Raw genomic sequence first — 1153433 nt, 5'->3', positions numbered from 1 at the left:
GGCAAGGGTACAGGCAGGGCACCTTCCAGGACCTTGGGACAATACCAGATTTTACCAAATCCAAGACACCCATCATAAGCCATACAAGTGTATTTTTTAAAAAAAACATGTCAATAATTTGTCTATATTGTTATTTTAGATAGAATTTGGTCTAGTATGATCTAATCAAATTAAATTATGCAATGAATAATCAAGTGGCACTTATTTTGAGTTGAAATCAGGCATTGGAAGGCACAAAGTACAGATATATATATATATATATATATATATATATATGTATATATTTCAAAATACTAAAATTTTTACAATGTAGAAACAATTATCAAACACTTTAAAGCACCATTAAATATTAACATTTTTGAAAAAAGGGGTGCTACATTAATTTTGTACTTCCTAATATTAATGACTATTATATTATTAATGATATTAGTAAAATAAAATAATATGACTAGCAATAAAAGTCAATAGTGTAGCTAATGAAATATTAGCTATAAAAATTATAGATAATAATTTTTGCCAGGTATTCTATTATTTGTCCTACATATATTGCCCAGTTCTTAGTAATTACAATGACAACAATATTAACAATAACTAACATGGCATGGGTACTTATTACAAGACCCACATTCTGCTAAACTCTGCATAATTTTCTTCATGGAACCCTGGTCTGTAGAAACATGATTTACCCTGCAGTGTAATACTAAGGGGAACAAGAGGAGTTTGAACTCCACTACCTTTACTATGCCAATAAAAGGGACAGGTGTAGCTCTCCAGATAATATAGATAAACTTCTACAGTAAAGATATTTTTGAGTGAGAGTGTGCTGTTTGTATTGAGCCTATTTTGGGTGGAGAAGGGCAATGGACCATCTTCTGAGACGAACCTTATTTCTAACAGTGTCTCTGCCAGTTATACGTTGCATTGCTTGGGCCAGTTATAGAGCCTTACTGAGCCTTGATTTTCTTATTTGTAACATATGAATAATATCATTTATATTTTGAAATATTATAAGTGATGTATGTGTAGAAGCTATAGCCATATATTCCGCTCTTTTCAAGTTTCTGGACCTGAGATAGTTTTTCAGCTCAGAACCCATTGCCTGGAGAATAGACCAGTATCTGTCAGAAAGGATTCTACAACACGATGGCAAGTGTACATGGTCATGTTTCCCCTGGGTCTTTCCCAAGGACAACTCTGACCACTTACATTGGTACTCTGGAAAAAAGGGAACACCCAGTTATTCCTGGACTGCTGGATATGGGTCCCAGGTGACATCAATGATCAGAAACTCAAAGCATCATCATGCCACCCCTGTTAGAGTGGTAATGGATATGACTCGAGTGAAGAATGATGTTCTGCTCTGGGACTGTTTCAGAACAGGTGCACTGAGATGGTGGGGATCTCCCTCATGAATGTTGAGAGGAAGAGTAGAAGGAAACATTAGCAAAAGACTTGAGGAGGAGGAATATAGTTGGCTTCAGAAGTAGCATGTATTTCTGAATGAGAAGAGAGTCTACAGAAAGGAAGGGAGTGGCCAGAAATGTGGATGGAGAGCTCAACATGGAACTTGCATCATGCAGGCCTTATGTTCTGATTTGATTGTTTAGGCAATTGGAGCCGTGAAAGGATTTTTTAAAACAAAGGAGTGTAAACATATTACAGACCTGAAAGAACATTCTGGCAGTGCTACAAGAGATGGCTCATGAGAGCCAAGGCTGATGATAGGGAAAGCATTTAGATGGCAACCACACAAGCAAGTGTGAAAAATGAAGAGCATCTGAACTAAGAAATATAGACAGCTATTGAGGAGAATAAGACTTTGTCTCTTTTGTTGAATCTTGTATTTCCATTGCCAGGCAAAGTACCTTCAATATAACAAGTATTCAATACATATGATTGAATCTTTATTTTATTCACTCTTAAAACTTAGATGCTACTCCCTATGGACCAAGCATCATTTAAAAAACTTTATAGATAGCTCATTAAACTACTGAGGAGGTACTACCAGAAACAAAGAGTTGATTGGCAAATTTTGGACCAATTGCCAATAACATCTGATGTTAATCTGAAAGATAACTCAGTGGAGAGTGACAGAATGCTTGGAATCAAATGTCACCTTTGCCCCATTGTATCTGGGTGAAATGGATTATTACTTAAATGTTTGTGACCACTTAATCAACTCTTTCTCTTCATCTATATCATGGAGATAGTAATATTTACCTTATGGGTCATTATGGGTGTTTCACAGCATAAAGCACTTCATGGAGTCTATTTCCTATCATATTTTTTTTGAGTCTACCAATTCCCTCCCCATGCCACCCTCAAACCCTAAATTTCCTTCTTTCCTTTATCTGTCAGACTTAAAAGAAACCATTGACTTTTGGCCATCAGAAGTAGACTAAAAACTAACTTTACTTATGAATATATCCCATCACATGTCTTTTGTATCTTCTGGTGATCTGAGTGGACTTCAGACCCCTAAGTTTGTATCTGTCTATTTGATGCTATTCTAATTGAAATTATCCTACTACAGCTTATAAGCAGAGTGTAGTACTTCAGCTGGTATTTGAATGTGAAAATAGACTTCTTCATAACTACCTTAATCTCTTTAGAGGGAAGTGGTTCCATTTGCCTAAGGACCTCCCACTAGGCCCCACCTCTTAAAGGCCCACAGCATCTTCCAATATGATCACACTAGGGATCAAGTTTCCAATATATGATTCCTGGTGGAGCAAACCACATCTTAATGGTAACATTAGTTGAATGAAGAGGAGAAGAAAGGAGAGGAGAGGAAAGGAAAGGAGAGGGGAGGGGAGGAGGAGGGGGGAGATTAGAGGGAGGGGAGAAGAGGAGGGGTGGAGGAGGGAGAGAGAGGGAGAGAAAAGGAGATCAGAAGGATGGGTATAAATGTAAGACACAATTTTAAAAACAATTCAACATTAATGATATATTAGTACAGATTTTTTTTTCTTCACCCATGGGAGTAAAAGTGTCTACAGTTTGATCCCAGAAGTCAAAGAGAACATCTGAGTAAGAACATTTTAATGGCATTGTAGTATAATACATCCCTATCGTAGACATTTTTGTACAACTCATGATCAGTAAAATTGACATTTTAATATATATCTCCATATAAACAGTTTTTTTAAAAAAAATACTCATAAAATATTCACTTCACCCAAAATATGCTTTATGATATTAGTATGAATTTAATAAACAGATTTGCACATGATTCTGATTGCAAAAACTAAAATGAATGGATTTATTTATTTATGCTTCATACATGGGCTACCTGGTGAGGAAAGTTAGTAATGAAAGTAGAAAAAAAAATGAACAATCATGAAATCAAAAGAAAAGATACCTTTGACAATCATCTCTCCAAGGCCTATACTATTTAAGGTAATGTTCTAAAGCATTACGTTGAGAATCTTAGTTTGCTATATTTAATTTATTGTATCTTAGCAATGGCATTGTATTTTAGCAATGTCATTGCAGAAGAATATTCAAAGCACAATTTTGTTTATGCTTCATTTTTGGGAGAGTTAAGAATGCTGGGAAGTAAGTTGTGTTAAGAAATTATAAGGTATATTTCTTTATTTAATGGAATCATTAAAAGCCATTTTGTTTTTGGTGCTTATCTCAGAAAAAATCATTCCCAGAATCAAGAAATTTGAGCGATATTTATAAACCATTATATCTTATCCATTAAAGTTATCATTTCATAAGAAGTTGAAGAGGAAGAGGAAAAGAGAAGAAACATGAAATGTGTGGATGAGCTCAATGGAAAGTTTAAAAATCTATTAAATATGATGAGTAGCCTCACTTTTAATCTGCTTCAATGTTTCAACTCACCCTCATGGTGAGTCTGGAAGGTGGGTGGTGAAGGGAGCCAGTGGTGAGGGTGGATGTAGTCCCCTGGGACCTGTGTCTTCATCCTGGGCTTCCAGCTACAAGAACATCCTGGGTGCCATCCTGGAAGGGTTGGGGATCGGCTGGAGATGGTCTGATGAATACAGGTACTGACAGTATGACAACATCGTGAACGAAGACAAAACATTCTTAAAAGCCTACTTTTGGGGAACATTTTTTTTAAAGAAAAAATTGATTTTTGAAATGTTTTGAAGACACACTCTACCAGGGACATTTTTACTTGATCCAGGGTGGCTATGTAATAAATTGCCTCCAACTATTTTTCAGATCAACATTCAGTTAACAATCTGAGACTTGTACAAATCAAAGCAACATACAGATTTTTCTTTCTTTTTTTTTAAACAATTAAAAATAAACAAGTGATCTCAACTGTGGGAAATTTCAGCTTTTCTTCATTAAACAACACTTGTGAGAATGATCTCTGGGTAATCAGATGTTAAAATTTTTAATATAAAAATATAAAATCCAGCTGGCCTAGTGTTGCTGATAATGAAGACACTTGACTTGGAGAGGGCCTTGGCCATATCAAAAACAGTGACTTGAATGTATTAATCATCCAGAGACCTACAGAGTGGTCAAAATCATAAAATTGTTCATACAATTTCTATTAAGCACAATAAATAAGCATTGCATATTTCATACATAAATGGTTTGAAATTTCCTGGAAGTTCTACAAATGTTTGAAACATGCTGTGCATCCTGTTCCATTTTTCCCCACCAAATGTCAATAAATATTTAATCAGTGATATCTTAGCTTCAGAGATGAAAAGGAACATTTTAGTGTTGTAATTATTTAATTTGTTAGATCTTGTTTTTTACAATCCCTTCATATAGACTGTTTCAAGTGGTGGTTTGCTAAAGATCAGTAAGAAAAGTTATATCTACCTATTTCAGGAAAACAGGTCAGAAGGTTGAGAAAACAAAACAAACAAACACCACAACAAAAAAAACTTAATTTTGGCATGTCTTCATTTTTTCCCATTAAGAGGTAGCGTTTCACTTATTACTGGAAAAATTCTTGAATTTTCATTGTATGCTTTTAACACTTCCTAACTTTAAGTTAAAATTTGTTCATGATTTCACCAGAAACAAGAAAAGAGGGCCTAGAAAAATGAAGCTTTGTCTGGTTATGCTGTAGTAATAAACACTTCCCAATTCTTAGAGTCTTATTAGAACAAATATTTAATTGTCTTGCTGTCTGATAGCCAGTGGATGCTGTAGCCCCTGAAGACCTCTCTCCAGACCTGGCACTTGGGCCCTGAAATTTCAAAGCAAGAAATGCAATAGTGCATCGAATCCTTCTCCTGCTTGGTATCTCTTTAACTTTTACTTCTTCCACAACATGCTCCTGGCCTTTACTTCCACCACATATCTTTAATTGAATCTTTAATTTTCTTCTGTTCTTAAAAAACTCCTGGAGTTATATTGGTTCCACTCAGATAATACAGATAATCCTCCTATTTTTAAGGTCAGTTGCTAATGACCTTAATTACAGTCTCTTAACCATAGTGCTTAGAGGAGTGGTTGGTTAAATACCTGGGAAACAGGAATCTTTGGTAGACATCTTTATTTTTATTTTTTTTCTTCCTAATTAGAATAATTTATTTTTTTTCCTTTTTTTAATATTCTTTTTTTTATTGGTTGTTCAAAACATTACAAAGCTCATGACATATCATCTTCCATACATTTGATTCAAGTGGGTTATGAACTCCCATTTTTTACCCCAAATACAAGTTGCAGAATCACATCGGTTACACATCCACATTTTTGCATAATACCATATTAATGACTGTTGTATTTTGCTACCTTTCCTATGCCCTACTATCCCCCCTCCCTTTCCCTCTCATTTTCCCTCTCTACCCCATCTGCTGTTGTTTAATTCTCTCCCTTGTTTTTTTTTCCCCTTTCCCCTCACAAACTCTTATATGTAATTTTGTGTAACAATGAGGGTCTTCTTCCATTTCCATACAGTTTCCCTTCTCTCTCCCTTTCTCCCACCCCACTCGTCTCTGTTTAATGTTAGTCTTTTCCTCATGCTCTTCTTCCGTGTCTGATCTTAGTTGCTCTCTTTATATCAAAGAAGACATTTGGCATTTGTTTTTTAAGGATTGGTTAGCTTCACTTAGCATTATCTGCTCTAATGCCATCCATTTCCCTGCAAAATCCACGATTTTGTCATTTTTTAGTGCTGCGTAATACTCCATTGTGTATAAATGCCACAGTTTTTTAATCCATTCATCTATTGAAGGGCATATAGGTTGGTTCCACAGTCTAGCTATTGTGAATTGTGCTGCTATGATCATTGATGTGGCAGTATCCCTATAGTATGCACTTTTAAGGCCCTCAGGGAATAGGCTGAGAAGGGTGATAGCTGGGTCAAATGGTGGTTCCATTCCCAGCTTTCCTAGGAATCTCCATACTGCTTTCCATATTGGCCGCACCAATTTGCAGTCCCACCAGCAATGTACAAGTGTACCTTTTTCCCCACATCCTTGCCAGCACTTATTGTTACTTGACTTCATAATGGCTGCCAATCTTACTGGAGTGAGATGGTATCTTATGGTGGTTTTGATTTGCATTTCTCTGATTGCTAGAGATGGTGAGCATTTTTTCATATACTTATTGATTGATTGTATGTCCTCCTCTGAGAAGAGTCTGTTCAGGTCCTTGGCCCATTTGTTGATAGGGTTGTTTGTTATCTTATTGTTTAATTTTTTGAGTTCTTTGTATATTCTGGATATTAGGGCTCTATCTGAAGTGTGAGGAGTAAAAATTTTTTCCCAGGATGTAGGTTCCCTGTTTGCCTCTCTTATTGTTTCTCTTGCTGAGAAAAAACTTTTTAGTTTAAGTAAGTCCCATTTGTTTATTCTTGTATATAACTCTTGGACTATAGGCGTCCTATTAAGGAATTTGGAGCCCGACTCCACAATATGTAGATTGGAGCCAACTTTTTCTTCTATCAGGCGCAGAGTCTCTAATCATGATCAGATAGGGTGCATGGTATTATCTCCACACCTTTATATTTACTAAGAATTGCCCTATGGCATAATATATGATCTATCTTTGAGTAAGATCCATGTGCTGCTGAGAAGAACGTGTATCCACTTGATGATGGTTGATATATTCTATATATGTCGGTTAAGTCTAGGTTATTGATTGTGATATTGAGTTCTATAGTTTCTTTATTCAGCTTTTGTCTGGAAGATCTGTCTAATGGTGAGAGTGGTGTGTTGAAGTCACCCATAATTATTGTGTTGTGGTCTATTTGACTCTTGAACTTGAGGAGAGTTTGTTTTACGAACGTTGCTGCGCCATTATTTGGTGCATATAAATTGATAATTGTTATGTCTTGTTGGTGGATAGTTCCTTTAAACAGGATATAGTGTCCTTCTTTATCTCTTTTGATTAACTTAGGTTTGAAGTTGATTTTATTCGATATGAGTATGGCCACTCCTGCTTGCTTCCGAGGGCCATGTGAGTGGTATGATTTTTCCCAACCTTTCACCTTCAGCCTGTGTATGTCTTTTCCTACCATATGAGTTTCCTGAAGGCAGCATATTGTTGGGTTTGTTTTTTTGATCCAGGTTACTAGCCTGTGTCTCTTGATTGGTGAATTTAGTCCATTAACATTTAAGGTTACAATTGAAATATGATTTGTACTTCCAGTCATGTTTATTTATTTATTTATTTTAGTTTGGATAGTTTTTACTTTTTGGTTTTTTTCCTCCCCCTTTACTGAGAAACCTCCCACTGTTGGTTTTGGGCACTATTTTTCAATTCCTCTTCTTGTAGAATTTTGCCCAAAATGCTTTGCAGTGCTGGTTTTCTGGCTGCGAATTCTTTTAGCTTTTGTTTATCGTGAAAGATTTTAATTTCATTGTCAAATCTGAAGCTTCATTTTGCTGGATACAGTATTCTTGGTTGGAGACCATTATTTTTCAGCGTTTGGAATACATTGTTCCAGGATCTTCTCGCTTTCAAAGTCTGTGATGAAAAATCAGCCGTTAACCTAATTGGTTTACCCCTGAATGTAACTGCCTCCTTTCCCTTGTAGCCTTTAATATTCTCTCCTTGTTCTGTACGTTGGCTATCTTCATAATTATATGTCTTGGAGTTGGTCTATTACAGTTTTGGATGTTTGGGGTCCTGTAGGCTTCCAGGATTTGGCAATCCATTCCATCTTTCATCTCTGGGAAGTTTTCTAGGATTATTTCATTTAATAGGTTGTGCATTCCTTTGGTTTGAACCTCTGTGCCTTCTTCTATCCCAATGACTCTCAAATTTGGTTTTTTGACGAGATCCCATAACTCTTGGATAGATTGCTAGTGAGATTTAAGCATCTTTTCAGTGTTGACTATACTCTTTTCAAGTTGATAAACTTTGTCTTCATTATCTGATGTTCTGACTTCTACTTGATCTAGCCTATTTGTAATACTCTCGTTAGCGTGTTTAATCGGTTTATGATTTCTTGCATTTCTAAAATTACTGTTTGATTTTTTTTTAAGATCTCTATCTCCTGGTAAAGCTCGTTCTTTGCAGTTTGAATTTGTTTGTTTAGTTCGTTTTCAAAATATACTTTCAATTCTTGGACTTGCTGTCTCATGTCTTCTCTAAAATTCTGTTCCATCTGAGTTAGATACGCCTTGATTTCTTTCCCTGTCCATGTTTCTGATGCTTCTAGGTCCTCCTGTAGATTTAAGTTGTCCTGCATTATCTGTAATCCTTTTTTCCCTTGTTTTTCATGTTGTTCACGTTACTTTCCAGCTCTGTTTGACTGCTTTGTAACTGCTTTCTCCTATACATTTGTTTTGGCTTTGTTTATCTCTGTTGTCTTTCCTTTGTGGTGGGAGATTATGCCTATAGATGTTGGGCTTTATTGTACTTTAGAGCTGATTCATTCAATTTATAAAGGGCTTCCGGATTTTGTATGCATATAGTCATTTGTTTTTTATTCTTAGGACTTTAGGTTAGGTGCTATGCAGGTATAAGGGTTAGTATGTCTTGGCTACTTTAGAAGATTGCTCTACTGAAGGGGGATACTAACCATCGATTGGATCAGGGTGTTGGTAGGAGCTAGGTATTTAGGAGCACTATAGACGGCCTCGAAACATTCACCTATTTGCATTTAGACAGTTACACGAAATGGAGGATGTAATGCTTGGGATGAAAGTTGGGGGGAAGGGGAAGGTAGGTGCTCTTGAAAAGAAAGAAGGAGAGGGAGATAGATAGCATAGAGGAGAATGGAAAGAGCAATAAAACTTGGAAGGTGAGAGAGAGAGAGGGAAAAGGGAGAGAAAAAAATAAAATGAAATAGGAAATAAAATTAGGTCTTAGAGATCCATTTTCTTCTCTTCCCGTAAGCAAAGCTGTGCCCTCTGGGCTGAGTTTTGCCCTCAATGTGTCAACAGCAATCCCTGTAAGGCGGTTCCTGGGAGTCTCTCAATCCTGTTGGTCCAGAGCCGTTTCACTTCTACGGCCCCTCCTCCCCTTCCTCCTGCCAGCCAGCCAGGTCCTGCTCACCGGAGGCAGTTCCCCAAGGATTTGGTTACACTTTCAGCCCCACCGAGTGCTCTATTTCCCTAACGACTGAACACTCTCTCTGTCATTCATCTAAGCCCCAGTGCTGTGGAGCTGTAGTCTGGGAGTCAATTGTTTAATTTTTCCGGACCCCTTTGGTGGGCACACCTTCGGAATCTGGCGGCTAAGACCATTGGTGTCGCTGCTGGTGGTAATAGGAGTTGGGGGTCGAGGATCCCCTCTGCTTCCCTCAGCCCCTACAGTCACAACCATTCTGCTGGCGGTAGGAGGAGTTGGGGGTCTGGAGTGTCCTCTGTTTCCCTCCGCCCCTACCGTCACACCCTCTCAGTTCGCGGTTGGGGGAGTTGGGGGTGGGGAGTCTTCTCTGCTTCCCTCTGCCCCTGCAGTCACGCCCACGTCACTGGCAGTAGGAGGAGTTGGGGTTCAAGAGTCCTTTGGCCCTTACGGTCACGCCCACGGAGAGATTTTGAAGTTTCCCGGTTGTTTGTATCTGATGTGGGTGGGAGTCACACACCTGCTAAAGTAGATTCCGCTGGGAAGGAATCTCTTTGGCCGAACTTTGGTGGCTTCCCCTCTCTGCTATGGCAGGCCCCGGGCTCCTTGCCGGAGTGTCCGAAGGGAGGGGTGGAACTGGCTTGTCTCTGGTCTGACACAATCTCTGGTTTTAGTTCCCAGTTCGCTATTTCGTAAAGGCTTGGTTAGATTCCCTTCACGTGGTCTCAGGGGTGGGAGCCGTTCGCCTGGTGGGCGGGGCTGTTAGCAGAGCTGGGCCAGGCAGGACACTTCTCCCTGTGCCGGGCCACCGGGGGCCGCCTGTAGAGCCGGGCAGCTGCAGCCTGTGGCCAAGAGCCAGGTGGGCAGGGTGGCCGTTGGCAGAGTGGGCGGGGCCGCCAGGAGAGCTGGAATGGCAGAGGCCGTCCGCCCGCCCGCCAGCCGGGGACCCCTTTCGCTGAGCCGGGCCACCGGGGACCGTCTGTAGAGCCGGGAAGCTGAGGCCGAGTGGCCAAGAGCTGGGCGGGCGGGGTGGCCGCTTGCAGAGCGAGAGCGGGGCCGCTAGGGGAGCCGGGATGGCGGGGGTCGTTTGCCGGTTCAGGCGGGCTGCACCGCTCTGGGCCACCGGTCGCCCGCAGAAGTGGCTGGTTGCCCTGGAATTGGACCTCTGCGCCCGCCGGGGCCGCCTGTAGAGCCGGGCAGCTGCAGCCGCGTGGCTAAGAGCTGGGCGGGCTGGGCGTTCGCTCGGCAGGGCGAGAACGGAGCCTCCCGGGAGAGCTGGGATGGCGGGGGGCCATCTGCCGGATCGGGCGGGCCGCGCTGCTCCGGGCTGCTGGCCGCCCGCAGAAGCGGCTGGTGGCTGCGGGACTGGACCTCTGTGCCCGCGTGGCCGGCCAAGATCCACTTGTCTGGGACAAACTGTCACTTCTAATAAACCTACCAATTCCCGGCAGGTCTCCTCTTAACGGAATTTTGCTAGAAGTTCCTCAGTAGGTACACTGCAGCTGTTCCAATGGGTCTTTCTGATCTCGTTAATGTGGAGACATTGAAATCGCTGCTTCCTCGCCGGCCGCCATGTTGGATCCCCCTGGTAGACATCTTTAAAATTTAAAATTCTGCCTCTCACAGGGAGTGTGATAAAATTCCTGATATAAGCACATTAAAAGGACTGGTGACCAGCAATGCAAACCACCACTTGAGTTGGTAAGAGACACACTAGAAGGTAATGGTGACTTGAAGTTAGACAAAGAGTCAGTAGTCTTAAAATTCTTCAGAAAAGAAACCAAGGCATTTGAAAGTGAGGGTGTCAGCCACAACGTTTAAAGGAGCAATTTCCATTGAGTGATGTGGATCAAGTCTGATTTTCGTAAGTAAAACGATGACTTGTGTATTATGAAGTTGAACATGAGAATTCCAAGTACTACTTCCAGAAGATTGAGGGGAAATGGAAAGAAAGACACTAAGGTGACAGTCATCTTCATTGCAAAAATACTCTCTCTCTCTTTTTCTTTTCTTTTTTTTTTTTTTATTGAACCATAAACTTGTATCACTGAGAAAACAGCTTCTAAAATAAAATTGAGTCCACAGGACTTGCAAGATCAATTCCTTCAATGAATCATGAATATCTAGAGCCATGTTAAAAATTACATTAATTATAGTTATTCAACCTTTGGTGGACAGCTTTCATTGAAAAAAAATCTGATTTCTACGTGCAAAAAGAACAGAGCAAGAATTGTTACATTGTACACTAAAATCCACACAAGAAGAGAAAAAAACTACCACCTTGAGACTTAAAACAAATAATTAGATTTAAAGGTTTATAAGAGTGAGATATCAAGTTTATCTGAAGTTCTCATGACTCTATTTTCAAGCAAGCATTTTCTTTTGAAGTTAAGCCCCATATTATATCTCTACATTTTTATACATTTTTCAAATTGGCAACTGATGATCAGAGTGCAGTGGCTTCACAAAACTTAAAGAGGCCAACCAGATAAAAGCAAAATCACACAAATTTTCTGGTGTGCACCTGCAAGAAGTAAATGGGTGCCATATGTGACAAGATTTCATTTGCTGCCTAATTAATTCTCCATGTTCCCTCATACACCAATGCAAAGCTCTTAGATACAATTGGAAAAGGGAACAGATGGTATCTTTCAGTTACCTATTGATTACTGTGATCTTCTTGCTAATTAATCTAAATAAAACAACCATTATTTAATCTTAAACAAAATTTAACCAGATAAGTTTTTTGGGTATTTCATTAAGAAAAAAATCTTTTCTTTTGTTTGCATTTGTATTGAGTATCCTGGTTGAGTTGAAAGGACTCAAAGAGGTTGCAAATGCGTGTGTATTTTGCAAAATATTTTCTTCTTTAAATCCACTATAAATGGGTCCTCAAATTTTTAATATTAGAGATATAGTCCAACAACAGATATCATAGATTGTCTGAATTTTAAAATTAATAAAGAGACTCAAAGGTGCAACAGAACACATAGTTTTTATTAGAAATTCAAGCAATATTTTATAGCTAGATTTAAAATTATGTACGTAGGAGATGGTCATTTGAGATGTCAATTTATAATTTGCTTTAGTAATGTTAATAAATGTTTGCATCACCCTTCACATTACTGAAGGTGTTTAAAAAATTGTAACTGATATTTAACTTTCACATTTAAAAATTTTCTTTCTGTATTGATTTGGTAATACCAGCAGTCTGTCTTCTCATTTCTTCATATTCTCGTATCCTTATTTTTAGGAATTTGTAAATTATAGCACCTGCATTTTGGAGGAAAAATTACTACTTGGAAATAATTTTGTAGTATTTTTGTAAGTCATTTGTGCAAATATATTCAATAAAGGGTGCTTAAGAATTACATAAGAGTTACTTTAGTTTCATATAGATTGGAAAAAGCAATAATAATTATGAATTATTACAAAAATCAAACTCAAATCAACCTCAATATAAACTTAACATATATATGTAGTAGAATATATGTATAAATATATGTATATTTACATATAATATAATAAAGTGATTACCCAAGTGGGAAATGCTTCTATTTAAACACACACACACACACACACACACACACACACACACACGTGCGCGCACGTCCTGCACGGCTTCTTCAACAAGTCAGGCATTCTAAATATCTATATTGAGAGTATTTTTTCTTGGGAAATATTGGTTGGTGAAGAATTGATTCCTTAGAAGTTCCTTTTTCCTCTATAGTTCAATCACAGCACTTTTCCTGATATATTTTCATTTATCTTTTTATTCCTTATTATTATTTTTTTAACTTTCCTAGCTCTTTCATAAGTCTGAGAGGTTAGTTCTGGAAATCACAGACCATATCTAATTTGTCTTCTTGCCCTAGCATCTAGAGCTGTGGTTGGCACAATGTTGGGGATCGATGAATATTGCCAAATGAACAAAGTTGCAACTTCTACTGAAAGAACGGTGACAGCATGCCAGACCACCTCAATGTGCTAATGAAACTAATTATTTGGTTGATGTGAAGAAACCCACAATATCCCCCTTAAAAACAATTTTAAATTTCTTTTAATGTCAACATATTTCACTCCTTTTATTTTCTTCCTGTTCTGTGTTAGGGATGTAGGGCCTAAGGCAGCTCTTCCTAAAGCTCTTGGTTACCATCTCTGCGGTGCTTAGTGTGTCGAGTTCAGCAGAAAAGCACAGTGTTGCCTTCTCTACCTTGAGTTCTTCTGACCATGACCTGGGGGTGTCATTTCCCTTACCTGCCACAAACATCACAACTTGAATAAATAAATGTCAGACCCCTTGCACCCACACTAAAATCTTTTCTTCTTTTCTTTGGCCATGATCCTAGACATGATATCATGTATAAGATGCAGAAATAATTGCTACTGGATTCACTAACTGCTAGGTTTCTATTCATGGGAATAAATGAAATAAAACCAAAAATATCTGAGCAAGAAGGTATCATAGCTATAGCTGTTGTCTAGTTTAATCATTCTCCCCAATTCACCTGAAATACCTCTAGTGAATAATAATATTGCAGGCTGTACTTAAATCCGTTCATTAGGAGGAAATTTGTCATCCAAAATATCTGTTCCATTATAATTCATCACTTTATGATATTTTTCCCCAATATTGAGCCAAAATATATTACCTTTGTCAGATATTCTCAAAGAGATCACATTATGAATCCAAAGATAGTCATCCACATCTGAATAGGATTTCCTGAAAACTCAAGTTTCCTGGCATCTAGAATTCTTCATTATCTCCTATCAAAGGAGAAGTAAGAAGCACCTAAAGAATAAAAAATTTGGAGGGAGAACTCTGAAAAATCGTCATCTCCATTCTCACCAAAATTAAGGAATCTCAGGTAGGCTAGTATTGCACTTAGGATATATAAATGTATATGCAATTTTAATTTCCTTGTATTCAAAATAGCAATTGTAATTATTATATAAACAAAATCTGATAGTGATAGAAATTAAATATTAGAGTACAAACAGGTAACTAAAATGTTATATTTTTTAAAAAACAAAAAGAGAGAAAATATTGTTTTCTAGGAAAAAGGCACATGTATAACAATATTTGAAAGAATAATGGAATGAATGAGTGAATGAATTCATGTAGGAACGTGTGATGTGTTAAAGTAATGGTTGGAGAATTAGATGTAGAAAAAGGGGATATCAAGCAATGCCAAAAATCAGAGGTAGGTTAACTACTTATTAAATGCCTAATTTTAATCCAATAGATTAATAATTTTGAATATATTTTTGATGAATGGGATTAAATAACAAATTAAAATTATAATTTAGGCACTGTCATTATCTAAGTACCAAGATACTGTTGTAAAAGTTTAACCCCTGCAGCAAGCCAAAGGAAATCACCCTCTTATTGGTTGATTTCTCTTAGGTTAAGTTACTTTTGGATTGTAACTTATTGACATGGACATTACTAGAACGAGATTAATTAGATTAAAATAAACTTAACATTAAAAATAACTGCCAATATATTAAAAAGAGTGCACCATGATCAAGTAGGATTTATTCTATGGATGCAAAATGTTGATTCAACATGTGGAAGTCAAAAACATAATACATCACAGCAATAGACTTAAAGAATTATAAAATTATCACAATAGATGCAGAAAAGGCATTTGATAAAATTCAGCATCCCTTCATGCTCAAAACACTAGAAAAACTAGGGTTAGTAGAAACATACCTCAACATTGTAAAAGCTACATACACTAAACCCAAGGTCAACATCATCCTAAATGAAGAAAAATAGGAAGCATTCTCTCTGAAAATTGGAACAAGAAAGGGATGCCTTCTTTCACCACTCCTATTTAAAATAGTCCTTGAAACCCTAGCCAGAGCAATTAGACCAAAGAAAGAAATTAAAGGGATATGATTAGGAAAAGAAGAGCTCAAATATCCCTATTTGCTGATGACATGATTCTATATCTAGAAGACACACACACACACACACACACACACACACACAAAAACTCCACCAGAAAACTTCTAGCGCTGATAAACAAATTCAGCAAAGTAGGAAGGTATAAAATCTACACCCATAAATCAATTATATTCCTATATACCAATAATGTAGCAGCTGAAAGAGAAATCTGGAAAACTATTCTATTCACAATAACCTTAAGGAAAAAAAAAGAAAAACAATAAGAACAACAACAAAAACTTGGGAATCAATCTAACAAAAGAGGTGAACCACCTTTATAATGAAGACTGCAGAACACTAAAGAAAGAAACTGAAGAAGAAGACCTAAGAAGATGGAAGAATCTTCCATGTTTTTGAATATGCAGAGTTAATATTGTCAAAATGTCCATACTACCAAAAGTGCTATATAGGTTTAATGCAATTCCTATTAAAATCCCATGTTATTTTTCATAGAAATAGAAAAAGCAGTCATGAAGTTCATTTGAAGAAATAGAAGCCCAGAAGAGACAAAACAACCTTAGCCAGAAAAGTGAAGCAAGTGATATCACAATAACAGACCTTAAATTATACTATAGAGCTCTAGTCACAAAAACAGCATGGTATTGGCACAAAAACAGACATGAAGACCACTGGAACAGTATATAAGACACAGAGACACACACAAATACAGTTATCTCATATGAGACAAAGATGCCATAAGCATATGATACAGGGACTCAGCCATATCAATGTTTGTAGCAGCACAATTCACAATAGCTAAACTGTGGAGCCAATCTAGATGCCCTTCAGTGGATGAATGGATTAAAAAAATGTGGCATGCATACACAATGGAATTTTACTCAGCATTAAAAGGGAATAAAATCATGGAATTTGCAGGTAAATGGATGGTGTTGGAGAAGATAATGCTAAGTGAAGTTAGCCAATTCCCAAAAAACAAATGCAGAATGTTTTCTCTGATATAAGGAGGCTGACTCATAGTGGGGTAGGGAGTGGGAGCATGGGAGGATTAGATGAATTCTAGATAGGGAAGACAGGTGGGAGGTAAAAAGAGGGGCCAGGGGATTAGCACGGGCAGCGGAATGTGATGGACATCATTATCCAAAGTACATGTATGAAGAATCAATTTGGGTGTCAACATACTTTATACATAAACAGAGATATGAAAAATTGTGGTATATTTGTGTAATAAGAATCGTAATGCAAAAAAAAAAAAAACAAAAACAAAAGTAAAGTACATGTATAAAGGCATGAATTGGCGTGAACATACTCTATATACAAAGATATGAAAAATTGTACTCTATATGTGTAATAAGAATTGTAATGCATTCTGCTGTCATGTATTTAAAAAAATAAAATCAATAAAACAAAAAACCCCAAAAAAAACCCAAAATATATATTGGAGAAATGATAGCTTCTTCAGCAAATGGTGCTGGGAAATCTGGAAATCCATATATAGTAGAATGAATTTGAACCCCTTTCTCCAAGGACCTAGGCATTAGACCAGCCACCCTGTGCTTACTAGAGGAAAAAGTAGGCTCAACTCTCTATCATGCAGGCTTAGATATAGACTTCTTCAGTAAGACTTCTAAAGCACAAGAAGTGAAATCAAGAAATGGGATGGTTTCAAACTAAAAGTTTCTTCACAGCAAAGGAAACAATCAAGAATGTGAATAGAGAGTCTACAGAATGGTAGAAAATCTTTTCTACCTGCACCTCAAATAGAGCTTTAATCTACAAGATATAAAAAAGAACTCAAGAAACTTAATACCAAAGAACAAAATGTCCCAATCAATAAATAGGCAAAAGAACTGAACAAGCACTTCACAAACAAAGAAATACAAATGGTCAAAAAAATATATGAAAAAAATGTTCAGCATCTCTAGCAATTAGAGAAATGCAGATTACAACTACATTGAGATTTTCAAGAATACAAGGAGCAATAAATGTTGGTGGGATGTAGTGAAAAAGTAGGTGGGAATTAGGGCATGACTTTGGGGTATATATTTGTATCTGGAGAGTGGAGTCTCTCTCTGCTTCCTAATGATATTTGCTGCTTCCTTCTGCCACACTCTTCCACCATGAAAATCTGCCTCACCTCAAGCCCTGAGGAATGGAACTGGCTGTCTATGGACTAAGACCTCTGAAAACATGTCCTCAAATAAACTTTTCCTCCTCTACAATTGTGCTGGTCAGATTCATTTGGTCACAGCAGCAAAAAAGCTGATTAAAATACCTCCCTTGTTTTGGGTTTGCATTCACAAATCAGAGAAAACATTTGGCCTTTGATTTTTGGGGGATTGGCTTATTTCAATTAGCATGATATTCTTCAGTTCCATCCATTTATCAGCAAGAATAAGTTTTAATGCATATATGTATAGTATGCTAAAAGATATAGTACTGTCTTGTATATATAAATAGCACAAACAGAAAAAGGAATCACCACATTTATTGATTTTTTTGTGTGTGTGTCAGGCAGTGTGTTTAAACACTTTGTATGTGTCATCTAATCTTCACAATAACCCTGTCAAAAGAAGAATTATTTTGTATTTTGGTAAATATTACAACTAAGGTACAAAGAGGCAGAGATGGTGTTCAATCCTCAGTAGCCTGATTCTGATGCTGTTCAATTCTCAGTAGCAATGACTTAGAAATGCAATATCATGGTGGTTTCACATCTTTGCTAAGGAATAATGTCAATCACTTTGAGCTGTATAAATCTCTCTTTTCTATTACTGTTTTTTCTTACATCATATGAATATAAGTGTAATAAGGCAAAAGCAATACAGACATTCAAAAGGTGAAGAGAGAAGGGGTGAGTGGAAATAAATACTGATGTGTCTTTATGAAGATGTCTCAGACTTTTGAATGTAGCTATCCCGAGGCTACTGGTTGCCCTTGCCTGGTACAGAATCTCAGCAAGCCCGGGAGCTCAGAGAGGATGAGTAGTCCTCATGTCCTGGCAGGGCAGGAGAATGACTCCTCATTCCTACAGCTGTAGAAATGTCCCACTTTGCCTTGTGCTGTGGGTCCTGCCCATTTTCTTTCTGGCTCAGTGAATGCTTTCTGATTGGGCCTGGCACAAACTTTAAAAAGCCCTTGAGGCTAGGTCATCAAATAATCCAAACTGACTGCCACAAATCAAGAATCAAGGACACTAGCCTTCAATGTTGGTGTGGGCTAATTCTAGAGAATTTTTTTTTAGTGAAAAAAAAAAAAGTCCAATGAAAGTGATTTTTTTTCATCTTACTTAAACCAGAAAACAACCTCTAAGCATTCCAATTAAATAGGAAAAAAAAAAAGATAATTTCCAATCAAGAACAAATCTATTGTGGGTGAAGCTCAGTGGTACAGCACTTACTTAGCATGTGTGAAGCTAGTATTGCAAAACAAACAAACAAAAAGAACAAGTCTGGCGTGGTGCTTGTAAGTAGAATGGGATCAATGACTATTAATTGGATTGGATCACAAATGACAAATATCTCAAATTGGTCTTGAGATTGTAGTGTGAAGTCTGGAAGAATTTTTATCCTTTCTAATTACTCATGACACCAATTCTAAGACATTACCAATCAAAGAATGAATTGACTTATTAATATAGTTTTGGAGAGAAAAATCTTATGATAATTAAATGTAAATAATTTAATTTTTGAAAAAAGTTAAAAGCTAAAAATCTAAGAATGGAGCCAAGAGGGAACATCATTTCTGACTATTCAGTTACATTCCCCCAATTTTGGTTATGGTCCCATAGTTAGATCAGTAAAAAATTAGAAAAAATAGAACATGATTTGGACGCTTAATATTATAAATCTTAGATGAGATGAAAACGTATCCATGGAGGTATGATGATGGCTTTGTCTACTTTTTAAAAAAATCAATACATGTATGAAGACATGAATTGGAGTGAATATACTTTGTATACAACCAGAGATATGGAAAATTGTGTTCTATATGTGTAGTATGAATTGTAATGCATTCCGCTGTCATATATAAAAAAATTAATAAAAAAGAAAGAATTTGTGTCCATCTGAAGTCCAATGAAAATGACAGATCTCTAGTTTCAATTGCAAAGGAGGTACAAAGAGAATATATAAACATACCATTATACCAAAATTGTAAAATCCATCTCCCATTTAGGTACACAGCTTATTAAACTTTTGGATGATTAAGCCAAGAAAGAATTAGAAACAGCAGTTTTCTTTTGTTTCTGCAGCAAATTCCTAATAACATTTTTATAGCCTGTCTAAAGCAATGGCTTAAATCCTAGTTTATCTCAACATTTAAGTTTCTCTGTCTTTCCATTTATATACTGTAGTAAATATCCATCTTCATCACCGCTGAAGATAAACTACTTATATCCCCATCTTATTCTTCATAAGAAATTCCAGATATTGCTACAAATAAAAGGAAAAAAAAAGATAGGAGTTAAGTATGATAATGGTGAGTTAGATACAGTACAGTGTATTTCTAAACCATTAACAAGCAAATGGAATATAAACAAATCAATAACAGAACCTATAAAAGCATAAAAGGCAAGACATTAGAGTTTAAAGAATGTTCTTGTCATTGTATTACTGAAATCTGCTACAAATACGTGCCCGGAGGGGTAGTCAATTTACTTTTATGGCTGTTTTTATGAGTTGACTACTCTGGGCAAAGTAGTCAGAAGAGGGTGAGGGAGAGAGGCACTGGAGTCTCCAGGCTTTTGGGAAAGATTATTACAAGGTGAGATGCAAAATTACAGCAGTTTCCACGCAAGATGCCACAATATTCCAGGAAACCCAAGAGAATATTCAGAAAAGTTTGACGCTCTGCACATCAAGTTTTCACTCATCTGGAGACTCCTAGGCATTACTGCAAGATTTGTGCCATATTTCCCTCCCCCCCACCCGCCTTGGTGTAATGGAAGTGGAATCTGTCGTTAAAAAACACCATGCAATAGGAACACCCTGAGATAAGGTGAGCTTTTGAGAAGGCTTACCTGATCAGGTAATATAAGAAGGGGAATTAGTCTTGCAGGTTATTAACTGTATCCTTTAGCTTAAAAACAAAATCTTTTTTTTTTTTTCTTTTCTGGTTCCATGAACAATTTAGCAGTTATGGCGTCTTCTCTAGCAAGGAAAGCTGATTCCCCTTAAGTGGTTCCCAACGGCAATTTCCATTAGGCTTTAACCAAGGGCTCAGCATTAGGCTTCAACCAAGGGTTCATGCTGGATTTCATTCCTATCACTTCCTCTCTGTTTCATAGTAGTCGTGTTATCAATCTTTGATACTTAGGGTATATTAGTTTGCTCAGGCTGCTATAATAATGCCAGATAACGAATGGCTGAGGCAACAGATTTATTTTCTGGAAGGTAGAAGTCCAGGGTAAGTGGGTCTTCAGGGTTAGTTTCTGATGAGGTTTCTTTTCCTGATTTGAAGACACCCCTACCTTCTCCCTGTGTTCTCTGTGACTTTTTCCTGTGTGCCCTTAGGGAGGGAGACCGACAGTATGATCTGGTGTCTTTACTTCTTACCAGGAAACCAGTCCAATTAGATTATGGCTTGATCCTATGGATTTCAATTAACATTAATAATATTCCTATTTTATCTCCAAATAAAGTTACATTGTGAAATTGGGCTTTCAGCATATGAATTTTGGGGGAGGAGGGACAAATTTCAGTGCATAACACAAAATCTCTCACCTAGTCAATTCTATGAACTTTTTCTTACAGTTGGTTTTTAGGATTATGGACACCTGTGTCAATATGTCTTAACTTTTACCAGGAACTTCTAACCAAAGAAGATAAAGCTGTACATTAACAACTGACTCTATTGCTTTATGAAATTCTTGCAAACCATATAATCTGGCAAACAACTCAGTCTCATGTGGTCAAACAGCTCATTTCCAGACAATGGATGGCTCAGTTGTCTCAAAATATCTACCAATTCTGAACCATCAGATCATTAGTTTTTGCCCACTTCCCACCAATTGCGCTTTCTGGGAGACCTGCCTTAAATCTCTTCATCCCAACCCCAAACTATATATATATTCTTCCCTAAACTCCTCCTTCTGTGTCACCACAGAATTTAGATTCTCCCAGAGAATCTGCCATGGTGGTATTTTACTTTGCTGGTATGAGTTCAACACTTTGTTTTCCTTAATTCCAAGGTTTCTTTGGTGGTCTTTGTAGGGAGTCGAGAGTCAACATTTCCCAACCGTGAGAGGAACACCCAGAATAAGCAGTTTTTGATGTAGTGGAATATGCTTCTTATCACATAGGTGAAGGCATTTTTTCTATATGTACTAACATTTTTTCTTTTTTTTTAAAGAGAGAATGAGAGAGAGAAAGAGAGAGAGAGAGAGAATTTTTAAAAATATTTATTTTTTTAGTTCTCGGCGGACACAACATCTTTGTTGGTATGTGGTGCTGAGGATCGAACCCGGGCCGCAGGCATGCCAGGCCAGCGCGCTACCACTTGAGCCACATCCCCAGCCCTGTACATAACATTTCTAACTGAGCAAAAATAATTTCATTAAATGGAAAATGAAACTTTTGTTAACTATAACCAGGTTTCACAGTTTTGATACAAAATCAAAAGGTTTTGTTAGATATAACCGGGTTTTATGGGGGATATGAACCCACAAGGATTCATGTATGGAAGACTTATCCTGAATGTAGTCGAGTTCAGAGGTGAGGTTTCTGGAACATGATGGAATCACGACTCCACAAGATTAATGGATTAATCCATTGAGAGATCTATATTTAATGGCATTATTTCAAGATAGTAGAACTGGGGGAGGTGGAGTGTAGTTAGAGGAAGTAGGTCCCTGGTCGTGTGCCCTGAAGTATACATCTTGTCCTTGGCTCTTCCCTTGTTGGGTACCTCTTGTTCTATGCTTCCTGGATGTCAGGAGCTGAGCGGCTTTCCTCCCCCATGCCCTTCTGCCATGATGTTCTGCCTTGCGTCAGTCCTAAAACAATGGAGTCATCCATCTCTGGAGTGAAACCTCTGAAACCACGAGCTAACTTAAATCTTTTCTCCTCTAATTTGATTCACTGAGATAGTTGACACAGAGGCACACCTGACTGACACACCAGAAGTGTCTCTCTTACTTACATCCCTTTGGTGGCTCCAACTTCACCTGCCTATTACGACCATGAGAAAAACAGCTGACTCCGTTCATTAACCTTCACTCTGCATCTATTTTCATTAGTAAATTCACAAGAGCAATGACCTGATCACCCTGTTTTGAGTTGATGTCAATCATCTTTGACTAGAGATGCAGAGTCATCTAGCACAGAGCTCTGGAGTACTGCCCAGTGGATTGAAGCTATTTTCAGAGAATTAACTCATTAGGAGTTAGAGAGACGACCTAATTGATGTCCATTACTGGTTTAATGGAGTTAGACTTAAATAATTGCCATCTAAGCATAGATCCTTAGTGTACAGAGAAGACCACACAAGGCAGATTGTGATACCCAGTAGAGGGATGTGGCCATAACAAATATGTGAAAGTATGGAAGCAGTTTTAAAACTGGGTTAATGGGTAGAGCTGGGTAATTTTTGAAAGGCATGCTAGAAATACAAATGTTGAGAGTGATTCTGCTGAGAGCATGGATAGAGATAAGGGAAGTGAAAGAATAAACTTTATCATCTTAGAAAATACATCAATAATTATGAACATGAGGTTGATAGGAATACAGATGTTAAAGGCCATTGGATAAAACCTCAGAATAAAGTGAGGACATGTTTTTGAAAACCAGAGGAAGGCAATCCTTGTTATAAACTGGCAACCGACTTGACTGAATTGTGCTAGTGTTTTAATGATTTGTGGAAAGTAGAACCTATGAATAATGGAATTGAATATTTTGGCTTATAAGATTTATAAGCAAAGTGTTGAAGGATCAGCTTGCTTTCTCCTGTCTGTTTATGGCAAGATGAGAAAGAAGAAAGATGAATTGATGAAAGAATTATTAAGCAAAAAGACAGAAAAAGTTTAAAGATCTGGAAGATTCTCAGCCTATTCACACTGCAAAAATTTAACAATAAAAAAAACTTGTTCCGAGGACAATACTGAGGATATAGTCAAACAATCACCCCGTGAGGAAATTACTATAGGTATGAATCAAGAACCTAATAAGTCACTCCAGCAGAAATAATGCCAATTTGAACTGAAGGGGAGAGAGGATAAAATGGAGAAAGACTGTTGGAATGGACCATAGACTTATTTGGTTATGAAGATATACTATTCCCTAACACAGCAGGGGAATGAGCTTGAAGATAATTAAAAGACACCCAGGGTTTGCTTCCTTGGTTTAAAAGTGGGAGGGAGTGACCTCAGTTTCAATAGGCCCGATAGTGGCCACCCTATGCCTTGGGGTCATGGCCCTCTCTATTCCTGCAGGTTCAAAAAATGGAATTGCTGCCCCAGAGGGTCTTGCAGACAGAGCATCAGACCAAAGAAGGTTATTCTATAGAGACCTAGGTTTTGGACTTCCTCAGAATCTGTCACCCCTTCCTGTGTGATGCCTGATGGAACATTGTGTCTTGTAAGTGCAAAATTTACCTGGATTCCACAGGTTCACAAATGGAGGGGAATTTTGTTGTGGAATAAATTATACCACAAATCTCACTCAGAAATATTGTTTAACAAAATATGGGAAGCCAGTCATGGTGGCACATGCCTGTAATCACAGAAGCTTGTGAGGCTGATGCAGGGGGATCATGAGTTCAAAGACAGCGTTAGCAAATTAGCAAGGCCCTAAGCAATTTAGAGAGACCCTATCTCTAAATAAAATATTTAAAAAGAGCCAGGGATGTGGCTTGGAGTTAAGTGCCCCTGGGTTCAATTCTCTCTCTCTCTCTCTCTCTCTCTCTCTCTCTCTCTCTCTCTATATATATATATATATATATATATATATATATATATATATATAGTGGCTCAGTCAAGGTGGTGCATAAAAATAATCATCACAATGATACAGGTGGCCTATGCACCACATTCTGAGAAACAAATTTCTGCGTATTTCCCTGTTTTGAACTTTAAAACTATTTAAGAGCAGTTCCATAGTTTAGATATATCTTCTTCTTCTCCTCTGTATTTTCCCATCTATAGTGGAAAGTGTCTCAGCTTGTTGATTCTAACACACTCCATGAACAGTTTTCAGTGTATCATATTTTTAAGCCATGGTAATAAAATCACTTCTGTTTCTGAATATATGTTAACCCATTATCTAAAATTCACCCATTAAACCCTGCTGAGACAAGATGGCTGGCAGATCATTAGTTGGCTATCACTGTCTGCTCCGTATATTAGACATTCCCTGTAACATAGAATATGATCTTTCTTTCCCATTCCCATAAATTTAACAACTTGACAAAATTGGAAAGACATATGCAGAGAGTAATGAGAGGAGCCTGATGATCAAGCTGCCTGTTTATAAGAACTGTGAGTTGGTGGTGCTGGATTCTTCAGAGGTGTCTTTTTCTGTTTTGTTTTATTTGGGTTTTTTGACAGCCTTCTGGTTGTATGGCATAATATTTATCTTGCAAGATTGATGCTATTTATGTCAAAACAAATAAACAACAAGAGAAAATCCAACACAGAAGAAAATGACAGGGATATATTACATTGTACAGAGTAAACATAGGACACTGCATTTCTGATTACCTTTCTGCAGTTAATCCTTAGAAACTTTTAGAAATAGGTGGCATTTATGCAGGTGTGTACACCTCCTTCTTTGATTTTGCTCTTTGCTTTGCTCACTTCTTCTCTAGTTGCAATTATGTGCACTTCTTCCTTTAATTTTCTTTCCTGGGCAAATCCAATGTCTGAGATTTATCATTTATCTACTTATCATTTATGTATTTATCACTTTTCTATCTATTCAGTTATCTATTCTTACATTATTCTGAGTGCCATCTTTGTGCCACACAGTGGTCCTTGCTGAGAAAAAGCAGTGAGTCAAATCAACAAATATGTTGTCTAATGTGAAATTAATTGGGCACATATTATATAATAGGTCTTCTGTTTAGTGTTTTAAATATATTTCCTTATGTAAAGTTCTTAACAATCCAAAATGTTTGGTCAAAATATTACCTCTCTTTCTAATTGACCAAACAGAGGCTGAGCCTGATCACAGTATTTCACCATTATTAGATAGTTAAGTGGGAGAGACAGATTGGAATCAATAATTGAAGTCTATTAAATAGATTGTCAACAAGTTGATTCTAAGGAATACATTATGAATAAAAGTTATATTTTCATCTTTTCTTGAATTTAGTTTTTCTTTAAAAGATTAGCAACTTCTAAACCAAATAAATGGATTTCAAGTGGTTAATTTTAGACATCAGGATCCTGAAAGAATGAATCTGGGGCAGAACTTGATGGAGAGGGAAGGGATGAGAGGGGCTTGCTTTATATATTTCCAAAGACAAATCTTCAGCCCATTGTGCTCACTTATATTTCTGTTCTATAAAGTTCTCAAAAGACCTACCACCTTCAGTGTGTTCCTCCTGCAGGGATTGGTGTGATGACAGCTCATACCTAGCCACAAGGCCACAAGTAATTTCAGTTCTTGGAAGTGCATGTTGATGTGGGTCAAAGCCTTTAGAAGCTATTTGGGTAGTCTAAGAAAAAGACGGTCATATTTTGAGGCATACAATAGGAGTGGGGAAGAAGAGAAATAAATGGAATTAAAAGATATTTAGGAGGCCAAATCAACATAACTCTGAGATGGTTTTGATGTAGGGTCGAGGAAGATGCCAAAGATGACTTCTGTCCCTCCTCTTCTCTAAGGAAAACTGGAGTGACAATAGGTAGAGTGTTTGGAGGACAATGTTAAGTAAAAGTCTGAGACTAATAAGAGTTAAGAATTGCAGGAAAAGCCTGGATGAGAGACAAACACTTGTGAATCCTCTGCTTTCAGATGGTAAATACAGCCCTAGGGGGTGTTGGGTATCATGAGGGTCACAGACATAAAGTCTACTTCACTCTGTGATGAGTTGTCAAACTTTCACAAGTTTGAGGGAATTCTCTTAAAATGTTTGTAAAGTATGTAGTACTATACCATTAAGTTTTATTATTAGTGATAAATAAAGACAATAAGAAATTTTTCCACTACATGATTGCAACAGAGAGTTTAATGGAGATAATTTGGGAAGACAAGTGGGTGAAGGACTCTCTTCAGATGACCATTTAGCCCACAGGACTTGGGTTAGGCTTGGTCCTAGGATAGAGGAGAGTGAGATATGAATCTTGGGCTTCCATGCTCCTGTCTCTGATTATGTTTCATAAAGGAGAAGAAGAAATATTTTACCAACAAGTGATAATGGTGCTCAGAGTTTTCAGAGAGACAAAGCTCTTGTTCATTAGACTATCTTTTAATCTGTCCCATGAAACACTGGTATCTTGGATAAGGACAACCAAGTGTTTTGTGGTGAAAAGGTGGTACTTTTATCTTTTTAGAAATATACTAATATATGTCAGAATGAAGATACAATTTTATACAATAGTTCTTATCTATACAAAATGTACTAATTTACTCTTCTAAAAATAGTATGTCTCAAACAAAATCGCAGGAAATCACATAAAAATATATTTTTGAGAAAGTCCTTGTGATTGTTAATTTCTTGTGTCAACTTGATTGGGGTAGGATTAACTAGACAGCTGGCAAAACATGTCTTGGTGAGATTAGTATTTGGTACATTCTGTGAAGATCTGCTCTTACCAATGTGGGTGGGGATAATTTAATCCATTGAAAGATAGTTTTTTTTTTTTTAAAGGCAGAGAAAAGATGAATGTGCCTTTTCTGCTTGAACTAGGACTCTCATGTTTTCCTGACTGAGATACTAGTGCCCCCCTTACAGATCTTCAGATGCAGAACACAAAGATGCAGAATTATAGTGAAAAGCATGCCTTGCTACAGAGCATTGTTGTTTTAATTCCCTGTCTGAGTGCCTTTAGTCATACACTCACTTTCCAGAGCAATACAAGTCTCATGGTTTCCAACACCCTCCACTCAGACAACTTACTTGAATCCAGAGGTCCTCAAGGGCATTTGAAGCTCTGGAGGTTGGAAGAAAAAGAGCAGAAAGCATCTTTGCCACATACTTTGTTGTGCCTTAGTGTAACCAAGTTATGTCCTTGCGTATAAAGGGGGGCTAATAATATGAGACCTTTTTAGGAAATAATTCTGAGATTTGAAAGGAATGTACAAGTTTAATATTTAAAGATAATGCTCCATTGTCCTAACAATCATATGAGCAAATGCTATGGTTTGACTGTACTGGAAACTTAATCCCCAATACAACAAGGTTGGAAGGTGAGAGGTGGGGCTTAAAAGGGAGATTGAGGTCTTGAGAGCTTCCGCCCTCAAAAATGACTTAATATCAATTATAACAGAAATTGAGGCTATGGATTCAATCCCTTGAGCACACATTTTCTCCGTCCTTCTCCCTCCCTCCCTCCCTCCCTCTCTCTCTTCCCCCCTCTCATATTTCTCTCTCTCTCTTTCTCATAATCCCTTGTCCTCTGACCTCTGTAGTGGAATGATGCAGCAAGAATGTCCTCATCAGATGCCAGTACTTGTATTTTCTAGCTTTTAGAACTATAAGGAACAACTCTTGTTCTTTCCTTATTAATTGCTAGGTCTTGGGCATTTTGTGATAATAGCACAAAATGGACTAAGACAGAAAGTATTGTAACATTGGCTTGCTCCTTTGTGCAAACAAAAATATGTTCAGGGGGGAAAAAACCCAGAATTATTCTCGTGCTCTTGTTACCGCTGTTGACCGGTGACGAGTCCTTGCTTCCCCGATGTTGAAGAATAACACCAAAGAAGCACGCCGAGGCAAGGTCAGAGTAGAAATTAGAAGTTTATTAAAGGACAGCAGAAAAGACTTCTCCCGGAGGAAGAAGGGGACCCAAGAGGTGGAATCCGTGGAAGTGCGGTTGTTTCCCCTTTTTGTAGTTTTGGTGATGGAATGTAGGTGGGAAGGGTTAGGACACAGGTGGGCCAAACGGGCAGGAAGGACTTTTGGGATGGCCTTATCACTTCTCTGGGATGGGCTATCTCCAAATCTGTTGGGGGCTGTTTCTTTGAGGTGGACTTTGGCCTAGGGCCTTTTCGGGACTTCATTAACATTCCATGAGTTGTCCTGTGTTTTCCCTGAGTCATTCCCAGCATGGCCTCCATTTTAGATTTCACTCGGTATTAGACCCGATTTACCTAACTACACTGACTACCTAACTTTAAATCTGGCTTCACTCTTATCTTCCTCATAGGCTGGAGTACCAACTTCTTTTTCTCAAGAGACTAAAGATGTCATGAGTATAGTTTACCATTTTATTCACTTGTATGTTGAACAAATATTTATTGTTCACTGAGTATAGGACTGTTAGAGTCTGTAAACAAGTCTAGATGGCGTCTGGCAAAATGCCAGAGGGAGTGGTTTGTGAAGTAACACCAGCGAGCCATTAAGTGTGGAGATTCCTTACTGGTTGACTGATGTATCTAGTTTATGCTAATTAAGATTGTAAGGGACCAGCAAAAGGTCGGAGGAAGAGACCACCAAGAGACCACTCATGCAATTGGCAGAAGGGGATTTATTGATTCAGCATGCTGAGGCTCCGTGCCCACTCAGGAAAGGAGCCCAGCCCAGAGCCCAGAGCCCAGAGCAGGGGTTGAACAATGCTTAAGAACACTTTTTGGGGAGGGCGGGGGCTTTGCATACATCACAGTCTCCTTTAACAAATCACCTTACACCGCGGGAAAATCAAACAACAATTCTTAGACTTGATTAGTACATTCATTGGCGAGAACAGGGCTGGCTGGAGTGATAGGTCTTTCCTAAGGAGGGGGTTACATTTAAACTGATTGGTTCGGGCCCTGAATGTCTACGTGACAAGCAGCACAGGGTCTTGAATGCTTACGTGAGGAGTTACACAGGATCCCAGGCCATAAATCAACTAAATGGCCAGTAGGGCCTTGTCCTAACTGCCTCAGGAATTTAACCCATGCTTTGCAGTTTAGAAGCAGGTTTACAATGCCTGGTCCTTTACATTTTAACTCAGGCTTTGCAGCTTAGAAACTTTACCCTTTCAAAGATAAGCTGTGCAAAATGTATAAATACCTCTGTTGTCCTACAATAAACGGCTCCCTCTCCTGCTGTATCAACTTGCACAAGTTGTTCATCACCCCCCCCCCCCCCCCCCCGTTATTTTGCTGCAGCCGGACTGCGGCAGATGGTGGCCTGTTATGGGGAGCCCCGGGACACTCGGGGTAAGTGACGAAAAAAAGCTGCTCGTCCCTAGATAGGGCGAGAGGAAAAATGGCCATTTTGAGAAAATGGAGAAGATTGATACAGTATGTTTGTGTCTTGTTTTGTCTCAGTGTATTGTATTGTCTTTGTGATGAAAATATGGAAGGGGTGAGAAGTAAATTACTAAGGGAAAGAGGCACCCCAGTGGAGCCAAGAATAGTTAGGGCATGTGTTGATGGAAGCCCAGGAACTCTAGTCAGAAAGAAGAAAGTTCAGAGGAGGAAGGATTATCAGGAAAAAAGTTGCAGCAAAAGGCTATTAATGAATACTTTTTGTTACCGGAGGGTGCGTGAATCGGCACAATGGTGGCTGCCACGTGCACGAGTTGGTCACAGCAAAGCAAGGGCTTTCCAAGCGGAAGCAACTGGCAAGAGCCCAAATCCAAACCTATGCCCAGGAGCAATTTGAGTCTGGGACTCTCCCCTGCATCCCTGAAGTTTGGTCATTTTCAATGCCAATAACTAAGCTACAATGGTTCTCCCACACCTGGAAGCTAATGAGTAATGAGCACTATTAAGGCTTATTTCAAATGTAAAAACCTTGAGATAATGTACTAAATTGTTCAGAAGGTTGTTTTCTTAGTGGAATGCTACAGGATTTTCTTTAGCCAGCATTGTCGGAGTTCCTGCCTTTGTCCCAGTGCCGGTGAAAACGAAAGTGGAAGAATTTCCAGTGTTGCTGAAAACCGGATGAAACTTCGGCTGAGAACTGGAGGAGACTTCGGATCAAGCTAGCTGCCTGCAGAACTTACCTGGACTGTGATTTAAGCTAGCTGCCTGCAGAACTTACCTGGACTGTGATTTACCTGGACTGTGAGTTAATCTATTGAGACACTGCTTTACCTGGACTGAGACAACAAACTGTAATCTACAACAAATTGTAACTCGGTATCTTTGCTAACGGTGTCATTGATGGTATAATTTTTCCAAGGGCTTCTTGCATGGAGCCATCAATTGGTTTGGTATTGTGACATTTTGTATCCTCCCTTCTGCTTGTAGCAGATTATTTATGGTGTTTGTGTAAAAACCACTATGGTCGTTATTTAAATTAAACAAAAGGGGGAAATGTTAGAGTCTGTAACCAAGTCTGGATGGCGCCTGGCAAAATGCCAGAGGGAGTGGTTTGTGAAGTAACACCAGCGAGCCATTAAGTGTGGAGATTCCTTATTGGTTGACTGATGTATCTAGTTTATGCTAATTAAGATAAGCTGTGCAAAATATATAAATACCTCTGTTGTCCTACAATAAAGGGCTCTTACTCCTGCTATATCAACATACACAAGTTGTTCGTCACCCCGGGTTATTTTGCCCAGCCAGCCGGACTGTGGCATAGGACAATTTTCTGTTAGTCACTTATTAAAAAGTTGTAGCCACTTCTCTCTGAAGTTTATAATCTAGTAGAAAAGAAATGTCCCATAGTAGAGTGGGCAGAATGGGTGTTTTCCTGAGCAGGGAGGAAGAGGCATTTACTTTAAGAAAGAGTGAAACATTTGAAAGTGTGGGAGTGACATATTCCAGACTGCCAGAGGGGATATTAAATGTAAATATCCTTGAGGAAATTGGATTTCGGAAGTTCTAAGAACTGTCAGGAGACAATTCCCAGAATGAAGAATTAAGAGTGACATGAAATATAGAGGTGTAGCAGCAGGAGATGAAGTCAGAGAGGTAGGTGAGGACCTGGTAATGCACATATGTGCAGGTGATGTCTGAGTTAACCATTGTTGTTCCATGAATTAGCAACAATTTCTCATCATAACACACCATCACCCATTTGTGTCTCACATTGTCAGTAAGCCAGATATCTAGACACAGTTTGGATCAACCTGATCCTCTGCCTCTCTTTGGTCTTACAAAACCAAAATCAAAGGGTTGACCAGCTGGGTTTTTATGGGAATTTCTGGGGAATAATAACCTGAAGTCATTCAGGTTGCTGGCAGAATTCAATTCCTTTCAGAAACCTGCAGAATTGAGGTTTTCTGATTTCTTGTTGAATATCAATTGGTAAATCTCGTTGTGCTTAGAATCCTCTCTCTGGTCTTTACACTTGGTGCTGTATATCTTGGAATCTCTCTAATTTCTTATTCTGTTATCTCTCTTATTTTATTTTATTTCTCGTTGGAGAAAGTTCTCCACTTTTAAGGACTCTGATGATTAGATTAGATTAACCCAGAAAATCCAGAATAATTTCTCTATTTTAAAGTCCATAATCTTAATTAAATCTGCGAAATCCCTTGTAATGTAATCACAGTTCCCATGGATTAGGTTATGAACACATTGGGGAGCCATTATCCTGCCTATTTAAGATTTCATTTAAAACCAAAACAAAACAAAGATCATTGGGAGCACTTAAATAGGGTAGTGACATAATCTCAATTATGTTTTAAATTTACATAGAAGATTATTCTTTCTTTACTGTGAATTTAATGAACTTGATGCTATAGTTTGGGTTTGCATCCACTATTCTGTGACACTAGGAGTACAGGTTCAACAAAGGGACACCTACAGCCCTAATTGGGTCTTTCTTAGTTGCAGAGAGCTGCATGGCAGGGGAATTAGTGTTACTAGACCCAAGTCCAGCTGCTTGCTGCACCCTGGGTCAATTAGATTGAGAGACAAGTTTTCAAGGCAAGGGAGACAACTTCATTAGAAGAGCTGCTATACAAGAAGATTCTTGTCCACCATTCTGGGAGGCTGATTTAGGAGCAGTTTATGTAGTTGATTGAAAGCATTCTCAGATGAGGGGTGCCTTCTCACAGTAGGTGGGCTAGATGATGAACATCAGATGATGAATTTCTGATCCTAATGGTCTATCATGAGATACTTTTCAGCTCTTCAAATCTCAAGAACAAAGATCATTATCTCCTTGGGCTACATGCCTACGTGACATATTTTACCATAGACAGTCTAGAGTGGGTAGCTACCCAAAGGCCCTCTTGCTGATCACCAAACTCATGGTGATAAAAGGAAACATCCTTAATGCTTGGGTCTTTTAGTAATCCCGAACTTCAGTGGGTACTTCTTATTCCAGAACACTCCATACAGGTTAATGTAGGAAATTGTATTAGTGAAGGTTCTCCAGAGAGACAGAAACAGTAGGATAGACATAAATAAATGGGAGGGGATTTGTTAGAGGATTTGCTCACATGGCTGTGGAAGCTAAGAAGTCCCATGCTGTGCATTATCTATCAGCTGTAGACCCTGAATGCTGGTAAGCAGCTCAGTCTAAGTCTAGGAGTCTCAGAACCAGGGAATTTGATGGTGCAACTCTTTGTCTAAGGCCAAATACTCACAAAATTGGGAATCTGTTGGTGTAACTACTGAAGTCTACCAATCTGTTGGTGAGAGAGCCTGTGGTTCTGATGTTCAAGGGCAAGAGAAGAAGAGTGTGTCCCAATTTCAGAGAAAGAGAGAGAGAGAGAGAGAGAGAGAGAGAGAGAGAGAGAGAGAGAGAGAGAGAGAGAGAAAACCACTTCAGCTTTGTTCTACAGGTGCTGATTGGATTGAGGGCAGATCTCCCCCATGTCCACTTAGACTCACATGCCAGTTTCCTCTATGAGACCTCTCATGGACACATCCAAATAATTACCACAGTAATATTGGATCTTCATTCCAGTAGAGCTTCCTCTTCCACCCACATCTGTTGCCTCCATCTTAACCCACAGATATTGATTGCAAGTAAAACATCTTGTATCCTAGAGTTCATATACTTTGGGAAGAATCCCAGCTGTAACAGCTTTGAATATAGCTTCATTAAAGCCTGGGGCTTCAAGTTTAGCTCTATTTGTGAAAAATATCTATCATTTAACCAAATGATTAGCTACATTAATAAAAAAATAATTTTTGCATCAAAAATGTTTCTTCATTTTAAATTGTAAGTAAGCAACTTAAAATTTTTAAGGAGAAATTTGAAGAAATAAATTATGAAACAAATTCTATAGAGTATTAAAGAGTAACTAAGATAAAGTTCTGAAGCCTAATAATATTTATCCATTTTATAACTTATAAAACAAGATAATTAATGATATTTATTATTAACTAAATGACAATAATGCAAAAAATGTATAATTAAAGGAGATTATGTAGGAAGTGATAAGCATGAGAAAAGGCATCATATTTTTATTTTATCTGAATGTTTATAGATTGAATTCTTGTGTTGCTTCTGGGAATTAATAAATAAGGACAAAGGATAAGTTAAGAATAAATATATTTTAAGACAACATGATTAATATTTAATATTAATATATTATTAGTTTAAAGAAAGTTATGTGATGCTAGAAATTGATTGACTGGACAGTGCACATAATTTTAACTTTTGTTTATATATATTAGACCTTTAAGAGGATGAATTAAAATATTAAGTGTATTTGGAATAAATGTTTTATGATCAATTTAATTAAATAGATTGTATTTAAGTAATGTATGGCTAATATGAATAAAATAGTAATTATTTTATACATTCATTATACATAGACAATATATGTAATAATTTAACATTAATTTTCAGTTTTAGAAAACATTGTGGTTACATTCAAAGGATTCTGCCTTATTTACTTCTTCTGCTCTGGTTTTTTGAAGATGTTTCTCTTTTTACTTAATGACAAGTTTTAATGATGAATATTGAAGCAGTTGCAAAGAATTGCTATGTTTAGGATACTTCTGGAAAAGAATGGCTGTTTGTTGACTCTAAAGTTTCTATGTAGTTTGCTGCATAGCTTTTGAAAGACAAATGATACAACAATGACAAAAAATGTGTGAAAGTGAATATTTGGGATGAGGAAAAAAGTTATAACAAATTGCAAATTTAAAAAAAAATCTGGCAAAAAGCACTGACATCAAAATATCCAGATATGCTTTGAAATTTTCTAAATTAACTGCCTTTTACACCTTTATGATGATTTCTTCCTAAATTGCTGTCTATAAACTCTTTGATGCCTTCTTTATGTAATGACAGTCTTTTAATAACATTTTCTCTATTGAAAAAAAAATATTTCCTTCATAGGGGAAAATTGGATTCAGTAATTGTTTTAACAGATTCCAGTTCAAGTAGTTTAGACTCCCATAGTTTCATAAAAGCATATGACTATGTGAAAACATTTCTAGTAGCCCTCTCAAAATCATGAAAGAATCCCATGCCAATGGATTGTCCTTGAAATTTAGGAAAAAAATGAATTTTACAAATCATGCATGGCTAGGACTAGCAGAAGAGCATGACTGAAAGATTGGTCAAGCAAAGAATCTTTTCCACTCCCTCCCTTGCTCCCTCTCACTCCCCCTTCTGTGTCTTTCTTTCCTTCTTTCTTCTATCCTTCCTAGGTTGTCTGGTGTTTTAGTCAGCTTTATTGTTTCTGTAACCGAAAGACCTTATGAGAGCAAAGAGAGGAGGAAACAGTTATTTTGGCTCATGGTTTTAGAGGTCTCAGTCCATACACAGCAAACTCTGTAGCTCTGGACCCGAGGTGAGGCAGAGAGCATCATGGCAGAAGGACATGGTGAGGGAAAACAGCTCAGGACATAGACCCCAGGTACTAGGGGTGGAAGAGCGTGTGAAGAGAGTGCTGTGTGCACCAAAGACAAAATATAAAACCCAAATGCATACCTCCAATGTCCTATGTTCTTCAGCCACATTCTAACTGCCCAGTTATCAGTCAGTCCCTATTGGTGGATTAAGCCATTGATTCGGTTACAGCTCTAAAATCTAATTTCACCTCTGAAAGTGCATGCATTGCCTCACATATGCGTTTGTGGGGCATACCACATATCCAGATCATACTATCTAAGGACTACTATGAACTCTGAGGCTTTCTTGAGATGGCCTTTAGGAAAATCCATGAGAATTTGGAAATCAATTTTTTGAAACATTCAAAGCGTTTGGAGTGTCTTTGTCTATCCCATTTCAAAGTCTTTTGCCACAGACCTGGGACTGATGAAATTTTATGGAAAAGAATAGATAGTAAATATTTCAGGTTCTTTGTGCCACAGCTTTCTGTAGAAACAACTAAATTCTGCACTTATACGTGATACCAGTTATAGACAACATTTAATTGAAGGGGATGACTGTAATTCATGAAACTTTCCTTACCCCCCCCCCAAAAAAAAAGCACTAAGTTAGATTTGGCCCTTGAGCCCCATTTGCTGACTGATCACAGCCATAGATTATGAACAAGTCTAGTAACAAATAGCATCATAGTCTAACATTTCCAGATAAATCATTGGAAGTCCCTCAGAACCTGAGATTAGCACTAAAATTTGTTATATGCACAGCCTACCACCCAGTAGGCAGTGATTCTCAAAATGAATATCTCAGCAAGTCTGCGTTGTCCACTTGGAGATAACAAAAATATATGTTGATTAGATAAAACCGCAGTATATTTTGATCCTTTTTCAAAAGGCTTTTTATCAGAATCAGAGTTTAATAGGGTTGGATTAGAATAAATGCATTTAAACAGAACTTGGCAAAGTCTATACATTTTTCCTAAAGTTCCAAGTCAGACTGATAGTGCTGCACATCAGTGCTGTTCGACCAGCACTGTGTGGAAGTCAGACTTGCACACCATCAGCATCTGCTTCAGTGACTGTGGTTCGTCACTGCTACCCAGGGCACCTACTTGATATCAAGTGACAGGCAAAGGTCATTTTTAAAGCATTCCTTGAGGAGTCCTCATCTACCAAGTAGAGCTATGTCTATTCTAACAAAACTGCACCAGCCGGAAGAGGATCATAGCTCTACGAAAAGCCTGCTGTGTATTGGAAACTAAAGGGGACAGTTACAAGTGCAAGAGAGGAGAGATCCTGGCAAAAATTACTCATGGAACCATGATAAAGAAACCCAAGAGGCTCTTTCAGCACTGATTGAAATTGTGCCAAAGGTCCCAGCATGATTGTGCTTGGAAAATGCCATCTGTATTCCACGAATCAGCCTGGAAGGCCACTCGAATCAGGCTATAATCCAACTTCAAACCCAGGAAACTGAGAAGAAAAGAGCCTCAGACACTTGAGATGGTGGCCAGAAATGCTCCATGTGCTTGGCATGGGAAGGAGGATCAGTTCAATTTGACCCTTTTCTTTAGCCACAAGACATACATCCGAACAGGCAAATCATTATCTCATGTTAAAATATTCCCCATTCTGCTTGGGTCTTGAATGTTCTAAAGAAGCAACTTAACCTCTCTAAGGCATCAGAAATGTTCTGACAACATTTCATAATCTGAAAATCAGAAATCCATTTGTTGAGTTAATGAAAAGGGAAGGAAAGGAGATGATACTCTATTTTCTTTTCTGTTGTACAGCTTTCATTTGTATAAAAATAATTATTTTTTTAACAAAAACAAACATGTGGATTAACACATCCTATTAATCATTAAAGAATGTGTATAATTATACCTGGTTTTTAAAAATATGAGCCTCTTTATTCAAGTGGAAGCTTTGTTCTCTAAACTATTTAAGATCACTGTTAAACCAAATCCTGATGCTCTGTCTAGATCTGGGAAATTGCTCATTAAATTGTTTATTGAGGGTTTACCATGTGCCTGGCACTGTTATAGTAGTAACTGATTTAATTTTTATATCATCTTTATAGGTGGCTGTTTTTATTATTCTCTGATGATTGTTCCGAGAGTTGTGTGACACATTAAAATTCACACAGCGGGACGTTACATACACGATTCTCAAATCCAGGTAGATTAGTTCAGAATCTACTGTTTCAATGAGCATTTTCACAATCAGCTTTACTATTTTGTTTTAGAATCGATGCCTTCTTGGCTTGGCATCTCCAGAGGATATAAAACCCTGGCCCGGGCCACATGACCTATCCATTCAGAAATTCATTGAAGTGGCAGCCTTAAGTTGATTTCTTTGTGTTATCATCAGAAATAACTTCCTGAATGTTTATATTGAAAAAGTAGCCCCCCAAATAAATATGAATGATAGAGAAAGGAGAAGAGAGGGAAAGAGGAGGCAGAGAAAGAGAGGCACTCAAAATGAATGTGTGTATGTGCTAGTATGAATCACGAATCTTCCCAGTGGTTGTCTGTTCTAATTTGAAGTGGGTTTCCTGGCTGCAGCACTACCCTTGTTAACCCCAGCTCATTGGCCTTTTTAAATCATGTCTTTAGTTATTCTTAATCTACAGCAGGGTCTCTCAGCTCTCACCACATGTGCCGGACAAATGCAGGGTTGCTTCTTGATATACTTGCTTCTTGTTAAAAGGCTTGAGTCACATAATGGAAGGTTTCTTCACCATGGTTTACAAATACATCCAACTTAACAAGGTTCTCAAACACTCATAAATTATTCACAGAAGTTGTCCAGAAAGATTGCGTCTGGGGGCAAGGAACACTCTCCTCCCTCCCATACCCATGCATAGCCTGGGGCGGACCAATGCACACACTTTCATGCTCAGCCCTCCCCCAAGCATATCATAGCATGAGGTTTTTGGATTTTTCATCTTGACCTACATACAATTACTTTTAAAAGGTCCACAAATTCCTTCATTACTTGTAGTTTATAAGCTCTTTCGTTTTTGCTGAGGTGTGGAATTTGGAAGGTCATGGGGTTTGGAGTCAACAGGGCTGGATTAGAACAGTAACTCTTGGGCTGGGGATGTGGCTCAAGCGGTGGCGCGCTCGCCTGGCATGCGTGCGGCCCGGGTTCGATCCTCAGCACCACATACCAACAAAGATGTTGTGTCCGCCGAGAACTAAAAAATAAATATTAAAAAAATTCTCTCTCTCTCTCTCTCTCTCTCTCTCTCTCTCTCTCCTCTCTCACTCTCTCTTAAAAAAAAAAAAAAAAAAAAACAGTAACTCTTCATACCAGGTAAAATGGATGACTCTGAAAGGATTAGGGGGAAAAAAGAAAAGACAAACTTGCATGTGTATGTGTGTATGTGTGTATGTGTATATGTGTGTGTCACCTGTGTATTTTATACACTCAACTGAGTCCATTAAAAATATGTTTTTGTTTATAGATTGCATTTTTTTTCTCTGCCATTCTGTACTGTCTTGCCCCAGATCCAAAAGCACAGGTCCACCAACCATGGACTGAAACCTCTCAAGCTGTGAGCCAAATAAACTTTCCCATTATAAGTTGATTTATTTCTGGTAAATTGTGACAGTAACAGAAAGCTAACACAGTACCATAGTACTTTTTTATCAATGTGTTATAATAATTACACATAATGGTGGAATTCATTATGCCATATTTATGTATGCACAGAAATCGATCAATCATATTCCCTTTTCCTCTCCACTTCCTCCCTTGATCTGCCTTGCTCTACTGATCTTTCTTCTATTATTTTTATTATTATTACTTTAGCTGGTCCATTATAATAATATATAAAAATGGGATTCATTGTGGTACACTCATACATGGACACAGTATAATTTGGTAGAGTTTTCTTCCCAAGTACTTACAAATTTCCCCTTCTCTCCTCAATCCACTTTCTCTACTCTATTGATTTCCCTTCTATTTTCATGATACACCCACTCCTTTTTGAAAATCTATTTCTCTCTCTCTTTCTCTCTCTCTGTACCTTTCATATATGAGAAAAAAAAAAACATTTGACCCTTGACTTTGTGAGTCTGGCTTATTTCACTTTGCATTATCTCCAGTTACCCCTTTTACCTGCAAATGACATAATTTTATTATTTTTTATGGTTGAGTAAAACCCCATATTGCTTATATATACCACATTTTCTTTATCCATTCATCTGTTGATGGGCACCTAGGCTTATTCCATAACTTGGCTATTGTGAATTGTGCTGCTACAAATGTTGGAATGCATATATTACTATGGTATGCTGATTTTAGTTCTTTTGGATAAATATCAAGGAGTGGGATAGCTGGGTGGTTCATAGAATGTTTTTGATATAATTAAAAATGGGAAATCTAGCAGCACTTCCTGCATAATGTTTTTAAAGTATCCAAGGAAACCCAGTCTGGGAGCGATTAGAAAACTGACCCAGTTTTCGGAGTCTATTTACTTATGTGCACATGAAATGATCTCTGATCTTTATTACACTTTGATCTTTATTACACTTTTTTTCAACAGAAATCACACTTTCTTATACTAGAAAACCAACCAATATTTGAAGCTATTCAATAATGATGCTTCCTGATATCCACACATTTTAAAAATAATATGTTTATTTTATTTATTTATCTTTATCTGGTGCTGAGGATGGACCCCAGTGCCTCACACGCGGTAGGCAAAGGCTCTACCACTGAGCTACAGCCCCAGCTCCTTATATCCACATGTTTAACTGAAGTATTTCACCATCTTTTCTTTCAATGTGTGCTAGGGACTGAATGTCTGTGTCCTCCCTAAATTTCTATGTTGAAGCCCTAATCACCAAAGTGATGATACTTAAAGGTAGAGCATTTGGGAGTTCATTAGTCACAAGAGTGGGGTCTTCATGATGGAATTGGTGCCTTTAGAGGAAGAAAAACAAAAACTCTAATCTCTCTCCTGTCTGATATGTAATAACACAGTGAAAAGATGTAAAGTGGGAAGAAAGCCCTTCAGATATTGAATCTTCTGTCACCTTGATCTTCAAATTCCCAACCTCCAGATTGTGAGAAACAAATGTTGTTGCTAAGGCTGCCTTGTTCGTGGTAATTATTACAACAGTCCAAGCTAAGATAGTAGTAATGTGAAACTGTATGAATGTTTTGTTTCACTTTTAATATGTTTTTTGAAATAAGAAAATGATAACGTAGAAGTAGGAATTGCTCTCCAACACAAAGCAACTAAGACCCAGGGAGAAGTACTAGTGGGCTGAAATGGGGCTCTTTAGCCTCAATAGGACACATACTAGACTTAAGAAAGTAGATGTGAGGGGCTGGGATTGTGGCTCAGAGGTAGAGTGCTCACCTAGCATGTGCAAGGCACTGGGTTCGATCCTCAGTACCACATAAAAATAAATGAATAAAATAAAAATATTGTGTATAACTACAACTAAAAAATATTTTTAAAAAGTAGATGTGAGTTTTATTTGAAAGAAAATGACAAAATTAAAGCTACTATAAGTATTTGATGAATACCATCAATGATTATGTCTACAAAGAGAATTGTTGTTGCAAGTTCCTCCTGTATTTTGAGTAAATTTATTTCCATTTTCTGATCTATCCTCAGACTCTCCCATAGTATGAAGAGAGGGGACTTTCTGTAGTTGTAGTGATAACAATTATAAAAGGATCAGTAGCAGCAGTAACAGCTCTATTATTAGTAGTAATAGTAAAAATAAAGCAATCCAATAGCAGTAAACTTATCTATCATATGACATTGAAAATGATCATGCAAAAGGTACTCTGTATCTATTAACTCTGGACAGAGCTGGTTATTTTCTGCATTGTGATAGAGCCTTCATTTGCAATAAATGCTGAATTATGCTTTGATTAAATAGGGATGTCTTATTAATCTGCTTAGGAACTTGGTTCTTATTTGTAATTTTCAAGTACTGATCAAGAAATTAACCTCTTCAATCCAAGGTCAAGCCTTATGAAGAGGTGGATGAGAGCCAAATTTAACCTACCGACAACGATTATTTCATGTTTGAATTACACCTTCCAGCCTTGACATACAGTTACCTTCCCCGCCATTTCCTTTTGCCTGGCAGCTGTCACATGGATATGTTGCATTGCCCCTGGAGTCATTTGTGCTCCAGCTCTGGATGAGTGGTTAGGAAATGATGAGCTGCATGAAGAATGGGATGAGCCTCGTTTCTATATGGGACTGTCTAGAGATCATCCGTGACCTGTCCTTGTTCAGGGTTCTGCAGTGAAGAGATAGGCGATGGGTAACTCAGAGGTCATCAGCTAAGTCTCGAGAGCCTGGCACCTGCCTGCAGGTGTGCTTCACCCATCCCACACCTACTCTGCTCACCCCGGGGCACTTCTTCATCCAGTATTGCTTTGTTCTTTTCAAATACATAATTAAAGGAGATGGCCTGAGAGTTGTTTGAAGCTAGAAAGATAAATTTTATATATAAAAATGATAGCTTCATCACCGAGTCTGCAGCGAGTACAATACACAGTTCTAAATCAAGGTTTTCCTTTCAATTGTATTTATAAGTGAATATTTTAAAGACCACTCTAAAGCCAAATGTCAGTAGCTAATTCGTTCCACTTTCTGTGTGCCTCTGGCTGGTCCTGCTGAAGGGTAATGTTAGGGGATGCTTTATTTCAGACCCACACTGGATTAACATTGTCCTCTTGACATATATCAACCTGATTTTTTCATATAAATATGTGGACGGGTAAAAAGGAAAGAGAAATTTAGGTCAAACAAGTGAAACCTAAAAAAAACAATTATCTCACTTTGGCCATTTAAGTCATCGTTCTCTCTTCATGGTGGTGGGGACGTGCCATTTTATCTGTGGAAGAATTTTGGGCTGAGAAAGTTTATTGACAAAAATATGAATACTCGATAATTCCTGTGTAAAAGTGCTACCTAACAATTAAATCATCCAAGAGAGAGATTTGCCCCGCCCCATTTTAAAAAATATCATCTCCCCTTTCCATTTTTACACAGAACAACAAATATATGAATAATGAGTTAAGGGATATAAGTCATTATATCCTAATTTGTTCTAATTTTTTAGCTTAGTTATAACCAAAAGTCTTGTGTATATCTCCAAGAAGTGAGAAATTCAGGTGAATTCTTCTGAGAAATGTAGCTCACCTGAGCTCACTCAATTGTTTTTCAAATAAAGATTGGCTGCTATCAAAGTATAAATTTCAAAAAGTTAGAAAGCATGGTCCTTGGATGTGTAGAATAACTCTTGTATGGAATGATTCTCATGAATTTTTATATAGTATGAACATGTATCAAAATTTAACACATTCATGAGGGAACTGGAAGAAGGGTAAATCGGAAAAGCATATGAGGGGCAGGGGTATAAAGACCCACTCTGGGAAGGCATGATGAAATAGTTGACCAAGATAGGGACAATAGTTTAAGTTTCATAGTAAGCAGTGCTGGAGATTTTCTTCTATGAGTGACATTGCTTTGTTCTGCTCTTCTCCCCACCCTCTCTCTCTCTCTCTCTCTCTTTTTACTGGGTACTGGGGATTAAACCAGGGTTGCTTTACCACTGAGCTGCATCCCAGTGCCACCCCGCTCCCCTTTTAACTTTAAGACAGTTCCCAAGGCTGGTCTTCAACTTGTGCTCTTCCTGCTTCAGCCTCCCTAGTAACTGGGACTATAGATGTGCACCACACCCAGTTAAAATTTCTTCTATCTCATCAATAAGAAATTTGCAAGTTACCATGTAATGTTATGAGGTATAGGCCATCATCAATAGTGAATGTGAATTAAATAAAGGTGAAATTCCCTAGAGAATTAAATATTCCTCAAGTACCTATTAAACCATGATGCAATCTGACATTAAATGAATGCACAGTAATTCTTAGGTCAAATTTTAAGTTTGGGTCAAAATTTTTAATAGTGTCTCTGTGGTCTTAAGAAATATTGAAAGATTGATTTTGATTACAAAGTGCTGATTTCATTCTGGTCTTTTTATTATTTTTTATTTATATATGATAGCAGAATGCATTACAATTCATATTACACATATAGAGCACATTTTTTTCATATATCTGATTGTATGCAATGTATATTCACACTCATTCTGGTCTTGATTGATTAATTTACAGAACTGGAGCAAGACATGTTATTCAACCAGCCTCCCATCTAATGGTAAACAAACCCAATAGCTCATAGAGTTGACCAAATACTGAGGCCAGAGAACTAACTTCTGACTGGAAAATTCATAAGAAATCTCAGTTTGTATTTTCAATAATATCTCTTATTATTTTTTTAAAATTAAGTTTCACTTTCCTGATCTTCTATTCCAAGAATGGAAACCAAATCCCAACTTGAGACATTTATACCCAGAGGTTGCACCTGTGTTTCCTATAAATTTAGGAGAATTGCCTTCTCCTCAGACTCTGCCAAGTCTAATTAGGCTCAACCTGCACAGAAAGCCTAAGACCCTGTAAGAGCAGGTATTGTCCCAGTTTCCTGGGAGAGTTCTGTGAACATCAGTTCCACATATAAAATTCAATCCATATTCCTTAATGATGTGTTTGTCATATCTTATTACAATGAGATTTATTATTCTATATGTTACTGCAGGTGTAGCCTTGATTGCAGAATCAATTTGTTCAATTATATTCTGGTAAAAAGCAGATCAAATTTTGGCAAAAAAATACACTTTCAGGAAAAGTGAAGAGAATCACAGATATGTATGTTTTAGCACTCAGTCTTACTTAGTTATCCATGTATCCAAAGATTCTTCACCATTAACTTCATATAACATTAGGTAAAGAATTCAGGGTTCAAGTTAACTAAGAATGTTGGAAATAATGCTTAATCAGGTACAGTTTAGAACATAAATAATGTTAACATCAAAGTGATTTTCAGAACTATTATGTAAACATGTGACTTAATATTACATTAATTTAAAATATTTTATGGAAACATTACTAGCTTATATGAGCATTGAATAAGTACAAAAATTTAAAACATTCATATTTATAATCTCTTCATAGAAAAAAGTCATTCTTATACTGTCATAAACATCATTTTCAAAAACTTATAAAACATAATTTATATCCTATAGTATAGACCACATTGATAGCTGTTTTTAAATAGGCGTTCCAAACCAGCCCAAAGAGCCATCTTGATTGGGTGAACTTTAATTCTCATGAAAAATGCTGTGGGCTTTTATTTTCTGTAAAAGGATTTTTTTTCCTTAAATATCTGGCACATCAAGTAAGGTATTGTGGCTTCAGTTTTCTTATTTTGGGATTCTGGGAATATTCAATTCATGCAAATACTTAATCAGAACAAGCCTCTTTTATTTTGAGAGAGTTTAAAATTTAACTTATTAATGCTCTTCAGAGTAAGGAGATATTTCACATTTACCCAAGGAGAGATGTGGAATTTTCCCCCATTACAGAAAGCTCGCAGCTTCCATGACACAAGCTCCGCTGGGGTCAGAGTCAGACCTCAAAGAGCAGTTCCACTGTAGAAAAGGCAGTAAATACCTTAAGAACATTCTTTCAGTTCCTTCAGTTTTAGATAGACAAGGAGATAAGCAAAAATGCAAATAACTAGCACACTCAGCTATGAACAGATTAATAGACCTGACCAAAAACCAGAGGTAGGGAGGAATTAAAAGAATAAATGGAAGAAAGTGAGCAGAGTGCAGTACATGCCTGAAATCCCCCTTACTCTAGAGGCTTAGGCCAGGTTCCTGTCTCAAACTCAGAATGACTGGGGTTAATCTTCAGTGGTAGAACCAAGCATGTGGGAAGCCCTGCCTTTAATTGCTGGTACTGGGGTTGGGGTAGAGGGAGTGGGGACAGGATTGGGGGTCAATAGAAAAATATAGAGCAAACATAGAGTCCCAATGTCACCTGATATTGACTCCTGAAACCAAGAGAACATATCCCTAGTTTCAAATATGCGCTTCCTCCAAAATGTCCCTCAGAATTTAATCCAATGGGATGTCCTTCAAATCTGTCCATTTATAATTTTCAAAAAATTGAAAATATGAATCTTACATAAGTACTAAATAAATGTATTTAGTATTTATACATTTATTTAGTATTTATATAAGATTGATTTAAAATATGGGTAGGAATAGCAGAAAAAGTAAACAGCTAAAGCCTTTGAGAGAATCAAGACACATAGAGTCCATCAGGAAAAGCGTACTGAAAATGTTTGCTAAATTAAAGGCAGAAGTGTTTAATGTGCCTCCTTTTGGCTCTTTCCAAGTATGGGATAATTTTCCTTAATATCAGATAATTAGCAGGGATCTAGTGAGAGCGAATTTTTTTAAAGAAGATTAACTTCTTCTGATTGTTGAGAACAAGAATTTGGGGTCAGTCAAGGTTTGAATGTTTTATTTATTCTAGATAGTCTATATCATCAAGAAAGTGAAGGTTTTTGTACATGATATAAAAATTGTATTGAAACCTTGGAGTTATAATAGCTTTATTTTCTGTAATATTTTTATCTTTTCATAGCAAGAACTCAAGAGACTGAGTGTGCTGAGGGCCATTGCCAAGTAGGAATGATGCATCGATATTTCCTTGCCAGCGTACCCCATGTTAAATGGACTTGCCTTGGAAATTTGCTGTGACCTTGCATGTGTGTTTGAGAAAGGTGACCCTGCTCAATGACCAGGGTGGATCCAGGTTTTAGGAAGTATCCGGGTTTAAGATAATTTGGTTTTAAGGCGTTCCCGGTTTAAGACAATAGGGGTTTTAGGGAAATTGGAGGTTGAAGATTATCGCTGCTGGGATTAGGGTGTTCCTGCTGCTTGTTCCCGTTGAGTTCTCGTGAGATTAAAATGGGATTTTGGAAAAAAGCCTCGTGGAGTAGGTGAATTGGGCGGAGGAGAACTGGGATTTCCCCAGAACGTGTGTAGAGGCCGGTGTGAGTTCGGGAATAAAGAATTGCTGTTTGAATCTACAAAGCTGTGAGTGGCTCGTGATTCAGTGCCAAGCCAAGACATTGGCATGAGTGGAAGGTGTCCAGGGCAAATAAAGTTGACTTCAGTTTCCCTTTTGCCATTGTAGCTGTTTCTAATAAACACTCTCTGGAAATTAAGTGGCAACTTAAATTCTATGCAAAAAAAAAAAAAAATCCACATTCAGTCTGTTTACTAAATCTACTCCAAGTGCACTTAGTTGCAGAAAATGAAGCTATTGCCATAAACACAAATACACTTAATACCCATAGTGATGCAATGAATTATCTTCAAAACAATAACAACTTTAAGGGATTTTATTAGAAACCTTGTTAAATCCCACACCCACTCATGTACCTACTCACACACCAAAATACAAACACATCATGCAGTCAGATGGGCTCAGAATTTTCTCAGACTTCTGCTAGCTATTTTTAGTTTATTCTGTGTGTGTGTGTCCTCAACCCAAGAGTTTCCAATGAACATCTGTTATTTATCTAATTGGATGTAATATTAGCCAATTGCAAGGAGATTACTCTCCATTTCATTTTGATCTCCTTCAACTCCTGACCTGGTTTGACATGCCATACAGAAATGTCAAAATTCCCCTCTAAAGTCCCCTAAAACACCTGCTGTTTGAGCTTGATTGCAGGCAGCTGATGTTGATTGCACTGAGACATTAGCTGCTTTTTTTCCCCCTCAGACTTTGTAAGTAACTCCTAGAAATTAGAGTTGAGGAAGACCAATTGAGCCACTCTTCAACTACCTTATTATTCTTCAAATGAATACATTTGCCAGGTTTCTCAGTTCAAAGGATGGAACTTCAATATTTTGGGGACAGCTTCCTATTCACAGGCATTCTGAGGAAGTGTTCCTTAGACTGATAAAATCTTTCTGTTGCTGAATTTCTTCCAATATTTTCACATTAGGTTCCTCACGATCTTAAGAAACTCATCTTTATTGATGACATCTTAGACCTTTCTGCTATTTGTAAAGACAGGCTGAAGCATTCCTAATTCAAGAATCTGAAATCTACTATGCTTCAAATTCTGAAAATTTGGGGGTGTCAACACAATGCTGCAAATGGAAAATTCCATACTATGAAGTTTGCTTCACATAAAAAATTATTAGAAATATTATATAAAATTATCTTCAGGCAATGTATAAAAGATGCATAGAAAACACACACAAAAATCATGCTTAGACTTAAGTCCATCTCCAAGGTTATCTACATGCAAATGCTCTAAAATTTCCCAATATCTGAAATACGAAATACTTCTGGTCTCAAGCATTCTGAATAAGGATTGCTTAACCTCTACCTTGTGTCTACAGGTGTGTCCCCATTCAGAGAGAAAGAACCCAAGTTTAGAACTCAATCCATGCTGATATAGGGCAGATGGTTGTACATCTAATCCAAAAGAATTTCTGAACGAAGGAGATTCTCTTTAATTACATTATTTCATGCTGTAGAAAGGTATTCTAGCTGCTGGAATGAATTTTTTTTTTAACTTGCTGAAAGTTTGCAATAAGTATGAGTCAGGATAATTGGCAACGTTTTGAAGCATCTTAAGTAGAGAGTGAAGGCTTCTTGGTGGAGAGCTTCAAGGCCAGATGACTCATTTGTCATGTTCTTTCCTGGGAGGGAACTTCCTCCTGTGGCTAGGTGGCATGGCTAATGCAGGACTCTGCAGTTCTTCTGAAAAGCCCTGTCTCTCACTGTATCTGTCATTTTTCTGTTTGACTTTTCTCTTGATTTTACTATGATACTTCACTGATTAATGAGATTCCCCCTTATGAATTATGAAGCATTTTGAGAATGCCTTCACATGCCTGTGAATCATATCAGTGGCTTAATCTTCGTCTTGTCTGGAGTGATCAGTGACTTTTTGGCTTCTCCACATTCTCTCAGCATGGAAGCCTTTCTGAAATCTCTGTGTGGAGGTATTAAGCTGCCCTGAAATAGACTTCTTAGAGGAAGAAACCAGAACAGAATGTTCACATAAAAGTGCTAGGTTGGATAATAATCATATTTAGCACTTAGATAGCAGTTTTCATTTCCCAAACACTTTACAAACAGCAACTAAATAAACCTTTCAACATCCCCATTAAATAGATAAATAAGCATTATTATCTTAGCATTCTGTTTGGTGGAGGAAAAAAATTTACTAGTTTATAACTGCAGGAGGAGATTATTTCAGAATAATGATTCTAACTCGTGTGCCTGCAAGCCAGTCTCCGACTCTCTACCTGTTCCAATTTTCCTTTCCGGGGAACTGATTAATTGGTGCCAGTGTTGGCCATTGTGAAAGTGCGGTCAAAGCCATTTCTCTCAGGCGATGTAAAGTTCAAAGAGTTCCTAGGAGATGAGTGCCTGGGAAGTTTCCATCACAGCACTAACCTGATAAAGAAAAAAGTAAATAAATACTTGAAATATATGAAGGAAGTGAACTTACCCAGCCTGTCTCAGTTAGCAAGATCTAACTCAGTTAAAATTAATGATGCTTTGCAGACACATAATTAAACCCTCACCAAGGCCTGGTGGAAGATGGCATATAGCTTGCGTTTGGTGAACTTCAGAGACTGCAAATCTTAACAGTTAGGAGCACATGTATTTCCTTTTGTAGTATTTTCACAGGGATATAGTCACTTCCTACTGGTTCCAGCCCCAGGGAAGTTTTTAACATATGCTTTCGACTTGCTCCATTTTCTGCTATACATTTTTCTGAACAAAAATTGAGTAGCGTCTTTCCAGTCAAAGAAAGCTTGTGGACATACTTTTCTGTAACAGACTTGCAGTTTGTTTAGAAATGTTGGAAGGGCACAAATCAGCCATTTTATTCCTTTTTAAAAAAATTATTTGATGACCTTATACTTAAAACCTTCAGTAGCAGAAAATATGTTTTTCTTTTATATTCTTCCATTTAATCTTGAAACCTTAAGATGGATAGTCATGGTTGAGGGTGAAGATTCTGACATCAAACTTCTTCACCACATTGTGTAACCTTGTCAAATTCTAGTTTCCTGACAGTTCAGCAGAACTGTTGACAATTCTTACCAGAATAAATTTTTATGGATTATTAAAAGGATGTGTTTGAAGTGAAGGCAGAGGATTTGGGGGGACATGTGGAAAGGTTCAATATGTATTAGAAATCATCTTCACCATCATCAGTATCATCATCAATATCATTTTCATCATCATCATCTGGCAATGAATTTAAGAACAGAAAAGGATTATTCTAGAAGACGCTATAATTATAAACCTGGAATTAATTAAAATCTACAAAATCTACCATAGATTTGTTCGATGCCTTGAAAATTGGTTCAGCCATCATCAAGGTGGAATAATGGATTTCTAGACTTTAGAAAGATAATGATGGAAGGTTAAGTGAGTCTTTAACTAGAAACTTCAAAAGGAGATCAGGCTCATTTTACCTAAATAGCTAGGTTAATGAAAGGGATGAATTTCCTGAGTGTCAGAAACAGGTAGATAGGAATTTCAGAAAGTAGCAGTTGAGAAAACTGATGCCACACATCCTCTTGGACTTCAGAAGGTCAGAGTTCAGTATATCCCAGAAACCTAGAGCAGGGCAGTAGAGCCAGGGACAAAGGCAGCCTGTGAAGATTATCAGCCTGCATCTGGACAGTAGCCCCAAAGGGCACAGGCATCATGGGGGAGCCACAGGCCCTAGTTGCGCAGCAGGACCCGGACAAGCATAGCGTGTCTCTGGTCTCCAGAGAGCCGTTAACATGGCAAGTGGCTCAAAAAGACTCAGTAAGAATTTATGGAATTTTAAAATTTTGATGAAATTTCACCAAAGATACATAAAGTGAAGACACCTATGGTATGCAAGTTGCCAAAGTATATTTTGTCTTAGAGAATATAACAAATCTGGGTGAATAAGATTGTGAATAAACTTTGCAAGAGGGTGTACTTTTGAATAAAGTGGTGGGCACTTGAAGTTACTGATATTTGAAACCTACCTATTCATTCTTTTACTTATTTGGATGCTGACTTCAAATGTTTATCTACTGAAACAAACCTAACTATAGCTAAAGCATTTGGACTCTAGTTCTACATATAACCATAGTTATACCTTTTGAAGTATGTACTTAGAAACTAAAATAAATCAAAATACATAAAAAGGAAAAAAGAAATCAGATAAGAGATCTAAACTATTTTTCTTTCCTCATCATATCTCCAAATAATGAATGCTTATTTTTAAGATATTAGCTTTTCTATATCAAAAGTAATATAGGAAATTCTCTTATTGTACATAATTTAAGATATAGAAATGTGATCAGAATGAAACATGAAAATAATGCTTTATACATACCCATTTTCCTATCCTTGAAGTACCCACTGTTGATGATTCTGAGTACAGGCCATCTTTAAGTATGTATGTGTGTGTGTGTGTGTGTAAGTATATACAGCATAAGTAAGAACATATTATACATATTATTAAGAGACTTGCTTTGATAACTTAGAGGTGAATCTTTGAGATCTTGTTATGTCAATATATTTAGACCTTCCTGTGTAGGACATGAATTGTTTGTATCATAACTTGTTTCCTAGGGAGAATGTATTTTACCACATCTTTTGCTAACTTAGTAAATAATAGAAAGAATATACAATTGCTAGGTCAAAGGAAAACCCAGTTGCAACTTTGATATACTCCTCCTAATGAGCTTCCACAAGGCTTACCCAGTCTATAATTCCACTAGTAGAGCTTGAGATCAGACAGTGGGCAATATTATTGGGGTTTGATGACTTTTTCCTGCAGTATTTACAAGGCTGGTTTAGGATCCGCATCACTATTGATCAAAGGATTCTTTATGGAATCCATGCTCTAAAGGCTGTGCAGTATTTTCTTTTATCTCTTTTATAATAATTTTTGCTATTTTATAAATATAGCTAGAATATCTTTTCATTTTCCTTTTTTTTCCCCCAACTTTTGCAAAGGAAAAACCAAGACCCAGAGGGAGTAATTGAAAAAGTACCCAAGTTTTTATGGAAGTGATAGTAATTTCACCAAATTTCATCAAGTGTCTGGCAATTTAGAGGTGTTAGTAATTTAATGTCTTTCTTCCCCACCAGTTTGGGAGTTTTATATAATCTGATTCAGAAATGACAAATGAATCACAGAGTGAGACTCTGAGATATGGACAAGGCTGTTGAAATGTGGCAAACAGATAAACTGGGAAAAAAGTATAACAGTTGAATAATAAGCTTCAAGATACATGAAATAGACTTAAGGAAAGTGAAGTTATATAGAAATGCTTCAATAACTCAAGTGCGATTTACACGTACTCTATGGCCTGATTACCTGTATGGCTTCAAGGCAGTGGTGGGTAGGTGAGTTAATACCAGGCTCAGTACAGTCTCATGTCAGTTCTCCTCACACCAGGGACAATTCTCTAGCTATTTTCAAGAAACTGAGAGTACTTATGGATAATAATAAAAAGGGTCACAAGTCAAATCCATAGTAAATAGAGAAAAAAAGAATCCATAGCTAATAAATTTTATATTAATATGTATTAACTACATTTTTTTCTTATTTTGCATTGCAGCAACTCTGTGATGTGACTGGGGATAGGAGTGGAATATTCTTTTGACAGGTGATGATGTTGAGATTCAGAAGAAGTAATTGCTTAGATGTTGTATCATGCACTGTCAGAACATATGCCTACATAAATTTTATGCTTTCTGATTCTACATCGTATATTCTTTTCAATATCCTATCTGCAAGGCGTTGGAAACAATCAGTTTAAATATTCTAAAACCCATGGTATGACCCTATTTTTTCTTTCAGAATCGAATTTATCATAATATGGGTCATCTTTTCACATCATTTAAAATATTGAAGTTCAAAAAGGACCTTTCTATAATGTAGTTTGCCTTGAAGATATCTAACTGCAGAGGTGACAGGTGAGTTAACCTCTTAGGAAGAATTCCAGGAGAAAGGGCCTCTCAAGCACATAAAATACGGGTATTTCTGCTGTGCTGCTGGATCCGATCCATTGTTTGTGTACATTTTACTCTTGGTGCTTGCTTGAATATTTCTTTTCTAGGAGCAATAACATATTTGCTTTTCTTCCAGTGAAATGGGTGTATTATGGACTGAATTTTTATCATCCTGAGATTTTTGACATTTTTTTTAAACCAAGATTTTTAAAATTCATGCTGTGTAATCTCTGATTGCTAATTGTGTGCCTTCTGGGATATATGACTCCATACAATCTTAGTAGAAAGGGAAAATGGGCTTCTGCCTTTGTAAGGGACTAAAGAAAGAAACATTCTTGCATCATCCACTAGATTGTTACTGAATCAGAATTCTACAATTAAGGCCCAAGCTTGATACTCTTAATTAGTCCCGCCAGTCATTCTAATACACATTAAAATATGAGAGTTGCTAACCTATGCCATATGCCCGCAGCCAGAGGAATCTCGCATTTTTAATGTATCAAGTCCTTCCTGACCTGGAGCAGCTCCTGTGTTTGTTTTCTATTAAAATGATCAGATTGCTGCAGTTGCCTCATAAAATATCCACCCTTTGTATTTAGTTACTTTTTTTGTGTGGTGTTATCTGAATTTTTGTCCCAAATTTCTTGCACTCCAGTTGCCAGGTTTCCAGGTTTGCTTAGCTTCTGGTGGATCACCTGGGGCAGGAACACATCAGGGGTGGTGCTGAATACATGAGGCTCCCACCCACTGGTGGGCACCTCACATCTGGCTTTCTGCCTGCTCACAGTGCTGCTTCTGATGCCTGGGTTAAGGTGGTCATGGCCAGATTTGTCTGTTGTGAGGTTGAGTTTCCCCCTTCTTGATGGAGGAAGCAATGATGCGTTCACCTCACACACTTATCCAGTTCTCTGCCAGCCTTCCAGCGCTGGGGTTTTGAAATGGTGATTCCCTGAGGAATCAACTATTTGATGAGGGTTTATAAAAGGGTGTTGCTCTACTACATCCTTTTCTCTTTCTCTCAAAAAATAAAGATCCTTCTGGAAGGTGACTTAGATCAAATTCAACCACCACCACAATGACCTCTCTGCTGAACACCTCTCCTGGCAGAACCAGTCCTCCTGAAGTCATCCCCTACCCCCTCCACCTCAGCCTCAGAGTTCAGCCCCCTTGCAGAAGGTAGACAGCATCTTCCACTGCTTTGCCCTTTCTTCTACCTGGAATTTGTTCCCCTTCCTTCCTCCGTTTCTTATTTTAGGTTCCTTTTCTAACATAAATTTATCAAAAAGCCCGTTTCTTACTATCTTTTGAAAACAGCAATCATTTCCACACAGTCTTGCCCCATATCTCACTTTATTTTCCTATGTAACCCTTATCATCAATTGACACGTTATGTGTTTACTTAACTTTGATCCCTCTTTGCAACCTCAGGGAGGCAAATGAATCACTGAAGTGAATAGCGATGTCCAGAGGGTCTAAGAAGCATGACCAATATCACCCATCAAATTAGGAGTGAGAAAGAAAAGCAGGATTTTGACAGCTGTCAGCTGGGAACTGACATCAACAGCTAGGTCTTGGTTTTCTCCTGTTGATTATAAAGAATTTAATAGAATACAATATCAGATGAAAGGTCACTCTGAGACCTTGATGGAGTGAGACAAAAAGCAGACCCTTCCACAACCATCTCTGAGCACGGACAGATCATGAACATTATGCAAAGCACAAAAGTATCCAGGCATCCCTCCCCCCGGGTAACGTTGTAACTGCGGCTTCCTTACCAATGGCAGCTTTAGTTCGGCTCCAATTGTTCTCCTAAATATGAATAATTGAGACACCTGCATTAGTTTCCTATGGTTGCTATAACAAATTACCACGATCTGGTGGCCTAACATACCCAAAATATATCCACTCACAATTCTTGAGGTCAGAAGTCTGAATATCTGTAAGGCTATGTCCCTCCGAGGGGCTCTAGGAAGGGTTGTTTCTTGTCTTGTCCAGCTTCTGCTGGCTACTGCCATTCTTTTCTTAGATCTTCATCACTCCAATCACCCTGCATATTCAATGGAATTCTCTTCTTATATCTATAGTCAAGTCTCTCTTTAGGATGCCTTTGATTGCATGAAGCCTCTACCTCAATAATCCAGGGTAATTTCCCCATCTCAATATCCCTACATTAATCCCATCTTTAAAGAGCCCCCTTTTGAAGGTTTGGGACAGGTTCCAGGGGCTAGTACCTGGGTACCTTAGTAGAAAGATCATTGGTCTGTCCTGCCACATATCCACCACACTTCTGGACATGGCTCAATCCAGAACAAAGCACTTCTTTCTTGAACCACCTGGGACCGCATCCTCTGGGCAAAGCCATCTAACCTTACCAGGCAAAATTTTATGACCAGTTTCTCCCTGTGATTTTTTAATGACATGTTTCCTGCTTTACCAGGTGATGTGTTCTGTCTTGTTGCAACAACCAATAAAGCCAGCTTTGGGTGACACAGGTAGGTTTTCATGATGGTGGTAGCTGTGGGCACTAATATCTGTGTCTTGCTTTTATTCATCTAATACTAGACTTCAGGATTTCAGTGGCTCCATGTTTTCTTCTTTCCTTAAAAAAAAAGATGAGAAATCTAAGTTAGTGATTTCCACAGAGCATGGTGTGTTATCATTAAAAGAATCTTGGCAATTTATATATAATTATAACACCATTTTAAACATTTTGTTCTTTCAAAGAATTGTAAAGGATTGTCCTGTTTTTCCCTATTAGATATAAATTTAAGTGTTCCTATATGCTTGGATCAGAGGTATACAATATTAAACTATTTTAAAAACTTACTCTGGAAATTAAAGCTTACTTTTTTAATGTATTGCCTTGGATAATGGGCAGAGGCCATTATTCTAAATGACATTTTATATGAAGTAATACATTATTTCTGGTACCTGTGGTTTTCTCCTTAGAATTTTATCACCTGAAATGACCTCTCAGTAAAAGCTTTGGAAAACTATAAATCTCTGATGTGTGTGTGTGTGTCAAATTCAGTTATAGAAATATATTTTCAGAAAAGGCAGTGGTACAGATGTTTAAAAACACCGCATGAAAGTAGAGATAAAGGCACTTGAAAAATATAGCCTTGATAAAAAATTATGTTCAACTAACAGACGACGCTGTAGTTTACTAAAGTTACAGAAGCTACAGACTTTGGGATGGACTTGACGTGGAGGCACCCACTTTTGAATCATTACATGTGGAAGATAAATGATTGGAAGTGTGTCTTTGGTATCTTCTTTGCTTTTCTTCATAATGGGGGAGTGATGGTGTTTCTCATCCTCTTACTCTGGTTTTATCAGTTGTGTAATCATTTTTAGATGCTGGGGATGAACAGTGTGGTTAATATGCATGTGTATTCACCTTCACTCCTGACTTATGGCCATTAACATTTGGAGAACTGGGAAGGTTAATCTTTTGTTGTTGTTGTTGTTTTTAAAGAGAGAGGGAGAGAGAGAGGGAGAGAGAGAGAGAGAGAGAATTTTTAATGTTTATTTTTTAGTTTTCGATGGGCACAACATCTTTGTTGGTATGTGGTGCTGAGGATCGAACCCGGGCCGCACGCATGCCAGGCGAGCGCGCTACCGCTTGAGCCACATCCCCAGCCCTGGGAAGGTTAATCTTGACTGCCCACTTGGTTGGTTTGAATGACTAAAAATTAATAAAGTACATTTTTGGGTGTGTCCATAAGACATTTCCGGACAGAATTGGCGTTTGGGACAGTGAACTGAGGAAGAAGATCTGTGCTGAATGTCGGTGGCAGCATCCAATGGTTTTGGGACCCCAGACTGAACAAACTCCAAATGAGGAAGGTTGCTGGTGCATGCAACTTGATTCTTCTTGACTAGGTGAGCTTTGTGCTTCTGCCTTTCCCTCTGCACATCAGACGCCAGCGTCTTCATGGTTCTAGTGTGGACTCTGGCCAGCAGCTCTCCAGGGAAATTCCAGGCTGACTGGCACTGCTTCCCTGGCCCCTTGTGTTCTGAGGCTTCCTGCCATTTAGACTAGGCAGCTAGTCTAGTTGCTCCAGCTTTCCAACTTGCAAAGAGCCACTATGAGACTATCCAGCCTTGACCCTAATTCAGTGGAGAAAAAAAAAAATATATATATATATATATATATATATATTCCTATTGGTTCTCTTTTTCTAGAGAATCCCAGCTAATACAAGAACCCTAGAAAAATCCATACTTCAAAGGTTGATTAAACTCTTTAAATATTGTTATACCCTATGTCAAGGTTAGCTCATCAGTATAGAAGTTTTTATAAATAAGGGTGTGTGTTTTGGTGATTGGCTAGAAACACTGCAGTGTTCATAGCAGAGATACTGTATAGTTGACCAAAAAAAATGATGTGAAGTATCGAAATCCCACCAGTCAAATCTTAGTCTGTGGCGAGTACTGGGCACCATAGGAGTTTCAACATTTCTCTGCCTTAATGTATGTATTATATAAAGGAAAACTTGAAGTATTTGAAACCAAATTGCACACATCATTGTAGATAAGTTAAAAGAAAAGTGATAAGCAGTAAATCAGTCTGACGAGAAGAGAAGGGGATATGATCACCTTGACTGCTGAAGGTATGTCTTTGTTGAAAATCCAAAAGGATAAATATAAAATAATAGTATATTTCCAAATAAAGAAAGGGTAAAGAAGTCAAAAGAAAATAGTTCTCTGAAAATCCAGGTGATGAGCAATAAGAAGAATGCTGTACTTTTAATCCCCACCCAGTGGATCCATTGCCCAGGGATTTTAGCAGTGTCAACCTTCCAAAAAGACATTGCCTACAGGGAATTCAGATGTTAGTCAGGAGATGCCACATACAGGGAGGTGAAATTGCAGAGTGAGGAAGAATAAAAATGTGGTGCCAGATTAGACAATCAGGAAATAAATAATAAGAAAAGAGCTCCTTTCTTAGTATATACACCCCAGATGATGGCAACTTACAGTGTTAATTATTTCTCTGAGGATTAGAAAGATGTGTACTTAGCGAAGTAACTTAAGGCTTATTAAGAGGCAGAGACCCCTCTTAGCACTTGAGTGGTAAGGGAATCCCTAGGAAAATCACTTCTAGTGGAAGAAATTAAAGTCACTTTGCATCTGGAATCATCTCACATAGAGAGGAAGGTTAACCAATGAAGGGGTTAAAGATGACCTTAGATGACAAGGAAGCCATGGAATTAGAATTCTTGAGAAGGCTGGCTTAGCCTTAGCTATTCAACATAAGAAATGGGACATACACTGAGTCATAGAGAGTTGCAATGAATTAGAGAAAAGTGAAATCCTGAAAAATGAAGGGGTAAAGGTAACTACAGATTCAGGGAGAAAACTGTTTAGAAATTAATCCTCAAAAGATATCAAAGTTACTACACAAGCCCAGGACACCCCGCCATCCTCATGTCAATGTTGGCACCTGATACTCCAAAACAAGGGAACTGCCTAGAATCTAACTATTTGATTAGTTTTATTTAAGGCACTGAATCCCTCCAGACCAGTCAGGGTATCACTTAGAAAATTTCCTGAACAAAATTCTAAAGGGTCACTGAGATTCAAAATATCAATAGTCAGAAATATCATGAAGTGGAACTGGGAACTATGTAACGACTTTTCTGGTAAATGTAGACTCCTTTAAAATTGTATAAAGTGGTAGAAAAAGTAGAAATCAGATATTTCACTGAAACAGTTATTTCACACAGTGAGAATAAAAGTTAAATTTTAAAGAGAGAAGAAGCAAATTAGAGAATTGGAAGTGGTCTACCACAACCTTGAATGCCTGGTGAATGAATATTTTAGGGAAAATTCCCCTTTAAAACTGGGAGAGAAAGAAATTGATTACCCAGATGATTGTGCAGGGAGGTAACAGGAAAGCTGTTAAATTACTTTCTTCCAAGCATGCGACCAACACCACACAGCAGTTAAGCAGGAGTGGAAAAGAACAATATAAAGGTGAGGAGATAAATATTTAATGGTAAGTTTGACAAAATATGTGCCAAAATTGTACAGTGCAAACTACAAAACTTTGCTTTGAGATATTGAAGATGTGAATAAATGGGAATATCTACCTGTGTATGGAGGAGGGGACCAACTATGGTTATGATGTCATAAATCCATCAAAGTCGTAACACTTTTTCTTTTAGTAGAAATTAACAAATTATTCTAAATTTTACATGTAAATACACTAAGGTCAGCCAGCTGCCATGTCATGAAGACACCCAAGGAACACTAGGGTTAGGTTCCTGTAGACTAGAACTGACATTCACATTCCAGTCATCAAGTGAGCACATTCCAAGTCAAAGATGATTTATTTTAAAACCATTATTCTTTGGCACTTGGCATTTGGGATCATAAGTGGTGTCTACATGATCAAGTAGGAAACTGATGCCCGCCCCTGGGATTTGGATAAAAGTCACAGCAGGTGAAACAGGACAGTTAAACACCTCTATGCAAATGACAGGCTCCAGGTTAATGGGACCTCTCAGAAACCACAGATCAGTCGAATCTGTACCTCTGGCCTTATAAAGAGAACTTCCAATAGTAGCATGAGGTTTTTAAAATCCTGGGTTGTTTTGGAGAGGTTGCTCAGAGTGGGTCTCAATCAATTGAAATATAATTGGTGTCTCTAGAAAGGGAGCAAACCAGAAAAACAGATACTTGAAGAGACAGTTAGTAAACCACTAGGCCCTCTGTTATATAAGCAGTGTTCTTGACACCAGCAAAGTAAACTTCTTGTTAATGTGAACATCCTGGAGTTTTAGAAAATGCACACAAAACCTCTGGCTTCCAGAGTCGATGTTCTTACGTTAGCACTCAGAAAATAATGTCCCAAAGGGATGGCCTCAGGAGCAGCCTCAGATGCCCAGTTTCTCTGTGACCTCTCGCCCTGGTCCTCTTATCTCTTGCTTCCCTTCTTCTCCTGTACTGAAGCCAGGCATGGAAACTACCATTTCTCTTTCCCATGACAGGGTAAGAGAACACTTCACCTTTAAAGCAAGTTTTAGAGGTTAAAATTTAACGCAAACCTTCTCCCACCTTTTTCTTAGATCTGGTCATGGAGAAATTCTCTGACTCACCTTATCTAATCATAGATCATAAGACCCTCTTTCCAGAAGGGATCCTGCCTTGTGCTTGAGAAGAAGGAATGCTGCTCAGAGAAGCCAAGAAAAATCTAACAGGCAGGACTTGATGGGTGCCAGGACTTGAACGTGAGAAATATCCCCAAAGTCCATGTGTTAAAGGATTGGTCCCCAGACAGGTGATATTGGGAGGTGCCATGGCCGTTTGGGGGGGGGCCTTTAAGTCACTGATGTTGTGTCATTGAAAAGAATTGTGGGACCCTTATCTCTCAGCTTCTTTTTGCCTCCCGGCTCATTTTGAAAATAATTTATTCCACTAGGCACTCTTCACCATTGCTATCTGGTGCTCTTACCAGGGGTCCAAAGAAACAGGGCCACCCATTCTTGGATTGGAATTTCCAGTACCATGAACTAGATAAACTTTTTCTCTTTGTAAGTTGATTGTTGCAAGTATTTCATGTAGTAATGTGACGTTAACTGATACACTGGGTTACATAGCCCAATCCATAATTAGCATTAGATCTTATCATTTGGGGCCATTAATAATTCTATGCAGCTGTTATTGCTTCCTGTAATCCAACTATAAAATAAAAAAAAGATAGCTCATCCTGGGTCTTTGGGTTTGTATTCTGAAGGTTCCTGTGTCACATAAAATTATGATCAAATAAATTCGTTGTTTTTGTCTTGTTAGCCTGTCGCTTGTTACAGGAGTGCTAGCCGTGATCCTTTATGATAAGCAAGAAAAGGATCGCCACTTTTTCCAGGTTGTACCGACAATAGTAATGAAGTTAATTGTGAGACCCATGCTAAACCTAACACTGGAAAGTTTTAAGTAGGGAAAGAACTGGATAATCAGCAAAATATCCAGAATTCCAGCCAATCTGAATATCAATATCAAGCAGAGTGATCAGATTTCACAGAAGTTTATATTTTTTTCTGATTTTAGGTGGTCGTTAATAGACTGTCCATATGGTCAAGTAATTGAGAATAGTTTCCGAGTAACAGAAAAATAATTTGGAGACAGAACCAAAGAAGGCACTGAGTGATTCATCAACACAAAATTTGGCAGATGATCTATGAAAACAGTAAAAGAGGGACTTCCAAAAGAACAAATGAACAAGGTGCACCTGTGCAGATGTAATTCTCATTCCGAACTGACTGGGACCATTGGAAATTGTGCCATCACTGGACCCTTTCACAGACCTGTCAGGAAGAGGATAAGGATGTAGCTGGTCGCTCGGACACTGTTCTTTTAAGTGAGTAGAGTTCAAGAGAAGGAATTCTCTTTGTGGATGTGAAAATTATTAAAATTCAATAGTAAAGAGTCTAGTGTGACAATTTTCTGAGAATTTTTAATAAAGCCAAAGGCCAATATCTCAAAAATTGGATTCCTGAGAAACAAGGGTGGGTGGATGACACAGGATCATTGTCAAAAGCAGCCAAATCTGTTTTCCCATGGACACTGGCCCAAAATGAGATAGAGGAACTCTACATGTTCCTCAACTGTAATGGACCACAATAAAATCAGTAGTGTTGGAAAAAATGTCTTCAAAATAGGGAATATCTGAGTTTGAAATTCAGAATTTAGACACAGTAACTCATTGTAAGTCAAAATTATGATAGAATGGGAAAATGACATGATTAGTTAGTGGATTTTTTTTTAATATTCCTCATGCAGTAGCCTTAATAGTAGAAGGATTGAGTGACCTATTAAAAGAGTTAGGAAAACACCTGGGGCCTGAATTTAAGAGGAAATGGGCAATAGGTATCAAGTCCATCTCAGGGTTTTAAGTGGGAAACCATAAAAAGGGTATCACTATGGGGCCAAAAGTAATGGTGCTCATAGAGTGGCCAAAAGAGTTCTGATCAGACATGTTCAGAAAGAAAAATTCATGAATGACCACAAGGGCCCACAAGGTTGCCCAAAAATTTAAAGAGTGGTTTTGTCTCTGGCAAGTTTCATTGAATAGAATTTTTCTCAGGCAAAGACAAGGTAGGTTATGGAATTAATTTTCAAGCAATAAAATTTGCTGACCCAACAAAGGAGAAGGATTGTTGAGAGTATCTTCAACACTTCTCAGTAGAGCAACACCAACCAGAGGCTATTGACTTTCTACCCTTGCTGCCATGCTGGTGCACAAATGCAGTATATAGATAAATAAATAAATAAATAAATAATGTCTTTCCAAGGAATTTGAAGTATTGATAGAGACAGAACAGGAATAATATATTTAACTGAAACTATACAACTTTCATGAGGTGAGGTTAACAAGTCAAGGATAAAGAGAACTTAAGATGAAATGGACAATGTTGATTTTTTTTGGAACAATTTGGATATTGGCTTTGAGTATAGTGCTTACTGGAAAACTTTGTGACCTTTTGGGAAATTCTCTCTCATTTGTGACAAATGGAACCAAGCAAAAATGTTATGGTGTGGGATTACTCTGGTGTTTGTGGATACTCAGGCTGATTTTACCTTGGTGACTGATGTGACAATTGTTAAGTCATGCATAAACACTTCCCGTATGGCATGGTGACCCAGATACAAAGGTTAGGGACATTTCTAATTCCTTCCATAATTATCACAAAATTACCATGCACACCACTTAATAATGCAAGTTATCTTACAAGCACAACAGCTGGTTTTATTGTCTGTTCATTGTGGACAAAAATAGCAGGTTAGAGAAAGGAGAAAGACCAGGTGTTAAGAAGAGTTGTCAGAGGCACCCTACCAGTTAGTTCCTTATAAAGACAGGTCCCATCCCATGAATCAATGTAATAATTTGATGCTTTTCAGTCAGGGAAGACAATATCATTTTTCTATTGATAATCATTTGGAAATTAAATTTCATATATTATTTTATCATATCATTTGTGCTATTTGGAATAGTAGTCCTGCATCAAGACACCAAAGAATTGAAGAATGTTCCATAACAGAGCTACAAAAGCACAAGCATATTGTTTACAGATACCAAGGAGAGAGCTTGAAGGACTTGTTGGAGAGGGTTTGGACATTTTATTATGCATGTGCTACTTTGTGGAGACAGACCAGGAAAATGAGGGGGACCACATGTACAAGTAGGGTAAATACACATGCACATATGCATACATACAGATAAGCTTCATGCCAACTGCGCAGATGGATTCCTTTGCATGTTTCATAAGTACGTTCCTTTACTTCATAACAAGGTCTTTCTGCTTTGATTTCCACCTAAACACTAAAGATAGTGAAATGGCCAGTTCTCCCTCTTCTTTCTCCAGGATGGCATATTCTTTGAAGTCCGTTATAGCTCATCGCTGGAAACAAGCTTTCCTAGACACTGACCACTGGTGTTATGTCCCAAAAAGAAAGCATTTGCATTATGCATCAAATGATCAGGATCGTCTACAAATCAGAAGTGAAAATTACAATTTAAGAGTAATGCTACAGAAAATTCAACAATCCTCAGGACAGCTTTTGAAGCTACCTTTATTTTGTAAAATGAATGGGAAATAAAATAGAAACCACCCTGAGTTGTTGGCAAGGGGATTTTAGAGGCATATATTAAGATTCTACCCCATTTTGATTAAAATGTAAAATCACATGTTTATGTATTTTCATTCAGTTGTTGGTTTATTTCTCTAAAAAAATATTATTGCATGTTTATCTATGTGCCAGTCCTGTTTTTGAATTACCAGAAATAAAACAGGGAGCAGTAGGAGACAGAATTCCTGCTCTTATGGAGTTTGTATTCCCATAAGTAGGAGAGTCAGACAAAATACATGCAACCATGTAAAAATCATGCAATATGAGAGTTGTTATCAAATGCTAGGGAATACGAGGCAAAGGATGCAAATTTGAGATATTTTTGTCTAGAAATGCCTCTTTGAAGAGAAAATTGAGCAAGAACATTAAAATGGTAAAGATTTTTAATTTATTTGATACCAAATATGAAAGTCAGTTGCAGACATCAGTCACTGAATCATAAGAATTTGATCTGAACCCAAGTTATGAAAATAAGTGGAAAATTCTCCTAGGGTTGTGCTGCACATGGTGCCTATAATGGTAGTTTGGCTACCTAGCAATTAGGTTCAGTAAAAGACAGCAGTTCTGGGTCCTCTACTTCCCATTTTGATAATGCCACCTGCAGTGAGAGAGAATTAAATAAAAAGCATTACCAACCTGGTGGCATTCAACATGGAAACGAAAGCCATTCTGAAAGTTTCAAACCATAGGCACACCATTTATTCACCCAACAAAACTTTACTAGAGCATTTCAGGGACTATACAACCTTCAGGACTGACTGGACGTAAAGGCCACCCTTTGCATTAAAATGCCTATATGGATAGCAGTGCTACAGCTAAGATTCATAGAGTTATATAATTTTAGTACAGGTACAAGGGATTGGCACTTTTACTTCATTTACAAGTCTCTGGGTCTCCTAACAATCAAAAACTTAATCAGACATCAAACTTACATTTTATAGGGGACATTGAACAGTATCCAAGACATGTGACCCTGCCGGATGAGACTGTGTGGTGTTCAAACTGCTTAGAAATTCCTGTTGCTGGTCAAGTTCTGTCTTTAATATTCACAGAACCTACTTAAAAAGAGTCACCAAATTGGGGAGAATCTCTAATAAATTTCTTACACACAGATCCTGTCACCCTATAGACTGTTTAAAGTGTTATAATTATCTAGAGAGGGCACATCAGATTATTTAGGATTTTAGAAAACAAAATGGTAAGAGCTCATAAGAGCAAACAGAGAGATGGACAATTTTAGGGCAGTTTTATGATAGACCATCCTGAGGTTTTATGGGGATGATTTCTTGGCAGGGTTGTTATATTCCTGGTGTTCCTTTTTCATGTGTGTTGGGGGTCTAAATTATTTTTGAGGTCCTAGAAGAGAACATGAGTTGGACAGTCCAAATGTACAGGGAATGCACCAGAGTGTTGGAGCAAACTGAACTACATATTAGAATTAGAATATTATAAACTTGTGGGAATCATTCCAGCATCCAATAAATGATATAATTGAAATTTCTAAGATAGAACTTGGGAATATCCTGGCAGAAGGTTGGCATTAAGGGTACTGAGTACCTTTTTACATTGGGGTGTATGGGGCTAGGTAAGAAAAGTGACTGGAGAATACAGGTATTAAGGGGAATTTCAATTATAACATAAAAGAAATGAGGAATATGATAAACAGTGTTATTTTTCCCAGAGATACTATAAAACAGACTCAATGAGTACTTTAATTGGGACAGCATTGAGTGGATACATGGAGTTAGACTTCAATCAATTATGAGCACTGAAAACCAAGTTTTGAGGTAATTAAATGAAGACATTGAACAGGTCTTGCCTTTGCAGTGGTGTCAGGTTTCAGGGTATCTATCAAGAAAGGAAATTCTACTTTACAGGAGTCCAGATAGTATTATATAATGAATATAGAATTGAAAAACACAAATTGACTTTGCAATAACTGTCATATAATGGAAAATGCATTTTGTGAAAGAACAGTGATGTGATATAAAAATAATACGCACCGACTAGATTCCGGCTGAAAGGGAGAAGACCAATTTTGCCATGGAGGGATTAAGCTGCCATTACTTTTATTTGGCGATCAATTCTAGCTTTGGTAAGCATGGGATGATTATGTTATTCCTACTGTATAAAACATCACCTTTCCTGTGATCCCCTTGAAGATGTAAGTATGTTTCCATATTTAACTTTCATCTCACAGTCATTACAGGAGATATAGTAACAAGTTTCCAATATTCCCAACTCCTGATATTTATTCTCTTATTTTGTCTCTCTCTAGGAATGGGCTGCACATAGTTCTTACTTCTAAAGCATAGGATTCAAGGAAGCTGGTGGGTTGTCACTCCCAAGACTATGTTACAAAAATACTCTTGCTTCCATCTGGCTTGTCTTAAGTTGCTTTCTCTCTCCCTTTCATCCCTCTGATGTAAGTCACAGGCCATGTTGTGAGGTGCCCGATGAAGAAGGTTACACAACAATGAACTGAGGGAGTTCTGTAAACAGCCTCCAACAACTGAGACCTTTGGCTCAAGAACCCAAGAAAAATTGAATCTTACCAACAATCATGGGTGTGAATTTGAAAAAGAACCTGGCCTAGCTATGTCCAGATTCTCCTGGCAAAACATCTGAAAGAACAGATTTTTGATAAAAAACAGATAATAAGTTTTGGGATAATTTGTTACACAGCAGTAAAAACAAACAAACAAAAACTAATAAACAAGCCAAATGATACCATAGGGAAACATTCAAGCACATTTTGGAAGGTGGGACATCCTACAATAAAATTACCATGCATTCTTCATCAAGGCAGAGTATTATAGCCAAAGGGACTGTTGAATGTCAGAGAGTGCATGAGCTCCAGCACAGAGGGTGATTTGCACAAAATTAAGACAATAGCATCCTTGGGGCAGTTGTGAAAAATTGAATATGGATTGGGTATTGAAATGTATTACATAATTATTAATGTTAGGATCCTATTATTGTGGCTTTATATTTTCTTTAGTATATATATAAGTATTCAGATATAAAATATTATATATATTCTTTAAAGTACTTTATATTTTGATATAATAAAAATAAGTAGATGTGTTCCAGTTAATGTGAATTCACTTGGAGGCAGTCCACATTTGAAATATCATATGTATGAACTTCATTATAATGGTGGCCACAATTAATTTTATAGAAGTCTACGAAAGATCTGTTTTTGGCTGATAGAATTTTAAAAATAACTTTTAATGAGGAAGTATAAACGATATAAAAGACTTATTTTTAACTAGGATGTGTATTTGTGGCTCACTCTTCTTGTATGAAAATGAAGTGTTAAGTACTCAAGTTTCCCCAGGTGTTAAATGCCTTCAGAGTAGCACTTTTATTATAGATTCTTATGGTTCCAATGGTCTCCTTAATAGCCTGGCAAAATAATAGAGATGGCTGTTCCTCTAGTGGACACACCATAGCATCAGTCTTGTGGTTAAATTTTTCACTCTTGGCACTTGAGAACGAGAATTTCCTACGTTTATAAGGAAAAAAAATCTTTTGACAGTTTAAAGTTCTGCTAGTTAAGAAATTTTATTTTGTAGAATTTGGTTAAAAACTTGTTTTTGTTGTAACAAACCACCTGGTAGCCAGGTTCTTGAGGAGTTATCTGTATGACTCAAGCTTCTCCAGAGAAAGAAAATCAATAGGATACAAACAAACAAAAACTAGATACAGGAAAAAAGCTTTACTATGGAACTCAGCAATGGTGACTATAGACGCTACCTTCTGCTCTCTTTTTCTGGCTGGCAGTAAATAAGACCAGCCCAACTGCAGGATCACTTGAAAAGTATGTTCTCCATTGTATTCCAGACTCATGACTGATCTGTGGCAGAAAAAGTGAGCTCTTTAATAAAAAATGGTTTGCTTTCCTACAGAGGGTAGAGCTGCTGCCCAGACAGACATGGTATTTTCTAAGCTCCAGTCAATCATGACTGGCTCATGCCAATAGAATGAGAGAAAGTGCTGTGTACCACTTCTGGGATGAGAATAATAATAATAAAAAAGTGTTAGATGATGTATGACAGACACCAGGAAAGCCATATGTTTCAGATGTCAGCATCTCTCTCAGTCTGAGTCCTGAGCAGTGGAGTAAGCATTACCCAGCCTACCCCTTCCTCCACCAATCATGAGTGCTCATATCCACCTGCCACAGGACAGATAAACTACTGGGTGGATTGACTGGGATAACAACTTTGTTCTGGGAACTAGTCACTAACTGTAACACACAGCCAACCTATTATTTATGTATAAGCATAAAATAGTCTCAAGTTATCTGTTAAAATCGGGACTCTTCAATAACAATTCAATTGCTCACAGAGCCAACCTAGAGTTGCCTAGTGGACAAAAGATTTTGTAGGGGTCCTTTGGGTATGTAACACTAGCTGCAGTGATCAATAACTTCAAATCTCAGTGACTTTACTCAACGAAAGAGAGAAATTTTTTTTTTTCCAGAAAGGAAAATTAAGTTTAACTGAAAGCCATGAATTGTTATCTCCCCTGAAAAAAAAGTAAATTTATGTAGAATGGCATGTGATTACTCCTTAAAATCTTACCCTGACAGTTTCTGCTTATAATTTTTGATGAAGTCTGTTTGCACCTATCATTTTAGAAATCTAAAAATTAATTTTTTTCCTTTCATCTTAGAAATTGTATCTTGAAGGCTCTCTGCACTCCACCCCACCCCCCACAATGTGAATCAAGGCAGTGTAGAGGGAATTAGAATTTGAACCTCAAAGCTCTAATATATTGTGTAGTTACATTTGAGACAAACCAGGACATCACTAGATAGATTACTGAACTTGGTCAGAACTTTCACTGATTCTGCCAGAACAGGACAAGCATAATAGCAGATAGCTAAAAACTCAACACTGGTAGTTTTAGCGTGTTTTGCCATGCGTTCTCATGAGGAGGTTAATGTTAACAACAGTTATTGTAAATTAGTTTTGCTATCCAGTTTGCATATTTCTTTATTTAATCCCCCAAGGGCTGCCTTATGTGGCTTCAATCCTCTCAAAAATTAACTGAAAAGGAATCAGTTCAGATTTTTGGCAAGAGCATAATCACAGTTTATTCAGGAAAGAAACCTTCAGAGCAGTTAATTAGAAACTGTATCTTCCATTCCCTGTGCAATCCAGATCCTTCGATGGTATCAAGCTTGGGGGAAATTGAGATACAAAGTTCTTGGGCTTTAAACATTCGCCTCCACCTTAGTTCAAAAATTGCCAACATGGAATGTGTTGTAATTCCTATTTAATCTCCGAAACTCTGTCTTTCAAAGGTATAACATAAAAATGAATACACAGCTGTGCTCCTGTTTGGAAAGATTCAGAAAATGTTCCAGAGGTTGTCTGTTGCCCATGGGGTCATGTAATCCTCAAAGCAGAGTTCATCGGCTCTTGAAAACATGGTGACTTTTGAAAATGTTGATACTTCAGAGTTTTTTTATTACTGTTATAAAAATCAGAACAATTTTAAAGGCAGAGTGGACACAAAACACATCATAATCTCCCTAGTGCCACCTCCACAGAAGAAAAATAAAATCAAGGAAAACATAAAAATTTATTTTTTTTAATCTTGCATTTTGGAAGGGTGGAATACAAAACTATACTTAGATTCTAATTTAATACTCTTGCTAGATAATATGTAACTTCACAAGCTTCAGTGTGCTGCACATGTTACTTTTATATTCCAATAACTGGACCCTATTCTTTACTCATTTCAAAGTCATAAAAATCTGCTCACCCTGTCTCAAATTACATTTTACTCTTTTTTAGTCTACTTGAAAAAGTAAGCATTTTATTATGGAAATAATGCACTGTTCTTTAAAAAAGCAGATTTTCATCAACTTCCAATTCTTTTTAAAAGGCTATTATGGTAAAAAAAAATTATGTAGTTTAAGAAAGTGAACAAAACCTCCTTCCATGATTAAAAAACACATACAAACTTGTGAAATATTTTCAACTAAGAACATATAAAGATTTTCAAAGAAATAAGTAGAAATGGATGGTAAAACTTTTTTTTGAAAAAAAATGAAAGTGAGTCCTGCTATGTTCTGAGTATTTGTGTTCCTCCCAAATTCATACTTTGAAATCTCATCCCCAAGGCAATGGTATTAGTAATTGTGGCCTTTGTTGGTGATTAAGTTAGGAAGGTAGAACTCTCATGAATGGGATTTGTACTTCTTATCAGAGACCCCAGAGGGCCTTTTACCAAGTGAGGACATGAAGAGAAGGCAGCATCCTATGAATCAGGAAAGGTGCTCCCATCAGCACCAAATCCATCAGTGCCTTGATCTTGAACTTCCTGACTTCTAGAGTAATGGGAAATAAATTTCTGTCATTTACAATCCACCCAGTATGCAGTATTTTTTCATAGCAACTTATATGGACTAAGGCTTTAAAAAATTAAGATAAATAAATAAAAAAGTTAAGATGCTGCTCTAAGAATACCTAAAAATATGAAACAGCTTAGGAACTAGCTAATGGGTAAAGACAGCAGGAGCTTTGAAGTACATACTAAAAAAAAACCCTGCATTACTGTGAATAGGCTGTCAAACGGTAAGGTAAGAAAAGAGTTGTAGAAAAGAGCTGTAAAAGGTAAGAAAAGAGTTGTAGAGAGTCCCAATATTCTTAGAGAAGACCTAAATAGTCATGGAGAGAATGCTGATAGGAATATGGATGGTAAAGGCCATTCTGATGAAGATTCAGATGGAAATTAAGAACATATAATAGATGATGAGGAGAAAAACCCATAAAGTAGCAAAGAACTTGTTTGAATGGTGGTTATGTTCTAGTTTGATGTGAAGAGTAGAACTTGCAAGCTATAAAATAGGATATTTGGCTGAAGAACTTTCTGAGCAAACTCTTAGAGATTCACCTTGGCTTTTCTTGAGTGCTCATAGTAAATACAAGAAGAAAAGAAAAAAATTAAAGATGGAATTATTCATCAAAAGGGAAGCAGAACTTAAAATTTGGAAAATTCTTGTCAACGCACATTGAAAGAAATGAGAAAACTTGTTGTAGAGAGAGAGAAAGGTGTGATAGAGTGATCACCATCAGATTTTTTTTAAGGTAGTACAGAGGACTGAAGCCAGGGGCAATCTATACAGAGCTACTTCAACCCTTTTATGTTTTTGAGACTGGGTTTTAGTAAGTTGCCTAGACTGCAGGTATGTGTTACCACACCTGGCCCAGGTGACCCTTTGATAAAGAGATTAGGTAGAAATCAGGACTTATGCTCCTAAACAATAGAAGAATTTTTCCCACTGAATTTCAGAGACTTATGAGGCTTCCCTTTACTCCCATCATAGATTCAGATCAAGATATCATGAAGAGCAGATGGATTGCCAATCTCTGCTCCATTTGTTCTCCAGCAGGCCCTGGTGCTGTGTGAGCTGCAGTGATCACCCTTCCAGAGAACCCAGAATATAAACTTGATGGAATCCTTGCAGTGTCTTCTCCATCAGCACCACACATAGTGCCTGAACCTTGGAGATGAGGCCACTTCTACCTAGATTTGGAACACAGCAGTACCTCGACTCTTGAACACACAGCCCAGACAGATGACTGCTGTGAGGATAGGGCCATCACATAGAGAGAGTCCCAACTAGGGTAATGCCCAGAAAAGCCATGCAGATGGGGCACTCCCAAAACCATATCCCAAGGGACTAAACCAGCTCCTTAAATGTATCAGATGCATAGAGAACCTCCAGATTTTGAAGGCTTTAGAGAAAATTGGGCATGCTTAAAAAAAATGATACATTTTTTTAAAAGAAGAAAAGCACAGAAAGAACCCTCATCAAAAGGCTTAGTTATTGTTGTGCTTGAAAAGAAAATTAAGAATTAAATTGAGGAATAATTTAGTAGATTTTTGTCTATGGAGTACCCAAACCAATGGAAATAAAGACAGTGTTAGAGTATGACCATTATTCAATCTGAAGGTTCTTTCATCAGCTAGTTTTCTTCCTAGAATGTGATGTATTTCAACACATGAAGAATCCGTTGTTAGTTCAAGATTTCAAGTTCTTGGCAGATCCAAGTGACCATCGTCCCACCAGGCTCTACCATGTGGCTATCACATCCTAATGGTGATTAGAGTTTTGACAATATTTGCACTCTGAAATCCTTAACGACATGAATTTCTTGCCTTCAGGCTGAGAGTAAAAACTCTTAAGGACTGAGTAGGGGCTGCTAATGATAAAGATCCAATCCAGGGTGATTTAGCCCAACAGTAGACTCATGGTTTCAAGTATCCAGGAAGTTCAAGGTCTGACACTGATTTCGGTAAAGCTGATTTATTGGCTTCCTGAGAGCAGTCTCTGCTCTGCTTTGCATTGAGTGAGTGAGTTGGAGGGCTGTCTCTGTAATGTAGCAGAGAAGCCTCTGGAAACTTTAGATTTAATGGTCTTTGGCACCCAAGACCCAGACAGATTCCATTGAGTGCTCAAACAATAGCCATAGGAAGAAGACAGATTGGCTAGCCATGGTTTGAACATCCATTCCCAACCCAACAGGGTGAATTCCTAGTTGACCCACAGGATTAGAATGAGACAGAAAGCTTCAAAAGGAAGAGAGGTCTGTGTCATCAGAAAGGAGGCTAGATATAACACAATCAAAGAACATCTACTACTGCTCATAGGATTCAGGATCCGTGATAGATGCTTCACTGCATTCTGTCACATGGACCTTACAATTTCATGCATGGCCGAAATGATTAATTTTACTATCATTATACTGATTTTACAATTTATAAACCTGTTTCTAGTGTGGTTAGGAATCTTGCCCAATTTTCTCATAAGTAACAGAATTGGAATTTGTCTTCACATCTACTTGGCTCCTGAGCCCAGACTTTGAAACATTGTTGTATGCAGTATAGTTTAATATTTCAGGTACAAAAGTGTGTGTGATTTTTTTTCTCTCTCTTTTACTTCCGTCTGTTCTTCCAAGGGCCTTTCATCTTCTACCTTCTATTTGTTCCTTTCTATACTTCTAAAAATATTTTTTTTCAGAGAGAACTAGAGGCCCATAGTATAATTTGGATTTAATTATTATGAAATCAGTTACATTTCTGGGGACTTGTAATTTTGAAATTATTTTTACTTTTACTTTTAGGCAAGGAAAACCAAGTTGGCAACTCCTAGTTTGTGCTAATCTAAGGGCTTATACCTGACTGTTGATGAGTTTCCTCTGTCAAGCCTTCCTTCTTTTAGCTGAGAAGAGTGTATATAAAATCGAAACCTACACATTTGTCCTCTTCTTCAACCCCATGAGGCTCTGCAATTAAGAGGTTGTCTCAACACTTGTACAATAGTGCCTAATCTGTAACTGAAAACTAGTTATAGAGGATATGGAGAAAAAGTTTTAAAAGTTCATTGAATGTAAATCCTTAGGCCATGGAATTATAATTATAAATAAACGGAATCAGAACATTAAAATATATTTTCCCCTGAGAAAGGGAACCTGTTAAATGTGAGTTTTACATATCAGTAGGTTCTGTTAGAAAATTTGAATCGCTGGAATGGCATTCAGATCCCCCACTCCAAATATGAAATGAAAATGGATATATTGAAATTTCTCTATTACTCTAGCCATTGACCTGTTAAAAACATTATGGGATAGTTTACTTCAGAAATTGGCATTAATAGGAAAAAGGACAAAAAAAAAAACTTGCTGTCCAAATGCTACTATTTCCAGAATGGTAAAATTACACAGGCGTTTATTTCAATTTCTCATTTAGTGTGGCAGGGAAGAGTGAACTGAAATCAAATGCATCCTCTAATTCTTAAATGGAAATGCTCTCGTGCTAGCTGGTTCTGGGAGAGATGTGTGAATATACAGTGCCCATTCTGTGTCCAATTTATTTTCTTAATTCTTGCTTTTGTTTCAAGAACTGATTTGAGAGATACTTTTTAAAGGAATACAGGATCATCTTCAGACTGCCTTAAGTAACCACCCCTATGAAGCTCATCATTGCATGATTATTTCCTAGCCTCTTAGCAGCCACTTAATTAATAAAGCCAATGGAAACCTCAAAAGCAACAGTGTCTCCCCTGAGTGGAGTTTTGGCAAAAGAAATGAGAGAGAATATATATATATATATACATATATATATGTAGAGAGAGAGAGAGAGAGAGAGAGAGAGAGAGAGAGAGAGAGAGAGAATAGCAGCACACAAGGCAAGGATCAATTTCCAGTTTACAAAAAGACAAACAAACAAACATTTTTTTTCTCAGTGTATAAGGAATGTTTCTGTATTTTATCCCATTTTTCTTTTATTCATCTTCTGTAAATCTTTATGAGGTCAATGATAACATTAATATATGTAGAGGGTTTTTCTTCCAACTAAAAATGGATGTGAAATACATTGATTTTTCAATGAGTTTTAATTAGTACTGGTAGTATGCCAGTTTTACACAAGAGAAAATGGATCTTCAGAAGCAATAAATGACACATAATTATGCGCAGCAGTGAGTGAGCAAGGAAGGGGCAGCGAGAGGACTCTATCAAGCTCTCCTGAGTCCTCCTGTCCTTGGGGTAAGAAGCTGCCCTGTCCCATGTGGAAGTCATGTCTCTGCGCATCAAGTGCTTCTGTGGGTTTTGTTGTATTTAGCCTAACACCAGCTTGGTGACTTTCACATCTTGAGCTTTCCCTAAGATATTGTACTTCATGGGCTGGGGTTGTGGCTCCAGTGATACAGCGCTCACCTAGCATGCACTGAGTTCGATCCTCAGCACCACGTTAAAAAAAAATATATATTGTGTCCACCTAAAATTAAAAAAAAATATATTGTACCTGAGTTCTCAGTTCTAAAATCCATGGAAACTTCAGTCTATACCACACAGATGATGTATGATCATGGATAATTATTCATACTTGCCCTCACTTGGCCTCATTCATTTCATTGTGTCACCTCTCCTATTAATCTGTGTCTGTCTTACTATTTCTGTATTTTACCACAATGCCCAGGAAAAGGGTTCACCATATATTAGGTACAAAACTACATGTACATTAGGCCACATTGTGAGTATTCATTTTAATTTTGCTGAAATCTAGTTACTATGATTCCAGGATATAATTTTTAACACATTTTCAAAGGAAGGAATATGTAAAAGTTTGCTTATTGACATTTCAGATGTAGTAATAGTGTTCATACCACCAAGTTCTAATTATTTAAATACAACAGCTGAAAATATCTACAAAAAAAGGAGTAAGGACTAAAAAATGCCAAATGCATGTCTAATAGAAATAAAGATCATTCTAAAATGCAAGCAATTTATTTCAAGTACAATTTAATCAGAAGAATAGAAATTATATTAGTGTTTAAAATGAAAAAAAAAATTGTACCTTTGAGTGGCCACAGATTCTAGTTGAAGGATTTTATTTATTTATTCATTTATCTTTATTTTTCTGCTTACATTTTTAAATAACATCTTGTATAGATTCATTTACTCGACTCTTTTTAAATTCTAGAACAATAGTTCCCTTTGACAGGCACATAGGTCCCACTTATCAGACAGGTCCAGCTTAATTTCTACCTTGCTCCTGAGACTTCCTTTCTGTGCCTTCCCCCTCTTGAATCTGAAGCTCTTTGTTAACATTTTAAGGGTGTCTTAGTTCAGTGTAGTCCACTTGGGCTGCTATAACAAAATATTCAAATCAAGATAACTTATAAATAGAATCTTATTCATTACAGTTCAGGAGACTGGGATTCCAAGTCAAGGCACATGCAGATTGGAGTCTGCTGTGGGCTCTCTTCCTTGTTCATAGATGGTGTTTTTTGGTATGTCTCCTGTTACAGAAATGGGCAAGAAAGTTCTTTGGATCTCTTTTTATAAGGCTACTAACTGCACTCATAAGGGCTCTGTCTCCAAGACCCATCACCTCCCAAAGGCCATATGTCCTAATACCATCACATTGGTGATTAGGTTTTCATATGTGAATTAGGGGTGAGAAACAATCAGGCCACAACAATGGGTAAGGTCTTGAGGTCAAAGCTTCTTTATTTCTAATTTCCTCCTCTGTGCTGTCTCTGCTTTTTGAAATGCTACCTCTAAGTCATACGCCTGCCAATAACCACCTCTGGACAAGATTTCTTTAAAGTTTTCTGCAGTCCACAACTATTTCATGAACACAGAAAGAAACAAAGTGTTTATAGACCTTTATGAGGAATACGAATTCAAAAAGCAAATTAAAAGGTAATTTGTTCAAGATATGCTCAAATCCAATGCTGGGCTGCTGAGCTCTATGAAAAATTCTCCAAGTAAAAGCAGATTAAGGTACCTGTGCATGTGTGGTCTTATATGTAAGGTATTTGAGGGCATATATGCACTTAAATATGCATGATCAACATCAATGCTAAAACAGTAAGTTCCTGAACTTCCACAAAATAAGAAAAAGACTATTTTGGATCACTTTGTTAACTGAACAATGAAACACTCAATAACTTAGAGAAATAGGACATATAAATACTAAGTGATAAGGGAATCTGAATTCCAAAAACAACGGGGGAAGTCACACGTGAGTTATTTATTGATATTACCTTTAGCACTTGAAAAATATTTACCAATACTAATTGGAAAACTTGGACAATGACTTGGGCAAAAAGCTATTTTTTAATGAATTTATTTTCACAGGAAATACTCCAATGTAGGCAGAAATGGGAAGGGGACACGTAGAAAGTGGTCACCAAATATTAATGATGTAAAAAACACAATCATACTAAGAAGAAGGTAGTAGATTTTAGTTCCAGAATAAAAGAGGGTTGATGCATATGAGCCCCCATGTGTAAGGCAGTTTCTAATGTTCCCCAGATCATTCATTTTTTGGTGAGAGAAAATGAGGCTAGGATTTGCCCACTAGTTTCTCTGATTCCTGGACTCAGAAGCACTCATTCTCTCCTCTACTTAACTTTGTCTTTAATCCGTCACTGCCACAATTACAAACCAGATCATTTTATTTGTAATCAATATAATCATGCTCTATCACATCCTTATTGATTTGTAAAAGCTTTGTCTCAAAGAATTCCTTGAGTGATTTCTGCAGACAGAAACAGGGGTAGGGGCTGGGGATGTGGCTCAAGGGGTAGCGCGCTCGCCTGGTGTGCGTGCGGCCCGGGTTCGACCCCGAACACCACATACCAACAAAGATGTTGTGTCCGCCAATAACTAAAAAATAAATATTGAAAAATTCTCTCTCTCTCACTCTCTCTTTAAAAAAAAAAAAAAAACAGAAACAGGGGTAGGAGGAGCCCCAACTGATATTTTGTGCTAACATTCTGGGTCGCTGAGTGAACAAGTGAGTCAAACAAATGTTGACAGGACGGGTCCTTGCTAAGCCATGGTTTGGGTGTGGTTTGTCCCCCAGGGTTTATAAGTCAGGTCATTGTCCCCAGTGTGACCCTTTCCAATGGGAGTAGGAGGACCTTTAAGAGTAGGGCCTAGAGGGAATTGGTTAGGTCTTTGGGGCTGTGTCCTCCAAGGGACTGGGGTAGTTCCCAGGGACGTCATGTTAACTGTGAAAGAGAACTATTACCAGAGTGAACTGGACCTCAGAATCACTTTTTGGTTTCCTGTTTGGCAATGTGAACTCTTCCTCCAGCATTTATTCCAGTTACTTATGATTCCATCTACCACGAGGCCTTTACCAATGCCCAACTGATGCTGGGACCATGACCCTGGACCTGGAAAACAATGAGTTAACTAAACCTTTTTTCTTTATAAAGTTACTCAGCCCACTATATAAGTAACAGTAAGGAATTACTATTTCATTTAGTTATAGTAATAAAAAAAACAGGCTAATATAGTGGCACAGAAGCATTTTAAATTTATTTCTAAAAGTAATGGTTTGAAAGTAGTATAATAAGTTATCAAAATTTCTCCTCTGTCTTATTCTTTACTAATGTCTCATTTCTTCACACACACACACACACACACACACACACACTAGGTTAAAATCCAGTCCTTTTGCTCTTTCCAGAAAATGTATTAATAAGGCCACAAAAGCTGCAGAGCTTTAAGCCACTGCTAGCTGTGTGCTTAAACATCTGACACCTCAGGCTTCTCATCTATAATACAGGGCTGGTACCAGGAGTGCCTAAATCAGATTATTGCTGTAGAATTAGGCACATTAATTGTGTTAATCACTTACATCACTTGTTAATATATAATAAGCATTCTAGGAATATTTGTCCAACATAACAAGTACTGATATTTTCTTTTAAACCTCAGCCATCAAAATGTAATGGTTTTCTTTCCATTCATCACACTTTTAAAAATACTTCTCTGTCTGACATCAAAAATTTATAGTAGCTAAGAACTTTACTCAAAAGATGTAGGGATTTTTCCCTCCAACTTATCTAAATGGATCTTGGTCCATATGAGTCAGTAATCTGGATGTTCCCATTTCTGTTGAAAATACCCATTTCATCCTGAGCATTGTAGTTTGCATCAGTGAATCCCAGGGCCCTGCTAGCACCCAGATGTCCCCACTGACCAATCGAATTAGTTCTACCATCTTATTAATGTTATCTCCATGATATCCAGGTGAAATTAACCAAATGCAACCACCTCAGGAGTGTTATTAGGACCTTAGGTTTTGAACACAGGAGGCCCATAATTCCTGTGTCCCAATTTAATAAAACACTAGTGCTCAGAGGGGATTTGCCTGCATGTTTTAAAGAGCCCCACACGGTTTTCTCATTCTTCACCAGTGACACACAGAAATCCTCTTCAATGTGAGCAGGTAGGCTGAGCCCATCCCATGGGTGCTTCATGGATGGTTCAAATGCAATTCACTCACTTAGATTCAATGAGAAGAAATTAAAACTCAAAAATAAAAATCAATAAATTTCTTTGTGCCTACTCAGTGACTGTAGATGCTGGCTTTCATGGGTAATAGATTCAAGCATCACTGCAAATGAATGCTAAAATTTATGGACTTCTCCATAGTCATTAATTAATAGTGTGCATGCAATAGAAAAATAACCAGGCGGAACACTCAGAAATAAAATTATTGCTGAAGCACTTACTACACAGTTTTTAAGTGGTCAGTCAGGTGAATAAAATGAATAATTGAATATGCTTCACAGGCAGGCAGTATGGACAAGCATCCCAACTGGTTTTCAATTCTCTCTGAAGAACATACATGCTACATAGGGATCTGAATTGATTTTATTCTTTTCTATTTGCCAAGGCCCTTTTGTAGTTGTGTTTTCTCTGTGAGAGTTTACAAGAGCCCTGGTATCATAGTGTGCAAGCTCATAAAGGAGTCTTTAGGGAGTCTTTGCAGTAAGTAGCTGAGGACTTAATTTCAGGCTAGAATCCTGCTGAGAAGCAAAATAGAATATGAGTTTAGCCATGATGGAAATTAGCTTATCGTAGCCCTTTTTATACTTTTGCAACATAATTTCCATGGAGAACTTTTCTTAGAAAAGACGTGTCTCACTGGGAATGTCTACTATTAATTGAAGCTATGATGATTTGGGAGTATCATCCTTGAAAGGATTTTGGTCCATGTCTGAAAATATGGAAAACAAAAATTGATCCTGGTCAGGGGAATGGGAGTTGTAATTATATTGCATTTTGAAACCAGGTTTATCTTTGGTTTCCTTTGATGCTTTTTGTTTTCTCTATTCAGCACAGTTTTCCTATAAAAATCAGACAGTAAATATTTTAGTCTTTGCAGACTACACAGTCTCTATTTTAACCGTTCAATGCTGCCATTGCTGAATGACAGCAACCAGAGAAAATACATAAACAAATGAGTGTGGCTGTCTTCCAATGAAACTTCATGGTGAGTTGGGTTGGGCCCAGGAGCTCTGGTTTGCTAACTCCTGGGCTACCCACTTCACAGTCTCATGGACACACAAGCAAAAGCTTGGAGTGGTTCACATCCCTGTGGAGAGCAGAAGCAGATCCATGCTGAGGAATATGGAGGGTGAGCAGCCTTTTCCAACTTTCTTCTCTTCCTTGATGAGTCGTTTTCCTCCAACAACAAAGAAGTCTTGGAGAGTGCATTGGAGAGTTATTTTACTCTGTTTTGTGGATTGGGAACTGTTTTCCCCATTCAAGGTCTATAGAAGAACTCCCAGTGGAGAGAATCAGTCGAGCTCATTTTCCCTGATGTTTTTGATGGTGCTATTTCTTTCTTTCTTTTTTTTCTTCCCTAAAAGGTCAGAATCATTAGCCTGGAGGCTCTACACTTGGGGCAAAAAAATATTTATCACATTGACAGATTTTTGTCAGAATTCAAAGGAAAGTTAAGGAGGAGAGGGAAAAGGACTGTATTCTCTGGGCAGAACTTGACAAGAAGAGAATGTTCTCTTCAGATGATGATCCAGGATGTGGTGAGCCCAGACATGAGGGTCATGTGAGAGCATGCCACAGGCCTCTGCTGGACGCATTTGGATTGTACAGGTTTTCCAGACTCGGAGCTAATTAGGACCAGACAAGCTCAGCATTCGGCAGCCTGGCTCATTCCCTTAAGGTAATGCTGCTTTGAAGTCTGAGGATTTCCTATTGTTTATTGAAGCTTCAGTTCTTAGCTTTTTCCAAAAGGATTTGAAGGAGTTTAAACATTAATGAAAAGACAAACTCAGACTATAAGTAATGAGCTAAAGCCAAGCCTATCCAAATAAATAAAATAGAACAAATATGTTGCCAGTGGTGGAAGATAAGCTGATTGCTTCATTGAGTACTTGAACTTGGTACAAGTATGCAACTAGAAACTGGAATGGCCCCAGGGAAGGACAGAACCCAAGAACTCATCTGATGGAAAACACTTTGTCAAATTCTGGGATTAAGCAGCAACAAGCCCCTTTCACTTGTATATTGGGATTATTATTACTTTAGATGGAATGACTTACATAAGCATCACTTTTGCAGCTGTTGGTGGTGGGAAAACCAGATTTGACTTTCACTGTGTTAGTGGAAGGGCAGAGGCAATCTTAATTCAGTTATATTTGTGATATTTGAGAGAGATGAATATAAAATTTGAGTGAACATTTAGCTCCTGCTCTTTTGCCTGGAAGAAACAAGGGTGACACTTCTTTCTTCTCTCCTGGGGGCTAGAAGCTTAGGTAAGTGGTTGATTGCTCAAATGGCCACAATATTGATGGTACTATGTCCTCACCTTGTCTGCTACATTATTTAATTTTCTGTTGATATAACAAAATAATGGAGTGTATGAGTCCTGTATATAGAAAAGAGGTTTACAGTTCACAGTTTTGGAGGCTGCAAATCCATTATGGGAATGACCTCACTGGTCCAGCCTCTAGTGAGGCCTCATGGCAGATAAGATCTCAGAAGACAACAAAGTATTCACTGAGCAAGGCCAGTTTAAAAAGGCTTATTCCCTTCTCAGTTGTTAAAAATGATAACTTGGTCTTCTTTTTTCCAAACCAGAAAATCAAAGAGCAGTCATAAGATCAAAGATCCAAGTAAGGTCTCGGGTTCTGAGATGTCCCAGGGAGGCTGTGGAAGTCAGCTGTTGCCTCAATACTGCTTTACAGCTGCTTTTTACCAACATTCTACAACTCAGGTGTGAGATGCCAAAATTTGATTCTTGCTCATGCATCTCTGGGTCAACTGGAATTTGGATGATATGGTCTAGATTCCACCAAACTTGACATCAGGTGACAGGTTGAGGTCAGGTTCTCCTGTTCTTTTGCAACTGGGAGGTGATTCAGGAACTTTCTTCATGAAGATAGGAAAAGTGTGGAAGACAAGTTCAATCCCATGCACATTTCCAATTACCATCTAAATTCTACTAACATCCCATTATTGAAAACAAGTGACAAGGCTACATACAAGGTCAGCATCCAGGAAAGCACATTCTGTCTAGTATGAGCCTATGGAAAGAATGTGGGTGGAAAATATCACGATCCAGTGAAAAATTGGGACCAATAATTCTATCTGCTACAGAGGCATACCTGCACGGGTGGGTTCTGTAGTCAATGTTGAAGAGAAAACTGCCTGAATAGAAGCCTCAAACAAGAGACACAGGATAGGGCAGTGATATTTCAGGCCAGTAGGACAGGGAAATAGATGGACACTTCAGAGTTCACGCTCTGTCATACAGAGGTGTTCTTACTACAGTACACATTCTCGAAATGACTGAAAATTTAATTGATTTTAATGTTGTCAACTACTCCAGTTATGTCTGATTCTTTTCTAGGTAAAGACAAATAAATATAACAACTGAAAAAGTAATATATCAAAATATGTAATGATTATTAGAAGCAGTTATTAAGTTATATTTTATGGCTAGAGAGTCAGTTTGAAATATTTTGGTGTAGAAAGTTGAGAAAACTTAAGCAAAGTTTCTTCACCACTTTGAATCCAACAGCACAGTTACTATTTGTGTGATTGACTTTCTTCTCCTTTCCAAGAGAGTTATCTGTTGAACCACAATCTTGTCTAACACCTATTTACCCTTTTCTACCTCCATTCATTATATTTAGCCCAGGAGGCCTGTGGCAGAGTATATGATCTATTTCCTGGGATTCAGAGCTGCTAGGGCTAAAAACATGTTGATATGCTTGCCAGAGTGTTGGGTGAGATGTTGGATTTGGATAAGAAATGATCCAGGTAGCAAGTGTCTGAGTCATTTCTGAGTCTTTTATAGCAGAATTCCTGAGACTGGGCAATTAATAAAGAACAGTTGTTTACTTCTATAATTCTGGAGGCTGGGGAGTCTAAGATCAAGGGGCCATATCTGGTAATGGCCTTCATACTAGTCATCCCGTAGTGGAAGGTGGAAGGATAAAAGAATGTAAATGTGAGAAAGGAACCCACCCTCAGGATAGTGAGCCAAGCCCTCATAACCTAACCAACAACTAAAAGTCCCACTTATAAACACTGTTGCATTGGGATGAAGTTACCAATGTGTGAACTTTTGGAATCACCTTCAAGACATAGCAACAGGTAATCAGAACACTTGGGTCTCTAATTCTCCTTTTCCACTTTTCATTTCAGAAGCCTGGAGTGCTCCATTCTGTCTTTGGTTTCAGCTTCAAGATGGTGCCACATTGCTGTTTCCTAAATTGACTTTCCACATTTATCACTTCCATAAGGTTTGCTAGGAGAGGATGCTCTCTGCCTGTGTTCTATATGGCTGATGGGTTTTCTCTTGCAGGTTTCACCTTCCCATTTATAGAATATCCAACTGTCAAGGGTCTATCAGGGCTTCCAAATGTGGGATCCTATGGTGACTTTTATAGCATGATTTGGACTAGAAGCTGTCCCTATGGAAATCCTGGGTGTCCTGCTTTCAAAATAACAAAAATAATTAAATTCCAGCAACCAAAATATATAATAATTTTGCCATTAAAAGAAAAAAGAAAGAAAAGGTGAGAGAGTATACCGTATACCGACAGTAATTTTGGGGGTTGTCAGTTTCTTATAGTAAATGGTAAAGTAAGTGGGAAGAGAAAGTTTCAAGTAAAAAACAAACAAACAAACAAATAAACAAAGCCATAAGTACAGATCTTCCCCAAACTCACAATTGCCCAGTAAACAAACATTTATAAAGCTGTCTGTGTGCCTAGAAATGCAATAGTTATCAGAATGTCTGTAGCCTTGGACTTCCTACTTTTCTCCAACTTGAATTTCAAAGATTGGTTGAATAGTTTAATATTCCAGACATGGATTTCTCAATTACTCCCCAACCAGAGGTAAGTAGCTAAGGGATTAGCCCAGTGTTCTAATTTTTTTTTCTGTTTTTTTTTTTGTTGTTGTTATTAATAAACACCTACTAGATAGTCTCAATGAGGCAGGAATTCTGCTATATTCTTGGATGAGCGGTTACAGATAAACAAAATGTGTGAGTCGTGTTTCCTGCCCTTGAAGTGCACGCAGCTAACAGAGAAGAGTAAGTGTTTGTCTGTAAAATATGGACTAGTCAGATTTGAGGATTTCACTAATTTTTCTTTTGTACAGTTTAGTTCGAAGAATTAGACAATGGTTTAAAGGTGATGTCACCCAACTCCAATGGGGAAGGAGAAGAACAGTTTCTGAACCACTCAAGAAGTACTTCTTTTCTGTAGTTGACTTTATTGCGTGATTTAACACAGTGTCGATTAGTAGAACATCCTGGCATTTTATGTGTGATTGTATTTGTTTGGTTTGGTTACTGGGATCTTCACTTTTTTCTGTTAGTGCCCTTATCCACCAATACCTGGTACATAGATTATTTCGATCTCAGAAAATTCAGAGTATTAACAAATACTCTATGAAGATATATATATATATTATTTTTAAAGGAGAGCTGGGTGACCAGGCAGCATAATGCCTGTGGCAAGGGCCGGGCATCATCAGAGGCACATTCTCAGAGGAGTCTCCCTCCCACTGTCCACCTACCCCAGCGATCATTTCTACACGTAATCTCGTCAGGCCCATCTTCAGTGCATTCTGTTTAAAGGCCTGCACAAGCAATGCAACTTTAAATGTGCCATAACGTGCTGTTTGCATAAGACGATGTGTTTTGAGTGCTCTATTTTCTCAAGAATTTAAGCTGAGGCTTTATTAGCACCTTTATTGGACTCCTAAGTGGACCTTACATCTGCTATTTGTGTGCAGTAGTAAACAACAACAACAACAACAACAGCAACAACAACAAAACCCGACAACAATAACAAAACACAAACTTCTGAGAGCAGAGCTTACAAGAAGTCACTTAACATAACATAAGTAAAGCAGGAGGCTGATTTCCTCTGCTACCTCCTCCTTTAATTGACAGGTATTAGAGGAAAGACGTGCGCATGCGCAGGTAGGCACACAGACCCTGGACCTCAGCAAGTGGAGCCTGCTGGCTTGGAGGGCTCTACTAGGGTGAATGAGCTGTTTAAGAAACCTGGGAGATACTTCGTTTTCCAGGCTGCCATAAGTACAGCAAAGCGAGTGGCTCAAAACAATGGAAATTAATTTTCTCAGAGTCCTGGAAACTAGAAGCCTGAAATCAAGGTGACAGCAGATCCACGCTCTCTCTGACAGTGTCGCCGGACAATCCTCGCTTGTCTCTTCCAGCTTATGGCTTTCGCCTGCAGTCCTTGGTGCTCCTGGGCACGCAGCCCCTCCCTCACCCTGTCCCTGATGGCCAGTCTTTATGTCCAAATTCCCTCTTTCTGTAATAACACCGGTCATGTAAGATGTGAGCCCTCACTAACAATCTCATTTGAACTCAATTACATCTTTAATGAGCATTTTTTTTTCCCAAATAAAATCATATTCTGAGGCACTGGGGACTTAGAACTTAATCCTATCTTTTCGGGGAGATACATTTCCATCCATGAAACTTGCATAATTGCCCTTTTAAAAAGAAGTCAGGTCTAGATAGAGACGAACGCCCAATTTTATTGGATTCACTCCTCACTGTTATTTCTTCATTAACAACCATTCTCTCATCTCACATTCTTTCAGTCTGTTTTTCAGAGGCCCATCTCTATCAAGTAATATTTTGGGAAGGGCAATGTGTGGGAGGGATTAGAGCCAATTCTTCTCTTGCTTGAATTTTATAATTTTTTCCATAATAAAGACAGAATATTTTTGAAGAATAAATTAGGGCGTCAGCACGATTTCTGCCAGAATCACAGCAGCAGAACTTTTTCTTCATCTTAGAAAAGGGCCCTAGAGAAAGTGGTGGTGGTTTTCTCTTTTACTTCAGCTCTGTACTCAGTTCAATGCTAGGATTTACACCGTTTTTAGAATCTCCTTTGAACTTGACTCTCAGAAGTTCCGAGTTTAGAAGTCAGGCCCTTCTCCAGCCTCACTCTCTTATTGATCAAAGACCTTCTCTTCCACTGCACTTTGCAAATATCACATGCTTCCCACATAATAAAACAAAACAGAAGAGTGGCCTCACCAGAATCAAGTCACGAAAATATCAAAACATAGTGTGAGAGTTTTGCTACTTTAATGTAAAGAATATTTCTCGGCAGATTTTTGACTTAGGCTTCTACTTAAAATTGGTAGCACAGAGGGAATGAGTGTGAACCAATTTATGTTTGTATGGGAAATGGCAAGACATGAGAACCAGAGTAGATAACCTCTGCATTTTAATCTTGGGTTCATCTCATGGTACTTAGTGATTTGGGAAATGGTACTGAGGGTTAAGTTTCTTTAAAGGTAAAATTTGGGTACAAAATCATTATCTTTAACTCACAGCATTGGTGCTACAGCTAGACCTTGGCATCCAGTCAGTAGTCAATAAAATGTTTATGTCTTCATTCATGTTTTTGAAAATGCTCCAATAAATAGCTACTTCACCCAAATGCTTCTCAGTGCAGATGACATTCAGATAGACTTATGTTAAATTCCAGCACTCCCTGTAAAGAGCTACTTGACCTTGGGCATATTGCCATATTTTTTTTTCAGTCTTGCTGCTTGAAAAAACACAGGAAACACAGAACCACTACTTTTTAGGACCGTTGGGTTGGTTATCTGCAATAATCTATGAACAATGTTTGGTGAGGAATTCTTGCATTCAGCAAGTGTGGAGTTTGTGATAAATACTAATATCACTGTCACTTCTACCTACTAATAGAATTTATTTGAGCTTATCTAACTTAAAATTTCTGATTTTATTCAAGGAGATTTTTGTCAAAGCTGTAAATGGTTCTAATCACTTATTCTTATATTCCATTAATAAAAGACAAAGTGTTTTTTTCAAGAAATTTCATGCTTAAAACTTCAAATTGCTCATCATTAGGCAGATAAGGGAAAATCGAATACTACTTTGGCTCTGTTCTTCCTACTAATTTTTGTTATCAGAACTGAATATAGAATACCTTGTTCAATCTCTCCCCAGGGGACGAAGTTCTATGCCCTGTACATTAGTATTCTTGATCTGAGAGATATTCCTTTTTGGATTCCTATGCCTAAAACCTTCAGGGTCTACTAGGAAATGAATGTTTTTGACCCCTTCAATTCATATGTTCAGACCCTAATCCCCAATATGATGTAATTTAGAAATGGGGCATTTGGGGGTAATTAGGTCATGAGGGTAGAGCCCTCTTGAAGAGAGTGGAGCCCTCTTGTCTTTAGAAGAGACAGAAGAGAACTTGCTTCTATTCTGTAAACTCTCTGCCTTCTAAAGATACAGAGAGAGGATGGCCCACTGCCTCAGCAGACACTCATTCTATCAGCACCTTGATATTGGGATCGTTAGCCTTCTGACTATGAGAAGTGGATTTCTGTTAATTCATCTAATTATGATTTTTTATATCAGATGGACAAAGATGAGTTCTTTATCTTTAATATAAGCTTCTTCACGGCAAAGGAAACAATAAAGAACATAAAAGAGAGAGCCTACAGAGTGGGAGAAAATTTTTGCCACCAGCAAATAAGATAAGGTGTTAATTTTCAGAATATACAAAGAACTCAGAAAGCTAACACACACACACAAAAACCCCACAAAACAAACAAAAACCCAATAATCCAATCAATAAATGGGCAAAGGAACTAAACAGATGCTTCTCTAAAGAAGAAATACAAATAGTCACCAAATATATATTAAAAAAATGTTCAATAGCTCTAGTAACTAGAGAAATGTAAATTAAACTACACTGAGATTTCATCTCACTCTGGTCAGAATGGCAATTATAAAGAATACAAATAATAATAAATGTTGGCAAGGATGTGGTGAAAAAAGGTATACTCATACATTGCTGGTGAGACTGCAAATTGGTGCAACCACTCTGGAAAGTAGTATGAAGATTCCTCAGAAAACTTTGAATGGAATCATAATTTGACTGAGTTACCTCACTTCTTGGTATTCATCCAAAGGAGTTAAAATCAACATACTACATTGACACAGTCACATCAATGTTTATAGCAGTTCAATTCACAGTAGCTAAGCTATGGAACCAACCTAGATGCCCATTAGTAGATTAATGGGCAAAAAAAAAAAATGTGGCATATATACACAATGGAATATTACTCAGCCATAAAGAAGAATGACTTAATCTACTGGTAAATGGATAGATCTGAAGACTAAGATGCTAAGTGAAATGCACCCATCCCAAAAAACCAAAGGCCTAATGTTCTCTAGGATATGAATATGATAACCCACAACAAGGTGTGAGGGAGAATAGAAGTTCAATGGATTAGAAAAAGGGAAATGAAGGTAAGGAAGGGGTATAGGAATAGGAAAGAATGTGGAATGAATCTGATAGAATATCATCATCATGTACACACACAAGACCCGGATCCTAAATAGTGAAGATACATTCCATGCTTGTATAAATATACCAAAATAGATCTTACTGTTATGTATTACTAAAAATAAAAAATACAATAAAAATAAAAAGTAAAAGAAAATAACAACAATAATGCATTCTATTATTATTTTGCAGTGTAATTACACAATGGTATTCATGATAATGAAAATGCTTAAAAGCTATAAAATAGCAAATTCTGGGTGCCTATTAAGTAACCACCCAAGAGATAACTCCTTAAGTAGAATTATATGACGCTATACAAAAGAGAAGTGAGAGAATATATATATATATATATATATATGTGTGTGTGTGTGTGTGTGTGTGTGTGTGCATATATATATATATATATATATATATATATATATATATATATTGCCTTTTATGTCCCAGACACTGTGCTCAGCTGGTGTCTTGTGTTCAAGAACTAACATAGATATTATAGGTATTATGCTTTTCTGTACTAACTTTGAGTACCTGGACAAAGGGAAGCATAGTTTAAGGGACATCCCTTGGTTTAAAGTTACAGAATCAATTAAAAAAATAAAATAAAATAAAATAAAGTCACAGTACTGGTGAGTAGAGATTTGAGTTCTCTCTTTCTCTTTCCGATTGGTGGACAGAACACAAAATTACTCGTGTGTCAATTTTCCAGAGATCCCAAATGAGAATAAAATGTATAATAATTGATCTAATTATCTCTTCCCCCCCACACACATATTCTGCTTGTCAACATCAGACATTCTCTTAGATTGTGGATATATATTTTTGTAATAGCAACTTGATAAGTGATCAGAATCAAAATGTGTAAACTATTTAATCCAATGGTTTTACCTTTAAGAATATCCATTTAAAAATAGCATCTATGAATATATACTAATTTGATTATTTCTATTGTAAAAAAATTAAGTTTTCTGCCTAAATTCTCTATTTCTGCCTCTAAACCATGTTATCTCATTATCCCTTTGATTATGGTTTCCCCTGTGTTTCTGTTTCCTATAATTGAACTGATTGAGCTTAACAGTGAACCAATTATACTATAACTTTCTCCATTTTAATCAAAGAAGGGGAATCCTGAAAACTCAGAGATTTTGCAAGTTTAATTATTCCTTTAGGTCCTTTTATCTACTTCAAGAAATAACATAATTTTATCTTAAGTCACATTTTTTCTGAACTCTTGGATTCATAAACTCTCAATATTTAAGAATTACCAAATTTATGAAACAAAGTACAGAATTCCCAATTAAATTTGAATTTCAGATACACAATTTAATTTTTAAGTGTAGGTATGCTTCATGAAATATTTGGGGCACATTTATACTAAAAACAATTATTTATCTGACATTTAATTTAATCGAGTATTTAATTTAATTGGGTATTTTATCTGTCAGTTCTCCCAAATACATATCAGAGTTGGCAACCATTTTGTAAGGATTACATCCTCCAAAAATATCAGTAAAGAGCAAACTCTTGAATATTGTTCTTTGAAAATTCCTTTGTAACTTGCACAACAATTGAAGTATCACATTGTTTCCTCGTTCTATAAAGAGATCAGAAGCAATGGAATGCATCTGAAGACTGGTTATATCTTATTCTTGAAGCAACACACAAGGTTTTTGAGAAAAAAAAAATTTTTTTGTACTTGGAGATAGCAGTATTAGCAATGGGTGATGTGTTCATTGTTATGTTTTCTACAGGCTGATAGTCTAACTGTAGTCATGTGCTTTCTATACCAATATTAAATTTTTCTGGAGGAAACCCAAATCCTTGTAACAGAAAGTGACCTCAAAATTCATAAATATTAATTCTGCTTTTTTTCAGAAACATGGAGGTCTTTGCATCTTATAAGATGAAGATTTCTTTCTTCAGTGTTCTATAATTTTCATTGTAGTGGTACTTCACTTACTTGGTTATATTTATTCCTAGGCATTTATTTGCTATTCTTTTATTTATGTATTTGTTTATTGAGGCTATTGTGAATGGAATACTTTTCCTGGTTTCTTTTTAATCAGTTTCATTATTGGTGTATGGAAAATCTATTGATTTTGTAGATTGATTTTGCATCCTACTATTTTGTTGATTTCTTTTTTTATCAGGTACAGAAAAGCTATTGATCTTTATATATTGATTTTATATCCTGTTGTTTTTCTGATTTCTTTTTCATCAAGTTTGTTATTGGTATATAGAAACACTATTGATCTTTGTATATTGATTTTGTATCTTGCTATTTTGCTGAATTTGTTTATTAGTTCTAGAAATCATCTCCCAGAGTTTTCTGGGTCTTCTATATATTGTGTCATATTAACTGAAAACAGCAATAATTTGACTTTTTTCCTATTTGCATCCCTTTAATTTCCTTTCCTTGCCTATTTGTTCTAAAACTTTAAGAACTATGTTGAAAGTGATAAATGATGAAAGTGGATATCTTTGTCTTATTCCTGATTTTATAGGAAATGCTTTCACCTTTTCCCTGTTCAGTGTGATGTTGGCTTTGGGTTTGTCATGTATAACATATGAGATGTTGAGCTAAGTTTCTTATATGCCTATTTTGTTTTTAACATGAAAGGGTGCTGAATTTTATCAAAGATTTTATTTTTTGCATCAATATTTTTAAAATGGCTATATGACAAAAGCTACATACAGGTTCAATACAATACCTATCAAAACACCAATGAGATTCTTCACTAAACTAGGAAAAATAGTACTAACATTCATATAGAAGAGTAAAAGACTCAGAATAGCCAAAGCAATTCTGACCAATAAGAGCAATGATGTAGGTATTACAATACCTAATCTCAAGTTATACTTCAGAGCTATAGTAACAAAAACTGCACTATATTGGCATAAAGGGAGACACAAAGACCAATGGAATAGAAAGAAGACACAAAGACAAATCCACATAGATATACTCATCTGATCCTTGACAAACTTACCAAACACATACATTGGGGAAATAATGGCGTTTTTAACAAATGGTGCTGGGAAAATTGGGTAGTTATGTAGAAGAATAAAACTAGATTAGCTCTCAACTTGCCCCCAAATCACTTCAAAGTGAATTAAAGACCTTGGAATTAGACCAGAAATACTGAAATTGATGGACAAAAACATAGGGTTAACACTCCAACATACTGGTGCAGATATTCACTTAATAACACTTCTAAAGATCAAGGAATATATCCAAGAATTACTAAGTGGAATAGCAGAAAATTTAAAAGTTTCTTCACAGTAAAGAAAAAAACAAGATCACAAAGAGAGAGCCTACTGAATGGGAGAAAATATTTGCTAACTACTCCTCCAACAAGGGGTTAATATTCAGAGTATATAAAGAACTCAAAAACCTTAACATCTTGATTGGTGCACACCTGTAATCTCAGAGGCTCTGGAGGCTAAGGCAGGAGGATCACAAGTTCAAAGCCAGCATCAGCCAAAGCAAGGTGTTAAGGAACTCAGTGAGACCCTGTATCTAAATAAAATACAAAATAGGGCTGGGGATGTGGCTCAGTGGTTGAGTGCCCCCTGAGTTCAATTTCCAGTAACATATATATATATATATATATATATATATATATATATATATATATATATAAAATAAATGCTGGTAACAAATGTGAAGAGAGAAAGGAAAACTTATGCACTATTGGTGGGATTGCAGTTTAGTGCAACCACTATGAAAGCAGTATAGAGTTCCTCAATGTAGACATGGAAACATTTTGTGCTTAGCCTTTTTCCTCCTTGGTCTTTATCCAAAAGAACTGAAATCAGACTACTACAGAAATACCTGCATTGCAATGTAAATGGCAACACAATAGTCAAGTTATGGAACCATCCTAAGTGTCCATCAACAGATGAATGAATAAAGGAAATATATACTCAATGGAGTTTCACTCAGCCATAAAGAAGAATGAAATTATGTCATTTGTTGGCAAATGGATGAAACTGGAGAATATCAGGCTAAGTGAAATAAGCCAGTGTCAGACAGTCAAAGGTGGAATGTTTCTACTCATATGCAGAAGCTGGAAAGAAATAAGAAATAATAAAAAAAAGACCTTATGAAAATATAAGAACTGTAAAGAAGAGGAAGAGGACTGTGGTTAAGGGAGATGGGGTAGAAAGGGAATGAAATGGAGCCAATTATGTTATATACATGTATTTATTTATAGCAATGAATCCCACTATTGTGTATTATTTTAATGCATTAATAAATTTTTAAAAATCATGAATAAAGATGTTTTAATTAGGCTCCTTTGTTGCAAGCAACAACCCAACTCTCACAGGCACAAAATGGTTTATTAAGAGATTATGGGAGTTTAGGGAAAACAGATCTGAGTATGGAAGATACCCTGTGACTCTCCCAAACATAAAGAAGTTGGAGTCAGGAAACAGAGCAACATCTTGTAGCTGAAACCACCGAGCCTGGGACCAAAGCCATTTGGACCTTTGCCTGCCTTGTGTTTTGCCTGCCATCAGAATCTCCAGATTCAAATGCTGCAGAGTGGCCTGCTTGGCTATGGTTAGGTCACATGCCCACTCCTTACCTATACCTCTCAGCTTTTTAGGCTGGAATTGTCTCTCTCTTATGGCTACATATAATGGATAAGACAGGATTCCTCTGTAGAAATCAGGGTAGGCCAATGAAGATTACGTGGTCAAACAAATCAATAATTATCCACTACATATTTAAATTAAATAAGGCTATTTTGTATCTTTCCCTAATTGAGTTTCCAATTTTCTTATCAACAAGAGAATCTAAAAAAAAAATAGAGAAAATAATAGCAGCCTTGGGAACTGAAGCTATATACCCAGCACTGAGATGTCATCCTTAATATTGGAATTTATTTTTCATGAGAGTGCTTCTGTGTAATTGGCATATTCATTGCCTTCAGTAACTTAACCCTTTCTTAATTTCCCTCCTGAAAACTCTAGGAGTTGGGAGTGAAACCGGATTCATATATGACACGTCTTATCCCAATTTGTGGTCCCTGCCCTTTTTGATACAACTGTATTATCACTATTACCCAGATTGGGGGAAGAGAGGTGTCTGTAGCTTAGAATGCATGGATGTATATTGAGAGGTCAGAAAAATCCTTGTACCTTATCATGATTTTGAAGAATGTCTGTCTGCATTTTTCTACAGAAAATATTCACAGTTCTAACAATGTATTTTCTCAAGGGATCTAATCAAATAAGCAGGGTATAGTAACACAAATAAAATCAGGTACATTAAATGCATTTGCTAATTTCAAATAATTTGTTAGTTGCAGAATCAAGACATCTTAGTACCAATGTAGCTCAAGAAATCATTTGAGTTTTGTGCCACTATACATATTGTTTTAAAGAAGCCTTATCCTTCTACGAAATAGGCTTTTTATTCTGAGGATTCCACAGTGACCTTGTGAGTTTGACCTCACTCCCCACGTTCTGGTGATCCTGGCAGAGAACTAACTGGAAACACAGATTACTGGGACAAACCCTACCTATACCTATTAAGTCCAGTCTTAAAAACTGAGAATTGAGCTGTGTGTATGTGTGTGTGTGTGTGTGTGTGTGTGTATATATATATATATATATATATATATATATATATATATATATATATAATAATGGAGAACAGAGGATTTTGCTCTAGAAATCAGGGTAGGGAAATGGATATTTCCTGTCCTCCCCTAAAAATTTCTCCACTACCTATTTAGGCTAAATAAGGTCTTTTCACTTATGTCCGGAGAAATGACATAAGTGACTAGTAAAATATTTTGTCCGAAGATATATGTATGTGTATATAATATATATATATATATATATATATATATATATATATATATATATATATATATTCTTTCCAAGACTTCTTGGTATTTTCCATGTGTGGATTTTCATGAGACTTGGACAAGGTTTTTTTTTTCATAACTTGTTTATTGGGTTGTCTATTATTTGAATAGCCAGAGGGAGTCTTACTTGCATTCTAGATAGAAGGAATCTAATATATGTCATAAAAGATTAAAAGAAGATTTCTTGAAGTGTATTAAGGATAAATATGTGTTATCTTTTGAAAAAAGATGCCGTAGTTGGAAAGGTCTTCTCTAACAAAGGACAATAGACTGAATTGCATATAAGCAACATAACTGAATTTCTCAACAGTTTAGAGTCTGAAAAGTTTAAGACCAAGTCATTAACAGTCTGGTGTTTGGTGAGGGCCGACTTCCTCATGAAGGGCCAACTTCTTGCTGTTAACTTACACAGCAGAGGGACTAAGGAGCTCTCTGGGAACCAATACCACTTATGAGTTCTCTGCCCTCATGATCTACTCACCTTCCAGAGCTCCCATCTCCTAACACCATCATTTTGGGGGTCAGGATTTGAAGAATGAAATTGGAGGGAGACAAATATTCAGTCTACAGCATTACTCCTAACTTCAATAAGATTTCTTATAAAACTGAAACAGAGGCAAGGAATCATAGTAGAATAATACTTACCAGAAAATGCCAACCTAGACAGTGAAGATTGAGAGGACAAGAAGTGAGAAAGAAAAGCTATCGGGCTATGCAAAGGGATGGAGTCTCAGGCAAACTGTGGATTCATAACAAGCTACCAAGGGACATGGCAAATCATCAAGAGGTGTGCCTCCTGAGAGATGGAGCTTCTCCAAGCCTATTGCATGAAGAGGCCATGCATAGTCCAGGGCAGAGAGGAGAAAAGAGAGGATTCATCTTATGTCCTGCTTCCCAGAGGTCAACTTTTGCCTCATGAGAAAGTAATACTCCACATTGACACCTGGCCTCCTCAGCCGCTGCTCTCCCAGTACCAGACCCAAGCTCTGTGATGTAGTTTTCTAGATCTAGAATTGATGGGAAAGGACTAACTAAACCCATGGGTTGAACTTTGAGATCTGAAATTCTATACTTGCATACACTGATGGCAAAACACTTTAGAATTTGGGATTTATTCCCCTCCAAAATCAAGTTCCCAGGATGAATTTGGAAGCAGTAGCCATGCAAATTTCTTCAGGGTAAGATATTTGTCTTTGACCCCGAAATATCTGTTGGTTGATTATTAATGGGACTTCTTTCACATCCTCAATATGTTCATAGTAAGGCAGAAATATCACACTAAGACATTTAGCATAATTGTCAGTTGTCAAAAGGATGAATTCATATATTTTTTTCTCTATGGAAAGAAATCATTTAATAGGATACACGGTTCATCAGAATTTTCTGCCATAGCTAATTTGTTGGAATTGCTACACTGCAACCATGCATTCTTGGGTAGATTTTGATGTGTGAGCAGACAACTCAAGACTCCCAGTAACCTGGTATATTGCATCCATACTGAAGGGAATTGTGGGTATGAGATGGCTGATCTATACAAAGGCAATTGTTCTTACCCTTGGGTATTATTACATACATATTTCCTGAGAAAAGAAAAACCAGAAAAATAACGTATCATAAGGTCTTCTATTTTAAATTACCCATCTTCCTTCTCCTGGAGGGAGGAGTTTAGGGTGGAACATAGATCCAAAGGAGTGTCATTCTTCAGCGGAGTCTCTAACGCTGACTCTGAGGCCTATGAGTTGAGGCAATGTGCTCAGCCTGCGGAACTGTGATATTTTGATTGTAACTTTCCCATTGCAAGCCTTTTCTTTAGAACATGTTTCTCTTTTAATTGGGCTTTGTCTTTTGCTATATACCTGCCAGGTCTCAAATGTTGTCTCATTATTCTTGGACACTGATTAAATGGTAACCGATTCATCATTATTTTAGAGGCAATTTAAAATCTTACAAGTTGGAGAAAAGGTGCTATCTATGATAGGAGGGTGTGAATCTTCCTCAGAGAGGTGATGTGATGCTGTGGCAAAGGGCCACAGTGGGAATTCCTGGTGTGGAATTAGAACTCAGAGAAATTCCAATTCATTCATTCATTGAACAAATTGGGTTGCTACTATGTCTTAGGCACTCTTGTGAGTACTGGGATGTAAAAGGAAAAAAAAAATGTCAGCCCTCATCTATCTTCCATTTTAATGAAGAAGTTAACAATAAATGAGATAAATTATATATATGTATATCATATCATAATTAATTATTAAGGAGAAAATGAAAAAGTGAAGGGCTAGGAAGGTTGAAATTATAGTGTACCCCAGGGAATTCTCACAGAGAAGGTATCTGGGCAGGAGCAACTGCATATGTTGTGTTAATAAAGTTGAAATAATAATTTTGCAAATTGTATAACAGCACATCTCTTTGGGAACTCTTTCTGAGGTCTCTGCTGGTGTTTGAAGGGCTTTGTGAAAGTGGGGACACTGAAGGTTTATTTGCTTCATGGTGAATACATGCTTAAATAGGACACTCATTATCTGAATGACTGTAGCCAAGTAACTCCAACTCTTAAGACGTTTTCCAACTGTGAAATGGAGATAATAAAGTATGACTCAATTCTATGGGAGTGTTTTAGTCAGCTTTTTCTCTGCTGTAACTAAAGGACCTAACCAACACAATTGTAGAGGAGAATGTGTTTATTTGAGGGCTCACGGTTTTAGAGGTGTTAGTTTATAGAAGACAGGCTCCATTTCTTTTTTTTTTTTAATCTTCAATATCCATTTTTTAATTTTTGGCAGACAAAACATCTTTGTTGGTATGTGGTGCTGAGGATCGAACCCGGGCCACACGCATGGTGGGCGAGCGTGCTACCGCTTGAGCCACATCCCCAGCCCCAGGCTCCATTTCTTATAGCTTGAGATGAGGCTGAACATCATGGTGGAGTGTGTGGCAGAGGGAAGCGGCTCACATCATGTTGATCAAGAAGTAGAAAAATTGAGACTCCCCTTGCCCGATAAAAATATATACCCAAAGCCACTCCCCAATTCCCACCTCCTCCAGCCATACCCCACCACTCCAGTTACCACTCTGTTAATCCCTATCAGGGAATTAATTCATTGACTGTGTTAAGACTCTGACAACTCAATCATTTCTCCTCTGAAGCTTCTTACATTGTCTCACATGTGAGCTTTTGGGGACACCTCATATCCAAACCATAATAGGGAATGTTATAAGGCTCAGACAACATGATGCATACATACACACACACACCAAAAAAAAAAAAAAACAACTTTTTATCACTATATTAAATACATAATAAATACTAAATTCTTAACATCTTAGACATATTTTATATGTCCTATTGGTTTGCCAGTTTGTTTATTTGTCTGCCTGTTTATTAATTTAATTATCAAAGCTGTTTGTGGAATCACCATCATATATAAAATCAAAATGTTAGATATTGTGTATTTACTTTTTATTTATTTAAATGCCAAATTTCATATCATTTATCATCATGATTTTTAAGGCAAAATGCCGGTTAAAACAAAATACAGTGTGCTAGCCGAGTTCTTTATTGTGCTCAAGTCTGAGGAGGAGGAAAACACGACACACATTTAACATATACCCTTCATAGATACTTCACATGTATGTATGTATTTTAACTCACCTCTATGAACATATGAGGTAAATATTAAATTTATATTTTAGATGGAGACAAAGTTAATTAAGATTAAGCAAATTGCCCAGTCACTTTGTTCACAGGGATAGAACTGGGAATCAGTCACAGATATGTGTACTTAAAAGTTGATACTGTTTCTATGAAGTCTTAAGCGAATACAGATCTGCAGAAAATGAATTATTCATAAAGTAAAGGTAGCATTCTTATCACTCAGTCTTGACCTTAAGGAAATTAATTACCAAAACAAGGCATGATATTTACATATTTGTACCTGTCCTATTAAGAACTCAGAAGCAGAGGAAACTGGCAAAGATAAGAGCAGAATTTGATTTTCAGCCTGAATTACTGTCAGTAAGTTTAATAAGTGCAAATAGGCTAAGAGCATTTGCTGAAGAATACTTAGAAAAGAAAACCGTGTAACACCACCTAGGGCTCTTTACAAAATCACTCTTCTCCCAGGAGCCTGCACTTGAATTGGCTCTTCCAAGGGCTGGTGCCTGGGAACATGAAGAGAGAATCCTGCCCACAGGTTAGGCATGCCCCTTGCAAAAAAAAGCCTGTCCCTTGTCCAGTCTAGTTCTCCTGATTCCCACTGTGGACCCATCTGTCCTCTCATCTCTAATGCCAGTCTTGTCCTGTGAGAGCCACAGTAGCTGGCAATGACCTTGTCCCTGATCTTATTAATGTGGCAATTAGGCTTGATGTGGAGGCTTGCTCTTCAGAAGTTGAGCTAGAGAATACAAGAACAAAATAAGCATTTTTGATAGGGACACTTTGACCACACATTTGCCGGGCAAAGTTTAACAGCTTATTTTGCTTGAATTGGGGCTGAAGAGGAGGGATATTGTCTGATGTTTTTAGGGGTGATGGATGGGAATTGCTGATGATAAGTAACAGACAGATGTGAATGGTGGGAACATGAGGCTAAGAGGATAATTCTATGATTTGGGGCTATTGTGCTGACTCACATGCTTTCTTATGTTTATTTTAATTTTCTGGGAGGGTACCGGGGATTGAACTCAGGGACACTCAACCACTTAGCCATACCCCCAGCCCTATTGTCTATTTTATTTAGAGACAGGGTCTCACTGAGTTGCTTAGTGCTTCGCTTTTGCTGAGGCTGGCTTTGAACTCTCCATCCTCCTGCCTCAGCCTCCTGAGTCTCTGGGATTACAGGAGTGCTCCACAGTGCCCCGCCAATGTTTTCTTTTATAAAGAATTTTTTTCTTTTATAAAAGGAATTTTATAAAGCAATTTAAAAAACCCTGCCTGACATGAGTCAATAAGATATGCTACGGTCCTCATCAAAGGACATGTTGTCTGCAGAGATATGCAAGCCCTAAAGGAGACTCCTCTCTGCTGATAAGAAGAACACAAGTTACTTTAAAGTGGGGACTTATGCAACTTTATACTGACCAGATTCCAGGACTCATGGAAATAAAATAACTAAAAGCAAATCCCCTCTAACCATAAAATGTGTAGAAACACATTCCAATTAGAACCAATTAGCGCAGGCCAAAGTGGCCTAGAGTTGCCATGGATTTTTAGCAAAACATATCATAATAAAATCTTCCCTCAAGTCTGATGCAATCCTGCTGTCAGTCAAAAGTTGAGAAGTGGACCTGGGTGGGACTTTCTGGAAGCTTTCCTGAGACCCCCAATAAAAAAGGAGAAAATGAGCGTTGTGCTTCCCTGCTCCTCTCTGGAGAACCCACTCTCCATGAGAATGTCCCCCTGTTGCTTTTCTTTATCTTTCTAATAAACTCATTCCTGCTACTCTGAGACCCACACCCAACCCACTTAGAGTTATCGCACAGTCCAAAGGGTTAATTCACCAAGTAGGTTATAGCTATCATGATCTAATCATTTCACCTCTGAACATTCTTGCTTTGTTTCACCCAAGAGCTTTTGGGAGACACCATATATCCAAACCATAATAATTATGATAAAATGTGTGAGGCTTTTTAACCCAACACTCATCATAATTTCATAACTTGATTTTATTAATTCCTATCTCTCAAACCCTCAAGCCTAACCAGGACCCTGATATAAATAAATTAAAACAAAATCAACAGAGAGAGAAATAATTATTTGAAAGACCATGAACTCTGCATGCAAATGTCCATGGATTTTGCCAAATGGAAGAGATCATTCATAAAGACCTGCTTTTTATAAAAGAGGAAAATTAGAATTATCACATATGCTGCCATCAAACAATGAAAAATGGTTAAAAGAAGGAGAACAAAGAAAATTTTGAAAGCTAAACTAGCTACAGAATTTGAAAAACAGACTTGCATGTATCGAGATCATTATTTTTTATTATCATATTAAAACAAAATATTATGTTAATAGCAATCATTCTGAGACATTAGTAAGAACTGTGACTACAGGTTCAGGTATTTGGAGATGAGAAATGTTGGTACTGCAGTTTTAAAACATTCTCATAAAAACTAGGAACTACCACTGCTTCTTCAGCAAGGAGATTCTAGGCACCTGAATAATCCACTCTGTTCTCCTGCCCAGCACTGGTAATGACCATGAACAATGGAGTTAGAGTGATGTAGGCATAAATGCCAGAAGCTGTGGAATATTGCACAAGGTTAGACAAGGTTATTATTGTTGAAGTTATATTTACCAGTGACTTATGCATTTATATAAGTAGAAAATTCTCATTTATTAAGGTGGAGGCTAGAAGAACTTAGCAAACAGAATTGTCCTATTAAGGAAAAGAGGGCAAATCATATATACTTTGATTTTACCAACTATACGATGGGGACAAAAAGGCCCTTACAACAGTAATGTTGTAATAATTTAAAGATATTATTTAACATATAGCAAAGATGTGGTCTATTAACTTTTTTTCTTCTCATTCCTCTAGTTTCCTGACTGCTGGAATTATTTAGTCTTAATTCTGACTCTTGGGTGTATCAATGCAAGTGCCCTGGGTCTTTCAGTCCTGTGATTATACCTGGGCACACACAATGCCCTGGCATTGCCATGATTATGCCAGAGTAGAGGTTTTCTTTATTATTTTATTTTATTTTTAATGATTATTAGATTTTTGGTCCTTCTCATGTTTTCATCTCACTACCTGTGCTGTCTATAGCTGTCAGCTAATAACTCTTAAATTCCACTCGTTTGTCCTGATGGGTCTTCTGGGTTAATGGCAAGCTTACAATATTGATGGCAGATACACAAATATTTGCTTCAACAAAAAAACAGGACTGCCATCTGATACATAATGAGAAACTGACCTGGCAGTAGATTGTAGTGGTTGAGAGGTTGGGACACTGGCCAGTTAACCGAAATTTAATTCAGAAAATGATCAACTTACGAAGTGACCAATTAACAAAATTAGAGATGTTCTCTAATGTATAATTTCATTGCAATTTTGCTATTGCCAAGACATTTTTCAGACCAATATTGTTGACTTTTACAATGCCCTTCGTTTTATTTGGCAACGGATGGCTATCTTTTAAGAGCTGTGCATCTCTCACAGATTTACTCTGCCTGAGCCTTGCATCTGCACTAAGTCTAAATTTATAATTCCTTTGTTTGAGAATCTTTTTTTGGTAATTTGATCATACATTGATATTTGCTGAATTGTTTTCACTGAATTATGTTTTGATGAAATGATGAAGATTTCAAGATTTTGAGTTTGATAGTGACTTCTGGGTTCTCTGGCTTCATTACTTGCTGGCTGGATAGCCATGGCAAAAGAACCTTTCTGATCCTTAATCTCCACATGCACAAAATAGAAGTCACTAGAATATCATTATGCAGGGTCGTGAGGATAAATATACTATACTGTACAGGGTGAAATATTCAGTAAAGGCTCAGAACTCTGCTGCATCATTCATGTGCACATATCAGATTGCCATCATCTGCTCTTTGTTTCTATTATTGGGAACAGAGATGAGCAGAAGTTTAGACTCCTGTTTTTCATGCACCTATTGTGTGCAAAACACTGTTAGAGGTTAAGTAGGTCATCTCAGTTCTTACATGAACACTTAACAAGATGCACCAACCAAAGTGAGAACATTCAGTCTGAGAAACCTACAAAATTTTTCAAGCTTTCACAGATAATTTGTGGAGTAGAGATTCAAACCATATCTGTCTAATTCCACAACTCCATTAATACCTCATATTCAGCTGTGAAGCAGCTTTAATTTCTGTTTTTGCTCAATAAACCTATCCCTTCTCCATTAATAATTATCTTTGAGTATTTAAAAACTCTGATTCCCATTCAATAGCATCAAGTTTTTTTTTTTTTAAATTAGAGTATAACAAACAATGTAAACATTTAATGCCCTCTCTTCTTTCTCACATTTAAAGTTTTTTTTTTTATTAAAAGATAATCATTTAGGGTCAACCTATGTTTGGGAAAAATAGCTTCAGGTTTTTTGAAAGGAAGGTGGATGGATGTGTGGGCTATGGAAAACATCCTGTAGTAAACACAACCAGAAAAATGAGAATGATCATAATGGTCTTATCATTTTTTTTTTTTAATTTTAGGTATAGCTGTCGACAACTGGCAATTCATGAGGTCCTTTCACATACATTTATCTAATTTAACCCTTTGAGAATGGAAGAGGACAAATCATTAATCTCATTTTCAGATGAGAAAATTACATTTTAGAGAGGTTAAGTGATTTAACCCACTTCACATATTTAGAACCTAGTAGAGATGAGAAATGAGCTTAGGTCCTCTCACGACAATTTTTTTTTAATGCTAGGGAAGCCCATGATGAAGTGCTATGGAAGATAGCTACAGTAGCTTGGATGCATAGAGGTGTCCCAGTATCAATTCTCCCCATTTCTCTTAGAGAAAGACTCTCTATGGCTAAGACACATGATCCTACATAATTGTTATAGTTCCAGCCTTGCCTCAGTTGTTATCAATGACCTTCTGAGAGTCTTCTTTTTGAAATAGCCAATGCCCATTCCTGGTCCCTTTTCTTCCTGTTTCCTTCCATCCTTCTACCTGAAACAGGAGTCTGATGACTGCAGCTCCATCTCCGGAGCATGCCCTTGAGTACACGCATCAGGAAGGGCAGAGGAAAGAATTGAAAGCTGGAAGGTTCCATAAACTGGAGATGTTCCATATCAAGCCAGAACACCCTTCCTGGACTCCTCTCTCAGAGAGAAGTTAACTTTTATTGTAATCGATAGGTTGAGTTTCTTCTGCCTCCAAACCCAATCTGTTACAAGTTTTATTCCTGAGGTGACACACAATTTAGAGAAGCTGGCCAAATGGAGTAAAACCCAGAAGCCTGAGAGCTACTGAAAATTGTGCCTGAGTGAAAGAGCCGTGATTCAATGACAGGTGAACTGAGCAAATTTCCCATGTAGAGGAACCCTCATAAAGACTCACTCGTACCAACCATAGGGGGGGTCTTCCTCCTCAGGGTGTTTTGGCACTATTCTTGTTGGAAATACAGCTTCATGGAAAGCTGGATTTGAGGAAAGATTATGTTAGCTGTTAATTAGTTTCTATTTTCTTCTTCCCTTGAGTTGTTTATCTTACTTAACAAGCAACTTCTCATCAGGAGCCCATGATCTGCAGGCACCCCATGAGGGCCACTCTTAGCTTACACTGCATGAACCCTCCAAAGCATTTTTTTGAACCCGACAGACATGGAATACATCTTCTTTCTCAGGAAACATCATCTGTCACCTCCTTGTACCAGTCACATAGACACGGAAAATGTATTTTTTTCTTACATTTCATAGTGTCCAAAGCTGTATCGAGTACAGTCACTTATTCTGCATCTTTAATATTAATCTTTAATTTTTGTTCTTATAAACTTTTCTATTTTAGAAATTTTACATCTATAAAAACATTGTGAAAAGAGTTCCCCTATTATTCAAATTTCTCTTACTATCAAATTCAGTTTCCCCTATTGTTATCATCTTTAATAAAAAGAGTTCCTATGTCATAATTAATATTAACTAAAATGTGTATTTTATTCGTTTTCTCTAGTTTTTGCTATGCCTTTTTTTCTGTTCTAGAATCCAACCCCAGGTTCCATATTGTATTTAGTCATATGTCTCTTTAGGTTCTTCTTGAGTGACAGTTTCTCAGACTTTTCCTTGTCCCCAGTTTCTAAGGGCTTGAAAGTTTTGAAAGGTACTGGCCAAGTATTCTCTAGAATGTTCTTCCACTGGTATTTGATGTTTTCCTCATGATCACGCTGGTGTGGTGGGTTTTGGCAGGAAGACCATAATGGGTAAATGCCATTCTCATCACATCATATCAAGGGAACGCAGTGTCCATAAAGTTTGTCACTGGTGATGCCACCTTGATCATCTGGCTTAGGTCACCTTTTCCAGGCTTCTCCACCATAAATTACACCTGGTAGAATCTTAACACTTAGTAATCTTGTTTCAGCAAAGACACAGACACAAGCAATATTAAACTTTTTTTCCATTTACCAATTTATGAAAACACACATAATGTTTAAATATATTACCTTATGTAACTTAATAAGTAAAGAGTACTTGATTTTATATTTAGTGGTTGATATTTTAACACTTTAGCTTTGTAAATTAATCATATGTCTGTAGAAACCAAGATTTTAGACAAATGTAGTAAACAGAACTAGCCATCTCTTTCTTGTTGAAGAAAAATCCTTCTACAGGATACCATGATGGTCCCATTGATATATTTAATAACTCGTCTTTAAAAAGCCATGGGCTGCATTTTTGTATTGTATCAACATATGTCCTAGCTGTTCTTGGTCTTACTGGTGTGCCTCCTTCCTCTAACAATTTCTCTTCCCGGGGGCGAACAACTTCAAACCTTGAGTCAACCATTTTCCCCAGTTTGCATGAGAAAGTTCTAGGAACAGGCAATTTGAAATGAAAACAAAATAAATCAAAATAAGAACACATTGTTTTTTGAAATGGTCACCCATTCTCTCGCCTTCTTCAGGGCTGAGCAATTTCACTTACCTCCAAGCTTTAGACGTTCCCCGTACAGGCCACCAATTGCCACAGTCTGGCTGGGCACAAAATCATGAGCCACCACACACCTTGTAGATTCAAACAGCAACTCTTTATTCTCGAACTGTCACCGGCACTCTACACAAACGTTCTGGGCAAAATCCACACTTCCACTGGGCTCTGCATCCCAAAATCTCTCTCAATCCCAGGAGAACTCAACGGGAACTCAAGGAGCTGGTGCCTGGAGGCAGCAGGATATGCCCTATTCCCAGCTGGATACACCTTAAACCTGGAACCGCCCTAAACCCTGATCCGCCCTAAAGCTGGATCCGCCCTGGTCCTTGAGCAAGGTCACCTTACATGCAATGTCACTGCAAATGACCTGGGTCATGCCATGCGTCATTCCTACTTGGCAATGGCTCTCAGCAAAGTTACTTAGTTGTTATTTTTTCTAATGACTGATTTTTTACCCTAACTTCTGAAATAAACTAGGTGCTTCTACGTAACACTATGCAATATGAAGAAGACAAAAAACAGTTGAGGCATGGAGGTGGAATGGGAAAATGAAGATAGATAGGGTGAAAGAGAAACAGAGGCAAAGGAAATCCACAGAGAAATGTCCTAGAGAAGACTGCACCATCACCAGAGGAGGTAAATTGAAAATTTGGCTCTGGGCTTCTGGGGGGTGGGGGGGTAGGGGGCAAAGCATAGAAAGGAAAATAAGTTATGTTAGAATGTTTGTCTAAAAATTTCTCCTGTTGGTCTCAGAATGATTGTGTGATATGGTGGCCAACATTTTCACACATTCTTGTCTATCTATTCACATACCTTTTCATTTACCATCTATCCATCATCTTCTATCTCTTTAAGGTCTGTCTAGCAATGTAGCCTTTATAATCCTTTCCTGTAACTTACAGACATCATAAAGAAGCAGAGTTTTCGGCACCATATTCAATAGCCTCTATTGGGTCTATTCACATAGCTCTGTAAATCTGGTTGGACCAAAGTTACAATTTATGAATTTGAACTAGGCAGACATGAAATACATCTTCTTTCTCAGGAAACATCATCTGTCACCTCCTTGAATCAGTCACATAGACACATAGGAAATGTATTTTTTATAGTAATGCACAGACAATTTATGTTTCAGACAGTTCACATCAATTTCATTTCTGATTAGTGAGCTTTGATAATAATTGGGTCTACAGAGATTTAGGCTATGCTTTGTAGCAAAAACAAACAAACAAACAAACAAAAACCAAACTGAAATGAGGGTGTGTCTGTACTGTTGTGATATATTCTCAAAATAAAGGCAGAGGTTATACCATCTTATGAAAAACAGAGACAAGATCTAGAACACATGACCAAGGGGGATATTTTGATGGAAAGGCAAACTCAGAAAGATGCATTGGGATCCAATGTTTCAAGGTCAGGAGGCAAGAACTAAAGAAGAAAAAAGGCTTTATCTCTAAAAATTGGGGGGGGGGAGGCGGTTATATCAGACCAGATCAACAGGTTTTATGCTGATAATTATTTCAGCAGTGGATGCCTTAGCCAGAGAAGTTGTATGCTCTCATTTTAATTTGACTTCTCATGGTAGTATGACCTCAGGGCCCAATCCTTAAATCGTTCTGGGTCTAAAGAAATACCATTTATTTTTCATCATTCTCTTCGCTTATCTAGAGTGGCTAGTCCATAATGAATACTCAATAAATTTGTGTTTTAAACAGTTAACATATTTAATTCTATTACAAGTAAACAAACTGATGTTGACAATATCAGTGAATGAAAGAATTCAGGCTTCGACACTTCTCAGCTCTATGATATTCAGCAAAGTATGAAAATAATATCTGAACATCTATTTGTGGAGAAGGTTATATAAGATCAGACATACAAAGGCTTCTGGTACCTCATTTAATATATAATAAAGCATTTGTGTGGACAAAGGCAAACCTGCCAGCTCATAGCCTAAGCTCTTGTAGTTGAGCTATCTCTTCATTTCTAAGATTTAATAAATTTTTGCCACATATCAATCTTTTAACAATATCTTTTGCAAGGAGTGAGAAATGGAAATTGTAAGAAGCAGGCTAATTTCAGAAATATTAAAGCATGGTGGTGGGATGGAGAAAAACCATGCTGCTTAGACACAAGCAAGTCTGACACTTTTATTTATGAATTACTAAGTTGACAATTTAAGACTCATATGGGTTTAAATGTACAAAGCAATTTTCTCAGGGACAAGTTACCCTTGAACAAACAGACCTTGAAGTTTCAGCTTTAAGATGTGAAAAATTTAATCTCTACTCTCCAGAGAAGTAGCAGTACCCTTAAGACCTTGCCTGGTAATCAGCCCAGCCTTGGTTACAGTATCAGGCACAAGAGGCACAGATGCAAGAGCTCCTGAAGCTTTCTGAAAGAATTGCTCCCAAGGGCATACATGCAAAATGTAGTCTATTTGTGCTAAATGTATGCAAAAGCTGGAGTCAAATATGCAGTTTGCTTAATGATGGAATAAAGACCACTTAAATTAATGGATATTTGAAACCTATCCTTCCAGTACAATTATTGAAGCAAGAGATAATTATTCCCATTACTTTGTTCCCCGCCTCTCAATAGGCTACTCCTTTGACTCCTGAATGCAACTATCTGCTTTGTTCCTAGTGAACTTAATTCATCAGGTGGGTCTGTTTCAAAGCTCTTAGCGCCTCACATATAACACTTCAATTAAATCGAGAAGAGTAATTACTTAAAGTGACAAACAGAACAATGCTAATTAACTAAAAAGTTCATTTCAGGGCACTTAAACTAGAGTAGTGCAAAGTAAAGAGGTCATGATTTAATGTATTTGCTTGACTTGCTTTTGTAAAACACAGTTCTTCATTATAATAATGCCAAAAGAGCAAAAGGGTGTTGCATTAACAAAGATTTAATGACTCTTCCTTACTGAAGAGATTGGATTTCTGTGTTTTTATTCACAAAGAATATAAGATTCTTGATGAAGAATAAACTTAATGATCTCAGATTTTACTCGTTATAAATATTCCAAGTGGGGCTGGGGATGTGGCTCAAGCGGTAGCGCGCTCGCCTGGCATGCGTGCGGCCCGGGTTCGATCCTCAGCACCACATACACACAGAGATGTTGTGTCCACCGAGAACTTAAAAAAAAAAATATTAAAAATTCTCTCTCTCTCTCTCTCTCCTCTCTCACTCTCTCTTTAAAAAATAAATAAATAAATAAATATTCCAAGTGTATATTAATATTTCCAATGGCCAGGCTAACAAATCAAGCCTAACATGTTAAAACAATTCTCTGAATCCTGATTGAATAAAAATCAGCTTAAAATATGTGTGTGTGTGTGTGTACATACACCTGCATACATATACACATACATATGTAATTTTTATGATGATTATACAGTGGGTATAATATATACCTATTCTAAATAACATGACAGCCTGTTAAAAATCTTTCATATTTGTTTTTTGTAAGAGAAAATTTGAACTCAAAAATGATATAAATAATGACAGAAACACCCATAAACTGAAATGCAGTTGATGTCCGAAGGTAGTCAAAAGAAACCTGGTCTTACTACTTTTCTAATATTTTAAAATTATAACATATGTTTAACTTTTAATATAACACAACATTTTGACAAATCATTTGTAAGTGTAAACATCAAGATGCTTAGCATAGAAAAACAGAAACCAGAAGATGAATCAGCTAGCGGTAGGCCAATTTAGCTTAATGACATAATTTGATATTTATTTTCCCATTGTAATAAAAAAAAATGTTACAGGGAAATTAAACAGTTTGCTTTTGGTAAGCTGATGAATCTAGCAAGAAATCAAGAAGGGAATTTTTAAAATCTATTTAAAGAAATGAAAATGAAGACACAAGATACTAAACCCTATGGAACTCAGGAAACGTTGTACAAGGAGGAAGTTTACAGCAATCAATGTCCACGTTGCAACTGTAGAAACACCAAATATCAGTTAAACAACATGGCATAGCTACTTAGGGAACTAGAAAAAACAGAAAAAAACTAAGCCTCACGTCCAAAATTAATAGAAGGAAAGAAATAATATAGATCAGAAGAAGCAAAAACATCAGAGCAGAAATCGATGAAATGGAGACTGAAAAAAAATACACAAGACTAATGAAACAAACACCAGGTTCTTTGAAAAGATAAATGAAATGGACAAATGCTCAGCTGGACAACTAAGTAAAGGAGAGGGAAGATGAAAATAAATAACATCTCACATGCAAAATGAAACATTAAAACCAATACCACAGAAACACAAAAGATCGTGAGATTATGATGCACCACTAAGTGCCAACAAATTTGATAATCTAGAAGAAAAGAACAAATCCTTACACCTTAAGAAGACTGAATAATGAATAGAAAGAAAATCTGAACAGTAATGAGATTGAATAAGTAAATAAAAGACTCCCGTCAAAGAAAAACCCAGGACCAGACAGCTTCACTGATGAATTCTACAAAACATTTAAAAAAATAATCCTGAATTCCTTAAGTTATTCCTGCATCCCTCCACCCCCATCCCATCCCCCCCCCAAAAACACACACACACACACACACACACACAGAAGAGGAAGTAATTAGAACACATTCTAAGAGGCCAGAATTTCCCTGATCTCAAAACAAGATAAGGGGAAACATACATGTGCAGGCACCTACCCACCCACCTCCCCTCACACAAGAAACTATAAGCCAATATCCTTGATGAACATAGATGCAAAAATTCTCAATATAATACAGGAAAACCAAATCCAAGAACACATTTAAAAAGATTATTCACCATGATCAAATGGGATTCATCACAGGGATGCAAGGATGGTTGAACATAATCAAATTAATCAATGTGATGCACTATATGATCAGAATGTCAGAATGAAGGGTAAAAAAAACAATATGGTCATCTCAATAGAAGCAAAGAAAAAAGGCATTCAATAAAATTCAGCATCCCTTCATGATAAAAATAATTAAATTAGGCATAAAAAGAACATACCACCTAATTAAGATCATTCATAATAAGCCAACAGTCAACATTATATTAAATGTGGGAAAGTTAAAATCTTTCTAAAAACTACAGCAAGATAAGGATACTGGCTTTCAGCACTATTTTATTTTTAACAAGGTTCTGGAAGTCCTAGCCCAAAAAGATTAAACAAGAGAAAAAAATACAGGGAACCCAAACTGGAAAAGAAAATCAAATTGTCACTGTTTATACATGATACTATCTTACATATATAAAACATTAAAAGTTTCACCGAAAACCTATTAGAATAAGTAAATTCACCATTTGCAGAATACAAAATCAACATACAAAAATCGTCACATTTCTACCAACAATTTCACATTGGGTCTGTAGTAAAGGAAATAAAATAAGTATGTTGAAGAGAGATCTCCACTTCGATATTCATTATAGTACTATTTCTAATATATTAAAAATGGGACCAATCTAAGTGTCCATCAGCTAATGAATGGATAAAAAATAAAATAAGCAATGCTTGTATAAATATATCAAACAGATTGTACTGTCATGTATAAATAAATGGGCAATAAAAATTAAAAATTAAAAAAAGAAAATGTGTACCTATACATAATGGAAAACTATTCAGCCATATAAGATGGAAAAATACTGTCATTTGGGACAACATGAATGGAACCAGAGGTCATTATTTTAAGTGAAATAAGTCAGGCACAGAAAGGTAAGTGCCAAATAATTTCACTCCCATGTGTAATATAAAAAAGTAAATTTTAATTGAGGGTAGAATACTTATCAGCAAAGTTTGGGGACTGTTATGGGAAGAAGGGGGAAAGCTTAATCAATTGATACTAAAATTCAGTTAGATAGGAACAAGAAGCTCTGGGATACTATTGCACAGTAGGGTGACTTAGATATTGCACATATCAAAAAGCTAGAAGAAAAAAAAATTGAAGGTTTTCACTACAAAGAAACAATAAATGTGTGAGGAGGTAAATATGTTTAACCTGACTTAAACACTGTGCATGTCTGCATGGGTTGGACAGCAACAGTACCTACAAAAATGTACAGCTTTTAGTTTTTGGTGTATCAGTTAAAAATACATAAAAAGTAATTCTGGTGTGGGGGTGCACACCTATAATCCAAGCTACCTGTAAATCTGAGGCAGGAGGATCCCAAATTCAAGGCCATCCTAAGCAAATTAGCAAGAATCTGTTTCAAAATAAAGTAAAACACAAAGAGCTGGATATGTAGCTTAGCAGCAGAACCCTTGCCTGCTATGTGCAAGCTCTGAATTCAATCTCCCATAGCACAAAATAAGTAAATTAAATAATACAATTAAAAAAAATTAAAATAGATGAGTAATATTGTTTTAAAAATGTGCATGCATGTATATACATACATAAACCTAACGCTCTTCTTAATTTTTCACCTTTCTCTAGCTACCATATAACCTACTCCTCTCCCTTGATCAAATGTCTGAGCCATCGGGGTTTCCATTACTCACGTGACAATAACTTGCAACACTGCAATCAGGATCATAGCTGAAAATGACAGAGAGTCCAAGTGATAGTATCCACGGTCACAGTTCCAATCACCAATTAATGGTCCGCTTAAAGTAGCTAATGTAGCTTAATGCCACACAAAGTCTACTAGAGAAATTCCAAATGATAAATCCAATGGACAATTTTTAGATCTGGACTTATATGGCTTCTCTGTGAATTTTGACCCTGTTTATTGTTCCATATATCTTGAATTTCTCTCTCCTCCTTGGTTTTCCTAGTGATATCCTCTTCTGGTTCATTTATCTCTCACCATTTCTTTCTGACTTCCTTATTCTGAGGGTCTTCATACACCTGACCTAAATAGTAGATTATTCAAGTTTTATTTTGGGATCTCTTTTCTCTAGACCTTACTTTACAACTGTGATTGATCTTCTTCCTTCCTTTAATTTAAAAATTATCTATATTTTGACAAAAAAAATCTGTACTTCTATGCCAAGAATCTTCATACATCCAGAATTTTACCTCTCACGTGTATTTTCTCTGTAGCTGTTTAACAATCTCTAAGCAAAGCAAAAACTCTCCTCCTTTTTCTAAAACCTTCTCATAAGAAATTATTTTCTAAAAACATAAGAAATTATGGCCCAACCTGGGTATCTGGCCTATTTCTTCTCCTTTAGACAAAGGTAGATTATCTTTTTCCAATGATGAGTGACAAAAAAAGTAAGATTTCTAATTACTTTCCATTTTATAGAGAAACATAAAAGAATTCTCAGCAAAAAATTGCCACTGCCAGGTCCAGAGTCAGTTGGTAGCATCCCAGTGGGCTAAGTAACTCAGTGGGCCTAACAAATAATCCTTTGTGATGCCTACAGCTCTTTTATGTTGCCCAGAGTGAAGAAGGAATCAGAGGTGAAGGCTTGCTAATCAAACAGTATAAAAAGAATTCCTGACCCAATGATTCTGAAGGGAAAAAATAATTACCAGTCAAATTTTATAGTTGTAGAATTTTTAAGCTCTCTGTCAAATGTCTAAAACTGACCATTCAGATCTGAGTTAAGATGGGTATTCTCCAGAAGCCCGAAGCTGCTTACACAGTCAGTCAAGAAGTACACATTAGTCTGTCCCAGGGAGTATGTAAAAATCTGAGACTTCTTGCTGGAAATGAAGTAAGTGAGAAAGATTTAAAACACACTTTTGTACAAAAAGAGACAGGCATGTCAACCAGTCATGGCGCCCAGTATTCTGGGATCATACAGTACACAAGTGTGTTGGAAATCAGATCATGTGTTAGCCAGAAAAGAGTTAGTGGAGAGGAACCAGCCATCATCCATTCAGGGTTTTCCTTCAAATTGACTGTTTCTTATCACTAGAAGTGCTCTGCCTTTAAATCATTGAGTAGCTGAGCAAAAATCAAGACAAAACACAATGTATGTGTAAATACTAAAATCACTCTCTTGTACTTTGACCACACTCCTCAAAACCAACAGAGGTAGATTTAACTTAGTGCTTTCCACCTCAGTCCCATGAAAATTAACTTCTTCTTTGCTATCCACCAGCTGCCCACGATGGAAAACTAGGTTTCAGACTACACATCCTTTGCCCCTCATCCTGACATTCGGAGGAGTCTAACTTCTAAATCACTCTTCAGTTCATGCTATTTTTTTCATCCTCATCATCTCAGCCATGGTCCTCATCAGAGCTCTCTAATGAACTGTCTTCTTCCAGATCCACCCTTCTAATCAGCCCTTTAAGAATCACTGAAAAAAATGATTCACATATTATTACAGAGTTTTCACTTCATTGACTTTAATGCTGAAAAGCCAAACAAATTAAACAGGCAGGTAAAACAGGAGGCTGGACAACCTCAAGCTTTCCTCAAAGCTCCTCCATTCCAATCTCCACTGTATCAAGAACAAGGAACAAGCCACTGCGGTGTATGGTGTGGTCATGGTTCCCTACTGGGCCAAATGTCAGGAAGTATAGCCATAGCTGTCTCCTCTTCTCTTTGGTTTCTTATGCCTATTCATAAATGTAGTGGCCTGAGATTAGATTTTAATACCACCGTCATCATCACCTCATAGAAACAAGAGTCCTTTCTTAATATGTAGGAGGCAATGGTCTATGCACATCTATCCAAAATGGAAGGTTCTAAAGGAGCTATGTTCTGTAAGAACTTGAGTCACTCTGATCCCTGATGGCTAATAATAACAATGTTTTCTTTATGATGATTCAGAAGGCATCACAGAACCTCGAATTTTTAATAGCACCTCCCTGTTCTTAGAATATATCCATAATGCATTCCACCTACGGGAGAGTGGGAGGCTTTGAAGTGCTTATTACATAACTGAAAGGATTATTCAAGTTTTTGTTGTTAAGTGGATTATTTTTAAAACTCAGGTGAAATCCTTTTAAATCCCTTAATATCTAATTTTTCTTTGAATATCTACGTATTACATTACACAATAACTCCCATGCAGCATATAACATATCTATGATTCTATAATTTCTTAATAAGCATTGGTATTGGATCTTTGGGGTGATTATTTGTTATTGATCTCCAAATATATGTGTGATGAGAGTACATGCTTTGAAGCATGTAATTCTGCAGAACAATTGCTGTTGCAACAGATGCTATTTGTTTTTGTCAAGAAAAACCACAGCAAACACACATGAACACATAGAGATATATTTGTTTGTATATGTATCTACATATATATCTATATATTCATCTTTCCTCTGGGAGAAATTTTGTATCTTTCAGGAATATACATTCATTTGCTCTGGAATGGAACAAATCTGTTAGTTAGCATCTTCTGAGAGAAAGTCATTCAGCCTGACTGCATTTTCTGCTTTTTCTAGAAAGACCATTTCTATGAATTTCATATGAGCTAGTTGATGACAAGGTAGGTTTTATGTGTGTAATTTATTTTAAATACTTTAGTGTGGAAATTATGATAAAACCATATGTACTGGTTTCTTTCTATATCCTAGGGCCAGTCACTTGTCCTTATTAAGTATTCACATCCCACTACAGGTCCTGCTGTTAACCAGAATGACCATGCTCAGAAGCAGCTTCCTTAAAGGAACTATTTGAAATTCCTTTACCTGAGATTCTCCCAAGAGAATTTTATAATAATACAATGAATGCTAGAAAGGTGCGACATAACTGAAATTCATGGTATTCAAAACATGTGAATTAGTATAATTATCTTAGAGAAGTCCCCCTGCCTTTTCTAAGTGGGGAGGATTTGTAATTCACCAGACTCTTGACCCTCTCTGTGTCCCTGGGCACTTTCCCCTGACTTTGACGACTCCTGAATTTTTTTTTTTTTTTTTTTTTTTGTACAGGAATGTTTAAACATTGAGCCACATCCCCAGTCCCTATTTATTTATTTAGAGATAGGGGTCTTGCTAAATAGCTTAGGCTGGCTTTGAATTTACAATCCTCCTGCCTCAGCCTCCTGAGCTGTGGGGATTACTGGCATGCCCCACCATGCCCAGCTTGACACCTGGATGATTGTGTGTTCTGCCACGGTCACAAAGGGGTCTGAGATGCCAGACTCTCAGAGAGGTTTGGATTAATCCTGTGGTTGAATCAGTTGACTTTTTCTTGAAAATATTTGGGGATCGACAAAGACAACAGAGACATTCAATTTCATTGAACTAAAGCCTGAGATTGTCTTTCAATAAAAGCCCAGTAACAGTTCTTGTGGAAGAGTAGCTAACACTGAGCTAGGTACTAGTGGCCAAGATCCATGAAACATAACCTATCGATGGGCAGGATCAAGGTGGCTCATGCAGGTTCACAATAACTTCTATTCAGTGTCAGTTATATGACACTCTTTGAACAGCATTCTCTGCCCAATTAGGTATTTATTAAATACTTAATGAAATTTATTGAATAATAGCTCAAGATAAATTAAAATTAAACACATACAAACATACACAAAGACTCAGTAATTGAAATAGTATGGTTTTAGTTCATTTTTGATTCATAAAATATCGGAGGTATTTTCTCTGTCCTTTTGGTACAACCAAGTGGAAGTAAAACATTGGTAGACATGTGTGAAGCGGCCCATAAAAAAAACAGTTATGTGATATGGTAAAGGGAAAAAAGTTGAATTTGTGTTTCGAGTCATGACACTCAAATTCCTTTTTGTTTTCCTTTTGATTTTTATTAATGTATTTGATTATACAGAATAGTGAGTTTCAGTTTGTCATATTTGTGTATACATAATACATTTGGTCAAGTTGTATCTCTGAAAAAGTGGGTGACAACGAGAATGTCATTAAAAGTTGCTTGCTTCTAATATACTCCTTTGTAAATGAAAGCATCCCATTGATTGAGTAGTCCATTCACTTATTAATTTATTTCATCATTAATTCAACAAATAATAATAATTTGAAACACTATGGGGGCTGGAGATGTGGCTCAAGTGGTAGTGCGCTCGCCTGGCGTGCGCGCGGCCCTGGTTCGATCCTCAGCACCACATACCAACAAAGATGTTGTGTCCGCCGAGAACTAAAAATAAATATTAAAAAAATTCTCTCTCTCTCTCTCTCTCTCTCTCTCTCTCTCTCTCTGTATCTCTCTTTATATAAAAAAAAGAAACACTATGCACCAGGAATTGTTTTAAACACTCCATACTCCTTAACATATTTAATCAGTAAAACAACATTGTAAAGTCAATACTTTTATTCTTTCCACATAACAGATGAAGACGCTGAAATACCAATATAGTAAGTGGACTTCTCAAGGTCCTATATATACTAACAAAAGCCATTCTTGACAAGCACACCTCTTACGTTTTCCTTGGCAAATAATGGTAGGGGTTAAAAAAGTTCAAAATATCTAAGGGTATTTAACAACTTGGGCCTCCCTAGCATGTCCTAATGAAAACAAGTTGTTATGAGTTTTTTTTTCTTCCAAAATTCCTAGGTAGAAGTCTTAACAATGAGTGTATTTGGAGACAGGAACTTTGAAGAGCTGAAAAAGTTAAAATGGATTTGTTAAGATGGGCCCTAATCCAATATGACTATTATCCTTATAAGAAAAGGAAATTAGGTCACAGAAATGTAGAAAAGGAAGATATGAGAACGTGAAGGAAGAAAGTAACCGTTTACAGCAAAGGAGGTTGAGCCATGGAAGAAACCAATTTTGAGGACAACTTGATCTTGAAATTCTAGTTTTCAGAATTATGGGAAAATACATTTCTGTTGTTTAAACCACGCAGTCTGTGACTTTGTGAGGGCTAATATATAAGTTGTAGACCAACTTTTGATGTATGTATGTCATATATTAATTCAAAACTTATTAACACAAGCAAAAAATGACTCATATGATCTGTTCTTTTGGCTCAATGACATCTAAGGCTGTTCTGTTTCATGCTCTAATTATTAATTTGAAGGAAGCCTTTCATAATAGCAAATGTCAACACTGCAGTGGAAGGATTCTGTCATGTATACAGCATAGAATTCAATTTATGGCTGGACCCCAGATGTATAGGGATTTAACCCAATGTTCCATCTCTAAGTATATATGCTGTTCTGGATTATATCTGTATTAGCAAGAGTGGGGAACATTCCTGAATAATTTTAAGCAATCCAACTATCTCAAATTCACATTTCTCCAACAATGAGACATGATTTCTAACATTCATAATGTTAGCAGATTATTATTTTTAATAATTAAAAAGCCATAGGTTGATATCCATTATAACAGTTAGCAAAGTATCAGCTGATATTGACAGATGTGAATAGGAGGAATGGTTGTAGCTGCCAAAAGGAATGTGCCCTGTAAGAAAGCTGACTGACTTATACACTGTACATTCAGGATGAGTTTGCTGGCAATTTCTCAAGTGAACCTTCTTAAGTAGTCCAAGGGTGTCAGTTTAACCTAAGTCACACACATATGCACTGTCCAAGGCACAGACTAAAGTGGTCTTTGTATGTGTATGTGTGTGCATGCACACCTGTGATGCTGAGTATCAAACCCAGGGCTGTGCACATGCCAAGTACATGCTCTACCACTGAGCCACCTTCCCAGCGCTGAAGTGTTCTTTATCAGTTAAATTTAATTTCAAACTGATACATAAAAACATTAAATTCGCACCTATTAACAAGGTGGCTTGTGATGGTTTGATACATGCATACATTGTGTAATGTTTAAATCAGGTTAAACATATCTATCTCTTCTAGATGTTATCATTTCTTTATGATTAAACCATTCAAAACCCTTTCCTCCAGCTTTCTGAAGTATACTGACAGAATCGTTACCTATAGTTCCTCTAGTGTTCACTCGCACATTATCACTTCTTGCTCCTATGTAACTGTAACATAGCACACATTTACCAATCCCTTCCTCTTCCACTTTTTCTGATAACCATTGCTCTACTTTCTACTTCCATGTGATCAAGCTTTTTATATTTCATGTACAAGTGAGATTATGTGGTATTTGTCTTTCTGTGCTTGACTTATTGCACTTAAAATAATGATTTCTGAGTCTATACATGTTATTGCAAATGACAAGATCCAAACCCTTTAATGATGAAATTTCATTCCATTGTTGTGCATATGTGCCACATATTTTTATTGGTTCATCAGCTGATGGACACTTTGGTTGTTTCCATATCTTGGTTATTGTAAATAGTGCTGTGATTTAGCAGTGAGAGTGCCATTGTCTTTTCCACAAACTGATTAATTTCCTTTGGATAAATACAAAGAAATGGAATATGGTAGTTAATTTTTTTTTAAAATTTTTTGAGGAACCTGGAAAAATGTTTTCCACAATGGAAATGGCTGTAGATTCCCACCAACAGAGTGAAAGCGCTATTGCACAGGGCCCACCCTTGCCAACAATCCATGAGAAAATAAACACAAAGTAGAACAGTTTTATTTTGACTTGTGGTATCAGAAGTATCAGTCTGTGGTTGGATGGTTCAATTGCTATGGGCTTGTGGTGAGGCAGAATGTTATTGCAGAAGAGGGTATCAGAGAAAAAGGAAACAGAAAGCAAGAGAAAAAGGAGCAGGGACAAGATACAGTCTCCAAGGCAATGTCCCCAAAGACCCTCTCCTTTCAAAGAGGTCCCACCTCCTATAGTTTCCACTACCTTTCAATTGTCCATTCAGGTATGAATTCATTAATGTCTAATGTACTAATGAGGTTAGAACCTTCATGATCTAATCATTTTCCCCAAGTTCCACCTCTGAACACCACTTCAGTGAGGATCAAGTCTTCAACACATGGGACTTTGGAGAACATTCCAGATCCAAATACATTTTTCACGAAGAGGGTACAAACTTTGAAGTCTACAATTCTACAGACCAATTAAGCTGAGACAGTTGTCATTGGTAGATGTTATTTGTTTCTATCAAGAAAAAAACACACTGTATACATATCAAATGAACACATATTGCTTATTTTTTTTTAAACAGTTTACTTGATTTTTTGCTACTGCGTTTTGGTAGTTTTTATATGTTGTAGATATTTACCCTTTGTCAGATACATAGTTTGCAGATATTTTCTTCCATTCTATGGGTTGTTTCTTCACTTTGTGGATCATTTCCCTTTCTGTACAAAAGTTTTTAGGTTTAGTCTAATACCATTTGTTTATTTTTGCTTTTGTTTCCTGTTCTTTTGTAGTTTTGTTCAAAAAAATCCTTGATCATTCCAAGCCTTAATTTTTTTTCTATTTTCTTCTAGAAGTTTAAGACCTTACATTTGATTCTTTAATTCAATTTGAGTTGATATGTGTTAAAAGGTAAGAGATAGGTATCCATGAACATGGGGTATCTTTCCATCATCTTGAGCATTCTTGAATTTCTTTCATCAGTGTTTTATATTTTTAATTGCAAATTATATGATAATCTCAATAGGTGCAGAAAAGACATTTGATAAATTTCAGTATCCCTCCTTAATAAAAAAAAAACTCTGAACAAATTAGATATAGAAGGAGCATACCTCAATACGATGAGCCATATGTAATAAGTCAACAGCTAACATTATACTGAACAAATGCCATACCATAAGAGTGTGTCAATTACAGTGACCTGCTGATAAATGGGCTAGTTTGGCTCTGTCCTCTGTCTTATGTGCTCACTTTACTTGTCCTTTATTGCATGATGATAAAGCATGAAGGCCTCCGCCTTTTGCTGACAACATGCTCTGGGGCTTTCTAGCCTACAGAACAATGAAGTAAATAAACTTCTGCTCTTTATAAATTACTGAGTCTGCAGTATTCTGTAATAGCAACAGAAAATGGACTAAGACATCCATTTACCCTTTGTGCCATCCCTCTTGGAACCAGTGGTATTGCCAAAAAGTTAAATGAAATCTTTTCCTTTGTGACTTTCACTAGAGAGCAGTCTTAGGAATAACGAATTAAAATTCAACCACTGTGATGGAGATTCATTGCTCACTGGAGAAATGGAGGATGGAATAGCTAAAACCACTTGAGGGTGATTAGTGGGCAGGTGAGGGAAGCAATCTGAGCTTCAAGCAGCTCAGAGCTGCAAATGTCTGAGCAGCCATCATGAGCAGTCTGGAGAAGTAGCTGAGAACCTTACTAGTGTTGTTTGATGTCCTGTGATTGGTTTCTGATACTTAAGTGTATCGTTTATTCTGGGTTGATAAAACTTTCATGTTGTATCTTTTTGCAATTCTAAGCTAAGCATTTGGACTTGGCAATGGGAAATCTTCAGAAGTGTTTTAAGAAACAGATGGTATGATCAGAATTGCTCCAGGGTGAATACTAAAAGGGCTTGGAGTTGTTAGAAGACTGGAGAGAGAATCTAGGAGGGAGCACTGCAATTATCAATACACAGGATGATGAAGTCTAATGCTAAAAGTGACTCTCTGCTCAAAGAGATTTACCATCAATAGTGATTTTATTTCTTAATAAAATATCAGTACCTTTATCAATGACAACTTTATTCAATAAGTATATAGCACATTATCCTTTCGAAGTGTGTTCTATGTTGTTCTGGTTGATTCTTATTAATCCTTGTGGTAAGTGATAGAACAGAAATTATTATACCCATGGAATTCAAGGGATGAGTCTGAATCACACAGTTAGCCTATTGAACATAAGTAGGGGAACTTTTGATGGTGACACAGCTTTAAAATTGAACATCTTTTTGAACAAAGTGTCTGCACTCTTCCACATCCTACATGCTTTAAAAAATGCTAACTTCTCACACTCTGTCTCCAAATTCTCAAAAGACATGTCTCAGTAAGTCTTCGGCAATTCTAGTTTCTAGTTCGGGTAGTAAAATTTCAGAGATATGAAGATGCATTCAAAAGGCCATGAACTAGACATCCAAGCAAGACTGGATTTTACGTCGCAGTTTGAATTTGTTCCTATTGTAGCTGTGGTAAGCCCATAAGTGAAACCTCTGCTTTATTTTCCTTTTGGTCCAATGAACAGTTTTTCAAGATCCCAGCTTGAATCAGTGTTTAAGAACTCCCATTATGCATTAATTCAGAAACAGTACAAATCTGCAAAGGGAAAATAACATTACCCTGGATAGTTTTGTCTGTGAGCAAAAATCATAGCAGTGTGAAACGAGGATGGAGATGGAATGGCAAACACTCATTCAGAATCCTAATAGTCTTCCCTAAAACATCAGCTTAAACACATTTGGACAAGTGAAATGTTTCTCTGTTTTTTCTTCCTTAAGGAAGTTCATTTCTTGATGCTAGTTATCATATGGCAACATGCTGAATTGTGATACTGCTCACTCAGCCAATTGTTGGTGAGTCTAATGATGCACCTGTTAGTCAAGAAATCCCTGAGATACAAAACTGTTCAACAAAGCAGACATCCTCAGACAGACGAGGGCCTTCAGAACATTCCTGCTGAATTATGCAAGATTTTCTGGTTTATGGTCATTAAAAGCGGTGATAAAGCAGCTGTCGCTGACTAGAATGTTGTCAAATATCAATGCAAAGAATAGGGATGATTACTGGGGTGTCATTCATCGCATTACTGTGAGCTTTGTGTTAGTATTTCTTTTATAAATCCTTCTTTTGATAACATTATAATTCGCTTGATTGTTTGCTCCAGGCATCACCTTCATGCTAAAGGTCTAATGTGAGATAAATGTGCAATGTGTCTACATGCTCTGGTTTTTTCATGGAGTTTTGGAAGGAAAGATTCAAAGAAATGCTGAAATCACGGAGTTGCTTTTTCAATTAAAAAATGGAATCAAGTTGCTTCTTTTCAACAAATCCGTTCCATTTCTATTTAGTCCACTTGCCAGCCTGAACTAGTTGGAACTGGTTTTCCCAGGGAAGAAGAAAATGGAAAAAAAAAAGGATATTGATAGGCAAGAATGCACGTATTTTCTATTTCACCAATGGCAGCAGCCTGGGATTTCAAAGATTATTTGTGTTTGGCTGATTTGTGAGTTGGGAGAAGGAAACTGTGAGTGCATAGGGAGTCACTTGCCTGGCTGTGAGACATGTCTGGCACTGTGGGGACACATTGGGGACACGGTGACGTGCTCAGTAAATAACAACCTAGGGTGATGATGATGGAGCAAATATTTGAACAACTCTGAGGTGAGAACCACACACAAAGGTAAATGTTTATTGATATATATGAAAAAAGAAAGAAATCAAATCCAAGGAACATATTTTGACACTGCAAAATACTGAGTGGGGAACTAAAGGCTGAACACTGTCTCCTTACCAAGTAGTCATGCTCTTCCTCATGAATAGATGCCAAGTAAAAGTTTCGATTTGTTTTATTTTATTTTATTTATTTTTTAAACTGGAGTTTTTGCTTGTACCTTTTATTAAAGACATTAATGGAATACAATCTATCATAAAATAATGAAAAAAAATCCTTACTAAGAAATTTCACTACAGGTAAGTCCAAAGGACAAGAATAATCTTTCCTTTACCTGTTAGAAATACAGAAAGAGTTTTTTATTGTATTATCATGGCCATTGAAAGGTAAGTTTTATCAAGTAATTAGTTGGGAACATTTTTTTATTTCCTAAGACATAGAACCTAAGAGACATCTTAAAAGAAAATTTTGCTTGAAAATTCATAGCATTTAAAGAAAGAAAATTGCCTGCAGTTTTGGGATAATGATTCAGTGCCATTTTTCAGTAAGAGCACCTTGTTTCTCAGAAGGCCCAGTTAGAGGATGGTGGGTAGAGGGAGACATGAAAAACACCTACTCATTTCTAGCAGCACATTTAATAGGCTTTCGATATTTCTGTCCCCTGGATGGTACATCAAGTCTTATCACACTGTTCCTCTGCTGTCTTTAGTATTCTATCTTGCATATGTGGGTGACTGATGTGATGAGGAGAGTAGGAAAGGAAACGGGAATTTCCCAGAGGAACAGCAGTGCGTGCACACAGAGGCAGGACCCTGCCCCAGGGCATCATGGAAAACACTGGAAGGGAGGGAAGTACTGGGAAGGAAAGGTTGGGCGAGTCACAGTTGAAGGACTGTGTCTGGTGGCCATTGGAAATTCAGTGCCACAGTCTCTTTTCTCCCATTTAAGAGCACAAATAGTCGGGAAACAAAACTTTATTGCAAACATATGGTAAGCTTGTTTAGTGGTAAAACCTGATCTAATTGAGGTTTAGTCTCTTTGGATTTCTTAATAGATTCTACCTCATGTGTGTTTTCATTAGGTTTCCATGTATAAATGTTAATGTGTTTGATTTCTAGGGACTATTCCTGTCTTTAGTGTGGGGCATTATTGAATATATGCGGTATATGTACCTGATTACATTTCTAAGATGTGACCAATTTAGAATTACTAATTATATCCTAATGCCAAGAGTTTCAGTTAAGGAATGTGAACATGTTGGAAGTTCACCAAATCATCAATAGAGAGTCACATAAACAACTTGCTTAAATCAAACAACTCTCAAATTGTGGTCCTAAAGTTTGAATTCAATGCTTTCTAATCTTAAAGTGACTACTTCCTGCCTTCAAAGAATAATATACTAGCAGAAGTGAAAGAAGTCAGCAAATCTATCATTACATATTTAGTACTTGTTAGGAAATATTGTAATCACCGTCACTCACATTCTTTCACATACACTTTTAAAAAATTTTCTTTTTAGATGTAGATGGATTCAATGACTTTATTTTATTTATTTATTTTTATGTGGTGCTGAGGATTGAACCCAGTGCCTCACATGGTAAGTGATCACTCTACCACTGAGCCACAATCCCAGCCCACCTTTCACATAGTTTTAAGGTACTTTTTAAATATTAATTTTACTGATGAGTAGAAGTCTGGGGAGATTACATAGCTCATGCAATGTCAGTTTGTTAATGACAGGGTTAGAATTATGAGACAAGGTAGTTTCCCTAAAATTTCAGAGATATAAAGATGCGTTCAAAAGGCCATGAACTAGACATCCAAGCAAGACTGTATTTCATATCACGGTTTGAATTTGATCCTATTGTACCTGTGGTAAGCCCGTAAGTGAACCTTTTATTATGGCTTAGATATGTGTGAGACAAGGCAGGAATTTTCAGAGGTGAAATAATTGGGTGACAAAAGCCTTAACTGAATCAGTGGATTAATCCACTGGTATGAATGAACTGGGTGGTAACTATAAGCAGGTAGGCTGTGGCTGGAGGACCTGGTTTACTGGAGAGCACCTTCAGAGTTTGTATTTTGTCCTTGGTGAGTGGATCTGTCTCTGCTTCCTGTTGCCATGTCTTGAGCTGCTTTCCTCTGCCCCACTCTCCCACTATGGTGTTCTGCCTCACCTTGGGTCCACATCTATGGAGTCGGCCATCTGTGGACTAAGACCTCTGAAACCCTGGGCCCAAATAAACTTTTTCTCCTCTCCTTTGCTCTTGTCAGATCTTTTTGTCACAGAGACACAAAACTGACTAAACCACCCTTCCCGCCTGTGGTCACAACCAATATACAGTACTCTTAAGAATAGGTGTAGGACATGGAGTGTAAAATAAGAAAATATAAAAATTTCTTAAAAATACAAAAATGATGAGACAGAGAATAAAACATAAGACGCCAACAGGATGAGAAGTGAAAAGAAATTCTTATTTTAAATACCAGGTTGGTGAGATCTCAACAGAATCCCTAAAAAAGGAAAGGCTGAGTGACTAAAGCCCAGAAAGCTGTCTGGATTATACCCATACAACTTTGAAAAGCTTGAAGTTATCTGTTTTGCATAATTGGTTTATACTTTATCATGGGCATGAATTAGTTATTTCCATTTATTTCCTTTCCAAAACCTTATGTTAAAAGTTTCAACGAAATATTATTCTGAAAGAACTTTGATAAAGCATAAATGCACTATGTAGATATAAATAACTGAACTAAGGTATTCATGGGAATGTCTGTCTTACCCTGGATTTTCCAGAGAGCAGTGTCTGAGGCACTGTGATGTGCTACTGCTCAACTAGGGAGTGCATCTCCTGAGAGGAGGGAGTGGGCGACCTAGGGAGGGAGAAGGGGAGGAAGAGGAAGTGGAGGATGTGGATGATTGCTGAATATTGAGATCTGTCCTCAGTGCAATGAGTGGTGTAGACAAAGAAGCAACCTGTTTCCTTTTCCCTCTGGTCACATTTCACCCCACTGGGCACCCATCAGGTTCCCAGCACGAGATGGAACAGGACTTGGAAGGGTCTTGCCTTTGAAGTCCACACCAAGAGGGGTGCTGGTGTGTTTAGAACTGTGCAGTCTGAGTACAAGGTGAGGTGGGGCAGGTTGCATCTACCAACAGTTGGTTGCCGACAACATAGATCAGGGAGCTTAGCAGGAACCACAGACAGGAAGAGGGACAGGATCTGAAGTTGTTAGTGACATACAGTGCAATGTATTACCTGTGCATTAGAAGAGGTGCTTTCTAGACTATGACCCACAGAACTGCAGTGCAAAATGTTAGACTGTGGGACGGTAGAAGTGAGTAGGTGCACTGGTCAGGGTTCTCTAGAGGAACAGAACCAACAGCATAGCTAGATAAAGAGGCAAATGATAAATAGGTGGATGATTCACAGACGAAAGATTTCTTAGGGGAATTGGCTCATATTGTTATGGAGGCTCAGAAGTCCCATGATATGTTCTTTGCAAGCTGGAAACCCAAGGATGCCAGTAAAGTGGATCAGTCCCAAATCCTCAGAACCAGGGAAGGTGATAGTTAACTCTCAGTATGAGGTCAAAGGCCTGAGAGTTTTGGGGCTGCTCTCCAAGACCCAGAGACCAAAGCCCAGAGAGCCTGGAGGTCTTATGTCTAAAGAAGTGTCTCCATCTCCAGGAAAAAGAGCAAATCCACCTATTCCTCTGCCTTTTCTTCTATCCAGGCCTCACATGATTAGATGGTGTCTGTGCACAGGGTGGCAGGCAGATTTTTACCACTCAGTCCACAGACTCACCTGCCAGTCTTCTCCAGAAACACCCGCAGAGACACACCAGCAAAAATGCCTTCCTAGCTCTCCAGATGCCCCTTAATCCAGGCAAGCAGACACTTGGTCATCACAGGAGGGATTTTGAGTCAGTATGATCATTATCTTTCCTCTTTCAAATAATGAGCAGCTTGTTCTATACAACTTTTAACTTTAGGTAAAATTACCCTTTCTCCTGAAGTAACATGAGCCAGTGAAGCTTTATTTTATAAATTCAATACATGAATATTTCAGAAATGGATTCTCATTAGACCATCTATTTTGCTTGCTTCCTATCCACTTGTTTTCTTAAAATTTGTTGATTTCTTTAACATTTATGTAGTGATTGAAATAAAGAAAGAATAAAATGTATTACGAAAAAAAATGAAAACCATGAGTAGTACTAATTGGTACCTTTGTGTTTTAGCACTCTGATATACCAAATGCCATCTTCTAATAGGGTTTATTTATTTCCCCTGGAATTTAATTTCTTTTATGATAATTTGGCTATTTGTCACCCCACAAAGGGTATTAGAATTGAAGAATGAGGGTCATTTGTATGCCTGAAAATAAATCTTTAAAACACGCTTTTTCTTTTTTTTTAAGTCCTTAGTAGAAATCAAGAAATATGATGAGCCCTAGGGTGTCACTTAAAACCTTTACCAGGCTGGAAAGTCTTCATCGATTCACTTTGCTTGGCTTCCCCCTGTAGTCCTAGTAAACAGAGCCTGTTCATCTGGGTTGAATGGACAGAAGCTCGTACAGGCAACTGGGTCATGTTTACAAAATCCCAGATGAGATGCTTGCCTCTGGGAAGAGTCTATTAAGTTTATGAGTGATAAGACCAGTAGCTGTACTGGTATGAGTGATAAGACCAGTAGCTGTACTGTGACCTCACAGATGTCCACACTGTGTGCTGTGAATTGTACCAGAAGAGTCCCAGCTGCCTGCTTTCTTCCCAATATCAGAGTCTGTGATGCACAGGGGAGTGGGCTAGGTGCAGGGAGTGGGCTAGGTGCAGGGTCTGGGCTGGGGATGACTCTGTCACATGGTGGTTAACAGCCTAGACTTTGATGTCAGGGGGATCTGGGTTTGAATTCCAGTTACCCTATGGGACAGCTCTTCACTTTGGGAAAGTGACTTAATCCCCAGCAACTTGCTATTTCCATCCTCTGACTGCCTCAAGCTGCAGAGAAGATGACTAGGATAAGAGGTTTAAAAGTCCTCACAGCCTTCTTTCTACAAGTGGTTGTTAGTATAAAGTTATCAGGTTTGTTATCCAGTGTGTGAATTAGTTATCCAATTCACCTAGATACTCGGAAGGCAAACCCCTGAGCCCATGATGTGAGCCATTTTCAAAATTTGGATCCAATTCCCTTCTTACAAACAGTAAACACAGAGATAAGCACCATCACTGCAAAATAGGTAATGATCAGTTTCACAACCTTGAAAAATGCTTTTTAATTTTGCCAGTTCCCACTTGAACTGAGACCATGTCCACAGATGAATGAGCAAGTTCAGCAATTCATTTGTTGAGACAATAGAAGTGGCCACGACTGGAGCCCAGCTTCTGCTCTCTTAAAATCCATTCTAAGGAGAATTGCAGAGTCCAAGACATGCAGTCAAAAAACCTGAAGGCCCTGCAAGTCACCCTTTTTCCCCCCACCTGCTAGTAATCTTTTTCTTCTTCCTCAAGGGATTTCTGAGTTTACTCTGGAATAAGATTTCTACAATAATATCTAGTTCCAATTCCCAAACAATTTTCCCTCTTCCCCACCCCCTTCAGGTAGATCCCTAGAACCTCTCAATGGGTTCCTATTGCACTTAGGATAAAATTTGAGCTTCTTTACATGGATTCCAAGGCTGTCCATAATCAAATTCCATCCACTTTTTTTGTGTGGGGGGGTACCAGTGATTGAATGAACCTAGGGATTCATCCTTTAAATTGATACATTGTATTTAGAGACAAGGTCTCCCCAAGTTGCTTAGGGCCTTATTAAGTTTCTGAGGCTGGCTTTGAACTCACGATCCTCCTGCCTCAGCCTCCAGAGCTGTTGTGATTACCAGCATGGGCCACCACTCCCTACACATTTCCCCCTACTTCTTCAACTTCTGATTCACAGCAGAAGGCCTGATCCCTGGGAGATGTTCAGTGGATTCCTGGCATGTGATGAATGTTCTTCCTCTGGCTATTTCTCCCTGTCTGTGTTTTGCAGTCTTGTCAGAATCTTTGCTCACGCTTAGCTCTCCCAGCACAAGCTGTGAGCTCTGCCTCTCCTTTTGGCTGCTTGGCACTTGCCCTTAGCCTCCCATACCCCTCTGCACTCAGTTTAGATATTATTTGAAGGCAATATTCTCTGATTCCTGATCTAAGTTAGGTTCCTTTTCCATAAATTATTCATTGAACTCCTCTCCACCTCCTCCATCCTTTTCGTTGCTAGTCATTGGTTTATTATCAGACTCTGGACCAGGCAGCAATATCTGTGCACATATATGTGCTAATCATGTCTTTTCATTTTATGTTTTGTGACTCCTTGATATTTGGAGGGGTGGGGTCCCCTCTCAGGGTTAGCTGACTCCTAGAAAAAGTAAACTACAGATGGTTCCAAACTTATGTTGCTTTGACTTACTAACTTTCAACTCTATAGTGATGCAGAAGTGCTTAGCATGCACCAGGCACGATACGTCCAGCTTTGCATTTTGATCTTTTGCAGGGCTAGCGATATGTGGCAGCTATGTCTTGGTGCTGGGAAGCACAGGTGGCATCACAGAGAGCCCAGGCTCCCAATGGATGGAGGATAAACAACACCCACTCATGCTCTCTGGTGTAGTCTCAGCTGTGAAGGTGAGTTTAGGTGTATTCCAGGCATTGTTGACTTAGGATATTCTCCGTTCAGTTCACTGTGGGGTAACTGAGATGTGGCCCCACAGGAATCACAGTTGAGCATCTTTCACATCCAAACTTGGGCACTTCTCATATGCAAATCGACCAATCCAGACCACGCCCCCAACCACCTCCTCTGTGGGACTCTCACACTCAGGCCCACTCACTAGCACCCAGAACCCGCTGTCAGACAACCAGAACTGCCCCAGAACCTGCTGAACTCACCCAACCCTGCTCATTCTAACCCTGCCTGCTCTGCCTGGGCCTGGCTTGCTCTTGCCTCAGAAGACACCCTAAAGGCTCCAGCTCACTTTTCCCCAGCTCCCTCCCCATCTTGAGTTCTTCCTTGTTTGACCCTGGGGTGTGGAGTGCCTTCTCTTATGGTCTTTTCACTAGCAATCATCTTCTAATCTGTTGGTCTTTCTCTGCCTAAATGCTAATAAAATTGATATAAAATAATAGAGGAATAAACTTCTTTTATTCACATTGAATTTTTAACCCCATTTTGCTCCTTGAAATTGTATTAAGGATTCTATTTTTTCTATCTATCTATCTATCTATCTATCTATCTATCTATCTATCTATCATCCACAGTGAATGAAATGTGAATAATTTGGTGCCAGTTTAGGAATATACTGAATAATTATTGTATTCTGCTTCCCACACTTTTATTTCTATTAATTACTAAGGGACAATGCATAAGGTATCTTGTTTAACTATAAAGTTTTCACATTTTCTTCTAAATTATATACTTGCAGCAATGTATTTTACTTGTAGCAAAATTACCCTGTTCCCTAGTTAAAAACTTATTTTCTCTACTTCTTAGTTTGATTGCTTTTGAGAGCTTCATCCTTTGACAAAACATTTGGTCGAGAATAAAATGCATTTCATGCCAACATGTCTTTGTAAATACTGTTCATTATGATTAAACCTAAATATAGTTAAATAGAACGTCAACTGCCGTGTGATCTGACATAGTCGTGGGTGATTTACTTGTAAACTTATTCTAGGAGATGAAAGAGGCAGGGACAGTCTATTTTGGACGTTCGGGTTGGCACTGCTCACGTCTCCTCTGGTCACACCTGCCATATGTTGGCTTCTCTTTTCTCCAACTGTTTTCCTTGGTGAGTGACTTTGAGGCAGGGGACGTTGCTTCCCATTTCTGGATCTGAGAAGTGCTTGAATTTGCATAGCAAGTGCTTTGCTTCTTCCTGAAGTATCTTGACGCTGCATTTTGGACTTGGCATCTTTTCTCGAAGTAGTTGAAACATTCATCATCCCAGCCCTTCCTCCAAGTTTCAAAAAGCAGGTCTTTGGTCTTCCAAATCTCTCTATTATTGAGATTTCCAGTTGCTGAGAAAGGTTGGCATGGATGGACAGGGGGATTTGGGGTGTTTTGGAAAGCACAATGAAACTCTGAAGACAGGTTGTAGACAAAATGCAAGTCTGCAGCATGGACCCAGCAAAACCAAGTCTGTGTATCAGGCTCTGCCCAGAATGGGTCAGTGCTGGGTGACACAGACCTAAAGACAGGGAGGGATACTGGGGCTCTTTTTTTTCTCTGCTCATTTTTCTCACCCAAACATTATCAAAGATCTAAACTTTCCTCAAAGCTAAAGATTAACACTTTAGTTACAGACAAAAATATAGCTTTCTGGGTTTCTCAAAACAATTTTCCTTAATCTTTTCCATACTCAATATAACTCTCATTTTCCCGTCCTCCTTCCTTTTCTTTGGATAACTTCTGCTCGATACTTGTAAGTATAAGGCAATTCCTTTGAAGTTTTAGCAACAATAAGTAATTAAATGAAAGCTTTGGAGATAGGGGCAATAAAAGAGACAAGTCATGATATTCATTTATAATATTGAAATTATGACTAAGACTAATATGATCAAGAGCCCCTGAACCATTTGGGATGTTTTGAGTCTTATCACCAAAGGGGTCTACTAAAGGGCTTGTGTACCTAATGTGGCCCCTGCTTGGGGCTTAGAACAGTGCCTCTAGGTAAAATATGTCCATCAGTTTAAATAACTATATATAACAACATGAGGAGGGATTAATTAATTTTAAATTCAATAAAATGTCTGTGGGAGTCAAGGTAGGCATGACATATCACAGCTTCCAATTTGTCATCTGAAATACGAGCAGGAAAACCAGGCAAGGAAAGAAGTCCAAATTGGAACAGAGGTGACTGAAGACATTGAATACCCAGAGACTCTGCCACTTAACTGAAAAAAAGTGACTCCAGTCTCAGTCGTGGGCCAGTGGCTACCTATTTAGGACCTTTGTCTCTTACTGAGTTTTTGTTGTTGTTGCTGATAGTGGAGGAAATGGAGGAGGAATTAAACCTACAAATTCAAATGCAATTTCTATTCCAGAAACTTGAAAGCAACCAACTATAAAAGATAAATGGTTAAGAATTAACCCTACACCCAAGACAGGGTTGCTACTCTGGATCCTTCTACTTCCAAACTTCCTTCATTAGAACTTTTTTTTTCTGTGTATTATTCATTTATTTTTTAAAATTAATTTTTATATATGACAGTGGAATGCATTACAATTCTTGTTACACATATAGAGCACCATTTTTCATATCTCTGGTTGTATATAAAGTATATTCACACCAATTTGTGTCTTCATTCATGTACTTTGGATAATAATGTCCATCACATTCCACCATCATTGATCACCCCATGGCCCCTCCCTTTCCTTCATACCCCTCTGCCCTATCTAGAGTTCATCTATTCCTCCCATGCTCCCCATGCCCCCCCCCCCCACTATGAAGCAGCTTCCTCATATTAGAGAAAACATTTGGCTTTTGTTTTTTTGTGATTGGCTAACTTCACTTAGCATTATCTTCTCTAACTCCATCCATTTACCTGAGAATGCCATTTTTACTCTTTTATTGCTGAGTAATATTCCATTGTGTAGATATGCCACCTTTTTTTATTCATTCATCTACTGAAGGGCATCGAGGTTGGTTCCACAGTTTAGCTATTGTGAATTATGCTGCTATAAACATTGATGTGGCTGTGTCCCTGTAGTATGCTGTTTTTAAGTCCTTTAAATATAGACCCAGGAGAGGGATAGCTGGGTCAAATGATGATTCCATTCCCAATTTTCCAAGAAATCTCCATACTGCTTTCCACATTGGCTGCACCAATTTGCAGTCCCACTAGCAGTGTATGAGTGTACCTTTTCCCCCACATGCTTGCCAACACTTATTCTTGTTTGTATGCCTAATAGCTGCCACCTGACTGGAGATGAAATCTTAGAGAAGTTTTGATTTGCATTTCTCTAATTGCTAGCGATGATGAGCATTTTTAGAGCTTTTTTCCCTGTGAAATCCACACCTTCTGGACTTTACCCACCTGATAATACACTTTTAAGTCTTTGAAGAGATAGTGAGCCTGGATAAACAAATACATCTTCCAGACTCTCTTAACATAGGTTTTGCCATGTGACTAAGTCCTGGTCAATGATATTTAAACACAAGCCTCTTTGTCCTTCTTGGAAGTTCACAAAACCTGAGAAGAGTATCCTTTTGTACCCTCTACCTTCCTTTTTTATTGTGTCTAGAATGAAATTTAATGGCTGGAGTCTCTACATCCATTATGGACTATGAGGTAATCTGGATAATGGAAAACATGTTCAGAAACAGAAAGTTCTTAGAAGTCTAGACCCTTGAGGTTCTATGTGGAGTCACCAAAATAGTTTTGTTTCTGCTGTTGTCATAATGCTCTGCCTTAAGATAATAAAAAACTTTACCTATTTAAAACACTCTAATAAAGTCTCCATTACTGGAAGCTCAAAATGATATCTAATTAATGTAAGTCTCAGTTGCTAAATTCTTTTTTGTTGCAGACTAATATTAAGTATTCAATAAATTAAGTTACTGTTAAACTTTTTATAGGGATGAAACTTTCAGTGTAAGATTACCTGGTGAACCGTGAGTATATTCACAATGGTTTTACTGAATTGGATAGGGCCAAGCATCTCTTAAAGCCCTTCCCTCTAGTGAGGCCTATACTTAAAAACTCTGGTATGTGGAGACATGTGTCATTCCTTCCTGAATCTAAGTTTTCTTTCTGGGTGACCGAGAGGCCCTGATGTTTTCAAACTTCATTCACACACCTTGCTTTAATGATGTTTAATATTTTAATTGCATTGATAATGTTAAAGGTAAAAATACTTAATTATTTCCAAGACTAAAAATGACAAGTGATTAACATTGCTGTTCTCAAAAGCATAGTCTTTGGATTCAGGGGGGTATAGGTTTGATTCTGAGTTTTTTATTCACTAGCTGCAAGAGAATTATCCCAAGTATCAGTTTTTTAATCTATAAAGTGTAAATAATAGTAGCTAAATCTGGAGGGTTTTTATGAAGTTCAATTTAGTAGTGCACAGAGAACCCCTACTGTGTGCTTGACATATCACAAATGCTCAGTGATTCAAGACTTGAGTCTGAAGAACCAGTAATAGTGCCAATAAGAAGAATATAAATAATCACTTCATGGAGAACAATAATCTATTGATCCAGTTGAGATCATCCAGAATTAATACAATTATATAAAAATATTAATAGATGAGGCAAAAAACAAACGTGGATATTTTCAGACAGGTGAGAGAACTGGAAGTTCAGTGTTCAAGTTAGTATTTAAAAAACATAAGCTTTTTTTTTTTAATTTTGTTTTCCTCACATAGACCTTTTTAGATTGATTGATTATTAAGGTTTAGGGAGAAATGATTTTGAAGAACTTTTAAAGGGGCAGCAAATAGAAAGATCAATAAGCCTAGAGAGATAGTGGACAACCCAAATGTAGTTGAAATGACAGGAACCTAAATTATTGAGGATAAAAAATGGGGCTTGTTTGACTTATTGAAGTTGAGTTGATCTGGAAGAAGGGGCTTAGCTATAGCATCACAACCCCAGGGCCCAGAGCAAAATGCTCGATTATGTCCAAAAGGAGAAATAAATCAAGTGTGTATAGGGTTGGTTTATGATGGCCTTCAAGTCAAATAGTCAGCAAACGAAGGTAGAGGAAGGTCTGTCTCCAACTCTAAATGACTGAAAGAGACACCTTTTCATAGGAAAATTGTAAATGCCATATCCAAAGGGAAACTTTCAGATGCTCAGGCCTCTGCCTCGAGCAGAACCGACGGTGAGTTCTGGTTTCTGATGCCACAGGCTGCCAGGTCGGCCTCACAGGGAAGGAGCCAGAGACGCCTGGAAAAAAGAATCCCAGCTGGAACTCCAGGAATGACGGACCGGAGAGTCTTAGAGGGAGACTGGCTTGGGTTCAAGTGGTTCCAGCTCATCCCATGCCACAAAAATTGCACCAAAAATACTACTAAACATCCTGGCAGAGTTTGAAGAACGAGGAGATGCTAAATGGAAACGATGACAAAGGGAATCTCTGTGGTCATGGATTAATCTGCCTCTTCTTGTTTCTGTAAAGGAGCAGGCTGCTCTCCACTGACAGGCAGATGTAACAAGAATGAACAATGGAGAGAAGCAAGGAGAGGGTGAAATTGGCAGCATGGATTTTTTTTTTCTCTTTTTGACAATGCTATTTCAAACTCTTCATTATGGAAGACTTTGACTTTCACAGCAGTCGGGAGGATAATGAGTCTTCAAATATCCAGATCCTGGCATCAAATCTGCTCACAGGTTGCCCTTCTTGGTGTTTCTGTTGGTTGGACATCTTTTTGGGGTCATCTGAGTTAAAACCTTCCAAAGATGCATGAGTCAACCCTGCCCTTGCTTAGCTTTTGTTCTAGTAAGGAAAGTGCATTCAAAATATATTTTTAAATCAAAGAAGTGAGATGTGTCAGCAATCTGGACTGAGTCTTGTGAGAAAGTTGGAATGGGAAGAGTAAATCCAACTAATGGGAGAAGCTCCAGGAAGACAGGAGGATTGGGAGTCCACCAGATGGAGAAGAGGGTGAGGTACAAGTGAGCTCCTGAACACAGCCCAGGGAAATGAAGAACACAGGGAGAAAAGGAGGCGAGTGCTCCTTAGGGCTGGAGTATAAAGAATGGTGGGGTCCTGGGGAAGGCCAAGGAGAAGCACAGGAGTCTGTCCATTGCAGAAGGCATCAACTTGACGATGCAGTTGGCTTCGCATGAATGTCAGGAGCTATGGATGAAAATATTAGAAAGGAGGATAAAGACCATACCATGTGACTCTCTTTTTTTATATCAAAATTTCTGACCTTTGACCCAGAGAGTAATCGGCCATTGAAGGTCTTCAAGAACAGAGCATGGTGATGTTTGCTTTTTAGATGGATCACTCTGGCCCACATTGAACAGAGTAGACTGGTGAGAGGTAAAATAGAAAAAGGAATACTAATTAGAGGAGATTTTAAAAAATTCATGTGAAATATAATTTGATTAGGTCTAAATAATTAACATATGGTAGAGATTTCTAAAATATAAGTAATGCATACAAATCTTCCCCCTGTTTACTGTTTACTATTCAAAATGTACATTAATTTTAAATAATTCACATTATTTTGACCTATGCCTATAAAATATTCCATCAGCCTCGACAGCTCCCAGATGTCTTATTCCCTCAGCCTTCCTTCTGAAAAATTCTGTAATGAGACTTAAAGTTGAAACTCAATAAATTTTAAGATTATGACTTCTTTGCATTATATTAAATTTATTTGTATTAGGGACATTTTTGGACAGACTGTGACTTACAGTGACTCAGTTTAAATTTGTTATATTAACTATATTTCCAGTCTGTGACTCCCCTTTGCATATTTGTAGTTCAAACCATTATCTGGTGTTACAGAATTTGCAATATAATTCACTATTTAAAATTTAAAAATTCCACTTTCTTTTGTTTTTTAATTGAGGGTATTTCAGATGCTGTCAGAAATGAACAAGACTTTTTGGTATAACAGTTGAACCCAACTGTATTTAGATTTTTAAATTGTTAAGTTGATTTCTGTTTCTACAAATTCTGACATTTGGAATCACATACAGAAAAAAAGAAAGTGTTCATAATTTGAGTTTTGTCCTTCAGATAATTACTTCACTCTTTCATATTGCTTTTTGGACAAAATATAACTTTCCTGAAATACCATCATATTTTAGCATTACCTAGCCATGCTCTATAGTTTATGATCTTGGCATTTGAGGTTTGTGTGGACTCATTCCAGGAGTAACTTTCTGCTAGTCTCAAAACTGCATAGTGACATGGCACCATGCCTGTCAATCTCCAAAACTTAGGCATCAATGTTACTTGTTAAGGAAAAAATAATATCCCTTTGTGTGTCTGTCATTGTGAGTTTTTGGAGAATCACTTATAATTGATATTAAGTCAGGAAAAAAGAAAGGTTTCTGAAATAGTCTATTGATCTACTTTGAGTAAAGGTGTCTAAAAATATGACAGATTCTTTGTTACCCACACTAATGTTCATAGTTGAAACCATGGAGGTTTTTTAAACAGTCTAAACAGCTGACGGGCTTTTCTCAAGATATTTCCAATAAATTATGGAATTATGACTTAAAAAAATAAAGAACTTATGGTTTAAAAGTTGCTGCATTTTAACTCTGTGAATATTGTTTATCTCTTATAGGAACACCTCAAGTCTCCCAAAAGATGATATGTATTTTTGTCATTGTAAACATCCAAGTCATGGATAACAGATACTATCAAAGGAATTATAAAAAACGAATGAATATACATTTACTCTATTTACAAGTCCAGAAACCATTGTTTCAACATTTTTCTCAGCTAGAACATATATTGAAACATAAATTCCTAAATTGAAATATTCCTAAATTTTCCTAATTCTGAACCTAATTCATGAATTTTGTGAGATCCAGAATATTTCTGACATCTCCCATTGCTTTCCACCGCCACCTCCCTACCATCATTCTTTGTGCTCGTTCCTAAATTATCTTTATGAATAAAATATATAAAAAGATAAGCAAGCCTGCAGATGCTGAACCCCTGCCGAGGTCCCCCAGGGTCGGGACTGTGAGGAGGGAGAATACGAGTCTCATGATGAATAACTTGCTACTGATGATAGCTGTAACACCAGAATCACCTGAGCAGTGAGTGAAACCTTTAATCTAACTACTGTGTTTTACAATGATGAAGAGGATGGGAATTACATACACCAAGGAAGTGGGGTGGGGGAACAATCATGAAGCAGAAGTCATGAATCCATCTTTATTTAGTGACACCAGAACTCAAAACTTTTACAGGATAGAAAGTGAGCTCCTAGTTTTAGCATTTCCAGCACCACCTCTTCTCATAGCCACATGAGAGTTCATTTGATTAAGACTTGTGTTTAAATTCACCAATCATTTCAACTCCTGTAAAAATCCATGAATAGGTGTGAGACCCACATGGTAAAATCAACAGAAAGGAAGCCAAAATTCCAATTTCATGAGGATGAGAATTTCCTGAATGCATAGAAGAGCTGTATTCTGAAAAGAATCCCATGAAAACATTCTGGGTAAAATCATGTCCCATGAAATAATCAGCAGTGGTGAAAATTCCTTCAAGACAGTTTTGCAGAGTTATCTCAATGGACAAAGCTGTTGTAGTTGCCAAATTAGAAGTGAAGTATTAATGAGGAACTGCATGTATATACTGTAAAAATTCCCATTTTACCATTAATATGTTAGGGAAATCTGGTTCGAGAAAGTTCAACAAAAGGCCAATTAAGAAGGATTTCATATGTTACAGGAAATAGAATCTTAATGCCTCTTAATTTGTTCCACCAAATAAATGCCAAAATAAAAGTTCCAGGGCAATACGGATTATGTAGACCCCAAGAGCAAAAGGAATCATTGCAATGAGACTGGGTTTTGGAATGGTGCTTCCTGGCAGGTCATTTGGCATGCCAAATGGAAGCTTGATGACCCACAGGAGCAGTGGTGGCCCAGCCTCATTTTTAGTGAATCAGGGAAATTAACTCTCTGGCTTAAGCATCAGGAATTAGTCATTTGCCTGGGACATTTCTCTGTCTTATGGAACGACAGCTCAGGAGCAACTGTGACCCAACAGGAATGGGGAGGAACAATCTTGCTCTGGTCAAATAAGTTAAAGAATGAATCTGACTCCTCCTGGTTTTGTATCAATTAGAGAGACACCCTCACAACTGCCAGTTCTTTATTTTAATTTTCTTATCCATCCCTTCTTTGGATAAAAAATATTCAAAACCTTGAATGTGATGATTGACATAATCATAATAATTAGCTAACTCTCTCCTGTCTTTCTGTTCTCTCTCTCTCTCTCTCTCTCTCTCTCTCTCTCTCTCTCTCTCTCTTTCTCTCTCATATGGGTTCTGTTTCTCTGAGACAAGATTGACAGCAGTGTGTTTAAGGTGGTGGTGGGCATCACAGGAATGAATGTTATGGCCTGAGGTTTTGTTCTTGTCTCCATGGGTCTGGGCACAGCAGCTGAGATGGCAGTGATCATCATGACCACATGGAAACAGAGGTTTGCAGGTGATTTCCTGGGCCCAACGAATAAGGACTGCTTCAGCAGATGGAGGGTGGGATGCCTTTCCTGCCAGGCACCCTGAGATGATCCCGACAGGCTTGCTTTCCAAAGTGCAATTGGCCACAGTGGCCATGGGGGTGTCTTTCCCCAGAACAGTATGGGGATCATATGTTATGGGCGCAAGGATTTCTGAGCCAGGAAGGATGGCGTCAAGTTGAGAGTGGCGACGGTGAGATAGTATGGACTTCTTTCCTCCTAGATTCTGATTCATAGTTTTTTTTTTTTTTTTTTTTTTTTTTTTTTTTAGGAAAAGGAACAGTAACTTCAGGATAAGATTAAAAAGAACCTGAACTCCTTGACAGACCTTGGAACAAATTTAAAATCGTGGAGTTTGCGTGAACCATGGACATCATCTTCCTAAGGACAATTTCCCTTGTGATTTTGTAATTTTGAGACAGGAGGCCACCCAGCCACCTCAGCCTGAGCGCTGCTAAATGAGAGTGGTGTGCTGTGCTTCATGCTGTAGGATTTCTTCTGTAATCATTCACTGGCTGACTCGCCAAGCATCTGTCAAACATGGATATATCTCAAGGGTGGAGAAGACACGAGCACATAATAAAATAGTTCTTATTCTTATGGAGCTCGTCACCATCTAAAAATATGGCATTTATACAACACATAAATCACAGTAGAATGATTCAAATCAAAGTTTCAAGTGCCCCAATTCTTATTCGGTGGCAAACATAGTAAACAGTAGAACATCTAACAGGAGTTTGAAATAAGACAGAGCTGAGTTCCTAGTTGTTACCCTAGTTCCTAGTGTCTTCCCCACTCTAAATTGGAAAAATGGGCACAATCATAATCTCTACCTTGGCAGGGTGAGAGTTAACCAGAGCCATGCCGGCAAAACACTTGTAAAGTATCTGAAACATAATGGATGCTTCATCAATAAAAACTGTTAAGAACTCGTGAACAAATTATAATATTCAAGTTTTATTGGAAGAAAAGAAATTAGCAATTACCAGAAACTTACTACATTCCAGGCATTGTGTGCAAAGTGTTTTTACATAATTCAATAAAAACAGAGGCGCAATTTATGCTACCTCTAAAAGAATTTAGAAACAATCAGACTTTTTTTTTTCTTCTAGACTGAGAAGGGAGAACAATGCATTTGGCTTTCTGAGACATTTTAATGAAGATATTATAGATATTGAAGGTTTTGTTATTTCACCTACCACAATTGTATCATTCAAAATCAACTATGATGCCCACTTTTCCAGCAATGATTGCCTACATATCAGTATAACAACCAACAATCATCTGTCCCTGGGCTGGGATGAAGCATTACAAGTTAGCTTTCCCAGAAACAGGATTGCTTTGCCTTCACCATCTGCCTCTCCAGGTAGTGCTCAATGCCAAAATCTCACAATTTCATGTATTCACTGTAAGAAAAATTTGGAGCTATGGAACTGGCTGGTACTAACGGGGCTAAACAATTCCAAACCACACTCTCCACATTAGAGAAACCATCTGCTTGTTAATTTAAATTCCCAGCCAGAGACCCTACTCCTTACCTAATAAATATTAATTAGAGCCTGCTAGATTCAAAGCAAAAATCATCTTCACGTTTGCATTTTGTTTATTTGATTCATTGCCTAGAGAAAGTCCCCTGATTCTGTGCATTATTATATCACTCATAACTCTACATTGATTCATGTAATCATCTTATTATTCAAATATCTATAGAATAAATAATACTGATCACTTGTGTATCCAAAGCATTTTTGTGTGAGGCTGAAATATGGAGACCTTCCTTAGAATAGCACTCACACGTGACATAAACAGCAAGAAAACTTCTGATGCTCATTTCCATGTATAATGAGATTCTGTTCTTCAAAAAGAGAAGCAAAAAAGATTAAATAGCTCAGACAAAATTAGAGCTCTGAAATCCCTTTGAGTCTACCTTTTCTTCAGTTCAGGAGCTATATTAATACCTGTTTAATAGTGAGCAAATGATTCCGAAGACTACAAAAAATAGTTCAACTTCTCGTTCATTTGATCATTTGGCAAATTATTACTGAGCACTTTCTGCAAAAGACACGAGATATTCAACAACGAATAAAGGAAATGCCATCCCACCACTCTCAGAGTTATAAACCTAGAAGGACAGGCAGAAAATAAATGAAAAGTTGAGAAAATTGTCATGTGCCACATAATGACATTTTGGCCAATGACAGACTGCAATGTGATTGTGCCCCCATACGATGCGTGGAGCTGTACCATTCCTGCTGCTTGATGATGTCAGAGCCACTGCAATGTCGGAGTATAATTCATTACTTGTGCTGATGGGGATGCTTGGGTCAAGAAATTGGCTGCCAGTCGAAGTTGTACTGTACACACAATATGTACAGTACAGAGTACTTGACAATAATAAGCAATTATGTTTCTGGTTGTGCATTTACAATACTATGCTGTTCACCATTACTTCTTAGTATGCTTCATCTACTTATAAGAAATTTCACTGCTAGAGTGTGACGTGCTATGCCTGTGAGCAGCCTCCCAGGTCTCCTATTTCCTAGATCTCTTGATTACATCATTTTCTCCTGGGTTTCAGTTAATCTCTCACTTTTTCCTTCAATGTGCCCTAAGTGTACAAAAATCCACTGTAACTGTTTTCAGTAAGAGGACACAAATGAGATTGACCTGGAAATGAAATTAAAAGCAATTAAGAACTACTAAGGTGGAAAATCAGTAATAGTTATTGCTGGCCAGTCAGGCATGCCCTTCGCCACCACAGCTATGGTCTTGAGGTACTCTGTGATGTGCACACAATGGCAAAATTGCCTAATAATGCACCTTTCAGAATGTACCCCTGTCCTTGAGTAACACCTGGTTACAGATGTATTTGGAAAGTATCTGAAGGCAATTCAGAAGGATGCTGTGCTAGCTCTTGCCTACATTAGCCAGGCATGTCCCAGAAAGTTGTATGTCCACTTCCCATTTGAAAGTATAGAGCAGCTAGCAGGTGGAGAGGATGAGAGCATCAGTGTGTGTGTGTGAGCATGTGTGCATGAGCATGTGGCAGGGCAGGTAGAACACACAAGACACAGGAAGGGTTTGCATGTGAAGCTGAGTGGAAAATCAATGATCTCTGGGATTTAGTGGAATTGATTCTTCTCTCAATGTTCACATTTGCCTGTCCTTACTGAATTCATAAGCAAAGGGCTCCTCAACCAGTAAAGTTACTTCTGTTCAAAAGTTTCAGAGGAACGAAGTCTCCCCATGTGGATACCATCCGGGCTTTGATGCTCAGTATCATTGGTCCATCGGAAGGTCTTCCCCTCCAGGTGGCTATTTGAGGCAAACAGGGCTAAAGGATACTTTTCTAGAATGCAGCCCTGATGCAGAGTACTTTATAATTCCTTATTGAAGCTTTCCTCTTGGTTTCACTTGAGAAAGGAGCATTCCTCCTTTGCTCCAAAGCCAGTAAATAGAACTCTTTCCCGAAGCAACCAAACACAGAGATTGAGCTTGTTTGTATTTCGGACGTTGTGCAACTGACTTTTGCCCAAAGCCTTCCGTGCTCTTCATTAGCCAGCCTCCCGCTCTTGGGGTGGATAACCTCCCTGAAACCACATCTAGCTGGAGGTCTGCTCTCTCTTCCCAATTGCTCCATGTTTATGTGCTAATCACTGCATACCTGGTATTTGCTCCTTGTCTTTCTTTCAGAGAAAATTGACTATTTTTAAAAGCGGGCAATAACTTCCTGACTCTCTGCAATCTTCCCCATGATGACTGAGGTTTGGTTTATAGGTACAATTGGTGACTACAATAACCCACTGTCAGTGTTATCTCCCTACAGTGAGTGTTCATTGCTCTTATTCGCACTGAAACTAACTCAATAGTGATAAAACCCTGTATCAATAGAACTTCATTTTAATTTTACTTTTGTGATGGTACTGGGGATTAAATACAAAGCACTTTAACACCAAACAAACACCCCAAGTCCTTTTTTATTTTTCTTTTGAGACAGGGTGTTGATAAATTGCTTATGGCCTCCCTAAATTGCTGAGGCTTGCCTGGAACTTGCCATACTCCTGCCTCAGCCTCCTGAGTCTCTGGGATTGCAGGCATTCACCATTAGGCTGCCTATTCTTTTGTTTTTATATGACTCCTAACTAGACTATAACATCTGGGAGTATGAGAATATATATTCCTCCATTTTTTTATTTTCTTGTTTACTATTCTCTTGAAGGAGGTAAATGCTCAGGGGGAGATCTTTCCTTACTACATTCATGTGAAAATTATTTGTTTTCTATAATTTAACTTTTCTGTAGAGTTTATCACCACTGTGTAAACTCCATGTGGAGGCAACATCATGAAGTTTTAACTTAAAACAGACTCGAGGCTGAAGAACATAACTTTCTTCTTGTTACTTAAGTAACACTTTGAGACTGATACCTGGATGCATGCCCCTTGATACTTGAAATCCTTTGTAATCTAGGGAGAATATTCAATTATGGGAGTTTTTGTGGGAGGTAGAAATCTACTTCCTTTTGGAGGTTAAAGAGAAATGAAATCTCTCTCCTTCCTGAGTCCTGTCCATTGCTGGGCTTGGATTAATTGGTGCTCTCATCTAGGACTTTTCAGTAGGTATCACCAAGACAAAGGAAGAGCTAATAATGAATTTATTGTTTCACAGTGTCTAGTGGCAGCTGGGGTGTTGTCCAGAGCCCTGGGGCACAGTGCTGAGCAGAGGGCTCTGCAGAACATTCCTATGAGTTAGTCTTTGCTATGTTTCCTCGCTCTGGATTTTCTTGATTTCTGCCCATTTTCTGGGGCAGCTCCTGGGCTCTTGCCAGTTCTTTTGCTGGTTAAGTTAGCCAGAGTTGGTTTCCCAGGCTGGAAGCTGACCACCATAACTGATACACTTGTTTATAAAAATGAGATGCTCATATCTACCTCCTTTCTGTCCAAATCAAATATTATTTATGAAAATATCTAGCAGGATACTTGCAACAGATTCCTAATTCAGACATTTTCAATAGTAAATTTGTTATTTCATTTTTTGGCATTTTAGACAAATGTTAATTTGTATTGTTTAATTATTTCATTAAAGTGCCTGTCCACCTCTGTTCACATTGGGCTTGAGCCAGCTCCTAGGGGAGTTGAGTGGCTTCAACTGCTGCTGGTCCATCTCTAAACACCTTCCTGGCCCAAAGAGCCCAAGCAGCATCACCGTCATAGCCATCTTGTTCATGAAAGTTTATCATGGTCTAGAAGGGATGTTAATGAAACCACTAAACCTGAGCTATGTTATTGTGGTAGGAAATCTATATTAAAAAGTTCCTGATGTCTTTCCAACCTCTCTTGTCTGACAGTTACCTGATGTTCCTCTGAATGTCTATAGTGCTAGTCTACTCAGTTCTCAGAGAGGGCCTCTTATTTTTAATTGTCCTTACTTTAAATGCATTTCTTTTCTTTTTTGAACAGAAATGTAAGCTCCTTTGAGATTAGGTCTATGACTATATCATGTTGTAATACATACCATGTGTTGGATATGTGGTTTGGGTATGTGGTGTCCCCCAAAAGACCATGTGTGACAATGAAAAAAAGGTTTAGAGGTGAACTGATTGGGTAATGACAGTCTGGACCTAATCAGTGCATAAATCCCCTGACTAACTGGGTAGTAACTGGAGGCAGGTGGACTGTGACTAGAGAAAGTAGGTCATTGGTGGCATGCCCTTGGGGTTTGTATTTTGTGGTGGTGAGATGCTCTCTCTTTGCTTCTTGATGGCCACGTTCTGAGCTGCTTTCCTCCACCTCCCACTTCTGCCATGTCCTGACTCACCTCGAGCCCTGAGGAAAGGAGGGAGCTACCTGTCTTTGGATTGAGCCTCTGAAACTGTGAACTCCCAAATAAACTTTTCCTCCTGTAACTGTTCTTGTCAGGCCTTTTGGTCACAGAAGTTATAAAGCTGACTAAAACACTATGCTTAGTATATGTATAATGAATGAAGGAATTATCATGACTTACAAATTAATGTGATTGGAAATTACAAAAGATTATGTTGAAGTGTTACAGAAATGGTCAGCATATTTTCTAATGTTTCTCCCTAACTTAATATATTGTCCTAAACTCTAGATATGTCTTTTCATGAACTGAAAAACTAGGAAATTTAAATAAAATTATCAAATTCTGAAAAAAATATAAGTCATGTAATTTGAATAAAGTACAGAGTGTCTGAATATTTCTCTGTCAAAAACATCTAGAGTCAAAAAACTTTCAATGAAATAAACACCATGTCCAGAGAAGTTTTGTGGAGAAATTTTACTGTCACTAATGACAGATGACAATTTTTTCTGCATAGAAAAATATATTGTAAAAATGATAAATAATATAGATTAGAACAGTGGCTGGATATTAGGTGAAATGCAAAACTCACATACATAATCTGCAGAAAATATAACTCTTGAAGAATAGTCTTTACAGTAGAAAAAGAAATCACTGTGCCTGTGAAAAATCAGTAACAAATGTTTTCTGTTAAAGAATATGTAAATGAATGGAAAGATATACCATCATCATGAATAGGTATGTATTCATAAGAAGGTAATTTTCCTTTCTCTCCTGTTTCTTAAACTTCACACAAACCCAATAAAAATTCATTCTTAAGCTTTGAGAGCCAGATGGGTTCAATCCCTGGTACAAAAAAAAAGATGAACATCGATGTGGCAGTATCCCTGTAGCATGCTCTTTTAAGGTCTTCAGGGAATAGTCCAAGAAGGGCAATAGCAGGGTCAAATGGTGGTTCCATTCCCATCTTTCCCAGGAATCTCCAAACTGCTTTCCAAATTGGCCGCACCAATTTGCAGTCCCACCAGCAATGTACAAGTGTACCCTTTTCTCCACATCCTCGCCAGCACTTGTTGTTGTTTGACTTCATAGTGGCTGCCAATCTTACTGGAGTGAAATGGTATCTTAGGGTGGTTTTGATTTGCATTTCTCTGACTGCTAGAGATGGTGAGCATTTTTTCATGTACTTATTGATTGATTGTATATCCTCCTCTGAGAGGTGTCTGTTCAGGTCCTTTGCCCATTTGTTGATTGGGTTATTTGTTATCTTATTGTCTAATTTTTTGAGTTCTTTGTATACTCTGGATATTAGGGCTCTATCTGAAGTGTGAGGAGTAAAGATTTGTTCTCAGGATGTAGGCTCCCTGTTTACCTCTCTTATTGTTTCTCTTGCTGAGAAAAAACTTTTTAGTTTAAGTAAGTCAAATGGGTGTCCTATTAAGGAATTTGGAGCCTGACCCCACAATCTGTAGATCGGATCCAACTTTTTCTTCTATCAGACGCAGAGTCTCTGGTTTGATATCAAGTTCCCTGATCCATTTTGAGTTAACTTTTGTGCATAGCGAGAGAAAGGGATTCAGTTTCATTTTGTTGCATATGGATTTCCAGTTTTCCCAACACCATTTGTTGAAGATGCTATCCTTCCTCCATTGCATGCTTTTAGCCCCTTTATCAAATATAAGATAGTTGTAACTTTGTGGATTAGTCTCTGTGTCCTCTATTCTATACCATTGGTCCACCCGCCTGTTTTGGTACCAGTACCATGCTGTTTTTGTCACTATTGCTCTGTAATATAGTTTGATATCGCTATACCTCCTGATTCACACTTCCTGTTTAGAATTGCTTTTGCTATTCTGGGTCTTTTATTTTTCCATATGAATTTCATGATTGCTTTGTCAATTTCTACAAGATATGCCGTTGGGATTTTGATTGGCATTGCATCAAACCTATAGAGAACTTAATTCACAATTGCTAGACTGTGGAACCAACCCAGATGCCCCTCAGTAGATGAATGGATAAAAAAAATGTGGCATCTATACACAATGGAGTACTATGCAGCAATAAAAAATGACAAAATCATAGAATTTGCAGGGAAATGGATGGCACTAGAGCAGATTATGCTTAGTGAAGCTAGCCAATCCCTAAAAAACAAGTGCCAAATGTCTTCTTTGATATAATGAGAGCAAATATGAACAGAGCAGGGAGGAAGAGTAGGAAGAAAAGAGTAACATTAATCAGTGACATGAGATGGGAGGGAAAGGGAGAGATGAGGAAAATTGCATGGAAATGAAGGGAGACCCTCATTGCTATACAAAATTACATATAAGAGGCTGGGTGGGGAATGGGAAAATAAATAAGGAGGGAGATGGATTACAGTAGATGGGGTAGAGAGAGTAAAAGGGAGGGGAGGGGAGGGGGGATAGTGGGGGACAGGAAAGGGAGCAGAGTACAACAATTACCAATAGGGCATTATGTAAAATTGTGGATGTGTAACCGATGTGACTCTGCAATCTGCATTTGGGGTAAAATTGGGAGTTCATAACCCACTTCAGTCTAATGTATGAAGTATGATATGTCAAGAGCTTTGTAACGTTGTGAACAACCAATAAAAAAAAAAAAAAGAAATGATGGAATGTGGTGGACATTATTATCCAAAGTACATGTATGAAGACACAAATTCTTGTGAATATACTTTGTATACATCCAGAGATATGAAAAATTGTGCTCTATATGTGTAATAAGAATTGTAATGCATTCCACTGTCACATATAAATAAAAGAAATTAATTAAAAAAAAAGATGATGGTAAAAATTATATAAAAATGCAAATTCCACCATAATCAGGACAGTACAAAGAAAGAGACTATCTATTGCTTAACCAGAGTTCCATATAAAAAAATGTATTTACTAATGCTTCCTAACAGGGTTTCATCACAGAGAAAGATGTGCAAGGGAAGGATAGAAGTGTGGCAAGGAGGAAGTATATATTTATATAAGAAAATAAAATAATAAGTTACAAAATACAGCTATTACTTGTAATGGGAGTAAATTCACAGAGGCTGAATGAATGCATTGACAAGGTTGGTAAAATCACTGGGTTTGACAGGGAGTGAAGCTCAGTGGTAGAGTGATTACATGTGGGAAGCCCTGCATCCAGTCCCTTGCACAGCAAGCTAAACAAACCACAACAAGAACAGATAATTTTCCAGGATTATCCTTAGGCTGGGAAGAGAGAAAACTTTGCCTGGGTTCCTTCCCTTTTTCCATTTCTCAGTGGCCCTATTTTCCCATGTAACATGAACTACTACTTGGCTTTTTGGGGCAATTCTTGAGACTCCAGATCCCATGCCAACAGCAGCAGCAATTACAGCAAGAGCCGCAGTTTGTGGTGAATCAGCAAGTGCGTGTATGACAGCAGTCATCCCAGCCTGCCTAATTTAGCTACCACCACCAAAGCATAACTAGGCACATCAGTGCTTGCACAGAGAGGCAAAACAGCCTCAGAGTACCAAACCAGCAAGGGTGGAAACTCTTATGCAATGTTCAGGGGATTAAAAATTGCTATAATTATTTTGGAAACTAATTTGTCACCATTTTACAAAGGTGAACATTGTATATGCGTCAATCCCGTAGGTAAATGTAGAAATATTTGTTCCTGAGCATTCAGAGCAATGTCAAAGATAGCTCAAAGAGTCATTTTTATGAAAGCAAAATAATGAAACAACGCCTGGGGAATGAGTAAAGGATATTCAGCATATTAACACAATAGACCCATGCACCATGGAGAAAAATGAATGAATCATACCTGCCTACAATCTATACAACCTCCCAGACAAAAATAAGAATTATATAAAGGGAAATAGAATATTTTAGATTATATACTGTATTATAACAGTGTATCAATATCCATATGAGCTCATCATATGACATATTTGGAAACATTATAAATATAAAATAAATGAATGAGATTCTGGGTAGTATTTATTTCTTAGAAATGTGCAAATAGGTGAGAGTGGAAGTGGTACACAGGTGGGGGTATGCGGAGGTAATCAGTAACATTGTATGTCTACAGCTGAGTGTTGCCTTCATGGTGTCCATTTTGTCACTTTAATAATTCATACATGTATATAAACATGAATATGGATATGTATATATACCTCCCACATATGTGCATATATATGCATTACACACATAATTAATAATATTATTTAACTATATACATATTATTACGTACTTATTTAATGAAAAACTAAAAATAAGTGGTCCATACTGTGTGAATTCCTAACTCCTAGAGAACCCGCCCATAGTCCTGGAATACAGGAGTCCTGGAGAACCTGAAAGAGCCTCCCCTGAGGGGTCCAGAGGACAGTAGCTCTATTAACACCTTGAGTGAGCCCAGGGAAAGTGACTCAGACTTACCAGAGGGAGAGCACATGTGTGTGGTTTTAAGCCACCACATTTGTGGTGACTTGTTTCAGCAGCCTGAAGAAAGGAAAGCAGGTCTCTTCTCCAGGGTCTCTCTGTCCTCTAGCGTGGCATCTTCATGTAGTATTTATGTTAAATAAATAAATATCCATATGAGCTCATCATATGACATATTTGGAAAAAATATAAATATAAAATAAATGAATGTGGCAAACTTATATACCTTAAAATTGATCATTTTAAGTAAATAATTCAGTGAGTTTTAGTAAGTTTACTAGAAAATTATATACCTTAAAATTGATCATTTTAAGTAAATAATTCAGTGAGTTTTTGTAAGTTTACTAGATACTTAAAACCATGTTTAGGCTGTTCTCACGGCTCCAGTAAGACCCTTTGTGCTTATGTTTAGCTAATCCCCATTTCAACCCTAAACCCAGACAAATACTAATCTGTTTTCTGTCCCACTGGATTTTACTTTTCTGGGTATTTCATATAAATAGAATCATCCTCTATATGCTCTTCTCAGTTTTTTCCACCTTAGGGCTTCCTGCAATCATGTTTGAATATACCCATTGTATAGTACCCCATAGTGTGTGCACCACGTTTTATCTATGTTAAAGCTGACGGACATTCTAGTCGTCTCAACTCCTGTGTTAATACCCATTTCCTCCTGTACTATTTTACACCCTCTTCTTCATAGCATGTGGCATGTTATCTCATGACTGAATGGGGAGGGAAGTGGATCTGATTTACTCGTCTATACCCACGGCCTCACCAGCAGAGGCATCATTTCCAACATTTCTTTCTTCTAACCACTTTCCTCTTTTCTTTTTCTGCTGAGCTCACTACTATTCATCACAAGTTGCTCAAAACTACCTTTTATATATCCTTAGGGCACAGAGAAATGTTCTTTGCCAAGTTAAGGTCTAGATACAGATTTGGGGGAAAGGACATTTATTAAAAAAAAAAAAAAGCAGTCATGTGTCTTTGTCATTTCCTTTTGATAGACCACACAGTGGTAGAATAACAGTGATGCTGAGTGTGGTGGTTCACTCTTGTAATCCCAGCTACTCAGACAGAAGGATCTGAAATTTGAGTCCAGTCTGGGTAAATTAGAAAGACCCTGTCTCAACATAAAAAAAAAAAAAAGTAAATAAAATGGGCTGGGGATATAGCTTCAGAGTAGAGCACTTGCCTGGCATGTGAAAGTCCCTGGGTTCGATCCACAGTACCACAAAAAAGAAAAAAAGAAAAGGTGAAAATATAAATGAAAAATGAAAATCCCTCGTCTCAAGAGCTGTAAGCATTTAAGAAGAGAGAGGAAAAAAAAAAAAAAAACCTTTGTGAGGTAAAGTCAAATTCCTTTGGATGCTTCCAACGTTTGGCTTTGAATCCCAATAATCAGCAAAGAATATTGGCTGACGATTCCTAGGAGCCTTCAGTGAATCTCTCCTTCTAAGGATTTAGTTTCTCTTTCATAGCATTTTGGTAATCACTCACGCTGCTATGAAAATCGGATAATGGTCCACAATGCATCCTGAAATGAAAGGAACTCCAGGGAAATAGAGCAAGCAAACCCACAACAGCAAGGCATTATCAGTCCAGGCTCAATCAGCCTTCGCAGGTGGAATCAGCCTTAATTCAAAGGGGCCTCTCCTCAGAGATTGAGGCAAGTGATACTTTTCTTTGTGGCCTTTCAGAGCTTTTCATTCCCACACAATCCTAGCATACACCAAGTTTGAAAGCGGAGCTTTTGGAAATATGTAACAGGACGTCGAAATGAGAAAAGGGAAATAGGCAGAAAGATATTTTATTGAAAAGAATATTGTTGAGCTTCGTTTAAAATTGGACACTTGCCTTTGATGGGTCTGCTTTTAAGATAGGAAATTGATTTTCAGTTAACCAACTGAAAAAAATAATACACAGCTACACACTTGCTCTTAATTCTGCAGGCAGTCCTTCCTTCCCAACCTCTTTCCTTGTAAAGGCATTTGAATACTTAGCAAATAGAGAGTGCACAGGGCTTGGGCATGCTGTGTTCTAAGTGATTCGGTCTGAATTTATGTTGCTGTGCCTTCTGTTTTCTCCAGAAATGGAAAAAGAACACTTCCACAGAAGGTAGGAAGCAGTTCAGAGGAAATTGTGTGAACAGGCCCAGGCAGCTCTTTGCAATTACAAGGTATAATAAGTGAATTACATTCCACTATATAAAATGTGACATGTGTGAATTCATTACCGATACTAGCTTGATTGACATCACATTGCCAGTTATTTGTTATTTATCTATGAAAAAAAATATTTTGGTTTGTGATCCATTTCAAATGAGAAACACTAAGTAGGCAAGATTGTGCTGGGGATTGTAAACCCTTAGAGATTCTCATGGTTTTCTTCATCCTACTAGTGTCAGTTCTAAGAACACAAGGACAATCAATGTCTTTCCTCTAACTTAATTACACCAGTATGTTCCCAACACACATTAGGTTTTCAAAAATATTTTGAGTGAGTGATTGAGTGAATAGTATACTTTAATTGATTTCACAAGCCTCCCCCCACCGAATCTACAAAAAAAGCAATAACATGACATTGGCTTTATATAATAGAAGGTGCTGTGCTAGCCAGATTTTCATTAATATAACAAAATTCCTGAGATAATCAGATTATTAAAAGGAAAGGTTTAGTTTGGCCTATAGATTTGGAGGTTTCAGTCCATGTCAATTGGCCCTGATACTTTTGGGGTTGTGGTGAAGCAGAACATCATATTGGGAGTATGTGGCAAAGAAGCTGCCCACCTTGTGGCAATTGGGAAGCAAAAGATAGGAAGAGGAAAGGTTGGAGTTCCAATATATCTTATGAGAACAAGCCCCCCCAAAAGCTGACTTCCTCCAAGTAGGCCCGCCTCTTAAATTCTCCACTACCTCTCAACAGTACCATAGTCTGAGGACCAAATCTTTACCATGTGGGTCTTTGGGAAACACTTAATATCCAAACTACATTGTCATTTAACTCCAATAATTATGGAATGTGGAATGTGAAGTTAGCTAATTCAACCTTATAATTCTTAGTATGACACTCAAGTAAGATGTTATCTTGCCTCCAACTAAGCAGTACAAGTTTGTAGGGACACCCCACCTCATGAAGAAGCTAATGAAATATTTGATAATATTTTATTCTTGAAAATATCTCAATCTATGTGGAACTCAATGGAACTGCCTAACACCTACTGCTCTTCTTCCATATGGGGTAATTTTTGAAATAAGATGTTAGTGCAACTATTTCTCTTATACTGGAGTTTTAACGAGGGCTCCAGCAAAAGAGAACAAAATAGTTGGTACAAGGGACACTTACATCCCATAGTAACGTGCTTGGTCATTGTTATAGTTTGGATCCTAAATGTCCTCCAGAGGCTCATGTATTAAAGGCAGGATAAGCAGGGTGGCACTATTGAAAGGTGATGGAACCCTAGGGTGCAAGGCCTTTTTGGTGGAGGTTCGGTCACTAGGGGTGTCCTCTTGAATGAGATTTTGAGGTCCTAACCCCTTCCTCTTTTTTCTGAGCCATCATGTGCTCCCCACCATGATGTTTTGCCTCCTCATGGTCTAAGACCAATGGGGTCAAGTGACCATTTGCCAAAAGCTCTGAAACTATGAGCCAAAGTTAATATTTTCTCATTTTAAGTTGATTTTTAGATATTTTGTCACAGCAATGGAAAGGTAGCCAGCCTAATCACTTATCTAAAATGTGCAGTAGAATTGACAGCAAGTTAATTTTTCCATTTTGATTCATCATATGGAACCTGGCTATACAAGAAAATGCAGGTGATGGGAGTCATGATATTCAATGCCAAAATATGTCATCTTGGCATTTGAGAAAGTTAAAGAAGCAGAAAAGCCACTCTCACTTCCCATCATCCCTTCGCCCCTACAGCAGGCCATCATACCTAGAAAATAATTTTCTATAGGAAAGAAACAACCTTATTGCTGAAGACTCAGGGACATACAGAAGAATCTGAAAATAATAGGCCTTCCTTGCTGAGTTCCCCTATCTATTACTATTAGATCATACCTCCTTTAGTACTTTTCCAAACCTGCCCACTTTTTTTTTATAAACTTACCATCAGAACATAGAAGTTTCCTGTTTTACTGTGTTTTCATTTCTGAAATCCCATATCATACAAAACATGTTAAATAAGCATATGTGATTGTCTCTCTTGTTAATCTGTCTTTAGTTATAGGGTCTCAGGTGAGAACCTCAGATGGAAAGAATATGTCTCTTATTCCCCATGCAGAGAATTTATTTGTAGAGGTTGAGGGGAATGCACAGTGAGGACTCCTTTACCTCAAGAATTCAAAAAAATCTATGATTACCCCTTCCTTCTTGCTATTTTTGATCAAGTAAGGGAAAGACTCAAAGGGGCCAAATGCTTGAACTGTGTTCCTTGGAGTTTGAGGAGTTGAGAACCCGGTGCCTAGTTTTGTCTGCAAGTTTAAAAGTGCAAGTTACGGCTAAAGGATCTGTCTGGAAACCAAAACAGAGGGAAGGACTTTCTCTGACAGTGGCACAAAAAGTTTGAGTATAACATTAGTTTCCTTCAAACATGATGTGGCCATAACAGAGAAGGGTCTAATTGTGTCTCTTGGGAATGATTCTTCTAGAAGAATAACTAGGAATTGGGATACTCTGTAAGAAAGGTCAGCCTCTGAACCCCCAAAGCTGGAGAAGGTCCAGGGAGGCAGTTTGTATATAAAGTAGGTTGGCACCCAATTCATGTCTTCATACCTATACTTTGGATAATGACATCCATCACATTCCATCATTCTTGCTAATCCCGTGTCTCCTCCCTTTCCCTCCCTCCCCTCTTCACTATTTAGAGTTCATCTATTCCTACCATGTTCCCCCTCCCTACCCTAATATGAATCAGCATTTTTATATCAGAGAAAACATTTGTCATTTGTTTTTGGGGGGGGTTGACTAACTTCACTTAGCATTATCTTCTCCAACGCCATCCATTTACCTGCAAATGCCATGATTTTATTCTCTTTTATTGCTGAGTAAAATTCCATATTGTATATATACCACATTTTTTTATCCATTCATTCCACAGTTTAGCTCTTGTGAATTGTGCTGCTATAAACATTGATGTGGCTGTGTCCCTGTTGTATGCTGTTTTTAAATCCTTTGGGTATAGTCCGAGGAGAGGGATAGCTGGGTCAAATGGTGGTTCCATTCCCAGATTTCCAAGGCTCTCCATACTGCTTTCCATATTGGCTGCACCAATTTGCAGTCCCACCAGCAATATATGAGTGTACCTTTTCCCCCACATCCTCGCCAACACCTATTTGTGTTTGTCTTCATAAATAGCTGCCATTCTGACTAAAATGAAATGAAATCTTAGAGTAGTTTTGATTTGCATTTCTCTGATTGCTAGAGATGATGAACATTTTTTCACATATTTGTTGATTGATTGTATATCCTCTTTTGATAAGTGTCTGTTCAGGTTTTTGTCCCATTTGTTGATTTGTTTTTTCGATGCTTAGCTTTTTGAGTTCTTTATATATGCTATATATATATATATGCTAGAGATTAATGCTCTATCTGATATGTGAGGGGTAAAGATTTGCTCCAAGGATATAGACTCTCCGTTCACTTCACAGATTGTTTCTTTTGCTGAGAAAAATCTTTTTAGGTTGATTCCATCCCATTTATTGATTCTTGGTTTTAATTCTTGTGCTATAGGAGTCTTATTAAGGAAGTTGGAGCCTAATGCCACGTGATGAAGATTAGGGCCTACTTTTTCTTCTATTAGACACAGAGTTTCTGGTTTAATTCCTAAGTCCTTGATCCATTTTGAGTTAAGTTTTGTGCATGGTGAGAGATAGGGGTTTAATTTCATTTTGTTGCATATGTATTTCCAGTTTTCCCAGCACTATTTGTTGAAGATACTATCTTTTCTCCAGTGCATGTTTTTGGCACCTTTGTCTAATATACGATAATTGTAATTTTATGGGTTAGTCTCTGTGTCCTCTATTCTGTACCATTGGTCTACCAGTCTATTTTGGTGCCAATACCATACTGTTTTTGTTACTATTGCTCTGTAGTATAGTTTAAGGTCTGGTATAGTGATGCCACCTGCTTTACCCTTCCTGCTAAGGGTTGCTTTAGCTATTCTGGGTCTCTTATTTTTCCAAATGATTTTCATGATTGCTTTTTCTATTTCTATGAGAAATGCTATTGGGATTTTGATCAGAATTGCATTAAATATGTATAGTGTTTTTGGTAGTATGTTTATTTTGATAATATTAAGTCAGTCTATCCAAGAGCAAGGTAGATCTTTCCATCTTCTAAGGTCTTCTTTGATTTCTTTCTTTAGAGTTCTGTAGTTATCATTGTATACATCTTTCACCTCTTTCATTAATTCCCAAGTATTTTATTTTACTTTGAAGTTATTGTAAATGGGGTAGTTTTCCTCATTTCCTTCTCAGAGGCTTTGTCACTGATATACATAAATGCTTTGATTTATGGGTGTCGATTTTATATCCTGCTACTTTGCTGAATTCATAAACCCGAGGCTAAAGCTTGTTTTGTGTGTTTCTCTACCTGACTAGAAGGCTCTGCTCACATTTAAGTTCCAAGACTTTCTGCTATTACCCCAGGAAGGCAAGGCCACATGGTAAAGGTTTTTCCTTGACTAACCCAATGTTATCCATTCTTAACAACTTCCTTTAAGCCAGCACAGCAGCATATGCCCATAATGCCTGGGATTCAGGAGATTCAGGCAGGAAGATCACGAGTTCAGAGCCAGCCCCAGCAACTTAGCAAGGCTGTAAGCAACTTAGTGAGTCCCTGGGTCGAAAAACAAACAAACAAACAAACAACCTTGGCTTAACTCAAGCAGTTCTTTTGTTTTAAGGAACAAGTACAGGACAAACTCAAGCTAACAAAGACATTGGAACATCCCATTATGGGAATAAGAAATTAAAATTGCACATCTTCAATTAAATCAGAAAAAGAAAATAATTAAAAGGGACTTACCAATGAAAGATTAGTTCCTCATTAAAACAATATAAATACCCCTAGACAGAGAGCCACCAACAGTACCTCTTTGGGACCCCTCCCATGCTGCGGGAGCTTTTTTTTCCTGCTTCTAATAAATCTGCTTCTGAATTCTCAGCCTCTGTCTTCTGAATACTGTATGTGTGTGAGATAAGAATCCCTCTAGTGCTCACACAACCTTGTGTAACAAATGTGGTTGAGATTGGAAAGGAAGGAGCCAAGTTGCTATGCCGTGGAGGGTAGTGCCCTGCCACAGGCTTACCAAAATGATGTAATCAAGGACAGATGCAATGAGAAGCAGTGTACCCTCAGGGAATGGGGGCACTGGAAACAAAAGCAGGGCCAAAATAGAGCAGGCTTTTGTGGGATCTGGTGAAATGTATGAAAGAAACTTTTATTTTCTGTGGCTGGTATTTATGTTCTTGCCATGGTAGGTCACTCAGGAAAACTAACTGGATTCAAGGGCAAGGGATTAGACAGTAGCAATTGAAAGTCTATGGATGGTGGAAGACAAGGCTATAACATTCACAAAGCCTCAATTTTTGTCTCTTAGACCTTTACATGGCTAAAAACTTGACATCATATATGAAAATAAACTTCTTTTTCTCTATTAGCCTTTGGAACAAGAGACTAAAACGTTAACTCTTCGATCAGTCTTTTCCCATTTGATCTAATAGAACATGATAGCAATGAATAGACACAGGTAAAATTCTGTTTCCTAACTTTTTTCCTAGATATGCAAGTTCCTTACACCTTTGCTTCTTGATTTATTCAGAAAATACTATTATTGTGTTATATGAGTCTCCATTGTTCCAAACAATGAACAGAAATGAATTTCTTGCATCTCTGACCAATATGCCCATGCAACATACTTTGTTAGCACATTATTTATGTTGGTACTTATTTCTATATTCATCAGGGCAGAGTATGTCACATTGTGGTATAATTAACTCCAAAACCAAATATATTTATATCTCATTCATATTAACTTCCCTAGGTGCCTAAGTAAACCTCTGGAGCAACCAACCTTTTTGTGGAGATTGAGCAATTTATGCTGTTTTAATTCTGTGGCTCTGCCTTCTCATCAGGAGGCTCTCAAAACCACTGCAGCAAGGAATGAGAAGTCTGGATAATTTTGAATTGGCAAGCAAATTATATGTCCCCAAAGTGACTTTGGTAATTTCTTTTAACAACCCATCGTCTCATCTAGGGACATGTTCCATTTAATTGAGGATTGCTAGGACCTTTATGTTCAGGGAAGGGATTTTTTAAATGGTGCTCAAACTGCTGGGTAGCGCCACTATTTATCTCCAGATGGATATCAGAAATTCTAAAGAGGGTTCCCAAAAGCTTGTGATCAGGTTCCAGGGAGGGGCTCCATCTAGTTTTTCCTGGTATCACCAGGAGCTACAATAAGGTTGGTTATGGCAGCATCAAAAGCAGCTGGTAGTTGAAGCCAACAGCCACTGATGGAGCATAATTGTGAGTAACAGTAAACTAACTCAATAAATAAATATCTTCTTGATCTATCTTCCAGTTTTCTCCAATGATTTATACTGGCAGAACCTCAGAGTAAGCCAGTTAGCAAGGGTTGTCTGATACACATAGCTTGCAGAATTTCCATCTTGGTTTCACAAAGGAGAGTCTGAAAAGGTGAATTTGGGCTTAGGGGAAGGCAATCAGTGAGCCAATCAGCACAGTCCATCCCTTTGTCTGCTGAGGAAACTTTACATCACCCTATAGGTCTTTAACTCTGCATGCCACAATATAACATGACTAGTAAGATGCCTATCTTGGGACAGCTGGAAATGTCCACCCCTTCCAAAGTAGGATAATAGCAATGTAATACAGAGAGGTCAATTTTTTTAAGTTCAATAGCAAAATAGTTGAATATCCTTTAACATCAGCTGGGTGTGGTGGCACATGCCTGTAATCTCAGCAACTGCAGAGGCTGAGGCAGGAGAATCACTTTTGAGGCCAGTCTCAGCAATTTAGCAAGGCCCTAAGCAACTTAGAGAGATCCTGTCTCAAAATTTAAAAAATAAAAAACAAAACAAAAACTCAACTGGAGATGGGACTTAGTAATAAAGTGCCTTTGGATTCAATCCCTAGTACCAAAAAATAGAAAAAATAAAAATCCTTAACCTCAAAACTGAATTATAAAGATGAACATCACCCACTATATATTCTTAGAGATAATAATAGTAAAACTGAAAATTTCAAAAGATTAACAGATTATGTGTTCATCAACATGAGGCATTCTCCACAATTTCTGCAACAATTATAAAGAACATTATGTTTGCATTGCAATACTCTTCGTATTTGTATAATTTCCTTAGCTAAACATAGTACTGAAGTTTCCTTTGAAACAAACTTTATGTGTCTATTTTACTATCCGTTCCCCATTTCCTTTGTACCTCAAGTTGTCTTGGTTCTATACGTGGTAGATTGAGTCAAACAATTATTTCTGAAATATTTAAATCTTCCATGATTTTTTTTTCATATTGGTTGTTGAAGTTTTCCCTTAATTTTTACCATTAGGGGATGGAAATTCAAAGAGATACCCTAGAGAACTCCCTGGCCCTGGACACAGATTTCTTTGACCTTCAAGTGAACTACCAACTGCACTGCCTCTAAGCAGAATTCATTCCCTAACCAGTGCAGTAACCCCTGTTGGTACAGTGTTGTGAGAAACCTAAAACTGTCTCATCTTTCAACTCAAAGAAACTGTTTTTATATCACCCCACTGGCAGCTTTCCACCTTAAAAGATAAGACAATCTAACCTCTAATAAAAAGTCTAGGCCTGGGGTTGTGGCTCAGTGGCAGAATGCTTGCCTTGCACATGTGGTGCACTGGGTTTGATCCTCAGCACCACATAAAAATAAATAAACAAAATAAAGATATTGTGCCCATGTACAACTAAAAAATATTAAAAAAGAAAAAAACCTAAGTTTCCAGAAACGATAACTTAAAAATTACGAATGGATTTTTAGGTAGAAGAGTGAGAGAGGCCATTTCTACTTTCTTCCTCAGCTATCCTGCTTAGGTATGAATTAAGGCTATGAGGAAAATGTGCTGTGTTGATTTCCTATTCAAACATAAGGCTCATCTTCTACGATGTCACAGGGTCTATTGTCCCCACTAATATGGATATAAGTGTTCAGTAGGCCTTTTCATTGTGGTGTCAGGTCACCTGTTTCTGGTGATGAGACCATTGTAATGGTATCATCAGGTGTCCAGCTGGGGTCCAGATTCTTTGTGTTCTGAACAAAGAATTGAATGAGACACACACCAGTAATAAGCAAAGTACAGATTTAATGAAGGTGAAGGTGGAAATTGCACTCTGTAAGGTTGAACGAAGTGGGATGAGCAAGAGAGAGGCTTAAGCCATCATGTCTGGAAATCAGTGTCTTATATGCTGAGCTGTGAGGCAGTCTTCTCCCTGTATGGATCTGATTGAAGACCCTACCCCTTTTGCCCCCATTCATTACCTTATGATATCTTATGATTAGAATACTGTCCAATTTTCTCCCATTGGTTACTTTAGAAAACCTAATTAAAATACTGCCCACTTGACCCCCGTTGGTCATTTTAAAATACCGGAACCTATAGCAGGAGTTTTCATAGTGAGGAGTCCTCAGTGGTGTGAGTTGTCATGGTAATGGGACTATCTTAAACAGGGATGTCATCCATATCCCTGTCTTATCCTCCAGTGGCATGCTTTTTACACCGTGTCTATGCCATCTTGATGTCCCGGAACTCCTACCTAAAAGTGATAACAACAAATTCTGTGGGCACAAGCCCATTGTCATATTTCTCTGTTGCTTATGAGATCCTTGGTTCCGCAGTGATGGTGTAGTGGTGATTATGACGTTCTGCAGGTCTTCAAGGCCAGCAGAAGGATCATGCGCTAGGAAGGCAAATGGACATCCAGAATACGTGAGGATTCTAAGAAAGAAAGGACACTGTTGCTACTTTGCTGGAAGAATCAGCAACCCACTGGCCTGGCACCAGGTAGTTTGTAGGCCCCTGTTGGAGTTTTGCCTTTTGGGAAGCCTCAATGTTGGTCTGTTCTGGGGGCAGAATAGGCACTCACTAGTGTCACTATAGGCAATAGCCCAATTTGTCCTGATGAGGAGGTCACTATTTTTTCATTTTTAAATATTACTTTAATTTTGTGACATATTGTAAATATGTTTCCATGGGTTAATTCTATGAAAATAAAATTACTGAAAAATACTATTGTTAATGGATTTTGAGTTTTATTTTCTGCTCAATTTTAAAATACCGTGTTTTCTTTATAGGCAAAGGATAACATCAGTTTGAGTAAGTTGTAAGCTTGAATCCTAATCAAATGAGTTTTATCTTTGAGGTGAATATAAAGCAATTAATCTCTTTTACAGTTTAGGCTTCTGGAGAAAGAACAGTCATGGTGGTTTTCAATATGGCTGTTGTGTGCTTTTACCTATTCCAGTTTTGTTTGCTTTTACTGAATTGGGCTTGCAGTTTTTATTCTGTTTTGCCCCTTTCATTAGAAACACCACGACTAAGGTTTAACTAAAGTAGCTTCCGGCTGCACTAGGCAAAGTTGAATTGACTTTGCACAGCTTGGCTTCTTCAAGTCTTTGGATAATTAGCTATGAACAGCTAGTTCCTGGGGCTTGTGGGCCATCAGGCTATTTTTAAAGGTACTCATGTGTCAAAGGAAAACACCGCAGGGCAGAACTCATGCATTGCCTTCTACCATTTTGTGTTTCCCTAGGCTTTTAAAATACACTCCAAATCCATCTTCTATAGAAATACTTTGTAAAGAAACTTTTGCTACCCATGGTATTTTGTGTACCTTTCCTAATCTAGTATCTGCGTATATCTCCTGGGCGTATTTTCTTTACTTTCTTTTTGTTTTTTTCTTTTTATGACTGTTGTTATATTTGTTTTGCTTCTTCTTCCACTCCTCCCTATTCTGGATGTTTTATTTATTACTTTATTATTAGCTCTCAAGGGAAGGGTTTTAGCCAAAGAAAAGTGAGAGTGGTACCAAGGCCCTCAGTTGCAAAATCAGTCATAATTAAAACACGGATCTTCCTTTCCACTGTATCAGATGACTAAATATTCCTCCAAAGAAGTAAACCTCTAATGACATAGAGTCATGCATTTTGCATATGGGAGTGTATAATTTTTGAGGAAGAACCCTCTAGGAATTTCTCACAGCCAATTCATAGCTACCTGTTCACGTGATTGTAGGACTCAAGTGATGTCACTTGTTTTTGATATTTGCACTTTGTCTGGTTCTTTCTCCTGGATGCCTCGCAAGACCTTTGTGTCATAGTAGGCATTCCTCTGATGTTCATCAAAATTATACAGTGAAATTACATTTTACAGTTCTTAAAAGTTTTGCTGAATTAAAAAAGAAAGAAGAATAACTACACTGACAGACTCCACATTCTTCTCAACCAATTTCCTAAATTCTTAAAGCAAACAAAAATGCACAACCTCTTATTTCCCTTGTAAGAATTATGGAAAGGAACAAAACATCATCACAACAATTCCAAGAAGAGAATGTTTCTAGAAATGGAGGATATGGACTAGCTGTTGCTGATTTGATAATAATAAAAAAAAATTCTAGAGATGTATGCCCAGATATCTTTGAGATATTTGCCAGCAACATGCTGACATTTGTATGGTGGGATGATTCCACCTGGGCAAGGCTCCCAGGATAATCCTTGGCTTATATAATATAGATATAAATATCTGGACAGGCTGGGCTAATAAAGGTAACAAAGACAAGGCTTAGCACAACAAAGGTCACTGGTTCTCAGCAACTGACTACCATTGCACCAGCCATTGCAGTCTCATCCCCTGTCCCACTGCCTGCAGTTGTTTCAGGTGAACCTGGATATTAGATTAAAAGGTTTCTGGGTATCAGAAAATAGAAGTCTATGCTAGGCATTTTCAGATTGATTTTATTTGCTTATTTTATAATACACTGATTTATTTTGTTTTGGCATCTTACTTCATCAATAAGAGCATAAGCTGAATACAGAGACCTTGGTTTATTTATCTTTTGATTTCCTCCTCTCACCTCACTTCCAATTTCTGAGTCATTATGAGCTGGTCTGAATTGATAATGAGAGAAATACGGCATTTCAGGGCCCTTTCCCCTAGTCTAAGAGCTCCTTCAGGAGAGATTACAGGTTTTATTCATCTTCGCATCCCAGAGCTTACCAAGGGCCTAATGTGTATTAGGTGATGAGACCATGTAGTACCATATGCCCATGGAGAGTACTATAAAATGCCTATGACAACGACTTTAGTGTGCACTACCTATTTTCAGTTTTTCCTCATTTGTTTTCCTTCTATTTATATGGAGTTGTAATCTCCAACAAGAAGCACTGGCCTCCCACATTATTTATTGTTCCAATATAGAGGACAATTATATATAATTAGCTGGATGGTTAGTTAACACTCCCTCTTTAAAGGAAAGTAAAAATAAACAAATGGGTTGATGGATAAATGTACATATGAATAAACACATAGATCTAGATAGTACTACTGAGCATTATCAAGGAAGGTTGCAAAAAGAAATAAATAAACAAATGAGTGAAAAGTGACAATTATAGAGGGCCTCTACTCTTCTAGGACCCTGCAAAGGTCTGGGGACCTCTCTGCTGTCTGCTTTGAACAATGACAGCTGTGTAATTACAATCTTAGCCTTGTTCTAGTGGTATTAGAAAAAAAGAGTAATAAGGACTCATGCTTTTATACAAAGGAAAAATAGACTGGATTTAAGATGAGGAGAGAAAGACGTGTCCATGCATAAATTGAAATTGTGCGACAGGCAAGAAAGTGTCTCTCCTATGCGTAAAGGCATCCACTCGGGCAGTCTGGTGAGTTATAGGAAGGAGAGGCGGTGCTTTACAATCAGGAATGGATGCTGTAAGATTGAGCTACTGGCTTTGTTGCTATCATTTTGAATTTTTGTTCTAAATCATAGAGATTTCTTCAGCACATAAAAGTAACTTGTTAAAGGCTAACAATGAATGTCTGGTCACACTGATGGAGTGACAGGGCTCCCGGATACTCCGTACTATGATTTAAGACAATATGCTTTTCCTTTCAAAAGTCTAAGAAATTGTGATACTCTGTTAACCCTGACCACATGGCCATGTTAAAAAGACCCAACTATTAACAGTGAATCTACCTGTTTATTCATTCTAGGTGGTGGGCTCAGAGTTCCTCCAGGATTTGGAAAATCTACAACTTCTATTCTGACTTTCAGCATCCCTCCATGTAGTATTCATTTTTACATGGAGAAGATTTTATGCCCATGTAGAGTACTATAAAATGCCTATGACAACGATTTTAGTGTGCGCTACCTATTTTCAGTTTTTCCTCATTTGTTTTCCTTCTATTTATATGGAGTTGTAATCTCCAACAAGCAGCACTGGCCTCCCACATTATTTATTGTTCCAATATAGGGGACAATTACATATAATTAGCTGGATGATACCACTCATTTCCTGGTGGAATTTGCTATGAATGCATTTGCTCCTTCGGGGAGTTGCTTTCTATTTCCTGCACCAGTGCTCTGATGCTGTTTAGAGAGACTTACCTTTTTTTTTTTCTTTTTCTCTCCTTATTTATTGCTTCATTGGTCCGAGGCAGGAAGAAAGCATATGAAAATCGGTATGCAACAGCCTGTGAATACCTATCACAGGAGGCAAGAGTAATAGTTGCAGACCAAGTAGAAAAACACCCAAATAGGCACAAGGTGAGCTCTCAATAATGTTTATTTTTGGGTGAAGAAATTCAGGTGAATTTGTGACTTTTGTGGAAATCAGCATTTGATATCTTAGATTTGTGGTACCTCATTTCTCTGTCATGATGTATTACACATACTTTGATTTTCTAGATGGCTAATAATCACTACCTTATTATAAAATCTTAAAGTTATTAATATTTAAAAAAAGACTTTCTAAATCACATTGGTCTGTTTTCACTGCTTTCTAAAATCGAATTTATAGAACATAGTAGAAATTCTATTCAGTTTTCTAAAACTTGACCTTAATGCCCACATGAAGGTACCATTTGGATCTTGAGAAGTCAGGATAGTTCATCTGGTGTTCCTGGAGTCCTGTTTATGTCTGAGTGTGAGAGGAAAGCACTTTAAAAATCGGGATAAAGCATGCCTCCCAGATCTATGTAGGTCAGGAATCTGTTTCAAGCCACAGTTGCCCATCTTACCAGTCTGCGTATGCCAGCATGAAATCCCATTTATATTGAGGTCTCTCACATGTTCATATTGATCTCCTACTTGATTTCTTTTCACCCCAGATTTCTACCTCCTTGGCTTCCCCCATCCACAGCACCTTCAGACTAGGGTCATATTCATGTGTGGCCTCCTGATTTGATTTTCTGAATTAAGACAGTCATCTCACCCTGACCTCTCTAAGAACTAGATCTCCAGTATATTTTAGAGAAGAACATTCCAAAAGCTTATAATTAGCTATGATGGTTTGACATCCCTTTTATTTTAACCTAGGCAACTGGACAGTTTTTAAGAAGATCAGAAAAATTTTCTTCCTACTTTAGTTGAGTGTATTACAATCTCTTTTCCGTCTTTAGAACATTGAGTGCTATTGACTCCTTCTGTTTTGGGAAGCATTGAAACAAATCCTATGGAAGAGGTAGGTGTAAGGGGCCTTCAAAAAGATATAATCAAACACCACCTTCATAGAAAAATGGAGCCCAGAAAAGGAAAGGGATTGGTCCAAAGACATATCTTGCCACTGAGACTTGAGCCCCTACATCTTAATTCAGGCTATTTTATTTCCAGAATCTGTCACTATTTAAAGGTTTCCTAATTTCTGGGTTGGAGTGTATCCTGGTTCCTACTTTTCATCCTTTGGTCTCCTTTGTGACTTATCTTTAGGACCTGCTATTCTTAGCCATGGAACCATCAAAAGATTGAAATAGAAAGTCATGATATACCATACCCAGATAATTGTTGTATAATCACCTCTCTGAAACTGTCCAATAAGAAAAGTCTCTCCTATGCAGTTTTTGTGTTAAAATTCCCAAACTTGATATTCCATGTTTATTCACACTTTTGGTGTCTCTATTTTTAATTAACCTCTAGCGCTTTTTAAAAATCAAATGACCTCCCAATTTAACCACTAATTATTTACAAGAGAACTTGCCCTTCATTATAAATAAACTGAATTTTCCATTACTTATCCCTGGAATCTATGTATTTCAAATTCTTACATATAGATCAAGTCTCAGGCAATAACCATGGGAACACAGAAGTTTTTATCTGAACCTCTTTCATTGTAGCTATATAGGTGATTCTGTAGGAATAAAAACAATAACATATTCATTAGTAGTGCTAATTAGTTACAACAAAATAATTAGTTGTAATTTGAGTGCTTGGAGCTTATTCCTGTCATGACAGATCAATATTTGCTTGAGAAATTGATCCATTCAAGTGTAGAAAAAGGATAGAATAAATTTCACCCAGCCCTCCAATGATATCCTGTCATTTTTTTTTTACAATGCCAGTTGGCTAAACATATTTTCTAAAGGTATCCACAGACATCTTCCATCCTCTATATTTTTCCCAAATGAACAAGAAACTGAAACTATAAATTACGAACTATGTATTTGATGGCCTTCTGAAGAGGACTACAGGTTAAAAGAGAGTTCAAATCCCAGTTTGGTCCTTTATTAGTTCAAAATTTTATTTAATGTTCCTGTGACTTTCTTTTCTTATGTATTATATATAGGCAATAATAATACCTCATTTATTGTGGGAATAAATTGTTTTACCACAGTCCTTGTTTGAAGAATAAGAAATATTAGTTTCCTATTTGCTTTAATACTTTAATTAGAGAAGCACATAACAGATAATACTTAACAAATAAGTCATTAATTATATTTGATGTAATAAAAATGAGTGTGCAAAGCACTGTGGGAAGGAAGATACAAATAAAATGAATGCCATATCTATCTTGTCTTCAAGGAATTAAAATCAAAAGTATTTTTATATTTTCTTAACGCTTTCCTCTTTTGAGGACTTGAACCCAGGAGCACTATACCACTGACCTACATCCCCAGACTTTCTTCATTTTTATTTTAAGGCAGTCTCGCCAGATTGGTGAGGATCTCACTAGATTTCTGAGGCTGCTCTGAAATTTATGAACCTCCTCCTGCCTCATCCTCCCAAGTTGCTAGGATTAGAGGAGTCAGCCACTGCAACTGGTACTACTTTCCTTTTATAATGGACCCAAGAAATTCTTGGTATTTATTATTTTGATTCCAGATCATCACTAGAGCAACATTATATTTCAATATAATATGAAGCCTCCTCCTTCCCATTTCCATTCCAATCAAGGCCACTTGGTACCTACACAAAATCACTTCTCCTATGTGTCCTTTAATTTAATATAACTTTATGACCACAATTTGTACACTTTTTTCTTGGCCGGAAGTCTCAGCCTTACTTCTGCCACTGGGTAGCTGGAAGAGATGTGGCTGGCCCAGGTCAGGCCTTCACTTCCTGTGGAAACGCCAGGCCAATTTCCTGTACCCTCTGTGGTAAGCCAACATGGTCCTTTAGTACTAGTTATTCAGGACAGCCTTATTACCTGATACCAAGGCAGAATAAAATATTCAATAATGCATTTCTTATGCCCCTGAATATCAGTCTGAAAACAGAAAAAAGTTAAACACTTTGTTCAATCATTTATTAAAATGAAAGTAGCACCCTGGGGCTACAGGAACATGGGGAGCCATTGCCAGGATCAATTTATTTTTAGCTGTTGTGAATTGTACATGAAAAAGACCCTAGTGTGCAGTCCTGTCCTGCTGACATTTCCACTAGGTAATTTACCTTTTGCTCCATTCTTTCTGGGAAAACCCTCTGGTTATTTTGTGAGATAAATAATAGGTGCCTTTACTTCAGTGGATTTTTGCTTCAGTTTAATGATCTCCTCCAACTGGATGCAGTCTCCTACCCCCTCAGAAAAGAAAATGTTATTACTAACACTACTCTGCTCAGCAACTGCTTCTCAATGCTGTTTATTTTAGCTTTGGGGCAATTCTGTGCATTTACTTTTCAAACTTTCCCCTCTTGGTGGATCACAGACACCCACATCTGAAAGGTTTTGTGAAGCCAGGGTAGCTTTGTGGAAGAGCTCAGGGGCTACAGAGAAGTATAATCTGCAATTCAATTGTAGCTCTACCATCTGCTGGACTTAGGATCATGACCTAGTTAGACCTGCTGGACTTAAGACTCAGAATCACTTCTTGAAAATGAGGGAAATCGTTACATTCAAGTTTGGAGCACAGAGTATTCAATGATATGACCTAAGTAGGAATTCGCATAATACTGATACATAGTGCATACAAATATTTGGTAGTAGATATTAACAATTATCATTATTATGAATAGCAAAGTGCTTTGGTTTGGGGATTTTGCAAGAATAAAGACTGGCTCTGGCAATCTGAGTCATTTCCTTCTAAAAAAACCTTTTCTTCTTGAAATTGATGGAAGAAACAACTGAAATTTTGGCTGGTGTGCATGTGTGCATGTGGTGTGTATTTGATTTTGTTACTTAAGTACATACAACAGACATTTCTAAAATCAAACAAGTTATGAGTACAGCTCAGTGGGTATCACAAAGTAAATGTGCCTGTGTAACCACCACCCACAACATGGAATAGAGGCATCAGCACCTCAGAAGCCTTTTGTGCACCCTCCTAGTCACCACCCCTCCATCTACCCTGAAGGTCTTCATTAGTATTGCATCTACTTCTTTTATTTTATTTACCTGGATTTGAGTTGTACATAAACTGAAACAATATTCAGTAGACACTACATTGTTTCTTTGAGTGTTTTGACTCAAGTTCAAGTCTGAGATTTCTTCAATAAGACAAGTGAAGCAGGAGCTGGACTTAATCACTGTGCAGCTGTCCTTTATATTATTTATTCATTCCATTGGTGGTGGATTGCACTCTTACCAGGTTTTAGCTATTTTACTTATTGTCATAAACATTCTTGGACCTACATTTTGGTAAACATGTGCTCCATATTTCCGTCAAGTATATGATGACTAGGAATAAAATTGGGCATATATTCAACCTGAATGGATACTGCCAAGCTTTTCCAAAATGGTAAGACCAGGGTACAGTTCATTAGTAAGGGATTAAAGTTTCCTTGTTTTTAATGTATGTGATCACATTTAGTGTTATTAGTTATGTTTATTTTAATCATTCCAGTGGATGCATAAGGATATTTTATTAATGGTTTCAATGAGTACTTTTTTGAGAACTAAGTTAAACATCTTTTGATAAGTTAACTAAGTATCTTGATTTTGGACTTTCCTCTGTGGATTTCTGGCCCTGTTTTTGCATTATCCACTTTTCTCCTTTGTCTCTCCCATATTCTTGATTCCAGCATTGTTTCCATTTGTGTGTTATGCCATTTATGACTGTGAGGTGTACCTACTCACTATATTAGTGATACTTTTTGGTACATGAAAGTTCTTAATTTTAACATAATCCAGTTTATCAATCTATTCATTTATGTTAGTATTTTGATGACCTATTTAAGAATTTATTCCTTACCTTAGGACTCTAAATATTTTATCTTGTCATCTTTAGAGTTTTTAATTTTACTTTTGCACATTACATCTATATTTCACTGGAATTAATTTTTGTGTCTGTTTGAAAGGAGGAATAAATGTAATTTTTCCCCATGTGGATATCCATTTAACCAGTACCATGTATCATTCATTGTAAGAAGAAGGCTCATTCCACTGCTCTACAGTGCTGTTTTGCACATGTCAATTGTTTGTATATGGAGGGACTATTTCTTGAAATATATCTAATCTTATATCAATATCACACCATCTTAATGAATTGTCTCTATAAGTTTTGCTTTCCAGTAGAATGTGTCCTAAAGACATTATTTTCTTAAAGATTATCTTTTCGCCTTCTACATTTCCATATACAGGCAATTATAGAATATACAAACTTTTAAGCACATGCAAAAATTAATAGTAAAGTGATAATGCATGTACCAATAACCTACTTACACATTAGTGTGAACATTAATGTACTCATTCTTGCTCCATTTACATTGCTTTCTATTCTCCATAACCTCAAGATTATTTAGATGAAACTCCAAACATCCTGTAATTTCATTTGTAAATATTTCTGTATATACCTCAAGAATGAAAGTTTTAAACACAAACTTACAATAACATTATACCTAAAACTTATTTAAACTCAAACACCTAATTTTTACATTAAAAGCTAATATTTTAATGTTAAAATTTGCCTGATTATGTCATGTTGATACATTATAATTGGTTAATGGATCTCTTAAGTTTTAAACAATAAGTTCCTCTACCATTATCTTTTTTCTTTCTTTCTTTTTTATTGATTATTTAAAGCATTACATAGCTCATGATATATCATCTTTCATACATTTGACTCAAATTGTGTTTTGAACTCCCATTTTCACCCCAAATACAGATTGCAGAATCACATCTGTTACATATTCACATTTTTACATAATGCCATATTAGTGACTGTTGTATTCTGCTACCTTTCCTATCCCCTACTATCCCTCCTCCCCTCCCCTCCCCTCCCATCTTCCCTCTCTACCTCCCCTGCTGTTGTTCAATTCTCTCCCTTTTTTCCCTCCCCCTTGCCCCTCATGACCTCTTATAATTTTATGTATCATTGAAGGTCTCCTACCATTTCCGTATGCTTTCCCTTCTCTCTCCGTTTCTCTCCCCCCATTCGTCTTTGTTTACTATAGTCTTTTCCTCATGCTCTTCCTTCCTGTTCTGTTCTTAGTTGCTCTCTTTATATCAGAGCAGACATTTGGCATTTGTTTTTTAGGGCTTGGCTAGCTTCACTTAGCATAATCTGCTCTAATGCCATCCATTTCCCTGCAAATTCTATGATTTTGTCACTTCTTAGTGCTGCATAGTACTCCATTGTGTATAGATGCCACATTTTTTTTATCCATTCATCTATTGAGGGGCATCTAGGTTGGTTCCACAGTCTAGCTATTGTGAATTGTGCCGCTATAATCATTGATGCAGCCGTATCCCTATAGTGCGCTCTTTTAAGGTACTCAGGGAATAGTCCTAGAAGTGTGATAGCTGGGTCAAAAGGTGGATCCATTCCCAGCTTTCCCAGGAATCTCCATACTGCTTTCCAAATTGGCCTCACCATTTTGCAGCCCCACCAGCAGTGTACAAGTGTACCCTTTTCTCCACATCCCCGCCAACACTTATTGTTGTTTGACTTCATAATGGCTTCCAATCTTACTGGAGTGAGATGGTATCTTAGGGTGGTTTTGATTTCCATTTCTCTGATTGCTAGAGATGGTGAGCATTTTTTCATGTACTTGTTGATTGATTGTATGTCCTCCTCTGAGAAGTGTCTGTTCAGGTCCTTGGCCCATTTGTTGATTGGGCTATTTGTTATCTTATTGTTTAATTTTTTGAGTTCTTTGTACATTCTGGATATTAGGGCTCTATCTGAGGTGTGGGGGGTAAAAATTTGTTCCCAGGATGTAGGCTCTCTATTTACCTCTTTTATTGTTTCTCTTGCTGAGAAAAAACTTTTTAGTTTAAGTAAGTCCCATTTGTTTATTCTTGTTATTAACTCTTGGGCTATGGATGTCCTGGACCAGATGGGTATACAGCAGAGTTCTACAAAATCTTCAAAGAAGAATTAATACCAATACTTTTCAAGCTATTTCAAGAAATAGAAAAAGAAGGAGCTCTTCCAAATTCATTCTATGAGGCCAACATCACTTTGATCCCAAAACCAGACAAAGATACTTCAAAGAAAGAAAACTACAGACCAATATCTCTACTGAACTTGGATGCAAAAATTCTCAATAAAATTCTGGCAAATCAAATACAAAAACATATCAGAAAACTTGTGCACCATGATCAAGTAGGATTCATTCCTGGGATGCAAGGCTGGTTCAATATACGGAAATCAATAAATGCTATTCACCACATCAATAGACTTAAAGACAAGAACCACATGATCATCTCGATGGATGCAGAAAAAGCATTTGACAAAGTACAGCATCCCTTTATGTTCAAAACACTAGAAAAACTAGGGATAACAGGAACTTACCTCAACATTGTAGAAGCTATATATGCTAAACCTCAGGCTAGCATCATCCTAAACGGAGAAAAACTGAAGGCATTCCCTCTAAAATCTGGAACAAGACAGGGATGCCCTCTATCACCACTTCTATTCAATTTAGTTCTCGAAGTACTAGCCAGAGCAATTAGACAGACAAAAGAAATTAAAGGCATAAAAATAGGAAAAGAAGAAATTAAATTATCGCTATTTGTGGATGACATGATAATGTACTTAACAGACCCAAAAGAGTCTACAAAGAAGCTGCTAGAGTTAATAAATGAATTCAGCAAAGTGGCAGGTTATAAAATCAACACGCATAAATCAAAGGCATTCCTGTATATCAGCAACAAAACCTCTGAAATGGAAATAAGGAAAACCACTCCATTCACAATATCCTCAAAGAAAATAAGATACTTGGGAATCAACCTAACAAAAGAGGTGAAAGATTTATACAATGAAAACTACAGAACCCTAAAGAGAGAGATAGAAGAAGATCTCAGAAGATGGAAAAATGTACCCTGTTCATGGATAGGCAGAACTAACATCATCAAAATGGCGATATTACCCAAAGTTCTCTATAGGTTTAATGCGATGCCAATCAAAATCCCAACGGCATTTCTTGTAGAAATAGACAAAGCAATCATGAAATTCATATGGAAAAACAAAAGACCCAGAATAGCAAAAGCAATTCTAAGCAGGAAGTGTGAATCTGGAGGTATAGCGATACCAGAGGTCAAACTGTACTACAAAGCAATAGTAACAAAAACAGCATGGTACTGGTACCAAAACAGGCAGGTGGACCAATGGTACAGAATAGAGGACACAGAGACTAATCCACAAAGTTACAACTATCTTATATTTGATAAAGGGGCTAAAAGCATGCAATGGAGGAAGGATAGCATCTTCAACAAATGGTTCTGGGAAAATTGGAAATCCATATGCAACAAAATGAAACTGAATCCCTTTCTCTCGCCATCCACAAAAATTAACTCAAAATGGATCAGGGAGCTAAATATCAAATCAGAGACACTGCGTCTGATAGAAGAAAAAGTTGGCTACGACCTACATATTGTGGGGTCGGGCTCCAAATTCCTTATCTTTTTTCTTTGTAATTTATTTATAGAGGAAGTATTGTTGTTTTCTTTAAATTTTTCTTGAGACTTATCTTTTATATATTTATCTAAAAATATTTTAAACTTACAAGAATGTGTTAAAAGTAATAAAAGAAATTCTTGTATACTGTTCAACCAGATTCCCCTAATGAAATTCTTAACATATTGGGTTTATCATTCTTTAATTCCATCTTGTTTCTCATTGTATTTTTCTTTACATTTTTTTCCTGATACTTGTAGCATAAGTTACAGTAAGTTTAGGAAACAATTTCCCTTTGCCTGAAAATATGTCATTGTCTTTTTCCATAAGAGTATGGAACAATGGTGACGTTCAGGAAATTATTACTAATGCAATACTATTCTCTAACTGACACACCTTTAACAAGTGTCTCCAAGATCCAACCCAGGATGATGCATCATATTTTATTTTCAAAGCTTAGTCTCTTTTAATCTGAAAAAAATGCCTAGATTTTCTTTGTATGTCATGACCTTAGCATTTTTGAGGAGAATTGAACGATCTCAAAAAATAGAAGTTTTGATATTTTATCCTTACTGGCAAGTTAATAAGCTACCTTGCTACTATTTTATGGATCTCAATAGAAAAAATAAGATTTCTGGGTCAGAGACAAAGGATTTTATTACTCACAGCATAGAAAGCAGCATGAATTTCATGTGTACTTCAGTTCCTTGTGTCCTCAAGACTCATGGGACAACGCAAAAGGGCATTGGTAAAAACATTATCCTAAAAACATTATTATATTATATAGTAAACAAAACTTCCCTCTAAATTTTGAGTGAGATTCTATCTTTATCTTCATGACTCTTTGCTGCAGAAGCAAACATAAGATAGTCCAAAACAAAAATACATTTTTGCTTTGCTTGAAAAATATGCAGAATTAAAAGAGACACCTAAGGATTCATCTATGCAAATATTTATCTCTCCTTTCTTGACTGTTTTGGCTCCTAGCAAACCTTCCCATGAGTGTACCACTCTGCCAGTCACTCTCAGCCAAGAGAGGCTGAGAGAAATCTGCATATTTTGTCTCAGACAGTGTTCAATGAAGTTTCCCATCAGCAAGTTTCTAAGAGCAAAATGAGGCCAGGCTGCAGTATTGACCTCAACTGTGCCACACAGGGTAGTGGACAGACCATGCCACCTAACAAATCCCCAAAACCATCAAGTCTACCTTATAAAGTCAGGTGGAATTTTCCTTAAGTTTTTTCATTGACTCTTCCACGGGGTTTAAGGCATTAATCAAGATACATAGGATTTGTTAGTAATTATACAGAATGCACCTTGGTCAGCAAAGAAGAAGTCTCGTCCATTCTATCATCTATAACAGCCCTGGCCAGTGAGTTGATGCTGACCTGTGTGCCATTCAGGGCTCAGGTGGTTTCACTGTTGACTTCGTAGAAAGGCAAGAGCAGATTTTATACCATCTTTTAAAATTGCACGACTTTCATTGTAGGAAAAATTGCCTGGAGGGTGCTCATAAATTTCTTAAAAGTCTATTTAAATTTAGACATGAAACATTTTAAAAAATCAATTTGTTGACAGTTACTCCACTGGTTTTTGTACATGAACATGAGTTTGCATCAATCCAACAGGAAAAGCATGTGCCAGGTAAATGCATTCATTTGGATATCATTTAATTGTGTATTATTAACCTGAAATATCATACTTAATTTCTGTAACTCCTCTCCCATTGTTGGTATGACGAACTAGCAGCTCTCATGATAATGTTAAACAAATCACAAACAAAAAAAGGTCAAACATACCTACTTGTTTCTAGCCTTTTGCCTTTGTAAGGGGAGTGAAGTTATCTTTGAAATTGCCCAGAATCATTCTGGGAAACCCCCAATTAGGCAGAGTTTAAAAGAATATTTTGTACTGCAAATTTGAAACCTGAACTTGAGAAAGGCAATATCGAAAATATATGAGTATAAGTCATAGGTGTGTAAAGACAAAGTTCAAGGTAATTAAATACAGTATAAAGTTGCAAATATTTTTAGGGTCTCTCACATTGTTAGAAGTGAATTGTGTGTGTGTGTGTGTGTGTGTGTGTGTGTGTGTGTGTGTGCTTTAAGTATTGGGGAACATGCAAAAAAAGGCACAAAATCTTAAGAGCTTCCCATACATAACATGAAGAATTTTTATTATCCAGGCAAAAATACAGAGGACACAGATTTTTTTTTAAAAAATATTTTAACTCTCCCATTTTTTTTACAATAAATATAACAAGCCAGTTCTTCATTATAAATAAAGCCATAAGCATTCAACTGACTCTGTAAAAATTTTCACATTTTAATGCTTTTTTTCAAACTCATTATTTGCAAGTACTTTAAACTAAGGTGAATAAATATCACTGTATTTCAGATTTTCTACAACTGGACTCTGCTTTTTCCACTGAGAAGATTTTATTTTAAGACACAATTACTCTTTTTCTCCTTAATACGCAAACAAAAAAAAATAACATCCATTTTATATTCACTTATATACTTTTGGAACTATTTTAAGAAACATAGTTCTATGGGGATAAGACAGCTACAACCTTTAGCCCAAGTAATTAGCTTCTGTTCCCCCAGAGGCACAGGAAATGGTGGGAGGCCAGCAAAGGACCACTCTGTCATATTTAAGCAACAGCGCTCCAGTGAAGACTATCTGTGACTCCTGAGCACACATTATATAATGTGTGTGTTTGCAATTCCATTCAATTGCATGTGTTTGTTTTAGATTTCTTAAAGTGGCAAGGATGAACAGGAATATGATTCTGTGTTTCCATTCATCCTTTCCAACCTGTTACCTGATAGCCACTCAATAAGGTATAAAAACAGGCTTAAATATTAAAATTATGCTAGTAACCAAGTATTTCTGTCACACATGACAGAAACTTTACTGAGAGGGAGATTGAGTAAATCATTATTACACCTAACACTTTTAGAATTAAACCACTTTCATAAGCTATAACTTGTAACTTAATTATTTGAACATATATTTATTACATTTGTAATTTATAAGGATTTATTGGAAGCAATGCAAGCTTTTTGCTACAATAAAATAACTCTAGTACATTTAATTAGTACACATTAATGTTTAGTTGTTTGTAATTACAAATTAACCCAAAACTTGAAAATAATTTTATTCTTGTTGCAACTATTATAAAACATACATGTTTTAAAAATCATTATCTGCTTAAATATCTACCTCAACTAGAAATACTACACAAAATTTACCCTTGATTTTATGTCAAATAAAAAATACTTATAGTATTTTGCTTAAATACTAATGTTTTCTCCCTTCTCACCTCTGCTCCACTAACTTGATCTCAGCATATGTTCCAGGCTTCTTACTTCACTTTTCACATTCTCAAAAATAATTAAAACATAAATTAACATAGGAACAATTTACCAATTTTTCAAGAAACTAAATTATTCCCATGAAATTACACTATGAAAATTATTAACTATTGAATTCTACCATTTTTAGGAAAAAATAAAAACACTTTACTGTCCTTTGCCTTTTAACAAAACAGCCTTATTGTATATTTATATTCATATAACTTTTTAACAACTGTGCATATAATTGAAATATATTATATATGATCTAATGATAGATAAAAATAAAATGCTCATATTTTAAGCATATAATTGGTGTTTTTCTATGACCACACTCAAGAAAATCTTCATTCCCCAATGTGTCTTGTACCACTTTTTAAGGCAGTTTTTCTGCCCCTCTTTTCATATGATCCATCTTCTTTGTTTGGTTTCTTTCACTTGGCATATTTATCAGCTGTATCAAAGTTTTGTGTATCAGTAACTCATTCTTTTGTAATGCTGAGTAGACCTCAGTGAATGGATATACCACATTCATTTATTCATTCTCTTCATAGTTATCTGGGATGGTTTCAGATTTGGTTATTACAAATGAAGCCGTTGGCTAAATACAGTTTTTATGGATTTTTGCTTTTAATTTTCTTTGGTAAATTCCCAAGACTGAATGGATAAGAAATGTACAAGTTTGATTTTGTAAGAAATGGCAAAAACTGTTTTTAAAAATCCCCTTACAATTTTACATTCCCACAGCAGTGAATGGGAAATTCAGTTTCTCCTCCTTCTTTTTCACATTTTGCCTACAGATTTTATAACGTTTGCTGATCCAATAACTATAACTCAAGGTGGTTTTAATTTTAATTTCCCATAGTGTTGAGGATCTTTTCACATGCTTATTTACCATTTATATATCTTTCTTGAAACAGTAACTTTTCCATTCTTTTGCCCAATTTTAAGTTGGGTGACTTATTGAACTGTGAGAGTGTTTAAAATAGATTCTGTGTACAAAACTTCATTCAAATTTCTGATTCACAAATATTTTCTGTCTGTGCTTTTTTCCCCCATTCTCTTACCAGTTTTTCAAAGACAGAAATTCTTAATTTCAAGATAATAAATTTAACTCTTTTTTTCTTTCATGGATCATAATTTTGATTCTATGCTTCAGAAATCTTTCCAAAAATGAAATCAACAATATATTTTTTTTTCTTGGATTTCTTTTCCAACATTTTATAGTGTTAGGATTCAAATTTAGGTTCTTGATAACTTTTTTACTAATTTTTGTGTATATTGTCATTTATGAATCCAATCTCTTTTTTCCTTATTTCCATAACAATATCTAGTAGCTTGAACACCATTTTTGAAAAGGGTTTTCTTGTTCCATTGAATTATTTCATTCCTTTGTCAAGACCCATTGGCCACTTATGTGAGAGCTGACTTCTAGACTCTGATCACATGGTTCTTTGCCTCTATTCTGAAGGCAACACCACCTGTCCTCATCACTGAAACTTCATAAAAAAGACACATCGTTTGGATTTAAACAGATATGATTCTCAATGTTAGCTCTTTCCCTTAGCTAGCAGTGTGATTTTGGATAATATTTACTGCTTTAAAAACTCATGGAGGTTTAATTCCCTTATTATTTCATTTGAATAGTGTGTGTGTGTGTTTGTATATGTATATGTGTGGTGTGTGTGTGTGTGTGTAAACACTTTCCTGGACTGGTTTATTATCCCTGGCATAATTCAGAATTTCAATACACTGTGACAATTCATACAATATGGAAAAGGCAAATTTTTTATACTCAGTCTTCTTTTTTGCAATCCAGAGATCTTTGTGGTATACCGTATTGTTTTTTAGTATATGTGTTGATGAAAGACAAGGAAGAAAGAGAAAGAAAACCTCTCTTGATTTGATTGCTTCTAGTGATGCCCTATAGTTAAAAAAAGATAAACAATATAAAGTAAGGCAGACCAAACTAAAGTACCTACTAAAATAATTATTAAAACACATAGTCCAAAGTTTCTTATCTCAGGCTCCCAGTCTTCAACTGAAAATAAAGAGCAGGATGCATAGCGGTTTAACCCAGTAAAACCAAAATGAACCTATCCTCCAATAGGACCTTCAGGGACCAGGATCCATCTCAGAGAAATTGATTGCTCTTAAAATAGAATGATCCCAGAGGCCATGTCAACCATGCTTCCCTTATTTTAGCATCAAACCATAGGCCAAGTCTTTAGCTCAACTCTTTCTTCATTTTCTGTTTTTTTTTATTGGTTGTTCACAACATTACAAAGCTCTTGACATATCATATTTCATACATTAGATTGAAGTGGGTTATGAACCCCCAATTTTACCCCAAATGCAGATTGCAGAATCACGTCGGTTACACATCCACAATTTTACATAATGCCCTATTAGTAATTGTTGTATTCTGCTACCTTTCCTATCCCCTACTATTCCCCCTCCCCTCCCCTCCCATCTTCTCTCTCTACCCCATCTACTGTAATTCATTTCTCTCCTTGTTTATTTTCCCATTCCCCTCACAACCTCTTATATGTAATTTTGTATAGCAATGAGGGTCTCCCTCCATTTCCATGTGATTTCCCTTTTCTCTCCCTTTCCCTCCCACCTCATGTCTCTGTTTAATGTTACTCTTTTCTTCCTACTCTTCCTCCCTGCTCTGTTCATAGTTGCTCTCATTATATCAAAGAAGACATTTGGTATTTGTTTTTTAGGGATTGGCTAGCTTCACTAAGCATAATCTACTCTAGTGCCATCCATTTCCCTGCAAATTCTATGATTTTGTCATTTTTTATTCCTGCATAGTACTCCATTGTGTACAGATGCCACATTTTTTTTATCCATTCATCTATTGAAGGGCATCTGGGTTGGTTCCACAGTCTAGCTATTGTGAATTGTGCTGCTATGAACATCGATGTGGCAGTATCCCTGTAGCATGCTCTTTTAAGGTCTTCAGGGAATACTCCAAGAAGGGCAATAGCAGGGTCAAATGGTGGTTCCATTCCCAGCTTTCCCAGGAATCTCCAAACTGCTTTCACCTGGGCATCACTGAAGTAGTTCAACACACCTGTGGAGTGCAGTAGCTCAGTCCTTTTCGATTTTGAGTATGCAAAGGACTCACCAGGATATCTTTTGGAATTCACATTCTGGTTCAGCTGCTCTGGGTTCATGTCTCACATTAACATTTCTAAGAAGCTCGCAGGAGGTACTGGTGATGCTATTCATAGAATATATTTCAACTAGTGGGATTTCATTTGATTCCACACCTGGGTGATCTCCAAAGTCATATATTTTGGGAAATATATACATTTGTGGTAACATGCCCATATCTGTTAAAAAAGACCTTCCCCACTAGTAAGTCTGGGCATTTTAACCTTTAAAAACTTTCCCATGTGGAATCCACAGGGATCCAGAACCATGATGAAAATAACTCACAAGCCCTGGGACATGTTCTCTGTCTAATCAGAGAGGGTACCATCAGTAAATTGGAAAGGGGTCCTAAGTTCCAATTCTCCTAGTTCTTAGGTTTTAGTTGCTACATATAGGGAGAAAGAAATGTGTCAGGGTACGACTTAGGGAGACCAGGGTTATTTTTTGGGGAATTGGATGGACCTGATACTTCAAGTGGGGCACTATGAAAGGTGTTATTTACTATTAGATTGCTATGTTTCAATATTTTATTAACTGTTTTGAACAGCTTTGTTCTCTCTGGAAGGCTGTCAATTTACAGAACAAACTTTAAAAAATGTTAGTCCACAAACTTCTGGAACTCACATTCTCATGGGGAGCTTGTTTTCAAAGGAACGTATTTACAGCCTACCCCTACAACTCTGGACCAGTGGATATGATGTGGAGTGCTGTGATGCAGATGTTAAACATGCCCCTTAGATGATTTTGATGCCCAGTGCCTTCAATCTTTAAGGTCTTCATCATTGTCAGCGGGGCTGCTTCTTTGGAACAACTATCTAATAGGTAAGAATCTTACATCAATTTAATTAGAAGGGAGAAATTAGAAATTCAAATTTAGAAGGGAGAAAATTTTAGTATTTTAAGTAAAATTAGAGATATATTTTATTTGACATATAAAATTAAAGGTAAATTTTGTGTAATATTTCTAGTTGAGGTAGATACTTAAGCAGATGTTGATTTTTTAAATGTGTAAAATGACAGAAATCAATTTTTAAAATTCCATTCACCTTCTTTGTACAATTCCTTACCATTTTCAGCCATCTAGAATTGTAACAGGATTCTCCAACATATATGACCTGATGAAATGGCCCTCTTCTTATTTCAGCTTCTAATCTTCTGCCTTATGATGTAATGGTCTACTTAAGTAATCTTTTGCATTAGGGAAGAAGAACTGCAGACAATCTAAATGCTCAAAATGGTCTCTTGATACTGACTTTAATTCCCAGAGATGAATTTTTTTCAATGTGAATCTGTCTCGGGAGGCTTTCACTGAACCATTGCTCTTTTTCAGAGTGTCCCTATACTCTTCAACATTCTGGGAGTGTGTTATAACCCACCAGGTTGCGTTTAGGAATTGACTCTGAATGTTTTCTGATTTCCAAAGAATTCTGAGCATGTTCTTTGTAGTGCTTCACTACTTGCATAGTTTCAAGACTTTCTCAAAGTTTGGTTAGGGAAATATTTGCATCAGTATAAAAGATTGGGCATGGAAAAATACTCAGCAGATTCAAGTCAATCTCATCTCTCTCACTTGAATTAGACTTTCAAGAATTCGGCTTGTAAATTTGCATTTTATCAAATATTACAGGTGGACTTTATGTACACACATGGATGTTTCTAGACCCTTATCTTAGCATTATGTATTATTATTTTTTTAAAAGAGAGAGTGAGAGAGGAGGGAGAGAGAGAGAGAGAGAGAGAGAGAGAGAGAGAGAGAGAGAGAGAATTTTTAATATTTATTTTTTAGTTCTCGGCAGACACAACATCTTTGTTGGTATGTGGTGCTGAGGATCCAACCTGGGCCGCACGCATGCCAGGCGAGCGCGCTACCGCTTGAGCCACATCCCCAGCCCAGCATTATGTATTATTGCTTCTAGCCTTCCTAGTCTTCCATCTCTTTGTTCCTGAAATCCCTATGAACAATGCATTCCCAATCCAGTGGTACCTTTTGTTAGAGGAAAAAAATATCATTCATGATATTTGCTAAAGAACAGTTAGTCCTATTTTATTTAGGGTTTGGGGCTATTATATTGGAGTTGTGCGGAACAGAGAATGGAATTCAATGCCCCATACAAGAAGGAAAGGTGGGTATTTATAGTGGGGGATGGGGGATTGGTGAAGGGCAAAATTATTAGAAGAGCATCAGGGATAAGGGATAAGGGATAAGGGATGTCTGGCTAAACTTAACTAACAGGATTCTTGGTTAAGGCAGGTGTGTTAGACAGCTTTTTATCATTGTGACCAAAATATCTTACAAGAAAAATATTTAGGAGAAAAAGTTTATTTCGCTTCACAGTTTCAGAGGTCTTAGTCTATGGTCAGCTTGTTCCAAGGCAGAGACATCCTGATGGAAGGGCATGGAGAGCATGGAGAAAAGATGCTCAATTCATGACCCCCGGTGATCTACTTCCTTCCACCACCTCCTAGTAGCTGATTCAAGTATTGAAAGAAGAAGTGCCCGAGACAAATCACCAGAGAAATTTCCGCTTTATTGCAAAAGGCTGTGTGCTTATATAGATCTAAGGAGAGATGGCAGGGCTTAGATAAATGGTGGGCCACCCATTCATTGGCAAGTTCTTCCAGATATCAGTTCCAGAGCCCACGGAATTAGTTCTTATTAGTTCTTATTGGGGCTAAGGGTTCCCCGCCAGCGGCGCCTGCCCTGTGGGGGAGTTGGTGCCCCGGGGGACTTTTCACACTGCCAGGGAAAGGGAAAAACAGGAAGAGAAGCTATTGGAGCTATGTTGGTTTTTTTTTTTTTTTTCCTGAGGTGCGGCTGCCATTATACTTTTTCCCAACAAGTATCAATGTATTAATACACTAATGAGGAGACAACCCTCATGATCCAATCAATTCCTGAAATCCCTACCTTTGGACATTGCTGCTTTGAATATCAAACCTTCCATATGTGAGTTTGGTGGGTCATTCCAGATCCAAGCCATAACACCATGCTTAGCAAATCAGGTTGACCAGATGTCACCTGGAGAATACTGGAAGAAGAAAACCAGGAGTGTCCAGATATTGAGGGAGGAATTTGTTACTCTACTGACCTAGCAGGATTCTTGCTAAAATTGGACAATGCAGAGGTTAACCAAGGAACTCCCAAAGGAAGCCCATTGAAAGATTTCATTGAAAAGAGATTTCAGAGGAGCCTGACTGGAGTTTGGTCAGGGAGAAGATATTTTTCACCTTCTTGGTTTGCTATCACCTTCCTCATAAAACACTCTCTTGGCTCCCCTAAAGAGAATGGATGCTGTTATATTTCAGATTATATATTATAAAATATAATAGGAGAGGGAAGTTGGTGAAATAAGAGCTTGTCCCTCACTTTAATTTCCACTCCTGAGTAATTTTTTAAGAAGCATAAACGGCATGCATTCTTGATTGCTGGAAATGACTTCTTTATTGCTTTCTTTCCATCGAATCCATAACCAAAATCTTTCTCACAGTTTTCCTTCCTCTTGCTCAGCCTCCATGTCTGGATCTCCCTCTACATCCCAACACCTGACCACAAGCATTATGATTGTGCCCTTTGCCTTTTTCTGTGTGTAGTCTGTGTAGCAGGGATGCCGTCTCTTCTTCTGTATTTACCAATCAAAATATAAGACATCTCAAGTCTAAGTTTTAACTTCATGAGTCTTTATTTATTACTAGGATAGCTGTTCTCTGTTGATTGTTTTTGCATTTCCTGGGGTCATGTACACTAACATTTTTCTTCAAATTAAACACAGACTCTCCAAATTTAAGTCCAAAGAACTTAAAATGTACACACATTGTAGCGAAATGGACAAAAACTCTTTATTTTTTTCCCCAGAACTTTCTTCCTACAGTCATCTTCTTTGCAGGGCTCCTGAGTCAAGATTGACACTGGAAATAAACTCTCTGCTTTCTCTTAGGAAATGACCCTGACTGCTCTTCCTCAGCCTTCACTGCTCCCTGTGGTCTTGACCTTTACACTTTGGCTTCACCTGTGATTTGTCCCCAGGCTGTAGCCTCTTATTTTTCTCATTCATTGTCCTCAGTCTTACTGAAACATATTCTATGAGATCCCAATCCTTACAAATCTTATTTTAAACCCTTTAAATCTCAAGTTCTCTGAAAAAGTATTTTTGAAATCATTTTGGAGCCACATACCAATCTTGTGTTTTTCAGCTTCTCCTTTGTTCCTTTATATCACTTTCTAATTCCTCTGGCTTTCTGATATCTCATTTGCCCGGGGCACATTCTACCTAGAAATCAATGGCTTTATGATTAAAGCTGAAGTGGTTTCAGATCTCCCCAGAATATTCTAAATATCCACATTTCATCTCATGGCATGATTGGATATTTTCTCAAATGCTCTGTTACTTCTTTCCAAGTCTTTGTGATTTCTTGACGTGTGGTTATGTTACTTTCCATTCTTGCCTATGTTTTCCATTTGCATTGTCTGAAAAGTGTATTCATATTCCCAAACACAGAAATACACTTATTCCCTCCCTGGCAGAAGAGGTGGCAACACGCATCAGGCTGAGAATTAACAATTCCTGAGCATGACTGGGGCATAGCAATGGATTAGAAGCAAATGACTGCCATAAATTGTTAAAATTAAGTAATATTTCCACAAGTTTCTCTGAAGCTTGTGATTTTAACAATTGAATACTAGCTCTAAAAAAAATCTGCATAAGGTCTGTGCAGCAGTTCTTTTTTGAGGAAGTCTTTGCTTGCAGGTCTGTGGAGAAACTTAACCTCCATGTGGCAAGAAAAAAAATTTTTTTTAAAAACCCACTGTATCATAGTTCATGAAAATAAGGAAAGTCTCAGAACAAATACTTCACAGAGGACACAACAACAAGGTAACAGTGTTGTCTAATTAAGGAATAAAATGATCCATGGTGAAATTTCCTCCACTTATAACTAAAAATGATAACTCCCCATTTGTCCCAGGTAATCTGAAAAAGTTTTGCAGTAGATTTTTTTTTTCCCCCCGGCAGGATAGGGGTGAGGGTGAGACATAGAGAACAGCATCAGGTATGTTTTTAATCCTGTAGTTTAGGTTTTACTGCATAATATATTTTCCCTTTTTCTTATTGAAAACTTACCTAACTCTGCTCTTAAAGGGCAGCATAAGAAATCTTGGAAATATTTTAATTCCCAGCCTGCATTGCCTTTTACTTTAATTTTGAAGAATGAAGAGATCTCAGCTAGAAAATATCTGGAGGCTTCTGGAAGATCCCTCAAGCAGAACAATGTTTAATATATTGCTTCTCTTACACACTAGGTATGCTTTAGTGGCATAGGAAAATATTACCTTACAGAGGTCACCTGAGCTCACTGCTTGCCCACAGAGGTTTCCATCCTGGAAACAGCTTTTCACAGTGTTTGAAACTTACAACCACCTTCCTCCCTGTAAAGGGCGGGTTTTGAATATTCAGTTCTAACCTCAAAGAAAGGGCAAAGAGCAAAGAGAAGAAAAATGCACAGACAGGAACTCAGCACCTCCTAGCCCCAAGCTGCTGGCTCCCTTACTCACCATCAGTACCACCAATTCTAAGGCAGGCGAATCCATGCTGCTTCCCCATTGGTGCTGGAGAAGCCTGGCTCTGATCTTGGCTCCCCTGCCTTCAGAATCTTGGCCTGGCTTCCATTTAGTCCCAATTGGACCCCATACCCTTTATTGATTTCATTGCAAAGGAATCCTCTCCATCTTATTCTTCTTATATCCTCCATCATTCAAGAAGTTCAAATGACTCCATGCTACTGGTGGATTCCCTAAATCTGGCTGCCTATGGGCTTGACCCAAACTGCAATTTTTCATAATGCTCTTTCACTCTTCATTTGGAAAGCACTCTGTGGCTGCTGATGGATTATTCATATATGATATTGCATTCTCACTATTTTTACAAGGTCTCTCTCTCTTGTAAACATACATTGACAATTCATTTTTTTATAGTATACTAGTTCCTTTACATTTTCTTCTTTTATGTGTTTCTATTTTCTAATCATTATTTAATAGGGAGACTGGAAATACTGCAGTTGTTATGAACTGAATATTCTCTTCCAAATTTGTATTTTGAAGCCCTCACCACAACATGACTATAGTTGGATAGAGGACCAAGTAGGAAGTCACTAAGTTTAATGAGGTTATGAGTACAGAACCCTGACCTGATACAGTTAGTGTTTATATAAGAGGAGATACTGAGTGTTTGTTCTCTCTGCCATCCGAGGATATGGGGGAAGGCAGCTGTCTGCGAGCCAGGAAAGACCCCACAAGAACTTGATCATGCAGAACTGATCCCTGATCTCAGATTTGCAGTGTTCCCAAACTGCAAGAACGTGACTGTCTCTTGCTTAAACTACTTAGTCTATGGAATTCTGTTATGAAAACATTAGCTAATCCAATGATTTTTTTTTTTAGCAAACATTTTAGTATACTTAAAATACCCAGGACTGTAAATTGCACATATTAGGCCCTCTCCCCCATCCACACACACACACACTGATCAAATCACAAAAGCTTCAATTTAACATTTAGGACAACTGTTTTATTTTATAATTCATTGAACCAAAGTGTTTGACTACTTTATTTGCTGTTCTAATAAAGAGTGGTGCATTTTTTTAAAGCAGTAAAAGCTGAAATGTAGACCTTTATGTAGAAGTGCATAAAGTACAACCCAAGAGAGTGAACGGCAAGCACTGTCTTAAGATATTTCATATGCATAATAAATGTTTGTCAGAATCATCTACACATATAAGAGAAGCATTCATTTTTTGTTCTTTCTTCAGGCAATTACCATTTTTCTCTTAAGCAGGGAGCCTTTGAGAAGAATAATCACTAGAAAATGAAGCCCATCTCTTCTTCACTAAACCCCTAGTACCTTTGAAGGTATATTTCAGGCGGCTTAGCTTAGAAGGGTCAAGTTGGTTCACCAGTTTTTAATGTCCCTGAAATGGCTTATTCTTTGCCTGCTGCTGAACTGTTGACACATTCCATCTTTTCTTAACCTCACATCCATCAGAGAATATCAATGAATTTTTTGGCATGTCTTGGAGATGTTAACAACTTGTAGAAAATAAAAGAGAACAAGAGTCACAGACATCCAGGTGTCCCAGACACCAAATGTTTAATTCCCATACAGCCCACCAAATTCTGTCTTCCTAGTGTTTTCCTCTGCTCATGGTTTTTTTCTTCTGCAAGATATGGACCCAGGATATCAAACACTGACTTTACGTTTATGTGCATACTTCAGTTTTTGAACTTGTATTACAATATAATGACTGCCTTGTTAATGCAAAATAAAAGATATAAATCCAGTAATGTTTTAATGTAAACCATCCATGAATTACTAATTAGCATTAGATTACTGAAATGTGACTTTACTGCTGAAACCATGGATTGCATGTTCTGTGTTCTTTGATGATTTGTCAGGAGGTATTCTACATTGTTTTGAATATATTTCTTCATGTGCTGAGATATGCAGCTATATTTTCCCCATAAAGTGCAACTTTTCCTATGTAACTTTGTAGACATTAATCAGAATTATCCTAAAACGGTAGTTCTTTCAAGCACCTGTCTATCACGAATGCCTAACATGTTATCTAATTGATGAAAAAGAAAATATAGCTTCAGTAGAGTAGGAACACTCCCCCTGCAGTAATTTTACCTAAATCTGGCATAATATGCACTACATATCTTTAGGATTATTGCAAAAGACCATAGTAACCTTTTATTTAATATGTTCTTTACATTTTCATGTGGTTTCCCACTGCCAGCTTCTTGGACCTGATTCAAAATGTCCAAATTCTCTCTTTGTTTCTGTCCTGAGCTTAAAATAAATTTTTTTTTCTGAGAAACTTCTGCAGTTTCAAAAAGTTTTGATTTTAGCTTCCAAAAATCAGAGTGTGATTTTTAAGTGAAATTTAAAACCATCAGTTTATTGATACAATTCTTTCTTGAATAAGTCACAATGTCAAGAGTAGTTAGGAAAAACTTAAATGCTTTAAATTTATTTATATCATTTAATGCTTACTTCAGAAATTCAAGACCTAGGTATTGAAATCATATTGTTACAAAAGACAAAAAGAAAACACTTTAGTCATTTTCAGTAAAATATTCTAATTTGGGTAAAATTTTATAATTCTTCATAACATCTTCAAATAATAATCTTATCAAAAGAAAAAAAAAGTATAGTGATCCTTTAAAATATTATACTCAATGAAATGGACACAATGTCTCTGGAAGAATATATTAGCAGAGTTTTGACACAACAAATATGGTGTCATTAGAAATAGAGTCAAACAGGAGGCAAATTTCTTGGCTCTTCATGGTCTCTGAATTAATAAGACCAGTCACCTCCAATCCCTGGGTGATTCCTTTCCCCACACCTAGAGACTGGTGCATGGTATTGGAGAGCAAAGACCCACCCATCTTACAACAAAAATGAGGGGAAGGTACAAATATTTCCCATTGGCCCCATAACTCCCCCAGGGACACCCCCATCCTCAACACCTCCCATCAGAATGGCACCTTTGTTACAATTCATATCCCTACCTTGACACATCATTATCATCCAAAGTCCTTAGTTTACATTAGAGTTTTATTGGTAATCTGTATTCTATGTGTATGAACAAATGCATAATGACATGTACGCCCATTGTAGTATGATACAGAAGAATTTCACTGCCCATCAAATCCTCTCTGGGGTCCATGTATTCATCTTCTACTTTCCATTAAGCCCTGGCAACAATCATCTCCATTGTTTCTTTCCCATCATCTCCCAATGTAATAAAGTTGGAATGATACAGTATGTAGCCTGATTTAGTCAGCTTTTCACTTCTGTGGCTGAAAGACCTGCCAAGAACAATTTTGGAGGAGGAAAAGCTTATTTGGGGATTCAAGATTGCAGAGGTTTCAGTCCAGAAACAGCCAGCTCCATTCCTATGGGCTCGGAGTGAGGCAGAACATCATGGCAGAAAAGCGTGGCAGAGGGAAGCAGCTCACATGATGATTAGGAAGCAGAGAGATAGAACTCACTTGCCAGATACAAAATATATACCCCAAGGGAATGGCCCCAATACCCCACCTCCTCCAGCCACACCCTACCCACCTTCAGTTACCACTCAGTCAATCCCATCAGAGGATAAATTAACTGGTTGGGTTAAGGCTTTAATAACCAAATCATTTGTCCTCTAAACTTCCTTGCATTGTCTTACAAAATGTGAGCTCCACAGAGACATCCAAACCATAATATATCATTTCTAGATTGACTTCTATCACTTTGTAATTAAATTTCTTTACTTTATGTTTTTTCCTAGCTTGGTAGCTCAGTTCTCTTTAGTGCTTAATAATGTCCATTTGTCTGGATGTACTACTAATATCCTTTAGTAGTTATTCATTTGACTAAAAAAAGACATCTTAGATACTTCCAGGTTTTAGCAATTGTGAATAAAGTTGTCATAAATACCCATATGTAGGTTTTTGTGTGAACATAGTTTTCAACAATTTGGGTTAAATACTAGGAACTAGGATTGCTGGTTCCTATCATAAAATTGTGCTTGCTTTTGTAAGAAACTGCCCAACTATCTTCCAAAGTAACTGTACCATTTTGCTCTCTCCTTCAATGGATGAGAATTCCTGTTGCTCTCCATTTTTATCAGCATGTAGTGTTGCAAGGGCTGTGTATTAAGCATCTTTTAAATATATGAAGCAGTGTGTCTTTGTTGTTCTAATTTGCATTTGTCTGATGACATAGGATGTGGAACATCATTTTATATGTTTATTTGTCTTCTGTAAATGGTCTTTGTTGAGATTAATATGATTGATGATCCACTTTTTCTTCAGGGTGTTTGTGTTCTTATTGTTGAATTTAACTGTTCTTGTAAATTTCATATAAAGGTATATCAGACACATCTTTTGAAAATATTTTCTTCCAGTCTGTAATATCTGATAGTATTCCTGTGTCTCCATATGTTGGTGTGTCTTTCACAGAACAGAGATTGTAAATTTTAGTGAAGTCCAGTTTATCAGTTATTTCTTAATTGTACCTTTAATCTTGTATCCCATCTTAATTTTTCTAAGGAGAAAATTATAGATATTTCATCCAATATATATTTTTAAAGTGCTGGGCTTTTCTTGGATAAATGACAATGTGGTATCAAAATAAATTATTCATTTGTATATATACCACATTTTCTTTTTCCATTCATCTGTTGAAGGGCACCTAGGTTGGTTCCATAGGGGAATGAAGGGAAGGGAGAAGGGATGGGAAAAGGAAAGAGTAGAATGAATCAGGCATAACTTTCTTATTTTCATATATGAAAACACAACCACTGAAACTCCACATCATGTACAACCACAAGAATGGGAACCTAAGTTATATCCTACATACGTATAATGTGTCAAAATATACTCTATTGTCATGTATGTCTAAAGAACAAATTAAAAAACAGACCATTCATGAAAATGTCTAAAAGAAAATTTGCAAAATATTGATTACATTTTATTTTCAAATTATGGTGAATAATTTGTCTTCATGATAAAATTTACATCTGTGATTATTTTATCAAGATATTTTACCAGGAAATGGACTAAGCCATTTCTCAGCCTTGGTAGCAAAAGGGGAGCTACTCTAATGTGAGCAATTTAATTTAATCTGTTTTGTCAAATCATGCTTAACATTGAAATAATACCCTTTGAGATTCTTTTCTCTCAATTCTGTAGGGAGCTTTTTATTTTCCTAGGCAGTAGTGAGCTTGAAATAATGTTCTCCAGGCAGTATTTTTTAAAAATAAATGTCTTCTCTCATAGGCTAATTAAGGAAATGCAATTGTAGCAAAACAGACAACATAGATTACAAATTAATTGCTGAAAAACTTCCAGAAAAAAGGAAGTGAATTAAAATGTCAGAGACATTGACTTCATAGTTTCTTATTATTATGTCCATGGAATCATCTAAAAAATTTTAAAGAAGGCTTCACATCTAAAATTAATGAAAATAATTAAGTCTATGCTGGAAACTCTGAAAACTTTTTTTGTATGAATCTAGAGCAATGACTCAGGATTAAAAGTCAAGATTTACAGGAAATGTAAAATATATCTGAAATGAACACCATCAGGGCTAAATGAAAAGATAATGAGAGTACTTCAAATGATATTTCCTGAACTCGACATTGGGAGAAGGACTCCACAGAGACACCACTTAAAGCCAACTTCAGGTGCACTTTCAGCATCTCTGCCTTTTATAGGAGAAACGTTTGTTGATTGACATATTCCAGGATTGTGCTATTGATGTTTTTACTAATCCTGTATTTTTTTTTGTCAAAAATCCAGTAGCTCTTTCTCCTCCTGTCAAGAGTGAATAAAACATATTTGTCTATGTTCTGCATGTTCAATTTGAAATGGAAAGTTAAAATTGTTTTAGCCAGTGTTGTCCTGGATTCAAATCTGCTGAAGAGAACAGAAGCTACCTCTGAGGAATAGTGGTGCTAGCTAGGCCTTTGGATTCTTGAACTATAAAGGAAAGAGAGTTAGTCCTTCTGAACTGAACAGTTAATCTCTTCATTGTTAAGCCGAACTGTGCCTGATAACAAATCATGATTAACAGGAAAGGTCGCACTCTGATGTCCCAAAGAACTTCTACTTTGAAGTGAGTGGCTCTCATTCAAATCCGTCTCTTACCACAAACAGTTGTGAGAGACTTATTCAAATTATTTAATACCTTTAAGCCTCGGGTTTAATACTTGCAAAATGGCAAGATTATGTCTAAGAGCAAAGTAAATACATTCATGGAGCGCCAACTATAGTGCCTGGAATCTAGTAGGATTCAATCAATTTTCTGGTTATCTTCCATATATACATTTTTATATAACCAATTAGGTCATCATTTAAACTTTCTCATGAATCTGCTATCTGCAAGTTCAATATTAGCAGTATTAGGCTGATTTTATAATTATGAAAGGTAGACTTAAATGTTCAAGCCTTATACAACCTGGAACTTGGAGGAACCATCAGAAACAGAATTTTCTGTAATAAATAGATTTCCCATCCACCTAAGCTCTTGCTCCATTACCATAATACTTCAGCAACTTGAATGTTTCTTCCTGATTCAGGGAAAATCTCAAGCAACAAATGTGACTTCTCCACATTTATCACTGGAGAGGTATTAAATTGGAGATCCAGGGGGACACTTAACCTCCTGTTCTCAAAGACTGCATTTTTTCATTGGCTTGGATTAGTTCATGATAATACCTGCAGAAATATGAATTTTGTTGTTTGTCCTTTAGTTAGTGTTTTTCCTATCTACTAGTGAATGTCACACTGATTTTACTCACTCATGGTGTGCGATCTGCAACATTCTAAAAGAAGCTAGCCTTTCCACAAATGTGAGAACAGTTCTTAGATTCCCAAGCTTCCTTTCTGGGACCTGCATGCTGCCATCAACATCCCACATGCTAAAGCCTTCATGGGCTGGAGGACTCTGGAAACCATGTCAATCATGAAGGCCATCAGACAGGAGAGTAGTGTGCTCTCTTCTTGCTCCTCAAACTTCTATGGGGTTCTATCCCTAGGGACAGGAACAGACTTCTCCAGCATCTAATGATTCTCCTCCAAATTTTCTTTTTCTATCTTCAGTCTAAAAAAATCTTGATTTAGCTTGGTGATGAAATTATAATCAAGTCATTTATTTCAATAGTAATTTATACTCTAAATATGACCCAAACAAACACAAAGACTTGATCCTAGCAATGATTCTGCTTGGGCAGAATTCCTTTGGAGCAAAGCAAGATTCTACATTTCTTGGATGAAATAAAAAAGGGGTTGTGACAGGGTGCAAAAAAGTTGGGGGTGGGGAGGAAGAGAGTGAGATATGTGTTGACTAATTGTTAAAAATATGAGGCTTTGTGCTGGGGAAATAGCTCAGTTGGTAGAGTGCTTGCCTTGCATGCACAAGGTCCTGGGTTCAATTCCTAGAACCATCAAAAAAGAAAAGAAAAAAAAGTATAACCTTTACCATTACTTTCATTTGAAAATACGTGAACTATATCTTGAATTAGGGCAGCTTTATTTCAGTGATGGAAATAAGTATTTCACTTCGTTTCTATCCATCAGTGTCTGAAATAGTTTAGGAGGCTAACCCTTTCATGTAAAACAAGGTATCACTCTTTTATTTTTCTCTAATGTACAGAAAACCAAATAGCTGAATAGGTGCCTAAAGAGTAACGATCAATTTTCTGAAGGACTGACTTGGCAAACGACAGCTATAAACCAGGTAAACACCTTGTTGTCTTCCATGCAGGAAAGTAGGACCTGAACCGCATACATTTAGATTAAAAAAATTGCTTATAAGGAATGATGATAATTCTGGATGTGTGAATAGTCAAATAGTTGTACATGGCAAATGATGTCATACCTCAATTCATAAAAATTCCTTTCTATACACTAAAGTCTGATGACATTAGTAATTTTAATAAAGACTAGCATTCCTGATGCTGAACACAGTTCTAAAGATTTATATTAATTCATCTTGTCTTCCCAACTCGTTACTATCCACATTTGGGTTGCCAGAATTAGCAAATAAAAATAAAGGATGCCCCATTAAATTTGAATTCCAGGGAAGCATTGAATAAATTTTATTATAAATGTGTCCCGACTATTGAATAGGGCAGAGGAATAAAATCATTCACTCTCTATCCACATTTAAAATTTAACTGAGCATTCTTGATTTTATCTGGCATTCCTATCCTGATTCCACAGGTGAGAAATCTAAGGCACAAGCAAAATGTATGTGTCACTCTACACGTATCTAAAAACACAATTACTCCAGATGTGCTGATGTTTTGGTCCATTTTGAGGGTTATAACAAAATATCTGAAGCTGACTTACTTATAGAGGAAAGAGACGATTTAACTCATAGTTCTGGAGGTTCAGTTACACTACCTCATGCTCTGAAAATGCTCCCCAACCTCATTGAACACTGTGATGAAGTAGAAGAACCAGCCACATGCTGTATGGCAGGGGTTTGCTTTCCAACCACCCACTCTCGCCGGAATAAATCCACACTGCAAGTCCAGTATCAATACCTTCTGAGGACAGTGCTCCCATGACCTAGTCACCTCCCACCTGGCTCTACCTCTCCATCACCATCCTGGGGAGCACACTTCCTGCACACCATATCCTCATCAAATAAGAACAATTCTTACCAAAATATATGCTCTTTCTGTTGTCTTCATGAAAAGGGATTGATCTCCATTTATATTTCCTGGGCATCTCTTAGTATCTCTGCTCAAAGTTGGTTGTCTTCTGTATGTACTTGAACACAGGTTGATGAACTCTTCCCAATCTGGGTTCATCTTCACCTGTCACCCACTGAAAGCTTCTGCACGTCAAACTAATTTTCAGCCATTTAGTTTCTCAATTTATCTTGTCACTGCAACCACTTCATTGAAGTAGGACTGAACTGTGTTTTCTATGATCCTCTACTTGCAATATATCATGATAAGGGTCACATTTTTAAATATTGAATTTGAGTACAGATTTCGCATTCTTACTATGTTATTGTTTTTTTTTTGTACCTAGTTTAGAATATTACACTTCCAGTATTTTGCCCTTGACATACTTAATATGAGTTATGAGTTCTCATGGATAATAACCAGAAACATTCTGGAATAAAAGGCATTTGCAACAAATATTTAATTAACCTCCTCATGCAAACATTCTACCACAATTTTATGGTATATGGCAGTGAGGGCATTTCCTGCACATACATTATTAACAATCTAAGTATATGTAATAATTTTCCTAGTAATAGTTTATTACTATGTCAATACATAATGTGTGTTTATAATGTGCCTGTCACTACACTAAGTCATTTCTACACATAGAGTCATACAAGGCTCACAATAGATCTTGTAAATTGATTGCAATCATTTCTTCCTTCCTTCCTTTCTTTCTTTGCTTCTTTCTTTCTTTCTTTCTTTCTTTCTTTCTTTCTTTCTTTCTTTCTTTCTTTCTTTCTTTCTCTCTTTCTTTCTTTCTTTCTTCTTCTTCTTTTTTTTGTATATGAGGTATAGCTTGTAAGTTGTAGAGGTGAGTTCCCACCGAGTCAGGGATCTCAAATTCCATACAGTATTATTATTATTTTTTATAGATGCAAGATTCTCTCAATGTGCAGGTGATATGTATGTAGGCATATAGATTATCACACAAACCTTTCGCTGGAGACTGGACACTGTCCATCACACTCATTTCTGGGTTGGAAAATTTGTCTTGTAGAGTGTCTGGCCTTTAGGATCCATTTCTCTAGGGTAAATCATTGAAGGTGGTTTAGTTATGCTGATAAATCCTCAGGCTAACCTGACATCTGAAGGTTGTACCTTGAATGCAGGGGAAAAAAGCCAATCTCTCCATTACCATTTTAAAAATCTTCCTGAACTTTCTACAAATCTCCCCTTGAGAAAAACTCTGCTTCCTCTTGGCCTCCCCAGATCACGGACTTGTCATTCATCTTAGAGCTGCCCAACAAATTAATTCTTCTACTCCATAAAAATATTTTTGCTTATTAAAAAATAGCTCTTATATATTGAGTACCTATTTTACTTAGCAGTTTGCATTAATGCTAGTGGATAATATTACTATTATTTTATTGTTGGGAAAACTATACACAGAGGGGTTAAATAATTGACCCAGGGATGCACAGAAAGCAAGGGGTTTGGGGCTTCAAACATTTCAGTTCTATCCTATGCTGCTAGCCTAATGTGTCTAAGCTTTTATTCCCACATAACAATTTTCTGGTTCTTTTTAACCCAAGTTAGTTGATGAAAGATATCAAACACATTTTTTTCACAGCAAGGTGAAAATCAGTTGTTGTTGTTTTTTTTTTTTTTTTTGGTTCACTGTGGAAACTTCATAAGTGTATTCATTTCTAGAAAGCCCAGAATGACTGCTATTATGTAGTTTAGGAAATCACATCCTGTGTGTGTGTGTGTGTGTGTGTGTGTGTGTGTGTGTGTGTAATTGCAAAAAGTTAATGAATAAGAAAAAACATGATTGAGATAGCACAATATTTAATTAAAATAAAACTTTGATAGATGGTAATCATCTGTGTTTAAAATGGCCAGAAGGATTCTAAGAAGTATCATGAGAATCTAAACTTTAGTTAAATATAAAATCCTATAGACTTCTATTTCTTTGAAGTTGTCTTTAAAAAGTTTTTTTCATAATATTAGTATTATTAAAAATCATTTTGCAGAGCTGTTGCTGGGTATCACGGAGTACTTTATGAATACTGATGGATTTTAACATTAGTAACATTAGTCATTTTCCTGAAAGCTTTTCAGCCACTTTGGACATATGTTTACAAGATAAGCAGTAAAGTGTTTTATTTGTAAATAAAGAGCTACTTTGAAAACCATATTGAAAACACTTAAATCCACAAACTCTTTACCTCCTCTCTTCTTTCAACATTCACTGGAGTCTATTTAAATAATGAGTATTGTGTTCAGTATACATCATTTTTGAAGCACAGCTAGTGAAAATAAGCATTTTAAATTCAGTGAATGGTTATGTAGCATGGTCAGAAGCCTGGTGCTTTTTGCCTTATTTAGTAAAATTCTAGTTATTTAGATACTATGTATAAATTGGATAATCTATATTTAAGAATTTGTTTGAGTTTAAACTTCTGACTATATAATTGTGCATGATTTTTCCCTGTGACTATAAAGAAAGGGACACTTTAGTCTATGATAATTGCATCTGGAAAGGAATTAAAAACACTTATAATTTAAATAAAATTGATAAGTAGGACTGTCATAAATGTGCTTGAGCTCATCCTATGAAATCTTCTAAAGTCATTCTCAGAGTGTCTTTCCCATTTATTGAGTATAAATAGATTTATTAGCTTATTGCAATGACACAATTTAAACTGTCATATAAAATTTCTGTCATTTCAGTCAATGTGGATATAATATCCCAAACTGAAAACCTGTTACTCAGTTCTAGAATTCTTTTGAAAAAAGGAACAGACCCAGAAAACTGCAGTTACTCCTAAAATAAGGGAAAATCCTTAAAGAGAAGTGATGTAGTTCTGTGTCTATTGCCTGCCTCGAAAAATATTGAATGGATTCCCACATGTTCATTATTTGAAGATCCCTTCTGTTTACGGGATTGCAAAATGGTTCAATCACTATGAAAAAACAGTATGGAGATTTCTAAAATAATTAAAACGACAGGACTGCCATATGATCAAGCAAATTCACTTCTAAATATACATTCATAATAATTGAAAGCATGTTCTCATGGTATTTGCACACTTATGCTTATAATATAGAAGCATTATTCACAATAGCCAAGAGGTAGAAGTAGACAGAACATCCACTGGTGGATAATTATGTTAAGCACATGCACAAAATATTATTCAGCCTTATAAAGGGATTCTGAGTTGCTGCAGGATGATGTTTGAGAACATTATGCTCCTCACCATGTAAGATCCCAATTATATGAGGTCACTGAATGAGTCAAAATCATTGAGACAGGGCAGAATGGTGATTTCTAAGGGAGGGAGAAGGGAGGAATAGAAGATTACTGTTTTATAGGTATAGATTTTCAGATTTGCAAGATGAAATTTTGGGAGATCTGTTTCAAAACAATTTGGACATTTTAATACTACTGAAGTATGTACTGAAAAATAATTAAGATAGTAAATTTTATGCCATGAGGACTTTTAAGAATTAGATTTAAAAATAAATTTAAAAAAATTAAGGTTGAAGACAAAACTTCACCAATCACTTTCAGCATCTATGATAGGTTCCTTGGGCAGCCTATCCCCAAAGAGAAATTTATAAGTAATCCCTTCCTCATCCCCAAATGTACACCTAAGCATATTGAAAACAAATTGTCAAATGACAAAAATTTTAAAAAAATAATACTTGAAAGCAGCAAGAGTATCAATTCATCATGTACAAAATACTTTAGTAAAATTAACAACTTATTTCACATTGAAATCCTGGAGGGCAGACAGGGTAAGGTGGTAGTACACTCAAAAGGGCCAAAAGCAAAAGAGACCCTCAATCAATATTTCTCTATCAATGAAGGAGATACCTATTATGAGGCAGAAATAAATTTTCAGAAAAACAAAAAGTGAAAGGATTGGACATCACAGACCTTCTTTATAAGAAATATTAAAGACAGGCATTGGGATTGATGTGAAAACAAGAACAAAAATAAAAACAAAACAACAACAACAACAAAAAACAATAGATAGCAACTTGAATCCAATAGAGAAAGAAAGAGTACTAGTAAACCTGATTACAGGACAGTATAAATATAAGATTTTTGTATAATACTCTTTTAATTGATTTATAGGTTAACTATAAAGAGCAATAATTATATATTTTTGTTAATGAGTATACAATGTAATATGTATGTAATGTAATATGTAATATGCATGACAATCAAATTAAGTAAGAGTTAAGGAATAAAATGTTTTCCAAATTATTGAAATGAAAATGTTATTAATTCAAATTATATTGCTGTACTGCACAATGTTATTTGTGATTCCCAGGAAAACAACTAAGAAAATGCCTAAAAAAATATAAAAAGAAATAAAAGGGAATCAAAATGGTTTGTAAGAATATATCTATTTTATACAAAACAGGCAGTGATGGAGAAAGGGTTAAAAAACAAACAAAAAAAGAAATATGATGAATAGAAAAAGCATAGCAAAATGGCAGGTGTAAAGCCCATGCTATTAGTAATTACACTAAATATAAATGAATTAAACACTAGAGTCAAAAGACAAAACTTTGTAGGACGGAAAAAAAGTCCTACTACATACTGTCTGAAAGATACACTTCAGATCAAAAGAAACAACTAGTTTCAAGGTAAAAAGGATGGAAAAAGACTTACCATGCCACCAGCAATCAAAAGAGACCTTGTGTGACTTTACTAATACCAGTCAAAATAAACTTCAATAAGAATTGGTATTAGAAGGTTGTTGATTATGGATCAGTAGAGTGCTTGCCTAGCATGTGTCAGGCACTGGGTTTGATCCTTATCACCACATAAAAATAAATAAGTAAATAAAATAAAGGTATTGTGTCCATCTACAAAAAAAAAAAAACTCTGAAATTGAGAAGAGATGTATTCACTATTTAAAAAAAATGGTATCAGAGACAAAAAGTGAATATTCAAAAAAAGTTTCATCTACAAAGAAGGAATAAAAATTTTGTTTGTGCACCTAATAGCCAGACTGAAGTAATGAGTAAAAAATTAACAAAGTTGTAGGAAAAAAGAAAATTCAACACTGAGTTAAAGAGTCCAATATTCCTCCCTCTTTCCATAATTTTTGGAAAAGCTCAACAAAGATTACCAAGGAAATGGAAGACATTAGCAAAAGCATAAACCATATAGATGTAATCGACATTTATAGGATACTTTACCTAACCACAAAATATACCTCTCCTAAAATGCACTTAAAACATTTTGCATGATGTGCCATATTGTAGACCATACAAAAAGTCTCAATAAATTAAAAAGAGTATGATCTCAGTTCATAGTGGAATAAAACTAAAAATCAGTAACAGAAAAAAAAACATGAAATTGTCAAATATTTGTTAATGAAATGAAACACTTCTAAATAATCAATAAATCAAAAAAGTCACAAGGAAATTAAAAATGCTGAGAGGAATTAAAATAAAGAAATAAGGTATCAAAACTTATAGGATATAACTAAAGCATTTAAAGAGAAATTTGCAGTTATAAAATACTATGTTAAAAGAAGACAGACCTTAAGTCAACAACTTAGTGTAAGATTGGAGAAGCAATTAATGAATATAGAAGAAGAAAATATTCTGAAACCAAATCATGAAACCAAAAACAGATTATTTTAAAAAGATCAACAAAATTGAACCATTTTTAGCTAGATTTATTGAAAGGGAAATTATAAGACTGCAATTACTAAAATCAAAAATAAACTAATTTTTGGAAAAGCTTCCAGAAAAATTCAAAGAGAAAAGTTTAGGCTTTTAAGCAAATGATTTTAGTACAACCAGATAGTCACATGCAAAATATTGAATTTGAAACCCAATTACACACTATATTAAAAATGTATTCAAAATGTCTCAAAGACTTAAATGGGAGAGCTAAAAGTATAGAATTCTTAGAAGAAGATATTGATGTAAATCTTTATGACATTGAATTAGTCAAGGTTTTCCTTGGAATGACACCAAACCCATGCCAAAAAAGGGGGAAAGGGATTTTTGTGAAAATGAAAAATAAAGTTTGCTTGATTGTGCTTCAAAGAATACCATTAAGGAGAAAAAAACAGATTGGGAGAAAATATTTGCAAATTATATGTCTGATAAGGTAGTAACACTCACTATATAAAGAACACAGGTAATTTAATAATAAAAAGATAAATATATAATTAAACATATCAAAGGTATTTAATAAATGTTTCTCCAAAAAAGTTATAAAAATGGTCATATTTTTAAAAACTATACACACATTAAAACATGCACATACAGAGATGTACCATTAGTTATGCAAATCAAAACCACAATGAGATAACAGTTTAGTTGGATATCTATAATCAAAGAAAATCACATACAGAGAATGAAAAATGTTGGAAATGATGCAGAGAAACTGAGTCTCTTATATTCGGATAGTGATAAGGTAAAATGGTACAACTGCTTTGGAAAATGTTCTATCAGCCCCTTAAAAGTTAGAATTACTATGTGATTCAGCACCTCCACTTCCAGGTACATACCAAAGGACACTGAAATCACATGTTCATATTTGGGTGTTCACAGAGTGTTCATAATTGCTAAAAGGTAGGAATAACCCTAATGCTCATCAATGAATGGATAAACACAATATATTCTAGATGAAACATTTGAATATTATTGAATATTATTCAGCCGTGAAAAGGAATGAAACACTTATATGGAGTACCATACAGAAGAACTTTAGAACATTATGCTAAACAAGAGAAGAAAGACTCAAAAGTGCTCGTGTTGTACGATTTCATTTATGATTTGGGGAAGTTTTAAATGTCCAGGAAAAGCATAATTGTGCAAGAAATTTTATTAGTTCTTGCTAGGGGTTAGATTGAATGAGGAGCAAAGGGATTGACATTAATTTTTAATAAGTACAGGGCTCCTTTTGGGTGGTAAAAATGTTCTGGAATTAGGTCATGATGACGTTTGCATTACGTCAGGAATATATGAAAATCACAGAGAAATCACAAATAAAAGCAACATACTTCACATACACAAAAGAAAAACGTGCCATGGCTTCTTTTCATGATTAAGGAAAAATGACTATTAAGAGTGATTACCTCATAAACTAACACTTTCCTTGTAAAATCACAACGTAACATTGTTCTAAAAATATTAAGATCAGATCACAAGAAATAATGCCTTGCCCTGTAAACAGAATGTTGTCAAATTCTCCAAAATTCTGAGACTGCCGTCAAGATTGGCATTCATTGTTCAAAAACAACCTGAGAAAGGCACTTCTAGTCCATTAATATGAATAATTACAAAAATATTTTAACCTTTAATACATGCCCATGTTTGTTCAACTCAATGTAGAAGGAAATCATTCCTGGGATAGAGCACAGAGGGTAACACCCTTCCCTCACATGCTATAAGTATACAGGCAAAGGCTCAATAAGCCATATAAATGGAAAACAGCATCATAGTCTTAACAACTAGGTCAGAAGAAAGCAAGGCCTTCCTATCCTGGCATATTTTAAAGTGTTTTATTTGCCTCCTACCTGTAATATTTAGAAAGAAGAAAATAATCTCCCTTGTTCTCTACTTAGAAATCACTACCCACACATACAGTAGCATAAGCTGTCTTTTATGACCTATATTTTGTTAAACATATCTACGGTATTTGCTCAGATGATTTTACTTGACTTGATGGCTTTTCCTCTTCCTCCTGCCAATGAGTCCCTTTGCTACTTTTATCTTTCTGGACTGTTTCGTATAGGTGCCTAGTGGGTTGGGCTGGCCTTTTCAATATCCTTCTCTGTAGCTTTTGGAAGCAGCACCTTATATTCCTCTGGGGGAACTGAAGCTTTCTCAGTGTGTGTGTTTCTTGGAAACATTACCAATCAGAGATTCTTGTTCTCTCTCAACTGAGGGTGAGCAAATGAGTAAGCTTAGCCATCAAACCCTCTCCTGGAATTATTGGGCTGGATCTGAGTGGCATAATGGTAGACCAATGGTGCTCACTCATATCTTTCACAGACCCTTAAAGGGATTGGTTGCCCATTTATGCCTCTCATGGGGGGTCCTCAGAACAGGTGCTCATTTTGTTCAAGTTCTAACTCTGTACGTACTTTGATTCTTTGAGCATTCTCTCATCCTTTCAATAAAAATTTTCTTTGTGCTGGATTTGCCTGTATAGTGTTTTCATTGCTTGAATCATATTATTTTCTACCAATTTAGAATTTTAGGCACCACTCTCACTATCAGGGTGTATCTGTCAACACAGTAAGAGACCAGTAAATTATTCTACTGTCCAGGAAATAAATCTGCAATTGATACTGCTATTTTAGAATTGCTTCCCCTGTGCTCAGCCACCTCTGTATGCACAGTCAAAAGAGAGGACAGCAGAGAAATCAGACATGATTTGCAACTCTTTATTCTCTGAGTTGTTTTTTTATTTTTTCATTGGTTATGGAAATAAAAACCACTTAACCTATGTGGAACAGAGAAATATTTAAATATAAAGATATAAATATCTATGTGTAAGTGTTGTGTGTATTTGTATTAGATTTGATCAGTTGTTCAATATGTAATAATTGGAATGGATCAGTTGTTAATAATGTAATGATTAATCATTAATTTAAAAAAAATGTTTGCTTTATGGATTCATTAACTCAAACCCATGTTGATCTCACTCCCATAATTCTGAGTAATTGCCTGGATAATTGTAACAATCTGACTTATCTGTTAATCTAACTGTTATTTTGTTAATTCAAAATGCTCATTATTCCATGCAAAGTTTTGATGTCATTAAACACAGTCCTTCTAAAGGAAGATTTCTTAACTAATAATGGAGAAATTTACTTCCTCTTTTTTTAACAATTAAAAATTTGCCACTGAAGTAGTTTTTTTTTTTTTCCGTAAAAATTATTGACACAGCAGGAGCAAGATAAAAATAAAGACGAAATGCAGAGGAAGAGGAAATAAGATTATGTATAGATGACTGTACTCAAACCTAGGCAAAGACATTTATTGTAATGGAAAGCAGGATTAAGTTATGGCTTTAATTATTGCAACCAAGAGAAAAGTGAAATATGGTGTATTTTCTTGTTCTAGTTACCTCAATTAAGGGAAAAGAAGCTCAACATGAAAGAAAAATTTCTCCCTGCTGTGAATTCTTTAAAGACATTTCCATATTAATTCTATATAAGGGACAATGGATCAGAGTTAATAAGGTCTTCCTTGTTTGTATGGAGACTGGGTCAGGTGCAAGTGGCCAGATGAGCTGACAGAGGACAACAGAAACAGACTGCATCACAGATTCCAAAGCCACAGGGGCAGAGTGGCTTGACTAAGGGGTAAGCACGGTGCATTTCCTGACTCTTCTATGGTTTTTTTCTTCACGTTTGTAAGATTCTCAGTTGAAATTCAGAAGCAAAGAGTCTTTCCAGGCCGTGAAACCTGAGTAGCCCACATGCACATCATTCCTCTGGTCCCTGCTGTGAAGTCCTCCACCCCAGGGAAGGGATTAGTTCTGCTGAAAACACAGAGATGTTATGGAAGGAGAAAGATTCCCTGAGAAAAATCGGGGCACTCAGATAAGAGTAAACTATGTCTGTGTCTCTTCCTCCTTATGTCTTTGGGAAATTTTTTTTCTATATTCACCAATATTTTATATTACTGCACATATTTTTGTTTCAGGTTTTCAAATTAAATAACATACAGGTTTTGGTGTTGATTTTGGAATGAGTGCTGTTAAGTCTAGAGCAATGTGACATGGGCTAGAGCATGTTGTCTACATCGGGGGAAGAGAGGAAGGGATGTCATATGCACTCTTGGCACATAACCCCTTGAGAATCTGCACAATCTTTGGGGAGGGTTTTGGACTTCTACCCACCATGGATTTATAATTGTAGACAAACAGGAGTATCCCTAACAGAAATGTGAATTTTACTTGCATTTTTATCCAAAGCTAGCTCAGTGATAGTGCAAACAGTGGGATATTTTTAAGCTACAAAAACATTCAAAAAAATGAAATCAGTACGAGAAATTAAGAATGCCTTTTCATCTTTTCTTTAGTTGACATTTAAAAATCGTAAAAAATGTTAAATCTGGGTAAAATATAGTTAGATCTTATAAATTATATCCATCAACACTTGAATTGTGTTATAGAACAATAACTGTACAATTAAAATGGGCTTAGTCAAATTGAATCTCCATCAGGAATAATTACTTACCAAGGTAATACAAAATCATTATTAAAAGCTGGTTTCATCAATAGGATACAGGCATAGCAGAGGGGCTGACCTCAATATATATGTAAATGTGCAAGTTAAGTTCTAAAATGTGGCCATCAGTTCTGACAAAACTCAATGATACCTTTAAAAAGAATGTCTGAATAAAATGTTGTTCTTAGATTTCCTGTAATTATACAATGTGAAATTTATAAATTTCTTGTATAAATTTCATATTTTTCCTATTTCTATTTGCAGATGTTCCCTTTTATTTATTTTTTAGGTCAATGCAGAGTTTGTGTTGTCCTGAAGAGATGCACACAGATGCCAGCTCTTTAGGCTATTGATATTTTCACTTTATCTCCTGAGCAAACAGGAGGCAGAGTTCTCACTTGAACTTCTGACCTTTAACCAATACCTTGAACATTACTGCAGAACGATAAATGACTTTGAACTCAGCAGAAGTCGGAGGGAACAGCCAGCCATACATTACTGGGATTTTCTACTCAATAATTGAATGATCACATTTCTTGTGTATTTTGGGACTTGATACTTCTTATATGTCCATAAAAAAATCAATAAATGATTTGTAATGCCTTTAATGGATGCTAAACTAATAAAAAAGAGTTTCACCTTATCAGACAAATCAGGTTCTGGCACAAATACTCTCTTAATAAATGTTTATTGAAAGAATTCCTCTCAAAGTCACCTTGAATGTGGAACAACTGTTATTGGTTTGACTAATTCTGATATCAACAAATCACGCATAAAACAAAAATGAAAGATTTAGCATTTTATTTGTTGTCAAAGTTCATGGGGTGCCAAAGCAAATAAACCAAGTCACCCAAAGTGCAGGTAGAGAACGTTTTCTCTCATTCTGTAGGCTCTCTTTTCATGCTCTTGATTGTTTCCTTTGCTGTGAAGAAGATTTTAAATTTGATACTATCCCATTTATTGATTCTTGATTTTACTTCTTGTGCTTTAGAAGTCTTGCTAAGGAATTTGTTTCCTAAACCAACATGATGGAAAATTTGGTCTTCATTTTCTTCTAGTAAGCACAGGGTCTCAGGTCTAATTCCTAGGTTCTTGATCTACCTTGAGTTGAGTTTTATGTAGAGCGAGAGATAGGGGTTAAATTTCATTCTACTACCTATGGATTTCCAGTTTTTCCCCTGCACCATTTGTTGAAAAGGCAATTTTTTCTCCAAAGTATGTTTGTGGCCCCTTTTTCTAGTATAAGATCACTGTATTTACATGGGTTTGTCTCTGTGTCTTCTATTCTGTTTCATTGGTCTTCATCTTTGCCATCTGCATGTCAGAACACTTATCTATGGGATGTATTGAAAAAACATTTAACACACACACACACACACACATTCACAATCCACAATCAATAAATGAGCAAAGGAACTGAGCAGGCACTTCACATAAGAAACATGAATGGTCAACAAATATATGAAAAAATGATCAATATCTCTAGCAACTAGAGAAACACAAATTAAAATTATACAGATTTTTATGTCACTCCAGTCAGAATGGCAATTATCAAGAATATAAGTAACAATAAATGTTAGCAGGGATTTTTGGGGAAAGGTTCACACATATATTACTGGTGGTTCTGAAATTTGGTGCTACGATTCTGGAAAGCAGTATAAAGGTTCTGCAGAAAACTTTGAATGGGACCACCATTTGACCCAGTTATCACTCCTCAATTTATACCCAAAGCATACTGATCTTACTGTAGTGACACAGCCACATCAATGTTTGTAGCTATAGAACCAACCTAGGTGCCCTTCAGTAGATGAATGGATAAAGAGAATGTGGTATATATATGTAAGTGAGTATTACTTGGCCATAAAGAAAAATGATGGGGGCTATAGCTGGTATGGTGGTATCCCAAGAGGGAGGGTGTTCTGCCTTTTTAAATAAGTCTTAGACTTCCTTTGTTCTCCGGCTCTCTTTCCCTTATCTATCTCCTTCCTGCATATGTGACTAGGCCTGGGAGATGCTCAGGGGGATGGCCAAAAGGTGAGAAGCAGATGGGCTGGAGGGGCCAAGTTGGCATGATCTGGGCAGGAAGGGGGTATATTTAACAAGTCCCTGTAGGGAGAGACAATCCTTGGGACAAGTTACCTTAGCAACAGGTTGGAGAAGGGGTGGGTTATCTACATAAGGGCTATAGGGCTGAGGAAGGGCTCTGAAGGGATTAGCATTTCAATCCCTCTCCAGTTTCCAGGGACTCCCTCAGATTGGTCTCCTTGATCTGACCTGACTCCTTTTACCAATCTATACTGACTGCCTGTCTAATTCTGGCTTCTTATTGACCCAGTGAATTTTGGAGTAAATTATAAAAAATTTTCCTTTACACCCTGTGAATCAATTATACCAGTTGTCCCCCAGCCTAATGGATAATTAAAACCTTCATTAAAAAATTCAGATTGTGGCCAAGTACAGTGTCATACACCTGCAATCCCAGTGCCTCAGGAGGCTGAGGCAGGAGGATGGTGAGTTCAAAGCCAGCCTCAGCAACTCAGTGAGGGCCTAAGCAACTCAGTAAGATCCTGTCTCAAAAAAAAAAAAAAAAAAGTACAAAAAAAGGGCTAAAGATGTGGCTTAGTGGTTAAATACCACTGAGTTTAATCTTGTATTAAAAAAATAAAATTTAGAATTTTGATATTTCCCAGGTATACTTACCTGGTAGATCTGGGAAAGCCCCAGGGGTTTCTTATAATGAGCCAGTTTGAGGACCATTGATGTGGGATCAGTTATTAGTCAAGAGTACTTGCCCAAAATTGGAGTCAAAGACTGGATTTATGCCTGGGTTAGTTACAACCTGATAGTCATTGTTTTTCTTTGGAAAAAACTTTGCTTCTGCACTGTTTTTGTTTGAAGTATGCAAATTTTCCAATCAGGTAAATGTTCATGTTTTCTCATCTCAATCCTTAGTAATGTGTAGTAAAGTCTATTTAACACATTCAGGAAATTCAGTATATTACTAAGAAACAAAACAAAGTTTTGTTTAGAATTAATTATCAACTTATTCATTTCAGAGTTAAAAAAAAACAAAAACAAACTTACATGTTATTTATTTCTGCACAAAAGACAAGTTTTATTTTTAAGTGTATGAATTATTCGCAACTTGGGAACCAGATCATTGTTAAGATATCACAGATGACCTGAATAATCTTGTTTCAAATGCCAAAAACCATTATAAACAGATGTACTGGTGTTATTTTCTAGTGTTTGGCTCATTCATATAATGGCAAAGAGGGCCTCCCGTGATGATCATTGTAATCCAGTTTCAAGTCAGTGAATTTCCATTCAACCACATCAAACTCCCAACCCCGAAAAGTATCAACAATTACTCAAGTTAGGATACCAATGCCTAGAGCACTTATTTTAAAATCCTACCTTTTATATTTCAAATTAATGTCAGCTTGTGATTAAAACCAGAGAAATATTCTCAGACACCCAATACATCAAACTTTTCATCACTACTTTGCCCCAAGCATCAGTAAATTGTTCTTTCCCTTATTCCCTATCTTTTATGTGATTCTTAAATATCAGATCCCATTTTGTAGGAAAAAAAATATTCAACTTGAACACAGTTGAGTCACTTACGGCCTTGAAGGTGGTAAAGACAGATCCCAGATCCCAGGTTCATCTCTTCATCCAGGTGAGATAGAAGATATTTGAATGAGATCTCAAATGAGGCTTTTCTATGTTTATAGAGTTTCATTTTCATGATTTTTGCAGATTGATAGTAGTTTTCAGATTGATAGGTTTACTAGTAGAATTTTTAAATAAGAATCATACACTTGGGGGCCTAGGTACTTAGCTCAGTTGCAGAGTGAATGTTTAACATATGTGAAGCCCTGGGTTCAAATTCCAGCAATATAATAATAATAATAATAATAATAATAATAATATAATAATATCAATAATAACAACAGTAATAGTGATCTTAAAAATTGGACAAGATCAATTCTTACTTCATTTGTGGCATTATTATTTATCCCATCTTTCTTTGTTTTTATCTTATGTCTTATTCTCTACTTTTAGCTTTCTCCCTTGAATTTATTCATATATTTTAGCTTCTGTACAGAAGTATGACCTGTTCATAACATTTGCAGTGGATTATGACTAAAATAATATGTTTCAAATATGTGTGGTTACTGCTACTTAAAATTGTTCCTCATTGCATTTTAGTGTTATAATATTTCAAATATTAATAATGTTTGGGCAGAAATAAATAAATAAAATTGCTTCATGTTGCTTTCTTTTGTATACTGGGTTTGCCTGCAAGGACAGAGTTAGGGACTGCAGATGATTTGTCATTACCAACATGACCTTCACAAACCTTCTTATTTTCCCCTCACTAATAACCTTTTAAAGTTTCTTCTCGTGTAGTTGCTATAATCTCAGGCTAAAAAGAGGTGAAGGAGATACCATTATATGATTCTTTTTCTGATAGAATATCTTACGTCTAAGGAGCACTTAATAAAAAGTTTTTAATAAATTAATAAGGGCAATCAATGTGGTAACAAGTAGAATTTCAAGTCTTCAGATGTAGAGGCAAAATATAGTTTTGGTAGAAAATACAATTTTAGAGAATTATCGTTCATCTTAGAAATATCTATAGTTAAGGGAATGGTTCTCTTTGTTTTCTAGAAATGGTTTGAAAAAAATTCCATCATATAGTACTGTCTAACACTGTTATCATATTTTATAACAAAAAAAGAGACAAATGGAATGATGTTTCTGTTTTATCTGAGTTGTTAAGTGATGTTGAAATGATGTGTATACACTGTTTAAGAGTAAAACATTAAAAAAATGGTTCAGATGATTTGTTTTGCAACATGATCACTCATTAGTATTTTTCTAGCTGCTTTTCACTTTTATTAAGAATTTAAATTAAGATTATCAGAAGAGAATATGCTTATATGTTGGTTTTGTACCCAGTATCAACATAGACCATAAAAATTAGATAATGGGAAAAAAATCTTTCAATTCCTCTAAAAAATAAGCTGTAGTATTTTAAATAAAATACTAACTCACATTAGCTACTTAACTCATCTCAGAATTAAATATTTTCATCTTTTATTCAGTGGTGGTAGAAGCATAAAATCTGGGCTCCCAGAACCTTTGAAATAGAGCAAAAAATTTCTCCTAAGTAATAGCATATCGTACCCATTGACTTACTTCCCACTTTATCCATTAACTTCTGCAATGAATATCATTTTCCAGAAGGATGATATCCATAAGTATATACGATGCTCATGATATTAATTTGCTTCCTTTATTTCTTATATGGAAAAATCTCTTCTTGATAACCTGTTTGGGGATCCAGCAATACTTTATGTGGATTTTTTTTTCTGCACTAAGGACAGGTCATTCTCAGCTTGGAAGAAGCTAGTTGGTGTTTTTCCATTCATCTCAGGGTGGCAGCAATTTAAACTTGGATGTAGGTTTTACCTCATAATGCTGCAGACCACTGGGTACATCTACGTGATCCAATAATGTGGTAGGTTTCACATTGCACTGCTCAGCTTCGGTCTTATAAAAAGGTCTCTGGGTGATAGCAATCTGCCAAAGCTGTGACCGAATGGTACTGTTCTGGAACTCTGCACAGAGGTGTCAGCCAACATAAAATGGCACATTTACCTACTCTTTGAGCCAAGAGCTGAAATCATATTTTAGTTCTTAAAGTGACTGCCATTTTGTTATTACAGTCCATAAAATATGCTTTCCTCTATTGAGACAGAACCAATAGAGTTCAGAAACAAACTGGAAACTACCTCTCGTTTCTCCATATAATAATTATTATGGTGCAGAACTTAGTGGGTTTAAAGCCATAAAGTGAATATAAAAGTGTAGTTTTTGTCCTTTTCATTCTTTGTCCCAGCTTGTGGATCATCTTTCCCATACTTTAGGTGGAAGAGAGGTAACCTCGTGAAATTCTGCTGCATCTCCTGCATTGCCCAAATCCCAGGTGACCTTGCAAGATGAAGAAATACTGCATTTGCAGCCAATCCCAAAAACTTACCTGCTGACCCCTTAAATACTTTGGTCTCAATTGCATAGATAGAAATCACTAGGTGAGCAGCCTACTAGTGGAGGGACAAAGAAGAATTCTGTGGCAGCTGGAGTGAGAATTGGGTGTAGGAATTCACATTAAGACAGGCAGCATCAACAGGATTGCTGATGTTTCAAAAAGAATAAAAAATTGTCCTGGGAATGGGTGAGAAAATGAAATCAACAATTTTCATTAAGTTCAGTTTTTAAATTCTTCTTATTTATTTCTTTATTTGTCCTGGCCATTGAACCCAGAGTGGCTTAACCATTGAGACACATCGCTATCCCTTTTTATTTCTTATTTTGAGACAGGATCTTGCAAAATTTCTTGGATTCTCACTGAGTTGCTGAGACTGGCCTTAAACTTGCAGTCCTTCTGTTTTAGCCTCCCAAGTTGCTGGGGTTACAGGTTGCTTTACTGTACTCCACTAGTTTTTAAATTCTTTTGTCAACAGTTAGTTGGTCAGCATTATAGAAATTTCAGACTAGATCATCCTCTGTTGTGGGGCCTGTCCTGTGCTTTTTAGTTATCTGTCAGCATCCTGGAGTCCACCTCCTAGATTCTAGTAACAACCCTGACCACTGTGACAATCAAAAAACTGTCTCCAGACATTGCAAAGGGTCTTTGAGGGTGTGGAGAGGAATCACCCCTCTTGAGAAGAACTACTCTAAATAAACAGAATCATTTGCTTTAGTTGGTATTGTTTCTGTTTAGAAGTTATGTTCAACAAGTTTTAAGATATTAAAAGAACAGAGAAATGACTAGGACCTCAGAGACATGAGAGCCAATGCAACATAAAGAGCAATCCACTTAGATTCCTCTTTTAGCATTGTTACTATTTAAAGAAATAATAGAATATGTTTCCACTGTACCTGGAAACACATCTTGGAAGGCCCACATGTGACTGATTGAGTAAAGGCATAAGAGTCTTTAGGGTTCATCATCACTCAGAGAATAATCCTTTCTGAAATTCTGCAAGTGCTATCTTTCATGTGTTCACTTTGTGAATAACCCCAATATCACTCAAAAGCATTAGCACCCTCAGAACATTATTTTGCAAAAGTAATTATGAGTTTACCCAGGGCATTGTGTTATAAAGGCATGGGTCTATGACTCCATCTTTTTCTGTACAAAAATGTGTCAAATATGCAAGATCCTTTATGTTGAAAAGTGACTTTTAAACAATGTTTATCATCTCATAATCAGGCTGATATGAGCTCTCACATTTTAACAGTGATCTTTGTGATGAGACTATTTGTTTAATATGAAGCATCCTGAAATGTACAAGAATAAACATCACTTTTCATTCCACTGAAAACAACATGTTAAAAAGCACTCTTATTCTGTGTACTCGGTGGCAAAGGTACTCTCTAGAAACAGATAGCTGCTCTGCTGTGGGATCAGAATTTTGTCACTGCCCTGGTGCTGCTGGTCAATGAAGATTTGTGCCCCTTTCCTTTATATATATATGTATATATATATATATATATATATATATATATGTGTCACTGCTCCCAAGACAGCCTCAGCAGTATCAAAAATCACTTTCACCCAAGATACCCTCTTACAAAAGATAAACATCATATGGATTGTTGGCATCAGAAATTATTTGTAATATACTATTTCTTCTCTTTCTCCAAGTTCCAGATTCCTGTCTTCAGAATAATTTTACATTAATGCTGAAAATGAGATCACATAGTAGTACATCCTCTCTTTTTGAGTATAAGAAAAGAGAGTTTGCCAGGTTTTAGAATTTGATCACTATAACTTATATGAGATTATTATTATAGCCAAATTTATTCCACTAATGTTTACTGTTTATTGATAACCCACCTTACCAACAGGGGTGTGTGTATGTGTGTGTGTGTGTGTGTGTGTGTGTGTGTGTGTATGTGTTTAAGCAAAGAAAATAAATTTAACCCAAATGGTTTAGGGGAAAAAAAAAGTGTGTGCTTCACATAGAAGAAATGACTAGAAGTCAGGACATGGCTGGGAGGGACATGCAGTTTGGGCTGTTGTAGTTGTTTGTATAGAAGGAACAATTTATTTCTCCGGGAATCCATATCTCTGACAAGTTTACTCTCTTTTATTTCATGTTGGGCTCATTTTCAAGCTCCTTTTGTTGATAGAATAGATGCTGGAAACTGGACTCAAATCCTCCCAAACTGAAACCAGGTAGAAATGAAGCCATGAGAGTTGGTCAGCAGGCCCATAAGATCACACTTGCATCTGAGTCACTTTCCCGGGCAGAAGGCTGAGCTCTGATTGTCTGGAATGGTGTCAGGGTCACTCTCCTCAGAGGGCTTGATTATGTATGGAGCATAGGAGCAGAGTCAGGGAAGATTCAGTCCTTCAGTGTAATTATGAATGGACACTGAAGGGCATAAACAATACATGTCCACTACATCTGCAATCTACATTTATGCCAAAAGGTTTAATAAATATATAATAATAAACAAAACAAAAATATAATATAACAAACAAAACACCCAGATGCTATGAGGTAAACAGAGACATCCCTATTCTTGGTTTGTCAAACTGAAGAAATGTTCAGGTACATACAGAATTAAACACAAGCTAGAAGGAGCTATCAGGCATCATTTTATAGGCATGAAAAGAAATCCTTTGCAAGAACAGGAAAGATTTTTACAGAAGTTAGATTTAGAAGTGATTGTTATTAGAATCTGGGCAGCAGAAATGGAGGGAATAGTATGAATGCAACAGGAAGATGATCTATATGAAAAAATAAGTAAGTTAAACCACATCAAGAGTCAACAAACTATGATCTTGGACCATAAATCCTGTTTTGCAAATAAAGTTTTATTGGGACACAGCCCTCTGACCAATCATTCACATCTTGTCTGTGGCTGCTTTTGCAAATTTGAATGTTATGACTGACTGTCTGACCTGAAAATCCTAATTATCCGGCCCTTTACAGAAAAGTTTGCTGATATCTTCACTATAGGATAAACTATGGAAATGTTATGTAATTAACCTCAAAAAGTCACAGGTGCATAATAATGAAACTCTTGATCAGTAAATGCAGAAGACTATATTTAGTATTTTTTAAAAAAATGATGAAGTACCATTATCAGGACTTGAGAAGCAGGTGATGTGATTATTTCTGAGTCTTACTAATACCTATTTAACTTAAACATATAGGCTGCATGGGAAAGGCAAGTGCTACACTACACATTTCAACATGCAGAATAATCACCAGGGAGCTCGTGACACAGTGCAAATTCCCAGCTCCCCTCTAGAGATGCTACTTCAGAGACTAGGCCATTCTTAGGTTGCTGGTGCAGAAAGTCCAGATGTTAGAAAGGTTACACTGAATTTCTAGGGAATGGCTAACCAGATTCCTATTGTGTATGTGAAAGATGACAGCATCACACTAGAGAATCAGCAGGCTGGCTTCCAATGTTTGCAGAGCTGGGACTAAAGTTTAGATGGAACCTCTTATATACTCCTCTTCTATTTTTATTTGTTGTTTTTAGATACACATGACAGTAGAGTGTATTTTGACATATTATACACACTGGAATATAGCCCATTCCAATTAGGATCTCATTGTTGTTGTTGTACATGATGTGGAATTACACTCATATATGAGCATAGGAAAGTTATGTCAGATTCCTTTTACTGTCTTTCCTATTTCCATCCCCCTTCCCTTTCCTTCATTCCCTCTTTGTCTAATCCAATGAACTTCTATACATCTCCTTCTTATACTCCCTTTCTATGATTCCCCTTCTTTTTTAACCTAAGACCTCACTCCTATCACAAAGGACCTCTTCAGCATGTGGATACTGAAGGCCATGTCCCGAACACACTCCCTCCTCAATAGGCACTTCAGGCAGCACAGTCTATTCAGGAAGAACATGTGGGACCATTTGAGCAAGGTAATTCAGGGTGCTAAGTGTCATCACCATGGTCTGAAAAGGAGGGTACAAGTTTTGAATGGACAGATGCCCTTATGTTTTGAAACTTTCCACCTAATAGCAAAGCATATATGCAGCGGAACCCCAGACCAGAGCCCCATATGATGTCAGGCCCAAGATTGAATATTTGGTTGAAATGTGGGGCTGAGAAAGTGAATGGGGATGATGTGGTTGAATGATGTAGTTTAAAGATGTGGCTGTGGTAAAATAGGCAGGATTTGGAAACTAAATTGGAATGAGTTTACAGAAAGAAGTGAATCAAGTGTTGGAAAGTACACAGTGTACGTGAATGTGAGAAGTGGCATCACCTGAAATATAAAGCAGAAAGTCAGGAAGAGGAGCATGCAGAGAAAAGCCAAATTTGCTTTGGAAATCTTCTGAATGAGGAGTAGGAATAAAATCTAAATTTAAATGACCTGCAAGAGCTGATAAATGTGGGAGAGTGATTGAATTTGGAATGGGCAATTTAGTGCTGAGAATAATATTCTTAACTCCTATCTCTTCCAATGAGTGTCTTCTTATTTATTCTCATTGTTTTAGTTCTTTATTTATTATTTGGGATAGTTTAAACAGAGACATTGCTGTCCTCAACAACTTAACAACACTGATAATTTGTAAAGAAAGGCATCAAAAATATTTATTAAATATTTATTTCCATTTATTTGGCACTTTCCAATCCATGAGTTGGTGCTCCAGAATCCTTGAAAGATAAATTATAAAGATCTGTTTTAAAAGGAAAACAAAGCCTTTCTGGTAAAATTATGAGCACATATTTAAAGATAAATAAGACATATTTCAGTCTATTGGAATTACCTTTATTAATAATCAAATTGTTACACAGGTGGCTAGTGGGAAGCTGATTCAGCTGCCTCCTCAGTCATTCAACATGGCCCCAGTAGTCTTGGACAGCTTCTTTGTGATCAAAGTGTTTTGCACCTTTTAATTCAGGAACTGAATTTAGGCATTTCTCAGAAGTGTGTTGTGTCCTTTGAATGACATGTGATCTTTAAAAACTATAACTAAGAAAAAATGCTTATTGTTAGCAGGTTGTTGAAATGTCTATTTTTTATAGGACAAAATTTATAATAATTACATAGAAACACTTCCAACTCAATGTAGTTTTTACTTATTCTCACCAGTCTTTCCACATGTACTTTCTGTCATGCCCAAAATCACAGAGGTCAAAGGTACCCATATAATCATTCATATTCTTCATTCTTCAATACATATGTCATGGCATAGAATGGCATTTCCAACTCTATCATCAAGATGAGTATTACATGATTATTAAAAAGAATATGAGGTACTTGCTTGTTTCATTTTTTAACATTTCTCCATTTAGGATATATGCCATTATAGATGGTAAGCTAAATTATTGCCTTTAGAAAGACTTGGAATGGATTCGTTTTTAGTAGTTATAACTACTTTTACACATAGATCAGTGCTTTTATCTCACTTTTCTTCCAAATTTTATAAGTTGCCTTTTTCCAATTTATTGTCAGAAATGTAAAATATTTGCATATTTCTAAAGTAAAATTTATAAAAAAATATATTTTGATCAACCTAACTTCTAATTCCCAGTATCCTTCAAACTCTTTCATAGTCCCCACCTCCCTTCCACTGGTAGCCACTTAAGTTACTTCGGCTTATTCTTTTACTTTTTCATATTAATATAGGGAGTGTGTGTGTGTGTGTGTGTGTGTGTGTGTGTGTGTCTGTCTGTCTGTCTGTCTGCCTGTCTGTCTGCATTTTCTCTACATATTCTAAATTTTTATAGGACAATTTTTATAGGATAATATATATCTTTCCTTCATTTTGCTTTTTTAAAATTCGGTTATTAGTATATCCTCCAGACCACTTCATAGTATTATATAGTATCATTCTTTGTTCTTTTTACAACTACATAGTACTCTGTTACATGGATATACAATAACTTTTCTTCCATTCGTCATCTATTGGCAGCTACCTCGAGTATTTTCTCTATGTTGCCTTTGTAAAAATGGTGCATCAAATTTCTTTCATACCTGTATTCTCATATTTTACAAGAGAAACTTTGCTATATTTTCCAGAGGTGAACATACTAGGTCAAAGGGCAATTGTCTACATAATTTTACTGCCAATTCCCCTGTGTAAGGTTGTATGATTATGTATTCCGAGAAACAATTCTAAGAGTGCTATATTTACAGAGCTTTACCACAAGAGTCTTTTTTAAAAACTTTTGGACCATTGCCAATCAAAAAGATGAAAAATTATATCTTAGTGTAGTTAAAAATCTGCGTTTTTCTAATTTTGAGTGAAATTAGAGATCTTTTCCTAAGTATATGACCTGGTTTTGTTCTATGAACTGCCTGTTCCTATCTTAAGGCGTTTTGCAGATAACACCTTCATGACTTTATGCCTGTGATTTCATGTATTACCCAATGGCCTAGTGCACAATACCTGTGGCCGCATGAATCTGCTCAGAATTGTGAATAAGATGTTGGTTCTTCATTCCTCTCTGCTTTTATTGCTCAGGTTTTGCATATGCCCTCTGTTTTGCTCCATCTGCTCTACCTTCTGGTACTCCATAGGGAATGCCCTCTGTCCCTTGCAAATCACTCCCTTCCAATGGCCTGGAAGTATTCACACTGAACTCTTTCAAAGGACCTGTCTTTGAAGAGTTGGACACAAGTAGAACAACTTCCTGTTTTTTAAAATTTATTAGAAAGTTTATTATTATTATTGTTGTGCATTTATTATTTAAAATAAGAAAGTCAAAAGGAAAAAAAAATCCTAAAGCTCTTTTTGAAGTCTTCCTTGTTACCAGAGATTGAGGTAACTCATCTGTGTTTTCATAGTCTGTCTGTCCATCTGTTTTAGTGAGCTCACAATTCCACAATATACCACTACGCAACAAACAACAGACATTTTCCTCACAGTGAAGGCCACAATTCAGAAATCTAGACACAGGTCCTGGCAGGGCTGGTTTCTGGTAAGACCTCTCTTAATGACTTACAGATGATGGCTTTCTCTCTGTTGTCCTTTGTATTGCCTTTCCCTTTTGTGCCTGTACACACCGATATGGAGTGAGAGACGGGGGTGGGAGGTGTTCTTGATTGTTTCTTCGTCTTCTTATAAAGATTGTGGGATTGGGACTTCCACCCTTATGATCTAATTTTATCTTAATTATTTCCTTGAAGGCCCTATCTCCAAATAGTCACAGCAGAAGTTAGGGCATCAACATACACATTTTGGAGGGATATAATGCAGCCCATAACACCAACTATTATCCATCCATCCATCCAATCTTATGATTATCTTTTTGTGTTTATTGCTGTGGTTATACACATGAAACTGCCTGCTTAATTATGTACTTCTTGCTATGTTTTTCTACATTTATATTGTCATCACTTTGGAATCCACAGAGAGCAGCACATAATAGGTGCTTCAAAATTATTTCCTAAGTAATGGTTCAGATGCTGGTCTTGGGCCATGTGAGGTGTAAATAGCACATGTATTTTTCTATTCTTTCCTTGAAGATAAAAATAGCGAAGATTCCTTTACCTTTACTGATATCTTATAGGTATCACAGGACTTTTATGGCATAATGAGGTAATGCAATTAAAGAGATTTTTTTTAGTGTAGAAAGCAATATTAAGTGTTTACATAAATTTTTAAGAGTTTGTGAATATATGATTTTCATTAAGAGTTCCCCATCAGTTAACTTGGAAGTTTAAATAGTTTTCGGAAATTCTCTAACTATATTACCATATTACAGTTTATAAAATAATCAGTTTTACTGCTTTCATCAGGTTATTTATACACTGATATAAAAATATACAGACAGCTGAAGTATTAATAATTTATAAGCAATTGTGATTTTCTTAAATTTATTGAACTGTTTACCAGGGCTTTTAAAGTTGGCTTTGGGTAGGAATGATACACAAAGCAGGCTGTTATTTTTCTGATCCACCAAGATGTAATGTGAAGTTGCTCTCTGACATTCCCTAGTTCATCAGGAGCTGGAAGTGTAGCAATAACTCATCCAACATGATATTGCCACTTGTAGTTCCTACATGTCAGACATCTGGCCCAGGAACAGAAACACACCCAATCAAACTCCTGCCAATGGAACAAGTTGTGAAAAAGAAACAAGATGGTAAAGAATGGGATTAGATTCTTGGGGGTAGCCCTTAATTTCTGTCCTGGATTCTAGAGAGTGGAGTGGATGATGGATCTGTGTTCTAGAATAATTTCTGAAATATTTTATCTGTAAAACTAATGTCCTGGATATAGATGACTAGGATGTTATGACAGAAAAAGAAAATGTTAACAGCTGGAAGTCTTCCCTTATCTGATACTCAGGGGGTTACCAATGTGCCTAGGTTGTACTTCTCTCAGAGGGTGATCCTACAGAAATAAAAATATTGTGGGATTTGAAAACAGTCACTGAAGACTTGCATATCCACATCTGTGATCTCCATAATCAGTTTTGGGGCCATCTAATGAATCTTCTTAAAGTAAAAAGGTTGTGCAAACATCTACTTTTGATAGTATCTAATGGATTAAATTTGGTTTCATATCTGAAAAATATAACAAGTGTCTTGCTAATAAATGAAGAAGTGACATTCATCTTTATTTTTATTAATTCTACTTTATGTGTTTTTCTCCAGGCATGACATGAGATACCTTTCTTGTACAGCTATTTTTTTTCTCATATCTTTGCAAGACATTGAATACATGCACATTTATTTGCAGAACAACAGTACAATCCAGCATGTCTCCTGACTGCATTCTTTTGGTTTTTTTTCCTGGTCACTTATAATACCTCTTCATACGTCTCTCCTAGTCTTCATTCACCCAGTGACCCTTGGACCTGTCTGGTGTAAGCATAATTGCAAAATAGGAGTCAGAGTTCCACCATTTGTCAGCCCTTTGAATTTGAACTTGATTTCTTTGACATCTTCCTTAGCTATTTTGCTATGATCCTTGCCTTGAACTCCTATCATTTTGGGGCCAGGATTTGCATAATATTTATTTATTTTTTGCCAGTTGTTCAGTCTTTAGTCAACCTGCTTTCAGTTCTACTTTTCCTATAATCCAGGCTAATATCCCAAAGCATCCTTGCACTCAACTGCCCAATTAGGTGAACAGGCATTGCAAAGCCTATTCTTGTTTAGCACCTGTTCCTACAATGATTCTGTTTCTACTTGGCTACCAACTCTTGGCCTAACCATTTGGATTTGGCAGTTGTAATTGATCTTTCATTTCCTGACTCTCTACTTTGCTTTAAGGGACCTGGCTTGAATGTGACCCACAACTCTTTCCAAAAATTAAATCTATTCCCAGGTCTGAGAACTTAGCAATATACAGTAACAGTATGAATTCCATCTTTACTATAAATTTGCTTTATGAACTTCACTAGATGATTTGCTTTCTTTAGGCCAAATATGATAATTAATTTTGGGCACTTGCCTAGGTCCTGGTACCCAAATATTTTTGGTCCAGCAACTCTGTATGGTTCTAAAGGTGATTTTTAAATGAGATTAACATTAAAATTGGATTTTGAGTAAAGAAGGCTACCCTCCAAACATGGTTAAGCCCCATCCAATCAGTTGAGAACCTTAAAAGACTGACCTGCCCCAAGAGGAAATTCTGCCAACACATTGCCTTCACCAGTCGGCCAGCCTTCCTTGCACATTTTAGCTTTTCCAGCCCAATTCACAATAGCTGGAGCCAACTTCTTAAATCTCAGTGTCCATCTATTTCTCTCTCTCTCTCTCTCTCTCTCTCTCTCTCTCTCCCCTAAGAAGGCATGAGAAAATACATTAAAATATGGAGGGGGAACTGATTTTTTTCTGCCTGGATAAATCAGGAAAGTCTCTCAAAGGAAATAACATGTATTAGTTTTGCCTAGGAGAAAAGGCAAGACCTGGGTCAATATCACTGGAAAAGAAAGTGATTCTAGGTAAAAGGGAGAGAGGCCAGCATACACAGTTCATGTGCAAAGAATGATAAGTGACCCAGTATTTGCTACAACTTAAGGAAAGTGGCTGGAGGCAGCCGGAAATAATGGACAGACTAGGTGAAGACCACCGTAGCAAGAGCTGTGAACCCTAAAATCTAAGCTTAATTTGGAATTTCATTTGGTGGACAATGAAGACTCACTGAAAGTACTTCAGCACATTTTCAAAGTGAATGATAAGCAATTAATACTTGCTAAATAATGAATGCTCACATTTTTAACAGGAACTAAAGAGGAGAGAAAAGGAATTGTGATTTGGGAGAAAATGATAGCAGTTGGGTTAAAAGGAATAGTTCAAAGAAGGGATCTGTTTTGTCAGACCATGAATCAGATTTGAAAGTGGCAAGAAAACAAATTTGATCCAAGATTCCCAAAAGACCTGTTTGGAATCAGGAAGAAAAAGAGTAAGTGCTCTTTTTGCAAGAGCAATGAGATGGACCATGTTATAGGAGATTTCTGTGGACTCAGTCGTCAGAGAAAGGAGTATTTTGCTATTCCCTTCTTTACAGATGAGTAACCTGAGAAAACAGAGAAGTTAAGTCACTTAATGAAGGGACCACATGTGAACAACAGAGGTGCTTCGTGATCCTTCTTTGCTTACTTCAGGTAAGACTACGGAATGTGCAGTAAGGATTCTTTGCTTTGAATACTATGGCTCCAAAATTGGAATGATTAGACAAATTACATGTTATTTCCCCTTACTGACATTTTCCTAATACCTCTTGGTTGGAAACATTGTCCCCCCGCCCCCTCAATAGCATATTTCTGGAACTTCTTGGAAGCTGTAGAGACAAGTTAAACTCTGTATGAGCAATCGTTCCACCTAGGGAAGAATGTGTGCCTGCCTGCAATTAATCGTTCAGGATCCTCTAGCAATCCACCCCGAACAGGTAAATGAATCCACAGAGCAGAGCAGTGTGGCCACACCTTCTGTGTGCCTTCACTTTGGGAATACAGAAGACAATTCAAAAGGTTATTGCAAAAGAAACCAGCTGCTATCTAGCTCACTCTATGGCATCTGACACAGACTTTAAACAACATAAAATAAAATAATGTATATTTTTATTTTTAGTGACAAGAACACTTTTCCTTACTTTCCTCTTTAAGCCATAGGTATATCTACCATTTCTAGTCATCTGGTCTTGCTTGTCAGGGACCCCTCATCCCCCCAAAAAATCAAGTGCTAAATGTGAACAATTTGAAATAAAGAATATGTGTTTTGCAACTAAAGCAGTATTGACTTTTTATTTTGGTTTTCTTAAGAAAATCATGGCATCTGCCATTATTCACTATTAAATTAACTTCATATCTATTGTTCTTACTGAAGTGATGCAACTTTATGAATGCTACATGTTATATAAGCAGAACACTCTGATGTCCTTCTGGGTTATAGCCTTTTCTTCCTTCACCCATTCACTGTTTATTGATTTGGGACCTAATATAGGCCATTTGTTATCTCCTTGGGATCCTGAGTTAAGGGATACCTCTATGTTCATGAGATGGCTTCTCCCTTGAGGATGTTTCAGTCTCCCTATAGGAGAAAGTCACATAAGTGACATACAAATGAAGAAAATTATGGTGGTGTCTCAGAAGAAAATTAACAACTCTTTAAAAGGCAAGTAGAAGTGGGGCTAGGGTAAAAGGAGGGGAGGTTTTCTATGTCTCCAGGTAAGCTCAACCTTTAGACAGGGCAGGCCTGCATCAGTCCCTGGGAAAGTTTTGAAACTTTCTCAGAGCCTTTAATGGATATGCATGTCCATGTTTATACAGACTTTATTTCCCTCCCTCTTTTTATTTTGGGGAGGGGGTACTGGGTATTGAATTCAGGGGCACTCTACCACTGAGCCACATCCGCAGCACTATTTTGTATTTTATTTAGAGACGGGGTCTCACTGAGTTGTTTAGTGCCTCACCATTGCTGAGAGTGGCTTTGAACTCATGATCTTCAGCCTCCAGAGCCACTGGGGTTACAGGTGTGCCCTACCATGCCCAGCTCCCTCCCTCTCTTTCAACATTGTCTTTGCCAGGGGCTGCCTTTCTCACTTGGGCAACAAGTTGTGACAAGTACATTCTGCTGAATAAAGGACAAAGCTTAAATCAGATGCAAATTTCTTAATGCTTCCTCCCCACTTACTTGTTTGCCATTTATATGCAAATGTAAGCTTGCTCTTTGACCGTTCTTTGCTCCTCAAACACTTGAGGCTTCTGATAATGGAAAACTTGGGCACTGGTGAAATCCAGTTCCATACTTAACTGTTTGTCCACTCAGTAACTTAAAAACCAACTGTCTGTGATCATAATTCTTCAGGAAATAACTCTCCATGAAAATGTATATCAGAGTCTGGGTGATAATGTAATCATAAACTATGGGTGTTAGTCAAAGTGCTTAAAGGTACATTTTCTGGCTGCATTCCCATTGCCATGAAAGATGATCATTTTTTAAAATCTTCAGTTTAGTGTTCTGATGCCTTTGGCAGAAATGTGCACTGGTGTTGTTACTAACAGGCTTGTTGAGCATGTAGAAAACCCAATCAGGACATTTCACTAATATATGCATCTGCATTGATTTTTGTGTTTTTCTTAAATGCTTATTTCTGGTGAAATCTGTCCTGTTGGTTCAGCTCAGAGGATAGAAGCTGAGCTCTGCATTCTTCGTAGCCGCTCAGGGTGAAATAAACGCTTGTCTAATGCTGTATGGCTCAATGCCCCTGTGTCATATCTATGCATGCCATAAAAGCAGTGATAAACATGATATATTTTTATGACTCTGAATGCTCTGTGTGTCAATAAAATATTTTTTAAACTGGATGAAGACTGCAGTGAACCTGCCACCCTACTGAAGCACTGAGTCCCAGTGTCCCGAGCCTGATTCAGCCCGGATGGCAGAATCATCAATCGTCCATGATGGAATTAGGTGCCTAGTGCCTGTGGCATATGCAATGCTTTAGCCCTAATGGTCTAAGAGTTTTTTCCTGATGCACATTGAGAAACGCTTCCCTTGCTTCTCATTGGGGAAATGGATCACAGCTATAATCAACCAGATGAGCTAAATGACCTTTCCTTATTTGATATGCCCCTGGATTTTACAAGAGGCAAAGATCCATATATGCAAAAGAAACTGCAGTGTAAACTTTTCAATGACACTTTAATAGGCTGCTTTAAAAATATAATTTAAATGCAGAGGAACCCCTTTTACAGAAGACTTCTATTGACAGAAGACATAATGCCATTCAAAGTTTGGAGGTGCTGCATGTTTATTTGGTAGCAAATCACAAATAAATGATGGTGTTGAAAGTATTACTTAGGTCTACACAGTATTTTAATTGTTAGAGTAGTTTATGTTTAGATCTAGTGATAGTATTTAGAAGAATGAGCTATATCTTATTCTATTTTATAGTACATGGAGCTTAAGAAACTTTATATAGTAAACAAGGTAAATAGTGCTAGAATTAGAACATATTAGGATGGGATAGAAGAGATGGGTCTTTCTGTTAGCCCAGATTGTCTCCCTAGTACTTTATTTAGTAAGGATAATAACGGCCAGTCTAAGAAGAGAGAATTTTGGATATAGGACAATGAATAAGAAAGCAGACTGTTAGGTTTGGGTCTAGAAAGTCCAGGTTTTGAAAACATAGCCCCTAATGCAGCAAGGTTCAAAAGTGGGGCTTTTCTGCAGTAGTGAAAGCTATAACCTCCTCACTGGATTAATCCACTTGATTGGTTAAAAATTTGAGGGGACTACTGGGTGGTAAGTGTAGGCAAGTGGAGCATTACTGGAGGAAGCAGGTCATGATGGTCTGTGTTGTGAGCAGCGCTATTAATAATTATTTGGAGGGGACTGTCTTTAAATGCAGACATATATTTGATCACACCAATCATCAAATATAAACAATTAATGCAAAAAACGTTGAGCGTGTGGAAGTGCCTGAAATAGCATTCAATGCACACCAATTAAATTCTATAAGCAAATCACACAGTCCTAGGGCAACCACAAGCCCCAAACTACCTCTGTTGCCACACAACTTCTCTCAGCCAAAGAGCAGACATTGTTCTTGTCTGGTCCTTCTATCCAGCCAATGACCTGATATTAGGGATTGGTGGAATCAGTCCAGGGACAAACAGCAAGGCAGCTGGTATCACTGATGTCCTTGAAACAAAACTTTCAATGTGGCAGGACCAGCAATTTAAATATAGTTTCATGTTGGTGGTGTACGTTGGTAATTGGTTACACCCAGTGAAAGTTAATGTCCATTGGTTATGTTCAGTGAAGTGATGTAATTGAAACTGGGCATGTTCTTTGCACATGTCCATGGCACTATGCTCCCTATCAATTGTAACCAGTCAATTGTTAAGCATGCCTATGGCTCTTTATCAATTGCAAGCAGACATGACTAAGCAGTTCAATGGCTGCTGTTCCTTATGGCCAGAAACTTAGTGAGTCCCAGCATGTCCCAGCATGTCTATGGCAGATGCTCTTTACAGTCTGACTATATCTGTCCTTGGGCCCTTCCTAGGTCTCTACTTTCTGGTTGCCATAGCTGAGCATCTTCTTCCACCACAAACTTCCACCATGAGGATCTGTCTCAACTTAGGCCCAGGACAATGGAGTTGGCTGACTATGGACTGCAACCATAAGCCAAATAAACTTTTTCTCTTCTAAGTTGTGCCTGTCAAGTATTGGGGTCACAGTGATGAAATGCTGACTTACACATAAATTTCAAATGGTACTACAATCAATGACACCATACTCACTTTCCTATTCACAAATAAAGGTCAAGGACAAACATCAATTCATGCATTTTAAGTACATGGTAAGGAAGACATTTTCATGTCTAAACTTGGAAGGTTCCAAAATAGGCTGAACAAGAGCACAGTTTCTGTATTTGAATATAAAGCATTTGTTAGGTTTCTGCTAGTCAGTTTTAGGGGTTTTTGTTGTTGTTTTGGGGAACTGATATTTTTCTTTTAATTTCATTTTAAAAGGAATTAATATGCATTATTATTTACTGTCACTGATGTATGATTATAGGCCCTGTTCTAGGCATTATATATCTATAAAATACTCTCCTAACTACTTTGTGAATTGACCTGCTTTCTAATTTTCTGGTTCACATTTCAGAGGGAAAGGACAACTTCCACCTCCTTGGGATATTTCTCATTAGCATAAGGCTCTACATTGCAAATCTCCCCAGAATTGCTGGTATTTACATACTGATTTAACATGCATTAGAATTTTAAGGGTCGGTGCTCTGAAATGTTAGCCATTGAGCACATGAACTTGAATCAAATGCATAATGCTAACATTGCTTTCCCATTCAATTACATAGCAGTTTGGTCAAAAGTTAAGTTGACACATATCCAACAATTTCTCTCTTTCTCTTTCTTTTTTTTTTATGATAGTCAAATGTCAAGAACGTTACAAGCGAACATTGGCATATGACAGATCGATAAGAAATCAATGTTAATAAGGCCTACATGGAGGACCAAATTATATACTTAAATAAAAACAAATGAAATTTTGCAAGAAATGAGGACAGGGCAGATTTTTGGCTTTGGCTCTTTCTAGTTCTTTCCTGAAGGATAGGATCATTTAATTCTACTGTGGAATAGTAGTACTCACTCTCAAAATAGTGACGTTCATTATACAAATATGTCAAGTTTCTCAGCACTGCAATATATCTAATGGCATTTACAAATGTACTCTAGTGCAAATTTAATTTACTTCTTTATTCACAATGAATTCAAAGTATAGAGGCATCAAATAACTTGACTCAGGCCTCAAAGCTAGTGTAAGTATGTCAGATCAACAATAAAATAAAGGGTTATTAATTAAAGAACTAAAATAAAGAACATATTTAAAAGTTTGGTCACTGATCTTTCGTAGTGGTTGAAATCGTGATGCATCTTGCCTTAGTGAATGTTCCAGTGTTAAAACAGAACAAATTAAGACAGTGACAATGACAAAAAAAAAAAAAAAAAAAAAAAAAAAAAAAAAAAAAAAAAAAAAAACAGGTAATCAAGATTTTATTTTAAAAAATTACTGCAATGTGGAGCAAGAAACCTCAATATAGAACTGACTCAATCCCCAAAACAACAAGAAAAAGAAAGTGAAAATGTATAGACAAAATGCAGGATAGGAGGGATTGGTGGATAGAAATTTGCTAAGAGAAAACAACAGGAATTATAAGGGATTGTTGCTAAACTGACCTAAGAGGATACTCACTAAAGATACATCAGGATCACCAAACATTATCTGGGGGACTTTGGAGGATCAGGAACCAGACTGGATAACAAGGGTAATCAGCTATTCAAGGTTGGAGGTTATAACAGAGTTCTCAGAAGGAATAGAATGAACAGAATTAATTATTTCTGTTTTAGTCAGCTTTTTCACTGCTGGGACCAAATATCTGATAAGAACAAATAGAGGAGGAAAAGTTTATTTAGGGGCCCACGGTTTCAGAGATCTCAGTACATAGATGGCCACTCCATTACTCAGGACTTCAGTGAGGCAGAGAAAACTAGCTGGGAGCCAGGAAACAGGAGAGAGAGGTGGTGGGGTGGGGTAGGGACACTTACTGTGCTCAACAAGGACAAAATATAAACTCGAAAGTCATTCTCCCAGGACCCATCTTCTTTAGCCATACTTTACTTGCCTATAGTTACCACCAAGTTCATCCCATTCAGTGGATTAATGCACTGATTAGGTTAAAGCTCTCATTATACAGTCATTTATGACACCTCTGAACTTTCTTGCATTGTCTTGCAGATAAGCTTTTGGGGGACACCTAATATTTAAACTGTATGTGTGTGTGTGTGTGTGTGTGTGTGTGTGTGTGTGTGTGTGTGGTGGTTTTCATAATCCGAAGTTAGATTGTCCCAAATGGGCCATCTGGAGGCTGTACATTTGGGAAACCAGTAGCTGCTCAGTTCAAGAAGCTGGCAGCAACAGAAGGAGAGGAATGAATAAAGCAGCCCCAATCTGAGGTGGAAGGCCTGGAAGCTCCCTGGAAACTGGCTAGTAAAGTCCATATTCAATGTCTGTAGAGATGGAGTCTGAAGTCCAGGGGCCATGGCAACAGCAAGAGACAAACTCACTCAAGAATTGAGCTTGCACACACCGGTAGGTTTCCTCATTCTTCCACTTTTGTTTCATCTGGGACACCAGCCTATTGGATGGTGCTACCCACGTTCAGGTTGGATCTTCCCTCTCAATTTGCTGTCCCATATGCTGACCATCTCTGGAAACCCCTTCACAGAAGTGTGCTTTGCTAATTTCTTAGGTGTTTCTCAAGCTAGTCAAGTTTATGATTAAAATTAACCATCACAATGATTTTTGCTAAACTAGGAAAATTCTAGTTAATTAATAAGGAAGAACAACAGGTCCAAACCCTCTTCTAGTCAGAACAGAGCTCATATGAAATGAAAGCTTAAATGAAAATTTGGTCAATGAGAATATCTTGTCATCAGAAGCATTCAAATTATCTTCAAAGTAACAGATGCCATTAAAGTGAAGAGAAATCTAAAGGTACAGCATATTCTGGAAAGTTTCTAACTATAAACTTGATCAAGTCGTTTGATTGTTCTGAGACTATATTTTTTTAGATAATGGAAGTCAAATATTTACTACAATGTTTAATATATGTGATGTTTTCTGGTACATTTTAAGCATTCAAGAGGTAATAGCCATTATATTTATCTGCCTTTTCTTTATTATAACCAACATGGGAGATTGGCAAGATTATGGACCTTTATGTCAGAGATCAAGGGATTCACTTGTCAGCTCCGCTATTGCCATGTGCTACTCCAGAAAAATCACTTATCTTCTCAGAATCTCTGTACCTTAACATAGAAATTGAATATAGCAGGATTATCTATAAACAAAATTAAAAAGCTAGCTGAAGTTCAGTATGAATCACAAAAAAAATCACTTAAAGTAGACATTGTAATAACATTAGTAATCATTTTGCAACAATTGAAGCTCATAACTATATAATTTTTAAATCCACCTGGTATAGTACTATATATGTATTATATATACTATAATGTGTAAATTAAGTATATTGTACATATCATACATACCATAATAATAAGTAATATAATATTTCTACCCCTATTTTAAATTATAGAATAACTAGCAAAGTGATTCTTCAAAAACTCTTCACCAAAAATGGAGTAAAAGATATTGAAGTTTTTAAAAACCAGCAATGAATGAGCTGCAAATTGTAAAAATAAAATAAAAGAGAAAGAAAGAAAGAAAGAAAGAAAGAAAGAAAGAAAGAAAGAAAGAAAAAAAGAAAGAAAAAAGGAAAAGAAAAGAAAGAAAAGCTAGTCTTGGTGATTTACACTTGTAATTCCAGTGACTCAGGAGACTGAGACAGAAAATGATAAATTTGAGGCCAACATCAGCAACTTACGGAGACCTTATCTCAGAGAAAAAAAAATAATAAAAAAAGGGCTGGGATATAGCTCAGTGGTAGAACACAAGTGGTTTCAATCTCAGTGCTCCTCAATCCCAGTCCCAAAATAAATAAACAAACAAAAAAAAGAGTTTGGGGAGTTTTCCCCCATATAATTCCTCTACAACTTCATTGAATTTTTTTATTAGTTATAGATGCACACAATATCTTTATCTTTTGTTTATTTTTATGTAGTGCTAAGGATGGAACCCATTGCCTCACATGTATGAGGCAAGTGCTCTGCCACTAAGACACAACCACTCTTTTAGTCAGTTTTTTGTGCTCCCATAAATAAAGGGCTGACAAGAACAATTTTAAGGAGAAAAAGTTTATTTGGGGGAGTCACAGTTTGAGAAGTTTTAGTTTATAGACAGCCAGCTCCATTCCTTTGGGCTCTCGATGAGGCAGAACAATATGGAAGAATGGTATGATGGAAGGAAGCAGCTCACATGATGGTTAGGAATTAGAAAGACTCCACCCACCTGATACAAAATATATACCCCCCAGGTATGCCATGAATGACCTACCCCTCCAACCACAACCTACCTGCCTTCAGTTACCACCCAGTAGATCCCATCGGGGATTAATTTACTGATTGGATTAAGGCTGTTATGACCAAGTCATTTCACCTCTAAATCATCTTGCATGAACTTGCATCACACATGAACTTTTAGGGGACACCTCACACCCAAACCATAATAGTCCCATATTCAGATATTAGAAAAACAGAAACATCCTCTTTCATCTCAGTTAATATTCACAGTCATGGAAATTACTGGGGATATTAGTAAAGGGACAACATTATTAATCATTAAAATTGTATTTTTAAAGGCTTGGTTGAATGATTAACTTTGCAAAATTAACTTTCCTTTATTTAGCAACAGTGACACCTTTCCTCTTCTTGGTTTACACAAATTGGTGATAATGATGTTTTGATATATAATTCAGAAAATTTTGTTTCCCTTTCCTACTGATAATCTTGGATGATTTAAAACTAGTTGAAAGTACCCCAAAAATACTCCACCAGAAGGCTTTTATATCTGAAAAATAACAGCAAAGTACCAGGATATAAAATAAGTATACAAATATCAGTAGCTTTTCCGTGAAAAAAAATAATATAAACCCACAGAGAAAGAAATCAGAAAAATAATTTTGCTCAGGATAAACTAAAAAAAAAAAAAAACCAAAAAAAAAAAAAAAACAACAACACCTTGGAATAAATCCAAACAAGAGATGAAGTTTTCTACAAGGAAATTTTTAAAAAAAAAATTAAAAAAGGAAAATACTAGCAGATGAAAAGCCCTCCCATGTTTACAGTCAGATTAATATTATAAAATGGCCATATTACCAAAAGTGATGTAGAGGCTCAATGCAATCCCCATCAAAATACCAATAACATTCTTTCCAGAACTAGAAAAAAATAGTCCTAAAAATCACATAGAAGAAAAAAAATTCAGAATATCCAAAGAAATTCTGAGCTGTAAGAGCAATGCTGAAACCATCAAAAACCTGATTTCATATTATACTACAGATGTATAGTTACAAAAACAGCATGGAACTGGCCTAATAATAGACACGTAGACCAATGGAAAAGAAAACACAGAAACAAACCCACAAAGATACAGTCATCTAATAGTTGAAAAAAGTGCAAAAATCATATGTTGGAAGAAAGACAGATTATTTAACAAATGTTGATGGGAAAACTCAATATCTGTATGTAGAGGAATGAGTCTTATCTCTCACTCTATACAAATGTCAACTCAATGAATATTGAATAAAGACCTAAGAATTAGACTCAAAATTTTGCAACTGCTAAAAGAGAATATAAGTTCAACAATCCAACATATAAGCATAGGCAATGACTTCCTTAGCAGGACTCCAATAGTACAGGAAATAATGTTAAAAATAATAAATAGGATATCATAGCATAAAATTAAAAAGCTTGGGCATAGCAAAGGAAACAATGAAGGCCACAAAAAGAGAATAGATAGAACGGGAGAAAATCTTTGCCAGATACAATTCTAACAGAGGATTAGTATATAGGTTATATAAGAAACTAAAAAAATTAAAATTAGAAAACCAAAGTAGTACAATCAAAAAATGGGCAAATGAACTAAACAGACAGGTCTCAAAACAAGTACTCATAGAGAACAATTAAATGAAAAAAATGTTCAACATCTTAGTAATTAGGGAAATGTAAATCAAAACTACACTGATATTTCATTTCACTCTAGTGAATGGCAGTCATCAAGAATACAAATAACAATAAATGCTGGTAAGGATGTTGATAAAAGAAATACAGATATCAGTGTGCTGATATCATATAATCCAATATATACTATTGGTTGGAATGTAAATTAGTATAGCTTCTATGGCAATCAATATGAAGATTCCTCAAAATTTAGGAATAGAATTATCATATGACCCATCTATACCACTCCTTGGTATTTATCCAAAAGAATTAAAGTCAGCATACTATAGAGGTACATGCATACCCATGTTTGTAGGAGGACAATTAAAGTAGCCAAGGCCTACCTAGCATCCATCAATGGATGATTCCGTAAAAAAAAAAAAAAAAAATGTGACATATATACACAAGGGAGTTTTATTCAGCAATAAAGAAGAACAAAATTATGCAATATGCAGGAAGATGGACAGAACTGGAGAGCGTGATGTAATGTGAATTAAGCCAGACTGAGAAAGTCAAAGATCTATGTTTTCTCATGTGTAGAAGCTAGAGAAGAAAGGGGAAGAAATGGGTCTCATGCATATAGTGAGGAGACAAATCTGGTAGTTGACGGGAGTCAGTTGAAGGGAGGTAGAGTAGTTGAAGGTGGAGAGAGGAGGGAAGGGCAATGGGAGGTCCTGATGAATGAAATTGACCCAAATATGTTATATACATATATAAATATGCCACAGTGAAGCATACTATTCTGTATAATTATCATACATCAATAAAAATTATTTAAAAATCTATTTAATAGTAAACTATTTGAATTAGCTGTGCTTCACAGCAAAATTATTTTAACTAACTTTTTTTTTTACTTCATCCCAATTATATAGTAAAGAAAATAATCAATAACATAATTGAACTTTTATAAAGTGATGAAGACCTTACAAATTTGATATAGATGGGGAAAAATTAGTAGCAGAAGGACTGAACAACATATATAGGAACCTGTGGGTGGTGATGATTAGAACTTGGAACTGAACCCAGGCACCCTGATGTCAAAGTCTAAAGTCATCATTCTGATAAGGTACAGAATTATCCTGCTCATCAGAATAGGTCCTCAAAGCAGACAAACAAGGCTAAATAGGCTGTATAAAAATTCACAGCAAATACTTGGGATTTAAATTTAAATTTAAATTCAGGGGTCCTTAATCTTCACGTTAAAGACTTTTGTTTGGGGGATGGGGACATAATTAGTGGCAGGTATGATTTTATATCCTTCTATTTTTTTCTACTAGCTATCTAGCTACAAATTCTGCTGTTTCTCACCACTGATTTTCCTCACTGTTGTTTGTCTTGCAAACATATGGAACTGGCAATTAGCAGTTTACAGTCCTGATGTTTCACTTTCACTGTCATCTGAGCTTTTTCTCAGCTTAGTACTATAAAAACCTGCCAATCCTATAACAAGCTTCGGGAGATGGAGCACAGCTCTTGAGCTCACAGCTGACATGATGATCAGATATGGTCGCTGTGTGTGCCAGCCTATCGCGAGTCTGGTGCAGGTCTTTCCTGGGTCCACAAGTGTAAGTTTGTTTGTGTAACTTGGCAAGGCACCCTGCCTGTGATAATGGGCCACATTGTTCACAAGATGCTGAAGGCTGCATGTATGATTCAGGTCCTTTGTGTAAGGAACTTAGACTTTCCCAAAGGGAAGTCTTGCTTTTGGCCTCAGCTTTTGGGAGGTTGTTTCAATCCTTATAGGATAAAGGATTGCCCTACAGAATCTTAGGGTGAAGCTTTCCATAACTGATAAAATTAGGGTAAGACCTGACCTCAGCAGAGAGTAATCCTGGGATTTAGGGTAGGAGATGGGATTATATGAATGATATCAGCACATCTCAAGTCTGCAATCAATCAATCAATCATGCTTATATCATGAAGTCCGAATAAAAACTCTGGAAATAGAAACTTGGTGAGTTTCCCTGGCTAGCAATATTCAATGCATAATGTCACAGATCAATGATAGCAGGAGAATGAAGCCACAAAGAGGCAAAGGTACATTCACGTTTGGAACGCTTCCAGACTCTGTCCTATATGTCTTTTTTTTTTTTTTTTTTGCTAATTTTAATTTGTGTTTTCTCTTTAATAAACTGTATAATATCTTTCAGTGAGCTCTCTGGGTTCTAGAGAATTATTGAAACTGAAGTTTATGTTGGGAACTCCCTGAATTTGAAGTAGGTGTCAAAACCTAGGACAGCCTTTGTGACTGCATCTTCAAACTTCTCAGTTTGGCTGATTATATAAATACACAATTCCTTCACGCAATGAGAGAAAAAAGACAAAGAAAGTTGTGCACATAGAAAGACAGAGTCAGAAAGACAGGGAGAGACATAGACAGACAGACAGACATCTAGCTTTGAAGTTGGTTAATTATGCTGAATCTTGGATCTGCCCCAACTCATTACTTTACCTTCTAAAACTGATTTCAATTCTCTGGTTTTCTATCCAATAATATAGGAATTGTTAACAATATACCAGATAGGATTGTCATGAGAATCAAAATGGGGTATTTCCAAGATGTCCACAGAATGATATCTGATTCTGTCAAGTGCTTCATAAATAATAGTTGTTTGTTTGTTTGTGTTTTCAAAATTCACAAGGGTTTGGAAAAACAATTAAAGGATCATATTCATTCCAAGCTGTGTGGACATTTCAGATAGAGATTCTGAATAATGGTAAGAGTTAGGTAAAGTAGAGGAGATGTGAGTTGTAAGCAAGAAATAAATAAATGTGAAACAACTCTGCACTTCAGGAAAGGATTTAGGAAATTGTTTTTGGAATATTGGAGACATTGGTCACAGTTTTAGAGGTCTCAGTTTATAGACGATGGCTCCATTCCTTGGGGCTTAAGGTGAGGCTGAACATCATGGTGTACGGGAATGGTGGAGGGCAGCTGCTCAAGACATCATACCAGGAGGCAGAGACAGGCTCCCCTTGCCAGGTACCAAATATATACCCCAAAGTCATGCCCCCAATGCGCACTTCCTCCAGCTACACCCTACCTGTTCTGTTAATCCCATCAGGGGATTAGTTCACTGATTGGGTTAAGAATCTCACAACCCAAACATTTCACCTCTGAACATTCTTGCATTGTCTCACACATGAACTTTTGGGGGACACCTCACATCCAAGCCATAATATGAACATTAAAGTTCAATTATTTATTCTTTAAAAAAGATACTTATTGAGGACTTTTCACGATTTGGGCATTGTTCTAGAAGTTAGGAAATTGGTAGTAAACCAACAAAATTCCTCTCTTCATGGAGGATAAGATCTAGTGGGGAAACAATAAGAAAATAAATTGATAACAGAAATGTCATATAATAATAAATGCTGTGAAGAAAAAAATCAGGTGAAGAAGGTGGAGCATGATGTCAGATGGCCTGAGAAGGTCTTTATGAAAAGATAGTATTTGACCATAAACCCTAAAATAGTTAAGGGAAGTACCTTGTCAATGTCTGGGTGAGAGGGGGAACAGGCAAGAAGAAGCTTAAAGTGGGACATTTTTTGGTATATGTGAAGCAGCAGGAGGGCAGCCTGGTTATACCTTAATTTTACTCATATTCTTTAGCTAATATTTTAATTTAATTTAATCTGATTTTTTAAGTTGGCAAAAATATTCCTAATAGGTCTCCATTGTAAATACATAACTAAATAAGTAGTTTTAGAAGGGTAACATAGTGAGATTTGTTTTGTGAGCTATAAAAAGCATCATAAAGACAGAAAGTAGAATAGTGAAGACCTAAGAATCAACAGCTAGATTATTGTACTAACTGTAGCAGCCTGGAAATAGTCCCCAAAATATAGTAACTCCCATCGTATATCACAAAATCATTGAAAACCCTTAGTAATGGGATAGATTAATCATCAAAGTATTTGGGAAATTTAGTTAGAAAAAAATATGTTATGGTCTCCTCACATGCCATTCACCACTGTGTGTGTGTGTGTGTGTGTGTGTGTGTGTGTGTATACAAACATACACACATATATTTATTTATATATGTGTGTGTGTGTGTGTATGTGTGTGTGTGTATATGAGATTGATCCCAGGGGTGTTTAACCCCACATCCCTTTTCATATTTTATGCAGAGACATGATCTCGGTTAAGTTGCTTAGTGCCTCACTAAGTTGCTGAGGGTGGCTTTGAACTTGAAGTCCTCCTACTTCAGCCTCTAGAGCCCACTGGGATCACAGGCATGCACCACCACACCTGGCTAAACAGTATATTTTTAAGATGAGTCATTTAAATTTTAAAATGCAATGCATAAAAATGAGGAAAAAATTACGGGTTCATACTTAGACAATCTTTGAATATGAAGTGGCTTGTAATATCTTTGGCTTAAATCGAAATTTTTTTAAAAATTATAAGTTTTAAAATATAATAAAAACGTCCTCTTTAATTACCTGCAGTAAATGTGTTTTTTTAATCAAATAGAAAACAATAATTGAAAGGGAGAGGCAAATGATTTCAACAATCAATTTTCTGGTATCTCAGCATGTCCTTTTATTTTCCGATTTCACTTTTGTCCTAAGCCCAAACCTGCAGGCAGTAGCCAAAACATGCTTTTTCACATAGTGATGTCAAGTTTCTGTCATCAGACTTTTTCAATTTAACTTTGTGTATAATTTGTGTATAATCAAATTTCAAATAATATTTAAAAAGTATGCTTCCCCAGATAAGAAGCAAAGAGTTTAGGTAGCCTTCAGAAAAGTGATCGTATTCTTTGGACACCTCTTCAAATTCTTTACAAATTGTACTCTCTGTCCATCCTAATATTTCTCAAGACCCTAATAGGCTATTCTTCCACAGAAGGAGACATTTGAGAACATTTTGGATCCCACTTTGAAAGTAGGATGTTTTATTTTCCCCTCCATTTCACTCACAATCAGAAACATATGGAATGTTTTATTTGCAGGCTACAAAAACAAATCAAACAGGCAATTCCGTGTTGGAAAGAATTTATCTTTCCTGTGGATCAGGAGTCTAGCTCTGTGTCCAGACTTCCATGCCATTACTTCTCTCCATCGTCATCAAGGTTAATGGCTGCTTCTGTGCCCTCAGTTATTGCTTCCTCCCTGGGTGGTGTCATCAGGGTTGGCCTCCTCCCCCCTCCTGGGGTTCATTCTTCTGTCTTATTCTATTTCATGGAAGTGTGTTGTTTTTCCTTGATGGCTGCCAGTTGCTCAAAAAGCATGGCTGCTTGTGTGGTTGTTCTCCTAATAAGTCCCTATCACTTCCCAGAGTCCCTTCTCTCTCTCCCCACAGGTATCTGGCACCTCTCTCCCACAGGGTCTTAATGATGTTCATAGAAACAGCCAAATCAAGATGCATCCACAGCCAATCCCTAGGTGTCACCCCTCTCTCACATTACAGTAAGGAAGCACTGACAGGACCCGAACTATGTTGCTTCATCTTCAAATAATTCTGGCTTTCCTTATTGGAATGACATTTCTAAACAGGTTTTTTTAAAATTTATTATTACTTTTTTAAATGGACATGAAGTTTGAATAGAACCAAAAGATAGTACCTGCTTTTCAGGATCCGATGGAATTTGTTGTACACGTTTCTGCTAGCAGACTACATCTAATTACTGATTTTTAATGCGTTTTACATCAGAGACCTCTTTTATAGCTGTATTTTTCAGCTGTTAAACAATATTTGAAAAACCTAAACTAATAGGTTGCTAGCTTTGCCTTTGCTCCTTCTTTCCTGGAAATACCTCTTTAGGCTTCTTTTTTACATAAAAAAATTGTTAAGGACCTCAAATCAGAGATGCTTTAGACCTCTTTTCCATCTTAAGACTATTACAGGCCCCAAACTTGTTCTTTGAAGGTAGAAAATGCTGGTGGCAAATCACATAGTTAATTAAAAAATGTATTTGTGTTATAAATGAATTACAGTGTAAAATATTAGCAATTTGAGCCAGGAACTGAATCATGTTCAAGGCACTGGAACATTGGTTATATGGAACAACAATAATAATTAAAAAAAGATAACAAAGATAAAATAAATTTAAATGAAAAGATAACTTTACAATGGGAAAGGTGTACAAATAATCAGATGTAAGCAATTTTCTATAGTTTTTTTTTAATGGCCCATGAAAAGAAAACCCAAGTATTTACCAAATATTAATAAGAAGAAATATTAACATGTACCCATGGGTACAAAGTCTCAATATACAATTAAATACAAAGAAGGCTTTCTTTATTATTATTTCGGTGGTTTGGGGAACTTCCCATTCACATGACCAAGCCTATTCAAGCAGGTGTCATAGTGGAGAAAGTAGTTGGGAAGGGTGTGGTTTACAGTTCTTTGACCAGATTGATTGAGCCACTGGACTTTCTCCTGGTATATCCTTGTCTTGTATGGTACTTAAGGAGAATGCTGACTGATTTTTTTTCTGTACAAGAAGTTTTAATTTTTCCAAACAAAATTTTCAAATGGCAAATGAACAGAAATTCAAAAGTTGCAAATTCGCAGCTGCAGTCTGTGGGGAGAAGAAAACTGCACCCATCCAATCTGCAAAATGTACCAGAATGTAGAAAAATCAATTGATTGGCAGATGTGGATATTTACATCTCTCTTTAATTGCTTAAAATCAGCAGAGTTGGGAGACTTCACTAGATTTGGCAGCAATTCAAGTTGAGTACAATTGCTTTTTCACTAGGATGCTAAAAAAATTGAAATATGTGTGATACCTTAAAAAAGGAAACAAAAAATCAGGGGAGATAGTAAGGAAATTACAATCACAGATGAGGGTCAGTGTCACAGCCTCAGGGAAACTGAGGTAGGAGCAAGTTAAAGGAGGTATAGAATTGTCATCATCAAACACAGAAGTTTAGTATTGTAGACTGATAATAGGTTAGTACTTTTGAAAAACAACCATTTAAAAAAATGTTGAGTCCATAGTTTAGCTATTGTAAATTTTGCTGCTATAAACATTGATGTGGCTGTGTCCCTGTAGTAAGATGTTTTTAAGTGCTTTGGGTATAGACCAAGAAGAGGGATAGCTGGGTCAAATGATGATTCCATTCCCAATTTTTCAAGGAATCTCCACATTGCTTTCCATTTTGGCTGCACCAATTTGGAGTCCCACCAGCAGTGTATGAATGTACCTTTTACCTCATATGCTCGCCAACATTTATTGGTGTTTGTATTCATAATAACTGTCATTCTGATGTGGCATATATACACAATGGAATATTACTCAGCAATTAAAGAGAATAAAACCATGGCATTTGCAGGAAAATGGATGGAGTTAAAGAGGATAATGCTAAGTGAAGTTAGCCAATACCCCAAAAAAGCAAATGCCAAATGTTTCCTCTGATATAAGGAGGCTGATTCATAGTGGGGTAGAGAGGGGGAGCATGAGAGGAATAGACAAATTCTAGATAGGGCAGAGGGGTAGGTGGGGAAGGCGGGGCATGGGGTTAGAAATGATGGTGGAATATGATGGACATCATTATCCAAAGTATATGTATGAAAATACGAATTGGTGTGAATATACTTTGTATACAACCAGAGATATGAAAAAAATTGTGCTCTATGTGTGTAATATGAATTGTAATGCATTCTGCTGTCCATATATGAATAAAAAAATTAAAAAATTAAAATGTTGAGTAATTATAATTGAGAATAAGTTTTTAATATGGGTAAAGTGATACTACTCAAAACTTACCCAAACACTCTATATTTGGTTTGGTAAAGGGTCTGGAAAACTGCTTCTAGTTTTAAGGAAATAGATTCTCAGCTGCATGTATGGAATACCTTGTCTTAACTGGAATTCAAGGCAGACCTTAAGGGTGCCCCTGAACTTGTCTGGCTTTTGCTTCATCAGGGGAGTGATTTCTTCTTTTCCATCATCTAAATTTTATGGGACACCTTGCATTGAGGAATTTAAATGGAGCTCTCTGAGAAAAGAACATGCTGTATAGTTTTGAGAATTTTAGCATCCATGGTACAGAAAATAACTTAGTGGGCAGGAATAGCAGTGAGTATCCGCAAAGAATATCCAGCATAGACACTTAGAGTGAATGCGGCACTTAAAGTGGAGACATCAACATTGGATTAGAAATTGCAAGGCGCTAAAGGTAAATTGAAGCTTGCAGTTCCCTTTCTAGGCTTAGAGTGAATTTCATGTTTTATATATTAAAATATATGATTAGCATAATTATATTAATGAAGAAATTAAAGATATGAAATATTAATTTCCCCAAGATTACATACATACCGAGTGTTATATTCAAGATTCAATTTGATTTCACATGTGTCATGTTATTTTCTACTAGAAAGCAAGAACATTAAGATTCCCACATTAAAAAATTGTGTTCAACAGAGTAAAACTTATTATTTCACAGAAGAGTACATGGGAGTTTGTGGGAATTGTATTGCTTCAGAATAGGAAACATTTCAGTGATCAGAAAATTCTTCTGAGGCCTGATATATGCTTTAAAAGTAAATTGCTGTTTTTTTAAAATACTTTTTTTCTATCAATTTGAAGATTTTTCCCCACTACTTTTTGTAACGTCTACATTTCTAGTTAAAAAATTTTAATATTATTTATTCTTATTTATCTTATTTATAGTTAAATCAAAGTAGACTTTTGATTCTAGTCCTTTTATTTTTATTTTTCTGTTGTATTACCAGTAATGCTGTTTTGATTATTAGAGATCAATATGACATATAATACTTTAAATTCCTTTTAGTCTTGTTTTCCAATTTATCTAATACATATTCACTTTTTTTTTTTTTTTTTTGTAGATGGTGGGGATTGAGTCACATTCTCAGCCCTTTTATTTATTGTAAGACAGGGTCTTACTATGTTGGTCAGGCCAACATTCAACTTGCCATCCCCCTGCTTTGGAATGCTTAGTAGTTGTGATTATTGGTGTGTAATACCTTGCCTGGCCTATATTCACTTATTTTATCATTTGGGATAAGCTTAGGAATTTCATCCTACTCCAAAAACATCACTGAAGATTTTACTCGGATTTCTTTAAATACTAAATTAAATTCCCAGTATAAGTCCTTCCTCTGGGACATATTCATATTTTCTTTACTTATTAAGTTTTTTGATATGTTCTTTAACAAATGCTCTTAGATTTTCTTTTTTTTTTTTTTAAAGAGAGAGAGAGAGAGAATTTTTTAATATTTATTTTTTAGTTATCGGCGGACACAACATCATTGTTTGTATGTGGTGCTGAGGATCGAACCCGGGCTGCACGCATGCCAGGCGAGCGCGCTACCGCTTGAGCCACATCCCCAGCCCCTAGATTTTCAAATGATAATTTTTTCTAAACTTTCTTTTAAAGTTTATTCATAAATTTTGCTGTAACTTGGCTAGCACTGACAGTGGTATTTATTTTCCAGAATATGTATGTGTTTGTGTGTGTGTGTGTGTGTGTGTGTGTATGTACACACACACACACACACACACACACACATATATATATATATATATATATATATATATATATATATATATATATATTTTGCTGGAACATATAAAATATCAATCTTTGAAATAAAGGTTTATTTGTGACTCCCTGTCTACATAAACATTCAAATTTAAATAATATTTTTTTGTCTAATTTTAAATTTGCAATTAGCTACAATTTTGTTTTCTTGTGGATTTTTATTACTTCATTGCTTTCAGTGTTCTTTCTTCCACTCCTTACCCCTATTTCCTTTTATCCATCTTTCTCCACTACCCCCATCTTTCCCTCCAGTTATGTGAAATTCCAGAGATCCATAGACTATAGTGATAGAAAGTAGCATAAGTGATAGAAGCCCTGTCTCTGAGTCTATTGGAAATGCCTGGTATTCAATTCAGTTATGGGTTCTAACTCACGTCTCAACCATGCCTGGATGTTCTTCCCACAGACAAATACACAACTAGATTATCCACCACACTTGGGTCTTTATTCAAACTTCACCCTTCATTCATGTTAACTCCATGAAAAACAGACTTCCCTTCTTTACTCTTGTATACTGAGATTATATGTTGTGCTTAGTAAATATCTATTGAGTCAGTTACATTGCATCTTTGAGAATTATGTTAGTTGGTAGCTTGACACAGCCATTCTTTATTGCATCAGGGAAAGCTATGGATGGATTACTCATTTGTCAAAAGTTTGCTCGATCCTAGATTTTTAATTTTAATAAACATTATAGGGTCTCTTAAAGTAATAAAATTGCTTTATTTTGGGGCTGGGGATGTGGCTCAAGCAGTAGCGCGCTCGCCTAGAATGCGAATTCCTACTTCTTGCCTCCTGCAGATAGACCTCATCTAAAGTGATTGCAGAAGAAACTTGTCAATATTTATGATTAATGAAGCAAATACCTTATACAATCTTTAGAATTTTCATATTTTCCTAAATTGGTCACAGTGGCAAAAAGCTGACTAAGACACTTTCAGAGCTTTTTGCCACTGTGACCAAAAAGATCTGACAAAAACAATTAGAGGGGGAAAAGTTTATTTGGGGCTCATTGTTTTAGAGGTCTCAGTCCACAGATGGCCTACTCTATTGCTCTGGGCCTAAGGTGAGGCAGCACATAATGGCAGAAATGTGAGGCAGAGGAAAGCAGCTCTGGACATGGCACCAGGAAGCACAGAGAGACTCACCTCACCAGGGGCAAAATATGTACCCATAGACACACAGTCAATTACCCACCTCCCTCCACCACACTCTACCTGCCTAGTTTCTAGCCAGTTAATCCTTATCAGGATTCCTCTACTGTTTAGGTTAAAGCTCTCACAACCTAATCTTTTCATCTCTAAACTTTCTTGCATTGTCTCATACATGAACATTTGGGGGATACCGCATATCTAAATCATGACAGAAGGCATTCTGAAAAGAACAAGTATTAGAATATTGAGTTACAATTTTAGTTTTACTTACAACTCTTGCTTGGCTCAGTGTTTCCTTAAATAGCTACCATAATGCCTTATGAATAAGAAATGTTCAAAATCAAAGAGGGAATAAGAATGGATATATGAGATTATTCAAATGATACTTTTTAAATAACAGTCTTGCAAACCAAAAACCATCCCAAGTATTTTATTTGGGAAGCACAGAAAGATTCATGAAGATTTCATGAAGATATATCAATTTCTTTATGATGATGCAGATTCATTCTTTCTTTCATTCTTTCTTTTTGTACTGGGGGTTGAATTTAGGGGCATTCGATCACCAAGCCACATCCCCAGCCCTTTCTCTTTTTTTTTTTTTTTTTGTATTTTATTTAGAGACAGGGTCTCACTGAGTTGCTTAGTGCCTCATCTGTTGCTGAGACTGGGGTTGATCTTGTGATCCTCCTGCCTCAGCCTCCTGAACTGCTGGGATTATAGGTATGTGCCCCGCTGCTATCATAGATTCTAAGACAGAAAGGGGACGTAGAGACACATGGCTCCAAACTGCACAAAATTATGTCCACAGTCCTCCTCTTGTGCCATAAGCTGACCACATTGCCACTCTACTTGGAACTTCCAATGGCTTCCTGTTTCACTTGGATTTGAAGCTAATGGCTGTGTGCCCTTCAGCGCTCATGTTGGTTCACCTACGTGGGGCTGAATCCTCTTCTGCTGATTTCTCCATGTGCATTCTGCATGGTCTTCACTGGCTTTCTTAGACACTGGCACACTTGTCTCAGTACCTTGACACTTGTTTCCTCTGCTTGAAAAGTATTCCCACAAGCAAATGTAGGACTAGGTTCCTGATCTCCTTGTGGGTCTTGGTCTCTCACTTATCCTTGCAATAAAACCACACATTCTAAAAATTTCCTCTGTTTAACAATTCATGTTTTAATATATTGTTTTAATATATTTAATATATTTTAATGTATTGCTTACCACTACATAAAATGCTTTTCATTTTCTCCACTTATCTTGTTTACTGTTGGTCTCCTTCATTACAATATAAACTTCATAAGGGCAGGACTTGAAGTATGTTTTACTTGCTACAGTAACCCTACTTTCCAGTAGAGGGCCTGTCCAATGATAGGAATTCAATAAATATAGGATGAATAAAAAAATGAGTTTTAATAATAGAATTAGCAAGAACATAGTTGATTAGAGAATGAAATTCTTACTATCCAGACTGTTTTGGGAATTGCCATGTAGAACTATCATTGAGTTGGAGACTTCATACTGTCATAGGAAAATGGACAACCTTTGGATTGGGTTCTCTATTGGATGGCTTTTGCTTTAAAACAATGGGTGATAAAAGTGACAAAGAACTTTGAAAAAAAATCATAGTACTGATGATAGTAGCTAATGATAGATGCTGATAAGATACAAAATGCAATTATTCTTTTGCAGAACAATTTCCAGCCAGTGCTGGAAATTACTTATTGATGTTATGTTTACAGCTACATTCTTAGAGCTGACTTCTAATCAGCATTCCTGCCCGCATCCATCCATATTTAACAATATTTTGAATGCCATCCCCACTTAGAGATTAAGAAGCACCTTCATTATTGGAATTCTTTAAAAAGAAAAAAGAAAACAAAAAACAAAAAAAACTTTATTGCAGTTCCAAAATGTTCAACCCCTTAATTCTTTTCTCTCATTGAATAATTATTATTTATCTTGATTTGTGAAATAGCAAAGTTTCTTAGAAATTTGCTAGTAACATTTGAGTAGAACATTCTACACTCTCAGAATTTCCTGGATGATTTCACACGTGCTCTTTTCCTTGGTCTCAAATGGTCATCCTTTCCCGCATGGTGGAGATTCTCTTGATTTTTCTTCTCAGATCAAAAATAACCTTTTCCCAAAGGCCCTCCTTATCCACACAATCTAAAATAGCACAACAACATTCTCTGTCACTGATCCTGTTTTTCTTCGTTTTATATGTCGTTACCTGAAGTTTGTCTCTTAAATATATGCATTTATGTGTGTATTTAATTTTCTGTCCCTTCATAGGATAACAATGGCATCTTGGCAGGAACTTGTCCTTCTTTTTCAATATCATTTTTCCCAGCACAAGAAATTATGTCTGGTACCCAGAAGAAATTCAGCAAGTATTTTGTTAATCAAATAAATTAATGCTGACCTCCTATAATAGCTTGATATCTAAACTATTGGGTTTGTGATTAAGACTGAATCACGGGGCAGGTATTATGGAGAGTGAAAAGAAATCACATGAAGAATAGCAGGGCAAAAATCTAAAAATAAAGGCCACCCAATAGCCTTGTGTGTTATTTTATCACACGTGGCATCTGGAAGCTGTGCTCCTGCTAGTTCTATTTTCATATTGTCAACAAGCTGCTGCCACAGCCATTGGAAGTGAGGCATTTGTGCACTAAGGCAAAAGAACTACTTTTGGTTATTTTTTTTCTTTTTTCTCTTGCAAGGCACTCAAAAATACAATTCTAAAAGATACAATGTCTGTGGGAGTCTAGGTGGGAGAATTATGTGATTCAAACCAGGAAGTTACATAAGGATTGAATCTGGTCCTTTACATTAAAGTGGTGGTAGAATTTGGGAAGATTTAAATGATAATGCTTGGCTGAACTGTGGGTAGACTCTTAATGGCATTGTATGATGTGATTTTAATAGACAAGGCAATTTAACTAAATTCTTATTTAAAGGAGCCCCTAGCTTTCAATCTCACCTACAAGTTGTGATCATCCCACATCACTACCATTTATTGTTACTTATATTCTTGATAATTGCCATTCTGACTGGAGTGAGATAAAATCTCAGTGAACTTTTAATTTGCATTTTAGAGGTATAGAGTATATTCCATATTTCTGTGACAAAAAAGGATTCTATCATTTATTTGTTCATTTAAAAGATCTTTTACAAGCATAAAATATGTACCAGATATTGTCATAGGTTCTGGGGATTCAAGATAAACCCCAACTACATAAAAAGCTATTGTGAAAAAAATTAAAAGTGTCATAAACTATATGACTAGGCAGATGCATGAGAAAGATCATTAAAGATATGTGCGCGTGTGCATGTGTGTGTATGTGTGTGTTTAAGTGATATTTTTTGGGGGGCTATATGAACTAGATTGCAATGTAGTTGGGGAGAGGAAAGATACACAGAGAAATACTACAAAATCTAGGTGTTCAATGTTATCTATGTGTTTATAATAATATATCCAGAGGTTTAGAGGAAGGAGATCAGGGAAGTCTGTCCACTGGTGGAAGTCATTGTAGGCCATATGGTCGAGACTTAGTGGTGATGGGACTGACTGATCTTATGGTCACTTGTAATCTGGAAATTTATTAATTTTCTTTCTTTTGAAATTTTTATTTGTTCTTTTTTATCATGACAGTAGAATGTATTTTGGTACATCATATATACATGGAGTATAACTTCCCATTCTTGTGGTTGTACATGATACGGAGTTACACTCGTCATGTATTCATATGTAAACATAGGAAAGTTATGTCCAATTAATTCTACTGTCTTTTCTATTTCCATCCCCCCTCCCTTCCCTTGATCCTCCTTTGTCTAATCCAATGAACTTCTATACTTCTTCCTCGTTGTGGGTTAGCATCCACGTATAAGAGAGAACATCTGGCCTTTGTTTTTTGGGGATTGGCTTATTTCACATAGCATGATAGTTTCTAGATCCATCCATTTACTGGCAAAAGTCATACAGTCATTTCTTTTATGGCTGAGTAATAGTCCATCGTGTATATGTACCACATATTTTTTATCCATTAATCTGTTGAAGGGCACCAAGGTTGGTTCCATAACTAGTTATAACTATTGTGAGTTGAGCTGTTATACACATTGATATGGCTGTGTTATGCTGATTTTAAGTCCTTTCAGTATATGCCAAAGAGTGGGAGGGCTGGGTCAAATGGAGGTTCCATTTCAATTTTTCTGAGGAATTTCAAAACTGCTTTCAGAGTAGTTGCATCAATTTTTAGTCCCACCAGCAACAAATAAATATTCCTTTTTTTCCATATCCTCACCAACATTTATTTTTACTTGTATTCTTGCTAATTGCCATTCTGACTGGAGTGAGATGAAATCTCAGTTAAGTTTTAATTTGCATTTCTCTAATTGCTAGTGATGTTGAACATTTTTTCATATAGTTTTTGACCATTCACATTTCTTCTTCTGTGAAATGTCTGTTCAATTCCTTTGCCCATTTATTGATTGCATTATTTGTTTTTCTGTTGGGGAGTTTTTGAGTTCTTTATATATCCTGGAGAATAATGTTCTATCTGAGGTTCAGATGACAAAGATTTTCTCCCGTTCTATAGATTATCTCTTCATGTTATTGATTATTTCCTTTGCTGTGAATAAGCTCTTTATTTTGAAACCACCCCATTTATTGATTCTTGATTTTACTTCTTGTGCTTTAGGAGTCTTATTGAGGAATATAGTTCCTAAGCTGACATAATGGAGATTTGGGCCTAATTTTTCTTCTAGTTGGCACAGGGTCTCTGGTCTAATGCTTAGGTTTTTCATCCACTTTGAGTTGAGTTTTGTGCAGGGTGAGAGATAGTGGTCTAATTTCACTTTATTACATATGGATTTCCAGTTTTTGCAGCAGCACCATTTGTTGAAGAGGCTATCTTTTCTCCATTGTATTTTCATGATACCTTTGTCTAGTGTGTGATAACTGTATTTATGTGGGTTCATCTCTTTGTCTTCTATTCTGTACTATTGGTCTTCATGTCTGTTTTGGTACCAATACCATGACAATTTTGTTACTACAGCTCTGTAGTATTACCTAAGATCTGGTACTGTGATGCCTCATGCTTCATTTTTCTTGCTGAGTATTGCTTTTGCTACTTTGTGACTCTTATTTTTCCAAATAAATTTCACAACTGCATTTTCTAGTTCTCTAAATAATGTCATCAGAACCTTAACAGGAATTGCATTGAAACTGTACAGGCCTTTTGGTAACATGGCCATTTTGACAGTATTAATTCTGTCTATCCAAGAACATAGGCGGTCCTTCCATCTTCTAAATTCTTACTCAATTTCTTTCTTTGGTATTCTGTAGTTTTCATTGTAGAGATCTTTCACCTCTTTTGTTAGATTTATTCCCAAATATTTTATTTTCTTTGTGGCTATTGTGAATGGATTCATTGATTCATCACTGATGTATAGGAATGCAATTGATTTATGTGTGTTAATTTTATATCCTCCTAGTTTGCTGAATTTGTTTATGAGTTCAAAACATTTTCTGATGAAGTTTTTTGGGTCTTCTAAATATAGAATCATATCATTAACAGATAGGGATAATTTGTGTTCTACTTTTTCTATTTGTAACAGTATAATTGTTTCTTTTGTTTAATTGCTCTGACTAGAGTTTTCAGGGCTATGTTGAATAGAAGTAGTGAAAGAGGGCATCCCTGTCTTGTTCCAGTTTATAGCGAGATGGCTTTTAATTTTCCTCCATTTAGTATAATGTTAACCTTGGGGTTAGCATATAAAGCTTTGAAAATGATGAGGTATGTTTCTACTACCCCTAGTTTTTCTAGTGTTTTGAATATACATGGATTCTGTATTTTGTCAAATCTTTTTCTGAATCTATTGAGGTAATTGCCTAAAATAAAAATAGCAAGGTTGCAAAAGGGTTTACAATTTCAAATGGTGGACAGGGAGAGAAAAAAATGTGATATAGGATGTGTTGATTATGAGGGAGGAAGAGAAAAGATAGAAGTAAAACATTTAAGTAAGAGTGAAATAACAATGGAGATTGGCTGTTAATGGAAGAAAAGAGAGAATCAAGGGAAACAGATAAGTAAAAGAAAACATATAGATATAAAGTAAACATAAAAATAAAAGAATACAAAACAAGCTAAAATATATTAGTCAAACATCCTAGTCCTAAAGAAACTAATCCATGAAAAATAACTGACTTCAAAAATCCTAGAAATTCAATAAAAATAAAGAAATATGCATGTGTATAAATGTTCATGTACCATTAAGGTCACAATTAATTGAAGAAAAAATAAAATAATAAAAAAAGAAAAATATCTTGATGAAAAGTTAAAGAATTCTTTCAGTTGGAGTTCAACAGATTCTCAGTTTCTTTTCTTGGCAGTTTTAGATGAGATCTTCTGGAGGGTGGTGCTCCACCCTCCAGATTGTTAGAGAAGTGACCTGGGAGGTGAATTCCTGGAGGTATGGTTTAGGTTTAGGTGGGTTTGAAGCTCTTCACTTAGTGTGAATTGGTCTGGAGATTTTGAATCACTGCACCTCCAGGGCCTAGTAATTGCTGATCCACACTGGAAGACTGTACCCCAGGCATCTCTCTTGGGTTCCACTTTTGTGGTGGGGGAACCTATTCTTAGTTCCCTACATCACCTGCAGAGTTCATGTTTCCTGATCTTAAGTTCAGCCTCCAACAGCCCCCCCCAGCTGCAATACCCCTGCGCTTTTCTGAATTCCTGGCCAGACCCAACATCTCTCCCAACTAGTTTTGCAAGATGCCAGAATGGAGGGGGATGATAGAGCTAGCTGGGTTTCCAAGACCAGTTGTCCCTTGTGTGAATCTCTTTCCATGTTTGATTTTCTCCTGGCCACTTAAGCACACTCTACGTTGGGCAGTGTGTGTTTACGGGGCCTGTATTTGGAGCCAAACTCCAGTTTGCCAGGAATTGGCTCCCTCAGCTCCCTGTGCTATGGCTGCAAAATGGTTTCTTCCTTTGTCCTCTGCAAGCCACCTGGAGAAAGGAAGACTTCTTTCCCGCACAAGGATATTGTGCAGTTCCCCCTTTAAGTGTGTTGGCAATATCATTGATCTCCCTACTCAGACATGCCTTGGGCCTCCCCAAAGTGTAGGTTCCTTTAATTTCCTTATCCCTCCACTTTTCTGGTGAATGGACCACTCTGGCTGGTGCTGTGCTGCTGGAGATTTCTTCCTTAATTTATCATCTCTACCCTCCTGAGTCCCCAGTCTGCTTTGAATGTCCAGTTTTAAGTTTCAGTAAAGCCCCCCCCCCATCTTTTTTGTATTACTGTTGTCCACTCATTCACTCAGAAGCCATCTGTCTGCTTGCTTGGTTTTTTAGGCCATGAAGCAGCCAGGAAAGTGCCTCTTCTGATCCATTATCTTGAAAATTCTCCTTAATTGTCTTTTGGGTCATTAAATAAGGTGCAGCTAGAAAAATGAGAAAATCAAAGAATATTCTTCTAGGCGCTAGTTCTCTAAGTATGGTCTCTGCACCTACAGTACCAACACCTCCTGGAAGCTTAGTAATAATGCAGCTTCTCAGATACATCCTCTGTGTGATGTGCACAGCAATCCTTGTGTTGGCATGTCCTCCTAGTAATCCTGAGGTGTGTCTGCATTAGAGAACCACTGTTTGGAAGTAAGGGTACATAAGGGATTAAAACAACTGCAACAACAGAAGACATCAATGTGTCAAATTTGACTGAGACTTGGGTGCTTGGATGAGTGACTCCCAGGCAATGATCTTTTCAGGGCTCTGTGCTAGGCGGTCTCAAGATCACCATGTCATCTGAGCAGATATCCTGCCTCTTTCTTGATATATCCATTGGTTTTCTGCTTTTCCCTGATGATCATGCTAGTCTCTCTCGCTGACTACACCTCTCTCCATTTATGGAAAGTCAAACTATTCCTTTAGAGACTACTGAAAATATTAGAATGCTTCTCCTCCAATAACTTTTTTTAAAAAATATATTCTGGTAAGGTCTGCATTACTTATTTTCAGTTTTTATTTTATTTATTGTTTGAAAATTTTCACTGAAGAGTAATATACATATAAAAATAAAAATGTCTTACATCCATAGCTTGAATAATTTTTTTACAAGCCAAATATATCTATGGAAATAATATCCATACCAAAGAACAAAACATTACCAACACCTAGAAGCCCCCTCCTCTGTCCTAGTAACTGCCTACCCTCAAGGTAAAGGAAGCAGCTACCTTTACTACTAAGAGAATATATCAGTTTTGACAGTGCTTATCTATAATTGCATGATTAATTCTCATTTCATCCAGTCATATTGTTTGTGTGCAGAGACCTGTTTTACTGATCGTTTCATTAGATTGCTAAAATATCACTAATAGCCCCTTTGGATTGTTGAAATATCACTACTAATAATGCCATGATTGGGGAGCCTCTCAAAGACTTGCTTTTCATGATTGCAAATAGAAAAAAGAAAAGCACAATTGTATTAACTACTTCAAATCAGGACAGCAAAAGACAGAGGAGCCATGGAAACTTGTCTTGTCGAGAAGGCTTTGAGGAATCTTCCTTTTAACTTGATTGCTCTTTGGAACTTAACTTACCCATCTCCTTGTCCCTGAACCAACTGGTTCAAGAAAAGGCAATGATCTGAAAACACCACTCTTCTCTATATTAGGAAACAGGAAACATTGCCCAAAGAGTATGGCAGAGTAGGGCTGTTTGGAATGCTTAGTACTTTTAACCAAAGGACATTGAATGGCCTAAGAAGTCTCATCCTGCCTTTTCTCCTGCTTGCTTTTCCCCACAAGACAGATCACAGAAACTTAGAATTCCTCTTCCTCAAGGTGGATCATAACAACTAAAGCTCCTCTCCCCCAAATCCAGCAATGAAACCTAAAAATATTATCTGCATTTCATTGTAGGAGCTGGCCGTAAAGAAATCCCCTGGCCTACCTTGTCCACTGGTTGATCGTAAGATCCTCATTCCAGAAGTCATCTTGCCCTATGTCCAGGAGGAAAGAATGCAGCACAGAGGCCAAGGACAATCCAAACAGACGGACCCTGCTGCGATTCCCTCTCCTGTCTTACCAGGAGGTCTGACCCTTTTTTACCAATGTTCCTATGTGGCTGCCCATGCTTCATCAAACCTGAGCATAAAACAGTTTTCCCTGAATCTTTGGGTCTTAATTCTGAAGGCTATCATGTGACATAAAACTTCAATTAAATAATTTTGTGATGCTTTTCTCTTTTTAACGTGTTTGATTATAGCAGTGTCAGTGGTGACCCTTATGATGAATGAGAAAAGGGTCAGACTTTTCCACCCCTATTCTGTTTTCACCCTCTCTTACTTCCAACACCACCCTTGAAACATCCTGCCTCCTCTTCCACTCTACCAAGTGCTGTGAGCGATCCTCTTGTCTCTCTCTGAGATGTAGCTATTAATTCAGATACGAGACAAAGGGTGAAGGAGGATGAAGAAAGGACAGACAGACACACATAGAGAAAAAGGTGGGGCCAGATGGTTCATCATCCCCTGATGAAGGATTCATGACCCAGAGGTAGCTCAGCACTTTTATTATATGGGTTTCATGAAAAGGTTATTTGTGAGAAAGTTTCAGCAGAACAGGCAATCTGAAGGATGCAGGACTGGTCAGACATTTGGGTCACCTTGTTGTGCTCAGAATTCTCTATTCCTGGGAGTTGGCATCTGAATTCAAGGCCTTGACTGATAACTGCTGTGTGCATTTGCATGTAGCCTCCTGGGGTTGGCATAGCAACAGGCCATCTTGACTTGCACCCCTTCACAAGCAGTTTCTAGTGCAACAGAGCCAGGAGGGAGTCAGATCATGATTTAAATCACCACTCTCCACAACCAACATTCCTTGGATGAAATAGACATTTACTCCTCTCCTCTCTGCAACACTGGCTTCTCCTCTTCAGAAACAATACCGTGCATTATTTTCATTTTGATGTTGATCCTTGAAATCCAAGCTTAAAAAAACAACAAAAACCCAAGGACTATTGACTTTTTCATACTTGTCTGTCTCACACTTAGGACAAGTTCTAATGCATGAGATATACTCTGAAGATACTCATTTAAAAGAATGGGTTTTATGCATGAGTAGTAAAGGTATAAATAAATAAAAATAAGCACACTTTTGAATTTGAGATCTGTCTTGGTTTTACCCATGTCTAACTTTTGAACCAGACTAATTCTCTATGTATCAATTTTCTCCATTGTAAAAATGAGATTATGAAGATTATCAAAGATCTCAAACTCAATGAAAGGTATAAAGGAAATACATGGGAGGCAAGACACCAATTCAAAACTGATGCAGACTTTAATATTTCCAGATTGTTGAAATCTCTAGTTTTCTTCACTGAAACTCAAGGAAATGTTCACAAAGAATTCAGTAAAGAAAATACAAAAGCAACTACATAAAAGTGACCTGGGTTTAGCTCCTTTGGCTTTTGAGGACAAGTAAGCACTGGCAATCTTTTGACCTGTCAATCATTTTATCTTTTTTAACCAAAAATATATTTGAGACTATGATTCATTTGACTTCTCAATAGTCTTGAAACATGAGAAGAAACTTAAACTGTGAATCATCTAATATTTCTGAAAATGTGGAAGTAGTAATTTTTCTTTCAAAAATTGTCTTTCTTCTTTGTGTGCATATTTCTGTATTATAACACTTTGTTATCAGAACAATTCTATATGATTTGGTAGCAAAATGATTACTACTCAAATTTCAATGACCATTGTCAATTACCATTTCTGGAATTTCAAATAATATAAATACTGGCCTACATATAAATTTTTCCTCTCAGCTCTAAAATTTCTTATACGTTGAGATATTATTAGTGTTCATTAAGGTTAGAAGAGAAGCTAACTAGTAAACACATTTAGAAGAATTTATATATGAACAATAATATTCACACAGGAGGGCCTAAGAACACTTCAGTCTCTTGATGAAATACTGAGGTCCTTAAAAATGATAGCAATTAAAACTGCTTTGAAATTGAGAAGATAAAAACATCTTCTAAAAAATCTAAGAATGCATAGATGAGTAAAAATGGGCGGATTAGTAAAGGAAATTATAAGTGATCTTTTTCTCTTATTTTCTTAAGTTTCTATATTCTATCAGTTTAAATGATTGTGTGTTTTGCCAAATTTATTGCCTAATATAGATCCAATAAATTTACAGGAAAAACATGAAAAGCAGCCATAACATTAAACTGGCTCTCGTATTCATGATTTTATCTTGAGTTTGATTCTCACTGAGTGTTCACTCTGCTCATAAGCCATGTCTTCCTTGCAAATTCAGATGGAGGAAGATTTAAAATGGGACTGACATTAATATCCTTAGCATCTTCTCTTAAACAAATAGCCAGATGCTCCCTCAGTGGGGGAAACAAGCTGTCACAGTCATCACAGAGATTTGAAGAAACACCTAACAAAACACCTGCAGGAGCACGTCAGGATTAAACCAATCCTGGACCAAGCCTCAGGGGCTGGACCAAGCCCTCCTCGCTCTGCCTGTCTTAGGTCAGGGCATCTGTGCAGTGTGCCTTTGACACCCTGAGAAAACAGAGGTTTAGAAAGAAATGTCAGGGTAGGTGCAGGGAATTCATTTGTTGGCACAGCTTTGTTGCACTGCTCCAGGGAAAACAAAGTAAAACTTTGATGCTCAGGAGTCCCGCTTAGAGTTTAGAGCATATTTAAAAACATTCAAATGTCTTGTTTGATCAGTTTTTACACTCCCGGACTCATGAAAAAATTAAGAAAAGAGCATGCATTCCTAGAAGACTGTTATGTTTTTAAAAAGTATTTTTTGATCTTGAGTAACATAGGGTCGTGGATGGAAGAAAAGGTGGGCTAATGGAAGCAGGGGTTTGGGGGGAGAGAGAGAGAGAGAGAGAGAGAGAGAGAGAGGGAGGGAGGGAGGGAGGGAAGGAGAGGGAGAGAGGGAGAGAGAAAGAGTTTAACAGATAAGAAAATGTTTGGCAACCTTAAGTGCTAAGTAGATAATAAAAATAGCAGAAATCCTAATGATGAAACCAAGCTCCTGGAAGAGCATTCCAGGCTAAGGAAAAGCATTGCAAGGTCATAAAGCAGGAATGAGATTGACGGTCATGAAGACCAGAAAAAAAGATTGTGTGGATCTGGTTAGTGAAGATTGAGACCTGGAGAGGAAGGCTCTGAAGAGGCAGAAGGAGCCCAGTCTCCTGTCTAGGTTGAAGGGCATTTTCTTAAATGCCTAAGAAGTCATTGAAGGTTTTTATGTTGGGATTGACGTGATCTGCTTACCATTTTTTAAGGACTGCCGTGGCTGATGATGACATCCTTTTCAATATTTTTCCATTTACAGTCTTGCCTTTGAACATCCAGGCTGTAATCCAAACCAGCAGACACAAAATGGTGACATGATTAGGAAAAGTCTCCCTTTATAGTACCCATTCTGGACCAATCTGTAGCTTTTATGTGCACATTATCATTGCCCCTGAGCCATAATGGGCCTGGAATTGGAGGCAGCCTTCCACCTGAGCCATCATCCAAACCACTTTATGAAACCATCTCCTATATAAGTCTCCAGAGGCTCATTCAATTACTCAAAAGGCTCAACTTTTCTCAGCTTATGCAGAGTATCAAAATTATGGATATGGATGTTCATATTATCACCATTTTGAGTAATTCTGTTTTCATAAATAGTCACCCCCAATCCTATACACATTAAACACAACAAATTGAGCAACCACACAGTCATTTCTGCAACTCAGTTAATTTTTTTTTCTTTTTTATATTTAATTGCATTCTAACTTTACCATGTCTTGGCAAAAAGACAAATAACAGTATTTCTCCAGACTGATTTTCTGCTTGAAAAAGAAGGGTTGTAAAGTCACAAATAAGCCTCAGGGGAAATAAGAGATTTATATATTTTTTAACTAACCTACCATAGTATCAAACCTAATTCATGTATAAATATACTCAGTTCTCCTCCTCCAAATCTTGCAAGTTGGAGAATTTTCTTTCTCTTCCATTTTTTTTTTTCAGACATTAAGGGCCATCTGATCCTTGCCAGAGAAATTTCTGGACATTTAGGCCGGACAAGTGGAGATGGGCATGAGAAGTAATTGAGTCACTGGAGGGGCAGCTGAAGGGCTTCGCAAAAGTTGGGTTATGTAGGAGAGGACAGGCAGAGGCTTACAGCTGAGGTGCTGGGGTGTGAATCGGAGAGAATATGCTCAGGAATGAGAGCGCTTGGTGGAGGGCACGTGGTGAGAGCATTCGGAAGAAGAGGGGATGTTCCAGAGGAATGCTCAGGGTCCTGGAAGTGAGGTGTCTGATCAGGACTCTCCCCACCTTCCCTTCCCCTTCCTTTCTATCAGCTTAACTTCAGAGGCTGCTAATGCAAACACTCAGCTGCTTGGCTCAGGGACTTTAAAGTTTACACGTCTACAAGTAATTTGATTTTTCGTATTTGGAAAGAAGGAAGGTCAAAGGAAAGCAAGAAAAGGAAAGGAGATGTACGGAGGGACCAGATTCAGATAGAGCTGGAGAACAGTGTGCATGCATAGTGCAGGATTTCATCTCTTCACTTTCCAAATTCTCTTACTTTACAGACATTATTTCTGTCCCCAAACCTCAGAGGAGTCAATTTCTCTCTCAATGATATTTGATACTGGTGGTTCTGTCTTTGATGACAGAACAAGATGCTCAGCATGGAGATGGGGGGTTGCCTTGGGGTACAGACTTCACTTACCTGTTGTCACTGCCTTTCACTCCCCCCCTTCTTCATGTGCCAGTCACTTAAAACTGTTTATTAAACCCCAATATGCCAAGCCTTCCTCACCTTCTTGTTTTCAAATGTCTTTCTCTTTCCTTGTGTCGTTAATTTATGAAACAGTAACTTATTTCACACATTCTATGTGTCAGTTGTTCTAAGTGCAGTAACACTTAGTGGCAAATAATCTATCCACCGTATCCCCAAACAACTTTTGAAAGAATTTGCAAATAATTTTAATTATGAAAACTTTACCAAGAATCTTTACAAGCATTCAATCTCATGGTGATTTTCTTAAAACTCCTTTCTCTGTACATAAAGCACACATCTGCAACACACACACACACTCACACACAAATTCCACACCCCTTCATCCAACCTTCACACATTAATCTTTGCACATCTTTGTGGTTAAAAATTGTTATCTATATTCACAGGAAAAGGGTCCTAGTCCTCTCCAAGCCAGTGAGCAGCTCTGTCACCAGAAAATTCAAAATACTACAGATTTCCTCCTGAGCTAAAATGAATTTGTTTTCTTCCAGTTTTGGAATTCTAATAAATCTACAAAGCAATCCCACACATGTGTGTTCGTGCACACACACACACACGCACACACACACACACAAGAATATTCTTGTGTACATCTTTATTTATATTGAACTTTAAGTAATCATAGTATAAAGAAATTGTGTCATGGACCATCCAAGTTACTAATAAGGAGGATAGACTTTCAGTTGAGTAGCTAGTGTTGCAAGCATCTACAAGGTATTAAGTGACTTACAGTCATCACTAACTTTGGTCTAAACACACAGGCAACACAATAACATGGTGACTTAAGCAAATCTGACATGTACACTCACCAGGACAGAAGCCTGGTTACCAAGCTGGGGGAATGATTACCAAGGAGTGATTGTCATTCACGGTTCAGAGAAAGGAAACCCATCCGCATGCCAAATACGATTCTAAATCAATTCTTTAGTTTGCTGCTTAGATGTAAAGTAGTCAAAACATTGCTTGATGAAGCACTTAATTTTGTGAAGCAGATTCTTGAAGAAGAGAAACTTAATTATATCAGAGCTACAGTACTAAACAATGATTTTCATTTATAGCCTACTAATAAGAAAATAGCAAAAACTATTTAAAGAGTTGGCATGAATAAGACATTTTTTTGTATTATAAAAGAATTCCATAAACTGAAGGAATCACATTATCAACCACATCCTTGGTCAATGACAATATTTACATTTTCTCTTTAATACAGTAGAGACAAAGGAAAGGGAGGGACTCAGAAGATAATGACAAGAAATACAGTCTGGGCCCAATTCCCTGGTGGCTGGATTTCCACAAGAGTGAATTTCTAAAATGTGAGCAAGGGCCAGATTTCTATAGGTGACTCCAAACTAGTAATTGGAAATTCCATGGAATGACATTTTTATAAGTGTTTACTTTTCTATGTATTGGTTGAAAGATATTAAGAATTAAGAATAACAAATAATCTAGCACAGAGTCCAAACATGATAGACAAGATTAATTGATTGAAAATTAATTAATAGAAATTCAGTTTATAAGTCAGTTACTTAATTAAAGAGGAATAGAATAATAGGAAATATTGATACATGCCATTTTAGTTTCATAGCAACAGATTGGAGGCAAGTTTTCACACTTTCCCTAAAATTTTGGAAATGTGTTTCTAGACTTTGATGGTGATTTTTTCTGTAAATTATATTGGTAAACAAGATTGTTAATTTTTAAAAATGTCTTGATTTCAAAAATACAAGCAAAATTCTTATGTCTATATATGCTAAAAGTGATTAAAGGAAACAGAGAAGAGACTTCATTAAGAGAGACAGAAAAAGAACTCTCTAATAGAAAAAACAATGTTATGTTTTGAAAATTATGTTTATGCTATACTTTATGTTTATATTATATTATATTAAGGAGCCCATAAGCTTAAATCAGCCATTTTGAGTTAAGAGTACCCAGTACAATTCAAGTAAGGAAGAGGTAACAGTGAAGTAAAAGTGCATATTTTTAAACAAGGAAGATCAAACTTCTTTTAAGTGTAGTTAAAAGACCATTCAAATATAAACTTGACCCTGAGAGTGCCTGAGCAAGGATCCGACTCAAAGAAGAAATGATGGATTACAAAACCAGACTTTCAAAAAGTACAAATTGTATTTCACAATGTGAAAATCTGATATGAGCTAAAAACAGAAATATAGTACAAGCGATCCTTTCAACAACCACCTTCCTCTCCTCTCAACAGGTCCCAGGGAAGACCACCCATCTTCAAGGGTCCCTAAGTGTGCAGAGGCTTACACAACGAAGGTCACCAGATATCCCTCTGACAGGACCCTCCACAGGTGGAACTGGTGCAAGGCTTGGAGGATGCTTCTCACCAGTGCAGACCGACCTTGACCTCTGGCAAGGCAGGTCAGCACTCCAAGATTAAGGCAAGGCTACAGACTGCAAAACACCCTGGTGAAATGAATCATATTTGACATAGATACTCTCAAATATATGTATATTCTCTTATGAGAATACATTAATTGTATTCATTGTCTTAATTCCAGAATTTTCAATTCTGTGAAATTTCAAAGTTAAAATCTTAGGCAACCCTCTTATAAAGGAGCCGAGTTTGTTTATAAACTAGTGGACCAGGTCCTCTGCCCTGCCCCCTTCTTCTCTCTATCCTCATTGCTTTTCTTCTCTCCCTTGCTCATATCTTCTCTTATACTAATGTCCCTGGTTTTATGTTTTGCTGTTTCACATCTGGCTGTCTCATTTAACACATGATAGGCAGAAAGTACTCAGCTGCTAAAAGCAACACATGAAATGATTGTGTAGCAATTAAATTTATTAACATAACAATGCACTAATTAAAATGCAAAAATACAAAATTAGTGTAGATATATAAAAGCATATCTCATATAAGCATCTAACCTTGGCAGTATCAATTCAAATTATTATTTTACAATGTTTTCTTAAAAAATTTTATGTGAATGGCTCACCATAATTTTCAAAAACTTTTCTATACATTTTATGTAAGCCAAGCCATTTTTTTACTTCAATTGTTTTTGTATTGATTCTGTTTAGTTATGTATATAACATTAGAGTACATTTTGTCATACTTACAAAACCATGGGATATAATTTTCTTTAATTTAGTCCCTAGCACTTCCTCTCCCCTGCCCCCTCCCGCACCCTGCTCCCCTCACTCTATTCCACTGATCTTTCTGCAACTTACTTATACTTTTTCCTTTTGTTTGTTTTGAGTTTTTCTTTTGGGTATGGGGGATTGAACTCAGGGGCACTCAACCACTGAGCCACATCCCCAGCTTTATTTTGTATTTTATAGAAACAGGGTCTCACTGAGTTTCTTAGTGTCTTGCTTTTGCTGAGGCTGGCTTTGAACTTGCAATCCTCCAGAGTCAGCCTCTCAAATCTTGCTGGGATCACAGGCATGTGACAAGGGCTCAGTTTTTTTTGTTGTTGTTGTTTTTTTTTTTTTTTTTTTTTAGTGTTTTGTGGATATATTTGATGTTGGGTATCACTGTGGTATATTCATGTATTTACACACTAAAGATTGGTCAGACTCATTCTGACATTTTCTTTTCCTTCTACTTTCCCCTCAATCCCCTTCATCTACTGTGTTGATATTTCCTCTGTTTTGATGAAATTTGAAAAAAAAATTCCTTTTCTCCCCTTTCTCTCTCTTTTGTTTCTCTGCCCCGCCTCCCCTTATTTTGGATTAGCTTCTGCATATCAGAGAAAACATTTGATCCTTTACTTTTTGGGACTTGCTTATTTTACTTAGAGTTTTGATACTCAGTTCCATCCATTTACTTGCAAACATCATAATTTCATTCTTCTTTATGGATGAGTAAGACTTCTTGTGCTCCACTGTGTATATATATCACATTTTCTTTATCCATTCATCTGTTAAAGGGCACCTATGTTGGTTCTGTAGCTTGGCTATTGTAAGTTGTGCTGCTATAAACATTAATGTGGCTGTGTCACTGTAGTATGCTGATTTTAAATCTTTAGGACGTATACTAAAGAGTTGGGTAGCTGGGTAAAATTCCTAGATTTTTCAGAAATCTTCATAACGCTTTCCAGAGTGATTGCACTAATTTACAGTTCTACTAAAAGTGTATAAGTGAACCTTTCTCCCTCACAATTTTGCCAACATGTATTTTTATTTGTATTTTTGATAAATGCCATTCTGACTAGGAAGTGAGATAAAATCTTAATGGGGTTTTGATTTGCATTGCCCTAACTGCCAGAGATGTTGAATATATTTTTAATGTATTTGTTGATCATTTGCATTTCTTATTTTGTTTCTTCTTTTGAAAATTATTTGTTTAGTTCTTTTGCCCATTTATTGGTTGATTTGTATGTTTTTATTTATTTATTTCTCCATTTATTTATTGATTGATGTTAAGTGTTTTGAATGCTTTGCATATGCTGGTTATCAATGCCCAATCTGAGGATCAGGCAGCAAGGATCTTTTCCTACTCTGTAGGCTATGTCTTCATGCTTTTGTCTCCTTTGCTATAATAAAGCTTTTTAAATTTGATACCATCCAATTTACTGAATTTTGATTTTATTTCTTGCATTTTAGGAGTCAGTTCCTATGCCTACGTTTGGGAGAATTGGTCCTATATTTTCTTCTAGCAGTTGCAGTTTCTGGTTTAAATCCTAGGTCTTTGAGCCACTTTACATTGACCTTTGTGGAAGGTAAAATTTCATTTATACTCAAGGATTTCCAGTTTTCCCAGCACAATTTGTTTTCTGCAATGTATGTTTTTGGCACTGTTGTCTAGTATTTGATAACTGTCTTTATGTAGGTTTGTCTCTGTGTCTGCTATTCCACTGATCTTCATATCTGTCTGGTGCCAGTACCAAGCTGTTTTTGTTTGTTTGTTTGTTTGTTTGTTTTTGTTTTCAACTATAGCTTTGTAGAATAATCTGAAGTTTTGAAGTCCTGTATTTTGATATCTCCACCTCTTCTCTTCTAACTCAGAATTGCTTCCGCTATTCTGCATCTCTTTTTTTTTTCCAAATGAATTTCAAAACTGCTTTTTCTAGTTCTGCGAAGAATGTCATCGGTATTTTGATGGAGATCGCATTGAATCTATCATAGCACTTTTGATAGTAGGACCATTTTATAATTCTACCTATCCAAGGACATGAGAAGTCTTTCCATCTTCTAAGGTCTTCCTCAATTTCTTTCTTTAGTGTTCTGTAATTTTCATTGAGCAGGACCTTCACCTCTTTCGTTAGATTGACTTCCAAGTTTGTTTGTTTGTTTGTTTGGGGTTATTGTAAATGGGATAGTTCCTAAATCCTTTTTTAGCAGATTTTTAAAAATTTTTATTTTGGTTGTTATAGATGGAAAGAATGTCTTTATTTTATTTATTTTATTTTTATGTGGTGCTGAGGATAAAACCCATTGCATCACGCATGCTAAGCAAGCGCTCTGCTGCTGAGCTACAGCCCCAGCCCATTCAGCAGATTCATTATTCGAGTATAGGAATGTGATTTATTTGTGAGTTTTGATCATGTATCCTGCTACTTTGCCAAGTTCATTTATCAGCTTTAGAATTCTTATATAGAGTATAAAAGTAAATTATTTAAAATAGGAAATTAGTATTTTCTGGAGTCAAATTCTTTCAGGGTTTATGTAGTGCTATGAATTCCATTCATTTGTTTTTTTTTTCTAATGTAGATATTTAAAATATTTTCATAAAATAACACATACCTAGAAAAGTCAAAATTAAATAGAAGATTGAGTAATTATCTGATGGATTTATTATTTACAGATCATCTATGAGATAACAATTCACCTTCTTGCCTGAATATTATTTCCTGGCCTTTTATGGGTTTGGGGGATGGGAATATCAGATGTGGCATTTAAAGGCTGCACATTTATTTTGGCTCTAAAAGCATTGCATTCAAATGAGAATTCCTCATGGTGGGATATGATACTTGCCTGTTTGCATGGCAAATGACTAATGTGAAGTTATTGTCATCATTGCTAGTACTTCAATTTGCACCTGGTTAGTGCAACCTGTCAATCACTATTCTTTCTTCTACATATCTTACCTGTCTTGCCTCAAAAAAATTATTCATTGTTCTTTTTGTTTCTTATTTTTTTTCTCTGATGTTTAGTGAAAGCTTGTAATTTGTGTCTAACTTTGGACTTCAAAACTTCTGACACTTCATGAAGCTCTTGAGCAATTTCCATTTCCAGAAATAGCAAAGCATCCTTCTGAGATGTTGTTAAAGCCTGTTTTAATATAGCATGTGTTTATTTAAACTCAGTGCCAAATAGCTCCTTGGTGGTAGTTTCTGCTCCTAGTCAAAGGTTGAGTAGGCCATGGAGAATAATTGTAAACATGAAGGAGGTGGTTCCGTGACAAATCTAAAGCCCTCCAGGGAAGAAAGTTCTAGCAAACATAGCCTTCGCTTTTCAGGAGTGAGTGTTTGTCTTCATTTTTCATCTTTGGGGAATTAAGTTTGTCAAATTCTAATACATTGTTAAGGTTCCATAGGAAGCAGGATATTAATGTGCCACTTCTCTTTGCTAGGATGGAAGAAATGTGCATCATAATATCTGCTAGCGCTTGAGATGACAGCTGAGCTAGCCAGAAAAAGGAACGCAATTCACACATGACGGCGAGTTTCTGCTTCTGCCATCGTACTGCATGTAAATAGTTCACTATTCATTTTTGAAGAATAGAGAAAGTAACTCCTTAAAATTGCAGAAAGAAGGGGAAACACAAACACATAAGCTAAATAATATTTATGAATGCAAACAAAACAATTGCTTGAAAAACTATGAAGTTTAGGAATGTTAAGTATTCTGGCATTAGAATCCCAAATGAAAAGATCATCCCACAATGTATAATGGAAATGGAAAGTGATATGTGTTTCTCTTTTTCTTTTCACTCTGTCTTACTTAACAAAAATACCGAATAGTCTGTGTGCTTTTATTTAAATATCTTATCAGAGCCCGAACCTCCTGACAGTCATTCTGGAAAAGCCACCTGCCTTTGGCAGCAGCCCATGCTCTTCTGTGTCCCCTGACTGATTTGCATGCTCTCTCTGGTGTCCTCAGCAACAGGTGTCTCATTAGCACCTGAGCAGTGCCAGCTTCAGAGGAAAGCTGTGAACTGATTAAACACATGCTCCATTTTTATCTCTTTATGAGTCATTACTTAAAGGTTTTATCACCAGATTGCCACACTTAATTACGTGAAGCCATAATTAAATATGAGCATTCTTAGGCCTGCTTTTTAAAATTTAGTTTCAACTTCAGTGACATGTTTGGCTGTTTGCTAATTTAAAGCTATCTTTTAAAAAAGCTGTAGGAGGAGCTTTTTTTGAAAGGGGCAGAGTAACAGAGGATCTTTATTCCTTCTTACCCAAGTTTTTTCCCACCTAAATCTCAAAAAAATATGTTACGCTGCATTTAAAGGCTTAGAGAAACTCACCAGAAATAAGGGTAATTAAATTAGAGTGTGCTAAGTTTGTTTTTATAGGGTGCAGGAAACTAGGGTATTGCTTGCCTTGTAAATTATGATTTAACTAGGAAGCTAAGCAACCTCAGGCAGAATCACTGTATGAATTTTCTCTTTTCGTTGTGTTTGGAAGACATATTAGTTGCATGGAACAGTACAAAATTAGCCATTTTTTTCAAGAATATAATAAATAATGATGTTTTTATTTTTCTCCTGAATATACTTTTATTTTCTATTTGGGCCAAAATTGCATGGTTAAGATAATCTCATGTCTTATTTATTTGCTCTGATTTTATTCAAACTCTCCTACAGTATGATCCAAAAGCTACATAATTAAAGCCCCTCTCTACATAATCAATTGCCAAAGCTTATGGTTAGATAAGAGGTGTCTCCAAAACGCTCATGTGTGGGACACTGCAAGCAAGTTCAAAGAGGATTATCAGATCTGCAGCGTAATCAGTGTATTAATCCACAGATGTGGATTAAGTGGGCAGACTGTAGCAGGTAGGGTGCGGCTGGAAAAAGCTGGTCACTGGGAGTGTACCTTTGGGATTTATATTTTGTTTCTGGTGAAGAGAACTCATCTCTCTGCTTCCTGGTGGCCATGTTCTGAGCTGCTCTCCTCCACCAGCCTCTTTTGCCTTGACATTCTGCTTCACCTCTAGTTGGCTATCTATGGGCAGAGACCACTGAAACCAGGAGCTAAATAGACTTTTCCTCTTCTAATTATTCTGGTCAGGTCTTCTGGTCATAGCAATGAAAAAGCTGGCTAAAACATCAACTCATAGGAGAGATTCAGTGCAATCACATTAGGGGATCGTGTAAAAGGAGAGCAAGGGCTTGTCTCTTAGATGTCACATGAGATGATGTCTGAAATCTGAAGACACGATGAGAAGGACACTTTAGACAAACTCCTTCCTTCTAGTTAACTCACTTGCCTCTCAAGCATTCCCTTACTTTAGCAATTGTTCCCATTCTGAGTTCCTCCAAGGCAATCCACGTTCAAGAAAATGTCCTGGGCATTACCCCATGACGTTATATTTCTTCAGTTAGATCCTTATAAGAGGCAGGAGAAGACTGTGTGTGGTGATGGTAGAGGAGAAGCTGTAGACTCAAAAACAGGGTCCAAGTGAAATCTCCCAGTACAAATTTTTATTTCCCACTTTCCAATAGGTGAGAACTGTGGTTCAGCTGGTTCCTCTACTTTGTCAACTGACTACAACAATTTGAATGCCTTGTGTTGCTGATGTGAAATAAAAGACACAACAAAAAGAACCCAAGCAGGAATCCTCTTCACCATAACTGGATTCAGCAAAAGATGAACTCAAATATTTTGAAAAAGATATTTGCTTTTCTATTTCTTTGGTTAATTTTTTTTTTTTTTTTGGAGGGAAGGTACAAGAGATTGAACTCAGGAGCACCATTGAGCCATATCCCAGCCATATTTTGTATTTTAGTTAGAGATAGGGTCTCACGAAGTTGCTTAGTGCCTCCTTTTGGCTGAGGCTGGCTTTTAACTTGAGATCTTCCTGCCTCAGCCTCTGGAGCCTCTGGGATTACAAGCGTGTACCACTGTGCCTGACAATCTTTGGTTACTTTTATTTTTCCCTTCTGATCTATAATCAGAATTGTCCATGAAAATAATTTAGCTGTATTTTTTCCATGCTAACTTTGAATCCAAAGGTTTTCTGTCAAGACTTCCAAAGTGCAATATTAATATTTGAACTTTCTGGGACCTGCTTCTCAGATGTCACATCCATATCCACTGCTTGAGGGATCCTTCCCCTGTATGTGCTGTCTTTGGGAAGTTATCTTTCTCCATATTGAATTACTTGTCTCTTAAACAGAGCAGAAATCTCATTCATGACTCTAGAGGTATGTTTCAGCCTATTTCCTTGAAAAAGACATTGGTATGAAGAAACCCAATCTTTAAATACAAAAGTTGGATGCCCTTCTAGCTAGAGAAGAAAAAAGTGGTATTTTTTTCATTACATTTTCATTTCATTAAGGTTCCCATTACAATAGGAACAGAATAAAAATTAATACTCCTATAAATTAACCTGCTACATTACTTTTAGTGCCTTCTTTTTCTTTTGCCCAGGAAATGACTCTGGCTTCCATTAAATTATTTTGATATATATTTCTGAAAGAAGTGGGTAGGTTGGAATATGATGGAAAGGAATTCCTCCCAGCATTTTTTTTTTTTACAAATGTTTTACAGTTTATTTTGAATTAACACTGACCATTTTTTTTCCTGCTACATTTTCACTCTAGAGTCCCTTTTTATGAATTTAATTTTTGTCATGTAGATTGAGTGTCTTGGCAAAAGAAAAGAAAAAAAAAGAGGCTTGTTTGATGGAGTTCCAGCACAATCTAATTCCTTCTGGAAACATTTGTTTTTAGGCCTCAGAGAACAAGTGAAAAACAGGATTTAGAAAGATTAATACTTAGAAAATGGTGAATGTGAGAACAAGTAGGCATTAGTTGAAGAGTTAAGAGAAAAATCAAGAAATTAAAAATCTTATCAATAAGGTAATATTCAGCATAGTTTGAAAAAAATGCAAAGAAATGATTCAAAAGAGGGTTAGTGATGAGAAAGGGGTGAAAATAATGAAATAGAAAAGGCATTGCATGTTTGGGGAAAGACTGAGAATAGAATGGGCTAAAAAATGTACTTTTTGATTGTCTGTAACCCATCCATTGTACTTGCAAGTTCAGAAAAATTGAACGGTCCACCATTTTTCCAGAATAATGATTGGTATCCAATCAATGCCCATATAATAGAAGGTATTTATTTTATATTCTTCTCTGATTTTAATCTTTGTTAATAGATTTTAAAAATTCCAAGACTCATCTTCTAAGGGTATCATTATTATGTTTTAATTTAAAGCAGAAATAGTAATCTCAAAAAATATATACGGGAAAATGCACTTTTTATGGCATGTAATTTCTTAAAAGATCATTTACTATTCATCCTATTCTTGAAACAAATGCTTGGGATATTCAATTGCCTATTGTTGGCTGCAATCAGTCCTCCTATTTCTGCCCACATCTGGAGGTCTTTTCAAGGAAATTCTTTGAAGAAATAGTATGGGAATTCAAATCCCCACATTTATCCATTAAGAACTTATATAAAAAGAGACATTGTGAGCAATTCATGTTGCTTGTGCTTAATTCAAATATAAGCAGCATGAAGCCTCCCAGAGCATTTAAAATCTTAGAGGATTTTTTTAATTGTTAAATATTGAAGCAAAACATAGTTAAGAAGATAGCACATCTTTTTAAAAAGTCCTTTTATCTTCTTTAAATGCTTTTAAGTTTGTTAGAAAAATAAAGTAAATGTGTGAAGCTATAGGCATAGGTATATAGATATTACTTTCAGTGTTTTAAATACTTAGCCATTAAAAATAAAATGAAATAAATAAATAAATTATGACTTTATAGTCTCCTATTATTTCTGCATGTATCTTTTCAGGCCTACTGTTACAGAACTGGAGCTTTCCAGGATACTGAGGCAATGCAAAGCAACCCCCTCCAACTCCAATTCTTATGATGGAGTTGAAAAGGTTTCAGAGTTTTTGTAAAAAAGTCTACACATAGAGTAACATACAATGAGTTTATTAGAAGGCATAGGAAAGAGAAAAATGGGACACTCTCAGGGAGAGAGTGGGTCCTGTTAGATAGGAGAGGTATAGCATGTCTCTCTTGTACTCCAATTTGATTTGGAATCCTAGAGAAGTTTCCAGAGAGTCCCACCCAGATTCATCTCTTGACTGTTGATTTCAATAGGTTGACATCAGACTTTCAAGTCCCTACTGCCATGACAACTCTAGGTCATGTTGGCTCATGGACACTGGTTCAAATTGGAGTCAACCATAAATTCCTACAGATTTTATGGTTAGGAGGAAGTATCCTTATCTTCCCGAGTTTTGGGATCTAGTCTGTAAAAATGGTCACAAAGGTTTCTTACTTCAGGGTAATTTGAACTCTTCTTATCTACATTATTTTGGGCCTACATTTCTCCTGCAGATAACAGGTAGTTTGCTGAGGAATGTGGCATATCCTATTCATTTAACCCAGGCAGAGCTATAGGTATATTGCAAAGAAGAAATACAACCAATCAACAAACATGAAAAAAATGTTCATCATCTCTAGTGATTAGAGAAATGCAAATCAAAAGAACTTTAAAATTTCATCTCACTCCAGTCAGAATGACAATTGTTAAGAATACAAGCAAAAATAAGTGTTGGTGAGGATGAGGGGAGAAAGGTACACTGATTCATTGTTAGTGGGACTGCAAACTGGTGCAACCACTATGGAAAGAAGTATGGAGATTCTTCAGAAAACTTGGAATGGAACCACCATTTGAACCAGCTATCACTTTGTACCCAAAGGACCTCAAATCAGCATACTATAGTGATGCAGCTACATCAATGTTTATAGCAGCTCAATTCACAATAGCTAAACTATGGAACCAACCTAGATGCTCTTCAATAGATGAATTAATAAAGAAAATGTGGTACATATACACAGTGGAATATTAGCGTTAAAGAAGAATGAAATTATGGCAATTGCAGTAAAATGGATGGAGGTGGAGAATATCATGCTAAGAGAAATAAACCAAACCCAAAAATCCAAAGGCTGAATGTTTTTTCATAATTAAATGCTAATCCACAATGAGGAATCATGGGTGGGGAAGAATGAAGGAACTTTATATTGTGCAGAGGGAAGTGAGGGGAGGGGAGAGGGTGTGGGGATGGAAAAGACTGTGGAATGAGATGAACATTATTACCCTAGATATATGTATGATTACACAAATTGTGTGATTCTACACCATGTTCAGCCAGAGGAAGGAGAAGTTGTGCTCCATTTGTGTACAATGTGTCAAACTATATTCTACTGTCATCTATAACTAATTAGAACAAATTAAAAAACAAACAACATGTAAAGTTTTACAAATATGTTGGAAAATACTTGGTCAATATCATAAAAAAGATCTTTGTTTTAGATATTTCTAGGTTTGCAATGCTTAGCAGTTTTTAAAAAAATGTAGTCTTAGGAACCATCTACAGTTTTAGTAATTATTCAATCTTTTAAAAATAATGTATTTTTAAATACAGTTATTTTCAAACAATTTGATTTATGTAGCTTCTGTATACTGATAACTACTATATTAGAAATTAAAATTGAGAAATCCTGAAAAACTAATAATACACAAGCATATGTTCTATTAGGCTTAAGAATACTGATATCACTAGCTATTGGAAAATCCCCTTATGCATATCAAATAGCATGAAGAGAGGAGACCTTGGTATGATTATGAAAATATTTTAATCTTGCGTATCTAGGACCCCACATGTTACTAGAGCAATGGATTTCTGGTATTCAAAGACCCAGAAAATTCTTACACATGTCTGTCAAGTTACATATACAGGGATATTAATGGAGCATTATTTGAAGAAAGGTAAATTTGAAAAATATTGAAATGTTCATTAATATGGGAAATTTTGGTGTATTGCAAATTGGAAGTCTATGCAGCTTTATATTTTAGTATAAAGGATATAGAAGTCTTGAAACTACATTAAAGTATAAAAAAATTGCTGAAAGGAATCAGAATAATTTACACTTTACCTAAACTTGAAAAATTATACCTAATAATCCTATATATTGTATTTATAGATGCATATTTATGTGTACATATGTACCTATAGATTTATATATTTATGTGTTTAGCTATTACACACATATATGATATAATACACAGATTTAACACATATGTATGTAGGAATGAATATACCAAATTAGGTTAACCAGTTTGTGTTCACCAGACAGGAAGAGAAAAACTATTGGAGACATGAAAAATCAACAAAAGCTAATTTAAATTTACATTAAAATATTTTATCTTCAACATCTAAAAGGAGAAAAAGCTGGGAATTTGTCATTCAAAGCTATATGTTTATTTTCAGTCAAAAATTTTAAAAATGGCAATATAATTTTATAGAATCTTATGGTGATATAAATAAATAAACACTTGGTGTATCAATTTATAATGTTATAGCGTGCTTCAATAAATACATCATTACAGTAAAAAGTTAATTCAAAGTGTCTTCCAAAACATTTCAAATAAGAGTCCAAGTGTAATAAACTAGTAAACTCATTTTTCCTTTTAAAATAATCCCTAGGAATTTGTGATGGTTTTAGTGGAGATGAATGGAGTAGATGAGGTTTACCATGTGGTGGAGTTGATATTAAGAACATCTATCTTAAATGTAACCTTTTGTCTGTTTACCCAATGAACCTCTAATCTGAGAAAAATCTGATTAGTTTCAACCAGAGTTAGATTCAATTTTAATGGAGACAACATTTTTTTTCTGAGTAGGCAGAATTGCTTCTCCTTTTTTACACTTATCTTCTTTCAATTATTCTTTATAAGTTCAGGGGCAAATGTAATCTCTTTAATGTGACTGATCTTAAAATTGATGGCTAGTACTGTCAGAACCTCCAATGTAGAATGGGTCATATCTCCTTGCATAATTTTTATCCCTCTTTCCCTGGCATATGTTTGGACCAAGATAGACATTAGTGAAACCATTACAATCCTTCCTCAAAACATCACTTATTGGGGGAAATAAGCATGTATAGAATTGTCTTAAATATACGAAACATGAGAGTGCAGATAAACCAAAAAGACATAAAAGATTTTCTAAAGACTATTTTTTTCCCCTCATGGAAACAAACAGCCAAAACCTCACTTCTGCATGAAAAACAGACCAATCATTCTGTTTGTCAGGAACACGGAGCAAAGTTGTAAGCATCTTTTAGACATTTGTTCTAAGAACTCAGTCCATCTTTGACAGACTAATGGCTTGTTCAGTGAAGAGAAATTCCAATGACAGATAATGATCCCCTTTGGTTAAATAATTCTTCTTCTGGTGATGTCATTTATGCTGGTGTTGGAAGGAGTCTCTGAAAAATGCTTTCCACTTAAAAGGCATTTTTCTCTCTGATGGAAACATCAATTTGTCCCCCAAGTCCCCATTAAAAAATAGTAGAATAAATATACATTAAAAGAACTTGAAGGAGTGGCTTCATATTTTCGATGTCTGCAGTTAGTCAGTTTGAAATCCTTGGTTGCTTTGATTCCCAGCTTTAATTGTGCATCCCTAGACACTGGAGTGCCAGGGGTCCATTGGTGCAACCAGCACACTGTTTTTCTTGATCAGTTTTCTTTCTGTCTTGGAATATTTGCTTTTTAGAGTCTTATGACATGAAGAATGAGTAAAAAAAAAGCCCACAGATATTGAGTTAAATAAGAAAACTATGTGGTTCCTGATACTTTCCTGTATTAAAGGCAAGGAAAATCTAACTTGACTTCACTGCAGGGGTGGTTACATCTGCAGTGATCTATTGGAGTACATGTGTGTTCTGATTTGCGGTCAGAACACAAACCTCGGGGTAGGGGTTTTGATGGAGTTTTCATGCCAAGGGTCAGTCATAATATTGAAAATATCTAGGAGGACAGCAACCAGGAAGGTGAAAGATCTAGAATCTACCTTTTACATGGATCTCTTGAAAAATCTTGATAAAGTTATTGTGGAGAAAGATAAGACAAAACTTACATCACAAAGTTTTTTTTTTTTTTTTCCTTTTGGCCTCATATATCTGAGAAATGATCCCCTACTGAAGAGATGTCGTCTCTGCTGCTCCAAGTAGTAGAGCTGGCACCAATGCGTTAACGTTATAGAGCAGTGATATTTTATGCCAATATACCAAAGAAATTCCTTGCAGTCTAAAGATATAATTGTTGAAGAGAATATGAACTCATTGCTTCTCATTTTGTTTATGAAGCTAGGGGATGGCCTGTCAGAGTTTTTATTTTTTATTTTTTTCTGATCCCTTTCAAGCTTTGGAAAGAAGAACATTTCCCTTCCATCTCTTAGTTTTGACGTCTTATTTGTTCCACTTGTGCCTGGGGCCTGTCAGACATTAGAAGGTTTGCTTCAGTGTGATCCCCACAATAGCCTCCTTGGAGTAAGGGGTTGGTGTGAAGCAGCAGGTAAAGAAACATATAGCCTTTCTCAGAGATCCAGTGGAAACACAGACATCGTGTTAAAATTGAATTTTTAACCCAAATAAAATATAATAGATAATATTGTAGTAACTGCTAAATTAGTATTAATAGGCTAAATATGATATTAAAAAAATGACATCAATTTCAATTTACTCACAAGAGTAAAAACATAGAAGGATCCTATTTTTTTTTTTAAGAATGCTTCAAGGATTAATTAGCAAGCAGGGAGAAAAGTGGCTTTGATTTGGTGGAATCCCGCCGGCTGAGTCCGCACTGACCCCCGGGCTGAGTACGGGATTTCAGATTTTCAGACAGGGAAGGAAGCTGTACAGTCGTACCCCCCACAACAGAAGCTGCACCAAGGCAATCAGCTGCCACCATCTTGGAGAGCTGAAGTATCCACCGCCACTCTCTGACAGACTGCAACAATAAAACAGGTTGGTGTCACTCAGCCCATCCCCCATACATCGGGGAATTCGCATAAATTCTCTCCTAGGCTTTCCAGGGGAGGGAGTATCAGAGTGAGCCTGCATAAAGACTAAGGGAAAACTAGAGACACCTGACCTTCAACTCCTCCTCCCATCAGCAGCCAAAATGAAACCTGTCTAGCCAGCGCTGGGGGAGGGGCAAGCAGAAAAAATCAAAAGGATAGAGTGCCAGGGATCCCAACAGCCAATTGTGCGACCCCGGAGATCCAGGCTGACTGATTCACACGGCCTGCCCCGCGGCTACAAAAGGTGGGGCGCCGCAGAGAAGCGATTAATTAGCAAGCAGGGAGAAAAGTGGCTGCGATTCTGTAGAATCTTACCGGATGAGCCTGCACTGACCCCCGGGCTGAGTACGGGATTTCAGAGGGGGAAGGAAGCGGTACAGTTCTATCCCCCACAACGGAAACAAAACAATAGAGTGCCGGGGTTCCCAATAGCCACCCTCCACACCCAACAAACGGCAGGCCCAGAGTACAGTTTGAACTGCCGAGAGCCATCACTCAGGGGAAATCTGGTCTAGCAGGAGAAACCAAGACTAGCAGGAGAAACAAAGGGACTAGAGGCCAGGCCCTCGCAACTGGGCGGCTGGAAACCGCAGGCCCGCCGGCGACAGTTCACCCACTGCTTGCGTAACTGGGCGATAGGAGAACGCCCGCCTGCCGGCTACCGACCACGCAACTGGGTGGCTAGAGATTGCCTGCCCACCTGCGACAGCCGGCCCGCTGCCCGCGCGACTGGGTGGCTGGAGTTCACCCCCCCGCCGGCGACCGATCACCCACCTGCTGCCTGTGATACTGGGCGGCTGGAGACCGCCCGCCTGCTGCGACCGGGAGCTGAAACAAAACAGAGACAGTCCAGTCACACCCCCCCATTAGGACACCCTGGCGAGGAGCCTGCGGCCCGTCATAGCAGAGTAGTGACGTCACTGGAGCTCGGCTGTTGAATTCCTTCCCAGCGGAATCCACGTTAGCAGGCATAGTTTAACAACACAAAGGAGAGACAACAGAGTAATACAGAACCAAAACAAATCTATAGAAGAGGGCAGAAACACGACAATCAAATAGAGCTGGAAAGTAACGTAAACAACATGAGAAAACAAGGGAAAAAAGGAGTACAAACAATGCAGGACAACTTAATTCTACAGGAGGACATAGAAACACCAGAAGCAGGGATAGGGAGAGGACCCAAGGCATACCTAACTCGAATGGAAAGGAATATTAGAGAAGACATGAGACAGCAAGTCCAAGAAATAAAAGTATATTTTGAAAATGAATTAAACAAACAAATTCAAATGGCAAAGAACGAGCTCTACCACGAGATAGTGATCTTTAAAAAAATCAAACAATAATCCTAGAATTGCAGGAAACTATAAACCAAATTAAAAACTCAAACGAGAATATTACAAATAGACTTGATCAAGTAGAAGACAGAACATCAGATAATGAAGACAAGGTTTATCAACTTGAAAAGAATATAGTCAACACAGAAAAGATGCTTAAATCCCACGAGCAATCTATTCAAGAGATATGGGATGTCATAAAAAAACCAAATTTGAAGGGTGAGAGTCATCGGGATAGAAGAAGGCACAGAGATTCAAACCAAAGGAATGGACAGCATATTAAATTATATAATTCTAGAAAACTTCCCAGAATGAAAGATGGAATGGATTGCCAAATCCTGGAAGCCTACAGGACCCCAAACATTCAAAACCATAATAGACCAACACCAAGACATATAATTATGAAAATAGCCAACGTACAGAAAAAGGAGAGATTATTAAAAGCTACGAGAGAAAGGAGGCAGATTACATTCAGGGGTAAACCAATTAGGTGAACAACGGATTTCTCATCACAGACTTTGAAAGCGAGAAGATCCTGGAACAATGTATTTCAAACGCTGAAAAATAATGGATTCCAACCAAGAATACTGTACCCAGCAAAATTAAGCTTCAGATTTGACAATGAAATTAAAATCTTTCACGATAAACAAAAGCTAAAAGAATTCACAGCAAGAAAATCAGCACTGCAAAGCATTTTGAGCAAAATACTACAAGAAGAGGAATTGAAAAATAGTGCCCAAAACTAACAGCAGGAGTTATCTCAGTAAAGGGGGAGGAAAATAACCAAAATGTAAAACTAGCCAAACTAAAATAAATAAAGAAGCATGACTGGAAGTACAAATCATATCTCAATTGTAACCTTAAATGTTAATGGCCTAAACTCACCAATCAAGAGACATAGGCTAGTAACCTGGATCAAAAAAACAAATCCAAAAATATGCTGCCTTAAGGAGACTCATATGATAGGAAAAGACATACACAGGCTGAAGGTAAAAGGTTGGGAAAAATCATACCACTCACATGGCCCTCGGAAGCAAGCAGGAGTGGCCATACTCATATCGAATAAAATCAACTTCAAACCTAAGTTAATCAAGAAGGATAAAGAAGGACACTATATACTGTTAAAAGGAACCATCCACCAACAAGACATAACAATTATCAATTTGTATGCACCAAACAATGGAGCTGCAATGTTCATAAAACAAACTCTCCTCAAGTTCAAGAGTTAAATAGACCACAACACAATAATTATGGGTGACTTCAACACACTGCTCTCGCCATTAGACAGATCCTCTAGACAAAAACTGAACAAAGAAACTATAGAACTCAACAGCACAATCAATAACCTAGACTTAACCGACATATATAGAATATATCAACCATCATCAAGTGGATACACGTTCTTCTCAACAGCACATGGATCCTACTCAAACATAGACCATATATTATGCCATAAGGCAACTCTTAATAAATATAAAGGCATGGAGACAATACCATGCACCATATCTGATCATAATGGAATGAAATTGGAAATCAATGATAAAAGAAGGAAGGAAAAATCCTACATCACATGGAAAATGAATAATATGTTACTGAATGATCAATGGGTTACAGAAGACATAAAGGAGGAGATGAAAAAATTCTTAGAGACAAATGATAATACAGACACAACATACCGGAATCTATGGGACACAATGAAAGCAGTTTTAAGAGGGAAATTCATTTCTTGGAGTTCTTTCCTCAAAAAAAGAAAAAACCAACAAACAAATGAACTCACACTACACCTCAAAAACCTAGAAAAGGAAGAGCAAAACAACAGCAAATGTAGTAGAAGACAAGAAATAATTAAAATTAGAGCAGAAATCAACGAAATTGAAACAAAAAAAAAAAAACATTGAAAAAATTGATAAAACTAAAAGTTGGTTCTTTGAAAAAATAAATAAGATAGACAGGCCCTTAGCCATGCTAACGAAGAGAAGAAGAGACAGAACTCAAATTACTAACATACGGGATGAAAAAGGCAATATCACAACAGACACTACAGAAATACAGAAGATAATTAGAAAGTATTTTGAAACCCTATATTCCAATAAAATAGAAGATAGTGAAGATATCGATAAATTTCTTAAGGCATATGATCTGCCCAGATTGAGACAGGAAGACACACACAATTTAAACAGACCAATAACAAAGGAAGAAATAGAAGAAGCCATCAAAAACTACCAACCAAGAAAAGCCCTGGACCGGATGGGTATACAGCGGAGTTCTACAAAACCTTCAAAGAAGAATTAATACCAATACTTTTCAAGCTATTTCAAGAAATAGAAAAAGAATGAGCTCTTCCAAATTCATTCTATGAGGCCAACATCACTCTGATCCCGAAACCAGACAAAGACACTTCAAAGAAAGAAAACTACAGACCAATATCTCTAATGAACTTGGATGCAAAAATTCTCAATAAAATTCTGGCAAATCGAATACAAAAACATATCAAAAAACTTGTGCACCATGATCAAGTAGGATTCATCCCTGGGATGCAAGGCTGGTTCAATATACGTAAATCAATAAATGCTATTCACCACATCAATAGGCTTAAAGAAAAGAACCATATGATCATCTCGATAGATGCAGAAAAAGCATTTGACAAAGTACAGCATCCCTTTATGTTCAAAACACTAGAAAAACTAGGGATAACAGGAACTTACCTCAACATTGTAAAAGCTATATATGCTAAACCTCAGGCTAGCATCATCCTAAACGGAGAAAAACTGAAGGCATTCCCTCTAAAATCTGGAACAAGACAGGGATGCCCTCTATCACCACTTCTATGCAATTTAGTTCTCGAAGTACGAGCCAGAGCAATTAGACAGACAAAAGAAATTAAAGGCATAAAAATAGGAAAAGAAGAAATTAAATTATCACTATTTGCTGATGACATGATAATATACTTAACAGACCCGAAAGGGTCTACAAAGAAGCTGCTAGAGTTAATAATTGAATTCAGCAAAGTGGCAGGTTATAAAATCAACATGCATAAATCAAAGGCATTCCTGTATATCAGCAACAAAACCTCTGAAATGGAAATAAGGAAAACCACTCCATTCACAATTTCCTCAAAGAAAATAAGATACTCGGGAATCAACCTAACAAAAGAGGTGAAAGATTTATACAATGAAAACTACAAAACTCTAAAGAGAGAAATAGAAGAAGATCTTAGAAGATGGAAAAATATACCCTGTTCATGGATAGGCAGAACTAATATCATCAAAATGGCAATATTACCCAAAGTTCTCTATAGGTTCAATGCAATGCCAATCAAAACCCCAAGGGCATTTCTTGTAGAGATAAAGCAATCATGAAATTCATATGGAAAAACAAATAGCAATTTGAATAGAATAGCAAAAGCAATTCTAAGAAGGAAGTGTGAATCAGGAGGTATAGTGATACCAGAGTTCAAACTGTACCACAAAGCAATAGTAACAAAAACAGCATGGTACTGGTACCAAAATAGGCAGGTGGACCAATGGTACAGAATAGAGGACACAGAGACTAATCCACAAAGTTACAACTATCTTATATTTGATAAAGGGGCTAAAAACATGCAATGGAGGAAGGATAGCATCTTCAACAAATGGTGCTGGGAAAATTGGAAATCCATATGCAATAAAATGAAATTGAATCCCTTTCTCTCGCCATCCACAAAAGTTAACTCAAAGTGGATCAAGGAGCTAGATATCAAATCAGAGACACTGCGTCTGATAGAAGAAACAGTTGGCTACGATCTACATATTGTGGGGTCAGGCTCCAAATTCCTTAATAGGACGCCAATAGCCCAAGAGTTAATAACAAGAATCAACAAATGGGACTTACTTAAACTAAAAAGTTTTTTCTCAGCAAGAGAAACAATAAAAGAGGTAAATAGAGGGACTACATCCTGGGAACAAATTTTTACCCCTCACACGTCAGATAGAGCCCTAATATCCAGAATGTACAAAGAACTCAAAAAATTAAACAATAAGATAACAAATAACCCAATTAACAAATGGGCCAAGGACCTGAACAGACACTTCCCAGAGGAGGACATACAATCAATCAACAAGTACATGAAAAAATGCTCACCATCTCTAGCAATCAGAGAAATGCAAATCAAAACCACCCTAAGATACCATCTCACTCCAGTAAGATTGGCAGCCATTATGAAGTCAAACAACAATAAGTGTTGGCGGGGATGTGGGGAAAAGGGTACACTTGTACATTGCTGGTGGGACTGCAAATTGGTGAGGCCAATTTGGAAAGCAGTATGGAGATTCCTGGGAAAGCTGGGATCCACCATTTGACCCAGCTATCGCCCTTCTCGGACTATTCCCTGAGGACCTTAAAAGAGCGCACTATAGGGATACGGCCACATCAATGATTATAGTGGCACAATTCACAATAGCTAGACTGTGGAATCAACCTAGATGCCCTTCAATAGATGAATGGATAAAAAAATGTGGCATCTATACACAATGGAGTATTATGCAGCACTAAGAAATGACAAAATCATAGAATTTGCAGGGAAATGGATGGAATTAGAGCAGATTATGCTAAGTGAAGCTAGCCAATCCCTAAAAAACAAATGCCAAATGTCTTCTTTGATATAAAGTGAGCAACTAAGAACAGAACAGGAAGGAAGAGCATGAGGAAAAGACTAACAGTAAACAAAGACAAATGGAGGGAGAGAAAGGGAGAGAGAAGGGAAAGCATATGGAAATGGTAGGAGACCTTCAATGATACACAAAATTATAATAGGTTGTGAGGGGCAAGGGGGAGGAAAAAAAGGGGGGGGAGAGAATTGAACAACAGCAGAGGAGGTAGAGAGGGAAGATGGGAGGGGATGGGAGGGGAGGGGGGATAGTAGGAGATAGGAATGGTAGCAGAATACAACAGTCACTAATATGCCATTATGTAATAATGTGAGTGTGTAACAGAAGTGATTCTGCAATGTGTATTTGGGGTATAAATGGGAGTTCAAAACCCAATTGAGTCAAATGTATGAAAGGTGATATATCATGAGCTCTTTAATGTTTTGAACAATCAATAAAAAAAAGAATTCTTTAAGCCAGGTGCCATATTAGTAATTCCATTAACATGGGAGGCAGAGGCCAGAGGATTACAAATGCAAGACCACCCTCAACAACTCAGCAAGATCCTGCCCCAAAATAAATAAATTAATTAAAATAGCTGGAAATGTAGCTCCATGGTAAAGAGCCTCTGGGTTAAATCCCCAGCACCAACCAACCAACAAACAAAAGGAATGCTTTATTATAGTCTTGATATCTGTTTTAGAAATAGAACCCCCCATAGTATCATAGTAATTTTCTGGTACTTCTTTTATACTACATATAGCCAGGTTTTTTTTCCTATTAATTCAAACATTTTATAATTTACCGAACAAGCATATTCATGCAAATGCTAAATACTGGAGGCATGGAAAACAGCACATTTGAATTATTAATTTACACAATAGTGGAGGCTGGCAAGTTCCAAATCTTCAGAGTAGGCCAGCAGTCTAGAAAATCAGCGTAGAGTTCATGTTGTGGTTCAGGTCCAATGCCATCAGACTGGACACCCAAGAAAAATCTGATGTTGTGGCACAAGTCTGAAGCCTTTCAGACTATAAATCAGAGACTAACTGATCCAGCAGTTGGAGTCCAAAGGCAGTCTACAGCAGAATTTCTTCTTGCTAAGAGAAAGTCAGTCTTTTGTTCTATTCATACTTTCAACTGAAGGGATGAGGCCCACCTACAGGTGGAGTATAATGCACTTTACTTAATGTTCACTGATTTGAATGCTAATCTCATCTCCAAACACTCTTACAGGAACATCCAGAATAATTACCAACTAAATATGTGGGTCCTGTAACAAATAAAGATGTCACAATTTCATAGGTGACACAGGTTAAAACAAAACTGCAAAAGATAAAAGGGTAAAGAAATTCAGGAAGTAGGAGGAATAAGCACACACACACACACAAAAATATTTTGTGTTTGAGAAACAGAGAGGAAGCCAGCAAGATAGATTACAGTGAGTAAGGAGAGTGAATGAGAAAAGTGTTGGAAAAGTAGGCAGGGGTAAATTATATAAGACAGAGGTTTTTAACCTCAGTTTCTGGAATTACCAGAGAAGCTTAAAAAAAAAAAAAAACCAAATCTCTGGAGTATGTGTATCCAAAGAATCAGTTGGTTCTCTGTGTAATTCAATGTGCAGCCAAGGTTGAGAAGCCCTAATATGGACCATGTGCTGAGATTTTATTCAAAGTGAAAGTAGATCTTATTAGTAAGTTTTCAGAAGTGAAGGTACATGATATGTTCCATGTTTTTAAAAATCATTATGGAAGAATTCTGGTTCCAGAAATGACAGGACATTCCATTGGATAACAATCATAAATTTGGACAAGATATTATAAAACAAATAAAAGTTTGAAAGAGCTAACCAAAGGAACCAGAAAATAGAATCTGACTTCTGACTTTGAGGAAAAGCTATGCCTATCTATTCTCTCTCTCTCTCTCTCTCTCTCTCTCTCTCTCTCTCTCTCTCTCTCTGTCTCTCTCTCTCTCACACACACACACACACACACATATCTATCTCTGTCCCCTGAGGGCATGTTCTGATGTGTGTAGTGCACCTTGGCTAGAACTCAAGCACAAAGCTGCAATTTTATTGTCTGGAGGTAAAAAAGAATGGGCCTTTGAACTGCTCTATAGACTGGAAATCGGGGAGAGTTACAGAGGGAAACCTCAAACCTGCAACCAGTCCTCAGTTAGATTCGGCTGGCTTATGTGGTGTATGTGTTGGGGAGATTCCTAGAAGCCTTGCAATAAGCAAGGCTGGAGAACAGAGCAGAGGTTTCACCTGCTGCCCACAGCACAGGACACTGAAGTGCCCAATCTGAATCCAGCCCAAGTAGAGGATCTCTGTAAATTTCTGGATTTTCTCTTAAAACCTTGTGAGTGGTACAATTCAAAAGCATAGATGAAGTTCTAGCATAAAGCTCCAGATGAAGACCCAGAAATATAAAGTTTGCCTTATAAATTAGGGTAAAACTAGAACATATTTGCTATAAAAATAAAAGAAAGAAAGGAAAGAAGATTCACAGTGATTAATCAGTAATTTAACTTTCAGTTAAAATAAAAATATATAAACCTACTGACCTTAATGTCTATACAATATAGTATACAATAAAATTTCCTGTACCAATGAAGAAACTATTTCTACCCATGGTCTTAAAGAGAAAGCAAAACATGAAAATAGAAAACAAAATGACCAAAAATTGTAGCTAGCAGAAAATAATCTTAAAACAGCTTAAATAAATATAAACAGGATAAAAAATAAAAAGAAAAGCATAATGAGTAAACTAATGGGGAAACTCAGAGGACATGGAAATGTTTAGAAAAAAGAAACAAATAGAAATTTTAAAACTGAAAAACTAGAATATCTCCATGAGAATTCCACTTTAAAAATCTAACAATGGGATGTATGCAACATAACTTTTCTATGTAGATACATGAATATACTACAGTAATTCTCACTCTCATGTACATCCACAAAAAAAATTAAAAAACAACAATTGGTAAATGGCAGAAAGATTAATAGAGGAAAAAGAGAAGGGGATGGGAGAGGGAAGGGAAAGAAGAGCTACTGGGAACCAAATTAGAACAAGATATATTCCATGTTTTTATAATTATGTCAAATGGATTCTACTATCATGTAAAACTAAAAAGAACCAATAAATAAAAAAAACAGAAAGTGAACCAAAAGCCAAGTAAATAAAAAATTTCTAACTTAAGAACAGAGAAATTGAGTATAGTCTCAGTTACATTAGGAAAATATCAAGCAGATGAAATTACATTTAATTGGAATTCCTGAAACAAGGAGAGAAAAATTTATTATGATAAAGGACAATTATTTCTAAGTGTGATAAAAAAGTCAACCATCAGAACAAAAAGATTAGTCAATACCAAAGTCATGATATTTCTAATATTACAGGTATATGGTAATAAACAATTTTATGAGCAAATTTATACCAATAAATTTGAAAACTTAACTGAAATGGAAAAAAATACCTTTGAAAATCTTTCTAAAGAAAATTTCATATCCAGAGAGTTCTGTTATTAATTTTATTAAGCATTTAAGAAAGAAAGTAAATCTTGTACATTAAAAAAATGAAGAAAACCTCTCAATATGTTTTTAAAAAACAGTTTAACACAGATGAAAATACAAAAACATCATGAGGAAAAAATAAATCACAACTCAACATCATTGAACATCGACTGAAAAATCCTTTAAAATTATTAGCAAAAACTGGATTCAGGGATATTTTTAAGGGGTATATCATGATTTAATGGTCTAATCCAAGATTATAAGAGATACCAATTTAGTGTAAATGCAATATAAAAAAAAGAATAACAAGGAAAAATAACCCCAATTTTGTAAGCATTTGAAAAAATTTATATCTTTTATGGTTTTAAAATTATGAAAAATATCAAGACAAACTCTAATGGTAATATGAACTGACAACTTGTTAGGATTAAGAGATGCTGAAGATTAAGAGGCTTATGGGTGTCTCAGTGAGGGTGTATCTAGAAATGATTGGTATGTGGGATACCCCCCAATAGGATGATGGCTTGGATGGAATAAAAGTTGAAAGTTCAAGGTAGCAACAGCAGATGCGAGCTGGATTCTTCCTGAAGGTTTCTTGATTGCTGCTGTGTTCATCTGAGGATATCTAACTCTTGCTTCTTCACTCTTCCAAAGCGGACTCTGCCAGTGATTCTCCAGAAACCTTCCTACTTGGACTAGGGTAGCACCTGGATCTCTCTTGTTCTGGGCTTCAGCCTCTTGGACTGCTCAGCTACTGGTTCTTCTAACTCTCCAGCCTTCAGACAGCCATTGTGGACTATCCTGCTTCAGGTTGGGTAAGCCAACCTAATAAGTTCCCTTTTTATAATTATACTTCCTGTTGATTCTGTTCCTCTAGAGAACCATGGCTAATACACCAATTAAACAGCAGGGGATCTCTTCAATCTGAAAAAAGGTTATCATGCAATTCAAAGTTGATATAAATCATTATGTAAAAATATTAAATGCTTTCTATTTTTTTTTAATATCCCTGTTGGCCTATTTAATATCCACTGTTTCTAAGTGGGAATAGTGGGAATTGGAAATCTTGCAAGGATATCTGTTTTTCCAAATTATTCAACATTGTACTTAGGGTCCTCTGTAGTGCAACAATGTGAGAAAAATAAACATCAACAAAAATATTGTTAAAACATGAATTAATGATGATTTACATAGAAAGCATTAAGTATGTACTAAGTGACTACTAGAACTAATGAGTATTTGTTAAAGTCATAGGAGAACAAGTCATTATACAAAGCAGTGTTTTTGTACATTAGTGAAAAATAAAATTGAAAAAATTTCCTTTAAAATCACATCAAGAAGCATAAGATCCTTATGAATGAATTTAACAAAAATATGGAAAACCTTTGCAAAGAAAACAATAAAACATTACTGGGATAAAAGAACTAAATAAAAAGATATGTATTTAAAGGATGGATTATTTAAGGATTAAAGAATGTCCATTCTCAACAAAATCAAATCATAGGTCTGTTGAATCCAAATTAAGCTTTTCTGTCAGTAAGTATTGACAAGCTAAATATGAATTCATGTGAAAATAAAAAAAAAATAGAAAAAAAAAACATACAAAAATAGGCAAAGCGATCTGAAAGTAAAGAACATAGTTGGCAGATGCTCTATGGATTCAAAACTATAAGACTATTAATATCAAGAGAGCATGATGTTGGTATGTGAATAAACAGACTAAAGCAGCAGAATAGAGAATGAAGAAATAGTCCTTATTTTTGGTCAATTTATTTTAACTAAAGCTCTGAGTCAATTCAATGGTGAAAGGAAACTTTTCCAAGACTGGATAGCTGAGGAGTAGGGAGTGGGAGGGAGACTGGGGAACCTAGATACCTACAGAGGGGAAAAAATGATCTTCAATGTTTTCTCACTTTGAACACATAAAAAATAATGCAATCCAGATCATAGACTAAAACACAAAAACTGTTACTACATATTTCAAGAAAGAAACCTACATGATGATTTTCATAACTGTAAGAGAGGCAATGCTTTCTTGAAAAAAACACAAGGAAACACTAATGGTGATAAATAAAAAATGGACAACTAAATTAAAAACCTATGATCATCCCAAGATAATAAGGAAATTAAAAAAATTAAGTATTATACTGAGAGAAGATATTTATTATAAATATATCTGAAGGACTTTAATACAGAATGTACAAGTAACTTCTACAGATGAAAAATGTAGACAACCAAATGAAAAAAGGCAATGGATTTGAAGGAACATTTTCAAAAACAATATTCACAAGTGGCTAATATGTACATGAAAAGATGTCAAAATTGCAAATTAAAACTGCAGCGAGCAACTCTATTTGGTCATTTCTTTAGCCTCTAGAATGGCTAAAATGAAAGACTAGCGACATGAAATGTTGGAGAAGATGTAAAACAACTGAAATGTGTATATTTTTTGTGAGACAGAGCTATTTTAAAGAATATTTGGCAATCGCTTATAGAATTTGATAGATACTTACCATATGATCTCGTATTTACAATTGTAGGCATTGTCCTGGGAGAAATAAAAACTTATGTCTAGACTTGTACCCATATTTTTATTATATCTTTACTCAAAATAGTATGAAACTGCAGAAAAACCTAATGGTCATCAGTGGTACAATGTGAAAATTGCTATTTACTACAATGGAATCCTACTATGAGGTTAAAAAAATCAATTATCAATATCTATAAAGACAAATATGAATTTTGCCAACTTTATGTTCAGAAAAATAAATCTACACATTGACATAAAAAGGACACAGATTTTGTGGTTATTTTTATTTGTGAGCAAGAACCAGCAAATTAATCTATAGTGAGAATTATGAGAACATTGTGTATTACGTTAGACAACTTCTTGATGCTAGGACAAATAACTGGGAAGCAGAAAGAAAGGAAGGGGCTGGGACCAAGATAGAGCCTTAGAGCATGTACCCCCAGTGACCCATTTCCTCCAAAAAGGTCCTATTTTCTACAGTTTCAACTACCTCTCAATAATGGCATCAAATTATGAATCCATCAATGGATAAATGATGAAGTTAAAGCCTTCATGATCACTTCCCAAAGTGCCCTTCTTCCCCCCCAACATTGCTGAACTGGAGACCAAGTCTTCAACACATAAGTCTTTGGGTACACTTCATATCCAGCAAATGGCATTTTTTTTAAGACTGGGAATTGACTAGGAGAGGTTCATAAAAGATATAATGAAAATAATATCCTGAATGGAGGAACATATGTATTTATTGGTAATCTTCAAATTGTACTTTGGAATTTAGTGCATGTTTACTAAGTGTATGTATTTGGGAGCTCGTAGTTTCTGAGGTCTCATAGACAGCTGGGTCCATTCCTCAGGGCTTGAGATAAGGCTGAACATCAGTGAGGAAGAGGGTGGATATTACATCAAGACATTACATCAAGAAGCAGAGAGAAAGCTCTGCTTAACAAAGATAAAATATAAACCCCAAAGGCACATCCCCGGGGACCTACTGCTAGCCACACCATACCAGCCTACAATTACCAACCGGTTAATCTCAACCAGGGGATTAATGCACTGATTATATTAAGGCTCTCACAACCCAATCATTTCACCTTTAAACCCTCTTGCACTGTCTTATGACACTGAGTTTTTGGGGACACCAAATACTTAAACTGAAGTAGTAAACATTTGACCTCAGTTTTAATAGCTGATGCTTAAATATGAAAACTATAAGAGTTAGGAGGCTATTTCAGTAGGTGATGTTAATTCAAAGTAGGATGCTAGGAAGGAGCTAGGGGAAAGTTAGGTTTAGAGATATAGTTTGCAGATGAAGCTGTAAGGAATTGCTGATAAATTTGGCTATAAGCAATAAAAGATAAAGAGGGTCCAAGGGTACTTTGTGATTTGGTGAGGACAAGTAGGTAGATGATGGCATTTTTCTTTCTGAGGTGGTGAAGAGTAAGAAAGGAACAGTGTTGGAGAGCATTACCATTTGGACGTGATGTATCCCTTAAGCTCTTGTTAGTGCAAGAATATTCAGAGGTAAAATGATGGACTATGAGAGCCCATAACCTAATCAGTACATCTTAGTCTGAATGGACTGATTGGGGCAGGTGGAGTGTGACTGGAGAAGGTAGTGTCCTGGGGGAGGGGTGTTGTTCTTCCTTTGTAAGAGTTGTTCTTTCTTTGGCCTCTTCTCTCTCTCTCTCTCTCTCTCTCTCTCTCTCTCTCTCTCTCTCTCTCTCTCTCGCTTTCTCTCTCTCTCCTTCCTGACCCTGCCATGAGGTGAGAGAAGTTTTCCTGTGCTATGTCCTTCCTCCATGATGTACTTCCACTTTTCAGGCCCAGAATAATGGGAGTCTGCCGTTTATGGACTTAGATCTCTAAACCCTGAGCCCCAAATAATCTTTTCCTCCTCTAAATTGTTCTTGTTGGATATTTTGAAGACAGTGACTGAGAAACTAACTAAAACGGAACAAGAGGGTATGATGAGTCAGGAGTTTCTTGTCAAGTTTAAGCTTGAGACACCTTTTGTAAAATCTATACAGGCAGAGGTATCTACCATTCACTTGTATAGATCAGTCTGGTTTTCAATGAACAGTTCAGTGTGGGTTGTATACATTGTAAATGATTAGGAAAAAAAAGACTGTATGGCTGTATTTTAAAGTAAGGGAACCACACACACATCAGATAGAGCACTAATCTTTAGGATATGTAAAGAACACAAAAATTTTAACACCCCCCCAAAAAAACACCCCACAAATAATCCAATCAATAAATGGACCAAGGAACTGAACAGACACTTCTCAGAAGATAACATGTAATCAATCAACAAATATATGAAAAAAATGCAACATTTTTAGCAATTAGAGAAATGCAAATCAAAACTACTCTAAGATTTCATATCACTCCAGTCAGAATGGCAGCTATCAAGAATAAAACAACAATAAGTATTGGCAAGGATGTGGTGGAAGGGGCACACTCTTACATTTCTGGTGGGACTGCAGATTGGAAAGCAATATGGAGATTCCTTGGAAAACTGGGAATGGAACTACTATTTGACCCAGCTATCCCACTCCTCAGTTTATACTCAAAGGTCTTAAAAACAACGTACTACAGGGACACAGTCACATCAATGATTATAGCAGCACAATTCACAATAGCTAAATTGTGGAGCCAACCTAGATGCCCTTCTGTAGATGAATGGATAAAGAAAATGTGGTTTATATACACAATGGAATATTACTCAGCATTAAAAGAGAATAAAATCATGGAATTTGCAGGTAAATGGATGGTGTAAACTAAATTAGTCCCAAAAAACCAAATGCCGAATATGTTCTCTGATATGAGGATGCTGTTCATAATGGGGATGGAGGGGGGAACATGGAAGGAATAGACAGAATTTAGATAGGACAAAGTGGAAGGAGGGGAAGGGGGGCATGGGAGGTGGAAATCAGTGGAATGGGAGGGATATCATTATCATAAGTAAATGTATGAAAACACAAATGGTGACTATACTTTGTGTTCAACCAGAGACAGGAAAAATGGTGCTCTATTTGTATAACATGAATTGAAATGCATCCTGCTGTCATATATAAGTAATTAGAATAAATAAAATAAAAATAAACTTAAAAGTGGTAAAAAAGACTAGGGGAGCTTAAAATCCAAAATCACCAGTTATATATTGTATAGTTGTAATAGTATATGTGTGTGTGTGTGTGTGTGTGTGTGTGTGAATCTCCTGCATGACTCAATTAGCGTTCTCTGAACATAAAGATGCTTTTTTTTTCCACTCTTCTTTCTAATATTTATAGCTGACTATTTTACAAAGAAAAGTTCTCACTAAATGCTTGTTCAATGTATTGACAGTGAATGAATAAGCAAACATAAAGAACTTTTTGTTGTTGTTGTTGGTTGTTTTGAATTAGGGAAAAAAAGATACCAAAAGCAAAATAATTCACTAGTAAAGCACCAAACAAGAAATGCATCTGAGTAATTTATGAAAACATTTCCCAGTACCTGCAGATGATCTATAGGAATATCATGCATACTAATTTTATTATGAAATAAAAAGGGCTATGGGACCTGAGATAAGAAGATCATGGTTTGTATTTGGTTCTACACTATATTTGGAAGCTGCAGTTTGGGGCAAACTTCCTAATAACATTGTTTGCTTGTCTTTATAGCTGAGATAATAATCATAAGTATAATGAAGGATAGTTATGTAGATCCAAAGGAATAAGAAGCATAAGGTACTTTCTGGGTGGTTGTGAGAAATGTAAATGCTGGTCATTAGCAGTATATTTATTTTTGCTATTAATTATCACCATGGAATATCAAATGTCTCATTCTACCAGAATACTTTCATAGGAATCTTGTTAAAGCATTAGCTAAAAATGATTGTCATTGTCTTTTGAATTTTAATTTGTATGATCAGATAAAAAAAAAGAATCTAGAGCATGCATCTTGGATGAAAGATTTAGTCTCACGTATGATGAGGAGCAGTTTCCAAAAGGTACTCCTTTTGTCAAAATCCATACACCATATTACTTGGAAGACTGGCCTTGGCCTTTAGACTGAAAGTCACATTCCTGGAGATATTTTAACACCCTTATCCCAAGGACAAACAAAATTGAACCCTGCTTGGGCTGGGTCATAAAGAGATTTCATCTGGCTTTATGCTTAGCTGAAGGTACAAAGGTGGCTGACTCTGTTTCAGGAGAATCCCAACCACCTCCACAACCTGTTCCTGTCAAGGTGGAAGATGCATGAGATCTGAAAGCAGCCATGCCTGACCGCTTGAAGAGTCATCCAGAGCTGTCCCAGCCAGAACTCTGGGCATGCATGCATCATCTAGTATTGAGTCACTTCCCAGCCCAGGTTGTAGAGAGCTCTGGATATGTGCAGCTGGGGCAGATTCCATTGGCATCAGAATATCATGAAAATAGAGAGTATCATGGAATGTGCCATGAACCCAGCTGCCAAGGCAGCTGCTGCACACTAGCCAGCCAAACCACATGGCACAGTCCTGGGAGTCTATGAAACACAGTTAGTAGTGACAGGTCCCCCCAAAGCCTGTACAACTGTTTGTAACTCCACACTACTGGGCCAAGTGGAAATGCACTGGAACCATGTTTGTAGACTGAATTTGAATTATTGCTCTACGCTTATTAATCTTGTGCAATACCCTTCCTCTGTTGGTTCTGTTCAGTTTCTCATGTGTAAAATTGGGGGATATTATTACCTATCTGTTAGAAATAGTTTAAAGATTATGTAATCCCATTTGTCACTAGATATTCAATATTGGTTAATCCCACTCTGCTTACTCTTGCTCTGGTCTAAATCAATGCTGCTTAAAAGAAGTATAATGAATAACTTAAAATTTTAAATTTTTTATTAGCCACATTTGAAAAATGTAAAAGGAAGCAGATAAAATTATTTCTTATAAATATCGTATTGAGCACAATAAATTCACGATATTATCACTTTAATAAGTATTTAACATAAGATTATTAATAATTTTTTGTTTACATAAAATTAATTAAAATGAAATAAAAATTGAGTTCCTCACCCTAATTTGTTACATTTTTAGTGTTCAAAAGTGTTGCTGTGAAATTGTACAGTGATGGTCCATAGGAGTATCAGTTATAAGGGGAAATGTGGGTGGATGAAGACAGAATAAATTTAGGTTGGTTAGGACTTGCCAGCTCCTAAGATAGTAAAGAAATAGATTTATCAAAACTGGCGTGGAATCATGCCTCAAAAGATAATAGTTACCTTTTTGTAAAAATAGAGAAGGGGGAATAATGTTAAGGGACTAAAAGTCCAATTGTGTAGATGCTAAACATCCAATTGTAGATGCTATGTTGAGATGATACCCACAGCCCTCTGCAGAGATGGCTGGGAAACAGCTGCACGGGTCTACAGGAAACTTAGGTCATGGTGATCAAGTAGGGGTGTATGGGGAAGGAGATGGCTGAGTACTCCAGGAGAGGAGCTTTAAAGAGAGGAATCAGCAGTGGAAAGTGAGGAACTTCGGTTTGCCTGTATTTAGTCTGTGGAAGGAAAATAAGTTAGACTCAAAAGAGACCTGAGAAGAAGACAAAAAATGTAACATCATGGAGACCAAGAATTTAAGAAGCAGTAATATGGTGTCTTGAATGTTGCTTCAAAGAGACGAGGAGAGATGGAGGAGAGAGAGATCTCGCTAGTGGCTCCCACTGCCTCTGTTCCTGCGGCCCCTGCTAACCTGTCCTCCTGCTCCACCTCAGCCCCCGGGTCATCTCAGACATCCTCTACACTGCTCTAACAGTCATATTAGCCCAAAGAAATAGCAGGATTGTTTTTCCTCTCACAAGCCTTATACATAATTTTGGTGATTTTTTTCTTTCATTTGACTTTTTCATCCAGTAGGCTGATATTACTCAGCTCTTACTTCCTGTGTTCTTAACATCAGGGGTGCAGAAAGGACAACATCCCTCCTTCTGAAGACTCCTCCTGTCTGACTTTTATGAGAACTGTCCCTGAGGGGAAACACCCGTTCCTACCAACTTCAAACCAGTGCTTGTCAAGAAGAGACTTCACTTTCCTCAGGTTCTTCTTCCATTAAGGGATTACCTGAGAGATAAGGGCACCCCTGGTTTCTCTGCCTCTCAGAAGTCTCCAGCCTTCATTAGCTCCTGGCAAAGCTCCAGGCACTCTTGGATTCCCAACAATTATTGGCTAAGACACTTGCCAATTATCTAGAGTAGAATTTTGTACAATTTTGGACAATGCAGGTGATTTTAGGTAGTACTCTAACATTTTTCTGTCTGAGATCATTTAATGAATTTTCAAGTTTGCTCTCTCTTTATGTTAACCTACAGTGACTTTTAAACTTATTAATGATATTTCTGTAAATAAATTACTTTCAAGCAAATACATAAAATGAGTTTTAAAATTCAAGTAAACAATGGTTACAGTACTTTTTTTTTTTTATTGGTTGTTCACAACATTACAAAGCTCTTGACATAACATACTTCATACATTGGACTGAAGTGGGTTATGAACCCCCAATTTTACCCCAAATGCAGATTGCAGAGTCACATCGGTTACACTTCCACAATTTTACATAATGTCCTATTGGTCATTGTTGTATTCTGCTACCTTTCCTATCCCCTACTATCCCCCCTCCCCTCCCCTCCCAACTTCTCTCTCTACCCCATCTACTGTAATTCATTTCTCTCCTTGTTTATTTTCCCATTCCCTCACAACCTCTTATATGTAATTTTGTATAACAATGAGGGTCTCCCTTCATTTCCATGCAATTTCCCTTTTCTCTCCCTTTCCCTCCCATCTCATGTCTCTGTTTAATGTTAATCTTTTCTTCCTACTCTTCCTCCCTGCTCTGTTCATAGTTGCTCTCATTATATCAAAGAAGACATTTGGTATTTGGTTTTTAGGGATTGGCTAGCTTCACTAAGCATAATCTGCTCTAGTGCCATCCATTTCCCTGCAAATTCTATGATTTTGTCATTTTTATTGCTGCATAGTACTCCATTGTGTATAGATGCCACATTTTTTTTATCCATTCATCTACTGAGGGGCATCTGGGTTGGTTCCACAGTCTAGCAATTGTGAATTGTGCTGCTATGAACATCGATGTGGCAGTATCCCTGTAGCATGCTCTTTTAAGGTCTTCAGGGAATAGTCCAAGAAGGGCAATAGCAGGGTCAAATGGTGGTTCCATTCCCATCTTTCCCAGGAATCTCCAAACTGCTTTCCAAATTGGCCACACCAATTTGCAGTCCCACCAGCAATGTACAAGTGTACCCTTTTCTCCACAACCTCTCCAGCACTTGTTGTTGTTTGACTTCATAGTGGCTGCCAATCTTACTGGAGTGAGATGGTATCTTAGGGTGGTTTTGATTTGCATTTCTCTGACTGCTAGAGATGGTGAGCATTTTTTCATGTACTTATTGATTGATTGTATATCCTCCTCTGAGAAGTGTCTGTTCAGGTCGTTGGCCCATTTGTTGATTGGGTTATTTGTTATCTTATTGTCTAATTTTTTGAGTTCTTTGTATACTCTGGATATTAGGGCTCTATCTGAAGTGTGAGGAGTAAAGATTTGTTCCCAGGATGTAGGCTCCCTGTTTACCTCTCTTATTGTTTCTCTTGCTGAGAAAAAACTTTTAAGTTTAATTAAGTCCCATTTGTTGATTCTTGTTGTTAACTCTTGTGCTATGGGTGTCCTATTGAGGAATTTGGAGCCCGACCCCACAATTTGTAGATCGGATCCAACTTTGTCTTCTATCAGACGCAGAGTCTCTGGTTTGATATCAAGTTCCTTGATCCATTTTGAGTTAACTTTTGTGCATGGCGAGAGAAAGGAGTTCAGTTTCATTTTGTTGCATATGGATTTCCAGTTTTCCCAACACCATTTGTTGAAGATGCTATCCTTCCTCCATTGCATGCTTTTAGCCCCTTTATCAAATATAAGATAGTTGTAACTTTGTGGATCAGTCTCTGTGTCCTCTATTCTAAACCATTGGTCTATCCGCCTGTTTTGGTACCAGTACCATGCTGTTTTTGTCACTATTGCTTTGTAATATAGTTTGAAATCTGGTATTGCTATACCGCCTGATTCACACTTCCTGTTTAGAATTGCTTTTGCTATTCTGGGTCTTTTATTTTTCCATATGAATTTCATGATTGCTTTGTCAATTTCTACAAGATATGCCATTGGGATTTTGATTGGCATTGCATTAAACCTATAGAGAACTTTTGGTAATATCGCCATTTTGATGATGTTAGTTCTGGCTATCCATGAACAGGGTATGTTTTTCCATCTTCTAAGATCTTCATCAACTTCTCTCTTTAGGGTTCTGTAGTTTTCATTATATAAATCTTTCACCTCTTTTGTTAGGTTAATTCCCAAGTATTTTATTTTTTTTGAGGATATCGTGAATGGAGTGTTTTTCCTCATTTCCGTTTCCGAAGTTTTGTCGCTGATATACAGAAATGCCTTTGATTTATGCGTGTTGATTTTATATCCTGCCACTTTGCTGAATTCATTTATTAGTTCTAGTAGTTTCTTTGTAGACCCTTTTGGGTCTTCTAGGTATAGAATCATGTCATCTGCAAATAGTGATAATTTAAGTTCTTCTTTTCCAATTTTTATGCCTTTAATTTCTTTCGTCTGTCTAATTGCTCTGGCCAGTGTTTCGAGAACTATATTGAATAGAAGTGGAGATAGAGGGCATCCCTGTCTTGTTCCGGATTTTAGAGGGAATGCCTTCAACTTTTGTCCATTCAGAATGATGCTAGCCTGAGGCTTAGCATATATAGCTTTTACAATGTCAAGGTAGGTTCCTGTTATCCCTAATTTTTCTAATGTTTTGAACATAAAGGGATGCTGTACTTTGTCAAATGCTTTCTCTGCATCTATCGAGATGATCATATGGTTCTTATCTTTAAGTCTATTGATGTGGTGAATAACATTTATTGATTTCCGTATGTTGAACCATCCTTGCATCCCAGGGATGAATCCTACTTGGTCATGGTGCACAATTTTTTTGATGTGTTTTTGTATTCGATTCGCCAGAATTTTATTGAGGATTTTTGCATCTAGGTTCATTAGAGATATTGGTCTGTAGTTTTCTCTTTTTGAGGTGTCTTTGGTTTCGGAATCAGGGTGATGTTGGCCTCATAGAATGAATTTGGAAGAGCTCCCTCTTTTTCTATTTCCTGAAATAACTTGAAAAGTATTGGTTTTAATTCTTCTTTAAAGGTTTTGTAAAACTCTGCTGTATATCCATCCGGTCCTGGGCTTTTCTTGGTTGGTAGTCTTTTGATGGCTTCTTCAATTTCATCCATTGATATTGGTCTATTCAAATTGTGTGTATCCTCCTGACTCAGTCTGGGCAAATCATATGACTTAAGAAATTTATCGATGTCTTCACTATCTTCTATTTTGTTGGAATGTAGGTTTTCAAAATAATTTCTAATTGTCTTCTGTATTTCTGTAGGATCTGTTGTAATATTGCCTTTTTCATCCCGTATGTTAGTAATTTGAGTTCTCTCTCTTCTTCTCTTCGTTAGCATGGCTAAAGGTCTGTCGATCTTATTTATTTTTTCGAAGAACCAACTTTTAGTTTTGTTAATTTTTTCAATAGTTTCTTTTGTTTCAATTTCATTGATTTCTGCTCTAATTTTAATTATTTCTAGTCTTCTGCTACATTTGCTGTTGTTTTGCTCTTCCTTTTCTAGGGCTTTGAGATGAAGTGTGAGCTCATTTATTTGTTGGTTTTTTCTTTTTTTGAGGGATGACCACCAGGCGATGAATTTTCCTCTTAAAACTGCTTTCATTGTGTCCCATAGATTCCGATATGTTGTGTCTGTATTTTCATTTATCTCTAAGAATTTTTTAATTTCCTCCTTTATGTCTTCTGTAACCCATTGATCATTCAGTAACATATTGTTCATTTTCCATGTGATGTAGGATTTTTCCTTCCTTCTTTTATCATTGATTTCCAGTTTCATTCCATTATGATCAGATAAAATGCATGGTATTATCTCCACCCCTTTATATTTACTGAGGGTTGCCCTATGGCATAATATATGGTCTATTTTTGAGAAGGATCCATGTGCTGCTGAGAAAAAGGTATATCCATTTGATGATGGTTGATATATTCTATATATGTCAGTTAAGTCTAGGTTGTTGATTGTGATATTGAGTTCTATAGTTTCTTTATTCAATTTTTGTTTGGAGGATCTGTCCAACGGTGAAAGAGGAGTGTTGAAGTCACCCATAATTATTGTGTTGTGGTCTATTTGATTCTTGAACTTGAGGAGAGTTTGTTTTATGAATGTCGCAGCACCATTGTTTGGTGCATAAATATTGATAATTGTTATGTCTTGTTGGTGAATGGATCCTTTTAACAGTATATAATGACCTTCTTTATCCCTTTTGATTAACTTAGTCTTGAAGTCGATTTTATTTGATATGAGGATGGCCACTCCTGCTTGCTCACGAGAACTGTGTGCGTGGTATATTTTTTCCCATCCTTTCACCTTCAGCCTGTGTACGTCTTTTCCAATCAGATGTGTCTCCTGGAGGCAGCATATTGTTGGATTTGTCTTTTTAATCCATGATACCAGCCTATGTCGCTTTATTGGAGAGTTTAGGCCGTTAACATTCAGAGTTACTATTGATATATGGTTTGAACTTCCATCCATGTTTGAATGCTTATCCTTTTTTTTTTTTAATATTTAGTTTGTTTCTCCGTGATTATCTTTCCCCTCGCCCTCTGTCTTTACTGAGGCACTTCCCACTGATGGTTTTGGTTATTGTTTTTCATTTCTTCCTCGTGTAGTGCTTTGCTCAAAATGCTTTGCAATGCAGGTTTTCTGGCTGCAAATTCTTTTAACTTTTGTTTATCATGAAAGATCTTTATTTCGTTGTCATACCTGAAGCTTAATTTTGCTGGATACAGAATTCTTGGTTGGCATCCATTGTCTTTCAGTGTTTGAAATACATTGTTCCATGACCTTCTTGCTTTCAGTGTCTGTGATGAAAAGTCCGTTGTTAACCGTATTGGTTTACCCCTAAATGTAATCTGTCTCCTTTCTCTTGTAGCTTTTAATATTTTCTCTTTGTTCTGTATATTGGATATCTTCATAACAATGTGTCTTGGCGTTGGTCTACTGTGATTTTGTGTGCTCGGTGTCCTGTATTCATCTTCAATTTGTATATCTGTTTCCTTTTTTATTTCTGGAAAGTTTTCTGTAATTATTTCATTCAGCAGGTTTCTCATTCCCTTGGTGTGAATCTCTGTACCTTCCTCTATCCCGATGACTCGTAAGTTTGGTTTCTTTATGTTATCGCATAACTCTTGGATGATTTTCTCGTGATTTTTTACCAGCCTTTCTGAGTTGGCTAGACTCTTTTCAAGATGGTATATTTTGTCTTCATTATCTGACGTTCTGGTTTCTACTTGTTCCACTCTGTTAGTGATACTCTCAATTGAGTTTTTAATTTGGTTTATCGTTTCCTTCATTTCTAGAATTATTGTTTGATTATTTTTTATAATCTCTATCTCCTTATAAAGATGCTTAACTTCTTCTTTTAGCTGTTTATGTAACTCATTCTCAATGTGTTATTTCGCTGCTTGAATTTGCTGTCTTGTATCCTCTTTGAGGTTCCATTCCATCTGTCTAAGGTGTTCCTTGAGGTCTTTATATGACCATTTTTCTGATGACTCTAGGTCCTCCTGAATATTTAGGCTGTCCTGCATTGCTTGTACTCCTCTTCTTCCTTGCTTCTTGAAGCTGCTCATGTTGCTTCTTGTTCTGGTTGACTGCTGGGTTACTGTTTATTCGTATAAATTTATTTGATGCTAGGGAGGAAAGGTATTAGAAGGGAAGGGAAGAAGTCACTAAGGAGAATGAGAGTAGGCAGGTAGAATTCAAGGAAGGGGGGATAAGAAAAATGAAAAGACAAAAGAAGAAAGAAATAGGAACTAAAAAAGAACAAAAATTTAAAAAAATATTAATAATAATTAAAAAAATTAAAATTGAGATTAGAAGAGAAAGAAGAAAAAAAAGAGAAAAGAAAGAAAAAACAAGATAGAAAAATGAAGATGAAAGAAAAACCCCCAATCAGAAAAAAAAAAACAAACAACAACAACAATAAAAAAGACTAATAAATGCCGTCTTAGAGTTTGATTAACTTCTCTTCCACTAGGTGGCGCTGTGCCCCCCAGGTCAAGTCTTTCCCGTCAGTACGCGGGAACCAATCACTGTGCAGCAGCTCCTCCCAGACTGGGCGAGTCTCCAATCCTGAGTGCCTAGGGCCTCCTCTTGTGTCCAAACACTTCCACTTTTCCTCTAGCCAGGCCCCTCTCACCACAATACTGACTACAGGCCAGGTCTGCTGCTCCCGGGAGCCCTGTTTTCATGAACGACTGGGCTCACTCCTCCAGATTGCCATTCCCTCAGACCCTAAGCTTGTAGAGCTTGGTGCTGAGAATCCTCAGCAAATTTTGCTTGCCCTCCGGTAGCCACACCCCCGTAGCTGGTGCAAGAGACCTCAGCAGCCAGCCCTGGCGGGAGCGGCAGTCCCACACCACCTCTGACTCCCTCCGGCTGGTTATAGCATTCTCGGGAGAGCTGGGAGGAGCTCTTAAGGTTTCCCTGATGCGTGGAGAGGGAGAACCAGGAGACCACACACCTGCTGCAGCAGGCTTCAATGAAGTTATCTCCTCCGCCACAGTCCTGCCACGCCAGCCCTCCGCCTCAGTGGTGTTCTCCGCAAACGGCTACAGTTCGCCTCCCCCTGCCGGGCGACCAACGCCACGGGCGGGTCCCCACTGTCACCCAATCCCCGCCTGGATCCTGCGGCCACTACCCACAAAGGCCCGGCAGGCATCCACCTCCGGGGAATGAGAAGTGCTGACCAGCCGCCTCAGCCGGATAGCTTAATGCTGAGTCGCAGCTGTCTGTCTCAGCTTTTCAGACGCAGTGGTGCGGGGCACGGACCATGGAGGGGCTTACTCACTTCCCGCCGCCATCTTTCTCCTCTCGCTATTTCGGGATGATGGCGGGGTGCTGGCTCGTTCTGTCCGGTGCGTCTCTGCCTCGAGCTCCCACGCCTCTCTCCGCCGTGGTTTCTACAGCAGGCGCTGCCCTGTTCGCTCTCTCCGCCCCCGGCGTTCCCGGCTTCTAGCCGCACCGCGGCCCTGTCTGTGTCTTTATGGCTCGCGGCTCCAGCGGCGCCCAGTGCCGGGGAGGCGACGGCCTGACTCCGGCAAGTACCGCCGTCCCCAGGCCCCGAGTCCCGGCGGCCACAAACCGACACTTCTAGTAGACCTCCCAGATCCCTGCAGGACCCCTCTTCATGGAATTCTGCTAGAGGTTCCTCAGTGTGAAGACTGCCGCTGTTCCAAAGGGTCTTTTTGATCTCGTTAGTGCGGAGACATTAGAGTCGCTGCTTACTCCTCGGCGGCCATGCTCCCTCCCTCAACAAAATGTTCTTTTTGCAGTTTCTTCTTATTTACTAAGTATCAGAGCAGTATAACAACTACTGTGAGAACATGTCATTGGGAGAATTAACGATTCTGAGTTGTACCATCCTGTAGGAAAGAATGTCCTCTCCCAGGAGACAGTGTCCTCTTGAGGGCAATCCTGTCGGGCTGCCCACTGGGAGGCCTGTCAAGGTTACAGTACTTTATAATTTATGGCAAAATCATAATGTCTCCAGTTTGAAAGCCCAAAATTAGAGAATGATAAAAGATTATGAAGCCTCACTATTAATTAGGCTGCATGACATGGATTCTAAATTCTGCAGAAAGACATAAAGGATACACTAAGTTATTTTAGTCATATTATTTTTTAGTCTGAAAGCAGCATCAATATCAAGAACTGAGAGGTGTCTAAAATATTTTCTCTACTTGCAAATGAACAAGTTGGCTTCCACAGTTTCATGTCGATGTAGAAGAGTTAATACTCAGCAATAGCAATAACATTGTGCATTTGTGTGGACTTCTCCAGACCCCAATTCCTACCCAGTGATGCGAAGAGGACCAGCTGCTGTCTGCACAAGCAATGGGTTGCATTTCGGGAAGGAACTTTGTGTTTAAGGAGCCATAATCTTGTATAATATACAGAAAGCATGCTTCTTTATGTTCTGGAGTGAGACACTATCTCTATTGTACTACACTGAGCATGTTTGCTCCTTGACTGTGGAGGAAAATATTATCTTTGTTCTCACTAAACAAACATTTATCGATGCAGCCTCACTTCACAAGACCTGCAGAAGTATGGCAGCCCCACAGATAGTTAGTTGTGTCTCAACAACCAGCACTTTAATAGATAAAGGGGAAAAAGTCATCTTGATATACGTTATACTGTGAATGGTTAACATGTTCATTCACAATCGGAGAGTCATTCAGCCACTCTTTCTTTGGGGGGAAGGGATATTTAAAGAGATTGCTCATTAATTATACTTGCAATGAATTATTTCATTAAAATAAGTAAACAGGTATATTAGAAGCACACATCTAAAGCCATCCACTAACTAAAGCACTAGTTTGAGATGGGACTTGTCAATTTTTCAATATTTTCTTGGAAAGAAAACCACAATCATAAAACCCAATGGGAGTCTTAGGAAAGTACTTCAAATGTGGCATTTTAGGATTCTATCATATTCTTAATAACACTTTACTCTGTGAGGCAGAGGTGGAGATTTTGCAGTTATGCCAAAATCTTACAACGTAAAGAAATCTTCAGCCAACTGCACATCAAAAAGATTCTACTAATTACTCCAGGAGTGTATTTTATTCCTTTAAAAGTATCTTGCATCTGCCACATGCATCTGAAAAGGCACAGTTTTTCTTTGCTTAGTAGTAAAGCCATATGAAAATTTTATTGGTCAATTTCACAATTTATGTATCTTTAAGATAAATTGAAATTGTATAGCAAGTGTGAAATCCAGTCTCATAAAACATATATAATTGATTAGTTTATATCTGTATTTTTTTTTCAGACAGAAGTTAAATCTATTTTTGAAAGAAATTATTGGGTGAACAAAATACACAGTGGTTAATTTGGGGGAAATAAATTTACTGTCACCTTTCCTAGGTGATTTTACTTTCTTGAACATTCAATTAAACTTCTGGAATTTATTTTTAGGGAAAACTGTCTATTAAAATGAAATATGAATGATTTATTTAATCAAGATGGTAGCTATGAATCAATATAAATTATTCTTGGTAGTTCTTTGGTGGCACATTTGAATGAACTATTACAACATTGGGTAAATGGAATTAGCGTCTTGTATTGAGAATTAAAGATCTTAGCATATTTTAAAGTCCTCAGAGATGATGCATAGCTTTCATTGATTTATTGATTCTCTGATTTTGAAAAGACGATTTATGTGTCCCTGCATCTTTGAAGGTGTCAGAGATATCCCAAATAATTACACTAATTTGAAAATCAACTTGAAAGACTAAAGTCAAGTGAAAAATGGCTTCACAGTGGTTGAGATATTCCACTGATTTTAAAAAAAAATATTTAAAGGATGGGAGAATCAGTATCTAGACAAATTTTAATGCTTTGCAATGTGGTCTAAAAATAAAAGAAATTCTTTAGTTTAATTTGTGGGTATTTTTTCAGCTTCAATTATTGGATGCAATAACAGCAGGGACTTTTTTGGCCTGTTATTGAATGAACATGTTACTCAATGAATGTGTCAAAAAACCTTCAAACTTAAAATCTATGTTTCAGATTTAAAATGTTTTTTACATATAATTTTACATAAATATTTAATTGGGACTATAACTTATTAATTTTTGATAGTGTCTCTACTTTTCCTGTAGTCACATTACACTAACCATTTTTCAGTTGACTTTAGACTTTCATGCAAACAATCGTGATTATATTCTTTATATTTTATTTTCTACAAGCTCTGATGATAGCACTAAGCACACTTATGAAGCAGTCTCATTTTTTATAGAAATATCCTAGTATCATAATTTATTTTTATATTTTTTGTTTATTGCTCAACAATTATTTCAAAATACCTGCTGCTTAACTTACATATTTCTAATTTTTTATTTCAATGTGAATGTACAGTAATATTTCTTGGCATGAATAAATATGCCTCAATTTATTCATATATTTTCCCAGTAATGTTATATATTTTGTTTCCAGATGTTTTGGGCACTATCAACAAGGCTGTGATAAACTTCCTTGTTCATACATATATATATATATTTTTTTTGTATAAGTGCTTTCATTTCTGTGAATAGATTTCTAGGATTTTGCCTTTTAGAATAAAAAAGTATATACATACATTTTAAATAAATTTGGTGGATTTACTTCTCAAAACAGGTGATACTTTTCCATCTTCTTCAGCAATAAACTCAAGAAACATTTTGTGTTGATAATCTTTTTGCCATAGCAACAAATATCCAAGAAAAACAACTCAGAGAAGAAAACATTTACTTTGGCTCCAATTCCAAAGGTTTCTTTTCATTGTCAACTGGTTCCATGACTTTGGGCCTGAGATGAGGAAGAACATCGTGGTGGAAGCCTCGTCTCTGAACACTGTTGCACTGGGCATCAAGTCTCAACACATGAGATGTTGGGGGATGCTTTATATTCAGACCATAACATATTATTTCTCTACTTCTATCAAACATATAATTTTACATTAATACTTAATTGGGACTATAACATATTAATTTTTGTATGCATACTTGTATATATATGTATGCATATATGTATACATATATGTGTGTATAATTTATATATATGTGTGTGTATATATAAATACATATATATACACACATATATATACATATATTTATATATGTATATATACACACATATATACACACACATATTTTAAGGTTAAATAGTATAACAAGATAAAGCAAATATTCAGGAAATAACTCATCATTTTAATTACCAAGAGAGGTTTTTATTCTTCACTACCAATGTCCAAAGCCCAAATATAAGCAATTATAATGTTAATAAGATACATGTTAATTATAATGAATAATACAAAGTTGAACCACATGATAAAGTGTATTTGATAATTTCCCACCTAAAATATGGCATTTTTTGTATCACTCAAACATTTTTATGGCAATTTCCAGATTTACATTATCATTATAGAATTTGAGTAATGATAAATAGATTTACTGAATATTTATTGGGCTCTATGCCAGACACAGAACCTGATGTACTCATCAGGTAAGTGTCAAGTTTTTTCCAGGTCCTATTTTTGGCATTCTTTCTCTGAGTTTCATTCATTTTCAGGCTCCAGTCTTGCTCTAGTTATAGCTTTCCTCCTCTCTCTTTTTAACCACATTATCTCCTAGACATAATAACCACCCTGCATATATTTTTTAAAAGTTAATTCAAATTATATTGTATTTCTGTTCTTCAGACAAACATAAACAATAGAATAATAGATTATGTATTATATTGTGTTAGTAAGCTTTGAGTCACTGTGACCAAATGCCTGACAAGATTAATCTAATAGAAAAAAAATGTTTATTTTACAGTTTCAGAGGGTCAGTTAATTATCAACAAACTCTATTGCTCTAGGCCTTCATTGCTCTATCATGCAAAAGGGTGTGATAGAGAAAAATCTGCTCAGATCATGACACCCTAGAAACAGAGTGAGAATGAGGAATCAGAATATAATCCCCAAGGGCACATCTCTAGTGATCTACTGCCTCTAACTACAATCCACCTACTTATAATCTTCACCCAGTAACACATAAATGAATTAATTAAAATGAATTAATTCATTAATCAGGTTCTAACTTTCATAATCTAATCATTTTATCTCTAAACATTCCTGCCTTAATATGTGAGCTTTTGGGAGGACACTTCATATCCGAACCATAACATTTCATCCATGGTCCTGAAATGCTCATGACCATCTCACAATGCAAATTGCATTTAGTCAATATCTAAGAGTCACTATTGTCTTAATAGTTCCAACATTATCCAAAAGTCCAGTTCAAAATCTCTTCTGAGTCTCAAAGCAAACACTTGGCTTTGAGCTTCTGTAAAGATAGAAAAAAAATTACAAATATCCAACATACAATGCCACAGAGTAAATATTTATAATCCAAAACGGAAGAAGAGGGTAATGGAAAGAAGGGATGACACTGAAACAAGACTAAGCCCAGATGACATATCCTATAGCCCCATGTCTAGTATCTATGGGAGCACATGGAGGTGAAGTGGGATCTCCAAAAGGTTTGGACATCCCTACTTATATGGCCTTGCTGGCTGTACCCTACATGACTTCTTTCTTGGATTGGCTCTGTTCTCAGAAAGCAGTTTTTCTTGCAGATGATCCACATTACTAGCATCTCTTAATCCCAGGGGTGTCCACTGCAGCTTTGACTTAATTATCACAACTTCATGCATTGCCCTGAAGACTGCCTACAGGATTCCAACCCTGCTACTCTTTGCCTGAACTCCTACCTTCCTTTGAAGTCCCAGAAGAAGCCTTCATGACCACATAATTCTATCCTAGATTCCTTCAGAACCAGCAACACATGGATGATGCCAAAATCTGCCACCAGTTCAAGCAGTAGCTGACCCTTCTTGGTCCATGTCTTCAGAAGCTTCTGAGTGCCTAGGTGACTGATCACGTTGAAATAAATCCTCAGAAAATAACTTCTTAGAACCCTTGTATTTACAGGATGTCCCCAATTCTCCCAAATGAGTTTTTGCCTATTACCCATGAGGTTATGATTAATTTGGTCCTGCTTATTCCTCAGATAACTTCAAATCATCTTTCATATTGTCTCTTCGCAAAGTACTTAGTTTCTCTTTAGTGGCAGTAATCTCTTCAGCAACTACATCTTCTTTGGCCCCAATTTTATACATGCTTCTTCTTTGGTTACACTGCAAATTTTTACACTTTTTTACCCTCTGCTTTATGCTCACAATTCTCACTGGAAATTTGGCTAAAGATCGTATCAATATCCTTGTTACTGTTTGAGTGCTGTGCTACCTTGAAACCTCCTCCCTCACATTAATTAGTACACCATTTTTAAATTCAACCTCAGATTCTCAGGACATGGACAACATGTAGACAAGTTTATCTATTGTCGTAATGTAGTATGTATGACCTCTAGTCAAACTCCTACTAAACTCCTCCTTCCCTCTGAAAACTTATGAGCACAATCTTCACTCAGCATTCCTGTTGATATCCTGGTGTTCTGAGCTCCCACCAAAACCAGTCATTAAATGCTTGCTTACAAGGTTCTCTGGCTTCTCCAGCCTGTATCTCTGTAATTTTCCAAAATCCTCCTGCAAACCAGTTCCAATGGCTTCGCTACCACATGTTCAATCACAGTGAAAGATAAGATCTCATTTCTGATATCAGTTACTGTGCTTGGCAGCCTTGAGTTTCTGTGACCAAAATACCTAAAAATAATAACTGAGGGGAGGACATATTTATTATGAGCTCATAGTTTCAAAGTTTCAGTTCATGGTCAGCCAACTCTAGTGCTCTGGGTCTGAGGTGATGGCAGTACATCAAGGCTTAATGAAACAGCAGAGGATAGCTGTTCAGCTCATGGCAACAAGGATGTGAGAGAGAGAGAGAGAGAGAGAGAGAGAGAGAGAGAGAGAGAGAGAGAGAGGAGAGAGAGAGGAGCCAGAATATAGTGAAGAGACAAAATATAATCTCCAAGGGTAGATCCCCAGTGAACTACTGTTTTCAGCCAAGCCCCCACCTGCCTACAGGTACTACCCAGGTATCTATTTATCTCTATCTAAGTGTTTATAAATATATCTATGAATTTATTATATGGTATTGGCTTATGAGATTACAGAGACTGAAAATTCCTACAATCTGCCATCTGCTATTGGGAGACCCAGGGTAACCAGTAGTATAGTTTCAAGGCCTGAGATACACCGAGCCAATGATATGGATTTTCTATGTTTGAAGGCTTGAGAACCAGTAGCAAATAGGGCCAGTTTCTCAGCTCAACAGTCAGAAAACAAAATCAACTGGCTTCTAACTCTTGCTTTTCAAACCCTCAGTGGATTGAATGAAGCCCATTCACATTAGTGAAGGCAATCTGGTTTACTCAGCCTGCTTCTGTAAATACAAACTATCCAGGAATACTCTCACAGACAATTCTAGAAATGAAACTTAACCAGATATTCCAGCATTGTGTAGTCAAGTGAAGTTGACATATATTATTAGCCATCACCTATGTAGAATGTTTTTTTTCAAAAGATAAACTAGATATTTCACTTCTCCCACATGTTGGAATTCCTGCAGTCATAATAGGAATGACAACCCATGTGGATGGGCATTTAGCCACTGATCCTGACACCATCAAACTTCAAGTTTGAAAACTCTGCCTAAGACAGTACCTACTCTTCATACACCCATAAAAATGATTAAAAGGGTGAATGAATATCACTAGCTACTTTTAATTCAGAATAATCTCCAAAGTAATGAGTGATATCAGCTAAGCTGAAACATAATCAAAGCAGATTTTAGCAATTCATATTTAAACACAAATTATGAAAAGCAAATAAATGTCAAATGAATGGCATGTGAATAAAGAAACCTGTCACGGGTTAGTAGAAATAACTGAAAAGCAGTGATAACATTATAATCAGGATGTCAACAGAGATAAATGTCATTTGTACAGGTGAGAGGAAGCAAGATGACAGTTGGCAAAAATACTCAGTGCCTAAATGTCATGTGGTAATGATCCTTTTTGGCATCTTTGCCCAGAATCAAAGATAAAATCTCATTCATTGAATTTTATTAAATTTAAAAATACATGAGCATACTTTCTCTCGAGCTCCAACTTTTCCTGTCTATTTATCATTTTTCCTATTAGTCCTCAGTGGACTAGAGAAGTGGTACTACTGTCTGATATTTATATATGTTCTTCACTATGAAATGTATATGTTCTTCATCATGAAATGTAATAATGCATGAAAATGCTAATTACTTGAAGTCTCAGGGACCTCGGAGGAAGAGAAAAGTAGGTTCTATAGTGAAATATGAACATACCAAAAATCTGGCTTTGCTATGGATCACAACTGTACTATGGGCATTATATGGTAGTGATTAGAAATTCAGATTCCTGGGTGCACATGCCCTTCACTGGCTAGATGATAAGCAATAAATTAGGGTAATCTTACTTTATTCTCCTCATCTGGAAAGGGGATGTTAATACTAGCATGTATCTTATAGACATAATCGTGAGGTTTTAAGGAGTCGATATCTATAAGATTTAGAACAATGGTTGTTTATAGTAAGCACTCACTGATTTTCATTGGTCGCATTTCATTGTCTGGGTAGATGTCATGGGTATTCGAATAAGAAATTGAAACTCAAAATTTAACAATGTGCACATACCATCACCCAAGATAAAATCTAGAGTAGTGATAAAGAGAGGAGACCTTGGATCAGACTCAACCAGGCTCAAATTCTGACTCCTTTATTCTTCGACTCTAGGATCCTATTTGTTTTAGTCAGTGTTCCAGAAGGAAAGAGATGGTCTACGCATGGCAGGAATGAGGAGGGCTAGATGACAAAGTTTTCAAACATACAGCTGGGATGAAGGCAAGCCAAGGAGAAAGTGTAAAACATCGGGATTCAAAAACCTGGGGTTAATTCAGTTCCTGGGTGAAGTGGCCAAAGGAGGAAGTGGTCATTCGAACCCACAGTGACAAGGAGAGAGGGCTGTTTGCTAAACCATTACCAACTCTTTACTAGGACTTCACTCTCCAGATTCCTTCCTCCTATCATTGTCTTCCAATTGGGAGCCCAGGCGGAAGCCAGGGGATAAGAAGGAGGCCCTCTGAAGTCCATGCAGACCTTCTACCCACAGCAGAGGATAGAGGGGAGAAAAGTAGAGGTAACCCATGAGAGCAGAGAGACTATCTAGCACATTGTTTCACATCTAGGAGGCTCACCTGCACACAACCTCTAAACTCCATATCCTTCATCAACCTTGAATGTTGTCTCTATGAATGTTGACTCTACTATTAAACTTTTGTGGGATTTATGTGGGCTCCCTCCATCACTAATATTCTGCGTCTTCTAAAGAAGAATGCATGATAAGGACTTGAACTCTCCTAAGGAAATCATACTATATTTAAGCAAGGCATTGGAGTTATAAGAAGGCAAATGGCATATACTATTAGAAAGGTCTCTCCTAAAATATACTCCACTGATCATATAAATTGCTATGTAAAATGAAAACAGTGAGTAAAGCAAGCAAGAAAATCATCAAAAGATTCGTGGTCAAATTAGTTTGGAAACTTCTCTCTTCAACAAAGCAAAATTCCTATACTGAAGGACTTCTCAGATTTTTTGATTTTGTTTCATTATTGTTCATCTCCCACATGCTTAGGTGGACCTAACTCTCTCAGTATATTTAATCTTGAAACTAAAAAAGAAAATTCCATAGAAAGACATAGCTCATGAGAAACATATACTATATATTTAGAATCAAATATCCTGAATTTTGTAATTTTGAACATTTATAAAATAAAATATATAAGATACAGTCACTATTCTTATTGTCATTCACTATACGGACTTATCTGTCAAGCAGTTATATTTACCAAGTGTGTATTGCTCACCAGTTGTGTTAGAGCTGAATTATCAACTCAAGGTATGCCAAGGAGCCATATGGAGTTAAGTAGTAGAATTTTAATTCTAACTTCTGACATCAGGAGAAAACTATTAAAATAGTTTTTCCTTCTTAGTAGAAGGAAAAGAGGAAGTTACAAAATAAATCTGAAGAGCCATGGTAACTGAAGAAGAATGGAGATAAAAGGGGCATATTTTTCAAAGAAAAAATGTAGTGAAACTATCTGTCCAAAATGACTTCACTCTCTAAGAGACAGGAGGGTGGAAAGGCCATCTTCAGTTAGTTAATATTCATTCAGCCAACCAGTCAGAACTGGAATATTGTTCTAAACTAGAGTGTCTGTGGCTGTGCATTGTGCAGTGGTATTTTGGTATTAGGTAGCTGATACTAGGAACTATGCCAAGCAGATGTTTATTTGTGTACATCCGGTGCACATGCTGAAACACATTGGAGTACAGTGTCCCAAGCAATCTTGGTAATTTATACACCTTAAAAAGGAACAGTTGTTGCTGTCATTGTTGTAGCTTCAGGGATTGTCTCTACGTTTCCTGAGTACCTCTGGCCTAATTGAATATAGCAGAATTATCATAACATTTATTTATCTAGAGCACATATTTGCGATAGCATCTGCCTTCTAAGTCACAGCCTCCAGCTCAGAGATGAGGATAAAAGAACACCTAGCATGGGGGGGGGGATGCCTCAAGCAACAGTGCTAATGTCATGAGTCTGTATAAAAGCCATCATGTCTTTAGAAGCTATTAATTGATGCAGAAATTTTGAGCATTTTCATGATTGCTATAAAATAAAGAGGATATTGTCCACACTTTTTAAAATTATATATATATATATATATATATATATAATTTATATATATATATATATATATATATATATATATATTTAGCAGTACTGGAGATAGAACCTGGGGCATATTACCATGGCACTACCTCTCCAGATCTTTGTATTATTTTTATTTTGAGACAAGTCCTCAAGAAGTTGCCATGGATGACCTCCAAATTTTGATTCTCCTGCCACAGTCCCCTGGGTCACTGGGATAACAGGTGTGTGCCACCAAGCCTGGATGTTACACACACATTGTGAATAACCAAAGGGAGACTTATGTCTAGGTATGAAATAGGAGAAGGGAAACTCTCCCTGTATGATATGTATATGTTCAAACTATTAATATGTTAAAGAACCTAAGGGAGAGAAGTTTTCTTCTACTGTTAAGGAATGTTTTCCATTGATTTCATAATTGGATTTGATTTTTGTTAAAGTGGGACTATTTTTGAGAGCTTGGTAAGAATACTTTTAAATATGGAATTTTCCATTTTTTTATAGAAAAACTTTCACTATGGCTTATTCCTGGTATGTGAAAAAGAAGGGCAACTATACTGATATGTATGTGGAACTAATGACAAACTTTAAGAAGGAGCGACAGAGCATATTCCTGTATTTGCATGAATGGAAATTCTTTGCATTATATGTTTTTTTTAAGTGATCTTCTAGGTCTTTGCCTGGAAAGGTCTGATTCTCTACAAACTCTAGAGCTTTTTGAACTTGAGAATTTTCTGCATTTTAAAGGAAAATTGAGTTTCATTTTTCAAGGAGATCTCAGGGTCACCAAGTTTGGTGTTTGCACTTTCCTACTCTTCCCTCCATTCAATGAAACCGTACCAAGAAAATTTGACTCTTGGTCCCCCCACAGATGCACAGGCTTGCCTTTTAGAATCAAATTGCTGACATAAGGCAGGAGAAGTGACTCAAAGTCAAACCTCAAGAGTGAATGCTGATGTTCTGTCTTATGATCATCAACATCAAGGATGGGTAAAAAGTTGAAAGGAAAGCAGCTGTAAACTTTGCTTTTGGAGTCAGGAGGGACAACCCCCAGACTCCCTGACTTGATGGTGAAGAATCGTTGTCTTCAGTGTCCAGCTCAGGTTCTCAGCTTGCTCTAGTTTGTGCACCTACACTAAGATATTTGACTCAATTCTCTAAAGAAAAGAGATCAGGCATTTCTGAAACAGCATATGCCTTTTTCTAACCATGCATATTCTGCCATTATTATTATTATTATCATTATTATTATTTTATTTAGACAACATAGCTAGTATGTATAAAGCTTTTGGGAGTGCATTTCTTGGTTTTGCTGCAACTGACAAGCATGGAGGAGTTTCTTTAATCTTGTCTGTTCTGTGACTACAATGGAAGCACCTACCTTGCAGGGTAGTGGTAAGGATTGAAACCTAATCATATCAGGGCCTGCCCCCTGATCAGTGCTATGGGAGTGGGGCATTTACTACAAATACTTTTGGTAAATGATTTTGCTCTTTCTAACTTTGTTTTCATCTGTAGTCACTAAATGAGAAAGTCCGATTAGATTTTGGATTCTGTTTTCTTGTCAGTAAAATGAGAATGTTGTACCATATAAAGCTAAGAACTTTAAATTGTTACTCTGAGACCCAAACTATGAATATTCATGTACTGATATTTTATATTTGTAGCTTGGAATTGTTTATGCAATATTGCAATTACATATGATAATCTTTTCATTAGTTAATAGAAAATATGTTATGTAAGTAATTCTTATATATTTATTGAGCATTTACTATGTGTCAGATATGGGTACTAGATATTGAGGATTTGACAACCAATTTTTTTTTAATTCTTAAGAAGCATAAAATAGGAAAGAAATCAAAATATCACTATTTGATCCAATAGAAGATTTAACAAGCTCCACCAAAAGAATGCTAGAACAAGTTCATCAAGTATCAGGATACAGAGTTAATGTGTAAAAATTAATAGTTTACTTATATATCAACAATGAATCGGTAGAGAAAGAAATCAGGAAAACAATCCTATTCAAAATAGCCTCAAAAATAAAAATAAAATACCTAGCAATAAATATAATCAAGAAGTTGAAAAACCTATACAATGTAAACAATGGAACATTAAAGAAAGTAATTGAATAAGTCACAAGAAGATGGAATGGCCACACTACCAAAAGCAATAGATAGGGTCCATGTAATCCCCATCAAAATACCAGTGACATTCTTTACAGAACTAAAACAAAACAAAACAAAACAAAACAAACAAACAAAAAAAGGCCCTAAAATTCATGCAAAAGAATAAAAGACCCAGAATAGCCAAAGCAATTCTAAGCCAAAATAGCAATTCTGGAACCATCATAATACTTGACTTCAAATTATACTGCAGAGCTATAGTAACAAATACTGATTGGTACTAGCATAAAAAGAGGTACATAGGCCAAATTTACAGAATAGAAGACACAAAACAAACTCAAATGAATATAGTCATCTGTTGACAAAGATTTCAAAAATATACTCTAGAGAAAAGAAATCCTTTTTAGCAAGTGGTGCTGGGAAAACTGATTATCAATATGTACAGGAATGAAAATAGACCCTATCCCTCACCCTGCACAAAAGTCAATTCAAAATGGATCATAGACCTAGGAATTAGACATGAAACACCTAGAGAAAAATGTAAGGCCAACATTCCAACATATAGTAACAGGCAATGACTTTCTTATCAGGACGCCTAAAATTCAGAAAATAATGCCAAGCATCAATAAATGGGATGATACCAAATTAAAAAGTCTCTGCACAGGAAAGGAAACAATTAAGAATATGGAAAGAGAACATACAGAATGAGAGAAAATCTTTAATAGTTACCTTTTTTACAGAGGATTAATATCCAGAATAAATACTCAAAAATTTGTACTCAAAAAACAGTACACTAATAAATAAATACATAAATAACCCAATTAATAAATGAGCAAATGAACTAAACAAACACTTTTCCAAAGAAGAAATACAAATGGCCAACAAATACATGAAAAAGTGTTCAGTGTCCTTAGCAATTAGAGAAATGCAAATCAAAACTAACCTGAAATTTCATCTCTCTCCAGTCAGAATGGTAGCCAATAAGAATACAAAGAAAAATAAACACTGGGGAGAAGGTGAAGAAAAAGGAACGCTTTTACATTGTTGGTGGAATTGTAAGTTAATGCAACTAGTATGGAAATAAGTATGGAGATTCCTCCAAAGATTAGAGTTGGAACCACCATATGACCCAGCTGTACCATTCCTCGGTATAGATCCTAAGGAATTAAAGTCATTGTACTATAGCTATACATGGGTAACCATGTTTCTGGCAGCAAAATTCACAATAGAATCAGCCTAGGAGCTCATTAATGGATGAACAAATAAGGAAAATGTGGTATATATACACAATGGAGTTTTATTTCAGCCATAAAGAAAAATGAAGTTAGGTTATTTGCAGGAAAGTGGATGGACTAGAGACCGTTACACTAGGCAAAAATAAATCAAACTGTAAGTTTTCTCTCATATGTGGGAGCTAGAGAGAAAAAAGACAGAGAAAGTGTGTGTGGAGAGCGGGGGATCTCATGGAAAAGGACCAGGCAGAGGCAGGAGGGAGGGAAAGGGGAAATACTGTAAAATGATATAGGTCAAATCATATTTTATATTGTGTGCATGTACAAATATGTAACAACAAATACCATCATTATGTATAGCTATATTGCACCAATAAAAATTTAGAAAATTAATTTTCCTATACACAAAATATCTTATTTCTCTTGTCTTCCTTCTGTCTGTAGCTTTCTTGGCTGTTTGACAGAAAATTTAATATGTAAAATGGAACTGGAACAGTAAGTTTAAGTTATTTGGAGGTTATTTAATATGGACTTGAATGCAATTTTACAGAGATGTAAAAATGCAAAACTTAAGTGTCATATTAAATTGCTATTTTTTTCCCTAAAGTGCCCCCTCATCTGTAACTTTTAAACCAGAAGAGCCAGGCTTATATTTATCAAAACTCTATACAAATACCAAATACATGCATTAAATTAAAATTTTAAAAATAGCAGAGAATGGGCTGGGGTTGTGGCTCAGTGGTAGAGGGCTTACCTAGCACATGTGAGGCACGAGGTTTGATCCCCAGCACCATGATTAAAACAAACAAACAAACATAAACGACAATGGAAAAAAAATTAACAAACAAAATAAAGGATAAAAAAATACCAGAGAACTTTCAAACAGGTGTAAATACCCAACTGCAAAACTGTTCATAAAAGGCCATGTTTCAAAATCAGGATACTTTATTGTTATGTAGCAAATAAATCCCAAGGCCTTTTCTTAAGATCAGTTCATAACTCTGCTTTGGAAACTGCTCATCAAGTTTCCATGTATGAAATGGTATATAATAAGCTAGGTTTTGTTTAATATTAATTCTTAGCTTTCTTTATAGTAAGAAAAGTATGAGGAAGCCCCTCTTGAAATGTATTGAATTTGAAGTGGCTACTGCTATGTAAGAGGCATTTTTTTTTAAACTGCACAGTATTGCCAATGTTTGATTGTTTGGGACTTCCAAAAAAAGGCAGTTTGGTGCAGGTTAACCTAATATACGCTAATGTTTTAAAAGAAAATCTAATAGAACTTTCACTGGGATTCAGTTGTTTTATATCTGTACTTCCCAATATGATAGCCACTAGCCAGCACATGAAATATGGCTAAGATGGCAGAAGGGTTGAATTTTTAATTCAGTTTAATTTTCATTAATAGAAATTTAAGTAATTCTTAAATTTTATGAGACAAAAAATAGAAATATGAATCAGAATTGTCCATACCAATATGAACTAGAATGTTTAAGACAATAAATGCAATAATATATCAACAGCAAACTTGTCAAAAAGAAAAAAAAAGGAAAAAGAAAAGACTATTGACATTCCTACTTTGAAGAAGGGTAAACTGAGGCAGAGTAGCAATGCATAATTTGCTTTGGTTCATTCACATTTGGAGAGAGATGACATTGGCTCTTAAGGTCAGCAGGGGTCAGTCAGATCATCAAAGATTAAGCAAGAAAAAAAAAATGTCTACAGCCAAATTTTCAGAACCTTATGTAGCAGATGGGACTTTGCAGGAACAATTAAGTTAAGGATGCTGCCTTAGGGAGATTATCCAGGTAGATGCAATAGATAAGGGTCTACCCATAAGAGTCCTTGTAAGTGGAAGATGGAGGCAGAAGATAAAGAACTAATGATGGCAGCATAAGAGAGACTTGCTCAAGTGGATTTGAAGATGGGACAAGGCAAGGAATGTAAGTGACCTCCAGAAGACGGAAAAGGTCAGGTAATCAAGTCTCTCCCAGAAACTCTAGAGGATGACAGCCTTGTGGATTTTTTTTCCCCCAGTGAACCCCCTTTCTGACTTCTCATCACTGGCATTGTAAGATTAAAAAATGTGTTGTTTTAAACCATTGAGTTTGTAATAATTGGTTACAAAAGGAACAGGAAACTAAGAAAGAACTAGTTCAGCAAACGTGGGAAAATGAGTTCCAGGTTGCTTTAATACAGCAAAAAAGAGAGAGGCAATTTATGTAAATATAACAGTTGTAGTAGAAATGGAAAGTCCAAGTGGATCTGCACGTGAGGAAATCAGAATCATCAGAAGCAAAATTCAAGGGCAGGTACTGGACCAAAAGATAGACCCCAGGATGCTAAGTCCCAGGGCTTTTCTCTTGAGGAAACACAACCCAATATGACACAACATATTAAGAGAGGAGCTGAGACTCAGAAACCTCTCTGATCATCGATTCACGGGGGAATCTACAATCTCAGAGCATGACAGCGCTGGCCCTGCTTACCCGCCGTTGGCTTTGTTCCGTGGGCCCCATGTAAAGCAGCAGCTGCTAACTGCATCAACATTGCTATATTATGAAAATTATGGGGGATGTGATTTTTTTTATGTTACTTGGCAACACATTTCTGTCCAGGTGTTTGAGAAACTCAGACCATAATTATGCCAAAGCAAGAGTAGATGAGAAGTTCAGTCAAGGAAACCAGCTTGCATTTTTCTCCAGAGAGTCTGTCAAGAGAGGGAGCCTGGTGTGGTGGAAAGAACGTGAGCCTCCTAGAAAATGCTGAATTTGCATAACCGATTCCACCACTGAGTTCTGAGACACTGCGCAAGTAACTTTGAAGCTCCCCGAATTTCATTTTTTGTCATTTGTTCAGCATAAATGGAAACAAATCTAGCCTGTAAGTCTGCTGCGTGGAATAAATGAGTTGATAAATATAATGTGTTGGCTCCAAGTGAAGCCCTCCTATCTGCCGTATATACAAGGAGAACCATAAAGTGGGTGGATAGTTAACATTAGTGATCATATTCTTCAAGCATATTTCTATTTTGATGAATAAAATGGCTTTTATTAATTAAAAAACATAATCAGATAGCACAAATGTAAAAGAAAATAATAACAATGTCACAAGATGATTCCACAAACATGGCCCATCTAGGACCTAGAAGAAATCTATAAAGTCAAAATAAGGTACAAATGGTAAAAATAACTTTCTTATGGACACTTCTGATGATTTTTACTACTGGGGTAATGTATACAATGTTTTATTATTTTACTGGTCTTTTATAAACTTACTAATTTGAGGTAGGCTCTAATGGGAATAATTGGAGGGGAAGACTTTTTGAACAGGGTAGGAAGAAAAAGGGAAAGAAAGGAAAGAAGTAGAGGGGAAGAAGAGGGGGGAAAAGAGAAAAGAACAGAAGAAAGGAAAAAGAGTTTGGGAGAGAGGGAGGACAAAAGGAAATTATTTGGGTAGAAAGTATCAAAATAGTTCATGTAGGCAGAACTATTAAAAATAGAAAAAAAGATATGAATAATTATTTATTCTTCCTCTTTGCCATGCTTGGAATGAAAACATATGAGGTATTAATGAATTCATCTGCCTATTTATTAATACAAGGGTTATTTATTAAGAGTTCACTAGAAGCTGGGAATTCAGGAGTGAATGCAAGAGGCTCTACCTTATTATCATAGAGTTTGCAGTAAAGTGGAGGACCATCAGACTACAACTTATTCAGTCCTCAATAATAATAAAGTCGGTATTAGTGTCACTGTTTTATGAATGAGGAAACTTAGATGTGGTTAGCTAGTCACTGACAGATGAAGATTTCCACTCTTCTCTGTATGGCTTCAAGTTGGGTGCTTATTCGAATTCCTTATGTCTTACTAACCAGGTGGAACAAAACCAATGCAGTGTAAGCATGTGTGTATGTGTGTGTGCGTGCATGTGTGTGTGGAGAGAGAGAGAGAGAGAGAGAGAGAGAGAGAGAGAGAGAGAGAGAGAGAGAGAGATTTGAAAGTCAACCATCCTGCTTTGAAAAATGTCAAGAAACCATTCAGTCATTATTTATGGTATTCAGAACACTGGCTGCAATTTCTACTCTCCTTATATCAAAGAAAGGAGGTTAATTCATGTTTAATTGTTATATATATTAGAATATATTATGACAAAAATACACTGCTCAAACCCAAATACTTACTCATCTTGTAGACAACTTATACCTATAGAATGCTACAATGTATTCCACGAATATTCTGGGAGCACACTGTGTTAGCCAATGTGTGGCAAGAAACTAATACAAAAATTGAAAAGCCAGAAACTTAACCTGTAGTTCACAGAAGATAGTGGACAGGATGCAAAAGAGGGAAGGACATTAGTGACACTGTCACAATTCATAATGCAATATGGCATCAAGGAAATTCATATGACTGATTTTGCTATAACAAAGAAAAAAGAGATATCTCTGTTTCTCTTTTCATTTGGTCAGCAAATAGGAAGGGTAATCAAGAGCTCATTCACAGAAGAGCCACAGTTAACAATTGGATTCAAAGAATGGCAGAGAGTCCATTAGAAGTTAATCATATTGAGGGGACCAACTCACGATTAGAGAAAATATGAGCTTGGGAACCTGGATCCTTTTTGAAGGCTGTTTTGTGCACTGTTAAAGGAGTGTGGATTTCATTGCGCATGGCAGTCAATTGAGGTTTCTAGATGCTTTAAATGATGGCATGGCATGCATGATTCATAGACTGGTTGGTCCCTTGTGATTAAAATTTGGAGGGTTAAAAACATGTGCTTAGCTTCTACCTTGAACTGTATTAGAATAGTAATAAAGGTATGGTAATTTTGGGAAAAAAAGGGCCAGGTAAAAGAGGATAGTGGAGGAGCAACAGTAGTGACAATCTGGACCCTGGGAAGCAGGTGGATTGCAGAAACTGTCCCAGAAGAACATACCTTCTCAATACCTGCCCATCAGTGGGAGAAGCACACCTACCAATCTGCAGCAGTGGGACAGCCAAAAGCTGGCTAATCTTCAGACAGTTCTCCTCCAACATCTGAATGAGGGATGGTGTCATGACACAAACAGGGGAACTATTTGAACATCATGAAGGCATTTGAACCCAGCACTCTTTTCCAGAGGTCCAAAGTCAGGCCAGTGTCCTTCTCCTGTTCTTACAGAAAGCAGAAATTTTGATTCCCTAAAAAGTGTATGCACAAAGGTAGACCAGATACAGTTGTGGGTGGAACACAGCACTAAGAAAAATGGACTGATTAAGTGAAAGTTTCATACACTTTTGTGCTCAGTCACTTATGGGCTTCAGTGCTACATCAGCAAGACCTAGTTCTTAAGTGTGTGGGGAACTCCAAAGAAAGACTGACCAATCAAAACAAAACAAAAATCTAATGCTCTGGTGAAACTACAGTCTAGAATGGGTCAGAGAAGTACCACTGCTGTGTACATAGAGTTCCCAACAGCAACATGCTGACCAACTCTCAAAGTTGAGCGGAGAATCAAAGATGTTCAGAAGTTTAGGAATGCCTTTGTGTAACTATATCTATGGTACCCAAATTCGGCTCCTTCCCTCTTCTGTAGAAACAGAACTTGAATTTGTAGGTGAATATCCCACCAGACAGGGTTAACAGTGTACTTAAGAGGACAAAAGTGAGTCATGAAACATTTGTCTCATGTGGATCAGAGGAATTATAGCCCTGGTATTTGTTTCCTTTCCTTTACCTGCAAGAGGGATGATAGACATGTTTTTGCGTAGCACTTAACGTCAACAGTGCAGACGCGAAGGAAACTCCACAGACCAACACAGGACAGCCATGGAGAGAGTGTAAACCTGAGTGGCTTCTTGGAACAAAGCTGCGCCCTAACCTACCTTTCTCACTCCAAGAGTATTTCTCTCTAAACTATGTTCATTAAGCCATAGTATTTTGGAGTTTCTCTGTGTTTTAGCTTGTTCTTGATCTTCTATGGCCTCAGGTATAAAAGAAAGAGAAGAAAAAAAATTATCTTGGAAGATCTAAAGACTTGGAAGGTTGGAGAAAAAAGAATGTGCAATATCTATAGAAGTTGAGGAATGATATTGAAGAAAGGAATATTCAAAAGATGAACAAAAATTATTAGAAATAAATCAAATGTATCCAAATAAAGAATTACAAGATTACTTTTTAATTACGATGTTCCTTATTTACAAAAAAAATTGCAGATTTGGAAGATAAAAAGGAAGGGATGTTTTGAAAAGTGTATAAAGGAAATCCAATAATACAAATTATTGAGGAAATAAGAGAATGAGAAAACCAGTACAGGAAATTCAATACCAGGTAATGGGAGTATTATACAGAAAGAACAGAGATAAAAAGAGGAGAGGAAATGCACAGAAAAATGGTAATTTATATCTGAAACTAACATGTTTTGAGATTAAAAGGTGCACTTGTGTCCGACACAAGGTTCTTGCCAAATCATGACATTGTATTGAGATAGCTGCATGCTTCCAGGGGGGAAAAGGAAGAAAGCAAAAGCAAGTGTCACGTGTAGAGTTCCAGGGTTGCACTCCAACTGAATTTTTCATAGGAACTCCGCAGGCTAGAAGACAATGAAAGAACGTGTTCACAGATCTGAGGAAAATTGATTTCCCATCTGTGTTGATACCAAGCCATGCATATAGCAAGGGTAGAATCAAAACTGCTTTCATGATTCACAACCTATGGTTACCTTCCATGTATGTTTACTCTAGAAGCTGAAAGAGGAATTTACCCACCCAAACCAGAAATTAAACCAAGAAAGAAAAAGATGTGGGATCCAGGAAAGTGGGGCGTTCATGCAGAAGAGATGGAGGGAGGAGTGGATGGTGAAAGGAGATCCCCTCACCATATCCATCTAACTATTCTGATTGGAAGAAGTCCGAAAACTCAAGATAAAACTTCCCAGAGAAGATAGAGTAGAATCCTTGACATGTTTGGATGCATTGAGAATAAATTTACATAAGTTGGGAAGAGTTTAATGTTTAGCATCTAGAAAATTAAAAACTTTTAACTTCAGGGAGGAGTGGGGAGGGCAACTGGGCTTGGATCCAGTGTTGGGCTAAAGAGAGAGAGGAGAATATTTGGTGTGGAGAAGGATGAAGGTGTGGAGCTGCGAGACGTGTATATCGCAGTATTACGGAAGCAATTTCAAATTTATAAAAATACTTCTTCCTAAAGCTGAGTAAGTAGAGTTGCTGAAACAACAGCAATGTACAGATGAGTTGAAATTGTACACCATTTTTTAATGTTTCCGAACACTTTGCAATGAAGCTTCTCATGTAGTGCTTACCGCGGCTCTGAATCTGGCAAGGCAGAAATAACGGCACTGGTTTGACAGATGAGCAAACTGTGAATGAGACAGTTGAAGACTTCACCCAGTTGGGAATGCAGAAAAGTCCAGTACCCCTGTGGCTAAAATTCTCTGTTTAATTCGTATGCTTTCAATGACACATTATTATTTTCCTAAGCTTCTGCCTCCTTTCGTGTTATGGAGAAATAGATTATTTCTTATATTTGAGAAGCTCTCAAGGTGAACAAAATAAAGATTGGGTAATATCATAAATGGGCTTTAATATTTTTGCTCTACTTTTGCATAATTTCCTTTATCTCACTTCCTTTAAATGATTCTTTTTAATAGGAAAAATTAATCCTCTGAGTACAAGACAAAATTAGATTATTGATTTAATTATGTATTCTTGTGGGCTAGCTTTCCCTTTTGCTACACTTTTAAAATGGGATACCTTGTGGCCCATTTCATTAAGTAATTAGGCTCCATTTGTGTAAAACTTTCCGTCACAGTTATAGCACAAAATAACCTATGCAAACTGCTTATCTTAAGTCATTCTTTAGCTCCTGCTTAGCCCAAAACACATTTTACATAGGAATATGCCCACTGAGATGGCAACGGGCAACACAGCCAGTGGCAGCAAAAGGTAAACTGGCACAGCTTTTTTTTTTGTTTTTTTTCAGTATTGGGGATTGAACTCAGGGGCACTTGATCACTGAGCCACATCTCCAGACCTATTTTGTATTCAGGGTCTCACTGAGTTGCTTAGTGCCTTGCTTTTGCTGAGGCTGGCTTTGAACTTGAGATCCTCCTGTCTCAACTGCCCCAGCCACTGGGATGACAGGCATGCACCACTGTTCCCAGCAGGCACAACTTTTGAAATGCATCAAGAGAGCTCTCAGAACCTGCCATTGGTAGACTAAGCCTCTTGAATACCTGATTATAGATTAATACCAAATCTTGAAATGGACACACATTTGAAAGGGAATTTTTTATTTAGTTTTTGTATAAGAACCAGCTAGGCACAGCCATGGCTGTACAATAAGAGACTTCATAACTGAGGCTAAGCTTCCTAGTTTTAAAGTCAGACTTGACTGGCTTTGATCCTGGTCTGCCCTAGACTAGCTGATGAGCCTGGGAATGTTGCTCAACCTCTCTGAATCTGAGTTTCTTCACCTGTTGCTACAGTTTGAATGTGTTCTCAGGCTTCCTGTATTGAAATTTAATCCCCATTGTGAAGTATTAAGAGTGTGGTACAACCCGATCTGGTGTTTGGAGGTGGGGCCTTCAGGAGATGATTAGGATTAGATAAATTCATTTGTGGGGAGATCCTATGATTGAATCCTGGTGACTTTTTAGGAGAGAGACCAGAACACACACACACACACACACACACATACACACACACACGCATGGTCTTTTCTTCGTGTCACCCGATGCCCTGCACAATCTGAGGAATCTGTCAAGCAAGAAGGTCTATCACCGTATGGCACCCCTCGACCTTGCACCTACAGAACTGTGAGCCAAAACTCTTCTTACTAGCCCAGTCTGTGGTATCATGCTGAGATTAATAGAAAATGAACTAACACACCTATAAATGGAACTGTGGTCGTCATCTTATGGATTGTGAAAGAATTAAACACAATGATGTATGGAAAGCTAGCAGCGACTAGCACAGCATAAACCCTCAGGGATAGCTGTTATTAGTGGTAATTAAATAATTGAACTACATACAGCAAATTACATTATGAACAAATAATAAATGAGTAAATTGAATAAATACTTAAAGGTAGCAAGGATATTACTACTAAAAATAGGTATAGCCAGTGACAGAATGGAAATTATATTCCTTAAAGAGTATGGGTAATCAGTGCTCACCTGAAATTTGTCATGATGATATTTCCATGAACTCTCTAAGCAGGTAAATTCTTACCAGTGTAGTTCTTTATATTCACATTGTAGCAGATCACATTAACATCAGCATGTTTACACGTGTGCTTGGTTATTTATGAATGCATGAAATTATACATGCATTATGATTATGTATATACTGTAACTACATATTCCTGAATCCTCTGGAAGGCAGAAGTAGAGTTGTCTCCAGTTTGGATTCTGAAAATTTTTAAAAGTTTCTAACAGTTTCTAACACTAATATTTATTAATGAATGAATTACTTAACATATGCTAGGCTTTCTTATCTGTCTTTCATTTGACATGTATTAAATATATGCAGAACTCTGAGAGGAAAAATCAGTATTCTCCTTATATTGAATGTAAAATAGATTTCAATGACCATTGTTGTTACATGAACCATTTCCATTCTTACAAGGTTTTGACAGTACCTGGCTGATAATTTCAGATAAAACCATGGAAATATAGAAATTCTTTTAACTCAAACATTTCCTACAACTCTACTAATTGGAATACAATGTGAGTCAAAGATGCTTACTAAGCATTGTCTGCTTCCTTGTTTCTGGGGAGCAGAATCACAGTTTCCCTATAAAAAGAGTCTAAATGTGCAAGCAATATAGCTTAACATTGCATTTGGCCACCGGATTCGAGTTATTACAGTGTCCAACATATTCAGAAAAACTTCCACCTCCTTAAAGCAAGACTCAGGCTGTTTGTCTTTATTGCCTATTGATTAATTTATTGACTGCACTTGTGCTCAGAATATAGCTTATTTTTAGAATAGCCCATAAATGAATCATTTGAGTATATGCTTGCATTTTAACTCTTGAATATGGATTTATTTTTATAGAAGCAGGTGAAGTTATGCTGCACATTGGAGCAAGGTAATAAAGCCAAGAAGATGCTATAGGAAAGAGACTTTTTAGTGATTAAAATATACTCCATTGAACATGTCTCTATTATCACTAAACCAATCTGAATTTTCACTCAGAGCTGAATACAGGACATTGCTAGAATTTAAATGTGCTGTCATCTATTTTCCTCCTCACAATCTAGAGATACAGATTTAATTCAGACAGTCTACACTAAATCCAAGCATTAGAAATCTGACATAAGTTCAGTTTCTTAGAGAAAATGATAAAACGATGTACATATGTATGTATATATGTGTATATATATATGTACACTTATGTTAGTGTATGAGTTATTATTCCATGAGGGAATTATAAAAAGGAATGACAAGATATCAGCACTTCTAATGTTTGAAGTAATCATATTGGTTGTACTTTATTTAGTACTACGAGTCAGAAGTTTTACATATAATATCTTATTTAATGACCAAAAATACCTAAAGGAAGATGTACATTTTTCAATTTTTTAAATGCAATAATTGAGGCTCAATATGAAAATTCGTTCAGAAAGTGACAGAGGCTGTACTTAAATACTGATTTGTGTTATTCTTAGTCTAATTTTAAGGTGACATTTTGTTTATTTATTTTTTTCATTGTTTCTATTTTTGTGCTGAATATGCAGTGGATAGTAAATGTATTGGATTCCTCTGCTCCTTAGCCTCCCCCTCTCTCCATTCTTAATCAAAATAAAGAAGGAGCAATAGGAGAGGGAGAAGAAGGAAGGAGGACACCACAGGCAAATGTGACATGAGTCCTTTGCCATTCCACACTTTTCCCTTCCTTCTCTGATCCCCCCCTCCCAGTGGTGGGAAAGCAGTAAAGATTCAAAATGAATGGAGTAAAAAAAAAAGAGGGAAAGATCAGAAGAAGAGGGAAGAAGAGGAGAATGAAGATCAAATTAGGATTTAAGTACAGTGTTGAAAATCAATAATTAAAAATATGTCACTTTTTTCTATAGTCTTTGGAAATGTCTTCTAGTATTCTCTAAATAGACCCAAAGTGGAGATCTGGGAATACAGCTTTCACTGAAAATATGTAGAGAGAAACAGAATACTGTTTAGCTGAAGTAAAGCTGGAGTTTCTGAGTTGGAAGGGAGGGAAAATGAGAAGAAAAAAAAATGAGGGAAAGAGAAACAAGTAAAGTTGGAATTCCTTACAAAATATAGGTTATTCAGTGGACTTGGAAATCGAAATTGCTTTCAATGATACACTGTGCTTAGCCTTTTAAAATTATTCATATATTTGTTTTTATATTACGAGCTTCATCAATGTGGGAAATATTACTCAGTAGCTTCTAAAAGTGCGTAGCATGCCCAAAGACCTAGCACTGGGGGAGAATGAAGCCGATCCTCCCTGGAAGTGAGCCATCTAGAAGACCCATGACCTGTTTCTCTGGAGATTTGCCTTTCCACCCACAAGACTCATAATTTAATTCTCACTATTGGTTTGCGGCCTGATCTTGGGGCTACCCCAACTGCATTTCTGAATATTTTTTTTCTGCACCCACAGAGATAAAACTGGGACACTCGGTGCCTGTAGTGATGTTACCTGAAAGAGTTTTAAGGTGACACTGCTTTCATATTTGACGAGCAGCATATTTAGAAAAATCATAACATATGAGTGAGTGAAAGTTAAGGGCTCAGATCAGCCGCACAAATAGGACCAAGGATCTGAGGTCATCATTTCATGTAAAATCAGATTACTGTTTTCTGAATTCAGTTTGGAAAGGGTCAATCCAAATGCTGATTTGGCAAGTGGAAAACATTGCGATCCTGTCTCAAGTACTTAATACTGTGAGGGATGAGAGATGGATTGGATGTGGCATAATAATCTTATTCAGGAAAGGTTGCAGAATGTCAAGGCGACTCTGGTCTTGTTAAGCTTTCTCTATGTCATCCTCCAGCTGATAATTTTCCTCATTAAAATCATCACTGTGATTATGTATCTGCTCTTCTCTGAGACTCTAAATTTTGGTCCCCTGACCTCTGTTGAGTAGGGTATTTAGAAACTGCAGCAATATTTTTTTAAAGCAACCAGTGATTTTATTCATTTGATGACTTTCAAGTTTAGCCTTATGCTGATTCTGAATGCTTATAAATATGTTTACTGTATCCTAGGAACATTAAGTTCATTTTTAAAATGACCTTATTGAAAATGAGGTGGTGATGATTAACAAAACAAATGACATAAAGCCTACCTGAAATTGTTGTAATCTGCTCGGTCACTCTATGTTTGCCTGCTTGCCGCAAACCTGGGAAACACTCAAAGAGATGCGGCTGGGCATAAGGTAGCAAGTGCCTGAAACGGAAATCTACTGACATGGTGGTGGCCCGATGCACAGGGTCTGTTTCTTGAATCTTCTCAGAGACACTCACCATTGCTCATTCCAAATTTTATTCAAGTCCGTCATCATTATATAGATATTTCATTTGTTTATTTCTCCAAAAACCAGAAGTTTTTTTTTTTTTTTTTTTTTTGAGAGAGTAATGCATACTGGTAAAATAATTCAAATAGAAGGGAAGAGCATCGACTGCATCTATTTTCTTTCTTTCAGTGATTTTCTCACTCAATTTTGTTGTAATATAGGAGAGTATGTAAGTCAAGGTTTTCCAGAGCAACAAAGCCTTGTTCACCTAATGAGATTTATTACAAAGTAAGGACTACATGATTTTAGGATTGTGAAGGCTGAAAAGTCTCCAGATATACTAACTGGCATCTGAGGTCCCAGGAAACCTGGTGGTATAGATTTCAACTTGAACTGAAGACCTGAGAACCAGAGGTACCTGAGGGGTCAGTCCAAGTCTAAGGACAGAGAAAGATCAATGTCTCAATTTGAGGAAGTCTGGCAGAGAGTGAGCATTCAACTTCCTTCTGCCTTTTGTTTCATTTAGGTCCTTGATCCTCAGTGGACTGGACGATGCCCAGCTACTGTTGGACCATCTGCTTTGCTCAGTCCACCAATCCAAAGGCTAATCTCTTGAAGACACCTTCACACGAATCCAGAAATAATGTTTAACCAGATCTCTGGGCATCTGTAGCCCAGTCAACTTGACACATAAAATTAACAACCACAGAAGTATTTTTAGAAGTACTCTATCAAGACTTATTCTCAACTTGATCTTAGATCTTCCCAAGAGGTATTGACAACTCAGTAAACATCCAAAGATACCAGGAAGTGAACAGAGAAAAACCCTCCCCTTCTATTTATACTACAGATCAGAAATTCGCAAACTTGGTTTTCCCAATAACAATGAGGGGTGATGTTCTCTGCGGGAAGACTGGGGTTTTAAATATTACCCACTGGGATCAAAATTCCAGAGGCAGCAGGAAACTTCATCTTCCCCATTCAAAATCATGCTCAAGAATGTGTTGTGAATGTAACTGAGTGAGATGCTGCAGAATTTATTACATTTTTTTAGAATGAATGAATGCCGGCTAAGAGAATTTTTACTATTATTACAAATCAATTCATTTAGTCACACCTCATAATTTATTATAACACAAATCTGTCTTGAGGCTGAGGCTAGGGATTACTGGATACTCTCAGTTTCCATAATTTCTAACTGTGTCTTCATGATAGATAGAGCCTGTGAATGGAAGTTAAGCACAGTGGGGCTTGGGGTCTTGTTTCAGAACCAGGAGGACCGCACAGCCCTCAAATGCATGACCACTAGTGCTGTACCTGGAATTCACTGTGTTGCAGGCAGTTTTACAGCAGGATACTAGAGTTAGTCCACATCCCATCATGAGATCCTGGCTACTAGGTACCTATTAGCCAGCTTAATAAAGTGAAAAAAAAATTATTTAAACATCCCAAGCCTTGATTTTCTGTTCTGAAAGTGAGGAGGTTACTCCTTCTTTAGAGGGATTTGCTAGCAATAAGAGATCATCTATGCAAAATGTTCAACATAATCCTTAGCATAGCTAGCTCCATTACTGGCCGGGCATATGCATGGTGTACACGAAGTGATCAACATAACATAAATTTAAGGAACACCGGAGATTCTGGCAGAGGTAACTGACACTGAGCACCTATTATATGCCAACACCTGTGGACTTGCTTTATGATGTCATCAAATTGAGTCTCATCATGGCTTTCCAAAGATTTACTTCTTCTTTCTTTTATAGTAAAGAAGCTGAGACCCCGGGTGTCAATTTAACAGGGTGAATACAGTTGTGACAGAGGTGGGATTCGAACCCAGGTTTGTCTGTTCTTAAAACCTGTGCTCTTGCCCTGACTGTGCGAAAGCAAAGCAGTTTTAACCTGACAATACCAAGGGCCTTTCTGGAAAATACACAGATGGGTTTCTGTAATGGACTAAATATTTGTGTCTCCCCAAATTTCTTGTTGAAATCCTAGCCACAAGGTGATGTTCTTTGGAACGGCAGCCTCTGGGAAGTGATCTGGTCATAAAGATGGAGGCTTTGTGAATATGGTTAGTACCCTTATGAGAGGAGACATTAGAAAAAACATTTTGTTTGTAGGCAATGTAAAGATTCAAGAACACAACCCTCTGCGAACCAGGAAGAAAGAATTTGCAAGATAACAAATTTGTTAGTGCCTTGAATTTGGATTTGTCAGTCTCTAGAATCATGGGAAATAAATGTTTATGGTTTAAGCTGCCAGTCTATGGTATTCTGATATAGTGGCTTGAACAGACTGAAACAGCTACCTTAAGAAATGGAATACTATTATTATTATTTTACTCTGGAATCATGTTTGTGGAAAATAGCAAAAAAGCTTTCTTATAAGAGAAGTCAACAGAAGAGGATTTGCATTGCAATTTTAGTGAAATACGGATTTTTAAAAAAATGCCTACTCTTTGAAAAGAAAGTGCTAAATAAAGTAAGCTCTGATGCACACAGAAATGGCACTAAATCTGTGTATCAGAATATTGGTCAATCGGAGTGCTGGGAGGCCCCGAGTGTTGACTTAAAATAGTTGACATAAATCAACAGTGTTAACTGAGGATTCTGAGCACATCGCACAGGAGAAAGGCAATTTATAAGCCCTCCTCCATCCCTAAATCTATAAACGACTTTGATTAAGTGTGAGTAAAAGGGGAGTGTGACTGTTAATGAAATATAAACAAAGCGACTATTTTTATTCTGTTTTAGGTAGGTGTGCTGGGACTGACAAGCTCAAATCCCAGCCCCAGCCCTTACGGAGAGCTAAAGAAATGAAAAGATGGCTTTGTTGACATGTCAACCTCTACCCCCTCCTCAGTGACTGGTGCAAGAAGGAAATGAGCAATGGTGTGCACAACTAGTGTAAACACTGTGGTTCCTGTGAGTTCCTAGGGCCAGGAGTTAATGCATTTCCAACTTTAAAATAGACTTAGTTACCATATTTCAAATGCTCCACGTTGCAGGACCTATAAAAACTCCATCTCGTTAGCTCTTCATCTCCTCTCTCATTACCTTCCAGTAGTATATTTTAACTCCATACATGATTTAAAGAACATTTCTGATCAACACCATTTTCTGTCTAGGGAGTTTTGTCAGGTGGATTGGGAGTCACATTTATTCCACAAAAGTAATTGAGGGGGAGTGGAGAGAGCCATAGATTTTTTCCCCTTCCTCCTCCATGCTCTGGGTATTCTATAGTAATGAGATACTGCTCACTGAGTTTTGATCAAACCACATAAAATCTCCCATACTGAATTTTAGAAACCAGGAATACTTTAATTTTTCCTCTTTTTTAAAATTTCACACTTCTATTTTTTTCTGCTTTGTGAGTATTAATTAAAATTATTCATTCTTATTACAAATAAAAATTAGAAAGGGGCCACTATGCTGACCTAAAGATTAGAAGGCAATATTCTTTTTCTTTGTGTATTAAGGAAAATTGCTAATTTCCATAAGAAATTTAATTATTTTCTTTATAGTCATCACAGAGATATTGGGTGGAATAAAGTTCATTCAGACAACTTTGTTATTGTGTTAATAATTCAATTAAAACTACCATGAAGCAAGGACTTAGTTTTTAATGCACCAATGGGGAGATTCAATTTTTCTTTTTGAAAGCTATCATATTCAAGATCCAGGTCTAACATACCTTTGTGACAGGAAAATTAAAGACATGGAAAACTGCCACAATTTTCTCTAGTTCTTAAAAGACCACTATAACTCAGAAAGCACCCACTTTATATTCAAGTATAATGCTAATGGCTTGGAGTTTCAGAGATTAAGAATGGATAGAAAAAAAATATTACTCCCAGTTCTCTTTGTGTGTCAAGGGAGACTGGAAAATAAATTTATTCTAAAATAAGCAAACTTACTTTCATCTTTTCTCCACATGCCTTTTCCTGAAACAGTTGCTTTAGACTAAAGAATGCTGTGTCACCAAATGGCTTACATCTTAAAACATTATAATATTCTCTTTGGACTCACAAAAGACTACAAAGTGTAAGATGCTTGTTTATCACTATTGCAATGCAGTGTAAGAATTAACACAGATCAGCTTGGAGGAGGAGGTGAGACAGGACTGCAGTTCAGTTCTTTTCTCTCTGCATCTACACCCACGCAGATGATATCACCCACCTTCACTACTTTAAATGCCATCTGTACAATACTCAAATTAATACCTCCTGTTCAGACCCTTTCCTTGAACTCTAGACTCGTATATCAGGCTGCCTACTTGACTTTACCACTTGAATAACTTATAGGCATGTCAAATTTAACATATTGGAAGTGATTTAACCCCTTGAAATTCTTGTCCCTGTAGCCATTTTCATTCCAGTATGGGGGCTCTAGCTCTTCAACTACCCAGATAACAAACAAAACAAAACAAACAAACAAACAAAAAACATGAGAGGTTTCTTTTATTCCCTTTATTCCTTTTCTATTTTTTGCATTCAAGTTATTGCCAAATCCTGATGACTTTACTGGAAGAGTAGAATCAAAAACTCACCATCTTTGCTGCTGCCACATCGGTCCAAACTTCCATCATTGCCTCTGTGCATTTCTGCAAAATCATCTCACCTGTATAAACTGCTTGCATTTTGTTCCAGTAGTCTTTTCTCAGCAAAAAGGCTTAAGTGGTTGTCTAAAAGCATGCCTAATTAGGTCACACTTTCCCCCAGACTTCCCAGTGGCTTCTCCTACAGGAAGAAACCCAGAAAGTTCTTTCCATTGTCTTCAAAACAATATGCAATTCAATCTTTCATCACTTCCTCAGCCTCTCCCTTTTACTTGCCCTTTCTTCATGCATGATGCATACATTAAATGCTGGCTGTGTACCTGAGGATATTGCTATCATCAGCATACATAAAACAGAAGTGGATATCAGAAGCCCATGGTCAATTGAAGACACCAAGTTTTGTGTCATTTGCCCCTCAATTTGACTTGAGTACTAAGTTTTAAAACTAGAGGGAAGGTTGGAGATGATTCTACAAAAATATATATTTACATTTTCTCTTGAAAAATCATCAGACTTGGCAACACTGGACCTGTTTTGCAACCTTCTGTTGTAAGCGAATAGTAGCTGTACACCTTCTAAGGAGGGTCAACTGTTCCAGATTGTTAAAAGCCTTTACAAAGCAAAAGGGAATAAAAAATATATATATATAATACTATTTTTTCACTTGAGTAGCCTTTTATATTTTATGAAGCTTTACACATTGTATTACATGGCATTAGATAGTTTTTGGAGCAAGTAGTGTTACCTTCAGATTTACAGCTAAAGGGGCTGAGTCTGAAAGAGTTTAATGAGTTGTTACAATTGACTAAGCTTGTAAGGAGACAACAGAATCATCACCACCACCACCACCACCATCATATCTTTTATCATCATGATAACTGATATTTATTGAGTGCTATGATCAATGAACAGTCTTAAGTTTCCTTTATATGTAGATGCAGTCAATCTCCCCAATAACACTAAGAGAACATTATTATTATTATCCTTATTTTCTAAAGAGGAAAAAGATGACTGCTGAGAGCAGTAACTTACACAAGGTTTCAAAGCCAGGGGTAAAATAGCCAGAACTTAAATTTAAACAGTGAAGCACAAAATCTACTTTTGACCTTAAGTGTTGAAGTGCCAGTGTCAACACGGACAAAAGCCTACATTTGCTTAATTCCAAAGCCACTGTGATTTCCACTGGTTATAAACTGCAGGGCAGAGAGTGACATGGTGACCTACATGTGGCTGCTAATGAACATTAATGGAGAAAAGAGGTTCATGAAGGCTGTGGAGCAAAACCTGGTATCCTTCCCTAGACTGTGAATCTCTACTGTCCCTTCTGCTCATGCCTTTATCTCACTTGCCCATGCATTCTGCTGTAGGAATATGGTGGTCACCTTGTAGATATCTACTATGGACAGATTCCTGCACTGGTTTGAAAATGGACTGGCTTTTTCAAAGCCTCCCAAAATTTCTTGATTTATTTCACCAAACCACTGTTAAAATCAAGCACAAAAGAAAAATTTGGGGATTATAGTCAAGCAAAGATGACATCAGTGTTAGTTGACTATAGCTGCTCATGCCTCTAATGAGGCGTTCCAGTGGAGTCTTCCTTGCAAGAAATGTGGCTGGTAACAGATGAACTTTAATGACATCTTTTAGACCATGGATGAGCTGTGCTGAGCCCTCGATTGCAGTGGTTTGTCTTGCTCTTATGGAGGAGGTTGTCTGGGTCTAACTTGATGTCAACACAGCATTTTTATAGGGTTGGGCCACCAACATTATAAGGACGAGTGCTCATGTCTTCCACTTCCAACATCCATTCAATGGGTTATCTCTTCCCAGACCATTATCCTTTTTAATTGTGACAATTACTCCTAAAACTTAATTTGAGAAGTAGCAGTATATTTTTACTTCATTTCTTTTGCATTATTTTAGAAGTAAAGACATTTTTAGCACATAACAATGAAAGCATTTTTTTTTTTCAAACTGGGACACCCTAGCTGGTATATTTTTTTTAAGCCTACTATATGCTTTTAACGAAATCAGGAGCAAGAGGTGAGCTTGTATTCCCTGAATCTATTTCCTAAAGTGTGTTCTCCTCCTTTCTATCAACCTCTCACTTCAAATGGCAAGTAGATAATCCTATGAATATTCTCTAAAAAATCCTCCAAAGCTTACAATTTGCTGTAATTCCATCTCATTCTCCAAATTCAGAGTGTTATAAATACAACTTCAGAAATCCTCCCTGAAAGAGTCAGTTTTTAGTGGAATAAGTAAATAAATGTATGTGAACGAAGATTCTCAAGTTCTTTCAGGCATCTCTTGAGTCCACAGTTTGACTTCTGAAAATTTCATTTTGAGTATGGCAATTCTGGGCAATACAGTCACAAGGAACTACTTGAGTGGCTTTAAAACAATAGAAATTTATTCTCCAGCTGCGGTGGCACACACCTGTCATCCCAGTGGCTTGGGAGGCTGAGGTAGGAGGATCCTGAGTTCAAAGCCAGCCTCAGCAAAAGGAAGGCACTAGCAACTCAGTGAGACCCTGTCTCTAAATAAAACTACAAAATATGGCTGGGGATGTGACTGAGTAGTTGAATGCCACTGAGTTCAATCCCCGTCTTCCCCTCTCCCTGCCAAAAAAGAAATTTATTCTCTTCAGTTCTACAATCTAGAAGCCTCAAATCAAATTATCATCAAAATTATGCTCTCTTAAGATTCCACATAAAAATCCTTCCTTGCCTCTTCCTAGCTTTTGTCGACTCCCACCTATCATTGGCATCCCGTGACTTGCAGACACAGTACTCCCATGCCTTCATCTTCCCACATGGCCCTTCTTCCTTGTGATTCTGTGCATCTGAATGTCTCTCTCCTTGTCTTACAAAGACACCAGTCATTGGATTCACAGCACACCTTCCTCCAGTATAACTCCATTGGAAATAATTCTATTTACAAATAATATCTGCCACCAAATAAACTTTTTTATTTTCCAGTCCTGGGTGGATCTAAGTTTTAGGGGGAGGCTTTTCAACCCACTGCAGATAGGTGGAAAGAAAAAGCATGTTGTAAAGAAGAACCTGAAATGGAGATCCCCTGTGCACACCTTGAGCCTGGCTGGGGTCTTGTGTTTATCTGGCTAGGAGGTAGGCTAGATTTATTATTTTTGTAAGCATTGGGGTCAAAGGCTAGAAGTATCATCTCCAGTGTCTTCATTTTGTCTCCTTTATTGGTTTTATGTTTCCTGAAGATTCTTCAAGTAGGGTCTGAGGCTTGTAATTCTTTCAGCTGTGATCCTCTGTTACTATATAAAATTCCTATTGTTCCAATTCAGTGTTAGAGGAGGGAAGCATTATGTATGGTTGTGTGAATGGATTCCAGTCTTACCCTGAGTAGAAGGCTAGAAGAGGTAGAGTTGCATTTCTTCTCTCTCCTATGTGCAAGATGAAAGAGAGCCCAAGTTGGGAATTCCCTTTCCCATAGATTGGTTGGTTATGCTCTGGTAAAATAATTTCCCTTTAGGGTAGGCCTTGTTAAGGAGAAAAGAGAGCTCTCTATGTATTTCAAGTGATTACTTTTCCTGTTTCCCTGCTGGAAGCAAAACAGAATTTTCTCCACAGTGAGAATTTCTTAGGGTCCCTGGAGGTAAAATTTACAGGGGTGGAGTTTCCCCGCAGGATTGAGGCCCTCAGAGTTTTCATCTTATGCTACTCCACACTGAGGACCTAGCAGTTTCTCAATTACAGCTTAAACTGTTTCTGCATGTATTGGCTATTGCTATGGGTTTCCGCTCCTGTAAGCTATGTTTTTCTCTATCTTCCTATTTGCCTCTTCAATTTTCAGGGTAGATGTTTGCCTTATGATCTCAGTTTTCTGATTGATTTTTAAGAAGAGTTGTTAAATTTCAGTCTGTTCTTTTTTTTTTTTCTTGTTTTAAGGGTGGAGACAGCAGCTTCCCATTTCTATATATTGAACAAGAAGCCTTAAAGGTCTTAAATGGAGATTATGATGTTAATAATAGCGATATCCTCCTACTGAGTGTCAGACTTCATAAAAAATAATTGACATACTATTATCCATTATTCAGTTGTAGAACTTGAAGCTCTTGTGGGCTGGGTAACTTGGTAAGAAATTATATCTAGGAATTGAAACCAAGGAACCAGGTCCAGGTTTTTAACAACCACGTTATACCATGAGCACACAAAGCCATGGCTCAACAGCCGTTCTCTAGGAGAATGAGGGTGAGTTTCCTTACTTTGCAAGGGTCAGAGCTCACTGTGTGATAGCTTGCATGGAAGGCTGGTGCGTGTCACGAGTAGGTTAAATGAAGCATCAAGTGTTCTGCTTACTGTCTCCACATGAGCTGTTTCCATGAGTCGTTGAGCTGAGCATCAAACCACTTGGCAACAGCATGCTTTCCAAAGCCACAGCCCAGCTACAGAAGGAGTTGGAAGGCGATTGACAACTGGATACCTCATTGATGTTCCTGTAGAGTCACATCACTGGGACAGATTTAATCATTGCCATTGCGTGAACAGTGGTCCTTGTCTGGGAAAACCTTCCATGCTGATTCTGAAGACCTGGAACTTCACTTTGCTTAGCCACTTGCCATCTGAACATTGTACAATTCACGTGGGTCTTAGATTCCATGCTGGTGAAATGGCAGGTAATTTCTCAAGCTCTTTTCTAGTCTGTGCTTTGAAGTATTGATCTGAAACAAAGAAATAGAAGCATAGCCCAGGAAAGGGAGGAAGGCAGAGGGAGGGTTAAAGTGATCAGTGTAGCCCAATGCATGGTCTAAAAGTTTCTTACAGTTACCACGGTAATCAAGTAAAGCCAAGGCATTAATTATTAAGATTTACAGTCCATCCTGTCTAAACTCAGCTCAGCAGTACAGTGACCCCCATTTCTTTCTTCACTTGGGGTGTGCATTAATGCATTTTATCCTGATACTTATTAACTGGGAAACAAAAACTCAAGACTCACTTATTGCCTAACAAATTATTAGTGTTGCATAAAGTAGTTATCTGTGTACTTAAAGGAGATTGCTATCAAAACAGGACACGTGTATTATGTCGAGAGTGCCACCCCCATTTTAATGCCTTGGTGCTATAGTTTGGATCTAAACTGTTCCCAAAGGATAATGTGTTCAAGGCTTAGTCCCCATATAAGCATTATTGGTAGATGATAGAACTTTTAAGAGATGGAGTCTAGTGGGAAGTCTTCTGGTCATTGTAGATGTATCCTAGAAGGGGATAGTTGGTCCCCAACCTCTCCAATTCCTCTTTGTCTTTTCCATCTGGCCATGCAGATCAATGTCTTTGATCTATGACATGCTTCTGCTATAATTTGCTGCCTTTCCACAGATGCAAAACCTTAGCACCAACCAATTGAGAACTGAAACCTCTAAAACTCTGACCAAAATAAATCTGTCTTTATTAGTGTGATTATCTCGGGTATTTTGTTGCAGTAATAGAAAGCTGACTACCACACTTGGTATGCAGGAAAAAAAAATCTGTTAGGAAAGACAGGTCCCACTGCATGGGACTCATGGAACCTCTTGAGAGGAAAGGGTTCTCCAGACTGTCATTCCTCTCCTTTGTAAGCTTTGTGATTAATATAACCTATCTCAAGATTAAAATAGTCCTAAGTAAATTCAGCCAGCAATAAAAAACACTAATCTCCATGGCTCTTTCTCATAAGAAAATTTAATAGCAAATGATTGAGTGTTGTGAATTGTTGACCCAAGTTCTATATCCGGGCCTGATAATCATGGGGAATTGCTGATGTTCTTAACCCAGCCATTTGGTATTATGGATGTACGTTGTCATTACTGTCAGTGCATATAACTTTCAAATAAAGTACCCTAACAAAGGAAGCATAAGCATGGGAGGAAGCCAGTGTGGCATAGCCCGGGGACAGAGCTTTTCCTTATTGCTGCTTAACTCCCTGAGAGATGCAGCGATTTTAGCTGAGGCATGAGCCTGGCTGCACGGCACCTGACTCTAGCCTGCTTCATCATTGGTGCCGCTGGAAGTGAGAGTGGACTTGCCATTTCTACTCACTGTTAGTCCCAGTTGGTTCCCAGTGATACCATCATGGTGGACTCCTTGTCTTTGGTGACAGTTCTTTGTTGGTGATCCACAATTCTTATCCGCAGTAGTGATGAAGAAAGCTGAGCTGAGTCTTATTATGAAGGAAGGTTGGAGTCTCCAGATAGAGCCCCTAATTTATGCTTAGAAGAAAACCTTGGTCAAGGACTGAATTATGTGTATATGCATCCTGGGAAATAGAATTGACTTGGGAGAAAAAAAGGGAGGGGTATGGGATTATTCTTGCTGTGGCCTGATAAGGCTTGAATTATGTTAGTTGATTAAAAGGTACATGATTTTACTCACACCCCAGATCAATAAAAGGGGCATGTTAGGTATGTTCCTGGCCATTAGTTCTTTAAATCTCTTTATCATTAAATATAAAGCCTGACATTAAATTTGTAAGTAATAATATCAAAGGTTGAGAATAAAAAAAGAGTGGATTCTGGAGCCAAGATACCTGGGTACAAGTGCCAGCTCTACCATTTGCTGGCTTCATGTCCTTGGTAGGATATTAAATCTCCTGCCCTTCATTTCCTTCACTGAAAAATGTCTCCACATCACAGAAACTGTTGTGCTATCCCAGTTGTTGCAAGCATGCAAAAAGTTACTGAAAAGCAACTACAACTATGCATAGAATATAAAGACCTCTTAATAACTGTTATTATTATGTGTGTGCAGCTTTTGTAAACAAAAATACGATTTTGAAACTATCATTATACCTTAGAGTTGCCATTATGCATTAATACACTCCTAAATCTGTCATCAACAGAGAAGCACTGGGCAGTTGAGAAGGCATTCCTGTTTAATGAGAAGGGCTCAATCCATTATTTTATTAGGAAAATAACCCGTGGCTGTGGCCTTGGTCAACTAGGATGCAATGGAGTCCAGGCCACATTGGTCCTGGGGAGGCAGATGAGGACTGCCCTGTGCCCCGCATCTGTTAATTGAAAGAGGCAGATGTATGCGATGCATAGCTCAGAAGTGAGTGCAGACAAGATTCCCCAGAGTAGTTTTAAAAACCTGTTTGCTTTGGAGTCAGGCCTTCTAAACCTGACTTCGTTTTTCCAGCTGCATCTAAATGGGTGTGTTTATCTTCAGACCTTTCCCCCTTTCCTCGGAGTAGCTGTGAGGGCTCACATTCTTCACCCTGTCTTGCTTAGAGGTGTTTGGGGAGGATTGTTTTTCTTTTGCTCTTTACTGGCTTCCTTTTTTTTTTTTTTTTGACAATGATTTTTCTTCCCAAGACCTCTCCTGGGTGGAGAATTGAGTTAAATTTTAGGTGTTAGAAAGGGAGGAAGAAGATGTGTGGGGCTCAGTTTCCATCAGTCTTATCTAGTGAACAGCAATATCCAACCAGCAGCCTTATCAAGACCCTTAATGCTGACAGTTTTTCTAACATCAAACCAGAAAACCATCAGGAATGTGGAAGTCATTATACACAATCATTTGAAAATGTCCAAATCAACACTTATTTTCCTTCAGATGAGACTCTGAGATCCTTTCTTCAGCAATAAGGAAATATAAAACTCTTGAAAAGAAAGTTAACGTTGTGATAAGATAAACAGTAATTGTCTTAATGAAAAGCATTTTATAATAATTCCCCCCTCCTTCTTTAAAAAGCAGAACAGAAAAGATGACATTTTAGGACTTCCATTTTTTAGAAATCTCTTTGTTTAAAGAGCAATTTTGTGTAAATAGCTGTAAATATTAGCTTTTATCATGCAAAATCCCAAAGTTCCTTTGGCCCATTATATACAAGTTAGAAATAAAAATCACATGTCATTGAAACTAAACATCTGTTTTTAGGGAACCCCATTGTAACTACAGGGATTTCTATTCCCTTGTATTTTAAACAAACTCAAATTGCCATGTATAGCATAGCACTTCTTCCATCAGTTTTCAAGTATTTCTTAACTGCTTCTTATGTTTTCCTGATCAGTGCCCTAGTTGGAGTTGGAGAAACACATATTTCTGACCCTCAAAATGTTTAGAGACTGTTGAGCAAGGACCATGTCTTATGACACTGTCTACCAACATATTTAATCTCTTATGCTCTATCATTGACACTGATTGTAGGTAGGGTTAATACACACATGTCTTTGTACTTTTCTGGCACCTTGAAAAGCACTTGGAAATAGATGCTCAACATGTTAATTAGCACAGTGTGGTAAAAATTAATCAATCTAATGATTTTCTCCTCAAAATAGTGTGTCATAACATTAATAATACAGAGATTGAGATCAAAGACAGGTTTTTTTAATTTTTTTTAAATCTGTTTCCCCATTTCTTGGAAATTTTATTCCAGTGGAGGCTCCCTTGCCCAGCTCCAGAATAAAAAAGTTCAGGATATCCTGTGATTATATCTCTTTACTGTAGGTCCTGTCAAAATATTAAGTCACAGAGCCTCAAAGTGGCAATTAGATTGTCCAGTTAAGGGTAAAGATGAAAGCTTGAACTTGACATGGGGTTTAATATTTCCTTCCCTAGCTCAGCATAGATTCAATTTGAATCAGAGGCCACTGGGGTATCTCCATCTTCTTTTTCCTGTCCACCAGTTACCTTCATTTTGAACTTCTGATTTTTTATTTTTCTCTAAGTGTGTGTTTGTGTGGGGGAGGCAGGAGGGAGAAGTGAGGGGATCCAGTTTACTGGGCCACGCTTCATCCTCTCTAGGCCACGCAGATCAGAAATGCTGAGGGGTCTCTGGTGTTCCCCTGTGCGACCCTTCTCTACTGAGGCCTATCTTTCTGTGCAGGAGCAGAAGGGAGCAGGGCCTCTTTCTTCTTTCTGCGGTATCTCCTTCACCATCTCAAGCAGATCCAAAGAAGATTCCACACAGGCCCCTCAGGAGAAGAGCCCTCCTTGCACTTCAGTGGAAAAAAGAAACACTTTCACACTTCTCCCCACACAGCTGCTCAGAAGGCAAAAGCCCCAGAACCCCAGCACTCTCCTGGAGGAGCCACCCAACCCGTTGAATTCAGGTGCCCTTAGGTTGCCAAGTGGGCAACAGGCCTGAGTCCACAGTGTGGTTCAGCTCCCCCAGAAGACCTTCCCTATGACTTCTGAGTCTCCTCAACACAGGAAACGTATTTCAGAGCTTCCCCAATACTCCGGTTTGATAATCTCCCACCCACCCATTAGCCTTGGTTTTGGAGAACAGCCAGGCTTCCCTTGCTGCAAAGGGGAGGTGCTCACAAGGCGTTAGTAATTCTCACCAAAGAATTCTTTCTCCCAACTGCCAAATCCTTTAAAAATACTTTATTACTCCTAGGAGCCAGGAGGAGGGGGACAGTTTCCCACTCACCCTCACGATCTCATTAAGGTAGCTTCATATGAAGCCTCAGGACAAACAGAGGCAGACAGTCTAGTGGTCTGTTAGCCCAAACGTGGCCCTAACTCAGAGGTTTCCCTTTCTCCTGTTTTGCCTCTTCTCCGAGTGACTGTGTGATCAGTGAATAGTTTGCCTTTGTCCTTCTGTAAAGAAGAGCCATGCAAATGTCTTTTACTACTTGCAACATGCTATAGTGTGGCATTGGAGAGAAATACCAATTAGTGTTTCAGGTTTCCTGAAAATGTGACTATAAAAACTGTTGGGGGCTTGATGATAATAGCCAATGGAGGAAAAATAAAAGGAGTCCCTTCCATGCATGAGCTGGGAGTCTTTCATCTAGAACAGGGGCAGGTAAACTACAGTCAATGAACCAAATCTGACCCACCACAGGGATTTCTAAATAAAGTTTTATTGGAACACATACACACTCATCTGTTTATGTATTATCAATGGATTTTTTTTTTCATGCTACAATTTCAGGGTTGAGCAGTTATAATAGACTATGTAGTCAGCCAAGCCTAAAATATTTACTAACTAGCTTTGTAGAGAAAACATTTATGATCTTAGATTTAGGAAGACTCCCAAGAAGGTTACTATGTTAAATACACAAAAAGCCCTTCCAGTGATAGGTCCTTCCTCCAGATGTTGACAGAGGGAGAATAATCTTTTTTCACAGCATTGTGTTGCAGAGAAAGAAGCTGATTCTGCTCCAGAATCTGTTCCACTTGCTTTTCCTTGTTTTGTCATGTTTCTGTGTTGTTTTGGGTTAGAAATCTTTTTTCTTTTCTTTTTTGTAACTACAGATACAGTTCTATTATTGGTTCACTTAATAAATATTGTAGTCAAACACAATAGGTTCATATTCTAGTAAGCACAAAGGCAAAAACCACAACCAGAACATAAATAAATTAAGATTTCTTACTGTAGTGAGTAAGGAGAGCAAAAGGGGTTATTGCAAAAGCATGCTTTCTCTGAGCAAAGGAAGCATGGGAACTTTATTTGGGAAACCTATGCATTTTTGTTTAGGAAAACACATGTAGAGTACATTCCCAGCCTGCTCAGTTTAAGGTTAAGGTTTAAAAGGAAAGACGAAGACACGTATCTAGGCATGTTCCGTTCAGGGTCATGCAGCATAAGTTCTAAAAGGAAAAGATGGTAAGAAACAAATGCTCTGGACATACACAAAATTATGAGTCAAGTTTACTCTAGTCTGCCCAAAGGAATGAGTCAGAGTGGTTTAGCGGCCTTAGATAATTCTTTGTAAGTTTCCTTGAATTGTTTTAACTGAAACAAAAGAAAGGACAACTTTTAGAGGTGTGTTAATATAAGAGTTTGCCTCTAAAGTTTCCTGCTTCACTGGGAAGCTAGCAATATGACTTAAGAATACCAGTCACAAGGCAAGTCCTGGGGATGTCACAGAGAAAAAAAAATTATTTCTGACCTCAAGGCCATGTGGAGTCTGCAGGATAGGCAGGTCAGCAACTGGGCAGCTACTGAGCTATGTGTTCATAACCCAGGCAGAGTCCAGCACAGGGCGTTTGGGACCTGACCTAATGCTGGCATGTGAAATTGCTTAGGAGGTGTTCAAGTTTGTATCTGATGTGTCCCTCACCATCTCAAGTGCTGAACACTTGATCCCTAATACAGCAATGTCCAGAGGTAGGGCTTTGGGGAAGTGATGGGTTCATGAGAACTCTATTCTTATCTATGGTTTAATGCATTGGTAGGTTCATAATTTGAATGAATTTCTGGGAGGAGGGAAAAACTGTGGGCAGGTAGGTTATGGTTGAAGGAAATAAATCATGGAGAGCATGCCTTTGGGTACTATATCTTGTCCTCAGCTCCTTTCTTTCTGACTCTGCCTCCCAGGTGTCGTAAGCTGAGCAGTTTTCCTCTGCCACTCTCTTCACCTTGATTTTCTGTCCCAGTTCAGGCCCCAGACGATGGGACCAACCAACCATACACCAAAGCCTCTGAAACCATGAGCTGAAATAAATCCTTTCCTCCTCTAAGCTGTTTGTATCAGAAGTTACAACCACAGTTGACAAAGAGCTAAGACAGGGGACATCGGTGAAGGTCTACTGGAGGAAACAGCCCTGACAATGAGATCAGGTGGTTGGTCAAGATTAGGCAACCACTGAGAATTAGCACAGGAAAGGCTCTTTTCAGGTAGAGGGAACAAGAAGCTCAAAGACCTTCCGGCAGGTGTCCCACGGTGAACTTGAGAACTAGGGCCAGTCCTGCTCAGGCCTAGCAGTGCTTTCCAAACGTTTTCACTTGAGACAGTGAACAGAAAATGACAACACTTGTCTGCCATCTTGGAATAAAGAAAAGAGGTTGTTTTCAGTTGCAGTTTCCAGTCTGGGTATCAGACCACCCCAGGCTACGCATGAGTTGGGAGAATCAGTGTGTAAGAACATCTGTAACCTGTAAGAACATCTGTCATGCTCCAGTCACATCGCAAAAGACCTCGTAATCCATGTTGAATGGCTCACATTGTATTAATAAGAAAGTGCAGACTCACTAAAGGGTTTGACTCCGAAGTTTCATGATTTATTTTATACTTGTTTAGACTGGGGTTATAGCAGGAGAATAGGATTCATTTTGTTACAGAAGAACATTCCAGCATCAAGGATATACTTTTTAAAAAGAAAATGTTTATCACATTGGAAAGGTTACTGTGTGCTTGTCATCTTGTCTCATCCTCACTACATGAACTTCCTATTATCCCAAGGAAATGCAAGTGTATTTATTGTCAACTACGTGCTTGCCACTTGGAAGAATGTTATCTTATTAAACTTTACTCTTACCCAATTAGACAGGTATCATTAGTCCAATTTTCAGAGACAAGTAGGGAAACTCCAAGAATGTACATAATACTTCCCGAGTTACAAAGTTAGAAAATAGCAGAAGCAGGATCCAAATTCTTAATTAAAAATGCATTTAATGGCTAGAGTTCAGGGCAAGAGCCTTCCAGGGAGGGGAAGCAGCACTATCTAAGCCCAGTGGTGAGAAAAACAAAGGCAATCCAAACCAATCCAACCCAACCCAACCCAATCCAAACCAAACCATCCCACCCCAACCCAAACCAATCCAAACCAAACCAAACCAATAAAAACAACAACTTCACATTCAGGAAATATTTTAATTTTGGATTGGCATTTTAGTACAGATTATGCTTTAATGGTATCAAATCATTGTTGTATTTCATGTTCCAATATATTTGGAAAGTCAACGATCAATTTATATGTATTTTCTTTTCCCTCCCTCCCTCTTTCCCCCACCCTCTCTTTCTTTCTTTTTTTCTTTTTTCCAATTCAGATCTCCTCTGAACATCATAACACATTGTTTGAGTCTAAAACATGATGCCTATGGTGTTCCAGAAACTTCCCTGCTCACTCAGTACTGGTAGAGTACAGTTACCTCTGTGGTTCTCTGGGTACACTTGGAGGAGGGACTGCTTATGACAGAACTCTGCAGACCAATAGAGAGACTGCTGCAGAGTGTCACGCAGGGACATATTGTCTTTCTTTTATAGCATTGCTCTTGCCTGAAGTTTGAATATACTATGTCCTCTCAACTTATAGCAGAATTTAAGGTATTAAGAGGGTATTAAGAGGGTGGACATATTTTAATTATGGTATTAACATGTTTTGCTTTTGAGGGTATGGTGATTAGGATAGGCCCTCCTCCCCATGATTCAATCATGGTAACTTTATCAGTAGAAGGAGAGTGAGCTTGCTGACAGACACATACATGCTCCCTGTCTTCTGTCATGGGATGAATTATGCCACCTTGAAACTCCATCACTAGAAGGCAAACTAGTGGGGCTCATTGATCTCAGACTGTGAAGCTGCAAACTTGTGAGCTAAAACAAACCTGTTTTCTCTATAAAGAAAGTTAGCCTGTTTCAGATATTTTGCTATGGTAACAAAAGTTGATTAATACACTGCCCTAAAGGTCAAAAGAGTCATTTCTATTTGATGTCCAAGAGAAAGGTGATAATTGCATATGGAAAAGTTTTACATAACAGGTCTATAATTGGCTTACATAACTTTCACCCACATTTTAGTGCCAGAACTCCTTCATAACACCATACATAAGAGCAAGGAGACAGACAATTGTGACCTAACTGTGTGTCAACGAAGGAAAGATACTGTTATGGTTTGGATGTGAGGTGTCTCCCAAAAGCTCATACATGAAACAAAGCAAGAAGGTTTAGAGACAAAATGATTAGGTAGTGAGAGTCTTAACCCAATCAGGAAATTAATATCCTAATAGGGATTAAATGAGTGGCAACTGAAGTGGTAGGGTGTGGCTGGTGGAGGTGGGAATTTGGGGTGTGGCTTTGGGGTATATATTTGTTCTGGCAAGTGGAGATCTGTCTCTCTTTCTCTGCTTTTTGATCATTATGGGAGCTAGTTTTCTTTGCCACACTCTCCACTATGATTTTCTTCCTCACCTTGAGCCCTGAGGAATGAAGCCAGCTGCCTATGAACTAAGACACCTGAAACCGTGAGCCTTCAAATAAACTTTTTCTTCTCTACAATTATTCTGATTTAGTCAGTGGAAAAATAACTGACTAAAACAGGTACAATTAAATATCATGGAATTCTAACAATCTCTGATAGATGAAGGAATGAATGGTCAAAGAGGAAAGAGGAGATTCAACCTTGTCATAGAAGCCAATGAGAAATGAAAGTTATAACGTGTTTAAGTTTTATTCTACTATGTTCAAGAAGCAGAAATTCTTCAATAGAACTGATATTTAACACTTCAGTCATTATTGGTGTCTTTAATTTAAAAAATTACATTAGAAAATGAGGCAGGGGATTTTGGAGTGAATGAGAAAAGATGAGAGAAAGATCAGGTATATACTACTTTTAAAAAATTGACATTGAGGTAAGGAAAATCTAAAAAGGTATAACCTGATGAGTCAGCGGAAGACATGCTTTCTTCCTTTTTAAGAGTAAAGTAAATTCATTTGTAGGGTAAGAGGGAAGATAAAGCAAAAATGGAAAAGTTCAAGTGCAGAAAAGAGTAGTTAAATCTATTAAGCAAGTTTGTAAGGTGTTGTTACTTAACTTCTACATTGAAGAGTCACCTTTTAAAAAAGAAAAAAAATCACTTTTCATTAGAGACTTTTCAGAGAATTAGGTATAAATGGATACATAAGGGTGAGAGTGTTGTTTCCCAAATAGATCTGTTTGGTGTTGGAGGAAAAAGAAAGGAAAATGAGAACATTATATCTTGAAGCACTCTTTGTTCTTGAATACAGTAGGGTTCAGGTTGAAGTTTTAAGAGATTATTGGACAACTGAGGAAATTCAGCAATATCTGCAAGATCCTTTCTGGGTAAAAATGAAAAAGAAAATGCAATTTAAAGAAAATTAAAATGCATGAAGATTTTATAGAAGACAAATATGCTACTTTTTAATGATAACATGAAGAGTTATGTCATTTCTTCCAGAATCTGGGACCAGGATGGGGCATAGGTAAGGGCCAGGGATTAGAGAGTAGTAAGCAAAAGCTTCAGAAGGTGAAGGCAAAGGAGGCATGAATAGACAATAGGGTCTGCAGAGTTTTTAGACTAAGGAAAGTGATGGAAAGATTGATGTGGAGATGTCAAGGCCAAAACTGCTGGTGATTTTATTCTTGGTACATTCAAGAAAAACATTTCTCCATGTGTGAGTGGAGAATGCTTCATGCAATGACCTACCTGGGTGCTCATTGGAGATATAGATGTCAATATGAGAGGAGGGCCCTGTGGCCTACCTTGCCCGGAAGCTCCGAAGAATTTCTTCATTACAAAAATGAAAAAATGCCTGCTGGAGACCATGGTTAGGGTCTGGGAAAGTGTCTGAAGGAAGAGGGGCAAGATAGATGGTGGCAGGCCCTCTGTTCCTGTGCAGTCTTTTTGGATGCTCTTTCTGGTGTGTCCACATCTCTAGCCTTAGGAACAGTTGTGTGTTCTTCAACTGCACACACAAACTCAAAATGGATCTGATTATAAAAAAAAAGTAAAAAGTGAACTTAGTTGCCCAGTAACAAAGGCCTCACTCACGTGAACATAAATATACCACAAAAGAAATGAGAGGGAATGAGTGATGATCAAAGTCCTTAGGAATCAGTGTTCTGAGGACAGCCTTAGAATATGACACTTGTGCAGAAATACATTTTGGTGGTGCTCATTCTACTGGGAAAGAGAAAAAAAAAATCTTTGTAGTAAATACAGAGTGCTGGGGTCTAATTAGAGAGGAGAGGGGGACATGCTCCAGAGATGTCAACTTCAAGGAAAATACCCTGAGCTTTCACTTATAAAATATAAGTAGATGCTCTCTAGGTTTTCGATGGTGATCATGAAACACAATGGATATCCAAGCCAGGACACAGTTTGGGTAATGCATTTGTGCCATTTGTGCAAGGATGATTTTTGAGAGTTTAATGAATTATTATTATTAATCTCCCATTTATCAGAACTTATTGGAGAAGAGTACGATAAGGATGAAGCCAACAATCAAAGGTTTGCTTTCCTTTGCCCCCAAACCAACTGAAAGTCAGCTGGAATGTTCAGATTAGGCTTCCAGCCACACAAGTGATATAATTAGCAACCTTGGTACTAAATTGATAAAGCACCTATCACCTTGACAATGGCTACACAAGTGAGAAGAAGCTGAACAAATGAGGTACAAATGGAAAAGATTCCAGCATAATATATAAAGGAGTAAAGAAAGCATCCATTGATTGACTGAAGAGCTTTGTAGGCATAGATCTCCATCACTTACAGAGCAGGAAGTCACACACAGGACCATGGGGAAAACTAAGAATTTTTTTTTTTAAATGACCACAGTTAAGGAAACAGTAGAATAACCAGAAAATGATTCGAATATGCCTTGTAAGTGAAATTGGAGATGTGGTATCAGAATTCTTGTGCTTTCTCCCAAAAGGTAATTATAATTGCTACACCAGGCCAGCTTGAATATTCTGAACTGAGTGTACATATAAGATCACCTTTGACCTCTGCTCTGTGAATCCGGTGTCCCAAGAAGGGAGGCTGTCTTACAAGATTGCTCTCAAATTCACAGGAATTGAACAGGAAGAAATTTTTCTTGGCATCCTCTAATATTTTCTCACTTTCTGGCAGATTTTTCCACTAAAGGAGCAGAAAGGCAAAGGGGAGCAGAGAAAGCCTCACAGGCACTTTGATTGTACAGATGCCTACTTACACATGACCCCGTAGCAAAGAGCACCTAGCACAGCAGCCAAAGGTATGAGATCCATTTCAGTTATTTCCCCCAGAAAAGAGAAAGCTTTATATTTGGCTTCAAATCTCTGTGTTGTGTGTGTTTTAATTGCTGAAGCATTCTCTAAAATAAATATTCACTAAATATTTGCTGATTGCAAAACAAATATTTTGGTCATCATATATATTGCATAAGACTATTTCAGAAAAGGGATGGATATAGTTACTAATTAATATGTGCGTGTGTGTGTGTGTGTGTGTGTGTGTGTGTGTGTGTGTTACAGTTTTTCTTTCCTCTCCAGTTATTGTGTTAGGCATCCAAACTCAGAAAAACTCCATCTTACCTTCTTCCCGTGAGAACCTTGAGGGTTAAATGAGGCATCTTTCTCCAAGAATGAGGGTACCATGGGCCAAATAGCCCTCTGATAGAGTGTCTTGCAGTTATGAAAGTTGATCCCTACAGGTATTAGAATAGCGATTTTCCAGAAGTGCCAAGGATAAATCTTGGACACAGCACTGAGGTATTCAGGTGTGTGCAGCAGTAGCAGAATCCCAACCTCTGGGGCAGTGAATGCTGACACTCTGTGATAGATGCTGCCAATTACTTCCAGAAGTTCCCGGCATCTTTAGGATCTAGTAACGCTTTATATTTCCCCATGTGTTTCCAACCACTTCCTCTATAAAGGCCAAATGTGGGACCATTATGAAAATAGACACTCCTAGATCTGGAAGAGATCCTAGATATAATATAAGTATAGCTTTTCAGTTTGAGGATTGGTGAATCACCAAAAGACTGTTCCACAGAGCTTGTTTCCAGCCAAGTCAGGGGCATAGCCTATGTATCCTGATACCCAGTCTGGGTCTGTTTCTCTCGGGTATCTCTTATACTAGTAACGGCTCCTGTTCATCAAAGGAAAATAAACAAATTCTGCTACATGGGCTTTCAAGGTCTGCTGAAACCTGCCTGCTTCTCCAGCTACTTCCCCTTAGTCTATCTTCCCACTGGTCTCACCTTCTTTCACCAAGGTCTTTTAACTTCTAGGCATGTCCAGCCTCCCACGGTAACTGTAATATGATGCATTGTGTGCTTTGAGAGAGCTGTGGCTACTACCTGAAACGCATTCTGATCTTTTCTTTTTATAACTTTCAATACTAGAGGACGTACTTGACCTCTTCCATGAAGCTTTGTCCCCTTTTTGAGTCATGGTAAGTTGCTTCCCCCCAGCATTTTCAATATTCACTTCCAATCGTTTTTTCAGTAGCGGCTGGTGGCACAATTTTATTTTAAAAATTGTTACTTTCCCTTATTAAAGATCAAGATATTGAGTTACTTATTTTTTGTATTCTCTCCCTAATTTCCCTCATCCACAGCATTTAACATAGACACAAAGCAAGATTTTTGGCACAAAGCAAGATATCTATAGATGGCAAATAAAAAAGATGAGTGAATAAATTGGAGACTAAATTAGCAAAAGGAATACAATTAAGAACCCAAGAGCCATACTGGTCATAGAGGCAATTCTTTAGAACTTGATTTCCTTGGTTCCAAACTGATTTTTGCTACTTACTAGATAGGATGTGATTGCGCACAGGTTGTTTATTGGCGTCTGAGTTGATTTTTCTGTAAATCAACACTGATAAGAATATCTAATGTCTAAAGATATTATGAAGATTAAATAAGTTTATATTCTGTTCATTTTAACCCATAATAATGAATTTCTTTTCCTTTTCTTACTTTCTACTTCTTATTATAAGAATTTCTTATTGCTAAATTTAATATGTAGGGGCTTTTAGTAAAAGGAGGAAGAAACAAGGTGGAATAGTCAAGAAAAAGTACATCAAATGTCTTACGTTGATGAGTAGAAGGTTTGTTAGAGGTTAAGAGTGCAGAAGCAGAATGATGTGCTATTTATGACTAATCTATAATGCCATAGCTACCGACTAGCCCTTTTATGAAAATTACCTCTATTCCATGGTATAGTCCCGAAAAAGAGACATTATCCACATTCTACAAATTACAAAACAGTTTCAGAGAAGAAATTTTCTCAAGCTTGAATCTATGGTAAAATTTTTTAGGTGAGAATTTTGTGGCCAGTGTTTAAAATGTCAAACCCCCTAAATTCAAAGCTGTGCCTACCACCAAGGCTAGGTGACCATGGGCAACTGCTTCAATTTTCAATCTTTGTTTTCTATCTGTAAAATGGATGCAATAATAGGATATGTATACCAAGATAGAGAATTATGGGAATGAATATATGTCAAGTCATGAGACTGTAGTCTAGTGTGCATGATGTTTTTGTTCCAGTAGATCATGGCATTACAGGTCAAACTGCTTTTTTGATAAAGTTACTCAGTATGTGTAAGAAGTCACCTTTTCATAATGCTCATATCCAAAGTGATGAGCAATTATATTAAACCTGTATACAATAGAAAGGAAACAAAAATCAAGTGAACTGATTCTTGCTCCCTGGGCTGAAATTAGTATTCAGTACTGATTAATTTGTTATTGCATTAATGATTTCTAGCTCTAGCATTAAGTGGAACTAACTTTATATTAGTACCATTGTCTGTCATTATGACAATATACCTAAGGCTGGATACTTTATAAGGAAAAAATGTTTATATAGCTAATGATTCTAGAGAATCAAGGACATGGTGCTGGTTTTGGCTCAGCTCTGGTGAGGACCTCATGGCAGATGTCCCACATGTGAGAGGGAGACATCACTTGGTGAAATGGACTGAGGAATAACAAGTCTCACTCTTTTATAATAAAAACAGCAGAACTAACTAGGGACCCATGATAAGTACAATTCCTTCCTCAGTGAGCCGGTTGCTTTGTATGAGGCTCTACCTCTTAAAGATGTTAGTGAGTACTTCTTACATCATCAAAGTGAGGACCATTCTCCCAACACACAAGCCTTTGGGGAACACTTTCAAATCTTGTCCAGATTAGAGCACATATTTTGACACACTCGATTACTTGTCTGCCAAAGAAAAGTAATTCTGCTCTAAATGGTACTCTGCTTCCCTTTGATGGATGAGAGGAAGCATTTGGAATGTTCAAGTAAAGGATAATTTGTCCTTATTACCATATCCATTTAATTTGCTAGATAAAGCACACAATAGCTGATAGGACAAGTTCTGTATTCAGAAGAGAGAATATTCTTTGAGCATTCATGACTGACTGGGGTGTAAGTTGTGTGCTTATTATGCACAAAGAGCAGCGGATATTGAGAACAATTTTGCTGGTGATCAGCTCTTCAACCCCCTTAGATGGAAAGGGGCAGGAGAAGCACAGAATAACCCTCTGCCAATATGTATGTCATTGTCTCCCCAGCATGCACACGATTCAAAGGAGAAGGGCTTCCAGAACAAGTAGTTTTCATCCTTACCATCTATATATATCATTGCAGTTGATCCATTACCAATGCAAAAGTCTAAACCACTCTATAAAAGATGACATAATTGACTTTAATTAGTTCTTATGAAAAGTTTCTGCTTGAACAACTTGAACAACACAATAAATAACTATAACATTGGCTTATAACCCAATGAATTCAATATCCATGATGTAACTTAATAATTGAATAAAGAAATGAAGGAGAAGAAACAACTTCCTTACATGAAGATCTCAATTAATAACCATGGATAAATTTCAGTAATTAGAAAATGACCTTTAGAATGTCATAGTCGTAATTTCTCTAGGGACCACCTATGGATGCTGAAATAAGTTGGCAAATAAACAAGTATATTTGCCTAGGATCAAAGTATCTCTTCCTTAATATGTGGTATTTAAAAAGGGAAATAAAATTATAGTGGAAAATTCTAGGAAATACCATTTAACCAAGTAATCAGGGGTAATATTACTGAGAATACATATCAATATTGTCAGTTACTTGTTTAAATTCACTGAGACAGGCCAGTCAGCTCTGTGATGTCCTTCTCAAAAATGTATGACCTCAATCAAATCATGAGAAAACATCAAACAAACTCAAACCAAAGGACATGTCACAAAACAAATGATCAGTCCTTTCAAAAGTATCATGAAAGACCAGCAGAGATTGAAGACCTGTCTTGGATAGCAGGCTATCTTAGTCTCTTTTCTGCTGCTATAACAGACATCAGAGCCTGAGTTATTTAAAAGAATGTATATTTTTTGGATCAGTGTATTAGAGGCTGGGAAGTCCCAAAAGATGGTGCCAACATCAGGCAAGGACCTCCATTCTGCATCATCCCATGGCATAATGCTGAAGGGCAAGTAAGCACGAGAGACAGAATGTTTGCCAAATTTTTATCAGGATCCCGCTTCCACACTAACTCACCACCTCCCAGAATAGCAGCATTAAGCCATTGTGAGGACAGGGCCCATGACTCAATCATGATCTAATCACATCTTCATGGTGTCACCTCTCTTCACAGTGGCAATTGAATTTCAACAAAGTTTTGGAGGATACCTTTGAGCCATAGCATACGGACATGAAAACTAACTATAATTTTGGATGCTAGATTAGATCCTGGAACAGAAATAAGATGTTAGAAGAAATAACTCAAAAACAAAGGAATTCTATAATTTTCTTTCCTCACTTTAACGTCTTAGGTTTTGATGAAAGGTATACAGTTATATAAAGTGTTTAAATAAGTGGAACTGAATGAAAGATAAACAGGTTCTCTGTATTATTTGTGAAATTCCCTTATGAGTTATAAATAATCTAAAAATAACTGTTAAAATAAAAGGATATTTTGGAGGGATCATTTTCCCCTTGTTGGGTAATGTGCTTTCTTTCCTGTTTGTTTGAACTGAATATCAGAGAGCCCATAGTCTCACTGTTGTACTCTTGCAATTCTGGTGATCATTTCTTACCCTTGAAACTTATATTCATTGAAGCAAAGAACATAGAAACCTAAAGCTGAGTAAGAAGAGCAGGTCATATGTTCTGCCTTCCTACCCTAGCAAAGATTGCTTTCTGTATGGGACAAAGTATGTTTTAGTCAAATGATTTTTATGTAAGAAGTCACTTAAGTTAATATTGCAGTTATAAATAAAAGGGAGAGGGATAGAGAACAGCTTGCTCTTAAAGAGAAGGCTCATGTTAAGCAATAATAGAGAATAGACTTAATGAGCTGCCAGGGGTTACATCCATTCAAAGAGATCCCCGAGAGAGTGCATGAGGGTTTGATTTAACATTTCCCAGAGAATATTTGGGTGAGCATCAATATTGTAAGATGTCTTGGGAAAAGGGTTCCATTACAAATAAGTTTCAGAGACCTTAAATATCCTACTTCTTTTCCGAAAGATGCAGAATTCATAATGATAGCTGCTAGTCTTGCTGGTAAGAAAACAAACAAGAAGTAACACAAATAAGTTTGCTTAAATTAGTATTTTTTAAGCATTAAAAAATTTGTTTTTATATTCCACCTACGAACATAGATAAGGGATATTATTTCAAGTTTAGAGGGTGTCATTCTATCACATTAAAATTTCCCAACAGCTCCACACAATAAAAAAAGCTCAACTGGGAAGGAGGGTGTTGTTAGTGACACTGAATTAAAAGAAAAGTGTATGCATTTTAATGTCTTATGGAGAAGAAAGTTGGGGTCAAATATGGAGGGAGAAATTTAAAGAAATTTAATGATCAAATTCCAGTAAATGCAGAGGAAGCATTAATACACTTTTAGTAATCTAACATGTGTATGTGTGTGCACCTCTGTGTATGTGTGTGTGTTTGTGTATGTGTGTATGTGTGTCTATGTTGTAACAGGAATAGTGCATTTTAGTATATAGGAACCATGTACAGGAAAGAATGTTTTATTAAGTTAACTAATCTGAAATTAATATTGTTTTCCCTAATATTCTGTGATAAATTGTGCTCATTTTAATGTTCTGAACATTCTCATCATTGCCATTTTATTTTACTTTTATCTTCCTTATTCAAAACAGCATAGAAAATGTGCATACTTATATTTGATATATATAGAGTGACCTAAACAGGAATCACTAATCTGCATACATGTTTGAGCACATTGCTCAAGTTTAAAAAAAAGAGTATTTGGTCTGAAATAAAATCAGTGTGCATCTAAATTGACTACAGAGAGATTTTATTTTCCTTATTTCTAATAATTTTCAAGTGGTAAAAATATGACTATTTATGATATTAATGAAAGTCTCCTAGTTTTGTGGGATTTTTAGAGATTATTTTATACTTTTATTAAGCTTCACTTATTTGGGAAGGGAAATATACATAAAAGTTAATAATGTGAATTACATTGTCATGGCAACAAATTTTTCCAGGTACTCTGCACTTACACAACTATTAACCTTCAGTCTCTATTTTTTATTCAAGGGAAATCATGTTTTGGAAGGAAAAAATTGTTTGTCATCAAAAAGGACAAGACCCACTGAGTAAATTCAAATTATTGCAGGAGACGAAAATAGCTTTTCAGACCCGAAATGATTAGAATTTACATTTTTCATGCTTTTTCTTTTTTTATTTTTATGGAAAGTGAATCACCAACATCAAAATTCACTATCCTGGCTGAGGGATTGAGATTTGTGACAGAGACAGTCATACACTAAAATTTGTGCTTTTGTTCCCATATGTTTTTTTTCTGGGGAAGGGTCACATGATCATAAACACTCCCCAGTCTACTTTGCATTGAGATGGGAATAAGTACTTAGTTCTAATCTGTGGTTTGTTACAGGCATGACCAATATCATTTCTGAGCCACAGTAAATATGAAATAAATGTGCCTCTTCCATATACCTTCCCCTGGAAAGATTACAGAAAGCACCTAGGCTTCAGAGGACCAAAAAGGAAGCACAGAATGAAAATTTGCATTTTCAAAGCATCACCTAGAGGGCAGCCCACATTTACCAAGAACAACTTCACATGTGTATAATAGAAAAGAGAAATAAACCTGATATTCTGGTGCAGTTTTTAAATTAGCAGCTATTGTAGTTGTACTCAATATGTGATGCCTCATGAGTAAATTGGTCCAAGAATTCATTGAATTTATTAGCAAAATTAGCCATGGTTGCAGACATTTATCTATCCAAAAGAGATAAGTAGGTTTTATTGCACATGGTGGATGGTTAAAACCAAAGAATGATCATTGTTCTTCTCTTACTTTTTAGAGGGTGGGCTTCTAATGCTCAGGAAGTTTTTGAATCCAGGATTTCAGTTTTTGGTACCAAGTTAATTCAATTTATTAAGGTTTCAGGCCCAAAGCAAGCCTTACAAACTGGAGTCCATACATAGTTAATTTTACTTTCCATGCACTGTTCTTTGGCTGGGCACAGAATCATGAGCCACCACACAGCTTTGTAGATTCAAACAGCAAATCTTTATTCCCGAACTCACACCGGCCTCCACACACGTTCTGGGGCAATCCCAGTTCTGCTGCCACCCAATTCACCTACTCCACGAGGCTCTCTTTCCCAAAATGCTCTCTGAATCTCACGAGAGTTCAACAGGAGCTTAGGCAGCAGGAACGCCCTAATCCCGGCAGCAATAATCTTCAACCTCCAACTTCCCTAAAACCCCTATTGTCTTCCACTGGGAACGCCTTAAACTTGTCTTAAACCGGGAACGCCCTAAACCCAAGGACCGGGATACTTCCTCAAACTGCAGGATACACCCTAATCCTGGATCCACCCTCGTCCTTGGGCAGGGTCACCTTACATGCAATGTCAACAGCGAAATTAACATGGGGTACGCTGGCAAGGAAATTTCCTACTTGGTAATGGCCCTCAGCATCTCCCCCCTTCTGATTAATTAAACAACAAGCAATGTGGCTTAAGGACCGTGCCTGGTAGGTTGTCCAATTCAACATATGGTTCTTACCCGTCATGGGAAAACTGACCTTTAGGCGTCAGCCTCCTGTCTTAGGTTGAATCCACTGTAATCAGATCAACCCGTCACTGACTACCGGTCCAGCATTAGAAGGGAGGAGGATACAGAAATGCCACGACACCAAGCCAATTGACGGCTCCTTTGGAAAAATTGCGTCACTGGTGACACCATCAGCAAAGATATGCCAGCATTACCACAATTAACATGGGGTGAGCTGGCAAGGAAATTGCATCACTGGTGACACCATCAGCAAAGATATGCCAGCAGTACCACAATTCGCTGCATCAGATGATATTTCACAATGCATGCAACTGATATATAGTCCAGGCAAGTTCTGCAAGCAGTTCAAATCGGAGGAGTCTATCAATATGTCCATTTCTTCCCAAAGTAAATCGAGTCCTTGATTGAGCATTACTTGTTGAGTTAATTTCATTGATGCATCAGTTTATGCAGTTTACTGTGATGACTATCATAGAAGCTGTAGTTTGGTTTTATCTTAGTCTTCACCGGCACTGGGATGGAGATGGGAATTCTGGCAATGATGCTAAAGAGACATTATCCTGAACAGAATTATTAAATATAATGAAAAGGAAAGGTGAAAGTAAACTAACAGATCTGTTAACCTCCTTAAAAAACAATCCTTAACAGCTGTTTACCTAATTTAAATTAGTAAGCAAACAGATCTGTTAACCACCTTTAAAAACAATCCTTAACAGCTGTTTACCTAATTAAAATTAAAGCATTTAAATCACGTGAATAAAAAAAAAAATTTGGATCCATTATTTCATGAGCGCTCCTCAAATATGAAATATGGACATACACACATACAGACATACAACACAAAACAGAAATGTGCACACATAACATACAACACATAAGACAATAAAGGCCTTGTAGTTTTACCTAGGTGAAATCTCCATTGCAATGTTTAAAAACTCCACAGTCAAAAAATAAAACACAGTCAAAAAATAAAACTGATCAGAAAAACATTAACCTAGGTTTGTATGAGCTCAAAAAATAAAATAGAACTTTACGATGTGGGAAAAATGCAATAATAAAATAGATATTGAAAAAAACACCTTGGTTAATCACTGTCGCAGATGTAAGAATAGCCAAGCTGGAACTCTGGATATCAGCTGTTATGGATTTGAGTCAAATCATCTTCTTTTTCTGTAGAAATTGCTTTAGTTAATCTCTCTGGAATCCAAATCGGCTGCTGTTCTCCCTGCGGAAAAACACAGACGGAACCCCGATTCCAGACAATAACTGGATCAGGACCTTTCCATTGTCCTGTTAGAACATCTTTCCAAAGTACCTTAGGCTTATGTACATTTTTTGGATACATATGTCTTTCCGCAGCACTAAGTCCTGATGAATCCAAATTTAAAAAGTTTAGAGTAAAAAGGGTTATTTTAAGTTTATCTTTGGGGGATATATACCCCTATAAGATCCTTTTAAATTTAAGTCATTCAAAAGCATTCTGCCTTAGTTTTTAGAATTACTTTAGTCCTTTTAATTTTTTGATGTGGTTTTAAACAATAGTTGTCTTAGCCTCTTGCATTTTCTATCTGAAATACATTTACTTGACATTTTCAACCATTTTCTATCTTATTTCTATCTTCTAGTTTTCTTCTAAGGTTTTTATATTTACCCTTAGTTGCTTTTTTCTCTCCTAGTTTTCTTTTGTTTCCTATTTTGTGGGTTTAAAATTCTTGTCTTTCTACATCTTTTTTATCTTCCTATATCTTTTTTATCTTTCTACATCTTCTCTCTTTTTTTACCTTTCTGTACTTCTGTTTTTAAAGTTTTTCACTTCAAATTTTTAATCTTCTTTATCTAAATATCTTATCTTATTATCTTCCCATTTTCATGGGGTTGTTTTTTCCATCCATCATGAAGGCATCTTAACCACCTTCAATTTAACCTTTTAAAGCCGTTTGCAACTTATTTAGACATTTTACAACTTTTTACTTTACCACACAAAGATTATCTCATCTCCCTCTTTTTGGTTTAATAAGTACATTTTAATAGTTTGATGAGTGAAGCCATCTTTTTTCCGCCATGAAGGTATCTCGTCCACCTTCAATTTAACCTTTTAAAGCCTTCTAATTATCATCTATACTGTACTTTTAAATGTACTTTTTCACCACCTACAGCTTCACTCTTTTAAAGGAGGCTTACATTCTGTTTAAATCGCTTAAATGTTAGTTTACATGGCTGCCCTTCAACCAAAGGCTCTTTTTTTTTCCATTAAGAAGCTTTGTCTCAATCTGCCATGTACAAATATCTTTTTCTTCTTTCTTCCTTTCTCAAGCTTTTAAATTAAGTCTAGTTTCCTCAAAATCTTTTTAAATGGCATTTACAACTTTTTACATTACCACACACAGATTATCTCATCTAGAAACATTTCTTTTTCCTTTAACCTTTTATATTAAAATATATTTCCACATCTTGAATCTTTTATGTCTTTTTTTTTTAACCATTAACCCTTTTTATAAATTCACATTCTGAAACAACCCTTATAAAATTTCTGATTTAGACAAATTACTCCACTTTAATAAGATGAAATAATTTCATGTTTTTTAAGGTACTATAATATTGTAATTGAAACCCAACTGAAACTTCTTATACTTTTTGTATATAAATTAAACCTGATAGAATCTTAAGACTTAGTAACCTTGTTTCAGCAAAGACATAGACCAAAGCAATATTAAACTTTTTTCTATTTACCAATTTATGAAAACACACATAATGTTTAAATAAATTACCTTATGGAACTTAATAAGTAAAGAGCACTTGATTTTATATTTAGTGGTTGATATTTTAACACTTTAGCTTTGTAAATTAATCAGATGTCTGTAAAAACCAAGATCTTAGACAAGTATAGTAAACAGAACTAGCCATCTCTTTCTTGTTGAAGAAAGATCCTTCTACAGGATACCATGATGGCCCCATTGATATACTTAATAACTTGTCTTTAAAAAGCCATGGGCTGCATTTTTGTATTGTATCAACATATGTCCTAGCTGTTCTTGGTCTTACTGGGGTGCCTCCTTCCTCTAACAATTTCTCTTCCTCAGAGGCAAACAACTTCAAGCCTTGAGTCAACCATTTTCCCCAGTTTGCCTGAGAAAGTTCTAAGAACAGGCAACTTGAAATAAAAATGAAATAAATCAAAACAAGAACACATTGTTTTTTGAAATAGTCACCCATTTTTTTTTTTTTTTTTGCTCTCCTTCAGGAGCCAGCAAATTCACTTACCCCCAAGCTTCAGACATCCCGAGTACGGGCCACCAAATGCCGCAGTCTTGGCTGGGCACAGAATCACGAGCCACCACACAGCTTTGTAGATTCAAACAGCAAATCTTTATTCCCGAACTCACACCGGCCTCCACACACGTTCTGGGGCAATCCCAGTTCTGCTGCCACCCAATTCACCTACTCCACGAGGCTCTCTTTCCCAAAATGCTCTCTGAATCTCACGAGAGTTCAACAGGAGCTTAGGCAGCAGGAACGCCCTAATCCCGGCAGCAATAATCTTCAACCTCCAACTTCCCTAAAACCCCTATTGTCTTCCACTGGGAACGCCTTAAACTTGTCTTAAACCGGGAACGCCCTAAACCCAAGGACCGGGATACTTCCTCAAACTGCAGGATACACCCTAATCCTGGATCCACCCTCGTCCTTGGGCAGGGTCACCTTACATGCAATGTCAACAGCGAAATTAATATGGGGTACGCTGGCAAGGAAATTTCCTACTTGGTAATGGCCCTCAGCACAGGAAGTTTTTGAATCCAGGATTTCAGTTTTTGGTACCAAGTTAATTCAATTTATTAAGGTTTCAGGCCCAAAGCAAGCCTTACAAACTGGAGTCCATACATAGTTAATTTTACTTTCCATGCACTGTTCTTTGTTAAGGGGACAAAAGCATTACTGGCTAAAATCTAATAAAAAGAAATCTTGGAAACTGAACAAATTTTCAGTAAAATTTCTTGATCCAAACAGCAGGAGTTTACATGCATTTTTATGAAATTGAGTCCAGTTTCCAATCCTTTGGTATTCATATTATTTTGTGATTAACATCTGTCCTATTGATCAGATCAGTTATTTAATAAAACATCGAACAGGCCAGGAAAAGGGTGAGAAGAGAATTATGTGGAAAAATACAAGAAAATTCCCACAAACTTGATTTAAATAGATTGCTCAATTCACCATTTCCATGTGTGGCTGTACTATTGGACAACCCCATTTATATCAAACTAGAATTTTGTATGTGATCCACTATCCCCATGAAGACCAAAGAAGAATATTCTAGAGTTCATGGATCTTAATCTCATTTCAGCTCCCATAAAAGGCACTCACCATGTAATTCCTCATATAGGTCATAATTTCTTTGGTACTCAGCCTCTCTTGCTTTTATGTATGTTACTAAGCTTTATGGCTCATGCTTTCTTGAGGAGATCATTCTTAAATTTCTGGGTAGATAGCACTATATTTTCCATAAAACAATGACACAAAATATATTTGGGGACTTCTATTCCAGTATCCTCTATTAAACATTTGTGCCACATTTGCTGTTTCTGGAGTTTGCTTTTTATTTGTATCTCGAGGCTGAACACACCTATGAATCAGCATTTCCCATAGGTCATTTTCAGAACACTTGTATCAGAATCACATTTTGGTATGCAAATCCCTAGGACCCAATTTTAGATATTGTCAACAGATATTGTCCAAGATATGACTTGAGAAATTTTGTTTTAAAAAATACATTCATCATGATTCATGAACAACTGGTCTAAAAAAAAGTATTTTTCTTTATGATCAAACCAAAGGTTGATGCAGGTTATTTAGTGAAAATATGAGTGAGATCACCACACTGTCATTAAGTTCCTTCCCTTCTGCCATGTTTTGTGACAACACAACGCACTGGGACAACACATTGGTGAGAGCATCAATGCCTATATGCTGCTGCTATGGCAACCCTCAATATCCTGCAAACTTGGCTCGTGAGAGCGCGAAGCACCCATTAGAACCTGAACTAGGTGTGACCCAAGGAGACTGCCTGGTCTGCTTACCAACCAGATCAAGCTCTAGCCCAACTCCATCCCAGAGGCGATAAGGAAGCTTTAAGGAAAGAGAGTTTCATTATGCAAGAGAAAGAAGAGTGAGCCGAGGTTTAATTAGCACAGTCCACATCCATCTTCTTTTCCCCATTGACACTCAGTGATAATCAGGGCTTAAACAATTCCTGATCCATTCCAGAACTTCAGAAACTTAAGGTGGGTTTGTAGGAAAATAGTGTCAGATGGGTCAGGAGACTCACTGGATTTTTGAGATGCCTTTCAGGCACATCTCCTCTTTGTTCTTTATTTAAGCATCTAAGGAACAAAGAGTATAAAATAATATTTAGGCCTTAGTTTCTCTTACCCACACCTACAAGGGTGACTGCTATACAGTCTAATTTGGTATCACTAAGATCAGAAACACTTGAGTTCAAATCCTTTCTTGTTAATTAATGGCAGCATTGATGGCCCTGGAGAAAATGTTCATGGTCTCTGAACATGTGTGTGGGGCCTTATTTTCTCATTACTGGTGGGAGTGCTAGAGGTAGGAAGAGAATGGTAGAGAAAAGAACTGGCTTATATGCTTTTCTAATAAAAAATCTCAGTACATGTCACGTGATACATTCTCAAGTTATTATTACTGCCATTGCTATTATTACAAGCCATATCAAGGAAATTGCTGGTTACCAGGGAATAGCTTTTAGACTACAGTAAACTTGGGGCTCACTTCCGGAAGGAGTTCTGCTAGGGTCGCTCTGTTAGTCAGCCTTTTGTTGCTATAATCAAAATACCTGACAAGAATAACTTAGATAAAGAAGAGTTTATTTTGGATCGAAGTTTCGGAGGTTCAGTCCATGATCATCCAACCATCGCTTTGGGCCCAAGATGAGGCAGAGCATCATGTCAGAAGGGCATGGTGGAAGAAAGCTGCCCAGGTAATGGCAGACACAGAGACAGCGAGGAGCCAGGGGTAAAATAGAATCCACAGGACATGCACCTGGTGATCTACTTACACCGCCACATCCCGCTTGCCTACAGTCACCACCCAGTAATTCATCTAAAGGCATAAGTACTCACTGATTAGGCTTCAGCTCTCATAATCTAATCATGTCACCTCTGAACAATCCTGCATTAGCACATGAGTTTGTTGGGGGGACACCTCATCTCTAAATAATAACAGTGCCTGAATGAGATACTTGAATTAGGGGTTTTGGTTCTTTCTGCTATAATCCTTATAAAGTTAGTTCTGTGGTAGACATAGAGGGGAAAAAATAGTGAGCATGAAAATGTATAAACATATGAAAGTCTAATCTGTTGGCTTTTTCTTTTGCTAGATTACTTTTCCAGTTCCTGTTAAAGCTATAGGTCAGGTACTGTGTCCCCACAGTGCAGGGGGTGGCATGCCATCATTCCATTCCACCTCACTGAGCCAGCTGAGCACAGGAGGTAGGGTGTCACTTAGCAGGGCTGTTGTCTGATTTACTGTTCAAATTCGTGAAACTCTAGGCCCATGCTTGTGTGATTTAGTACAAGCTCTGGGTGGAAAGAGTGCCTAACCTGTTTATATGTTTTCAAACCTGCTCTTAATTTCCCTGATGACCATATATTCACTCTATAATAGGATACAGACTCACCATGAGTACTGAAAGTCATGGAACAGAGAAAAAGAAGGGTCAATTTACTTTGCTAAGGTCTAAACCATTCGGAAGTCTTAGAGATGGTCTCTGAATGAGGATTCCCCCCAAACTGAGCATGAAACCAAAGTTGGTATTTCAGTGGTTTACCTGGTAATACAGTCCCAGGGGGAAGAGATACGGGACAGTAGAGTAAAACAATAAAACAAAGACAGCATTATCTATTTATGAATTTCTAACTATTGGTTATGGGGTTCTTATCCTGCAGGGGCCTTTTGAGGTGCCTTTAGAAATGCAGCTCAGGACGAATCCCAAGGATGAAAGACTGAAACTCTTATCCATTTTCTCTCACCACATTGGTTAAAAATAATGCCATAGGCATCAATCTCCATTCCTAAGTGTGCATGTGCATACACACACACACACACACACACACACACACACACACGCCTTTTAGTTACCATGGTGCACAAGATGAAGCCCCAAAGCAAGAAGTAAAAACCATTCTGTTGAATTCAGGCAAAGATAGTACCTGCCAGAAGAGATGGACTCTAGGAGCCTGTAAGAATCAGCCCCTGCAGCTATGGGTGGAGTAAAAAGTGGAAGCAGATGATTTTGAAGTGGAGCCTGGGAAGAATGTAATATTGAGACCAGGTTTCTTGTAAGGCCATGCTTACACAGTTACCTCCAGTGTGTTGTCCTTGGTCCTGCGTTAAGCATGACACAGTGGACGTGGTTCCTTATGTCATGCTCAGTGAAAAATTGTGAGAATATTTGAAGCAAATTAGGGAATATTTAAAACATCATAGACCATAAGAAAGATCCAAAGAAACAGGAAGTACTGACTTGAGCAGAGTCAATGCAGACTCATGGACAGGGAAAGTTGCTTGGAAGGGACAATTTTACAACCATTATTAAGGTGATCTTGCCTCCAAGGCCATCACCCCACTGATTTCCAGTATTAATCTTGAAGCAGTAATCAGTATTGATCTGCATGTGTTTACCTAGGAATGGTCTTTAGCACATTACTTTCACGTATATTAGCAGATTTTTGAAGAACATTGGTAAAAGCATCAGCTCCTTTATACATGCAGGGAACTGAGCCTTGATTTATTTCCATGACTGACTAAAACCACATTGGTAAGTGGAAGATCCAGGACTAGATCTAGGTGCTCTGACTTGGAAACCAGAGGTCTTTCTATGGCAGGCTCATGGGGGACAGAAAGGAGCAAGAGCCATAGGCTCAAATTGAATATGTGATTTAGCGCAGCTCAAACAGCATATAAGCGTGGACTGAATTCAAAGAGTAAAGCAGACTCCAACATGTCCATTCTAGTTTTTCAAGAGGTGGTCACAGTTGTGGAAAGCACAACAAGCACTGAATTAATGCTAGCCATTGTTACTACCATTAGATGGATGCTTAGCAAGTTCTAAGAGCCTGGGGGAAACACTGCAAAGAGGGCAGAAAGATAAAAGCAAGAGGCTGAGGAGGTGGCTTGGCAGCAGAGTGCTTGTTTAGCACCCGTGTGAGATATATGTATGTGTGTGTGTGTATATATATATATATACACACACACACACACACATACATACATATATATATATTATATATACACACACACACATATATACATATATGTATATATATACACATACATTCATACACATATATGTGTGTGTACATATATACACACATATATACATACACACATATACATATACATATGTAATTAATTTTATATCTAATAAAATTATATATATATATATATATATATATATATATATATATATATATATATTGTATACAAGATGAAGCCCCAAGGCAAGAAGTAAGAATATATAAGCACAGGTGCTAAACAAGCACTCTGTATATTATTATTTAATATACTATATATATAATATATAATATGTTATATACATTATATATAATATTTTTATATATAATATACATATAAATTATTAATATATAAATATATTACATGTAATATGTAATATATGTAATACATTATATAGATGTGAGACAGATGATAAGGATTACATAGGCACAACTCTTAATTAGCAAGGGTTTATTTATTTTCTAATTTTGCACAGCCTGAGGGAGATGAGTAGAAACAATTCAATTCTAGCTCTTTAGAATGACTAAATGTGTGATTTTTTTTTACATGTTGATTTACAGTGGCAGTATTTAGCTTTTCAATATTTTCTACTGTTTAATAACTTATCTACTGTTTCTAACAAACCTCAAACACTGTATGTCTATGAGGGGTACCGAGCTACTGTCCTTAAGTAGTGGTTGACAATCTAACTGAGTGGAGGAGTCTTGAACTTGTGCATTTCCCATTCTCGGGGCTGGGAAGGACTTCCTGACAGTTTGTGTTAACAGCAGGTGTGAAATGAGATGATTAGCAGCTGATTTGTGTTCTTTCTCTGGGATGTCTTTCGAAGCCACCGTTGGTGGCAATTGCCGCCGGGCCCCTCAGCAAGCCTGGAGCAGGACCTGTAGCTCAGCGTTGTCTGGGCACGTTGCATTTTGAATATGTGAGGAAATACTGCCTGAACCATGACCAGGCTGGCCTACTGTTCTTCAAGCACTGCCTCTGGGGAGTTCTGTACAAGGTCCCGCACTCGCTCTTAAATCAAGAGGCAGAAGAGTGATGAGGGATGACTGTTTTACAAAATCCTGTCTTGATCAGAGCTCTTGTCAAATCCTGGGGCTTGAACGCTAATGGCAAAAAGAAAAATCTGTGAATAAATACATATGCACTATTTCAAAGCAGTATTTTACAAATTCATCTCTTTTTTAGCGGTTTTAGATAATCAGTAGGGCTCTGGGAATTGGAGGGAAAGATAGTATATGAAGATAAGAAGAAAATTTTATTAGTGAGTAGAGAATATGGAATGGCAAAGAGTAAATTATGCATGACATCCAAAATTACCTCAAGTGACAAACAAAAATGTTTCCTATTATTTTATTTTTATCCTTTCTTTTAAAAAATACTGATAATCAATTAAAAGAAAAAAAATGCTTGAAATAATTCCTTATCCTAATATTACTTTCGATTTTCAATTTCCACTCAGGTTTTCATATGAAATACAAACCTAAACTTTTATATAGAAATAAATGAAGCAAAGTGAGCACAATAAATCCTAGTATCCTTAATTTTTAGCAAATGTCTATATCTGGATGAACAACGTGGGCCAATCTGGTCTTCAAAGTTCATTTTGGCCATGCAACATATCACCGGCCTGTAGGTGGCAGCACACTTATGCATCACTGCAAGAGTAAGCCTTTCAATCCCTACTTCTCATTACTCTTCTCTACTAATTTTTCATACTATCAACAAGCTCTATTTTATTACTAAATAATATGATGAAGAGAAAGTCGTAACTATACTGGGATATTATTTGACAAATCACCAGAAAATTGAGAGGAAATCAAAGGAAAAAAAATGCTCAGGCTTAAGATTGGTAAAAGAACGTGTGTGCCTTTATAGCCAAAACTCATCATATGGATTTAATGTCACCAAGTAAGAACTTGGCTAGGCCATTTGGCACCATTCAGCTTAAGCTGATAAGATGGTGCCCTGCTGTATAAGTCGGTATTGCCAATGAAGATTTCTCCTTGAAGCAAATGTACTAGTCTTGTGATATTTATGAGAAGACATGTCTAATATGTCTGAAAGAGTAGGTAGCAATGACCAATTAGCAATATCAAGATTTCATGTAAAGGCATCCTCCCTGAGTGGTTCTGTTGTCATGATCATATTATCTGTTACCTCTTCTGAAGAGTCATTACCACTTAAGAGAGTTTTAATTCAATTTATTGATGGTGAGGCCATTAGACCTTTGATATCAGTTGTATTTTGTGCATCAAATCACTTAGCTGAGAATGGATTTTTTATGGAGAATAATAGGAGATAATGAAGATGGAAATAATTACTAAAACTAGGGTCCAGTGACTATCAGCACATCAATATTGCATTTTAGGCCCCAAGGAGCTGTACAGAGGACATGCGCCTTATTAGTGAGGCTTCATGAGCCATAAAGGATTTTGTTTTTCATGATTTATTGTTTAACAAAATGTCATGGGAACCAGGCCCATATGCCTTTTTTTAAGCCACCTGTCTCTGGAAAGAAACAGGTGTGCTGTGCAGGTAATAATCTCTGTGTAAAGTAGCATTGACCAAAGAAAAGCCTCAAGAGGAGTACTGCTATAAGGCAGAAGCTAAAACAATGACAGCTTGACCATCAGTGCCTGAGTACTTGATTTATATCACCTCTTTGTGTTAGCACCTGTTGAGGCCAAGATGTGAGAACAGCAGGCTAGTTGGATATCAACCTACCAAACTGGTATTTATGAATGATTATCTATTGGATGATAATCATTGTAGCTTTGTTATTTCCAAGTACAGATCCACCAAACATTTATTTATGTGTTTTTTTTTTCTTTAGGTGGACTTTAAATAAATTCAATGTCCCCTTTCCTTGCCTCTACACTTCTACTCTAATGTGAACAGTGCAAGATATTAGGAAATCATAGACTAGATGTAATATCTCTTATTCCTAAAACATAAAATACATGTTTAACATTTAAAGTTGTTTCTACATTTAATTTTAATTTTTTTTTTTGGTACTAGGGATTGAACATCCCCAGCCCTATTTTGTATTCAACATCCTGAGATGCTGAGATTACAGGCGTGAGGCACTGTACCCAGATGATTCTACATTTTTTTTTAAAAGTTCCCTGTAGATTACATATACATGATGGATGCTATTATTAATGTTATGATTTGGATATGAGGTCTCCCCTCAAAACTCTTGTGTTGACACTGGAAAGTTCAGAGGTAAAATGATAGCATTGTGAGAGCTGTGGTTTCATCACTCCATCCTAGTTTGAATGGACTGAGTGGCAACCTAGGCAGACAGGGCATTGCTGGAGGAGGTGGGTCCCTGTGGCCCTTTCCCCCTCTCTCTTCTTCCTGGCTGCTATTAGGTGAGCAGCTTTTCTCTGCCTCACTCTGGTCGTGATATTCTGCCTAACCTTGGGGCCAGAGAAATGAATTAGAATCCCTATGGACTGAGACCTCTGAAACTGTGATCCTGAAATAAACTTTCCTTCTCTAGTGAGGTATATTGCTCACAGTGAGAAAAACAAACTAAAACAATTACTATGATTGATTTTTTTTATCTATGCAAATCTGATGGATAATCTATAGTCAATTAGAACAGACTCATTGCTAAAACACTATTTAGCAGTTTGAAAACTGCAGCAACATAATTCTCCTGTGCTCTTTATAGTCTTTCAGTCCAATAGGGAAATTTTGGAAAAAGGACAGGGTTTACTTATGGAGCAATTCTAAGAACCTGAATACATGCAAGGTCTTCCTGCATGTTGCTATATAGTTATAGAAACAATGCCATGAACAGAATGAATCACATGTGCTTTACAGAGGGGGACATTGATAGCAAAATTTACTTGCATAAAAACCATAGGCATGGAAAGCAAAACCCTAAACTTTCAATTCCCAGATTTGCGTGATTGTCGACTTTAGTGTTTTGAACAGTGATCAGAAACTCAAAAGCTGCCAGAGACCAAGGAAGTGAACTTCAGTAAATTAGACCAGGTGAGGAATGATACTTGGTGATCTTGGACTCCAACTGGTAAATAATTAGAAGTGGTGGAGTCTCTAGTGAATGACAGAGTGTGTGTCTTGTGCAAAAATTTTCCCAGCTGCTGGTTTCCAAAAATGCTGACTCATTTCTTATTTCAACCCATTGATCAAATAAGTCAGAAATGCAGATTTGTTTATCTGTGCAGACTTCCAGATTTTCTTTTTGTAATTTTTGGCAGCCAATGTGATTGTGAAAAAATAAGTAAATAAATAACTTAAGGGTCATAGAGCCAGTGATTTTCAACAATTTCCTTTCAGAGAACTTCTGATCTGCTTTGTTTCTAAAGAGATGTCAGAATGAAAAAGGAAAATGCACAAACTTGGTCAATTTTAGTAAAGAGTGTAATTATAAGGAAGAAAAGTGAAGTAAGTCTGAACTGTGATAAATACATACAAACATACATGTGTATTATATATACATGTGTGTACATGTTTGTGTGTATTTATCATAATTCTTTGAGTTCCCTTTTGTCTTTTCTTTCCCTGAGTTATTTTTCTTTTCAGACATATTTCTGAAACAGTGATAAGAGTCATAATGTGTCTAGGTATATAGTTTTGATATTACATTGGCCAATGAATGAACCACAGGTTCTTGAGGCTGACACATGTAATGTAGTATGGAATGAGTTTGAGCTTGAACACCAGAAATCGTTCTTTTAACCAGAAAGGGACATTTCTTGATTGATCTTCTATGTTTCTTATATAAAACAAGGACTTTGAAGTCATCATGCCATATAAAAAAGTCTTAGTGGGATTGGGTAGCCATGGTAGAATCTCATTTTTAAGACTTAACTAGTTGATTTCATTTACTTGGATGACTTTTCAGAAACGATTGCATGGTTGGTATTTAAGTTACAGTGAATAAAAACACAGCTGTTTCTGTGGTTCCCTGGTGGCTTTGGTCAATACTGAAGATCCAGCGAAAAATTTCAATCAGTCTGTGAGTACCATGGTTTCAGTGAATGGTGAAGGGCCAACCACAAAAGATCTTAATTAAAATTTGATTTTTCACAATACTTATTCAGTCTAATGATTATGTCCAAAATGCTCATTCACCAGCACTTTCCAATTTCACTTACTGCTTTCCTAGAAGGATTCTATATTTGAAAGCTTTTGTCAACCAAACAAATGTATGTAAGGAAACTATAAGGAGCCCTCTAGTTTTGCATTAATCAAAGACAAAAATAACACAGTGTGCAATAAAAGCAGCAATTTTCAAATGATAGAAAATTGCCTTGTTTAATTACATGTTTGATATTTAGATATCCTGTGCTTTATTTTTTGTTTTTGTTTTTGTTTTCTCTTTTTTAAATTACTAAGCATATGATTCCCTTGGATGATAACTTGGAGACACCTGTTGCTCTCATAATCAACACTGAGGCATCCAGAGAACACAGTATGAGAAAACCTCTCTCTGATTTATGATTTTGAAATTGAACTCTTTATAACTGCTTTGTCCTCAGAAATATTCCTGAATCCCTTTGATAAGTCTCCTCCTGTCTACGGGCTTTTTTGATTTATCAGATGAGATGTATTCCTCGTTATTCTCTATTCCACCGTCCCCTGTTTTCTGAGGGGCATGTGAAAGACTAAGTGTTGTAGATATTGATCTTGGAAGGTCTGCGGGATTAGTTTCAGAAAGAAGAAAATGGTCAGAATGAACATAAAACTTCTAAGCCTTGTCTCAGATTCACATTATTTATTTATTTTTCTCTGAGAGTCTTCTTTTCACTTTGTGTCCAACCAAATGCAGAGACTTTGGGGCCAGCAATACTCCTAAGAGCAGAATCTCCTGTTCCCATTCTATAGATTTCCTTGGGCTGTGTCATGGGCGAATGTTACAATTATGGCGTGTTAAGCCCTGTGTTTCTAGGATTTGCAAGCTTTAGTACCTGGTGTTACTTATTCTGATAAATAAAGCTTCTATGGTCTCTCTAGTCCTTCTACTCTTCCTCTGGGGCTTGAAAGGAACTCCTCCTCCTTTTATTAAACCAACTCTTGACTTGTTCAATGTTCACATGATAATGTTTTTAGCTCTGAACCTGAGTCAGTGATAACATTCAAAATTGTATCTTCTTTATTTCACAAATAAGATTCTGAGTCTTAAAAAGATTAAGTGACTTTCCCAAGATCATGAGCTAGTAATTGAAAAAAAATGGAACTCCAATCCAGATCTACTGGCTACAGAGGTTGACCTTGTGCCCTGGAACATTCCAACTCTTCATTGTAGAAGATGAATTCTTGTATCCCAACTCCTCAAGTGGCCAGATGCTGTGATCAAACTAGTAATTGTAATGTACAATTTCTCTTTGACTTTCTAACCTTTCCTAGAAAACCATCTTCATTGCATTTTGAACTTCTACTAACACGTTAGCCATCTTTCATCCCTGTCCGTGGCTAAGCTCCTAAAAATTTTACAGGACAGCTAAATTTCACTGATCATGAAAATTGAATAAAGTGATCATGAGAAACTCAAGTGCACAGAAGAGGCATCAGTTGTATCATGTTGGTGTCTCCCTTCATGCTTTTAAGTGACATCAACCTGACCCTCATCAATCTTTTTCTTGGTTGAAGATACTTTCAAAATTTTTGTCTTGAAAAGGTTGAACAAAATAATTTTTCTTTTCACTAGGGTGAGGATACCAAAGTTGGAGGCATTAGTGCCAGAAATTAGTAGACTATACATTCTTGCATCAGATAATAATATTTCGATCAATAATAGTCTGCATATATGATGTTGGCCCCATAATATTGCATTGCCTGGTGACACTGTAGTGGTCTTCGTTTGTGTAAGTATTCCCTGTAATCACACAATAACACAATCACCTAATGAAACATTTCTCAGAGTAACCCCATTGATAATCAATGCATCCTTGTAAGGTATAGTTACTGAGTCACAAAGAATATTTTACATTTATGAGACTAGAGCCTATTTTTTGAATATTCATAGGAAGACTTCACATAATGAATATATTGTATCTCCATCTGGCACCTAGTTACATGATATATGCTTAAAAATTGTCTGATGAATGAGCAGATGAATGAATGAATAAAAGTGGTTCTCAGCCTGGAAACCCTCATTATAAATCAGCAAAGGGAACAAAGACGATTTTTCTGTTTTGTTTTCAGTATGAGAAGTCTGATAGAAGCTGAACCTTTTACTTCAGTTCTGTTGATCTAAGTTAACTACATAATCCTGGTTTTTTTTTTCTTTTCTTTTGCTTAGAATTGAATCAGATCAATGTAGCATGTTAGATGCCTCATATTGCACAGAAACTCAGGTTGATTCTTGTTGGTCTGAATAAAAAGGAGGAAATGTACTGGTTGTTACATAATCAATAGTAGTTGAATAGAAAAATCTTTCCAGAAGTGATTAAAGAAGGGAAACAATAAATTGTATTATTATTTGTGAATGAATGTATTGTATACAAATGCATTGAAACAACAGCCAAGGGGAATCAGGAAGAGCTCTTTATTGAACACATGTCTGATAATTGCTACAAATAATTACTTAATCTTCATGCCTTGGATAGTACTCCACTGAAATGACATGGAAGGAAGAAATTTATGGAAATGCTAGGAGAGCACATACCTAGTTTGGATCAGTCCAAGACTTGATTTTAAATTCCTATCAGTGTTTTCAGGTACTATTGTGTTCTGATTTCCAAGAACTTTCTCCACTCACTAAATTAAAAAAAAATCCTGTAAAGTAATGCAAAGTGTTCTTCACTAAGGGTGAAATAATAAGTCATGCTCCCAAGAAGCCCCTCATTCAACCTGAATTTAGCATGTCAGCTGGTGTATTTCAGAATTGGTAGACTATTTCTTTCCTGAATTATGTATCCATTTGGGATCTGCAAAGCTTGGTATCAACCTGAAATCTCAAACAGAATCTCATGAAATGTTCAGGGCTCTATGCCCTGATCAGGTTGAAAATAGCTGGCACAGTCAGCACCAGTTCTAGCCAAGCTATGGATATGCAGTGGGTCTCAGCAGCCTGCAATGCAAAGCAACTGTAGACAGTAAGTTCAGAGTGTTTTCAGAACTTTCCAGGAGTGGTGCCATAATTTCTGGGCAGTGGCTCAGGTATGAAAGTTTCTATGTCAAATGAATCTATCCAGCAGTTCCTGGCATGGACAATTCTAAATAATAAAGCACAGTTCCCCTTTCACTCAAGAATGGTCAATAGTGTTGTTCTCTCCAATGTAAATATCACCCTTTAGTTCTCATTCAATAGGAGATGTGCAACCAGAAATGTCATTTTACTTGTCTTTAAGGGAGGAAGCCAAGAATTATTAGGAACCTAATTTTGTCATATTCTGTATAGGACACTTTATATATGTTATTCCACTTACTTCTCATAAAAACTTTTGAATGTAAATGTTCTCATATGTCACTAAAGAGGCTCCAGAAGGAATAAGTAACCTGCCCAAGGTCATGCTTTAATGAGGTTACAGGTGGGATTCATATCTTGCTCTTACTTGAAAGCTCAATCCCTTTTCAATATACCAAGAATTTGCCATGGAGATTGCTTTAGAATTTTGGAATGAACTCTATATTTGGAAGATTTCCCCCCATATTTTAGCATATTTCTAAAATATGCATACAATTCCTTCTCATCACAAGGGATGACAATGGCTCAAAATCCATTTCCACAAAGTTTACTCAACTCTAAGAGCTGTGTGTTAGTAATCAAAAGTTGAATGACTTCTTAAGCCTTGTAATTTCTACATGACTTTGGGAGTTTTATCAGAAGCAGAAAGGAAATAAAAATCTCAGTAATCGATGATCTCAAATGAATTCTTTTTATGTCTTTTTCATTCCTTTGGCTTCTCAACCCCCTTTCTTGTAGCCCACTTAGCAGAAAATAAAGCAGACAACCAATAAAAACATGAGTAAAAATATTGAACTTATGAAGATAGAAAAATAGAACTTAAGAGACAAAGATCAAATAGATGTGACAATTAATGACTTTCCCCACCCAGTGACCCATATTGCTACCACATTAACACATTTTATTCTGAACAATTAGGGTAATTCTGATTACCTTAGGTTCATTATAGGTAACCTTAGGAGAAGAGGTTCTACTTAAGGAACATGGAATTTGCTGGCATTGAGATTTAGTTTTGAGTCAATTGTCTGCTGCTGTGAACTGCAGTTAAATTGCTATTGGTTTCATAGGAGAGGGTGTCTGCCTAAATTTATACCTTTTGGTACAAATTCTACAATTTTAAACTGAGACTAGATAGGTTAAGTCACTTTTCCAAGTTCACACAGCTGACAAGCAGCTGAGCTAGTATGGATTCAAATCTAAGATTTCAAAGCAAGGACTCATCAATGACAAGCTTAATTCCTTGGCATTGAGCAATGAACTTTGCTAATATTCTATTTTGCCATCTGGAAGATGGGAACAATCACTCCAAGGTACTAGGCTTATGGGAGGAGCAACATGATAATATTTGGGAAAAATGGAGTTGAAAACATAATAGGAGATGGGAGCTCCGTGATGGATTTTTATGGCTTGCAGCAATGGTTCAGTTATGGTGGAATTTGGGAAACAAACTAAGCCTGAAATTCAGGTATTAGTCCTCAGCTGAATGCCCTTTCCAATAAAATGCATTTAAATTCCTTCAAACAAAATTCATTGTTTGTGGAAGATTGTTAGTATAGTTTAGCAAAATCCAATTTGGACTTACTGCTTTTATTAAAAGCTTACATTTAATATTTTCCTGTGCATCATTTGTGCCTGCCTTTTTGAGGAAATAAAAAGAAATAAAGAAAAACGTGCGTGCGCACACACACACACACACACACACACACCCACACATTTGGATTCAATTTCCATATCTTCAGTTTCCTAACCACGTTGTCTTCTCTGAGTCATTTTGATCCTATGAACCTTAAATTCTTCATCCATAACAAGGGGATAAAATGCTCACCCACCCACAGTAAAAGATCCTTATAGGGATGCACATTTGAAAATGAATGTGAACATGCTATTTAATCTTAATGTGTTTCCCTTTCTGCTCCAAATGCAAAGCTTTTATCTGGCTGGATATTTGGCTGAGTGGCTGAGGATGGGTTTGGAGTCTCACAGACAGGGATTCTAATAGCACATGCCTCTCATGCCACCCTGGAAAACACCCTTATCTGGTCTGTGCCTCAATGTCCACCTATATCTCCTCATGTTATTTCTGAAGCCAACATAGATGAAGTATCTTAAATGCCTGGCACACAGCCCATTTTTGAAATTGCAGCTATTTTAAATAGTTTCAGTTCACCTGAGAAAAAAGAGAAGAGCCACAGAATGTTGAGTTGTATCACAATCTTAGCCCTTTTCGCTGCCTCCAGTGAAGGGTAAAATTACTCTTACTCATCCCCAGTTTCTCTCCAGTGCCTGAAATTGTTTTCGGGGAGCTCTAAGGCATCAGTATATGTGACTGTTAACTTTGAACAAATCGTGAAAAATGCTTTCAGAATTCTTAAATATTTATGACAATTAATAGTTGAGCCTAACTGTGCTGTTGGAAGCGACCTACTGAAGCTTATTGCGATGGGAATCGGGGGCACATTTTGCCTATAAGTGCTCTGCCAGCCTTGTTCCAGTGGTAATAGCTGCACTTGAGCAGACGCCCTGAAGGCAGTTGGCGATCACTGTCAGGTTGGCTAATAGTGGCAGGGTGACATCGATCCACATGGACAACTTTATTCATGTCTCCAGCCGAAAACCTAATCACTTTGCTGATGCTTCTTCAATCTAACAGGTAGTGAATGACAGTCATTTAAAATCTCAAACTTTGAAAGTCTGTGATGTAGAGCTCTAAGGGAGATGTGGGGGCAAATCAGCCACTCTGTTCATTATGGATTAAGGTGTCAGTCGAAGAGATTTGCTTTCCTCAAGCATGAGTGTGCATGCATGTATACATGTGTGTGCATGCATGCATATGTGTGCGCATATGTGGAGGGATTCTGGGTATGTGTTTGCTGTGGCAGGCATGGCCTTAGATCAACCATCATGGAAGGTCTTCATCCTCAGATGAAAGGTATGTGGTCGCTAAGGACCTTCCAGTTTTCGGCAGTTTCCGAGTCAGCCTCAGCTGCTAAGAGCTGCTTTGCCTGAGCTCAGGCCCTTCCCAGGACAGGGACCACACCTGACTGAGCAAAGCAGGGCTATGAAGTCCTGTTTGAGGGCTGCCAACTAGGTTGAGTGAGATGAACCCAGGCTCTGCCAGGCCTGCTCTAAATCTCAGTGTCTTTTTCTGTCTCATCCTACTTCTCTCTGTTCTTTTCACATCAGTCTCTCATTAACTTCTCACCCCTCAGGTTACCTATTTCTTGTGAAGTCTGTTCTCAGCACATGGGATTGAAGGTGATCCAAGAGAGCAGTGAAGAAAATAGGGTAAGACCTAGCTCACTCACAGCTCTGCCAGCAAAGGGGAGCCCATGATTGGAGGGAGGGTGATTTAGTCAGTTTTCTTCACCACTGTGAAGACCTGACAAGAGCAATAAGAAGAGGAAAAGTTTATTTTGAGGGTTCCTGGTTTCAGCGGTCTCAGTTCATAGATGGCAGACTTCATTCCTTTGGGGGTAGGGTGATTTAGAACATCATGGTGGAGGAAAGCATCTGGGAACATGGCACCAGGAAAAAGAGGTAGAGCTCTTCTTGCTTCAGACAACATATAAATCCCAAAGGCACACCCTCAGTGACTCTCCAGCCACACCATATCTCCTACATTTACTTCCCAGTTAACCCTATGAGGGCATTAACTCAATGATTAGGTCAAAGTGTTGATAATCCAATCATTTCAAGATTAGGGCCCTATCTGGAAAACAATAACAACAAAAATATGATTACTGTGACCCTTGAGGACAACTTCATAAATGTAACCAAAGATTTTATATTCAGTATTCCTTGGGGAGAAGACCAAGGGGACTACCAAATTAGAAAATCTTTCAGATATTTTGTAGCTAAAGATAGTCTAGATCAGCCTCTCTAAAATAAAGCACTTACCTTCGCATTTTGTACATTCTACCATGAATAAATAAGCAAAATAACTGAGGGTCTTTTTTAGGTTCTAGAGACAGTGTCCTGCACACCTAAGGACAATGGTTCAGCTTACACACAATGTGACTCTGTGCATGGGCCCAGGACAGGAGAGAGCAAGGTGCAGAGCAGCCCTGCACCTTGGACTGTGTGATCTAACAGACCTGGTTTTGGAGGGTGCTTTGGTAGGAAAATCTTCTATGCATAGACAAAGATTAAAGACTGGGGACAAGGAGGTCTGTGGTTCAGGCCTGTGAATGGAACAATGTTATAGCCTGAATGTTTGTGTCCCCCCACCTCGAGTTCATGTGTTGAAATTTAATTCTCAATGTGATAATATTTTGAGGTGTGGTCTCTGGGAAGTAATTTGATAGAGCCTTCACCAGTGGTTTTAGTGTCCCTATAAAAAGAGACCAGAGAGCTAGTTTTTCTCTCTTCCTTCTATGAAAAAAATACAACAAAGTCAGTGGTCTGCAGCCTGGAAAAGGATCCTCATCAGAACCTAACCACACTCCTGATCTCAACCTTCAACCCCATTATGGTGTGTATACGAGATGTCCTCCAAAAGCTCATGTGTGACAATGCAGGGATATTCAGGAGTCAAAGGGTTGAATCGTGAGTTGTAAACTATTAAGTGCATCAGTTCACCAATGTGGATTAGGTGGATGGTAACTGGACAGGTGGGGGTATGGCTGGAGGACATGGGCCACTGGAGGTCTGAGTTTGGGGTTCATATTTTGTCCTTGGTGAGGAACTCTCTTTCTGCTTCCTCATTGCCATGTTCTGAGCTGCTTTCGGCTTCCTTACCTGGAGCCTAGAGCAATGGAATCAGCCATCGATGGACTGAAACCTCTGGAACTGTGAACCCAAATAAACTTCTCCTCTAAAATTATTCTCGTCAGGTTTTTTGTTCAGAGTGACAAAAAGTTAATAAAACACGGCTTCTAGAACTGTGAGAAATAAACTTCCACTCTTTGCAAGCTACCCAGTATAAGATATTTCATTATGGCAGTCTGAGTTGATTATGGCAACCAAAGTGTGCGAATCATTGCATTACGCAGTACCACCTTTATTCTTGGAGGAAAAATTCCAAAGCACCGAATGGATGCCTGAAACTGCAGCTAATACCTAACAATATATATCCTGTGCTTTTGCCTAAATATACGTAAACATTGAAGTTAGGGTTTGCCTTTCCTGGCTTCAAAGCCTCAGTCAGCATCATCCCTTATTGAAGAACCTGAATCCATTAACATGGGATTCCACAAGGTCATATCTGAAAAAGGAATGTACTTTACTATAGATGAGGTATAAGGATGGCCCATTACTGCAGCATTAACTATCGTTTTTCTTCTTCATTTTTCTTTTCTATCACACACCATGCATGTTGGACTGTGAACTCTTTCACCAAATGACACTAAAAGAGTTCTATTGAAGTATAAGCTATGGTTGCCTCTTGGCACTTTGGAAAACTTTGAATTTCCAGACAGAAAGAGAACAGAAGAGGATGACTCTGACTCATTTGGTGTTACTGACCCTGGATATAAAGAATGTTTAGGGCTGTTGACACGTGGAAGGAGCAGAGTAAAACGTATATAAGACCCAAGGAATTCATGTATGTGTTTCATGCACAATTTTGACTGTAACTGAGCAAGATAGAAACTTCAGCCTTAGAAGTCTGTGAGGGTAAGGGGTTCAGGCTATGATGCTCATGGTGCCAAGTCAGTCACTAAGGTCAAAAGAGATGGAGGCTGCATTAAAGAATCCAGAATTGATAGTGAAGGAAGGAGAACAGAGTGTAACTGTAGCCTTGAGACCCTCTGAAGTAATGTGGGTAGCAATTTCTCTGAGACATTCCTTCTTTCAATGCTCCTCTGAGGAGAGAGGCAGAGTGGGTTTCCTGAAAAGCTGCCTATGAATGTATATAGAGAAGTGGATTATAGGGCTCAAGGGGTAGGCTTGCTGGTCACAAAGACCTCTCTACCAAGAAGGACATTTGGTGCAGATGCAGGGGGAGTGGCCATCTAGCAGCTATCAGCCCCTCAATTGCACAAAGATACCCTAAAGGAGGCCACACCCTATCTAGAGCAGCCTCCATGTAGTGACTGAGCAAGGCAGTCGTATGGAAACCCAGAGGTTTGCAGCCAGGGGAGGGTACTCTGATGGAAAATACATTCTTTGCAATTCCCACTGGTTGAGGCTTAGGTAGGACTGTGCAGTTTCTCATCCTTTCTCCAATCCTGTTTCTTCCCCTTCCATCTGTTAATAAACATCTTTCACCCAAAAAGTTCATACAAACAACTGCTGGTGAAGAAACCAATGGGTAACAGTTGTGCAGACACATCATAGGATTGAGGATTTCTGTAAAGTTATGTGAGTGTTCATGAAGGTACATGAATTAGTCCAGGAATTAAAAATTAGTATGTATTCAATTATTGCTCTTTACATGGTCTTTTATGCTATGACTTGGATGTACAGAAAGTCTCTCCTTGACTCCCAGTTCTAGTTTTTATCATATATTCTTCTAGTGTTTTCAAACTTACATATTTTATGTTTAAATCTTGACTCCATCCATAATTTATTTTCATTGTAGTTAAAATAAATGTGGAATAAAACTATTTTAGATTTAAAGTATCTTGAAAATAGTGACTGTGATTTATTCATTCATACTCAATGGGCAGGACCTGGATCTTAGTATATCTTTAATGACTGAAAAAATGAACACATGTGCTTTACCAGCACTATCTTGGTCATAAGGAAAGTTTGGATTCATATTATGGTAGGTAGGGAGGATGGGTCAAAAATGATTGGGAATCCTCTAGGGAGTTTGTACATGATGTTTAGATTATTGTATTCAGATAAAAGACGTGAAACTGGTTTAAATTGAACTTGTCAGGAGAAATAATTTCTTGAGGATAGTATAAGTGCCTGGTCATCACAGCAGATCCGAAATTAAATAAGTAAAACAAAAGAAAAAAGGCAGAGTGATTGTTTAAATTCAAAGAAATAAATAAAACCCAAATATATAATACCTGAATGAGGGGGTATTTCAGTTAGAGCATTAGGAAAAGGGAAACCTATCATCAAAAACTGCAACCCCTCGGATACTGAAGGTTTCATATTTTCTGATATATTTCAGTCTTTTACCTTATTTATCTGCCATTATTTTCCTTTATTGATATGCACTGACCAAAGCCAACCAGGACTTTGTTGGGTGGCAGTACTCTTTGCTTACATATACAGGGGAGATGCACAAACTTTGTTTCCTGTTTGTTCATTCTGGCAGAAGGAACAATTAATGAACATTATGATATGATTATTAGGCCTTAATTTAAAATTCAGCTTTTAGCCAAAATGAATTTAAAAACAAGAGAAACACAGTAGGTTAACAATCCTTGTGTTTAAAGAAAGCAAAAGTCTTCCCAAAAGGGCACCTTTTCCTTGATGCCATATTTGAAGAAAAAGAAGTTGACATGTGGGTTGTTACATAATCATTCTGGTCGAGAACTAATATTATCTTCAATGTAGCTTTGTGGAGCAAGCAGAAGTGAACTTTGGTCCTTGGATGAACACAGTAAATCTGTGTTATTAAAATATAAATTAATAAACATAAGTCAGGTTAGTGAGCAATTTGTTGAGATGGGCTGGCTTTGTATTTTTCTGCTACTTTAATTTGACAAAAGGGTAAAATTAAATATACATTGTGTGTTGTAAGTATGTGATATTTATTTATTTACTTAGTTATTTTTGAGCCTTGCATATCCTGGACAGTTAATATTTCAGCTTATCTTGTTAGCAGGAATACTGAGTATAAGCACTTTATTCAAGGAAGTAAACACAGCAAAGATAACGGACAGATAAAGGCAGTGTCTGCCTTTGGGAGACAAGGAGGGCATGCTTACGCCACTATACAAGTTTATTTCCTAAGCTCTAGGCACCTCTCCTTTTAATACTGTTATGGGGAACCTTTCCAAAAAGCAGTTTAAGTCCAACTTTCAAATCAAAAGAGACTTTTATCTATCAAGCCAGTGACTGTCACCCACCATAGAGACTCAAACTCTGTGGGAGGAAAGCAGCTTCCTGGTCCATCCAAGGAGAATATAAACACAAAAACCACAACTCATTGACTTGCTTATCGTCATGTAAGCTAGCCAATCATAGAAATTAAAACATTAATAAGTGGGACCTGTGGGCTCTAGGCAGGACCAGAATTTTCCAGTCAGCAAGCAAGCCATAAAGAGAAGCTAAAAAAGCATTAGCTTTGCAGTTCAGTTGACCACAGTCCCAGGTTCAAGCAGGTGCTAGACAGTCTTATCCTAATTTGGGCAGGGGTCCATGGGGTGAGAAGCTACTTCAAAGTCATTTAGTCCCATAAGGGCATTCACACCCAGGATGTAGCTCACCACGACCACCGCAGCATCCTGAGTAGGGTACAATTTGTGGGGTACAAAGTACAGAGAGGCAATTTATATATATATATATATATATATATATATATAAGAAAACAGCTATAGGGGCTGGGGATATGGATTAAGTAGTATGGCACTCGCCTGGCATGCGTGAGGCACTGGGTTCCATCCTCAGCACCACACAAAAATAAAATAAAGATATTGTGTCCACCTAAAGCTAAAAAGTAATATTTTTTTTTTAAAAAGAAAGAAAACAGCTATAGTTTCTATTTCCTAGAAATGGGTCATGAAGTTCTCTCTTTATGGGGACAGTAACAAAGAAACTAAGATGGAGTTTCTATAGTCACATCCTTTTACTCAAATGACTACAGTGACCCTATTCCCATAATCCCAGCAAGGCGAGAATTGTTGCTAGTGATTAATGAGTCTCCACGAGAGCAATTGCTTTACACACTCAGTTCTAGTAACTTATTTGATGCCTACTTAAAACCACAGTTATTTTATGGCCTACACACACAGTTTCATCTGTCATTTTGCTAATATCTATAAACCCTATGTCCTTTATCCTATGCAAGGCTAAGAGATCAAGTTGTAATGTTAATCTAACCTTATCTATATTAACCTACTTGCTAATATTTATTTATAACTATACAGACACACTGACTTATATATATTATGGCTTAAATCCTATGTTTTACAGTTACATGATTTTTCTTCTATTACTTATGCTTATTCCTGATGAATTTATGTCTTACTATCTCTTATCTATGTTATCTTACCTTATTCCTATAGCCTTTAATCTATGTCTACCACTTATTAATTATCTATTCTATCGTGCCTTATACTTTTAACCTATATCTATGACTTATTGATTATACTGATCAGTTCACACCATAACAGTACAACCACTGCAAACGTCATCTGTCCCTCTGCTTGTCACTCTGTGGTAACTGAGGCTCAGAGTTAGGGTGACAGAAAACATGGCTACTGCTGTGATTTAAGAAATAAATATCTAACTAAATAAACACTGCTACTTATTTAAGCCATAAATACTTTTGTCTCTGACCTCGGTGTCTCATGTCTACTGATATCAGTTTCCTATTTCAATATTAGGAACTGAAAATGATTTTTACAAAAAGAATTACACTTTGAAACACAGTCTTCTGCAAAATGTATCTTTCCTATATGTTATACATTTTTAAGCCAGTTTTAAAAATAAAAATTAACACCAGACTATTAGCAAATAAATTTCTATAGAACCTGAGGTTAGAGCAACTGTACATAATTGTTGTCTACAAAAAATTGACAGTAAATATTTTGGGCTTGGTAGGCCATATATCTCAATTACTCAGCTCTGTCATACACAGTATGGAAACACAGCCATATATAAAACATGTAAGTAAATGGATATGGCTGTATTCCAAGTGAATTTTATTCGCAGAGACTTGGGTTGAATTTGGTTCACTGGTCATCATTTCTGTCTGGGAAACATTCTGAAACATAAAATGAGACACAAATGGAAAACTGCACATCTAATTTAAAAATTGTTAAATAGTAAAAGGAAGCATATGAAACTTATTTTAGTAATATATTTTACTTAATCCTATACGTGTTATCATTTCAAAATGTTATCAATATGTAAATTATTAATGCGATATTTTACATTCTTCCTTTTGTACAATATTTGAAATCCACTGTTTATTTTATACTTTAGCATATCTCAATTCAAGCTACTCATATTTCAAGTGCTCAACAAATACATGTAGCTAGTGGCTATAGATAGTGATTTTTTATAAAGAAATATTTAGGACATTCCCGATTTGGCCTTAATGAGACTGTCCTAAATATTTCTTTAAAGAACTTTGGCAACTATTTCATGCTGAGTTTCTAAGTTTAATCTCATGCTTCCATATAATAATGGCTCCAAGATTACAGGATGAATTTGTACAGCAAATAATAATATTAAATAATGTAAGAGTTTATAGTTATTTTTAACCATTGAAAATAATTTAGCAGCAAAATGAATGTGTTTCATCTATATTGTATAATGGTTGCATCTAGTCTTATATAGATGCTTATTTAAGAATATTGGCTTGAAAATTGCAATACATACAGAAAAGACTGATGATGAGTAAGAATAATGGTAGGTGCTAAGATTAAAATTATAGGACAAATCAGTTGTGGTTGAACACAAAGGAAATGAGATATTGGAAGTATTTTTTTTTTAGTTGTAGATGGACACAATATATTTTTATATTTATTTATTTATTCATTTATTTTTATGTGGTGCTAAGGATTGAACTCAATGCCTCACATTTGGGAGGCAAGCACTCTATCACTAATTTACAACCCAAGCCCCATTGGAAGTATTTTGTAGAAAAAACACTAACAATTTTCCTGAAATACTAGCACCTCCCTTATTTGCTAGATTTAATAACAATACAATTTCTGAAATCCTCAGAGCTTATATTTCAATGAATTTTCTGAAGCCCTAATTGAATTAACCTTTGAAATCATGACTATAAATTGAAACTAGCTATTCAATTAACCACGGTAGAGAGGAAGAATTTCATTTAAAAATTTTCCATATATATATTTCCTTCAGAATCAGACATCAGGGCTGGGATCGTGGCTCAGTGGTACAGTGCTTGCCTAGCATGCACGAGGCACTGGGTTCAATCCTCAACACCGCATAAATTAAAATAAAGATATTGTGTCCACCTAAAACTAGAAAATAAATATATTTTTTTAAAAAAAGAATCAGACATCAGATCATACTTTACTTTTTCTATAAAACACATGCATCAGCAACAGGGTAGAGTTGTAGTTGTTTCCTAATGAAGTATTTCTCTGTATCGCACATCATTTAGCATTAAAATTGTATCTAAATTTATCTGAACAACAAGCTCTGTTGAGAGCATGTCAGAAAGATCAGATTTATTTTTTACATGACAGCCATTAGTTGGACACAATGCATGTAATTAAAGTATAAATTCAACCACCTGTACAACAGCAAAGTTCTATAAATTCATAGGAAGCAGTAAGTTATAGCAGTGACAGGTCTCTCTTCCAGTAGTGAATCTCCACTTTGTTAGACATTCATATTCATGGCCAGGCAATGTGTCTTTACTGGACATTCACTGAGAGCTGTTCCTCTCTCTCCCTAGTCTCTTGTAAGCCCTCTTTCTATACCATCAAAGTCTTGCTTCCCTGATACACAACTCTGAAAAGCTCAATGGTTCATTTTGAAAATGATCTTTGTGGCCCCTTGAATTCTTTAATGAAATGGCAACATAGAGCTACCCAAAACTGAAAGTATAAAACAGTAAAATCGCTTGGTAATACATGAAGCCACGTCTAGCCGGCCTCTCTCTCAAGGACACCTGACTCTGAGCTGAAATTTTCCCTTATGAGAAGTTCAGGCAGCATACCATGAAGTGAGACTAAAAGGTGAAATTGGGTAAACTGCCCATGAACTGACTAACGGTGAGATGTTGAAAAGAATCTATATCAAAGTTTTGTGGAATAAGACTGAGCAGTGCAAAGTTATTTCTTCAAAAATATATATGTCGAAGAAAAGCTAAAAGCAAATGGAATCCCATATCACAGTTATGATTAGAACTTTCTGATTTTACTCTGGGAAATGCGAGGCCGTTGCGTGGTTCTTTTTATGAGGCCTTATTTATCTGTGTGTGCTGCTTGGTGGACATGGTATTTAAGTCGTTGTGAGGTTTTTACTTAATCTTTTTTTGCCATTGAACTTGCTTTCATAGCACTTGGTTAATCTCAATTATCTTTCTCTCTGGCCTGATGAATTTTGCCTAGGAAAGGATTTACTGCTTGATCCCATTTGTTTTGCCACCTAAGGAAACAGCATGAATGAAGTGGGGTGAGGGGAAAGCAGGTAGGAAGGGCAGGGAGGAAAAATACATTTTAATCTTCAGTTTTACCTCTGAAAGGAATCATCTTGGTGGTAAGGTGAGGTAAGGGAATTGGCAGCTCAATTCTGAAAATTTTCTCTGAGCTGCTTTGGAAAACCTTAGCTTAAGAAAATTTAGGTTTTCAAAAGTATGTTTCTAGCGAGGACCCCAACATCTATCATAAAAGCAATAGAGCATTAAACATAGCATGAATTCAAGACCCAGTTGAGACTCTTGGACAAAGAATTTAACCTGAGATTTCAGCTTTAGCAATTGTAAAACATGATAGAAATAACAAGATGTCTCTCGCATGGTTCTTGTGAGGATACAAGGAAATGCATGTACAGAGATCACTGAAAAATTTCCCCCTAGTTATTTTTAGTTAGCAATATTAGTTAAAAATGACAGAAGCTATTGGCATCATCATGGGGACAGGACCAGTGAGAACTAGTGAAGGACAAAGATTTTTATAAGTGGACTTTCTGTTCTAAGCTGCTATGGGTTATCTGCAATGTCTTGTATAAGAATATTCACTTGTCCCCTTAAAAGGAAAACAATTCAGATTTATTTATCATTTCTAATTTTCATATATGTGAGAAAATGTGGAACTTTAAAAAATTAGCACTCTCTATTGAGTTGATAGGATCACCTCTCTTTCATGTGGAACTACTCACACAACTGATCTTTACAAGACAATCTCCTGAAGTCCCAGTGGGCTGCATTTCAAATGAAGTCACCTCTGTTTATGCTGTAAATCTCACCCAAAATAGAATGAGAATTTAGACTTCCAGGTCCCGTGATCAACCTCAATCCACCAAACTCTTTATATTATATCCTTAATAAAAGAAAGAAAGAACAAAACTACCCTCGTTTGGAGTATATACTGGAGGTCTCTACAAAGATGTCCAACTGAACTGAACTCCAGCTGTAGAAAGTCAAAATAAAGAGGATTTGATGTATAAAATGATGCTAGCCCTGGAGCAAGGAGGGCCTCCCTGTGAGACAGGATGGATCACATGCCAGGGCCAAGAAGCTGCCTGTTGTTTCAAGGTATCATGCGGTTGCCAAGATTGAATACTGAGAGCCCCTCTACTGGGGATCATGAATAAAATCCTGTGGCACCTTGGGCGAGCCTGTTACCCTTGGAGCTGGACCAAATTCTCTTTGGGAGGCAGCCTTTCCCATCTATTTTTCAATAGCTTCATATAATTCCATCTTGCATTGAGTTACTCTGCCATTAATCATTTACCTCATTTCCTCTCATACTTTAGAAATATAATAAGAAAAAGCCTATCATATAATGGCTGATCCATTCTGCCAAGCTAAAACAAAAACAAAAGCAACAAAGTAGCTACTAAGGGTTAAGATCTCTCTCTCTCTCTCTCTCTCTCTCTCTCTCTCTCTCTTTCTCTCTCTCTCTCTCTCTCTCTCTCTCTCTCTCTATATATATATATATATATATATATATATATATATATATAGTAGTTTTGTTCTTTCTTTCTTTTATTAAGGATATAATATATATTATATATTATAATATATATAATATATATTGTGTCTGGCTGGGCACAATTCAGGAGCCACTTGTCAAAAGAAACTAACTTTATTTTTAGAACCACACAGGCCAAACAAAACAGCTCCTCAGGAAAAACCCTCAGAGCCCAACTGCCACCACTGGCTTCCCCAAGCCTCTCACCCACACACAAACCTCACCACCTCCCACAATCCTCCTGCTCTTGAGGCCGATTGGCTGGGTCATGTGGGCAGAGCCAAAAAAGTCCCCCAATGAGCAGCTCCGTGGTCTGAAAAGGCAGGGAAACAGCCCAATGAGCATCACCACAGAGGAGCCAATCAGCTAGATGTTGCTGGGGCCGCTGTGAGCCAATCATCAGCTGGCAGCTGGAAGTTTGCTGGGGCCCCTTTGGCTGTGGCTCTCAACAATATATAGCTAGTGAATGAAAAAAAAAAAATATATATATATATTCATTAGCTCTCTGGTTTAATGGAAGGATTAAAGGAAGAGAAGTATTGTTCTATTTTAAAAAAGAAATTACCCAAGAAAATAAAGGGTCAAGAACTGAAATTGACCTAGTTGCTGATAAATCAATAGCCTAATTAATTATTGAATATGTATCAACCTAATTTACAGTTGATGGTTTAGACATACTCTTATTGCCGTTTGAAGATTTTTAACTTCTGCACACCTATTTGCGGGATTTTTCTTTTCAGCTTGGTTGTCTGAGCACTGATATTGACAAGGGATCAGAAATGACTTTAGATGTCATTTGTAACCAGGTAGGCTCAAAAATACCTGCTGACATTTAATCCATGGCAAGAGCTGAGTCATCAGCCACATGGAAATGCTCCTTCAGTGCACTTCACCTTGAGGTATTGCCTTTATCATGGTCTATAACAAAGTACCAGAGTCTGGTCAACTGATAAACAATAGAAATTTATTTTTTGTGGTTCTGAAGGTTGGGAAGTTTAAGATCAAGGATGTACGTCTGGTGGGGGCTGCTTTCTGATTTCAAGATGGTAGCTTGTTGCTCTGTTCTCATGTGGTAGAAGGGCAAGAGGGCACTCCCTTTAACCTCAGTGATTTAATAAGCATGCCAATCCCATTGGGAGACTTAATGTCTTCTGAAAGTCCACACATCTAAATGCAACCATAATAGGAAGTAAGTTTCAACCTGAAGTTTGAAGGGCACACAATCATCCAGCAGGTACTAAGCTCAGAGATAGTTTTCAGAGGACAACAGGGGTTGAGCTTTGCCTTATTTGAACCTGATGATTCGGGAATGCTTGTACTTTTCTAGTCTTAAAAAAAATCAAACATTAAGATTTAAGCATATTTTAGCAAAATAACCTAGGCAAATATATCATGCTGTTTTGTTACTGAATTAAGGTGCTTCTTTAGAATGACAAAGTATCTTTAAAAGTTTGGGTTGGGGACATAGGTCAGTGGTAGGGCACTTGCCCAGCATGCAGAACCCCGGAGTTCTGTCCTCAAGACCACATACACAGACACATAGACAGGAAAACACAACCCTGGTATTTTGGTACACAACTATACACTCCCAGCAACTCAGGGGACTGGGGATATAACAAAAATGAACCCGTGGATTCAATCCCCAGTACCACAGAAAATCAGACAACAACAACAATAACAACAAAGCAATCATAACAAATCAAAACACTTCCTTTCTTTCTGTCCAGAAATTCTGTGTGGATTTGGGAACACAGTTCTTATTCTCATTTGTTCCTGATCTTAGAGTCCTTAATCTATCTACCCATGTAAACGACAGCATTCTTTCAAGTATTATAGACACCTGTATTTTTCTCAAATCATCTCTCCTTATGTCCCTTTTGCTTTGTTTTTTAAAAGTGTACTTACCAGGTTCTTTAAGGTTGGCTTTTGCAGTATGAGTTAGTCCCAAAGATAGAGTGTTTAATTCTGTTCTAGATACTTCTGTGCTCCTGAACCATACTAGTGCTTTGAAAAGGCAGTAATCACAGAAGAAAAAAAATCTAAGAAAAATAAAAATAAGAAAATTTTACAATTCCTCTGCGTTCAGTGTGGGTCCTTTGGAAGAACTGTGCCTTAGTAATTCCCAATTAAATTTATCCAGGTACCTGTGGGGGCACTCAGTATGGAGGACTGTGAACCATGGTTATGAGCTCTCTGACTAAAGGATGGAAGGCTTTTCTATTTCTCTCATTTATATCATTTATTCCCTTTTATTGATAAAGTATCAGGACATAGGAATTTCAGAGAGTGTTTTATGCTCTGAAAATTGCATAGCAAAGTTGATAACAAACACACTGCCTACCTTCTTTCATTAAGTATTAGGTTTCATGTATTTCTGCAAACAGATAAACCCAGCATGCTTATAGATTTTTTTTATTTAAGCAGACCTAAATGGTTTTATAAGGTCTGTCATTGGAAACCAATACCAAGAAGCAAGAGAAAGAAATCGACCTGCTGTCACATGAGAGACCTGAAATATTAGATTGTTCCCGGAATGCGGGGACCACTGAGCATGCCAACCCACTCACAGCTAATCTCTGATGGAGGAGAGAGTGACAGCTATTTATTAGGACAGAAAACAGGGTCTGTACTTTAAAGATCAGCAACATGATGTAAATATTGACTCACCTCAATTTTTAAGCTGATGAAAGGATGTTTGTAATGTTAAACTCTCCTTCTGCAAATCGGTCCTGTCAACACAGGATGATGGGAGGGAGGGGTAGATATTGACAAGAAATGAGCAAGAATTTGCCAACGAACTATTTGTATATTTTTTTCTAATTTATAATACAAGGGAAACACTTCATAGCCCTGTGCAGAAGCAGAATGTGAAGCTTTGAAATCCTGAGGGGCTGGTCAGGTGAATTCACTGTCCCTCAGCTAAGGAAGGACCTCACCTAGCTATGTTCACCCCAGAGGAAGATTGTTAGGCTAATGTTTTTGCATTTTGATTCCCATTTAGGTACATGAAAGAAAAGGTCTTTTTATTTTTCCTCTTAGTGCCTGCCAGAAATTTTCAAATTTGAAGTTTGAGGAAAGTTCTGGGAACTTAGACGCTGGCACCTGTTTCTTGCTTTGGCAAGTTTTTCCCTCCTAACAGCTATATTAAAATCCTCATTCCCTATGATGGAAAAAGCTTCCTACTAGGGTTACAGGGCAAATCCATTTGTTTCCTTGGCTAATTCTACCGAGTCACCAGGGTGTCAAGAGTCAACTTACCTCAGAGTCTCGGACCTTCTTACCTCTAAAAGTGCAAGGCATTTCCCTGACACTTTCCTTAAGTCATTGTTTTAAACTTGATTTAGAAACACACAGAGGCTTTACCAGACCTTAAAAGGGAAGCTGCTACAAGCCTTAAGGTTCCTGCACTCAGGTTGCTCTGCACTCTGCTTTAGGCAATGCCACCAGGCCTTCGGGGAATGTCCAAGGAGAGTATTTATGGTCTATCTTCCAGATAAATAAATGTACCACACAGTCCACCAGATAAGTGTACTCTATTTTGTTGAAAGGTAGATAAAAATGAGACTAGGGTTGTCTTGGTCACACTTTGTGTTTTCATATGACACAAGTATGATGAATAGTTCCTATCATGAAAATTCTGGTTGCATGCACTTGTTTTTTTAAATGCACCTCCCAGCCATTGGACCCCATTCCACTTCATAGTGCAAGGGGGACAAGACATTCAAGTCAAGACACATTCTGCAGTATTAATCAGTGTAGCATAAAAGATTCTTCCTAAGTGATACTACGTGTTCAGTGGCTATGGTCAAGGATAATCAAAGGAGTTCTTCTAGGAAGATTTTCTTGTCTCCTTCTGATCTGATTAATAAACTAAGTAGGCTTCAGCCCTTGTTCTGGTCTGACCTTTGGCAAAATGACATCATGCAAGTTTGGGGCAGCTTGTGGATGCAGAGTGGAGGGGTCTGGGAAAGAGAAAATTAAAAGAGCTTAACCGAGAAATGAGAGGAGGATTGCACACTATAAAGCTACAGGACTCACCTGTGGTTAAACTCTGGCTCTGGCATTTACATGACCTTATAACCTCTTTGAGCTTTAAGTTAAAATGCCCTTTCTCAATTATCCTTCTGTTTCCCTAGCTCTATCTAGCTATATTTGTGTATGTCTATATCTGTGATTTGTAGCACTTGATGATGTCCATGGTGCAATAAACCTACTAACAGCAAACTCTGACCTACTAATGGAGTCGGTGTCTGAAGTTGGGATGACTGTGAACAACAGGCTAAGGAGAGCTGTTCGGACAGGCACAGGCTGGGCATACATCACACCACACAATGCCCAGCACATAATGAGAGATCCATAGTGACAGGGTCTGGGTTAGATTCTAATACAAAGTTGTCCCTTCTCTCACATTATTTATGAGCTAATGGTGAACTCATGTTTCTTAGTAAGTCATGCTGATGCTTTCGATGGGTAACAAGATGGAGTGATGAAGTCCATGCAGGAGAGGTGACATTGTCTAATTTTGAAGAATGTGTAAGAATTTAATAAACTATGTGAGGAAGAAATAATCTTGTCATGCAAAGGCTTAGAAACAAGAAAGTGTGTTGTGTTTGGGGATCTGCTAACATCTCAGTGAAAGTGGGAAGTACAGTGTGAGAACTGGCCATGCATGCACATGTGGATGTGACTGGGGGTGTAATGGTCAAGGTTCTCCAGAGGAACAGAACCAACAGGATATCTACAGATCTATAAGAGGGGGTTTATTATGGAAAGGCTCACCCAATTATGGAGACTGAGAAGTCATGTCATCTTTTATCTGCAGGCTGGAAAACCAGAACACCACTTCTTTTATTCAGGATGAGTTTGAAGTCCTAATAACAGAGGAGTGAATGGTATAACTCTAAACTCAAGGCCAAAGTCTTGTGAAGTATTGGGGTCATTGATGTAAGTGCTGAAAAATGGAGGCCTGAGAACGTGGAGCTCTGATATTCAAGAATAGAAAGAGATGAATATCCCAGTAACAGAAGAGAGAGTCAATTCACCCTTTCTTTGCCTTTTGTCCCATAGGGCCACCAATGGATAGAATGATGAATCCCACCGCCCCCCCCCCACCCCCATTACTGAGGGCAGATCTTCTTTATTTAGTCTACTGATTCTCATGCCAATTTATTCCAAAACACCCTCTCAGACTCTCAGACATACCCAGAAATGTATGAGCGGTTATCTGAATATACCTTCAACCTGCTAAGTTGGCAGATAAAATCAACTTTCCCTTAGGGCCAAGTCCTCAAGGGTCTTCCATGTCTGGAGCAGAAGTGTGGGTTTTATCTTACAGAAATGGCAACACACTGCCAAGTAATGCAAATCACACCCCTCTTGTAGGACGATAAGGGACCATTTGGTTGTACACATGGTGACTTTTGCCTAAAAATACAATATTTGTCTGAGCAGAGTTCTTTGTGTAAGTCTTCAGGCACCTAGCCCTCCTGTTAATCACTACTACACATACTTCCTTGAACAGCCCATTTGCATTTTTTTCATACAACTTACAATAAAAGGCTTTCTATTTTATAGATATGCATTTCAGTTTGAGGTGAAAAAGATAACCACTTTTATTTCCCTTTGTATCAATTTAATTCTGACCTTAAACATTTACACAGCTTAGATGGAGAGAAATTTAACCCTATCAATACTTCAGCTTTTCTGCCCCAAGAACTCTGGAGAGTTCCAGGGGTAATGCAATGGTACAAAATACTAGGGGCTTACTCATTAACTACAAATTATAGGGAGGACTCTTCACTTCATGTACCATTTCTTTTCCTAATTTTTCTTTTTCCTAGTATATCTTCTGTTACATACTAAGGGCATGGAGAAATTTGGGGAAATCACTGTCTCACCTCCCTACTCATGTCAGAGTCATTCTCCTTTCAGGTCCTGTTATCATGTGGGATTTTTTTCCTGGAAGTGTGACTATTAGCATGGGATTTTGTTTCCCTTCCAAAGCTTTAGTAATCACTTGTGACTTCTGCTTGACAATATGCTTGAGATAAGATATCACTAAAACCACAGAGAAAGAGAGACAATTACTTCCTAGAAAACATTGTTTAGTAATGTTTAGTGTTTAATGTTGGGGATATCTTGCCCTGTGCACTAGACTGTGGATCTTGAAGTAGCAAGTTTTTCTTCTTCCTTGTTCCACTGTCATGCTGCTGACAGTGCCTGGTGAACAAGAGTTTTTTTTTTTTTTTTTTAAATAAATATGTGTGGCATAAGTTAATATTATGTAACCCACTGAATTTTACTGACCTTGTTTGGTAAAAGAAGAAGCCTAAATGTAATTATTTGGTTCTTAACAGATATTTTACAATGAAAAAGTTGAACTAACCTTAATCATACTAGCTAATCTCACCCATCACATCATAGATGCCGGTTATTATAAGGCAGGTGCCAGACAAAAATGATATGTTCTAGATTTACTTTGTTTCTCTTTCCCTGAACACAGATGCCAGGGTTCGTAAGTCATGCATATGATGAAGTTTTTAGGTTATCTGTCTCTCAAGAACATTGATTTTTTTTTCTTTACCTTTTTAAACTAAAATACTAAATTGGTTTAAAAAAGAAAGGTGGGAGTAAAGTTTTAAAATACTCCCATTTATATTGAATTTCCCATATAAGTGTGAATGATTAAAGATACTGATTTCTTTCTTCCCACAAAGTGATGGTCTTAAAATACTCATTAACTGGACGTTATATACGTGCATGGTTGGTCAATAAAGGGTAGATTTGCCAGAAACAAGCAGAAAAGTCCACATTGAACATAAAACTGATGAAATTGATCACAACATGCACTGGGAGTCAGACTCTTGTTAGAAAATTTATATATTTATTTAACTTTGACATTATTCAACTAGGGAAAAAAATCACCTTCCCCTCATTTAAACAATCTAGAGATGGGTGTTATCTTACAGGTTTGTGTGTAGTATATTGTTTATATTTCACACATCCAAAAGCACTCACAGGTGTTTTGGAAGTCATTATGTCAAATTAATGATTTATATATTCAACAATTGTCTATTCTAATCTCGTTTGTGTTGGTGATCCCTATTTGATTGTCATGAGTTACTGTTTTCTCTTGTGGACCAAATATGTGTCATAAAATAGGTACACACTATGGATTTAGAAACTCAGTGTTTCTGTCAGAACTCATGCAACCCTTCATGTGTTACTCACGCTCAACTTTCTCTGAGATAATAGACGCTTTGTGGATAGCTTGTTAAATTCACATGCAGTAGTCTAAAAATTACTGTGAACAAAAGCCTAAGGATTTCCCAAGGAAAGTATCTTTGAGGTTCTTTCAAGATTCTAGAGGTTATGTGTTACCATCCTGGCCTTTGCCTTAGTCAGATCACCTCTCTCTACTGCAGCATCTCTAGTTTGATTCTGTCATAAAATAGATTGATTTTCTGCATTATACGTTGTTTAGAGCAAGATTCTGCTCTTAACACCATTTGGTCATATATCGTTAAATTGATGTAAAACCTCATGTGCAGTATAAAGAAATATTATCATTGTTTGTGCTTAGAAATGTAAAACACATTTTAAGAAAAAACATATAAGTGTAAGTGTCTTTAGCTTCTTTTGATTCAAAGCACTTAGTTTCTTTAGACCTAAATTTTCTATTTCTGACACACATGAATGCACATACACACACACATACACACACACACACACACACACACACACACACACACACATTCTCCTGCCATGTGGCTCAGCACTAACTGTTATGCTTTGATCAGGTGTGATTCATGTATGGGTATGTTTCAACACTTATTTTAAGAGACTGATTAATACCATCCAGAGACTAGCTGAGCAAGCCAGTAAGACTGTTGCTTCTGTTTACATAACAGAGATCTGGAATACTCACTTAAAGAAAAATAAACCTTGAAATCAATAGTGCCTTACAATATAATTCTCAATATTCCAGTGCAATATAATACTTGGCACATTTATTCAGTTGTCAGATTGGGTTTCTCTGTTTAGTTTATCTGACATCCTTAATAGGTCATATCTACACAGTTTACAGTTTGGACCCAACACTATTGATGGTCCCAGGAGTCTTGGATCTTATGTTGTGGAAAAGTGACACTCATCATTTGGACACATCAATACTGACCTTGTATTCTCTGGAGGATTTTTGACAGGATTGTGTGTATTCATAGACCACATCAATTGTAACATGCTATGTACTGAAAATAGGGTTCAGTTTCAATAAGGGAGGAGCATTCAAGAGACTTGATATTTTGAACTGGAAACTTGATAATTCAGACAAAGACAAGAGCTATTCTGTGATGCAGCCTGGATTCCGAGTATAACTACATTTCTACAAGAGGTAATATCCTGTGATCCAGAAAAGACTGATATTACCTGTATACAATTAGTGTAGGCACAGCCTTGAGTACTCTGGCAGTTTATAGCTTGTTTCAGTCTCATCTTTCATTTCCTTAAATATAATCAAGGAAGATAGTTACCTCAACCAAAACAGATTGAAAGAGACACCAAACAGATGTCACTTAACTCCTACAGAAGAACACAAAGTTGGAGAAACATTCCATATATGTTGTAATTCAACAGCTGAACGCCAGTCAAGAATTCAGTTCCTAGACTTTAGCTTGCAAAGAAAGAGCATTGCAAAAAAAGAAATCGAGGGGCTGTGGCTGAGGCTCAGTGGTAGCGCACTTGCCTGGTACGTGTGAGGCACTGGGTTCCATTCTCAGCACTGCATATAAATAAATAAAATGAAGGTCTATCAACAATTTTTAAAAAATAAAAAAAAAAATTAGAAAAAAAAGAAATCAAGAAGTGGGGATGATGACTTCAATTTTTGTTTTGCTAAGATTAACAATGAGGTCAATGTGCTATCTTCATAATTTCTAAGTATTTAAATCCTGTTGCTATTTTCTGTAAGGAATTGTGTTAAGTGGAAAGCAACATGATCCAATCAGAAATATTGACCAGAGCAGAAATTGAGGAGAGCAGTGTAAGGAGGAGAAGGAGAAAGGAAAAGCTGAATGGAGAATGGAAATGTCAGAGACCAAGGCAAGAATACTCAGGGTTTGGGGGAGAAGAGATGCAGCCTTATGACTCAATCTAATTCAAAGTTTGCTTGGAGGTAATTTAAAGATAAAAAGTCACAGAAAAAAATTTCAATTTTTTGACACACATAAAAATAAGCAACTAAAATACAAGGTATATCCATAGATTACGTCCTTCTAGCCTCACAGAGTTGTCAAGAGTTAAAAGGGTGTTAATTCTTATTTTACTCATGGAAAAAAAAAGAAAAGAGAAATCTGAGGTCTAAGAAGTAGCCATCCCTCATAGATTGTGTGTCAGTAGAAACCAGAGCCACACGCTCCAAATCTTGCATTCTTTCTGAACCTTGTATCCAAATGTTAGCTGGAGCTCTGACATTGCAATCTCTCCTTTCTCCTCTCAGATGAAGCACACTTAATCACACCATGAACAATGTAGAAAAAATATTTTGGTACTCTGTTGTAGAAACCATAATCAGAAAAAAATATTAATAACCCTAGTGGAGTCAGAGTATATTCATACAGTCAACTATAACCTAAGGAAAACCCTGTCTCCATTCTATGAGTATTACATGATTTGTGAAGCAGCAGATTAGCAGTTTAACATCTTTATTGTCAACATTTCATTAATGTACCTACAAGCAATTAAACTGTGATGTCCTATTATAAAGGTGGGAGGCACTAGATGTGGGACCAGCTGACATCTATGTAAGGAACTAGACAAAAGCCTGATGGATGGTTGTTTCTCAAACTGGATGACTTCATTTCACCTTGCATAAATATTGATTATTCAGTATACATGTGCTTCTGCTGATTAGATGGTTGGAGTCTCAGAAGTTTACTGTAGACTAGGAAAATGTATCTTGCAATTATTTTTATTTGCTAATCCACTATCAAATAAGAAGTCTCTTTTACCTTCAATCAGTCTAATAAAATTATTGCCAGAAAATAGATTTTGGAAGGGCTTAATCCTATCTTCATTCCAACATGACATAATCATATCCTAAAATGTTATATACCAAGGAACCTATTTGTGTCCATTTTATATTAGAAAGCTAGGTAATGAGTTCTAGCTGGTTTTACCAGAAGTATCTCCTTAATAGTTTCACAGCCAACCCATATAAATAATGCAGAGTAGGCTGACAGTTAATTGATTTAATGGAAGAAGTTTTATCAAAATAATTGTCATACCTATGTATGTTAAGAATTTTAAAACTCTCAAAAGATAATTTCAATGTTTAAATATAATTTCCATTTCTGTAAGGAAAATTTTCCTTAATTAATTTGCTTACAGTTTAAGTAATGTTGTCTCTATTCTCTCATGTCACACAATATCTCCCTTTTTATTTTTGTAAGACCAATCATAATTTATCTATTACTCTGGAGCACTGAAATTCACATTATTCATGATTCTAATCTCACATTAATAATAAAAATATTGTGTGATATAATTGGAAAGGCTTAGCGATAACTTCAGTCTTAAGCTCAAGTAAAAGTCTTCATACTGATCTCAGCAAAGGGTGTCTATTTGCTTTGGTTTTAGAGATGACTCATCTTCAAAAAAAAAAAAAAAGAAAAAGAAAAATCCTAACACTGTCTTTCTTATGCCTGTAACTCACCCTCAATTCCAAGCTCATAAATCAGGGTTTTTCCCTTTTTCAGCTTCTGAAAACAACTCCAAGCCTTTGCAAATGCATTTTCTATTGATCCAGTGCTTATGAAAACCTTTACCTTTTTACTAGTCTTCACCATTCATACCTAACTCCCAAGACAAATCACAATTTCAAGCTGAGATGAGCTAAACTGGTTCAAACACATTATGAAAATGGAATCTTCCTTCATGGAAAACAGTTTGGATTTGAAGTGAAGATTGGTCCTGAAAAAAGGTCCTATGACTTCCTGAGATCACTAAATGAAATTTTCCACTGTACATTTTCTTGCATTAATTTAGTTAGAGGAAAAAAAAAATATGTGGGACTGCCAAAACTGAAGCAAGCCCCCAGGAAGCCAAAACTGCATGGGATGCTGTAAGAGCGTGAGGAGAGATTTGCCTGCTTAGAGCTGAGCAATGACCTTGCTGATAAGAAGAGACTGGGAAAGGACAGATGAAAAGGTCCTTGATGTTAAGTTGAGCAACAATGGGAGAGGTAGCAATGGTCATTTTTCCTGTCTGAGAAAAGATGTCAGGAGATCACATGTCCTGGAGTTGTGTACCAGAAGCCAGTAAAAGATGGATTAAAATCAGGAAAGTGACTGATTCCAAAAAGAGCTGCTGCATGCTGTGTAGATGATACAAAGGAAGAAGTTGCAGTGGGATCATGGAAAGCAGTGTTTGATCAGTGTCCTGGTGTTTCTCAAACTTTTTCACAGAGCATCCCTTTTTTTGACAGAGAGAATCGTATTGAATTTCCTTCCAGATTTTTATTTATTATAAAATCCAGTTGTTAAAGGCATAAATCCTCAGGTCAAATTTTCTGCATTACTGAACATTTTCCTGAGGAGTCAATTTTAAAATGTACCTACTTCATTAGTAGGAGAATTAGCATGGCATAACCCATGTGAAATAGTTAACATGAGGCTTAACACATAGAAAACACACTATACAAGCAATTATTGTTATCTTAAAATTATGTGAAATTTACTTTGATTTGATTATACAATCCTATTTGCTTTGATAGGAAAAATGAATGTTTAAATTATTTGCTACTCACCCAAACTGATTCCCCAACAAATTTCCCAATGGTTACAATGTAGCTTTGTGCGTCTCTGTCATGACTCAGCACATCCTTAAAGGTGTGTGACATTTCAATGTCAGGAGCATAAATGTCTGTAAAAGAGATGATCTTCCATTTTTATTGTTGGTGCTGGTGGAAAGAAAGGGCTTAGGAATTCTAATTGTTCGATGGGGAAATTTATTCAGCACCATTCACAAACTTTGGTATTTGCCGATACTTGTATTAATCAACTTTTCATCACTGTGAAAAAAAATACCAGATAAAAACAACTTAAAAAGGAAATATTTATTTTGTCTCACAGTTTCAGAGATTTCAAGCCAAAGATGGCTAACTCCATGGTAACGTAGAACATCATGGCAGGAGAGCATAGTTAGGGAAAGCTTCTCACTACTTCATGGCATGGAGGAGTGTGTGTGTGTGTGTGTGTGTGTGTGTGTGTGTGAGAGAGAGAGAGAGAGAGAGAGAGAGAGGAGAGAAGGGCCAGGAACAATATATAGGCCTCTATGTTATGTTCCTAAGGACCCACTCTCTCCTAATTATTTCTACCTTCTACAGTTCTACCATCTCTGAATAATCTATTCAGTTATAATCCTTCAATGGATTAATTCATTGATGGGGTCAGAGCCCTGATAATCTATTTACTTCCCCAAATCACCACCTCTAAACATTGCTCTATTTGTGACAAAGTCTTCAATCCATGAGCCTTTGGGGGGATATTCCTAATCTAAACCATAACACTTGTCAAGAAAGGACTTATGCTAAGTATATCCAGGTGAGTGGAATTGGTCCCATCAAGTCATAACTTGTGCCTCACAATGGAACTGGCTTTTGTTATTAACCCTTAATTTATCATTTAAGCATAAGCAGAGGAAAATTATCCCTGTAACCTATTCAGGGCCATTAAAAATGAAAACATCAGGCATTTAAAGGATGAATATGAAAATCAAAGTTGGCATTAACTTTTCCTCCCAAATACTTAATGGAGTTAAAACATATTCAAATAACACCATGAGAACAGGTATGGTGGACTGTCAAGCACAGGATATAGCTCTAGTGCCTAATATCATATTTGCAATGTGATTTATTAAATGAATGAATGAACATTTTTTTATTTGGTAGAATAAATGGAGAATATTATAATAACTTCATTGTAAATAAACAATTTGATGGAAGACAGCATCCCAAAATAGTCAGAATTAATTAAAGAACAGGAAGCTGAACTTGTTCAGAATATGAGCAACCATGAAGAATTCAGATTGATACAGGAAAGATGCTGTGTTCATTCATGCCTGAGGAGAATTTTGTTTTGTAAACTGAAATGTATTTTTTTCTATACACTGAAGGTGATGTGCCAAAAGTTTTGTAAAGAACCCAGAGGAGTTACTTCTTTCTACTATAACATGAACCATGTCAACAAAGAAACTATGAAATTCCTCCAGGACAGGCACAGTCTCAATTTTTGCCCTCTGCCATATATTGGAATTTCACATTGTAATAAGAACTCTGTTAAAAATCAAAACTTCTTGGAGATTCTGGCTGAGAAAATTCTATTTGATGTTAATGACAAAACTCTTGCTGGAAAACAGGATGATTAATTTTAACTGGGACAACAAAACTACACACACCTACAGCCACACACAAGCTCTCAGTCCCTAATTTTTTTTTTTCTTTTTAATTTTCTGGGAACTTTGACTTGCTCTGTAAATTTCAACTGCTGCTAGTTATTATTCCTCCATGTTTTTTTCTCCAAATCAATCTATCAAAGCAACACATAGAGAAAACACTGATCTATTCAATGCAATTTTTTTCTGTTAAGTTACTTTCATGTTTTAATTCACAGATTTACCATACATGTAACCAGAATTTAAAGTTCTGGACTTACTTTATCACAAGCAAAGCTAAATCTCTCTTAACTTAGTTTTATTTCCTTTGGATCAGGTGCATATTTGAATTTTGGACTTTGGGGGAGAATCTGCATTTTTGCATGTAAGCATGCTACATGTGAAAAAAAAACAATGTAAAGTAAAATCTGTGTTGAGTACAATTTAAGATGCAATAATCTTTTCTACATTTACAAATAGTATACATCCATAATCTTAGTAATTTGGGAGGCTGAGAATCACAAGTTTAAGGCCAGACTCTAAACTTAGCAAGACTTTGCCTCAAATTAAAATAAAAAACCAAGGGGCTGGGTGTGTAGCTCAGCATTAGAGGTTGAGCACCCTGGGTGAAATATCCAATACACCACACACACACACACACACACACACACACACACAACACACACACACAAACACACAATAAATAAATGAATAAATAAATAAATAAGCAAACCTAAAAATAATTGCCTTTTCTACTTCAAACCACTTCATTGAAAAGTAGTCTGATGATCTAAACTTTACAGAGGTGGGCTTAGAAATTAAACATTTCCTTAATTCTTCATTTTATTGTCTTAAAAACAACAAAAGGTGCTTTTAAACATTTACACAAAAGCAAATTGTAAAACTGTACAGCAAGATAAGATTTTGTTTCAGTTTTGGCCAGAGACAGGAAGTATTTTGAAATGTTCTATTATAATGATAGCTTTGTTAAATTCTTCAATATATCTAATTATCTTTCATACAAATGAGGCTATTTTGCTGAATATCTACTGAATATCTACATTTTTATCTTCCTAGTGAACTTCTTTTAGTTTTTGTTGTATCAAGCAGACAGATCAATAAAGACATAGAGATTTGAACAACAAATTTAATAAACTTGGTCTATTGAACACATTCCAATTTTGCAAAGGAAAATTTTTTATACCTTTATTTATTTATTTTTATGTGGTGCTCAGGATCGAACCCAGTGCCTAATACATGCTAGGCAAAATGGCCTACTACTGAGCCACAATCCCAACCGCAGAAGAGACATTCTTTTCAAACATTATGACACATTTTACAATTTTCAATTGTATGATTCCTCACCTGTAAGAATATTATTCCCAAGTTTGTCATGCCTCCAGACAGACTGAATGTATGTCCCTGTCCCAATGTCAATATTAGTCAAATGACTTTATTTGACCAGAGAATGTGAGCACAATTGGATCAAGAGGTAACAATCATTTGTTTATGTGGCTTGGTTTAGCATGTCCCAGATGGGTATTGCTCTTGTAATCACAAGAAATCTGAGCTGAACCACAGCAGAAGTAGCGTTATGAACAAAACAGGTCTATTACTGCAGGAAAATAAGTATGTTAGAAGACAAAAGAAAATTTCTGTAAATTTACTGTGAATCAATTTGAAGGCTTTTATCTTGCTAAAATATACTCAAGAACAATAGAAACCATAATCTCAGAAATTAGAGGAGTCATTTTTCTCATTTAGCCAGAAGGATTAATATGTGATTTTGATCAAATAATATAATATTCTAAACATAAAAGTGGTTCAAAAAAGAGGGAAAGGATTTTTTCAGCTCTTTTAATGTAAGCTGCATATTTTTGTAAATTCAAAGCAGTGAGGGATAGTAAAAGAGTGGAAAATCTAAAGGACCATTTCTTCACAGTTTAGAGAAAAGAAAAATCAAAATGCCTTCTAAACATATAAGCAGCCTAAACTCAGCAGGGGATAAAAAACAGATTTGAGCTATTTTAGCAATACAAGCCTATTTTAATTGTGAAACATCTTTAAGTCTGCGTGGATATAAATTTAACATACAAGTGTCAATTATATATATATATATATATATATATATATATATACACACACACACACACACACACACACACACATATATATATATGTATAGACTTATATATATTTCATACACATACATATATATATATATATATATATATATATATATATATATCCTACAAGCAAAAAGTTAAAGAAAGCAATTGTAAAAATAGATCAGTTTCAACGTTTGCAGTATAGTTTTGTTCAAAAATCCATAGAAAAATAACTGTATAAGACATATAAAAATTATAAAATTGTAACAAAAGTCAATTACATAAACTTAATAAAGCTGATGGTCATGCACAGAAATACTGAATATCATACTGAATATCATAAAGCTATCATTGTGATGTAAAGATTTAATATAATTCAAATCAAAACAAAGATAATTATGTATGCATTTATTTAGCTATGAAGAAAAATTCATTCTACGGAAAATCTCTTTTTTTCTAAATTCTTAACACAAATGAATAATGAAATTAGAAACATATCTTTAAAATAGTATTTCAAATAGCAAATAGATAGTAATAAATTTATCGGCTATTTTTACATAAAATAGAATATTTCTGAAAAGATTTAAAAATTCCTACATAGAAGAGCATCAAACACTGGGAAACATTAATGAAAAATAAAGAATAGAAGATTCAACAATGTAGAGATACAGATATCCTTCAGTTTGTTCATCGTTTTTATGCAATCATAATCAAAACTCAATGGTCACATATGTACATATGTGCATAAATATACATATATATATACATATATATATATATATGTATACACACATACATACACATATATATTGGTTAGATAATTCAAAATAGTCCATGAAAATTAAAGATCAAAGAATGTATGCTTTAGAAGATGAGAACCATATAAAAATGACTTATAAAAGTCTGTATAGAGAGAATCACAGCCTCTGAGACAGGAGTCCCTTGTGTTTCTACTTTGCTAGCAAAGCAATATATCTTCTTTCTTCTTTTTCTCAAAACTGTTTTTGTTATTGGATAGGCTTCGAGGACAAGGAACGAGCTTTCAGCAACAAACTTGACATCCCAGATGGGACCTGAGAGCAGTTCCTGCTCCAGATTTCTTGGGCAGGCCTGGCTCCCCAAAGAACCCCCCACTTCCATGTTGAAGTTGCAAGGAGCTGACAAATTTGTTGAGACCCAACTTCAGGAGACACAGGAGACAAATGAGTTTGCCTTGGGTCAAAGCAGAGGAGCTATTTCTGTGGTAAGAGGAGGGACTAAGGGATTTTCCCAGCAGCTCCTTTGGTTCCCAAAACTCCCACCTTCTTTCCTTTAATGATACAGGTTTCTCCATCAAGGTCAACATTGAGAAAAAGGAAATTGAACTCAGTAAAGTGGAAACATCCTTGGCCATTTATTAAGTCCCCCAGTGTGCATGCCCAGATCCTTGACTCCAAACATCTGTCCCTCTCTGAGGGTATAAAAGTCACGGTTAAGCAGGATCTGAGAACGTAGGGATATTTCTATTCTAGGTCCTTATCTGTTTGTTGGCCTCGGCTTTGGGAATTCCTTCTGGTTTTCTATGTTTTTGTTTTGTTTGTATCTGCTACTGCCCTTTTCAAGACATGGCTAATACTGCATTGATACTGTAGGTAGTCTCTTGCATAAGATCTTGGCTGATCAATTTAAAGGTTCCCTTGGTTTTGGAGTTCTTCTCAGGTTGTCTCTCTCTCTCTCTCTCTGATTTTTTTTTTGGCACAATCTTGCAATTGGAGTTGGTCTGTCAGAGATAAAGTAAATTGAAGGACCACCTATAGGTATAAACCTGTCTAAGATAATGTTTTACTGTAATAATCAAGCTTTGAAATAATTTTCTGGATTATTATAAAAAATTTGCAGTTGGAGTTGGTCTGTCAGCCATAAAGTAACCGGAAGAAATTTGTATGTGCACCTTCCTATCTGTCAGCCCTGATTTCAGTGATCCTCTCTCTATGTATTTTTGTATTTGTTACTGGTCCTTTAAGACACGGGCCATGCTGTGTTCGACTCGCCAGTAGTCTCTTGATCGGAGAGATCTTGGCTGAATAGGTGTAAGCCAATCTGGTTTACTGTAACAAAATCTTAACTGCGAATGGTTTTTCTGAATTATTATAAAATCTTGACATCGCAGTTGGTAGGTCAGGGGTAAAGTATATGAAAGAGATTCTGTAGGTAAAGGCATTCATTGCAGTTGCATGATAAGAGTCTGAACCATCAGGAACTAACCATCAGGAAGGTGTCAAAAGGCACTGCCTCTTCTGCCTCTTGTGTGCAAGGACCGGAGAACACCAAAAGAACAGGTTAAAAATACCTAAGCATTTTAAACCCAGAGCTGGCACTACCAGCCCTGCTTCTCAGCCCCGGCCCCAGGCAACCGCAGATCATCTCCTTGTGGTCATGGACACTAGCCCTACACTGGGGGAAAAAAATACCAGTAAATCTACCTGGGCTGTAGAAAACGGTCAAAGAGAATCTGGCCTCTGCCCCACCTTCCAACCTCTTTTGCCCATGGAGTTTCGAGGCTCTGGGCCACAAAGGATGTGGCAGGAGGTTTCAGCATTGTTAATTTATGACCTGGGGACAGGAATAGTCTCCCTTGACATTCCACATGGCCAAGGGATATTAATCACTGGGGCAGAGCAGTTCTTGCTGTAACAGTATTCCATCCAACTAAATGCCTGGGGAGACTGGCAGAATAAATGAGTGAACCCAGAAAAGAAAAAGAGAGAAACTAAGGTCCACCATGTTTTGTAGGCAGCCTCTGCAAAGGGATCTTCAAGGAAGCCTAAAGAAAAGGATGGAAAAGGCCTCCTCCACTGCATATGGATATGCCTGGTTTAAGAAAATGGCCCCCAAAGGAGCCTCTGTGTACAATTGTCAGTGGGGAGCTCATGAAATTGATGACATCATGATAATGATAAGGCAGACAGGTCAGGCTCAAATATATCCTATGCTCCAACCCCTTGAATGCCACCTGGGAGAGAAAAGATTAGGCCACTGTTATATTTCCCTACTGTGCTAATTGTTTACAAAAAAAGTAATGCTTTGCTGTCTTGTGTGTTGTTGTCTTAGCATGATCCCAGCCCTTCGTATGCCTTGTCCAGTCACCTGTCATCTGCCACTGTGGACCTCTGGACTGTTCTGATGGTGAATGCCCTTAACTGTCCATATCCATCTGATAGAGAACAAGGACTTTGGGTTACTTTCCCCAACTTTGCCCTCTTTCAGCAGGAAGCAGCTTGGAGAAGTCCTTGCCCCCTTTTCCACAGAGGTGGAATGTGAGATTTGACAGTGGGGAAATGTAACAGTGGGCCACTTTATGTGTTGAATGTAGCCCTTGGTGCTCTGCCACTGCAACTTAGTTTTAAATGGACAGGTTTCTTTCTCTTCTTCTCTCCCTGCTCCTCCCTAATCTCTCCCCATCCTTAATCTCAGGGGAAACAGGATTACCTTTCTTTCCTATTTTAGGCAGATTTACCTGTCCTTGAGCACACACCCACCATAAGAATGAAGTAACCCAGACTTTGGGGATGTACCAGAAGATTTCAGATATAACTATCTCCCAAATTAACAACTCCAACAGAGAACACTTGGACTGTGTCCTTTGAATCACCTCTTTAAAAGCCTCCTGTTCCTGCTGAGGGGGAGAATCACAGCCTCTGAGACAGGAGTCCCTTGTGTTTCTCCTTTGATAGCAAAGCAGTAAATATTCTTTTTTTTTCCTTTTTCTTAAAAAAATGTATAGAATGAAATAGTAATCGAGCATGTATGCACACACTCAAATGTATGACATCAGAAAAACCAGAACCACAACTATATTGACACTTAATTTGAGAAAAAGTAGGAATGTTGAGTATTGGACAGAAATTAAACTTTTTAGTATACACTTAGAAACAAGTAGATATCCTAAGTGCAGAGGAGACACCATATGCCAAAAAAGCAATTCCACAATAAATATAAATCTAATTATAAATGTATCAGATATACAATATAAAAACTAGGTACAATTTTTAGAATATAATGCAGAAATATCTTCATACTTGGGATACGTATCATCCACAAAGGAAAAGATGAAGGACTTTGTTACATTCATATTTAGAACTTTAGAGATAGAGATAAAGAAAGAGAGAGAAAGAGAGAGAGAGAGAGAGAGAGAGAGAGAGAGAGAGAGAGAGAGAGAGAGAGAGAGAAATTTTTAATATTTATTTTTTAGTTTTCGGTGGACACAACACCTTTATTTTACTTTTATGTGGTGCTGAGGATTGAACCCAGCATCCCGTGTATGCCAGGTGAGCGTGCTACCACTTGAGCCACATCCCCAGCCCAGGATACTATTCTTAATAACTCCAAATTGGAACCAACCCAGATGTCTAGCAGACACATTTATTGTAGTATTTATTTACATGGTTGAATACTATATAGAAATAGAAATGAATGAACTAAATTTATATGTCACACCAAGGATTAATCCATACAATATAATGTTGTTCAAATAAAGCCAGACACAAAATAATTCTATATTTTCCACTAATAAAATAATTCAAAATCAGCCAAAATTACACTACTTTGTTATAGCACACTTTGATATAAAGTACAGCAAGATAGTGACTATCAATAATAGTCACACACTGATCACATTCAGGTAACAGAAGGAGATTATGACTGAGAATAGACTTTTGAGGTGCCTCTGAGGATAAAGACTTGTTCTATTTCTTTTTGCTTACATTATAATATTTTAAGCAGTTGCACATTTATATTTTATGCACCTCTTTGTGTTCTGTATTTCAGAGTAAAATAATGTTTACAAAATGAGTATAAATTTTTGAATTAGGAAAGAGATCCAATATAATTTTGAGGAAAAAAAATGAAAAAACAGAGAAACTTACAACACACAGTTAATTAAGGCAGTGCAGCATTTATGGAAGAAGGAGGTTCTGACCCATAAGAACAGTGACCCAGAAGTAGAGTCACTTAATGAGAACTGCAGATAACAGAGACGTAGCAAAACAAATTATGAAGGACTGACTGTATTGCTCAAGACACGTAGGTAAAAGTTTCACTATACCTACGTTAAAAATAAGATCTCTAACACCAGGCACAGAAAACAGCTCCAGACAGATTAAGCAGTTAAACATGAAAAGAATAATTTTGAAACTGATAAATAAAATGGGTGAATATTTTTCTCATGTGAACACAGGGATTTAAGGAAACATAGAAAGTCCTGACCATATCTAAAAATAATAATACTTTTGGCTATCTTGACATTAGAAAGTTGAGTTTATCAAAAGACATCTTTAAAAATATTAAAGATAAAAACAGGATAAAATAAGGGAAGCATATTTAATCAACAGAGAATTTCTAATATGAAAGTATAAAAAACTTCTACATATCAATAAGGAAAAGGTCAAGAGATGTTGGTTTGAGTGTGTATTGAACAGCCATATGCACAAACATCAATCTTTCTAGTAACCAGAAAATTTTAAATTCAGGACATAATGAGAGACCATTCTACAACTACTTCACTGGATAAAGCTGGGAAGTTTGACAATACCCATGTAAACCAAAGGATAATCTTTTACATTATTGGTGTAAGTGAAAATTAATATAATAATTTCAGAAAACAATATGTCATTGTTTTACAAAGTTGAATATTCACATAGCCTGTGACTCACTAAATCTAGAGCTAGATATAGGCCCAAGATAAATTTTAGCTATGTGTATCAGAAGATATTTCCAAGAATTGTTCATGGTATTCCACTTCATAATGGACAAGAAATAAATTTCAATGGGAAAACCAATTAAAAATTTGAGGTCACTATACAATATTGTAAGGCAGTGAAAAAATAAATGTATTGCAACTAAACTAAAATTTGGAATAATTGGATAATTGAAAAATAATTAAAAAGTAAGACATGGTGGGACACATCAGTGTTACCCATTACTCAGGAGACTGAGGTTCCTGAATCACTTATCACTTGAGCCACGCCTGGGTGAAATAGTAAGATCATGTCACCCTAAAAAAAAAAGAAAGAAAGAAAATTAAAGAAAAACAAATAAATTTGTATTTTTGCTTTAATAAAATTTTGTGTGTTTAAGTACAAAAATCTAAAGAGTGGAAACTTCTAAGGAAAATAAGAATATAGGGAGTGGGGAGGTTGAGATCATATTAAGTTCCTGGAAATATTTTAGTTTTAGAACTGGTACATAATTCCATGATTATTTACTACAACATTGACAATAAACAAATGAGGGAAGGAGTGAATAAATGAAAATAAAATACTTTAACTTTTCTGCTTACTCTGATGGTCAGGGCTTCTTTTATCCATGGCAATTGCTGTAGGGAGTTATAGATTTTGCAGATTTCCAGAAGTGAAGTTATGGCTTGGAGACGAATTACCACTCTGTGCTGGTCTAGTTCCCCTTTCTCTGCAAAGCTTCTTACTAGTCTTTTGCTACCTTTTAAAAATGAAAACAGTTATTTTAGACCTAAAAGCTCAAATTTCTTCCACTGTACAGCAAAATAAAAAAATACTTCCTATCCATTTTACAGTGTTGTAGTGGGTTCAAATGAAGCCACATCAGAATGTGTTGTGCAAACACTATAAACTACACTGATGATAAAATATTTTTAGAAACATGATATTCATTGAATAAATCTAATGGAAACATTATTAGAAATTCTACTCAAATTTAAATTTAAAATAGCCAATAATATTTTGAACCCAGTGCTTCACACATGCTAGGCAAGTACTCTACCACTGAGCTAAATGCTTAGCCTCCATTAATAAATTTGAAGCTAAGTCTATAAATGAAAGCACACTAGTAAGCACATTATGGATTGTAAAGACCATTTGGCTGCTTGGGAAAGGAATTCATAGCAATATAAGAGACGTTGTCTAATAAAAGTAACTAGGTAGACAGGTGATGCAGACAGAGGCAGGCCAGTCCTAACATTTCACGACTAAATGAAAAGTCATCTTCAGTATTACTACAGCTCCCAATGTTCACTCTTCCTTGTCTATTCCATTTGGCTCTGTGAATCCTATTTAACAGGTCTCATGTTGACATCTGTTCAATCCCCCAGAAATATTCAGAAATATTCGGAATGCAATCCTTACAATTTCTGTGTTTAAATTGAATTTTTGCCTTCCAAATCCTAACATCAAAGTTGTGTTCTTTTTCATCTGAACTATTTTTTTGTGTGTGTGAAAAATGTTTGCTCAAATGTTTATCAAGTCAGATGCACTTTTATAAATCTCATCTTATTGTAAACTCCTCAAGAAGAGTGAGAATAAATTGATTTCTCTCAATATTTTTCCATAATATGGACACAAAGCCCAACATTAGTTCTATTAAAGTAGGCTAAACTTCTTTGACAGCAGTTACATAGATCATGAAGCCTGAGTGATGGGTTTCCAGAGCTGTCTCCAGGCAAAATTTGGTAGGAGGCTTTATTTTGCTCACAATGCCTCAGGTAATTTCCACTATATCTTCCTGTCACCTGTCTATCTCGGTATGTGAACCAGCTTCTAAAACAAACAAACAAACAAAAAAAGAGTAAATGATTTTACATATCAGCAACTAGAATAAAATTTTACAATCAGGAACTAGAGTCCATGGAGACATCTCTAAATTATAATTAGGACACAGGTAAGCAGAAAATAGTCAATCATTCTAGTTTCTTAAAGGTAGTTTACAAATTAATTTACCGTATAATTAAAGCAAATATTCAAAGATCCCTAAATACCATCTTCATTATTTTCTCAACTGAAGATCAACCCATGCTATGCTTTGGTCAATATCTTAATCATACTTTGATCAAATAGGCTTAAAAACAAAATTGGGGAATAAGAAATGAAAAGATGCTCACTTGAAAAATAATGTTACGAGAAATAAAAGGAGAACCGTTGATTGCACGTGTGCATGATGTTCTCTAAGTCATCATCTAAATTGGCTCTAAGAAGACAGTGACATGGACCTGTTAAGGAAATATTACCTCCTTGTTTTATATCAGCTATTAAACTTGGAGATTTAATTTTTCTGTATGTTAGCTTATTGACTAGACCATTGTGCTTGTCAAAATTCAATAATTTATTTGAGTGCAACCAGTTCTTGAAGAATAAATAAGAGGTCTTACTAAGATTTTGGTAAGAAGAGGGCTTGAGAAAGAGTTAATGCTCACTAATCCTTATGTAATCCTTTAGTACTCAACTTAATCTTTCTATTTACAAATTCTCCTTAACTCTGAGATTAACTATGAAGGGGATAAAGAACAAGATGACATCCCTTTATAATTAATACCTTGTTTGGGGAACCAGTAGAAAGGGTTTTTCAGCATCTTCATTATTCAGAGAATGGCTTTAGTGCTCTCTAAAGAAATACTAACAGGTACTTACTGAATTATATTAAGGACCTATAACCCCCAGAAGTGTCAAAAACCAAATCCAACGTGGGTCGGTGAAATACTTAGTCACTTAAGGAGATACTTAGGATTTCACCTGGCACCTGGGTGTTGCCATTTGTCACATTTCTCTATATTGAGACTTGTGGATGTTCACCCTGTTGTTTCAAGTCTCTTCCTAAAAATCTCTGTACTGTGAGAGTCTTTGGAAAAGAATACTTGCAAAAGATGTGGTGTTCTAAATATCCCAGGCTAAAATTCCAGAACTTTAGCAATACTCATGGCATCCTGGAACTGCAGGGTCAAGGTGCATATGTAGTCAAGAATGGAAATGTTCACCTCTCTATGGGCTATGGTTGGCATGGACTATATGAGAGCCTCCTCAGCAGATGGGAAATCCCTTGTGTCTTTTGATGGTGACCATTGTTTTAATTTTTGCATTGCTGTGACCAAAAGATCTGAAAAAAAACATCATAGAAGAAGAGATGTTTATTTTGGCTCACAGTTTCAGAGGTTCAGTTCACAGTTGGTTGACTCCATATCTTTCAAAGTGAGGCAGATATTAATGGCAAAAGGGCAGGGTGGAGGAAATCTGTTCACAATATAGCAATAGAAAGAAGAGAGGAACAAAATATAAACACCAAAGGCATTCCCCCAGTGACCTACATCCTCTAGTCACATACTGCCTGCCTAGAGTTACCACCCAGCTAATCCATATTATTGGATTAGTTCATCAATTAGGTTGAAACTTTAATCATTTCAACTCTGAACCTTCTTTCGTTGTCTTATGCATTAGCTTTTTGGGGGCACATTACATCAAAACCACAAGAGGTCCATATTCTCAAAAATTCTGTTTATTTTAGTGTTTAATAAATGTTCTTTTGGGGGGATTGGGATTGTGGCTAAGAAGTAGAGTGCTCGCCTAGCATGTGTGAGGCCCTGGGTTTGATCTTCAGCACCACATAAAAAATAAAGAAAGAAAATAAAAATATTTTAAAAATGTTTTTTGGATCAATCTACAAAATTCCCTGTCAGAAAATTATTTTTAACACTATTTCCAATGCTTTTTAAAACTTCACAATGACATAATTTTACTTATTTATTATGTTATTATCTCTTGATCTTGTGAGCTCATAAAAAATTATACATAATCTTGGAAAGAATTAGTAAAAGTATATTAATACCTGCTCTGCAATACCTTGTGCTGTTAATTACAGTAGTCTACCCTTTTCACAAGAGATATGTTCCAAGACTCCCAGTGGATGCCTGAAAACATGGATAGTATTGAATTCTATATATGTTTTTTCTATAGGTACATATCTGTGATAAAGTTTAATTTAGAAATTAGACACATTAACACATTAACAATAACTAACAATAAAATAAAAATTATATCAGTATACTATAAAAATGTGTATGTGATCTTTCCTTCTAAAAATATCTTACTGTTCTTTCATCTTTTCACTTAGAAAGGAATTATTCATGACTGGTCTTTGGAAAGTCTGGGTTTCCAGCATCACTATTCTTGTAATACAAGACAATAATTAAGTAAAATAAGTATTATTTAAACACAAACACTGTGATACCTTGGCAGTCAGTGTGATACACAAGGCAATTACTAAATGATTAATGGGTGGGTAGTGTATACAGCACGGACACACTAGAAAAATGTATGACATAATGTCATAGGTAGAAAGAATGGGACAAAGCCTGAAAATGCAAGATTTCATCATGCTTCTTAGACTGGTGAACAATTAAAATTTGTGAATTATTTTTATTCATGGTATTTTTCTTTTAATATTTTAAGGCCATGTTTGTCTGTGGTTAACTGAAACTGCAGAAAGTGAAACTGCTCATCAGGGGGGTTATTGAATGCCCAACCTTTGTATGCCAACTAAAAAGGGTGGAGATTAGAGCAAAAAAAACTTAGAATAACAACAACAAAAAGAACATTTAAAATTAGACCATTTTTAAAATTGGAAAACATTATGAGATTTATAAACTGACCAAAATACTACTATCTTCCAAACATGAAAAAAAATTAAGTCTAATTTTTCTTGGCTTATTAAAATAAGGTCTTTGGAACGAACATAACCTTGCTCCTTTTCTGTCCTACTTCCTTATAATAAATATTTGGAAAATCATTCCTATCTAGGGGCTCATTCCAATAAATGCAACAATTTCAACTTCAGAGAAGCCCATATCAGAGTAAAATATTTATCCCTATGTTCAGGAAAGATAAGGAATTGTTGAAAAAGTCTAAACTCACTATTTTAAACACTAACTTCTTATAAATGAGTTCATTCTTTAAAAATCTTGCAAGCATTGCATTTAATTTAATCAGCCTCATTGTGGTTGGTAAGGAAAGTAGAAATCAGAAGGCTGTGCTTTTTAAATTTTCCTCATGTATAATAAAGTAGCTGGGAGATTCCCATTACAGTTTGTTAATCTCAGATGGAGCAAGACGCTATCTCTTATATTTAAGTCTGACAACACAGACATTTTTGGAAGTTATAAGTCAAATTTAAAGAAAAATGAGAATTCTACCAATTTCTAGGTATCTAGCATGGTTTATTTTGTCTTCATAGTTTGACAAGAAGTGATAAAATATTCTGCTTCTTTGATAAGTAAAGGACATCTGTCTTTCCTGGAGATATAATATTGTGTCATAGAACATGTACATGTTTTGAAGGTAACAATAAGTATGTTCTAATGACTAATATTAAGATTTCAGAACCTCAATTTTTCTAAAATAAGTATAATAATATCACCTTGTTGAATGCTTCATGGAGGTTTAAGTGAGGTATTGTATATGGTGCATAGGCAAACCACAACTTCTGCGATGAATATCTACCACCTTTGTCTACACCTTTTCTCCAGTTAAAGTTAGAATGGGGAACAATTGTTTATGTTTTTTTTTAATTGGTTGTTCACAACATTACAAAGCTCTTGACAAATAATATTTCATACATTAGAATCAAGTGGGTTATGAACTCCCATTTTTACCCCAAATACAGATTGCAGAATCACATCGGTTACACATCACATTTTTACATACTGCCATATTAGTGACTGTTGTATTCTGCTACCTTTCCTATCCTCTACTATCCCCCCTCCCCTCCCCTCCCATCTTCTCTCTCTACCCCATCTACTGTAATTCATTTCCCTCCATGTTTGTTATCCCATTCCCCTCATAACCTCTTATATATAATTTTGTATAACAATGAGGGTCTCACTCCATTTCCATGTGATTTCCCTTTTTTTCTCCCTTTCCCTCCCGCCTCAAATCTCTGTTTAATGTTAAACTTTTCTTCCTGCTCTTCCTCCCTGTTCTGTTCTTAGTTGCTCTCATTATATCAAAGAAGACATTTGGTATTTGTTTTTTAGGGATTGGCTAGCTTCACTAAGCATAATCTGCTCCAGTGCCATCCATTTCCCTGCAAATTCTGTGATTTTGTTGTTTTTTAGTGCTGTGTAATACTCCATGGTGTATAAATGCCATATTTTTTTTATCCATTCATCTATTGAAGGGCATCTGGGTTGATTCCACAGTCTAGCAATTGTGAATTGTGCTGCTATGAACATCGATGTGGCAGTATCCATGTAGTGTGCTCTTTTAAGGTTTTCAGGAAATAGTCCGAGAAGGGCAATAGCTGGGTCAAATGGTGGTTCCATTCCCAGCTTTCCCAGGAATCTCCATACTGCTTTCCAAATTGGCCGCACCCGTTTGCAGTCCCACCAGCAGTGTACAAGAGTACCCTTTTCCCCACATCCTCACCAGCACTCATTGTTGTTTGACTTCGTCATGGCTGCCAATCTTACTGAGGTGAAGTGGTATCTTAGGGTGGTTTTGATTTGCATTTCCTTGACTGCTAGAGATGGTGAGCATTTTTTCATGTACTTGTTGATTGATTGTATGTCCTCCTCTGTGAAGTGTTTGTTCATGTCCTTGGCCCATTTGTTGATTGGGTTGTTTGTTTTCTTATTGTCTAATTTTTTGAGTTCTTTGTATACTCTGGATATTAGGGCTCTATCTGAAGTGTGAGGAGTAAAAATTTGTTCCCATGATGTGGGCTCCCTATTTACCTCTCTTATTGTTTCTCTTGCTGAGAAAAAACTTTTCAGTTTAAGAAAGTCCCATTTGTTGATTCTTGTTATTAACTCTTGTGCTATGGGTGTCCTGTTAAGGAATTTTGAGCCCGTCCCCACAATCTGTAGATCGGAGCCAACTTTTTCTTCTATCAGACGGAGAGTCTCTGATTTGATATCTAGCTCCTTTATCCACTTTGAGTTGACTTTTGTGCATGGCGAGAGTAGGGGATTCAGTTTCATTTTGTTGCATATGGATTTCCAGTTTTCCCAACACCATTTGTTGAAGATGCTATCCTTTCTCCATTGCATGTTTTTAGCTCCTTTATCAAATATAAGATAGTTGTAGCTTTGTGGATTAGTCTCTGTGTCCTCTATTCTGTACCATTGGTCTACCCGCCTGTTCTGGTACCAGTACCATGCTGTTTTTATTACTATTGCTCTGTAATATAGTTTGAAATCTGGTATCGCTATACCACCTGATTCACACTTCCTGCTTAGAATTGTTTTTGCTATTCTGGGTCTTTTATTTTTCCATATGAATTTCATGATTGCTTTATCTATTTCTACAAGAAATGCCATTGGGATTTTGATTGGCATTGCATTGAACCTATAGAGAACTTTTGGTAATATCGCCATTTTGATGATGTTAGTTCTGCCTATCCATGAACAAGGTATATTTTTCCATCTTCTAAGATCCTCTTCTATTTCTTTCTTTAGGGTTCTGTAGTTTTCATTGTATAGGTCTTTCACCTCTTTCGTTAGGTTGATTCCCACGTATTTTTTTTTTTTGAGGATATTGTGAATGGAGTGTTTTTCCTCATTTCCGTTTCAGAAGTTTTGTCGCTGATATACAGAAATGCCTTTGATTTATGTGTGTTGATTTTATATCCTGCCACTTTGCTGAATTCATTTATTAGTTCTAGTAGTTTCTTTGTAGACCCTTTTGGGTCTTCTAGGTATAGAATCATGTCATCTGCAAATAGTGATAATTTAAGTTCTTCTTTTCCTATTTTTATGCCTTTAATTTCTTTCGTCTGTGTAATTGCTCTGGCCAGTGTTTCGAGAACTAGATTGAATGGAAGTGGTGATAGGGGGCATCCCTGTCTTGTTCCAGATTTTAGAGGGAATGCCTTCAATTTTTCTCCATTCAGAATGATGCTAGCCTGAGGCTTAGCATAGATAGCTTTTACAATGTCGAGGTAAGTTCCTGTTATCCCTAGTTTTTCTAATGTTTTGAACATAAAGGGATGCTGTACTTTGTCAAATGCTTTTTCTGCATCTATCGAGATGATCATATGGTTCTTATCTTTAAGTCTATTAATGTGGTGAATAACATTTATTGATTTCCGTATATTGAACCATCCTTGCATCCCAGGGATGAATCCTACTTGATCATGGTGCACAATTTTTTTGATGTGCCTTTGTATCCGATTCGCCAGAATTTTATTGAGGATTTTTGCATCTAGGTTCATTAGAGATATTGGTCTGTAGTTTTCTCTTTTTGAGGTGTCTTTGGTTTCGGAATCAGGGTGATGTTGGCCTCATAGAATGAATTTGGAAGAGCTCCCTCTTTTTCTATTTCCTGAAATAACTTGAAAAGTATTGGTATTAATTCTTCTTTAAAGGTTTTGTAGAACTCCGCTGTATACCCATCCGGTCCTGGGCTTTTCTTGGTTGGAAGTCTTTTGATTGCTTCTTCTATTTCATCTATTGATATTGGTCTGTTTAAGTTGTGAGTTTCCTCCTGACTCAGTCTGGGCAAATCATATGACTTTAGGAATTTATCGATGTCTTCACTATCTTCTATTTTATTGGAATATAGGTTTTCAAAATAATTTCTAATTGTTTTCTGTATTTCTGAAGCGTCTGTTGTAATATTGCCTTTTTCATCCTGTATGTTAGTAATTTGAGTTCTCTCTCTTCTTCTCTTCTTTAGTATGGCTAGGGGTCTGTCGATCTTATTTATTTTTTCAAAGAACCAACTTTTTGTTTTGTTAATTTTTTCAATAGTTTCTTTTGTTTCAATTTCATTGATTTCTGCTCTGATTTTAATTAATTCTTGCCTTCTGCTACATTTGCTATTGTTTTGCTCTTCCTTTTCTAGGGCTTTGAGATGAAGTGTGAGCTCATTTATTTGTTGGTTTTTCCTTTTTTTGAGGAATGACCTCCAGGCGATGAATTTCCCTCTCAAAACTGCTTTCATTGTGTCCCATAGATTCCGATATGTTGTGTCTGTATTTTCATTTATCTCTAAGAATTTTTTGATTTCCTCCTTTATGTCTTCTGTAACCCATTGATCATTCAGTAACGTATTGTTCATTGTCCATGTGATGTAGGATTTTTTCTTCCTTCTTTTATCATTGATTTCCAGTTTCATTCCATTATGATCTGATGAAGTGCATGGTATTATCTCAACCCCTTTATATTTACTGAGGGTTGCCCTATGGCATAATATATGATCTATTTTTGAGAAGGTTCCATGTGCTGCTGAGAAAAAAGTATATCCACTTGATGATGGTTGATATATTCTATATATGTCAGTTAAGTCTAGGTTATTGATTGTGATATTGAGGTCAATAGTTTCTTTATTCAACTTTTGTTTGGAGGATCTGTCCAATGGTGAAAGAGGTGTGTTGAAGTCACCCATGATTATTGTGTTGTGGTCTATTCGATTCTTGAACTTGAAGAGAGTTTGTTTTATGAATGTCACAGCGCCATTATTTGGTGCATAAATATTGATAATTGTTATGTCTTGTTGGTCAATGGTTCCTTTTAACAGTATATAATGTCCTTCCTTATCCCTTTTGATTAACTTAGTCTTGAAGTCGATTTTATTCGATATGAGAATGGCCACCCCTGCTTGCTTACGAGGAGCGTGTGCGTGGTATATTTTTTCCCAACCTTTTACCTTGAGCCTGTGTATGTCTTTTCCAATCAGATGTGTCTCCTGGAGGCAGCATATTGTTGGATTTGTTTTTTTAATCCATGTTACCAGCCTATGTCGCTTTATTGGAGAGTTTAAGCCATTAACGTTTAGAGTTACTATTGATATATGGTTTGTACTTCCTGCCATGTTTGATTATTTATCTCTTTTTTTTCCCCTGATTTAGATTGTTTCTCCATGATTAGCTTTCCCCCCGTCCTCTGTCTTTACCGAGGCACTTCCCACTGATGGTTTTGGTTATCGTTTTCCATTTCTTCCTCATGTAGAGTTTTGCTCAAGATGCTTTGCAATGCTGGTTTTCTGGCTACAAATTCTTTTAGCTTTTGTTTGTTATGAAAGATTTTTATTTCGTTGTCGTATCTGAAGCTTAATTTTGCTGGATACAGAATTCTTGGTTGGCATCCATTGTCTTTCAGTGTTTGAAATACGTTGTTCCAGGATCTTCTCGCTTTCAGCGTCTGTGATGAAAAATCCGTTGTCAACCTTATTGGTTTATCCCTAAATGTAATCTGCCTCTTTTCTCTTGTAGCTTTTAATATTTTCTCTTTGTTCTGTATATTGGATAGCTTCATAACAATGTGTCTTGGCGTTGGTCTACTGTGATTTTGTGTGCTCGGTGTCCTGTATGCATCTACAATTTGTATATGTTTCCTTTTTTATTTCTGGGAAGTTTTCTGTAATTATTTCCTTCAGCAAGTTACTCATTCCCTTGGCATGAATCTCTGTGCCTTCCTCTATCCCGATGACTCGTAAGTTTGATTTTTTTAAATTATCCCAAATCTCTTGGGTGTTTTTCTCGTGATTTTTTACCAGTCTATCTGAGTTGGCTAGACTCTTTTCAAGATGATATATTTTGTCTTCATTATCTGACGTTCTGGCTTCTACTTGCTCCACTCTGTTAGTGATACTCTCGATTGAGTTTTTAATTTGGTTTATCGTTTCCTTCATTTCTAGAATTATTGTTTGATTTTTTTTTTATAATCTCTATCTCCTGATAAAGATGCTTAACTTCTTCTTTTATCTGTTTATGTAATTTATTTTCCATGTGCTCTTTAAGGTTCCTTTCCATCTGTCTAAGGTGTTCCTTGAGTTCTTTATATGGCCATTTTTCTGATGACTCCAGGTCCTCCTGAATATTTAGGCTGTCTTTCATTGTTTGTACTCCTTTTCTTCCTTGCTTTTTTATGCTCATGATACTTCTTGTTCTGTTTGACTGCTGAGTTACTGTTTACTCTTATAAATTTATTTGATGCTTGGGAGGAGAGGTATTAGAAGGGAAGGGAAGAAGTGACTAAATAGAGTGAGTGTAAGCAGGTGGAATTCAAGAGAGGGGGAATAAGAAAATTGAAAAGAAATGAAAAGACAAAAGAAAAGAAAGTGAAAAGAAAGAAAGAAAAAACGAAAAAATAAAAATTTTAAAACAAACAAAAAAAAATTATAATGATAATAGAAAAATGGAAATTGAAGTTTAAAAAATAATAATAATAATAGAATAAAAAGAATTAAAAAAATTGAAACCATTAATAAGAAAGTTAAAGAACAACAACATCAACTACAAAAAGTGAGAATAAAAAAAATACTAATAATAATCATTAAAAAAAATAATAATAATAATAAATGCAGTCATAGAGCTCGATTAACTTCTCTTCCAGTAGGTGGAGCTATGTCCACTGGGCCAGGCTTCTCCTCGTGATAGGTGGGAACCAATCACTGTGCCTCAGCTCTTCTTCCCAGACTGTGCGAGTCTCCAGTCCTGAGTGCCTAGGTCCTTCTCTTGTGGTTCCTCAATCCAGGCCCCACTCACCTGTGATGCTTACCACATTACTGGCTACACGCCGGGTCTGCTGCTCCTGGGAGCCCTGTTTTCACGGATGCCTGGGCACACCCTTTCTGTTTGCCTCCCTCAGACCCTAAGTTTGTAGGGCTTGGGGCTGAGGACCCCCAGCGAATTTGTTTGCCCTTAGGTAGCAACTCCCCTGGTAGCTGGTGCAAGGGACCTCTGTTGTCAGCCCTGGTGGGAGCGCCGCTAGTCCCACGTCACTCCTGATTCCCTGGATCTGGCTATGGTGCTCAGTTGGCTTTTACCTCTGTGAGATCAGGTGGGCCGACTAGTTATTTCAGCAGGATCGTTAGTGCTGAGTCACGAGAAGTAGGCGATCCGGGGCTTAAATGCAGCAAATTCGTGTTCAGTGTGTGTTTTCTGAGGGGCCCAAAGTGTCCGCCCTAGCTCCACGTCAGCTCAGCATTGCCTAGTAATCCTGAGCAAATAGGTTTTAGATAATTTACAGCTCCCTATGCCCGCGCAGTTGAAGAGGTCAGAGACTTGATCTCTCCGCGCCTGCAGTCATGTTAGACCTCCTCAATGATATTCATGTTACCCTTATAGTTTCCTGGCATAAGCAAGATCTTGGGGTTATACAAACTGCTGCTTCTGTTTCCAGTCCAGTTTTCTAGAACTGAAATCCTGCTGCTGTCTCCTCCACCTCTGGTCCGCACTCTTGGGCGCCGCGCTTGTCTGCGACCTTAGCAGCGCTGCTGCGGAGGGCCCAAGCGGCAGCCGCCTTGGAGGGCCCAAGTGGCTGGTGCCGCGAGGGGCCCAAGCGGCTGCTGCCGCGCCTGTCCCCTCGCAGAGGGATGCCGAATGACCCCAGAGCAGGCTATGCCCCAAGGTGCAGCAGGGAACAGGTGACCGAGGCACTTGAGGCCGTGGTCCAGCCTTCGGAGGACAGGGCTCGGCACGCAGCTCAGTTCCAGTCTCTAGATGCGGCAGCTGGACCGTGTAGACAGGGCCATCAAGACAGCATGCAGAAAGCAAATGGCGGCTCCCGCGGAGTGGATTTTCGGCCCCTAAACTACAGCCCCGCCAACAATTCCAATCCACTAACTCTCCCTGTATAGACAATATTAAAAAAAAAAAAAAAAAGGGCGGGGTGTACTGAGCTTTCTTTGCCTCAGGTACTTACAATCCACTGCTGATTACCCATTCAGCTTCTCTGCCGGGAGCTAAGTGAAAGAGGAAGCAGATGGGCGCAAAGTGCCCGTGGCTCTGAACAGTAAAGCGCCCGGGAGCAAGCGTCTCTTTTTCTTTCTTTCTTTTTTTTTTTTTAAAGAGAGAGGAGAGAGGGAGAGAGAGAGAGAGAGAATTTTTTTAATATTTATTTTTTAGTTCTTGGCGGACACAACATCTTTGTTGGTATGTGGTGCTGAGGATCGAACCCGGGCCGCACGCACACCAGGCGAGCGCGCTACCGCTTGAGCCACATCCCCAGCCCCAAGCGTCTCTTTTTCAATCTCTTTGTTTTTTCTGCTGCTTGGCCGGGTGGTCCACTACAGATTAATGGTGAAAGGAGCTCTAACAAGCTGGGCGAAGTCTCTATTAAAGCCGCTGTTCTGAGCACCAGGCTCAGCACTTCAGCCACTCCCTTACGCAGCGGCCATCTTCTGAAAAGTCCGGAACAATTGTTTATGAATCCATACCTCCCCAATTCTAACCTCCTGATGGCATTGATCAATGTGCAGATTGAACATCTGATACAGTTAAGTCAGTCATGCTCCTTATGGATTTGATCCACAATTACTGGGAAGAAAGAAGACCTTCATAATAGTACAAACTCAGTAAGCTGGGGTTGTGATTCTAGGCTGTCCATCATCTTTCCATCAAACAAGTGAGACTTGTGCATAGAGAAGCCCAGATGATACATGGAGTATGGATGTGGTAAGCAAGAAGGTGACAGAGTTAATGATCATTTCTGTTCTTGGTTCTTGTGGTCCTGAAGTTGCATCTACTCTTGTACTCACCATCTGATAGGTTGCCCAGTCTTTCTTTTTCATTACTTATGCTGGTTACATTGGGGTTCTTTATTGACAGTAACAAGTTCTGGCTCATACAATCACTACCTTATAAACACTTTTTGTCTTCCTTCTAACCTAAGTGCAGTCTTCAATTACATTTTGGTATATTTAGAAGGCTTTGTGAGCAGTATCTTCCCTGTTCTCATTCATTTTTCCTTATCACTGGGTCAACAACAATGGGGGGATAAAAGAAAAAGAAAAAGAAAATTTTCATCTATGAACTGCTCTAACAAACATTCTATATTAGTTTGTTCATGTCAGGTGCAAGAAAAACTGTTATGTTCAGACGCACACCAGGTAAATAGGGAATATGTACTTCTTGTTATATATTGTCATATATTGTAGTTCTTCCTGGTAACTAGCCCACTTTGGTGTGAGTACCTATTTTGTCACTAACTGGTTTGTAATTTTAGAAAATCTACTTAAGTTCCCTAAACTTCAGTTTGCTTCTTTGTAAAATATGGAATTTAATAATACCTAACTGTAAGTTGTTATATGGAATAGTTGTGAAAATACTTGTGCTTAGCTTAGCCAATTTCTGGTATTAGTACCATTGTTCTTTCGGAGGATATTACCAGATATTACTGGCTTTATCAACGTTTTCATAAGGTACTTTTGTTGTTGTTTGTTTTGTTTTTATGCTGGGGATTAAACCCAGGGACTCATGCATATTAAGCAAGCACTCTACCATGAAATATATCTCCAGCTTCTGGGGTTTTAAAATAAGGTATTATTTTCCTGCTTTTAGGGCTAGGCCTGTGTTTATGTACATACATTACGAAAAAGCAAATTCAGACTCTTCCTTCTTTATTTTTATTTATATTTTTTTTTTTGTAGCTGTAGATGGTCAGCATGACTTTGTTTTATTTGTTTATGTTTATGTGGTGCTAAGTATCAAATCCAGTGCCTCACACATGCTAGGAATACAAACACTCTGCCACTGGGCTACAGCCCCAGCCCTCAGAGTCTTCATTCTTGATCTCTTTTCTTTACCAGGTACTCTGTTCTGCTTGGCATATCTGTTGCTTATAAGCTAAGTTTACTTGATCAAACACTCCTAACTTAATGTGAGTTTGAAAATGAAATTCAAGACAGCTGTACTGACTTGGAGTCTATGAAGCATGATTATTTTTAGGAGACTCTGTAGAGGTTAACATCATTATTTTGATTATGAATCACGTACAGAACACTGTATTTTTGTAAAGAGCTTTGGCACTGTTTCATAATTTAAAATCTGAAGTTTCTCAGTGGGGGATTTGTCAGCCATTGCAGATGGGAGAGGAAAACCAAGGAAGCTGAACTATTGCAGGACAAGTTTATCACTAACTACAGGGTCGAAGCACAGATTTCCTAAGACGTCCCATTCAAGACCAACTCAGCCAGAGAAGTAAAATTTCACACAACTGATGTCATTAGCTTGGCCGTCTTTCTCTTTTTTACTCATATAAACATTTTGGACAGAGATTGAATCAACAGACTGAATCCATTTTGATCTTGGTACAAGAGTTACTTACCTGACAATGGTTCATAGATTTAAGAAGCCAAAGAAACCAGATCACTCAGATTTAAATACTCACATGGTGACTTAAACTTTCTTTGTTTCAGGGTAATAATCTTCATCCATTAGTGAAGTATTTCACCTTCACCTCTCTTTAGAATAGAGAGTTTCTAGAATAGAGCTTCTTCTACTCTTCCTTTTCTGCCTCTAATAACCATGAAGTGACTGTATAAAGATCAGTCCTATCTAGTGAACTGTGAAATTACATATTATTATTGTGTTTTATCGTGCCCTATTTGCTTAAGTCATGTGTTTTCAGCCATCTGAGGCTGCTATAAGAAGATGCTACAGATTGTGGGATTTAAATGAGAAGTAGTTTCTCAGAGGTCAGGAGTTGGGAAATCTGTGCTGAGGTTGTCTGCATGATTGTGCTCTGCCCAGGGCTTTTTTCCTGTTTTTTTTTTTTTTTTTTCCACATGGAAAGAGAAGAAGCGAGGCCTCCCCCCTCTCCTCTTATAAGGGCACTCATCCCATCATGAGGGATCCACCCTTGTGACCTAATCACCTCACCAAGTCCTTATCTCCAAATACCTAGACATTTGAGATGACTGTTGAGAGAACACAAACATACCATTCATAACATCATACTGACAGAAGAGAGGGATCTTCATAAAATTTAAGGAGTAAATGTTGGTAAGGTCCAGTCAGTGATTATAAGTACAGATTCAAGGTAAATGAGAAAACTCTCCAAATAGGTCACATATTATCTACAAGGAGTTGAAATATGTTAGTTGCTATAATTCTTCTTATTAAAAATTTTTATTAGTTATTGATGCACCTTTATTTACTTATTTGTTTATATGTGGTGCTGAGAATCGAGCCCAGTGCCTCACACATGCTAAGCAAGCGCTCTACCACTGAGCCACCGCCCCACCCCCAGTTGCTATAATTCTTTATTGAAGAATGAAAATTAATTATTTCCAAAGAAAGTGACCTGAGTAAATGAGTTCATTTTGTCATGAAATGGTATCACGTTTGAACGTGAAATGAGAGAAAATGAGGTTCTTAACAAAAATATGTCAGTTTAAAAACAAGGGAAAAACAACTTCAAATATATTGTGTGGAGAGTGTAGATATTCCAAAATGCTTAGAGGTAGGTTTCAGAATCAGTTTGATCAAGAAGACCAAATGACATCATGAGGACTTGGCACCAACTCTCGCATTCTATGTATTTTTAATGATTTCACATGGTGCTTCTAACAGATTCAAGCTTAAATTCTCCCAAGTTCAAGCCTTCAATTAAATTTTTTTAAAAAAGTGTCTGTGTGGGGGGGTTTGGACATTTCCTCCATTCATTTGAACATAAAAACTCACTCCTGATTTTTGTTTTCTTAGTTAACTATTGGACTGAATTGAATCATACGGCCAATCCTGATCCTTGATCTTAGCAAATAAAGTGGCCAATTGGCTTTAATTAGATCATATGTCTATTTCTGGATGTATGCTGAACCCCCAAGAACCTTAGAGAAAGAGAAGGAAAGAGATGTTTTCCCGAAGTAAACTGAAAACTCAGTTGATGCAGCAGGATAGACAACAGATGCCTATCAAAATGGAGGACCACCAGTTCAATGAGTCCTTTCTGACTTTTTCTACTTTAAAAGACAGCTTAAAAATAAATCCTATAGTTATTATTATTTTTGTTGTTGTTGACTTTTTTATTTCAACAAAGACTGAATTCTAGAAAAGGTCTGAGACTTTTACTCTTCAAGGGTAGAATTTATATGAAAACCTCCATTCATTTTTCAGAGAAAGTGGTTCCAAAAAGCTTTTCCCGGGGGGAAAAAAGAAAACTATAGCCTATTAAGTAATTCAACAAAAGGAATCTATTCCAGAGGAGGCCTGACTTTTGCATGTTTCTTTAAATCAAATTTTTTTTCTTTGGATTTTTATTGGTCATGTATTGCTTCTTGGTATTATACATATACAAGGTTTGAGAAACCATTTCGATTTCACCAAAACTTAATTCAAGGCAGCCAATTTAAATCACCCAGAGATTCAGTAATTTCCCAAGAAGTCCTTCAGACCCCAAATTAAAAGAAGTCAACTTAAGTGCTTAATTATTTTACATATTTTTTTTCTTCATTGATTTTAATTAAGGTCTTCCTGTCTTGTGAGCCTGGAGGACTTTCATTGTCTCTTGAAATAACTTTATTTGAAGTCATGTTGACCAAACAAACCATGCAAACCTAATGGTGAGTTGCAGGAACAAGTTATTCTAAAATATTGGGAAATAAGAATCCACTTTACCTTGACAGTGGCAGTTAAATTTGTCTTCAGGAAGTAGGAGAAGTAGCATTTCCAGAAACTATGGAAGATTAGAGCCCTAACCTGTGGGAGCAACCTCAGAGATGGAAACTAGCTGTTCAAAGGCAGTGGCAATGGGTTTGTTTTGCTCTTGCTGGAAGAGAATAGCAAGCTTTCTCCTTAGCTTTCCAAGTGTAACAAAACACTCAGTTAACTCTTCTTCCTCCTCCAGGGGCCAATAGAAAATAAAACTATTTTCACTATAGTCCTCTGTTTCAAAAGGGATGGTTCGCCATTAGATGCCTTGGGCTTCCTTTCCTTGGTTGACCATGTACTATTGTGTGGTATTGGGTAATTAAATGACCTCTCCAAGTCTCAGTGTTCCATTCTGTGAAACACAGAGTGTGAAACAACAGAAACTTGTTGACATAGTGTCCTCTTCAGATTTTTCTTGAGAATTAAATGGGTATAGGTAATGTTTACAGGTATGTATACATTATATGATATTTTTAATAAAATGATTTTGTAAGAAATGAATGAGAGGCCATGTGGTGTGATAGGGTTTTCCATAGAAAAAAAATTAGTGGGAAGTTTATTTCATGTCTTTAATAAGCACAAAAGATAATAATCTGAAAAATAATAGATACAGATCATGATGATACTAAACCTAACATTTAGTGACTGATAAATAAACATAAGCATTCTTCCATGGCTCTAGTTTTTTATGTTGAAGTTCCATTTATGTTATATTACATGGTATATCTCATGCATATCAATTCCTCCAGAGACTGAGGTTATTGAGCCAGCTAGACAACTGAAGAGTCCTACATTTTCATAAATGGAAGATTCTAAAAATTTCCTTCTATGGACTATCATACAGACATAAGGATCTTTTTCCTAATGAACCCAAGCATTTCTTTAAATACATGTTTATATGTCTCCCTGTAGATAGTAGATAGACAGAATATACACACACACACACACACACACACACACACACACACACACATATATAGCACATTATATATATACATCTTTATTTTATATGTATATAAATAGATAGATAGATAGGTAGACATGAAAATGAATTGGCTTACATGATCATGAAGATGGAGAAACACAACACTGTGCCATTTGCAGCTGGAGAATTGGGAAAGTTGGTGAGCACTGGTGTAATTTTGTAATTAAGTCTTAAGTACTAAGACCTGAGAACCAGGGGAGCTCATAACATAAATCCAGGTTGAAGGGCAAGAGAAATGAAATGTACCAGCAGAAGCAATGAGGTAGAAAAAGAAAGAAAGAAAGAGAGAGAAAAGAGTGGGAGAGAGTTTCTCTTGCTTTTAAAATTTTTTCATTCAAGATCTCAGCAGACTGGATAATGTTCTCTAGGAAAGGCCAGTGGCATTACTTGAGTCCATCAGTTCAAATGCTCATCTTGAAACATCCTCATATGCTGGTAGCAGGTATACTAGCCCAGAAACAATGTTTCACCTGCATACTCTGCAGCCCAGTGAAGGTAAAACCCCCAAATTACCCATCCTGAAGTAGCTATTCCCATCCACACATGGTGGATGATCAGGGTGAGGCACTCACACATGGCACTAAATAAAAGAGGCACCAAACATTTAATAACTAAGATGAATACTTTTTCATTGCTGTATTTAAAAAATCAATATTAATGCAAAAATTCATGCTGAATAAAATATAAAATAATTTTAATAAAGACATAGGCTGACCCTGAGCTTGTAGGGTTCAAGCCTCACTCACCTCATCTTCTTCCTGGCTCTGCAGAAAGAATTTACAAAGGAAGCATATATCTGATCTGGTCCTTGAAGGAAGGATGAAGTGGAGACTGGCAGATAGACAAGAGGGAAATGGAAATCACCCACAGGTGGGGGAACAGCTTAAACAGAGACACATTACACTACAACATACCCTATCACTGTAATGAAGAATGTAAACTAGATCACAAAGAGAAGTGCAGTTGAGAAGATCCTGGAGGAAGAGACAAAGGCCAGATAATTCAGAGGGTCTCATAACTGCCAAGTAGCAAGTCTTTATTTGGTGGAGATGAAATAAAGATAAGCCAGAGTCTCTCTTTATTTGAGATTATTTGATCTATTATAAAACCCTCAATTCCTGAGGCAATTAATATGTTTACTATTATTTTAAAGACTGTGTTTACTTGCTTGATTTTCAGAAATATAAATGTGATGGAAGAATGTTTACATTCGATCACTGGACATGAAATGTTATGTTTATATCACTGTTATCATTATTTTCTCAGATTATTATATTCCCTCCATGCCTCTCATATAAAAGAAGTGAAATAAGCTTGCTTCTGTCAACAAGGGGGAGGCCTGTAGACTCTGAGAATAACTGCAATGGTCTTCCACTTCTCACTCCTTTTGTATTTTCTGTAGAAACTCGTTCAATCACATCAGACATATCTGAAAGCCATCAATTATTAAAATACTGGCTTCCAGAAACCCCAACTTAACTCTCTTTTATCCTGCCAACTTTCCTGTACAGACCACTGAACCTCAACTTGTATAAATTATCACATCTCTTAAAGTGTTTACACTTCAAACCTGAGAGATATATCTTACATTTGAAGAAATATTTCAGACTTTGTACTAAAAGCTGCAAGTGTGATTAAAATTTCATGGCAATAGCAAACGCATGGACATCTTTTTAAAGCAATGATTGGGTGAAAAACAAAACAAAAAAAGACTCTGTGTCCTTATTGTAGTGTATAGAAGGAAAATTTTAGGATCTTCCATTTATAAAAGATGTAAGACTCTCTCCAGTTGTCTATCTGGTTCAACAGCTTCAACCTCTGGAGGAATCGAGATGCATGAGATATATCATATAATGTAGTGAGAGTGGCACTTTATTTTTATTTCCTTATTCTGGGAGGTGTTATAAATTAAATCCTTAACTGCAGGGACTTGTCAGGTGATTCAGCTCAGCTGTACTTACCACCTCACATGCAATATTTACCAAATCATTTCACATTTAACTGCTTATGCTGAGATGACTTTCAAAGACATAAACATGTACAGATAAAATCCCATAGTGTGATGTAGAAGCTACAGAGCACACAGAAACCAAATGCTCTGTACATAATGTAGTTCTAATAACTGAGAGATGAAATTTTTCAATCAACCACAATGAAGAAGTCAGCAATTATACCTAGCTAAGTGGTAGAGGTAAAAGTCTCAGTCATTACTCTCATTGTTGATCATTTTTTAAAAGGGTTTCCTTTTAATCAATTCATCTCAAAGCAGCATCTCAATTCAGTGTTTATAATAACCTTGCTTTACAGACATATTTTCCCTATACTTTTTTTTATTGAAGGCTGCATACAAAGGAAGATTAAAGAACTTTCCCATGATTCCAAAACAAGTCACTGATGTTGCAGAAAAAACTTCCAGACCTCTTTGAAAGATACACACACAGAAATCCATAAAATTTTGATAAAAGAAAATTTAGGACACGCATGAGTGGAAAGATAGTCCATGTTCATGGATTGTAAGAATCAATATTGTTAAAATGTCTATGCTATCCAAAGTGGCATACAGATTCATTTAAATCTCTATCAATGACAGTTTTTACAGCAACTGAAAAAAAATCCTTAAATTCATATAGAATTGCAAGGACTTCAAGTTGTTAAGAAAATATTGGAGCAAAAATAACAATGCAGGAGGAGTTGCACTACCTGATTTCAAAATCTACTGCAAAGTTACAGTAATTAGTAGCATGCTACTGGCAAAAATATATACAGACCAATGGAGCAAAGATGAAGCCCAGAAGGAAATTCACTCATTTTTGATCAATTGATCTTGGACAAATTTGACAACAATGCACAATAAGGAAAGGACACTATCTTCAGGAAATGTTGGAAAAAATTGGACAGAAGAATGAAATTGGACTCTGTTCCACATTATAGACAAAAATCATGCAAAGTGGATTAAAAACATAAAAACTGAAGCTGTAAAATTACTAAGAAAACATATAGGTAACATTAGTAGACAAAAATCATGCAAAGTGGATTAAAAACATAAAAACTGAAGCTGTAAAATTACTAAGAAAACATATAGGTAACATTAGTTACTAACATTCGTCTTGGTGAAGGTTTTTCAGATGTGACCCCAAAATAAAAGCAGCAAAAGGAAAACTCTGTACAACAGAGGAAACAATCAATAGTGGAGAGATGGGGTATGCAATTGGAGAACTTGTAAAACCACACATCTGATAAGATGTTGATAGTCACAATGTACAAAGAACTCACCTCAATAGCAAGAAAACAAACAACTCGGTTAAAAAATGAGAGAAGAACCTAAATAGATAGTTCCATAAAGAAGACATAAAAATGGTGACGAGTTATATGAAGAAACATTCAACATCATTAGACATCAGGGAAATGTAATTAAAGTCAAAACGAGCTATCTGTTAGAATTATGAGAAAGACTAAGATGAAAATTATTGACAAAGATATGTAGAAGAGGGAAACTTGCAAACCATTGATGAGAAGATAAATTAACGTGGCTATAAGGGCAAACAGTAGGCAGGTTTCTCAAAAAACTAAAACAAGAACTATATATGATCTACATATGATCAAGAAATTTCACTTCTGGGTATGTATTCAACAAAAACCAGTAAGTCACAGAGATATCTGCCACCATGTGGAGTCACTGTACAGATGCATCGACTAATAAATAGGAAAAAATGAATAAAACACAAAGGGACACTACTCATTCTGAAAAAAGGAAGGAAACCCCATCATTTGTGACAACATGGATGAACCTAGAGCGCTGTAATGCTAAATGAAATACATGGGGTACATACTCCATATATTTCCAATAGAGTGATAATGATCATATTAAAATAATGTCAGCTAATGCTGGGCACTACGTACTTTACATGGATTATATCAAGAAATCCTCAGGACAAGGTTGTAGAGAGTGTAATTAATTCCACTTGATGGATAAGGAAGCTAAATTTTAGCTTAAACAATATGGGCATGATTTCAGGCAAGTAAATAGAAGATGTGTTTTGCATTCCCAGGATTTGATGTGAAAATCAATACAGCATTCCATAGCTTTCCAAAGATTCCCAAGAGTAAAAAATATGGATTGAATTATGATTTTATACTCAGCATATTAATGTATTAATCATTAGTGTACCTTAATGATTTCATATCTATACCTCAAATTCTAAACTTATTTATATAATAATTAAGCTCAGTTCATTAAATCAATATCAGGTTATAAGTATTAGCAATAATGAGGAGATGGGATAGGAAAGGAGAATTTGGATCACACCAAGATGCCCTGAATTCTAGCACAGTGAATAGAATTCTACTTGAGAATACTATTCTACTTCAAAAGGTCTTTGAGGTAGAAATACTCGAAATGATGCAAAGGAAGGAAAACAAAAAGATTTTCATATTTGAGCCCTAAGTACAATAAAGAATGCCAGATTACAAGGTTATAGGTAAAGCTTAAATACCTTCATACTAACTTTCATATAATCTGTATCTCAAGATCTAGCTAATTCATTGATTCCCAGACACCAACTTCAGCTTGATTACATAACAATCGCTGGTTCACAGGTATGAAACTTATAGGGTTCAATCTTGTGAAGATAATTTAGAAATTCTGCATTAGGACCTAAATAAACTTTCATTTTAAAATAGGGTTAAAATTTTATATCTCCCACTTACTTTGATATCTGGCTACTTTTGTCAACTATAGTCCAGAACCTTAATCGCCAAGTGACCCCCTTCCTAGCCTGTTTGACCTGATCCACATAGCAGGGTTCTAACTGCCTGGTATATCTTGTTCTTACCCATGTTCCCTCCCTAATAGGGGATAAGAAATATGTGTATTGTGTTGGGGGCAGGGGTGATAGTCCATGGACTCCTCATAGAGAGTGACACCAGTTTTGAGCAACACAGTGGGTTATAATGACAAAAATAATTAAGATGCAGAAGGAATGGAAATATTCTAAAGGGAGGAATCTATTAAACTTTAGGAATTGCAGGACAAATAAATGATTTTCATTGGAGAGACGTACATTTCATGTGGAAAAGACATTTTGTAATGCAGTTAAGAAGGAAATAGAGAGAGTGGGGGAGGGAGAGAGATGCATTTAGCTCTTTGTAGGAGACAATGCTCCAATAAATGAGTGGGGTTGTGCTTTAAGAAGACAAGGTGCCCTTTGCCTTCAGGCTTTTAACGTCCTGGAAATCAACTTGCTTCAGGAAGGAGGTACCGTGAAATTCTGGCCTTCCAAGATATACCCATGAGAAACAATGAGGTTTTTATTTAAATTCTGAATTACAAACACATTGACTGTGTATGGTTAAATATGTTATCTAAAGTAAAATAACCAATCTTATAAGAATCAGAAAATAGAATTAAAAAAATTTAGGCAACCTAAATTGTCCATTAAGTTGTTAATATAAATCATGGTTAATGAGATTTAAATAAATAGAAAAACTGCAGGGGAGAATATAATTCTTAATTATATACTACAATATGTAATTTAATACTTAAATATGAAAGGCTTTGGAAAATACATAAGATTATCCAGTATTAATTTACCTTCATTGTCTAAAAAGCAACAATAGTTATATTGCTCATTTTCATTGTGCAATGCTTAAAAAAGACATGGAATGGTGGTGTCTGATTTTTCTGGTTTCATTTCTTCCTGATAATTACATTTGAGGAAACACGGTAAATTCCCTTAAAGATGACAGAGAAGGAGAAACCACTCATATTTTGACTAATTGAACTTTAGCTGAGCTCCTCAGGAATCTCAGAACTTTTGGTCTAGGTGGGCTACTAAGTTCAAATCTGCAGTGGGCTTTGGACAAAGAAGTGATATTCTTTTAGGAGTCTCTTTCCTTAATTAGCTGTCACAGAAGGCTGCTAAAACCCTGCAGTGGACACATTGTTTTATCAGCTTTTTTTCCCCTGTGACCAAAAAACCTAAAAAGAACAATTTTGGAGGAGGAAAAGTTATTTGGGTCTTACGTTTTCTGAAACCTCAGTCCATAGAAGGCCAACTCCATTGCTCTGTGCCCAGGGTATGGCAGAACATCATGGTGGAAAAGTGTGGTGGAAGAAAGTAGCCATCAAGAAACAGAGAGAGACAGTTCCATTCTCCAGGAACAAAATATATTCCCCAAAGTCACATTGACAATGACCCGTCTCCTCCAGCCACACCCAACCTACCTACAGTCACCACCCTGTTAATATCTGTCAGTGGATTAATGAACTGATTATGTTAAGGCTCTCATAATACATTTTTTTTTTCATTGTCTCACTCTTAAGCTAAGACCTTCACCTTAGAGTCTTAACTAAGGCTAGCACAAAATGTCCACAAATCCAAAAGATATTCATCATTACTAATGTTTTTTTCAGCTATTTTTACTCTCAAATTTTTCTCACATATTTTGTTTTCTCCCTACTGGATGTAATGCTCTCTGAAACTCTTTATCTCAACTTCCTTCCCTTTTTCATTTTACCCAATACTTGTTTTCCTATTCTTTTCCTTGCTGAAATTTTAAAACCAATATTCAGATAGCCAGAGATAAAAAATTCAGCTGAGTTTGTCCTTCCCAACCTTCAACTTGGATATAAACTAAATGCTACCGGCTATAAGGAAATCAAATTATTAATGCTTTTATTCCCTCAGAATGATGTGTCATTATTTTTAGAATACTTAAGCACTCTATAAAATATCCTCCCACCTTACGTTCACCTAAAAAAAATATGATCCATCATTCAAACCTCCTTTTTAAACTGACTCCTAAATATTCTGGCCTTCATTGTGCCTCCCAAAGTGTTTAGACTTATGCACTTCATGAATCTCTATTAGAGTTTGTGATTTCAGCATTTTATACTTTGCATATACTACACATATGACATGTATATATAACTTTTATTAAATTATTGTATATTATTATTACCAATTTTTATGAAGCAGATATTGTCTTCTTTAATTTTCAGACATTAAGAACTGAGGCTAAATGAGCTGCCCCAAATCATGGGTTAATAAGTGAGATAGGCAACATTTTGACTCAGATGTTCTAACTCCAAGTCCATATCCTTTCTATGAGGATGTACCATTTATTCAGTGTTTTGTACCATTTATTCAGTGTTCTGTACCATTTATTCAGTGTTTTCTGTTGTTTTTTTTTCTTTCATTTCAAAATTAACACATAAGTTATCTGACTGAATTTAGCAGCTTTAATTATTTTAGATTTTTTTCCTAATTATTCTAGGAAAAAAAAAAAAAACTAAACGCTTGGCAGATTTTCCATAACTGCATGCTTATTAACTAACTGGTTAATTAATATAAATTATCATTTCATTTTACTTTTATTGTGTATTCTCTATTTTCTCTAATTTTCCCAGTAGAAGCTCTAATTTCTATTACATTCTTCAGTCTCAGAAAAGAAAAATATTTACTTCATTCCCACAAATATGATCCCTTAAAATTTTGGCCAATTATGTAGGAGCGTTTCCTAGTTGTTTTTGAAAACTACTTGGAAAGATTAGACCAGTAGATGGCTCTCTAATTCCTGAATTATAAAGGAGAAGGGAGCTAATGCATTTGATTTCTGGTGAACAGATTTGATTTGATTGCACCAATGATAGGAATAAACTTCATGGCAGGCTTGCTGAAATGGGACACTCTCTGCTGTTTTGTCATGTAGCTTAAAACGGAAAAGTTATTCTTGACCCTCCTTGTCCTTGACAAGTTGCAGGAATTGTTGAAGAAATCAGTACCAGCAAGAAAGACAATTTGTTCAACTCCAAATAGAACACTGTCTTCATCAGTACAGAGAAATCTCTTTCTCAGAGTTTAAGTTACCAGTATACCCAGAACCAATAGCAAAAAATGGATGCTGTTTTTATTCTCAGGTAGCAGGGAGTTGCCTTTCACAGTGGGATAGCTCATATAATTCAAAAATGTATAATCTACTTATATTCTCTAAAATGAAAGTAGAATGTGGGAATTTTAAAAACATGACATGAAAAAATATCATATCCTGATTTACTCTTACCTGATAGCATTAAGAGTTTATGTGTGCGTGTGTGTGTGTGTGTGTGTATACATGTGTATTTTGAAAGCAAAGAAAATGTTTCTAAAGTATCAGCCAAATTCTATTCTAGCATTAAAATGAAAGCAAAAAATAAATAAACCTTATTATCAGCACATGCATGGGTGCTTCTGTATAAACATTTCTCCATGGTGTACAGTTTTGTGCCTGAAAGACAAGTTTCCTCTTTTTCAGAAACTGTTACTTCTCTGTTATGTGGTGTACATTCAGCTACTCTTTTTCAGAAGCCAAGTTTAAAAATCCTCAAAATAAACCTGGCAGAAGAAAATATGTGTCCTGTCAGAACTTACTCCAGGGTTTTGAGACATGGTTCATCTCAGTATCCCGTCTCATAAACAAGACAGAGAAAACCCCAGATGCTGTCTTCAGAAGAATCTGCATGTACAGGTGAAAAATTCCTGAGGATGCTTCATAATAGGCAGAGTGTGGAATTTTTGCATAGCTTCGACTTTCACACTAACTTGATGCTATGTTGAAAAATTCCGAACACATATGCCTTGCATAAAATCTGCATTATACATTTTTGAGGTTTGAAGTAATACAATCAACTAGCCATACAGATAATCACAGTGGCTAGGATTCAATGGTGCTGTTTCCCATAGCTCACCAACCTTGTAAGGTTTGGGTATGAAGTGACTGATCACAACAAGACATCCTCAATTATTTCCATGCAATTTGAGGTTCTTCAATGTGCCAGGTCGCTCTAGGTTAAATCTGACATTAAGCTGGAGCAGAAATAAACCAAGATATTCACCTTCAAACTGAGTTCACTTGGCTTCGCCTTCTGGAGCTGAAATTCCAAACAAATCCTGAAGCTGGTTCCCTCAGCCACTGACAATATAAGCAGGGGGATAAGCCACTGTGGGCATCAATTTGTCAAATTTGAAATCCACAAAATATGAAAATGAAAAGTACTTATTTCAACAAAATATTCCATAGGAAATAGGGTATGCCAACATAATACTAGCTGTCACAAAGCTATTTAGTCTTTGGAGGGAAAGGCATCTCTGTTTTCATTCATTCATTCTTTCTTTCTTTCTTTCTTTTGTTTTAGTTGGACACAATACTTTTATTTTATTTATTTATTTTTATATGGTGCTAAGGATCGAACCCAGCACCTCGCACGTGCTAGGTGAGCACGCAACTGCAGAGCCACAACCCCAGCCCCTCTGTTTTCATTCTTCTGTATCACTTTTTAATGCTGTCATCTTTCTCTGATTCTAGAAAATGAATTGGTAAGTACAGATTCTGATTCTTCCGTCTTCTGGTTATTTCTGTAACGGGAGTCGATAAACATTTTATGAGTTTTAGAATACCTGATGTCCCATGATTAGGCTTCACTTTGTTTGTTTGTTTGTTTTGACTGCCCTGTGAACTCAGAATGGATAGGAAATACTTCAACTGAAAAAATACAACTTTCCTTCTCTTTAATTCAGACTGAAACTGAGCAGGAGGAACAGGAAGGATGATAGAAATTGCAGGAAGCCATCTATGAAATACATGAGAACCTTCTCTCCACATGGAAGCCAGGGAGAGATAGGCCTGGCAATGGGAACCTTCCGTGGCTCTCTTGTGGCAATAGATTGCCCAATGCATGTGACCTTTGCATCATACTAGCTCTGGAGATGGATGTAACCCATTAGGAAGTGAACAGCCCACCTTTAACCTGTTTTGGAAAAGAACATTCTATGGAAGACTTTGATGTTTCCTCATATAAATAAAGTAGGCACGGGTACCATTTTGCCAGAAGCTCAATCCCTCTGATTGGCTTGCCCGTCCTGCCACTATTTTTGAAACTACTTTCTGTGATTTTCTGGCTGTTTTATTTCTCTTAGCTTTTATTTCTCAGACAGCCCATTTCACTAAGGGGAACCCCATTTCTTTGGCCCACTTGGGACATTGGTGGGAAGAAATGATAGTATGAGAACAAATTTTGTATTCATTCACATTCCATTTATATGCAATGATAAATAGTACTTTTGGTTACTTCCACTGCTGAAAGTGTTGACCTCATAAGAATAGGCATGCCAGGTGATGCTATGGTAAAATGGCTAAATATATGGATATATAGGCATAAAATGGCCCACATTCTTAAAAGGGAGATGCCCCAATTGAGAGTCTTTCCTCAAGGCTTGATGGAATGACTCTTCTGCCTTCATGCTCACTCCAACTTCTGCCCTCCCAGGCTTTACAAGGGAATGGGAGAGAAGGAGAGAGAACCCGCAGGTGTGGGAGACATTGAACTGAGGAGAGCTACATCTCTCTGTCTGATGCCTACTGGAGGGAGTGACAACTACTGCCATATCTAATGGATAGAACCAGACAGTGGCTTACAAATAGGGAGGGGTTTTGTGAGAAGGGAAGAGTGCTCTGTTTTTCATGAGATATAAGTGTAGGTAGTAACCTTGTTTAATTTTTTCTGCAATTAGCTCATCTAGGGAGAACAAATGTAGGAGATTTTCCTGAGCACAGGGAGGGTCCAGTGGTGAAGGAAGAAATACTTCTACCTTTGGTTTGACAGAGATGGTGGGGTGTTTTCCCTCCAAAATGATATGGCCAATATGATAGTATTAGTAGGTAGGGCCATTAATAGGTAATCAGTGTAATAATATTCAATTTGACGACAGTCCGAGCTGGAGTGGGCAATGTAGAGATACCCTGTCTCAAAATAACATTTTAAAAAGGGCTGCAAAGGTAGCTCGAATGAGTTGTTGTCTAGCATATGTTTTTCCCTGGGTCCAATCCCCAGTGCCCTGTGCTCCCCACAAAAGGCTCTGCTATAGCTCTATTCCTTTTCTTATAAATGTATCAGTTCTTTGAAAATTATAGGTACAGTCAGTCAATATGATAGTACCCACAGGTGGTGGGACCATTGAGAGGTGATCAGGTCCAGAAGGCTGCCCCCTTAGTAACAAGATTAAGACCCTCTGAAAAGAAGTGTCACCAACCATTAGCTTAGCTTATGCCTCTGGTTTCTGCCACATGAGAACCTAGCAAGAAGCTCCTCACCTGACCAAGTGCTATCTCCACAATTTTGGACTCCTCAACCTCCTAAACTATGAGGAATCAATTTTTGTCCTTTAAACATTTCCCAGTCTGAGGTGTTCCCTTGCAGCAGCATGAAGAGACTAAGTAAGACCCAGCCCAGAATCTGCTCCTGGGCTGCCAACTGACCCATGAGGTCAGCTACCTGGTGAGGTAACCACATCGTGGTTGATCACACTGAAGAACAGAAACTGAGGGACTGGTTCTGGTTAGGGGAACGCTGTTTTAAGGAGTCCTGCCTAAGAACTTGCTTAGAAAACACCCATCCTCAGTTCACCAAGACAATGGTGGCCTTAGTCCTGAGGAAGATCCAAAGGGAGATGTGAATAATGAACTAGACTTTATTGGAACTGTAGTCGCACAGCAACGTAGGAAATCCATGAGATTGGCTTAAGAAATTTATAGCAATTAAACAAACAACCAGGGAAGAGGGACTTATAGTTTGGAGACTGAAGTTCAAGAAAAATGAAAGTATCACAAGCTTCTGGCCCCGGTGTCCAGGGCACATAATAAACTACTATATTAAGAGCTAAGTATGGTCATGACCCCTCAAGGTGCATGAGTAATGGGGACATAAACTATTTATTTTGATGTTCCACTGTCCTTTTTCTTCCTCAAAATCCTAATGTTTCATTAACATACATGAATGTTTTTAGATATTTAAAGTGATAACATGACTGACTTACATGATACTGGCTAACATACTGGTTTTATAACCCATTCTACTTAAATATTATTTTTGCTTCTAGGCAACTCAAAAATTAAGAACAGATTTTTGCCAAGCAGCGACTGAGCCATAGTGATGTCACTTGCTCATCTGATTCCTATTATAACATTTAAAGAATTCACAGCTGAGCACTTTCCACCATCTTTCTCGGTTTTATTTGAGTCCAAAACGTTTGTATCTCTCTCTCTTGCAAACCAGTTTGAAAAAAGTCAGGGCTCCGGGGGTGCGGTGGAGGGGTGGAGGGGAGAGAAAGTGAACATGCCAATTGCTATTAAATAAATTAGAAACTGTTGAGAAAGAGGTCTTTCACCACAATGTGATTGCATGTACTGCTGGAATGTCTTGAAAGGGTGTATTTAATAATACATTTTTTTTTTGTTTCACATTCATGTCAAAAATCTGGCCTGTCCTCTATCACTAGCAAGTGAGAAGAGGAAAGTAGAAGGGAAGAACAGCAGGGGAGCTTCAGAAATTAGTAGGCAGTAAGTAAGTACTTCAAAGATGTCTGATTGTCATCTCCAGTCAGCAGGCAGTGGACAAATAATCACAGGGCATATGTGTGTAACATATAGTAACACATCATGCTTACAGGACATTTCCACACCACTTGTTGCTCTCCACAGAAAAAATATGTCAGCCTTCACACATGAATACATGATTACACATGATTAGCTAGATAACATATTTTCTGAAGAGACAGTTTATTCTCTCAAATTGAAACATATGACTTATTTTATTTGTTCTCTCCTAAGAAAGTAAGAAAACAATAAAAAAACTAAAAAGTTGGTTCTGTACTTCCAATATATTTTTGCTTATGTTCGTACATATGCTCTGCATTATTCAAAATCCCAGTCCTAGAAACCTAGTCCCTTGATATAATTTTTGAAAGTATATTGGGTGAGAAAGTAGTCATTTCCCATCACAAATGTTACAGAATTTCTTATAAGGAACATGCTTATTTATGTAAATAAAACTGGATACCATTCTTTCTGTTGAACCAACTTCTCTTTACTATTAAGTAACTTAACCCCAGGTTTGGGAGAAGCAAAGAAAAAATGGACTAAGAATAACCAATTTGATTTGTCTGTAAATCACATAATCTATGTAGACAGGTTCAACTGGAAGGACACCGTGAAAATCAATAATTCTGGCTAATTCAATGGCAAATTATAAATTCATACATAAGGTTCTCAAACCAAACCCATGACTTTAGTCAGGCATGAATAAACCCTTGAGAAGGCCCATCTGACATGAACATTGCTTCAGTGACCTTCCAATATACTGGAAACGATGCTGCCTTCCCCAGGTTTATAAAGCAATTTCCTTCAACTGTACCTGTGCTTTCATATGAGGGCAGCAGGAAATGGCACACAACTTTGACTGGAATGTCTTCTGTGAGTTTCCAGCCAAGTTTATTCTCAGAAAAGTGGAGAACTGAGACAATCCCACACATGGGTTAGGCAGGAAAGATTTCCCTCTTTTGAGATCTGGGGTGATAAATATTATACACTAGTGGGTAGAATGTCGATGTTGAGCTTTGAAAAATGCACATATATTAATTTCAAAAATAAAAGACAGAATACAATGCAAATTACTTCTATTCCCAAACATGTTTCAATACTAACGTTTCAGTGGCTAAAAACCAGGGCAGGTTTTCTCACAGTTATTTCTCTAAGCATATGTCTGACCCTAAATTTATTAAATCTTTAATTTTTTATGTGACCCAATAAATTACTTTTATCATAAATTTAAAAACTGCTGCTAGAAATATATTTTTGCATCAAATCTTTACAATGAATTTGTCATTCCACTATATTTCTTTAAATTGAATACTCTGAATAATCTCCCTACAAATCGAGAGTCATGTAGCATAATGATTAATAACATGGATTCCAGGGTCAGATTTCTGCTACTTGCTAATACACTTTGGCTAAGTGCTAAATTTTCTTGGCTAGGTGTTTTTTTTTCCTTTTCTTTTCTTAATATTGTATAGCAGTTATAAGTTCACAAAACCAGCGAGGAAGGTAGAGAGTTTCCCCATATTCTCCTTATCCCATATGAGCATGGCTTTCCTCATAATCAGTATCCTCACAAGATTTGCCTGAGTTTTTAGCCTTGTAGTGTCTCAATTTCATCACATTTGAAATTGATATTAACAGGACTTAATATCACTAAGAACTAAGGGGGGATACAGGTTATTAAGAAGAATACATAATTCATTATTTGTGAATACTTTTGGGCCATGCTTCTCAAATAAAAGGTGTTACAAAAGTTCCTGCCTAATTATTTAAGAGTATGTTAATAAATATTCATGGGTGGCTAAATTGTATACTTTTAAAAATACTCTTACTAAAAAATACAATAAAATCTAGATGAAATAAAATATGTCCTAGAATATACCAATCATAGAATATGTTTTCACTCATACTATCTTTGACAGAGAACAACTCACTGAACCACACACAAAGAGGCAAGAACCTTTGGAGTTATGTCTGGCTGAGAGGATTTCCTCCAAGACCAGAGTATGAGCAGTATGATAATGCCTACTTAGCATCTCCTCCTCCTCCTCCTCCTCCTCCTCCTCCTCCTCCTCCTCCTCCTCCTCCTCCTCTTCTTCTTCTTCTTCTTCTTCTTCTTCTTCTTCTTCTTCTTCTTCTTTCAAATCTACAGTCAATGATTCAATAAAATCTAATGGCATGAAATATAATATTGATATTGCCATAAATAAGTTATTTTTAATTCTCCAGGAACAAAACATCATTCTAATGCATCTGCTCCTTGGGAACAGCGTTTATAGAGGAAAGAGGTTGTAAAATGACTTGTGTGACTGCTGCTGTCATTGTGATGGACATTTATTCACTGGAGAGTCTATTTCCATCATAAAATTTTAAGGTTCCCAACACATTCACCCAACAAAAATTGCCCTTGTCTGCATATTGAGCATTTAAAAATATTTGATAATTCCCTCACTTTTTTTTGGTTTCTACTAACAATATTATTGCCTAAAAATACACTAAGATTTTTTGTTGACAAATATAAATAAATTTACAATACAAAGTGATTTAATGTGATAACAAAAGGGAAGGTGAACAAGAAGCCTCTTGAAGAAGTTTAAGGGAACCTAATATCAGGAAAGTAGTGAAATTCATCATATTGGCTTTTGGAACAAGGCATTCTGGTATTGAATGCTAGCATTGCTAATCTTAGGAACTTGGATTTTGAGTTCTTATTTCCTCATCTGTGAAATGGCAATAAAGACATACAACACATGGGAGTACTGAAGGGAGGAAGAGCTGCTTAGTATAGGGATTAGCACACAGACAAAAGGAATTCATCATTTGTATAGCTGATAAACAAATCAAGACATTCAATCACACAGTATGAGGCCCATGAGGACAAGTACCATGTACTCCACCAAACACACTGTACATCCAGTAAAATATCATTGATTGGAAGGCAAAGCAAACATCTGCTTCCAAAAAGATTCCAGAATGAATCAACTGAATGTACCAGATATTTCATGAAACCTGGATCTTGACTGAGTAATATCAGATTTGAAGACTAGAGTCGTTCAATTTTATTCGCAGGAAGAAATCACTTCCCTTTGTTAGGATTAATGTTAAGTATAAATTCCAGTGTGCTACAAAATGCCTCTTCTCCCCTCCCCCGCCAAATAGCTGTAAATTTGCAACAATGTTCGAATTATGATTAAAATATCCTGAAAATTTCCCTAGAGGTATTAATATTTCCACTATTGACCAATAAAACTTGTTTTAGTTATCAAATAATTCCCTAAGCTTCAGGTAGTATAAACAACAGATAGTAATGGTATATTTTGTCCTCCCTCTTTCCTTTAAAATATTAAATTCTATTTTGTGGAAGTCAAGATTGGTTTCCAGAAATCCCTGACATTTGGCTTATTTAGATTTGCATGAAGCTCTAATTGGCTGGGCAGAGTTTTACTTTAATAGATGCCTTCTACAGAGGAAAATCTGTTTGTTTTATGTAAATGGAATGCATTTGCTATTTTTTATCCCTTTCATTTGCAGAGCTGGACATAACTTGAGCATTATGTATATATTTCTAATTGAGAATTCCATTTTCATTTTCTAACAAGCTGTTATATCAGAAAGTGAGTCATGGCAGGAAGGCCTTGTTTATCCTCCAGAAACTTTATTTGGAAATCTGGGAGCAAGGATATAAGATGTCAAGTAGAAAACTGTAAGTAAAGTTCACTGATTTTATTTTGTTTTATTAAATTTTCCCCAAATAGCATTTATAAGCATGGAAGCATCATTGAATAAGAGTACCAAATATTGCCAACATTTTCCCCTTCTGGATATTGCTTGGGAGATTGTAATGCTGGGACATGTGGCTTCTGTGCCACCTGATTTCATTATACAATTTTTGGATTTGGCTCTTACAATTAAATCCACATTACCACTTATTTAGTTTTTAGCAAACCAAATTAAACAATTCTATAGTATTTTTTTCAATGATCTGTTGAATCACTTTTTTCTAAAACCCTTGCTTTCTGTATAGTTTTACAACTCAGGATGAACATAATTGTAGTCTCTATGCAGTTTGGTTACTCTCTAATGTTTGGCACTGAAATGTGAGTTTAACAGTATAATAGGCACAGATTATAAACATTTAAACTGAAAATTAAATATAATATATATTGATCAGTATCTCTGAGAACTGTTTGAGCAATTCATTGACTACAGATTTGACATTATTTTAAAAATATGGTATTTTTCAGATAAATATTCCAAGTTTAAAAATATAGTGCAATAATAATAAGATATAGAATGCGATTTAAAAAAAATGGGTAGAATGGGCAGAAGACCCGAAAACATCTCACTGAGATATACAAATGGTAAGCAAGTATCTAAAATGATGCTTAAGATCCTGCCATTAGAAAATTGCAAATCGAAAAAGCAAACAATGGAAACAACATTAAATATCTATTAGAATGGCTCAAATGACTCAAATGACAAATTCTAACAACAACAAATGTTGGCGAAAGAATGGGATGACAGGATCTCCCATTCATTGTTAGTGGGAATGAAAAATAGTATAGGCATTTTGGATGACTCTGGAAGAGTTAAAAATATTCTTAGTATGATACAGCGATCCTACTCCTTGGTATTTATCCAAAGGAGCTGAAAATGTATTTTCACACAAAAACCTTCATTCAGATGTTTATATCAGCTCTATTGATAATTACAAAAACTGGAAGCAACCAAGATATCTTTCAGTAAGGAAATGGATAAATAAACTGTGGAACATCCATTCATGAGATATTTTTCAGTGCTAAAAAGGAAATGAAATCAGATGCCATGAAAAAACACAAAAGAAATTCAATGAATATTACCAAATGAAAGAAACCAATCTGAAAAGGCTGGATATGGTATGATTTCATGTGTGTCTATCAGGAAAAGGCAAAACTATGGAGACAGTAAAACAATCGGTGGTTGCCAGAAGTTAAGGAGATGGAGTGATGGACAGGAAGTGCACATAAGAATTTTAGGGCAGTGAAATATTCTTTATGATAGTGCCACAGTATGTGTGTGTATATATATATATGGCAATAGACATTTTCCAAAGCCTCTAAGATGTACCATTAGTGAGATTTTTTTTTTTTTTTTGCTATAACAAATCCTGAGATAATCAACCTATAAAGAAAGAGAGTTTATTTTGGTTTACAGCTTTGGAGTTTCTGTTTCAGGGTTGGTCAGCCCCATGGCTTTGGGCCTATGAGAAGGCATGGTATCATGATGGAAACATGTGGCAGAGCAAACCCACTTACATAATGAGTCAGGAAGCAAAGGAAAGAACAGGGAGATACTGGGACCCTACAATTCCCTACCAGGGCAAGACCCCATGATATAAAGACCTCCAACTGGACCCCACTCTTAAAGATCCCACCATTTATCAATGGCAACATGTTGGGAAATAAACCTTTCACATGTGGGCTTTGGGGGACATAAAGTTGTATTCATTCACATCAAGAATGAATCCAAATGTGAACGAGGGACTTTGAGTGAAAATAATGTGTCATTATAGGTTCATGGATTGTTACAAGTATACCTCTCTGGTGAGGGATATCGATAATGGGGAGTATTCATGTGTGGGAGAAGGGGGCATATGGAAATTCTCTGTGTTTTCAGCTCAATTTTACCATGAACCTAAAGGTTCTAAAAGTAGTCTAGATCAATACAATTTAAATATTCATTCTCATTCTTATTTATTCACAAAATATTTATTGATGCCTACTCTTGGGTAATCAAGTAAGATATCATCTCTTCCCTCAAGGATCTTATGGTCCTAGTGTAGAAAGTAGCCATTAAATAATCATAAAGGAGTTTATGTTTCATTTTTAATGCTTATGTCATTATTCAAGTTTACTGGAAAATATGCAGATTATAATTTATCAGAATCTGGAGGTCAGGGCAGTTTACCTAGAGGCTATGATGCAGCTGAGTAGTGACTATTAAAAAAAAGTGTCTATAGAATTTAACTTTCAATGAATGTCATCTCTGAATAGATATTCCCACATTGCTCTGAGTAAGAGACACTCAGCTAGCAAAGACCTCTGATATAAATCTGAAGTCTGCTTTTCTATAATATTAGTTTGTTGTTGTTATTTGATTTTTTAAAAAAACTTTCAGAATAATGACTAGCTAAGAAACGAGAAGGGAAATGAGGAACTTTTGTAAATTCTGTACTGGGATAATAGTATGAGATTGAGTTTGGTCTCTATTAGAAGATTGAATTGTATTTGCATCTTTAGAGACACAAGTGGTGAAAACAACTCATACATCAAACTTGCAAGTAACTTAAAATAATTGGGTTAAAATTTCCTAACATAGATGGTCTCTTGGACCAGTAGCTGGTTTTAGATTCTTTATATGAATGAATGACCTCTTAAAAGCTGGGCCGAGGCCAGCGGTTACCTCCTGACTTCTTTGAACCCCAGAATGGGCACTTTAGAGATATCTCAGTAATCCTTTCAAATATCCAGACTTAAATGATTTCCATTAATATACATGGTGTGTCTGAGATAACACTGAATACTGCTTGCCCAGAGGTCATGTGGGATCCAAAAGCTCAATTTTACTTCTATAGTGCCTAGTCTAAAGATATGTTTTGAAACATTTCCATGTACCTTACAAACATTTTAACTTCTTTCTTATGTCCTCTTTTCTTTGAGACACCATTTCTTTGCTCATGCCAGCGCAGTGAAGTTACACATTGTTTTTTATGGTTAACATGATCTTTGTGAGTATGTCTAAAAGGGGAACTTTCTGGTTTATTTTATTTACTTTTAGCTTTTTTGAAATATGAAAACATTCTTTCACTCCATCATTTCCATCTTTTATGTGTTTAGCAATATTTAGATTACAATATAAAAGGGCACGTAAATATGCTATTATCCAAAGATTTGCATAATTAGTTTAAGTATAATACATTCACTTTTGAAAATGTCCATACTTAGTTTAAATGCATAATGTTGCCAGGATATTTTTCCCCCTCCTCTCTGAGATTGAAGCTCTGCTTTGCATCTCATCCCAGACACATAATTAGTTGTAGCAGGTATATTATAGTGGTCTCACAGCCTACATTACCAAATCTTCTTTAAACATCATTTTAGCAAAGTAAACCCAGGAAATTCTGTTCACCTTACTTAAATGCTTGTAACTTTAGTATTTTTACAATTCTTTCAGGCTCAGCACAGATGGGATTTTTCAAATGAAAACCAGATGAAAGTAAACAGCCATCTCTCCATCAAAACCTATAGGTAGGAAGAGGCAGACCTCGCTCTGTGCTGTAACCAGATCTGCCCCTGCCTTGAAAGTGTGTTTCCAATAACTGCACAGTTACCTTTCATTAGAGACTCAAATCAGCATTTTATTTTTCCTTTTACAATTTGACATGGTAAAAGGAGAAGTGGGCTTTCAAATCTCTAATCCGTGTCAACCCGAGATGAAGGATGTTAGCACTCTGCCTCTGTGGGGGTATTTGGATTTGGAGTTCATTTTACAAATCCTGTTTAACATACAATTAAATAATAATGTAAATATGTGACATAATCTCCCCTGGCTACAAACTTTCACTGACCCTGGTGATTTCCTCCCCTTGGGGGTTTAAGTTTGATTTCTATTGCCCTTCCTTACTGAAACATATACCCGTGTCTTTTTCAGATGCAATTTGCTAAATAGTCATTTAATTTGTAATATCTTCTAAATTTATATGAAATAATCCTTATTGGAACAAAAATAGAACTTGATTAGAAAGGAGTCATCCAAACTCTGTTGCCAATTTATTTTGAATTTATTTTTATTTTTTAATTATATACCTTGATTGTCTCCAAATTAGCCTCCTAAATTGGTGCACATTAAAATCATTGATGAAAATTTACATCTTTAAAACTTCATCTCCTGACAATCCAATTTAACTGGTCATGTTTTAGAACTGGGCATTCACAGGTTTTCAAATTTTCTCCATCTTTCCTAATATGCAGCTCAGCTTGACAATCTGTCCTAGGACCTAGACCCTTTTTTCTTGAAGGTGTTTATTCTTGTGTTGGAAAATTTTGGTTCCTTCTCACAGGCCCAGGAAAGTCAAGGAAATACTCAAGATTGAAAAGAATGTGAATTCTCTTGCAGACACAGAGCCAAATGTCAGGAGGCATCCTTTGCAAGAATGAATGCTCATAGTAGCATATGCTACTTTTAAAAACAGACCTGTAGAGTGAAGATTCATCTGCACTAAAATGATTTAGAATGTCCCTACAATGTACTTGTCTGATCTCGAATCATCCTTGGGGCATACTTTCTGAAAATCAGAGGCCTATTAGCCTTGAATCTATTAGCCCTATCTACATGTTGTTGTACAGTTAGACAGGACCTTGATAGCAAAGGTTTAAAAAACAATGTTGTGTTATCACTTGGTAAGTATCGTAGATGGGATAATCTCTCTGGGGCGATTGTGCTTCTTTTCTTTCCTGCAGCCTTCCTTGCCTCTATAAATGGAAAAGTTGAAGACATTGGTCTGAATTAACTATCCAGGCATGATTGCAATGGATGGTTCAGATTTCATTTCATATTATTTCAGGAAATTTAAGCAGAAAGAAAACATGGTTTCTGAGTCTAAAAATGACATCCATGGGTTTTCTTGAATGATTATTGTTCTGCTTATTTGTTTTTCACTCTTGTAATAGAAAAATAAAACACAATTCATGTTAGAGTCATGTATATTCATTAACAGGATGGCTAACTAATTTTATGATAATTATTAGAAAGCTCCTTTTTTCAGGGGTGGGGTACCTGGGATTGAATTCAGGGGTACTCAACCACTGAGTCACATCCTTAGACCTAGTTTGTATTTTATTTAGAGACAGGCTCTCACTGACTTGCTCAGTGCCTCACTTTTGAGAAGGCTGCCTTAGAACTCTTGATCCTCCTGCCTCAGTCTCTGAGCCACTGGGATTATAGGCATGAGCCACATTACCTGGCAGCAAATTTCATTTTTTTTTCTTATATAGTTCTGGGGATAGCATCCAGTGCCTCACATGTGCTAGGCAAGTGCTTTCCCATTGAGCCACAACCCCAGTGCAGAAAAGTCCATTATAACTAATGAAGATAATATAAATTTTAAGACCTTCACATCAAAAGATTATTTGTGATATATGTTTACTATTTTCTTCATATCCTAAGCTAGTTAAAAATACATCATTAGATTTATTAATGTAACAACTAATATCACATTTTAATTTCAGAAAGTTAAACTTTGACTTATTTCAAAAACATTTATTTCTATTATTTTAATACATTTTAATTCCAAAAACACTGGAGAAAAAGTAAAGAGATGTTTTGCTATATAAATCCATACTCTCAGGACTCCAAGTACTTGTGTTCTTCCTAATTACTCTGATACAAAGATGGGGGTAAAGAGTTCAAACAAGGAAATATGATTAAAAGACAAATTAATAGATGCAAGTAGATTATGGCAATTTAATTTGTTTAATGTACCATAACTAAAGGACTGACTATAGAGGAGACTTGAAAACAGTGGAAAAATGTGTAAATAATCCAGAAAATACAACTTTGTTTTGAAAGGGTCCATGATGAATATTAATAGTAAAATTACAATGAGACGACCATAATTAGAAATAGAAAACATGTCAGGAAAAATATCTGAAAGGAAGAGAATGAAAAATAAAATAAAACAAGAGGACAAGTGGATAAGTAATGGTTGTTTCCTCATAGACTTCAGGAGGAAATATTTGTGGAACAAGTGTTTCTATCAGGAAGAATTGAGGGAGAAGCTCAAGTCACAGAATCTTAGATTCCTAGTTTGATGGGTAGATTTATCATTTAGTGTACAACTTGAAGCATATTATCAATACTCCCATTTATCAATATGCATTTATAATCTATCATTTTCCTAGGTGTTGGGGAAACAATGCAATGTTATTATCTTATGTAAAGTACTTTGAAAATCTTGGTGGTGCTTTCAAGTATAAGTAGAACCTTGCAAATAAAAGTGAAATTCTGGATTTTGATGTGAATTCTGAATCGATTAGAATTTCATATATACATTCCATTTGGATAGAAGTAATGTTCTAAAAGAATGAGATACAAGCAATCAAAGACATCCTTAATCTTCGAAAAATCAACTTTAATTTACATTTATGATTCTTGAGCACAATCCTCCAAATTTCTGCATCTTCTTTCTCTTCCTGTACAGATCTCAGACAAGAACCATTTTGAAGGTTCTCTAAGGAAATTTAATGTTATAAAAGATGTTTCAATTCAATTTTACTGGTGTGAGTTAATTATTGCTAATCAGTCATAATTTGCTATGTGTTTTCTTTGGGTATTTCTACCACATCACTCTCACTCTCCTGCCACCTGACCTGTTTCTTTGAAAGGAGCAGAGGTGGGAATTGTCTACCCTTTGCAGTTTGTCTACTCAGGCCCCATAGAATGTGAGTTGATATCTGTGTGAAATGCCATTCATCCCAAGTGTATTAGCTGGAAAATGACTGAGAACTTTTAGAGTGGACTGCAAATTAATTCTCCTTAAAGGCTGAAAAAAAAATCTGATAAGAAGAAACACAATATATAAAACCATTTAAGGGAATTGCACATTCTGATTTCAACTATTTTCTACATGAACATCATTGAAAAAATAAAATATGTGACTAATACATAATTTGTAGATAATTAGCTTTGCTCTTCTCCATGAGAGCTGCTAGCCATGCAAATGTAGTGACATAAAGAAGAGAAGCAATTAACACCATACATTTGTTGGACAGCTGGATATCACTGCAGCATCTTAGGGACAGGCAAGTATATGGCCCATGAAGTCACATTCAGAAGTAAATGGTTGTTGCTAACAATGACCTGAGAACTCTAACCAAGATTAAGATAAGGAAATAAGAAACTATGGAGGAGATTAAGAATTTTGGTTAAAGAACTCCTTCAGTTTATACTAGACTGGTAGAGAAAATAGATAAACTATGCTTCATTTGAGATATACTCACTGGAAAATAACACCCAGTCACTGAGAGTGAGCAGTTGAATTAATTTGCTCATGCTCAGACCCCTCTCTATCCATTACTTTCCAGATCTGCCCCATTTCTCATTTGTAATCTAGCCCTTTTTTTCCACTAATTATCTATTCTGAGACAAGAGGTGTGACTTCGGAGTTTGGTTTGGGTACATCTTACTGATATTTATCTGTTTCACCCCATTCTGAATGTCTGTACCCCAAGTTCATTTACCCTTGTTCAGAGCTTTCCAATCATTCCAAAGGGGATAATTTCAGAAAATAATTTTTAAACAACTTATTGAGATATAATTTACATACAATAAAATATGTCTGTTTAAAATCATAGTCAATGAATGTTATTATATTTACAGAGTTGTGCAGCCATCATCATAACCTAATTTTAGAACATGTTCATCATCCCCGATGGCGGCCTCCTCTCCATTAGCAATCACTTCTCACTACCATCTCCCAGCCTGAGGCAATCACTAATGTATTTTCTGTCTCCATAGATTTGCTTATAATTTTTGCTAAATGATTTAATCATTTCTGAAGGACTCCTTTCTTTTCTCTTTTCTCTAAATTGCTCACTACATAATCTCTAAATTTCCAATACGGACTTCTTGAGCTTATATTAGGGTCTGAGCTATCAGCAATTAGCAATTAATTTTGTTGTATGTGTGTGTTTCTCAAAGTCTGATTAGTCATTCTTGAACTATTTGTTCTCTGCTGACATTCTTTCCTACATCAGTGAGAGGAAAGCCATAGTCGCAAAATTAAGAGTAGTGAATTCTGAATGACTAGTTTTTCCCACTTACGAATTTGTATTAAGTTCTATGCACCCTTGAGATTTTCAAGGCATGAAGTGTTATCCCTGGTCCTTGATCGCTTAGACTTGTCTCTTGGCCCCCACTTGGGATTCGTCACCTATAAAGCATTCCTTCATAGTCCCATACACTTGGTAGGTTACAATGAAACAGAGTCTTTTTTATACTACAGATTAGAATAGAGGTGATATACACCTACATAACTTTATCAGAGTTTAAGTGAGTTCAAACAATATTGATTTGGGAAGGGTCACTCCAATACAAATAAATTTTGATGCCACTTATGAATGAATTGATCTTATAAAACAAGAATTAAGAATGTTTATTGTGATTCTAATAATAAATACAACTTATTGTGTTCCTATTGTATACATTCTTGAATATTTAATTAAAAGTAACAGAAATTGTCAAGAAAACAAAGGAAGTAGGGATTGATTTATTGAAAGAATAGAGGGTCTTTCATAGAATTAATGGATAAGACGTGTAATGGGTAAGACAAAGAAATATGTCTAAGAGTGGACAGGTGTTAAGGCAACCTTAGATATCTTGGACTTAGGGACAAATAAAGGGTGCAGTAGTTAGGATGAATAAACTTCCATACACTTAGATGTGTCAATCCAGGGAAAGAATGATGAGACTAGCTTTGGTCACATCCCTACCTCTCAGCTGTACCTAGATGGACCATATAACTACAAAGGTATTAAAAGACAGGAGGTGATATCTCCCAAAGGCAATATATGATGCAGTTTGCAGAATTAGGGGGAATGTATGCCAGATTATTAGCCCACATACTATTTCTTTTTCAAAAATTTAAGTAGTGTTTTCTGATCTGGGCATTGTTTCAACCTCTTTACAATTAATTACTCATTAAATCCTTACAACAGTCCTATGTGGTAGAATTATTATAACCAGCTCCATTTTGTAGGACCAGATTGGTATAGTCACCTCCTGGAACTCATCCAGCTCATGTTGGAGGTGAAACTTGGACCTTGCCCAGCTCTCCAGTACCTCCAGTACCAGCGTTCAACCTATACTCTGATGCCTGTCTCTGACCACAGTGGGGATGTCATATCAGTGCTTTCCATAAGAGCTCTGTGACATGGACCCCTGTTTCAAAAATAAGAAATCTCAAGTTCATGGAGCTTTGGGTTTGAATAAGGCTGCAGCACTCAGACATTTTCTACCATATTCCACTGACTTCCTTACTTTTTATATCATGTTGGTAGTTTATATTCTGTTAATGGCTTAAAATGCCCACAGATGTTTAAAAGATGCTTTCAGATCTCTATTCTGTGTTTTCCCCTATGTAACATTTAAAGATAGTTTGTTCCTTTCACAATTGTGTTCGCTGATTTCAATATGAAGGCAAATATCGAATCTCTGAAGAATACTGTGTGAAGAAGACAGACTCTGTGAGAAGTGAATCAGGATGCCGTTAGCTTCTTGTCTCTCATGTTCTCTTTTCTTTAATCTGCCTACAGTTCTACAAAAGAAGTGTTTCCTTCATTCTTTGCATGCTAGGTCTCAATTCCCAAGCATATCAGCCGGATTGCTGTTGGAGCTGATACCATTCTAGTGGCCAATCTTTCTAAGATCTAAGTGAGAGAGATTTTTTTTTCCTGTGTGAATGCAAAAAGAAGAGTCTGATTTTGTTTTTTGTTTATATTATGTAAGTTTAATGTCAAAATGCAAGGAGTCAATCACCTGAATATTTTCAATATGGAGCCATCGTAACAGGATTATAAGCTTTCTTTTTCTACAAAAGACTTTGTGTCTTAAAATAATAAGGATGTATGAGATTTAGGGAGAAGTTTTTATAATGTGCTTCCAGTTTTATTTAGTCCATTGAACACAAATCTGACTACACTCATCATTCTTTTCTAGCAAATGAAACATTCCTTCCAACAAGAATACAAAACAGTTTCATTCTTCAGGACTGGCATGACATATGACAGGTGGCATGCCATGCAGGGGAGACAGAGCCAGCGTGATGGACAATTCCATGAATTCAGGCTACAGACTCCACCTTTCCCTTGGACTCAAGGTAATATTACCACTGGCTAATGCAGATTTTAAAGACAGGCTGCTTGAGTCCAAATCTGGCAATCTGGCTCTACCTCTTTCAAACTGGGTGAGCTGGGGCAGGTTTCTGTGTCCACAGAGCATTGTTGTGAGATTTATATGAAACCATGCATACTTTAGAAACCAGAAAAGCAATTGCCCTATTGAGCCCCATCAGAGTCTCATTAGGAAAGGTGAAAGTAACTACAGTGTACAGCATGTAGCAATTATTGGAAATATAAAATAGTTTTATGTTTATCTGCCAAGTTGAGTTTCTCCAAAAATAAGGCATTATTTTTTTTTTAAATTGCTCAAAGGATCTTCACAAGTATGAGTGGATGATATTTGTCTTCATGCTGTTGTACACAACCATTCAGGTAGAGGTCTGATGAAATCAGCAGGAAAGAGAAAGCCAGAAAAATAAGAGGGACAGATAAGAAGACCAAGTGCCAGAACTAGCTCTTTCCCTATCTCGTTTAAAATATTGTTGATTATCTTTTCTGAAATCAGACCCCAGGACTAGTCTGAAGTGGCCATCAGATAACAGGGGATTGAGAGATTTGATTTAGTCGTCATCAAGAATTTCATCTATGTATATTTCGCATTCATGTCTGTGTATTTCATGTAGAGATTTTTGAGGGTGGATCTGAAACAAGTAAACAGGTATTACTCTGCTGTGTTGTTTCAAGCACAAGCTGAGAACTTGGGTAGACATTGGAGGTTGGATCCTGGGAGTTGTGGATCTGTAAGATGCTAGACACATGTGAAGGAAAGGCAGAGTCAGGGCTGGGGGAAGAGCACAGGTTCAGGCTGGTATGAACATCTAACCAGGTGATTTGATATAGAGGACAGATTAAATTTGTTGTGAACCTCTAACATTTTATAAAATATATCATCTCATTTTTTTCTGGACAGCGACCATTGGAAGGAGATATCATTATCCTGATGTTCAACCTGAGGACATTGAAGCTTAGAAGTTAAATAATTTCTTGAATGCTATAAATTGCATTGTCCTCCCCAAACTAAGCATGTTGAAACTCTAACCTCTAAGGTAACTTCATTTGGAAGTAGCCCTTTTAGGTGGTGATTAAGGCTAAATGAGGTTGTTAGGGTGGGCCCTAATCCATTAGGACTGGTGTTCTCATAAGAAGAGGAAGAGACCAAAATGGTTGAATGCTGTCTCTCTTCTTTCCTGTGAAGAAACACAAAAAAGGTGCCACCTGGAAACCCAGAAAAGAGCCCTTATCAAGAAATGAATCAGCAGTTAGTTAGACCTGGGATTTTCTCACCCCTAGAACTCTAAGTAAATAAATATCTGATGGGTAAGATATGGAACCTTTGGTATTTCATTATGATGCTCAAAGCTTAATAGCACATTATGATTATGGTCCACTGGTTAGCCAGGCTTTGTGGTTTAAATCATCTGGAAGGATAGAAAAAAGCAAAAGACTTAAGTCCAGGCAACTAAAGAAGAGAATCTGGTACTTTGGTAGATTGGCTCCCACAGAGGTGAAAACAAGGGAAATTGGCAATTAATTATAGGATAATTTTTTGACTTCAAATAGCTTTCTTTTTATAAGGAGATAAATTCAAACAGGCATTATTCCCTCAAATGTAATACACTTGGAAGTGTCCAAGATGGTAATAGAGGCTCAAGTGCTTAATCTCATATGGGCTCTTTTAATTTATTAAGCACCAAGTGTTCTCAGTTTAATCACATTTGTTGGCCTTGAAGTTGTAGCTCTGTCACTGAGCACTAAAGTTCTCTTGACAGAATCACAGCAAGAAAGTCCAGTAGAATGACAGGGTATCCATAAGGGGTAGAAGCAGATGTGTAGTTGGACTCAATTTTCATGAAAGCTTTCCTACCCGCAAGATCATAGACCATGGTAATATTTTACTTAAATCAAACTTTTGTTTGTTTACTTCTTCATCTCTGTTTTGAGTAGTTGAGCGTTCTGAATTCATTTGATATTTCTGTGATATTCACCAGAGTTCCAGAGTTACTTTCTAGATCTCATCCTACTACCTGCAGTAATAGCCTCTGGGCTTATTGTGACTTGAGGGATTCTAATGAAATACAGAAACTCCATATATTACTCAGAGAAAGCACAGGATCTTTCAAGAAGGAGCTAAGGCAACTTCCCAGTCCCCAAAGCTTAAATACTTTCCCTTCATAATCATTTAGAGGATAGATCTGAGCCCTCAAAATCATTGGGTGATAGTATGATATTATCATTTCTTTGTCTCCCCAACCTCACAATTTAATTTTTTGTCAATCTGGTACCTTGCTGTGCATGGCAATGTAATATTATCTTCATAATATGACCTCTTCCAAATGTGACTTTCTAAGAGTCTTTTATACAGCGTAATGAACAAAATACTACTTTCATGGTTTCCAGCCAAGCAGCAGTGCTAAATGCCACAGAGCAGAGCTTGCAAGATTTCCAGACAGTCTTGGCAACTGAACAGCCTGGGAGTGTGGATGTGTACTTGAACACTAGCCTGAAAACGTTTCCATTAAACAAAGGCAAACTTGGAATTCTATCCATCAACCACAGTGATAAATAAATCTAGATCTTCAAATTCTGTGATATGTTTAAATGGGACAAAGACCATGGTCGAATGGCCACAACAATAATGAGAGGTCGCTCTTCATCCACATGCTGTAAAGAAAAAAAAATGTAAAAATTTTCTCACAACTAATATTTCCCTGTCTCTGCTCAATCTATTTCACTTATTGTACAACTTTTGGATGAATTTTCCAATACTATAGGTGTTTCTGTTACCTCTTCAAAATGTTTCAATCATCTCCTGGTGTCTATTCAATGAAACTGGCATTTAATAACTTTTTGACATCTGGCCCCAAACTACTTTCTACCAACCATATCTATCCAAACTTTCTTTCATCTTCAAATTTCACCAAGCCTCAACTGCTCCTGAGTTTAAAAATATTTGCTTTTATATTTAAAAAAAAATATTTGCTTGAAATATCCTACAGCCCATCCTAGACATTTAATGCAAAGCCTCCTTTGTAATATGTTTTCCCAGACTCAAAACACTTCAGAATCCTGGCTTAATGAGTGAAAAGTAAAATAATATCTTACTGATTATGTTAGTTTGAGTCGCTATTACAAATGAGTGATTAAAAAACCAGGGAAGCTGGCTGGGAATGTGGCTCAAGCGGTAGCACGCTCGCCTGGCATGCACGGGGCGCTGGGTTCGATCCTCAGCACCACATACAAATAAAATAAAGATGTTGTGTCCACCGAAAACTACAAACAAAACAAAACAAAAAACCCAGGGAAGTGAAGTGATTGGATAGTGGAGTCTCTGTCCTTATTGGTGCATTAATTCTTTTGATGGATTAATTAAATAATTCAAATGAACTTCTGGGTGTAGCAGTTTTCAGGTGGGGTATAGCTAGGGAAAATGAATGCCTGGGAATGCTCCCTGGAAGGATTCCTCTCTATCTTTGGCTTCCCCCACCACTACTTCCCTGTCGACATGACCTAGTAGCTCGCCTCTGGAGTTCCCTTCACCATGATGTTTCTGCCATGGCGTCAGCTGGCCTTGCACAGAATATTTTTTTTTATAGGTTGTTCACAACATTACAAAGCTCTTGACATATCATATTTCATACATTAGATTGAAGTGGGTTATGAACTCCCAATTTTACCCCAAATGCAGATTTCAGAATCATGTCGGTTACACATCCACAATTTTACATAATGCCCTATTAGTAATTGTTGTATTCTGCTACCTTTCCTATCCCCTACTATCCCCCCTCCCCTTCCCTCCCATCTTCTCTCTCTACCCCATCTACTGTAATTCATTTCTCTCATTGTTTATTTTCCCATTCCCCTCACAGCCTCTTATATGTAATTTTGTATAGCAATGGGGTCTCCCTTCATTTCCATGCAATTTCCCTTTTCTCTCCCTTTCCCTCCCATCTCATGTCTCTGTTTAATGTTAATCTTTTCTTCCTGCTCTTCCTCCCTGCTCTGTTCATAGTTGCTCTCATTATATCAAATAAGACATTTGGTATTTGGTTTTTAGGGATTGGCTAGCTTCACTAAGCATAATCTGCTCTAGTGCCATCCATTTCCCTGCAAATTCCATGATTTTGTCATTTTTTTAGTGCTGCATAATATTCCATGGTGTATAAATGCTACATTTTTTTTATCCATTCATCTATTGAAGGGCATCTGGGTTGGTTCCACAGTCTAGCTATTGTGAATTGTGCTGCTATGAACATCGATGTGGCAGTATCCCTGTAGCATGCTCTTTTAAGGTCTTCAGGGAATAGTCCGAGAAGGGCAATAGCCGGGTCAAATGGTGGTTCCATTCCCAGCTTTCCCAGGAATCTCCAAACTGCTTTCCAAATTGGCCGCACCAATTTGCAGTCCCACCAGCAATGTACAAGTGTACCCTTTTCTCCACATCCTCGCAAGCACTTGTTGTTGTTTGACTTCATAGTGGCTGCCAATCTTACTGGAGTGAGATGGTATCTTAGGGTGGTTTTGATTTGCATTTCTCTGACTGCTAGAGATGGAGAGCATTTTTTCATGTACTTGTTGATTGATTATATATCCTCCTCTGAGAAGTGTCTGTTCAGGTCCTTGGCCCATTTGTTGATTGGGTTATTTGTTATCTTATTGTCTAATTTTTTGAGTTGCACAGAATATTATGCATCTGTGAAACAAAATAAATCGTTCCTCGTCTGAGTTGTTCTTGTCAGGTATTTTGGCCACTGTGCTGAAAAGTTGACGCTTGGTAGGTTCTAGTTTTATCAACAAGGATGCCACCTTTTCTTGTTCTAAACCACTTCAGGTTTCACATTCCTCTTTCAGTGCTTAACTGGCTGGTCTATATCACGTCAGCCCCAACACCAGATGCAGGGGCAATGCCTAGCATAGATCTCCCTACCAGTTCCCAGACTGGATACAGTCTAAATTCAGTTTCAAATTCCTAATTCTGAGTAATTCTGAGGGCTATGCTGCTTTTATGAAAACTTGATTGAGTGAACCTTGTTTGATATGTGGGAAAAACTGCTGGGGAGAAGGCAGAGAGCAATCTCTCTGCCAAACAATATTTTAAAATGTATCTTAAACTGTAAATAATATCTTCCTCTGAAAAGTCACCAATTTTGCATAGTATTTAACACATCAAGTTTATTATATAATTTGCATATGTTCAATCTTCCTTAATATATTTCAATTCATGTACATACTATTTATTTTTCTCTCCCTCTTTTTTTTTAATCAAGAAATCAACTACTATATATTTTTCTTTTAAGAAAACACCAACAATACTTCCAATGCCTGACAGAAATGTTTGAGGATATTTCTTCTGTGATATTTTGTATATTTCTGCTAATTTTCCCACTAACACTCTAGATTAGATGATGTGATAATTATGGTGCTTTGAGCTACAAGAAACATAAACCCTGGCAAAAAAAATATGTAAGCTTTAGTATTGCTAACAGACCAGAGGTTAGTCAGCTGTTGGAAGCAGTGCATTAATACCCTCTGGTCATTCTCTTTTCTACACTTTCATGTGAGTTGACTTTGCCCTTCAGACCAGGAGAAAGATGGCTGCAACTGTTATGAGTTTTCTTTTTGCACAAGGCATCTTTTTTGTACAGAATCCAGGACATGTGCTAGTTGGTTCTTGCCCACATGATCTATGTCTTTCCCTCAGGAAGAACCCCCTCACCTTTCAATTCTGCTTGTGTATGTCTTAAATGAAGACTCTGGCTCTGTTTTATTATGTGCATGTCAAACACCAGTCATCTGTGCCCACAACTATAGACAACATACACTGAGTTCTTAGCAGGCTGTTTTATTGTCATTAGAAATTAAATGAAGGTGACATTACCCACTGTGCTTCCACCAAAGGGAGGTGGCTTCCATAGTACATCTCTCTTTAAATAATATTTTTTAACTGTCTTGCTACTTTTTTAATATCTTTAGTCACATTTAGTTGCATGGAACAGTGACCGGTAGGGTTAAAATAATGGTTATCTAAGCCTTGCAGAACTGGTTTTGTCCCCACTTCTTTACAAGTTCAAATAAAGTGGTTTCACAACACACAGTACATTTTGAATGTCTCTGATTAACTTAGTCTTTTCCATGAAACTGACACCAAACAAATCACATTTTAATTTATAATTATACTTTCAACATAAATTCTAGATGGCATTGTACAAATTTGCCAAGGCCAGAGTGGCTTTCTTTCATATGGTCAAGCCAGGTATTATTATACTTGATATTAGAAGCAAAAGCATTATGCTTTTCACTTTCTTGCTTATTAAAATTCAGAGTTCTTTTTCATCTAGTCTGCAGATAATTTTGCATATAAAAGCAGTATGAAAATAGGTAATGTATCCAATATTCCAGAGTTGATGCTCAGATATGCACCTGACTCATAAAATAATAATAGACAAAATTTGAGTGCCTACTATATGTCAAATTGTTTTTCATGCATTATTTCTGTTCTCCCAATAATCCTATAAAATAACTATAATTATCCCCATTTTTCAGGGGAGAAAAATTATTCTCATCAGAGGACTCTTTATGTGGTTTCTCTAGCTATTAAATAATTGATCCAGGATTTGGTTATCTGTATTTGATTTCAAAGACAATATTTTTCATTACAAACACTGGTTAATCCTTTGAATTCAATGCACACAAAAGTAATGCAAGTGAGAAATCCTAATGCCATTTGTAACCATTTCTATAGTTTATATTTACATAATACAACAATTTTCAAAGTTCACTCATACACAGATATACAGCACCTCTGTGAATTAAGCAAGCAAGTGAATTAGCTTTTCCATTTATGAAATGACAGTAACTAAAGCAAACACCATTTAATTAACTTGCTCACATGCTCAGCCAAGCCAGTTGGTGAGTGGGACTGTTAGTCCCCTCAGTGAAATTAGTTTTCATAGTGTGGGTACAGGATGCTAGTAAGAGGTGTATGGTTAAATCTCTACCTCTTTGTGTCACAAGTTCTAATCTGTGAGCTCGATGGTATTCATACTTTCAGTTGGGAATTGTAGGAGGTTTGATAATACAAGGCTTTTAAATTCACTGAACACAGATCTTGGTACATTGCATGGCTCAGGAAAGTAAAACTCTTGTATTATTAACTTAGGTACTTATGACGAAATACCCTACTTTAGGAAAATTAAGTGTTCTACTTATACCTACTTATAAAAATAGTAAGAAAAATAGAGAAAGAGAATATATAGTAGGTACATTTGAAATTTACCAAATTTCATATTTTCAACTATTTGTACTGTGGACTGTGATAATAGAATATTTCTGATGCTTATTGCCCTTGTTTAGATAGTTGTAGTTTTGAATGACTAATTTTAACTTTCTGATATCATTTTATCTTAATTGATATAATTTGAGTTATTTATCAGATGAAAAAAGAAAATGCACTCCACCTGCTACTCCAGCTTTTGGAGGTGCTGAAGTGGGACTAGGAGCAGTGATTAGCAATAACCTAGATATTCCCAGTTTCAAGGATTTCAAGCTTGGTGTGTTTTTTTTATAATGAATTTGTTTAATATAGTATATTCATTTTTTTAGATCTGTAAACCCATTATTCTGCAAAATTTATAATACTTTTATGCATCTTTTTGTTGTTACACATGGAGAACAATTTTTGGCAGTAATTATACAATTTGCATTTTAAAAGAGTAAATTGCAATCAAGAAAAAAATTATCATACAAATTGCTGTGTGTGTAATATGGTATGTGCAGAATATAGTGTTTACTTCTGTGATATGCACACTAGATCTATCTTAGAGAAACAGCTAGGAAAGAAGAGAAAGAAAATCACTGCTGAAGAGATTAAGAAAACAGTTTTCCTCCTAAGAATTATTTTCTTTTTTTTTAAACACTTGAAGACAAAAACTATGTTTTTACATATTGTGATTGCGGAAAAAGTCTTTCTCATTGTTCAGTTTTAGGTTTCTCTTTTTCTTCCAAGTTTTTTTTTTTGTTGTTTGTTTGTTTGTTTCCACTTAAAAGTATTTGTGGGATTCACAATTTTTGAGAAATGTATACTGCATATATTTAATCTTAGATATCATTATGTGGCAATTGAGGAAAAAATTTTAAAAAGTGATGCTACTTTTGGGATTAACATGTAGATGACCAAAGAGGTTAATATGCCCTACTGACAGAAAAATAAATTTTTTTTTTAAAAAATACACTAGAACAAAAGCAAAATGTAACAGCATGACAAAATCTCCAGTAAAATGAGCAAAACTGTTAGAACAACATAATCAGTCTTGAGTGAGTTTTCCTACAGTTGTGTACGTGTGTATAATTATGGCATTTCACTGTGGAAAAATTGTCTCAGTTGCCACCTAGTCTGTGTAGACAAAGAGTATTGACATAAATACTGCATTTCTAAATTAAGTTTCTTGATCATTTGAAAAACAGATTTTTGCATGGCTAATAGAAACAGTCAAGCAGTTGTTTATATTTAATCATTTGAAATTGTCAAAAGCAAGGTGACTTTTTGATTTATAATTTTTAGTTGAAGAAATTGAGAAGCTTTTTTTTTAAAAAAAAATTACAATGTATTTTGAACCTTTTTCTTGAACTACATAGTCTTTTACATAATTTCTTGATGGCCTGAAATTCATGATATAAGAAATGATGAGTTAAAAGGTCCACAGTGCATACGGGAGGAATTTTCCAAATGGTTATTTACCTTTTCCGAAAAGAATCTAGAAAATTCCTGTTCACTAACAAGGTTTTCTATAAGCATCTAATGAGTTTATTTGTACTTTAGATTGGAAGATAAAGGACTAAGTAAAGCATTTACCATGAACATTTTGTCCATTAAAATGAAAATTACATATCGCATTACTGGAGGAGAGGCAGAGGAATGAAACTCTATAAAGGAGTGAATTTGATGAACAGGAATTCCATGAAATCTGAATACTATGCTTTCCTTATGCTTGTGGTTGAGAATATGGTCAGAATTTTTCTTTTGGGAATCTTTACCATCTCTGTATTCTATTCTCACTAGGAGTTAAGAGTGAAAACACATGAAAAAGAAGAAACACATATTGGAAAAGTCTCAAGTAGATTCTACTATAAAGCTTGATGCATATTTTAATCGCTGGGAAAAGAAAACTGCCTGTAGTGGTATAAGTGTGAAACACTAGCCATTTCATTGTTTCAACGATTTTTTTCATGTTCGGCTATGAGTTTCCCTGAATCGACTGGAATGTAATACCTACAAGGTTAATTAGATGTGCTGAAAATGTAAACGTTCAGCACTCTCGAGATGCCTAGTTAATTCAGGTCTCACCCAGGCATCTTTGCTATTTTTTTTTTTTTTAGCCACAGAGTTTTCAAGGTAGGAGTTCATTTATGGTTAACATGCTCTGAACCTTTTCAGGGAAATAAATAGGTATTTGAGATGCATGGTCAGTCAACATCTAACAAAATCTTAAGCCTCGGGTTTTGAAAAGAACAATGTGGATTAATGAGAGTTGTTTTTTATAGAGCTAATGCAATTACTTGTCAAAAAAGACAAAGAAGAGAATTACTGTTGGTATTCTGGTCAAAACTGTGTTGATCCATCATGAAAATTGAATCTACTCTAAAGAATGAATAGATTTTGACTTATTTGTGGTCTTACTGAAGGGGATGAAATCACAGAGAAGATGCATGGATCATAAAGCAAAATCAATATGGATACTCAGTTAAAGAAAAGAATTTTATATCTGTGTCACTAGAAATGGAAACAAAACTGTTCCTACAAAGTCAGACAAAACATTGTTAACTATGAATTTTTGTTTTGCTTATTCTTTATGTTTTTAGTATACCTTTAGCCTGATTATTTTTCGAGACTTATAGAATATTGCAGTACGAATTTATGTTTATTTTCATTTGGCCATTTCATAATTCTATACTTTATACCCTTTTTTGGTTCTGGTGATTAGTACAATGTCTACTTTAGAATTTGGGTGTCTTCTGTTCCCTGATTGTTCAGATACCTTCCCTTATGCCCAATGTATAAAAACCTTTCTGTTCCTCCACAGTCATTCAACCCAGGAAGAAAGGGGGGACATAACAGCTTTCTCACAATTGTGTTGAATCATTGTTATTTATTAAATTACAAACGATCTACCCAATTTGAAGAATCACTTTGGGGAACTTTTACATGAAAAAGCATGAGTTTATATACAAAGTTCAATGATGCTTTGTCTCTAACTCCTTCAGTTGCATACGGAGGAAGAAATTCTCGTTATGAGATTTATGACCATGATTGTAATCTCTCTGACTTTGTTTCAGCATCCTCAGAACAACTGTCATATATACATGTGCCTAGTTCTTAGAAGAACCAACTAGGAAATCCACACATCAGAACTTAATAGGCTATAAAAAAAAGAAAGAAACAAATAAACAAAGTGTAATGTGCTGCTACTGCTCCCATTATCTGTTATGTTGTTCTAATGGGTGCACACTAAGACTCCTAAAGCCAATAACCTGGATTCATTTTCCAAGAGAAATGGTTCATTCCTGAGCAACCCAGTGAATTCCTCTGAAACTCTACCCAACTCCTATTTTTATGCTGTTGGTCACAAAGCAGCAAGGTATGTAAATGCTGAGGACTCAATGTAAACGGTTTGCCCTACCCACCTGAAACAACATCTCAGAGTGCATGCCCCACTGGCAGCCATTCAACAGAATTAGTTTTCTGTAATGCTCAGCATCTTTTGGAATGCAGGAGTATGATAAAATCCTAGCATCAGAAATGATCTAAATTCATTACATCATCTAGTTAAATGATTATGATTTGAGGCTGAATTTAAATCAAATAATCCAACACACACAGAGGCATACACACACATGCACTTTAAAATATATGGCTTAAACCCCTTATTGCCAAATCTACTCATAAGTTTATATATAAAATTTATGACTTATCTTCTCAACTAACCAGTTCTAAATTTCATTTGTTTCCAACCAGGAACTTTTGGCCTGTTTCTGCTCTTTTTAGGGCAGGATGAACCAAATCTTGGATTAAAGGATATTTTAAATACAGGTTACCCTTACCTGTATGTATAAAGTTACTATGGAATTTTATTAACCTTTAGCACTGAATGAAATAGTCCGGAACATTACATAATAAACCCTGGGTTCTATCCACTGTCTTTCCTGTCTTACCATACAGCAAAAATCATATCTCAATGAGACATTCAGAATCTATCAGGTCAGACAACACCACTGAAGCCTTTTTAGTTCTGTTCACCTGTTGGCATAAAGAGCCCTAAATGACAACTGGTAATTTAGTTTTCAATTTAATAGAAATGGTCTCTGCTATGTCCACCAAAGGGTGGTTTTGTCTCTCATGTAATAAAACTTCCAAACTCTAGAAGTCTAGAGTCATGGAGACTAAAAAGCAAACACTTTGTGAGTAGATCATTACATAAAAAAAGAAGTGGCACTCCCACTTCTAGCCCTTGGCTCCTGTGTCTGTGAATAAGGACTATGGAGGAAACAGCACCATCAATCAGCTGTGGTTCAGAGCATATCACCTTCATCACAAGGTGATTCCTAACACTCATGCTGTAACAAAGGCATTAAAAACTATTCTGCCCTTTTGAATGTTCAGCTGGTTCTGAGTCACGGGTACATGAAAGGACCCACAGCATCAATGTGTATGGATACATTGCCATTATGTATGATCACTTTATTGTTTGTGTTTGTTCATTGGTATGAAGAATTCCTAGGTCAATAATAATGTTGTGTGGCATGCTCTTGTATTAAAAACATGTAGTTTATTTGTCAAGTAGAATAAGCAAAATAAAATTTGGAAAATGATTCTTGCAGTAAGCATAAACTATTACCTCCATTATGGTAAAAAAAAGTCCAAATGCCATTGGATAAATGTCTGGTCTCCTTTGATGTACATGGGAACACTAGGTCATAGTTTTTCCCATTGAACTTGGAAAGTAGATCAGTCAGTAGTACTTTTGGACAGGGAGGTCTTCACTGTAGTTGAAAAAGCTGGACTTATAGTTAGTATATACATTTTTACTACTATGACTATTTGTCCATAATTGTATTAATATCTAGGGTAGAAGACAAGATACTAATTGATATTGCTATCATTTTTTTAACTTCTTGATTATCAAGGATCTTCTTTAAAATGGGGGCATTTTTGTAATATTATTATAGGACAATATTTTCTTACAAGCTGGGTCAATTCTGAAAGTTTCTTCTACATAATTCTACCATCAGCAATCTAAATGGATTCTTTGTTAAAACCCTCATCATTTGTCAAAACCAAGAATCATTATATTATATATTATATATATGTATATATTATATACATATATATAATATATAATAATATTTATATATCATATATATAAAATTTATATTATATATATATATGTTATATATTTTTTAAGATTTTTAACTTAGCCAAGGACCAGCCTCAATAAATTTGGAAAAGAGACTATTTTCATCATCAAATAATTCTAAAAGTGAATTATGTTTTAGTGTTCACAGGTTTTTGAAATGTTATATAAGATTGTACAAGCAAATTTCTTAAAGATCAGAGGTCCATTCTCTCTTAATAAGTGTTTCAAATTCCCTATGATGGGTTGCAAATTTAATTAGCATCATAATTTTGCAACCTACAGAAACAAACTGAATGTCTGGTTTTGACAATCTTAGTCCAGTGGCCAAGAAAATTATGTATCCAATCTATTTATTTAATGCTCCCATTGAAGTAAATCATCCTACCTATAGTTTTTTAAACACTGTATTGAGATATGATCGACATATAAAACTCACCCTGCCATCTTGAATTCTATTTCTCATGTCAATTAGTTGTTTAAAGCTTTCCTACAAAGGCGCATTCTCCCACATAACCAAATTCAATACTATCATCTGATTATCACTTGACATGGCATGTCCTGTGGTGCCATACATCCACCCTTTACCTCTCATTATATTTTTAAAAATTGCCTTAAATTCAACAAGTTCCAAATAATAAATCCCAAATTCTTTTTATTATCTAAATAATTTGCCACTACAGAATGTGTCAATTTCTGTATTAGTGTTCTTGAATATATGAGACACAAAGGGTATTTAATCAAAACAATATTGGTAATTCAAAGTATAGAGAAGGGAAAGCATATGGAAATGGTAGGAGACCTTCAATGATACACAAAATTATAAGAGGTTATGAGGGGCAAGGAGGAGGGGGGGAAAAAGGGGAGAGAATTGAAAAACAGGAGAGGAGGTAGAGAGGGAAGAGGGGAGGGGAGGGGAGGGGGGATAGTAGGGGATAGGAAAGGTAGCAGAATACAACAGTCACTAATATGCCATTATGTAATAATGTGAGTATGTAACAGTTGTGATTCTGCAATCTGTATTTGGGGTAAAAATGGGAGTTCAAAACCCAATTGAGTCTAATGTATGAAAGATGATATATCATGAGCTCTGTAATGTTTTGGACAATCAATAAAAAAAAAACCTAAAAAAAACAAAAACAAAGTATATCCAGGTAGTCTACAGAATCAGTCATGAGAAATGGGAAGAGGTCAAGAAATGTGGGTAGTAGCCAGGATCAAAGAAGATCATGCCACAAACCTGTGTAAATCATCGTAATGATAGACCATTAGTGCTTATGCAAGTCTTTTTTTAACATTTGTTTTTTAGTTGTAGTTGGACACAATACCTTTATTTATTTGTTGTTTGTTTGTTTGTTTTTATTTGGTGCTGAGGACAGAACCTAGGGGCCCTGCACATGCTAGACAAACGCTCTACCACTGAGCCACAACCCTGGCCCTTATGCAAGTCTTAATGCACCCCTGATCATTAGTCATTGCTATTGCAGTTGTGATATGAATGATCCTAGAATTTCAATGTGACTGCTACTACTAGAATAGATGCTTTATATCTTCTGTTTAGCAAAAAGCCAATCAGAAGTCTGTAGGGGAATATAAGCTTGGCAAAAATTATTGGATAATTTAGAATCTAGGGCTTTCCAGTGAACTAATAATGAGTGGACTGTGCCTCCCAATCACAATCCACAAGTTTATGGACATATTGAAGTAGGTGACCTGAACATTCATTCTTGTCTCTTTTTCTTTAATCATCACCTCTGAACAATTTTATTGCCACCCTCATTTTGAGTGGCAGTGGCCATCTGAAATATTTGAGTCAGAGAGACATGTTGAATTACATTGAATTACATATTTTGCTTTCCTGACACTTTTTACTGGTTTTATCTCTTCCTCCCCTTCCCCTGTTATGAACATGGACATCTAGATCTATAGATCTCTAGAGCTGTAGCAATCATCTTTTGACTGTGACAGGAATTGGAAAATTACAGAGATGTAAACTTTGATAAAATGAGCCACTGAATGAATGCCAGCAAAAACAAGATCCAGACATTTTTGTAATGTAGAAAAATAAACCCTTGTTTGTTTAGGCCTTTGAACTCGTTTTCTATTACTTAAAGCTTAACACATTGTAACTAGTATAATAGAGAATTCTCCAGATCCTGAGCAGCCAAAAGTAAAAACACAAAGTAAAATAAATAAAAGTCACCTCTATTTTAAACACTACATAAAAGTACACAGACACTATTCTCACCACATTCACATCTGAAAGAGTTATTAAGTATATTCAGAAATTTGGCCACATGGTGCATGAGTCGATGACAACTTTTTCCACATATCCTTGAAAGTCTGACCCATAATATACACGTTCTTCCTATCAGACTCATGTAGGTAACATATGGCTAACAGTTTATGTTTCTTAAATTTACCACCCATTTCAAGATGGCACACAACCACTGCTTCATGTTTTTCTTTAGAAAATAAGTAGATAAGATGGAATATAACAGACATTTTCTTTTATTAATGTGAATGAACAAACCGAAGTAAAAGGACCTTGCTGATATTCAGCTAAGATAATCAAATATTCAAGGACTGTAGGCAATATTAACAATTAAATAATTTTTATACAAGTTATAAAATTTGCTCTGTTTGCCACAGAGCAAACAATATATTTCGTGTATGACTAAATGTTTCAGCTTTCTAGTGTCATTGAAACAATGGTTACAATGCAAGTTAGGACCAGACAGGTAATCCAAGTGAAGTCCATAGAAAGAGGTAAAGAGGAGACGGAAGGTGGTGGCGAATATAGTGCATCACCCCCGTGTACCGCGTCACTGTGCAGGTGAATAACGAGTTACAACTGCCAAAAGCTATCTTGTTAGGAATATCCAGCAAAATTGGGGTGCACCAAAACCTAGAGGAAGGATTTCCATCGCCCGAGGATCGGTTACTGGGGCTCAACCGCGAGTGAACCGTGCTCCCAGAGATTCAAGCTGTTTATTCAGTGTGCCAGCAACACAGAGGAACGGTGCTACAGATTCTGTGGGCTCCTGCCGGCTGTGCCCTCACTGTGCTCCGGGCTGAGTTCTGGGTTTGAGACGGGAAAGGAAGCGGTCCAGTTCTGTCCTGCACAACGGACAGCCCACCAAGAAAGCCAGTGGCCACCATCTTGGAGAGCTGACGTCACCAGCTCCAGTTTTCGACAGATTGCAGCACATTCAGCGATAAAACAAGTATGTGTCATTTAGACCATCTCCCATACAGCGGGGAAATTGCATAAAATCTCTCCCCGGCTTTCTGGGGGCGTGATTAACAGAGTGAATAGAGGTGTGGGGAAAGGTAAAGGCACCTGACCTCCAACTCCCCCCTCTCACCAGCGGTGAAAATGAAACCTGTCTCGCCAGCTTGCAGAACAGGGGCTATCGGAGGGAATCAAAACAATAAGGTGCCGGTTCCCAATAGCCGAGCTCCAAGTCAAGGAAACTGCAGGCCCAGAGTGTAGCTTGAACTGCTGAGAGGTATCACACTGGGAAAGGCCTGGCTGGCAGAAGAAGCGAGGGGACTAGAGACCAGGAATAAACCTAAGCTAACAGTTTTTAAGAGACACCGGGGGTGGGGGTTGGGGACAAGGGAGCGGCCTCAGACGGATTGTTTCCTACAGCTGGAGGGCAAAATCTTGGCCCGGAAGGCACAGCATCACCTACTGGAAACGAAGAAAATAGAAGCCTAACAATGCCCCCTTTTTTTTCTTTCCTTTTTAAAAAATTTTTAAATTTTTTAAATTTTTTAATTTTAATTTTTTAAATTTTTTAATTATATTATTTTTTATTGTAATTTTTATTTTACTGCATTTTATTTATTTTTATCATTTCTTTTTCTTTTCTGTTCTTTTCTCTTTCTTTCCTCTCTCCCTCTCTCTTTCTTGGTTTGCTTCCTTATCTTTTCCCCATCTTTCCTCTTAAGCATGACCACCCAGATTACGTACAACTTAGTGAATGCAAATAGATGAATACTACGAATTGGTCTATAGTCTGCCTAAGCCCTTAACTACCCCCAAGTACTCCTGTCTATTCTCTTGTTAATATCCGCCTGCATTTGAGCAACCCCCCAAAGAAGCTAACGTATACTAACCTCCATACCATCAAATCGCATGAACTCAACATAAAATCCTAAGTTCAAACCTCAATTCTCTATATGCCATCAAAATCTATAGGCCTTTAATGAAACTAATGAAGTTACCTTAAATCACAATTAAATCCAACATCTATAAACATGTCTCCCAACACAAAGGAGAGATATTGGAACTATAAAAACCAAAACAAATTTAAAGAAGAAAAAAGAAACACAGCAGTAAAACAGAGTTGGAAAGTAACGTGAGCACCATGAAAAAAACAAGGGAAAAAAGGATTACAAACAATGCAGGACAACTTAAATTCACAGTAGAACCTAGAGGCATCAGAACAATGGACAGAGAAAGAACTCAAGGCATACCTAACTCAGATGGAATGGAATCTTAGAGAAGACTTTAGACAGCAAGTCCAAACAATGAAAGTATACTTTTTAAACGAATTACATAAGCAAATTCAAATGGCAAAGAATGAGCTCTACCAGAAGATAGAGATTAAAAAAAAAAATCAAACAGTAATCCTAGAAATGCAGGAAACCATAAACCAAATTAAAAACTCAAACGAGAATATTACAAATAGACTAGATCAAATAGACGTCAGAACATCACATAATGAAGACAAAGTTTATCAACTTGAAAAGAATATAGTCAACACAGAAAGGATGCTAAGAAATCACGAGCAATCCAACCAAGAGATGTGGGATATTATAAAAAACCAAACTTGAGAGTCACTGGGATAGAAGAAGGCATAGAGGTTCAAACCAAAGGAATGAACAAACTATTGAATGAAATAATCTTCGAAAACTTCCCAGATATGAAAGATGGAATGAATTGCCAAATCCTGGAAGCCTACAGGACCCCAAAGATACAAAACTGTAATAGACCAACTCCCAGACATAATTATGAAGATATCCAACATACAGAACAAGGAGAGAATATTAAAAGCTACGAGAGAAAGGAGGCAGATTACATTCAGGGGTAAACCAATTAGGTTAACGGCTGATTTTTTATCACAGACTTTGAAAGCGAGAAGATCCTGGAACAATGTATTTCAAACGCTGAAAAATAAAGGATTCCAACCAAGAATACTGTATCCAGCAAAATTAAGCTTCAGATTTGACAATGAAATTAAAATATTTCACGATAAACGATAAACAAAAGTTAAAAGAATCCGCAGCCAGAAAACCAGCACTGCAAGGCATTTTGAGCAAAACACTACGAGAAGAGGAATGAAAAACAGCACCTAAAACTAACAGTGGAAGGAAACTCAGTAAAGGGAAGGAAAAAAAAAAGAACCAAAAAGGAAAAACTAACCATTTTAAAATAAATAGATAAATAAGTATGACTGGAAGTAAAAACCATATATCAATAGTAACCTTAAACATTAATGGCTTAAATTCACCACTCAAGAGACATAGCCTAGTAACCTGGATTACAAAAACAAATCCAACAATATGCTGCCTTCAGGAGACTCATATGATAGGAAAAGACATACACAGGCTGAAGGTGAAAGGTTGGGAAAATCATACCACTCACATGGTCCTTGGAAGCAAGCAGGGTGGCCATACTCATATCGAATAAAATCAACTTCAAACCTAAGTTAATCAAAAAGGATAAAGAAGGACACTATATACTGTTAAAAGGAACCATGCACCAACAAGACATAACAATTATCAATATGTATGCACCAAAAAATGGTGCTGCAATGTTCATAAAACAAACTCTCCACAAGTTCAAGAACCAAATACACCACAACACAATAATTATGGGTGACTTCAACACACCGCTCTCACCATTGGACAGATCCTACAGACAAACCTGAATAAAGAAACTATAGAACTCAATAACACAGTCAATAATCTAGACTGTGTATTTCAGTTTTTCTGGCCTTGTTGAACTACCAAGGACCTCCAGGAAAAGGTAGATATATGGAGTAAATATTTGCATATGATATGATACTATATCTAACAGACCCAAAAGGGTCTACAAAGAAATTACTAGAGCTAATAAATGAACTGAGCAAAGTGGCAGGATATAAAATCAACATGCATAAATCAAAGGCATTCCTGTATATCAGCAACAAATTTTCTGAAATGGAAATGAGGACAACTACCCCATTCACAATATCCTCAAAAAAAAAAAAATACTTGGGAATCAACCTAACAAAAGAGGTGAAAGATTTATACAATGAAAACTACAGAAAAAGCCAACAGTGTGACCCTGGAGATCCAGGCTGTCTGATTCGCGTGGCCTGCCCCGCGGCTACAGAAGGCGTGGCACCGCAGAGAAGGGATTAGCTGGTAAGCAAGAGATAAGTGGCTGCGACACGGTGGTATCCCACCAGCCAAGCCCACACTGACCCCCGGGCTGAGTTCGGGATTGGAGACAGGGAAGGAAGCGGTACATCCCCATCCCCCACAAGGGACACTCCACTAAGGCAAACAGCGGCCACCATCTTGGAGAGCTGAAGTATCCACCGTCACTCTCAGACAGATTGCAACAACAAAACAGGTGTCTGTCACTCAGTTCAGCCCCCATACAGAGGGGGATTTCGCATAAAATCTCTCCTAGACTTTCAGGGGAAGGGAGTATCACAGTGAGCTTGCATAAAGACTAAAGGAGAACTAGAGGCACCTGACCTTCAAACCATCAGCAGCCAAAACAAAACCTGTCTAGCCAGCGCTGGGGGGGGGGACAAGCAGAAAAAAATCAAAACCACAGAGTGCCAGGGATCCCAAAAGCCAACAGTGTGACCCTGGAGATCCAGACTGTCTGATTCACGCGGCCTGCCCCGCGGCTACAGAAGGCGTGGCACCGCAGAGAAGGGATTAGCTGGTAAGCAAGAGATAAGTGGCTGCGAAACGGTGGTATCCCACCAGCCAAGCCCGCACTGACCCCCGGGCTGAGTTCGGGATTGCAGACGAGGAAGGAAGCAGTACAGCCCCATCCCCCACAAGGGACACTCCACTAAGGCAACCAGCGGCCACCATCTTGGAGAGCTGAAGTATCCACCGCCACTCTCCGACAGATTGCAACAACAAAACAGGAGAAACCAAGACTAGCAGGAGAAACCAGGAGACTAGAGGCAAGGCCCTCGCGACTGGGCAGCTGTAAACTGCAGGCCCGCCGGCGACAGTTCACCCACTGTCCGCGTAACTGGGCGGTAGGAGAACGCGCACCCGCTGGCGACTGATCACCTGCCTGCGGCCTGTGATACTGGGTGGCTGGAGACTGCCCGCCTGCCGGGACCGGGAGCTGAAACCAAACAGAGACAGTCCAGTCACACCCCCCCATTAGGGCACCCCGGCAAGGAGACTGGGGCCCGTCATAGCAGAGTAGTGTCGTCACTGGAGCTCGGACGTCGGAATTCCTTCCCAGCGGAATCCACGTTAGCAGGCATAGTTTAACAACACAAAGGAGAGACATCAGAGTAATACAGAAACAAAACAAATCTATAGAAGAGAGCAGAAACACGACAATCAAAAAGAGCTGGAAAGTAACGTGGACAACATGAGAAAACAAGGGAAAAAAGGATTACAAACTATGAAAGACAACTCAATTCTACAGGAGGACATAGAAACATCAGAAACAGGGATAGGGAAAGAACTCAAGGCATACCTAACTCGAATGGAAAGGAATATTAGAGAAGACATGAGACAGCAAGTCCAAGAAATAAAAGTATATTTTGAAAATGAATTAAACAAACAAATTCAAATGGCAAAGAACGAGCTCTACCAGGAGATAGAGATCTTAAAAAAAAATCAAACAATAATCCTAGAATTGCAGGAAACTATAAACCAAATTAAAAACTCAAATGAGAATATTACAAATAGACTTGATCAAGTAGAAGTCAGAACATCAGATAATGAAGACAAGGTTTATCAACTTGAAAAGAATATAGTCAACACAGAAAAGATGCTTAAATGCCACGAGAAATCTATTCAAGAGATATGGGATGTCATAAAAAAACCAAATCTGAGAGTCATAGGGATAGAAGAAGGCACAGAGATTCAAACCAAAGGAATGGACAGCATATTAAATGAAATAATTCTAGAAAACTTCCCAGAGATGAAAGATGGAATGGATTGCCAAATCCTGGAAGCCTACAGGACCCCAAACACTCAAAACCATAATAGACCAACTCCAAGACATATAATTATGAAGATAGCCAACGTACAGAACAAGGAGAGAAAACTAAAAGCTACGAGAAAAAAGAGGCAGATTACATTCAGGGGTAAACCAATTAGGTTAACGACCGATTTCTCATCACAAACTTTGAAAGCGAGAAGATCCTGGAATAATGTATTTCAAACGCTGAAAAATAATGGATTCCAACCAAGAATACTATATCCAGCAAAATTAAGCTTCAAATTTGACAATGAAATTAAAATCTTTCACGATAAACAAAAGCTAAAAGAATTTGCAGCAAGAAAACCAGCTCTGCAAAGCATTTTGAACAAAACACTACAAGAAGAGGAATTGAAAAATAGTGCCCAAAACTAACAGCAGGAGGTATCTCAGTAAATGGGGAGGAAAATAACCAAAAAGTAAAACCAGCCAAACTAAAATAAATAAATAAAGAAGCATGACTGGAAGTACAAATCATATCTCAATTGTAACCTTAAATGTTAATGGCCTAAACTCACCAATCAAGAGACATAGGCTAGTAACCTGGATCAAAAAAACAATTCCAACAATATGCTGCCTTCAGGAGACTCATATGATAGGAAAAGACATACACAGGCTGAAGGTAAAAGGTTGGGAAAAATCATACCACTCACATGGCCCTCGGAAGCAAGCAGGAGTGGCCATACTCATATCGAATAAAATCAACTTCAAACGAAAGTTAATCAAGAAGGATAAAGAAGGTCACTATATACTGTTAAAAGGAACCATACACCAACAAGACATAACAATCATCAATTTGTATGCACCAAACAATGGAGCTGCAATGTTCATAAAACAAACTCTCCTCAAGTTCAAGAGTCAAATAGACCACAACACAATAATTATGGGTGACTTCAACACACCGTTCTCGCCATTAGACAGATCCTCTAGACAAAAGCTGAATAAAGAAACTATAGAACTCAACAGCACAATCAATAACCTAGACTTAACCAACATATATAGAATATATCAACCATCAACAAGTGGATACACGTTCTTCTCAGCAGCACATGGATCCTACTCAAAGATAGACCATATATTATGCCATAAGGCAACTCTTAGTAAATATAAAGGCATGGAGATAATACCATGCACCATATCTGATCATAATGGAATGAAATTGGAAATCAATGATAAAAGAAGGAAGGAAAAATCCTACATCACATGGAAAATGAACAATATGTTATTGAATGATCAATGGGTTATAGAAGACATAAAGGAGGAGATGAAAAAATTCTTAGAATCAAATGATAACACAGACACAACATACCGGAATCTATGGGACACAATGAAAGCAGTTTTAAGAGGGAAATTCATTTCTTGGAGTTCTTACCTCAAAAAAAGAAAAAAACCAACAAATAAATGAACTCATGCAACACCTCAAAAACCTAGAAAAAGAAGAGCAAAACAACAGCAAATGTAGTAGAAGACAAGAAATAATTAAAATTAGAGCAGAAATCAATGAAATTGAAACAAAAGAAACCATTGAAAAAATTGATAAAACTAAAAGTTGGTTCTTTGAAAAAATAAATAAGATAGACAAGCCCTTAGCCATGCTAACGAAAAGAAGAAGAGAGAGAACTCAAATTACTAACATACGGGATGAAAAAGGCAATATCACAACAGACACTACAGAAATACAGAAGATAATTAGAAAGTATTTTGAAACCCTATATTCCAATAAAATAGAAGATAATGAAGATATCGATAAATTTCTTAAGGCATATGATTTGCCCAGATTTAGACAGGAAGACACACACAATTTAAACAGACCAATAACAAAGGAAGAAATACAAGAAGCCATCAAAAGACTACCAACCAAGAAAAGCCCTGGACCGGATGGGTATACAGCGGAGTTCTACAAAACCTTCAAAGAAGAATTAATACCAATACTTTTCAAGCTATTTCAAGATATAGAAAAAGAAGGAGCTCTTCCAAATTCATTCTATGAGGCCAACATCACTTTGATCCCAAAACCAGACAAAGATACTTCAAAGAAAGAAAACTACAGACCAATATCTCTAATGAACTTGGACGCAAAAATTCTCAATAAAATTCTGGCGAATCGAATACAAAAACATATCAGAAAACTTGTGCACCATGATCAAGTAGGATTCATTCCTGGGATGCAAGGATGGTTCAATATACGGAAATCAATAAATGCTATTCACCACATCAATAGACTTAAAGACAAGAACCACATGATCATCTCGATGGATGCAGAAAAAGCATTTGACAAAGTACAGCATCCCTTTATGTTCAAAACACTAGAAAAACTAGGGATAACAGGAACTTACCTCAACATTGTAAATGCTATATATGCTAAACCTCAGGCTAGCATCATCCTAAACGAAGAAAAACTGAAGGCATTTCCTCTAAAATCTGGAACAAGACAGGGATGCCCTCTATAACCACTTCTATTCAATTTAGTTCTCGAAGTACTAGCCAGAGCAATTAGACAGACAAAAGAAATTAAAGGCATAAAAATAGGAAAAGAAGAAATTAAACTATCGCTATTTGCAGATGACATGATAATATAATTAACAGACCCAAAAGAGTCTACAAAGAAGCTGCTAGAGTTAATAAATGAATTCAGCAAAGTGGCAGGTTATAAAATCAACACGCATAAATCAAAGGCATTCCTGTATATCAGCAACAAAACCTCTGAAATGGAAATAAGGAAAACCACTCCATTCTCAATATCCTCAAAGAAAATAAGATACTTGGGAATCAACCTAACAAAAGAGGTGAAAGATTTATACAATGAAAACTACAGAACCCTAAAGAGAGAGATAGAAGAAGATCTCAGAAGATGGAAAAATGTACCCTGTTCATGGATAGGCAGAACTAACATCATCAAAATGGCGATATTACCCAAAGTTCTCTACAGGTTTAATGCGATGCCAATCAAAATCCCAACAGAATTTCTTGTAGAAATAGACAAAGCAATCATGAAATTCATATGGAAAAACAAAAGACCCAGAATAGCAAAAGCAATTCTAAGCAGGAAGTGTGAATCTGGAGGTATAGCGATACCAGAAGTCAAACTGTACTACAAAGCAATAGTAACAAAAACAGCATGGTACTGGTACCAAATCAGGCAGGTGGACCAATGGTACAGAATAGAAGACACAGAGACTAATCCACAAAGTTACAACTATCTTATATTTGATAAAGGGGCTAAAAGCATGCAATGGAGGAAGGATAGCATCTTCAACAAATGGTGCTGGGAAAATTGGAAATCCATATGCAACAAAATGAAATTGAATCCCTTTCTCTCGCCATCCACAAAAATTAACTCCAAATGGATCAGGGAGCTAGATATCAAATCAGAGACACTGCATCTGATAGAAGAAAAAGTTGGCTACGATCTACATATTGTGGGGTCAGGCTCCAAATTCCTTAATAGGACACCCATAGCACAAGAGTTAACAACAAGAATAAACAAATGGGACTTACTTAAACTAAAAAGTTTTTTCTCAGCAAGAGAAACAATAAAAGAGGTAAATAGAGAGCCTACATCCTGGGAACAAATTTTTACCCCCCACACCTCCGATAGAGCCCTAATATACAGAATGTACAAAGAACTCAAAAAATTAAACAATAAGATAACAAATAACCCAATTAACAAATGGGCCAAGGACCTGAACAGACACTTCTCAGAGGAGGACATACAATCAATCAGCAAGTACATGAAAAAATGCTCACCTTCTCTAGCAATCAGAGAAATGCAAAACAAAACCACCCTAAGATACCATCTCACTCCAGTAAGATTGGCAGCCATTATGAAGTCAAACAACAATAAGTGTTGGCGGGGATGTGGGGAAAAGGGTACACTTGTACACTGCTGGTGGGGCTGCAAAATGGTGAGGCCAATTTGGAAAGCAGTATGGAGATTCCTGGGATATCTGGGAATGGATCCAACATTTGACCCAGCTATTGCCCTTCTCGGACTATTCCCTGAAGACCTTAAAAGAGCATACTACAGGGATACTGCCACATGGATGTTCATAGCAGTACAATTCACAATAGCTAGACTGTGGAACCAACCCAGACGCCCTTCAATAGATGAATGGATTAAAAAAAAGTGGCATTTATACACAATGGAGTATTATGCAGCACTAAAAAATGACAAAATCATGGAATTTGCAGGGAAATGGATGGCACTAGAGCAGATTATGCTAAGTGAAGCTAGCCAATCCCTAAAAACAAATGCCAAATATCTTCTTTGATATAATGAGAACAACTAAGAACAGAGCAGGGAGGAAGAGCAGGAGGAAAAGATTAACATTAAACAGAGACATGAGGTGGGAAGGAAAGGAAGAGCAAAGGGAAATTGCATGGAAATGGAAGGAGACCCTCATTATTATACAAAATTACATATAAGAGGTTGTGAGGGGAAAGGAAAAAAAACAAGGGAGAGAATTAAATTACAGCAGATGGGGTAGAGAGAGACGATGGGAGGGGAGGAGAGGGAGGATAGTAGAGGATAGGAAATGTAGCAGAATACAACAGTTACTAATATGGCATTATGTAAAATTGTGGATGTGTAACTGATGTGATTCTGCAATCTGTATATGGGGTAAAAATGGGAGTTCATAACCCACTTGAATCTAAAGTATGAAATATGATATGTCAAGAGCTTTGTAATGTTTTGAACAACCAATAAAAAAAACAAAGAGGTCCAAGACTCTGAGAGAGCTACTACTCCCCAGGGGAGCTGAAAACTGATGCCCATTGGAGTGGTGGCCAGTTGGCTCCACCTGCCTGTGGCCACATGGGAGCAGCATACTTGTCAGATCTTCCCAATCAGTAAAACCTGACTACTCCAGATTTTAAGATCTACATATTTCCAAGTTTTACTCAATTAAACAAAATTAAGAGAATTTGGGTTTGGGCCCATAATTTGTGAGTTTTCCCTCAAGGAAAGACTTGGGTTTTCTTTCTTGTTTTAAGTTGTGAAAAACTATACTGTGAAAAACAACCACACACAAAGTAAAATAAACAGAAATAAGTGTTTTTAGATATTATGGTCAAAATGCTTTCCTTCCTAGGATTCCCCAGTAAAAATATTAAAGAATGCAGATGGGCTTTGTTATGTGTACAAGGATTATGCTTTATACACACATATTATTCATTTCCTATTAATAAAATACTGATGATGTTATATCTGCTTATATTTTTATTATTAGGGCAATCCTAGTAACAAATAAAGCCTCAGGTCCTAATATCATGCAATAACAGCGGTTAATTTCTTATTCCTACTTTGTCTAATTGACTAAGGAGTAAAGGATGCATGAATACCCCTCCTCAGTATCATCCAGGCACTAAGCCAGACATGGGCTCCATGATTTCCAGTCAAATGAAGGGATCAATATTTTACTGGGGCCAAGACTGGTGGTGTCATATTTGCATTGACCTTATATTTCATTGTTTAGAACCAAGTGACAATGTCCTAATAGGGATGAAGGAATAACACTGAAGTGTATTCAATAGCTTTGCTGAAGCTGGCGAGTAACAGCTTTACCACAAGGAAGGAAATGTGAGTGGTCAGTAAATATCTAGCCGTCACTCCCACAAAATTCAGAATTTTTTTAAACTAAGTATCTTTAATTCTAACACTCTCTTACTCCATATATGTTGGCTGTATTTGCAGTCAACTTCTACAGTTCAAGAAAAAGTTATTCTGGAGTAATTTTACTAGATTAGATTTTTGGTAGGTTACACATTCTTTTCCAACTATGCCACGATTAACTTTATGTTTAATTGTATTCATTACTATTTTGTTATCTATCTATGACATACCAAACATTCTAATGATTTCATGAGAGAAATAAGTGTGTATACCTGGAACACCTGTAGTTAATCATGGTGGATGGGTTAGAAAAATTAATCTCTAAGACCTCCCCCAACACCTCTCTAATGAGAGTGAATAAAGTTAAAATATAGGAAACCATTAGGATGTAACAAATGGAAGGGGGAAACAGTGAATGAGGGATGTGAAATTGTTTTAATAAAAATGAAAAATCAGAAGTATAGCAACTGACAGTACTCCTCCAAATAACAGAACACAAGACCCTGCTTAGAGCGTGTGTCAATACAACAAGAGAGCTTAGAGTCAAAGACCCTTTAGAAGGGAAGAGAGATAGCTTGGGTCATGCGTAAAATGATGTTAAAAACTTCCAAAAAGGACCCCTCATTTTGTCTCCCTTTCCTCTCAGTTAGTTAGCTAGTTACTCCTGGGAATATAGTTATCTGCTTAAAAAAAATACAAAAAAATAAATAAATAACCAGCACTTTCCAATTCAGAGATACAAAAACAGGTGGTGGTGTTGAGTTCCATAGAGAAAATGGAGATTTAATGAAAATCCTGAAACAACTGAAAGGAACAGCTTATAAGCCCTTGTCCTATTCTTTCCCACAATTTCTCCAGCAGGTTCATGTATCCTCCTGTATGTGTCTTGTGTCTGGGGAAGGGGACTTTTCCAGTAGAGATTAAGGATACCCCTAAAATGAAGCCAAAACAGAGCTGGGCAAGGTATTTCACATGTGTATTCCCTGAGGTTTGGGAGGCTGAAGCAAGAGAATTGCATGTTCAAAGCCAGCCCCAGCCAAAGAGAGGTACTAAGCAACTCACTGAGACCCTGTCTCTAAATAAAATAGAAAATAGAGCTGGGGATGTGACTTAGTGGTCGAGTGCCCCTGAGTTCCATCCCGGGCTCTTCACTCCACCAAAAATAATGAAGCCAAAACACCAAGTCTTTCACATATACGAAGAATTCCAACCTACACCCAAGCCTCATAAGATAAGAGAGAAACCTACACAACTAACATGAAAATGAGACCTCACAGAAAGAGGATCCAGGGAGCAGGACAACAAAAGTCATTGAAATCATAACTGTTACATGAGATTTATAAGGAATTATGCTGTTTGAGTTATTATTGTTTTGATAAGACAGGATCAGTTAACTTCCCTATATCCCATTTGTCAAATGGTACCTCATAGAGTAATTATGAAGAACGTCAACGAATGGATGTAACATACTTAGAATAATATTGAGTACATAACAAATGATATGTTTATTAACTATTATAATTTTTAAATTAAGGAATAGTGTGAGTTATATATTTGCAATTCATAAATTTTCAAAAATGTGGACTACAATCAAATTAAATTAGTCTTACCCTATGAAAATGGAATTAATAAAAGAACTAATTTTCTAATAGAATCAAAATGTTAAAATACTTAGGAATAAATCTATGAAAAGAAGTGTGGGTATGTTGAAAACTATAAAACTTTGTTGAAAGAAGTCAAAGAATTAAAGAAATAAATGGAAAAACCATCATAATTCATGTATTACAATATCTCATATTGTTAAAATTGTAAGTGTCCCCAAATTGATTAATATATCCAACACCCCTGTCAAAATATCAGTTTCCTTTTTGCAGAAATTGAAAAACTGACCTTGAATTTAAAACAAAATGAAAAGGGGCAGGAATAGCCAAAATGATGTTGAAAAAAAAAGTAATGAAATTGGGGAACTCCAAATTCCTGATTTCAGAACTTAATACAAAGATACAGTAACCAAGACAGTACGGCACCCATGTAAGGATAGGAAAAAAGACTTTGTGGACTAATATTGGTGGTACTTTTCTAAAAAGTCTCAATTTTAAATCAGTTGCTTTTTACAAGGGCACTAAGATGATTCAAGGGGTGAAAAAGTAGTCTCTTCACTAAATGGTGCCAGAGTAAGGGGGTAAAAAAGGTTAAATAAACTCTTGCCCAAAACCATCTGATTCAAGATGAATCATAGCCTAAATTTTAGAGCTAAAAGTATAAAACTTGTTAGAAAAAGGAACAGAATTCAGTCTGGGGTTTAGGTACCACTTTCCATGGTAATAAAAGTGAAAAAAAAAATCAAAACCAAAAAAGGTAAACTAGATTAAATACTTAATAATTTTTTTTTATTTTTCAAGAGTCACAATTAACAGAATGAAGGGAAAGCCTACACAGTTATAGACAATATTTGCAAATTACTTATCTTAGAAACCATCTCTGGATATGTGAGTCATTAGGAAAAAAGGAAACAAAATAATTAAAACTAAGACAAAGAATTTGAAGAGATGTATCTCCAAATAAGATATTAAAATGACCAATAGCACATGAAACAGTGCTCAAGGTCATTAGTCCTAGAGAAACACAAATTGAAACCTTTAGGACATATTCATCACTCCCACAACTATGACTAGGCTATAATAAGTAGTGTTGAGGATGGACAGTAACTAGAATACTCGTATATTCTGCTGGTTGAATTATAAAATGTTGCAATCACTATTAAAACTAGTTGGCGAGTGACTCAACTATTCAACATAGAGTCATCACAGGTCCAGAAATTATACTCCATGGGATAAACCTAAGAGAATGAAAACCTGTGTTCAGTAAGAAAAAGTACAATAATGTTCATGGTAGCATTATTGTTAATAGACAAAAAGTGGAACCAGCACAAATATCTATTTATGAATAGATTTCAAATATAATATATCTATTTAATGGATTATTATTTGAGAAAAAAAAAATGAATGGTGCATGTTGCCATACATTTGAACTTTGAAAACATTATGCTAAGGGAAATGGGAAAGAGTCATTCAGAATAGGAAATGGAAATGGAAAATTGTATATTTCCATTTGTCATAATAGGCAAATCCATGATGAGATAAAACAGGACAGCATCTGCCAGGAACTGTAGGCAGTGGGTAATGGACAGTGATGGCTATTGAGTGCAGGATCTCATTATAGAGTGATAAAATATTTTAAAACTAGATAATGTTTATGGTCTTTGAACATAAAACACCAACGAAGTGGGCTACTTTAAAGAGTGAATTGTATAGTATGTGAATCTTATTGCAATAAAGTTGTTATAAAATAGATTTAAAAGTTAAATTCATCTATTAAAATGAACAACAGTGATGCAATAACTTCTTGTTAAACAGAAAAAACATTTTGAGAGACAAGAATCAAGAGCATGACTAAGGAGCTATAGGCTATTGGTGAGTTGAATTGAAAGTATCCTCATGCTCTTTGTAGATTTGAACTTCACAGTATGTAAGGTCAGTTATCTGATGTATGTTTGGCATGGGTAGATAGGAGATTGATGGAAGAGGGGACTCACATGCTAGAAATTAAAGATTGGGTACAATCTTATAGAGTAGCAGTCCAACAAGTGCCAAAGGTTCTTTGATAACATGCCCATGTCTCATGAATGGTCAGAAGAACTGAAACAATTGATGTTCTGGTTCCATGGTGACATGGGAATGCATTGAAGGAAAGCTATTTTCATAAACGCATTTTGTGTTTTTTCTTTCATTCAACTTCTATGCGTGTCACACAAACTGACTAGCAACCACACAGAAACTAATTATTTGCTCCAATAATATGATAAAATTAAAATATACTTGAGCAACCTCAAATTCCTTCCTAAATTGCAAAAAGTGCATGCAGTATTAATGACATTATTTTTGTATTTATTATCTTGTTAATTTTATAGTATGATGAAGTTAGTATAAATGTGATTTATTAGCTGTAGTCTCATAGTGCTTGTTTTCCATTATTTCATCATCTTTGTTCTGAATTATGACTTTACTCATTACATTTCTATCATTTCAATAAACAATTAGATTTACCTCAGTGAAAGTCTGCAGGGTCATTTATTCCAAATGAGTTCTTCAAACAATTATATATAGATTCATTATCCTACAATTGTACCATGAACCTACCCTCTTCTACATAAACCATGATTTCATAGAAGGTCCTATAATGTCTATAATAGCTGTTATTTATTACCTTCAAGTTATTATCTTAAGCTATTACCTTCAAATTCTAAAAAAGTATTTGTTTACTTGACTATTTCTAAATCAAGTTTATAAAAAAATTGTATTTCTTTAAATCTCTTAAAACAACCTGGGGAAATAATGACTCCAGGTAACTGGCCAAGTAAATGAGGTCAAATATAGATCAAATAAAATACTGCTAATATCTTTGTGGTATTTCTTCCTCCTCTTCTTCCTCTCCCTCCTTCTTTTCCTCTTTCACATCCTCCTCTTCTTCCTCCTCTTCTTCCTTTTTCTCCTTTTCCTATTGTTCTTTTTCAACTTTATCTTCAAACCACTTGAACTGGGGCCGGATTCCATGTGTAAAGTCACTTCCAAATGTTCTTATGACACACTTTATATCTGTGGCCTAGAGTTTCCTGCAAGTAGTTCTGGATGCTTTCCACGAAGCAGTCAGTCCTACTAGTATGCTGATACTCCTGTGAGATTTTCTGCATGGCTTGTTCTGCCTCTCTGGAGGACGTCCCAAATGTGCTGACTTTAAAGTCATCAGAGCAGCCTTCTTCAGGTGGTATATTGCTATTTAGATTTGGTAATTTATCCCACCCTCAATTTAAAAAAAAATACAGTTCAATAGAGAATAATCAAATGCTTTCAGAATATAGTGGGGGGATATCTTTTACTTAGTGCACACAATTTAATACAAACACTCATATGGTACTTGTCATTGGCTAGTCACATGTCTAATGAGTTTATAGATAATTGCTTAAGGGGTTCTCAAAATAAACCTGTGAGGTGGTATATTAATATTACCATAACAATTAGGTACATGAGGATGAGGCCCAAACCTGGTAAGTGGCAGACCCATGATGACACATGGCTTTATACTCAAGAGCTTCTGCTGGAGGATCTTGGTGTTGTCCATCTAGAAGGGCTGTGTGGTTATGCAATCTGCCTAACTTGAATAGGAAGTAATGTCCAGAGGAGATAAGCAAAATCTAAAGACATAATTGTACATTTTGACACTAGGCATCCATTCATCTTCTAGTAGTATCCACGCACAAGTTCAGGGTAATAAAATTGAACCTTTACAGGCCCTTCCCTGAACTCAATGGTGATTATATTAACAAATAGCAAAAGATACGAAAGATTTTTCTCTTGAACAATTCAAACACAAGCCTAAGAATGCTAGAGAATAAAGAAATAGGCGGTGATTTCATGATACCCAGCACAAAATTTAGTTTGCTTATTCCTTACTCACTGTGAGATATTTACATCTTCAAAAGTGGCCCCTATAGACTCTCAGATCTTCAAGTATAAGAATCGCTAATATGTGTGTCTGAAAGATACAACGAAGTGACTGGCAGGTAAGAGTACTAGATGTGTTCTTGATGATGAAATGCCCAATACAAGGAAGGAAAGGAGGGAGGTCAGAGTTCCCATCTGGCAAAGGCGATGTTTCCTACCAAATTCTAAATTGAATGCAGCAGTATTTTCTCATTTCCTTTTAGAATTTTTACGAATCTCTTTTATACTATTAGGGCTTTCAAATACACAACTCACCCTATAGGTATTAACACACTCTTCTATTTAATCTCATATTCTTGTCTAGAGAATGCCAAAAGCATTTCAGCTCTACTTCATGCATTTTAGTTGCATAGAATTTCCTGCTTTAATATTTACTAAACTGGAATGTCTACTAACTGTGATGAGAATTGTGTAGCAGTAACAGAATACCAGCTACCCCCACCGTTTTACTCTAGAGAGAAGAGAGAGATGAATTCTTGGAACTCCATTTCTTTTCCTCTCAGGAAAAAAAAAAATTAAAAAAGGATTAAGAAATAGAAGGAAGAGCTTTCAGACAAAAAGCAAACAGGTAAAGATTTTAATCCTTCACAGTTTTCACAAAGGTGTAAATGAGGCACTTAATTTGTGGTCTCAGTGTTTTGATCTGATTATTCCTTGTATTTTCATCTCTGACAACCCAGGATGCCATTGCCCACTGGCTAACCTCAACATAACCACCACATTGCCATGGACTTCCTGCAGGCTCAGCAGAATGCAAAATCCATCCAAAGGATTCTGCTACCAAGGTTGGCAGCATATGCAGTTCTCTTAAGAAAACAATTGTCTCTTCATTTAATGCATCATTTTTCTTACTATTAGATAATATCTCTCAGACTAAAGAATATTAATTCACAACTTGGAGTGATTCTCTGTAACTTGTGACTTCCCCGTACAATAAACTAGAAATTATAAAGCCTGGCACTTAATGGTTTAGATTATAATACCACCACCACCCCAACACATACATTCATAATACACATATCACATATTTATGCCACACCATCATTCATGTATTGCTGGAAGGTTCATATCAATAACAGATATGAATGCAGGATGGAATTTTTTATTTTCTAACATCAAAGATATTACCATTTTATTGAACATTATGGATTGGTAGTCTGTGAAGTTCTTGCAATTATTTTTTATTTTTTTCTTTTTAACATTTTTTTTACCTTCCTCAGTATCTGATCCAGTTCTTTGTGATTCTCTCAGCTTAATCCATGCTTGCTAGCTACCATTACTTGGAGAAGAGGACAACAGAACAGAGCTAACATTATACAGTTCATCATCCATAAATAGGTATCCTGAAATAAGCTCAAATTTCCTTGAGATCTTCAACTGTGCTTTTTATATCAAACATAGCATCAGTACATCTTGACCTGAATTATGTACAAAATTATGAAATTTATATAGCCATAAGGGATATCTAAAACCATGATATTATTATTTTTGTATGTTTTTATAAACATCTAAGTATATTTACTACCAACAAGAAAATATTTAAAACTACCTAAAGTTTAGGTGAAGTTCAACCATTTTTTGTTCTTTATATTTTTTTTTACAGGACTAGATATTGAACCCAAGGGTACTCAACCACTCAGTAACACCTCTGTTTTTATTTTGAGACAGGGTGTTACTAAGCTGTTTAGGTCCTCACTAAGTGATGAGGATGGCCTTGAATTTGCAATCCTCCTTAGGTGTGCACCACCATGCCTTGCAGAAAGTCCAACTTTTTCATATCATTTATAAAGTTTCCTTAAAGGCAAGTGGAAATCTTTATAAACTCTCATCCATTCCTCCCTTTCTCCTTCTATCTTTCTCTTCCTATATGCCCTGTTCCAGGGCCTGAATAATCTGATGAGCTATCTATGTGATGTGCTATATAGATGGGAATTGACCTGCATGTAGCTTACTGTCTTATGAGACGGATTCACTGAGAAGTAGTTAGCTGCCCAGGAATGTGCTATCAAAGTAATTATCTCTTAAGTAAAACCAGATCATCAAGAGCAGACATGATGGCAAGGGGAACATTCTGCCTTTCTTCGCACTATTCTTGAGGGATGAGCACCTTAGCACCTAAACAATCTGAAAATAAAATCACATGAATCATTGACTGCAGAACTGGGAGTTAGAATCCAGCTTCACTCTCTGGGAACACAGTTCATGTTTCTGCTGTCATGTATGTCGCTGTGGGAATAGCAGATTTATTACCAGGTCAGCATGTGGTCAGAAATGAGAAGAAAAGAAGTCAGAGAAGATGATCTCTTATTGGCTTGGCGTTTCATCGACCTTCAGAATGCCACAGAGTCCTAGTGTTAGGGCTTAGATATGAGATGACCCCCACAAGCTTGTGTAAGAGAGACAATGCCAGAAAGCATACATGTGAAATGATTGGGTTATGAGAACATTAATCTAGTCAGTGCATTAATCCCCTGATAGGGATTATTTGAGTGGTAACTTTGACAGGTAGAGTGTGGCTGTAAGAGATGGGTCACTGGCAGTGCGTCTTTGGGGTATATGTTTTGTTCCTGAAGAATGGAGCTGTCTCTCTTTCTCTCTCTGATTCCTGTGGCCACGTTCTAAACTGTTTCCCTCTGCCACCATGATGTCCTGCCTCACATTGGACCCAGATCCATGGAGCTGGCCATCCTTGGAAGGACACCTCTGAATCTGTGAGCTCCAAGGTAAACTTTTCCTCTTCTTATTGCTCTTGTTAGGTCTTTTGGTCACAACAGTGAAAAAGCTGACTAAAATGCCTGGGGCATTGACTTTCTGTGGCCTGCAAGAAGGACCTTCTTAAAGAACCTCTGGTGCAGCAGCATGAGAAGGAAGAAAAGGTCAGATGGGTGATTGTGCAAGGACAGCCAGCTGACCATTCATCACACCATTCTCAGACCTATCTGCATAGGAAGTGTAAATCCTGTCCTCACATGTCCACCTGCCATGTGATGTGAACAAGACCTCTGGCAGCTTCGAACTTGATAATGAGCTGACCTGGAATCATTTTGAAGATAAAATCGTGAAATGAATGAAAAAGCCCTTTTAATCACGCCCCACTCAAGAAGTTCACAGAGAAACAGTATCAAGGCAGATTATTCAAATAAAGCACCTGAGACAATAATATAAAAGTTTATGTTGTTGCTTATTTCAGAAAAAGACAATTTCTACTGCAATAGCCATGTTTTGATAAGAGTATTGCCTGTTACTTACTTGAAAACACTAAATATCTGATATGCATTATCATATTCAATCCCTAAACAGCACTATACAAAAGGCATTTTAATATTCTTTAAAAAATATGGAACCTAGAATCTCAAAAGATTTTTGTCTTTGAATAATTCAGCTAATAGGTAAAAGACCAAGGATGTAAATGTAATTTGCCTGGGTCAATTGCAGTGTGTGTGTGTGTGTGTGTGTGTGTGTGTGTGTGTGTGTTTAATATTTCACAGAGTTGCCTCCCTAAAGAGATATTCAAGACATGGGTTTCATCAAGAATTTAAAGATCTTGTTACAGATTCAGGACATATAATTGACTGTAAATGAGTATATATTTACTGACTATGTCTGTGAACAAAATACTATAAAGTCATGGGATAGTTCCTGTCCTGAAGGAAAGTTTCTTAGAAATGATGAGGTATGAGACACCATCAAAATCCATCATTTTTGGGGAGGGGATGCAAAAATCAAATAGGAAGTAACTGACCCAAAGACATCTGGCTCCTTATGGTCAAGCCATGGTTCGATGCTGTCCTGGGGTGGAGGTGGTGCCCGGCATCCTGCTAGTATGGCAAAATTCAGGTCCTGCCTCAGAAGGATCACACCCATGGGGTTTCATGTTCTGTAGTAAAAGTCTTAAAATCTTAAAAAATTTTCCCTTGAGTCAGTACTTTCTAAGCAAAGTCCTGAGAGACAGCAGGGGACATTCGGAGAGCTTGGATCCTCCCATCAAACTTGACTCTTTGTCTTGCTGAGTACTGCCTTCAAGGATCTTATCACTGCTAGCTGCCCACATGGGACCCTGGTTCCCATTCATTCTCCTTTCACTTGTGCCCAGCTAATACTTCTCACCTTGACCCTGGAATGAAGGTGGAGGTCAAGTGGAGGGTCAGGGGATGGTGTGCACCATGTAGTGTTCCTGACCAAGGTACAGGATTACCGTCTCTGCTTCGGGTGGAGTCCTGCTGCATTTCGCGGGTGACTCAGTAAAACAAGCCCTCTCTCTCACCAACCCACGCTTGTTGTAAGATGGAATTGCAATTTCTTCAAGTTCATCCTGTGCCCTGGATTCAGACAGTGATCCTTCGGGAAGAGAAAATGTGACTTCCTCACCTCTAGTTGGAGTGTCAGCGGGCAGAATGGAGGAGGTGTCTGGGAGGGAGGAGTCATGCTTTTCTACTTAGTCACAGGTCAGGGCCTCTGGCAGCTGTGACATTTTGCACTTGCCAGATGACTATTTCTGTATCTAAATGTGTATAGCACTGAATAGCCAAAAAAAAAAAAAAAAAAAAAACTACCATAGCATGTCATAGAGAAACACCAGAATTAAACAAAACAAAACAAAATAAAACAAAATTCTTTTTTTTTTTTAATCTTAGACTCTAAGACCATTTTATCCCTGCTTCTGGACACAGGAGATCCACATTTTGTTCTGGCCTGGTAAATCTGGAGGTGAACTATTTTCTATTTATTGAATGCTTAGACTATACCAGGATGGTATAGAGTGTGATGGACATGATTATCTAAAGTATACATATGAAGACACGAATTGGAGTCAATATATTTTATATACAACCAGAAATATGAAAAATTGTGCTGTATATGTGTAATACGAATTGTAATGCATTCTGTTGTCATTTATTTAAAAAAAATAATAAAAAAGAATATACTAAGTGCTATGCTGAGTACTCTACCTGAATGTTAGCACTTAACCATCATAACCATTATAATATTGTTATTAACCAAATTCTATGAATAAATAAAGAGGCCAGGACTTACAGGGATTAAGTAAATGTGCCTAAGGTGCCACAGCTAGAGAACAATACTCCAGTTTTGGTCTATGGATCCCATAGTCCATATTTTTAATATCTGAATTACTGCTTCTACTCTGGCTGCCTTTGGTGCCCACAGAGCCACGTGCTCCATCATGCCCAGCTCTTTCTTGGACTGAGAACTAACCAGGTCAGATAAACACAGGACAGGTAAAATCATCATGACATCTCCAGGGAAAAAAAGGCAGGGCCTTGTCCACAGGAGCCCCTAGAGGCAGAGACCCTCTACTTTTGCATATAAAATTCCTCTTTTCTATGCATCAGGAGGGTAAAAACCCTTTGTGAGATGACCCCTGGTTTTTGTTTTCTCTTAGAATTCCATTGAAGGGTGAGTAAGCCCTGTAACAGAGCCTGAACTCCTGAGTGCATAAGACATAAATTTTGAAGAGTGACATAAGGGACAATGCCATTAGTCCTTTCTTTAACCATAAGTCCTCTAAACTAGAGATAATAAAAGCATAAGAATTCTTTGACTTTGATTGAAAGTGTGCTCCATATCACTGCTAAGAATAGGGTGATCACATCCTCGACACGGGGTGCATCTGCATGTAGATTCTACCAAGTGGACAGACAGAGGAAGTGAGAGCCAGCTCTAGGAAATCACATGTGTGATTAGATATATTCAGTCTCAATGTGTCCTTATCATTACTTCTTTACCCAAGAGTAAATCGCATCTGCCTCCAAGTCAACCATTTCTGTTCACCACACAGGACCAGAATGCTTTGCAAACATCTGCCTTCTCACCTGGGTTACCAGTATCTCATTTGTTTGGAGGAAATGACTGGAACACACAAACTTTATCTTTCCACCTCTTTTTCCCCCAAAATGCTCATTTATGAAGGACCAGGTTTCAGCCTCTAAATGATTACTCTGTGCTTGGCAGATGGAGATTGTAGCCCCAGTTACGTTAATGATTTCTGAGGTGATGCTAAGGCCTCAGAGGCTGCTTGGCAGAACAGCTATCTGGAAACTAATGAGTATCCCAGCACGAACCAGGACCATTAAAAAGGGGATGTTGTGGGGAGAAGGGAGAGAGGAATAAATTACAGACTTTGGTCTCTGGTTAGAATATCATTGAAGACGCTTAGGCAGTCTAGAAAAGAAAATTAATCACTTATAATGATTGGGGTGTGTGCAAATATTTGACTTAATTTCATTTTTAAATACATTTTTCCCCCAGAAAGATGCATGGCATCCAAGAAGCACAAACTGATCTTGATTTAATCATAGATGAGCACTGAGTGGTGGAAGAGACGATTATAGGAATTGTACCTGGGAAAGCATGATGGTTGTAACACACTTATAATCTTGGCAAAGTTCTTATGAAATTCTGCTGGAGGAATGTGTGTTGGAATTCATGATCTCAAGTACTGGAGAGGAACAATTAACCCACTGGCAAATTAAAAGATACTTATAAAAGCACTAACCTGATATTGTATTAGTAAGAGCAATTGAAATATAAGTTCATTGTCACGGGGCTTGTATATGTAATTCTTAATCATCCAAGTTAAATAATTTCCGAATAATAATTTGAATGTTGAATAATTAAACTGATGGAACAAAACATGTTTTTATTTATAAATCAGGTTTTGCTTCTGAAATATTTAGCAGTGAGACCCATAGAAAATTTATTTATATAATTTATCGGTCGTATGAAGTCACTCAGTTGTAGCAGAAAACAAAAGAAAATATGGGACAGGTTATTGGAAGTTTTGAGTTCAAGAATTCATTCTTTTGTGAAATATCTTCCTAACTTTCTAAAAATCAGTTAATCTTTTTCCCTCAATAACCTCAGACTTCACCTGGTTTTTCCTTTCCCAATCCCTCAAATGAGGCATTAATCAAACTTGCTGCTTAACTATCTGCAAGTTTCAATTTATCATAGAGTAACAGATGGGAGATTATAGAGGGCAGTTACTGCAAAAATAACTCACCAAACAAGGAATGCAGTCTCAATCCATTGTCTAGACCACCTAGGAAAAGAGCCAAAAACTATTTGAGGAGAGGGATAAATGTGGACCCTGCACTCCACTGACCCATCCTAAACATGTGGTCTTGGAAAGGCACTTAACCATTTTATGCTTTATTTTGGTTATCAGTTTGAAAAAAAATTAAGACTAAATGAATTATTTTGGGATGAAATTTTTAAAGAATAGGAGATTTGGTAAGCTAAAATAAGACCATTTTGTACACATGGGGTACATGCGGTTCTTTTGCAAGGAAAGGTTGCCAAAATGAGATGCTCAAAGTCAAATGACTAATGGATTAACAATAAAAAAATGAGATAATTAGGATTGGGACTTACCTCCTCCAAGAAGAGCATGGAAATGCTCAGTCTTTAGAGGCATCTAAAAAAATCCATTGCCCACTCACCTTCCCACACACATGAAGTCTCTCATATGTTGGCTGCTACATGGTACCAGACTGCACCAGAGTGTGACATTGTTCCCACCCCCAATATATTTCAGAAGCGGGGAAGCAGAGGGATGATGCCAGCCCCTGGATTTGCTGCAAGATTTGGTTAGCAGGAAGGGAACATGGCCCACAGATACACACCCTCTAAAATGAGGATGAATCGCATCATCAGGCTCTTGAAGGGATGAAAACCAAACTCTATCTCAGAAGTCAGAGCAGTTCTCCACCAGGAGAACTCCACCCAAGTCAAGTGGGTATAGTGCAGTTCACTTTAAAGGCACTCCAGAGGGCTTCTGTGACGACCAAACACACAGATTTGCTTTGGAGTTCTAGGTATTAGAAAACAGAAACAAATAAGATTCGATACAATCCTGGAAGTGTCTATTAAATTTGAAGATTTATCTATCTATCTATCTATCTATCTATCTATCTATCTATATATATTTGCTTATAAATATATATATATATATATGAGAGAGCAATATATATACAGATACAGGTATCTACATATTTATATCTATACATATATACATATAAATTCATATTTAATATTCACATATTTAATAAATTCTGGAACTAAAATAAAAACTAGAGGTGCACAGTATTAAAGGAGTGATAATCAATTTTATGAGATGTGATGCAGAAGACAGAACTTACACAGGGCAAATGGTGGTCTCATTTCTGATAAAAACTTTTAACCTTATCTTGGAATTTTTCTGATTTCTCTTTTAGATTCATGTTTTGATTTCTTCTACTTCGGATCATTCCAGACTCCATTTGCTTCGTTTTACGTTGTGTTTGTTTAACTATCTCTCAAGAAATCATCAGTTATCTTTTGTCTATGCTTGTATTAATTGTGAACAATGGTTTTAAATTACGTATGTCTGTGATTTTATAGATCTATTTGAGTGAATAAGCATCCATCTAAAACCATTGCTGTTGAGTGGGATGGCTTTGAGAATAATGAAGAGGAGATGGGCCCATTTTGCTAAATTCCTTTCATTACATATTTTAATGCCTTATTTTTTAACAAACAATACAAAAAAAAAACCCTGGTATGTAAATTTTATTTTAATTTTAAGTCTTTACATACTAGCGTGAATATGTTTTATGGGATTATTTGCTCATTTATATTCATTACTTTTTTCATGATTATTAAAATTTTAAATAGGGAAATGCTGGATTTTCTCATTTTATTTGAGGAACTTTGGAATTCTAGACAATTTAAACTAGGTAACATTATCTTTGCCCTCCCATGCACTACATTTGTGTGTAGAAGCAGATATTGCATTCCACTCATAGTTGAAGAATATATCCCACGAGTTTTATAAAATGCAAACTGTCCTTTCTTTCATTCCTTTTGCACTTGTGTCCTTGTGCTGGAGAGCTGTGTGAAGTCCACAGTAATGCTGCAATTAGCCATACATTGGTCTGTGAACCCACTCTCTGATTTTTCAACCTGTCAGCTTATACTTTGACCAGTGATAACATGACCTTGCAATCCTTATACAGTCCTGTCACGGTTGAATGCAGACATCTGTAAGATTAGGTTCAGGAAATGGAGTCTTAGATGAGTAAGAGAGGGGAAGGGCTCAAAGTGTGAGAAGAGATGAAAAAGCAGAAGCTGTTAATGTTTGGAATGCAAAATAAAAAAAAAAGGAGTTTGTCTCCCATTCTCATGAGTCTGAGACTTCCTTTACAGTAACACAGTATGTACCAGATCAACTGCAATAGTTGTGGTACATCTAAAACAAGGCAAGCATTCATTTCCTTAACCAGAATAGTTTTGTGACTACATTGTCTGTGGTTTCTGACTCTAACAGAGTGCCTTCGAAGAATGCTAAAATAAAGGACACATTGTAGAACAATGCTGCTTGGTATTTATAATCACCTTTTCATTCTTTAAAAATACTGTTGACAGATAGAAATTTTATTCTAAAAAAAGTTCAATTGGATGACACATGAAAAATGTCATAAAGATCTTGAGAGAGGAGGAATCTGGTAGTGTATCCTGTTTAGGCCTTCTCATTTCGAAAAAGGAGATAAACATAATTCTAAAAGATGCAATGATTGCCCAGCGTGACACAGAAAGTTTGCTACAGACCCAATAATGGCACAATATCCGTTGTGTGTTCTCATTCTCAAGACAGTGTGATCTCTACCCTCATAAATTTTGTGTTATTTCTGACATCTAAATATGAAAATGTTAAGTGTTACCTAGCAACTATTGGGATAAAAAATTAAGTGATACCATATCATTTTACATGTTTGGACTTTTTCAAAGCATGAACTTTTTAACAAACAAATATTGTCAGAAAATGGTAGAGATCATGATTTTTGGATATCCAGTTTCATCCCTAAATTATCATGGAGTGGAGCAAGTTGCAGTTTTTAACTGCAGTACTGTGGTGGTCCATAATACGTGTAAAACCAAATTTCTGTGGATTGCTTTTGCACAGAATGCTAAAGTAAATATATGTGGACATAGGTGTCAAAAGTTTCAATGCATTCCCCTTGTCAGAAACTTTAAGCCTTCGTCCATAAACCAGACACTCCATGAGTAAGTACCCGATTTTCCTAATGGGGATTTACTCACCTTTCTGTTTTTGTCATCTGGCTGGAACCCCAGTCCGTAGTGCCTAACCAGAAGGACCATTTGTGCCTCTGTTTCCAGGTCTCCATGTGGAAGGGCCATTACTTATTTTCCTTTAGAGAAAGTGACCAAACTGAACACAGAGGACTTTCCCCCCAGCTGTAGGAGACTTTACAGAAAAGAAACTCTTGGGATAGTTTAGAAAACTGACCTCACTTTCCATCACCTCAAACTTCCAGTCATCTATGCAATGAAGTGTGACAACAGTTTTAATAGCATGTGAAAACATATTTTATTATGGGGCCATTAATTTGTCCTGCTGGCTAGGTGATGTTCTCCATATGCTCCCCAGGATGGTGTCCTTCGGCCTTGAGGTCTTTCCTGATGAGCACTCTGCTCTTACGGTGTGGAGCTCTAATAGGTATCTTTTTTCTCTGCTTTGCCCTTGGCAGGGACTAGTCTCATTCCATCACTTTGCTTGTGCATGGAAGAGTGGAATGTCATGGAATTCCTGTCTGAAGTCGTGCATTGCATTTTTTTTTTACTACCCAGAGATATCTGCCAGGCTTTGGCTTTTGAAGGCCTATTCAATGAATTTAAGAGCATTATTATCAAGGGAATCATTTTTAGCATATAAGATAAAAAAAGACAGAGAGAAAACTCCATTAATTTCACAAAGATGTCTGTGCAGGGATGCATAGGATAAAAAGTCATATGGTTATACATTTGATATTTATTACCTAAATCAAACAAAATGTGCACACCAATGTAGTAACCTAAAAGTAAAAGCATAAATAAATCACCATCAAACCTGTACACACACACACACACACACACACACACACACAGAGCACATATATCTATGTAAATGTCTATGTATATATTATGTATATAATATATATGTATATATTATATATGTTGTCATCTCTGAGTATATTTTGAGATCCAAAAGATTTTCAATCAAAGATTGTGTGGAAGTTCTCATGGTATATCTCATGTATTCAAGCAGATTTTAACAAATGGCTTATTATATTCTAGGATTTATACTAAATAGAGAGGAGGTGGACAGAAGGGAGAATTTCTATGATTCTGCTTTTAGTATGTCTCTGTTCTATTTATTGAATCATGGAAGTTCTTAATGATGAAATCAATGCATATTCTAGATAGGAGAAACCAATGATACGGTGCTCACCCATTATCTGTGTAAGTACTACTACTACAAAAGAGAGGTAGATCGCAGGGGATGGTGAATCAACCTCCCCAAGGAGTGACTTTCATGCTACCTCCTGAAAGAGGAATCACAATTTTAGAAGAATGGAAAGATCACATATTTTGTGGACTTTTAGAAGCTTTAGCCATTTTTAAAATTGGTTTTCCCTCTTCTTTATTTAAACCCTCCCTCCAACATTTTGCTAACATGAATGTTAATTAGTCTCACAGATCCTTGAGTTATGTTCTTTTTTTAGGGCTATTTTCTCTTTGTTATTCAGATTGAGCAACTTCTATGGTTTTTTTTTTCATTTCACCAATATTGTACTCTGTCCCCTTCATCCTCTGTTGAACACATCCATCAATAATTCTAATCTATATTATTAGATTTATTATTAAATCTGGTGTCTATATTGGTTCTTCTTTATGAGTTGTTTCTTTGCTTAGACTTCCTACTTTTTATAAATTTTTACCCACCCATTTTAATGTTTTCATTATGACTTCAAATGAAGTACTTTTAAATAATTCTATTATCTATTTTTCCCTCTGTTTGCTATTTCTGGATTCTTTTTTCATTCAATTTGAGATATTCCTGGTTCTACATGTGATTACTAATTTTCTGTTGAAATCTGGATATTTTAGTACTGTGGTTTTGGATGCTGGATCTCATTTAGCCTTGCTTGAGCTGGCTTTTTCTGTCACACACTGGTAAGGGAAGGAAGCCTCATCTTCATACTGCCACATGCAGGTAAAATTTTCCCTACCTTCATGGTTCTTCTGAATAGCAGAGGTAGCTCATGCTCCCACTAGGCCTCCACTGAGAAACCCTGACCAGCAGCAAAGGGGTTGCCTTATCACTGCTCCTCAAATAACCTTCACTGACAACGCAGGTGCACAGCCTCACTATGAGAATAGCCTCACTGTGAGAATCCTTTTCTCCCCAGGCTTCTTCTGGTACCATGCCATAAAGCAGATGTGGAAAATTTCTACACTGCCTGATGGGGGTGCAAACCCAGGCCCCTCCTGTGTTCTTCACTAACATCGCAGAGGCATGGAGGCTACTTATCATGTGGTGGGTATAAAAGTCGCTGCATTGTATTTGGCCTTTTTGGACACCATATCAAAAAAGGGAGTTGAGGTACCATGTCGCCCTTCATGTAGGTGGAAGTTGGGGCTTCCCAATCAGTCATTGCTGGTGTGAATTGTGGTGGGGATCAGAGAGTGTTTTGGTGGAGATTTGTTAGATTAAGCACTTATTATATAAAAAACTTCTGCCCTGTCCATTTCCTGATACTTTGGTTAAAGATCATAGGCTCTTGGAGGGGAGTCTTTGTTAGTTAGTACCCTTTCACATTTCTAGGGTGCCAATTTCTTCACTGAGAAGTGTGGGAATACTAAAGGTAGAAGGAAACTCACTATCATATCCTTCATTGGATTCTGAGGCCCCTTGCTGTTCTCACTTCTGTTGGAAAAACATATAATGGCAGCAGCATCCCAGAGAAAAACCCCAACATGGTGCCTAATGGCCTTCTTTCTCCTCTTTTTTTTCTTTCACTGGCGCAAAATGTTCTCACCGGCGCCAATGTTCAAACCCTGCTGGTGGGAAGCCTTAGCCCCAATAAGAATTAACTTCTTGGGCTCCAGAACTGACATATGGAAGAGCTTGCCAATAAACGGGCGACCCGTTATCTACCTCAGCCCTGCCACCTCTCCTTAGACCTATATAAACACACAGCCTTTTTGTAATAAAGTGGAACCTCTTCCGTGATCTGTGTCGTGTGGTGTCTCCCATTCGTAGTGCGGCGTGGCGTCTTCCAGTCTTACAACTTCCTCTCTGTATATTTCAGTGTTTTGTTTTCTTATCTTTATTCCTTTTTTTTAAGTGTGTTAGTCAGATCTCCATCACTATAACAAAACACCTAAGATGGTTAACTTATAAAGAGAAAGAGGTTATTTTGTCTCCTAATTTTAGAGATTTGTTATGTTTTAATATGAGGTACCATACCCACCCCACCCCCACCCCCCAAAAAAATTAACTCTGAATATTCATAGATAAAATGTTGAAATTATGAGAACTAGAATTGAATCAACTCATCCTACTTTGGATGGAGTGACTGGGTGGTGACTGTAGGTAAGTGGAGTGTGGGTCATTGAAAATGTTCTTTGGAAGAGTGCACCTTCCCTGAGGCCACTTCTTTGTCTCTATTTTCTACCCATGCTATGAGCTGAACAACTTTCCTCTAGTGAGCTCTTCCCCATGATTTGCTGCCTCACTTTGAGAGGAGAACAATGGAGTCAGCCACCTGTGGACAGAGACCTATGAAACCATGAGCCTCAAATAAACTTTTCCTCCTTTAAGTTGTTCTAGTCAAGTGTTTTTGTCATAGTCATGGCACAAAAGCTGACTCATGTAAGATTTAATTCTAAGATCAGCAGGGGATATTAGCTTTGGGTTTCTGGTATGGGTGTCAGATGATAATAGTTGGGGGGATGAGGCAGAGCAAAATCTATTCTCATTATAAGTCAGGGAGCAAAAAAGAAAGAAGATCTATAATTCCCTTCAAAAGCATGTTCCTAGTGATCCAAGGAACTCCCATTTATTCCCACTTCCTGAAACTTCCCCTGCATTCCAATAGGATGGCCCTGGGGACCAAGTCTTTAAAACCTGGCTTTAAAGGACATTTAAGATCCAAACTATATATTTCCAGAGTGTTACTTATGGCAGCTGTTGTAGAAAAATTATGGAATAGCATGTGTACTTCATCTTTTCACACAGGAGTCTAGTGAATCATGCAAACAGCTCATATCAATTCAGCAAAATGTCTTTTCTAGCATTCCCACTATCAACTCCGTTATCTGCAAAATAGTTGTGGCTCCCTGAACTTCCATGTTATAATTTCGGTAAGTTCAATTGCTGTCTGCAAGGGACTGGTACCCTCTGCCCCAGGTCTGGGTTCTAAATAAACTTAAAGTCCCCCAGCCTACCCATCAAACTTTTGACCTGGACATCTCCCCTTCACTCTCTGGTTTTCCTCTTGCTTGCTGCTGCTCTGTGGCACCTTCTCTTCCATTCCTGGCAGTATAATGTATCTCACAAAACCAAGTCTTGCCTGATAGAACAAACTCCATTGGTGTGCCTGACAGGACCGCCAGGCTAACATCTATTCACTGCACATAACAGAATATAAACTGCTGCTGAATATGAGAACTCATAGTCTTGAAACTCATCTTGAAAGAGAGAAAATAAATCAGTAGTACATTGGGATCTAATGCTGAACAAGATTTCTGGAACTCAATGAATTCTTTTTTTTTTTTTTTAGAGAGAGTGAGAGAGGAGAGAGAGAGAGAGAGAGAGAGAGAGAGAGAGAGAGAGAGAATTTTTAATATTTATTTTTAGTTCTCGGTGGACACAACATCTTGGTTGGTATGTGGTGCTGAGGATCGAACCCGGGCCACACGCATGCCAGGCGAGCGCACTACCGCTTGAGCCACATCCCCAGCCCCCTCAATGAATTCTTGTACCTCCTGACCTAGGAGACTTAGCTCCTTCTTCTTACATTCTGGGCCTTTGAATTTGGACATATTGTTGACCAACTTGGGTCGTCCATTGATTTAATTCAGCTTTTAGTACACGCTGACATCTGCCCCACTCAATTCTTCTTGTGTTCTTTTCAAAGCACGTTCTCTCCCCGCTTACCCACCCTCAGCCAAGAATTGCAATGATTCTGTTTTGATTATTAAATTACAGTCTGGAAACCTTAGAGTCTGCTAATCCCTCTTTAAACTAGTTGTTTTACGAGATATATGTCCATGTACTTAGAACATTTAAAAACATTGTTATTGAAATGCAGGGAATTACTATCATTAAGGGTTTATTTTACTACAATTCAGGACCCAAATGTGTTTATTGGTTCAGAACTAAAACACTGTCCAATACCTCTTGTGGAAGATGGTGTCTATTCAGTTCATTCAGGATACAGCATATGTCTCTCCAGTGGTCCCAGTTATTAGCATGGTTTTCATTTATTACTTATATACACACATATATACACAAACATATACACACATTTATTAGATACACACATATATATATATATATATACATTCATTTATTGTACACACATATATACATGAATTTATTATGTATATATTTACACATGAATGTGCATTTTCCCTGAAGCAATTTATACCATCAATTATTACTTTACAGTTGGTGAATTTGCATTAGGCAATTCTGTATTTCCTAGTTTTACGAAATATCCTGAAAGTCAGCCAAAGAAAGCAGGGGTGGAATGAAATATTTTGTGTATTGCCTAGATTATATAAGCAATGGTATGTAAAGTACTATTCTGTTCTAAATATAACCTGTAAATTGATCAGGTTTGATGAGAATGCTCTTTTTACCCTAGAGCTAAAAGGATGCCTCGCAAGCCAAAAATAATTCAAATGACTTTCCTCTTTATTCTTCATCACATCTCCCTATTGCAGGGATGGAAGCAAAGCAGAATTAAAGGTACAGTAGACATTCACTTTTTTTCTTCTCCAATATCCATTCTTTAAATAATAAGATCCTGTTTTTCTTTGGGAAGTTTCCTATTTTGTTACCAGTATTTGTGATGAAAGCTCCTTCACCCGTGTTCCCTCCACTTAGAGTTAGCCATTCAGCAAATTCCTCTTGCTGCCATTTAATCTAACTATAGTGACTGGCTCAGGCAGGTACATTTTCCCACATCAGGGAAATAAGAATCTTTTTTTTTTCTTTTTGCTTAAACTAATGTGGAAGCAATAGATATAAAAATAAGAAAGACAAAGCCTAAGCCAGTTGTTCTGAGTACAGGCTCTGCATCCAGCCTCCTACTTTTCAATCTTTTGTCACCATGGACAAGTTTCTGAACTTTCTCTTCTCAGTTTCCTCATCTAACAAATGTGGATGATAATAGAGGTTACTTTGTAGGTATTCACAGGATTAAATGAGTCCCTTATCCAACATGTTTGTTTTTGTTATAATTGAAATAAGTGTCTGTAGTGTTATTGTTGCACAGATGTTTTGCTACACTGGAAGAACATATTAAAAAATTAACGAAAATGAAGAATATAGCTAAGTTTTAAGGACAGAGTCAACATCATTTGATCATCTGTATGTGACTGATTTGCAAAGCTTACTGCTTATCTCGAACCTTAGCAATGTGCATTAGATGTGCACATTGAGTGAAGGAGCCATGTGAGTGAAGTAGCCGTGCAGAACACAGGATATGAAGAGAGGCTGTTTCTGGAGCAATCAGCCCATAATCAGCAAGATAAAATTGTCTAGGAAAGAGCTGTTTTCCATATTTAGTCAATACCTTCAAAGAGTATTTACTGAGTGCCTACTATGAATAAGATAGAAGACAAAGAAAAAGAGGTGTTCTCAACCTAGAAGAGGTTATTATATAGTGGAAAGGTAAGTATGAGTCAATTCAGGCTACTGTAACAGAATACTACACACGTAATGACTTAAACAACAAAAAATTATCTTGCACGGTTCTGGAAGCTAGAAGTCCAAGGTCAAGTTGCCAGCAAATTCATTTTCTGATGAGGGTTTTCTTCCAATCCTTCCAGGCAAACCCACTGCTACCTTGTCTCTGGAGCCTCACATGGCCTCTTCTCTGAATACCTGCAAAGAGAGAGATTTCTGGTGTCTTTTCCTCTTCTTGTAAAGACACCAGTCCCATGGGATTACGAATTATAGATTTACCTTTATGAGCTTAATCGTAATTACCTCCCTGAAGGTCTAATCTAGTCACTTTGGGTGTTAGGTCTTTAACATATGAATTTTGCGACATGCAATTCAGTCCATAACAGTAAGTAACAAAGCCATTTGAGTTCAAGGGATTACATGGTGAAATAATGAAACCTCCACCATTTTCTAACAAGAGCTGTTCATTCAAAGAAATGTAATTCTTGAAGACAAATATGCTCAAAGGCAACTGTCACAAGTAAATGCTGGATGTAAAAACATGAATTGCCAGGATAATTCTTAGAGAAATAATTCTGCTGTCCTAAAAGACATTTTATAGGAAAAATGTTTATTTTGCAAGATAAATTGGAAGGCATGTTTATAGCAAGCTTTATGGAGTCAAGTTTATGGAGTCAGCTATGGATAGTGAGACAAAATGACTGCACAATAATCTATGGCAGCATGGCTGAGCCTAGACTGTATATGTTCTATTTATCAGGCAATTCTGCTAAGCTCATAAATGAATGAAATTGAAAACAAAATGTATTTTTTAAATTAAATGAGCAAAAACCTATTCATTGATCTGACAGCGGATTGAGTTGACAAGTAATTGCATGAATTAATTGATTTAAGCCTTTGCAACTCGACTCCCATCACTAAAAAGATAAAGCTTCCTGGCAGACTGGTGACAGAAATGTCAAAGGTTATAGCTGAAAGGTGCTACTTGGTGAGTTGCATTTGATAGCAGAATGCTGACAAAGAACCAGCTACTTGAAACATGTTACATGTCCAATTGCTTTGGATTTTCACGATGACTGTAATAAGAAGACTGTATTATTGTCTCTACTTTCTAGAGCAAGAAACTGAGCAAAGGCTTTTGCTTTCTAAGCTCAAAGACAAGTCACTTTGTAGCCACCACCTGTGCCGCGGTACCTGAGGACTTTGTTCTTTCATTTGCATTGTGCCAGCAAGGTGCAAGCATTACTGAGTGCATCTGGTGTCCTCTGTGACCTAGGGAGAGGGAGGAGAACCTTGATAGTCAGACATAAAAGATCCTCTGGAAGAGATCGTCAAAGGACCCAGGATGCTATGTCCAGCAGCCATGATTCTCCATTTCTTTTTATAAAACACATCGATGCACATGGTTTTGTATTTAATTGTTTATGTTAATTACCTTTAAATTTTTGTCATGGTTTTCATTTTAAAAGGCAGAACAGACGTCAATTCATCAGTGTACACACACATAACCATAGCAATTGCCTACTTTGCTTTTTGCCCGTTCTGTCTCACTCCTCAGAGGTATGTTCCTCCTTGCTTTTAGTTTTTCTTCTGGTATTTAACAAATTTCGGAATACTCTGATGAGCTTACAATTCCATTTTTGATTTAATTGTTTAGACACTATCTGTCAACTCCCTACGATAGTGTATGAGGATTTTAGCTGTCTTTAAACCTTCCTCCACTCCCACTTCCTCTTCATATAATTAATCCATCCTACAGGATGACTACAAATGGTTTTTAACTCTTCAACCAGACAGTGGACAGTTATTCCATTTTCTTCATCCTGTAGTTCTTGTTTCTTGTAACCTTCTTCATTTTAACTGTTACATTATTTTCTTTAGCTCTGTGAAAGCTGGACAGAGCCTGACTTCCCACCTTAGGTAGCATCCTGCAAGGGTCCTCCACACTCCTGCAGCCAGGGCAGTTACTCTGCAGGGTATTATCCTGTCCTGGAACAGCACTGCCTTCCCTGGGAATGATGCAGCCTTAGTGCATACAGGATGCTCTAGCAAACTACCATCACCTGGAGGCTTACAAGATTTTCCTAAGTGATATATATTTTAGATTAATTATCTAATAAGAAGCATTTATTTCTCACTTTCTGGAGCTGGAAGTCTGAGATCAGGGTGTCATTTATGGTCCTAAGGAAGGCTCACTTCCTGGTTCGTGGAGTACTGTCTTCTCATTGTGTCCTCCTGTGGTGGAAAAGATGTAGGTGCTTTCTGAGGTCTCTTTTATAAGGTCCCTGATCTCCTTCATTAAGGCTCCATCTTCATGACCTATCATTTTCTGAAAGCGTCACCTCTAAACACCATCACAGGGTCTTAGAATTCCAACATATGCATTTGGGGGAAGGGGACAGAAACATTCTGCATTTAGTAGATTCCATCTTTCCTAGATGCCAGGGTTCTTTATTTTGTTAAATTGTATCTACCAGTATCTTCTTGGAGGAGTGGGAAGACACAAATAAAAGAACTATGGTATTTGATACCTTACATGTCTAGAAAACCTTGCTACTGTGCCCTGGGGCTTACTGGTTATTTTTCTGAGTATAGACTTCTAGGTTTATCATTTCCTCACAGAATTTTGAAAGCAATATACCTCCGTGCTCTCTCGGCCAAGGTCTTGCTTGAGGAGTTTGTTGCCATTTTGCTTCCAAACCTTCATTTTTTTTTATCTCTCCTCATCTCCAGAATACTGTGGATTTCAGTCCCTGGTGTTTTAAGGTTTTATGATTATCTTTGGAATTAATTTTTAAGCAAGTATTTGACAAACAATTTTCATCTTTTGGGGAACTTTCCTTTGGAATAATTACTATAACAATTTCCCTTGTTTCTATTGTAGTTCTTCTCTATTTCTGGAACTCTCATTGGGGGATGATATATATTTTAGATTAATTATCTAAAAGTCTTATCTTTTCTACTTATATAATCCAAACATTTTTCTTTTGATCTACTCAATGCCTAGATGTTTATCTTCCAATTTGTTTTAAAAGAGTATTATATTTTAACCTCACCGAAACTATTTCTTGTTTTCTGATTTAAATAATGTTCTATTAATGTATTTTGAATGAAAAATATTTTCTTATTTCTGGTCAAAGTATCAATTTTGTTGAATTTCTTTTCTGTTTTCTACTTGTCTCTGAGATGCTGTCCTCTGTTCCTCTGCATTGTTTTCTGATTTCTCATCTTTTTCTTTTTTTTTCATTTGGATACTGGGGATTGAGTGAACCCAGGGGCTTTCAACCATTGAGTCTCCTCCCCATTCCCTTTTTAATTTTTTTCATTTTAAGACAGACTCTCATTAAGTTGCTTTGGGACTTGCTAAGTAGGTGAGGCTGGTCTCTATCGTGCAATCCTCCTGCCTCAGCCTTCTAAGTTGTTGGGATTATGGTCGTGTGACACCATGCTCAGATGGTCTCTGATGTCTTGGTGTCTTAGAAATCTTGGTATTTTTATTGTCCATTCATAATTATGAGAATTAAACAAAAAATACTGATTGGACAGAGGATTTTAACTGGGAGGATGGTCAAACTGACAGAGTCTTTTGACTGGTAGGATGGTCAAAACTGAATTTTTGTTAGGAAATACTAAAACTATTTAGTTTTTGCTGAGAAAAATCTTCCACCTTCTTGCCTAGCAGTTATCCCTGTATTCCAGTTAAGGAAGCACAATTTTTTTTTTTCATTCCTGATTGTCCAGAGTTCAAAACATCTGTATTCATTTCTCCAGTGAATATACCTAGGGTAGGAAAATTAATTGTCTAACTCCACAGGGTGAGGGCACAACAAAAACCTAAGTTTATTATTCAAGAAGATAAATGAATCCTAAACAGAATTATCTCAAATAAATCTGCATTTAGACATATCTTACTCAAGCTACTAAAAATTGAATTTTAAAAAACCCTAGAAGCAATGAGAAAGAAATGAAACATTAAGTACAGTGAAAAGAATGAAAATGATAGCCGATTATTCATTAGAGGTTGTGGAGGTCAGAAAGAAGTGATGTAACATGAGTTAAGCACTGAAGAAACAGAATTGCCAAGGTGTGCTCAGGGAAGAATTTTAGGAACAATAAAAAGGACATAGTAAGCAACATATGGAGGAATACAATAATGCATTTTTTTCTATGAGTTTATCTAAAGTAGTTATAATGTGTAGATCAAATCTCAAGATTTTACTCTAAATGGGGAAAGGTAAACACATATAAATGAGAGAAGTTTTCTATACTGTACTCCAAGTAACAAACTGACAATATAGACTATGATAAGTTATATGATTTTTGAAATACTTAGAGCGAACCACTAAAGACCATATGCAAAAATTGGTCAAGTACATTATAGAAAATCAAACTCCATTCCTAAAAATGCATAAGAGATTCACAAGTCCAAATGGAAAAGCAAAAAGAGGATGGAAAACAGAGGAAATGAACAGAAAACAAAACATAAAACACAGACTTAAGTCTAAACATTAATAATTGCATGAAATGTAAATTATATAAAACACATCAATTAAAAGACAGATAATAGCAAAGTGGATTTAAAAGCATGACAAAAATTATATCCTAGATAGAGGAAACTCACTTGAATATAAGAGTATAAGTAGGTTGGACATAAAATGATTAGAGCTGGGGTGATAGCCAATGATAGAGAGCTTACCTAATAGATGTGAAACCATGGATTTGATTCCCAGCACTGTAAAAAATAAATAAACAAATAAACATACAAAAAATAAGATATATGAAATATGCTATAATATATCACATGTATTAAAAGAAAGCTTTATATTTATATGGATATAAATAAATGAATTTATATTCACATAATATCAGATATAGTACACTTTAGAGAAAATAAAATAATAAGAGGTACAGAGGGACATTTTATAATGAGAAAAGATCAGTCCACTAAGAAGCCCTGAATTTCCTAAATGTCTCTGCACCAAGTAGCAGAGCTGCAAATTATGTGAAGCAAAAACTTATAAAACTGAAAGGAGAAACGGACAGACCCTTAAACATATCTGGATTCTTCAATACTTCCTTGGACAACTGATAAAACGGAGGAAAACTCAGTGAGGATATAGAAGAGTTCAACAGCGCTTTTAAACAAGAGCGTCTGAACAACATTTAAAGAACACTCCACCCAAAATGTTTTACGAGTTGACAAGAAACATATGAAGATACAACATATGCTGAGCCATGAAACAAACCTCAACAAATTTAGAATAATTTAAAATTATTATTTATATAAGCTGTGTTCTTAAACCATAATGGAACCAAAATCATAAATCAATACCAAAAATATAAGAAGAAAACACTCATACACTTGAGAACTCTGAAGTACACTTCTGCTAAGAGGAAGAGTAAAGGGATATGAGAAATATATCTAACTTAGTATATATATATACTATATATACACTATATATATATATATATACTATATATATACACACATATATATATTACTTAAAAATGGCAATGTAGCAAAAGATTCACAACTAAAGAAATGGTGAGGTGCAAATTTGTACAATTAAATGTACATAGTAGAAAGAAGGGTAAGTCTAAAATCAGTAATCTTAGTTTTCACATCAAGACATTAGAAAAATTAAACTAAGCAAGTAGAAAGAGGGAAGTAATAAAAACCTAAAAAAAATCACAACTGAAAACAAAAAAAATACAGAATAGTCACAGTTCTTTGAAAGAATAATAAAAATGGCAAAGATCATCAAAGACATGAGAAAAAAAATCACAAATTAATCCTATTAGAGGGAAATCAGAAATGCTTGTAGAGGTCTGCAGATATCCAAAGGAAAATAAGGGAACACTACAACTTTAATATATATAATTTTGATAAGTTAGATGGAATGGCCCAATGCTTTGAAATACATATATATATATATATATATATATATATATATATATATATATATATACACACACACACACACACACATATATATATATATATATATATATATATACACATACACACACAGACATAATCTCACACACAGAAGATTATAGAAATGTAAGGTAGAATAGTTAAAAATATTGTAAGTAATAAAAATGTAAAGAAATTGGCATACTCTGTTTCAAAGCTTAGCATGCAGTGAGAGTAATAAAGATTATTATATTGGTGGGGCAACAGACATATCTAAGGAATAGAATTCAGCACCCAGAAATAGACAAGTGCAAATATACCCAGCTGATCTTTGACAAAGATCAATTCAATGGAGTAAAGACAACTTTTTAACCAACGATAATGGAGGAATTGGATAATTGTAAGCAAAACACATGAATGTTGACCTAAGTCTTACTTCTTATACAAAAATTAACTCAAAATAGATCACAGATTTAAAAGCACAGGAGAAATCTTTAAAACTTTTAGTAAAAGAACATTGGAGAAAGTCTTTGGGATTTCAGGCTAGACACAGAGTTCTTAAATTTAACATAAAAAGTATAATTTTATATAAGAAAAAAAGATAAACTGTTCTTAACAAAATTAAAAACTTTTGTTCTTCAAAGAAACTGTTAAAAATGTAATAATCTAAATTGGATACTGGCAGGAATATATTTGAAAATCACAAATCTAACAAAGTTCTTGTGTGTAGAATATATAAAGAACTTTGAAAAGTCAATAGTAAAAAAAAAATTAGAATGTAAAAAAATAAGATATTTCATTCAAGAAATATGCAACTAGTAAATACATGCATCAAATTTGTTCTAATTTATTAGACATTAATGGGATGCGAATTAAAGCCAAGATGAATTAAAGCTAAAATGCAGACATCAAATTGGTCGATTAAGAAAAAGACAGCAATGGCACTACATGATAATGAATGCTCAGAGAAACTGATCATTCATATATTGCTGCTGGGAATATAAGTGGGATCGATACTTTGGAAAATAGTTTAGCAGTTTTGTTTTGTTGAAAAGCTAAATATGGTGCATATGACACAGTAATGTTACCATAACTTGTACGCTGGATCTCTATGTATTACTCCATTTGTCTCAAAATGAGAAATTTAAATTTAAATAAAGAAGAGAAAAAAGCAGGAAAGTAATAATACACCTTTGTACTTGCCGCTGTACTTGGTTTTCTGAGTGTGGATGATATACAAAAATATCTTGAGGAGTATTTCAGTTTTATTGTATTTCTTGAGAATTCATGACATTCATTTGCCTTCCCTTTTTACTTATCTTATTTTTATTATAATGTTAGTTAAATTAACATGAACATAAACAAAGTTTCTAAACTCATTTACTTATAGCTTATGCAAAGCTATAAAGCCAAAAGAATTTATAAATTAAATGCTAACAAAACTAAAGAATAAAATCCAAACGAACAGCATTAAGTTTACTGTGACAAATGATGTTTTCTTGTTGACACTAAACTAGCAGTTACAATGTGAATATAGTTCTGACTGTTAAAATTCCATTTATTTTACTTTATTTCAGCACCCTCATTCTGTGCACCTCGTGGCAATTCAGGTTTTCTTCCATTTTTTTTTTTTCATTTTGAAATGGCATGTGCCTTGCTCATATTTTGAGACTCAATCTTGCTTGATCTCATTTCTGTTTGAGTTCATCATGTATGTATTATGCTTGCCTGTTTTTTTTCCCTTAAGTCAGCATGAATATCTGGGTATGTCATTATTTTGTGCCAACAGCATCATAATTACATGCAGTCTCTAAAATTATTTAGAGGCTATGAGACATCCAAGAAGTCCTGTTTGACCCTGAGATTTTTGACCCCCTACTCAAGAAACATTGTTCATCAGTGACCTCAAAAGAACCTCACCAAATGCTTGCAACTTTTAATTAGCTTCATATTTCTTTTCATCTAATCAGAAGATGATAAAATTTTACTGCTAATGAAAAAAGTAAAGAGGGGGGAAAAAGCATAAAATTTGAGTCAGTACAAACTCACCAAACGACAACTATTATCTGTCAAAGTGTGCAATGAATAAAAATCTATAAAAATCCAAGAGATAGAATGGAGTATCATTTACTCTGTCTTAAATCCTAGATTTTCTTTCAGTATTTATCTGTTTATAACACTGCAGTCTACCAATTATTGAGAGAAAATATATTTCACAGCTGAGATAAATATCACTCTATGTAATTAAAAAATATTTCTCCTGAACCTCCTATGTTTTGCTGAGTAAGACTCAATGATGCAGTTTGTTGTTGTTTATGTATAAAAAGTTTGATCCATTTTTTTTTTACTCTGGGCTAAAATGTTTTATCTAACAGAGGTGAGGCTAACATAGATTGAGTTAATGGCTATTTCTTTTTCCTAGTATTTCACTGGAAATTTTTAAAAAAATGTGTATAAGTTCATGTTGTTCAAACAATGAAAGTCACTGGTTTCAATAAAGTCATGGTAGTAGCTGCATTTAAGTTTTGGTATTTAGTGATCTTTTTCTTCCTTTGTTTTTATTTCTATGCAGTTTTCTTATATTACATGATACAGATAATACTTCACATTGAAAAGGAAAATACCTTTGCATGAAAAACATTCTTTGTAGCTTATTCCTTGCTGTTGAGATTGAGGCCTCTGGAATATAACCCTATAACTAAATTTATTTGCTCTTCATTAGCACTAAGGTCATGTAATATTGTCTTGAACAGTTACATGCTTTATCTATTTTCTCTATTTTTCATTTTATTTCTTCTCTTTCACCTACATTTTATCATCATCTTTGGAAGTTTGGCAAATTTTACATTTTCCTCGTTTTATGGTTTGGATGTGCAGTGTCTCCCAAAAGCTCACATGTGAGACATTTCGAGAGGGTTCAGAGGGGAAACTATAGGGTTATGAGAGGCTTAACTCAATCAGTGAATTAACCCCCTGATGGGATTCAGTGAGTGATAACTAGAGAATGTGGGCACTGGGAGCTTGGATTGGGGGTAAATATTTGTTTCTGGCAAGTGGAGTTTCTCTCTGCTTTCTGATCATCATATGGAGTCTGCTGTCTATAGATTGAGGCCTCTGAAACTCTTAAGTCCCCAAATAAACTTCTTCTCCTCTAAAATTGTTTTGGTCAGATCCTTTAGTCATAGCAGTGAAAAAGCTGAGTAAAATAACTTCGGTGATTCTGAAAACTTATGGAACTTGTATCAGTAAATGAGTTACTTTTGCAGAAAGTAATTATTAATCTTGAACCCTATAATGGCAATATGGTTATTTTCCATCCCTAAATTTTTGTATACTTACGTTTCCATTCCTAATATTGAGAACATTATTTAATATCAAGAAACAAAAATATTATGATAAACAGAGAATGGATAGAAAAAAATATCTGAAAATCCTTGCTGCAAAGAAGCTCAGCACTCTTAAACCAAACACAAACACAAACAAACAAAAACTTCATTTCTCTGTTGATGAACAAAATAGAAATTGGAATAATAGGAAGTTATAAAATTGGTATATAGCCCTAGCTTTTTAAGGGATGGTAAGGAGTTTTAATGCTATTCTAAATTACAATGTGAAGTTATTGAAAGACAAATCAGTAGTATGTTGGAATATCATTTTTCTTTTTTACAGGCAAAACTAGAAGACAGTATGAAAAAAGCTAATAAAACCATATAGGCAGCAATTGCAGTAATCCAAGTAGGAAATGCTGTTGTTTTGACCTAGAGTGACAGAGGAGGAGAGAAATGAATGCATTTCAGAAACTTAAAAATGCATTTGGAGTTCCACATGAGATTTCACCTATTGAATATGGAAATCAAATCCCAAGATGGATGATTATGATGATGATGATGATGATGATGGGTAGTTTTTATTATATATTTTATCAAAGTAAAGCACTATGTAGGACATTTTTAATAAGGTCATTCATTTAGTCCTTGAAGTAAGCCCATATACTATTACTATTTATAAGTAAATATGGGCTAAATGTTTTTGTCCCTCTAAAATTCTATGTTTTATCCTCTAAGCCTCTAAATTTACAGTTGAAGCCCTAACCCTCAGACTAACATGTTAGGAAGTGGGTTATTTGGGAAGTCCTTAGGTCAGAATGACAGAATGGGATTAATGCTCTTATAAGAAGAAACACAAAAACCCTGATTTCTGTCCTATAAGAGGAAACCACGAGAAGACATCCATCTACAAACTAGAAAGAACTTGATCATGCCACTAGCCTAATTCCAGACATGTCAGTCTCCAGAACTGAGAAATAAATGTCTGCTGTTTTTTTTTTTTTAATTCAGCTAGTTTATGGAACTTAGTTAAGGCAGCTAACTAAGACACAAATGGTGAAAGGTGACACACAGGAACAGGACTCTTCCTCTCCATAATATCTTACTGATGATATCCAGTGCTTTTTGTCTTGATCAACCAAGTGACTGGTAAAGTCATTAGTAATGGTCTGGAAATAAAGAATTTGGAGTGAAGATAAGAGTAGAATGGAGACCTTGATTTTGGACAGGATGAGTCTGACTGCTCAACAGACAAAGAAGAGTTCTGATCTCAAGACAAACACATGGTTCTAACATTTATTTCTCAAGGAATAAATGGTATTTTCAACTCTAGGAATGTGCGGTACCAAAGGGCAGGCATATAAAACAGAGATGAGAAAATAGCCATGACCACACTTGAGAAGCATGCTTAGAGATAAAGTGCAGGGAAAGACCCTTGTAAACAGGTTGAGATAGAAATACCAGCAGGGTAGGTAGAAAACTGACAAGCAGGTGAGTTAGAAGGCCAAGGAAGGTTTAAGAAACAGAGATTGACCCATTACTTTGAATTGGGCAACAAGAGAGAAGAATGCAGGCAAGGCTGATTGAAGCAGACTTGAACTGATTGATTAGAAGCTGATCCTGTGAGGAGTGCACACTTCCTTCAAGTTATGCTCTCCTAGAGCAGCTGAGAAACTCTCTTTGTGCATTGCCTGGAGGAGACGTGGAAGTAGAAGTATTTTTCTATTTTTTATATGTAAGACATTAGGACATGTTAATCTACCCATATGATGAAGAGGGAAACAGGAAGTACCAATTATTCCAGTTATTCTTTATGCCAGAAGCCCTCTGCCAAGTCAGAATTCCATTTGCTGCCACCAACAAAAAAAGTCTGGCCCAAGAACAATAAAAATGAAGATATATGATTAACTACAGGTTCTGAGTGACTTATTTATAAATGTACTCTATTTTTATGCCTATGTCTCAACTTTCCAGATGTAGCCTCAGTTGGCATGAAATGTTCTTTGAGTCAGGTCTATTGGGTTGTGTTTTGATTGAATCCTCCTTTCCATTTTCCTCTCAGCCCATACACCCAGACTTTTAGGATAAATAGCTTTCTAAGCTCCAGGAGTGCCAGCTTCAGTTCAGGCACCGCTCTGAACAGTCTCTCCCACAACCCCCCAAAACACTTTAAACCATTTCCATTCTTGACTGCAACTATACAGCACACCACTATTTTAAAAGGTTATTTCATGGAGCTTGCAAAGAAGGAATGAAGGTACAAAAATGAGTCCTTTTTTTCCACACACAAAAGAGAGAGAGAGATTTCAGGAAATTTCCATTTTACTGGCTTTCAAAATTAAGAGGTTATCTTTCTCAGAATCTTAGAACTAGGCTTTCTCAAATGCATCACTCCATATGACAAGAGAATTATATTTCTATTATTTTAAAAAAGTAGGATTCCTCTAGTTCTAGTTGCTTTTTATAGGTTAGTTTTGCTTTGTGCAGCACAGACTTTATGAGGTCCTATAAATAACTGAGGAGGAAGGAGGCAAAGGATTCTTCTCAGTTCCTCGGTTACAGGAATCAACAGAAAGAAGAGTTGTCTTCCAATAGGAAGGGCGGCAGTAGACTGCACGTATACAGTTCTGCTTTTGTAGGCAGGTTTCGTGAGGTTCCAGTTGAAGGAGTAAGAAATCCAGCAACAATGGCAAACTTCTGACCATGCTGATTTGATAGAAAGTCAAAAGCACTGTTTCAAGAAAAAAAAAAAAAAGTAAATTTCTCCATGGCTGTGATGTCAGCAGAGCTTCTAATGCCCTGAGCATGATTGTGAGTTATTTTTATGGCAGCCATTGTAGAAATTCAGACCTTTGAAAATGCACTGACTGTTGATCCCACCTTTCCTCTTAGGAGCATGGGGTTCTCCTTTCAAATTAGAAGCCCAAGTGAGCTCACATTTCCCCCTGGAGCCCATAGGGAAGTGAACATTGTCACATTCTTGTGGGGTTGAGGTCTCACATAGACCTTGATTTTTGTAATTTATTTTTTATTTTAAGGTAGAGCTTGAACCCACCAGACTCTCAGACTGGGGTTAGTGTATTAACCCAGGGGTGTCCCCTGAGTCTGCCACTAGACACCATCCTTCTTAGCTCATTCACATTTATGTTCTCCCCAACCCAAAAGTGAAGTGGTTCTTTCTTCCACAGCCAAGCTAAAATAATAGGACCCAGAAGCAGCTTTCATTCATTCATTATATATCTACATTTGACTATAAATTACAGGAAAAAAAATTCACTCTGTAATATATTCGTGCAAACCTTTCTAATATAATTGAGATTTGTGGAAGAATAGCTCAAATAAATTTACTTCTACAAATATCACTTCTTTGAATATGAGTCTAGGAGATTATTTTTGTATCTATTAAACACTTACTTTCTCTGCATACAATAAGCGTTTCTTATACATATTTCCTTTTATTCTCCATTAAAAAATGTGGGACATTTTGAAAGTTTATTCTCAGAGTATCGGTCTGCTGCTAATGAACTCATTTCTTTACCTCCTCCCTCTGAAATAATCAGTTATAGGAATACTTTTTAAAAAGCATAGAAAAATTTTGTTGCCAGTGACTATTCCATTCTATAATTCATTTAATTCATTAGCTCACATTTTAATGGAATCTGTAATGATTTGTTGGGCAGACAATTGGAAGATTTGGCTTGGAAAAAGCAATGATTCTCATTCCTCACCTTGTCTTATTCTGTTCATGCTAGTTTTATGACAAAGTGGAAGCCTGGTACATTTAATGTGTTCACAAGGACATATTCTTTGTCTTTTTAAAGTCTTTTTCAAGATTTAATATTCCCTTTGTGTAGAAATTAAAGTTGGTTTGGTTGAAGTAGAAACAGAGCTATATCTCCAGAATTTTATATCCTACATAGAGTTCTGAAGGTGCACTTAACGGCTCCCCTCGTTCAAACCATACCAATCTTTCAGCTCACATATGCATTCCCAGTGGCTGCTGGGAGAGCAATGAGGGCTGGGTTGGTTAGCTTTTCTCCCAATTTCATTCTTCCTAAGTATGCAAAACCCCTGAGAGCCAACAGTGCCCCAGACACTTACATGTACCTTATCATGACATAAAAAGTGATGAAACAGAGAACATCACCTTATTTCTTGGAAAAGTAAATGATTCAGTGCTAATACAGTTAGAAATGGCACATAACTTATTACAGATATTTAAAATGCAAGCAAATTTAGAGGAACAGCTCGAATAAATGAAAGCACTACCTTAATTTCTTAGAAAAATGGCCTTTGTACTGTTTGAGTTCTGATAACTGACACCTATTCTCATTCTAATTATAAAATAAAATGAAATAAAATATCCCTCAGAGAAACACACACACACACACACACACACACACACACACACACACACAGCGAATTCCCTAATTCCATGTGACAGATGTCATTTTAAACTAAAAATTTTGAATAAAGCTGACTTGCTCCAAGCCCACTGTAGGGAAAGTTGTTAAGAAAAACGGTTCTGTCAGGTACATAATGCACACTTTGGTTTTGAGATGCATTAGCACATTCACATCACAAGTAACCTTTGGGTAAATTCATTCTTTCAGGCAATAGACTTTGCTTCACGGTGAGGTTTCAAGAGGAATGCATAGACTGGAACCATCAGTAACTCCACTCCAATATTTACATCAATAATAAAATATTTTTTATGAATCCTTGCAAGATAACTTACGTGCATCTCAGAAACGATTTCCCAATGATGTTGGGATATCAATATTTATGCTGCTTTCTGAGGATATTTCTGACTCAGTTTGTCTTGCAAAGCATGACCATCAATACTCCTATTCTCTTTCTCAGACATCATGCTGCTGTTCAGTGGGTAGTTAACCTTGTAGATTCAACGGTATGTCTGAAATAAACACGCATATAAAAACGACAAACTGCAATCTGCATCCTTTATAAGAATCTAGTATGTGAACAGGGCGAGCCCGTGGCCTCTGGTGCTCAACTTCATCATCCCTATTTACTCCAGTAAGCTTTGAATGTCCCTGCACAGCGATGGATTTGTGGGTCTGCCATTGGGAGACAGAGCAGGTGCTGATTTGTTACACATTCAGTGGGCTGGATGACAGCTATCAATGTCTTGGTTTGAATTTTAGTGGCTAAATCTTGTTTTGTAGATATTCTTACAAGTAACTCATAAATGCCCTGCTGCCACAGCTGAGACTCTTTTCAAGAAGGCAGGTGTTAAATAGACCTTGGTTTATTTGCGCTCCAGAGCCTCTGTGCACACAGCTTCTTTTCTATAGACAATATCTCCTGCCACTTCCTCCATCTGTTAAATTCCTCCTCAAATTTCAAAATCCAGGGAAAAAGTCATTTCTGAGAGCTTTCCCTAACTTTTCCAGGCAGAACCAATTGCTCAGAACCTTCCTTGATGTCTCTCCATTGCATACCCTTTAGCACTAATTTGATTTTTGTAAGATATAGGATCAAGAATAAACAAATGTTTTGGAGTCAGAGAGAGTAAATCTGAAAAATGTGAATTTCAGATCATCCATCTTCTAATCGACTGCCTGCTTTTCAAAACAAGATTGTTTTTTAACTTTTCAAATTCAGTTTCCCAATTTCCTCATTATTTGGCATTACTTTGCTATTGATAAGGTTTTTTGTTTTAAAATTATTATTTGGATCCAACACACAGGAAGCCCTTAGTAAACATTCACTAAAACCATGGATGCATTATCTGTCTATCTCTTTCAGTATCACTGCATGACAGGCGTCATTCTAGTTGCCAGAACTCATAGTGTCTCATGCATTCATTTCTGAGAAGAACATTAAAAATAATTGAAGGTGATAACAGTGTTGAAGGAAATGATGTAGGCCAAAATGAGGGAGAGAACTTTTGGTTGTGCATTTGGAGAACAAAGGAATCGTAAGTGCTAAAGCTGGGTATCTATATCTGAGTCACAAAGAACTACAAGGCTATCAGTAAAACATGGAAAAATAAGCTTTCAGGAGAAGGGGAGAGGAGGGGCAAAGCCACAGAGTGGGAAGGTTTGTTTGGAGAGGGGTGGGGGTTTGAGGGGTAAGGCCAGTGGATTGGAATCCAGAGAAGGAATCGAAGGGTGTTTGGAGGTGACAGAAGGAGTCAGGGCCAGGTGGTGGGGGCTTTGCTCAGTGCAGAAGTTTCTGTGATGCTGAGCCCAGAATGGAAACAAAAGAGATCATTTGTTAACTTCCAAAATGCTCCACGTTATCAGGATTTGGTTTGTAAACTGGATGTTTTTTCCTTGTAATTATAGAAATTATCTTCTGTACTCTTGAAGAGAAAAAGAAGTAGAAACCTCACAGATCACCTGTGCTGTGAATTCTTTCTCACAGCTCGGCCCTGGAGGGAGAGAGGCCAGGGCAAGGGTGAGATTCACATCTCTGCTTAGCCACTTGCTCACTGAGGGCCTTTGGACAAATAACTGGACCTCCTTAGACCTCAGCTGCCTCATCAGTAGAGTAATAGTAACACCTGTCTCAGATCTAGGAGTGTTAGGGGACATGTGCTAAGAAGACATGTGGCTCCTCCTTGCTAGCCACCTCATCTAGCTCTGCTATGGTGCTCACTGTGACCAGTAAGCTTGCTGGGAAGGGAAGGCTTTCTGTTTCCTGTCTAAAGAGGGTATTTCCTGCTTCTGTTCTTCACTTAGGGATCACATCTGATTCCAAAAGCCTCCTTGATGATTCCGCTATGTTCCTGGCTTCACATACCTTAGTGCCTAATATCTAACTCGACTCCCACATGTCTGTGTTTGTTCCTTGGTCACCGCTCAGTGAGATGCTTAACTGCATGTGATTGAGAAGCCACTTTTTATTCATTATTGTATTTTCTGTATCAAACATAAAACCTGGTTTATAGCAGACACTTAATTGTTATTTGTTAATTGTTTCCCGAATGTATAAAAAAATATGGATCAAGCTTCCTTATTAAATTCTCACAAAGGACAATAAGGGTAGAGGCTGGAGGAGGTCAAATTTGGGATTAATGTAAAGAAATGCATTATCACCCACAAAGTTTTTTTGGTGGTACATTCAGAAGCCTTCTTCGTGACTGAGTGCTTAGATTTTCATCAGGTGACCACTTAGCAGTGATGTTCAATGATGTGAGCATAACATAGATGCTTTACTTTCTTATAGGCCACTTGCAGCCTTGGGAATTTATCCAAGGGCTTTCATGAAAGCTTGTGCTCAGAAACAAACAAACAAACAAACAAACAAACAAATAAATAAAATGTAAGAAAGAAAGAAGAAGAAAAAATAGGTTTAGAAGAAGGGAATGGCAGGTTCTATGAGAATTGCTAATCAATGCCATATTTCATGATTCCCAAACCAAAATTACCCTCTGTCATTTCTTTTAATCTCTTTGAGTACTGTTCTGAACAGCATTAGGAGCCTTCCCCTGACTCTTTCTGATGGTACTGTGCATATAGTCAGTACTTAGCAAAACGTGTTTCATAAATGCTATCTTTCAATTCGTCTGGTAATAAATGAGTCAAAGAAGAGCACGGATAACTGCATTTCCATTGACTAACTCAGCAACAGAAAGCAGTGAACACCTATCGACTGACAGAGAATTATAGAGCAAGTCAATGACAAAATGACTGAAACATCTGCCATTATCTCTCCAGCTTCTTGTCTCATCGAATAAATGAAACTACTTTATTGATGCCATGTTTATATTTGAGGAAGCATGCACACCAGCATTGCCTGATGTTGGTTTCTACAAATATTATTAGAAAATATCCAGCTGTGTTTGGACCTGATGTAGCTGTTTATTATTTTAAATACTTGCAAGGAAGGAGAGATGCCTGCCTGTTTTTCAACCTCACTAAAACATATGACGTGTATATATCAAGACTCAGTATGGGAGGAAAATTCTTTCCAACTTCAAATGTCGATGAACCCTTTTGCTTATTTCTAGTAGTATCCCACTCAGTTAACACAGCCTAAATCAGTTCTCAAACATTACCTCCGCAGAGTTTATTAATGCATTCTTTCATGTCTGCCCACCTTTAAAAAACTCAGTTTATACTTACTTTCCCTTGGTTAACTTCACTTAGCACATAGGAAAACTTTGTCTTCAGGAGTAGTAAAATGAACTTCACTGTTTAAGAAATTAACTGATAGACACAGAATATTTATATAAGGCCAAGTTTAGGACACTCTAAGATATTACAGAAACGATTTTCTTATATTTAAAATGTCTTTCTCCCCTTAGCTTACCAATTAGCACTGCATATTAAAACTCATTTACACAAAGATGACCAATTCATTTCCTGCTCATTCTTTACTGTTTCTCTTGCCTTACAGAGGGGTCCGGCAGACTGCTCCTCTGTTCAGCCCCTGTTCTTAATGTTTTTTTCTTATCACTTAACATGTTATATTGGGGAGTCCATTCATAAATGTGAAATACACATTTAAGGTCTCCGATGGTATTTTAAGGCATGTTTAAATACACACTTTCTTTATATATTAAATTTAATTTGCTGCAAATGCTCATTTTAATTAGGCATTGTGTTAGTTAGGTTTTCATTGCTGTGACCAAAATTCCCGACAAGAACAACTTAGAGGAGGAAATTCTTATTTGGCTCATGGTTTCAGAAGGTCAGTCCTTGCTGGGCTGAGTCCTTTGCTGTGATCTTGAGGTGAGGTAGAACATCAAGACAGAAGGGCGTGGCAGAGAGTGCTGCTCCACTCATGGCAACCAGAAAGAGGAATGAGAGAGAGCAGGAGGGACAGAAAGGAAGACTCACTTTTCCCTGGATACAGCTCCTCCAGCCGCCCCCCGCCCCTCTGGTCTACAGTTACCACTGAGGATGGACTAAGAAACAATTCTCATAATCTTATCATTTCACCTCCCCTATTAACACAGAAGCTTTGGAGGGACACCTCATATGGAAACCATAGCAAGAATTCAATAGAACACTTTAGTAAAACCTCGACACACAGACTGTAATGAAAATTTGAATAAGAAATGGTGGAATTTAATCTTTTTGCCTTGGGTAATAATGTTATTTCATTTAATCATCAAAATACTTCTAGGAAGAGGATAGCATACACAATTCAACACATTATGAAGATGATTAAAAAAGTGAAATTTGTCCACCCATCTCCAATTTCTAGTAAGTATCAGAGGAGAGGATTTAGTTTAGTGGAATCTACCTTAAAGCCTGGATTTTTTTTATGTTACTTTATATTACCCTTATGCTACAGGAATTTTGGCTTAACCCATTTCTCACTGATGTGGTCCCAGTTAAAACAGTCTAGGGAAATTACCTCCATAATCAAATGCATAGCAAGAAAGAATGCTATTTAGAGAAATCTCTATGGAAAAAATAAGAAGCAAAGCGCTATCTCCAAAAGAGGGCTTAGAAATCAATTAAAATTAAAATTAATTCAATTAATTTCCTTTGGGGGAGAAAAATCAATTCTAAGGTTTGAGACAAAGGAGTTGGGTTAATAATGGAAAGTAGTTATTGATTCCAATTATTATCTATATTAATTGTTGGGATAAAGGCAGATATATTACTGATCATATGATTACTATGATAAATGCTGAAATTTGAGCACACCACAAGAGGTTATAGCTCCCAATTTAAAAGGTCATTTTATATCTCACTTTTTTTGATTATCAACAAATGAATCTTGAATATTTTCATTTACTTATTCATATATTTATTTATAAGTATGTACACATATGTATTTGTAATTCTAGAACATTAAAATATTGATAGAAAGCAAGGATTTCAATTGGGGCGTTATTCAGAAACATGATATTGAGTTCCTAACTCTTCCATATGCGTAGGTACATTACAGAGACTGAGTTAAATATCTGGATAAGGCACAGCATATCACCATTATGACTAAACTAAAATAGAATCATTAGGTGATATAAATATCAAACAATTTCCACTTTGTATAATCAAGGGAAAATCATTTTCCAAAAGTCCTTTCCTCAAAACCACATTCCTCACCAAACCAAAACTACCTCTACCACCACAGCATGACTTTATGTTCAGTATCAACTTCTTCCTTAAGTCTGTTTTAAATGTTAATATTCCAACTATGGAGATTACTTATTAGATGAGCTCCTGTTACTGTATGAATATTAGGTGTCCTCTAAAAGCTCATATGTGAGACAATGCAGGGATGTTCAAAGGTAAAATTACCAGATTATGAAACCTAATCAGTGGATTAACCCATTTGATGGGTTAATAATTTGAATGGGTTAGAGGATGGTGACTGTCGGCAGGTAGGGCACGGCTATGGCTGGAGGAAGTCGGTCACTAGGGGTGTGTTCTTCAGGATCCTATTATCCTCTGCTCCTTGCATTCAAGTTCTTTCTCTGCTTCCAGAACTGAGTTGCTTCCCTCTGCCAGGCCCTTCCACCATGATGTTCTGCCTCATCTTGGACCCAGAGCAATAGAATCATCTTACCATGGACTGACCCTCTGAAGTGAGGAGCAAATAAACTTTTCCAAGTTGTTCTTGTCAGGTCTTTTGGTCACAGCAACAAAAACACTGACTACACACCTCCCCTCTTGACAAGATATTTATGACCATGGGAAGAACATACTTTGCTATGAGAGACAAAGTTACCAACAGGAACCTATGCTTACGTCACTTTTCTCTTGATGCAGCCTCATACTTAGCAGCATCCCACCCATGGGTCTAGCATTATGAAGCATTTGACATTTTGAAATATAAATTTACAGGGAAAGACTTATCATGCATACACCAGGAATTCCCAATTCAAAATGGAATTTCAAAATTTTAATTCTTGTCAGTAGACACTACATATCTTATAGGTTTTCCTTTACTGGCATTCTCTCTCAGTAGATGCCACCTTCATTTTATCTTTTGCCATCAACTTCCCTCTGTTCTTGTTTCTTTTGAAAAACTTCCATTGATCATCTACTACATGTCAGAGTATTTCTAGATCCTGGGTTATATTTGTTACTTTTTCCTAGTAGGACATCAGACTTCTCAGATGAGGGCAAACAGGAGATATAAGATTAGTTTGACTTCCTAAATTCTCACATCTTTAAAGTGTGATTCTCTCTCTCCCTCTCTCTCTCTCTCTCTCTCTCTCTCTATATATATATATATATATATATATATATATATATATATATATATATAATTCTAGAAGTCATAGAACTTCTATATGTGTGTGTGCCAAAGTAAAAACTTTCTAACTACATAAGCACAAAATATTGTTTTTTAAAACTCTTTTTAACATAGAAGTGGATTACAGTAATGCAAGCAACAGGCACCTTTGTTGTGGAAAAATCACCATGGGGATTTTCTTAAAACAAGTGATTACTACTCTTGTCCTGGTAGATCCAAGTCATCATTTACCTAGAGGGGAATATCTGTGTGGTATGTTCAATTGGCTGTCTCTTCCAGAAAAAAAAAAAAAAAGAGTAATTTTTATCCATTTTTGCAAAGATGTAATGCTTATTTGGTTTGCTTTAGAACACCTCACTTATTTTGGAAATTTTGGATATCGCCAGTAGAGTGTTGTGTAGCCACTTTTGAGTAGTTTCAAGAAGTTGAGTTGGAAGGATCTTAGGAAAGCGATGTCAAACATCTCCTGAAAGGTCTGTGAGCAGGAAAAGAGGGGATGGACATTGAGCCTGCAGAGCCGTGTGATGAGGTCAGAAGCCAGGGTCCCAACACCACCAGTGCAAGTTGAGTTTCTCCTAAAGGAAGCAGCATTGTTTCCAAGACCCATGGAAACTGAGAAAGAGTTCAAACATGGAAGAGAAAAATCAGGAAGTAAAATTTGAGAAGTAGATCCTTAAATTCAAAAGGGACACCTTTCCTTTTTGCTATCATAGTTACTTAAGTTGCAGATGCTCACATAATGATGAAAACTGGATTTGTGGATACAAAAGATTCAGAATTTCAGTAACTAAAGAAACTAAAGAAATAATTGACTTCTGATTGGCAAATTATATGATAATGCCACTATTTATATAATCCTGTGGATTGAGTCCTATTGATGACAACAATAACAAACTATCAATATTTTATGCAATTATGCATGTATAGTGATAGTTTTGATGTCTATAAGGTGACTTCCTTTCTAGAGTTCTCCTATACATACTATGTTCCTGTCCCCAGGGCATGTTTGTCACAAAATAATGATTCAGAGATTTTGTTCCCCAGTAATTTGCCACTAGGGGGCAGCAGGAGTTTATTTAATTCAAAGTAAAGCCAAAGTATTTTTGAAGGGACCCAAGTCACTGGGGAGGAGCAACATAATAGAGGTGTAGTTAATTAGCTCTTGTTTACACTTTTTTTCCAAATGGACACAACTCTGGATTTGTTTTTCAGAAGATGGTAAACAATCAAAATAGGACTCTGCAAAAAGTTATAAGAACTTGAAGAAATGCTGACTTCTTAAAAGAAGAAAACAGTGATGGGAGGCTGGGTTTTGCATCATCCCCAGACATGGCAGAGGTGCCTTGCGGAAGTGGTCCCTCATGTCTTAAGCTAAAGAATCAGCTCTGTGCTATCAACCTGATGTTTCTATACAAATAATGCTCTTCTTCATTTTCATAATTTTCAAATGGCTCAGTCTTCAGTTAGGAAAACTATTTGATTTCAGAGTCTCAAATTCTGAATTTGTCTAGGAACAACAAGAACAAAATAAAAAGATCTGGCACTTGCTCCAGATCTTGTAGAACAGTGAATTCTGTTTTTGCTTTTCTCAAATGATTTCAAGATTACCACTCCCGCTCACTACGACCACCTATATCTAAGACTGTCCTCTCTCCCTGATGTTATTTCTATGGCCTCTCAATTGTCTCCCTGCTGCTGGAATCTCCCAGGATTCATTGAGATCTCCCCTGAGCCAGTACTCTTGTTAATGTAATCTGGCAATAACAGTATTTGTCCTTTGTCTCCTTTACTGGCCCTTCCTTCTCCTCCTGACCTCAGAATCTCTCCATCTTCCTTTTAGTCTTTTCTATGCATAATCCTTCCCTTAGTGATATCATTCTGTCCAGTGACTTTAAATACCAGATAAGTGCTTTTGACAGTCTTCCACCCCTGAGCTGTAATATCTGACTGCTGAGTTTTCAAATCCATCCGAATGTTGAATAAGCATCTCAAACAGAACAAGTCCAGAATAGATCTCCTGATCTCTTAGGCTGTCCCCAACCAGTTCCTCCAGTCGCCCCACAGCTACATCATCCTGAGTCTGTTATTCATAATAAAATTGTGTCTCTTTTTTCCAAACAATGCTTACATATTCTATACTTATTCCAGTCAATTTTTCCCCCAATATCTTTTTGGAATCTCCTCCCTCTATCATCACCATGACTGAATTTTATCTTGTCCTCATGTGCAAGGTAACAGTTGCTTCCTGACTGACTCACTTCTGATTCCATTCTGGACACAGTCAGACAATTCACATACAAGACAAAAATATTTTATTGGAAATGAAACTTTGTCACTTCTTTAGCCTATAATGTTCAATGGTTTTCCATTGGGAAAGTTATAAAATTCAGTCTCTTGGCAAGAGAATCCCATCTCTTTCTGTTTCTTATCACTCTTGACTATGCTTATCTTTCCATTCCTTAAATGCACAGTGATTTCTTAATGTGAGGTCAATTTATTTGCTGTTCTATTGGCTATAAAGCTGCCCCATATCTTTGTATGATCTTTCAAATTGTTGCCTGTCCAGGACTCTGCTCTGAGGTGCACTCTCTAGTCAAACTTTCTAAACTAGCACCTCTGAAGAGGGTTTGTTATGTCTGACTATTAATAAAGCTTGGTCCTTGGTATGCTTGGACTCATGCAATAACCTCTCTGAAACTTGGCTACCCCTCAGCCTCAAGGTACTCAATAGAGCCAAGGAAAGACACTGTGCCAGTTCTGGGCTGCTAACATTAAGTAGCCTCAGAAACTTCTGTCTATTCAAGTCCTGAGATACCATGTCAGAATCTGGCTACAATTCTAGAGAGAGAGTGTGGACAACTTTGCAAGGACATTAGGTGGCCAGATTCTGTGGAAAAGCCAAGTGATTAGGTGGGAAACCTCAGCATCCAGCTGAGCCCAGCCTTCAGAGCTCCAGGCAGCTGGATGTGGGCACAGGATACCCTTTTGCAAGGCCAGCAGAACCACACGCTGAGCATAGGTCAGATTCATGAATCACAAGCAAGTATTATGGGTTTTGCTTGTTTCAGGCCAGCAATGGATCATTGAAAAACTCCTGTCACTTACTCTGCCTTGTCTCTGATTTTATTTTTTATGGTTATGAATCTGTATTAAAATATTATTATATGCGGAATTCAACACACAGTCCCTCTTCCTCAACTCCCCTCTTGACAAAAATCTTCTCTTTCATATAAATTCAATCACTGTCTTCTAATGTTCCTAAAGCAATAATGGGTATTTTTGTGTGCTGTAAATGTGTGTGTGTATATTTGTGTGCTGTATATGTGTGTGTGTATATTTGTGTGCTGTAAATGTGTGTGTGTATAAAATATACTCAGATATTTTTCTTTGCATGTTTAATTATATATATATATTCATTTTTGTGCAGATATTACTATAATTGTGTATAATTATAATTGTGTATTTATTATAATTGTGTGTATATATATTTCTCTATATATGTATATAGAAATATTTCTCCACTTATCATTTTAACTTTTTGCTTCATTGGAGAACCATATTTCTCTGAATAAATACTTACACCAGTTCCTCTTTTTCCTGACTTTCCTCTCACATTCCAAGCCATTCTCATTCGTTTCTAGCTTCATCTGTCTATCAATATAATTCTAGCCAAGGTCTACCCTGACCCCTCTGTCGCCTGCCACTTCCAATCTTCTCTGCCTTATTCCTCAGCAGCATTTTAAACCCGGGATCATTTTCTTCTTCTGAAATCCTGTCAGTACCTGGCTTCTGTGACATGCCAGGGCCTGAACCTTTTCTTAGGGGCTGAGTCCTTGCCTCTCTTGTTCCTGTGACCCGCTCTCCCTTCCAGCCTGGACCACTTGCCCATCGTGACACTCAGACCTGCTGCTCAGTGCCCTCTGGAGGCAATCTTCCTCACACCCCCGGCATCCGCCTCTACAAAGGCAGGACTTCAGAGTTAGAACAGGTGTAAAATGAGCTTCCTTTGAGCTTTAGGCCCATGTACTTAGCAGCTGCTTTACATATTCCTCAAATGTCTCAAAGACACTTTAGAAAGTTCTCGAAGGTGGACATACAGTCTGTACTCCTCAGCCCGTTTTATTTTCCCCTTCTTATTTTCTTTCTCAAGTAATGTTACCAGACACCACCCCTGTATTCCTCCCCACTAGCCAATCCTCCAAGTACATTGTGCATGCACACTAACCTCTTGATCATCAGCACCATCTCAGATCAACCTACTGTCATTTCTCTGCAGTATTCATCCAAAATCAGTTTTCCTCCTGTACCCATCTGTAGCGCTGTTCCTGCACAACACATTGAGTGGTTCTTTCTAGTTACAAACGGGCATTTCACATTCCATTCCCTGATCTGGCTTAAAGCATTCCAAAGTCCTCTTATTGCTCTTTGGCAAATCAGAAAGTTCCCCTTTCCTTAAACCTGGGTGCTTCACAGTAAACCCCCTCCCCAACCCATGCTCACAGCATCTCCTGCAGCACTTCTGCACACCGCTTTGAGGTAGGAGCACACTGTCCAAGCTTTTGCAAGAACGATGCTCCCTCCTGGAGATGGCCTTTGCCCCATGAGACCTTTCCAGCAATATATTTTTCTCTCTCTCCTTTACCAACTTTATTCCTATGACTCTTCATTACCAATTCTTCTCAAGCTACAGTTTTCCTGGATAATTGTCACAGTGCTTTCTGGCAGGACGATTCTTCCGCCCCGTACTTTCAGTGTTCTTTCTCATTTTGTTTTACACTGACTGAAATTTTACCCGTGTGATCATTGGGTGAATATCTTTTCCTAAAAGCATGCATGTAACACTTTCTAGAATAGGGATCATATTCATTTTAACCTGCATCTAATCTCTCCAAGACAAACCCTATGCCTGACATTTAGTAATTGCTCAATTAAGTATAAACAGTTAAATGGTGATTTAATTAAAGAGTAAAATAAAGTGAGATGTTCCTAGTAAAACCAGCCTGACAAATATATTATGTATCATTGACAGTCGTTTAATAAAACCCTAGAAGTGAGCACATTTTCTATCTTGAATATTCTCCTTGGGAAACTACTGCACTGCAAAGTGGAATAGGACTTTACTTTGAAAGGCTTGATGTATCAGGTTACATCCTGTCAATCATGAAGAGACCAAGTGAATTGGTAGCAAATGCTCAGGTGCTCAGGAAGAAGTGGTAGGAAAGAGAAGCAGGAGATGTCAAGGACCAGGTTTCTCAGAGACCAGGGATTGAAGAGCATTGTTGAGAGCCAAAGGACCAAATAAAGAGTTTACATGAGTCTTTTTTTAGGAGTAGTATTAAAATATGATATTAAAATATCAAGGCAAGATATTAAGCTGCAAACCACAGGCTCAAATGCAGACAGTAATACTTGCCAAATATTGTTTATAAATCTGAGGAGACATTTTTGGTTGCCACCATAAGAGAATGTCTTATTGACATTTCATGGGTTAAAACTATGGATACCAAGTGCCCTCCAAAAGCACAGGACACAAGTGCACTTTTTTCCTCACCCTAAATCCTAATAGCATCCCTTGGAGCAAGGTCATGAGCCAGTGGGCATCATGAGGAGGGGGTTTGCAATATTCTTCTGGCTATTCTAGCAGCAAGTGCAGCACCTGACCTTCAGGGAACACATTGGGCTAGATAGAATGATAGGAATGCAGAAATGTTTGAATTTGTATTGATGCAGTTGTGGAAAGGATAGGAATCCTTTTGTGTGAGCAGAGAAGGGAAAGGGCAATCCATTGTCAGTTGTATATTAAAACAAAAAAAAAATGTCATCAGAATTGAAAACTTCCCAGAAGCAGAGTGGCAACCCCAATTGGAAAGCAACGATAAAAACTGAGAGTGAGGTAGATTTAGTTTCTGTGTTCTACTAACTGAAAATGCTAAAAGTACATTCAGTGGGTGATTCCAAGCCTCCATGCCACCACAGTGGAGGACATAAGAGATTCAGATAGACTCTGAAAAATTGGAAGGCGTTTTTATGCATGCATTGTGGAAAGACGAAGGAGTTAGGCATTATGGAAGGAGAGGAGAAATATAGGGAAAGTCACTTGCCCGTGGCTTGCAAAAGACCCCAAACCAACCAATGCCCCTTGCAATGGAGACATTCTTTCGTCAACTCAGTGTAACCGCTCTGAGGCGGCAAGGGTAATCGTATTGATTTTGAAGGAATGTCTGGTTAATTTTTCACAAGGCGTAGATCCCTCAAAAATCAATAACTTTCTGCTGTATCTTTATTCCTCTGAATAAACCGTGTCTGTCGAAGAAACTTGATTCTCAAGCTCAATTGGATTCATAAAACATTCACAGACACATAGCACAAAAGAAATGTAAGCTTTCCCTAGGAGTGGTAAGTGTTTAACCTCAGCGTAGGACAAAGACTCTTCCTATGAATATGTTCTTGTCCTTGGACAGGCATTTGTAGGAACTGTGGTTTCTGGGATGCAAAAGCTTCTTTGAAGCACTGGTTCCCTTCCCCAAAGAAAAGATGCTTCAATAGAAAAAATGAAGGATATGTGTGGAAAGCGTAACACTAGAAAATATTTTTGAAAAAAAAATCTGGGATTATTGGGTGGTTGTTAAAAATGCACTGTTTTTATTTTATTTTCATTTGCCATAATCAGTCTATAATAATAAACATTTTTGGAAGAGATAAAATATGCTTTGGGAACAGTATTAAAATGCTCCTGAATAATGTAATTCATGAGAGTTCTGCTATCCTATTTTGCAGATGAAGTGAGTAAAGCCCAGAGAGGTTAAGTGTTCTTCTTAAGGTCACACAGTAAATGTTTCACTCATTAATTTAGAAATACCACTTTGAAAATAAAATCAATGAATACTCATTTATGAAGTATAGGGAATGTGCAAGGTTAAAACTAAGATAATGTTGGATTAGAGTTGATGCACAATGTATGAAGTCAAATAAGAAACAGGAGAGAGAAGACCAAATGGAAACATTCTACAAATGTTTTAGGAAGGCTGTAAAATCTTCCTACATGTGGCTAATATCATTAATGACTCATTTTTCTATAAATCTGTTATAACATTTCCCAAGGAATACTAGTCATTGATACTCAGATGATTCTCATGTCATGACTTTGAACTCTTTGGTATACAAAATCCTACCAAGTTTTAAATACCTTCAATATAACATGTACAGTCATTTTTTAAAAAAAAAATTAGCTGTGGCAGATAGATGTCATTTCAAAGAGACGCAGAAAAAAATATCAAGTTCCAAAATTAGTCTAGCAGTTATAAATCACTATATTTTCCTGGCTCTCACATCCTAAGCCTTTGCCTCTTATTTTAACCCTGTGGGCTTGAACACCCATCTGCATTTGTGTATGTAAATGTCTAAGTAAGAACAGAAAAATATAGGGTCACATCAGATAATGATTAAAATAGGGGGGATTTTTTTTATTACTCTTGATTATTATTATTATTAATTATTAAAGAAACAGAAAAAGTTACTGAAATGTGTCATGTTTTATGATGGTTTCTGATAGAGTTTGGATCTGTTTTAGGGAGGTACCAGGCATTGAACACAGGTGCACACAACACTGAGCCACAGCCCCAGCCCTTTTTTGTATTTTATTTAGAGACAGGGTCTCACGGAGTTGTTAAGTGCCTCACCATTGCTGAGGATGGCTCCGAACTCATGATCCTCCTGCTTCAGCCTCCCGAGCCACTGGAATGACCATCATGCTCCACCATGCCCCGCCAGTTTGGATCTTATAAGTTCCCCAAACTCACCATATGATGAGGGCTTGGTCAGCAGCCTGGTACTATTTGGAGGAAGTGGATTGTTTGTTACCATTTTTAAGATCTGACAAAATCATTAACCAGATATCTTTGTAGGAAAATAAACATGTCTCCTGAAACTGCATTCCTTTGAGTCTTTTTTTACATATCCCATCTTGTCAATGGCCCAAGTGGGTGTGCCATGGGAAGGGTAGTAACTTTTCTTGTGTCTTAAAAACCATTGAGAGTGAAAACTCTGCTCCTTCAGTCTTTAACTGATCCATAGGAAAGACATCATTTCAGAGATTTCACTACTACTGCATTTAAAGCTCTAAGAACTTGCATTGTGAGCTGCACATATTTATTTATTTATTTTTAATCGGTTGTTCAAAACATTACAAAGCTCTTGACATATCATATTTCATGCATTTGATTCAAGTGGGTTATGAACTCCCATTTTTACCCCAAATACAGATTGCAGAATCACATCGGTTACACATCCACGTTTTTACATAATGCCACATATTTAAAGGCTCATGCCACCACCTAGCATCCCAACCTATTTACTTTCCGTGATGGATTCTGCTCACCCACCACTCCTCTACCTTGGCCAGGGGTGCAGCACAATGCTCTGTTTGCTCAGTCTCTCTCCAACATCAGCATTCTATGAGGTGTTGCAAGTTTCAGGGCAGAGAAAGTTTGTCCTATTCACTGGATGATGGGAATGCAGAGTTTCGGACTCCAGTTCTCTGTAGCCTATGTGTTGAATCACTCCAGGGTCACTGTCATGAAATCTGCTCCAGATCCAGAGACCATTTCTGTTCCTTGAAGGAGCTGTGTTATATGAGGTAGAATGTGTGAGATCAACAAAACCCTGCACATGAAGTGGCTTTCCACCTTGTTGGGTTCCTACTCATGGGTCAGGTGGATTCAGGCCAAGCTGTCCTCCTTACGCTGATACTACACACTTGGGACCATGCAGCAAGATGAAGACAGAACCAGAGCTGGGAATTCTTTAACTGCTTTGATCCAGAAGGCACACATGCTGGTTAAGCTCGTCTTTCACTAGTTGTCAATAATTATTTGAACATAATCTCACGTCAAAGGAGACTGTAAAAGTTGGAGGGACCATAAATATGTGGCGAGTGCTGAATGTTTCTATCAGGTACACGTCTATGTCTGGGTTTTGGCAATGCCATTGATTAAGAGATTAATGGCTTCTGTTCTCCACTGGTAGAATCTTCAGCCATATGAGGACTTATACCAGGTTGAAATTGGTTGAGCATCTTAAGATGCAACTTGGAACAAGTTTAAGTACATATTTAACATCTGGGACTAGACTATAAAACATTCAATTAGGAATTTGTGTAGTATCCAAGTGGTTCAAAAGCCTAAGGGGTTGAGTGTCAAATGAGTCTACACAGGTAAGAACCCTTGTAGTAGAAGAGAGACATTATTCAAACTTGACTTTGATAATTTGATCGTCACTGTGCTTATCTTCATCTGAAAACTGCATCTCACACTGAAACACTCACTGTAACTTGTTTTTCAGAGATTTGTGAAGATTAAGTGAAATCAGAGTTAAGAAAATCATTTGCAAATATAAACTGCTAGTTAAGTATAAAGTACTCTGCTTTGATGACATTTTGAGGTCTCACTATTATTACTGCCTGGTAAAAAGAATGCTATCTGCCAAAACTGTAGTTCAGATATCAAGTACATATAAGCTAAAAGTCACCCTATTTTTATATAGAGAAGAAAAATCTCCATTTTTCTAATTCAATAAGTATAATAACTCATAGTCAGGTTCCTAATTTTGAAGGCTAACAAGTTAAAAATGATTTTTGTACTGATACAAACATACATTCTTTTCATACAATAATCTTGTTGCTGAGAAAAATAGATCATTTTGGTAAGATTGTTCATGTTGGTGGAAAATCTTTTAAAATACACAACTCCGTAGGAATAATTTATTATGAGAGAATTCATTTCACTAACTTCTTTTAGTTCGCTCTTTCCCTGTGTTGTTTTGTCTCCGTCTCTCTCTCTCTCCTGTCTCTCTCTCGTGTCTCTGTCTCTGTCTCTCTGTCTCACCACCCAAATTTTAATAGCCTATCCAGGAACGGAAGATATGATGTCTTGAGGATCTGGATTCCTCAAACATCATCACTGTGCTCAGAGAACCTGACCAGTTATTGACTTTGTGTTTAATTGCTCTTTTCCTTTTTCTGGGTCACTTTATAAAACTGAAGAAGGGGTCTCAAAATTGATCTTATTTCACTACACTGTTAACTCCTCATGAAAATGCAAAAACTGCATTCAGTACTTAAAAGAGGATCTATGGGTAGTGACATCTCAGGCAGAAAATAATCTGATTCCTGCTTTTAGAGTAGAGATGCCTCTGGAATGCTGGCCCTTTGAATGCAAAAAGTCAAATACTCATAAAAATAACAACACATGGCTACCTACTGGATATAACAATTCTTAAGCAATTATCTTATGGGTATGAGTTATTTTTAAAGGGCTTCAGTGACTACTGTGTATGGATCCTTACTAACCTTTGACATTTATGCCCAAGACCATCTTTCTTCCACAATATGACTTCAAGTCATGGAACAGTGTGGTCTGAAGAGGGCCCAAGACAATGGTGTAATTATCTTTTCTTTAACAACTGTGACAGCTGCAAAATGACTCCTCTTCTCTGTGGGAGAAAAGGAGAAGAGCAGATTTATTCTGTCTCACACTCCCCTGTCGGGTCAGGGTGCTCAGGGTGTCTGGGTAGGTTGCATTTTGCAGGTGGTCCTCTTGCTACCCCATCTCTGTGCAGATCCTGTTGTAAGGTAGTAGAGGGAGACGTTACTTGGAGCTGGAGCAGATCTTGAAAATGAAGTGTCACATTTTTGTTGGACTTGGTGGTGGTCTTTGCCTTCTCAGAAACACTTCCTTTTAACGAGCAAAACGTTAAGGAGAAAGAATTTAAGGCTCAGCTGGCTTGCATATTTATCTGTATTTGACTTGGCAATGTGAATATTTTGTCATTTAAGCTCCAACATAGACTTTCCAGATATATTTGGCTGAGGAAAGTGATCTTATCAGCCACTCTTTAGAATGTTAGTAATTCTTTGTCCAGTCATGCTAATGCACTCTTAATTAATACCCTTTATCCACTCAAAGATTAGTGGATATGGCAGATTAAAGGTGGCCACAAAAGTTTTGCAAGATAACCCATTGAGAGTTGTGGTCTATTTGCCATTGACTTCACTCTGGGCAGGGTAGGGGATGATTTCACCCATTGACAACAGCAGGAGGGGTCACAAACTAGCTTCCTGGACAGAGATCAAGGACTGGATTGCCTCACCTCCTTCCTATTGAACCATTTACTTGTTGGAGTCCTTCTACCTGCTGGAGAGAGCATGTGCAAAGGGTCTGAGGCCATATAAAGAGGCAAAGGGAGCCAGTGAAGTCCTGCCTTCCAGCCATCCCCAAAACAGAGGCACAGAAGGAGGATGAAAGTTGTTTTATTGCCTGAAGACAAAACAAGACTCCAGTTGATTCCATGAAGAAGGATTTCCCAGCTGAGCCCCGAACACATTGCTGATCCACCACATAAAATATAATAAAACAATTGTTCTTTAAAAATCATTATCTTGGGGGAAAACAGTGAATATCATGTATTTATTTTCTTAGAATTACTAGTGTTTAGAGAGCCCACTGCCTGCTGAGCATTTCATAGTATTTGTTGAGTAGATATATAAATACAGGATAAGGAAGAAATAAAGACAGATGCATGAAGGTAAGAGAGGTGGATCCATTTGTTTAATCATTAGATGGGAGATTGCAATTAAAGCATCCTAGTTTCAGAATTTGGGTAAAAAGGGAGGTTTGAAATAAAGAAATTTTGTTCAGCTTATGTGAAATGAAGTTCTAAATCTAGTCTTGAAGGCAGGCATATCATCAAAAATCATCCTTGATAAATATTAAAATGCTTATATTAAATAGTGTATGTGGGAAGTCACCTGTGAATTACTTGGGGGTCTTTTTTCAGTATGGCAGCCAGGGAGATTTTAGGTTTGACCTTGGGAAGTGGCTCTTCCATGCAATAGATTGAGGCACATGACCTTGCACTAATAGGAAGATCCCTCACAGCAGCTCTGGAGATGGGCTTAACTGTTGGGAACTGGACAGCCCACCGTCTACCTTTCTTGGTGAAGTACATTCTGTGGAAGGCCTTTGATTTTCCCTGATATAAGTAAAGCAAGCTCAGGCTCTATTTTGCCTTTTTAGTATAGGCGTTCCATAGGGATGATCGGCTAGTGCATCCCGCATCCGCTTTCTGAAAATATTTTCTGTGTCCTGTGGTTCTTTTCATCGTTCTATTTTTATTAGCTTTTATTTCTCAGCCAGCCCATTCCACCGAGGGGAACCCCATTTCCATCACCTGCGCCAGATGTGAGAGAGAAGTGTATTTTGTTTCTGCATCTGAAAAGAGTTAGACTATATTTTATTAACAAAAACACATTTGTTTACTGGTGGATACAATGCTGTGCTGAGAAATGCTCAGAGACAAGAAACACGGAAATAAGGTGTTTGAATCCCCCATGCCATTCCACTCTATGCAGAGCCACCTGTGCACAGTTAGTTACTCCATCTGTAAACTGTGCAGTGCTGGATGGTTTGGCTCACCTAAACTAGGACCCCTGATATCTCCAGGAGTCTGGAAGACCCGCATGTTGCACACTCCTGCTCTGAAACAATCTCACTGGATGTCATACAAACAGTCCCCACTATTAGCATTCATTACTTCTCCTCTTTTCTCCAAGAAAAACTTACCCACTTTCTCTCTTTTTTTTATCACCAATATTATTTTTAGCAGAGTAGTCACTTAGGTGCAGTGGATTATTTCACTGTACTGAAACTTACTTAGGGAAGCAATGTCTAAAAGGTGAGAAAACACAGATAAAAGGATTCAGTGCTTCCTGGAGTGTTAATGAAAGAATCAGAGCTGCAGTACAGTCAGGCCCTGCTTTGTTCTTTCATTAAGTAGCATTGGTCAAGGTCACTGATAATCTCCATGCTGCTAAAGGCAATGGTCACTTTCTGGTCCTCATCTATTTTGAGCTCTGATTTTGATACATTTTCAATGTTTACTCCCTTTTTTCCTTAAACCACAAACCCACTGGCTTTCTTCCGTCACTGGATTCTCTAAATCTATTATGACTTTCAGTCTAGTTGGCTGGTTTCACTCCAACTTCCCCACATCTTCTAATAGGATGGGATCCAATCCATAGATCTCCTTCTCATTTAATCTTATACCTTTTAGAACCATCTGTGCCTACTAAATTTACCTGCATCCTGTGTCTCTTCTCCAAATTCTAGAATCATATAGAATTGCCCACTTCACATCTCAATTTAAGTGTCTAATCAACATACAATAAGCAACTCAACCTCATCACATTCAAAATTAAATTTCTGATTTTTTCCACCATTCTGAACTAAGCTCTCCATGTTTAATGACAATTCCATTTCTACATTGTTCAGAGTAATTTAACTTGTAGCCACATTTATTGCTGCTTTTTTCCTCCCTACTACTCGTTCAGTTCATAACAAATTTGTTTACTTTAATTTCAAAGAACATCCATCTCAACACCTCTACCAATAATCTCTGGGATAGATTATTTCTTTCAATCCCCTAACTGATCTCCCAGCTTCTAGGTTAAAGTCTGTAACTGACACAGTACGCCCAGTAATAGCATTAAGCCCAACCGGAGAACTCTTCTGGCCAAAACCAATAACCATCTATTTTCTTCTATTACTTTCCTATTCTCATTTCTAATAATCTTCCCCTCTTGTTCTCTATTGTAGATACGGTCTATCCTTATTTTTTCCTAGGTTAGTACAATTATTTCTCCTTTGGGGCATTTGAGATCATTATTTCCTGATTTACAAACCACAAAAAATGTCTGGATTCTACCTCAATTCTTCCAAAGTCATTGCTCAGTGTTATCTACAGCAAGGGACTCACTTACCACTCCATTTGAGATTCAACCACTGCCCCATTCCTGCTCTTCTGCAAATTTTATACTCATTTTATTTATGCAATCATTTATACAAACCTTCTAATAAATAATACATTTATCTATTTATTTTTTTCTAAATTGCTTATTTCCTCCCTTTCAAATGTAAGCTGCCTTAGGGCAAGATGTTTTATTGTTTTTGTTACTGCTGTTATCATTTTTTTTTTTGGTTTTGGTATATTCTATTTACTAAAATTACCTCCAGCATCTAGAACGTACTTGGTACAACGTTGCCCTTCATGGCGTAATTATTAAGTCAACTAGTGGGCAGGTAGAGTTCTGGGTTTCTAAGATGTCAGGGAAGATGATAAAATAAAAGACAGTCCAAGTAGCTCAGAGTCCTAAAAAAACGGTCTGGAATTAAGAGCAGGTATTAAATCATAAAGCAGAGAGCATGGCTGTAATCCATGAAAATCCATGCAGAAATTTTTTTTGATGATTTCCAGAGAATAAGAAGTAGTTATTTTTGAACTGAAATAATTGTGTAGATGAGCATAGATGAATTTAAATACCTAAATTGAGACTTTTAATATTAAAGAATCAACGATAATTCTCATATTGTATAAGAAGAATCTGATATAAAGATAAGAAATTCTACAAATTTAGAATCTTGATCTTGAGTCAAAAATCATCTGTTTATAACTATTCATTAATTATTTATTAAGCATTTATGTACCTGATACAGATTTTAGGAATTGAAAATACTATGGAGAACACATGTATAGATGATCATATAGAAGATTAATTCATAAGATATATAAGACCGATTTATAAGATCTGTAAATTCGTAGATAAACTCTAGGGCTACAACACATGCAAAATATTATGGACCCAAAGGAGGGTGCTGCTGGAACAGGCAGGAGGTTTCCTGGTGAAAACCATGCTTGCTCTGAATATTGGAGGGGGAGCAGGAGTTCTGCAGATGGAAACAATGAGAGCCCATTAGGGAAAGCGGACACTGCGTGTCTATCATCCTCAGAGCTGTTTTGGTGTGTGATCTGTTTGGAGATAGGGATTAATATCCTTGCTGAGTCTGGACATTGAGTAGGTGGAACAAAGGAATGAACTGGCAGGTGTGAACTAAGCTAGTGGGGATTAGTCCCTCATTCATGCACTATCCCTGTGTGCAAACACTGGAGTGTAATGTGTGCCAGGGATGGGCACTATCACCTGAGATGCTGGAAACACTTAGGAAAACCCAGTGCAACCTGCCCTGAAAGTGCATAGAGTCTACTAGAGAACCAAGCACAGGTAATTATAAACCAAGTGATAAGTGAGGATTGCTTCAAGGGAGAGCACCCAAGGGCAGTTCAGGAACAACAGTAATAACAAAACCCATGGAAGATATTTCATTCAAGCTGCATGACCATCTTCCATATGAGGGGTACTTGGGGTGTGCATGTGTATGTGTCTACGTATGTGGTGCACATGTGGTACAAGAGTAGTGAGTAGTATGTGTGATGTGTCAGTGTGTGACTGTGTGTGGTGTATATAAGATTGTGGTGTGTGTAAAGTGTGCACATGGTTGTTTGCATGTGTCACATGTATGGAATGCATTTGGGTGTATTTATGCTCTGATGTGGGTAAGATTGTGGTGTGTGTGTGATGTGTGTGCTTAGAGTATTGTACATGAATGAATGTGGTTTATATGGTATATGTACCTGTGATGTGTGTGTACATGCATTTGTATAAGCACTTTGATGTGACAGGGATATTTATGTGTGTGTGGTGTGTATGGCAGTGCATACAGTGTGTATATGCATGTGTGTGTGCATATGTTGGATGTGTATATAATGCATTTATGTGTAATATGTATGTGTGCATTGTTTGTAGTGTCTCTGTGTATGTTTGTGTGTGCATGCATGTGTGGGTGTGTAGGAATGCATGTACATGTCAAGGTCTCTAAGCTGAGAGAAAGTTGAGAACTTCATTTGGTTCAGTTTAGCTCTGTGGTAGAGAGTGCAGGCGCATGAGGTATAGATGAGCAAAGCTCGACAGTGAGGCCCCTACAGTGCTGTCCTGAACACACAGGGATTACCATTGGCTTATGGGAGCATTGAAAATGTTAGACATATATGCGTAGGACCGTCCCTGGTTGTAGAAGAGACACTGATCTGGAGAGGTAGTTAACTGGGTTTTAATAATAGGATATTCCAGTAAGATGGGGACTATATTTTGCCTATTGGATCTATCAGGAAAACATTTAGGAACAAATTATGAAGTATTGTCATCTGTGTCCTATAGGAAATGGGGAATGATGAAAGTTTTATCCAGTGGCCAGGGTCATAAAATGATCAGATAGTTTAAGCTGATAAATCCAGGCAAAGGGTGTGGAGAGCAGAGTCTGGTTCTAGGAAGTGAGGACTGATACATGCCAACAGCCATCTAAGTGACAGTGTCAGCGTGGGTGAGCAGATGGACTGAAAAGTCACTTCTCTGCTGCTAAACATAGATTAAAAATATTTTGTGGTTTTGAGTCTAAAAAAAGATATTCCCCAACAGAGTTTTAAAATTACTGATAACATTAAATATCACCACAAACCTGACCCAACACCAAGGGTCAAAATTCTCTGTTTATTTGTTTAGAATTTAAAAAAAAGACATTTTAAAGAGTAATGGAATTATATAGGAAGGAAATGAAATGGTAATGCAACACTGAAACCTCAACTGTAAAACTGGAAGAAATGGAAATGACTTTGAGATTGACATAGGTCCCGAAAAAGACAAAAGGTGTTTCCTTGATTGATTTTATAGAATTTCATCTGAAGTAAAATTGAGAAAGAAATGAAATTGGAGTCATCATCATGGCACCTGCTAATGGTATTCAGTGCATACATCACCATTCAAGGTGTGTAACTCTGGGGACAAGAATTACAGAAGGAAGAATTTGCAAACATGTCAGTCAAGAAGTTGACAATCGAGTGGCGGTGGCCACGGGCTGAAAGTCATATTGCTAACACCTTTGCAAGCATAAGGTGCAAGATAAGAGGAGGATTGAGTTGCTCAGTGACACTGTGCCAACATAGGGATCAATCTCAGACACCAGTGAGGCTGTGTCTGACAGCTGCTCTATGGAGATGAACTAGAATTAGAAAGTCAGTGTTTGAAATAAAACAGGCTGAAAGCCAGGTGTACGGTCAGAAAGAGAGCTAGGAGAGCACAGAAAAAAAAATGGCCCCAAGGTGTTCACCACAGAACAGTACAGATGATTGTGATTATTATTTATTAATGGAAGCATATAAAAATCATAAAGCATTAATTGTTTTTGAATGACTATAGAAGAATCTAGAAGGGGAAAGAAGCTACCATTTAGTGAGCACAGATTATTACATGCTCTGTGCTAGCCTTTCGGCTGGATGTGTCAGGGCAGGATTCTCACAGAATTATGTTGGATTCATATTTCTTGTACTAAGCAGCTGTACAATCTGGAATGAGTCAATACCTTCATAGCCTTAGTTATCTCATCTTTGAAACGGGAGGGTACATCTAACCTGTTATGAGAGAGTTTTGAAATTTGTACAAAGTTCTTGAGAGTGAAAGGGGGAATATATGACAAAACAATATGAAGTCAAGAAGGAAAGATGGATTGTTGACAGTGGAGAAAAACGAACAAGTGATGAGATCAAGAAGAAAGGGAGGAAGAAAGAGAGAGTGAGAGGAAGAAGAATTAGGTGATGAAGTCAAAGATATAATTCATGTTTCATGGTTATGTGCCTTCTGTTCACTATCAAAACTTTCAATAAAATTTTAATAAAACACAAAGTGAGGCTTTTAAGGAACTTTCTACCACATGACCTGATAGATGTGGTGAGTCACTGATGATAGACAAATCCAGTTCAAAACAAAACTGCACACAGAGACCCAAGGCTGAAGGCAGAGAGGATCCTTAATACTGTTTTTTTTTTTTTGAATACTCAGAAATCAAAAGAGATCTTCAGAATTTTTCAGGGTATGGATATGGAGAGATTCACCTTGGCTTTGGCATTGAAGGCAGAGGGAAAATACTACTGATACAGAACGTACATTTGCTGTGTAAAAGAGCAAGCAGGCAACTGTGCATGCCATACACCAAAGCACACAGACACAATCACAGACGGGAGGTACAGCCTGACTCTTGTCTTTTTTCTGTCCAAAAGGCTCTCAGTTGTCATTTACTCATGGACATTTACTCATTACTTCCTGGACTCTGTCCAAGGCTTCCAACTCAGTTTGTCGCTGAGTACTTGATTGACTGATTTTCCTGTCTCTTCTCTTGGTCACACACTGTAAATTTTCCACAAAGACAAAATATGATTTTTTTTTAATTTTAAAGCTTTGAATTTATATTTAAAAAATGTGACATTTAAGGGTTCTCCCATCCCCAACTCCTGACTGCCTGTCCCTGGAAGACCATGAGCCCACCCTTTCCTCATGTACTGACTTCCATTCAAGTGGTCTGTAATCTTAACTGTTTCCTGTGTCTTAAAGTTTGCACCTGCTGTTTCCTTGGCTGAGATGTATTTACCCCCAGAAGTCTCATGACCTTTGGTCCTCATACAAAGTGATTCTTCAGAGAGCTCTCCTCCTCTGTTTAAACCAGTTACTAGTCATTTACCACCAACATTATAAATTTCAGCACACATTTATTTTATCCAAATCACTTTTCACTATTCACAATTAATTTTGTTTTCTTTTGCTATTTTGTTTGCTTTTATTTTGTTTTGAATGTGGAGGGTTGGTTGATGTTTGGCTTGGTTTAATATGTTTTCCTTAACACTAGGGAGTAAGATATGTATGGGAAATAATAGATGTCTGTATTGCTGAAACTGAGATTCCCAGCACTTTGAGAAGTATGTGGCATGGATTTGGTGATCAACATACTGGAAATTCATGGCCAACTGACTGAATAAATGAATTGCACTTTGATGGAATGATCCATCTACCGATTATCACAGAGACATTAATGTGGAATTATGAGTAGCTTCTCAACTCTTCTCTTTAGCCTGCCACCATTTATTCTTTGATGCATAGGAATACATTCTTTGATGCATAGAACCTGAGAAATCCAGAGCTATAAAGGCATCATTCTATCATTGACTTATAGCTGGAAGTTGGATGGTACCATCCAATGCAGATGACCATGAAAGAGACTGTTAGCCACAGTGGGCAGACTCATGGCAGGGATGGTAGGATAGAGCCTATTGATAACCAAAGAACAAGTTCAAATGGAAAGAGCAGCTCAACATTGAAGTTCTGATACCACAAGGGATGTCCACTCTATGGGGTAGAATGGGGTTGGAATCTATAATTTCAAAGCAGAGATGGCAATACCAAATATAGAGTAGATTTTATTTTTATAATTTTTTTTGAGAGAGAAAGAGAGAGAATTTTTTAAACATTTATTTTTTCTTAGTTTTTTGGAGGAACTCAACATCTTTGTTTGTATGTGGTGCTGAGGATGGAACCCGGGCTGCATGCATGCCAGGCGAGCGCGCTACCGCTTGAGCCACATCCCCAGCCCAAGAGTAGATTTTATAGGAAATGTATCCATGGGAAGAAAAATAAATAAATACAGTGGAAAGGTAGGAATGTGGGACTTACTTGCAAGACAAAATCAGAAAAGTAGCCCCACCAATTGAGTAGGGTTAATAAGGTTTCATGGAGGGCCCTGAAGTTCTAGGCTTCTATGTTGAGGTGGAGAAGACATGAGTAGATAGAAGGGGTGTGTGCTTCTTTGGGTATAATAAGAAAGCAGGCACCTGAAGAGTGATTTTTTGAACATGAGACTCTCTGTTACTTATGTGTAAAGCAGCTGAGTTCCTTTCCCAATGTTACAGTTTAGCAGAGTGAAAACTCTTGATATTCTGCCATTGATTTGTAGAAATTATGTGAAAGACCAATATCACTTTTGGAGTTCTAGAACAGATCTAGGGCTAGACAAACATTTGCTTTGAGCAATAATACTATATGTCATAGATTTAAGTATTTCTATATATTGCAACTATTTGCCCTCTGGTGAAAATAAATTACACACAAATTAAAGTAAATACATAGGTATCATAGCTATTAAATGTTTATGAAGTGCATTTTAAAAATGTAAAGCACAATCTGGTACTGATATTTGTACAAACTGGTTTGTTAATAAGGACTCATCTCCTTCAATGATAATTATTGAATAAATATAAAACCAATACCTTGTAGAATTAGCACAATGGACTGAACTGTAAATAAGCAAAAGAATAACAACAATGATTATTTTATTGCATAAATAATATTAATCTATGCAATCACACCAAACATGCATAAAGCCTTTATTATTGTGATATAGCACTCAAAGATAAATAACATATGTTCACTTTCATACAAGAAAAGGTGCCTGGAAATTTATATTATTATAATTAAATATGTTTTATTATTTTTTACTTATATATGATAGTAGAGTCTATTTTGATATATTTATACAAACATGGAGTATCTTTTTTTAAATTATCTTAATCTATATTGCTTTATTCTTTATGTTTTAATATCATTTTAAATTCTTGGCTCATCTTAATCATGCTTTTGAGGAATAAAGACTATTTTTAACTGCCATGAACACAGTTAGATAAGTATTGTGGATTTCATTTTAAAAACACTGAAATTCATCCTCCAATTAGAATGACTTATTCTGAAAACACCAAGAAGTAATTAAAATATACTTTTAGTCTTTGAAACAAGTACAATTCCCCCCCCATCTCTCTCTCTCTCTCATATCTATCTATCTATCTAGATATATGTATGTGAATTTGTATTTATTTATATATATAAAATCTTCATTATGCCCTTTAACACCTTCACTTGCCTTTGGGATCAAGTAAACAATTGCCTTCTAACAATCTGCTAGGTGATATTTTCATGATTTGGATAGATAATCCGGGTTTGATAACAAATACTCCAATGTCTGGGAAAACACTGGAAAGGATTTTAGCACAAACTTGCACAGGTGAGGATTAAGTGATAATATCACTAAACAACTCTAATCTCTGTCTTTATCTTTTTTTTTTTTTTCATTTAACATCTGCTGTCTTATCTCTTCTATCTCAGACTTGTTGGTCACAGATTGTTCTTCAGAGCCATATGGATTAATTCTGATTTACTTTGTGCCTAGTTAGCCTTTAGTCCTGAAGAAATTAAACTGCTCTTTAGAGTACTTGAATTATTTTAAACAACTTCTGCATGCATTGCGATTTTTGAAATTATCTAGAACTTCACATAAGAATGACTGTTTACAAGTTTCCTATTGATTTTTCAAGTTGTAATTCATTTTAAGCCCTAATAAATAATTGAGTTCAATTTCAGTAGAGTAAGTAAAGTTGAATTAGCTCTGATATTATGTAGTAAATGTAGAAATTTAAATGACTGCAATTTCCTATGCCTGTGTCAAAATGTACTTCTATAAATGATATCTAGGTGAATTATATTTAAGAGACAAATAGATGTAGAGATAAGGTAATGTTTGGCAGCAAACTTTATCCATCTTTTATTGTGTAAGAAAGTTTCTGACATAGGAAGATGTATTTTAACTGTTTCTCAGTCTGAGTTCATATGCAATGCTTCTAGAAATATTTTGCTGAATGGAGAATGGTATTAATGTAAGTCAGGAAAAATTTTAAAAAGTGATAATTTGAAGCAGACCAATTGAGAAAATATCATTTACATAAAATTATTAAAGTGTTCATGTCTAATGCACATTTTCCAATTTTGGTCTGCTGATATAGGTCAAAACCAGGAGGAGCAGCACTTGGTCTTACCACTTTGAATAGATATCAGAATTTTGTTTGAGTACTTGACTGAAAGAATCTGAAATGTCTACTTCGAAATTACTGCCACGTCTTAGCCAGATTATGTCTGTCTTGGATAGCAGAGAGAATGGTTAAAATTTTGATTGCTTGTTTTTTTATGAGATATATTGTTTTATGACATGTAACCTTCCAATAGTTCTTGAAGATGGATCCATCTGAGCTTAATATTCGGGAAAACCCATGACATGAAGTACAGCATGCAGTGCAAGATAAACTGCATAATAATGAAGTCTCATGGATCACAGAGAAGCATGCTTGGAAGAGAAAAACAAAGACAAGTCATGAACCTTAGTTGTAATTAAATCACTGATGGCATGTTTTTACTGCATTTTTTTAATATAACATTTTCTTATGATGCATTGCAAATTTTGTCTTTGATTTATAGGAAGGTTATTTCTTCTGGTTCTGTTCAATGACTTTGTACTTAATGGTGTCATAAAATGTCCACCAAGACATGCTAATCTCCCATATGGAATATGTTAGTTGATTGAACAAGCCTTTATTCTACATGTATAAAATTCAACTTAGTGAATCCACTTCCATTGAATAAACATCAAATTCTGTTCATGGTTAAAGGCATCAAATCATTGTTCACTTCTTTTATTTTCTTAGTGTTCAGGATGAAATAACAGCATATTAAGCAATAAGATTCTGAACTTCCACTCATGCTTATACTTTTAATTTCATGTCACAAGATGCATCTTTATAAAGACAGTAGCCATTTGACTGTCTTCTGTGCAGTGGAAAAATAAAATACCAACTTTTCAGAATATATGAGACTACAAACAATGACCATAGTGGAAAAATATGGTATATTGTTCTCTAATCTAATCTATACCAAAATATTTATTTTGGACTCTAACATGTTTTTACGGTATTTAGGTACATGTAATTTAAGAGTATGAAAATTTTACAAAGTAGAAAATAAAATACTTACTTTGGTGATGAATGAGTTTACCTTCAAGTATCACACGATGTCAAGATTGACAACATCCAGAAAAATAGGACACTTCTAACAGACCAGTGCAATTGCAAAGCAGCAACCTACAGCTAGGAAAATGACCTGCAGAATTGCTCTTAATTCCTTATCTTAAATACACTCTAAAATTATATGGTGAAGCACTTTCATGAACATACTTATTCAGGAATAAACTTAATACACATCCATTTGGTATTTGCCTAAAGTAACTGTGTTTTAATGGTCTTTTATTAGAGTTCTGATACATCCCAAATCCATGTAATAACAGAACACATTGTCATAAGATTCCATCCTACAGAAAAAAATAATTATTCAGGAAAATTATATTCTTGTCACTGAGTAAAGAAAAAGAGGACACAAAGAAATAATCAACAATGGCATCATCCTCTCATGCCTGACAAAGATAATTTTAATAGACATTGGCATTACCAGGGAGAGAGCCTTCTTTGTTATCATCTTTGTCTTAAGAACCTTCACCTCAGTATCTAAAGCTGCCTGTCAGTGGAAGAGCTGGGCTTCTTTCATTAAGGACAGAACCACCAGGCTGACATTTTCAGATTGAATCCGTGGGAAATAATTACATTTTAACATTAGCAATTTATTATGTCAGGATTATAATAGTTACAAGATCATCTTTAGCATTGTAAAGTTTAGAGAGGAAAAAAACGTCCTCCAGCACTCCATTCTATAGTAATGCAAAATGATTTCCTTTTTACTCTATGCTACTCAACATTCCAATTATTTTCTCAGTGGAGGCTGGCTTTACCACCTCACACACCTTGATGAGCCACAGAATATAGGTATCACTCTTTGATGGTGGTGTTGTATGGTATTATTTTAAAATTTACTTAGATATTTCTTGGTCTCAAGTTTCCTTTAGTTGAAAAATGCCAGAGGTTAATAAGTCACTTCTTTTCCTCAACTCTCTGCTCTTAATTTCTGACTTCATAGACTCTGCATGTGGATATCATGACATTGTCACATCATCTTGTCTACAATAAGAATCATATCCCTTGCCATTTGACTTTACTCACTTTTTTTTTTGTACTGGGGATTGAACTCAGGGACACTAGAACACTGAGCCACATCCCCAACCTCTTTTTGTATTTTATTTAGGGACAGGGTCTCATGGAGTTACTTAGTGCCTCACCATTGCTGAGGCTGGCTTTGAACTCATGATCCTCCTGCCTCAGCCTCCCAAGTCCCTGGGATTACAGGCGTGTGTCACCACGCCTGGCTATTTGGCACTGATTTTGATCCAGCTATTGTGTATGTTATCTCTGGGAAAGGTACCATCCTCTTCCCAGCAGTCCAAATCATCCTTAACCTTCATCCATTGCAGATATTTACATCCTTCATATCACCGATTCCTACATCTTTTTAGATTCCTCATATTTTCTGTATTCATTTTTTTTCTATCCACCTTTGCTCTGGTATTCTTTTAGTTATGACTCTTGCCCTTGCATTTGCGCAACAATGTCTTCTACATGCATTCTCTGTGCCTCCATCCTTACCACCTATAAATCCACTCTTCATCCTGCAGCCCTGTGGAATATGATAATCACTGTCTGACCAAACATGGCCTTGGATTAAATTCACTCAGGCACCTGCTATGTAAATAGAAGTCTATCACAGGACATGGTCATGTTTATTTGTTTGCAGATTAATTATGCTGACTTTTGGCTACAAAGATTCATTGAATAACCAGTCTAAAATATTTACTGTCTGTCTTTTACAGACAGCAGTCTGATCTCTGTTCTAAATCATTTTGTTTCCCAATTTAACGTCTCTGCATGGTTTTCTATTGTCCTCAGGATAGAAGTCCCAACTTTTATTCTTAACCTCTGATCCCTCCGCTATCCAACTTCTGTCTTAGCCACTCCTCCAGTCCTTTGACTCACAGCTACTGATCACAGGTTATGTCAAATTAAGTAAATTAAATCCTAGTGTCCTGCTTATTATCAGTATTTCTTTATATGGTTCATTTCTTCTGAACATGGAAGTCTGAGATTTATATCCCTATTAAATAGACCAGGGCTTTGTGTATTGCCCCCAACAAAGGGTGGTTTTAGTTGAAATAAATTTCTTTCCTTTGGTTTTTAGGCTCCCTGATAAGCTCTGTCAAATGACTAAAGAAATAAGTCCCTGGCCTATCACAAGCACTCAGTGATGTTTGCTAAATTAATGAATAACTGCTATGTATTTCTCTCTGTTATTAAAACTTACATATAAGAAACTTTAACGATACTTACTTTAGAAGTTTCCAGTTTCTGTGTTGAAAAGTATAACAATGTCATATTAAGATATAGGTCTGCCTCGGGCCTGTTGAGCAAATGCAATAAAACATTAATATCATAAAACTTTTTAACATCAGAAATGGTATTTTTCTATGTATGTTCTCAATGAGTTGATTCTTACCACGGCTCTGGGTTGACAATCCTATACACTCTTTCTGATATTCCACCCAGTTTTGTGGAATGACAAAAAAATGATTTATAAAATTTATACCAAATTGATTCTTGAAAAGAAGGAACTCAGCTCATTGACTGAAATCAAAATACATTGTAATAAGAGTGACTCTTCAAATTCAGTAATATTGGATTCATTTATTGCTAGAAATTTGCCACAGGATCCATTTTCCTTTACTTATAACACTAGCTCAGTCTTTCTCTGTTCTTAAAGTTTCATTCTTGTGTTGAAAAGGAAAAAAATAAAACACAAGTTAAAAAGTAAAAATAAAAAAAAAATCTTACTCTATTATTTTTCTTGAGCTCTGAGGATGATCAGTGTATTTCTCTCCAAAATATGGAACTTTAAAAATTATTTTTTAAATACAGATGTGGCTTTCCTTTAGCCTTCAAGTCCAATGTACTTGAAGCAAGTTGTACACCATAAGTCTTCCTATTTTGTGATATAATATTTCCTTTTGATTTAATTTAGCTTGAATGCACATAAAGCTCCTTCTATTCCAAAGAGTACATGCAGTTGGTCTTCAATTTTAAGATTTCATATTTGAAAATTTCTTTCGTTGCTAAAATATATTTGTAAACCCCAAATCAATCTCCATGGTTTTTTACAGCCTTTCACAGACTTGTGCAGAGGGGTTGGAGACTAGAGGTTCCTCATGTACCTGCTCCTTGGCTTCTTTCAGCTTCCAGTAAGCATCCTTTTCCAGAACTGTTTAGCTCCTAGTTTTTCAATTTTTGTGTGTATATGCTTTTTGGTGGTCAGCGTATTGTTTGAAATAGCCCCTTGCATAGTGCAGAGTGCTGTCTAGTTTTAATAAGCACACGTTTGTGATATAACTTATGGAGAAAAAAAAAGTGTTAGATGAACATCTTCAAGCATGAGTTACAGTGTTGGCTGTGAGTCTAATAGTAAACCTATGGCATGCATTAAATAAAGTGTCTTTGTACAGAACTAAACATAAAACAAGGTTAATGTTGATTGGTTAATGAATATTTGACTAAGCGTTTGAGTAAAAGTGACCCTTAAATTTTCTCAATTAGGCCAATGGGTGCCTGGATATTTGGTTAAAATTTATTTCTTTGTGTGTTTCTGAGTGTGTTTCCAGATGAGATGAATGTTTGAATCATTAAACTAAGCAAAGGAGATTACTCTCCCCAGTTTGAAGGTCTGCATAGAATAAAAGGCTGAGTAACAGAGCATTCCTTTTCTCTGACACTTCTCATGCTGAGACATTATTCTTCTGTTTTGAGATGTGAACTTGAACTTGCATGATGGGATCTCCTGGGTCTTGGGCTTTCAGACTCAGGTGAAACTGCAGCATCTACTCACCTGGGTCTCCAGCTTCCAGAATGGAGACTTTGAATTTGGACTTCTCAGTCTTAATATTTTTGAGCCAATTCTTTCTAGTAAATTTCTGTCTCCCACTCTGTGTGTGTGTGCGTGTGCACACGTGTGTGCACGCGTGCTCGCACGTTCAGTTTCTCTGGGAAACCCAGACTAATACATTCCCTTAGAAACAATATTTTAGCATTCACTAATTCAGTGTTTGAGATGATTTTATATAGAACTTAACCACTGTGAATAATGAAAATCAATTGCATATATATAAGACAGTAGAGATATTATTCTGCAACAATTAATTTTGCTCCATACTGTAATTATTTACATTTATAAATAATATCTAATATTTTACTTAAAATCATAAGGAGGAGGTATTTTCATTTAATTACATACCTACTACCTCAAGTCACTGACTGCAGAGCATCTTATTGCACTGAAGTATAATAACATATTAACATTATATCTTCTATTCTTGGATATTGAAATATATTCCAATACTTTCTATTAATAAATATTATAGATTTTTCCAAAGAAAAATTTCTTTGAAAAAGTTTCTAGAAGTGAAAATCCAGGGCCAAAGTATTTAATACTTTAAAAATATTTGTATAATTTAAATATTATATAAATATATATGCACAAATACATATATGCACATATAGTATGTTTATGTAAACCTATAAATTATATATATACACATAAGAAGTGTGATAACTCATTTCCCCAAAAATATTTTCACTAATATGCAAGGTCATTCTCTTCTATTTTTGTTGAGTAAGTTGGGAAATATATATTGTCTTGTTTTACTTTAGACATCATTAGCAATGCTCATTTTTGGTATATCTGTGTTATTGTGAATGTTAGAATTCAATGATATGTGGGTTTTCTAAGTGAAAAAAAAATATGTGTATGTGTGTGTGTGTGTGTGTGTGTGTGTATATATATATATATATATATATATATATATATATATATATAAATTCTTGGTGAGACCAGTAACTTATGATAAAGGTGTTTTGTTTTCTTTTTGCATAGTGACTATGAAATGATTTTATAAAATAATGAATCTTTAGTCATAAAATTTGCAAATATTTTTCTGAGATACTTATTTGCCCTGTAACATGGGCTTGTAATTTGTTTATATTGAGAAATTTCTGAATATGTACTTAGTTACATATACCAATATTTACCTTTATTGCTACCTTAGGGTTTGATTTGGAAGTGCTTTACCATCCTTAACTTTCTGCTATGCTGTTAGTATCTATTAATGTTTTCAAGAGCTAGTATTAATTTCTATTTTCTTATAGAATTTCTGACACATGAATGGTACAGGGAAGGAAGGAAAATCCCATGTGTTTGACTAGCATCTTGGATAGCAATTCTATTTCTCCTTTAATTTTGACTAAGATAAATAACATTATTCTATTGTCATTATGAAGACATATTGCATTTATGGAATACCACAAATATCATTAACTAGTTTTAAAGCCATGCTGTATTCAATGTGTTAATTTGTTTAAAGATTTTTGCATCTATGTTCCTGTCGGACTGGTAAATATCTCACATTGAGATGGAAGTGTTTTCAAAGCAGCATCATTTTCTGTTTTTTCACTTGGGGGAAGTATTGTTTGTAATGTTCAGGAATGGTGCCTTTTGATGGTTTCCTGAAATATATCTACACAGTTATTTCATAATTAGCAGTCTAATGAAGCTTACCAGACATTTTGTATAAATTTTAAGATATTTTTCTTTCAAAACTGAATATCATCTCAATATATATGCTCAGCATGAAGTACAACAGTCTTAATTTGCATAATAGTTTAAACTTTTGCTCACATGTAACTGTGCTTTTAAAATTATTTCTAAATTTGTACACTATTATTATCAAGGCAACATTATTTAATAACCACTTATTTAGTACAGATTGTGTGCCAGAAAGTTTAAGTACCTAATTAATTTAATTCTTACATCAAGCCTACTAAAATATTTGTCATATTATTCCCATTTTAAAGATAAAACTGAGGCACAGAGAGATTAAAACACTTATCTAAATTCACATATCTAGAAAATGGGATAACACTAAGCAATGTGTCTCCCGAGTGCTGTAACCAATACATGATATTGAACAAACACTTTTCATGACATGGGAGGCTGATGTTGGAGGATCATAAGCTTGAGGCCAGCCTCAGCAATTTAGCAAGGCCCTGAACAACTTAGCAAGATCTTGTCTCAAATAAAAAATAAAAAAGAACTGGGAACATAACTCAGTGGAATCAATCCTCTGTACCAACACACACACACACACACACACACACACACACACACACACAATCCAAACAAAAGAGAAAAAGAAAGAAACACTAAGGAACACTGTTACACTATTAAGAGAAGTTACTGACAATTGCTACAAAATATTTATTTGTGTGTGTGTGTGTGTGTTTCCTATTTCCAATGGATGTGTCCCCGTTAGAGCTTTGTTTTGCTGTTTTTAAAAAGACAAACCCATTTATTCAACTTAACAGTTATTATGCATTCTCAAGTGATGGGAATTCCACATGCACCAAAAAAAATAAAATTAAAAGAAAGAGGAATAAAGAAATGTAATGAAGAAAATGCTTCAGGAAAGTAGGGAAAACTGCTTTTATTGGTAATACCCTAGGCAGCGGCAGTTAGAAGCCCAGTAACCTCAAGTGCCACAGAGCCATTAGAAGTAATGAGGTGTGAGCTCAAGCCAGTGCCTCATGCAAAGGCAATGTCTTTGCGGGACTCGTGCTGGAACATCCAGCGTTAATGTATTAGTATCAGTAGATGAAACATGACGAGTCTTAAGCCTCATTTGCATAATGGATGAAGCTTGGGAAACAGTTCCAGATGGCTGATGAGCACCTTGAGCCAAAAGGAGAATTTTTTTTAGTCTCAGCATACATAGGCCTGGCATATTGAGATGTAAGTAACGACAGAACTAGAACAAACTTGAGAGACTGGATTTCTGGGCAGTGCACTTACATCTGGAAGAAAATTAGGGAAAGCTGTCCCTCCAGGATTCATATATGCCACATGAGGGTCTTATCTAGAGTGATCAACTTCGTCATATCTTAAAAAAAAAAAACAGATAATAAATTGATGTGTAAACTTTGAGTAAATGTATTCAAATCTCCATGCAGATATATAAAAGACTTATTCAAATATGTTGTCTGCAATTTCACATTTCTGCCAGCATTTGAATGAAAATTATACACTGTATTGAATCTACTATATAGTCTGGTTTGAGAGAAAAAATAAATATTTTCTTAGATATAAATGTGGGCTTGATTGAGTTCTTATAGATTTTCCTTTGTCTTTCTCTAGGTAGATGAAATTAACAAGCATCCACTGGGTGCTTACATTTGTCTCTGTGGGTGGGAATTTCATTCCTTAGGTACCTTTTTATGGTATTGTCCTATCTTAGGTTCCTGAAATGTCAATTGGAATATATATATATATATATGATTTATTTCAATGAAACTATGATACAAATTCTGAGGGTACCTCTGATGATTAGGGTCACTGCCAGACAGAGCCACATAGTATGCACCACAGTACCCTCCTGTTCTGTGAACAGGCTGCAGTGGTCCACTGTGGCCTCCCTCCTAGACCTACCTTCTATACCCACTTCCCATCTTGAAAGCTTCTCCCTTTAAACAATGGAATCACCTCACTGAATGGCCCATATTTACATTCAAAAGTTTACCTCACCCAAACCATCTCAATCAAGTTATGACACTGATATCTCACTGTTTACCTAAATTCTGTTTGGCACTCTTAACATTTCCTACTTGTGCACTATTTAAATAGTGATTAGTATTTTTTTTTTGTTTGTTTTTTTACTATTGGTGAGAATCATGTTATCCTTTTAGATAAGAAATCATACAGCTCTACTGAAACCTACAAGGATTCCATCCCCCTCATTTCACAATTAGGGAAATTAAGAACACTCTCCTGTTACAATTAAGTATCTCAACTTTAAAATAACCTATGCTCACCCTCCCTTATTTAAGGGGAGCTTTATAATAATGACATGATATTTTTGCCCATGACGTGACCTGATAAATCTGCCCAATCTTCCTCTGCCTTGACCATCCTTTGTGGTGGCCACCCTCTTAATAGACTGAGTACTTAACAAACATGAGTTATTTCTTTTTCAAGTAAAGAATAATTCCAGTAGCAATAATTTGGATCAAATATCTTTTCTTTTCTTTTTAAAAATATTTTAGTTATACATGGACACAATACCTTTATTTTGTTTATTTATTTTTTATGTGGTATTGAGGATTGAACCTAGTAACTCATATGTGTGGGGCAAGTGCTCTGCCTCTAGCCACAAGAAATGAAATAAAACAATTGCAAGGGAATTTAGTTACATGGTCATTTTATATACCAAATCAGGCCTTGAGAAGTCCTTTTAAGATACTATAAAGGCCAGAATTTACTATTTCCATGGAATCTCCATGTTGAGAAGTACTCTGGTGAAGCATATTTGAATATTAATCCAAGTAGGTGAGAGCGACAACCACCTATAACTCAGTCTTTAAAGGACAAAATATATTTGCATTGTTTTTAACACCTCTCCTCCATCTTTAGTACGCGTCACTAAGAATGTTACAAAATCCTGAAAATGTCCTCTGCAGCCACTTGACTTTTGTTGTTGAAATCATCAAAAGGTATCTATCACCTGGAGATTGAATCAGCTGACAGAGTACATCGCTCATGAGTTGCATACCTGGGACCACAACACATACCTTCTCACTCTAAGACCAGTGACTTTCACTCACCCAACTCACAAGGTTGTCATTGTAATCAACAGCTGAGGAATCACATCCACTGTACAGTGTTCCGAAAAGGTGAGAGTAAACAACTATGCTATTTGCAGAATTCTTTAGTTGATAAGTATATAAATACGGTTTAATATGTATGGTCATGCTGTATTATGAGAAAATGCTGTATGAAGTCTGGTAGATGAATCTAAATATAATTAGACCTTTAAAAATATTTTATGACTATTACAGAAATAGTTCTAATTGCACACAGTCAAGAATAATGAATAATAACAAATCACCTTTTAAGAACAAGGTAGTAACTGCAAAACTTAGCAAGAAATTTGTATTCCTGTTTTCATAAGTCTTTATAACTTAAAGGAACTTTTCATGATTATTTCTTAATCTAGCTCTATCTATGAACCTAATCACTCTCTCTACACACTCACACACACACACACACACACACACACACACACACACTTAAAAACTCTAGGTTATATTTATGTAATTTATGTATGGATACTATGTGTATATGTCTATATATATATTATAGTAAATATGCAGTATATATTATATACTAAATTGTGAGATAGATTTTCTAAAGAAAACATTTTTATGAATAAAAATGTACATGTGCAAACATACATATACACACATACATACTCTCTTTACCTCTTTATATACAGGTATTCTTGGTCATTCCTTTTTGATCCTCCTTGACTGTTTAATATTTTCTTAAAACATATATAGTAATAATTTTTTAAAGGAAAAAAGATGAAATCCAGAAAATTTTGTAACAATAATAAAGAAGTAAAGTAACTATCTAACAAAAGCCATTGTGGAGATTATGGGACAGAAGTGTGTTCTTACAGGACACATTTTAATCCTTTGTATAAAGTCAGTTGATCTTCATTTTCAACTGATCACTGTGGCTCAAGTCAATGTTTCCTAACCTATCAGCCATACAGTGTAAGAATTAGTGTCTTTCCCAGATACAGTTTCTATATTCAAGTGATTTGGTGAAATGTTAGTTGATTCAGGGTCAACAAGTTCCTAACAAGTTTAGTAATGTGCATACTGTTTATATACCAGATTTCTTCAGCATTTTTTACAGTTATTAAAACAATGGACCCACTTTAATTTTTTTCTTCAGAGTTAGATCAGGTTTTGGTATAGATCAAACATGAGCTGGAGCAAAGAAATACCTATTAAATGCATTACTTGATATTAATTTGATCCATATGTGTGCACCTATCGGCATATGTAGAAATATATATATACTTACATTTTTTACACAATATGGTTATGTTCTAATAATGAAACAAAATTCCCCTGTCATAAAAATAGCTGCAATAAAATTCTGCTTATGAAAATGTGCTGGGGAACAGAAAGCCTGAGTTCTGAACAAATAAAGGTGAAGGTTAGAAGGCTAAAAGAAAAGATTAAATTTACTTGCTTAAATGTATGGTCCTGTGGTTCCCAGTTTGATATGCAGATGGCCACTAATGTCTCTAATACCTGTGGGGGATTCTGTGTTAATCACAACTATTTTCATTAACATTTTCACTGAGGATTTACAAATAGTTTTGATAGGTTGTCATTTGCTGGCTAGAAGTTTTCTTATCTCATTTCCTCATTTGTAAGAGAGAAACACAAAGTTTCCATAATCTTGATAAGTCTTCTGTTGGTACAAAAGCTCATTAATAATAGGCTATCATCCCAATAAAGGCTGAAAGGGCAGAAGAAGACTCCTTTTTTCCATACCTATTTACTGATCTATAATTAACATGAACATTATGAAGCAGATGAAATTGAACAAGATAAAGTTCCTGATGTCAGTTTGCTTTGGATCCAGTAATAGTGATCTCATTAGCAACAGAAGTAGAATAAACAATTCCATTCATTTGAACTATAGGAAACTACATATTCCTAAATCACACTGTTGAACTTTGGGCATGTTATATTAGAACACTATCCCTAGTCTTATTTCACTGTCACTACAAAGCAAATCAATGATGTGGGAAGGAAGCTAATTAGTGGACAGTGAGCAAAACCACTTATTTTGACATTCATGTTAAAACAGACGTGAAGCATGTGAACATGCAGTCAAACATGGTGCCTCTTCCTATTTTTTCTACACAGTTCTGGATCAGGAGCCAGGAAAGCTCTCATTGTTCTGCTCTTCTTTCATTTGGCTCTCTAAGAAGTCTTACCAGATATTTTAGCCTGATTTCTCAGTGTATGATGGGAAAATGGGTGTAATTTTATTGATTGCTGTTTTTGGAATTATAATAGTGGAAGGAGAATATAAGTTTATTTAAGCAAAATAAGAATGCTTATTTGTATTGAATGTGATAGATGAGATGCCTAAAACAGCCCTAATCCAATGCCAAATATATAGGTAGATTTGGATTTTTTATCATAAACAAGAATTGTTCAGCCCAGAATATCTATGTTTGAGAAGCACTGCTCCAGGACTTAATGTATTAGGTGGGAAATGAAGGATAAAGATCAATACACCAATATCTGGGAAAAGAGTAATTCAGGGAAGTTATTAAAAAAATGATAGCAGTTCTGACCTGGGGAAGGAGCCCTGTATCTATAAAGGAAAGTTTGATGGTCAGGCTACAATACAACAGTGTCAGGAATAAACAACCAACTATTTAAGGAAGAAGGAAAGAACCATATTGCAAATATCTTTACCTATGAGAAGAAGGAATGTTTGGAATTTTCATATGGTGAAGTAGATTTTTCAGCCAGTTGAGTGAAACTCCAATACACACAGCATTCACAGCCTGGAGGAGTGCCAGCAGCATGGTTGGCGTGGTCCTGTTAGCATTTTTATCATTGACTTGGATGAGGACAAAGAAGTCATGTTATCAAATCTGTGGCTGACAACAAGATCAAGGAGATAACTAACATACAGGATGACAGAGCCAGGATTCAAAAACAGCCTGACAGGCTGAAAGAGTGGGTTGAGTCTAAGAAGATGGCAGTTAATAAAGACAAATGCAGTATCCTGAACTTAGGTCAAGAAGCATATGGTTCAAAAGATTTAAGAGAGAGAGGCCAGGCTAAACAGCATCATAGGTTAAAATGTTACAGGCAATTTTGGACAACTATAAGATTAACGTGAGCTGGGAGGATGATTGAGTCACCACTCATCTCAACATGGACCTCAGATGCATTGATCAAAGTTTGGTGTCCACAACCAAGAAGGTCTCATTGTGTATCTGGAACTCAACTACCATATCCGACTTTAAGAAGAAAGGTGGACAACTTGGGTGTATGTAAAGATCAGAAGAAATTCGGGAGACCACCTTGGAACTGAGGACAAACTCAGGAATATTTCACTTATAAAGGATTACATCAATTCACATCTTTGAAGATCAGCTATCTTTGTGAGAGAGAAATTAGATCAGAAGAAGGAAAATATAAGTGGACACATTTAGTGAATATTGAAAAAGAATTTCTTATAATGTGGGTTATATCATAACACAGTGTGCTGCTTTTAATGTGGTGAGATCCTCTTTACAGAAATATTTAAGGCAGAGGATGAATAAATTTTGCTTTAAGGAAAATTTCTCGAATTTCTAGGGAATCCATGCATGATTATTAAAAGACTTGAGGTTGCTTGCAATTGTTAAGGTTCTCTTACTCATTAATTTGGTTGAAAGTTTGAACTTACTCTTCTACTATTTATAACTTTATACTTTTAAGCTATATACAAGCAAAATATAGTTTGCATAAAAGGTTAAATTCAGTCAAACAAATGATCATGGCTATTGTTTTGCAAGCTGATTTGTAAAAACAATTGTTTTCCTTCAACCATTTTATTGATTTTGCTATAGTGTTTGTTGTTTTTCTCAAACCTGTCATGGTTTGAACACACTAAAATGTCTGATCTCAGAGACCTCTTCTTTAAGTGCGGCTAATGTCCCTTATCCACATGCTGGTCCTATTCCAACCACTAGGTATTTAAAGAACTCAATTTGAAATCATTGCTTTGCATCATAGAATCCAACATGTGATGCAAAGCAATGATTTCAAATTGAGTTTGTTTCTTTCACTTGTGGAAAAGACCTTCATAGGTCATTTGCAGCAGAATCACCTGGGAGCTACAATTCTTTCCAGGGAAAAACCAGGGCCAAGTGTGTGACTTAAGCATTCAGGCTTGTTCGCTTACCTATTAGGAATTACAGTCACTCGAGTGCCTTTGTACAAGGTTAAGAAGTTGTAGAGTTGAAATCAGTTTCCGGAGAGTTTGGTCTTGTTTCACATTACTTTCATTATTATACTGACCAAGAGTTTAAGCTTAAACAACAACAGCAATAAAAGAATGAGTCCAACAGCCACAGACTGATTTATGCAAACATTCTTCCCATTTCAAGGAAGGGAAAGTAGGGCCATTGATGGTGCTCAAGGGACTGTATCCCATTTAATCCTGATTATGGGTTTTCATTTCATTTACTTAAAATTCATTTCATTTACTTAAAATTTCTTCTGCTGAAGGAAATTATTTTTGGCCTTGATCTTGCACTTTTCCTTTCTTAGGCACAAATAAATCTCTAGTATGGATGTGTTTTCCATGGATTTTTAAATAAGCGAATCCTTCATACTTATTTTGGTACATAGTTGTATTTTAGGAACATGCAATTTATTTTTTAGCCAATAATTTCTGACATGATAAATATTGTGATAAAGTAAAGTTTTATTTTTGTACTAAATACTGAAACTATTTGACTAAATTTCCCCAAAAGTAGCATGCAATTTGATATTCTTATACATTTTAAAACAATAGTGTGATGGCCTTTGTGATTAATTTTTACATAATTAATTTTTTTTTATTCTTCAAGTGCTCTTTTAGAAATGAAAGAATGGGGTGTGGTGCTAAACTTAAATGTATATAAATTATGATTTATCTAATATTGAATTCATAGTTTCAACATTGACATGTTTTCAAAAAGCCCTACATGATTACTTCTCACTCTTTCCTTTGCTTTAACTACAACAAAATGTTCTGCCTTTGTGTTTGTTGATGCTATAAGGATGATGGGGTTATAGCATTGTATAAGCCTTATGACAGAGGACAGCTAACATGCACCAAAGTAATTGCATAAAACGTAATCCTCACCATAAATAAAATCTTAATTACAACTCAAAATCTTTAAAAAAGTAATCCATAGAAAAATCGCTAAACATATTTCCATTTTTATGATGACTTGGCTTTATATGTCAGAATTTAAAATTACTTTAAATCTGCTGTTAAATATAGACCTATTATCTTTACGAATTGTCTATGGTTACATAGAAGAAATGTTATTCACCACCTGTAAGTAAAACCAGACAGTTTTTATAAATACTGAATTCTTTGTTATCTGGGCTGCTCTAACAAAGCACCCAAACTAATGAATGATTGAAATTTATTGACTCAGAGGACCAGGGCTTGAATGCATTCCCCCAAAAGCAAGTGTTGGAAAGTTCACTTCCATTGTTATGGTGTTATGGAGATGGGAGGTGATGAAGAACACCAGTAATCCCAGTGACCTGAGAGACTGATGCAGAAGGATCCCAAATTCAATCCCAGCCTGGCCTACTTAGGGAGACTCTGTCTCACAATAAAAAAAAAATAAGAAAATTGGATATGTAGCTCAATGGTAGAGTGCCACTGGATTCAACCCCCAGTTCAGGAGGAAAAAAAAAATGAAAGTGAGAGATGGGGGTGGGGCGGGTGGGGGAAGAGAAACACCATTAAAAGGGGATAAAACCATCATGAGTGTTGTGCCCTCATGAATGAATTCATGTCATTTTATCCTTGGAGAGTTTCCTTTTTGGGGAGGTGGGTATTGAACCCAGGGGTACTGTACCACTGAGCTACCTACCTGGTCCACTTTATTTTATTTTGAGACTGGGTCTCACTATGTTACTGAGACTGACCTCAAACTCGTGATCCTCCTGCCTCAGCATCTCCTATGTCACTGGGATTACAGCCTTGCACCTCCATGCCTGACTGAGAGGTTCCCTTACAAAAGAATGGGTTTGGCTATTACATGTGTTTTCTTCCATCTCCCCCTTGCGCCATGGGATGATGCAGCATCATCCAAATTGTCCCTCATCAGAAAACATCTCCTTGACCTCAGACTTTCCAACCACCAATATTATGGAAAGTAAGTCTCTGTTATTCGTGATCTGACTCAGGTGTTCTTTTATAGCAGCACAAAATAAACTATGATACCAAGTGTCAGAGGGGCCATATTTTGAAGGCACTATGGAAGGGCCTATTCTGGGCCGCCTTCTGGTTTCTGGCAGTACCTTGGATTCAGGCAAACAAACTCTGGTCCAAACATATTCTTCCTACATTCATGCCTGTCTCTCTCCATGTCATTATTTTCATAAGGACACCAGCCACACTGGATTAGGAGTTCATCTTACTCCAGGATGACCCCATGTGAAATGATTAATCAAAGCTGCAGCAACTCTACTTCCAAACATGTTCACCTTCTGTTGTACAGAGGTTAGAACTTCAGCATACGCATTTCAGGGACACGACTCATCTCCTAGCATTGATTTTCCACTATATGTAAGACTAGACACTCACTTTCTCAGCTTCTTTGCACCTGGCAATGGCAAGAAGACTGCAGACTCTGGGAAAGATTTCTTTTCTTGGTATAAAAATAGAACAGCATAAACGAAGCCTTAGCCTCTCTTATTGCTTTTGTTCTCCTCCACATGCCACCGCTGTCTTGCTCCCATGAAGAGTGAGATCAAGGAAAAGAACTATGTGAAATGTGGAAATTTATAGGGTCTTGTGTGCTATCACTAAATCAGATTTGGCATTTTTTACCATTAGTCTTTTGTTAAGAGAAAAACATACATAATGTTTCATTCTTTTTTTGAGTATTGAAAATACACCAAAAAAAAGTACACTTTTGATATAACTTTTGGCCACCTTTTCCAGGGACTATCAATCTCTCTTCCCTTCCATCTAGAAGCTTACCTTTCTTTGGACCCATATGATGACCTGCACAGCATGGCTTCGACACGTGAGCTCTGTTAAGGCCTCCTCTGCTTTGCTCCCTCCATTCTCATTTGTGACTCACTGTCGTCATCTGCATCCTATTTCTTACCATGAACTGCATTGATACAAATGAATTGCCCTCACCAGATGGCAATGCTTTGAATTTGGACTTTCCAGCCTCAGACCTGTGAGATATAAATTTTTCTTTATAAATGATTAGTCTGGTATTATGCTCTATGAGCAGAAAACCAAGCAAGACAGATGTCTCTGTATAATAAAAACAAGCATGCAATGTGAACCATAAAAAAAGGAAGAGTCAGGGTTGAAGGTACACTCCCGTTATGAGATAGGTAATCGCGAGCACAACAAAAGCGTGGCAAAGTGCAAGAAGACTGAAATTTCACAGATTATATTTAAAAAGACAGACTCAGAATTTCAAATTTTATTCAGGAGATAGTCAGAGCTAACGATGGCTCTCTTGGCTCATCTGGTTCACATCTTCAGGTTTTCCTTAAATGAAAACATAAATTTTAAGTCTCTTTTCTGGCTTCTTCCACTTTCCCAACTTTAAAAATGTGTAGTTCTTGAAGGGCTAGTCCCAGGCTCTCTGCTTTATTTTTTTTTCTCTGTATATTATTTCCTTAATTGATCTCACTCCCTCCTATGACAGAGATACTATATTCTTGTGCCTTTTAAATTTCTGTTTACAGATATGATGATGAATTTTATGCCTCAACTTGTTTGAGGCATGAGTTACTCAGTTAATTGACCACATATTATTCTGGGTATGTTGGCAAGGGTGTTTCTAGAGGATATTAACATTTGAATTTGTAGATGAAGCAAAGCAAGTTTCCCTGGCTAATGTGGATGGGCCCATCCAATCCATGGAAAGTCTGAATAGAACCAAAGTCTGACTTTTCCAGGGCTAAGAGGGAACTCTTCCTATTAGACCACTTGAACTTGGACATTGAGTTTTTCCTACCTTTGGTCTTAAGCTGGAACATTGGCTTTTCTTTAGTCCTAAGTCTGATAGTTTTCAGTCTGAAACTCACAATCATGTGGTCTCCTGGTTCCTGGGCTTTCAAACATGGAATAGAACTATACCCATGGCTCTCCTGGGTCTTCAGCTTACCTAATGCAGATCTTGAGATCTTTTAGCCTCCATGATCATGTGAGTCAATTCCTCATGATAAATCTTTATCGGTCTACCTATCATATATATCTGTATAGCCATAAAACCACATCATCTTCATTTCTCTGTGTGTGTATCTATAGCCTATTGCATTTGTTTTTCTGGAGAATTCTAATACACTGGCATGAGTCTCTTTTTAGAGCCCTAGAGTTTAAGTCGGAAACCTAGGAGAAATTTTCAGTTTCACCTGTCTCCATTACTAATCCTTCAGTAAAGCTTATGTATTTTCCTTCCAAAATGTATGACAGCCCTCTCCATGTCTCTAATTCTGCAGAAGTACCACCATCATCACCTTTGGACTGGGCTCCTGCAATCATCTTGTTGATCTCCACCTCTCCTTGCTTAATCTCTGCACTCCCCCATAAAAGATAAAACCAGACATATCAACTATTCAGCACCCTAAAGTAATTCCTTCACCTAGAGTCGGGCACTTTGATCTGCCATTGTAGATACTACAGATCCAAGGCTCCTCTCCAGCACCTGTTCCTCCCACTCTCCTGTGGCTGGGTTAACTCTTAGCATCACCAGCATTTTGTGTATTAGCTTGCTCACTTTTCAAATTACTTACTTCCTCCTTCTTTCCTAAAATGTTGGAATGCCTGTGTCCTTTTCAACCTTCAGTTTTATCTTAAAAACCATTCTGAAATTTTTGGAGAATTCCTTAGTAACATACATCTGTACACTCTCTTCATTTTCTTTGAATCACGTCATGATCTGTATGTTTCATTGACTTATTTTCTTACTTTTGTTCTGTCTCTCCAACTTGGCTGTGAGCACCAGAAAGTCAGGGCCTCTGCATGCCCACTCTGCACTCTAAATACCCAGAACTTCTTGGTTTATCCATCATGGGTTCTCCACAAATATTTTGGGAATGTGTAAAGTGGTATGCTTAATCTAATCTCCTTTACTTTTCCTTATGTGTATTTTCTCATATGCTGTTTCATCTCAAATACTCTCTTTTACTCCTGGCTATGCTCCCCCCTTCTAATAGTACTGCATTGAAGATTATTAACAACTTAGAAATCAGACAGAGTATTTAAAGCTGCTGACTTAGTGGCATCATATAGACACAGCTCAGCAGCACGGCGCTGGGAGCAATCTGCAGCTGTCTTTGGAGGAGACCCCCCTCTAATCACCCCTGATTATAAACATCATTGACTACGTTGCCTCCCAAGGTTACAGCAAAACCTAATCCCGTTTCTGTTAATAGTAAATGCCCCTCGTTCTCTTATAATTAGTCACTGTGGAGTTTTAGAAAGGTCATTTGGTTGAAATATGAGGCTGCAATTTGTTTAAAGGGAAAAAAAAGGTAGAGAAAATTATCTCTCCACAATTCATTAGCTCAGGTCACAGTTACCCCAGGCTCTCTGTGTGCCTGCTGTAGATGGTCTAGCATAGCCTTATCCAGAACACATGCTTGGCCCTGGGACAGGCACAAACTTACAAAAGTGGTATTAATACCAACCGCACAGAGGTTGTATCTCTCTAGAACCCAAATGTTTCTTAAAAAAGTAATTATTCCTCCATTTCACTGTGAATGTGGCCTAGGTGGGGCTTGTACTCCATATTGATAAATAGCTTGGGAAAAATAACTTGCAACAGTTGGAGAACTAATGGGACAAAGCAAAAATCTTTATTCCTGCTTCTCTTTTATGCATAGTGGCCTTTAAGATTAATAAATATGTTTACTCCTTTCAAATTTTATTTAGGAAACAATCAGTTTTACAAAATCAGTTTTTCATACTTAATTATTAGCAAATAACAAATACAAGAAAGCAAAAGCATTAGATTTTAAGAATCAAAAACGAATCCACTTCCTTGATTACTTTTAGGACACTTGTGTAATATGATTCTCATAAGTGTTTGGTAAGAAGATCACACAATTTCCTCCCATTCGTGACTATTTTGAACATTTATGAAATGGTTAAAAGTTGAAATTTGACATCAATTGAGTTTCAGAAGCATATTCTTGGAAGTTAGAAAGTACAATGATATGGCCATCTGGTCAAAGTCATTTCCTTCCTGAACACAGACACGTTAATAGGATTTTAGAAGGTTATACACATTTTTTGTGTTTCTGTTTTTGTTCTCAAACAAATGAAATGCAATACTATTAGCATATTATCTATTTAGAAATTTTAAGTATGTACATACCATTCACACAAAACCCATTACATTCCTTTTATTATATTTACCTTCAATACACATAGCATTGTATGTATTTGAATTTTAGAGAATTAAAAATATACTTTGCAAGTAAAATAGGCTTAGTGAATAATTAATTTGGATTGCAGGGAAGAGAAAGAAATTTTCAATTGTGACCATTAAATGTTATAAATACATACAACAATGATCACAGTGATAAGGGGAAAAAATGACTAAATACCTAAATCACAAAGAAGACAATAAGAGAAAGGTTAATGAACAGGCAAATGGCTCTACTGATGATCAAAACAGAAAACAAATTTTAAAAATTATTTTACAAAATCGAACATAACATGATAAATCCAGGAGCCAGAGGAGCTAGAACAAAGCATTTACTTTCAGGCCCATCCTCCTTCACCAAGGAATGTAATTTTCCAAAATGGAAAATCAGAGCAATTATTTTTTTCTCTTGTGGAAATCATCAGTTGATGCACAGTCTCATAATTTAGATATAAGCATAGTGGGACTTAGCAACTTTGGTTTCCAGGAAATCAAAGCAAAACAAGATATGGAGGAGGCCAGGATAAAAATACAGAATTGATGGTGGCTTAGTGTTCAAACATGCTTGCAGAGCATTAATGTAGTATCAGCGAATGAACATGTGCATTTTAATGTAATTCCCCACAGTCTTAGAGGGGTAAGGGTATAACAGAATAGAAGGTCAAAATGCATGAAATGTGCACAATGAATTAGGAAAAAAGGGCCAGAGTTGTGTTTATTTTGTGTCAGTGTGCTCCAGTAGAATTTTCTGTAATGGTGGAAATATTCTCTTATCTACCTTGACCAATGTGGTAGCTCTTAGCCCACATATGGCTACTGAGAACTTCAAATGTGACTAGTGAGACTGAAAGACTTTTTAATTTAATTTTATTTTAATTTCATTTAAAATTTAAATCATCACATACACTAGTGCCTACCATATTGGACACAACAGTTGGAGGGCAAGACAAAAATGTCAATGTTTTCATCAACTCAAAATAAAATCAAATAAAGGCCACAGGTGCTGAATCCTGATGAGATCTACCATCATCTGTTTGTTAATTAGTGCAACATGTGCCAGTCTCTGGACTGAAACTACTATGTCCGTATTATCTCTGACTCAAAGCCTAAAAATATCATATTCTATCCAGGGGTAACTAAACTGAAAGATCCTTAAAAAATAATGCACTGTGTGTCTGTAAATAGTCATTTATGTTAAACATAGTGTCTTTTACCCTTACCTGAAGACACTGTTCCTGCATCGATTAAAAACTCTATTTAGGCTATCTCTGAGGTCCAAAATCCCCATTAAGGTCTCAAACAGACCTTTAAGATGACCATTTCTCTGTATCCCACAAGTCAGAGAATGTGGTGACATTCCCAGCAATTCTCAGTTACACCTCACTTTCCTTTGAAACTTGCTGTTATTGTTGAAGAATCAGATTCATGTTTTATTGTCTTACTCTACAGTGTAAATCTTGTGAGCCAAACAAATATTTGGCAACTCCATTAAATTCTCTAGACTTTCATCCTTGGCCTCCTAAATTACAAGGGCCCTCACTTATACTCTACTTCAGCAATTGTTTTCGTGGCCACATTCTAGAACTTTTCCTCATTCACATTAATCCACCTGCCAAATTCTCTATCCTCGATTCTCAGATCATTAGCATTGACAAAGCAACAAATATTCACTGATTCTAAGAACACTGTGTTAAGAAGAAGGAAAGGGTAGTGAATGAGACCAAGTAAATGTTCTCACACAGCTTACACTGTAGTGAGTGGGACAAGTGATAAACACAATGAGCCGGGCAAATAATGCAACAGAAATTACCCTACCCTGTGAGGTGAGGTAGCTTCCATGGGAAGTTGCCATTTTTGTTTAAAATGTTCACAGACAAAAGAAAAAATTAGCAAGCAAAGGTCTTGGGGAAGACTTTTCTGGGCAGAGGAAATTTGTGGACAGATGCATGGATTGAGAACACACTTATTGTTTCCAAGGAACACGGAGGAATATGTTTTAACCAGTCTTGCGGTCATGGGAAGAGGAAAACAGGCCACAATTGTACCTTTAACATTTTGAATTCACATTGACTTCTGAATCCATTACAATTTGGCCTCTACTACTCTTCTGGGACTGAGGAAATCAACCTAATCAATCAGTCTTTCAGCAATTCTAGCTTCTCTGGACAAGAAATATAGTTGCTCACTTATTTCCTCCTTCATCACTGTTTTTTATCTTCCCTCCTTTCTAACTTTTTTCCCATTATCTTTTCTTTTTCCACCAACATCTGCCTCTTGATTCCTAATACTTTTCAGTTCTTTTCCTTTGTCTTTCTTTACCAATGTGACTTTTTGCCAGTTCGTTATACAATTCTGGCATTTCTTACCATGTTAAATGAAACCTGAAATCTCCTTGACAATGTGGCTAACTGAAGTTCACTGTAAGTTAAGGACTTATGTTCATATTTTATATGGTAGAAACTATGTTTTCTTGCATTGTTTCACTTTCTTTGCCATTTAGCAGCTATAAGAATTCAAGTGAACCATTTAATCAGTGGGAGAACATCTATGCTTTCATATCTCTCTCTCTCTCTCTCTCTCTCTCTATCTACCTACCTATATATACATATGTTATTTTCTATATAATAGAGATTATAATAACATTATTTATTTAAAATTTATTATAAGAATTACAAGAAATGTTCCAGTACACATAACTGAGAAGACCACCTAACAGAGTAACTGTCCAACAGCTATTGTTTCAGTTTTATTATTTCTGTCTTTGAACAGGACACAATCACACATTCCTTATCCTATTTTAATGCTGTATGGCAAAGGACTCCCCAAATTTGTGCCTTAAAATAACCACCAATTACAATGGTTCTCCAGTCAAAGTTAGTGATCTAGATGGAACATAAATCAGAAGTTCCCATCTCTGTTCATAAACAGTCTCACTTACACATTTAGAGGATGTCACCTGGTTGTTCTAGATGGCCTTTTTCTGGTGACTCATCACCACTCAATGTGCTTTTCATGATGTATTATGCTCTGCTGGTTAAGAGAGAGCAAGTACAACTGTACAGATTGCCAGCTGAATCCACCTTTCAACTTGTTGACTACATTACTGACACCCCAGTTACTAAGCACATTGCAGAGCTGAACCTGAAGCCAGAGCAGAGGAAATTATGGGACAAAATATCAGGATAGAGGTAATACATTGAGATATATTTCTCAATGTATCTGAGAAAAACAACTTAAAGGAGGGAAGATTTGTTTTGTCTCAAGGTTTATGAGCTTTTGGTCCATATTTGCTTGGCTCTATCTCTATGGGTTTGTGATAAGACAGAAAATCATGGAAGGGAGCACATGGAGCCAAATTGCTCAGCTCATGGTTGCAGGGAAGTTGAGGGATATAGAGATAGAGAGAGAGATAGAGAGAGGATGGACACAAAAGATTCCCTTTAAGGACATGCCCCCAGTAACCAACTACCTCAAACTTCTTAAAGTTTATACTACTTCACCAGCTGGAGACAAAGGCTTCAACAAAAGACCTTTGGGAAACATTCCAGATTCAAATCATAACATTCCCCTAATGATCCCAATTTTTCATAAGCCTTCATGTGAAAAATGCACTGCCAAGACAGTTACAACTCTTGACTGATCACACCTTCGGTATCAACTTTCAGGGTCTTGTGGAATTTTTGTATAAAATTTCAGGTCTACTTATGAAGCCCCTTAGATCTGGCTTCTTTTCCTATGGAAAGAAATGTACTCACGAGGTATAATTTTCCTACCCAGCCAAAACATAGTGGTAGTTGATAGGCAAGATATTCATGATAGTCACTACCGTTTACAAAAAAAAAAAAAAAAAAAAAAAAAAAAAACAAAAAAAAAAAAAAAACACAAAAAACACAAAAAAACAAAAACAAAAACAAAACAAAAAAACAAACAAACAAAAAAAAAACCAGAACAGGACCCATGAAGCAGTCACTTGTCCCTGGCTATCAGAAGTCAGTAAAGCACTGAAATAGAGAGGTGAAGACTAAAACTTGATTAGCCAAGTTCAGCTGTGTCCATCCTGACTTCTTTGAACTGCTTATTTCCATGATCTTCTTGAAGGACTTCTATAGAACTTACTAGAACATATGCTCTTTGAGAAACATTCACTGCCTGTTTTCTTCATCAATATAAAATTGAGGTTTTAATAAAAGGAGACCTTAATAACTTTTGCTTGTTTGACACTTTAAATTTTAACTGGTTACATTTTATCTTCTACATCCCCTTAAAATATTGTGGAATTTCCAAGAATCTGACTTGAGCAACTATATTGAAATAAAACTAAATACACAATACATTTGGGACTTGCAGAACTTTATAAGAATGCTTCCACCAAAATTGTTAACATATTATTGGTCTAAGAGTCATTTGCTGAGCCCAGAATCAGAGTGGCTAAGGATCATGCAGATAAGAGTCAAAAGGCCTAAATAGAGAGTGGTTATTATTAATTGTGTTCGTGAATACTATAAGCAAACCACTTTTCCATACCTTCCTATCTTACCTAGAAACTTTTGTAATTTTTTTTTTACCTAGAACACCTACTTACACCTCAAGAGACATATCAAAAACACCTTTCTATACAAATTTTACTTATCTGCTCATAGGAATTAAATATTTCACTCCCCTAGTTCCAAATTTCCTTGATATTATGGTGTTCATCAAAGTATCTCTTTGGGGTTTAACTGCATCTACATGGTCCACTAAATCATATAGCATCCAAAAAACAGTAATCACATTTATCCTTGTATTTCCTAAGTTACCAAGTTAAATACATAGATCATAATTGGGGCTTAAAAATTGTCTTCAATCATTTAAATGTCGCCAATGATTAAACAATCTCTTTACATTTTCAACCAAGACTTTCTCAGCTACTGCATACTATTCAATAACCCTTTCTTCCACTCATTTATATCATACAATTTAGAGCTTCATTACGTACAATGTTGAGTTTTATTTGTGAATTTTTTATGTCTGAAGTTATATAATTATGTACCTATCTCACCAATTAGACCATTTCTATGTCCCTCTCTTGTGGTTTAAAGCATAAAATGGGACAGACAAAAAGCAAATTGAAGATAAGTGGAGATTTTATTATTATAAGATATTGCTTCCTAATACATAGAACTTACATAAATCTGCTTGATACAGATAAGGTTATGGTCATTGTACTATAAAGACTTTGAGTAGAAGATGAGCCTTTATAACCTTTCTTGGCATAGATTTTCATACTGTCTTTTATTTAAACTTTCCACATTGAACATGAAGTGAACTTCCCTGTTTCTATTACTATGGAAACAAAGTGAAATTGCTTACATAATAATTATTTACTTACGGTCTTGAACTATAAATTTGATCAAGCTCATTAAAATCCAGGAAATGTGATGGCTAAATACAGATAACCAAATGTGGGCTGTCAACAGTGACTAATCTGATGTGAAGGAATTTAATATTGACCTATATTAAAGAAGGGAAGGGGTTGACTGGAATTTTCTGAACTTTTTGCAAGCAAGCAATGCCATTTGTGAAGTTTGGAGACACTACACACCAAACTGGATTCAAGGGCAAAGTATTCCATTAAGAAAATGCCAAAATGAATTATCCCTTAAGCAGACAACCGGCACAACACAGGTCAGGGAAAGAATCTCAAGATTAAAGTAGAGAAACCTAAACTATCATTGTACTTTTTCATGATACCGAAAGAAACAAAAAATATACTTACCAATAGGGATAATCCAATTAACATGATTATTATTTTACTAAAACAAAAGCTGAGACAACTTCTATAATACTCTGCTCCCATGAAAGAGCAACAGATAAAATGATAAAGCTATAATACCCAGTAGACAAGAGTAATTTAAATGTATATTTAAAGAAAATGGAACAGAATTGTAATTTGAATAAATATTGCAATGTTCCTCTTTCTTGAGGAGTGTAGATAAGAGATGAGGAAAGACTAAACTAAGGTAGAGAAAGCCTCTCTCTGATTCTGGGGGCCTCAAGTATTTTAACTTTATCAGTGAATATTTTTGGAGGTCAAAGTTAATGAATTCTCTTTAGCCCTTCAACATAAATAACGAAGCATTTGTATTCGGCTCAGAAAGAGAAAATAAGGAAATTTCAGATATAAATTCAGCAAAAGATTGAAATAAAAGCAGAAGGAAGAAGCCTCCATTTAGGGGCCCATTCCTTGGATCCTTAGTAGGGCTTCATGTTCTGCCTGCCTTCCTCACCTGATGCAATCTCTACCCATTCTGGGAAGGCGATTATACACCATTCACAGATGAGGGCAGGGAGAGTTACAGGGCATGATAAAACTTAGGTCACAAGATTAGGAAGTGGCAGAACTGAATTTCAATCTAGGATTTTCTAAATTCAAATTTTAAGCTCCTTTTCCATCTTCTTCATTATCATGAATTTGTATTCGAGCTTCTCATAGTCCACAGGGCTCCAGAATCTTTGCTCAGAGAAGCTTTGCCTAACTCTGTGTCAAATGACAGGATTCTGAGAAATGAGAGTCTTGGAATGTAAAGTGTCTTAGTCTGTGTTCTGTTGTTGTGACAAATAGCTGAGACTAGGTAATTTGTAAAAATTTTTAAAAAAATGTTTATTTGGTTCAAGGTCATGGTGTTGGCATCCGACAAGCTTCTTTGTGCTGTCTAATAACTTTACAATGTCCATCACATGACAAGACAGAGCAAGCATGCTAGCTTTAGTTTCTCTTCCTCTTCATATAGGGGTACTAATATAATAATCAGGTCCCCTACTGTGACTTCATCTAATTCCCATTACCTCTCAGATAACATTCCTCCAAGTACCATCAACTTTGAGGAACAACTTTCCAGCACAAGAACTTTGGAGGAACATATTATAATCATAGTAAAGGGTAACTTATTTTAATGATGTACCTCACTTCTAAGTATGCACTTCCATGATTCATGAGATACCTTAAAATCATATCCCTGCCTCTAAAATCCATAATATTTCAAAACTGTAGACTAATTATTAGTAGACAAAAATGTATAACTTGTCCCTAAGAAGCTGATATTTCTATGAGATGGTGCTTTAAACACTTTTTTACTAATCTTTCACTTATCCTGTCTTTGTTAACTTGAAAGCTAATAAAATAAAATGGAACACAGAATAGGCATGACCTTTAAATATATATTTGAAATATGTATTATAAAATGTATATTATAAGCTAACAGAAAAAAAAACATGAGCAAAAATAAATATTTTCCTCATTATATTCACATTTCCATTCTGTCCAAGAAACCACTGTTAAGATTATACTGATATCTTTCCAAATTTATTCTACTGACAAATATTGGCATAAAATATGCCCATCTATTGATGCAACACTCTACATGGAGTATGCCTGCTTGTATGTGTGTGTGTGTGTATGTGTGTGTGTGTGTGTGTGTGTGTTCATGCATACGTGTATTTATCATGATGAAGAAAGACTGAGAAATTCCAATAGGGAGAGACTAATAACCTACTTTTCTTAAAATAATATTACTTAGAAAAATATGTTGTGAATAATAATTATAGTACATCTTTCTCAGAAAACACTTGATAAGCCTTGATGAGGCATTTTAAATAAGAAACTTCCGGTCTCATTGACACAGCCTGAAAAGTAGAAGGCGAGGAGAGAACCCAATTGTTCTCTTTAGAAATGTCACTGGAAAGTAGAGATTGAAGAGCAGGAGGAGACAAGGTGGGGAGAAGTATTGAGGAGGAAAGAAAAGAGCCAAAACCGACTGGTGCTCATGGCAAAGAAATCTTTCCTAAGGGGAGGGTTTTGGACAAGCTCATGTAACAGCAGGCTTATCTCAGTTGTCACTTCCAAAAAGCTGGGTTGCAATCTTCCTCTCCAATCCCAAAATGTCACTGACAACGTTTGGAAAACAATACAAACAAAGGTTAATATGAGCTTGTCACCGGAGGGGACAAAGAGAAACTCACAGAAGTAGAGCATCCAAACCAGATGCAGCTTGATGTGAAAGACTTGCTTAAGGTTCAGCAAACCCTCATTCACATTTGTCTCCCACCCACCCACTGACTTTGGGCTTAGTTAAAGAGCACCATTCTCTGAATCAAAGAAAGAAAAATGAAATATACTGGAACAACAGAACCAAAGTTGATAGAACTATAACCATACTGATCAAGGAAAAGGAAAATAGACAGATGGCTAACATTAGGAATGAAAAAGGAGAAATAATGACAGATACTCCAGACATTAAGAAAATAATGACTACATTAAGAAAAAAAATTCTAAAGGGAATTTGATAAAAAAGAATTAAAAAATCTTGCAAAACCTATTTTTAACAACACAAAAACATCCAGATAAATGCATATTTATTAAAATAATTTGATTTCCACTTGTAGCCAAGGAATAGCAGAGGCTGAACTTTCCATGGAGTAGCATAGGATGGGCTTTATTATGGGTAATATCTAGGCACTTGAGCAGAGTATGAATCAATACTTTTTCAGACCTGAGCCAACAGCTGCTGTGGGACTGTGACTTTGTGAGATGGGAACCACACCAGGTAAGCACGTTAAAATATCCAGCCTTCTGTCAGAAGGAAACTTCATAATCCAGGTGCAGAGGGGAAACTCGGAGATTCCCAAACACAATACTGAGGTTTAGTTATAGATCTCAGAATCCTCTATAGGGAAGAACTTCAAGCCAGTTGCTCTACAAAGAAAATCTGTATCAGTTTCCTCTTTCCTAGAAAAGCCTCCTCTCTTATTTTCAGAAACTGGATCCTCAGGATTCCAGGTAAGCCTTACTACCCAAATTAGCATTTCATCCACAAAAACTCTTTTGCCCTCAACCCCTCTTACCCTGGAGCTCAGAGAAAATACGGATATTCCTTACAATGTCCCCTGCCCCTACTTCCAGCTCTTCCGATACTCTAGAAAGTTATACAAGACTATTTTTTTTCATATTAAACATTTCATTTATTTTTATTATTTTAATGAGAGTCATATACTCACCTCCCTTGCAGGATGAATGAGAATGAACTAAGTAGCATATGGGAAAGGGAAGAAATTATACAGCACATTGTGAAGTGCTTTGAGCTATTAGTTTTGAGCTATGAGTGCAAATTATTATTATTGCTGGACCATATTCTGCCAAGTGTTTTTAATATAGTATGTTTATTAATGACAGGATATACATATTGCCACTAAAAGTGCAGCAACCGAATGCTGTGTGATGTTCATTATAAAAAATAAAGCTTGTTAATAGCATCATCACTGAACTTTGTTTTGAAAATTTGTATGCTAAAAACCTTTGCCTTGATTTATAGCATAGAATTACATCTTTAACAAATATGAAATTGAGATTTATTCTGATGATAATGGAAACAATAGCAGAAGCCATTTTCTGCCAGGATTCTGAATATTTTTTTTCTAGTCAAATCAGTATGATATATATGTGTATGCATGAGATAGCAGGCAAAATGTTACAGTTTACATATGAAGTTTCCCCCAAAAGCTCATGAGTGAGGCAATGCAAAAAGCTTTCAGCTGAAATGATTGGGTTACAAGAGCTTTTAATCATGACATTAATCTCCTGCTAGGGATTCACTGAATGGTAACTGTAGGCAGGTAAGGTGTGGCTGGAGAAGGTGGGTCCTGGGGCATGCCTTTGGGGATGATATATTGTGCTTGTTGAACAGAGCTTTCTCTTTCTGCTTCCTGAGCTTCTTGTCCTGAGCTACTTTCCTCCACCTCAGTAATCCGCCATGTTGTTCTGCTTCATCTCCACCCAACAGTTGGCCATCTATGTTCTAAGACCTTTGAAACTGTGACCCTCCAAATAAATTTTTCCTCCTCTAATTGTTCTTGTCAGTTCTTTGGGTCATAGTGATGAAACACACACACACACACACACACACACACACACACACACAGAAGAAGAAGAAGGAGGAAGAGGAGGAGGAGGAGGAGAACTACTACTAGTAGTAGTAGTAGTAGTAGTAGTGGTGGTGGTGGTAGGAAGAGGAGAGGAAAAGAGAAGAGAATCATCAGGTGGACATCCAGGACCACACATCTGAGGTGACTTACCTGGTTCTAAGCAGACGGAGATTTCTCAGAGAATGAGAAGGGGAACAGTTTGGATTCCCATGAAGTAAACAGCAACAGAAGCAGAAGACAGTTGTCTGGTCGTCTCCTATGAGCTCCCAGCATGTGGGGAAGATAAATTCATATGGAAACTATGGCCCACCTTTAAAGCATTATAATACAGGCACTAAGATGGGAATACAGGAAAGCCAGTGATCAATCACTTTAGGAGTGTCATGGAGCTAGATTTAGGAGAATATACTAAGGGAAGGAGAGCCGGAAAAAGAACGGACTGTGGAAAAACTCCCTGGAAGGCTCAGGAAATTGTATTTTTGTATATCTGAAGAAAATTGAATTTTCATGAATTGAAAATTAGTCTTAAATGTCCATCTGGTGTCACAGGGGTTCCATCTTGGGGAGTTGTTAAAAAAAACTGTTAAGTAAGGATCAAAAAAAAATACAACTTGAATCTTTTAGGAAAAAGATGGGGTAGGAAGAATTGGGGAAAAATGGAAAATTCCCTGGGCTTCAAGCAGACTTATTATCATAATGAAGAGATTAATAAAATTAATGAAGCTACCTGGTAACTGAAGTTACACAGAATTCATTGGCAATGAAGCTGATCAATCAAGGAAAAGAATTGAATGTTTGCAAATGTACCAGGACAAATTCTGTCAACTCACCAGCAACACATCCTGTATAATACTTGGTGACACATGTGCATAATTTATTCTTTCAGAACATAAGAAACCTACAATGAACAAGATTATGAGTCTACTGCTATTTAATATCTTGATCAGACTATTTGACAGTTTTTCAGTTGTCCAACTTTATTATCCAACCCCCTGAATTTCAACATTTCTGTAAGGTGTTCTAGACACTGGTCATGAATTTAGTAATCATCCTTCTTTTCATCTTTATGCATGTTTATTTTGCTTTTCAAATACAGAAATATAGAACCACAATAACTGCACCATTAAACAAATTGCACGCCATAAATCACTTTAAGAATTCATTGGAAATTTGTTACTTTGTGAATTGATCATTGTGGCCTGATCACAATTCTGAGACTGTCTTAACTTGGAACACTATTTCTTCAAAGGTATTAAATATTTAAGTTGGTTGCAGGGAGAAACTTCCTCTAATATTTGAGACTGTTAATATACTATTAGAAAGGAAGTTAATGGCTACATTATAGAAGACATAGTAGTTGTGTGGATATTGACTAGGAAACTATGGAAATAAAACTGAAACTGTATCACATTTCTAAATTCTGCTTGTGTTATATTTATGAAAGGAGAAACAGCACAAAACCCATTGAGCTATATTTAATGTCCTTCTGGCACTTTGTAATGGGTGCTAGTCACAAAACACTATTTCACAAAAGTTATCAATGTACCTTAGTAAGTAGTTTTATGTCTCTTCGTGTCATCGATTTAAATCATGCTCTGACAGCTGGAACTGGAACTTAGACAGTATTTGAGGTAATAGAAAAACAATATTTCATATCAACATGTCATAAACATGTGATTTTAAATAGAGAATGTCTGTTCAGGTATATTTTTACCATCAGATGATAGTTTTCACATTCAGCACCTGCATCTGGATTTGGGAGTTGCTAAGGGTGAGAGTTGGAGAAATTAAAAGCCTTTTGGGCTGTGGTGGGATAATATGGATCATCACTCAAGTAGAATGTGCATCATTTTCCTTTTGTAAGCACAAGGATATCTATGAACTCTCCCTCCTCATAGATTCCCCAGATTTAAGTTTTGAAGAAAACTCTTGCCTGAGAAGATTTTAGCAAAAGTAAATGGGAACAAAATGAGAAAGATTTATGGGAGAACAGTAATCAAATCTATGTAATATAGGCAGAAATTTATTTCAGGTTGAAGTTTGAACTTTAAAAATCTAGAGACTGAGATGTTTAGCCTTCTAGCTCTGATGATAGGAAATGAGAAATGGGACTTAACAAGAACTTGGGACATGGGAGCAGAAAACAAGAATAAGAATAGTGAAAGTTGAAGATATCTTGGCCAGTAACACATCAACTTAAGGTGAAGCCCCTAACTCTGACTGAAGGTTTATAAATATTCCATTGAAGGGGTGTTTCTAATTGATACTGAACTTACACAACAATTATAGTTTAATATATTCATGATTTCTTTAATGCTTATGTCATGCCCAGTCATATCAAATTTGGGACATTTTCCTATGGGTATCATGCTATTATATAATCCATTTGTTAATATTAAGTTTTCCCCAATTAGTAGGTAAACCATTTATAAACTGTGAGCTTACCATTTCTGAATCCCTAACTCCTAATAGTAAGCATGCAAGGAAAATTTATGAATGAGAATACATCAGTATTACATTTTGGATAAAATTTGATTTAGTTTTCATCTTGAGGATCAAATACAAAGTACTTACCTGTGCAATGCACTATAGTAGATGTTTTGTCCTATGTATCCTCCTAATAGCCCATTTTAGTGATCAGTAAATGGAGACTCAGAGGTTAAGTGCCAATACTAAAATTATAAACATACACCATACAGAGGCAAACCTGAATGCACATTATGTGCATTTAAATCTCTTTTAATTATTTCTTAAACTTCCAATACATTATCAACTAAGCAGAGAAAGAAATAAAATTTCTTGACCTGGGGTTAAGAAATCAAATGAAAAATTTTTATCTTTGCATCTCTGTCTGACAGGCCAAGGAAGAAGCCCATTATGAAATGCTGCCTGGCTAGGGGCAATATTTCTGTAAATTGTCTTATTACTACTATAAACTTTCAATGATAGAAGGGACTCTAATTTTCACTGAGTATCTGGGATGGGGCTTTAAAACTTGTCACTATTCATAGCAGGATTGTTACAGGATTGTCAGTTCAAGCCTGAAAATTGGCCTTTCTCACATTAATCTTTTAGCATCATTTAAAAAGTATTAATATTTCAGATTATTTGTTTACATCTCTGTTCTTTCGTGGGTTACATCATCTCTAATGTGCTACATGGGTTTTCTCTGAGTCTTGGAAATAAGACTTGCATTATGCCTCGACACCTATGTCCCTAACATGGGACACCATAGCTTGATATAGTAACTACTTAATACTGGACTAATATATGTAGAGGTAACATTTGTACAGACACTCCTTCTTTCTAGCCTTGGTTTAACTTCAAACACCCAAGGACCCCTGCCTAAGGTTGCTTCTTTCAGTGTTTCTATCCATTCTTTTCCACTTGCATAGTTACAAGATTTTCAGTAAGTTGACAGAAGTTATTGCATGCCAAGAGAAGATGAAGTCAGAATAATTAGATGACTTATTCATCCATAAATATATGCAATGATATCACCATAATGATGGTATTATCTAATATTATTGCCCTTATTTTCAACCATTTGTATTTTTATTTTTAGTCTGTTCTGAATTACTATGTTTGGTGAAACTCTGCCATTTTGTCTTTTTTAGTTTAAAACATTCCAGAAGTTACATATTAGCAAATTTAGATATTTCTTTTTGCAGGAACTTTTTTTTTCCTCCAGCTACACAATCGTCTCAATAGGTGTCTACCCAGAATAAAATTATAGACTTTTAATGATAGGATTTTCTTCAAGCAAATACCAATACTTTATCAGAGCTTCAAAACTCGTGACCCATAGACAGCTGGATAATCAGTCCCTGCTAACTTCAAGTAGCTGGGGCATGACACTGTATTCAGATCTGCAGCAGCTATCTGCTCTGTGGAGCCCCTGAATTCTAGACTGTCTTACGAGAGTCTCTTCCTTTTGTAGAACTCTGATTTTTTATTTGCATTATGACAAATGTATGATGCCCCAGTTGTCTATAATGGATATGAGAAGTTGTTGTGAATAAGAAATAAAGTATTAAAGTCTAAAAGACATTTATTATTATTATTATTATTATTTTACAAATCCATGTGTTTAATGGGAAGCTAAATGAGTTCTTTCTTAATATTTCAGCTGAGGTCCCAAAGGACAAAAGTAAAACATTTGTGACAAATGCCCAACATCCCTAAGTAAGGGGCTGACCCTCATGTGGAGGCTTTCCCAAGAAAGTGGAAAAGATCTGGTTTGGTGGCCCTTAGCACACCATTCTCCAAGGAAATGACAAAGGGCAGAAGAGGCTTCCCTTGATCCTCGGGGATGGGAGAGAGTGTTCCCGCCTCATCTCAAGTCTGACGAGGTAAGTTTCAAGAACCACTGAAGAACCTGGTACCTGACACCCACAGTTTGTTAGACTCTGCACCCTCCTCAACTGGCTCCAGCTTGTGAGTTATAATGGGGTAGAGGTAGAAGGATGTGCTGTTGTCCTGCATTATTAAGAAGGAAATAGCTTTTCATGGCTGCTAAGACGGGGGCAAAGTTGAGTGTCCTCAGCCCCAGAGATGGTTCATATCAGAGAGCACAGGCCTGGACCATTTTCACAGAGCCTTGAGGGATTCTGAAATGACAGTGGAGCCCCAAACAAGAGTCTAGTTTACATGTGTAGGATGGTCAGAGAGCTAGGCACTGAACACAGAAGTAGCCAGTTGATAATCTCATGGAAATTTCCATTATATGTTTGTAGTAATATGCTTTACACCATTTAGAATCTTGCTCTGTCCAAATAAACCAGAAGATTTAGGTGGATAAAAACCTACCTGTATAACAATGCCACATTCATTTGTGTTATGTATTCTTTCTTGTGAAGAGGAAGACATTAATCATAACCAGAAACCTCTCTTATCTTCTGAGTACTACTAAGTACTCAGTCTGAGTATTCCTATGATTCATGAGTATAACAAAGTATTTTTGTTCTCTCCCTCTAGGGGAAATAGCACAGAAGCAAAAACTTCCAGTGCAAATCCAAGCTGTGCATGGTTTCTAAGGAAGAGAGAGAGCCACTGCTTGAAGAGGTGAAAGTTCACTGTCCCGCTGTCCTATAGAGGAGCTCTATTTTAGTTCTAAATGCTTTAGTGTTCATGGTCTTCCCCGTCTCTGTCACTGTAGCAACAGGAGCATCCTAGCTACAAATGTTCCTCTTTCTTTGATTCTCACTACTTCTTCCCTTGTGGGTGTCCTAGTTGTTCTAGCTGGCTCTGAAATCTCTTATAACCTCACCTCCTAGTAACAACCACTGCTACTTTAAGACTGATCTGTATGAAATTCTTGATAGTCTACTGATTTTAACCTACAAAACAATATTTTCATATGGTTCAATTTAACCTCTGAACACATTTTTTTTTAAAATTGAGTTCAGATGATATGTACTCTATATCCACTATGATAATCATTTCCATTTTCAATTTTATGTACTTCAGATATTTTTTTCATAAAATTACACATGTATAACTGCATGCATAAATGGATTCAAAATAAATAGCAATTGATGGTTTCATTTGTTGTAGCATCAAATGAGAGAGGGTTTTGTTAAATTTTTGGCACTGCTTCAATAGTACTTATGCAAGAAAATTCTGGATATTTGAGCAGGTTTCTCAGACTCATTAGTCTCTGGTCTCTATTATTTGCATAGTTAACAAGTTTGCACTTGGAGAATTTCTAAAGATAATTTTAACTTGAAAGTTCTTTGAATAAAACAATTTGAATTAAACTCCTTCCATACCTTAAGGGTCTGGTATAAGGATTTCATGGGATGATGTGTGTCTAATGTGTAGAACAATGCTTCCACATAGTATGCGCTATTAATACAATTTTATAAAATATGCTTCCCAGAAAAATCTCTGAGTCCAAGTTAATGTTAATATGACAAATGAAGAGAGGAGTTAAGTCCTGTAGTTGGAAGACATTTGGTTGATTGACTTCACTTCTCTGATTCTTATTCTTCAAACACTTTATTCACCATCATGCAGCATGAGCTCAGAATTCTCTTTGTGTGACTGTGCAGCTAGTCCAGGTACTTCAAACAGCCTGGAAATTAAACAGAATTGTTAATGAAATGCTGAGGATCATTGTATGTTAATCAGAAAAGACTATGGCTTCTATGCATAAAAACAGATGGATGCTTTTCAGAAGAAGATGAGAGAAATAAGGTGTAGTTTTCAAAATTAAAATATTTTGTAGCCAGAGCTTCCTCTTACTACATTTCTCCTATATATTGTTTCGTTATTTATCATAAATGAGCTAAATACAAATTTCAAGATGTAACTGAAAATTTAAAAGATGTGTGTCTGTGTACATATATATGTGTGTATGAATGTAGTAATATATAGTAATAATAATACAATTATATTGATTCAATGTAGTACAATGATTGTTGTTTACTTAGAGTCTGACATGCATTGGCACTGTGATTTTTATAGACAGTGCTTTAATCCTTAAAGAAGTTCTGCTAAGAGCTACCATTACTGCTAATTCCCAGGTATGCAGATCAAGAGTCAGAAGTAGTTAATAAAAGCTTAAGTAAGTAGGAAGTGGCTGAAAACACGCCCCCCCCAACACACGCATGCACACACACAGAGATTTTTCAGATTCCAAAGTTTGTAGCCCTCTGCTATGCACATCTGTATTCATCTCAATACACTTATTATTAAAACTAATGTACACTAATTTTCTCCAGAATTTCCTGTGGACATTGAGCATATTCAATATCAGCTATATCAATATTTTTTTTTGTAGAAATGACCTAAATAACTTGAAGAGAAATCTGCTGAAGGAGGGAAACCCTTAGACATAAAATGTTGTTTGGTAAAATAACATGTGATAACTCTGAAGAGATGATGGCTTTCTGCTGTAGACCATGAACTGGCTCTTCATGTCTAAAAGTATCAGGGCCTGGTGGTGTGATAGGTCTTTATTCTTCATTCCTCTTCTTCAGAATGGACATCCCTATTGTCATATATATGATAAGTCCTTCCCTCTCAAAGTCCATCTTTGTTCATTTAATCTGTATTCACTGAAGTTTCCAGCACTGAGATGTCTCTTATACTCTCCACTACAATATCTGTCTTCATTCATGGTGACACCAACTTTTATGATCATGTCTGCCTCGTCCCCAGCTTCTTATTTCCCTTTTCATCCATCCTCCATTGGATACTAACTCACGTAGTCAAACTTAATGCATGGACACTTCGAGCAAATCTGTTACCTACAAATCTCAGTTTTGAATATTGCACACTCTGACCTTCTAGCTATAACCCATTCATGAATTCAGACTCTTTGGCTACTCATCAGCCTGTGTAGGCCTCTCTTGCTATTTGCCCCATTTAGATTCCATTTTTCATTGTTGCCACTCCCAGGTTACCACCTTCAATTGCTTCTCTCTCTGTGTCCCTTCTCCTTCCTTTCCCCCCACCCATTCTAGGTTGTGTTCTTTTGGATAAAACCAATGATCTCCTCAACCTTTCTGTTGCAATGAGAGAGCTAAATTTTATTGGATGAAAACCACACAATCATGCTACTTGAACTCACTTCCAATCTAGAATCACAATAACAACAAATTTTCTTACGGGAATACCATGCCAATACCTTTCCTGTGATTACCTTTTTATAATCTTGGAAACAAGTATCTCATCCTTTTTCTTATTTCCACCAGTATCCAAAACGTCTTCCTCCTCTCTGCATACTACTTAGCTACATACTTAACAGAAAAGTAGATTGAATCAGAAAAGAATGATGTATGATTTGACATTCAAACATTAAGAAGAAGGACACTCCTATAATCCCAGCAGATCAGGAGGCTGAGCAGGAGGACTGAGAGATCAAAGCGAGCTTCGGGAAAAATGGGGTGCTAAGCAGTTCAGTGAGACCCTGTCTCTAGATAAAATCCAAAATAGGACTTGGGATGTGGCTCAGTGGTTAAGTGCTCCTGAATTCAACTGGTACTCCCCCCGAAAAAAAAAACAAAAATAAGAAGAATATTTAGTTTTTCACATCCTCCTTCTTCTCAAACAGGTAACTTCACCCGTGCTTTTCTTGTTCTGTGTCTCACTTTACCACATCCAATGGAGTTAGTTCTTTATTTTATGTCCTTGCTGAACCATCAGCTTTTCTGTGTTCTATGAGATACTTCCCATTATCATACAAACCCAATCCATCACAGAAGCATAGGAAAACAAAGTATAATAAAACACTAACCTCTTTTTTTCTCTAAATCCTATTCCTATTTGACATTATATTCTGTTTGGTATTTTCTTACTAGTTTACAGGTCTCAAAATTCCTAGGGACTTTCATCTTGTAGCTCCTCTATTTTTATTTATTTATTTATTTATTTATTTATTTATTTTAGAGAGAGTGAGAGGAGAGAGAGGAGAGAGAGAATTTTTAATATTTATTTTTTAGTTCTTGGCCGACACAACATCTTTGTTGGTATGTGGTGCTGAGGATCGAACCCGGGCCACACGCATGCGAGGCCAGCGAGCTACCGCTTGAGCCACATCCCCAGCCCAGCTCCTCTATTTTATATTCCCATTCCACAGCCGGCCCCATGGTTTTAAGTATCTCCTATGGTCTAAAGATCCTGAAGTTTCCAACTCTATTATGGACATCTTGCCCCAATCCTAGATTCATATTTAACTGTGTAACTATAGTGCTAGATAGATTTCTACCAAACATTTACATGTTAAAATGATGAAAACACTTGTTTCCACCAGCATTCTAACTCTATAAAGCTGTAATCCCAGTGAATTGGTAAGAGTAACGTGAAGTCACACTTGACTGCCCTTTTCCCAACTCAAAATCTCTTATTAAGCCCAATTTTAACTTCCCAAATGAAAACTGGGTCCAAACACCGTTCACCATTTCTTTGCTATGTCCTTAAAGTTCATTATCTCTCAGTTTTTAAAGGATCCCAGCTCTGAGGTGTTTTGTACTCTGTAGACCAGTTTGAAAAATAATAGTTCTAAAATACAACCCAGATCATCTAATGCCTTTACTTAGAATCTTATAATTGATATTTTTATTATCAACAAAATAAGGCACAAATTTACAAATTTATTTTTGTCTCCAAACTGTACTTGGTATTCTTCAAATGTGCATGTAAATGCATCCTTGGTACATTCTTCCCCTAAATTCTTGTCTACCCCCTTTGAAATAAAAAAAAAATGCTCACCTACACTTAATTGATTAATTTATGGCAGCTTCTACATGACAGCCCAAATTTTCTAATTTTCACCTCATTCCACTATTTTCATTTTAAACCATTGACATATCAATTCACAATTTAAAACCCCAGAATCCTAGGAAACAATTGCCACCTCCTCAGATGGTGTTTTCTCTAGAATCCATTCACAAATCATGCATCTGTTAGTTTTGAATTGTCTTTGGCTTAAAATATGTTTTGTATGACTTTGTTATCTGTGACTCTGGCTAGTAAATATAGCACCTAGAAAACAAATAAAATCATTCTCATCCAAGCCATAAATTTTTGTTTTATCTAAATGTTCTTGCAAAATCACTGTATTCCAGATAGAAGCAACTATTATTATTATTATTATTATTATTATCTTTCAAATGGTTTAACAACCCTTATAGTTTGCAGAACATAAAGGCAATGGCTATTGTTCACCATGTAGTATCTCTACTAGATATTTAACTGCTTGCAACAATTCAACTGCAGAAATGACCTAATTCCTGGTGATTGTAATATGAGAACCACTTGCTTTCACCAGTGTAGGACATGGGCATATACTGTGATGACTGGTACCTCTTAATTTATCGACTCACTTCTTAGTGCGATTTATTGCTTGTTAATTGCACATTTGTGGTATGCTAATTTTTGTTTGGAAGGATGTTCTACTATAGTTCAATGATATGACTGTATTCTCATTTAGTCTATGGGAGGGGTCATGTTACTCCTTCAAAACTCTTCTGTTCCAATATTTCCTCACACTGCTCCTCTTTCTTTTTGAAAAATCAATAAAAGAGAACCTTAAAGAACTGAATGAAACTGGCTTTTAGACTGGGTCTCTTCAGAGGGGTGAGATTTAAAATTCTCTCAGTAAAATTTAAAAGTCTTCGTTAAATTCAATGCTTCAGATTTTCTCAAGAGATTTTTAAGTCAGATTTATTGAATAATGTCACTTTGCAGTAGATACATGATGAGTGGCATTTGAATTTTCACTTCTCCTTTCCTGGATGCCTTTTTGGAGAATGCACTACCAATGGCAAAATGTTTATAAAGCTTTCAATGAAGTCTAAGATTTAAAACTGCTTTAGGGCCCACCATTGAGGGCTGGAAGTCAAAAGACTTTGGAAAGAAGGAAACCAGACTCAGAAAATTAGGGAGAAGGAAACTACAGTCAGGTGGGTCAGAATGCAATGTGGCAAAGTTTAGAAAAAGAACCAGGCCCCTAGTCTTTGTGTACTTCTTCTTAATGTTCTAATTGCTTCCTATTAAGTAAAATAAATCTACACCATCACAAAAGAGTGAAAATCAGAAAAATAGATTTAAAAAATTGGATAAAAAGATGTCAAGTAGTTCTAAAAATCACTATAATGGAGTCCTAAAAGCATTCTTGACCTCACCTCCTATTGAAAGAATGGATTTTATACTTATTAGTTTAGGACAGGGAGAAGGACTTATTAAAGTGGAAAAATAAGAAGTTTTACAGGGGATTTGAGTTTATAATGTAGCAGATATCAGGGACAAGAGAAAGATCTACAACAATACACATACTATGATTGACCTGAGGAGGAAGGGCATGAAATAGAAAAGACCACGATCAAAAAATGTGTTGCTATGAGCCCAAATCTTTATTTATTCTGATTCTCTAAAACACCTTTTTTCTTGAGCTCAAACTTCATATAACAAACACACTATCATTGTCTGTCCTGGGATGAAAGGATTATGGTAGCAAATTCTTTTCCTGATACAGATTCCTGAGACACAAACTGAAAATACCACCAAATTTCCTATTACTTAGGTTCCCCCCAATGGGTTATCATCAGTGTTCAAGTCATTTATTCACATGGAAGAACACTTTATTTATATTCAGTTACACTTCTTTGCAGGATCCATTTCTGTTCCAGTCTCTTAATATGTTACAGAGTAGGGATGCTGTCTCGTTTCTCTGAATACCACCCAGCACAAGGGCAGGTTCAGAGGTCCATTTTGAACATCAATCCAAGATGATAACAGTTTCTTTTGAAAGCTAACAAAATGTTTTCTCATGAGGCTGGATGCATATCCTACAGAGACAGTGATATTTCCATTTTTATAACATGTCAGAGCTGGTGTGGTATAAAGTATAAACTCTCATATAAATTGGAAATGTTTCTTGTTTACTGGCTGCCAAGAGGTGCCAGATGTGGGGATTGAGAGTGTGTTTTGAGCTGCTTTGGGGAATGTCAAATTGTAGCTTTGTGAACATTAACACTTTCCTTTTAGATAACATTTCATTTTCTAAAATGGTTTCATAATTATCGCTGTCACATCATTCATAAGGTCTGGGAAGAAAGGCTGATCATGAGATGGGGATGGGGGGCTCTTAGAAATACCTTTTATGAGGCTATGACTAGGTCAACTACTAATAAGGATTAGAATTTATTGAGTGCCTACTAAGTGCCAGGTATTGTGCTAAGACTTATAAAAAACATTCCATTAATTCCTACAATAATCACAAGACATGGAGTAGGAGCTTCCTCTAATGTAGAGCCTGACAGGGTATTCACAGCACACAAGTAGTCCATCTGTTTCAATGCATGAATAAAAACAGTCCCTCATCATGTTTGTGTAGTGAGGGGGAAAAATTGTGATGGATGCAGTCAAGGGGAGAAATAAAGAATGTCCACACGCTTCTGCCCCTTTTAATGCTTTCTTCACTCAAATTACTCAATACAATTTCACTCTATAGGTTCTTTTTTTTTAATTTTATTTTTTTTATTGGTTGTTCACAACATTACAAAGCTCTTGACATATCATATTTCATACATTAGATTGAAGTGGGTTATGAACTCCCAATTTTACCCCAAATGGCGAGGATGTGGAGAAAAGGGTACTCTTGTACATTGCTGGTGGGACTGCAAATTTGTCCGGCCAATTTGGAAAGCAGTTTGGAGATTCCTGGGAAAGCTGGGAATGGAACCATCATTTGACCCTGCTATTGCCCTTCTCGGACTATTCCCTGAAGACCTTAAAAGACCATGCTACAGGGATACTACCACATCGATGTTAATAGCAGCACAATTCACAATAGCTAGACTGTGGAACCAACCCAGATGCCCTTCAATAGATGAATGGATAAAAAAAATGTGGCATCTATACACAATGGAGTACTATGCAGCAATAAAAAATGACAAAATCATAGAATTTGCAGGGAAATGGATGGCACTAGAGCAGATTATGCTTAGTGAAGCTAGCCAATCCCTAAAAAAACAAATACCAAATGTCTTCTTTGATATAATGAGAGCAACTATGAACAGAGCAGGGGGGAAGAGCAGGAAGAAAAGATTAACATTAAACAGAGACATGAGATGGGAGGGAAAGGGAGAGAAAAGGGAAATTGCATGGAAATGGAGGGAGACCCTCATTGTTATACAAAATTACATATAAGAGGTTGTGAGGGGAATGGGAAAATAAACAAGGAGAGAAATGAATTACAGTAGATGGGGTAGAGAGAGAAGATGGGAGGGGAGGGGAGGGGGAATAGTAGGGGATAGGAAAGGTAGCAGAATACTGCAATCTATAGGTTCTTAATCAAGAAAACGACTATCCTTAATGCTAGGCACTGCAGTAGACATAATCAATTCACAGCAAATAATTCTAGATTAATTCTTAGCACTGCAAAACACACTTACTCATGACAGGCTAGTGACAGACATTCCCTCTGCGTGCTAAGTTCAAATGTGTGAAGCCTTAGGCTTTATGTCCAGCAGATGCACACTCAGTCAGACCGCAGTGACCAGGTCCAGAACCAAGGCAGGCTTTTCCTGGTGTGGAGTGGACGCCCGGTTGAGGAGAGGGAGAGGGTCATAGCGAGAAGTTGCTACTCTCACCAAAGTCCAGATGAGGCAGTAGAGTATGAGAGTGGTGAGGATCACGCAGAGGCTCAGGAAATGATGACAAGTGATGGGATGTCAGGTCCTCATCAGGCTCTCCAGCTCGAGTGCATCCTTGTTTCGGCTGGCTGAATCCCTGTTCATTTGCTCTATCATTTATACTAAATTTTGGATTTTTTTTTACCCCCCTTTCAATCCTTATCAGCTACCACCAGATTTCTCAGTGACATCATTTACCCTGGGGTCAGAAACATCTGGTCTGGTGGTCTCCACCCTGATCTTCCGCCTTTCCCTTCTTATTAGGGGAGGACAGAGACAGATTCAGGGCAGTAGTAGGATTTTCCATTCATATTAGTCTATATAAAGATCACTGAAATATCATTTATTCAAGTCAGAAACACAAATCTAGTTAACTTAGGTATCAAACTGTAGTTCCCTGTAAGTGACAAAGTATAAATTGGTTCTTTTTTTTTTGCTGATTATGTACTATCCTTTAGTGTAACTTAAGAAAAAATAAACAGAGCAAATTTGTATGCACTGAGATGTGTGTGTGTGTGTGTGTTCCCACACAAGTTGTATAGTATATTTCCATTTCCATAGCCTCAATACTAAGATCAATCATTGGATTGGCTCCTAAAATTAACAGTCAGAACTAGTTGAATTTCTGACAACAAATAAGACATATCATAGTACTGGATACCAGGACAAGTAGCAATTTCATTATCTAGATTTAAGAGTCTGACATGTAAATATTTCTTTTTTGAAAGATCACATTCAATCATTCAACAAATCAACATTGCTCATGTACACATGCAATGTATCACATTAGAGATTGGGAGTGGTTGATGAGAAAAAATATATGATATTCTAGAAGGGAAATTGTTTCATGTCATTAATCACATGCCAAAGTAGCACATTAGAATGTTTGATATGAAAGGTCAAATCATTTCCCTTTATGGGTCACCCACATTACTTAAATTTAGTCCAATTTCACACTTTAACAATATTTTCAGGACATGTTGTATTCTTAAATGGGTGTCCTTTGATCTTTAAAAATGTAGGCTGTTTCAATAATGGTCTAGGGAGAAGGAGGAGTGTATTTATTTCTTATTGCTGATGGAACAAACTGCTATAATCTCAGTGGCTTAAAACTACACAGATCCACATCTCTGGTTCTGGACTTAAAAGTCCAAAATCAGATTCACTAGACCAAAGTCAAGACCTCAGGGCAGCTGACCCCTTCTGGAGACTCTGAGAGTCTTCCTCTTCTCTCCCAGCTGCAGGGGAGATCATCCTCCTCCCTTGGTTCCTGGTCCTTTCTTCCATCACTGCAGCTTCTTGCTTCTACCCTCATTTGTACTCTCATCTTACCGCCTCCCTCTTATCAGAGCCCTTGTGATTACAACTGACCCATCCGGATAATCCAGGAGAATCTTCCCATGTCAAGACCCTCAGCTGTTTTTGCAAAGTCCTTTATGCCATTCAAGATACACATTCACAGTTACCAAGGATTCTGGACATGAGCATCTTCACATTAGTCACCTTTCCACAGATGTGTAAGGGAAACGGGCTGCCAAATGGGCTGCCAGTCACAGGAGGAGAGGCAGAAGGCAGGGCTCAGAGTACTGAAAATGAGTATGCCCATTAACACTATCAGAAAATGGGGGTTGCTCTTGAAGTAGCAGCCCCTGTGAGGGAAAAAAAGGATTACAGGGACATATTTCAAAATCTGCAACAAATGAGCAGTGTTGGAGACACCCAGTTCCTAGGTTTTTATGTCTCCAAGCAGCATTGCATAGAAAGGACATGGTGCAGGTGACACAGCTCTGTATATTTAACGTTAGTGGCTTTTAAGTATCAAATGAGGATCCAAGTTCTCTACTAAAGTCCACTGATACAGACTGCCTTTCCCTGTCCTTGGTTGTCCTGTTACTCTGCCTTATCCCCAGTCCTAGCTTATGGAGGGAAGCAAGAGGCAATAGTTACAATGTTCATTCTCTCTGCCTCTAAATTAGGAGAATCATTGTGATGTTCTTCTGAGCTCTTTATCCCATTTTCCTCCAATGAAATAAGTGGGAGAATGAACCCAAAAGAGAAAGAAAAAAGCCATACCAGTAAGAAGTCAGAATGTATGTGAATTATAGCCATAATTTGTCTCCCTCTCTGGTTTGCCATTGTGAAGTGATCATGGGAACAAGGTGCTGACAAATCTGAATTTAAACCCTAGCCAGGCACTAATGAGCTCTAGCTAATTTTAGACCATTTCTTTTCTAGACTTTCACATTCTTCTACTATGAAATGCAACAACATTGTCTTTGCTGAAAGTTTATGAAATTAAGAGATAATATGACAAGATTCCCCCAGCATGACACCTGAAGAGATAGGCTTTAAATAGAAAATATAAGTCTCCTTCTCTTTTGTGGCATTCTTTCCCCACCCCCCGAAATGTTTGCATGAATGTTCATGGTAGAATTCACCCAAGAATGGGGTGGCTATGAAATAGCAAGAAGAAATCCTGGTGAGATGCAAAATTGTTATAATCTATGTTAAAGGGCTTGGGCTTATCTTGGATCAACAGACAGGTGTCTTAAGCAGTGGATTACTGTGATCCCATGGAAACTTAGCAATGTGACCTAGCAGATGAGGAGGAGTCAGGACAGAAAGCCAGGTAGGAGGCTGTTTTGATAGTAGAGACAGGGATGATGGTGGCCTAAACCAGGCAATTGGCTATGGCAAGTCAGAGAGAATGTGCAAGAGATATTTAAGAGGCAGATCTTCTTAAGTAGATGCTTGAATAACCAGTGTAGGTTGGAATAAAGGATATTAATGAATGGAAACATTCAATTTTGTGTCTTTGGTGATCTTGTAGGTTATTACTTAATAACCTATTGCTTGATACAGAAAGTATAGAAGGAAGGGAAAAGCTAAGAAGAGAAACTGTGTGGGTAAATTTTGGAAATGTTGATTTTGAGAAGTCTTCATGATATTCACCAAGGCAGGCTTGTCTAAAGGCAAAAGGGTGCACTAGACACATGAGTGTCACAGGATGTCGTCCTTCATATGGCCCAAACTGATTTCACCTTCAGTGGGTCCATCAGACACTTAGCTCAGAGTTGCCCTTCCACCACCATATCTGCAGATATAGGAAGAAAAACACTAAAGTCAAAACAATTACTTAGATGCATCCTCTAAGGAAAAGAGAAGGTGTTTGTCAAAATGCTACTTTCCCTCTGGTGTAGAGCATCATGACTTCTAGCTTAGGCTTACTTTAACAAACTGACTGTGCCACTGTCAAGCAGAGAGGACGGTGCATGAGGACAACCTCCCCAGACATAGAGGCATTTCATTCTGAACATGTAGCATCATCCAGGGGTCTTCTCCAAAATTAAATCTTGGCTCACAGATTAAAGGTGCAATTCCTTTACAAAGCTCAGCAACTTTATATGTATCTAAATTGTCTTTATTATTTTCTATTGTTTTGATCTGAGGTTATGATTCTCCATCAGATTTCCACTATTTTCTCTCTCTTAAGATATTATGGTATCTTCTTATTCTCTGTACTATTCAGGATCCACTGGCTGCAAGTTGAAAAGTTTCCACCAAGTGATTCTTCTTCAATTGCATCTGTAACTATAAAGTTTAATAATGTGGTTTTTCTTAGCCATTGGGAGAAAAAAACACATTTTTTTCTTTTCAAATGGGGAATTCTTTGTTACCATTTTCTGCTCTGAAATGTTAAAACAAATGTATAGTTGTTTTCTTTTCTTCCTTCTCTTACTCAGGTTCCCTTTTCATAGAGTGAGGCATATAGAATTATGAATAATATTGTAATCCCTTCTGGAACCAGAAAAGAAACATGGTTTCTATTAGAGTTTATTGCACTTATATTCCTTTCTTTAAAAGAAAAGAGTTAAACAAAGTAACCCCTGGAGGCTCAAATCTCTCTATTTATAATTGTAGGCAACCTGAGTTGGAGGGCCAGCTTTTCCTGATATTAGGATACATTTTTTAAATTTGATGGCTGTTTTGTTTCTGGAAAATTAAGCATAATTGTTGTTTTAGTATTGCAAGATGCCCACTTTGGGTGTGAGAGTGGAGGAATATGTTAGTCCCTAGAGAGAGGCTTATAAAGTCAGTGCCTACTCTATGCACTTACTGCATTCACCCTGTGTGTTGGTGTGCATGGTTAACAACAACTATGTGTGCTGTCTTATTGGATGAACCTTATCACTGAGTTCTTATAATTTCACATAATGTTAATCAAAGTGATCAAGTTCTTTCCTAACACACACCAGCTTATTAAGGTATTCACTCATTTATGGACTTGTTTGCTTTTGTGTTTCTCTGTTTACCCATTTGTTTTAAAATACTTCCCTTTGCTATCTGTAAGCAGTAAGACTGGGAATCAGTAGACTAGTTTTGTAGATTAGGCTTCACCATTGATTTGACTTATAATAGGAATTTAGCAATATATATCTTTACTGTTTCCTTCATCTGTACAATAGAATTAGTACACTAATCCTAGAATTGACCTAATAGTGGAATTCATCATTAATTCAATCTGAAGAATATAAAGGGTAAGTTGGGCAAAAGCTATCATCTTTGAATTATAATAACCCAGAGAAGGTAGAAGTGACTGTGAAGATATTCCTTTATTCCCAGAGTAACTATTCGACATCATGGGTGCTATATGCTCCTGTTTTTGATTAGAAACTGGGACCTAGACGATTTCAATAACTTGCCTAGAATATATCAAGAAATAAATGAAAAATATGCAACTCAGAACAAGGTCCGTCTGAATCCAAAGCCCAAGCCCCTTACCCCACCTACCAGAACATGCAGTACAATTGCTGTCATTTTAAAAAAACTGTGCTATTTAATCTGCCTATGAGCAGCCCCATGGCTCCCTTGCCAGGTCTGGAGGTGATGACATCACTGACAGATCCCTTGAAGCTGGTATTATTCTTTGGAGTAATCTAATTTGCTGCCCACTGGGGCCACCAAGAAGTTACTGCATCTTTATTTGGTGTTTGAGGCAAGATAAAAAGCATGAATGATGTGTAAGAATGTCCTCTAGTTCAAGCATTTGCAGAAATAAACCGACAGAAGAGCAGGACTCTGAACGTTATTGCTCAGTTAGATTAACCTACTGAATACATCCTTGAGCTCAACAGTGTGCAGATGAGGCTAAGTCTTTCCTTACTTTTCTGCAGTCCGCTTGAGTCTGTAAGCACAGTTAATGGCAGGGATTTTTTTTTAAGAGAGAGAGAGAGAATTTTTTGATATTTATTTTTTAGTTTTCGGTGGACATAACATCTTCATTTTTTTATGTTTATGTAGTGCTGATCATTGAACCCAGTGCCCCTGCGCATGCCAGGCAAGCACGCTACCACTTGAGCCACATCCCCAGCCCAATGGCAGGGATTTTGATGATTGGAGTCACTGTTGAACCCCAAAGCCTAGAGCAGTAGCTGGAATGACACTTTTATTGACTGATCAGAGTACATATCTATCTTTTCAACAGCCTTTTCTCTCTCCCTCCTCCCACCTTTTTCCCATGGTGTAAATGCCACACTGACTACTGAAACATTTTGCTTTTGTTTACAATCTATGTTTCTCATTAGGATGTAAATTATCTTAAAGGAGAGATGGTGTCTTACTCATGTTTTTATCTGAAGTATTTAGCAGTGCCTGTAATAAATATTTGTTCTCAATAAATATTTGTAGAATTGATTGAAAAATGAATACCTTATTTTCATTCCACAAAGAGTTTCAAGCACCTTTAATTTCCCACTCATTTTGAAAGGCACTAGAGAAGGCCTCAGCTTTCGAGAGCTTGCAATTGAGTTTGTAACTGAAGTTAGCATTATATGTTCATTATTAGGGAATTATATCTTGGCTCCGTATGTATGCATCTACCTTCTGGTTTGTGATATTGCAAGTAGGACTTTACAAAATAAATTTTATTTTTGATTTCCTGATTTACTCTACCCAAAGTAGTTATAAGAGAGTAGAAAGTAGGAAGAAAGGGTGAAAGAATGAAACTGCACTCTTCCAGCTAGTCTGTTGTTGCTTGCTATGTTGTCTAGCATGTTTCCCTAGATCAGGAAGTTGGCTGCAGCATCCAATTTTCTCCAGCATTTACACAAATAGCAACTAAGAAGGGACAGCTGCAGTGGGGAGTCTTGCCTAGTGCTGAGCTTTGCAGATCTCCTTCTCTGAACGTTTAGGTGCCTGAAAGTCACAATTCCATTAAAATCAGTAGCTTTTTAAATGGCTGTTTTAAGTAGATATAAACATAGTTTATCACAGTAAAACAAAGAAGGGAAGCACATTGTGTCTTAATTCATTTACATTTTATTGACAAAGACTTCCCCTTTGACCTGCATGCTTCTGTTAAGAACAGGGATGTGAAGATTTGGTAGCAGGCTTTAAGGAACTCTCAGCTTGATAGAAGATTCAAATATAAAAAGCATGTACTAAAGGGTGTTATTCGGTTCACTGGGAATGATTACAATACAACTTGACAGTATTTTTTTTTTTTTTTAGGAAAATACCACAATCTCCCAATCTCTACAAAATTTGTTTTGTAGTTCTTCTGCTGATAACTTTTCTGTCAAAATATTAGACAGAAAAATAAGAAAACTACTGTTGAATTTTATTATAATGCTTACTTTATTAAAATTAAAACCCTCTAAGGATATTTTGTCCTAATCTAAAACTGAATGGTTCAATACGTAACACTTTTGGAGCCTACTTTATGGACAAAATAAACATTCATAATGAGACATTAGAGAGAACTCTATTGTTACATTTCTTTTACTCCATATATTATTTTCCCCACCACAGCTTAGAAACAATTAGAAATATATCTAATTCTTTGCCTTCTGACACTAGGGAGATCATTTTTCCATTGTTCTTCTAAAGAATTTTGATCTGTCTTGTGACCTTGGTGTCAAGAGGCCTAATTTCTTACTTATCAGCATACTCTGGGGACTTGAGCAAAACCAGAGAACTTCAAGGGTCAATGGGATCACCATGCTTGACTGAGTAATGGCCAGCTTTATGAAGGATGAGAAATGGGTAATAAAGAGGGACCTTTTTCATATTCTAATTTATAAAGAAAATCATCTAGCAGCAATTAATATCCCAAATACCAACTCAGGATGCTTCTACATATTCAGTTTCTTTTTGCTTAATTTGCATGAGACAGGTAAATTATGTTCAGGGAAACCTAGCAAGAACTCCCTCTGATGAACTTTCTACATATTATTTTAAGCAGCAACACGCATGTATAAATTTACCTTCTCAGTTTGCATAACTCTTGTCAGTTATCAAGAGTAATTCTCAAAAGTTTCTTTCTTTGAATTCCTTGGGTACACTTAAATATAATTTTGAAAACACATTTGTTTACATAAATATGGTATAGATAGAAACCACAGTGGTTTATTTTGAAAACCTTAAATAAATTAAAAATATTATTCACTGTGAAAATATGTTGAGGCTATTTCATTGCATACTCTTCCTTAAAATCTTGGTATCCACAGGTAAAATGATATATGGAGACATGAGTTGAGGGACTGGTAAATTTTATATACAAAAATAGAGGACCTCCTTTTAGAAGAAAATAGCTACCTGTTGGTTTCATTAAGGCCAATGCATTTAATCAACAGTCAAACTGTTTGGGGGGACATTCTGTGTGTCAGGTACTGGTTAAGTATTAGATATTCAAAGATAAATAAACCAGAGCTTATGACTCTGAATATAACAAAAAGCCAAGAAGATGTATATAGACACCTGAAAAATAATGACACTAACACATTAAAGTGCTTATGGTCACCTGACACTGTCTGATAGGTTTCAGTATGCTGATTATTATTATCTTTCCTACAAAAATGAATATACAATGCTTACTCTGTGCAAGGCATTCTTCGGGCACTGGAGGTACTGGGGAATACAAAACCTAATTAATCCCCTTCACATATAGAACTCACAGACTGGGAGGGAAAGTGAGACATTCAAAAACTAACTCTACCATTGTATTTTTATGTTTAAATACATTTTATATGTAGAACCATTTTAGAATTTACAAAAAAAGTGACAAAGGTAGTACAGGGAAGTCATACATACCCAGCCAGTTTCTCCCATTGTAGCATCTTCAGTTGATAGTCTATATTTTTTAGTAAAAAATGAATCTATGTTGATACATTCTAATTAATTACAGTTCATAGTTTATTTTTAAATTAGTTATTATTTAAAAAATAATAAAGTGCAAGGTGATATGATCAAGTAGAGGAAATCTTGATTTCACCCTAACAAGAGTCATAGTTGACATGAAATTCAAGTTAACCTCTCATAAAGGAATAGAAATTGGTTAAGAAAAGGAGAAGAGAAAAAGTTCATTTCTGGTCTAATGAACAGAATGTGCAAAGCTCCTGAGGTGAAAAAAGAGAGTACAGCTTTCATGAAGTAGAAAGTGGTTGTAATTTAAAAGAAGAAAATGAATAAGAGAGAAAATATCTTAAGGTGAGATATTAGGGAGGCTGGGTCCAGATTGTAGAGGGTTTTGAAAGTCCCATTCATAATATTGGTCTTTGTCTAAAGCTGCTGGAAAGTTGTTGAAGGTTGAGAAAACTTAGCTATCGAAATTGTGTTGCTATTTTTAAAAGTATATGTTTAAAAAGCTATAGTCAACAAGTAGGTTAGTTTATATGAACTTCGGTGTCCTCTTTATGCTAAATTGGTTGCCATAATCTATGATTACTGGCCATGATTATAATACTCCCCAAAGCGGCGTGATTTCTAACATAGATGAAAAACCACAGAGGACACAGGAGGTGTGCACATTAGTTCCAAAGCATTCCTGAAAGATCTGATATTCAAGGATTGCAAACACACTTCAAGCAGTGAAAATTATAGAGCCATATGGAAAAATTGTGAAGCCTAGGACTCTGTCCAGCTCCATTGAAAATGGACTTAAAGTGGTTAAAGACCAATCATTTGAGTTATTCCTCAGAGACAGCAATTATAGACCTGTTAACAGAGATACATGGCCAATGTCACAGAATTGCCTAATAGAGGGAGGGTGTCATGGTTTAGATATGAAGTGTTCCCCAAAAGTTCATGTGTGAGACAATGCAAGAAAGTTTAGAGGTGAAATAAGTAGATTATGAGAGCCTTAACACAATCAGTGCATTGAACTACTGACAGGGATTGATTGGTGGTGACTAAAATTAGGTGGGGAGTGACTGAGGAGGTGTGTCACTGCAGTATTTATTTTGTCCCTGGTGAGCAGAACTCACTCTCTCTCTTTTTATGAACAAAAGCCCATATAGGTGAGCACAGTTTAACTGGTGGCTCATCAACTTCACTTGTTCCTAATAAAGTGTATCTGAAGTAGCATACTTTAAGAAGGTATGATATGCAAACACTAAGTTGTCAGTGATTTTCAAAATTAACCCACATTTATACATACATATTAATGCGTAGTTTTTGAAAAGCATGAGATACAAATACTATTTGGGCAGAACTGTATCAGTACTTACAGTAGACTTTATAGAAAAAATATATACTTGCAGTAAATAATCATTAAAAAGGAAAATAGCAGCCACTAAGAATGACCCACTCAACACTCATGTTCAAGCCCTCTATGTTCAAGCCAAAAAAAAATATCATGCACAGGATTTCCCACATTTATATAGCAGCCAAACATTTTAGGAAAATGCATAGAGTCCTAAATAAATTCTTTTAGCTTGTGAATTCCAAATCTTAGCAATGTTTAATAAATTTATCTGTTGTCAATAAGCAGCTCACAGTTACTTATAAAAAACAAAGTGCATGGAATCGAGTGTCATGGATCAGTAAGAACAGAATAACAGGCTATTATTTTTGAATCAGTTCAAAAGGATTTTCAGGGCTTCACAGTAGACCAAAGGTTGCATGTTCGGAATATTTACTTTTTCTGAATTCATGATTGCCAACGATCTCCCCATTTTCACTCTCTCATAAGCTGAGCACTCATCATCTGCATGGCATGGTTAGCTGCATTTGAAGAACATGGTGACACAATCAGCACTAGTGGTGGGATGGATAAAAATACCTTTCTGTGCAGTTTGTGCACAGTCTGTTCTTTCTCCAAAGTTAATGTCAGCCTTTGGTTATGTGTTCAAGTTTAATATTTACCTGGTATCCTTAGCAACTAGCAACCTTTCAAATCACCTACGATATGCAAGTGGAACACTTGCTACATATTCTTTCCTTATTGAGCTTTCCCATATTTGCATGTTTTTCAGTTGAAATGCTAAAGATAAGCTAATTTATTCTGTATCAGTATACTAGTAAGATTAAGAAAGGTTTCTTTTTTCCCCCTCCAGAAATGATTAATTCCTTAGGCTCTTAACAATGTGTTACATTTCAGGTAAAGTTGATTATGTTAAGCTCATTAACCAAAATTATACTTGCCTTGTTTATGAGTAGTTTTGAGTGTTTATTCTGCATAGAATGTTTGGAATGACTCATAGTCTGAACCTCAGAAGTAAGAATTCTGCTCTGCTTTAAATTAATATCTAATGTTGCTTTGGGGTTCATGTGTATATAAACACCTATATACATACAGACAGACAGACATGCATAGATAGATCTTTTAAAATTGGAGACAGGATACAGATCCAAGCCTGTGACAACAAATAAGGATAAGCAAGTGTGTTAGCAAAGTTTATGTTTTTATACTTTCAGCTAAATTCTCAATTGGTTTAAGAAAGATCTTTTGCCTTTATCATCATTGCACATTTAAGACTCTTGACTGGATGCAGGACTGCTTTGAGTGAAGTGAGTTTAATAATTACCGTCTCTGAAGCATTTCTACTTAATTATGTTCTTTCATAAAGACAGAGTGTCTTACTTAAGCCAATAATTAATTTTAACAATTAAAGCCTCTACATTTTCTTGTTTCACTGGTGCGGTCAGCTAGAGTTTGGAATTCTGTTGTGAAATGTGCAAATTTTCCCTCAGATATATTTTATGCAGGACAAAAAAAATACACACACACACACACACACACACACACATTGTATTTACACTGTTACAGAAGGAGTTAATACTCTAAATGGAAGGATAAGTCAAGTACATATATAATAATGACAGAAAAATCTTAGACTTTTAAGATCTTCAGATCAATCATTTCTGAGGTATAAGCACAAGAATATGAGAGCCAAAATATCCAACATAGACAATATAACATAAATAACGTAACAGCTTAATGTCATGTATGGCTTTTTGGTGAGGCAGGACCACATGGAGTCTGGAGCCACTAAAACTTAGGATTTAATTGCAGTTCAACCTCTTACTAATAATGTGACATTGAGAAAGTTACTTCTCTGTACTACAGCTATTTTTTTATTAATTGTTAAATCATTAAATCTTTTATATCATTCATAAGAATTCAACAAAATAACCAATGCAAAGAATTCAGCATTGTTTCTGGCTCATAGTATTTGCTTCATAAATATTTTGAGTAAACTACAACACAACCCTTACAAACACCTAATGGAAGAAACAAATGAGGTCTGGGTTATGTTTTACCAGTAGAATTATGGGTTACTGTAAGGTAACCTGTTATCAATAATGTGATCATCAAAATTTATACTGTGTCACAAAAATTTGTACTGTATTTGTACTTGTTGCTTGACAAATTATGTAGTAAAAAGAGCATAAAATAAAGGTAAGAAAATTTTGAGAATGTAGTTGCATCTTTAAAATATATTATTGAGCTAAAGTGAGACACAATAACAATACACATCTACTTAAGTCTGTAATTAGATCTATTGTGACAGAAGTTTACACTCATTACTCATCATCATAATCAAGGCAATGGACATATTCATCACACCACAAGTCTTTTGGTGCCTCTCATTCAAGTCCTTGGGTAACTACTGGTTTACTTTCTATAGTTTATACAACTGGGAATGCAAAGTATATATTTTTTTCTAGTCTGGTTTCTTTGTATTCTGCGCTACTACTTTGAGTTTCTTTGCTGTATTACTGTGTATCTGTATTTCATTCCTTTTTAATGTAGAAAGGTATTCCATTTTTTAGGATATTCCACAATTTGATTATTCATCTACCTTGGATGGATTATCTCTGGTTTGGGGCTGCAATAAATTAAGTTTCTATAAACAATCATGTACAAATCTCTGTAAGGATATTGCTTTATTAGACTTGGGAAAATACGCAGGAATGTAATGGCTGGATCACATGGAAAATTCATGTTTAACTTTTCAAGAAAACATGAAATTATTTTTTGAAGTTGTTGGATTATTTTTTATTCCCAGCGTATGAGAGGTCCAGTTCTTACACATCTTTTTAGTTGTGCCAATTCTAATACATGTGTATTGACATCTTATTATGGATTTAAGCTCTCTTTCCCTAATGAGAATGTTGATCATTTTTTCATATGCTTATTTACTGTGAATATATCCCTTCTGTTGAAATATATGTCAAAGTCACTTGTGGATTTTATGGGTTTGTATTTATGTTACTGTGTTTTGAGTTTTGTTTTTTAGTATTCTAGATACAAGTCTTTCACCAGATCCAGTCAGTTCTCCGTATTTCTGGTTGGTGTATTCTATAAAGTCTGCATAATTAGAAAATCTTGTGCAATTAGCAAATTGCACCTATACTCTTAGGGAGAAAAGGGGATTGTGTTCCTATAAGCCTGGGGTCACAATATTTTTGTCAACCAATTTGCATAATGATATTTTATGTGTGTTTCTGTTTAAAGGTACCTAATTTAAAACGTATTGTGGATGCATTAACATTGAGCACATGGTCAATAACACTAACTCATGCCTTAATAAACTTTATCTAGTCATGCAACTCCCTGCTGAAGCACATCACAGCCTTCTTGTGCCTACAGTCACTAGACAGAAGTTAAGCATTACTGTTTTTTTTTTTCTTTTGGTACAATAAATTGAACCCAGGATTGCTTAACCACTGAGCCAATTCCTAGCCTTTTTTTATTGTTAATTTTGAGACAGTGTCTTACTATGTTGCTTAGAGCCTCACTAAATTCCTGAGATTGGCCATGAACTTGCAATCTTCCTGTCTCACCCTCCCAATTTGAAGAGATTACAAGATGAGCCACCACACCTGGTCTAGCATTACTATTGAGGGCCATTTTTTAACAGCAAAAATCACAGCAATGGATACAAAATTGTGAACATTATGGCACCAAATATACCATAATAAAGGACACTGGATAAAGTCACTAAATGTACATGATAAAGGGCACGAGACAAAGGAATTTGAATTGAAATAAGAAAATGGGTCACTTTGATTGATCTGTCAAAAATGTGTGTTTGTGGAGAAGCTTGAAGTTTTCCAGCTCTTTGAATCTCCACAAATGATAAAGAAATTACAACTATTGTTTTGGGAACTTTGTGTAAGTTTCATCAAAGAGGCAAACTTGCAAATATGAATTCTATAAATTATAAAGACCATCCATATATGATTTGTAAACATTACCATCTAGATTCTTTTCTCCTTCATTCATCACTGTCTTTAAGCACCAGATACTATTAATTTTGAAGACATTTAATTTATTAATTTGTTCTAATACTGTTTATACTCTTTGTGCCATGATAAGAAAAACTTGTGTAATCCCGGGTTGATAAAGATATTTTATTTTCTCTAACATTTTTGCAGTGTTACGCTTTATAATATTTGGTATGTTTTGTATTAATTTGTGTGGGGGGTAGAAATTTTATATGCAAATATTTTCTTTGTGTCTACCCAAATTCATGAATGGTATTAGTCTATAATTTTCTACAGAGTTTTCTGTTCTGTTATGCCTGATTTTGATCATAATAATGACTTCTTCAGAAGTATTTGAAAGTATTCCCTCCTTCTAAGTGTTCTGAAAGAGTTTACTTGGAATTAGTATTATTTATTCCTTACCTGTTTGGTAGAACTTACTGAAAATACCATGTAGGAACTGAATGGTTTTGGTAGAAAGGTTGTTAGCTACAGTCGGCAGTTTTTCAATACATAGTGGCTTTTTAGGGTATCTACATCTGGTTTACGCATAGGTGATTTCTATCAAGGAATTTCCTCTTCAATCTGTTGTGTCAAATTTATTGACAAAACATTGTTCACAGTATTCTCATATTATCCCTTAATGTTTGTGTCCCTTAATGCCACTTTGTTCATTCCTGGATATCAGTATTTTGTATCTTCTCTCTTTTTTCCTGATAGTTTTGGATAAAGATTTTTATCAACTTCATTGCCCATCTCATAGATTCCATTTTTCCCTGCTGATTTATCTATTATGTTTATTATCATTTCATTGATTTCTCCTCTGATCTGCATTATTTCTCTCTTTCTCTTTCACTTTGTATATTTTAGTTACTTTTCCTTTTCTATTTTTCTTTGGTTGAAGTTGATATCATTGTGTTGTGACTTTTCCTCACTTCTAAAACAGGCAGAAAGCATAACTTCTCTACCTGAATTCTAAGTTAATTTTTCATATTCTCTGAAAAACCACTTATCCTCTGCGAGTCTCTATTTTCTTAACTAGAAAATGGAAATAACAAGTACTATCTGGTCAAACGTCACCAATTTGCCTGGTCAAAAGCTCAAGAATCAAATTATAACAACATGTGTCAAAAATATTGAAAAGCATTAAGGGTTAAACCAACATATGGCATTATTTTATTTGGACATTTTTCATAGGTCTAATTATCTAAATATCTTTTAGAAATTATAAGTTAGGTTGAGGACACTCTTTTCTATCTCATTCTTTATAATTGAGCTTTCAGGAAAACCTCTAGAGAAAATGTCATGAGCTTCATCAGCAAGGATGGCTAAGGGAAAATATTGGTATTTTTTTCCAATTGATATATATTTACCTTTTAAGAAGTCAGCTTTATACTGTGTGAAGAAAACTTTCCTCCTCCTTTCTTTTTGAAGTGGTTTTAGGAGCAGGTGGCAAAGCTTTAGTGGGAGTCTCTTTCCCCTGAGGCAAGTCTGGCATTGATCAGCATTGAAATGAATGCCCTGCTCCTGACAATCCTCCATATTGATTATCTACCCACTCCACCAATTAAAGCAGGCAGAGAGTTATATGTTTTACCTTAGGGTTTAGTTTTGGACTATGCTTTCTTTTACATTTTCTTTTGATCTAGAATTCATGCCCCTTAAGAATGTGTCTTCATTCCTCCGAATGCAGAGTTTTCCTTACAGAAGATGTTCACATATTTATGTTGGTTGGCAAATGAAAAGAATGATATGGAGCAGAATTAAGTCATGGGCAGGTTTAATAACTTGGTTCAGACAAGTTAAAAACAAATAAAAATATCTCACATTTAGCAGCCATGAAGTGAAGGATAAAAGGAAATCCAGTCATTTATTCACTTAACAAATACTTATTAAGTGACAACTTCATACCTGCCAGGCTCTAGTCACACCCCAGGGATACATGGTGAGCAGGAGGAGCTTGCCTTTTTATAGAACTTACATCCTCATTCTCTAGAATGATTATGTTACTCCTTCAGTGTGAATTTGGTGCTTTTGTCTACATAGCAATTTGACTGAGAGTCATTGATATGCCTGAATAGATTCTCATTTTGCCTCCAGAAAGATTTAGTTGTTAATTTACTCTGCTAACTGCAGAGGACACAAAAAGCAAAGATAGAATTATTTTCCTCAAGGAAGTCATGATATTTAGCAAAGAGACACTCTGCTCAGCCCGCCATTACTGATGTACAAACGTGTACCAAAATGATGCACAAGCACATGTACAACCTTCAAGGTTTATAGGGGTCCCTGACCCCAGATCATCTTGGGGCCTGGCTGACATCATCTTCATCGGAGTAACAAGGCAAATGAGTCTGGGGGCTCTTGGGGCTCAAGAAGTGAGACCATTCTGCAAAACCATCAGGAGTCATTCATGCATTACTGTGGTAAAATTGACCTTTCCTTCTAGCCTTGCTGGTCTCATTCTGGGTTCTCACGTGGAGATGCCTATGGTGCCTCTTCTCTGCCACAGCCTATCATTAATCATGGGGCCAAAAACATCACAGCCCTGAATTCCATTCTCTTTCTTTTCATCTATCCCTGCAAATCTTTATCCCAATATCTTTCTGAAACTTCTAGAGTACTCCTACTCTATCAAGTGGGTTTCCTTTGATTTTCCCTCTTTTTGTCTCCTTCAAGTAGGCAGTTAAAACCTGCTGTCTTTCCTGATGCAGACCCCTCAGCACTGGGTTAAGATGGACTGAAGATTTCATTCTGCAGCCAAACAAAGAAAACCATGAATTGCATTTCCTAGAGGCAGCCCCAGAGGATACTCTGTCTCAGTTGTGATAGTTTAATCTTTTGTCCAATAATGTACATTGTGAGCTTATAGACTTAATTATTGCTTACAGCTAGAGTATGTCAGAGCTGGAGCTTGGAAAAGGTGCAAATGATAACGTGTTGGAACAGATTTACTCTGGACCGATATTCAAGAGAGCTTCTACTTCTCAAACTTCGTCATCAATAGACTAGATATTCTCAAGGTTGTGCAAATTGAGCACATTCATGAATCTATTTCTCCTATGGTCAAAATGAAAAGTAAGAATGAGAAATAGGTCATCTTGCCCACAATCCCTTATAAGGGTGGAGGGAAAAAATTCTCACAAGGTTTTATGAACTACAATCCCTTTCCCCCATGGACACAGAGAAGCCCTAACTCCCAGTGTAAGTCTCTAGAGACGGGGTCTTTAGGAACTAATTTAGGTTTATTAAAGTCTTGAAGTCATAAGGGTAGAGCCCTACCTGAGAGGATTAAAGTGATTCTTTCTCATGTGGGGACACAGCTAGAAGGCTACCATCTGAAAGCCAGGAAGAAAACCTTCACAAAAAATCTAATACATGCTCAAATACACCTTCCCAATGGCACCTAGATCTTGTGCTTTTGTATTCATTAAGTTTCTTCATAAAGAGGAAATGATAGTGAAGATATAGATAAAGATAAATAAAGGGAAGTGAGAAGGGATTTATTAAGGGAATTGCTCACAGGATGGTAGAGGTCAAAAAGCCTCTTGATTGGTTATCCACAATATTTGGAAATAGGGAAAATGGTACCTTGGCTTAGTTTTAGTGCCAAAGATTCAGAACCTGAAAACTGATGGCATAATTCAGTCCAAAACTGAAGGCCTGCATTGTGCAAGTCCTGGAGTCCAGAACTGGAAGTTCTGACATCTAAACACAGGAGCATAAGGAAGTTCTAGACAAACCTCTTGCCACTTGGAGCTCCTGATCAAGCCCCCCCCACACACACAATGAGTCCATGGATTCACATGGTCTAGAATTATTTTCCTCAAGGAATTCTTGATATTTAGCATGCAGTTACTGAGGTACAAACCTGTACCAAAATGACCTAGAAGCACATATACATATTTCAAGAAGCACCCTTATAGACACACCCAAGCCTGATATTTAGCAGCTACCTAGGTATTCCTTAATCCAGTGACAATCACAAGTAAAATTAACCATCATGACTTCTTAGTCTCCAGAACTGTGAGAAAATAAATTTCTGCTGTTCAAGGTTTCAATCTATGGGGCATTTTATTGTGGCAGCCTAAGCAGACCAAGACAGAAAGGAAGCCCCCTGAGGAGTTTTTCTTATTCTCCTTAGCCAGGAGGGTCACATTATCACTCCAAAATAAATCACTTCCAAGGGCAATTCATAGTTTAAACAAGTTGTTCTCAACCAAGCCAGAGGGATGTGTCCCCTTGGGACATTTTGGCAGTAGCTGGAGAATTTGTTTTTTCATGGAAACAATTGGGGTTGGAGGTCAGAGGTACTGTGAAATACCCTGTAGGGAACAGAACACTCCCCATCCCCCAACAACCAAGAATAATCCTGCCCCAAATGTCAACAAAGTTTAGTAAATATGATCTAAGAGGATACTGGATTTTCTTGCAGATCTTTTAAGTTTCAGAGTCTTCAAATTGTTTGAACATTAACACTATACTGGCAAAGATGAGTGGTATTCCTGTGTTCAAGAGGTTTCAGGAAGTGGCCAGAGGGAACTAGTAGACCCTAAGTGGGATCTGGGTACCAAGAAGAAAGACACAAGGTGACCTGCGTGAGTTGTTGACCTGGAGCTCATTGGTGTTTGTAACAAAATATTTGTGTCTATGGAAGCAGGACCAGACAGCAGAGGCTATGTGTGGTTTTTCTAGGCAGACAGACTCCATTACTTCTCTCTTCTATTGGCATCCAGCCTTAGAAAAGTCTTGTGGGAGCATGACAGGAGAAAGAGATGGGCACTGGACATGAGACCTGCTGCCTCACCAATGCTGTACGTCTCCCTGGCCATCAGATGGTCACTCTCTTGGCGGGTTTCTGTCTTTCTCAGATTTCAAGTCATGTATGACTCCTGAGTATAACAACAAGGCAAAATGAGTCTTTATAGTGGTTACACCTTTATTTAACTCTTCTGTTTTCCTCTCCAAGTCTCTCTTTTAATCCCAGTCCATGAAATATTTTTCAGATATGATGACAATGATAAACTTGATCTCCACTTTTTGATAGTCAGGAATCCCTCTCTGCCTTGATTTCCCCCCAAAGGCTCATAACCAAGGGCCACACCATTCTCACAAACACCTAGTGAGGCCAACTTCTACCTGTGCCTATGATGCCCTTGTTTACTTGCTTCTAAAATCCTAGTCTTCCAGCTTTTTCTCTCAGATGTTGCTCACTAATGATCTTCCTCTTTGTTGCCACAGCTTGAATAAAATCACCCCCATCATTATGGATGTCTTTCATCCTTCTCCTGGATACAGAGGAATACCACCCACTATTACTATGGGTCATGTATTCTTCACTGCCTATTCCTTAGAATGTAAATTTTATGCCTACTATAATTCCAAGCTCTGCATTTTGAGTCTAAAAATAAAATAAAATAAAACAAGAATAGATCTCAACACTCTTTTTTTCCCTCATACAAAATCCATGACAAGAATTTAAACGTCTATTTAAAATTAAAAGTAAAGTAGTCTCCTTCCCCACCGGAGTTTTGCTACTGCTCAGCCTGGAGAGAAAAAAGAGAATACCATCCCAGTTGCTCTGAAAAAATGAGTAATGGGTAAAAAGGAGCAGAACCTATATGTTTAAAAATATTTCCTATCCCAGAAATTGAATGAGGTAATGTGTATGAAACATTTAGAGTAGTTTTTGGTGTACAAGTGGTGCCCAATAAATGGAACTTTTTTATTGTTATGACTATTATCATTATCCTTGTGAAATTGTTCAGTCATTGGGGAATTTCAAATCATTCTGTTTCACTACCAGGCTCTTTTAGTGCTTTTATTTTTTCTTTATTTTTAAACTTATTCGCCCTAGGAGCTTTGATCCTAATCACCAAAAAGAGGTTGGCACCTCTTGAAGTAGAGGAATGATATTTTTTAAAATCTACATATAATCTTCCCAGTGCTTTTGGTTTGCTTTTAAGAAGAAGAACATCATGTAGAAAAGGAAAAGAGGGATTACTATTCAGGGAGATATAACACCAGGCTTAGAAAGGAATTTTGAAAACTAAAATTTGCAAGTGCCAGGGCTTTGAACAAGTTCTTAAATAAAGCTTTTGTGTGGTCCCTGACTTAGAACACAAAATCTGGAGGAGATTACTACTGCAATAAACAGTAGGATCCAAGCCTTGTCTGACATAGTGTGAGAAAGTAGAAATTAATGTGGGCAATAGATGGAACTTCTAGGACAAAAACTATATCAGGAATACTATAGAAGGAAAATAAAATGAAGCCTAATCTAGAACTTGGAGTGTTCTAAGAAACTATATAAAATATACTTTTTATGACAAATTATTTAAAAGTTTTTATTCACTATATTTTACTTATTTCAAAATTATTATTTGTAAAGTGGAAGGTATAGATGAGAATTAACAATGGTACAGTACAGACATTCCTATAAAAATACTGTTTATACATACAAAAAAATTTTATTTTCTAAGGAAATACTTCTTAAAGATATGATTAGCAACCCATACTTCATATACTATAAAATATTTTTTTAATAAAGGGAAATCAGCGCTCACAATAATAACATTGTTAATTTCAGATGATTTAAAATCTGTTACATACAAATCAAAACCCAAAGTACCAGTTTACATATTTGAAAGTCATTCTATTACACAAAATTGTGACCAAATTAAAAGGGAGAATTAGAGGCACAGAAAACTTTAGTAGATTAGAATACACCTAATTTCTACACAGTAATGGAAACCAAATATGTTAATCTAAAATGTTTAGACATATATAAGGGGTAAATAACTATAGGGAACTTGTTTCAAGTATAATCATCGTCATCCTGTCAAAGTATATTCATGATTATTTCATGAGTTCCAAGCATGCACCAGACAGTTTAGTAATAAATGTTTTTAAATAATATTGGCACCATATTTAAAAAATTTTAAAAATAGCTTCACATAATGGTCACGCCTCACTATATTTTTACTTTGATCTAAAATCTGTGTTAATTATGCAGTGAAATATGGTACTTCAAGGGATAACTGAGCATGATCTCAAGCAAAGCTTTTCAGGTTATGGTTATCTGAACTTTACAGGAGACACTTTACAAGTCTGTATTTTTTTTTTTTTTTTTATAACTGAGAACAAGACAGATTCTTACTGTCCATGGACATGCAACTCCTATCTAGTGGGGTTCAGGTGACCTGCTATCCCCTTCTTCTCATGGAAGAGTCAGTTCCCATCCATTTGTAAATCTACCTTAAAAATCTTTTCTCCATGTAAATTTATACTTATTTTCTTTCTCTTTGAACCCAAATTTGTCTGTCTCCCTCAATTCACTAATGAATTTATAATCTACAAGAGGCACAATTTTACCTTTTGGGGGGCAGTTATTCTCATTTGCAGAATCAGGTAACTTGACTCAGTTGTCATCTGAGGAAGAGTGCCCTCACCTCTGCATGCCCTGTCTGCATCCCTACTCTGTGCGCAGACATAAGTAACCTGCTGGAGCATTAAAGGTGAAAGCGCTATTAGAAATGTGTCTCACATAAGAAATTGAACACATGATAGCCTGGAGAGATTGGAGTGCTGGTAGTTATGTTACAAAATAGGATTCTATGAACGTGGATCTTTATAAAGCACAGAAAATAGAAGTTCTTCTAGAGGTAAAGCTATGATATAAGAACAGCCTTCTTGGAAGTCTAACCCAAGACATGGGTCTTGGAAGGTGAGTAAGACTTCAGCAGATAGTGATTAGAGAAAGGAGGGCCAGGGCCAGAGTGAGGAGGAGCAGACAATATTCAGAGAGCAACTGATCTGTTCTTGCCTCCTGATCAATGTTCTTGTCTTTGCCACCACTTTTTTTTATTGCTTACAATAAACTGTCTAGGACTGACTTTTAGATAGGGAAGCGATTCATTCAACAAGTATTTTAACAAAACTTGTTTTGTCTATTTGTTTTATAGTTGTCCTTATAGAATGGTGTTTCTCAGTCTCGGTGCTATCAACATGTTGATCCAGATAATTCCTTGTAGTGGTAGCTCTCTTATGCATTGAAAATATTTACCAACATTTCTAACCTTGACCATCTAGATCCCAAGTATATTTATACTCCAAGTATAACAACAGCAGCAAAATGTCCCCAGATATTGACAAATATCTCTTCTCTGGAAATGATGGGGCAGCACTGCCCCTGGTTGGGATCTGCTCATGTAGACTCTTCAAATTTAGCAAGTAGAGACCAATCAATCCCATTTCCCAACTCTACCTACCCCATGACACTTACGTCTTTATTCTATGCTCTAGTTAGGGAGTATTTGACACTTGCTTCCCCAAGAGCCAAAGAGTCACAACTTCAGAGTCACATAATTTTACTTCTTTCCTTAAAAATCTTATTCCTTGAAAAGCATGGCTGAGCCTGCAGGAGTTCCGCTCCTCTAGTCTGTTCACCATCTTCCACCTGCATTGCCTAGACTTTAGTTCAGTATATTGGCTTTGGCTAAAATAAACTAGATAGATACAAGTGCTGGTAGTTGTGTTACAAATAGCCTTTGTGTTCATTTTTTCTGTGTCTCTTTTCTCTTAACTTTAGTTTACTATTTCCTTGCTATAGAACTTACACTCGATTCGAATTCAATAAAAATGGAAAAATTTCAAGCAATGATTTTAGAAGTAATGAAAGATGATTCACTGCTAATTCCTAGGAATGAAATGCCAAATTAATCTTTTAATAATCTATATCATATGTCTTGCTTACTGCAATAAAAGAGATCCCTATTTTGATGGCCTTAGTAGCATTTCAAAAAGGGAAGTGAAAAATAATATTTTAAGGTTTTGGGGGAGTGTGGCCGATTTATGGTAAGTCATCTGGACAGAGATCTGGTAGGGATCAAACAAAATGGATGATACTATATTTTAGAATGGATAAATACAATGGACAGATATTTTGAAGTGGATTTATAAAAATATAAACCATTCTTGGATGAATCTACTGCTCTAAGAAGGTACCATTTACCCTGAGGAATGCAAGGACCGGAGATACAGAATAATTAGCACATTCCTGGAGCAAGTAATGAAGTTACTTGCAAATATTTTTTTCCTAAACAAGAACTTTTAGAAATAGTAAAGTTATGTTTATGTAGTGGACCATAAACTAGGAAGTTATCAATGGTTCTAATTCTCAAGTCTCAATTTCTAATATGATGAGTGAAATTAGACTATATCACCTGTGTACTCTCCTTTTATTGTGTGTAAGCTCTACCAAGATACTCCTTCCTGCTCCATGGGGAGACTCTTGTTCCATAACCATGTACCTCCCAAGGTCTTAGTCTTTTTTACTTGAAAGGAAGAACTTGGTCTGCAGTGGAGAGAAACTATTATATTTCAAAAAAATTTCAGAAGGTTATTCATCATCATATAACTGAACTTCAAAGCAGCTCATTCCTTTGAGGTAGTTATTGTTGTATTTTTCAGATAAGAACATTAAGGTAGAGACTGGGATTTTTTTAAGGTCACAGAAATGTTGTATTGAAAATACCTGGACTAGAACCCTGGCCAGTTCAATTCCAGGCTCTGGGTATTTCAGAGTTACACATTCCTGTTTGTTTTTTATCTGAATTCTCCAAGAACAATGAACCATCCATAATTCTCTGCTCTCAGAGCATGTGATCCTTTCTACTGCTACAGCATTTAGACACAGGCAGATAATTTTAATGTAGCAAGCTACTTCCCCAAGTAGACTGGAATTTCATCCATAGTAAGGACTGGTTTTCTCATTATTTCGGGTGTCATCAACATATAGCATAAACTACATTTAGAAAGCACCAAGTGCATGTTGGGTTGTTTTTATGGTTGAAGCTAAATGAGTACATACTATGCATCAGAACTTTTTACTTTGTTTATAACCAGGTAACTAGTTTTACCTGTATGTGTGCCTGCAAGAGAGAACATGCATTTATTTTATAATCTGAATTGCACAAAAATAAAATGTATCTATTCCCATGGAACAAATTATTTAAAATTTTAAAATCTGGTATATCTAACAACAAAGATATTTGCCACATGTACTTGACATAAAATAAGAATATCAAGGGCTTTAAAATATTACTTGTAGGAAAATCATTTATGTACATAAAAGTTCTAGGTGAGCAGAAATAGGAATGGAATGGAGAGTCAACCACAACAAATAGATCAATCTTTTTTAGTCGTATGTTAATAATTTTCATTATAAAGTCTACCTGTGGTGAGAATTTTCTAAATATCATTGCTATCAGCAGCTACCATAATATTGTTATTTTTATTTATTATATTCAAGCAATCAAGATATTAGAATTTTACTTTGTATCTAATTTAAACTGAGTCATATTTGAAGCCAGAATAGATGATGTCATTAAAAAAAAAAAGGATCTTCTCTGGATCCAAGACATTTCTTGCTCAGGATTCTGAACAATTGAATCCAGAGATTGTTAAAAAGAACTTAACCTGTTCTTGGTCTTATTATTATTCTACCTCTTGCCCGGTTTTCCTCCTTTCTCTGTTCATGAAAGTCCTAAGACTGATATCTGTGTGAGGAAGGTTGATCTTTAGTGGCAGAAAATCAGTAGTCACTGTTAGAGACTGGCTCTGAATTAAATTGGCTAGGGTCTTCCTCCCTAGTCCAGGGCTATATTAGAAGGACTATGAATTTTTACAAGGAGTTACTCTGATGCGAAAACCTGAAAGCCTGCTTCAAAATGGCTAGTTCAAAAAGAGCCAGTTGATGTTTATGGGGCACTGAAAATACTTTGTCAGGATAAAAAAAAAAAGAAATATTAAGATGAAACCCAGATGAGGATAAAAAGAATGGGGAGGAATCAGATCAAATATTTTGATAGAAAAACAAAATTACCAACCTAAAGGGTGTGGGAATGACAGGGGTAGAAATCCAAACACAGAAATAGGAGACTTAAAATAAATTGATACAATCAGGGAAAAATAAACTAAATTGTTGGGCCAACTAGAAATAAAGTACTAAAATTGGAGCCATGTGTGGGACAAAGGAACAGATGACATATGAAGCATTACAAAAATATGGCTTACTCCCGGGGACGCTAGACTATCCATAAGACTCACTCAGAAGGCTCCCACATCAGCTATGTGAAGATAACAAATGGGGCCAGAGTCTGCCACTTAAGTGGAGTATTTAGTGGCTCCAAAAATTCAGGGACCAGCTTGCTAAAATGTAATCAGTCATTTGGCCTGGGGTCACAGCGGAGGATGATGAAAGGGAGAATTGCAATGGTCCCTGGACAGAAAAAAAAAAGGAAAGACTGATGGACAAAAAAAAAAAAAAAAAAAAAAAAAAAAAAAAAAAAAAAAACTGTGATTATGTGAAATTTCAACATCTCTTCAAAATTAATGATGGAACCTCGGAGGCACAGTCTAGTAAAGACAGGAATGGCAAACAGGGCCATTGACGACTTCCTGAACGCAGGTGTCTTGATCCCGCCTCACCCAGTAATCAGGAAAACTTTATGTACTTTTATTTTTCTAAGATAAAAAATAGAGTGGTGCCCCAGAGTGAAAGTCAAATGAGTTTCAGTGATCTATGAATGACTACATTTTGACAAGCATCCTTTGGCCCTGAGGCTTTAACAGGGAAGACAGATAAGAGTAAATAGTTTTAGTAATTATGGGAAAATTTCACTGTGTATGAGAAAAGAGATAAATGAGAAAGAACATCATAAAGGTAAGTGTTTTAACTCAGATCGCTTTCCTAATGCTAAAACTTAGTGTTGGACACATCCAGTCTATACCTATGCATCATTGAGTAGGAAATGCAACAGTCTTTAAAAGTGCTAATAACATATGATGTTAAAAATAAAATAGTTTTTCAGAATGTAGAAAATTGGTCAGATCTAGAATTGCAACTTCAGATTTTTTTTTTCTTTTTTTGGTGTAATTGCGGAATCCACATTCTTCAAAAAACTGAGGGGAAAAAGGCATTCAGACCTCTTATACCTCAAATGCTATGTTTTTTGCAGTCATATGATGCTTCATCATGCTTACAAGATTCTGCAATTAAGAATCCTTGTTCATTTTCATCCAGGAACTATGGGGAAGGCTTGTAATCCCAGTGACTCAGGAAGCTAAGGCAGGAAGATTGAAAGTTTGACGCCAGCCTTAACAACACAGCTAGACCCTAGGCAATTTATCAGGACCCTATCGCAAAAGTAAATGTTACAAAGGGCTGACAATGTGGTTCAGTGGTAAAGCATCCCTGGGTTCAATCACCAATACAAAAAAACAACAACAACAACCAAAAAGCCCCACAAAATCATCATTATCATTCTCTCTCTTTGGCCAATCATCACAATCATCTGAGCTTCATTTCTCCAGAAGACATTGGGAACAACGACAAGGGTAGAAAAGAGAAAATCGAGGAAAGCTGAATATTTGATTTCTTTTTCAGGTTAGAATTTGCCTCCAACTATAAAATGTGAAAAGTTTGGAGAAATCACCCAGAAGCATGCAAAATTTCACTGCATAGCTGTATATCCTAAAACATTCTTCCACTGACTGTATTGTAGGATACTTACTATGCTAACCTCTGACCAACTGGTAAAATATTTGTCAGCCCAAATATAATCCGAGGGCCTCTACCTAATCATCTGAATATCTTAGATTCTTTTGGACATATCAAAAAGACATCACATGAAATAACCATCATATCTTAAGTGAAGGTCACTAAAAATTAACAGAATGGATGGAAACTAAGTCCTGGCCATGGTAATGAGAACACCTTCCCTTGAGAGACACCTCAGTTTGCCGCCAGCAGGGTGTCATAGGTTATGTGCCTTGGTGTTGATTCTTACAGCAATCTTACGTGGGAGTTTCCCTTGTCTTTATTTTGCCAGTGAGAAAAGTGAGATTGGAAGAGTCTGAGAAAACCTATTCAAAGCTCCAAGCAAGCTTTCTTGTTGCATGACCGCACTGAAGGTTCAAAATTTAATGAAGGCAATAGTGTTAAAATAGATATTATAAAAACCATTATTTACAAAAAGTGTGCCTATTGTGGAATAACAACATTTTTCTATTGCTACTGCCACTGAAACATTACTTTTTTGTGTGTGTGTAATGGTACCGCTATTATCAACTAATTCAAAAGGCATACATATATTTTTTTCCTTAGTTCTCTAACCAACAACTGTTAGAACTAATAAATAAACTCAAAGAAATATAGAATATAAAATAAACATCCAAAAATCAAAAAAATTGGACTTGACCATATATAAATAATAAGATATCTGAAAGAAATTTAAAAAAATCTCATTTACAGTAGCATCAAAAAGAATATAATGCTTAGTAATATATTTAAGCAAGGAGATACTCTGAATTTTTTTTAAAGAGAGAGAGAGAGAGAGAGAGAGAGAGAGAGAGAATTTTGTTTAATATTTATTGTTTAGTTTTCGGTGGACACAACATCTTTATTTTATTTTTATGTGGTGCTGAGGATCGAACCCAGTGCCCCGCGCATACCAGGCGAGCACGCTACCACTTGAGCCACATCCCCATCCCTACACTGAAAATTATAAAACATGGGTGAAAGAAATTGAGGAGAACACAAACATATGGAAACATATTCTCTGTTTGTGGATTAAAATAATCAATATCATTAAAAAGCCCATACTACACAAAGTAAACTACAGATTCAATGCAGTCTCTATCAAAATTCTGATGATATATTTTGCAGATGCAAAAAAAAAAACCCTAAATTTAGTTTGGAATTGCAAATGATGCTGAATAGCCAAGGCGATTTTAACAAGAAAAATAAAGCTGGAGGCATCACACTACTAGATGTAAAAGTACTGCAAAACTGTAGTGATCAAAATAGCATGGTACAGTCATATAGATCAACAGAACAAAATAGATAAATGCATGCACTTATGGTGAACTGATCTTAAAAATACAGAAAGAGGTAAAGATAGTCTCTTCAATAAGTGAAAAAATTGGATATCCATAATATAGGGAATTCTTATCATTTTTTATTGCCCTGCAATCGGTTTTTATATAAATTAAAGTTTCTCATGCCTAAGCAAGGCTAAATTACCTTTGGCACAGTTGTAGCTCCTTTTCTTCTTTCGGTTCCTCAAGAAGGTGGAATCAGAGAATTACCTTAATCAACTACTTCATGGTGAGCAATCCCTACTGCATAGCTAAAGCAACTTACTTCATCCCCCTCAGTGGCCTGTACACACTTCATGGACTGCATATTCATAATACAGGGACCACCTTTCAGCCAAAGCATGATTCCAGGAACTCATGCCTGCTTGCTGTATACCCGGCAGTAAAATTTAAATTTGGTTCAGTTGATCAGAGGAGATGCACAAGAGGCAGTAACATAACACATGAAGTGATTGTTATGGTTTGGATGTGAGGTGTCCATCAAAAGCTCATGTATGAAACAATGCAAGAAGGTTCAGAGAAGAAATGAGTGGGTTGCAAAAGCCTTAGCACAATCAATGAATCAATCACCTGATGGGATTAACTGGGTGATCATTGAAAGCTGGTGTGGTATAGCGGGAGGAGGTGGGGCATTGGGAACATGGCTTCAGGATTTTTTTTTTTTTTTGTATCTGAAAGTGAAGTAAAAACTCCTTGTGAAATTCTGGGGACAGTCTCTTTTGGACCTTAAAAAAGACTTTGACCCTCAGGTGTCTGTTTTTCTGCCACCCCCTTCTCTCATGTGCTTCCCGTTCAATGGTTGAACTCACTGAATCTCCAGACTTCCCTTCAGTTCTACATGGAGCCCCTTCTTCTCTCTGGGGTCTGTAATAATAAAGCTGCTTCTATCACTATTTTAATCAACTTTGTCACCACTATGACTAAAAGATTCAACCTGCTCAATTGTAGAGGAGGAAAAGTTTATTTGGTGGCTCATAGTTTCAGAGTTCTCAATCCATACACAACAGGTTCCATTCCTGGGCTCAAGGTGAGGCCCAGGATCATGTCAGAAGAATGTGGCACAGGGAAGCAGCTCACATGATGATCAAAAAGCAGAGAGAGACTCCAGTTGCTAAATCCAAAAAAAAAAATACCCTAAAGCCATGTTCTTAATACCCCTCTTCCTCCAGAAATAGCCCACTAACCTTTGGTGACCACTCAATTAATCCCATTAGGATTAATTAATCATTGATTGTGTTAAGGCTTGAGTGACCCAATCGTTTCTTCTCTGAACCTTCTCGAATTGTTTCCCATGTGGGCTTTTGGGGAGAACCTCACATCCAAACCATAACAATCACTTTCTGTGTTATGTTGCTGACTCTTCTGCATCTCATCTGATCAACTGATCCAAATTTAACACTTCTCTTGCAAAGGACTTTCCTGGTGGATTGCTATCTTTGCTTATGGCTACTCTATACAAACCCAAGATCAAATTAGAAGAAATCACAATACATGAGGAAGAATGGAATTGGACTCTTATACCATATACATAAATCAACTCAAAATGGAGTAAAGACATTTTAGACCTTGAACTATCAATACACTGGAAGAAAAAACAAGGATAATTTTTTTTTTTTACTTTGTTCTTGACTAAGGTTTTTGGATATGACCTCTAAGGCACAGGTAACAAAAGCAAAAATAGAAAAATGGATTTTCATTAAATTAAGATTATAACACAACAAAAGAAACAATCAACAGAGGAAAGAGACGACCTAGAGAATTGGAAAAAAAAAACCTGGTAAAGGAGTTAATATTCCAAATATATGAGGAACTCCAAATACTTAATAGCAAGAAAATAAATAACCCAATTTAAAAAAGGATAAAAGAGCTACATTGACATTTCTTACAAAAAAAGATACACAAATGTCCAATAGGCATATAAAGTGTGACACATTTTTAATTGTATTACTTAATTTTCCATTGGTATAACAAAATACCAGAGTCTGAGTACTTTATTAATAAAGAGGCTTATTTATCTCAAAGTTATAGAGGTGGAAAGTTCAAGCTCTGGTAATATATCCTACATATATCCTATATATTCCTTTATCACATTGTGGCATATGGCATCATGGTGGGAGTAACTATGATAAGGAGAGATCCCAGGATTAGACTGGAAGCCAAAGAGGCTGGGAAAAAGAATGACTTGCTCTGTGTGTGTGTTTGTGTATGTGTGTGTGTGTGTGTGTGTGCTCGCGCGTGTACTTGTGTGCACGCACAAAGGTGTATACTAGAGATTGAACCCAGATGCACTCTACTGAGTGACATCTCTAGTCCATTTTATTGTGAGAAAGGGTTTCACTAAATGTCCCAGATTGGTCTCTAACCTGTGACCCTCCTGCTACCTCCTCTCAAGTTTCTGGAAATACAGGTGTGGGTCACCAGGCCCTGCTATTTTGCCCTTTTATAATAGTCTTCTCTCATGGAAATTCACCAAAGTCCCATAGAATTACCTAATCTCTTCAGAGGGTAGTGCCCCCAGTGATCTTACCACCTCCCATTAAGACCCACCTCTTAAAGCTTCTATCATCTCAATAGTGAGAACCTAACATTTCAGTGCATAAATCCTTGGAGAAGAAACCACACTCAATCACAGCACTCATAATCAGAGAAATGCACATGAAAACCACAATGAGCTATTATTGCCTCATACCTATTAGAATGGCTATTTTCAAAAGTTAGATAAATGTTGGTAATGATGTGGAGAAAAGGGAATTATAATTAGTATAGCATAATGGGAAACGATATGGAGGTTACCTAAACAATTAGAAACAAAACTACCATATGATACAGCAGTTATAATTATATGTCTGAAGAAAATTAAATTAGGTTTGTAAAGAGAGGTGTAGAAATATATTACATGCATATACCAATATGAAAGAAGGAAATCTTTGATTCTGTATAGTTAATGTGAGCTAATGAAAAAATAAAATAAAATCAGCATGTCAAAGAGATATTCCACTCCCGTGTTCATTGCAGTGTCGCTCATAATACCCAAGATGTAGAAGCAAAGTAAGCCTTCATCAATAGAGAGATAGTTTTAAAAAGCATCTCTCTCTCTCTCTTTCTCTCTCTCTCTCTCTCTCTCTCTCTCTCTCACACACACACACACACACACACACACACACACACACATATATACATAATTAGCTGGTATTAAGTCATAAAAAAGGAAGAAATCTTGTTACTCGTGAAAATAGATAAGCTTGGAAACATGATGCTAAGTGACATGAATTAAGCCTGATGGACAAACAGTGCATGGTCTCCATTGTACGTGGAATCTGACGTGTAGAACTTACAAAAGCAGAGTGTAAAATGGAAGCATGGCTTGGGTGGGGTTGAGGGGAGCCAAAGGTGGAGATATTGGTCCAACGAAAGGAAATTTCATTTAGACAGCATCATTGTGAAGGTCATGATGATACTGTTGGTAGTACATTATACACTAGGAAACAGTTATATATACCCTAGGAAACAATAAGAGGGCAAACTTTAAATGTTCTCAACACACAAACAAAACAGGTATCTTTGTGAGGTGATGGACATGTTAATTGATCGTGTTAATCATTATACACACACACACACACACACACACACACATATATATATATATATATATATATATATATATATATATGAATAAACATCACATTGTGCTTCATAAATATTTACAATTTTTGTCAATTATACCAAAAAGGAATTCACTTGTAGACAGAAAATACCGACAGACAAGAGTGATTCATGATAAGCAAATACAAAAAGGTCATCTTCTCTATTGGAACTCATTTTTGCACTTTCCAGTGGATCTCCTGGAGAGTTCATACCTTTGCCTCATGATCACTTGAGGGAGTTTACATCTTTGCATAAACGAGTTTGTTGAAATTAATGCATGAAATAAAATTTCTGGCCTCATTTCTTTCTCTCTTGCTCTTTACTCATTGTACTCATTCTTCAGTGAGAGTTGGAACATTTTCTTTACTCTTTATTCTTAAACTGATTAGACATCAATTTGGGGGAAAAATGATGATTTTTAGGATTTACCAAATACAAACACACATACACACACAACAGTGTGATTTCTCAAAAAAAAAAAATTCCATTTCATTATCTGAGGAGTTAGCTTCCTTGCTCTCACACTGGTTATCACACCTACTGATATTCTTGCTATGCCCTATTAAGTGCGCAGTCATCTGAGTCGGTGGTGGGTGATGTAATCTTTGGTGTTCCTTGCATATGTGCAAGGCTTTGGCAGTGCTGGCCATGAACAGATTTCACATATCAGTTCAGTATGTGAACCAGTAGTAGTGAATTGCTGGAAAGTTCTCTGTAGTTGGCAAATATTTTAATGATGCATGTGGTAAAATCGGAGGCAGTCAGCCTTTCATCTATCCCCAGTGCCATAAGTTCTAATGACAGATAAGCCTTTTATTTTTCTTGAGCTAAAACCCAGAATACAAGAAGATATCTGCTCAATGAGGGGCTCATTTTACATACATGCCGAGAGAAAAAAGATGTAAAGCCAACTCGGACTCTAACTAGCTACATTTCCACATTGCTTAAAATGGACCAGAGCACATGCATATTATAGCAAGGAGCAGAACCATATATATTCCATGCCGACTGTAAGATCTTGAACTTTTACCAAAAGCTTAAAAGATTAATTTACTTATTTCACAGCTTGCACAGCTGTGATTCAAGAATAATTGGGCTCCTTAAAAAAATCAAGTGCTGGTCGTTTAGAATATTAATGTAAGGCCAAAATGAAAGATTTCTTACTGTGATGCAGGCAGCATGGGGCATTTTGTGAAGAATCACATCATCTATTCAACTTGTCCTTCCCTCTATTGCAGATGAGGTAGGTGTCCTACCTATACAGATAACCACTTGCTCCTGACAGGATATTTTCATCAGTAGAAAAATAAAGCAGTGCTCTATTTTTTTTCTGATTAATATTTATTTTTTTAGAAATTATTTTATGCATAAAAAGGGGAAAAATGCTAAAGTGGTAACATTTCTTTTATGAAAATAGAATACATTGCCAGCCTGCATTTTCAATGAAGCCAGTGCCTGAGTTTGGGTATATGCATGCTATCCCGTCATCTTTTCATTTATAGCATCGAAGAGAGCAAAGGCCATTCATCTAGAATATGCATGAAAGAAGGCTCAAAGTTTCAATCCACACACTTCCTTCAGCCCACAGGCAGAACTAAATATCTTACCACAACAAAAATCTTGGGAAGTATTTCTGATTGCTGTATCAGACTAGAAGTTATTAACACTTATTTGCTCTTACATATATAGACCTCCCCTTTCATTTATTAGTAACCATCTGTCACAAAAACCATGCAAAGTAATTTTCCTGATACTCTACCACAACTATGTTCTGTTTTGCCCATAAAATATCTGTGTAATCAGGATGTACTGTCCCCGTTATCACCTTCACAGATACATATAGAGAACAACCACAAAGATCAGAGTCAACATTAATCTTAAAGTCCTCATATGCTCCCAACTAATGTTATCTCCCTGGAGCTGCATTTAATACATGAAAAGCGATGATTAAACTGTAAGTTCTGGGGCTGGGGTACAGCTTAGTGGCAGAGCACTCACCTAGCATGCATGAGATTCTGGTTTAATCCCCGTCAATGGGAAGGAAAAAAAAAACATAGTATATTCTTTAGCTTAAATCTGTGGGTTTGAATTTCAGGACAGCTTCTTACTAGATGAATGACATTTGTCAATTTGTCTTATTGTTTAATCTTAAAAATTTTGACAATACTGGGCAACATTATTGAAGGTTACTGAAACTTGTTAATGTGGCTTAGTAAGGAGCTTGAAAAGCATAGGTGTTTTCATTATTCCTATTTATTCCTCAGTCTTGAGGCCAATATGCCTGTTTTTTGATACCCAAATTTCCTCACTCTAGTTTTAACAAATTAAAGAATCTGCAACTAGAGATTTTGGGGTAAAATAACCTCACATGGTTGTAATATCTGTAATATTTCCAGTGATAAAAATGCCATGCCAGGGTTCAATTGTGATCACCAGGTTGTCAATAAATAATTTCCTGAGCGTATTGACACTGTTGATGAGTCACACTTAGAAAGCTGTGCCCCAAGATTTCAACACAAAAATCAAATTAAAAAGTGACTAGAAGGCTCAGCTTATAGTCAATCTTATAAAATGTCTGATCTACTAGATTCAAATGAAGCACTCAAATCTGTATTTTAAAACAGCCACAGATGACCTTTATTTCAACAACAAAACCATCCTGTGCATTTTTCCTGAATGTGGGTAATCTAAATTAATCTCTATTTTTAAAATAAGTATTGTATTTTATGCTTTAACTTTTACCATATTCTATTTTCATAATTCATAGACCTATTATGATCTGAGTGCTGAAAGATCTCTAGTATTCAGAGCAAGTCAATGGAATCATTAATGGGTCATTTGATATTGCCACAATCTTCCCACCAGAATTACCCACACAAAAGTATTTTTCTTTTTATTGAGGTTTGAGGCAAAACCTTTGAAACAAATTCTGCCTTTGATTTCCTTTTTAAAACATGCTAAGCAAAGTTATTTTCCCCATGAAAAGAAAATGTGTGTAAACCCCAAAATCAATATCTTTCACAGTGAAGAGTATTTAAGGCAAAGAATTCCTTTTTTAAAGAAAAAAAAAAGAAAGTTTCTAGATATTCTTTAGTTGTCAGTAACCAGCCATCCAGCCATTGACTTATTTTAAATCTGGAAGCACTTCTTTTAAATCTGCTTAGTTTCAAAGAATTAGGAAAAAAAAGAAAACATTTAGTACTCAGGTTATTACTTCAAAAAATAAATATTATCAAAAATTAAATATTACAGGAATGTCTTCACAACAAAAAAGACTTGTTACAATAAAATCCAACTTTAACTCAGCCAATGTTTGCTCAGCTTCTATGATGAAGAGAAATCATTGAGTTGTTACTGCTTATAAATTAACCTTGGCAGACAGACAACTAAACACAACCTGATACATGTGTTACATAGGAGCCAGGACCAAGGTGACCTAAGTTGTCCTGGACAAGAGGTCAGGGTAGGCCACAGAAAAGAAACTGAATTCAAATGCGTCCTTCAAGGTTAATAGGACATAAAAAGAGGTGGCATCCATTGCTTGAGGAGCATGAGTCATATTTTGGAAAAGTCACACAGGTAAATCAGAAAGAACCCACAGCGCTTCTATGTCAATATCTCACTGGGTTATTTGTTTTATTTTTAAATGAAACTTGATTGTTTTTCTATTTCCAAACAACAAACAGCTGAAAAACTTCATGAACAGAAATATTTTATTTACATATCATCAAAAATATAGAAAGACTGTGTTAAAAAATGAGACACATGCAAAAATATTTACATAAATGAAAGGCTATTATTATTGCTTTCGGATAGGAAGATTCAATAAAAACTATTATTTTTTTCTAAATTAATCTATGAATTTAATGTTTTTATTTTTAAAAACTTATTATTTAACTATACTATGTGAGTCTAAAAGATATTTTGAAAAAGAAATATTTTCTGAAAAATTTAATACTATGTGTGAAATAGCCCAAAGAGATGTTAAGATGTATTCCAGTTATAGTAATTAAGACTGCTTGGTAAAGACACTATGGAACAGAATAAAGAATCAAAACTAATATAGCAAAATTGACATTGTATATTACCAGAGAAAAGATGGAGTCATCAATAGCAGACACGACCAAATCAGCCTTCTATTGTGGAAAATATCAGCCCTCCCCATTTCTTCCTTCAAGATGAATTCTGATCAGATCAGCTTTAACTATTAAAAAATAGAGTAAAATCCTAAGGAAATCATTGAAAGGCTATTTAAATGTAATATAGTATATATAAATTTAAAAATAATTCAAAAATATCAGATACATAAAACAATCTCCATAGTATTTAAAATCAGACTTTACAGAACAGAGCATTAGATAGATTAGGGATTATTTGCAAACTAAGTTTTACAAGCTGATTTCATAGACCCAATAAATGAGAAAATTATCAGCAATTTAACTGAAAAATGAGGAACAAATTAGGACACTTTTTAGTAAAGTAACAGAGAGTGTCTTTAAAACACATGGAAAGATACTTAACTTCACTCATTAGAACTGCAAATTTTAACTATGATAAAATATTGTATGTCCACCTATCTAGTTGGAAATGAATAAAAAAAATCTGATAGTATACTGTGTTAGCAAATTTATGAACAAATGAGCACATGGAATCTGAATCATTATAACCTTTTAGGAGTTGGGCCATATCTGTCAAATTAAAAATGCACAGAATTGTTTTAGGATTTCATTTCTCAGAATTCATTTTATGGATCTCTGCTGTGATGTCAATGTACACAAAGATATCCATTGCAGCGTTGTTTGCATGATTCAACAATTGCAAAGAAACTAAATGTGTTTCAATTAAGACTTATTAAAAAGCAGTCCATCTGTCTAATGGAATGTAATGCAGCTCTGGAGAATAATCTCCCATTTTATATGTGATTTCCTAGCACAATCTATATTCTATATTAAGCAAAATACATACTTGTATATATACACACATTCATAAACATACATGAATGGATATCTAAGCACACATATGAATATATACATCCACATTTCTATTTCTAGACCAGCTCTCCAAAGACATGTACCACTTCAACCTACTGATCAATGTTAATGTTGACAGTGATAATTACTATGTCATATCATGATATGATGGCAATGACACTTTACCTCTGTGGTCTTCACCCCAAAACCTGTAATACCAGTACAATCATGAAAAAAAAATCAAAATAATTCAAATTGACTACTTCTTCCAAAATAGCTGACCAATACTTCTCAAGCCTGTCACGATGATGAAAAACAAAGAAAAGTCTGAAAATCTCTCCCAGTTGAAAAGGAGCCCAAAGAGACACAATAATGAAATATAATGTTGTGTCCTGGCAAGAATCCTGGGAAGAAAAAGAATATAGGACTGGGCGTGGTGGTGCACTCCTGTAATCCCAGTGACTACGAAAGCTAAGACAGGATGATCACGAGTTCATGGAGAGGCACTAAACAACTCAGTGAGACTTTGTACATAAATAAAATACAAAATAGGGCTGGAGATGTGGCTCAGTGTTCAAGTGCCCCTGATTTTAATTCCCAGTACCCAGAAAAATAAAAAAGAACATAGCAACTCTCAATAAGAATGTGTCAACATAGGACTGCTAATTGTGACACATTGTGCAAAGTTAAGGTAGAAACTAGAATGTGGAGTATTATAGGAACTTTGTACTATCTTCACAATTTGTTTTTGGAGGTCTAAAACTATTCCAAAATTTTAAAAAAATATTTAAAATTAGTTATATATGGTGTGACAGTTTTATGTATGAATCCAGCTATTCTAAGCTGCCTGAGGTTTGGTTAAACACCAGTCTAGATGTCAGTATGAAAAAAATCAGTGAACTTGAAGTAAAGTAGATTATCCTTTATAATGTGAGTGGACTTCATCCAATCAGGTGAAGGTCTTAATTGAAAGGGCTAAGGTCACAGAAAATGAAGGAATTCTGCCTCCAGACCATCTTTGATTTGATATTGAGATTGTGACATCAGATTTTGCTTTGATTTCTAACCCTGAAAATTTCACACTTACCAGCCCCCCCTTAATTGTGTGATCCAGTTCCTTAAAATCTCTCTCCTTAAATATACATATATGTGTATACATATGTATACATGCAGATATACACATACATAGTCTTTTTGCTTAATAAATAATAGAGATCATGTCTTCCATATATATATGACATGATCTGCATTATTTATTAAGCAGTGTGCACATTATGTTTTTACACAAACTCATAATGGTTCTATTTCCCTGGAGAACCCTGACAGAGATGTATGTTTAGGATACAACCCTACAAAATAGAGAACAAATACAATAAGAATAAGATTGTAAGGTATATCCCTTTTTTAAAAAAATCTATAATAATCAGTGGCTTCCACTATTTAACCTAAATTAGTAAGAAAGAAAGAAAAGACATACATCTACATTCAAGATCATTTAATGTTACCCTTGTACATTATCTAGTTTGATAAATATGATGTGATGATGATGATGATGATGATGATGATGATGATGATGATTTATACTGGAGATTGAACCCGGGGGTTGGGGGGCTTTATCACTGAACTGGATTTCCATCCTTCTTATTTATTTATTTATTTTTAAATTTTGAAGCAAGTTCTCACTAAATTGTTGAGGCTGGCCAGGAACATCAGATACTCTTGACTCAGCCTCCCACATTGCAGGGATTATAAGCATGTGCCACCATACCTAGTTTCTAGTTCAAGTCTCACAATAATTCTTTTAAGTCTACAGACTATTTAAAAATGGAGTAAGTAGCCCAAGGTCTTACAGGGAGAAAGTAGCAGAACCAGATCAAAAAGCCTCTGATAACCAGTGTAATGTGAATTGAATTACAAGAGGCATCCCAATGAGCCCTGGGGCAGGAAATAAAAAGAAGAATATCCACTTAGATTTTAGAGGTTTGGATACACCAAGAGATGGGATTAGCAGTGGTGAAACTGACATCAAAATATTTGCTCAAGAGCTGAGTGATTCACTATTAACGCTTCTCTAAAAGGACAAGACCATTAGAAGAGATAAACTATATTCTTGAGAGAGTTCATCAACCCATGTGAAGAACAGTACCATTTTGTCCATTAGGAGATTTTATTCTCATCCAGAAAATTTAGTGCATAAAGGAAAAGAGCATGAAAGGCTAAGAGCAAAGCTGGGTCAGATCTTCAGATGCGCATCTTCTGGCAAAAAGCATCAATGAAGTCCTAATAGTGGGCACCTGCCATTTCACATTTGTATAGTGATTTAGAGATCAAAGATACACATCCACCCTTATCGGACTTTCTAAGGAACTGGCCCAGGAAATGCAAGAGATTCTGATTTGTTTTAACTTGCCTGAGAATGTTGAAGTCATTGAGTGTAGGTCTGTGAAAAATTAAACATGATAAAAATAATTTAGAAATGATATTAACTACAGTGCTTTCTGCTTTTCAAAGTATGTGCCATGATTCATCGCCCAGGGGAAATTAACATGATACTCCAGATCACAAAAGAGGATGAACTGGAGGATGAATGAGGACTCTCCCCAATTTTCAAGTCCTCTACCACCTGCTTTATTTAACCAAAGATGGACACTGGACAGAGAAGGATTTATCATGAAGTTAAGGAAATGCAATCTTCAAGTCCCCTAACTTCCATGGATCTCCCAGGTCCCTGAAGGAAGAATGCAATGGTATGTTTACATGTTCTTGCTTTAGCAAAATTTGCAAAAGTATTATTTTGTGAGTTATTTTTTCTTAGAGTGGGCCTATAAAATCTCATAAGCTTTAAGCTCCATAAAACCTACATTCACCTCTCAAGTTAAAGAAAGTGAGCCATGATTTTTCAGAGCTTCTTAATGAATCTTAAATATGCAGGGGAAGCCTGAAGCCAAGGACAGTACAAAGCTAAGCTCCTCTGCATAATGAGATCTGGGAATTGTGTTTCCTGGGAAGCCTAAAGGTAGATTACCTGGACAATGGAGAGGTGTGAAGTATTTAGAGGGAGAGAGGGGGAGTTAAATGGTAACATACAACTACTCAAATACCACAAATCTTGAGTAAAGTTTATAAGACCCAAAACTGCCTTTACTGGGGAGATTTTGCAGGAAAAAAAAAATCATAGGAAAAAGGGCTAGTGTGTGATTTTATGCTGACATGGAAAAGAGAATAATTTATTGAGTATAAGATAAAGGAGAGATTATGTCCATCATATGCCAGAATTTTTTTGGACAGAAATTATCTGAAGAACATTTTTCAACAAAATGGGGGATATGATACTGGCATTAAAAGGCATTATGAAAACTGGCCTTTAGCTGAACTGTAAGTATCATGGCTTCATAGAAACAAGGCGGGCAGAATAGATCTCTACCAACAGCTGCCATGCTCTTAGTCCAGCGAGGGAAATCTTGGAGGCAAAAGTCATCATGAACATGAGTCCACTCCCAAGCTGTGAGTGGATTCCTGAGTCCTATACTAGAGTGAAGTAAAAGAATCAAGGGAAAAGTGTGGCTTCCTCTGGAAGGCTCATGTGAGTTCACCACCCATCAATTCCATGGCATATTTGAAAGCAGCTGAGGTGAGAAGTCAGATTAGTCACTAGTTTTAAAGACTGCTAGTGTAAGAGGTGAAATTCCAGGACAAAATAAATAGAAATAGGTCATAGAAATAAGCAAATGCTTATTAGGTAATTGTTTCAGGAAAAATAAAAGTATTTGTGTATGAGAATGGGCTGCATGGTGCATGGTGCCATAAGTTCAGGAACAGGGACACATTCAGGACTACACAAAATGCACTTTATTTAGGACTCGCAGGAAAAAAAGAGTTTAGATGCTAAATTAGGCAAAGGTGAACTATAGTCAACTGAAATGCACCTGGTTTCAAAACAAACTAATGTAATAAAGAAAACAGAATATCCAATGTCCCTTGAGAAACAATTATTTCTAATGAATCATTGGACTTCTCACTGCCCAGCCATCTCAATCGCTTTGTCCTCTAGTACTTGGAATGCATGCCAGGGTCACCTGTGGGCAGAATAGCAGCTATGACCAAGATGGCTACAGCCATGACAAGGTGCGTCCCTACAGACATACACTGCCACAATCTCAGGAAACAGAAGGGAAACGTCAACATATATCACGTATCTCTTACGTGGCAGGCACGAGTCTGACATTTTGTGAATGTTAATTCATCATTCCATTTTCCTCAGGATACCACAAGATAGATATCATTGTTCCTGCTTTATGGATGAGGAAGATTACACATAGAGATTAGGGAACTAAGTGACACAGTTGAAGAGAGAATCATCTGACCACAAGTTTATACCCATCTTTTCTATCCATTCACCTGACTGTGACAAGGCATAGTCTAGCCTTAGATCAGAAGCAGCAGTGTAGATTTCTCCTTAGAGACTTGAGTATATTGGCTCCATTACACTGCCGAGGTGATGTCATGACTCAGAAATTGCTTTTCTAAGCCCACTTCACTATTTTTGTTCTACTCGGAACCACCTACTTATTCTAACAGGAACAGAAGGTGTTTTTTTGAAGAAATAAGTTGAGATACATATATTCTATTAAAAAAGATCTTCAGGTATTTGGGAATATATGGTTGATATTTGGCCAAAGAAAGGACATTTAAAGAATAAACAGTAGAAACAGAAATATCATTGTTTTCCGTTATTATTTTTTCTATATATTTTTGACTGGTATGACTACATTTATTTAATTAATTGAAGCCAATTCAGTTGAAACCTATGGAGATAACCACCTCTAACATCAACTTAGATTGAAGCACATTTATTCCAAAACCTAGTATGTACAAAAACCTGATGATATAGGAGGGAAAAGATGCAATTCTCATCTATGGGAAAATTTTAATCTAAGATCACAGCTCTTGTCAACAATGTATTTCAATAGAAAACGGGAGGAGAAAGTAAGTATGATTAAAAGCAATAATTCTTGAGGCTGAAAAGAGATATATTAACTAAAATATTATTTATATGCTTTTCAAACTTCATGCTTAAAAAAAGCACAAACTCATCCATCTTGGGAAATGTTTACCTTCCTAATAAGAAGGAAATTTATGAACATTAGCTATTTCAGAGATAAGAAATGCATCTACTAATGATCACGGCCAATGTAATGAGTCTGCTTTATCCTGGCATGCCAAGGAGCTTCTTTTTTATTTCTACCGAGTCCCAAACGACTTTTACATAAGACAGACTATTTGGCCTAATTATATAAGTAATTTTTTCCTGCACTCTGTGTCACACATTGTGCTAGACAATAGTGAACAAAAATAATGCCATAGCAAACACTGTCATTCATAAGTCTTTCTCTCATTAGCCTTCAGTAATTGAATGTTTGCTGATGGTTACCTACGGCAAGAATTTGTGCAATTCTCTTTGGCATGTTTGTTCATTCTGCTCACTGAGAAGCAGGCTGGGAGGATCAGGAGTTCCTCTTTCTCCAGGAGCAATCTCAGCTAGTGCTGTGTGGGATTTAAAAAACAAACACCCTAGGTTTCACTCCCCTGGTGGCTCTAAGGTGTCTTCACAGAGCTCCTGCATAGAGACATTGGTTTGTGTACACTTCATCCAGGGTCCCATCTCTTCCAACTGGTTATCCATTATCCTGCTGGTGCTTCTTGGGATCCCTCCAGGGCGTGGCTCTGGGTTTCTATCTAGTGGAATCCATCCTAAAATAAATATATGATCTCTTTCCTTATCCTCAAGGAATTTACCTTCTAGTGAAGAAGGTAGCAGTGAGAGGGGAAGAAAGACAAGGCGTGTGGCAGTCAGTTTGAAGGCGTCTCAAAGCGAAGTTGATGACAATGTGGATTTTGAAAAAAAAATTCAGGAAAACAAACTAACCTGAAAAATTTTAGCTGTGGCATTAAAAGAAATTGGTTAGAGATAAGAACAGAACTGTGCTAGTTTCAGCAGGAGAAGATGGGCTTGAAGGGAAACACATGGCCTGTGTTTTGGATGGATAGGTGATGTTTTGTTAGAGTGTAACTATATTTGTTGTCAGAATGGACAAACATCCACAGATTTGTTGTTTCGCTGATGGACTGGAATATTCAGCATTTCAAGTGAGACTACTCAAAGAAACAATTTGAATAAGGAAAGGATTACATTTTATTTTTCCTGAATTTAATTAAATAGTTTAATTGTATGTAAATATATCTAACATGATCTATGTCAACAAACTGTTTATTTAGACTCCTATTAATTAGCATTAGGATTAATCTTTCTCACTAATGTGCAATATGTAAAAACCAACCATGCTGGTATACACCAGTCTTCTCAAATGAGTTATTCAATTTTCTTGAAATTTTGGAAGGTAAGTAATCTATGTCTATAAATTTTTATAAATTAACTTTTGAAAACATTTTTGTCATAAAGTAATGGTAATACTTTTTAGACTCTGAAGGTTGTTATTTTTTCTTCTCTTTATAATAAATCATTTTGTTTCATGGAGCTTTTGCCAAAGATGTACTCAGTTTATCTCAGGGTAAACCAAAACTACCTGAATAAACACGAGGTTTGGTTTGCTTAGGGATTTTGTTGTTGTTTTTGTTGTTGTTGTTTTAATGCTATTCATTCACTTTGTTTCTTAAGCAGTGAGAACATAAGTTTATTTATCCAGGGTCTGTCTGTGTATGTTTAGAAACCATTGATTCCTCTTGAATAAGATATTTAAAACAAATGCATAGTGTACCTCATCTAGTTTATCACCTACCCCTGACCTTAGATGCACCAGCATTTTGATAACTCAGAGACTTATCTAGTAACACAAATTATGTCAATATTCATTGAAACTAAAATATTCTTTAACAGCAGTACCTGCAGCTCTTGGAGGCAACTGTATCCACATGATTGTGAACATTCTAAACTTCCAGCAAGAAATTCAATACAATTATCTCTTTCAAAAAAGTCTAATAATAATAATCAAAGAAGGTAGAACCGACTTGATGATTTGAAGCAAGTCATGCTGTTCCACCTACTGCTAAACCAAAAGCTAGTTAGTTAAGAAGAAGTTTCTTGAAAGAAAAGGAACAGAGAATCTTGCATTTTCAGGTAGATACTGAACATCTGATCTTAAGGTCTCCTTTTCTCTTTTATTTAAACAAAACTTGAGATAAGTTTGATTAAGATAAATACAGAGTTTCTAAAACCTCAAAGCGTTTCAAGAGATTATACAAGAAATAACTTGGAAATGTCATTAATTCTGACACTTAATTGCATTTCAATTTATTTCACACTTTCTTGTCTTGAAGGATTTATAATTTAAGTCTCTTATCTAAGGGAAGAATGCATAATTTGTTTCAATTGTCTGTTGTTTCAATTAGCCTCTAGTGATCGTTTCATATTTAAAGGGTTCATTTGGGAAGATTTGTTTCTGCCTCCTGAACAAAGGGGAAAAAGCAGAAGGAGCCGAGATTCCCTGCAGCTACCTCATCCTCTTGGGGACCACATTGAAAAGATCTGTCTTTGTAGGTAGGATTACTTGATGGAAACATTTTTTTTCCTTGCTACCTTATTATGCAATTATTCAATGGGACTACAGTGAAAGACTGCATCTCCCATAGCTTGCGTTTTCTAACTTTGATTTTTATTCATAGAAATTGTAGGGGAGTTAAAGGGTTTCGACACTATAATCATGAAAACAAAATTATTATTGTATCTTTCTGGATTCTAAGAACATACCTTTGTTTTTAGTGCCATTGACATAGCCTTTTCTATTAGCTATATAGATTCTAATTAATTAGAAATGTTTCTTTTTTTTAATAACAAGACATTTGAACATACTCATACCTGTAAACCAAAAGGATCATTTCTGTAGAGGTGATGGGTGCTTAGAGAAGGTGGCGGGTCTCTTTCTTGTAAGCTGGGGGATTAGGTAAGTGATCAACAAAACAGAGAGCAACGGCAGCTGTCAATTAAAGAACATGAATTTGGAATTTGGACAGAAATCATTGTTCATTCACTGATTAACAATGGGATATTGAGAAATGTAATTAAAGTATGCTTACTTCAGATTCTTCTATAGAAGAAATGGTGGACATAACATCTTCTTTTGGCATTTATATAGCGAGACTCTTATGACCTAATAAATCAAATGTGCCCGCATATGCTGTATTTCATATAAAACAGGCAATCAGAAATTTAGTGTTCATTTTCTTCTCTATTTTTAATGTCTCCCTTGTGGTCTTCAATATTTAAACTATTTCTCTGGGAAAGGCTTTTTATGTACTAATCCCAGGGGAGACCAAAATTGCTGTTTTGCACAAATTATATGCTATAGATTCATTGCAGATGTATCTGCACTGTTTCATTCTTCCCTGAATACACTCCCCCCCCCCGCCCTGCAACCCAACTAGAAGCTCCTTCCATCTAGAGGTAGTCTTTTATGTCCTTCCTTGGTTATGGGCTTGTCACATGACTTAATGCAGCCAAGAGGGTAGTTGTGTGCCACTTCTAAATCTAAATCCTATGAGATCTGTGTGCTTTGGTTTCTCTCATGTCACTTGTAGTACTACTATGCAAGATAAAACCAACCTATTGCACCAGGAAAAACAAGTGGCCTCATCTTACACTTCTCCCAAGGATGGCAGTAAGCCAGTCATCAGACATGAGAATGGCCCAGCAGAAGCCAGAAAGACACAGCTGCAGTAATCACAATCAGCAGAGATTCTGAGGTGACCCACAGGGGTTCACTGGTACACACAAACTGAGTTTACCTTTGGTGAAAAGAACTCCCCAAGAGATTCACAGATGCCTGATCTGAAAAAAAAATATAATTTTCGGTCAGTAGATTTTGTTAGTTCATTGTACAACAATAGAAAACTGATACATGAAGACAGGAATATGATCTCACCATATACTATCAATTTAGTTAGGAGTTGGGAAGACAACTGTAATTGTTATTTAAAGTAACCACAGAGCACTTCAAAATACATTTAATTAAATTCATCAGTAAGAGATTTATTTAGAATAACATTTTTTTTTTTCCTGCAGTAAACACTCCTAAAATAGAAAGAAAAAAACCTACAGGCACTGTATGTCTTATCTCCAAAGTTTGATGATGACTTCATAAATTGTCCCAATGTACTTTTTCATTCATGCATTTTTAAATTTACATGCATAAAACACATGCAATGTTTTATCTATGATGAACATTTTCAAAGATACTTAAGTAGCACTGGCTCCTAATATCTGGGTGTCCAGATTTTATTGTGAGAAAAGACAAATGTATGTACTAAAATAATGAATAATGCCAATTTTAGAATAAAAATAAAAATAAAAATTTTAGTATCCACTAAACTTCATTGCAAAGCAAAGAGCACCTAGGGTGTGGCAAATAGTTAAATGTAATAATTCAAGGTGATAAAATCCAAGAAACACTAAGTCAACAGAGAAGTAAGAATATGGAAGAGAAGGAGCTGGGGTTGTGGCTCAGTGGTAGAGCACTTGCCTAGGATGTGTGAGGCCATGGGTGTGATTCTCAGCACTGTATATAAATAAATACATAAAGTGAAAGTACATTGACAACCAAGAAAATATTTAAAAAAGGAGTATAGAGGAGAAAATGTGCTCAACAGTTAAGGTCTTGTTTATTTAAATTGTTGAAGAGCAAGAACTTTTATCAATGAAGATCATCTTGGAGAAAAAGACAAGAGATTTCAATGTTTGATAGCAATAGAGAACAAAGTAAATCATAAAAAATTGCAATAAAATGGTAAGTTGTCTTCCAAAATTGTTCCTATATTTACTCCTAGCTCAGTGTGTGATGGTGTAGTTATCTTTAATCCTCAGTAATTCTACCTAAGAGCAAACTTTAAATGCGGGTTAATCTTTTCAATTTGTGGGAATATTTATTTCATCAATGTTAATCTATTTTCTTTTAAAGCATTTTATACATGTTTCAATTTTTTTTACTGGCTATCCTCTGCCTTTTATTTTTATTATTTCGTTACATTGTGGGGAATATAATTTTGTCAATTTAAGTATGTGTTCCTTTATAATTTTTTTGTGTCATGCCTTATATATAAAGTCTTCCCCCATGTCCAAATAACTATATACCTACCTTACTATGCTTCTTACAATCTTTGTGGTTTGCTTTGAATCCAGGTACATTTGGAATTTGTTGTGTGGATTAATAGTGAGAGAGAAGGAATAACCTTTCTCTCCTCTGATTTAATAATTAGGTGATCATCCTGACAATGATTTGAAATTCTCTCAGTGATAGTCTACATTTGTAATTACATATGAATCTGCTTTTTAAACTATTGTATTTTATGAATCTCCTACATATATAATATTGGCCAGTATTCCTTTGTCCTAAATGTTTTAGTGGCACCTTAGACTTTTATATTTGCTTAAAAAAATTCCTAACCCTTCTTTATTCACCATTTATTTGGATATTTCTTACACATTTTGACTTTCACATAAACTTAAGAATCATTTTTTCAAATATACTTTTAAAAAACTTGGGGGTCTCAGATTCTGACTATATTGAATTATGAGTTCATTTGGAAGATTAGCAATGCTTTAATATTGAATCTCCTCACTCACAAACATGAGGTAACATCCTGATGAAATGTCATTTAATGTTATTCACTGTCTTGCTTTAGATCTGAAATGTCCCCAAAGGCCATGTGATAAAGGCTTGGTTGTCAGCCTATGGGGCTGTTATGAGATCCTGCACCTTTTAGGAGGTAAGGCCTATATGGAGGAAGTAGGTCACTATGGGTGGGTTTTTGACAGTAATATTTTCCTCTTGTACTCTATCTGTGCTTTCTGGCACCTATGAGATGAGCAGTTTTGCTCTGCCACAATCACCTTACCTTGATGTTCTTTCTCACCATAGGCTCAGAATCAGTGGAAGCAGGTGGCCATGCACTGAATCCTCAGAAACTGTGAGACAAATTTTACCTTTCCTTCTATACATTGCTTTGTTCAGGTATTTTGCAATAGTGATAGCCAACTAATGCATTCACTAAGACTGTAAATTTCCTCAAACAAAAATAGTTTATTTCTTTTGAGATTAATTTCTAAGGTATTTTTATATTAGATTCACATGAATAGATTTTAGTTTTGCATAATATTTTATAATCATATATTGCTCATTTTATATATATTTTATATGTACTGAATTCCCTCCTTATTTCTTACAATTTTCAGTTCATTCATTGGAATTGTCTAAGCATATTATTTACTATATAAATAGTGATAGTTTTATCACTATTTTATCAATATGCACATTGAATTTTGATTGACATAATAAATTTCCTAATGTTCAAACATTCCTGAAAACCCAAGAAAAGAACTGCATAGTCCTTATTAGCTATTGAATACCTAGTAGTTTTAATTCTTTAACATTTTGTTTCGGATTTTGACTTCCTGTCCACAAATAAGATGGCCTATAATATTTTGTGCCTTTTTTTGTATCTGGAAATTTTGACCAAAAATAACTGTACAATCTTATCTCTGTTCCACTTAAAATGGTTGGCTTGCTAAGTTCTTTTAAAACTTGTCTACAGTCTGGATTTCATATTTTCTACACTCTTGAATTAATTATGAAAATGAATGTTATCATAAATTCTCTCTTCATGATTTCCTCATAAACCACAAACAACAAAGGTTAAATAGTCCTTTAAATGTTAAGTACATTTAATTGACAATTAAAATGCTATCATTAAATAAAATTCCAGGCTCACATAGTTTTGCTGAGAAAAGTATAATACAATTGAAAAACTAGTCCCAATTCCATAAAATTGATTCCAAAATACAGAGGCAAAGGGAACATTTCTCAACATTTTATAAAGCCTGTATTATCTAAATAAAATAGGGCAGTGGCAGTAAAAGAAAAAAAAAAAAGACAAAACTATGAACTAATGTTTTTAAATGTATTCAACATAACATTAGAAAACCAAATTCCATAGTCTACAAAATAAATTTACATCATAACAAAGTAAGGTTTACTTCAGAAAATTCAAAGTCATTCACCATATTGATAGGCTAAAGAAGGAAAATCATGTGATTATATAATATAATACAATCTCTTCAAGATCAAAATTCTCAGAAAAATATAAATAGAAAATAGCTTTCTCAATTTGATTTAAAAATTCATATAACCCTGTATCTAACATCATAATCAAGGGTTAAAAAGCAAACACTTTATCTTTGATGATAAGGCCAAAATGTGTGTGTGTGTGTGTGTGTGTGTGTGTGTGTGTGTATTTTCATCACTTTTATTCAATATGTTGATGGATGTTGTAGCTACTCTTATAAGGCAAAAAAGTAAATTAAAAAGCATACATATTAGGAAAGAAGAAAGAAAAGCCCTTTTGTGTATATGATATGATAATATCTATAGGAATCCCAACAAATTTATAAAATCCCTTCTAGAAATGATTAAGAAACTAGTTCAGGAAAGGTATAAAATAGAAGGCTAACATTCATAAATCATTCACATTTCTATCTAATAAAAAAGACATTTGGAAACCAAAATTATTGATATAATACTATTCCATATTTCCTAGAACAAACAAGATATGTATAAGATCTTTGTACTGAACATTACAAAACGCTGACAAAAACTTTCAAAGAAAATCTGTATATATAGAGACACAACATTCATGGATTGGAACAATCAATGTATTAAGGATGCCAACTCCTTCCACATTTATTAATAGCACTAATATGATTTTATCAAAATTCTAGCATTTTTTTATATCAATGTCGATAAGATTAAAGTAAATTTTATATGAAAAGGCATAGCCCTGGAATAGTTCAAGAAATCTGAAAAAAAAGAATAAAATGAGAAATTTTCCTGCTGGATGTTAAGGCATAATATATAGCTACAGTAACTGAAAAAGTACAGAATTGGTTGTGAAACAGACACAAAGATTAATGGAACAGATGAGAGAAACAAAAAAGAGTTACACGTATTTGCTCCATTGATTTTTGAAAAGCTGCAAAATCAATTCCATGGAGGAAGAATGGCCTTTTCAACAAATGGTGGTGGAAAGATTGGAAATTCACAGGCAAATAAAATGAAATTTGAATCTTACACCTTACAGAACAATAAACTCAAATGGATCATGGATTTAAATGTAAAATATAAAATTATAATTTTTTAAATCATTTTTTTTTATCTAGGGTGAGGCAGTATTCTTAATTGTGACATCAGAAGGAAAAAGTAGTAAATGGAACTTCTTTAAAACTGTAGGACATTTTCTTTGTGAAACATTGCTATTAAAAGAATAAAAGGAGGACTACAGTGGGAGAATATATTTGCAAAATACACATCTAACAGAAGACTGATAGCTTGACTATGTTAAGGGCTCTTAAGATGCAACAAATAGAAACAAAACAAATAATCAAAAATTAATAAAATGAGCATAAAACATTCATAGAGATTATCAATACATTAAAAGATGTTCCACACCATTATCCATCAAAGAAATGCAAACAAAATGCACAAGGTATAACTGTTTACCTATCATGTCTAAAAATAATTAAACAAAAAAAAAAAACAGTGACAACACCAAATACTCGTTAGGATGCAAAGAGCTGATCAATCATACTGCTGGTGGGAATGTAAAATGGTGCTACAGCCAATCTGAAAAACAGCCCAGCAACTTCTTAAATATCTAGACACACCACATGACATAGCAATTGCATACGTAGGCTTTTATCCCAGGGAAATGATCATTTGCAGAAACCCTCACATGAATGTTCACAGCAGGTTCATTCACAGTGACAAAAAACTAGAGAAGATCCAGATGTCCCTCAGGAGGTGAATACTAAAACATTGGTCCATACAAGTCATGTAATACCCCTCAGTATTCCTGTAACTCTGTTTATTACAAGTGAATGAACTATTAATATGTGCCTCAACTTGGTTGAATCTCCAGGGAATTTTGCTAAATATATTCTTAATGATCACATGAGGCATGATTCCATTTATACAATATTTTTGAAATGACATTATTTTAGAAATGAAGAGCACATTAATTGTGTCCAGATATTGGTGATGAAGGTAGGAGAAGGGAGATAGGTGGGCTGCTTACAGGTAATTTAGGGATACTAACGTCAACCAAGTTCTTCCATATATTAACTGAGGAAGCTTAAATCTACACAAGAGCTAAAATTCAATGTAACTAATTACATACTTACACACACTCCCTATAACTATAATAAAACTGAACAAATCTGAATGTGATTGGTGGATGAGATATATTTCAATCATCTTTGTTTCTCTGTGACCAAAACACAGGACAATAAGACTTTAGAGGAGGATAATTTCATTTTAACTCACTGTTCAGAGGTTTAGTCCATGATGGGCTGACTCCATTGCCCTTGGTCCAAAATAAGGCAGAGCATCATGGCAAAGATTATGGTGGAGGAGGGCTGCTCCACTCATGGAAACCAGAAAGCACAGAAAGCACTCCTCCCCACCATGCCTGTAGTTACCGCCAATCACTACAGTCAAACTAGAATGGATTGATTATGTTACAGCTCTCACAATGTAACCTTAACCCTTACCACAAGAGCTTATAGAGGACACCTCATATACAACTGTAACAGTCTATCAATAGCCTACCTAAGATATTGCGTAATATTTTAGTATGTTATTAATATTAAAAAAGTTTAGTAAAGGGTACACAGTATTTCTTTGTTATGACTTGGATGTGAGGAGTTCCCCCAAAGCACATATGTGATTGCAAAGTTTAGAGGAGAAATTTTGGGATTATGAGAACCGTAATGCAATCCATGAATCAGTTCCCTGCTGGCTTTAACTGAGTGGTAACTGAAGATGGCTATGAGAAGGTGGTTATGTGGCTAGAAAAGGTGGGGTACTGGGGACATTCCTTTGGGGTATATATTTGTATCTGGTTAGTGGAGTCTTGCTCTCTTTCTGCTTCCTGACCATCATGTGAGCTTCCTGACCACACTCTTCCACAATGATATTCTGCCTCACCTCAAGCCACAGGAATGGAGCTGCCTGTCTATGAACTGAGACCTCTGAAACTTTGAGCCCCCAAATAAACTTTTTCTCCTCTAAAATTGTTCTGATCTGGTATTTTAGTCACACCAACATAAAAGCTGACTGAAATGCTTCTAATCTATTATCATCTCAATAATAATTTCAATTCAAAAAGAACAATGAAACAGAGAATCTAAGAGTTAAGAAACAATATTCAATGATCCAACACATATAAATCATATTGAAATAATAGAAAAAAAAAATGGAGGATCTACTTCCTCAGTTAATATAAGGGAAAACTCAGTTGCCACTTGAAAGGGTAATAGTCAAAAACTTTATAAAATGAATGAAAGATTATAAACCACAGGTTTAAGAAGCATAGACAACATAAAAAATAGATAATAGAGTAAATGAAAAAAAAAGAACAAAAAATTCTCCTAAAATAACAAACACAAAGTACTGGAAATCAAATAAATGAATAAAATATTTAAATTAGAAACAGAAAGAATCATTCTATGACAGAAAATCAGAGATAACACAGAATAATTTCTGTCAGAAGTTGTACAAGGTAGAAAATGGATAGGAATGTTAATGGTACAAAAAGTAATATCTATATGGTGAAAATATCTTTTGAAGTTGAAGGTTAAATATATACATATACATATATATATATATATATATATATATATATATATATATTTAAACAAATAAAATTTGAAACAATTCATCAGCATCAGAACTGTATTATAAAAAACATTAGCAAAGTTCTTAGGTCTAAGTAAAAATGAAACCAGAGGAAAATTAAGATCCACAAGAACAAATGAATATCATTCTGTGAAACAAATATGTTAATGGTCAACTATGTTTTCCTAAGTGTTGGTTATGACCTATTATTATATTGTTAATTTGATTTAGTGTGTCTGGGTCATCTATGCTCACACATACACCAGGAAATGAATGTCTAGATTCTTCAAATCACATGACCACATGAAAATTCAGAGGTATACTTTGGTTCAGGGGGAAGCTATGGTGCTATTGTTGAAAGAGTACTCAGCACTGTTGGTAGGTAATTTAATCTTCCTTCAGGACCCAACCAGTTTCAGGGATCCTGACCAGACTATTCCTCTAGCTGGGCCTCACTCACCTCATTTCTTAGGAGAACTGATGTAGATTCTTGTCACTGAACTTATATTCATGCCCATCAGCACCTGTATCAGTGGATGTCAGAAAAGTAGGCCCTCTGGGCCCATTTTTGACAAAGGACATTGGAATCTGCATTGCAACAAAACACTGGGCAAATTGTATTTTCATCAGTTTAGGGAAGCACTGCTTTTGATAATTTCACAAATTTCATTACTGAGAGTAAATGTTAAGTGACTGAGAATAAAGCTTATGTTGCATCCTTTTCTCTTACCCCAAGCTAATTCCGGAAGACTGCCTTTTACTGATAACTAAATGGAAAAAAATAATGTTTACCTCTATATTGAAAACATCGTCTTTATTGCTATTTATGATCATTGATACGGTATAGTCATAAGCGTTATCATATCAAAACATGCTAAGCATATTCCCTATCTCATTACTCCTGATATCTCATTTAAATAGTGATAGTTTATTATCTTCTTATTATAAAATTAGAAGTTGAGAACTTGAGTAATTAAGTGTCTTACCTTCGAACACAAAGTTAAATTGTGACCATAGCTATTAGATATAAGGAATTCCAGGACTACTGTGGGGATTAGAAGTTGTATGATATTATGTATTTAGAATAGAATCTGGATATGATAAATACTGTGCAAAGGTTAACCATCATTATTGTTGGTTAATACACATATCTTGTATTTATGTTTTCATTGGTATTTTCTGTATATCAGAATATATATATACACACACACACAACAATTTGGAGAAATAGCTGACAGATTAGATAGATAGAAAAGGAGTTAAACATTTATTTTCCATTTAGATACATTCATATATAGACACGTCAGTTTGTGCTGGTGTGTTCCAGTTTGCTCTCTCTCCAACCCACTTCTTTACATGCACCTCCCTCCTTTTGTGTATCCTTTGAACTTTAAGATCCAACATCAGACACAAGGACACAGCCCTTACAGAGGTTGCTTAACCAGCTCCCACAGTTGCTTTAGGCCAGATCCCTCTGACAATGATTTCATATAAATTCAGTAATTTCACCTAAAAAAAATAATCAGAAATATATACATATGTTTGCATATATAGATGCTCATCATCAAATCAGTTAAGATAGAGAAAACAAATGCAGACACACAAACACCTAAAATTAGAATCATTGTTAAATAAGCCATATTGCAAATCATTCAGTTTCTAAAAGAAAATTAAGATATACTCCTTCATCTAATAAAATAAAATATTTTTATTTGGATTTTAATAATAATATTTTTGAAAACAAATGGAAATGTATGTATCTGTAATACACACATTACAAAGAAACTATATATTATACAAATTATTATGTTGTAAAGATGATCAAATAAATTTTTTTTCTGTGTTAGGTGATTAAATTTTTGCAGATGGGAATATGAATTACTTTAATTAACTCACTATCAACTTTATAAATTGTCAAAATAGCTCATCAATTATTTTTACTATAAACATGAATAAAGCTTTCAAACATCATGAAAAGCATTAAAATGCCAAAAATATATTGGATGAAAAAAATGATATTTGATGTATATAAAAGCCTAATTCAAAATAACAAAAACATCATTAGGATCCAACCAAATAAGTGAAAAAGTGATTTTTAAAGAAAAAGTCAAGCTAGGTGTGGTGGTGTTCACCTGTAAGTCCTGTGACTCAGGGGGCTAAGTCAGGGAATCACAAGTTCAAGACCAGCCTCAAAAACTTAGTGAAGTCCTAAGGACTTCGGAAGACCCTGTCTCAAAATAAAAATAAAAAATAAAAAAATATAAAAGGGCTGGGATGTGACTCAGTGTTTAAGTGACCCACTAGGTTCAATTCCTGGTACCAAAAATTAAAAAGAAAAAAAAACAAGACAGCAGATATCTAATAGTTAAATAACAATTTAACCAAATTTTTAAACTATTATATTGAATGTGACATAAATAATTTAAAGATTCAATGTTTTATACTTATCTGTCATCAAATGGTGCTTAAAAATCATTAGTGTTATTGTTTTCAGTATTATGCAAAATGATGTTAGCAGAATTCTTTTTTTAAACGAGCCCAATGTAATCATGGTAAATGTGTATGCAAACAGAACTCTCATGAACTTCTGGAACTCAAATATTTATATACTTTGATCTGGTGATCTGGATTCTGACAAATTATTCTATGACTATAATGAAATTATGGGTAATTATAAAAAATGTTGATTAATGTACATGTGTATAAATATTTATTATAATATTACTTATAGTAACCAGAAAATAGATAAGGCATACAAATCTAAATACTATTAAAGCAGTCATATATATTATAGATAATGCATAAAATCAACCATCATGCAACCATTGATAAGTATGTTTATATAATGCTTTAATTGCATAGAAATGTTTATTCAACAGCATAGTGTACTAATAAAATGGGATAAAATAGTTTCAACTATATAAATACTGGGAAAAGATGCTAAGAATTACAATCTTTAGTAAAAACGATCAGTTTCAAGTGGCTCTGTACACTTCCTTATAACTTTAAAGTATCAATAATATCCAACAATTATTTTATATATTGGAGAATAAGAAGATGAAGCCCTTGAGATTATTGAAATACAATATGAAAGAAATATCAGGAAGCCCTGATATTTGTAGAACTTGGAACTCCAATTAACAAAATGAAGCATATGTTACATCCATTGAATAGCCGATAGATAGCTCTTAAAAATAAGTAATAGGTGGGTGGGATCCTGGTCATAGAAGACCACATGAGTCATGTTAAGGAGTATAGATTGGTCTTAGGGGTTGAAGCAAAAGAAAAAATTTGGTCAGAGAGACGGAGAGCCAAGATTCACATCATATATCAGCATTTATAGTAACAACAAGAATATCCGCCAGCCAATACTCATTTCAGTTTTCCTCTTTGCCAGGCCCTGTACTTCTTTTGTGAATCATCTCATTTATGCTTTGCAAATTCTTTTTGACATAAACATATTTTCTAAAAATGTTGACATTTTAAATAAATGCTAAAGGAAATATTTTCTTTAAAGTATGTCCACATCCTAAAGGCATCATATGTAGCACACAGTGAGCGGAGGGTAGGGACGGAGATTGTTGAAATCTGAACAAGAATTACTGAATTGTCAGATAAAAACTTATTGTCAGAGAGAACCTTATTGGAAAGGATTATTGCAAGTGAGGTGGAGGAAGTATAAGAGAATATTCTGACCATAGGTCCTGCAAATGTCAGGTCAAAAGCAATTCTCTTTCCCTGGGAGAGTTAAAGAAGGCCACAGAGAATCATCCTGCTGTGTGGGGTGCTTTTTGAGGGGCTGCTTGCAGGCTCAGGCTGAGGGCAGATGGAAAGTATAATTAAAGTTTGGTTAAGTGGACATTTTCATCCAGTGCCCAAATGACAGCTGATCTTTTATGAGGCAAAGGATGGACTATGAAAGGTCTGTGTCATCATCTAACATGGAGCATCTGTGAATCTTATCTAAGTCATACAAAGAAGGAAAGGTGGTTCCTTACAATAAGCCATTTCCTGAAATTGAAAGAATGTGGTCATTTAATTAAATCTTACTGTTTCTGGGGACACAGGACTTTGGTAGAAGTCAAAGTTGTCAAAATTAAACAATTCTCAGACTTACCTAAAACTATTCCCTCATATCCACAGGATGAGCCCAAAGAGCACATTATGGATTGGTGTTCCCAAAGAAGGATTATGCTTTCATTTATAAATATCTCTCTCTCTCTCTCTCTCTCTCTCTCTCTCTCTCTCTCTCTCTCTCTTTAATTTTAAGGATCAAATTCATATCATAAGGAAAGATAAATGGAAATCATTTATACCACAAACTATACTCATCCAAAGAACCCCAAGGCGAGGAAGTGAAAAGCTAGTGACAGAAGTTCAATGAATAAATGCTGACTTAACTTGAAGCCATAAACAGTACAGGGATAATCTGAGAAAGGAAGAGGAAGAAAAGATGGAAAGAAGAAGCTGCTTTAGCTATCATAAAAATATACCACAGACTGCATGACTTAACAACATGAATTTATTTTCTGACAGTTCTGGAGGATATGAAGTCCAAGACCAAAATACAGGTGAAAACTCTATTTCTGGTGAAAGCTCTCCGGTTTGCATATGGCTGCCGTTTCATTGTTGGTGATGGGCAGTGGGTGGCAAACATTCTAGTGTGTACATTTTTTTTTTCCTTTTTTGGTACTGAGGACTGAATTCAGGGGCATTTTACCTGTGAGCTACATCCTCAGTCCTTTTTTAATTTTTATTTTGAGATAGGTTCTTGATAAGTTGCTGAAACTAGCCTTGAATTTGTAATCTTCCTGCCTCAGACTCCTGAATTTTCAGGATTATTGTCATGTGCTACCATATCCAGCTGATGTGTCTTTTTATAAGAACATTAATCCTACTATAACAGATCCCCACCTTGGGACCTCACTGAGCCTTAATTATGCTGTTAGTCCAATATAAGTCTGTGTTCTTTCTAATTTTGAATGAATGTGCCCTTTCTAATTTTCTCTTTAAGTCTTTTGACAACATTTTGCTGTGTGTCTACATGTACATTTTTTTTTCCTCTCTTTCATGCTTACCGCTTTGATGTTATCAGCTTCCCATCACAGTGTGTGGGAGATGTAATGGGGAAAGCATATGTCCACTGATGCTGCTATAGCAATCATGTTCTGATAGACAGAACTTTCCTAAAGAATGTAAGTTGCATGTGGATGCCTTTCAGTAATTATTCAGAGGCACAGACAACAAGGCCTGATCAAGGACTATTGTAAGGTCGGAGTGATCTATCTAAAATACTGTAATATTTCCTCTGCAATGGAAGATTATGATGATTTAACAATAGCAAGCATAACTGTTTTATGGATGAGTACAACACATGATATCTACAATGCATTTCTTTATTTCCCTTTGAACAAAATGCCTTCTCAAGTGTTGCCCTGTATGTGTACAATCTAGGTGCTATGGTTTGGATGCAGTTTGTCTCCTAAAAGCTCATGTACAGAGCTGTGGTCCTCAGTGTGACAATGTGAAGAAGTGAAGCCTAGTGGGAGCCCCTAGTGTTCTGCTGGGGTGGCTGAGTTGGTTCTAGAGAGTGAGTTGTTATAAAACCTGTGCCATCCTTGAATTGCTCTAGACTTCCTGTCTTGTGATGTGATCTTTTCCTTCCTCATGTGTTCCTGCTGTTGGGATGCCGTGAGGTGATGCGGACAGCATGGTCTTCACCAGAGCTATTGCTATGCTATTTGGACTTTCCAGTTCCAAAACTGAGCTAAATAAATCTATTTTTTTAATAAGCACCCAGCTTCAGTTATTTACCCTGCATTAAACATTGAGAGTCAGGCTTTGAAGTAGTTTTTAAAGAAGTTTGGATAACTAACAACTAACTTACCCAATTTCTAAGTTGAAAATAACCCCAAAGATTTAATATGAAGTGATGTCCCTTGAGATACTCGCCATGATGTAGAATGATATGCAAATGGGAATTGATAGAGTTGTCTACATCTGGATTTGGTATGACACTTTTATAAGAGACTCCTAGGGGTTCTCTGTTTTCAGTTGTCATAGTCTGACAACTGAGGGTTTAAAAATCCAGGACCCATTGTAAAATAAATTGTTTAAAAACATTTTAAAAGTCATGAAATGCTCTTGACATTCAAAGATAGTTTTGGAAGTATGAAATAAATGGTTGAAGCTTCATTTCTAGGGAAAAAAATATACATGTGGAAACTTCCAGGCATTATAAACAAGGGACTCTAGGAACCTTACCCCTCTTCAGACGCACACTACAATTCTCTATTCTTAAAACTTTTCAGGGATTTTTACAAAGTGCTCCTCATACCCATGTCTCTCTAGCCCAGTGTGCCTTTGATATTCAAGATGTTCTTCAAAAAGAAAAAAAAATCTTTTTAATAGCATATTTGGACAATTTATTTCAGGAAAATGAAGAGCATTTCTGTACTGGAAGGCATCCTTCCATCCAGGGCATGAGGATGCTGAGGAGCTGAGGAGCAGAGTGATTGACTGACTGTCTCCTGATCAGTGGAAGCATTGGTCCCCATACTTTGCTCTTCTCCTTTAAAAAGCTGCACTCGCACCTTTCATGTCTTCATACATGTTCTTAGGGTAATGAGTATGAAGACACAAATGGTGTGAAAATACTTTTTATACAACCAGAAAAAAAAAAAAAAGCTGCACTCCCTTTATTCTGACTAAGGAACAGAAGTGAGAAAGTTAGTGCTGAGAATCTGTGGTATGTGTATGCGTGTGTGTGTGTGTGTGTGTGTGTGTGTGTGTGTGTGTAGACTGGTATTGTGTGCAAATGATTGTAAAATAGATCTTCTACAAAGCCCTGTGAATCACACTTTAGATTTTAGCCAAGTATGTGTCATCTTCCTTTTCTCTTATCTGTAAATACAACATATATTTGGGTGGAAAGTTTATGATCATTAGTTTCTGAAGCAAATATTAGACTTAATAACTAGGGCTCAGTGATAGGAAGAAAAGAAATATGAATAATATAAAGAACCAGATGAACCCTCATGCATTTCTTGTACATTTCTCAGCTCTGCCTCATTTAAAGACCCCATGCCTTTCTCACTTAGCCTGGCAGTTGATGGAATTGTTCTTTAGGTTTATTGAACATATGCTGAACTGCTACAGTCTCCTTGAGATTTCAGAGGAATGTGGTCATCCAAGGGTGAACATGAATTTCTAGGATCTTTCATTTGAAACAAGGTTCATATTACTTAGCATTGATTTAGAGATTTGGTTATTAGGTAAAGTTATGACAATTATATTCTTTCTTTTATGGTTAGTAGAACAGGGAAGATAACAGGTTTGTACTTGAGCCTCTCTTTTAGCTGCTGATCAAAATTATTACATTAACAGTCAACAAGAGCAGGATTGATTCATTCATATATTTAATAGCTCAATAGCTTTTAATTAAGGTCCCCTAGTCCTCCATGTTGGGAATGTAGTAGTGAGCAAAACAGACAATATCTCATCCTCATGGAGTTTACATTCTACTCAGGGAAACACACAGAAAAATTAATCATGATGATGATGATTATGATGATGATAATGATAATAATAATAATAAGAAGAAGACGAATTGGTTGCATGATTGTGAAGGTAGAATTTCAAATTATGTACTCAGTTAGCAAGATGTACATTCGGAGAAGAGTTGGAGTCTGAATCGAATGACTTTGGGCTAACAGAGTTCCTTTTTGCTTGGGGAAGATTAGCCTTTGTTCAATTTGGTTGGAAGAGGCCCACCCACTGTGGAAAGCAATCTGTTTTTTTTAAATCCCAATAAGGCAATGTTAATCTCATCCCAAAACAAACAAACAAACAAACACCTCCCTACCACTACCATCAATATTTGGCACAATCAAGTCCAATCAGAGTGCCGAATCAGAGGCTTAACAGCATGGAAAAAAGATAGAGGAAAAGATAGAGTCAGAGACCTGAAGGGGACAAGGCCCCCTGAAGAACTTGGGATTTTGTTGTTGTTGTTGTTCTGCAAAAAGTAAGTAACAGGATCTGACTTATCAGTGTCTCTCTTTTATTGCCCTTAATAGATTGTAAAATCCTTTAGACCATCCCAACTCAATTCTTGGCAATTGTTTATTGACTGAAGAAATTAGTGAATTACTTTACAAGTGTAAATTAAGGAGAAAACTAATGCATTTAATATGCATGTATTTGTAAATCTTTTTTATAACACTCAACAATCATCAAAACATTTCCCACATTCAGCATTTTGACAACCTATATCAAACAAGCTATCTAGAGTCATACTGTCCAATATGGTAGACCCCAGTCACTGAAAACTTGAAATGTAGGTAGACTAAATTAAAATGTGCTCTAAGTCACATTTCATTCCAAGGGCTCTGTATGAAATGAAACTTGTATGAAATAATATTTATATATTTCCTAAATAACTTTCAAATTTACTACACATTGAAAGGAGAAGTATTTTGAATATCATGAATTCTATAAAATATGTTATTATAATAAAGTTCTTTTTATGTTTTTAAAATGTGGCTGCTAGAAAATATGACTTTTAAGTGGCTTGCATTTCAGGATGACATTATATCTCAATTGGATGGGGCTGGTCTAGAATGCAACAGTGTTTCCCAGGTCACAGATGTGCAGCCCTCTAGGTATGATATTTTGCTACTGTGATTTAGTCACTTGATTCCAAGACTGTTTTCAGATTTTCATTAGCAAAACTGTTATATTCTTAATCAATTTAGGATCCAGACAGAACAAGACTTCGGAACTGCTTAGGAACATTCTGTGGTTATTCCAATGTCATGACTTAAAACAGAACAGGAAAAAGCCAGTTAGTAAGCAATGTGAAACAAGAGAAGAAAATGGGTCATAATACCTTTAAAAAGAATGAGTAAATCGTTTGGAAAAAAAAAACAAACAAACATTTCCATCTGTACAATTGCATTGCAAACTTTCTGAAGGAAAAAAACTGTGCTTATAACTCTTCTCTATACTTTTATCCACATGCCTATAAATCTTACTTAAGAAGAGCTCACCAACCCAGGGAAAACAAGGATGTCAAGGCTTCATATAGCTTTTGAGGAAACTACAGCTAAATCCTCTGGATTTGGGTGTGTTTTATTTAAGATGGGGTCATTGAGGATATTGTCTCCAATCTAAAATTTTTTAACAACCCATTCATCTGGAACTTCACACCTAATTTCCAAAGTTACAGCCAAAATCTCAAACCCTTTAGTTGGGGATATTCTTTTAGACTCGCATCCCAAAACACTGTGTGTGCCTTGTTTGTTTGAGTCTCACCCATCCTTGACTGGACTTCTCCTTTGCTCCCTTTACACTTTTTTTTGAGGAGGGTGTACCAGGCACTAAACTCAGGGGCACTAGATCACTGAGCCGAATCCCATCCCTATTATATATTTTATTTAGAGACAGGGTCTCACTGAGTTGCTAAGTGCCTTGCTTTTGCTGAGGCTGACTTTAAATTCAGGATCCTCTTGCCTCAGCCTCCGGAGCTGCTAAGATTATAGGCATGAGCCAAGGTGCCTGGCTCCCCTTACTATTATACTCTGCCTGAAGAAAATCAAATTCCGTAATTTAAGAGCACCTGATGTCATCACCTCTTTATATGACATCTCCTCTAAGCTTCTCTTACACTGAGGCAGTGGGAGAAGACCGCTTCTGGCTTCCTGTTTCTGCCCACCAAGGTCCAGGATCTTGGGCCACACTCAGGTTCAGGATTTGACTGCCATATCTTACATGGGATACGGCAAATGCCTTGCAAGATATTAAGTGAATAGAAAGTTTCCCTGCATTCAAGCCTGTACTCTACTACCCTACAAGTCAAAGTGACCTTCAGAAAATCACATCTGTTCTTGTTATTCTGACATGTAAAAGCTTATTTCAATAACTTCCATTGCTTTAGTTTAAAAAGGCCATAAATAAACAATTCTTTATTAAGGCTTTCATGTCCTGCTACAATTTACCTCTAAGTAAGTCTTAACTATGTTCATCTTCCACTTAAATATCACAAGCCATTCTCTGTACTAAGAATGATCTTCCCTTTTTTCTTAAATTTTATTGTTCATATCAACTTTTCAAATCTCAGTTTAGGTAATCCCAGGATTTTTAGTGCTACAAAATGTACTTAAATTATCTTCAATATCTCACATAAGAACTATGTTGATAGTGATTATTTATTTTAATGCATCATTTATCACTTATCTGTCCAAGTAAATTACATATTTGGTGAGAAAAGAAACCATTTTTATCTTGGCCAATACTATACTCCCATAGGTAGTATCTGTTGAAGATATTGTTTCCAATCTAAAAATTTTGTAAACCCATTCATCAGGGAATTCATCTTGATGAATGAGATTGCACTAAAGAGTCACTAATTAATACTGGTGAATGAAACACACCTTTGAAATACATTATGTTGGTGTCAACAAGTCAAAACAAGTTTCAAATTATAAAGTCATTTATTCTGTGTTTTCAGTTCTCTGGATGAGCTGAATTGTGAGAAAATACATAAAATATTTAAAGTCACAATTTAGAATAGGATCGATTGAAGTTTTTTATTCTCATTCCTGCATCTTTATGGCATTGTTGACCTTGAGAAAATTATTTAAGTTTTCTAAGCATATTTCCTTTTTAACATAGTTCTTTGTAGTCCTGATTATACAGTAAAGTTGAAAGGGTTAAGTGTGGTAGTGTTTAAAATGTCTGAGTCAGGTGCTTTCTTAGTGAAAATTTAGTGTTCAATAGAATCAGCAATCAATGTAGAAAATCTAAATCTTATAAATTAATGCATGTCAAATTCATGGTTCATTCTCTCAAATTAAAGTGTTTAGAGACCTTTACTGATCATCAAGCAATTTAGCAAACTGCAAGTGATTTTGTTCAGAATTATTTGTACTTACATACTGAATACAGGATTTCCTGTGGCTAATGAAGCATCAATGAATTCACTACTCACCTTCATCCTGTATTCCACACTTTAGTTAGGACACAAGCAAGAAGGGTTCCAAGAAACATAATTTAGACCAATAGCTATGGGTTTTATCAGAAGGTATCTTTTCTCTGCAACTGAGAGAAAAGACCACTAATGATAGTGGGCTGCTGTCATTCTCTTGGCCAGCCTAAATGGTGTGCCAGGCTGGGTTTCCCAGCTCTATGTCCTCTGTGTTCAATGTAGGAAAAAAGAAGAGAGCAAAAATAATCAGAAATATCTGTCCCTATTATTAGCAAAATAAAATCTTTCCAGGCGGCTCCACAATAATTTTCAAAGATTATATGGGCCAATATACACCTTAGGGGCAGGCCCAAGAATGTAATGATGCTAACCTGCATTGTTTGATGTAACACTTTGGATCCTTACTATGTTCTAGACACTTTGCTAAACACGTGATTTATAAATCTTCTCTTCAAAAGGAGCCTATACATTGGGAGCAAGTATGTCCTTCCTCCCATCCTGGCACTGCCTCCCTGTACTCTGCACACACCAGGATCTGAAATGAAATGACCTACCTGCTGATTATGTCACCTTGCATTTCTTGGAAGAAGAGCTGATCTTAAGGCACTATCATTGTGACCTTTAACATTCACTGAAGGCCTCTCTCAGCCCACTTCTGAGATTCCAAGGGAGTTAAGTCTGGGTTTGCAGGATAAATGGGAAGTTAGGTCCTATGCAGAGAAAAAAGGCCAAGCTAACAGGACTCAAAGAAGGGTTAAGTGCCTGATTTGAAGGGTGGAAGGCGTCAATTAATATAGATTATTTTGGAAATTTAATTTAGAAACAGGATCAGGTTCTTCCAGTAGGAAAGCTGAATTAGGGGCTATGACAGATTCCAGTGACAGCTGGAAGGCCAAGACATGTATCCGGAGCCTTTCTTCATAAAGAAAAAATGAGTGATGGTTTTTTAACAGGGTGAGGAAATTAAGGCGTGGCATTAAAATAATAATCCAGGAGCTGTTTGTTTTGGGGAGAATTATTGAGAGGCAAGAAAAGGCAGGGAGAGTGCTAGGGAGGCTAGAACCAAGTTCTTACAAGGTAGTTACATCCTAATAGGGACCTTTTCTGAATTGAGGGCAGTTCACACTTGGATACATTTTCAGGACTTTTCTTTTCATAAGAAACACTTTCCTTTTTAGATATAGCAAAATGGTGATACTCCCAATCAAAGGCACGCACCTACTTTAATTCAAAGGGAACACTTTTATACAGGAAGTTATTATACAACCCAGTACAGCGGCCCCACACATAGATCAGGGTGAATTCCTCACCAAGTGCTTTTGACTTCAAATAACTTTGGAGACCTTGAATTTTTCCAAATCCCTCTACATTTGTGATGGGTCCAATTAGACTATCAGAAGGTTAGGTGCCAAGAATTAAGGACTATTTGCCTGTGTGTCATACCCATAACAGCAAAAGTCTTTATCTGAGTGATGTTTGTAAAGCTATTCATGTATTTTTTTACTGCTGGAAGTCATCAACTCAGAAGAAAGCTATGTGCTGGTAAACATTATCTTCTGATGGATGAGCTCATTTTCCCTCCAAAGTGTGTGTAGCACAATGAATCAGATAATAAAGAGGTCAGCAACTGTAGGTTTGTACTTAACTACAGTTTATTATATTTTAGAAATGATCCAATATGGTTGCACAATGAACAATATAAATCATCTACTTCACATTTCCACATTCTATCACAGCCACAAGAACGTGACATTTTCTTTTGAATGGCTGGAAACTCAAGTATCTTTGCGTAGTATACTTAATTTTTTCTCCTTGAATGCGACTTTCACTATTTGTACATTAGAAACCATTTCAAATGATAGAAGTCAAGGCTCTGAATTGCATGAGCATATCTCTACTCTGGAGATAATAAAGTCTTTCCATCATTCTCAAGCAGATGTAGTTGAGGCGAGGTCAATACTGAACATTACTGGTTCAGAATTATGTATTACCAATCTTGAAAGGTGACACTGTTCAAGTGACTTGTGCTGGAAATTTAATCCAAGTTTGAAAATTTCTACAAAAAGTAAGAGTTTAGGGTTGGAGAATGATGGTAATAAAATAATCCTCATCATAGTAAGGTAACAATTTGATTTAATACTGGCATCAACTTTAATATAAAGACAAAGTTCACAAAGTACTTATATCAGAACTAAAATATAAATAAAGTTTAACTTATTATCAATAAAATACCAGCATTATTTACTTTGTCTTCATTACAGAATTTATCAGAACTAATGAAGATCACTATGCTCTATATACTGGGTCTAGTATTTTGCTAAATGCAAAAATCAAAAACCAGTCTGGCATGGTCTTTCTTTGAGGAGTTCATAATTTATGAAGATAAGTTTAAAATCCCTAACAATAGTGCCAAATGTTAGTTTTATCAATGAAGTGGCAGTCAAAATTCTACAAGAATTCAAAGATGGGGAGATGACTTCCATACTTCAGTCTGGATGGCACGTTGTAGGCTTTGGGAAGGTGTCAGAGGATACTACATGTACAGAGGACAGAGGCAAATTTGTGATTTTTGACTTCAACAAAATTATAATTCTCTGGAGGATGCTGGTGGTGGGAAAAGCAGCAGACAACTCTTTAATTGTTTAATTGAAGATAATGGAAGGGGAAATTATTAGGATAGCAGGCTAGGACCAATTAACTTCAAAGAATATGTATTGCTTGATGGGGAAAATACTGAATGTTTTACATGGGGAAAAGAAAGGGAAATGTAATCTTGGAAGATGAGTGACTTGGCTAGTTGGAAACTGAGCAAAACAGAAAGGAAAGAGCTAAATGAGATTATGGAATAGTCTAGACTTCAAAACATAAGGGGAGGAACACAGTGTAGATGTGTCAGTTTTATGGAAGTGAATTATCTTAACTCTTGTTGTAGGGTGGGGAGATCTGGGATTACACCACAACCATTGGAATGGGATGCATGGCAGATCTTTGGGGGCTGAGGAGGACAGCCAGCAATTATTCCTGTCCTATAAAATGACATTCTGCTCTAGAGATGTGAAATTCTCTCCTGTCTTCTTTATAGATGGAAATAAATGTTAAGCACTACTCGCTAAACTGTGAAAAGGATCAGTAACATTTGATGCCTTAATTAAAGGCTGGGATGGGATTTTTGCTCCTAGAAAAATTAATATAGGAAAACAAGAGTAAAATTACCCTAATTAAGACTTCTCTGGAATGGAACCACTCCAGCTCTAAGATTTTATAAATTATCCCAAAGCACTTTTAATAACTAACTTTCCCTTTTGCTTTTTAAAAACATCCTCAAATTCATGCTGTCTTTAATTTACCAGATATTTCATTCCCAGATGAACAAGGGGAAGGGAGATATATACATAATTCATGAGTATAATTCCAAGATCATGGAAACTGTAAGGTAAAGTTGTTAAGAGCTGGAGCTTGAAGTCAAGTTTTTACTGTCCTTCTCTCATTTCACTATTAATGCATAGTCCTCAGTCACACTTATAAGAAATCATTTCTCATTCAAAATTCATTGCATTTTAATTGCAGATTTATTAACAAACTGGCGGCTTTGAATTGATTTCTGTAGGATGTTGTGAAAACTGGGAACAGGCACAGAGCACCTTGTCAGACTGACATCACTTCACACTAAGTGGCCGGGATGTTGTTACATGCAAACACTCCACCAAGAGCATAACAAAGAGGTATGGGGAGAAAGGAGCTTTCAGAAAATCTGAGAATAGAGAAAACACCCATTTAGACCCATATTTTCAGTGTTCATAAAATGCAATAGGCTTTGATGGAAGGTAATCTTTCTTTAATTTTTAATTTCAATTATGATGCCTTTACTCTTTGTTAGATTTTTCTGAAGAAAACGTGATTCCCAAAACATGCTAGAAACCATAAAAGACAAAAATAATTAAATACTGAGAATCTATTTTAACATATCATTGTACATAAACTCACAGCAAAGATATGTTGTATACAAACTCTGAGATTAAAATGGAGAGATTCCATCACTATTCAATATAAAGCTAAACTTCTTTATATGAATATCCTAATGATTAATAGATCAATTTTGATCTCTAAATTTTCACAATTTTGTGTCCGGACAGAAGAAATAAGTGTTAAGTATCATATTTGCATGTCACAATTATAGTATTGGGACTTCTGTTCTGACAAGCATAAACACACACAATGGCTTATACTGTTTGGAACCAGGATCATCCCAGAAAATTGAAAAACAGAAATCCTTTTATGTGCCTTTAAGGATCTATGATGTCCAAGTCTGTCCTGTAGCTGAGATAGCCTTACCTTTCTCATAAACTTTATGCAGGCTTCTTCCTAATTATAGTCATCTGATGTTTCTTAAGAGCACTTGCTTTAGAAAACTTGCAATTGTATATTCCTTCTGTGTCCTTTTGAGATTAAATCTCCAATAATCCAGAACCATCTTTCTCAAGTAGCGAAGGATAGGAGCAATCTATTTGAAAGGTAATTATCAAGAAAGGTAGGACCCCTGTCTCCTATTTTCCTGGGAGAGCAGGAATCCAGATTACACAACCAACAGCTAGGAAACTCTTTGACCAACATCTTACAGAAGTCATTTTGAACTATTCCATCAGCATTGCCATGGTTTGAATGTCCCTTTGGAATTCATGTTGAGATTTAATACCCACTGTAACAGTATTAGGTAAAGCTTTTAGGTGGTAATTAGAATAAGATAAATTTCTGAAGATGGTATTCCCATGACTGTTTTATAAGAACAAAAGAGAGTGAGAATTGAGCTAGAAATTTTGCTCTGTCTCATCATGTGATGGCCCTGTACCATCTGGGGACCCTATAGAGAGACCCCATGAGCAAGAAGATGCTCACCCATTATGACCCCTTGACTTTGGACTTCAACAACTGTGAATTCAATAAAAACCTTTCTTTTCCTTATAAATTACCCAATATGTGGTGTTTAGTTATTGTATCAACTTAAAAGAAATACATCAGTGTTTACAAATCTTTCCTCATTTTCTTTCAGTAGAGTTGTACTAAATCTTTCTCCCCTATTGCAGTAGTTTTGAATTAAGTCTTCCTTGATGTTTTTAACAAATATTCTATGCAATTGTCCTTGTATAAATGTAATGATAATTATTTGGGTTACTAAACATGTTGCATATAGAATTTAATCACAATTATATATACATTTCTAAATTAGACATTTAAAAAATACACACTAGAAGGGAAAAACATCACTGATATAGTTTTCTCCATTTGTGTCCTTGAAAGGAATTTAATACAGAAGATAGGAGAAAATATCTTCAGTAAATAGCCTTTCATAATTTACTGGTGTCATTATCAGACTTAGACATTTAACCATTCAATGTGTGACCATGATGATATACCAGTATAAATGTCTAAGGCAGATGCTTGCTTTTGAATTCAGAAAAATCTACCCAGTCTCTTCCTTTTAAAAACATTCTATATCTTTAAACTCCCATACTACATGCTCTTCATGATCCCTGGGACATGTTTTCCAGGATGTATTTGGCAACCCAAAGCCAGATTGTCTACGTGTCACCCATAATGGCATGCATACAAGTGATCTGGGGACTTCTTAGGAAAGCAGATCTCTGAGACCTAGACACAAAGACTGCAATTCCATTGCTCTTGAGTGGCACTCCTTGTGCATGCTAAGAAGGTGCTCTACCACTGTGATACACTGCCAGCTTGAGATCAGGAATTTTTGACAAACTCCATAGGTAATTTTGAGGCAGGTAATCATGGACCACACTTCTCTAAAAAATCCTTTAGGCTTATTGGGGTAATAGAAATTCCCAGAACTCAGCCGTTTAGTAAATGTGTCCATATTCTTTTCTTTTTTGTTTTTTAAACAAATGTATCCCTAAAGCATGTCTACCTTCATAGCCAGCACATGTTACCAGAAAATATTTTACCAGGTTCCTGGATTTCTGTCCTGTCCAGGAAGGAGGACCATAAGGTAGATAGTTTCTATGTTAAATTCAAAAGTCTTGGAATACTTTCTTTGAATCTTTCTAGTTACTTTCCAAATTTTAAAAGCAGAAAATTGTTGGGAGAACCTTGTAGATTCCCCCCTAAAAAATACTGAAGGAGGGCTGGGATTGTGGCTCAGCGGTAGAGCGTTCGCCTAGCATGTGTGGGGCCCTGGGTTAGATCCTCAGCACCACATAAAAATAAATGAATGGAATAAAGGTATTGTGAAAAAAAATACTGAAGGACTTAAAAAAATAATTTTCGTCTTTGAATGATGCTCAGCCAGAGAACTTGCCAGAATTCTTTTTCTCTGATGGAAACTTTCAAGAAGAGAATAGCCGCATTGGATTCTATTGTGCATAAATCAATGCATAGACTTGATTGAAATGTTTTATTTCAGTGAAATTGTTAACAAAATCACATGGGGACTTATGTGATGACAACCACATTATCTTTCACGTCCACATTTTCATAGACAATTAACACAGAACCTAATAATGCATTGAAATCAAAGTTATATCCTTTTTCTTCTAACTTCCCAATGAAACTGCCAGTCTTCTTGATTTTTTTCATACTTGACAATGAACAGACTGTCAACGACAGCTTCCATATTCATGTATCCCCTAAAGTCATTTGGCAAGAAATATGACTTTTTTCAGTGTAAATTTCTACATTAGCTTAAAGATTTTCATTTTACTTTCTTAAAGAGGCAACAATATAACACTCAACAAATGTCACTGTCAGTATTAAAAAAAATAATAGATACAATTCTATAATAGATTGAGTTCCTACAATGTTCTGATGCTTGACATTATTGTACTATTTCAAATAATACTTCAAGGAATCATTGATTCATTTTACTGACAACTAACTGATAATAAAGAGGGTGAAATAATTGATCAAAGTTTAATTTACCATTTGTTTAATGCCTCTGTTCCTTCTATTAAATTGCATTGCTTAATTAATATAAAATTTAGGGCATCTCTGATTTAGGAAATACTCAAAAATATAAGTCTGCTGGGCTTTTTTCTTAGACAAGTTTTTTTCTGTCCCCATCCTGCTTCCCAATTACTGTCAAAATATAACAACATTCTTTCTCTTAAAATGCTTTTCAAATTTTTCAATTAATTTTTATTTTTATTCAAATAACCATCTCCTTTATTGAAAACTGTAAACTCCATTGAAAACTGTGCCACAGTTGCTTGTACTTCTTGATAAATCCTGTCCTTCCCACAGTACCTAAGATTGAATTGATAGTATTGTTGAAAGTAAAAATAAATAGATGACTACATTTCCGGAATCTCCCATATACATGATGGTACAAAGCATGAGACTGTGTAAGTAGAAGAAGGAATCATGCATCTTAAATGCTAGCTCCCCTAAGTTCCTGAGCAAAAGGCACTGAGGCATATTGCTTTGGGTTCAAGGAGTGGTTTACATTATTTTGTAGAACTAACTCTTAGTAGGTAATGATGCTCATTCTCCTGAGATGGAGGAGCTTTCCAGAAATTTATATTTATAACAGAGTTCAATATTACTTGGCCTGTAAACAAGGTGGCACAGACAATTTTATTAAATGGAATTTGGTATATATTTTTTTGGAGTAGCAGTAATTAAGAATTAAGCAGAAACCCTTAAAGATGCTTTGTGATTTAACCTGACTACACCTACAGTGGACATATGTGATACTGTTATTCTCTCCTGAGATTGTTGTCAGTACTCTAGAACTAAAAGCACACATATTCCACTAGGCTCATTTCTTTGTGCTTCTTTGGTTGATTCTTGCATTCCTACTATATACTTGCATTAAACAATCTATCTCATATAAACTTTGGACAACAACTTTGATTTGAGGTTTGAAATATGAATTGTTAAAGCAGACTTTCTGAAAGAATAATTCTGTCACATGCAACTTGACAATCTGAATTTTCAGCTGCCAGTATCAGAACATCATGACTTTTTTTTTCTTGTTGGAGATAAAAGTACAAGTAGCATCGCTTGTGTCTGGAACTGAGATGAAAAGGTCCTCAGAGAGCTTTATAGATACGATATGATTCACGCATGTTGCATCATATGTTACAGTATTTTCAGTATCTTTCTTTGTCAGATTGGAGCATCAGGAAATCATAGTCTGGAAGACATATCAGGTGGTTGTTTAGGTAAAATGTGTACTAGATGGACAGTTTTCCTGTTACCAGGGCCAATGTTTCTTGCTGGGAGATATGTTACCCACAGTGATGACCCTGTGAAGTAGAATGGAAAATGCCACTAAGCCTATTTCCAAAATCTTAAAAATTCATTGTTTCTGTTTTCCATAAGATTTAGTCTGATACATCTTTCTATTATCCAGATTATATTTCATAAGTAAAATAATTTTATATAGAGCGGAAATAGAAGTGTATCATTGTTCACAAATAATCTTCAATATGCTTTCTAAAATGCGCCTAACTAACTTTGGGGCTCTGAAAAGTTTGAATTTTTCTAGTATTTAAAATTCTTTCCCTTAGTTAAAAAAATTGCTCCCTTCTCCTCTGGATTCTCATGAAAGTCTATAATTTTTGCTTTAATTATTGGATCCAAAAGATGAAAGAATGCTTTAATTATGACTTTAATTTTATCTTTATTTCCAGGAGAGTTTCTAATAATATTCTATATCTCATAAACCCAGATTTACTTGTTGGAAGAAGGGAAAAAACTACATTCCTGACCATGATTGATAATTAATTGAGTCTTTTGCAGAGAACTTAACCAAAATATTTTTCAACTTTTAATATTTAGAGTTCATATGTGTCTCATGTCTAGTGGTTAAATTCCAATTTCTTTATCTGTCAATTTCTACAGCTTGACATTTTTTTTAAATTAAAAACTTTATTTTATTTTGGAATTGTCCAGAAACTATACCATCTCAATATAAGCAGATATCACAAAAGGTTCCCACAGATAAGATTCCCACAGATAATCTTTTAGAAGATCACCAGGAACTCATAAAAACAACTGGAAGATAGAAAACCAATTTGGAACTAAGAATCCACCAATGTAGATATCAGGGCTGAGGAGCAGGAGCCACAAAAACTGATACCTGAGTGAAACAAAATAGTGGGTTCCAACTGCTGCCATTGTAAAAGCAATACCAAGAGTCCATGTTCATTCCCAAGTATGTATTAGGTCAAGTAGCTTAAATAATATCAGCAATATGAGAGTCATGCTATGATTTTTTCCAATTTATAAATGAGAAAGCTAAGGCAGAATCATAAAGCCACCTGACACCACACATCCAGTAAGTGGTAAAGAGGCATGATGGACAAAGTGACCCCAAATATTATGAGAACACAGATACCACTTGTCAAAATAAAACTCTCCAAAACTTTCTGTCCTTTTGAGTTCTCCCTCAAGATCCAACAGTAACGAGAGGATCATCAGATCAGCCCAATTAGTGTTTATGGAGAAAGGACCCCTGATTATAATCCAAGCAATTGCATACCAAAGATGAATAACTGACTCTCATTTTGAAATTAAGGCACGGCTAAGATGAAGAAATGCATGTCAGAGAACCCAAACTACAAGGGTTGGCTATAAAAAGTCCAGCCTTCCTCAAACTCTACTGAAATGAATATTTCAGATTTGTCTTTTTTATTTAATAAGACTAGAGAAGGCAAATGCACTAATTTATTTTACTCTTACTTCAATTTCAAAAATGCATAATTTTCTACACTTCAAATTATCATGTGAAGTAAAGATATCTTGGTTGAAATAGCTTTTACTTTTAAGATTCCCTTTTGTATAAAATAAAAGCATCACTGTTGTAATAGAACAGGAGGAAGTGATATATGGAATGAGGCAAAGAAGGTATTGACAAGCTCTTTTTTTTTTTTAACAGGATGCGTTCATTGAGTGGAGTCAAGAGGAGTCTTATTTCTCATAAGGAAGCAGAAGTATTACAAAACTATCATCTTTCTCCTGCACAATACAACTGCAAAGCATTGTTCAAGGTCACCATGAGTGCTTGCATTTGCAGTGTAATAGAATATGCAATTATTCATAAAACTAATTCATTGGTTGTGGAAAAAAAGAAACCTTCAAATAAATATATGCCTAGTGTTTTAAGGTAAGGACATTATTCAAATATGAGGCTAATGTAGACATTGTTCAACTAGACTAAGGGTTTCTTTCTTTTTTGTTTGCTTCTTTAATGTGATTTGCTAATTTCATGCTTCTAGAATGTCAACAAGGGTAATAAAATAGCAATTTAAGGCGACATTAAAAGCTGAACTAAATGGCACCATTCTACTGAAGACATTAAAACAAAATTTTAGCATGTCCTGTTATCAGAAGGCATCTTTGTGGCTTTAATGTAGAGTGGGAGAAAAGAAGACCTTTATGCTACACCCTACCCATCTTCCTTCTGCCCAGGGTTGTTGTAGCTCCAGAGGAATAGAAACCAGGGGCTGGGGATGTGGCTCAAGCGGTAGCACGCTCGCCTGGCATGCGTGTGGCCCGGGTTCGATCCTCAGCACCACATACCAACAAAGATGTTGTGTCCGCCGAGAACTAAAAAATAAATATTAAAAAATTCTCTCTCTCTCTCTCTCTCTCTCTCTCTCTCTCTCTCTCTCTCTCCTCTCTCACTTTCTCTAAAAAAAAAAAAAGAAACCATGTCTATTCTTGGTGAGAGTTCTCTTGTGATAATTCAGCTTTCTCCTTCTCTTTCTTTAATGATTTTTAATAGTGTATCAATGCATGTTTTTGAAGATAAGTACACAACTATGTAACCATCAAAGTATCATCGTGATGAATGCCAAAAACTTAGCCATCACTTCCAAAAATTTTCTTCAAACTGCATTGTGTTATTGTTGCTCTTGTTGTATATGGGTGTTTTTTTTTTAATTTATTTTCATTTTATGGCAAGAACACAATGTAATAGAAACAATTCAGGGATGAACGGATAAAGCAAATGTTTTATATATCCTATTCATAAATATATCTAGATAGATAGATATATTTATGAATAGAATTTTAACTTTCAAAAAGAAGGAAAGTCTACACTGTTTTCAGCCACATGGATGGACTTAGAGGACATTATGCTAAGAAAAATAAACCTAACACAGAAAGACAAACACTGGATAATCTCACATGTGTGTGAAATCAATTCTCTTTTCATTTGGAGTATTCAGTTTCTCTTTAGTACAGTTATTGTCAGGTATGAAGAGAGGTTAACTCTATATAAAACCAGTATGAACACATTTCTGCCCTTCCTGTTGGGTACTCACTAAGAGGAAGCCTCTCCCCATCTCCATGTAATATCAGTGTATTTTGCGTTGCCAATGTGTTGGATACTAAAGCAGGCCTTCTCTTCCCTGTTCCATGAGCCCCTTGTATACACACATCATGCCAAATAGATAAGGCTGCTGTGTTTTCTTATGTGGGCCCTCCTTCCTGATATGTGAATAATGCTTTCTTCTCTACTTTGTATTACCTTCTTTGTCTTTACATTGCCCATCTGGATTAGTGACCACAAGGGTAAATTCAGTGAAGGATAGAGGCAACTTGAGACTCCTATTCAGAAAAAGATTTCCAACCACCAAAAGAAACTTCAGGTATGTGTTAGCATTGGCATTATTTAAAAGCACTTCTTTCCTCTTTCTCTTATAGTCGTAGCCTCATGACATAAAGTAGGAAGGGAAAATGCTGCTTCACTTCACAGAAGATGAAACTAAGGGGGTTTAAGTCAAGTATTCAATGTGAACTTTTTTCTACAGTCATGAAAATATCCTAGATAGATATCCTTAGATAAAAATCTTCTTTTTAGGAAATACACAAAAAATTAAAGATATTACTTAGATTGATTTTTTTTTATTTTATTCTAACTGATGCTAATCCTCAAGCTCTGGTCTATTTTTGTGAATTTTATGAGTTTCAGAAAATGTAAAAGCTATGGAAGATTTGATTTCATGTAGAAGAATAGCACACACTAAATTCTGGCAACTTTTTATTCGTCTAGGTTCATCGATCTTGGCCACACTGTATTACTATTCCAACCCTTTGCTTTTCATTCTATTTTCTTTGTAGATATTTAGAGATATATTAGTATACAATGCCTGTCACAATAGTTTCATCGTGAATACCTTTCTAATTAAAATTGGAAATGTAGGCCTAACATTAGATGACCTTTAATTAATGATGTAGGATTTTACCAAGCATCCTGGAAAAGATAGGTGCAGAAAGACACAATTAAGCCACAGAGTAATTACTTTCAAATCTTAACTGACTTTAGCTGAATATAAGTGAAATGAACTGCACATCACAGGGATCTAAAACTTCTTTTAGTCTAAAAATCTCATGTAACACTTTAAAAACATAATCATAAGAGTGACTACAGGCTGTTCATTATTAGCTGGCCATACTTCTTGCCCAGTCCAGACCTTTATTTGCAGAGAAGAAATTCAGTCTCTGTAACAATTAGCCTCTGCTGTTTCCCTCATCCCACCCAAGGGGAAGTAAAGAGAATTACCTAATTGGTAGCTTATGAAATGTGCATGTTTCATGTAGTTCTGCTCTTTTCTTTCCTTGGGAGCAAATTTATTCCAAGAAAGCCTAAGTTCCCTTCTGCTACACACCATTCTAAATGTTACCTGGGATCCCACTTGTTAACTCCAACTCTGCTCCCATTCTGCCTGAATGGTGCATACACTTTGTGTAGTTCTGGAGTTTTACTTGAGAGACTCATTTGACTTTCTCAAAGCTCCCTTTTTTACCCCTGGACAGTAAGCATATTCTGTCTGGCCTCCTTATCTAATTTTCATCTTATTTCTTGAAACATTCAAACCATGGTAGATAAGAGAGATGTTATTCATTGAGGGCCTCCTTAAAGGCCCAAAGTTCACAATATTGAAGACATGAGAGTCTTAATGTGTTAGATTCCCCTTACAAAGGAGAAAGCAGAACTCAATGATGACATAGCTCAAAGCACATTACAAAGCCTGAACGGGGATCCAAACAGGGTCTGTCTCTCTCTAAGCCCCCTATTCTTGAATCTACATAACGCTCCTTAAAGTCACAGAGATGAAAGATTACTGTTTTTTTGCTCTCCCATCTTATTGATGAATGAATAGAGTCAAGCAGAAATGAAGTTAATTATGCAAGGTCATGCAGTTGATATGGACTTCAATAATATTTGAAGACAGGTTTCTGCATATTACTATTTTCTATAATTTATAATCATGACATAATATAGCCACAGCAGAGTTTTACCAGGTATAGCCAAGTTCCTTTATGTGGCATATTGTGCCATGTTCATGTTTATAGAATCTGTGGAAGAATAATTAAATATCTATTTTTCAACTTGGGTTAAAACCAAAAAGAGGAAGTGTCAATAAACATTTTTAGCAGAGGGCAGAGTGGAAAGAGGTTTTTGAGAACAGTTAAATTATTATAATTTCTCTTCTTATTATGCAAAATCACAAATCTGCTGAGGATGAACAGAAATTATTCTTGTATTGTTAATTATAGTATTAAACTTTTGCGCTAATGCTTTATTATTTCATAAGAACAGACTTGGTAATGAAATTATTATTTACTGACTTGGCTTGTAAATCCAAGCCATATATGCCTTTGACTGATACATCTCAGAAATGTAATTGTTGCATCTCAGAAATATAATTGGTCTGTTTTCTAATTCCATGCAATACTCTACAATTAGCTGGTGGTACGCTAAGGCAGATCTGCTGATATTGGATGTGTCTCACATGTCTGAAACTTTGTCTAAGATGATGTGCCTGTGTTCTGTATGTCCTTATCATCCATCAGGCTAGCTCAGGTTTTTTCTAAGGCTAGTTCAAACCTCTGATAGTTATTGCAGAGAGGGAAATTGGAAGTATACCTATGCAGGAACTTTTGCAAGACTTTTTCAATTCTGCTAGCACTGTATTAGCCAAAGCAATTTAAAGTGTTGAGCCACAGTGAGAGAGATCTAAACAATTCTAGGGCAGATAAGTGTGGTTATGGGGGTCCAGTGCAAAGCAAGAATTGTACCATACAATATCATATACCTGATATCTGTCATTCATTAGAAGATCATCAGGAACTCAAAGATATCTGGCATTGATGAGAATTTATATTATAGTGGAGAAATCCTGATGGTACTTTTAAGCAATTAATACCTCCCAACAACATAATCTTATTCTTATTGCTGCACTGTAACAAGCTTGAACAGGTTGAATGAGTTGAATCATACAACAACTTGGTAATTTAGACACTGAGTTCAAAAAGAAGAAAATCACTGAACAGAAAGCTCAAGACTAGCACAACTTTTCAGTAAGTGTGAGGATTCCCATTGGCTTTTTGTCAAACAAATAAAATGACCAACTTTAACAATGAGATGGATAAATGTCTTGGATAGTGACTTGGGTTGCTTGGAGTTTAGACACTGTATATTTTGACTTCTAGAGCTCCTTTTCAACTCAGAATCAATAAAGCAAAGCATTGCTTTTAGGCAAATTTCAATAAATATTCATCATTTACATTATGAGAGGATTTAACTCACTCATGTTTGCTTTTCTTTCTTAATTATATATTTTGACTTAGTCACTTTAATCAATTATCTATTGAAGAAATGGAGGTTCTAGCTATAATATTATTAACATAGACATTAAGTGAGAGAAAGGGTGGGGGATTTTGAGTCATAACCACACAACTAATTAAATCATATTGAATCCATTGACTTAAGTTTCTTTATTATGAGCATTTATCTTGACACTTCACTTAACCAGGATTGTTAGCTTGTGAATTGAGTATATCTGCCTTGATCGTTACTATCATTATTATTGCGGGATTTTTATATAGAAAAATAGATAAGATTAAAATAAATCTATAGAACCAAATCTCCACTGACTGAAATTACAATCTGAGTGGTAGCATCTACATGGTGGGACTGGGGTGGTGCCTTTGCTTAATTAAGTTGGTAAATGTTTGTCCTCTTGACTTTACTGTGTGTAGCACATATGATATTAATATCAGTGATTTGAAGGATGTATGAAACTCTGTAAGACATGGTTCTTACAGACATTTGCCTACGGACAGGAAGTAACAATCCAATGCATAAAAATATAAAATATGACACATGGTGACTTCATCTGTTTTATGCTGCTTTCACAGAATGCCACACACTGGTTAATTCATAATGTATATAAACTTATTGTCTCATAGTCTTGGAGATCCAAGGACAATGGTCTGTCATTGGACAAAGGCTACCTTACTAAGTCACATCATGGCAGAACGCATCACAGAGCAAAATGGCGGAGAGATGAAGAGGGAGCAAAAAGGGCTGAACTCATTCCTGTGATAACCACCCTAGTCCTGTCAGAGTCCTCTAGATCTAATCATTTCTTGAAGTTCCCACCTCCTGATTCCATTACAGTGGAAATTAAATTTCAATATAAATTTTGGAGTGGCAAATATTCAGATGATATTTTGGAATTATACAGATTTGGTTTAAATCTTAACTCTTCAATTTAATAACTTTGGATTTTAGGTCTTAAAGCCTCAGTTTTCTCAACTGTTAAACAGTTTTCCTCAGCTTCGTGAGAGATATAAAGATGATAATCCATGTGTAATGCTAAGAACATAGCCTGAAGGTAGTAAGAGCCATTAAATGTTAATCTCCAATAGTATTAATGAAAAATACAGGAAATCTATACTAGCGATTATAATGAAGAGTCTGAAAATCATTAAAATAGTATATTAGACAGAATTTGTTTCATGTATCTAAAAGTGGAGATTATAGTCAATAATATTAATTAAAATATAATACCTTTAATTCAAATAAGAAAAATACAAAATTCTACATTTATGTGATTGAAGCTTACCTGACCCTGGATTCTGCTGTCTTTTCCAAGGAACCAATAAGAGGAATAGGAGGTTTCTATTTTGTGGAAGTTGAAGAACACATACATGTCTACAAAGTGCATCCTTCCATCTCAGTGTGAAGAATAAAACTGTGTAGGGTTGTTGAACTCAAGACATCCTTGTGATTCTCACTCAGATTATGGCTGTGACACTAGGTGTCTGAATTTCTTGAAATTGTCACAGTTACCTCTGATATAGTTAATTTGGAGCAACACTTAGAGAACAACTATACCATCATCTCTTCTCTAAGTGTCTTGATAAAAGAAAGCCAGTACTTCAAGGCTAGAGAGATGAGAACATCAGTATGTAGAGAAGACACTGGCTGATTTGAAGTTGATTTGTTAAACTGGCATTTTCCATTTTTGAGAATGTGTAGCGTTCTGTTTACAGTAAGTATTTTATAGTGGAGTTTGTAATTGCTGGATGAAGAAATCTCATTATTTGAGTGCATATATGTATAATTAATGGGATTAAAAACAGCTGGAAGTTTGTTGGATATAATGGAAGTGAAACCAACCACCTAAGAAGATCATGAGGCTAAATTTCATGTTATGCCCATCAACACAACAGGATTTAAGAATAAAAAATATTTGGAAAATTTTGGCATAACAATCAAGCATTTTTGTACATACATAATAATCATCAATAATACCAGAACCTAGAAGTAATTCTAAAATTTATTTTTTTGAGGGGTACTAGGGATTGAACTCAGGGGTACTCAATCACTGAGCCACAGCCTCAGACCCAAACAAATAAATAAATATTTTCATAAGTTGTTTTCAATAAAATAAATTATATTCATGACAATGTTGCTTTAAGTGTGGAAGAATGAAGAAGCCCTCAGGACTTTTTGATACCCTTTGATGTAAATTTTGCTTTATCAAAAATCAAAACTGCAAGTGATTAAACATAAAATTCTTCACACAAACATTTGTGAAAGTGCTCTGTAAACAGAATAATAACATAAAAATATAAATCATGATTAGTGATACATTTCAGTAGAAAAATCTAATGTATGTAAATCAAGCTACTTTAGATGCACTTGGGAAAGACAGAAAGTATAATAAACATGAACAGTGTAGATATCTACTATTGTGAAGCACAATTCTAGGTGGTTTACATTTATTAACTTTAATTCTCATGTCCTGGAAGATAGCTGTCTTGGGCCTCATTTTATAGATGCTAACTAACTCAGAGATGTTAAATAACTTGTTAAAGCTGACAAAACTTACAAATGGCAGAAAGCATGATTTAAATGACTTATTCCTTCTTTCTTTCATTAAAATTCTCAAGAACATCTGTAGTATGAAATTTTCACTCAAAGTTGTTACTTCCAGTCACATAAAGTAGCAAATAGGAAACTACCAAGTGTGTGATCTCCTTTAAAGCAGGGCGGGGTGGGGTGTTGATAACATTGAATTTTTTAACCTCTCACAATATATTAATTGTGCTCCCTGACATGAATCCCTTAAATTTCTTTTAATATACCACTTGCAATATCATCATGCCCTTAATTAGTTTAACAACTCCCATTGTATGACAAGGTGAATTCTTGTGGGTCCTATCTAAACTGTCAGATGACTTTTAGCAGTGATATCCCGAGAATGAATTTTCTGAATGATCACAGACCACATGGAAATCTAACATTATTATCTTTCTCAGCAAATCTTATGCAAAAGCAATATTAATTTAGCAACTGAGACTTTTTTCCTCAAGAGAAAAGTTTAAAATAGCTTGTGTAATATAATTAAATAGGTTAGGATTTTTATTATTAAAATAACTCAGAGTCAGCTAAAAGTGAATCCTGTCAAAGTTCTAGTAAAATATATAATAAAGTTAATTTTAAACATCATGCTTAAACTGTTTCAATGGTTATACTGTCTTCTTTAACCATATAACAAAAAGTAATATATGCTAATTTATTTAACAAATGAAAAGTCTGTCATGTGAATATTCTGCTGCAATAACACTTGTTAAGAAGCATTTGGTGTCAGCCTGTTGAAATATTTAAGTCTTTAATTATGAATCATTTCTTCAAACTTTATGGATGGAATAAAGTATAAGTTAAATAGGTTGCTGCAGAGCTATCAGCAGTTGGATTCATAGATACCTAAGAAGCCTCACAGTAAGTAAGTTACTTTTTCTTACACCTTGTAGAAAACAAAGTTACAAAAACCAAACCAAACAAATAAAACCCCATTCACCTGAGCAGGATGTAGATGAGGGAGAATACACTGACTGCTGTCTACTTCCAGAGGTACAAGCTGTCCAGTAAAACCAAATTTGCTTTTTCTTAACATTATGTCAGTCTCTGATTTCTTTTTTCTTGTTTCATCCTTTACCTTCTTAATTTGTATTGTATTCTGTTTCATCTTGGACTTGTATTAAAGACATTCTGTCCAAAGTATTTATTATTCTAAGGCAGGTATAGACAGTATCACCAACTCTTTTCTCCAAATTAGGTGCTTCGAATAATGGTTTAATGAAGAGTAACTGCTGCTATCTATTTATTTTTATTTTTGTTAAAAAGGAGGATGCAAGAAAAACATGTCTCTTAGAGTAAAAGACAGTAAATGCACACCAAGTAAATGCACACCAGGCTTGTGCATCCAACTCACATGATTTATGTCTCTGCTCTTACAGAATCAAAATACTCAAAAAGCAGAAAAGAGAGCCACCCAGTGAAGGGAAACACATCAAACTGGTGATGGTGAGAAGTCTGACATAGGTTGACTAAAGACCTTTGAAGAACACATGGCACATGATGGGGTCACTGAGCGAGGAGTCAAGTGCTACTGTCTTGCCTGTGACTGCCATTCTCTCTGGCTATTCTTGGATCTTTCCTTGATAACTAATGTTTATCTGCACTTATGGAAATTAAGTGTGCAGTGTCATGGCTCACTTAAGGCAAACTCATCACTGCTTTCTTAAGAATAAATAAATAAAATATTTCCATAAATAAAAGTGAAAGCTATTAAAGGGCTAAGAAACTTAATTTTGCAAAATATTCATTTTATTTGCAGATGATAAACACTGTGCTGTATAATTTGACTATTTTATTTGGTGATGAGAGAAAAAAAAAGAAAGTGATTTGGATATATAGAGTGGGGGAACAAATGTCATGTCAGTTAGCAGAGAATTCATGGTTTCTTTTTTCCCCCTTTCAGAGGAAGAACTGGAAAGGTACAAGTGTATAGAAGGAATGGAGTGGAAAAATGGTTTCAGAGAACGACCAAGGCAGTAGATGCAAGCAGAAGCAGGAGAAAAGGTGCAGCTATGGATCACACAGGCAGCTCCTGAGCTCATGCACATCACTACCTTCCAGGGACCTGGTTGTGTGGAATGAGAAAATGTTAACAGATGATATACCAGGCCCCCACCAGCTACTCAATCATAGGAATTTGTGGAAAAGGGAAGATCCATGAATCCTAGAGGAGCTCATGATCTCTCATGGGCTAGAAAGAGCATTAGGTTCATTGTCAATCCTGGCTTCCTGGTGTATTCCCAATTCATTCATCGGGAGCCCATAGAATTTCCCTCATAAACTGTTTGTTTAGTTCCTGAAATGATCATAACTTTCTGTTCTTCCCAAAATATCCTTTAAGATAAATTCTTCTTCCCTAATTCTTCCATCTTTTTTTGAAAGAGAGAATCAGCCATTTTCTGTGTAGGTACCTAGATTTACTAGTTAACACTGCACTGTATTTATAGATTTAGAGAATGATCAACTAACAGAAAATGAAAATGCTATGAAACATCCTCCTTGGTCCATAACAGAGTAACAAAGTGAAGCACAGAGATATTAAGAAACCAATCCAGAGCCAAAGAGCAGTTACAGTGACTCTAAGAAAAGAAATAATATTGGCTAATTTCCAAACCATGTTGTCTTCTATGCCCAATCTGTATTGGCTTTCTTTTCACAAGTGAAATTATAGTAATGCTTATTTCCAAAACACTGTGTTAAATATAGGGCCCTCTCTCTTCATCCCTCCTGGTTTCTCTCTCCCTCTCTCTCTCCATTTCTGGCTATTGACATTAACTTTGAGAAAAAAAAATTACTACACATTTCATGAAATTAATTTCTGCTCAATCCAAAATATATTTCATTTTTCATTTTCTTCTTGGCTCACAAGCTCATTATTCCACTTTTATCTTCCCCAGATTGCAATTGGCATCTATTAACCCCCATCTCTGTGCAGTATGAGCCTTTTGGACATAGAATATAAGTGACATGGGGTTGGGTGAAAGATGAAGAGAGTGGCATTGGCTGCCACTTGATATCAGGTAGATTTAGGATTTAGCATTCCTTTTCATTCTGCAAAGACTTACTTAATTCACATCTCTGCATTTTGGATCAAAGGAGAAGATAAAATACTATACCAGTTACTTTCTAGTATGCAAAATGACTTTGAATGTTTATACATTCATAACTGGAAAGGATATTAGGGTCCAGTCGTCCTATCTCTTCATGTTGTATTCATTTGTTGCACACTAGTCATTTATCAGTTATATTTCAGAAGAAACAGAGATGAAAGCCCAGATCTTCCTCTGAGAAAGTTCATATTTAATTAGAGGTTGCTGGAGGCAGAGATATTCAGCATCAATGTCTGCTGCCAAGCTTAATGCTAGATGACTATACAGGAAGCCCCAACCACAGAGAGCCAAATTCAGACTGGAGATATGAAGGAAGATGTTCAGAAAGTGGTGTCTGAGATTCTTGGAAGATGTCAAGAGAATATGTGGAAAGAGGGCAGAAGGTAATATATATAATGTGATACAAATATAGAGCTAAATATATTTGGCATATTTAAGAAAGTATAATAATTTTGGTGTACCAGACTTGGCAGTTGTCTTAGAAAGGGCAAAGAGTGGGCATCTGTAGTTCTTGCAGCTTCCATTGTACTGAGTTAAAGTTAGATCTTCACATTGAAAATGAAAATGAGCCCTCTGAAGATGTTAATGGGGGCAATGCTGTTAGAACATTTATAATTTAGTAAGAGGTTGCCGAGAGCAATATAGAAGATAGATTTGGCAGAGCCTGGGGTGCATTAAGAGCCAGAACTGGAAAAATGGCAACCAGAGAGGAACTAACTACTAAGAATAGTCCAAGAAAGAAAAGATGGGTGTGTGGGGATGCAACTCAATGGTAGAGCACTTGCCTAGCATATATGAGACCCTGAGTTCAATCCTCAGTACTGAAAAATTAAAAAAAAAGAAAGAAAAAGAAAAACCAACAAAGAAAAGGAAAAGATGGGGTCATGAGAAAAGGCAGCCTCAGAGCCTTGTAAAGGCAGAAAATGGAAATGTACCATAAACCAATAAGGAGAGAAAATGGATGCTCCAGAGTACAGAGGGCCTGATGATGGACAACTAATCAGCTGGGTCACACACATAATGAGTACCAAAGCCATTGGAACCAGGTGCCTACCTCCCATTTCTGCAACACCACTTTGCCTCTCTGAGTCTGTGCTTTGACAATGATAATAATTAAATTTAAGATGGATTGTCTATTTATAGCTAAGGGCTATATTTAAGATTCCCCATTTTTCCTCATTATCCAAGGCAAGTAAATGCAGGTGTTTGATTCAAATAGAATAGGATGTTAACAGCTCCCTCAATGCCTGAACTTGTTGAAAACAAATCAACATTGGCTGCCCTTGATTTGACCTTAGAGCAAATATCTCTTCCTTTCACTTATGAGCAGGGTGATGATGTACTTACCATCTTACAATCCCTAGATTATTTTATTTTAATGCAAAGCAGCACAGAGTCAATAGATGTTGTTGCTAAGAGGGAGCCATCTCGAAATATTAGCCCTTATTCCTAAGCAGAGCTTAAGGGAACAGAGAAGAGAAAAAGAAAGGAGGTGTGGGGTTAGTGGCAAATTACTTCTTCTCTGCATATGTTTCTTTCTGAGCCAAATGTCAGAGATTATGTCCACATTTTGAGGATCAAATAGTGGAATACATATAAAAGTGCTTTGAGAAACTATAAATAGGGAAAATTGAAAATTAGAGGTTATTATCATATGTTCCTTCAGTGCCAAGGGTATTTCTTTCACTAACCCTTTGTTTCTCAAAAAATGTGCAAGCTTTTTGGTATACACAGCACTGTAATCATAGATTTTAAAATGTGGCCAGCTGCCCTTGACTCAGTTTGCTTATACACACCTCTTAGGTTATGGTTAGTAGGTGATAGCTAGTAGAAATTTTGTGGAAGAAAAGGGTTAACTACACAATTGTTGTCCCACCTTCATCCCAGGTGGTGTGAAAGTAAGTTTCATGCCTTTGAAGACATTTATTGGCAAACATTATTAGAAATAAATAATTATTTATTGGGAAAAGTTGTTCATAAGAACATTCTTCAGGCAACCAAAAGTCCCTGCTCCTGGAGAGAATGAACACAGCCTTCACGGTGCTGGTTGTCAATAGATCTCCAGAAAGTGGAAAACGAGGACTGATGGCATGTGTGTTCCACATAAAGGCAGTTCCTGAATACATACCAATACTCAGGTGCTCTCCAAACCTGGAATACTTAAAAATAATGTCCCATTATACAGAGAAGAAGAAAAATGCATTGGTGGTGTCATGAAAATAGTGTTTGTGCAATGTCAGAGAAGAAAGTTCTAATTACAGTATAATAGTTAGTAGGACAGATCAAGGAAGAATAAATGCCATACTTGACCAGAAGTTGAGCTTTTGAAGGGTTTTTGGAGGTACCTTCAGTTGCTAATTTATCTATATATTCCATGTTAGAGGTTTTGAGACTAAGCAAACTGGGCTGAGAATTATGGCTGTAAACCAGCATGTCTTCTAGAACTAGAGTTTTAAAACGATTTTTATTGACCTGTTTTATTGAGCTAACATCTTTGGGAAGGGAATTAATTAAGTTATATTAATGAAAACATGTAATACTACTTATACTATGTTATGTCATATCAGATGTGCTTTCTAATGTGTAACTTAATGTACATAAATAAGAAACATAATATGTAACCATGTTCTACATTCATAACTTCTTCTTCCTCTGAGCTCCAGATACATAACTCTCAAGGCTTGTGGCATTCTCAAAAAAATTTCTCTGACCTTTCTCATTCTTTACATCTTTGTTTATCTAAATACTTTTAATTATGTGGGTCTCCACCAGGAACTCCCTACTCAGAGTGTCTAATGTTTACATTTATTAAATCCTGTCATTATATGATTTCTTGCACCCTACATTTCAAAATTGTCAATATTAATTATACTTGTGATAACATCCAAATAGAGATGCTCCCTGGGGGAAAATCAATGACAATATTCTTTCTTATTGTTTTAGTTCCATTACATTGCTCATACTCTATTATCTTTTTTATTTTTTATTTTTTGGTGGGGGGGTACTAGGAAATGATTTCAGGGGCACTTGACTACTGAACTACATCCCCAGACCTATTTTGTATTTTATTTAGAGACAGGGTCTCACTGAGTTGCTTATTGCCTCACTTTGGCTGAGGCTGACTTTAAACTCAAGATCCTCTTGCCTCAGCTTCCCAAATCGCTGGGATTACAGGCTTGTGCCACTGAGCCCAGCTTATTCTATTATCTTTTGACATAAAAACAGCAATACCAGTTGGTTCAAGCTCCTGTATTCTTTAGCACTTAACAGAGTGCATGTCTGAATGCTAAACCACTTACGTACCAAAGGTGTCCTCATCAAGAACACTTCTGTGAATATGCACTACATATGGAATGTCTAGAAGATATTTTACAAATGCAATTTTCTCCCTGGATCTCATTTTTTACTGGAAGACTAATTCATTATTTTAATAAAATGATAAGTTACATAAGTATCCTTTATGTGATGTATTTATGTTACAGAACATATTATAAAAATGAAAGAAAAATGGGAATTTCAATAACACCTTAAGCTGGTACTTAGAGGTAGGTGAATGTAACTCTTCAACTTAAATCTATTGGTTTCATTAGAAGCAGAAAATGTCCTGGTGTGCCCTTTCCCCGTCCTTCCTATGTATCATTGAGAACTCATGATCTTGAGTGCAAACCAAGTGATCATCCTTAAGCTGTCCTTGCTCCTGCGAGAATCAGTACTGACCTCCAAATGGCCACGATCTTAGAATGGTCTGTTGGAGGTTACCCAGAAATACAAAATATTCAAGAACTATGTATAGAAGTAACTTAGGTAATTACTGAAGACAGAAATTGGAAAACTATAGTTTGTTGTCAAATCTAGACCACTGCCTGCTTTTTTTTTCTTTACTAAAAAAAAGGGTTTTATTTTAAAAAAAAAAACTTAAAAAAAGCCAAGACACTGTAAAATAAGGACAGAGTATGCTGTAAATGTTATAAATACAGATAGTTTAAAAGTTATAGCTGACAAAACCTAGCAATTGGAGGTGAAGAAAGCAGGGTACTTATTTTCTCATTTGATAGAAAAGAAATGACACTGTCTAAAATTAATGAAAAAATAAAGAGATTTTAGGCTTATTACTTGAAATAAAGAAAGGCATTAAAGAAACTGAAAAGTGTACAGAAACCAGCAAAACCTGGGGGAAGGTTTAGGGAGAAAGCAGGGAACAATTAAGATGAATTATTATCTATCTATCCTTGGGGTCTTAGGTTGTTAAAATCATGACATATATATTTTTAGTATTGAAAATTAAATGTAGTTTGTTGGCCACAAACCACTCTAGCAGATCCTAATACCTCTTTGTTTCTATATATTTATGAACAATCTCATTCTTCTCAAATACAATTCTTTTTTGTTATTGGTTGTTCAAAACATTACATAGTTCTTGATATATCATATTTCACACTTTGATTCAAGTGGGTTATGAACTCCCATTTTTACCCCGTATACAGATTGCAGAATCACATCAGTTACACTTCCACTGATTTACATATTGACATACTCATGTCTGTTGTATTCTGCTGCCTTTCCTATCCTCTACTATCCCCCCTCCCCTCCCCTCCCCTCTTCTCTCTCTACCCCCTCTACTGTAATTCATTTCTCCCCCTTGTATTATTTTTCCCTTTCCCCTCACTTCCTCTTGTATGTAATTTTGTATAACCCTGAGGGTCTCCTTCCATTTCCAAGCAATTTCCCTTCTCTCTCCCTTTCCCTCCCACCTCTCATCCCTGTTTAATGTTAGTCATCTTCTCATGCTCTTCTTCCCTACTCTGTTCTTAGTTACTCTCCTTATATCAAAGAAGACATTTGGCATTTTTTTTTTTAGGGATTGGCTAGCTTCACTTAGCATAATCTGCTCTAATGCCATCCATTTCGCTTCAAATTCTATAATTTTGTCATTTTTTAATGCAGAGTAATACTCCATTGTGTATAAATGCCACATTTTTTTATCCATTCATCTATTGAAGGGCATCTAGGTTGGTTCCACAGTCTTGCTATTGTGAATTGTCCTGCTATGAAAATCGATGTAGCAGTGTCCCTGTAGCATGCTCTTATTAGGTCTTTATGGAATAGACCGAGAAGGGGAATAGCTGGGTCAAATGGTGGTTCCATTCCCAGCTTTCCAAGAAATCTCCATACTGCTTTCCAAATTGGCTGCACCAATTTGCAGTTCCACCAACAATGTACAAGTGTACCCTTTTCCCCACATCCTCGCCAGCACTTGTTGTTGTTTGACTTCCTAATGGCTGCCAATCTTACTGGAGTGAGATGGTATCTTCGGGTGGTTTTGATTTGCATTTCTCTGACTGCTAGAGATGGTGAGGATTTTTTCATGTACTTGTTGATTTATTGTATGTCCTCCTCTGAGAAGTGTCTGTTTAGGTCATTGGCCCATTTGTTGATTGGGTTATTTGTTATCTTATTGTTTAATTTTTTGAGTTCTTTATATACTCTGGATATTAGGGCTCTATCTGAAGTGTGAGGAGTAAAGATTTGTTCCCATGATGTAGGCTCCCTATTTACCTCTCTTACTGTTTCTTTTGCTGAGAAAAAACTTTTTAGTTTGAGCAAGTCCCATTTGTTGATTCTAGATATTAACTCTTGTGCTATGGGTGTCCTATTGAGTAATTTGGAGCCCAAACCCACAGTATGTAGGTCGTAGCCAACTTTTTCTTCTATCAGATGCCTTGTCTCTGATTTGATATTAAGCTCCTTGATCCATTTTGAGTAAACTTTTGTGCATGGCGAGAGAAAGGGATTCAGTTTCATTTTGTTGCATATGGATTTCCAGTTTTCCCAGCACCATTTGTTGAAGATGCTATCCTTCCTCCATTGCATGTTTTTAGCCCCTTTATCAAATATAAGAAAGTTGTAGTTTTGTGGGTTGGTCTCTGTGTCCTCTATTCTGTACCATTGGTCCACCCACCTGTTTTGGTACCAATACCATGCTGTTTTTGTTACTATTGCTCTGTAGTATAGTTTGAAGTCTGGTATTGCTACACCACCTGATTCACACTTCCTGCTTAGCATTGTTTTTGCTATTCTGGATCTTTTATTTTTCCATATGAATTTCATGATTGCTTTCTCTATTTCTACAAGAAATGTCGTTGGGATTTTGATTGGCATTGCATTAAACCTATAGAGAACTTTTGGTAATATCACCATTTTGATGATGTTAGTTCTGCCTATACATGAACAGGGTATATTTTTCCATCTTCTAAAATCTTCTTCAATTTCTCTCTTTAGGGTTCTGTAGTTTTCATTGTATAAATCTTTTACCTCTTTTGTTAGGTTGATTCCCAAGTATTTTATTTTTTTGAGGATATTGTGAATGGAGTGGTTGTCCTCATTTCCATTTCAGAGGATTTGTCGCTGATATACAGGAATGCCTTTGATTTATGCGTGTTGATTTTATATCCTGCCACTTTGCTGAATTCATTTATTAGCTCTAATAGTTTCTTTGTAGCCCCTTTTGGGTCTGCTAGGTATAGAATCATGTCATCTGCAAATAGTGATAATTTAAGTTCTTCTTTTCCTATTTTTATGCCTTTAATTTCTTTTGTCTGTCTAATGCTCTGGCCAGAACTATGCTGAACAGAAGTGGTGAGAGAGGGCATCCCTGTCTTGTTCCAGATTTTAGAGGGAATGCCTTCAATTTTTCTCCATTCAGAATGATGCTAGCCTGAGGCTTAGCATAGATTGCTTTTACAATGTTGAGGTATGTTCCTGTTATCCCTATTTTTTGAGAGTTTTGAACATAAAGGGATGCTGTACTTTGTCGAATGCTTTTTCCGCATCTATCAAGATGATCATATGGTTCTTATTTTTAAGTCTATTGATGTGGTGAATAACATTTATTGATTTCCGTATATTGAACCAGCCTTGCATCCCAGGGATGAATCCTACTTGATCATGGTGTACATATTTTTGGTATGATTTTGTATCCAATTCGCCAGAATTTTATTGAGGATTTTTGCGTCTAGGTTCATTAGAGATATAGGTCTGTGTCTGTAGTTTTCTTTCTTTGAAGTGTCTTTGTCTGGTTTAGGAATCAGGGTGATGTTGGCCTCGTCGAATGAATTTGGAAGTTCTCCCTCCTTTTCTATTTCCTGAAATAGCTTGAAAAGTATTGGTATTAGTTCCTCTTTAAAGGTTTTGTAAAACTCTGCTGTATACCCATCCGGTCCTGGGCTTTTCTTAGTTGGTAATCTTTTGATGGTTTCTTCTAGTTCCTCAATTGATATTGGTCTGTTTAGGTTTTCTATATCCTCCTGTCTAAATCTGGGCAGATCATATGACTTAAGAAATTTATCGATGCCTTCACTATCTTCTATTTTATTGGAGTATAAGGATTCAAAATAATTTCTGATTATCTTCTGTATTTCTGAAGTGTCTGTTGTGATATTGCCTTTTTCATCCTGTATGCTAGTAATTTGAGTTCTCTCTCTTCTTCTCTTCGTTAGCATGGCTAAGGGTCTGTCGATCTTATTTATTTTTTCAAAGAACCAACTTTTAGTTTTATCAATTTTTTCAATTGTTTCTTTTGTTTCGATTTCATTAATTTCAGCTCTGATTTTAATTATTTCTTGCCTTCTACTTCTTTTGCTGTTGTTTTGCTCTTCTTTTTCTAGGATTTTGAGATGAAGTATGAGATCATTTATTTGTTGATTTTTTCTTTTTTTTAAGGAATGAACTCCATGCAATGAATTTTCCTCTTAGAACTGCTTTCAATGTGTCCCATAGATTCCGATATGTTGTGTCTGTGTTTTCATTTATCTCTAAGAATTTTTTTAATTTCCTCCTTGATGTCTTCTATAACCCATTGATCATTCAGTAACCTATTGTTCATTCTCCAAGTCATGCATGATTTTTCCTTCCTTCTTTTATCGTTGATTTTCAGTTTCATTCCATTATGATCAGATAAGATGCATGGTATTATCTCTACTCCTTTATATTGTCTAAGAGTTGCCCTGTGACATAATATATGATCTATTTTTGAGAAGGATCCATGTGCTTCTGAGAAAAAAGTGTAACTGCTTGATGTTGGGTGGTATATTCTATATATGTCAATTAAGTCTAGGTTGTTAATTGTGTTATTGAGTTCTATGGTTTCCTTATTCAACTTTTGTTTGGAAGATCTGTCCAGTGGTGAGAGAGGTGTGTTGAAGTCTCCCATGATTATTGTATGGTGGTCTATTAGACTCTTGAACTTGAGAAGAGTTTGCTTGATGAACGTAGCTGCACTATTGTTTGGGGCATATATATTTATGATTGTTATGTCTTGTTGGTGTATGGTTCCCTTGAGCAGTATGTATTGTCCCTCTTTATCCCTTTTGATTAACTTTGGCTTGAAATCTATTTTATTTGATATGAGTATGGACACTCCTGCTTGTTTCCGAAGTCCATATGAGTGATATGATTTTTCCCAACCTTTCACCTTCAGTCTATGTATGTCTTTTCCTATCAAATGCGTCTCCTGTAGGCAGCATATTGTTGAGTCTTGTTTTGTGATCCATTCTACTAGCCTGTGTCTCTTAATTGGTGAGTTTAAGCCATTAACATTTAGGGTTATTATTGAGATATGGGTTATCCTTCCAGCCATATTTGTTTATTTTTGTTACTGAATATGGTTTGTTTTCCTCTTTGATTATTTTTCCCCCTTTACTGCCCTACCTCCCACTGTTGGTTTTCATTGTTATTTTCCATTTCCTCTTCCTGTAATGTTTTGCCGAGGATTTTTTGGAGAGATGGTTTTCTTGCTGCAAATTCTTTTAACTTTTGTTTATTGTGGAAGGTTTTAATTTCATCTTCCATCCTGAATCTTAATTTTGCTGGATACACAATTCTTGGTTGGAACCCATTTTCTTTCAGTGTTTGAAATATGTTATTCCAGGATCTTCTAGCTTTCAAAGTCTGTGTTGAGAGATCAGCTGTTATCCTGATTGGTTTACCCCTAAATGTAATCTGCTTCCTTTCTCTTGTAGCTTTTAAAATTCTCTCCTTATTCTGTATGTTGGGCATCTTCATTATAATGTGTCTAGGTGTGGATCTCTTATGATTTTGCACATTTGGCGTCCTGTAGGCTTCTAGGATTTGGGATTCTGTCTCGTTCTTCAAGTCTGGGAAGTTTTCTCGAATTATTTCATTGAATAGTTTGCTCATTCCTTTGGTTTGGACCTCTATACCTTCCTGTATCCCAATGACTCTTAACTTTGGTCTCTTTATGTTATCCCATATTTCTTGGATGTTCTGCTCAAGGTTTCTTAACAGTCTTGCTGAGCTGTCTATGTTCTTTTCAAGTTGACATACTTTGTCTTCATTGTCTGATGTTCTATCTTCTAAGTGTTCTACTCTGCTGGTAGTATTCTCAATTGAGTTTTTAAGGTAGTTTATTGCTTCCTGCATTTCTAGGATTTCTATTTGTTTGTTTTTTATAACCTCTATCTCACTGTATCGTTGATCTTTTGCTTCCTGGATTTGTTTATGTAATTCATTGTTGAAGAGATCTTTCATTGTCTGATTTTGCTGTCTAATGTCTTCCTTGAGACTCCAGATCATCTGAAGCATGTATCTCCTGAATTCTTTATCTGACATTCCGTCTGCTGCAGATATTACCTCTTCTAACGTTGAGTTGACCTGCATTGCTTGTGGTCCTTTCTTTCCTTGTCTCTTCATACTGTTTGCGTTTCTTTCTGCTTACTGAAACTGTTGTGTTATTGAATTTCCCCCCTATATATTTGTATTACTCTTGTATAGTTGCAAAGTCTCCCACGCAGGTGGGGGCAGGGGCTCTGCTCTTCCTCCAATTGGGGCAATGTGCCTGCCACATCGGCAGGCCGCTGGGCCTGTTCTGCTGGTTGGTAACAGGTGCTCCTACCTTCCAGGTGCGGGCGGCGGCTCTGCCCCTCTGCGGGCCGCTAGGCCTGTCCTGTCGGTGGTTGCAGTTCTGCCTCCTTTGCAGTCGCGGGCTGCGGCTCTGCCCCTCTGAAGGCCACTGGGCCTGTTCTGCCAGTGGGTCGCAGGTCCACCAACCTTGCAGGCGCGGGCGGCGGCTCTGGCCCTCTGCGGGTAGCTGGGCCTGTTCTGTCAGTGGTCATAGTTCTGCCTACCTTGCAGGCACGGGGGGGGGCAGCTCTGACCCTCCGTAAGGCCGTTGGGCCTGTTCTGCTGGTGGGTCACAGGTCCGCCTACCTTGCAGGCGCGTGGGGCGGCTCTTCCACTCCCAGGTTGCTGGGCCTGACCTGCTGGTGGGTTGCAGGTCCGCCTACCTTGCAGGCGCGGGGGGAGGGCACACACCTATTTGCATTTAGACAGTTACGCGAAATGGACGACGTAATGTTTGGGATGAAAGTTGGGGGGAAGGGGAAGGTAGGTGCTCTTGAAAAGAAAGAAGGAGAGGGAGATAGACAGCATAGAGGAGAATGGAAAGAGCAGTAAAACTTGGAAGGGGAGAGAGAGAGGGAAAAGGGAGAGAAAAAAATAAAATGAAATAGGAAATAAAATTAGGTCTTAGAGATCCATTTTCTTCTCTTCCCGTAGGCAAAGCTGTGCCCTCCGGGATGAGTTTTGCCCTCAATGTGTCGACAGCAATCCCTGTAAGGCGGCTCCTGGGAGTCTCTCAATCCTGTTGGTCCAGAGCTGTTTCACTTCTACGGCCCCTCCTCCCCTTCCTCCTGCCAGCCAGCCAGGTCCTGCTCACCGGAGGCAGTTCCCCAAGGATTTGGTTACACTTTCAGCCCCACCGAGTGCTCTATTTCCCTAACTACTGAGCACTCTCTCTGTCATTCATCTAAGCCCCAGTGCTGTGGAGCTGTGGTCTGGGAGTCAATTGTTTAATTTTTCCGGACCCCTTTGGTGGGCACACCTTCGGAATCTGGCAGCTAAGACCATTGGTGTCGCTGCTAGTGGTAATAGGAGTTGGGGGTCGAGGATCCCCTCTACTTCCCTCAGCCCCTACAGTCACAACCATTCTGCTGGCGGTAGGAGGAGTTGGGGGTCTGGAGTGTCCTCTGTTTCCCTCCGCCCCTACCGTCACACCCTCTCAGTTCGCGGTTGGGGGAGTTGGGGGTGGGGAGTCTTCTCTGCTTCCCTCTGCCCCTACAGTCACGCCCACGTCACTGGCGGTAGGGGGAGTTGGGGGTCGAGAGTCCTTTGGCCCTTAGGGTCACGCCCACGGAGAGATTTTGAAGTTTCCCGGTTGTTTGTATCTGATGTGGGTGGGAGTCACACACCTGCTAAAGTAGATTCCGCTGGGAAGGAATCTCTTTCACCGAACTTTGGTGACTTCCCCTCTCTGCTATGGCGGACCCCTGGCTCCTTGCTGGAGTGTCCGAAGGGAGGGGTGGAACTGGCTTGACTCTGGTCTGACACAATCTCTGGTTTTAGTTCCCAGTTCGTTATTTCGTAAAGGGTTGGTTAGATTCCCTTCACGCTGTCTGGGGGGGAGCCTTTCGCCGGGTGGGCGGGGGTTTTAGTAGAGCCGGGAGGGCACGGGCTGTCTGCTGGGCCAGGCGAGGACACTTCTCGCTGTGCCGGGCGGCCGGGGGCCGCCTGTAGAGCCAGGCAGCTGCGGCAGCGTGGCCAAGAGACGGGGGGGCGGTGTGGCCATTCACAGAGTGAGCGGGGCCGCCAGGAGAGCCGGGATGGCAGGGGCCGTCTGCTGGCCAGGCGGGTACCCCTTTTGCTGAGCCAGGCCACCGGGGAGCATCTGTAGAGCCAGGCAGCTGCGGCCGCGTGGCTAAGATCCGGGCGGATCTGAGCAAGAGCGGGGCCTCCCAGGAGAGCCGGGATGGCGGGTGCCGTCTGCTGGTTTGGGCAGGCTGCGCCGCTCTGGGCCGCCGGCCGCTTGCAGAAGTGGCTGGTGGCCGCGGGATTGGACCTCTGCACCCGCCGGGGGGCCGCCTGTAGAGCCGGGCAGCTGCAACCGCATGGCTAAGAGCCTGGCAGGCAGGGTGGCCATTCGCAGAGCGAGAGCAGGGCCTCCTGGGAGAGCCGGGACGGCGGGATGGCGGGTTCCGTCTGCGGGTTCCGGCGGGCCACGCTGCTCTGGGCCGCTGGCCGCTTGCAGAAGCAGCTGGTGGCTGCGGGACTGGACCTCTGCGCCCGTGTGGCCGGCCAAGATCCACTTGTCTGGGACAAACTGACACTTCTAATAAACCTACCAATTCCCAGCAGGTCCCCTCTTAACAGAATTTTGCTAGAAGTTCCTCAGTAGGTAGACTGCAGCTGTTCTAATGGGTCTTTCTGATCCCGTTAATGTGGAGACATTGGAATCGCTGCTTCCTCGCCGGCGGCCATGTTGGATTCCCCCACTGCCTGCTTTTGTAAAGTTTTATCGGGACAGGACCCCACTGGTTCATTTGCAGATGCTTATAGCTGCTGAGACACTTAAACAGCAGAATTGAGAAGTTGCCATAGCTATTATCATTTTGCTGCAAGACAATAGTATTAACCTTCTCTCTCTTCATAGTAAATGTTTGCAAATTCCTGGCTTAATAAAAAACATGTTTTTTCAAATGCTGAATTATTTAGAAATTCTTGGTCAGAAGTCTGAAATATACAGTAACATCTGTGAATCATGATAAAATCATGTGAATCATCAGCACCATTATTCCATTTGCTTAATCCAGTAAAGGTATTGCTAATCCAGCAAATGGCCATAGAAATACCCATATGAGGGCTAATTTCCTCTTAGTTTAGGCACTAAAGGGGAAAAAAATTATTGATTATAAAAATGACTCATGTCAGAATAATCACAAACTGACCCAAGATTTATGAGTCACTGAAGCCTCACTTTCATGTCTTCAGAGTAGGCACAGTGAAGTGAATAATTTACGAATTCAGTGTCTGGGTTTAATGTTCTACTGAGAATTCTAAGGGTGTGCATTGAAGACAGAAATTGATGAGCTATGAAGCTTGCACCCATAAGATTTCAAGAATAACAAAGCAATCAAACATTTTTATTCTAAGCATTATGGTTCTCAACCTGATATGCAGGTGCTTTTTGATGTGTAGCTGTAAAGTGTGGGGAGCTAAAGAGCCCCTTGACTGCACATGGTTCACAGATTAAATGGGACAGTGTGCACTCAGGTCACATCTATGCTTCTAAACACATATGTGCATATGTTAATATAAGGTCTTTCCCTTAATGATTTATAAATTTATCATATACTGAGCAACAACTGTATCCCCCCCCCAAACTTTGGTCAAACTTGTGCTTTACACACAACTGCCACATAGTTGTTTCTTTCTCAAATTTGACTTCTCAGTTATTGTGGTTGTCCCTTGGCCAAGTGAATTTTCCCTATGTTGCCCCTAACTGTCCAAAAGCAAGCATCTATTACCTCATTGCTCACATGTTCTGTTATATCTGTACGTGTGTGTGTGTGTGTGTGTGTGTGTGTGTAACTAGTTATAACTGCCAATGTAAAATTCTGTGATCCCTTTCTTCTATGTTGACTTAGCTTATGTAATTTTCCCTTGAGGATTTTCTATTTCATTAGAGCATATTGTATTCTTCTGGCAACACTGTCTATTTGGCTTAGAGGTAAGTACCTCTGTCCCATCTTTTTTAAGGAGTGCATGCAAAAATCACCAGTTAGTACGAATTCTTTGAATAATTTTCTTCATTTATCCTACATCTAGTTTGGCCCCATTTTCAAAATCCCTTACATTTAACAATGATTATTATATTAGCAAACTGAATTAAAAGAATATATACCCAGAAATATGCCCAGAAATAAGAGAATGGTTTGTTTACATGATAGGAGGTGTTTCGTGTTTGTTTGTTTTGCTTTGCTTCTTTAAAATGCAATACCCTCACTAGTTCTCCTGGAACTAATATGCATCAATATAAAATAATGATTCATTGTCAAACTAAGAATACTCAAAAAATAAAAAAATATTTTAGATAATTCACTTTATTTAAACTTGCAAGCAAAATATTTCATTAAAGATGGAGGTCAGACAAACACTCATGAAAAACCTTTACTATTTTCTGAAAACAGTTAATGTAGTCATAAAAGTGGGTAAATGAAGGTTTTCAGATATAAGCCCATATTCTTTAATTTTTTAAAAAAATCAATATTAATCTACATCTATTGATGTACTAGATGATGAAGGCAGAAAAGTAAATAAGATACTATGTTTAAGAAATCCCCAATCATGTAAAAGACATAACAGTGAGCTCCCCAAAACAATGAAACTTTAAGAAAAAATAAAGCTGGCATTAATAGAAGTAAATTGACAAACAAGACAGAGAATGTAAGGTATTAAGCTTGTTGATTTTTCCCCAAAGTTTAAATGAGCAAAACTATCACATAGCTACTAATGGAAAAAAAAATTCTCAGACATGTAGCTCACAAATTCACAGTTCTGTTTCAGAGAAAAGGAGAAAGTATGAACTCTAAGTCAAATTAGAGAACTGTATCAAATAATGCATCTGATTTTTTTGTTTGCAAAAACATAGAATAATTACCACCAAAATAATGAAAAGGTCAGAACATGTTATAATAAATGAAGTGAGCCTGTGCCTGTTGCCAACATCTCTCACTTTAATTGGCATTTGTTTTTAAAGAAATACTGTGACATTTACACTTCAATTATGTATGATAAGAATACTACCCAAGTTTCAAGACAAACAAAACAGCTGAGAAATTAAAATTCTACACTTGGAACAGAAACAAAAAATAATAAGAGGTTACACCTAAAAATCAAATCTGGGTTATACTTACTCACTCAAATGCTTTAGATTCACATTGACTCACACACCTGAGTCATTCAGGCAACATTAACAGGAAGGTTTTTATTAACTGAACTCATAATTTTTAATAGATTAAATCTATGCCAATATGGACAACACAGAACTGACATTTCTTCTCAATACATTCTGGATTTGGCTTTGAATTGATTTTTCTAAAACAGAAATCATATTGCTCATTTGTACAACAAATCTCTGATGGCTGTGTAGGGCCTATTGAAGTCTGAATACTTAGCACTAACCTTTAACCTGTACCAGATGTTGGGCCTAATGTATCAGCTGTATTTTTTATCTCTCCCTTGAAATTTCAGTAGCTTTAAATCATTACCTTAATGCTGGTCTGACTACTTCTCACAATCATTCTAAGCTCATTCATATCCAGTCATGAATATGACTTAAAACACACACACACACACACACACACACACACACACACACACCAAACAAAAGATTTCTCAGCACATCTCATTAAATATAATGACAAATACTGCATGGTTTTTCCAACTAACTATCAAAAATATGAATCTTTGACATCAAAACATTGCTGGTTTGATGATGGGCTCAAATGCACAGTTAGCCCCCATTGTCCAGCAACTGCCTCTGAGGGGGAGTGGTGGTGGGTATTTTTTTCTTTGTATCATTATGATTGGTTATTGATTTCTAGTCACAAATTTTCTCATATCATTTGAGACAGTCCAGGGCCCAGTATTTGATTATTTTTAATGAAACCATAGAAAATCAAGGAAATGTGGAAAATATTTAGGGAATAGTTATGGGTCCATAATCACCCTACCTGCAGTCCCAGTCAATCTCTTGGAAGTGGTATTCAAGTAGCTTATATAAGAATGCAAGAACCTTACCAGGTGTTCACTTCATCTATGTTAATAGAAAATATTAACAATCCATAAGGAACCACCTGACAGAATAAAAATTGGGCAATGGAAGATCAAAACTAGAACATTTTCCTTTGCTATTGATGTCTATGTTTAGGTAGTTATAAAAGAATACCAGAGACTGGGTGAATTATAAACAACAGAAAGTTATTTCTCCCTGTTTCAGAGGCTGGAAAGAACAAGATCAAGTTGAAAACAGATTTGGTGACTGATAAGGGCCCTCTTCTTAGTTCATATATGGCCATCTTCTTTCACCATATGGTGGAAAGACAGCTAAGGTGCTTTCCTAATTTTCTTTTATAAATGCACTAATCCCAATCTTGAAACTGTGTCTTTATGACCATATCACTTTACAAAGTCCCCTCTTTCTAATAGCATCACCTTGGGGGTCAAGGTTTTATATGTAACTTTAATGGACACCAACATTCATCCATGGTGTTTCAAAATGACTAAATCAGTCAATCCACTTGAATTAGGAATGTTTTCCTCTGCCTCCATGCCTTTGTTTACATGACTTCTTCCATCTAAAGTACCTGATAAAAGTAAGTGCACATGTCCATAAAAAAACCCTCATATAATATTCTAAGGGCAAGAGATATTTAAGTATTCTCCTAATTACTGGATATAGTTTGTGATGTTACTTTTATTCTGACATTTATTTCTTACTCCAGCAATTACTAATTACACTAGATAATTATAAGTTCGTAGGTTTTACAGAGAAGATGCAAACACTACATCTCATTCAAAACTTTCATTGTTAACATAAGAAAAATTGAGGCCTAATGGAATTAAATGACTTTCCAAAGGTAACATCTAGTAGAAGTTCTTAACTTACCATCATGTGGATGGAACAAACACTGCGGTCTTCTTCCAAATATGCAGATATGTGTGCTAAAATAAAACAGCAAAATAAAGAATACAGTCATCCAGGAGCAAAGGAAGAGAATAGAAAGGAGGCACATACACATCTTTACAAATTTTTTATTATGTATTTATCTTACAAATACCTATATAATACATCATTTATAAAATTCTAAAAATTATTAAGTAAGTGCATAGAAATTTTTTAGATTTTATAAGTAATCAAAATTTTGCAACAAAATGAATTTTTGTTTTATATCTTCCTTCAAAAAAAATGGAATAGTATCTATTTTATACACGTTTACAAGACAGTTGTGAATAAAAGAGCATTATGTATCTTATTTTATATTGCTAGCATAATTTTGACAACATAATAAAAAAGCAAGTATAAAAAAGAAAAAAAAAAGTTATGTGCAAATTCATTAATGAATAGAGATGTTAATTTTTGAAAAGTATTAAATTACTAAATCAAAAGGTAATACATATTAATTGTATTCAGATTTTCCCATAACTCTACAAAAGATTTAATGATTGGATTGTGGATTAAATTGTGTTCTCCAAAGTTTAGCTGTTGAAAACCTAGATATGAAGAGTAACTATTTGGAGACAGATTTTAAACCAGTAATTAGGATAAGTGGGATCATAAGAGAGGGGCCCTAAATCTGATAGGACTTGTGTCCTTATCAGAGATGCAAGAGACATGAGACATTTACCTCTTCACAGATATGTAGAATAAAAGGCATATGGAACATACTAAGAAGGTATTGCCAAGAAGGCAGGAATAGAGGCTTCATCAAAGAAACAACATTCTCAGCATATTGATCTGAACTTTCAGGTTCAAATTAGTTAGAAAACACATTTCTTTGTTTAAGCTATCAAGTTTGTGGTCTTCTGTCATTACATTGCAGATTAAAGGGGAAAATCATGATTATGTAACTAGTATAATGAACATATTTTAATGAGATTGAAGCAGTAGTAAAAAGCCTTCTAACAAAGAAAAGCTCAGGACCAGAGGGATATTCAGCAGAGTTCTACCAAGCCTTTAAAGCAGAACTAATGTCAACACTCCTCAAATTATTGCATGAAATAGAAAGGGAGAAAACTCTACAATTTATTCTATAAAGTCACATGAAGGGAAAAAAACTACAGACCAATCTCCCTGATGAACCTCAATAAGGAAACCTTGTGAAATACGAGCAATCCGCATTCAAAAAATATGTTGAAAAGACTATACACCATGATCAATTATTTTCATCCTAAGGATAGTAGATGATTCAACGTACAAAAATCAATCAATGTAATTCATCATATAAAAAATAAAGGACAATAATTACAAGATTATCTCTATGAATGCAGAAAAAGCTTTTGATAAAACCCAGCACCCATTCATGCAAAAATCATTAAAGAAAAAAAGAATAGAAGAAAATTTCTTCAACATCAAAAAGGCTACATATGACAAACACAAAGCCAATACCATATTGAACATGTAAAAATGAAATATTACTAACAAAATCAGGAACAAAACAAGAATATTCACTTGAACCACTTCTATTAAATATAATTCTTCAAACTCTACTCAGAGCAATCCAGCAAGTGAAGTAAACTAAAGGGATACAAATAGGAAAAGAAGAGCACAAATTATGTGTGTTTGTTGATAACTTGATCCTGCACTTATAAGCCCTCCAAACTCTACCACATTACTTATAGAACTGATCAAAATATTCAGCAAAGCAGAAGGACACAAGATCAACACAAAATAATCAATTGCTTTCCTATACTCTAATAGTGAATCTGATGAGGAAGAAATCAGGAAAACAATTCCATTCACAATATCCTCAAAGAACTAAAAATTTCAGGATAAATCTAACAAAGGAGGTTAAAGCCCTCTACAATGAAAACTATACAACACTAAGGAAAGAAGTTGAGGAAGACCTTAGAAGATGGAAAGACTGCTCATGATCTTGGACAGGCGAAATCATTTTCAAAAATGCCATATTACCAAAAGCAATGTACAGATTCCATACAATCCCAATCAAAATATTAATGATGTTACTCACAGAGCTAGAATAAAACAGTACTAAAATTTATGTAGAAGAATAAAAGATTGAGAATAGGCAAAGAAATCCTGAGCAAGGAGAGTGATACTGGAGGCCTCACAATACTTCATCTCAAATTTTGCTATAGAGTTATAGTGACAAAAACAGCATGGAGTTGGCACCAAAATAGACATGAAGACCAATGAAATAGAAAAGAAGACTCAGGGACAAACCCACACACAGTCAGAAAACCATACCTTGAAGAAAAAATAACCTTTTTTAACGAATAGTGCTGGGAAAACTGAATAGTCATGTGTAGAGGAATGAAACTAGATCCTTTCACCATGCATATAAATAAATTCAAAGCAGATCAAAGGCCTTGGATCCTCTAGGAAAAAAAAAAAAAAACAACAGAGTCAATAATCCAACATATTGGTGAGGGCACTGACTTCCTTAACAATAACTCTAAAGTTCCAGAAATAAAACCAGAAATCAATAAGTAGGATAGAATCAAATATAAAAGCTTCTGCACAACAAAGGAAGCAAGAATATGAACTGAGAGAGCTTATAGAATGGGAGAAAATATACCCCAGGGTCTCGTTCAACAGGGTATTAATATCTAGAATGTAAAGAACTCAAAATCTTAACTCTCTTTTTCTCTCAATTTCTCTCTCTCTTTCTCTCTCTCTCTCTCTCTCTCTCTCTCTCTCTCTCTCTCTCTCTCTGTCACACACACACACACACACACACACAGACACACACACACAAATCAATGAATGGATAAAACAACAAAATAGAGACTTCACCAAAAAATTATAAAGCAAATATATTTAAAAAAAAAAAGTTCAACATTCCTAGCAATCAGGGAAATGCAAATCAAATTTACATCATGATGTCATTTCCATCTGGCTATGATGGCAATCGTCAGGGATATAAATAAAAATAAGCGATATTGAGAATGAGAGGGGAAAGATATACATATATATTATTGGTGGGACTGCAAATTCATACAACTACTTCGGTAAGCAGTATGAAAATTCCTCAAAAGAATGGAAATGGAAATACTAGTATGTATAATTATAATGCAAAAATTAAAGAGTAACATGATAACTAAAAACAATAATTGTTCACATGGCACTTAAATTACTTAATTTAGAAAAGAGAAAAATAAAATGTGGAATAGGCATTATAATTAATGGCAAAATTTTGGAATCAGTTTATAAAATTCATCAATAAGATTACAATGCCTTATGTTTAATTGGTTCTAAATATAAAAGCCAATAAAATAAGTTAAGAAAAAATGTATAATAGTAAAAGAAAATGAATGAATTCATTATAATTCAAAAAATATTTATTTTCAAACATCATAAAGATTTTTGGAAGATCAAATTGTACTAATGTTTACCTACAATAATACACTCAAATTATTAGTACAATGTATGTATTATGTTGGAAAAGTTTTTTATATTTAAGTCAAAATAGAAGCTAGGACAAAAGTCAAAGATAATATGAAAATATGAGAAGAAAGAAAATTAAAATGCTCATAATATAAAAGAGATAATGGTAATTAGAAGAGAAAAATATTATTAAATAATTTAAACAAAAAGTTATAGATAGGCTCACCTCAAAAATAAATAGTAGTTAGGCTGAGAATATAACTTAATGGAAGAGCATCTGTAGTTAGGCTGAGAATATAGCTTAATGGAAGAGCATCTTTTTAAGCATATGAAAGTCTTTGGGTTCAATTCACAGTACTGCCATACAAAATAAATAATAATAAAAAGTGCTTAATGGAAAAATGAATCTTAAGATAAAGGGAAACCCAGGACAAAAGTAGAACACATGACTTTTAAGCCAGTACCAAATTTTAATCTATTTAATTAAAAAATGGAAAAGAAAAATAAGATAATAAAGACATAGCTCATAAGATCTGAAAAAAATGATAGGAATTATTTCTAATAAATATAGTTTAATAATGCAGTCTAATACAATAGTCTACTTCTGGTAAACATAACATCAAAGAAATGTTAAAATTTAGGTAACAGAAATATATGGCTGGAAATGTGGCTCAGTGCTAGAGTTATTTTATGGCTTTAAGAAATTGATTCTAAATTTTTATGATATGGTAAAATACCAAGAATAGACAATACAGTAACAAAAGAGATTAATAAAGAGAAATGTCAGTATCAGAATTCAAGAGTTACTATAAAACAGTCATAGTCAACATAAGTGTGGTACTGGTGAAAGAAAACATAAACAGGTTAATAGAAAAGATAGGGAGTCTAGAAATAGAACTACAAAATGTGTTCAACTGGTTTTTGACAAAAGAGCAAAGACAACAAAATAGAGGACAGATATCTTTTAATACTTGTGCTGGGGCAATTGGATATACATAATGTAAAAATATTACTCTAGACATATACATTACAACTTTCACAAAAACAAACTCAAATTGATCACAGATCCAAATGGAAAGTATAAAACTATAGTATTCTCTATTTTCTATATTTTTTATAACATAGGAGAAAATCTGAACAACCTTGAAGTTGATAGTGAATTTTTTTTCTTTTTGGACAATGACTTTTTAAGTACAACACAAAACGTATTATTTAAGGAGGAAATAATGTTTAACCTTAGACTTCTTTAAAATAAAAGACTTATCTACAAAACACATTATGAAATATGAGAAGATAAGACATAGACTGGAAGGGTATATTTACAAATTCATATCTGATAAAGGACTATTGTCAAAAATATATAAAAATACTTAAAATACCACAATAAGAGAATGAACAACCAGTTAAATAACATGCTGAAGATCTTAATCATAATCTCCACAAAGATACTTAGATGAGACATAAGAACATGAAAAAAAAATGCTCACCATAGCATGCTATTAGAGAATTGCAAATTAAGACAACAATGAGATGTCAATACACATCTACAAGATTGATTAAAATCCAGAAGTCTGACTCCCAAAATGCTGGTGATTGCACAAACCAACAAAAACTCTCACTTATTGCTGATTAGAGAGCAAAGATGTAGAGCTAGTATGGAGAAAAGTTTGACAACTTTTTATAAAAATTAATACTCATACAATATAATTTGAAATTGACTCCCTGGGTATTTTCCAAATAAATTTAAAACTTTAGTCCACATAACACTCTCCACACAGATGGTTGCCACAAGCTTTATTCTTAATTTCCAAACTTGGGAGCAACTAGGATGTCCTTCAGGGAGTGATTGGATGAGTAAACTCAAGTATATCCAGACAATGGAATATTGCTCAGTGTTACAAAAAATGAGCTATCAATCTTAAAGAGACAAGGAAGGAAGTTACAAGAATACTACTGAGTGTTAGTTATCAATCTTAGAAGACTGAGCACTAAATGATTACAACTATATGACATTCTAAAAGAAGTAAAAGTATGAAGATTTTTTAAAAAATAGTGGTTTCCAGGACTTTTGGGGGATGGAGTGACAAATAGGCAGAACACAGAGGATTTTTAGAAGGGTGAAACTATTTTGTATAATAGTACAATGTAAGTACATTTCATTAAAAATTTATTAAAATCCATAGAATGTACAAGAGTGAATTCTAACTTAAACTTTAGTCATTATAACATGTCAGTGTGGGTTCACTGTGTGTATGCAAAAAATTTCTCTATTTTCTTCCCAATTTTTCTACAAACCTAAAAATTTTTATCAAGTATGTAAATAAATGAAGCATTCAAATCTAGTAATGAAAAAAGTGCAACAGTTAAATTTTAAAAATTGAGAAAATGATATTATAAAATCAACAATAAAAATCTATAGATTAGATCAACTTTTAGAAAATTTCAATATTAATAGATATCAGTCTACACTTTCAAGTGCAAAAGGAGAAAAATCCACACAAATATAAAATAAAACTCTTGAACATTAAACTTGTGAAAAAAAAATAACTTGAATAGAAGAATAACTATTAGGAAAATAAAATGGTAAGACATAACTTATTTCCCACCAAAACTGAGACCAACATGAGTTATAGCAATTCCCGAGGAAAAATTCATGCAAATTTATATTGCTTATTCCAGTGAATGGAGAGGAAGAAAAACGACAAATGTAATACACATTTTATAAGGTTAATAAATTGTTGACTTTAAAACTATGCAAAAAAATACATGACAGGAATTTGAAATCCAAATTCATGTAAATACATACCTACAAAAACTCTAAATTTTATATCAGCTTCCCTAAACTACCTTGTGCATTTATAGGTACCTTATCATTTTGAGGGAGAATTTATCTCAAGAGTTCATGGAAGATTGAATATTAGAAAAATTAGCAATGATCATTACCACATTAATGGAATTATAAAATCTCCTAACCCCAACGATGGAGAATAAATATTGGATTCATTTTAGCACCCACTTATAAATATCACAGACTGGGGATTCAATGGAAGTTTTAAATATTTATAGTGTTTGTATTCCCAAATCTTACACCTGATTTGGAAAATAAACATTAGATATTATTACTTTATTACTTTAATGTTAGTAAAAAGAAAATGTCTACTTGTTTTAGTCAGCTTTTTTTTTTTTTTCTGCTGTAGTCACTAAAAGACGTAACCAGAATAATTGTAGAGGAGAAAAAGTTTTTTTGAGGGCTTATGGTTTCAGAGGACTCAATCCATACACTGTAGGCTCCATTTCTCCAGGCTAGAGATGATGCTGAATATCATGGTGGAAGAGTATAATGGAAGGAAGCTGCTCACGTGATGATCAGGAATATATACAAAATGTATACCCTAAAAACGCGGCCCCCATAATCAACCACTTCCAGACACACACTATCCACCTTCAATTACCACTCTGTTTATCATATCCGGATATTAATCCATTGATTGGTGCCGCAGTCCGGCTGGGCAAAATAACCGGGAGGTGATAAGCAACTTGAAGGTTGAAGCAGGAACTGCTTTATTGCAGGGGAAACTCGACGGGAACTGTGCAGGAACTCAAGGTAGCAGGCACCCAAGGTAGCAGAAGCTGCCTTATTGCAGAATAGCAGAGGTATATATACCTAACTGATTACACACCGCTTGACTCAATTAGCATCATCTAGATACAGCAGTCAGCCAATCCCCATCATCTTAATGGTTCCCTGGCGTTGCCTCACAAACCACTCCTCCTGGCAAACTGTAAGGTGCCATCTTCACTTGATTTGCGGTCCCCAACAGATTGGAGTAAGGCTTTCATAATCCAATAATTTCTCCTGTAAACCTTCTTAAATTGACACACACATAGGCTTTTTGGGGACACCTCACATCCAAACCATAACAGTACTAATACAAGACTCTTTAACATTGTTGTAAAACATGCCACCTAAAAAAAGAAATTAGAGGTGAAGAAGTGCAAGAAGAAATGAAATTTTTTTTTTATTATATTCACACAACACAATTATCTAGGTAAAAAAAAATATTGAATCAACAAATTAAGTTAAATTGTTTAAGATAGCAAATCAACTTAAGACACACCAGCAATTCTTTTTATTTTTTTAGTTGTCAATGGAACATTATTTTGTTTGTTTACTTATATGAGGTGCTGAGAATCAAATCCAGTGTTCACATGTGCTAGGAAAGCACTGAGCTACAATTCTTGACCGTGGCAATATCTAACAGAAAATGTAGAAAAATAGAAATTACAACATCTTTTATGGTTTTATGTAGTTAACTCTGTGGTAAAACTATGAAAGGAAAACCAAATATAAAGAGTCTATGACAAAGATTAGTAACTGTTTTGTAATGAAAAGATATGAAATATTAAAATAGTTTAGGCTTTATGGGTCTCTGCCCTGACACTGTTTGTGTGTCTAGTCTCAGTTGCCACTGTTCTCTGTCCTTGAAGTGGAAAAGTACCTAAACCACAAGTATGGATGTAGTTATGTTCCAATAAAAGCTGATTTATGGACACAAAATTTGAACTTCATATATATTTCATGTTTTATAAAATGTTTCTTTTGATATTTTTTAACCATTATAATACTTTAAAACACTTAGAATGTGATCCATACAAAAATAAAGAGCAGACAGATTTGGTAATGGGCACTAATTTGATAATAATTATATCCCAAGTAACATATAGATTAATTGAAAATCAGTATTATCTATGAACATTTTTCCAGAATTCCTAGGTAGTTTATTTATACATATCTATGGGAAATCAAGGTTCATGTATAACTAATAAACCTTTAAAAAACAGCATAAAGAAAGTTTTTCTAGTATACTATATTAGAATAAAGTATATTATACAACTTAGGAATATCAAATATGTTGTTATTTGTGTGAGAAAGTATTTGAAACAATGGAACACAGGTTAATACATGAAAATAGGTTCACTAGAAATATTTTATGAAATAATGTAAACATCCATTCACTACATGAAACAACACTGGATTCCACAAAATGATGGACTCAAAATTTTAAATACACAGTTATATATATATGCACATATATACACATTAAAAGGAAAATCATAATGGTAATATGAGGAAATATTTCTATTCTAGGAATGAGGAATGGCTTTAATAAAATTTCAAAAGTGCAAACCATAAAGATAAAAATATATTTTTGATCAAAATTTCTATCAATTGAATAATACTATGGTAAAATTAGTAGCAGACAAAAATGAAATTGATTATTTGCAATGTCCAAAGCATACAAGGATGCAGAGATATAATTAACTCATGAAATCAACCAGAAAAACATATACCAATCCTAATGGAGAAAGTAAGCTAAGTACATAAACAGTATATTTACAGAAAAGAAACCTTTCCCCACAAAGTTAACTGAAGAATCACCAGAAGTTTAAAATCATTGTGAATCAAAACGATGCAAATTAAAACATCCGTAACTTCTGATTTTATGTCTAGCAAAGTACTAAGGGCCTCACCCATGTGTACATGAGGATGTGAGATAGAGGGGTTATTTTGGTGAGTCACTTGTCACTATACAACCAAAGAGTTGTGCACAGAACTTTTTGTCTTATCATTCTGCTTCTAGATATGTACCCCAAAGAAGCTATTAATTGATATATAAGAAGTATTTATTAGCATTCTTGTTTTGTGAAGTGGTAGGAGTTGGATGCAATTTAGGTGCATTGATAACAGATGGGTGCACCTACATACACACTGTAGAAGAATATTTTGTAGCAATTAAAAGTAGTTGGGAAAAATGGGAGTTCATAACCCACTTGAATCTAATGTATGAAATATGATATGTCAAGAGCTTTGTAATGTGTTGAACAACCAATAAAAAAATAAAAAAATTATAAAAAAAAATAAAAGTAGTTGGGAAATTGGAAATATAAAAGCATTAATAAGTCTTCAAAAATCAGTTCTTAGAGGAAAAGAACAGATAAGATGATACAATCTATGAGATAACACTTCTGTAAATTAAAAATATACATGTACCAGCACCAAAAGAAATTAATCTTGCAAATAAAATATGTGAATCCATACAAATCTATGTTCTATTTATTAGAGAAGTAAGAATGATTTATTTGGATAAAAGAGAAGAAATTGATATTCACTTGAGTGGAAGGATCTTTTATGTACTAATAAAATTAAAATATCCTGAATTTTGAATGATGTTTAACTAAGAGGTGTGACTATCCAATTTAAAAGTACTAAAAGGAAGGAAACAAGAGAGAAAGTAAGGGAAAGAGAGAAGAAGAGAGGAAGGGAAGGAGGAAGCAAAGCAAATATAATGCTATATAGTAGCAACAGCTTATTGAAAGATGTAATGAAACAAGTCCCACAGAAATGATCACAAAATTGGAAATAAATCTAAGTGTGCACAAAATATAAACATGGTTGTTGCTAATTCTTTACTCCCACACTATTTATAAATGTGAAATCTTAAAAAAATAAAATAAAAACAGTACATGGAGAGGGAAAATGTAGAATTTAACAGTAAGCCTTTGAAAATTAACTTTTGAAATTTAAACTAAAAAAAAATAAGATGTACATAGATTTGCTGTCATCTTGACTGGATCAAAAAATTCCTAGAAAACTAGTGAAGCACAATTCTAGGTGTGTCTATGAGAGAGTTTACAGAGATGATTGGCATATGGCCCAGCAAGTCTAGTGGGGAAGACTTGCCATGAATGTGGGCAGTACCATCTAACAGGCTGGGGTGGGTAGAATAAAGAGCAGAAAGGGAACTGACATATATGCACTCCCAACCCTTGAATGTGTACGGTTTTTGCTGGTGCCATCACTTCTGGACATCACATTCTACCTTCTTTAGTATTGGAACACAGATTCACACCAGCAGCTCTCCAAAGGAGCTTCTAGACCTTCAGCCTCAAACTGGACCTGCATCAATTGTCCGTCTTTCTCTGAGACTTCCAGTTTCTTGGACTGAACAGGTTTCTTCAGCTCTTAAACTGATGATGGCCATTGTGGGCCTATCTTGCCTCTGATAATGTAAGCCAATCTAATAAATTCACTTTTATAATCATATGTATCTGCTATTAGTTCTATTCCTCTAGAGAATCATGACTCATACCTAGATTCACATGCACACATGCAGAGGTCTTTTGTTTCAATTATTCAGTTTAAGTACTAGAGTTACTTAAAACTATATGAAGATATCACAACCGGGATACAATTTTCAATTAACACAATAAACATTTCAAACATTGATATAATTAAGCGAGAGAAAAATTCGATCACCATGATACTCCTCTTTTTGCCCTTTAAGACCCCCCCTGTTGTTTTTTATATATATATATATATATATATATATATATATATATATATATATATATATATAATTAATTAATTAGTTAACATTTGGGACTTGACTTCTTTTTTTTTTAGCTCAATATATTTTTCTGGATATTTATCCAAGGTGTTACATATTTCACTACTTCATTCTCCTTTATTGTTGAATAGTATGCATGATGTGCTTGACTATTCATGTAGATTTTTAAAAGTGCCACAAAATGTCAATTTCTGAGTTGTAGAGTTGCATGTTTAGATTTTGCAAGAATCTGCCATACTAGCTTCCAGAGGGGCTGTGACATTTTTTGATTCTCTGTAGCAATATGTGCGACATCCCGTTCCTCCACATCCTCACCAGCATTTGTGGTTGTGACCTTTATAAAGTCTATTCTGACAGATGGGTGGAGATATGTCATTTTGGTATTAATTTGAATTTATCTACTGGTCATGTTGAGCACCGTTGTATGAGCTAAAGTGTTTGTATCCTTTGCCAATTCTCTAATTTGGTTGAATCTTTTGACCTGCTGAGTTTTGAAAATTCTTTATATCAGATATTATTGTTTTGGTCAGATATATAGTTTATAAATATTTTTTCTCAGTGTTAAGTATAATTCCTATACTTCTTTTGTTATATTTTACCAGTGAAAGTTTTAAATGTTGATAAAATTAGTTATATTTTATTGTTTCTTTATGCCAAGTTTAAGAATTTTGCCTAATCATCAAAAATCTATTATACTTTCAACTAAAAAAAATGTATATCTCTATATTTTACATTTAAAGATATAATGCATTTGAGATAATTTTGGTATATGGCATAGATGCAGGTCAAAATCCCTTTTTATTTTATTTTATTTTTTTGTGTGTGTGATTAGTATGAAAGTGTAATCGCTCCCATACTATTGTTGAAAGACTACTCTCAGATTGCCTTTGCATCATTTCCAAAGTAGTTCTTCATATTTGTTCAAGTCTCTTTCTGATTTGTCTATTCCTTTTCCTATTTATTCTGTTTCTTCCTCTTTGCTGATACAATACTGTCTTGATAACTATAGGAACCATATCAGACAGAGTGATTCTTCTCATTTTGTTCGTTTTCATGATAGCTCTTGAATTTGAGAGTCTGTGCTTTTCTAGGCAAATTTAAAATAAACTTGCCTCTGTCTCCAAAGGCTTTGCTGAAATTTCTATAGGAATTGCATTAAACCTATAAATGAATACTGAAAGAATTTGCACCTTTACCATGTCAAGTCTTCTAACCCATGGACAGGAAATTTCTCTGTGTTTATTTAGGATTTTGCTTTATTTCATCTGTATTTATTACTTTTCAGCATTTAAATCCTTCATTTGTGTTATTAACTGTATACACAGTTATCTCATTATCCTTCAAGGGATTCTAATGATATTGCATTTTAAAATTTCAGGTTCCATCTGTTTGTACACTGATATGTAATTGATTTTTGAGTGTTTATCTGTATTCTGAGACCTTGATGATTTCATTATTAGTTCTAGTATTTATTATTATTATTATGTAGATTTCATGAGATGGTCCACCTGAATAATTATATTATCAACAAAAATAATTTAATTGCTCTTTTCAATATGTTTATACAATTCAATATTTTTCATGTCTTATTTAAGTGCCTGGAATTTCCTATTTTTATTGAAGGAGAGTGTGAAGAGCAAACATCTTCGCTGTGGTAAGCATAATACTTCCCTCTAACTCCTGAAGTTGTCAGTTTGACTTCCCAGGTACCTTTAAACACATTACTTAATACTGCAAAAAGAAATGTTCACATGAGGATCTTGAGTGGTCATTTTCTAGCTATTTTGGCATGCCTAAGATATTACTACAAATGTTTTTTAAAACAGGGAGACAGAAATAAATTTAACTATAAACAAAAAATGGCTCCAAAAAGTGACCAATATGAGAAGAACTTTAACAAATATGACTGGCAACTGAGTTGGCCTCTGGAAATTGCAAGAGGCTCCATCAGATTTTCACCTCTGGCCTGAAGGAATCAACCATGCTTAGACATTCCAGAACAGTAACATTAATAAATCAGAGTCATTTTAACCATTAAATTTGTAGCAACTGCCTATAGCAGCAATTAGAATCTAATATACTTGCTTCATTCCCAGTAATAGTTGGAATGCATCAAGTCATTGACCATTAACTATGGTCTAAACTAGAATATTTTTTTGTTAATACTTCTTATATGGTAGAGAGAGTCTCCTTCAATTTCTAGTTTTCTGTAAGTTTTATAATTGATAGGTTTTGGAGTAAGTCATGTACTTTATCTGCAGTAACTGATATGATCATTTTAAGGTTTTTCTTTGGTCTGTTGATATGGTAGATTAGTGATAGAATATTCCATCAGCTTTACACACATGGTACAAATCTCACTTTTTCATTGTGTATAGTCATTTTTATATACATCTGGATTTGATTGCCAATAGTTGTGAGGATTGCTGTGCATCAATTCCAGAGAGATTTGCCTATAATCTTTTCTTTCCTGTTTTATGTTGTGTATGATTATTGCTTAGTGGAAGCATAAGTATAATACTAGCTTTATTAAGTTTATGAGTTTGCAAGTGTTCCCTCCTCTTCTATATTATGGAAAATATCATATAAAAAAAGATATTAGTTGTTATGGTTTAGATATGAGGTGGGTCCCTCAAAGCTCATGTATGTAACATATGCGAGAAAATTTAGAGGTGAAATGATTGAGTTGTGAAAGACATAAACTAATCAGTGAATTAATCCTTATAGAGATTAACTGGTTAGTAACTGTAGAAAGGTAGGGTGTGGCTGGAGGAGGTGGGTCCCTAGGGCCTTACCTTAGGAGTATATATTTTGTCCTGGATGAGTGGGGGCACATCATCTCTGCTTCCTTGTATGATGTCTTAAGTTGCTTTCTTCCACCACACCCTTCTTCCCTGATATTTAGCCCCTCCTTGAACCCCCAGGAATGAAACCAGCTCTTCATGGACTCAGAACTCTGAAACTGTGATCCCCTAAGTAAACTTTTCCTCTTCTATGTCATTTTTGTCAGATCTTTTGGTCATAGCAGCAAAAATCTTGAGTAAGACATGAGTATTTCTTTACATATTTGATACTTTTTCTCAGTGAAAATGCAGATGCGTGATTCACAAGTTGGTATCTTTTCTACCTTATTTGTACTCCAAGTTCCATCTCAACACAACTTTAGATGATCCCACTTATTTTTGTGTACTATATTTTCATTTTTATGTAGTAAATCATTTTTTAAAAACCTTCCTTGTCTGTGTTTTATTTATAAGTATATTGCTTAATTTTAAGTTTTTAGATATTATTTTGGGTATATTTCTGTAATTGATCTCTCTGGTTCTATTTCTTTAGGTTGAGAAAAAATCATGGCATCTGGTTTTAGTTTTTAAAAATGTCCAGGCTTGTGTTATGATCAACTATCTGAGCTATCTTGGTAAATTTTACAGAAGCTTCAATGGATGAGTAGTTGAATGAAATATTCTATATGTGTAAATGAAATATTCTATATGTGTAAATGAAATTCTGTTACTTGATTGAGTTATTTAGTTCTATTTCCTTGCTGGTTTTCTGTCTAGTGGTTCTACTAATTGTTGAGAATAGAGCAATAATTTTTCATAAAATAATATTATTCATAAAGGTGAATATTGTGATTATTGTCTAGTAATATACAACTACTGATCACAGATAATGAAAAGATAAGCTTCATTCTACTTCCTAAAGTCCATTCAGAACTCTACAATGAAATGTTAAATGTACAATTCATAATCAGAAAGGTTATTTAAAATCCAAAAGAAACAAACCAAATTCCTAGGCTATCCTTCAGACCTACTGAATTCAATTTATCTGAGATGAAGTGTATACACCTTCATTTGAGCATTCTTTACATGTTTCCTATGACCAAGTTAACAAAAAATAAAATAAATTTTAAAACTTTGAGTTAAAAAAAGTCATCTAATATATTGCTTTTCAAGATGTGTTGTGTGCACTCAATGTCACCTGGGAAACATTCAAAATGTAGAAACTTAGGGCTAACCCTGGAATGACCTAATGGGAATCTTAACATTAATAAATTCATAAGGCGATCTATAAGCTTTTTTACAGTTTACACATGCTGAAGTCTAAAAATAGAAGATATTAAGATGTGCCTTGTAGACTTAAATTTAACACCTGAGAGTCCCCATTTCTACCAGGCTGCCGGTATTTTCTACCCTCAGCTATATTTGTCTATTTCTTCTTTTTGAGTTCCTGTCTGGGTCTCCTAAATAACCTTTGAAATTCACGTTGGAGAAAGAACATATAAATTTGCTAGATCCTGACCTACTGTCTAGAATCTTAGAGGTTTTGCCTCTTCAGAGTTTATGACTTATCTCTTATTTTCTTCAAAGCAAGGGTTATCATGGAAGATGGATGTTATAATATTCAAAGAAAGCCCCTCCCCTTACACATCCTATTGCCCAGTCATAGTGTACCCTTTATATATTGAAGCTAATCTAATCCAAATTCAGTTTGCCACTACCTTCTAAATTTTTTTTAGCTCTTCATTACACTGGTGAACCCCCATTCAGATTATTATCCATATTTTTGGCTGCATCAATTCCTTCCTTTCCAACCATTTGGATTTTAAATACCCAGCGTCCAAGTCATGGGTTCAGGATAAGTGATGCTATGAAATGATACAAGGATTGCAATCGAGGCTAGTACCTTCCTGGCTAGAATGTCATGTGCTTTTTTTCTGAGTTATAACAAAACACAGGAAGCCCTCCATTTTTCCTAGCTAAAGTCATTTCCTTCCCTTATCTGTTTTATGCACTTAATAATAAGTTTAATGTGGTTAATACTATCATTATCAATGGGAAAGTATCAATGACATCAATAAATAATGCATGCTTGGAAACTAAATATGGTTTGTAATCTAATGGTTCAAATGTTATCCTGCCAGATGGAAAACGTTATTGAATTTTCATCTCCTAGGAAATTTGGTAGAACTGAAATAATTCCATGGCTTAAAAAGGAGAGGGGGCAGAAAATGGAGGGCAGGTCAAAAGAGCATGTACGCCTTTCAAAGAAGATTCTTTCTTTATGGATATAAATAATGTCACTGATACTGTTTCTGGGGTTATGCTGCAGGATTTACAGCAGTGACTACTCAGGAAGCCCGGGTATTAGAGCAAATAAAGACATGAATTACAATTCAAGGGACATGTGTAGGTGGGCTTATTTGACACCTGGTAATATTAGCTACAGAATGCAATATAAGGCTGCCTTTTGAGGAATTTTATTAGATGAATTTAACAAGTACTCATTTGTTTGTTATCATATGCTTTTATGTAATTAGACTGTTTGCTATGATTTATATGTAAACAGCACAGACTGAGGCCAAACTCTGGGGCTGCTCATGAAACCATCACATTTTAAATACAGCATCCTTGTATCCTTGCATCCTATGCACCATTGCTCTCTCATGCATGACATATGACACAATGCATGCACCTTTAATTATCCCCCTCCCACTTCCTGGATTATCTTACCCCAGGCAATCTCACCTATTATTTCTCAAAATGAGAGAGTACAGTTTGATACTGCATTGTTCCCAGTGAAATAGCCTTGGGAGAATGGGAGAAATGGATGTTGATGAGAATTTCATAGGTTTATATTTCCAGCCATATTAGTCCGGTTGGGCTGCCATCACAATATATCACAGACCAGGTGGTTTAAAAACCAGAAATTTATCTTCTCAAACTACTGGAGGCTGAAAGTCCAAAAGAAAAAAAAAAAAAAAAACGATATTACCAGAAGCTTCTGGAGAGGACTCTGTCCTCAGTTTGTAGATACTCTTTCTTGTTTGGGGCATGCAAGTGAGAAAGCAAATGAGAGAGACAGGAGTGAGACAGTAAGAGAGAGAGAATGAAAGAGAGCTGGTGTCTCTTTCTCTTCTTACAGGGATGCTAGTTCTATCAGATCAGGAGCATCCCTATATGACTTTATGTAACTTTAATTACCATTTACCTCCTTAAAGTCTCCAACTCCAAATATGGACACATTGAAGGTTAGGATATTAATGTGTAAATTTGGGAAACATAATTAAACCTATTACACCATGTAAAAGTGTTATTATAATTAAGTATATCACTTGAAATTTTATTTTATTTTTTTGTATAAAAGGCAGAGGAAAATAATCAACATGGGTGCATTCTCAATTAACTTCACGTGCTGCTTCTATCCCAACTAGGTATGATATATCAAAGTGCAAAAATGTATTGTACTGTCATGTATAACTAATTAAAACAAATTAAAAAATGTATTTGTAATGAATACAGATTGCTTGTGTGCTCAGTGTCATCATGGTCCTTCCCAAACTTACATGTAGCATGTACTTTCAAGTGTGCTAATCTGATGTGCACCAACTCAGTAGTGCATATTTTATTCTCCTTGACTTTCCTTCTGTTGATTTCTTTGGAGCCTACTCTTATGTGCTCTATTAAAACTGGATGGACTCTTTTCTCTGCTCTTCAAAGGGGAAGTTGGGAAACCCCTGGTGCTGACAACCTGCCAGGTACTGAATACACCACAAAGGGAATGTTCTAGTCTCTCCAGACAGCAAGTGAGAAACACATTTGATTGACAGATATTCTGCAGGCTTAATCAAGCCAAAAACAACTAGTTGTGGGCCACCACATCCTGACCCCTGAGCACATGTCTCTCAATTCACCACATGAAGCCAGAAGCCCCCTCCTCTACACATACCAAGCTTTCATAAGATTCATTTTTTGTTCAACTTTCTTATCTGGATATTTTCTATATAGTTCATATCCAGATCTAATTCTGCTGTGTGAACTTAGAGTTTGTATATTCCTCATTCTCCTTAATCTAAAAACAAAATAAAACTATTGTAAATTTCTTGGATCTACATGTAAACCATTCCACCAATCAAAAGGAGATATTAATGCTGTCTGCAAATGATACTGCTTGTTCTAAATTTTAAATCCTGAGGAAAACTGTTATCCCAGTTATTTAAACATTTTTAACTTTTGACATAAAAATACTAAAGTGACTGTTTTGATACAAAAAAAAAATTCATGTATCCTTATGCCAAATACAGTTTTCTTACATTAGGCTGGTTTAACTACCTACATGAAGTTCATTTCTTCTTTGTTCAAATATATAGGAACTATGTTAGGCATTAACGTTGGTTACCAGTGAACAAAGAAAACCACATGGCTCTTTCTGTCATTGTACTCATGATGCGGCTAGATGATAATAACCAAAGAGTCGCCTAAGCTACAGCCTTGACCATTTCCCTGATGTGTCAATAAAATATATGATCAGGAGGGCGTGTGATAAAAGAATTTGACACAGTTTTGTAAACTGGAGGTAGCTTCTCTGGAGAACTAAAATGTGAAAAATGAGAATAATTCAATTTGGGTGAATAAAAAACAAGATGAATAATTATAGCTGAGCAAACAGATGTGGAAAAGTCCCATATTAAACCATTAGAAAGAAATTATTGATATGCAGGATGACTGGAACAAAGGAAGGAGGGACACCTGTGACTGGGGACACAGGTAGGGACCCACAAAGTGAAAGCTTTTATGCCAACTGAGGATCTGCTTCATGCCAGATCACAGGAAACCATGGATGGGCGATGGGCGTTTCCCACCATTTTGGCTGTTGCTGCCCAAGGACAGCTTTGTCTTTCACCTGGGTATTTCTCTGTGTCCTCGCTGATCTTAGTTTTTTCCTTGTCCCTCTCAAGTTCTATTCTCAGCAGCAGCCAGTGTGATGGATCTAAACTCAGGAGAGATCATCATATTACCTGTCTGTTCAGACCCCATCCTAAATTCTGCCTTTCCCAGAATAGAATGCAGAAGTCTACCTGCTGGCCTTCAGGTCTGCACTGATGTGTTTACTGCTCCCTCTCTGGCCTAGTCCCCTAACCTTGTTTCCCCTCCCTGCTTCTGTAGAGCTACAAAGTCCTTTGAGTATTTGATACCCTACAAGATGCTCTGGCCTCAGAGTTTTGGCACTTTCTATCCTGTAGACTCTCCTAGGTTATGCACATGACTTATGGCCACCAGCACACAGGTTTCTCTCAGACATACACTGACCTCACTAGAAAACAACTACTCTCCTGCCCTGATCACTCTCATTGTTCTTAGTACCATTGATGGCTACATGTTGCATCCTTTTGCCTCTTTGCTTTATTCAGTCTACTAAAAAAAAAATTAAAAATAAAATAAAAAAAGGAAGACTTGAGAGCTCTTTTTCTGCTCCCTGCTTTAGCTCTAGTGACTGTCATGGGCAATATGCCTGCACAAAGTAGATGTTCAATAAATGTAGGTTGAATTAATGATACTGCCAGTTACTGGTGAGGAGTTGAATTACTGATACCACCAGTTCTGCTCACTCAAATGTTGAAGTTTGAACATTAGAGAAGCATATTGAGGCAAACATATAAAGCAGGGTTTATTTAAAAAGGGGTAACAGACTTCTCCTAGGAGGGAGAAGGGGGCCATAGCTGGTATTTAAAAAGTGAGGTGTTCTGCCCTTTTTATAGTCCTAGCCTTCCATTGTTCTCCTGCCTGCCTGTCCCCACCCCTACCACCACCACCATTACCTTCTCCTTCCTGTGTACAGTAACTAGGCCCAGGAATGCTTGGTGGGGTGGCCAAAAGGTAGGAAACTGGTGGCTGAAGAGGGAAAGGCAATGTGGAGCAGCCAAGGACGCATTAATAATCTTATAGCTAGCTCCCTGTAGGGAGGGGTAATTCCTGGGACAGGTTACCTTGTCAAGGGGTTGGAGCAGGGGGAGGTTCTTGATCAGGGTGGAGGAAGGACTCTGAAGGAATTAAGGTTTCAATCTCTCAGGGGACAGTCTCCAACTTCTCTAGGCTCACTCAAAATTGGCCTCCTTGATCCTACCTGACTTTATTTACCTATATATAGTGACTGCCTGTCTAAATCTGGCTTCATTACTAAATAAACACAATATTGTGAAATATTCATCACCACAATATTTTTACCCATCAAATATTTTTCAATTTTTTTTTTCGAATCACCGGGTTTATTTGTATGCAGATTATATACACATAGACCCCTGTTCTGAATCAAGGATCACCTCAAGTCCTGCTTACTCAAAACTTCCTCTCAATACTCAGCAGTCTTTATCTTTAACTTCCAATGTGCCTGATAATTGAAACTAATAATTTAACTATGATAACCATGATCTTTTGTTCCTTCTGAGAAGTTCTCCTTTTGTGAACACTAGTGTTAGTAATTTGAAAAATTAGTCACTTGAACTTCCTTTCTTTTCTTTCATGCAAAGTTGCCAAGGTAATGCTATTTAGCAAGAGGTCAACAAATGCTTGTTGCCTGATTATGATAAGTACTTCCTATCATTCATAAGTTGAAGTTTGAAAAAGCAATGTCTGTTTGTCAAAAAGAGAAGTAATTGATTGGGTTGAGATATAACTCTTGCGTGGAGAAATGGGAGAGATGGACATGGAAAGGTAAATTTTAATTATATGTCAAAAATGTAGAATTTCTTCAATAGTAATGAGACATTTGTTACTGCAAATCAATGGAAAAGCTTTAGAAGGATAACTCATTCAGGACTGCGAAGGCTAATTGGTTAGAGTACAAAGAGAAGCTGGTTAGTTTGAAGGCCATCAAAGTAGGTCATGCTGAATGAGGCCACCGGCAGTAGAAACAGACAGAAAAGAATTGCAGTTTTCATGTTCTTCACTTTTATTTCAGCACTTTACTGACCAGGATTGATGCTGTACTGTGTTCACCATTAGGGTTACAAAAAATGAGCTCTCAGTTTGGTGGACACACCATTAAAATCACTTCATTATCCACGCTTCCTCTTTCAGTCCAAAAATTTCAGTTCCTATTTACAATGTCAAGATGCATATTCATTAAGACTAACAAAAGCAATTTACATTTGCATAGCATGGTACAATGTAAAAATAGCCCTCACGTGCCTTGTTTTATTTGATTCTAGGACAATGCTGGCAAGTACACTGAGTGGGAAATTCTCTTCACTTTTCAATAAGGAACAGTAGGGAAAATCTGTTAAGTAACTGGCCTAGGGTTATCCAGCTGCGGATTCACAATTGAACTCATATATCCAAATTCCAAACACAATATGGTTTTTCTTAGAATTTCACTCCATGTATATTTCTAGATTCATGTTTTTTTTTTCATTTTAGTAATTTCATTTTAACTGCCTTATCCAGAGACTATGGTTTATTGTCTAATTCCATTAGTTGTCTTACTATAGGTTTCATAAGAAATACCAACAATTCTGTGCCGTGTTGTTTAATTATTTTTATTATATAGTTGTCAGGATACAGAGATAAAAAGACAAGCAGGAAAACAAAACAAATCATACAAAACAACAATAACAACAACAAAAAAAATAGCTTTTCTCCTCTGACTACTGCAAAGATTTTGCTTCTTACTTTTCTTATCCAAATACTAAGGAAGAAGTGATTATGAAAGCAGGCATTTCATAAACGGAAACATATCATCTATTTGTTTAAATTTTTAAGGTAGAAATCTAGACTATTTTCGGTTTGTGTATTTCAAATTTGTTATTTTGTTTAAATGTCTTTTCACAATGCAAAAGCTTAAAATTAAATTGGATGGAAGAGTAAAATATAAAACTCTGTTGGAAAAAGTTAGAGCAAGAAGCTGTGTGTCTTGTGATTTTCTTTTTTAAAAACACAGCATGGATTATTTTGGTACAAAACCAAAATAAAATATAACTTAAATCCCAATTCATGAAAGCAAGCATCAGTTCAACTCATTATTATAGATTTTATTTATTTATTTATTTAAATTAGTTGTCAATGGACAGAAACCCTTTACGTGGTGCTAAGGATCAAACCCAGTGCCTCACACATGCTAAGCAAGTGCTCTGCCACTGAGGGACAGTCCCAGCTTGATTTTATTTATGTTTTAATGAAAGGCAATACCCAACACCCATATCTTTTTTTCTAAATATTTTTCTCCAAAAAAGGAACCAGAGCTACTTGGAAAACTGGCTGATTTTAAAGTTGGATCAAGAAACACACAAGAGGAATCTCAGGAAATTTGTAGTTCTAGAAGATAAGAAAGTGCTCAAAAACAAATAATGTTGGGAATGTATAAAAGCAAAATTGGAACCTAATGGGAAAAGTTCCAGTGGGCAAAGCTAGAACAATTTGAGCAACAAAATAAATAACATAGTATTGACATATAACCCCAAAATGAAATAAGCATACTGAGGCTATATTGATATAAATGACTGAATAAATATATCGAGAGAGAGAAAAGGAGGTGACTCATATTACTCTCTCTTCTCTTCCTCCATATTATAGTTTATAATATGCAACACAGATCAAAAAGTCCAAAGTGGTAGCTGTAGACACACTCTGTCTATGATGCTTAGGGGCTAATGCAAGAATTGCAGATAGAAGTGGAAATATGAGTAGAAGCAGTGTGTACAGTGAACACTGGTAACCTGACTATGGAGAAATGAAAAACTCATGCTGGAGAAGATACCCTGGCTTACTAGCAAGGTTGCACTAGTAGCACAATAGCCTCACCTTAGGAATTGGAAGCATCCCATTGTCCAATAGACAATAGGGCTGCTTAGAAAGCCAGCTGCCACTGTGGAACAGACTTCATACCTTTCCAGGATGAGTAAGCAGAAAACAAAAGACACAGGAGGTCTTTGAAACAAAAAGAATTAACAAATATCATCCAAAAGTTTCTACCAAAACATATCCATTGGAAAAGTTAATGACTAAGAATGTTTTACTCAAAGGAAACTGATTAAAGTTATGGAAGATGTATACCTAACATCCTGAAAAATGATGTAACATAATATTATCACAATAATATAGAGAAATTGTATGGAGATAACAAGGAGCTAAAAGTAGATAATCTGTCTGGAAGGAATTTTAAAAAGAATGAAAGGGAGATTAAGGAAGAGTGACAGATTTATAATCTTCATCACAACAGCAAAATAGAGTAAAAAAACAAAGGTATCACAGAAGTGAAAGAAAACTTGGAGAAGACAACTAGAATGTAAAGAAAAACATAATTAAATAAGTAGAAATGAAATAATTCATTACTTGATAGATCAGATGAGAAATATTAAAAGATGCACTCAAACCACTTTTTTTCCTCAAGATGTTCAAAAGCTTTAATATGCCCATTAAAACAAGTCAGAGTATAATTCAAAATTAGTAAAATGGTAAAACTACTAATGTATGGCTATAGAATTTTTTGAATTTTAAGGGAACATAAAAATAAATTTTTAGACATCACTTAGCAGAAACATAATACCTGCAAAGGATTCATGTTTACAATGTTTAAAGTCACAGATGTATGAAGAAGTACTTACAAAAGTCTGAAAGACATAAGAAGATGGGAGAAAGATACAGGGTTATTCAGAATACACCACTTAAGTATGCTTCCTGAGAATAACAACAGAAACTGTTCTGCTACTGAAGTATATATAAAAACCCAAGAATGAAAAGAAAACTTCATGGGATAAAAGAACTAGCAATAATTTAAAAAATAATTAAATGCAAATTTCATGAAAGATAATTTTTAAGTTAATGAGTCAAAAGATATTAGTTCTAGTTCTACTGATAAAATAGCACTGAAGCTTGAGGCAAATCATTTAATATGTCTTATCTCCACTCTCCACTTGTAAAACATTGCCATGTCTCAGTAATGTCAAATTTCTAATTAATATTTTAAAGCCACATGAAGATGTTCACTATTTTCTCTTCTCCACAATATCATTTTCTTGAAGGTTCTATGATCTGAGAAGTTACCTAGTTTGTATCCTTACTCAAAACTGGTACTCCAAGGCTACCGATTCATTGCTGCATTTGATTCTAGTTTTTCCAGTGCAAAGATATTTCCATTGATCTCATTTGTATTCACAGGGTATAACAGGGAATAGAAGCTATGAAATTTTCTTGATTTTCATCAAATGAGTTTTCCTTTTACAAAGTTTTAATGTAGCTTTTCTAAGCTAAAAACTGTATGACGACACATTTCTTCCATGAGGGCCTTCTTCCTTGCCACTAAAAGATCCTCTGGCTTTTGAACAACAACAAAAAAAAAAATCAACAAAAATCAAATACACAAGAAATAAAGAAAAATCCAAAACTCCTTGCTGTTTTCATGCCTATGTTACTGATGTTGAAAAACCCTGTCCAAAATATGCTTTTTCATCAATCAATTTAAAAAACTTATGTCAACCTTTGTATGATTAGTGGAGAGGTAAGCAAAGGAAACAAGGGGAATCCTTCAGCTTAGCTTGGTGGCACATTTCTTTGCTATCCACAAGGACAATAGGACTCTAAGTGCTGACAGAGGCTCCATAGGCAGTGATGGTAATTCATAGTGAAAACTCTAGAAATGCCAATTTCTTAAGAAACATAAATGGTCCATTTGAGAAAAAAGAGGTATACCATTTTCCTGGAATGATGTCAAATAGATATAAATCATACATAAATGTAGAATCCGGAAGCATTCAGAAGGGACCATGGAGTTGCTATATTATTCTTTTTTTCTACAAATCTTTATCCGTCTCTGGAAGCTGTGCTTATTAGGTTCAGCTTGGTTTTATACAGATATATACATTTATACACTCAAGAGCAGTTCATTTCATTGAGTGTTTTTGAATGTAACAGGTTATGTTTTCAGTGCTTACATGTATTAATTCATTTTAGAATTGTGTTAACCCTGATATAGGTACTCTTATCATCATAGTCACTTTTATATAATTTTTTTTTAAATAAATTAAGTCATACCCAGGGCCCTGCAAATTTTGTATGGCCTTGAACTTGAATTTTCTACAAAGCAATCTGTCTGGTGTTATCTGTATGAAATGTTACTGCCATTCTGTAATACAGAGAGAAATGCTGAATAAGGATTCAATTTCCCAACTCCATTATCTCTTATTAATTTCTATTGGAAAGCAGAAGTATGGATTATATAATATGTAGTGATGTGAATCTGGTTAATTTTAGAATGTTGAGCATATAAATTCACTATTGGATTTCTTACCTTTCAATATCAGACTTCATTGGCTTTTCAAGGAAATTCCATCAAGTCTTCCATGAGGTGGTTCTATATGGCTTTGCTACAATTTCTGATGTAGCTTGGAGGAAATCCTTCACAATCTTTGGCACCTCTGCAACAGAGATGAGTATGTTCAAAAACCTTCTGTAAGAACCCTCTTCAGAGGCATCAACCATGAATTCCAAATGGGGCAGCATATCTACAGAGGAAAAGTGAGGTTGTCTGTATCATAAATCTGAAGAGAACTAGAGGGAGTTTTCATTGCCAACTTAACCACGGTAGCCATTGGACATTCCCTGATGTTATCATCCAGGAATGGTTTGTTGTAATGAGATTTGCCACTGCTTACAGAATAATCTTGAGCATGACCCGAGGGCAGATATCCTTCTAGAAGCCTCATTTGTCATTGGTTGCTGGCTCAGGGATAATGTTGGAGTAGTAGTTTATGTTAATCTGCCCATTCTGGTTCTGTGTAACTCAGATTCCCTGTTACATAGGCAACAGGAGTTGGCCATGGGACTGGTGGCTCATGGATGGTAGCTGCCTCACATGTGTCTCAGTTACCTCTTCTCTGCAGTATGCATGGAAGGTCATGCCTGACCTTTATTTCTTTTTTTAAATTTGTTTTAATTAGTTACACATGACAGTACAATGACTTTGACATACATTTGAATCATATGGGATATAATTTCTCATTTTTCTGAGTTTACAGGTTGCAGAATCATATTGGTCATGCAGTCACATATAATAATGTCTATGTCATTCTTTCTTTATTTCTATTGTAATTTGAAACAATTAAAAGAAAGAACAGAACACTTCTGAACAGGCAGTGATCAAAAGATCTTCAGAGCTAAAGGATGTACCAAATTCTAAATATAATGCTAATTAAACTCAAGTGGTCCATGTCTGAAAGTGTGTAGGTTTCTCTAGGATTACTGAGAAGATTCCTTTTGAATGTCAGTGTGTTTCTCTCTATTCCATTTCCTGGGGCTATGAATGGGTACAAACAACTTTCTTTCAAAAACCTTTAAGAGTGTGTCTAAATAAGATGTACCAAACATAAAATCAGTTTCCTTCCAAATATATACATCTGATAAAGTATTAGTTATTTACTAGTTGAGACCTTACACCCTAAAGCTTATTTCTTTTTTTCCTTACAATTTATGAATACTTCTCAGTAGTCATACTGCATTTATATGAATTGACTAAAAGCACACAGAGTATTTTTAAAGTATAGCAAGGATGAATGTAGTTCAGAGAATTATAAAGGCAAAGAAAAAAGATCCATAAGTTGATCATTTGCAATACTATTAAAATACAAATAAAGCTTCAACTAAAAAGCATGGAGAATATGTACATGGGCTCTTTATGTGGATATTATTTGTAAAAAGAGGCAAAGAAATGGCCTTTGATAACCAGTGAAATGCATGCCATTATTGTATGTTGACCATTTGCTCTATGTTAAGGCTCAAATTATGAGATTCAATAGGAATACAAGAATAAGTATGAAAAAAAATCCCTAACTTAGGATAAATAGTAGTGTGAAAATTAATTATATTTATTGTTACAGAAAAAATGAAATTAGAGGCTGCTATTTAGATTTATCAGCAAAGCTAACTGCCCAAAACCACATAAGCAAAACTCAAGTCACTCTGATTTTCCCAAAAATATTCATGATAAATGAAACACAGCACATAGCCTGTGTCCTTGTCAGCATGATTCAGTGAAATTAGACCAATCAGCTATAGGCAAATCATCTTATAAAGCTTTACTTGTCCTACAAGGAATGATAATGTATAATGGCCAATCACGAAAAGAGTAAAAATACTTTCTCATCTGAGCTTTGCAAATTTTGCTGTAATGGTGTGAGCAAGGCTTCTAAGTGCTTTGGGTTCAAAGTCTCCCAGCTTGTGAACTATTCTTTTCTATGCAAAGTAAGCTATAATATTTTTTGTTTGTTCAGATTCCATTTTGGACATGATTTAACACTTACGAATCCTCTTATGCTTATTTACCAACACTCTTTCTTTCCTTTTGTTCTTTGACTACACTAAGCTTTGTTTCTGTGCTTTTACCTTGAGGAACCTAAAAATATAGATTCAAGATGATTGGCTTTCACTTGGGACCAAAAGATAAGGATTTCTCCATTTGGCAAAAGCATATGGAGGTCTGGATCCCATGTATACACTCTGCAGTCACAGAGCCACTGTTAAGAGGGTGCCCTAAGTGCAGTTGATACAAAGCTGAATGACACAGTTTTTTTGTTCTTTTCAGTAACCAACTTTTTACATCCTTTCCCCAGAAAATTATTCATACAATTGTTGTCTAGCATCATGACCATACAAGGTGACATTTGCTTTGTCCTCATCTGGTTTCAATTATGAGGACAAATATATGACTAAGCATCCTTTGCCTCTATGATTGCCCTCTTCCTTTGTCCTCAATGGCTGTGCTATTAAAAATGTGGCTGCTGGATTGACTGTTAGTCTTCAAACTCTAACCCTAGTCTATGATGAAACTCTGGAGCCTCTAACAGAGTGTCAACCATGTCTGCTTAGTTCAGCTGGCTTTCTTTGCTTCTTCATCCTTCTGCCCTCCCTTTCTTCGGTGATGGAGGGATGCATACATTTCTGATGAATAAATGAATGGATTTATTTAATTCTGGCATTTGGGGAAGTTGCTTCCTATTTTTTTATCTCATCATGGAATGGCACTGTCAAAATCATTTTTTTTTTTTTTGGCTCTAGGTTTCTTTCCCCATCTTTTAACTTCCACTTTCCCTACATTCACATGCACGCGCACGTGCACACACACACACACACACACACACAAACTGCTTATCCTTTCAGAGGTTCTATTCTTGGAACTGAATATAGGAAGAAGTAATGAAAATTCTATATCTGACACCTTGACTTCTTTTCTACATAAGTTTGTTTGTTTGTGTGTGTGTGTGTGCATGTAGGGGTGTAGTGGCAAAATAGGTGTGAATGCACATCATATACATGAATAGTGCAAACCTACAAGATTCCAAGATTTAAGCAGAAGATGCTTGGTCACCAGGCAGGCTTTGATGTCATGAAATGAAGGTTCTTAATGCCCTGGTACCCCAATTCCTAATGCATGCTTGGTCATGAGATGCCCATCAAGACCGAATTAATAAATGGATACTACATTCTCAGTCTCCATGCCTTCTTCCAAATCCACCCCATTGTAGGGAACTTAAGAATACTTTATGTCACTTCCTTCCCCCCTCTACTTCAGATTCCTCATTAAAACAAATATTCTAATCACCCCTGAATTGGTCTGAGCTGCATGCTCCTAGGGAAATTTTGTTTATATATCAGAAAACAGAACAAAACGTTCTTCCCAAGGTAAAATTGGCCATTCTAAATTTTGTGTACCTGCTTTATCTCTGACATTATTCCTCCCTATAGAAATTGTCATACTGTAATTAAATTTTTACTTTACACATCCTATACCCTCCTCCCCAATTTTTATTTTAGAGAGCATGTGGAAGGAAAGATAAGTAACTCTGTACTTGGCCCATGTATCTTGCTGGTTTCCTTACATATATGACCCAACTTCTGCCCATGTTGTAGAGAAAGCATCTCCACCCCTAGCATCTCAGATGGAATTTCAGACAGAGAAGTCAACTCAGTTAAATAAGAATGGGTGAAGACATGTTTCATACTCAGAATCATCTAACTCTATAAAGACTTCAGGTTTTCTTTATTTTCCCTCTTCTTCTCCTTTTGGCATTACTAAAATGGTCCTTCAAAATACCTAACAGTTATTTGAACTTCATTATAAATGTAGCAAATAAATAAACAGAAGCAATCTGATGTAAGTCATTTAAACTAAAATAGCCACCCCCAACTATCAATTCTTTGTGTTCCTTAAATCCATTTGAAGGTATCTGTTTCTTTAATATCCACCTCTATATCTTTATATAACTCAAATTGAATACGAATGGCTCAATCTTGTGGAGAATGCACATATGTGCATGTTTGTGTGTCTTACTTGGAAATGCGAATATTTTGACACAGCAAAAGTCTTCATATCCCCATGCAACAGAAGCAAGGGGGTCTGGCAAACACATCTCTGTAACTTTGTAGAGTCCAAAATTTCCAGAGTTCTGAACAGTTCTGCCCTTCCTCCTCTGTCTTAATGACCCCTCATGAGAGGCTAATGTTAAAAAGCTGTTTTTCCCCTTCTTCTGAGATTTTCTTATAGATTTATCCAACTTCCTCCAATCCCCATTCTGGTTACTAGTTATGCTGAGATTTGATTCAGCCCATTAGTTAATTGTGATGGTAAGAAGTGCTCTACCTTACTGTAGGATGTAATCCACTGCCTGCTTCAAAGGTGCAGTCTGGCTGTCCTGTAATCTTGAAAACTCGTGGGAGGCATCATGGAAGCTGATGTGGGTTTGTTTTTGGACAGAAAACCTCCTTGAATAGACAGGTTTCCAAAATAATTAATCCATGCTGGGGTCACTGGCAGATGTATGCACAGCATGAGGCCTGGGTATGGCAGAACCTCTGGAACACTTTGGTCACCCAATGTCCAATCAGTTCTCATAGAAATGCAAGTTAACTGGGGCAGCTGAGTGAATTAGTGCACAAAAGAAAAGTCATCAACAATTACGTTGGAACACAGAACAGTGAGTTGATTCTTCAATATTTCATTTGAGAATCTCATTAATCCCCTGCTCCAGTCATGTTAAACATTCTACAAAAATTAACACTTTTATTTTAATTAGACTTTTATTTGAGATTAGAGGCTAAAAAAAAATAAGAGATGACTCCTTAAAAGTTTGTAATACATAAAACATAAGATTTTATTATCCCAAAGAGACACATTCTATTATGCAAATATATTAATTCAGTTATTGCAATGGAGACATTAAATAGAAATAAAGTTTAAATAATTTTATGTTGAGGAATTGCTGAGTAAAATAATCAGCTACTTGGTATTGCTTAGGTTGCACAGAGGTTTAAAAAAGCTTTTTAAAATATATATCAGTTCATGCAAATCATACACCATAACTATAGATTCTTCCAATTGCTCTAGGAAGAAGAATCCTCATTCAGAGATAAAGTAAGCAAACAGCATGAGCATTGCCTCTGAAAATGGCTTTGACACAGTTGTGTTTATTTTGAACCAAAATTGCCCAAGTCAGTAGATACAGAAAGACAGGATAGAACTTTAGTAAGTTCTTTGCTATTTATCCACATATAAGTGCTGATTCCATTTTATGCCTTATGAATATAAAAAAAACTATGTCTATAATATATGTATAAATGAATATAGAGCAATATAGGTAGATAGATACATGCGAGAGGAAGGAGGGACAAATCATTGACTTATAAAGATTTCTAACACTAGACAATCTTTTTATGAATGTGTGTGTTTATAAAAATGTATCTGATCATTTGTTGTCTTGCTCAAAATTTCAGGAATTTTTAAGACTTGAAATCACAGAGCCACCCTATAGCCATCATTTCTTTTTATGCTCTTGGTACGGGTACTGGAAACTCAGTCCTCATCCCCATACTGATCCAATAATGAGGACTCACTTTTGAGAAAAAGCAAAAAATGAAGTTTTCTTGCTTTGCTAGCAAAAGAGAAAAGGGAACAGACTCCATCAGAGAGGTTGCCACTCTAACTGCTATGCGGAGCAGAGGGCTTTAAAAGGGGGGCAAAAGAAGCTGTTTTCAAGGTATCATTGTCAGTAGATCTAAGAATGTTCAACTCAGATCTGAGAAAGCTGTCCTGGTTTCCAGGTCTGGAGTTTTTCACTGTTGTGGACTGTGTGAGCAGAAGGGCAGATAACAGCTTAGAACAGGAAAAGGGCTGATTTGCTTCTCCTGCAATTGGGAAAGGGAAGAAGAAAAATGGAAGGGAAAAGAATGTTAGTTTTAAAATAAGCCCCCATTTCAGTGTCTTTGAAAGTCCTTGCTATTTGGAGAATTTCCTGTACTTTTCCCCGGTAAGAAGTCAGACGTGTCCCTCCTGTCCCTTCCTGGTGTTTGCAGACATATGGGAGGTAAGACCACTCCAACAGACTGTGCTTGGCACCATGGGCAGAGTGAGGCAGGCACTGTGGAGGTGCCCTTGAGAAGGGTGGCGATGGAGCCATTCAGCTTAAAGTGGGTCACATCCATCAGGGGTCCAGTCATCACAACCAGGTCCCTGTGGATTGGCTCATGTGGTGGCCATGGAGTCTTTACTAGGGGCAATTCTGCAATCGAATTTGGGTGCTATTTCTGCCCCAACACCTGTCCTCAGCCACTTACTTAAGGACCTGGCTTCCCTCTGCCTCTTCAACACTGTTTCTCCTCTATCCTAATCTTGCTCAGCTACACCCACACATGCTATTGTTTGTCCCTTCTTTTTTTTAATTTATTTTTTTATTGTTGGTTGTTCAAAACATTACATAGTTCTTGACATATCATATTTCACACTTTGATTCAAGTGGGTTATGAACTCCCATTTTTACCCCATATACAGATTGCAGAACCACATCAGTTACACTTCCATTGATTTACATATTGCCATACTAGTGTCTGTTGTATTCTGCTGCCTTTCCTATCCTCTACTATCCCCCCTCCCCTCCCCTCCCCTCTTCTCTCTCTACCCCCTCTACTGTAATTCATTTCTCCCCCTTGTATTATTTTTCCTTTTCCCCTCACTTCCTCCTGTATGTAATTTTGTATAACCCTGAGGGTCTCCTTCCATTTCCAAGCAATTTCCCTTCTCTCTTGCTTTCCCTCCCACCTCTCATCCCTGTTTAATGTTAATCTTCTTCTCATGCTCTTAGTCCCTACTCTGTTTTTAGTTACTCTCCTTATATCAAAGAAGACATTTGGCATTTGTTTTTTAGGGATTGGCTGCCTTCACTTAGCATAATCTACTCTAATGCCATCCATTTCCCTCCAAATTCTATGATTTTGTCATTTTTTAATGCAGAGTAATACTCCATTGTGTATAAATGCCACATTTTTTTATCCATTCATCTATTGAAGGGCATCTAGGTTGGTTCCACAGTCTTGCTATTGTGAATTGTGCTGCTATGAAGATCGATGTAGCAGTGTCCCTGTATCATGCTCTTTTTAGGTCTTTAGGGAATAGACCAAGAAGGGGAATAGCTGGGTCAAATGGTGGTTCCATTCCCAGCTTTCCAAGAAATCTCCATACTGCTTTCCAAATTGGTTGCACCAATTTGCAGTCCCACCAACAATGAACAAGTGTACCCTTTTCCCCACATCCTCGCCAGCACTTGTTGTTGTTTGACTTCCTAATGGCTGCCAATCTTACTGGAGTGAGATGGTATCTTAGGGTGGTTTTGATTTAGACAAAGACACTTCAAAGAAAGAAAACTACAGGCCAATATCTCTAATGAACCTAGATGCAAAAATGCTCAATAAAATTCTGGCGAATCGGATTCAAAAACATATCAAAAAAATTGTGCACCATGATCAAGTAGGATTCATCCCTGGGATGCAAGGCTGGTTCAATATACGGAAATCAATAAATGTTATTCACCACATAAATAGACTTAAAATTAAGAACCATATGATCATCTCTATAGATGCAGAAAAAGCATTTGACAAAGTACAGCATCCCTTTATGTTCAAAACTCTAGAAAAACTAGGGATAACAGGAACATACCTCAACATTGTAAAAGCAATCTATGCTAAGCCTCAGGCTAGCATCATTCTGAATGGAGGAAAATTGAAGACATTCCCTCTAAAATCTGGAACAAAACAGGGATGCCCTCTCTCACCACTTCTGTTCAACATAGTTCTCGGAACACTGGCCAGAGCATTAGACAGACGAAAGAAATTAAAGGCATAAAAATAGGAAAAGAAGAACTTAAATTATCACTATTTGCAGATGACATGATTCTATACCTAGCAGACCCAAAAGGGTCTACAAAGAAACTATTAGAGCTAATAAATGAATTTAGCAAAGTGGCAGGATATAAAATCAACACGCATAAATCAAAGGCATTCCTGTATATCAGCGACAAATCCTCTGAAATGGAAATGAGGACAACCACTCCATTCACAATATCCTCAAAAAAATAAAATACTTGGGAATCAACCTAACAAAAGAGGTGAAAGACTTATACAATGAAAACTATAGAACCCTAAAGAGAGAAATTGAAGAAGATCTTAGAAGATGGAAAAATATACCATGTTCATGGATAGGCAGAACTAACATCATCAAAATGGCGATATTACCAAAAGTTCTCTATAGGTTTAATGCAATGCCAATCAAAATCCCAATGGCATTTCTGGCAGAAATAGAGAAAGCAATCATGAAATTCATATGGAAAAATAAAAGATCCAGAATAGCAAAAACAATGCTAAGCAGGAAGTGTGAATCAGGGGGTATAGCGATACCAGTCTTCAAACTATACTACAGAGCAATAGTAACAAAAACAGCATGGTACTGGTACCAAAACAGGTGGGTGGACCAATGGTACAGAATAGAGGACACAGAAACCAATCCACAAAACTACAACTATCTTGATAAAGGGGCTAAAAGCATGCAATGGAGGAAGGATAGCATCTTCAAAAAATGGTGCTGGGAAAACTGGAAATCCATATGCATCAAAATGAAACTGAATCCCTTTCTCTCGCCATGCACAAAAGTTAACTCAAAATGGATCAAGGAGCTTAATATCAAATCAGAGACACAGCGTCTGATAGAAGAAAAAGTTGGCTACGATCTACATACTGTGGGGTCGGGCTCCAAATTCCTCAATAGGACACCCATAGCACAAGATTTAATAACTAGAATCAACAAATGGGACTTACTCAAACTAAAAAGTTTTTTCTCAGCAAAAGAAACAATAAGAGAGGTAGATAGGGAGCCTACATCCTGGGAACATATCTTTACTCCTCACACTTCAGATAGAGCCCTAATATCCAGAGTATACAAAGAACTCAAAAAGTTAGACAATAAGATAACAAATAACCCAATCAACAAATGGGCCAAGGACCTGAACAGACACTTCTCAGAGGAGGACATACAATCAATCAACAAGTACATGAAAAAATGTTTCTCCCTTCTTAAAAACACTGTCTTAAATATGCTTCCACTTCAAGTGTCTATTATTTCTTTCTATTTACAGCAAAATTCCTAGGAGTTTTACATATACTTGCTCTTTCCAATTCATCTCCTGCTGTTTTCCCTTGAACTCACTTCAGTCAGAAGTTCTTTTCCAGCGAAACCCCTATTTTCCAAGTCCCTAGCGACCTCCACACCACTAAGCCAGCCTCCATGTCTTTAAACCATCTTTTAATCCTTACCTAACTTCACCTATTAGCAGCATGTGATAAATCTGATCACTCATTCCTCCTTGAAATAATTCCTTAGCTGCCAGGAAAGGATACACTCCTAGCTTACCTCCTACCTACTTCTCATCTTCTTTCTCTTGTCTTCCTTCCTTACTTCATTTTTTTTTCTTTTTTAATTAGTTCTTTTTAGTTACACATGACAGCAGAATCCATTTTGATATAACTGTATAAACATGAAATATATCTTATTCTAATTTGGGTCCCATTCTTTTGGATGTACATATTGATAGGATTCACTGTTTTGTTTTCATATATATATGGGGAAATATATATCAGATTTATTCCTCTGTCTTTCCTTTTCCTATCTCTCTTCCTTCCCTCCACTCTCCATTGTTTAATCTATTGAATTTCTATTCCTTCCCTTAATCTCTGTGCCCCTTTATTGTGAGTTAGTTTCCACGTAACAGAGAAGTCATTCAACCGTTGACTTTTTGGAAGTGGCTTATTTCACTTAGCATGATAGTCTTCAGATCCATCCATTTGCTGGCAAATATCATAAACTTATTCTTCTTTATGGATGAGTAATACTCCATTGTGTATATATACCACCATTTCTTTATCCACTCATTTCTTGAAGGACACCTAGCTTGGTTGCATAGCTTACCTATTATGACTTGAGCTGCTCTAAAGATTGATGTGGCTATGTCAATGTAGTATGCTGATTTTAAATCCTTTGGATATATACTGAGTAGTGGAATAACTAGATCAAATTATACTGCAATTTCCTTTTTTCTTCTAGACCCCTCTTTATCTGGAGTGCCTCAGGGCTCAGTGCTTGTATCCCTTTTCTATCTACATTCACTTAACTTCAGTTCTTTAAATACTAACAAGCTTATTCATGAACACAAGGCTTACAGTTACCTGCATAGTCAACATCTCCACTGGAAAGACTAATAACTTCAAAATATTCCCCAAATTAAGCTTCTAACCTCCCACCCCTTGCAACCTCCTCCTCCTCCTGGTTTCTCCATTCTCAATTACAAGCAACTTAATTCTTCTCATTGTGTATGTCAAAATACTTGAGTCATCTTTTATTTTTTATTTGTTCCTCATGACACATTCAATCCATTAGGAAATGGGGGTCCAGGCTGCCTTCTGGCTCTGTCCACTGCCTGCCCCCTCTACATTTTCCTCTCTGGTTCACACCATCACCACTTTTCATCTGGATTTCTTCAGTAGCCTCTCAGTATGTTGATTCTTGCCCCTTTCTCTCTGTTTATCCTCAAGATAGCAGCACAATGATCCTTAAGTTTAGGTGAAAGCATATTGCATTTTTGCTTAAAAGATTCTAGACTCTTTACCACAATCCATTTTTGTGTAATTTTCTGGTCCTATTACTTTTCTGATCTAATCCATGGGTGATTTCCCTCCATCACTTGTGCATGCCAGGTGACCCTCTTTGATAATTCTAGAACAAACCAGAGCCTCACCTCAGGAACTATGAATATGTTTCTCTGGCTTCAAAATTCCAGTTATTCAGGGCAGCACATGTATCATGCAGCCTGTTTCATTCTTTGACTTAAATTCCCTCTTCTTAATAAGTCTTTTCTGGCCACCCTAATGAAGTTACAGCGCTTTTTAATATACACTATGTTATTGTTTAGCACAATACTACTTAGTGCCAATCTCTTCCCATTAGCACATAGATTCCTAAGAATAGAACTTTTTGTATGGCTGGCACATACTAGGTGCAAATAGTGATGAACTCATTCTGGTTTGCCTGGTATATGTTCACTTTTAGCCTGAAAGTTATGTGTTATAGGAAATCTCTCAGGTTCTGGCGTACTGGTACAGTTGGTCATACTAGCTCATTAAATATTGATTGAATAACAGAATGAGGACAAAGACAGGACAATACTCATTGCAATTCTTAAAGAGGAATATCAGGGGCTGGGGCTGGGGCTCAGTTGCAGGGTGCCTGTCTTGCACATGTGAGGCAATAGGTTCAATCCTCAGCACCACCTAAATAAATAAATAAATACGGTATTTCAACTATATCTGTATGAATAACGCAGTCATCTTGAAATGAATGAATATAACTGTATTCAATGATATCAAAGGAAAAGTGCAGGAATTTTTTCAGTCATCCCCAAGTGCTACATAAGACATCTCTAAATGGGAAAGAACTATTATTAAATTTATAATCTTATTGTCTTACTTATACACATATTATGAAGAATATTTAATTATAAGGTAATTATAAGTATGGTTGTAGCAAATTTGTAAAACCATTGAATATGACTGTGAAATATACATAGAAGAGAGATACAACCACATGATTATTTACTAACAGGAAATGACAGATAGGAGTAAACAACAAAAGAACATTAAATTTACTGACCTAAATCATGTTTCCAATTAATGGTTGTATATAGTATTAAACATTAGCTAAACTCATCCTTTTGACATGAAGTTTGTAAGATGCACAAATAGGCTTGTGTGACTTTTACAAGCTTATATTATTAATAGTATTATATAGCAATTAATATTTTCATAATGAATTGAATATAATCTTTGTATATTTATAATATACTAACTAATATAACATTAATAGTGATTTCAATTAAAATATTAGAATTGTTTTTAAAAGTTAATTTGAACTTTTTAAACATAAGAATCCAAATAAATAAGAATCAAAGGAAAAAACAGAGCATAATGTTAGGGGTTAATATTTTCCCTGAACATACTCTATATCGAGTGGCTTTCTAGAAAGGTCCTTTGAAAAACAGTGATACTTGAGTTCACTTCATCTTGGAACAGCAGGAAGTGGTAGCTTATGAGATTCTGCCATGTTGTGCATCTGCAACTGACCTCTTATCATGCCAGAGAGGGACCAATGCTCTATCAGTTATGATTAGAATAAGATAGAATGTACACCCAGGCTCTAACAAATGTCAATCACTCTACGGGAGAAGATGATCCTTCCCCTCTTCATAGAGTATAAATGTCCCACAGCCAAGGTAATATCATTCACTAGAGTCTGATATCCAATTGCTATGTTTATGCCAGGTGGCTGCCAGAAATTCAGTGTAGAACCTGAATGTCTGTGACTACTTTTCTCTGAATATTAGCCCTAGTAAAGGCTGTTTTGGAAGGATTTTTGTGTACATGTGGGACCATGAATTTTGTTTGATCACTAGTACAGTGAATTAGTCACCTAGTATAATATTGACCATGACCTTTTGGATATGAGTCAAAAGATCGGATGACAGTGGCTCATCTTAGGGGTAAAAGAAAATTGCCTTCAAGTGTTAGTATGACTGATCATTGACTCATCATTAGAACCAGGCTTAAAACTTGGAAAAAGAAGAAGCCCAAGATAACAGTCCATGTCCTCTATTGATGAACTTGAAAGAGTCTAGAAGTCATAGAGTAGAAGGAGGTGGACTCCACCAAAGGTTTTCATTTGTGAAGACTCCTTGACAACGAAAGTGGTAATGAGTAGAGCATCCTTTGTCAAATTAGAGTATGTTGACTGTCCTTACTGATTATGGTTCTGATCTGGAATGTCCCCCCAGATCTCATCTACGTAAGTGTGGTTTTTAGGCAATGACTAGATCATGAAGCCTATGACCTAATCAGTGGTTTAATCCATTTAATTAATTCATCCATTGATAGATGGATGTACTACTGGGAGGTAGACATTAGTTGTAGGAAGTAGGTCACTGGGGACATGCTCTGGAAGGGTTTATCTTCTCCACAACACACTCCTCCTTCTCTCTCTGTGGGCTGTTATGAATTAAGAAGTTTTTCTCCACCACACATCCTTCCATGATGATGCTCTGCCCCACATAGGGCCCAAAGCAACAGTGCTGGATGACCATAAACCAAAATAAATCTTTCCTCCTCTAAGTTATTCTTATCAGGCTTTTAGGTCACAGCAATAAATGCTGACTAACACATTATTGAAACAAGGAAGAAAATGGGCCAATTTGGTGATCCTCATCCTCTGTCTGAGTCAGACTGGAGAAGGCATAGTTCCGAGTCTATGAACCCTCGATTATTGCAAACTAGGAGAGAGAAGGCCTAATGGACATGACCCATGTGAAGTCCTCCCAGGTGAAAGGGAGAACACCTGTGGATCCTATAACTGCCAAGTCTTTTCTTCTCTTTATTCTTTTTTGATCCCTACTAGAACCATCTCTTTATTTTTCTGCCCTGATCACTAACATGCATGGTGGAAACTTACACATGAAATAATGCAAGATCCTTGCCTGCTGGTTTCCAGATGTGTACATCCAAGGATATGCATCAGCAGGACATAGAAGGGCAAGGAGAGCAAAGGAGGAATCATTTCTCCCCTGTTCCCTTCATGCACAAGGGTTACATCTGTTACTGAAGCTGATTCCTCACGTGATGATAGCTCCATCTTCCCAATGTCCTCTTCTCTATGGACTCTGGTAATTCTATCTCCCTACATTTTGTCTTCTCCTTGAGGTGATAATTGCTTCCCTCTGTTACCAATGCAGGTGCCTTAATACTTCTGTTACTCTAACGCTGCCTCTTATACCAGGGTACAGTAGCTTTTTATTAATGTCTCTATTTGTTTTCCTATGGAAAGACAAAAGATAAATCTTCCTGTTGTTTCTTCTTGCTAATACACTTTCCTCTTTACCCTCTCCTGTGTTAGGCTGAAAGTGGTGTACTACTGAGATTTATCCTGGCCACAGGAGCTAGATTGGTTAGTGTAAAATGAACTGCAGTTCAAAAACCAACAAACAGATGAATTACCAGGAAGTTATGAATATTCACAAAGAAGAGACCCATTTTTGCTTAAAATTTAAAAAGCAATAATTATACATAAATTTGGAGTGGGACATGGACAAATTAAAGAAGGCTGGCTTTGTCACCTAGTCGTGATTGATAATAAACACATGCTAAATGGTGTCATCCAAAGAGTAAGTGAAGCTTTGCTAAGGCTCATAGAGCTGATTTCCTTGGAGAACAAGATAGGTAAGATGGCAAGAAGTTGGTAAACAGATGAACCGATCTGAAAATGGAATTTCCAAGTATTCAAATCAGGGCACTAAAGTGGTATCCTGATGGATGAAGGCTCCAATAGCAATTGCCATCATCGGAGATCAGGAACAAAAGCAATGCTTCCCGATGACACTAAGGTAAGTGTAACTTTGACCATTGCTTTTGCAAAAGTTAATGCGCCAATAATGCATACTTTCTTAGAGCTCCGTGAACACCGAATAAAAGGGCATTAAATATTCGCGTTAGAGCCTGTGAGTTATGTTTCCCCATGAGGTTTGCCGTTTGCTTCTGTCATAGGTTCATCCAGAGTTATTAAATTTTAAAATTGCACTAGGAGTTTTTATATGTAGTGCATTTATAGCCTCTGATTTATATAGCACTTTTCTTCCATGGAGCCATTATACCCTCATTCTCCAATTCAATTGGACTTATGGTTAAATATATCAAGCGATATATGCGTGTGCATTAAATATGTATATATATATGCACACATACATATCTATAATTGTTATGTAAGTTTTTCTTGATCTTTATATACCATATTTTCTGAAATATCACATTTGGTCAGAATGCAATTTGGGGTGACTTGAGATACAGCGTGGTTTTTGCATCCACATAAATAGGGTATATTTTAAAATGGTCTCCATATAGCAATCATTCCGAAGTAAGCAGTGCAATCTGTATTAATTTCCATTCTATGTGCATTTAACGCACATAAAGTCAACTACATATGCCTCCAAAGAGAGAGAGAAAAAATAAATAAAATTTAAATTTTACAAGCCATTCTGCCTGCTATTCTCCTGGAGCAAAGCTGAGTCGAAAGAAGACAACTGACCTTTATTTAATCCACCCCAGTTTCCTCATCTCTCCTATAAGGTAGAAGTCTCGTCTGGGTTAGTAGGTTTCTAGTCAAGAAAGATACACCTTATTTTATACAGCACATATCTTAATCTTAAGGCAGCTGCTAAATTTGATGTTAACCCAGTGGAAAAAAAAGCCTAATTCCAGTCTGAGGAGTATAAAGCTATTCTTTTAGACTCACAGCATTGAAAGACAGTGTGTTAAACTCCAACAAGATTTTCTAAGAGAGTTTCCGAGGGTCCTTTCACCCATACATGACAGTTGCCTCCTCTCTGACTGGACACCTTCTCTGCAGTAAAGTGTGATTGCACTTTTCCATCACAAAATCTCTGGGACTTTCTTAATAATTACCAAAATTCTTACATTTACCTATATTAGCAAATGCTTACATTCCAATTCTCCTTTGCCTTGGACCACTTTGAGGAAAGATTTAAGAAGTGTAAACCTCCAAAAGAGGGGGGGGGCAAGAAGCCCAGGGGCATCAGGGTGCCTGGTGGGGCCCATCAGCAAGGAGAATGTGCTGTGAATGAATTGTTCTGGGAAACTTGAATGGCAGATTTGGCTGCCTATTCCTCTAATCTTTTGAAGACTGAACATGGAGTAATTGCCAGCATATTATTAAAATAAGTGGTTGTAAAAATGAAAGACACACCTTAACATTTGAAAGCTATCTTAATCTTTCCTGTGAAGACTGATCATTTAATATGAGTAACTATAATCAGTTAGAAGAAAGTATCCTTCCTCAACTAAAGACCACAGCAGCAACAAACGAATTCCACAAGGGGGCAGCAGGGAGTAAATCCAAAGGTTTTCCTCCCATAAGAATGTCTTCTAGACTTCCTCCACTATCAGGAACAGAACCAGCAAGGTGAAAAATGTCTTTTGATTTAATTTTTTGTTTTTGCAATTTATATCTTAATTTGAATTGAAATATGTTATGGCTTAGATATTAGGTCTCCCCCAAATGCTCATGTGTGAGAAAATGCAAGAACATTCAGAGGAGAAATGATTGGGTTATAAGAGCCTTCACCTAATCAGCGAATTAATCTTGCTAACAGGGATTACCTGAGTTGTAACTGAAGGTAGTAAAGGTGTGGGTGGAGAAGGTGGGTAATTGAGGTTGTGCCTTTGGGGGTATGTATTTTGTATCTAATAAATGGAGTCTCTCTCAATTTCTCTCTCTCTCTGTGTGTGTGTGTGTGTGTGTGTGTGTGTGTGTGTGTGTGTGTCTTCCTCTGATCATAATGTGAATTTCTTCCCTCTGCCACACTGTTTCACCATGATCTTCTGCCTCACCTTGGGGAATAGAGCTGTCTATGGACAAAGACCTCTGAAACTGTGACCTCCCAAATAAACTTTTCCTCCTCTAAAATTGTTCTTGTCAGGTCTTGTAGTCACAGCAATGAAAGAACAACATATTAGAAAGAGGTGCCTAATTCCAACTCATATAGTATCCCATTATAACAGTGAGCCTGTAATTTATTTTTCATGGGCAAAATGGGGATAATGATAATGCTTTCTCATTTTATTTTTGTCAGAATTAAACTGGTTGGTAGTAATAATAACTGTTTGCATATCCCCAGAGTTTAATTAGCTTAACTTCATGTACATCGTCTTAGTTGTGAAACCTTGAGAGGTAACAAGCCTTTCTTTTCATATGAACTGACTGGAGACTAATGATCCTGGCAGTTCTTAATTTCAACTATTTCTGTTGATATCAGAAGCATTCTTGAAATGTGAAATACTCAACCTCATTCTGAAGTTTGGTATTTACAGACTATGAAGATGACATAGATTGTTCAGACTTCTGGAAAATGATTTTAGATTTCTTGAAAGAAGAAGAGGACCCTGCAGCAGAAGCAAGGAGGATAGGTACAGAGGAGAAGGAGGGACTTCTTGGAGCTGCTAATACATATGCAAGAGAAAGAAATGGACTCCATTCTAGTCTGCTGCGATTTGCTTACTAGATGATGCTGGTGGATATTCCCTTCTGAGCTAGTCTTTCCTGGGCTCTCAGAACTTTCTCCTTTCTTGGGGGGCATTCCCATGGCTAAAGTCAGTTATATATTCCCCCTAATTATTTTTTTTCTTGTTAAATATTTTATTAATTGAAGTCCTGATAAATGGCCTACAAGTTTTGACTCTGGTTTATTAAGTCTCTAACACGACATAAGCACATCAAAGCATCAGATTATGCTAGTAGGAAATGCTTTTGCAATAAGCTCTTCCACAGAAAACATTTCATCTACTCATTCTCCCTGAAACTGTGATCTTTGTTAAATTACTGGGGAAGAGAAAGCCCACCCAAGACCAAAGAAACAGAGGTGAACACAGAGTTCTTCCTTTTTATTATGACTATTTTTCTTTCCCTTCTTAACTTTAGGTACCATGCTGTGCCTATTAGTGACTTCGTGGGAGAAAAAACTTCCTGGAAAAGGATATTTTTCTCAAAACAGAATCCAATTTCTTTTCATTCTGTCCTTCAGCATACAGCAGCTATAAAATCCATCCAGTGCCCTCGGAACCTCTCAACAGCAGACGTGGCTGTCTCGTCATTACTTGCGCTCCTTATCTTATGCTCTAGTTCCTGGGGACAGACTGAACAATAGTTTTGAGCTTGATTTTTCCTTTTCTTTACCTAGGAAGACAGCTACCTTTCATGTCTTACATAATTTTATTACTTCTTCTATATGAAAGAAATTGTTACAGATAAAAGGGAAGAATAGATGACTACACTATACTTCTGCTGTAGAAAAAAGAAATATAAAGAAATAGTATAGTATTTTAATCTCTCTCTTTCTCTCTTTTACTCTCTCTCATCAACCTCTAGCTTTTAGATTTAGTTCAATCAAAAGCAAGTTGTGGTTTTTACAGGTTGCATAAGATTTTTAACTTTGTTAAGGATAATAATAATAAGAAAAAAATTAAGAACTCTAGATAGAAGAATTATGAAGTACAAGAGGAAATATCATAAATAAAGCATCAGGACACAGAGAGAGCTTCATGATTTATAAATTTATTAATCCATTGATCAACTCACAAACTCACCAAATATTTATTGAGCACCTACACTCTGCAAGGCATATTTACATTTTGTTGCAAAAGTATTTAATGGGAAATCAGTCTAACAGAGCAGGGGTAAAGTGAATGTTTGGAGAATGATGTTTAATTGAATCATTTATTCAATTCATTCCAAAATTTTTCCTGAGTTCCTGCAATGTGTACACACCAAGTTGGAGAGCATTGTATTTTGTAAAGATTGCAAATGAAATGCATTGAAAATATATTGGCAGCAGAAGGACATAGGAAGAAAGGTCAGTTAGGAGCCCAAGGGTACTTTTCAGGGGCCAATAGAATTGAAACAAAAGGACTATTTATTACTCTATTTATAGCCACTTATTAGTCTATTTGTCTTTGATGTTGATGGCATCTTGGCTCATTTTGTGTTTTATGTGGTCTTCATTTATATCTATATTTAGTTTTTATCTCTTCCTAACTCCATTCCAAAAACACAGCCAATCAAGTAACTTAGAAGTGTGTGGTGATTTGGAGGAGAAAGGAATAATATTTTTAACTGTGCTAAATAGCTAATACGTTTTTGCAAATTTTGAATAAACAGAATGTCATGGTCCTTCCCAGGGCCTTAGAAGGATATCATAAAACCAAGAGGATCTAGTTTATGAAAATTTTCCTCTGAAGTGGAGCTGTTGCTCTCATCTGAGAGAAACCCATGAGGTTTAAACTAAGTGTCAGTGTGGGTATACATTGGAGCAACATTAAGGGGAAAAGTGCCTAATTTATTTCATGATGAAAGTAAATATTCCCTGTGCTATACATAGTAAAGTCTACTCTTCTGTTTATCTCCAATTTACATAATTATCTGTATTATGTATACAAACAATTTACATAATTACCTATATGTCTGTGTCGACCTGTAAAAGGTAAATACAAAGGCTGTAGTCTCTTGAACCTGTAGGAAGCAGAAGGGGAAGAGTTGGCATTTGAAGCAAACTCTGGAGCCAAAACTTGAACAAGAAAGTCAGAGTGATACCTTCATTTTGGCCATCATTCTGCAAGAATCCCTTGGGGTGAAATATCACACTCATCTTAGATTCATAATCAACTAATGTACAGACAGTTCATCCTAAGTGATAACAACATGAAACAAAGATTGAAATCTGTTGGGAAGGGTGCATGGTGAATATGTAAGTACAACCCAAGTTGGTATGGAAGTTTCCTGAGATGAGAGAGAGTGGATGCTAGATCCTTTCAGATTTTATCCAGAAAGGAAGCACAGAGGAGGTCAAGTTTGGAACAAATTAGCAAATCTTCCAAGGATGTGACCAAGTGGTAAAGGGAAGGAAAAACTGAGGAGGGAAAGCTAATAAGCACATTTCATCAGATGCTGAAATGGCTGTGTGAGCTCATGGAGATTCCTGGAATTGTTCTCTGTCTCTGGCAAGGTACAGACTAGGTGTTTCCCCATAAAGCATTAAAGTACTGCAAGTATAAAATGAACATTGAGATGCATTGTTGCTATGGCACAAGAGGCAGTGGATAAAAACAAAGCAAAAGGAGAAAAATGTAAACGGAGAGCCCTAATACTCCATGGGTAACTGTACAAACACATACAACCACATCTGAACATCTAAAAACCATTGAGTCCTTGCAAATTTGAAGGTGTACATTGCCTATGGCTTAGTAATTCCAATCCTAGACACTGTTTCATCACATTTTTTACTGATTAATATTTCTAAAACTGAGATGCATTTTGCTAATTAGCACTTAGGGACGTGAAGCTGATTTCCTTTCCCATAATTCAGATTGCTCTATCACATTGGTCTAGTTCTACTGTTTGGGGAACCTGCATACTCTTTTATCTTTGCATAGAAATTTTGCTTATCATGTACGTGGCAGAAGAAAATCCAATTGCATAAGATTATAAGTGATGGAAAAACTAAATTAAAAATATAGATCAACCAAAATAAAATTAAATTAAAGTAGTACATCAAAAAAAATTTTAGAAATATTATGACTATAAATTACTAGGTCTAGTTCTAAAGATACCATGCAGCAAATAATATGCTTTCCTTACAAGATGATGGTGAAAGATCAATTGATTATGGCTTTAAAAAGAGCTCTTTCAATGTATAATGTGGTGTCAATCCTCCAAACTCCTCACCCCTCTGTTCCTTTCCCTTTCAACTACTAAAAAGCTTATGGGGAGATTATATATACAACTAATAGAAATCCATCCTGATGTTATTTGATTTTTTTAATATTTATTTTTTAGTGTTAGGTGGACACAGTATCTTTACTTCACTTTTATGTGGTGCTGAGAATCGAACCCAGTGCCCCATGCATGGTAGGTGAGCACGCTACCACTTGAGCCACATCCCCAGCCCATGTTATTTGATTTTTAAAGATAATCATGATATTTAAAAAATTAATCTTTCTAGTACTTGCCATATTCATTAAATGCAATTAATTTCCCCTTGAGCTGTACCTTTTAAATTCTTGGCTAGATGAAATATTTGGGACCTTCTTTTCATTTGATCCTGGATAAAACTCATAGCAACAGGATATTCCCTTCCTATCATTATACTATCAAATTCCTTAAAAAGTTTTCCCCTGTGAGAGTGACAAATCTCTCTGAGCAACCCCCTGCCCCATGCCCTTTGGGGTTGCCCTGGGAATCTCCTTCATTCTTTCCCAGCAACTAGCTCAGGGGCACATAAGCTCCATGCACTCACTGTTTTGTGCTGCAATTAGAGGTTGTAAGGGACTGAACCCTCAGGAGGTTTATAAGTATTAATGATAGCCATGGTCTCTTTGGACATCAGCTTATAATGACACAGCTTATTGTTATGATGGCAGTTGTGAGGATTATTTACTGACACTTTCTGGGCTAATTTTATTTCACCTTCCCTTTATTACACATCAATAACTTTTGGATCCTCAGCTGTAGGTAAGCTATTAGTATTCCAATGCTGCTTCCACCAAGTTTGGCTTAGGAAATTGACAGGTTTCAAAGGGAAAAGGGTGCAGCCGCTTTGGAAAAGAGTTTGGCCATCCTTTTAAAAATTAAATGCAACATTTCTATATGACCCAATGGTTTAATTCTTTGTTATAAATACAAATTAAAACGTGTACACAAAAATCTATATGGAAATTAACACAGTAATAATCATAATACCCAAAATGTAGAAGTAATCTAGATACTCATTTATGGAAGGCAAATATACAAAATGTGGCATATTCATTCAATGGACTATTTTTATTCTATCAACAATTAATAAAACATATAAAAAATGATAAATATACTGATATATGTGCCAGTATTTGCAACATTAGTATTGAATACTGATATTTGTTACACTATGATTAGATCTTGAAGACATTATGCTAAATAAGAGAAGCCAGTTACAAAAAGGCACACACTGTATTATTCCATTTATATAAAATGTCCAGAAAAAGCAAATGCACGGAGTCAAAAAGTAGGTTAGTTGTTGACGAGGTCTGGAGGTCAGATGAGTGACTGCCCTCCTATATCCCCGCCAGTGGGTACAAAGTCTCTTTTTAGAGGTGATGAAAATATTCTAGAAAATCTATTGTGGTGATGATAACTCAGTTCTACAAATATATTAGAAATCACAAATTTTACACTTTAAATGGATATTTTATGATATGATAATTCTGTACCAACTTAAAAAAGTGAATCTAGGCAGAAGAGAGCAAACTTCCATTAGGATATTTGCAGCATCAAATTTGTCGATGATTTTATCTGTCCCTTCTCAGACAAGCCAAACAAATCTAAGAACACATGTATGTATTGCATTTTACTAATTAGCACTTAGGGATGTGAAGCATAGCTTCACCCTGCCACTGCTTCCTTTCAAATTCTTCATCTTAAAATCTTGTAAATGGTGCATTTTGGAGAATCCAAATTAAATACCAGACACTACGTGTACTCTGTAGTATTTTTACTCCATAGACAGACATCTCTTCAAGGGTGAGTTAACTCTGGGCTAAAGACTACTCCATTCCATTCAGACCACAATAGATTTTATCCAAAGGTTAATACCAATGCTGCCTTTGAAGAATTATGTTTTACTACTATTAGATAATAGAGTTTCTTTTCTACTTCTTTCCTTCTGACCCCAGCTTTCTCTGAGTTTTACTGCTGACCAACAGCAGTCTCTATAGTTTTAGAACTATGATACTGTGAGTCAGCACAGTTTTGTGTCCTTGATTCAGAGTCTTCCAGGAAATTCAGTTTTCTCAAGTTCTTTATTGACTCAGCTCTCTCCTTCAGAATAACAATAAAATAAAATTGAATGGAGGGCTGTAGGTTTTGAAGACAGAGACACAGTAACCTTTTTTTTTTCTTCTTAGACTTTGGAAGCAAAGTTGGATGTAGGGAGAAACAACTCTAATCTTCTGTGGGCACAGATAATAAAATCACTTTTTATTACAGGACCTGACCTTTGTGGAAAATGGGAAGACCTGCCCTGTTTGGGCACACGGTTTCTGTCTCCTGAAAATATTTTTTATTGTTAGCTACTCTTCAAATCACATAAAAAGTCTAGTGGCATGGATTTTTCATTCAGCACTATCAAACTTGCAATAGCAAAGTAGCATCAACAGTAAAAGTGAAAGCAGATCAAGTCATCCTAATGGGTGTCCCTGTTCATATAATTTTTCATTGAAAATTTTGGTCAATGCAATGTGAAAAGTAAAAAGCTAAGGTATCTTATCAACTGACTGACCAGAAGTTAGAGAGATTTGTCTATTCCTCTACCCCACAGGATATTATGCCACTTTGTGTTTTATAAGTTAACAATTTAAGATTTGAATTTTATGAGTTAACAACTATTGAGCAAGAAACAAATTCTTCATAAAACTTGTACCAAAAGTTTCACTGGCATAGATTTCACTACTATGTGCGATTATTATTATTATTTTTTTACCCCTCTCTCCACCCAAAAATGATCTTGCATTAAAGTTACCGCAGTGTGACTTGCAGAACTACCCCTGGGAGAAGCACCTTTCTCTGCCACATTATCAGTGTCCTCATGCATGTGACTTATCTTTGCTTGTACTGTGAGCACAAGTCACGAATGCAGAGAGTTGAAGAGCCCTCTCCTGCTTCTACTGTCTTTCTCTTTCCCTTCTGACACAAGAAACATGGAGTATAATGAGCTAAGGGGAAACTTCTAGAGAAGAGATTCAGAAACTAATCAAGGAACATGCCTTAATCCTGGGATTCAAAGTCCTTCAAACCTATGCAAAGGATGATCGGGTCACTTTATTAAAACCAATGTATGAGAGACTCGGTATAAATTTCCTACTTAGATTCATAAGTATGGAAAATATACTGAGAATACCCTCCTGACATTGTTTCTTGTGGTAGCATGGATCTTAAATGTCCCTCAATGGTTTATGTTTGAATTGTTGGTCTTGATGACATTATTGGGAGACTGTGATGCCTCTAAGAGGTAGGGACTAAGGAAGGTAGGTGACCAGGATATGCCCTTGTAGGGCATACTGGGATAAGATTCCTTTCTTTTTCTCTGCTCCTCAGGTGTCTGAGGAGAGCAGCTTTGCTCACAGCATTGCTTCCCACCATGATGCTCTGCCTTGCCATAGCCTCAAAGCAGTGTGGGCAAGGGATCATGCACTGAAGACCCCGAAATCATGGTTGAAATATAGTTTTCTCAGTTGATTTTCAAAGATATTTTGTCATAATGACAGAAATCTAACACAGTCACCCTTCAGCTTCCTAAGCAAAACAACACAGACAAATTCAGAGAAAGTACCAGGAAGACCTTTGGTTTGATCCATTGCCCCTGTCCACCTCAGCTTGTTTTTGTATTGGAAATCACCAGAAAAATAAATTTTTCTCTCAATTTTGTGCAACCTGTCCTCTAAATCACACATTTCCAGAATTAATATTGTTGCCTGTAGGCCATGTTTTTACTTGAGCCTACCCCAGTTTTATACATGTGCACACACACACACACAAAACCCTTTAAAAATAAGTATTGGAGATTATATATATATATATATATATATATATATATATATATATATAATCTCCAATACTTATTTTATGTATGTGTATAAACTATACAAATATATTTATTCAACCCGTAAATAAATGAGCCTCTAGAGAGGAACATCTACATTCTGAAACAAACTTTTGTCATGCTGCTCAATACACTGCATTTTTAAATGTTAGGGTACAAACTTCGCATAAGGTAGTAAATATGTTTTTTTTATTAATGTGATACTGGGAATTTCCATGTTATCTGGTGTTTTATGATTATTCAATATATATATTTTGAAAAATACATTTTGCATTAGGAAACTTCTTGAAATTCGATAAATTCAAATTAAGAGAACCAAAAGAAATGCAAGACAAGTTTGAAAAGTGGGCATACAGAAGGTACAAAATAGATATTCACCCCATTCTGTACTGAAAGTATTTCATGAGTTATTTCAGTAGTGCAGGATTTAGGAGGGTTAGAAATTCATTAAGGGCATGACACTGTTTAATTAACTTTACAAAGGCTGAGGAAGCATTTGTAACAGGAAGAAGAACATGGCAGCTCTTCCAACCCAAATTCCCAGCCCAGTGAAGAGGAAAACCATCAGAAAACACAATGATCATGAAACAAGGAAAGATCTTTTCCAGACTGAGCACACAGTTTAAGCTGTAAGAGATTTAAGACCCTACTAAACTCCATTGTCTCAAAAGGAGACCTTCAATACCTAATTAATTTTTCATTTGTTTTATAGCTCTAGCAGATGTTGCATTTTTTTTTTCAGATTAGCTCATCACTGAGGTGCTAGAGGAAAAAAAATTCTTTTCTTGAATTTTGAATTAATGTACTTGAAATGACACAGAAAAGATATGATTTGTGCAACCCAGATTGTCCCCATTACTCTCTTTCATAATATTTATTTTAATATAGCCTGATTTAAATATAAGCTATTTAAATTTATTCTTAAATGGAAATATGATCTCGTATTGCAGAAACGGACTTCTATTTTCTTAGCCATTTCCAAACAAAATACTGGACTCAGGTAAATATTTTCACTGACCATATAATTTGTATTTTGTATCCACTAATAATAAAATGAGAAATAGGTAACAATTAGCTTTGAAGTTAAACACAGTAGATTAAAAAATAGTGAGAAACAGATGAAGTATTACAAGACAGGGCCTTGGCAATGTCCTCTAAGAATCTGTGAGCATCATTGTTAGCACCACATCCTGAGGCCACAAGCTTAATGATTTATCGTATAGAATATCATCCATGCTATTTATTCTGGAAAGTTCCCTCAGTAGGTTACAGCCCTCCTACACACACCCTACCCTAACAAAAGGTGTATACAAGTGCCTTCGGTGATATTCTCTCCTTGTCTCAAATTCCCTGCATAGAAAGCCTGTGCAACTCAATGTTCATGGGACTCTTTGTGCTTTGTGATTCTTTGCTAAGTACTTTTCATTCCCCTTTTAATGTTCCCAATTCATACAAGAGAAAATTGAATAGGAGGTGCTCTTAAGCCCAGTGTGCCTGAATCAGGTAAGCAATTTGAACCAGGAAGAGCCAGTTAAGTTATCATGGTGTGTAAAACATCTGGTAGTCCAGGTAATATGAGGCATTGAGAAATGAGACTGACCAGGGTCCCTAGTCAAGAAATACATTAACAGAGCATGACCCTTCCCAAGCCTGATCACATTCTCTCTATGAAATTTTTATGTCCCTCCAACAAACTTCTTTGATTTTCTTTCCCTTTAACTATGTAGATTTGCCTTATTTTCCTTGAAGTATCTAATTTAAGGATAAGACATTAGCCAACCAAACTATATTTTGTATTATTTTACCTTTATTAGGGAAATATGTTCACAGATAACATGGAGAATTGGAGAGAGATTAGTTAGCATTTGGATTTTTCAATTGCACAATATATGGCATAAAAGATGTCAGATAAATCATCTATTGTCAGCACTATGCCAGATAGTAGTTTAGGTATTTTCACATAACTGATATAATTTAGCCTTCACAGTTGCACAGCAAATAGGATTATAATCCTTGATTTTTAAAAGAAGAAACAGGCTTAGAGGTTTTAGTTACATTCACAGCTTTAGAATCCAGAATCATGCAAATGGAAATCTGTGTTCATTTCCCTAAATCATGCTAGACAACCAAGCAAAAAATAGCTCATCTTATATGAAAAAGAGATTTGTGCAGGTTACAGGCCTAGGTATTGGGCCTTATTTTCAAGAACTAATGATTCCATTGGTCATTAGTAGGGTAAATATAACATTTTTTTGTTTCCTTTCATATATCTATAAAATGAAGTCTTATCTGATTAGAAGTACCCCTTGAGTGTTCAGTTATTTCCACCCCCACCTCCATATTTTGATCTATCTATTAGGAGTCAGTAACCTTAAATCTAATATTGAAGCATCCTTATTTCTTCTGGAAATCATATGGGTAGATAAATGCTATCATTGGTTATTTCAGTTATTTTTAAATCCTGGTGTCTAACTAGCTTCTATAAACTAGTCCCTTTTCTGAGGAATGCATATAGCCTCAAAATACTCTGGAAAAATTACAAAATTATGCTGTTTGCCTTCATTCACTCATTCAGGGTTACTTGGGGAAGAAATTTTGTATTAGGCTGTCCAGAGAAACAGAACTATTAGAATATATATTGCTATATGAGGGTGTGGGAATAGGCTTATATATTTATGGAGGCCAGTAAATCCCATGATTACCATTTGCAAGCAGGAAAACTAAAAGAGCTAGGAGAATCAAGGCAACCAAAGGTAAAAGTCTTGGGATTTAAAGTCCCAGAAACCAGGAGCTCCTATGTCGGCAAACAGGAGGAGATCCCAACCATTCTAGAAGTCAAAGAGAGTTAACTCTGCCACTGCCCTGTCATGTGTGAGCTCTCAGTGGATTGGATGACACCTGGCCACATTGATGAGAGTAGATCTTATTTATTCAAGCTGCTAAATAAAATGTTAATCTCTTAGAAACACCTTCACAGACACACTTAGAAATAATGTGTTTTTATCTGGGCATTCCCTAGCCCAGTCACATTGGCACATTTAATTAACCATCACGACTGTCATGAGAACATATTCAGGGCAGAGAGAGCCAGGACTGCAGAGTGGACGCACTGGGACTTATGATCAGAAGTGTGTTTCAGAGATAGAAGATGGCGGCGAAGGGAGTGCATCACCCCCGTGTGCCACGTCACTGTGCGGGAGAATGACGAGTTAAAACAGCTGAAGGCTGTCTTGTTGGGAATTTCCAGCAAAATTGAGGTGCTCCAGAATCTAGTGGAGGGATTTTCATCGCGCCAGGATCGGCTGCGGGGGCTCAGTCGTGGGCGATTTCTCCGCACAGAGGGTTGCACTGCTTGTTCAGTGGATCGCCCCGCAGCTGGAGTCTGTGGCGCACGCTGGGAAGCGGCGAGGTGGCGGCGAGGAGGTGCAGTGCTGCGGATTCTGTGGGCTCCTGCCAGCGGTGCAATGGCTGTGCTCAGTGCTTAGTTCTGGGTTTGAGACGGAGGAGGGAAGCGGTCCAGTTCAGTTCTCCACACTGGTCAGACCACGGAGGAGGCCAGCGGCCGCCATCTTGGAGAGCTGATGTAATCATCCCTGTTTTCTACTGATCTCAACTCATTCTGCTATGGAACAGGTGATTTCAGGCTATTATTTGCCTGCGTCTCGCAGACAGATAGCTCAGGCTTAGGGCTAGAGAACCCGCGGAGACTGCTTCTTGGAGCTTGCTCCTAGCAGAGCGTGCACCGAGCTCTAAGCGAACGGATTCTGGCTCCCGGAGCTGCTTTGGCCCAGGGCTAGGGAACCCGCGGAGACTGTTTCTTGGAGCCTGATCCTAGTGGACCGTGCTCCGAGCTCAGAGTGGCCGGGTGCTGACTCCCGAAACTGTTTTGGCCCAGGGCTGAGGAACCCGCAGAGACTGCTTCTTGGAGCCTGCTCCCAGCAGAGCATGCATCGAGCTTGGAGCGGCCGGGTTCTGGCTCCCGGAGCTGCTTTGGCCCAGGGCTGGGGTACCCACGGAGACTACTTCTTGGAGCCTGCTCCTAACAGAGCGTGCACCGGGCTCGGAGCGGCCGAGTTCAGGCTCCCGGAGCTGCTTTGGCCCAGGGCTGGGGAACCCGCGGAAACTGCTTCTCGGTCTGGGTCCTGCTGGGTGCTGTGGGGGCCAGAGGGGCAGAGTGGAGCTGCTGCCTGCGCCCAGAACAGGCCAAGCGACCTGCCGGCATGGTATCATGTCACCCCAACTGCAGCTGGGGCCGAAGAGAGCAGCCGCCCACGCCTGGATCAGGTCCAGCGACCCGATGGCGTGGTAGTCAAGTCACCCCATTTGGAGTAGGGGCCGAGCAGAGCCGCCGCCCGAACCTGCAAGGTAGGTAGACTTGCGACCCACCGGCGGGACAGGCCTGGTGGCCTGCCAGCGTGGTGGACATGTCGCACCACTTGGAGTGGGGGCTGAGCAGTATGAAAAGACAAGGCAAGAAAGGACCACAAGCAATGCAGGTCAACTCAACTGTAGAAGAGGTAATAGCTGCAACAGATGGAATGTCAGATAAAGAATTCAGGATATACATGCTTCAGATGATCTGGAGTCTCAAGGAAGACATGAGACAGCAAAATCAGACAATGAAAGATCACTTTGACAAGGAATTACATAAACAAATCCAAGAAGCAAAGGATCAATTATACAGGGAGATAGAGGTAATAAAAAACAAACAAATAGAAATCCTAGAAATGCAGGAAGCAATAAACCAACTTAAAAACTCAATTGAGAATACTACCAGCAGAGTAGAACACTTAGAAGATAGAACATCAGACAATGAAGACAAAGTATTTCAACTTGAAAAGTACATAGACAGCTCAGCAAGACAGTTAAGAAACCATGAGCAGAACATCCAAGAGATATGGGATAACATAAAGAGACCAAAGTTAAGAGTCATTGGCATACAGGAAGGCATAGAGGTACAAACCAAAGGAATAAACAATCTATTCAATGAAATAATATGAGAAAACTTCCCAGACTTGAAGAATGAGACAGAATCCCAAATCCTAGAAGCCTACAGGACGCCAAATGTGCAAAATAATAAGAGATCCACACCTAGACACATTATAATGAAGATGCCCAACATACAGAATAAGGAGAGAATTTTAAAAGCTACAAGAGAAAGGAAGCAGATTACATTTAGGGGTAAACCAATCAGGATAACAGCTGATCTTTCAACACAGACTCTGAAAGCTAGAAGATCCTGAAATAACATATTCCAAACACTGAAAGAAAATGGGTTCCAACCAAGAATCATGTATCCGGCGAAATTAAGCTTCAGGATGTAAGATGAAATTAAAACCTTCCACGATAAACAAAAGTTAAAAGAATTTGCAGCTAGAAAACCATCTCTTCAAAAAATCCTTGGCAAAACATTACAGGAAGAGGAAATGGAAAATAACAATGAAAACCAACAGTGAGAGGTAGGACAGTAAAGGGGGGAAAATAATCAAAGAAGAAAACAAATCAGGTTTAGTAACTTTAATAAACAAATATGGCTGGAAGAACAAACCATATCTCAATAATAACCCTAAATGTTAATGGCTTAAACTCACCAATTAAGAGACACAGGCTAGTAGAATGGATCACAAAACAAGACTCAACAATATGCTGCCTACAGGAGACACATTTGATAGGAAAAGACATACATAGACTGAAGGTGAAAGGTTGGGAAAAATCATATCACTCATATGGACTGTGGAAACAAGCAGGAGTGTCCATACTCATATCAAATAAAATAGATTTCAAGCCAAAGTTAATCAAAAGGGATAAAGAGGGACACTACATACTGCTCAAGGGAACCATACACCAACAAGACATAACAATCATAAATATATATGCCCCAAACAATGGAGCAGCTATGTTCATCAAGCAAACTCTTCTCAAGTTCAAGAGTCTAATAGACCACCATACAATAATCATGGGAGACTTCAACACACCTCTCTCACCACTGGACAGATCTTCCAAACAAAAGTTGAATAAGGAAACTATAGAACTCAATAACACAATTAACAACCTAGACTTAATTGACATATATAGAATATACCACCCAACATCAAGCAGTTACACTTTTTTCTCAGCAGCACATGGATCCTTCTCAAAAATAGATCATATATTATGTCACAGGGCAACTCTTAGACAATATAAAGGAGTAGAGATAATACCATGCATCTTATCTGATCATAATGGAATGAAACTGAAAATGAAGGATAAAAGAAGGAAGGAAAAATCATGCATCACTTGGAGAATGAACAATAGGTTACTGAATGATCAATGGGTTTTAGAAGACATCAAGGAGGAAATTAAAAAATTCTTAGAGTTAAAGGAAAACACAGACACAACATATTGAAATCTATGGGACACATTGAAAGCAGTTCTAAGAGGAAAATTCATTGCTTGGAGTTCATTCCTCAAAAAAAAAAAAAAAAAAACAACAAATAAATGATCTCATACTTCATCTCAAAATCCTAGAAAAAGAAGATCAAAACAACAGCAAAAGAAGTAGAAGGCAAGAAATAATTAAAATCAGAGCTGAAATTAATGAAATCGAAAAAAAAGAAACAATTGAAAAAATTGATAAGACTAAAAGTTGGTTCTTTGAAAAAATAAATAAAATCGACAGACCCTTAGCTATGCTAACGAAGAGGAGAGAGAACTCAAATTACTAGCATATGGGATGAAAAAGGCAATATCACAACACACACTTCAGAAATACAGAAGATAATCAGAATCCTTATACTCCAATAAAATAGAAGATAGTGAAGGCATCGATAAATTTCTTAAGTCATATGATCTGCCCAGATTGAGTCAGGAGGATATAGACAACCTCAACAGACCAATAACAATTGAGGAAATACAAGAAACCATCAAAGGACTACCAACTTAGAAAAGCCCAGGACCAGGGCTGGGGATGTGGCTCAAGCGGTAGCGCGCTCGCCTGGCATGCGTGCGGCCCGGGTTCGATCCTCAGCACCACATACAACCAAACCAAAAAGCAAAACTAGCCAAACTAAAATAAATAAATAAAGAAGCATGACTGGAAGTACAAATCATATCTCAATTGTAACCTTAAATGTTAATGGCCTAAACTCACCAATCAAGAGACATAGGCTAGTAACCTGATCAAAAAAACAAATCCAACAATATGCTGCCTTCAGGAGACTCATATGATAGGAAAAGACATACACAGGCTGAAGGTAAAAGGTTGGGAAAAATCATACCACTCACATGGCCCTCAGAAGCAAGCAGGAGTGGCCATACTCATATCGAATAAAATCAACTTCAAACCTAAGTTAATCAAGAAGGATAAAGAAGGTCACTATATACTGTTAAAAGGAACCATCCACCAACAAGACATAACAATCATCAATTTGTATGCACCAAACAATGGAGCTACAACGTTCATAAAACAAACTCTCCTCAAGTTCAAGAGTCAAATAGACCACAACACAATAATTATGGGTGACTTCAACACACCGCTCTCGCCATTAGACAGATCCTCTAGACAAAAGCTGAATAAAGAAACTATAGAACTCAACAGCACAATCAATAACCTAGACTTAACCGACATATATAGAATATATCAACCATCATCAAGTGGATACACGTTCTTCTCAGCAGCACATGGATCCTACTCAAAGATAGACCATATATTATGCCATAAGGCAACTCTTAGTAAATATAAAGGCGTGGAGATAATACCATGCACCATATCTGATCATAATGGAATGAAATTGGAAATCAATGATAAAAGAAGGAAGGAAAAATCCTACATCACATGGAAAATGAACAATATGTTATTGAATGATCAATGGGTTATAGAAGACATAAAGGAGGAGATGAAAAAATTCTTAGAATCAAATGATAACACAGACACAACATACCGGAATCTATGGGACACAATGAAAGCAGTTTTAAGAGGGAAATTCATTTCTTGGAGTTCTTACCTCAAAAAAAGAAAAAACCAACAAATAAATGAACTCACGCAACACCTCAAAAACCTAGAAAAGGAAGAGCAAAACAACAGCAAATGTAGTAGAAGACAAGAAATAATTAAAATTAGAGCAGAAATCAACAAAATTGAAACAAAAGAAACCATTGAAAATATTGATAAAACTAAAAGTTGGTTCTTTGAAAAAATAAATAAGATAGACAAGCCCTTAGCCATGCTAATGAAAAGAAGAAGAGAGAGAACTCAAATTACTAACATATGGGATGAAAAAGGCAATATCACAACAGACACTACAGAAATACAGAAGATAATTAGAAAGTATTTTGAAACCCTATATTCCAATAAAATAGAAGATAATGAAGATATCGATAAATTTCTTAAGGCATATGATTTGCCCAGATTGAGACAGGAAGACACACACAATTTAAACAGACCAATAACAAAAAAAGAAATAGAAGAAGCCATCAAAAGACTACCAACCAAGAAAAGCCCTGGACCGGATGGGTATATAGCGGAGTCCTACAAAACCTTCAAAGAAGAATTAATACCAATACTTTTCAAGCTATTTCAAGAAATAGAAAAAGAAGGAGCTCTTCCAAATTCATTCTATGAGGCCAACATCACTTTGATCCCAAAACCAGACAAAGATACTTCAAAGAAAGAAAACTACACACCAATATCTCTAATGAACTTGGATGCAAAAATTCTCAATAAAATTCTGGCGAATTGAATACAAAAACATATCAGAAAACTTGTGCACCATGATCAAGTAGGATTCATTCCTGGGATGCAAGGATGGTTCAATATACGGAAATCAATAAATGCTATTCACCACATCAATAGACTTAAAGACAAGAACCACATGATCATCTCGATGGATGCACAAAAAGCATTTGACAAAGTACAGCATCCCTTTATGTTCAAAACTCTAGAAAAACTAGGGATAACGGGAACTTACCTCAACATTGTAAAAGCTATATATGCTAAACCTCAGGCTAGCATCATCCTAAACGGAGAAAAACTGAAGGCATTTCCTCTAAAATCTGGAACAAGACAGGGATGCCCTCTATCACCACTTCTATTCAATTTAGTTCTCGAAGGACTAGCCAAAGCAATTAGACAGACAAAAGAAATTAAAGGCATAAAAATAGGAAAAGAAGAAATTAAACTATCGCTATTTGCGTATGACATGATAATATACTTAACAGACCCAAAAGAGTCTACAAAGAAGCTGCTAGAGTTAATAAATGAATTCAGCAAAGTGGCAGGTTATAAAATCAACACACATAAATCAAAGGCATTCCTGTATATCAGCAACAAAACCTCTGAAGTGGAAATAAGGAAAACCACTCCATTCACAAAATCCTCAAAGAAAATAAGATACTTGGGAATCAACCTAACAAAAGAGGTGAAAGAATTATACAATGAAAACTACAGAACCCTAAAGAGAAAGATAGAAGAAGATCTCAGAGGATGGAAAAATGTACCCTGTTCATGGATAGGCAGAACTAACATCATCAAAATGGCGATATTACCCAAAGTTCTCTACAGGTTTAATGCGATGCCAATCAAAATCCCAATGGCATTTCTTGTAGAAATAGGCAAAGCAATCATGAAATTCATATGGAAAAACAAAAGACCCAGAATAGCAAAAGCAATTCTAAGCAGGAAGTGTGAATCTGGAGGTATAGCGATACCAGAGGTCGAACTGTACTACAAAGCAATAGTAACAAAAACAGCATGGTACTGGTACCAAAACAGGCAGGTGGACCAATGGTACAGAATAGAAGACACAGAGACTAATCCACAAAGTTACAACTGTCTTATATTTGATAAAGGGGCTAAAAGCATGCAATGGAGGAAGGATAGCATCTTCAACAAATGGTGCTAGGAAAATTGGAAATCCATATGCAACAAAATGAAATTGAATCCCTTTCTCTTGCCATCCACAAAAATTAACTCAAAATGGATCAGGGAGCTAGATATCAAATCAGAGACACTGCGTCTGATAGAAGAAAAAGTTGGCCACGATCTACATATTGTGGGGTCGGGCTCCAAATTCGTTAATAGGACACCCATAGCCCAAGAGTTAACAACAAGAATAAACAAATGGGACTTACTTAAACTAAAAAGTTTTTTCTCAGCAAGACAAACAATAAAAGAGGTAAATAGAGAGCCTACATCCTGGGAACAAATTTTTACCCCCCACACCTCCGATAGAGCCCTAATATCCAGAATGTACAAAGAACTCAAAAAATTAAACAATAAGATAACAAATAACCCAATTAACAAATGGGCCAAGGACCTGAACAGACACTTCTCAGAGGAGGACATACAATCAATCAACAAGTACATGAAAAAATGCTCACCATCTCTAGCAATCAGAGAAATGCAAATCAAAACCACTCTAAGATACCATCTCACTCCAGTAAGATTGGCAGCCATTATGAAGTCAAACAACAATAAGTGTTGGCGGGGATGTGGGGAAAAGGGTACACTTGTACACTGCTGGTGGGGCTGCAAAATGGTGAGGCCAATTTGGAAAGCAGTATGGAGATTCCTGGGAAAGCTGGGAATGGATCCACCATTTGACCCAGCTATCGCACTTCTCGGACTATTCCCTGAGGACCTTAAAAAAGCGCTCTATAGGGATACGGCTGCATCAATGATTATAGCGGCACAATTCACAATAGCTAGACTGTGGAACCAATCTAGATGCCCCTCAATAGATGAATGGATAAAAAAAATGTGGCATCTATACACAATGGAGTATTATGCAGCACTAAGAAATGACAAAATCATAGAATTTGTAGGGAAATGGATGGCATTAGAGCACATTATGCTAAGCGAAGCTAGCCAAGCCCTAAAACACAAATGCCAAATGTCTGCTTTGATATAAAGAGAACAACTAAGAACAGAACAGGAAGGAAGAGCATGAGGAAAAGACTACAGTAAACAAAGACGAATGGGGGAAGAGAAACGGAGAGAGAAGGGAAAACACATGGAAATAGTAGGAGACCTTCAATGATACATAAAATTATAAGAGGTTATGAGGGGCAAGGGGGAGGGAAAAAAGGGAGAGAATTGAACAACAGCAGGGGAGATAGAGAGGGAAGATGGGAGGGGAGGGGAGGAGAGGGGAGGGGGGATAGTAGGGGATAGGAAAGGTAGCAGAATACAACAGTCACTAATATGGCATTATGTAAAAATGTGAATATGTAACAGATGTGATTCTGCAATCTGTATTTGGGGTGAAAATGGGAGTTCAAAACACAATTTGAGTCAAATGTATGAAAGATGATATATCATGAGCTATGTAATGCTTTAAATAATCAATAATAAAAAAAAAGATGTTGTGTCCGCCGAGAACTAAAAAAAAATAAATAAATATTAAAAATTCTATCTCTCTCTCCTCTCTCACTCTCTCTTTAAAAAAAAAAGAGAAAAGCCCAGGACTGGATGGGTATACAGCAGAGTTTTACAAAACCTTTAAAGAGGAACTAATACCAATACTTTTCAAGCTATTTCAGGATATAGAAAAAGAGGGAGAACTTCCAAATTCATTCTATGAGGCCAACATCACCCTGATGCCTAAACCAGACAAAGGCACTTCAAAGAAAGAAAACTACAGACCAATATCTCTAATAAACCTAGATGCAAAAATCCTCAATAAAATTCTGGCGAATGGGATTCAAAAACATATCAAAAAAATTGTACACCATGATCAAGTAGGATACATCCCTGGGATGCAAGGCTGGTTCAATATATGTAAATCAATAAGTGTTATTCACCACATCAATAGATTTAAAAATAAGAACCATATGATCATCTTGATAGATGCAGAAAAAGCATTTGACAAAGTACAGCATCCCTTTATGTTCAAAACTCTAGAAAAATTAGGGATAACAGGATCATACCTCAACATTGTAAAAGCAATCTATGCTAAGCCACAGGCTAGCATCATTCTGAATGGAGAAAAATTGAAGGCATTCCCTCTAAAATCTGAAACAAGACAGGGATGCCCTCTCTCACCACTTCTGTTCAACATAGTCCTCAAAACACTGGCCAGAGCAATTAGACAGACAAAAGAATTTAAAGGCATAAAAATAGGAAAAGAAGAACTTAAATTATCACTATTTGCAGATGACATGATTCTATACCTAGCAGACCCAAAAGGGTCTACAAAGAAACTATTAGAGCTAATAAATGAATTCAGCAAAGTGGCGGGATATAAAAATCAACACGCATAAATCAAAGGCATTCCTGTATATCAGTGACAAATCCTCTGAAATGGAAATGAGCACAACTACTCCATTCACAATATCCTCAAAAAAATAAAATACTTGGGAATCAACAAAACAAAAGAGGTGAAAGAATTATACAATGAAAACTACAGAACCCTAAAGAGATTTATAGAAGAAGATCTTAGAAGATGGAAAAATATATCCTGTTCATGGATAGGCAGAACTAACATCATCAAAATGGCAATATTACCAAAAGTTCTCTATAGGTTTAATGCAATGCCAATCAAAATCCCAACGGCATTTCTTGTAGAAATAGATAAGGCAATCATGAAATTCATATGGAAAAATAAAAGACCCAGAATAGCAAAAACAATGCTAAGCAGGAAGTGTGAATCAGGCGGTATAGCGATACCAGACTTCAAACTATACTACAGAGCAATAGTAAGAAAAACAGCATGGTACTGGTACCAAAACAGGCAGGTGGACCAAAGGTACAGAATAGAGGACACAGAAACCAATCCACAAAACTACAACTATCTTATATTTGATAAAGGGGCTAAAAGCGTGCAATGGAGGAAGGATAGCATCTTCAATAAATGGTGCTGGGAAAACTAGAAATCCATATGCAACAAAATGAAACTGAATCCCTTTCTCTCGCCATGCACAAAAGTTAACTCAAAATGGATCAAGGTGCTTGATTTCAAGTCAGAGACATGTCGTCTGATAGAAGAAAAAGTTGGCTATGATCTACATACTGTGGGGTTGGGCTCCTAATTCCACAATAGGACACCCATAGCGCAAGAGTTAATAACTAGAATCAACAAATGGGACTTACTCAAACTAAAAAAGTTTTTTTCTCAGCAAAAGAAACAATAAGAGAAGTAAATAGGGAGCCTACATCCTGGGAACAAATCTTTACTCCTCACACTTCAGATAGAGCCCTAATATCCAGAATATACAAAGAACTCAAAAAATTAAACAATAAGATAACAAATAACCCAATCAGCAAATGGGCCAAGGACCTGAACAGACACTTCTCAGAGGAGGACATACAATCAATCAACAAGTACATGAAAAAATGCTCACCATTGCTAGCAGTCAGAGAAATGCAAATCAAAACCACCCTAAGATACCATCTCACTCCAGTAAGATTAGCAGCCATTAAGAAGTCAAACAACAACAAGTGCTGGCGAGGATGTGGGGAAAAGAGTACACTTGTTCATTGTTGGTGGGACTGCAAATTGGTGCAGCCAATTTGGAAAGCATTATGGAGATTTCTTGAAAAGCTGGGAATGGAACCACCATTTGACCTAGGTATTCCCCTTCTTGGTCTATTCCCTAAAGACCTAATAAGAGCATGCTATAGGGACACTGCTACATTGATGTTCATAGCAGCACAATTCACGATAGCAAGATTGTGGAACCAACCTAGACGCCCTTCAATAGATGAATGGATAAAAAAATGTGGCATTTATACACAATGGAGTATTACTCTGCATTAAAAAATGACAAAAATCATAGAATTTGTAGGGAAATGGATGGCATTAGAGCAGATTATGCTAATTGAAGCTAGCCAATCCCTAAAACACAAATGCCAAATGTCTTCTTTGATATAAGGGGAGTAACTAAGGACAAAGTAGGGACGAAGAGCATGAGAAGAAGATTAACATTAAACAGGGATGAGAGGTAGGAGGGAAAGGGAGAGAGAAGGGAAATTGCATGGAAATGGAAGGTGATCCTCAGGGTTATACAATATTACATACAAGAGGAAGTGAGGGGTAAGGGAAGAATAATACAAGTGGAAGAAATGATTTACAGTAGAGGGGGTAGAGAGAGAAGAGGGGAGGGGAGGGGAGGGGAGGGGGGATAGTAGAGGATAGGAAAGGCAGCAGAATACAACAGACACTAGAATGGCAATGTGTAGATCAATGGAAGTGCAAATGATGTGATCAGCAATCTGTATACGGGGTAAAAATGGGAGTTCATAACCCACTTGAATCAAACTGTGAAATATGATATATCAAGAACTATGTAATGTTTTGAAGGACCAACAATAAAAAAAGGAAAAAAAAAAGAGAACATATTCAGATAATAGAATCAACAAAGCTTTCCTTCCATCAGTTTGCAAGTAACTTCATACAAGCCATGATATTTATCAACAATAAAATTTGGGACATAATAGTAGACAGAAAAGCAGTATTGAAGATATCAGACTATTTTTCATATCCCATGGGATTTGTAAATAGACATAAAAGTTTAGAGTCCTTTAAAAATGTGATTAGGTAGGCTTGAGTAAGGATTACATAAAAAAAGGGCCTGAGATTTTTCCTATTTCAGCTTAAAAATGACAGGCAGTATGCATATTCTCACTTATACATACAAGTTATAAAGTCGACCTCATAGAAGTAGAGAATAGAAAAGTGTTGACTAGAACCATTGTATGTGCATGAGGGAAGGGTGGGTGAAGAAAATATGACAATAAATATAAGATTGACCTTGGGGTAACTTCTAAAGTTCTGTTGTACAATAGTATAAAAAATGGTTGAGAGCAATTAATTAAATATTTTACATTAGCTGGTGGAGAAGATTTTGAATCTTCTCATCATAAAGAACTAATAAATATCTTAGACAGTATATACAATAATTTACCTAACCTGATCATCAGAAGTTATGTACATGTATTGAAATATCACACCATACCTCATAAATATGTACAATTACTATGTATCAATCAATAACAAAAAATATTTTTTGACACAAAGAGGGGATATTTTGGAGATTCTTCATCATTTGTGTTTTTTGATCCAAGATTGCTTTGAGGACTTGCCTTGAGAATAAAAAGAAGGTGGTGATGTTCTGGGAACCAAGAATAACACAGAAGCCTTTTGTATTCTTTCCAAACAAGTGTAACACGTTCTTGTATTAGTCCACCACTTACACTGATAATGATGACATAAAAAGAAACAAGAAGATCAGGTACATTGTACATTCATATCAAAGTCTCACAATATACCCAATAAATATGTATAATTATAATGTGTCAATTAAATTTTCTTTTAATTTCTTTAAAAATGGGCAATGAAATAAAGGTAAACATTTAATCATAAACCATTTCTATTATTTTTTAAAAAGCAAATTCCTTTATGCTCCCATTAATTTTTTCTCATTAGTTTATAAAAGTTATTTTCATATTTATCACTGGGTCCCTCCTCACTAAGTGGTGAGAACCTTTCCTTCCCATCTGATGTCCAAGGTGTAATAAAGTATTCTCAATGGAGAATAAGTTTTTTTAAAAAAAGTAGCATATTGGTAGGGAAAGCACTCATTTTTTTTCACATGTAGTGCAGGAATAAATTTTTGAGTGATTATGAGTGATGAAGGGAATGCTTGTATTATTGTTTGAAAAAGAATAAAGATCTAAATTTATAAGGGAAAAATTGAACTGAAGAAGAACTTGTTCAAATTAATAAGAATGAGAAAGAATGAAAGAAGAAAGTTAGGGCAAATGGAGTGTAAACAAATATAAAGTAACATTAAAAATCTAAATATAATATATATTATACAAATGGAAATATGCTCAATTTTCTACAAAACAGGTAGATGTTTTGAAAGGGACAATCAAGTGATATGTTGCTTTCAAAGAGACATGAGAAATTATAAGATTTAAAAATATACACAGGCTCAGAGATGACAGATATGGATGTGTGCATATTTGCATGTCTGTATGTACACAGGCAAATGTTGAAGAGAAAGTGTAAAAAAATGCATTAATACCAATAAAGATAGAATTCCATAAAAGCACTCAGTATAATTGGAGGCATTATGCAATGACATAAAGCAAAGTCACTGGAAATAAAGCAATAGCAAATTTATTGACACTCAGCAAACTAGTTGCTTAATATACAAGGAAAACAATATGTTATCAATAAAATAATGACCTAGTTTTGCATATATTTTCAATGAGACAAGTAGTGAGTTTCAATAATCTGGATTCATCACTAGCAATCTTGCCTTTAAAAAGTAGAATTTGCCCAGAAAGAAAATCTTAAGTTAAACTTAAAATAAAATATTTACTAAATATATTTCATAGTAATTTTCTCTAAACAAAGAATAATTAAATAACACAATAAAAAATCCTCAAAATTCCCACTACTTAAAAACTAAGGAAGGCCCATTCATAAGATCATTGGATTAAAGGAGAAGTGAAATTTAAGTAACATAGCATTAAACATCAATGGAAAGGATAAACTTCGGGAAAATTGAATTTCCAAGGAATGTAGTAAAAGTATAATAGGAAAAAATGTATAAATCAGTTTCCATTATTATGTAAAAATCAATGTTTAAGTTAAAGAACATGCTTCTTATGAAAATAAAAATATAAAACTAAACAGAAAAAGAGAAGGTATAAAAGGAAAGTAATCAATTTAGGCACAATGGAAATAAAATAAAAATAACCAAAATGTAAGGATGTTTTTCACTCTACTTTTTTTGTACTAAAATCTTGAAATAATGTGAATGCCTATTAGTACATTAATGATTATAAAAATCATGGTCCAGTTGTACCATGGAATGCAGCCATAAATAGAATTAATTTGATTTATAGAAGTTGACTGACATATTTCCAAAATGTTTATGTTAAATGGAAAAAGCACAATGTTATAAAAACTGTAGTGCATGATTAACTTTCAAGAAAATACAAAGTGACTTTACCAATCTTCTGTATGTATGTGTTTTTATGAGTTTGTGTGTATATGTTTGTATGAACATGGAGAAAGTGTAGAAGATAATCCTTTGTGCTTTTTGAAAGGGTTACCTGGACGAGGCTTAAGGTCTTAGCAGGGCAAAGACGTTAAACTTCTCTCAACCTCCTCTGTCCCTCTCTATTTCCCCCAAAGTGTTTACTTTTTCAAAAGATACTTTTACATAGATACATACAAATACCCCTGAACCACTTGATTGGTAGAATCAAATTGACATATTTTAATATAAATCCCTAAAACATATGCATGAAAGAATGATGGTGGAAATGTTATATAATTATTCAAGGGTACTACTTCAGGTGATTTTAGTTTCTTTTTCTGACTTTTATCTATTGTACACAGACACACACACAAATATAATAAAAATCTGGATATATAGTGGTGTACTTCCATTTATATGTAGATTTAGAGTTTTTTACAATAATAGAACAACATTTACATTACAGAAAAATAGATATTATAGAAAATAAATGGATAATAAATACCTGTCTGGCTGATTTACAACATCTGAAATATGATTTGTAGACTGCTTGTCATAAGCAAGATACTCCTAAAAGTCTCCACTATTGTTATTTTTCTTCTACTAATATATACCTATTTTGTGCTTTTCTTGTGTCTTTGTTTGGTCTGGTTCCCAATTCCTCACTCAGACATATAATATTCTCCCCAATTTCTTTCTAAATATTTTAAATCGTCATTTCATTTTTTATATTTCTCTAGTCCTTTCTCCTCCTTAAAATTTGTTTCTGAATGCCCTGTCCCTTAGCAGATAAGGCTGCTGAACCAGTTCCATGTTTAACAAGGATGACCTGGTATCTACTGCTAAATTTCTTCACCCACACTCAAAGCTCCTTGAGAGTGAAAGCATGCTTTACATCTTTGGTTTGTTCATGAACACATCAAAGACAGTGCCACCAGGCACATACATACTACAGCTCAACTAATACTGGTTCAGTCAATGATTGAGGGGCTGGTGTTATTTCCAGATAGATGGGTGGATGGATAGACAGACAGGCAGGCAGAGAAGAAGGCAGGCAGATACACTCTAGGCAAATTCCATGAATTGGGTCTTATCCATGGAAAGTATTACAATTTTCAGGAACATTCAATTCATGCTTTCTTCTATCAAATTCAGTTCTTCCACCCTGATGTATTAGATAAAAACAGACTATCTGCAGAGCTTGCTGCTGTGGAAATTGATGTAGAAGGGAACTTATGAAAGTCTTTAAAATTATTTATCAAGATGGCTGAAAGACTGCAGCACTATGTTTTCACTGGTTCCTTCCCAAGAAGAATCAAAAGAAGACTAGCCACCAATGAGGAAGGAGAAGATGAGTATATCAGCCCATTAGACCCCTCTGTTACCTAGTTCAATGCCATAACTATTGTAGCGCACAGTGTATATACAGGAAAGGCGGGAAAAGTTTTTATTATATTTTCTTCAATGACATGGAGTCTCTGTTTTATTCCATAGGAACAATATTTTTCAGACCCAAAATACACATTTATGAATATTTCTAGAAAAGAGAGAAAAGAAAGAGAGCAAAAATTAAAAAAAATAATTATTAATAATTCTGTAGTTTGAGAGTTGAGAACAAGTGGAAGGGCAATGGAAATGTGACATGTGCCTTACTATAATTGGTGATACTACAGAAATACAGAAGATAATTAGGAATTATTTTGAAAACCTATATTCCAATAAAATAAAAGATAGTGAAGACATCGATAAATTTCTTAAGTCATATGATTTGTCCACACTGAGTCAGGAGTATACACACAATTTGAACAGACAAATATCAATGGATGAAATAGAAGAAGCAATCAAAAGACTACCAACCAAGAAAAGCCCAGGACCGGATGGGTATACAGCGGAGTTTTACAAAACCCTTAAAGAAAAATTAATACCAATACTTTTCAAGTTATTTCAGGAAAGAGAAAAAGAGGGAGCTCTTCCAAATTCATTCTATGAGGCCAATATCACCCTGATTCCAAAACCAGACAAAGACACCTCAAAGAAAGAAAACTACAGACCAATATCTCTAATGAACCTAGATGCAAAAATCCTCAATAAAATTCTGGCTAATCGGATACAAAAACACATCAAAAAAATTGTGCACCATGATCAAGTAGGATTCATCCCTGGGATGCAAGGCTGGTTTAATATACGGAAATCAATAAATGTTATTCACCACATCAATAGACTTAAAGATAAGAACTATATGATCATCTCGATAGACGCAGAAAAATCATTCGACAAAGTACAGAATCCCTTTATCTTCAAAACATTAGAAAAACTAGGGATAACAGGAACTTACCTCAACATTGTAAAAGCTATCTATGCTAAGCCTCAGGCTAGCATCATTCTGAATGGAGGAAAATTGAAGGCATTCCCTCTAAAATCTGGAACAAAACAGGGATGCCCTCTCTCACCACTTCTGTTCAACATAGTTCTCGAAACACTGGCCAGAGCAATTAGACAGACGAAAGAAATTAAAGGCATAAAAATAGGAAAAGAATAACTTAAATTATCACCATTTGCAGAAGACATGATTCTATACCTAGAAGACCCAAAAGAGTCTACAAAAAAACTACTAGAACTAATAAATGAATTCAGCAAAGTGGCAGGATATAAAATCAACACGCATAAATCAAAGGCATTTCTGTATATCAGCGACAAAACTTCTGAAATGGAAATGAGGAAAAAAACCCATTCACAATTTCCTCAAAAAAAAAAAATACTTGGGAATCAACCTAACAAAAGAGGTGAAAGATTTATACAATGAAAACTACAGAACCCTAAAGACAGAAATAGAGGAAGATCTTAGCAGATGGAAAAATATACCCTGTTCATGGATAGGCAGAACTAACATCATCAAAATGGCAATATTATCAAAAATTCTCTATAGGTTTAATGCAATGCCAATCAAAATCCCAATGGCATTTCTTGTAGAAATAGATAAAGCAATAATGAAATTCACATGGAAAAATAAAAAACCCAGAATAGCAAAAGCAACTCTAAGTAGGAAGTGTGAATCAGGAGGCATAGCGATACCAGATTTCAAACTATACTATAGAGCAATAGTAACAAAAACAGCATGGTACTGGTACCAAAACAGGTGGGTGGACCAAAGGTACAGAATAGAGGACACAGAGACTAATCCACAAAACTACAACTATCTTATATTTGATAAAGGGGCAAAAAGCATGCAATGGAGGAAGGATAGCATCTTCAACAAATGGTGCTGGGAAAATTGGAAATCCATATGCAACAAAATGAAATTGAATCCCTTTCTCTTGCCATCCACAAAAATTAACTCAAAATGGATCAGGGAGCTAGATATCAAATCAGAGACACTGCGTCTTATATAAGAAAAAGTTGGCTCCAATCTACATATTGTGGGGTCAGGCTCCAAATTCCTTAATAGTACACCCATAGCACAAGAGTTAATAACAAGAATCAACAAATGGGACTTACTCAAACTAAAAAGTTTTTTCTCAGCAAGAGAAACAATAAGAGAGGTAAATAGGGAGCCTACATCATGGGAACAAATTTTTACTCCTCACACTTCAGATAGAGCCCTAATATCCAGAGTATATAAAGAACTCAAAAAATTAAACAGTAAGATAACAAATAACCCAAACAACAAATGGGCCAAGGATCTGAACAGACACTTCTCAGAGGAGGACATACAATCAATCAATAAGTACATGAAAAAATGCTCACCATCGCTAGCAGTCAGAGAAATGCAAATCAAAACCACCCTAAGATACCATCTCACTCCAGTAAGATTGGCAGCCATTATGAAGTCCAAAAACAACAAGTGCTGGCGAGGATGTGGGGAAAAGGGTACACTTGTACATTGCTGGTGGGACTGCAAATTGGTACAGCCAATTTGGAAAGCAGTATGGAGATTCCTGGGAAAGCTGGGAATGGAACCACCATTTGACCCAGCTATTGCCCTTCTTGGACTGTTCCCTGAAGACCTTAAAAAACATACTACAGGGATACTGCCACATCGATGTTCATAGCAGCACAATTCACAATAGCTAGACTGTGGAACCAACCCAGATGCCCTTCAATAGATGAATGGATAAAAAAATGTGGCATTTATACACAATAGAGTATTGTGCAGCACTGAAAAATGACAAAATCATGGAATTTGCAGGGAAATGGATGGCATTAGAGCAGATTATCCTAAGTGAAGCTAGCCAATCCCTAAAAAAAAATACCAAATGTCTTCTTTGACATAATGAGAGCAACTAAGAACAGAGCAGGCAGCAAGAGCAGGAGGAAAAGATTAACATTAAACAGAGACATGAGGTGTGAGGGAAAGGGAGAGAACAGGGAAATTGCATGGAAATGGAAGGAGACCCTCATTGTTATACAAAATTACATATAAGAGGTTGTGAGGGGAATGGGATAACAAACATGGAGGGAAATGAATTACAGTAGATGGGGTAGAGAGAGAAGATGGGAGGGGAGGGGAGGGGGGATATTAGAGGATAGGAAAGGTAGCAGAATACAACAGTTACTAATATGGCATTATGTAAAAATATGGATGTGTAACTGATGTGATTCTGCAATCTGTATTTGGGGTAAAAATGGGAGTTCATAACCCTCTTGAATCTAATGTATGAAATATGATATGTCAAGAGCTTTGTAATGTTTTGAACAACCAATAAAAAAAGAAAAATAATGATTGGTGACCAGTGTGGTTCCTAGCAGAGGCTCTTGGGTAAGCCTAAATTTGTACCTTCATTTTGCACAAATAAGACTCAACAAGACAGAATAGAGAGAATTAGGTTTACCCATAGTTCTTCAGTACAGTTTCTCCTGTAAATCACACACACAAAAAAACATGCTCTATTCTTCACACCAATCAAGGAAAGATGCTTAACCTGCATACTATCAACAGACTCAGTATTTAAAAGCAAAGCAAAATAAAAAACAAACACTGAAACAAATGACAAAAAGCACACAACATTGACACCTCCTTGTTGCTAAGGAGAACTGGATTGGGCAGATGCTTTCAGTACTAATTTTTAAATACCATACAAACGGTTCCTTTAAGAAGATGAGGAAATTGGCACAGAGTCAGAAAACAGAAGTAACACTTCAACTTAAAGAAAATTTATCTGGTTGGTTAAGGAGGCCATCAAGTTTCAAGCTTCCTTACCACTCAGTGTTGTGCAATCTTGTTTTTCTCATCCACAAGGTCAAATCTCACTGTGGTAGTGGGTCAACCACCAGCAATAACCAGGGCTACTGGCATCCTCAGACATGTCCAACAAAAGTGTCCTTTTTTCCAATCAAGAGACAAAAATTTTTTGACCCCCCTATTATATAAACCTGACTTACACTTCCTCTTCTCAACCAATTATTCAGGCCTAATTGGTTTTCGTTGCCAAGTTGTCAGTTCCTCCACATCCTGTGTTTTCCTCAACAATAACATTCATCTCATGTATCTACACTCTAAAGTGACTTTACTTCCACAACATTTAGCATAGCATCTGGCACTCCACAGGTACTTACCAAAGTATAACAGAAGGTAAGTTAAAGAATGAGTGGAAGAATATATGAATTGATGTAAGAAAAGGTAAGTGTATGATATAGATACTTACAGATGTTCCAAGTTTGCATGTTTGTGTCCCATTCAAAATTCATGTTGACACATAATCTCCAGTCTAAAGATATGGCTTGGCTTTTAGGAGATGGGTTAGATCATAAGGGTGAAGGCTTTGTGAAATGATTAGAAACCTTATAAAATAAGTTGAAAGGATTACCCTAGGCATTTAGGCATTTGGTCCTTCATCCATCTGATGATACTTTTCAAGGGGCCATATTGAAAGCTGAGATTGTATTCCCACAAGACATCAAATTTGTTGGCACCGAGATTTTGGATTTGTCAGCCTCCAGAATTATAAGAAATAAATTTATATTTATAAATTACTTGGTTCAGGTATTTTGTTATAGAAGCAGGAAGAAGTGTGATAGAAATTTGTATCAAGAAGTAGGGTGCTACAGTAATTACTTAAAACAAATGGAAGTGGTTTAGGAACTACAAAATTAGAGTGTGGTTTTAGTTGGCTCTTTTGCTGCTGCAACCAAAAGACTGCTCCCAAAAGAACAATTTTAAAGGAATAGTTTATTTGTTGTTCATGGTTTCAGAGTTCTCAGTCCATAGATGACCAGCTATATTGCTCTGGGTCCAAGGTGAGGGAAGATGTGGTAGAGGAAAGCAGCTCAGGACATAACAATTATGCAGCAGAGAAAGCCTCAACTTGGCTCACCAGGTACAAAATATATGCCCAAATGCACACCCCCAGTGACCAACTTCCTCCAGTCACCCAGTACCTACCTTCAGTTATCATCCTGTTAATACATCCAAGTGGATTAATTCGCTGATTAGGTTAATGTCCTCATGACCTGGTCATTTCTCTAAACTCTCTTGCATTGTCTCACACATGAGATTTGGGGAACATCTCATATTGAAACCGTAATAACCATGGAACAGTTTGGAGGTGAATGATAGAAAAAGCTAGTTTTGCTTCAAATGGGGCATTCAGGACAATTTTGAAGCAAGACTCAAAAGAAAAGAACTGTAAAGAAGGCCTGAATGTTCCTAGAGAATATCTCTAAGTCATTGGAGACTATTCTGTTAAGTCTCAATGAAGATGAGGAACAAGGTACTTCTGGAAGCTGAAGGAAAGGTCATCCTTGCTATAGAGTGGTCAAGAACTTGGAAGAAGTGTGTTTGTATCCCATTGCCTTTTTGGAAGGCAGAATATATGCGTGATGATCTGGTATGTGGCAGAAGAAATTTCTGAATAGTGTTGAGGGTGCAAAGTAGCTTCTCTTGATTCCTTATAACAAAATGCAAAAGCAATATAAAAGAGTTAAATAGTTAAATACTATATTAATAATTAAAACTGAAGTAGAAAATGAAAGTATGGTAAATTATCACCATGACTACTGTGAAGAATGAAAAAGGCTGTGGCCAAGTGTTTGATCAAAAAATCAATATGGATATGAGAAAATGAGATGATATTAATCAAGAAAATGCAATAATGATCTTGAAGGCATTTGGAGAGGCTACCACTTCCATCATTGGTCTAGAATATCTGGTCCAGAGCATAAAACCTTGTCAAACCTTGGAACTTGCTGCCAACATGCTTCAAATGTCTGCTCCTTATATTCTGGTGGAATACTCCTTGGTCACCTCAGTAATAATTCAAATAGACCCAGGTTTACCTTTATCCACTACTCTGAAAGGCACAGGGGTCAACTCTTAGTCTGTCTACTAACTCTAGAGGCATTCAGAGGGCATAAACTGTGGAGGCATGGCTATCTCTATCTTCATTTCACATGATGCCTTGAAGAAGTTTGAGGCAACTGACCCAGGCAGGAGACATGCTGCAAAGATTCCCCATAGGGAATACTTACTGGAACTGTGGAACTGGGACCACCACAGAGCTGGTAATAGGACAATTCTTAGTGAAGCCATAGAGGTGGGGCCATCTAGTACATTAGGACTGAATGTCCCCCTGAGTTATGGTGGAGGAAAAAAAACATATCCAAACCATAGAATGTCATTTGTAAACTATCTAGAATATGTTATTTGTAATAAAAGTACATGTGGAGGGTGCAGAGCGGCCTGAGGCGAGCGTCGACGCCAAGAAGGACGCCATGGCGGCAGCGGGCGGTAGCCGGCGAGCTCCGGGCCTGCGGCTGGGTCTGCCCCTGGCTGCGCGCCTGCCCGCGGGGTCCAGCCGAGAGGGCGGCGGGGAGGATGGCCTCGGTGAGAAAACGTCTGGCAATAATGACTGGTTTCAGAATTCCAGGGTCCCTAGTTTTGCTCAGATGCTGAAAAAGAATTTGCCAGTTCAGCCATCAGCCCAGACTGTGACCACATCCATAGGATCCTCCTCGGACAGCTGCAGCTTGTCGAGTATGGCATCCAAGGTTACACAAGTGACCGGTAATTTTCCAGAACCATTGCTTTCCAAAGGTCTTTCATCTATTTCACATCCTGTCCTGCCTCCAAAAAAAAAAAAAAAAAAAAAATACCTAAGGAATTTATAATGAAATACAAACGTGGAGAGATAAATCCTGTGTCGGCCTTGCACCAATTTGCACAAATGCAGCGGGTTCAGCTTGACCTTAAGGAGACTGAGACTGTAACAACAGGTAATGTTATGGGACCATATTTTGCTTTTTGTGCTGTTGTGGATGGTATTCAATATAAGACTGGACTGGGACAAAATAAAAAGGAGTCTAGATCCAATGCAGCAAAGTTAGCTCTTGATGAGCTTCTACAATTGGATGAACCTGAACCAAGAATGTTAGAACCATCAGGTCCTCCTCCTATCCCTGCAGAACCTGTTGTTACACCTGAACCAGCTTATGTTTCAAAAGTACATTATGGTAGGAAAGTCCTTTGTGATGTTCTTTTTTAGAAGATTAACTCAATTAAAATTATAATTAATATGCATAGGTATTAAATGTACATTAACATTGTATCATTAAAACCTTATTTCCACCTCTGTAAAATAAAAGAAAAATTTCTATGCTAAAAATGAGAGAAATGAGAAGAGGAGAGATTAAAGGAAGGAGTTTGCTCTTATAAGGAAGATAGTTCATCAATTTTATGTAATTGCTTTTTTTTTAGAATTCTTTGTTCTGATTATTCTGGTTATTAATGTAAACCAGTGGCTTTCTGGAGCTTGATGTCATTTGGCACATTCATTTCAAATAATCTATTTACTTTGTTCTAAAGCCAGTTACAATCACTCAAGCCCAGGAAAATTACAACTTATAGTTACTAGTTGTGTGTTCTTCTATCAATTAATTCTTTGTATACTTGAATTTTGTCATTTGTAAAGTGGCCATTACAGTAATTATCTCATAGAGCTACTGTGAGGATTAAATGAATTCATACATATGAAATACTTAGATTAGTGCCTGACACACAGTAGGTACTCACTTAAACAGTAGCTTTTTTATTTTATTATAATGTCTCATCACTTTCAATATCATATGGTGGTAGTTAATGTCCTTTTCCTATTAGACTGTTAATCTCCTTGAAAGCAGAAATTTTTTCTTGAATTTCTCCATTGACAACGTGTCATACTACAGATTGTAAAGTTTGTAATGTTTGCAAAGTGAAAAAAGAAAAAAAGCCATTCTTCCATTTTCCAGGTCTGGAAGTTAGGATTTGAATTTTTTTATGCGACCTTTGTCTTCCATTGTTTTTCTAAGGCAATGAAAAAGGCTTCACAAATTTGTATGCTTGCCATTGAGTAAAGAACCAGGCCAAGGAAAATACACACATTCAAAGGACAAATCCACTAGTAGTTAGATATGGTCACTTGACTTAACAGTCACTGGAACTGATGAACCAGAAGAGCCATGAGGGGTCAGTCCTACAGCAGTGACTTCTTAATATGGAAAGAGGCTCTTGTCTTTCAGCCTTTGTGGACATTTTTAATGACTAATGAAATAGATCTCAAGAATGGGCAATAACAGATTGTATTAACTGTGAATGAGGAATATGTAGTTTCAATAAAAAATAGGAGTAGATTATGCTTTACAAAGCTTAGGGCAGGAGTCAAGTATAAGAAAAAGGAGAGCAAAACATCATCCTTTAACCTTGGGGTAAAACAGGAGCTGTGTTACAGCTTTTGAAAGAAAGAAAGAAAAAAAAAGCTTTGAGAATGATAAAAATCTTAGTGCTCTCTGATGGTCCAGTTATTAAATAGTCTTTCACAGCCTATTTACTTTGCTGTATGATTCTAACTGGACTGTATTTTCACTAAAAATAGAAGCATTTTGGCTCTGAAGATAGGTTTAGGTCACTCATGATATTTGAATAACACTTGAAGTTAACCACTTGTAGTAAAAAAAAAAAAAAATTGTTAACTGACACTGTGTGTGTCATCTTTTTACTTCCTCGTTCATTCCCAATAACTTATGAGACTATTTTACTCCCTCAGCAATTAGCACATACGCATAGGGAAAACAGTATTATACTTCCTTCATATATGTGCTAAGAAGATATTCATGGAGTAACTAATTATATTCACAGTATTTGTTATTTCATTTAATACTAAGATCAAGACGTATACTGGTGTATTGGGGTGTGTGTAGGGGCTGTTATTTGCAATACTGGAGTCAAACCCTGGACCTTAAACATGCTAGGCAAGCGCTCTACCATTGAGCTGTATCCCCATCCCTATCTCCCTTTGGTATATTGATTCCCAAATAATTTTGATATTTTTAAACATTTTCTTGCCACATGCATAATTCTTATTTGGTTAGTATTAATTATGTATTTTTCTATATCGTCACAAACTAATTACTAACTTCATAGGACATGGTTGAATAAATTACAGTCCCTTTCATTTTGTGGAACCATTAATAAGAGTGAAATAACACTAATGTCTCTTTTGATGTCCAAGATAAAAGTAATATGAAGAGTGGCGTTTAGCATACCCTAGTTATTTTTTTAATGATTCATGTTTACATTTATACATTGTTTCTTAAAATAACCTTAAACTGGTAATAGTGGTTTTGTATCTGGAAAGGAAAACTTGTGAATGTATACCTTGTTTTGAAAAAGAATAAAAAATCGTTTTTTTTTTTTTTAAACATGAAGTGGAAACTGCATATTCTGTACCCATGAGTTTTGTAATAAAGAGGTACTAGTCAAAAAAAATAAAAATAAAATAAAATAAAAGTACATGTGGATTAAGACTCTGGGATAGGGATATAACTAAGAGATCTAAGAGATCAAATTTTCTTTGACTTCCAAACTGGCACTGTTTTCTTGACAGCTTGCATAAAACATTTGGAGAAGTGTTCTTATTCTAATTATAATTAAGTAAACACATCACAGTAAATTGAGTGTATAGTGTTAGAAGCATGCATACTTTTGGAAAGATCATTGGAATGAAGGAGGCAAATAATTTAGTTTTCAGTTCAAGGATTCTGACCAAGATGCAATGCCCTTCTATTAATCATTAGTTTCAGATTTTTGCTTAATTACCATGAAATCTGTGTCCTGATCTTTATGGCTAGGATTTATTAGCTAAGTTTTTTAAAAAAATTTACTTTGTCCTACAGAAAAATTATTATATACTTGTTCTAAAAGATCTTTGAATTTATCTAAAATTGTCTTAATGGTACATTTTTATAAAGAAGTTGCTAATACTGACTCCAAACCATTCATTGCCTTGGTCAACATGGCTTCCAGCTGCCAACAGTTAGCCCACTAATCCCTGTCAAAAAGTGGGGACAGCCCGAGCAGTGTCTGCCACTCTTGCAGGTGGCACAACCCTTGACAAGGAAGAGACCACCATATCTGTGTGGGCTTGAGGCACTGAAAGTCAGGCCAAGGTGAGCCATCACCCCATGGCAGCCGGGTCTGAGAAGCAGTGAGAAAAAAGCAAGTGGGCGCAGACCAAACGGAGGAAAGCTCAGATTCAAGGATAAATCAACATCATTGATACTTTCCAAGACCTGGTTAACATAAATTTGTACCAACAGCATTGATAATTTTCTAGAACCTAATTAGCATAAATTTGGACTAAAAGCATTGATTCAAGAGCTATAAAGAGCCCTAGACTAGCACACTCATTTGGCAACCCCTGTTGGATCCTCTCTCACCCTGCAGGAGCTCCCTTTTCTTCCCTTTTGAATAAATCTTACTCTTTTATACTTACTATTCCTCGTTTACTCTTTGAATTCCTAAGACAAGAACCTGGAAAGAAGAAATTGGAGGTGAGCTGTTGGATCTGCAGCAACACTGAATGGCATAGCCCACCATTAAGAGCTGCAATGTGCTTCTCCATGGTAGTGGAGAAGAATCAATCTTTGCAAAAAGGCTTTCTAGGCTACAAAGGCCTTCAGTTTATAAAGTCCCCACCCACCATCAGAAATGGAGAATCTCCTCTCATCTCAAACTCTGGTTTCAATACCTTGTTGACTTAAGCCTTTCAATTCCATCTGTTCAGAGCAACCGTCCTTGACTGGAGGTGATTTTCCTCAGACACTCTCCCCATCCCTACCCTAGGTACATTTTTAGAGACACTTTTGGTTTTCATAACTTGAGGGAAGAGAATTCCACTGACATCTAGTCAATAGAGTCCAAGAACAAGACAAAATAGTCTTCAATATTCAGGAGAGCCCCTAACTACTAATACCATAGAATCAAAGTTTGAAATCCTGGCTGCATTATTATTCTCCACCTCATACTATTAATACACTTTTGCTCATTTACAAGAGGTAAACCAGAAAGTGAACAGACTGGAAGAAAAAAAACAAGGAGGGAAATTTTTTGGCACGAGGGAAAGTAAGAATGGATTTACATTCCAGTGAGGGAATTCAGGGGACTTGAATTGCCATGGGAATAAGAGGACCTTTTCTTTTTTTTCCCTATAGAGTAATATCAGGGAAGTTAAAAATATGTTTCAATCTAGACTTTCTCCTTGATTCATATTTTATTATATTTTTATCTATAATAGAAGTGTTTTATATTGAGCTGTGTTCCTTTGGAAGTTGTAGGAAGTCATATCTTAATATCCTAGCCTCTGGTATCTCAGAACAAGCTCTTCTTTGTAGAATAAGTCTTCCAGATTAATGGAGATGATTAGGATAGGTCCTAATCCAGTATGACTTCCTCTTCTAAATTAGGGAAATTTGGACTCACACACAGAGTGAAATGATGCAAAAAGAGAGAAATGACAGTTATCCACATGCCAAGCAGAAAGAATTACAACCAATCCTTCCTTCACAGTGCTCAGAAGGAACACTGACTAACATTTGAGTTTGGGCTTCTAACCTAACATTTTTCTGATTTTTAAGTTACCTGGTTTGTGGTACTTTGTTATTGCTGCTTTAGCTAACCAATACAAGTATCAAGGCAATCCTTTGCATAAAAGACTTTTGAATTTAAAATTTCTTTAGTTAAAATGAGAGTATTCTTGGAGGGGAATCACATGCTGTTATCAGTTATTAATATCTCTGTGAAATGTAGTCTTTTGATCATTTTAATGTGGTTACTAACTGGAAGGGAATGAACATTCTGATATTAAAAGAGAGAATTCCTAGAGGTTTTAAAGGAAGAGATCATACTTATGGTGTGGAAATAGGAATAAGAGCAAGAGAGAGCAAACAGGAAAAATGTGGTCTTGACAGTGGGAGAAGAAGCATCACTAAAGGAAAACCTGGGCCATCTCAGATGTACATGACCTTGAGAAGCACTGAGATGCAAAGGGAGGAACTTCAGCTCTAGAGTTAAACCAGGGTTTAAATCCCAATTCTGCCACATATTAAGTATGCAAATCTGCATTAACTTTCTTAAACTTTCTGATATTCATGTTAAATTTAAATAATTGTCATTGATGCAAGCCTGAAATTTTTACCATTAGGCATAGAGTCTAGGGCTTATGTTACGTTCAGGAACCAGTGAAAATGAAAAAAAATAAATAAACATTGATATTTTAAGTCAAAATCCTTTAATATATTAATATTTTTGTACAAATATAATCATAATATATAATTGTTATCATAACTTTCATGAAGATAATCTTTGAGAATCATTATATACCTGTGATTTGTTACAGTGGGAACAGGGTATTAAGTATGGGGTCTACCTGAGTTCTTCTTCCTAATTCACACACTTTCTATTTATTTTGTATCTGCTTTGGTTATTGATTTGGAGTTTATCTTGTTCCAGGCACTATTCTATGTGGTTTACATACATGGACTCTTTACATATCCATAATAGCTCTGTGAGAGGGTATGACATTATTCCCTATACATTTAAAAAAAACATAACCATGGGGAATTTTAATCTTAATTTTAAAGTTAATGCAGATTTTCATACTTAATATATTGCAGAACAGACATTTAAATCCTGGTTTAACTCCAGAGCTCAATAATAAACTTTCCCAAGTTTATGTAGTTGGTAAAAAAGACTGACCTTGAGGTAGAAAATAAAAATCTTTGACTGATAGGTACATCTTTTTCAATGATATTTGCTATTTTGCTCACTCCCAGCTGCCATTTATACACTGAAAATGTTTTATTGTTTAGATTCAGCTTTCAGTCCCTCATGCAGGTGACCATGGTGAAAATGGATTACATCTACTTAAATTATTGAACTTAAAATCAAACACGGGTGAAATATTATGGAAAGACCATAGGACAAAATTGCCAAGTGTCTAAAATTCATAGTCATTTTTTCCTTGTAAACACAAAATATGACTCCCCCCATCTGCATTACATCAGTTTCCTACTTTCTGCTCTGGTTACAGATAATATCACCAGGAACCCCTCCATCACTGTACACATTACCAAGGCCATGTTGGACACATGGCTTGCTGCACATCTGGATTGTTCTATCACAAGATCAACTGTGAGGCCAAGCAACATTATCACAAATCAGATACCATTCACCATATGTGAAATGATTCTTGTGCCAAAGGTTTCCATTTTTTCCAGATGTGTCACTGAGGCACCTTGAGAACTGAATTTAAATTAAGTTATGAGTTTAAAGCAGGACTCCCTAAATTAATATTGCCTCATGTTGAGCCCAAATTCCACAGAAACAAAGTGCATTAATATCTGATGACTTACCTACATATGGAATAAGCAGTTTTGAATGGGGTTTGGTTTAGATTTAAACATGTCCAAGGTTAATTTTAAGACCAAGAGGTTATTATTGTAGAATAGCTAAAAGTAACTGAGAGTTCATTATATGTCATAACCAGTATGAAGAAACTTACATGGAATAATCCATATGCTTTTCACAGAAAACTCAAAAAGTAGGTGGTAATTCATATGGGAAAACTGACTCACAAACCGAGATAAATAATTTTCCCAAGCTCAGGAATCTTTATGCATCTGGATTTGAACCCAGCTGCTCAGCTTTTAAAATCCACACACTTAAGCACTAAAGCTAATATAGTTTATAGAGTACCCATGGGCTTCTCTTTCTTCTTTCACTTTTTCTTTTCTCTTTCTCACATTTCTTCTAATTTTTTCACACTTAGAAAAAATTGAAGATTATAAAAATTCTTGTATGTGACATCATTGAAATAAATAAAGATGCTTCATTCTGAGACTGAGATTGACAACTGAATCAAATAACTGAGAGGAGAGGGGTATCAAATTTCAGATAAGACTGGACCTATTTTGCAAAATCAATGACTGAAATAATTTAATGACTGTTCGATTTTGATTGCAAAATCATTTGGAGGCTTCAGGTAAAGATGTCAACCATCAGCCTATAAAATCTAGGAATAGCTAAGTGAATCACTTGTCCATTTCTTTTTAAGCCATGCTAATTAGTATTTATTTATGCATATTCTAAATATGAACAGTAATGTTATAGCCTCATCTACTGAGGGATACATGTATTATATCTTAAATGGCTATTCAGTTCTGAGTAATCTTCATTTGAGAGAAAAATGGAAAAAAAATTATAGTTTATTACCTGGAGATGGTGTAAAGGTATCACCTGTAAATTAAAAGAATATATCTTTTAATTTACAGATATCTTAAGAAAGAGATCACTAAGGAATGTGACTTATCTACATATGAATGGACTTATTTTTGTTTTTTATTTATTTGAAAATCAGTCTCCTGTCATTCACAGGATGCTCTTGTTGAACGCTGTTTCAGAAGCACATCTGAGCTATGGGATACATCTTTTCCAATTCCAAAACTGTCCTTCTGCAAAGAAGTTAGCTAAATACCATAATGGCATATTTAGGACACACAGAGCATGAATTCAGATGCAGAAACTAAATCATAAAAAAAATTGAGAAATCTGTCTCCTCTCCTTTGGTCAGTATTCATAATGACAAAGGCAAATTTTATGCTCTGAATACTAATGTGAAGAAATGAAGCTTTCAGAAGTGTAAATGTTCATTATGATGTACTTTCTGCTTTTTCAGGATAAAATTCTTTTTCCTCCAAATGAGATGGAAAGAGGGATGAGTGTTTCAGCTTGATTCATATAACATTTGTGAGATTGAACTTGTCAATTTGAATTTATGAAGTTTTCTAACATTCATAGTTGGGCTACTGTGCCAGCATGTTCATGAATTTTTTAAGAAAAAAAAAAAAACAATCCTCTGCATATTTGCTGCTCTTCATCTCCCATGCTGGCCTTTGTTTATTGCCTAACATAGATAATGAAGATTAAAAATAGGAAATGCCCCAGATGTGTGCTTTGATTAGGGAGTTCATGCAATATTACAGTGCATAATCTGAGAAGAGAGCCAAGAGACAGAGCTATTCATTTGCACACAATCTTAAATCAGGAAGAAATCCAGATCTAATTGACCGATAGCAGAATCATGAACCATTCTTGTAATAAAGAGCAATATTTAAAATCCATGTAGGACACAAACATATTTCTCAATGTGTTACTAGATTTTCTTTTTAAACCCAACACACATAGAAATATACTCAGTTGAAATGATATTCCCTCCCTTGAATGAGTAACAAGTGAAACATTCTGTATAATCATCTAGAATGCTAGTTTCCTTTACTTTAAAGTGTATTTTTCTGTTTTACAAAATTACCATGAACTTTATGAGGCAAATCGTGTTTTCACATTGATTAACAGTAGCCACATTTTCCAATTATATGGCTAATGAGTTCAGGAGCATTGACCCAGAAAATAGACATGAGATCCTGTTACAAACTAATGTTAACAATATCTTGGGGTTTTGAAAAAAAGAGAAATAAAAGACTCTGGATCTAATGATGACAGATATGTGCTGTTAATTAATCAAATCCCCTCAAAATAGAGTTCAGCAGGTGGAAATAATTACCAGTTAATTGTCTACTGTTCATTACTCTTTGGAGATATAAATCCAACTACTGCACTCATTTTACAATATTTACTAAAAAGCTAATAACAAATAAATCACAGTCACAGATGTTGTTATGGTGACAATATTTGTGTTTGCTCTCTCAGATAATATAAACAGTATAAAATAACAATTTCCCCTTTGAATTAAAATATTAGTTGGCTGGGTGCATAAATTCGGCCTTAATAAAGAATCATTTTTTCTTTTGTTTGTTTTAATACATTAGGTAGCTGCAATGAGACAAAGAAAGAAATGTTCAGTAAGAAAAAAAAAAGTCAACATGAATCCCGAGAAGAAGACAAAGGGTGACTTCAAAGTTTAAATTTGATAAAAATATATATATCTTAGTAATACAATTGTATTTGCTATATTTAATCCTGGTATTCTAAAAAAATACTCTCAGTGTATGCATATGTAGAGTTAGATACTTATGTGGTTTTATTTTCTTTTTATGTTTTTTTTTTCATTATTGAGGATTGGGTCCAGGGCCTTTTGCATGCTAGCAAAGTGTTCTACCACTGAATTCCATGCCCAACCCTGATGCATGAGTATTTTAAGTATGAGAGTAAAAATTCCAACTCCAGAATTGACTGTAATGGTGTGCTTTTGAAGTTATCATTCATGAATGAATAACAATAATGTAACAGACCCTATAACTATAGAGTATGAATGGATCCAAGTACCTAAAATATTCCTTATATTAATATTTATTAGCATAATCAGAATTTCATGTAATGTTTTAATGTTATAAATCTTGCTGATTAGACAGATTCTTAGTTTTGCTTTAAGCATTTGAAGTATTAAGAATGAAATGTTAATGGAAGGTTTCTTAAGGTTTAATATTTTCCAAGGAAATGAACCTGATATTCACAAAAGCATACATATGCATACATACATAGGTATATACTTGCATGTACATGTATACTACCCCTACATGTAAATGTGTAAGTATGTATTCTCACATATATTTTAGGCCACGGGTAAATTTTTGTTGTTGTTATGCATAATTATCAACTATTTAGTCCTCAAATATAGTCTGTATCATTCACAATATTTAGTAGAATTGTTTAATTTTCAGGAACAAGCTTATGCATCAAATGTGTTAGGTAAGCCTCCTCACCACACAATATATGAAAAATATGAAATATATCCATGCATTAATGGAAAAGCAGTCTATTTTTTCATTGACACACAGAATATGTAAGTATATGTGTGTATCTGTTTGAAAAGTAAATTGTTCATGATGATGTTGATTAAATTTTTAGGAAAATATATGGGAAGATTTGAAGAACTGTTGTGTAGATTTTTTTGTTTTTATATTTTCAACACTAACTCTCTTTGTTTTCAACAAAATTAATTAATCATATATATGATCAATACAATAGTCTCTATGTATGTTCAGTACTTAATAAATGTGATTATATGGCAATACTAAATATAAAATAATGCTTTTTAGTAATGATAAGAAATATGATATAAATAACACAAAGAATCTCTATTGTATTAATATTAACATGATTAAAAACCTAAAATTGTCTTTCTGTTGACCAGCCAATTCTATGGAATCAGAAGAAATAATAATAATATATTCTAGAGTAACTTATGCCACATTCAATAATGTAACCATGTGTATATTTTTTTTAAATTTAATATGATTAATATTTCCTGTTTAAGATCAAAGCACAACATCAGTGTAGTTGATATCAATAAAATATGTATAGAAACTGCTGATTGATGTAATAAACACTTTACATTTAACAGAAACATCATATCTCTGGGTTGAATCTTTGTATTCTTCCTGATAACATGATAAATTATACCAAATTATTTCATAGGGTTTTACAAACAATGAAATATTTATGTATGTGTAGATATGATTTTAGAGGCTCCTTCAATAAAATATTACATATACATTTATTTGTTTACTTATCTGTGTGGATTTTTATAGCTTTAAAGTCATATTATTATCAGAATATAGTATGCATAATTAAAGTATAGTGGCATTACTCTTGTTGATTAAAAACTTCCCAAATCATTGGAATTAAACTGCTAATTCTTAAAGCACCAGATCAATTTTGCCTTGGGTAACTTTCCATTGCTTTTATGGGCATGTTAACATATCACAAATGTTAATATAAAAAGCTAATCAAATGGGGTCAATTTATAATTTATCTACCATATAGTAAACAATCACATTTCTTCTGATTTATCTTATAATCCTGATAGTTAACTTTTATTTATATCAAAAAATTATATATATAAATATAACATTTTTATATCACATATAATACATTTAACATACATGAAATTAAATAGCATTTTTAGTAATAGAGTAAAAAACTCAACCAGAGGTTCACCCCCTCTGTATTTTCCAACTTCAGTTTCCCCAAATGACTTATGACTTTCGAATCTTTTAGCCATGTTTTTCTAATCCTTTCCTTCAAACTGTAAATGGTGTCCATGTTTCTCTTTCTTGACTTGTCAAGTTTGGGCATCATCCATTGCCTGCTTTTGGGGAGTTGGCATTTCAGGCTCTTGTACTCACTCCATTACAATGTCCTAATGCCCCCTCTGGATCCTGTCACTGTGTTCATAGCACAATATTTAGTTAAGTTGATAGGAGTTTCATTACTTTTAAATAACCTTAAAATAATTTTTACATGATTAAATACAATTCTAAATGTGTTCAAGTTCCCCCCCCCCCCCCTCTCTCTCTCTCTCTCTCTCATAGATCTCTGCCTTTAGTGATGTCTTGTGCTCCAATCAAGCCTGGCTACTCTACTGACTTGTTCATCAAACCCACATTTGGTTTCCTGGCAATCTATTGTTGGATTCTGTTACCTGTGAAATTTGTCTACTTGTTTCTCAGTCTGATTTCATTTTGCAGAATCAGAAATTCTGGTATCTCTCTGGTCAATAGCTCTCCATTAAAAAGGGACATATTGGGGTAAAATTCAAAGACACTTTATATTTAGAAATGTTTTGATGCCAAAACGCTCTTTTCCAGGTTCAATTAGTCATTTCCCCCTTAAAATTTAAAGTAGTTCAACCTATCACCCTCTGTCTTCCAGTCTTGCTCTTGAGAATTTGGATGCCATCTGATTTGCATCACATTTTTTCTTTTTTCTTTCTTTTTTAAAAATATTTTTTAGTTGTAGACGGACACAATACCTTTATTTTGTTTATTTTTATGTGGTGCTAAGGATTAAACCCAGTGCCTCACCTGCCCCAGGCAAGCGCTCTGCCAATGAGTCACAACCCAAGCCACATTTTTTTCTTTTTTTATCTGTGATTTTATTTTGTATTTTTTTTGTATCACATTTTATTGTGACTCATTCTTAACCCTTCTCCCACACAAAGCTCTTAGTATCTTTTTAAAAATAATAACTTATTTTCTTACCATTCACAGTCTAGTGCCTTGAGCTATGCACTTAGTGGGTCTTTATTATTTAAAACCTGTGTTTTTGAATTCTTGGAAATTACTTGTATGACTTGTAAGAATTCCTATTAATATTTTGTGTGCATGTATAAATATGCAACAATGAATTCCATTTTAGGATTAAAATATATCAATAAAACTTTTTTTAAAAGTTCCTATTAGTGAAATGTTAAACTTTGTGCATGAATTTTTCCATGTACCAAAACTTTGTCTTCTATTTTATTTGGTTTGGGTATTAGTTTTTTTTTTTCACTTATAATAATATAATCTGTATTCATGTTCTTTCAAAGCACCTTTTTAAAGGATATTGATGGTATAATTTTAAATTTTTTCTTCTGCATCTATATTGATTTTCAGATTTTCTACTTAATATATGTATGCATCTTATTATGATTTGGATATGGAATCTCTCCCACAGACTCATGTTGAAGGATTATTTCCCAATGCATCAAAGTCCAGGACTTTGGGGGATTGATGAGAACATGAGGGTTCTAATTCTCAATGTATTAATTAATTGACTGATTTACAGCTGACCTTTCTATTCTGGAAGCTGACCTTCCAGAAACTGCAGGATATAGGACTTAGTTGAAGGGAGTGGGTTCTTGCCCTTTCACACTATATCTTGGCCCAGGTCCCTATTACTCACTCTCTACCCGCTTTTCAGCTACCACAAGGTGAGCACCTTTTCTCTGCCTTTATGTTCTGCTTCTCCAAAGGCCCAAAACTTGATCCCTTGGCCAAGGAAGGGATCATGGACAGAAACCTCTGAAACTGTGAGCCAAAATAAATCTGTCCTTTATTTTCCTCTGGTATTTTGTTACAGTGACAGAAAACTCTATAAATTAAGAGACTTTTTTTTTTTCCCAAATGACTGATGATTTTAGCTACTTGTTATTTTAAGAGAGACTCACAAAACGTCTTTTTGATCAATATTTGTGTGAAAGCATTTTTGCTTCATTACAAGATGATACACACAGAAGCTGTTGTGTTCTTCACAAATTATCCCAAAGTATGGTACCTTCCTGTGCTTTTCTTCTTGGGAAAATTTTCATTGTTTTAGCAGAAAATCCTCAGTTGTCAGCCTTGTTAACCTGCCTTAGTGCAGACACTGTTTGGGAGAGCATTTTACCATTGAGGATGTCGATTCATTTAATCCACCCTTTTCTTTGATTTTGACCTTGACTTTGCTTTTCAGTACCAGGTGTCCCCACATTTCCCTTCTCTTGTTTTGTTTCTCTAAACATATAAAAGACATTCAGCATGCTACAGGAGTGAAACAGTGGTGCCTTTTTGACTTGGGGAGTTTTTGTGTGGTAGACATGGAAGGGGTAAATCTTTGCGCAGCTTTGGACTCACTCCACATTATCAGGTCTATGGTTTGCTCCTGCTCTTGCTTGTACAGACTCTTCCAAGTCCATAACCTTTCCCGAATATTGTGGGGACAATCAACATTATTTTGTGGCAACGTGTCATTTCACTCTAGCAAGTTAAATAAAAATAAAATTCTCATATCTAATTTCCATGGCCCCCAAATTGATGATGCCTCTCATTTGCTGTAGTTACATTCTCTATTCTCATTAGGTTTACATGTTTGTGCATTTAAATTTTTTTCCATTATGTTGCTCAAAAGAGAAAAGATAAATAAGAACGTGTAATCTGTCATGTTTTCTACTCTTGTTTTAAAATATTATTTCTCATGATAGTTGAAAAAACAAATTCTTAACGATGTCTCCTATGAAGTTCCTTCACCAATAAAGAATATTTTAGTGGTCTGGTTTGAGGACAGGCCAAATGGTCTTGGTAAAAGACAAAAGTACCATAAAGAACTGCATTAGCACTGTTTAAAAGTGACTACAAATAGACCCATCTAATTAACCCATCTCCACCTATGCCATCCTCTCAGAAATAGTGCTATACAAAGTCCTCTTTTTTTTTTTTTTTTTTTTTTTTTTTTTACTTTTTGAGAAGGTCTTTCTATGTTTGCTCAGGCTGGGCTTGAACTCCTAATTACCCTCTTCTGCCTCCAGAGTAGCTGGGAATATAGCTGTGTGCGACAGCACCTGGCTCCAATCTGTTTTAATACGGTGTGAAAATGTGTCCTGTGATCAGTTTATCCTTCCCAAAAGTATAAGTATCTCTAGTTTCCCTTACTACATAGCCTAGTTTGGGACAATGTTTAATAAAACAAAGAATTGTAACAGATAGAATATTGATACTATATTGTATAAGGGACTTTTTAAATCATGCTTTAAAACTATAGTTTTCTATTGGAAGCAAAAGATATATATGTGTCTAAAATAAAATTTTTAGTTTATTAAAAATAAACAATCAAAACATTCACATTTTATGTCCTTTTATTTTATCTTATAATGTCATTGACAAAGGATTCTTCCAAAGCAAAAGCACTAGGAAACATCTTAGACTACCACATGTGTGCTAAGATATTTTCTTAATTTTTCATTTTTACAATTTTTTTTAATTATTGAAAAATGTCATGTGTGCCTGAGATGATTTTTTTAAATTGGTAGCAGTTTTAAATTCAGTTGTTGTGCATGCTATTTTCTTTATATAAAGGAAAAAAAAAACAAGTTATTTTTAATGGCAATTGGTGTTAGTGGAGTTGGCAGAATCATCATTATATAAAAATAAAGTGTACCTGGTTGGGGTTTTAGAAAAGTTGTAATTTCATCTTTAGGTTCCCACTTACAATTTACAATTTCAATTACTTCAGTGGAAATTACAGCTTGAAGCCCACATAGTGCACTTTATTTTCTATTCTTAAAACTTGAGGGGGTAAGGAGAGCTAAATTCAAGGCAAGAAACCTAAAGTTGTTAGATTGATGCTGGGAAATAAAATTTCTAGGTACATGGTTAAATTAAAGAACCTAATAAGGTCTTTCCGATTTTCCTTTTGCTTATTCAAATCTTTTTTTTTTCTTTCTTAAGTTCCTTTTTATCCATTTTCACCAGTTTCAAGTTGAAATTAGAGTCTATTCGATTTTTCACGTATTGTGCATTAAAGCATGAATGGCAATGCATATTCTAATATTTTAAAACACAAAATTAGATGCCCTAAAAGTTGAGCTGATGTTCTATGTTCATGCATCATATTCTTAGGAGTAAAATTTAAAGAACAGCTACTTATTAGGGTAAACAATGCTGGCTCTGTTTATACTCCTAATCACTAATCACTGATAATATGCAGTTGAGATTACATTTATAGCTTTGTTTTATTGAAAATAGTCAAACTAATCCTGAGAAGTTTGAAACTCATACTTTATATCCTTATATATTAGGGGGATCAATGAAAGAACCACACTTAATCAAGCCTTCAATATTTTCGCTAGGACCAAAAAGTTGATTATTTGAAAAAGGAAGATGGAAGTTCCTACTCCTGTATTATCCTGGGTTTTTGCTTCTCTTCTCTTGTCCCAATGGAGTGCATTGGCTTTCTCCTTGTCATTCAGGGTTGGGACAGAGAGAGTGAAGCTAAAAAGTCTTTATTTTCATAATGCAATTGAATTTTTCAGAAGATGTGCTCTGTATGAAGAAAAGCTCAAATGATGCATTTACTCATATCCAGAGATTCATGTGTTCCTCTAAAGATGGCTACACTGGGGATCTTCAACAGCCTCCTTCCACGGAGTGAGTCAGGGCTCCTCTAATTTGCCACTCATGACCAACCTTCTGAGGAAATGATGCATTTCAAGGTACAATTCCAGCATCTATATGCTGCAGGTGTCTAGCCTCTGCCACCAAACTTTTTTTTTTTTTTTTTTTTTTTTTGCCCAACTCTTCTAGAAGACAGGACAAGCCTGGATGACCTCCATGGGCCAACTTGAATCCCAAGAGATTTGTAGGGTCTCCAATTTTTCAGTGGAAGTACATGCATTTCTTTTATTCCACTTTTTGCTTGCTATGTGCTATGTTCTGAATGTTTATATCCCTCCCTCCAAATTCAGACATTGAAAGATTTACTCCCAAGGTGATTTTAGGAGACCAGACTTTTCAGAGATGATTGATCTATGAGGATGAAGCACTCATGAAAGGGACCAGTGCCTTTATAAAAGAGGTCTGAGAGAGATGTCTTACCCATTCTATCACCAGGCTTTTGGCTGTCAGAAGACACTTACCCTTCTGATGCCTTGATCCTAAACTTCTCAAACTTTGAAACTGTAAAAAATGAATTTCTGATTTTTCTAAGCTGCTCAGTCTATGGTATTCTATTGTAGCAGACCAAATGTACTAATTTACCATACATGCAGGATGATCCTGTCACCTGTCATCTCTACTTTGAAATTCTAGGGGAATTGTGTCGTTTATAGTGCATCATTTTAGTTGCTGAGCCAGACTCTGAGAAATTTATTAGCAGTAACACCTGGGAAAGTTTGACCCACTCTGTAAGGAGTGAGGAAACAACTGAACACTGGAGTAGCCAACAGTTGAGAAGAAATGCTGAGGCACCATAGGGAGCTGCCCCAGGAGAGAAAGTCTTCCGTAAATATGGTAATGGATTCCAAAAACGTCATACATGTGACCTTTGTACTTTTCATAGCTAAAGGAGCGAGATTTTCTTTCCTGAAAGAAAACTGTGTCATGCTACTCCATGCCTGGCCCACATGGACAGGAATGGAGATCTTCTAGCATGCAGACAAATATCACAAGACATTGTCTTTCCAAATATTTTTCCTATTTTCTTTCATAAAACTTTAATTGGTGCATTCCGCTTTTAAATAATAGTGGCCTTCATTATGCCATATTCATACATGTAGATGACATTTTATCAACCTCATTTGCTAGTACATTTCCTTTCCTCTCCCTCCTTCCTCCCCTGATTCACTTGCTCTACTCTATTGATCGCCATTCTATTTATTGATATTTTAACTAGTACACTATCAAACCCCTCATTTTCCTCTTATGTCTCCAGAAGAATTTGTGATGGACTTAGATGGGATGAAAGGTTTTAGGGGTTGTGTTTAATAAGTTCATCATGCATTACATAAGATCCTTCTTAGAAATATGTATTTTTAGATACCATTTCAGCATTGAAGCCTCAGCTAAACTTCTGAAATAAAGGCAAAACTACTATTAAAGACAATTCATGGGGCTGGGGTTGTGGCTCAGTGGTAGAATGCTCCTCTAGCACATGTGAGGCACTGGGATTGATCCTTAGCACCACATAAAAAATGAAATAAAGATATTGTGTCTGCCTACAACTAAACATAAATATTTTAAAAAGAGATAATTCATAATTAAGAACTTCTGAGAAGTCTCTGACTTCTCCAGGCAATTAGATTTCTCAAACTTGGTGATTGGCAGCTCAGTTCACAGTAAAGATCTCAAAGAGTGGCCTTTATTTGGCCAGTTGATCATGTGGTCTTTCTGATCATCCTTTACTAAGTGCCCTTAAAGTTTTTTACTTTTAGATACTGTCAGGTTTCCAATGTTGGCTCTTGCTAATCAAGCTCAAAGGAATATAATATTACAACTTACAGGCACGTTAGGTAGGGAGATAATGTGAGAAATGCCCACTTTCCTTACTACTAACTACATTCTTTAGTTTACAGCACACTAGTAGAAATGCAAAAAAGTCTTTCCTAAATTTAAGGTTAGAAGCCATGAATATATATATTATAATATATATGTTTATATATATATATACACACACACACACACACACACACATATACACACACACACATATAACATGTGTGTGTGTGTGTGTGTGTGTGTGAACAAATTGATGTGAAATGTGAATCTTCTTGTCATTGTTCTTCTGGGCATGGACCTGATCCTTGCCTTGGCCTCTGCCTTGAGATTTGCACCTCCCTCTCAGAGCTTTTGTGCTGAATAGGGCCAACTGGTATTTAGAACACACTCCCACAGCCTTCCAGTGTGCTTTTCCTGCTCTTTTCAACCTCCTCTGCAGCTTCAGTTCCAGATGTGAATTAAGACCTGTAACTTAGGAACACTGATGAAAACGGCAGAGTTTAGAAAGAGGTGGAGGTCATCTTCCTGTTGCTCTCAGTGTTTTCATCTATCTAGCAAGGTCGTGGAAAGGTCTCTGGCAATACCACCTCATGGCTCTTGAGCAGCAGTTGTAAATGGCAATTGAGCTGACCCAGAAGGGCTGGAAATAGTCGAAACAGCAGCAGCTTCCCATCTTCTGTGTGTGCTTCAAAGCAGGGGGTGACAGTGGGTTGGGGGCTGACTGCCCCCTACTTTCACCACTTCTAGATGGTGTATTAGAAGTGGCCTTTGAAGAGCCAGCTCTACTGTGCCCTCATAATGCTTTCTGGGGATTGAGATTAGAAGCCACTGTCCTTCCAATTATTTTATAGTCACCCAGCTACAATATTCCTTAATTGTCTTTTAATGAAAATAACTAAAGTGTTCTAGGTTTTTTGTTTGTTTTTCCTTCTTCTCAACTTCTTAATGACTCATCTAAAATTTTCTTTGGCACAGATACTCAGCCTCTCTAGAAAAATCCCAAAAGATTGGTTGTTCCTAGAATATTGCCATCTCAGTAAGTAAATTGATATGAAGAATTATGATGCATCATTTGAAATCAAACTACCAGGACTTTTGTCTTGTTTATTTGTATGAACCCCAGAACAGCACAATTCATTTACAACTAAAATTTATTGCCAATACAGGGGAAGTCATACTACCACTAGAGAGTAGCTGAAAGCCCTATCTCCAAAATAACAAGATAGACAAATTACACAAAAGTTTAGTAGCAAAGGCAAAGATACCCTGATGCATTGAGGGTTTTTTTTTGTAGAAATATTATTTTAATTAATGATCTTTCTAAATAAAAGAACATTAACAGGGCATATTTCTTCCAACTAAGCTCTTTCTTCTGCATTAATATCAAGATTTATTCTTCTGAATTTGATAGTTTGGGAGGATCCCTGCTTGCAGCACATTTAGTTCCCTGGTGCACCCACTACATACCCTCTACCCCTACCCCAGAGCCTGTGGAGTAAAGAGAAGACAGCACCAAAGTTTCTTTTATTTTACCCCTTACTGTAATTCCCTAGGGCTGCTGATTATGATATGAAGCAGACATATTACCAGACCCAAGAGAAATAGCAGAGAATTATACTTTGAATTAGAAAAATTTACCAAAGAAATGCAATGTTTTCTTTTTTATACAGTAAGACATGTAAGCACTCAGAACAAACATTATATTATTTCCCTTGACATTTGATTTTACTACCACTGGAACCCTTTGTGTTTTTATATTGATATTAATTAAAAATGAGGTTTAGGAGTGCCCACTGGGCCCTTCCAATTTGAAGAAACAAGACCTGAACAGCTTTTTAAGACAGAAAGCAGAACTGTTCTTGAGTCGGCAATGCCATGTAGGTCTCATTTGAGGGCCATAGAACTCTGTTTTCTAAGCATTGCTGCCATGTCTTTCTTCCTAGGACTCTTTTTGTGAGTTTCAATTTTGGTCTACCTTACTTTTTTATTAACATTACTTTTATTTGAATGTCTAAAGGTGTTTATTGATCTTTTACCCTATAATTGTTCTGAGGTTGTTTATTAGTTCTTGTGATTTTTTTTTCCTTAGATCTGTATACAGAATCATATCATCTGTGAACTAAAGCATTTTTACTTATTTCTTTGCAAATAGGATGCCTTTACTTTTTTTTTACTAGTTTTATTTCCTGGCTAGAATACTGAGTACAACAGCAAATAGAATTAGTGAAGGTGGGCACGCTTGTCTTGATCCTGGTCATAGGGGAAATCTTTGGTTTTTACCATACTTGTGATGTTAACCCTAAATTTCTGTAAATTCCTGTAATGGTTAATTTGAATCCACAGTTTGATTGGACTACAAGATGACAAGGATTAAGATTATGGGTGTGGTCCTGAGGGTGTGTATAGGAATGATTGGCATGTAGGATTGGCAACTGAAATGGATACCCTTCCTAAGGGAAGGCAGCACTGAGCAATAGGATGATGGTTTGGATGAGATCAAAGTTGGAAGAACAATGAAGCAGCAGTAGATACAAGGTCAGTTCTTCTTGAACAGGTTCTTGATTACTGCTACCATCCTCTGAAGATATCAGATTCTTGCTTCTTCACTCTTCCAAAGTAGACTTCTGACAGAAGACTTAGGTCTCAGACTCAGGTACTACCATTGATTCCACTTGTTCTGGGCTTCAGCCGCTTGGACTGTAGAGCTCCTTGTTTTCATAGCTCTCTAGCCTACAGAGGGCCATTGTAGACTATCCAGCTTGTGGAATAACCTAGAGAACTGTGAATAACCTAAAGAACATGAGATACTGAATGGGTGTAGATTGACAGGTAGCTTATAGAAGACTTTTTTTTTTTTTGCAAATTGCCAAAGAATACAAAGATAGGGAGAAACTGGAACCTGGAATCATTTAAGGAGATAGGCCAATAAGTGAATCAGTGCTATGAGTTGTTAGAATTTGGATCCTGAATAAAAAAAGGGAAAATATCATTTTTTAAATGGTATGGTGAGTTTTATCAATGTTGATTTCCTGAAATGAGTGGCTGTATTTGTGTTCTCATTATGGATAAATGACACTAGAGTAAAGAGGCAATAAGCATGTTTAGAAATCTATTATCTTCATATATATTCATATTGGGAAATAAAACAGAAATAGAGACAAAAATGGAGATAGTGACAGGGAGAGAATGAAGATGCTGGTAAGTGGATTAATGAATTAATTGTAGTAAATAGTTAACACTGGAAAATTCCCATTCGTGAAAATATTTTGTGCTACTTTTTCTTCTGTCTGATAAGTTTGACATTATTTCAAAAATAACAAATAAACTAAAATATTTAGTGTCTACAGAGAATTTGCTACATGCCAGTAAAGGAGTGAAGAAGGGAGTTTTAGGTGGAGACTGCCTTGTTGCAAATGTGCTTCCGTAGTTGGAACCTTTCTGTCCCACATCCAGGAACATCTTCTTCACTTTGTACATGTCCACACTATAGGTTCAGAAGGGATGTCTTTGTTTTGGTGGCTTTTGTTTCTCCCTGATGTAATTATTTTTTAAAGTGTGAATTAGGTCAGGGATGATCTGTCCTGTAGAGGGAAACCTGGGGCCCCATGAGGCAGGTAGAATGCTTGTCCACTTAAAAGGTCCACTGTACAGAAATTAACCTACTACTATTTTCTTTTTGGCTATTTTGATGAAATTCATGTGTGTGTCTCATCAAGTGCAAATATTTCACCTGAACAAAAGGGAAACATGTATCATTAATAGCCTCTTAGCTTCATGATACCTAAGTTTGGTGGATTCCCATCTATAATTTGAAAATCTGTCTCATTAAATCTAGATAAAAGTATAAATATGTATGCAAAGATATAAGTAAATGAATAAATAGACTCAATTTCACATATATATTTATTATCCATAGGTATATATATATGTACATATATATATATGTATACACACACACACACACACACACACACACATATGAACATATACCTGTACATATCTTCTTAGACTTTCAACAATAAAAAAGTTTTGGAAATGTGACTGTAATGTAGGTATTTCATAAAAGTCTACCTTCTGTATATACAGAAATAATGTATATGTCTCTTTATATACACAAATAATGCATATGTTTAATATAATGGTATATTTAATTTGATGGTATATTACCTTCATAATCACATAATCATATCAGGTTATATAGAAAAAAATGACTCACACATACATAATTATGTATCTAAGGACCCCTATCAGTTGTCCTTGAGTCCATCAAAAGTATGAACTAACTTATTAAGATCTTTATCACTCTTATACTTGGCTGGAAGAAAGAACAGAGTCACGTTTTGCGAGGGAGGGGCCACGTGAGAGAGATTTGAGAATGGCCTCTAGGAGACAAGAGTATCCCTTGGGTGAGATCCAAGGGACCTTAGTTACAAAGTCACAGAAGGATAAAGAGATAAATTCTTCCAGAGCCAGTGGTCTTGGAAGAGAATCCCAAGCCTCAAGGAATAGCACAAGTTCACTAACCCCTTGATATCAGGTTCCTGTTATCTTTAGCAGGAGGTACAGCTGATACTCTAGCTGCTTTTCAACATTTCTAATGTGATAACCATGCCCTACATTTATTGTGATCTTTCAAAGCACAGTGTAAGATTTTTGGTTCCAGCTCAGGTTGCAAGGAAGGACAGCAAATGCTTCCCATGAAGAAGTGGTGTCCTTCCTCTGAAAATGACCACTGTGCGTTCCAGATCCAGACATTTTGCTATCCTGCATTGAAATATATGTTTCATCTATCAAAAAAGTAATTCAGACAATAGTACTTATTAAAAATCAAGAAGGAGACAACACTTTCAAACTTAAACTGAGTCCAAAGGAAGTTAATATATTTCTGAGAAAATACAAAGAACTCCTTAGTCTATTTCCAATATACAGAAATCATATTGGATATATAACCAATAAGGTCAAGGAAGGGCTGAAATACGACTTTTCCATTTGCTCATTCATTTTCCTCTTCATAAATTTACAGAAAATATGATCTAATCTATTGTCATGATTGTTTTAATATCATGCAACTAAAAGAGAGACATTTCAGGTGGAAATGATCCTCAGCAGAAATAATGAGACATTGCAATCATCAGGTTATATTTCCCTGAATAAATAACATTTATGAAGCAAATGTTATGTGGCTTCCAATGGCAGAAGAATGAATTATGTTCACATGGCTTCAACCCTACCTGTCTCTGTGACCTTTGCTGTATGGCTTTGAGAATCTTAGTGTTTGGAGTGCAGGTGTATGTTCCCACCACATGAATATGGGGCTTTATCATCAGACTTATTTGGACCTGTGAACTCTGGGTTCAAGTAACAGTGTATCACTTTGAACCTGTATGAAGCATGGGCTATCTTGTTCTTCCATTTTCATCAGAAGAAGGCTATGACCTGGGAAATTTGGAGATATAAAAAGTAAAACTAACCTGATACCACTGTTGGGAGCTGAGTTCAATCAAAGCCAGCCTTGACTGATGAAACCCTAAAAGGCTCATAGAGCCACAGACTGAAGCAGGCACAAGGATAAAGGCTTGCTTTAAACCACTGTTTTGAGTTGGTTTGTTACACAGCACTACTATGGATTCTGCAGGCTGATCTATTTAGCTGTCATCCTTGGCTTATTAGTGTGGGAAATGATGTGACCCCTCTTACTACTTTGCTATTGTCAATAAATTTTATCTTTGTAGAAAACTAGGATATTTCAGAAAGTCCTTTTTCACTAGATGAAAAGACATGTTGCTCTTGCTTTTTTTCTTTTGATACATATCAACTGAGAATATGCATCTACTCACTTGAAAATCAATCTAGGCCCCCAATTCTGACATGATTCACTTTATTACGGGAGTCCATAAATGTTCCTCTCATCATTTTTTGAGCAAACACTCTAACATATATATGGAAGAAAAACATGCCATAATGACTTATAGTTCTTTTTCATATATGCATTTATCTCTCCAGTGAAATTGCAAATCAGTTATCATTGTCTTGGGATCATATCATAGGTAATTTGAAAACATGTGATTTCAGCCAGGTCACTGTAACCAAATAGCAAGAATCACTGAGCACAGGTGAATAAGAGATTTAGGGACATGAACAGAATTGTGTGTGTGTGTGTGTGTGTATGTGTGTGTGTACATGCGTGCACATGCATGCTTATCTATTCTTTCATCCATGTAGTTTTGATATGTAATAATTAAATTCTCATGTGATATGACTGAAATAAAATATGACATTTATGTTATCTTTATATTTCACATAACACATTTGTCAACTGATATTACATTGCACTTCACCATTCACCATAAAGTTAAAAATTCTCACTTTCCCTTTTAAATTCTAACTTTATTTGTGCCAACATATTGATCTTCCCATATGTTATTCCTACTCAGATGAAGTTCTTAATTACTTCTTTTTGTCATTTAATGTTTTTATATTTTATGTATAAACACAGAAATAAATAAATAAGTACCTGTACCCTGCACTCACAATATTTGACCCCACCAAATGGCATGATCTACTCTCTCTCTCATCCTTTTTATATTTGTCTCACTAGTTCTTCTATGGTTCAGAAAAAAGTATCAATATCACTTTCTGTAAAATGCATTTTTACAGTGTTCCTTCAAAAATGACCACTCATCGTTTTTATGAGAGATAGAGAAAGCTGACTAAATATTCACAGTACCACTTTCTACCTAAGATATATTCTGTAATTTTAAAAGTGGAATCCCAACATTTCAGGCACAGTATAAAGTAAATCCAATAGAATGGTATGTGAACTCCTTAATAGAACAAGCACAGCAACTTGCCTTTTAGATTACACCAGATTACACTGCCTTCATACTGAACAATGTTATCAAGTCAGCTTCAAATAAATGTTTTGGGAAAAGTGGGTTGATTTAGAAGTGTCTTAGAACATTGACCCAAAAGAATCATGAGGCGACAAAAGTGTTGAAATATACACTACAATTCAATACCCTATGTTGATTTTTAAAGTCCAGATTGATAAGAGTGTCAGTGATTCTTTGAGACATAAGTGATGATAAACAGGTTATTTTCTGTGAAGTAGATATGATATTTTAATAGAAACAAGCATAGGATCCATATAAAAGTTGTTTCATAAAAGAGTGTTAATTTAAATTAATTATTTCCTCCAAAGTTCTTTCTAATCAGATATCCTCTTTCCTTTTTCAGCTTTATTGAAATATAATTCTGACATTTCAGATAAATGAGATTATACATTTTCTGGCCTTTTGTTTCTGACATTCTTCATTTAGCATGATTTTTAGATTCTTTCACATTGTAGAATGTATCAAAACAGTTCATTTTTATTACCAAATACTATTCCAGTGTGTTGATGAATTGTATTTTGTATAACCATTCATCAGTTGTTGGCCTTTGGGGTTGTTTCACAGTTACACTATTATAAAAAAAAATGATGCTATGTTGAATAGAAGTGGTGAGAGAGGGCATCCCTGTCTTGTTCCAGATTTTAGAGGGAATGCCTTCAGTTTTTTTTCCATTTAGAATGATACTGGCCTGAGGCTTAGCGTAGACATCTTTTGCGATGTTGAGGTTAAGTTCCTATTATCCCTAGTTTTTCTAGTGTTTTTAACATAAGGGGGTGCTGTATTTTGTCAAATGCTTTTTCTGCATCTATCGAGAGATGATCATATGGTTCTTATCTTTAAGTGTATTGATGTGATGAATTATATTTATTGATTTCCCTATGTTGAACCAAACTTGAATCCCAGGGATGAATCCCACTTGACAAGCTCTAATCTCTAGGGAATATAAAGAGCTCAACAAGATAAGAATCAAAAAAACAAATAATCCAATCAATAAATGGACCAAGGACCTGAACAGACACTTCTCAGAAGAGGATATACAATCAATCAACAAATATAAGAAAAAATTCTCATCATTTCTAGCAATCAGAGAAATGCAAATTAAAACTACTCTACGATACCATCTCACTCCAGTAAGAGTGGCAACCATTATGAAGACATACAACAACCCTTGGTGAGGATGCGGGGAAAAAGTACACTCATACACTGCTGGTGGGACTGCAAATTTGTGCACCCAGTTTGGAAAGCAGTATGGTGATTCCTTGGAAAACTGGGAATGGAACCACCATTTGACCCAGTTACTCCTCTTCTTGGACTATACCCAAAGGACCTAAAAACAGCATATTATAGGGACACAGCCACATCAATGTTTATAGCAGCACAATTCACAATAGTTAAACTGTGGAGCCAACCTAGATGTCCTTCAGTGGATGAATGGATTTTAAAAATGTGGCAATTATACACAAAGGAATATTACTCAGCAATAAAAAATAATAAGATCATGGCATTTTCAGGGAAATAGATGGCATTAGAGAAATTATGCTAAGTGACGTTAGCCAATCCCCCAAAAACAAATGCCAAATGTCTTATCTGATATAAGGGGGTTGACTCAAAATGGGGTTGGGAGTGAGAGCAAGGGAGGAAGATTACCTCTAGATAGGGAATAAGAGAGGGAGAAGGGGAATAGCATGGATGGTGAAAGGAGACCCTCATCATTATACAAAATATATGTATGAAGATGTGAATTTGGTGTCAACATACCTTATATATAATCAGATATATGATAAATTATGGTATAATATTGTGTTAAGAATTATAATGCAAAAAAAATAAGAAAAAATAAAAATTAAAAAAATGACGCTATAATTATTAATACCTAAGGTTAGGTGTGGATATATTTTTCTTTTTTCTTGAACTGAATATAGAATCATATAGTAACTCACTTTTAAATGTTTGAGAAACTGATTTCTGAAGCAGCTGCATCATTTTACTTTTCTACCAGTAATTTATGAGAATACCAAATTCTCTAGATCCTCGTCAACATTTGTTGTTCTCTACCATCAAGATTATATCCATCCCATGGATTGTGAAATGTTATTTCATTGTGGTTCTTACATGCATTTTCCTAATGGCAAATGATGCTGACTATCTGTTTTTATACCCATTTATATTTGTATGCCTTTAATAAATGCTTATTATAATGTTTTGCCAATTTAAAAATTAGGCTGTCATTTCATTTTTTTTAATCAAATTTTCCTTGTGTTACTGAATTGAAAAGAGTAGTTTATATATTCGGGATACAAATTATTATCAGATATATGACTTACAAATATTTTCTACCCCTCTCTTGGATGTCCTTTCTGTTATTTCATGACATTATTTTTGGTTGATTCCAATCCATCCATTATTTCTTTTTGTCACGTAGACTTTTCTGCTTTATTCAAGAATCCATTACCTAACCCAATCTCATAAAGATTCAATCCTAAGTTTTCACTTGTTAGTTAACTTTGATTTCTAGGTTTTACGATTTTTTGAGTTGATTTTGTTTGTAGCATTTGGTAGCCGTCTATCTAGCTAGATCTTGAAGTACAATGTTGACGGGAAGTGGCAAGAGTGGACATTCTTTCCTTGGTTCTGATTTCATGAGAAAAGCTTTCAGTCATTTATTAATAAATATGACGTTAAATGAAAGTTATTTTAGATTGAGGAAGTTCAAATGTATTTCTAGCTTGCTGAGTATGACCATTTAGATCTGGAATGTTCCCCAAAGTAATATCCATGTACTAAGAATCTATGTCCCCAGGGTAGCAATGTTCATAAGTGGGGCTTTTCAAACCAAGGGCACAAACCTCATCAGTGGATTAATTCATTAATTAACCTATAATCTGAAGGTGCTAGTGGGCAGTAGTGAAATCTACAGGAGGTGGAGTCTATTTGGAGAGACTGAGTCTTGGAGGTGTGCCCTTCCCTTCAGCATGATATCTTGTCCCCAGAGCCTTCCTTTCTCTCTGCTTCCACACTACCCTAAGCTGAGAAGCTTTCCTCTGCCACAACTTTCAACCATGACATTCTGCCTCATCTTAGATCCAAAGCAATGGAGCCATCCATCCATGGAATGAACCTCTAAAACTGTGAGCCAAAATAAATCTTTCCTCTCAGGTATTTTGGTTACACTGATAAAACGCCGACTAAATCATTGAAGGGAGTGTGTGTGTGTGTTTGTGTGAGTGTTTTTGTTTCTTTCGAAACCGTGAAAAGGTGTTAGAGTTTGTCAGAGGCTTTTTATGAAATAATCATGTATGCTTTCTTTCTTCTTATTTTATTAATATTGTGTCCCTCTTGTCCCTGAAATAAATCCTATATGGTCATGGTACATGTGCTCCTGGATCTGGTTTCCTACAATTTTGATGAGTATTTTTTTCATATTTATCTTCATAAGGAATGGTAGTGTGCAGTTTTCTTTCTTGTGATGTCTTTACCTGGTTTTGGTGTCAGAATAATACTGGCCTTGTGTAACACACAAGGAAGTGCGTCATCCTCTTTTGCTTTTAGAAGAGTTTAGGAAGGACTGGTTTTAATTCTTTAGCTATTTGACAGAATTTGGCAGAGAAATCACCTGGCCCTTTCCTTTTCCTTGCAAGAAGTTTTACTACTATTATCAATGATATCTTCTTATTTTCTTATAAAGAGTAATTTTAATCAGATCAATTTCAGTGCTATTTATATTTTCTACTTCTTTTTGAGTCAGTTTCAGACATTTTCCTCTATGGATTATCTGATTTGTTGGCATCTAATATTAAGTATATTGCCTCATAATGTTATTATCCTCCTCATTTTTTCCCCTGATTTTATATTTTAGCCCTGCTTTCTTACCTTTTTGTTCTTTTGTCAATATACCTACTGATTCATTAATTTTACAGGTCATTAGAAAACAACTTTGATTTCATTGTTTTTTTTTCCTATTTTTTTAAGTATTAGTTTTGCTTACCTCTGTCTTACATTTTATTATTTTCTTCCATCTGCTTGCTTTGGTTTTTGCTCAGGATTTTTTCTGTATTTTATTAAGGCAGAATATATTATTCATTTGAGAAACTTATTACTTTTTTTAATGTACCTGTTTACAGCTAAAATTATTCCTCTGAGTATTGATTTTCCTGAAATCTGTCAATTTGGGTATATAATGTTTAAATTTGCTTTCTCATCTACTTATTTTCAATTTGCTCTTTTGCATATCCAAAATGTCTTTCAGTACTGGTTTCTTATTTGATGTCAGTGGTAGGACATACTTTGTATGATTTAAAGCTTTGTGTGATTTTAAGCTTATGAAGGCTTATTTTATGTTTTAGTGTTTGTTTATATTGAAAAACCTTCCTTGTATGCTAGAAAGAATATGTATTTTGCTGATTTTAAGTAGTATTATGTAGTTATTTGTTAATTCTTATTAGCTTATAGCATTGGTAGGGTTTTCCACTTAATTGTTCCATACAATACAAAAAGTCAGTTTTGAAGTTTGCAATTATTATTATTGAATGGTCGTTTAAACTTTCAATCCCATGTTTTGAGCTGTTTTTAGGTGAGTGTGTATTTATAATGTTTATGTCTTCCTGATGGATTGATTCTTATCAATGCAACCATGTTCATACCTTTCTATATTTAAACATAATTTTACATAGTTCTTGAACTGTGTGTATACTGTTTTGATAACTTTGCTGAGTTTATCATCTCATCCCTTCAAAGACATTTTCTACTGCCTGATTTTCATTGTTTTTGCTTTTGTTCCTTGTCCTCTGTATAAGATCACATTATTCTGTTTCTTTCAATGTTTCCAAATGTGTTGTTAAACTTGGAGACTGATCTCCAGCCCCCACCAGAGGGTGTTGTTGCTACTGCTTGGTCATTTGTTTATCTGTCTAGTGACTTAGATGAATTAATTCTGTGAAATCTTCCCACCAAAGTGTGTGACCTCTAATGTCCTTGGTGATATTTTCTAATCACCTTTCCAATCTCTTGTTTTTGTCTTTTAATTTAGCTACCTAGTGGTTGTACTGTGTTAGTACAGATGACTTAGAGGTCAACTGTCATGCTTAATCTCCTGTGGTCAGTTAGATATTTTATCGGTTACTGTTGGGTATTTGTGTAATTTGGAGGATGCCCTCATGCTTCAACGACTTGACCTGTCTGTTTGTGTCTACATTTTACCAGAGATTTTTGGTCTGATTGTTCTCCAGGATCTGTTCTCTAAGGCATTACAGTCTTCTAGGATACTGGGAAATCTTCAAGGACATACTTTTGAGTCAGAAAAATTTACTGTTTAGCTAGGGTTTGGGGAGAATTTCCTTTAAGCTCCTTTTGCCAGTGAAGCTTCTGTGAGGTCACTGGGCAAATGGAATCTGCTATGATTGCTCCTGAGTGGGCACAGTCAGTATCAGGACACAGACATCCTGGCCTCCAAGGTGGTAATTCTTTCATGGTTTACTGCCATAACTTTTCTGCCATTTTGCTGGCATCATGAAGTTACTCACTCTTTTTATTCTTCTTGACCAAGATCTCCATTTGTTTACCAGTGCCACAAAGCATGACTTTCTCCACACTTTGTTAAAGTAAAATTAGTCCCCTCAAGTCACTCTGGTTGTCTTTATTTCTAAGGATAGTGTTTCAACCTGGACCACTACTTGGACCTGGAGACCACAAGCAACTGATTTTCCTGAAGTGAAACCTTTGTTCTATGAGGGACACTGTTTGGGGAGGGATGTCTGTCTCTTCCACATGGACTCTGTATCTCACCAGATGGCTGGGGTGTTAGTTTTCAGTGACTTGGTGTTATTGGTCTACGGCCCATGGAACAAAATTTTCACCATGTATTGGGGTGGGATAAAGGTGGAGAAGATGAAATACAATAGCCTAATTCTCCTGGTGTGAAACTGTGAGCTCACAGTTTGAGTCAGGAGAATAAAGACACCCCAACACCATTGTCTTCTTGGTTATGCATGTCTTAGATATAACTTCTAAATACAAAGCCAGGCTAGGGAGCAGTTATTTTGTTGCAATTATTAAGATTTCATAGATATTTTTGGGTCTTTTGAGTGACTGCTTCTCCATTTAGACAATTCAGACATTAAATGATGGTTTAAAAACAAACAAAATCTTTGCTACTTAAATTTTTTACTTTTGTGAATCAAAAATTAGATCTAATCTCTCTTTGCTCCATCGCAAATTTTTATGTTGCATTCTGCCAATGTCCTTCTTCAGAAATCTCACATCCTGCATTTTTTTAAATAAAAACAAACCAACCAAAAACAGTGTTGATAGAGAGACTAATGGTATGACCAATTTAAGTTTCTCCATTGCTGTCCCAAATGTCCCTGCTCACACACACTTTGTTAGTCAGAATACCATCACTGGGAAAAAGAGCTTGGGGTAACTTAAAAGGAGTAAAGATTTATTTTGCTCCTGGTTTCAGAAGTCCAGTTCAGAGTCATTGGACTCCACTTATTTTGGAGCCTGTGATGAAGCAGAGCATCATGGTGGGGAGAGTGTGGCAGAGAACAAATCTGCTCACCTCATTCTAGTCAGTTAGCAGGGAGGCAGGACGGTAGGGTAGAGAGAGAGAGAGAGGGACAAGGCCAGGGATAAGATATAGCCTACAAGGTCATGCCCCCAGTGGACTACTTCCTCCAACTAGACCCCCACCCTCCTAAAGGTTCCACTGCCTCCCAATAGCATCATCAGTTGAGGAACAAACTCTTAACACAAAAGCTTTTGGAGGATATTTAAGATGCAAACCATAATGGACACCAAAACCACTATTTCACTGTAGTTGGCCATGCATGCACCCACTCTCTCCACAGCCCATTATGGACAACTGAATGTCTCCTCATGTGTGATATCCTAATCTGTTGCCTGAGCCCAAAACTTAGGATGTGGAGGAGTGTCCCTCTTTCTACTGGGGTTCACTGCTCTCTGCATTACCCAAGCAAACTGTCACTATGTGGTGGCACAGCTCCCATCCTTTTCCTAATGACCCTCTACTTTAGGAATAGCAGTGAAAATAAGTGCATCGATGATTCCAATGGTGAGCTCTTCCTTCAAGTCTCCACTCTCCCCAAATGGTCTCACCTAAAAAAAAAAAAAAAAAAAAAAAAAAAAAAAAAAAAAAAAAAAAAAAACAAGCACAGCTATTCCTAGGCTTCAAGTTCCCCTATCCATCTGCTTCCCTCCCCTACTTAAACTGCCACTACACTCTGAATTGCTCACTTAAAATAAACCTTTCACATATTTCTTTCTTTGCCTGTCTGTCAGCTATTTAGAAGGCTAATGGCATATTTTTTTCTCCTTTGAGAATATCATAACTCTCACTCCCCACGAATTCCTCCAGGTGTAACTGCATTTGGCTATACTCATTTCAGCAGCCTCTTCAGTGTATATTCATATCTTTGTAAGTAGCTGAGCATATTTCCTATATTTACTCTCCTTAATTTTTTGTATTCTAATTTAAAAATATTTTTTCCTTAAGACTTAACACTCCAGGAGTATGATTACATCTGTGTATTCTTGTGTCTATGGCACCCTTAGCAGTATTACAGTATACACTAAGTTGATTGTTTAATATTAGTCAACTGGGTAGGGCACACTGGAAACAATAATAGAAAATCATGCTGTGCTATTTCTCAGAAATAGTTCTGCTTATAATCTCTGCAAACACCATTATATAAAAAGAAAAGAGGTATACTGTTGGAACTCTACTTTGCAGAACTTATTTCAAACTCAAATGAACAAAAATTTATGGAAGACTCATACTAATATTGCATTCATTTGTCTGCCTTTGGGCAGATTAGATAATATAATTAGCTTAAATTACTGTATCTACATTTAAAAAAAATCAGACACAATGTTTGAAAGGCTCCTGCTTGTTTTACTGTAGAAAGTTGCCCATTATGAATGGCCAAAATTGAATTGACAATGTCAGAATTTGGTTCAAATCATGGTGGGATAGTCATCACCACTGAATTACTTACATCCCTGTGGCAAAGGGTCCTCAAGAACAGGCCATATTTAGAAGCTATGAATATAGCTTGCTAACAAATTGCTTTCCCATCTCTTAAAGCAAATAAGACCTCACTTAGGATATAAAGAATTCCTTCTTCTCCTAATGTAAACTCGTTCTGTGGTCAAAAATTAAAAATAGTTCGGATCAAGCATATATACTTTGTTTAATGTTTTAACACTTTTAATATATAACAGTATTCTTATCCTATGCTGACTACCCCCTATTTTCATCACACCATTTTTTCAACATATTCCAGACTTATGTTACCCAGCTGGAAATTAGGAGTAGAAGAGTAGAGGTGGTGGTCAAAAACTCTGAAGCCAAAAGCAACACTGAAACTAATAAGGAATCTCAATTTGTCAAGTCAGTGTGACTGTTTGCCAAACAATGTCTTAAATGATTTAAATAGTGCACTGAGTATCATAGACCAGTTCTTAAGTTATATTAACCTACACGATCACAATTTATGTTCATTTTCATGTACTTATTTACAAACTCACTAAAGAGAGCTGAAGTGTATACACATCTATTCATTCTTTACAAGCAAGTTATAGAATTCTTTTTTCTGATGACACATATGACTGGGTAGCCACATCAAGCCAAAACCTAACTACCATATAGGCCTCCCTATGAAGTTATGTAAAAAGTGTCCTCATAACACTCAAGAAACAGTCTTATGTGTTCACCATTATATGTGCCTTGCTGAGAAAGAGCAGAGGCTCTATATAAGGTCTTTCAGCCCCAAGTCATTTGCTCACAGTTCAGTCAGGGAATGAACAAGTGTGTTTGAGGAGGTGGATTAATGACTTCTACAAGGTTATTTGCCCAGGAGACCCACAGTGCTCTATGCCAGTTTGAGCTACAAGGTGAGAGACCAAACATTACAACTGGAAGCCACTTTCGAGCAGGCTTAAGAGTGAACTGTGAACAGTTCATTACTCACAAAGATAGGGAATTGTTGTAATGTATAAGCTGCTTTACTAGCTGTTGATATTATGAACTGAAAGACATATTTGTTAAAGGAAATTCTATTTGGATTCATCGTGAAATTACTGACAATTAGCTTGGGAATGAGATCTTTGTTTAATTAAGAAAGGGTTATATCTATGAGGTTGAGTTACCCTGGACTGAGATTTTCAAGAATGCTTTAGCATACCAGATATGGATAGATAGAAGTGGAGAGAAGAGAAACTTGGAAGTCTTTGACTTGGAATAATATCACCTGAGATATATTTTGGTTTTAGTAATATTATTATAATGACATGGTCGTTCCTTCATTCAACAAATATTTTTGTGCTCCAGTTATCCACAGGCATTGCCTTTGCTGGGAATTAAGGATGCTTTTGATAGTAAGAAACTATAATTTGGGGAGCTTATTATGGACAAAAAGTTTTTGGAGCTGAAAGACGTTATACAGAGCTCAACCCTATGAGAAAAATTTAATGGCATTTCCTTTTACAGAGAAGGGAATTTAGACATAAAGGATTTAATTGATGTATTTTTTTTATCATTCAGCCAATATATGATGGGCGATTATATTATGTCTCTGAACTATATCTATTCTTTGCTTGATAAGATATACTATATATCATAATAGTGCAGAGATCATGATACTGTATGTTATATATTCATACATAACATAATTATACATAAAATGTCGTGTATAACCATGATATAAGAACCAGTTTAAATGTATAATATATAACAGAGTACATCTGTGATTGATACAGAAATATACAAAGAAATATGCACACACACGAATATAGGAACGTGTATTTATATGCATGTGTGTACATGCATGAGTACGTGTTGGTAATATAAGTGAATAGATACACATATAATTATCATTCATGGAGAGAAATAATCACATTTGGAAGCATAAAACTTAGATAATGGTGAAGACACAGTATTAATAAGAAGAGAAAATTTCAGATAAAATCAGGTGTTAAGGAAAATATACTAAGTGTAGGATGACAGTCGAGGAACAGGGATGCTTCAAGCTAAGTAAGTGAGTGATGGTCTCAAATATGTTATTGTGCTTCCTAGCCTCCTAGAAGCACATAATAGCCCTGACATTTTTCTCAAGTCTACCAAACACTCAAGAAAGAAAGCTGTATTAATTTTTTTAATCCAACTTAGAATGAAGACACTTTAGAATTGTTAAGTGTGTTATGAGCGTCCAATCTTCAGTATCTTCAAGGACTAAAGTAATTGATTGATTCAACTCTTTTGTGAGTGTCATTGTAGGGAATACTAAAATAAAGATATGTTTTTGTTTATATGTTAAGGTAATTATATTTACATAAAAGAATGGCAATTTCCATGAAAAGTTGAGATAATGTTGACTAGGAATCCATCATGGGGCATGAATTCCATGATATCTGAGTCAGAATTCAACTTCCTACAAGATGCTAAAGCAGAGGGAAGGCAATGTGAAAGATAGGAAGACTGGAAGGTTGTAGTTGAAATACAAAAATAATGGTCACTGGATGACAGTATATTTGTACTATGTGTGTTATAGATTATGATAGAAATAAAATGAAAGAACGAGACTTGTCACTAATCATCTGCTTTGGGACAACTTCCTTAGCAACTTTGCCTGTTCTGGCACACAATATGAGCTCACAGAATATTTCATAAATTAATTTTCAGTGGAAAAGGATATATAACAACCAGGACATAAGACAGTTGAAGGGAAGCTGCTTGAGTTGGGCATAGAGAGTCTCCAGTAATGAAGAACCCATTGGGATGGTTCTAATTAGTAATAATTTATTCTGGTATTCAACCGAATCTCTGTTATGCTCTCTGAAGTTACAGTGAATAAATAAACCCTCTTTAAATATTTATAAATAAGTATCAGAGGGTAATCCAACAGTGAAATCAATGAAATACCCTTTCAATTCCTTTCCTCTTTCCTGAATCCTTCTCGTTCTCTAGGTGGACTTTCACTCTCCCCTGAGCATTCATACACTCCGTGTCCTCCTGAATTCTAAACTCATTTTCTTTTCATAACACCAAAAGGGTTTAACTATTGATTAGACTCAGAATGAAACTCGGTTGCAATCAACTAATAATAATTAGAGAATAATAACTTAAATCCCCATATTCTTTAAACTCTATCTTTAAGTCAGAAGAGACATTTCATAGCAGGAAACTTCAAATTTTCCGCAAATACTTCCATTTTGTGAGTTTAACTTCCTACCTCCCCACAAAAGTGAAGAATCAGAATAGAGTGAGAGTTTCCATTTTAAGAGTATGCATTAATCAAAGAGGTTGTATTAGCATAAGCTAAGTATTAAAACTACCTGAAAATATTAATAGCTTAAGAAAATAAATATACATTCCTCATTTAGGCCACAATCCAATATAGTTGGTCGTAGTCCACTGGGTACTCAGGGATCCAGGGATTTTCATCATCTTTCTTTCTCATGGTCCAGTGCTTTACAATTATTCATGAGTTCTTCAGTCTTCAAACTGGCAACAGTTATTCTGAGAAGTAGTCTTCATTTGCACACACATTTCATTGCCAGGAACTCAGTCATGCATCCCCAACTTATCCAAAAAAGAGAGATCAGGATACAATTTGGCCACGTGCATAAGAAAAAGAGAAATTGGCTTCGAACCTGAGCCCCAGAAGCTTATGTAGTGGTGTTTTTAGATAAGATTGGGTGGACATATATAGGTGGAATCAAATAAAATTATCTAAGGAGCTCATTATTCAAAATCAGTGACTCCTGATTTACAGTATATTTGTACTATATGTGTTATGGGTTATGATAGAAATAAAATGACAGAAGGAGACTTGTCTCTAATCATGAGCTTTGGGACAATTTCCTTAGCAACAGTGCCTATTCTGGCTCATAGAACATTTCATAATTAATTTGCATACAATATAGAGGTATCGAGTATTAAAACCATTACCTACATGAGCTAGCTATGGCAAATTAATGTTATTTGAAAATTGTGTTTTTCAATCACCTTTACATCTAATTATTACATAGGTCACAAAGGTAAAGGGGATTATTATCTAAGGCATAAGTTTACATTTTCTAAGGTGTATTTGATTAAAACTATAAACTATGAAAATGTGCTTATTCTTTCTATTTTTTTCTCTGTAGGCTACTCTCAAAGACAGAAGTAAACAAAAGACAGAAAAGTCAACAGAGATTTCATTATGTCAAGTTTACTGCACAGAACCTACTTTGGGGCTGATTGCTTTGTAACTACAAGTCACAGAGAATACTATGTGAGAAGGAGGAAGGAAATGACTAAACAAATTCAACTGCTCACATTTGCATAAGAGTAGCCTAGGTGACTGTCTCTCAGACTTTCCATATACATTGGTCAATGCTTGATATCAATATAGTCCTATTAAATTTTCTAAATTTTTGTTTCCATAGCATAAAATGTTTTTAAAAGAGAGAATCCTTCTTAGAATAAAATATCCTGGAATTTTATCAACTTCACATTTTTCTATCTCAAAATATATAATATTTTCTTGCTGATTCAATCACGTAGTTTGAATACTGGTTTATTTTGCTTTTCAAAGAAGTTATCAGAATGCAATCATGATGATGGGTATAAGAGAATTCAGAAATTTGTTAAGGAAAAGAAAGTTAAATTATCAAATCATGTGCATGTGGAAAATATTATATTTTCAATATGTGAAAAATATTCTTTATCACAACACGACATATAACTCAATAACACAAGGTATTTCCATATATTTGAATAGATGCCTATGTTCATCATATGGAACCATATAAAATTGATGATATTTAACTGTTTTACCTATAAAAAGGGTTAGATAATATTGTTCACCCCTAAACACAAAAGAAATGTACACACACACATTTTATTCTGTCTCATCATATATTTTTATCTGAAATGGCCCAACCAGATGGATTCATTCAACTCATAATAGTGGTAAAAAAGACAGACTTTTAAAATTATATTAATTTCATGCTGACATGGCTTTTGTGAAGAAGATATCTTCAATTAATTTATGTGAGGACCAGAGTCAACAAACTATTTCTGACAAGTTATGGTGCTTTTAATTTTTAATTTTTTAAATTTTTTGCTTTACATGTATTTCTAAGTGACTCAGAGCTACCACTAATGGTGCAGTAAATTTATCCAAAAATCTCCATAATAACCACTACTTGTTTAAAGATTTGTGACAGATTTTCAAGATAAAAATCCTTTTGAGTTATTAAGTAATGCCACAATCTTTCAGAGTAAATTCAGAGACCTTTTAGTTACACCTACCAATTAGACTGTATGGCAGGAAAAGTGGCAAACCAAGTCTCAGCTATCAGAGGAAATTTTTTTTTTTTTTTCTGACATGAATATGCTGATGAATGACTTTTGAAGGATATGCTTTTTGAGAAGTGCTTCCTTGACAAAATGTCACACAGAATCTCTATGGCTTCCAGAAGGCTTCAATTTTAAACAAGAGATGTTTGCAACACCTACCTTATTCTCCAAATTTCTCATTTGTGTTAAAATATCCTTTCAAATTTAATATGCACTCAGCTGTCCGTGTTCATGAAGACTGTCATCACTGGTGGATAATTTGTGCAAACCCAGCATATGAATCACTAAATAGGATCTCAGAGAGAGCGATGGTTGACCCTATTCCCTCGGAACTGATAACGTCATCATCATTGTGCTCAATTTGTTGTTCAACCAAAGAAACAAATAGAGAAACAAATCCATGTATTCTAGGTATTATTAGAATTGCAAAGTCTGAATGTTTCCTTTTTTTTCATTCTTTTGTTTTATAATCTTATTGTCATAGCTAAATTTCTTTGCCAAAATTTTCCCCCAATGTATTTATTTGCAAAATGTGGGATACTGTAAACCATAATGTCAGTAAAGTCACTGAGGATATACTTGTTAGTCATTGAGAATACATTGTTTTCTCTCCTTATCTTCTGATCAAACCCATAACACATTTAAAATTGGAATTTTCAGTATAGCATCTAAGCTGTGTCTTGAAAACATGAGTATTCAATAGCATAGATGAACTAGTTTGAACTTAATGCTCTAGCCATTTAATACTTTAGTCTCCTATCCCTTCCTCACTTTATCATGATCTTCAGCCAACTTGTCATTCCTGATTCTAGAGCTCTGTCTACTTTGTGACTGCTCATAAATTACAGAAGATGGTTGGAGAAACATTTCATTACAAAACTTATGTACAAAGCTCAGGGGAACCTTCAGCAATATTAAATCACTAAACAAATATTCCCTGATCAAATGACTCTCCATTTAACTGATAGTTATTTTACATTTTCTCTTACTTCCTCTTCTCAAATCTTCAGCAGCTTAATTTATAATATAGAAAACAAAAGCAACACCATGCTGTTTTTGCTACTATAGCTCTGTGGTGTAATTTGAGGTCTGGCATTGTGATGCTTTCAGCTTTGTTTTTCTCACTAAGGATTTCTTTGGCTATTTTGGTTCTCTTATTCTTCTTAATAAATTTCAAGTCCTGTAAATAATGTAATTAGAATTGTGAAGGGGATTGTGTTGAATCTGTATAATGCTTTTGGTAGTATGGCCATTTTGACAATGTTAATTCTGCTTATCCAACAACAGGAAGACCAAGGAATAGAAGAGACAGAGTCAAACCCACATAAATACACTTGGTGATATTAGACAAAGGTGTCAAGGACATAAGTTGGTGAAAAGATTCCCTTTTTTAACAAATGATGCCAGGAAGTCAAGAAATTCATATGGAGAAGAATGAAATTTGACCCCTATCTACCATCCTGCACAGGACTCAACTTAAAGTGGATCAAAGACCTAGGTATGAGATCAAAACAACTTCTAGAAGAAAATGTAGGCCCCACACTCCAGCATGTTATAACTCAAACTGACTTCCTTCACAGGACTCCTAAAGCACATAAAATAAAAAATAAATAAGTGGGATGGTATCAAATTTAAAAGTTTCTGCACAGAAAAGGAAACAATTAAGAGCATGAAGAGAAAGTCTACAGAATTGGAGATCTTTGCCATCTCTCCTCAGATATGGCATAAATATCCAGAATATGCAAAGAACTCTACCATAACACACACACACACACACACACACACACACACACACACACACACACACAATCTGATCAATAATGAACAAAGAAACTAAACAGATACTTCTCAAAAGGATAAATACAAATACTCAATGAATATATGAAAAAAATATCCAACATCTCTCGCAATTAAGGAAATGCAAATCAGAAGTATATTGAGATTTCATCTTACTCCAATCAGAATAGCAATTATCAAAAATACAAATAATAAATGTTGCTGAGGATGTGAGCAAAAATGTACACCACTCCTCAGTATATATCCAAAAGATTGTATACTATTGTGACACAGATGCATTAATGTTTATAGCAGCTCAATTCATAATAGGTAAGCAATATATATATATATATACATGTATACATATGCACACTATGAAGTTTTACACAGTCAGAAAGAAGAATAAAATTTTGGCATTTGTCAGTAAGTGGTTGGAAGTGGAGACTAGCAAACCAAGTGAAATAAACCAGTCTCAAAAGATCAAAGCTCAAATGTTTTCTCTGATATACAGAAGGTAACCCAAAATTAGGGGGAGGGGCATTAATAAAAAAGCTGGAAAAGAAAATACAGGGATAGGGAATTTCATCAAAATAGAGAAAAGATCATTTGAGTAGATGAAGGTCATTGAGGAGGAGGAAGGAGAAACAGAGAAAAAGAAAAATGTGGAATGAATCTCACCTAACTTTTGTATATACATACATGAATATAGCTCAGTGAATGCCAATAGCAAGTATATCTATAACACACTAATTTAACAACAACAAAAGCTGCAAATAAATACAAACAGATCAGTAGAGTAGAGGAAGGAGAGCAGGACGAGGGGGTTGGGGTAAGTGCTGAGGACTGAACTAGAGAAAATTATATACCACTTTTTTATGATAATGTCAAAATGCATCCTAATGTTATATATATAACTAAAAAGAATTTAAAACAAATGATGCAGCATAAAAATATATTGGATCCCTATTCTTAAACGGACTAGCTTATCTGTTTTAGCACAATCCTTTTTATTTTTCTCATTGCCATAGAAAAATTATTCTTATCTCTGCTAAAAAAAAATCTACGTGGATCTAATACCTTATTGTTTTTTTGCTTTTTTAAGGAACTGACTAATAACATGGTGTATTTTCCATACTGAATCATCAGTTTTACTCTTAATAAAGGATGATTTTTTTCTCCATCCAAAATAGTTTTATGGACATGGGGCTGGGGTTTTGACTCACCCGTAGAGCACTTGCCTAGCACATGTGGGGCCCTGGGTTATATCCTCAGCACCACATAAAAATAAATAACATAAGGTATTGTGTCCAATTAAAACTAAAATTTAAGTATAAAAAATTATGGACATGTATTAACTATAATTATTGATGGACATGAACATTTTTTGTGGACTGATCAAATCCAATTTCTCTTTTTCCACTTCCCTGGACATCTTTTCCAATCTATAGTAATCACTGCTCTACTTTGAAGTCAAAGTCTTTTAGCTTCCACTTGTGAAAAAGAACATATGGTACTTGTCTTTCTGTGTCTGGCTTGTTTCAATATTAAAAAAAAAAAAGTTCTCTACTGTCTCTGTGTCTTCTTGAATGCTTCCCTGACTCCCTTACCCTCCTTAGATGCTGCAAGTGCTGTCCAGCATCATTGTTTATGCTTTCCTCTTTCCATTTGGTTTTTATCCACACCACTGTGGTCTCCTTACTAAAATTCACCTTAAGAAATATTCATCGTCCATATTACCACCTTAACAAATCCAGTAGTCAATTCCGCTCAGTCTTCTCTTCAATTGCACCAAATATTCCTTTCAGAATCTCTAAGTATGTGACATAACTAAACAATATCAAATTGATAATGGAGTTGTAATTTAAAAACAATTCTTAAAGTTGTTCTGTTGCTAATTAACTTGACAATGTTTCTCATTTCATTATTGGAACAGAGGTAAGTTTCTTGGCAGCAGAAGAGACATTCATTGTGCAACTTGATCCCTAGTGAGTGCTGAATTCAAATTCCCAACTTCAGTGGGTCTTTTCCTTTAGCAGAAATGCACTTTAATCCATGTTTTTTTTTTCTTTGTTTATTAAATAATGGTTGAAAATAAAATTTGAGGATAACTAAAGTTATCCTCAAATTTAGGATAACTAAAGTGTGAGGAAGAAAAGTGCTTCTATTGGTATTATGAAAACCTTTTTCCCGGAAAATGTTACTGTTTATTTAAGTCCTAGGAAATTCCTATATATTGGTACATCATTTTTTAGTTCACATCTTTGAAGTTGGCTAGAAATATTTCTCTTAGTATGAATGATTAGATTTAGCAAGGAGTAAGCAAAGTAATAAGAATGGCTTAGGTATCAAATAATTCTTTTGTAATTTTAGAGTCTCTTGCATTTCAAACAATGCGAATAAGGTTGTTATAGAATAAATTGCTCCGAAGCAATGCAAATAAAGCTATTATGTGGCAAGTTTTTGCTTAAGCATTAAATGAATAAGAATCCAGATTCCACATTAGAGATATAAATTCTAATTTCCAGTCAGTTTTAAAAAATTATTTTGTGTGCTGATGTAAGTTTTCCTACGTGGACTCTCACTGTGAATATACTGGGTTTTCTCATTTAGGATTGGTGGGACTTTGGTTATTTCTTTGTTAATATTGAAAATGTATAGAAACAACAAATATTCTAATAAGCATCCATAGTCCTACAACAACAAGTTAAAATGTTACTGATCATTTTAAAGAAAATACCTATTTAAACAAAATGTTTAAGCATTTTAGTTTTTCAACCAAAGGTAAGCTCATGTGCTCATTTTATTTAGAACCTTAAAATAGTTTTAGAAATTTATATAAAATATATCTCACCATATGTATGCTGTTGTATAACTAAGCTTTTCAATGAAAAATTGTTCTTTCAGTTCTGGTCATGTTATTTCACTTAATACCTCTGTAGTTCTGCATTACATAAAATTTCACATTTATTTTTCTAATTGATATTTAGTTTTAATATTTACTGTCTCAGTAGTCCCTTAATCTAAGAGTTCACAAATTGTACCTTAAAGAGGCTATCATAAAGCATGAAAAAGACTAGGATCTCTCAAAAAGAAAAGAATGAAATAAAATGATATAGGTTGACCACAGGACCGGTATGAATCAAAAGAACTAGAGGACAGCATTCTTAAAGTCTGTCTAGACAAAATTTGAAGGAAGAATGCATCACATAAGGAGAAAAAGTTCATGTTGAAAGAAACAAGAGAACAGGAAGATATATCCATCTTCAGCACATGCACAATTAATACTAATCATAACTTTTCAAAATGTGTCATGCAGGGACAAACAGTCATTAGTATTAGGTGATGAGTCAGTTGACCATCATAAGTTGATGGCATGAAAAAGCATTAATAAACTGAAATTATCACATGCACAAAATGCAGAATTAGTGAAACTAGAGGTACTTACATTGGCCAAGTAATACTTAAAGGGGACCATAGATTCAATGTCATGGAGATAAAATAAATCGAATACATTTCAATGAAATTTGGACTGATAAATACAATATTAGCTAACATTTTTTTCTATCTAAAAAGACTATATTTTGCATTTCAAGTAAAACATGATTTCAAAGGAATTCAAAAGATGAATTAAGAAACATTTAGAACTAAATTGGCAACAGTGTTCTTACATGTAAGAATTATCAGTGCTTTGAAGAATTTAAAGTTTTCCATGCATTTATTAATAAACACAAAAGGATAAAAATATCCAACTGCTTTCCCCTTAAAACAAAAGAAAAATAATTATCTTAAAATTAAATCAATGATCTTTAGCAATTAGCTGTAACTGCTTAGCCAGTGAGCGCTCTAAGATCTTTTTGCTGTCAGTCCATTGACTATTCAGAGATCCATCTAGAGAAGAGATTGTTGTTACTAACCACATTTGCATAAGAGACAACAGAGGAAGACAGGAAGCCATACATTTGGTGGTGACCATGCCACAATTTGAACTTAGGCCCTCTCCTTGGGCCAGTGTTCTTAACCATGATAAACATTCTCAATAAACAAATAAACAACAAAATATTTCTGGAATAAAAGAAGAATCAAAATGTATTTTTGTATTTTCTTAACTTGATGAGGGCCATTCACTAAACATAACACATAAAACAAAGTAGATAAGTTAGATATATTTATTCTAAGATTAGGAACAAAATATGGATCACTGCTATCACCAATTAATGTTTTCCTGGAACTCTCCCCAATATTAATACTGCAATGCAAGAATAAAATAAAAAAGGAGAAGTTAATATTAGAAAGGTATTTATAAATTCTCAGTAAGAACAGTGTAACTCTCCACATAGGCAAAGCACCAGAATCAATAAGATACTCTGTTTATGATAATTCAACATGATTTCCATGATCAAATAACTAACTGACTTAACAAAGAATGCATAGTATATTTGGGGAGAATGAAAATAAATAACATGAAAAATTATGTACGAAAGGCATACGCATGACCATGAATGTAGCAAATAAACGGTGTGAAGAAGTCAGTACACCTGCATTGCATGTATGAATTTAGTTCAGTGTCCATAGTACTTAACTAAATAAAATAAATTTATTTTAAAATTATACAAAATAATATAAACTTATGAAAAGAAAGACACTTAGCATAATTTACCAAACACACTTCTCTAGGAATTGAAAAATAGACAGAAAGTAATAAAAAAATTTAAAACATCATTAAAGATTTCCTAGGCCCATGTTGTGCATGAGTGGTAGAAAACTGACATCTATAAGGTTAGGTATTACAAAAAACTGGAGTAAGTATAAAATATTGGGAAATTAATGGTATTGGGAAAATTAGTCTATAATGCTAAAAAAAAAAGAAAAAGTCAAACAAAACACCTATGCTATTATGTATTATCATGCACTTGTTTGTCCTAAACTTCTATGTGAATGTTGTAAATGTAGTGTTAAAAAATACATTTTATATATTGCTATTTTATTGGTAGTAAAGAATTTCTTAAACAAAATCCAGAAAAAAGCATGAATTATAAGAAAAATTGAAGCATATTTGGATTTCTCAAATTAATGTAGAATTCAATGTTACAAAGACACAGTCTCCATTTTACAATAAATTTTTGTACACAGACTTCTATGCTTATAACAATAAATAAAACTACTTAAATCACATATAATTTTTAAAATCACCATGTGATATTCTAATATAAGGTGAAATAAAATAATTAAATGCATAATAAACTACTTAATATTTGAAATACATGTGCTTAGATAAGAGTACTTTATCATCTGTGTGTAAAATCACCTTGACTTCAAAGTCAAGAGTTGATACCTTAGGCAGCATTATTTCATTGAATACTAAAATACCACAAAGTTCACTGGTGTCAATGATTTGATTTTCAGAAATGGTCAATATCTCTTGGGCAGGTTTTCAATAAGATCTTTTTTTATATTTAAGTTTGTATTATGGATCCATTTCTGTCATAATTAATTTATATTGACTACAATTCAAAAATTACCATGTAGTTTGTTTAATATTGAATTTAGTTTTAAAATCAAATAATTATAAGCTTTTCTCTAGCCAAATGATTTCCTGGTGAGAAACTGAAAGTTATGTAGAATGTCTGGTTTTGCTGGTTCCAACCAATGGCATACCAAAATAAATCCCCAAATCACTGAGATAACTAGAAATGTATTCACATACTTGCAAAACTTCAAAGGAATAAAATTCCCTTCTTTGAGAACTGCCACCTTAGACCAAGTTAACAAACAAATGCTAGATTGGAAAAAGCTGTCTCCTGTGTTTAAACCCATTTAAAATTTTATTTCTAGGCTACATAAGCCATTGTTGAAAATGAAAAAGAAAAAGAAACCAGTGTTTTTAAAGTAGGCAAATGATACATACAGACATTTCTCAGAAAGGGAAAACTGGATTGGAGAATGAAAAATGTCAAACTCATTAGTAATCAAAAATGCAAATTAATGTCAACAATGAAAGCCCACTCTGCATATCTGATTGGCATTGATGAGAAGTTAGATTAGTTAATTAGCCAGGAAGGCATCATAAACAGGAACCAGTAAGCTCTGCTAGTTGAAGATAGCCTGCTTCATGCCTTCTGAAGAGCTACCCATCAGTCATTAGCCAAATTATGAATTTCAAATGTCTCACCAGAGAATGATTCAAGATTTTTCATGAAAATGTTTGATGTAGTTTTATTAATGGTAGATGAAGGCAACATAAATGACCAAAAGGAAACAAAGAGAATGAGTGATTGGAAACAAAACGCACACAAGGAAGAAAAAAATAATTGAGAGAGAGATGGGAAGACAAGAAGCAATAGAGAAGGACTTCAAATAGAATAAAAGAAAATGATCAAGGGAAAGTGCATGGAAATGAAGGGAGACCCTCATTGCTATACAAAATTACATATAAGAGGTTGTGAAGGGAATGGGAAAATAAACAAGGAGAGAAATGAATTACAGTAGATGGGGTAGAGAGAGAGGGGGGATAGTAGGGGATAGGAAAGGTAGCAGAATACAACAGTTACTAATAGGACATTATGTAAAAATGTGGATGTGTAACCGACGTGATTCTGCAATCTGCATTTGGGGTAAAATTGGGAGTTCATAACCCATTTGAATCAAATGCATGAAATATGATATGTCAAGAGCTTTGTAATGTTGTGAACAACCAATAATAAAAAAAAAGAAAATGATCAAGACCCAGAAGCTTCCTGTTGCATGGCTTGGGACCTTCCTAGGACATAAAACACAATGGCCTTTACTAAATGGGAGGAAGAATGGTGATAAAGATTTGAGGCAAATTGAGAAGACATAAATCACCATTGTCAGTGCATCTAGTGGCACAAATTTTGTTCTGCAAAAAAACAATAGATTGTAGAAAAATGATGGTTTTCCAAACATTGTGCTTTTTGTGTTCTATCAGGGTGCCACATAGAATATACAAGACTTTAGAAGATTTAGAGCTATCAATTAAAAACTGGCATGTGAAGATATTTCAAAATCTGAAAGTAGCACAAGCATTCGGGGGTGGGGGTGGGGGCAATAAGAGAGTGCTGGAACATAGAGGTAGGAAAGTTTCAGAGAGGAGATCATGTGGGTCTTCCAACAGTTCATTAGACAAAAGAAGAAAGAACAACATTGGCAGAAAGAAGAAAGGAAGACTAGAAGATGGAAAAAGAACTTAAATATTCTGTGAATCTGCTTAGTACAACCAGATCACAAAACACTGGATTTAGGAGCTCAAAGGTAATAGAAGAGGCAAACCTGGCAATGCTTTCCCAACAGAGTCATGTCCATAACCATAGCTATGTGAGTGTCAGGGTGTACATGACTCTGAGCACAGAACTATGTGTATGAGCCTCTGTATTTCTTTATGGGAGTTTCTCTTTTTCAAAATAAACAACATTGTCTTGAACTTTCTTTTAGTATACCTTAAAAATCCAATTGTTTGGATTGAAACTACAAACTTAATGAAAGAAAAAAAAAAGTCTAACATGGAAACAGAGAACAGAGTAGGGAAGCATTGCCCAAGAAAATGACTCCTTGGATGCTGAGTTTCAGTGTTTACAAAGAGTCTCTGCTTCACAATCCTTTTGTGCTCTCAAAATGTGCTGAATCCCTATTAAAAATGCATGTATATTGATGCATTTTATTTTCCACTGCCATTTATATGACCTCATTCATTGTAATTTATAAATTTCACAAAGGAATAATATGCCATAATGCATAAAGTGAGTAAAATCGTGTCTTTATCCAAACTGTAATTTCTTTTACCAATTAAATAATTTTACTGGATGAAATACGTGGAATAATTTATAAGCCAGTAAAATTATAAGAATACAAAATGTGATCAGCATAATTATATAACTTCTCTGGAATACAGTTTCTAATATTTTCTAATCCACTGAGAATTACCAGATTTTATTTCCAGTTAGAAACATTAGTGTTTTAAATTTGCCAGTATGTTATATAAATGCTATTTAAGACTTGGCTGACTAAAAAGGCATCCCACCAAAATTTCTTTTCTTGGAAGTTGTTACTACAGACCACCAAACTGTAGAGAAACAAATGCTTCTGACAGTGAGGTAGGGGTAAACCTTCCCTGTGTGTCTGTTCCATGTTAGCATGAAGACCATCATGGACATGGACTTACCTCTCATTATATAAAACAGGCTGGGAGGACAGTCTCTTTCATCTAGAAAGTTAAGTGTTGGAAGACAGCAAAGCTTTCCTCTTAAAGGTTATATGAGTAAAAACTTTTAACTGCTTTTTGCTTAATCTCACATGTCAAAGGAACTTTGGGATTTTTATCTAGGAATGTGCATTGCCCACAAAATTGGCCATAGGATAAAGGGGAGCGCATAGACAAGAAGATCCACAAAGCAAAGTTCTACCCTCAGGTCTGCCTCTGCTTTGCTTTAAAGTCAAGTCATTTTTACTGCTTTTAGCCTGCAATTTTGTTGTTTAGGAGTTAAAATGGCTTTGTGTATTTAAACAATCAGGACAGGACTTTACTTACTGTTAAGAGGTTGGGAGATTTCATCCTAATTTAGTTAGAGGTACTTTTTCTACATTCTATGTATCAGACTTATTGGTAAAATTTTCCTTTGGGGGAAAAATATCCACCCCAAAAAACATTAGAAAAAGCAGAGTGGAAAATAATGACCATGATGGGGGTACTGCTCAAATTATCATTAGAAATCCTGAAAACTAAAGTGTACCTGATCTTGGATCTTGAATGGCTCTATCACCCTCATATTTCTTATGATGGAGCAGATGAGAGTTGGGGTGACTTGTTTCTGTGAGCTTACCTATCCGCTGTGGAAGTACAGGCCACAGCAGGGAATGTAGAGACAAGTTCATTGAGTTGATTGGCAGAGAAAATGTGTGATGCAAAGTTTTTGGAAATCCAAGCAAGCCCTGGAAGGCAGAAAGCAGAACAACTCCCTACAAACATCCAGATAGGTAGGAAAGGGTTCAGATGGACTCCAAAAGTCAGTATGTCAAATGCCTGTCTACTAAAAGTGCTTCATGGAGAGAAGGGTCTATGTTTAAAACAAACAAACAAACAAACAAACCTGATCTAAAAACCTGAACTAATCGAATTAATTAGAAATACAATAAATAAAGGACATAATAACAAAAGCATATTTAGAGTTATAAACTTGTGTTGTTAAGTCTGGTTTATTATAACACAAAGATGAATGTTCAAAATTTCTACTGTTGGCTTATAGCTCCAAACTCAGTTCTATGGGAAAAGACAACAAGGATATTGGTGGACAGGTAGTGGTCTCTGCCACAATTACCTTGATGCTTAATGCTGTGTGTCGTCTTCAGTGGGTCAAGGGCTGCCCAGACAGCTGACAAAGCTTGTTTCTAGGTGTGTCTACAAGATCAACATTTTAATGGGCAGATTAAAGTAGCACTGCCTTGACCAATGTGACCAATTCCTTGAGAATCTGAGTAGAGCAAGAATGGTGAAAAAGGACAAATTTGCTTGCTGTTTGAGTTGGGACATCCATCTTTTCATGCCTTTGGATATCATAACCTGGTTTTCAAAACTTGATTCAGACTGAATGACTAAATCCTAACATGCACTTTCCTGCTTCTCTAGCTTGGAAGATAACAGATCATGAGAATTCTTATATCTCTATAATTATGTGAGCCAATTCCTATCAAGCATTAAATCTCTCATTTACATATGTATGTGTACATATATAAACATATGTGTTAAATGTGTAGTTTATATGTATACATATGTATCCAGTAAAATGTACAGAAAGGGACTCTGTTTCTCTGAAGTATCTCAACTAATATAGCTACTTTCTCTAGTTAGATATGTAGGACATTATATCTGAGAAAGAACGGTAAAAAGTATGGGAACAGTGACAATCTTTTGGAACACACATGTGACCAACATCAAGGGCGTATTTAATCTTCCTCACAGCATGACAAATCTAACAAAACATACATCTTTCCTTTTCCTATTTTCTTCTAGTAAAAAGAATGGTTTATAATCATAATTCATATAAACATGTTCATATGTGCATGTATAAAATCAAAGTTTCTCACAGAACCCACTTTCATTTCCCTCCCTCCTTCTCCCCCTCCCTCCCTTCTTTCTTTCTTTCCTTCCTTCCTTCCTTCTTTCCTTCCTTCCTTCCTTCCTTCCTTCCTTCCTTCCTTCCTTCCTTCCTTCCTTCCTTCCTTCCTTCCTTTCTTCTTTCATTTTCTTGCAGGTGATTGAACCGGGGACCTCATGCATGACAGGCAAGTACTCTGCCTCTGAGCTCCATCCCCAGCTACACACTTTCAATCTACTAATTATCACTTGTAAAAAAAAAAAAAAAAAACCACAAAACACTAGAACTTAAAGCAAAATGGCAACTGTTCAGCCTTCCAGAAACAGAGCAAACATTGATATTAGTTAAGCATAGCTTCACTTTTCACTAGAGAAAAAAATAGAAACATAAACAACCATTTAGAAACTAATGTATACATAATAGAGAGTTTTTTTCTAATTCCAAAGGAATTACACACGCATAGAAATGTTTGAATACAGATGCACATTTACAAAACACACTTTGGTTATAAAATCATAACTGTGTGTTCTTGACATAGTGACAGAAGAATTTCAAGATGAGCAATTCGTTTATCTGACAAATCCCTTGCTGTTGTTATCTGCTGTGAATGGAAACATCATTTATACCATATGTCACTCAACATCAGAACCACTGATTTTATATATGCATTTATGAAGCTAACCTATACATTTCCCTGAACTACTTGGTAAACCAGGATCCCATGAGTGTAAAAGCTCTGGGATGTGATGATTACTTTGGGGTATTTACAAACCCTGATTCTGTGTTGATCTCCAATTAAAATTTTCTAGGGGGACCAGATGACGAAAATGCATACTTTCCCATATCCACAAAACACTTCTTCTCAGAATATCACCATAATTATCTTTCCTCCAAAGACGGTTGCCTAAATTTAATTGCCAATACCGAATCCTTTCCAAATCAACAAATTGAATACATAAGCACGAATACTTATTTTTTGTAACTATTCTTAATTAATAATGTTATATTGAGAGGGGAGATGAGACACAAAGTGATCAGTGCCAATTAACAGAAAAAGGTAAGCCAATATAGACACTAATTAGCAACATCCAGCTGATTCCCACAGAAAGGGGAGACCTGGAGAATAATTTTATTATAAAGATTGCTTAGAGGGAATGCATTTAAAGTCACCTTCTTTCTTTCCAGTTTTTTACATACTTAACTGAGGCTCTTCTTTCTCCGTGTGTTTGTAAGAAAAATAAAACGTTAGATCAACATTTAAATGAAGCTCAGGATGAAGAAATGTGAATTGCATCAGGAAAACACATTAACAAACACCACACATGCACACATATGTATAACATATTAACTTAGTATTGCATTCTAGTTGCTTTATCTATGTGTGAATGGGTGAGAAATACATCTACCTTCAGGACTCGTGATAATTTCGAATTTTCCAAATATCTTTAGCTTATCAGTCATTGCTTTGTAGATGTGATAGACACTCTTATTTGTACACTTCACACTCTTATTTTTGTCTTCTTTTATATCCTAATTTCTTTGAATTAACCAAGTCCAGCCAATATTTGTAAATTGTGTCATGCACATAAATCAAAAACAGGTTTTATTTGTTTTGATTTTTCAAAATAATTTATTTGTGTTACATAAATTAGATACAAATTAATATACATATAAATGGTTGCTCTTATTATTTACTACTATGTTATTTCAGGGTAATCTTCACACTACTATAATGATTAATCAAAAAAAGATTTCTCTCAAAAGACTTAAACTAATTGAAGGCAAATCTATGCATTCAGATTCAGTCTTTCAATGACAACACCTAATGCAATACCAGAGCACAGGGACAGAACTAAATAATGAGGGAAGTATTATTAATTATGTGATATCAAAAAGGCATGGGAATTATATATATATATATATATATATATATATATATATATTAAAAAAAACTAGTTAGGGAAAATAGTAAAACATGAATCCCATCACACTCTTGGTAGGAATCAATTCCTCAGAAGGAAAAAGAAATCATTGAGATTTCTGAATTCAGTGATCATCCTTTTGTCACTTATTCAAATGTATCAAATCGGATAATGAATGTGCTTTGATGCAGATACCTTAAAGATGCCCCTGCCTCTTCTCCCACCAGTCAGAGTTGGAGCCAGAGAAATCACTACACAGTAGGATCTCAAGAGATATTTGCAAAAGAATGTATATGTGCTCAGTTAATTTTTATTCAATGTATATTTTATAAATTATAAAAGCAGAAAGAGAAATCTAATAACATTTTCCAAAATGCATTGTGTTAAATGTTGTTTTCTTGAGATACTGTTGGGGAAAAAAAAACATAAAAGGATCTTCAGAGCATCAAGTTGAGGGTGTTGTATACTGTGAATTCTCTCTCAGTACCGATATGGATATGTATTAAAGAGCTTAAACCTTTTGAAGGTGGGAACAGTGGTCTAAGCCTGTAATCACAGTACTTGTGAGGCTGAAGCAGGAAGATAACAAGTTTGAGGCCAGCCTCAGCAACTTAGCAAGGCCCTAAGCAACTTACTGAAACCCTGTCTCAAAATAAAATAAATAAAAACAACCCAAGACTCCATGGTAAAGCACCTCAGGGTTCAATCCCTAGTAACAAAACAAACAAACAAACAAGCAAACAACAAAAAAGAATTGAAACCTTTTGAGAGCTTACTGTATGCTAGGCACTCTTTTAAACACTTCATGTGTATTGTGTCATTTATTTTTTACATTAATTCTATGAGTTCACATTGTATGAGTAAACAAACTGAGGTACTGTGAAGTAGAATATTCTGTCTCAAAATTTCTACACTCTAGTAAATGCCAAGGCTGGATTTAAGCCTAACTAATATCAAAATATCAGGGAAGAGATCTTTAACATTGTATTTGTTGCTGCTGGCTTTGGGTAATAAAAAGCTGGAAATTATGATTTGCTTTACTCAATTTTTTTTCTAGCTTTTTGACATTTTTGACAATAGGATTCCATTTACCATTTCCTTTTCAAATATGGCTTATTTTTCATTTTTAGTAGCAGGAAATACACATCACTTAAATTATGGCAAACCTGACTAGGCTCCTTTTTGAGAAAACTGAAAGGAATCAGTTTACATCAGACCAGTTTTCTGAATAATACCTATTATGTGAAATAAGCATTGCTTTATGGCATAATAGAGGAATGATTTTTTTTAATATCTCCAAAATATGGATAAAAAATGTGTACTTCTAATTTTTTGCATGCAAGTTCTGGGATGCAGAATTTGCTGCATGTTAATTAAAATTAAAAAATAATTTTGTTATTAATATTTTTCTACTTTCGCTAATACATTTCTTTAGCATGTCTTAATTGAGGTATTTTTATTTTTTTAATTTCAAGATAATATATCAAACACTTTTTATACTTCAGTGAACTTTGGTTTAGATATTTGAAACAAAATTATAAATTACATACATGTTCAGAATTTCTATGAATTCCTGATATTAAATCAGAATTAAAACTTGTACCACTATTTTAAATTCTATTTAGTAATTAATTGTATCAAAAAGTGATTTTTACAATTATTAACATAGTTTCCCAAGCTTTCTTTTTCTAGTTATCATCTGGTAAATCATTCCTCATTTCAAGATTTATGTTTTTGCTCTATCTCCAATAAAATCTACTTAACTATATTTTTGTTTTACTTTACTTAATAAATTGGAAAGTTTCGCCAATTTAAACTTCCAATGATAGTGAAAACATTTGAACTTTTAATATTGCTCTTGGTGTGCTTATTATTCTATACTTAGTCTCTATTCCTCTTTTTATTCTTATGATTTCAAGATTTTATATTATATTTCAAATTATAATCATTATAAATGTAATTTTATTAAGTATATTGAAATTAAGGCAAATTTAATGAATTATTGATAGTCTATCACTTATTATGAAAAAAAGAACTTTAGCTTTGATACTTTTTCTTCTAACTTATATAATATTGTTTTCTCACTTTCTAGTTTTCAAAATTTCACTCAATATAAATATTTCATAAAAAACACTTTGAATTTATTGTCTTATTTGGTCAGCATAATTTCTTGATCTTCCATTATTTCTATTTGAAGTCATATTTGAAAAGTGTTTCTGGTGGCAAATTCCCTGAAGTAGATCTTTTCTTTCACTCTTAAAATTTTGCAGCAATCACAGTTTTACAAGAACTATTAACTTTGCTTATCTCATTGTGTGTATCATTCCATGTAATGGATTTCAACTGCGGGTATTCTAATACACGTCTTTGTTGTGCTGTTGTTACCAGGGATTGAACTCAGGGGCACTCAACCACTTAGCCACATCCCCAGCTCCATTTTGTATTTTATTTAGAGACAGGGTCCCACTGAGTTGCTTAGAACCTCACTTTTGCTGAGGCTGACTTTGAACTTGCAATCCCCCTGATTCAACCTCCTGAGCTGCAGGAATTACAGGCTTGCACCATAGCGATAGTGTCCAACTTCTAATATACTTTTGAAGTCAATCTTTCTATTCTCTCTAGCAATTCACATTTCTTCCATTTGTCTTTGGTGTTTTTGCTTCACATCATAGATTTTTTTAATCTACCCTGGTTGGGATATTGTATGCAGATTTATGTTTATATAAATTATTGAAAGTTCACAGCCATTATTTCTGCAAATATTTCTTCATTTACAGTTCTTCCTTTTCTCTCTTCCTAGGCCCCATCAGATGCATTTCCTCGTCTTGCTTTCACATCTCTAACTACTCTTTCATTCTTTTCACTTGATATACATTCACCACCATAAAATATATGTCCACAAACTGTTCCATCGTTGCTAAATTTATTTTGTATTTGCAAATATTCTGGTGCTTAATCCATAAATTAGTTTTTACAATTAGATTTTCAATTCCATAAATTTCCCATTTTAATGATTTTCTCTTCATTGCTCTGACTTTTCTCCTATTTGCATTTGCACTATTTTTCTTCGGTTTTTTATGTAACCACTATCTGAAATCACAAAGTTTTGATACATCAGACAATTTTACATTTTTTTCTTTCTTATCCTGAGTTTAACACAAGGGGATTGCTATCTTGTTTATGTGATACTTACACACGTATTCTTGTCATTATGGACCTTTTTCAAACAACTTTTATACCAAAGTGTATTTAGTACTGAATTTGAATGTTCAGAGAGCAACTCCATCTGAGATCTCCCTGACCTCTCTTAAAAGGTTTGCCTTAAAATGAGATCCTAAGACTTAGGTTCCCATCTAGTTCCTATACTATAATGCTATAGGTATTATCTGTCCCAGCTACATCAATGCTTCCGATTCTCCAACTCCGCTGGCCAGACACCTAATTTAAAGTTCTTTAAATTTTTAAGATCCATGCAGAGTCTGGGGCATTATAATGTCAGATTCTAAATACCCCAGGCTAAACCTATATCACAAAGGTAGATAATATCTTCTAATTAGTTTAAGGAGCAGGACCATCAGAGTTCCTATTCATTGTAATATGAACATTAATATTTCTCATAAAGATGAGTAAAATTTAAAAAACGAAAAAAAAATCATAGCCAATAAACAAGTTAAGCAAAAACAGGACTGTATGATTCAGCACCAGGAGAAGTAAATCTATTTCAAACAGAACTCACAGGTGTCAGGTTAAACGACCTTAGTCTGGAATAAATGATCAATGGCCCATCTCAGCGACTTCCCCCAACACAGGCGTGCTTTCTTCCATAATATGCATCCAACTGAAGTCCATGGGGAATGTTGTTCTTCAAACCACATACAAAATGTTCAAACTTGATGGAGACCTTCCACACTGAAAGTGTGATTCATGTTTTCAACTTGTTAGGGAAGAGATTTATGGATTTCTTCTACGTTTCTCTATACTTTGATCCAAAAGTAACAGAGGTAATTTTCCCTAGCTTATACCAATCAGAATGATTTGCTTTTCCTTGCCTAAATCCAAGGTACTTGGGAACTATAGTCTTTAGCATGCCTCCCAAAATTAGAATAAACAATTAATTTGATGTGATTGTAATCAAATTTTTTTTTCTCCCATGTGCTGGAGATCAAACCCAGGGCCTGGAAAATGAGGCCTGAGCAATTCTACAGTTGAGCTGTACCTCTATCAACATCTTCATGGTGAACTTTCAGTTAATATAATAATTCAAAAATCATTCTGCATTGGACAATATGTGAAGCTAGCACAGAAAACTTTGAATGAAAAAAGTAATAACGAAGAGCCAATTCTTAATGAATTTTAGATTTTAAAAAATAAATGAATAAATCATCATTATAATGTAATATGCTAGGCTCAAAATGCATAGCGTGATGAAAAATAATTTCATTGGAAATTGACTCGGGTTTTTACAAAATAACTAAATAGATGCAAAATGCTATCCCAAATAAATAAGGAAGGCCAAGGTAGATGAATAAGTGCAGCTTAGCCAAATACTTAAAAATTTAGGAAAAAAAACTCATAAATTCTCATCTTTTACTTCATAAACATAATAAGTATATGACATAATCTTAGGTAAGTTAAAATTATATTTAAAAGAAAAAATATCAAATTGATTTATAGATAAGGAAGATCATCTAATATACTTAGCACCAGATTCATCAAATAAAATAAAATAAATAGCACAGAAATTTTCAAAAATATGCACCTATATTATCTAACTTAAAATACAAATATCAAGAAAAAATGTAAATAAAATAAATTAAAGCAAATAATTACAGCATGTCAAGTAAAGCATCTCTATTGACTGACATTAAGAAAATGTGTGCAAAGTGAGAACCAATAACTAAGAAAGAATTATAAATGAAAGTAATACAAAAGGTTAATATTATTAGCTAATATTATTAACTATTATAGAAAATGTAATGATATTAACGAATAGATGGTGTATGTTGAAGAAAAATTTACAACTCACCAGAATATTTGAATTTTTTTTTTATTTTTGGAACTTTCAAGTTATGAAAGCTCAGAAATAGTAATATTCAACAATAATACATTTTATATACACATAGGCAATGAAATTGGGGTTTATCTACATGAACCTTAAAATGCTCACTCCTGTTTATTGAGAAGTTCTACTTCTGTGAATCTAATAAAAAATAATTTAAAATATAAAAAAGTCTGGGGCTGGAGTTGTAGCTCAGTGGTAGACCACTTGCCTTGTACATGTGAGGACTGCGTTCAATTCTCAGCACCACACATAAATAAGCAAATAAGATAAAGGTCCATCAACAACTATACATATAAAGTTTGAAATATAAAATATTTATTTTTTTCCATAATTGTAACTTCTAAGCTTGGAAATAATATTAAAATATTAAATTAGGTGAGTCATTAATCCCTAGTATTGTATTCACAGATTATTATACAGTCATTAAAATTTTAAGAATTTTTAAATTGCAGAATTAAAAAGTTCAGATGTGAAAAGCAAGAAGAAGCCTTGTGCACTTTGTGATCATAATTTGAAAAATATGTAGCAGCTACATGTAATACATAAAATAGTGGTTAATTGAAGTTAATGATTGTTTCTTTATAAATTTTAATATTCCTGCATTTAACAATTTGTTGTTGTGTCTTTTGATGAGAAGACAAAATTTTCTTAATTATTGAGAATTAAGTATAATGATTGAGATATAATTTTTTTAGCTTGAGAAAAAGAGGTCAGTCACTTCCTTTATAATTCCTTAGTTTAGTCTGAGAATATGTTGACTTCTTTGATAACTTCTTGATCCTATAAACATTATCTTAAGATTGAAATAAATTGAATACACTGTTTTATCTATTTTTGCTTCTATCTATTTTTTTATTTGTTGTCAGAGTTTAAGAAGAAGATATTTTTCCTGGTACAGATTTAATGATTAAGTTGTTCATCAACTCTCTATGATATGATTGCCGGCACTGTGTTATAGATGATATCAAGACAATATCAGTTTCTTAAGAAGCTCAAAACCCATGTGAGAATTTAAACAGTGTACTGAGTGGTGAGAAAATATCTATATAGAAAGTTTGGGGGAGACATTTGAAAAGTCATGTAATGTAAATGTTGGTCAAAGTTCTCCAAATATTCCCCCACCCAAGTCCAAAGAAGCCTTCCATGCTTGTCTTGCCATGTATGTAGCAGAAGTAACTTACAGGTAATTCCTCCCTTCAATTTGAAGCAACCCAACTCATTATTGGAAAGTCCTAAAAGTCTAAAGTTTATCCCCAAGCACTGCTTTTCATGGTGAGATAAACTTTTCATTTCTCAAAAATAATAGATAGATGACAGACAGAGATTTGAGACACATCATCTTCAAGGTGTCTCTAGTTAAGTCTTAAACTGCTGAGATTTCAACATGACACCTGGAATTTTCCTAATTCCACTCTGCTTCGTTTTCTTTTCTGCAGCTTCTTCACCCTCTTTTGTTGTATGAAATCTATGACTGCCATCCTCTTCTGCAATTTCACTCCTCATACAGCCACAACATCTGTCCCTTAACAACCCAAAGCTCCACTCACACAATATTTGTGCATATACTTCATTTGAAGGAAATATTGAGATAATTGAATTCACATTCCAACAAGGAGCAGGAAAGAATTTAAAATTGAATATAGTCGACTTTTTCTCCTAAAATTATATGGCTACCCTGCTGTGACAAATTTGTCATTGTCAAATTTTGCTCTATAATCTCATAAGCATATTCTTATGTGGAAACCATTCTCACCTACCATGTGCCCAGAACTTTTCACCATCTCTCTTCTTCAGGGTGTCTGACCTCCTACAATTATTTTCTATGAACTGCCAGCAGAGAACAACAATGTAGGGATGTCTTTTGCAATGTTGTTAGCAGAGAGGTCATTTCCTCAAATACCAGCTGTCTCCATAAGGAGAAATCTACTCTTTATGCTATTGCAAATACCTATTATAAAACATGTTTTCTTAATGGTTAGATTTATAATGAAACATAATATGTTACTTTGTAACTTTTTCTGTAATTCAAACTGCACATTTTGCAAAAATGTTTAAGACCTATTTGGTTATTGAATAAAATTTCTCTCCTAGACCTAGTCCTTAGTTTTTCTTTCTTTCAAACTCAGTACTCCCTGAATGTAGAAGAATCTTGTATTTTCTTTATTCCATTCACCCCTTTCATATTTTCCTGAATGCTCCACATTTAAGTTTTTATTAAAACATAATAATTAGAAATAAAAGCAACAGTCAGATAAAATATGGCTGGTATGGATAACAGTGGGAGCCAGTGTATAATTAAGGGATGTCTTGCATTTAATTCAAATAAACCAGAGTAAATGACAGCTCTTTCATGTGTGTATGAGCACAAAGAGAAGAGCTGTCAGATTTCACAAATATAAATAGAGGACACCAAGTTAACTTTGAGTTTCACATAAACAACAAATGAATGATTCTTTAAAATATATATTATATCTGTTTTATCTGCCAGCCTTAAAAATGAGACAACTACAGTCTTTCCAGGGAAGTAAATAAGTAAGCCCAGGTGAGCCACTGCAAGTTGAGAAGATTATTGGTTTATGTGATGAACAGAAAATTTTGCCATTTCTCTGCCATTTCTCACAACAGAGGAATCAAAGTGTCATGGGATACTGGAATTTTTGGACTAAGTTAAAGACTAATTAATTCTAGCTTCTCTATTTGATTTGAAATAAAATTTTTAAACAATGGAATCAATTTAGGAGCTCAGGGAATTATAGCAATACCATTGCCCAAATGGATCTTACTTCTTACCTAAAATTATCTGGGCCTTTGAAGTGGAGCAGAGTTGATCAAGCATTGTATAGTTGTAAACAAAAAAAATAAAAACAAAACAATGAAAGCCTCTCAACTCAAATTAATTTGGTTTAAGTAAACAGAAGGAAGGAATTGAAAACCAATTGAAAGGATAGATACTGTAATTCTGTAGATACTATTTGTGGCTAGATACTGTAACTCATTTCACATGATCTCTTAGGTCAGTTTTAATTTTTTGAAACTATTTTAGGGAAGGTTTAGTTCAGTTTTGTATTTTTTTTCTTTTCTTTTTTTCCCGTGCATGCAGTGGGAAAAAAGGATCAGCAAATCTTCATGTTTATATTCTTTTCTTTCAGCAGGTTCAGTAGAAAAAAGGTTATCTTTCCAATTTTTTTCCATGAAAATTCTAATATCAATCTTGTGGAAATTATATGGACCCGTTTACTTGTTTATGCATAAACTAGTTACTTTGTGTAATGGGGAAAATAAACTGATTGGCTCTATCTTGTCCTGAAACAAATTTGGACATGGCCACAACAGAGTTCAGGGACAGACTGAAGGAGGCATGGTCTCCAAATACAAATCAGAAGGTATCAAAGATTGATTTGGAGAAGACAAAAACAGCAAATATTCTCTATTAGAAGCAAAACTAAAACTTGTAGGTATGGTAGTGTTAGGATGAGTGGCATGTGATAAACCTGTTTTGTTGCTGTACATGACATATGGAACAATCTAGAAGCACCTATTTGCATGAAGCACAATTGGGAAATAAAATCTACCTATTATAAAGCTTTAAAGAAAGAAAGAATAAAGTGTCCAAATACTGCATCTTGGAAAAAGAGAGCAGGTGGTATTCATGTTATAAGGAGACCTGGCAGGGGGTTCTTCCATTGCTGTGTTCACTGACTAAAACTTTGAAAGAGTTCCAAGTGACATTGCATACACATCAGTATTGCTTTCTTCAGCTGTATCTTACCCTAGGTGGAGCAAGAGAGAAATTACACTCTGAACCTAAGCAAGTGACTTTAGCAACCCTTGAAGATGACCCTTGGGACAAGAATGTCCAAGGGCTTTCATGGGAAGCATGGAGTTATGTCTGGCTTGGTGAAAAATTTAAATGCAGCCAGAAGCAGCTTAAACACAGAGCACAGGGAGGGATCAAGTGACAGAGACCACAGGCAAGAAGTGACTCGTTTTATATTAAAAAACAGATGTTTAATTACTTGACATTTCCAGTCGTTTGCTTAATTTGAGTCTCTCATAAGACTCTTTAAATGAATGACAGAGGTTAAAAGTCCAATCCATTAAGATCCTCAAGTAGGACTAGAACTAAGATCAGAGTTATCCATGGGGTCAGTTCACCACTTTATAAGTAAAGTGACTTTGGGTGGTGTGAGGGGACATTACTGAAGGCCAAATTTTGACCATGAATCATACTGAAAGGAGTTGATGTACATGTTGGATAGTATTCCAACACTCGAAACAATATAGTATCTATTGCAGCTCAAAAATTTAATTGATTAAAAATGTTGGCAAAATATTCCTTTTATTTTATAAATAAAAAGATTCTTCTTTCGAGTACTTAAGCTTTTTAATCTTTCTTATTTCAAAATAATTAACTAATGGAAATTGCCATAAAAACAAAACAAGTAAAAAACAACAAGGCTGGAATAAAATGAGTTAGAAAAAAAATGAGATATGTAATAAAAGGAAAACAGATCATGATATATACCTTTCCAATTTCAACTCAAAATCTTGGGCAGGTTACCATTTCCCTGAGTCTCTACCTTGCACATTTAGGATAATAGTAACATTATTTTAATGAGGATGTAATTATTGTATGGAAAAAATAATTGTAAGCTGAATTGCATTAAAAATCAGCAGGATTTCAATCTTCAATGTATTTATATATGAAAATCCAACTTTTTTCTTTATTTACTCTATTTAAAAATTGATTTAAGCCATGTTAGATCAAAATACAGTTTTCCCAGGCTGAATGAAAAATCAATTCTTCTCCTCAGAGATGGATATTTTTTGATCATGTACATGAACTGAATTCAAGGATAGGAGAGACAAGCATTATATTGCTAATCTGTGGTGCAGTTTTAGCAGGAAATTTAGATGGTTCTTTGTTGATAAGTAATGGAGCACTTCCAGTTCTGAGAAAGCAATAGTAGAATCTTGGGTCTGGAAACATAATGATGTGTACATTAAACCCAAGAAGTTGAGGAGGGAGGAGAGATGTCAAATAACTGCAATGTGAAGATTTAGCTTGGGCATTTTGGGGAAATAAAAATAGCTGTCCAGGAGAAGCTATTGTAAATCTGGCCAAGAGAAAGTCTCTAGCAGGTTACCATTTCCCTGAGTCTCTACCTTGCACATTTAGGATAATAGTAACATTATTATAATGTCATGTGACACTGCATGAAATTCCTAGGAAGTCTGTTGGCTTGAGCCCTCATTAGCTGACTGTGCTGATGTACATAAAATGAGCATTAATAGCACTTGTACTAAGAATCTGTATCAATCAACCATTCAGTCTTTATTCAGGAAGGGACTTCCAGTTGCTGGAACCAAGTCATCTTGCTATTCATCTAGTAAATAGAAAGCTGGTGGTACAAGCCATAACTTATCTCATATTAATAATTTCCAGCTGCCCAGTGAAGATAGCACCCTGCAATGATCCAGAATGACTGTTGAGCCACTACATGCATTTTCTTGAGGTCATGTCTAGTGAAGAGATGCATACCTCTCTATGACAATAATAATAATTATAATCATCACTAATTACTGAAGGTGAGGTGAGACTTGTTACCAGAAAGTCTGAATTAAAGATACTAACTATGGATAAGATTAAAATGTAGCCAATGAGTATCCTGACAAATGTATCCATGTAATAGTGATTCCGTAAGAAGAGATCTTTCCTAATGCTGCTCTTGTATACATCTGCACACTAGCAACACTGCATGACATAATGAAGAATATTCTTCATGTGACATTTAAAAAAATCTTTCTTCTTTATAAGTACTAAGAGCAAATTCAGAAAACTGTAGCTTTAGGGAAGTGCTTCTAACAGGCACTGAAAAAAAATACATTCAATTATTGTAAGTTTGTAAATTTTTCAGAAAACTTTAATTGAAAGCCAGGATCTTTATTTTTATGGACAAGATAGATACACACACACACACATCTGCATATAATCATGGGTATGTGTGTGTGTGTGTGTGTGTGCATTCTATATACATATGTGTGTGTATAGTAGAGAAACTGTATATATATATATATATATATATATATATATATATATATAATGCATGCACATATGGAAGTATATATAGAGATAAATAGACATACATATTTAGTGCAAAAAAAGGAGAAAAACCGTCTGCTCTCCTTTTGTTCCCTGGTACACAACTTGTCAATGTACCAGGTGTCCTTCCAGCCCCAAATATATTGAGTGCCAACAAAAATGAAAATGCCTTTTCACAGCTGAGGCTTTAAGCAAGCAGCAGCCAGTTATAGGTACTTTGGGGATTTTCAAAGGCAGATTTGTTCTCAGGGAAACACTGGATACTGACATTTGAAATAAAGTGACATTTCTTCAGATTTGTGGCATCAAATAAGTATGCTTTAGGTTGAGTCTGAGATCCCATAGCTTTCATCACATGCATATAGTAGAGAAACTGGAACTCCAGAAAATTCACTTAAAGAAAAAGAAACCAGACAAATAGGGAATACTCTTACACCTACGAGGAGTTTCATTTTTCTCGCCCCTCTCCACTACATAGTTGGATTCCAGCTGCTATTACAGAGAGAAAAACACGACTCATGGAAATCGAATAAAAAATGTGAGGCCAAACATCTCCAGTGCCCAGTCCTTCTACACTTGCAGGAAATTGATCATGATTATATGCATCTGATCTTAATGGACAGTCCCTGCTCCAAGCTCCAGGGACGATAGCCAAAGTCAAAAGGAAAAAGCAACTAAAGATTCCAGCCAAAATGCCAAAATGCCCTGAGGAAGAAAATTTTTCCCTGCGTTAAATCTGAAGATGATTTTAAGCTTGTGTTTATGTGCAAAATGGTCAATAATGTTAATATCTAAGCCCATTTTTGCTTCCAAAAAGCAATGGTATTCTAACCAAGGCAATTTATCCTTAGAAAATTAACGTTCTTTTAAATTTCATTTGAATGACCACTCAAAAGACAATAAAAAATTTCATTGACTACTCAAAAAAAAGAACCCATAGAATCTATAAAAGTATTATAAATCCATGTTATTTAAACTCACTAGCTGACCTTAAAGAATATAAGATAACTTGAAAAAGAAATTTTTTTCCAAAGTTATGTTTCAGAAATTAAACAACTGATATTCTACTAAAAATATGTATACTTCAAGAATTTGGATATTATTTGTTATGAATTCTTCACTTTAGAAACTGGAATAGGTTTCTTGATGATCTTTTCTAATGTCTGATTTTCATTTTGGCCACTGGGGGACAGTGGGCTACAATGTCCAAGTAATAATTACTTTAGGATCCCTCATTCTCTATGGTCCAGGTAGAGCCACATAAGTTTTATTAACACAATGTTATGGTTTGAGCCATGTTGTCTGGAAACACTTCAAAAATAAAATAACATCTTGTTATAAAGAAAATTACTCTTTTCCTAAGTAAAATAAATAAGAGTAAAGGCTGTAAAGAAACTATCTCTGGTTATAACCTAAGCCAAAAAAAACAAAAAAAAGAAAGAAAAAAAGAGAAAAAAAGTCGACTCAATGTTGTTCATTTTTTACAACACAAAGAAATAGGAATATTAACTTCTTCTTCTTTCCTTCCAGAGAAGTGGTCTGGGAACCTGAAAGAGAAAATTAATAAAAGAATCTTACAATACAGTGGGGCATGAGTGTTCTGCTTCAACCTGGGGCTCAAAGAAAGGATGCTACCACTAAGACATGCCCCCTCCTTCCCAAACTTCAAGTGGAAAATGTATCAAGATTTTCTAAGGCAATATTATGTGGCATTCACCCTTAAATTCTATGATGTCTACTCTTATTCTCATTGTGTCTAAATGTTTCCTAAATGCTTTGGTTTAGTTATGGTGTCCCCCAAAATTTCACATGTGAGACCATGCAAGAAGGTTTGGAGGAGAAATGATTGGTTTATAACCTTAACATAATCAGTGAATTAATCCCTTATAGGGATTAACTGAGTTGTAACTGAAGTGGTAGGATATGGTTGGAGGATGTGGGAATTAGGACATGAATTTGGGGTATATATTTGTATCTGGCAAGTAAACACCTCTCCCTCTCTGCTTCCTGATTGTCATGTGGACTCCTTCCCTCCACCACCCTCTTCTGCCATGATGTTCAGCCTCACCTTGGGCACCAAGGAATGGAGTCGTCTGTCTATGGACTGAACCTCTGAAACTGTGAGTCCTCAAATAAACTTTTCCTACTCTACAGTTGTTCTGGTCATGTCTTTTAGACACGCAGCAAAAATTTACTAAAACAGAAATTGTTAGCAAGAAGTGGGCTCCTTGCTATGTCTAATCTGACCATAAGATTTTGGGGGATTTTAGAATTGATCAGAGGAATTTTGAGATATTCAGCAGTGCAAGCTGGAAATGCTTTAGTTTGTTGTAAGGGGAGCTTAATCACTGATTCTGGTGGAAACTCAGAAGACCAGAATGTCAACAGAACTATGGACAGTGAAGACAGGGCTCATGATTGTTTAGATTAAAAGGAGGACACTATTGGTAGTTGGACTAGAGGTCATTTCTGTTATGTTCTGAGACATATGTAGACACTGGGAAGTTGTCTACATATTCCCCATGTCCTGAGACTTTCTTTGGGGCTGATTTTAAAAGTGATGGACTTCTTAATCTGTTGGAATAGCATTCAAGAAGTGGAATGGGTATTGTTATTAAAGACATTACAACCACTAAAAAAATGCTAAAGACTTTACCCAGAGAAAATAATCAGATGGCTTGAGGGCATCTCAGGAGCTAGCAAGATCATACCCATCTCAGGCACAAGGGAGTGAAATTGAAAATTCTCTTGAGAAGAGACAAATGGGGACTCATTCTTTCACAAGGGGGCCTAGGAAGTTTTTGTTGTTGTTGTTGTTTTGCTTTGTTTTTCAACATGCTCAGCTACCCAGGCTCTCAGAGGCCACTGCAGCCAGAGTCCATAGAGGCTTGGCTACTGTTCCAGATGGTGGCAGAACTTGGTGTCAACCATGTGGTGCTTGTTTTACAGGACTGAAGAATGATGAAGTTAGAGGGTCATGGAGGCTTACACCAACATTTCCAAGGAAGGCCTTGGAGGCTAGGCAAGGTACATCAGGGTCAGAGTCCCTGTGGGCACCCCCTGATAAAGCAGGGTATAGAAATTTGAGGAGGAAGCTAAAGCTATAGTAGATATCCCCAGTAAAGTGGGACATAGTCCTAGGAAAACTTCAGGAATCCAAAAGAGACAAGTCAAAAGGAAGGTCACTTGGTCTGCAACCAACAAGGCCACAGGGGCAGAGCTACACAAACCCTTTAATATCTCAACGCCATGTGTCCCAGATGCCAGACATGGAGCTACAGGACTTATTTGCCCAGCTGGATTTCATTCTTGCTTTAGTCCTATCCCTTCATTCTATGCCACTAATTTTGTGAATGGAAATATTTACTCTGTACCTTTATATACCAGATATTTGTAAATTGCTTTTAATTTTATAGGAGCTCACAATGTGAGATTGCCTTAAGCCTCAGAGAAGACTTTGGACTTGAACTTTGAACAATCTCAGAACTGTTGAGACTGTAGGTACTCTTAAGAATGGAATAAATGTATTTTGCATTGCCAAATGAGTGTGAGTTTTTGGAGACCAGGGTAGGAATATTGTGTTTTATATATTGTGCCCCCCAAAAAGCCCATGAGTGAGACAATGCAAGAAAGTTTGGAGGAGAAATTATTTGGTTATAGCATTAACATAATCAGTGGGGATTAACTGATTGGTAACCAAAGTGGTAGGGTGTAGCTGGAAGAGTTGGGAATTAGGGCATGGCTTTGGGGTATATATTTATATCTAGCCAGTGAGTATCTCTCCCTCTATTTCCTGATCGTCATGTAAGCTGCTTTCTTCTGCCACAGTGCTCTGCTGTGATGTTCAGCCTCACCTTAAGCCCCAAGGAATGAAGCTGGCTGTCTACGGACTCAATCTCTGTAACTCTGGGCTCTCGAATAAACTTTTCTTCCTCTATGTTTTACTTGTTGGGTCTTTTAGACACAACAATGAAAAAGCTGACTAAAACAATAAAGTAGTATAAAGTATGGGCTATTGATACTGAATTTGGTTGTATAAAGGAAGTAGACAAGAACATTTTTTAACTCTTGAGTTGAGCACCACAAAAGATGGGGGAAGCTGAGAAGTGATAAATTAGTTACCATTATATGATTATATGTACATGAAATTCTTCTGATGTAGCTATATTTTATATACTGTTCAAAAAATGAGCACAGCACAAAGTCACAATATACAAGGTCATAATAGAATTAAATGTGCAGTCAATAACCTAGTGAAATCATTCTCAGGTTAAAACTCTCCCCTAAATCATTAAGAGCCTTTCAGATAATATTCAATAGTAAAATCTGACTGCCTCCCTTATTCTTTTTAAAACATAATACATAACCAGTTGTATTTCTCAAATCCCTAGTTCAAATTTAGGGCAGACTCTTTAAAACAATGCTTTGAGGGACATTTTATTCTCTGAATAGTTCTTAATGGAAGACAACACATATTCCATCACCAATTCATCATGTAACTCCTTGGTTGTGGAATTATTTGATCTTGGAGACACTGAATATATTTAGCAATTACAGAGTTTTCTATTAGAGAAGACAGTCCCATGTTGCAGAACTAAGATCATTGGAGATTATGTTAAGAGAGTTATAAATTTTATTGATATATAGATATTTTTCTATATTTGACTTGCATTTTTTTTAGCTTTTTGTCACTATGACCAAAATATCTGACAAAAATAAATTAGTAGATAAGTTCATCTTGGCTCATGGTTTTAGAAATTTAGTCCATGCTCTACTGACTCCAGGGCTCTAGTCCCAAGATGAGGGAGAACAAGATGGTGAAAAAATGTGGCAGAGAAAATCTTCTCAGCTCAGAGTAACCAGAAGGCAGAGAGAGGGAAGGAGGGGGCAGAGAGAAGCCACAGAAAAAGTATAGTCCCTAAGGACACTCCCCTAGTGATCTACTTCTTCTAATCATGCCTGAAACTGCCTATAGTTATCACACAGTGTTACATTTAAACTATTAATTTATCAAATGGGCTAATCCAGTCATTAGAATACAGCTGCCATACTATAATTGTTTCAACTCTGAACATTCCTGCATGGACACATAAGCATTTGGGGGAATATCTTATATTTAAATCATAACATTCTGCTTGTGGTCCCCCAAAGCCAGTATTCTTTTGTCAGTGTAAACCATATTTTAGTCTATCTTCAAAAGTTCCCATAGTCTTAACAATTCTAGCATTGACTAAGGGTCCAAGTTCAGAATACTATCTGAAGCTCTTAGCTATAAGCCCCTATGAAAATCAACAGCAAATTATACATATATATATATATATATATATATATATATATATATATATATATATCCAACAGATACTGGCACAGAATAAGCATTTCTATTCCAAAAGAGAATAATAGAGGCATAGAAAGAGCAAACAACTAAACAAGACAAAAACCCAGATGGGCTGATATTAGGTCCTCTAGTTCAATGTCTGATATCTGAGGCATGAGAACATAGGATGTGCTCTCCAAATGGCTTGAGCAGCCTTGCAGTTACAGCTCATGTGGTCCTTCTATAATCTGGCTCCATCTGAAGCCTGAGGCTTTCCTCAGCAGAAGTTCCTCATTCCTGGTAACTATTAATTCTGAAAGTCTCTAATCCAGTTTCAGATTCTTTCTCCAGCTTCATGCATTTCCTTCTCATGGGCTCTTCACAGGCATTCTAACACTGCAATGCTTTGCCTGACCTCCAGAGCCTTCCTTTCAAATCTTGGTGAAAGCCTACATGACCCCTTAATTTAAGCATCCTGAATTCCTGAAGAATCAGCAATATGTGGGTGAAATCCCAGTCAGCCTCCAGGAGAAGCACTAGCTGGGCCCCTTTGGACCCCCTGGCTACAGTTTCCCTGAGTCCCTGGGCAACTGAACAGGGTGAAAAAATTCTTAGGGTATTGGCTTCCTAGGCACCCCTGTGCAAGCAGGGTATCCCCATAGTTACTTCTTAAACTAGTTTTCCCTTTTACCCCTTTGAGCCTTCCATGGGTATGGTCTTCCTGATTACTAAGAATCCCCTAAATCATCTTTCTTACTATCTCTATGTAAATCACGTCACCTCTCATTGGTGGAGATAATCTTTTCAGCAAGTGTATCTTCCTTGGACCCAATTTTACTTGTGTTTCTTCTCTAGCCAAACTTCAAGTTCTTCAGCTATTTTCTCCCCATATTATGCTACAGATTCTCATAGTAAACTCAGTTAAAGTTGTCATTAATATCCATGCCACTTCTTGAATGCTGTACTTTTGAAAAATTCTCCATCAGATTAATTATTCCATCACTTTTAAATTTGACCTGACAGAACAACATGAACATGAACAAGAAGAAGACAACTCCTTTACCTGAATATAACATGAATGGCTTCTAGTCTGACTTCCAGTAGAGTCTTCCTTCCTCTCTGAAATACCAGGAGCCCAGTCTTTATTGTCTGCAGTCCTTTTGGCATTCTGGTATTCTGTGTTCTCCCCACAATTACTCACTATGTTCCGCTTAAGACAACATTCTAAGGTTTTCTAGTCTGCATCTCCCAACTTGTCCACACTCCTCCAAAAAACCAGTTCCAAATGCTTTTGAAACACATTCTCAGGTTAGTCACCATGAGAACTTCACTTCTCCATGCCAATTTATGTGTTAGTCATTTTTTTGACACTATGACCAAAATACCTGATAAGAAAAACTTATAGAATGAAACATTATTTTGGACTCACAGTTTCGGAGGTTCAGTTCATGGTCTACCACTCCATTGCCTTGGACCTTAAGTGAGGAAGAAAATCACGGTGGAAGGGTGTGGCAGCAAAAAGCTGCTCAGATCATGACAACCAGGAAAGAGGGGAGTGGGGGGAGAAGAGAAGACCAGAGGAGAGGAGATGAGAGAAGAGGTGAGGGGAAGGGAACTTAAGTGAAGGGAAGAGAGAGAAGGAGAGGGGAGGGCAGGAGAAGGGAGAAGGGAAGGGGGAGATAATGACAAGATATAATCCTGAAGTCATGCCCCTAGTGAACTACTTGGTCTAGCCAGGCCCAATTTACCTGTATCTATCTCACAGTGCTCCATTCAAATTATTAATCTATCAAGTGACTTAAATCACTGATTAGATTACAATTCTTTTAATCTAATCATTTAACCTCTGAACATTTTGATATTGCCACATGAGCCTTTTGGGACCTCCTCACATCCAAACCATAACAAGGCACTTCATTAGTATTCAGTTTGGAAGCTTTCCTAACTGTGATTTTTTTTTTTCCCATGGAGCTATGATCAATAGAAATGTGCATATATTGTAATTACATCAATAAAGAGCAGACCAAAATGTATACAACTGTGATTTAGGAAATGCACAGAGAGTAGTCTGATGAATTTACTATATTTTAATATTTCAAATAGAACACTATAATTTAAAAAATAGGATGTAGGGAGAAAGAAGCAAAATATTAGATGGTATTTCATACAATAATTTGAATTTAACCTTTAGAAATAAGTCATAATATTAAAAACTACCAATATTATATCCTATTTATGCAAATCTATTCTGTCTGTTAATTCTACAGGAGACTTTCCTGAAACCATGGTGATTAATTTTTATATGAATATATATTATAAAGTAATCTTTTTAACATTTCCTAATACATTTTCTTGCAAAATTTAGCATTTATTTTTGTAAAGCACTTTTATTGGTAATTGCTAAGATCAGAGTAATTCTGTGAATTGTCCCAAATCCCTAAGGTAATGAGTTCTGAATGTCCTATTTATGTAATGATTTCAAACCTACCAGCAATAGTAACAGACACCTTAAAATAATTTCTCACTTTCACTTCTACTGATTCAAGCTTGCTTACCTGGAACATCCTAATTGCCCATTTGAGGAGAAATCATTTATAGTAACCCAAAAGAATATTGCATCTAGATTAATAAAATAGACATTCAACTAGGAAAGAAAAAGAAAGGAAAAATGTTTACAAAGAAACCAGCCTCTAAAGTAAGATGCTGAGGGAAATTGTGTGGAATTCACCTGAGACCATTTATGTATTTAAAGTGAATTTTTTTTTTTTAAGAGAGAGTGAGAGAGGAGAGAGAGAGAGAGAATTTTTATTTTTTAGTTCTCGGCGGACACAACATCTTTGTTGGTATGTGGTGCTGAGGATCGAACCCGGGCCGCACGCATGCCAGGCGAGCGCGCTACCGCTTGAGCCACATCCCCAGCCCTTAAAGTGAATGTTAATGTAACAATGTAACACTTTTTCCATCTCTTTCCCTTCAAAGACATAATCCAGTTTACATCTGTGCTGAACATGTGGATATTATCTGAAGAAGGTCAAGAGGACAATAGAGGTATGGGGGTTTAGTTGTCTCATTTTAAGAGTCTGGAAATCTGAACAGCATGCAAGAGTACCATCTTATCAAAGTATTTGTTTGATCTTTTTGATAATTCAAGAAGTTCATAACCTGAAACCACATAGCAAAATCTATTCACAAAGTGTCTATAACCTCTATCAGCCCTGGAATGGTGTTTCTTGTTTCTAGGATTTGCAGATATTATCTCTCCTTCAAATGCTTTTCTCCCAATTCCTTCACCACTTTTACCTGGGTGGATCTATTTGTTGCTGAGCATGGAACAGGTTTATCACACACTAATTCACAAAGGAATAAATGCAGTATTTAAATTTTAGATATCAATCACTCACTGTATGTAGTCTAGCCTATCACAGTGGCTTCTAGCATACACTAAACTATAAATATTGCATATTTTTACAAAAACTTATTTGTTACAATAATCTCAATGAGAGGGGCTTCACTGTAGTGTGAATACCATGCAAGAATTATTGCTGCAGTCCGGCTGCAGCAAAATAACCAGGGGGTGACGAGCAACTTGTGTACATTGATACAGCAGGAGTGGGAGCCGTTTATTGTAGGACAGGAGGGGTATATATACATTCCACACAGCCTATCTTAATTAACATAAACTAGATACAGCAGTCAACCAATAAGGAATCTCCACACTTAATGGCTCGCTGGCGCTACTTCACAAACCACTCCCTCTGGCAAAATGCCAGGCGCCATCCTGACTTGTTTACAGACCCTAACAAATTATTATGGACCATCTATGAGCCTGGCTGTTGCAAGGAGTTAAGCAATCGGCTCCCATGGTAAGTTAGGAGGAAGCTTTTCAAAATAAAGAAGAGCAACTATATACTTACTCAGTTTTGTTATGTGTAACTTACTGCTTAATTTTTTTGATCATAACAATATAATACTTGAAACAATACTTGTAGATTCTTTCTTTAAGATGAAATATTTGATCAACAGGTTGTTGTTATTATTGATCTGATGTTATGTACAGATGATACATAAGCATTTGTGTTCATATATATAGGTATTATAATGCTCAGATGATTTTGCCACAAAATAGAAACTGCCGCACTTTATCATTCATCAACTACATTTTTGCTTTCTATTATAAAAATAAATTTATGAGAAAATAATTTCATAGTTCATATACATTTACAAATGTATATAATTATATACCCTTGCATAATATTCACAAAAATGGCCTTCTTTTTTATATTATGTACCTATATCAGAGAAGTGATCATAATACTGCGAACAAAAAAATTAAAATAAAAAAAAATGGACAGGGAAAATATTGTCAGTTTAATGTTTACCTTTACATTTAACAGTTAGTAGAAAAAATTACCTCTTTACTTTTAGCAGAAAGTGACTTATTGGGAAACCTGACTTGTGACCACCAAAAAATGCCTATGCTTTAGTCTGTTGGTTGCATTTTAGAGAAACATATTTTAAGTGTCTCTGTCTGCAACAGTGAAATATTGGCCACTTAAGTCCTGGGAATTGTCCTCTGTCTCAATCCACAATTTTGATTCCTCTATGATCCCACTGCAGTTCCCTGGAGTCAGCTGCCGCCCCTGCTTTGTGATTTGTTACTTCTTGCTTCTGAAATTCAACAACAAAATGACAAGATAAAAATAATATCAGCCACTATCAGCTAGAGAAACATTTCATTAGATAAGTGAAACTCATGAAAAATATAACTTCGCAATGTCATAAAATTTCAGTGAAAATATTTTAGGCTATTGTTAAATAGTTATCATACAAACAGGTATTTTAAAAAACAAGTAAACAAAGCTATAATAAACAAAAACAATAAGTGAAAATGGCTGTAATTTAAAAGTCATTGTTTCTGCAATTTTCTAAGAGAAGTTCTAGACATTTCTCAGTAGTCATGTATAAATTGCATGGGCACTAACTTTTATACTCTAAGAGTGAATCACCTAGATTGCAATAAATGCTGCACTTCATTGAACACAATTCAGAATAAATATATAGCCAGGCAAACTAGTGCACACCTGTAATCCCAGTGACTCAGGAAGCTGCGAAAGGAGGATCAAGAGTTCAAAATAAGCCTTAGTAATGTTGAGGCACTAAGCAACCCAGTGAGACCTTGTCTCTAAATGAAATACAAAATAGGGCTGGGGATGTGGTTCAGTGATCAAGTGACTCTGAGTTCAACCCCTGGTAAGCCCCCCCAAAAATAAATAAATAAATAAATAGACAGATAAATAAATAAATAATATATTTCTTCATAAAGTTGTTTATACCCTTTAAACCAGCATTTAGAAGAAAACAAATGTTATTCCTATTAAATAAAAATTTAGAAGTCACCACAGTGATAAAAACAAAATTAACATCATGCACTTTTTATATTTTTCAAGAAAATACAAGTTGTCCATCTTCTCATATGTTAAAAGAAATAAATATCTATTACTTCTCATGTTTTTATCAATACATGTTAAGGTGAAATAATAAAAATAATAAAATTTATAAAATTAATTTATAATTTATATAAAGTCACATGCAAATGCAAACAAAATCTTGGTGCATAGTAGACAACTAATAAATATTTGTGAAAAAATCAACTATATGTACATATGTTAACCCTATGAACACATATCTGTGTATATGTGTGTAAATATATTTGAAATTTGAAATCATCTGTCTAGAAGTTAACACCTGAAATTTGCTTTCTAAGTTTAAAAGTTTGGTATTTAATTAGATCCCATATTACCTGCTTTGAGAATATTTATTTGGTAACTTAAACTTTAGAAAGCATCTTAAATTTCTATTTATTGATGAATGACATTTTTTTTCTTTTGAGAACTCCCTTCCTCCCTCCCTCCCTCCCTCTCTTCCTTCCTTCCTTCCTTCCTTCCTTCCTTCCTTCCTTCCTTCCTTCCTTCCTTCCTTCCTTTTCTCCTTCTCCTTCTCCTTCTCTTTCACCTTCTCCTTCTTTCTCCTTCTCCTTCTCCTTCTTCTTCTTTTGGCTGGGATGGTGTTAAAAGTAAATTAGTGAAAACCCAAGATAATGCTTTAGGATTTTCTGAATGTTTTTGTTTTGTCTAATTGTCTAATTTTAATTAATTTAAGTTAAGCTTATAAATCTCTATGAAGTTTCAGAAAGATATTAATTGGAATGAAATGGAACATGAAAATATGACCCCTCTGTTTATGCTAACGTGCATGTCAATACAAATACTTTGAAAACTGACAGAAGTCATTTTTTACAGAATACTCTCCTCTTTAACTGATATCTGAACTAATATTGAAGTGGGAGATTCACTGTCCTTTTAAAATCCTCAAAATAAAGTATGACCTTAATTGTATGTGTGTCTGTAATATATGATGAGAGGTTTGAACATTTCTATGGAAACAATGATTATATGATATATGATTATATGATATATGATTCTATATATATGGAGAACATGATGCCAAGAAATTAGAGTATCAGGAAATCACCTAAAACACCTCAGAAATATAAAATAATTTCTGCTTTTAAGAAAGTTGTAATTTTGGCACACTGCAACTAACTCAGAAATGTATATAACTACTTACATGAATTATATGTTTATAAAAACATATATTAATTTATTCATACATACACACAACACAAAAATAGTTAAAGAAATAGAACTGAGGTGAGAATTTTAGCACCTAGAATAATTTAGATATATTTTTGATTTTGTTTTGCTGTAGACTGGGTTGTTGTTTCCAAAGCCTTTCCTATTCCCCTTATTTTCTTTATTTTCAATTTTCTGTTTTGGTTAGATAATTGGTCAAGTATCTTTGATCTGCTGGACAATAGGTTCATTCCCTTTTCTATCAGGATAATTAGATATTAAGGGGAATATCCTTGGGAAGACTTACCTCTTTTTTTTTAAAAGAGAGAGAGAGAGAGAGAGAGAGAGAGAGAGAGAGAGAGAGAGAATTTTTTTAATATTTATTTTTTAGTTTTCGGTGGACACAACATCTTTGTTGGTATGTGGTGCTGAGGATCGAACCTGGGCCAGACGCATGCCAGGCGAGCACACTACCGCTTGAGCCACATCCCCAGCCCAAGACTTACCTCTTGATGAAAGGGAAACTCATGTGGATTAATTTCTCTGATGAGGATCACTCCTTTGCTTTCTTCCTTGAAGTAAAAAGAACATAATACTTGGAGCTACCACAGGTAACTAACAGCCATGAAAGGAAAGTCAAAAGAATGGCATAAATGTCATCCAGTGCTCCCATTGGATCAATAGTGTATCCACTTGGGAATCATGGCAGTACTAGCTAAACATGGACTTTCAGATGTTTTCAGAGAAATGCCCCAGTCCAGGGCCACTGCAGCAGATACAATTGGTGGCCTGCTCATGCTCCCTGACCACTTTCCAGCAACCTAGCCTGACTCTCAGTTGAAAATACCTCTTTTCTTTCCCTATATACTTTCTTGATCAACCAGAGCCTGCTTTCCCACCCAGATAGGGAACGTGCTCAGGAAATATGGTATCCTCGCCTCTGCTCTGAAGACCAGAAGTCTCAGTCAGTGGTAGAAGGCAGCCCTTCTACTTCATCCCTCTAGTAGAATAACAGCATATACTGGTACATAGAGCAACCCTGCACCACAAAGCTCCAGATAGGTACATTGCTAACATTCCTTGAGAACGTCCCACCCTGCTCCCACTGGCTCACTCCTCTACTTAGATTTCCTAATAGCAACCCCAAAACAAACTAAATTTACTCTAATTCTTGCTACAAGGTTTGTTTCTTAGAAAATCCAAAATAATACAATTTTAAGATTAAAACAGTCTGTTACTAATGAAAGACAAATCTTCATTTTGTTTTTCTTTTTGGAGTTACAAGTACTATAGAGACGGTTATTCTAGCAATTGACATTAATCTGATACTGTCTGTTAGAATTTCTTTTCCTCAGATCCTTTGTAATGTGATTTGACTTATAATTTATAAATGTATGCCTGATTTATAATTAAATGTATAAGAATTTGTTTATCAATGTAACTAAAGTTTTTTGTATAAAATGGCATTTGACTAGGGATCTGTTATGAAAACTTCCTATTTACCACAATAATGCCTTTGAAGAAAAGGAGAGAAAAAAAAGGAAAAAAAATGAAGATAGGAAGATAGAGAGTCAGAAAGAAGATAGAGAATCAGAAAGAGGATTGAAGGAAGAAAGGGAGGGAAATACATAAAAGGAATAAACAGTAGGACTGACAATTAACTTACTTATTGATTCTTGGAAGATTATTCTTATATTAAAAAACAAATATCAATTAATTTTTAAAAATAAAATGAAAAATGGATTACCTAGGGATGCCATAACATATTACCATAAATTGGCAGCTGAAATCAACAGAAATTTATGTTTAAATCCATGATTATGATGTCAGGATATTTGTCTTTTCTAGAAGCTCTGAAGACTTGGTTCCCTATCTGTCTTATCTCTGTGAGTGATTGCCAGAGGTCTAGTTGTTCCATGGTCTATTTCTCTACCTCCTTGCTCTTCTCCTCTGTCTCAGTGTCTCAAATATCTCATTAGTTGCTGAGATGTTTATTGCCACAATTTTTGTAATAATAAACTGTGCAAAAATATGCAATATACCAAAAGTAAATGGCTGAGTATTCAAAATAGTCTCCTTTTTATCTACACTTTACACTTGCATTATCATTTTAATCAGATGAAAATAAAGCATGTTGTCTTTATCCTCTGCTCAAAATTGATAGGGTGAGACAACACTAATACATACTATTTATCTTAATAATATGGAAATTATTATCCAAACCGCTTGACTTATCATAATAAAGTAAGAAAATGTTAATATGCTATTTAGAAAAGCAAAGTATAGGTCAGAATGTTAAAGTCTCAGAACGTGTCTTGTAATCAAAACCTGTGTAAGTCCACCTTTCCAAACAGATTCTCCCTATTCCATGAGTGAAAGTTAGACAGAGGAAATCACTTGCCCTGTACTATCTTGTATCCTTCCCCAAGCTATAGGATTGTTATTCTTCCTCATACCAAAAGAAAAGCTCCCAGGTATATAAACTCTTTTTGTTCTCCCAGATGGCATCAGTTGACGGCAATAAGTATATATTTAAGCAAAAATGGAGGGAGCCTGTAGGGTGACCAAAGTATATGACAGTATATACAATGATTCTTGAACTGAAAAAAGGTAATCTCTTCCTGGGTATTTCCTAAAATATTTTCTTCAATTATAGTTCCAAATTTTATCACATCTTAAATAATACATAGAATTTCACCAAATGAAATGTGTTTACCGTACCACAATTAGATAAAACTCACTCTCCTCCCTCATTTCAGAGAATAATATTTGACAGTGAAGGAACATGTTGACTGGTCAATTTATTTCATATCTTCAAGTGTAACTTCTTAGAATATGAGTCATAAATCAGGAATCATTTATTATACTGTTTACTGGTCTATGTTAACTGTCAGAAAGGATCCTTGAACATACAAAGTGCCCAATAAATATTGGTTGAATAAATGATTGGCAGTCAGAAAATGCCACAAAATCTTGAATTAAAGTGCATTAGAAAAATAAGTGTCCTTTCATGTTTTCATCAAATATTCACTGATTTCTTAATATATGTGAGATAATAGAAAATTCCTTAGCTAGGCATGTCCATAAAGAACGAGCCTCCCCATCATAGGGAACTGAGAGGTCTAGTGCATATTTTGATTGCTATTGTTAAAGCAAGGTAGGAGACATCCTTCAAGAAATGGTTAAATGTTCCAGAAACTTTCTTGAAAAATGAAAATATCTGGGAAAATAACCTTTCACGTCAAGTTGCAATATTTTAAAGACAATATTTTTGAGGAGTTAATTTGCTGGGATCAATATTTCAAGTGTTCCCTATAAATGAACTGAGATTTTTACTCTCTGATTCTCATAGAGATTTTTCTGAGTACCTTTTTAACTGAGACATATTATTTTCATTCAGTCAAATTTATTAATTAGAAGAGAAATTTATGGTACTAGCACTTTTAATATTTTTGTGTAGTAAAAATCCATTTTTTCCAAGTTATAAAACATTTAGCTTTAATTCTGTATGGTACTGCAATGGAAATAGTTAAAATTTAATGTTTACAATACTTCGGTCGATTGAAATACATTGTACTTAGTAAGTCATTTCATTCCATGACAAAGAGGATTGTAAGGGCAATTCTCCTTGTCTTATGAATAACTACCTTTGAATGGGTGTAGAGCATTGTCCTGGATGAACAGGGAAGGCTTTGTGTCCATTTCATTTTTGACAATGAAGAAAAGTGACAGGAAAAGTGGTCGAAAACACATTTAAACCAAATGGTCATATATTGAAATCTCCTTAATGGAAAGTTTCCTGGAATAAAAAAGTCTAACTGAAATAATAAGCTATTGAACCTAGAAAGGGAGAGAAAATGTGTGGCACTTTGGGGATGCCAGTGAGCCAAATAAAATCCAGCTGAATCAAAAGAAAGACTTTTTCAGCAAGGGCTTATGCAGAGCTGCTGTGTGTTTCTTTAGGGGATGGTTACCACCAAAACCACAGGAAGACGTGTGTGTTATCTTAACCTGAAGACCACTTTCAAAATACCACTGAGAAGACACAGGCTGGGGACATGGGGATGGAACCAATTGCCACAGCAGTAACCATCAAAATGGCACAGACAATAACTGAGTCTGTCGCTTCTACCTGCTCAACCATTTGCTGTATTTTATTGCTCATGGAACATCTTTTAGTGGGACCCTTGCAAAGTTGTAGACAAAGGAAAAGCATATCCTTAAACTGTGGGCTTTAAAAAGTGGTACAAGTTGATGGCTTTGGTAAGTGACTTTTAAACAGGATATCTCCAATGACAAGGTTCTGAATTCAATGGGTTGTCATATCTTTGCCTAACTCAAACTTGACTTTTCAGTTGTGAGTCTACCCTCATGACTGGCATATAGGTTGAGGATGGTTGTGCATGTCATGCAGCATTTTCCTCTGTCAACTTTGACTAGCAAGTAACTGGGATGCAATCCAAGAGCTGACTTCTTTATACTGGTCATTTCAATTCCTGATATAATGACTTTTTATAGAATGACTCTTATTGCACATGCAAACTTTTCATTTAGGAAAAGTTACAAAATAATATGTATGACTTCAATCATTTGCTGTCATTTTTTAAGGCTGGAAAAATTAATATCAAATATGAGCAAACTCAGCACATCAAAGTGAAACATGATGGATACAGAATGTATGAGGCAAGAGATTTAAATATAATCCTGGAGGCCATAAGTGACCCTGTGGTAATAGTCAATGCAATTACATTAAGCAGAAATGTATGTGTTTACAGACCTTGAAATAATAGTAAATCTTGGTTCTGACAAAGGAAAGTTCAATAGATTATTTATACATGATGAATCTTGCTCAAGGAAAATAGACCCTTCAAAGAATTTTCTATTTGAATTCTAGAAATTAATTTGATACTTTAAATTCTATGGCCAGAGGAGCCTGATAAAGTCATGGCACTACCCTGGCCCTTTTATTCATAGTCAATTCAGTAAAGGAGTCAAAAATGATTATGAGGTTCTTCATAATATTATGGTGTAATATTAACATACCTATTTAGAAGAAGCAAAATTGTAAATATCTGTTTTGAGCCCTAAAATAACATAAAGGTCAGCATGACACACTGGATTTTTCTGTACAAATTAAAGGTAGTGAACAATCCACTCATATTCATCTGTGCATTTATTGAAAACATGTGGAGGATCTGGTTTGGGAGATGTAGCTCAATGGTAGAGCACTTGTCTTGCATGCATGGATTTTATCCCCAGCACTGCAAAAATGAATAAATAAAAAAATAAACTTATTGAACATCTATTATGTGTCACTCACATAATAGGGAATACCAGGAACAAATCAAATAATCTCTGTCCCCATGTCTTTGTCCTCACATAGTTGACATTCCAGAATGAGAAAGCAAACATTAAAAAAAACAAGCAGAATGGAGCCTCATTAGTAATGAGTTCTATAGAGAAAATAAAAATGTAAGCAGATACAAGAGTCCAGTGTTGGAGAGTACAAGCTTAGGTAAGGTCTTCAGGGCAGTCCTGGTGATAAGGTAACTTTCAGGCAGTGATCCAAAGGAAGCAATATCATGACACAACTCCATGGTTCTCTGGGTCATTTTATTGAGCTTTGAAGGAAGTCAGCCTGTTCAATACACAAAGATTCTTTTATTTCGCCTCAATATATGTGACTCAATTTATAACAGGGATGACCCTGCTTTGTCAGAGGGTGACAGTTCAAAATTTGTATTCTCTGTCAAGGAAGACTAATGTGGTATCAGAATTCCAGAATATACGTTACACCCGTGTGCACTTTTCTCAAAGTCTTTGTCTACAAAACTGAAGGATGTTTCATCTTCTGAGGTGATTTCAGTACATGGCATCAAAGCCCAAGGTCTAAATCATCATCTCTTTTTCACTTTTTTTTTATTGGTTGTTCAAAACATTACAAAGCTCATGACATATCATCTTCCATACATTTGATTCAAGTGGGTTATGAACTCCCATTTTTTACCCCAAATACAAGTTGCAGAATCACATCGCTTACACATCCACATTTTTACATAATACCATATTAATGACTGTTGTATTCTGCTACCTTTCCTATCCCCTATTATCCCCCCTCCCCTTCCCTCTCATTTTTCCTCTCTACCCCATCTGCTGTTGTTTAATTCTCTCCCTTGTTTTTTCCCCCTTTCCCTTCATAAACTCTTATATGTAATTTTGTGTAACAATGAGGGTCTCCTTCCATTTCCATACAGTTTCCCTTCTCTCTCCCTTTCTCCCATCCCACTCGTCTCTGTTTAATGTTAATCTTTTCCTCATGCTCTTCTTTCCTATTCTGATCTTAGGTGCTCTCTTTATATCAAATAAGACATTTGGCATTTGATTTTTAAGGATTGGCTAACTTCACTTAGCATTATCTGCTCTAATGCCATCCATTTCCCTGCAAAATCCATGATTTTGTCGTTTTTCAGTTTTTAGTTTTTTAATACCCCATTGTGTATGAATGCCACAGTTTTTTAATCCATTCATCTACTGAAGGGCATCTAGGTTGATTCCAAAGTCTAGCTATTGTGAATTGTGCTGCTATGATCATTGATGTGGCAGTATCCCTATAGTATGCTCTTTTAAGGTCCTCAGGGAATAGACCGAGAAGGGCGATAGCTGGGTCAAATGGTGGTTCCATTCCCAGCTTCTCTCCATACTGCTTTCCATATTGGCCGCTCCAATTTGCAGTCCCACCAGCAATGTACAAGTGTACCCTTTTCCCAACATCCTCGCCAGCACTTGTTGTTGTTTGACTTCATAATGGCTGCCAATCTTACTGGAGTGAGATGGTAACTTAGGGTGGTTTTGATTTGCATTTCTCTGACTGCTAGAGATGGTGAGCATTTTTTCATGTACTTATTGATTGATTGTATGTCCTCCTCTGAGAAGTGTCTGTTCAGGTCCTTGGCCCATTTGTTGATAGGGTTGTTTGTTATATTATTGTTTAATTTTTTGAGTTCTTTTTATATTCTGGATATTAGGGCTCTATCTGAAGTGTGAGGAGTAAAAATTTGTTCCCAGGATGTAGGTTCCCTGTTTACCTCTCTTATTGTTTCTCTTGCTGAGAAAAAACTTTTTAGTTTAAGTAAGTCCCATTTGTTGATTCTTGTTATTAACTCTTGGGCTATGGGCGTCCTATTAGGGAATTTGGAGCCCGACCCCACAATATGTAGATCGGAGCCAAATTTTTCTTCTATCAGGTGCAGAGTCTCTGATTTGATATCTAGCTCCTTGATCCATTTTGAATTAAATTTTGTGCATGGTGAGAGAAAGGGGTTCAGCTTCATTTTGTTGCATACGGATTTCCAGTTTTCCCAGCACCATTTGTTGAAGATGCTATCCTTTCTCCATTGCATGCTTTTAGCGCGTTTATCAAACATAAGAAAGTTGTAATTTTGTGGATTGGTCTCTGTGTCCTCTATTCTGTACCATTGGTCCACCTGCCTGTTTTGGTACCAGTACCATGCTGTTTTTGTTACTATTGCTCTGTAATATAGTTTGAAATCTGGTATCGCTATACCGCCTGATTCACACTTCCTGCTTAGAATTGCTTTTGCTATTCTGGGTCTTTTGTTTTTCCATATGAATTTCATGATAGCTTTATCTATTTCTACAAGAAATGCCATTGGGATTTTGATTGGCATTGCGTTGAACCTGTAGAGAACTTTGGGTAATATTGCCATTTTGATGATGTTGGTTCTGTCTATCCATGAACAGGGTACATTTTTCCATCTTCTAACTCTCTCTTTAGGGTTCTGTAGTTTTCATTGTATAAATCTTTCACCTCTTTTGTTAGGTTGATTCCCAAGTATTTTATTTGTTTTTGAGGATATTGTGAATGGGGTGGTTTTCCTCATTTCCATTTCAGAAGTTTTGTTGCTGATATACAGGAATGCCTTTGATTTATGCGTGTTGATTTTATATCCTGCCACTTTGCTGAATTCATTTATTAGTTCTAGTAGTTTCTTTGTAGACCCTTTTGGGTCTTCTAGGTATAGGACCATGTCGTCCACAAATAGTGATATTTTAAATTCTTCTTTTCCTATTTTTATGCCTTTAATTTCATTCGTCTGTTTAATTGCTCTGGCTAGCATTTCAAGGACTAAATTAAATAGAAGTGGTGAGAGAGGGCATCCCTGTCTTGTTCCAGATTTTAGCGGGAATGCCTTCAGTTTTTCTCCATTTAGAATTATGCTAGCCTCAGGCTTAGCATATATAGCTTTTTCAATGTTGAGGTAAGTTCCTGTTATCCCCAGTTTTTCTAGTGTTTTGAACATAAAAGGATGCTGTACTTTGTCGAATGCTTTTCTGCATCTATCGAGAGGATCATATGGTTCTTGTCTTTAAGTCTATTGATGTGGTGAATAATATTTATTGATTTCCATATATTGAACCAACCTTGCATCCCAGGGATGAATCCTACTTGATCATGGTGCACAATTTTTTTGATATGCTTTTGTATTCGATTCGCCAGGATTTTATTGAGGATTTTTGCATCTAGGTTCATTAGAGATATTGGTCTGTAGTTTTCTTTCTTTGAACTGTCTTTGTCTGTTTTTAGGATCAGGGTGATGTTGGCCTCATAGAATGAATTTGGAAGAGCTCCTTCTTTTTCTATTTCTTGAAATAGCTTGAAAAGTATTGGTATTAATTCTTCTTTGAAGGTTTTGTAAAACTCCGCTGTATACCCATCCGGTCCAGGGCTTTTCTTGGTTGGTAGTCTTTTAATGGATTCTTCTATTTCTTCCTTTGTTATTGGTCTGTTTAAACTGTGTGTGTCTTCCTGACTCAATCTGGGCAGCTCATATGACTTAAGAAATTTATCGATGTCTTCACTGTCTTCTATTTTTTTAGAATATAGGGTTTCAAAATACTTTCTAATTATCTTCTGTATTTCTGTAGTGTCTGTTGTGATATTGCCTTTTTCATCCCGTATGTTAGTAATTTGAGTTTTCTCTCTTCTTCTCTTCGTTAGCATGGCTAAGGGTCTGTCGATCTTATTTATTCTTTCAAAGAACCAACCTTTAGTTTTATCAGTTTTTTCAATTTTTTTGTTTTGATTTTGTTGATTTCCGCTCTGATTTTAATTATTTCTTGTCTTCTGCTATATTTGCTGTTGTTTTGCTCTTCCTTTTCTAGGGTTTTGAGATGTAGTGTGAGTTCGTTTATTTGTTGGTTTTTTCTTTTTTTGAGGAATGAACTCCAGGAAATGAATTTCCCTCTTAGAAATGCTTTCATTGTGTCCCATAGATTCCAGTATGTTGTGTCTGAATTGTCGTTTATCTCTAAGAATTTTTTGATTTCCTCCTTTATGTCTTCTGTAACCCATTGATCATTCAGTACCATATTGTTTATTTTCCATGTGATGCTGGATTTTTCCTTCCTTCTTTTATCATTGATTTCCAGTTTCATTCCATTATGATCAGATATGGTGCATGGTATTATCTCCATGCCTTTATATTTACTAAGAGTTGCCTTATGGCATAATATATGATCTATCTTTGAGTAAGATCCATGTGCTGCTGATAAGAACGTGTATCCACTTGATGATTGTTGATATATTCTATATATGTCGGTTAAGTCTAGGTTATTGATTGTGTCATTGAGTTCTAGTTTCTTTATTTAGCTTTTGTCTGGAGGATCTGTCTAATTTTGAGAGTGGTGTGTTGAAGTCACCCATAATTATTGTGTTGCGGTCAATTTGACTCTTGAACTTGAGGAGAGTTTGTTTTATGAACGTTGCTGCACCATTATTTGGTGCATATGAATTGATAATTGTTATGTCTTATTGGTGGATAGTTCCTTTTAACAGGATATAGTTTCCTTCTTTATCCCTTTTGATTAACTTAGGTTTGAAGTTGATTTTATTTGATATGAGTATGGCCACTCCTGCTGGCTTCCGAGGGCCATGTGAGTGGTATGATTTTTCCCAACCTTTCACCTTCAGCCTGTGTATGTCTTTTCCTATCATATGAGTCTCCTGAAGGCAGCATATTGTTGGGTTTGTTTTTTTTGATCCAGGTTACTAGCCTGTGTCTCTTGATTGGTGAGTTTAGTCCATTAACATTTAAGGTTACAATTGAAATATGATTTGTACTTCCAGTCATGTTTATTTATTTATTTATTTTAGTTTGGCTAGTTTTTACTTTTTGGTTTTTTTCCTTCCCCTTTACTGAGATACCTCCTGCTGTTGGTTTTGGGCACTATTTTTCCATTCCTCTTCTTGTAGAATTTTGCCCAAAATGCTTTGCAGTGCTGGTTTTCTGGCTGCGAATTCTTTTAGCTTTTGTTTATCGTGAAAGATTTTAATTTAATTGTCAAATCTGAAGCTTAATTTTGCTGGATACAGTATTCTTGGTTGGAGATCATTATTTTTCAACGTTTGAAATACATTGTTCCAGGATCTTCTCACTTTCAAAGTCTGTGATGAAAAATCAGCCATTAACCTAATTGGTTTACCCCTGAATGTAACTGCCTCTTTTCCCTCGTAGCTTTTAATATTCTCTCCTTGTTCTGTATGTTGGCTATCTTCATAATTATATATCTTGGAGTTGGTCTATTACAGTTTTGGATGTTTGGGGTCCTGTAGGCTTCCAGGATTTGGCAATCCATTCCGTCTTTCATCTCTGGGAAGTTTTCTAGGATTATTTCATTTAATAGGTTGTGCATTCCTTTGGTTTGAACCTCTGTGCCTTCTTCTATCCCAATGACTCTCAAATTTGGTTTTTTGACGAGATCCCATAACTCTTGGATAGATTGCTAGTGAGATTTAAGCATCTTTTCAGTGTTGACTATACTCTTTTCAAGTTGATAAACTTTGTCTTCATTATCTGATGTTCTGACTTCTACTTGATCTAGTCTATTTTTAATATTCTTGTTAGCGTTTTTAATCTAGTTTATGGTTTCTTGCATTTCTAAAATTACTGTTTGTTTTTTTTTAAGATCTCTATCTCCTGGTAAAGCTCGTTCTTTGCAGTTTGAATTTGTTTGTTTAGTTGGTTTTCAAAATATACTTTTAATTCTTGGATTTGCTGTCTCATGTCTTCTCTAAAATTCCGTTCCATCTGAGTTAGGTATGCCTTGATTTCTTTCCCTGTCCATGTTTCTGATGCTTCTAGATTTACGTTATGCTGTAGATTTACGTTGTCCTGCATTATCTGTAATCCTTTTTTCCCTTGTTTTTTTCATGTTGTTCATGTTACTTTCCAGTTCTGTTTGACTGCTTTGTAACTGCTTTCTCCTATACATTTGTTTTGGCTTTGTTTATCTCTGTTGTCTCTCCTAAGTGGTGGGAGATTATGCCTATAGATGTTGGGCTTTATTGTACTTTAGAGCTGATTCATTCAATTTATAAAGGGCTTCCGGATTTTGTATGCATATAGTGGTTTGTTTTTTGTTCTTAGGACTTTAGGTTAGGTGCTATGCAGGTATAAGGGTTATTATGTCTTGGCTACTTTAGAAGATTGCTCTACTGAAGGGGGATACTAACTGTCGATTGGATCAGGGTGTTGGTCGAAGCTAGGTATTTAGGAGCACTATAGATGGCCTCGAAACATTCACCTGTTTGCATTTAGACAGTTACACGAAATGGAGGACGTAATGCTTGGGATGAAAGTTGGGGGGAAGGGGGAGGAAGGTGCTCTTGAAAAGAAAGAAGGAGAGGGAGATAGATAGCATAGAGGAGAATGGAAAGAACAATAAAACTTGGAAGGGGAGAGAGAGAGGGAAAAGGGAGAGAAAAAATAAAATGAAATAAGAAATAAAATTAGGTCTTAGAGATCCATTTTCTTCTCTTCCCGTAGGCAAAGCTGTGCCCTCCGGGCTGAGTTTTGCCCTCAATGTGTCAACAGCAATCCCTGTAAGGCGGCTCCTGGGAGTCTCTCAATCCTGTTGGTCCAGAGCCATTTCACTTCTATGGCCCCTCCTCCCCTTCCTCCTGCCAGCCAGCCAGGTCCTGCTCACCGGAGGCAGTTCCCCAAGGATTTGGTTACACTTTCAGCCCCACCGAGTGCTCTATTTCCCTAACAACTGAACACTCTCTCTGTCATTCATCTAAGCCCCAGTGCTGTGAAGCTGTGGTCTGGGAGTCAATAGTTTAATTTTTCCGGACCCCTTTGGTGGGCACACCTTCGGAATCTGGCGGTTAAGACCATTGGTGTCGCTGCTGGTGGTAATGGGAGTTGGGGGTCGAGGATCCCCTCTGCTTCCCTGAGCCCCTACAATCACAACCACTCTGCTGGCGGTAGGAGGAGTTGGGGGTCTGGAGTGTCCTCTGTTTCCCTCCGCCCCTACCGTCAAGCCCTCTCAGTTGGTGGTTGGGGGTGGGGAGTCTTCTCTGCTTCCCTCTGCCCCTACAGTCACGCCCTCATCACTGGCAGTAGGGGGAGTTGGGGGTCGAGAGTCCTTTGGCCCTTATGGTCACGCCCACGGAGAGAGTTTGAAGTTTCCCGGTTGTTTGTATCTGGTGTGGTTGGGAGTCACACACCTGCTAAAGTAGATTCTGCTGGGAAGAAATCTCTTTGGCCGAACTTTGGTGACTTCCCCTCTCTGCTTTGACGGGTCCTTGGCTCCTTGCCGGAGTGTCCGAAGGGAGGGGTGGAACTGGCTTGTCTCTGGTCTGACACAATCTCTGTTTTTTGTTCCTAGTTCGCTATTTCATAAAGGCTTGGTTAGATTCCCTTCACATCGTCTGGGGGGGAGAGCCGTTTGCCGGGTGGGCAGGGCCGGTAGCAGAGCCAGGAGGGCACGGGCTGTCTGCCGGGCCAGGCGGGGACACCTCTCGCTGCACCGGGTCGCCGGGGGGCCGTTTGTAGAGCCGGGCAGCTGCGGCCAAGTGGCTAAGAGCCGGGATGGCGGGGCCCGTCTGCCGAGTCGGGCGGGGACCCTTCTCGCCGAGCCGCTCCTGGCCGCCGGCCGCTTGCAGAAGCGGCCGGTGACCACGGGATTGGACCTCTGCACCCATGTCTGCCGGCCAAGATTCACTTGTCTGGGACAAACTGTCAACTTCTACTAAACTTACTAATTCCCGGCAGGTCTCCTTTTAACGGAATTTTGCTAGAAGTTCCTCAGTAGGTAGACTGTAGCTGTTTTAATGGGTCTTTCTGATCCCGTTAATGTGGAGATATTGAAATCTCTGCTTCCTTGCTGGCCGCCATGTTGGATCCCCTCACTTTTTTTTTTTTTAAGGAAAAGTACAAAGCATGCAATCCTTTTCCTTAAAAAGAATGTGTCCCTTGTTAAAACATTTAATGATTCATTTCTAAAGCATATGAAAAAGCTTAAACACTTTCTCCACAATCATAAAAACTAATTGGGTGATTTTTTATTAAGAAGAAAATTGAGAGTTTATCCTACACCTCAAGATTTGACAGGTATATTCACTTTCTACAATGTGAGGTTGCAATGAGCTACATTCTTAGAAAACTTCTAGTTTATATGATGCAAGTTGAGAAGAAAAAAATCAGATACTTGATTTTTGAATAAATATTTCTTCTAGAAAATAAAAAAAAGTAACTGTACATAAAGTGATGACAAATTTTTCAGTTGAATGAGACTTGTAATAGATTTTTCCAATGAAGATCTTGAAATGGCAGAGACAGGAATACCAGATCTAGCACTCTTAGCATCAATTCTAATGATGATTTTTAATAATGTGATCTTGCCAAATTGATGTGAAAAGATTCAGTGTGCAATGTGTGAATTTCTAATGTTGTTAATTAATAGTTTGGATAATTGGTGAACAAAGAGTTATGGATTATTATCCTCCAGCTTTATAGTATAGAAATTTCACATATCTTGCATATCAAACTATATAAATCAACATACATGTGAGTGATAATATGTATTTGACTATTGAATTTATACTGTTATTTCCATGAGGTACAAAAGTAATTTGGATGGTAAACCTTGCAAAAAAATAGATAACTCTTTGTTTAACAATATCTTTACTACACATTAATGCTAATTATGACTATATTGCTCCAATAATATAGTTATTGAAAAACATTAACCATTTTTCTGATGATACTTATTGAAGAAAAATGGATATTTTCCTAATTGAGTTCTGAAAAGACAAGCTCTGAGACTTAGAGTTGCACACAGGAGTTTCATTGGGAGATACTTTCAGGAGAGAGCCAGAAGGGGGGAGAACATTGTAATTTTACAGTGGAAAAACCCACAGGTGCTACTTTAAACAAATGACCAAGCTTAAGATCACAAGTAGTAAGCCATGTTGATGTCACATGTCCCTGACAAGATGCAATAAGAAGAACAATTCACCTCAGATGTAATTGCACCCTGTTGGCCCCAGGATGTGAGAAAACATCAGACAAACCCCAATTGAGGAAAATCTATAAAATTCTTGGCCAGGGCTCTTTAAAATTGTCAGGGCCATGCAAATACCAAAAGGATGGAGAAATTGTTAAATTTCAAATGTAATGCAGTAACTTAGATTGGACCTGATAACAGAAAAATTACATTAGTGGGAAAACTGGTAAAATTCAAATAAATTCTTTGTATCAGTTTATTAAAGGCTAAACATTGACAAACATAAAGAATAAAAACAGATAGATGGTATTCGATGGCTATAAAATGTCATTTACACTAGAGGAATGGGTTAGAGATATACTATACAACCTAATGTCTGTGGTGAAGAGAATTGTGCTGTGCATTTCACAGTGTTAAGAGGAAAGGTCTCATGTTGTGTTCTTCACACACATACACACACACATGGAGAAAACTTTTGATAGATGTTGAAAATATCTGTTTTGTTGATTGTGGTGATTGCCACGAGTATTTGTAGATGTCCGGATTCTTCAAATTGAATGCAGTAAATATGTGCACCTCTTTGTATATGAATCATACCTCCAAAAGAATTAAAGAAAGACAATTATGTCCATGTGAATTGTTTATAACACCCTTTTCCCATGTAAGGGATATTGAGTTGGGCAGTAGAGGCAAACAAATTCCAGCTGCACTTGAGGTTTCAAATAATTCTACAGGGAGCTTTGGGCTTCAGGTGGCCCTCTGCAATTATCAGAAAATGAAGGGATGGTGAGGGAAGTAAGAAGAGTGAGATTTTTTTAAGAGAGAGAGAGAGAGAGAGAGAGAAAGAGAGAGAGAGAGAGAAGAGAATTTTTAATATTTATTTTTCAGTTTTAAGTGGATACAACATCTTTATTTTATTTTTATGTGGTGCTGAGAATTGAACCCAGCGCCCCACGCATGCCAGGCAAGTGGGTTACAGCTTGAGCCACATCCCCAGCCCAAAGAGTGAGATTTTTGTAATTGTTGGCCAAAGCTGAACTCTGAGAGGGGTCATAATCTAGAGCCAGGTCACAGGAGGATCTCAAATTTGAGCTGTCAATAATTGATTCTTTGATCTGTTTGGGAAGGGATTGTTTCTGCAAAGGAAAAATGGGTGGTGGCTTACAGGAAGACAACATTGTCTCCATTAGATATGTCAAAAAGCGATCCTCTTCCCCACAGTGTCTATGGAGCAAAATGAGATGCCCATGGAATTAAGTGAAAAATATTATGGTGAGTGCCAGGCATAGTGTTGCAAGCTTGTAACCCCAACTCTTTGTAGGCAGAAAAATGACATCAGTGGAAAAACTGGTAAAAGTCAGGGCTGTGACAAGTTTGAGGCCAGCCTAGAAAATTCAGGGAGACCCTGTCTCAAAATAAAAAATGAATTAAGGGCTGAAGATGTAGCTCAGTGGTAGAGCACTTTTCTACCATGCACAATACCTTGGGTTTCATCCCCAGTACAAAAGAAAAAAAAAAGATTATGATGGAAATAAATTGCATTATTAACAGAAATTGGACTGTGAATATTTGTATATGAGTATGTATATACATTCTTATAAAAAGACTCAAATTTCAAGGCTAAAGAGATAATCAGTAAATTCTACCATTCCTTTGGGGACAGAGTAGAATATACAGAAGGGAATTTTAGGGAAATTGCTATGGACCTTAGTCTCTACTCATATAAGAAGACACATGAGTGCAGTTGAGAATGAAGAATAAATATATAGTTCTAAGATTCATACTGAAACTATGAACATATTTACAAGCCAATATATAATTGTGATTCTCCTTATTTTTAAAAGCTTTATCAATTTGTATTCTATTTTTATTGTTTTGGAATTTGTGTTTCATAATAGATGGAAATAATTTTCTTCACACAAACAAAAATTTAACTGTGAATATATCAACTGTTATAAATAGCTCCTTTTGAGTTTTTGAAATTAATGTTTTCTGCTATTAAATAGTTTTAATTACAGAGAGTTTTAAAAATTGTATAGCTTTATGTTCACACTATAAAAAAAAATATGTCAAAACACTAAGGAACAGTGCTTGTAGTTTCTTTTTCTGAACTGAACATTCTTGCCTCTACAGACACATTCTCCCAATTTTAAAACTTTCCTGATAGCTTTTCAAATCAACCAGTAGTTTAGAAGTGAACAATAGCCTTCCAAACAACAGGATAGGAAATTGATGGCCGCCTTTCTCAGTTGAATCACAGCCAAATAACCTTCATCAACATTGGACTTCTCTTTACCTTGGTGTCCCCAGCTGTAAAAAAATAGAGTCTATCTTTCTCCCAAATAATCAAAAGAGGATAGCTGAGAGATTTGAGAAACTTTCGATTCCTAAGAGAAAATGTTATAAGAAATTACTTGTCATCAACTTCTACATTGGGGATTATTAATCTAGTGCTCTCGGGTTCCTGTGCCTTAGCGGAGTGTCAGGGGGTCTCTGAACCTCCTAAATAATGAACTTTGGGGTGCTTATGGAACTATGTGTTGGGGGAGGAATTAATACTTCTCCCCAAATTCTTATTGTGATCTCTGCCCTTCAAATTTTAAGGGAACTGTTAAATTTGGATTTGGTTCACAAAATCCAAAAATGTGATACTTTTGTCAGATATTCCAAACCAGATGCTCCTTGTCTGAAATGCTATCTTTGGCAAGGAATTTGCAGAAGAATCAAAGGTCACACATAAGACACATTTTACTCCTTGCATTTGATGGAATACACTCATCCTTAGCTGTGTTGCTTTTCTGAATTCCTGTTCCCCTGGGAAGGAGAACCTTCAAATGGTAATGAAAGTCTTCTGGGAATTACTCTTTCTCCTTCACTTGTGGTTTAGTCTTTTTTATGAATATATATATTCCTTTGCACCCCTTCCCTTTGTTAGCTCATTTCTTAGGTCAAGGTCAATGCCCAATCCACGCTCACTCTCCCTTTCTCTCAGTTCATTCTGATCTAAGCCTCCTCTGAGTCCAGCATTCACTTTTAGGAAGGCAATTATCAGCGCATCAGGGAGACGCACCTCTCTTATACCTCAGAAACCTGCTCTGAAATTTTACCAGATTAGGATGAATGTCTAATCTTATCAATGACCCCTGTCTATCTACACCCAGCTGACCCTTTATATTTGAGCTTTCCATTATAACAGGACACAGCTGTGTGTGTATGCAACTTCCCTGTATGAAAAGCTTCATGGGGAGGGCAGTTCTGTGTTCTTCCTGAGCCAGGCTGGTCCCTGGAGGAGAAAGCTCATCCACACTGGCATCCTTGAGGAACACAGCAGGTAGAAAAACCCCCTGTTAGGAAGGAAGGGTCTGCTGTAACATTTGTTTTTCTCTCCCAATTTATGACTCAGCCTTGGGCCAGAGAGCAGTTTAAAGAATGCAGGTTGGTGGAGAACTTTATGAAGGCTGAGAGTGCACATTACAATCACAAAATTTTCAAGGCTCACAAAGCTTGCATAATTACACCGGCTGCTGGGGCCTTCCGGCACTTTTCAGCTATAATGGCAATCTGGCTAATTTCCCACTGGCTTAATCTATAACTTCAAAGACTCCTAAAGCAGTTACAGTTATTCTGTTTGCTTTTCAGGTGACCTACACTATTTGCATTGAGAAGCTAAAATCTCAGGTTGATGAATTAGAAGAGTTCTATTTGAATTTTCAATTTATTTCCTAAAGATCACTTCTTCCTAAAGATAATCTCAAGATTACACAGTAGTAAAACACTTTTCATAAGAATCCCTTTTGAAAGACTGATGAAAATTCGAAAACCAAATCTTGTCTATTTTTTTTTACCTGCAACTTGTAATTGAAATACCAATAATGTATATCCAGAATAGAAGGCAGAGAAAACACACACAGAGCCAGGTGCAATGGCACATGCCGGTAATCTCAGTGGATCTGGAGGCTGAGGCAGGAAGGTTTTGAGTTTAAATCCAACTGCACCAATTTAGCATGGGCTTAAGCAACTCAGTAAGACCCTGTCTCTAAATCAAATACAAAAATAAGCTGAGGATGTGGCTTAGTGGTTTCCCTCAGTTCCTTCCCTGGTACCACAAAGAAAAAGAAAAATAAAGAAAGAAAATAAGCAGAGAATGTAGAGAAGTAAAATTGTTATCAAATATTCCATTGTCCAGCCACAACCTCTATTAACAGTGTTTGGGGAAGGTACAGGATGCCAGGGATTGAACTCAGCTACATCCCCAGCCCTATTTTGTATTTTATTCGAGACAAGGTCTTATTGAGTTGCTTAGCAACTCATTTTTGATGAGGCTGACTTTGAACTCACAATATTCCTGCCTCAACCTCCCTAGCTCCTGGGATTACAGGCATGGGCCACCTTGCCTAGTAAAATGTTCTTTTTCTTTAGCAACTAACTCAATAAATGTCAGATAGGTTAGTAGACAGTTGTGCATTCTTCACTACATGTAGGAAATTTTAATATTTTTTACATATATATGTAAGTGTGTGTGTGTGTGTGTGTATAAACATATTTTCTCAATTTTATTTTCCTTTATTTTTTTTATCTTTAAACAAAATCTGGGCCACACTGTCAAGTTTTATATTCTGTTGTTGTTTGTTTTACTTTATTTGGTGGTATTTCCCATGCAATTGCATATTTTTTAAAATATTATTTAAATGGTTGTGCAATACCTCTTTCTACAAGTAATTATAATTTATTGGCAGCAATTTCCAACTCTGAAGCCTTTATATTGTAAATTATTCCATCACACTAATCCTGATTACTTCTCCTCTAGAATCTTGACCCTTTCCACACCTGGAAACTATCATGCATATCAATTTTAACTCAATCTCTTTTTTAGGTTTCACACCACAACTTTCTTTCTTTCTCCAATATACAAAAAACAAGGAGCAACTGCCTTTAGGGAATTAGGGGGAAAAGCAGAAAGACACTGGAGAGCTAGCTCTTTTTCTCTTGTTTGATATAACTCCATTAAAACTAAACTTTCTGGATAAAGTATATAATACTAAATGCATCACAGCTATTAAATAGTTAATAGTAACAATAAAGATAAACTATATTAAATCTAATATGGAGTAAACAATTCATGTCTTAGTAGTGTGCATCCATGTTAACATTTAAAAAATTGAGGAAACAAAGGACTGGAGGACTGTTTCTTTCAGAGTAACTGAAAATTAGTGCAGAAGTGATCAGACAAATAGAAAATCACTGTAAGAACAGCACAGTAATAATCTTTCAGTCTACTGCTGAATGGAAAAATCAGTGGGCTGAATTTCAGAGTTGCAGGATATCTACCCAGCGTTGATGCATTTCTTGAACAGCATTTATTAATTGCTGGGGTGCTTTTTAACACCACTAAAGAGTCTTTCATATTCTTCCTACCAGAAGAGGAAGCTTAATTCCCTTCCCTTTGACTGTGACCCAGAATCTATGAAATAGCAGAAGGAAAGGGAAACTCAGAAACTAATTGTATCTGCAGTCAGCACTTTTTCCAAGTGATCATTGTTAACATCGCCAGTAACCAGCCATGCTGTTTTCATTTCTGCTTATGTGGAATGACAAAATTATCCATCACCCTGGTAATCTTTCTCAAAATTATAACTTTGCCTCATCAATGAAAAATGTCACACAAACTCAAAGTGAAGACATTGCAGGTAGAATATAAATGACTAAGACTCTTGAACAGTGCCAAGATCATAAAAGGAGAAAAATAAAAAAGGAGGAGAAGAAAGAAAGAGGGAAGGATCAGCAGAAAAGAAAAAAGAAGAAAAAAGATAAAGGAAGGAAAAAAGGAAAATTTTCAGTTTGAAAGAGATCAGAAGAAATTTGACAATGTATTATCTTAAACAGATTACTGATAAGCAAAAAAAAGTTAATAAAAAATCTGGAGAAATTTTAAATACACTGGTCATCTAGTTATTAAATATGACCTGTTAATTTCTTTGCTTTAATGAGTATGTAATAGATATATAACATGAAAGTATTTGTCCCCACTGGGTGAAAATCTAAATGAATCTTATTGTGTTCTGGCTATTCTCTTGCCAATCTAAAATCATTTCAAAATAAACATGTTTTCAATAGTATCCTCATTGTTTGTTAAAATGGGTACATAAAGCTGTCACATGTGTTTAAATACTATAGAAGTCTTGTTAAAAATTAAGTGAGATAAAACATGTGCAAAAAATTAGAATTATCAACATATTGTCCTTTCATCTGATTGAACGAAGTAGGGGCATGGTCCCTCCTAATCTTGTTTCCTTATGATTTAGAGATTATTTTTTGCCTTTCTTATTTTTGGTTTGTTTTTATAGGTTAGCGAAATGTAACTATTGAGTCCTCTCCAGTAATTCATTCTAATAAGCTCTTTGATCCTGTCATACTAAAGCCAGCACACAAAGTTGTTGCTTAGGGCTGTGTCCCAGTGGACATACTTCAAAAGACCCAGAGCAAGAAAGAGATGATTTACTTATTTTTGTTCTTTTTGTATATACTATTTCCTGCAAGTTTTACCAAGTATTTCTTTGAGAGTGTAATTCTACTAGTCACAATATAAGGTATGAGACTAGTTCATTGCCACTGTTGAGAGATGTGATGTACTTTCTTATAAAATAGCTGAGCTTTCTGGGTATTTTCTAATCTTTCTACTAAGGTTTTATGAAACCTTCAACAGTAAAAGGAATGTGTTATAGAAAATAATTTTTGTCCAGCAATTAGCATTTTCCTGACTGTGTTAGTTATCAAGATTGACTTTTTCAAAATCAGACCCCTCTCTGTAAAATAGATATGAAAGTTTGGGTGTGGCTTAAATAATCTTTAATCACAAAGGTAAATGGTCAAAGAGCACACATCCATGTTGTCAATCTGAAATCAGAAAATATAAGTTTCTAATATCTAGTTGTGTATTTTGACAAAAAGGAGAAATCCAATTTAGTTTCATCCTAAGAATGTAGCACTGTTAAGTGTTTAGAACCATATCAAAACTTCCTTTACTCATTTGTTTATTATTTCACGTAGAAGTATTCTTTTTATGAAATATTAATTTTTTAAACAGAAAACAAGTTGTTTTCATTTTGTCATTTGTAGTCCTTGAGGAATTTTCATAACCCTTCATTTCTCACTTTTCTTATGTGTAAAATAGAAATTATGCAATTTTCAGTCTCAAAGGATTGCTGAATTAAAATGTTTAAATGCTTGTCATTTTATAAGTATCTGTGTACTTCGTAAGTGCTAAATATTTTCTTTATATTTCTTCCACCTTAAAAAATAATTTATCATCCATAGACACAATCAGTTTTTAGACAATAAAGTATTAGAATCAATTTTGTTTTAAATATTTACTGATACCAGCAAATGTATGAGCAAGCTTTCATATGAGGCTTGACTTCAGCTACCAGTGTGGAAGTTTAGCATTAGATGGCTACATTTCAGCTTCATATTTAACATCAGAGACGCTCTTCCCCGTTTCTGGGCATAGATAATTTCATTCCAAGCCTTTCTAAAGATGTTAAAGATTGCAGAATCTGTGTAGGCAAGACCACTAGCTTTGCCAGACCAAAATGAAATCATATTTCAGTTCTACTTCTCTGAGAAAGTTCCTAAGCCTTTTGACATACTGATTCGTGTTTGGAAAACAAGACATTGGGATATTGTGATGCATTACTAAGCCATCTATTACTAGAACAAATATGTGTGATAATCAACTTACTAGCAAAACAGCTTATTTTAGCTCATACATGTAGTGTATGGTTGCTTGGGTCTGTTGATTTGGGCCTATGTTGGCGCAGTATGTCTCAATGAGAATGTGTGGCCAAGGGAAGACTATTTATCTTGGGGCAACCAGGGAACAAAAAATATGAGAGAGGGGAGGAGGAGCAAGGGTCACAATATGGGGCTTCCCTCCAATGACCTAACCTACTCCCACGAGGCTCTCCCTTCTAAAGGTTCCACCACTGCTATGAGCATTATGATCTGGGGAACAAAACTTAAACACATGAGACTTTGAGGGACATTCTGGAACCAAACAAGTTATACTATTTAATGAAAGTGAGTCATGGGAAGCAGCCAGTATACTGAGTGTCTCATTGTTGATATCCAACAACTCTTAATTTTCCCGAAACTACTCATCTTATGGAACATCATGTTTAGTGTCCATATGACCTACAGAAAGAATTCTGGGATCAGCTTCCACACAAACTCAAAGAAGTTTGCATGCCCTTAGGTCATATTGAGACAGGGTTATTAAAGTATGTGGTTATTAAATATATTAGAAAATGAAGGAGGTGGTGAGGTATAATAATAAAAGCATTAAATAGTGTCAGAATTTGAAATCAAACCTGGATTTATAGCTTGCTAAGCAAGCAAGAGCTGTAGATGTACTTCATAATACCTCTGAATAAAGAAACGTCTGATTTTATAGAGGGTTTCAAGGAGAACAGAGGTCGGGGATCTGCTGGCTCTCAGAAGTGAGAGTATTTCATCGTCAACCATCTTTGAGCCTCTCCCAAGCAGAGTCACTGGAGCCAGGTGGCTCAGAAGTTGTTCTAAGGCAGGCAAATTCCTAATGACAGGTTGAGATGGGCTTCAAAGCAGCTGTGATGAAGGCTTAGAAACATGACCAAGAAATAGTTAATTTTTCCTGTTCTTGAATTTGGTGCCTAGAACTCTGTTCCTGGTAACAGCTCTTTCAAGTTTGCATTTTTTAAACTCTCCTGTTTCACAGTGTCCCCTCCTGTTCATCTTTTGCCTCAACCATACACACTGAGAGAACTTTCCCTCAAACCATACCTGCATGAGTGTGTACATGCTGGGTATTTGTGCTCTACTATCCTTTCTCCATTTGGCAAGTGGCGACTCATTTTCAAGACTCTGTCCAAGTGTCATGGAATTTTCAAGACTGTCCAAGTGTCATGGAATTTGTGAAGCTTCCCCTACGCCATACATTCTTGCTAAATGAAATATTTTCTGACCATTTCCCAATCCCACACTCCAGGCAGTGCTGGAAAATATTAACACTTTCTTCTTTAGTGATTTTATAGAACCTTGAAACACTCTTCCTCAAGTTTTCCTCACAATATACTATAGGTATGTTTACATTTATTTCTCTCTTCTCTGCATACCTACTGCACAATTACTTCAAAGGTGGCTCTGCCTTAGTGTCTGTTTTATTTTTCTTTAACCCAGTGCCTGATTTAGTGTTTATAAGTAGGTGTTGAATAAATATCTGCATGAAGGATACATGTGCATTGCCATATCTAATAGATAATTAAGGTATTTATTTTCACCTTGATCTATCAGTGAGAGAAGGAACTCATTTAAATAGTTTCCTCAAGTTTACACTTTTACAATTGGTAGAGCTAACAAACCAAAAATACCAGTTCAATTGTCTTTTTCGTACTTCCCCAATATAAATTGAAATCCTGTAACAGAGGAACTTGTTGAGTTAGAGGACTCAAGACACTCACTTGAGCCTTTCTCAAAAATGAGGAAAAAGGCACTACTGCAAACAGGAAATCTGTCAGTGCCTGTAGATCCTAGGAGAACCTCAGCACCATTTCCTGAACAAGTTGGGCAGGGAGCAGTTCTCCTCCATATGGCCATGCTAGTGTATCAGAGTTGTCACTGGGTGGCTTCAACAACAGAAACTTACTGTCCTACAGTTCTGGAGGCCAGAAGCCCGACATCAGGGTACCAATATGGTTGGTTCTCTTTGAGGGCTGTGTAAATGAATCTGTACCATCCCTTATCCCAGCACTTGGTGGTTTTCACACATCTTTGGTGTGTCTTGGTGTTTCTATCTCTGTATTTATCATACTGAAGTAGGAGCCAACTCTCCTGCAGCAGAGACTCGTCCTCACTTTACTGGTTACATTCATGACAACCCCATTTCCAACAAAACAACAGGCTGAGGGACTGGGGGGTTAGGAACTTCAGTGCATAAATTTAGGGAGGTCATGTTCAACTCCTAACAGATGCCAAGACTCTTTTTAAGAAAGTCCAGAATGTTTACAAATGAGACATTTTGCAAAAATCAGCAGAATACAGAATGTATGGGAAGGCAGTAGAGGTGGGATCTGTGTTTGTGATGAAAGGTGTCTGTTGGCTTATGGGGAAACTAAGAGGGAGAACACCAGGGGGCTTCGTCTCAGTTCTGTAACTGCCTCAAGTATCTATGGAAGTGCCTTAGGCAGTCTCCAGGATTGTGTAAAGGACATTAACAACAATAATAAGAGTTACTTACAGTGTGTCAAGCACTGTCTAAACACTCTGCCTACCTCAGTGTTTATATTTATTCAGACAAGCTTATATGCTTATGTTAGATTCATACTGCAGATGTTGAAATCAAACTACTGGCAGGTGAGGTAGCTTGCCCTGGGTACACAGACCATAATTTGAATTTAAGAAGCCAGGAGTCAGGAGTCTATGCCTGTGCCAAATTATTTGATGTTTAGACACTTAGCCATTTGCTTCCTAACCATCTTCCCTTCTTTCTCTTTCAGTTTCTTTCTTCATGTTCCTTTCTTCTCTTTATTTTCCCTCCCACCCTTTCTACTTTCCTTCATTTTTATAATTTTTTTTAGGAGCAAAATGAAAAAAATGTTCTTTTACCTTTTACATTTCCTTTCACCCTGAAGAATTTTATCCTTTATGATGTTAATCTGCATTGTCTATCTAGGATAAATACTTTAAGTTTTGATTGATGTATTTCTGGCCATGACAGAGGACACATTTGATTTTGTATCCATGGCCATTTTGACTCCATAAAGCCCACGGCACAATCACCCCTACACTTAAGTCCTAAGGATAAGTGAGAAACTGAACATATATTTTCTACTTTAATATCCAAATCTAGGGTCCTTCCCACCACATGATCTTCAGGGCAAAATATAGGGAAATTCTTAATCTGGTTTGTCTCCACAGCATATAAGCAGCTGTCATTATAAATAAAGTCTGGTGTCACTCTCATCAAACTTGAAATTTAACACATGCTTTTGCCACTCAGTGAGGGATTTCCCACAACACACTTGCTACGTAAATCTCCTGTTCTCCAGTGGGTTTCTTTTGGTATTACACTACTATAAAAGCACATTTGGTGACAAAGACTTAACAATATAAAAGAGTAATAATGAACCTTGAAAATAGGGCTGAAAATTCCACAAACACAGGATCATTTTCATGAAATTTACCATTTCCATCTCCCAAGCCATAATCGCTACTCAAAAATCAGACATCTAGCTCAAATTGAAATATAGAATAGGAAAATGAGATAAAGTTAACCGTTCAGGCTTAGAATTAATTTCAAAGTTGTGCTTAATCAAGAAGTTTTTTTTCTTCTTGAAAGACATTGTTCATGTATTCTGTTTTTATTATAAGAGTCTACAACCAGTGTGCAATTAAAAAAAAAACATGTAACTTGATAACAAAAAGTTCACTATGCAGAAGATTAATAATAAAGAGTTAGAAAAATACTTATTCAGCGTATGTTTTATGCATCGCCATCTTCAACTGTAAGCATTAAAAATCTTCAGTGTCAGGCCAGAAGACTATGGTTCTTCTATGCTCATTCAGTATTCAGTATTGTTAGAGGGAATGTATGATTGGCTAAGACCAAGTAGGAGTAGAAAAGATTGACCCACTGAGGTTTTGCCATGCAAACATTTATAACAAGGAATTATTTCTTAATAGATAACAAAATAAATTATGAAAGTAAGTATGGGATTAAATGGGAAAAAAGAATATCCAACAGTGTCTGATATCCAATATGATATAGAGAATGTGTGTGTATTGACTTTTTCTGACAGCAAAAATAAGATCTTCGTTCTCAAATAAAAAAATTATAACTCCAAATAAATGCTTTACTATCTAATCCTTAAAGATTTAAAGATATCAAATTTCCATGTAAATTGTATATTTTGAATCTAAAGATCAAAAGTGGAATCCTGGCTATGCCACTTCTAATCTATAGTACAGAGCTTGTGATTTAACTTCTAGATCTGTAGTTACTTTAGTTGAAAATGAGATTTAAATAAAACTGATAACAGATATTTTTGTGAGGTGACAATATTCTAAATAAAAGTAGTTTCCAAAATACAGGACACCACAATAAATTTGGTTTCTCGTTATTCATATTCCTTTAAATTGAGCAGGGAGCCTGCTGTCACCTCCTCTCATTTTAGAGATTATATCTCCTGTGTCTGCTCATTTCACAACAGAAGGACTCATGGACAGGCCTCTGAAGGCTAAGAAATGTTTTCCTTTGGCTGACAGAAAAGTGTCATTAGAACTGAAGAAGCAGTCACGAATTTTTTTTTTCAAGTGCAAACAATTATCTTAACTGGCAAAAAAAAAGTTTGGTTCACAATTTTAATTCTCAGCAAAGCTGTGGCTTCATTATTTTTATTTATGCCTTAAAAAAAGCCTTTTTGTTCTGTCCTTTATGTCACTTTTCCCTGTAAGCTTGGATATATTTTGTACTAACCTATGAGGAATTTTATAAACTGTGTATTATTTTTCTTTTCAAAAAGAAGTTTATAAGTCCCAGATACCACCTCTCCATGTGGTCATTATTAACCTTCCTTGGGGACTTTTTTTACCCTCTGTCCTCCTCCAATGTGAGGTTTAACTGGGATGGTTCTTGCAGTCATAATTGAAAATTAATGATGAGAAGCAGCCCCAAACCACACCATTCCCTTTCCCCCTCCTCAGTCCAAGAAGTGTACAATGCAGATTTTATTTCAGGGCCTGGAGAGGTGATTAATCGTCATAGGGCCCTGACACTGGCTTCAGATAAGTGGCGTAGTCTGGCAGTAACACAAATATGTGGACACCATTCCCATTAATCTCTGAACACCACACGGAAAGGAAAAAGTCTTTGCAAGGCCTCTATAAAGGGACTTATTATTATGAGGCCAAATTTTTCTATAAAGAAAGACTAATTTGTAGCCTCCATGAACCTATCCAAGAGCAAAAGCATTTCTACATGTACTTATAAGGAGACTTTTCTCCAAAGGAGAAGATGTAAATGGAGTGTGAGGGTAAAAATAAGAAAACAAAAGCATGAGGAAGCTGACAGTAAAATCTACGGACTCATTACCGTGGTCTGTGAGGACGGGGAGGTTGGCCGGGAGCCATATTTTTGTCACTGCTACAGCTGAAGCTCACAGATGGCCCTCCATGCACATTGAGGGAATGAAAGAATAGAAAGTTTGAGTTTTTGTCCCTTAGGCTAAAAACAGTTATATTTGATAGTTTAAAAAGGACATACCAATGAAATTACATTTCTTGTACCTTGGATATTGTGAGGTGCATCTTATTATTAAATAAAGCTGTGGTCATCTACCTGAAAAACTCCAAATGCATCATCCTTCAGGTTGGCTCATATGTCCTTTTCCGAGTAATATGCACTGCTTCTTATTCACTAGTGTCCAGCATACTATGTGATTGCATTTATAGATGTTGCAGTTACCACTTTAGTTACTTTTCCTTGATCTGCTAGTAAGCTCCTTGAGGCATGGACCCTGGCATACTTTTCCTGACATCCTGGCATTACAACTAATAAACATTTACTGAATTAAAACAATGCCATGTGTACCAGTTGCTTTGAGTCCAGATTTGCTTCTTCATTTAACTTCAATTGTTAAATATATACTCTTTAGAGCCTCTAGTTCTATGTGAGACACCTCTAATTCTTATGATAGGAGAAGGATACTTCTGAAGCTATATAAACACTTGGTTTTGCAGTTTATTCTTATCTAAAGAGGGTTCCTTCTTCCAGAGGAATGTAGCTTTCTCTGAGTTGGAGACACAATTAAGTTATTTTAAATTAACACTAATAAGAGATCAGATAAAATAATTAGAAAAACTCCCATAGTTTGAGTCAATTTGTAGTCGGTTTAATTTATTTTTTATTTCTAAATGCTATTTACATTTATTTATATGTAAGAAGAGCGTCAATTTGCTAACTACTTTATTTGGTAATGCAAACCATAGGGAGTAACTTAATAAATATGAAATAAAACTAATTCAAGAGATGTTGTGAATTATACACAATGGAGTACTATGCAGCAATAAAAAATGACAAAATCATAGAATTTGCAGGGAAATGGATGGCACTAGAGCAGATTATGCTTAGTGAAGCTAGCCAATCCCTAAAAAAACAAATACCAAATGTCTTCTTTGATATAATGAGAGCAACTATGAACAGAGCAGGGAGGAAGAGCAGGAAGAAAAGATTAACATTAAACAGAGACATGAGGTGGGAGGGAAAGGGAGAGAAAAGGGAAATTGCATGGAAATGGAGGGAGACCCTCATTGCTATACAAAGTTACATATAAGAGGTTGTGAAGGGAATGGGAAAATAAACAAGGAGAGAAATGAATTACAGTAGATGGGGTAGAGAGAGAAGATGGGAGGGGAGGGGAGGGGGGATAGTAGGGGATAGGAAAGGTGGCAGAATACAACAATTACTAATAGGGCATTATGTAAAATTGTGGATGTGTAACCGACGTGATTCTGCAATCTGCATTTGGGGTAAAATTGGGAGTTCATAACCCACTTCAATCTAATGTATGATATATGATATGTCAAGAGCTTTGTAATGTTGTGAACAACCAATAAAAAAAATAAAATTAAAAGAAAGAGATGTTGTATTATTCTAAAAAGTTTAGAAGGGACATACATTTAGAAAAAGGAAGAAGAAGGTAGAAAATCCTCCATACACAATTACATAGCAAGTAATATTGTCTAGAACCTGAAGGAGAAAGGAAGATGGTGAAGCAGATCTACACAATAACCTTAATTCCTCCAGTTCCAGTAATGAATCCGTGAAAGCTTAGCTGACCAGAGAGGTGAGGAACAAAGATTCCCAAACTCAGTACTGATCAGCTTGATACTTGGAGGAACTTGGAATTCAGCTACTGGAGGAGAAAATAAGGAAAGAATTCTTTGACCCCAAACCCTGACCAGAGTTGGTTGAGGGGGGAAAGGGAATGAAGAGAGAAAGAGGAAAAGGAAAAGCCCACAAACTTACTTATTTAACAACAGTTGAAAGGACAGAGAAGCCAAGTTAATGCAGGACAAAAGCAGCAAAGACAAGGAAGGAGATCACAAAATTCAACCCAAATAGTTGGCAGAATCCTGTCAGTCAGGGTGGTTATTTTATGGAGTCCACAGTTAGCCAATCTCCCTAGGAGTAATTAAATCAAACAGGTTCTCCCCACTTACAGAAAATAACAAAGGAAACCCTAGGAAATGCCTCCAAAATGGATTATCTAGGTAATCCATCTCAAAGGAACTTTTAGAGGAATCAATGCTAGTTGAAGATGATCCAAACTCTTTCTCCATCACAGTGGATAAGGGGAATGGGGTGGAGCTGACCCAAGAGACAAGCATTCCCAGAAAGCGCTAAACCCAGTCTAGTGACCTCCAACACCTCCACTGGAGCCCAGGTTAAGAAAGGCCAAGTGGCATCAAAGCAGCAGCCCACTTAGGGGATTCTGTGCCACAGACTGCCCACAGAAAGCCCACACTCACAGGCCCCACAATTGCAGACAGCCAAAAAGCACTTGAGTAAGGCTGCTATCATCAAGCCCCAGCAGAAGTCACCTATGGGTCTGAGTACCACTGCAGCCAGTGACAGCCCTGAGCCCTGAGTTTGTGTTCCTGTACCCCAAAAGAAATAGCAGACACAGCACCCTCTAAACACTCAGCTTTGGGTCTCTGGGCTGACTGACAAGCACTGGCTGACAAGAGAACCATAGCAACCAGGGAATTAGATCCTGTTCCCCATCACCTCTCAGATGATTTAAAACTGCAAGTCCCAGTCAGTTGGCTAAATTCTTATTCAGATGCATGGACCCACAGAAGCATTTTCGGAAGATGATCCCTAGCAGCCAACAAAGAACCGGTACCAATGTAATGCAGTACCCCCACAAAGGGGCTTCCAGAGAGTGTCCCACAGACACCAGCTAATAAAGAGATAGATATTCTGAAAAAGAACAAAACAAATATCCAGAAAATGAAATATTCAATGAATCAAAGTAAAAATTCAGGTAAAAGCATCACCAATAGATTAGAACACACAGAGGACAGAATTTCAGGTCTCAAAAGTAAAATGTATAATCTTGAAAATAAAGTTGACTATAAATAAAATATGTTAAGACATGTGAACAGAATATTCAAGAAATCTGGGTTGGGTGTCATGACACACAACTGTAATCCCAGCAGCTGGGGAAGCTGAGGCAGGAGGATGGTGAGTTGAAGGACAGCCTCACCAACTTAGCCAGGCACTAAGCAACTTATAGAGACCTGGTCTCAAAATAAAAATGTAAAAAGACTGGGGATGTGACTCAGTGATTAAGTGTCTCTGGGTTAAATCCCCTGTGCAAAAAGAAGAAGGAGGAGGAGGAGGAGAGGAGGAGGAGAGGAGGAGAGGAGGAGAGGAGGAGAAAAGAGAGAAGGAGAGGAGGAAGGGGAAGGGGAAGGAGAAAAAGAAGGAAAAGGAGAAGGAAAAGGAGAAGAAGAAGGAGAAGGAGGAAGAGAAGAAGAAGAAATAATAATAATAATCTGAAATCTGGATAACATGAAGAGAATATGCCTGAAAGACACTTTCTTAGTTGTCTTAGAAGGATGTATCAGTATACAAACTAAAGGATTGATCAACCATTACAATGAAATAATATCAGAAAAATTTCCAAACCTTAAGAATGAGATGGAAATCCAAATAGAAAAGGCATTTAAAACCACATATAGATAAGATCAAAAAAGATCATCTCCAAAACACATCATAATTAAAATGTTGAATATAGAGAGCAAGGATAGAATTTTAAAAGCTTCAAGAGAGAAACAGAAGGTCTCTTTTAGAAGCCAGGCAATTAATAAATCATTATTTATTAAGAAGAAATGAAAAATAAAAATCAGAGCCATAGCATGCATGAATCTGACAAAAATAGTCAACTAAAGGAGAATCATGTCACAATTAAACATTAGAAATAAATCAAAATATCAGGAAATAAATATTATCTGTCTATAATCACTGAGTGCAAATAGTCTAAACTCTCCAATCAAAAGACATAGATTGGCATAGTAAATTAAAAGCAAATATTTAGAGTAAGGAAATCACATTGGACTTATTTGTTTATATTAAAATAAAAAGAGCCAAAACATATGTTGTTTATAAGAAACTCAAATTTCAGGCAAACATATCCATAGGTTAAAGGTGAAAGGACAGAAAAAGTTATGTCATTCAAACAGAGACTGAAAGCAGGGGCATCTGTTCTCCTATATGACAAATAGACTTCAAGCCAAAACTAAGCAGAAGATATAAAAATGTCACTTCGTACTGGTTAAAGAAATCATTCAATAAGACACAGTGATTGCAAGTATCCATGCCAACATATTGGTATAGCTATATGCATAAAACAAATTATAATCAATATAAACACTCAGATAGACTCTAATAAAATTATACTGGGTATTTTCTACACACCTCTCTCACCAATAGATACATCATCCAGACAAAAACTAAGTAAAGATTATTGAATCCTAAAAAAAAATCGTATTAATCAAATGGACTTAACAGACCTGTATAGAATGTTTTATCCATCAACAACTGAATTTAAGTTTTTCTGAGCTGTATGTGAAAACTTCTCAAAAATAGTTCATATTTTAAAACACAAAGCAAGTCTTAGAAAACACACGAAAAGAGATAATTTCTTAGTTCCTATAGAATGATGGAATAAAATAAGAAATCAATAACAAGGTAAAAAACAAAACACGTGGAAATTGAATAACATGCTTTTGAATGAGGAGTGGGTCATAGAAGAAATCAGAGAAGAGATAAAACAAATCTTACAAACAAATAAGAACACATACAAAATCTCTAGGAGAATGTAAAAGAAATCTGAAGAGAAAAGTTTATAGCATTGGGTGGGGCTACATTAAAAAAAATAGCCAACAACAAAAAGACAAAGTTCCCTAATGAATAATGTAATGTTACACTTGAGAGCACTACAAAAGCAAGAACAAAATAATTCCAAAATCAGGAGATAACAGAAATGATTAGTCAGAGTCAAAATTAATGAAACTGAGAATAAAAAAATACAAAAGATCTTTGCAAAAAAAGTTGTTTCTTTAAAAATATACATACATAAAAAACATTGATTATCCCTTAACCAAATTAATCAAAAGAAAGATAGAAGACCCAAATCACCAAAATTAGGGATGAAAAAGGAGATACCACAAGCATTAATGAAATCCAAGAAACTGAAAATGTCAAAGGTATTGACAAATTTCTACATTTGACCAACTTGAATTGAACCAAGAGAACATAGAAAACTGAAGCAGACAAATATCAAACAAAGTAAGTGAAACATCAATTAAAACCCCTCCCACAAAGAAAAGCCCAGGATCAGAGGAACTCTCAGACCTCTAAAGAAGATGTAATGCCAAGATTTCTCAAATCATCCCTTGAAATCAAAAGGGTGGGAATGCTCCCAAATTAATTCTATAAAGCCAGTATCACCCTGATATCAAAACCAGACAAAGATAAATCAAGCAAGGAAAATAACATATCACACAAAAATCCCTAATAAGAATTAGTGAATATCAGCATTCATAAGCGATGTAAGATGATTGTATATCGTGATCAAGTGGGGAGGGAAATTAAATAGATAAAAATAGGAAAAGAAGAATTCAAATTATCTCAGTTTGCTAATGACATAATCCTGAATTCATAAGACCAAAAATCTCCACCAGATAAGGTTTAGAGCTGATAAGTAAGTTCAGCAAAGTATTAATAAAAAGTCAACATCTTTCCTTTATGCCAATAATGAATCTGCTGATAATTAAATTAAAACAAAACTATTCTGTTGACAATAACCTCAAAAATGCTTAAGAATAAACCTAGCCAAGGAGAAGAAAATATAATGAAACTCTACAATGAAAACTACAGAACAATAAACAAAAATGTTGAAGAAGAACTTCGAAGATGACAGGATCTCCCTTGTTCCTGGATAGGCAGAATTATTACTGTCAAAATGACCATATTGCCAAAATAAATATTGATTCAATAAAATCCTCTTCAAAATATCTGTCTATATATATATCCTTCACAGAACTAAAAAATAATTCTAAAATTTATATGGACAAATAAAAATGTAGAATAACCAAAGTGATCCTGAGCAAGAAGAGCAATGCTGGAGACATCACAACAGTTATCTCAAATTATACTACAGAGCTATAATAATAAAAACAGATTGTATGGGCATCAAAACAGACATTAAGACAACTGGAACAGAAGACAAACAGACAACCCCATCTAGATATGATCATTTGATACTTAACAAATATGCCAAAACATGTTTGAGAAAATAGCATTTTTAAGAAATGATGCTGGAAAAAATTGAATAGCCATATGTAGGCGAATGAAACTAGATCCCTATTTCTCAACCTGCACAAAAGTGAAATCAAGTGGACCAAAGTACTAGGAATTAGACCAGAAATTTCACAATTTCTAGACAAAAACACAGAGTTCATACTTCAAAATATTGGTGCAGGTACCAGTTTCCTTAATAATATCCTTAGAGCTCAAGAAATAATACCAGCATCAAAATGTGGAATGGAATCCCATTAAAAAGCTTCTGCACAGCACAGGAAACAATAAAGAGCATGCAGAGAGAGGTATAGAATGGGATAAAATCTTTGCCAAGTAGTTCTGCTAAGGGTCTTAATATTCAAAATATAAAAAAGAATTTTAAAAATCCAGCAAAACTAAATAAAAAATAAACAATTCAATCAAAAATATGCAAAAAATTAAACAGACATTTCTCAAAAGATGAAATGCAAATGACCAACTAGTATATGAAAAAAATGTTCAATATCCCTAGCAATCTGGCAAATGCAAATCAAAATTACACTGAGATTCTATATCACTCCATTATTTAAGAATGCAAAAAAAAAATGCAACATTGAGATGAGGACGTGTGGAAAAAAAGGATACTTATATACTGTTGTTGCATCAACTAATTAGTACAGACACTTTGGAAAGCATTATATGATTACTCAAAAGACCAGCAATGGAACCACTACATTCAGCTATTCTACTTCTTGGTATTTATCCAAAAGAACTAAAATCAGCATACTCTATTGCTGATTTTATTACTATAGAGGCATATCATTTTGATTGCAGTGCAATGCATAACAGACAAATTATGGAACCAGTTCAGGTGCCCATCAACAGACAAACTGTTGAAGTGGAATACACACACACACACACACACACACACACACACACACACACACTCAATGGAGTTCTACACAGCCACAAATAAGGACAAAATTATGACACTTACTGGTAAATGGGTGGAATTAGAGAGCATTGTGCCAAATAAAGTAAGCCAGTATCAGAAAACCAAAGTTGAAGCTGTCTGTATTATGTAGAAGTTAGAGAAAGTTTAGAAAAAGGAGGAGTGATTAATCATATGAATTTAGAAGGGAAATCAGTGAAGTACAGAAAGGGGACTGAGGAGGTGGAATGAAGGATGACAAAAGGAAGGAACTGCAGAATACAATTGACCAAATCATACTGTTTATAGTACAGTGAATTTCAGCTCTATGTATACTTACAAAATACCAATCAAAAATAAATAAATAAATAGGAGGAAGGTCAGTAAATTTGAGGATGAGGAACAGCAGAGGGGAGGAGAGGAGGGAAAGTATAAATACTAGGTATTAAAATGGAGCAAGTTATATTCCATGCATGTGGGAATATGTCAAAATGAAACCCAGTGTTATGTATAGTTATAAAGTACTGAAAAGATATTTTAAAAATGGGAGTTGGCAATAGTTCTAATAAGACATATTCTATTTAGAGAGCAGGAGAGGAACAAGTAAGTACTAGGGACTGGAGTGGAACAAATTACATTCCATTCTTGTATGATTATGTAAAAATGAAACACAATATTGTATAAATATAATGAACTAAAAAGATATCCTAATGTATATAGAGTTCATAGTATATATGTTCTAAAGTGCTAATAAAATAAAACCTGCATAAATATCAATCATAAGGAACTGACAATATTTAGAGATTCTTGTGAGGTGTTCTGGTTTTACACTATCTCTTCCCGATAAGTAGAATCACTGTCTTTAATTTTGTAATATTCATTAGCTTGAATTATTTCATAATTTTATCATCAATTGATATATCCATATGCAATATACAATATTTGATGTGATTTCAAATTGCTAGGTAAGGGAATTTATATAAGGAAAATTGGATAGTATGTGTTTTCTTGTTATTCATGTCTTCAAAATAAATTAATTTGTAGCTATAATTCATTCATTTTATCACTAAACTATTTAGAATTTATGAGTACAGTGTTATTTATCTATTTTATTTATTTATTTATTTTTATTCATATTCAAATAGTTCACTTTGTGTTATTTCTAACAATACTTTTTTTAAAAAAAATCTGTTTTAAAGATATACATTGGGAAGCTTTATTTAGGACACACATGTAGGAATGAAAAGCATCTATTTTCCTTTCTTGGGTTACAGCAAATCATTTTCTAAAGTATTCTTTCTAATTGACTTTCTGTCTAGCTCTGTATGAGAATCCCTGTTTCAAATTTCTTCACCAACATTGAGTACTATCAGACATTAACGTTTTTGCTTATCTACTGACCGTATATTAATACAAAGGATTCAATCTACAGTACCTTGGTTATTGAGATGTAGGGTGTTTTATATTTATTTTTGCTTTATGTTTTTCCTGTTCTGTGAAGTTTATTTAAAAATTTTCCTTATCTTTCTGTTATGAAAGTAATTATAAAGTTCATTTTCAGTTTCTCAGATATTGATTTTTGTGTAGTGACATAAATATGGTTTTTGTGTATCAATTTTGGAACCTAAAATCTTAGAGTTACTTAGGAATTCTAAGCACTACTAAATTTTTGTTAAATTCTCCAAACTATAGCTAAGATATTCTACATTTTTGGATAGCAAATTTAATGTATCTTTTATAGTTTCACTTCTTCCTTCCCAACTCATGTGTATTTCAGTTTTTCTGGCCTTGTTGAACTACCAAGGACCCCCAAGACAAGGTTGGTAGATGGAGTAAAAGAAAAACCATTGTTTTGTTCCTGACCTCAGGAATGACTGTCTTTCACCACTAAGAAATATGTAAACTGCAGCCTTTTTAGATGTGCTTCTACTGGTTCATGAAATTCCACTTTATTCTTAGTTTGTTGGGAATTTTTATGAGGAATTACTGTTGGATTGTGCCAACTGAATTTTTTTCTGCAGAAATTGACATAGTTATATATTTGTCTGCTATTTTTTCCCTGAGAGTATGGATTATCTTGATTTTAGAAAAATAAAACAATTTTGCATACAGAGACAAAGTCCACTTGGCCATTAAGCAATTTCCTTTTAAAAATGTTTTATTGATCTTATTTTATTTTTATATACACGACAGCAGTGTAATACATTACAATTCTTATTACACATATAGAGCACAATTTTTTTGTATCTCTGTACATAAAGTATGTTCACACAAATTTATGCCTTTGTACATGTACTTTTTTTTGCATTACAATTCTTAATACATAGGGAAGAGGGGTAAGAGGGAAAGGGAGGGGGCAGGGGTTTAGCATGGATGGTGGAATGTGAAGCAATTTCCTTTTTTAATATTAATGAATTAAATGTGCTCATATTTCATTAAACATTTTCTTCTATTCGGAAGGAAGATGTTCTGTAGTCTGCGCTTGTGTTTTCCCCCCAACATCTGTCTGACATTGGTGTAAGGGAAATGCTGGTTGTGAAGGTAGTCTTTTCTATTCTCTTTCCTGGAAGAGACCATGAAGAATTGGTATTATTTCTTTAAATATCTTGTATCAATCATTAGTGAAGCAGTCTGTTTTGGAGATGTCTTTTGAAGTTGGATTTAAACCACAGAATTTATTTTTAATAGTCACAGGACTGTGCAGATTATTTCATCTTAGTTGCATTTTGACAGTTTATAACTTTTGCAAAATTTTATCTACTTTATCTAAGTTGATGAATCTATCTACCTAGAGTTGGATTCGGCATTTCTTTGTTATCCCTGTAAAACTTGTGGGGTGAAAATCTTTCATTCTCTATATTGGAGTTGGGAAGTGATTTTTTTTTCTTAACTGTTTTGGATTGAGTATTTTAGAATTAGTACTATTTCTTCCTTAAATATTTGGAAGGATTTACTTATCAGAAATCACATCTGAATCTCTGTCATTTTTATTGTTTTTTGATGATTAATTTTGCTTTTGTTCTTTTATTTCTGATTTTGATTTTAGAGAAAGTAATGAATAATGACTTCAACATTTTAATAGATATAGGCCTATTAAGAATATCTAACTTTTTGAGTCAATTTTGATAATTGTTTCTTTCAATGAACATTTTTATGTTGTATAAGTTGTCTAACTTTTTAAAATTGTTTAAAATACTACATCATAATCTTTTTAATGTGTATATCATTCAGATCAATGCCCATTTTAAATTTTAGATTTGACAATTTTTTATTATTTTTTTCTGATAAGACTTATTTTATTAACTTCTTCAATAAATCAGATTTTGTTTTCATTGATTATATGGCTTTTCTGCTTTTCCATTTGTAAGCATTTTACTCAAAGTGTTGTTATTTCTTTCTGTCCACAGAAGCATAGCAAATTAATGATACAACTATTTATATTCAATATGACACTAGGAATGACCATTTCTTTTTTTTTTCTTTTTTTTTTTTTGAAAGTAAGGAATAATTTATTGTTATTGATTACTAATATACTAGTATATTTATACCTAGTTGAAACAGGAAAATTAATCAAAAAGCAATTTAGAAAACAATAAGAATTCAACTTCCTAGTTGCTCTTAGATGCTTACAAAATTAATATGCAAAAATCGAGTTTTTCATACTCATAGTAACTGGGAGAAAATACATCCAGGAAAACAGAATTAGCAATGAAATGGGGTGGGGATACCTAAGAATAAAGTTAAGAATCCAGAGTACCTACATGAATAAAGTCATAAGCCTCTACTGAGATAATTCAAAGAAATATTTTTTTTTCAGTGCCCAACTGTAATTTTATTTTATTTATTTTTCTTTTTTTTTCTTTTATTTTTTTATTAGTTGTTCCCAACATTACAAAGCTCTTGACATATCATATTTCATACATTAGATTGAAGTGGGTTATGAACCCCCAATTTATCGATCTATTTATTTTTGCACCATTTTGAAATCTTTTTACCTCATATATTTAATTATTTTGTTCTCTTCTGGACATTTTGTTAAGCTAGCCATCATTTTTCTTGTTGGTTTTCCTCAATGTAGCAAACCCTTTTCTCTGATTCTTTGAATCATTCTTGCTTGACTTTTTTGATTTTAGCAGCTTGACCTTAATGTTTCTGAATTTATTTGTCTTGTGATCATCTTGCTTTGCCTTGACCATTTTAGTTAACATGCCTGAGAGATCACTCTATGGAAGTATGTGGAAGTATTCTTTTTTCATAGCTGCATAGTAATCAACTGCACATATACAAGGTGACTTAACTTTAAAAACCCCTTATTGATAGATATATGGGTAATTTTTCATCTGATCCTATTAAAATCTAGTACTGCACTGGATCGCCAGCCCTTTCTATAGATTCCTACATTTTTTCCAATTTATCCAAGAAAAGATTTCCTTTTTTTAAGTTTTTTTTTTATTTGTTCTAATTATTTATACATGACAGCTGAATGCATTTTGACACATCATATGTAACTGGAGTATACATTCTCCTTCCGCTGGTTGTCCATGTTGTAGAATCATACAGGTCATGTAATCATATATACACATAGGGTAGTAATATATAATTAATTCTATGATTCTTCTTACCCCCATGTCCTCTTCCTTCCCTTCACTACCCTCTGCCTAATCCAAAGTATCTCTGTTTTTCCCTAGCCCTCCCACCCCATTGTAAATTAGCATCCGTATATCAGAGAAAGCACTTGGCCTTTGGTTTGGGGGGATTGGCTTACTTTGTTTAGCATGATTTTCTCTAACTCCATCCACTTCCCAACAGATGCCACGATTTCATTCTTCTTTATGGCTAATATTCCATTGTGTATATACACCACATTTTCTTTATTCATTTATCTGTTGAAAGATACTTAGCTTGGTTCCATAGTTTGGCTATTGTGAATTGAGCTGCTATAAACATGTGGCTGTGTCACTGTAGTGTGCTCATTTCAAGTCCTTTGAATATAAACCTAGGAGTGGATAATTGGGTCAAGTGGTGGTTCCATTACAAGTTTTCTGAGAAGTCTCCATACTGTTTTTCATAATTGTTGCACCAATTTGCAGTCCCATCAGCCATGTATGAGTGTACCTTTTCCCCACATCCTCACCAACATCTATTGTTGCTTGCATTCTTGATAATTGACATTTTGTCTAAAGTGAGATAAAATCTTAACCATAGCTTTGATTTGAATTCCTCTAATTGCTAGAAATGTTAAACATTTTTTTTCATATATTTGTTGATCAATTGTATTTCTTCTGTGAAGTGTCTGTTCGCTTCCTTCATTGATTGAGTTTTTTGAGTTCTTTCTCTCTCCTGGAGATTAGTGTTGTATCTGAGGTATGTGTGGTGAAGATTCTCTTCCTTTCTGTAGGCTCTGTCTTCACATTATTGTTTTCTTTACTGATCAAAAAGTAAAGACTCTTCTCTTGGGAGAAGAGATGCTAAATCCACCTCCACGTAGGATTGCTATTTCTATTCCTATCACTAATGTCTGAGATGTCTATTTTCCTAGAGCCTCATCAACAAATATCTCACCAAGTTATGATTTCTCCTATATCATAGATAAGAAATTTTCTCTCATTGTTACCACTGCTCTGAACCAAGGGAGTACATGTACAGATCTGTGACTACACGTTTTTTCATATCTTAATAATAACAAAAAGCTGATGCTGGAAATCTTTTATTTTATTGATTAAAATAGTTTACTTTTCCTGGTCAATGACTCCATAAATGTTAAATCATTGTCAATACTTACACATATGTTTGACTTTTGAATGATATTTCGTATGGATTGATTTTAGCAAGATTGATATGTGTGAAAAATTGATTTCTCTAAACTTTGATCATGACACATGCCTTTGATCAGTGAGGTTTTCCTAAAATTTCCTCAATATTTATAGTTTTTGGATTAAGGATATTATGCACTATTTATTTATGTGATCTTACCCCTAGCAAACTTGTTAAACTTGTCAATTATAATATTCTAGTTACATACCCTTAAATTTTATATTGTAGTGAATGTAAATAGTTGTAAAAGTCACTGTAGATTCATTTAGAAATCCTGGGATATTTCATCATTGATATTTCATTGTTGGTTATATTTATTATGTCAGTTGAATATTAATATAAACATAAAAGTCATAGCTCACAACTAATTTTCATGTTTTTTTTCTCAAATAACAGCCATCTATATGTACTTTGTTACCAATATTTATATCAGGAAGTGTTGAATTTTATCAAATGTTTTCAGCATCTTCTTAGATTATCTACTTCATATGTAAGTTTTTCTACTTTTCCTAATAATCTTACAACTTACACCAATATTTCAAATGTTAAACCAATGATTCAGATAGTGCTAGAATTTACAAACTTTTATTTCAGCTACACATCAACCTATTTTCTGTGATGTTGTCACTCTGGTTTTTAATAGTGACAAAGCCCTCATAATCATCATCTCTTCTCTTCATTTCTTCTTGATTTTGCATGTTTTGTTCTGACATTGTTTTCTTTCTACCTAAAAAACCAACTTCAGTATGATTTTTGTATGGATATGTCTTTTTTTTTTTCCCTAGGCACTTTGGGTTTTACTTTTATTAATTGGTTTCCAGAAATGTTAACACACATTCCTGTGCACCTAGTACTGGTTTTCTTTTGGTTTACCCTGCATCTTTGTACTGTGACAGTGGCACACCAGTTCAGGAAGAGAAGCAGCAGCTGTGATGTCATCCAGCATTGCTTCTGCCTTACTTATACTCTTGTCAGCTGAGCTCAATTTTCTACTCCCTCTTTCCCTTCTCTATCATGGTCCCTTCTGTGTGCTACATTCTCTAATTGTTGCCATCAAACTACTTCAGTATCATTTCCTTAGTTAATTTTCTTTTCTCTGCCATTCTGTCAACAGCTAAGCCCATCTATTTAATTGTAAATTGCTATTATATCATTTTTTTAATCCTGGGTCTTCTCTTTTAGTTGTATGTTTTTAAGGATTCTTGTTCTCTGGTAAGTCCTTTATCTTTTTTTTTTTTTCTGCCTTTTCCTAAACACAAGTAATCACAGTTTATTCAATGTCAATGCCTGATCTCAATAAGCACTCAAATGCTCATGGGTCCAATTACGTTATTTGCTATGCTGTTTGCTTTTTCACCTGGCCTTTGTGTGCACGTGTGTGTGTGTGTGTGTGTGTGTGTGTGTGCGCGCCTATGCATATGCATATGGATACATGTACATTCCTGTGTGTGTGTGTGTGTGTGTGTGTGTGTTTGTGTGCCCACCAGTAATTGAATGCAGGACATTGAACAGGAACAGTAAGGGCCCCAGGCATTATCATTTGCCATAGAGGATCCACCACACCATTTAACAGGTAACTGAAGTGGCATCAAGTGACCTTGATTCTGTCAGGGCCTGAGCTGATTCTAGCCCAGTGCAAAATGTCAATCTGCTTTGGATTCATATGATCTTAAAGAGCAACTCCCTAGCACACCGACTGAAAGATGTGTTTTTTTTTTTTTAAAGAGAGAGTGAGAGAGGAGAGAGAGTGAGAGAGAGAGAATTTTTAATATTTATTTTTTAGTTCTCGGCGGACACAACATCTTTGTTGGTATGTGGTGCTGAGGATGGAACCCGGGCCGCACGCATGCCAGGCGAGCGCGCTACCGCTTGAGCCACATCCCCAGCCCGAAAGATGTGTTCTTATACTCTGATAATTGCTTCGTTGTTTGTTTCTCCTTGACACATACATATTTTTTCTCATCTTGACTATAACAGGAAGTCTTCCATATTTTCCTTTTAAGCAAAGTGCCTGTTTATTGATTAAGGTATATACTTTATTATGTTAATGATGTTTCCATTATGTCCTATTTTATTAAGTGTATTTTTATTAGTATGTGTGCTGAATTTTGGCAAATGCTTTCTTTATATCTTTGGAGATAATTATATAATCACATATTTTTCTTTTAAGCTTTATTTATGATCACATTTATGGACAAACTATTATTGAACTACACCAGCATTACTGAAATGAACTATAGTTGTTTATCTTGCACTATTTTATTGTGCTGTTAGATTCTATGTGTTACTTTACATTTAAGAATTTTACATTGACATTTATAAGTGAAATTTATTTACAATTTAACAATTGGTACAATGTATAAATCAGCGTTATATTTATATTATAATTTAGAAATTGTCTTTATTAATGCTCTAGAACAAATTAATTGACATTAAGATTTCCTAAGCTTTAAATATTTTTTGAAATTCCTAGATGAAATCAGTTGGGAGCAGTGCTTTCTGGTAGGGAACTCTGTGACTAACTTCTTACTTCTCTCAGATAATTTGTCTGCTTATATTTTCTGTAAATTGAGGTTAGTTATGAGAAGATTTTCAAGACAATTATATATTTAATTGAGATTATTTTTTGACATAAAGTTTGCAAAAATGCCAGATTTGGCATTTATATATTAATTCTAGTATGTATTACTTTTCTAACTTGCTTATTTCTCTCTATATTAAGTTTTCATTCAGCCTTATTTTCATTTTCTTTGTTATTCTTTTCCTAAATTTTGAACTAGTCACACATTTAATCAATTTTGACTCATTTTTATTGATATGGCATTTAATATTATACTTTTTTACTCATAACTTTTTTAGCCATATGCCACAAATTCTTTTGTGTGCCATTTTTATTATCTTCACTTTCAAATAAGTCTACAACCCCTTTATTTTTACCTTTTGACCCAAGAGTTGTTTAATATGTTGTTTATTATATTTATTTTGATATTGAAAGACACATTGCTTTATATTTTTTCTGTTATATATGGATTTCTAGTTTTTTATCATTGGTGATCAGAGAATACTATTTTTAATATTTCTATACTTGGGAATGTTTTAAGGTTTTTTTGAGAAATCACTTAAATAATTTTAAAAATAGGTGAATGTTCCATATACACACTGAAAGAAGGCACATTCTATACTTTTCACAAATACTAACTTTAATTGCTGAACAGTTTTTTTTTTTTCTTAAAGAAGAGAAAAAAATTAGGTAAACCACATTTAATTACAGAATGGGGCATACTCTTTCTTTATGTCAAATGCATTTGACTCGTAATGCAGCTGGGTCAGGTTGAAGAAGTGTCCTGCAGACTTGGTTGACTTTGTCAAAACATGATGTCATTCAAAGGGTGAATGCCCAGTGTCTCTTTTACGGGGCTATAATGCAAAATCTGGGTGTTCAGAGGAGGCTCTGCATGTGGCCATGATTGTGCTGTTGGGTTCTCAGGGACTCACTCACTGGTTGTCTCTCAGCTGTCTCCTCTTTGGCCCTAAGGAATTATCTTAGCTCTGCATTTTCCGTCTCTGCTTTATCTTTTCCCTATCAGGTCTACAGTGCTGCCATCCCTGAGTCTTTCAGGGAAGCCGACTTAGCTGCTGTAACAACCTAATATGTCATGAAAGTGTTGCCCTCAGCTCGCATTTCCTGCTACAGAATTTCTGGGATGAAATTTTGGAGTTGGAGAAATCGTGGTCTCAGCTCTCCTCCCTCACCATCCACATCAAACCCTGAGCTCATCTGATGGATTTTATTTGGCTCTCTCCTGCTTGCAGGTACTGGGTGTCTTGTGCTTGCTGGAAGCCCCAGTCTTCCCTGGCTGCCTTTTCTCTAGGTTTCCTCTAGGTTTCCCTTTGAGGTCCCGTTTCTGAGAATTTGGGAATTGCCTCTGCCCTATTATCTCCCACACCAACCATATGTGGCCATTAAAACTTCATTACAAGTTCTTCTCATTTTCTCTCCTTTGTCCATGGGCAGGCCCCTCATCCTGTGCCAGCTGCAGTAGGTGAGGCAACATGACCACACTTGTCTGGGGTAAAGGACTTCCCATTTTCTTGGCACTTAGTTCACAAGTGTATCTTTGTGTGCTCAGCTCTCGAATTAGCCAGCTTGCTGTGGTTTTTGAGTGAGAAGACTTGTCTCTCATTACTGCCAACATCTGCGCTAGGTTCCTCTAGTTTCACTTACAATTTTTTTAAATGATGATTTCTATTCTTTCTCTTGTTCCTCAATATCCCTCTCTCTCTCTCTCTCTCTCTCTCTCTCTCTCTCTCTCTCTGTACTGAAAATTATCTGAGGTGAATTTTTGCTACTGTCCACTCCTTTTAAATTTCAGTCTTACTTCTTATATAATGTTTCAATTTTTTTCCTGAATTATATCAACCATCTTTGTAAATCTTCTTTTTTCAATTATACAACATTTGAGCTTTTCTAATGTGGATTTACTCTGTCTTCTCAAATTTCATATTGACTTTTTATTTTATTTTTTGGTACTGGGGATTGAACCAAGGGGCACTTAACCACTGAATCATATCCCTAGGCCTCCACCTTTTTTCCCATATTTTATTAGCGACCGGGTCTTGCTGAGTTGCTTAGTGCTTTGTTAAGTTTTTGAGGCTGGCTTTGAACTCATGATCCCCCTGCCTCAGATATTCTAGCTTCTAGGATTACTGGAATATACCACCAAGCCTGGGATTCCAGCACTCTTATTGACTTTTAAAAATTGATTTAACCTCTGCTTGAAATGTGAGTTTCATTTTAGTTTCGGGTGATAAGATTTAGTATAACTTCATTGTCTGGGGGATGGTGTTTTCAGTGATATATATATATATATATATATATATATATATATATATATACACACACACATACACACACACACACACACACTATATATATTACTATATATACATATATAGTAATGTTGTATAACTTTCAAATCTAATAATAGTAATAGTGTGCGCAGGATTTAAAATTGTTTTCTTTTGTCATGTTTAAGTGAGATTTGTGATTTATTTTCTTTCTTCTTTGAAGTGTAGACAGGATCAGCATTAAGAAATAATTGCTCATGGTTTCAGAATTTTCTCATTTGCTTATTGTGATAAATACACATATATGTATATACATATATACGTATGTATATACATATATATATATATATATATATATATCGCCTTACACTCTTATAAAAAGAGGAAATATTTAAAATATTAAAAATATCATAAAATAAATAAATCTGTATTACATCGAACTTTGTTTTTTCTGTATAAAATAAAACAGAATTTATTTCCCAAAAGCATGACTTTGTATCACTTCTTCACTTCAAAGGAAGATTACTCATCTTGAAAAGAAAATAAACGAAGATCACTTGTCAGAGAGTGAGATGAATTCTGGGGCAGTGTGGGCTGGTGATAACACTATTACACGCTTCTTTCAGAAGCTCACTAACCAAGCGGGTCACAGTTAAAATTTTAGAAATGAGTAGCTTGTTTACGACATATCGAACGCTACTCACATGATCAAACTGCAGTATGTTTGCCCTTCCCGTCAGCTCAGGTACAGGGAACAAAGTATTTTACCTTTGTATCTTTGAGTTTGTATTAAAATCCAGTTATTTATGAGGCTGGGTTTAGCACAAATTTTACCTGAAAATAAGCACAAAAGTTAATGTTCCTTTATAAAGAACCTCTTCATATTCTCCCCACACTTTTTTTCCTTCCAACAGAGCTTCACAGTCAGAATCCTGGTTCAGTTCTCAGACCTCGGGTCTCATCTGTAAACATAGTCTGATTTATTCATTCAACACATTTCTATTGATTACCTTCTCTGTGCAGGTACTGTGCTAGTTTCTGTGAATATGATAGTCTGCAAGGTTAAATTGTCTTGGGATTCCTGTATCCTTGTCTGCATATTTAGGTTGAAGTGAATGTCTTAAATTATTATTATTATTTTTAATCCAAATCATGTCATAATAAGCCTGAAATATTTTTCCATGTACTAAATAAGGGCATAATTTATAAATCAATATTCTAAACTCTATTTAATTCCTTCTTAACATTTTACTCTGCTCAGAAAACAGTATTCAATTTTACCAATTACAAGTTTTTCTTAGTAACTATACAAAGATTTTGGAATTTTCTTACTAAGTTTGCAGAGAATTTCACATTAAATTCAGTGCAAGAAAAATTATGATTCATTAATTATTTAACGAATATTTATTATGTACTTTCTCAATGCTACACACTTGTCAGGCAATCGACATCTTCACTGCCCAGGTAAATGGGCATAATCCTTGCCATCATAGTCATAATGGGAAAGGTGGCTATCATGATAATTGTTACAAAGGTAAAATGCACAGTGTAATAAATCAAGAAAATTAAGTAAATCTGAGTGACAGATAATTATTTCTTAAGGAAATAGCATTTAGACCATTTAGACTGATATCCATTAAGAGTTTCTTGGGTAAAAAGGAAATAGTAGTGCAGTCAGAAGGGGAAACTTCTTTGAATTTTTAACTAAAATTGTGAACTTGAAGAACTGGAATTTTTTAATTCATTGTGAATCATCTATTTTTGAAATAGACTATTATTTAGAATAATTTTAGGTTCGTGGCAAAATAGAGCAGAAATCCAATTCAAGTTTCAATTCATTTTTAAATGCAAACTTTTTCAATTTAGTTTTCAAATGTCAGTGTGAAAATAAAGTCATTGTCAATTGGGCTTTTTGTTCTTTCATTATTAAACACTCACTAGGGTTTTTTTAAAAAGTTTTATTTTGAAATAAATATACATTCTGAGAAATTTAAGCAGAGTTCAATAGGTCATATCTAGACAAATGAATTTTATTCTATGTGCAATGGCAGCTAATGGAAACACTTATAAAAGTAGAAAAATGGGAAGGACAAACATACCAGCAATTAATTAATTTTGTGACTGCATAGCCCAGGACAGATCTGACTGCTATTTCTAAACCCTGTTGTTTTAATACAATTAAAATTAAAGGCATATTTCTCCCTCAGGGTAACTATCCCATTGGGTCAGCAGGAGAGCTTTATGCATAGTACATATGCAGGAACAAGATTGAGCCACTAAAGAAAATGTCCATAGCTGTGTGTGTGTCTATAGTTATCATGGCGGAGTATTAAGGGTGTACTGCTTTTTCATGTTTTCACCCAGAAGTGATATATCATATCTGCTCATCCTGGGCAAAACAGGTCATGGATCCACAACTAACTCCAAAGAGGCAGGGACCTACCCTCTTACTCTATGCCCAGAAGAAGGAGATGTATGAATGCCCTTCATAAGTCTTGAAGTGGACATTAACATACTCTCTCTACAGTAAATAGAAGAATCTATGAATTTACTTATTAAGCAGTCACATTTAATCGTGCTGATTTTTTAAATTAATAATGTGCTTTGAGACTGTATTGGGGCATAGCAATGTATAATTCTACATGAAAAATGAACATGTGCATCAAAAATATCTATGTATAACTAGGAATGGAATATTGCTTCTTTTTGTTTTTCCTGGCCATGTGAGAAAGAAAAGTTGAACATGACTTATACATGAATATCTCATAATTATAATTCTATTTGGACAATTCCTTATTGGCAGCAGTTTTCTGCCTATAAAAATGATCTGCTCAAACATATTAGGCATTTACTACATTTGTCTCTGGGGTGCAATCTCTAGCATGAAATTCACTGTCTGGTCGTACGGCTCAACTGAGTCTTATTTTACTAGTTTCCAGACAAGGGAATGGGGTGATACTCATAATAATCAAAACAAAACCTGGCTTAATTATTATGTTGTTAGTCTGTGGAACTTCTCACTTAGTCCATCATCTGGATGCCTGAGGGATAAGAGGATTGATGACCAACTTAAGCCAATGCTTTTATTCAGAGATGTGGCAAGAATAATAAAATATAGCCACCATGTAGTTTATATGCATTAATCTCACTTACATCTCATAACAAGGCTGTGAAGACAGTATTATTAGTAATAGGTAAAAAGCAAATGTGAACATAGACTATTTGACAAGTTTTTAACTCTCCTGGTTAAAAGTTTTGATTCTTTTATTGGTCTTACTAAAGATTCATTTTTAGATCAATGATTCAGATAAAACCATTATGATAAGATTCTGATGAAATGTAATAAATAGTATTTATCCTCAAAAAAGTTTTAAATTTCTTAAAACCTTCACAGTCTATGAAAATTAAAGGAAACCATTGATAGGTATAAGTGATACATTTGGCTTAACAATTTTATACTTTATTACTTAAAAATGTGTGTGTGTGTGTGTGTGTGTGTGTGTCTGTGCACACGCACACGTGCATGTGTGGATGTTTCAATTCTTGGATCTAATAACTTAGTATGTAGTTATGCTAATTAATTTTTGGAGACATTAATACATGGAAACATAAAATATATAAAAATAAATTATATTTATAAAAAATATAACCATAGAAAATTCAGTAGAGGTGAAATCACTCCATCTTTTTGAGAATGGATATAAAATCAAAGGATAGTGGAGTTGAATATATCATTATATATATATCATAGTTCATCCCCTTCTATGTCAGAAAGAGAAACAGATTCATTAGAAGAGCCAAATTTTATTTAAAAAAAACTAACTTCCTTAAAGTTTCAGAGATACCTTGTACATAAATAACTTATGATTCATGATTTTCACCTAGATATGAAGAGTTCTAGGACCTTCCTAAGATATTTATGTTGATCAAATCATAGTACTTTAAATGCATTTCTTGGTCTAGTAAGACTACACTGTGCACTGACATAAGCACACAAACCTTCAGGAGTACTGCTGCAGCACACCCTGCTTTGCTATAACTTTAATAGAGGAATAATTATCTTCCCAGAATCAAAATATATACTTTTGCTGGAGCACCACTAGAAAGTGTTTCATCAACCCAGATGTGCTTGTAATGAATTAGAAAAAAAGCCCAAACCACCTATGGCTAAATAAAATTATGGTCTTGCAATAGTATTCTGACCCGTATCCATCAAAATGTCAAAAGGATATTAGTAGACAGCAGGCATGCAACCTGGAAATAACAGAGCAAGTATTAATCTCTTACACTGCTTGAATCTGCTTCAGGCAAATGGGACACAGACTGAATATGTGCCCAGAATGAGAAACATGGATTTACAAGGAGCAACATACTTGTTTGTTGTTGTTTATTTGTTTCTTGTGGAACTGTCACTGCTTACTATAGAAACTCCCCTTGGCTAGTTACTTAAGCATCTGGTGGTCATTGATCCTCTAGTGACAAAAACATGGACATTGAAATTACAATCCTTGAAATCTGATTCTAGCTCTCAAGCTAATTGTTGGCTCTTGACAAAAAAAAAAAAAGTCTGAACATCACTTTAATCATAAGTAATATAAATGGAATAGGTTACATCTACCTTCCACAGTATTCATAAATACTAAATGTGACATATGTAAAGATTCCAGAAAGTGGTCAATAAATAGAAATGACATTATTATTATCTTTATTTCATATTCATGTCACATGAAACTATGGCACACTCAAAAGTGAAGCAAAACAAAACAAAAGTTTTGCCTTTTGAGACATTTCTTAAAGGAAGTGAAATCTAAGTATGTAAGTAAAAGAAAAGAACTTTCTGGGTCAGCTGACAGTGCTAACAGTGTGCCTGAGCATCTGGTCTGAGATGTACAATTGTTTTGTTAAAAGGGTCAATCCCCACTACCACTACTGATGTCATAGTCTCCTGCCTAAGTCAGCAAATCAAGATAGAAAAGCTCTGCATTTATGGGTGCTGAGCCTGCTAGCAATTTCTCAGGCAGTAGCTCCACATTAATATGGTTAGAAGTGAAGTTAAGTGATGCTGACTCATAGATTACTTCCCTTCCAAATGTATCAGCTTCGAGGATTTAAATTCCGTGCGTATACTAGTTTAACGTGTTGCAGTCCTTAAATTCCCATTAACAACTAACTGGCTTTTCAAATTGTTCTGAGAGCTCATTTGAGGGGTGTCAGAAGGCAAAGAAAGCACACAGTTAGGAATTCACGGGCAGTGAAATCACAGTGTCTATAGCTCAGGTTTCCTCAGACCACGTTCCTTCTATAACATTTTGTGTTCCCTCCCTGTGGCCACACATACTCAGACAGAGACTATACCATGATGTCATCTTTGTTCTTTTACTATTCAATGAATGTTTACACACACAAACACACACACAAACACACACAATGTAGGAGGTAAACATTAGGCATTCCCCCACAAAAAAAAATGTAACTCACTATGTTATAAGTAAATAGCACTTGGCCAATTTAAATATGTACATGGGAAATAAGAAAAAAGGAAATGCTCCAAACTACATGAAAAGCAATGCTTAGATTTGGAAGGGTTAGGTATATAACAGGAAAATGTATCTCAGGCACTTAGCATCAAACCCAAGAAACATTGAAGACAGGCAAAAATGATAATGTTAAAATGGAAGAAACATCTACTATCAGGGGCCTTATATATTTTGTTTTATTTTAGCCTCAGGATAACATATCTAGGTAGACATTATCTTCCTTTTACAGAAAGAGGAAAGAAGGCTCAGGTACTTTCTGAATACTATGCAAGTAGTCTTCCATAATAAAAACTGAGCAGTAGAGTACAGAGAGTTGAAATCACATTAATGGTTTAATTTGTTCATTTTCCACCTATACTTAGAGTTTCCTTTCCTATTGGATCTAATAATATTTTAAAATCAACTTTATCAATGCATAACTTACATAACATAAACTGGGTCCATTTAAATTGTACCCACTAAATAAGCTTTGACAGATGTGCATACTGGTGAAACCACTGCTGCAATTAAGATAGAGATTTCCCTCACCCTTAAAAGACTTGTCATGCCCATTTGCATCCATGTCCTCCTTCACCATCAGACTGAGTAATCACTGGTCTGTCTGACACTACACATTAGTGTCAATTTTCTGAAATTTTATAAAAACAAAATCCCAAAGTATGCACTAAATTTGCTGTGGCTTCTTTCACTCAGCATGATTTTGAGATGCATCCATATTCTTGCAAGTCTTGGTAATTTGACCATTTTTGCTCCCCAATAGCATTCCATTGTATGGGTTTACCGTAAATCAACATGTGGAAATGTGGATTGTTTCCTATGCATAGCTATTGTGAATAATGTTGCCAAGAATATTCATGTAAAACCTTTGTGTGAACATGTGTTTTCACTTTTTTAGTAAATACATAGGATATAAACAGATTATGCTCAAAGTAGTTCATCTTTAGCTTTTAGAGAAACTAACAAAGAATTTATCAAGCATAATTTCACCATTGTATATACCTTATAACAGTGTATTAGAGATTCTGCCTTTATACATTCAAGTCAATTTTTGTAGGTATCAGATATTAAATTGTCAATAATTATAGAGAAGTACTTGTTATGATTTTAAGTTTTGTCTCCCTATTAATTGACTTAATGTCGGGAATCTTCTTATTTTCTTATTCATCAGCCATATATTTTATTTATACATTGCCAAATCAAATATTTTTTTTTTTGTTTTTTAAAACTGAGTTGTTTGTCATTTCATTTAATAGTTTTTTTAATATGTGATGTGGATACATATTTTTGTTAGATATTATACTGAGAGTATTTTCTCCACATCTTTAATAGTACCTGTTTTTCTTAATAGCAACTTTAAAAGAGCAAACTATTCTAATTTAGAAACTGTCTCTTATAATTTTTTATGACCAAAAATCATACTAGAAAGTTTATTTCCTAATACAATTTCCTCTAGAATTTTTATCAACTTTACTTTTGCATTTATATTTCTGATCTACATTGTGTTTAGTTTTGTATAATGAAAGGCATTGGCTTCCTCCTCCCTTTCCTTCTCTGTTTTGCAAACAAATAACTGATTTTCCCAGAACTATTTGTTGATTTTTTTCCTTTCTCTATGTGATCATGTCGGCACTTATGCCAAAACTTGATTGACCATACACTTCTGAACAATTCATCCTTATGCTAATAGAACAACATATTGATTATCATATCTTTGTAGTTGATCTTTAAAAAAGGCATGTGGATCCTCCAAATTCATACTTCTTTTTAAAAATTTCCTTGGGCTATTATATGGCCTATTCATTTTCTCACATTCTAGAACCAAATTATCAATTTAATTATGAAAACCCTATTAAAATTTGGTTAAACTTATGTCAATCTCCAGATGGATTTAAACATCTGTACCTATTATGTACCATCCTCCTGCATATAATACATTTACAGCAACTTAAATTGAGCAATTTGATGGGTTTTTATAGGTGTCTTATTGTTATGATTTGGATATATCTCTAAAACTCCAGTATTAACGCAGGCATGTTTAGAGGTGAAATGATTGAACTTTGAGAGCTATGCCTTAGTCACTCTGTCCTAGTTTGAATGACTCCATGGTAACTGGAGGAAGTTGGGGTGTAGCTAGAGGAGGCAGGTCACTGAGGACATCCCCTAGAAGGGTGCATCTTCCCTGGGGGCTTCTTTCCCCTTTCTCTCTCTCTCTGCTTCCTTGTTGTCAAGAGCTGAGCATTTTTTTCTCCCCCATGAAGTGTTTCTTCATCTTTGACACAGAGCAATGGAGATGGCCTTCTATAGACTGAGACCTCTGGATCCATGAGCTCTGAATAAATTCTCCTCCTCTAAGTTGTTCTCATAGATATTTTGGTCACAGAATGCAAAAGCTAACTAAAACACCTATATATAGAATGGAGAGAAGTAATGGATTAATAGTATTGACTTGTTTAGGACACATACATTTATAGAGGGGTTACATTTTCAAAACAATGTTTTGAAGTTATTTTAAGTAGAGGGGTCTTTTGTGTCGCGTCTACCCGCCAGCAGGAATGACGACAACAACAGGATTCTTCTTTAACACGCTTTATTGGGAGAATCCACTAGGTATTGTTGAGAGAAAGGACCCCGAGCCCGAAAAAACCACCCCTTATATACTTCAACTGCGGCCCTGCTCGTACACCATTGGACAAAGAGCGCATAGCAACACAGCAGCAGCCAATAGAATGATAGACCCAGCACTTGCACACAAGGCAAGAGACACCCAGTTCCAGCTTGTGCAAAACAACAAGCACTTCTTGAAAACAGTTTGTTCCAGGAGCTGGACAATTGATACATTCCATTCTAGGGAGTGGCTGAAAACAAAGAACTGGGTCTCAGCCCAAGAATTAGGCTCACGCCCACACAAGGCAGCACAGCAAAATAGCTCACCACAGTTCCCCCTTTTTAGTTTTGTTCGAGCCATTTGAAATTCTCCCGATCCAGGAAGTGTCCTCATGATGACCCCTCCGATCAAGGGTGGCATTCAAAGGCCAAACAAGGAAGTCACCTTTCTGAGTGCAATGGGCAACATTTACCCTTCAGAGTGCAAAGTCTGTCTTCCTAAGACATGGAAGCCTTCCAAGGTGCAATGAGAACAAGGTCACTTGGTGTGCAAAGGCCATCCACATCAAAACAGGGGTTTTAGGATTTTGCCAAGCTGGCTAGCCAAATTTGTGGGGAGGCCCCAGGTTCCAGTGCAGCAAGCGCCTGAACTACCTTGACTCTATCACTCTGCTGCGTGCGTCGCATACGACAAATCATCCAAAGGCATAAGACAAGGCCACAAAGAAGCATAGCACTAAATAACCCAACCCCTACCCACTCTTTAAAGTAGGAAAATATAGAAGAAGCCCAGGAGGCGAAGTCTGCAACAGAAAGAGGTTCCACGCGTGTTCCATTTAAGTTGGCAATCTGAGACAGCAGTTCTTGAGTGAGTCGCTCTCCTTCCTGGGTCCAGTTTCCCTGTAAAAATCTAGACAATCTATTACTCTGTTCCACGGAAGCAGTCATATTGTAATATAAAGGAGTAACACACACATACTTATAATGAGATACACATCCTGAGTAATTTTATAAACTTCCTCTACTTGTTCTTGTATTATATCTACTCTTTGATTAAGCAAGTAAATACCAGCAGTAAGATGTCTATTGATTTCTTCCACCGTAGTTAAGGCTTTAGCTGTTTGATCTACTACACTATTAATGACTTGAGCTGTTTGTACCTGAGAGGCCATAGCTATGGCTGCAGTGGTAGCTGCTGCGGCAGACGCCACAATAGCTGTAACTATAGCAGCTGTAATGCCGAAATCTCTCCTTTCCCTGACCAACTGTACCAGGGGAAAAGAACTAGGATCGGCCTCAACTGGCATGGGCACAAAGGTCGGAACCTTTACCACCAAAGCCAATGACAAGGAAGTATTCCAACACTGGGTTAAATAACACTCTTTTACAGTACAATTAACTATAGTAGAATTGTCAGTATGATTAACAAGTAAGAACATGAATGGCGGCTGAACGCATATTTCAGCAGCAGGAAAAGAAATATTATAGAATTCTTCATTGATAGTGATATTTGATAAGTATTTTTTGATCCCAAATTGACATGCATTTCCAGAAACATTTTTAATCCAATGAACTCCCTCGTTTAAATAGGCTATAGCGGAGAAGTCTGTTCCCGCTCCCACCTCATTATATAATACCCAAGAGTACCAAGGCCATCCTGCCAGATTTGTCCTAGTAGAATTTCCACTAATATTAAAAGAAAACCCCCTGAGGGGAGGGGACAATTGGAACCCCGGGGCAACTTGTTTTTCTGGAACCAGAGGACTCTGACAAGGAGTAAACTCTGGCGGAAAGGAATAATCAGGTGAACATCGTGGCCCAGGTCTCATTTTGATAGCATTTGGTGTCCCCCAAAATTTTTGAAGCTGCTTGAAGCATTCGGGCGACAAAATCTGAAAATGGCTCAGCTGGGCCCTGTATGACTTTTGTAAGATTCCCTGTTGTTTCACTTCTATTGGGGAGAGCCTTCCAGGCACATAAGGCCAAAATATTTATTTGTTGATATACTGCTATCGGATAATTGATTTGATTGAGGCCCCACTGGCCTGTTCCAGTTAGCATATCCATATCCCAGGCAGGTTGACCATTGGATGCATTTATACGAGCCTGTTGTGTAGCGGCATCCAAGTATAACGCCTAAAAATCAAGATACTGTCCCATAGAGAGACAAGCCTTTGCAAGATGATACCAATCCAAGGGTGTCATAGTGCTATGATGTAAGCGCTCAAGCAATGCAATTGTAAAAGATGCCGTGACACCATTTGTCCTCACAGATTCAGCTATCTCTTTAACTAATTTATAAGGCACAGGCTCAAAATACCTCTGACCCTGTGCATCCTCAAAAACAGGAAACGCACCCTCCTCCTCTAATTTCCTCCAAGTACTGTGCTTTATGAAACCACAACATCCACCCGGAATACTGGGCGGAGACCCTTTATGGGGCAATGGTTGCTTAGTTATGCAATACGCTGGAGGCTTGGAAGGGAGAAGGGCGGCGGCCATTATTGCATCATAACGGCCATGTTCATACTCAGCCGCCATTTCCTCCAAACTTTGTTCTTTTTCTGGGGTAAGACCCTTTGGCTCGCCTTCCGATTCTGATTCGTCCGAATCAGCTATCTTTAATTTTCGGAAAGCGGATAAATCTGGGTAAAGTTTCCGACGCGCTCCCAACGTGGGAGTCACATCCTTTGGTTCCTTGAGTGCACTTTCACTTAACTTTGTATTAGTTCCCCTTCTTTGTTTTGTTTCATGTACTCCTTCTTTAAATTCCTCTGACTCTGACCGACTATCCTGATGTTCCGTCAAAATCTCCTGTCCCCTTTTTACAACATCAGCACAACGAGTGTCCTCCAAACATGCCTTAATTAAGCGCCACAGCGGTTTAGTGCCAGGGCGCAACTTTCTTTGTTGTTCTATACGATCTATGTCTGCACCCAGCTTATTCCAACAAGGCACAGCTAAACTGCCCGTGGATTCAAACCAAGGGGCGACATCCTCCACCTCCTTCAAAAAACTTCTAAGGACAGAGTCTGAAACACGCAGCTTACGCTGATGCAAAAGTTCTTGCAACGTTTTCAAGAAGACTGACTGATGTTGCCCCATAGTAGGACACCGTATTAGGTCAGAGTCACCGGATCAGGGGACTACTTACCGGTACCGCCGCTCCGCGTGTAAAGTTCTGAATCCTCCCGCAAATTCTCGGGGGTCCCCTCACAGCCGACAGATGACAGGTTCCCGGGTCTCGGCACCACTTGTCGCGTCTACCCGCCAGCAGGAATGACGACAACAACAGGATTCTTCTTTAACACGCTTTATTGGGAGAATCCACTAGGTATTGTTGAGAGAAAGGACCCCGAGCCCGAAAAAACCACCCCTTATATACTTCAACTGCGGCCCTGCTCGTACACCATTGGACAAAGAGCGCATAGCAACACAGCAGCAGCCAATAGAATGATAGACCCAGCACTTGCACACAAGGCAAGAGACACCCAGTTCCAGCTTGTGCAAAACAACAAGCACTTCTTGAAAACAGTTTGTTCCAGGAGCTGGACAATTGATACATTCCATTCTAGGGAGTGGCTGAAAACAAAGAACTGGGTCTCAGCCCAAGAATTAGGCTCACGCCCACACAAGGCAGCACAGCAAAATAGCTCACCACACTTTTGGCCTTGTACAACATTTGGATAATTACTACTAAGAATTTTATGTATTGTGCAGCCTTTGTAATTGAAATTTTCTTTTACATATTTTGTCTGTTTTCTGCATTTATATTGAAGTTTCATATAGGCTCCAGAGCTTGACTCTAATAAAGCTTAACAAATGAGAAATGTACTCTTTCCAAATTTTGACAGCCTTTAAAAATTAGTCTATTCTTGTTTACTCTGTAGAAGTTCCCCTACACCTTCTTTTCCCCATTATTATTGTTAAAATATTGTCTGGGGGTGAAAAATGGTCTTTTGTAGCTTATTAGCCCATGCCTGTAGCAGAATTCATACAATGTTATATTTTTACTAAGAGCAAATGCAAATATTTGAATAATATTTGGTACAGAATTGAATATTCCATTTATTTGTTGTAATGAAATTCACAGACAATATAATTTACCTATTTACTTAACCAAAAAAATGAATCCAATTTATCATGCCTTCCTGGTGAAATTTAAAAAGATCTTAAAACTTATAAGTCATTTGGTAGAGATATCTAACTACTTAGAGAAAATCATGGAAATATATTGCTTCCCCATTAACAAGTAAACACCAAATAATGTGACTTTTATTAATTGCATCAGACAGCTGAGTTAATGGAACACTCAAGTATTCTGGGATATAAGTCAAGGTAGGTATCTTCAGGAAGGGATGGGATTCAAGCTCTAACTCACTGTGGTGCATTAAAGGAGAGAGACCCACTGTTGGAGCTGGAAAAAGAGAAGTAATCTAAAATAGTTAATGCATTCAAAAACCCACATGTAGCCATCAAACTCCACTGGGTGTCCCTAGTATATACAGTGAATATGGAGGGAACCTGAAGAAAGCCTTCTTCATACAAGAGAGGGAGAGTAACTGCCTCTGCAGGAAAGGCACATACCTCTGATGGACACTCTCCTGGACTATTTTAGGAAAAAAGAAATGATCTCAAACCTTGTCACTCAAGGGCACAGAGGACGTTCCAAAACACCTAGGAAAGGGTGAAAGTACTTCTCTACTCCTGGGGGGAAAGCAGGAATTATACTAGAAATGGAGTCTATCCTCCTAACCGTGGGAGAAGAGCATCAGTCACTCTGCTCCCCAGGATGCACCAAAGACTCAAGCTGCCAAAGATAGTTATCAAGAGGGGAAGAAAACCTCACCCCAGAACCCAGGGATTCAGGGCATGTCTAAAATGATCTGGGCCAGAATTTCTGCTCTTGAAAGTAGGCTAATGAGCATGTAAGCACAGATGATCTACTGCTGGAAAGAGGCTAGAGCTTGGAAAGACAGCCCACTGAGGAGCAGGTGGTGTGTGGGAAAGAGCCAAGGTGGAAGATGCCCACTCCAAGCACAAAGTAACAATCGAGAAACTGGAAAAGTGGGGTGCTCTGAAAAAACCATAGTAGTTACCTCTCCCTGCAAAACAAACTATCCCAAAGCATAGTGGTTTTGAACACTACACATTTATTATCACATGCATGCTCTGGATCTTGGAATAGATTCAGTTTGATGGAGACAAATTTTGTTTTTGTTATTTTAACTTTGGGCCTGAAATTTTTCAGTTGATTGTCTCCTAAGTACCTGGAACAGTACCTGGAACCTTTGAGGCAGGAGGCTACAGTTCCAAGATGTGCCATTCATGAAACTATTGGTCAGAATCCTCAGTTCTTCTTCAGCCCAAAGAATCTACCAAAAGCTACTGGAACTATTAAAATAATTTTAGTTCTTTTGCAGTATTCAACTTTATTTTTTAAAAATCAAATATATTTTTGTATCTTTTAATAAAAACTTGAAACTTCCATAAAAGAGTACTGTGTGCAGTGAAACCCTTAGGTATGAATTGAACATTTATGTGAGATCTATATGTTAAAAAGATTAACATGCTTGCTTTAAATAACATAAAATACACCAAGAAGGTCTAAAAGAATTTACACCAAGAAGGTCTAGGAATTTATCATGTGAATGGACTGAAAGACAGAATATTGAGATATCAGTTGTCCTCCAAATAACCTACAGATTGAACACAATTCTAATCCATAAGAACCAGCAAAGGATGTATTTTTCTTTTGGAATCAGGTGGCTGTTTTTTTTTTAATATTTGATGAGACAGTAAAGGAAACAGAACAACCAAAGCAATTTTGACAAAGAAAAAAGTTTGAAAACAGTCACTGCATAATTCCAAGACTTAATAAAAGGGCACAATAATCCAGACAGTATAGGGTTGGTAGAAGCACGGAGACCTAGATCAATGGGGGCACAATAAAGACTCCTGAAATAGACACACACATATAGAGCCAATTCATTTTTGACAAAGGCACAAGGTGATCCACTGAAGAGAACAATATTTTCCACAACTGATAATGGAACAATAAAGATCTAAAAGCAAACTGACCTGTGATCCTCACTCTATACCCTAAAGATTGAAGCTTAACCCCTAAAATATAAAAATCCTAGAAGCAAACACAGGATAAAGAGTCTTTTTGATCTTGGATTAGACAAATACAACTTAGACACAGTTCTAAAAGCAAAGTTTTCTGAAGAAAACACTTCACAAATTTTATGTTTCAAAATAAAAAAAAATCTCCTCTGATTGCATTGTTAAGAAAATATAAGTGAAAGCCACAAGTCGAGAAAAATATTTGTAAATGAAATATTTGCTATGATACTTGTATTTGTAAAATCTTAAATAATCTCAAAAATCAGTAATAATAAAGGAGTAACCCAATAAAATATTGCATGCATTTTGGAACATAAATGAAGATTTTGGTTGCAAAAATACACATGAAAAAATGTTCAACATTTTTAGTCATCAGGCAAACTCAAACACACAATGATATGCACTACATGTCAATTAGAAGCAATTAAAAATAATATTGATTAAACTGGGTCCTGGTAAAAATAAGAAGTACATGGTACCATCTTGTATTGCTAGGGGGTAAATGAGATGATATAGTCTCTTTGAAAACCATTTAACAATTTCATAAAATCTTAAACATTAGCTTATCACAAAACTATTACTTTTTCTTTTAGGTCATTAGCAAAAATAAACTAAAATTGATGTTCACATGTACACACACACACACATCCATCATATGTAAAAGTTTATGGAGGCTTTATTAATAATTATCCCAAAATAAAATCAACCCACACTCTACAATGGATGAAAAGATAAACAATCAAACTGCATACAGTCAATGGAATAGTTCTCAGCAATAGAAACGGAGAACATCTTGATACACTATTGTTGTGTATCAGCAGGTATCATATGTGTATTGTGTTGAAGGTCAAATCTATCAAATAACATGAAGAAAATCAGAGGAATTGACAGAATTGTTCAATATCTGGATTGTCAGCCACACAACTGTATTTGCTTATTGAAATTCATAGAGCTACACATTTAAAAGTTTGAATTTTAACATGTTTAATCATACCTCAATAAACCAGACTTGCAAAAAAATTAAATAAACCCTGAAAGGAAAGAACTAGATAATAACATGCATTTCAATGTCAGTATTCACCACGACACTAAAGGCTATAATTAAATAGTCAGATGCTCATATTTATATAGTTTGCTACAAATGCAATGACATAGACATGAAATATCAATAACTCAAATATTTTTAGTGTTGCCATTAGATATTTGATTTTCTGAAATAATGAACAGTTCTTGGTTAGAACTAACAAAATAAATACAACATTTCCACATTAATGTATCAGTGACATTTCTGGAAAACTCACTGTATATTACAACCCATTATTTGATATTGAAAGCAAAGGAGAATTTGATTCTTGACCCAGAAAAGAGATAGCTATCCTATGGTATATCCCAGAGACTTTTGCCAGATTCTGTGGCCTGTAGTTTCAGTGACCTTGAGGATATTACTTAAGTCTTTATGTGCTTCAGTTTCCTAATCTGTAAAATGAAAATAGTAATATTAGCTTTTATATAAGATTTGAGTGTCTGGTCATTTGTGAAATACTCATGAAAGTTCCATACACATAGTGGGTGCTAGAAGAACATTCTCTGAGGAGTCTGGCTCTTCATTAAAAACCTGTGTGTTGTGTTTTGTTTTGTTTTCATATCTGATGGTTGGGAGTCACTAAGCTTCTACCTGGGGTCCTCACAGGGGAGGGCAGACTTGTGCTGTCACCACACTAGACTTGTGCCTTGACCTTGCTGCAGGTTCTTAAGCAGTTCTGCTTTATGCTTGTGTCTACTTACCTGAGACCTGGGGCAGAGATTGTCAGCCACTTGTGTAGAGTGCTGTTTACTTGTTTCAATCTGCACAGTTGTTAAGTCAGGTTCTCAGACTGGGCGGTGAAGGGGTGGAGAAAAGACAAACAGACACACAAACAGAGATAAAGCTGGGTCCCAGTGGTTGACTACTCCTTGGAATGGAGGTAGTGACACACAACAACACATATGTATTATAGAGGCATAAACATTAAACAGATTTATTGCAAGAAAGTTTCTTCAAAGTAATCTGAACCAAGGTCATGCATATAAGCAGCCTGATTATGATTATCGGCTTGCACACATTAACTTTCTACCCCTGAGCAACAGGCATCTGAACCTCAACGTCAAGAACTGAACAGCTCTGTGGCTGGCACAGAACCTTCTATTGAACAGAAGGGCAACTGTGTAGATTCAAATCAAGGCCTTCACACCAACAGTGCCCAAGAGAGGCATTGTTTCAGTCACAGGACAATTCAAGGCCCATAATAAAGGGTTGAGGGGGGGGCCTTGAAGATGCTTTCCGTATCCTCCTGACTCATGAGACTCTTGACTTCTTGTTGTCCTGTGAGGGAACATGAATCAGGAGGATTCGGTATTTTCTCAAGTTTTAGTCTCTTGCTTGTATCATCATTTTGGGGATTGTTACTCTAACCCACCTCCCACATCTGAGAGCTCAGCAGTCTCTTTTCCAGCTCAGCCAGGTTCCTGATATTCTTTTGGTTATTACAATTATTATAATAACAATTATTAGTACTATATAATTACAAATTGTTTTTTGGTAGGTTAATCCAGGCAGAACACTGGCGATCTCTTTGCTATTCTGGAGAGCCCAATCACTGTGTTACCTTAGCATCTCTAGCCAATGTCCACCAAATGCTAAGAACATGCTGGAATTGTGGTGGCTATGAGAAACATCCTGAACTCACTTGTAGAATGACTCCAAGTGGGGACAGAGCCCACCTCTGAAAAATAGCTCACCATGATATTAATTTTCCCCAAAGGAGTTTCTGATTCTTCCTGATTCCCTTCAGGCAATGCAGGGGGAGCAATAAAGTGAATAGCAGGCCATACCTCATGTTAATTTAATAGTTAATTAAACTCTTACAGAAATCTTCAAATGTGTACATTCACATTGTCTATTATTCTGATAAATTCCAACTTTTGTTACTTATAAACATCACTGTTCTTGAAAGAAAGATAATGCCACAGTTACTGCCATTCAGCAATATTCAAACTTCTTTTAAATATTACTTAGAGCATCTATTGCACATCTATTGACATATTTGCTCTCTGAAAACAGAAAAACTCCAGCATTCTCTAGGGTCATAAAGTATACAGATTTTTAATGTTTTTTCAGATGTCCTCCTTTGTACATCATCAGGTAATAGTCAAAAGTTTATGTTTCATACATCATTAAAGACCTAAAAGCAGTGGCATTTTTGAAAGGGCAGAAAGGATGGAGGTGGGGGGGAGATAGATAGAGAGGGTGGGGGAGGTAAAGGGAAGGGAAGAAGAAGACTCACTTAAAAATTCAAACAGAAATGCAATTGTCATATAATTCCTTAAGTTATCAGGATACAAAGTTTGAATAAATGGTGGTAGGCATGTAAAACTGTCAACTCCTCCCAAAAGGAAAAAAAATACAAGAACAACAACAACAAACCAGGTAGTTTAATAGTAGGTTTTTGATGAGGACTGCTTTTGCAAATAAATATATTTTGGGTTGCATCTGGAATTTCAGAAATACATTTTTCCACATACTTGAAATTGCTAATAATGTCTGAAATAGGCCATATTAAAATTGTTACCATGGTCCTCAGCAAATTTCATTTCTGCATTTTTTCTGTCACTGGAATAGCTTTCATTTATATGAGGAAGTACAAGAATGAGACTCGCAACACCTGGATCTCAAATTAGGGTATTCTACAGAGTAGTTTGCTGTCAGATCTAGAGAGATCTACTTGCCGTTCAGTCAACAAGCTGTGAATAAGTAGTTTCTAAACATGTGAACATTTTTATTTCCAAATATTAATCCATGTAAAAAAAAAGAAGGGGGAATGGGTGCACCTAGTTAAATAAAATAATGTGAACTAATAACATTATATGAACTAATAATATGTTCACCTTTTGAAGTATTTTCAACATGTTTATTTTTTTAAAGCTCTGAGAAAACATCAATAGTAATAAAATTGTAACCTGTGTGAACTATTAAAATTACATATATATTTTTCCACTTAAATTGCTTCAAAGAGTGCTTTTTTGGGATACAATAATAATGGTGGTCACAAGAACTATTTAGTATTAAAAATAACTCAATTGACTAGTTATATCTTAGAGGTAAAAAGAGAAAACAATAGATTGTGAATATGTCATTTGTAAATGAAGCAACTAAGTAAATCTTGCCATGGATTGAATCACGAGTCTTAGAATTGAAAGGACTCACTTGGAGAAAGATCTGTTCTGCATGTTTAAAGCTCAGTTGCAATGTCTACATATATTTAATACTCAGTCCTCCAGAAGGTAAACTTCAGTCCCCTTCCCTAAGAGTGGGGAAAATAAGGGGAAGACTGAAAACTCAAAGAGTAGAGGAGGTTGAGGAGATAAGAATGCTAAATTGACCAAGCGCAAAGCATCCTGGATCTGATTCTCAAATAGAAAAGGAACATTAGCACAGAGAAATCGTGAAACCAGAATCAGTGTATATTAAGTTAAAGGTGCCAATGTAAATTTCTTAATTTTGAAAAATGTACCATGATAATGTAAAATGTTAATAATGGAGAAGCTATGTAAGTGGATACATGGGAACAGTCCCTACTGCATTAAAACTTCCATAACTATGAAGTCATTCTGAAAAAAACGTAATAATGAAAGCTAAATATGGATATAAAAAGATATTCAGTATTGAATTATACAGGACTTATACTCAATTTCAAGTTCATAATACTGTAATTAGTTAAATTTTTAAGTACTAAAAGATATACACATATTCTCAAATATGTATCCTGATTATAAACTTATTAATTTCAAAGGGAGAAATAGTAAATTTATGTAAGAGAAGACCTTTTTAATCCAGTGATCAAAGTTAATAACAGAAATGGTACATATCAATATGGCTTCCAAAGTAGTAGGATACAATAAAAAAATATAGTGCTTCTGTGCTGTTCTTCCCAAATATGTAGGATCTAAATCAAATTTAAAAAACAAAACAAATAACTGGTCCAGAACTCAAGGTCCTAGGAAGTCTGATAATTAGTGTGAGGCAGTAGGGAGTAGGGAGGACTGTGGCAAAGCGGACAGTGAATGACTTGCCCAAAGGATTTCAAATTCAACTAAAGAAATTTGAGATAAAAGTAAACCCCTGATGGAAACACTAATGACAATAGCCAATGTTGACTAGGAGCTGACACCTGGTCAGGCCACACAGTGTGAAGGTGCAGAGGAGGGCCCCTGGAAGCAGATGGCTGGGTTGGAACCCTGTCTTTTCTATTAATGGGAAATCTTTGATCATATTCCTGAACCTTTCTCAGCCTTAGTTTACTCAACTGAAAACTGGAAATAATAATTTATCTGTCTTATAAGATTGTTGTGAGGATACAAAATTTGAATAAAAATGGTGGTAGGCATGTAAAACTGTTAAATCCTCCCAAAAGGAAAAAAAATACAAGAAAAACAACAACAACAACAAAACCCTTCTAAATCCATTCACAAAGGTCGAAAGTCATACCTAGAAACATTAAGGAAATAGTATAAGGTCACTCTACTAATTAGTTTTAGGTTACTCATAGGACCAATTCTAATTACTACTATACTCTTAACTACTACAGTCTACCATAGATATTAAAATCAATTATATGAAAAGCACTATATTACAATACAAAAATTGTAGACAAAGTATGTCCTTCTCTCAATGAGCTTATAGCCTTGTGGAAGAAATTATGTGTACACAAGTACAGATCTTTTTTTTTTTTTTATTTTGATTTTTTAGTTTTAGGTGGTCACAGTATCTTTATTTTATTTTTATGTAGTGCTGATGATTGAACCCAGTGCTTCATCCATGCTAGGCAAATATTCTACTATTGAGCCACAACTCCAGCCCTTAACAGTTTTATATGCCTAACACTTTTTAGCAAAAGATGCTTATCTTACAGAAATTAGAGAAATTTGAATTGAACATAAAGAATATTTATGAAGAAATAGGATTGGATCTGTCACTTGGAATATGTATAGAAAGATAAGAGATGTTGGCTATTTCCAATTCACTAGTTATTAATAAAGTTCAATGTTTTCATCATTTTCCCTATTTAACATCACAATGGTATGAATATGTGCTATAAAATATATTTAATCTACAACTGCTACTATATGTTAAAATTAACTACTGCTATTCTGACATTGCTTAGAGAATTTTCTCACCAACAATTTTGCAGTACCAATGATTTATAGGACAAAGCTGAGTAATAATTAAGGAATTTAATATTTATCATTTACTTTTTATACCCAATTCAAGATCAACATTGGCACTTTTATTTCAGAATATCACCTTATTGTCTTTATTCTGGGAATTTGGCTGATCTAGGATATAGTCATATGTTGACAGTCTTGGGAAGGAATTATTTTTTTTCTAATTATGAAAGTGAAACATACTTATTTTTAGAAAAACGAACTGCAGTTCTTTGAATTGAATATAATTAAAAATAAAATCACTCATAATATCATTGTCTCTGTCAAAACATATTTGGAGAGAGACTCTCCAAATAAGTATACTTAGGATTTGCATAACAATGGAAATACATGGGGCACAGTGAACTCTGTGCACATTCAAGGTGATTGAGGCAAGGTCAAGTTCTTAGAAGAAACAAGAGGGTTACATGAGTTATGTTCAAACAATGATGCTTCTCTACAGAGATCAATGATAAGGGTGGCATTAGTCCAAGACTGTTGAATAGAGATCCTTGCAGAAGTACTACTTTTGAAAGGTTGTAATGGCCCATGCTCAAGTATGTGGTTCTGGCAGAGTCCTTTCTGACAGCTCTTGTTATCAGGCAGATTTATGAGATCCCCTCCTCCATCACTTTCTGTTCCTATTTATTATTATTATTATTATTATTATTATTATTATTACTATTACACTTATTATTTTCCTAGGGATTGACAACAGTGACTCCATGTTGAATCTGACTACATTCACATTCCAGAGATGGTAACTCACTATCTCTCAGACAAGTTTTGCCAGATTTTCTCTCTTAGCATAGCCCCTCTATCTAAATACATGCATAGAACTCTTTTATAAAATTAGTGTTGCATTCTGCATAATGTCTTGCAATTATTTTTTTTCACTTAATACGAAATTATGTGTCTGTGAGTTAATATTCAACTTGCATATCTTGTGAAGGTACTTAGGGTAGGAAGGAAATTAATAAGGACCCTTTTGTGTACTAGGGACCTCTACTCACTGGTTCAGGATCATTTACTTTACCACCCCACCTTTACTTTGCACTAGGTTGCAATGTGTTCCTTAACTGCCTCTTTTTTTTTTTTTTTGGTGTATTTGGGCTAAAACTGTACATCAGCTATGAATATAGAACAAAAGGTGAATTTATGGATCAATAATGTGACATTTTTAAAATAATAAAAATGATAAAATATTATAGAAGTAGGAATAATTCTCTTCCTTCTCAAATAAACCTCCTCCTTCTGAAACTTAGGAATTTACAAGTGTTGACTTCTCTGTCTTATTGACCTAGAAAGAGCAGATGATGTAGTTTTGGAGCTCTTTGAATGGTACACATTTGATCAGCTATGTCCTGTTTACCACAAAATGTGTTTTCTTTTTTTGTTTTGAAAAAACTTTCAGGGGGCTGGGGATATGGCTCAAGTGGTAGCACACTTGCCTCGTATGCCCGAGGTAATAATAGGATATAGCCAAAGCACCACATAAAAATAAAATATTGTGTCCACCTAAAACTAAAAAAAATTAAAAATTAAAAATTCAGAAATTAATCTTTATGGATAATTGTTACTCTCTGTTCTTGTTTGTCCTTATTTTCCTACCACTGTCATTTGTACAGGTTAAAATCACTTAATTTATTTTTATTTACTGTAGATAAACCCATTAGCCTCCATCATTCAGCAGTGGGATTGGGTCATTACTATGTCCAAACTAATGAGATAGTGAAATAATTTAGGTAAAGGGCCTGGGTCCAATCCTGTAATAGAGATGTTGCTTTAAAACAAAAGAAGAAACCATGAACATGACCCCTCCCTTAGCAGAATTGAAGCAGCATATTTTGATAGGTACTTCTCCCTAATTTCTATTGTTGATGAAAGTCTTTTCCCTCTATTACAAGGGTATTTCTGGGTGATGTCATTCTCATTCAAAACAAACAACATCCTTTTGTCCCTCAAAAGAAAAGAAGAAAGTACTCTTCATGAAGTTGCATAGATTTTGACCTACAATTTATATAGTTATCAAAGTAATTCGTTTCATATTTCTTATTTTCTATTCATAATAATTATTTGAGATGTGTTATAACCTCTGAGATAATGTTTGTGTTCTGCTAGGCCAAGTCAATATGGAATGCATATAAGCATATTTCTTTTTAATGATCTATGCATATGCATATTACAGATACTCAAGTACATTGCAATAATGTTAAAATCCTGTTAGTTTGTATTTCAGTTTGATCTTTTCAAGCAAATAAATTTCCAATAAAGTGTTTTGCTTCCATATGATTTATCAACTAACATTTGAAAAATATTTGAAAATATTAATAAATATTTTAAAATCCTCTTTTAAATGTTTCCAAATTGTTTCTAAAGAAACCTGGTATACTGTAGTTGCTCATCAAAGAGTTTCTAAGTAAATGGAAGAATGGAAAACCAAAATCTCAAAAGATCTACTTCTTTGAACTCATTCCTGGAAAAGTTTGGCCTCAGACACCTTATCCCACTTCTTTAGCTACTCTGTATTTTTTTTAACTTTATACAGATTAAACCCTGGGTTCAAAAGTTTTTCTACTTGAAATAATACGAGATAGATTTGAGAAAAAAAATAAAAAGAAAGAAAAAGAATCTTAGGGCCACAAAGAACCAAAATCAGTGCTCTTCAGACACCTTATTTAACTACTTCAGGACTAGAATGCAGGGAGTTAGTAGTATTTCCCCACATGTCTATGTGACCTTATCCTGTCAAGTATATTCCAATCTCATTAAGTTAAGAAAGCACTTTAGTTTACCCTCCAACCCCCCAACCTTTGCCTTGTACCAAGTGGCCATGTATTCCCTAACTGCCTCCTTTTAAATAGATCTTGGCTAAAACTTTACCTTAACTATTAACATAGGAAGGAGAGGTGAATGTATGGCTCAATAAGAAGACATTTAAAAATAAATTAAAATAATAAAATAATCAATACAATAAAATAGAAATGTATGTCTCCTTTATCATATGAAGCTTCTTCTCCTTATGTAAATTTTCCATTTCAGAATGTCTCACAAGCATTCTCCACCTCGGTCTTTGTTCAAGCCAGAAACTTTAGTGTGAGATTTTGGAAGCAATAACGTGGGGATTCCATTCCACCTCCTAGGCAAGAGCTATATCAGGAAGTCCACTGTGAAAATTTGCAGAGTTATACTTTAAATTTATGCACTTCACTGTACATGTCTCATACTTAAACAAATATTTGACATGTGTTATTGTCTGAGAACCACATACTAACATCATGGCACCTACCCATCTTCAGGTTTAGAGGATCCATAGGAGGCATCATTGTACATTAAGGAAATTGCTGTGTGTCCTCATGATCATGCCATTCTTTAATCCCTAGAAAACCTGCGAAGTACAGTGAGAATAAAATTAGAGTTCACCAAATTTGTGAACTGACTCCAACACATAAAATATGACTTTGTCTATATCACATAATTTTCCTCAACCCAGACATAAGAGATATTCATGAAATAAATATGTTGCAGTATTCACACTTTAAAATGTGAAAAATAAAAAAAACAATGATACTTTTATTCTGCAACACAAAATACCAAGCAAACATAAATAACAGAGAATATAATGTACAAATATTCTCATGTATTTGTGCAAGCACATTTCTTAATAACTTGAAACTTTCTATAATTTATTTTTTATATCTCACTGATGATACACTAAAATAACATATGTGGTATCATTATGAAACTGCAAGTATTTTATAAAAGTGTCCACTGTTCCATTTGGGAAAAAATATGAAGACTTAGGGTAAATCATTTTATGAACTGTTAATTTTGGAGCTGTTATATATAAATATTTATTCTAATTATGTGTAAATTAGAATGTTAAGTTCATAAAGAGGTAGCTCAGAGTACAACAAATGCCTTAGAGCAGGCATTAGCACGGCATCTGCTTTGTGAACACAGTTTCTCAGAACGTAGCTGTACTCATTCATATAGACTCCAGTAACAATACAAAATTAGCTATAACAGAGACACTGTGGCCCACCAAGCCAAAATCATTAATGATCTGTCCTTTATACAAAAGACTGCCAATCCATGACTCAAATCAGTGGTTCTGAAAGTATGAGTAACATAATTATAAATTAGGTATTCATTAGCTGTGCAAGTTCTTAGGCTCTGTGTAAGACCACTGAAGCAATATCTATGCAAAAGGGTTCAGAAGTCTGTTTTGATGAGTCTCCCAGGGGACTCTGGTGCACAGTAGTATTTGAGAACTATTGCTCTTCAGTAAACAACGTGCTTAAGAAAAGACTAAGACAGCCAAATCACAGATAGGTCAGACGTCGTAACTGACCAATCACACGGCTGATGAATATTGCACTTGCTAATTCAGAAGTTTTTAGTGTTTGCAAAACTGCATTACAACAGAGGACTAATATATGGCACAAATCTGCCACTCTTCTTACTTTCTTTGCTTCCACTATTGTATCTGGTTTAGGCCATTGAAAGACTCTTTTGATTATTCTTTTCTCATCTAATTTTCTTCTGGGTATCAGTCCAGTGACTGGGTATTAGTCCAGTAATTATAAGTTAGCCCTACTCAAAATATTTACAAAAGAGCTTATAATATTTAGAATTAAATAATAAATATTTTTATAAAACACACACACACACACACACACACACACACACATATATATACAAAATATCACTTCCACTCAAGCTAAGACTTTGGGCTTTCCCTTCATCCTAACATGAATGCCTTCTTCATGACATCTCTAATGTTATCTCAAATATATTCTTACTGGGAGTGGTGGTGCATGCCTGTATTCACAGTGGCTCTGGAGGCTGAAGTAGGAGGATCCTAAGTTCAAAGTCAGTTTCGTCCACTTAGCAAGGCTTAAGCAACTTAGTGAGACCCTGTCTCAAAATAAAATATAAAAAGGGGCTGGGGATGTGCCTCAGGACAAAGTACTTCTGGGTTTGATTCCCCACCAAAAAAAAAAGAATCTTTTTAAAATATATTCTTCCTGTATACTGAAATTTTCTCTCATAACTCTGCCACCAGCAATTGTCCCTGAGTATTCCATCTAAAAGAGTTCTCACTTTTAATTGATGGATTGTATGGTACATAACTTATATCACAATAAAGCTAATTTTAAAAGCAATGAAAGATGAGGGCTTTGTATAATGTTCAGAGTTTCATGTGATTATGTTAATGACTATGTCATAAAATTAAATAAGATAACACATGAAATGTATGAAATGTTCATAGCATAGTTCCCAGCTGTTATTAATGGCTAAAATTTTACCTTTGCATTTTATTTTATGATGGCACTATGTATGATTACATATTACATACTATTATGACAGCTATATGGTAATAAACTTATGATCACTTGCTGGTAGCCTCCTTTAATCTAAATCTTAGAAGACAGATGCTGGCTAATAGGTTACTCAACTAAGAAAAGAGAAAGAAAATTGAGTTGGCAACAAATAGTCAATATACACACCTAAAATGATCCATGAGTTTAAATACAAGATAATGTCTTTTTCAGTTCACTGTGATATTTTAGGTTTGTCACTTTAGATTTAGAATAAGAAGATAGACATTTTCAATGCTTTTGACCATAACCTGTCTTGCAAAAATCTTTAGATCATCTCAGCTTCTTTTGCTGCAACCACTATCTCTAACTCATAGGTACACTTACCATTTGTAAATGCATTCCAATCACCATTCAAACTATTTTATTAATCCTTATTATGTACTCATTTTTATGAGAAAGAGATCTGATGTAAAATAAATCCTAGTGTGATATTATTCTTTAAGTATCCCATGTTTGAACAAATGCTTTGTGGGTTAATGCTTTTTTATTCCATTGTTAAGAACAAACTTGAAAAAACAAAAAAAAACAAAAACAAACAAACAAAAAACCACCAAAATGAGTTCTGCTGGGCCAGTTCCTCTCTTCTTAGGTTCTCTGAAGATAGTACATTTTACTCTACAAATAAGCTTTTCTTGTATATTTAACAGTGTCCTTGTTGCCACTGAGAAAACAAAATATCATAGGAAACAAAGGAAACCCCAAAGTAGTTATTTTTAAAAACATCATAAACTACTGAAGTTGAAGAACAGTTGTGGTAAATTTAAAAACTGATCTGATGAGTCTTTTCTCAAAGATAGTTTCGTCTAAGGAACCTGTCTGCATTCGAGGGGCAAGTTAGTCACTGATCTGGAAATAGAAGTCAGAAATTCTCATTTCCCATTTTTTAATGCTCCATTGAGTTTTATACTTACTGTGGTCATTAGTTTTGTATTCTGAGATTCTCATGTTTATCATGACTAAGCAGAAATATTTGAAAACAGCATGTAAATATCATAAAGAAATCAGCAATAAAAAGATAATGGATGATGGCCAGGAGGGATATAACAAAAACTAAAATAATAATTTAACAGAGAGCTATATCCTGTCAGCTTAATCATCTACAGTATGCTTGGTCATCAATGGTATATCATTGATTTGGAAAACAAAAATATATCTTTGCCCATCCCCCAAAGTTACCTAATCAAAAAATTATCCCCTTATCACAAGAATACACTTTGATTTGCAGATTTTTGATTTTTTTCATGCCTCTTACATATGTATAAACTAAGACTGTCCTCCCTATTCAACAAGTACTTATGTATGGTGAGGAAGGTAAAATAACTAAGGCCTCAAGACATACCAATTGGAATAACAAGAGACTAAACCCAGCCTACCAGAGGCAACCAGACGCAAGGTTTTTTTTTTTGTTTTGTTTTGTTTTTTTTTTTTTAATCTAATACTGTGAAGTGGTGACATTTTTAAAATAATCTAAGAGGCCTTTAATGGCTAAAACAGAAAACTCAGCTTAGTACTTTTGAAAAGGTCAAAAGGTGATGATTCTTGCTACATGTACCAAATATCCAAGCTTAAGGAACAAATGACTGTAGGAACCAACAGATAAATATAGTTTTGGACTCCACATAGATTGATAACATAAGGGCCACTGACATGCTATGTGGCAAGTACAAGAGAATAAAAAGAATCTTTTTGGTCTAATTTTATTTCAAAGGCATTTTACTTAAACTGACACCAAGATGATTGCTTTCACTTCCTGGTGTGTAGACAGAATAGATCAAATGCCATGAGTGAGTGGAAGAAAGACTTTGGTAATATGGGAAGTATCTAGGAATATTTTGAAGCTGACCATTTGTAAAGAAGACAATGCAAATTTTTCTTAGAGATAAAAAATTCTGTAAACGATAAAGGTTTTCCTTCTTCAAGGCAGTTTACAATACCAAATACACATTCAGTGTAATGCAAACTGCATATTTTTTATATAGCATATTGGCTTTGGCTTGACTTCACCTCTTGCCTACCTTCCCTTGTGGGACATGGGCAATTCTGTAGAAGATTTGGGGTGTATTTGGTGCTATAATCCTGCCAGTGAAGAAGGAAAGCCTAGGCATTTTTACCTGTTATATTCCAAAACACTGTATTGGAACTATATTCAGCTCAAAGTGTACAGAAAATTCTCTTGTGTACATCAACCCAAGCATCCATATGCAAGTAAAACTACCCAAAAGAAAGAGGGGGGAAGAGTGACCTATGCTGGCATGTCCTTTATGAATTTTCAGGATGCATAATGTTGGGCACACATTTTCCTCTTATATTATTACTTCTCTCTTATGTAAATTAGGGATGAGAATCAATGCCATCTTACAATACCATCTTGCTATAAGGATTATATAAATTGTACGCATTGTGGGATCCCTGCTTTGACACATTTCATGTTCTGCAGGAGACCGAGACAAAAGAAGTGCATCTAAAGGACTGCTTCTCAGATACATTGCTAAATGCCCTAAATATGACTTCAGGGTGATTTCTGCTTCCTGCCTGAATATTAATTTCTCTCCCTCCCTCCCTTCTTCCATCCTTCCCTCCCTTCCTTCTTTTCCTCCCTCCTCTGTCCCCTTTATTTTGCTTTTCTTTTATCTAGATTTGGCATTTTGTTGAGATTTATTTCCTTAAATATTTCATATAGACAGAATATGGATATTGAGTTGTGATAACTTCAGTTTAATCGTCAGGACTGATGTTTTAGAGAACTTGCCCTGAAATTGGATACTAATTTTAAATGCATAATTGGACATTGCTAATCTGATTATATTAGTTTTGTAGCCTAATTTTGCACTAGACAGCTGAAGGGGTCTAGTCTTCCTTAATACCAAACAAATGATACTAGTAAAGGTGAAACAGGAAGTTAAAATATCCTTAAGTATCAAAATATGCATATGTGGGGTTGGGGTTGTGGCATAGCAGTAGAGAGCTTTGCCTAGTACATGCAAGGCCCTGGGCTCAATCCTTAGCACCACATAAAAATAAATAAATAAAAATAATGGTATCGTGTCCAACTACAACTAAAAAAAATATTTAAAAATTGTGTATCTATGAAGAAAGCAATGAACTGTAAGAGAAAGTGAGAAGGAAACTAGGGAGAAAGGGAGGGGAGGAAGGAAAGGGAGAGGAGAGGAGGAGAGGAGAAGAAAGAGAGAGAAAGGAGAGGGAAGAGGGCATGCACAGGGATGAAAGGAGCCAAACTCTCTGATATCATGGTGCTTCCTTGGCATTGCTAAAGGCAGTCAGGAGGACTGACTGGGTTGTGTTGCAAGGGATCGATGGGGTTGTAGTGAAGACTAGACAATTTCTGTGACTTTTTAGTACTGCAACTGGCTGAGCCAATGTTATTTCCATCCCTTCCCTGCTCCTGCAAAGAGACTGAATGGGTTACAGGAACTGTTCTCACAGCTTCTGTCAACACAAGCCACCATTCTTGCTGCAGGATGAGGCATTGTAGGGGTGTAACAGCTGAGCGAGGTGACCAGACTCTTCATGAAGCCACCTTCTGAAGATAGATGAGGGAGGGCCACAGCCTGGACAACAACTGCACAGGAACTAAGGACAGCTTGTGCTTCTCCAGCCACATCACAACAGATGCAGTGGTAATCAAATTTGGGGTGGGGAGCTCAGGCACTTACTTTCAAATTGGCTGTCAAATCCAAACAGGGATGTGTCAAAAAGAGCTTCTGTCTGGCAGTTTGTGCTTGGGAGGCAAAGGGTATTTAGCAAGACCCAGCAGACAGATTGCATTTAGTACTGAGTTTATGGATCTTTGCTTAATCTCCTACTGATTTTACAAACAATGTCTACTGCAGGCTGGGATCTTTGGAACTGAAAAAGCAGTTGCCCACTGAAGTCACTTTCTGTTAAAAAGAAGACCATTCATAATGCAACAATGGATGTATCAGCCTTGCATAGAAACAGATGTTATCAATAATTATTACAGAAAAATATGACATTGATAGGACCTACATTATGGCTGTCTCTAGATACAGATGAGGGGACAGACTCAGAGCGACGATATGGCTCAACAGTGAATAGAAGATAAATTCCTTTTCTGGTGTTTTTTTTTTTTTTTTCTTTTTTAACTTAACCCAAGGGTCTCTTCAATTGAGGCCTCTTTGTCATAAACTTGGTAACAGAAAAACTTGATGGTTCAAAGTTATACCCTAGGGCAAACATTCACAGGCAAAACCACTAGGAGAGAATTCCCATTCCTCTCTTCTCAGTAAGCTTTGAGGATTGACATGCTACAATAGATAAGAAACCCTCGCTTCACTGCTGTTCTCCTTCCAAGTTGGCAGAAAGCTAGCAGTGGAGGTTATTCCACTTAAATTCCTAAAGTTTGTGGAGAATAACATTTGTTCTAAATCTGATAATCATCCTTGGTCAGATAATTCACTTAAAAATAAAGTTATCAAAGATTCTGAGAGCCAGTAAATCCTAGTTGGAAAATTATCTCATAAATCCTGAGCCTGAATCCACATGAGAGAAATGTTTGCAAACTCTACAGTCCAGACAATCCTTGATCCTCCCATGATTCTGAGTCTTGCCTCCCTCCCACTTTCCCTCGTTTCCATCTTTTGGCTCTCTAAGCAATGTGCCAGCCCACACAGAGAGATACATGCAAACCTTTGCTATGAAAAAATATGGAAGAACTCCATCTAGATAGAAAGAAAATAAAGTCATGTTAAGAAAATAAAGTCATGCAAACACTACCCTATATGAAACATATAAGCATTCAGGAAATAATATATAAACATTCAGGGTTGATTACACAAGTAGACAGGTTCAGTGTTGAAATTTGATGATATTATGGAATTAGTTCTAATCCAAAACATCTTCCCTGATTTGAGGTTATTGATAAGTATTTATAACTGAATTATTTCAATGAACAAAGAATTGGAGTGTAATAAAGATATTACACTAAGAGTTCCATTTGTTGAATGTGGTCACAGTTTCTTGTATACTGAAGTATGCACAGTTCAAGATGATATAGATATATATTACAGTCCATGCTCAGGACAAGTACATATGTCTTTTGAAAAGATAATGCTCACATATAGAAAATAACTGCAAAAATGTCACTGAGGATTAAAACTGAATCCTATAAGTATGAGTAGGATGCTGCTATTGGGATGAGCTGACATTTTTGAGAAAACTCTTGTAGAATCTATTTAGGAAACTGAGGCCAATAACCAGGATGTGGCTGGTTGGAACATCTTCATGAACACAACAGAGACAGAAAATCAAGGCAGTTCAAAATAATCCAGAGCTTTTGGCCACTACGTTCACACTAAAGCAAAGTCCAGGAGGAGGACTGAGAAGTGGCTTAAATTTGATTAACAAAAAGGGAGCAAGCAATGTTGGCTCTAGTCAAATGTTCCAGGGTTTTAGAGTTTTGTACAAAGAGCCATGGGTGATTTTGCATGATTTAGCTAGGATAGAAGATTTAAGAAATGATTGTAATCCCATAAACTGGGGGGGAGGGATCATTTGATACCTGGGAGAACACATATATTCATAGAATGAATGAAGCAGCAGGTGATATTGTAAGAAGAAGAAAGTCAAGGAGAGCAGAAAAACATGTGAAGATTATTGCTAGCATTCTTTATTTGGAAATACTCTGAAAAGCTGAAGTGTCATGTACCAATATCTATGTGAAGTAAATCTGGTAATTTTAGTTGTTCCTTAGGAGCCTGACCTATGTTGGACATATTATTTCCATGGTCTTCTTGTGGCTGTAGAGCAAAAAGATCAGTGTCAAGAATACACACAAAAAAAAATCTGAAACCAGAAAGGAAGGAGAAATAACAAGAGTACAAAAAAGGGCATTTCAAAAGATACCAACAAGTTTAACACATAATACCACCCACTTCCTAGTCATGGCCAGTTCTGAGGAGAATCTGGGATGTCATATCTTTCCTGTTAAACACAGTTCAAGACAAAAATAGCTATGTGCCTACTTACCATATAAAAAGAACACAAACAATTTAAGGGTGTAGTTAATGAAAATATTCCCACAGAAGCAATGTAGAAAGCAAATTACATTTTAAATTATAGTGGAAAGAACATGTCTTTGAAATTTTAGATAATTAATTTTATGAGTCAACCATTATTGAATTCCTATAATGTTGTGGGGTTCTGCTAGTTTGCTAAGCACCTAAATTGGATGTGGCTGTATGCAATGTTTACAATAATACTCTTTCCAGCAGCCACATTGCATTATGCACCTGGAACACACAGTGGAGATATCGGTGGATAAAATAGTCATATAAACCTAGCTAACACACTTTTCTATTCAGAACTAATTTTTCTACAGATGTCCAACCAATTTTTCTATGTATCTCTCCTTTTAATGTATTTATCCTTGAATGCAGTCATTCTCAAAATAAGTCCTGCTGGATGGGCCTCAGCTTTACTTGGGAACTTGTCCAAATTGCAGCTTCTAGGACTCCACTCGGGCAACCAAATCAGAACTGAGAGTATGAAGCCTAGCAATTTGTGATTTAAGGAATTTTCCAAGTGATTCCATGGCTGCTCTACAGTTTAAGAAGTATTGCCTCCCACACAAGGTCTGGTCACATCCCAACTTGCTCTACCTTTCTGATTCCATATTTATATTCTGTAGGGGTGCACATGCTGCTTCTATCTACATCGGAATATATGTTAAAATATTTATACATACATTGCTATGAATACAATCTAGGTGCTTGTCTTTTCATTTTTGTTGAATATGCTATTTTATCCAATGAGTTTGTTTGTTTGTTTAGGTATTTATTTATTTATTGTCAATAGAGACTGTTTCCTACTTTCATAGAATCTGGTAATTTTCAAACTGGAATATTTTTGTGCCCAATGAATATTTGCTAGTGTCTACAGACATGTCTTATTTGGTCACTATGGGAGAAACACACTGGCATCTGTGATGTTTTAAACATCCTACAATGAGCAGGACACTACTTTCCCCCAATAAATCTAGCCCCAAATGTCAACATTGCTGAGACTGAGAAACCTTGGTATGATCCGTACTGTTTAGTATAGAATGAGGCATGTATAGGGAACTAAAAATATTATCACTTTTAATATTTTAAAAATCTATGTTGTAAAAGGATCCATTAGTCCCCTTATAATATTTTGGGGCAAATCTGAATCTGCTGACTCATCACTGGCAAGAGAACCTTAGAACTAGTAATCTTGAAGTAGGGTAATAGAATTTCCTCAACAGAAAGTTCATACGAAGCAGGTAAAATCTACAAGATGGTTATGGCATATCACAAAAGTGTTAACCTCATTTTATTGTCAACATATCAAATAAAATTATGCAAGAGTTGTGTGTAGTAGAAACATACAAAGATTGTTGCTGATAGTAATGAGCTGCTTTTAGAAACTTTCACCCTAGGCTCTTTTACTGTATGTTTATGAGAGTATTATTTTAGAAAAGTAAAACTCATGTGTTAATGTAATAGTTACTTGAATGTTTCTTACATTCCAGAGTTTTTCAAACATTAGCTCGTCTGATTAGTGGTATGACTTTGCTTGTTGTTGTTACAAATGAAGAAATGACCAGATTTGCTGCCATCTATCTGAAAGTCATATCCAACTGCAGGTAATTTACATGCCTAAACAGTTAACACATCCAAAGTAATGGTGTCTTCCTTTTACCATATTTTGCAAATTGCCTCCTCCCTCTGCTAGAGAAGAGGTAATAGGAGAGATTGGAAGAACTGACTCTCCTTGGAAACTGACTAGACGTGGGGTTGAGTGGAAGAGTACATAAATTCAGATGACCATAGGTATCCAATTTGGAAATCTGAATTGAAGCTTCTGATTTTCTCTGACAGAGGAACTTCGGAGAGAAGACAGTGAATAAATAATTTAACCACACCCCAAATAAACAAGATGTATTGGAGCCCTATTCACTTTAATACTGGTCCTTTGTGCTTTTGTATGAACATTCTCCAAAGAGAGAAGAAAAAGAAAACAGAAATCAAAGAGAGTTTTAAATATAACTTCCAATAACTTTCAACAACACTATCAACTTGCCTACAAATTAATGAAATGGAATTTCCCCATAATGGATGCTGCCTGGGCTTCTGCCCCTTGCATCTCTTCAGGAAATTCTGTGTACTTCAGCCGCATATCTCTATAAATCATCATGGCTGCAAAGCATGCTTCAAGAAGATCTCAGTTTTAAAGAGAGTGCATTTTTCTCACAATAAGCAGTGAGGAAGAAAATGATCCCAAGAGTGACACCATTACAGTCTTTACTGCAAAAGTATGAGATTTTCTGAACAAAAAAAAAAAAATGTGTGTGTGTGTGTGTGTGTGTGTGTGTGTGTGTATATATATATATATATATATATATATATATATATATATGAAGAGATTATAGTAAGGTGCTCCCACTTTTATAGGTACTAAAATTCAAAACTCCAATTTTGAATTTAAACACACAAATAATCCTTAATTTTATAAATCAGGAAAAAATAATACTCATTTATAACTTGATGTTTCTCTATTTTCATTTTTGAAGACAGCGTTTTTAAATAAATGAAGAACTTAGTTTTCTCACTTCTTATTACTTCTCTTTGTTTTAGGTGATCTGCTTTCATGCAAATATTTGTTTCAGAAGTGTACCAGTATCTTACACTAACACCTCTGCAAATGTACCCATGTTTTCTTATAGCAATTTGTCATTAGGCATCTCCATCAACCAACCTATATCAGCTCTACTGGGAAAGAAGCTTCCCTATTGTTACTATGTAAAGCATTCTATTTATTACGAATCTTTTACACAGCCTTCTCTTTTTGATGTGGCAGAATCTCATTATGTAGCAAACACAGGCAGTGGAATAATGGTAGACCACATCAGACTAAAAATCAAAATACAGCCGGGGAGGAGTAATCCTGTCACAATTTTTAAAGAAAAAAAAAAGAAAACATTTAAGCAGTTTCCAATTTGAACAGCATTACATAATTGTTACACAAAGCAATTGTGCCTAAGTGATATGGTTAGTTTCTTTTGGGCCTCTTCAACCCCGCAGTCCATCAAGAATAGAACACTCAATCTAGGAGGGACACCGAATGGCCTTTGGACTAAAAGTTAGTACAATCCAGACACCATTTCTGTAAATGACACATCATACAAATGCAAATTAGACTTTCAAATCCAATGATAATGTGACAAGCAAAAATCAGTCACTATCCTGAGAGGTATGCCACAATTGATTCTTATCTCTTGTAATGGTTTTATGTCTCAATTTGTTCACTAAGCATTTGTAATGTATTTCTTTTGCAAATAATATTAGCAATGAGAAACATAGTCATTCAGCTAAGACTGAGAGCTAGGCACTGCACTGTAGTACTTCCACTGGATCTAAATGCTTCCATTTCTGGGGAATTCCACTTTAACTCAGAGTTCCTCAACTTCAACACCACAGACCTTCAGTGGCAGGTAATTCTGTGTAGCCAGACCTGTCCTGTGCATCGTAGAAGATGTAGTTATATTCTTGGACTCTACCAGCAGATAGCAACAAAACACAGATATCAACAAAACCTCATTGGTTGTGGTGATAAAAATGTCTTTAAAGGTTGCCAGATATCTCCAGGACACAAAGGGACCCCAGGCTGAACATTGAAGTTTAGAAAGACAAAAGAAAAGCAAGAAAGAAAGAAAAAAGAAAGAAAGAAATGCAGGCAAGCCAGAGAGCACCAGCATTGTTTTAAAAATACTTGCAGGTTAACTATTGACTGCATTCCACTCTCCAGCACAAAGTTAGGATAGATATTTCTTTCTTTCTTTCTTTCTTTCTTTCTTTCTTTCTTTCTTTCTTTCTTTCTTTCTTTGCAAAAGATGAAGTAAGCTTGTTACAGAAAATGGCTCGTCATTTTAAAATGTCCTCCTGTTTCTCAGGAAGCATTTTCTCTTTGTGTAGGTGGGGGATGAGAAAATGAAATATATAATGACAATACCGAAGAACCTCAGGAGAGTCCAAATCTGTTTTCCTCACCTTCTTTTGCAGGCTATGGCCACGGTTCACAAAGCTCATTTAGCCTCCTCAATCCAAACCAAATACTTTCCCTGTTTGTTTCATTCTGCCAGTCCAAAATACGCCCCCCCCCCCTTTTCTGCCAACCCTAATCCAGGCATTCCTGATTTTAATGGTTGGGTTAATCACGAGTGTCTCTTCAAATCCTCTACTTCCAACATTCATGTGAAATTCACATTTATATATTTCCCAGTCACTCATATCATTATAAGTATCAAACCCATAATCCTGTTTTGGGCAGAAGGAAATTCTGAAAGGCTAATACAGGTGGCAATGACAAACAGCTCTGGATTGTGTATGACTTGACTTATTATTCATTTCATGTGCATATGGCAACCTTATTTTGAGTGAGTGTGACAAAGAAGACCACGAAGATAGTAGTTCCTAAGAAAACACCTTCCTCAGGGAAAAAAGTTTCCTTGCCTGAGTTGTAAAGTGCTGTTGGTTTCTTAGCTTCATGACTGTTTTTGTGTCTTCACAGGATATTTACAAGCTCAGAACACAAACTTTAATCAATGTGTTCATTACATTCCTGGAAATCTAGGCAGATTTCTAACAAGATGGAAGGTGAATTCTGTGTATTCAATCAATGTTTCTCTATGGGTAGCATCTTCTGAAGAAAACAGTCTGGCAGCTCTAAGTTTTAGAGCTGTGACTCTTAGATTGTTGATTTTGTAATTATTAAGTCTTATAAGGCTTATAACCCTGTCTAACTCAATATGTGTGACATAATCAAACATATGCATTCTGCATTAGTGCTGGTAGATAGGTAGAGCCCTTAACTGTGGTGTAATGAACAATAGAAATGACAGTAATTTTACCTTGAAGTTGTCCTGAATTATAGCACTTGGTTTAGATATCATAAATATCAATGAACCCTCCAATCAAGCAACAAGACTATGAGGAACATTTTTTTCCCAAAAACAATCTACAAAAAGGAAGAAGATATGAAATTTTAAGAGATAATTGAAATTTCATAAGAAACCTTTTTTATTTTTCATAATTGTCTTGCTTCTTTTTCTGAACTTTGGTATATGTCACCAAAACACAAACATTTGTTTTGTGGAAATGAAGTAATTTACATTTCTCAGTCTTAGTTTCCTCTTCATTTAAGGAAAATAATAGGTTCAAGCCACTTATAGACACTATTGTGATTAGTAAAGTAATTTCTAATTCTCCTTACAGTAACACCTACTTGAGTATTCATTATACTATCTTACAAATAGCCTATTATTCAGTGCTAAAGCATGTGATTAGGTTATATTGTCTTATATGGTTCAGTATGTGAGGTACAGGGCTGAATTAAAGCCTACATCTCTCAACAGTCATCCTCTAATCAATAAAATTAACCTTTAGTACAGATGAACATATTTTTGCTTTTGGAGCAATTTCATAGTTAGGAAGATAAGCCTTGTTTTAGGTGAAACCATTGTGCCGCACGGATAAATAATGAAAGAAGGTTTAAGGGAGAAGATTTTTCTTTGAAGTCCTGTGACATTTGTATTTCTCAGGCACTTGATTAATTTTGGGCTATCACTCCAGACTTTATCTTCTTGATGCACAACAATCTGTGTGAATTTCTCAGCCTACATACCAAGGCATCTATTTTTTTTTTTAAAGAGAGAGTGAGAGAGAGAGAAGAGAGAGAGAATTTCAATATTTATTCTTCAGTTGTGAGAGAGGGGGGAGAGAGAGAGAGAGAGAGAGAGAGAGAGAGAGAGAGAGAGAGAGAGAGAATTTTTAATATTTATTTTTTTTTAGTTCTCGGCGGACACAACATCTTTGTTGGTATGTGGTGCTGAGGATCGAACCCGGGCCGCACGCATGCCAGGCGAGCGCGCTACCGCTTGAGCCACATCCCCAGCCCAAGGCATCTATTTTTTATCTTCTTTGGTAGATGGAGTTCTTGGAGCAGACATATGGTATCAGTTGAAAAGAAAAACTAAAACAATTAGGAAGCTTTAAAATTTTAGTTTTTGAACTTTGCTTCATTTTGGAACGAATATACATAATCCAGAAAAGTATAAGAAGCTGGTATTGTGTCATAGTCTTATTAATCCTGACCAAACTGCCAAACGTATTATTGGCAGAATGATATTCATTGACAAGAAAACTCAAGAAATGCATCCAGATGAATTATATTAGGGGTGAGTCTATTAAAGATGCACACATGCACACTCACCTAGTGGTAGCAGGGATTCAAAATGTATTGCAAGTAAAACAGAAATAGTAGGGACAATGATTCCTAATTCTTATTGTATCTTTAAAATGTTGAACTTCCTAACCAATGTCAATTATTTTCAAACAGAAAGTTTCATATTTTCTTCTATATTTCTTTTGTTTCAGTCTATCTCTTTCTTCCAGTGACACACCTTGAAGCTGAGTTTTCTCCTTCATTGAGTGGTTGCTGCCCTTGTCTCCAGGGGACCTCAGAGATCACCCTTTCTCTGGATCCACGCCCTGTCCAGATGGTTGCTCTTGTCTGAGACTAAGACCACCGTTATCATGTGCATGGAGATATTCCAGGACTCTTCTCAAAGAGCAAAAGAGACCATATTCATTACCAAGGAATGAAAAATACCAAGATTAAGTTTATTTGTCCCACAGTAGATTGTAGAAAATGCTTGAGTCACAGACCATGGCCTATACCTCCACAAAGTGCGGTCTCTGATTCTGAACTATATAGTCCTGCAGGTCCCATATCAGGTGAGGCAATAAATACAGAAAGTCATGGGTCGCTACCTAATTGTGAGGCTCAGAAGAATGGAGCTCTGTCAAACTCATGAGAGATTTTACCTTTTATTGTAAAGAGGCCCTAGATGCTTCATATATTTACTCCTACTCCTTTAACTTCTTTTTCTACTACCATTATTACTATTATTAATATTACCAATTGTATGTAACTGTTTTGTGTTAGAATCTGTCCAGGAAATTTTTATTCATTCAGTAGCACTTTAATTTCTTTACAAACAATCAAGACAGATATTTTATATAAATACAATGAGAAAACAGAGAATTTTTATACATCAAATAAAATAGAGACAAAGATTCAAGATTTAAATCAAGAAAACTTGCATTCAAAGACTGGTCTACTACCACTACATGTCTTACATTCATTCATATAGAAGGCCAAACAAATACTGTGGTTCTTTGTATTCCAACTTTGATAAAAGATCAATATTCTAAAGTGTTTATTTTAGTGTCACATTTACAGAAAACATGCCCCCAAAATTCTATAGCTTCCTCAAAATTAGTAGTATTTTTCATTTTTAATTTTAATAGCACACTATATTTCTGTCTCCATATTTTAGATCCCAGACCCTTCAGGGAAAACCAAGAGCAACAGCAAAAAAAAATGCAAAGACAAACAACTATGTTTTCTGAGTACCAACGAAGGGGAATAAAGAGGCTATTTTTACCTTATTCATGGGAAGAAAGTGAGCAGGGCTTCAGATTCTCCTATTTAATTTACAAGAAGAAATTCAAGCTGTGTTTATCAGGTTAGAATCACTCAGGCCCTGCACACCTGACCAAGCATCTCACTGTCAAGTTCAAAGAGAATGAGGGGAAGAAGATCTTTCAAAAGAATAAAAAAAAAGTGATACCTTGGTGATAAATCATTTTCAAATAAATACTGAGACATTGGTCAAGTGAATTATAGTGGGGAAAATTTTTAAAGTAATTGCCTTCAGGTTCTTCAATGCATGAGACAATGCCAGGGTTTACTTTCCATGGTAGTTGGGAGAAAAAGAGACTATGCATTTCACTAATGAAACAAAAATTTCTAGAGTAAAAACATATAATAATGACCCCAAAAGATAACAAAACAGGATAGTTTTAGGAAAACAGTTTTAAAACACCACAGATACTATAAGACAACTAATCATAGAACTTCCACATTTTGCATGTAGTGGAAAATGTGGTATCTATGCTGACTGAAGGGTCACCATCAATGTGTCATGTCGTGATTTGCTTGGAAGTTATAAGGTTGAATCCTATTGGATTTTCTTCTGAATGTCAACAAGAGAAGTTACAATTATGGCAGAAATGCTTCTGTTCTAAAAAATTTCTCCCTTATTATGGTTTTTTAGGTAGCAAGAGTTTTGTGAATCTCAAAATTTTTCTTTGTGTTTGGATGACATATCCTATTTCTAATAGATGGTATTAAACACTGCAGAATTATTTTATACAGATGGGAAATTAATAAAACTGATTAATTTGCCTAGATTTGTAGGCTTCACCCCATAGGACACATAGTCACACCTGCATACATACACACATACTAATTTGACCAGGAAGGATATAGTTATGATCTTCCCTCTTTAATTTTAAAGTGTAATGTCCCTGTTTCCCATGAAACTTTATTTTATCATAACAAATAGCTTAGCATGGATGGATTAAATAGTGAGATAGAAAATGACATGTTCCCATCTATATTTATATTTAATTAGAAAAAAGAAGACTTTAAAATAGTGTCGTTTATTGGGTTTAAATAGGGATACAGTCACTAGGCACCATTTAGTGTTTAATATTAAATTGGAATTATTGATGAAGATGTTCACCCTCAATTGATGGAGAGACTTTGTGTATGCACAGTTGGGTGGGAGGGCAGCCAGCCGAAAGCCTGTTACAGCCTCCTTTAACACATTCTAACACTGTAGCTGGGAATTTTACATGCTCCCTTCTTTCTTCCCACAGGATCAGAGAACAGAAAGATCAACCTTTAGGTCTTTATCTCCTTCATTATATTGTTGACACTACTTACTGGATCAATTCTAAATTTCTACTTTTCTCTTTGAGGGGCTAAAGGCAGTTGATGAAAACTCAGAGTCACTGGACTAGCTCTGCTGTCTTTGAGTCAGCCCCAGAAAGTCCATCAATTCTCTTCAGAGCATAAGACGAAATGATCTCTATTATTTCCCCCTTTGTGGTTTCTATAGAAATTTGAGTCATAGGACTCTTTGCCCCAACCTTAATGGAAGGTAAAAGGGTCTATATATTTAGGGTTTTGTCTTATTGTTTCCCATTTCTAGCAGACTAAATTTTATTGCTGGTTTAGTATTGTTAAAGTATTTTTCCTCTGTACAGAAAGCCATGAAATGGTTGGCAACAGATTAATTTATATCAGCCTTTTGAAAGGCAATGAATGAAGAAGAGAAAAAAAATTCCAAATGCAGAAAATAATACTTTCTGGGCCATTGGTCAGGATTTTCCAATTTTCAGTTATTTCACTTATTGTATAGGAAAGCATTGAGAGTAGGCACATTATAAGTAAGCTTCAGTGTATTTAATGGATCTGAAAACCCCTTGAATTCCATTTATGCACTTCCCCATTGGTATTTTAAGATTCTAATTGTGTTCCCACAATGAGTCATTCTCTATCAGTCACCAACAGTTGACAATCAGGGTGGCTTAGAATGAACATTTTTTTTACCTATCAAAATAGGCTTTATATATTTAATAATTGCTAAATGAAAGACACTGACAAAAGTAATTTGATCACAATGTGGATTACCAGAGTCTGTTTCTCATTACAAAATGCTTCCAGAGGCCATTAGAAGAAAAACAGGGGATTTACAATGCAACAGATAAGCAGCAACAGGCTCAAAGTCTGCATTTTAAAGCTGACTAGAGAATCCCGTATTCCCTTTCATATAATATTCTTTAGATCTTTCTGTTCAGCATGCATCAACTGCCAGGCACAGTTGTGCAGGTCTTGCAAAAACTTTCATTCTTTTTCTTCATCATGATACATTGTGGCTGACTGACATGGCTCAGGAAGGTCATGTCATGTTAATAGTGTTCTGAAACCAGTGGGCAGCACATTTAGGTAGTGAAATTTCTCCCCAGTTTAACCTTGTAAAATTTGATGACTTCTGCTTTCCAAATACCTGTTTAAAATGTCATCATCAGTTTCTTAATTATGTAGGTTAAAAATACAGAGCTATACCCACCACAAATTCTGGCTCTAGTAACTAGACCATCAAATGTAGTGTCAACAAACTTTCAAAATAGGGATCCTGGAAAAAAAATTATAGAGTTAATGTTGTCTCACAGGACCTTAAGGCAAATAAATCTAAAAAGAAAAAGAATAGCTTTACCTAATACTTCTCAGGGGGATAAAGATGAATGTTTCTAAAGTCTAATAGAAATGACAAATATTTTATAAACATTACCGACTAGACAGGTTGTAAGAGACCATTACAAAGCAATCATGAAAATTATGATATTTAAAGAAACACGGAATGAAATGGAAATCAGGGTAATTTCAATCCATCAGACAATTGTAAATATTCCCTTACCTATCTGGAATGCAGTTCATCACACAAGGGAGGATATCAATAAGTAGTTGTTGATTGGATACATGACTTTTCCCCTGCTAGGCTGAGTTTTTTTGAAGGCAAAAGGTATTTATTCAGATATTTTTTTTTGTGGACCCAGCACCTGGCAATAGAGAAAAGAGTATATGAAAAAAGAGTCATTGAGGGTTGGGGATGTGGCTCAAGTGGTAGCGCGCTCGCCTGGCATGCGTGCGGCCCGGGTTCGATCCTCAGCACCACATACAAACAAAGATGTTGTGTCTGCCAATAACTAAAAAATAAATATTAAAACTCTCTCTCTCTCTCTCTCTCTCTCTCTCTCTCTCTCTCTCTCTCTCTCTCTCTCTCTCTCTTTCTCTATTAAAAAAAAGAGTCATTGAGAAAGTCTGCTTGGGAAGTCTGCAGAAGCAAGTAAGGGAAGAGAGAAAGGAAATGCTGAGACAACAGACCTGTTACAATTAAAACTGTCCATCAAAGTGAGAGTTAAAACACCTGAAACACTCAGATTGTCATGGACACTGACAGATAAAAGGATAAAGATTTTTTAGACAATCCAAACTTCGGATGCTAAATCAGTGCAAAAAGCAATAGTGAAAGATGTATCCATCGTTTACATGCTCATCAGATCATTATTTTTCTGTTCCTAAATATTGTTATATGACATTAAAACACCCAGAATCCATTCAGGTGATCTCTGACTCTAAAGCGTCACAATGGTCCAAGGAGAAAGCACACACTAATGACAGTAGAATAACTGAGAACAAATATCTGATTTCTAACTTCCTCATCTGCTTTCAGTATATTGTTTGACCTAAATAGAATGACATGAAAATGCATGCAAACACACAAAAAAGGCTTACAAAAATGCATGCTATTTCAATTTCATTATTAAGAATATTGTATTTATAATCTGTAGAACATAGGGCATGTAAATTAATTTGAGACTGGCTTCCCAGGAGTGCCTGTTGATTCTGATTGCTAGTGATGTTGAAATTAATTTATAAGACAGGACTGCTTATTTCTCTCCTTGTAAGAAGACAGCAGCTTTGTGTGAATGCTTTTCCTGAAGAAAGGTGGAGCAATTGATAGGAGAGAGCAGAAAAAAATGGGATTATAATGTGATCGATATTTTTCTTTTCATAAAGCTTTTAAAAATTAGGTATGCTGTAAGAAGGAAGCAAACTTATTCTGTCTGCAAAACCATCCTTCAGGAAGAATCACACAGAACGTGGGAGTGCAGGTATGTCTGTGGTATGCTGATTGCATTTCCTTTGGATATATACCCAGAAATGGCCTTTCATTGACCTATTTTTAGTTTTTGGAGGAATCTCTATGCTCTTCTCCATCATGCTCTATTAATTCACATCCCACGAGCAGCAGGTAAGAGTTACTTTTCTCAGCATCCTCATCAGCATTTCTTTTTTTCCTTTTGATTATAGCCATTCTGAGTGGGTGAGGTTTTATCTCACTGTGGTTTTGATTTTCATTTCCTTGATGCCTAGTAATGTTGAATAATTTTTTCAGATATTTATTGGAATTTCTTCCTTTAAGAATTTATATTTGGATCAAGGTTTTTTTTTTTTCTTTTAAATCTGAATGTCTATACCATCAACAATTAGAAAATAAAATTGCAAAAAAGTAAAGAAAAAAAGATTCCTACAAGTTGTTGCAAATCTGTTCAAAGCAGACAGAAAGCCACATGGGCTCTATGCCTCAATGTCTCCATTGTTGTTGTTCCTTTTACCTATAACCCAATTTTCCGATTTCAGACACCTATTTGGGATGCTTGTGGACAACCTAGTCATTTTATCATTCTTGGTTCAAGTATGCACTCCACTATAAAGCCTTTCCAGATTTTCTAAGAAAATAAATCTTTGTGTACACATTCACTAAAAAGCAATGCACATCATTTCCTCCTCCTTTGTGCTATGATTTGAATGTTTTTTTCTTTTTTTTGTATTTTTTTTCATTTTTTTATTGGTTGCTCAAAACATTACAAAGCTCTTGACATATCATATTTCATACATGAGCTTCAAGTGAGTTATGAACTCCCATTTTTACCCCAAACACAGATTGCAAAATCATATCAGTTACACATCCACATTTTTACATAATGCCCTATTAGTAATTGTTGTATTCTGCTACCTTTCCTATCCCCTACTATCCCCCCTCCCCTCCCCTCCCATCTTCTCTATCTACCCCATCTACTGTAATTCATTTCTCTCCTTGTTTATTTTCCCATTCCCCTCACAACCTCTTATATGTAATTTTGTATAACAATGAGGATCTCCCTCCATTTCCATGTGATTTCCCTTTTTTTCTCCCTTTCCCTCCCGCCTCATGTCTCTGTTTAATGTTAATCTTTTCTTCCTGCTCTTCCTCCCTGTTCTGTTCTTAGTTGCTCTCATTATATCAAAGAAGACATTTGGTATTTGTTTTTTAGGGATTGGCTAGCTTCACTAAGCATAATCTGCTCTAGTGCCATCCATTTCCCTGCAAATTCCGTGATTTTGTCATTTTTAGTGCTGCGTAATACTCCATGGTGTATAAATGCCACATTTTTTTTTATCCATTCATCTATTGAAGGGCATCTGGGTTGATTCCACAATCTAGCAATTGTGAATTGTGCTGCTATGAACATTGATGTGGCACTATCCCTGTAGTGTGCTCTTTTAAGGTTTTCAGGAAATAGTCCGAGAAGGGCAATAGCTGGGTCAAATGGTGGTTCCATTCCCAGCTTTCCCAGGAATCTCCATACTGCTTTCCAAATTGGCCGCACCAATTTGCAGTCCCACCAGCAGTGTACAAGAGTACCCTTTTCCCCACATCCTCGCCAGCACTCGTTGTTGTTTGACTTCCTCATGGCTGCCAATCTTACTGGGGTGAGGTGGTATCTTAGGGTGGTTTTGATTTGCATTTCCTTGACTGCTAGAGATGGTGAGCATTTTTTCATGTACTTGTTGATTGATTGTATGTCCTCCTCTGTGAAGTGTTTGTTCATAACCTTGGCCCATTTGTTGATTGGGTTGTTTGTTTTCTTATTGTCTAATTTTTTAAGTTCTTTGTATACTCTGGATATTAGGGCTCTATCTGAAGTGTGAGGAGTAAAAATTTGTTCCCATGATGTGGGCTCCCTATTTACCTCTCTTATTGTTTCTCTTGCTGAGAAAAAACTTTTCAGTTTAAGAAAGTCCCATTTGTTGATTCTTGTTATTAACTCTTGTGCTATGGGTGTCCTGTTAAGGAATTTTGAGCCCGTCCCCACAATCTGTAGATTGGAGCCAACTTTTTCTTCTATCAGACGGAGAGTCTCTGATTTGATATCTAGCTCCTTTATCCACTTTGAGTTGACTTTTGTGCATGGCGAGAGTAGGGGATTCAGTTTCATTTTGTTGCATATGGTTTTCCAGTTTTCCCAACACCATTTGTTGAAGATGTTATCCTTTCTCCATTGCATGTTTTTAGCTCCTTTATCAAATATAAGATAGTTGTAGCTTTGTGGATTAGTCTCTGTGTCCTCTATTCTGTACCATTGGTCCACCCACCTGTTTTGGTACCAGTACCATGCTGTTTTTGTTACTATTGCTCTGTAATATAGTTTGAAATCTGGTATCCCTATACCGCCTGATTCACACTTCCTGCTTAGAATTGTTTTTGCTATTCTGGGTCTTTTATTTTTCCATATGAATTTCATGATTGCTTTATCTATTTCTACAAGAAATGCCATTGGGATTTTGATTGGCATTGCATTAAACCTATAGAGAACTTTTGGTAATATTGCCATTTTGATGATGTTAGTTCTGCCTATCCATGAACAAGGTATATTTTTCCATCTTCTAAGATCCTCTTCTATTTCTTTCTTTAGATTTCTGTAGTTTTCATTGTATAGGTCTTTCACCTCTTTTGTTAGGTTGATTCCCAAGTATTTTATTTTTTTTGAGGATATTGTGAATGGAGTGTTTTTCCTCATTTCCTTTTTAGAAGTTTTGTCGCTGATATACAGAAATGCCTTTGATTTATGTGTGTTGATTTCATATCCTGCCACTTTGCTGAATTCATTTATTAGTTCTAGTAGTTTTTTTGTAGACCCTTTTGGGTCTTCTAGGTATAGAATCATGTCATCCGCAAATAGTGATAATTTAAGTTCTTCTTTTCCTATTTTTATGCCTTTAATTTCTTTCGTCTGTCTAATTGCTCTGGCCAGTGTTTAGAGAACTATATTGAATAGAAGTGGTGATAGGGGGCATCCCTGTCTTGTTCCAGATTTTAGAGGGAATGCCTTCAATTTTTCTCCATTCAGAATGATGCTAGCCTGAGGCGTAGCATAGATAGCTTTTACAATGTCGAGGTAAGTTCCTGTTATCCCTAGTTTTTCTAATGTTTTGAACATAAAGGGATGCTGTACTTTGTCAAATGTTTTTTCTGCGTCTATCGAGATGATCATATGGTTCTTATCTTTAAGTCTATTGATGTGGTGAATAACATTTATTGATTTCCGTATATTGAACCATCCTTGCATCCCAGGAATGAATCCTACTTGATCATGGTGCACAATTTTTTTGATGTGCCTTTGTATCCGATTCACCAGAATTTTATTGAGGATTTTTGCATCTAGGTTCATTAGAGATATTGGTCTGTAGTTTTCTTTCTTTGAGGTGTCTTTGTCTGGTTTCGGAATCAGGGTGATGTTGGCCTCATAGAATGAATTTGGCAGAGCTCCCTCTTTTTCTATTTCCTGAAATAACTTGAAAAGTATTGGTATTAATTCTTCTTTAAATGTTTTGTAGAACTCCGCTGTATATCCATCCGGTCCTGGGCTTTTCTTGGTTGGAAGTCTTTTGATTGCTTCTTCTATTTCATCTATTGATATTGGTCTGTTTAAGTTGTGAGTTTCCTCCTGACTCAGTCTGGGCAAATCATATGACTTAAGGAATTTATCGATGTCTTCACTATCTTCTATTTTATTGGAATATAGTTTTTCAAAATAATTTCTAATTGTTTTCTGTATTTCTGAAGCGTCTGTTGTAATATTGCCTTTTTCATCCCGTATATTGTATATTGGATATCTTCATAACAATGTGTCTTGTAATATTGCCTTTTTCATCCCGTATATTGTATATTGGATATCTTCATAACAATGTGTCTTGGCGTTGGTCTACTGTGATTTTGTGTGCTCGGTGTCCTGTATGCATCTACAATTTGTATATCTGTTTCCTTTTTTATTTCTGGAAAGTTTTCTGTAATTATTTCCTTCAGCAATTTACTCATTCCCTTGGCATGAATCTCTGTGCCTTCCTCTATCCCGATGACTCATAAGTTTGGTTTTTTTAAATTATCCCAAATCTCTTGGATGTTTTTCTCGTGATTTTTTACCAGTGTATCTGAGTTGGCTAGACTCTTTTCAAGATGATATATTTTGTCTTCATTATCTGATGTTCTGGCTTCTACTTGCTCCACTCTGTTAGTGATACTCTCGATTGAGTTTTTAATTTGGTTTATCGTTTCCTTCATTTCTAGAATTATTGTTTGATTTTTTTTTATAATCTCTATCTCCTGATAAAGATGCTTAACTTCTTCTTTTATCTGTTTTTGTAATTCATTTTCAATGTGCTCTTTAAGGTTCCTTTCCATCTGTCTAAGGTGTTCCTTGAGTTCTTTATATGGCCATTTTTTCTGATGACTCCAGGTCCTCCTGAATATTTAGGCTGTCTTTCATTGTTTGTACTCCTTTTCTTCCTTGCTTTTTTATGCTCATGATACTTCTTGTTCTGTTTGACTGCTGAGTTACTGTTTACTCTTATAAATTTATTTGATGCTTGGGAGGAGAGGTTAGAAGGGAAGGGAAGAAGTCACTAAAGAGAGTGAGTGTAGGCAGGTGGAATTCAAGAGAGGGGGAATAAGAAAATTGAAAAGAAATGAAAAGAGAAAAGAAAAAAAAGTGAAAAGAAAGAAAGAAAAAATAAAAAAATAAAAATTTAAAACAAACAAAAAAATTATAATGATAATAAAAAAATGGAAATTGAAGTTTATAAAATAATAATAATAATAATAGAATAAAAAGAATTAAAAAAAATTGAAAACATTAATAAGAAAGTTAAAGAACAACAACATCAACTACAAAAAGTAAGAATAAAAAAATACTAATAATAATCATTAAAAAAATAATAATAATAAATGCAGTCATAGAGCTCGATTAACTTCTCTTGCAGTAGGTGGAGCTATGCCCACTGGGCCAGGCTTCTCCTCGTGATAGGTGGGAACCAATCACTGTGCCTCAGCTCTTCTTCCCAGACTGTGTGAGTCTCCAGTCCTGAGTGCCTAGGTCCTTCTCTTGTGGTTCCTCAATCCAGGCCCCACTCACCTGTGACACTTACCACATTACTGGCTACACGCCGGGTCTGCTGCTCCTGGGAGCCCTGTTTTCACGGATGGCTGGGCACACCCTTTCTGTTTGCCTCCCTCAGACCCTAAGTTTGTAGGGCTTGGGGCTGAGGACCCCCAGCGAATTTGTTTGCCCTCAGGTAACAACTCCCCTGGTAGCTGGTGCAAGGGACCTCTCTTGTCAGCCCTGGTGGGAGCAATAGCTGGGGATTCTGCGCCACTAGTCCTACGTCACTCCTGATTCCCTGGGTCTGGCTATGGTGCTCAGTTGGCTTTTACCTCTGTGAGATCAGGTGGGCCGACTAGTTATTTCAGCAGGATCGTTAGTGCTGAGTCACGAGAAGCAGGCGATCCGGGGCTTAAATGCAGCAGATTCGTGCTCAGTGTGTGTTTTCTGAGGGGCCCAAAGTATACGCCCTAGCTCCACGTCAGCTCAGCATTGCCTAGTGATCCTGAGCAAATAGGCTTTAGATAATTTACAGCTCCCTATGCCCACGCAGTTGAGGAGGTCAGAGACTTGATCTCTCCATGCCTGCCGCCAGGTTAGACCTCCTCAATGATATTCATGTTACCCTTACAGTTTCCTGGCATAAGCAAGATCTTGGGGTTATACAAACTGCTGCTTCTGTTTCCAGTCCAGTTTTCTAGAACTGAAACCCTGCTGCCGTCGCCTCCACCTCTGGTCCGCGCTCTTGGGCGCCGCGCTTGTCCGCGACCTTAGCAGCGCCGCCGTGGAGGGCCCAAGCGGCTGCCGCCGCAGAGGGCCCAAGCGGCTGCCGCCGCGCCTCTCTAGCCCCGTTCTCCGGAGCACAGGTCCCCTCGCAGGGGGGTGCCGAACGACCCCAGAGCAGGCTCTGCCCCAAGGTGCAGCAGGGAAGAGGCGACCGAGGCACTTGAGGCCGTGGTCCAGCCTTCGGAGGACAGGGCTCGGCAGGCAGCCCAGTTCCAGTCTCTAGATGCGGCAGCTGGACCGTGTAGAGAGGGCTTGATGACAGCATGCAGAAAGCAAATGGCGGCTCCCGCGGAGTGGATTTTCGGCCCCTGAAACTATATCCCCGCCAACAATTCCAATCCACTAACTCTCCCTGTATAGACAATATTCAAAAAAAAAGAAAAAAAAAAAAGGGCGGGGTGTACTGAGCTTTCTTTGCCTCAGGTACTTACAATCCACTGCTGATTACCCATTCAGCTATTCTGCTGGGAGCGAAGTGAAAGAGGAAGCAGATGGGCGCAAAGCGCCCGCGGCTCTGAGCAGGAAAGCGTCCGGGAGCCAAGCGTCTCTTTTTCAATCTCTTTGTTTTTTCTGCTGCTTGGCCGGGTGGTCCACTACAGATTAATGGTGAAAGGAGCTCTAACAAGCTGGGCGAAGTCTCGATTAAAGCCGCTGTTCTGAGCACCAGGCTCAGCACTTCAGCAACCCCCTTACGCAGCGGCCATTTCATGTCCTGTTTTTTTCTTTTTCAAAGGATCACTCGGTTCGCACTGGGTTCTAAGATTTGGGACATGGTGGAATTTTTTTTTTTTTTTTGAGAGAGAGAGAGAGAGAGAGAATTTTTTAATACTTATTTTTTAGTTTTTGGTGGACACAACATCTTTATTTTATTTTTTTATTGATTATTTAAAACATTACATAGCTCATGATATATCATCTTTCATACATTTGACTCAAATTGTGTTTTGAACTCCCACTTTATTTTATTTTTATGTGGTGCTGAGGATCAAACCCAGGGCCCCGTACATGCCAGGCGAGAGCGCTACCGCTTGAGCCACATCCCCAACCCAATGATGAAATTTTTAAGAGATTGAGTCCAGTGTTTAGGTCACTGAGGCACTGCCTCCAGAGGGAACTCCCTTTAGCTCCCAGAAGAGGGGTAGCTATGATAGTATGAACCTGGCTCATCCTCCACTCTCTGGATTCCTGTATCCCCAATGATCTCTCTCTATATACTTTTCACATGAAGTCATCTGCCATGATACCTTCATCAGAGGCTAAACAATGGGGACATATTACATTGCACTTCAAACTGTGAGCTAACAACAATTTTTCTTTATGCAAATCTAACCTTAAGTATTTTGTCATAGCAATAGAACATAGACTAATATAAAATATTTTCTTGTGTTATCAGATGTCACATTTTCTTTGTATGGGGAGGGAGGTAATGTGTGCCCAATAGCTAACAAAATTCTTGGCACATAGAAAGCATATAGGCAATATTAATTAAATTTAAAAATATGCAAACAAAATACTAAGGGTTCAGAATTAAGGATACAAGCATATATATTCTAGGGCTAACACTTAAAATATAATTTTTATTTTGAAACTATAAACATAAGATTACAATTTTAATATTGAAATAATTTAGGGACAATTAATTGAGAAAAGTTTTATGTAAATATATGTACACACATATATATCCTCAATTAATATAATACAAAAATTTTATTAACAAATTAATATACATATAAATATGTAATGCCACAATATGTATATAATATAGTAATTACTCTAATCAAGGACATGTCTATGTTATATATAATATAAAATATACTTATGTACATTGAGTCTTTATGCTCTTAATTAATTGAAGAAACATTTTTGTATACTTTGGTTAATACAATTCATTTGAAAGTTCAATGCATAAAAAATATTTCTCAAAGAATTTCTATGTTCCATGCAATATGCACAAAAAACAAAACATGCTGAAGTGAATCTTTAAATTTAAATGTGGCTTTGTTTATTTTAGGTTCTAATTTACTGCATCTATTTTTGTGTAACCTTGAAAATCTACCCTGATTATTTTCATCATTAATATGATTTAGTGAGACAATTACTGAGTTAATTTTCCATAATGACAAAAAAGCCCACTCTGTTTTTCTAATTTACTGTAAACATGCACATACACACACACAAAGCATAGTTCTCTTGCTTGCTTGTAAAGAATCAGGGTGCATAAAATTTGTATGGAAATCAGGGAGAGAATAAAGTAAATAGACTTCATTGTTTTTTGGTTGTTTCTTTGTTTTTCTTTTTAAAACTGATTTATCAATACATTATTGTTATACATAATAGTGGGTTCATTTTTGGCATAATTGAACATGTATGGAAAATGGTTTGCTCCGTTTCAGTCAAACTCATTGCTTGTTATTTATGAATTTAGATTTCTTTACATTCTGAGGTTCACTTTGGTAAGATAATACATGTGTAAAGATTTGTCCATTTCTTCGAGATTTTCTAATTTATCGCTAAATTATTTTTCAAAATATTTTCTAATGATTCCCTAGAAAATATCAGAGCTTTGTGTTTTAATATTCATTCTTATCTTTAATTTCATTGATTTTGGTCTTCTTTCTTTTTTTTTAATTTTGGTTAAAAGAACAAAAATTCACATTGCAGTGTCTTTCATATTTATGGTTGAATGATACTCCAGTGTAAATACATACCATTTTCTTCTTTCATTCATCCACTGATGAGCATGTACAGGGACTACTAAGGGATGGGAAAGGGACCTGGGGAATTGTGGGGAGTATAAGAGAGAATAATAGGGAGGGTAGATATGATCAAAGCATGTTTTTCTCACATCTGTGAGAATTTCCCAATGAAACCTCTTACTTTGTATGTCAGAATATCCCAATGAAACCTCTTACTTTGTAAAATAAATATGCATGAATAGTTATAATAAAATATAAAAAGTAATAGGTCACTCTTAATAAAGAGATTAATATAGTATAGCATTATTGTGAGAAATATATAATAATCGTATGATTATATAATTTTTCTTAAACAGAAAAACCTAACAACATAACATCTATTTTAGAAGAGACTCAAGAAAACAACTTAAAATTGAAAATGAAACATTATATTAAAGTCCAATATACCTATTGGTTGTGATAAACTATGGACAATCTGTGCAATAATAACAGCCATTTAAAAATACAACATGTTTAATACATTAGGATATAATATAAATCAGGGTGGAAGTTAATTATGGAACTGGATCATTGTGGTATTGAGATGCCACCAGCCTAGACAAACAAAATCATGGCTTTAAATTCACTGAGAGATAAGTTTTCCTACTGGATCAATTATACAATGCCTGCTCAGGTCACACAGGATCTGGGCTTAGGAATGCTTCTGTTTATTCTAATACTCTGCTATTGCCATCATAAAATTCTTGATAAGTTGGAACAAGGGGCTCCACATTTCGCTTTGCATGGGAGCTCTGTGTACTAGTCTACTGTGTGTACTAGACCATATCCTAACCATGGACATCTGGAAAGCTATGATAATTTTGTCTGTGATGCAGATGAAATGGACCTGCTTGTGCAGGATGGAGAGGCAAAGCAGATGTTCCTGAAATCTGTGTCTACCCTATATTGAATGGTGGTTGCTATTAAACACTCAAGGACAGAGAATCTAAGGTCATTAGTATTAGTCCTGCTGTTGAACTAAGGGACCTCAGTACAGAGGGAAGAATAAAATCCAATTAGAAAGCTCTATAATAATTCAATTGAAAATAAAATTGTATCAGGAAACATCATGATTTCTTTGGTATGAAGCAATATAACAGAAAAAAATGTACTTTGCATAATGTAACAAAGAATAGGAAGTATAATTGGCTTGATATAATTGAAATAGTCTGTAAAAATTATGAGCAGAAAATTAAAACAGCACATATATATCATGTGCATATGCACAAATGACAAACAAGCCAGCAATAGGCAAATGAATCTAAAAATTAAGCAACATATGTGTTTAAGCAGAGTAAATTCCATTCTACAAAAATGCAGCTGTGGTATAGACCATAGATTTGGTAATTAGTTAACAAGGACTGATTCTTGCCAAACCAATTTCTACCTGTGGCACCTTAAAAGCTTAGGTGTACCTCAACATTTTTGACTGTTAAATGGGGGAACATATCCCTTTTATGATGGCTATTTTTGGAGTCAAGTAAAATGAGAAGGCAAAATGTTTATCACATTTTTCATAGTGAGTACTTGTTAAGTATGATTTGCTATATAACAACTAGTGTACTGGTTTATATTAGTTACTATTAGTTTCATAAGAAAATGATCAGTTGTATAATGAAAGATATATTCCAAATACTTTAATTGCAGAATTATTTTTCATATTTATGTTCTGAAATTAAATGTCCTATGTATCTTAAAATAGAGAGTTAGTTACATGCATTATGACACTTATAAAAATGGGAAGTGATACAGCATTGAAAATTATCTTCAGATGGGATACTTTTTGGATATGTAACAGTTGTCTTCATCACCAGATAGTTCTCATGATTCTCACATACTTTATTCATAAAATAGAAAGTCATTGTTAAATTGTGAAAAAAGATTTTTCCTACTCTAGAGATATGTAATTTTTATTTTATTATTTTCTTTCTTGCTTTTAATTATTTTTGGTACACTATGATTATAAACAATAGTGGGGTTCACCAATCCACATTTGTACATGCACATAACATAATTTGATCTATCTCATTCTCCCAAACTGCCCCTTTTATTCCCATCCTTCCTCTCCTTGCTCTGCTCAACTCATCTCCCTTCTATTATTGTTGTTTTTATTATTTTAATAGGGGCATTATAAATATATAATTATACATATACATAAATATATATGATTTATTGTGGTATATGTTCATACATGAACATAGCATAACTTGATAGATTTTGTTCCCCAGAACTTCCCCATTCCCTTCTCTACCATCCTCTCCCTTGATTCCATTCTCTATTTTTGGTCTCCTTTCTATTTTTGTGAGATCCCACTTCTTAAATTTTTCTCCTTCTAGAATCCACATATGACAGTCAACATCAACCCTTAACTTTCTAACTCTGGCTTATTTCACTTAGCATGATGTTTTTCAGTTCAATTCATTAACCAGCAAATGACATAGTTTCATTTTTTTAAGACTAAAGAGAAATTCATTTTGTGTGTGTGTGTGTGTGTGTGTGTGTGTGTGTGTGTGTGATGAGCAGAATACAACAGTTACTAATATGGCATTATGTAAAAATGTGGATGTGTAACCAATGTGATTCTGCAATCCGTATTTGGGGTAAAAATGGGAGTTCATAACCCACTTGAATCTAATGTATGAAACATGATATGTCAAGAGCTTTGTAATGTTTTGAACAACCAATAAAAAAAAATTAATGTGTTGATGGGGACCTGAGTTGTTTCCACAAGGTGGTTCTTGTGAATTGTGCTATTATAAAACTTGAAAGTGGCTGTAACATTATAATATATTAAGTTCAGTCCTTTTGGATAAATATCAAGGAGTGGAATAACTAGTGATTCTATTTCTAGGTTTTGAGCAATTTTCACACAGCTTCTCAAAGTAGTTTGCATTCCCACCAACAAAGTGTTGGTCCCCCCACACCCTCATCAGTTATTTGTATCATTGATAATTTCCATTTGAACGGGAATGAGATGAAGCCTTTGTGTAGTTTTGTTTTACATTTCCCTGTTTGCCACCAGACTATGTTGTGCATTTTTTTATGTGTTAGCCATTTTTATTTCCTCTTTTTAGAAAAGTGTGTTTGGATCATTTGCCCATTTATTGATCAGGTAAATTGTTACATGACCTTGGAAAAGTTTCATCTGGAAATTAAAATATTTTTGAAATAGTATTACCTATGAAAAATAGGTAGATATACACACATGAATTCTGGATTTTTCTTATAAGAAAATGTTTTCATGTAAAATTAATATTGAGAAGATTAGTGAAACTAATAGCTTAGTAATCCTAATAAGCCCTTAAAAATACTTTCTTCAAAACATTTTGTAATAATAATACCTAAATGCGTTATCTATTATATTGTAAGTCAGTAGAACAAGTAGGCAATATATAAAAATTACTTTGAATAGCAGAAGATGGGTATAATTTTGAAAAACCATAACTGATTTTTGAAAACAAGTTGATGCACTTCAGATTGAAATATTACTAATTCTTTCGTGGGAGGCATTACTTGTCCTAAAATTGTAGAATGAATATGTAGCCAATGAAATAATCACACAGCAGATAAAGCCTTAGAGAATCAATCAAAGAGGAAAAAGTAATGAGTGGGGGTACCAGACTATGAAAAAGGCCAGAAGTTGCTGATATTTAAAGGAAAATGTGTACATTTATGGAAAAAAATGCTTCTCAAAGAAAGATCTGTACATTTCCTATTCTTGTCTTCTACATCAAATGTTACAGAGAAGACACTACTGTTTTCTGTAAGAGGTTCAGTTCTGAAATTAGATATGAATGGGAATTGTGCATTTGCCATTAATTAGCCCTATAACATGGAACATGAAATGCAAACTCATCTAGTTTCACATTACTTTTTTAACCAGAAAATAGATAAATAATTAAAAATTTTTCCCTTGACTTGAGTAGTAATTGAAATGCTATAGTATATGTAAAAATGATTGACAGGACACCTTTGGTAATGGTGATCATGATGATGCTGATCATTAAGTTGATAAGACATTACGGTGAAGACAAAATAACTTGAGAAAATAATTATCCATTGTGTGTCAACTAAAGCAATGGTCTCAAAATTCTCATTATTTGAGTCAGAAAATGTTTTTTCTTTATACACAATAGTCTCCTAGACATTAATTTAATAAATGTATAAGCGTGGCGGCAGTTCTATATAAAATGTATATTTCAGTGAACAGCAACAGGGCTAACATTAGCTGCACAGTTTCATGTATGTCCAATCTTAAAAGAAAGTAAGTGTATTGGTAGGAATATAATCAGGGCAGTCTAACTATTACACTCACCCTAACATTTCCATTGCCATTTTGTGATGGCAAACACTTCCCTGGACAATGTTAAGATCTAAGTTTGTTTATACAATGCTAACTTGATGACCCTGGGAAGATAGGCTTTCGCTTTCAACAGCACTTTCATAGTTGTTACTGGGGCATAGCATATTTCAGTTGGATTTTTCCATTCAGGTTATTAATAAGAGCATCATCTCAATTATAACAGATACAATCAAAGCAAATGAGAAACTGTTTCACAACAATGGTCACTGTGCAAAAGTAGGTCATTTTTCTCAGGCCAGATTGACACATTAAGACATCAATTATTTGTTGAAATAAACATAATGCAAAAATAACCTAGATGTCACAGTCAGGAAAAAAAATAGCTCCCTTTCAAAATTTTTGATCTTCAATCAAGGAGATCCAAACATTGTCAAAAGTTCATAAAATAAAAATATACAGTTTTAATTTCAGTTCCCAAATTATCATTACAGAAATTAATATACGATCAGAAACGGAAGCTCCTACAGGGAGGCAATCTCTTGTTTTATACTGAAAACTGATAACTCTAATTTTTCCAGATTTATTTCCCAAGTAGAACATCTTCTTTCTACATCTTCTAAATTTTATCCTTTCTGAGCTTTTGAAAAATTTTTTGTTTATATATTTTTATTTGTTTTTATAAAATACTCATTATATTAGGGTTAATTTTGACATATTTATATAAGCATGGAATTTAATTTGCTCTAGGTCAGTACCCAGTACTTTCCCTTTTACTCTCCCTGCCCTTCCCTTTCCTCTACTCCACTGATGTGTCTTTTATTTTCATGAAAATATTCCCATGTTGTACTCCCCACACCTACCACCTCTGCTATTTTGTTCTAGCTTCTGCATTGTAAAGAAAACATTTGACCTTTGACTTTCTGAGTCTAGTTTATTTCATGTAGCATAGTATTCACCAATACCATCCATTTACCAGCAAAGGCCCTAATTTCACTGTTCTTTATTTCTTGGTGATGCTCCATTGTGTATAAATACCACATTTTCTTTATGTATTCATTTGTTAGGTTGATTTCATATTGGCCTATTGTGTACCATGAACATTGATGTGTGGCTACATCTGTATAGTACACTGACTTTAAATCTTTAGAAATATATGGAGGAGTAGAATTTTATAGCAACCAGTAATAAAGCATACAAGATCGGAGGCATTCTGATATATTGTACTTTTTCATGTAAATGATAGTAACCATTAGTCATATAAGATTTTTATCAACCTTTGATGTACAAGAGAGTCACAATTTGAAGAGCCAAGAAAGCTTCTGAAACATAAATGACTTTGAAAATCTAATTGAGACCCATTGTAGCTCATTGCCATACCCAGATTCTTATAATCAAGGACAAATTGTGTTAGTTAAGTCAATACATCCATATCTTTGAGAAAACTTAAAAAAAATTGAAAGATCTGCATGTTAAATATAATATGCTCTCACTCCAAGAAAACTTTTGTTTTTCCTCTTTTCAATGCTGCTGTTTTCCACAATTTTGGAAAAGCTGATTTTTAATAAGTAGATTGTCACACAGAGGAAAATTTTTTTTCTTGTGTTACTTCCTCTGAGGTCAATAAAAGCAATGGTCATAAGTATTTATTTTATTTTTAGAATGTATGTGTGTATGTGTTCTAGTTAACAAAATTAAGTAACTTAATCTGTACATATTTACATAGAAAGATGAGCAAATACATTATTAAGCATAGTAAAAGAAGTAGCAAAGCATGGTTTATCTTGTAACTATTCAATTATTATAAACCTAAGAATGAATTATAGTGATACTCCAGATTTTCAATGTGTAATAGATGCTTTTAGAGCATAAGTTTTGAATTGGAGGATGGACACTTCTAATTTTTACAAACTTTAATATCAATGATAAAATTTTAGATGAACATTTATTTTTAATTAAAAATAGCAAAATGATTAACCTCTAATTACTGCTAATTTTCTTCTTGACTTTGGGTTTATTTAGTACTTTCTTTTTGTCATGGTTTGAATATGAGGTGTTCCTCACCCCCCCCCCCCACCCGCCACCCAGAGCTCCTGTGTTAATGCAGGGAAATCCAGAGGTGAAATGATTAGATTACAAGAGCTATAAACTAATTAGTTCATTCTCATTTGAATGGACTGAGTGGTGACTGTAGGAGGGTGGGGAATGGCTGGAGGAGGTGGTTAACTGGGAGCTTGCCCTGGAATGTTGCATCTTCCCTACCGCCCCTGCTTGTCTCTCTTTCTAAGTGTCATGACTGTCATGAGCAGAGTAGCAATTCCTCTACCATGCCTTCCTCAACGCTGTTCTGCCTCACCTTGTGCCACAGCAGTGGAGTTAGCCAACCATGAATTGAACTCTGAAACTTTGAGCCCAAAATAAGCTATTTATCCTCTATGTGCTTTTATCAAGAATTTTGGTCACAGAGATGAAGACATAACTAACAAACTTTTCTAGATGTTGAAGATGTTACATTAGGTCACTGATATTTTGCTTTTTTAAAATCCCTCTCAAAGCATTGTCTTAGGAACTCTCAAAATATTTAACATGATTTAGTTGTGCTATTATTCAGGTTGTGCCAACTCTTCTTCCTCCATGTACTATCACATTTCTGAATCTTAGCATTGCTCCTTTCTCCATTTGAATTCCTATCTCCATCTTCCCCATACTTTGAAATTTTCATGTTTTCAAAATGCATTGTATGCACTTCTTTCTCTTCCATGACTATTGCTCCATATATATCAATGCAGAAATAGTTACTATTTCCCACGTGAGAGTCCACAAAACTTAGGGAAAACCATTACAACAGGGAGTATTTTTATTACAACATGTTATACCACCATCACCATTATAACTATTACTTGTGCATCCTTTCTATTTTATGAACTTACAGAGAAGAGGATTTTTCTCATGATGTTGTACTTCTTCAACATCCAGAGTGCCTGTATTCATTCAATAAAGTTGTCAGAATAAAATAATGAATTTCAAACTAAGTCTAAGTAGAGTTACACTAGAATGTGTTTCCTTTGAGAAGAGCAATAGGAATGTAAAGGATGCACATTCCAATGCAGTGTTGGCAGAAGGTGTTATGTAAGGGAGATGTACAAGAGTGTTTGGGTAGAGAGATTTGGACATTGAGAAAATATGGGACATGTTGGCATGTAAGGTGGTAGAGTGAGGAGAAGTGATGATATGATTTTTTTTTCCTTTTTTTTTATACTGAGTATTTAAACCAAGGCCTCACATATGCTAAGCAACACTATGCCACTGAGCTGCATCCCCATCCCTGAGGATCTGATTCTTTCTGATCAATAATAACTTTGTGGGCTTAAGATTGAGGTAGAAGAGTGAGTGACCACTGGACAATATAATACAGAGGCAAAGTCCAAGCAGGAAATAAAGTTGCTCCATTAGCTAATGCTGAAGCCTATATGCATCCTAACTTCTGGTAGAAGTCACTATTTCCAAGCCACTCCACAGAATGTTACCTTCTAGAACAATAGGAACAAGTGCTTTCTCAGGAAAAACTCTAAGACTTTCATTAAGAAGTGATGAAAGATCACAGACAGACTGATATGAGCTTTTGTTTAAGAAAGAAAATAAGGCAATATCTGTACATTTTCCATTTTAGGGGGTTTGCTGCCTTTATTCCAAATCAGACTTTTAAACGCATGTTCATTGTTGTTTTATGTGCATGTGTATGTGTGTGTGTGTGTGTGTGTGTGTGCGTGTGTATGTAAGTGTGTGTGTGTGCGTATGTTTGTGTGTGTGTGTGTGTGTGTGTGTGTGTGTGTTGTGGGTATGTCTGGGTGAAGGAGGAAAATTTGTATTTTTCAGAGTCTCAAGTTCTTCTTATACTTGGCTCCTAATGGTATTTATTCTTTCTAAACAATCAGAAGGAAGTATCTTTGTTTTCCTAACAGGCCCATGGGATCAGAGAGCAAACTTACAGACCAATTCTGTGAAAGTTGGCTGATTCTAAACTTCAAAAAATAGAACCATGAAAATTTCATTTTTTACTCTTTTTTAATTCCTTGTTCATATGTGACCTTTCAAAATAGAAATAAAATGTCTTTATGTTTCTGTCTCTCTGTCTTTCTCTCTCTCTCACACACACACACACACACACACACACACACACATCAAAAGTAAAGTTTTTGATGTCTGTATGCTCAATTTTAATGTATGCTCTTTATCCACATTTATACTACCATTACTGTTACATACTGTCCCTTCTCTGCAATACAGTTTCCAAAGATCCATAGGAACTGCTTTCCACCAAATCTTTCACTACCTGCATGTTTCAAAATCCACCTCCTCACCCAGGAAACCACAGGTGTGTGAGATGAGGTGCTTTGTTGTTGATAGCTGGACTTTTTTCTATCCCTAGTGCTCATACAATTGAGTACTTCATTGAGATGACCGAGCAGGAACCCCTAAACACCAACATAGAATGTTTACATCACTCTGAGAGAACAAAGCTCCTGACTATAACTTTTCAAAACTTAAAATATGTTGTCAAAGGCTCCAACAAATAAATGGCTTTCCCTATATAGTTTTAGGAGTGTCACAGAAATTCAGTGTCTCCTACTTGGCTGCCAGGGGTAAGTCCTCTAGGTCAGTGCCAAAATCTTGCACTGTGACAGATGGTAGATGGAGCAGACAATAGCATACAATGAGGGATCCAGACTGGTTCTCTAACCTTTCATCACCAGAAATCATTGCCATTGTTTAACTCTGCATCTGCAGCCTATTTACGTGGGAGAACTGACTTGCTGAATGTTTATGATGTGTTGAGCCAGAGGGAGACACAGGCTTTGGGGATTTTTTTTTTCTTTTTTTTTTCCTCTGATGACCATTCCAATAACCCTGCTAAGGTCACTGCTTTTAGGTTTGGTTGTATTATTGTTATTTTTTTTTAGTTGTTGTTCCCTAATGCACTTTGAAATCTGACTCTCCAAATTTAAACCTTTACTCAGAGAGTCATTTTATCTAACTTCCTCTGAACTTGTGATCTTACAGCTGTTGGGTAAACCCACTGTCGCCAGTATTGCAACATTCATGGTATATGCTAAAAGCTTGTACTCAGTTTTCATTCTTCCTGTATGAAATGTAGCAAGGATGTTAACCACCAAGTGAGTTCTATTGTGCTATGCTGGGAAAAGTTTTTGTTAAAAGCACACATCTGTCAAGGGAATGAGGTACATGGAGAAATAGATTGAGTGTCTCCATTCCCAACTTTGCAACTGACCCCCTAAAGGAAACTTAGACAAATCACTTAACATTTCTCCCCTTCCAGTATCCCATTTGTGAAATGAAAATGCAATTATTTATTAATTCTGTTACAAACTGGGGACATGTTAGTTGCATTCATTTTACCAAATGACCTGTCAATATGAACTTCGTTCTGCTTTATTGTGCTACATTGCAGTTACGTTCATTGTGTTACAAGAGGAAATAATTCCCTTAAGCAGGTTGCATAAAGGTTGGAGAATACAGTGATAGAAAAAGAGCCATCCTTTAAAACCAATAAATTTTCTGGACTTATAATACGAAAAATATCTAAATCCCCAGAAACTATGAAGGTAATTCATTGAGAATGGAGAATCAAGGCTGAATCAGAACCCCAAAGGAGATTGACAATATCTAACAAATAAGTGATTTCATATTATATTAACAGCCAATATGTAAAACCAAAATTCCATATTCACTTTAAAATTCATAATATGAACAAATTAGTGTTACAGGCTGACAAATTATGACAAATAGTCCCATGAATCTATTTTCAAATCACTGAAATAAATGTTCAATATGCTCATAAAAGCCTTCTCGTGGAATGCTGTAATCACTGTGAATACAATTGTTTAACCTCAAAACACAATTGGTTGCTAAATGGACTCCTGTAAGTTGCAGTTTTATGCATAATGTTTGTGAGGTTCATGTGTGTTAATGCATACAGCAAAATGTTTTAATTTTTTTGGTTTTTGGTTTTCCACAGAATGAATATATGAGATTTTATATAACCATTGTAGGTTGTCTAGAAGTGATCTGCTATACTACTTCCAAACATTTAGAAATGCTATAATTTATCTTTTAGTTATTGATATTAAGCTTAATTCTACTCATCATAAATTATCTTTCATACCTCAATATTTTATTCATTCATTCATTCATTCATCCATCCATTCCAATGCTAGTGAAGGAATCTTGTGCATGCTAGGCAAGCACTGTAACATGGAACTATTCATCAGTCTTCTGAACTTGGTCAGAAGTTCCTTATGATCTAAAAAAACGATTTTTTTTTCAAGAGAGAGTGAGAGAGGAGAGAGAGAGAGAGAGAGAGAGAGAGAGAGAGAGAGAGAGAGAGAATTTTTAATATTTATTTTTTAGTTCTCGGCAGACACAACATCTTTGTTGGTATGCGGTGCTGAGGATCGAACCCGGGCCGCAGGCATGCCAGGCGAGCGGGCTACCGCTTGAGCCACATCCCCAGCCCCTAAAAAATCGATTTTAATAAATGCTTTCTGGGTATTTTCAAAGTGTATATCCGCTGACATTGTGTACAATGTTACTATATATTTGGTGATATTTTATTAATCATGTGTTCTAGTATTCTAAATCACACTGTTTTTGTCTACTTGTTGTCTTTGTCTATCAGACATTAAAATATCAATCTAAAATTTTTATTTTTTTATTTTCTATTGTTATTTTTTATGTATCTTGAAGATAGGATATAAGGGGTAAACAAATATAAGTTTTTGGTATCTTCTGGTGAGTTGATCTTCTTGTTATTTAATATCGCCCCCTCTCTCTAGTAATGTGTAATTTCTTAAAGGTATTTTACATCAATTCAATTTAATTTTATGTAGTATAACTAACACAGTTTTTTTCTTTTACATAAGGAATATATTTATCCATGATTTTTTAACCCTATAAATGAGATTATAATTAGTTTCAATATTTATACTGTTTATTTTTAATGTATCACATTTTTGAGATTACCATACACCTTATTTGCTAATTGTCTCAGATTTTGCTCTATTTTGTGTCTAACTTTTTTATTACTTAGTGTACTTCATTCACTCTGTTGGTTTAATATTAATACATCATTTCACCATAATTTTACTCATTATCCTCAACATTCCAATATCCTTCAGTTATAAAACTCTTAATATAATTTTATATTTTTACTATTTTGAAACTATTCCTTAACATGAGAGCACTGGAATTTCATTGAATCCATTCTAACCAATTATATAATCATTGTCATTCTTGGTTTGCTTGGGCTTTATTATTGCTTTATACTGTCAATATTTATCTACGTTCATCTTACAATTACTCTTTGTATCTTTATTCTTTTATCACTTCTGTCCTTACTCTGTGCTTTTACACGCAAATATCTCTTGAGCTCTCTTTTGTATTTTACCACATTTTTTTTTCTTTTTTCTAGTTGGCAATGGCTCTTATCTTATTTATTTATTTATATGGTGGTGTTGAGGATCAAACCCAGGGCCTCACATACTCCAGGCAAGCACTCTATCACTGAGCCACAACCCCAGCCCCACCATTTTCTTTCTTATTGCTTCAAATTAGTTAGTTTATTATGATGTATCTTCTGATCCACTAATTTCCGTTTCAGTTTTATTAATCTGACGAGAAACCAACTTCATAATACTATGTATTATTTTTGTGCCCTTGTCAAATTTGCATTTAATTAGTTTTTAAAATTTGCAGATGGTGTTGAAGTATTTTATATTATCTTAATTCATTTAATATAGTCACAATAAATATTTTAATATTCATATCAGAAAAGGCTAATCTAGAGTTCCTATGAGTGTGTTCTAATATCTATCATTTATCAATATTTTCTTTTATACATTTTTTCATTTTCATATGGACAATTGTTTTGATTGTGTGATATACACTAGAAAGAACTGTGGCTACATTCTTCCAGAGAGACGCTGCTTTTGTTTCATTCAGGCAGTTAGAAGTTTAATTAATCTGATCAGGGACTAATGTGATTGAATTCTGAACTCTTTATTTCCTGAGGACTCTTTATTTCCCTTTCGCAGATAGCACAAGGACTTCTTGTTCAAACAAAAGCCTGAGATGTTTTGCACAGATTCTCTCACTCTCTAGAATTTCAGCCCCAATTTTAATTTTTCCAGTACCAAGAACATTTCAAAAATCCCTTCTCAGGTTCTGAGACTAGCAGCTGTCACTTTGAAACCAGAAAATGCTTCTGTGGAAGTCACATAATGAAAGGCTGAGCTCAGCTCTGGGCTCCTTCTCTTGACTTAATTTCAGAAACACACCTCTTCAGGGTATCAGTCGCTTTCTGATGGCTTCAGTATTTTTTTTACCCCCAGCATTTCTTAAGACTTTAGAGTTCTCAAGGGAGGAATGAGTCCAAAATAAATCAGTTTCCTATGTTAATAAGAACATTCATTTTAGTTTTTGTTTTAGTTTTTAGAATTTCTAAAAAGTATCAATTGCTGAATTACTTTGTCAAAGCAACCAAAGCAATTTGAGTACTCACATTCTATAATAAATAGGAACAATAATTACAATAGTAGAGTTGAAATAAAGAATTTAAAATAATTATCTATTAAAAAAAATCTGAGGCAGAGATTTATTCTAAGATGCTATAACACTCTAACAAAGTCTCAAATCAGGTTCATCCATTCAAACTTACAACAAATAGGAAAATCACATTTTTAGTCAGCTATAGACTGATTGTTACCCCTAAAAAGTTTGTTGCAGTCCTAATTCTGGGTGATATTATTTTTCATTTATTTTACTTTTTTTGTTATTGAGAATTGAACACAGAGATGCCTTACCACTGAGCTACATCTGACATTGTTTTTTTTTTTTTTTTTAACTCTTTAAGACAATTCTCACTACGTTGCTCAGGGTTTCACTAAGTTGGTGAGGCTAGTCACAATCTTGTAATCCTCCTGCCTCCTCCTGAATTGCTGGGATTATAGACATATATCACTGCATCCGGCCTGGGTGACCATTTTTTGAAATTATAATCTTTTCAGATGAAATAAAGTAAAACTGAAGCCATCAAAGTGGTCCCTAAAACTATGTGACTAGTATCCTTATACAATGAAAATGCTCTGCGAAGACAGACTTGCAGAAAGATAACTACGTGAAGATGAGGACAGAAATTAGTTATGTGGCCATAGACTCCTCTGGCTACTGCAGCTGAAAGAGGCAAAGGAGTGTGTAGCTCCAGAGGCTTTGGAGGGAGCAAGGCCTGGTCCACATCTTGATTCCAGACTTTTAGCATCCAGATCTGCAAAAACAATAGGTTTCTGTTGTTTCAAGCCACCCAGTTGTGGTATTTCTTTACAGCATTCCTAGGAAATGAATGTATGGTCTTGTGTAGGACTTTTACATATATTTTGAGAGCATGCATTGAAAATTGTGTATGCACTTAAAATTGTGTTTTGCATGGATTTGAGACAAATTGGCATATAGATATGGAAAAAGTAGGGGTTAAACAAGTACATTTATGAATATCCCATACATGAAGTTCTGAATTTTGAGCAATTTCAATAAAGAATTAGAGAGGGAAAGATAGACATCACTCTTTAACAGAAGAAGAAGAAAAAAAAAGACATAAATCTCAGATCCACTTCTGGCTAAGAATGACTTTCAACTGTGCTGTAGAGAGGCTAGGATATTAATTATGGTTTGTTGAAACTAAAATATGTGTGTAGGTTAATAGTTCAACAATTTGCATATGGTTTAATTCATTATTGTATTCTGTATTTTAGTGGTTTTCTCAATATTTCCAATTATTGGTGTTTCCACTGAGCCAGATGGCCACATTTGATAAGTGTCATTAGGATCCTAATGCTCAGAATAAATAGATCACTCAAGAAGCAGCCTCTCAGAAAGAGGCAAGAGTAAATACTCTATATCTGCATGCCCTACTTACAAATTGAAATTTCAGAGACACTTGAAATACTCTTTGAAATAGGGTAGACTGACAAACAAGTGCATTAATACATGTTTATCATCTTTCACAGAAAGTTGAGGCTAAAAACCCCATGTTTGGATTTTCAAAGTATCCAACTTACTATGCTTGACTTTTCTAATATATTCAGAAGATAGAAAAATTGTAAAATATAATTAAATTTTTGCCTTTTACTGCAAAAAAAAATAGGGGCACACATAGGTTTTGACATTAAAAATACCTTTTGTTGAAGTGTGGGTTATTGCTTGGAAGATTATTTGGTTTTTCTTCTCTTCATCTTCCTCTCTATGCCTTTCTATTTAATTTATTTTATATTATTTTTATTTTTTTTCCAAGTACATTTTATATGGCTATGTCCCCTTGACTTAGTCTTTACAAATTACAGTGAGTTTTCAGCAGATGATTATTTTAAGTTCTCCATGACCAAAAGAAATGCTATGACACCTTTGTTAAGAATCGGATAATTTATTTTTGTAGGATGACATTCTCAAGAAAATGTTATATACTTAAATCTATGACAATTTTAATCACAACCTGTCAAAGTCTCAAGCTTCTCTTATCTAGTCTATGTTAGGATGAACATTTCTTTGCTATATTTAGCCTTTGTTTCTTCTATTTAATAGAGGGGAAGGAAAAAGTGATAGTTTTAAGTGCTAATTCCACTGCATATTAAAACACTTCTGTATGTTTACAATTTTGGAGGAGAGGGAGATAAAATATTTTAGAATAAGAATTAAATTATGAAAATAAATTAAGTCCATGTCAGAGGATTGCTATGTCCCTCTACACATTACCTGAATGGTCAATGGCTTCTAAGCCACCAAATCCAGAATGATTTTTCTATAAAATCTAACAAAATAAAAAGAACACATTTACAGACTTCCTCATTGGGTCATCCTAAAAACACAGGGGGAAATAATAAAGACCACTAAGGCATTCCATGCTGATTTTTACTGCCCAGTGTGAATAAGGTCCTGCTACATTTTCCCCTGTTTTAGAAGAAATTGAAGACATTTAAGCCAAAAGTTCTTGAGAACTTCTCATCAGGAAGGCCACCACTGTTACATCTTTATGTGTTGGGATATCACTGCTTGACACCATAACCAATGCATTCATGCAATTCCTCTTTTTCCGTTTCTTTCGCTCCACATCTGAGAGAAATATCCCGTCTTGCCTCCAATTTCAAACTTGATTTTAGAAGAAATAATGCAAATATCAGGTGACAAGAATATTCTAAATATAGTTCCCAATATTTTCCCATACACATTTTTAATATGATTACAAATACAAAATTTACAGTCTGAAGCCAGGCATACCTGTGATCTCAGCTATTGTGAAAGTTAAGGCAGGAGGATCATGTGTTCAAGGTCAGATAGGGCAATTTAGTAAGACAATTTCCAATGCATGCTCTCAAAAAATAATAAAAGGGCTGGGGGTGTAGCTCAGTGGTAAAGTCCCCTTGGGTTCGATTTCCAGTACTGTAAGAAAAAATAAAAATTAGAGTCTGGATAACGGTAGAAAAATTATAAAATAATTTTGAAAAACTAGAGCATAAAGTCCATGTAGATTGTAATGTTCTGCAAATAGTAGGAATTAAATAAATACATTTTACATGAAAGAAGTGACTGCTGAGGTGAAGCATTTGATTTCTCCTTTGTTTTGCCAAGTGCAAGACATATTTCAAAGGAAAATCATCATTATTGGTGCGGAAGAAAGAGAAGACAGGACTAATATCTTTGAGCACTAATTACCTAACAGATCATACACTAGAAATTTCAGTTATTATTGCACAAAATAACATATCACCTTAGATACCGATCTCACTTTTTCATAGATTCAAAATTAAATAACTTAGAGATATTAAGGAGTCATCAAGGGTGGTAAATTACAGATCCGGAGTTCAAAAATAAGTCAGACTGAATGTAAAACCCATGCACTTTCCACTGTTGTTCATTTATAGCAGTATTAAAGCTATGATCTGCAAAATGCAGTATGCATATCCTAAGGGATACATTAAATGTGGTGTGTGGGCACAGACAATTTTGAGAATGTTCCCTTCAGATCATTAATTTCAATTTGTTTCCTTTTTTTAAGTCTAAAATTGAGAACACACCTGTGTTTGTGGTGTCTAGCTGCTTCTAATAACCTAATTCTTGTTTGACAATAGTTCTTCTTCTATCACATGAAAGTAAAACTCTTCTCTTTTCAAATCTTACTAATGTGCATTGCCTAAGATTGTACAAGTCTCTGGTCTCCAAGCAGTTTAAATATGAGTGTTGCAGAATTCTCTATTATTCAAGGCATCATACATCCACAAGAGGCCTGATGTCTTCCCTGTTTTATAAATATTTCTGGAAAACAACAATAGAAATACAATGTTTCACAAACTATGATGCTATGAATTCAGAAATACCATATGTTTGGCAACCAGAGTGAGAACTTATCCTACATATTCGAAGAATTAATGTTTTGTTTCCCATTGAAAGACTTTGTAAAAACCTACTAAATAGAGCTTTTGTAAAATATAATGAAGGCAGTGGTAGTATAGATCATTCAGTAGACCAGGTCATTATAAAGTTTTTGAACTTTATATATGTTGTAGATTCCAAATATTAGAGTTAATGAAAATCTACTTAGGATGTTTGTCTGCCTTGAGAGATCACTCTGTACTTTGATCATCTCTACTAGTGAGAGACTCTCCTATTTACCAACATCTTGGTCTGCTACTACAAGACAAACATTTCAGTGAAAATGTATTTAAATCATGTAAGAAGATGAAAGCATACTGCCAATTCTCTGCATTGAGATATGTAATTTAAGTACATTACAGTTGATGTTACTGAGTAGGCATGGTTAAATACCATAAGATTCCTCTAAGTAAAAATGAAATTAACATAATAAACAATCAGTAGTTTAATTCTAGAGAGTTGTTTGGTGTACCTTAAGGAAATTAAGAAAGTAAATAGCTCAAATTTAGTGAATTTTTTGTAAGAGGTATTTTCAACTAAAGCTAAGGAAAATCAAATAGATTTTCCAGCTAATAGATTATTAAAAGTAAATTTTGATGTCTGACAGTGGTGTTTCGCATACCATGTATCATATATCAAGTTTTACATCATTCATGGGATAAACAATGTATTACTTTCACTTACAAAAATGTGAAGTAGAAATATAAATAATAATCTACATTTCAAAATCTGAAAATTAGATAATCCAGATACAGGAACCAATGAGGGGAAAATAATGTTTTCTCATTGAGCATTACTAACATGTGTTATCTTTAATGCTTAATATTAACTTTATATCATTTGTAAATTGTGTTTTTGACAATATTGTACCAATATTAAAATCCAGAAGATTTTTAAAAGTATTTTCAGACATAGTTTCAAGAAAGTTTTAAATATCAGTTCTCCCATTTATATATATGGTATAGTTATACCCATATATGTGCTCTCTCTATACAATTATTTTTGCAGAGAGTATAGTATGGTGATCAATAGAAGACTGTCATATATAAAATTAGATTTGAGTAAAATTATGATCATTTGTAGATTGAAAAACATTAGTTTGAAAAAAAAGACAGATTTAAATGTGTGCCACTTGAAGAACTTGCTCATATTGTCTGATTATTTCACTAAATTTTTTAAAAAATTTTGACTCAGCTATTTTAGAACAAAACCCTTATCTCATTTTTCCATTCATTTTAAATGTATTTTAACTCAGACATAAAAACATAAAAAAGTTTCAGTACATATATATTGTGTTTTTTTAATTTGTTCTTTTTAGGTATACATGCCAATAGAGTCTATTTTGACATATTATACATACATGGAGTATAACCTCCAAATTTTTTATACATGATGTGCAGTTACTGGTCATGTATTCATATATGAATATAGTAAAGTTATGTCATATTCATTCTACTGTCTTTTCTATTCCCATAACTCCCTTCCCTTCATTATCTTTTTTCTAATCCAATAAATTCTATTCTTATCCCCCAACCCTCTTATTATTTGTTAGCAATTTAACATTAGAGAGGACATTTAGCCTTTAGTTTCTTGGAATTGACTTATTTCACTTAGTATGATAGTCTCAAGTCCCATCTATTTACCAGCAAATGCCATGATTTTGTTCTTCTTTATGGCTGAGTAATATTCCATTGTGGATATATAACACATTTTATTTATGCATTCATCCGTTTAAGGGTACCTAGCTAGGTTGGTTCCAAAGCTTAGCTATTGTGAATTGAGCTGCTATAAATTTGGATGTGGCCACATCACTACAGTATGCTGATTTTAAGTCCTTTGGATATATGCAGAGAAGTGCATTAAATGGGTCAAATGGTGGTTCCATTCCAAATTTTCTGAGGAATTTCTATACTGCTTTCCAGATTGATTGCAGCAATTTGCAGTGCCATTAGCAATGTATGAGTTTGGCTCTTTTCCCACATCCTATCCAACATTTATGGTTACTTGTATTCTTCATAATTGCCATTCTAACTGAAGTGAAATGAAATCTCACTGTAGTTTTAATTTGTGTTTTCCTAATTGCTATAAATGTAGAACTTTTTTATGTATTTGTTGGCCAATTGTATTTCTGTGAAGTGTTTATTTAGTTTCTTTGCCCATTTATTGATTTTTTGGGGGGAGTATTAAGTTTTTTGAGTTCTTTATATATCCTGGAGATTAATGCTCTCTCTGAAATGCAGGTGGCAAAGATTTTCTCCCATTCTATAGGCTCTCCCTTTGTGTTATTCATTGTTTTGTTTTGTTTTTTTTTTGCTGTGAAAAAGTATTTTTTTTTTTTGGTTTCATGCCATCTTATTTATTGAGTCTTGGTTTTGCTTCTTGTGCTTTAAGGGTCTTATTAAGAAGTCGATTGCTAAACCAATGTGATGGATATTTGGATCTACGTTTTTGTGCATAGAAGGTGCGGGTTCTCAGTCTAATGTCTATGTCCTTGATCCATTTTGAGTTGAGTTCTGTGCAGAGTAGATATAAGAGTTTAATTTCATTTTGCTACTATGGATTTCCAGTTTTCCCAGCACCATTTGTTGAAGAGTCTATCTTTTCTGCAATTTAAGCTTATGATGCCTTTATCTACTATGAAATAATTTTATTTATGTCCTTTGTCTTGGGTCTTCTATTCTGTACCATTGGTCTTCATGTCTGTTTTGGTGCCAATACCATGCTATTTTTGTTACTGTAGCTCTGTAGTATAATTTAAGGTCTTGTATTGTGTTGTCTCCTGCTATGCTATTTTTTGCTAAGGATTTATTTGGCTTTTGGACCTCTTATTTTTCCAAATGAATTTCATGACTGGTTTTTCTATTTCCATGAATAACACCATTGAAATTTTAATAGGAATTGCATTAAATCTATATAATGCTTTTTTTTTTTAGAGAGTGAGAGAGGAGAGAGAGAGTGAGAGAGAGAGGGGGAGAGAGAGAGAGAGAGAGAGAGAGAGAGAGAGAGAGAGAGAGAGAATTTTTAATATTTATTTATTTATTTATTTTAGTTCTCGGCAGACACAACATCTTTGTTGGTATGTGGTGCTGAGGATCGAACCCGGGCCGCACGCACGCCAGGCGAGCGCGCTACCGCTTGAGCCACATCCCCAGCCCCTATATAATGCTTTTGGTAGAATGATCATGTGATGTTTATTTAAATCAGGGTAAATGTATATGCCTCCTCAGACATTTATCACTTCTCTATGGTGAACACATTTAAAATTCTTTTCTCTTCTTGAAATATATGCATGTATAAATGTCCTACAATGAATACACATTACCATAATGCATCAATTAAAAAGCAATAAGCAAATAGAAGGAAGACAATACAGTGAAAGAAAGCAGCCAGATGTAAGAAAGATTAGATTAAAAAGGTAGAACTAGGGATTTAAATTGGAAAAATTATTTTATATGCATTTGTGAATATGTCAAAATGAACTAAATTATTATGTGTAACTATAATGCTCTAATAAAAGCATTAAATGTATATACATAACATTATTGCTCTTTATACTGACCCCATTGGGCCATCACACACCAGAACATCCTACTTCTATCCACTAGTAACAGCACCTATTGGTCGATCTCCCCGTGTTCCTTTCCCACATTCTCTCTGGCTTAAGGAACCTCTTGTATACCCTCAACTTCTATGCAATCTACTTTTTTATATTATGGTGGGTAAAAATTTATAATGACATTTGTATTCATTTAGACTTCTAATCATTAATGTAATAATGTTATTTCAAAATGTTAGTATTTACTATGCACTAGAAATTATCTTCTTTGTGACTTGTTAAAGTAAGTATAAAAATTGTAAGATGATACATTACAATATGCGAGGGGTCCTCTGATGTTCAAAAACATTTAATTCACAGTGGCCAATTTATAGAAGCAGCCTAGGTGTTCATCCACGGATAAAAGGAGAAAGAAAATGTCATCTATATACACAATGGAGTTTTACTACACAATAAAGAAGAATGAAATTGTGGCATTTGCCAGTACGTGGATGGGACTGGAAAACATCATGAAAAGTGAAATAAGCCAGAATCAGAATGTCAAGGGTTGAATGTGTCCTCTCATATGCAGAAGCTAGAGAGAGAAAACGAAAGAAATGGGATTTCACAAAAATGTGAGAGAGAACAGTAGAGAAAGGCAGTCAAGGAGGGAGGAGGGAACTGGAGAATGAAATCAACAAATTGTGCTATGTCTATGCATTAATACTTCACAATGAATCCCCCTTTATATATAATTATATTGCACCAGTTAAAAATAAATAATAAATGAAGAGAGGAAATCAGGGGAAGGAGGAGGGGAGGAAAAGATGGAGGGGGTACTGGGAAATGAAGTGAAGCAGATCATGTTATGTGCATAAATGAATATGTCACGGTGAATCTAGCTTTTTGTATAATTATAATACACTAATAAAAACATGATAAAAATGTCAAAGGCAAACAAAATATATTTTAGTGGGTATTTAAGAAAAATAAAAGCAAGATTCTCCTGTATTAAGCAAATCACAAAACATAGCTAGTGGACATGGGGTTTGCTTGAACCAGAGGCTGTGATACATAAGTGGCTGCTATTGAGGCCCTCAGATGTCAGAGCAGAGCAAGAAACAGGAAAATATTCTTGGTACTCAAACCATGAAGCAATTGAATTTTAAAACATTCTTTGAAATCTTCCTCTTTTCTATTCAACTGGTATTCAAAGAAGATTTAAATGGGGAGAGCTATTTGCTCAAGGGCATGGAAATATTTCACATTCATCTGGGTATATTGTAGTGTGGACTGAGAAAAATAACATTGTAATAAATAACATTAACTAGACTTAGTTGTGATGGCACCTCTAATGGAAAACTTGTTTTGCTTTTTTACACCGAACTTTCTGTTTATTGCTAGAAATGTACAAAGTGCATATTTAACCCATGTACCTTCTGTATTGGAATAATTTTAATAATGTACTTTAAAACTGACATTTCCTATAAGTAGTCATAGCATGCACTATCTGAAGAACTCAGAAATGTTTTCTTTTTCCTCATTTAATTATGCAAAACACTCATGCTGACTTGACAAATATTCTCAAATAAAATTTACAAGTCAAATGATTGGTGAGTCTTAGGGAGATGCTTGTGATGATCACAATATTGAACATTTTGTATTTCAAAAGTTTATTTCAATCCATTTCTTCACTTGTACTCTAGAGCATCTTCATTATCTCATGAGACAGGTCCACAGGAGTCACGGATGGCCAAACTCTAACTGGAGCCAGCCAGTTTGGCCATGTGGTAGCTCCTGCATGAGAACTTCACTGGGCAGAAAGACCACTCATGGACAAGCCCATCTGCTTTTTCCTTTGCTCCACTGGTTACTTAATGTCTCCAAGAACTTTATTTCCCTCATCAAGATGAAGGTTCTCTAAGTAGAGAAGTTAAGAAATCCAGCCAAGTTCACTATTATGAAGCAAGTTTCCCTGAAATTCATATGTTGAAGCTTTGACTCCCTCTGTGACTGAATTTTGCCTGTATAGTTGTAATTAAATTAAATGAGATCATAAATTTGGAAACCTTATTCAGTATGATTTGTGTCCTTATAAGGAGAGCCAAAAAGACACAGGAGTGTCCAGGAAGTCCAAGGACAAGATGGCCTTGGGCAAGCTGAGAGAGAGTCCCTGGAAGAACTGAGCCTTATGGCACCTTGATCTGAGACATCTCAGCCCTAGAACTATGGGACAATTAATTTCTATTGTTTAAGTCACTACTAGTTTGTGGTATTTTGTTCACAGCCTGAGATGACTAATACAGTCAAAGGCAAACACCAATCCTAATGTCACTTCTTTCTTTATATTTATTTATTTATTTATTTATTTATTTATTTAATTTACTTATTTTTATGTGGTGCTGAGGATCGAACCCAGGGCCTCGCATGTGTTAGGTGAGCACTCTACCACTGAGCTACAGACCCAGATCCCTAATGCCACTTCTTAATAGTTTGAAATTTAGGTCCTGTTAAGTACTTTGCTATTACTTAAACATTAATCAAATTAAAGATAATCTTATTAGATCAACAAGCAAATTTTTCTTTACATAAATCCATTCACAAAGGTTTTAGTCCCTTGCCCCAAGTTGTACAAATATTAAGTAACTATCATGATTTAGATATGAAGTGCCCCTCCCCCCTAAAGTCCTGTGTTACTGCAGAAATATCCACAGGTAAAATGATTTGATTATGAAAGCTCTAACCTAATCAGTCCATCCTAGCTTGAAAGGAATAACTTGTGGTAACTGTAGGCAGGTAGAACTTGGCTGGAGGAGCTGGGTCACTGTGGCCGTGCCCTGGTCCCTTTCTCATGTGCTGTTTCCTGTGCCATGAATAGAGAAGCACTCCTATGCCCACTTTTTTTTGCAATGATGTTCTGCCTCTCCTTGGGCCCACAACAATGAAGTCAACCAACCAGAGACTGAGATCTCTGAAACCATAAGCCAAAACAAACTTTCCCTCCTCCAATTTGTTCTTTTCAGTTACTTTGGTTACTTTGCTTACAATAAAAAAAAAAGAAGAAGAAAATAAAAGAAAAAGAGAAAAAAAAAAAAAAAACCAACACCGATTCATACAATCTCAAAACTGGGCTTTGAACCTGGATGAATAGGTTTTTGATTACTTCACTACAAATGTTTCAAATATAAGAATAGATTATAAGCTTCCAATTAAGGTAAAATTCTATATAGGACTCAGAGGTAAGCTTCTGGACTGAATGTCTGTTGATAAAATAATTTTTTTCAACAACTTCCAGATCATCCAAAAACAGACTATCACATTTAAAGTTTTGTTATTCAAATGGAATCATTTCATTATTCATATTTTTTATGATTTTCATGTCATCTTGCAAACCCTAAAGACTCTTATGAAAGTGACCAGGCATTATTTAAGGCTTTCAAAAACCATGTAATGTTGTAAAATTATTAAAAATCTAAATTACAAATGTGTAAAATTCCAGAATTCATGTTAAATGACTAAGATTTAGTTAAATCAAGTTTTATTTAGGGAAAAATATAATAATCAAATATGAATAATTGAGTTGATAGTTAAAGACCTTCTCTGTGCCAAGTTTTTAGATAATTGAAATACCTGGAATCAAATTATTCTCTAATTCAGCATAAATGTTGACAAGTGATAGCATAAACTGGTTTGTGCTAAATATGGCTACTGTTTGGGAAAAAAAAAAAAGCTTATAAGCACTTTTTTATTTTTTCATTACAAAAACCAGAGCAACAACTTACAAAGTTTCATAAAAACTCTCAACCATGTTTCTTTCTTGACTCTTGGCTAACTGTCCATTTCTGTAATCATTTAACAAACGTAAGAGGGATAATAATTTGTATTACAAAATCAAATATAATTTAATGTCAGTAAATAAACAAATTATAAGTATTTTCTATTTAAATTTGTACTTTCCCACTGTGTTCTAGCAAGACTTGACTGGATCTCTGCTGATGGATTGGGTTCATGGTCTGAAATTCTGCTAATTGAAGACTCAGGTCAAAAGCCATGCCTATTTATTTTTCAATTGTACTCAAGTATCCTCAAAGTCATTGAATAAAACTGAAGTTTACAAAATGTTATCGAATCTCAATAAGGACTTGTGGTTGTATTTTAATAAAAGGGTTAATGTCACATTTATCATTATGTTATTTCCTTGCATTATTCTTCTTCAAAATGTCACCTCATTCCAATGAATATGACTGGTCAAGTCCACTCTGTCAATAGGAAAGCAGTTGTGTTCTGTCCCCTCTCACGTAAGGCCTATGTAGCCTGGTGGGAGGAAGCAGAAGATTGAGACAACCTGTGTTAGGAGTTGAGGTGACAGCGAGATTAGTGAAACCAATCTGCAGCTGGGTCTCAGCCATCTGAAACCTTATAGCATTTTGCTTATTCATTTGCATATTTACTTTTTTAGTTTTTGCTTGTGCATCTATTATTTTTATTTGGGAGCCACAGACAGCTTCTCCTGTCTTGCGTAGAGTCTATGAAGGGCACTAAAGCTGCCCTGAAGCCAATTCAGCCTACTTTTATATTCACTTAAATCAGTTGGAAGTAAAGTCTAAAGAGGTCATTTGAGATTTGGTTTGCTTTTTTTAAAAATGTATAATAAGCATACTCAAACTTCTCATCACAGGTTCTTGAACTTCCATCCTTCTCAGAAACTGTAGGGGTCATTTCTGTCATATGCTTCCTGGAACAGGTTTGACATGGGGTGGATTGGCGGGAGTCAGCTTTGCAAAGCCAAGAAATCGTCCCTAATGTAATGCACTTATGCCAGCAGCAACTCTTGGCTTTAGACTTTTACCTCTGCTTCTTCAGGGAGACAGCAACTGGCTACAAGAGCATATTTTGAATCTATCTTTAGGAACAGTTTGAGTTGGGAAGATTAATAGCATTAAATACATTTCTTTGCAAGCTGGAATTGGGTAGCTTAAAGATTGAGGTAAGGAGCAGTAGAATTGAAAAGGGATGTGTAAACTCTAACTTGTTTTTTGTATAGTCCCAGAGCTGGGGGAAAAAAAAAAAAAAAAAAAAAAAAAAAACGATGGGGAATTAACAATGACAATGATAATGACAAATAAGGTGCCTGCATATGGCCAGCAAAATCTGAAGTACTGGGCCTTTTAAAGAAGAAAATTGCCAACTCTTGAGGCTCTAATCATCATCAGGATGGTGTTTCAATCAAAGACAAAAAATAACTGTGGATAATATAAGGAAATTATGACCTGAAACTCATAGATCTTCTAGGGGCCAGTGAGACCAAGTTTCAAGGTTCCAGATTTTAGGAAGCTTTTACAGTGCAGTAGAGTTGGAAGAGGCAGTCCATTATTTCTTTTGGAAAGCAGACACCACAGTCTGTCCCAACAGAACTCTCAGTGGTTTAGATGTCACTGCAAACTCCTGGCTGCTATGCTGTATGTGAGACACAAGAGTCCTTCTTCTAAGTGTCTCCACAAAATAGACAGGTTTTGATCCCCACTCTTTCTTATGACTAGTTCCTGATTTACTATTACTGATGGATTTGGATAGAGCCTCCATCCTCTTCTTGTGTTTAACCTGCATAGTATGTCAGGAAAAAGGTGTGTACTGTGTTATTGTAGTTCTTATTAAGACAGATGTGATAGGGGAGATCTGGCACCTTAACAAGGCTAACTGCCACCCAATAATTTAGTAAATCAAGGGCATACCTAGTAAGCACAGACAAATTGATAGACAAGGAAAAAGGATGAGATATAGATGAAGAAGTGCAGGTACCATCGGAAATGACACATCCTGAGAAAGGCTGTTGGGTGATATTTCAGTTCTCTTTCTACTTTTCAAAATGCCTGCCTGAATTAAGGTTCCTGCTGTTGGATTTCCAGGAGATTCTTATTGATGTCCCAGACAGATGCTGTTTTATATAAACTTGGGTGAAGAAAATATATTTTCAGTCTGTTAAAGTCTAAGTGGAAAGACTTCTATGCTTCTTCTCACAAATCTCCCACATTCTTTGGGCTTCCTATATAGCACAGGTAACAGAGACAAATAAACGTAAGGGAATTTTAAGAGTCTCCAGAAACAAGCAAACAAACAAAAAAAAAAATGGGAAAGATATGGCCCCTCAAAATACTTCCACCAGGATTTTGCCATCTTCTTGCTAGCACAGACTTCTCTCTTCACTTCACTTCTTTTCTTTAGTACAGATAAACTTCAAAAAGGGATAAGAAAAATTATTAATAATATTACATCCAGATTTTACTTTAACATTTAGACACAAAAAAGGGGGAAAATATGTTTTATCTGCTTGAAATCCCAAATATTGGTGACATTGCTTACTGATCCAACTAGCATGTCTATTCCTAGGACGGTCACCAAAGTCAAGGCTGTGGCTTCTATGTTTGGCCTATGTTGGTATAAGCTTTCTCCCTTACACACATATGGCTAAGTACAGGAGATAGCTCCTAAGTCCAAAAACATGTAATAGAACATAAAAGCCATTATATAATCCTTATCCAATGGTAAGAGACTTAATGAAGTGTGTGCTCACTGGTTTAGAATATCCAGTAAGAACTGGGACAAAGAGAGCTAAGTATTCTTCCGCTGGGTACCATATTCTTCTTAAAAGTTGTGTTGGGTTCAAGTAAGCCAGATGTCTTACAGTTAATGTAAGGATTTCTAACTTGAGTTTTAGAAGTCAAAATCATACATGTAATTCGGGAATGACTGATTCTACTAGAATAACCACCGTCTGGTATGCAACTATGCATTTAACTTAATTATAATGATATCATCATATTAAGAAGTACTCAGAATTTTTCATGCTCTTCCTCTAAAAACTTGTGAAAACTCGACTCTTTTTGCTATTAAAATATGTCTCCAGGTGTGTATGTGTTCAGATTTCTTTTTGAAAGCTGTCCATCATTTTACATCGTCTATGTCCAACTGTGTCTATGGTTTTATTTTGATATTGATAAGGGACATGTATTTTTCCATAATTTGGAAGAATGAACATCTTCAGGATTGAAGTCGAATGCAGCATCCTTGGGAAACAGCCTTGGTGACCTTTTGTCTTATGCATGGTACAAAGGTGTCCTGGTGACCATAGCTCATGTCACATGTTGTCTATTTAACCATTCCTGGGCTACACAAAATATGCCAGAAAAAAAGGGGACAATGGTCCAACAGTCAGAATGTCACAGTAGGCATGACATTTCAATTAGTCTTGAAAGAAAATCCAGACTTAGGTAGAGTAATATAAGAATGTCACAGTAGGCATGACATTTCAACTAGTCTTGAAAGAAAATCTAGACTTAGGTAGAGTAATATAAGCAGTTACTGAGATGGCAATACCTTGGCCAGTGGTACATCCTGGTATAGCCATCTGCCTTTCAACATGTTCATTTTGTTTTCATCTGAGGGCCAAGCAATTAACTAAATGTTGATACAGAACTACAATTGAAGAAAATGAGAATCTAACAAAACATCTTAAATTCCCCCCCCCCAATTTTCCTAATGCATAGGAAAAACTAGTTAACTTGGCTTTTGATTGGATATAATTAATATTCTGTAGATCACCATTAGATCCAGAAATTTTACAGTGTTGTTCTTTTTCCTTCCTTCCTTCCTTCCTTCCTTCCTTCCTTCCTTCCTTCCTTTCTCTTTCCTTCTCCTTCCTTCCTTCCTTCCTTCCTTCCTTCCTTCCTTCCTTCCTTCCTTCCTTCATTCCTCCTCCTCCTCCTCCTCCTCCTCCTCCTTCTTCTTAATTTTTCCTGATAAATCCCAAAGGAAAAACCTCATTCAGCAGGGGTAGGAAAGGAGTAGAAAGAAAATGAAGCAGCACAATTGGATTATGTAGATTGAGCCCAGCAGGAAGAGGGACAGAGGTAAGGAGGCACTTGACTTATCAGAAAGAGTTTTAGAAACTTGAAGTTAGATTTATGGTTTGAGATCTCAGGATACCATAAGGAAGCTGAGTTTTGAGTATTAAGTGCTTTGTCTCTTAATTTTTGTAGAATGCAACAGTTGAAATTATAGTGCTTCTCTCTATAAGTAGCTGGGATCATTCTGGGAAGACTTTGCTGCTTTGATCTAGAAAAACCTGTGAAGAAAATGAGAGAGGCCACTCCTTGTGTTCAACACATGGCCTTGTGTGGGGTGTTTCAAGTTCTCTGCCCAAGCACAAGGTAAGAAGGGACCATAGGATCAATGACCCTAACAATGCTGAATTTAAAATGTATATGAAATGCAACAGGCTTCTTTCACAAATTATGAACACAGGGACTGCCTCCTGCAAGCTTTCTGTAGGAATGGAGATTAACTGAGATGATGTTTCTGCTTAGGCCCCCAAAATACTCCCTTACACATCCACAGAAAAAGAAGAGCATCCAGGGCACAATAAAAGCATGTGGAAAATTGTTTTACATTTAGTATAGCTTTTTTCCCCAATAGTGAAAGATTTGATATACAAAGACATAGGTCTAATTATATTACTCAAAATTGATATAAATCTTAGAATAACAAAGTAAATTCCGAAATGAAAACAATAAATCTAGTTAGAATTGAAATCTCTGTTGATCCTTAGAAGCTAGGAACTGTTTTGTTTTTTTTTTTTTTTTTTCCTAATGGGCTCAGGAATTGGGTAAACTTTCTATAGACACGGTGGTGGTTTATTATTCATGTTGCTCTGCTCAATAGGGTTTTTTACCAGGCCCATCCTTGAAATATAACAGATTTGGAAAGTAACAAAATTGTGTAATTTGTGTGGTCCAGAAAGATACCACATGGCTTTAATATTTCAATCTATCCCAAACATTAGTCAGAATTTTAGTGCCTAAAATTCTCCGAAGTAAGTGTTCGTTCTTGAGGTCAAGGAAGTTGTAACAGAGTCAAATCATTTTATGGACATTATAATTCTGATTATCAGGTGAATATTTGGAGATAATAGGTATAGATATACACACACACATATATATATGCATTTAAAAATTAACCTGTAATTAAATTATCTCCAAAGAATCTATACATATATTAATTATATATTATTCAATGTCCAATCTTATTTAAATGTAATTCCTATAAGTCCTGTATGAAACTTTCAATTTTTTCTCATGTTATGCTCAATATATCTTATTTTTAAAATATAGTAATCATCATCGTCGTCATCATAATGAAATATCGATAGCTGTCCCCAACCTCACTAAATTCCTATATCAAATGAAGATATTTTTCAAGTGCACAGTTCATAACAAATGCTTAGTGACCAAAGGACATGAAAATAAGAATTCCTTTCAAATTTTCCTTGTAACTTACTCTTGTATCAGATAATTTTTAGATATAAAAAGTTACACATCAATAAATAAATGGTGTAGCATTTCAAAATATCTGAGCATTAACAAATGGTATTATATGAACACCTACAAAAGGCATGCATGCTTATGTCTTTATCATGTTTCTTCTTGGCAGAGAAAACCCTCCTAACGGAAAAGTTATACTTTTATATGTTTTGTATAACCATTATGGGTGCACATTTTTAGTTAGCAGAATTTATACTCCATCCCCATTACCTACCACTTTGAGTAAAATTAAAAGGAAAAAAAATATGTCCCTTGAAGTTGTCATAGTTGGGAATTATTCAAGAGGCTTATGAATGTATTATTCAGTTTCTTTTATCTGCCTTTGCATAATGAGCATTGCTGTGTATCCTAGTCTTCCTGGGCCCATTTTTTGGGAATCTCTTTTCCCAAACCCATAGAAGCACTGGGTTGTAACTTATTGAGGAAAATGTATTTGCAATACCACTATAGACAGTTGTGATCCATTCTTATATGAACAATGACATCAAATTATATTGTAAGGCATGCTTCATTAAGCCCAATAGCCATTTTCAAATGTAAATTCAAAACATTTCCCATTATGAGTTATTAAGTCTCGAAGGTTAGGCCCACTTTAAAACAGGCTTGTAAGGTTTGTAGTTGTATCTGTGCTTATCTGAATAATCTAGCCCATTAGGGGTTTCAAATTTATTCAGGAAAATCAAGAACACAGCTTCAATAATGTCATTCCTATTTTGCTTGGAGCATAGCCTAAGCTAAATCATCATGGGACTAATCAACCTCGACAAATTTTGGCAGTTGCCCCTACTTCTTGTTTTTTTTTTTTTTTTTATACATTTTGGAATTGGTAGAATTTTAGTAGCCATTGTTTGCCCCATATTTATTTAGAATACTGAAATAAAGTCATAATAACTTTTCAAATAAACATGGACTTATTATTTTCAGTGGATAGCCATGGATTAAGATTTACCTTGATATAAGGAGAGATTAATTTGGAAAAATTGTTTCTCTTCCTGCTCTACAATCAAAATATCTATAAGAATTGTTTTATTTTCATGTTTTTAACTAACTCCAATATCTAAAATGTTCTCCAGTCTGACATCAGATGACATCTCTTTTTAACTTCCTGGCCTGAAAATATGAATCTCTAATAAAATATCGACTTCCACAGTGGACTTTGTCATCTTTCTCCAAATGAACATACAGCTCAGTGGGCATAAAATCAAGGTCCACCTTCAGTCAAAATTCAGGGAGCTCCAGGTATACATGGGGTGAGAGCAGGAGAGGTTGGATAATTGATGGCTGACCGTGGGTTACAGCAGATCACAGAGAACGCTCATAATGGGAGGCTAGGTGGTGACCCATGCTGGCCTTTTGTTGCAGGGTCACTCTATGGGAGGCACTAATATCTCCCCAAAACATTGAATCTGGTATATTGTGTTTTCTAACTGGTTACCTTTGTCTATCACAAACATTGAATCTAGTCTATAGGGTCTCTCTTGAATGTATCTACCATCTGGGGTATCCCCTTGACACACGCTACCACTCATGACCATTGGAGCTAAGACACACAAAGAGTGTCACAGGGAAGAATTTGAAGGATTCTATGCCATGAAAACCAATTGGACATCACTGTCCTTTATAAAATTCTTACTTTCAGCTTTTTAATCCATCTGTAGAAAGAAACAGAATGAATTAAAGAAACGTTTGTGACTATTAGACACTTGATTTGATAATATTCTCCTTTTGGACAATAGCACTCCGGTGTGTCTAGTTTACCTGTCTGCTCTCGAGTCTTACACTTCTTGATTCTTAATACTTGTCTGCTGCATCCCATGCAGGCTATGGATTTGGTTTCCCTTGTGTGAAATGTGCTGGCTGAGAAATGCGACGAAAAATCACATGACACAGAAATAATTTTGAAATGTGGGGGCAGGATGGCTCTGTAACCTTAAGGGTCCTGCTTCCACACTAGAAATGGACAGAGAGAGAGCAAGAGACACATTTGTTTTATTTACATGGGGGAACTTCAAAGGCTTTCTACAGAATATTCTTAGCCAATTAAAGTAGGAGGTGGGCTGTCCAGTTCTCAGAGGGTCATGCCCAACTCCTGAGCTTCGAGATCAGTCTTCCTAGCCTGATGAAGATAGAGGTCACTTGTACTGCTCAATCCATTAAGTGGGTGGAGCCACAAAATAGCTTGCAATGCCAAACCAAAATCTCTTTGGCTCAAGGGCGAGTGAAGACAGTCAAATAGCCCATAGTCTGCACATTATGTACCATTCTCAGAGATGGAGAGACAAGTAGTGTAGTATGTTAATTGGATACTCAGAATGCCTTGTTCCCCTTCTCAAGAATGATCTCACATGAAAGGCATAGATCATGACAGGAATTCCATCCATGGAATCTGAGCATCTCCCTGAAATCATTGTATGGATATTAAAATGTTATAGAAAGCAGATATCCAATGCATGATCACTAAATAAGCAATTAGGTCATTTTTAAAACCTCTCTTTTCAGACTTCCCATGTTTTTTTCTAAAGCCCTTTCCATACCACTCCCAGCATCAAAACTCCTTACCAAAAGAGTTATTTCCTTAAAATAGAAATCTCATAATGGTACTCCCTGTTTAAAATGCTTTACATTTCCCCAGCCACTCCACAGCAAGTTCAGTGATGTACCTTGGCTATAAACATTAAACAATTAGCCTGAAACATCTATATTATATCATTCCTCAATTTCAATTTTTTGTTCTCCATCTTCCCATTCATATACTGCTCTTATTTTTAATCCAAAACATGTGTAGTAGCCTGGAAGTGTCATGTTTATATTCTGTATGTGTATCTTTTGATGTAAGGCATGCTCTCTGCAGAATGCAGTTCCTCTGATTTTCCTCAGGAAGGACTCTTCTTTCTAAAATACCTCCTCTAGGAAAGGAACGCTTGACTGACTCCTTCTGAGCTAAGGAAAGAGTTCACCCAATATTATTTATAGCATGTTCTTATTTGGTCATGGTATTTGTCATCCTTTATCACAGATATTTTTTGCATATTTGTATCCACTTAGTTCACGAACACCTTGAGAGGAAAGAAAATGATTCATTTATCTTTTTGTCTTGGGGCAAAGCACAATCAGGACTTAATAAACACAATGAGGGGGTTTTTTATTAAAGTCTACATATTCACAGCAATTCTACTCCCTCTAATGCTTTACATAGGAAAAAGACATTCTCTAATAAAAATGAGATCATTGTCCTAATTTAGAATCCATCCAGAATACAGAATAATCCATACAGAATAATCCATACAGAATAAATCTTTATTCTGTATTTTTTCCTCTTTTATTATTTGTAGTGGGTAGAGTCTGCTTACACATCCAATGTAGGTTTTATTACTTTACCACCCAGCATAAAATTTAGAGTTTATTAGCATTTTGGTAATTTAACAAATCATGACAGAATATTCCAGGCATTATCAGGCTTATTGATAATGACAAAAGTTAGAATGAGGAGGAGTCAAGTGTAGCTTATAGTAAGTGAGATAATAATTCTGAACAGTTCTGTCATCTTCCTCACCTTTGAATAACCCTGAGGAGATTCAGGTATTTTCTTGGACTACTGGCAAACATTGTCTATTTCTCTATTTTTGCTGCTCTCTTATTGCTAGTTGAAAACTCAAAATTTTGGTACTAACTTATCCTTGGAATAAAGACAATATGAGAAATGAAAATCACATAACCTTAAACCTGTAAAACCTAAACATTACTGGACTGGTTAAGAACAAACCCTTTCTCTAAAGCAGAAAACAAGAAAAACGGACAAGTTACAAATAAAGCCTAAAGAAGGCTCAAGAGGGTTTAGGGGTTCTCCACAAGATACTTCATATACACAAATGAGTCACTAAATCATTAAATAACACATTGCCTGTTTAGTGAGCTATTCCATCTTTATAAAAATATACATAGTGTGTGAGAGTGTGTAGCAACAAAAATTAAAAAAAATAAGTCACAGAGAAATCCAATATAACTTTGGTCAATAAGTTAAACCTTTGCTTGCTTTTTAAGTAATTTTTTTGTGTATGATATCAGAGTATTCATATGTGATAGAGATTCTAGATTCACCCTTCATAATTTTTTTCAGTGCTGGTCCAGGGCACCACACACACTCTGTATACATCACTATTTGTTTTGCATATGATATAATTCTGATCTAGAAATAAGATTACAGGTTACATGACTTTCAAGCCAGAATGTCACTAGATTGCTTTCAGGCAGACAAATGATTTAACAAGAACCACAAACAGGCAATTGATTTCCTGCTTGTCCATATCACCTTGACTCAGCCATTTACAAAATTATGCATATTAGCAGCAGGTAGATAGCCATCAGCATACACATAAAAATGGCTCTTCAGAAACAGTCCTGCCAAGTTAAAAGTTTTAAAATGTTTCCAAAATTATCTCATCAAAACTTCTTTCTTACTTCCATACCCTCCTTCATACATGGATTTGTATCTGCCATTATCCAGTTGCATATCCTTTTTTATTGCCTATGTGACCCATGAAATCAATGTTGTCTTATTCAACAATAACTGGACAGTATATCATAATGGACAAAAAACAGCATCATAATATTTTTAACAACATCCTTTTTGAAGCATAGCATAAATACAAAAAAGTATAAAAATCATAAGCATGTAACCTGATTAGTTTTCACAAAGCAAAAACACTCATGTAATAGCACCCCATTTGAGATACTGTCATATTTTAAGACCTATAAACATATTCTATTTATATTTAACTTTGTAAATGAAATTTCATTTTATGATCACACTAGAGTGTTCTTGAAGAGGATGGACAAAACCCTAAATTGCTTGAATAATCAAGCCTGCATTCAGCATTTGATTACTCACTATATTATTCAAAAGCTTTCAGTTGAGGCTGAACAAAGGAAAATGGATTAAAACCTGCTCTGAATCTCCTTTTGTATATTTCCACTTCTTCATTTATAAATAATCATATTAGGCAGTCACAAGCCTATATAATATCCACCTAGAAATATTTATTTGTGCCTGGACATACTTGGTACTATGCTAGTAACTATAATTTTATATTACACATTGTACTTCTTGACCTTAAGTTTTCTTAACTCTGCAGAACTAAGGTAACGAAAATTTTAGGGAATAACTTAAGAATGAGTAATTAGATGCTCTCTGCCTTTTCAGCAGAGTGATCCCCCGAATTTGACTCTCATCTAGCTTTCAGTTAAATATATGCAGCAAGTTCCCATATGTCTGCCTTCTGAACCATCTTGGAACTTGCTATTAATAGCGCATTGGTTAATTTTCTACCCATCCTCCGTCACACTCATCTCTTCTTACTAAAGTGGAGGTTATCCATGAGAAGAGCTCCTCAGACTGCAGTTTGGGGTTCTGACCGTTAGTGGCATACACAGATTTATAGAGGAGTACACAAGACAGAGCTCCACACAGACAATTCTGAAGCCTCTATTCACTAAGAGAGTCATCCTTGCTGATTGGCTTCACAAGGAAGAAATCTTTCATTTACCCATGTTATTTCATTACAGTGAATTTCTTTATGCATACATGTGTTACTCCTGTGTCTAGATTTGAGGAAGAGCTTGATTGTGGTGCATCAAAAAAGATACTGCAGTAAAAGCCTTTGGACTTACCGTGCTGCTTTACAGAGAAAGATGAAACTCCTTTACCCTCTTCCTCAAAGACAACTCCACACAAAAGAATCCAGTCACCCTGAGTTTTCTTGATCTGCACATTGAAGTGTACTCCCCAATCATAATGTGATTGCATTTCCTCCAGGGTTTTATTCTACAGCATGTACTATCACTATTTTATTTCCCCATTTCAAAATCTCAAAGATGAAGGTTAAAGTAGACTTGAGTCATCAAAGGTGAACTCCACCATGATTGTCCATGCCACTTAAGGTGTTTCCCAGTCCTAAGAATGTACAGGTATGAACGCATTTCCATGGATAAATCATTCTCTGCCTTTTAGTAAAAAGCCTAACAATTTCTCTGATACCAACATCATGCTCCCAGAGCACAGTGGCTATCTGTATCCATTGTAATTAAGAAGATGTAAAAATAGACTGGCCTGCATGATACCTTTTTTGAAAGCGGGGGAAATACGTTCCACCTTTCCTTGATGAGTCTGGGTTGAATGAGTTGTCCTATATTTTTAATAGATTTGCTCAACTCCTGAAAAATTCAAGAGGACTATCTGACTGCACACTTACTTGAATAAGTCTCTCCTTTCATATATGATTTTCAGCAATTTTCAACTTGGGCTAGCATCTCTGTATGTTTCCATCCTCTCATCAGATTCATAGCTCCCTAGTGTTAGTAGTTTCAGCTGGTACACAAAGGTATCCCCCTTCTATATGATGCTCATAATTAATAGGTGCTCATTAAATCTACATTCTTTCACTCTTATACTGTTATTCAGATCAAGTAACTTTATATCCTCCCCGAAAACACCAAATATATCACAAAAATGTTCCAGATAAAATAATATTTTTAGAAAATACTTTATTTCAGAGGCTACAAAGAATGGTTAGATTATGGAATGAATCTGGATTTTGTTTAACATTAAGATGGTAAGAGTTTTTTTCTATCAATGTTTTAATTCATCACATTATAATGTCTAATTAACATAAAATTTCAAGTGTTTAAGACTGAGAATTATGTTAGGGATACAAAATTATATTGGGGACAATCTAAAGGAAAACAGGTTTAAACATGATATACAAGTCTTGATTTGATATACAAGTCTTGATTTGCAGTGATTAGCAAGATGAGTCACCTATGTCAAGGAAAAAAGTAGAATGTATGCTATAGCTATGCTCTTATAGTATTTATATTCTTACAGGGCAGAAAAAGGTACACTGTAGAAAAAAAGCTAGCAACGAAGTCAGTGTGGAAATCCATTACTACAAAATATAAAGTGAGGTCACTATGCAAAAATGTCATGCCCATATAGGAATTAAAGTTAGCCTTATTTTGTTTAGAACTCACAAGAAATGTCTAGTGACTGTTATGAATTAACAAATATTCAGGCAGCACAACACCATTGCACCTGAATTTCCTCCACCATAATTTTCAAGATGTTTTCTCCTTTAATGTTTCCAAAGCAACCTTATTGTTTTACCTTTTGTTGCTTAGAACACTTTCTGCTTTGGTAAGAAAAAAAAAAAAAGAAGAAGAATTTTAAGCTCATTTGCTAAACAGCTTTCATTTTAAAACTAATGATATGCCACTGTAAGAAAAATTGTGATGACAACTCATCATAAAATTAGAGGTTAGGAGGTTTCAAATCAGGAATTTAATTTTGTCACTTTCTTGATAAAATAATTCTGTATAGGCCACAAAAGGAACAAATCAATGTTACCAAATATTTACAGTGTGCAATATATTTTTAGGTGTAGTTTGAAAACAGCACAGTGAACTGGAAAATAATTACAATTTCTTTTGAAAACCTCCTTTCAGTTATGAATATTGTGAAGATTTGTAATGCTTTTTCCCCCTCACACTGTGTCTCTGAGCCTTTCATAGTGGGAATATATTTAAAGAGAAAACTGAGAAAACCTAAATGAAAATGTAGAAAGACTGATGCTTCTTCCACATATGGGAGAATTTATAGTGTAAAGAATACATTGATTTGCAATTCTTTTATTTTGGAGTGATGATATACAAAAATACCATAAGATATAAGAAAACATATTGGAGAAGATAATAACAACTAACACTTTCTAAATGCATAGCTTAGCATGGGGAATATAAACATAAAACTATGGGAGCAGTACCAGGTCCTGAGTTGATTGACTGTTATTCCTAGTCATCAAAGATCTTGGGGCATTAGACTATGTAGGTATCTCACAACAGTTATAGGTCTTCAAAATATGAGCTGTAAAAAAAACCACTGAATACATACATTTATTAATTTGCCTACATGAACATTCCATGAATTAATATAAAAAATGTCCTAGAGTAGTTAGTTAGTAGTGTGACTTGGCAGGGAAAAAAAATTGCAAATCTCCTTTGAAGGGATTAAACTCTCAGAGGTGCAGGTGAAAAGTCTCAGATGCAAAATAGAACAATTGTCAAAACAAGTGAAATTATGTTAGAAAAATATTAATTAAATAAAATATTAAATGTTGTATTAGGTTAAAAAAATTAATGTACAATAATAAGTCATTAATTTGGAAACAAAATTGGATCCAAAATATTATGAGATTCTAATATGATATAAAAATATGACAAAATGACAAAGATAATTTTATATTTTAATAAATTACATATGCCTTTCACAAGCCATAGCAGGGGGAAAAGTTGATTTATAGCCATCAATTTAGAAAAAAAAAGAAATAATAAAGAGTAGGTTTAATTAACAACATAAAGTAACATCCTATTTTAAAATGAAATATATCATTAATTTCATACATGAAAAAAAATGTATCACACTAAAGATTAAGGTAATTAGGGCTGGGGATATAACTCAGTTGGTAGACTCCTTGCCTTGCATGCACAAGGCCCTGGGTTCAATCCACCCCCCAGCACACACACACACACACAGAAAGATTAAGGTAATTAGCTACAAAATTAAAAATTAATTATATTCTATTCATTAGAAATACACTGTCTTGTTAAATATACAGAAATGTTAAAAGTAAAATTATGATAAAACATAAAACAGGCTGGGAAATAGAAAATACTTTACATAAAAAAAATGAAACTACATAAACTCATGGGATGTAGGTACAGCAACAGAAAGAGTAATCTATGCAATTGCTCATATGGCAGAGCAAAAGCAGCAAATTGAAAGGCAGATGCTGCTGCTGGTGACTTTTCCTGCATTTGAGAAGCCCAGGATAGTTCTGGCAGATGGAACCAAAAATCAAATTCAAAGTTCACTATGTTATGTGCTAATTTAAAATCAGTCTCATCACGTCTCTTCTGTAAAACATCAATTATTCATCAGGAAAGAAAGAGAACTATATGAAATGAAGGCAAAAAATATTTGAGAATGTATTTGTGTGACTCAGGATCTGAACCTTAAATCCTGCTGGGTGAAGATGGCCAGAAGCAGAAGCCTGGGCATCTGTGCCTAAGGAAACTCTTCTTGCCTAGATGAATGACGTTGCCTGAGGGTTACCCAGAAATGGGAGGTGTTCTTCCTTCCTTCATTCATTCCCTTAATGTCTCTAGACCTATGTAACCAGGGGGTTCTGTCCCAGTTAAGTGAGGTAAAGGGCAGAGTCAGGAAGTCTGATTCAGAGAAAAAAGCTTTACAAAATATTTTAAAACTTTTCTAATTTATATTGGCAAAAAGATGGAACCTTAAAAAGTGTAAAAAAAAAATACTCTGAGGCTATCAAACCTAGTATCAGGAGTTGACACCTTCAATCATGAATGTAGTGATAGAGATGCTGTTAACAGAGAAGGATTTTTATGACAGCTCAAAGGAGTCTCATTATTTACCTAGTTAATTGGTGACTTTGGATTTTAAAGATATTCAATACTAAATACATTTGAGAAGGAAATTCCTGTGGATTTTGAGGAAATAGGATAGTTGGAGAATATTAAACCTTCGGGATTGGCTTAACTTCCTAAGTAACTCCTTAACACTCTCCTGAAATTACTCTAACCAAAGTTACCACGTCCAATTTCACTCAGTCATTACCTTAATTGACCTGTCAATTTTTGACACTTTGAATATTTATTTGAAGCCTTTTTTTCCACATAATTCAAATTCTATCTTAGAATTGGTCCCATAGTATATACAGCAATACAGATATAAATAAATTGAAATCAGATAGCAAATAAACACAAATTTCAGGACTTTAGCTTTAGGTGAGGTTAGGCACCAGGAATATATTTGGGCTCAATACTAAAAATGAAACTGATCTTCAAATTCTACATTATTAAAATGTATACAATAAATAGCATTGACATTGAGAAGACAGTGATTTGGGAGTAAATTTAAGAGAAGTACTTGTTTTAATGGTCATAAAGAACTGAAATTGGGTAGAACAATATGACTAAGATTGTGCTTAGATATCTGATTTTAAAAGGATAAATAAAAGTAGAAAAATGTTCTCTAATACTCTGGGGTCTTCTCAAATCATGGACTTTGGTGTGTTAGGTGCTACCTCCCTTTAACACTCGTCTCTATAGAAGAATAGCAATAACAGTTGGAAAACTCTGTTAAAACTGAATACTTCTTCCTTTAATTTAAAAATATTAAAGATATTTTCATAAATACACCAATAAATTGAAAAAAAAACACTTTATTCTAGCAATTCAAAAAGTTATGAGGTCTTTTCCAACGCAAGGTGAAATGTAGAAGTGTATAAAATATAATTCTTTCTTCATTCTTCAATTGTTGTTATTCAAATTCATTATGAATTTCTTGAGATGGGTATCATTAAAACCTACAGCTAAACTGCACAAGGTAAAATCAACAATTCTTCATTGTAAAAGATTTAAATTTATAATATCTTGAGCTGGGATACGTTAGAAAGGTTACAATTCAATTTGTAATATTTAAGCATTAATTTGTTTTCAAATATTAAGATGTAGTCAAGAGATGAAAAGTGGGAATGAATTCATAATGCACAGTTATGATCCCATCTGGAAATGGCATAAATGAAAATGAATGAATTAAATGACCTTTCTTATTTGCATATTTTAAAACTAACCAGAAACAGGCTGTTTCAAATTACTTCAATCTGAATAAGTTGTATAACCTTAGAAGTTTGCATTTCAGAACACTCCATTTTATAGAACAACACACCATGAGACTTATTTTGTTCACATATTGTGTTACCTATTCTCAAGTAAAGGCACAATTTTAGAACTCAGTTATAACTTATGTGAGCATTAACAGGTTCTATAAGTATACACTTGCAAAGTGCCATGTTCACATGTCCTTCAAATAGCCACACTCATGCTATTTGTAGGTATATAAAAAGAATTCTACCAATAATTATTAGCATATGCAATTGCTTTTTGTGCCAAAACTTCTTTTGACAAAGGGAGTTTATAACATTTATACTGTTGTTAGCATATCACATTGAGAAAAGCTGCCAGATTTTTCATAAGCCTCAAAGCTGGCTTCATGTTAAAAAAATTATGCAGACTGTCAGAAATAACCCCTTCAACATTTTTGACAGGAGATATTTCTGCTTTCTCAAATTGCATTAAAATTTCTATAAAGATTTAAGTAAGAGGATAAGATGAAAAATCTATAAATACTTAGAAAGAATACATGGACCATGAATGGTAAGAATTGTCTCCAAAGAGGGATGTCTAAAGGATTAGTTTGTTAGAAAAGCCAGAGGTAAGGAAACTGCAATTCCAAATTCAAACCAGTTGGTTACTCCAGGTGTGAGAGTTATTCTGTACATTGGGAAAAATTTAAGCTTAGATAATGATAAAGGAAGCATGATCAAATCATAGTAAATTATCAAAATTATTAATTAAATGTCACCTATGAAGAAAGTGAACACTCTCCCAAATTAGCTCTAGATATCTAGAATAGATAGGAGTTAACATAAACAAAAACTTGGGCAAAGTAAAATGCCATCCTCCAGGGTAACATTTGTGTCATATCATCATTCAAAAACTTTCAGATTTTGGATCATATTAGATTTCATATTTTCAGCTTAAGACTGGTCAATCTGCATAGTGAAATTTGTTCATTTTAATATTCTCTAGAATTTAATTTCTCTAGAAATATTTTCTCTAATGTTCTTTAAATCTATAGTTAATATTTAATTATTTTAAAAAATCTTTTAGATTTGTTTTCATTATTTATAGTGTATAATTAATGAAAGCAATCTAAGTACATTACAATTTTTGAACTTTTGATAAAATAATTTAAAATGTAATAACCAATTTTTTATTATCTTTTTGTTTGATATGGAGGCTTATGGCTCATCCCTAAGTTTCAGGAGGGTGATAGATAAGTAGATACAATTTGTTTGTTTGTTTATTTGTTTGTTTTTAAGCAAGGTAAAGGCAGTAAATAGTTAAAAGGGAAAGGGAAAAGATAATACCAGGTGACATCAGTACACACAAAATTTGGACTTTTGGAAAAGCATATATCTCAAACTCAGTTAACCAAAATATGGCTTCTACAATACTTACTTGGGCCCTTATGTACTCACAGGTATGCATGTACCTCGGGCCCACTACCTCAACACAGCAAAATTATAGACATTCTGTTTTTTACAAAATGCAACCTAAGAAACCCCTGGCTAACAATGATATAGATTTTTTTCAGTTCCAAAGAGCTATTAAAATGCTAATAAAACATATTTGAAAGGATAATTAAAGACATATCATTTGCTTGACATACTATATTTCTCTGACTTGTAGGGCTGATTTAACTTAGAAGGAATTTTATCTTGGTATCTTCACTAGTATAGATATCTATTCTATCCTCCATCTATAGGCCATATATATATATGTATACCATTGGCTATATGATTTACTCATTGATAAATATTTATTTTGTACATACGAGGCCTACTAGGTAGAAAAAAAGAAAGATTATACAACCATTGATTGAAATAATTAATACTGGGATGGGAAAGTGATATGAAGAAATGTTGTCATGATGTCATGAAGAACACAGTTTCCACTTTCACTTCATGTAAGAGGTTAAAATTAATGGACTCAAAGTTTTGAAATATATAAACACTGTGCAATGACTAAATTGAGCTAAAAGGCATATGCATTAGCTTACACCCATCATTTTGTGCTGAAAATACTTGAAATTTAGTGTTCTAGCAGGAATAAAATGTTTCTATAAATGATAGCAGCCATGATGTAAAATAAATCTCTTGCACTTAATCTTCCTAATTGTCATTTCTTTGAAAAGCGTCTCCCTAAGTCTTGTGTTGCTAGACTTCTGGGAACTGCCATTCTAGTTACTGTCCACCTCTGAGTCAAACTTTTTATATGCATATATAACTCAGTTGGAGTGGTATTCATCTTTCTGTGTCTGGCTTATCTTTTAAAATAAGTGTTCTAAACTTATCCACATTGCTTCAAATGGCAGAATAATTTTATTCTTTTTGAGGGCTAAATAGTAATCCATTGCGTGCACATATTACAGTTTTTCTTAATCCATTTATCTATTTGGGGACACTTAGATTGCTTCCACATCTTTGTTATTACAAATAATATTGCAATTCACATGGACAATCAATTATCTATTTGACATAGTGATTTTATTGCCTTTGGACATAAACCTGGAAGAGTGAAATTATTTGATCTTATTTTTTTCCAATTTTGAGGGATCTTCCATAGTATTTTCCATGATGTCTATACAAATGGAAATTTCAACAAGAGTATAGAGAGATTTCCGTTTTTCCATCCTTGCCTGATTTTTAAAAAAATTCTTCATTTTTATAATAATAGTCCTTCTGAAAAATGTGAGGTTCTATCACTATGGTTTTAATTTACATTTCTCCAATGATTAGTGATATTGAATTTTTTTCATATCTATTGACCATTTGTATGTCTTCCTTTCAGAAAGGCCTATTCAGTTTCTTCGCCCATTTGCAAATCTGCGAAAGTTTCCAAATTCTTTTTTAGTAAAATATTATATATAGGGCTGGGGACATGGCTCAGTGGCAGAGCAGTGTCCTCACACATGTGAGGCACTGGGTTCGATCCTTAGCACCACACAAAAATAAATAAAGAAAATAAAGATATTGTGTCCATGTGTAACTAAAAATATATTATATATAATAATTAACCTGGGGATAATTGACCTATCCAACTACAGCTGGTTATCTTAATTCTCTATGCATTAATATTTTGCATATTGCATAATGACAATTGTTTTTCAGATTGTTTCTGTTGTAAATAGGGAGTTCATTACTTTTTCCTATTTTGTCTAATGTAGAAATGCTTTTAGCTGGTTTTTTTTGTCTTAAATGGTATCAATTTTTTAAAATGTTTACAGCTTTCAAAAGTTGTGGTAAAAATAGTCAAACATGGAGAAGAAATAAAATTATATCATATTTCCATAGAAAAGGAAATGACCAGTTCACATAAGTAAGTAGTTTGTAAGCAAAAGCTTGATTGCTTTGGCACCACAGAATAGAGTCTGTACATCACATTAGGTCTGGGAACAGGGCTTGGCCTGGGGTCTGTGAAGCACAATTTTCATATAATTGAAGAAACAACTGTAGTGTATCATAAGTGTCAGTGGAGTGTTACAAGCTACAATAGAAACCATTTCTCTGGTTAAAGAAAGAGAAGAGAATACAGTTGGCTGTGTAGCTTTCTGGAAAGTTTTGTGGTTAGCAGGCTAACTTTGCCATCAGCTTGGTTAGCAAGTTTGGGATATTTGCATTTTGTAGTACAAAGACAAAGAAATACAGTATTTAAAATGTTTCTACAAATAGTAATGTCAGCTAAAATGACTTTTCCCAACATTAATGGTGACAGGATATCATTTTTCTTTGTAATTCTTTTTAAAAAAAATCATAAATTGTGTTTCTCAAGGAAATTATATGGAAATCACAAAAATAGAATACATAAATAAAAGTTTGATTTTATAGAAGAACATTTTTATTCTTCTTTAAAATGTGTTATTGGAAAAATTTATAGATGTTATAAATGTACTTTAAACAGTTATTAAAATTATATACATACATTTTATTTGTATAAACTACAATTTTTTTAGTTTTGGAGTTTACAGTATTAATATGCTTATGGTGAATACTCCTTACATATCCAGGTTATTAACTAGTGAACTATTAAAATTGATGAACGGGTTATTAAGATCATATTTATGTAGATACTATATTGGTTAAGTTTGGTTGCTAGATTCCTAGTTTGGTATGCTGGATTCTTTCCTTACTAGATGTATAAACTTAATCAAGTTGTTTAACCTCATTGTGCTGGAATTTCTTGATCAGCTAATGTGAAAACAGTTAATATTCCATGTTTCTGTGCAAATTTAAAATGATGTACATCTAAATAAATATCTGAGCCCTAAAGAAATCACACATGAATCCTGCCTAAGAGAGGAGAGGTGGAATAATTATTCAAACAATAATAAAAATAAGTTCATAGAATAATGGTTCATCACAATCCCCTCTGATAAACATGCCTTCAAGATGTATCCAAGCATATACATACGGGCAGACACACAGCATGTGAGTACACACATGCACATGTGTGCATACACATAATATACAAAACCAGCAAACATTGGGGGTTGTGGTCAATGACAGCTGTTCTTTGGTTGACCACAGTGTGGTGGCATATTAGAGGTGGAGATATTTGGGTTATGATGAGCATAAATAGGAAATAATCAAGGGAGTTAGGGAGTAATGGCATAACCAACAGTTAACATAAGAACAAGTTAGTCACATACTACAGATGATAATAGTGTGCTATATATTTCAAAATTGCTAGAAGAAAAGATTTTGAATAGTTTTACTACAAAGGAATGACAATGGTTTGTGGATATAGATATCCTTATCTGAGTTGAAGATTATGCTAGATATATATATCTAGCATAATCTTATATATATATATATATATATATATATATATATATATCACATAATATTGTAATATTGTACCCACATAATAAATTCATATGATTTATATGTGTGAATCAAAACACTTTTTATAATACAAAATATTTAACCATCAAATTCTAGAATTGTGAGAAGGAACTGTGGGAAGAGGAAATTTGTATCACTAAATGCTAGTCATGTGTCACTTAATGATGGACATGAGCTCTTAGAAATGTATTTCTATACAATTTTGTCATTTTGAGAATGTCACAAGGCATACTTATACCAACTGGGATGATGTAGTCTAGTATAGAGGTAGACTATGTGGTGTAACCATCATCCTACCTGTGGTCCATCACTGACTGAAATATCTGTGTGTGCATGATGGTAGAGGTATATGCTTTTGTGATGGTGATTTATTTTTATCAGACTTTTATTTCTGGGACTTCAATTGACTAGGGAAAAATGAGTCACATCACATCTTCAGTCACAGGCCATATCTCTGTGTATAAATGTCTTTGTCTGCTGGTCTTGAACTGAACTCAAACTTCTCTTGAATTTTTATCCTGGCAGCTGACACAGACCAAACTGTTTGTGTGTGTTTCAAAGGGGCTTCTTCCTCACTCCATTTTCTTTCTTGTATATTTTGTTTTGAATAAGCTTTTGGGGGCATTCAACTGGTTATTTTCCAACTTTATCTATTTTAGTTTATTTATTTATTTATTTCACACTGCTCGAGATTGAACCCACAACTTGCTAGTCAAATCTCTACCACTGAGTCATACCCCTAGTCCCCATTCTCTTTCTTCTTCACACTTAAGTTTTAGTTAATCTACCATTTGTAGCCCAATTATTGTCATTGTTGTAGTAATACTTTTTGATTCTCACAGTTTCTCCCAAAGTACAGCATTAATACTACAGCATTGTAGACCCAAGTCTCCAGATTATTTTATTTATCAAAAATGAAAAAGGAAGTGGAATGCAGCACATTCTCCAATCATGCTCAAGGAATCCATCCTAATTTTCTGAAAGAAAAAAAAGGAAAATTATGAATGATACCAGAAAATTCATCATTGACTTTTCGCCTTATTCCCAGTGAAAGGGGAAAATACTCATGTACCTGCTCACCTATGTACAAAGCACAAACACCCATGTTTCAAAAATCACAATTGGATTACATTTTACTCTTTGCTAGATAACTTTCAAATAGTAACTAGCAGAAATGCTGGTCTATGGTAATAGTGTATTAGATGGTCATTAAATGTTTGACATGCAACAGACAGCAGACAAAGAGAAGGATCCAATAAACCTACTCCATGTTCTTAAATAATTAAGGCTCTTTAAAAATCCTAATGCCATATTTCATTTGACCAACCAGAAAAATATGAAAAAGAAATCTATTTTCAAAAGCGGAAATAAAATATAAAATATTCAATAGATTTGATTCATTTTTTCCTCTACTAGACAGCATAGAATTACACTGGGTAAAGTAACCCTATAACCTGTTCAAATCAATATCGATTCTCTGTTTGAAAATCCTCTGGCTAATATTATATATTAAATGTCCTAAAAGCAACAAAAAGAATCCATTTTTATTTTGTTTTCTTAACGTCTCTACCCTCCTTTTGTTCCTTTATAAAGAACAGAAAAGACACTGGGTTGTTTTTTGTTTGTTTGTTTGTTTTGTTTTTGTCAAAGCGTTGGCACTGAGATAATTGTTAATATATGGTTATGACACAATGTTATATTGGACTTTAAAAATATGAACATTTTTGCACAACTCAGTTATTCTGAGATGAAAATCCAACAGAGAAATACTCAACTGAAGTGAATGTTTCCTGGTTCAGAATACGTAGTTTTAGAAAAGTTATGAGGAAATAATTTCTGATGAACTTATTTGAAAATAATTTGATCATTCATTAAGCATGATGTCTATGGGGTTACATTTATGTTTCTGGTTTATAAATATTTTAAAACTGCACAAGAGATTATTACTGCACTTAAGTCATGATTTTTAACCTTTATTTTCAATTTTTTTGACAGAGACAGTGACAGAAGCTTTTACTGTGACAATCCCTTCAGGACCTGAAACGAAAGATGGAAATACTAGAAGTACAAGAATTTGCTTCTCTTGTTCATGTCTAGGGAACACTGGGAATATGTATAGATTATGTGGATAACCTCACACAAAAAAAAAAGAACTTCTGCTCTTCAGTTTGAGAAACTTTTTCTTGAGAATTCTTAAATGCAGAGGCTATTATAGGAGATGTGAATATATTAACTCTGACTTATTTTTTATTTCCACAGTGTAGTTGCACCAGTGAAAGATTTAATTCATAAATATGCCATATTCCTGAAAATACCTTCTTAAATTTATTTGTTAAGTGCATATGTTTTTATATCTTAAGAATCTATGATATCTGCATCTCCTATTAAGTAGCCAAGAGCCAAAAGATACCTTTCTAGGCTACAGGTGGCCTTTATTTGTATACTCTCATCTCTCCCACTAGATTTTAGTGACCTTCACTAAATAAAGAAAAAAAAATTAGTGACCTTAACTAATAAAAGCTTCATAGTAAGAGGAAGAGACAGAGAGAAAGAAAGATTCGGGGTTGAGGGGAAGAAAGTACATAAGGGCTTGCGAGATTTTCTTTTCAGTAGTTCTGACTTCAATTGAAATAGTTACATCAAAGTATAAATTAAGAGATTTAAAGGGAAATCAAAATGATTATTAATTCAAGGTTTTTGGTTTTGTTTTGTTTTGGGGAGTGCCTCGGAATCGGGACCCTTTATTTATTTATTTATTTTTGAGATAGTGTCTTGCTATATACTGAGGCTGGCCTCAAACTTGGAATCCTACTACCTTCACCTCCCAAGTGTCTGAGATAATAGGTATGTACCACTGTGCCCAGCTCAGGCAAATGTTTTGTACTCAGATTTTATTTATGTTATTTCATGACTCTATGGAATTTTTTCATATAACAAGAAGCAATGAGGAAATGGTATGGTCCACTCTCCCAGCTCTGCCTCCAATACATATAAATAAAAAAATAAAATACATCAATAAAAGCTGACCTAAAATGTGAGAAAGAAGATAATCTGGAAGACAAAGGAGCAGAAAAGAAGCTAGATAAGGAAAAGAAGGGAAGAGATAAGAAGGAGAAAGAAGTGAAGTTGGTGAAGCAGAAACAGGAGCAGGAGGGAGGAATTACCTAAGGCTTAAACCAGAAGAGAAAACAATGCTGGAGCAATCAGAACTATTTCTTGCTCAAGGCACCAAACACCAGGCCTGGAATTTTAACATCCACAGTAACATAAAGAACAGGAGACTCAGCTGTCATGGACTTGCAAAGTTGGAATTCCATTCACTTCATACACCCAAATCATGCATGTGTTTCCAATAGGATATAAGAAAGTAGTCCCAGAGATGCCAATGAATGGCCCAGAGAAATCAGAGTGAGAGCTTGTCATTCACACCAGAGCTGCATGCATGCGCGCTTGTGTGTGTGTGTGTGTGTGTGTGTGTGTGTGTAGAGTGTTAGTTGTTTCGTGATATGAAAAGTGTGTGTGAATTTACCTATGTATGAGAAACATCCATATTAAATAAATAAATAATAGACCAACAGTAAATAGATAGACAGCTTGCTAGATAACCTAGTCCAGAACTCTCAAAATTCCTCGGGCCTAGGAAAAATAACAAACTTTATCTAAGGTCATTTTAACTTCTTGAGTAGATGCCAACACTATGAAAAAGCAAATGAGGCATAAGTTGAACTCATAATCTAAAAAAAATTAAGCAATTTTAAATAATAATAATATTCAATTAAATAAATAGGAAATTTTTTTTCCAAAGGTAGACAGAAAAATGGAAAATTAAAAAAATAGGAAATGTGTGAAAATAAAATGTTCAAAGTTATTATGAGTAAACATTACATGTGGGAAGATCCAAACTATAAATTCAGTACATTAAAAATAGAATCTTTGCTATTAAAAACTGAATGGATGGTATAAACAGCCTATCAAGCTTAAAGCTGAAGACAGAATTACATAACTAAACACTAGATCTGTGAAACTCTTTTTCAGAATGCAGCATAGTTAAAAACAGATGGAAGATATGAAAAACTAAATGAATAAGCCTGGAGGATAAATTATAAGGTCCAAAATATGTCTTATAGGAATTTCAGGATAAGAAAATAGAAAGCATTTTGAAGAAACACTTAGAGGAAAAAAAAAGGTGATATTTCAAGAAGTACTAATCCAAATACCCTGAGACTACATAAATTTACCAACTCAGGAAGTTCACAGATAGAAACTTACATTTATACACTTGGGAATGAAACTAAATGTACCCCAACTAAAAGCAAAAACTTAAATGATAACAAAGAGAAAAGTGGAGGAGCAAGATACATAGGTTGATCATTGGTAAAATACTGAGGTCAGAGATCCAGTTATTTTCTGCCTAAAGAAAAATAGACGGGTTATGAGTTATTACAAATCATACTTGAAAAAAATGTAAAGGCTTTGAATGTGTCGCCTCCAAAATTCTGACATTGAAACTTAATGGCCATGTGACTTTATTAACAGGTGGAAACTTGACCAGCTATACTAGGTTATGAGGGCTCTTTTCATGATGAAGAAGATCAAGACTTTCATCAAAGAGCTTCATGCAGCTCTTATTTCCCCCTATCTATCTCCTACTCTGTACGACACAGCATTTCTCCCCTCCAGAGACAGAATAGTAAGGTGCCACCTAGGCCAAGACACTTCCAGACAAATGAATGTCGTAGTACTTTAATCTTGGACTTTTTGTCCTCCAGAAATGAGAGAAATACATTTTTATTTTGTATAAATTACTCTAACTCAGGTATATGGTTATAGAAGCACAAACTAAGACTTTAATTCAGTAAGAAAATCCCAGAAGAAAAGAAATGATATAGAAAGCGATTTGGAACAATAAAATGAGCAAGCAAAAATTAACATAAGTAACCACTGAAAGTGATGTGCACATGAAAACCAGGATTCATTTGTGATGGAGAAAGAACTCAGAGCAGTGTAAACATTAACATCAATGAAATGAATGACTTGAAGAAGTGAAAATATTTTTAATGTTCCAAAAAACTTTCTTTTGTTTTGAATAAACTGAGAATTACAGACAATTCTTGAATTTTGTTCCAAGTGTACTTGTCTAAGATTTAATGGCAACTAATAAAATAGAAATAGTATGTGTGACACAAGGTATCAGCTGTGAAATGTGGATTAAAAATGAATAATTAGAAAAACAAATTAACTAAAATGAATGGATATGACAAAATCAAGTGTTGACTACACTCAATTTAAAAATTGAACAAATACTTATGGTTGAAATGATGATGGTTATAATAATGGCACATGGCTAAAAACTCCAATTTTATGAATTAGTTTTTCTAACAAATATCTCCTTTCATATATGTCTAAAATTTCCCAAACATAAAAACACAATTAGGACTTTCAGCTCATTTATGAACCAATTTTTATATTGTTGAATTTTAGCTGCTAATATTTTACTTTTATTTTTGAAATTGTATCTGAGAAATATTATTATAATTTTTCTGTTTCTTTGATAGCTTTTGGATAAAGATTATTATAACCTAATAAAGGAAGTGAGAATTATTTTCTGTTTTTATAATACATGGGAGATTTTGTATTAGATTAACTTTTTTTGTTTCTTTAAAGTTAGAGAATTTGCTGATGAAATTTTCTGAATGTGGAGCTCTTCATCAGATTTAAACAATAGTGGATTCAATAGTTTTAACACTTGTAATGCTATTAAGATATATTTATCCTTTCCAATTCAATGCAATGATTTTTAAAATATGTTCACAATTTTTAAAATATGTTCACAATTTATCCAAGTTGTTAAACTTTTTTTCCTAATTCCCTCTTATCTCTAATGTCCTTATGATATATAATGATTTTCTTTTTGAATTTTGAAATTAGTCATTTGTTACTTGTTGATTTACTTCCTGAAAATGCTTGCCAGGAATTTATTTCATTATTTTTTTAAATTAATTTTTTAGAAATCCAACTTTTACATTATTGATTTCCTCTTCTGTATGTTTGCTCTATAATTCAGTAATTTTTTTGCTTGCTTATTTATTATTTCTTTAACCCTTCTCTCTTTAAACTAATCTAATCTGGCTCCACCCTCAATTCCTAGCTCATAATAACTCTTGTCCCTTGCAAAAACAAAACAAAACAAAACAAAACAAAACAACAACAACAACAACAACAACAACAAAAACATACACATTGCTTTTAAAACTCTTGTGTAATTTCCTGATGGATAGGAATGCTAGGGGCATCTTACAGAAGTCTCCTAAGTCCCTTTGTGTCTCCTGATAGGAGCATCTTTTGTTCTAAAGGAGTGACTTCTGTTGAGATCCTGGACAGTTTCAGAGAAAGCACATGTCACCAGAAATAACAAACCATGATGAGCAGCCTATAACTAACTCAGCCTTGTCACCAAACTTTGCATGGGTAGAAGGCTAAAGATGAGTTACAGTCAAATGCCTACGTGATGAAGCTTCCAAGAAAATCCCAAAACTATAAGGTTCGGAGCGTTTCTGTGTTAGTTCACATGACTATATGTCAAACTTCATGGAGACAAAACTCCTGCACTGGAACTATTCCAGAGTGCCCTAAGCACCTCTTCATCTGGCGGTCCTTCTGTATGCCTTTAATGTCCTTTACAATAAGCTGGTAAATATAAGTCAACATTTCTCTGAGTTTTCTTAGCTTTTCTAGCAAACTATGAAATCTGAGGAAGGATATGTGGAAACCCCGGACATTGCAACCAAGTCAGAAAGAAGCAGGAGTCTTCAATCCTGGCAGCTGGTGTCTGAGGGAAGGCAGTCTGTAGGAGGAAGCCCTTAAGCCTGTGTGGAGTCTCAGGCAGGGAGTATAAGAATAAAGTTAAATTTTAGGATGCTCAGTGGGTGTTTGAGAGCCACAGTGTTGGTCGTTGTGGGGAAAAGTTATCCCCACACATCTGGTTTCAGAAGTGGATAAGTAGAGAAGCAGTTTTCTTTCACTAATTTATAAAAATGAATATTTGCATATTGATGTTAAATCCTGTGATATTCCTCTTTAAATTGTGGAACAGTTTCAGTAGATGATAGATTTAGACTTTTGGATATTTCACCTACAGGGTCAGGGTCAGGTCATCTGAAAATGAAAAATGAAAGCAATTTTTTATTTTTTTCCCATTTGGAATCTCTTTTGCTTTTTAGCTTTTTCTATGTTTGTTTGGATCCTTGCAGGGACGCTTCTCCAATGCAGTGATGATACCTATTGACTTCTTTAGAAATAAAGTAATAGATGACCTATAGAATGAGAGGTTGTGAGAGCATTCTTGCATTTATTTATTGTCCTGTCCTTACTTGATCTCAGGGAGAAGCATGTGGGTTTTCAACACTCATTATGAGAAATGTGGCACAATTATTGTAGATATTTTTTGTAAGTTGGAACAACTTTCTATTCTCATTCTTAGTTTGTTAAAAGTTATCATGGATGCTTGTAAGGGTTTTCAAAGGGTGTTATTCATGTATTGATAAAACCTTATGGTTTTGTATATTATTTTGTTAACATGATGTATTCAATTAATATATTTTTAATATTAAGCTAACTTTACATTACAGAGCTGAATCAATTGGACCTGATATAATTTGCACATGCTTTGATTTGACAATTTTTTGGCAGGGATTTTTGCATTTCTATTCATAAGAGGTTTGGGCTAGTAGGATAGTATATTCTGTCTTCTAGTAATCTCTTCTTCCTTTAAAAAAAAAAAAACCTTAGTGACAGAATTAGCATGCCACTTTCCTCTTAGAAGGAAAAGCATATGAAATCCTGGTATCATTATTTCATGACAATGAGTACAGAATTCTGGGTGAAGCCACAGAGCCTTGTATTTAACTTGTGGAAAGATTATCAATCATGAATACAATATTATTATTTGTTGTAGATCTATGCAGATATTCTAGCTTTACTTAATCATACTTAGTATTTTTTATCATCTAGAAAAGTTTCCTTTTTTTACATACACATTCTTCAATTTATTGTCAACATGTTATTTGGCATATTTTCTTATAGCCTTAATTTCCGGAAGATCAGTAGTAGTATCTCCATTTTATTCCCAACTTGTTAATGGATACTACCTCTAAGTAAATATTAAACAATTTTAATTGTGCAATATTTAAATTTAATTGAAATTGAAAAAAGTTTTAATTTACGATGTTTTTATTAGGTGGACTCAGAGATTAGTTGTTGCTTATATACCTTTTATCTCATAGAGATCTTTTAAGTTATAAATTTTCCTCTAAGCACTGTTTTAGATGTATGCTACAAATTTTAATACATTCTGTTTGATTTTTGTTATAATAAAAATATTTTCTAGTTTCACTTGTGATGTATTCTTTTAAGCCTTGGTTATTTAAAAATATTCAATCATGATTAGAGAAAAAACTTTATAGGAATACAATTATTATAAATTCATTGAGAGTTCCCATGGTGTGTCTTTCCTGAATGTTCTATGTGTTTGTTCTGCAGTGGTTGAGAAATGGTATTGGCATATTGGTTTGGTTACCTTTCCTAATAGTGTCTTTGTAGTTCACATCTTACATTCTTGTGGATTTTCTACCATAATTGGTTTATCCAGTTTTCAGAGTGTGAGGCAATGAATTCTTCAAATATTTTCATTTTTTTAATTCTATAAGTTTTGCTTCATGTATTTTTAGAATGTTTTGTTAGATGACTGTATGTTTTATAAGGTGTATCTTCCAGATGAATTGATTTTTTACCACACTAAAATGACTGTCTTGTGTATAAACACAATTTTTCCCTAATGCCTCTTTTGTTTGATGCTAGAAAAGCCACTCTAGCTCTCTGGAGGTTGCTATTTGCATGGTGTATTTCCTTTTATCTTTTTAGTTTTGATTTATTTATACCTTTGAATATAAAGTATTGCTATAGTAGGCAGCATATATTTGGATATTTGTTGTTTTTATTTCATTTTGTTTTGACTCTCCTCTGACAATCTCTGCCTTGTTTTTAAATTTTTGGTTGTAGTTGGACACAATACCATTATTTTAATTATTTATTTATATGTGGTGCTGAGGATCAAAGCTAGTGCCTCATGTATGCTAGACAAGCACTCTACCACTGAGCTACAACCTCAACCCCAATCTTGGCCTTTTTATTGAAGTTTTTAATCTATATAAGTTTAGCATGATTATTCATTGATATTGGATTTATATCTGCCATTTTGCTATACGTTTTCAATGTACTTCACATTTTTCCCACTCTGTTCCTATTATATTTTTTATCTTGGTATTAAACTGGAAATTATATCATGTGATTTTGGGAGAATTATTTATTGTATATTCCAACATATTTTCTTAGTGATTGCTCAAAGAATTATAATGCCTGTCTTGTCAGACGGCAAATCTTCTGTTTATGTGAGAATTGTATTTTTTTTTTTTTTGGCTATTGTTGAAAACTATTCTTTTTAGATGAAACATTGTGGAAATCTATATTCTGACTTCTTCCAACTTGATATTTCTTTCTATTTTTTGCGGTTGTCTGCTTCTCAATATACTTGAACTAAACTGTCAACTGTGAGGTTACTGATATCACCTCTCTGTGGTTATTAGATTTTTATTTTGTTTTTCTACAAATTCTTGTGTGTGTTTTTGAAATTGGCGCTTTGGGGTAGTTCTTGAGTTAGCTTGGCTTATTAGTCTTGCACTGTTTGTTAAAGGTCCCTTTCAAATTCCCTCAGAGGTTGTACTTTGAACCGTCATGATGTTTAAGTAGGGTTTTCATATTTTAAAACAGAATCTTTGTAGTTTGCTCAATATATTTCAAGTGTGGCAATTTATAAGCCCATAGTAGATAGCACATTTTACGTTCTCAAGGCAAATTCAGTGATTCATGGAGATGTTTCCAATTTGCCCTAAGGTAGCATTGTGTGTGTGGCCTTGTGGCAATGAAGCTTCAGGTCTTTGTGCCACGCCCTACACCACCAGGTGGAAACCTGCTGACCACAGAACTTATGCGCCAGAGCAGAGCAGACTTAAAGTAAAATTCTGAATTGCCTGTCAATTTTGACTGAATCTCAGCAAATTTTCTTAAATTCATGCATTTTGTTTATCATATAATCCTGATAAATTTCTAGAGTAATTACATGGTTATTTTTGACAATTCAATTCTCTCTCTCCTCTCTCTCTCTCTCTCTCTCTCTCTCTCTCTCTCTCTCTCTCTCTCTATCTCTCTCTCCCCCTACATTTTGGGGGAGAGATTTGTCAATTTCTTCAGATTACCATTTTAGAAGTTCTATATTGTTGTTTTAAAGCTGACGGACATTCTATTTTACTCTGTTATTATGAGATAGATTTTTTTTTTCAATTCCTTAGTTGTATTTGAATTAAAGTTGTTCTCTACATTGCAGGATCGGTATAGACAATATTTTATTTTATAGTAAAATATATTTAATTTAATAAAATATCTATAACTATATTTTTTGAAATACCTTGTGTACAGAAGAAACATACTCAAAATCTTTTGATTAAATTCAAAGTGGCTTCAAAATTATTACTTTTTTCTTTTGTCTTTCTATTGTAAATGTCCAATTTAGTTTAATTAAAAATACACAGAAGACTTCTCTATAAACTAGATATATATACGACCATTTTTTCCACACTATCTAAAATAGCCTCAAAATCAGAATACTGAGACATATCTCTGTACTTAAATAAAAACTGGACAGTTTTCACCAGTATCATTATTATACTGAAATGAAAAATAGAACTGGAGAGAAAGGTGCCTTTAATAATCTAAACTGTTAATCAAGCTTTGATATTTTTGCTAATGCGGGTGAGAGACATCATATTATGATAAAATGGCACATGTTAATATATAGAAACAGGACTGCAGTACTGTTTTGTCTGGGCCTGTATGATTTGTTGACTTAAAAAAAATATATCTCCATGATAATCCCAAGTGCTCTTTTGCTATTCAAACAGGATTGATGTAACCCTATTGTATTTGGTGTCACTCAAAACAGAATTACACTGCCAATTCTTTCTCAACTCTTATGCTTATTATTTCTTAAGTAGAATTTATAATTCTCAGACTTGCAGCAATTAGACACTGGAATAGTTTCAGGAAAGAATGAAGAACTTCATAAGTGATAATGCTATCGAAGTTTCAGTTTTCAAGTTCAATTATCAAGTTATTCACTCACCCATTTATTCAGTCACCCAGTTCTTTGAGCCATTATTCATGATGTAAAACTTAAACAACAACAACAACAACAAAATTTGAACAAAATTTTATAGTTAAAATTAAACATGGAAATATTTGCTACATTTTAGAGTGTGTAAAATAATCGAAACTTTCTGGAAGGCATTTTGCTTCTAGAATTTCTTGTGTAGCCCATAGAGACCAGCTCCACACATTCTAGCTTTGCTTCTATTTCCAATACACTTAATTAAATTCTAGTGTTGTCAATAACAGCTCACAGTGGTTTTTGATATGAGAATTTCAGCCTCTCAAAATGTCTTATTCAACAACAAAAAAAGAGGTTAATGCACCTATTTTGTGTTAAGTGTAATTCTAGATTTTTTTTACATATTGTAAATGTCTTTCACATTTCCTTTCTAAGTAGAAATTCTTTCAGTGAAGAAACTGAGGGTCAAGAAATTAAATAAGCCATCAGAGAGGATTTTCCAATTGCATTTTTAATTTATGCTTATGTAATTGGAGAACCCAAGATCTCCCTGTGTTTATGTTGCATAATAAAAATTAGTAGAGCTTCTATGGTATACATGTCCATATTCTGGCCTTTCTAGGATTCTTTGTACTGTTATTTTACTCTATCATTGAAGTATAAGTTTATATATAAATAATCCGAACTTACCCCCAAATCATATCTTAAAGCATTCCAGAGCTTTATATCCCACCAGAATGATAGCTATCAAAAATCAGAGGTATTTCCAGTTATTCCAGAATTGGATTATTCTGACTATCCAATTTATTTGGAAAAGTTCTCAATTGGTTTGTGTAGTTTTATAATTTCTGTATACTTTTATCATTATTTTATTTTAAAAATGTTATTGGGTGCATACCTGTAACCCCAATGGCTTGGGAGATTTAGGCAGGAAGATTCCAAGTTGAAAGCCTGCCTAAGAAACTTAGCAAGGTTCTAAGCAACTTAGTGAGACCTTGACTCAAAACAAAACAAAAAAAAAAGGGGTTGGGGATGTGCATCAGTGGTTAAGCATCCCTGAGTTCAATTCCAGTACAAAAAAAAAAAAAAAAAAAAATATATATATATATATATATATATATATATATATATGTGTGTGTGTTTATATATATATGTGTGTGTGTTTATATATATATATACATATATATGTATATATATGCGCACACGCATACATAAATGCATATATTAATATAAATAATAATATTAATTATATATAATATAAATATAAATAAGTAGACACATTACAATTACATAATAGTGGGATTCATTGTGACATATTCACACATGCAAATAACAAAAATTGATCAATTTCATCCCCAGGTACCACCTCCTTTCCTGATCTCCTTTCTCTGGTGGTTTGTATTCTATAAATCCTGTTTACCAACAGTGTTATATCATCTTCATGCATTTGCCTTCATGCATCTATTCCCTGAATTACACTGATATTAGCAACTTTTTCACATTTTTTCTGTGTGTGTGTGTGTGTGTGTGTGTGTTATTTTGGACATTTCATTATGTATTTAAAATTTACTAGGATCTGTATTTTTATGATAAATAAAAGATCAGGCTAACAAATCTGTTTCCATTTAGAATGACAAAGCTAAAGTCTTGTGTTCCAACGTGACAATAAAATGCAGATTTCCTATTAAATGGGGCATCTTGTATTTTAAAAAGCTGAATAAGGTAACATTTAGGAAATCATTCCAGTCAGTTAAATAGAGCAAAGGGGAACATTCAATACAAGAATATTCTTGGATGTATTGCATTTTAATTTGGTTTTGAATACGATTCATTTTCATTTAACTTGCCAATATGTTTCTCAGTGTTTTATTCTCAGATAAACAAATGACTAAAGGCATGTTGAGTCAATTACTCTCATTCTGTTCCTAAACTGGCATTGATACAGTAGCCGGATGGAAATGGTCTCATGTTTGCTTATACATTAATGATCAATCATGCAAAAAATTTTGCTGTATCCCTATTTCTTTGTTTCTATGCATGAGAAAATGGAGCTGATCAGTTTCCTTTTGCATGTTGCTTTGCCTTTTATGGAACCCACTGTCATCCCAACCACTGTCATCACCAACAGGAAACTCAGCTTCATATGTGCCAGCACTATTGGAGGCTGAGTTATGGCATGAAGGGACAAAAACTTTTCAGTGATTTTTCTCTGCCTTGGGATACCCAATGAATATTTGTAATGCTTGGGACAACATTCCAAGTATGGCATATTGTGACTTTTTGGGTGGTAAGCATGTTGGTATCAAAGTGTTTTTAACAACAGTTTGGTCCTCATGAGCTTTTGTGGTGAAGCACCTAAGATAACTCTCTTGGAGGCCTAAAAACTGAACATTGAAATTTGAGCAGTGAAGCTAATATCTCAAACCCAGGACTAGACCTTGCTTATGGAGACAAATGTGTCAACTTGAACACACTACTTACGCAGATACAGTTGATTTTCACCTCCAAAATGATAATTAACTACCTTTTATAGGGTATTTTGATTACTAAAAGTGTATACCATCAAATGATATATCATGCTCTCTCTACTATCAGGTAATACTTTGCTGAGAGGAACTAGAACCTTGCCTTACTCTGGGTATTGAACTCTCTCTCTTGAGGCACCAATCACAAGATTCAACCCACCATTCTCAGGTAGAACTTTCCCCATGAATGTGTGATCCTGTGTTGCTCCCCATCTGTTCCCAGAGGTTCCAGCCCCACTTCACCCTGTCCTCATAGGTGCTGTGTCCTAAATATACTCAAATGCACAAAATCCACCTCAGGTGGCCACCTTAGGAGATGACCTAAGGCACTATCCATTTCACTTGTGAAATCCCTGTTGACTCTTTTATAATCACTACCTCCCTGTTCAGCCCTACATTTACTAATGGTTTTTATGGAGCCTATAAAATAGATCTAATGTTTAAGGACATCTATCAATAAATGCATGTATAACTGATAAATCCCGAACATTTAATCAAACCTATGTATGATATTGCTTGTAATGATTCATGTGCACTGACTCAGTTCCAATCACAATGCTACAAGGTGGGTGCTATTTTTAACCTATTTTCCAAGTAAGAATATGGAGGCAGTGGAGTCAGGGTTTAAAATTTACATATTAGCCCTTGGACTGCAGAGGTCATCTTTCTTCACCATTCTAAATTTCTGCTACCACTAAGCTGAACGTCTGCTTCTCTGATGTCGCGCTGATTTTCCTATGTCCACAATCTTTGAGATTTTATTTTTCGTATCTCCAGTTTAAAAGTTCTCTAATGTGTCACTAAGACTCCCGTGATTCCCCTACAGAAGCAGGCTGAGACTGGAACTTTAAGTCTGCTGACTTCTTCCCCTTCATTCTCCTGCTGCTGTGCCCTTATGGATTCTTCCTTAGTAAATCACTCTAACACAATACTCATCCAGGGGTTTGCTTCTGAGGAGCACAAGTTAAACACAGATTGTTAATTATTACAGAGAGATTTCAAGGGAAAATAAAGGACATCCATCTGTGAACAGCAGTGTCCCTCTGGGTAAGCAATGAGCATCTCTAAAAATGAAAATAATGGGATAGTAGCTTGGGCTTGAGGAGGGTGACAAAATAAATAATAAATAAATAAAAACTCCAGTATGAAAAAAAAAAACAGTAGAAACAATTTCTGAACATTTGAGAGGGCCTATGTGAGGTAGAGCTTCATAGGAATAATGGAGGCTGATGCACAGACTATCATAATTTTAATCCTTTCTGTACAACAGCTTGATTAAAAATTGCAACAACAACAACAAAAACCTTTCAGTAAGTAACAAAAACCAGCCTGACAATTTTCCTTTTAAAAGCATAGTAAAAGAGAACTTTTAACCTTAAGATATTTTAAAGTTTACAAGATTTTTTATATACCATATATACTTATTGGATATTTACTGAATGAGGAAATAAAAATGGAAACAGACAAGATATACCTTAGATATACAATATAGACTTTGATTGAAAAAGTCGCTTGAGTCTGGCATGGTGGCACAAACCTGTGATCTCAGCAGCTTGGGAGGCTGAGACAGGAGGATTGAGAATTCAAAGCCAGCCTCAGCAACAGTGAGGGGCTAAGCAACTCGGTGAGACCCTGTGTCTAAATAAAATACAAAAAAAGTTTGGGGATGTAGCTCAGTGGCCGAGTACCCCTGAGTTCAATGTCCTGTACCTCCCAAAAAGGAAAGGTAGCTAGAAGTTGGGCATAGTGGAGTGCACCTGTATTTCCTGCAACTCAGGAGGGTAAAGCAGGAGAATCACAAGTTTGAAGTCAACTTCAGCAGTTTAGAGAGACATTGCCTCAAAATTTTAAAAAATAAAATAAAAAGGGATGTGAATGTAGCTCAGTAGTAGGGTTCAATCTCTGGTAATGACGATTAAAAAAAAAGTCTAAAAAAGTGTAGTTAGTTGGATAGAAAAATACTGCCAAATGAAAACAGATGAAAGAAAATGAGGTTGATCCCAATTTCAGAGTTATCATAACTGAGGAGGTTTAAATTTTCTTTGAGTGTTTTACCAAACCGATTTCAGTATGGGGGTAACAAGGAGGATGTAAGATTAATTGTGGGCTCTGCAGTTTTAGGGATATACATTAAGTGACCTTTTAAGTAATTCCTGAAGAAAAAGTAAAGACCTCCCCTACACTAATGCCATGTCATGAGAAAAGAAGATGACTATGTTTTGAAAGAAGAAACCTATCAAGTTAAACAAAAGTCCCAAGTAATACGATGTGTTTACTTAGCATCAACAAGTATTTGGATCACCGTTTATAAGAAGTCACAATTACGGGAAATGACTGATATATTGTTTATTTCTGAAGATTACAACCCAGCTGGGAACAGGAAGGAAGACCACAGACATAATTGAATTCATGGGTTTGCTTTATTTGTCTGAGTTTTGCTCCTTTACCACTCTGACTTCTGCCCTCTCTTCTCTGTATCCACTCCCTAGCACTCACTCCTGAAATCAACTCTTTGATTGATAACTTGCCACTGTCTTCATCCTGGATCTGCTTCTGGAAGACACAAACTAAAAAATAACATTAAATAATACAGAGAAATTTGAGAAAAGTATAGGAAGTGAATTTGGAAGAAAATATTGGACATCATCTAATTTCCACCATAAATATCTCAAGGAATATGGTCCTCATTCATTTTTATCACATCCAAAATAAACAATCATTTTTAATGATATAAAATATCTACCGACTGTTCATCATGATTATTAGTTTTTGTTCAAATCAGACACTATGTGAAATTCACACATGCAATTGGTTGATGTTTCTTTAAGTTTCTTTTTATTATAAGTTTTGTTCACTTTATTTCCTTCTTGTATTTATTTGTTGAGGATGCTGGTTTGTCTGTCTATAACCTACATTTTATTTTTATTCTATAATCTACATTTTATTATTATATTTCCCTGGTGTGGATTAACATGCTTCTTTACAAAATAGCAGTCATCAACTGAGGCTCAATCAGATTAGGTTTTGGCTTTTTTTTTTTCCTGGCAAGATTCTTTCATTGGGAGTTGGTATGTTCTGAAAACACGTGGATTTTCTTTATTATTTTGCTAATAGTTGTTGGTAATCAGTACCAAGATACAAATTTTCATATATAAGTTGCAAAATGACCATTTATGATTTTATGGTATTGTCTTAATTTAGGAGATGAAACCCTCATAAAGAGAAAATTCCCTTCACTTAATATCTCGTTTATCAATTGTGTAGTATTTGTCACAAATGAAGTGCAAATAAAATACCATAGCAATTGTTGGCATCTCTGGAAATTTAAGGGAGAACCCACTTCTACAAGTCATTCCTTCGATATGTATATGTTGACAGCATACTATATATCTGGAACTTGAAGATACTGAGAAATCAGTGAATAAAACAGGCTAAGTTTAAGTGTCAGAAATAGGAGATACAATAATCACACATGCATATATCCATATGTGCACACACACATACACATTTTTGAAGTTGACAAGTAGCAAGTTACAGTTGGAGAGGTGGGCTCGGAGTACCCAGGAATGTTGCACATTTCAGGACCTGATGGCATCTCTGAGAATGAGATGCCTCATTTAAGCTTTGAGGAGGTGCAAGAGACCATGTACACCCATCTGGGTCAGAGCATGTGCAAGGGCTTGGAGGAAGATGTAGCATAGAATATTGGGACATAGAAAGGAGACATTGTGACTGGAGGGGAGTAGACCAGGAGAAAATGAGCAGGAGACAGGTCAGAACAATAAGGACAGCGGGAGCCGAGTACAGAATATTTAAACTGCCAGAATTTGACTTTTACTTATCAAGTGGGAACAGTTTGAAGTCATGGAGCAGGGGAGTGATGTAACTTTACAAACTGAAGGGATCACCAGAGCTGACATGTGGCAAAGAGACTGTAAAGGTCAAGGGGAGTAGCAGGGGGACTTGTTAGAAGGTGATTGCAACAATCCCAGCCAAGGCCAGGCTTTAGCAGTGCTGGTGGTGAGAAGGGGAGAGATTTGCCTAATTGAGAACTTGCTCCCTGCCAACACCAGCGTCTGGCATGTCGCCCTAAGTGCCCAAGGGAGCCAATTGCACTGTGTCCAGAAGGCACTAAATTTTAGATTCATTTTGTTTTTTCCAATTAACCCATTCTTGCTTCTTCAAGCAAGCTGTTTCTAGGACAGATGCACACACATTTGCCTTAGTGAGCTTTTGAGGGGCCACTGCCTCGTGTTCATTATGGAATGTCTCAAGCCCTGAGCACGTGGCCATCCTTTGGCCTGTCTCCTCTCTGCTGTGGCCCATGTGGTCATCCACCAGCTCATATTCTCCCCCCTCTCTTTATTCCATACTCTGTATTCATCCTTCTTCCTCAAGCCCTCAACACCTGTCACTTCTCCTCACATCTCATTCTTCATGATTGAAGTTCTCATTTTTTTTTCTGTGGTGGGCTTTGCATTGGAGCTTGCCAAATTACCCCTTCCCACTCATCTGACCACGTCATCCAGAATTCAAACAAACTGGTGCACAATTACACAGAAGTTCATGAGAAAAGTACAAATTATATCATAAATATCAGGGTTGTACAATGGCCATTTATAATTCAGTCCCCTCTACCTTGGCGTAAGATCTCTGGAATTGGACCAGTTTGGCAGAAATCTTAATAAATAATCACCTACACAGAAGCATTGAGCTAAGGCACAATGACTTGTTGCCCTCAGATGATTATTCTCAGGGTCAAGGATTTTTGCCAAGGAATGGGCCCCATCAATTCAAAATAACAAGAAAAAGATTCAGAAAAAGACTAAAATTAAGGTTTTATGAATACTTTTTTAACCTGGAATTAGTAGCAATAGGGCATCTTAATTTTTAAAAAAAAATCCATGCAACTAATAATAAAACACATCACACACACACACACACACACACACACACACACACATGCAGACACATACAGGTAATAGTGCAAAATGCTGTTGTTTGAAAAACATATACTCAAGACTTCTAATCAAACAACTACTATGATCCCAACCTCCAAAGTGAACCCAATGAAGATGTTCATGTGTCCTTGGTCCTTGTCTACCTTAAGCTTACATCTGAATTTTGAAGCTCTTGAAAGTTGATGTGCTCAGCTTCACAAAAATCCCAGACCCCTACTCAATTTATTTTTTCCAATTTTTTTGTGACTACTAACATTTAAATGGAAGAAAGGATGATAAATATGATAAATATGGTAATAGCCAAGCTAAAGTCAGAAAACAAAAAGAGGAACAGGGTACAGGTTGCTGACATCCAGCCATGTGGGATAATAATGCAGTCAGCACTGGGGTAGGGCACAAAGCCAAACTTCTCAACCTTGGATTGTTCATGTGACCTCCCATTTAATTGACTGCTATCTTTTCCAAATAAGTAGTCACCAGATGTAGTTTTAGCATCGTTTCCAAGTGCTTCCAAATAAGGTATTTTATAGTTTGGAAAGCTGAACAAGGTCCAGAGAAATGGCTTAGAATAAAGTAACAGTAGAGCAGTGGTGCTCCAAACTTGAGATAAATTCCTTGATCATGGACACTTTGACTACAACCTGTGCATTTCCAAGTATTTAACCACAGTATGAAACATACATTTGTCATGAGGTCACTGCATTCTGTTGCACTTAGGACAGAGTTCTGTAACTCTCCAGTATAGTACACAATAGTTAACATTCATTTGGTCATTGAAATACCTTAATTAAAATTGGCTTTCTCAAAGAGCTGCAATATATTAAGAAATTTCTTATATTCAGAAAAAAAAAAATGACTCCAAGGCTTCAAAAACAACTTAGGCCATTTTCTTCATCATTTTTCTGTTCCTTTTCAAATAGCTCCTTATTTAGCCCCTCGACTTTATAGAACATCTTCTTCCAGTTTTGTTCATGAAGCAGGAAATATAGCTTTGAATGCCTTACTTATCTCATCATTCAGATCCCCAATAAATTGTTGCTCCAGTTTGTTGGGCTCAAATGCAAAAATCATTGACCCCACTAAGGATTAATTCCCATCACTGAATCAGACATTTTGTGATAGCTCTATAGTGTTGGTGTCTGGGGTATCCTTATTATTAGCCCAGCTTAAGATAGGACACTTCTTGGAAGACCAATAAATTCTGATGAAGAAAAAAAAAACAAAATTAAGTTTTAATATGATGACTTCTGCTGCAGTAATGAAAGCACAGTGGAGAAATGTAATTCTTAGAAAAACGAGGTGTTGAGGATAAGCTGAAATAACTATTTAACCTGCTTTCCCCCCTTATATCCATTTTATTTTTCCCCTTTTTTTCCCTATTAAATCTGTATCTTCTCTCCTTATCCATGTTGTGCTCATATACAGAATACCACAAACTAGGGAACATACAAAACATAAGTAGTTTATTTGGCTCACAATTCTAAAGGCTAGGAAAGGTGGAGGGACCACATCTGGTGATGGCTTCCTGCTCTGTCATAACATGGCAGAAGGCCTCATATGGTGACAGAACAGAGGATGAAATGGAAGCCTCAAGCCCTTTATTAATGGGTTTGAATCCCATTATAGGGTGGAGCCCTAGCAACCTAAATTCATTTAATTAGTCTCCACCTCCCAACATTGCTGAACTCAGAATTGAATTTCCAACACGTGAATTTGAGGGCCAAATTCAAACCTGGCAGCATCCCAGAATACCTTTTTATATGCAAAGTTGTCTCCATACCCATCCCATATACTCACTGAGCCACACTGATAACTCAAGTGATTGAGAACCATTGTGTAGAGAAAATATTTGTAAGATTTGAAACCATAGGAAATATAACCTATGGTTTACTTCTGTTACATACAAAATAGAAGTTAAATATGTTTAATATTTTTTCATTATAGGAACAATTTACTATAATTGAAAAGTAATACCTTTCAGCAATAATTAGTTTTGGTAGAGTCAAACAGTAGACAAATAGGATGACTTTTGGGAAAAAAATACAATGAAGATGATAAAAAATTACCTTGCCATTTCATTACTACTATAAATACTATGTGTTAGTATATCAGTGTGTGTATTCTTTGGCATATTGGTTTTAATTGAACATGTTTTTCTGTTGAAATTAATTTACCAAAGATATGCACCACAGCTTTATTGATAGTTGCTTTCTTAAAGTAGTTTTTCCAAAAAAAAAATAATTTAATAGCTGCCAAGCAGGCCATTTTCCAAAATACCCACAAAGATATACATAATGTAAATTGAGGCAAGAGACAGCAGTAGGCAAAGTAAAGGAAGAAATACAACAATTTGCGCTCAGTTGGAAAAGGAACTGGCAAGGTGACAGTGGTCAAGAGTGCATCCCCACTGAAGTGAAACTTGCAAAGCTGCTTTCTCTATGTGGAATTCCCTTCAGGCTTTATTGAGACAGGTGTTAGAAGAATATATGTGGGGTTCATTCAGGAAAATGAATAGTTATTGTCCCATTCAGGTCAAGAACTGGCTCAGGTGTTTTAGTTTGAGTTTTAGATGTTTCCATGTTTATTTACAATATAGAACAGCATCCTACTGTCTTCCTCTCATGGAGATAAAACACATGTTCAAAGAAGACAAGGCATAAAATTGTGCAAAACGCTTAGTCTATGATTAGTCACTTCATGTCACCTTAGGGAAGATATTCCATGAAAGATTAATAGATCCCCTTCCCATGGTTGAGAAAGTCTAGGGCAATCTAGCTTCAATTGCCTTTAAGAAAGGTATAATGAAATGTTTTATGGCCTGAGATTGGGTTCCCTGAGAAGTTGGTGAACCAATCTGGATGAAGAAGAGGGCACACAACTAGAAATAATGGCAGAATGGGAGAAATTCAGATTCAAGATTAGATCAGGACACACCTGTTCATGGAACATGTGTGGCTGATGGTGAAGCCATTCTGTGGCCCTAGTAGCATAGTATTTGTATGTGTTGATTCTGTTTCTCTGGAGAACTCTGATTCGAACAGTGGACAATCCATGTGTATCGATGTCAGTGAATCTTAGATGAAGGAGCAAGTCAGGGAATTTCAGTGTCTATGCAATTCTAGTGTTCTGTTGCATGATAGGGTGATTTTAGTTAATAATATTGTGTTTGCTATTTCAAAATAGCTGGAAGAGAAGATTGTATATGTTCTCATCAAAATAAATAGCAAATATTTGAGATGATGAATATAATAAATGCCCTGATTTGATTACCACACAACATATACATGTATAAAAGCATCACACCATAAGCCATTAGTAAGTAAGATTATTATGTATCAATAAATGTATAGCTAACTGAATAAGTAGCTAAATAAATATGTACTACATGTATTTTATTTACTTATGTATGTATGTATGTATGTATGTATGCACCAGGAATTGAACCTGGGGTGCTCAATCATTGAATCATGTTTTATTTAGAGATAGGGTTTCACTAAGTTGCTTAGGGCCTCAGTAAGTTCCTGAGGCTGACTTTGAACTTATGATCCTCCTGACTTAGCCTCTAGAGTTGCTGGGATTACAGGTGTGTGCTATTGTGCCTAGCTACATTACATGTATTAAGCATCCATTGTTTCTTAGTTTTCAAATACTTAAAAGTTATCTACAAAAATTTCTGACTGTGGATTAAAAGATTGTTCTTCCTCTGATGGCAATTTGATGAGCTAAACTTTCTGAAATAACCTAATTCACAAGTTTATTGCTAAAACTTAATTGCCACAAAAAAAATTTTAAAAAATCAAAAGCATTTCAATTAAGAATTTAATATGTTACAAAAATTACACTTTTAGTATTGGGGAGAAAATGAGAATATTATAGCATGAAGAAAAAATGTTTAAGTGTGCAGTATTCCTCTTGTACAAAAATATTATAAAGCCTTGTTTTGAAATTTAAATATACATGGCAAAGTGATGATTCACTGAACATAAAATCCTCAAAAATAATTTATTTATCAGGAATACCTATTCCTCTTCCAAACTTACCTTGGCTTCCCATGATGCCAGCTTCCTGGCCACACTCCAGACCTGTGTCTTCTGCAATCCTCTTCTATATTCCAAATTTCACAAATTTATCCTGATCTCTATTTCTGTTTCTATTTCTGAGTTAAGTTGTTTTAATTTTCTTCCTCTCTCTTTCACTCTATTTTTCCCTCTAACCCTCTCTCTTCTACTTCTCTTCCTCATTATTCTCCTTCCTCCTTTCTTTTCTTTTTTCCATCTTCCTTTCGTTATTCTTTCTTTCTTTCTTGAAGCTGGAAAGCATTTTAAAATTTTTTAATGATTGTGTACAAATTATTGTAATTGTATCAAGTTATTCACTGAATCTCCCTTATTCCTTTTTGTAATGTAAAGGACTCTGTAAAGTGTGTGTGTGTGTGTGTGTGTGTGTGTGTGTATATATATATATATATATATATATATATATATATATATATATATATATATATATATATATATATATATAAAATCTGGCTTAACTAAGCTAATCTTCCTTTTATAGTGTTAAAGAGAGAGAGACCAGGATCTCCCAATAATGAGCTTCCAATGTGCATGTGTGTATGGAATGTTGCTTTTGATATATCTCCTTTCAGTTAAGTCTGCTGATTCTGGAGAATCTCATTTGCATTTAAAGATGAGACCCAAGGACAAGATATTTTAAGTGTCATGATTCAGCTCATAATGATAATTAATATTTGTTTTGGAACCAATGACAAAACATGCTGTGTTCCAATATGACAATACTTAAAGATTTGGATTAGAGGTACATAAAAACAGATTAGGTATGAGGATGTCTTCCATTTTTTTTTAGCATTATCCAGCTCTTGATTGTCATTCCTATTATTGCAGCACTCATTAATTCTCCACCTTTACATCCAGCATACCAGTTGTGCAACACAATTTAACTGTGTGAAATGAACTCTGTGTTTTCCAAATCTATCTATATCTTTATCCTAGGCTGTGCATTCCTACTGATTATCTGCTAGTGCCTCTATCTCTTCTGGACTGTAAAAGCACAAGAAAAAGAAAATTTTAATCAATATTTGTTGATTAATATTTTGAGCCTAAAATATCTGTTTAGTTTAAAACATTCACAAAGTCATGCAGCTAACAAGAAAAAACTATTGGAACACAAACTCCATTAGAGTACAGTGACCATCATATTTTATTTTGTAGGAATAAAATGTAAACTAAACATTGTCTCTTCAGGTAACGATGGAAATCCTTACAGAGGCTTATTCCAGTTTTGTTGAGACTTATCTACCTGAATATGCATATGTATCTTAATGCAGAAATTAAGGTCTTAGAAGAAAATCTGTTGATGTAAGTGTATTGTCTTTGAGTTTTCTTTCATCACCTACATTTGCCATGATGTTCTGCCTCACCTTGGGCCCAGAGGAATGGAGTCAGCTGTCCATGGACTGAACCTCAGAAACCATGAGACAAAAGGATGTTTTCTTTCTCTAAATTGACCAACACACCACCAAACACAGGCCATGTCTACAGATAAATATTCAAATAATATAATATTATAGTTCAACACTGGTCATACATTATTTATTTACTTAAAGATTATTTTGTCTAGTATACTCTGAACTGTTAAAAGACACAGAATGTATCTGTTATCTTTGTTCTGTCACAAAAAGTTTTGCCATGTTTTAAAATATCATATGTGTTCAAAAGAAATTTGCTTTCCTTCTTTTTCCAATTAACCACATCATCCAAACCTTACACATATACAAATACACGCATACACATGAGTATACACAAAACATGCATGAATGTAATAGACAAGGCACACAAATTTATTAAAGGTAAAAATTAACCTTCACTAACTAATTTGTCTGCTAAGGCTGCCATCACCAAATATTATAGACTGGGTAACTCACACAGCAGAAATTAAGAAGCTGGAAGTGTTGATTTCTCCTGAGGTTTCTCTGCTTGGCTTTCAGATGGCAGCCTTCTCGATACATCTTAACATGCACTTCCATCTGAATGCATGCATCCCTAGTGTCTCTCTCCTCTCTTCAGGACACCAATCATATTCACTTTAACTGTGAATGACTTCTTAAAGACCCTACCTATCTCCAAGTGCAGTCCCATCAGGATAGCACTGGATAGGGTCTCCCCCACATCTCCAGTCAACATGGATTCCAGGACATCATTCAGTGACAACAGTAATATAAAAGGAGTAAGAACCTTTATATAATCATATTATTCCTGGATATTTAATACATGAAAATGTAGACATTTTGGCATAATTATGGTTAGAGAATATTATGTTGTTTATATAATCACACATTTAAAATGTATATCACAAAATCTCTCTAGAATTACATTCTATGGATACACCAGAGATTTTGGAAATAGAATGCAGAAGAATGTTTAAACAATATTTATTGAGAACATCTCGTACTGTCTTCTGGCATTGTGTTACTTTTATTTAAACTGCTTAATACATGCTTAAAAACAATATAATTGTTTTTTACCCTATTTCAACTGACCACACTGTGACATGAGTGTAAAATGCGAAACATAGACAGCAAGAGGAAAACAAAAAGCTTGCTTAGAAAGAATGAGCTGTTTTACTTATAAAAAGAAATGTTTATTGGTTCTAACTATTCAGCATTTTAAGTACCATATGTTTATGCCAAGAAGCAAACCTCTAGAATAAAAGAAACTGTGTTATGTGGGAAGCCCTGCTATATTGGATTGTGCAGGATTTGCCTAGATCATTCATAGATTTAGTAAACATCCAAGCTTACAATAGCATAAAATAAAATAATGCTGATCAATTATTATATATCTTTTTTATGATCCAAGCACATTTTTTCAATAACTCCAAGGAAAAAATATTATTATTCCCATTTTGTAGATGAGTAAGTTTAACTACTTAAAAACTCAGGTTTTACATCTGGTGTGAGAAGAAGCTAGGATACAGACACAGCTCTTCCAGCCTTCAGTGTCCTTGTTCCATCCTTCTTGGCTCATGCAGTCTCCTGCAGTTTGACTTTTTCATGTTCTAAATATTATAAAACTTTGTCTTGGTGATTAAAAGTCAAGTTCCCTAAAACTCCTTTAAAAGATTGAAATGATGAAAGGGAATCAGAAGGATATATTTTTATTTGTTTATAGTCAGGGAGGTAAATTATGTAGTTCTAATAAATAATCTGTAACCTTTCTACACCTAAACCAGATTCACATTGGCAGATATTTTTAAACCTCACTGAATAAATATCCAAGAGCTTCTTACACTCCTCAGACACTGAGGTTGGTCTGGGTCACATGTCTAGTTCAAGCTGATGGGCTGCAAATGGATATCACCATTTTTGAGCCAGTGAACTTTTGGGAAGCGCCAGCTTCCTCTTGTTGTTCAAGGGAAACTATGCAGGGAGAAAGCAAATCCACATGATAGAAGCATACAGAATCCCTAAATCAATATTAAGAGATTACCTGGAAATCCACTGGAACTGTTGCAGAATTTATGTTGGGGGAAATAAGTGCCTGCATTTTCAACCCAATCCAATGAATAAAGACAAAGAGAAAGAACTTATGCACAGAGTAATGGATCAAAATCCTGAGGTAAAACTGAATCAACTAGCATGATTTCATTTGGGTAACTGAGAAATGACCATCAATATTTTAAATAAAGAGCAATTTATTATCAGATATAATTTAAGTATGTGGTGTCCTCCAACAGCTTCAGTGTGAAACAAAGCAAGATTATGAGAGCCTTAACCTAATCAGTGGGTTGATTCACAGATATGGATTAACTGGGTGGTAACCATAGGCATAGGGTATGGCTAGAGGAAGTGGATCACTCGAGACATGCCTTTGAGGTTTATATTTTGTCCCTGGTGAGCAGAGCGCTCTCTCTCTCTCTCTCTCTCTCTCTCTCTCTCTCTCTCTCTCTCTCTCTCTCTCTCTCTCTCCCCTTATTGGTTGCCAAGTTGTGAGATGCATTTCTCTTCCATACTTTTTTATCTTGATGTTCTGTCTCACCTTTGACCTAAAGTTATGAAATCAGCCAACCATGGACTTAACCTATGAAATTGTGAGTCAAAATAAACATTTCCTCCTCTAAGCTATTCTTGTCAAGTGTTTTGATCGAGAAACACAAATAAAAGGTACTCTAGAAGGTGGGTTATTGTAGGATTGTCTATAGCAGCATGACACGTGACCCTGAATATCAAAGATGTCATGTCTATTTTAGAGGAGGAAAATTTTCATGTGATCCTGTACACACTTCAGAAAAAGAAAAAAAAAAAGAAACCTTTATATTTAGTGTCTGGTGTTAGATTAAATTTTCTTGCCTAAACTCAATAAACTTAGGATTCTGCCATCAAGAAAATGTAAATAAAGTCCACCAGTAAAGAATAATGTCTGACAGTACAAAAGATATCCAAAGAGTGAAAGTAGGTAGAGGGAAGTGAAGGGAGGGGAAGGGATATGGGAGTAGGAAGAATGGTAGAAAGAAACAGACATTATTACCTTTTGTGCATATATGACTGCATGACTAATGTGTTCTACCACATGTATAATCATAAAAATGAGAAATTATACCATATATATATATGTATATATATATATATATATATATATATATATATATATCTCAAAGTGTATAAGTACACTCTACTGTCATGTATAACTCATTAAAACAAATTTGAAAATATATAGAAAAATAAAGAGTTGAAATGTTATCTCATCATATGCACCCAAATTCAAATGCAATTTTAAACTCAAAATGTATCTAATGCTACTTTATCTTTAATTTTTTCTGTTTATTTCCAGCAAGCCAATATTTAGTAATAGCTTCAAGTATGATACACTGAATTCATCAGTGCAACTGAGGAATAAAGAATGCTTCTAATGGGAGTAAAACTTTCTCATAAAACTCAACTATTGGTTATCTATTTTCAAGTCATAAATGGGTCCCACAACTTAGTTACTGGTTTTCAAATATTTCTAATTATTATATTATCAACTATTTTAATTATTAAACTCTTTTTAAGTTTATAGTCATTGTGTTGGTATCATGTAGAAATTCACACATTCTGAAACATTCACTTTTAAAGATAAGAACATGTGGCTATTAGAGGCAAAGTGCATTTAGGTTTAAAAATGAATTCTCCTCACTCTCCAATATCCCTGTCAGACATTAAGCAAACATGGCTGAAAAATGTATTCTGCACTCAAGAAAAAATAATATTTGTTTCATGTGAGCTTAAATATAATTACATATTATAAACATGGAAGGAGAAGCGGCATGAAGTAAATACTATTATAAATTCTAAGAATGATCAAACTCTAAAGTGAACAATCTTGTTTTCTGGCTTTTAAAATTTCATTATTTTCTGGTGTGATTTCTAAGAGAACCCAGCATAAGAGTCCTCCACATGTATGCTTTTTAAGAATTCATATTAGAATTTTCACCTCTCCCAAGTATGAATTTCAATGATTGGTGCTAATGTGCACACAAAAACAGGTGGGTTATTGGCTCTTCAGAGTCACTGGAGCGAGGAGTGGAATGATGTGTGAAATGAAAAATCTGACCTGAAGCTTGCAGGGAGTTGGAGAGGATCATGCTGCCGACCTGGCAGGGCCCAGTTAGTGCAGAGAGAATCACACAGGTGTGTAATAAGAGCTCAGTGCATCTCAGGGCCTGGAATGGGCAGGCAAGTGAGCTTTAATGAGCTGTTTTATACCTGTCCCTGTGTCAGTACATCTTTCTTCTCTGTCTGGCTACCTGGAGTTGTAACAATTAATAGTCTCTATCTTGAAGTGAAGTGTTAGGTGAGGAAATGGACTGAATGACTGGAGCTGAATAAGTCAACTTTACCTCCATTTTTAGGAGCTATTAGAGAGGGAAATATAAAGAAGAAACAATTGGGGAAAGGAATTAGTGTTTAGAAATACTAATTTTAGCCTCCTCCCTCTGTTTTCTATGAAGATCAAAAACCTACACTTGGAAGAACCCATTTTGATCTTCATTAACCTGTGAAAATAAAATAAATTACTAGTAAATACACGCCCATTGTATGTAACAATACTGCATTTTTTTTTAAATGCACACAATAAATGAGACATGTAAGTGTATTGAAGAGCTTAAGTTCTTTGTACAAGGTTAGGATTTTGTGTCAACATGTCATAAATATTAAGAAAATCTTTCCAGAATTGACCGACTAGAGAGGCACAAGGGATGGAAGAAAAATGACAGACAACCACAGTGCAAAGACAAACTGAAACAACTGGACTCATTTGGTTGGGTTCTTGTAATCCCCGAACCTCACTGTACTTACTCTTCTTTGGGACAATGATGGTAATAATTAATATTATTAATTAATCCTGTTTCCTCTCACCTACTGTCTCCCCAAATTTTCCTTGGAGCACAGATAATCTGATTTGTAGTTTTAATTGTCACAAATTGGTTTGGGTGTATGTTTGAGGAAAAGGTAAATTGGCCCAAAATGTGATTGCTTGAACATTAATCACTAGGAGGAGACTTAGTTAGCAGATATAGAAAATATGGAAAACGAGTACCTGATGACAAATTTAGGAAGCATGGAGGCATAGCAATGGTACAGGCTCGAGGGTTTCTTAGTAGAGAGGTATCTCAATTCCTTTACCTTTCTGTAAACCTTATAATATATTTAGCCTCTTTTCAAGGAATATATCCCCTACCCCCATCTCTTCTACACGTTATAACCAGGTCACTCCACCATTAACCCTGACTTTACATCATTTTATTTACCCCTGATATCATCTTAATAGCTCAATTTCAAGTGTTTACCATAGGAAAAACATTCTTATAAGTATCTTTAAGTGTACTATTCCACTGAATTCTTAAAATACCTCCATAGTAGACACTATCACTATTTCTATTTTCCAGATAAAGAATCTGAAATGAAAGACGCTGCTTATTGTGTCTGACTCCTTTCAGCAGGGAATTTTATCTTCTAAAACTCTGACTGCCCTACCTTTGTCTTCCATACAATATTTTAACAATACAAATGAATCTACAGATAACAATGTTCACTTATGGACTGCACAATATGTTTAGGACACACTTGAAATGGATGCCAAGATTGCCTTACCTCTATCCACAAGATCACCTACATTAGTACACACTGATATTACCTGTACCATACAGATGCAGCAACCAGGAAAAGAGAGGTTAAACTTCATCTCAATATCACATGGGTATAGATTAGAAGAACTGGGCTCTTAGGGCAAACTGCTTGGTCTCCAAATACCTTCTAAAGGAAAAGTTTTGCTCTTGCCTTGGCCCTAGCTGTGAGGTTGGACAAAGAGAGCCCTAGACTCAGGTTAAGTCAGTTTTACTCTCCTTTGGACCCTAGTCTCAGAGAACGTGGATGAGGTCTATCAATTCTGAAATCCTTTTTTCTGGTCCATGTCTCTATTACATATGCTATTTTTTTTTAAAAAAGAGAGAGTGAGAGAGAGAAGGAGAGAGAGAGAGAGAATTGGTTTTTTTTTATTTTATTTTTTTTGAGAGAGAGAGTTAGAGAGAGAGAGAGAGAGAGAGGGAGAGAGAGAGAGAGAATTAATAAATATTAAAAAATATTTATTTTCTAGTTTTCAGCGGACACATCTTTGTTGGTATGTGGTGCTGAGGATCGAACCCGGGCCGCACGCATGCCAGGCGAGCGCGCTACCACTTGAGCCACATCCCCAGCCCACATATGCTAAATTTAAGATCAGCAGAGTCGGAGGGAAGAAAATGGAAAACAGAGAACTTAAGCAGAGAATGCAAAATTAATCTTTCTCCACTTATGCCTCAAGCCTAGACTAAATTTAGAGTCAAAAATGAAGAGTTTTCTCAAAGAATTTCTGGACAAAGTTGACCTCAGTGGTGTGGGAAATGCTAACACCACCATCAGCCATGTCACACAACCTCTGAAGACAAGCCTGTTTAATCAACCACACTTTTCAGCTATAAAATAGCTAGAAGCCAAACTATGTTCATATCATCCTTAAAAAGCCCTTCTTCTCAAATCCAGCAATTGGTTTTAATCTTACCAATGTAAACAAGCAGTGGAATGATTAAATGCTATTAATTTTATTAGTGAAGTGCCAAAAGTGTTTTCCCAAGTTGTCTTTGTCCAAAGTATACTTAACATTTTGTCCCTAACAATTTCCATATTATTTATCTATGATAAGAGAACTCAAGTGATTCCTAATGTGAATGTGCATGATGAATTTAACATGGTACCATAAATAAAAAGCTTTCACATATTAAGAATGACAACTCAATTGATTTGCAGGTACATTCTTTATATAGATACATAGAAACCATTCCATACTCAACTTTCACAATGGAGAGAGAGAGAGAGAGAGAGAGAGAGAGAGAGAGAGAGAGAGAGAGAGAGAGAGAGAGAGAGAAAACAAGAAAACAACATTAAAAATAACAACAAAAAAGAACACTTGCTTTTTATTTGACCAATACTCATTCTTAGCAAATAAACCAGTAATACGACCTACAACTCTACTTTTCCAGTTAGTTTTTTCCATTGCCCATGACAAATATGACTTGATATAACTAATTACTTTTTAAGCTATTAAATATACAAATATATCATGACATAGATGACAAAAATTATTGAAAATAAATTATATTACTTTCTGTCTGTGGGCAATGATATTATCAGCTAACAAAACAGAATACAGCTTCTTTCATCTAAGGCTTCAGGCAACCTGGCTACAATGTACTTTGGGCTGATTGGAAAGAGCTATTACAGATAAATTGATAACTAGGATTGTTTAAAGAGGATTTATTGCCTACAGAAGTCCTAAGGAAGGGATTATATATTTAATTATATAGCAAGCACACATTAACTGAGCTTTAGGAAAATAATGATTATTAGGAACAAAATGGAGACTACAATATTTATAACAAGAAGGATGGTAATAATGATAATGAAAAGAAGGAAAGCCAGTCTCTGTGTTATCTATGCTTTCTCTGAGTTAAATTTCACAGCGACTCAGAAGGGAAGATGTGATTAACAGCCACATTTTAAAGATGAGGTAAGTAGAATATGAGAATTCGTGATTCTCCAGTTAATATACAAACCAGGCATATAGCTCAGGACTGTCCATTTGAAGGGCCTCTTATCTTCTGCTAAGCTTTGGCTTTCTATCAAAACTATGCAGTTATATGGTGGTTACAGACAACAAAAAAAAATTCTCCTTGAATAGATTTGCACCAAAGAGTACCAAGCAGGATTTACACAAGGGAAAACACAAAAAATATAATTTGTCTTTAATGATTGTTTCTCTATGCTAGTTGAAGATTGCTGTGTTTCTGTTCCTTTGTTAATGCACTACTATTAAGAGATAAAATGATTAATTTCTGAATGTCATAACCTAATTAGTCCACCTTTGCTTGAGTGGAATGATTGGGTGGCACCTGTTGGCAGATGGAACATGGTTGGACACAGTGGGTCACTTAGAGCATGTCCTTCAAGGGTTCATCTTTCCCATGGCCCCATCTGCATTCCCTATGCTTCCTGGCCACTATAAAGTAAGCAGTGCTCCTCTATCATACCCTTCCACCACAGTATGCTGCCTCACCTTTGGTCCAGAGTAATGGAATGTGTTATCTATGGACTGAGACCTCTAATCTCTTGAACACAAATACATTTTTCTTCTCTAAAGCAAGCTGTTCTTGTTGGGTATTTTTGTCATGGCAACGCAATAGCTGACTAAAATGTAAGTTACTACAAAGATGAGGAGTCATTGCTGTGAGGAGCCTGACCATGTGGTTTGGAAGTCTTTGGAGCTGGTGTGTGGGAAGAATTCTGGAAAGTGTAGAGATTATAACATAAAAGATTTAGAAGTTGTAAGTAAAACTTCATGGATGATTATAGTAGGAGCTCTGAAGTCCAGAATGTGAATAGGAATGAGGACTGAGCTCAGGAGGTTTCAGTGGGAAATGAGGACTCTATATGAATTTAACTAGAGGCCACTCATGTTACATTCTGGGAAAAAAAAAGTTGTCTATACTTTGTCCATTTACTGAGACTTTGAGTGAAACTGAAATTAAATATTTAAGTTGATAAACTAACTAAGCTGGTAGAGAAAATTTCAAGGCAGTGCAGCATTCAGTCAGTGGCATGATTACTGTTGGCCGTTTTTAACCAAATTTACGATGAGGTTTGTGAGCAGAAATTTGATCTAAAGGATTTTTTAAGAATTGCATTGTGGCCAGGAAAGTGCTGGAAAAACTAGGGCTAAGGAAGATATACTTCTTAAAGAGATTATAGCTACTAAAGTGATGCTAAGTATGTTACGTGGAAACAATAGAAAAAGATGTCTTGATGGCATTTCAGAAATTTGTAAGACCACACCCACTGAAAGATCCAGGGTATAGAAGGAAAATTCATTTGAGAAGAGATCTTGGGATCACCCTGTTCCCACAAGGAGACCTAGTAATTTGTTGCACCATTCTCAGATCACCTAGGCACTCAGAAGCTATTGTGGTCACAATTCCAGGGGCTCAGCTACTGTGAGAGCTGTCAACAAACCTGTGTGTCATCCAAGCAGTGCTGGTTCTGCAGAAATGCAAGTTGCTGGACTGAAGTCTCATGGAGGTTTCCAGTGAGATTTCAATCAGAGGCTGGCCAAGGTATAGCAGATGCAGAGTGCTCCTGAGAGGGCAGTATGTGAAGCTGTAATATTGAAGCTAAAGTTGGGATGGACACCCAGGAATTAAGCAAATCCAGTAATATGGACCATCTGCTAAGAAAAGTTGCTAGATATAGAGGAAGCCATGCTAGAAGAGAGGTCATGTGGGGTGCAACTGGACAAAAATGAAGAAGTGGGGCTCCCCAAGTCTTTTAGAGAGCACATTTGCCATATATGTATTCTAGATGCTGAATAAGAAGTCTTAGGACCTGTTTTCATTGCTGATTTTTTATCTGGTTTTGCTCCAGACCTGTATTTCTGAACCCCCTTTCCTTTCTTTCAGAATGGAAATCTTTACTCTGTGCCATTTTATATGTAGCTTGCTTTGGGATTTTACAAGGGTTCACAGTCAAGACTTTACCTTGAGTCTCAGAGGAGATGTTAGACTTGGAATTTTGGACAATGATGGAACTCTTAAGACTCTGGTACCTATGGAGATGAACTAAATGTGTTTTGCACTAGGAGATGGACTAGGAGATAGACGTGAGCTTTTGGGTACCAGGGATGGCATGTAAAGGTTTGGATATGAGGTGTCACCAAAATCTCCTGGGTTAATACAGGAATACTCAGAAGCACAAAGATGAGGTATAAGAGTTGTAGTCTAATCAGTCCATCCTAGTTTGAATGTAATGGCTGGGTGGTAACTGTAGGTAGGTGGGTCATGGTTGGACAAGGAGGGTCACTGAAGCTTGCCCTGCAAAGGTTCACTTTCTCCTCTATTTCTACCCCTTGCCTATCATGAAGGGAATGTCTTCCCTCTGCCGTGCACTTCTACCATAATGTTCTACCTCACCTTGTGCCCAGAGCTAAGGAGGTAGTTATCTATGGTCTAAGACTTCTGACACAATGAGCCAAAATAAATTTACCTCCAGTGACACAAAAGCTGACACAAAATTGTGATGTACAAACATGAAAGTGCAAAATGGAAAAAAAAGTAAAAAGAAACTAGAATCAATGAGAAAAGTCTTAGCATTCATGACATTTCTTTACATTCAGACTGGGTGATGGATGGCATTTTGCACAACTGAAGGATTCAGAAAGCCATTAATTACTAAGGAGAGATCATGAAATCAGATAGAAAATAAAATACTGTGTGCTTTAAAGTTAAAAGGAAATATGAATATTATTTTATCTAGTCTTCACTCACTTCTTGAAAGGTAGTGAGCTAGAGATTACTGATGTAAAAGTTAATGTCTTGAGGATCAGTGAGTTTCAATTAGTGGTAAAGCCTAGACTGAAAGTGAGCTTTTCTTCAGATCAGCAAATTTTCTTTTGTTATCACTCAAGTCACAGAAGAAGCATGTTATATGTGGTGAAGGAGAGAAGAAAGGGATGTGTGAGTAAAGAATAAAAAAATGGGAATAGAGGTAGTACTATAGATATACAAATGTAGTCAGATAATGAAATGTTTTAAAGAACATGCAAGTTTTCAGAAATGACTGAAGTAAGAAAAAGAGAGAGAGTGTTTTGTAAAGGATAGTATAAAATGCACCATAGTGATCTTTGGACTTGCTTGTTGGAATCTGGGATGTCACAAAAGGCCACTGTGTTAAACACTTGATCAGGGGCATGATGTATTTTTGGAAGTTGGTAGTAACTTCAAGAATTGGGTCTGGATTGGAAGAAGTTGGCTTACTGGGTCTCTACCACTGATGGTGTTAGTAGGGTCTCATGGCTCTCTCATTCTCTTTTGCTTCCTGTCTGCCAGAAGATGAGCAACTTCCTTTTTCCATATGCTCCCTCCATTATGAACTGCTTAGTCACAGGCCCAAAAGCAATTGGGGCAAGCATCCATGGACTGAAAACAGTAGAAATATGAACCAAACTAAACTTTACCTCTTTTGAAGTTGATTACCTTTGGGTATTTTTGTTAAAGTAATGGAAAGCTGACTAACACAGGAGTCATGCAAACCTGGGGTAAATATGATAAGTTATTTTACTTCTTGAATATTCTTAATTTTAAAGTGAGAATATTAATACTTCCATTATCAGAACTTTTGTGGTGACAGTAAGGAATGTACTTGAAAATACATGGGACATACAGGTAAACAACAACAACAACAATAAAAACAATTCTCCATGAACATAAATTAGTGTGGTTACAGCCATAAATAAAATGAAATGGAAACTGTGTTTTAAGTTGGTTAACCTGAAAGCAACATGGAAAAGGAGAGAGCAATGAGACATTGAATGTGGGGTGGAGGGAAACAGATGTGACATACCTTTGGCATACACGACTGGAAAGGAAGATGTTGTGTCCAGGAATGTCATGACAAAAGAAGGCTGTGAGGTGATAGTATTTGGAAGAATCACAAAAGAAAGAGAAAATATCATTGTGAAGTTCCATCTCTCAAAAAAAAAACTTTTTAAATCAATCAAAGATAACAATGTTTGGAGATGATCATTTTAAGAGTAATTCTGTAAGTAAGATGTGCATACTCAATATCAGACAGACGACGGATACCTCTGGACTCCATTGCTGTTCAGGTCAAGAGTTTTATCATCTGCCTGAATAGAATTTTTCTGACCATCTATTCTAAATAAGAAAAAAACATTTATCACTGACTACCTGTCTATGATATTGTTAAATTACTTAGATGCTTGTTTTTGGTTATTATCTCCCTATTTTCCAGCATGTGTGTTCTGAGGTCACAAACTTTGTTGGAATTATTCACAGGTATATCCTGAACTCACAAAGTAGTGTGTGACACATAGTGGGCAGCGTAGAAATAGTTACAATGGATGACTTAAAAAGAAGATAAGGGGACACATGATAGAAATCCTAATGTATCATAGTAGGTTAATCATGTGCTTAGGATTTATTATTTTTTTTTGCTTTGTTTTTTTTTGTTCCTGGAGCTTAAAACATTACTTAATACATCTTTAGTAAAATACATGATAGCAGTTAAAATTTAAAATCTTAAAGTGCTGGATCTCATTCATTAAAGAGTATGTTGATTTTTCTGATTTCATTAAAACTACCATTCTGTTTCCTCAAATCAAAATTAGACAAAGTAAGCGTGAATAGCAAGTTATCCTTGGAGACTGAGCATTCTTTCAATTTTTTAATTATCATTCATTCATGCATCCAATTATTCATTCTTGTGTTAATATTTCTTGAGTGGCTGATGTTTGTCATTGTTTTAGCAGGTAATAAAAATGTAAAAGTCCTTGAGACTCAGAAACTAGTAAGAAGAATCGTAAAAAGAATAATATGGCAATAGGGTTGTATACAGTGAACTGTGAGAGCACAAAAAGTTGACCCTAACCTGGTGGAGGTGGCCAACGAAAGATAACCAGGGAAATATGGGCAGCAGAAAGGAGAGCCAGGTCAGGCTTGGAAGTGTCATCTTTTGGACAAACAAGAAAATTTAACTCTGGAAGCCACCTTCCCCAACCTGTTCCCCCCACCCTATAGAATATAGTTACTTAAGTTCAACTGCAGTCTGAAAATATTAAATGGAAAATTCCAGAAATAAACTATTATAACCCCTAACTTGTTCTCAGTAGCATGATGAAATCTTTGCCATTTCACTTCATCCCACCCAGAATATGAATCACCAATTTGTCCAGTGTATCCACACTCTATGTGCTACCCACTAGTTAGTCACTTAGCTACTATCTCAGCTATCAGATCTGTCGTCACAGCATCACTGTGCTCTTATTCAATTGACTCTTATTTTACTTAACAATGGCTTTTGAAGCATCAATATAGGGATGCTAGCAGTTCTGATGTGCCAAAGGGAAGCCGTGAAGTGCTTCCTTTATATGAAAAGAGTAAAAGTTCTTGATACAAGTAAAATTCTTTTACTACAAAGAAAAAAAAATCATATGTTGAGATGCTATCTTTGAAAATGTAAAGAAGGAAAAAATAAATGGGTACTACTTAGGCTGTTGCATTTCAAACCGAAAAAGCAATGGCTCCTGTAAATGTTTAGATAAAATTTCAAAGACATTAAATGTATTCGTGCATGCAGTTATGTAGAGTGAAGATTATAGTACATATAGGGTTTGGTACTATCCACAGTTTCAGATGTGCTTTGGGGGTCTTTGAGAATATACCCTGAGGATGGGGGAGACAACTGGAGTTGTTGTGATGGAGCAGGGTATATCAAAGAATGATAGGAGATAAGACTGGTTGGGCACAAGCAAGAGTCATTTGACAGGAGACATTTTAGGCATGCTCACAATAGGTAACACACATTTAAATACGATTTACCATCCAACATGACTGAAGCTATAAGGATAAATCCATTATCCCACAGGAAGCAGGAGATTGAAAGGTTAACTGGCTGTTTCAGAAGCAGGCTTCTCAGGATGTCAGTGCTCACCCATGAAAGAGGGCTTCTATATTAGGGTTATCCAGATGAAGAGAAGATGTAAATAGGATACATAAATGAGGATATTTCACAGAGACTGAAAAATCCCACAATCTGCTGTTTGCAAACTGGAGAACCAGGAAAACTGATGGTATAATTCAGTTGGAGACCAAAGGCCTGAAAACTGGCAGCAACAGGTAGAAGGCAGTGAACTTGTCCTTCCTCATTCTTTCTGTTTTGTTCATGCCTCAAAGGATTGCCCCACCCCGCACTGATGAGCAGATCTTTTCTACACATTCCACTAATTCAAATGTTCCTCCCCTAAGGAGACAGCCTCTCAACACTACCTGGAAATGATGTTTTACTTGATCTCTGGTCAACAATTAATCCAGTCAAATAGACACATAAAACTAACCATCACCATCTTCAATATTCCAGCCTGTCCAGTTTCAGAAATTTAATTTGTTTAGTTCATCCAGAATCCTATTTACTGTAAAATGACAAAATTCTTTTTTTTTTTTTTTAAATTAATGGTTAATGAATTTTTTTTTTAAAGAGAGAGTGAGAGAGGAGAGAGAGAGAGAGAGAGAGAGAGAATTTTTATTTTTTAGTTCTCGGCGGACACAACATCTTTGTTGATATGTGGTGCTGAGGATCGAACCCGGGCCGCAAGCATGCCAGGAGAGCGCGCTACCGCTTGAGCCACATCCCCAGCCCCAAAATTCTTAAAAGACAGATAATATGTCCAAGTTGACAGAAGGCTAACATCAGCTTGTCTGTATGTTTTCTCCAGACAAAATTTTGAAAAATAAAAAAAGGGTATTCCAATTGTATTGATAAAGACATTAAAATGAGTTATTATAACCTGCCCTTTCAATTAGGGAGGGAAAAAAAAAACAAAATAGAGAATTAATTATGTATATTGTCATAGTCATTTGAGAGAATTAAAAATAAATTGATGTAAGCTAATCTTTGAGTTCCTTTTATGAATTTTTATATTAGGTACAATTTTTCTTAAAATATATTTTTCTTCTTACTAGGCATGATGGCATACAGCCGAAATCTCAGCAACTTGGGAGCCTGAGGCAGAAGAAATGAAATTTGATACCAGACTCAGCAACTTAGAGAGGACCTAAACAAATTAATGAAACCCTGTCTCAAAGTAAAAAAATACAAAGTGCTGGGGATGTAGCTCAGTGGTAAAATACTCCTGGGTTCCATCCTCAGTACCAAATGTGTGTATATTATATACACATGTGTGTATACATATATATGTGTGTGTACACACACACACACACACACACATATATATATACATATATATATGATATATATATACACACATAGCTTCCAGACAACACTAAATTTTCTTGGACATGGAATTAAGTTCATCATTTTATACATATCATCGACATATAAGCATAATATTTTTTTTTGTAAGTATACTTTTAAACTAATGATAAATTATTGACATCTACTTGCATCTGTTATTGTATCTTGAATTTGTTATGCCTGGCAATATACATTCAAAGACTTTGTTGATTATCTGGGTTGTATTCACAATTCCTTAATTATGAATATTATTGGAGGGTTATCTTTACATGTGAATATGTGGAAAATTTTTAAAAAATTTTTGTAATAATGTAAGTTCACAGAAGTGGAACGTATGTTATATTGGCATGTATAGTCTGATGATTTGGAATTAAAAGTGAACATTATTACCTTCCAAAATTCATCTTTTATGCAGAAATTTTCCCACATTGTCATGAAAATCATATTAATACTTTTGCCAATACTTTTCACTTTGATAGGCAAAAATATTTTTGCCTATATATGTCTACATATACACATATAACCTTGATGAATAGTAAAACTGAATGCTTATTACCATTACTTATCCTCATTTTTTTTTCATTTTTTTTTCTTTTGGGTACCAAGGAGTGAACTCGGGGGCACTCAACCACTGAGCCACATCCCCAGCCCTATTTTGTACTTTATTTAGAGATAGAGTCTCACTGAATTGCGTAGCACCTTGCTTTCGCTTAGGTTGGCTTTGAACTCTCTGTCCTCTAGTCTCAGCCTCCAGAGATGCTGGGATTATTGGCTGGTGCTACTGCAACGCAATGTATTTTCATCTTAACTGTATCTTTATGTTACTTTCCCATGTCTTATTGAGAGACTAGTTTTGTTATTTTATTAGTGATTTCTTGGACAATTGCTATTGAGCATTGTAATGTGCCTCTTTTCTCTGTACATATAACAGAGAAGTGAGGAAAAAAAACAAACTACTGACAAAAACAAATACAAATACATATACATATATAACACATACACATAATTTTGAGTTTTCTCAAACAAAGTATATATGATTTTGGAGGCTGAGACAGGAAGATTGCAAGTTGGAGGCTAGTCTCAATAACTTAGCAAGGCCTTAAGCAACCTAGTGAAACTCTGTCTCAATTTTTTTTTTTAAGAGGGCACTTGAAATGTGGCTCAATGGTAAAGCACCCTGGATTAAATTCCAATACCTAATATTAATAAAAGTAAAAGATAATGATGTCATTCCTGGTGTGTGTGTGTGTGTGTGTGTATTTCTTTTTCATGGAGTGATCCCCCCTCCTAATTATAGGTGTCTGTACTGAATCAGCATTCTTCTAAGCAGAATATTTTTGATGTGCAATAAAAGCAAAGAACCAAACCACTGTTTTAAATTCCTAATTATTCCCAAGGTACAATTAAAAAAATATTCAGAATGAGTTCAAGTCACCTCCAGTAACCCTGAGTATGCTGTCCTGTTTATAGGAAGAGATAAGCATTGTGCAGTAAGCAGAGAGGGTCCCATCACCAATGTCATCAGCAGGATTCGTGATGAAGATGAGGGAATTTGCATATCCTATTCTTCTTTAATCCAAAATAAAAAAAATAGGAAATTGATTACAAACAAACAAGAAAAAAAAAAGGATGATAAAATGATGTTACCTCTGATAGCCACTTTGAGCCACAGAAGCCTGGCTAACCTTATCCTAGGCATAGTTCCAGACAGGCATAGCAAACAGCTTTACCACAGTAATAACTAATCAGAATTCCTATCAAGGCACCCTTCAGATCTTCACCTCTAATTTAATTTGAATCTTCTCTGATCATAAAATATCAACATCGACTCTTCCCACCTAGATATTTTTATTTTATTTTCATTGCCTTTGCCCTTGATCTTTCAAATAAAATCTAAATGAAAAGTCTCAGAATATTCTATCCAAAGCCAATTAGTTTCTTTTGGAATGGAATACAGATGAGCATCCAGGTTTTAGAGTTCTGGGTCTACCCTGTCTTCAGGAAGCATCTCTTGAGCTGTGACAGATGTTTCTTACAATTATAAAACACAAATGAGTCTGAGGATCAAGAGGTACAGGAAAATGAAAACTTTAAGTCCAAATACAGAGAATTCCAAGCAAACTGGCAAACTCTTTGTCTAATCATTATCAGGGTGAATCTTGGTATCTATTTCTCCCCTGGTGAATAATGTGCTATATCTGCGCAAGACCTACATCATTCAAAGAAAATCATCTGAAAATGCAGAGCTATTTTTTTCTTCTGCCTGTAGATTTTTACCTAGTCAAAAACATTATAAAAGAATTTTTTGTGTGATTATTTGAAAATATGTAAAAATAAAAAAAATATTTTCTAGAATGAGTATTTGCTATTTCAGTTTAAATAGATTAATTGGACTTAGATTCTCTTGTGTCTAATTCAAGCCATCTTTTTTTCAAGTGAAGACTCATTTACATATATGGACTACCTTGTGGGTAACTTTTATATTTAATAATACTTCAGGGAGGTTCACAAGCTTTACAAATATTAAATCCATTAAAGGTCAGTAATCTTCTTGGTCCTAAGAGAGAGACAAGAATCGCTTTGAAAGCACTTGAGAACTACTTAGGATAAAAAGAATTCTGCCATTTCTGGGAACAAATCTAAGATTACAGTATGTAGCACATTTCTTACAGCAAGGCCAAGGAACAAGAAGTCGGAGCCATGAGACTCCAGTCATTAATAAGAATGTAAGCCCAGATGGGAGGTTCAGACATCAATGGACCCACTCTTTGCTCTTATGACATTGGTTTAGACTAGATAGAAGTAGACAAATCTTAGCTTCTAAGTATCAAAAAACATATTTAAAATCCCCCATAATTCACACAAAATTTCACAAGTTCACTTTAAGGGTCAAGCTGTTAATAGATCTAGATTTTTCTCCTCTCTTCATGCTCTTTGGAGTAGGGATATACCCAAAGCCATGGTACTCTATGAGCTGTCTTTGTAGAAAGACTTCCCCAAAATTACTGAAAATAAAATAAACCATCCTCAGATCAAGGAAGAACATTTACTTCCATAACTCTGAAAATTTAAGAAATAAAAGCTTTCTGTTTATGAAAAAAAGGACATTTAAAAAGCATATGAAACAGGTAGAAGCATCAGTAAATTTGAGTAAGCAGAAAGTTTATTTGTTTATTTTTAATTATTCATTTCTTTCTTCATTCATTCGATTGTTTCTTCATTCACAGAACACTAGAAATTTTAGCTGTTAAGGCTTCCTGTTTGAGAGTTGAGGTCTTAATCTTATGCAGGTAGCAGGGAGCAGGATAACTAACATAAAAGCCAATATTTGCTGAACTGTTTGAATTACGTGGTACTGTGTTAATTTAAAGGTTCTGGATTTAACTTTTGTGACCTTGGACAAGTCACTTAATCTCTTCAAAAGCTTTCCTTCTGTGAATCAATGGGAATAACAGAAGCATCAACTTCACCTAGTGACTGTGAGAATTAAATAAAATAACTTCTGTAGAGCAATTAAGCTAGCATCATTAGGAAATGTTCAATAAATGTTTGCTAATTTCATCACAGTTACCCAGAAGTAGGTTCTTTCAGAAACAAAATGTTCTACAGGTTCAGAGCATAAAGCTATTAAATCTTCATGAGGGATTAGGAAACAAAAACAAGGAATAGTTGAACTTGTTAAGCAAGCCAGCAGCTTACTGATTGTGAATATGTAGAAATATTTTTGGAAGTGTTATCTGTAAATTAACCCCTTCCTGGCCTTGGCCTAATGGAATTTATAAAGGGCAGCAATCAAGTCTGGTTAAGGCAAGACTTCTTTCAGTTCTCAGTGTAAAATCCTATTTAGAGACATTTTCCTCTTTCACTTCTTTTTAGCAAATTGTAATGGCACAGATACACTTTCTTGACACCGAGTTGCATGAATCTTCAATTGTAAAAAAATTTAGTATTTGTGAAGCACAATAAATCAAAGCACAATAAAATGAGGTTTGCCTGTATTTAATTTTTTACTGGAGGGACAATTTATTTCCTGTTTAGAATTTGTTCTGCAAATTTATCTCTTACTTTTGCACACTCTGATAGTCCCTAGGCAAGACCATCAACTATCTCCTCTACTGTAGGACATTTTAATTACAGTGTTAAGTATAATGGTGGCTTGCATTTATTCTATATTACCAAGTGTAATGGTGGTTTGCATTTATTCCATATTACTATGTGATAGCTATTTCCCTATTTCCATGTTCATAAATTCTCAACTAGCCCACCAACCCCAGAATTTAGTCATGCTTTTAAGATGTCTGCAACTGAACTAACAATGTTTTCTTACATTGTTTAGGAATGATTCTGAAGTTATTTGGCAAAGAAACGTTTGCAAAATAGTTTTTGAATTGGGGAACAGTCCAGATAACTTCTCATGAAGATGTAGATAAAATGTCACTCAAATGACAGGTTGTTTTCAAGAGCACATTACTTTATATATCAACATTCTACAATGAATTAGAATTCAATGAACATTCCTTTGACTGGGTAAAGCAGTATTAGATTTGAAACCATAATCCAATCTCAACAATGTGCGCTTTCAAAGATGGCACCATGTATCTCCTTTTCTAAAGAAAACAGTTTCTTTCTGTGTCTTCAAGATACTGTGCAGGAATTTTCCACAAGGCCTGCCTTTGATGAACTTCTGTTAGACTCTAGATGACTAAAATTACCTTCTTGTAGAATGACTCCCAATCATGTGGTCTTATTTTATTATAATTATCATTATAGCCCTGGCTAGGGGGTTCTGCTTAGTTTTCCAGAGTTACAATTCCCTCTTGACTATGATTAAACTGCCTTTGGATTCATAGGCCTGGAAAATTTAAACAATCCAATTTAATGAAAAACAATTTTCATAGCCATCTGGCAATGGTCTGAGTATATCTAGAAGTTAACTTTTTGCATATTAAACTTCTAAAAGAAATAATTAAATCAGCTTTTCTGATGGCCCACGTGGATAGAGTCAGCTCTCTCTGTTCCCACCAGCCCACTAATTTGTCTATCTGTTGTCCTTCCTTAGTAGCTTTGCAAAAAAGCACTTCATTTATATAAATTATAATCAATGGGGAGCTAAGTGCTGAGAATTTTAGAATAGCCTCTTGGGTAAGTTGGATGGTTAGAAACTAAGAAATTAATCTTATCTGCTTGGATTCTTTCATCAAGGCAAGATTTAAATCAATTAATTATAATTTAGAAAATTTTCAAAGCTAGAAAGCTTTCAAAATGAGAATCATGTTCAGATAATTAGGAAGAAAGTTCTTCCTATTTAAAAACATAGCTTCCCAAAATGCCATTTTGCAGGTTCCTTAAGTGATTCATAACTTTTTCATTTCTTTTCAATTTTTCAGTTTCAAGCACAAAGCCAAAATTGTGAAAAGAATCATTTGTAGATTATTGTGGTTGAACTTTCTAAGAGTAGCTGCTCAATGTCTCTTAAAAACAGGAAAAAAAATCTTGTTTTGAATTCTTGACACTTGGTTATGGATTGTAGAGCTATTAAAAAACAACCTGCTGTCTTGTCCACAGCCCTGTAGGGACAGGGCAGTGGGACAGGAAGCAGACAGGTCAAAGAAAGTGCCTGGAGACATATAATGTATTGGGAAAAGCTTACACGCAATCAGAGACTACTTCAAGAGTTCAGTGGCAACAGGTTGATAAGTAGCACTTCCGTCCCTGCCAGCACTAGATAGGCAGTGCCTCCTGTCCCTGCGGGGGTTTTGTCCAGTGGCAACTGGCTGGAGGAGTAGCATGTGCCCTCTCCACAGTGCCCTCAGTTCCACACCCATGGCCACTGAGAGTGGGGTTTTATGTGAGGCTGCAGAAGCAGTGACATCATCTACATGAGCTTGCTTGTGTGCCCAGCGACTCTCCTGTCCTACATGCAAGAAATCAGCTTTGGACAGATGGCATTGACTGTGCTAGTTCCCAGTGTGCATGGGAGAGAGCCAGTGCCCTTCAAGGTAATATATATTTGGACTTTCTAGCCAGACTAGATCTCAATGTTGCATTATTTTGACCAGGAATTTGGGAACAGGAAGGGGCATTCAGGGACAAGATATCTTACTGTCCCCATTCATGTTTGGGATGTTTACATGCCTTTCAGGAGAAATGTGAAAACAAAAATGACAAACAGACCAAAAAACAACTCCACTAAGCCTAAAATATACATCTGTTTAGACTATTAGTTGAGAGAGCCGGTAAATTAAGCCCCCATTACACATTTTATTGGAACTTTTATGAACGTTCAGACAAAATAAAAAATGGAAAAAATAGTAGCTACTCAAATACCCTTATTGACTGCATCTAATCAGATGGTAAGAGCAAGTGGGGACAAGGTTTGCTTTGCACTCAAACTTGACCTGTGTCTCTTCTATTCCTCCTTTTGCAATTTTGGGTGTGAGTATAAGGCACTTCATTGATAGTTCTCACTTTCTAAATAAATAAATGGATGATGGTACTCTGGGAGATTACTGGATCAAGTGATATAGAACTTGTTTAGGAGAAAGTATAGAAGCAGATCCTTTGTACATAACCCTTTGAATATCTTTTTGTGAAGTTAAGAGTACTGAGAGATGCTTCCCTTGAACAAATACAGGACTTATGAAAACAAAGAATCCACCTACTTTACCACCCAACTCTTGACAATTTTAATGGAAATAATTGGATTCCCTGCAATCCAAATGCATTTTATCTCTGTTTTAAAGTCAAAGGTATTCATAGGTTTTAACATTCACAGGTAGCCAATATCCATGATAATGATGCTGGCAAATCTAAATCACAACACACATTTGGAAGAATCTTAATCTAAAGCAATACCAGCAAAACATTTGATTGAGCTGACAAAACATTAGCTATTTAAGCAAGTAATTAAGCTAGTGCAATCAACAGAAAACTCTTTTAGGAGTCAATGGTCTTTCACAAAAGAAACAAATCTACAGTTTTATATTATTTTATAATATTCTGCACACACTTTTTATTTTCCCTTTTGGATTTTACTCTTACAAAGCTATTAATCCTGGGAAAGCAAAAAAGAAAAGACCACATTCTGTCCCTGCTGTTTATCAGTTTCCTGAAATCATAATCTGCTCAGTGCAGCTATAATCATCTCGGCAGGAATTAATTGTGATGTCACAGAAGATTATGACATTAAGTAGGAAATAGGCAGCAGGAAACTGAGCTTTATTAGGAGCAAAGTTCTCTCGTTCTTATGAAAAGGTAGGTTGTGCACATATCATGCCTCTGTTTAAGAATGGCATCAAATAACAGGAGTAAAGAAAAAAAAAAACAATAACCAAGACTGTTAGGTTTCATTATATTAAATCTTCATATTACTTTTAGGGCTTAATTTTAGTGATTCATTGAAGTCATATATTTTGTTGGGCAATGATACTAGAAAGGAGATAGATGGATAGATAGATAGATAGATAGATAGACAGATAGATAGATGATGGATGATAGATAGACACCCACATCATTTTCTTGTTAAATTCTTTTTTATCACAAATTCTGATTATATCTCACAAGCATAATGGCAACTGCATCAGTGGTTCTAGACCTTAGCTTCACATTATAATCACTGAGAAAGCTTGAAAAGTTTCTCATGCCTGGCTCCTCCCCCAAGCTTCCTATTTAATTATCCAAGGATGAGGTCTGAGCAGTGGGAATTTTGAAAGCTCCCAGGTGAGCTCACTTTCAGTCAAGGTTCAGGACCACTGTTCTGTATCACTATGCTCATAGGAGACAATTGTCATGGAAATATTTTTTTCTTCTCTCATGGGCTCTTCAGGTTGAAATTTAGGAAAACCCAAAACAACTCTTATCTTCTGGGCCTGATTTTATCATCTGAGCCTATTTCCTGAATATATTGCAGAATTTTACATAAGAAGGCACACCATTTTATGGAGGAGTTGGTGTGAGAAGAAACCTGGGCATGATATCTTATCCTGAAAGTAAAAACGTGTTAATTATAGCAAAGAATAATGTGCCATGAAAACTCCTACAAAAAGGTTCCCCCAATAAGTGGTTTTCAAATCAACAACTATGACAACAGAGGATTTGTTGGTGAGCATTTGTGTCACCCTAGGAATTTCCAAAACCCTGTGTGAAGCCGGTGATTTGAGAGGAGGAATTATTCGATGAGAGACAGATTTCACCCCCTTAGTTAGTACAGATGATTCAATACTCTTTAATGTCTACCACATGAAATATGTAACCATAAAACTCCAATAAAAATGGGAAAATATACTAGAAAACATGAAGAGCCTAAAGAAATGTAGGAAATATTTTCCTTGTCATCCCCCAGTCAAGAGCGAATAAAGGAAATATGAGTACACATTCCACCAGACAGTACATATAGGCAAAGCAGTCATGGCCACAGGTCAGGTCCACATGGTCTGAATGAAGTAGAAAAGATGCCTTTTCTGGGGACATTCATGTCCTGAAGAGCTTGAGTTACAATTCAACTTAACTCTTTCCCTGAGTTAGGTGACTTCATGCAGTTTGCAATAGTGCAATCTTTAGTAACAAATCTCAAAATGATGGACCATGTCAGACTTCCAAATAGGAGCAATACTTTCTTAACCCTTAGAAACTCTGCCTAAGTCAGTCAGGGTGGGGATGTTCAGATAGTCCATTCTTCAGAAAGCATGTCAAACTGAAATATCACACATGATTTCTCTCTCTCTCTCCCTCTCTCCCTCTCCCTCCCCCTCCCTCCCTCCCTCTCTCTCTCTCTCTCTCTCCCCTTCCCTCCCTCCCTCCCTCCCTCCCTCCCATATTTTCTACTAATTACTAGACCCACAACCAACAGAAACCAACACAATAGGGCTACTTATGTGCAAATAGATTTAGTTTTCAATGGATACAGAACAAACTTGCCCTAGGACTATTAAAATTAGAATTTATTTTTTGAAATATAAGAATGGAGACTGTGTGTGTGTGTGTGTGTGTGTGTGTGTGTGTTTTAATTATTTTAAATGTAGCGAACCATCTGGATATGCATATTTATATGTAAATTTTTATGGCCAAATTAAAAACGGAACTGATATGTATAATATTTATAAGAACTTTTGATTTTTCTGGGCATACATGAAGATCAAAGATTTGAACTGAGCCAGTAATGAAAAAGTACCTGGGGACAACATAATTGAAGAGGCGAAGGAATCCAAAAGAAGAGGCAGCAGGAAGGCATAGCAGAGTAGACATGGTCAGAAAGGAATAGGTGAAGACTTAAAAGCCGGAATATTTAAAATTATATTTATACAGTTTGTCATAATATACAGCAATGTAACTACCACTATTATCACCCTGCTAGAACTACAAGTGGATTGCAAATATTTGTCTTTATAAATAATGTTTTAGCAAAATAAATATAGACATTATGTTTGAGCTGGAAGATCTTGCAGAATACAGAAATAAGATAGATACACACACACACACACACACACACAAAAAAAAAAAACTTTTTGAAGAAAAGAGATCGAGAGATCGAGAATTTATCAAATATATGAAGTAGAAGGTCAAAATGACCAAAATCAGCTTTGTGGTTTTGATGTCTTTGTAAGAAAATAGACTGCAGGCAAAATGCCTGGCATTGCACATGGCAAACAGTAAGCTTGCAGTAATAATAACCATCATCACTAGTGACTTACTACTAGTGACACAAGATGGTTATTACAAGACGTCACCCCAATATGAAAATGTAGTTGAAGAAATACCATATCCCAATTCAGATTATATTAAGTTATGGTGCAGTATGGTATTCTGGAATACTTGGCTTAATTGCAAGCTATATTTGGTATCTAAGAATGCTCAATTCCAAAATACTGAAAAGGAAGGTCCTACTTGCTTATTTTGTTCAAGCCTCTACTTATCCCTATTTACAAAGAAAAATAAAGTTACATTTCTTTTGACCTTAATGTTTCACTTGATAATAACATAGCAAGCAGTGTAGGAAAAAACTTGGTATAGAAATCTAGATTTCCAAAGGCACCTTTATTTTCCAATTTCAATATTTTTGCTCATGAGGAATGAAAAGACAGTAAGCTATTTAGTGATGTGGATGGGGGGAGTGTTCCATTATTTCTCTTTGTTCTGCTGTGGAAATATCCCTGGCAGGGTACACTCCTTTTTGCACTTTCTGCAGATTCCTTTTATTAAACTCTTAATAGCCTACTCCTTTGATATATTAAAACAATAAGAGTAAACCTATATCTACTACAAAGATAAATTGTTCCCAAATCACATTTTCACCTTCATAATAACACTAGAAAAAAAATAGTGATCAGATTTCTTATTAGTGAAAATAAGCATTTTAATAAACTGCTCAGTATCTCCTAGGTATGGTAAATGGCTGCTGCTGTTAGAATTAGTCTCAATAATGTAATAGACGCCCATATAAACACACATACCTAAATGGAGCATCAATTAAACAGTCTTTAGTTGACCTTAGCATACAAATGAAGACATTTGAAAAGCCTGGTAATTTTTTATTTAATATCTTGCCAGTTTTGTACAATTACAAATAGTAAACTCTGCATCCTCTCTGACCTTTCTTTATACCATATACCATAGCCAACAAAACTCTCCATTCTAATATTACTAATCTGAAGACAAAACATCTTATACCATTCTATTCCTGAAAATAGAATCTTCTGACAGTATCCAAGTGAAGTGTAAGTAATTATTCAGCTTATGTAACCCTTTGTTTTGTCTCTCTATTTATGTAAAAATAGATTTAGCTTTAAACAAATTATATTTGCCTGTGTATGTGTATGTATCTGATTCTGTAGTTCAATATTAAGTTGCCTACAGTTTAAACATTCTGATTAAAGCACAATTGGTAATAAATTTTAAATATAAATAAAACAAATCAAAATGATCAGGAATGATTTGAGTCATACCTAATTTCTATGTCCTAATTATCATGCTAATATTTTATTATAGCACATAATTATTTTATTACTAGTATCAATTTTCTCTATAAATAATTAAGATATATATATATATATATCTCCTAATATATATATATATATATATATATATATATCTCCTAATATATATATATATATATATATATACACACACACACACACACACACACATACAAAGTATCATGATAATAATTAGCTACACTGAAGTCAGATATTCATCATAAGAAATCTCATAAGCATACACAAAAATTTCAATATCCGTGTGAGCAGCACAAAGGCTTTTCAAGAAATGTAATTTAAAATCTAGCAATTATTATTAGAGAAGTAGATTCAGATAACTGAACTCATTAAATCAAGTGCACATGATCTTGACCTACAAAATCTCAAATGTTTATTCACAAAATATAATGTATTTTCTGTAATAATTGCAATTAGTAGCTATGTACTCAGTGTACAAATAGCATAAACATATATGATTAAAAATGTAGTAAGTTGGAGGTCACTAAATTATCAAGAGAGATGACGATGTTAATCATAACTAAACATGCCACTACCCAAACTAGTAAAAAATTTCCTTCTACTAGTCTTCTGTTAAGAAGAAAAGGTCTAAGGAGAATTGCTTTTTTTTTTCCAAGCAAACAGAAGTTCATTAGCTAAAATGTTGTTGAGGTTTTGATTTGCTATATTTTAATCTATTCTATCTAATGGGTTTACCGGCTATTTTGCTTCAGTTAATAACCTTCTGGTCTTTCTTTCTACAAATGCAGACATACAGACACAGAAAATTGGAGGCCTTGTGGTCTTTGTGGCCAAACATAAATGTTATAGTAACAATGATGTATGGATTTCACATTCATAACTAAGATGTTATGTAGCGATTAATTAAATTCATTTCTTATGCTGTGAAATTGATATGGAGCATCTTTCAGTACTTGTTCATACCACCATCTGGTTATCAAATACAATGTGGCTTTAGCTTGTGTCAACACTGGTGGGATTGGGTAGTTCTGCTTTACCTTCCCTCGGACCTCCACCTGCAGACTTCCTAAAATAGCCTACTTGATTTAACATGACAGTTTTCTCCAAGCAAAAACACCAGTGTTGAACTTATGCATCGGATTGTTCAAGGTGATTTTTGTAACTGAACAAAGAAAATTAATTTGAGACAGTAGTTTGCATATATGAATATCTAATGCACCAATGGAAGATGGACAGTAGCATTATATTTACTTAACATATTTCCAAAGACAGAAAGGGTGGAGGAAGGGAGGAATCCTGTAAACTATTTAAAAACTATTAGCTACTGTATTTCTTTCCCATTTATCTTGGAATGTGCACTGATCCCACCTCTGAGCAGCCCTTCCTTCCCTCAGTTCACTGTTGTCCCACAGACTACGCTGTGACTGACACAGTGTTAAAGGCTACGGGTTCTGGGTTCTTAACTCTGCAAAACCTCTATCTTACCAGGTGGTCCTTGGCAGCTCCTCACTCCTATGAGTTGGCTAGGGAACCAAGACCAGGAAATCCCAGGGTTATGATATTTCTACCTCGCCAGCAAGTTTTTCAATTCCACGGGTCATGTTACTGTTCAATTCTGCTAAATCTATTAGCTTTATGGGAGTAGTGCGGAATGTTCTGCCTTTGCCATTCCAGGAACACAGCAGGGAAATTAGCTTCTGCTTTAGCTGAATTCTACCTTTCTGCAACCAGGAAACCATGGCTCATATTAGAGGAAAATTGGTATTTAATTTAGACTATAATATAGTCCTGAGCTCTCTGTGATGCTTTCTATTTCCATTGTTTTTCCCTCAGATGAACTGACATGAGTCTCATTTTTAGAATGAAAAGTGAAGAATATATTCAGTTTAGACTGTCACAGCAAAGCAACAAAATTATATTTCAGAATTATCTTCTTTTAAAATAAGCCTTTTAATTGACAGTGAAGTATCGTATATTAAATAATACAACATCTTTATGCATCATATTAACATAGTATCTTAAAACCTTGACAATTCATACTAACATTGCATTCACTTGGCAGTTAACTATCTGTTTAAACCACACTTTTAAGTAAGAGAATATTTTGGTAGCAGATATTTTCTCCTGCTGCATTAATAAAGAAAATAATAATTTGCTCCCCATGTCATTCAAATATTTCAGGAACTTTCAGTAAATACCTGAATGTGTGATTTGACAATGATCTAAATTTGTTGAACAAGTACTGCTATATGGAATGATTTTTCTCTTTGACATTCAGAACACATTATGGACATATTTATGAATCAAATATTCAGGCATGGTAGTAAAACTTACATATTTGTTTATGCTCCAAAATTTTCTCATTCTTTTATGGATCAGAAGTTTACTTGTGATTCACACAGTTACACTGGATTTTTTTTAACTTGGTTTATGACTAGAATATTTATTATACCTACATCACATGATATCCAAAAAAAAAAAAGGTACAGGCAAATCACACATCAATTTTTGACTTAATTTAAGATGATGATTTTCTCAAAGAAGAAAAATGCATTTTGATATCTCATATTATGTTATTCAATGGGACTTTATAAGTCAAACAGATTTTAACTTTAAGCAGAAAGTTTTACTTATGAAAAGAAGCAACAGAAGATAAGCAGCAGTGTTGTGTTTAATGACACACTTCCAAAGGAAGGAAATAAAAAGGAAGTACGAAATAAAAGACATCACATAACTATTAAACTGCTTTAAGAAAGTAGAAATGCTCATAACACAAAAACAAAACAAACACGAGCTAAACTCTCTTATTTTGTATTAGATTCCTGAAGCCATTATGTATTCAACCAGTTCAGGTTCACTTTTCAAAGCATGGTGTGCTAGTAGTTCCACTCCCTGTTCACTCACTCACAGATCACTTCTGCTTCATGATTTCTAGTTACAGAAGAAAAAAAAAAAATCCCTTTCCATTTTTGTCAGAATATCAGTCCCAGAATTTTCCAATTTTAGCTTCCAAAAAACCTTTGAAACATCCCTTTATTGTTTGTTTAGATGGCCATACTTAAAAAAAAAATGGCCTTTTGTTTTTAAACCCTGTACTATTTTTTGTTTTGAAAATACTTAAAAGATGAGTCTTTCGGGTGTGGAGTGAAGTCCAGTAACTTCCCTAATGGCCAATAATGATCTCTTACCAAATGACCTCTGTGCCTTCTCTATGTGTGTACCTCCACAATTCCAGAGAGGAAGAGGGGGAGGCGTATGAGGGCACAGACAGGACAAGGAGGAAGAAAACCATGAACGTGAAACCAGTGGTTGACAAGAATGATTTTCTCAACAATGAAAAGTCTCTGGCAGTGCTTCTTATTCTATTTTTGATCCGGGATTATTTTGTTGTTGTTTGTTTGTTTGTTTGTTAATCATACTGGATAATGAGCTCATTTTCTAAAAATAAGTATTTCTCACAAAAGTTTTGCATAAAAAATACAGTTTCCTCCATATAGACCTCCCAAAGTTGACATGCTTGCTTGGCAAGTTTCTAATAACTATCAGCCTGATTCAGTATTTTCTTGTTAAAAGACACTGGTCCATGATCACACTGAGTGCCCTGCTCTGGAGGTTCAGGAATTCTCTGAAGGATGTCTACATAAAGCAGGCACAGATCAGGTCCCTGTCCTGCTTTTTGCTTGATGGCACTTTTTAAGTTTTTAATACATTGGAAGAAACTTCCTCTGGCCTTTATCTGCCACCTCATTCTCCAAGGTGAGCTGCCATTACCAAATTCACCTTTGCACCCTTCTCCTGCCATACCACTTCCTTAAAGGCTACCACAACAGACATCAAAATATTCCACTTTCATTTTGCCTCAAAGAATTTTCCACATTTATGAACATGCCATCACAACCAAAGAGTCTATTTCTGGTTAACAGAAGACAAAATATTATATATTTTATAAGAATAGGTCAAGATTTACTCTTCTTGTAATAAATATTGCATATTTTGATAAAATGGGTTTAAAATACCTTATTGAATAAGGTACACCCAATACTAAAGAAACAATATAAGATTTTTATACTTGTTTCTTGTTTCATCTAATAAGATATTTGGTCATCCTAGAAAAACATTCAGTTATGCTTAATAGAACCAGGTTCAATAACTCCCAATTGAACACATTCCAATACATTAATCATTTAAGAGGTTTCTATAAAAACAATATATTTAATCTTTTGTGTTCTGCAATTAACATCAGGGCTTTTGTTCTTCTGTGAGCTGGGGAAGAATAAAAGGATAGGCATCTTGATGCAACTAAGAATGAGAATGTATGTAAATGAAAGATCTGGAAGTTGAAGATCTACAAACAGAGTCCCATAAAGTCATCTTTGCTTGACAAGTTTCTAAGTACCTATCAGCCTGTTGACTTAGATTGAGGATCTCAATTTGAAACTCAGATTCTTCACATGGCTCAGGAGGGTTTTCTTGATCTGAATCTGCCTGCTGCTTCAACCCTTGTCAATTCTTTCTCATCTTTATGTTTCTTCTCAGCAATTAAGTTCTTGGGTTCTTCACCTGTCAAGCTATTTCACAGACCTCTCTTTATCCTTGCATGAGTAGGGTGGTTCATATGTATAAACCTGCACATCATCTTAAAATTATTAACATGTCATTCTGATAATGTAGTGTTAAGTCCAGTTGACAGGATGATTGTGGAGAACCTCTGTTGGTGGGACATGTTCATATTTGCTTGTAAGCTATCTTTTTTGTTTGATATATTTTAACCCTGCTCTAAATCTTGAAATTCATCACTAGTCCCAAACCTTTAAGATACCAAAATGATCAACCTTTGAATACAAAAATTGCTGAATCTCTCCTTGCTGGGAATTATTCAAAGTTAAGATTTAAAGGACAAAATATTCATCAACTCTGCTCATGCAGCACATTTATGTCACTTCTTAACCACTTCTTCACACAATTAAGAGATGGTAGCAATGCTTTACCTAAGCTCAGAAATGCCTGCTCTGAAAGGTGAGCCTGCTGCAGTTGGCTCCCCCATCAGATTGTCTTTTTTTCTGCTGGACACAGGGGGCGCTGCGGAGAGGTTTGGTGGGATGAGGTTTTGTAACCTTTAGAGGGATGGTGGGCTATTTCCTAACTACAGGTAAATTTCGGTCCTAAACCTTGTCCTAAATGAATTTTATTTTTAATATGTTAAGAAAAATGTTATGCAGGTGGATTTAGAATGTAGTATATATTTACATATTTATTATTAAATATATTAATGATAAAATAATGATGTTATTAATAGAGAATGCATATAATATTTTAATATGCAATAAGTATATTAATTGAAAAACACAAGTATATTTTTTCCTCCCCCATGGAGATATACACTATTATACAAACACAATGTACATGTATTAGAAGTTATGACTAAGAATATAAAAAGGGTGAAAGAAAAAAACAATCAAATGGATTCATAGAGATGAGCATAGAGTTTTTCTCCTTTGACCAACTATGGTCATCTCATGGTCGATTAACTATCATAAAAAAATGACTACCTAACACCCAGCTAAACATCTGTATCACTACTACAGAGGGTCTGAAATACCAGCCTCCTATGGAAAACATTTGACAACAGTTAGGTATATTATGTCTCTTTGCATATTTTTCTCTGCACTTTCATATATATATATGTGTGTGTGTGTGTCCTTGTAAAATAATATAACTGAGTAATTTTTAATGAAATTATTTTATTATATATGCATGAAATATTTCCCTTAATGCCTAGCTGATTCCAATATTTCTGTCTCAATCCTTAAAGTGAAAATATAGTATATCATAGTATGTATATATTACAATGAAGTTAGCTATATTTTTCAGTATTTACTGTTACAAACTAGGATGAAGTTTAGTTTATCATATATATTTTGTGTCATCTATATCTATTTTAAAGTGACTATTCAAAAATTGAATTGTTGGATTTTAGTTCATGGACTTTTTTACCTTAAAAATTTCTGCAGAGGAGAACATAGAAAATTTAAGCAGCTCAATTTCCAGCAATGAAATTGAAGATGCCATCAAAAGTCTACCAACAAGGAAAAGCTCAGAACCAGATGGAGTCTCAACTGAGTTCTACAGGACCTTCTCAAATTATTCCATGATTTAGAAAAAGGAGGGAACCCTTCCAAATTCATTCTATGAAGGTAGTATCATTATGATAGCAAAAGCTGACAAAGACACAGAAACAGGTGGATCAGCACCTCAATCCATGATCCAGTAGGGTTCATCCCAGAGCTACAAAGTTTATTCAACACATGGAAATTAATAAATGTAATTAATCACATAAATACACATAAAAAGACAAAAATTACATGATTATCTCAATAGATGCAGAAAAAACATTTGAAAAAATTAATGTTCAAAACACTAGAAAAACTAGGGATAGTTGGAATATATCTGAACATCATAAAAGTTATATATGCTACACCCAAGGCTAACTTCATTCTAAATAGACAAAAATTGAAAACATCCTCTCTAAAATTCAAATAAGAAAAAGATGCCATCTTTATCACTTCTATTCAACATAGTCTGGGCAACTCTAACCAGAGCAATTAGACAGAAGAAAGAAATTAAGGAGATATGAATAGGAAGAAAAAAATTCAAACTATCCCTATTTGCTGATGACATGATTTTATATTTAGAAAAGCCCAAAAAACTTCACTAAAAATCTTCTAGAATTCTTAAATGAACTCAGAAAACCAGCAGGGTATAAAAGTAACACCCATAAACCAATCACATTTCTATATAATATAGGAATAGTGATGAATACATCACTGATGAATCAATTGAAACAAAAATTAGAAAAACTATCTCATTCACAATGGCCTAAAAATGGTAATCAATCTAACAAAAAAAGGTGAAGGAGCTCTACAATGAAAACTACAGAACACTAAAAAAAGAAATTGAAAAAGACCTTAGAAGACGGAAAGATCTCCCATGTTCTTCAATAGGCAGAATAAATATTGTCAAAATGGCCATACTACCAAAGGCATTATACAGATTTAATGCAATTCTTATGAAAATTCCAATGACATTCTTCAGAGAAATAGAAAAAGCAATCATAAAATACATTTGGAAAAATAAGAGGCCCAGAATAGTCAAAGCAGTCCTTATCAAGGAAAGTGAAGCGGAGACATCAATACCTGACCTTACATTATACTGCAGAGCTATAGGAACAAAACAGCATGGTATTGGCACCAAAACCGACAAAAAAAAAAATGGTACAGAATAGAAGATACAGAGACAAACCCTATAAATACAGTTACCGTATACTAGACAAGGATGCTATAAACATACATTGGAGAAAATATGGCCTCTTCAACAAAGGGTGTTGGGAAAACTAGAAATTCATACACAACACAATGAAATTAGACCCCCATCACTCACCCAGCACAAAACTTAATTCAAAGTGGAACAAAGACCTAGGCATTAAACTAGAGACCATGAGCCTACTAGAAGGAAATGCAGGTCCATATCTCCATCATGTTGGCTTAGGAACTGACTTCCTCAATAAGACTCCTAAAGGAGTAGAAGTAAAATCAAGAATCAATAAATGGGATAATCAAACTAAAAAGCTTCTTATCAGCAAAGGAACTAATCAAGAATGTGAAGACAGTGTCTACAGAACACAGAATGGGAGAAAATTTTTGGCACCTGCACCTTAGATAGAACATTAATCTCCAGGATAAAGAACTCAAAAAACTTAACATGGAAAAAACAAATAACCCAATCAATAAATAGGCAAAGGAATTAAGCAGACACTTCACAGAAGAAGAAATAAACTCAGTCAACAAATATATGAAAAAGCTCAACATCACCAGCAATTAGAGAAATGTAAATTAAAATTCCCCTGAAATTTCATCTCACTCTGGTCAGAAAGGCAATTATCAAGAATACAATTAAGGGCAGGATTTGTAGCTCAGAGGTAGAGCACTTCCCAGCATGTGTGAAGCACAGGGTTTGATTCTCAGCACTGCATATAAATAAATAAAGATTCATTGACAACTAAAAACAATAATTAAAAAAAGAATACAAGTAAAATAAATCTTGGTCAGGATGCTGGGAAAAAAACAACACATTTCTGGTGGGACTTCAACTTGATGCAACCACTCTGGAAAACAATATGGAGATTCTTTAGAAGAACTAGAATGGAACCACCATTTGACTCATTTATCCCACTCCTTGGCATATACCCAAAGAACTTAAAATCAGCATACTATAATGTCATGGCCACATCAATGTTTTCAGCAGCTTAGCTCTGAAGCCAAAATTGGTAACTTTCAACAGATGAATGAATAGACAAACGTGGTATATATACACAATGTAATATTACTCAGTCGTAAAGATAAATGAAATTATGTCATTTTCCAGCAAGTGAATGGGATTGTGGACTATCATGCTCAGTGAAATAATTCATCCCACCCCCCAAACCAATGACTGAATGTTTTTTCTGGTATGTGGATACTAGCACACAATAAGGGATAGGGGGACACAGAACTTCATTGGATTATATAAAGGGAAATGAAGGGAAGGAAAGCGGGTTGGGGATAGGAAAGATGGTAGAATGAATAGAACACTCCTATCCTATGCTTATATATGAATATGAGTGTATAGGACCAGCATAACTCCACATCATGTACAACCACAACCATATGTATCAAAAGATACTGCATTGTTATATATCTTAAAAGAACAAACATAAATAAATAAAATATTTTTTAAAAACCAGAAATTCTGCAGAGGGTAAGAATTCAGGCCTATCTAAACTTCTTGCAATTTGAAATTTAGTATATTTTACTACTAAAGAAAAATCTTTTATTTTGTAAATTTTTAAATATTTTTACAATGTTTCCTTCAAATTGCTGTGTATAGACATCCATTTTTCTATTGGCTCATGAATGTTTTTATTTTAGAATGCTTTACTGTTACTTGGAGAGTAACTTTTAGACTTATTTATGTTATTTATGTATTCTCCAACTTCACAGCTTAGCTTTCCTCTGGTTAACTTGCCTTTCATATTATAGAAGTTTAGAATTTCAATGTGGTGAATTGATAAATTTTTTTTACTATGTCCTTCTACCCAAAAGTCATAGACATATTTTATCATAAATTTTAATACATCTATGGCTTTGTTATTTATAATTTTGTTTTTATTTCCATCTTGAATGTTAATGAGTTTCATAAGTGTCTAATTTTATTGTTTCCATGTGAATATCAAGTTTTCCTGGAACTATTTAACAAATAACCCTTTCATTTTCACTAGTCAGAAATACCTGTTACCTACTTCCAAAGTTCTACACATACATGGATATATTTCTGTACTCTGTGTTGTGGTCAGTTGGTCAAATTGTGTATTTCTATACCAATATTATGTTGATTGAATGTATAAAACCAAAATGCTTTGTCACACGGTGGGGTTACCATTCTATGTCCCCTCTTCCATCTCTCTGACTCTGCACTCTCTCTCTCTCTGTTTCTCTCATAACCATAAATTATCTTGCCAGGTTTTATATACTAACATTTAATGCATTTTTATATCATTTTATCAAGTTCTGTGAATATTATTTAGGTAACTGATCAATGTTTTATTTTCTGTATTCTTCCTTATGTTGACAGTATTATCACATTAATTCATTTTTCTTAAAAATTTCATTCACTTAGCGTTTTTAAAGTTTCACATTTTTATTACATTTACATTTATTCTTAGGTACTTTAAAGTTTTATTGCTTGGTAAAAGGAATTTCTTTTCTGTTACTTTCTGTGCTTGATAGATTTATTTAAGGAGTAGTACTAGATTTCTATGATTGATTTTCTTTATAGATCCTTTTACTGAATCCCTGTGGATCTGCTTGGATCTCTTAAGTGAACACTTATTTTATTTTCATTTCCTTTATAAATTTATTAAGAATCATAAAGTCACATTTAATACAGTTTTGTTTAACATAGAAATGCTGACTTAAATGAGCAAACAGCTTAGTATGCACATACATGATATTATAGAAACAGATGCCACAAAAGAAGGAGAACTAGGGGTATAAATAGCATTTCAGTAAGGAAGGAAGTATCTAGTGAGGGAAAGATCCATGAAGGATGTGGATTTATAGTCAACCTCTTGTGAAAACTACTGATTAAAAGTTCTTCATCTCAAGGTATGTCTGGAAATATTGACTATCTCTGAACTATTTTAAAGACTCAGGAAATATAAGCACATAGGAGGACCCTTATAATCTTAGAATCCTTTCATATTACATAAGTGGACTGACCAATAATATAATTACTAATATTTGTATTTGCAAATCTTATTCTTTTAATTCATCAGTTTAAGGGCAAATTATTTTATTTTATTTTATTTTTTTATTGGTTGCTCAAAACATTATAATGATCTTGACATATCATATTTCATACATTTGATTCAAGTGGGGTATGAATTCTTATTTTTACCACGGCGAACACTTATTTTAACTGAAAATTAAAAATAATTTTGTGGGGCTGGTGATGTGGCTCAAGTGGTAGCACGCTCACCTGACATGTACGGGGCACTGAGTTCGATCCTCAGCACCACATACAAACAAACAAACAAAAATAAATAAATAAATAGAGATATTGTGTCCATTGAAAACTGAAAAATAAATGTTAAAAAAGTTCTGTTGGGGCTGGGGATGTAGCTCAAGCGGTAGCGCGCTCGTCTGGTATGCGTGTGGCCCAGGTTCAATCCTCAGCACCACATACAAACAAAGATGTTGTGTCTGCTGAAAACTAAAAAATAAATAAATAAATATTTTTTAAAAAAGTTCTCTCTCTAATATTCCTTTCCATTCGAGTTAGGTATGCCTTGAGTTCTTTCCCTATCCCTGTTTCTGATGTTTCTATGTCCTCCTGTAGAATTGAGTTGTCTTGCATTGTTTGTAATCCTTTTTTCCCTTGTTTTCTCATGTTGTCCACGTTACTTTCCATCTCTTTTTGATTGTCGTGTTTCTGCTCTCTTCTATAGATTTGTTTTGTTTCTGTATTACTCAAATGGTGCTGGGAAAATTGGAAATCCATATGCAATAAAATGAAATTGAATCCCTTTCTCTCGCCATCCACAAAAATTAACTCAAAATGGATCAGGGAGCTAGATATCAAATCAGAGACACTGCGTCTGATAGAAGAAAAAGTTGGCTACGATCTACATATTGTGGGGTCAGGCTCCAAATTCCTTAATAGGATACCCATAGCCCAAGAGTTAACTACAAGAATAAACAAATGGGACTTACTTAAACTAAAAAGTTTTTTCTCAGCAAGACAAACAATAAAAGAGGTAAATAGAGAGCCTATATCCTGGGAACAAATTTTTACCCCCCCACACCTCCGGTAGAGCCCTAATATCCAGAATGTACAAAGAACTCAAAAAATTAAACAATAAGATAACAAATAACCCAATTAACAAATGGGCCAAGGACCTGAACAGACACTTCACAGAGGAGGACATACAATCAATCAACAAGTACATGAAAAAATGCTCACCATCTCTAGCAATCAGAGAAATTCAAATCAAAACCACCCTAAGATACCATCTCACTCCAGTAAGATTGGCAGCCATTATGAAGTCAAACAACAATAAGTGTTGGCGGGGATGTGGGGAAAAGGGTACACTTGTACACTGCTGGTGGGGCTGCAAAATGGTGAGGCCAATTTGGAAAGCAGTATGGAGATTCCTGGGAAAGCTGGGAATGGATCCACCATTTGACCCAGCCATCGCACTTCTCGGACTATTCCCTGAGGACCTTAAAAAAGCGCTCTATAGGGATACGGCTGCATCAATGATTATAGCGGCACAATTCACAATAGCTAGACTGTGGAACCAATCTAGATGCCCCTCAATAGATGAATGGATAAAAAAATGTGGCATCTATACACAATGGAGTATTATGCAGCACTAAGAAATGACAAAATCATAGAATTTGCAGGGAAATGGATGGCATTAGAGCACATTATGCTAAGCGAAGCTAGCCAAGCCCTAAAAAACAAATGCCAAATGTCTGCTTTGATATAAAGAGAACAACTAAGAACAGAACAGGAAGGAAGAGCATGAGGAAAAGACTAAGTAAGCAAAGACGAATGGGGGGAGAGAAACGGAGAGAGAAGGGAAAGCACATGGAAATAGTAGGAGACCTTCAATGATACATAAAATTATAAGAGGTTATGAGGGGCAAGGGGGAGGGAAAAAAAGGGAGAGAATTGAACAACAGCAGAGGAGGTAGAGAGGGAAGATGGGAGGGGAGGGGAAGGGAGGGGGGATAGTAGGGGATAGGAAAGGTAGCAGAATACAACAGTCACTAATATGGCATTATGTAAAAATGTGAATATGTAACAGATGTGATTCTGCAATCTGTATTTGGGGTGAAAATGGGAGTTCAAAACCCAATTTGAGTCAAATGTATGAAAGATGATATATCATGAGCTATGTAATGCTTTAAATAATCAATAAAAAAAGAAAAAAAAAAGTTCTCTCTCTCTCCCCCCCCTCTTTAAAAAAGATAATTTTGTATTTTCAGTATCTAAACTACATTGAAATAAGTGAAATAAGCTAGTTGCAGAAAGTCGAGTTTCATTTGCTGAAGCTAGTGAGGAATAAGGAATAAGTAGAAGAGATTCCATGAAAATAGAGGGGAAAATGGTTGAATCTGTTGGGGGACTCAGAGTCAGGAAGGGAAGAGGGATGGGGAAGGGGAAGAACAGCGGAATGAAACTGATAAATCCATCAGAGTGGTGGGCACTTTTATGTATAATTACAATGCACCAATTTAAAAAAGTAAATAAGTAGAAGGAAGACCAGTAGACCAGAGGGAGAGGAGGGGACGGAAAGGAGAGGTACTGGCAAATGTAATGGAGCAAATCATGGTATATTTTTTACGAAAATGTCATATGGAGTTCAATAATACGTGTAATTATTGTGTACTATAAAAATAATTTTAAATAAGCTTTAAAAAATTAAAAAAGTAAAACATAGTACAATGAATCCCATATATCAATTTAAAAGAAAAAAAAATTAGATGTAAAATTGCATTTCTCTGATGGAAATATCTGAATTTCAAATTTGTGTATTTAATTTCAGACTTAATGGAGTAAAAGGGATATGTTTCAGTTTAGAGATTTTTTCTGATTTGTCAAGAACACCACAATCTCTATTATTCTGTTATTTTTATAATTTTAAAATTTTAAACATTAATTTAATTAAGATTTCAAAGTAACCTTGCACACTCAAAAAATCACTGTTTTAAAGTTGTATATAATAAAGATTTTAATCACAAAGTAGTGGTTTGGGTTTTTTTTGTGATCTGAAACTGACAAAAATAGCATGTATATTTAATATTATTACTTTAACAATTAAGTCTCTCAGCAATTACAGTAAAGAGTAATAAATCTAAGATATCATGGCTGGGTATGTATACATTTAAAATGGGTAATAAAAACATTTTGGAGTTATAATCTATAATTCCTCAAGTACAAATTCATCCAAAGTTAAGCAAATCTGCACAGTGGCATCTTATTTATGACTAAGTTAATGTGCATGAAAAATTTCAAAGAGCTATATAATTATATAATTCACCAATATTACAAACAATAAAGGAAATACGGAGCTGGAACCGTTATTTAAACATCAGAATTGGTAGGAAAGGAAAGCTCAGAGTTTCACAGAGGAGTCACAGTCCTTTGCTATGTATTTTCCACCTTGTTAATGTGCACCTTGAGGTACAAAAATGAAAAACATTCCTCCTAATGTCATCTTCTAGAGTAGGTAGGGAGAATGAACGCAAGAGCATTTGTAGACATTATGTTCATAGTCTCTGCTGTTGAAGCATTACTTTATAACAGGATAAATTCTCCTCCCTGGACATATTTAACATTTGATTTATTATTATTATGAGAAATATTCTTCCTATTTCTTTTCTGTGCAATCTTAACTTTGTTTGGCTATCAAAATTTGCAGTATCCTTTGTCTGTTGAGGGACCTGGAGTGGTACTGGTGTGACTATAAAATCGTTCAGGGCGACTCTGTGCAGCCTCTGATTTACCAGGTTGTTTTATGTAGTGGGAGATGGTCCCTTACTGTTGGTGCAGTTTGGCCGCATGGCAATGCTATTTGATTCAAATGCAGGGGGAGGCAGGAGTAGCACATTTCTCCTTCTCTTTTCCTTGATCTTGTCATCTTCCTCTAGTTGTCCTCCCTTTGAGGTCTCTCCAGGGTCAGGACAAGGGAGTAGAAAGGTTTAGGGGAAAGAACAGAGTCTTGCATGCCTCTTGCTGGTTTTCATCTGGCATTAGGCCATCTGTGGGACAGATATCTGTGTTCTTCCTTTTTCTTGTGTGTAGTGCCTTTATTGCCTCTTAGATATTGCACTGTTCAGAAAACTGTTATTTTCTGATACAGAAAATGCTTCCTCCTGGCTGGCTCCTTCATACCTGGTCATCTCTGGCTTTCCCCATTCCTTCTTATAGAGACTCTCCTTTGTCAACACCTTTATCCTTCAGATGTCCTTCTTGAGGGATACTTTTCAAGTGGTCTAAGGCTCATCTTCCAATCTTTGGGTCTGTCAACCCCATAGGGAAACTCATGAGTCCTTGCCACATCAATTTCTGCCAACTGGTGCCAGTGTCCTCAGAGCTCCAGCCAATTGCATGTTCACAGGAGGCTTCCAAAGCTTTCCTTTGGAATTAGGAGGTGGGGAGGATATGCCAATAATTCTCTCCCAAGGTATTTTTGCTAGAGGGTGCATCCATCCAATCTAATCACCTGCAAAGTTAAGCTGTGAAGTTGGGTGGCAGCTACATCTTCCTCCTGAATTCACAATATCCTACCCAGCACCATCTGCAGTGACAGTTCTCCAGCTTCTCTGTCTTTATCCAAGTCCCAAGACATAAACACACTTCACAAAATGACTTGGATTGCTTCCCACCTTTTCTGTTTATTTTTTTTATCTGTTCTAAACATTATTTTACGAAGTAGGAGTTATTTGTTCCTTGAGACAGTAATATCACTTGTTCTTAAAACAGCTGTGTCTGTTTACTTTTAAAGTTAGATCTTTTTTTCTTGCCATTTTAATGTATCCTGGAGTTGTTTACCTATTCAGGTTTTCTAGTTTGAGGCAATTTTATTAATTTTAAGGGCTATATATTTTCTATATTTTATTTTTCCTTATAAAAATATTTTAAAATAATAGTAATTTCTATTGAATTTTTCTTTACATAAAATTTATTTAGAACTTGCCGCATATGTATCCTTATTCCAGCTATACACATACTTAGATGTTTGATTACAAACCTATAGGTAGAGTACTAAATGGTATCATTTAGCATAGAGAGCATAGTTTCAACTTTGAAGTAATGCTTGTCTTCCTTTGTATTTTAGTTCATTGTCAATTTTCTGTGTTTATATCTTTTCGGAAAAAAAAATTACTGCATGTGTTAGCGGGTAAAAAGTTCAATATGTCTTTATTAGATAAAGCCTTTGAAATATGGTATAATTCTCTAACCTTCTCTTATTCTCCTTAATTTTGCTGTATTACTTTAAACATTCTGAAATAAGCGTGCTTGATTACTCTATGTTGATTCTTCGGTATTGCCTATTTCATTCCTCTTCTTCTTCTAGGTTTGTATTTTTGCCTAATTTGAATTAATGTTCTAGTAACATGTTTAATTACGGTTAAACCGGATATAATACAAGCATTTTCTACTTTAACTCTTTTTTAACTGTGCGATTCAGTAGGTTTAATTACATTTGCAATGTTGTGCGACCATGGCTTCCACATTTCTCTGATAATATTTTGAGATAGTACATGTGGGAAGTAAACATCTGGAATACTGGTGTTCTTATGAAATGTCTTAATTTCACCAACTTGGTAGCTGTTATTGATATCTTTAAAGGTACTTTCCTTTACAAATGTTAATCTGCTGCTCTACTGACACTTCATGTGGAGTGTACAGTGGGGGTGATGAGGTTGTCTTAACTGGGACCACCATAACAAGATACTTAGATTGGGTGGCTTAGACAATAGACATCTATTTCCTCATAGTCAGAGTGTGATACTAGTGTGTGTCAGCCTGTTTGGGTTCTTATAAAGTTCCTCTTTTTGGATTGAAGACAGCTATTTTCTCACCTGGTTCTCATGTAGCTCTAGCCTCTTCCTGTATTTGTAAGAACAATCAGAATAGTCATGGAGTTCCTAGGACCACAGCTTTATCTAAACCTAAAACCTCCAAAACACCCCATTTCCAAAACCTTCACACTGGAGGTTGGTAGTTCAACATATGAAATTTAGGGTCACACAAATATTTAGTAAATAGCCATGTTTGAATAATAAACTAAAGCCTGTTCATCTTCTGTTCATTTGTAGGGTCCTCACCACCCTACACCCCCAGATACTCACTCCAGATATAAACTTTTGGAAATTTCTATCTTTTTTGATAGTTCAAAGTTTGTCACCATGGATTTAATGGAGCTATTTGGGGGAGGCATGTGTTCATGCTTTGTAAATTATTTGCCTTAAATAGGCCCTCATAGATGAGTCATGTATTTCTTACATTCAACAAATTATATTCCATTATTTTGTTGCATAAATCTTTTCCTCAGTCTAAAGTCATGTGTGTGTGTGTGTATGTGTGTGTTTAAATCACAAATTGATTTCTATATGGATTCAAACAATGTTCTTTCCCATTTTCTTGAGAATATTAAAATAAAATGTTAACATCTGTTATATTTCATTGTTTACTACAATAGTTCCATCATTTACCAAGATTCCTGTACTTTTCATGCTGTGTGCTTTTTAGAAATTGTTGATTGCCTGCTCATTTCTATAACTGGAGTCTCTGTCCCCCAAATTCCTGACTCTCCTTGCTCTGAGTGTCTGTTAGCCAGTAGGGGTAGGAGTGTGGGGCTGCTCTGCGTTCAGATTTTACAATAAGATTGATGTGAAGAATGCAACCATAGCAGTTATTACCTGTTGTCTTCCACTAAAACAAAGTACTTATATTTTATTTTATATTTTCTTTTGTGAAGAATATAAATTTATTTTTCACAGTTCTGGTGGGTGGAAGTCTGAGACCAGGTACAACCAGGGTGGGGTTCTGGTGGGGGCTCTCTTTTGATTCGCAAATTGCAGTCTTCTCCCTCGTTCTTACCTGGTGGGAAGAACCTGGGTTCCTTCTTTAGGACACTAACCCCATTCATAAAACTCTACCTTCAGGACACAAGTAGGGTTTTGATATATGAATCTGGGAAGGAGACAAACATTCAATCTGTAAAAGGAAGTGATTGTTACCTTTTCTTCTTTGGGTTTTGAGTGCTGTCGGTATTATTTGCATTGGCCAGACATTCAGTATGTGCCTTTCTTCCTTTACCTGCTTACAGATTCAAAAAGCAGACAAAATTGAAGTGACCAGAGGCCACATGGTGTGAGTGTTGAGAGGTATTTGAAGGATGTGAATTTGTCTTCCATGTTACCCCAATTAATGATGCTGTAAATGCCACAAGGACTTCTCTGACTGACATGTGCGAGGCATGGAGCGCTCTCTCTCTTCTGGTAGCATTTTGCAGCTTTACTTATTTACATACATTTGTGCTGCTGGTTCCCTATTCAGCCTAGGTTTTTCCTGCCTTCTGCCTTTCAGGATGTTTCCAAGTGTCCTTCTCATGAAGGATTCGTACTATGGTATTCCAAGAAGTTATCAGAGTATTTGTTTAGTTTTTGTTGTGGCTTTTAAGTAAAGAGGTCCCCAAAAGCTTATGTGTTAGACAGTTCAAGAAAGTTCAGAGCTGGATTAGATTATAAAACATATAAACTAGTCAGTTAATTAATCCACTAATATGAATTAACTGGGTGATGACTATAGTTAGGCAAGTAGGGTGTGAGTTGATGAGGTAGGTTACTAAGGGATTTATATTTTGTCCCAGTGAGTAGAGTTCTCTCTCTATGTTTAACCTTGCCGTTCTACCACAATGTTCTGTCTAACCTTGAACCCAGAGCTACAGAGTTGAACCTCTGAAACTGTGAGCCACAAATAAACTTTCCCTCCTTTAATTGTTCTTGTCAGGTCTATTGGTCAGAGAAACAAAAAAGCTGACTAAAACAGTTTTATTTTTCTAAAATTTTAAAAATATTGCTTCTTTGTTTTAGGAATTTTAAAGAGGATGGAGAAATTATGTTCATACTTTCAGTTATTATATTTTTGAGCATTTCAAGCCCTTGTGAGCCAGTTAAATTTTTTTGCTAATTTATGAAATATCTCCATAATTGTCAGTAAAGTTTAATATATTACTAACCATCATAGATCTTTTTGTAGTAGAATTATGGTAATAAATCCTGAATTATAAAAGTAAAAAGTAGACACTAATGAACTTTAAAATCCTGTTAATACTAAAGGCTTGTCACATCTTGTTTTCATCTTGCTTTTTTGTTGTTCCTAGAAGGCAATCCTAAAAAAAAAACTGAAAAGAAAAAAATCATAGCTACAAATGTGCTTTATGCCTCTAATAAAATTCTGTAGATATTTTATTTTAGAAAATTGAACAGATATAAATAGTGTTAGTTCCATAGTAACAAAATGCTTTGCTTCCTCAAGTTAACATTCAGTTAAATAAATAAATAAATGGGATGATATGAATTTAACACCTTTTTTTTTTAAAGATCCTTGGTCTTGCTTCTACATTTCTGATGCACAGAGATAGTTATGGTAAAGATATATGTATTTCCCAATATAATGAAAAATCAACAGTCAACAAGCAGTTCTTTTTTAAAAACTAAGAGACAAAAGAACAATAAACAAATCCATCCTGTGACAAAGGTAAAATAAAAAGAAGAAAAATATGATGATCACAACTGAGTAAAAGTTTAACTTTCCAGAACCATCATGAATCCAAGCTGCACAGTCAACCAATCAAAAGAATAAGATGAAAAGTTTGTTTAGTATCACCAAATCTATTATTCCAAAGAAAGCCACTTCTTTAAAGAAATTGTTATGCATGTTTAATGGATTGAATGCTTGTGACCCACTCCCCCAAAATTCATACCTTGAAGCCCTAATTCCATTGTGATGTTATTCAAAGATGGGACTCCTGGGCTTCATTGGTCATGAAACTGGGTTCCTTTTGAATGAGATTATTGTCCTTATAAAAGGAACTGCAGAGAGGGGCTGGGATGGTGTCTCAGTGGTAAAGCTCTTACCTACCATGTAAGAGTCACTGGGTTCAATTCTCAGCATCACATATAAATAAATGAATAAAATAAAGATCCATTAACATCTTAAAAACAAAGGAAGTACACAAAAATGTGTTTGTCTATAAATGAATATACTTTACAAAAAAGGAAGTGTAGAGAGCTCTCTCATCCTTTTTTTATAACTTGTAAGGATGCAGGGAGAACACAACAGTTTGCAAACCAGAAGCCGGTCCTAAGACCCAACCATGCTGGCAGTTCATCTTGGACATCTGACCTCCAGAGCTTTGAGAAATAAATTTTGTTTTGTATAATCTATTATTCTATGGTACTTTGATAGAGCAGTCCAAACAGACTAATCCAGTATATAGAGTAGTAACCAAAATGGACAAAATTATAGAAAAAAATGTTTGACTTTTTATTTAAAATGCCTTCCTGTCTTTATTCATTTCCATGACTGGTTTTGCCTACTTTGTTATTTATCACAAGCCTCCACATTTTGGAGCCCTATGGAAATAGTTGCACCTGTTTAGAAAAATTTAATAAGAAGATATAAGGGTACAGAGTATTTGACATACTTAGCATTCATAAAAATGATTTGGAACAAGATCATAAGAAGATTGACATGATAATAAGCATGAAAAGCTCTAGATCCAAATTTTACATATCAATATGCTGTTGCTATAACAAGATATGCCTTCTCAGCTCATATAATTATCCAGAAGATATCTCAACATTAGCAACTTGTGGATAGGACACTGGGTATTTGAATGAAGTTTTCTTCTGTAAAGAAGAAAAATATTTTTTTCTGGATTCTATAATTAAGTGGATTAGTCAGGATATACAGCAGTCCCACCTGCTGTCTGGTTAAATCTCAAAACCAGAAGCTTTTTCTGACACCAGTAAAGAAAATCATGGTCAGCTTCCATAGGCCTTCCTGACTACCCAGTGATGACAAGTATTTATGGATGACTTAAATTTTTGATGGATATTCAAGAAAAATTGACAAGGAGTCAACATGTACCTTTTATCAAATTTCACAGACAGAATTTTTCACTCATCAATTATATATGGCTGTAAAACTAGTTTTTATTTTAAGATATTATTTACTTATAGTTTCTAAACAGACATCTTTATTTATTTATTTTTTTTGCATTGAGCCTAGGGGTTCACATATGCTATGTATGAGTTGTATTTCTGAGCTACCACCATCCTCCTGAACAGAAGATTTTATTTCTGCTCTTAATTTTGAAAAACAGTGGTTCTGTATATCTTTTCATCCACACCATTTATGAATATATCTAAAATTCTGTCTTCATGTGTCCCTGTATGCATACATGTACATTTCTAGCTCTGTATGAGGGTTAATGACTCTGCTTGGAAAATTTTCCTCTGATTTAGAAAATATACATCAGTGACCCATATATATAACTTCTTGTAAAGAAATGCTCTCTGACTTTTTTATGTAATGATAATAAAAAGTTTAAAAGTTGTAACTTCATAAATTGCAGAAAAAAATCTTATGAAGAATGACAATTTATATATATCATATTTCTTGTCTGTTCAAGAAGTAAGACCACCTCCTGAGAAGGACTATTATGTATTCCCAAAGGCTTTTGAGTAACTAGGAATTTTGAGCACTTCAAACAGAACTTCATCCCATATAACTTCCATAAGAAGCACTGCATTTGGGCTCAGCTGGAATATAAAGTCAATATTTCACACTGATTTTATTCCAGATCCTTCTTTCCATCCTTCTGGAATTTGGATACCATGTAATTACTACCTCATCTTAATATATTTATAAATCCAGCAATATCTTTGCTGTCCAATAACTTATTCAACAACAAAATAGAAGTCTGCTTCTTTCACTATAAAGTTTCATAACCCTGATGCCATGATATTTGAATCCAACATATCTTTGAAAGTATTCATAAATTTAATGTTTGGCTTTTGAAAATCTCTAGTATTGTCTTCAACAGTGTAATTCTTTAAGAATAGCAACCCTGTTCAATAATCACTGTGGCAATACAATATTAATGACTTTTAAAATTTACACTGTGTTTAATTTCAAAACCACATCTTGCAGTAACTTCCTTCCTAAGGACTTAACTCATCAGTAAATATATATATACAACAAGGCTATTCTGATATCTTTATTTTAAGTGAAAAACATAGTAATGAGCAGTAACATCTCTGTCTTCCTGGTGTCTTAGTTAAGGCTGCTATAACAGAATAGTGTAGACATGGTGGCTTAAAAAACAGATATTTATTTCTCACCATTCTGGAGCATGGAAACCTGAGAGCTGGGTGCCAGAATGATCAGGTTCTTGGAGAGACCCTCTTCCTAGATAATAGATGGTTATTTTCTTACTATCACACATCAGTGAGAGAAAGGAGTATATATTTTTTCTTTTGTTTTAGTGACGTGAATTTCATCACAGGGCCTCCATACTCACGTCCTCATCTATCTCTAAATATCTTCCAAAGACTCTACCTCCCAATTCCATTATCAGCTAAGGTTTTAGCATATGAAGTTTCAAAGATACAAACATGCAGTTCACTAGTCATGAGATGTATGAAAATAATAGCATATTTCCATATTTGGTGTTTTACATTGTTTGAGATAAAACCTGAAAAAGAGAAAGAAAACAAGACAGGGTAAAAGTTAGATATTCCAAAACCTCTTAGAAACACCACATAAAAATACATGGATGCATTATAGAAGTAGGACAAGATTTAGAAAACACAAATGTTATAGTGCCAGAATATAAATGTAAAGTGGTTATTGGGTGAGCTCTGTAGACAGAAGTCAGTTTTAATGATTTTTACATACTACAACTGATTTCAGTTTTTACCATGGAGCTTTTAGCCATGTATTGAGAAGGGGTGTTGGGGTATTGGTTTTATATTGTGTGAAATGAGGATGTATGAAAGAGGGGTGAAGCCATGGGCAATTAAGTTAGAAGAGAGACAATTGGAATAGTTAATGTAAAAATTAATGCAAGTCAGAATAAACAGATTGATTTTAAAAGTAGACTCAAGAGAACTGCAGTTAAGAATGAAAAAGATGAACCATGCTGAGTTTACCAACACAAAAAGGAGTAATGAAACTACAAGTACAATTTACTTTTAATGGGCAATAAGAAAGCCAGCCTTTGCTGAGTTGAAAATTGGTTTGAACAGTGAGGAACTGAAAGGGTGTGTATGTTTTCTAGAACCTTAGGGTGATTAAAGTTATGAATGATATTGGTCAGACTAAGGTGGTGAGCAAGGATGGACAGTTTCCTCCCTCCCATAAAAACTGTCTCAAGAGAAATGGGGAGAATTATGAGACAGGAAAACTGATCCAGAAACCACATGGAATTCTTACAAGGGCACATAAAATTTGTAAACTGATGTGGAGGGGAGTTGGCAGCTTGGGTAGAGTATACCAGATGCCATATTCAAAAGAGGTTAGAAAACAGACTGAAAATCTTGTGCATTTTTCTCTTTAAAAATGAAATAAAAACCTTTTGTAATCTCAGAAGGAATAAAATTAAAGCAGCCAAAGAATAAATCCACCCTGATATTAGACTGGTTAATTGTAATCCTGGAGGCAGAAATACAGTTGAATAATATATTCAGAGGGTTGAAGGAAGATTATACCATCAATACAATTTAAAATTTTCTATTTATAAATAAGAATGCAATAAAGATTTTTTCCACTCCTTCCAAATCTAAGATTCATCACAGATTTTTGATGTTTTGAAATACCCAAACATCCTCAAAAAAGGAAAATTTAATTAAAAAATATAGTTTAATACATAGAAGCAATGAAAACAGGGTAATTTATTAACTGTACCATGTTTCATTGTAATTTTTATATTATATTGTCTCATCAAAGGCAGGGGATATAAAAATGTATGATCAATATAGTAGAGTACAGGGGTATAATACCAAACTAGTGGCTTCCATCTTTTAACACTGTGACACAGGCCATACATGAACATACATATTTTGTGGACTTTTCTATGTTCAGTTTCTATGTAGTAAGCATAAGTGTGCATGTGTCTATTTTTCTACTTTCAGTGTTTATATAGTAAAAGAGCCCACATATGTATCTATCATTATAAACAAATATTTAGAAAATGACACATCTCTTTTTCAAAGTGTGATGATGCATATTATTTTATAATTCTACTATGTTAATTTTAATAATGATGTTACTACTAAATTTATTTCCTAAACTATAATGGAGTACAGAACTCATGATTTGAAACTCAAAACAAACAAACAAAAAGTAATTGTATAATGTCATAAAGTTATCTTATTTAGAGGTACAGATAACAATTATTATATATGTTTAAAATCTTAGTTATAGCATTTTAGAAGTTAGAGATTAATACTGTTCTGGTTAACAACATAAGAATATATATGTACCATATTATGATTAGGAATATAATAAAAACACAATTTTAAAAAATGAGAAAAACAACAGGCATGAAAGGAAAGACGAGGAGGAAAAGGGAGAGGAAGAAGGAGAGCAAAAACAAGAAGGAAGAGAAGAAATTAGCAATGTGAATCTTACAAATGAAGCACTGAGAAAAGCATAAAGACATTTGATAAAATATTTAAAAGTATCTGTAATATTTCCCCATTTAATATGGGTAGACTATGTGATTTGAATTAAAATTCCTGAAAACATATGTAAAACGTGAAACAAACAAATCCTTAGCCTAGAACCTAATAAAACAGTGAGCAATGCCCAGTCAATATCAAGGAGAGAATGAGAACCTAATAATATGAATTCAACCTGCCTAGAGTCCCCACCTGTTTTCTTGTAAATGGTTTGCTAGGCTTGAAGAGCTTCAAAACCAAGTCTGCGAATAGGGTCTTGACTTTACTAGGGCTGGACACCTCAGAGAACATTTTCTACCCTCTTTCTGATTTTCCCCCTTTGCTTTGTCCATGGGACCAAAAAGTTTAGGGTTCATTTTGGGTTGACTCTAGCAACTAAAGGGACAGAGGGAGGTCAACCACAGGGCAATCAACAATGAAGGTCCAGACTAGCATTCCCATTGTGGGTGGTAGAACACCTGAAATGCTAAACTCAGTCACAGGGTTAGAAACTTTGTCAGATCACTACAGAGAACGGAAAACCCCACTGCCCTTTCCAGGGCTGGAGAAATGGTAAAATCCTGCCTGGAAGGAAACAATGTCAGGGGCTGTAAAGTCGGCACTGAAAAAACAGATCACCTATGTGTATTCTTGCCCACTCTTCCCTATAAAAATAAGTTAACCTGATTCTAATCATGAGATAAACAAACAAATAGAAATTACATTTTTCAAAATAACATAAAATACTGACGATATTGGTATAAAAGACAGGAAATGGGGGGGTTGTTCTAGATAAAATAAACAAGAAACTAATAAAAACTAAATGAACCTCAACAGATAATCTCTTATTGGATCCTGGGTTGCCTTTTAAATGACAATGCAAATTACTAGGATATTTGGTAGATTTTATGAACTATACTAACATTATAGTCTCTGCATATGATAAATTGACTATGTTTACACAGGAAAATGTGGTTATGGGTTTTTGTTAAGAGATACTATGTATTTATGCATGAAATGTTCTGGTGTCTGTATTCTGCAAAATGCAGAAATTCAAAAAAATCTTTATAAAAAATTCCAATGTCATGTGCCAAAAAAATAGAAAACAATCCTAAAATTCCTATGAATCCACAAAAGATCTCAAATGGCAAAACAATTTTACCCAAAAGAACAAAGCTGATTTTGAAATATTTTACACAGCTACATCAATACATACTGATACTAAATGATACAGTGATGAATGAAACAAAACAGAGGATCTAGAAATAAACTCCATGCATCAAGATTGGCCATACTAAAAGGAAGGTCTCTTCAGTGAGTGGCACTGGTGAAACTGGACTTTCATGTGAGAAATGATGACATTGGACTTGTCTCACATTCAACTCAAATGGATTTAAGACATCAGTTCTTAAATTTAAAAGATACTAGAAGAAAACACAGTAAAAATTTTTGTTGACATTGATTTGGACAATGAGCATTTTGTATATGATAAGCAACAAAAGCAAAAATGTATTAGCATCAAACTAAAAACTTTCAGATAGAAAAGGAGACCTTCAACACTGGGGAATATACAACCCATGGAATGGGAGAAAATATTTCTAAATCATACATCTGATGAAGTGTTAACATTCAAAATATGTAAGAAATTCAATTCGACAGCATCAAAAAACATAACAACACAAATAATTGATTTACAAAATGGAAAAAATCCTGATTAGATATTTCTAGTCTAGGCCAAAAAATATAAAGTTGTAGTCAACATTACTAATCATTAGAAAATTACAAATCAGAACCACAATGAAGCCAGATATGATGGGACATGCCTACAATCCCAGTGACTAAGGAGGCTGACAGCAGGATTGCAAGTTCAAGACTAGCCTCTGCAAGTTAGGGAGACTCTGTCTCAAAATAAAACATAAACAGGGCTGGCAATTAAGATCAATGGAAAAGTGCCCCTGGGTTTAATCCCCACTACTACCATTACCACTAATAATACCTCATACCTCTTAAAATGTCTATTATCAAAAAGACAAAATACAACAAGTTTTGATGGTAATATGAAGAAAAGAGGACACTTGCACACTGTTGGTGGAATGGAAACTCATAAAGCCATTGTGGAAAACAGTATGGAAACTCATCAAAAAATTACAAATAGAACAACCATATGATTCGACAATTCCATTTATTTGTATATACCGAAATGAAATGAAAGCAATATTTCAAAGACATATTTACATGTTTATGTTCACTGTATCATTATTTATAATATCCCACATGTGGAAGCGACTTAAGTTTATTGATAAAAGAATTAATAAAGAGAATGTGATATGCATGTCTATATACATACATACATGCATATAATTGTGTATGTATGCACTTTTGGAATATTATTCAGCTCTAAAAATTAAGGAAATCCTGTCATTTACAACAACATAGATGAACTGAGACATTATGCTAAATGAAACTATCCAAATTCAGAAAGACAAATTCCATATGATATCACATACATGTAGAATCTACAAAAATCTAACTTGTGACTTCCAGGGATGGGGGAGGGATACGGATAAGTGTTGGATAAAAGGGGCAAAGTTTCAATTTTGCAGAAATAATAAGTTCTGGAAAATTAATATACCTTGTGATGACTACACTTAATGATACTACACTATATATTTGAATTTTGCTAAAAGAGTGGATCTGAAGTATTTTTACCACAAAAAGAATCTGTTTGAGATAATATGTTCATTAGGTTGATTGTGATGAACATTTCACAATGCATATGTGTTTCAAAACACTACTTAGTATAACTTAAATATATGCAATTGTTATTTGTCAATTGTATCTCAATCAGGCTTGAAAAACATGATTATCTCACTCTAAATCAACTGAAAACTTCATTTTTATCATTTTTATTAAAATATATTACTGAAGAGGAAGGAAAATATGAAGAGCTACCAAGAAATGCTTTGAAATATATGGATAAGTGAGATAGCTAGATCCACATTTTCTTTCTTCTTTCTTTCTTTCTTTCTTTCTTTCTTTCTTTCTTTCTTTCTTTCTTTCTTTTCTTTTCTTTTCTTTTCTTTTTTTTTTTTTTTTGTAGGAGTGGGGATTGAATCCAGTGGTACTTTACCACTAAGCTACATTATCAGCTCCAACTTTTTATTTTTTATTTTGATACAAGGTCTCATTACATTGCTGAGTCTGGGTTTGCTCTTGCTATCCTGCCCCAGAGTTGCTGAGATTATAGGTATGTGCCAATGCACGTGGCTCCAAATTCTTATATACTGGTAGGGATACTTAGTGTTATCTTTGTTGATTTTTGAAATTTCCTTTTAGAGTTCAAAGTAAAGCTTACAGTTTCTTGAGGGAATATTGTTAGACTGAAGACATATTTGGTGAAGAATTTTTAACTTTTTCTCATTAAGTTATAGTGAAAAATTTTTAGCTGCCATAAATTTACTATGTGCTCTGTTTGATAAATAAGGATATATGTCGCAATCTAAGGCAAACACATTAGCATGAAGACCTAAAGATTGAGCCTCAGCAAAATATAGAGAAAATGGTCACCCACCAGTCACTAAATAGTACATTAAAGAGCTTAAAATCACTTAATATCACAATATACTATTCTTGATTTTAGTCATTATCTTAAAGCAAAAATGTTGGTATTTTATGTTCCTTGTCTCCAGGAATTTTCTTTTGAAGAGCAAAAATGACATATTTCTGAGGACATAAAGAGAGAAATATGATCATTCTTTACAGTTAAGATTTGGATTGACAAATTACATTAACAAATATTTTTTGAAATATAAACATCAAAAAATAGGCCAAGTTTTCAGTGGAACTTAGTTGGACACAGTGAAATAGCTAAATGAAGAATCTGCTAACAAACGTGGAATTGTAGAATGTAGGAAGTATCATACAGGAAATGAGAGAGTCAGAGGACAATGTCATCTGACAGGGTAAGAGCTCCTCTGGGTGTAATGTGCAAGGTCTTTCCCATGCTTTACACACTTCATCTAGCAATTTGCTCAGCTAAAGGACTTTTGTTTTTCTGAATTCATGCTTACTGAGATGATTTTGCTTTCTCAGTAGGTTATAAAAAGAAGTTGTTGATTTTTTAAAATTTGTTCTAATTATTTATACATGACAGTAGAATGCATTTTGACATAAATGGAGCACAATTTATCATTCCTCTGGCTGTACATGGTGCAGAGTCATAACAGTAGTGTAATCATACATGTATACGGGTAATAATATCTGTTTCATTCTACCATCCTTCCTGTCCCCACAACCCCACTCCTCCCCTCATTCCTCTCTGCACAATCCAAAGTTCCTTGATGCTTCCCTATACCACCCCCCACACTCCCCATGGATCAGAATCCGCTAATCATTTGGATTTTTTTTTGTTTTGTTTTTTGGTATTGGCTTATTTCACTTAGCATGATGCTCTCTAGTTCCATCCATTTACCTGCAAATGCAATAATTTCATTTTTCTTTAACTCTGAATAATATTTCATTTTGTATATGTAACATATTTTTTTTTAATTCACGCATCTGTTGAAAGGCATTTAAGTTGGTTATATAGTTTAGCTACTATGAGTTGAGCTGATATAAGCATCTATGTGTCACTATAGTATGCTGATCTTAAGTCCTTTGGGTAAAAACTAAGGAATGGTATAGGTGGGCCAAATGGCGTTTCCATTCCCAGTTTTCTGAGAAATCTCCATAGTGCTTTCCAAAGTAGGTGGCCAGTTTGCAGTTTCATTACCAATGTATGAATGTACCTTTTCCCCCATATCCTCTCACCAAAACAGACATGTAGACCAATGTTACAAAATAGAAGATGCAGAGACAAACCCATATAAATATACTTATCTCATACTAGACAAAGGCACTGAAAACATATTGGAGAAAAGATAGCCTAACAAACAAATGGTGCTGGAAAAAATTGGAAATCCATATGTAGCAAAATAAAATTAAACCTCTCTCTCACCCTGCACAAAAATCAACTCAAAGTGGATTGAAGAGTTAGGCACCAGAACAGAGACCTTATGCCTAATAGAAGAAAAAGCAGACCCAAATTTTCATCCTGTCAGTTTAGGTCCTGACTTTCTTAACAAGACTCCTAAAATGCAAGAAGTTAAATTAAGAATCAATAAATGGAGTGGATTAAAACTTAGAAGTTTTATCTCAGAAAAGGAAACAATAACATAAAGAGTGAGCCTACAGATGGAAAAAAAAAATTTACCATGTGCACCTCAAGTAGTACAGCACTAATCTCCAGGATATATAGAGAACTCAAGAAACAACACCAAAAAAAAAAAAAAATCAATAAATGGTCTAAGGAACTGAACAGACACTTTACAGAAATACAATCTTTCTACAAACATATAGATAAAATGTTCATAATAACTAGCGATTAGAAAAGTGCAAATCGAAATTACTCTGGATATTTTCTCACTGAAGTCAGAATGGCATTATCAAGAATACAAGCAATAATAAGTGTTGACGAAGATGTGGGGAAGTTGTTGATTTTTATGTTTCTTTAAACTATTGGTGAAGAAAAGGCTGTGCACATAATGGATAAGGTATGATACCTGGGCATAATAAAATTTTGCTTCAGTGGGCTTCAAGTGAATGGAGATTCATGATCCTAACCTTTTCCCACTTTTGCCTTGGGAGCTCAGCATTCAACTAGTGGACTGGAGACACTAGTCACATACTTACTTAGCTGCTAGGGTTAATGTAAGATGTGGAATTGGAGTTCAAGAGTGCTTCTGAAAAACTGAACTGATTTATGTAATAGAAGTCAGAACAAAGGTTACCTAGATAGAGCTACCTTATATACAGTAATCCAACTTCTAGATTTAAATGCAAATTAAATAGGGTGAGGCTGGGTAAGGAGGAGTTGGAAATAAGTTGGAGATTATCTGAAAAGGGTCTTTTGGTTCCAGACAGTGTTCTTGAAATGCTATAAAGCCTAATAGGGCGATGGTTTTACAGGTGAACACAATTGTCCAAACTCATCAAACTGTACTCTAACACATGTGAATTTTATGATGTGTATATTATTCCTCAATAAATATGAGTGGTCATTTAAAAGAAAATATGTTATAACTATTGCATAAAATTACCTTAAATTTAGCAGCTTAAAATCATTTTACTTATGCTCATAATTCTGTTGTTCAGAATTTGGGAAAGCCAGCTGAGTCTGAAGTCATCTAAGATTTGACTAAATTCTATCCAGGATCACTCACTCATATAGCTGACTTCTGATGCTCCTGCTGATTCAGAGCTGATATGGGGTTGTCAACCAGCACCGGGCCTACCAACATGACAGAATCAAGCAGCCAGACATTTTAAATGGTGGTACAAGATGTTCAAAGCTAGTTTCCAGGGCAAACATGGCAAAAGTAGCATCACTTATATGACCCAAACCACATAGTCTCACTTTTACAACCTGAGAAGAGTAATGGGAAAGGATATAAATTTTAACCCTCAATAGGAAGAATGTCAAAAATTTGTGGGACTATGTTTTTAGATTACTGCATTGAATCTGTTGAACAAAAGATATTTACATTCCTCCCATAAGCACAATGCACTCATATAAACACATACCCATCACCTCCACTACCACTGCCACTATCATAGTCTCATCCTATGAAGTTATCAATTCAATCTGGATAGCTCACTTTTTTGCCTTTGGGGAACAAAAAGTCCTGTATTTGTTACTACTGCAACATAGTAATTACCCTAGATAGTAGTTAGGTATTTTTGTTTGTTTGTTTGTTGTTTTTCTTCCTTTCTCAAGAATCCATAGGCCATAAGTTCACAACACAGAAGAAAGGAAAGAGTTTTTCATTTTGTGCCATGTCTAAGAAGACTCAAAGGCTGGTCTTCCAATGACTGGGCCCTAAACTAATCTGAAAGTTCTTTCTCTCCTGTTCTGGAGTCTGGGATAAAGGATGTAGAGACTGGTCCAGTGAAGATAAATGACAGTAGTTACTGGGCAGCACATCTCCATAGGGCTTGACTTGATCACATGGAGTTAGAGACCTTCCACAACAACTCAACATTCCAAGTACAAGTATCCTAGTGATACATCATGTTTGAATAGCCACTCTCAGACCCTCACTATACACCAATGATCCAGCGTACTGGGGAGCAGATCATAGGTCCTACCTCTGAATAAGGACAGTGTTAAAGAATTTGAGAGCATATTGTAAAACACCTAAACAAGGGGCTGTGTTGGGAGTGGGAGATATTCCTTTTATGAAGGAGGAGACAGCCAATTACTCTTTCAATGAGAAGCATAGTACAATGTTAATGAGACAAGGTTAGATGTCTAACTGTGCCAAGATTGTCTTACAGTTTCTTAATGAAAACCACCACATCACTGGGAGCAATTAATCTTGATATTACAGGTTTTTGCTTTGAGAACTTTCCCCTACTATATTACAAAATGATTCTGCATCCTGAGAGAAAGTGTTTTGACTGGAGAGTTGTAAAGATCACCTGAGAGCAAAAGCATTTTCAGAAGTGGTTACTGAGGAGTACATTGATTAGTGGAAACAACTATCTAAATCCTTTTCTCTTTTTATTCCCAAAGAGAGTCTAATAGTCTGATCAAGAAAGTAGAAGAAGCATTATTATTCTCATTTTGTATGAGAACAATTGAGGCTGTAAGAGGTTAAGCATCTCAAAGTTTGGGTCAAAGTGTCTTGGCATAAGGATTTGGAATCTTGATAATTAAAACCTGAAAGTGCCTTATGCATGTTTTTAAAATGTGAATTTATTTATTTGTAGCAGTTAATAAATATCATGCTCCAAATTAATTTGGCCTGGCAATTAGGGGTCACTGGCACCTGAGAGAATCTTCTCTCCTTACCTAGTAGTATTCAAGTATTAACACCTGATCTTATTTCATAGGGTCTAGTCTGGGATTTTGTGTTGGTGTTCTGAAAAATACCTAATTCTTATCTTTTCTTTCCCAATTAGATCATTTAATTATACAGCCAGTTGGGTTAGCTACATGTTGGTTGCTTCATGATAAATAGAGCCAGTGATAATCTGTGTCCCTATAGTTGTAATGAGCAAAAATCAGAGTAACACATATTGAAGAACTTTTAAAATGAATAAATAAAGACCGGTTATTTGTCCAAAGCCAATGAAGGGAAATCTTCTGAGATAAATTAGTCAATTTTCAGCATAAAAAAATAGTTACCATGGAAACCTTTATGATGATATATATTTTCATGTTTGGTGAAAACATAGGTTATAGTCACCTTGAAAAGTTGAAACTCAGGCTTTCCAGAGCTTTCCTTTGGAGCTGTGCTTATTTTCTATATTGTGATGTAATACATAAAACAAAACTACATTTATTTATCTTGTTTTTACATGATCTTAACCAGAAAAGAGCATATGGATATTCCACCTGAAGGAAAGGGGATTTTACAAATCTCATTGTGGATGTGTTCATTCTATTAGGAAATGCAACATGTTTCCAAATTTCATTATACTTGGCAGTTTCTAAATGTGGTTATTTCATGCTGTGTACTCAATTTTTCTACTATTGAATTTATTTTTCTCTTAGATAATTACCAATGTTTTAATTGATAGCAGCATATTTTTTCTTTTTTTCTTTAAGAAAATCTCCTTCAATATATTCTAAATCATAAAATACTCTTGATGCATATAGAAAAAACATGAGCAGTATGAGTCTAAAATTTACATTCAGCTAAAAATAACATAGAAAATGTATTTTTCTTTTGATACTCATTTAAATACACATTATTTTGTAAATATTGCTATTCTTGTGCTATAAACAGATGGAAAATGAATGAACTTGAAGAGCATCATATGGTACAATTTGAGAACAAATATATATTTGACAGAAAGTATATTTGAATGTGTCAGTTGGAATAAGGCATCAATATTTTGATAATCATTAGAAATATCTGAGCTCTTAATCTTTTTTTTTAAAAAATTAAACTGTAAAAGGAATACAGACCATTTTCCTGAGTTCATAAATCATGGCCATTTTTTAAAGCTGATGCCCAGTTTTAACACCTTGATATCATTCAATCAGTCCTTTTCTGTAATAAGTCATGTGAGTGACTTTGGAAAAGATAGTTCCATATGTTTTAGAGATCTATGGTTTTGAGGTGAGGTTACAGTGAAACCTAAGAGCCAAGACGAGTTCTTGTCTCCATGCCAAATACGCCCTGATGAGTTAAGATGAACAATCCCACACCTTGTTTCTCCTGATGTGGTGACCACAAGTCAAACCTTGCACATGGATAGAATTCCTGAGACTCAGTTTTAGGAGCCAGACCTGACACTATATCCTCATACTATAGGGTGTGTACTCATTCGTTTAGCAGGCCTTCTCCCCATTTAGGAGTAAATCCCTGGGTTCTATTGTTTCCTTAAATTGTTTGCAAAGGATTTTATCTCTTGTTTCAGGCCCAAATGTGTATTGCCTTCATCTTCTATTATTACCTGTTATGGTTTGAATAGGAGGTATCCCCCCCAGCTCTTTTGTAAGATCATGCAAGAAGGTTAAGAGAAATGATTTGGTTGTGAGAGTCTTGACCCAATCACTGAATTAATAAATTAATACCCTGATAGGGGTTATCTGAGTGGCAACTGATTTGGTAGGGTGTGGCTGGAGGAATTGAGAATTGGGAGGCAATGATTTGCGGTATATATTTGTATCTAGCAAGTGAAGACCCCACTCTGCTTTTTGGTCAACTTGTGAGCTGCTTTTCTTGCCCATTCTTTTCTTCATGATGTTCAGACTTCCAGTCTCTAGGGATGGAGCCAATGGTCTGTGGATTGAGACCTCTGGAACCATAAGCCCCCATACAAACTTTTTCTCCTATACAGTTGTTCTGGTTGGGTCTTTTAGTCACAGCAGCAAAAAAGTTGACTACAACATACCCATAGTAACTTTATAAATAAAGCTTTTGAAGGAAAGTAACCATAAAAATCTAAGAGGACATCACTGGATGTATTCATAGTTTTCCCTCCATTCAAATGGAGAACGCTGGCTGACAGATATACACAGACTTACCTGAAAATTCTTAAATCATTCTTAAATGATTAAATAATATCCACCCACATGATCAAGAACAATTAAGTGTTCAGTTTCCATTCACAGCTTGCCTACCCTATTGTACTCTGCACCAGATGTTAGAAGTAAGTAGAAGGGTAAAACACACTGATAACACAGTTTATCTGCTCTTACTGTCCAACAGTAATCTAAATTTTTTTCTTAAGATGACATCATTTATAAGCATTCACCCCAAATTTCATTTAGAAAATTTCTAATAGAAAACTTGCAGAAAGCCTACTCCTTAGAAAAATCAATTAGAGTTACATTTTGGAAAAAAAAGAAAAATACTAGTCTTTCTCTATCTGAACTGAAAACATTATCAGGAGGACTCAGAGCATAGGTTGATGTACAGACTCCATAACAGCTTAGGGAAGAAGACATTCCCAGCCTCAAAATCAAACTAAGGAACTTTGAGGGATTAAAACCCAAATTGTGAGCAAGATTGGAAGTACCAATTTTCTGGGTTCTACAAGCAATATTGGAGTATTGGAGATTAGGAGTTCCACTCTTATGGTATATCAAAGAAAAATGTTTGTCACTCTTGAAGTATCTAGATAAAAGATAAAATTTAGGGGAGAGGCTAAGTCTGTGCTTAATACTCTTTACATTTATGACCTGTGGTAGCTTCCAATCAAGGGAGATGGGAGGGCAGATATGGAACTTAGAGAATGAGAATTTACCTAAAACATTGTTTCACTTAAGCTTCTCCCAGAGAAATAGAATCAATGGGAGAAAATAATTTGGTTTATGTGATAGTGGCGGATATTCCAAAATCGGTAGAACAAGGTGTCAGGTTGGAAAATCTTGGGCAGGCATCAATGTTGAGGTCATGAGACAGAATTTCTTCTTGCAAAGAAAACATTGCTTTGTTCTAAGGCCATTTAAATGAATAAATAATACATACCCACATGATCAAGAATAATCACTATTACTTAATGTCCCTCGCTTACAGAATGTAACAACATCCACAAATTACCTTCACAGCAATATCTAGCTCTGTGTTGATTGAATAACTATATATTAAAGCCTAACCAAATTGATACATACATTTGTTTACCTGGCAGGGGACATACCATGATCAAGATGGTGTTTTTTCCCAGGATAAGACTTATCCATTTTACACTGCTGTGCAGACCTCTATGATTCCCCAAATGTGGGAAACACAACTGTGTGATTCATGGTAGTGCGGATCTATATTTTCACTTTCCCAAATTAAAAATAAATAAAATGTAAGCATCATAGACACTTTCTGCACGTTTAGTAGATTAATGCTATTAATATGTAACCTTGGACCAAAAGCCACAGATTTCCAATTCAAAAACCAGAATTAAATATTAATAAAATAATGATTGTATAACCACAAAGTAAGCTGAATAGTTTTGAAAATTTCTAATATAAAATACAAGGCTTATCCATTTAACCACTTTTCAAATGAATTAATTCCCTGTTTAAAAAAACAAAAATCAGGTTCAGTGGCACATGCCTGCAATCCCAATGGCCAGGAGGCTATGACAGGAGATTTGCAAGTTCAAGGGCGCCTCAGCCTATTTGGGTGCCAATACCATGCTGTTTTTGTTACTCTTACTTTGTAGTATAGGTTAAGGTCTGGTATAGTGATGCCACCAGCTTCACTTTTCCTGCTAAGGATTGCTTTAGCTATTCTGGGTCTCTTATCTTTCAAGATTAATTTCATTATTGCTTTTTCTATTTCTATGAGGAATTCCATTGGGATTTTGATCAGAATTGCATTAAATCTGATTAGAGTTTTTGATAGTATGGTCATTTTGATGTTAATTCTGTCTATTCAAGAGCAAGGTAGACATTCCCATCTTATAAGGTCTTCTTTGATTTCTTTTTTTTAGGGTTCTGTAGTTTTCATTATAAAATCTTTCATCTCTTTCGTTAAGTTGATTACCAAGTATCTTATTTTTTTGAGGTTATTGTAATCTTTTCCTCATTTCCTTCTCAGAGGATTTGTCACTGATATACAGAAATGCCTTTGATTTATGGGTGTTGATTTTATATCCTGCTACTTTGCTGAATTAATTTACTAGATCTAGAAGTTTTCTGGTGGAGCTTTTTGGGTCTTCTAGGTATAGAATCATATTGTCAGCAAATAATGCTAATTTAAGTTCTTCTTTTCATATACATATCCCTTTAATTTCTTTTGTCTGTCTAATTGCTCTGTCCAGTGTTTCAAGAACTATGTTGAATAGAAGGGGTGACTCATAGTGGAGTAGGGAGGGGGAGCATGGGAGAAATAGATGAATTCTAGATAGGGCATAGGGGTGGGAGGGAAAGGGAGGGGACAGGGGATTAGCAAGGATGGTGAAATGTGGTAAACATTATTATCCAAAGTACATGTATGAAATCACAATCTGGTGTCAATATACTTTATATACAACCAGAGATATGAAAAATCTTGCTGTATATGTGTAATAAGAATTGTAATGCATTCTGCTGTCATTTATTTTATAAAAAGTCAATAAAAAACTAAAAACTAAAAAAAAAGGTGCCTCAGCAATTTTGTGAGACCTAAGCAAATTAGCAAAACCCTATCCCAAAATTTAAAAATAAATTAATTAATTAAATGACCTGGAATGTAGATCAGTGATAAAGTGCCCCCATGTTCAATCCCAAGTATCAAAAAAGACAAAGAAGGAGCTGGGGTTGTGTATCAGTGGTAGAGTGCTCGCTTTTTTTTTTTTTTTTTTTTTGTGCAAGTGAGGCACAGGTTCAATCCTCAGCACCACATTAACAAAATAAATAAATAAAGTTTAAAAAAGGAAGAACAAAAATAAGTTCCCTCTTACACAAACCCATTCAGAGACAGAAAGAATGAAAAAGTTAAGAATATATACAAGTATATTGTCAAAGGCTAAAAAGTCCTTGGTATTAAAATTCAAAATGCTTTACACTTAATTTGGGCTTCATGTCAAAAGAGGAAAATGCAATTTTGATAATTTAAAATTGGGAACTCTAACAATAATTTTTACCATATTAACAAATTACACATGAAAAATCATCATGTTGTCTATAAGTTAAGTGAAAAAACACTTGAGAATACTCTCAACCTATTCTGGATTCTCTTAGCAACTCAAAATTGATGGAAGCTAAAACAACATGATAAAAAGCAAATTTAAAAATTCTCTAGTAAACATCATGTTTTTGATAAAATGATAGACTTATTCTTTCTCATGAACAATATATTTAAGATCACTTAAGTTCACAGTATTATTTAACTAGTGCTGTAATACAAGAAAAAGGGGGGAAAAGGGAATCAAAAAGGAAGACTCCAACTTATTAATATTTCTGGTGATGTTTTTGATTATGTAAGAATATAAAATTGCTACAGATTATTTAAATTAATGATATTAAATTTGTCTAATGATCTGGGGAAATCTTTTGTGTATTTACATATAAGTAAATACATAATAAAAAGTTAATATAAAATGTCCTTTATAATAGAAGCAAAAATATACAGTATCTAATTATTGGAAAATAGGGGTCTGTGAGAAATGTGGCAATACTTTGTGAAGAAAATTATGAAATGTCATTTATGATATTAAAACAGTCCTAAACAGACTTGGAAAAGTACAGCAGGACAACAGACTCAAACTTCAAAAACTGAGCCACACTTACATGGAGACTATATACATAGGGGTCAAAACAGGGACCTAGTCAAAAATTGGTGTGAGTGAAAATTGATTATCTACATGGGGGTCAATTAAATCAGATCCTTCTTGTATACCAGACATAATAATCAATTTCACATGCTCAGAGCACTTAAAAATGGAAAACCAAACTTAAACAAAATATATTTCATATGTTTTTACATATTCAGGATAAAGTGGAAATTTTTAAATAAGAGACAACCAATGCAAACTGGAGAAAGTGATTTACTTAATTGCATTAAAGTTAAATTGTTCATACCAAAAATGTATTAAGAAAATTGCAAAATCATACTGGTAGACATATATAATTTTTGTATAGTTAAAACATTGAAATTTCTGAAATAGACATGGAGTTTTACATGAGATACATTTGTGTATATATACAAAATTATAAAAAAAATTAAAAGAGGCCTAAGCAAATATTTCAAGGTACTGCTTACTTTGGTCTAAAAGAAGAAGGACATACTGAAGAACATATATAGAAGTTCTAATATATTACTAATGTTCAATTCATTAAGTTTTATTATTTAGGTATTTCATTTTAATATTAATTTCAAAACCACATATATGTATGCATACACATAGTATTTCATTTGTTATTGGTGTTTACAATATGTATAGTGAAACCCATACATCTTAGGCATAGAATTCAGTGAACTTGGGCAATTGCATATGCCTTGGTAACCCACACAGCTGTATCAATATATGAATATTCCTGTGTTTATCCTGCCCCTTTCCAGGTCATCATCATCCCCCTAGGCATCCACTGCTCTGAAATATTTCCTCCTATATTAGTCATGGATTTGCAGAAATTCATATAAAAATCACATGTACATTTTTTTAATCCCTGCTTTTTAAATTCAGTGTAATATTTGTGAGGTTCATTGATGTTGTTCTATACCTCAAAAGTTTGTTACCTTTTATTTCTGGGTAATGTTTCATTTGTATGAAATCTAACCATTGTTTATCCATTCTCTTCTATTTCAGAGATTATTTCCATTTTGGGTTGTTTCAATTTTAGGGCTTGTATGGAAAAAATGGTATGAACATATTTTACTTTATAGGAGATTTACAGACTAACTTCCAAAGTTGTTGTTTCTCTCTCTCTCTCTCTCTCTCTCTCTCTCTCTCTCTCTCTCTCTCTTCTCTCTCTCTCTCTCTCTCCCTCATTCATACACACACACACACACAAACACACACGCATTATTTTTGTGTGAAAGAGAGAAATTAATAATGACTTCATGTTAACATGAAGAAAAATTGATTTTCCACTTACTACTTAATAGAAAATATGGCAAAAGAAGACTTGAATTTGAGTTTTTAAAAGACTAATTTGCAATTTGTGAAATTAAAATATAGAACTAGACAAGGAAGTATGACATATGCGTGTGTAGTTCAAAAGGGAGATCAAGGCAGAAGTTGCAGCTCATGATGGTTTTCTGACTGATATATTTAATATATTTAAAATAAACATATTTTGTTGGATGAGGAAAAAAAAAATTGGCATCACAGGACATATAATACCTGTGACACGGAAGATTGGATGAAACAAAAGACTCAAAAAAGGGTAAATAATAAAGAAAAGATGTTCAAGATCACAGCCAAAGGCAACTCATTGATGAGAGAGTTAGGAGATTAAAAAAATAGCCAAGAGTTTAAAGAAAATATCTTGAAAAACAGGAAATGTGGGAATGTTCTGTACTCTGAAGCCAGGGGCGGTAAATTGTATTATTGGCCTGTTTCAACAAGTTTCTCTGTAATTGTGGCCTTTTTCATGGAATTTTGCAGCTCCCCTTGAGGGATGAAGACATTTATCCAGACCTTGGATTTGGTTTAGACAGTAGAATGCAGCAGAAATGAGACACGATCAAGGGGCCAGTTCTACATCTAAGGGCTTAAGAGGATGTGTCCTTGATCATTCATGTTGATATTTATTTAGCAGGAGAACTTGTTTGGAGGGGTCCATATATCCCAGAACAAGGAAGATGTGAAGAAGAGTTTCCCAGCTCCCAACTTCTCATGTTCTCTTCTCATAAAAAATCAGTTGTTGGATTTGGGACCTACTCTAAATGCAGAATACCATCAAAGATCTCAAGTTAATTGCATATGCCATGTCCAAATTCCCAAAGAAGGGCACATTCATAGAAATTCGGAATTAGGACTTCTATTTCTCTTTCCACCACACAGTTCAGCTTGAGACGTGTTAATGTTACCTTTTCCTGTCCAATGAAATATCCTTTTTCATGGACAGAAGCCACACTTACTCACATTTTGATATCCAAGTGAATGCCTTGGAATCACTAAATATTTGCTAAAAAGTACTTTGATTTGTATTCAAGTACATTGAAAAGATATCTATCATTAGTAAATAGTTGTATATTCTAACACCCAGGAATTCTTTGCCTTCCTAGAGTGACATACTACATCTGCTCTCTTAAATTCACTTGAAGGGAGTCTTCTGACTCTGAAGAGCCTTTTTTCCTCCCCCATACTCAATCTATTTCAGCAAACATTAAAAAATAAGAATCTCCTCCAAGTCAGATATGATCTTTGATATGAAAGGACATAATAAATTGAAATAATTACATAAAATTTCTAATAATGCTTTGCCCTTTTATCCTAACGGTAATCATGAGTCCACCTAACAAAGAACCAGACATCGTGGTGTCTCTTTCATTAAACTTCCTTTGTCCCAAAACATATTGCTTGGTGTGCTTCCTTGATTTATTTCCTCTCTCTTTTGAAAAGTTCTGTTTCATTTCAGAAAAGATAATAGTGAGTTTTCTGTAACATGCTGTTCCTGTTGTTAGGTAATTATTCTGTCTGGAAAAAAATATATATATATATAATAGACTCTTCACAAAAAGGCTATTCAACCCATGGTATTTTACCATGAAAATCAACAGTCTCAGGAAAATGGGAGAAATGGCAGAAATGAACACTTTTTTTCCTTACCCGGTTCTCTGCTTTTTTTTTTTTTTCACATATCTAGCACAAAAAAAAAAATCAGAAAGGAAAAATGAAATAAAGTTTTATGAGGGGATTTTTTAGTCTTCCACAAGTAAAGTAAAATGAATATAAAGCAAATAACATAATGCATGGTTATTTTCTTGTCTAAGAGCAATCCATTTATATAATAATAATTAGCTAGATGCATCCTTCATCACCATAAAACAAGAAAAATATGTAAATAGTACAAAAATATGTAAATAGTACCATTAATTATACAATTAATTATTTTCCATTTCATATATAATTTTTTAATTCATTAAATTACTAAATAAATTACAATTTCAGAAGTTCTTCCTAAAATGATGATACATGTGTATCTTCTAGTTCATATATCTATTAAAGTTAAGGATTTAATATAGCTTTGGAATATTCAAGTTTCTCTTAATGTTAACCTCTGACAACCACTGGACTCTTTGCTATCACTAAAATTTTAGGTCTATGAAATAAATGAAATCATTCAGTATCTGACCTGTGGTTATTTTGTGTTGTTTTTGCACCAGCGCAAATTAAAACCAGAGCCTCATGCATGTTAGACACACTACCAATGACCTAAGTCTTCACCCCTGTTATATGACCTTTGAGGTTGGATTTTTTTTCCACTCAGTGAAACATCCTTGAACTCCAGCCAAACTTCTGTGTATGGATAGCTGTTCCTTTTATGTAAAGGATACTATTGTATTGTATGGATATATGATAATTTGTTTCTAGTTTGGGGCAATTACAACTGATCTGCAAAACCTAACAAGCAGAAACAAGTTGCATCTAGTTTTTTTTTTTTTTTTTGGACATATATTTTTCATTACCTTAAACTAAATATCCAAGACTGACATTGTTTGATTTTTTTTTCTAATTTACAAGGAAATATCAAACTCTCTTTTTCTTATTAAGCTGTATTTTAACATTTTAGGGAACTGTTCCACTTTACATTACCACCTGTAATACATGCGAGTGACACAAACTCACTGGTAATTCACACACATATATATAACTTTAGATTTGCATACATGCAGTATTATTTCACTGCATCCATAATTGTCACTTCTATAATGGCCAGTGATATTGAATATCTTTTCATGGAATTATTATTTATGCATATAACATTTTTTATAGTTTTAACATTTTCTTACTATTGATTTTAAACAGTTTTTTTAAATCTATTCTGGCTTAAAGAACTTTGTCACATAGGTGGTTTGCACATACTTAACACATTTTATAGCTTATCTTCTATTCTTTAAAGAGTCATTTTCAGGGCAAATAAGAATTCTTAATTTTCTGATCATTTCTACTGAATGTAGAGAGCTATACAATAGAAACTTTACTTAGTATGTATATTTTATTGTTCAAAATTCATGTGTCTTTTTACATACATCACTTTTTACATATATCACTATAAACACAATAGGGAAATGTAGATAACTGAACAACTAATGAACATTCTTAAGATTTTAACGATACATTGGCAAGTTTTTTTTTTTTTTCTTTAAACTAGGCTTTCAATGTAAGGTAAGCATATTGGCTAATAGTTGTAGCAATATTTTTCATGTAGGTATGTGACATTTTGACCTTTAATTACTGACATTTTCAGCTAACTGGTTTTAACTATATTTAAAACATTTAAGCCAATTCTGTTCTAAAAGTCATTTTATTCTGAGAAATTATTTTAAGATAATACAACCATACAACGAATTATAACATAAATCAGCAGTTTAATTTATGCTGAATCACCCAACAGAGATGTTCGACAGCTGGGTGAGTAAAATAAAAAGTTGCCCTTAAAGGGAACATAGTCAAACACAGTTTAAGTCAAACTTCTTTAACATGACACCCAAATAAAATGTGTCTACCTGAACACCTCAAACCTTTTGACGCACTGTTATATTTAAGGAGGACAACAACAACAACAACAACAACAACAACAAAAAAAAAAAAACCAAGAAGGTTACTGAAAAAAGGATTTAGAATGTGGTTGATTACAGCATGTCCTAATTACAGAAGCAGGACATCTGAAGAGCAATCAAAAGATTCAGAATAGTGAAATCATTGTGCCGACATTCACAGTAAGAATTAAATGAGAAGAAAATTTCCTAATTTTGTATTCAATCATTTAATTTTTTTAAAGCAAAAAAAAGCAAGATGTAAAAATAACACATAATTACATTGTTGATAGTTAATGGGCATTATTTGAATGTCATTTACAGCTGATATTTTCTTCTCCAACATTGTATAATTTTAGACACAGAAAGGACCCCAGAGATGTTCTAAATCAAACCAAGAACAGAAACATTGTACTTATAGGAGAATAAAAGACTTGTATCATAGTAAAATGATTAATGAATCCAGAATGAGGTGGTACCCCATTGGGATAATCAGGACTTGAGAAAGTTAGTCAATTTCCCCATGTCTCAATTTATTCATCTGTAAAGGGGGAGGACAGCTATACTACTCCATTATGGTTGTTGTGAGGATTATATAGGTTGGTGTAAGTAAAACATGGAGAACATAACCTGGTATGAAAAAGTGCCATATAAGAATTAATGGCTTTAATTATTTTTTCAAGTCATACTAAATGTGTTAGCCAACCTTTCATTGCTATGGAAATAGTACCCAGCAAGAACAATTTAGACCTAGGAGAAAAAGTTAATTTTGTGCTCATGGTTTCAGAGGTCACATGGTGTACATGGTCAGCTTTGGGCCTGAGGGGAGGCAGAGCATCATGGTGGAGGGATGTAGTGGAGAGAGGCTTAGAAAGCAGAGACAGAGTGAGGGAGTCAGGGACAAAAATATATAGTCCCCAACATATGTTCTTGGTGTCCTGTCTCCTCTAGTACCTCCCCACCTGCCTATAGTCACCACTCAGGAATTCATTCCAATTATGAATCCATCAACTGATTAATACATAGATTATATGATAGCTCTTATAATCTAATAATTTTCCCTTTGAATATTCCTATATTAACACAAGAATTTGTAGAAACATCACATATTCAAAACATAATGTTCTGCCCTTGTCCTCAAAAGACTTACTCATCTTTCTCATGTCCATATCCAAGAATCCATGTATTTTTAACAATTCCACCATTGCCCAAAAGGCCAAATCCCAAATCTTATCTGATTCTCCAGGCAAACTCTTGACTGTGTGGCCCTGTAAAGGTCAAAAGCAAGCTGTGTGCACCCAATATGTAATGGCACAGAGCAAAATTTTCCTTCAAACAAGAAAAGTAAGTGCATACAGAAGGGATGGGACCACATAAAGACAAAAATCCAGGTGGGTGAACAAGTCCTGTATCCTGTAGCTCCAAGTCTAATGCACATGGAGGTGAAGTGTGTGTGAACTTTAAAGGGATTGGGCAGTCCTGCCACTATAGCCTTATTGGTTGCAATAAAGGTGGCCTCTCTCTTAGGCTGGCTCTCTGTAGCCAGTAGCCTTCCTTGTTAGACTTACCACATTTTTGGCATCTCTTAATTGTGGGGGTCTCCACTAATGTTTTTGCTTTTTACTCACAGCTTTACGCATCACCCTCTCAGGGGCTGCGTGCAGGGATTCTGACTCTGCTGAACTTTGCCTGGTCTCCTAGGCTTTCCTTTGAAAGTTTGGTGGAATTCTTCATGAAACCTTAACTCCAGCCCACTACAGAACCAGCACTACATGGATGTTGCCAAGGTATGATGTCAGCTGGAGTAGCTGGGTCCTTTTGGACCACAGCTGCAAATTACCTGAGAGCCTAGATCTTTGAGTTCAGTGAAATGAATCCTGGGGAAACAACTTTCTAGGTATCCCTGTGGAAGGAAATAGGGTTCCCCTAAGGTCTCTTAAGCAAATTTTCACTTCTGCAACCTTGAGCCTAGAATAGACGTAGCCATGCTGATTCTTGATAATCAAGGTATCTTTCATATTGTCTCTGTGCAAAGTATTTGCTTTCTTCAGTGGTGGTCATCTTCCTTGGCCCTGATATTACCTATAATTCTCTGGTCAAACTGAAAACTCTTTAGAATTTTTCTTTTCTATGTTTTGCTCCCAATTCTCAGAGTAGATCCAGCTGAAAGCCGCCAGCAATATCCTTGCCACTGCCTGAATGATGGACTGATTTAAAATTTCCTCCGTCCGATTAATTAGACCATCGTCTTTAAGCAGAACCTTACACAGAGTTTCAGGACATGGACAAATGTCGAGTACAGCTCTAATAATCCAATCAGTTCTCCTCCTGCATTAACACAAGGGGTGTTGACAGATGCCTCATATCCAAACTGTTACACTAGTGTTCCTTAAAGTTTTTGGACCAGGCAGTCTTCCATGCCATTTCTATCAAGAGGATTGTTATTATTTATATGTGAGGTGTCCTCCAAAAGCCCATGTGTGAGATAATGCATGAATGTTCAGAGATGGAATTATTAGATTATGGAAGATGTAACCTAATAAGTGGATTAATTCACTGATATGGATTAACTGGGTGGTAAGTATAGATGGGTAGGGTTCAGCTAGAGGTCTCTGCACTGTGTGCAATGTTCTGCCTCATCTTAGGCCAAGAGGTATATAGTAGGCTGACCAGGGACTGAATCTCTGAAACCATGAGTTCTTGTCAAGTCTCTTGGCCACAACTGCAACAAAGATGACTAAAATATGGATCACAACAATGTTTGCAATCAATACATTGCGTTAAAATACTTTTTCACAGAAAATGAGTTTGAGTACTAGACAAGTATTTCACCAAATTTGCAGAAAAAAACTTTTAGGAATAAACTTTTAGAATTTTACATTTGAAACTTGAGCCATGTCTGTGTACTAAATTAATAGGGGTAAAAGTAGACAGACCAGCATGGGAAAAGAAGAATCTCAATACTGATTATCAGAGACCATGAACAGACTAATAGCCTTCCATTAATGTACTGTGGGGTTTTGCTAAATGACTTCTCCTTATTGGGCCTCAGTGTCCCCATCTATACAATGAAACAATAATGGAGCATACAGCAAAGAATACCAGAGTAAGAAATGACACCCAGTTACCAATAGGGGAATGCAGATGTTTCATGTTAGAAATTTTTGTACATATATAATAGGTACATAGTCATAATAATAGGTGGATCTATGTTTGTGGCAATAGGTTAGGCATTAAATGTATCCCCAAAGTCTATGAGTTAAAGCCTTGATCCATAGAGTGTAACTATTTGAAAGTAATAGAAATTTTGATATGTGAAGCATTATGGAAGGATTTTAGTTCATGAAAATCATGCTATTAGAGTGGATTATGGGAGCCTCTTTCTCTTTTTTTCTTTTCTGTTTCTTTTGTGTGTGTGTGTGTGTGTGTGTGTGTGTGCTTATCATGTAAACAGTTTGTTTCACCACACAATCCTGATGTAATGTTCTGTTTTTACCAGAAGCCCAAAGTGTATGGGGCTGCTCATACCTCCATTGGAACCTCCATAACTATATGCTAAAATGAACCTATTCTCTTTATATGTTAATTGCCTCAGGTATTTCATTACAGTAGTGGAATGCCAAGTCATACACTGGAACCATTAATTTTTGTAATTTTGGAAACTTTTTTTTAAATAGAAATTCAACAGGAAAATCCATACACGTTTGAGGGGATTACTAATCACAAAAGGAAGGGTAATTTCCAGAATACACATAAGAGAAAGATAAGGTAAAGGCAAAATAAAAGCTGAACAGAGCTATTCTGACCAAAAGTTATTTTGAACATTTTAGACAATTCCTAATATAGGGAAATAGTTTACTGGCATATGGCATTATCAGAGGTGTTTTGAGGAATGGATTGCTCAGAAAGGTTATTATTAAAATGTTTGGTAAAACCACAGTGAACCCAACAGCAGACAGACAGGACGCTTAATGTCAGATGTAAGAATGCACTGCCTGCCTTCTTTCAAGCCATCTAGCTCACCTTCACAGTCATACCTCAACAGGTTGACTCAAGGCACCTGCTCTTGAAAAGTTTCAGACTTTGTTTAATGCCTACTGCCACTATCTTGAAATTTCTAATCCTTTTAGAAAAAGACCTTCTATGCTGTCATTTCACAGTAGGCTCTATAGATTGTGTAACTCACTCTATTTCTGGGTGTAGGAACTGCTAGGCAGGATTGTAAATTGTATTTTGTCAGAGATCCACTGAATCAATTAATGCAAATACTGTAATTAAAAACCATCCTTTTTTTTTTAAGTTGTGAACTTTTTTTGGTTCTTTTTAGTTATACACGACAGTAGAATCCATTTTGACGTAACTATAAAAGCATGGAATATATTTTGTCCTAATTCAGAACCCAATACCTCCTTTTCCCCTCCCCTCCCCTGCTCCTGGCTCCCTTTCCTCTACTACTGATCTTTCTGTCATATACCCATAGTTTCTTTTATAATTTAGATACACTTTGAGTAAATATCTTGCATACATTCGATCAGTTGGTCAGCATGTTAATTGTTTTAGACAATTCTAAATGCAAAACATAATATATATATTATTTCAACAAGATATATATATATATATATATATATATATATATCAACAAGATACCTTTTTAAAAAAAATTTTGACATCTAACCCTTGGATAATCTCAATCCAGATCCCTCAAGATACAACATCTATTAATAACTTACTCATAACACATGTAGAGTGGAGTTGGGTGGTGCCACCATTTATTTCCCCAGTGCATATCTGGGCTGTTGGGATTTATTTAGGAGTCTCTTATATGATCTACAGAGAACACATGTTGCACACTGATCACTCTTTAATTTAGCCCAGATTGTGAAAAAAAATGTATTCAAATAAGACTGAATTTTTTTCCAAATAAATTAGTCTGGTTTAAAAATCTTAGTTATGAATCTTAAAATAAAAAAAAAAAACAGCTTGGGGCAGATTGGGGGAAATAAAACCTACAGTAAATGGACAGAGTCAACTTTGGTTTTGCCATGCATACAATGGCTGCGATGCTCTACAGAATTACTACAAAAATGAAGGTTAACATCGCCAGGCATGATAGTGCATGTCTGTAATCCCAGCGGACTTAGGAGGCTGAGGCAGGAGAATGGCAAGTTGGAGACCAATTTCAACAACTTAGGGAGATCTTGTCTCAAAATGAAAACTTAACATGGTCTGGGTATGTGGCTCAGTAGTTAAGCACCCTGGGTTCAATCCCCCTGTATGCCCTACTCCACCCCACAAAAAAATAAAACAAAAAGGATTTTGGTGACTTTTTACTATCATGTCAGGTGTTGACTAAATATCTGCAATTTATTTAGTGACCTCACATCATTCTATGACCAGAATGCCTAACAGAAAAAGCAGAAATGACACTGAAGCAATGGCAGTGAGCAGTAGGTATAGAAAGTTTTACATCCATTTCTTTTATTGATTGATTGATTGAATGAATGATTTCGTGGTGCTGGATATTGAACCCAGGGCCTTGTGTATTCGAGGCAAACATTCTACCAACTGAGCTATATCCATGGCCCCTTATATCTATTTCCTGATTTTTCAAATGTAAACATCATCCATTGGGTCTCAGTGATAAAAGACATTGACTTAGCTCATTTCCCTTTATTCCCTCATTTTCCTCCTCTACTATGCTGCCCATTTTTATATTTACATAGTTTAAAACATCCTAATGTCACTATTATGTCTTTTATTAATGTGCACACACCTTGATTGTCCCACTACTGTCATGAGAAGGTTTTCACTCTCCACCACTTGAATGGAGGAATTATCAGCTAGCACTTGGTTCTGCTTACTCTTTTTTATCTCTTATACTTTGTACCTACCACATGTCGTTCTCCAATTATCTCGTGTGTGTGTTTGTGTGTGTGTGTGTAACACTAATGAATCTGAAAATTGAACATTCTTCCAGCAACGTAATTGATGTTCACTCAAATGTAAGTCTGAATAAACTTATGAGGCACAAAAGAAAACCCAGTGTCACTGCAAAGGTGTCATAGAAAGATCAGCTTTAAAGGGATTCTTATTTTTTTGGTGATTCAAAATGATTTCCCTTTTTCTTTTCATTTCATTGTGTTGTAAATTGCCTACCTACTTTTCTCTGCAGTCTGTACCTTTTGATATATCACTAAGAATGCTCTGTTTTCCAAATTGTACCATCTGCATCATGGAAGTTGTCTTCTTGGGCAAAACATCTTTCTTGTGATACAATGACCGGTTAATCCTAGTGAGCAGGATGCAGAGATGTACAACCTTGAATAGGTTCTCAGTTTCATTCCATGTCTTCTCATTTTTGGAATTCTGTAGTTTTTGTTTTTCTTTCCTTATAATCTCAGCAATACTTTCCTTACAAAGAGATAATTTAAGGTAACGATTTTTGGTCTTTGCCATTTCTAAATATTTCTTTAATCTTTGATTCAAAATCACTTTTACTTCAAAATAATTTTCTCTCTATTGTTTTTTTTTTCTTACTATCCTGTTTATGGGCAGCAATTCTGACCCCTTTATGTTTCCATATCCTTTGTGTATACACTGTCTTAAAGTTTCTTTCAAGAACTAGCTGAAGTTTGTGAAACCCATACACAGGTCTGCATGCATTTATACTTCTAGTTTTTCAGTAAGTCCTCTTGCTACAAAGACATCTTGCCTCACTTTGACTCTCCAACGTTTCCTATTTTTATTGGAGTTCATTTTTTTCTTTGCTTCATTCTCTCCTTCCTCACTTTTTTCAAAGTCCTATAACTATAATTTTAATGAACTATCTTCCTGCTTTTTTACATAACTCTCAAGAAGAGTGTCTCAAATGGATTTTCAGCTCGCATATTTATTTCCCATAATTTTGTCCATAATTTCTTAATCTCTACTTGCCTCTCTGTTGTATTTGTCTATTCTTATTTATTTAATACATTTCTCTAATGATAGTAATCAGAATATATTTCTATTTTCCTATCTATTTATTTTCCTATATATTTAGATTGACCTATCTTCCTGTTTGCCAGTCTTGATGTTTTTCTTTAGTTCCCTGATCATTTCTTTAGACAGACATCGCTTCTTGGGTGTCCTTTTGGACTGAACCATGACAGCACTAGTAGATTAAACTAGCCTTGAGTGCCCTGTGCTACTACAGAGCCAAGACCATTTCCCCAGTTGTCCTATTTATTAGTTGGGCCTGCTGCAGGCAAAACTGGTCCAGAGCAGAAAGTGATGATTGCCAAGTGTCACTTCAGATGGTGGGAGCCAAAAACAGCTAGGGCCTCTTCCAAATGCCAAAAGGAGTCAAAGAATTGGAGAAGTTCCCACTGTCACTAGAAAGATCAAAGATGGTTTGTCGCTTTTAATGTTGTGTTCCTGTCCCAGGACCTGGGGGTCAAATATCAAATGATCTCAACACTAGGGGAGGAAAGGAGGAACCTAGGGATTCTCAGAACTGAGGACTGAGGCCAGAACCGACCCATAGTTGACTCCTCAGAGAACTCTCCTGCTCTGTGATCAAAGGCCTATTCTCTCTTCTCAGCAGCCAGTGGTACAGCTGGCAACTCTGTGAGCCCCTGCTGAGAAAACACTGCACCCTGGGAGTCTTCCCATCAAAGGGGCATCCCCAGCTCTTTTTATAGGTAAATATTCTCCCTCCTTTCTGGAAGCCCGGTAGATAGTTCTGACTTAGCAATGAGCTCATCCCTTCTCCTTGATGTTGCAAGATAGTGTATGTTCAAGCACATGTGAAAGCCATTCCATGCAGAGTAGCAATTGAGGTAAGATATCACAATGGATTACTTTTTTTCTAACATATTTTCTGACTGATGATACAACATCTGCATCTATGTATATGAAAACACATCATACATATATTGTGTGTCAGGTAAGATGATACAGGAAAAGAGAATGAAAAAATAATGTTCAAAGAGCATTTCTTGAAGAGGAGATACTTACACTGAATTTGAAATTTGAAAAGAAAGGTCTATTAGATAGACATGGTGAATGAAGCAAACAATGTGTGAAAAGCTGTGAGATGTGAGCTATTATAAAACATTATGGAAGGAGTGATAATTTACCAGAGTGTTCAGCTTCATCTTTAGTACTTGGCAAAATTCTGCTGCACAGTATTGGCTCCAAGCTTCAGACCTAGGAACCGTTAAAAGCCCACATCATGGCTGTTTCTGGCAGACCAAAACTTGTATTTAATCAATAATGACAGGACTGCGTTGTCTCAGCTCACACTAACCAGTTCAATTACCTCCAGTAATACAATCAAACCAGCTCATTTGGGTTTAGAGTAAGCATGCCAATAATGACATTTAGATGTACATCAGCATTCTGGATAATTCAGAAAAATAACTTTAAATATGTTTCTGTAAAAACTGTATCAGTTGAAACATAAATATGTGTCTTTCATTGCAAAAGTTAAATATTCCAACAATTAAAGAGTGTTGATTAACAATGAAAGAAGTGGTTAAATAATTTTTGGAAGAACAATATATTTTTCTGAAACAAACTGTGTTTAAACAATTTTAAGTTGTTAAAGATTGATGGAAATTAGATCACCAAAGTTCAAATCTGAATATCATTATTTATTTTTGTAGCATTTATAATATTAAACATAACCTTTAAATGTATAATAATTTAATTTTATTAACTCAAGAATTTTAAGGAAATTTTTCTGTTAGAACTAAGAATTCTTCCCACTTTGAAAAGATAACTTAACACCATACCATCCATGTCACTTACAAATTTCATAATAAAAATATAATATCACATATATGTATAACATCAACGATAAATCATATTTGATCCAACCTTAAAGAATAATAAAATAAGAAACATAAAAAATTGTCAGAAAAAAATGAAATCATTTTTATGGAACTATACATATAAATGACAATGTAACAACAACAACAACAAACTCAAATGGATGGTAAAGATCCAATAGCCATTAAAGTTTATTATCTGTTCATGTACTGATTCCAGAGGGTGTTCATAGGCAGCAGATGGCTTGCCTTCTTCTTCCCCTGCCAGACTTTCTTTCTGTATTTTGGCTTCCTAATTTCCCCAGAGACTTTATGTGTCTCTAGCAAGTGGAAGGCGAGAGGGAGCATGTCAAGGGTTGAGGTGGATACATTTACTTCTTGAAGTCTTAACTTGAAAATGCCATACATCATTTCTCTTATACCTTCCTGACATGTATAAAATAGTGATACTTTAAACTATTCTACTATTTTTATTACATACCACATATTTTTCCACAGGTAGAGAAACAGATTGTTCTCTCTCTCTCTCTCTCCTTTTATTATTATATGGATTCAACTTCTTTCCTGCCATACTTACTTACTGAGAGATAGGTGACTACTGCACTTCCCAGAGCCAATGAGAGAATGAATCAGATGGAAGGAGTATTTAAATAAGAAATAATTAATACAAAAAGTGTCATGTAATCATCACTGAGTATGAGTTGTTTAGTGACCACTAACTTAAAAAGTTAAATGTGTATCTTTCAGTTGAATGTTTAGAAAATAATTATAGAATAATTTATATATAACAGAATTAAGGACCATGAGTAGAAAATGGTGATTTCTACATATTTTTAATATAGCCAAGGAAGAGGCATATGGCATTTAAAAGAGATAGGTCATATTAATTCTATTTCAGTATAAGATTTTAAAAAGCAATAAAGGACAAACTTTTCTTTGTTGAAGAAAATTCTTGGACAAAATAATTAATGCTGTATGTTATAGGCTATATTTCCTGCTCTTGACATTATTTACTAATAATGGTTAACCAAAGATAAACTAGTTTCTTCCATGTAACCACAACAGACTCCAGAGTATGTCTTCTTGGTCTTCATTCTATCACTCTACAGCAAAGACATTGTAATAAGTGTTATGAAATGATGCAAAGAGGCAAGTGAACATTATTAGCACATCATTATCTTAAAACCAATTACTGCTACATTGTCATACTTCTGGCCCCTTAAGTTTATATATAAATTATTCAGATACATTAAAATATTAGAAATTAAAGCAAAGCAAAACAAAATGATGAATGATTAAAATCGTAAGTATGCTCTCCACAAAATATTAAAAGGCATTGGCCACCTAGTCATAAAACTTTACTTTTGTGCTCACATGGGTGAATGACCTGATTTTCCAACATAAATCACATCTGAAATCTAAAAATTGACTACACCACACTTAGCCATTTCAGAGAGAAAGAAGACATAATAAGTTGACCACAACTATCAGTAGTACCTGCCCTGTGGTGGTGGACCCAGCACAAAAATTTTGTAAATCGATGTTTTATTAATAGTGCAAGATATAATGTAAGAACTATAGGAAGAATTCAGTATTTGAGAATGTTAAGAATTTTTTGTTTTTGCAAGTTGATGTGGAATTGAAAAATTTGTATATTAACATTTTGATAATAATCTTATATGTAATCATACAGGATTTGAAGTTTATTTTCATACAGCAGAAATTAATTCCAACAATGAGGATATTTAGCTTCTGTCTTGATTCTCCCTGGGCATTGATGTTAATATTCAACTTTTCATATTTGGTCAAAATGTATACTGGCTCACCCTCTTTTTACCAAATAATAGCTAGTTAAAGGAAGAAAGAAGATCAAGACAGTGTTAGAAAATCAGCCTGGTTCCAAGATATAGAGGGCATGGTAAGCCTTACAAAGAGTTTGGAATTTACCCTCAACATAATGGTCAAGCCAAATGAAGAGTTTTAATGTAGAAGAGAAATGAGAAGTGATATATATCTGAAAACACCCATTCATAACCTCTTTTTTGATAGTTAGAAATTTCACATTTCAAATATGTTGTCCTGGATTCCAAGGGTTAGGTAAAAACTCTGAGAATGCAATGTCCAAACATTTATGCTGTAGACCAAAAGTATCTTGTAAGATGGAGTCCTAGATTTATGATATTACACTCAAGTCTCCCATATTTTTCTGATCAATACCATTGAACCTCCTCTGTCAAACTAGATATTTGAAGGCATAAATGATTCATAAAAACAGATTATCTCCCTTACAAAATTTCCATTTGAAAGAACATTGTTTCAGACAAAGGTAAGATGGGATGTAGCTTTAGAGTAATGAACCATGTGTTTGGGTTTGTTCAAATGTTCAAGATAGGTACCATTTATTATCCTGTAAGAGAGGATTTCAACATTGAGGAGTTTGAAATCACAGAGGGGAGATCACCTTTGTATTCTGAATTCAAGGATTCCTGTGATGAATTTGGACATAGTATTAAAACTCAAATAGAACACAGGAAAGAGGAAAAGATACAGACATGAAATAAAACTGTATTCTACATGAAAGGTTAAAAGGAGAAATGTCATGATTATTTTCTCAAGAACTTTTCCTTTCCTTCCCATTACTTTGTCAACGGTGTCTGAAAATCTCCCTGGAGACTCACAGACTTTCCTGCTATTTCATTTCTCCTGGAGGTGCGTCCACACATACAGAGCCCTCAGGTCTTAATAGTGTCCAATCATCTCAGAATTTCACCTTTCTTTCCTGTTTGCCAAGTATCCCTGTGAGTAAGGGTTATTCCTTAGGTTTACAATTCGGTGGATTTGCACCTCACCATTTAAGTTGTCAAAATACTAGTGGTATCTTGTAAGCATTTTCTGCATCATTTTGAATTATTACTTGTCTGGTCAGGTGTGATGATGCGTGTGATTACAGTTACTTGGGATAATGAGGTAGGAACATCACATGTTTGAGGCCAGCTTGGGCAACTTAGCAAGACCCTGTTTCAAAATAAATAATAAAAGAGGGCAAGAGACATAGCTTGGTAGCAGAGAACCCCTGGATTCAGTCCCCAGTAACACAAACATACATGCAAGAATTTAATGCGATAAAACTTTTATTTTGTTTTGTATCTAGGCAAAATTACAACTATTTTAACAAAATTCAGATATTTTCTCAAACATAATCATGACTATCATTTAGTCACAAATCTAAATTTTTAGCAAAACTCTGTAACTAATGAAACCATATTGTGCTTTTTAATTAGTCTGCTTTGGCCACAGCTCAAATTTGAAAGTATGGCTTCACATATGACTTAAAAACTCTAATAACAGTATGCCAAAATTTAACATCCTTTGCCATCCCAAAATATATGTTATCCACATGTAATTTTTAAAGTAGTTTCCATAGTATTAAAAGATTAATATGGTCTAATACACACTATTTGACAATCTGATGAGAGCTAAATTTAGAATTATGAAAGTGGCAGTTATGATTTTTGGACCCCAAGTACAAGTTTGAATATTCTCTGTGACTTTAAGATGTAAATTACCTATTGTCTCCACTGATAAGGGTTTACATCTCTGAAACATGATATTAGAACAGACGTACAGCTCCTGCTGCCAAAAAGTGACAGAGTTCTGGACATTCCACATGCCTGAGCGATGGCTTCATCCCACATCACAGCATCTGCTTTTGGTAAAGTTCTTTTAGTTTTATAGCACATTGCAGACATTTTAGAGAAGAGAGAAAACTTTGGTCAAAACAGAATTATCTGTAATTTTCATGTAAATCATGTTTAAGAGCACAAGGTTTTTGCATATTTAACATATATCATCACTAAGAGATGAATGGTTTACTTAGCAATAATATTCTCCTAAGTCGTCAGTGTAAGTGAATTTATAGGTTAGTGGTGGTTTCCACAAATAAACACATGATTAAAACACTGTGGCGCTCTCTCTCTCTCTTGCTATCTATCTACCTTCCTATCTATCCAGTAATATCACAGCAGAGAGACAAGAATCCCAGACTCAATTTAAAGTCTCAAGAAATAATTTCTGAAAAAAATAAACTAAAAACAAACAAACAACCCAAACAAACCACACAACAGAATATAACCTCAAAGATATTTTAAGAAATGAAATTTGGCAGCATCTAGTTCAATTTATTGTGTAGACAAGAACATTGATATTTAGGATGATAGCTCATTTTTAATGGAAGAATCCATGTTAGAGCTGATACCTTTACCAGCAACTGCGTGCTCCAGTTCACCTCACCCTACTTCATTGTCTGTTTCCTGAAGTTGTTCTACCAGACTTGATTTCCAGTCATCGGTGGCCATATAAGGGTGGCATCTACAGCCCAGCCTGCAGTTGGTGGACAGTACTCAGAAGGAGGGTTTGAGGAATATACAGCACTGACTACCATAGAAAAGCCTAAACCACCATAATAGCCTTAAAACTTCTAATTTCTATGTCAGATATTTCTCTACACACCCAAGGAAGGGGAAAGTCAACAAGACTTTTGGACAGAATGGCTGGATTTCATGGTAGTGGGACAGAATCTCCTGTTTGAAGACTGTCAATTGGCAGAAGACCCTGTTGGGGGCAAGGAATCTCTCCATCTCTCCATGGGTGGCAGAGAAATTAACTTCTGCAAAAGCAGGTAATGATGTCTCAGAGGAGATACTTATTTCAGTCTATGAAATTTGATCCAGATGCTTAACAGACGGAAGTGAGAACATAAAAGAACAGGAAGCAACGAAGACTGCCATGGCTTGGCAAAGGTCCAAGAGAATAGACCCATGAAACCAAAGTGTTGGGAAAGTAAGGGAAATCTGTATTCTTCCTGTCTAAAGAAAGAAACAAAGCACGTGGGAGCAACATCAGTGGTGGACCTCCACATCTGGGGATTCTAGTATTTCTACAGGTATGAGAGAGCATTCTTGTGGTAATTGGTTTAGATTTCTGAGACTATTTATGTATCGCAGTGAGGGCCTATGCTGGTTCAACAAAGACAATTTCAGCATTAATGAAGTGCTTTTGTTTGTAAAGGAAATAATGATTACTATGTACAATATAACAAAAATAGTAGATACCATTTATTGTGACAAGCCACCAGGGCTCATTTTGCTGTTCTTTTCATCAGAAAATAATACGGCAGGCTTTTTGCAAGATATACACATTCTGTTATATATTTTTTAATTTTGTTTTTTAATAAAGGCAGATAAAAATGAAGGTAGGTTGAGGTTGAGGCCCCTCAGGTACAGACACAATTAGTAACCCAGGAGCTTGTTTTTCTGGACTTTGTTAGCATATTATGCTCATAGCAACTGAGTAGCATATCTGAAGAGTATATTTCAGGCTATATATTTTTACTTTTGATTCTCCAGCTCCCCATCTCACTTTTAGGAGGACAGAAAAGACTTCTGTAGCAAAGGGATACAACAAAGGGATCCATGTCAGAGCACTTTGGCATGAGGTAAATGTATTTGTCAGGGTTCTCTAGAGGAACAGAAGCAACAGGAAGCATAATTATAAAAAGAGGATTTATCAGGTTGGCTTATGTGACCAGCATATGGATAGTCCACAATGGCAGTTGGGAGCCTGGAGAGCTGGGAGAACCAACCAGTATCTGTACAGTCCAAGAGGCTGACAAGAGGTATCAATAGCTCTACCCTAGTCCAAGAGGAAGGCTTCTGGAAACTCCCTGGAAAATCACTGGTGGAGTCTGCTTTGGAAGAGTGAAGAAGAGAGGAGTCCAATATCCTCAGGCAATGCAGCAACAATCAAGAACTCATTCAATAAAAGAGAATAAAATCATGGTGTTTCAGGTAAATGGATGGAGTTGGAGAATATAATTCTAAGTGAAGTTAGCCAATCCCCCCCCACCAAAAAACAAACAAACAAACAAACAAAAACAACAAAAAAATGCCAAATGTCTTCTCTGATATAAGGAGGCTGATTCATAGTGGGGTTGGGAGGGGGAGCATGGGAGGAATAGAGGAACTCTAGATAGGGCAAGGAGTGGGAGGGGAAGGGAAGGGTCAAGGGGGTAAAAGAGGTGGTGGAATGAGATGGACCTCATTACCTTAAGTACATGTATGAAGACACCAATGGTGTGAATATACTTTATATATACCCAGATATATGAAAAACTGTGTTGTATATGAGCAATATGAATTGTAATGCATTCTGCTGTCATATATAACAAGTTAGAATAAAAAATAAATTAAAAAAAAAGAACTCATTCAAGAAGAATGGAGCTTGCATCTGCTTCTTCTTCTTTGTTCTTCCAATTTTAATTCCATCCAAGCCATTATTCTATTGGATGGTGCTCCCCATGCTTAGAAAGGGTCTCTACTTCAGTTGGCTATTCCGCATGCCAATCATTCCTAGACACACCCTCATTGACACACCCGTAAACCTCTGAATCCTTAGCATCTCAATCCAATGAAGTTGACAGTCAAATTACAAATGCTAAGTAGGGTACAGTCTTTTCAGTTCAGCACTTGCTTTTCATTATTATTTTTATCTAGTACTATTGGAAGTCAGATCATTATTACAGTTTTGTTTCTTCCACCTTTCCTACCCTTAGGATTCCTATTATCCCTGCCCCTCAAACCTTAACAGGGAAGTGAAGAATAATGTTGAGTCACACATGAGAGAAGTTGGACACAAGTGAGTTGGGGACTCTGTGTGTGGGGAATAAAGGAGTTAAATGGTCTGAGGAGCTGTAAGAGGAAAGGGGAAGAAATAAAGGAGAAAGTCTGAGTACAAAAGAAATAAAATAAGGTTGGAATGCCTCTGCTATTTTAAGCAGTGTCTAAAGAGTATGCCCCAAACCAAGATAGGAAGCAAATCAACAAACAAAAGACAGCAAGTAAACACTACCTAGGAACTCCCGCTGGGCTCTTCACCATTCTGTGGATATGTTGAGTAACACGCAAACCCCATAGTAATTTTAGGACTACTCGCCATGAATTCCATTTATAAACAATCTTTGGAGAGGTGCCTTTTGAGAAGCACATGAAAATGAAGAATATTTGGAGCATCAACCTTCTGTAATCATTGGTTATCTTTTAGGGGCTCTGAACTCTGAACCTAGACTCACTTGCATCTAATTTTGAGCCCTCTCTTCATAGTTCTGAAGACAGAAAAAAAGTATTTTTGTCTCGATATTCTTCATATTCTTCTGTGATATGAGGGAGAGAAAGTGATAACAGACTTGATAGGTTTGTGGGCCAATTAAATGAGATATTCCTTATAAAGCATGTAGCAAAATGATTGGCTCAAAGACAAGTTCCAGGACATCTCAGATGTCAGTTTTATTAAATCATTGAGTGTTAAGAGGCAAGAGTTTCTAACTCCTAGCTTAATATTTTATGAACAAGAAAATCCCACATACAGCCAAATTGCTTTGAGCACCAAAGATAATCTACAAATTGTTAGATGAATTGCAATTTCTTTAAAATAAATTTTCCTGAGTTCACAGATTGGAAGAAATAAACTTTTAAATAAGGTCATCTGAGTTTTCAAATCAAAGGAATGAATTACCATAAAAGTACTGTCTTTCACTGAAATATTAAGACTAGGAAAATATGGTTAATTGAATATATGGATAATTCAAATTTATCATAATATATTTTATTTTTGTTCTGTTAATATTGCAAGGAAAATTTTAGTCTTTGTTGCTTTATAATAAATATAGACATGTAAGTAACTCTAAAAGTTTCTTGAGTGATTCATGATCTTAGAAGTTACCTATGTGTTCCTCATGGACTTACATCAAAGATGCAGTGTTGTTACCAGGGAACTGAGAAATTCTATTGATACAGAATTCAGGTATGTACAAATCTCAGTATCTCCAGATCTGATGTTATTTATATATTCAGAGAAAGAATATTTCAATCAGATAAAAGGGAGTGGTCAACAATAAATGTATATAACATGATTTGCAGAGACAAAAATCAGTAGTTTTTATTTTGGTACAATCCACAGATTTTCCAAGAAAGTACAACCACGAGATAGGATCCTAATTAGAGTAAGTTACACTCTATGTGTGTGTGATTTGCCAAAATATATTCTACTGTTTTGTATAAATAAAAAGAATATTTTTAAAAAAATATATTAATGGTGCTATTGGTAAAACATTTCTGGAGAGCAGAAGATCATCTCAAGCCAATTCTAGTACAGTAGTTGCATTCTTTTAACTGTGGGGAATTCTATATAAACTCAAATTATCATGAGATTGGTAAATAGGACAGAGATATTAAAAGATTAGTCTAAAAATGGTCCTGTGCTAAATTTGTTCTCATTTTTTTAACCTATTATGAAAATAGCAGGTTATTTTGCTTAAAAAGTTCCTGGTCCATATGCTTGAAGTGTACAAATTAAAAAAAATGATATTTGGGGGTTCATATTTCAGTCTACGTGAACCTAGTTGATGTAGATGTTACTGTGAAAAAGGAATTTGTTCTCAGTGAGTACACATGCTAATACCGATCATAAAAATCTGAGCACTGGATCTTGCTGGAGGTATATGACAGATCAGCTAGAGCTTCTGGAAACCTCCAGACCTGAACCAAATTTCACTGAGTCACTCATACTATCCTCATCTTATAGGAAATCTATTACCACGTATTATTCAGTCTCTTAGCTTTGAAGTGTCTCATAAGCTTTTGTTCCCAAATGTCTGTCCTGAGTACAAAGCTCCTGAGCTTCAGACTTATCTATTCTCTCTGAGATGTTGAGAAGCATCTCAGCATAATTGAATTAAAAGAGGACTTTAACTCACCCTCTCATGCCCTTTCTAGTGCTCTTTTCTGTCTCTGTGCATTGCCTGTGGTTTGAGTATCTCTCAAATTTTCATGAACTGAAAGCTTGGACCCCTATGCAGTAACACTGAGGTGGTGAAACCTTTAAGAGTGGGTCCTTATGGAAAGTGTTTAAGTTATTGCAAAAGAAAAAAAGAAAGCAAGTCTGGTTCCTGAATCCCTCCAGCTTCATGTATTGTCATGTGGTCCCTTCTACACTTACTTCTGCCATTTTGATGCCATCATTTACCATAATTCTTTTACTAGAGGCCAAAAAAGATAAAGCCACCCAATCTTGAACTTTTGACCTCCAAAAACTATGAGTTAAATAAGTGCCTTTGCTACATAAAGTACCCTGCTACCAATATTTTGTTACAGTAACAGAAAATAGACTAAGACATCCACTAAAGGAAATGACAACATTATTTACTTAATTGCTCAAGTCTAAAACCTGGGAGTCTAGCTTTGATTTTTTTTTTTCCCTCAACCCTGACATTATAGAAATTCCTATAAACTCTTTTATTCTAAACATTTCCTAAAACACATCTGTTCAGGTCTCTCCATCTCAAATACCACCCCAGTCCATTGTCACTTTTATCGTGAGAGTCTCAGAAATGCCTCCTTTGAAACTACCCTTCCTCCACTGGTAATTTCTCTACATAATAGCCTGGATAATGTTTAAAAACTGTGAGTGAGTCATGCTATTTTGAAGCATCCAAGAATAAGATCCTCACTCAGAAGAAAATTGAATTATGAGCCAATATGCCCCTGTCTGCTTTTGTCACCTCAGTATTCTATTCAGCCACCAAGTACTAGGCCAACTCAAGTGTATTTTGTTTTATCTCGTTTTGTTAAATTCTCAATTCTTTTACTTGTTGATTCTCTACTCCAAATTCTTTTTTCTTAGATCTGCTTTTTTATCATCTGAGCCCAAAGACTATCCCATTGGTGGTCTTTCTGATTAGTAACCCAAAAGCAACATTTTACACAACATAATAGTTTGTTTCCTTTTCTTTCATTTAACTCATGCATGTTAATTGTATGGACTAGTGGGTTTCACAGTGGCATATTCATATGTGAATATAACATAAATTGATCAATTTCTCACCCCATTGTCTCCCCTTGCCCCTCCCTCCCCCACCTTTTCTCTCTGCCTTGCTATTCTCCCTTCTACTTTGATGAGATATGCTTTTTCCTCCCCCGTCCCTTCTAGCTTCCATGTATGAGAGAAAACATACAATCTTGTCTATCTCAGTATGGCTTATTTGCTTAATGTGATATTATCCATTACATTCATTTTTCTGCAAATGATATAATTGCATTCTTCATTATGACAGGATAAAATTCCATTGTGTATGGATAACACATTTTTCTTTAGTCATTCATGTGTTCGCAGATACCTAGCTGGTTCCAAAGCTCAGCGATTGTGAATTGTGACGCTGTAAACGTGGAGAAGGGTATACATCTCATAGTATGTGGCCTTTAATACTTTTGAACAAAAGGAATGGTATAGCTGGATCACACAGTTTTTCTTTATAATATCCACCACCAACTCTCGCAGGTTCTCCTCTGTTTCTCTCTCAGAAAGCCAGAATGGGTGCATTATTATGATTCATTATTTCTTTCTCTATATCTAGAAGGACAAATCACCAAACTATAGTAGGAACTTATAAGAATTTGTTGAAAGCAGAAAATACAAGGAAAAACAGATTTTTAAAAGATGATTTAGAATAGTTTTTTTTTTTTTTTTCTCTTTTTTCCCTAAGTCAAGGCCTGGGCAGGAGTTCAAAGTGCCATTAATATTCTATACCAACTGTTCAATAGCACTACCTCTTTAGAGATGTTTAGAGATGCACTTTGAATTTATAGAGCTCTCATGAACTTTATTTTGCATTTATACTCCATTTATTCTTGTAGGGTTTTCAGATGAGTAACAAAAAGTACATATACATATAACAGTACGTACGGTGGCTGAAAACTACATATAGATTTTCCAGGTAAAAGTTTTAATTACCATGTGCAATTTATTAAGAAAAATGGAGTAAAAAATTATTCTAAACTTTTCTAGTAGACTATTATTTTTTAAATGAACATTTTACAAAAATAAACATGAAAATGTTACCCTAATTTTAAAACTGTGATATTTTTTATTTTGGCTTAATTAAATAAAGTGTATGTGAAGACAAAAAAACCTCACTATGCAACCAAGTTTCTCACAAATGATTTGGAATCATAGTTAAATCATTCAACACACTGTGGAATTAAACTGCCATATTTTATTTTTCAAGATTTAACCTCTGACAAGACAAATTATTTCTCAAGGGTCTTGGCAAAGACCCATGAATAGATGTGATCTGTGGCAGCTCTGAATGGTACCTTCTGCCGAAATAGTTAAATTGAGAATGGAATTTAGACAGATGCTAAATTGTTCTTCTGTGTCTCTGATTAAAACTAAAAGGAAGCCTAAAACCAACTTTTTTTCTTTTCCTCATTTTTATTTTATTTTATTTATTTGTTTGCTTGTTTGTTTGTCTGTTTGTTTTGGGTAATGGGGATTGAACCCAGGAGCATTTAAGCACTGAGCCACATCCTCACCCCTTTTTTTTGTAATTTTATTTTTTTTTAGTTGCATAAGGACACAATACCTTTACTTATTTTTATGTGGTGCAGAGGATCAAACCCAGTGCCTCACACACGCTAGGCAAGCGCTCTGCCCCTGAGCCCCCTGACCCCACCATCCCTTTTAATAATATTATTTTGAGACACAGTCTGGCTAAGTTACTGAAGCTGGCTTCCTCAGCTTCCTTAGAAGCTGGGTTTAGAGGCCTGCACCACCTTTCCTGGTCTAAAACCAACATTTCATTTAGATATTTCAGCTCTAATTTTACTGTATTTTTTCTCTTTGGAGATCTAAACTACAGTTCATATAAAAGTGATTTTCTCCTTTGCAATCTGATTTTATTTTCTTCTTCAAAGAATTTCCTTTTTCAGAGTCTGGATTAATTAATCTGTGGAGTTTCTTCTATAAATTTGTCCACAAAGACATTGTTGGAGAATTGACAGTAACAAAATAACCAAACTTTAGTGGGTACAGAATTGCTTCTCTGTGAGATTTTCTGGTTCTGCACCCTGGAAATATTCTGAGGTTTATTTTTATCACTGGTATTTTGACCTCAAAATTTAGACCATTGTTTATACTTTGAGTTTTGTAGTTCAAATGTCTACCTTTTAAAGGCTCCTCTATTTAACTATAGAGGCTATAAATGATTCAGCTCTGAAGAATTCATTTTTAGCTGAATATAATTTGATACACAGAGTTGGTAGAATATAGTGCAAAAAAGAAGCTTAAGTGTACCTGACTATATCAGAAGCAAATGTTTATCTGAACAATACCAAAGAAATTGGTGCAAGGAACAGGTGAGAAATACATTTTGTTGGTTCTTTCTCTTGTTATACTATAAAAATTTGTTTTATTCTTATTTCCCTTCTAAACATACCCCTAATCAGTTGGGGGTGTCATAAAGTTGCAAGTAGCAATTTATTACAGGAGAATTCTATAGATGATGTATTTCACCCTCTCCACTTGTTTCTGAAGGAGAAAAGGAGAAATTGATTATAGACTGAAGAAATGTCCAGATAAAAAGTGTCTCCATTTTTATATATGTATAGGATTTATTCTTTGTTTTTACAAAATGTTACATGTTTGCAGATCAGCTACTAGGTTTGTTAAACTTATTCTCTGTTTTGTTATTAGACAATTAACAGTGGCACTTCATTAAAAAAATGGAAGGAGAATTTTCATAGTCACTCTTCAAAAGTTGTCTCTAAGCATCATGAAAAAAAATTGTCTATATTATTCAAAAGCAAAGAAAAAATTCACTTGGAAGGCAAAAACAAATAGCATTTGTTTTCATATTCATGCAGTGTGTCTGGAGAGGTTTGATGACATCTTCATGTGTCTATCCCTGTTCCCACTTCTCATTTATATTGCTAAGAGAGAAAACAAAACCTGTTCTAATAATTCAGAATCCCCACTTCTCCCTACATGAACCTCTGGTATTACGCATGTGACCCTTACCTTATCTTAGGCTGTCAATTTTGGGGGCATGTCAAACCACACATATTAGGCTTTTACATCATAAAGCAGAAGGATAATGTTTAATTCATTTTTGTATGAAATCCTCACTTGGATATCCTGCTTTATGAGTATTTTTAAAAACTAAACATGTGAAATAAATTCACATAGAAGAGTTACGTAGTTTAAAACTCAGAAGAGTAGTCTTCACAGGTGGATTCATTCTGTCTGTGTGGTTTTGCTCATTCTGCTCTTATGCAGTATTTGGGTTTTGGAACATATTTTATGATTTGCTATTATCTAAGCCATTGGGATTTTTCAAATGATATTTTCACCTTCTTAGGGATGGAGAATGAAATAAAAATGAAAAAAAATTAGTTACATGGGGGGTAGATAGTGGTGGGTAGTTATTCAGAGCCATCTCTACACAGTTCCATTTGCGGGGTGGGCAATGAATTTCAAAGATTCATTTCCTCTGAGCCATGTTTATAGGAGTGCATTTCCTGGAATGGATTAAATTGACCAAAAACTAATGCAAGCAGAGTAAAGAATTAACAGGATCTTAAAATCATTTTATTTATTAGTAAATTCAGAAATCAATTCTCCACCCATAAATCAGGACAGACGATTATTTTCTTCTGACTCTCATGAGTGTTTAGTGTGAGATACACATATTAACATATTCAATAAAGATGTAGTTACATTAAATAACTGTCAGATTACCTCTGATGGTTATTTATTTTTTGACAGCTACAAATAGTCATCCTAAAGAATGAAATGCTATGAAGGCAGCTTTAGAAAATGACTTTAAATGGTAAAAGTAGATGAAACCAATATAACATTAATTGAACATGTGTATATATATATATATATATATATATATATATATATATATATATATACACACAAACATACATACACATATACATTTATATACACATGTATATGATAACACATAAAATAAATGATGTATTATTGAAGGATGCAGAGTATGAGATACAGACAATTTTAAGAGATTATAGTCTATGAAAAGGGAACAATTCTCATGTTGTATCAGAGCAGGAAATATTTTGCTTGTCAATCAATAATGGGGAATGAGAAGGGAGAAAAATATCCTGTAATTACTTAGACTACTTTTTGGTTATGGGATCTATACAAAAACGTTGGACATCAGTTGACTATGAATCTTACAGTTTCAGAGAGAACAATGTATGGTTTGGTGCCACAGTTATGAGATGTATTCCCAAATTAATACAAAAATATAAGCTTATTGTACGAATCACCTTCTGCCTTTCTTACAATATGGTATGCTAAAAGCAGGTGGTGCTGGTGGCTATGTTGAGTATTAATCTGTGCTCCAAACCTGTTGACAAGATGTATATGTGGTCAGGACCACAGGAAGCTTTGGATCTTATTTTGAAAGTCTCACTGATGCTACACACAGTTTTAGATTACCAGGATAGCGTGGTTTCATGGCAAAGATTTTCAATAAACTACAAAAGGAACAGCTTGCCTGGGAAGCACAGTCTCCTACAGTGTTGTCTAAAGCAATGGAATATAAGGTAAAAGAAAAAAGCAAAGTGCTCATTAATATATCAACAAAAGGCAAAACGGAACAAAGATTTACCAGAACTTTCAAATAAAAATATAATGTAAGCTAAAAAATATGATCCACATATATAATTGAAAATTATCTAGGAACCACTAATTTTGTGACAAATTGAGTGAATTTTAATACTATAATTTTTAACCAAATATTTCTATAATCACTTTGAAATTTATTCAATGTAAAAAAAGTTATTAATGAGACAGTTACATTTTTTAAGCCATCTCTCTTAAATCTGGTGTGTATTTTGTAGTTACAGTACATCTCAACTTAGGCTAGCCAATTTCGAGTGCTCCATAGTCACATGTGGTTAATAGCTTCCAGAATAAAACTGCTTAGCTTTGGGTAGATCCGTCTGCAATTAGCAAGACAATGGAGGAAATGAGATTGATGGCACATTTTTCCCTCCCAAACCCCACATGTTGTACAAATGGTACATAGTTAGAAGTTTCACACAATAGACTTATATGTCTGTCACTTTTGCAGTTGGGGAAGTTGAAGAAAGAAACATCGGAGAAGAATGAATGTATACTCCTGAGAATGCAAACGTGGTTGTGGTTGGAGATACACAAGGGACCTGAAAGCCAGAGGAGAGCCAAAAAAATGTGTGGGGTCTCCTGAACTGCCTTTGGATTCAATGCCTTCTGTATCAGGTGAGCATCTGCTGCATGTCCCTCATGAAATCCAGATGATTTTGTAGTCAGGATGCATGTTCCACTCTTGTGCTCTGGACCTGTAGATGGAGCAATGGTGCTGTGTGTGCTGTTGATCTTCTACAATTCAGTATAAATGGTTCAAGAGGATGATGGACAGATATTCCAGTGTATCCAGGCAATCCCTGTTGGTGCTCCCTGTCCTAGTGCAATTATTCAAAGTTCTTTTACTCTCAAATGTGCTCTAGTTTGGAAGATAAATGATATGTTCAACACTCAAGCAAACCAAGAAGCAAGGGACCAGGGACACTCAAGGAATCCCATGCATAGCTAAGGGTCAAAGAAAACAGATGATTTCCCAAGGTCAGTGCAGATGAGAAAAGTTGGAAAAATTCTAATTCCTTAATAGTTTCATAAGAAGAAGGCACTAAGCCTACGTCTTTGTACCTAAGTCAACTTATTTCTAATGATTTTTTTCTTTCTTCATGCATCTCCTTCTCTATGTAATTTTTTGTTCATTTGAATCCCCAAATTGCTGTCACAATTAATAAAATTGAGTAGTTTAAGATTACATTAAGCATACTTTCTGGCTCTTGCCTCTATTCAGAAATTTCTTAAAATTGTCAGACTTATTTATTCTGAACTTACATTTTAAAAATAATATTTGCAAGAAAATAACTCTAAAGTGGTCTATTAGCATCTTCACCTTGTATCCTATTTTTTAAAATAATTGTTATTATCTTTTCACTGACCTTTATATGGTGGTAACTTTAGGAGAAATTTCAAATTTCCAATTAACTGTGTGTGACTAGAGCTTTATAAATGAGGAATGATTTAAACATAACTTGATGGCATGTAAAAGATTATAGTAAACTGTCTACAAAAGTAAAAAAAAAAAAAACCTAGCTATCTGGAAAGTATTTGTTTATAGAGGAACATAAACAGCCTGCATTAGGGAAATTTACAAGAATGTGGGGAATGATCAGAATGTATCTAATGCATTTATATGTGGATATAAAATATGTAATTTATTATATTGATTTTTCCGACTATCAAAGATGCAGCACTCACAGTAACTATACTTTCCATCCCAAGAAATGTTACGAAGATGACTTTATTTTACAGTGCATGCATAATGACTGCGTGAGTCAGGATGGCTGAGTTTTATTATTTTTTTTACTTTTGTTTTTAAAGCCATCAGTAGACGCATATAAAAAATCTTCATTGTCTACGATAAGGAAAAGCAATAATTTAATGAAAGGGGGTGCTCTTTAGAAATGATAGTATGTCACTATCAACACTTGTTTTTTTACATTTTGAAAGAGATTTCTCAATCCTGGATATTTATTAAAGTCAGTTTTTAACTTTTCAGAATTATGAGAAGGTTGACTGAATCCCCTAAGAAGCTCTTAAAAGTCATACCTTTTTATGACTTTCAAGTATACACATACACTATAAATCTGAACATTAGTTAAATTAGTTTTTAGTAAATGTACTGTCAAATCAATTTAAATGAATACATAGTAACTTTTTAAAAACCTTGAATCACTTGGATGCTACTAAGGTAGATAGGATTATGCTAAAGCATTTTATTAGTGGTATTTTATATCAAAAATTTTGTTGTGCATTTTTAACACATCTACTAAACTCTACTTGAGATTAAATGAATGTCAATGTTTTTCCCTATTTGCTTTTTAAAATGTTTTCTTTGCAGAAATTATATTTTTCAGAGTAATTCAAAGATGCTTAATTCCTAAATACATCTCTATAAAAAACATTTTCTTAAATGACTATAATATTCTAATCACACTCTTAAGTATTACATTAAAAATTGCATACCAGATATATTTTACATGCTTATCCAATCTTTTTATATAATGAGACTGGCTTATATTCAATCCTCCATATTGATGCCACATTTGAGATTTATCTGATAGTATTCTCTTTACCATTTAATTTCTTCTACTCTTTTTGACATTTGGTTTTAACTTGAAGTTCTAGCCAAAAGTTTGGTTGAAATCATGTTCAGGAATTTTGTCACAAATACTTCATTGGTACGGCCATGAAATGCATCTGATTTTATATTAAAAAGAAAACATTACATTCTTGTTACATTCACTTTCCGTTTATATTTAAATGTTATTATGCAAATCTGCAAACATATTAAAAAGTTGGTAGAACAATTCTATGAATATTATATATGCATATATTAATTTTATAATTTAATATGAATTCCAAAGAAATTTATGCATTTCAATACTATGGTACTCTTCTGAAACCTAAATACATCTTGCTCCTTCAGCTTTTTTGTTTGTTTGTTTGTTTGATTGCTTGCTTGATGGAACTAGTTATATACCTTGCAGAGTTGCCTCATCTGAAAATGGCTGAATGTACAACTTTGGTACCTTTTAACATTTTCCTCTGCATGTTCTGCATATTTTCTGTAAATTGGGAGTTACATCCTGAGTCTTGGAGAAATTTAGGTTTAAATTTATTTTGGTAGAAGTATTCACAGCAAGCTATATAAGGATGACACGACAAATAAGACATGTGTGTGAGAGTTTAAAAACATTTTGAGATATTGTTAGTTATTGATCAAGTCTGTATAAATGATCCGATCCATAACAGATTCGGAAAGCACTGAGGTAGTGGTACTTTGTCTTCTGTTTATTAGCCAGAATGCACATTTAAAGATTAATTTCCTCTCTTCAATTATTTGATTACGTGGAGTACAATATATGAAGAAAAGACAGTTATATACTTTATTATAGTTTATTTTTTATGCTTATATATTTGTTATTGATAAGAACAAAAAGTAAACAAAGATATACACCAAATGGGCTGTGAACATTAGTTACCTCACGAGGTGAGATAGGGAGTGATGTGAGGTTATTAGGTTTAAAGTTTTTTTCATATTTTATTTTGTTATCTATAACAGCATAATGCATGCAATACATATTATACATATAGAGCACAAGTTTTCATATCTCTGGTTGTACACAAAGTAGAGTCACACAATTCATGTCTTCATACATGTACTTAGGATACTGTTGTCCATCCCATTCTACCATCTTTCCAACTCCATGCTCCCTCCTTCTCCTCCCTCCATTTGCCCTATCTAGAGTTCATCAAATCCTCCCATGCACTGCCCTCTCCTCCCCAGCCCCCCCAGAACCATATTATGAATCAGCATTCTTAAATCGGAGAAAACATTTGGTATTTGCTTTGGGGGATTGGCTAAATTCACTTAACATTATAGTCTCCAACTCCATTGATTTACATGCAAATGCCATGATATTATTCTCTTTTAATGCTGAATAATATTTCATTGTGTATATATATATACATATATATATATATATATATATATATATGTATATATATACACACACACACACACACACACACACACACACACACACACCACAGTTTCTTTATCCATTCATCTACTGAAGGACATCTAGGTTGGTTCCACAGTTTCTCTATTGTAATTTCTTTTTCTCTCCTTGTTTTTCAAAATCAAAGTTCAGAATAATAATATGGATTTTTTTTCTTCCATAATATGTTGGTTTTTGAAACTCATGAAAACTGGCTTTTTGATCTACTGCAACCATTATGCTGTTTGATATTCAGATTGTACCATGTCTGTCAGGTAAGAACTTTTTCAGGCCATGTTCTGAGTCAAAAGTTGTCTTTGACAGTTTTGTTTATTTTAAATATGTCAAGATGTTCCTGATAATTATACAGAGTTAGAGACAGAGTCAAAGGTATAGAGATATAAGTTATGCCCTAAACTTAACATTATTTCTTCAAGGAATCCTAATTTATTTTTAATGGGAGATAGTATAAACCTTGAAATTAGTCATTTATCCAAAGAACAATAGATTCTTTTAGTGGAAAATGATATTTCAAAAGCATGATCATTATATTAGGAGTACCCATTGATTCTAATAGTTCGTCATTTTTTTTATAAGTAGATCCTTGACCATAGTGCATGCATACATCTATGCTTATCCTGAACTGTGTAGTAATGGGAGTTCAGACCTCCATATACAGTGACTTACATGTGGTGGGCACTTCTCAATAAGCTTAATGCTGTACTAATCACCTATATAACCATCATTTATAGTTTTACAGACTTTACATATTGATTGCACACAGCTTTTTTTTTCTGTTGATCTCTCTCTTTCTTGTTGAGGTTCAAGACATCAAATTTTATAGTCACTTTAATTGTCACTGCACTCTACAGAAATTCCTCAGGAAGAGTTCATGAAAAACACACCTGTGTCCCTGAGTCCTCATCACAGTGTTTGGAGTTCTCATCCTTGTAGGACTCTTTAGAGGAATAAAAAATCTGCAGCTCACCATTTCTTTTTTGGGAAGATTAAAGAATCTTTTCTGATTCTTCTAAGTGTTGCTATCAAAAGTTTGAAAGCTGTGATATTTTTTATTTACCTTGATTGTTTTGTCTTGATATCCACGGAATCACTCTTTTTGTTCAAAGTCTAGTAACTACTAGAATTGGTATCAGAGTTGGCTATTTTGATCAATTTTACATGCTATGTGATGTATTGTTATATATTAAAATTTAAAATCCTCCTATATTTAAACAATAATGAATAAATAAACTGCACATTTTTATTATTTATTCTGACCCATTGACATTTCTCATTTTGAAGATCTCAGTTATATAAATAGTAAATGTTTTTGCCTATATTGTGCATATACATAGACATATACTGAATGTAATCCCTCAAATGTTTGCTATTGTGCATTTATTTTATTTTGATTTAAATCATTTTTAATATTTTTATATTTTAGTAAGTAATCAGCTGGTTGCTTGTTCACTCTTTGTTTTCTTCTCCATTTTCTTTATTAGAGTTATGATCATTTATCTCAATTTAGTTATTTCCAAAAGCTTTAATCTTATTTTTCAAGTGTTCTTTTTATCCTAATAATATCATTTCTTAGCTTTCTAATTTTGGTGTAAAATGACTTGCATAGTTTTTATCATTTTCCTAATTTGTTCACTCACAGTAAATGCTAATTAAAATTTTAATCTATTTCTGGTCTCCTTTTCTTCTTGTAAAATTACTATGAATTTCAAATTAATAAACAACCTCTGTTTTTAGACCAAGCCTTACAAAGCATGTACAAAAGAAATGTTGGAAGTAGAATTCACAATGCTGTATTAATCACCTATAAAAACATATTTCAGATATTAACAATATACTTATGTGAAATATAATTTATAGATATAAGGAAATAATATGCAGAGTGCATAAAGTGAAACTATATATTTTAATCAGTGAAGGGAGAGTTAAAGGAGATTTCTTAAAATCCAATTTGAAGGTAAATGTAAAGGGTCACAATGGAATAAGGTAGTGATTTAGAGATAGTTTAGAGGTAGCCTTAGAGCAGGACTTTATGTGTCAAATCCACCCTGCCTCCTTTTGTGTAAATAAAGTTTTGTTGAAGCTTAGCTACATCCATTTGTTCACATATTTTCTGTGGATATTATGTACTGCAATACAAAATCAGGTGACTATTTTACAGGCCATCAGATGGCCTTCAAAGACTAAAGTATTTACTATGTAGCACTTTACAGTGTAGTTGGTTATCTTTAAATTTATAATTGCCAGAGTAACCCAATACTATTGGACCTCTTTGTTTTATTGCCCCTTAAGTTCAACTGCGTATTGCATGAAAAATAACTTTATATTTTTGACTGTTGTCTAATGACTGGTTTGTATATTTTCCACACTATTGATTCTTCCAAAATTTTTGCATTTAAGGATCAATGGAGATACTTTACCAATTAATATTTTTATAGATAGTATTCATGCAGTATTTTTTCATGCAATTGCTGTTTTTAAATGGAGCACTAAATGACACCAAATATTACATTGCTGATTCTTCTTTTTTCCCTGTATGTACTAAAACTTCTTAAAACATTTTGAAAATGTTAGTAAGTAAGCTAGACAAACAGAAATGCATATTAAATTATGTACAGGTCCTATTGCAGTAGTTCAGAGTTCAGCTTTAGGAACAATCTTTCCAAATCGTCAAAAGTACAAAATTAAAATTTGTTATAGTACTTAACTCTGCAGTATTTTATTCCTCAAGTTTTCATCAGTTTATATATGCCTATATAAACTGAATACCTGAAAAGTAGACTCCATTAAAGATAGAATTCCATTATGTTTTGCATCTTAAATGCCCTCCAAATATCATGTGTTAAAGGTTTGGTCACCACTTTCTAACACTATTGAAAAGTGGTGGAATCAATAGACGTTGGAGCTGAGTTGGAGGAAATTAGATCATGGGAGTGTAATCTTGAATGGACATTGGAACTCTAGACCCTTCCTTTGTCTTGTGCTTTCCATCTGTGTGCATGGGCTGAAATTTCTGAAACCATAAGCCAAAACATAAAACGACATGCTTTATTGTAAGGCTGGTATGGAATGCTGAACTAAATTCCAAAAACGTAACCAACATTTCATATGTGAGCTTGAAGCTGTGATGGCTTTTACCCTGACAGAGCACTTGTTCTAAGAATGAATACAGGAGGAAGCTATCATAGAGTGAAAAGAAGAATTGCCTGAGAGAGGAGAAATCAGCTAAGTTTTAGTTGACAGAGGAGACTAGCATGACATATTGGAATAAGGAAAAGGCCTGAACACAAGTACAAATTGCCCAATCAGACAATTCAAGCTTCCTTGTGAAGTGTGCCAAGGAAGCAGCAGTGAATAGAATACATTCATTCCTGCACATTAGGTGACACTTGTAGTCAGGAAAATTGCTGGAGTTAAACGCAAAAATGAAACAAAACTATGTACAACTGAAGTCAAATAATCCTCTATTTCACATACCAGCAACTCCAAAAGGTGCTCCAGGGAACCAGGTTAGCCACAGGTCTAATTATTTTTCAAATCAATCTAATAGAAGCGGTATTGCAGCATGAGGTTGACTCAATTTTAGAAATAATCTGTTTGATTGTTTTTTTACCCTAACTGACAGGTGGAGGGAAAGACATATGCTCTCTGGGGCGGGGGGGGGGGGGGGGACGCAAACAAGTTTATACTTTAATAATCACTATATGTCTTTATTTAGAACTTATGAAATACAAAAAAAAGTCAAGTTATGAAGAAGTTGAAAAAATGTGTCCCATATAAAAATAGACTTATTGGACTTAGGGGACATTAGTTTGAATTTTTATTTTTGCTATGGAGGTTGAAAGATAGATTTTACGATAACTTAAAAGAACACTTTAGAAAACTAATTGAAATTTTGAAAATAATGAAATGGAAACACTGATAATAAGAAAATATATAAAAAGACTGGAATTAACAATAAATTAGAAACTGTGGGAAAAAAGTCAGTGAACGTGATGGCAGTTTGCAAAAATTATGAATAAAAGGAAAAAACTTTATCAATCTGTATACGGGGTAAAAATGGGAGTTCATAACCCACTTGAATCAATCTGTGAAATATGGTATATTAAGAACTATGTAATGTTTTGAACAACCAACAATAAAATAAAAAAAAAAGATTCTGGCAAGGAGGAAACCTAAAAAAAACAAAAAAAAAAAAAAAGGAAAAAACTTTAAATGACCTGAGCATCAGTGACCTATTGTTATTGAATAACATCGACAATCTTCTTCATGTGTAATTGGATTTATATAGCAAAAGAAAGAAACTATTAGGAGAAAAATGAATAGGGAAGAAATTCCAAATTTGTACAAACACATACCACTATATATTCAAAGACATTAGTAAATCTTATAAAGAAAAATCAGAGAATAAATAAACATATCTGACTACGTTATTGTTAAATTAAAAAAAGAAAAATAAATATAAGAAGGGTGACAGCTGTCTCCTCATTAGAACATTGCAAACCAGATGTCAATCAACTTATGCTTTTAACATTCTGAAATGAAAAACAAAAAAAACCCAACAAATATAACACAAAAAATACAAAAAGAAATTTCCAACTGAAAATCAGAGAGTGAAAAAAATGTATTCCTAAAAGGAAGCCAAAAAGTATATTTTTACAAAAGCAAGATCTGTAATAATTAGCCTCCTTGAGACTTTCAGTATAAAATACATCCCATGGTCTACTTTCTGTGGCTAGGCTTTGGTGCCCAGTTGTTTAGCCAAACACTAGTCTAGACTTCGTGAAGGACATTTTTAGATGTGATTAACATTTACATTAATAGTAATTTGATTTTCATAAATTTGATTTACATCAAATGACTCTTCATAAAATAGGTGAGCATCATTCAATCTGTTGAAGACCTTAGACATAAATTTTCCCTCACAGCTGTAACAGAGAAACTCTACCTGAATTTCCAGCCTTCTCAACTAACCTACATAATTTGAAATTATAGCTAACATCAATTCTTACTTGAATCTCCAGCTTTCTTCCCTACCCTGAATATTTCAGATAAGCCACATTCAAAATTATGTGAATAATTTTTAAAAATAAATATCAATTAATTGATATGTAGGTAGATGGGTTGATAATGAGGAATATTTGGAATTTTTATTATTTTGATTTAGTTCTGCTCTTATGGAATTTTCTGAAAAACATAAAATGCAAAAGGTATTTTGCAGAGAAACTATGCCAGGTAAAGATAGGGCCTTGTAGAAAAAATGACTAGTGTTGGAGTAGTATTGATGTCAATAAATAGAAACTTATATTGTCCCTTATGAAAACAACAGGGTGAAACAAAATAAATAAATAAATAAATATACTGGGTATATAAAATATAAAGGAGTAAAATGCAAGGCTATGATAGTAGAGTGGATCAATGGTCCTTCTGGAAATGTGCTTTTCTGACACTCTTGCACTTAAAATGATAGCTGTTAAATCAAGACAGTGAAATTGTTACAGAGGCATATTGCAATCCTTGAAGATACACTCTAAAATACAAAGATGTGTGTCTGAAAGCCAATTGATTAAATAAATCACACAAAAATGACTCTAAAAATTAGGGAACAAAAAGGATCTAAGGAGAGTTGGAAAATTAAAAACAATTAGGATGACAGACTTAAATTCAACAATATTAATGAAATCAAAGGTAAATGGTCTAGACTATCTAACTAAATAGTTAAGATTGTCACAATGGATGAAAAAAAAATCAAGAAGTAAATTCATGCCTTCCACCTGATACTCAAATTAACTACAAAACCTAAGAGAAAAGAAAAACATGGAAAAAAGATGTAATGTGTAAATGGTAACCAAAGAAAGCAATATTATATGTTAATTTATGAGAATATATGTGATATATAATTATTTTATGTAAGCATAATACATAATTATATAAAAATAACATGTATAATATATATACAATTATTTATAAAAATATAACAAAACACACAAGATATAATGTAGGCATAATTTCATATAAATGAATATGAATGTATAATTTAGATCATATATTCATGTATGCAATAATGAATATATCATATGTATTCTATATTATATATTATATAAGAAGATATATAATATGTGTGTTTTATATTTCATTTTAAGTATATGATAATATATAATGAATGTAATATATTATATAGCATGTGATTGTATTTTTTCAGAAAATATACGTTTTGTAACAAAGGTAAAGAACACATTTTATAATGACACAAAGGTCAGATAATCAAGAAGATATTTCATCATAATGATTGAGTGATCATGTAAAGATCAAATGCTTCCTCAAATTTAAGCCAAATTGCTGGGCATGGTAGTGCACGCCTGTAATCCCAGCGAATGACACTGAGGCAGGAAAATTGTGAGTTCACAGACCGGTTCAGCAACTTAGTGAGGTCCTAAGCAACTCAGCAATATCCTATCTCTAAATAAAATATGCAAAAGATATGGGGATTTGTCTCAGTGTGCCCCTGGGTTCAATTCCAGTATAAAAATATAAAATCATATCTATGTGTGTATATATCCCAAATAATGATCAGAACTAAAGAGAAATATGTGGAAATCACAAGTACATGCTCAACAGATAAGGATCTAGAATATTTTAAAACATTTCAGTGTCCAATGTGACCTGATTAACATATATAAAACACTATTGACAGAGTTTGTTATTTTCCAGGGCATAGAAACCTGCAGAAGTATGGACCATATGTTGTCCATAAACAAGTCTCAGTAAATTCACAAAAGTATGGTTTCTGACTACAATGGAATTAAAGTAGAAATGAATGACAGTTTCCTGAATATTTGCAAATTGATGCACATGTTTCTAAATGAGACTATAGTTCAAAGAAAAAAATGTAAATCATGACAAATTTTTCAAATTAAAGTTATTGAAAACAGCTATACTAGAGCTTAGAGATAAGTGTATAGCTTAAGTTAATACTTTATAGTAATTAGGCACGAATTAAATTGATTAAGTAATATGTAAAAATTAAAAAAATATAAAATGCTAAAATAAACACAACATACAAAGTACTAATGATATGAACTTAAAAAATCAATTAAATTAACATAGTCAGAATTTGATTATTTAAACATTAATTTAATTTCTAACAAATAGTTAAGCAAAAGATAAAACATTAAAATTTGATAGCATTATTGAACAAAAGAGATCATTACAGATTCTTTAGGTGTTAAAATCATATTATATCATTAACAAATTTATTTTAATGAATTTGGTTACTTAGGTAAAAGCTTACTTGAAAGACACAAATTTCTAAAATTTATAGGAAACATAATGTATCTACAGCTATTAAATAAATATACAGTTAGAATCCTACTAAATAATTCCCTACTTTTGTTTAATGGATACAGAATTTCAGCTTGGTTGGGTGGAAAGCATCAATGGGGAGCCAAGAATATGAATCTACTCAATATCAATAAACTGTACACTTGAAATGGTTAAGACAGTAGGTTTTATGTCATGGACATTTTACTGACTCTTTCATACGTTGTTAGAAATAGGTAAAAAGAAGAAGAAGAAGAAGAAAAACTACCCAACACTATTAGAATAGAAAGAAGGAGGAAAAGTTCTTAACTTTTTTGTAAGGCCAGAATAATCTTCATGTCAAAGCCTTACAAAAATAAGAAAATAAGAATAAAATAAAAAAATAAGAAAATAAGAATAAATCACTGTCTTTGGTATACTTTGATGGAAATCTCTCACAAAACATTAGCAGATCAAACCCATTGATTTGTAAGAAGGTAACACATCATGAAAAAGCAGAGTTAACCCCAAAATTGGAGAGTCAAGTTTGTATTGAACAATGAGAAGAAATTACACAATTATTGCAAGAGATGCTGAAAAATCATTTTATGAAATTTAACACACACTCAACAAAAATTTACACCAAACTAGGAATAACAGGATATTTTGTTAGTCTTTTAAAGTGCATCTAGAAAGGATTGTAGCTAATGTGTTGCAGGAAAAAAATATTATAAAAATCATATTTCTTAAGCATTTCTAGTAAACTTTATCCTAGAGAATATATCTGATATGATAAAATGACAAATAAAAAGATATAAACTGAAAAGTAACAAACAAAACTCTTTCATACGCACTTGACATGATTACTTACATTAAAATTTAGAGGAATATACAGAAAATTACTATTAACATATGACTTTGTAAGGAAGGCCACAGATATTAAGTTAATATATAAAAATTATCTTCTTAGGCACTAATGATAAACAACTGAAGACTTAAAGACTAGCATCGAAATACGTAAAATTTCAGGGAGTAATTTTATTAAAATATGCAAGTTTATTTGGGAATTTACTGGATATGAAACCAAGGGTGCTCTATTTTTCAGCTATATCCCCAGTTTATTATTATTATTATTATTATTATTATTATTATTATTATTATTATTATTTCAATACAGGGTCTTTCTAATTTTCTCAGGCTGGCCTTAATTGCTATCCTCCATCTTCCACCTCCCAAGCCACCAGGATTATAGTTGTGCATCACTGGACCTGGCGATGTAAATCTATTATAGTTTAAATTTTACAAAAATAATGTGGAGAAAAGTTAAATGATAAATAAATACACAATTAAAGAATCAATATCTTTAAATGATTTTTTTCCAAATTTAATCTACAGATTCATCGAAACTCCTTTTAACATAATAGCAAGTTGTTTAGGATATCATAAACTTATTAGAAATTAAAAGAAACTAGAATAGCATAAACAATCACTGAAAAGCATATCAAGAAATGAGTTCAATTAATTTATACAGTAATTAAAATAGAATGATGTTGATGCATTCATTAGTTAAACATAATTAAGAGATGAGAAAAAGACTTACACCTATATGTAAATAGATCTTTGAGAAAGGTATACATGTTTTCATTATAAAGAAACAATAAACATTGATAAATGTGGGATACAATTTTGTGAATGTATTACAAAAATTTTTAAAGTGGTCAAAAGTCACAGCAAATACCTACCTTGTTTAGAATCTAGAAATTCCATTTTTAGGTATTTACTGAGGAGAAATAAAAACACATGTTCACATGATGACTTCAAAATAAATGATGTTTGAATAGAAAAAAAAGTCTCACTTAACAGACAAACCAAAAGCATACAATGAATTAAACATGATGGAGATGTATTTATCTTGCAGTTAACTTTAAAATGGGTATCCCTGATTGGACAGCAGCTTTCCCTTGACCTGTCATTCTGAGATTTAAGCCTCATCCATCGTATGTTTTCCAGCACCTTCCATCTGTGCTTCAAGTATCTTCAACTTGTGTTTCAGATTTGTTGAGCTAATCTTCCTCTATCAGAAGAAGTAGGAAAAGGAGGATTGAGCCAGGACGTTTCTCCTAGCCTTATTCTAGAAGTGGCATCAACCCCCCTCTGTGTGATATTGCCCAGCTCTCTGGCAATGGCCAAAGAAAGGGCATGTACCACTGGAGAACATAGTGTATCTGTGGTCTAACACAGAGGAGGAAATCCCTTTAGTAGCCGCTAGTAATTTTTACCATACAAAGCATGGTTCTTATTCAATCCAAGTTTTACTTTACAACTAAATTTAAATCTTAATTTTCAAATCTTTTAAAAAATGAAATCAATAAATTGAAGATATTTATAAATAAATGCCCATGCTTAGCCTGTTGTAGAAATACCATCACAGAATTTGCCTTAAGTACTTCTTCCAGAAAGTCAGAAGGTTCTCACTGCTTCTCTGATTGGAGATCTAGGTCACTCATTTATTCCCACCTATTTTCATATGGAACCTTTCATTGTCTGAATATCTGTCCACCTGCCTTCATCTAGGTGTATTCGTGCTTTTCATTCTAATTGACCATCATCTTTTTTGTCTTACTGCACAGACTTCAGCTTTTCCCAAAGTGTACTGTACTTACTTGGTGCTTCCTTTGAAAATGATCTGAACTTTAAATGTTAAAGTTTTCTTCTTATGCCATCTATCAAGATACAACCACCTTGACATTTGCATAGAGCAACTTCATCTTGCACCTTAAGAACTCATTGAATCTTAAAGATGTGGGCAGTGATACCCACATGACTCAGTTGAGAATTCTGTGAGAATTCTGAGCAAGGGATTTTGCAGTGAATTGTTTCTGTATACTATGAAAATTCAAAGTATGATGTCTCATTTATTATGCATCTTTGAAAGACACAGGATATTTTAAAACATCAAAATATTTATAGTCTCCCCTATGAGTTATATTTTGAATATGGGCAGGTATTCACTGTACTTACGTTCTAGAAAACTATATATGATTTACATTTAAGGTGAGAAAGTGGGGAAGAGTATTGTCAATAAAGATAGGTCACTGATATCAGAAGGCATGATTGCCAGAATATACATATCACACATCTACTACATAAGCAATCTGAGGCAGAGTGGGTTAAATAATTCTCCTAGGGAAACTGAAAAATACTGAGGACATGATTTCGACACATGTGTCTTCCTAGATCCAAATTCTGTTAAATATTACTATTCTGCTAAAATGTCTCTAGTTCCAAGTGCTGCATTTTAATGTATCTCATGTAAGGTGATACTAGAATGACATTTCACATGACGTATGAAAATATACCTACTTCATGTTTTCACATTTATTTTTTTCTCCTCTTTATTTATTTGAAAGGATAGAAACCATTAAGAAGGTGTCCAATGGCTCATGACCCTTCAAATTGCAATCTCTACAAATAGTGCCCTCAATTTGGCACTCCTGTTGCCTTCTGAGTATTTATAAAACTAAACATTTCTGCAATCTTTGTACTGAGCATTTGAAAACAACTCTGATTGCTAATAATGCTCCTCAGTATATACTAGACAAGGGGAGTTTCAACTCTTAAGGTGTAGCTATTTTTGAATTGCTTTTGTGCCAGAGAACTCCACCTTAAATTGCTTTTAATATAGAAAATATACACTGTCTTCCCTCACATAATTCAAAAGTGTTTTGAAGTTTTATTTTTCAAAAAGAGAAAAATGAGAAAGAAACTATGATCAAGTCTTTGCACTCTGTCCAGGGAAACATGATTTGAAAAGTTTTGCTATTGTTACTTTTTTTCCCTGCAAGTGGAAGGATCTATGGTACCAGTATTTGGAGAAAGTTAGCTGTGGTTGATGCAATAAATATGTTTGTGTGGTACTTGGATATCCTGTAAAGGGCAAGATTAAATTGCAGAGTGAGGTGAAATGTAATATCTGGAGCAGTGCTTGATCTTAAATAGCTGGAATAAAATTTTCCAAGGTTACTATTAGTCCCCAAAATGTTATCCATTGAAGCTATTCTCTCTTAGACTAGGAGATAAATTCGATCATCATTTTATAAATTTCATCCATTCATACCTTATTAATGTAAATAGTGTCACTGTGGCTATTTGGAGCATGTCCAAATGACGCACCAGTCACTAGTTCAGTTCTAGGAGAAGTCACTTAGTTTTACAATATACTCAGGTCACACTTTTAACTTACAACCTGGAGACACAAAGAACAGGCAGTAATCTGGGACTAGGGGAAGATGCAAATTTCTCCATTCTTTGAGAAAGAAAAAAAAAGCTAGCTTAAAGTTATATTTCAATCATGTAGAACACAAACTGGCAGATATGTTACATAAATATTTGCTTAATGAATATAAAACAGTAGAAATTCCATTGATACATTGAGCCCATATGCACTGAGCTCTTGTAATTTGCAGAGATACATTTTGATATAGTCACTGTTCCTTAATGGTTTAAAATTGTGCTTTGATAAATAAACTGTCTTTGGAACTCAGAATGTAGCAGTTAGTGAACCAAAAGGTATACCCACTGATGCCAGAAAACTTTATAGAAGTGTTCTGAGTGTGGATAAAGGAGGAATTAATTCTACTTGCAGAGAACTTCCAGGTAGCCTTCATAGAAGAGATGATATCAGAGCTGAATCTCACAAAAGGTAAAGTGCACGGGACTTTAAATCTATAGAAAGGGTACATTTGAAGGAATGGAAGTGATGAGATAGCTCATCTCCTACGGGATACATGAGTAATTCAGACATTAAAGTTCTATAGCATAGAGCTTAGAGAGAGAGAGGAAAATGAAAGGGAACAGTAATTTAAGACTTTCTTTTAGGTTTAAACTAGATTAGTGAATTGTGGGATTTGCAACAGATTCTAAGATGAGACTTGGCAGGATCATATTTCTGTTCGAGAGATAATCCTGGCAGCAGGTGAGAGATAAGATAGAAGAAACTAGAGGCACGATAGTCATAGAAGGCATCATCTCTGATTAGATCCACTGTTGTAAGGATTTTATTCAATGCCCCTTCAAATGTGGATTATAATTTGCCTACAGGATGTTGCCAGAGATATGAAAGATTGATGCATAAGAACTGAATTCAAATGGGATAAGGGCCAAGTTCAAGTGGGAATACTTTTTTCTTTCTATTTTACATTTATTTCTGGACTAGAACTTCTAGAATAGATAATTTAAGATTATTTCATTTCATACTACAGGTGGTCCATGACTTAGAAAATTTCCACTTGTGCTTTTTTTTTTTTTTTTACTTTAAGATGCTGTGAAAGCAGTGCACACTCAGTAGATATAGAACATTGAATTTTGAATTTCCTAGGCTATATATAGGCAGTATAATATGCTCTCACATGACTGGGAGGCAGCAATTAACCACAGCTCCCACAGCAGGCAGAGCAACCAACACTCTAGAGTATTCTGTGATGCTAAGCTATGATGTGCTATAGGTTAGGTTTATGAAATGCATTTCAGTACTTTCAACTTACTGAAACCCCATTGTAAGTCAAGGAATATTAGTATGTCAATCTTCCAGATGTTTTTGAGAAAAGGAAAATTTCAAGTACATATCCATAAAAAGATATATAGAAAATTTGAAGGGAAAGACCCAAAGATAGGCCTGAGCTTTGCCTGTGGATGGAAGAATAGCACACTCAATGAAGGTGTGCATCAAGTTAAAACTTTCAAAATCAACAAGGTTAAGGGTTTGTGTTTCATTACATAGTTTAACACTAGATAGTGGATATATATATATATATATATATATATATATATATATATATATAAAAGAAATGTTTTCATTTTCTGAAAAAGACTTTGACTTTGGATGTATTCAAAGAAGATCCCAATTGACTCAAAGTATCAAGTATGTTGTGCACATCTTTTCTGAATCTGTATGTGGTACCATTGTTATCACCTGCACAAGTTAATGAAGACTAGAAATTTGATAGGGTTGGATTTCTCTAGCATGACTGGAGTGAGGACTTCCTCCTAGACTTCTCTCTGCTTACAACTCCATGGATAATGTGGTCCTCACAAGTTTCAACTGTTAAGTAGAAGTCACTCGACTGCCTAGAACAAAGGAGTTTTACCATGAAGCTGGTATTTTGCCATAGCATGTTTGAACCAACTCTAATGAATCTCTAACAGAGATTCTACAAAAGTCACCAGAGGAGTCGTAGTTTGGCATATTTGGTTCGACACATACATTATGATAGTTTCAGTGTTTACTTATTCTACTTCCTCTATACACATATTTTGCAGAAGGCCAGTGGGAATTCCCAGTCCAGCTATATTCTCAGTGTAAATAAAAACACATGCATGAAAGAATGGTGGGTATTTTTGGCTCTAGGGTTATAAATTTTAGTATGGCAAATTGGTTCCTTACAAATTCAGACCTCAAAAAAAAAAAAAGACAACAAAGCAAACAATTTTGGAAACAAAACAGCTAATATTCAAATATCCACAATATTCAGATATTTTCATCAAATTCAGATTGATCTTTATTTTTAGTGTGTTTATTTTTTGTAGGATTAAAATGCAAAATCTAGTCTCCATCAACTTACTCAACTTCTTATTCCTAACTGGGAACAACTACAGCAAACATGCCAATACTTGATAATCAAATATTTTTTAACCTTACAATTAAGGTAGATTCTGGTGGAAATTAAGTGATGTTTAAGTAGATAGATACAAGAATACCACACAGGCATATGTCTACTAAAAATAAACTCACCAGTAGAGAGGTTGACCCATGGGGAGAAGCCCATAGACCTAAATAATTGCTTTCTGTAGAAGTTAATAAGAGACAAACACCTATTGATTTACTGATAATTAGATATTAGTAACTGTTCTGCATGTGAGGAAACATTGAGCAAAAACCCCAAATAACTAAGAAAGACCATGATTTGTATTTTGGCATCATATTATACAATATTATAAAATAAAGTTCTAAAAAGAATATGTTGTGACTGGAATAGCAAGCCTCTGGGCTCCAAATTTTTATTATTAATATAGAAACATGAATTTTTAAAAATTCAAATAAAGAAATGTCTTCTGAGAACTGAGTGAAGTTGATCAATAAGAAAATGTTTTAAAAAATGAGAATGAAGCCAAAATTATAATCAAGAAGGTAACTTTAAATGTAGAGCCATGAAAATCTATTCCCAGATATTGAAATGTAAATGACAATTATACAAACATTGTAGTAATGTTAAGCATAGTAGCATATACAATGGCAAGATGTATATGTGCCTGTTTAAAAACACAACATCCGTGTATTTTTAAAATGTAATACAAATGCATACACACACTCAAGTATACATAAGTGCATAGACAGAAAACAGCAAAGGATATTTTAATTTTTCCATATTCAAGAAATCATATCATTGAATAATTTCAATAGCAACATTTTTAACAACTCCTGAAGCTGAATATTTTAATATATCTATAAAATAACTTTAACTTTATATAAGTAAAAAGATATTCAAATGCATTAAGCATAAAAATATAATTCAATTGTTTAAAAATATGCACATTTTTGAAGGTATGCAACATATCCTAATAATTCAGAGGTTTTCTTCCTCTGAACAAACTTTGTAGATGTTCCATAGGGGGGGATATAATTTTATTGTGTTTAGTAAAGAATAGGAAATATGTGGCTTTCATGTGCCAATTTTCACCTGAAAAAATTAGTCTTATTATATGGGAAATAGGTGAAAAGAAGCTGAAGTTGGTTTCACACTTAGATTACCAAACATACACCTAGCCACACAAATGTTTTCATTTTACATCAATTAATTTTATGTTTTTAAAACATGTCATATTATTTAATAGATTATGCAATTACTAATATTGAATTGATAATGTTCACCCATAAATATCAGAGCAACTAATTAAACTGAGTAGAGAAGGAGTATAAAGGAGTATAGATAGGTACAGATATATAGATATAGATATGTATGTAGTAATAAAACATGTACTGAAAAATACAGCATTAATTTACAACTAGAGTTTTGATAAAGTACTCTTGTGAATGGAATAGCAGGCCTCTGGGCTCCAAATTTTTTTATTATTAATATAAAAATATGAATTTTTAAAAATTCAAATAAAGAAATCTCTTCTGATAACTGAATGAATTTGATCAATAAGAAAATGATCAAGTAATATAGTCTTACTTTGCAATCAGGAACTCTTTTCATTTCTTATAATTTTACTCTTAACATTTACTTGCCCTGAGGATTAAATATCTCTATCCATTTCTTACTTATGCACTAAAATCAAATTCATGTCTGATGGAGGTATTTTATTTTAAGGGAAAATGTTTATGTAAATGGAAAAGTTACCAAGTTTATACAACAAGTATCATGGTGGGTAATCAACACTGAAACAATTCAGGTAATAATCATAGAGAAGAAAGCACATTTTATCCCCAAATTATTATAATAAATGCTATTTCTAGGATAAAGTGACTCTGTTCTTGCTTGTAATTGAAAAGGCAAAACAGTGTTACTACTGCAGGGCTGCTTTCCAGATGAATAGAAGCTAAGAAAATATCAGAACTTTTCTAAAATACCAAGTGTGACTGAAATTATGATAATCTTGGGAAAATGTCAACATGAATGCAGTCAATTGTGTTTTCTAAAAAACATCTCACTCTTTTTATCTAGCACCTTTATTTATTTATTTATTTATTTATTTATTTATTTATTTATTTTTGGATGTTTTGCTTTCAGGAAAATAAGCTAAGGTGCAGTGTTCTGAAATGACAGCTAGCCAAAATGGTGAACTAGTTCTAGAAGCACATTGAGCTTCAAGCAGATTACAAAGCTCATTTGAGCCTGTTCCCCTGTGTTGGTCAAGCAGTTACTGCAAGCTGGACATGGTGGTACACGCCAGTAATCCCAGCAACTCCGGAGGCTGAGGCAGGAAGATTGCAAGTTTGAGGCCACACTTAGCAATTTAGGGAGGCCTGAAACAAACTTATCTCCAAATTATTATAACAAATGACAGAGACCCTGTCTCAAAAGAAAAATAAAGAGGGCTAGTGATGTGGTCTGTGTTAAAGCACCTTTGGGTTCCATCCCTGATACAAAAAAAAAAAAAAAAAAAAAGGAAGTGACTGCAGATTCTCTTTCATTGTGATAAGGTTACATCATAATAGTGTCATCGTAAGTTAAAAATAGTGTAATTCAGAAGTGCCATTAATATTCCTAACCTACAAAACCTCATAGCTAGCCACACAACATACTGTAGAGTATCCCCAGTTTCCCTTTGTGATCATGTGGCTGATTGGGAGTTATGGGTCATGGTCATATCAAGTGAGTTTTGTCATATTTGTAAGAAGCCAGAAAAATATCACCATTCAGAATTTAAAATTCAAATTCTATTGAATTCATATTGCTTTGCACCATTATTAAGTTGAAAAATTTTAAGCCAAGTCATTCTAAGTTGGGACAGTCTGTCAAGTGTTGTTTTTTTTTCTTTTTCCCTACTCAATAGCTCCCTCATTTTAAGTCTATAAAACTATCATTATTAAATTGTGTGAAGAGAAGACGCCTCACAGTGTTAATCTCCAAAAACTTATCATGGTAATATATGTGAAAATATATTTTTGCGTTGTCTATTTCAATAGATATATGATTTCACAACTCCCATCCATTATATTCAGTTCTACATTATCATCAATTCAGAAATGGAAAAGTCAATATATTTTAATTAAAATGGGTTCTCATCTGTTCATAACCAACTGGATCTTGAAGTCACTTATCCTCATTTTATCCATTTCTGGTAAAAGAAACAAACAAATGAGCTCTGCTTATATGAAAAGGCTTTTACATAGAACAAATATAATTATGGATATAAGCTATTTTGAAAAACATAAGGCACAATAAAAATTCAAGATATAAGGATTGAATCATAATACGGTATCTTAGTCAATATACCCAGAGAAAAATGATCACGATTCATCCATCAGTGTCACCAATTGTACATGAGGCCAAAACATGAGATTGATTGTTCCTACATTTATTTACAAATATCCAGATGTCTGGAATTAGATAGGCACATTATTGACTTTTTTAAACGAAATAATCTGGAGATGTTGGCAATATTGGCCATGTTAGTCAATGCTGAGCCTGACTTTATCCCTTAATGTGGTTCAGATGTTTCCAAGTGTTAACACATTCACTGAATTACACTCACAGAGTTAATGAAAATATTATGATCCCATAAATACAGCAAGTCAAACTAGCACCTTCTTCTCAGTCCTTTTTTTTTTTTTTTTTTCAAATCGAGAGTGGTGAAGCACAGCCAGTTGTTCCAACATGTGGATGAATGTGGTGATGGTAGAGCCCAGCACTAGCCAACTCTTAGCATTGCCTGTGGAACTTGGCTTAATGGCTCCCAGCCTGAACAGATTTCTTGATCTGAATCACTATAGATAGCATGAAAAGTCCCTTTGTTGGATTCTAGTTTTTCTTGGCTTTCAGTAGCACAGCATGAGAGGGATAAAATTTGGCACTCTGTATCTAAGCTGTCATTTGGAAATTTCAGATTTGGATTCTCTTCTCAGCATTTAGACTTCTTAATTCAAACCATACTGTACTCCCTGAGCACTCAAGCCTTATCCTCCTGCAGAGAGGGAAAAAAGTGAACCCCAAATGGCACCTGGATCACCATAACACCTCAATTCCCACCAGAGCAGCAAAGGGATTTTCAATGACAGCATTCCCGACATCTTCTCAGTGCCTAATCATCCTATTAAAATTCTAAAACTAAAACTCTTAGTGTTCTCTTTTGTTTAAAGTGAATCAGACTCAATCACTAAACTAATTTAGACCTGTTGACATCACTCTGCTCACTAGATTTCCACATGATGATGGACCATTTCTTTACCAGAAAATGAATATAATTCCAAAGAACATTATTCTTTGCCCACTGTCCTGTAAAAAACATATACTTGAAACAATGCTAGTGACTGCTGCCCAGAAAGCATTATACTGAAACAGTGATGATGATAAATACACAACAAAATACCATAATTTTAGTCAAGAAAATGTCTTTCCCTTTGATTTTTTTACTTCTTTAAGGATCATCTTGTCTTACTGTATAACAATTTCACAGGGGTCTACAGATTATTTTATCTTATTCTAATTAATAAATGGCATGCTTATAGAAAAATGTTTAAATCATAAGTGTACATCTTGAAGTTTTCTTAAAGTAAAAATTCCTATAAAGAGCTAGCACTTACATCAACACTGAGAACACTACAACATTAGAAAGTCCCTGTTTGGTCCTTCTTGGGGACATAGTTACAAAGTTACATAGTTTCAAGGTAAACTAAAATCTTCCAAATCTATAGGTTAGTTTTAATATTTTTTGAACTTGACAACATGTATACTTTTATGATTAGCTTCTTTTGCTAAACATATTTTTATGACATATCTGAATATTTGTAAAAAACCTTCCCATTGCTATAGAAAATTCCATCTAAGCATGTATCATGATTGATTTATCCATTGAATTATGGTAGATCTTCTGGTGTGGTTTTGCCCATTATAAAAATGCCATTGATACTTTAAGCACTTGGCTATATGCATGCGTGTGAAATCTACAAAGGTTTGGATATGTACATACATGTTCACCTTCATTGAATGATATCAACTTGCTTTCCAAAGCACTATTTTACAAATTTGACCAGTGATATTAAAGAGTTCATTTTAAACAAAAGAGACCACTACCAAACTCACACTCTACAAAATCTTATCATAGTCTATCAATTATTTTTACTATTCTAAAGAGCATTCAGTAGTAAATTTTCTATGTGGTTGAATCTACTTCATCTAATAACTAATGAAGTTAATAATCATCTTCCCCAGTGATTATAGTTCTATGTTCATTGAAGGAATTCTTGTCTTTTTGCCCACTTTCATGATTTTGAACTAAGAATGACATATTCCATACACACTTGTTTAAAAAAATTTTTCTAAAGCACTTTTATCTTCTGATCAAAATTGATCAGAAGATATAGAGAGTTCCTAGGAGTTTCAGTCACCTTTTCTACTCTGTGATCAAAGGACCTGACAAGAACAATCTTACAGAAGAATAAATTTATTTGGCCTCTCACGGTTTCAGAAGTTCAGTTCAGAGACGGCTGACTCCATTCCTCAAGACCTGAGGGGAGGCAGAACTTCATGGAGGAAGGGTGTGGTAGAGGAAAACAGTGGGAGTTGTGGCACCTGGAACCGGAGAGAGTTCTGCTCAAAAGGGCAAAAGAAGCCCCAGAGGTATGCCCCCAGGGATCTGCCACCTCCAGCTAAACCCCATCTGCCTACAGTTACCACCAAGTTAATCTCTATCAGGGAATTAATGCACTGATCCTGTTAAACCTGTTATAAGCCAGTCATTTCACTCCAAAATTTTCTTGCATTATCTTACACACCAGATCTTGGAGGACACCTCACAATCATATCATAATACTAGGTATACCCTGCCACTACAAATGTGCAACCTTTCCCACTGTGTTCATCCTGCAGTCAAATAATACGTCTGTTACCATCAGTGAAGATACATGAATTCTTCATTTACACACATGGTCATAGTTTTCATTAGGTTTCACTTTTGGTGTTGCCCCACCTCAGGGTTTTGATAGCTATACACTTGCCATTATCGACCAGTTTATAGTATGGTAGAGAACAGTGTATTGTGCAAGAGATTTATGCTTACCTTGTCATGTCTCTAGAATTCTGCCTTTTCCAGATGCCATGTAGTTGGAATTATACAATATGTACTCTTTTCAGATTGGCTTTTTCCACTTGTAATTTGCTTTCTGGTTCCCTCCATGTCTCATTTATTTTAGCTCATTTATTTTAGTGTTTCATATCCCACTGTCTGGATGTACTGGTTTATTTATCCCTTCACCTACTAAAGATCATTTTGGTTGTTTCACATTTTGTCAGTTATGAATAAAGTTGCTATAAAAGTCCATATGCAATTTTTGTACAAGTTTTATACAACAAAAAAAAAATATATGTTTAGTTTTCTATGAAACTGCCAAACTGTCTTTAAAGGCTCTGTATTGTTTCTTATTCTTACCAGCAATGAATGAAAAGACTTGTTGGTCCTCATCTATGCCGGTATTTGGTGTTATCAATATTTTGGGTTTAAGTTTGTATTTTTATATTATTTTTATTTTAATTTGCATTTTTGTATTGATGGATAATGTTGTCCACGTTTTTATGTATTTTACTTCCCATTTAATTGTCTTTGGTGGCATTTGAATTCATGTCTTTGCCCATTTTTTATCTGGCTTTTTACTTGTTGACTTATAAGCATTTCTTGTATATTTTGGATAACTATTTTTATCAAATGTCTTGCTATTATCTTCTACCACTCTGGGCCTTTCAATTTCATTTAATTTTCATTGTTTTTTTTTTTCATTGTCTTTCACAAGGCAGGAGTGTTTCAGTGAAGTCTAGCTTGTTAAATATTTTTTTCATGTATTGTGCATTTAGTGTATTTAAAATGTGATTGTCAAACTAAAGATCATTCAGAATTTTTCGTTTTGCTAAGGATTATGCAGATTTACAATGTTACACTTAAAGATATAATCAATTTTGAGTTAATTTGGGAAAAATATGTTTTGATTTGCTTCTTTACATTTAGACATATGGTGTTGTAGTACCATTAGTGGAAGACACGATGTGTGTGCTACCGTCTCATCATTGCTCCTTTACCAAAGATCCCATGACCATATTTATATGGATGCATTTCTGGGCTTCCTATTCTATTCTGCTGTTATAGCTATATGTTCTTTTACAAATATCACATTATTTCAATTATTGCAGCTATATTGTAAGACTTAAAGTCAGGTAGTTCCATTCCTCTGCTCTTTTTTTGTTTTGTTTTGTTCTTTTTTAGTGTTTTGTTGACTATTCTGGGTCTTCTGCTTCTTCACATAATTTTTGAATAAATTGGTTAAAATCTACAATATAACTTGCTGGAATTTTGATTGTAATTAGGCTAAACCTATAAATCAAATTAGGAGGAAATGGTATCTTGACTATAATGAATGTTCCTATCCAAGGACATGAAGTGTCTCTCCATGTGTTTCATTCTTTGAGTTCTTTTATTACAGGTTACTAGTTTTCCCCATGTAAATCTTATTCATATTTTGATAGATTTCTACCTATGTATTCTTTAAAAGTACTAATGTAAATTGTATTTTATTTTCATTTTGAATTTCATTTTTTTCATTTCTGGCATAAAAGATAATGATTGAATTCTTTTTGTAGTTGTAGATGGACAGAATGCCTTTGTTTTATTTGTTAATTTTTTTTTATGTGGTGCTGAGGATTGAACCCAGGGCCTCATGCATGCTAGGCAAGCGTTTTGTCACTTTTTAAAATTTAAGTGTATATTCTCTAGAGATTATAGTTTAAATTTTCATTTATTCATTATTTTAGAAATTTTTCTTTGCATTCCCAACTACCATTATTCCAAGTAAAATTTTATACATCATTATTTCTAATTTCAGGAAGATGGCTAAGAAGGGTTTTTCATACTTACCACATAATTGGATAAAATAATTCTTGACACTGTACATAAAAAATCACATATTGAAACTATAAAACAAGACTATAAAAAGCAAAATTTCTCAACAACTGAGACCCTAGGAATAACATGCTGGTTAAAACTCTGGGGTTTCTTTTTATCTAGCCTATCTTGACTTGGGATGAAAGAATCAGGGAATATGAATATGTCAATAGATACAGATAAAGAAATTTTTAAAAAGACCACTTTATTTTTTAGATAAAAAAAGGCATCTTAGGAAGATAGAAAACTATGAGATAATAGCCACTCTACTACAGTCATAAACTATACAAAAATTTCTGTGACCTACCTCTAGCCATTTAATGGAAAGCTTACTGTAGAGCCTATATTTCTATTCTTACAGTATAGTAAGACTCTCATCAAGATGGTACCAAGGAAGCAGTACTTGGTCGGCGGACCGCCCCGTGGATGGAGTCTGGGACGCGCCCGAGTTAATTAGCCGCGAGTTACCAGAGAGGGATTACAGCAAAGCGGATTCTGCAGGCTCCTGCCAGTGGCACACTAGCCGCGCTGAGTGCTGAATTCCAGCTTTGAAATACAGGAGAGAATCGGTCCAGTTCGTTTCCCGACACCGGCTGGAACACGCAGGAGAACTGCAGCCGCCATCATGGAGAGCTGACGCAATCATCCCTGTTTTCTACTGATCTCAGCTCATTCAACTACAGAACAGGTGATTCCAGGCTGGTATTTGCCTGCGTCGCGCAGACAGATCGCTCAGGCTCGGGATTGGAAACTCTGAGGAGAATACTCTTCAGGCTTCACCCCTGGCAAGGCGGGCGCCGGGCTTTGAGCGGCCAGATTCTAGTTCCCCGGGTTGCTTTGGCCCAGGGCGGGAGATCCTTCTTGGCCCGGGGTTACGGAACCCGCGGCGACTGTGTCTTTGACCCTGCCCCTGTCTGAGCATACACTGAGCTGGGAGAGGTTGGAGCTGCCAGGTCCGGGCGGGGGCCGCCTGGGCCTGAGGCTGGGGTACCTCTGTGGACCCTGCTCCGAGCAGAGTGTGGCAGGGATCGGAGAGGCTGGGTTCTGACCCTCGTGGCTGCTTGAGCCCAGGGCCGCGGAGCCTGTGGGGACCGCGAGCTGAGGCCACCCACAAGTGAAACTTGCGACGAGGGGCAGCGGGACTCTGTCTCCTGGAACAGTTTTGACCCAGAGCTGGAGAGCCCGCGGGAAGTGCGTCTTAGACTCTGCTCCAAGGGGAGCGTACACCGAGCAGGGAGAGTTTGGTGCGTCCAGGCTTGGGCACCTAGCAGGGAGAGTCTGGTGCGGCCAGGCTTGGGCTCCCGGGGCGGCTCTGGCCTGGGTTTGGGGAACCCGCGGCGGTTGCCCTGAGGAGCCTGCTCCTAGCAGAAAGTGGCGGGGATCGGAGAGACCGGCTCCTGGCTCCCGAAGCGGCTCTGGCTCAGGGTTGGGGATCCTACAGGGACTGCTTCTTGGTCCGGGTCCTGCTGGGTACTGCGGGGGCCTGGAGGGCAGAGTGGAGCTGCCTCCTGTGCCCAGAGCAGGCTAAGGGTCCCGCCGGTGTGGTATCGCGACACCCCAACTGCAGCTGGGGCCGAGGAGAGTAGCCGCCCACGCCTGGAACAGGACCAGCGACCCGACGGCAGGGTAGCCAAGTCAACCCACTTGGAGTAGAGGCCGTGAAGAGCTGCCGTCTGACCCTGCAAGGTAGGCAGTCCTGCGTCCCACTGGCAGGACAGGCTCGGCAGCCGGCCAGTGTAGTGGACGAGTAGCATCGAGGCAGTCACGTCACACTGGTTGGAGTGGGGGTTGAACAGAGCCGCCGCCAGCATCCGGAAGGAGCCCAGAGACCCGTTGGAGAGGCAGTTAGGTACCCCCACTGGGAGTGGGGGTTGAGCAGAACTGCAGCCCAGGCCCGCAGGGTGGGCAGATCTGAGACCCACCGGCGGAACAGGCTTGGAGGCCGACCAGCGTGGTAGACACGTCACATCAATTGGAGTAGGGGTGGAGAAGAGCTGCTGCCCATGTCCGGATCAGGACCAACGATCCGAGGACGTGGCAGGAACGTCACCGCAATTGGAGTGGGGGCAGAGTAGAGCAGCCACCCGTGCCCGCGGGGCGGGCAGACCTACGACCAACCAGCGTAGTATATAGATCACCCTGATTAGAGGAGGATCACAGCCACTACCCGCCCTACAAGAGAGATATCCTAAATATACAAGAGCAACAAAAATAAACAGGGGGAAAAATTTCAAAAACACAACAGTTTCACGAAGCAGAAAGAAACGCAAGCAACATGAAAAGACAAGGAAAGAAAGGACCACAAGCAATGCAGGTCAACTCAACCCTAGAAGAGGTAATAGCTGCAACAGACGGAATGTCAGATAAAGAGTTCAGGATATACATGCTTCAGATGATCTGGACTCTCAAGGAAGACATGAGACAGCAAAATCAGACAATGAAAGATCACATTGACAAAGAACTACAGAAACAAATCCAGGAAGTAAAAGATCAATTTCACAGGGAGCTAGAAGTAATAAAGAACAAACAAATAGAAATCCTAGAAATGCAGGAAGCAATAAACCAACTTAAAACCTCAATTGACAATACTACCAGCAGAATAGATCACTTAGAAGATAGAACATCAGACAATGAAGACAAAGTATTTCAACTTGAGAAGAACATAGACAGTTCAGCAAGACTGCTAAGAAACCATGAGCAGAACATCCAAGAGATATGGGATAACATTAAAACGCCAAACTTAAGAGTCATTGGGATACAGGAGGGCACAGAGCTCCAAACCAGAGGAATGAACAATCTATTCAATGAAATAATACGAGAAAACTTCCCAGACTTGAAGAATGAAACAGAATCCCATATCCTAGAAGCCTACAGGACGCCAAAAGTGCAAAATCATAAGAGATCCACACCTAGACACATTATAATGAAGATGCCCAACATACAGAATAAGGAGAGAATTTTAAAAGCTACAAGAGAAAGAAAGCAGATTACATTTAGGGGCAAACCAATCAGGATAACAGCTGATCTCTCAACACAGACTCTGAAAGCTAGAAGATCCTGGAATAACATATTTCAAACACTGAAAGAAAATGGGCTCCAACCAAGAATCGTGTATCCGGCGAAATTAAGCTTCAGGATGGAAGATGAAATTAAAACCTTTCACGATAAACAAAAGTTAAAAGAATTCGCAGCTAGAAAACCATCTCTTCAAAAAATCCTTGGCAAAACATTACAGGAAGAGGAAACTGAAAATAACATTGAAAACCATCAGTGGGAGATAGGACAGTAAAGGGGGGAAAGTAACCAAAGAGGAAAACTAATCAGGTTTAGTAACATAAATAAACAAATATGACTGGAGGAACAAACCTAATCTCAATAATAACCCTAAATGTTAATGGCTTAAACTCACCAATTAAGAGACACAGGCTAGTCGAATGGATCACAAAACAAGATCCAACAATATGTTGCCTACAGGAGACGCATTTGATAGGAAAAGATATACATAGACTGAAGGTGAAAGGCTGGGAAAAATCATTCCACTCATATGGACTGCGGAAACAAGCAGGAGTGTCCATACTCATATCAAACAAAATAGATTTCAAGCCAAAATTAATCAAAAAGGATAAAGAGGGACACTGCATACTGCTCAAGGGAACCATACACCAACAAGACATAACAATCATAAATATATATGCCCCAAACAATGGTGCACCTACGTTCATCAAGCAAACTCTTCTCAAGTACAAGAGTCTAATAGACCACCATACAATAATCATGGGAGACTTCAACACACCTCTCTCACCACTGGACAGATCTTCCAAACAAAAATTAAATAAGGAAACTATAGAACTCAACAACACAATTAACAACCTAGACTTAATTGACATATATAGAATATACCACCCAACATCAAGTAGTTACACATTTTTCTCAGCAGCACATGGATCCTTCACAAAAATAGATCATATATTATGTCACAGGGCAACTCTTAGACAATATAAAGGAGTAGAAATAATACCATGCATCCTATCTGATCATAATGGAATGAAACTGAAAATCAACGATAAAAGAAGGAAGGAAAAATCATGAACCACGTGGAGAATGAACAATAGGTTACTGAATGACCAATGGGTCATAGAAGACATCAAGGAGGAAATTAAAAAATTCTTAGAGATAAATGAAAACACTGACACAACATATCGGAATCTATGGGACACATTGAAAGCAGTTTTAAGAGGAAAATTCATTGCTTGGAGTTCATTCCTTAAAAAAAGAAAAAACCAACAAATAAATGATCTCATACTTCATCTCAAAATCCTAGAAAAAGAAGAGCAAAACAACAGCAAAAGAAGTAGAAGGCAAGAAATAATTAAAATCAGAGCTGAAATTAATGAAATTGAAACACAAGAAACAATTGAAAAAATTGACAAAACCAAAAGTTGGTTCTTTGAAAAAATAAATAAAATTGACAGACCCTTAGCCATGCTAACGAAGAGAAGAAGAGAGAGAACCCAAATTACTAGCATACGGGATGAAAAAGGCAATATCACAACAGACACTTCAGAAATACAGAAGATAATCAGAAATACTTTGAATCCTTATACTCCAATAAAATAGAAGATAGTGAAGGCATCAATAAATTTCTTAAGTCATATGATCTGCCCGGATTGAGTCAGGAAGATATAGACAACCTAAACAGACCAATAACAATAGAGGAAATAGAAGAAACCATCAAAAGACTACCAACTAAGAAAAGCCCAGGACCGGATGGGTATACAGCAGAATTTTACAAAACCTTTAAAGAGGAACTAACACCAATACTTTTCAAGCTATTTCAGGAAATAGAAAAAGAGGGAGAACTTCCAAATACATTCTACGAGGCCAACATCACCCTGATTCCTAAACCAGACAAAGACACTTCAAAGAAAGAAAACTACAGACCAATATCTCTAATGAACCTAGATGCAAAAATCCTCAATAAAATTCTGGCGAATCGGATTCAAAAACATATCAAAAAAATTATACACCATGATCAAGTAGGATTCATTCCTGGGATGCAAGGCTGGTTCAATATACGGAAATCAATAAATGTTATTCACCACATCAATAGACTTAAAAATAAGAACCATATGATCATCTCGATAGATGCAGAAAAGGCATTCGACAAAGTACAGCATCCCTTTATGTTCAAAACTCTAGAAAAATTAGGGATAACAGGATCATTCCTCAACATTGTTAAAGCAATCTATGATAAGCCACAGGCCAGCATCATCCTAAATGGAGAAAAATTGAAGGCATTCCCTCTAAGATCTGGTACAAGACAGGGATGCCCTCTCTCACCACTTCTGTTCAACATAGTCCTCGAAACACTGGCCAGAGCAATTAGACAGATGAAAGAAATTAAAGGCATAAAAATAGGAAAAGAAGAACTTAAATTATCACTATTTGCAGACGATATGATTCTATACCTAACAGACCCAAAAGGGTCTACAAAGAAACTATTAGAGTTAATAAATGAATTCAGCAAAGTGGCGGGATATAAAATCAACACGCATAAATCAAATGCATTCCTGTATATCAGCGACAAATCCTCTGAAACAGAAATGAGGACAACTACTCCATTCACAATATCCCCCCAAAAAATAAAATACCTGGGAATCAATCTAACAAAAGAGGTGAAAGACCTATACAATGAAAACTACAGAACCCTAAAAAGAGACATAGAAGAAGACCTCAGAAGATGGAAAAATATACCCTGCTCATGGATAGGCAGAACTAACATCATCAAAATGGTGATATTACCAAAAGTTCTCTATAAGTTCAATGCTATCCCAATCAAAATCCCAACAGCATTTCTTGTAGAAATAGATAAAACAATCAGGAAATTCATATGGAATAATAAAAGACCCAGAATAGCAAAAACAATGCTAAGCAGGAAGTGTGAATCAGGCGGTATAGCGATACCAGACTTCAAACTATACTACAGAGCAATAGTAACAAAAACAGCATGGTACTGGTACCAAAACAGGCGAGCGGACCAATGGTACAGAATAGAAGACACAGTAACCAATCCGCAAAACTACAACTATCTTATATTTGATAAAGGGGCTAAAAGCATGCAATGGAGGAAGGATAGCATCTTCAACAAATGGTGCTGGGAAAACTGGAAATCCATTTGCATCAAAATGAAACTGAATCCCTTTCTCTCGCCATGCACAAAAGTTAACTCAAAATGGATCAAGGAGCTCGATATTAAATCAGAGACACGGCGTCTGATAGAAGAAAAAGTCGGCTATGATCTACATACTGTGGGGTCAGGCCCCAAATTCCTCAATAGGACACCCATAGCGCAAGAGTTAACAACCAGAATCAACAAATGGGACTTACTCAAACTAAGAAGTTTTCTCTCAACAAAAGAAACAATAAGAGAGATAAACAGGGAGCCTACATCCTGGGAACAAATCTTTACCCCACACACTTCAGATAGAGCCCTAATATCCAGAGTATACAAAGAACTCAAAAAATTAGATAATAAGATAACAAATAACCCAATCAACAAATGGGCCAAGGACCTGAACAGACACTTCTCAGAGGAGGACATACAATCAATCAACAAGTACATGAAAAAATGCTCAACATCGCTAGCAGTCAGAGAAATGCAAATCAAAACCACCCTAAGATACCATCTCACTCCAGTAAGATTGGCAGCCATTAAAAAATCCAACAACAACAAGTGCTGGCGAGGATGTGGGGAAATGGGTACACTTGTTCATTGTTGGTGGGACTGCAAAATGGTGCAGCCAATTTGGAAAGCAGTATGGAGATTTCTTGGAAAGTTGGGAATGGAACCACCATTTGACCCAGCTATTCCCCTCCTCGGTCTATTCCCTAAAGACCTAACAAGAGCATGCTACAGGGACACTGCTATATCGATGTTCATAGCAGCACAATTCACGATAGCAAGACTGTGGAACCAACCTAGAAGCCCTTCAATAGATGAGTGGATTAAAAAAATGTGGCATTTATACACAATGGAGTATTACTCTGCATTAAGAAATGACAAAATCATAGAATTTGGAGGGAAATGGATGGCATTAGAGCAGATTATGCTAAGTGAAGCTAGCCAATCCTTAAAAAACAAATGTCAAATGTCTTCTTTGATATAAGGGGAGTAACCAAGGACAGGGTAGAGACGAAGAGCTTGAGGAAGATTAACATTAAACAGGGATGATAGGCGGGAGGGAAAGTGAGAGTTAAGGGAAATTGCATGGAACTGGAAGGTGAGCCTCAGGGTTATACACAATTACATATAAGAGGAAAGGAGGAGTAGGAGGAAAATTATATAAGTGGAAGAAACGATTTATAGTAGAGGGGATGGAGAGAGAGTAGGGGAGGGGAGGGGAGGGGAGGGGTGAGGGGACAGTGGAGAATGGGATAGACAGCAGAATACATCAGTCACTAGAAAGGCAATTTGTAAATCAATGGAAATGTAACTGATGTGACACAGCAATCTGTATACGGGGTAAAAATGGGAGTTCATAACCCACTTGAATCAATCTGTGAAATATGGTATGTTAAGAACTATGTAATGTTATGAACAACCAACAATAAAATAATTAAAAAAAAAAAAAAAAAAAAGATGGTACCAAAAAGGCAAAAGTGGAAACTTTCACTACTGCCTAACAGAGTTGAAGTAAAACATCTCCCCACCCAACTAAGTTTTCAAATGGACCACATAGGGAGAGGGGATATGCTGTCTTCAACCATTCCCGCCAGGAAGATATCAAAGGAACCTGGAGGGAGCCAATAGTTTTGCCTTCAACTGGAGAAACAAGAAGTTTTCCCACCCTCAGGTATCAGTAGAAATCAAGTAGAAACCTTGAATTTGTTCTTACCCCTGGGTGACAGTTTCTTCTCTTCCTTTGTAAAAGAAGCAGCATAAAATTTCAACTAAAATACGTTGAATAAGATCCAGAGTTTTATAATATAATAACCAAAATGTCTTAGCTTTAACAAAAAAAAAAAAATCTTCATTGTACCAAGAACCAGGAAGATCTCAAACTGAAAAAAAAAATATATAAAATTTATATTTTTCAACATTGAGATGACAGGTGTTTTAGAAAAAAAATATTTAAAGCAATCATCCTTAAAATGCCTTCTGGAGTAATCACAAACACTCTTGAAACAAAGAGAAAATGTCGGCAAAGAAGTGGGAGAGTGAAGAAAGAACCAAATGGAAACTTCAGAAATAAAAAAAAAAAAATACACCTGAAGGGCTGGGGATGTGGCTCAAGCGGTAGCACGTTTGCCTGGCATGTTCCTTGCCTGGCATGTTCGGGGTGCTGGGTTTGATCCTCAGCACCACATAAAAATAAAAATAAAGATGTTGTGTCCACTGAAAACTAAAAAATAAAAATAAAAAATACACCTGAAAATTTAGAAAAACTCAAAATGTGAGTCAACAGCAGCATCAAGATGAAAGAATAATCTGTTCTTGAAGAGAAGTTACACATTCTGAACAACAGAAAGAAAAATGCTGTGAACAAATGATAATAAACAGGGCCTCAGTGTTCTGTAAAACTATAAAAAAATATGTAACATTTGAGTCATCAGAAATCCAGGAGAAGAGGAGATGGAATACAAAAGTAAAAATGATGACTGAATATGTCCCAAATTTGAGAAACATGATTCAAGGAACAAAAACACCACAAACCGGATAATCCACCAATGTACATATCAGAAACTATCATAGTACAACTTCTGAAAATTAAAGAAAAAAAAACATAATTAAGAAATCATGAAAGTAGAGAAAGAGTAGACACTTAAAAGGAAAAATAATTCCAAAAAACAGTATATTTCTCATTGGAAATTCTAGAGACTAGTGAAAAGAGGTACATATTTTTTAGGACCAAAAGAGAAACCTGTTGGTCTGTGATCTTACATCCTTCAAAAGCATCCCCAAGGAGGAATGGGCAAGCAAGGCATTATTAAAATGAGCAAAAATCAGAATTGTTATCACCAGATCTATCCACAGGCAATGATTGAAGGGAGTTATCCAATCAGAAAGGAATTTTGAAAGAAGGAACTTTGGAATAACAAAAAGGAAGAAATAATGCCAACAAAAATATGGATAAATACAGACTTTCCTCCTCTAGTTCCTTTAAAAGATGAAATTGACAAATGACAAAGGTCAATTGACAAAGGTCTACCTTGACAGACAAGTACCGAACAGAGATGACATGAATTACCAATTTCAATACTGAAGCAAGGCAAGGCACATTGCTGCAGGTACTGAACATGAATTTCCCAAATTATATAAAATGGACCAATTTAAAAAAAAAACAAAAATAAAATAAATAATGAATAAAATACACACACATGCACTAATAGTTATTTGAATAACCCTGTAAATAGTAAGACAATTGCATCAGGAAGGTAGTAGGTTGTAGTTTGTAGAAAATGATATTTTTTTTTCCTTAGGTTTTTTGATTTTTTGAACATTGTGGGATGGAAATGTTCTAAATGTGGACCATGTAAATGTCAATTCTTAGGTTGAAATAGTGAGTAGTTTTGCAGTAATTTGCCATTGAGGAAAACTGGCTAAAGTACAGGTGGACTCTATATTTTTTTTCCAATTTTTTTTTCATAATATGTGTTGTAGTTAATGTATTTAGGCCATTTTGAATTTGATGATAGAGATCTTTCAGCAGCTAAATGACATTTTGTAATATTGTTCCTGTCTCATTTTATCTTCTCAGAGATTCAGAAAATGCATATGTTATAGCTTTCATGAATCTCATCTGCTTCCTGTAATTTTCCCTTTTTTTCCTTTTTTGTTTTCTCTCTGTCTCTCTTTGCTTCACTCTGATTTGATCTAGGTATTTTCTGTCCATCTACTTTTGACTCATTAACTGTCTATTCTTCTTTTCTCTTTCTAATCTAATAGTATGATATTAAAAATATTTAAATATTGTTAAATTCAAACAATCTTTTGGATTTAATTTTTTTTTATAGTAAAAAGTAAAAACAGCCATTTGTCCTCAGTCTATCAAATGTCTTCTTTCATTCTATCATTACAGGCTCCATACATGGTGAATTTATTTCACTATCTTTTTTTTCAATTTTTTAACCATATTGTATGATAAGATCAATATTTGGATCACATAATTCTTTACCTATTATCTGTTTTCCCCTTGAATTTGAAAGAGCCTTTTTTTTTTCTTTTTTCATACTTGGCGTCTTTCTTAGACACTCTGAGTGACCTATTTTTCTTCAAAGTGTGTTCACTATCTTCTTAGCAAGAGAGATACACAGAGGCCGATCATTTTAATTCAATCAAAAGTTAAACTGCATTGGATCTGAGATGTAAAGTTAGCAATGTTCTAGCTGCTCTGAATCTCCCTGCTTGTAGAATTCTAGCTAAGATCTTGTGGGTATTATACACAGGAACTCTTGAGCCTAAAAAATCCTAAACACTAATCATTGTCTCCACAGAATCTTGACACTGTGAAACATTTTTTTAAAGCATTCTACTTGGTTTTTAAATTTTGAACTCTGAAGATTTGAATATAGGCACATGTACTCAGGGACAATTCTGTCAGATGTTTCAGCTCAAATCTCTTGTGTCTTCATAGCAGAACTCCAGCCCTGAAGAATCTCAATGTGTTTCTGCATTCCTGCCAGCTTCTCTTGTAGCAAAATTCTCATCAGCACTTCTAAAAGCATAATCAGAGGGTCCCAACCCAGAAAACATCTCTAGAATCTCAAACTCTCCCAAGAAAAGACAATCCCAGTCTTATAGGAAGTCATAGCTGTTAAGCGCAGCAGGCAATGGTATGCTACATTGGAGGACTATCAAGTGTCATCCCAATGCTGAACATGCCCCCTCAGGGTGACAAAGAGCACTTTACAAATCTGACTGGGTACCAATTCTACCTCACTGAGACCAAACTGGCTTATTATCATCGGTAAGGCACGTTGTCATAATTATTACCCCTCAGATCTCTAGTTGGTGTGAGCGCTTTTCTTTTTTTGCTAGCTCACCTCTCCTTTCTCTACTTTCTGTCTTTCTGCTCCAGATGGTTATAGCCTCCTTTCTTGGCTCAGTGATTTTTCACCCCATTCATTCCCAAGGCTCAGCACACCTTACACCATGCCTGAGGTATAGCTGACTCAAGTCCAACCCTCAGCTGAATTCTTCTGCCTTCTCAGAATTGACTTTTATTTACACATGGTACATTTTCCTTATAGTTCTGGTCACCATTATTGTTCTCCGCTGAGTTCATCTACTGTAGAATCCCTGCTCACATACTTGTCAGTAGGGGATGCTCTCATGGATGTCTGAAACTGCAAGGAATACTGAGTCCTATTTGGACACTTTTTTTTTTTTCCTATATGTGCACACTGATAATGAAGTTCAACTTATAAACTAAGAAAGAGATTAGTATCAATAACCAATAAAGTAACCCTATTATGCTATAAAATGTTATATGAATATGATCTCTCTCCTCCTCTCTTTCAGTCTCTCTCAGGGTACTCTACTTACATTTCTTTTTCTCGTTAACCATAGGTATTTGAACCATCTGTAGTAATCCCTCAATTCAGGGAAGATGTGCAGTATTTGGTTGTTTTGTCTCCTTCATTAACCATTAAGTGACAGGTTGCACTGACACCAAAAACCAAACTGAGCACAGGACACTGAACACCAAATTAATTTGTGGTAGTATGTAAAGCATAAACATTTTGTGAGTGACTCAGAGAAAGAGGGAGAGACTGAAAAAACTAAGACTCATACACTGCCTTCATCCCAAATGTGTGTGTGCCTCAAAAGACCTGGAGATAAAGAAGTGTTGAACCTCCCATGAGGAAGAGAGCACACCTCCTACCTGCATTGAGCAGGGGGTATGGAAGTTTTGTTTCCTCAGACTCAAACTGGAGCTCCAGCAAGATGGTGCACATCCCAGTAGCTCGGGAGGCTGAGGCAGAAAGATCATCTCAGGAATTTAGCAAAGCCAGCCTCAGGAATTTAGAAAAAAAAAAAAAAAACATAAGTAACTTCACAAGGCCCTGTATCTAAATCAAAAATTAAAAAAAAAAAAAGATCTGAGGATGTGGCTCAGTGTTTAAGTGCTCTTGGGTGCAATTCCTAGTACCAAAAACAAACAAATAAAACCAAACTTTTACTGGAACTTTGGCTCTCCTTCTCACCAGCTTTCAGAAAACGCGGATTTAAAGCATTACCTCTGCTTGTTCTCAGGTCTCTTGACTCAGAGGTGAGCTGCACCACTGACTCTCCTCATTCAGTATTCAGTTACCCATTGTGGGTCTGAGAACTTCTCAACCTCCATAATCATGGAAGATAATTCCTTATGATAAATCTACCTATTTATCTCTATCATCAATTGCCTATTTTTTTTTCTGTTTCCAGGAAACAGAATTCACTAATAACAAGTTCTCCTCAAGACTTTTTGATAATTTTCTAAAACCAATACTTTCACTCATCTGTGCTTTCATTGGCTTATTTTCATTTATATGTGATGCAAACCTCAAATATAATTAAATCTTTGAAACTAATATCTTAAGGTGCTTTATATGTATATGCTTCTTTCTTTGTTTTTCTATAATCCTTCTCATCCAAGAATAGGGAATGTGTTTTGTGCTCTCTGCTCAAGCAAGATGTGTAATAACGCAGAAGACAGAAATTATTCATGAGTCTAAGACGTCTGTTTTCCTCAGAACCTCAAGACGCTGAGATTTCATTCAATATTCTGTAAGAGAAAAAGAAGCAGAAATTTTCTTTCTTTATTTGTGTATTTATTTTTGGTGGTACTGGAAGTTGAACCCAGAGCCACTTTACTACTGAGCTACATCCCCAGGACTTTTTTTTTTTTTTTAAGAGACAGGATATTATTAAGTTGCTGAGATGGCCTTAAACTTCTTATCCTCCTGACTCTGCCTCCTGAGTACCTGGGATTATAGGCATGCACCACTGATCCCAGCAAGAAGTGGAAACATTTTGAAGAGAGGTCAGAGCTTCTTAATCAAGAAATGGTCTATTTTCTTATTTGTTCCACTCTTTTCCTGTCTTTGTCTTGAGAAGGAATATTTGCTTGCAACCAAGCTCATTAGTGATTCCCAAAGTCCAGGTGGGACACAGACTAGCAAAGCCAGCAGACCTGAGGGAATGTTGGAATAGCAAGTCTCTGGTGGCTCAGGCAGACAGCCTACCACAGACTGAAGGTGCTTCTACATTGTCTTAGTCCATTCAGGATCTGTGCTATTCTGGCATGAAAAGGGACATTTGAGAAAAAAAAAATGAAATCACCTTCCATGTTCCAGAATCAAATAAGGAATCCACAGCTTAACCCATGCTAATGTAAGACCGGGGAGTACTCTACAACATGCCATCGTCTGGATTTATGGGCTGAATTCCTATTTGCATTAGAGCCTATTCTCCACAGAACTGTGATCTGATAAATAAATTTGCTCTTCTCTTTCACAACTTTGGGTTTAGTTCTTCTAAGCATCCTTTCAAAAGACTAGAAACACAACAGAGCTATTGAGGACAACTGATTAGTTGAACTAGATTGTGCTGGTTGGGTTCAATAAAGGTTGGTGATGACACAAAATGCTCATTTAATCAGACCTCAAAGTTGACAACCCATGGATAAACTAATTAAAGTTCAGTTTTCTTTGGATACGCACATTTCAATCTTTCTGAAAGCTCAGAAACAAAATAGTATTTGGCTTATTCTTGATCAGATACTATTATTATTACATGCACATGATATTTACAGAACACTTACTATGAGCTTTGGAACTAGAACTAGAAACAATGCGTCTGTTCGGACATTTGAAAAAATGAAAGTGTAGACTACAGAAAACAATGTTGTCCCTAGAAAGTCAGAAAAAAGGACATCAAATTCCAGGAATTCACATATTTATATTATCACTGCCATGAAAGTAAGATTTCTTTTTCTTCCAAACGGGCAAAATAATAGGGTCACAAATTCACTTTCTGATTACTCTTTTGTCAATTCTGGTTTTCAGGGAACTCATCCTTTGTTAAAGCTGCTGGTGACAAGCACATCTGTTTACTTTTCAGATCTAAAGTGTCCAAGGAAGGTTTGAGGATTTGAATATTTTTTTTCCTCTGACCCCAAGCAAGGTTTGTAATCCCAGAGGACAATACTTAATATTCCAGGGAAAGAACAAAGGCAGAGAGGAAGAGACAGAACATACACAGAGAACAATAGAAAATAAACCAAGAATCTGGAAGAGCAGAAAGAAGCTGAATTACTGAAATACCTGTGGCTTTTTGAGTCTTTCCACAGAGAAGACTATTCTGCTCTTCCCACTGATTTCCATTCAGGTGATCCATCATATCATCCAAAGCTATTTCATGTTGCAGATACCTAAAATACTGTGAATGACACCTGGTGCTTCACAATCAAGTACTCATCCAGTAAAGGTTTGAGGATGCCTAGCTTGTTATGGGGGCTCAGCATAATAGTGAAAGCTCAGAAAAAAAATCACTTCTATTTAATTCATTTTCTAGGGTGCATGTGTGGTTGGGATGGATGAGTCATAGGATAAATGAAAAACAAAAATGAGTAACATTTCCCCCAAATTCACTGGAAGACAGTAAAACAGGACAGGAATTGGAGTATGAGAGGAAAGGATTATAGTCAGGGCAGCTGCTAAAACATAATACCATAGACTGAGGGGCTTATAACCACAGAAGCTTATTTCTCACAATTCTGGAGTTTGGAACATCCAACGTCAATGCACCAATAAATTTAGGATTTGATGAGGTACACTTCCAAATTCATAGATGATGGTCTTCTCACCTTATTTTCACATGACAGAAATGAAAAGGGAATCTCTCCTAGGCATTTTATATGGTCAGCAATCACCCCAGAAAGACCTAAATTCCAAATATTATCAGAGTGGGGACTATATATTGACTTATGAACTTTAGGAGAACTCAGCATTCAAGAGATAACATAAAATTTGCTCTGTACTTTTAGATCATAGTGCACCCCCTAAATATTCTTGAGTTCAAAACATATCTGATACTCCAGTGGGGAGGGGACAGGAGACTTAAGGCCAGAGAAGCACAACACAGACATAAACTAGTAGAGATAAAGGGGAAAGCAACCACGTGGGGACCCGTGGACCCTTTTATTACTAACATTTACCTTGAGTTAGGAAACCACTGGAGAGTTTGAACTGAGAAGTACCACAATCTTAATTGGTTTTTGGAGAAAAACTCTGTGGGGCTAAGTGTAGAAAACAGGTAAGGGCCGAGTCGGGAGGACACAGAGGCATTTGCAAAGATGCAGGGGTGGGACTTGCTTGACTGGTCCACAGGGCTTGTGGAGGAAGAAATGAGACCCTCTGCTTAGAATCTGAGTACATTCTGAAAGACTGTAGTTCGCTTGTACACTTGACACTAGATGAGAAAGAACCTGAGGAGATGAGGATCATCTATCTTGAAGAGAAAAAAAAAATGTAAGCCTAGAATTCAGGAGACTGATTCAGGTCAGACATAAAATTGGGGAGTAGCCAGTGGCAGAGGTGTTTAAAATCATGTGAGGGACGAGGGAGAATAAAAAAGAAAAGAAAGGATAAGAAAAAATAAAAGATAAAGGAAAGTGGACACTATTTTAAAATTCAATCAGGCTAAAATCTAAGGTCTATTGTTAGTAATTTCTTTACTTTCTTCAATTAGTAACATCTACTAAATGTGACTATGGCAGGCATTATAAAGAAACCTGAGATTTTTTAATCATATAGTTAGAGATGAGGAATGAAATAATATCATCATCATCATCTTAGGAAGTTATATGAATGTTTCTTTAAAGTATGGAAATAAACTTTTGTATAGGTCATTGTTAAAAAGATTCTAGTGTTTTGCCAGTATTAGAAGGGATCCCTGAAAAATTAATATATAATATCATCTAATGTTGGTGTTAACAATAGTGATAACATCAAGGAAAATAGCAGTTAATCTTTCCTTGGTGTCAGAGAGAGAAACCATCCTGGTAACTCCAGGTGGAGAAATGATGAGTTTTGATACCTTGAATTTGAGGTATTTTTGGATCATACTTGAGGGACATGAAGTGGTACATGGATGAAAAAAAAAAACACCAGGCTTAAAGCAGATTTAGAGTGGAACAAAAATGGATTGTTTGAAAGAACCACGAGGAAGACCTACATTTAAGAATTTCAAAAGAAGCTCAGAAAGGAACAGTCAGAAAAGCAAGTGGAAAGTGAAGGAGCTTTAAATGTGGCTAAACAAAGTGTAGCATGAAAGGACCAGTTCACATGTCCAATGTGATAAGGGCTGACATTTATCAATCGAATTGGCCATAAGAACATTATTGGCAATATCTGCCAAAGCAATTTCAACAGAGTCAAGGCAGAAGCTCTAATGCAATGAACTAAACAGCAAATGAGAAACAAAGAGGGAGTTGTCATTTTAAAAGCTTGTCTAAAGAGGCAAGGGGGATGGAACATCAATCACCAGAGCAAGGGAGTCCTGTGGTGTGACTGTTCCTTAGGTTTGAGGACCTAGGTAGGGTGAAGAAAAGAAGGCATTAGTAAATCTAAACCTTTGAAGTAAGCTCCCAGACTTCTCTTCCATCTACACGAGGATGACTGAAACATTTGTAACTCCAATATATAATTTTCCTGCTTAAATGCAGGCTTTTAACAGTAATCATTGCTCATTGTCTGTGACTGGACACAAAATTAATCACCAAAATTAATCTGACATACATTTTAGAGTCATTTATTAGAAATACATCATGAATTTTTTTACCCCTATAAACATGAAATCTAACTTTTTGTAAATTTCGCATCTTCCCATTTTCTGCTCTTTCTGCTTGTCTATATTTTGGAAAAACCTTATGACGATTCATATGTTCTTAGAGTCATTCCCTTTGGATCTCTCTAGGCAATGACTCTGTTGCTTCTTGGGACTTTCATTTTTACGATTCCAAATTAAGTATCTACTGAAACAATTTGGCAAATCACATTATTGGTAAAACACTAAAAGCATATCTGTTAAAGTCAGAAAAAAAGTTATTTTTTGCTACATAAATATTACACATGAAGTTCTAGCCAGTGAAGTAAGACAAGAAACAAATGTAGGCAAAATTAGGATTGAACAGCAAAAAGCTATTATTAAAAGATAATTAACGTTAATAATCCATGAGCATCCATAGGTAAAAAGCGATGATGACTAATACCTCAGTTCATGAAGGATATCATTTAAAAGAATAAAGAAGATTGGAAAATGTGATTTAAAATAGCCTCTTAACAATAATAAAATATCTGAAAATCAAATTGGAATGAATGTAATAGAAGCAATACAATTTTTCTCTGCAAAACAAAAAAATAATTCTATATATTAAATCAGTTAAAACAGTTTATAAGTGAAAGTAATTAACATTATAAAAATAATATTTTTCCCAAATCAACATATAAATTGGATTTCAGTTCCAATTAATAGTCCAGTAGATATTTATTATTGTACTTGAACTGATTCTAAAATCCAAGCAGACAAATTAAGGCTATTAAAGAACATTTAAGAGAACATAGATGTAGCATTGATTCTACTGTATAGCAAAGTTTATTATATATATATATGTGTGTGTGTGTGTGTGTGTGTGTGTGTACACACATATGCTTAAAACAGCACTGCATTGGATCAATACAAACAAATTGGGAAACAAAATAAAAAATCTAGAATTAGAATCATGCATATATAAAATATTACTGTTTGAGCATATGGCTTATAAGTGCTAGCAAAGAATGGGTAGTCCATGATGTGGCAAAATGGGAAATCTTTTGTCTATAAGATAAAATGTCAATTTTTACTCATGTCATAAAAATAAGCATCAAACTAAAAATATAAATTTTAAAAGTAAAATTTAAATTTATAAAGAGTAATATAGAAAGTATTTTTAAGATTTCATGTAGAGATTTTATTAATAAAACTCACAAAGCACAAATTATAAAATATTACTATATTGAACCACACTAAAATTGTTGAGTTTTTAATGAAAATAAACAGTACACTCAGCATTAGAAAACTGTCCATAGACTTAGAAAGTATATTGAAATGTATAAGGGTTAAAAGAACTACTACACAACACACATAAGGAACCCCTACAAGTAATGAAAAATATATGTTAAATAATACAAATATATAACGTGTATGACCACTCAAGACATAGAAATGAAAACCTTATAGATTCTTAGTTATATGAAGAATTGCTCAATTTTTCTGACTCCAGGGAAATTCAGTTTAATACCACACTGTACTAAATAAACTAGTAGAAAAACAAAACATTCAAGAAATTAAAATAAGAATATATAGAGAAGTAAACTTTAATACCTAGTAATACCGAAGGGATCACCAACAAATTCTCAATTAACAAATGTAGAAATGAAGAGGAAATCTTCTTTATTTATAAATCTGAATGATAAGGTATATTGATTTTCTGTGTAGCTGAAATTGTTCATAATGATACTTTTTAAAAGCCATCTTTAAAAACTCATGAGCAATGACTTGGAGGAAAACAGTAATCCTATGACAGGAAAAACTGTAGCAACAGAAGTAGGATCTCTCTAAGTTCTCTCTGTAGGGGAGCAGGTTCACAAGGAGTCTGATTCCCTGAAACTTAATTTCACTTTGGAGAAGCACCAAGATGCTCTTGGAAGTGACTCAAAACAAATCCAGGATTACTGAACACACATTTTTTTAATGTGTTGAAAGTACCTGTTATTAACATTTGCCAAAATAGACATCCATTACCTGATGTTTGTTCAAATATTGTTTTACCATCTGTTTTCTTATCCATTATTTACTCTCTTATTAACAATATCCCCTCACTGCATGAAAACATCTCTATTGCTGAGACAAACATATTTTAACAGACACAATGTTTACCTTGTATTTTCATAAGAAATTGATACTAAAAATAGAAATTAGAAAGCTCAGTCTTTGTCAGTCTTATTATAACTTTTAAATTGTTGACAAATTTACCAGGAAATATGCAACCAACATATTTTGCAATACTACCATGAAATGTGTGTAAATATTTTCACTCTCACCATATTGTATATTAACCTGCATTCCTCTTCATGATTTCTACTGAATTTAAGGATTTAGCCAAATGATGAGTATTGTATGCCCAGTTTTCAGGGGCAATCTTGCTTTAATGATTTCTGGGATTTTCATTCAGTTTAGCACATTTTTCTTTTTAGATAAAACTTTATTGACAGAAATCATATTTATACATACTATTGTTCTGGTTTGGATCTTAAATGTTCTCTAATGGTCACATGGTAAAATCTGGGTTGCCGGTTTGGCACTATTGGGAGGTAGCAGGACCTGTATAAGTTGGGCCTAGTGGAAGGAAAGTTAGGTCACTAGAATCATGTACTTGATTATTGGACACCAGCCTTCATCCTCTCTTTCTCTTTGCTTCTGGGCTACCATGAGGTGAGTGTCTTTGCTCCTTCACATACTCCTCACCATGATGTTCAGCCCTATCACAGGCTCAAAGTGACAGGGCCATGCAATCATGGACTGAAATTGAGTCAAAGTGAATCTCTCCTTCTTTTAAGTTGTTTATCTCAGGTTTTTTGTCACAGTGATGTAAAACTGACTGACAAAACTATATTTTAAATAAAGCATTATTATTTTATGATTGTATTATAGTTCTCACTGTTATATCACTATAAATAAAAATTTATTTAACTGTACTTCCAATTTCTCACATGGTCTCCTTAATAATGTGGCAAAATTAACTACACTAAAGAGAGTTCTCACTTTAACAGATATTTAAATCTCAAAGATGATCATATTAGTCTTTTTTTAAGTGGAATTTTGCTTTTCCTAGGCCAATCATAATTTTAAACTATTAATAAAAGTTTCTAGAAAGAGACAAATTTTAAGATTTAAATTTTGTGCCAACCTACCGTAGTGTGATAAAATCTTATGCTGTGTGGCACCATTCTATCTGGCATGTAAATAATCTCTTTTGCCAGTACCTCCATGCTGTACACACTACCCACCATTAGTCACTTAAGAGCCATCTTGGTTATTAGTATAATATACAGGGATGACTACTACCCACTATTCCTATTACCAGTTGATAGTCTTAGATCTTATCCCTCATGAGTAAGTGGGGGCTGCTTTGGTAATAATGCTTCCCTCTTTTGTAAACCTTTTTCCCCAAGTGAGGGACTAACAACTCCTCTTACAGGACAATATGTTTAGCATTTAATTAAAAGAAGTAGCACTCTCAAAAATCAGCACCCAGGGAGAGTTGACTCTTCCAGATCCTCACCTTAGCTGGTCACTTTTTAACCAGACAGAAATGTCATTGTCAATAACAGAGGCTGAAATAATCACAAGTATGCCTGGTCACTATTTGATGGCTCAGTGGTAGATATGGACTATTCCAGATTTAGTTTGTTCTGAAATGGGTAAAAATGCAGGATGAGCTGTTCAGTTGTAAAGCATAGTGATTTGTCTGAATATAGTTGCTACAGTGAGTGTGTGTGTGTGTGTGTGTGTGTGTGTGTATTTTGTCGTTTCTTACATGGCATAGATCAATCTATAGCTATTTATTTCATTGGGTGATTATACATTTTTAAAGAAAATTTTGAGAGGAATATATTGAGAGAAAAATAGGCACTGAATTTCCTTTTCATGAGAAAGTTGTTGATGAATGTATATTTTGTTAACTGTCAGTTAAACTTTCCCACGCACCATCAGGAGTACGGTGATATTTATTATTACTTGAAATCGAAAAAAGAGTCAAATTTTCATCTACTTCAAATGTCATAGTTGTTGCTAGGCGTAAGCCTCCAAGAAGGCACCCAGTGATCCTACCTTATGGTATATAGTCCTTTCCAAGGGAAGGTTGGTCAGTGTGAAAGGGCAGAAATGATGATATATCATATAAGTAAACACTGTGGTTTTCTTCTGGGACATTTTTTTTCTCTCTTTATTTCTCTTCTTGCTCTGGGGACAAATGGCTGCTATGGGAAACTCTGTCACAAAGTGAGGCTGAATCCTCTAGCCACTGATCACATAGAAACTGAAACCTGCCAACTATTGTGGAAGTACACTTGGAAGCAAATGCTTCATGCTTCAGCCCTAGGTGCATCTTAGAAAAAATTGCAGCCTCCGTCAACAGGTTGATTTCAACATTGTGAAATACTGAGCCAGAACCATGAGTGGTCAACTGAGATTTAGCTGTTTTTTCCTGGATTTCTTACTCTCAGAAGCAGAGTTGTTTTACTTAAATTTGAGGGTAATTTGTTATGCAGCAATAGATAATCAATATATTATTTAAATAAGAATGTGCAGAAACACAATTAGTTAACAGGTAATGCTACAGAAATTTCAGTTCTATGCCTTTCTGTGAAACTTGACATTTCATTTGCATCCAATGGTTATTCTTCTAAATAAATTTCTCTTATTTTCCATTTCAAGTTTTCCTGTGAATGCACAAGAAAATGAATTTATATTATTAATTCTTTGGATCATTGGCAGAATAATTTTGCAAACAGGTAAATATGCCAGTTTTATGTCACCATATGATGTAGTTTAAATAGAAAATTAGTTAATTTTAATCATGGTTCAACATTTAAATTGTCTTCAAGAAATTAATTTTTAAAAGTTTGTTTTCATAAACAGCTCACAGTGAATATTATCATAATTCAGTTAAACACTTTAACAGTTGATAAAATTAATTTGATGTGACAATGTGCATATTAATTCAGTTTAAAGCTTAACAAACTAAGAAAGTTATTTGGTTTGATAACAATGAATCATATAACATTTTTAAAAAATTGAATATAAATGTACTTAAGAATTAGATTTTTTGTAGACATAAACTTATGCCCAGAGAAGCTATAGAAAATCTTAATACAGGTATTTTATTTTTTCAGTTTATAGTAATATATACATTAATATGTATTATATATATTAAATATACTAATATATATATATTAAATATTAATATGTTATATATTAAAATATATTTAATGTATATTTATATTAAAGTAATCTGTTGGTGTATGGTTTGAATGTAAGGTGTCTCCCAAAAGCTCATGTGTGAGACAATGCAGGAGGAGAAATGATTGGGTTATGTAATCACCTGATGAGATTAATTGAGTGGTAACTGAAGGCAAGTGGGGTATGGCAGGAGGAAGTGGACATTTGGGGGCATGGCTTTAGGGTATATATTTTGTGTCTGTCAAGTGGAGTCTCTGTCTGCTTTCTGATCATCATGTGAGCTGCTTCCCTCCACTGTACTCTTCTGCCATGTTGTTCTGCCTCACCTACAGCCCTGGCGTATGGCCTCTACTGTCTATGAACGGAAGCCTCTGAACTTGGGAGGCTCCAAATAAACTTTTCCTTGTTTATAATTGTTCTGGTTGGGTCTTTTAGTCACAGCAGTGAAAAAGCTGACTAAAACAATTGGCTAATAAATGTTCAAAAATTTTTATTTTATTTTTTGTTTGTTAATGAGAGCAGTATAATTATACACAGTAGCTGGGATCATCCAAACAAAATCATATGTACCTGGAATCTGACCCAATCTTTTTCAGTTGCTCTTCCTCCCCACTCACTTGCCTTCCCCTCATCCCCCTCCACTCTGCTGATCCTTCCCTTGCTCATCTATAATCCTTCTACTCCATTGATCTTTTCTATATCTTTATGATATCCCAGCTATTCCTATTTATTTCTGTTATTTTGCTCTAGCTCCCATATATGAAAGAAAACATTTGACCCTGGATTTTCTGAGGCTGGCTTATTTCACTTAGCATGATGTTCTCCATCTTCCATCCATTTAACAGCAAATGACATACTTTAATTTTTCTGTAAGAATCAGTAAATCTCCAGTGTTCATTTATACCACATATGGTTAATCCATTCATCTATTATTCTCATCTGGGCTGATTCCATAGTTAGACTATTGTGAATTATGGTGCTATAAACATTAAAGTGAGTACATTGCTATATGCTATATGCTATATGCTGATTTTAGTTCTTTGGGATAAATACACAGGAGTGGATTAGCTGGGCCACATGGTGAATCCGTTATCATTTTTAAAGAATCTTCATACTGCTTTTCAGAGTGGTTGTACTAATCTGCAATTTCATCAATGATGCATGAACGTATCTTTCCCCCTATATCCTCATCAGTATTTATTATTATTTGTGCTCTTGATATTTTCCATTCTGACTGGAATGAAATGAAATGTTTTTGGAATTTTGATATGCATTTCCTTGATTACTAGAGATGTCGAATATATTTTTTCATATATTTATTGGCTATTTACATTTATTCTTTTGAGAAATGTCTGGTTATTTACCATTTATTGCTTGGGTTACTTGATTATTCAGCTTTTATTGGAGTTGAGTTTTTTTTATTTTTTTAGTTCTTTGTATATTCTGGATATAAATTTCCTGTCACAGCAACAGGTGACAAAGATCTTCTCCCATTCTATATACCCTCCCTTCATGTTCTTAATCTTTTCCTTTGTTTTGTAGAAGCTTTTAAATTCAATGGCATCCCACTGAATAATTCTTGGTTTTATCTGGGGGGAAGGTTGTTAAGGAAGTTGGTGCCTGCACCAATGTGCTTCAGTGTTGACCCTGTTTTGTTTTGAGTCTAATTCTTAAGTCATTGATCCACTTTGATTTTTGTACAGAATGAGAGATAGGGATCTAGTTTCCTTCTTCTACATATGGATATCCAGTTTTCCCAGCATCATTTTTTTAAAGGCTATATTTTCACATATATTTTGGGCCATTTTTACAGATGACTGTAAATATGCGAGTTTGTTTCTGTGTCTTCTATTCCATTTGTCTTCCTATCTGTTTTAATGTCAGTACCAGGCTAGTTTTGTTACCATAGCTTTGTAGGTTAATTTGAGATCAGGTATATAATGCCTTCTGAATTACTCTCTTGTTCAGAAATGCTTTAACTATTCTGGGTCTCTTATTTTTCCAAATTAGTTTTAGGACTGCTTTATTTTCCATTCTAGTTCTGTGAAGAATATCATTGTTATTTTGATGAGGATTGCACTGAATCTTATATTGCTTTTGATCACATATTCACTTTGACAATATTAATTCTTCCTATCCAAGGACATAGATTTTTTCATCTTCTAAGTTCTTCTTTAATTTCCTTCTTCATTATTCTATAATCTTTCATTGGAGAGTTTGTTTACTTCCTTTGTTAGATCAACTTCCAAATACTTTTTTGAGATATTGTGAATGATATAGTTTTCCTGATTTCTTTCTCAGCAGATTCATTGTTGATGTGTAGGAAAGCTATTAATTTGTAAATGTTGATCTTGTATCCTGTTACTTTGCTAAGTTTATTTATTATACCTAGAAGTCTTCCAGTGGATCTGGGTATAGTGATGCATGCCTGTAATCCCAGAGCTTGGAAGGCTGAAGCAGAAAGATCACAAGTTCCAAATCAGCTTTTGCAACTTAGCAAGACACTCTCTCAAAATATATACATATGAATGATTGGTTGGGTATGTGGCTCAGTGGGTAAGTTCTCCTAGGTGCAATACCTGGTGTGAGAAAGAAAGAAAGAAAGAAAGAGAGAGACAGAGAGAGGGAGAGAGAGAAGGAAGGAGTAGGGAAGGGAGGGAGAAAGAGAGAGAAAGAAAGTATTAAAAGTAAAATCTTCTGTTAAAGTTTTTTTTTTTTTTTGGGGGGGGGGTTATCAGCAAATGGAGATACTTTGACTTCTTTTTCCCTATTTGTATTGATTTAATTTCCTTTTTTCCATTTAGTATGATGTTGGCTTTGGGTTTTTCATATACAGCCTTGAAAATGTTGAGGTAAATTTTTCTACATGTTTCTTCAGCATTTTTATTTTAATATCTTTATTTTATTTATTATTATTATTTTAATATGGTGCTGAGGATTGAACCCAGTGCCTCATTCTTGCTATCCAAGTGCTCTAACACTGAGCTACAACTCTAGCCCCTCTTCAGTGGTTTTACCATTAGTGGGTGCTGGTTTTATCAAAGGCACATTCTGCATCTGTTGAGATGATCATCTGAGTCTTGTTCTTAGTTCTATTTATAAGGTAAATGGGTTTACTGATTTGCATATGTTGAACATCCTTGAATCCCTGGGATGAAATCCACTTGATGTATTTTAATGTTGTCTATTTTATTAAGATTTTTGCATATATGTTCATTAAGGATATTGTCTGTAGTTGTCTTCCCTTGATGTGTCTTTGTCTGGTTTTAGTATCAGGATTATCCTGGCTTCATTGAGTATATTTGGGAGTTTTCCTTCCCTTTTAATTTCTTTGAATAATTTGAGACAAACTGGTGTTAATTCTTCCTTAAAGGTGTGGCAGAACTCAGCTGAAAATCTATCTAGTCCAGGATTTTTCTTTGTTTTAAGCCTTTTAATTGTTATTTCAATTTATCTACTTCATATTGATATGGGCATATTTAGATTTTCCTTATCTCCCTGGTTCAATTCGCCAGGTCATATGAGTCTAGAAATTTGTCAATGTCTTTAAGCTTTTCCAGCATTGGATAATTTTTCAAAATAGTTTCTAATCATCCTCTTGATTTACAAAATGTCTGTTGTTATATCTCCTTATTCATCTCTAAAAGTATATTTTTAAATGTTGTAGTGCTCCTTTTTAAGTAGAAACTCCTCTGCTTTAGAGAAAATAATAAGAACATAATCATACTAATTTGGGAATACTTCACAATGATAGTGTAGGCTAATTCTGTTGATCAAAGATAAAACCTTTGGCACAGAATGACACTTGAATAGTCAGAAGTAAATGGTGTCAAAATAAGCATGTCTCTATTTTGAAACATTGTCTATTTCTATAAATGTGAGTTAAAATCCATAGCAGAAAATGTTTTGAAATGATTTAAAATTATTTGTGCACTGAAACTAGGCAAAACATGAGTTTGAATTAATGTTGGTCTAAATGTAGCCACATTTAATAAGCTGAGATTTAATCCTTTTCTTTTTCCATTTCATGGACAGAGGTTAATGCTTATGGTAGGTTTCATTTGCTTTTTATAATAAATGTCCTTGGCTTCTCATTGAGACTCAGAAAAATGTCGAGTGCTTTTTGCAGCATTGAGGATTTGTAAATTCAAAATAATGTACATAGTCAGTGGGAGATAAAAAATTATGAAACAATCTAGAAGAGGAGTAAGTATATGTAGAAAAAGAAAAAAGAAATTCTTATAGAGCTGGGGCTTAATATTTTTGTCTTTTTCCAAAGAGATTTTGTCTTTATAACAAACATGGGAACCTTAGGTAATGTTTTAAAATATGAATTATTCCAAGGAATATTCCCATGTAAGTAATGGGTCAAAGAGAAATGTCTTATTTTTATTTGTTATTAAAATTTATTTCTCAACCAATGAAATATAGTATACTGGTAGGTATTGATTAGGTTTATCCTTTGATTGTCAACTGAAAGAATTGCAGCTGTGGACATACTTTTTTTTCCATGAACCTCTTCTTCATCAATGAATGTAAAGTCTTGAAACTATTAATTAATAGAATTGAAAGAAAATAAGTGTTATGTGATTATGTTTTCCATATCATGCATCTTTTTAAAAAAAAAACAACAGAGTAAATCATTGAAGTGAATACTCATTTTTATTTTTTTGATTTTTATTGTTTTCAAAAAATATTTATAAACAGATTAAAATAAGAAAATAAAGTATACTCAGACATAGTTGTCTAATTTACATTAAAAAGTACCAAAATACCTGGTAACAATATCTTACTCTTTAAAGACTACTATCATTTGCTCTATGATTTTAATCATCTTAATTTTCTTTCAGTCTCATTCCTATATCACTTCTGGCTAGTTACATGGATAGGTTGGGAATCCTAGTAATTTGTTAATGGGAAACAGTATCTTTACATCTGTCAATCAACAACAAAGGTAACTAAGAACACTTTTTTTTTCTTATTTTTCTTCTTTGACAATCTACAAAACAGAGGTGCAAGGACAATTTTCTTGGTACCCTCCTGGTATGCAATTAGGAATCTTTTAAGAGATTTCATGATATGTCTGAAGCAGTCCATGAAAGAGATTAAAATCTGTGAAGAAAGGTAATACTTCATTTTCCAAAGACCTCTTTTTAAGGAGAGGTCATTAAAAAAAATTATAAAGGAGAAGAAAACACTTTTTGCAGTGTAGTTAACGTTTGACATGAAGTGAAAAATATTCAGGCCTTTCCTATGCAAAGCATAGGGACTCATACAAACAATAATATACTGTATACAAAATATCATAAAGAAAACTTGCCCACAGCCCTCCATTAATCCCCTTTGGGTCTGACAACTTTGAAGGGAACTGAAGTTGACCTTGATCTCTAGGGGCTCAGGGTTTGTCTGGAAATGTCATGAAGTTCTGGTCCCTCATGGGAATGCCGCCTCCAGTCTCAGCTGGAGACCCTCTAAGCAAGGTCTTTCCTGTGGAATTTCAACATTTTTCACTCCATCCTCCGAAAGAAATGGAAAAAAAAAAACCTAGTCTATGTTTATTATAGCCCTAGAAGGGAGATTGAATTTCAGGATCATTCCTCCAGGAGGTGAAAGGTCAGTCTGGGAGTGAAGAGAAATGACAAAAGTTTTTCTCATCCCACTGTGGTTCTTCATCAGCCTGACCTGCTCATTGCTAACAGGGATTGGGTTGTTGGCAACACTGCATTTGTGCAAAGGAACATCTTTCCATACTTGTTTTCTTTGCATGTACACGTATGTTTGTTTAGCATGCAATAGCAGACTCCAGGAAATATGAAATAAATAATACTAATGATAGCTGTCATTTATAAGCAAATCACATCAATCTGCAAATTATTGTATTCAAGTATATTATCAAAATCAGGAAAGGAGGAGTAGGAGGAAAATTATATAAGTGGAAGAAACGATTTATAGTAGAGGGGATGGAGAGAGAGTAGGGGAGGGGAGGGGAGGGGAGGGGTGAGGGGACAGTGGAGAATGGGATAGACAGCAGAATACATCAGTCACTAGAAAGGCAATTTGTAAATCAATGGAAATGTAACTGATGTGACACAGCAATCTGTATACGGGGTAAAAATGGGAGTTCATAACCCACTTGAATCAATCTGTGAAATATGGTATGTTAAGAACTATGTAATGTTATGAACAACCAACAATAAAATAATTAAAAAAAAAAAACAATCACATTGTCATTTCAGGTACATAAAGGCAACTAAATGTTACCTATTGTTTTTGAGACATTGTAATAAGAACCAGCTCTTGTTTTATTTTCAAGTTAGAACTGTTTCTTGGCACATAAGTACAGTAGAAAAGTACATTTTTTTTGTCTGTGTGTGTATATGTGTGTTATCTGGAATGATTCACACTCTTCTAAGTGGTAGTGAGACTGGGTCATCTCAGCTTAGCAAACAAGGACAATATAGAGGCTTGGGATCAAGTCACTTGAATAACAAAAAGTAGTTACTTAGAGTAAGATCCACAATTGAAGTCAGATGCCATGGCACACAACTGTAATCCTGTGACTTGGTAGACTAAGGCAGGAGAATCACAAATTCCAGGCCAGCCTTCGCAACAGAGTGAAACCCTACCTCAAAATTAAAAAAATAAAAAATCGAAAACAACTGGAGCTATTTTTAAGTGGTAAAATGCCCCTGGGCTAGGTTCAATCCCCAACACACACACACACACACACACACACACACACACACACATATCACAACTGGAAATAAGGTCATGTAACTTCATGTGTGTGGTCTAGTAATTCGGCAAAATATCTGTTATATTATTTGCATAGAATTAAAATTCCAATTACTTTTCTTCAAGATATGCAGAGTTGGCATAATAGAACACATACACCTTTTATGGCAACAAGCATTGTAACTCGTTGGTAAATTAATGAGCGAATAATAACCATGATTAATCTGAAAAGGAAGGCATACCATATGCTGAGGTGGTGAGATAAGAGTACACAGAGGACATTATTTTGATTCACTTTCCACCTTGTAATAAAACCTATTCCACACTTGCTAGCAGGACATAGGAAGACACTGAAAAAACTAATAATATAGTATCAAACAATTGAACATACTTACTTTGTACCAAGACTATTAAAATTCAATCTGTTGTGCAAATCCTAAGAATCACTCTGTAGCTCCAGAATGATGTTATCTTTGTTTTATGGAGAAGATAAATGTGTTTGTGCTTTAAAAGGCAACATCAACATCACATAAGATGTGGCAGAAAGTGGAGCTTCACAACTGAATTAAGCCCTGACTCAATATCCGGGAATTTTAACTGCAACACATTTCATCAGGTGTCAGTTTGCCTTGTAAGTATAGTTTAGTAAGACTGAGAGCCTGACTATTCCACTGACTGTAGTGTGCAATGAAAGTAGATCTTCAAAAACATCAGTAAGCAGGTTACTTTTTTAAAGCAAATAGGATGGATCAGAGACTAAATAGGGGGGAAATTGTCTTCACTATGAAGTCAAGACCATGATTCTTGTGAATTTATTTAAGCTGGATCCATTTAATTTGCTGTAATAAATGTTCATGATTAAATGTCTTGGTGCTGTATATACACATCTTAACCATCCTTAACAACTCTAAAAATAGAACCATGTGATTACATTAATCAATTGTCATTTTTATACATTCTGTAAGGAAAAACAAAAATATCTTTTCTTGCAATGTTTTTAACAATTCTGTAACTGAATGTTTGCCCAAATAAATAAATAAAGACTCTACTGATACAGAAGAAAAAATGGGGAACTGGGAGACCTCTCATTCTGGCTCTGCTTGTATCTTACATTATTTTGGGCTGTATTTCCTAAAGGGTTTCCCTCATTTGTGAAATGGAAATAATATTAGAACATGCTTCATAAGACATGAGATAAGGCTGAATGAATTTCTTTATTTTTGTCTCAAAGGAATATTATTGAGAAAGTCATAATATCTACAATTCCTTCCTTATTGAGATGCAGTCTGCCAAAAGGAGAGGGGAAAAAATGCAAAAAGACATGTGAGAAGAGAGCAAAGCAGAGTGTGAGCTCTGGGTGGGGACCTGATGCTGAATCTGGTCTTATCATTGGCTATTCAGACTCCTAGTTCTTAGAACAAACCTTGCCTTCCATATCACCCTGTACAGCAAGCTGGAACCTCACACATGACTGACAGAATCCCTCTCTTTTCAGCTAGTTCCATTGTTTTGGAAATCTGCAGACACAACTATGCTATCAGCATGTTATTCGCCAAAGGAAATCAGTATATATGTAGATATCAAAATTGATTTAACTTTTCATTTCTCTTGAGCACATTCTTCTTCCTTGCTTTCCCCCCCACAAGTGCTAAGTTTTAACACTGTACCCTGGAATTATCTGATTTTGAACATGGGAAAATAAAGTAAGGAAAATGAAGCCATTTGGGAACCTTTCTATATTATTAGACAGAAAATTACAAGTGCATGAGAAGTTATGTCAAACAAATTATTTTGAGGACTACTCTCTCATAGAGATGTCAATCTCAGACTTTGAGAGTTGAACTTTTAATTATATACTTTTGTTTAGGGGTTTTAGACTCAATTTCTCCACCTACCACATGATAATTAGCTAAATAATAATGCAACTGTATTTTTAAAAAGACCTTCAGCTATGTGGTTTTAAAAATCAGAAGTTAATGATATCAGAACTTTCAAAGTACTGGGGCATTTAACTAATTAGAGGCAACCAACCAATCCATTCTTCAATCAGTGTTGTGCCTCCTCTTCTTGATTAAAAGAGTTAAACTTGCAGAAAATGTTTTGAAATTAGGAAGATATCAATGTCTCCCTTGTATATCACATTAATGGGGAGAACAAAAAAAAATGAGATAATTTTTCAGATGAAAGCACTGCAAATAAATAGAGCATTTGGATGATCATCAAGTAACCTTTCCTGTCTCTTTCATGTGTTGCTCTGGGAATGTATTAATCTTTAAAACCCTCTTACATTATAAATATCGCTTATGGCACAAATCATGCAGATCTATCCCCCTTTCATTACTTCAGAGCTTCCTAGGTCAAGAGTTATCATTCAGAAAACATCAACGGCTTCAACTAAACCGTAATATATATCTATGTCAGTTCACGTTCAAATGCATGATGGAGCACCATGATAAATCCCTCCTAGCCTTTGGCAAAAGTAGTAATATGAGGTTCTGTTGAGAAAAAAAAAAGGCTTTTATGACTTAAGTGCACAGTTCCCAGGAAGTTAAGCAAATAATAAGCAGTCCCTATGACCGATGAAACTGCAAAGTAGCAGGATACCCTGTCAGTGGAGTCAGGACTAAAGTGTGTTATAGAAAACTGTCCTACAGTTACCCACTAAAGAGGGTGGGAAAATTTTCCACTCATAACGAGCTGTCAAGGTGTCCCAAGAGAAACAATACAGCACATCAAAATTCATGATAAAATGGAATTTAAACACACTATCTAGAGCCGCTGAATAATAATAACTTTATGAAGGCTTCATGTTAAGAGGCAAATGTTCTCTGAACATTTATTTCTTCTCCCTGGCCTCCAAAGAGGCACATACCCAGTGGAAACACCAGATACCATCATCAAACATTTCTAATGTTTTTAATCCTTTCTGGATTGGTAGATTGAGAAGGCTGGGCAGCCTCTCCCTTAAATTGTGAGTAGAATTTGTAACTAAAATTGAAAACAGTGTGATTCATTAACCAGTCTATCTTCAGGACAATTATAACGCATGTACGTGTTGCCTTTTTAATATAGTTATCTTGGAAGTCCATACACTTCTTCCAGGTATGTGATTCATGTTTGTGGATTACTCTTGAGACGTTTCTCTAATAATAAAGACAATTCCATGAGTACAAGCAAATTTTACTCAACCTTAGTATAACCGAGCCCACCGCACATTACCTAACTTGGGTTAGAGAATGGTTGACACAGCTATCAGCCACTGTACTAAATGGTTTTTCATCCCCACCTTTCCATTATGTCCTACACTTTACTGGGCTGACAGGTTTTGGTGTCGCCATTTTGTAGATAAGAATACTGAAGTTGAGGAATATTAAGGATAACCCACTGAGCACAGTGAATGGAACTGGATTCCAAGAATCCAAGGCTCCTGACCTCTGATGTCAAATTAATATGGCCTCCAGGGAACCATCATGAAATACACATTAAAGGACAAAACTTACCCTCTTTGCAGATATTACAAATAATTTATTCAAGATAAATACCACACTAGATTTCAGAGCAGAAACACCCTGATTTGAATAAGTGCCTAGTTGCCACCAGTTAAAAATAAGACTTGTGTTAGATGATGTACGGTGTGGTGCCATTGTGAAGGAAAGAAGCCTATGACCTTATATGTGCATTTCTTGCAATTCCTCAGATGGCTCCACACACAAGTCAGTGCTAGGAAGAATTTCTTTTTTCCAGTGATGATAATATAATGGTAACACGTGAAAATGATGAAGAAAAATAGCTTCCCTTTGTGAGTTATAAGCTAAACATAAACATGGTTTGTTAGATGATATGAAACAAAAACACTGGCAGGGAATTAATCTTTGCCCTTATGTTTGTAGTTGGGAAAACAACTGGAAATTTGGAAAGCAAAGTTGATTTAAATGTTGTCCAAATATACAATAACTAAGTGGCTGGGGTCTGTTTCACCAAAGCTTATCAGTGCAGTAATTTAATTTATTATAAAGAAGATAAACAGGATTGAGTTTGCCATTCTACCCTTAGGAGTCGGGCTACATCCCAACAGTCCCTTTAAACACAACTACATGGCCTGGGAAGAGATTGTAGCACTCTTGATGAAGTTCAGAGATGTGACACAAAGTAAAGCAAAAATAATAGTCAGAACTTTTCTAATTAGTGATTGACACTTAAGGTTAGTCCTTGTTTTCAATTTCGTTACTCCATATGGACCAAAAATACAAATGGAAAGACATATGATTTAAATTTGAAGCAATTAATCCATAACAATATAATTATTTTCTTAGATACACACCAAATGCATTGCAGTATTCAATTTCGGGGCCTTCTCAGAACTATATACAGTTTTAACTCCAATATTGGTGTACAATATTGCATACATTGAAAATTCTACAAAAGCTTTTGGCAACAATTCCTCTTCAAATTCCTTGAACTTGAATTGGTGACTTTTCAGTCTTACTTGAAGGAGTAGGGCCTGTTTGATTCTTCAACGTTTGATGTGAATCTCACATCACATGAAAACCAAGTATCCTCAAAAGTCTAGAGTTCAGTCCTTAACCCTAGAGAGTTTTTAGAGAGAACCCCTGAAGGACTAGATGAACAAGTCTCAGAAGGCAGTGACATTTGGGAAATGTTATTAGGTCTCCATCCTCTGATCCTCATCCTTGATGAATAAAAAGAACCAAGGTCCATTCTCCTTCCTGACCACCTCATCCCTGAAATTGCTGAAGCCTACCCCACATCTGAGATCCACTACTTACAGACTTAAAGACACTTTTCCTTGCTTTTGTGGCTCAGCACCTATTTGGAATTTTTCCTCAGAAATCTTGGAATGGAACCACCATTTGACCCAGCTGTCCCACTCCTGAGTTTATAACTAAAGGACTTAAAATCAGTATACTACATATAACATCAATGTTTATAGTAGCTCAATTCACAATAGCCAAACTATGGAACCAAATTAGATGCCCTTCAACGGATGAATGAATAAAAAATATATGGAATATATATGCAATGGAACATTACTTAGCCTTTAAGAAGACTGAAATTATGGCTTTGCAGGTAGATGGATGGAGCTGAAGAATATCTTGCTAAGCAGAATAAGCCAATTCCAAGAAACCAAAGGACAAATGCTTTCTCTGATATGCAATGCTAAACCACAATAAGAGGGTGGTTGGCTAAGGAAAAATAGAGGTACTTTGGGTTAGACAAAGGGTACTGAAGGGAGCAGAAAGGATATGGGGGTTGGAAGGACAGTAGAATGAATAAGACATTACTACCCTATGTGCTTATATGATTACACAATCAGTGTGATTCTACATTGTGTACCACTAGAAGAGTGATAAACTGTACTCCATTTATGTGTGATGTGTCAGAATGCATTCTACTATCATGTATAACTAATTAGAATAATTTTTAAAAGTTTAAAAAATTAGTTTCAGTGATCTTAAATTAGGAGATAGTGGGTCCTGGAAATCAAATGTTGGGTACACTAAACATTCACTTACTATTTCTGTTTACTTGAGCCCTGATAAAGTAGCAGGAAAGTTTTTACAAAACCTAAATAAAATTTATGAAAGTTAAAGTTAGTTAATGGAAGGAAGAAATAAAGTTAGAAAAGAAGGAAGGAAGAGAGGGACCGAGGGAGGAAAGGACTTTGCAGTCTACTCCTATAGCATTTCAATAATTGTTGAGTTACAGTAGAAATGAAATATTCCATAAATACTTAATGAAATACATAAATAATTGCATTTTCTCAAATAAGACCACTATATTTATTAATATCCACCTATATTTATTATTATAGATACTAATATGTTCCAGAAAAGACCTGGGCTAACAATGGAAGATGTATTGTTAGCATATTACCAGATAACACTCATGAGAAACAAACTTTACTAAACTTGTTTTTCAATGGCTGAGTTGTTAATGCAATATCTTATTATTAATGAAAAAGATGGGCAAGAGTGAAAGAGGAAACATAATAATTGAAAATAAGATCAGACAAGGTAAGGGGAAAGATGGGATATTGTTTTCTTTTTATAAGTTCATTGAAACTTATGTTAGTATTATCACGTCTTGTATCAGATGAAAACTATAAAGACTATTAAAGCAAAAAATTAAAAGTACTTGCTTCTTGGTCTGGGTATGAGTGAGATTATGTATAATTAAAAAGTTATATATACACATGTGAATAGGAAGAAAGAACTACATGCATGCAGTAAATTGTTTATTCTATCATTTTTTAAATTTTCAGAACATCTGGGATAGAATTATTGCTTCTGATTATCCAATACACAGATTGGAAAACTTTTTCTTTAAAGGCACAATTAATAAATATTTTAGATTTTGCATGCCAGACAATCTCTGTGTTTACAAATCAGCTCTTATTTCACTTCACATACATAGTCCACAATAATATATAAATTAACAAGTATGACTACATTCCAATAAAATTCTATTTAAAACAGCAGGCAAGTACTCAAGGTCTGGCCCATTAATCTGAGTTTACTAACCCTTGTTCTTGAGGGTAAATTGTTTGTCTTAGATGCTAGCTAGGATAGACAAATATAAAAATAGAAAGCATTTTGCTTAATATTTTTGTGTCATTTGCATTCTGAATGGATAATCACCTCCAATTATGACTTAAACCAATAAAATAAAGAATTCATGCACATATGTCCTGATATTCACACATAGTTCTCTAGACATTTGTAGGCATTCTCCAAATTTTCTTTTATTTTCGTATGTATGTGAATTGGATAGGTTATATTCTCTGTCACATGTGAAAAAAGGATATGATAAAATTATAGTTAATCAATATATGCCAAAGAAATCTGGATTTATTTTAATGTTGGTTCATTTTAGATACTATTATTTTTTAATTTTTCCATATAGAGAATTTTCCTTTTTCCACATTCTCCGACATCTTGGAAATCTGCTCCCCACTTTTTCTAGGTTTATGTCACACACCAGTTCTGTGAAGAGATTTTTTTAATATTTATTTTCTAGTTGTAGGTGGAAACAATACCTTTACTTTATTATTATGTGGTGCTGATGATCAAACACAGAGCCTCATGCATGCTAGGTGAGCACTCTACCACTCATCCACACACCCAGCTCCTGTGAAAGGATTGTTTCTGCTACTTTCCTACCAATAATAGTTTCTTCCTAGATCTTACATAACATATATTTATAAGATCTACTCAATCATATTGAAATTATTCATTTTCAGAGAAAATAACTTTTCAAAACCAAACCATGTTTTCTCCATATTTGATTTTTTAAAGCCTACATTTTTTTCTTTTTTTCATGCTTGTGATTACTTATTAACTGAGAAGAAGAGAAAATGACTTTGGAAAAGAAAAGAAAAACAACATGAGTTAAAGATGAAAAGGAATAATAAGAGCATTGATGAAGGAAGGACTGAATTCAACCTTATTAACAATGTGTGATTTTTGAAATACTCTGGATAATATTGTTTATCACTCAGTATGTACAAGACAACAGCTTAACAGGTACCTTTTAAAAGAGGTTATATATAGAATGTTACTGCTAATTATTTCATGTAAAATCACAATAAGAAGTGTTCAATATTCTCAAATAGTGTATTTGTGTGTGATATTAATTCAAACAATTGATTAAGAATAGAACAATTTTTGAGTATTTTCCTAGTAAAATTATTTTCCAAGCCAGATAAGTTTACTGGTGTTTTAGATAGTTTTTCATTGCTGTGACTAAAACACCCAAGAAGAACAACTTAGTGGAGGAAAAATGTTTATCTGGGGCTCATGGTTTCACAGGTTTACAGACATAGCCTACTCTTTTGCTCTGGGCTTGAGGTGAGGCAGAACATTATGGGGGTTGAGTCAAGAGGAGGGCATTTGCTCCCCTTTTGGCAATATGGGATGCTGTGATGGACACCCTCCCTAGACACATCCCCTCCAACTGCCCTACCTATCTACAGCTACCACCCAGCTAGTCCATTCAAACTGTGATGTACTGATTAGCTTATAGTTCTTGCAATCACCTCTGAATATTCCTGCCTTAAAAGAAGCTTTTGAGGAACACATTGTATCCAAACCAGAAGAATGAACAAATTAACTTACTAACTAAATGTCATTTTTTATTATATTTAAATGGACTAAATAAATTTACATACTGCCAAAGTTTGGATCTTGAATGCCTTCCAAAGGTCAATTGCTTTCCTGACTTTGGTGCTTTGGGAGGTGTTGGGTCCTTTCAAAGCCCCAAGGAAGGTCCTTAGGTCATTGGGGTGTGCTCTCACAGGGCACTGGAGGACCCAGCTTCCTTTCTCTTTCTTCCTTTTTCTTACTTGCCATTAGGTGAGTGGTTGGTTCTGCACATGTGTCTCTCAGCTGGGCAAATCCATCACAAACTGGAAGCTTTAAACCTGTGAGCCAAACTGACACCTCTTCTCTTTGTCAGGTGAATGGCACAGTCATGGTTACAGAGATGAGAAGCTGGCAAACACACATACTTAATCACATTTTATGTCTTCTACTTCTTTCTTCCAATATTATCAGCTAGGTAGAACTAAGATGAAGAAATAGTAACTCAGACGATCTTTAATGGAAATATTTGTCATTATTTAGTGAACATACAATCATCATATATGAAAAACTAATTTAACTTATCAAAAGGGGTTTTGGAATCCAAGAAATAAAAATATAAAAAATCCTGTAATTAATTCGATTCATATTCATAGTCATATGCATATACATGTATATACACACATATGTGAGTACAAGTATAATTAAAGAGGACTCTGGAAATACAGATATATACATTCATATATTTGCAGATGTACATGTATGTGTGTATATATGTATACATACACACACACATTCATAAAGATGCATGTATGTATTTCTATTTTTACCCACATTTTTCTCATCTTACTTACTTTATATTAGGTATTTTCCAAATGAGAAAACTTTATACTAGACAGATAGCTAAATGCTATTAATTGTTGGATATTATGAAAATAAAAATTGCGATAATGGAAAGACAACAGAATCTAAGCTTTAAAAAAATCTTACAGTAAATCTATTAGCCCCTAGGAAAAAAAAATCCTAAAATATATATTTAAGAAGTGTTTTTCCACCTTGATAGCATATTGTAAATGAGTGCTAACAAAATCATCTTATTGGTCTTGCCTACCATTCAGATTCTAATTTACTTGAAGCAGTTACATATCAGATGGGACCAGAATGTGAACAGAAACTTGATGAGTATAACTTGCACAAAAATTCAGCACTTACACTTACCCTTCCCTATCTGTGTGTTTGGATTGTAAGCATGGCAGTATCTTCATTTGTTTTTATGTTTCTAGTTATCCTAGTGTTCTGCAGTAGAGGTGTACAGTAATCATTTTTTCTTTTCAAGAAAACTGTTCTAACCTTCTTTCGGATGACCATAAGATTTCAGTGGATAGGTGACTTCCGAGTAAATCTGGGTACTAGAGAGCTCCCTGGTTGCTATCCACACAGGTTGCCAGCAGCCTTCATCTCATTCTGCTCCCAGAACATGTTGAGGTGGCAGTTCTTCTTGGCATCCTGCCAATCACCCTTCTCAATGCTCAGGACATACATTTGTGCTGAGCCAAGGTGTCTACTCTCTCACATGTCAAGCCTTTTTATCTCTTCTGCCTTCAGTGATTCTTATGGATGAACAAACCAGGTCAACGAAGATAAGCCACTGTCACTTTCCACTAAATCTTCCAACTTTTTAAGAACTGCCCTGTAACTGAACTTCTGCTAAGAATTTCTTATTAGGACAGAGACACAGGTTCTTAGCAAAGTTTCTCTGCACTAGAAGAGAGAAATTGGAGTTCTTGTTTCAGATGCTTTTACTACTTCCTTGAACATGGGAAAGTAATTAACTTCTCTAAATCTCAGTTTCTTCATTAAAAAGTGGGAATATTTATATCCATCTTGCTCACTTCCCAAAATCCTAGGGAGACTTAAATAAAGTTGCGTATACGAACATGGTCATAAACTATGGAGCACAATAGAATAAAAGTGAACATTGTCTTTTTTTATGAATCCAACATGATGCAATAAACCTCATTCTTTATAGATCCATACAATACCATATTGTAGTTTCAATGAGTTTGCTTTTCCTTTCGACTTTGAAATAAAAAAAAAAAACTCCCATTTAAATGAAGTGTGTGTGTGAGGAGTTAGTAAAGTAAAGAAACAAAACTCTAGGCCTAAGAAAATTAATAAATTTTTAGTCTCCTCTTCCTAATGTTATTGTATATGTCCTACAGTCCCATTAATATCACTACCAGTGAACCCAAGAAATTATGCTTACTTTCAAAAAACATATGTCTGACTATCATGTCTGATCTAACATCAGGATACAGTGTCAAAGAATATTTGCATGCCAGCAAGTGAAACACAAAATAAAATAGTTATCAGAGATGATTTAGCTCAATACAAAAGATAAACCAAACTAATGAAAATAATAATAAATTATTAGATTAGTTGACCTAATAATCCATGTAGCTATTCACTGCCTAAATAGATCATGATGAATCCTATGAGTATGTAAGATTTAATTTAATGTTTTTCACCTTTATTGTGGTATAATTCACATGTAAATTGCATACATTTAAAGTACATTTTGGTCAAAATAAGTCATAGGAATATACTTTTAAAAAGATATTTAAAAAGTTTATCTTTATTACTTTATCTCTGCATCCATCTGTCCATACTTTCACTCACGTGTCCATCCTTCCTTCCTTCCATTCATGTCCTTATTCATGTATTTAATAACTGTTGAGCAGTTCTTATGGGCCAGGCCCTGTCATAGGTGCAAGAAATATAATGATAAACAAAAGAAATTCCCCATGCTTATGCATACAAGAGGTCATGGAAACATGGATTAATAACATTTTGAGCCTTTGGAAGAACTTTGTCTTTTATTTTGAGAGCAATTGGGAAATCCTGAAAGGTTGTGAGCAGGGAATTGATATGATTTCATTAATATTTAAACAGCATTTCTCAAGATACTGGTTTAAAACTAAACTGACTAGCATGTGTACTATTGCAATGATCCACCTCACCTGAGAGTTGACAGTGGCTTAGGCTCAGGGACTAGAATGCCAGAAGTACTGCAGAGAGGCTTCACTAGGGGGATGGTTTGAAGACGGATTGGATGGAAATTGTCTGTCATGTTTTTAGCTTCCAATCTTTATTCTATAAGATTTAAAATTTAACATAAAGTCTCAAATACTTTAATTAAAATAATCATGTTAACGTACAACATAATTAGCTTTATTCCACATATCCCTTGAATATGAAGTCAACCTGAACAGCTGGGTCGACCTGAATGTACTGTACTTACTATCTTCTGCATACTCACAGTTTATATTTTATACCATTTTCTTGCCTCTATATTTCACTCAAATATTATACACTGCATAACTTTATCTTGGTTTTAAAAACAAAACTAAAAGTCATTGATACTTTGACTCTTGAAGAAAATTTTCTTTCTTTCTTTTTTTTTTTTTTAACTCTTGCACTTATATGAAATCAAAGCCTAACAGCAAGCCATTTTGCTTAAGTATACTCTAGGGAATATTCTTGTCTACAGTATAAGTAATTATAATTAATCATAATACTTCTCTCCTCATATTTTTCTCACTCATAAGAAATGTAACATTGATAAACCCACATTTTGTCTTCAGTATTTATCTATTTAGAAATAACATTATGAAAAGTTACATTCTGGAAAGACTCATGGAAGAGTGAGTTTTATTTGAAGGATATTGATGTGATATTACCAGATCTTGAACATGTAAAATTTACCATTCTATAAAAGATGAAGGACATTTTCCGTTGATTCAAACATAGGCAAATACATGAGCCAATTCAAAATTAATATAGTAGTAGCATAATCACATAATTTTAGACACTGAAAGCAAGTATTTGCTTTTGATTTTGCTTCTCCAATAATTAACGCTTAGTCGTTTTTTTTTTTTTTTTCCATCTTGTACAAAACACAGCAGAAGAGAAAATAACAATGATATTCAGGAGAAAGCAGAGAGGTAGCTATGTGGATCTTATTATCCATATCCATCTCTTTTCAAGAACATTGTCGCAAGCATTATTTTCATTTTAAAAAAATCCATGTGATTTATTTTAGATTCCCATTGAAAAGTCATAAAAGAATAAACACTATTTTCTTTCACACAGAAACTTGGAA

This window comes from Spermophilus citellus (genome assembly GCF_964194105.1).
Source record: "Spermophilus citellus genome assembly, chromosome: 4".
NCBI lineage: Eukaryota > Metazoa > Chordata > Mammalia > Rodentia > Sciuridae > Spermophilus > Spermophilus citellus.
The sequence above is the reverse complement of the archived record's forward strand: the minus strand, read 5'-3'. Positions refer to the sequence as shown.